General features: G+C 39.7%; 1 protein-coding gene, 1 long non-coding RNA gene and 1 pseudogene across 6 annotated transcripts; 1 reads left to right on the top strand and 2 right to left on the bottom strand.

Annotated features, from left to right (window-relative positions):
* Positions 1-5950: 5950 nt before the first annotated feature.
* NCKAP5 (NCK associated protein 5) lies at positions 5951-789507 on the bottom strand. Of its 5 annotated transcripts, none has more exons than XM_089520139.1 (20): positions 789399-789507; positions 708755-708867; positions 547582-547655; positions 467895-467958; positions 427389-427522; positions 314890-314980; positions 297713-297862; positions 235734-235802; positions 228079-228117; positions 218233-218352; positions 144644-144748; positions 139292-139483; positions 129842-133614; positions 127087-127264; positions 116380-116458; positions 81363-81680; positions 76323-76459; positions 74207-74336; positions 67482-67669; positions 5951-7388 (listed from the first exon to the last, which is right to left on the bottom strand). In XM_089520139.1, exons 2-20 carry the CDS (start codon positions 708821-708823, stop codon positions 7107-7109), a joined length of 6192 nt encoding a protein of 2063 aa, XP_089376265.1. In that variant the 5' UTR covers positions 708824-708867; positions 789399-789507; the 3' UTR covers positions 5951-7106. The 5 variants fall into 5 exon arrangements, with proteins under 5 accessions (XP_089376265.1, XP_089376267.1, XP_089376269.1 ...); XM_089520141.1 differs by having other exon boundaries at positions 127087-127207; XM_089520143.1 differs by lacking the exon at positions 81363-81680.
* A 73498-nt stretch (positions 789508-863005) lies between these two features.
* On the bottom strand, positions 863006-871787 carry LOC149313914 (uncharacterized). The gene is made up of 3 exons (XR_016281099.1): positions 871550-871787; positions 869131-869307; positions 863006-863321 (listed from the first exon to the last, which is right to left on the bottom strand). It is a non-coding gene; the product is annotated as an uncharacterized LOC149313914 (long non-coding RNA).
* A 62952-nt stretch (positions 871788-934739) lies between these two features.
* Positions 934740-935800, top strand: LOC149313913 (uncharacterized; annotated as a pseudogene).
* The last annotated feature ends 39881 nt before the right edge of the window (positions 935801-975681 follow it).

Here is a 975681-nt window from a genome sequence, read left to right as displayed (position 1 = left end):
CGATACGACAGGCTCTTGCAGTGCTCAAGGCCATCCATCCATCATCCCTTTCCTCAGTCCTTCCCTGTCTCTGTCTCCCAGAGTCCACGGTTTCCCCTTGCTGAGCCTTGCTGGGTTGCTTTCTATGGGAGTCTGTGGGGTGACAGCGCTCTCCCAATACAACAGGCTCCAAATCAATCCAGACCTCCAAAGCTCAAGACTATCCATCCATCCATCCATCCATCCATCCCTTCCTTCCCTGCCTTGGTCGCCCTCCGTCTCACGTTGGCTCCTCTGCAGGGTGACCGGAGCGTCCTCCTTTTCCAGGACACGTCCTCCATTTCATCATTCTGTCCAGGAGGAATTCCCAAATGTTGAGCCTGACTACTAAGGAGCATGGATTTACATTTCTACGTGGGGTTTTTTTGTGGTTAGTTTATTGTCCTCCATTTCCCCCGACTGTCCTCCATTTGGGGTGCCTCCTTGGTGGTGAGGCCACACCTGGCCATCCTGCCCTTTCTCTGACAGGCGCTTGGACCTCTTCCCAGTTTTCCCTTTACCTTGCCCTTTCTCCCTTTGGGAAATTAGAAAGACAAACCCCCAAACCCTGGAGGACTTTATAAGAGTTTAGCCTACCCTTCTTAACAACCAACTGGACACTTCCCTCCCGCTTCCCGCGTCTTGGCTGGGGCCAGTGGTTCTGGTTGTGTGAATACGCAAACAGCAAAGCGGGGGGCTTTGTGTATTTACTTAATGGCGGCGGCCGCACAGCAGAGAATAAGGCTGAGTCGAAGGAGGAGGGAAGTAGGCTTCTCGCTTCCCTTCCATGACCAGACTGGCCACCAGCCGTCCTCCTTTTCCAGGACATGTCCTCCATTCCCACTCTCTCCAGGAGGAATTCCAATTATGAAGCCCATTTCGAGCATGACTATGAACCATGAATTTATATCAGAATTTCTAGCTTTTCTCGGGTCGTATCCTCCACTTCTCTTGCAGGTCCTACATTTTGCGATGAGGACATAGGAAGCCTGGGCCAGAGTTTTAAGCCAGACGGGAGCCTCCTTCCCTGACCAAGAGATGGAGGACAGAAACCAGGGAGAGCACCAGAGCCTTCTCCTTTCCCAGGACGTGTCCTCCATTTCAGCCATCTGATCGGGAGCGATTCCCAAATGCCCTTCAGCTCTCCTCACCGCAAAGGAGGAAAAAGGCACCGCAAAATGTAGGATATTCAATGAAAGCGTAGTACATCACAAAAGCTCAAAACACTCCTGTAAGTGTAAGTGCATGCTTCTTAGTCATGCTCCAAATGGAGGACGTTTTGGAGTCCCTCCTGAATGGACAGAAGGTGGAAATGGAGGACATGAAAAGGAGGACTCTCTGGTCGCCCTGTCCAGTTGGAGCACGACCAAGAAACGTGTATATGAGTGTTTCCAGCTTTTCTCGGGCCTTTTCTTGGGCATGAATTTATATGTTTTCAGCTTTTCTTGGTGGGTATTAATTTATGAATGTTTGTAGCTCTCCGTCGGGGCCTTTTTATCTGTGTGTAGCTTTTCTTAGGTCTTTTCTTGGGCATGAATTCCTCTTGAGCTTTTCTTGGGTCCTGCCCTCCCCCGCTTTTGGTCAGGAATGCCCTCCCTTTTGCGGTGCCTCTCTGGCCAACCTGGCAGAGACCCCCATTTCAAGTAGCCTTTCCACATCCAGAGAGCCTCAATGGCGACGCCTTCGACCCCAAACAAGAAGGGCACCCCTTCCTTTCCCTCAGCCACGCAGGAGTCTGTTTAGAAACCGGCCATCCCTTTGAGCCGGGGCCTCCCTCCTGCTGCCTTTCATTGGCTCAGGGAAAGCAAGGACCTATGCTTCCCGCCAAAAAAAAGTGTGGGCAGGAGTAACAACCTTTCCCCCTCCGTCCTCAGGCTTTGAGGGGGGGGGGATGGGAAGAGAAACCCCAGCCTGGTGCCCGGCGGTACGTGCTGCTCCTTGGCTCTCCTCTTAGTAGGACCTTTGGGCAGCGGCGGCGGCGGCAGTTGCAGCAGCTTGTTGCATTGCGGAGGGCTTGCAGTTGCCTCTACCCTGCGGAAACAATCCGGTTTGACACCACTTTTTAATGCTGTGGCATTCTGGCCAGCTAGCAAGTCCACACCAGAGCAAAGCTTGGAATTGAAGGGGAACTGTACATTTTGAGGCGCAATTCGGTCCCTTCATCCACAGCAAGCAATTGGCCATAAACTGCTCCCTTGCGCAGATTGCTTCCTCCAGTTGCACTGGGGGGAAAGCTCACACACCCACCCACAAGGGACAAGTGCCCTGAAGGAAGAAGCCTCCTCTCTCCCCTCCGCCACCACAAGCAGACGCCTCCTAACTCAAAACTAAGGGAGACCTTGTCTGGTTTGGAAGCGTACAAAAGCGGGCTTCAACCAGGAGGAGGAGGAGGAGGAGACGCAAGGTGCTGCGGAGGAACAACGGTTGTTGTGTGTCTCTAAGTCATTTTTGACTTGTATGGCGACCCTAAGGTGGGGGTTTTCTGGACAAGTTTCTTCCGACTGGGTTTGCCACGGCCATCCTCTGAGGCTGAGAGAGCGTGACTTGCCCAAGTGGGTTTAAAAAGATGCTCTAGTACTCCAACCACTCCACCATGATCCATCTTCCCCAATAGTCATGGTCTGTGTCTGCCCGGCGTCTCCAAGCACCTCCCTCCCTCTCTCCTTCCTCGGGAGCATCTTTTACCCCCTAACCCTGCAGAAATATCCCGGTTTGGTAGGGCTTTAAGTGCCATGGCTCGATGCTATGGGATTCTGGGATTTGTATTTTGTGGTGGCACCGGTGCCCAGAATCCCATAGCATCAAGCCATGGCAGTTAAAGCCCTGCCAAACCGATCAGTTCCTCTCTTCTCTTCTGCTTCATTAAAAAATGGGAAAGGTTCTCCAGGCATAGTTGGGTTACTACTCTCCCAGAAGCCCTGGCCAGCATAGCCAGTGGTGGTGGATGCTGGGAATTGGAGTCGGACAACATCTGGAGGGCTGGATAGGCTTTTTCCCAGCGGCGCTGGGAAGCATGGGGAGCGCTGTCTGGCGTTTGTGTGGAGAAGGAGTCTAATGCTAGACTCAAGCAAACTAGAGGCAGCCAGGCTTGTGGCTTTGGATTGTGCTTCCCAGCGCATCCTGGTTGTAAGGGAGGATGTCTTTCTTGCCTTTGCAGGTTGGAGAGGGGAAAAGTAAGGCTACCAGCCCCTACTTGCCACTGAGCCAGGGGCAAGAATAAGGACTAGAATAAGGAGCAAGAATAAGCCCTTGAAGATGCTGCATGCCAACTCCGAGCAGCCCTCGCCCTTAGATATGCTCCCTAGGGCACATAGGAGTTTACTTATTTATTTATTTTGCAGTCCAGTAACATCCAGAAGGCTGCTGCACTTGTATGTAGCGAGATCTGGAAGGAAGAAGTTGGCAGCAGCAGCTTTCCTACGCTTTACATTTGAGGAAGTAGACTGAAATCTACGAAAGCTTCTGCTGCCAACTTCTTTCTTTCAGCCTCAAAGGTGCGACAAGATCTCTCTTCATACTGACTCTACAGACTAACACGGCTATATCTTTGAATTCTGTCTCAAAGGTGTTGCAAAATACTAAGTTCTTGTGGCTTTTTCAGGCTATGAAGCCATGTTCTAGAAGAGTTTATTCCTTTCCCCACTTCTCCCTTTCCCCTCAGCCTCTTCAACTGCTGCAAACTGAATTCAAAATGTGAAGTCGGAGAAAAAAAACCCACAAAAAATATGGATGCCAGCCATGAAAGCCTTCGATTGCACACTGGGTGCAAGATGCTTTGGCAGACTGCTTCTCCTCTTGCTGCCTGTTGCATGGGAGCCCCTTGCGTCTCAGGAAAAGAAGTGGATTGGCTTTATGTGAAGTCAAGGGGTTTTGGGTGGCCAGGAGGGTGCCCAGCCACTCTCCTCCTTTTCCAGGTCCTGTCCTACATTTCAACTTTCTGCCCAGGAGTCATTCCCTAATGTCCTTTAGTGGCCACCCAAACTCCCCTTTGGGAAGTGCAGCCCCTCTTCTCCTGACCAGTAACTCCCAGCAGTGGCTTCCTTGTGGCTTCATTCATTAGCCCCTGAAAGCCAAAGGGGCAAACCAGCTGACCCAGGAGCCAGCTGTGCTTTGAGTGTCCAGAGCTGTATTAACTAGTCACCTAAATACGCTGACTCATCTTGGAAGCTAAGCAGGGTCAGGCCTGGCTAGTACTTGGGTGGGAGACTGCCAAAGAACACCAGGGTCTGTAGGCTCTGTTTCAGAGGTAGGACCAGGCAAAAGAACCTCTTGAGTATTCCTTGCTTAAGAAAACGATATGAAATTCCTGAGGTCCTCATAAATCAACAGGAGATTGGAAGGGGCATATGCACTCATTAACTAATATGGTACATATAGGACAACTGTATTTTAGAGCCAGTGTGGGGTAGTGGTTTGAGTGTTGGACTAGGATGCTGAAGACCACGGTTCAGCCATGAAACCCACTGGGTGACCTTGGGCAAGTCACAATCTCTCAACCTCAGGGGAAGGGAATGGCAAACCTCCTCTGAACAAATCCTGCCAAGAAAAAAAAAACTATAATGGGTTCACCTTAGGGTTCCCATAAATTGAAAACTTGAAGGTGCACAACAACAACAACCAGGTGGCAAACAGGCATGAGAAAGCAGTCTCCACATTTTTGTGGTCACAATGCAGAAGAAAATAGTTGCAATGGAGTTTATCACATGGGAGGAATTTCTCTTAATTTCTAATGAAAAGAAAGAGGGGCCAGAATGCATTCACGTGAATTCGCTAGTTCAGCAAATTTTTGTGAATTCGAATTGCATTAGAACTGACTTCCCATTGCCCTAAAATTGCCGGAAATTGCATGTGGTAGTCTATCACGTAATAACATGAAACCCCATGATTGCGTTCGGATTGCCATTGGACAGGGTGACCAAATGTCCTATCCGCAAAGGAGGACAAGGCACTGCAAAATGTTGGACCTTCAAGAAAAATAGGGGACATGACCAAAGAAAAGCTAAAAATACTCATGTAAATAGAAATTCATGTTTCTTAGTCATGCTCAAAGTTCATGCTGAAGTTCTCCTGGAAATGGACTTCTGGTCATCTTGCTCCCAGGTGAGGGTTGGCCCTCCTCCTTCACAGGAAGGAAATGGTGAACCCCTCTTTCTTTTATTCCTACAGGTTTCCCTCCAAAGAAACAATGCAGTGTAAGTGAATTGAGACTCCATCATTAAGGTTGGGGCTCTTCATTCCATCCAATGGCCCTTACACAAGAAACCTGGAAAAAAAAGCACATGCCATAAACATAAAATGAATAAATAAAGACCATTTTTACTTTATCATCGGCCCAGGCCTCTACCTCTGCTTTTTCTCCCTGCCAACCGTAATTTTCAGCCTTCCATTTTGTGGCTGGAGTGCTTCATCTTGCACAAGATAATGTGTGTTGTATGTCTATTACAACTCATATTCTGGCCCCTGATGGCTTTTTCCAGCCTCATCTTTCACAGACCACTCTTTGCTTTTCATTATTCACCGTCTTGTCTCAAAAGAGAGAGGGAGCAGGCACTAGAGAGGCCTGAATTAACCTTAAATTAGTTTTTAGTTGCCATGTAGCAAATTCATTTGACTGATTTTGTATCCTGTCTGCACATTTATTAATGGAGGAATGAACGTAAGGCTTCATAGTGTGAGAAAGGAAACGGCTGGTAAATAGTTAACCACACCTTCCTTACAGCTAATTCTCTTTCTGAGGAAATGTTGCTACATTTCTTGACACTTATATTTTACACAAAACTGGAAAAATGGTTCTTAACAATCCATTTTCAGGTAGTTTTTTGGAATCTCTTAACAAAATGCATGCTTAATATGTATAAGAGGACAGGGATATATTTCATTGTTTTGATATCCAGATGTGATATGACTTTTATTCAGAAATAAATGCCAAAAGAAGTTCCATCAAAGTCAGACCATGAAACCCCACCCTGAATGTATATTTTAAACAACATGAAATGTAAAATTGCACAAAAGTATTGACAGTGTAACACGGGTAGTATAACGTCATACTGGGGAGATGTGTGAGTAGGGGAGAATGAACAGACATACACTACAAACCTAATAAAGCTGCTAGAAGTATCCCAAATATAGCTTGCTTACAGACTGCTGTACAAAAGTTTGTTATAAATACCTCACATCTAGAAAAAATACGTCCCACCTTTGAAATAGACTTTCCCCTTACATATAAACAGCCTTGTAGGGGGGGAAAAGCCCTCTACAAATCTGTTTGCTAGCACCAATCATTTTCTTGTTAAAAAATTTAAAGTGTAAATTGCAAATATAAATTGCATTTTAGTCCATGATTTCCAGATTAATAGAGTTATGGTAAAAATCAGAACAGAGTCGAATCAACAGAACAGGTAATTATGATGGAAAGCTACAGATAAATGGGAAGAAGAATATGTCTTTGAGGTTTTGCCCAAACAACATCTGACAAAAATATGAGCTCACTGAGAATCTCAGTTTCAAAATTGCACTGAGATAGCTTTTTTAAAAATGTATGTTGTACAATGTGATCCAATGAAATTCATTATAGACAATTTGGCAAGTTCAAATTTGCATTAAAGTAGTAATTCTACATACAGTTTTAAGACTAAAAAGTTTATAAATCTTTATTTTACAACAAAAAGGTCACTAACTTTGTTAATATTAACATCAATGTTTACAGTTAGTAAACTGCCATTTCAAGAGCATGGCACTAATTAGTATTTATTGCTGTCACGTTTTACTACAAATATAATTTTCTTTCCCCTCATCCCCAAAGAACATTTTTTACAACTTCTGTACAAATATTCATAAAAGTGCAAAATTAAGACTATTCTTTTTAAGTAACCCGAGTTATGGTAACTATTTAAGTTTCAGTCTTGCTGTTACAATGCAGCTTACTCCCTCTTTATTGCTCGATATGAATATACCTAGATATATCATACAATGAGTCTTAGCAACTTGCTTGGAAAATTTTGAATGGCTCTTCCTTTAAAACAACAACAACAATTTCTCTTCTTCCTTAAGTGCTCCATTTAGTGTCCATTGCACTGGTGAGTGTCTCTTCATGCATCATTTGAGCCTTGGCTTGCACAAGATGAGAAGCTATCATATAATGAGTCACTCAAGGATTCCAAGTGGTCTGTACCAGGCCTATCAGAACTGGTTAGAGAAACTTCTGCATTCTTCTCAATTTCTTCTTTTTGCCCTTCAACAACATGCAGACTGTTCTTCTCTTTTGCCAAGAAAATGCTTCTGCTGCTGTTAAACGTGTTGAGAGACTCCAGGGAAATTTTAGATAACCTCTTCCCAGAATCTTTCTCTTTCTCCTCAGGTTGCTTCAATTTCTGAAACACATTAGGGAAGGAGGGGGCAAGAAATTAGAAATGACAGTTCTTGAAAAAACAATATGAAAACAAAAGTTATCTAAACTGTAAATAGTCAATTATGGCATGATCACTGGTAACTGTCAAAAAGGAATCACTAGTTAAATACTTTGGGGCTTAAGTCCCTCCCCCCAAATTAAATGCCATAATAAAGTCCATTTTGGGATAAATCATAGCTTTAATGATTCTGCTCAGGCAAATAGGACTCAATCTGCAAAACAGTTAAGTGTCATTTACATTTTAAGCAGCTGATATTGGAATTGGTATGTGTGAAGTATCTCCAGCACCACATAATTTACATTTTCCATTCTTCTTAAGGAATGATTTCTGAGGACAACTGGATATTCATCAGACTCCATTATTTATTTCATTTGGACTTCAACGCACTCTATCTTGAGAGCTTGTGGCACTCACAGAGGTTGTACTGCATACAATTCAGCAGAAGATAAGATATAGTTAAAACAGCAATGTTTAAGTAATGTAAAATGCCAGCAAAAGATCAGGTCGTATTGATTTCAATGGATGGGATCAAGACTGCAGTACATACAACTAGGCTGGCCTGGGCTGTTGGTCCTGCTTAATGAAGAGGATTCTGTGTGATTCCCTTTCCCCTTGCACCATAGCTAGACCCATTCACACAGTTTCTCTAAACTTCTGAAGTATTTTTGAAAGTTAGGGAGGAAGGGCTGCTGCTTCTATGGGAAGAAAATAACAGGAAAGTTTGCTTCAGATAGCAGAGTTGCACACACTCAATCCAATGAAGTATTAAGTGCCTTGATTCCAATTTTTGTGTTTATAGTTGGCCCTTCATATCCATGGATTCAAGTTTGAAAATATTTTTTAAAAATATAAATTCCAAAAAGCAAACCTTGATCTTGCAATTTTATACAAGGGGCACCATTTTATTATCCACTGTATTTAATGGGACTTGGACATCCACAGATTTTGGTATCCATGGCAGCAGGGTCCTAGAACCTATTCCCAGCCTGTGTGTTTTAATGCTACAAAGTAATGTTTGATTGCAAAATTTCATACAGAACTAGATCTACACCTATGGAGCTGGCATTCTGTTAATGGCATACACATGTAGGTGACACTATGCATACAGGGCAAATTATTCGCCATAGCACAACATATATGCTCTGCTGACAATGGCGGAAGTGGAGTTCCACATATAGCAAAGTTGTGCATTGTGTTTATGCACTGTACATTATAGTTACACGTTGTGCAATGGCACCAAGTCATTGCCAAACATTGCATGATGTTGCTATTCTGCATGGGGGTTGCTGAAATGTGGTGGGGCACTTTTATTCATCAATGTTGAATTAACAGAAGATCTGCTAACCAAAGACCTAACATCTGTTGGCACCATGTGGCAGAATAAGCCATCATTGCTTTCAAATCTACATGCATTATTTTTGTAGAAGGTAAGAAATCTATCAGGCAGAGAACCACATATGGGAAAATTTGCTGTGACCATAGTGCCATTCCACGTGTGCCACCCCCATGGTGCCATCCCAAGCATGGCTAGGACAGGTAGCTCTTCACAGAGGAGCATTTACCTCAGCAGGAACTATTTTGTTTTGTTGTGTAGGAAATTACCCCATAATGATAACCATGATACTATTAATCTTCCTAGCTTTATAAAAATGGCTATCTATCTTTATGTCAATTTACTAATGGGGAGGGGTCATGCCAAGATTTATTTTCAGCCAGGAATAACAGTGGTAATATGTCGAAGGCACATGTTAGTTACATTTTTCTTCTTTTTGCAGTAAAGGAAGTAGGCACCCAAAACAAAATATTCTGCCAGATATGGATAATTGCTTTCTGGTTCTGGATGTTTGGGTATTATGAAACACAATTTATTCTAGACTAGGAGTGAGCAAAGTTTGAGCCCAGTTGTTGCTGGAGAACAACTCCCATCAATCTTAGTCAGCATGTCCAGTGGTGAGAAATGCTAGGAGCTGTATAACATTTAGACAGCTGCATTTCTCCTAAACCAACAACCTTTGGACAGCTACACTTCTCCTAAACCAGTCTGATACCCACAAACATTCTTTGTGGACATGGGGCATTTTTATCTGGTGGAACCTACTGACAATTCCCCATGGGGTCAGAAAATACAGTAGAACCACTCAATGCAAGTTTTTTTTTTTAAATCTTTCTGCATGTGTGTTTAAAGGAGATTCTATATAATGCAGACATTAATGAAACTTGTTAGAAATTTGTTAGTAAATAATCTTGCATTTTGCATGTGTAAGCCCATTGAACTAAAATTCTCTACAATAGAAACGAAAGCGACAAGGGAGGAAATTACACTGAACTGTCCAATCCCCTCAGACCAGAATCAATCAGATAGCAGCTAAGTCTACTTGCAGTTTGATGAAACTACACAAAATGAAACAATGGACATATATTAAAAATGCACAGCTGAATTGTACAGTATCAAATTTATCTCTGCTTGAAGACTTTTTATCACCTGTTTTAGGAAGGAGTTCAATAAAAAAAAAGTGAAACCTGGTTTTCTCAATCAGCTTTAAAAAAATCTTTCATCTCTTGATTCAGATAATATAATCAAAGAAATATGTAACTCTGAACATATTTGGGGCTTTACAGATGCACAAGGTTTCCAGCATCTATTGTTAAATGAGGTGTACTATTCATACAGTAAAGGCATACTCATTCCTCATTTTCAGTATTTGTGCCAGGAGAAATGAATGGATCAATAGACTATTGGCAGCCCAAGAACAAACACTGTTACTTTCTGTTTGGAAAGCAAGTGAAACGGCTGATTTAGGATCATCCAACAAGCATATAGATAGGATAATACAGAGCATATCAGAGAAGAGAAGACACTGCAACAAAGGAACACTTTGAAAATTACTCCTGAAGACGTAGCTTCTGTTTTGATGGATCAGTTAAACATAAACTCAACATACTTCTCATGCATAATTTTTTTAAAAAGCTACAAATATTTGCTATTCTTATATTTCATGTCTGGTGGGACATGGTTACTTAAAAATTAAAAGGCAAAATGATAATAATCCATACTTCGTATTCTAGAAATAAAAGGAGTCAATGTGATGGACCTATATTTGCTGCTGGGTTACATGAATATAATTTACACCATCTATTTTTCCATAATCAGACTATAGCATCTATGCCTGCCTATTCCATTCTGAGGGTGAGGTAAGCCATCTGAAATCTAAGTCCAACATGTATTGATCAAAGCAACCCAGCACTAAATACATCATGGGAGCAAATGTCTCTTAAAATCAATAGGGCTGCAAGGAACAACAGATCCAATAAAAGGCATGTGCTCACGTATGACTTAAAATGATTTTTAATGCTTCTGCTTTCATTCATTATACACTGTATGCCTGCATACGATGAAGCACCTCTATATATGTTTAGACAATCATTTCCCTTTATAGGAAAAACAACAACAGCTTTTGCACTTTGGATAATGTCCAGTATGTTGAACTTCACAGTATTCTAGTGGTCTAACAAATTAAACCATAATCAATAGTAAAAAGGTAAAGGTTTCCCCTTTGACAAGGTTGTCAAGTCATGTCTGACTGTAGGGGGCAGTGCTCATCTCCATTACTAAGCTGAAGAGCCAGCGTTGTCAAATATTACTTACTCTGTGGGTCATGTGGCCAACATGACTACACAGAACACTGTCTTCCATAGCAGGAAGAAATTTCATAATGATGATGTCAATCCAATTTCCCCTTTGTTGTTGTGTGCCTTCAAGTTGTTTCTGACTTACGGTGACCCTAAGGAGAACCTATCATGGGACTTTCTAGGGCTGAGAGTGTGTGACTCACCCAAGGTAACCCAGTGGGTTTCCATGGCAGAGCAGGGAATCAAACTCTTATCTCCAATGCTAGAGTCCAATGCTAGAATCAGTACATTATGCTGGCTATCAATACCTCTTAGTGTGGCATAAAGACCTGTATGTGTACATACACCACACAGCACTATGAAACCCTCAAGCAGAACAGGAACATTGTACAACACATGTTAATGACTGGGTGCCATGTCACAATACATGATGCACAACCTCAGTGCATAGGATGGTCAACCAACTTGTCATAAGTTTTATTTTGAAGTCAGAGTCAGCGTTGATACATTTCTACCGACTTTATCTCTGACTCCACCAACATTTTCTTCTGATTCCATGATAACAAATTCAACTCTGCAGTTCTGCTGCTAATCCCCTTTTGGTACATGGCAAATTGACTCTCTTCTCTCACCCCCAAGGAACCCAAGAGCTCCAGCAGCTATGATGGTGGAGCTTCTGGTTGCCGGTCAAGGAAAGCCCATAGACCCCTATAGCAGACTCCCCATGGGTGGGGCGATCCACAACAACCTATAGTCCCTAGGCTGCACAGGCAAGATGAGAGGATTGCTACAGTTTTGTTTGGCATGTGCATGGTGGCAGGGAGAAAAACAACATGTCCCTGCCTAGCTCCACTAACACTGTGAAAAGAATGCAGTTTTATCCCGATAGTACACTTAGCTTAAGTGTGCTCATTGCTCTCAACCAGCGACTCAGATAATTGTTTATATAGATAAGGATCTAAAAACTCTTAGCATGAATGGAAACTACTTCTGTGCTATTGAAGCATTGTTAATTCTGCTTCTGATTGCTCCCTCACACATAACCGTACCACACTTTGGGAAGATCTTGCTATCAAGAATACTTGGGAAAGGTGTGGGTTGACAGCTATAGTAAAGAGAAGCAGCACAATAAGCCATTCCTGGTACTCACATTTTTAAATATATATATATATGTATATTGACAGTTTAATTTCTAAATCTGAGTCACAGACCACTGAGCTATTGGCAGCCCAGTTCTACAAATCAAATTCAGCTGCCACACATGAATTGTTGATTTTATTGGAATTTGAATCTAGAAATGGCTTGCAGAAGATATCCCTGCAGTACTAATCTATACAGATCTCTCAGGAGATCTCTCAAGAGGTGACAACTGGCAAATAGAGCCAGTTTTAGATGGAGAAGCACCACTTCCAAAGGTTGCCCTGAAGATTCTTGTTGCATTGCCAGTAACACTGTTCCTGACACTGTTGTAAGGGCCTTAGCTGTACATCTAAGGTTGTGGTTTGAATCTTACCCATGGTCTTTGGCTGTAAAATGTCAAACCATTAAATGAATCTGTATTTTTTCACATACTCTGTGCTATACAGTTTTGTTCAGAATATACAAGGCACAACTAAAAAAGATTTTTACAGAAAGAACACAATAATAATTTGAATAAGTGCTGTACAGATTTGTTTACATACTATCCCACCACCCTTAGGTAGAACCTAGACTAGTACATCTCTGTTAATGTCATTAACAAACTGAGAAAGAATGTCCTCTTTCTTCCCAAATTGCCTCATTTTAATGTAAGATCAGTTCCATAGAAATCAGTGCACTTAAACTGGGTATCAACAATGTGCCATAAGACTGTCCTAAGATAATAAAAACTATATTATAAGGAGAAAGGCATGGAAACTTTTAACAAAGTGGTGGAAACTGTGTAGACACAAAACCAGATTCTTCCTAAGAGAATTTAGGGATAAAGGTGCAAAGGAAGATCAGGTAATTCCCCTCTAACCCTGGCCAGGGAACTAACAGGCTGACTCTGGATGAAGAAACAGTATGAACATGGATGAAAATAAATTGGAAAGCCCTTCTATGGCTAAATTTGCACTGCAGAAATAATTCAGTTTGACACCACTTTGGCTACATCCACACTGCAGGAATAATCCAATTTGATACCACTTTAACTACAATGGCTCAGTGTTATGGAATTCTTGGTACAGTCGACCCTTGTTATACGCTGGGGTTTGGTTCCAAGATCCACCGTGTATAACAAAATCCGTGTATACTCAAGTCCCATTAAATATAATGACATAGCAAAATGGTGTCCCTTATAAAAAATGGAAGATCAAGGTAAATTTATACTTTTTTGAACATTTTCAAACCATGGATGCTTAAATCTGTGTATAAAAAACCCGTGTATAAGAAGGGCCGACTGTATTTCAATTTGTTGTGGCACCAGAGAAGGCTAAATATCTCACAAAACTACAATTCCCAGAATTCCATAGCCTTGAGCCATGGCAATTAAAGTCGTGTCAAACAGCATATTTCTGCTGTGTGGATGCAGCCTTTGACTGCCATGGCTCAATGCTATGGAATCCCAGGAACTGCAGCTTTCTGAGACATTTAGCTTTCTCTCTCAGAGAGCTCTGGTGACACAACAAAGTACAGAATTCCACAGCACAGCAGTTACAGTGGTGTCAAACTGCATTATTTCTGCAGTGCAGATGCAGCCTATATGTGTTGTGTCCAGCAATCCAAAAAGATATTCAATCAAATTATATGATGTTAAATCAAGATACAAAACCAAGACTGGCATCCTGCTCAGTATTTAAGATGTCACAATGCAGGCTTGCAACACTGTAATTATTAGAATCCACACTGCACCATTGCAATGACCACAAATGTTCCCCCAAACTTACCTTTGAAACCAGGCAGCCTCTTGAACATATGCATTTCGGAGGCACTGAAGAGCAAGGTGCTGAGTGGATGACATGTCTAGCCCTCTCTTGATAGCAAGGTAGGCTGCTTGTCATATTTCCCCTTGTTGATAGCTGGAGGTGTCATTGCTCAGCACTCCATTCTTCACTGCCTCAGAAATACTTCTTGGGAGTGAGAGGATTGCCTGGCTTGCATAGGTTTTGGAGTAGCACTGGGAGACTTACTGTATATATTTGTGTATAAGTCAAAACATTTTTGGCAAAAAAAATTCCCTGGGTGGACTTATACATGGATCAGTGCTGGAAAAAGGATCCAGTGAGAAAACATTAACAAAAGGGAGAGACATGAAGTATTCCTTGGCATGGTGGGGTGTGAAAGCAGTACTCCCATCCCATTACCTCCCCTTGCCCAAACTAGAGAAAGAATGGCAGCCCTCCCTCCTTTCTCACCTTCTTTTTCAAACCAAGCAACATTCAGCAACAATGTATGGGAGCCCAAAGAGAGACAGTAGCAGCCATTTCTAATAAGGGCCTTCTTGCATAAGCCTCATGAGGCTTGGCACTCTCACTGCAGAGTGTATATACCACAACTCCTTATTAAAATACAATATGTCCTTATTAAAAATAGTTAAAAATAAACTTACAATACAGCAAATTCTCATTAAAATGGAAGCATATACACTAAGAATCTAAATACATAGTCCTCCCCAAAATGCCAGTCCCAGGATTCCATAGGAAGCTGTCATGGTGGTTAAAGTGGAATGCAGTGCTATATTGTGTTGCATGAAAGGGCATCAGGAGCAAGTAAAGCTGGCAGGGCTGAGGCCCTCTTTTCTCCTATGACTTTTGGAGGGCTGCACAGACTTCTAAAAATGGCACAAGGTGGAGGGACACCCCCTCCCCCAGAAATAGCCCAAAGTTCATTTCTCTCTTTTGGAAAATATTTTTTAAAAATAGGGCACTCATCCTATTTAAAAAGTAAGTGAATGATCTTGGAAGTTTCCATGAGAGACAAGTCACCCAATTTTTCTTTTTTGGCGGGCCAGAAAAAGGATGCTTCTAGGGAAGCCCAGGCAAAAGGGTGGACCTAGAGGGTCTGCATGGCCCTCAAAACCTTGGGAGTTGTATGTATCCCACTTTGCCCATTCGTGGTATGTACACACAGATACAGCTGCCTGCATGTTTAGACTCTCCTTGAGGATGTGTCTGAAACAGTGAGAGGGGACTGAGGAACAGCATGTCAAATTTACCACTTCATTACTGAGCTGTTCCTAGTTTTAAAAGATAGTAGTCCCCAACATAATATGCACTGGAGTAAGCAGCTAGAAGGAAAACAGTTTCTTTATATATCACAGATTTGGACAAAAGAGTAGAGATAGGCCTGTTCCACACAGGCTGCGTGTACTAGGGTTAGAAAGGGGTGTCACTTCCTGATGCTCCTAATCCTAATATGCGCGGAGCGCGCACAAAATGGTGGCGCCCGTTCCACACGGGGGGCGCCATCTTTACGTAGCGGACACTCTGCGTCCGCACGTCGCACGTGCGTATGATGCTGCGAGTGCGCCATTGGCGCCTCACAGCGTCATATCCGCACCGCGGAAAGAAGCACCATTTTGGGGCTTCTTTTTGCTCCATGAGGGAGCCGCGCGGTTTGGCTGCTGCGGCTCCCTTGCAGAGCAACCGGCAGCAGCGCGAGACTGCCCCTTCTGGGCGGTCTGTAAAGCGCCATAGTTAGGCCAGAAAATATATTGTTTCCATTTTTGTGTTTGCCAGTGTGGTGAAGACATCGATGTTCTGATTCTCAACATCCATAATTAGGGACTGGGGCCATTTTTTTCTGGGGAAAACATATACAGTAATTGTCAAATGTGAAGGTGCTAGGCATACATATATATATATAATTCAGTCTCTCTCTTTCTCTCTCTCTGATTGGCAGCAGTTGCTTCCATATAATGCATGAAATATGCCTATAACTGATATTCAACACTGTATTTTTTTCATACTGAATTAAATGGTACTAACAAAATCAGTCCAGAGATAGAAAAGTGTGTCTTTTGTTTTTCCTATTTTTATATCAGACACCGTATAGTTTCCCATTTCTAAACTTCTTTGTCCTTGAGGAGTAACTTCCAATCATCTAATCATAATGTGGCAGCAGCTTTTGTAGTTAAGGATATGAGAGACAACTCGTGATGTATTTGTTAGCCAAGTAATATATGAAGAACCTTTTCCCAGCACACCTCTAAGTTTAATCTTCAAGACAACCTATTTGCAGAACAGATTAACATCTGCATCCTGCTGTCTTTGGAATAAAGACGTTACGCAATATAATCCTTATTACACATGGGCAAATCATTACAAAAGGGTGTGATTAATTATGTTCAAAAATAAACTCAATTACATATCATCTTCCTTCTTAAATTTATGGGAACAAACTTTTCTCATTTCTTGTTAAGAGAATAAAGCAGGGGCTACCCAGTTCTTGGAGCTTATCCAGCTAAGAACCCATCATATTCATTGTTCTCAGCCTTTGCTTTGAACATGCGTTACCTTTGTCTTTTGTGTATTGGGACTTTTGTAAATTTCTCTTTCCTGCATATTAAAAATCCTGCATAGAAACCTATTCTTGTGAAATGCCAGTGAAATGTCCCCACCCTCCGCAAAATAAAGGAAGCATATAATTAAAACAAAGGTTAGGTAATTTACCTAAAATAATCATCCTCTTTTCTTTTTGTAATTTTACTTTGTTAAGAACTATGATGATTTCTTACAATATCGCTATTTGTGGAGGGATTTCAATTTTGTTAAAGCCAAAGCTACTGATAGCTTTGGGATTATCCTGAACACAAAATATAGAAATGTTGTCAGCTGTGCTTAAAATAATTTGAAGACAGTGTAAAAAACAACAATAAGTAAAATTACAAACTTTTGGTTTAAACCGGAGATCTGTTTCAGATCCAAGCCACCACTGTATTTCCTCTAAATCCATGACCACTTTACTTTTGGCCTCTAAAAAGCAGAGTCTGGCTCAAAACTTTGTTGTTGTCTTTTGCTCATGTTTAAATCATTATTTTACTAATGCACTTTTAGTGTGAATCAGTACCTTTTCTTGCTGATAAGGGCCATTCTGCAGGATATCAGATAAATATTGTATCTAGGGGAATTGGATGGCTCAGGGATTTGGTAACAGTATATAGAGCCTTTAACCCAGAGGTCAATGGTTCAGATCAAATCTGGCCTACACAAGTGACTGAAAATCATTATTATCACAAGCTTGCTTGATGGACCCTGACTAACTCCTGATACTGAGTTTATTTGCCAGGTGTTCACAGCATCTGGAAAGGGAAAAGTAGAAAAAGGATGGGGGGAGGAATCACTAAAAGAAAGCAAACAAAAAACAAAAAACAAATAAACCAATATCTACAACCTATTTTCTTGTTATCAGATTCTGGATGGGGTTTATTGATAATTCAAAATTACAGTGTGCATATATGAACACACACACACACACTCTCATCCTTAAGGGTTTAATTAAAACCGTATTGCCAAATTAATAATTACGTTTATTCAAGCAAGCAAAATAGCATGATATGCTACATGTTGTACATTCAAGCAAATAAACTGCAGTATAGAATATCCCTTACCTGTCAGTCTGCTATACTAATTATTCTGCAGAAATGTATATGTATTCATTTCCTTTAAGAAAAATCTAGGCCAGAATTCTCTATTGCAGTCCACATTGCGAAACTTTATGCATACTAGCTATGTAGCAGAAGCACTAAGAACCCTGTTAGTGAATTGTGAAGATACATTACTGAACACCAGCAAGTTTTCTGATGCACCTCAGCCTCATTGTGCATACGTCCGGATGTGCACTTTGCTGTCTCCCCTATGTAACAAAGTAACAGCAGACCCTTGCTGAATATAGATGTTGCAAAATGGCTCAATTCACACAGACCTCAAGTGAATTTTGGCCCTATTCTATGATACTAGGAACTGTTTAAGAAATATTTAAAAATACAAGTAAAAATGGTAAGATCCATTCCTGATGTCTGAGTGGGCTCAGCTTTGGGTTTCAAGGTGACAGATAGGTAGACTGCCATACGACAGTACTGTATAAGAAATGTCAAAGAATAGTTAGCTATCTGGGAGTGGAAAAGTTGAAAATGGCAAAGGTTGAAAAAAGTTAATTTTGAGAGGAGGCAGCTAAATCTCTTGTTGACACCAACCAGGGCAGACCCACCGAATCAATGGAACTTTTATAAGTTTTGATGTTTCAAGTTCTCTTGGATTTGGTGCCCCCCTTAATTTGCTAACAATGGGATTTAGTTCTTAGACTATAACTTCCAGAATTACCCAGACAGCATAGCCATTGTCAAATGATCGCATTGTTTGCGCATACTCATGAACATCAAGTCATAAGTCGCTAATTCTCTACATTCTTAGTTGTATTTCAGAATGACTTATGAATTCATGATTTTAAAGTATGATTGTAACAAAACAAGGAATAATTTCATTCTTTTTGTAGTGTATAGTAATGCTTACTTTTTGTTGTTGTTTGCCTTCAAGTTATTTCCAACTTATGAGAGCCCTAAGGTGAACCTATTGTGGGGTTTTCTTGGCACGTTTGCCATTATTATTATCTGAGACTGAAAGGATATGACTTGCCCAAGTGGGTTTCCATGGCTGAGCAGGGATTTGACCCTGTTCTCCAGGGTCATAGTTCAACACTTAAACCACTACACCAGGCTTACTTTAGTTACCCTTATGTAGAGAGATCTTGTAGCACCTTTGAGACTAACTGAAATAAAGAAGTTGGCAGCATGAATTTTCATAGACTTCAGTCTACTTTCTCAGATGCATATAATGGAGTGGAAACCAGGGACAGACATATACAGTGGTACCCCGGGATACGAATTGCTCGCGTTACGAAATTTCCGGGGTACGAAAAAGTTAGATAGGAAAAAACTGTTCCGGGTTACGAAGATTTTTTCGGGTTACGAAATTTTTTTCGGCGCGAAATTCAAATCTGAAAGCGCGGCTAGCGGGCGGCTAGCGGCTTTCCAGCGCCTTTTCGGGTTGCGAAATTTATCGGGTTACGAACGGCGCCGCGGAACGAATTAATTTCGTAACCCGAGGTAGCACTGTACTGTATATGCCATGGGTATGTGGGAATATCAATTCAAATTCAAAATCCTTTGTGTATGGAAATGAAGAAGCAAGTCCAGTTTCAATGCATCCGAGGAAGTAGACTGAAGATTACAAAAACTCATGCTGCCAATTTTTTTCTTTCAGTTGGCCAAAGGTGCTACAAGATCTCTCTGCGTTCTGATTCTACATACTAACATGGCTATATCTGAATTCAGTTTCAGTGATGGTCTGGTCGGTCCTTAGTGAGCAAAGACATTGTGAACTGGCCAATGTATATGGAAATGAAGAGGCAAGACCAGTTTGGCTTTGGAAACTAGCCTGTATGTGAAGAGAATAGATGCGTGTATGACTCCCCCCTGAGGATGGGGTCAGATAGTGTTGAAATGTGTGTAGTGAGTCAGAAAGCCATTGTCCCTTTTCAATCCATTGCTGAGGGACTGTAGTTTATGGATGAATTCCAATTCTGCTGTTCAGTTTTAGTTACCCTTTAAATTAGCTTTTAGTTATAGGATGTGTTGTGGCCACTCTATCTATGTGTTTTCTACCATGGATCAATGGCTTAAAGCAGTTCAAATGAGCTAAAGGTAATTATTTTCAGTCCAGAATTGACGGGCCTTTGCAGCGCCATTGTCATGTGCGAGAGTTGCCTGGTGGGCAGAGCGCCCACATGCCCGTCAACCCTCACGTGTAGTTGTGCCCACCAGACGGGCGCGTAATGGTGACAAAGCAGCTGTGCTGGTTCCAGACAGGGCAGCGCAGCTGCGACATCACCGTGCTGGTTCTGGCGCTTTGTGGCATTGCAGCGGCGCCACAAAAAGGAGCCACTTCCAGGCACTCCTATTTTGCTCCACAGTTGTGCCGCACAATTTGGTTGCTGCGGCGCTCCTGCAGAGCAGAGAGGCACCAGAGAGGTGCCTCTTTCTGGGGATCTGTACCCCACCTTAGCTACTTTTTTAAAATTAGGTGACCATAGAGAGTTACTTTAAAAGCAGAATTGTGATGGCAGTTAATAGCTTTTGGGTGGATATTTATGGGTTTTTCGGACTATATGGCCATGTTCTAGAAGAGTTTCTTCCTGACGTTTCGCCAGCATGGCATCTTTACAGAATGCTTGCCTGGAAAGGAGTTGGGTATATATATACTGTTACCAGGTCACACAATATATATACCCAACTCCTTTCCAGGTCAGCATTCTCTGAAAATGACAGCAACAGATGCCAGTGAAACGTCAGGAAGAAACTCTTCTAGAACATGGTCACATAGCCTGAAAAACCCACAAAAAATATGGATGCTGGCCATGAAAGCCTTCGGCATCACAACTTTTGGGTAATTTGCAATTGTAACTATAAATAATTTAAAACCATAAATCACCAAGGTCTGAATTGAGAAAAGCAGCAAAACTGCAGCTAAAGATATCTGAGAGAGTGAGAAATAACTCATGCACAGGAGAAGAAGAAACAGTATTTTTAATCCTTTCCAATTTGAACTGTGTACATAGACATAGGTACATACCAATTTCAGATATGGAGTGAAGAACTCATAGGACTGGTAACTCATATATTTTTTATGTTCAGTTTAGTTAAGCAGCAGTTTAAGATGATCAAGTACACAATTGTCCAGAAAGAATAAAACCTTCCTTTGTCTCATATGTGCAAAGCAATTGGGTTTTAGATTAACAAAGAGAAGTGAAACAAGCATTGCTCTTAGCAAAATATATCTGCAAAATGCTACTGTACAGAAGGAATACACACCGCCAAATTGCTAGGAGAATTAAATATAGATCAACAAAATCAATACTTAATTGTATAACTCAAGGTCTTTCATTTCACACCTAATCACTGATCAGAAGTACCAAGTAGGCTTGCTTTTGATTAAAAAATAAAATAAAAATGTCACTAAGAACTGGAGTAATTTTCAAGCATTTTACATGTTCAAATCTGCAAGTTATTCTGCCTTAGCTTATCCAAGGTCATATTGATCTCATAATCTATACTGTTTATCATGCTAATTTAATATTTTATTAGTCCTAGATGTTTTAGAAATCACTGAAGCAACTTTTTATTTATGGTACATGCCAACTAATGGGACATCGAATAAACTTTGTGGTGCAAATTAGAAACATTCCCCACTTTTCATTTTTGGAAAATGCAGATTTTATATTGTTAGCAAGCTCCTTGAAAACACCAGAAATGAGTCAAATAACAATACAAATCAGATCAGTCTCTACCTCCCTCTCTCTTTTAGTCTTTCCTTATCCCACTCACTCCATAGTCACATAGATGGGGATAAATTACAGTCAATCTTTATGGGTGAGCTTGATAGTTGGTATGAGGCAAAAAAATTGTGTTATAAAAAGGAGCTTCATTTAGGTTTCAAGCTGGAATCAGCAGTTTCCCAACTGCTGAAAACTAAAGATATATTCAACCCAGCAGGTTTTTTAGGTGCAATTTGATGTCAAAATTACATAAGAAGCACAAGCAGTTCATAATGCATCCTGTGATTGCCACTTTTATAGCACAATCCTATACATGTCTATTCAGAAGTAAATCCCATACATTTTAGTGGAACATTCTTACCACTTACCTGATTCCCAGGTAAGTGGGCATAGGATTAGCTACTATTCAACGCTTCACTTCCAGGAGTTCATATGAAAACTCTTATTGCATAAAAGAGAGAGACTTTTCCCACAATTCAGCTGGAAAGAAGTTAGGTGTTGCTCTTCCATTTCTGCCCCTGTCCTTTCTCTTATCTGAGCCTTTGAGCATAAAACAACTGAAACAAATATCAACATGCCACAATAAAACTAATTAAAAGTATTTGGGTGCTAATTTTGAATTATTTTACCAAAATAACTGAACTGAGTTACTTCTCAAACCTAGAAATGAGATGCTTTCAATCAGTTTTCCCCCCTGCTGAAAAAGTTCCTAAACAATGAAACTGGGAATAGCAAACATGGATTTGGAGGAAGGGGTATTTAGGGGAAGGAGCCCCATTCAACCTGTACATGTCCATTTGAAGTGTAGAATAGAGCCCATACACCTAAGCAGAAAAATGAAGCAAATTAAAAGCTAATTAAATGAGGCCAATTAAGGAAAGTACAGCATGCATCTATTAAAAATACTGTTCCTTTTCAATCAGTCAGTCAGTCAATTTCAAAAGCCTACTTCAATAAAAACATATTTGCCAGCTACTGGAAAGATGACAAGGAGGGGAAAAAAATTCATGGTGTGGGGAAGCCACCAAGGAGACTCTCTCTTGCCTCTGCACAAGATGTGCCCTTGAGGATGGTGAGACCAAGAAAAAAGCCTCCCCAAGGAACCCCAAACCTGTGCAGTCCCATTAAGGGGAATGCAGTCTTTTAGATATTGTCATTTAAATTCACCAAAGTCCCATAAATAAATTTCTAAAAGAGGCGAACTGGTCAAAACTTTCCTGTCTTGGCAAGTACTTGTCTTGTCAGATATGGTAAATCTCAACTTTTACGGTTTTTTTTAAAAAGAATCTGCCAAATCTGTTTCTGAGTGAGTTCCAATGCTATTTAGGTACAAGCAGAAAAAAAAAATACAATTGGAAAAATATATTGTCCTGCCCCTCCCTGTCCCCCTACCATCTGCTCTAGAGTCTGTTGCATGAGTAAAGTCCACTGGTTTGATGTTGGATGGCACACTCTATTTTTTTGGAGTTTTATTCATTGTATCAATCATATCATTATTTTTTTAATTTTGAGTAACCCTGAGTGATGTGGTGCATTTGAAAATTAAGGTACACATATTCTAAAAAACTGAGCGATGCACTTATTGAATTCAAGTGGTGAAAAATTCAAACCCACACCTTCAATTCCCACTGGAAACAGTATATAGGGATAAGAATCATGTAACAATAAGTAGTGGGACGTCAGATATAACATGACTGCACCTAGACAAATCTAAGGTGCAAGCCAGCTGATATAGATTGATTTATGTAACATAAATTTAGATTGATTTATGTAACATTCTTCTACCTGAGACAAAACAGAAAATCATGCCCTCATCCAAAAATCAAAAGGCATATTTCCCCAGCCAGGAAATTTCCCAAGAACATCCACCTGGTATTATAAACACAATAGTTAAGGTCCTACATTACAAACATAGTTACAAATACATAAGTATCGGGTGATTAAAAAAATGGTGAAGAAGTAAAACTGTTTTTATTTGGTTTTGAACCATTCTTTTTGATGCACATTGTACATATCATGTCCTGATCTGACCTCTAGCCAGCACATACCGAATGACAGAGGTCTGTTCTGCTAATGATTGGGGTGCAGTGCAATGACATTTCCAGCCTCTCCTGCCAGTGATCCTTGCTGTGACAATCAGAACCAGGACCAGCAATGTGATGGTCAGATTGCTGGTGGGCAGTGAGCTTGAAACATCATCCTATTGCACCCTGGTCACCAGAAGAACACTTGGTGTGGCTACTTGCTGCTAAGGTAGGTTTTAGGGGGCATTTGTGATCATGGTAAAAGTGCCATGATTGTAAAAATGAATACTGATGCCAATTACACTAAAAGCTTAAAAATGACAGTTTGCTGCTCTTTCGTGAAATCAAAAATCTGCCTGAGACAGCCACCTCACCCAGCCTAACGAGAGAGCTGGTGATGTTAAAGAATTCCTAGGCCTAAAGAAGTTAGCAGTTGTTTTGGTTTTATGAGGCTCCCATCATAATTTCTTGGATGTTTTGTTCAGGACATCTCCCTCTTCCCATTTTTCTTCAGGAAAGAGATTTGGAGCCAATTTCCAGCAACAGTTTTTTCAATAGGCAAAGTACACTGTGCTGATCTCATTTATCCAAATGAAAGGAAGTATATGGTGGATAAGTAAAGCTCCATAGTGAAAGTAGTTGTCAAATCACCTCCTGGAGACTACAAAGGTGAATGCTGTAACTGCATGACCTCTGTTATATTACAGCTCAGCTAAAATGTAATGTTTGAACCTTTCCTCCTTTAAAGGATAACCTTAAATAATAAGAAAGCCTTTCTTTTTGTTATACATTGTTAGAAGCCTTCATCTATTTTCTAGAGTAAGAGTAAAATAATTTTTGAAATAATGAATCATTTTTCTCTCTCCTGCATGAAGAGAAATCCCACGATTATTTTGCTGAAGAGACAATGACCTTCTCAAAGGGACCCCATCACTTTCTCAAGATAAATAATGAGAGGGCTTCTCTTTTTCACCTCAAGGAAAAATTGCATTGATATGAAGTGCTTGTGAAATTATTGATCTGTTCATCATTTTATATATATATCTATATAAGAAAACAGCACATCCTTTGGGGAGAGAGAGCAATCTAGATAGGTGTTATGCTTAAGAAAAGCTCACGAAACAGCTCTCTTAACAGAAGGATATCTTTGTCCTTCTGTCTGTCTGTCTGTTTATCCAGGAAGGCATATAGGTTCATTAAGAGGAGAAAAAAAAGGGGTATTTAAATTGTAAGAGAAAAGAACAATCTGTAAGCATGAGCTGGGAACAGACCCTCCCCATTAGTCTGGCCCAAAATAATTATTGATGAACTAACAGCTAGCTGTAAGAGTGAGAACTACCATTGTCTGAGCATTGCATCTTTGAATAATATGAAAGGGAGAATGCGGTTGAATGAATGACATTTACCGACTGAAAAACAAAATTGCCACAGAAGAGTCATATGACTGATAGTTTACCTAAGGTAACAGGCAACAAGAACATAATTCGTTCATTTACTTATTTATGGGATTTACACCCACTTTTATCACAAAAGTGGGATGCAAACAGACGTACAGAAATACTGATACAAACAGGACAATTAAAAGAAGATCAAGTATAAAAACAGAATTAAATTAAGAGCTCATTTTGACATAACTGAAAACATAATTGAAAACATCAGCAACTGGCTTATTGCCCAAACTCTGCTCATTAAAAAAAAAAATCTTTACCACTAAGAAGTGTTCTTCAAGTCAATCATCATCAGCATCATTTTTGTTGTCTGTGGCATTGTGCTCCTGTATGATCTTCTAGAATTAATCTAAACTTTCTGAGTACAATAATATATGATGATGAAGCTGCTTAAACTCTATTGGCTTTGATTGTATACTGGAACAGCAACTGTACACAGGCTTGTACGCATTAATTCTGATAGGACATTGCAACACATGTGGTTAATTCATCTCATGCTATTTATGTAAACCTATGAACACTTTTATCACCTTAAATATGTCAAGCTTTCTGAATTATATCTGTGTGAATGGTAGCCACTTTGTGTTACCATTTTTGCATACATTAAAGGCATAAGTTGCAAGTATTTTTGATTTGGAGAAGCTGTTCCATGTTAGGGTCTTTCAAGTCAGTAGCTGAACTGGGCATCAACAGGTGGATAGCAGCTATCATCTTGTTAGTGGCATACACAGGGATAAGTCAGTCTTACACCTGCATACAGTATATATCTTGTTGGCTGATGCAGAGGTTGGTATTCCCTTTCTCTTTCTGCACTGGCCAAAGCCTCCATGGACCTTTCATACAGTTGCTGCAGCACAGGCAGCCATTCTATGCCTGGTGAGAGTAATAAATAAACAAATAAACAAACTTTATTCTTATACCCCGCCTTTCTGCTGCAGCAATCAAGGCAGCTTACATAACTAGAATACTGTATATTGGGATAACACATACTCTCAATAAATAAACCGACCCCCCCCTTTTTTTAAAATGATGAGTAGGGTGGGGCTGGAGAAGCTTCTGGTTATGTTCCCAAAACTAGAAGTGAAATGATTGCTTCATTTGCTGAGACTTCCAGAGGACACCAATGGACCTCAGAAGAGCATCTAATCATTTTGTGTCTGGCTCTGGGAACATAACCATAATTTATTTGATGCCTCACCACTCTTATCAGGCACAGAATGGTGATGGGGGAGGGGTGATGTAGTATCTCCATGGCAGGTCCAGCGGTCAATGAATGGTCAGTTGTAGCATAATCCTGCATGCTGGATCAAACAGAACTGCAGCCAGCAACTGTTCTGATGACAATGAGTGCACCTACACTGTAGAAATGATGCACTTTGATACCACCTGACATCCTGTAGCTCCATCCTATGTAATCCTGGGGCCTCTGGTTTCACATGATCTTTAGCCTTCTCTGCCAGAGAGTGCTGGTGCCTCACAAAACTACTAATCCCAGAGTACTGTAGGATGGAGCCATGGCAGTTAAAGCAGTGTCAAACTGCATTATGTCTACAGTTCAGGTGGACACTATGCCAAGGCAGACCACCTGGCCAAACTGGCTTCATAACAGTTTATGAGGACTCCAGCTTTGATGGCTGAAGAAATTTTGGTTTGAACACATTCTAATCCATGGAATTTCATTATGTTAGAACAGGGGAATGAGTGGTCCTACAGAATTTATTGCCATCATACCTCATCCTTGGCTAGGCAGGCTATGGCTGATGCACAACCCTCAATTGTGGGCCAAGTCAACATTTGCAAACCATAGGTTTTTACTTCAAGAACCAGTAAATCAACAGCAAACTTTCAGTTGACCTGAAATGACCCAAGTTGACTCAATTGTTTCTGTCTTTCCTGAGCTAGACAATTTATTTTATCCACCATAAAGGCCCTTCATCTCTGCTTGTCCCTCTCCTGTTATGTCTTATCTCCCTTAAAGTAATATCTTAGTGTCAGTAACCTGCTGAACTAGTGGAAAATCGGATTCTATTCCACAGTATCTTCTTGAAGGCTCTGGAGTGTAGAGTAACTGGTGGTGGTGGGTAATGACTTTTTATGCTAGAAACTCTCTTTCTCCTCTGGGAATTGAACTAGATTCTCAGCCTATGAAGACTAAGAGTGTTATTTGACCCACATTTTGGGAGATGGGGTGGGGAAGGGCATAGGCAGAAAATGTGGAAATAGTATACAGTATTTTCAACTGGCAGTTTTCAGAAGTGATCAGCAGCCTAAGGAAGCTGTGCAGAAACCACTCGGCTATGAAAAGCAAGCAATTTTTTAATGCATGAAGGGAAATAACTTTTCCTAATGCTTAGTTCAAGTAGCTTGTCTGCTGGGAGATGTGCATATAGAAGGAGGGAAAGAACTTCCTTCAGAAGGCTGCAAAGCTTATCCTCAAAAGTGCTTCATCTAAATGGCTTGAAAGCATTTCTGCACTCTTTCTGTCTAAACATCTGGAAAGCCTTTGCACATTCCTTGAAAACTGAAGGGAAGGATATTGGGTTTTTTGGCTGCTGTTCCATCCACAAACTAGAGTAGTGCAAAAACATCAATGTGATAACCTGATTACTAGTTAGACATAACCCTTCTTACACATCTCGGTCTTTGGACACATTTGATCTCCATACCTTAAAGTATCCTTAGTTTCAGAAACAATTTAGCAATTTGACTTAAGAGCTAAATATTGCGGGGGGGGGGAGTGCTTGTGCATCAATGATGATAGGTTCTTTTTAAGCAGGTGAATCCCAGTGAATCTAGGTTTCAAGTTTCCAAGTGTTCTGAGGAGCTCTGGTGGCACAGCAGGGAGCCCTGGTGGTGCATTGTTAAATGCATGTACTGCAAGCCACAAGGTTGTGAGTTCGATCTCAGGGGCTGCAAGGTCCACTCAGCCTATTCTTCTTTGAATTAATATTTTCCATATTCAATATAGAATAGAGACACTGATTTTCTCTATTTATTTTTCATAGTGTGACCTCAGCCTCAGATGATATCTCAGCTTCCCTCCCCCAGCCTTTGTTGATGTCAGCCACTTATCATTCATTTGCTTTGGGAAGGAGTGCTGCCTGGTCTGGAACATGTAGGTGAAAATTGACCTCTGTAGTTGCCAATACCTGAATTATTGTCCAAGCTCCTATTTGGGTGCTGGAGCATAAATTGTTGCCAGCATACCTACACAGGTAGTCTGGAGAACAACAGTAATACTTCCATTCCTGGGTGTGCAACAGCATCCACTAAACATGCAGGCACACCTACACAACTAGCAGTGGCTATGGGAAGATGTGCCTAGAAATTATATGGCTGCATTATTGTACTCAAGGAAGTAAATCAATGCTTTACAAGATACAGATTGATGTCTCCCTTATCTGGAATATCAAAATATTTCAAAATCCAGAACCTTTTTCATGAGTGGCTAAGATAATGACACTTTTGCTTTCTGATGTTTCAATGTACACAAACTTTGTTTCATGCATAAAATTATTAAAAATGTTGTGTATAAAATTACCTTCAGATTATATGTATAAGATGTGCATGAAACAAAGTTTGTGTTTAGACTTGGAACCCATCTCCAAGATATCTCATTATGTACATATATGCAAATACAGGTATTTCCACAACCCCCCCAAACAAACCAAAAAAAAAAAAAAAAAAAAAAAAAAAAATGAAATCCAGAACACTTTTGATCCCAAACATTTTTCATAAGGGAGACGCAACCTGTGCTTACACTAGCATAAACTGTTATCACATGTTGTAGTTATTAAGAGCTGAATAAAATTTCCCTTATGAAATAGCTATGTGTGAATGTGAGTTACTGGGATTGATGTGCCTCAATGAACTACCACAATGGTTCAAAGTTCCCTTATAGGTGTATATATTCAGAATGAGTATGAGTTCATCCCTGTGTCTTGAAAATATACTTTGCAACACTATGTGTGAGGGACTTGAATGGCGCATAGAAAAGTATGGCTGAGATAAGTACCTCTAATTATCACAGTCTCTTACATCAGTGAATCCCATAGTTCGTGGTGTTCCCAGCTCTGGGGGCAGAAGGGGGCCTTCAGTCAAAGTATTGGTGTGCAAAAAAGACAAGGAGAACCAGTGGCCTTTCGGACCATGGTGGGGATGACTGTTGTGTTAAACATCTTTTCAGGGTCCCTTAAAACCACAACACAGCCTCACTGATTGGTTTGTGTGGTGGTGTCTCCCACACATGGTTTTTTGCCTGCCCACGTATGCTCGATATCTTAGCCATGTCTTTTGCTAATAGCAATGGTGGTGGTTGTGACTTTCACAAGGCTCAGGCAAAGAACATTACTTCTATGGCTCAAAGCAGTGCCATTTGGGGACAAACTGACTAACTGGAGCAAGGTGTAATAGCACATGGTGGTGAGGTAGAAGCAGTGACAAAAAGGAACTATTAAATTTGGGATTCTGCTTAAGCTTTGCTGGATCTTGGCTGGCAGGATGGAGCTGTGCTGTTGCTATTGCTTTTCTTTCATTGGACTAGCTGAGAGAAGAGGTACAGGAGAAATAATGAAGCTATATGAAGAAATCCTGTCTCTTGGGAAGGAGGGGGAAGAGCATCCAGGGTCGCTTCTTGGAAACAATCCTTTACCTTGAAGTGGTTTATGTAGTTACAATATCTCCCTTTCCCTGTCCACACCAGTCTACAGTCCAGTGTATGTGGCCTATGTAAACTTCCGACACACACACAAGCTGTGCCCCTCTGCACCCTGATGAAGAAGGATTGAGATTCCTTCCTTGCCAGGGTCAAGCTTCTTCCATTGCACTGTGTCACTTTGAGAACAGCAACTGAGCAGCTGGCTGAGGAGCAACCAAGAGGCCTCTTGCCTGCACTGGCCTTTGCTGCAAAGTCGGTACAGGTGAGAGGCTTCTCAGTCGCTGGCTGGTTTCAAAGGGAGCAGTGACTGAGATTGGTTTTTTCCCCTTTTTTTCTTTTTGCAGCAGACCTAATATCAAGAAATAGGCATTGGGGGCATATGGGGTGCTGCCCAAAAGAAAGGGGTGGTATCCCCCAAAATTACAGAATTATAAGAATATGGGTTTTTGGGGGTTTTTTCGGGCTATGTGGCCATGTTCTAGAAGATTTTCTTCCTGACGTTTTGCCAGCATTTATGGCTGGCATCTTCAGAGAATGCTTGCCTGGAAAAAGTGGGTCTATATATACAGTGTGAGCCTGGGAATGCAGGAGTGACCCAGTTTGGATTATTTATCTGTTTTCAGGTCACTTATCTTAGCCCTGTTGACTCAAGCTGGCCACCTAGAACTGACTCTTAGGCTGTGAACTGTTACATCTTTACAGCTTTTGAGACTATTTCACCGCTTTACTGCTTTCTAGACTACTCTTGTAATGTGAAGTCGAAGGCTTTCATGGTTGGCATCCATGTTTTTTTGTGGGGGTTTTTGGGCTATGTGGCCATGTTCTAGAAGATTTTCTTCCTGACGTTTTGCCAGCATCTGTGGCTGGCATCTTCAGAGAATGCTTGCCTGGAAAAAGTGGGTCTCTATATACAGTGTGAGCCTGGGAATGCAGGAGTGATTTGCATGTGTATTGTTCTGTGTTGATGGCTGGCCTCAGCCTGGAAGGCTAATGCAAAAAAAGATTAATGTCTGCTAAATGGTGATCATTATCTGCTGGGAAAGCCCCTGACTCTGAGTGGTTTCCCATTTGCATTTGCTGAGTCCTTATTTTGCTATTCCTCAGGACTGGTAGCCAAATTTTGTTCACTTTAAGGGTTTCTTCTTTCCGGTTGAAGACATCATTGCCCAGGTGGAATTCGCCCTCCACCATCTCCCAGAGGAGGAAGCAGAATAGATAAGAGTGGAAACAGCAAGGATTCTCCACAAGGCAAAACCACCTCCCAGGAACATAACCAAAAAAGAAAGAAAAGCCATCAAGGACCTCAATTCAGATCTCAAAATCATCATTCTCCCAGCAGACAAAGGCAATGCCACAGTAATCATGGATACAGAACAATACAAACAAAAAATCAAGGAACTCCTGGATCCTATAATATACAAAAAGCTGAAACAAGACCCAACCAGCAAAATCACAAAAAAACCCGAACACCCCGATTAAAAACTCCTCAATTCAGCCAAACACAAGACAAAGTTTGTGCAAATCTGAGGCTCGCCCACCAAGACTCTATGGACTTCCCAAGATCCACAAGGATTCCATTCCACTCTGACCCATAGTGAGTGCTATTGCATCCCTCACATATCACTTGGCCAAGTTTATGGCCACACAATTACAAACCCATATAGGGCAGAACCCCCACTACATCAAGGACTCAGCTCACTTCATAGGAAAAATCAATAACCTTGAACGAAAACCTGGAGACATATTAATCAGCTTTGATGTGGTCTCCCTGTTCACCAAAGACCCCATAATGGACACCATGATACTCATCTGACAGATTTTTCAAGAAGACATCACAGCCCTGTTCGAAGATTGCCTCACCACAAGCTATTTCCAGTGGGACAATGGATTCTACAAACAGAGTGATGGGGTAGCAATGGGAAGCCCTCTAAGCCCTGTGATAGCAAACTTTTACATGGAACACTTTGAAAAGCAAGCCCTGGAAACAGCACTGAAAAAGCCCACAACTTGGTTCCGATACGTGGATGACACTTTCACCATTTGGAACCATGGAGAAGAGGATCTGGCTGTGTTCCTGAACCATCTGAACAACATCCACCCCAACATCCAATTCACTATGGAAAAAGAAAAGGAAGGAACACTGCCATTCTTGGATGTCCTAGTCATCCGCAAACCGAACCAACGTTTGGGTCACACAGTATACTGAAAACCCACACATACAGACCGATACCTGCACAAGAACTCCAACCATCACCCAGGACAAAAAAGAAGCACATTCAAAACACTGGTAGACCGGGCAAAACACATCTGCAAACCCCACTTCCGGGAAGCTGAACTGAAGCACTTGGACTGGGCTCTACAGGCTAATGGTTATTCCAGCTCAGACATCAGAAGGGCTGTCAGACCCAGGAAAACCCAGAGGAGTGAAGACAAGCAACCACCCAAAGGGAAGGTATTTCTACCATACATCAGAGAAGTCACAGACAGAATAGGCAAAGTGGTGAGGAAACACAACCCAACCTGAAAATGGTTTACAAACCGACAAAGAAAATCCAGCAAATGCTTTGCTCAGCCAAGGACCAGAGAGACCCTTTCACATCTGCAGGAGTTTACCGCACACCATGCAGCTGCAACAAGTCTACATAGGGACCACCAAACGCAGTGTGCAAACCAGAATCAAGGAACATGAGAGACACTGCAGACTGGGCCAGCCAGAAAAATCAGCAGTAGCAGAACATGCCACAAACCATCCTGGGCATAAAATACTGTTTGAAAACTGTGAATTTCTGGACCATGCCAACCACTATCATGTCAGGATGCACAGGGAAGCCATTGAAATCCACAAACATCTGGAAAATCTCAACTGGAAAGAAGAAACCCTTAAAGTGAACAAAATTTGGCTACGTCCTGAGGAATAGCAAAATAAGGACTCAGCAAATGCAAATGGGAAACCACTCAGAGTCAGGGGCTTTCCCAGCAGATAATGATCACCAATTACCAGACATGAATCCTCTTTTGCATTAGCCTCCCAGCCTGAGGCCTGCCATCAGCAACAGAGCAATACACATGCAAATCACTCTTGCATTCCCAGGCTCACACAGTATATAAAGACCCACCTTTTCCAGGCAAGCATTCTCTGAAGATGCCAGCCACAGATGCTGGCAAAACGTCAGGAAGAAAATCTTCTAGAACATGGCCACATAGCCCAAAAAACCCCACAAAAAAACATGGATGCCAATCATGAAAGCCTTCGACTTTACATTACAAGAGTAGTCTAGAAAGCAGTAAAGCGGTGAAATAGTCTCAAAAGCTGTAAAGATGTAACAGTTCACAGCCTAAGAGTCAGTTCCAGGTGGCCAGCTTGAGTCAACAGGGCTAAGATAAGTGACCTGAAAACAGATAAATAATCCAAACTGGGTCACCAGTGAAATTGTAAGAAAGAGCAAGCCAGTACTTTGTTATATTGACAGATATTGCAGGCAGAGGTGATATGGGGGCAATCACAGTAAAGAGAGTGGGCAAACACTGGCCCACATGCTGCATGTGACCCCAGGGTTGTTTCTGTGGCCCCCAGGGGGATCAATTTTCATCCCCCCCCCAAAAAAAAACCCTCATGGGTAGCTAATAAGAACCCTAGTTTTCCACAGTTATCCCCTCCTGGTTTAGGGTTATAGTGGGTAGGAGTCTCTCATCTGCCCCACAAACTATGAGGGATGATGATGGCTAAGGAAGCAATGCTTTTGGTACAGTTCCCTAAATGAAGCAATTTTCTTGTTGCAATCTTTCTTGAGAATTTGCCAATAAATAGATGGTGTTCATTTCTCAAGTGCAAACTTTTTCAGAGTCTTTGATGTCCGATAAGGCATCCGCCAGTTCAAGGACTCTTGACATTTGTTCACAGACGTGACAGAATCTTACAATAAATACATTGTTTTCTTTTTCTTTTTTCAGCTTTCAGAATGGTTGCAGCAGGAGCTACATTTAGAGGGGTTAATCTCTTCTACCTCTGTGGCATGAAATGTCACAGGAGCTCTTCAGGCTACTAGAAGGTCTTTACAGTTGCTTTCACAAGCCCTACAGTAACAGAGAGACTGCTGGCACTGGGTCACTGCTGTCACTGGTGAATCCCTGGGGTAAGCTGCTCTGATCAGTACAATCAAGCTCGAAAAAGCAAAGAGAGAGAGGTTAGGAAGCCTAACCGGAGAGGATGGATATGCAGCCCTTTCCCCCCATTCAATGAAGAGAGATTTAGTCAGTATTTGGCTCTGATCAACATTCTAAAAAAGACTGAAAAGGCAAATGGCTCAGCTTTTATTAAAATCTACACCTGCCCAAGAAATTAGCTGTCAAATCCTGCACAGTTAGTGCAAGTAGCCAAAATATCTGAAAGCCAGAAGGAAAGGCTACTGTTGTCCTTTCTTCATGCACTGCTTTTGCTGATGCTTAGATCATCAGATTTTTGCTGATATCATCCAGAAAACATTACTAATAGCTTGTGCACTGATATTTATTTGAAGTATTGATATACCACCCATTGTTCTGTTTGGATTCCATGGAAGCATACCAATCCAACACAATGCAAATAAGATAATGTAGCAAATAGAATGGATCCAATCAAGCTGGAAACATTAACACTTACATTTTACCAAGTTTTGCCCTGATTTGACCCTGTTCTTCTGTGGTATATTTTGTATCTTGCAAGTGCTGACACTAAATTTTATAAGTGCTGATACTAAATCTTGTAAGTGCTGATACTAAATCTCTGCCAAGATTTGTCCACTAGACAAGTCAAGAAGCTGTTTTTTGCAACCGTTTTCCTAACAGCCACCATCCTGAAGTTTCTTCTCTTCTTTAACCAAAGTTTTAATGTTTTCATTATATCAGTTCCATTTTGTGTCACATCCAGTAAGCCATAGATCTTTACAAAAGAGACATGTGAATAGTATCTCTATGAGTTAGAATAAAGCACTCATGTTTATAGGCCTTACAGAGATGCTCTTTCAAAATTGTTTCTATTTTTTATATATTTGGACACTCTGAGCAACGTTATAAAAATGCAAGACCTGGCTTTTTGTTGTTTGGGGGGGGGGATTATGTTTGCTCTCCTTCAATATCACAGACAGCTTGTAATCATGACACAGGGATAGCCCTTTTCAGCCATGCAAAAAAACAAACAAACAAAAAAAAACTTGCCCTAGCACAGGAAAAAGGCCTTGCCAAGTAGCATTCTCAAAGCTTTTTCTAGCTTGTACATTTGTAGAGATGTAATTCAAAATTCAAGTAGGAGAAAATGTAACACAGCATCTTTCAAATATGAGTCTTATAAAAATGAGCTGGGGGAAATTCAGACAACACTTTTCCCCCATTATCTGCCCCAGTATATTTAGGGGAATGAGGGTGTACATCCACTTTGTTGGCCAAATATGCTAATCAATACTTGCATATTTCAATACCTACAGGGTCACTTTTTTTTTACTAGCCACCTGCATCTGTAGAAATCATGCAGCCACTTTTCTAATTAAATCTGGAATATAACTCAGTTATTTTGTATGGTGCAATAGAATGGCATATCTTTTGCACATGCACTTGGATGCACACAGGCCCCAAGGTGAGCCAGAATGTTTACAGTGCTAATACATCACATCATTAAGCTCTACCTTTGAGACTTTGAGGTTCATAACCTGATTTCATACCATATACTGTGGAGAATAATTGAGAGCAGGGTGGCCAGATCTGTGGCTGTTGTACCTCTGTGTGAAATACATGATTCAACACAGAGTCATGGCAACCACAAACACCCAAAAGAGAGACAAGTATTTGGGAAAATATCCAAATAGGTATTTGAGGATCTTGCAGGCACTCATGTGTTACCTCTAAAGCTCTGTGCACCCAGTAAAATCCATATTGTTCCTTTGCCTCTTAAACTGTGTATGCTGGTAGACTCATAACATGCTCCACACTTCCATTTGTTTACCACACAAGAATTGGGAATACTGTTTTGTGTCTGCCCATTCCTTCATTCCATTCTACGATTTCTGAGGTCTAAAACACTCTGCAGAAATAATCCAGTTTGAGACTGCTTTAAATACCCTGGTTCAATGATATTGAATTCTGGGAACTATTTTTGTGAGACAGTTAGCCTTCTCTGTCAGAGAACTCTGGTGTTACAATAAACTACAATTGCCTAAGAGGGACACCGCCGCGGACACAAAGAAACCACAGCACGTTGGAGGAAAGGCCACAACTTTATTAGCATAACCACATGTAGGGTTGGCTCCAATGCATGAGGTCTGGATCTGTCATCCATCAGCCCAGTACTGAGTGGATGAACCAGAGTGCTTTGTCACGGCCAAGCTTCGGGATGGCAAGAGATTATGGGTTACCGCTCATATCCCATCGATTGCTCAAGCAACTGATCGCATATCTGCAACTGCGCATCATCGCATAACTATCCCTTGCCAACGGGGGACGCTGTGCTGGTGATGCCCCCGCAATGGCAACACTGTCTCGCTCGCAGTGCCCCCGTGTCCGGATGGACTCCCGATCCAGTGCTACGCAGCCCTGGAAACCACGCCCACCAGATCCAAGACCTATGCAACCGCCATACAAAGTTGTGACAACAACCCAAACCCACAGAGGGAGGGTGGGTGGGTGAGCCAAGCAAAATGGCGCCATCCATCGAGGCCGCGTGGCCTTTTATAGGCCTGTTGGCCAATGGGAGGCCGGCATAGGGAGGCAAGGCCCACCTCCCGGCCTCCCTCCAATCTCGGGCAGCGCCTGGATATGACGCCGCCCAATCAGTGGGCACTTCCGCCCGCAAAGGCCGCTGGGACCTGTAGTCCCCAGCAACACGGGCGGAAGTACTGCCTCTCCTCCCCGTCGTGGCCAATCACGGCTCGAGCGGCCCCCGCCGAGGCTTCTGGGAGCCGCCCAAGCCGGAAGAGGCCTGCAGCCTCCGCGAGGCTTCCCCCAGCGGCAACCGGGCCGTCCTGCCGAGGCGGGCGGCCCCATTTCCCAGGATTCCCTAGCACTGAGCCAGGTCAGTTAAAGTGGTCTCAAACGGAATTATTTCTGCAATATGATTTGGACCTGAGATAATTTTTTAGTGAGAGTCTCTATATCTCCAGTTGTCATTGTTTTCCTACTGTCTTTTATTTTCCTCATCTTTTCCCTTTGACTCCTGTTAGGTCTGTCCCAGGACAAACTTTGAAAAAATTCCAATTTATTGTTAAAAACCAAGATATGACTGTCTCCCATATAAATGTACTGTCACAGATAAGTGCTCAGTTCTAGCAATTAGGACTGGAAATGCACTCTCAATTTAGTACATAAGCTATATGCAAGGAATGCCTTGCCCTCCAATATCTCCTTCCTTCATCACCCGCCTTGAATCCCATCGTGGAGAAAGGTGGGATATAAATCCTGGAAACAAACAAACAAACAAACAAGCAAGCAAGCAAACAATCAAACACAGTTATGGTGATTGCAGGCTTCCATGTCACCAGAGCAGCAAATCTATTCTGGGATTTAATCTGAATTTTAAGAAAGCAATCCAAGATGCTGAACACTAGCCCGCAAATAAATTCAGTGCCTTGGATCACTCCTTTGCAGTCCAGACTACCACACATAATATATTCCTCACGTCACTAATGTGGCAGCCACCCACTGCCACTGAATGAACCCACAGCTTCATTCATTTCTAAGTGGAGTGAATGAGCATTTAGCAAACCGATATGTCGCTATGAGCACATTTAAGACTATGGGAAAAGGGTAAAACTAGAATAGTTATAAAAATTGGGAAGAAATGGCTTGTTTTCCTTTGCAAAAACACTCAGATGTTTATTTGTGTGTGTGTGTGTATGTGTTTACCTATTAATGTCAATGAAGAAGTCCTAGCACTGCAAAAGGCAAACTAGAAAATAAATGCTATGAAGGATGTTTCATTTTATGTGGTTTGAATTTGATTAGTGATTAGTCCTGGCAGCTGAAACCACATGGGAACAATAATCAAGCTTTCTGTACTGCAGGTCTATAACAACTGGAAAACACTCTTGGCTCTTGTCCCATCCTATGATGGGATATTAACCTAAAATCTAATTAATCTATGAATGAATTATGGCTCCAGAAATGCAGTGCATTATAATCAATTTTAAGTGAGTTCCTAACAGAAGATAAGATGAAGAAAAAGCTGTAATATTACCAGAGGTAGATACATTCTGTTTACTATGACTGATGATTTTTAGTGGGATAATTTTACAATCCATCAAACTTTTGTCAGCTGAAACATCATGCTGCCAAACATATGCAGTAAATTAATTTTTAAATTTACATATTTATTAAAAAATCTTATTGAAAACAGCAAGAAGTAAGCTGTGTTTGAATAATAAAAGAACTTGTTATTCTACACAATACCAAAAAAAAAGAGCCTTTCTCCTATTAAAAAGATTTTATAGTCAGGCAATAATCATATAAATTGCCATCTGAATTAACTAAGCAAATAATTTATTAAGTTGCCCACTAAAAATACATTAATAATTAAGAGACTGATAGAAAAAAAGTCAACCCAATAAAATTGGTAAATAAGGATGAAATTTACAGTATGTCAAGATTTTTCCAGCTGGTTTTTTTTTTTAAGTTATAAATAGAAGGTTTGTAGCCATTGTAACCCTCAAAATTCAATCAGGAGAAAACGTAACACAACTTGTTTCAAATATGAGTCTTATGAAATTGTGCTGGGGCAATTCAGACAATACTTGTTACCCTTCATCTGTCCAACTATATTTCAGGAAATGAAGGCGCACCCCCCTCTGTTCACCAAATATGCTTTTCCACTTCCAGGACAGGATTTTTTTGTTTTTAACTAGCCACCTGTATGTGTACAAATCATGCATAATCATCATGCAGCTGTTTGTCTAATTAAACCATGGATATAAACCAGTCATTTTGTATGGTGCAATGGAATGGTATATTCTAGATGGCAGGGAGCGGGGGGGCGGGGGAAGAGGATGGTAGAAATCAGGACAGTGCAGCAGGTGCTAAGGAGTAGCTCTCCACACTTTGGTTCAAGTGTACTATTGGCCAAACCAGTCTATTGCCTTTAATTGGAGTAGCTCTGCTTGCTGGATTGTAGAACTACTGTTTAAAAAATACCAGTGAAAAAGTGCATTACGTTTATTGGGTATTTTCATAATAACAGAACCTTAAGAGTTTATGACCAGCCTACAGCCGAGTGCAGAACTGAACTGAATTCTATTTGAAATGGCATCTTAGTAATACCATGAGTAGTGGAGTGGGTACAAATATACCTGGCAGAAGTCTTTGGATTTCTGAGTCATGAATTAACTCCGTGTGTGTGTGTGTGTGTGTTCAAGTTGCTTGACAAAAAAAGGAGTCTTTTACTCTGGAAACCTAACATGCTAAGTCACAGTTTGCTGTTGTTGCTGTGTGCCTTCATGTAGTTTCTGACATATGGCGTCCCTAAGGTGACCCTATCTTGTAGTTTTCTTGGTAAGATCTGTTCAGAGAAGGTTTGCAATTGCCTTCCCCTGAGGCTGAGAGCATGTGACTTGTCCAAGGTCACCCAGTAGGTTTCATGGCCAAGCTGGATTGAACCCTGGTCTCCAGAGTCATATTCCAATACTCAAATCACTATGCTATAGTGTCTCCAATTAGTACTCTACTGCAAATCACAGTTTTGAGTGGCCATGCATGAGAAATCAGTGTCTGGAGAACTTTAGGCTGTAGGACTCACTGCATTTTTAGAAATGTACATTTCTCAGTTTTGTATGCCCAAAATCCAATTTGTCATGAACAGTTATTACAAATTGCACTGTTCAGGGATTCTCATCTGACAGCAACCTAAACCCCACAGTGCTCCAGTAAGACCCTCTCATATTTTGGGTAATAGACCATGCAGAACAACAAGGATGGTTGTTGTTTTTTTACAGCTTCCAATTCGCACACTGGCACTGAAGAGCCAAACCACATTGGCTTTTATATCTAAATAGGCAGCTAGTGCAACAGGCATTATTGAACAACAATATACCTTTCTGTAACATATATCCACTACATCATAGGCATGGTTGCTATGAACAAATCAGTATGTTGTAAATTTTCACACAGTGTGACTAAGAACCTGAAAACCATGCTTTCCATTAAGTCCTGCCTCGTGAGTTTCCTAGGGGCACATAGTTAGTCATTGCTGGAATCTGTTCTCCCCTCACAACCATAATCTATGTTTTTGACAGTGGCTTTAGGGGATAATGTCATATTGGTGGTCATTTTGGGAGGACAGAGGTGAATAATGTTGTTAAGAAAGGTTGTTAAATTTCAGTGGCAGTGTCGAGACAGGTTAACAATGAAGTATTTTGAAAGGCTTGCGGATATGAAGGATGCTGTAGAGGTGACAGAGTTAAATAAGGGAAGAATTGTATATAGGTGAATTCTATATAGAACGTATGTGTTCCATTAATGGAATAATAAAAAAAAATTCCTTTGGGCTATTTAAGAAGTTAAATGATAGGCTGTGCATCTGTAGTGATGAAAAAAGATCAGTTAAAAAGAATAATGTTGATATTTACTTACAAGAAGATTTCTATCTTACAATATATGTTAATCTAAGTATATGGGATAGGACAGAATAAAAGTGCACAGTATTATGACCAGTTAGAATTATTTGGTCCTGGGAATCTGAGTCTACACTCCTAATTGGAAAAGGTAACCAAAGGAGTACTCCATAGGCAGGAATGGGCAGGTTCAGCCCCATTATCCCCACCACCACAAATTATCTATATTTTAAGTTAGTTCTATAAGTCACACCATCCTAAACATTTGGTGAAAATCTAATGAAAAAATAATCAGGGAATCCTCCAGGTCCCCTCCCCAAATTATTACTAATACTAATACTAATTTATTTTCTTTTACCTGCCTCTCCCCATGGATCAAGGTGGGAGACAACAACAATTAATAACCAACAACATCAGTTAAGACACATTAGTTAAAACATACATCAATTTAAAAGGACAAATAAGAAGTATTCATATTAAAATAGGTTTAAAATTCACCATTTAAAAATCATCTGGATAAACCTGCCAGAAGAGATTAGTCTTCAATGCTCTTTTGAATTCAGATAGTGTATGCACCTGTCAGGTCTCTTCCAGCAGGTCATTCCACAATCTGAAGAAGACTGGAAAAAAAAAAAGTCCTCTGGCTCACAGTTGCCAACCTAGTCCTGACTGAGTGGAGTAAATGTCAGAGGACCTGTGTGCATGGGGCAGATTATAAGGGAAAAGGCAATCTTGAAGGTAATCTGGACCCAAACCATGTAGGGCTTTAAAGGTAATAACAACACCAAATAATATTGTGTTGGCCATGGGGCCTGTACTTTAAATCACACCATCCCAAGCCTATCTTCCAAATGTGGTGAAAACTGACCAAATCCTTGTGTCTTGTGGTAAAAACAAACAAAAACAGAAAACTTATTTACATAGATTAACCTTGAGTGTACTTAAATTGACTTTAATTAATATGACATTGACAACCACATGTGATATTGACTACAGTACTGGCTATTTCACTGAATATAGCACATTTGGCTTTTTTGACTATGTCTGTGACAGCAGCACATTTAGTTTCACTTAACTATAGAATTTTTAGTGGTTTACTGCCAAAATTGGGTAGCAAGCTGAAATGTCAATTTAAAAGAAAATCAGGGAAGATCCAGAAAAGGGCTTTGGGGGCTGTAGACACTTTCCCGAAACTCCTGTTCTAGGGATTCTGTTATTTTTTTGTCCATAGTATAAATATAAAAGATAGTATAAAACAAGGTATGTAAACTTGGGCCCGTTACAGACCGCCCAAAAGGGGCAGTCTTGGGCCGCTTCCGGTTGCAGCGCGGGGAAGCCGCTGCAGCCAAACTGCGCAACTCCCCCGTGCTGTAAAAAAGGAGTGCGAAAATCGCGCTCCTTCCGGCAACCCGGAAGAGACGTCGCAAGTGCCAAAGCGCGCACTCGCGACGTCTCTTCCAGGTTAAGACGTCCAGACGCTGTGCGTCCATTACGTCAAGATGGCCGCGCCCGTCTGTATAGGGCGCTGCCATCTTGCCGTACGGAATACGTGCGAGGGGCAAGGTGCATCCGGAAGCGCCGCCCCTCGCGCGTATTCCTGGTGCAACGCCGCCACCGCCGCCGCTTAGGCCTGTCTGTAAGGCGTCTTAATTATCATACTTTAGACTGGGCCTCTACACCCTGTGGGACACCAAGCTGACCAAGAGTCACTCAACTATCTATGATGCTAACCCCCCCCCCCCGATATTTTGCTGAATTCCTAAAAAATTCAAATTATAGTGGCAGTGCCTTCAGTACTAGAGCACTCCGGGTTTCAATGCTCTCTCTAGGGAGGTTTGCCAGTCACCGATTCTGATGACCTTACAGATTCTCTTTTGATTTTCTAGTCCACAATTTATGATTGTGCAGGACTGAACCAGATACAGATATAACCAGTGTGACTCTCAGCATTTACTTTAAAGCTCACCCATACTAAACATGAGACACATGGTTCCTAATTTGCCCTATCCCCTGGTAAGAAATCAAATGTGCAGAGAATCTCTATATTTGTAAAGTGTTGAAGGCACACATTTAATGCAAGCGTGTCCCAATTTCCAGCTCATTATTTCAGCCATCTTGGAAAATGGCATCTACAGAAACAATGCTATAGAATGGGCATATCTACCCAGTAAAATATATACTACATGGGTTGGAAACAGATGCTGTTTTCAAGTGCTCTTACTTTTATAGAATTGGCATCAGATCCAAGACTAACAAGGCCTCTGGGCAGTGCTTTACCACTAAAACACATATAAAGATATTGTCCCCATATAGCCAAGACAGCAGAGGGTTTCTAGACTAGAAAATGTGGATTGCTTAGTTCTAGACAGTAATTGCAGGAGTGGATTATGGCTCTTTTGTGAAGCAATACAATGTTGTATTGTGATAAGATGTAGGACTGGCCTATTTGTCATGCCACGGCTGCTTCGTAGGGTAGCAGGAGGTTAAGATTCAACTGATTAAATGCAATCTGTAGTCCAAAATGCATCTGGGTGGACACAGATATAGATCACAAAGTAAATTTAATATTTACCAGACAAGTCAAGGGTACAGTCTTAGGACGTGACCCATTTGGCTTAATCTAGAAGGAAATGGGAAACACGAAAATGGGGTTTGCAGGGAAAAGGTAATGCATGTCAAATACTAAACCAGATTGCAAGAGACACCCAGTGTCTTCTGGAACATTACACAGGAAAGCAATAGAGAGAGGCTAAATAGTGCAAAGTGCAGAAAATGATGGATAGCGAGAAGGAGAGAAGAGGCAAGACAACTCACACTTATGTCCAGGAAAGTTGCCAAAATCTTTGTTAAGAATACTTGCTTGAACATTTAAATTTTAAATAATACAACTTGAAACTCCCTGCCAAGAGAGGCTAGATTCATCCACCCTCGAATTCTCCAAGCAGCAAAAGAAAAAAAACATTTTTTTATTCAGGCAGTCCTTTGGTATGTAGGATGGCTTGCTGTTGGAGGGGATGCAATCCGATGGTGCTGGCTATATCTTTTATTGTTGTGTTTTTCCATTTATCTGTTTTTCCATTATCTGAACTTCCTCTGTATTTTACCTTTGCTATCTATCTGCCTTGAGTATTTTTATTTTGGGGGCATAAAGGCAGGGCACAAATAAAATGAATGAATTTTTAATGGTTGAATACAGAATGCCTATTTCAGCTTATTTCATTAAAAAAAATTGAAGCAAAAGGTAATCAAGCTGCTCTGTTAACACTTTGTTTTGCCTTAGAGCTGGTAGCATCCATTTTGAAAGGCTGAAAAATCCCTTGGCAGTATCAGGTTCATTTTACTCTGGATTAACAATTCAGGTTTATTCTACTTTGGACTGTAGGTACAGGATATGATTATGTTTAAAAATGTCACAGATGGCAAACATTTTTAATACAATGTCTACAGTGTGCACTGGCTATGTTGGCAAACATATTCTGAGTTGTATCCAGAGCTGAGAAATGTTAATTTTTTGGAGTACAACTTCCAGAATGCCCATTGGCTATGATACTCAGAGTATTCTGTGAGCTGCAGCTAAAAAGTAACACTTTCCACCTCTCTACAATGTTTCTCATTTTATTTTTTGAAAATGCTCTCTGCATATAGAAAAAATTGCATGTCAGGATGCATGATATACAAAACTCTCTGAAGTGCTCATTGTTCCTGTTTATAATCTATCTAGAGTGTTTATAATGGAAGAATATTAAAAACACATAATTTTCAAAGTGCAGATTAAAGTTGTACTATTCAGGAAATGCTTTGCCACTAGAGATCCTGTTGTATGTATACACCAGACCTGCATTATGGCTTACACTCTTTTTTAGTTTTGGTAGCTATTTCTAGCAGATTCCATGTCCCATAGTTTGAATGACAAATACTGCATGTTCATTGTCTTCTAATAATAGGGTACTGAATGCCAAATTTCAGCTACCCATTGTGAAATAATCAGAGCTGGGAAAGTTACTTTTGAAAAACAGTGAGCTACAATTATAATTCCAAAGTCCAAAAAGGTAATCACTTTTATAATTACACTTTTAAAATAGCCTTTTTTAAAACACCGGAAAGTAAGTTGCTCCTTTTTGCTCCTTTTTAAAAAAATCTAAGTGCTGGCCTGTGGCAGGCAACACTCTCACCCTGTCCATCTGTTGTTTCCTTTATACCATTAGGAAACAAATGAGCTATGGTCCAAAACACACTGCAGAAATAATCTTGTTTGAGACCGCTTTAACTGCCCTAGCTCAGTGCTAGGGAATCCTGGGAATTGCAGCTTATTGGGGCACTAAAGCTCTCTGATAGAGAAGTCTGAATATCTTACAGAACTACAATTCCCAGATCTCCCTAGCACTGAGCCAGGGCAGTTAGAGTGGTCTCAAACTGGATCATTTCTGCAATGTGTTTTTGGACCCTAGAGATATAAATATTTCTCCTCCTAAAGTGGTTCCAGAAAAAGTAGTAAGCAGTTGCTTTCAGGCTATGAAAAGTAGATTCAAACAGTTAGTTGTGAATGAGTGAGGCCTGAGGTCCATATGAGAAGAATGTTTGTTAATACAGTTTGCATTATGAAGTGGCCACTAGGAGAACTGAAATGCTACTTAAATTCATAATGGGAATAGATAACAAGATATTTCTAAAATTTATTGCTATTTCAGTGCCTCAAAGATTAACTGATATGAAACCTAACGTAAATACAGTATAGTACATACAGTCACACTATGGGTTCCAAGCTAGGTATTTTGCGGTATATTTCTTCCCAAGTCTTCAAAAATAACAGACATTTGGATCACACATGCAATGAACTGCAAATAGAAATCTAAACCATCAGTCCTTTCCTCAAAGTTCTGATGAACATCACTGTCCTCCAGTGCCTCATGAAGCCCTTCCAAAGAACTCCTCAAATGCCAGATGTATTGTTGAGAATTGTTTATGCTTATGTAGCGATGGAGAAGAGGTATAATGGTGTAATCGTAATTCAACTTGCATTGTACCATATGCCAACCAAGGAGATTTAACAATGGAAGTCTTTTCAGAGATAAGCAATATGTTTTAAGCACATAGACTGACCCTTTTTTCAGCTTTAGTATTCACACAACTCATTTTTGAACCTGGACCTATTTGTGGGGAGGGAAAACAACAACATTCAGATCATTGTAATAATGCTGGCTATTTACTAACCAACATCATGATATGTGCTTCCCACTAAAAATACTTTTTATCACTATAGTTGAATACTACTTCCCTTTACCTTTTCTTTTAGTGGGGCATAAAATGTGGCTGTATAATTGTACACATTTGGAACATAGAATGCCAGTGGACCAGCAGAGCCACTGTTATCTCAGTTTCTTTCTCTGGTGCTTTAAATGCCCTGGTTCTGCAACATTACTCTTTTTCAGCCAAGAAATGTCCCTGTAATGTTTATCATTTTTAGAATGTCTTAACTCGATTATTTCCTGCTACAGCCTAAGAAGCCGCACATGGATATTAAGTCAATACCTGTCACAGGTTTAAGACTTATCTTTTCAATGAGTTCATTAGATTTTGATCAGGCAGTTTATGAGTTACACACATATATGTTATTTAAACTCTACTCTCTTCCCTTGAAACAAAATACCAAGCTGCAAGCGAGCTAGCAAACACCAAATGGGATGCCATCTGGTGCAATGAACAGAACATAACCGGTTCCCCATATCTGAGATTCTTCCAAAATAAAATCTGAAATGGATTTTCATTAGATTCCCAAGTGGCTCACAAAAAGGATTAAGGATGGTTAGCAATTACTTTTGACACCAGTTGCTTTAAGATGGATTTAGAAATATTGTTTAGAACTTGCTACAGCTTTAATTCCATTGGTCTGTCTTTATGTAAAATATACATAAATTCAAATCTTCAAAATGGTTTGTGACCACCAAAACCTTTCTCTAAATACAGTTGGCCCTCCTTATCCATGGATTTTTTATCCATGGATTCAAGCATCCATGGTTTGAAAATATTCCAAAAAAGTATAAATTCCAAAAAGCAAACCTTGATTTTGCCATTTGATATAAGGGACACCATTTTGGTATGCCATTATGTTTAATGGGACTTGAGTATCCATAGATTGTGATATCCAAGGAGGGTCTTGGAACCAAACCCCAGCAGATAACAAGAACCCACTGTAAGTGTCATTAATTGATACATACATCTGGGGTTTGGGCAGTATTAGATTTATGCCTCTCCCCCCCCCCCCCCCCGCCAATGATAGAGCACACAAAGAAGTAAGAATTGAAAGAACTAGAGAACAGACGCCAGACAAAACATAGCAAACATGTTTGGGCTTAGTGAATTAAACCTGATGTAAGAGTGGAGATGTCACTCTAGGCTCAATTCAGTTTATGGTAAAATGATTACGCTTGTTAGCATAGAAGCAGTCACACATTTGGCTTTTTTGACTATCTCTGTAACAGCAGCACATTTAGTTTCACTTAACTATAGAATTTTTAGTGGTTTACTGCCAAAATTGGCTGTTTACTGCCACACAAACATTTAGTACACTTCTTTCTCCTTACATGCTGCAGTGGAGACATGTAACAAGTTGTCTCCACTGCAAGTAAACTACAGGGAACCAGATCTGCTCACCATAATCTGACGTGCTTTCCTATAAATCTAGCTAGCAGGAAAAAGTGAATGTGTGTCTTTTTTTCTCATGGAGTAATAACATATTATGCAATGCCTAGTTTTTCATGGGATTTTTGCTCACGGTTTTAGAGCTAACATAGCTAAGCCCTTACCAAAGCCAGAATCTGAAAAACAATACAAGAAACTTTATATTGTACTGGATCTTTTAATAAAAGATTAAGTCCTAAACCCAATTCCTAGCACTACCTAGAGTAGAGACACTGAATGAACTGTTGAATGGAAACGCAACACTTATGTAAATTCAACCATTTACTCTAGTTAGGACTATCAATTGCATTTAGGCTACACACTGGCAGAAAAAGCAGTATAGTGCATTAGTTCCTGATTTGCTGTTGGGTGTTTTTCCCCTGCAGATAGTTGCTCTGATCCAGGAAATTCAGAACACAGCAGAGAGCTGCATTCCTAGTTATGCTAATATGCCTATTAATGTGTGACATTCAATGTGCAATGTGAGCTTTTTCTGTGTGCACTGTGTGTAGCTGTCAATTAACTGCTTGCTACAGAAGATACATCAGCAAGTTTACAGATTACAAAGCATGTTTACAGATTACTGTTGCTCAATTAAGTATTTAGAACAGGATGGTTCCATTCAGAGGAAGTGCAACTGTATGCCACCTTCAATTACACCAAGAAATTTGCACTCTTTCAACATCACCATGTGGAAAAACGCTGTCAGTTTAGAGCATTTAGAGTTGACTGCTTTAACTACAAAAGTCCCTGGTCTGCTCTTCTCCCTTTTCAGATCAGGATTCAAGTATGGTTGTGTAGCTAGGCTTTAAACATCCATCATTATCTGTGAATAGTAGATAGACCATATTCTATCTACTTTCTGTTTTCTATTAATGACTTTCCCAGAAATTATAATAAAAATAACACTTGTATTTTTAATTGTTTTGCAGCTTTGTGGATGCACATTCTCCAACATGCTAGATAGAGATACTGAAGAAGTTAAAAGTCCTTCTGTCTTTAAAAAAAAAGTACTATGTAGTATTAATGTGAGGTTACCATTTTAATTTCAAAATTTTAATCTATGTGATTTATTTCTATCTGATTTTCCCATCTCCACCTTCTTGTGCTGTTACTGTAAGCATTCAGTTTTCACTGGTACAATGGGTGCCTCTATCAGGGTGATCACTTTTGTATGTTTGGTGACAATTGTTCAGAAATTCTTGAAGCAACTAGTCAGGCTTTCATTTATTAAAGATAACTCCCAGAACTGTTAGAGGAAGTCCTTAATGTCTGCAAACATTTGACAGCAGTTTTAGGGACTTGTTAATGAGAAGCAAAGGATGGAGTAATCCAAAGGAGCCCCTTACTGGAAATACAGCAGTTAGGAAGTGTCTTCAATGATTAATGGAGAGCAATTCAAGCTGGGCGGGTTCTGATATATGCCACTAAAACTGACATCACTCTTACAAGCCTTTGTAAAATGTTATTAAAAGATGACTAAATTATACAGTTGCAACATACAAACCTCTAAAATCTTATTTGTCACTCACTGCTTATTGCTATTAGATCGACAGCATCCTCCTGCTGGTTTACCATGAGAGACAGAGATATTGTTTTTCAGTCAAAAACAATATATGAATATTGCACAAGGCACTGAAAGCCAAGTTCCAAAGAAAGGAAGAAAAGCCTGATGTGAAGAAAGGAGAGAAGGAAAAACATGACATGGTTCAAAATTAATGGCCTGGGCATTAACTCTTACTGTCAGTTATTTAAATAGGACTCATGCTTGTCTTTCATCAGTTTGCAGTGTGTTTGCCATTTCCAGGAGAGAATTTTGCAATGGCATAAAAGCTGGGTCACTCTAGGACAGCGCCTTCCAGATGTATTGTACTATCTCTACCCCCATTAGCACAGTGATTGTGCTGGCTGGACAGGCTGCAAGCTACTGTTCAACACATCTGGAGGATATCCGACGGGAAAGGCGGTTCTGTGGGGAAAGGCAGATATTCAGATATCCTTTTCCAAAGAAAAAGAATGGGATCCTTTAAAAAACATATTAATCTTTCCATATTTTATACAGGTGTATTCTTTAAAATATTTTAACCTGCAATCCATCAAGTTCTTAAGGTGGATAAGAGGAAAATGCAACAACTCTTCAGCAGTTATAAAATGAATAAATCATGCACCATGAGGAACTACACCAAAGCCTGAAACAGATGGGCCAAATGAGGCTGTTTCCCACCATGTTTAGGGCATAGCATTTATATGACACATGCCCCAAACATGGTGGAAACTGCAGCGATGCCACATCTTTGAAAAAGAACTGGGCCAAAGAGGAGCAGTCAAATACCACTCCTTTTGCCAGCCCATTCCAAAACTGGTGACTATTTATCTTCACTTCTAACATCCTATACTGAGACACAAAAGCCACATTCAAATAAAATAAATCTTCTAATATTTCTGAATTCATTTTCAGACGGAAGAAGACAAATGCTGAGAATACCTCAGAAGTGCACCTTGTTGTACAAAATTTGTAAGGGACCTCATTGTTTATTAATCATCATGATAGCATATCATACTGCACTGATGACTCTCCATCTTCACTGTTTATCTCACCTTCTCTTTGACTCAACATATAATTGATAATTACAAGAGAAACTAATTCTGAGCTGAATATAAATATGATCTGGACTGTTATAACATCTCGCTCCCCAAAGCTACATAGAGTCTTTCAGAATGCCCTGCAGTATACTGAAATATACAACAGGATTCTCAGAATTATTTTTACAGCACACCTTTTAACTATCATGTGCTGTAAGATCTCATATCAGTGGTGGGAAACTTGTGACACTCCAAATGTTGATGTACTGTTTAGGACTGATGGTAATGAAAGTTCAACAACATCTGGAGGGCCTCAGTCTCCCCATTTCTGTCCAATACCTTAATTTACTTAAAAAGAATCAAATTTCTAAATGTATAAATTGATCGAGGACTGATTTGTACCCTTGAGCCACCATTACTTCTTATTGTTTATGCTCAGTGTGTTACTTACTTCCTGAATTGTATTTCAGTCAACCGTAGCAGGAGGCTCAAACTCAGGATTAACTTGTTTATTCACAAATGTTTTGAGACTTGTAAATCCTGTCATTGTATCCTACTATCTCTTGAATCTCGTTTTTAATGATTAAAGATCAATAATTTTTTCTGAAATTTTCTGGGAACCAACCTGCAAATGAACAAATCTGTATAATCCAAAATTTGAACCAAGCGAGTTCATTTCCAGAGTTAATCCAAGGGCCTTAGGATATGAAAGTACATCCCTTGCTATCAGCACCAGCACCCTAAATTATGTCCACTACCCTATTTCTTTATATTTAACTGCAGCAGATGCAAAAAAGTAGATACGAGAAAGATTTCTCCCTTTTTTGCCTTATTATCCTGACACACTGCATAGCTGCAAATCAAGAAAGAAGAGTAGCTATAGATGGGGGGAGGGTGATGGGGGGGGGCTGAGAGGGTGATAGAGACATTTTAAAGAGAGAGATGGGGAAGACTGGCAGAGAAAAGAAAGAAAAGGACCTTTTCCCATGCTGGTCCATGCTGAAAAGAATTTCAAGGGGAGAAATCTTTAAGATGCCCATCAGTTGATTTCTAAACTGGGGGCCCATGATCAAAAGGGGAGTAAGGCACCCCCACATTTAGACCATGAACTACCAGTGATCACAGAAGAAAACCATGGGGCTCCTTGCCTCTTGCTAGCAGAAACTAAGAGGTTTTCACATTTGTAACTCTTGAAAAAATATGTGGCTCTGTGTGCAGGTTTCAGGGGAAGGGGCAAATCTAGTTTCTCAGGCTCTTGTGTACACACTCTCTCAAATGAAAACGGAATAATCAATCTTCAGAATGTCATTTTTTCTGTTGAATTAGTTTTTTAATCTTGTAATCCAGAAGATCACCAGCTTTGTAGACTTCATATAAATGTAGAAGAAGAAGAAGAAGAAGTAGTAGTAGTAGTAGTAGTAGTCAGGGAACAACAAGAAGGTATGGCAAACTTCCTCTAAACAAATCTTGCCAAGAAAACCCCATGATAGGGTTGCCTTAGGGTCACCATATGTCAGAAATGACTTGAAGGCACACAACAACAACAGCAACAAGTATAAAAGTTTATGAATAACTATCCTTAACTCCTTTGTCATGGGATAGGGGTTACAGTTAGAACTGAGCTGTCCTGATTTGGTAAAATGCCTTGCTGCTTCCTTCGCTCTCCTTTCTTCAGTTTGTTACTCCCTTCTGTAGTGTGTTAATACAACATCTCTCCGCTGCATTGAAAATGAACTTGTGAAGTAAAATAAAAAGGCTAATATGCATTTATGGCCAGAAAATACAGGGTCCCTATGCCAGAATAGCATTATTGATGGGAAATGTTAGGATGAAACCAGGAAAAGAAAAGGGGAAAAAAAAAGGGGGGGGGAGGGGGAGAGGGAAAAATCCACATTTTATTAAGCAAAATTTATATTCATGTAGAAAAAAAGGTGTCCAAAGCCCTAAGAGTCTCTAAAGATTTACAATCTAGAGCTATAGTCCAAGGTATTAATATTTATTACTTTGGAAATGCTAAGAGGAGAACAAAATACCCAGAAAACCCAAATTTGAAGCAGAGGAGGTATCAGGTGCTGCTAAAAAATACAAAAGGTTCATTGGTTCATTTTCAATGCTATACACAATTCTCATTTATGCAGTTATGTAACTGAATCCTCACTCATCATGCTGAGAACAAAACTCTCATATTAGTCTATCAGTAATTTCCTATCCCTTTCTTCAAAACATTTAACTGCATAATGCAAAGCATATTAATGTTATAAAGAGAGAAGATGCATTTCAGCTAGAAAGAAAGGAGAAGAGAAAATAAAAGAAAGAAAACCCAATTCCCTGGCATACATTAGTATTATTGATGTAATTTAACATTGCTGATCAGATTTTCCTTTTGGAAAAAAAATATTTTTCCAATCTGGCAATGAAAAGAGGAGGGGGCTTATGTTTGTGAACAGCACTCTTTCCCTATTTTTCTATCTTGATTGCGGTAATGCTATGTTTATTGTCCTCAATTTACTTTTTATCTCTTTTCTTTTATTAGTAATAGCATTTGTGCAGTTATAACAATTACACTATCTTACAAACTTCCTAAGTACTCTTTGTCATTTGTTGCTTTGAATGCCTATTCAATCCCTTGTTGGGTTTATTGTATTAGGTTATTATAATACACTTCTTGGCAACAATAGGAATGCAAATAGAAATAAAACCCCAAGGTTTTATTACTACAGTTTCAAGATTGAGGCAGACATGATGAGAAACGATAGAAAGTTTATTGTACTGTAGGCAATGTTGCAGATTGAAATTAATCCATCTGCCAATTTCTTTTGACAAATAGTTATAAATGTTACAGTATTAAGAGAACCAGGGAGAAAATTTTACTTTTTATCCAATTCATAATTCTTAATTTAGCGACCTATCAATTACATATAATAGGTTGCCATGACATCTTTACACTGTGTATTATGTTCTGTTTAGACTGGAAAAGAGAGGGGGCAGGATCCAATAGTGGCTGACCACTGAAAGAATAGTAGAATCCAGCAAAAGTATGAGGTATCTAATTCCTCCATCCCAACTGCACCCTACTGTTCCCCCCCCCCCAAAAAAAAGGGTCTGGAGAGCTGGAAAACCTGCTGCACCCTGTTTTGAGGTGGCAGATTGGGGTAAGGGAGGAGAGGGATGGAAGAATACTGGATACAACATTCAACAAAAACAAAAATAATGCCATTGGATCCAACTGCTTTTGCCCTGGCACAGGAGTACTACCTGCACAGAATTCTTAGGATAATTCCTTACTGAGTCCTACCCTCCTTCTCTTATAGTTGCCAGTGCCTCATCTCATATTTTTCCTCCAGTCTTCTTAAGAAAGCTGGTTGGGTGGGGAGGATCAATAAAGATCATACCTCCTTTCTTCTGACAAGTTTCTTCCACTTTATCTCAAGTCACTTGCAGAAAGAAAGAGCTCTTCCATCAGCAGGAGGCAAAGTCTGGATCCAACCTATTTTATTTTTGGTGCAACTGAACCGTGAAACTCAAATCTGTACAATGCTGATGCCTTCAAAAGACACAGGAGTTTAGCCTTTAGGTACATCTTTTTTTCAGTCCATTCAGCAATTTTACATGTAAGCTGAATTACACAATGAGAAGCATAGACTGCTATATAAGTCAGACATTCATTGATTGTGTTATTACACAAATATTTCTCAGGGACACCACTTTAGACATCAGTGGCAGTGAGTGAAGATATTTCAATGGTATAAGATTTAGCTGTAGATGAAGGACAATTCAAGATTAAATAGTTAAAAAAGTTATCTGTGGCAAGGCTATTTCTTTTCTATACGTGCCTCACATTAACTAAATACATATCAACATAAATCAAACTGTCAGTCTATTAAAGCAGAAGGAATTGGGTTTTTGTTAAGCATAGCCATCATACAGGGCCACTTACAATTAAAAGATGTCCAATTTGTCTATATGACAGAAAATGTAACTTAAAAATGTGGGCCCAAGAAACCATGCACACACATCAGAGACTGCTATCAATGGATTTTCTGGAATGCTGTGCAAAGCAAGACAAGTGTGAGAGAGGAACACAGCAGGGCAAATTGTCAGACTTCACAGACCTGTCCACATTCAAAGAGAAGTGTCTTAAAACACACAAGATACTTTGAAGCCAAACCATGGGTGTTTCCAACCTTAGCCCAAGAGACAAACTATCACTTTACTACAAAAAAGCAGGAATCTGCCCCATTTAGGAATATGGATGAATCAGGATGCAATTTTAACAGGCCCTTTGAACCAGCATATTTCAAATCCTTTCCACTTGAAGGGATATCACAAAGCATTTAGCACTACTTTCACTGTGAGCTAACTTTCGGCTGGTATTGTGGCTGTGTTCCCTGGACTGGAAGAAATCTGGATCAGCTCTTCCCTCATCCCAGTCCATTTTGTTGGCTCTTTTACTGTCATGTATTAGCCAGCAGAACAATTCTGCTGGCAAAGTATCTCTGAGATCAGCTGTCAGGAAAGAGTTCATCTTGCAAATGGCAAAGTCTGCTGACAGAAGAGGCTTTGGCTTAATCCTAATACTTTACAGCTGGCAAATCTCTGAGTTAGGAATGCATTTTGAAAAAAGCCAATATAACTAAAAGATGTTGGAGGAAATTCTCCCGATTAGTCAGCTATGAATTTTTTACTAGGTTACCACAACTTCTCCACATAATGTTATTCAGAAGGGAAGCTTATCCAGACCTCTGCCAAATGTAAATCTAAGATTTTCTTCACTTCTCATAAAAAAATATACCACAGAAATACAACTATGCAGTAGCTGGAACTTATGTCCATGCTGAAGATACAATGGTTGTATCTGCACTGCAGAATTAATAGAGTTCAACATCTCTTTAACTGCCATAGCTCAGTGGTAAGGATTTCTGTGATTTGTAGTTATGTGAGATGTTTAGCCTTCTCTGTCAGAGAGCCCTGGTACCACAACAAACTACAGATCCCAGAATTCCACAGCACTGAGCCATGGAAAGTTAAAGGAGTGTCAAACTGCATTATTTCTACAGTGCAGATTCAGCCAATGAAACTATGGCCCGGGACAGACCCCCACAAAAAGGCGGCCTGGCGGTGGCCTGTATCCCTCCACAGGGACACCACTGCCGCCAAACTGCGCAGCGTGCCGACAGAGTAAAAAGAACCTGGAAAAACCAGGTTTTTTTCCCATTGCCAGGCGGATGTCACGAGTGCGCCAATGGTGTAATGAATGCGCAGTGAAGTGCAGACGCTGCGTGTACCTTACATCAAGATGGTGGTGCCCATGTGGATGGGACGCTGCCATCAGGCTGCCACCATTACATACTAAGGTTCCAGACCATGCGGTTGCTGCATGGTCTGGAACCCTAGTATCGCTGCCGCCACACCCCTTTCGGCCCGTCTGTCTCAGGCCAAAATGTCATTTGTTTTTGTTCTATGATTTGCACTAGTAAAGAAATTTTCTTGCCTCCTCCCACTTACTGAAACTATTTCCCTTTCCTTCAAAAAACTCAGTATAGATTAAGAAGAATATATAAACAAGAATGCTCTACAGATGCTATAAAATTGAGAAAAGCAGAGGTTAGAACAACTAACAAATGGAGTATATAGTCAAACACCCCAAACAGATTGACAACACACTTTGGCTGGCATTCTGCTAGTGGCATCCGTATGTGTAAGTCACACTACGCACACAGGGCAAATTAGTTGTCATAGAGCAACAGAGACATTCTGGTCACAGCAGTGGAAGTGGAGATGCACATATAGCTACATTATAGCTACTAGAAAAGTTCTTATGAATGCTAGAGCGACATGAACAATTTGTTTAGAACTCAATTAATAAGGCTAAAAATAACATCACACTTTTGTAACAGACAAAATTTAGCATATAGTGTATTTAGAAGAATGAGCATCCAGGTATAGTTGAAGTTTGTAAGGAGTTGACTCATTCTGTACCTCTCCATAACAGCGAGCTCAGGGCACAAGAAACTGATTTTACTTGTAGTTATGTGACACTTTCCTCATTTGAAGAATTTTAAGTATTAATTAAGAGTTAACATTTGTGTTTCCTTGATTAGTGTGGATACAGAACCTCAGATCTAGGGAGAAGAGCAAAGGTTTTCTCTGGCACCATTAGGATACAACACTAGCTCTTTCCAGATATTTTACATTCCTGAATGAATACGTATGGAGAGATATACAGAAGCTCTCCTCCCCCTTCCGTATTGTAATGTTCTTTCTGAAAAGACCCACATGCATACACATGGAAGGTTCTCTTTTATGGATTCAGAAACCCTAAAAAAATTAGATTCTTAAGCATTTGAATGGGAGAATTCTGGGCCACAGATCACACAATTTGCTACTACACAAACCTGCTGTTTCAATGCAAAGTATGCCAAAGAAAACAGTTTATTGATCTTGACATCAGCAACATAATACCTAGGTTCATTAGAGTAACAAGTTCTTTTTAAAATTAATTCTGTATTGACCAAACTGGATCGTTTAAGGAAATGGTGTGTGTCTGTGTATGCATGTATGTTGAGGGGGGAGAGGTAGGTATTTGGAATTTAGCTAGGTGGAGATGAGAAAGCTAAGAAGGATACTTGGAATAATGTTTAATTGTATAATGATAATCAAAGAAAATGAACAGATTCTTTTATATCATTGTCAGTCCCGCCTTCCAGTCTTCTCTAAGCTTCTTTGTTGAGCCTTGCCCATTCATCCGCAAGGTTATTACAGTAACATTGTGATCCCATGGGAAACTACACAATTTCCTATACAAATGTGTCTTAATTCCCAATTGAAAGATAAGTCTAATAAGCAGCTTATACTGTAGGCAAGGGTTTTTCAAAAAGTCTAGCATAAAGTTACCCTTTAACACATGTGTTCACATTGACAATTATTTTAATATATATATATTTTTTAAAATCCATCTTTATTGGATTACCACATAATAGAGCCTGTCTTATACTGCACCAACACAACACTGATAAACACATACATGTGCAAATCTCTCTGGCACCTATAGTGGGCAAGAAGAACCATGGAAATAGTAGGGCCACATCACAAAGATTCTATAGTAGGGCCAAAAAAAAAAAAAAAAAAAAAAAAGCATTAGAATCCAATGTGGATGATAGTGTATTACTTCCTTAGGAATATGAGAATCACACACTGGATCAGACCAAAGGTCCACCTAGTCCAGCCTTCTGTGGCCAAATAGTTGCCCATAGGAAATCACGTAAACCATGAGAACAACAGGGCCTTCCCACTCATGTCCCCAGTAACCAATATTCAGAAAAATATTGCCTCAGTGATATCACAATCATCACAAATAGCACTATCCTTCCTTACGTTAGCACTAGGATGTAGAGATGCAATTCTTTACTACCTTTGTTCTCTAAGGAAGCAACTTAGTAATTTTTTTCACTGTAAGAAAGTCTTTGAGCACTGCACAGTTTTCAAAGTCTATTTACAATCTGGGACATGTGTGCAGAAGTCACACTATTTTATTTTATTTTTTGCACAGTAGTTTTTTGGACAGGAAATATTACTTTCGGTGTACAGAAAATACTATTTTCTTTCCTTTTTTAAAAATTGCAAATTTTGTGCAGAATAAGTCCTGAATTTTGAAGGTCATCATCAATCAGATTCTCTTCATCAGGATTCCCAACAATCAAGAAACATGTTTTTAATTATTCGGAGGGGGGTTATTTTCAAATATCATTTTCATCTCTATTAGGATCTTGGACCATTTCAAGCTTTAATGGCAATCTCATTTCCTTAGAATTAATAAACTTCTCTTCCATCTTTTCAGTAAACTGTGCCAAATCTTCCAAGAGACTGTAACAATGTTAAGGTCTGATCTCATTTTCTACAATCCCTTCCCAGTTTGATGCTAAAATTCTGATGTCACTTCAGGAATTAGGAAGGGGGCTATAGAAAGTTCACGTGCCCTCTCTATGGCAAAACAGAATTATTATAAATCATTGATCTGCACCAATGAGAGGCGCCCGCACCGTTTGTTCTCCACCTTCAACTCTTTGCTTAAACCTCCCTCTCCTCCTGTCTCTTCATCATTCTCTCCTAATGATTTTGCTAAATATTTCATCTCAAAGATTACCACTATTTGCTCTGAGATAGTCCCTCCTGATTCTTCTTCTGCTCATAATCTTCTATCGCCCTCGCCTAAAAAATTTCTGTGTTTCCTCCTGCTTCTCTGGATGAACTCTCTACACTTCTGAACTCTTCCAAACCTGCAACTTGTTCTCTTGATCCAATTCCTACTCGTCTTCTAATTTCCATAACTCTTCTGCCCTCGCTTCTCCATATCTTTAATCTCTCTTTCTCTATGGGTTCTTTCCCTAAGGTCTTTAAACATGTTTTAGGTTTCCCCTATTCTGAAAAAATCCCTTCTCTTCACCCCTCTTTTCTGTTTAGCTATCATCCAATTTCTCTTCTTTCTTTTCTTTCTAAGGTTTTCGAATGGGTCATTTATTCTTGCTGTCTTGAGTTTCTCGAAGCCAACTCCATTCTCGATTCCTTTCAGTCTGGTTTCTGCCCATGGCACTCCACAGAGATGGCTCTCACTAAGATCTTGGATGATCTTTTACGGGCCAAGGCTAATGGCCTTTATTCTGTTCTCATTCTTCTTGATTTGTCTGCAGCCTGTGACACCGTTGATCACAGTCTTCTAGTTGACATACTTTCTGACCTTGGGTTCTTGGACACTGTTCTTGTCTGGTTTAGATCTTATTTGTCTGGCAGATCTTTTGCAGTGGTCACGGGTGGTCTGACTTCGTCCTCTGTTCCCCTATCTGTTGGACTTCCCCAGGGCTCTGTTTTGGGTCCCCTTTTGTTTTCTCTCTACACATTGTCCCTAGGTAAACTCATTAGTTCGTTAGGTTTTTCCTATCATCTGTACGCCGATGACACCCAGCTGTATCTTTCCACCCCCGACCTTTCTCCAAGGCTTGAACAGCAGGTTTTTTCTTGTCCCACAGCTGTCTCGCAGTGGATGCGCCATTGGTGTTGGAAGCTCAACATGTCCAAGACGGAGCTTCTTGTCTTTCCTCCTAAGTCCACCCTTCAACACTCCTTTTCTGTCTCTGTGGACAACATTTCTATTCAACCAGTCCAGCAAGCCTGTAGTCTTGGTTTTATCTTTGATTCTTCTCTGTCGTGTATCCCCCAGATCCAGGCCACAGCCAAGGCCTGTAGATTCTTTTTCTACAATATTGCTGAAATCTGTCCATTTCTTTCAGCCTCTAGAGCCAAGACTCTGGTCCACGCTACAGTAGTGTATATTTCACAAGTAGATTATTGTAACCTCCTTCTGGCAGGGCTTCCTCTCTCTCACCTCTGTCCTTTAATTTCTGTCCAGCATTCAGCTGCACGCATTATTACATCTGCTCGCCACCTTGACCATGTTTCTCCTCTATTATCATCCCTTCACTGGCTCTTCTTCCCCTTCCGTATTCAGTATAAGCTTCTCCTGTTGACCTTTAAAGCCCTGCATGGGCTGGTCCCTCCTTATTTATCTAACCTTCTTTCTCCTCACCTTCTCACTCATGCCCTCCATTCTGGTAGTCAAGGTCTGCTATCTCAGCCTAGGATTTTCACTGCCCCGTCCCAGATTAGTTCCTTTTCACTCGCTGCCCCTCACTGCTGGAACTTCCTTCCCTACGAGAAGCACAGGTCATCACTTCTTTAACCAGTTTCAAAACTGAGTTGAAGACCATCCTGTTCAGAGAAATGTTCCCAGGCATTGTGTGACTATTATTTGTTACTTGACGTTTTTAATTTGTTGCCTGCTTTACCTTATTGTACCCTTTCCTGTATTGTTATGTATTATTTATATATATTATGCTATTATTTCTTAGATTGTATGCCATGGACAGGTTTACTTTATCTATTTTATTGTTTGTATTTACAGTGCTATGTAAATCTACAGCACTATATAAATAAAGCATAACAACAACAACAACAACAATAATAATAAATGCATTTGCTAGGTTTTAAGGTGCTATTGGCAACTTTGCTGCTTCTGTTGCAAGAGACTTAGGCTGTGTTTGGCAACACTGACTTCACCATCAGAAAGATCTGATGCCCCAACAAACCACAAATCCCAGAATTCTGCAGCATTGAGCCATGGCACTTAAAGTGATGTCAAACTGGATTATGCAGTGCAGATGCAGCCTAACAAATATATCCCTTTGGAAACTGTTACATGGACAAGAAGCAATCTAATTTGAATACATCATATATTAGCTAATACAATGTTTTTGATCCACAGATTCCCAGGCAAGGATGGAAGACACTTCTGTGCACATCCTGTTTGCAGTTCTTTGTGCCTTTAAACAACTAACCCATATAGAACAGTGTATGAGGTTTAAAGACTGCCGCACTTAGAAGAGGAGAAATTGGCAATACTATGCACAGAGATCTTTGGATTCTTATCTATGTTTGTAAAGTGCTTTGAAATTTTCTAAAGGCAGCAAGCAGTTTAAGTAGTCTGAAACATAATCATCCTTCTGATAGGCCTAATTTGGCTAACACTTTGTGCTAATATGATACATTTGAAGGATCATAAGCCCAATGAGACATGTTTACGCCATTAATTCCAAATCAACTCATTCATTTGAAAAAAAATCCCTGAGTTTATCTGGGAATGAAGCCATTTTGATTCTGCTCATAGCCACAGTCAAGTCAGCAGTGTTTTCCATTGTAAGTATAGTGTGTCTTTTTTAAAAGAAAAGAACAAAAGAACAAAATTGCTCATCCCTGCTAGCTAGTTCTTGAATTACAAGGCATGGTGACATGAGAGCATCAAATCATCTTACTGAATTGTTTGTACAATACACAAAAGCATTCTGTGGCACAAGGGAAAAACAAAAGATGCTGAAAAGCACATTTAAGTGAACTTTAAGTCTCTTTAGCTAACTAAGCTTTACAGTAGAATTACTAATACAGTAAAAGGCAAAAAAAAATTCTGTATGATCTGAAATAGAGTCAGTGATCATACTGTAAGCTAAGGTGAAACGTTACTGGATACTTAAGCTATGGGAAGTAGTAAAGGAGAAGAAGGTAGCTGAATTCCATGTCCTGGAGTTGAGAACAGTGGTCCTTGGACAAAGAAAATACAAAGGAAGATTGGAAAGAGAAATAGCAGAATTGGGATATAACCACAAACTCCAGTTCATCAGCAGTGGGTTGAACAGAGACAGTGGTTTCTTGGCACACTATACAGATTATGCACCAGCACTATTAGGGTGTATCCACACTGTACAAATAATGCAGTTTAACACAACCTTAAGTGCTGTAGCTCCATCTTATAAAATACTGGGATTTGTAGTTTTACAAGGTCTTTAGCCTTTTCTGCCGGTGTTCTGGTGCTTCACAAAGCTACAGATCCCAGGATTCTGTAAGATGGAGCCATGGGTGTTAAAGTGGTGTGAAACTGCATTATTTCTACAATGATGTACCTTTTGGCAGAGAAGGCTGAAGACCTTCTAAAACTACAAACCCTGTGATTCCACAGGATGGAGCAATAGCATTTAACGTGGTATTAAACAGCATTATTTCTACAGTGTTGATGCACCCTAAATGTGTTTTAAATTGTTATGTAGTTTCTTATATTTTTAGATTGTAAAGTATATTTTACTACTTTAATATTTATAATAATCAAAATAATTTTAGGTATTTATAGGTCTTTATACCCCAAAACTTTAAGCCTTTGGATATAGGGTGGGTAAATATAATCAGATAGGTCCATTACAGACTGCCGCTTTGCGGTGGTCTGCCGGTGCTGCTGTTTGCTCCGCGAGGGAGCCGCAGCAGCCAAACCGCACGGAGCAAAAAAGAAGCTCCAAAATGGAGCTTCTTCTCGCGTCGCAGTTATGGCGCCCTTGCGACGTCATAAGTGCCGCGTGATGTGCAGACGCACAGCGTCCGCTACGTCAAGATGGCAGCAGCCGTGTGTAACGGCTGCCGCCATTTGTTACGGACAGAGTCCATAACAGGAGTAGGGGTGTCTAGAAGAGACGCCCCTTTTTGAAACTGGGACGTCCTGGGGATGTCCCAAATGGAGATATGTAACCCACCATAGATAGTTAGACAGATAGATTACATGTGAACATTATTATGGTTATCCTCTGTCTAGGGTGCACATGTAGATGAAATAAAGGAAAATTACTGTGGGAAATTTCACTGAAGACAAATTGCTTCATCTGCAACACTAAGAATGCTACATTTTGTTGCTGAAAAAATGTACTGTGCTTACTTTGGCACTGTGTGGTTACACAAATTCTCTTTGCCATGGTGACAAGCAATACACACCTGTACAGCTGCCATGTCCAAGCTGTATTGTGACAGCTTTATGTTTTATATCTTCTTCTGTTCTTTCTAAACACTTTTTTCCTTTCAGAGCTCAGCACCACTATACTATACTATGAAATGGCTGGAGATATTGCAGGGACAATTACTAAAGACCTTAAAAGAGTGGGGGAAATGTCAGAGATGATCAAGTGAGATTCTTTCCAGCTTGGTGAGCCTCTTTCAGGAATAAAATATTCTAGGTTTTGTTGTTGTTATTGTTTGTAAAACAAACAGACAAAGTAGCGGAAGCCTATTCCCTCCTGCAACCACCTAACCCAGTGCATAAGGAAGTGGTATCACACCCCTGATGTTTGTATGTTTCTCTGTCATTTGTCAAAGTCCCAGTGGATTTAGTCTCTACGGAGTAGGTAGGAATCAAATAGTGCTGATGTGTTTCAAAAACATTGTTTTCTTCTCATATTTTAATACCAAGGTGAATAAAATGCTATTTTATCAGAAAAGGAATATTCACTCTGTGGTAGAACCCTATGACTCCTTAATTCAACACTCTTCGGTCTGAACAGTGACAGCTGACACATGGGCATTACATGCACTTGCATCTACTAATTCATACTTGAGATATTTTAGTTGGGGAGCATTTAGGATTATATGAGTTCATGGTAAAGAATTCAGAATAGATACAGAACAGCTAATACCAGAAATTAAGAAAATAACCAGAGGTCAAACTTAACATTTATCTCATAATGGTCAAGGATGTCAGCATTCACCATTCCAGAAAAATGGCTCCTTAGTTTGTAGATATGCTTAGTCCCAACTGCGATCTTCAGTCCCATAGGAGGGAATTGTATAGAGAATTCAAAAGCAAATTATAAGAAGGCATGTGGACTTGGGAAATACACACTCACAGAGACCCCTTCTATTTCACTACTCCATGCTTACACACACTATCACATACATATAGCCAAATAGGAGTCAAAACTAAGGCAGGGGGCAGGAGAGAAAACAGACATACCTTCAAGTCATTTCCAATTTACAGTGATTCTAGGGTAAACCTATCATGGGGTTTTCCTAACAAGATTTGTTGGAGGGGGTTTGCCAGTGCCTTCCCTGAGGCTCAGAGAATGTGACTTGCTCAGTGGGTTTCCATGTCTCAAGTGTGGATTTGAACCTTGGTCTCCAGAGTTGTAGTCCAACATTCAAACCGTTACACCACACTGGCTCCTAGAACAGACAGGCTTACATTCTACTGATATATTCTACAACCACTGGCACATGTTTCACAGGACAGACCAACTACGTCTGGGCCCAGTTAAGGGGATCTTGCTTTGGTTACTTCTGTCTTCTGCAAAACAGGATGATATGGTGCTGGGGCTACTGATTGCCCTCTTGCTTAACCTGCCTTTGTGCTGTAAGTGGCATGTATCAGTTTCTGTTTTCCGGGGGAAATGAAAAGTGTGGAGCCGGCAACCACTGTGATCATAACACACTGAAAATTGCCTAGCAAACTACCAGAACATTGATTGATGTTCTTCCCACCTCCATAATAAATAATACAGTATATATATCTTGGCTTCAGTACACTGGTGTTCCACCTTGTAATAACAGGTCACAGATTATGATACATTATGTCACAATACTTTACCTAAAGCCTTCTGCATTCTGGCAGGGTTCCTGTACCTTTGACATGACTGACAAATACTTCATTAGCATCAGGTTTCCTTGACTCTGTGGTGCAGTGGAGTGAAAACTGTTCCTGCCACACAGCTACTAAAGACATGGAAGCCCTGCCAAAGGAAAGGAAGTGGACACCCTGGCAGAGCGTGTCTTTAAAGAATACCTTATTAGAGAGCCAGACTGTAACCACCGTATTATCTGTGCTTTAAAGTCCAACTTAATTGAGCTACACAAAGCTACGGCACACTGCCTTTCTGACAAGCAGGGTAAACTCATTCTGTCCATCATGATATTTGTATCCCCCACCCTGCTTAAACCTTCAGTCTTGTTCAAACTAGGATTCTAGGTACACAACATTTTTTTTGTTTCTAATAGACTCTATTATAGAGCTAAACTGCTTTTTGGAAACCCAAGCAAGGTGTGTGTGTGTGTGTGAGTGCATGAAAGAAAGACAGACACAGGGAGAGATAAACATTCTGGATGATATATATCTTTCTAAAAAGGACCACAGGCCTCTGGTGAACAAATTGCAACAGAAAATGCAGTTGTCTGTGCTGCTCTAAATAAGAATGTCAGGAGCAACTGTCTTTTCATGGTCATTGCTCTTCAGTTGTCATTCTGAAAAGTTTAATACTAACAGGCAAACCCCATGTGCTTTATGCAACTGTCACTATGTACCAAGAAGCAATAAGGTTTTTATTTTGAGCACAGCTGAAAGTTTTCAGATGGTAAATGTTAAACACCAACTGTTTTATGCTTCAGAATGAAATGCTGATGTAGAAAAAAGTTACCTATCATCCACATCAAAGCATAACATTTTTGATCATTTCAGAATGCTTTTACCCAGTGCCATGTTTGCACACTACAGAGATCTGCTGTGTTTAAGTAAAGCATCAGATGAAGAAAGAAACAACAACTACCATCTATCTGATAAAGGGCAAACCAAATATATCTCTCTATTAGTATTTTAAGATCTTCAAATCAAGAAAATAAGGTTGTATTTTCTAAAAAAGTTACAACTGAGTCATAGTGGAATGAAATGGAAATTCTAGCTATGTTTCTCTCACTTATACCTTTTAGTATACCAGTACCACTGCCTGGCTGTTGCAGGTTTGGTTGTTAGCATTAGGTTACATTTCTCCAAAAAATTAATTAATAATAATAAATAATTTTTTTATTTATATTTCTCGCTTCTCCTTTTGGATCGAAGTGGGATTACAGCAAGTAAAAACATCATAAAAATACATATATAATTTGGAATACATCAATCAAAGAAAAGAAAAGGGAAAAAAGGAAGAGTTGTTACAGTATTGCTCAAAATCATGAGGATCAAGTCATCATATTCAGGTGTAAAAAATTATTCAAAATCAGATTAAAGGAGATCAATTGGATAGGCCCACCGGAAAAGATCCGTCTTAAGCGCCATTTTAAAGGCTTCCAAAGAAGTGATAAGATGGATCTCTTCCGGTAAGTTGTTCCAAAGTCTAGGGGCCATGGCAGAAAATGTTCTACAAGAGGTAGCTTTTGTTCCAGATGTTCTGTGAGTGCGGGGTGGATTATATAGGGAGAGGTGTTCCCTTAAGTAACTCAGACCCAGGCCATATAGGGCTTAATAGGTAATAACCAACACTTTGTATTGTGCCCGGAAGCGGATTGGCAGCCAATGTAAAGATTTCAATACTGGTGTGATATGCTCTGATCTTGGTGTTCTGGTGATCAGTCTGGCTGCAGCATTCTGGATCAGTTGAAGCTTCCAAACGTGGTACAAAGGTAGCCCCATATAGAGTGCATTACAGAAATCTAAACGAGAGGTTACAAGTGCATGTGCTACTGTTTCAAGGTCTCCCTGAGCCAGGTAGGGACACAGTTGGCATATCACCCGAAACTGATACCATGCACTCCTGGCTATTGCCTCCACCTGAGATGTCAACTGTAGAGATGAGTCCAGGAGTACTCCCAAACTGCGAACTTCATCCTTCAGGGGAAGTGTGACTGCGACAAGATTGGGTTGACAAATCTCCTTCCCTGGACCAGGGGCACCTATCGCGAGCACCTCTGTTTTCTCTGGATTCAGCTTGAGTTTGTTTTTCCTCATCCAGCCCATTACTGACTCAAGGTAGGCATTCAGAGGAGAGATGCCATCCTTAGTCACTGCAGTAGTTGGAAACATAGAGAAATAAATTTGGGTGTCATCAGCCATGTCTCTGGATGATCTCTCCCAGTGGCTTCATGTAAATGTTAAAAAGCATGGGGGACAGAATGGCGCCCTGAGGGACACCAGATGTCAGTTCTCATGGGATACTGTACTATACTATACTATACTATACTATACTATACTATACTATCTTGCCTGATGAAGAAGCCCATGGTGCTTCAAAAGTTTGCAACAAGTACAGTCTGCCCTTCCTTATGTACCCGAATGGGGCTTGTGCACGTAGTGGCGCACACAGCACAAGCACGCGCCCTATTATTCCTTATGGGACGCATGATCCCTTTTCCCAGTGCGGCTTTCAGTGTATGTTGAAAGCTGTGTAAAGCGCGCCTGTGTATGACACAGGCACACTGTATATTGTGCATTTCAGTTGGCCAATAAAGGTTTCACTGATGGATTTTTGTTTGTATTTGTTAAATAGCCAACTAATAATAATAATAATAATAATAATTTGTATTCTGCTTTTTCACAAAGGAATCAAAGCAGATTCCAACAGTATAAAGAAAACATCAAACAATTAAAAATTCCAATTAACCCCTCCCCAAACCCCAACCCTCCCCCCAATCATAAAAACAGTGATCAACCCATAAAAAGAGATTAAACATCAAAACATTTAAAACTGTCCAATAGGAATATACAAAAAATTCAGGCAGATTAGCAAAAGAAATAAGTCTTCCTTTAGAGGGGGAGGGGACGGGGCGATGGTATCAATCAATTTTGATACTGGTATCAATAGACTTACCCCTGAATATGTACTGTGCTGCATTAGTCATGTCTGCTGATCAGACTAAGAATGGTAAGGACCAGGCTCAAATCATCATCAAGCAATAAAAATCACAAAGAGATCACAAATATGCCATTATCTTTCTGTCTAACCTCCTTTGCAGGATTGTTCTAAGTATGAAATGGGAAAAGGAATCCTTAGAAGAAAATGCCTTGAAAAAAAAGCAAAGGGCCTAAATGAAATCTGTAAGTTAATGTGGTTTGTGGTGACTCATTTGTCCACAAATATTTCTTTTTAAGGGAAAAGATGATACTATACAACCAGAAGCTTACAACATCAGAGAGTAACTATGACCTAGTATAGTTTCTGGGTTCTTTTTTGGGCGCCAGAGGGACATCGCGAGTGCGCCACTGGTGCACTCGCAACGTAAGTGATGCTCAGCGATATGTGTGGATGCTACACATCGCTTACATCACAATGGTGGCGCCTGTACGGACGGGATGCTGCCATTTGTGCTGTGCTAGGTTTATGGAACGTGTGGTTACTGCACAGTCCCTAACCTTAAAATCGGTGCCAGCATGGCGCATTTGGGCCGTCTGTTTTAGCACATTGTCTAATTAACCGTAAGTCTGACTAACCCTTTGTATAGTGAGTCCAGAACTTGTATATCTACTACCAATGACATCAATGGTATAGGGCATGTTGCAGTTCATTTTGAAATAATAAAAGCTATTATAGTGGTATTTTTACATAAAAAAGAGATTCTGCATCTTTATATAGATCTCTAGGTTATTGTTCACCCTCATCTCCTTGAACCATCTCCCAAGTTTCAAACTGAGATATAGTTCTAGTATATTACTTTGGCATTTACTGCAAAATGACTGAGAGGAGCTGGAAGCTAAAAGTCTAGGTTTTCTCTTGTTAAAAAAAAAAAAAAGACTACGGAGCTTTTCAGAGTGCCAACCTATCTTTAACACTTGGTGTTTCCAATGCACTGCTACAAATGTTGCAGCCATATATAACTTGCCTTGAGGAAAGAAGATGTTCAAAAGTTTTCTTTACTCTTCCCTGCAGTCCATGTGACATTTTCAATCTGGACATCAATAAATAGTAATGATGCGTGCAGAAAAAGAAAGTAAACCAGACATATCCCTCAAGCAAGAGAGAGGTAATAGCATTTGGAGGGGGTTGGGGAGAAGCGAGAAAACTCACACTAGGGAATGTTCTGCTCTTGCCATCTTTAGAAGACGTTCCATTCAGCTGCTCAATAAAACTGTAATGTGCTAATTGTTCAGGTCCATCCTCTCCAAAATGGCCACAGAGCTTGTGCTGGTATATATCCAAGATTGACATGGGCCTCCCCATAAAAGACTTCCTCACACTATTTTCTTCTTGCTCAGCTAAGGACAGATTTAAAAAAACAACAACTATACACACAGAGACTTATTTGAAAATCAATATATCGCTTAGCATGCTGTGTGTTTATTCAGCATAAAAATGATTCAAAGCAATCAAAAACATGGAAGATGAAGGCTATAACATCCACACAACAGGGACCCTCCCCTCCCCAATCCTCTAATGTTATGGAAGTTACGATGTAATTTAAAGCAAGGCGATTCTAGGTTACAAGTCAAGCAAGGTTTCATGCTTTTAAAAAAGGGGGAAAAATACATGAGATAAGCATTCCCAGTTTCAATTGTAGGTGATTTTCTTGTCTGAAGAGAAATTGCTAATTTTACTTTAATACACAGTTTAGACTATTAGTTTAGTTTAAATGTATATCACACTGTCCAATCTGCCCTATATATCTGGAGCACGTGTCTAGTTTCTGGTTTTATACATTTTTCCTCTCAGCTAATTACATTTTTAGTTTGTCGCCTTGTTAATCTTAAATCCTTAAGTGAGAGGTAGAAGCACTGATTGATGAGGTTATACATCTTTACAGCTACCATGGATTTCAAAATCTCCATTAAAAGCTGTGACTTTCTTAGACATTGGTTTGCCATAAAATTCCTCATTAATTGGAAAAAATATTAATGATATATTGGACTTGATATTTAATAATGATGAATGAAAATAAGTTTTATTTATGTAAAGGGTGATTATCTAGAGAAAGGGTACAATTTTCTTCCCCTGGGACCTTTGATGGTGGTGGTGGGCAACAAAACCCAACAGTCCACTTCTGGTGTTGAATAACAGACTATTATTATTATTATTAACCTTTATTTATAAAGCGCTGTATGTTTCAACAGTGCAGGGAACCAGGTTGCAACCTATTTGAAATGGAAGGAAATAATTTAGATTTGGGTGGAATCGAGGTTGGCCCTTCTAGACGTGTCTAGGCAATAATTCCCCTCATTCTCAAGCACAGGTCATGCTTGTTGGAGCTGATGGGAACTGAAATCTCACATCCCTACTCTGCTGGCATAGACAAAAGAGTCTATATCATAACTGCATTGACACAATAATTAGGTTGAACATGCTAGTTTCAGATGGATGCAATATATGAAACCTTCCATGAATCACTCACAGCTTTGAAACCTAACACAGGGTGGTGTTCATGGCTAGAGAACCCCCTTCCAACCCAAGAAGGGTGCTGTTGTCATCATCCCATTAGCAATTCTTCAATTTAATTTTGTCCATCTAAGAAAGAGTCAAAAAGAGGAGTAATGGTTTGAGGGCTATTTTGCTTCTTCTTTTCTCTGGCTTTTTCTTTGCTTTCAACTACAGAGTGGCAGTGAAACTACAAAGAGAAAGGAAAGAAAATAGCCCAGTGGCCTAATTTTTCACCTTCCGCTCTGGTTGATGGAATAAAAGCGAGGTACAGCCATGAAAGTAAGTGACCAGCGGCAGCAGCAATAGCGTCTGTCCTTCCAATGAGTACACAGCAAAGCACTATCATCTTTGACTGGAAGCTTGTAGGCACAGTGCAGAAAGCGAGAGGGGGAGGCAAAACTGAAAACCATGGCTTTTGGCACATGTACCAATTGTAATATTAATTTAGAACTTCTACAGGTTAAACTGGGACAAGGAAGAGAACAAATCCACAGTGCAAAACAGGAGACATTTTTAAAAAATATAATGAATTAATTTGTATTAGGTCTGGACATTCACCCTTCTGATTACCCTGAAAATGCCTGGGCATTTTTCTGTGTTCAGCTGGAACATTTGGGAAGACTCACAGAGCACCTTCTGCCACCTTTCCCTGCATGGCAGGGGGTTGGACTGGATGGCCCTTGTGGTCTCTTCCGATTCTACGATTCTATCCCTCCATTTCCCCCTCCAATTCCCTCTTTTGCATAGTAAAGCTTTTTTCTTTTGTTTTATTTTTCTGCTAAGAAGGCGAGGGAGTAGGAGAGGGAAGTGAGTGATCCAGGGGTGCATGAACAATTAAGGCATGGTCAGCTTACAGCAGATGGTGCCTGCCTTGTTTCTGCTCAGAAGAATTCAAGCAGGGGAATTTACATAGTTGATTGTCAATGTAACAAATTCTCAACTGACCCTTACTTATATTCACTGTAAAATGTATACTGAAAGTAGGGCTGAGTAGCCTATAACCCACCAGAGGTTGGTTGAGTTCTATCAGCCTTAGCCAACATGGCCTGTGGTCAGGGTTGATGGGGGTTGTTATCCAAAACCAGAAGCACCACAGTGTGCCACCTTCATATAAAAATTCCCAGACACAATCTCTGAAGTATGTACAAACCTTCAAGCAGTATGGAGCTTTTGGAAGAAATAACAGCTTTCTTGTTCTGGCCTGAGACAGAACAGTAAGTATAAAGACTTTTTCACAAGGGGAAAATTGGAAGGTTAAAGTGGTCCCAATGCAGGGTCATCCAGGGCATTAGGGACAAGTTCACAGCTGCTTTTCACATGATGCTGCACACAATCAGGACAGACTCCAGACAGAAAGTGAGGTGAATCAGGGAAAAAGCAAATTCGCAAAACTACCGTATTTGCATTTCCACTTCATTTGTGAATTCACTCTCTTCACGTAATAACAGCCATCTGAAAACCAAGCCTTCAGATGCCTCCTGTTCCCAGACTTCCCAGGGCCCCTTGCTGATCCACGGGGGGGAGAGAATGCTTTCTTCTTAAAGGAACACACCCACATACTCCCCTCTTTTTCTCCTTTGTCCTGCAGCCTCTAATTAAGGGAGCAGCTGGTAAGAGAAGGCAGAAGGAGAGAATGTTTTGGAATTCCTCCTGAAGAGAAATGGAGGACATGTCCTGGAAAAGGAGGGCATCTGAGAGTATTAGCCCTTGCTGGAATCAGGCAGGTTTATGGAGCATCCCCCTCCTCTTTCTTTCTTGTGTGTGTGTGTGGTTTTAAGGGAGTTTGCAAAGGGAAGCCTCTGAAACAGCTTCTGGGACACTGACCATTTCCTCCCCAAGTAAGAGTTTGTGTTTTGTCTCCTGGGCAGGGAATCACAGACTTGTGTTTTTGTGCACTTGTGCTTGTGTACACTTGTGGAAATGACAGTTTGGAGCATGCACAGAAAAGGTATTTCTAAGCTAGCAATGGAGATTTGTCCTCACTCATTTGATAGCCAAATTTGCACTGAACCCTAAATAATGTGCTTTTATCCCCTTGTTGTGCCCTGTGTGTGATAACCATTAGCAAATTGGCTTGCTTTTCTGGGATGCCAGCACTTTAACCATTTTTGGGATGGAAGCACATAGGTCCTCATGTGAAAAAGTTCATAATCTCTTTGTCCTGCACATTTTGACTTAGGCAAGCTACTTTTTCTTAAAACTCCTTTGTCATCTGCAATAGTAGGATGATAGCATTAGCCTATATTATAAGGTGGTCGTGGAGTGTTATAGGGATTACAAAATACAGTCAGCCCTTCTTATACATGGATTTTTTATGCATCCATGGTTTGAAAATGTTCAAAAAAAGTATAAATTTCAAATATCAAACCTTGATTTTCCATTTTTTTTTAAGGGACACCATTTTGCTATGTCATTATACTTAATGGGACTTGAGCATCCACGGATTTTGTTATCCACGGGGGATCTTGGAACCAAACCCCAGCGTATAACAGGGGCCCACTGTAGTGTGTGTGAAGCACTTCAGATACTCAAAAGCAGTTTAAATGTTGTTGCCCTTGTTGTTAATGAATTGATCCTGACATCGCAATATCATACCAAAAGGAAAGCCTTTTGTGGGACAAAAAGCCCTTGATTGAAGGGTCACTGAACACAGGCACTCATCCAACTCTACAATTGTTGATCACCTTGCATGCTGAAAATGAGATTATCTGTAGTGCCTTGGGGCACTACAAATATGTTGCTATTTCTATAATGAAAAAGTTATTTCATATCAGAATATTGATTCTAGAAAAATTTCAGGAGTCCTTAATTAAGTCATTCTCAGAAAGAGAGTGTTATATTTAATTGTACAGTAAAATAATTGTCCCTTATTTCTCCCCCCCCCCCCCCCCAATAGTCCTCTTTGGCTCAAATCCACTTCTGGTAGTGTATTCTGCAATCTACACATCAGTTTAGTCTCAAATATGTAATTTAGTGGTACCTAGGCAACACAAGAATTTTGGGGGTTATAAGCTGTGAACAAATAATGCAACACAGTGAATAAGAGATAAATACCCAATGCAATCTGCAGTTTTGTATGCACATCTCCCAGTTGGAGGAAAAGGTTCACTGTGGGAAAGTGATTGTGATCGATTCCCCCCTCCCCCCCAATTGTCATCAGTCACATGTCAGTGTCCTTTGTCATTGCTTAGGATATATAAAGGCCAATATTCATAACTGGTGTGGAAAATCACGGTTCACATCTGAAGTGACAGATGATTGTCATATGCAGTGAAAGCATGGACTTTTAGCTACCTCAACCAGCATCAAGGTGATGTCCTCCTTTTTCCAGTACATGCTTTCAGAAGGAATTCCGAAATGTCCTCCATTTTGAGCATGACTAAGAAACACATTGAGTGACACCATGTCGCTGTTCTCCTTTGAGAAATTTATCTACTTGGCAGCCTATCCCTTCTGTAAATAGGGGAACAGGATGAATCCTTCTGAAGTTCTTTTTTCCTAGGAGAAGCAGCAATCAAAACTCACACCCAGAGCTCAGGGCGTGTTTGTTTCTCAGAGGTGAAAAGGGCAGCAAATATTTTAGACAGTGGGCTGCTTGAGGACACAAAGCAAATGTTGAAAGGAGATTTTCCCCTTTAATTTAAATGTAATTTCAGTCAAGAGTTTGTTGCTAGTAAAGTACAATTCTAAGCATTTGTCTCACTCAGAGTTCTATAAGTATACCGCAAGCCAACAAGGGCTTTTACTGAAGATAGGTTCATCAGAAAAATATGGCTGAGTACATAATAAAATACAATATATTGTAATCTACCATATGAAATAAATTTATGTTTATATTAGTCCTTTTAGCGTTTATTTTTAATGTCCTACATTTTTTCTTGAATGTCCTACACTTGGCAGTTCCTTGTCCTCCTTTGGGGTTAGAACATGTGGTCACCCTGTCCAGGTGCCAATGCACATATAGTTCTGTGTGCTCTTGGCTTGTTTCAGTGCTTGTTGGCTTGTTTCAGCATAACTTCAGCTACCACGTTGTCAACAATTACATATGAATTGCTATAGCTGAACCCTTAGATTGCTTTCCATGCTCTTTAGGACTTAGATCATGTGGAGCCATCATGATTCACTGGGTATGTTTCTTAGAGAAAAATTTCCATGTTTTTGTAGATGAATTACGTGAGTTACACCTGGATATTCAAGACATGTAAATTACCATCTAAAAATAGGAAAATAACATATCAGTAACTATTTTGGCACTGAATCAAAAATTCATCCTGTGTTCTGGGATGGATTTCTGCAGTGAACATGTACTGCCTGTATTTTAATCTAGACTTTGCAGTCAATGAATAAAAATAACAAACCTGTATTTTAAAATTGTAGGCTCATCACTTATATTTAGAAGGAGAAATCCAGCAAACTATCACATTTAAATTTTTGCCTCCAACTTTCAGTGACAGGCAAGATGTGGGTTTATCTAGACAAATGGGGATGGGGAAAAGGCTATTTGGAGTAGCAGCTGGTAGCGTCCACATCTGTGCGCCAATGAACCCTTTCTGGTTTTTAGTCTAGACATCAAAGGAGGTGTGTGAGGCACTGAAACCGTTTTAGGGATGAAGTTCAGCACCCTGGATAGTTCCTTTAGTCAAACCAAAACCCAGACAGATACTCCTCTCAACAAAAATGGAAGTCACCACTGGTTATAAGCATAAGGGAGAGTTTGACACAGCTTTGACTGTAGAAGTGTGAGCTCGCCACAGTAATGTGGAGATGAAAAAACTGCAGTCTGTCCTCTGTCTCCATGAATTCTGCATCCACAGATTCAACCATCTATGGCTTGGAAACATTAAAAATAATCCAGAAAGCAAACCTTGATTTTGCCATTTTGCTATTTTACTATACCATTGTATTTAAGGAAACTTGAGCATCCATGGATTTTGATATCCACAGAGGGTCCTGGAACCAAATCCCAGTGGACACTAAGGGCCCACTATACGTCGATAGTCACTAGGTTATTTCAAGATAGCAAAATATGCAGTTTTACATAAAACATAGATACCCAATAGGTGCACTACCAAAACAACACCTTAATTGTTCAACTGAAGGTGAGCTGTGGTTGGTTTTTGTTATTGTTGTTGTTGCTATTTTGTTTATGTATTTTTAGTTATATGTATGATTTTTAAAATATTGTATTTGGTTACTCGTGGTAAACAGGGTGTGAAAGACAAGAACTGATGTATATATACAATCAAAAGCACATAATGGAAAATTAGATTTGAAAAGAGATGAGGAAAAAAAGGCACAGCACAAACAAACTGCAATCAACAGCTGCCATGACAGGTCAGGTGAGGAGGTCTACAAATCCCTGTGTACAAATGGTAAATTACCTTGTTTATTGTTCATTAAATCCACCAACTTTTCCCCTCCAGTTCCAAAATCACTTGTTTCATACTCCAGCTCTGTTTCAGTGTCACTGCTACTGCTAGCAGAGTAAGTGCACACTCTCAGTGCCCTGTCCTGTAAAATGTAACAACAAAAACAAAAAACAAATAGGTGTCTCAGAAGAGAAAACTTTTCAATAAATCCAAATAATTTACAATAGGAAAACCATTTTGTCTCTTTCAGACTGATCATATTTATTATTGTTGTGTGCCTTCAAGTTGTTTCCAACTTATAGTGATCGTAATACCAAACTATAATGGGCTTTTCCTGGTAAGATTTGGTCCAGAGGGACCAAATTTCCTCTGCTTTCCTCTGAGGAAGAGAGAAATGTAACCTGCCTGAGCTCACCCAGTGGGTTTTCATGGCCAAGCAAGGATCTGAACCCTGGTCTCTGGAATCCTAGTCCAACGCTCAAACCACCACTCCATGCTAGCTTTCACACTATTCATTACATTGTCTCAATTTAACATTGATTATTCAATCAAATATAACAAATCTCTGAAAATAAGATTTCATCCTTCAGCTAGCATTGTCTGGGCACAATCTAACTGTTAATATCCATTTTCTAAAGAAATTTTAAGTACACTTCTCAAGCTTAGCTGAGTTGCAATTTAGTTACTTTATCACCAAGTCCAAAGTTGAAAGTGTAATATACAAAATAGGGTGAAGAATCAGAGAGCAATTGATTCAGTGCAAGGAGAACAGGGTTAAAATGTTTGCTATAACATGAGTGGTGAAGTGTTAGGTTGTACCAGATTTTGTCCAAGGAGATCTGGGTTACTCCATCAAGTTTGGTGAACTGTTAAGTGAACACTAGATATTATCGAAGGAGAACTGAGTTAAAATGTTTAGTATACCACGAGCAGTGAAATGTTAGGGAGTACCAGACACTACCACAGGAGAACATAAAAGCATGAGCTTCATTGAGTGGATTTGGGCCACTCACACTGACATAAATATTTGAAATACACAAAGCTTCCTTACACCTAGTTGGAATATCTATCTATCTCAGACAGTATGAACTTGCTATTGCACTTGGCCTGCCCTTTGCATGGGGGATCCATTCCGGACCACCTTGCGTAAGAGGAATTGAGTGTATGCTCAAATCCCATAAGTTATAATGGGGCACACTCCCACGGTGTGCTGTGGATCTTGCCTTCCATGTGAGCTCAAGTCTGCGGAAGGCAAACCCGTGGAAGGGGTGGGCCAACTGTAATATCTGAACAGTGGGCAACTGTAGAAAGCTAGAGGGCAGCATTTGCCTTTAGGAGATCTTGGCAGGCCACACCTGCTCTTGCAAAAAATCAAACAAAAACAAGCAAACAACAAAACCCAAAAATTTTTGGGTCTTGAAAAACCTCTAAGGGGGAATTGGGGCATATTCATTATGTTTTAGATTAAGGTCAAATTGGCCCATGGTATCTTTAAAATGTGGAGGCAATGTACCCCATTCTCCCAGTGTACACTGGAGCATTTCAAGACAATTTAAAACAAAATGAAAAAAATGTTTTTGGTCCCTGGGGGACCCATGAGAAAACGTTTTTCTTACAAAAAATGTTTTTGTATCATTTATATTTCTGTACCACTTCATCAGAGACTAAGCAGTCTCTAAGTGGTTTACAACATGTAAACCAATTGCCCCCAACATGCTGGGTACTCATTTTACCGACCTACGTAATGATATAAGGCTGAATTGACCTTGGAGCCCTCCTCTAGGATTGAATCACAACCTTGTGGCTGAAGTACTGGCATTTAACCACTGCACCACCAGGGCTCCCTTTATATGACCACACACACACACATGGTCCTTCCCCTCCCCCCAGGGGAGGCTATATGTGTCCTTCCCAGCCATAACTGCAGATGCCAAGGATTGATCCTAGAGTTTTTTGGATACAAAACTCATGCTCTGCCATCAAGGTACGACTCTTCCCCAATGTAAACTATTTCCCAGGATTCTTGTGAGGATTAGACCAGGAAACTAACAACCATTCTAGGCAGGATATATAAACGTGGAAAATAAACAACTAATGATTTCTTCCCCCATCTCTTTTTCATTTGTACCTTGGCTTTAGTAGCTTTTTTGCTACTCCAGTCTGGAAACATCTTGTTGCTACCTCTTTCTTTTTCTGAATTTTCTAATGATGTGGAAGTCACAGAATTCTCCTCTGGTCTGCTTTTTTTCACAGGGCTCATTATTCCTGGATAACAGACAGAAGTAAATTGCTTTTTTGAACTGCAGTATATGAAAAACAGTGCTTTATTTCATTTCCATGTAAGAGTCAGGTTCTTTCACTTATCCACACTGAATACGTTGCACTGAAACCAAGACCATTTTGCTTTAAGAACAAAATATTTTAAATAGTTAAATGAGTAAAACAGAGGAAAAGTAGCAGATGGATAGATGAATGAACAAAGCAGTGAAGGAAAAGGGCAGTACGCAGGGAACAGTGGTATGAATAAAATGTATAAAAGGATATCACTAAATATTACAGAAGATATTTATAAAATTCTATCAGATTTGCCTTATGTGCCATCATATTTTGTCTACAGTCATAAGGGAAAGATGATGAACCGCATTCATGCAATGTATGTGTATACTGAGATGGTCAACTATAATTTCAGTAGGCTTGGTTTGCAGTGGTGTGTAATAAACCTTCAGAGTGTTGGTGAAACCAGATAGTTGTACTTTTATGAGCACCAAGTTGTTAAGCCATATTTTTCTTTTTTCTTATATGAATTGCTCTGAACCCTTTCTTTTGATTTCCAACACTTCCTTTCAGTTCCTAATGTGTTAGTTTGGTAGAATAGGAAGACAGAGATTAGGCTGGTTCTTCTAATTGAGAGGAAAAGGGCAAACTGTTTAAGCTGAAAGATTTGAAAAAAATATCTTAGCACATGGTCTCAGCCAATTCGTTTCTTTATTCTTTGAACTATCACCATGAAGAACAAGAATAAATCCACAGGGTTTTGATGTTGTAGGAGTCACACTGTGTGTGTGTGAGAGAGAAATAGAGGGGGATATAGAACATGAGACAGAGATGGAGGGAGGAGGGAGGAAGATGGGTCAGATGATAAAGTTTGAGAGTGAAAAAAGATGACCTCCCAATTTGCTCTATACTCTTTTTTGCATCCCTTCAAGACAATTTAATTAAGAAACAAACCCTAGAAGGCTGGTGCAGTGAATATTAGCATTAAGATCAGGACAATCTTACTGCTACTGACTTCTTATGAAGCAATTCAGTGCTTGCAGTTTCTATTCAATTTGTTATAATGACAGTGTTTAATCACGGAGTCTACTCTATAGCACGGTGCTGAATTGAGGTCACACATGTGGCTATCCAAGCATGTAGCACATAATCTATAACTAAGATTCTCTTCTGAATCTCCCTCAGTTGTGCTATTAATTAACAATTTGCTTATTTTTTTAAAAAAAAAGTGAATTAAAAATATCTTTTCTTCAGCTTTGATCTGAAATGAGCAGGAGAGCTTCCAATGAAGCGTGCAATGTCTGTTTGCATTCCATTATAACCACTGCAAAACTGCATTGGGAATATTGCTAAATCAACTAAATTCCAACATGTTTAATTAGAAGACTTCTCATAAACTCCCAAGAATCTTTAATGTACCCTATTTACTTCTTTGCTCAATTTAAATATTGACACATTAAGAAAACATTATTTGGTAGTCTTGCAAAAAACTTCAGTGAAATGTCAGTGAAGGTGGAGGTAATTTTACTACATAATTATACACTGTGAACACACTGACGTAGCCTACCCATTTTTTTTCAGCTGTATAAGTTACTTGGAATGCCTGATTTTCAGTTAAGGTGGAATGTCAGTCTCTTAGGAGATCCACATCATTCTCATTCTTGTTAACCTCATTTAAAAAGTAGATGAATTTTCTCTGGTCCTATAATAGAAGTGGGTATGAGATAACCACACAGGTAGGCTTTGATGACCTCAGAAGCTATGTTTGCATGGATTATGGAAGTAAATTGGACTATAGCAGTAAACTGGTCTGGGATTCAAAGTGATCTAGTCTTATTATAACTGCTTGACTTTGGGATTATAACTGTCACAGTCTTGGTTTGACTACATGTATAACTTTAGTGATTTCCAACAAAACATTCACTGCAGGATAGTATATTATCTTATAAAATTTGCAATGTAATTTGAAATAATTTATTAAAGATCATAACTCATGAAACTATGGCTTCATTTAATCATCATATAGCCATTTATTACTATTATAGACAGTTATCCTATACTGGCCTAAATCTAAGGGTGAATCTACACTGTAGAAATAATGCAGTTTGAAACCACTTTAAGTGCTATAACTCCATCCTATGGAATGCTGAGATTTGTAGTTTAACCCTTGTTAAACTTTTATTTAGCCTTCTCTGCTAAAGAAAGACCTTTCTTTAGCCTTCTCTGCCAAAGAATGTTGATGCCTCACCAAATTACAAATCCCAGGGTCCTGTAGGATGGAGCCACAGCAGTTAAAGCAGTGTCAAATTGCACTATTCCTACATTGTAGAAGTGCTTTTTCTTACTTGGCATATTGAAACAGCAATGCTGGTTTTATCTAATTCCTAATTTCAGGTCTTCACACTTTCTATCTGACTGGTAGGAAAGTGAGACCCAGTATTTACAGTTTGTTAAGAAACCAGGAGTTCTTTCAATATTTTGGTTCTTATTTTCTTAAAATTACTACTTTACAATTTTATGTTTCCCCATTTCTTCTTATATTTTTTCTTTCCTAAAACAATTTTATAGATTCATCTACTCATTCTGAGCCTACCAAATGAGGGGTAATTATCAACCCATCCATCAAAACTGTAACACAGCCACACATCCAGTGGGCATGGCCCGACAACCAGACTGGCCAGTAACAGATGCTATAGTGCTAGCTTTGTAAAAGTGGAAAGGCAGGGAAATGAGATGTCAGTATTCTCTCCATCTTTTCATTTCTAATGGTGAAATTCAATTGTTATGTCTGTTTGCAGTGGATGGGTAGGTTCTGTTGCATGAACAGAAATCCACTGCACAACATGTGATGTAGCCCTAAGCTTATTAACCACATATAGCAGCTTCAGGAAGAGAATTCTTGGTATTAATCTTCCATAGGGATAAAAATGATTTCTGCTAATTCAAAAAGCCAAGGGAATGGAGAAACGGGAGAAAGGCACAGAGTGGGAATTCTCTGCAGGCAGTGTTATCATAAACTTGTCTCTAACTCATAAAACATGATCTGTTTAAAGCCTGCAATTCATTCAGAAACTACTTCAGGTTTTGTGTCCTTCAGTCAGGCTATTCTTGTAGACATGACTATGGCCTGTGTAAAGTACTTGAGGTCATGAGCGTGATGGTATCTCCTTAACCTGATCTCTGTTGTTGCTCATAAAGGCAAGAGAAGATGTAGATGTGCCATCCCCATTATTTGGTATGACCTATAATGCAATTATAATGAAAGTCGAACAATAGTGAAAGCACATGGCACAGTTACAAACATTCATTTTAGAGACATTTATATTTTCAAAACTACTCTTCAAAAGTAATTTCAGAAATGAATAATATTATGCATTAGGATCTGTATTGAGGTCATATTTATATATCTACATCTATATATTTATATACTTATATATCTATATATTTATATGAGGTCTAATAAGAGCAACAAACTGAGGAACCTGGGCTGTAGTGTACTACTTTTATTTCATGTTGAGTTATTGATTTACATGTTTTATATATAAGAGCACATGTTCCCTTGCTGCATCTCACCATTTTATGCTGCTTGTATACTGATCTACTTCTGTGTGGTATTCGTATTTGTCAAAGAATTAGAATTTATCAAGCTTTATGTTTGCTTCAAGACATCAGCAATTGCCTCTAACGTAAACGTTGTTCAGCTAAAGGAGAATTCACTATGCTAATATTATATAAGTATGTGTACCCTGGATGATGTCTGAAGATCATATTCCTGCCATATCAGTTGTTAATATCTCTCTGCACACATGCTCTTGCCTTGTCTTTGTTATATCATTCATTTCTTAAGTTAATCCAATATATATACATATCATATGAAACATATCCATAAATCACTTTCATTTTATCATAAATTAAAAAGGGCATTTGAAAAACTATATCTGACAAGTCATTTATCCACTGCAAGAGTTCTCCTGATATGATGAAACTTATTACTATGGATCTCATTTTGGGAGAAAGGCAGGATGTTAACCCAATAAACAAAATAAATAAATAAATAAATACACAGCATGAATGGCTGATTGCAGTCAATCTGATCAGAGTTGTCCTTTTTCCATTCTATTGATGGAGACCATTTGGGACTTAAGCCATTCATTCAGTGTGGAAGTATGTACATATCTCCGGACTCCCCCCCCCCCCCCAAAAAAAAAAAATCCATGCTATACCAAAATCTACTTGGTGATGGCCCAATAGATCAGATTCCAAAATTCTATTAATAAAATAATTGTACTGTTGAGTTGTGTGCATTTGTGTGTGTGCATACATACAGTTGGCCTTCCGTTTTCATGTGGGATCTGTTCCACACACACACACCCGCACACAAAATGGAGGCTTGTACATATTCAACTCCCATAGGCTTGAATGGGGTACTGGCCTGTGCTGCGGCAGCCCAGGAGTGCGCACCATTGAAGACAGCAGAGGTCACCCCTCTGCGGATATTCAAGGGCATGGATCTTGGATCTGCGAGTTATGAGGGGCGAATGTGTGCGTATGAGAAATTTTGTAAGCCAGGTTTTAACATTTTTAGTACTTAGGTTTGTTTTCAGTCTCAGGATAAACCTGTCCTGGCTTGGCCTTGATGTTATCTGAGAGCTATTTAGAGATTTGGTGTGTCACAGAGCAGACTTTATAAAATGACAGATTAGTATTTCATGTAACAGGATTTCAACGTCAGTGTGGTCACTAGCTTGTTAACCTTCTAGAGTAACTTTGAAGAATCTTTGCAGCTGTGCATTTCACATGTCTTTTATCCAATGTCATTACTAAAGGTCTCTGCTAAGGGAAACAGACAACAGAGCACAAAGAACCTAATTTGCAGCATAACTGTCATTTTTACCTGCAAAAGCTGGTTTTGGGAGGCGGCTCAGAACAGGCCGTAAACCTTTAGCTGTCATGGTAGGATCAGATGCTGAATGAGATATTATGCTCTCCAGAGATCCCTGGTTCTTATTAGCTGTTGAAGGCACTTCACGCTCAAGGGTTTTGGCCTTCTCAGAAGGAACCTGAGGAAAAGTGTGTCCAGGTGATGTGAAAACTTGAGTTTCTAAATCCAGTTCTTGTTTAGAAACATGCCTTCCAGTTGATCGGTTTCCTGAGTCAGGGAGAGGGAAGGTTCCTATTCCACTGTCCAGTGTTCTCATTTGGCAACAGGATTCTAAGAAAATACAATGTAATTTGGTGAAACTCAAAAATCTTGAAGGACATCTTGAAGAAAGAACTTTTGAGAAAAGAAAAGGGCTCTATCTTAGTGGCACATCTGTTTTGCACACAGATCCCTTTTATTTCTAATTACAAGTATCTCAGACTTTAAAGTTGGGGTGGGTGTTTGTGATTCTAGAGAACTACTGAGAATCAGAATGCATAATACTGGTTTAGAATATGAACATAAGAATATAAGAAGAGCTGGGGTGAATTCATCTAGGCCTATCTAAGCCAATGATCTGTCGGAGCATTGGCCTAAATCCAATTGCTAGTTCCAGTTAGAGTGGGCACACTGAATTACTTGCTAAATGATATGTCAACAATTATGCAAATCCCATTGATTTATGTAAATCCCATTGAATCAATTGCTGAATTGTAAATCAACATTTATGCAAATCCCATTGATTCAATGGGTTTATACTGGTTGGACTAGCAAATGTATTTAGGCCAACATCCCACAGTTGTCAGCCAGCCACTGCTACTGGAGGAATGAAAAGTCCCACTATGAACAATACTAGCCATATCATGAATCAATTGGTCTAATCTCCGTTTGAGGTGGCTGCTACAGGTTGTGGCAGTTACCTCCACAGTTTAGATGTATGAAAAAGTACTCCGTTTCACCCCCTTCCCTGAATTACCCATTATTCAGTTTATTGCATGGCTGTTTTTTACTACTGTGTATTTGAAAAAAGGTATCCTTACGAAATTTCCATCATGTATAATTTTATATATCTTTGGCTGAAGAAATAATACTGTTTGACATCACCTTAACTGTTTTGGCTCAATGCTAAGGAATTTTGGGATTTATTTTGTGAGATATTAAATCTTCTGTCAGAGTGCTCTGGTGTCACAAACTACAAATCCCAGGATTCCATAATACTGACCCATGGTAGTTAAAGCAGTGTCAAATTGCATATTATTGCAGTTCAGATGCCACTTGCATCACACTTACCCATTATTCCCCTTTATCTATGCTAAGGAGTTGCAGATGCTGTAACTGTTTTCACAGGGTAAGTCCTAATATGGTAGTTCTTTGACAATTTTGATTACCCCTTGTTGCATTTTCCTCAGCTATGCAATACCCAGTTTGGAGAAATATTTTTGAACCTATTTATTGTCCTTTGGTTCTTGTTCTAACAACCATCAACAATTTGGTATCATCAACAAATCTTCGCACCTCATTCGCACCCCAACCTAAAATCCTTTATTAAGAAGATAAAAACTAGCAGTCCCATTTATTTATTTATACCCCGGTTTTCTTAAAATTGGAACTCAAGCCAGATTAGAATTTTTAAAAGAACAACACAGCTAAAAACTTACAAAAAGGGCATATTAAAATGGAATTAAATTATTCACAGTATTGATACTGAAAAGCAATTCTGTGCTTTCTGTTCTTTAACCAGTTAGCATTCCATAAGTGGGCCTTTCCTCTGATCCAGTGCTTACTGGGTATGGCTATTCTCTGTAGACTCTAGTTAGATTAAATGTTCTGAACTTGTTTAATGCTGGTTACATGTTCAAAAAATAGTGAACACTTAAGAAGTACTGGCTCTTCAAGTGTTGTGGCATATATATATATATATATATATATATATATATATATATTTCTATGCTCATTAGAAAAGAACACATGTTCAACTAGAATTAATAATTACCACAAAATTAATTAGAGTGAAAGCTGCACAGTTAACCTCTGTCTGGGTGATTAAGACACACACGTTGTAAAAGGCCCAACTCATAATCTTTTTAAGCAAAATGCTTAAGGGTACATTTAAATTTAATCTGGAATACTATTGCATACAAAAAGTAAATAATAATGTAGCTGGTAAGATGACACCTCTTTTTATAGTCACTGCTATTCCCTTCCCCAAAAGGCACTCTCATAATACCATTCTGCTACTATTGCTTAGTATCTACATACTGCCTTAGGTTGTCAGGATAAGATTAAGTTTACTGTTGCCAGAGGGCAACTCAGTCCTAAAGGGTTAGCTACTACCAGTGATCATTTTATTTTGAACTAGAACTGTAACTTTCCTTGAATGCACCAGCAAAGATATTTGGGATTTCAGCAAGGAAATACAGCCTTTGTCACAAGACTCATTTCAGTATCACCAGCTCATATCAAAGATGTATAAACTTGGCTTAGGAGATTCTGTGGGTGAAAGGTTATAAGGAATAAATCTCTGAGCAGAATATGAGTATCCTAAGTGAAGTAACTAGTTTGTTTCAGGACCACAGTTAGCTTTCTTTCCAGAGACAGCTCTAGGAAAAGAAAATACTGTATATAAAGAAATAAAAATGTAAACCCACATTCTATCTGCTGTATATACTTTAGTTGGCATCTGTTTCATCAAGTTTTTGAGTTACAGAAATATGCTTCTGCTTTTTGAGGTCTTTTATTATTTCATTGCTGGGTTTGGGCTTTAACTGAGTTTTTACCTGTGTGTTAGTGAATGGATAGTAAAGTCTTATATATGTTTTTACTGTAGAATAGGAATCCCACTTTTAATAAGTTGAAAACTACAGCATCCAACTGTGAATGGGAGTATTTCTTATATCCACATGATTTTAACTGATACTATTCACGCTTGTGTTTTGCTTCTGAATGCAAATGCCATTTGAACCCATCTCAGCCATTTTCAGCAACACTGTGGCTTTTGCACATTTCAGTAAAGAATCAGCTGATGGCACATTTCTCCTTGTCATGCATTTTTATTTTTGCAGCTGAGGCAATTAAAAAACTACAACAGCTAGGTCCCCCCCCCCCCACACACCAATTTTTTGGTGGCCTTCATCTCTAAAAAAGAAATAGTGAACATAGACAAAAACCCTGATAGTGCTGTAGAGAGTATGTGTGTGAGGTAACACATGTCTCTACAAATTATCCTAGCAGTTCTCAAAAGGTTAACTCCAAGATATGGACACTCTTTGTCTCTCTGAGGAAATGGACTAATGTCAGAGTTCAGGATCCAAGATGAGTGCATACAATCACTCCATTTATGAGAGATATTCCATCACACAGAGAGACACATGTATTTCACCCATTGGTGATAATTTCCTGCTAATGGAAAGATCTCATGGCAATGGAATTATTTAATGTCAGCCCTGCTGCAATTTTGTTACGTGTCGTCAACCCACATTTAGGTGGTTTATGATGGTCATAGCTTTTGCTTTTGCATGAACGACTCAAACACTCTGCTATAGACTCGGAGTTGCTGTGATCAGAATACTAGCAAAAACAGTCGGCCCTCCTTATCCACAGATTTTTTATCCACAGATTCAAGCATCCACGGCTAGAAAATATTCCAAAAAAGAATAAATTCCAAAAAGCAAACCTTGATTTTGCCATTTGATATAAGGGACACCATTTTGCTATGCCATTATATTTAATGGCACTTGAGCATCCATAGATTTCGTTATTCAAGGAGGGTCCTAGAACCCAACCCCAGCGGATAACAAGATCCCACTGTACCTTTATTTAGCCACAAGCTGATATATACAGAAGGCAATAGGGAAGAATCTGATGATAGGCCTCCAAAGTACTACTATGAAGCTGTGTTTTTATACTATATTTTAGCCTGACTACCTTAAGGGTAGTTAACCTGAGGACTACAGTCCTTAACATGTTGAACTGGAATACCCATGGTTAACTGTAATTATTATGCAGAACATTACTGAAGCGAATATGAAATGAAACATTGGTCTTATTAATTCTGAATGTATGAATTGATCAAAATAGTTATCTAAATAGAGAGCAAGTGTGGCATAGTGGTTTAGGTGCAAATTCCCTGGAATTTGCCATGGAAAACCACTGGATGGCCTTGGACAAGCAACATTCCCTCAGCCTGAGTGGCAGACCTCCTCTGAAGAAATCTTGTGAAGCAAACTCCACATACGGGATCACCATATGTTGGAAATGACTTGAAGGCACACAACAACAACCACCAATTATAAAACTAGTTATAAATTCTGAACTATCCACCTCACAGCCTTAGACATATAGTTAGAACCTTTGATTGGAACCCAGTCTTAATTGTACCGTGAAACTGAAATTCCCAGGGTATGATTTATTGATGCTAATGGATCTTCCTTCCAATCAATGTGGAAATGGACAATGTCAGCCTGCAAACAGAACTCATTTGCTTCTACCTTGCAAGCTGTGTGTGTGTGTGTATCTGTTGAATTTTTGTAACCAAACTACAAATGTAATTCTTTCTTTCTTTCTTTGTAAAGATTTTGTAGATAATTTGATATTAACCTATGCAGCTATACTCCACCCATAAATTGATACAGAGATTGATATTGAGATCTTCCTATGCTCAGAGTTTTATTAACATACTCTGCTTCCTTCAAGTGTCTGATCTGACTTTATTTAAAGGAATTAAACAAATATTTATTATTCATTGTTTCAATAGCCCCAGTTCACTGTGATTACTCCTTGACAGGTTTGGGATTTATTTCCTGTATTACATGGTGCCCACTATTGATTTTCAGAAGAAAATCATCCTCTGCTTTATAGATTGTAGCAAAATCTTTGACTGTGTAAATCATGAAAAACCATGGATCACTCTTAAACAAATGGGTGTGCAATAACATTTGATTGTCCTGATAGATTATCTGTACTCAGGAAAAGAGGCTACTCTTCAGACTGAATACAGAGAAACAGAATGGTTTCCAAATGGCAATGGGGTCCCCCAAATGAACGCTGAATGTATCATGCATGAGGACAATAACATCAAAAATTAACAAAACAGTGATACCATTGTTTTTTGTCGGTTTTTCGGGCTATGTGGCCATATTCTAGAAGAGTATGTGCATGGGGGAACAGAACAGCACACATGCAGGTGATGGAGTGGCCCACATGCACGGGTGATGGAACAGTGTGTGGTGATGGTGGAGTGTGAGGGATTGTGGGGTGTGTGTGTGTGACCAGATGTCACTCTCCTTCTGGGGTGTCACCTGGTGCAGGCCACCACAACCCTAGTGACGCTACTGGATATTCATAGCCTCTTCAGATTCAGGAAAGTAAAATTAGCAACACAAAAAGATACTTCCTTTGAGATCCAGGATGCCTCCATCCTTTGTAAGGCTACAAATCTATTTGTTAGGCAGAGAACATAGACTTGTCCATGACATGTATTTTGTGCCTTTTGGTTGCATCAATACACATATCAGTTTTGTGGATTTTTGATGTTATTGTACTGTACTTTGTTATATGGCCAACATGGCTATCCATGGATATGCATCATACATAAAGTAGGATTAGACTCAGAGCATAGAAAAGTGAAAACTGAAGAAAGGAACATTAACAATTTAAGATATACAGATGATACCATATTACTAACAGAAAGCAGAGAAGATATTGGAGGATTGCTGAAGAAAGTCAGTGAAGAAAATGCAAAGGCAGGTTTACAACTTAACATTAAGAAAACAAAAATAACAAACACAGATGATTAACATATCTTCAAAGCAGATGGCGAAGGTATTGAATCAGGCCAAGATTTTCCATTCTTTGGCTTGGTCATTAATCAGAATGAAGACTACAGAAATCAGCAGACTAGGACTTGGAAGGGCTGCTATGAAGGAAGTAGGTAGATATTTCACTGAATACTAAAGTTAGGACTATGCATGCCATCACATCTCTACTTTCTATGTATGATTGTGAAAATCAACTCATTTGAAATGTGGTGCTGAAGAAGAATTCTACAGATACTGTGAGCTGCTAAAAAGACAAATACATGGGTCCTAGAGCAAATAAAGCCTGAACTCTCTCTCTAGAAGCCAAGATTACTAAACTGAGACTGTCATACCTTGACCATATTATAAGATATGACTCACTCAAAATCCTCCCCTACCCCCAAATTTCCAAAAGCAAACTGTGATATTGCCATTTTATACAATGGACACAATTTTACTACACCATTGTATATAATGAGACTTGAGCATCTGCAGAATTTGGTCTACAGGGGATCCTGGAACCAAATCCCAATAGATAACCAAAAATCCACTATATAAAGGCAAATGGGACCAGATTGCCTCCCCTGCCTGCTCAATTGCTCATTTCTACTGCTCTATGAATCTTTAGCACACTCTCATCTAATGGATGATGCTGTACAGATCAGGTCCTCTGCTATAACTTACTGCAGTTGTGGAGACAATGTGGTGCCTATGTAATGCTCCTAAAGTCCAGATACCTTTCTGCATTACAAAGTCTTACATTCACTTTCATTAATCATCTGAAGATGCAAACTGCCAGCATAAGTAATATTTTTTTCACCTGAAAGTAATGTTCTTCCATGACTGAATCACAGAGGGGATTTTTTTTTCCACTTTTACTTGAGACACAAATAGACTTTAAATTTCCTGCACTTTGAAAATCTCCCTATTGCCGCATGGCCAGAAGGAGGAGGAGGAGCCTGCCTGCAAAAGATAGCCTTCTCATCATAACATCTTTACTAAGGGCTGAAACAACATGCAGGCATCTGACTAACATCTCCAATTGTTTTTTTCTCTTGTTTGGTTTGTAACATTTTGCCTGATGAAGAAGTCCATAGAACTTCGAAAGCTTGCAACAAGTTTATTGTGCATTTCAGTTGGCCAATAAAGGTATCTTGGATGGATTTTTGTTGGATATTATGTTTATGATTATTTATTATTATTCAGGTTTCTACACTAGTATGGCTTTCAAAGGAAACAACCACTACTTTATTCTATTTTAATTAATTTAAACAAATCATGCTGTATCCCAACAAAAATAATCCACTTTGAAGCTGACACTGATTTGGCAGAAATGCATTGATTTCCCCCCACCCATTTGTTTTAGCATTTCTGAGAATGGAAAGGACAGGCAAATGAGAAGATCTGCTCCACCATCTGTACTTTTAAGTGTTCTTGCCAATAACACATGTAGATTAAAGATGTTTATTAGTAGTAAAATATCAAATGGAAGGTGGGGGGGTCATAAGCTTTGCATATGTTATGAAAATGAGTGACTGATATCTGGAAATAGTCATTAAAACCTATGTGGCTACCATGATCTATTATTTTCTTCTCATATATTTCCTAGGAAAACAGTCAGTCGCTTTAGTGCAACTCCGGGAGATGAACTGTAGGTCTTCTTATTTTTAACTTATGTTATAGGAAATGCTCAACAGTAGAAGAAGGAGTGATTACAGCAACAAATTCAGTAAGTTAGGTAAATTGAGTGTGAATGTAAACTGCACTCCCATATTAATAGCGTTGTTTTTAGAAAATACAAGTAATATTTGATTTTTTTTAAAAAAAATCTAAGAATCACAATATGGAAGAAAGGGGACAGAATTTGAAAGAGCTGTACTTACTGTGACTGAGTTAAATAACAAATTGGGACTGTTATAAAAACATCAATACATAGAAACATAAAACTGAAAGGGAAAGGATTTGTTAGATCATATTGAACATCATCAGCCGATACAAGATTGCTCACTACAGTATATTCTGAACTGCTTTTTTCAGTCTAATTTGAAATTGCCCAAGCAGTGGAACTTCTAACTTTTCCCTGGGGGGAATCTGCCACAGCTTTAAAGAGCTTGCTGTCAGGAGATGTTATCAAACATTTAGCCTAAATTTTGCTCAGATTTAAGCCAACACTTCTAAATCTGTCTCTTGGGTATTTACTTTTTAAGCTACATGTAAATTGCCATTACAATCCTTTTAACTGCTATTTGAGCTACTGGTGCCAGACACAAGGGGCAATATATTTAAGTGACAGAGTCTGTGATCATGGGAACAAAGGCAAATAGCATCAAATGCTTCACTAGGTGTTAATTGGGAGTGTGTCCCTCATTTTTACAAAGAACAGAAAGTCTTATGATGCCTTAAAGACTAGCATGTTTTATTTAGCATAAGAGTTTGTTGAGTGCACCCCACTTCATCAAATGGATGGACTGTTGCCTCAATTGTGCACATTTTGGGGTGGGTGAGTGTATGGTTTTAGATTGCAGTCCCCTCTATTCCCATTACTGTAATTACAGTCATCCACCAAAACTTCATATCACATGGATTTTCTTGGACTTTAAGAATCCACAATACCTTTCAGTGTTTTTGGTGGGTTTCTCGGGCTATGAGGCTGTGTTCTAGAAGAGTTTATTCCTGATGTTTCGGCAGCAGCTGTGACCAGCATCTTCAGAGAAACTCGACTTTCATTGTTTTTCCAACAACACATTTTTACTTTGGAAATCTCCTAATTACTGGTACTGTTCTTGATTTGTTTACATACATGGATCCCTTGCTTACTTTCCAATCCCAGGAAAGCTAACATTATTGAAGCTATGTGAAAATATAAAGAAATCCTCCTTTGTACAAGGTTGCACAAGTTACATTAAACATATATAGGAGAAATGGGATTGCATACTACACAGAACACATACTGAACACAGGCAAGATCCTTATTCCTTTGCTAAACACTCAATGTACCATATGAGAACAGCTTCTGGTTTTTGTTCTCCTGTGAGAAATTAACATTGCTCATAGTGTCCAGACATGACTTGGGAAAGCACACAATCTTTTTAATGGTGCCAGAAATCAATTAAAACTTCCCATTTTCTTCTTACTTTAATTTATTAAGAGCTAAGAAGAAATTGGTACTCTGTTGCTGTGATGATATATAACAAATGAAAAGCATTTATTAAAATTTTATTTATATGTTATATATCTTTTAAAAGTCAGGTTTATTAGTAACTCTGGAATTATCGTACTTAAAAATACTTCCTTCCTACACATTAGTCTCAAGGGAAGCTAGGAGAAACTGGGGAAGTATTCATGAGCATTTTATTTCCATTTTTGATGCAACCTTGGAATTTTTGTTGTTAATTGCCATCAATTCAATTTCAACTTAGGGCAATCCTATGAATGAGAGACTGTCTATTCATCCTATCATCAACAGCCCTGCTCAGGTTTTGCAGACTCGGTGCTGTGGTTTCCTTGATTGAGTCTACCCATCTTGAATGCTGTCTTTCCCCCCCCTAGTGCTTTCTACCTTACCAAACATTATTGCCATTTTCAATCCATGGATGGTTGAATACATGGTTACATAGGGTTGACTGTGTAACAGCTCTGATGCTACAAAGTGCCCGGGAGCCCTGGTAATCTCTCAATTTGCTTGTTTTATGACTAGTTTGGGAAAGGTAGATTTTGGACTACAAATTCCATGGTGGTCTACTATGACCACCATGATGACTGAGGTATTCTGGGGGTTTTAGTCTCCAAAACTAAATTTCACAAGCTTGGCTCCTGACGTAACTAAGATATCTTCTATATTCTCTGATGGAAAGAGAAATGAATATGAGCCAAAGGGTCTGTAATCAAGGTTTCCCATTTCCCATTTCTGAGTTCTGAAATGCTTTAAAGAAAGTTTTATAATCATCTCTTTGGGAATAGGAGTGGAAGGTTGAGTTTGGATCTTGTCTACACTTCTCTCTTTTCTAAATAGCATTTTTGTAGGGGGTGGGCAAAATGGCAAAAAGGGCACATAATCTATGCATGTCCTTGTAGCAAGGTATTTGAATACATTCATGATGGTAACAGGCACATTCTCATAACAAACTGCCCACATGGTTACAGTAGCTCACACATACTGGTTGTCCTCATCTCTTTAACAAAATATCAACAGTGGAGGCCAGTTTGTCTGTGAGGAGTTTGCCAATATCTGTACCTGAAATAGTTTCTCAAGCACTTGTCTCAGTTAATTTTAAATGCCCCTAAACATATTTTCTGATATTTGTCTTCATTCTATTGGTTAATCCCAACTAGAATAACCCCACTGAGTCAAGTTCTAAATGTGGAGTCAGTAAATACTGTAGGTAATTTGAAAAAATCTTTGATTCAGTGGGTGCACTCTAGTTTGGAATAACAACAGAGCCTCTAGAACTATAATCCTGAGCTTGGTACATACTTAGGAGAAAGGTGTGGAGAGTCTGCATGTGTGGCCTGTCCGGCTTACTGCAATGAAGTATCCAGCTCTGCGTGTACAAATACAGAGAGGTGCAATTAGATTCTGCAAAGAACTACTGTCACCATCCTAAAAGTGTCCCTCCATTCTCATTTCCTGTATTTGAAAATAAAATTTAAGCATGCCACATCTGACAGACTACAACGCTGCATGCACTTTGGAGAAAGTTCCATTCATATTCAACAAAATTATTTCTGTGTAAATGGATGGGGGTGAGACAGGTGGTTAAATGGGATTCCTAATACTAAGTGAGATTCCTATTTTCCCCCCAGTGGGTCAATGGCGCTTGACAGAGAAAAAAAAAGGTTCCCCATTCCAGATCCCCTGCATAAGGAAAAATCCACCTATGCTCAAGCTCCATAGGAAATAATTGGGCTTGTGCATGTGGTGAAGTGGCATGCGCACGCCATAGGCGCGCATGTCATTGTTTTCTCTTCCCAAGTGGTTTCTACGTAAGCTTAAAGCTGCGTAAAATGCATCCGCGCATGGTGCGGGCGAACTGTAGTTTCATAAATAAATAGTGTAAAGAATACAATTGTGGTATCCTGCACCATATTCTTGGAACAGAGTGGTTATCTAGAAAATGTGGCTATTATAGGCTTCATGACCTTTAACGGTTTTTCTTAATGCTGGTTTTAATTGCTGGTTAATATTTTGAGGAGGACATCAATTTCCTTGTCTTGCTACCTGCTACTACAAATTAAGGAAGTGAAAACTTGTTCATGCTGGTTTTTCAGAGCAAATTATATTGGAACTACAGACTATTTCTTTCTTGGGGTCATGAGTTCACCTCCTCTGGATCAGATGATAATTCTACCATTCTATTTGTAACCAAAGCTAACTCATCTAAGCAGGAAGCAGCAGTTGATAAAAATGGCAATAGTTTAAAGCCAACATTCAGCTACTAATTTACTTCAGGAAGAATTTCTTTTATTATTATTATTATTATTAACCTTTATTTATGAAGCGCTGTAAATTTACACAGCGCTGTACATGCAATCTTTTTAGTTAGACGGTTCCCTGCCCTCGGGCTTACAATCTAAAAAGACATGACACAGAAGGAGAAGGGAGTGGTAGAGGGAAAGGGTAAGAGGTCCAGCAGTTCCTCTCTACCTCCGAGGCCTGGACCAAGGCAGATGGACAGGAGGGAGGGCTTGGCTTCAAAATGGAAGGTTAATCTTCATCCAGGGAAAATACATACTCTCAAATAGGATAATACATATACAATACATAGCAATACAGGAAATGGTTTGATAAACAGGCACTAAAAGAACATCAGATGGTAAGTGACAATTATGCAATGCCTGGGAAGGCTTCTCTGAACTGGATGGTTTTCAACTCCGTTTTGAAGCTAGTTAAAGAAGTGATGGCTCTTGCTTGTGGGGGAAGAAGGTAACAAATTTGTTCTTTGTAACAAATGTCTGAAATATAAAAGCTAGTTTGATATTTGAAAATAGAATTGTACACTTTTACGCTGGCTGAGATGGAAATTGATGGGTAATTAATATTAAGGCAATTGATGTATCTTGCATTATTTACATTTAACATTTAATTTTAGATCAGTAGTTTAGTCCCTGCAAGAGGTCATAGGATGAACTTCCACCATCCCCAAGTAGAACTAGAAAAGACTGCTTTCTGAAATCCTTGGACCTGCCAATGCAGAGACAATGCTAAACTAGATTAAATCATTGTCCAATACAGTATAAGATATCCTCCACTGTTTCTAGTAGGGATTGCAAAGCATGGGGGGAAACTGGACAATGAGCCCTTGGTGGCCCCATTCCAGGTCAGTAACCTCTGAGGTCAGTGTGCAGAACCACTAAAACTAACAGGAAAAAAAAAATTACGATTAACCAGAATCAACCATCAACCAGAACCAGAAACATGCTCTTAGATATTTTCTTAGATGTACTGTAAGTATGATTGAAAGAAGGAACAGCAACTCTATGTTTACAAGGCCTGTACTTAAGCACATTTTACAAACATGTTCTTGTCACTAAACGTAGTAGTATTGATTTGTACAGAACTGTGTTTAGGACTGGACTGTTAATAGCTGATTAAACTTATATCCATCTGTATTGCACATAGGCAAATATAAGATCTGGCCAACAAACACAAGCACTTTCCCTTTGAGAATAAGTGATAAAAGCTACAGTGGTCCAACATTTAAATCATCAAACAGTATAAATCTTTATAATGCCAGTGGCTTCTGCCACAATATGTATAAACAACACTTTATATTTTATTCAGTGAGTAATTCTAGTCAAGAATAATAACATATTTGTGAGAATGTTAGTCATTATATCATCTGCCTGTAACTTATAAAGGAGACTAGGCTTTCTGGCATGCTAGTTATTATAATTCAGCATCTGAGCTCTCCATAAATATAAGGACAAAAGTTTTAAAAAGCAACTATGTGTAACAAGGAAGTTGATCCACAATGCTATTGTGTTCTACACAGAAGAGGGAGAGCTAAACTCCATCCCACAGTAATGCTGCAGAAGAATTGCCAATTAGACAAGTGCTATGTGCACTATCGCTTAGAAGCAGAAAGCAATTATTTGTCTTCGGCAGAGTGTGACGAAGAGTAACTTGACATTATTTAGAAGATACTAATGTATGCTAGATACTTATTATTCAAGGAGGATATGTGTTTCTATAATCTATACAGAGTTATTGCATGTGTACCCATCTAGAGTTATTTCTACGTAACAACCATGCCTATCCAAACCATTTTCCGAGTCTGAGGGAAAACAATTACCATCATCAATAGACACAGATGGTGTTCATAGTGGGAGGACATTTTCCTAACATGAGAATTTAGTTAATGTGACTTTCTGATTTAGATTACTTGGGGCAGGGAGGAACAGTCTTTGGGGCCCCAGGCAGCAAAAGCCACATGGCACTATGGAGGATGGGGGGGGGGGGGGCTGTTGTGGTCTGGCCAGGTTGGGGGGGAGCAAGGCAATTTGTTCTCCCAACATACACACTGGGTGACACCAATGCAAACAATGCCACTTGCAAACTGTATTGATACAGGAGCAGGGAGAAAGCCAAATCATGTCCTTGTAGTCCAGTGAACTCCACAGACTACAGTGGCTATGAACAGCAGCAACAGCAACAACACTCCTTACTATGTCACATTTTGGAATGGCTATGAAGTGGGGGAACTATAACTAAATTCTGGCTGACGTGGCCTTCAATGCCCATATCTTCTCTTATCCTGGTTCCTATCTTTTGGAATGGGCCTCTGTGCTGTCTTGTAGCGGACAGTGCCAAGGATTAAGACTTAATGCCCTCACAGTTTTTTTCCTTGTGTAGGGAGCGGGCTCATCCTTCCTGAGCCATAAGTGTTGTTTCTTTTGAATGTAATCCCTAGTCTAGTGAGGAAGATCACAACAAGGCACACAGAACTCAAGCCAAATTATTAAAACCCTACAGATGTTGGATGCAATACACAGAAGAATTATGCAAAAAATGTTATGAGAAATGCTATGAAAATGGTCTTCCTTGTGTGTGTGTTCCCTTACCATGGCCCTGAGTGTACTCTGACTGCAAGCAGCCATGAGGCTTATCCCACTCGATCACAGAGCCAAGCTGCCATGGACCCAAATTCTTTTCAAAGAAGCCAGTAGATGAGGCTAATACTACTGAATGATTCCTTTCCAAGAGCTATTCTTTGTGGTTTCATGTGGTAACATACCATAGCAATCTTATGTTCTTAACTTTGCTTTTGCCTTTCATGAGCATCTCTTTAGAGGTCATGATCTGTTAAATACAGCAGATTCACACTACACAGTTATAGTATTATGAATCTATTTTAACTGCTATAGCAACATCCTTAGAATCCCAACCACAGAGTTTTGAGGCCCATTCACATTACACAAATACATATAGTGCTATATTCTATTTCAGCTGCTGTGGCAACTTCATACAGAATTCTGGCATTTATAGTTTGGTGAGGCACTAGAGGCCTATGGCTGAGAACTATAAATGTCAGGATTATGTAGGGTGTTGCCATGGCAGTTAAAGTGAAATAGAGCACTATACTGTAATTGTGTTGTCTGAATGGGCCCATGGTCAAAAGTACCTGGAGTGATTACCTATTTATGGCCAACAAACAATCTATAAGCAAGAGGTTCTTCCCTGAGTACGCTCAGGAGGTCCCAATCTTAATGACCAACGAATGCAGTTAACTGGTTCCTGAAGCTGAACCAAGTCACACTGTAGGGGAGTATTGACAGGGACAGCCTGATGCCAACCAAACCACAAAATGGGCTACATCTTCCTACATGCCCACAAACAGGGATTCTTGATAAGTATTGGTTTCAGACTTATTGTTCTTGTACTCACTTGTTGTATTCCAACACAATGCTAAATCTTGGCTGGAATCCTGTTGGCATGCTATGTTTGTCAGGTTCCCCTATGAAAGTGCTTTGACATATTTTTTGATGCAAAACAGCTGTACCCCATTCAAGACTGCTGAAGTGGAATTGCATATGTGGTGCATTGTGCATGGATGTATACTGTGTTTGACTGGGCACATGAATTCCAAACAGTTGTGCATACACATTATACACTGATAATACATTGTATATACAAATGTATATATGTGCTGGATTGCTCATTTGGCTGTGCAATGCTTCAATACACTAATAACGCCACGTAACTTTGTAAAATCATAAAACTATGCTCTATCTCCTTGAGGCAGGATCATAGCCAATTATTTATTGTTAAGAAAAAAAAAGAGAGGGGAAGCATGTCAGACTGCACTGCACTGACATAATTACAAACCAGAGATCATAATAATAATAATAATAATTATTATTATTATTATTATTATTTGTATACCGCCCTCTGGCAAACCAATCCGGGCGGTTAACAACAGTAAAATATAAAATATGACAATTAAAAACCCTTTATCCCTCCCCCCCCTTAAGACAGTATTAAATAGTATAACATATTAAAAACACAATATCAAGCATAAAAACAGCAATTAAAACTAAAAACCCTGATATCCCTCTGTTGATCCTCAACCATCACTAAGATGGGGCCACGGGACGAATGAGGGAATCAGGGAACCTGGGCCGGGATGGTTAGTCTGGAAAGGCCTGCCGGAAGAGATCCGTCTTGACCGCTTTTTTAAAGCTGTCTAATGATGTTATCTGACGGATCTCATTTGGCAGGTCGTTCCAGAGTTTGGGGGCAACAGCAGAGAACGCCCTCTGGGAGGTCGCTGCAAGCCTAGATTTTAAAGGCTGCAATAAGTTCCTCCCAGAGGACCGGAGAGCGCGGGGAGGATTGTACGGGAGGAGGCGGTCCCTAAGATAGCTTGGACCCAAGCCATTTAGGGCTTTAAAGGTGATAACCAACACCTTGTACTGGGCCCGGAAGCTGATAGGCAGCCAGTGGAGGGACCTCAAAACTGGAGTAATGTGGTCCCTCCTAGATGTACCTGACACAAGCCTGGCTGCCATGTTTTGAACCAGCTGTAATTTCCGAGTCAAGCACAGGGGTAGCCCCATGTAGAGTGCATTACAGAAGTCAAGGCGTGAGGTTACCAGCACGTGCACAACCGTCTCGAGATCCCTTGCTTCCAGGAAAGGGCGCAGCTGGCGTATCAGCCGAAGCTGATAACAGGCACTCCTGACCGTCGCATTTACCTGATTTGTCATCAGGAGCGACGAGTCAAGGAGCACCCCCAGACTGCGAACACAGTCGCTGGAGGAGAGTGTGACCCCATCCAGGACTGGAGGTTGCAACCCAATTCTTGGTTTCGGGGCCGCTACCATGAGCACCTCCGTCTTGTCTGGATTCAGTTTCAATCTGTTTTTCCTCATCCAGCCCATTACCGCCTGAAGACATTCATTGAGAGAAGAGATGCCATCGGAATTCGAGGCCGACGAACGAGATACGGAGAAATAGATTTGGGTGTCATCAGCGTACTGATAACACCCAGCACCAGATAATTATATCTAAATATGGGCACAGCATATATACCACTTATACGCAACTGACAAAGTAGTCTCTAGTACACAAAGGTTTTGCACAAGATTATTACAGCATTCTTTCATTTCACATGAATTATTTACAACCAGCAGTACATGCTCACATTGGACCATAGGAAGCTGCACTCTAATAGGTCACATTGGTTGTCCACTGTATTGTTAAACTGTGACCAATCAAACTGCATGTGATATAGTGTGCTGCATCCACTCTGGAACACAGGCATCTGCCCTACAACAGGTGAACCTGTTTCTGTATCTTCTGGCAGCAATTCTCCAGGGCCTAAGGCAGACATTTTTCATATCACTTTTTGTCTTGTCCCATAACAAGAGATTCCACAGACAGAATGTAGCGTCTTCAGTATTCTAAACATGCAGTCTTCCTCTGAGCTAAGCAACATTCCCTCCAACTTGATCCAGTCCTTTCTGCAGAGTAATGCAGATCTGGTGTGCACAGTAATCTGCCACAATGAGTTTAAAACAACAGTTTAAAATAACTACAAGATTCTTGACTCCACCAAAAAATTTTCCATCAACCCCATCGGTCCCATCAACAGAAACAATTAACACAAGGTGATTTTTGAAAAGAAATACTGTGTTTTCATTAAAAGGTCACCTTTAGTAAATGTTCACCAAAAAGTCTTGAAATGTGAAAAATTATTTAAAAAGAAATAATACTGCAAGGAGGAAACATTTGTCATTTTTTGTTCTTATGAGCAAGACTGAAACATGTGAAGCTTTACAACCCTATCATATTGATGTTTTAAATGAAAAGATAGGCAAATTAAATATAGCTATGGTAACTTTCAAAACAAGAACACTGCCTTCTTATTTCTCCTTTCACAGTCACAGTATATATGCGGTTTCCACTTAGCTCTATGCTCCGTAATGCCTTAATGACCCCTGAAAAATTAATAAAGGAAGCACTATTCCTTTAAAAAAAAAGCTATATAACATTTTTTTCAAGTATTCAGCTATTTCTTTCAAGAAAAAATAACACACTGACACATCACTCTTTCCTCCCCAATGCGTCTGTTCCATTTTAGTTTCCCAGTCCTCTCTTCAAAATAGTAAAGCAGTAACTTCAAAGGATGATGTCTTGGTATACACATGCTCTTGTTAGGTATATTTTTTAACCTGATTGTCTCTAGGGTGCCTTGGGAAACAAGCCTCCCTCAGGAAGTGCTAGAAAATGTGTGATTACATGTAGCATTGTGCCCACACAAATGACTGCTAAAAAACCTATTCTGCTGCCATTCTTCTTATCAAACTATAACACCTCCAAGTTGAGATTTACAAAAAGAAAAGAAAAGAAAAACCACACACCCCAGAAAAAAAGGGGGAAATTATTCAGTAGTACTGGTTTTGTCTGGCAGTGTTTTCACAGCTGGCAACTTGCTATGTTTGCCTGCAAAGACATTTAGGTATTCTATAGATTTCCTTGGATGGCATGTGAGGAGATAAAGCAAATATCATCCCCTTTATCTGATTGTGTGAAAAATGAATGGCTCAAATGCTGTAACTGTGATAAGATGATTGCTAAATGATTCTTCTCCATTTCTATCCAAAGGGTTGATGAAAGAAATTAAGAGTGACATTGATAAGTTACATTCTGAAGCACTCAGGTCTCATGTTGAGAGACTTTTGCTGTTGTTTTTTGGGGGATGGCAGGGAAGGTAAGAAACATATCTTGTAGCACAGTTTCTTTGTTTCACAGAGGAGGAACTTTTGCATTACTTTCCTCCTTTTCCTCTTCCTTGCCAATTATATGCTTGGCTGTTCTAAAATCAAGCCCTGTAAGTATTATCTGATGTACTTTATCATTCAATCCCATTTATTTTGTTCCATGATTCTGCTCTGTCTTAATATTTCATTCAAGCACACAGCTAATCTGGCTCCAGTTCCTCAGGTCTTTCTAATGTAAATAGTATTTACTCAAATATGTCAAGCTTAATAGAGACATAACAGTATGACACCTGCCACAGTTAATGCATATAGCTCATTAATCATTTCCTCGCATTCCATGAAATGCATCTGAACAATATATATACGTGTGTGTGTGTAAAAAGAACGTTGCAAAACCTGCAATGTTGCAAAACAGATACACATTAATTACTGTAGCAATAAATAAACATTCTTAAGGACACAGTAGATGTTAGTTAGTTAATTGTTAAAAATACTTGGATAATTAGAACCAGGCAAAAGCCAGCATGGTGTACTGTTTTGAGTGTTGGACTATGACTCTGGAGATCAGGGTTCAAATTGTGGTTTGATCATGGAAACCCATTCGGTGACCTTGGGCAAGTCATACTCTCTTAGCTTTGTGGCAATGGCAATCTCCCTGTGAAGAAACTTCACAGTGAAGAAACTTGCCAAGAAAAAAACCATGGTAAGTTTCCCTTAGGGCTGCCATAATTTGGAAATGACTTGAAGGCACACAACAACAACAATCACAGTCACAATGAAGTCACATGAACTGCAGAAAGATATTGCTACCTAACAATTACTTTTGGTTCCAAGGTGTCATGCAGTGAGGGGAAGAGCTGTGGTAGCAGCCTGTTTACAGGGTGCTGTGAGGTAACAAAATTTGCCTAAACATTCATAAATTCACTACAAGTCTTAGGAAGTGCCTTAACTCTCTGGTAAGAACTAGGAACTTTGAATTTTCTATCTATGATCCAGTTAAGTCAGTTGCACCTCAACTGCACTGAAATCTATGGGAATGAATAGAAATACAACCGACTTATATTATTTATTTATTTAGGTATTTATATCCCGCCCTTCAGCCCTAATGGCTCTCAGGGCGACTTACAATTATTATTTTTAATCAGACAGTTCCCTGCCCTCAGGCTTACAATCTAAAAGACACAAAACAAAAGGAGAGGGGAATGGTGGAAGGAAAGGGGATGAGGTCCAGTGGTTCTTCTCTCCCTCTGAGGCCTGGATTTCAGTAATATGTTACAGTTTCAAACAAAAACTATAGCCTTTCATCAGGAGCATACTCAGTTTTTCAAACTAGATTTAGGGATGATTCATCTATGTGTCCAGAAGACCAGGTTACATTCTATCACAGTTTTGTGCTGCTTTTCTCTTTGCTCCTGGGTCCCTGGAAGTGGTTGTACAACCTTGTTGGGCCCATGCAGTGATTGGTGGCATATGACACCACAATAATAATCAGCAATCTTCTCAGACACTACTCAGAGTTTATAGTACCTGGAGTGTTTGAAACAGAAATTGCTATGACCAGTATAACTGTTTTCAGACAGTACGGTCCGAGATTGTCCGTGGGTGGGAATTAATGCTATCTCCCCCTTGTCATGGATGGACCATTTCCTAGTCAAGATAGGACTGGATGCCACTATCCAAAAACCCCTCGGGGGGTGGAGGACCCATTAAAATGGTCCGCCCTCAAAGGCTGATGGAACCCAAAAGGTTCCAAGATGCTCTAGAGGGTATTATGTTTGGGAACGATGGTGACACTGTCGAAACCCTGGTTGACAACTGGGATAGGAATCTATCCGGGGCTATAGACAGTATCGCTCCCGAGCGTCCTTGCCGGCCCGCTCCAAAGAAAATACCCTGGTATACAGAAGACCTTCTCCAGATGAAGCGGGCTGCGCAACGACTAGAGCGCTGCTGGCGGAAACATCAGAACTTATCTGACAGAACACTCCATGAGAACATGTTGCATTCGTATGGAGTGGCAGTCAGTGCAGCTAGGAATTCGTTCTGTGCTGCACAGATTGCATCAGCGGAGTCTCGTCCAGCAGAGCTGTTCAGGGTGGTTAGGGAACTAACGCAAACCCTGGCCACCCAGAACCCTTTGCTTGAACCAACTATTGCCTGCTGTGACGCTTTTAACAACTTCTTTGCTGACAAAGTCTCTCAGATAAGGGCTGATCTTGACGCCAGTTTTCACGCAGAACCTTTAGTAGAGGCATCCAGTGCCTCTGGTAACAAGGTTATTCTGGATCAATTTGAGTTTGTGAGTACCGAGGACGTAGACAAGCTCCTTGGATGCATGAAAAAGACAACTTGCCCTCTTGACCCTTGTCCTTCCTGGTTGACCGTGCAGGGAGGAGATGTTATAACATCTGCTCTTTATCGGATAATAAACACATCTCTTCGGGAAGGTACTGTTCCAACATCTTTGAAACAGGCAGTTGTAAGGCCTTTATTGAAGAAACCTTCCCTTGATCCCCTATCTATGAGTAATTATAGACCGGTCTCCCTATTGCCATTCTTGGGCAAGGTGATTGAGAGGGCAGTTGCTTTTCAGCTCCAGGCGGTCTTGGATTAAACCGATTATCTTGACCCATTTCAAACTGGCTTCAGAGCGGGCTACGGAGTTGAGACTGCCATGGTCGCCTTAGTTGATGACCTCCGTCTGGCAATCGACAGAGGAGATATAACTCTGTTGGTGCTCTTGGACATCTCAGCGGCCTTCGATACCATTGACCATGGTATCCTTCTGAAACGCCTGAGAGAATTGGGTATCGGGGGCACTGCGCTCCAGTGGTTCCAGTCCTATCTCTCAGGAAGGTTCCAGATGGTGAGGCTGGGGGACAGCTGCTCTCGTAAAAGAGAGCTTACATCGGGTGTCCCTCAGGGTGCCATTCTGTCCCCCATGCTATTTAACATTTACATGAAGCCGCTGGGAGAGATCATCCTGAGCCATGGAGCACAGTGTCATCAGTACACTGATGACACCCAGATCTATCTCTCCATGTCTCCGACTGATACAGTGACTAAGGATGGCATCTCTCCTCTCGACGCCTGCCTGAGGGCAGTAATGGGCTGGATGAGGAAAAACAAACTCAGATTGAATCCAGAGAAAACAGAGGTACTCATGATAGGTTCCCCTAGCCCGGGCAGGGAAATTTGCCATCCTGTCCTTGACGAGATTAAACTTCCCCTAAAGGACAAAGTGCGTAGTTTGGGAGTACTCCTGGATCCATCCCTACATTTATCATCTCAAGTAGATGCGATGGCCAGGAGTGCTTGGTATCAGCTTCGGCTGATACGCCAACTACGTCCCTGTCTGGACCGAGGGGACCTAGAAAAGGTAGTACATGCACTAGTAACCTCTCATTTGGATTTCTGCAATGCGCTCTACATGGGGCTACCTTTGTATCAGGTTCGGAAACTTCAATTGATTCAAAATGCAGCAGCCAGGTTAATCACGGGGACAGCGAGGTCCGACCATATAACACCTGTTTTAAAATCTTTACACTGGCTGCCAATTCGTTTCCGGTCCCAGTACAAAGTGTTGGTTATCACCTTTAAAGCCCTAAATGGCTTGGGCCCGGGTTACTTGAGGGAACACCTCTCCCTACATAATCCTCCCCGCACTCTCAGGACTACAGGAAAACTGTTACTCAATCACCCTAAGGTCAGATTGGCGACTACTCAACAAAGGGCCTTTACGGCAGTAGCGTCTTCTCTGTGGAATGCCTTACCTGAAGGGATCCGCCTTAGTGGAACAGCAGAAGCCTTTAAAAAGGCATTAAAAACCCACCTCTTCCTACAAGCCTACCCTGCCAATTCCTTCTAAGATTATCTTTCCCCTATTGACTTTGATGAATTGATATTCATGATTTTAATATTATTACTGTATGTTTTTATCTATGTTTTTGGATTTAATTTGTTTTAATGTGTATTTTTAATATGTGAATTGTGGTATTGTTTTTACTGACTGTCTTTACTGACACTTGTACACCGCTTTGATCCTGGGAAAAGCGGTTAATAAATAAACAATTTATATTATTATTTACAAGAAATGATCTTAAAATTCATTTAATGGAAGCATTACTGCATATAGCTATTTGTCAGACACTCTGAGACTGTACAGACTGGCTTAAAGTGCTGGTGTGGGAGGTGGCAGCGTGGGGGTGTGGTGTTTGGACGCCATATGCCCTGATGCTGCCTGCCCACCTGCCAGTGTCATGCTGCCCGCCTGCCCGCCCGGCGAGCGGCGTCATGGCACTCCTTTGGTGTTTATACAATGCATGCCAAAAGGTGCACCGAAAAGTGTCGCTTCAGCAGCAAGGGTGCCTTTTTGCCGGCTCTAAAAGGAGTGGCATTTTGCTGTTTCTTTTAGAGCCAGCAAAGCACAGGATCAGGGCTGCAGTGTGCGGTTGTCATGGACTGATCCAGTGCTGAAAAGGGCAGCGGCACACCACTCTGTCGGGGCGATCTACTTCGTCCCTCAGTTCTCTGGGTGCCAATCTTAATGTAGTTAAAATGGCACCATCCATATAAGAGGGAGGGAGAAGATGAGAAAAAAAAGTTTTAAAGGAATCCCAACATTTGCACAACTACAAATAAACTTGGGGTGATCCTAAGGAGAAGGAGAAAAAGTCACCATTAAATTGACCAATCAGAATGGAAAAGGCTCAGTGACAACAGAATGCTGGTTGAATTTTGGAAGGAAAAGACTAAAAATGGAGTGAAGAGGATGTAATTATTATGTAAAGATTTGAAAATGAACACTCTATCCTACCATGCTTGTATATATTAATAGTAAATTCATTCCCTGAGCACCTGACCCTGTGTAACCAAAACTGCATCATTTACACAAGAGCCTTTGGCCATAGCAGGCCTTTGCAGGTGAACAGAGAGACTTGGTGGTGGGGATTCCTGGGGAGGGACCCCCCATTTTTACCAATTTCTTCTTTCTCATTGAGACAAACTGTCTCAAAATGGCAAGGCAACCTATTGAGGATTCCCCAATCCCCACAAGTGTCCCACCTTCTACAGTGGGAATGAGGCACTGTGGTTTGTAGAGGTGGTGGCAGAAGTGGCATCTGCAGCTTGTGTAAAAAGTTGTTTCTAAGCACCTTTTCCCTATATTTCTAATCAGAAATATGCAAAATCAGAAAGGGGCAGCCTAGTTACTCACAAAGACGTGATCAACTCATCAATGCATGAGCTTTATTAGACAATAATAATTTTCTAGCAGTCAAAAGGACTGCTAGAAAAACTGACAACCTAAAAAAAGTTAGGGGACCCAAAATAATAATAATAATAATAATAATAATAATGCTTTATTTATATACCGCTTTTCCAACATGATCAAAGCGGTTCACATCATATCACATCATATCAAATATATCACAAGTACAAAAAGAATAAAACAATTGTTAAACACATCATATAAACAATCTTAAATAAGAAGAATTCTCAACAGTATTCTCCTTGTATTGAGTTAGAAAAAAATTCAGGATGTTAGGTCTGTCAACAAGTCATAAAAAAATTCTGGAAAAATACTGTTTAATGTGACATGCGCTAAAAATATTATACTATCCGATCTGTTGTGGGCCTCCAGAGAAGTTCAGAAGAGAGCTAGATGTTTGCTTACTGTCTTTTAATAACTGTTAACTGTTCTTTTTTATTTTGTAATATTAATTGAATAACAATTTTTTAAAAAAATATGCACTGTTCAACAGCATATGAAACATTTTAAGTTCAAATTTTTATGTGTTTCTCATAAATCTATATATTGTCTGAAAATCCATGTCATGTTTTAGTGATTAATTAATTAATTTTTACATTCTTGTTTAGTGCACAGGGATAAAGTAAAGATTTGCATTTTTGCCAAACACTCCAGTGATAGGTAAGCATTCTCAGTGACAAAACATTTGTGTGTGTGTGTGTGTGTGTGTGTGTGTGTGTGTGTAAGAGAGGAGACAAAATGGGGTGAAGGGAGAAGAATAGTAAGAGAAAGGAAGAAATAGAGTTCAGTCATCCTAAACATGAGCACCGTAATTTGTAACACTGGAAATTAACATATACTAATAGCAACTAATTTGCAACTAATAACAAATGTTTATAACAACTGTATAGTTACTGTACAATTGACATTTTCAATAGCCTTGACTCTTCAGCACTTTTTCATTAATTTTCTACCTGTCTAATACTATGACTTGCAACTTAAACTTCCTTACAGGTTATGATGAAAATATACGTTTATTAGGGAAAGCACCAACACAAATGTAGCTTCATAAAACAGCAGTTTTCTATCTCACATATTTGAGGATAAGAACCATCCATAAAAAATACCCTTGATTTTAACCAAGGTCTTTATTACTTAATAAACAAATGAGTGGGTAGATAAGGACTAAAGAATGAATATTGCATTAATTTATTGTACTATCCTTGGCCCATTTAATGTTGCTGTTTAAATACAAAAACAGTGGAAAGCTGGACAAGTGCATATTTATCGACAGCTGAAGTCTAGAAGGAAAACCTTAACATTATTTCCGTCATAACCAAAGTACCTTAAAATACTGAAATTTCATTTTGAAATGTTTACAGTCCATACCACTTCATCGCTATTTAAGTATTCTGTCAAGTTGTATATGAAACTCTCTTATCTAGACAATCCAATCTCCTCTTAATTTTTTTTTTCATCACTCGCCTTCCTTTCTTTGGAAGAAACCTAAAGGTGTGGTCTGAAAAATACCACTGCCACTACTCAATACCAACAACCCTCAATTTCAAGAACATTTCAAATCTATTCAATACAGCTCAACATTTTCACTAAATAAGTCTACCTACAGTTCCAAAGGTATATGAAAGAGAGACCTTTCTTTTCTGATCAGATTGCTTTTAAATTAAACTGCACAACCTTTTGCAGAGCTGTTCTTTGAAAGCAAAAACTGATGTTACAAGAAAATGGTTGTAAGGTAGATGATTATCAAGAAGCTTAATGGATTGACGTGCCTGGCTATAGAAGTATAGAAGAAACCCCATACCCCATCCATCCATCCATCCATCCATCCATCCATCCATCCATCCACACATACATCCACTTGGTACAAACAACTTTATTGTTTGCATTTCAGTTTTGCCTACCTGAATAAATTGTTCTTTGCTCAATTTATTTTATTTGTAGTTCTTCAAGGCCTATAAAAACTTACAAAACTAATTAATTCTGAAAGTCTGTATATACTCATGTATACGTCTAGAAATTTTAGTCAAAAAATTGACCCCAAAAAACCTGAGTCAACTTTTCCACGGGTCAATGTAAGTACAGTGTGCCTCCGTTTTACATGGGCACGCCATATGCAGCTTTCAACATACGCTGAAAGCTGCGCCGGAAGAGCCCATCACGCGCCCTGGAAGAACAAATGAGGCGTGTGCCTGCTGCGTGTGCATGTCACTGTGCCCACCACAGCACGAGCCCCATTAGTTCCTATAGGGCTTCAGCATACACTGTTCCCCTTACACGGAGGGATCCGGAACGGATCCCCGCATAAGGGGAGGGTGCACTGTATTGTACTTTAACTCTTATAAAAATAGCTCTTATATAAAGATTATTAATTAAAAAAATAAAATAAAAAGTGAACTGTCCCTTGGTGAAAGGCAAAAGTGTAATCTGACCTGAAAGCACCATCCTCTCCCCTCGCCGTTCTCTCATCCATCCAGCCTTTAGAGGGAGCACAAACAGTTATGCCTGCTGGAATTTTGTTATGCCTGCTGGAATTTTGTTAAGTTCTTTGGCATCATTTTCCTTTGCTTCATCCTAAAGATCTTTTGTCACATGCCCCTAAATTTTACCCTTGACTTATACAAGGGTCATATCAAAATCAATCATTTTAGCCCCCAAACCTGACCTCTACCTATACATGAGGTCAACTTATAGTCAAGTATATACGGTATATTCTATTAAACCTTGTGGGGTAGAGGACATTGTGCTCAACACAACAATACCCATGTTGGACTCTCCCACTGATGGAATTTGCAATGTAAATCCCTACATGCATAGATATTTCTTCTTGTTTGTGTAATCATGCACACTGAATCTGTCATATAAATAATCAATGATGACTGAAGATAAAAGATTCACCCTCTTTTTACCCATGCTATGATAATGCCCTCGCTCACATGCACACCTACCTCCATTAGTACTAAGGCCTCACTGACTGGCAGTCACCAGTTGGAAAGGGACAATTCTTTCCCTTTCCTCAAAGGTGATGCTCTCCTACTATAATCAGGCTTTTAAAGGGATCTATTGGCCTACACAGTATTTGTAAGAGAATTTAATTTATTATGACACTGTGTATATATGGGTGTGTATTAATCAAGAGGTTTGAGAAACTGTATCAGGGCAGCGGGCGAGGCGGCGCAGCAGTAGCGAGGGAGAGAGAGGCAGCGTCTTTGGGGCTGGGCAGGCCCCTGGAGTATCCCCCCTCCCACCTGGCAGCCCAGCAACAGCAACGAAGGTGAGGGCACCGCCCAGGGCCCTTTAAAAGAGGCCCAGGAACAGCGACCTCGGCGAGGCGGCGCAGCAGCAGTGAGGGAGAGAGAGGCAGCGTCTTTGGGGCTGGGCAGGCCCCTGGAGCATCCCCCCTCCCACCTGGCAGCCCAGCAACAGCAACGAAGGTGAGGGCACCGCCCAGGGCCCTTTAAAAGAGGCCCAGGAACAGCGACCTCGGCGAGGCGGCGCAGCAGCAGTGAGGGAGAGAGAGGCAGCGTCTTTGGGGCTGGGCAGGCCCCTGGAGCATCCCCCCTCCCACCTGGCAGCCCAGCAACAGCAACGAAGGTGAGGGCACCGCCCAGGGCCCTTTAAAAGAGGCCCAGGAACAGCGACCTCGGCGAGGCGGCGCAGCAGCAGTGAGGGAGAGAGAGGCAGCGTCTTTGGGGCTGGGCAGGCCCCTGGAGCATCCCCCCTCCCACCTGACAGAGAGTGTGTGGTGAAATTACTGATATGGGCAATAAAAAACGTTCTAGAACAAGCCCTGATACAAACAAGCAGAACAAAGCTTCCAAACAGCTTAGAATTGATGACTTACTTGTTAATGAGGAAACTGCGAGTACTCCATCTAAATTGGCAAACACAAACTTAGAATTTTCAATTCCAACTGCTAACAACTTTCTTGTGTTGGGGCAAGAAAATGAGCTTTTATCTGAACTTTTAGTATCTTCAGGGAGTGAACCGGCTAATATTGGTGGAGGGGTGTCCCTGGAACTAAATGAGTCTGTATGGGAGAAACTGCCAGATACTGAGAAGGAACAACTCACAAAGCAAAACAAGTTAAATCCACCGGATTTTGTGACAAAACAATGCCTTTTAACAGCTCATACTGTCATTTCAATTTATGAGCGCTTAGGGAAAATTGTTAATCAGGTAGAGCTTCTCAAACACTCCTTTGAGACTTTTATGCAGAAGCAATTAGTGGCAAAAGAGAATTTAGATTATGTCAATAGAGAAATACCCTGTAAAGCGAGGATTTCCACTATCAATAACCCCAGAGGCAATCTACCAGCAACTTTTAAGGAGATGGGGGAAAGAAACCACGGTAGGGTTTTACAAGTAAACCAAGTTATGTTGCAAATTGCCTACAACAGTATAAACAACGGCAGATGGAGATCCAAGAGAATTATTAGATCCTCGCTGAGCCAACTCCTACAGGTGCCCTTCTACGACATTGATATCCTTGATGTGGAATGGCTTCCTAATACATCAACTTATAAACGAATCTTGTTAACTTTTGAACAATCTACAATTCCTCTCATGTTGTTGAAAATGAAACCTTTTTTATTCAAATTCCAAATAATTCCAGCACAGGTTTTTCGGGATCAAATTATATCTCCTCTGTTCCCTATTAAGCATGATAGTGGGGGGCCTGCAGTTCAAAGTAATGCCCACCTGACAATTCCTAAAGGAATCCCTAAAGGGACCCTGAGTAAGACCACACCGAAGCCCAATTCAGTTAAAACCTCCAACAGTACGGCAGAGAGGCAACCCACAGAGAAACTGGCCACAGATTTAAGTGATTTAATAATTAATATAGAACAACATGACATCACATCCAGAGTGGACGACCTTAAAAATATGCTGCTTACTACAAAGGATTTGGCCATACCACTGTGGAACTCAATAACTACCGCTGAGGCCCACGATGTGGAGAGGGCTTTAGATATGAGTTCTATTGATGCTCTCTTATCAATGAATAAAAAGGACCTTACAACTATAATTCCAATACAACCTTTGGAACCTAAGAGAGTTAATACTGTACCCTCCCCGCATGAAGCATCTAACAAACAAAAGGGTCCAGTTCAAACAGAACTCTTGAACATTGATGATGACATGGACTTTACATCAGCCTGACAACTAAGCTTATTAAGTTGGAATATCATGGGCTGGGGAAATAAGTTACATGATGCAGACTTTGCAAATTACCTCCACACTTTTAAAATTCTATGTTTACACGAGACATGGGCCCTTGAAACTAATTTGCCATCTCTTTATGGATTTCAAGCATTTTCTGTTCCCGCAGCTAAAAGTTGTACAAGAGGCCGTGGTAGTGGTGGTCTTACAATATTTATATCGGTTGATTTGCAGGCAGAGATTCAACCAATAACTAGTGCTTTTCCACATTGTATACAAGTGCTAGGTATCAAGAGCGTGGATTTTGGTTTCTTAATTTGTATAAATGTTTACTTCCCCCCTAACTTAGCAAAGAACGTAGGTCCTAATAATATTTGGGATAGTTTATCTGAAACCATATTTTCCTTAGAGAGCCAATATCCCTCTACAAGGCTTTTACTTTGTGGAGATTTTAATGCTAGAATTGGAAATGACTCAAGGCAGGTGGAGAGTACTAACCAAGGATCAATTGCTTATACTGCACCAGTTCCTAGGGTCTCAAAGGATATAATTACCAACAAAGTGGGCTCTAAACTTATAGAAATTCTTTCTTTGCATGGCTTGCTGTGCCTTAATGGAACCCATTATGATCTGACATCGGGTCCATATACGTATGTTACCAACAGGGGAACAAGTACAATAGATTATATAATAGTATCTGCAAATCTGGTTCCTGATATTTGTAGATTTGAAGTTATTAGTCGTGTTGAAAGTGATCATTTCCCTTTGTCATTATTATTTAATACTGGGTCATTTCATCTCCCTGGTACTCCCCAAAATTTAAATTTAAACTTAAATTTAAATGGAATTCATATCGGGGAACAGAGAATACGGTGGTCAATTAATCTGGGTAGCTCAGTCCATCAGATGCTGGAGAGTATTACTTTTAAGTCCCTACAATCAGCTATTTTAAATTCCACTTCAGATATTCTACATACTTTCCAAACTATCATTCAAATGCTTAGGCCCAAGTTGGTGAGTAACAAACAATTTAATCCCAACACGGTAGCAACTAACAGATGGTTTGATTTTGAATGTCAAAGTGCTCGGAAAGCACTGATGAAGTGCTCTCGGCAGGCACTTAGAAACAACGACAATATCTCTCCTGAAATCTTATCCTCTATGCGGTCAGCCTATAAGGCACTTTTAAAACACAAAAAAGATGAATATATTAGAACGCAATGGAAACAACTAGCGCAAGCGGTTACAGAAAAAAATGAGAAACAGTTTTGGGATATTACTGCCTCTAGCATGAATAGGATTAGACCGGTTATTGTGGGGCATATTACATCACAACAATGGTATAGCCACTTTAGTAAGCTCTATGGAGCTACAAATGCAGAGCATCACTCTCCTTCTGTTTTAAAAAATACCTATCTGCCTCAATGGCCCCCAGTTTCAGAATCTGAGATAAAAAAGCTGATTGCAGCTCTGGCATTGAATAAAGCCCCAGGAGAAAATATGATGCCCCCAGAAATATACAAAAATTTTTCTGAATGGTGGGCTCCAATATTAGCTAAGGTATTTACCCAAATTAATAATACTGGGATAATTCCAGTAGGCTGGAAACAGAGTGTAGTCGTCCCCATATATAAGAAGGGAGATAGGCAAGATCTTAATAACTATCGGCCCATAAGCCTGCTGGACGTGGATTCTAAGTTATACAGTAGATATTTATTAAACATGTTGGAGGATTGGGAATTTAATAACCAGATTATTTATCCTGAACAAGCTGGATTCAGGGAAGGCCAGAGTACTATTGACCACTGTTTGACTCTTTATTATTTAGCCCAGAAAGGAATCGAAGGCCCTACAAAACATCTATTTGTTGCCTTCATTGATCTAGCAGCAGCCTTTGACTCAATTGACAGAAACTTGTTATGGCTTAAATTGGCCAATACCAATATAGACAATCGCTTATTGTTTCTGATTAAGGAACTTTATACCAATACAACAGCAAGGATTAGAGTTGGTACTTCTGGCTCACTAACCGATCCCATTCCCACAAATAAAGGAGTTAAACAAGGATGCCTTTTGGCACCAACACTTTTTAATTTATTTTTGAATAATATTATCCCAGTACTTTCTGGCCCAGAATTCTTCCCGCCTACACTTGGATCTAAAAAGATCTCTATTTTGTTATATGCCGATGACACGGTTTTAATCTCACTTACACGTATAGGTCTGAGAAGGTTACTTTCCAAGTTAGAGGCATTTTGTTCCAAGGAAAAGCTTGTTATTAACTATAATAAAACAAAGGTAATGGTTTTTGGGAAAAGACACGCTGATTTTCGTTGTTCTATTAATGGTCATCAGATTGAACAATGCAGAGAATTTAAGTATCTCGGCATTTACTTCACAGAAAATCTTTCTTGGAAGCCCCATATAGAAGCTAGTAGAGCAGTAGCTGTGAGATTAATTGGAGCAATCCTTAGATTCTATAATCAGGCAGGGGGCCACTTAGTTGCGCCTGCTGTTAAAATATTCCAGAGTAAAGTTATAACCCACATTCTTTATGGCACTGCCGTGTGGGGTTGGGATGATTCCCAACTGGCCAAACTGGAGGCCATCCAGAATATGTTTCTTAGGAAGTTGCTCCTACTCCTACCTGGCATGCCTGCAGCCTTGGTTCGGGCTGAGGTTGGCCTTCCTTCTATTAGAGCTCGTATTCATTTTACTTTATTTAATTATTGGAGATCTGTAAAAGATTCTACAGTTAAGGTCTTTCCTAAGTTGTGCTTTCATTATTTACCAAGCTGCAAAGTTTGGAGCTCAAGATACCAGAGGCTGCTTGAAACATATCCTGCTCTAATTGAAAATCCTTCCAGTTGGAATTCAAGAGAGAAACTCCGTGAATATATTTTTAACCAAGATGTGCATCTGGATAGACTGACTATTAATAACTCGAAATTTTCTAAATGGTTTAGATTATATAAATTGGACCATCAGATGGCTGTTTATTTAGGGAATCTCACATTTTTAAAGCTTAGACAGGCTTTTACAGCTCTCCGCTTCCAAACAATGCCCTCAGCTATGATTGATGGTAGATATTCACATACACCTAAGAATTCCCGTTTATGTATTTGTGGAGCCTCAGAAATTGAGGATTTACCTCATTATTTGTTTTCTTGCTCACTATATACTGATCCAAGAACTAAATTTATGGGATCTATTCTGTCCAATTTACAGTCTAATACCATTTCCGAAAAAATTTATTATCTCTTGTCTGATATCGATTCTAAGGTAACTTATAAGGTTTCACTGTTTGCTTCAGCAGCAATTAAAATTTGGGCAAGGGTAATAGCAGACATCGCAGTTGATTGCCAGGGGGATGATCTTATCTAAACTCTGAAGCTTTTTTCTTTTTCTTTTTTCTTTTCTTCCTTTTTCAATGCTTTTAATGACTGTTAGGTGGATGATTTTACCCAAACTTTGAAGTGGTTGTTTCCCCCCCCCCCCCACTTCTTTTAATGTTGTTCTATTTAATTGATTGGAAGTATATTATGTATTATGTATTAAATCTGGATGTTATTTGAGGGGATATTTTATAATTCTAAATTGCTGTTACTGGTTTTGTATTTTATACTTTATATTTTATCATGAGAATGGCCTTTGGCTTAAGCATTAATAATAAAGATGAGATGAGATGTATCAGGGCAGCTGTAGTGTGAGGGTTTAGAGCTGATCTTTAAGAAAGAGGCTTGAAAGAGATGATAGATTGAGCACTTGCTTGGAAAATTAAGAGTTAAGACATTTGTTCTGGCTTTCAAGCTGAATAACTTTAGATATGTTGTATTTTGTGACTCAAGGTTCCCCCAGCCATAAAAGCATATTTTAAAGGTACAATGTTTGAAATAATAGCTTATTGAAATCTATTGCATTGTCTTTTCAGGTTTTTTTAAAGGAAGACTAATTCAAAAAGCTATTAAGTTATTTCAATCTATTGGCTCACCAAACACATTTATACAGAATAAAAAGGTGACTGAGAATGTGTGTCTGTGAGTGAATAAATATCACGCATGTGTGATATTAAAAAAAAATTGTACCGAATTGTGACAAAACATTATAGTGAACACACCAATCTGAAGTCCATTAGAAGATATTTAACTTGCATATTAGTTCATGTTGTGGACCGTATACCAGTTTAATCATCTTATGCTGACAACAGTAAAGAGTACCTGTTTCTTGTTCAAAGAGGGTCTCCCCAAACTGTGCTTATATTTATTCTCTTTTCTATTCTTATAATTTAAGGGTGGGGGATGGGGGGAGAGAAGAAGTGAAAATCCCATAAGGGCTCATTCAAATGTGAGTATGTAACAGTTTAACACAATGAACCCAACATTATACTGCAGCAACTTCTTTGATTGGGAGGAGGTTGAAATCAAAGCCCCCTAAAAACATTTTAACAGCCTGGGAGAGAGATTTTGTGAGCTGGCAGCAAAAACATTTTCATATGTGATAAAAATAGGAGAAAGCAAGCACCAAACTCCCTTCACAAACACTTGAGATTGTGAACAACCAGCATGCATGAAGTGTAATGCAATACTATATGCGCTCTGATGCTTACGGATAATGAAGAAAACTAATATTGTTGGTAGAGACTGTTATATGCATGCTAAAGTAAGTATCATATTACACTAATAGAATCTACTATCCCACAGGTTCATGAACAAGGAAATATACTGAACAATGGGGTGAGAAATCTGTGGCCTGCCAAGGATTTTAGACCAATCATAGAACACCTTGCCAGTAGAGCTAATACTAAGGGATTCTGGGAATGGTATAACCTGTGGATGGACAAAATGTCCTAACAGCTGTTAAGCAATCCAGCAACCACTGTATGGTCAGGCTGTGTTATAGTTAGAAGAAGCTAACACATATATAAACACACTCAGCATCATGGCTTAAATTGAGCTATTGTTTCATAGACTCCACTCTAGAACAATGATCCCCAAATGGTGCCCGTTGAGAGATTTGGGACTTCAGCTCCTAGAAGCCTCAGCCATGTTGGCCAACAGTCCGGGATTCTGGGAGTTGAAGTCCAAAATTCCTCAGTGGATGCAAAGGATGCCTTTCTGCTTCACCAAAGGTGACATCATACATTTTGAAAAATCTGAAAAACGTCCTGAATGGTTGCCCCCCCCCCTTTGCTTCCAGTGAGACCCTCCCTCCCCCCCCCAACTTGCAATTTGACACTGCAATTTGGATGACAATCAAAAACATTCTATCAAATGCTGATGTTGTTTAACTGTTTTGCAGTGGTCTGTTTTAAATGACAGTGGTCTATTTTAAATTCATAACAGAGAAGACAACTCAACAGATAAAATAGTGCAGCAAATGAAAGTTTGTAATATTTTGTCTGACTATATCCTCTATAGGCTTTGTTTGTGGGTGATCTTATAACCTAGATCATCTCAGATTCTTGATACATACAGCTCATACAAAATTGCTGCAACAAGCTGCATATGTAGCGCATCCGTACACAGTGTTTTGCTATGGATGGAAGAAATACTGGAAAAGCCATACTGTTGCATGCTTAACACCTTTATGACACCTTAGTCACACAGTATCCCTATGATCAGTCAGACATACTGCTTGTTTACCCTTTTGCTTTCTATACTATAGTGGTACTATACATTTTTTCTTTTTTTCTTTTGTGGTTGTGGTTGGTTTTCTGAACTGGTAGACAGTCATGTTTTTTTTTCTACACTGGAAAAGGATACGCCATTGTCCAAAATATGACTGTTCAACAATATAGCTACATTTGCAGACCAGTTTCATTATATTCAGGACATTGCTTAATATCACTACTTGTACTTGAATCAAACATTATTAATACTTAAATTAAGCATTTAATTAATACTTTAATTAAAGGATCAGAACACACTCTGTTGAGAAGTGTGTAAGTGAATACCAGTTTAGGGGAAATTTAAACCAAGAGTGGGCAATGGTTCTTGGACTGCTAGTCCTAGCAGTCCTAACCAACACAGGTAATGGTGAAGGTTCATGGAAGCCAACAGCCCAAAACAGTTGGAGGGTCATAGTTATGCATCACTGGTTTAAATAAGAAATGGGGGGGGGGGGGGAACAGAAAAAAAATAATAAGAAAAAGTTCAATCAATTTGGAGCGGGACAACAACAGTGGAGAAATGGAATCTTAATGCATGGTTAAACAGGAGAACATGAGCTTCAATGTAATGCTGATTTTTCCCAGGAGAAAGACAGTGTGTGTGTGTGTGGGGGGGGGGGGTAATCCCCTTCTTTCATCAATACAGTACCCCAGGACCTCCTGTCCAAGGCTGAGGCTTTCTAAAATGTGTATAGGCAAAACAAACAAACAAACAAAATCTAATCATAGATCCCTGTTTGATTTAATTTCCCCACTATAATTTATCAGAATTCAATGGGCTTAAATATGCTTAAAACGCTAGACTGCACCCTATGCAAATGGATAAGGGGAATAGAAGACACACATTAATACACAGTTCAGCATTCTTGTTTTTACCTATCAAATGGCTTTGACATGTTGAATCAGTGACGGTGTCTTCTTCATCCTCTGGGAAGTTTTCTGTTGCCACTTTAACCTGTGGTGTATACAATAAGATAATTAACATTGCTTTCAAATATCTCTTTTGAAAAACACAGAGCAAAAGTCACAATTTCCAAACACATCTGTTTAACTTGTACCTGTTTTATCACCTTTCACTATCTGCCTTAATGCAACTTTGAAGTTGTACATAATGAGACATTAGAGTGCAGCTCATCCGGTTATGAATGACTACTAAATTGGTACTCCTAAAGTGGTTCTAAATGCTTTAATAAAAGCAATACTATGCAACTGTCAAGGAAAATTAAGTCCTGGAGAGGTATAATTCCACAGGAGGAAAGAGCTTGTGCAATGATTTATTTTAATAAGAATAAAGAAATACACTTAGGTCTCTTGATCTTGTATTTACCTCTCTCAAGAAATATTACACTTCATTCATGTATAATGAAAACACAGGAAACAAACAAAACACAAGACATGGATTCTTTTTCATTCTGTACTTAAGTCATTTAATATTGGCCCCTTTTCCAGGTCTATCGCAATGCAAAGCATTATTGTTATCTGCTGTTCTGGACAGAGGTTGAGCAGTCTCCACTTCCTATTGTGCCCCCACCTCCACCACTCTCTACAGATTCATAAGCTACAAGCAGTCTTTTATGTTATTGTTTTTAAAATGAGGGTGGGCGGCACACAACTGGCATTCAATATCCCAAATATCCATTGTTAGTAGGGGACTTGGGATATTCTGTTTGTCACAGGGTAGCACAGTGCCGGATAACAGGCTTGCTGCTATACATGCTATTGTGTCAAGATGTAAGTGAGATTAATTTAATTAAGAGTTCTCTGCAATGTTCAGAATGGAATAAATGTACACGGATATTTTCAGAGCCATGGCAGACACATGGAAAGAAATAATGATAATTAACATTATCAGGTGTCCCTTCTATGGCATACTCAATAATACGGTTTAATTTTAGGACAAATCAGAAGTAGGGACAGATAAGAATTTCATTTTCATTTAGATTTTTAATTTATTATAGGCTGTTTTGGTTATTAATTAATTAATTAATAAATAAATAATAAAAATAAGAGGTATGGATGGATAAAAATTCATTTTCATTTATATTATAAGCTACTTTGGGGCTTATGCTGCGAGAAGGGTGGGGTATTAAGAATAAAAATAAGAATCTACCAAATTTTGCAAATGCTTTGAAATCTGGAACAGCAAGTCCTTCAGATAATTTTAGCACAACCTGGGAGAAATCAGAACAAGCGGATTTGTTTCTTCAGGCCATTGGCTTTGACTGTTTAAAAGTCTAAGGATTTTGGTGCTGAATTTAGGCTGCCCTCTCTTTGGGCAGATTTCATATATTTAACAGTGCTGTGGCAGGCATGCTGGGATAAGTTGTCCTTATTGAATTTGCCTGGTGTAAAGGGAGGAATTTTTTTGTATTTCACTTTTGAAGAATATTCCCAAGTTCACACATTTACTCATATCTGAAAGAGAAAGAACTTGAGGTGTAAACAATAAAAATAAAAACAATCCTTGTGGAATAAAAGGAAGCTAGCAAATTTTACATAGCTGGAAGCCTTCATACAGCTGACTGAGGTATATGTACCTAGACACAAATGCATATCGTTTTCATAGTGTTTTCCCAGCTAGCTATAATATATGGAAATATACATCATAAGCAACATCCTCTCATCAATTTTTTTTGAAATACACTTGGTGGCCTGATTACCTAATTTGAGAGTCCTAGACTTAACAGTCTTATGCAAGGCCCTCCCTTTACATGTTAATGTGTATTACTTCAATATATAGAAATCTGGCCTTCCTTTCTTGAGGACTATCCTGCTCATTCTTCCAAGTGGAGTCCTGGACTTTGTCCACAAAGGACTTCCCTGGTGTCAAGCTATAAAACAAAATTGAAAAAACACCCTCATGCAAAATTGGACTCTTAGAGTCATGGCGTGCCTTTCCAGGTAAGCAAATGAACCCAAACTGCTAGCTAAGTCCCCGTGGTGACTCCTTCCCAAGGCAATTCTGCTCCATTTCTCTCATTAAAATGTAGTTTTAAAAAGATTTCTGTACAAATGTCAGGTACTGGCATGAAGTCTTGGACAGAATGCACAGACTCCAGAGGCAAGTGTTTTCAGAGATTCCTTGGCAGGACATTAAGCCTTCAATTAACACACTGAAAACAAAAAGATTTAATTCTATAGCATATCAAGGATATGTATTTGAAAGCCATATTAAAAAAATTGTTTTTGCTGTTGAGGTGGAACTAAACATCTAAATTTCATATTGTGTTTTGAAGTACAAGTGTTGGTTAATAGTTTAATCCTCATCTCCAAATGTGCTTTGCATTTTTACAGAGGAAAGGGGAAAAGAAGAAGTAATAATTTCAGTTCAGGGCTTATGAAATGGTTTGTGTCATTTTTCTCAAAAGGCGCTTGTTTTGTTTTATTTTTTCAAAAATAATGCACAGTGGGGAAACCTACCAAATCGTACTGTTTTCAATCACAGCCATCTTTTTCTACAAAATTCTCTACAATCTGATTCAAATTAAGTCAGGAAAGAGGGGGGAGACATTAAGAAGAGGAAATAAGATGCAAGGATTATGTTTTGAAAAAGATTAAGTTGCATGAATTTAGAGGACAAGTGGAAATTGCTTACAGTTTTCTCATCACCATCACTCTCATCATTCTCATTATCATAATATACTCTTTGTTTATAAATGAAATTAAAAAAAATAAGAACATAAACTACAGGTATTTGCTTTCTTTCATTCTAAATGGTATCAATATAATAATACTATTCTTTTCATTTATGGAAGGAATTTTTTAAAAATCCTTATTTTAAACCCTTGTAATGAATCAGCATATAATGTAACCCAGTCTTCAAATAAACAATGTCCTAATAACACTTCGATATTCAATTTAACAAAACATAGTCAAGGAAGGAAAAGGTAAAGCCTTTCCAATGTGACTAATTTGCCCTTAGAAGTTTCAAAAGGGGAGGGGGATTAGTATTTCCTCATTGTTTATGTACATTCAGAACAATCTTTGTACTTGCTCGATAAAATGAAGTGTGTTTCTTGAAGATATACTTAAAGTCCTAAATGGCTATTATTGTTACGTTTGCAAAGACTTCACAAAATGAGACAAAAACGTCTGGAAATTACTGAGCCATTAGACAATAATAAGAAAGTTTAAAAAGAAATTGTAAGAGGAGAATGCTTTTATAAAATACTTCTGTACAGTGAAGATATACCCTAAGCTGTCAGCACCATATTAAATGGAGCATAGTTAAATTGAGTGGCTGTGATAAGGGACTCGGCTCCGCTATCAAAGTTCTAGATCAGTTGGATTGAATTTCCTGCATATTGCACATTTCCAGACTTCCATTCTCTCTCATTTCTTTCGGTGACATTACAAGGGCAGACTCAGATATGCTTATAATTTGTGGTTTTATAATGCAGGGGACATCTACATTTTCAAAGAAAAGATGACACCACAGAAGCTACAGGCCACAAAAGAGAAGGAGGGAGGAAAAAGTTTGCTTAAGAGTAAGTATTCAGAATACAGTTTGGAGCTATTCTTAACAAATGACCTTGTATATACTCTAGTAATGGACTTATTTACATGAAAATATAAACACAGAGAGCAAGCTGTTCATACTTTTAACCTTAAGCTCACTAAACATCGATTCTAAGTAAATAGATTTTTTAGTGCCCATTATGAAGGCCTTCCAATGTTTTTAACTTTAAAATATACCCTTGAATAATGGGTAATTCACATTTCAAATTTTCTTTTCTAAAAAGCTTAAGCATTTATGCATTTTAATTGTTTGTTTTTCTCTTAGCAACAACTGGGTGGAGGTGGGGGGGGGGAGCAAAGCCAAGAAACCAAAGGAATTTTGGCATAAAAGCTTTAAGGGACATATTTTAAGGGCAATGTGCAAATTAAATTCTAAAGACAGGCTGTAAGGGTCAAATTAGGTATACTTAAAAAGAATCTCCAATTTATTTTATTTGATGTGACAGATACAGGGAGATCCAGGTTTTGGGTTGTGACCAAAGCATTAAGAACAGGTGTAACATTAACACTTTCTTTACTGCACACTTTCCAAACTCCTCACTTGCTAGTAACGCTTTGGAGATTTCTGGGAAAGAAAAGTTGTATTGGAAAAAATGTACAGGTTGTGTCTCCCTTATTCAAAATGCTTGGGACTAGAAGTTCAGGGGAGGGTTTTTTTTTGGGGGGGGGGGTGTTTTTGGATTTTGGAATATTTGCATTTACATATTGGTAGAATTCAAAGATATAGCCGTGTTAGTCTGTACAATCAGTACGTAGAGAGATCTTGTAGCACCTTTGAGACTAACTGAAAGAAAGAAATTGGCAGCATGAGCTTTCGTAGACTTCAGTCTACTTCCTCAGCTGCATTTGGTGGAGTGGAAGCTGAGCCCAGACATATATATGTCATTGGTATGTGAGGATGTCAGTACAAATTACAAATCCTTTGTGTATGGAAATGAAGTTGCGGGTCCAATTTTAACTACGGTCGTTAGTGCACAAAGACAAAGAACACTGGTCTTTGTGCACAGAGATGATGAAGTGGCAGATCCAGCTTTGAAATAGGACTAGCCTGTGGTAAGGGGAATAGATGAATGTAGGACACCCCCATAAGGATGGGGTCAGATAGTGTTGAAGTGCATGTATTGTGTCAGGAAACCATTGTCTTTGTTCAATCCATTACTGAGGGACTGTAGTTTGTAGATGAATTCCAGTTCTGCTGTTTCTCTTTCCAATCTACCTTTGTAGGTCTTTTGTTCAATGACCACTGTTCTCAGGTCAGAGATGGAATGCCCAGGGAGATTGAAATGTTCTGCCACCAATTTTTGCTTATTCCCATTCCTGATATCTGTTTTATGTCCATTTATCCTCTGGCACAGGGACTGGTCTGTTTGCCCAATGTAGAGTGCTGAAGGGCAATGCTGACACAGGACAGCATAGATCACATTGTAGGATGAGCACGTGAATGCATAATGAGATATCTTGGAGATGGGGACCAAGTCTAAACACAGAATTCATTTATGTTTCATATACACCTTATGCATAAAGCCTGAAGATAATTTATACCCAATATTTTTAATAATTTGGTGCATGAAATGATGTTTGTGTACACTGAACACAAAGCAAAAGTGTCATATCTCAGCCACCCATGAAATAAGTTTTAATTTTTGGCATATTTCAGAATTCTGGATAGGGTAGACTCAACCCATATGGAAACAGAATTAATACTGCCTCTGGATTTCTCATCAAATTGTTTCCTTGGCTGGATTAACACCCTTCGCCCCCAACAAACTTTAGCTGTAGAGGAAAGCACACTCAAAAGAGGTTCACTGCCACAACCATGCAGTTTCCCAGTCTTGATATGATTTAGATTGCACTACTAAAGTAGTGACACATCTTAGCTGTGACACATCTCTGAAATATATATGATGTTAACTTGTGCCACAAGTTGTACAGAGGTAGCATAGAAATGTACAGAGTTGTCTTAAAATGTATGAGGCAAATTGAAATACACAAAGAAGATTGAAATAATCATTTAAAATTATGATTTATTTGAACAGATATTGGATGACATCTGCTATCAATGTTTTTGTAATCTTCTCCTTGTGGCATCTGATCAATTTAGATAATATAATGGAATTTGATTCCAGTTAAAATTGTATAGGAGCGGAAACAATTGTTGTTATTTATATCTCACTCAATTTGTTCTGGATGGCTACAAAAGATGAGAAGGGTCTCATTATTTACGTGTCTCTGTATGTATATGTTTGTGTGTGTGCATGCACAGGCCTAACGTGTTTACTCTTTTTTTATTTCAGAACTTCTATACTCCTTTCATTTAAAAAATCACAATGTCTCACCATATGTAGACAAGCTGACGGTTAGGTATAGTCACATTTGGGCTCAAACAGACAAGTCAAAATAAAGCTGCTTTGGGTCACTTTGGAGGTATGCTGTTTAAATGATGCATGCATCCTAAGAGGCTGAAAGCTGCACTAAAGCCATGCTCCAGTCCTAAGGACTGGAGCGCGGCTTTGGCGCAGCTTCTGGCCTCTTAAGATGCGTGTGTCATTTGAACAGCATACCTCCAAAGTGACCGGAAGCAGTTTTATTTTGGCTTGTCTGTTTGGGCCCACTTATTTAATGAGTTCATTTCTAGACTCACCATGGCCAGCTTAACATTAAAAATAAAGAAGGATAAGAGCCTAGTAGAATTAAGAGCAAACCAAACTTCACATTCTTTCCTAAAAGTAAGCAAGATGATGCATTTTCTCAAATCAGAGGAGCCCTGGTGGCACAGTGGTTAAATGCTTGTACTGTAGCCACTCACTCAAAACCATAAGGTTGCAAGTTCAAGATCAGCAAAAGGGTTCAAGCTTGACTCAGGCTTGCATCCTTCCGAGGTCGCTAAAATGACTACCCAGATTGTTGGGAGCAAATTGGCTTACAGTTGTAAACCGCTTAGACACTGCTTCGGCAATATGAAGCGGTATATAAATGAAGCTTGTTTGTTTTGTTTAGATCATTATGTCTAGTTCATTCCATAATGGGTATGGGGAGGAGCCTTTTTTCTAGGTATGAAGATCTTATTTCATTTAGTGAAGGCCTATGAAACATTACTTAGGAGTTTGTCACACAGAGGCAAATCCCGTGCAGAATCGGGATTTTTAAATCCGTTGAACACCTGTAAAATGTGGGTTGTTTTTCAGATGCATTGTCAGAAAGAGAAATTTGAGCCCCCACCATGAAATAAAGACACCAGATACGTAAACTGGATGTAAAAATGGGATTTTATTAGAACTAAAACCTATTTAACCCAAACTGTTAACTTTAAACTCTTGAGATATCAACTGAGGGTGAAATCCTGATGCAGATTGAGCTAAAGCCAGGTGTCTTTCCTAGACCACCTCTTCAGCCTTTCCACTGGGTGAAATACCAGACTCTGAGGGCAAACCAAACACTCAGATTGTATCCACGCTCTCCCAAACTCCCTCAAGTTTGTAAGAGAGGGTAAACCCCCTGATATCTTCCCCAAAGGGTTTCCTGAGCAACCCCCATGTTCCTTGACAGGTAAAGGCTGCCCTGAGCCAGACCTTTCACCTCAATGAGGTGCCTAGGTGCACACCGATCCTTCCCCCACCCCTGTTAAGGCCAAGGGAAATCTATTTAGCATCCTGCTACAAGCTAATTACAAGTCCCCAGAAACAGTATGAGGTAGGCAAAAACACTGGGACAAGGGGAGAAAATTCCTACCTGGCCCCAAACTGACTGAGCAAGTCCATATTATTATTAGCTTTATTTATAAAGCGCCGTAGATGTACAGGGCGTGTACAAAAACCAAATAAAATAAAAAATATATAAAAAGCCTGCCTATGGCATACAATCTAGAGGTTAAAACAACAAGTTAAAACGTCATAAAAAGCAAGTTAAAATAGCAAATATCCAACATTGGGTCGAGCATCAAAACAACCAGGTCACAATCACAGACTCCCTGGAGACGCTTCCCTAAACAATGTGGTCTTCAACTTGGCTCTAAAGATGGTTAGAGACGTGTTGAGTCATGCATGTAAGGGGAGGAGGTTCCAGGAGTGGGGGGCAGCAAGCGAGAAGGGACGAATCCGGGACGGGGCCGTGGAAATCCTGGGCTGGGATAGGAGACCTTGGCTACCAGAATGGAGGAAATGAGTGGGGATGTAGGGAGAAAGAAGTGCAGAGAGATAGGGAGAGGCCAGCCCATGCAGGGCTTTAAAAGTGAGCAGGAGAAGCTTGTACTGAATGTGGAAGGGAAAGGGGAACCAGTGAAGGGATGACATTAGGGGGGAGACATGGTCATACCGGCGAGCGAGTGAGATAATATGAGCAGCTGAGTGCTGAACAGAAATCAGTGGGTGGAGGTGAGAGAGAGGAAGCCCTGCCAAGAGAAGGTTGCAGTAATCTAATTGCGAGACCACTAGGGCATGACCAAAGTCTTTGCAGTAGAAGCAGAGAGATATGGACGGATTTTGGAGATATTATAGAGAAAAAATCTACAGACCTTGGCTGTGGCCTGGATCTGAGGGATAAATGACAGAGAGGAGTCGAAAATGAAACCAAGACTGCGGGCTTCCTGAATCGGCTCAATAGAGATGTTGTTGACAGAGATAGAAAAGGAATATTGAAGGGTGGGCTTAGGAGGGAAAACAAGAAGCTCCGTCTTGGACACGTTGAGCTTCAAGTGCCGATGGCACATCCAGTGGGAAACAGCTGTCAGACAAGATGAAACTTGCTGCTCAAGCCCTGGCGAAAGGTCAGGGGTGGAAAGATACAGCTGGGTATCATTGGCGTACAGATGGTAAGAGAAACCGAAAGAACTGATAAGTTTACCAAGAGACAGTGTGTATAGAGAGAACAAGAGGGAACCCAAGACAGAACCCTGAGGAACTCCAACAGATAGGGGAACAGAGGGCAAAGTCCGGCCACCCGAGACCACTGCGAAAGATCTATCTGACAGGTAAGATTTAAACCAATCAAGAATGGAGCCCGAGAAGCCAAGGTCAGAATGTAAGTCAACTAAGAGACAGTGGTCCACGGTGTCCAAGGCCGCACACAGATCGAGGAGGACAAGGGTAGAGTAAAGGCCATTCGCCTTGGCCCACAAGAGATCATTCGAGATCTTGGTGAGGGCCGTCTCTGTGGAGTGCCGTGGGTGGAAACCAGACTGGAAAGGGCCCAAAATGGAGTTGGTTTCAAGAAACTCAAGACAGCAAGAGTAGACGATTCGTTCCAGAACCTTGGAAAGAAAAGGAAGAAGAGAAATCCAGCAATAGCTAGACAAGGAAGAAGAGTCGAGAGAAGGTTTTTTCAGAATAGGGGAGACTAGAGCATGTTTAAAGACCGAGGGAAAGGAGCCTGTAGAGAGAGAGAGGTTAAAGATGTAGAGGAGGGAGGGCAAAAAAGAAGGAGCTTTGGAGATTAGAAGATGAGAAGGAATTGGGTCAAGAAAACAGGTTGTGGTTTGGAAGAGTTCAGCAGCGTAGAGAGTTCATCCAGAGAAACAGGAGAAAATGCAGAGAATTTGTTAGCAGGGGGAGCCAGGAGATCAATGGTGGGAAACAAATCAGAAAGAGTCAGCTCCGACCGAATAGTAGTGATCTTTGTAATGAAATAATTGGCAAAATTGGAAGATTTTTATAATGGATAAAGTCGGCCCACTCCCTGGACTTTCTCCAGAGACGTTTGGCCACTCGAGAGCAGGACCGGACGAACCTAACGATGGGAGTGATCCAGGGCTGAGGCCTAGTCATAGAAGAAGAGGAGGACATGTGCGTAGATACAGGGGCAAAGCTGTCAAAAGTTGAGGAAAGAGTGGAATTGAGCAAGGACATGGCTGAATCTGCAGAGTCCCCAAGATTAAGAGAAGCAAGAGATGAATTCAAGGACTGAGTGAGAAGATTAGAGTTAATAGATTGGAGGTTACAGAATTGGCAGGAGGCAGTATGGCAAGGGGGTGGGATATAAGTGAGAGTAAAAGAGATTAAATGATGGGCAGCCTCAAAAACTATACCCATGCCAATAATGGCAAGCCACTTGTTTGGGTGTACAAACGTGAAAATAACCAGAATGGAAAGCCGACAAAAGCCACTCCTTTCTACTTTTGGAATTTTCCCAAAAGTAAAAAGGAGGGAGTTTTGTTGGCTTTCTGTTTGGGTTATTTTCATGTTATTTCTCTTTCACACAAATGTCATGTGAAAAACAACCTGCATTTGTTTTTTTTTCTATTTGCTCTTTGGGTTAACCCCGAACGTCATGTGAAAAACAGCACACTTTAAGTTTAGTTTCTGCACAGGATTTGTCCCATGAGATAAACTCCTTAGTTTACAGAATACTAGTGAGTTGTTAATGTAGCAGGAACAGGTTTCTTGGACAGATGGATTTTAGACCATGGAACTGCTGAAATGATCGATATTGGCATCTTACACTGGGCCTGGAAATAGGCATGGATGGCTAAATGCAACAGTGACATAAACTTCCAATTTATGTCACTGTTGCATTTATAAATGAACATCAATGTGCAACTGATGCAAAATTCATAAAAATGTGTATTATTTCAATATATATTTTTACAAGCTTCAAATTCTTGCATGTATTTTACTCTATAAAATAATATCCTATTTTTGTACACATTTTCTCCTAATGTACATATTTTGTATGCAATTCTATGCATTTTAACCTCAATTATACATTATATATGTATTTTTGTACTTTTTTTTTGCCCCAAGACCTCTATTGTAAAATTTGGAGAAGTGAAAAAAGCAAAGGGCAGCTGTGGTCCAATCTGCATATTAGTCTGAGAAGTGCAAATAAGATTGAAAGTACAGGTAGCCAGTACAAATCATCATGAGACGGACTGATGATCACAGTGGACGATAAACAAGAACATTAGTGTAATTGGATTCTCTAATCAGACCATCAGCCGTTGACATTAATCCACCATTCCCCAGCTATGACAAGCATATTTCTGCCATAGATAATGGAACATGCCTAGGAGTGTTAAAGAGTAAGAATAAGAAATGAATTACACTTCAAATAGAACAATGGGTTGCTGCTTACCGGTGTCTCATTTGGTACTTCCCTATCAGCCTTTGTTTTGCTGTTTTTCTTCTGGCTTCCTTGAGTGCCAATAGAGTTGCTGGGAGGAGAAGAGCCCTGGGAACTGCCCTTCGACACACTCCTGTAGGAAACATTATTTGATCCACTTTCTGTCTGCTGGGCTGCTTTCTTATCAACTCTGCAGGTAGAAAGTGATTCCTGTGATAAATTACATTGCCCTTCTTCAATCATTCCACTTTCCCCATTCCTTTAATGTTTAACGTAACCTCCCTGTATCTTTCTCCCTGTAGACCTTTGAGTGATAAATGTTTCTAACTAGCCTTGATCAAATCTGTCACTTGCAATTTCTGGTACTATATTAATTTAGTGTTTCACATATATTTATTTATTTTAAATCTTCTATGACTGTGGGGTAAATTAGAAAACACTGTACAGGTACAATCATTGCTGAATATGTCCTGTAGGTTAAGATTAAGATAGCCAGAAATGTAATTGGCCTGCTAAGTTACTATATTTGTTTACTAAGAAGCACAAACAGCCAAATTTAAAGGACATTAAAAAGAAAAAAACCCAGAAAGTGCCCCTTTAAAAAATCTATTGCACACTATATGCCTTGAAAAATGCTATGGTTTAAAATATCTATTAGATTTTATGCGACATACTTTTCTTTAATTTCAGAGTTCATTGACCTGGTTAACAAAAAGCAGATACAAATGATCAGAGCAATAGTGTGGTGCAGCTTTTACTAGGCTGCAATTGTAGTTGCAAGTGGTGGTGGTAGGATTGGGTCTTTCAACACACATCCACATTTTAAAAAACTCACTGCCTACACAACTAGTATGTAAGGAAAGAGGTTAATCATGAATCCTGATCCCTGCTATAGTAATTTTGCATGGGAGTTTCCTTGGCCCTATATGGACAGGCCAAAATAAAGCTGCTTCGAATCACTTTGGAGGTATGGTGTTTCAATGATGTATGTGTCCTAAGAGTCTGGAAGCTGCACCAAAGCTGCACTCCACTCCTTAGGACTGGAGCATGGCTTTGGTGTGGCTTCTGAATTAGGATGCATGCATCATTGAAACACCATACTTCCAAAGTGACTTGAAGCAGCTTTATTTTGGCCAGTCTGTATCAGGCCTTTGTTTCCTTTCTATATGTGGTATCACACTATAATCCCCTGCCTGCAGCCTGAAATAGTGGAATCCAGGAACTCACCATTTCATCCTGTTCAAAGTAAAATTGTCAGGACTGACATAAGTGTGATTACTATTTGCCAGTTATTAAAAACATGGAATTAAAACATTGCTTTTACAGCCTACGGCGGGTTACAGACCGCCCGTTTGGGGCGGCCTGCACCCGCCCCTTTCCCTGCTGTATCGGGGCCTCAGCTGAGAGACCGGCAGCCTCCGTGGCCCCGATCCGCTGCTTTCCAGGCTGCGGGAAAGTGGTAAAAGGCCGCTTCCCCACGGCCTGGAAAGGACACCCATGTAAAGGCTGTGCCCAGTGACGCAAACCCCAGAAGGAGCTCCTTCTTACGCTGCGGAAAGGGTGCTCTTGGTGCCCTCGCGCGGCGCAAAGACGTCACGTCCGAGCCGCCTCGTTTGGAGGTGGTGCGGTCGTGACATCGTAATGGCGGCGGCCGTGTGGAACGGCCACCACCAATTTGTATGCGCTCCGTGTGTGCTAGGGTTGGGAGTGTCCGGAAAGGACACTCCTTTCTAACTCTAGTACGCGCAGAGCGTGTACTTTTAGGCCCGTCTGTAACGGGCCTACCTTTCTTGCTAATATGCATTTGCTGTTACTTTTACTGTTAAACTGTTTCATTTTTAGACTTCAACTGTGGAGGAAAATGAAAGGCAAGAGACAAATCATTTAAAACCATAGATGTAAAGTGAGATAAAGCATGAGTCAAGTGGCTCCTTGCCAAGGAGAAAGTCCTATGGGGGATGCTGCTCTAAAATGGCCCTCTACCAGTCATTGGTAGTCAAGTCATTGGTGGATGCTGGGCCATGTGAAATAATATCCTTCCAAGCTTCCAGTTTCTAGGCCACAGATTGGCAATTGTGGGAGTCCACGTTTGTTAGTCAACACTAGACAGCACAGTCAATGATCATTCAGGTGGCTGTGCAATATCTATACAGACACAAATGCCAACTCCCTGTTTAAGTCATGCACAACTTTAAATGACTTCTGGTCTATTATCTACTTCCACAATTATACTAATGGTTACCTACTAGCATGAGTGAAATCCTGACCCATCTGTCACCTTATAACCCTTGATATTGTCCAAAACCCAGCTATGAATGATTGGATATACTTCACATCTGGGTGGGGGGAGACCCAAATTGTTTTAGGGCAGGAGTGGGGAAGTGCTGACCATATGAGGCATATGGCCCGTGACCCCTACTTTTTCTTACACAAAGGTCTGCCCTAAAGCCCCCCCCCCCCGCTTCCTGAACCCATTTTATTTTTAATTCACACATTTTGGGGTGACTTGTCCCAAATTTGTGCCCTGTGCACCCCCCCCCATGTAAAAAACAACAACATGCAAATTGATCTCTCATTCACCCAGTCCCATTACCATTTCTATTTTCCCCCAAATAACAAATGAGTTTGAATGGAAAACAATTATTGTTGCAGTTTTTATTTTCATCCAAATATATATATATTTTTACCAAACTGGGACTCATGTCTGGGACACTACACATTTTTTTTACATATCTATAGCAGATTCTACATTCCTTAAAACCCTTACCTGTGTAAAAGCTCTTTCATAAAGCTGTCTTTTCCTGAGTTTGTGGTGGCAGAGTTGCTCTTTTGTTCACACCTATTTTGGCTGAAGTTACTTTGTGTGGCTTTTGCCATCTTTTTTCCTTTTGGAACATTATTTAAAATACTACAGTTCAGAGTTCTCTTATTTAGTTCATTTTCTGTTTCACAGTGCTGTTCACTTTTCTTTTTGTCTTTTCTTTTTTCTGATTTGGTTTGCTTATTTCCAAAAGCTGAACCTTTTGCTTCTTTCCTTTCTATTTTTACTTTAGAAATATCATTTTTTCTGCCACTCAAAGCTGGGAGTTTACTCTTACGGAAACCAAACCAACTAGCAATAGAAGGCCCCCCAGTCCTTTGTTTAGTCTCAGTGGGTAGAAGTTTGCTTTGCCCTTGTCCTTTCTGCATATTTTCCTGGATGCATAACATGACTTTTTCTTCTATTGTAGGCTGTAAAACAGATGAAGCTGAAATTCTGTCTCGGACTTCAGATGCCTTTAAGCAGCCTTCTTGCAACACTGCCTTGCTTCCTTCATGTTTACGAGGACATTGCAAGCTGTCCATATTTTTTTGAAGTGGCAGAATTTGTTCTGATGAAATACTAGTTGATGACTCCAATGCCATTTCTGCTTGGCTAACACTTTTTTTGCTTACTGGTTGATGTCTAGAAATTTCACTGCTTTTTTCATCGTGGACATCTCTCTGGGATGATGATTTCTTGCCCTCATTTTTTGAAGTGCTGTAGAATGAATCTCTCTTTGGAGACATATGAAATGGCAGTTTGCTTGGGCTACCAACCTGACTAGAACCACTTGTGCTCCCACCGGAGCCCTGTCTAGAATATGGAATTTCTACAGCTTTTACTGTACTTGGAATCATGTCTGATGTCAGTGCTGTCCTAGGGATGACTTTAAGTTGTATTCCTTCCATATTTGAGTTCTGCCTGGTTAAAGAGTTCCCTCTGTCAGATGTATTTGTTATAATCTGTGTCCGTACTTTTCCTAACCCTTCTGTGGAAGGTATAGGTGATTTTTCTCCTGTGTGAATACTGAAACTATGACTACGGGCCTTTGCTCCATTCATGCCAAGAGCTGGCTTCAAGTATGTCTTACTGCTGGAAGAAACGGACCTCTTGACTAATTTGTTCTCTAATCCATCTTGTTCCATAAAGCTGCAAGTTTCAGATGAAACAGAGGAAGCTGGCTCCATACCAAATTCCTTAGGGGAACTTTCTTTTATTTCTTTCTCAGCACTCCTTAATTCACTGTCTGCTACATCTAAGGTAGTTTGAAACAAAGATTCACCCTGCCTCTGTTTACTCGAATTTACACAGCATTTGGAGGCAGCATTCATACTTTCTTTCTCCTGCTTCCCTGGTATGGTGGAGCTCTTTCTGAGGACCTGGGGAGACTTTATGAGCAATTTAAGTCCTCCAGGCAGGCGGGGTTTCAGACCTTTGTCTAACATGTTTCCAGCATCACTGCCCTGAGTCAACAATGATAATGGAGAGTGACTAATCTGAGGCAGAAAAGGCTCCCCAGTGGTTGCTGTGTGACAATCTGGTGATGAGGGGGAACTATTTGGAAACATTTGTTTCCAAGGCACTCCAGTGTCCTTTGATGGTGGCTCACTTTGAATTGGATTTTTATCTCCTGACATGCATGCTGGGAGGACAACTTTAGATTTACAAAGTTTTTTATTAATACAGGATACTGAGTGGTTTGAGATTTTTGGAGACATTTTCTTTGTGAAAACTTTGGGAGTGCCTTGACATATGCCAGGGTTTGGCTCTGATATGAGTTTACTTTGTGTAAAAATCTCCTCCTTCTCATGAAAGTGATTCAGTTCAACATTAGGTGCTTCAGGGAGCTTGCTGGTTTGCATTTCATGTGAAGTGATGTTATGAAAAGGGGATGTTGATGTTTCTTTAAGTGGTGATGACTGAGCTGCATTTTTTATGGGCTCAGTGGGAAGGTTTGCCCCTGGTTTATACAGTGCAGGTGGAGAAAGTTCATAGTTTGGTCTAATTAACAATGAAGCTGACCTGTCTGGTGGAGGAGGGGGTGATGGAGAACTGGCTTCAGATGGAAGTAAATCACAATGGGCATCTCTAGTTGGAGGCTCTCCACAGTCAATAGATTCTAGAAGATGCTGAGGCACTGAAGATAATTCTGGAGGTTGATTCCTGGGCCAATCTGTTCTGCCTGCAATTTTAGAATTTTGTGATGGGTGGGCTAATACCTTTGAGATATTTAAGTCAACTACTGAATCAGGATTCCGAGTTGGACTCTGCACTTTTGTGAATCTTGGGCATTTTACAGGTGACAATAGAGATTTTTCTACCACAATAGGAAGATGGGAAGAGCTGCTAGTGGGATCTCCATTCAAAGTAATTTTTGGTTTCTGAGGTGAAAACTTACCTCTACTGGGAATTTTAGTCAGTTTTTGTTTTTGATTACTACGTGCCTGGATGCAAGATGGAGAGCTGGCTTTGGAAGTATTACTGCAAACTGACTTCATTACCTTTTTCTGTGGAGTATTCTGAAACATGGGTTTTTCAAAGTGTACAGGATATGCAGTGCTGTATGTTGCAGGGACAGTTTCATGTTCACACTCTAGATTAGCCCGGACAGTCTTTTTCTCAGTTTCATTATTAAGCGTTTGCAGAATACCATAGCTTTTAGCATTCGTTGCTTCCTGCAGCTTAATTTTTCCCTGAGGTAAATATTCAGTGCATTCTGCATTGGGCCTGTTATATAGGTGGCTGGTTGAAATTTCATCTCTAGTTACGGTTACAATTCCAGTTTGATGTGAACTGAATTCAATAGGTTTGCCATCTTCTGCATCAAATATTACTGTAATGCATTCCTCTGAAGAAGTCTTCTTTATAACTTTTTGTTGTTTAACAAAATTGCATTCCGCTGGCCTAAAGTGTGAGTGAACAGGTACCTGATTTGATTCTTTTTCAGAACATCCACATAGGCAATTTTCCTTCTTTATGTGCATGTCAGAGTTCTCTTCATGCCTGTCAACAAAAGACATTAATGACATATCAGATGGGCTCTTCTCATCACTGCTTTCTATATGTAATTCGTCCAGGATTTCATTGTCATCAGTATCTGAAAGGTGTAAATTAAGGTCTCGCCAGCTTACATTAGTAAGACTTTTATTTAGCTGTAGAACTGGGTGCTTCACATTTGTGGATGATTTTACCTCTGACTGAAATTCATTGACAATACTAGTCAGTTTTTCAGGCCTTTCCTGTGAATTAAAATAAGAGCCTCTTTCTGGTAAATGCCTTCTATCAGGTTCCCAACCAAATAGGCTGTCAGAAACACTGTGAGTTAATTTATTACAGTAGTGCCTACAGTCTTTGCTTGGTATTTCATACAGCAGTGCTAAAGAAGAAGACTCATCATCTGCATCCTCATGCGAATCAGAATCATAAATGAAGGTTTTTTGGTGCTCAATGCAAATGGCTCCTATTTCCTCTGGCATGCAATATGCCTGCTCTTTATGATTGCTGCACTTAATTCCAGGGGAGTAGATTCCTTCATTAGAATCCATGCAATCTTTGTAACCCCATTTGGACATAACAGAAGGTGGTTCAAGTAATATTTTTTGTTTTTGTAGTTTCTTTAGTCCTTCCAAAATATGGTTTTCCTTGATTCGAGTTGGAGGTAGATCATCAGCAGGGCTGGAAAGGTTGCTGGGAAGTGAAGAACCAATGCTTATTCTTTTGTCCCAGTTTACTGATGACTGTTGTTATTTTAGAGAGAGAGAGAGAGAGAGAGAGAGAGAGAGAGATAGAGAGAGAGAGAGAGAAATTTAATTATTATTACAGAGTTAACAAGCATTAGTAAGCAAGCATTGCATCAAAAATGTAAATATTTTTAAAATATGTTTACTCATGGATCATATTTTCTGATCTCTACTACATTTCTCAAATAATTAACTCCCTCGTTGTTGTTGTTGTGTACCTTTAAGTTGTTTTCGGCTTATGGTGAGCTTTTGCTGGTTTTGGGGAGGGGAAGGAGAAACAGACTAATCTTGTATCGTTTTTAATAGTTACAAGGTTGGTAGATGAAGGTAATATGGGTGATGTAGCATATTTTGCTTTCAGTAAGGTCTTTGACAAGGTCCCCCTTATATTCTCGCAAACAAGTTGTAAAATGAGTACTAGGTAATGCTACTGTTAGGTGGATTTGTAACTGGTTGATTGGCTAAACAAAAAGGGTGCTCTCCAATGGCTCTTCTTTCTGGAGAGAAATGTTTAGTGGGGTGCCACAGGAAAGTAATAGTCCTGGAACCAAATGACAATGGATTTCATCTGGAATACAGTCCGCCCTTGCCTTACACAGGGGATCCATTCCAGATCCCCGTGTAAGGCAAAAAGTGTGTATGCTTGAGCCCCATTAGATATAATAGGGCTTGTGCTTGCCGCATGGCCATGCACACACACTGTTCTCCCACTCTCCCGGCGGCTTCTGTGTCAGCTGGAAGCCACCTGTAGCGAGCCCGTGTATGCTGTGGGCTCACTGTACTGTGTTCAGTTCTAGGCACCACGATTCAAGAAATATATTGGCAAGCTAGAATGTGTCCAGTGGAGGGTGTCCAAAAAGATATTAAAAGAACTACCATTCGGGGAAAAGTTTACAGGATGGCTCAAAAACATTTACACACAACAAAAAGATAGACTGATAATAAACAGGGAAAGAACAAAAGAATTCACTATATCTAGGGGTGTTAGACAAGGCAGCCCCCTTTCCCCGCTGCTTTTTATAACAGCAGTCGAACCACTCCTTAATAAAATCCAGCAAGAACAAGGGATAAAAAGGACTAAAATAAAGGGATCAGAAATAAAACTGAGAGCATATGCTGATGATCTAATACTCTTTCTAGACAATCCATTGGAAATTGTAAGTACTGTTATGGCTATATTAGAGAAATTTGGAAATTAAATAAAACAATTCTTGACTGGTTTAGATCTTATTTGTTCTTGACTGGTTCTTGACTGGTTTAGATCTTATTTGTCAGGACGATCTTTTGCAGTGGTCACTGGTGGTCAAACTTCGTCCTCTGTTCCTTTATCTGTTGGAGTGCCCCAGGGCTCTGTTCTGGGTCCCCTTCTGTTTTCTCTCTACACACTGTCCTTAGGTAAACTCATTAGCTCTTTTGGTTTTTCCTACCATCTGTACGCCGATGACACCCAGTTATATCTTTCCACCCCTGACCCTTCTCCAAGGTTTGAACAGCAAGTTTCATCTTGTCTCACAGCTGTCTCACAGTGGATGTGCCATCGGCATTTGAAGCTCAACATGTCCAAGACGGAGCTTCTTGTCTTTCCTCCTAAATCCGCCCTTCAACACTCCTTTTCTGTCTCTGTGGACAACATTTCTATTCAACCAGTCCAACAAGCCTGCAGTCTTGGTTTCATCTTTGACTCTTCTCTGTCATGTATCCCTCAGATCCAGACCACAGCCAAGGCTTGTAGATTCCTTTTGTACAATATTGCCAAAATCTGACCATTTCTCTCTGACTCTACTGCCAAAATCCTGGTCCATGCCTTAGTGATCTCACGACTTGATTACTGTAACATCCTTCTGGCAGGGCTTCCTCTTTCTTACCTCCGTCCTTTAATTTCTGTCCAGCATTCAGCTGCACATATTATCACATCCGCCCACCGCTGTGACCATATCTCTCCTGTGTTGGCATCCCTTCACTGGGTCCCCCTCCCTTTCCACATTCAGTATAAGCTCCTGCTGTCCACATTTAAAGCCCTCCATGGGCTGGCCCCTCCTTACTTATCAGACCTTCTTTCTCCTCACCTTCCCACTCGGGCCCTCCATTCTGGTAGTCAAGGTCTGCTGTCCCAGCCCAGGATTTCCTCTGCCCCATCTTGGATTCGCCCCTTTTCACTCGCTGCCCCTCACTCCTGGAATCTTCTTCCCCCATGAACAAGAGCCATCACTTCTTTAACCAGCTTCAAAACGGAGTTGAAGACCGTCCTGTTCAGAGAAGCGTTCCCAGGCCTTGCATAATTGTCGCTTGCCTCCCTGGATGAAGATTGACCATCCATTATGAAGTCAAGCCCTCTCTCCAGTCCATCTGCCTTGGTCCAGGCCTTGGAGGTAGAGAGGAACTTCTGGACCTCATCCCCTTCCCCACCACTACTCCCTTCCCATTTTGTGTGGTGCCTTTTTAGATTGTAAGCCTGAGGGCAGGGAACCGTCTAATTAAAAAGACTGTATCTACAGCGCTGTGTAAATTTACAGCGCTTTATAAATAAAGGTTAATAATAATAATAACAATAATATTAATAACAAAATCAACATTTATTACTAAAAATATGTCATCTGAAGAGCAAACTGCCCTACTGGAAAAAACTCACTGTAAGATCGTAAAAAAGCTAAATATCTAGGTATTTACCTTTTACAAAGAAATACTGAATTGTTTAAAAATAATTATGAAAAAACCTGGAAGGAAATCAAAGCCAACTTAATAAAACTGACTAAACTAAGGGCCCATACAGACAGGCCAAAATAAAGCTGCTTTGGGTCACTTTGGAGGTATGATGTTTAAATGATGCATGCATCCTAAGAGGCCAGAAGCTGCACCAAAGCTGCACTCCTTAGGACTGGAGCATGGCTTTGACGTGGCTTCTGGCCTCTTAGGGTGCATGCATCATTTAAATAACACAACTCCAAAGTGGCCCGAAGCAGCTTTATTTTGGCCTGTCTGTATGGACCCTAAGATTGTCATTTTATGGTAGGATATCTTTAATTAAAATGTCAGTCTTACCCAAATTTATTTTTGTTCTCTAACTTACACGTTATACATAACACTAAACCCTTTGTATTGTGGAACAATGAACTAAAAAATTATCTGGGAGGGAAAGAAACTGACCGTTAAGCTGAAGACTGCTGGATTCAGAAGAAAATGGAGGTTGTGCCTTACCAGACCTAGAATCTTATTATCAAGCTTGCGTTCTAATTTGGATTCAAGACTGGATTAAACTCGAAAACAAAAGATTGTTAGATTTGGAAGGCTTCAATATACGATTCAGTTGGAATGCTTACTTATAGTATGGCAAAACGAAGGTCAGCCATGAATTTGAACATCACATTGTAAGGAAAGCTCTGATAAAGTATGGGAGAAATTAAAAACATTTTTTTATTGCGGTATTCCAGGATGGATGTCACCACAAGAAGCCTTACTAAATAGATATAAAGCAAAGGATTTATGGCTAAGATATGAATACATCATAAAGACAAACAAGCATGGGGAAGAGCCAGAACTGACAGAAAGACGCATTGGCTACTATATCATCAATTAATGGAAAGATTCAAAGTGGATAAAAGGGATATACAATTTTATCTTCAAAAAAATTAGATTGATAAAATTATGTTTGAAGGAACGTTTGGTTTCTAGCCAGATCTGCCTTCCCTACACCTTTGTAGGGATGCAGCTAGCACACCGTCAAAACCTGTGTGTGTGTGTGTGTGTGTGTGTGTATATATATATATATATATGTGTGTGTGTGTGTGTGTGTGTGTGTGTGTGTGTGTGTGTATATATGCGCCCAGCCATAGCAGCCACCTGCACAGTCCTCCAAAGCAGCGTTGGACTGAACAGAATCCTCAGCCTTTGAACCTGGTATTTTCTCCTGGTCCATTCAAAACAGGTTATAACTCCAATCCTAGCATGGTTTTCCTTCTGACCAAGTGAACTTCTATCCAGCTTGGATCCAGCCTATTTTTAACATACCTGCTCAGCTATGGAGATCCACTGGGTGGTTTTGGGCAAGTCACACTCTGTCAGCCTCAGAATAAGGAAAAGACAAACTATCTCTGAATAAATCCTGCCAAGAAAAACCCTTGATAGATTTACCTTAGAATTGCCATAAGTTGGAAATGACTTGAAGGCACACAACAACAGTAACAACAAAAAGAGATTAAGAACTTCATTAGCATCAGCTGACAGAGACAGAAAATAGCTCAGTATCATCTGCACAGTGATGAAACTCAGTCTCAAAAGTCTGCTTGGCCTTTCCCAATATTTTTATGGCAATATTTTAAAAGCTCAGGGGGATAATGTTGAGTCCTAAGGAACCTTACAAGCTACCAAGCATGACACTGAGCAGCAGCATAACCTTCTGGGATTTGTCTGTGCCACTGAGCTCCATATCAGTTAAATGGCCCAGAAGGATACCATGATCAATGATAATAAATGTTGTTAAGAAACCCGGCAGACCCAGCTGGGACCTCATCCCTCCAGTCATTCACAAAATAGATCATCCACCATGTTTCTGTCCTTAAACTAAGCCTGAACCCATAACAATCAACTCTATCCAAGAAAGCTTGGAGTTACAGTGCCCCCTCCCCTTACACGGGGACGGGATCCGTTCCACATCCCTCTGCGTAAGGGGAAATCAGCTTGCGCCCATTAGTTCTTCCAGGATGCATGGCAGGCTCTTCCGGTGCGGCTTTCAGTGTAAGCTGAAAGCCGCGTGTGGTGCGCCCGCGTAAAACGCAGGTGCGCTGTAAATTCATAGAATCATAGAGTTGGAAGAGACCACAAGGGCCATCCAGTCCAACCCCTACCACGCAGGAAATCTAAATCAAAGCATCCCCGACAGATGGCCATCCAGCCTCTGCTTAAAGACCTCCACGGAGGGAGACTCCACTAAACTCTGAGGGAGTTTGTTCCACTTTTGAACAGCCCTTACTGTCAAGAAGTTCCTCCTAATGTTGAGGTGGAATCTCTTTTCCTGTAGCTTGCATCCATTGCTACGGGTCCTAGTCTCTGGAGCAGCAGAAACAAGCTTGCTCCCTCCTCAATATGACATCCCTTCAAATATTTAAACAGGGATATCATATCACCTCTTAACCTTCTCTTCTCCAGACTAAACATCCCCAGCTCCCTGAGTCTTTCCTCACTGCTCATTCTAGGGCCTAGCTTGAAAAGGTAAGTTGATCATTGGCTGGCAGTTATCTATAATTATGTAATCTGAAGACACTTTTTTTCACAGAAGGTCTTATTATTGCATCATTCAGAGAAAATAGAACACAATCCACTTAACAAGAAGCATTTACAACTTCTGCCATCCAACTGGCCAGCTATCTTCTGGCAAGTCCAACCAACTAGATCTCCAATTAATAAATCATTGTCCTCATCCCTTCAAGTCACTTCCCCCATCAGGGAAGCTTTGGTGAAAATCTATCTTTTTAAGATTAGATATGTACAGAGCATGGGAACTGACACCTGGAAACAGATTCTTTCTTGTATTATATTAGAACTGTCCTGTATAGCTATTCTGCTCCAACACTCTCATGTTTTCTTTCTAGTACTCTGTAGGACACAGTACTCTCTTAAATACACTTAAACCTTCATATGGTAGTATCAACAGAGTCTTCAGTATCACTCCAAAGCCTACCCTTTTACTGCATGCCTTCCCATCATTCCAAGTATAGGAGGAGCCACTGGAATATTCACTGCAGGCACTTGACAGAGAAAGTTCACTGCTACTGCAGCTGCTTCGAGGATAAATTCGGTGAGACCCAGTCACATATAATTGGCTCGTGCATTTCAAGGCAGGTACTCCAGATTTCATATTCTGTTGACATTCCTGAAGTAAGAAAAGAAGTGAAACTATTTTATGGGTTAAAAATGATTTGATGTATCTCCATATAAGATGATAAACCAACAGACCACATTTACTGTTCATGCTGATACAAATCCAATGTAATTACTGAGTCAATATTAAAACTACAATGCTTGTATTTTCCCCTCATTATGAGATTAAAATGTTGAAATACTTGCCAGTTATTATTTTTTAATTATGCATGTCACAGTATCCAAGCTGAGCTTTCAATGACAGTCTATTTGAAATATGCTGTGTTTATTAGCAATGTGCTTCAGAAAGATACTGAAAACAAAGTTAAAAGAGTACAAGAACATCTTGACAACCGCATTATATCCCTACAATGTAACAGATGAGGCCCTACAAAGCGGACAAGGTAAATTAATTTAGTGTCCCAACCAGAGTGCCCATGGAGAATGGAATCTCTCCATTACAGTCTAATTTTGGTTTCCTATCTGGTTCAAAGCATTGTCTGAGGAAGTCTCTGATGCAGGACAATCCATCTTCATGTCAGTGTCCGACAGCTGAAGCCTCCTGCTTATGCTATTTATTGACACTTTATGGCTGCCTTTAGTACTTGTGTAGTTATCGGTCCTCTCCAAATGCAATCTCAGCTTCTGTGACTAAATACCACCTCCGAGGGAAGAAAAGAATGAAAGAGAGAGAGAGAGACTGATGCCTTAGTTAAAACCTGAAACCTTTGTCGAAGTCAGTAGAAGTGTTTAAATTTGTTTTCAGAAAAATATTCTGCTTCCTAACAAGGTTAGACATCCATGAGCCCTCATGAATATGGTGCTATAAAATTTTCTATCTATTCAATGGAACCAGACACATTGCATAAGTTATCAATAACAACAAGATTACATTTACTTGACATTTTGCAGCGAATTTCATTAATCTCAAGATCAGTTTTTCTCAACAACCACTGAGCACGACAGAGGCGGGTGCTTACACTTCTCTACCTCATTAACAGCAGGAAGAACAACCTAATTTAGGACTTCAAATGCAAGTCAGTGCTCACATGGAGTTTCTCTACAAGCTGGTTTTTCCTCTGCCATAGACGAAGGAGTTCTAAAAAGAGAATGCTATGTGGATGGGGTTGAATGCTCACAATCCTACCCCACCCCCACACAATCTTAGTTCTGTCACTATTGCAATGGGGTAGAAAAACACAGGTTGCTCTGTGTGTGAGCATCAATTTTCAGCCTTATTAGACACTGTGGGGAAATGAAACACATGAATTACATTCCCTAGATGTTGGGTTATGTGATACCTTCAGCATTGCTGGGTAGAAGGGATGTTTATCTTTCTTGAAGTTGGGTAAGGAACACATGTGAAGGGGAAGTTCCAAGGTCAGACGAGTGGGAATAACTTGGTACATAGAAAATCTCTAAAATCAAGACCCAGCAAATCCAAATGAAAACCACCCAGGGTCAGGGTTTTCCCAGCAAACAATGGATCTCTAACTAAACAGACTCAAATCCTCTTTGCATATCCTCCCATCCTGAGGCCTTGCCATTCACCAACAGAACAATACACAGATTAACATGGAAATCACTCCTCCCAACCCAGGGTCACACAGTGTGTGTGTGTGTGTGTGTGTGTGTATACACACACACACACATACACACACCCCACTCACTTCCATGCCAGCATTCTCCGAAGATGCCAACCACAGATGCTGGCAAAACATCAGAAACAATCTCTTCTAGAACATGGCCACATAGCCCGATAAACCACAAAAAACTATGACAGTAATGTTCCCTACTATATTAAGAACATAAGGGAAGCCATATTGGATCAGAACAAAGGCCTATTGCAACATTCTGTTCACACATCGGTCAACAAATTTACCACAAGATGACTGACAACAGGACCTATTTCACACTCCATCTCACACTTCTCTGTAACTGGAGTGTGAGGAATCCAGACGAATAGTGGAGCCAATACAGAGCCATCATGACTAGTAGCCATTGATTGCCCTATCCTCCATAAATTTATGTAATCCCCTTTGTAAGCCTCCTCCTAATTTGGTAGCTGCTACCATATCCATGAATTCAAAAATTTATGGAGATGTAAAGAAATGCTTCCCTTTGTCCTGAATCTCTCACCATTCAGTTTCAGCCCGTGAGCTCAGGTTTTTAGTATTATGGCAGAGGAAGAAAAGTTATCTATTTCCACACCATGCATAATTTTGTACACATTTGCCATGACTTCCCTTATTTGCCCTTTTCCCTGGTTAAACAGCCTGGCCAAGTTGCTCTGATTCTTTGATGATTTTGGTTGATCCTTCCTGCACCATTTCAAGTCCTATAATAGCTTTTAAAAGGTGTGGTCGCCATAGCTATTCACAGTATTTCAGAAGTGGTCACATTATGGATTTTTATAAAACTAGTATATGATACTGCCAGTTATATTTTTCATTTTGTCCTTATAATGTCCAAAATGGAATTTGCACAATGAGGATTTGAGATTTTTGTTGAGCTGTCTGTCATAACTTTAAGATCCTTTTCTTGCTTAGTTGCTGCCAGCTCAAATCCCATATGTAAAGTGCATATGTAAAGCTGGATTTTTTTGCCCTAATATCCATCACGTTACACATGTTTCACGCCAATGCTGCTCTGCTAAATCTATGTTTTGACCATCACCAACAAATCCAGTTATGCATTGTCCCAAGACCCAGCAATGGCGAAACAAAATATATAAAAAAACAAAAGAAAATGAAAATGAAAAACAGTACTAAAATCTATAAGCACTAAACACATTCTTAAAAATGCATGGCAGAGTAAAAATCTAATGAGTTATTTATATCCTGCCTTTCTTCCCAGGGTCATGACAACATAACAAAAACAACAACTAGTCCAAGAGGTCCAGCTTTTAACAAAGATCTTCACATAATATTGCAAAGACCATAAAACATCAGCCAGGCTTGCCCTCTAGGAATTACATTACACAAACAGGGTGCCATCATGGAAAAGGGCCATTTCTCTTTGCCTCATATGGCAGGGGCGCCCAGAGGAGAGTTTCAGATCATGGCCTAAGAGACTCATACCTCTCTCAGTATGGACTAACAGTTTGGCAGTTTGTTTCTTGCCATCAGATTAAAATGGGGCAGCTCTCGTTTTTGTGACATTTCTGACATTGGCCACCTTTTGGAGAGTCACCTGTAGCAGTTTATACCTGCCACAGTACAGTAAGCACCCCTCCCTTAAGAAAAGTTGGGCAAGGTTCCCTGGCAAGAGATGTAGTTATTAAATGAAGTGGTAGGGTTTATGCAGCTTGGCTTTTTTTTTTTTTTTAAGGATGACTCCAGGGGAGACTCATGTCTCCCCTGGATGCCTTAATGGTCTTCAATCATTCTATTATTCTGGGTTACCTTTCTGGTGTTGGCATGATATTAAATTCTTTATAGGTTTCCTGATTGCACATCCCCAGCCAGTTGTTCTGGGGAACCTTGGCTATCTTTCATGACCCATGCCTGTACTCTATAGTATATCCCATAAGGTTCTATTGTGTCTTTTGTGCATCTTAAGATCTGCATAACGCTGCTGTTTCATTAGGTCATCTGGATGTCTGAATGAAAATATCACGTGTGTGTGTGTGTGTGTGTGAGAGAGAGAGAGAGAGAGAGAGAGAGAGAGAGAGAGCTAACTTTTGAATTTGCTTTGATTCTTTGATTTATATTCATATTTTTAGCTGATTTGAATTGTATTTGTTTTAATATTTTTATGTTATTGTATATGCTGCTTTTGCGGAAATATTTGAAAAGCAGTTTACAAATTTGAAGAATGAATAATAAGTAAGTAAGTAAGTAAGTAAGTAAGTAAATGAGAACATACCATCATGGCAAGTGTGGGACTAGCATGGTAACAAAACCCATTTAACAGAAAGGGATGTGCTTGTAAATAAGAATGTATGTAACTTATTTTAAAAGGAAGACTTAGAACACACATATGTGCATACACATGTGCCACGCGCATTGTACGAAGCAGCAATATTCATCCCTGGACTGGTCCTGTACCCTGAGTCAATGGGGAGATGAAAAGATGACTAAGCAAGAGAAGATTATACACTAACATTAACAACAAGTATGGGACACTGTGCATCAGTGAATGTCTTCCTAAATTGTAATTTTTAAATGGTATGGGTAGTTTCTTTCTTACTGAGGTTGAATTTTCCTCCCAACAACATTCTAATGGTTTCTTTGAATTTCCTTTAAGAGCTCTCCAAAATTACCCAAGGGTGCATTAATTACATATATTTAACTTGCTCATTGGCTCATTAATTTGTATTTCATAGCAGAAATCTCCCCTCCCCCAACAATCACTGTTTTAAACTATCATCTTTAATAAAATCAGAGTCAAAAAAGAGGCTCAGAATTATAATTTAAACACATAATTGTTAAGGAGGAAGGAAAGACAATTGTTTAAATCTAGCTACCGCTAAGGTAAAGCTGGATGGTTGGACTAATTTCATCTGAAGCCTAAATTACAGACTACAAGGTAGGCATTAACATCCTCCTGAACCTTTGAAACAATCGTTCCTTCCCCTTCCATTGAGATACATGTTATCATACCATAACAAATTACACATTTGTTAAATTTTTATTCTTAATCATGCATTTTCCATTCCTATTTGCATTAGTTCTATCTTTATGCAACTTTTGTTTTTTAACTATATTTTGTCTTTTCCAAGGAAACATGAAAACCATTATGGTTAAAGTTTTGCCAAATAAGCACAAAGCTAAGCCCATCCGAAAAGGAGGAAAAATGCAGAGCCCATGAATTTTTAAAAGTTCATACATAATATATCATAAAACTAGGATGAATAATATGGTGCACCAGCTTTAATAAAAAGCTCCTTGACCATTTCTCAGAAAGTTTGAGATGTAATCAATATCCAAAAAGGTATCTTGGGGACACTGCCAAGATTTATGCCTTTTTGCTAAGAGTGGCACTTTTTCCTTCCTACTTCAGCCAAGGAAATGATAGTGAACCTCAGAAAAGAGAAGAAAATGTTGTTATCTTTCCTTCCACTCTGTTCTAGTTCAAGGATGAGCTTTATTGCCCCCTCCAACCATTAAGTCATACTTCACAGAGAGATAAGGATGTGCTAAATGAAGAAATCAAATATAAGAAAACTCACATGAACCTGAACATCAGCACTTCGCGATTGTATCAAACTTCTGTTCTTCTCTACCTCTGAAAGGAAATCCCCAGACGACAGATCTAAGATGCGGGAATGAAGTTTCTAGGGGGAAATAACGGAATGACCAAAGCATAATCATTTGACAAGTATGCAGAAGATCAGCAATTTTGAAAATCCCAACCGCTGCAGTTAACTTTCAAGGGGAAAAATGGACCCCTAAGGTAAAAGAGCTTTGCCCTAATTTCTCTGTTTATTAAATCGAGGACTTATAGTACAAAGTGGAGCTGATTATTCATGAAAAAAGTACAGGCAGTTTCCCCTAACTTATGATGTTGCTCACTTATCATAGTGTTAGAAATCAATGGGAGTAAATAATAATAAAATAATAAAATAATAAAAATACATTTTTCTATAGAGGTACTTACAGATGCCCAGTACTAGTAACAATATTATATAAAATATTTACTAAGTAATCAAACTTTATTTTATTTAGCACGTTCTACAGCGCAGGTAAATGATTACAAAAGTGATTCTACTTCTAAACAGCATTGATTTCTCAAAGCCTTCCCTTGCACACATTTTAAGTCAAAGTCATTAATGTCATCTGTTAGGAACAATTAATGTGAATAGAAAATAATTGCATTGGGGAAGCAGGGACTCAGAGGATTTTGTGCATTAATATTCACATGCAGTTTGACTGCATACTCAGTGCTTTCAGTTTTGCTTGGAAGGAGTGCTAAACTAGTGCGACTTTCCCATATTAATCTGTATAGTAATTATCTAGGTTTTATGTGAATGTTAAGACTGGTCTGTTTCAAAAGCAAATACAGTAAGTTTTGCAATTTATGTAAACATGGCTATTTGATGGGTAACTTAAAAAGATTCTTAACTTGGCAATATATACATTATTTAGCCAGCCACATAACCAGGTTAGTGTGTTCTCTGTCATTGTAAATGAATAAAAATTCTGCAACAAATTCTGCTGGAGAAATTTTGAACTGTGTGACCTGTAGCAAATAGTAAAATAAACTAATTTGCATATTTTGCTCATTTCCATAATTTATTTTCTTCCCCTGGTGACTAGGGGAAAAGGATTCTCTAACAATAAAAATAATACTCAGCCACGTCTCAGCTTCTTGGATTTCATTCGGCATTTAGTATGTACTCTGAAGACTATTTGCTAGGAACATATTCTTTTTAGATGCAAGTTTAAGGCTCTCCTACTTGTTGCCATCACATCTGTGTATTTTTCTGTATTTGCATGAAATCATCCTGCAGATAATACAGATCTTTTTGAGACTCTCTCCTTGTAACCTGCCCAAACACATTCATATACATACAGATAATCAAAAGCCTACAATGAAATGGAACTACAAAATGCATGGTCCACTGAGACTATTTCTTTGCATGGTGACAGGCTAATAATGAGCAACAATTTTAGCCTCATTGCCAGAAACACTCCCCTTTTCCAGTCCCAGTGTGATAGGGCCCTCAGTCTTAATGGCTCATTCTCAATGCCTCCACCACAATGTTTCTCACTGAAATAGGAAGTCAATGAAGGACTACAAATATATTGCCAGGCACACTATACAGCATCTGTAATATACTTTGAAATACAAACTGTGGTGCAATTTGAGGATGCTACAGTGAGGCAGTTTTATTGTGTCACATAACCATTGTTCCCTATAGCAAAAGCAAACAAAGTCATCTATTAGGTCCCATCCTTCCTATAGGTACTATTTCTTCATGTGCCATTCTTTGGTGTTCTATATTGGTACCAGCTAATTGGCTTCCATTCAAGGCCAAATCATGATGTAAATACACCAACTATTAATGGGGGTGGGGGGTGGGGTGGGGTATTTTACAGATATTTCATATTTGTCTTGTCTCTTTCAACTAGCAACACTCATATTCCAGCAAACTGTAAGAAGTTCTATGAGGGGTATAACATTGTTTCCTGCTTTGCTTTTGTTTGTTAACTGCCCTCAAGTCAATCTTGACCCATGGTGACCCTGTGGATGAGACATCTCAAAGACCCCATGTCTTTCACTGCTCTTAGTTTCTGCAAAGTGATATCTGTGACCTCCCTAATAGAGTCCATCCATCTAAAATGTGGCCTTCCTCTCTTTCTGCTTCCCTCCACCTTTCCTAGCATTATTGTTTTTTCTAATGAGTCGTACCTTCTCATGGTGTGTCCAAAGTATGACAGCCACAGTTTTGTCATCTTGGCTTCCAGGCACATTTCTGGCTTGATCTGCTCTAGGACCCTTTTGTTTGTCTTTTTGGCTGTTCACAGAATCCTCAGCACTCTTCCCCAGCACCACATCTCAAATGAATTAATTTTCCTCAATTCTTCTTTCTCTACTGACCAGCTCTCATATCCATTCATGGTACAGTGCTCCTTTAGTATATGTGTGGGATCTATTCTGGACCCCCCCCCCCCACGTAAGGGAAAAATGTGGGACCTCAAATCCTGTTTGTTTCCATGTGCCATGGGCACGCACACCATTTTAACATCTGGGGCTTGCTCTCTGTGTAAGCTTAAAGCTGTGGATGGCAAACTTCAATAGGGAAAACAATGGCTTGAATGATTCTGACTTTTGTGTTCAGTTTTATATCTTTGCAATTTAGAATCTTTTCTAATTCTTTCATAGCCACTCTCCCCATTTTTCATCCTTTACAGACTGGCATTAAAACATTTTTGAATCAATATGATTTTCACTGTAAATCGTTACTGTTCTCAGAATATGTGGCCCCAGAATGGAAGCTTAGAATCATCCTCACCTATTCACCAACTCTTTAACCAATAGTGAAAGAAGATGTTTGGACATCTAACTGGCTAATATAAGTTTGCTCTATCACATTAAATGAACTGGAGCTCAAAATACTGCAGAGATCAGACCTTGTCTGAGATTTTTTTTTGCCAAAGAGATTTCCAAAGGCCCTGAGGCCCACAGTGACAGCTAGGGCCTCTAACACCTTCCAAGGCTGTAAAAAGTGTCAAAGTAAAGGAAAGTTCTCAGACAGAAGACTCCCTGAAAGAGCTCTTTCAGCACCTCTCAAATGACTTACAAGAAGACTTGGCAGCAGCACTGTAACCTATCAACACAAAATTAACAACTCTTTTGTGGAAACCAACCAACAAGAGAGGGAAGTAATGGGCAAATGAAGCCATGGAAGTTAGCTTTCCTCATAATAAAGCCTTGCTCTCAAACAAGACCCGCAGAAGAGGATATACAGACTTTGAAAATAGAAGTAGATAGCTGAAACTGAATATCTGTCATATTGTGGAGAGAAAGAGTGGAATATAGTGATGTGGTAACATTTTTGAGCCCTTGGTTTGGAAAACTCTGCCCGGATGAACAGCTTCTGTAAATACACACAGCACATACTTGGTCCATTATTAGTACATTATTTTATACTTTGCGACATACCCATAGAATGTGAATAACCTTTGGAAAACAGAATTTTAAGGAACAAAGGAGAGCCAGTGGTGTAGTGATCTGAGTGCTGGAATTATAACTTGGGAGACTAGGGTTTGAATCCCTGCTTGGCCATGGAAACTCACTAGGTGATCTTGGACAAGTCACACACTCCCAGCCTTAGGTGGAGGCAAAGGCAAACCTACCTCTGAACAAATCTTGCCAAGTAAAGCCTGCATTGCCATAAGTTGTAAACAATTTGAAGGCACAAAACAACAACTACAGCAACAACAGCAGCAACAGCAACAGAACAAAGGTTGATGTATTCTAAGGGCTGCAGAAGTTACTGGAGAAAGATAGTTAAGACACACACCAGGGCAAAGTGCAGCTATATGCCACATGGTCTCCCCAAATCTTTATGTTTAATGCCCACCAATACTCCTCAGTGCCAGGGAAAGAAAGTCCTGCTCCTGGAAGCCTCCAAAAGGGCTGGCTTTCAGCTTTTAGAGATCATCCAGGCTGTTTCCTCTCATTTTTTTTTTAAAAAATTAAAAACCCTTTCTGCCCCATGGTGCAGGATACAGTGGGTGCCAAATGGACAAAAATTGGTGTCCATTTCCACCAAAGTTGCCTGCCTATGTCTTATATGGAGCAGTTAACATGCTAGTGGGCTGCCCTTCCAGGTCTCAAATGGGAAAAATAAGAACATAAATATATCAAAGGGGGCAGCAATTGGTAAAGCTTTTGATAAACAAGTCTCTAAAGAGGCCAACTTTCTAGAGGAATAGGTAACATGGACCAATAGGATCAAGGAAAAGTTAGATCCAGCTGGGTTTTAAAACATTTTTTTGTGGGGGGGAGGAGAGAAGCTGAGGGAACAGGTAATTTAACAGTCATCACTTTGGTGAAAGCTGTTTGCACTACATTTATCTCTGTGCCAATCACTGCCATTAGCAGTCAATCATTTTTCTTCCCAGTGATGAATATGAAGCAACTAGATCAGGCCTTATGGCCTTTCAAAATGCTGACAGGATGAGAATTTCTGACTCCCCGCCCCTGAAAAAAGACTCTCCATGTCTCAGTAAGGTTTATTTTTTGATGGCATGGAATTGGGTTCCTGTTTAGTTTAGAATATTACCATACTCCAGTGTCAACTGTGATGGATGGGAGAAACCAAAGTCATGTTCTGAACCTGGAGATCCCTTATATTAATGCTGATATCATGTAATGCAATGTCACTCAAAGTGGTGGTCTGTGGACCAATATCAGTCTGTGAATTATTAGCTGCTTGTCTGCAGTGAGTTTCCAGGAATGAAAGAAACAGTTGTAGTTAAAGGATACAAATATGGTGTCGGTCCCTGGCACTTTCGTGAGGAGGAACATGCTGGTTTTCCACATCATATAGCTCAAGAAGCTGTAAAGTAAATTACCTGGGAAATGCTATTAAGCAAAATGAAACTTTTAAAATTGTTTGGGACTAGAGATCCAACATCATTCCCCTGTAGGAGTCCAAACAGCAGGAGTCCATCCTTAACTAAGGGAGCACAACTATGTTAGTGAGAGTTCTCAAAAGAAGGGAGTGATTTTTACAGTATATTCCCCTTTGAGGTAGGAGGTGAACTGGAAGGTTGCTTTATTTATATAAAGGAGGTTTAAGTGATAAGCAGCTCACCATAAGTTAGATTTATATCTCAACATAGGCGGGGTACAGATGGGCAGGGGAAGACGTCTTGGAGGTGTATTCGGCTGAATACGGAGCCTCCAGACCGCCCACCCCGGGGGCGTGGCTCAGGTGTATGGGGCTTCCACACGGGGGGGCAGTGAAGACGCCTCACCTGGGGCCGTTTCTGACCCGCAGTTTCCATACCGCCGCCTTGGAGGACGCTGCAAAGAGAGAGGCAGCTTCTGCACGGGCGGCCAAAAACGGGGCTTTTTTTTTTCTTTTGCCGGCTGGCGGATGCGCAGCTGCGCAGCTGCGGCGCTCAGCACCGGCAGCAGAAAGCCTATGTGCACATTTAAAGCGCCCAGGCCCCTTTAAACTTTTTCCCTCGCCCTGCCCAAGAACAATGGTGGTCTCATGCCAGCTGGTGATCAGCTGGTGTTGGCATCCTTGTCCGCTTGCACATTGGTAGTGTCACCAGCATCATGGATGCCTCCTCTCCTTTGGTCCCCACGCTCTTGCTGAATCTGCAATGCACAGTCACAGCTGTCGCTGCTGCCACCGCTGTCCCCCTGCCATCCCCCATCACCTCCCTTGTACATATGTAAATATTTAAAGTTTTAGGGGTTTTTTATTGTTAGGTGAAAATGGCACAGGAATGTGTGTAGGGGTACATTTTAAATTCCAAACTTTCCCCAATTCTAGCAGCGCATGCGTACATGTTGCTCTAGGGTTAGGGTTAGGGCTACGAGCATTAAAATAGAGTGCAGCTGTGCTGCAGCTTCCACATCTGCATGGCATCTGACGCTCTAATTAAAGCCTCGGTGCAAATTGCGCATGTTCCAGGACCCCGGCTCATTATGCGACGCAGCAGACACGGAGCTTTTAAATGGGCAACTTAAATTAGCGGCGTAACAATTCTGGCGTACCGGTGCAGCAGCTTATAGCCGGAGCTGCGCAGCTGCGCAGTATATAGAAAAGAAGCGGGGAAAAGCAGCACCTTTTTAATGCCGCTTCTTCCCGCTTGGGGCGTGCGGGCGGCGTGTTCATGGCGGCATTCAGGTAAGGGCCGTCTGAAGGCTATACCTTCATGACGTCATGAACACACCCCTTTTTGCCCGTCTGTATCCCGCCATAGTTTTCAAAAAGAAGAGATGACTTCAAGTCCATGCTTTTCCAAGGGGGACAGAGATACTTGATACATGGAGATGGGATTGATTGGCAGTGGTACTAAAACCAGGTTAAGATTTGAACTTTCTCCCATACTATTCCTCAGCCAAGGTGTCAAACTTTACCTGGCAATTTTAACTGAAAGAATTGTCTCATAAAGGAGTCTAAATATATTTATCTTGGAATCAAACAGCATTCAAACCTGACATCATCATGGCTGACTGTAGTAAGAAAATGCTCAATATTATACACCATAGTAATCATAGCAAACTACTTGTCTCGTGGGTGCCCACTGATATAGTCACAGGGTACTTAACTGCCTGGAACAGCCATATTTACTCACACTTCTAAACTGGACTTTTGCCAGACAGTAAGGAATCTTACGCATTAGCTGTACTCCCAGTCTGAATTAGTGATTTTCATGAAAGTATATGGACTTGCTTATGGACTTGGGATCATAATCCCAAAGGACCTCTCCTAGATATGTCATAAAAATTATATGCCTGCAGTTCAGAAACTAAGGCTTGAAGCAACTTTCTATGTTGGGAGGGTTGGTGTATATTACAATGATGGTTCATAGGCTTCTTTTCCTTTTTCACATATTCCTAATCAGCCTTTGCCATGGAAGGAATATTTGTTTTGCCCCCTACTATTTGCTTTAGCAGTAAAGCCTCCAGCATACAGTACTTATTCAGGAATTGTCTTTCCATAAAAAGGGTATGTACCAATGGCTGCATGCACAAGACCAGTCTTTTTTGTAAATGATATTCTTCTATTTATATCCAATCTGACTGAAGCTATACTGGTATTAGTCTAATTTTGAAATATTTACAGGCCTAAAAAATCATTATGAAAAATCAGAGCTTTTCAGTCTTATCACTGATTTGGCACAGCAAAAGAAGCTATATAGTTTTTCTCAGTCAACATTATAAAATTTCATCTTGAAATATCTGGGGATCATAATCCCAAAGGACCTCTCCTAGATATGTCATAAAAATTATATGCCTGCGGTTCAGAAACTAAGGCTTGAAGCAACTTTCTGTGTTGGGAGGGTTGGTGTATATTAAAATGATGGTTCATAGGCTTCTTTTCCTTTTTCACATATTCCTAATTTTCTGACCTGAAGGCATGTCAAAATACTATTCAGTTATATATCAATATAGACAAAAGAGAAAAATTTAGTAATAGCAATTCTGTCAATATTAATGATTTTGCTGCTTTATATCCAGCTCAATAAAAGTAAGGGTTAAAATTTCCAAAAAACCATAAAAGCAGATTCTCTCTGCATAACCCTATGTTATGTTGAAATCTCTTCCTGGGCACTGAGCCATCTAAAACTGGTTCTCTCTAATAGGTAACAGCTGAACATGCCTAATAAAATCCAGCATGGATGAAGTTGTTATTCTCATTATATGCCTTCAAATCAATTTCTGTATGGCAAACCTATCATAGGGTTTTCTTGACAAGATTTATTTTGAGAGGTTACTTCATCTTAGGCTGAGAGAATATGACGTACCCAAGATCACCCAGAGGGCTGAGCAGGGATTTGAATCCTAGTCTCCCAAAGTCCTAGTCCAACACTGAAATCAGTACTCTATGCTGCCTTGAAAACAGACAATATTAGTTGTTTCAAGAGGAGCTCTCATATAAAGAAATTCTAGGGGAAAAGCCAAATCAAGAAGTTTTCTCCTCCAGAACAGAGTTAAAATGAGGCCCAGTATCTCACTGGATGAGAACATGTATTTTGTTTAAAAAAGTATTTCAAGAGATTTCAAAAAAAGATATTAAAGAAAAGAAAATGTATTTGAAAAACAAAAAGTAAACACGTACTTCTATAAAACTATAGAAAAGACATCAAGGAGCAGCCAGTCTACTCATAGGCATCAATGCCAGAACAAGCTGCATGGCTGGTTGTAATCTCTAAATGGGTGAGAATAGATTATTTAAATGATCATATAATGCCAGTCTAACAGATAACAGTTTTACTCCATGATTATTGCTCTTATTTGCCCTCAAGTCATTTCCAACATATGGCGACTCTAAGGCAAACCTATCATGGGATTTTCCAACATTCAAGCCACTACATTATACTGGCTGTCTCCATGATTATAGCTCTGCTGAAATAATGCAGCATATGTTAATGTACTGCTATGCTACATTAGGATGAAAGGTATCTGACCATTATTGTGTAAAAAACTAGGTGCCTTCTTGGTGGCTGTGGCACACTCTCTGCTCTCCTTCTGATGGCAAGCTAAGACTTTTCTGTTGAACTAGGCATTTTATGATGAATTGGTGCAGGTTCAGGAGGTCCTTCTTCATGGAAAATGTTTGCTGTATTTTTACTCCATTGTTATGTTTTAAAATAATTTTATGCTTTTTAAACATTGAATGATTGAATGGGACATATGATATTAATATGATAACTTGTTTAACTGTGTCTTAACTTTTTCATTATCAGATGATTAGTTTTTACTTCTTTTAATATTTTTGTAAGCCTCCGCGAGTCCCATACTGGGAGTCCCATGTTGGGAGGTATGCAGGATACAAAATAAATAAATAAATAAATAAATAAATAAATAAATATGCAATTTACTGGAAATGCTGAAATGTTACCAAATACTAAAATACATTTAAATGCCTGTACACATATGGTATATAATCCCTACTGCTGTGATTCATTTCAGTAAATCTTTGCCTGCTAATTATTGGTGGGGGTGGAGGAAGAGAGGCACCATATTGTGTGCTGGCAGCACATCCTTAACTACACCAATTCCAAGAATGAGTTCTGCAAACTTTGGCTGGTATAATCAACAAATTCATGATCTGTGGGATACCAATTCTGTTATTAGTATTTGAAGGGGACTCAGATTTGTTATGCAAAGAGTTTGTTATATTCTGTTGGCTGTATCACACCTAGAAAGAGGAAAGGCATGGAAAAATCCTTTGATGTATCTGTAAAGGGATGAATGGAAGAAACATGAAATACTGTGTATTTATACTCATGTATAAATCTAGAAATTTTAGTCAAAAAATTGACTCAAAAAACCTGGTTTGACTTATCCATGAGTCAATGTAAATACTGTACTGTAACTCTTATCAAAAAAGAAAACATGCCCTAGTGAAAGGTGAGTGCTTAATCTCTTCTTGGAGTTCCTAATCATCAACCCCCTCTACGATCTCATCCATCCAGCCTTTAGGGTGAGCACAGTTACACCTGTCAAAATTTTTAAAGATCTTTAGCATCATTTTCCTTTGCTTCATCCTTCACAGATTTTGTTACATGCTGCTAGGTTTTACCCTTGATTTATCCATGGGTCATATCAAAATCCGTAATTTTGACTCCCAAAACCTGCCCTCAACTTATACATGAGGTCGACTTAGTCAAATATATACAGTATTTCCATACATGAAAAACTAACCCATAATTGTCTTTTATTGTCTGCCCAAGAAAATAACCCTCCCCTCCTAGCTATCCAATATACAACTTTGAATTTGGAAAGATGAACTTTAATTTTCTGTGATTGCTTCAACTCCATTTGGCTACCATGATCATTTATAGCATGATGTCTTCTTGTTCTGTTTTGTTTACTGTACGTGCAATATAAAGATGATTGGTTTTTTTTTAAAAAAAAGGTTACTTGCTCTATAATGTTTATGATACTACAAATATATATTCTCCAGTTCCTTAGTACATGTTGATCTATACTGAATATAGAACAAATGGCTTAGCCATATTATCTTTTCATCAAGATACTGATCAGAGGTAACCTGTGTGAAGAGAATAGGAAGTTTGATCATCTGTATGTAGTGGATGATACAGGAATTCCCTCATGAAATCCCTAGCTTGACAGAGTGAAGTAGGCAAGAGGACCCAGAATATCACTGAGAATTCAGAGTTTATTAAGCTAAGCCAGCAGACCCCAGTGGAATTCCTATCCCAAAAGTCAAACTGGAGCCCAGAACAGAAGAAAATGGTTACGTTTATAGGGACTTGAACAAAGAGACCCTCTAATATATCTCATTGGTCACAGGAAATTTAAACATACAGAACTTTCTTACAATCAGAGCAAAGATACATGAATACATTAAAATATACTTAAGGTACATTTGGCTTCCTTATCACCTATGTGTTATCCTGGGCCCCCTTCCTCTGCCAGGGATGCTGCTCTCTTATATTTTATTTATTATGGCTTTCAGAGCACTGCCAGGTGCCATATGAGACTTTGATGAGGGTCATTCTGTCTCTAAACATTCCTACTGCAAATACTTTTCAGCATTCTCTTTCTTCACAAGGCCTCAACTCAAAAATCCTCGTCTATGTATTCAATTTGAATCCATTTTCTACAAATCTACTAAGGCTATATTGATTATTAAAATCCTTCCATCTCATATATACGTTCATTATTTTCAATGTAATTTATGAGTGAAATAGAATTCAGGAGAATTCAAGCTAATACTTCAACTATTTAAAGAAAAAATCCTTCCTCTTTACAGCATAGAAGGTAGGACCCAAGATTGTTCAAACACACAAGGGAATCATTGCTTGTTCTAAGATTTCTGTTGTCTATATGCACTAAAACAATTTTCTCCACAGAAAATCTTATGTCCACACTTTCCTTATTACGCGACCTTGTGCAGGTTCAGCCATGCATCAAGTAAAGTGAAATAGGAGTAAGGGAATATACTTTCATGTTTTTATTTACTTTTCCAACCAAGAAAAATGTTCCCTTGAGAGCCACTACATATGATATAGGAAACCATGAGCCCGAACAGACAGGCCAAAATAAAGTTGCTTCAGGCCACTTTGGAGGTATGCTGTTTAAAGGATCCATGCATCCTAAGAGGCCGAAAGCCACATCAAAGCCACACTCCAGTTCTAAGGACTGGAACGCAGCTTGGGTGCAGCTTCTGGCCTCTTAAGATGTGTGTGTCATTTAAACAGCATACCTCCAAAGTGACCTGAAGCAGCTTTATTTTGGCCTGTCTTTTTGGGACCCATGATTATATTCTTTGGTATACAATTTTCTTTACTAAGAAACAGCATGGACAGTGGCTTAGGAAAAGACCATGATTTTAAAGACAATGGCGGGATACAGACGGGCAAAAAGGGGTGTGTTCATGACGTCATGAAGGTATAGCCTTCAGACGGCCCTTACCTGAATGCCGCCATGAACACGCCGCCCGCACGCCCCAAGCGGGAAGAAGCGGCATTAAAAAGGTGCTGCTTTTCCCCGCTTCTTTTCTATATACTGCGCAGCTGCGCATCTCCGTCTATAAGCTGCTGCACCGGTACGCCAGAATTGTTACACTGCTAATTTAAGTTGCCCATTTAAAAGCTCCGTGTCTGCTGCGTCACATAATGAGTCGGGGTCCTGGAACATGCGCAGTTTGCAGTCAGGCTTTAATTGCAGCGTCAGCTGCCATGCAGGTGTGGAAGCTGCAGCACAGCTGCAGCGCATTTTAAGACTCGTAACCCTAACCCTAACCCTAACCCTAGAGCAACATGTACCCATGCGCTGCTAGAATCGGGGAAAGTTTGGAATTTAAAGTGAACCCCTACACACATTCCTGTGCCATTTTCACCTAACAATAAAAACCCCTAAAACTTTAAATATTTACATATGTACAAGGGAGGTGATGGGGGACGGCAGGGGGACAGCGGGGGCAGCGGCGACAGCTGTGGCTGTGCATTGCAGATTCAGCAAGAGCGCGGGGACCAAAGGAGAGGAGGCATCCATGATGCTGGTGACATTGGCAACGTGCAAGCGGACAAGGATGCCAGCACCAGCTGATCACCAGCTGGCAGGAGACCACTATTGTTCTTGGGCAGGGCGAGGGAAAAAGTTTTAAAGGGGCTTGGGCGCTTTAAATGTGCACATAAACTTTCTGCCGCTGCTGCTGAGCGCCGCAGCTGTGCAGCTGCACATCCGCCAGCCGGCAAAACAAAAAAAAAGCCCTGTTTTGGCCGCCCGTGAGGAAGCTGCCTCTCTCTTTGCAGCGTCCTCCGAGGCGGCGGTTTGGAAACTGCGGGTCAGAAACAGCCCCAGGTGAGGCGTCTTCACTGCCCCCCATGTGGAAGCCCCATCACCTGAGCCACGCCCCCGGGGCGGGTGGTCTGGAGGCTCCGTATTCAGCAGAATACACCTCCAAGACGTCTTCCCCTGCCCGTCTGTATCCCGCCCATGATTCTGAAAAGAAAGGGATTACCCCTGGTGCTATTTGCCTAGTTTAAATAACTGTCTGAAGTTGCTCTTGGCCTTACACTTGCCCTTTTCCACTCTGTGCCTGATAGTTGCATCTTAGTAGTTGTGTGTCCAATTTCAATACCCAAATTTCCTGACCAGCCCCCATGCTGCTGATGACAGCTGGAACCCAAAACATTTGGAGGGCAACAGGTTGGGAGAGGCTTATGCATTAGTTTTAAATTCATCACCTCTGAAGCTGCTTTTAAGAAGAGACAAAAGATATTGGGAGAATACATCATGGTTCTGACATATCACATCTAGTTTTGCTCTTGGCCACATGACAAGAAGTTTATGATTTTGGAAGTAATCTTCATCAGTACTGTAGTGCCGTATCGATTTCTTGTTTTTCACAAAACTCTTCTTTATAACATAAACAGCTATGACTTAGTCCTTAGTTTAACAAATCAGTACACCAGCAGAAAGGTCACACTGAGACATAGGACTAGATGTTTTGCTACATCCACTATTAATTAAAAGGTATTGAGTAAACATCTAAGAAATTATCCAGAGACTGTTTTCCAACAGCTGGGTTTGTAGTTCAAGTTTTAAGGCTTATTCTTAATTATGAAGGTTTTTCATTATGAAAATATATGCCTTGTTAACTTAAAGCCAATATTAGTTTTGCTGGTTCATGTTTGGAGCCTAAACAAGGTGGAAAAGTCAACAGACATGTTTTGCAGTATAATGGGTTAGAACACCATGTAATAGATATGATGTGAGCTTAGAAGACAATTTTTTAAAAAGAAAGCATTTCCTTGGTGGACAAAAAGAAAGCTTTTCTGGGGCAGTCTGGAAGAAAGCATAAAGATAAACTGGGGAATCATAATGAATCCTGGGCAGAAAAACTTAATTCAATAGGACTTAATGGGCAAATGTGTGTAAGACTGTAACCTAATAACTTTATGAGTGAGGTTAAGGTAGGCTCCCACTGCAATAAAGATATGGTATGGGACAACACCTGCATTTCTTGTAACCATCTCTTTGTCAGAAATATGCAGCCTTTACTGTTACATGCACATGTGTTTCAAAACAAGCCAGTTGCCATCCTAGAATTAACAAGTAGAAAGTAGGCCCAAGGGCATGCAGAACGGATGGATTAATTTTTAGCAATAAAGGGCATCTTCTGATGTAACAGTCATCTGGCGATTACAGGCCATTTAGAAATAATGATGTGATTGCATAAATGTGGAAAATAATGCTGGAATTTGTTATTCTTGTAACTTTGACACAAATAAATCTGTAAAAAGGGCCTGATGAAACTATCACTCGTGTGTACTCATAGGGTCATTGCAAAGGTTAACTCGTGTGTGTCAAAATCCAGAGCCATAAGAGAGAACTGGAATCCCCCTTAGAGCTCTCATACAAAGTTCCAATCAGAGGTTGAATGTGGAGTCCTTTCTCGGGGTCCCCTCCTGGCCCCTTGTGGGAAACTGCTGTTGTACTTCTCTTTGCATCACCTGGGCAAAGATTTTACATAGTAAGCTGAAGATACCAGGGGAACATTTGGATCAATCCTGGAGTCAGTCTAAATGAATTCCATCCCACCATTTTTGGTGAGATGAAATTTCCTCTCTTTCAAGGAGAACAAACAGGGGGAACCTCCCCTCCCTCCACCCATCTAGTCTGTAAACAATAGCTCTGTATTTTTAATGGAACAGATATTCTGATGCTGGTACATTCTCACATTCAAATCCTTCCCCACAGAACTGCTTTTAGCCTAAGTGTAATCAAACTGCTTTCTCTTTACTTTTTTTAACTTTTAATTTTTGGCACCCACAAACTAACAGCCAGGAGAGACATTTCCCTTGAAAGATTTTGAAGAATGCCTGCACATTATTCAAGAAATGTGGAAAGAATAGAACTTCTAGTACATCCTTGTGGGAATTATCTTTGTAAAACCCAGATATACGCTATTGTGGATGTCTTGTGTGTAGCAAACCAGTAAGTAAAAGGTGAACAACCAGTGTCTTTCCATTTTTTCCTTTTTCAGTTCTGTTGAACAGCTTCCTTGCCTACCAGTTTTTCTTTTCAAAGCCATTTATAAAATGGTAGACATCATAATGGAACTGGATACAGCATGGATGAAAAATAGGGATCCATATTACCCTTCCTTTATGCTACCAATTCAAAAGAGATGCCTAGAGGCAAAAAGGGAATTGAATGCACCTTTGGAAACAGTTTGGTAAGTTTTTAAGAAGCACCACTGATACTACTTTTAGGGTTTCCAATTTTAAGAAGTCCTGTGCCACAACTCATGCAATAATTTTAACAGTCAGAACCAACATTTTGCCCTCTCTTTTTAAAATGCAACTAAGCCCACTGCTGTAAAATTGATCCAAAGCATTATGCAAGTGTGCAGTATAATTATATACGACGCATTGACAGACTTCAATGGGAATGAGTTCTGAAAGGACATGATACTGTTCCACATATCATCTGTGGCTCTGTTAAACTCAAACATTTTAAATCTGTGCCATAACTAGCTATTTACAGTTTCAGTTCCAAGAAAACATATGAAACTCTTGACAAGCAGACAACGCATGGCACCAACACAAGTGGTAAGGGATAGTTCGGTTTGGATAGTAAGAAAACATTTAAGGTTCATGACATATCAGTATTTAGTTGAGGGCACTGTTTAGTCTATGAACCTCAACTTATTTATGATTTTTGCCCATAGTGATAGGGCCAAATGTGTATTTCTAGAGGGGCTGAGGCAAATCATTTACCATTTTAACAAATCTTTCCTCAGACTCAAATCTTTCCTTGGCTCTCACCTCACACATTCTCTCCGAGGATTACTTATTTCCATGCTGTGTGAAAGCAAAGTTCTCATTCTTCTCTTTAATCTAGGTCAAGTAACTTTCATTCAGTCTGTTAGCATTGAGTGCTCTTGTCCATTTTATGAAAAGTGTAGTGTGATTTTTATACTATAGTAGGCTGTAGTAATAAGGCCCTCTAATATTGCAATCCTCTATTTACACACTTACCTGGCACTAAGCCTCCCTGAGCAAACATTTGACTTACCTCTGAGCTAACACAGATAGGATTGCCTTGTACATGTAATTTACCCTGCCTCAAGTCATCTCGAGTATTCCAGTGTATCAAATTTATATAAATTAATGCTGTGGGCAATAAATTGTTGAAGCGAAGGAAGTTTGTCTGCCCCTCAAAGCCTCCTGGAAGCAAGACCTTGCTGAAATCAATGTAAGCTGCTCTAAATTTCTGAACAGGGAACAGGTGTAGCTGATAAAGTACTGAATAGTTAGACAAAAAGATGTAAAAAAAAAGCCACCAAGATTAAAGTGCAGAAATTTGAACACATGACACAGTATAATCCAGATGTTCATTTTTTCATTTCAAAACAGGCTATCTGATAAATTGTCTGGACGCTCTATTAACTGGAAAGAAGAACTGGATCCCTCAGATAAAGATGAGATCTCTAGTGCTATAGAAAACAGCCTCTTAAATGTACAATACATTATATTAAATAATTAGGCCATTTGTACCCAGAAACAGGAAAAACAAGATAAAACATTATATGAGACGAAGAAATGGGCTTTGCTTTGCTTAAATCTGTGGAGGAAAATAAATACCAAAAAATGAATGTCATAAATCTATATGTCTATCTATGTTCTTGAGTTCAAGAAAATTGATAATGGATTGGATCCAAAGAACCATGAACTGTGAAAGGAAATGTAATTGCGATGTTTGACGTGTGAGTGCTAGATGAAGATTTCTTGCAATTCAGTACTGCCAGGGCTTTGAGGGGGGAAAGTCCTTTTGTTGAAATACAACTTTCCAGAATCCCCCCTTTCCCCAGCCAGGAAGGTCAGTGGACATGTTGGATGGAGGGGTCTGGGAATTGTATTCTGAACAAGTACCTTTTCCAAACTGTAAATGCTATAGTGCATCAGTGCCACAATGCGATATAAAACACAACAAACAAGGAAGATTCAAGTAGTAATACAGCATAATACAATATATGAGGTGGGCATTTACAGCTTAAAAACCAATGAGCATAGAAGATACAGGTAATAATTTACACAGTATAGCACACCACAAAAATATCCTGACCACAGGTAAGATTTTGTGCTGGAACACAAAGATGGGGATAGCTTTCTCATGCTACTCCCTCCTGCAAATCTGGAAGTAAACCTGCTGTGAACAAAAGCTTTCTAGAAGCAAAAGGGCACATTTGCAAACATTAACAAATGAGCAACACTTCTAAACCAAAAACTCTACAGCAGTGAAGCTGAACTTTTTAGAGATCGAGAGCTCAAACTCAAAGGCGATCCAGCACCAGGTGCTGGGGGGAAGAAATGCCGGGGGACTTCCACAGATGGAACTTCTGCCTTCCAGGGGGCGAGATTTCTGGGAGTGGACTTACTCAGAGACAGCTAAAGGACTGGGAGGATGGGAAGGAGAAGAGGAACAGGTGCATGCTTCAAAGAGGCAGCTAAAGGCACGGGAGGACAGAGGAAGAGGAGGAACAGGCAGGTGTTTTTTTCCTTTTCTTTCCCTGCTCTCCCATCTCCTCATGAGAGGGCATGCATGCCATAGGTTCACCACCATGGTCCTATAGTCTTCAGTGTAAAATTCAGGTGACAAGCCTATACTCATCTACACAGAAGGCATGGAATTCATTCTGAGAAATCATGCTTTACCCAACTCAATTTACTCAGTGTCCAGTATTATTACAGAAGAAAGCAAGGTGGTATAGTGGATATATAACTGGCAAAGGATTTGGGAGACCTAAATTCAAATCTCCTCACAGTTACAAAGCACTGGATGAGCACGAGCTAATTCATCATCTCTCAGTCTAACCTACTTTCACAGAATTGTCAGATTTAAATGGCAGTGAGGTTAAGGAAAAAGACAGCATGGAAATTCAACCAATAAATAAATGAATATACCTCCCCCACCCCCAATGAATCTAATTTTAGAGTATCAGTTCAAGGCAACTACCCCAGCTTTGGATGAGCTGATAAGTTAACAGTTTCCCCCCTAAAATGTTGGGCATTTCAAAGTTTGCTACATCTCATTCAATGGATAACCTTTACACCTTAAAAAAATATTTCTATATACCCAACATTTGATCTAGGGCCTGTATGAATGCTCCAAAAGGCAGATGCTTCCCCTGGTCTCATGTTGGACAATGTAGGCCACTAGCTCCAGCTGAGGCTCAGTCTGTCTGGATGCTGCATAAAAACCCAATGTTTGCCACAGCGTTTTATTGAAATTCCATGGTGAGAGCCAGCACAGCACATCATATGGCCCCTCCAATAACTTCCTTCATTGTCGCACCTGTTCAGAGGACCCCTGTCATGACCTGTGACATTGGGTGGGGGTGCATGGCCATGTGGGTATAGCCAGGTATCCTGTTTCTGCCCTTACAGGCTGCAACAGCAATCTTCTGAGGAAATGAGATGGCGGAAGAAAATACAGTGGGTGTAATGATTGTGTATCCATGATGCAGCAGGGAACAGGCATGTAAACTTTCCCCATCACTGCACTGGTCTGGGGAATGGCACAGACCAAAACCAGGGGGCAGGATAACATAGGCTTGGCCCGTGCTATCCTGCCCATCTGCGCAGGCCCATCATTACTCATGTAATTACATACTCATTACTATGTGAAATTCTAAATGATGTTACAATAAGGTATTAACTGAAGTTAAAATGGAAATGAAATGGTTGTATGGGAGTGTAATTCACACACTTAGGAAAAAAGATATGCAGAGGAAGAGTAGAAAAATTTATGGTGTTTATTTACTTATTTATTTGTTTGATATCCTGTCTTTCCCCCCAAAATGGGACTCAAAAACCTCTTTCTAATGAAGCTGAACTCTGTGCTCTTTTACTCATGAATTTACCCAGATTTTTAATGGTGTCAATGTAATAAATTTTCAGATTTTTTTTTGGATGATTTGTTATTATAGAGTTTTGAGTCTGTTTTGAAATCTTTCCACATTTTTAAAAAAAAGGTGGGGAAGAAAAAGGCATTTGCAATAACATAAATGTATTACATTTACTTTTGTTTCAAAAACAATTGCAATCGAATAACAATGGAAACAAACATATGTAATTGTTTCAATCACCTAATTTTCTATCATATTCTGGCACCTTAGGCCATTTAAAATAAGATGATAAATGCATCTATGCAATTGCTTCAGTTGCTAAATATTGTTGTTGTTAGCTACCCTCAAGTCGGCCTCGACTCATTTCGGTCCTGTATAGGAGGCATCTCCAAGACCACCTATCATCCACTGCTCTATTTAGGTCTTGTAGATTCAGGCCCATGACCTCCCTAATTGAGTCTACCCATCTGGTGTGTGGTCTTTCTACTACCCTCTACTTTTCCTAGTATTATTGTCTTCTCATGGTGTGGCCAAAGTACAGCAGCCTCAGTTTGATCATCTTGGCTTCCAGGGAGAATTCAGGCTTGAACTGTTCAATGACCCATTGGCTTAGTTTTCTTGGTGTTTTTTGTTTGTTTGTTTGTTTTTTGGCCATCCACAATATCCTCAGCACTCTTCTCCATCACCACAGCTCAAATGAATTGATTTTTTAAATCCACTTTCTTCACTATCAAGTTCTTACATCCACACATGGTGATCGGGAATACAACGTATTGGACAATTACAACTTTAGTATTTCTTTGTATATCTTTATTCTTTAGGATCTTGCCTAGTTCTTTCAGAGTTGTCCTTCCCATTCCCAGTCTTCTTATTTCTTAACTGCAGTCTCCTTTTTGACTAGCATTTGATCCAATGTATGGGGAATCTTTTAACTATTTCAGTTCCCTCATTGTCTAGGATGAATTCATGTAGATCTTCTGTGGTCATTATTGTTATTTTCAGCAACAAGCCTGCCTTTGCACTTTCTTCCTTGCTTACTTAGTAATTGTTCCAACTCCGTGATGTTTTCCTCTAGTAGTATGGTGTCATCTGTATATCTTAGATTGTTGATGTTCTCTCCTCCTATCTTTACTCCTCCTTCTTTGGAGTCTAAACCTACTCTTCGTATGATATTTCCTGCATACAAGTTGAACAAGTTGCTAAACAGACTTGTTACCAGTGTGGTAAATACAATGCAAGCAGTGGCTAATGATATATTATTTCCAGTAGTTAGCTGTGTAATACGTCCAGTATCAGATGGCAGTATGCTTCTATATGCAGATTACTATGGGAGATAAGCAGGAGGGTGCTAATGTGTTCAAGTCCTGTGTGTGGGTTTCCCATAGCCTTTGTGTGAACAGATAGGACAGACTTTCACTGTGATCTAGCATGGCTCTTCGGTCCTTCTTATGTTCTTAATGATTTAGAATGCTGGAAGTTTGTGTAAATTCTAACATATGTGCACCAAACAGAATACATGTTTCATTTAAGAATAAATGAAAGGACTTCCTATAATACCCAGTAACCTCTGAATAAAAGCAATCAAATATGGCAGGTTCTGAGGCTGTTTGAACTGGAAAGCAAAGCAACTATGCTGTAAACATAAAGTATGATCTGACTTTATCCACATGCTCTTCCCCTTCCTGATCTCCATTCTCTTCTTCCCCTAGCCATTTTTTTCTTCTCAAAAAGCTGCCTTTAAAAAGTGTTAACAGGACACTGGGTCAGAATGACTTGTGGATAATTAATAGGAAGGATAAAAATAGAGTAGAGTTCTGTACATTTTAACTTCTGTAATTATTTTACAGTATTGTCATTTTGTAACATATAGAAAAAGAAAATGCAAATAGAAAAAGAAAAGAAAGATAAAAGGCTCAAATCATCCAGTGAACTTTTACTAGTGAAAGTACTACCGAGGGGCTTGGTCAATAGTCTCTACAAAACATTAATCACTCAAATGACCTTGCTCTGAAAGAAGCAACATAGGAAATAAAATAAAAATGGTATTTGTAATAAAGATTTCAATCACTGAGAGTACTCAGACAGATAGACAATTACAGATATTAGACTTCTGCCATCACACATATATTTGGCAAACGGAGAAGTCTGCTGTCCTGAACTACCAGCCACACATGTACGTACACAGTACATCAGACATAAGACAGCAAGAAAGTGTTTGTATGATCGCTGCTATATTCAGAATCACAGGGACGGTCATACAGTCCAAATGCCTGTGAGTGCAGGAATCCACAGCTAAGGGACCCTTGAGAGATAGCCATCTAGCCTCTCTTAATACCTCAAGTGAAGGCTTACCACCTTCCATGGTGGACTATTTCACTGTTAAACAGCTCCTACTGTGAAGAAATTCTTCCTTTTTTTCTAATTTGAAGCCACTGCTCTTGGTCTTATACTTTCAAGCAAGACAAGATATTATCTGTTCATCTTCCACATGAAAATCTTTGAAATATCCAATAAGGCCTATCATCTTCTCTTCACTAATGGTAGCCTAATCAACCTTTTCAATTGTCATCATAAGGCTTTTACAAGATAGTTTCCAGCTTGTTAGTGTTCTTAATACACTCTGATGCCCAGAACGGGACACAGAACAGGTATAAGTGTACTGGACACTCCAGGTGAGGTCTGACCAATCCAAAGAGAGTGCTACTGTTATGCCTACTAATCTGGACATTGTTCTTCTGTTCATTCATCACAGAATTGCAATAGTGGCTATTTTCTCATTCTCCTTCTTCTTTTGTGCCATTTGATCACACCAATGACTCATATTTATTTGTAGTTTACTAGGGCCCGTTACAGACGGGCCATATAGTACGCGCGGAGCGTGTACTAGGGTTAGGAAGGGGCGGTGCTTCCGCACCCCCTAACCCTAGTGCCGCTCTGCAGGCACAAAATGGCGGTGGTCATTCCACATGGCCGCCGCCATGATGTCACGACCGCGCCGCCTCTATATGGGGCGGTGCGGATGTGACATCGTCGCTCCACGCCAGGGCGCTTAGTGTGCCCTTAGCGCGGAGCAGGAAGGAGCTCTGTTTCGGAGCTCCTTCCTGGTTTGCGCCGCTGGGCGCAGCCTTCACATGGCTGTGCCCAGCGGCGCAAAGGAGAAAGGGGCCAAGCGGCTCCTTTCTCCTCCTCCCCGCCGCTGCGGGGTGTCCTTGGGGCTTGAAGCTCCAAGGACACCCCTTTCCAGGCTGCAGGGAAGGGGCCTTTTGCCGCTTCCCTGCAGCCCAGAAAGCGGTGGATTGGGGCCTCAGCGGCTGCCGGTCTAGCCACTGAGGCCCCGATACACCGGGGAAAGGGGCGGGTGCAGACCGCCCCAAACGGGCGGTCTGTAACCCGCCATAGATCTCTAGATTTTTTCACAATTACAGTTCTCAAGCCAGGTGTCCCCAATAATATATTTACATGCTATTAAATGTATTTTACTTCCTATAATATAAGAGAAAGGGATCATTTATCTACAATAGGATGGGCATCTGCAGCAAAACCAAGAGCTAGTTTGGAACCCTCTGGGGACCTCACAGACTTTCAAAAATATATTAAAAAGTAGCTGAAAGTCCACTTTTGATTATGAAGCCATTTCTGGGTTTTGTTTTGTTTTTAAATTGTTGTTAAAGAGTTCAGTGGAGCCCTGCAACCTAGTTAGCAGTTGAATTGCCCAATCCAAGAGGCCACCAAGACAGACAATTCACTTTTCAGTGCAGGGAAGAAAGAAGATGGTGTAGGGAGCTTGAGGGGAACCAACAAACAGCCAGGATCAAACAAATAAGAAGTGTATTGGTTTTTGTTCATTGTTAGGCCAATATCCAGTGTCAGTTGCTTCTTTTTTTTATCTCTTGATTTTATTGTGCAAGAAATGCTACTCAGAAACAAATCCTTCAATGAACATAAGTTCAACCAAAACAACTTGCTTTAAAAGAGTACTTAAAAAAACCAATTATTATTAAACTAGTGGCCATAACATCTGTACTGCATTTTGCTACTTAATGTTCAGATGTAGTCCTATTTGGGGTAGTTCTGTGCTCTTATATATAGTCTACCAACTTTTCAATATAATTCCCAAAGCTTCATAGAAAGATGTAAATCATATCAAAGCCTAATAATTTTGGATTCTTTATGTTAGAAAGCAGATTGATCAAGCTTTCTAATGCATAAAATAATGTTTCACAGTGTTAATATAATAGGCAGCATTTTTTTTAATTACATTAGCATATAAAAAACTGGTGTAAACAGAAAAGCTGGTTTAAGCAACAACAAAAAACATTTTCCCATCCCTGCATAATTATAGCAGTTTGATACCTCTTTAAATGTCATGGCTCCATCCAGTGGAATCCTGAAATTTGTAATCTGTGTACACAGAATCTCTTGAACTAAGGCTCTCTGGCAGAGATTTCTGAATATTTCACAGAACTACAGATCCCATGATTCCAAAGGATGTAACCATATTAGTTAAAGTGATAGCAAAATGCTATATGGACACACCCTTGCTATAAGGTTGTCAGACAGAGGTGTGTGTGTGTGTGTGTGTGTGTGTGTGTGTGTGTTTGTGTCGCCTGGCCCTAACTGACAGAAATCCCAAAGGGGACACAGTTGGATAACCAGTAAGGGATGCCTGCAATACAGAAGACTATTTCTGGATACATTCTCTTTGGTTAACTAGGGTAAACTAACAGCTTCAAGGAATCCTTGGACCAGAAGGTGCAAATGTACGGGTTGTTGATTCATCATTCCTCTTTCCTGTTATTGTCCTTTTGTTCCTGTCATATCTCAGAAAAAAATCTAAAAGTAATCCTAATCTTCAAGAGTAGTTGTGGCAACGGGACACAGGAGAGTACAAAAGGTAGGTAGCCGAGCTCTATTCCATGTCTGGATATCCAAGTTAAGCTCCTAGCCACTGCTTTTCTGTGTAGAGCAAAAGAATAAAATAGGATACTTCTATAATGAATAAGCAGTTCTCTTCAGTTCAATGAACTATTTTAAAGATGTCATTTACAGAATGTCTGGTGACTGGCATATACCAGTGCTAAATTTGGTATAATCCCACTCTATCTGTGTTTTACACTCATCCCTACATATTCACTGGGGTTAGGGGCACAGGAACCCTGTGAGTGTGGAAAAACCACAAATAAAAAAAAACACTATGTTTTTACCTGAGAGAACAAAGATTATCACACTAGGGTTTACCATCTCTCAGTCGTCCCTGGATTGTTGAGGAAGTGTGCGTGTATGAAGGCCTGGCGCACTTCCTCAGCTTCAGGGAATCATCGGCTCCCTCTAGCATTACTGAATCATTCAGGGAGAGTGAATATCCCCTTAACATGAAGTTTCTGTTAGTTTCCATAGAATTGTGCTGGAGAAGCTACAAATGCCTACTGGAGTGTTCTCTCTAGGAATCTCTGGCTCCTTGAGTGTGACTTTTGGTTAAAGTCGGCCACAGAGTTGTGCTGGAAGACCTAGATATTCTTAGAGATAACATATTAATAAAATCTGTGAATAATCAAATCCACAAAAGTCAAAGCCACCAAGGTGGAGGAACGAGTGTACAATTCTTCAGCTGCAGCTAAGAATAATGAACTATTATAAGCAGAAGCATCAGGTGGATTCCTGCAAGGTAACTTATCAGCTAACTTAAATCAGATCCCTAGAGAAAGGTGCTCAACGCAGCAAGATGCTTCAAGCCCTCAGAAACCTTTGCTCTCTCAGGGGGTCATTCAGACTACCTTTTGTACCGAATTGTAACCTGGATTAAAAGTCAGAAGTTCCCACTGGCACCGGTTTAAACACATAGAATTAGGGGTTTGCATACCCGATCCGGGGCAAATCCCCCTTAGAGCATTTTTTTCTGAAAGTGGATTATTTTCCATGTCTTTTAGGAAAACCCGTTTCTTCCCTGCTGTCGGCAAATGTGAACCTTGCCCCGATTATGATCAGGTCAAGTTCAGGGAGGGATTTAGGTCAGAGGGAGGGCAGAGGGTGGAACATGTCTCCCCTCTCGAAGGCAGCTTTCTCTCTCTCTCTCTTTTGTAATTTTATTTTTGACAGATTATGCAAATACTTGTTCTACAGATTGATACATATGGATAGAATGTGTCTGCTTGTGCTACATTTCCCTTTTGTTTGCTTGCTGCCAGCACGGCATGTCACTTTCCAAGTGGCATTTAAAAAAAAAATTGTGTGTGTGACAGAACATGCAAATGCTTGTGTTCCTTTTAAATTTGGAAAATTGATAAAATGTGTGAATGCTTTTGCTACATATGTATATGTGTATGTAAGGCATTCTGGGGTGGCAATTGGAGGGAAAGCAAAGAAAGAGGATGCAGAGATGGCATTCAGGTGGCCTCCCCTTCAAGCAACATTTGTTGTTGTTGTTGTTGTTGTTGTTATTATTATTATTATTGTGATAGATTATGAGAATGCTTTGGACTGGAAGGGAAGGGAAGAGGCTGGCGTCTGGAGGGGAAGCAAGGGCTTCGGAGGTGGCATTGGGCTGGAAGCGAAGGGAAGGAAAGAGGTTCCAGAGGAGGAAATACTGGGCTGGAAGCGAAGTGGAAGCTAGAGGCTGGCATCCTGAGGGAAGGCTGTGGAAACCCATGACTTTGGGGGAGTCACACTCTCTCAGCCTCAGGGTAAAGGCAATGGCAAATCTCCTCGGAACCAATCTTGCCAAGAAAACCCCAGGAGGGGGTCGTTTTATGGTTGCCATAATCTGTAATGATCCAAATACACACACATACCTGGAGGTTTTTAAATATGACAAGTTGACAGAATATGCCCACACTGCCAGTTTTTTTAAAAAAAAAAAAAAAGGAGGAGGGAAAGCACCCATTTGGTTGGCCAATGGCTGTAGGATATGTCACCTTTGACAAAAGCAGAAGTGAATTTGATTGACAACAGGGGAGGCTCCATTTTAAAGCGGTACTGCAAATGTGAACTTCAGATGGGCAAACTGCCCCAATCAAGGTAAAGGGTAGTGGGCACTTGTAACTGGGCTGATTCGGTATGGGGGCAACCGGATCTACCCAGTTCTATCCAGTGCAAATGGGCTAGTGGGAATGAGGCCTCAATCTCCTTTCTTTAGGATCTTTCAGATAACTGCAAAGCTTTTGCAACAGAGGGCAACAGGGAAGCTTTGATTATTACCAGTTGGGGCTTCTTGACACTGGTTTCATACATACTTGGATCCTTTCTAATCCATGTAGAAGCAGAAGGTGTATGACACTGGAGGCAGTTGGCTAGTAATTATTCAGATCCCATGACGATGTAAATCTCTTGGTGCAGGACTGGCTCTCGATTTTCTGAGATCTGCATGGACACTGATGCTTTTCTCTTCTTTTTTGAGAAACAGAGTTCTAAAAATCTTATTTTGCCAAAAGGAACCATCTGTGTGTATCCCTGCCTCTCACTGAACAAAGAGGAGAAGAAGGACTTACCACAGAATCCATATGAATCACAAGTATGAATCTTTTATTTATTTTTTAAAAAATGTTTTGTTTGTTTTGTTTTCGCTGCAGTTTATACTAGGGAAAATTTGCTCAGGGGAACATCCTCTGGGAGAGAACAAAATGTTACTGGTGGTGTTAGGAATTGAGAATTGCTCTGGAACAACAGAAATGGTTATTTAATAATAATTAAACAACAATAACAAGAGCTACAGAAACAAAACAGCAGCTAACAGCTTCATTTACTCTGCCTGGAGATTTCATCAGTTTTCCCAAACTGTGCCTCTTGTTCAACCATCTCCCCAATCCCCTGTATCCCCAACCACCAGCCTTGTTCTATAACCTGGCATGGTACTGAACCCTTTCCCAACTGTCATAGCTTATCACTGCAGTCACTACAGAAATGACTCATCTCTACATCAAGAATCAATCTTCCAGCAATGAAAGTCATGTTCTGAAAGTCATCCTGGGCCAGTAACAGATATTTATATGTTTTTTTGTCAAATCCCAGACACTGCTTTAGCGCATTTACGAAAACCAGACTGCAAAACCTGAACAGTTCCTACAGGCATACACTTTTGCAAGAGACACTTGACCCAGACTTGCCCAGTAGCAATGGTTTAATAGACTGCCAGTTCTGGAGATCTCTCTGAAATTTCATGTTCTATTATCAATTTTTTTTGCTTTTTGCAAAGAGTTTACCTTGAGTTTACATTCTCCTAATACCTTTAAAAACAAACATAGGCATTTGCCTTGTAAGAGTTCCACAACTACCCTCTTCAGTCTGATAATGAAAGATGAAACTAAGAAAGATATAACACTTTCTGCTCTAGTAATTCTTCTTCTAGGGGAAGAATGCACATCCTTCTTTTATTGGCTGCACAGAAATAGTTCAAATAAGACCTTTATATCCCACTGGGTTTTGTTAAATATAACATAAGTAAGGAAAAAAAGAGAAAGAAAAGTCAAAATACAACACTAGCACAATTCAAAGTTGCACTAACAAAAAGTTGAGTTCAGGCCTAAGAATAAATAAATATAATAGTGAAACAATACTTTTGATAAAAGCTGATTTTCTTCTTTCTTCTTTAATGGCAACCATCTGTACTACTAAATAGGAAGAAAGTTAATAAATTGTTGTTGCTGTGTGCCTTCAAGTAATTTCCGATGTTATTGCAACCCTAAGGCAAACCTATCATGGGGGTTTTTGGAGCCAGGAGTGTGTGACTTGTCCAAGGCCACCCAGCAACTTTCCATGGCCATGTGGGGAATCGAATCCCAATCTCCAAAGTCCAAATCCTATGTTCAAACCACTACACCACACTGGCTCAAGTTAATATATAAGTTAATACCTTTTAGATCAAGCTGATCTCCAGTCTCTTTTGGTATAAGTACAATTTTAAAACTATTTATAGATATTAATAATGGTGGCCACAAAAGAGGGAGATTCAATTTTTTCTAGATAGCTAGCTATGATGTCTAGTATTTCCAAAACTCATTGCTTTATTTAAGTCGAAGACATCTGATTTTCATTATCACTACCATCTTCATTTTCATCTCTATAGTAGCTGTTCAAATATCTAACAACATAAATATCTAGTCTTTAATATCTTTCTTTCTAGATGTAACACACACAATTCCTTCCAAACTATGTCCTTCATTTAAAACCCATTTTAATTATCTCCCCCCCCCCTTTTTAAAAAAATTTATTTTGTGCATGTGCAATTTACTACACTGTGGTTTATTAAGCATTTCAGGAGACAAGATCTTTCTTTAAAAGAAGAATGGGAAAATCAAATATCATAGGTGTGAATCAGGCTCCTCAGCCAGCATAGATAATCTTTTGACACATTATAGCAGAGAAATATATCACACAAGTGTGGACAGTTCAATCAACACTTGCAGAAACCTGTCTTCATCAGGTTGGCTTATTTTGACCTTTCCATGTCAGAACAGGTGGAACGCAAGGATTAGTTCCAAAAGAGTGTTCTTAAAACCTATTGTGGCACAGGTCCAAGTGCAGTACAATGACTACATGCCACTGTATCTAGAAGGTCACACATATTCACAAAACAGGGACAGAAATTAATTGGTTAAAATAAATGTGATTCCATGCCTGTGATTGCTCTAGATGATGAACGACAGTATTTTCTCTGCATATTGAAGAATTACCGTAAATACTCAACTATAAGTAAATCTCATGTATAAGTCAAAGTCAAGTTTTGAGGCCTAAAGTATGGATTTTGCCATGACCCATGGATAGGTTGAGGGTAAAACTTGAAGGCTCCTTTAGCGTGTGTATGGGTACGTATGGCAAGAGTGACTCTCACTGAGGCTTTTATTCATTGTTTCAGCTTTTATTTCAGCCTAGACAGGCTGGGGGGAGGAGGACTCTTAAACAAACATCAATATCAGTCAATTACCCGCTTGACTCTTTCTTGCTAAACTCCTCTCTGCACCCTATGGAGAAATCTGAAAGAGCAGATATCACATTTCCATAGTGACCCATAAATGTCTACTTAGGATTTTGGGGTCAATTTTGGGGCATAAATTTTAGTTTTATAGATGAGTATATATGGTAGAAATAGTAAAAGAATTCCTATACCTTGGAGCAAACATAAATCAGAATGGGGACTGCAGCCAAGAAATCAGAATAAGAATAAGAATGGGAGGGCAGCTATGAAAGAACTAGAAAAGGTCCTAAGGAGCAAAGATACACAACTAAGCATGAAAGTTAGAATTGTACAACCCATTGTATTCCCTATCATCATGTATGGAAGCAAGAGCTAGACAAATAAGTAAATGGATAAAAAGAAAATAAATTATTTCGAGTTATGATGCTGGAGAAGAGTGTTGAGGATATTGTGGACAGCCAAAACAACAACAGCAACAAATAAATGGGTCCTAAACAAATCAGGCCTGAGACCTCCCTGGAAGCCAAGATGAATAAACTGAGCCTGTTGTACTTTGGCCACGTCATGAGAAGACACAACTCATTAGAAAATATAACAATGCTAGGAAAAGTGGAGGGAAGGAAAAAGAGAGGAAGACCACACTCTAAATAGATGGACTCAATTAAGGACGTCATGGGTATGAATCTGCAAGAACTAACTAAAGTAGTGGACAATAGTTTCATCCACAGGGTCAAGATAGATCTGAGGGTAGTTAACAACAACAACATAATGGATATTATTTCCCATCTGTAAAAGTGCTGCCCAACCTAGGTTTTTTAAGGTGTTGAAGTAGAGCAGTGATAACTCACAGGTTAGGCTAGAATTGGAGTGGGAAACCATAGCCATCCAGATCCCACAATCATTTTGTCTTGTCTTGGCTATCAATGAGAGTTGTAGACCAAAAGCAATTGGAGGAACACACATTCCCCACTCACAGGGTAAAGTATGATGCTCTGAATTAGGTCACAACATTCTGCAACAACACAGGTTATGATATTTCCATAGCCACTGTATTAGGCACCATCCTAAATTCTTTTTTTCAGTAGCATAAAATGATCTTCTTGCTTGATAGTTTCCAAACAGTTTGCTTATTACAATTCTTTAAAATAACTTTTTGTCCCCCAAAGGTGCTTTCTCTTTAAAAAAGAAATAGCAAGAGACGCAATGTTTCTTGATAGTATGGAGGAAAACTAGTGGGAAGCTTATTTATTAGTGTTGCTGATAGCTGCTTAAAATTTGGGGTAGGAAACTAAAAACATATAATTTTGTTTTAGTGTTAACAGCAGGAAGATGTATGCATAAAACAAATATTAAAGGATTAGCTACAAGCAGTTAAAGTAAGCCTCATCTTTTCTAAAAAGCAGCTTCTTGCCTTTGTGCTGAATTTATCAGCTCAACCCTCCACCCGCATTTTCTATTAGAACAGCAAAATACTTTCCAGGATAAGTTTGACTTTGCTTTATTTAGTTTTTTCCCTTCTACTGTTGCTAGGGTAACATTTGTTTTAAGAGTTAAAGTTGTATCTTCCAAAGAAAAATGAAAAAAAATTGAAGAAATCCCACCAAAAAGCCACGCCAAACTCCAGCATTTAAATGCAAACTTTGCATTAAGAGATACTTCCCAGTTTTGCAGGCCAATCCTCCAGGCGGGTTTACTGAGACTTAACTGACAAGATCCAAGACAAAGAACAAGGAGATGATATTACAAACATTTGTATGGCAGATTAGGGAGTTACAACTACATCAGAAAATCCTGTTAACAAGGCAAATCCACCACAAAATATTAAACAATGACTTAGAGAGCCTGCTTCAGCTTTCACATGCTTGTTATATTTGGTATAATCAAGCCACTTCAGCATATGAAGAACAGCGAATAAGAATTCAAAGTGCTTGGAAGGTTGCAATACACAAATTCATAAGTGTCCTACAGTGCAAATTGTGCAGCTTTAAGCAGATATTCTGAGCATAAACATAAACAACATAATCTTCCTCTATTCTTCCAATGTTTTCTTTCCCGCAGTATAAGCCTAAAATTATTCCTTTCCTCAGTTCCTCCCACAAAGTTTTATTAATGTTTATGAACTGCTTTAAATAAAAAGATACTCAGAAAAAAGCAAAGTAATCCCACTGATCCTGAGATTTTATAGCTTTTTCGGTGGTTTAAAGAAATGCAGGGAGTTCATTCTTCTTATAACAGCAGTAAATTGGACAACTGCTGGAACAACTGTTATGCAGATAAAACTTGCTTTTGTATGGATAACATTTTTTTTAAAAAATACGACATGCCAATTTACAAAGTGAGTTAACTCATTAGGGCCAGCAATGTAGCCTTTGAGAATACATGCTCTGGGCTTGTATCCATGAGATCAGAGGCCTAAGTGGAAACTGAAATTCTAGTGAGGAGAAACTTTGTTAAAAGACAAAGGCCAGTTGGTGTATTTGCCCTTGCCTAGCTGGAAACTCCACAGTCCTGGTCACATGCATATCTTTATGTGAGTCTGTAGCTGAAAAGTAACACATAATCACCACCATATATATCATATACATCATATAAGTGGCTTTATAGTCCTGGTGGCCATACAATGCATGCTCACTCGGTTAGTACAGGGGTAATGTGAGCCCTATAAAATAATTATTTAGTAACAAAAGCTTTTTAAATATGGAAAATCCCTTCACTGGTTGTGTTTTAAAATGCAATCAATGAAATACAGACTTCATAAACAGAACAGTATTTGCAGAGGGAAATGGGATTCAGCAGAGGCTCTGGAAAAAGTGGGGGCATCATATACTCACTCAAGAGACCTCTTTGGAAGATGGTTTGGACTGTCCTAGATCAAACTGTCTAAAAATGAAGTCTGGGCTGAGAGAACAGCAGACCACTCCAGGTCATGTGTCCTCAGAGGTGGGTTTTCCTAGCTCCACAGAACATTGGGTTACAAAGACACAGGCTAAACTGATAGATGCCTGAAGCAGTATCCAGTTGCAAAGGAAGACACTTTATGATTAAAACATTTCTTGCGAGAAAGACCTTCCTCACAAACAGGGCTTATTTCTGAGTGTCTGCAGTGACCATAGCTGAGGCTTTGATGTTTCTGAGAATTCAAGAATTAGGCAGAGAAGATGAAATGTCTTTGTACCTGTTCTAGATCCAGCTCACATTCACCCTGTCCACCTGTCCCTTGCTCTATGGGCCTTCTTTTTTATGACCTAGACTGTCTCTCAACCCTGTGTTTAGATTTGCCCTTATTTGGATATATCATTCATGTTTTGGTCTTACTTGTCTCAGTCTGGACTGCCTTCGTTTTGCCACCAGAAAACAACCAACTTTCAAATCCCTGGAACAGGACTAGGGACTATAATTCCTGATTTATCTTCCTCTTGGAACTGGAATGTCACCTTCTATGCAGTTCCAGAGGTTTCCACAACCCTTCAGAACAGCTTTGTAAAGGGCAGTGAAGGTTACAGATGGAAAGAAGGGTGGGAAAGAATTAATGCCAGTGCCCTTCCTCCAATGCTAGCAGAACTCTGTGGAGTACAGCTTGGGAACCAAACCAGGGCCCCTTAGAATTTCAAGCAAAGCCTCCATTACTACAGGGAAAAGACTGCCTACAAAAAAAAAGACAGGAAAGACACAGCCATTTCCCCAATATTCCTAAAGCCTATGACACTATCTGTAGTGAGGTGTGTGGGGGGGGGGGAAGAGGTTGCTTCCACGCTAGATCCCTTTAGTACTCCTGTGATTTTTTAAAAGTGGCTGAAAGTGGAAGCAAAATAGAGGCTCAACACAGTTTTAAACAAACCAACCACTACATTCTTTAGTAATGTTCTTCTACGTGGTCAAGGTCCTTCTAGTCATTCTGTTCACAATTAAACTGCATTGACCAAAGGCATTTTAATGCAAGTGAAAGTTTTCTATATGCTACTTGCTACATATCTAGGCTAGGGAATTAGTGATACCTTAACACCATGTACAATTTAGCATCTTACATTTCTACCAGTGGCACCTTTCTACAGAGATTTCATATGTGTGTGAGTGTGTGTGTAATAAATGGCAAAAATGCATATTGATGGCATGCCTTTTGACTAAAAAGGAAAAGAGACCAAGCTGTGATGATGGAGAAGCATACACACTTCTGTTCATTCTTCTTTACCCATGTGCCTTGTGTGCTGAGATCTAGAGGGTGAACAGGGCACAACATCTGGGCATATCAATGCTGGGGATAGGACGCACATAGATGGCAATGCCTGATGATACCTCAACATATTAGGAGACATTGGTTTTATATTGATTTTTATGTTCAATATGTCCTAAAATCATCCTTGTCAGATAGAACAATGAATAACAATCTTTTCTCTGAATAGACATCTACTTCATTGGTGGAGGGGAAAATAAAAAGAATTTACTGCCTTTCACTCAATATGCTTCTTTAAAGTGCTGACATAATCTATCAACAGAATCTTAAGTATAAATATTGACTTTGTGTGGTCATTTGTTGCATACGAAAAGGAATGTAGTCTTTATGAAAATTAACTCCATAGTGATCCAAAAATAGCTGAAAATACGATCACAATAACAACAACAACAACAACAACAACATGCTCCTCAACCAAAGGTAAATTAAGGAACCAGCAGCACACAAAAGAAATGGGCAACAAAAGGCTGAGCAATATAACAAAGGACACTTACATATTATGACACCTTATCTTTTAGATTCCTCACATGGTTTCACAGTCTTCACCTTTATATTGGTGGTCAGAATCATTTCACAAAACTATTTTATATTTCAAACTTTTGTGACAAGGAAGAACTACACCATTAATCTTTTATGACTGGTCTCACACAAAATATGTGGGCTTTAACACCACAAGGCATGGCTATCTTTCCTAATTCTGACATGCCAAAAGAAGTAACCTCAAGGCTTCTGAAGCAGTAGCATAGTAATGTTTAAAGTGCCAGCAGCAACACCTGTGCATCACTGTTTCTGATTACACATAATTCATTGTGCAGAACAAAATGTAAACTTAGTGTCAATATCCCCAGAAATACATGACTCAAAGCACAATCTATCTTTTGCCTTTATGTCTTTGTCTCTCGGTGTGTCTTACAGTTTCAAACTTTTCACATCTACTTCTTGAGTCTGTCACTAGAACCAAAAATCATCTAAAGAAATTAGGCAGACCTCAATACGATCCCGTTATTGACATTTATGTTGATCGATGTTGGCTCTTACAGAATTGGAATCTGCAGATCAATTCCCTTATTAGATTCTTTCTCACTGCTGCCATGATCATTTTATCACACAAGCTGTTGCTATCAAATGCTGCTTTATCACTTTATAATGGGAGAAGCAAAAGGTTTCCTACAGCACTGAGACAGAAATAAAAATGGCCACAGATCTAAACAGAATTTCTTGAGACTCTGAAAAATAAGTGAACATTTATACACATATCTTGAAAGATATGTAGTGCATGATTATATTACAACATAAAATAGTATTCACATAGTTAACAGTTTTTGACAAAGCTACAGGAATTCTAAGATGAGGTTTAAAAACTTATATAAGTATGTCGGTTTGTACAGTCAATCAGGCACATGTCCTGTAGACATGTTGACTATATCACCTATCACCCCTAGAATGTCTGAGAATGTGGTGTGTGTGTTGTACTCTAGCATATCCCTCCTGGGGATGATTGCATTAAACAGAAGAAAGGGTAAATGAGAACACTAGTACATGAAGCTGAATGGGTTATTAGTAATTTTGCTTTGGGTCTCATATGGGAGAAAATGGGATAAATAACACAACATAACATAACATAGAACATACTGCTTTGGGAAAGTGACTTCTCCTATGTTTCTGATCACAGTTAATGCCTTCTTCCACCTACAGAGTTGGTATTACCCCCAGGAGGGAAGTTCCTAGTGGCATCCATGGGCGGTTTTCTCCCCTAACTAATAACAGCCAGGCTGAGTAGATTTAATCTAATCTACAGCTAGGTTAGATGAACCTGCAAATTTGGCTTTTAGATGCAGGAAAGAGATGATTTATAACTAACATGAAGAAAGAAATGCTTTTTTGATATTTGCAAGAACATCTTGAGGGAAGTACTGTACTTATGGCTCTGTTTTAATCCTCCAAATTCAAATTTGGATGGGATACATTGGTCAGATGGCCAACTGGCCTGCCTGCCTGCCTCTCCTCCCTCTAATGTATATTTTACAAAGGGATGTGTTTCACTGTTGTTAATCAGATTTTGACCTACACTGGCTGGCATACTGTCTGTTATTACCAACTAGAGTAGACCCATTTCACTGATTGCTGATTGGTGAGTCAACACTTTGCCATGCGCTGGGAACACTTCTGAAGAGCAGGGTATAAATACAATAAATTAAAAAAATAAAATTAAAAATAGAACTACCTTATATACTTGACTGTAAGTTGAGAAATGTATGCCCCAAAACTGACCCTAAAATCCAGAATCGACTTATATAAGGATCAATACATTAATACTGAATCATAGAATCATAGAGTTGGAAGAGACCACAAGGGCCATCCAGTCCAACTCCCTGCCATGCAGGAACTCTCAATCAAAGCATCCCCAATAGATGGCCATCCAGCCTCTGCCGAAAGACCTCCAAGGAAGGAGACTCCACTACACTCTGAGGGAGTGTGTTCCACTGTCAAACAGCCCTTACTCTCAGGAAGTTCCTCTTAATGTTGAGGTGGAATCTCTTTTCCTGTAGCTTGCATCCATTGCTCTGGGTCCTAGTCTCTGGAACAGTTGAAAACAAGTCAGCTCCCTCCTCAGTATGACATCCCTTCAAGTATTTAAACAGGGCTATCATATCACCTCTTAACCTTCTCTTCTCCAGGCTAAACATCCCCAGCTCCTTAAGTTGTTCCTCATAGGACATGGTTTCTAGACCTTTCACTGGTTAGAAAGGTGCTGAAATGAGCACAGCTATGATGCCCCACTCTTTGTGCCTGCAGGCAGGAGTGTGTGTGTGTGTGTGTGTGTGTGTGTGTGTGTGAGAGAGAGAGAGAGAGAGAGAGAGAGGGGGGGGGGGGTTCCCAATCCAATTTGAACTCCTCTCTTCCCATCAAAAAAAAAGACCCAATTTAACTCCACTTCTTTCCATTCCCAGTCCAATGTGAAAGCCTTCTCTTCCCGTCAAAAAAGACCCAATTTAACTCCACTTCTTTCCATTCCCAGTCCAATGTGAAAGCCTTCTCTTCCCGTCAAAAAAGACCCAATTTAACTCCACTTCTTTCCATTCCCAGTCCAATGTGAAAGCCTTCTCTTCCCGTCAAAAAAGACCCAATTTAACTCCACTTCTTTCCATTCCCAGTCCAATGTGAAAGCCTTCTCTTCCCGTCAAAAAAGACCCAATTTAACTCCACTTCTTTCCATTCCCAGTCCAATGTGAAAGCCTTCTCTTCCCATCAAAGAAATAAGCCTTTTAGCTCCACTTCCTTCCCTTCTCAACTTGAAGTGAAAGCCTTCCCTTCACATCAAACACCCCATTTTACACCACTTCCTTTCCCTCCCCAACCTGATTTTAAAGCCTTCTCTTCCCATCAAAGAAACAACTCTTTTAACTCCACTGCTTTCCCTGCACAGTCCAATGTGAAAGCCTTCTCTTCCCATAAAAAACCCCACCCCTTTTAGTGCCACTTCTTTCCTGTCCCAATCCGATTTGAAACCAAGGCATCAGATGGAACTAGGTTTTTTACGGGTTATATTAAGCGATTGCAACTACTGTGGCTCTCTCAGGGAGAGCAATCTGGCCAAAACAGATGTATATAGGCCCAATTGAGGCCTGCTGTGGGAGAAGGCTCAGCTCCTCCTCCCTTCCTGCTTGGCTCCTAACCATCCGGAGCCAAGCACCGACTGAGGTCCGGGGCTGGCAGCACGGCCTATATAGGTCTAAGCCCCGCCCTCAGTACCACCTGACCAGGAGACTCCTCCTCCAGGGCAGCTGAACCAATCATCTGCCCTGGAGGACCGGAACTCCCGGTCACCGAGCCCAGCTCCCAGAGCGTCGCAGGGCGGAAGGGCCTCCCTTTCGCCCCACGCACCAATAGGGAGCTGGGGCAAGCCCCAGAGCACTCTGGGGCTTGTAGTCGTTCGCTGCGTCTAGCGGCAAAGCGGTCAGCCCGCCGAGTCGGGCAACCGCTTTTTTATGAAAAGGGATTTTGGAGCACCTTTCAGATTTAATGAAAGAAGTCTCTGTCTCCCAACAATCATAGTTAAAACTGAACTGCTCAGTATCACCATACCCACAAGTTTTGCGTTTTTGTTATTACACACACACACACACACACACACACACACACACACCTGCTCACTCATGGGCTTAAATGTCTGTTCCCAGGCACTATACTCCATGCATCTGAGGAAATACCCCATCTATGAAAGTTTGTGCTGCAAATCTCTTTGTCTCAGTTAGTCTGAAAGGTGTTACAATATCCCTTTACATCCTGATCCAGACAACCATGGTAATAACTGTGATTTTTCTGGCTAAATGGAAATTTGAACTTGGAATGTGAAGACAATTATTGGAATGTAATCCAAGCCTTAACACTCTTGTCAGTATATTCAGACATGTAGACATCTTGAGATGTCTATATCCTAAATATTGAGACTAGCTTATTTTCTATATCCATTGAGTGTAGTTCAACAAAGAATGCCTTTGGACTTTTGTCTGACGGCAGGTATATACTATTTGAAGACAATTATTTTTTATTGTAAAATTAAACAATTCTAAAAAGGAGAAAGCTGACATCAGATTTTGGGTGTCCTACTCAGAATTCAATTAAAATTCTACTCCAGGGCAATCCTAACTAAATCCATAAGACCAGCACTGCAAATCCCAACATGATGCCTCTCCTCATCACCCTTATGTCCTGACTAATTTTTGAGGTGGGGAAATTTTATATAATGTTTTGTATTAGGCATTGTAGTATTTATGGATTCTGCTTGACATTCTGAGGGTCCTAGTGTTGGTGGGCAAGCTCGTGCTTGCAGCTCTACACACAGAGACACCAAAGCTTAACACAGAATAAAATGTGAGCCATCTTTGAGTCTCTGGGATGCTGGGAATGGAAGGACTAAGGATCTCACAACAGAAACTGTGACAGATTTTAGTCTGTTCTGGACCCAATTCAGATCCCATGATATTTTGTTAAATGTTTGGCAAAATGATTCAGATCTCCAACAGTACTACCACAATTCACATTAATTCCTATTGAATATTCCACAGTGATGACACTCTCTTTAGTAAAGCAAAGGTGGGGACATGAGGCCGCGTAGATCCTTCCACATATATACTTTTTTAATGCCTGACTAGGCCTAGCATGAATTCTATTGCAGTTATTATATCTTGTATAAAGAAGATGTTAGACACACACGCAGGAGATTTACTTTTGCAAGGATGGCATATGGATTCCTGTTGAGAAAGAAGTTCATCACATTAATTTCAACCTGCAATAAAATAAATTAGTTTTTTATTGCCAAGTTGAACTATGTGGCTGTGATTGTAATGTATTGCTGTAATCCAGGCCTTAAATGCATTTTAGCCCTGTGGTGGTCAAACAGAAACCATTTCAAGCCTTCTAAAGGCTATTAAAACATGTGCAGATGTCTGGAAAATTAATACTATTATTTGACTTTAACCTCTCGCCTGTAGGAGAGTCAAGGCTAGAAGAAGATGGATCAATACATTACAATAGAAGAAAAGTAACACAGCACTCCTAGCAAGTTCAGTAGTAATAAACTGGCATCCCAAGAACATGTTATATTCATACTATAAAGAGACTCCTTCTTGCTTGTCTTCTTCTCTTTTTCAAAACCATTTTTATCATTCATTTACCTCTATTAAAATCAAGGGAGATAAGTTCTATTTGCTACAATCTTTGCTTATTGCTGTTTCTCAAGGTCCAGAATGCCAGATGGTGGAAAGGTTCATTCATTTACATGACAAGAACATGAATTTATCAAGGTTAATGTTGAACAAGCTGCATTTCCTCCCCCCCCCCCCCCCAATGATCTTTTGCATTTTGAAAAGTACTTTCAGTACATCAGGAGGAGTATATCAAGAGAAGCATGGTAAGATCAAGATTATGGCAAAATAGCCTCATTACTAGTTTCAAAGCCAGCATAACTTTCTTTTTCATGTGCACGTGCGCACACGCACAAACATCATTTTACATTACAAAATGTAATGATTCCTGAAGTAGTAGTTTTTACAATATTCAGGCTTTGTAAAAGTTTCTGTGTAAAATCTGAATACTTTATTTAAAACTTACTTTTAAAATGATGTATTTTGCATAGAATAAAACCTGTCCCATCACTTCCTACTAAAAGCAATTTATGGAAATGAAATGGAGGAATATCATTGCCAGAATAAATCTTAAAAATTAATAAATAATCAGGATGAAACACATGCTATATTTTGTGTTGTGACAAACAATATCTAAGAAGTTTTGGAAGGAAAGATGGAAGAGAAATGTCAGTAACTGGATATCATTCCACATCTTTATGAAAAAGACTTCCAAAGAGCTGGTAGGCAAAGAGGTAGTATTAAAATGGTTAACAACACACAATGGTCACTTTTATACATATCATCAACAGGAAAAGATGGCTAGGTGAGAGGGAATAGAATGCTATTCTCTTTTCCAAATACTGTATTTTCCGGTGTATAAGACGACTGGGCATATAAGACGACCCCCAACTTTTCCAGTTAAAATATAGAGTTTGGGATATACTTGCCGTATAAGACTCCTCCTCCTCCAACGGACACCAAATAAAAAATTAAAAAAAAAAAAACAACACATCAGATTTGATTTAAATATGGTAATTTTAATTCAAATTTTTATGACATGCAGGTACTTAAGCTGGAAAACTTGTTGTATACAAAGCCTGCTTGGATTGGTCAGCTCTCCCTGCCTGCCCTCCCTGTCTCCAAGACTATCAGAGTGGCATTACAAACATGGCTCTTTTTTCCATACCCCGGGCATCCCGGACGCCTGCAGCTTGCTCCGCCCTTCAGTTACATATGCGGCGACCGCAGATTCTCCAGTCCGGCTCGGAAGTTTCAGCACCTGCCCTATAAGATGACACCCGGTGTATAAGACGACCCCCAACTTTTGAGAAGATTTCCCTGGGTTAAAAAGTAGTCTTATACACCAGAAAATACAGTAACTATATTTCCCTTCCAGAAAACCTATGTGATGCTACTTTTCTCTCATCTCAAAATCTTTAATGGAAATAGAAACTGAGATTGCCAGATTCCTGAGTTTCCATTTCCATTAAGTAGTAGTTTTTACAATATTTGAGCAGAGAAAGAAGTAGCAGCACACAGATTTTCTGGAAGGGAGGTACAATTCTTTGGAAAACAGAGTAACATATTCTATTCCCTCCCCCCACAACTGCCTTTTCCCCAAGAACTCACATTATCTTATAACTGAGCATAATTTAATTGCCTGGTTTAAATATATCACATTATTGGTGAAGGGAGGAGGGGAAAGCAGACATTTATTCCTAATGCAGGCTACAATTAAATTCTTGATTTTCCACTGCAAGGACAACTGTGCCTGAGGTCTTTCAAAAGGAACGTTCAATGTAAAAGAAGGCATTATCTAGTCAGATAGTGAGATAGTTCATCTTAATTTAAACAAAAACAGACAAACAAAAACTCAAATGTGTGTCCAGATTTCCCCCCAATTCTGAGAGCTGTAATCCAAAAAAACCCTGATTTTTCCAAACACTCTCACTGGATTATTCTGGAATTCCAATGTCATTCCCCGCCCTTTTTATTAAGTATTTGCAATACTCAAGGTTACCCAAAGACTGCTGCCATTTCACTCTTGTGAAGGGCCAGTACTGTTCTGGCCGTTTCACAAGTGGAAGAAAGAGGAATGGTACCTTATTTTGGTTGCATGAACTCATATACATAAAATGGTAAATGATGCCTGACAGAGTGTCAGATCACCCACTAATCTGTATACATGCTCTGCAAATATTAGGTCAGGTATTAACCCCATTGAAGCTCTAAAGACAGTGTGCATGTTCTCCTGCTGCACTCAATAGAACAGGCTGAGAGTTTCAACTATCAATATTTCAAATATATCAGTTTCAGCTATACAGCAAGAATATGTTCAATGTGAGATATTGTATACTTTGGAATCTGAAAGGCTTCTAATAGTCAGGATTCAACTTTAATACTCCACCTACACAGCCTGATTTCTGGTTCTTTGGCAGCTACTACTTCTCTATATTACCACCTCAGCGGCTAATTGCACCTTACATCAGAATGAATATACAGTTGTCCCTTCACATTTGTGGGTAAGGCATTCACAGATTTGATTATTCGTGGCTTATTTTATTTGCCACCACCTCCGCTGTTGCTTTACACCACTTTTAACAGAGACTTCAATAATATTGGTGTCACAGAGAAGAAATCAAACTGGAGGGATGGCTGTGCTTGGCTGTGCTTGTATTCCCTCGATCAGTTACCCACATAAGTGAGCAAGGCAAGTTGATGGTACTGGGGAGAGCATGCTCTCTTACTTTCTTGCACAGATGGACAGAGGAAGGGGAAAAGATGGGGGAGCATAAAGAAGGAGGGCCTGCACATTTCCTCACTCACTCACTTACAGTACTTATGCAGATGGGCCGGGGGAAGGGGATGAGACCGGTATCTCCTTTCTCTCTTTGTCCATGCCTTTCCTCTCTCATCCAAGTGAGTGAGGGAACTCATGTGTGGCTAGGCCCAGCCAATCTGCCAGTACAGATTCTTTTTATGTGTTAAATATGGTTTGGTGGGCTAGAGACATTAATGCTTTTCCCCACTTTCGCAGGGGTCCTGTGCCCCTTAGCCCTGCTAAAGTTGAGTGCTAATTGTAAATTTTTAAAAATTGCATTTTTAAAACATGGAAAACCAATGGGGCAATTGAGGCAGTGAAGTTGAGAGAAATCTAAAGAAGTGGCGAGATACAGAATAAAGAAGTGTTTAGTGGGGATAGAATTAAATAGTCTCTTTCTTCTCCATTAGAAGTTTTAATTTAAATAAATAAAATTAGACTCGTATTATATACAGATGCATGTGATGTGTAGCTCCTTCTTCAATCCTCCCTCAATCCACAACCTTCTGGTCTAATACCAATTTCTTATCACAACTGTCTTCTTGTTTTTTTCTACAAAAAGAGTCTTTGGTATAGATTTCAAATTATTCAGAAACGTACTTCTCTGGATCTGAAAGCACAGTAATTTCATTCAAGCAAATAGCAGGAAAAGCTTCAGGGGAAATAAACTACAGTCCTCCACAAGCAATTGTATGCATCATTATTGTGACATTTGTCTGGACAAGGAGACTACACATGACTTTTGTTTTGTTTTGATCGAACGATCATTTTGAATAATTGTGAAAAAGCTTGAGAAGTCAGCTGGTTTCCAAGCAGGCTTACTTAAAAATAAGTCTTTTCAGTTTAGTACTAATTAGGCTTCAATTACACACATGTTTACATGGGACTTTATGCAGCACATAGGCATAAACATAAACAATGCCAGACTGCAAATAAAATTAGACTTATATCCTTAATGCATTTTAGTTTTATAGTCCCACAGAAATCTAATCCAATTCCAATCAAATCTAAAAGTGCATAAGTTAAATAACCTCATAGCAAAGAAAAGGTTGAATGTGAATGGAAATGTATTTGTGAATCATTAAGCAGTGTTGTTATTAATGTGAGACCTTATTGCCCTGTTTCTCTGGATACCATACTTCAAAACCTAGGGCGGCCAAGTTTAATTCCTAATGTTCACCATGTCCTTGCACTCCTATGCAAGACACAGACAAATCACCACTTCTCCTTGTGTCTTGACATAGGTGAGTGACTAATGAAACATGGATTGCTCAAGTTCAGAGATAGAAATGAATATGAATGCTCGAACACCGCCTGGCTAAAAATACTCTCAGTTAAGTCTGTCAATATCATGTTGCCAAGGTTTAACAATGAAGGTTAATGCTGCCATCCAGCTTGGACTTATCAAGAATGAAGGCCCAATGGAAATGTATGAGTTCAAACACTGATGGACTCTTTGGTTACACAGAACATTTGTGTTGATTTTATCTTGCTATACAGTATTTCACATCCTCAGCAAAGTCAGACAAGATTTCAGTCAATAGTGCCAGAGCTTCTGGCCTGGGGAACAAATTCTATGGAGTAACAAAATACTGTAACAGATAAATTCACATGGGACAAAGGAAAGCCATTTGTAGAATTAGTAGACAGGAAAGTCAGTAGAAAAGGGTTAAATCATTTGTTTAATGATTAATAAGTTTTTTAAAAATCTAATTCAATTGCATTTATGCTAGTATGAGGGAAATGTAACTATTATGCTTATGTTAAGCTGACATCTAAATTTAGGTTAAATGTCTCCAGTAAAAACCTTAACAAAATGAAACTGGAAAATGCCATCCATGATTTTACTTCTTTACCTCCTTTCCCCTTATTTTGAGCTTGGGTGAAAGGGAAGCAGCTACATGAATGTTTGAAAACCCCATTTTTTAATCCATCTTGCCCCAAACCCTTTTCAGTCTTTTCCTCATCTCTTTACTCTCACCTTTTCTTCAGCTTAATGAACCAAAATAGAATCCAGAAAAAGTCCCAGAACAGGAAAATTAAGTTTCTTAGGACTCATGAAGAATCACTATACAGTATTTGGTGCAGAGTACAGCTGAACTATCTGGATGCAGAGAAGACTACCCCCTTCCAAATTGCTCTTACTACAATCTTTTAAAGCTGGAATTAACACATATCTCCTATAATAATGAACTAAGTAAACAAGATTCCCATATCTATTTGCATTTATTAAACCCCTCAGTTATAAAATTAACAGTTGGGCATGCATGCGTGTGTGATTTCTTAACTGAATCTATAAAATGTTTAATCCACATTTAGACAGAATGGGCTGTACAGTGAAGCCTTGCCTTACGGAGGGGATCCATTCCGGACCCCCCGCCCGCATAAGGCAAATCCTGCATAAGCTCAAGCCCTATTCAATAGAATGGGGACTCGTGCTTGTGGTGGCCACATACGCCATTCATTTAATGGGGACACGACTTCTGCATAAACAGGAAGCCATGTATGGAGCAGGTGCACTGTATTTGCATATCTTTAAGTAGTACCGTATGACAAAGAAATCTTTCTTTTCACTAAGAAAAATAAACATCCTTGGTGAATATTCACTTCAACTTTGATAAAGCCTTATACATTTCTGTGGTCCTTAGATAGATCTGTTTTGAGACTATGTAGATTTTCACACGACATCGCTATATCGTTCCTTTAATGTCCCAAAATGTATTGGACAGATAGACGATTCCAAAAGATTTTCACCTGAGGCTGTTAGTGTTCTTAAATCGTTGCTGAAACATTACTGTGTCCAGTGTGTGAATGTAACTGTTTTGAAATCATTTTGTAATCATTTATTGCTGAATTCTGATATATCAACGTTTTAAGAACACTAACAGCCTCAGGTGAAAATCTTTTGGAATAAGAACACTGTTATGACCATTCCACTACACTTTGGGACGTTAAAGGAACGATATAGTGATGTCGTGTGAAAATCTTCTATGTCCTAAATCCAATTGCTAAGCCCAGCTAGAGTAGATCCATGGAATCAATGGAAATTAACACTCAGTAATCAATTCAATAAATCTTCTCTAGTTATGATTAGCAACTGAATTTAGTTTTAAAAGTGTTGTCTAAAGTAGGGGTGAAATTATATTATGATCTTAAGGTTATCTGTTTTCTTTTTTAAGACTGCACTCCACATAGATTTCAACTGCATCTACACATTTCTGTAGTCTTCCAGATTATATAGCTATAAAGAATTCTTTATATGGATCCTTTATTATTTTTAGAAATTGAGTTGGGCAGGAGGAGTTTCAGTTACTGAGACTAGTACAGTGGGCCCTTCCCTTATGCAGAGTATCCATTCTCATGTAAGGGAAATACTGTGAATACTTGAGCCCCATTGAAAACAATGGGGGGTGCGCACACGGTATGGCATGGGGTGGTGCAGCGCATGCACCATTGCCACTATGGTATGTGGCTTTCAGCATAAGCTGAAAGCTGCGTATGACACAGGTGTGCTGTAATATCAAAAGCCTTTAACACAATTCATCCCACTGAAATTACTCTTAAGTGCTTTGAATATTGTGACCAAAGCATTTTATTCCCCAATGGTGAGGGACTAACAAAAGCAAGTAGTTTTGTAAAAATCTACAAGAATTAAGTTCTGAGTAAAGAAGCAGCTGGGAAAGTAAGAATATTACACTCTTTCAATTTATATCTCATTTAATTAATTTATAACTTAACACATAACTTAATTTGGGCACTAAGTATGGTGTGCCCATGTCATATGCGGGTGCATTATACACTGCTTTCAGCATACACTGAATGGGGCTCGAGCATACACGTTTTTTGTTTTAGGTGGGGGGAGGACTGGAACGGATCCCCTGCGTAAAACAAGGGCACACTGTAATTTAATTTAACACTCTGATAAGTTAAAAAAAACCTTCTTTTTTGTTAGAATTTTTTTGACTTACTTAATTGGTAACTTCACTGATTTAGCTATTTAGTTGCCATATTTAGTAAACTCCAATGCAGAAAGAAGGCATATTCACCTGAAGTACTGTGCCCAGTTCTAGGCACCTCATTTTAAGATGAATATGAACACACTAGAGCAGAGTCAGAGAAGGGCAACAAGGATGATAAGAGGCGTGGAGAACAAAACATAAGACGAAAGGTTGAAGGAGCTGGGCACATTCAGCTTGGTGAAGAGAAGATGGAGGGGTGACATGACACTCTTTAAATACCTCAAGAGCTGTTAAAGAAAGGATGGGGCAGGTCTGTTCTCTACTGCCCCAGAAGGTAGGACCACATCTAATGGTTTTAATAAACAAGAGCATAGACTTCATTTGAACATTAGAAGGAACTTCTTAACATTGAGAGGTGATTTGGCAATAGCATCATTTGCCTAGACAGGTGGCGGAGTCTCTTTCTTTGGTTATTTTGAAAAGAGGCGGGACAGCTATCTGTTGGGGATGCTTTAGCTGAAGATCCTTGAACTGAGGGTTAGATCTGATAACCCTTGCAGCCCTAAAATTCTATGTTTATATATTCAAAATATCCTGAATATTAAAAACCTTAATAGAAGTTATGTGTCATGGCATACAAAGGGCTTAATTTATAACTTATTCTGAATTACAGATGAAATTTTAAATTTCTTAAAATACTTATCTGCTACAATCTTTATAGACATTTTTAGATAACAGAGATATAGCCTAATGCTGCATTATGTTGTAAAATTTGTTCTCTAAAAAGATCATCAGAAAGAAGGTAATATAACTGTAAACAAACTTTTCCATTGATTTCCAGTGATGATCTCCATAGCAATTAAAGCCAGCACTATCAAATATATATATATATATATATATATATATATATATGTTGCATATGTACAAGATGGGGGGCAGCAATATAAATAAAATAGGGCTCACACCTGGTTATGTATAAGATGGGGCTAAAGAAGAGCTTGAAAGCTTGCCTCATTTACCAACAGATGTTGAGCTCTATAAAATACATTTACTGACCCATAGTGTATCTCCTCTGCTAGAACCAAGACAGCTGCAACTACTATAGCCTCATAGAATTAGAGATGACTATAATTATACGTAGTGTTGTCCTATATTTCAGTGTGAGTCTCCAATTCAGATATTGAGAACAATGTTCACATATCAGTCTGTGTTAATAGCAGTGGATGCACTTCCAGAATGCTTCAAATTTTAGCTTTATCATAAAGAGCAGAAAACCTATAAATCTTTGAATCATTTAATTTTATGCATGCTTTTTTGGTATTTCATTTGGGAGTTATGGGGTGTGAAATATGCAGCATGATGAGAAAACAATTATCTCGCACACCTGTTGCTTATGCATATTATATATAAGAGAAGTCCTGCAGTGGTTATTACTTTACCTTTGCATAATTTAATCCAAATGACTGAAGTTGATCCAAAGAGATAAAAGCACACTTTCTCAGTGTACTTACATAGCTACCATTTCACCTGCCACAATAATGGTGAAATTATTCTAGTTTTCAAAATCAAACTCATTTTTAAAACTCTGCACCTGACAAAATTATATTGCTCAATTTTACACACATAGACAGGGCGGGGATGGGGTCTCTGCCTAAATGTAGAATATAGATGTTGTATAACCAAAAAGAGAAACAATTGCACTTAGACCATAGGAAGAATAATAAGCTGTAAATTGATTTCCACTGTTATCTCTGCAATGGATTGATTTAACTCTTTTAAAGTTCTGTGTTCTTGCTATAAAACCAATGATGATAAATCATTTAACTTTTTAGGCTGTACCTATTAAAAAGTTTTAATGAAACTTTTTAATGGACTTTATGTGAACCTGAACAAAGGAAAGCAAGGGGAAAATACAGTTCATTGGTAAATCCAGTCCTTTGCAGTTCATTAAAGCCTTTCCCCAAAGTTATAAAGAGCCAAGTCAGCACCATGTTCTCAAGGGATGAAGAAATGGCTTGGAAATATAAAAATAACAGAGGGGAAAGGCCTACTTTAATGAAGTGAAGAGCTGAAAGACTTCCTTTCAACAACTTTAGCTTACTCCTTGACCATTTATTCAGGGATTTACATGAGAAGATGACATCTTCCTTCTGTGTTCTGTAAACACATCAAAACGAAATGCCAAGGAGCATTCATGTCAAATAGACAATTCTCTTTGAATAAAACGAAATATGAGTAGTCAAGCAAAACAATATAAAAGTTTTAGCACACATATAGACAAACATTCCATGCTTGCCAGAAAATTTAAATTAGATGGTATTTGAAAAGTGCCTCATTTAGACCATATGACTGGCATACTTTCATCCCAAATCCAAAAGAAATCTGCATGTACAAGCAGACTTCCATATATACACCTGGAAAGTCGCAAACTGCAAGTGTAAACTAGAAGCTACATGCCCAATAGTTGATGTCATCTACCTTCATTGAATCCGTCGCAGTAAAACTGACATTTCATCCACATTCTGTTACAACTAATGAAGCAGCAGCAAAAGAAGACTGGTTTTCACATGCTTATTGATGATTGGAATTTATTCTTAAAAAGCCGAATGCAAATGTATACGTCCCAAATGAAAAACAGGAAGAAAATATACAGGAACAATATGTGGTATATATATAAGAACAGATTATATTTTTGTATCAAAAACATGATAAAGTTTTAAATGCGGAAATAACAAATATAAAGATAACATAACCATGCCTTGGTGAATGCAGAAATAGTTGTTAAGAAGGATTATGAACAAGTAAAAAGGTGGAGGTTAAATAGTAAGATATTGAATTATAAGGAAATTTTAGAAAAAATTGGAAAGGAATGGCAAGAAATATGGGATATAAATGACAAAGATGTGACAAAAGGGTTGTTATGGGATACTATGAAAGCAGTCACAAGAGGAATATGTATAAAAAACACATAATCTTAAGAAAAGACAAGAAGAAAGAAAGAGGAAATTAGAAAAGGATATAGAGGTACTGGAAAATAGATTTATAATTAATAGAGCTAAGCTGATATATGTAGAATTAAGAGCAAAAAGGAAGGAGTTGAATAAGATGGAAATAAATGAAGTACAAGAAAATTTGATCTATTTAAGAAGATAATTTTTTGAATATAGTAATAAACTCAAAAATGTTGGCCATGTCCACACAGAAGAAGAAAATGGAAAGTATGATAAATATGGTTAGAGAAAAATCTGATAAAATATGTAGATTGATGAAAGAAAAATTTAAAAATTTTGAAGAATTTTATAAGGAATTATATCAGGCAGGAGAGAATCATTTGGATAAGTATGTGGAAAAAATTGGGGGCAAAAATTAAAGGAAGAAAATGAAGAGTTACTGGAGCAACCCATTGAGAAGGTAGAGATAGTGGAGGTAATTACGAAACTGAAAAATGGGAAAGCTCCAGGAATGGATGGATTGGGACCAGAATATTATAAAGTGTTTGAAAATATATTAATTCCAAAATTGTTAGAATTACATAATGGAATAATAAATGGGGAGAAGATACCAGCATCATGGCACCAATCATTAGTAATTTTAATACCAAAGGTAGATGAAGATTTAACTGACCCAGGGTCATATAGACCCATATCAGTACTAAATCAAGATGCAAAGATTTTATCAGTAATAATAGCAAATAGATTGAATAAATGTATATATAAATATGTAGGAAAGGATAAATGTGGATTTGTGAAAGGAAGACAAATGGTTAATTTAGTAGGAAGAGTATTGAATAAAATACATGTAATAGGGGAGAAAAAAAAATAAGAGCAGGGATTTTGGTATTAGATATAGTCAAAGGATTTGATTGTGTGGAATGGCCAACATTAAAAATAATTATGAAAAGATTTGGAATGGGGGATAAAATAAGGGGATTACTAGATCAATTATATTCTGATAATTTGGTAATGGTAAATGGTGGGATAACAAGTGAAATAAGAGTGACAGGAAGTACAAAACAAGGATGTCCGTTATCACCATTATTATTTGCAATGGTCATAGAGATGTTAGCGAATGTTATAAGGAATGCTAAAAGTTCAGAAGGAATAGGACTTTAAAAAAACCCCATAAAATTAGTTTATTTGCCAATGATACATTATTAACTATTAATGACGTATTTAATAGACTGGGAAAAAATAAAAGAACATTTAAAGATATTTGGTGAATTGACAGGGTTGCAAATTAAGTGGAATAAATCAGAAATGATGATATTTAATTATACAAAAGAAGAGGAATCTGAATTGATAAAACAAAAAAGCTTAGAGATAAGATTAAAAAGTACTATAAAATATTTAGGAATAAATATAACGAAAGATTTAAAAGAAATGGAAGGTAAGAATTTGGTAGTATTAAGGAAAGAAGTGGAGAAAAAACTGGCAGAATACAAGAAAATGCAACTATCTTAGTTTGGAAGAATAGCATGAATCAAGATGAAAATATTACCAAAATTAAGTTTTTTATTTAGAATGATACCATTAAAAGTGTCAGAAAGTGAACTGAATAAATGGCAACAACTGATGAATATATTTTGTAATGGAGGGAAAAGCACAAGATTAAACAAGCAATTTTGGTATAAAACACAAAGAGAGGGAAGGTTAGGCCTTCCCAATATAGGAGGATATTATGAGGCTAACCAATTGAGATATGTGATAGAAGGTATGTTGGGTGGGACAGACTTAGAATGGTTAGAATTAGATATAGAGGAAGTAGACATGAGAATATGGAATATTCTTTTTAAGGAGTTTACTATAAAAGAAATTAAAATAATTGGAAACCCACTTATGAAAAATATATTAGAAATATGGTGTAAATATAAAAAAGAGTTAATAAATGACGATTCAATAATGGCACCAATAATAATGGAAAAGAAATTCCCAAAAAAATTGAGAGGATTGTTAGATAAAGAAAAGAAAAATAGACAGAATAGAAAATTGGATAGATATAAGAGTAGAGAAAGGGAACATTACAAAAACTTATGGGAATAAACATTTTATGGTTTCATTATATGCAAATAAAACAATGGATTAAAAACTGGAGGAAAAGGAATGTAGAAATGAAAAAGTACACACAATTTGAACAAATAATTCAGAATGGAAGAAAATGAGAATATAAAAAGAATTACTAGTAAAATTTATAAAATGGTGATGGAGAATAAAGGAGGGAAAATAAAAGAAAATATTTTGAAGGGAATATGGGAAGAAGAAATAGGATGTAAAATAAATCATAAGGAATGGGATAGAATTTGGGAACAAAGACATTTGAAAAATTTATCGGTACAGATAAGAGAAAATTATTATAAATTGATTTGAAATGGTTTTTGACTCCAGTGAGACTACATAATATTGATAAGAATAATTCAAAAAATTGTTGGAGAGGCTGTCAAGAAGTAGGGTCATACATGCATATGTGGTGGCAATGCAAATATGTACAATTTTTGGGGGGAAAAGTGATATTAGAAATAGAAAATATTATGAATATAAAAACAGATAGAAGACTGAGTATAGTTTTGTTATCATTATATAATTTAGAGAAATGGAAAATAGAAGAAAAAGATTTGGTAACAAGTTTGCTTACAGCAGCGAGATTAATTATAGCAAGGTGTTGGAAAACGAAAATAATCATAGAAGTGGAGGATTGGTATAAAGAGGTATGGAAATTAGCGATTAATGATAAATTGACATGTAAATTGAAAGTAAAAAGAGGACTATGGAAAAGAAACCATTTTGAGGGGATTTGGAAAGAATTTATTGAGAAAGTATTGAGAAAGGAAGATGGAAGATTACCTCCACAAAATGAACTGAAATTTTGGATGGAATATAAGGATGGAAATGGCTCCGGGGAAGGGGGTTACTAAGGGGAAATATAAAATAACTTGTTAAAATGCAATAGAATGTGGGAATATATTCATATATAGAAATATGATATATATTGTATATATTAAGAATATTAATATTTTTTTTAAAAAAAAGTTGAATGCAGTTCTACACAAATTGCACATGAATTGGTTGGCCTTATTCTAGGGCTACATAAGTATAATCTAAGCATAATGTTTCTATTTTTGTGTTGACCTTTTGAAAAATATTTTAAGTTTGATCCGAAGGGAGAAGCGGGAGATATAAATAAAAATTTATTATTATTATTATTATTATTATTATTAGTTAATATATGTATGTGTATTTATTTTTAATATAGTCCCTGCTCGGAAGAAGGCCAACCAGTTTACGTACAGGCCAAAACACACTGAGATTTTTTAAGAATAAATTCAAACCATCAATAAGCATGTAGAGACCAGTCTCATTTTTCTGGTGATTCATAATTCATGCTTTTCAGTATCTATTTTTGTTACTACTGACTCATCAACAATTTTTTAAAACACAAGTAGAACTGGACTAGAGCTGTTTTCCTTCAGTTTAAAAAGGATTTTTAAAAAACAAAACCCTAATTTCTGACTTTATTGGTATTTCCACAGTTATTCTTAGACAGAAAGATGGATGAATAGATAGATAGATAGATAGATAGATAGATAGATAGATAGATAGATAGAGATGAGACTTACTGTACACATACTATCATAGTCAGAATTCTTTGCCAACATCAACAAGCTGAATTTGGGCACTGACATATATAAAAGAGGAGCCCTATTCTTAGTAATCAACACACACTAAACTTCTTGCCTCAGTAAAAAAGTCCTATTATACCCAAAAACCTATATTGCAGGTGCTCAGAAAAAGTTATCCATGAAGCACATGAGGTCCCAATACCTTTTGTGGTCTCAGAGTCCCCAAGAGTTCCCCTAAGTCCTCAGAATCCAGCCCTGCAATTTAATTTTTTTAAAGGTGATTTTACATCACCAAATTGTACTTGGTGCATATTCAAAACTGCTGCAAAACATGAAAGTTTGCTTCACCTCACCACCAATTCCCCCAAATCCTGAAAAATCCAAATCAAATAAACAAGTGAACTAAAACCCATCTGAAGGTAACCTGGAAATGACATTAATGAACACCACCTTGGTGCAATTGTCCAATTTTGCCGTAATGCAACCTCCAACTCCATTTTTGATTCCAAGTAAGCTCTGAATGCAACAGGGGGCAGTAAACAACCTGACAATGGCAATACGTTTCCCTATAGCATATGTGTGGTGGAACGGCTTTGTGAATCAACCTATTTTAAGGGAAGGCTATTTTTTTACCTGCATATATTCAGAAATGTTATGTACATAAACTTCATATCTGACTTCACTGCAAGCAATGTCAAACTGCTAAATTTCCAAGTGGAGACGCTACCCAGTATCCTTGCTATGATTCAAATTTATTTTCAATTATTTTTCTAGAACAATATACATATTGAACATTTTTATCAATGACTTGGATGACAGAATTGAGGGCATACTTAGCAAATTTGCAGATGACACCAAACTAGGAGGAGTAGCTAATACCCCAGATGAGCGGATTAAATTTCAAAATGACCTGAATAGACTAGAAAGCTGGGCCAGAGCTAACAAAATGAAATTCAATACGAAGAAATGTAAGGTACTGCACTTGGGGCAGAAAAATAAAATGCACAGATATAGAATGGGGGACACCTGGCTGAATGAAACTACATGGGAAAGGGATGTAGGAGTCCAAGTAGACCACAAGTTGAACATGTGTCAACAGTGTGATGCGGCAGCTAAAAAAGCCAATGCGATTTTAGGCTGCATCAAAAGAAGTATAGTGTCTAGATCAAGGGAAGTAATAGTGTCACTATATTCTGCTTTGATCAGGCCCCACCTGGAATATTGTGTCCAGTCTTGGGCACCACAATTCAAAAAGGATGTGGAGAAACTGGAGCATGTAGGCAACTAAAATGGTGAAAGGTCTGGAAACCATGCCCTATGAGGAATGCCTTAGGGAGCTGGGTATGTTTAGCCTGGAGAAGAGAAGGTTAAGGGGTGATATGATAGCTCTGTTTAAATATTTGAAGGGATGTCATATTGAGGAAGGAGCAAGCTTGTTTTCTGCTGCTCCAGAGAACAGGACATGGAACAATGGATGCAAGCTACAGGAAAAGAGATTCCATCTCAACATTAGGAGGAACCTCCTGACAGTAAGGGCTGTTTGACAGTGGAACACACTCCCTCGGAGTGTAGTGAAGTCTCCTTCCCTGGAGGTATTTAAACAGAGGCTGGATGGCCATCTGTTTGGGATGCTTTGATTGAGATTTCCTGCATGGCAGGGGGTTGGACTGGATGGCCCTTGTGGTCCCTTCCAACTCTATGATTCTATGATTCTATGAACGTATTCCATACACACCCAAATTGTCTTTTTGTTGTTGTTATTTTACCATGTTAAAAATGTGGCATGTGAATCAGCATATGTGAGCAATGGGGATATCCTAAAACCCTGTCAAAGTCCAGAATAAACAAATATGAATGTAACTTTGAAGAAGATTCCCAATAAAAACAGAGGGTCCAAGAGGTCTGTCTTATGTAGTTAACAGAGTGAGTGCCACATGTCAGATATCAGCATCTTTCAGTGCATTTGTGTATTGATGATAGACTGAAATTTCAACAATGGTCATGGCACTACATTAAAAGAATAGCTTCTATGCCTCGTTTCAGTTTTGACAATATAGATTGGCTTTACGAAAAAGCAATCCTCCTGTCACTAAGGGACTGGGGCATATACACCTGCTCTGTTTTTCTGAATCCATGCTGAGTAACATCTATCTTCATTTCTCCAGACTAAGGCACTTCTTTCTTCCAGCTGTCACAATAGATGGCAATTTCTATTTCAAAATTATTCATAAATATTTCACTAAAGACCATTTATGTTTTGCCTTACGACAGTTTCTCTCTTTGATTTATCACTGGTGGCCTTTTGTCCAGCATTGCATTGTCATTCCAGTTGCAGACTAGCAGCTCTTGAAAGAGAACCTCTTTAAAACAGCACAAAAGCTCTTTGTTCTGACGACAGACCAACAAAAGTTTTTTTCTTTTCTTCTTCCTCCTCTATTTCTTTTTCTTTTCAGTAATAAAAGACCCTTGCTCAAACATTAGTAGACAGCCTTGTCTTTTGCTCTGGAGGAACAGATTGTTGTTGGTTGTTGTGTGCCTTCAAATTTTTTGTGGGTTTTTTTGGGCTATCTGGCCACGTTCTAGAAGAGTTTATTCCTGGCGTTTCTCTGAAGATGCCAGCCACAGATGCTGGCAAAACGTCAGGCATCAACTCTTCTAGAACATGGCCACGTAGCCCAAAAAACCCACAAAAAACTGGATGCTGATCATGAAAGCCTTCAACTTTACAACCCTTCAAGTTGTTTCTGATTTATGGAGACCTTAAAACAGGGGTGGTGTTTTGTTTTTGTGACAATATTTGTTTGCCTTCCTCTGATGCTGAGAGTACGTGATTTGCCTAAGATCACACCCAGTGGGTTTTCTTGGCTGACCTTCGTTTCCAGAGCCATAATCCAATGCTTAAAACAATGTTGCCTCTGGCAGTAACACTGCCAAAGTAAAATTGGTACAAGAGGTAACTGGTAATAACTTCTCACCTTTTCAATTCCATCCCCAAAGCTTTTGGATCCCTTCAGTTCTCTTCCAATAACAGAGGTCCTTTATGACTTAGAGTTGTAAAAGGATGATTAAATCTGTCTTTAATATATTTATTCCAAAACTTTTTACGCTGCTCTAGACTAGTCTGAACATGTTTCTGTTCAGGTACAAAAGCTATACATGTATGTCACCAAGGTCATGAAGAAGAAGCTTGTTAACAGTTGAATCTTAAAGATCATATCTATACATGGATTATAGTGTGTGTCTGTTTAAGAGTTACAAACAAAATGTGTGTGTGTGTGTGTGTGTGTGAGAGAGAGAGAGAGAGAGAGAGAGCTATTGTTATGGCAGAGCTATCTAAGGCAAAAATATTGACAGACTGATAGAAGCAGCTCTGTTCTGCATGCCTTCCACAAAATACTGTGGATGATGTATTATTACATGCTGCCTATAATAGCTGCAACCAGGGAAGGAATGAACTGTACTTCTGAACATTCAGATAACAGTGTTGTATTGCAAGGTTTTTTAAGTAATGTAGGCTAAGATCCTGTATCTGTGAATAGCTCTGGATTCCATATCTTCCTACTGCTTCCCAAGGCAGGAGTGAAGCCCTGGGAGGGCCTTGTTGCAGTCATTTACTGAGTGAGAAATGAGAGGCAGGGAGGTGAATGTGACCACACAGAGCAGCAGTTTGATTTGTTTGTGTGTTTGCGTGTGCATGTGTGTGAAATGAGGTACACTCTAAAATGGATTGCACCCATCTTTTACTTCCCCCAGGAGTCCAAAGCAGCTGCATTTTCATGTTCTGAATTGCTTCCTTTCGCCCTTAAGAAACAGCAGCAAGGGCCCAACAGCTGTAAAATAGAGTGAGATTTCTGAACAGAGAGCACAAGGCAAGAGAACAGCCCTCTTCATTTTAACCATTGCACACATAAACTGAAGTTATGCATGCATAACTCACTAACAGGAAGCCTGTCATAGTGGGCCAGAGATCCACTTTATTTTAGAAGTATTAATTATGTGCCCTAGTCTTTTGAGAAATGTACTAAGCAAGAATTTGTAGTACTTGTTTCATGTAGTCACTCTATATTTTCTAAAATATCCTTGCTTGCGCATCTGATTTTGGATCAGCTGGTGCTAAATATGCTATGCAGATGAGAAGGCTTTTCCCTATTCTTCACTTATGAGATTTCATTTAGATTATGAACTGCACTTTTAAAAAAAGGCATCTCCAGTTGACATATTCAGTGAAATCTAGGGTGATGGAGGACTGAGCTAATAATCTGTGTGCCTGAAAGGACAAAGAGAAAAAGGAAGAGAAAAAAAGGAAAAGGGAATTGTTGGACGAGAAGACGAGCATTAATAGAGGGCCTGAAACATGCTCTTCAAATAGGCTGCCAGCCATTTCCACAATGTGGCAGGGAAGTGTATCAGGAAATCAAATAATGGCCCAATTCATCTGTTTCCTGACCACTCTTCCCTTCACTCTTGGTAGCCTCCTATCTTTGTACTAATTGGTTAAAATTATTTTTAATTAGTCTATGTTTTCTAACAGGTTAAGCAATAGTAATCATAAAAATAATACAAAAAACGTAATAACAAATATTCTGTATCTATGTGTGTGAAAAGGATGTTCTTCTGACCAGTTCAGATACATGTGTAGAGCATTCACAATATTTCAAAAGTTCATATATTATATTTGTCCTCTCCCTTAAATATTGGTTAACCTAAACTCAAAGCCCATAGTAAACTTGAGGGCCAAGAAATATGTACCCTACCAAGCTCAATTGTCTGTAATGCTGCCTGTTTGGTTCTTCAGAGACATCTCTCCTGCTTTGGTATCTCAGGCTGACAGTAAACGCAGGAGATTTACTGATTGTCTGCAACATGATTGGTGGGTTACATTCATTTTAAGTCAGTCACAATGTATTTGTTATTTATTCTGTGCATTAAATGTGGGCTCTTTTCTTTTGGAGATTAACCTGACCATGTTCCAAGCTGGAATGTGTCCAGAGGAAGGCAACCAAGATGATCAGGAGTCTAGAAACTAAGCCGTATGAGGAAAGACTTGTGGTTTGTTGAGCTTTGAGAAAAGAAGACTGAGAGAATGACATGTATTTTTATACTGTTATATTGTTATATTGTTATATGTATTGTTGTATTGTTGTGCTGTGCAATGACCTTTGGTCAAAAGCAATAAAATTTGAAATTTGATCTGAAAAAATTTGATATGATACCTATTTTTAAAATATCTGAAGGAATGTCATGGAGAAGTTAGAGAAAACTTGTTTTCTGCTGCTTTAGAAACTAGAACACAAACCAATGGATCCAAATTACAGTAACAGAAATTCTTCCAAAACTTTAGGAAGGGGACGTTCCCCTGCACACCCCAGGGTAGATGCTATCTGATAGTGGAACATATTTCCTCTAGGTAGTAGATTCTCCATCTTTGGTGGTCTTCAAATAAAATTTAGACGTGCATCTTTCAGGAGTGCTTTAGTTATGTATTCCTGCATGGCGGGGGGTTGGGGGGTTGGACTAAACTACTCCCGTTGTCCGCTGCAACTCTTAACTTTCTATGATTCTAAATAATCCATGTTTGTTATTTTTAGGTTACTGTTTATCATCATCTAACCAGACAATCAGTACTTAGCAGAAACTGAAAGCAATGCTTTAATGTTACTCCAATTATTATAAGACTCCCATTGTTTTCTGTAGTACAAGATAGTGCTATGGTATACTATACAGCTTCAGACCATTAGGCAGTACATAGCCAAAATTTGCACTAGGAAAATATGGTTTCCACACACATACTGCTAGAAAATTTAAGGGTTGTGTTTCCTTAGTGATGTGCGTTCAGTGCATTTTACCTAATGCACTTGTTGGGTACAGTCCCAGACAAGCATAGCTAATGAAATGCCTGCACCACAAGGCTCAAAGAGTTTTAAAAAATGAAAGCATATTATTATATATGCAAAGGACTTATGTTAAAAAGACACAGCCCTCAACCCTGGCAATTCTACTGATGTTGAACATTCTTCAGGTTTATGGCGTTAAACATTGACATTTTTTCCATAGAATGTAGTCCATACATTTTATCTGTTGTTGTTAACTGCCCTTAATTAGATCTTAACTCATGGTGACCCAATGGATGAGATATCTCCAAGGCTCCCAATCCTCCACTGCTCTACTTAGGTCCTGGAAATTAAGGTCTGTGGCCTCCCTGATTGAGTCCATCCATCTGGTGTGTGGTCTGCCTCTCTTTCTGCTATCCTCCACTTTTTTTTTGAGTAATTGTCTTTTCTAGTGAGTCCAGACTTCTCATGATATAACCAAAGTATGACAGTCTCAGTTTTGTCTTCTTGGCTTCCAGGGACAGTTCAGGCTTGATCTGTTCTAGGACCCATTTATTTGTCATGGTATCCTCAGCACTCTTCTCTAGCACCACATCTCAAAATGAATTTATGTTCTTCCCGCTCGCCTTCTTCACTGTCCGGCTCTCACATCCATCCATGATGGAATACAATGGCTTGGACGATTCTAACTTTAGTGTTCAGTTGTATATCTTTACAATTTAGGATCCTGTCTAGTTCTTTCATTGCTGCCCTTCCCAGTCCTAGTTGTCTCTTGATAAATCTCCATTCTAATGAAAGTTTGATCCAAGATATGGGAACACTAACTATTTCAATTTTCTCCTTATCTAGGTAGAAGTTATGTAGATCCTCCATGGTCATTGTTTTGGTTTCCTTTTTGTTCAGCAATAAGTCTGATTTGGCAAGTTTTTCTTCAACTTTCCTTATTAATTCTTTCAAGTCTGAAAAACCTTCTCTTGACCCCTCCTCTTTGTCTAGCTATCGTCCGATTTCTCTTCTCCCCTTTCTTTCTAAGGTTTTGGAGCGGGTTGTCTATTCGCGCTGTCTTGAGTTTCTTGAAGCCAACTCCATCCTCGATCCCTTTCAGTCTGGTTTCCGCCCAAGGCATTCTACAGAGACAGCTCTCACTAAGATCTCCAATGACCTTTTACTGGCCAAGGCTAATGACCTTTACTCTGTTCTCATCCTTCTTGATTTGTCTGCAGCCTTTGACACTGTTGATCACTGTCTCCTAATTGACATACTCTCTGACCTTGGGTTCTCAGACTCTGTTCCTGACCGGTTTAGATCTTACTTGTCTGGCAGATCTTTTGCAATAGTTGCAGGGGGTCAGACTTCTTCTCCTGTTCCCTTATCTGTCAGAGTTCCCCAGGGCTCTGTTCTGGGTCCCCTTCTGTTTTCTCTCTACACACTGTCCTTAGGAAAACTCATTAGCTCTTTTGGCTTTTCCTACCACCTGTATGCTGATGACACCCAGCTGTATCTTTCCGCCCCTGACCTTTCTCCAAAGCTTGAACAGCAAGTCTCATCTTGCCTCACAGCTGTCTCGCAGTGGATGCGCCATCGGCGCTTGAAGCTCAACATGTCCAAGACGGAGCTTCTTGTCTTTCCTCCTAAGCCCACCCTTCAACACTCCTTTTCTGTCTCCGTGGACAACATTTCTATTCAACCAGTCCAGCAAGCCCGCAGTCTTGGTTTTATCTTTGACTCTTCTCTGTCGTGTATCCCTCAGATTCAGACCACAGCCAAGGCTTGTAGATTCTTTTTGTACAATATTGCCAAAATCCGACCATATCTCTCCGCCTCTACTGCCAAGATCCTGGTCCATGCCCTAGTGATCTCACGATTACTGTAATGTCCTCCTGGCTGGGCTTTCTCTTTCTCACCTCCATCCTTTAATCTCTGTCCAGCATTCAGCTGCACGCATTATCATTTCCACCCACCGCTCCGACCACATCTCTCCTGTGTTGGCATCCCTTCACTGGCTCCCCCTCTCTTTCCGTATTCAGTACAAGCTTCTGCTGTCGACGTTTAAAGCCCTCCATGGACTGGCCCCTCCTTACTTATCAGACCTTCTTTCTCCTCACCTTCCCACTAGGGCCCTCCGTTCTGGTAGTCAAGGGTTCCTGTCTCAGCTCAGGATTTCCTCTGCCCCATCCCGGATTCGCCCCTTTTCACTTTCTGCCCCTCACTCCTGGAACCTTCTTCCCCCACAAGCAAGAGCCATCACTTCTTTAACCAGCTTCAAAATGGAGTTGAAAACCATCCTGTTCAGAGTAGCCTTCCCAGGCATTGCATAATTGTTGATTGCTATTTGGTTTTCTTTTGTTGTCTGTTTATCAAACTATTTCCTGTATTGCTATGTACTGTATATGCATTATCCTACTTGAGAGTATGTATTTTCCCTGGAAAATGATTAACCATTCATTATGAAGCCAAGCCCTCCCTCCAGTCCATCTGCCTTGGTCCAGGCCTCGGAGGTAGAGAGGAACTGCTGGACCTCTTACCCTTTCCCTCCACCACTCCCTTCTCCTTCTGTGTCATGTCTTTTTAGATTGTAAGCCCGAGGGCAGGGAACCGTCTAATTAAAAAGATTGTATGTACAGCGCTGTGTAAATTTACAGCGCTTCATAAATAAAGGTTAATAATAATAATAATAAGTTTGTGATGTTTTCTGCTAGTATTATAGTATCATCTGAATATCTTAGACTGTTGATGTTCCTTCCTTTAATCATCATTATTCCTTTTCTGAGCCTGAACCAGCTTTTTGCATGATATTTTCTTCTTATAAGTTAAACAAATAGGATGATATTAAGCAGCTTTGTCTTACCCCTTTGCCAATTGGGAACCATTTTGTTTCTTCATATTCAGTTATGAAAGTAGCCTCTTTTCCTAAATATAGATTTTTTTCAACTGAACAATTAGGTGTAGTGGCACTCCCATTTCTTTAACAGCATTCCACAGTATTCTGTGATCTATGCAGTCAAAGGCTTTGCTATAGTCTATAAAGCACATGCTCATCTTCCAGAATTCTTTGGTGTGGTGCATTAACCACAATGTGTTTGCTATATACAAACATGTTTCCCTAGTGCCGCTTCCTTTCTTGAACCTTGCTTGCACTTCTGGAATGTCTCTCTCCATGTATGATTGCACAATTTTGAGCATAATTTTGGTTGCATCAGAAATTAATGCTATGGTCCTATAGATACTGCAATCTTTTGTGCCTCCTTTTTTGTGGATAGGAATGTCTACCAATCATTTCCAGTCTGTTGGCTACCAAAATTATAAGTGTATTACAATGGATGCATTGCAGAGGGAATGTGTTGCAGAATGAAGAACCATTTCTTTCTAGCATATGAGGTACTTACTGTGGAATGTATATTTGAAGGGACTTTGCAGAATGGACTTTGTGCCTACCATTATACAGAAAAAAATATTTAATTTATATCCCCCTCCTTTTCCCAACAAAGGGCCCAAGGTGATAATACACTATTTTCAGCTTAAGAAGAGTACAGTATTTGCAGAATCTCCCAGTGACAAAGTTTCCTTGGAATTTCATGTCACTGAGAAATTCACAATAAAGTCGAGTTAACTGCGTTGCTAGAGACCACAGCATTTCTTAGAAATAATCAGTTAATTAGCTTTTCACTTCTGCATTGCTTCTGCCTGCTGGACAATGCACTCTCTTTTCTCCCTTTCTTGAGGCAATTATATCATCTTCTCAAAGTCATACTGAACAGAAAACTGGATGACATATCCAGGCAGATGTTGACATTTTCCACACTACTGCTGAAGTTGAAAGTTTTATTAATTGTCTTAAAAATAGTAACTTATAACTTTTGTATCAGGGAAAGTGCTGTCGACAAACTCCAGGAGAATTATTGTGCTCACTGATTAGATTTGTCTAAGGAAGGACAGAGGTTCTTCCATCAGTTTATAATATGTACAGTTTGGCTTGTGGACCAAACCTTAGCTAATAGTTCAGGAACGTGCTAGGCTAATCCTGAATATTTCACTTGTATCCACAAAACACACATATTTGAAAATCTTATGATTGTGACATTAAAACTGATGGAAACCAACATAATTCTTTATCTCTCAACCTGTTGTAATATTTAATGATAACTGTATCTGAGGTCATATTCTAGGGCTACCTGCTCCATCTTACACTGTCAGATGCTGAACAATTAATTGTCTAGAAGTGTCACCATTTATAATAATGTCACTGAGATAATTTACCCCTTCTTGTCAGGATATTAGGTGCTTCCATTTAAACTCAGTTTCCTTAAACATATGCATCTCTTTCAAAATGCACCAGAGGATAATGCCAATGTACAGACGCTTTTCCTGTGTTCTTAATCTAAAAATAAATAAATAGCTTGGCAGAAGAAGCCCTTACAAAATTCAGATTCAAAATGTATTGATGGGAGCATTTCAGAACTAGTTCCAGAGCTTTTTGGATTCTGGCCACTATGTTCAGAGAATGGCCTAAATTAGGCCAATCTGAATGCTCCAGAGAGAACTGCAACCAATAAATCACAAGGCAACTTTATAACATTTCATATCCATGTGTTTGAAAATAATTTTCAAATGTCAATATTGGTGCAAAGGGATAGAACAAGACCATTTGGAGACAATTCAACTGAAACTATGCCAAACTTATGTATTTAACTTACTAGGTTTTTTATACTAATATGCAAACTATTACGGCAATATTCTATTTTTTTTATATACAAAAGAAGGCATACTTCAGTAACAAAGCTTCTAACGAAGAAGCTCATTTTTTAAAAGTCTTTTAAAGGAAACCCAAGCCTTGTCTTGTTCTCTGTCTAGATGGAATGGTTGTTGTTGTTGCTATGCAGCCTTGGCATGGGGAGGATGGTGAAGGAGGGCTGGAGAAAAACTGACTTTCAGTGTTGGGTTCAAGTACCGTGTCTGCAGTAAACAGTACAATAAAGCTTGACATGAGAAAGAATGGGATTCTCCTCTAAGTGATCTTACCGTAACTTTGTGTACTTGCGTACAACAAGCAAGGCAAACACAGTTATCTCCAGAATCACAATTAGCATGTGTGAAGAGCAAAACAAAAACAAAAAAGAAAAGCTACCCTGGTATATTGAAAAAGTATTGTTGTCTTTAACTGTCAGCAGGTTGACTTCAAACGATGGCAATCAATGAATGAGAGACCTCCAAGTCTCTCTTGTTTCCAAGTCTCCAAGACTCTATCATCAACAGCTCTGCTCAAGTCTTGCAGACTCAGGGCTGTGGCTTCCTTGGTTGAGTCTGTCCATCTAAAATGCATTCTTCCTCTTTTCCTGTAGCCCTTCACCTTGCCAAGCATTACTGTATTTTCTAAATACAAACAAAAATCCATCAATGATTCCTTTATTGGCCAACTGAAATGTACAATGTACTTGTTGCAAGCTTTCGAAGCTCCATGGACTTCTTCATCAGGCAAGATGTTACAAACCAAACAGGAGGGGGAAAACAATTGGAGATGTTAGTCAGATGCCTGCATGTTGTTTCAGTCCTTAGTAAAGATGGTATGCTGGGGAGGATATCTTCTGCAGGCAGGCTCCTCCTCCTGGCCATGTGGCAATAAGAAAACTTTCAAAGTCCAGGAAATTTAAAGTCTATTTGCATCGCAAGAGGGACCCCTCTTTTGCCATCCAATATGTCTCCATTCCAGTGAGGTCACAGGCCTCTTTGTAGGCAGACAACAATGGATTCCTCAAGAAGTCTCCATGTTTTTGCATCAGTAACATTTTGGTGGTGTAGAGGTAAAACATACGAATTCAGTCCAAATTTAAGAAGAAGAAAAATGTTTTACTGTCATTGAAGTCCCAGTCCACATACTCTTCATGGTTCCCCTGTTGTAGCTACAATGTGGTATCTCACAATGCAGAAAACATGCGGGGGTAGCTGTGTGTATTCCTAGTGAGTCTTGTCTTTTCATGATACAGTGGTACCCCGGGATACGAAAGCACCGCCTTACAAAATTCCCGGGTTACGAAAAAAAATAATTTAAAAAAACTGTTCCGCGTTACGAAAGTTTTTTCGGGTTACGAAAAAACTTTTGGTGCTTTTCGGCGCTATTTCGCACCAAAAAGCGGCTTTCGCTATTAGCGCCTATGGCAATTCGGCTTGCGAAAGTCTTCCGGGTTACGAAAAGGGCAGCGGAACGAATTAATTTCGTAACCCGGGGGACCACTGTACATGCAAAGTACAGCAGTCTCAGTTTAGCAGTCTCAAAGCCACCTAGGGAGAGCTCAGGTCTGATTTGCTCTAGGACTCATTTATTTGTCTTTTTGTCAGTCTAGGGGATCCACAAGACTCTCCTCTAATACCACATCTCAAATGAGCTTATTCTCCTCCTATCAGCTTTCACAACCATACACAGAAATTGGAAATACACGTGCATGGACAATCCTAATTTTAGTGTTCAGCAATCTCATCTAATTAGTTCACACCTGCCCTTCCAGCCTTCTTCTGATTTCTTGACTGCAGCCTCCAATATGAATAATGACTGATTCAATGTATGGAAAATCTTGAACTATTTCAACATTTCCATCATCTACTTTAAAGTTATGTAAATCATCTGTGGTCATTATTTTTATTTTCTTAATGTTCAATTGTAAACCTGTCTTTCCAATTTTTTTAATTGACTTACTTCAGTAATCCTCCCAAGTCTTTGTTGTTTTCTGTTACTAGAATAGTATCACCTGCATATCTTAAATTGTTGATGTACCTTCCTCCAATTTTCATGTCTCTATCCTGTGAATCTAATCCTCCTTTATATATAATACATTCAATGTTCCAGTTTAACTTATAGAGTGATAAAATCCAGCCTTGCCTGAACCCCATGCCAATTGGAAACCATTCTATTTCTTCATATTCTATCCTAAAAGTGACCTCTCATCTTAACAATGTATGTTCTGAAGCTTGGACACTGGCATTTCTCCCTCCACATATGGTCAGAGTCTTTGTTATAGAATTCTGAACATCATTTTGCTTGCATGGGAAATTAGTGCAATGGTCCTGTGGTTACCACAATCCCTGCTGTCCTCTTCCTTGGGGATTGGAATGTGTATTCCAAACTACATTCCTACTTTGTTGAGGGAGTGTTGAATACCACTCAAAAAAAATTATCCTGTGTTTTATTTATTTGTTTAATTTCATTTTATGATGCCTTTCTCCCAGACAGGACCCAAGGTGGCTCATACTGGAGATCCCATTGTGTAAAGTATTACTTTTATTTCCTCTGGCATGATCTATCATAAGTCTCTCTCCATAAGCTTGAGCTCTCATGAAAAGGCAAAGTGCTATAGTAATATGGACATAACATGGGATGACATATCTTATTCGAAAAGATGATAATGATGAGCAGTAAAGTTGATAGCAGTAAGAAAAAAGAAGGATGTTTCCTAGATGGATTGACTCAAATAAGCCATGTGCCGAAGTTTGCAATCGCTAAGCAGGGCTGTTAATATAAGAGTGTCTTGGAGGTCTTTCATTCATTAGGACTGTCATAAGATGAAGTTGACTGGACAGGACATAACAACAAAACAGGCCCTCATGGCTCCTCCATTTTAATACGATTTTAATATGATGGAGGTGTACCAGCTATATAATGCATTTAACATCTGCACTGTGATCTCTGATTATGTTTAATTTAAAGGACAGAATTATACCTGTCTCTATATGGGCCTATATAAACTGCACATCAATTGAGATTTTAAGGATCCCTAACCTTATGGTCAGGATCAAAAGCCAATGTGGTGTAATAGTTTGGGTGTTGGATTAAGACTCTGATGACTAGGGCTCAAATCCCTGCTCAGCCATGGAAACTCAATGGGTGACCTTGTGGAAGTCAAATGCTTTCAGCCTCTTTGGAAGGCAAAGGCAAATCCTCGCTGAACAAACCTTGCCAAGAAAATCTTGTGATAGGTTTACCTTAGGGTTGCCATAAGCCAAAAATTACTTGAAGGCATACAACAATAATAACAACAGCAAACCAACCAACCAACCTTATGGTTAGTCCTTAGTCCTAGCTACCTAGCTTATGCCTTCTATAAGCAATTGAACCATACTTAGTGATTAAGAACCCAATCTACAATCTGGTCAAAAACTGGCACTCTTCAGGTAATGGGGAAGTCAAAACATGAGAAAATCCTTATCTTTTCAATTCAGCCATGGTTGCACACATCAAACTTCTTTACATGAATGTGGGAACTCACTGGGTGAACTTCCCACAACTCCTGTAGCTACCCAGGCAACCTAATCCAGTTGCCCCATGGAGCAGGTTTTTGGCAGGTACATCAGAAAGAGAAGGGTGAGAACATTCAAATTCCCTTGGCACTGGCTACGGATTGGGCACCCACTGTTAGATTTTATCATACAACACTTTTCCATGCAGAGTTTTCCATTCATGTGAAAAAGAAGGAAAGATCCAATAATAAATATACCACTAGATTACATTGCTCTTCTGAAGCCAGATCAAAATGAATTTTGTGTCAAAGGCACATGCCACACTTCAAAGATTAAAATTTTCATGATTTTCAGAAAGGCTGTCCCCTTTGAGTCATAGTTTGGTTTACTTAGGCCCAAAACACATGCGCCAAAAGTGTTGGCCTCAGACTGCATTGGGGCATAGTGTTTAGACAATGAATGCCCCAAACGTGGCTGGAAGTCATGCTGATGCCATTCCAAGCAACCCAAAAGGAGTGGATATAATCTGCTCTTTCTGGCGGTCTGGTTTAGGACTGCGGCAGCAGCCAGATCAGAACCAGCCCCGTGTGTTCACCATGGTCCCAGAGCGATCGGGGCTGGCATGGTCCCAGTGCAGATCTTTTGGCCTATCTGCTTCAGGCCTTAATCATGTCATGATGGTATTTCCTTTATGTAGTATCTATTGTTGGCAATGGATGTATCAAATTTTCCATTGCCAAGGAATTAATGTAGCAATCTGCATAGCCAAATCCCCAAGATATATAAAACATCTTGTCTTCAGTATCATCACACTCAAGGATACTTTGTATGTGTAACTGTATGTATATATATTTGCCCAAAGTGGATAACACAATAACTTTTAGTAACAGTTATGTTGTAAAGTCTTCTCAACATAGTTTTTGAAAACATTCCCTGCATAAAATTGTCTAAATCTGGAATAATCATCTCTTTTCTTTTGATCTCTATTTGGAATACAAAGGACTAAGAGGGGGGAGAGCAGAAAAAGCAATAAGAAGAGTACATGTGTATATATATCTATACCTAACTCAAGAAACAGGCTTTGCACCCACATTGTTTGTGACACAGTTTTCAAAAATTAGAATGGAAATTATGTTCTCAACTTTTTTTAATTCAAAGACAACTAAATGATTGTAAGCTTTGCTTTGAAGTTGACTGTGTTAAGAATGAGTAAAACGAGTGACTAATTTTCAAAAGATTACTTCTGTTCAGATATGAGCTGTGTCATACTGCTGCAAACAAGAGAGAAAATCCATGCTTTGGCTGAAAAATATAATGTCAAAATATTGATTTAATTTTAAAAGCATTGTTATCCAATGGGTTTATCTTGCCCAAGATACCACTGAGACCCTGCTATTATGTTGGGGCATCACATTCACACATTTGCATTCAAGATGGACACATCTTTGTTACCACATCGGACATAGCTGTAAATGCAAAGCACAGTATCATATAGACTGTTAAAAGAAAGAAATACGGGGCAAGATACTGTTGGGGTAGTTCAACAGAAGTAGCTGTAATGAGGGAATCCTCCTATGTCCAGACTTCCCTCCCCTTCACTCAAAACTGTTTGTAGGAAGAAACTCCTGGAAACTGTTTTGGGACAGCAGAAAGAGATACAGGGGAAAGGGGAGAGGAAAGAAGATGCATCCTATTATGAGATATCTGACAGCATGTCCTTGGATATGGGACATGCTGTGTTACACTAAATTCAGATATGGAGATCATTAACAGAATAGAAAGGACAAGAAACGAGGACGAAACAAAGAAAAAACAAAACCCAAGCTCATACATGACTTGTAACTGACAAACCCACTTTTTTAGAACTGAAACAGAAGTATAATAAAAAAAACAAGAAACCACAATTCACTGCTCTACTGAAATTTAAATAAAGGTAACAAAGAATGAGTTGAACAGAAGCCTATTTTTGAATTGTAACCAACAGATGGCTACTTGGTACATTCAGTCTATGTGAGAGCTGACCATTTGCTTGACAAGAAAAAGCACAAGAATGATTCCAACATAGCTATGTGACGAGGAATGACAGGAATGAGCCTAATAATTGAGTCAATTAGGTTTATGGAGAGAAAGTACAGTGCGCCCGTGCCATATGCAGGCTTGCCATACGCAGACTCAAGGTCACACAGATGGCAAGCCCCCATACAATGAATGGGGTGTGTGCCCGTGCTGCACAGCATGTGGGAGTGTGCCCCATTCATACAAACAGGACTTGAGGTCCTGCAATTTTTGCCATATGTGGGGTGGTGGTGGTCTGGAACAGGTCCCCCACATATGGCAAGGGTGGACAGTATATAGTTTTAGAGAAGTGTAGCTTAGCTACAGTACTTTTAATATTTCACACACACTCACACACACATACATACACACATGATTTGGATATGTGAAGGCTGTCCCTTGATTTTGCACACACACACACACACACACACACACACACACACGTGTGTGTGTGTGTGTGTGTGTGTGAAAAGCAAGGCACAGGCCTTGTACGTCTGAATCACAAGCTGCATCCGCACTGCAGAACTAATTGAGTTACACACCACTTTAAGTGCCTTGGCTCAATGCTATAGAATTCTGGGAACTGTAGTTATTTTTGTGAGACATTTCACCTTCTCTCTCAGAGACTGCTGGTTCCACAACAAATTACAAATCCCAGAATTCCATAGCATTGAGCCATAGCTGTTAAAATGGTTTCAAACTGGATTATTTCTGCAGTGTGGATGCAGCCCAGACTAAGCTAATCATGCTTTAATATCACTGAAACTGATGTAACACCCTAACCTTGAGCAACGGTCGCCCGCCTCTCCGGGCAGACCGTTTTGCTGCTACACGCGGCTGGACTACAAGCCCCAGAGTGCTCTGGGGCTTGCCCGGCTCCCTATTGGTGCGCGGGGGCGGAAGGGGCTGCCCTTCCGCTCTGCGACGCTCTGGGAGACGGTTTCATTGGTGCGGGGCTTCTGGTCCTCCAAGGCTGCCCATTGGTGGGCTGGGCCTTGGAGGCGGGGCCCCGCACTGCACGCAGGGAGGGAGGGGCCTAGGCCTATATAAGGCCGTGTTGCTGGCCCTTTCCCTCAGTCGGTTGCTTGGCTTCGAGCAGAGCGGAGCCAAGCTGTGGAAGGGAGCAAGTCTTGGTGCTTCTCCCGCCCGCCCACCGCTGTTAGGTGGTTTTTAGTCACAACTTGGCGGCAGCATAGGCCAGGATCTGCACGTTGTGGTACCAGGGCTATGGAGCTCTGGTTTGGGAGTCAATACGTACCCGGGGGCGAATAGGGCAGGCGTTTGGCCATTGCGGGGGCCAGAACGCAGGAGCGCCTCCCGGTGACTAGGGGCTTTGTGAATTGGTGAACGCAAGACAAGGTTTGCGATCAAGTTGTGTTCCTTAGCCCCTAGGTCATCCCAAGCACTGGGTGGGTGCCCGGTTTGGATAATCAGACTACATCGGGTGGTTTGATTGCACAGATCCTGACCTTATGCTTTGTGCCAACCCTACCAATTGTTTGCAAATAAAGTTGTGGCCTTACTTCCAACATGTTGTACTGTGGTTATTTGACAGCAATGTCCGAGGCAACTGACACAAGCCTTTAAACTTATTTAGAGTAGATTCATTGCAATCATAATAATAACAATAATTTAAAGAAAATAATTTCTCACAAGGCATGGACATTAAATTAAGATATAGCAACAAATAGACACATAACATGTTAAAAACTGGAACACCATTTAAAAATGCATGATCAGTTAAAAACAGTTTTTTAAAACATACCTTTTTTTTTTTTTTTTTAAGTTTTAAAAGCTGGTTTAAAAGTGAGCCACAGGCGCTCTGGGTTCACAAAGGACACAGACACCCTGGATCCAATAGAAGTTACTTAACTCATGCTAATGGAGTTTAAATGTTACTCGTTTTTGTCTCTGTCCCTACCTGCTCAAGTAGAGTGGCCTTTTCCTGCACTGAGATCCCTCCAGACCAAATGAACAACAGAAACAATGTATGACATAATGCAGCTTTTGTAAACAACCTTTGCCTGAGAAGAAAGTCTGTGGAGCTTCAAATACTTGCATGATATATTTTGCGTATTTCAGTTGGCCCATAAAGGTATCACTCTTTTCAATTTTGTTTTATAAAAAAAAGTATTAGTCAATGAGGAGAAAAAATCATATATTTAAAAAAATTCAAAAGTACATACATTTTGTTTAAAAAATTCAGTGAGTTTAAGCTTTGATACACATCCATACCATACCACACAGGGAAAAACTGGAAGTATAAAATGGTAAGAACCTGTTATTAACTCACAATAGTGAAAAGGTTTTCACACACAAAGCGTTGTTATCCCATGAAAAATCTGAGATCAATCTGCACTTGTGCGTGAATGCACAAATGGTTTTCACATGATGGGACCAAACTGCCTCCATCCTGATAATGATAAAAGCGTGTGCATCCCAAAAAAGCGATCAAATGCGCAAATGATTTTCACACGTAGACTGCAACAATCTGTGTGTGTGTGTGTGTGTGTGTTTGTCCCTGCCTTCTCTCAGCAGCTGTTCCTTTAAAAGCCCTGGCTATGGAGGAATGCTGAAACAGGAGGCAGACATATACAGGAAAGAGCAAGGGGGAACTCAGCCTTTTCTCTATGGGGTTGTTCCCACTAGGTGAAACCCCGCGTTCTGAATCGAATCCAAGGAGTGGCGTTCCTATTAGGATCCGATTTAAACCTAGAACGGTTCTAGAGCAACCCGCAATCGTCCCCACTACAAATCGAATCATAGAGCGGGATAAAAATTTAAATCGAATTTTCCTCATTTAACGCGTGTTAAAAAAACACTAGGGTCCGACCTACGTTTTTCCCTTCATTCGAATTAGGAACCGGAGCATTTAAATAGGAACGACAACCTTTGAAATCGGGTTAGATGGATGGGAGGAGCCGAGTGCGATGGGGCTGGCCTTGGGGGAGTTGCCCTTTCTGTCCCCATCCGTCGTGGCTGTGGCCATTTTTGCTTCCCTCACCCCTTTGTCCGCTGTGGTCTTTCAATAAGAGATAAGGATTATTTTTATTTTTTATTTTAATGGTTTACAGGCGCTTAATCTCTTCAGCGCTTTAAGCGCCTGAAGTCCCGGCTGCTCAAGCGCCTGCATCTGCCGGTGGATTGCAACCTCCCCTCTGTGTGGGGAGAGCCCATTTCTAACGGAGGAGAGGCAGGAAGGGAAGGCTCCTCTCGAAGAGGCATTCCCTGCCCGCTTGGGCTCTGATCTCGCCCAGACAGGGAAGGGAAGGCTCCTCGCGAGGAGGCATCTGATCTCGCCCAGGCAGGGAAGGGAAGGCTCCTCGCGAGGAGGCATCTGATCTCGCCCAGGCAAGGAAGGGCTCTGATCAATGGGGGGGGGGATAGAGCCTTTCTCCCTCCCTTTCTCAAATGGAATCTGCCTTCTCCTCCAACCCTGGAAAGAGAATCTTTGGGAAGAGTGCTCCCTCCCTGCTTTTCCAGCAGCCTCCCCCATTGATCTCTGGGCTCTCTGAAGGGATTCTCCCTGGCTGTCTTGGGAGACATGAAGAGGGGATGCTGTCATGCAAAACCTATCCCATAGTTCCTCTGGAAAGAGCTTGGGTTTCCTAAATTCGCTTTTCCAGCAGCCTCCTTCATTGATCTCTGTGCTCTCTGAAGGGATTCTCCCTGGCTGTCTTGGGAGACATGAAGAGGGGATGCTGTCATGGAAAACCTATCCCATAGTTCCTCTGGAAAGAGCTTGGGTTTCCTAAATTCGCTTTTCCAGCAGCCTCCCCCATTTATCTCTGGGCTCTCTGAAGGGATTCTCCCTGGCTGTCTTGGGAGACATGAAGAGGGGATGCTGTCATGGAAAACCTATCCCATAGTTCCTCTGGAAAGAGCTTGGGTTTCCTAAATTCGCTTTTCCAGCAGCCTCCCCCATTTATCTCTGAGCTCTCTGAAGGGATTCTCCCTGGCTGTCTTGGGAGACATGAAGAGGGGATGCTGTCATGCAAAACCTATCCCATAGTTCCTCTGGAAAGAGCTTGGGTTTCCTAAATTCGCTTTTCCAGCAGCCTCCCCCATTGATCTCTGGGCTCTCTGAAGGGATTCTCCCTGGCTGTCTTGGGAGACATGAAGAGGGGATGCTGTCATGCAAAACCTATCCCATAGTTCCTCTGGAAAGAGCTTGGGTTTCCTAAATTCGCTTTCCTAAATTCGCTAAATTCACAAACAGTCAATGAAATGGAAACGATGCCAAAAGATAAATCGCTTCCAAATATTCCGGATTAACGTTACGTCATTCTGACGTACTATTGATTGACAGCTCCAAATAAGGTATGGAGGAGAAGAATCGCTTTATTTAAACACCAATTTCATGCCAAGTAGGAACGCTTGCAGGTAAAAACTTCGATTTAAATAACCAGATGGGAACGATGAACAAAGCGATTCGGATGGCGGGATAAGAACAGTGTTATTTTGAATCGATTTTATTAAAAATGTTGTATTTTAAATCGTTTCAAATCTTAAGTGGGAACAACCCCTATCACGCTTGCTCTGTCCCTGCCTTTGCCTCAGTAAAGCTGTTTCTTTAAGAGCTCTGGCTCAGAGGGAAGGCTGAAGTGATCCCCAAACTGTCTCCTTTAAGATATTTCAGACTTCAGCTCCCAGAAGCCTCAGTCATGCTGGCCAATAGCCTGGGATTCTGGGAGCTGAAGCCCAAAATCCCCTTAAGAGGACAGTTTTGGGATCACTGTGGTTGAAGCAGGACACACACACAGAGAGGAGTGCACTGGGACTCAGACAAGCATTCTGAAGCAAGCATTCTCTCTCTCTCTCTCTCTCTCTCTCTCTCTCTCTCTCTTTCTGCCCTTGTATCAGCTGTTTGTTTTAAGAGCTTTGGCTACGAAGAAGGGTGGGTACTTATTTTACTTAATCTGCAGCACTGGAAGTAAACTCATCCCAAAGAACCATGGGAAATCTGGCAACAAGCACAAAAACAGGGAGACCCCCATGAATAAACTGCAAGTAGCTTTCACACTACAGCAATTGCACAAAAAGAGAAAAAGAAAAGAGAAAAGAGAAAATTTTTGAATGAAATGGAAATGAATTTCCAATATTTTTCTGAAAATGCTTATTTCCTGGTTCATGTCACTTTCTTGTTGGATTCTAATGTCATGTGAAAACCATTTGTATAATTGTGCCTAATATGCTGGATAAATGCAGGTTCTGACCCTTTTAAACTTCCAATTTTCCCTGTGTGATAAATTCCCATGTGTACATTTATGTAAAAGATGGAAAGCTGCATCTAATGGAGGTGCCTAATTTTTCTCTTTCTCTGGATAACAACTGATACCCCTTTCACTATCATCACCATTCTATGGGAGAGGTCTTCCAGTCCTCAAGAATAGCTCTGGAGGGCAGAAAGACTTTAAGTGGGTCAGAAAAAACAATGCATATGAATTTATGTAATTCTAGTTACTACCTGAGAGTTTTTTATATATATATATATGTGTGTGTGTGTGTGTGTGTGTGTGTGTGTGTAAATTAATTCTGTTTGTCTAAATTCTACTTGAATCAGAATAAAGTTGATTCTAGAATTTCAGAATGACATGATTAAAATATTCATACTTGAAGCAGGATAGATATGTCTTGTTGCCCTAATTTCTTATTACGCTTGTTCCTGGGATAATGTTTTTGCGGGTATGAAATCTCACCAGTAATACTGAGCTCTGTTTCTTGTCCTTCCACCCCTCTCTACTTTATTCTGATTCAACTTGCATGTCTCCAGAACTTGCATATACAGTTTGAACAATATCAAGCTCTAGATAATGGATGTTCCTTTAAAATGCTGCCTATCAAATGCTGTTTTTTCCCTTGCTGTCACAGCCATAAGCTAATGTTATGTAATTTCAGTCAGTATAAATTGTACAAGTACATATTTCATCTATACAAATGTATTCCTGCATAAGTTTACCTGAAGCAGTAGGCCAGATGTTGGTTTCACTCTCTGTTGAAACAGCACACTTAATGTTCGGTTCTGTTGTTCCAGGTCAAAAACTCTTGTTTTCAGCTTCAAGCATTCCTCCCTCAAATCCTACATAAATAAGATAAAAAAAAAAAACAATATGAAATGAAATGTTACATGAACTTTGTATCACACTTAACAGAACAGAATTAAAAATTAAGATTAAAAATACATTTCAGCCCTAGTAGCTCTAAAGATTGGATGGCATTTTAAAAATAGGTATACTAGTTCAGGCTAGTACTCTTAGTAGTTATGATCTCAACAATACAATCTTGTACAGTATAGGTATAGTTAGAAGAAAGCTCAAGTGAATTCATTTGGACTTACTCCCATGCATGGGTGCATAGGACAGCAGTTAAATATGTTTTGTCATGTCTGCATACACAAGAATAAAAAAGAAATCATGAAATACATGTTTAGACAGCTGGGATATTATTTCTTCAAGCATGAAGTATAACCAACAGCACTTTAAAAACACTCTAAAGTTGACAAAAGATGAGCCAACCCATCCCCATATTTCATTATGATCACAAGTAAAAAAAAAATGGGAAAAGGAAATAACCAATGCTAGATTAAAGAAGAGGGAAACTATACACAACAAGAATAGCTTTATTTGAGAAGGGCAAGTTTCCACCATTGCCATAACCTTTTCATAAAAAATCAACTGGCACTGACATTGATCTGTCCCTCTACAACTTCAAATTTTAGTCAGGTGTGTTGGTTCCACTGATACTCTAATGAAGCATGGAGGGAAAAATAGAACACACAAATATTAGATTGCAAGCAACATCTGGCTGAGCAGATACTAAAATATTAATCAGTACACAAATATTTCTATGACATGTACTCAATTTGCTTTCTTGGATACCTGTCATCTTTCTTTTCTCTGGTACAAAAGACAGGAATGGCATTGTGCATGTGGTGATACAGACACAACTGCTATTACATTAAGGGGACTGTTCTAAGCCAGGGCTGGGAAATTTCTAGATTTCTGGGAATCACTCTATTTTTCAGAAGAGATAACAATTCAACTTTTCAATGGATGGTCAGGTGCTGTAATAACTCCATGTCCCTTCTATAGAAAAGAATAGCTGGTGTGTTATTAGAACCTTAGTGGAGAAGAACCAAATGCTGTGGTTCCAACAACCTGGAGATGAATGCATACATGTACATGCATGCATGTATGCGTTTGTGTGCGAGTGTGTGTGTGTGCGCGCGCGCACACACACACACACACACACAGAGAAATTGAAGTATTTAGCATTAAAATAGGAAGCTTCAAAGGCAGAGGAAGCAAGGGAGAAGGTATCTGTTTAGAGGTCATTAGTAACGGTCCAAATTTCACTTGGTGAATGGTACAAACTAAGGTCACAGGTTCATTGTTTTGTTTCCTTCTAAGAAAAAACACAAATAAACCAAATATTTTCACTACACTATAGTGAACATTAATGAAGGCCACTTGGAGCTAGAAAAAGTTCATTTAAAGGGTAGATCTGGCCTACAGGATGTTGGTTACCTACCGCTAGGTCACAACTTGAAAAAGTTACCTTTCTGAGCCACAGGTGACAGAATATCCTCAGCAAGCATAGTCATGAGCTTCCTATTCATTCATCAACATTACCCACTTCTAAAGTGCACGAACCTGCTGAAGCAGCCGGTCAGAATGGGAAATGGTGGTCTAAAATAACTTAAAGGTTTTTGTATTTTCTCATGCTGCTGTAATAAGGCCAGTACAGTGACCGGAAAAAAAGAGGTAACACAATGAGACATTTTTGTTAAAGGAGATAGCTGGGGGGGGGGGGGGGGGAGAGCCCAAACCCATGCTTTAGCTTTAATTCAAAGGTAACTCTCAATGAATTAAGAAGTCATTTTGCCTGAGCACATTACAAAGGGACTGCGTATTTAAAGTACCCCTAAGGCTTTCCATGTTATATATTCTCTGCCTTCTAAAATGACAAGGAGGCAATGATATCTTTTATTTGAAGTGTAGCAAAATTCCAAATCCTTTAATTCAGCAAACAGAAGTCCCTCTTAATAACTGCATCATCTCAGACCTCTTATGGAGAACTATTATATATTTCCCGTATAACCAAGCAAAAGGACTGCTGCCAGTCTTTATGAGGTTCTAAAAAATAACTAAGACACCGAAAGGCTAGCTTCCCCAATTAAAGCTGAAAGCAGCAGACACAGTAAGAATATTGCTTCATGAGAACTTGTTAATTCAAACTACCCACAGACAAAGCAAAACCTCCTGTGCATAATTTCTTTTAAAAAACCTACATTTTGACATTTCCTGCCCCTCTGTACTTTAAAGATTAAGATGTAAGTTGCTAGATACCCCAATTATTGAACAAAGTGTTTTAACACTAGAGTTATTCATAGACAGATTAAAAAAAAATCAGTCCTAGTGGCAAATTAGCATAATATAATTTTCTTGAGGAACAGATTAAAAATAGATATTAAAAATAGAAATGCACTTAAACTTTTTTTAAACTGAGTTACATCTTTCTTAATGAATATTTGTATCCTCTAGCAATATGTGCCCAAAACATCCTAGGTCTGAGGGCTTTCCTCCCTTTTCTAGGAACATACTCAATTTTGAGGCCATGTGATTGCTGACTGCAACTATTTCTCTTATCCAAAATATCAACATCTGAAAGTTCCTGAAAATTTACTTTCTAAATTTAAAAACTGTACCCATTGGCTACTAAATGTGCAAGAAAATGAACAATAAAGAAATGATTAAAATTTCTCATATTCTTAAGAAACCCAAGGAACAAAAGAATGAGGGAAAACTAATTCAATAACATTTGAGGGCCATATTAAAATTAAGAACAACAGAGCACTGATCCAAAATGAAGATATACCAGCACAGAAGAGCCATTACTGCTCATTTAAAATAACGTAAAGATAATGCCATTTCTTTCCAACAGATTTCTACAAAAGAGGCTGTTATCAAAATTGTGGTCAAGAAATTAGAAGAAGACTAGGATTGGAAAGAGTAGCTATGAGAGAACTGGATAAGATCATAAAGTGTAAAGATATAACTCTTAACACTAAAGTGAGGATCATCCAAGCCATTGTATTCTTCATCACCATGTACAGATGTCAGAGTTGGACAGAGAACAAAGCTTATAGAAAGAAAATTAACTCGCCTGAGATGAGTTGCTAGAGAAGAGAGCTGAGGATACTGTGGACAGCAAAAAATACAAATAAATGAGTCCTTGAACAGACTGAGCCTCAACTGTCCTTGGAAGCCAAGATGATAAAACTGAGGCATCATAATTTGGCCACATCATGAGCAGACATCACACTAGAAAAGACAATGATGCTAGGAAAGGTAGGAGGCAGCAGAAAGAGAAGCAGACCACATGCCAGGTGGTTAGACTCAATCAAGGATGCCAAAGGTCTGAAACTGCAGGAACTGAGCAAAGCTGTTGAGGACAGGGAGAACTGAAGATGTCTCATCCACAGGATCAAGATCAGCTCAAGGGCATTTAAAACAAACAAAGAAACAGGACAATTGTCAGGACCTTCACATCACACTAGGTGTCATATAATATAACCTCCAGTGATTATTATAAATAATTCAACAGTTCCTAAGGAAAGGGCCAGCTCTACAAATAGCAAAAAGAGCACCTTGACTTGTGCCCAGGCACAAACACGAAGGCAGCAAACATTTTCCAAGAAGGTCTAAAATGCAAAGTTGTGAGTAAGGCTCAATACAGACTGGTGCCTTGTGCTGACCTGGGGCTGATTTTAGGGCTTGGCAGAGTAGAGCGTTCACATGCTCCTGAGCCCTACCGCGCTGTCCGGGTGCCATCATGGCTTGCCCCTGTCCACACAGGGGCCACCATGATGACATATGCACAGCTCAGCATACAAATGGCACCATCATAGAAAGAACCTGCTGGAAGCAGAGGCTGCACCATTTGGCTGGTGCGGCTTCCATCCAGGGTAAAAACAGGTGGCTGCAGACTGCCTTTTCGGGGCGGTCTGTCCAGCCCCTATGTCCCACACCTTCCAACATTTCACAGATGAAAACTAGGACACATGTACCACATGTAGCAATATCAGAGAGTGGTCAAGATGGTGAAAGTTATAAATGAGGATTAGCATACAAACTAGGAAAGATTGGATCAGTGTGGTTTTGTCTGAGACTACTGGGAAAGGCAACACTTCACCCCATCCTCTTCTCTCCCCTCGTTCTTGCTGAATAGTTCTTGCAAACTACTTCTGTACTATCAAGCCTGAAAATGGCATATAAGCAACTTTAAGGTACAGATATTGTGACAGAGTACCAGTTTCCTGGGGAGTAGGGATACTGACTTTAAGTCTTTCTTGTGGGCCTTACAGAATCATCTATTTGGCCACTGTATAATATAGTATGTTGCATTAGATAGCCTCTTGGTCTGATTTGGTCCTTTGGCCTGAAGGATGGCTTAACTTATGTTTCTGTATGAGAGAAATGTTCAGATAAGAGACCCTTAAAAAAAACATTGTAAAAATGTCCACAGCATGAAACACAATGACCACAGAGTTCCAGCCACAGAAGCCACTGAATTATCTCAGTTATAATATAAGGAATACGTGTTAGATGCTTATTTGCCTTAAAATGTTCCATCAAACCTAAGATATTTTTCTGAGTATATTTATGACTGTTTGCTGAACTGTTATTCTCCTTTCAATTTTTAGATGGCTCTTAAGTAAAACAGTAACTTGTGGAAATGAAGGAAAGAAAGAACAAAGAAGAAGAAGAAGAAGAAGAAGAAGAAGAAGAAGAAGAAGAAGAAGAAGAAGAAATAGCATGCTCTGAGGCAAAACTCCCAATTTAATATATTTTCCTTCATATTTCTGCGGCAAAGCTAAGCTCACTGGAGGAATTCTGTATGTTGTATAAGGAATGATCTCTTCCAAAGTGCCCATTTCAAAATATAAATTTGATCTCAAGGATTCAGTGACATTGATAAATCACTCAGGGTTTCACTCTCAGTTGATGTCGCCCTGATCTCTCAGTGGATCTACAGCCATCTCATACACTTCTAGACCTTTCTGTAGTTCATTCCTTACACTCTTATATGATGTGCTTAATTTAAACATAAATATCACTCCTTTCGGAGCAATTTAAAATTCACAGTACTGTATAATACACATGGTTGGTGCTGCTACCAAGTATTACTCTTCTGGAGTCTTTGAAAGCTCTTCAGATTTCCTCTATATCTCATGATGCCCCTTGGGGGTGTTATCTCTTAGTGACATTACTTGCTCTGTTTTACAGCAGTGTGGTAGAAGACTTATCTGTTTACCAGTTATTACTTGGATTTGTATAGAAGCCATTTGTGACTGACCCCGAAGAGCCTAATTTCCGATTTACTGTACAGTATTGTCTTCCTGTCCTTTCTTATAAATGGGTTTGGTCCAAATGGCATTAGGAAGGCTAGAACAGTTAACATTCATTAACATTTAGACTGCTGCCTTGTGTTTCCCCTTCAGGATATTAAATTAGCTAGTGTTATTCAGAAGTGGCCAAGCATCTGTTAAATTCCATCAATACTAAGCAAATCACATTATTAAATACATTTTAATCTATACTTTTAGTCCGTTCATAAGGATTTTACAGCACCTGTGGGTTTTGTGCCTTCTGAAACTGACAAAAGGAGTTGTTCTGAGCCAAATCTCATTCCTAAAGGAATTATAAATAACTGATAAAAATTCTCTTATCACAACCCCCCCCCTCCATATGCATACACAATATTTTGTCAGTTTTCAAAAAGAAAATGTAACATTTTCTAAACTGGGTAATAATATACTAAGACTGGAAAACACACCATCTCGTATGAATTTTTTTATTTTAGAGAAAGTTAATCTGGCTCATGTTGACATTCATATGCATGTACTATTTAGCTGCATGGCAATGGAATTTGTATAGATTGCTAATTTATACCTGGGGTGATACATTTCTTTAAGTTATCTCCTGAGAATTTATAAAAGATAGTTAAATGCAAAATCCAACAATAAATTTATACTATTGTATTATACAAAAAACAGCAGATGTTTCCTCCTTAGCTTGCCTAAGATTATCATCTAAACTAGGTTGAATTTACTATGAGAGAAAAAGGTAAATGAGGAAAGTTCATCATAAATACATGCATGCTTGTCTCCACCCACTTGTTTCATTCTCCCCTGATATCTGCATGCATAGACAGACAAACACATGATAGATGAGCCCAGTAAGAATCCAGGATGGTCAATTGTAGCTCACTGGTAGGCCATATACTTTTAGTTATTCAATTTTTTAAAAAACAACAACAACCTAATTCTCATACAGAAGAACAAAGAATTTCAAACTGTTTCTTGTCATTTAATGAAATCATGAAAGGTTTTTCACTCGTTTATTTATTTATTTATTTATTTAGCAGCTCAGGAACTTGCAAAAATGCAAAGAAAAACAGCACATAAACAGTGTCTTTTGCCAAAAAAAGTAAAAATAAGTACAGATGTTTTGTTTTTGTTCTGGCTACAGATACAGTTTTTATAGCAGTTGATCAACTAATGCAGCTGCTTTGGATTTCACCTTGGGAGAAATTATTAGAATACTGTACATAAAGTAAGAAAACCTTGGACACAGACAATGTGCAGAAATGCCCAAACTACTGCAAAAAACAAATTACTGTATATATTTGACTATATGTTGAGTGTAAGTTGAGGACAGGTTTTGGGGCCAAAACTAGGGATTTTGCTATGTCCCCTGGATAAGCTGAGGATAAAATTTAGGAGCATGGAACAAAGGATCTAAAGGATGAAGCAAAGGAAAACAATGCAGAAGAACTTATTCTGGCAGGCATAACTGTTTGTGCTCACCCTATGGCTGGATGAATGAGAGAGTAAGTCCTCCTTCCATTCTCAGATTCGCATCCCTCACTTATGTGCAAGGGACGAACGGAAGGGGAATGAATGGGGTGCATGCCCGCAGCGCACACCTGCACACCCCCACAAGCTCATGCTTATATTCAAGCCAATGGGCCTTGAATATATGCAAAACTCTGTTTTCACGAGGGGGTACAGAATGTATCCCTCGCAAAAAAAGGAGGAGCGACTTCTTTTGGCTGCAAACTACCATAAACATGCATTCCAAAAATTACAATACCATGTGTTCAACTTACAATCTCATAACTACTGAACAAGATACTAGCCAAAGGGTTTCAGGGTGGTCTGGTGTCAGTGCACATCAGAATTTCTGACAGGCCACCTACTTTCACCATGAAGCCAACAGTTTTGCAGAAATACTGAAATCCTCTCATGAGATCACAGTGGTTAACTTTTACAAGGAAAGACTTCAGTTCAAATTCTCAGTGGGTGACTTTTCAAACCAATCCATTTCAGGATTAAAATAAGATTATGCTTTGATTACAGATGTGGTGAAGAAACTGAATAAAGACTGTATCTGTGTAATAAAAATACAAGAGCTTGTACGAAGCCAGGCCAATACTAGCAATGATGCTAAAGGCCACACCTGCATGTATCTTTGCATCTCACATGCAGATTTCTTAATAATAATAATAATAATAATAATAATAATAATAATAAAATTTATTTGTATCCCGCCCCCTGAGAACAATCGGGGCGGCTAACAAAGTTAAAATACAGAACATGTAAAATCCCTAATACCCTCCCCTGCTTAAAAAAGTATTAAATCCACTACAGTATTTAAAAAGGCACAAAACAAAAAAATACACAAACATACAAGTTAAAAACTGACCAAAAGGTCCACAACATCACGCCCGCAATCAGTGGGAGCAGCAGTATCTTTCTCAGACATTCTTCTAAGGCCGGGTTCTCTATTCTGGGAAGGCCTGCTGGAAGAGATCCATCTTAACAGCCTTTTTAAAGCTGTCTATGGATGTAAGTAGACGGATCTCATCCGGCAGGCTTTCCCATTTCTTAAAACTGCATCAGCTAGGGTGGGTTATAATTAATGTGATCAGAGAAAGTACAGAGGAATAATTAATTTAAGGCTTTCCTCCCCTGCCACAGTCCTGAAGAAAATCCCTCTCCAGAACCTGGTATTTGCTTCGGGCAGAAATCTCCCACTGACACAATTTAAAAAACAAACAAAAACAAAACAAAAAAAAACCCACCCAAAAACATTCAGGCTGCTAGAGTTTTCTTTATGACTGCATACTTGTTGCCCAGATTTCCCAGTTTATGGTTGGTCCTGCTAGTTGGAGTGGGGTGAGGTGGGAGTTTAGGGTTGGTTCTTATAACTGGCCTCAGGAAGCAACTGCACTGCAGAAATAATGCAGTTTGACACCACTTTAACTGCCATGGCTCCATATTATGGAATTCTGGGATTTGTAATTTGGTGACATATTTAGCCTTCTCTGTATCACAACAAGCTACAAATTTCAGGATTCCATAGGATGGAGCCATGACAGTTAAAGCAGTGTCGAACTGCAATAATTCCGCAGTGTGGTAGCAGACCAAGAGAGGATTTTTTTCCCCAACTGGAGTCTGGCTACTTAAAAATAAAAGATATAACACTTTTTTTGTCTGATATATATTCTACCTTTCTCCAAGAACTGTTATCCAAGGCAGCTTGATTTCCCCCCCAAACAAGGCCTATCCTGTTAATGACTTATCACAGCTTAAAAGCAATTTATGCCATTGTAGGTCACTTTTTGGTTATAGCAGATATTGTCATTCTCTACTAACTTCACACAATGGCCAACACCTCCCCAGCTTGCTATTCAGCTGCAGGACAGCCCTGCTGCCAGGTCATTTAGTGACTTTTGGATAATAGGAGGCACCAGAGAATCAGAACAGTCTCAGTTTATCACATAACTGTTTTGCGTCTGTCTGTAGGGACATAGTCAGATGTCTCTCCCATGTTTTCTATCACTAGTCACTAAATGGCTGTGGGAGGGGGATGCTGCTATTCAAAGGTGATTGTAGGGGTGAGAGGGGAAACGTAACATAGTTCTACATGCAAAACCTTTATGTTACATCTCCATGATAAGGATCTCAAACAAGAAATATTACGTTATTTAGTGAACAGAAATTGTGAATCTTCATAAGATTACCTCAAACCCATTATCCAATTCCATTATTATTATTATTATTATTATTATTATTGGTGGTGGTGGTGAAGTAGTTTTTGATATTACATGATACTTAGTTCCTATTAGAATAAAATATAATAAAAAGAAAACATTTTTGTGTTTATGTCTTTCTCCACCTCACCTCTAAACTCATGAAACTAAGCTACATTAAAAACTGGGACAAATACTAAAGAGACTGGGACTATGCATCTCAAAGTTATTTTATTTTAAAAACTGATGAATTTTAGAAATTGAATATCCATGTGTATCCTGTTAAACCACCCTCAGCTTTGAGGTACTCTACTAACTAGGAGAGACAAAGTTCTAAGATGGCCTGGAAAATCTGCTTCTCCACAGGGCCTCTAGGCTGTTCCTGTGTACTCTTTGTCTGAAGGCCCCCAATTTTTTCCAAACACTCAGAAAAAGAAAGCAAGCGTGAAAAGACAAAGGAAAAAGAGTCTGGTAAGGAGAGGAAAATGAGCAGAGGGAAAGTCTGAATGAGAAATAAAAAAATAAAAAATAAAGAAAAGAGAAGAAGCGAAGGGACAAGGCACACTAGCCGATGGATTCATTTCTAGTGAATCTGCTGTTTTCCCTATTTTTTTTGTAAAAATGTTTGATATCTCTACTCATTTACCCTTTGATAATTCTAGTTTATGACTTTTAAAACACACACAAAAAGGGATGAATTACTTACCTTCTGAGTAAGCAGTGCTTGTACAACCTGGTTGGCCACCTGCGTAAGAAAAAAAGTACAGTACATTTGACCAGTATAGCATATTAATTTTCTTAGTGTCTATTGGGGCAATCTTTTTGAGGTACTAACTGACTTTAATTTGCATACAAAGTATTTATTAACAAATATACAAACATATTTTTAAAACCACAAGGTACCCATTTCAGTTTGCATTAATTTCATGTATCTTTTTATTATGTAAGAGCTTTTTATAAGCATGTCTATTAATATGCTCTTAGGAACATTACTTTATGAAAGCAAAGTACTACACTCTCTATGATATTTATTCATGTGAACCCATATATATATATATATAAAGCTGCTATTCCTTTCTTTTCAAGAATTTCATTTCAAAAAATAGTTCATCCATATGAACGTAAATGAGCAAAAACTCAAAGTAATTTGTCTTGATAAATCATTTTATTCTTGTATGATCCAAGAATGTGACTTGATTCATAATCTAATAAAATCACCCAATACTGTTTTCTCTTTCCAAACCCAGTATCTAACCTAAGGCAAAAAAAGAAAGGAAAAGACATATAAAATAGCTCAGTATGTGATTTAACAGAAGACACCGAGTGATAATAACCCATAGGAACAAATGTACTATATCTCTTAAATCCACCTACACTGCCCTATAGGCTTTTAGAACTGACATATAATGGTGTTGCTTCTGCCTTGTACTTTCAATTTAAATGCTTTCTGACTTACCTGTAAATGGAACAAATCCTCTAATACCTCATTACTTTACTTAGTGACTTGAGGTTACTATATAAAAATAAATAAAATACTACCAAAATCCTAAAAGGTTCTCTGTGTGCCCAATTCAGTTAAAAGAGTTCTGCCTGTATTGTCACTGTAAGAAAGAAGCCAGGGGCCACATCATCTTCCAATGGGAACTTGGGGGGATGAATCCATCACATGTATACCATTTCCCTGCATTTTGGCTCTGATCGTCCACTCCAGCTGTAAGAGTTGCATGGAGTGGCATAAACAGAGTGATCTCTTTTCAATAAATATCCCATGAACATTATGAGTGTTTAAAATTAAGGATGTTTATTTATAGAACTAAGCATCTTTTGTCTAAAAAGAAAACTTATGAGCCAGCACAGGCAGTTCAACTAATACATCAAGACAATGTTATCCAACACTCCATGGCAGCAGAGGGCAGACTTACCTACCTACCAACATGAGTGCTCAGCACTGAATGTGTAAGTAGCACCTCCTAAGATTAAATTGATGGTGTGGTATGTCACCCAGTGGCTTCCTGACTTCCATATTATATTTGAACTGTTATTTTCACAAATCTCAGTTCTGTAGCTCTCCTTGATAAGGGTGAGTATTCAAGTTGAGATAGTTCTATGATTTCATTTAGCATTCAGGGGGAAAATTCACTTTGACAAACCTAGATTCAGCCTTTGCCTCTATCTATAGTTTTATAATCACATCACCACCATGGACAAATGAATCCATTTGCTTAATAAATTATAATTAGATTAGACTACACTCTCTATGTGGGGATGCTCTTAAAAATTGTTCAGAAGCTACAGCTTGCATTTTAGAGATCACACATTGTCTCATCATAGGGTTTTCAAGATAGAACACTTCAGTAGTGGTTTATCATTGCCTTTCTCAATGTCTAACAAGCATTAGGTATCGTTCCACTGTCTTGGAAACATCCTCTGCCAGTATCACCCTCTCTCCCCATTTGGCATGTTTAGCTCCTAGTCAGAAAAGGGGGACCCTACCAGCAGCACTGCTGCTGTCAACATTGTCACTTGGATCACAGGAGCATTCAGTCCCACCAAGGAAAGGTAGTGCAACATAATACTGGTCTCATAAGAATTGCACTGGCTTCCAATTTGCTTCCAAGCTCAATTCAAGGTGCTATTTTTGACCTATAAAATCTTGAACAGCTTGGAGCCAGTTTATATATTTTCTTCTTAAAATATGGATGTTTAAATAGAAATGTAATAATTTATTTAGTAATCAATAAAGAAACAATTCATTGGAAAGAGCAAAAATATGCAAACATAGAAATAATAATGTTCCAACAAATAATTATGGTAGACTGAAACAGCAGAATGTGCAGTTATTGTTCCTAATTTAGCAGGTCAGTTTATCCATTACATCTGGATGCCACACCTTGTTTTTCCAGTACTCTAATAAAATATGATGATATCTTTTCCAGTTTTCTGCTATTACATTTTAGATACCTAATGTATGTCATTTATATGCCTGAATATAGGGGATTTTTCTGTGTTTTTTCACGATATACTAGATTATCTGAAAGTACAGATTGCTGTACACATTATTTGGACAGAGAACTGCAACATGAAAAGTGGAAAAGGCTGAAAACAAAAGATAATTTAATTCCTGTTTATGTATTGGTTTGGGAAGCATGAATTGGGTCAACTGGCAATGAATGCAAAACACATAAATAACTCTGCCATTCTAATCAGTAACAATACAGGGTACAAACATGACAATGTTTGATCACGATGTTTAGAAAGTGGATTGTTTAACTAGCAAATTTAAGTCTGTAGGCCAAAATAAAATTAACACTTGAATCTAGAAAAAGTGAGTAGAATAAAAAGATATAATGGAATTAAACTAGTTCATTCTTTTGGCATCTGTTTGCCCTACTTCATTGTTTGTGCTTCCATGAAAATGCCTCCAGCTGAATCTAAGGCGGGGTACATACCGCCGCTTTGCGGCGGTCTGCCGCCGCCGCCAGTAGGTCCGCGGGGGAGCCGGAGCCTTCAGACGGCCCGACTCCCGCGCGGACTGAAAAAGAAGCTCCAAAATGGAGCTTCTTTTACCGTCGCGTTTGCGACGTAGCGAGGCGCCAGGGGCGCGCTCGCTACGTCACAAGCGGCGCGACGCGTACGGACGCTCAGCGTCCGATACGCAAAGATGGCGGCGCCCATGTGGAAGGGGCGCCGCCATCTTGTACATATAGAATACGTACTAGGGTTAGGGGGGTGCGGAAGCACCGCCCCTTCCTAACCCTAGTACGTATAGAAGACGTATTAAATGGCGGTATGTATCCCGCCTAAGACTACACTGGTGGTTCTTTTCTCCATTCTCTTAACTAGGTCATTGGTCAAAGTTTCATTGGTCTTACCAATTTAAACGTCAAACTACAAGACGTCACAAAACATATACAGATAAGGTTCCCAATAAGAAAGATAGAAATAGGCTTGACACTTGGATTTGGGATGAGCAGCTGCTTGCTCTTTCTCAAAATTGGGCCAACCCATATAAGGGATGGGGGACCCCACGAGGGAAAAAAGTCAACAAGGAACAAAGGGTGAGTCTCTGTTTCCTGGGAGAGCAGAGAAGCATAAAGCCACTCATCAAAAGCACAATGATCTGGGAAAGAATAATACCAGAAGCATCAAGTCCAAGATTGACTTGAAGTTGGACAGAGCAAGCATGCAATTATCACAAATGTTTCTATTTCAATCATTCTAGATACAATTCAACTATTTACTAAAATTAACCAATGGGACAAACACATACGTCTTACAGAACTGTATTAATTCCTTTTTCCAGGTAAAAATCATAGCTGGGTTTCCCAAAACATGCCAGTTCAGTAGCAGCTCTGGGATGATTCCATAGGCTGGATACAGACAGGTTAAAAATGGACTATTGAACCTATCAACATCATGACATATTAATCAGTAACACTGTGAATCCTCAGTAGTTACTAAAAATCTGGCAACTAATTTATTTCTTTACTTAATACTAAATGCTTAGTCTTTTTCGAACAAATAAAATGACTCACCAATCTGAATGAGGGAAAATCCAAGTTAAGAAAAGGCAACTTAAAAAAGACAAAATGACTACTTCTGAAGCCGTCAATAATAACATTAAGCCAACAATGATAACCTCCCTGTGGTTCTCTGTAAATTTCACTGTCATTGTTATGTGCCTTGAACTCAATGTCGACTTATGGCAACTGTCCGCTAGGGGTTTCTTGGCAACATTTATTCAGAGGAGATTTTGCATTGCTATGAATCCCATTTTGAGAGAAAAGTGGGATATAAATCTGATAAATAAATAAGTAAATAAATAAAGGTCTTCCTCTTGTTGAGAGCATGTGACTCATCCAAGGCCACATGACTGAGCATGGATTTCCCTGGCTGAGCAGGGATTTATATCTCCCAGAGTCACAGGCCAGCGCTCAAACCAGTATACCATGTTATCATTCTTGCAAATCCCACATTCTGTCCCAAAATTTATGGTTTAAATTAATTTAATTAATTATATAATTTAAGTTATTAGTGTTGGGGTAATGAATTCATTTCTCAATTTTGAATGTTTAACATTAATCAAATTAATTTTCAAAACTATCATTTCAAGCTCTACACTTACAGTCAGCCTTATCCACAGATTTTTTCTATCCATGGATTCAAGCATTTCATAGCTTGAAAATATTTTTTAAAAAGTATACATTCCAAAAAGCAAACCTTGATTTTGCCATTTGATGTAAGGGACACCATTTTGCTATGCCATTATATTTAATGGGACTTGAGAATCCACAGATTTTGTTATCCACAGTAGATCCTGGAAGCAATCCCAAGCTCCCACTGTATAACAAAACAGAATCCTCATTCCCAATAAAAGTAAAAATCTATGGAGACTAAAAGCAGCCCAGTAGAGGTCTTATACACTGAAAATAAATTAGAATGCTAATGCTTTAATTCCAAATCAAGTATTGTTACACTTGGGAAAAGTGAAGCACCACCTACTTAATTTAGAAACACTTTTAACAAAATCTCTGCCTTAAATCATACAAATGTCAAGATACAGTAGATCTAAAACAACAGTATATTTCCGATGGGTTGGTCACATTGTTTGGCTGAAGATTGGTAAAAAATGGTATGAAATTCTAATATCTTTCCATTCGTTCTGAACATAAGCTGAATATTGGAGGCTCTTATATTTTTGTGTGGCTAATTTCAAAAGTTGGCATGGTAATTTTAATACGCTATACTGTAAAATATCGCATTGCACTGAAAAGGCTGGATCTGAGCTTGACAGCAATCTCTGCTGGCATAATAACATGAATAAATATTATACCACCTCTTGACAATAAACTGACAGTCAAATTCCAGAAGAGGAAACCAGGATTAAGCATTTAAACCTCAGGTCCCTGAGGCAGGAGAAAGGTAATCCTGTTTCTTGCATTAGGTTTCTAAGAGACAATTTTAATTGAATTTTAAATAAATGAAATTCATTCCTATATAATGCAGAGCTAGACCATTGCAGTGCTAAGAACTTTCAAGTATAATTCAAATCTCTGCTATATCAATGTTAAAGGAAATCTCAGTGATAAGCAGGTATTTTCAAAACAATTGTATGAATTACAATTAGAATTTTAAAGGGAAAGCTACTGTCCCAGCATCATGATCTGTTCTACTCACTTCTTCTACTTTTTTTACAATGACTGATTTTTCAAAATAGTTTATATAATGTTTATTTTCATATTAATATTAATATTATGAAACTAGGGTTCCAAATAAGCAATTCAAAGTAGCATACAGACTGAGAGAGCAATAGCTTTTCCCTAGAATAATAGCAGCACCCAACAATTCTGTCCTTCATTTCTTCCTATTAGATTATGTTTTGTGTTTACATACTACAGTGGTTTTCAACTACTATGCCACGGCACATTTGCATTTTACAAAAGATCCACAGGTTGTGAGCCACAAGTAAATGGTGGTTGAAAACCACTAGGCTAGGGTCTTGTGTGACAACTGCCTGTTAGTGCTTTTAATAATGCTTCAGAAAATTTTAGTGATTTAGTTATTTAACATTAAATACAATCCTAATACTCATTTTTAAAAATGATTCCTTAAAAGCTGGTGGCGTTCCTTGACAATTTTAGCACTTCGTCAATGTGATATGTGATGAAAAGGATTGAAAACCACTGCTATAGTATATGGAAATTCAAATTTAGTTGAACAAGATGGTTTTTAGTTTATGTAGTAATCAATTAATTGACATGGAAATATCACTCTTTCTGATCACCTTCAACTGCTCAAATCTCTGAACTTATACTGTCTACACAACAGCAAAAATTGATACAATAAGCCTCTCCCAGAAATGCGATTAGGCTAGACTAGAAGCACTAAGGGTTTCTGCCTGAGCAACTAAAGCAAATACAAACACCCTCTCTTTTGTACCATGATTTTTGCAAAAATACCTACATGTGTATCTGGAAACAATGGCTTTTATGCACACATTTATGGGTTAGATTTTTTGATTTTGCAACTCCCCCCCCCCCCCCATAGTTTTAACACACACAAAAAGGCTATTTCCAGAAAAACATGGTTAGCTTTCTACAACACCTTTTGCACACACAAACAAACACATGTTTTCACACACACAGCCATGTGTGTTTCTGGAAACAGGAAAAATATTATTTTGCTCAAAATGTATTTTTAGGGGAAAAACCTCAGGAGTCCATGTAATGAAAAACAAAAGCCCCTAAATAATTATGTAGCCTTGCCAAACAGATTCTGTGGCAACTTGCTTCCAACAATAGGTCTGAGGAATAGCTAAGCCTTCGTTCTCTATGCAAAATTGCCAGGACATCTGGAATTCGTCAGTTTTCAGCCCTCCTTGGATTTAAAGTGAAAAATAAGTGGTCATCATCACCAATTATAGTAATTTGTGAGCTGGAAATCACAGATGTGGGCTGTTGGGAGCAAACTTTGTGGATTAGTGTTCATTACTCTGTCTTGTAGTAAAAATAACCAAATCTACTGAAGACAAGCAGTGAATCTACAAAACAATATCCAGTCTGTGGTGTTTCTATTCCCCATGTTTCAGTTAAGAGACCACATCCCAAAGCATTCTTTCATTTCTCTTCCATATCTGAAATAAACCTTTTTTCTTTTTTTTTGCAAAGTTCAAAAAAAAGGAAGACCCTGGATTCCAAATGAAACTGCATGAATTAATTTATGCATTACATATCTGACTCTCTTGGGATGGCCCCCCATACACAGTGTTGGCAGATGAGGTGGCCAATAAGAGTTAGCAGTGGCAGCCTTCCCAATAGTCATCACTGCTGTCCACAGCAACTGGCGGATCCCACCAGTAACATACACTTGACTGAAAGATTTAAAATATGCACATCTGTAACACCAAGGTGCACTGTGGCACTTCTAGCAGCCCCTGCATGCTGAGACAGAAGGACTTCCCCCATTTTTATCAGCCATTAGAACTACTACAAGAACCAGTGTGGTATAGCAGTTTGAGGATTGTACTAGGACTCCGCCTGAGAGGAAGGCAATGACAAATCTCCTCTGAACATATCTTGCCGAGAATTCCCTGTAACAGGTTCAGCTTTGGGTTGCCATAAATCAGAAATGATTTAAAGGCAAACAACACCACAACTACTACTGATTCTATCAGGTCTTGTTATCCTTCTAGAGTAGGGAGAATTCAGAAGTGTGTGTTTGAGGAAGAGTGAATTGGGGTTGCAGGGGGGGGGGCAGATTGGAGGTAGTAGTGGGAGAATTTAGGAGCAATTTCAGCTTCTTGGTAACCAGCCCCTCAGCTAAATCCCTGCTCTGGGACAAATACACGTGGTTCTACCTTACCTCATCAAGGCATCTTTCATACTGTTCTCTCTGATTTTCATTTTCCGTGGCCAGTGCAGAATTCTCTGCCTGCAAGACACAAAAATAATGCAAATTAACCAGTACACATGGTGTCAAACATGACAACCCAATCAATACATTTACCCTATACACCTTCTTAGGATCCAAAGCAAACTTACTGGAGATATGGGAGGGGTAATAGCAAAAAAGAAACCACATCTATGTGGTCTCATTTCCTGTTATAAACAACACAGAAATCTCATTAGTTTTATGAAATTACCCACAAAATACATTACAATTTACAGAAAGACTGACACCGCTATTCTATACATCTCTGTAATCTATTCTTGGCAGAAGCAGAAAACAGCCTTTAGTAAAAACATAACAGTGGATATTTTGCACATCAATTTTCTTTATTCATGCCTGCCAAACCTGAATGCTTGGAAATCATGAGTCAGGGGCAATCTTTTCTTGCTCTAAATCAGAAAGCTTAGTTTAATATTAAGAGATTTACAGACACAATAATAAAATGTGATTTCTTTTTATTTTCTGGACATTGCAGCACTGATAGATAGCATAACCATGTTTTCAAGGGTCCCCCTCCCACCTTCCTGATATTGCAAAATATCTAAAAATGCAGCACACATCTTTCTATCACACTGGCTCATATATATCCCAGCATAATAGGTGAACTAGATACAATTTGCCACCATAACCCATTAGCATAAAGTACAAACATACAGTTGACTGGTGAATTGGTACAAAATCTAAGAAACAATAATGAGAGTTGCAACAGCATGCCTCAATTTGTAATGCTTCTACCCAGGAGTTCAAATATTCTATTCTATTCCTTCTCCTGTCAATCAGCATTCTATCTCCACCGCACACTCTCAGTCTTCATTATGATATTTGGGAAGGAGCGGGGTCCCTGTTGAGATCTGTCATCCACATTCTGTTTTAATCTTTGTACCCCCTGTAATTCTCCCATGTATGCTGCTGACACCATTCTTTTAAGAATCGAAGTTGGTGTTTGGGCTAAATAAGGACCAGCACTCATGGAATGGAATAATTTAAGTATCTGTCACAGTGAAATACTTCCGAAACTCTACCAAACTTAACTTAAGCATGTTTCAGTTTGAAAATATCTTTTTTGTCTTCTTCTTTCTAGTCTACATGTTGACCAGTGTGGCTGGCTGTCAAGAAATCCAAGACTGGAAATGGGAACATCAGTATCAGAGGCGTAGATTGCAAACAACATATCACAATGTCTATTCAGACCCCAGCTTGTGCAGGCACAGAAAGGAATGCACAATCCAACTTAAGCCCCTGGGGAACAGTTTGATATCTCTGAATTTGCCAAGCCACGTATAATGTGCTATATTACATTCAGATGGGTCATTACAGACAAATAGCAACTTTTGCATTGAGTGTTATAAAACCATCAAAAGCCATCCTGCTGTCAAACTTTTGTTCCTTGGTTAAAATATAACCATCTTCATAAAAAAAATACAATCTTTATGTCATGGCTAGTGACTGCTTGCTCATCTCAGTGTAGATTATTTCCTCTAGCAAATGAAATGTTCTTGATCTTCCACACTGAAAACAAATGTCACCACTCATCAACTTGGCGCAAGAGTGGGCGGTCTGTAGAAGAATGGTTTAAATGAGAAATATCTATCCATCTGCCTGGCTATGTATCTACCTATATTTACAGCCTTAGCTTATTTCTTCAAGATTTTACTTATATCTTGTGAAAAGTCTTTTGGGATGCTGATCTCTCTCTAAACACATTAGGATCAAATAGAAATTGCAAGAAGATTCGGGCAAGAACAAGATTAAAATACCCATTCCTCCAGGAAGTAAGAACAACAACAAAAACAACAACAACAAAACCATTCAAGGGAAAACAATTAAAATAGCCTTGGGAATCCAGGCACGATACCTGGTCTCTGCTCATAAGCACCACCTCACGTAACCATGACACCACAATCAATACTCTCACATAATTACAACCATTACACCGTTCACACTGTTTGCTTCTCTTTTTAATGCACTGTCAATCTATGAAGCAAGGTTTTCCAGGGTGGGTGTTATTGTCAAGGGTTTTCAATGGTAACAAATCAAGTTATTTTAGGCTTGGGGTTAGAAATTTCCATTGTGATTAAAGAAAAAACCAGCATGCAAGTAAGGAAACCATGAGCGCAGCTGAAACACTCTTTTATGTTTTCTCTGTAGCGTTGCCAGTTCCCAAAGAAGATGTTCATTGGCCCTTCATTCACTTCGGTTCCATTTGCACTGCGGAAATAATCCAGTCTGATACCACTTTAACTGTCCAGGCACAATGCTATGGAATTCTGGGAATTGTAGTTGTTGAGGCACCGGAGCTCTCTAACAGAGAAGGCCAAATGTTTCACAAAACTGCAGTTCACAGAATTCCATAGACACTTAAAGTGGTGTCAAACTGAATTATTTCTGCAGTGCAGATGAAACCTTACACATGCATTGGATCACATCAACTGTGGATAAATAAAAAGTTAAGAGTTACAAATTGATGTGGCAGTTCAGGAAAAAGAATGTATTTGGTAAAATGTGCAGCACTTCTAGGAATGAGCAAAAAGTCAACCCTAGTTAGTTGCCATATATTTAGACAGATATGGCAAGATGAGTTGACTAGAGGAGCTGGTCTCCATCACACAGAGGAAGTTTATCTCTACAGTCACCAGCTGACCATCCTATCTTCAGTGTGGTGGAGAATGAACAAAGAATAGTTTCAGTCAAATATAACCAAATCATAAAAGGGCTCCACATTTCATCACAACCGCTTCCAAGGAGCAAGCTGCACTGCAAGATATCTGAAGCAAAGAATTGGCAAAAGTGCTCAGAGTGAAGTGTGGTACTATTCTACTTCTTTTCAAGCAGACATTAAAACCATGGCAGTTCTTTTCAAGCATGCATCACTGTGTCTAGCCTAATTATCCCATGTCTTTTTTCCTGTCAACTGTAGGATCTGGGTGGCAGATATTTAAAGAAAACAGTGTAAGTAATTCTCTTGGTTTGGTTAAGACTATCTTTGGCTGCATCAACACTTCAGAATTAATGCAGTTTGACACCACTTTACCTACCATGGTTCAATGCTATGGAATTCTAGGATATGTTTTTATGAGATATCTAGCCTTCTCTGTCAGTGAGCTCTGGTGCCACAACAAACTACAAACCCCAGGTTCCATAGGATAGTGCCATGACAGTTAAATCAGTGCCAAACTGCATTGATTCTGCAGTGTAGCAGCATCCTTTGAATACTTGGGGTTTTGTGAATTTATTTATTGTTTTGAAGTGGACTAGGAATAGGAAATGGTTCAGAATGTGCTACCCAAGGAACAGGTGGAGGGACTTGGGATCCCTACCAGCTGTCAGCGATACTTCAAATATTGAGAAAAAAAATAGCTTGTGATAGACTTGGGTAATCTTTAGTCTGTGGGCACCAGTATACATTAGTACCAACTGGGAGAATTCCAGGTTCTTGGTGAATTAAGGTTTTATTTAGAATATATGCAGAATGCGGTCACACACACAAGATAGCGAACCAATCAAACATAGGATAAACAAAATGTAAATATGGAAAGGATATCATAGTTTTATGGCATCATGACTACTTGTCCAAAGAGAAAATCATGGAAAGCTGAAGTGGCTAAGATGGGAAGGTCTGAGGATGACATAAAACTTATAGAGAGTTCAGGTGTATATGGGGCTGCATGGTTCTGAAACCATATTTATACCTTAAAATTAGGCCTAGGCCATGGGCTATCAAGCCAGGTAACAAAGGCTGAATGACTTGTCCCAAGAATTGACAATGGGATTCAAGATTGGTTGATGGTTTTAACAAAATATCCCTGAGATGGGTGGATGGATATGTTTGGCTGGTAACACAAGCCAGAGAGAGAGACTGACTTGCTGCTTTAGGTGTTAAGAGATCCCTTGTCTCAGGTTTCAAGAGGAAAAGCGGACTATTTTGGGGTGGGAAGAAGCACTTTAGATGTGATGGTTTTGTTTGCTTGGATGCAGACATACCTGGAAGAAACGATCCCCTTTTCCTTGGGAACCTGACCTTTAGTGTCACTGAAAGGACACTGATCTCTCAAAAACATGCTATCTCCGAAGATGAGATATCAAAATATGAGAAGCTCAAAATACAGTGCAAGGTATGCAAGAGTGCATAACAATAGCATAACATAACATAACAATAACGTAACAATAAATGGGAAATGGTGACTTTTTCCATATGCCTTTCCTTTATAAAGTTATAAACAGAGAGACTCTGAGAGAAAGTGGTGTGTGTCTGTGTGAGTGATAACACAATTCACATTCATTGTTTTCAAGCCCTCCTATTATGTTAATTTAAGCTAAAGTTTTGGTTATCTGTTTCTACTATGGTGTCAAACAGATAATTATAAAGTAAATTGTACTCACAGTCAAGATAATTTTGGGACACTAAGGACTTTGAGGATGTTTTCAGTAAATAATGAAGATTACAATCTGGGGCTCGGTCCAGAAGGGCGCGATAGGACACCCTCATCACGCGCAAGGGGCGGTGCTTCTAGACGCCTCTTGCCCCTCACACATGACGAAGGCATCAAAATGGCAGTGCCCTGTACAGATGGGCTCCAGACACCTAGCATCCGCAAGTTGCAGCGCCATTATGATGTCGCGAGTGCGCCATTGGTGCACTGCAGCATCATAATTGCACCGCAAGAAGAACCCGCTTTTTGCAGGTTCTTTTTGCTCTGCGGGGAAGTCCCGCAGTCTGGAGGCTGAGGATTCCCCATGGAGCAAAACAAGGTGCTGGGAGACTGTCCTTTTTGGACGGTCTGTCCCGCGCCTATGTTATCATATAAGAACCTAGTCTTGTCAGTGATGATGGCTAGGGAATATGAATCAAACATAAAGCAAAGCAGTGTAATAAGTTAGTGAAATCAAGTATGAAAATAAGAAAGTAATACCTTGGCCAAATCTTAATTGTTTAATTTGCTATTGCTATGCTTCTCAGCATGCAATAAAAGCACACAGGAGCTGAGAATCAAAATGTGAATTCATCAAAGGGAGCAAAAAACCTTGAGTCAGCCCTGACTGCTCACATCCTAGAATTGATTTTAACTTGTGGTAAATCAGCTCATTTTATTGTATTTTCAATAATTACCTATTTCCTATTTCAAGTTACAAATAAAAGAGAACTCAAGTCCAGAAGCTAAGCATAATAATTTTATTCACACAAGACTGCATTACTCTATGTTTTAGGAGGTGACTGAAGCTGAAACCTTTTATTTATTCACACAGAGAAATGTCCCAAGAAAGTGAGTGCAGCTTACATCTGAGTAGTAGATATGCATCGAGCTGCATTATAAAAGAGCAAATCGGCAATATAAAGATTATCTTAATGTCTAAATCACTTCTGAATTCATGTCTTGGTTTCACCATTCAGCGATGCTGGATTCTATAAAAAATGCCTCTGTCGAATAGTAAAAAGTGAATGCTACAGCAAACACATTTTAAGTGACATGCCACTGTAGAAACTCTATGCTCAAATAACTGTTGGAATCAATGGATTTAAAGAGAGAGAGAAATTCAAAATTGAAAAAGCCAAAATGGTTTTTTTAGGCTCATCCTATTCCAGGCAATAAGATGAAACTTTCTCTCAAAAAAACCAAACCAATCCTAGATTGTGTTGCCACAAATCCCAAATTTCTAGAACTATTATTCAAAACACATTGCCTTATTCCCCAGAATAATGAGTACTGGAAATTTGTTCTATTTCTTTGTCTTTCTTTCTTTCATTTCTTGAAAAATGAAAATGGAGATCTTAAATGTTACCAGATTTTTCCTTAGTATATGACAAGCCATGCATGCTTTGAGGTGAAGCTGCAGGAACATAAATACAAAGGGTTCTACATATATAATACAAAACTGAGAAAAGGTAAACCTGGTATATTTGAATTTTAAGTCCAAAAATGGATTTGAAATTACACAGCTGGGTCTCTGCTGCATTCTGCTACTGCAGTAATTTAGTTCTTTACATATTTTAGCTGATTTGCACTCCCTGATCAGAAAGACAATACAGGCGGTGCTTATTTACATGTTTTTGCTCAATCTGAGATGTTCACCAAAAGCAAAATTAAGAAATAGGAAAATGAGAGTCTTACAACAAATTGTATAGGCTTTGTATGGTAATATTCCCAAGCATACTTTTCCCATGAGCTTTAAATATCTACTAACTGTATTTAGTCTAGTCTATGCAAGTTTGAAGCCTATACGTTCCTTGATTGCTGAGCAAATCATGACCATTTATTTGACATTTTGTAATAGGGACTGAAATAGGAAGGCAACGCTTCAATGGACTCATTTAAGATCCTCCTAAAGCCCCTAAGGATGAAAAAGCAATAGCTAAACACATTAAATAAGCCATAATATAATAGAGCATTCGACCAAACAAAAAATAAACTGGAAAAAAATAAAAACCTATAAATTTTCTGATTTGCACCTTTTAGCTAAATAACAGGATTTTCTATCACTCTCAGCATTCATGCTTCATCATGATTTTCTCCATCTCTGGTGGAAATCCATGATTCTATTGCCTGTGGAATATTTATGAGTTTGCTCTAACAGCCAATCTGTAAGTGTTCAGAGGAAAATTGGGTACCCATTTTACGCCTTCTCATGTAAGACTACAAGTGCAAATAATTTTCAAAAATTGGGACTGAGATAGATTACACAGCAGAGAATATTTTTCAGACAAGAATGTAATTCTGATTGTGCATATTTGTGTATCATGATGGCTTTCTTTGTGTTTATTATTTCACTGAAGTATTTTTATTCTGTCCTTTTATCATCACAGATCACAGAACAGCAAACAGATAAAACAACATAAACAGCTTAAACAATTCCAGATTAAAACCAGTGAATAAATTAAACAAGCTAAAACATATTAAACAACTCAGCACGTTAAAACTGTTTTAATGTCTGATCACGCATGTATAAGAATGAGCACAGTAAGAGTAGCCTAACAGCTACAATATGTAAGTAAACCACTTTATTCATATGATATAGGGAACTTCGCTGTGTGTCACAATAGCTTGGATAGCATTTTTATCAAAATTTGCATTTTAAATAAAGGTTAATTGTTTTATCTGGTATCTAGTCTAATTAAACAAAAGCACAAAGTGTTGCTTTTCCACATCCAAATTTTTGACAGCAGACACTATAGTTTCTGTTTAGCTTTTCTGCCAAAATCCCTTAAAAATGGAGAACCCAGTAACAGAACTGAAAATTGGCATTTGCCACAAAAAACAAAGATAAATGCTTTATTAAATATGCTTATTCTGTTCAAAAACTATCTAAAACTTGGAATGTGTTTTCCTTTTTTCCTCCTAGCTGTCATTCAACATGGAATGAAATATTGTTGTCCAACATTTTGGGCTGTCCTGTTGTAGCCAGCAACCAATGGAAAATCGGACTTACTGTCATTATTTTGTTCAGGGTTTGGGGATCACATGAAATGCAAGACTACATACACAAAGATGCAGGCTGTTTTCCTCCTGCTAAGAGGAAATACCAATATAAGCTATACTTACATACATATGAACTATGCTAACATCTTTTTAGTAGTTGGTACTTAATTTGTACCTTGGAGACCATCTTCTGCCTTATGCATAAGAAGCTGAAAAACACTCTGCATCTGTCAGCAGTAAGCATAATAATTAAACAATGGAGAGGGGACCTAGTATAAAAATCAATCTCATTAGCCTCATCCAGACTTTTATTTAAATCTTACCACAAATTCCATCCTAATACTTGCTCTTTGTATGTTCTTTATGCCATTCATATATGACTTTACTTGGGTCCAGACTATCAGAAACACGTGAAGCTGCCAACATTTTCAGATCTTTCCCACCATCCTCACAGGCATCATCATCATCATCATCATCATCATCATCATCATCATCATCATCATCATTTCTGCACCTTTTCCCAAGTTTGGGACTCAAGCCTTTTTTACATCTTAAAAAATACAAGTTACCATATATACTGGACTATAAACTGAGAAATTTTAGTCAAAACATTTACCCTGAAAACCTGGGTAGACTTATCCATGGGCCAATGCTGGTACACCCAGCTCAGGGGAGATGGAAGAAGGAAGATGAGGTTGCAAAAAGGTCCTAGAGCTGCCTCTGTTCTTCAAACTGGGTTGATCTGCATGATCATCCTATTGTAGCTGCTCTGGGTTGTACAGAAGAGCTGGACCCCAACCTGACAGAGATTCAGCACCAAGAGAGACTCTGTGCAGCAAAGGCTGCATCTACACTGCAGAAATAATCCATCTTGACACCACTTTTACTGTCATGGCTCAATACTATGGAATTCTGGAAAATGTAGTTTTGTGGGATATTTAGCCTTCTTTGTCAGACAGCTCTTATGCCCCACCAAAGTACAAATCCCATAATTCCATAGCATTTAGCTATGGCAGTTAAAGCGGTACCAAATTGGATTATTCCTGCAGTGTGGCTGCAGTCTAAGAGCAGCTCTGGGAGTGATGGCTACAAAAGTGAAAATAGATTTATTGCCCCTAAAACATCAAACAATGAGCTCTATTGTGCCTAGATTCATGTATGCCCCCTTGGCTCCTGTACTGGAATATAAAACAAACTTTTAAAGCATAGATATAATCGTAAACACTTTACAGGCACACCTCAGTTAGCAAGGCCTCTGGCAAAGAAAATCATTTTTCCTCCTTGTTCTCTGTCTTGTTCTCTGTCTAACTGAAAGTGTTTTAGCAACATCAGCAATAAGAGAATGGTGAAGGAGGGCTGGAGAAGCCTAGTCTCAGTGATAAGATTGTAGCAGTATGTCTGCAGCAAACAATATATTAAGGCTTGAGCTAGGAAAGACTGGGATTTTACTCTTGCCAATCCTACTATAGGTATGTCTGCCTGTCTACAACAGGGAAAGTAAACAGCTGCTGCCTCTAGAATCCACTACTGAGCATTCTTGAATAGAAAAAGAGAGAGAACAGGGAAAACAGGTAAACTTTTTTCACCAGCATGTGAAAAGAGTATACATCTGTAGACCAAAATGGAAATCATAAGAAAAAATGGAGGCTGATAAAGGAAAAAAAAATCATCCTTGGACACAATTTGGGAAAAGCTTTCAAGTGGCCTCTAAAAGATTGAAAATGTTTTTGTTTACTTTTGCAAAGCTTACTTGACCTGGTTATTTCACATCACATGGGCATATTGTTAGTTTGGAGTAAAATGTTTGCTCTAACATGTTGAACTGCTTCTTTTTATGGTGTAGGAACCTATCCCTAAATGTTTCCATGCTATTTCTGCCTCTGGTACCAAATTTTCTGTTAAAGAAGTCATACCAAGGAATAATAATAATAATAATAGTAATAAGTTTTATTTATAAACCACTATTCCGTGTTGATCATAGCGGTATACAGGTAAAAATTGCAATATCAAATACAAAATACAGGATAAAAATTGCAATACATAAATAAAACTTCAATAAAAACATTTCAGAATACAGATTAAAACCATACATCAAATCCAGGCCAGCTAAATGTGCTCGATAATGCTGTACATATAGGGGGGAGTCATATATCATCAAGGAACATCAAGGAACATGTCTGCTTTGGGAAAAGTAACCATAGGAGTATGTACTTACTATTGATCAGTTATGAATTATAAGGGTGTAAATATGAATGCTTGCTACACTGTTTTAGGTTACAGCAGAGAAATTTACAATTAAGAAATTCATTAAAAAAGCTTTAATAACACATAATAATTCACAGTGTAAACACAATCACAAGACTGAAGTGACAGATCTTGATCTTTTTAGGCCTTTGAAAACTGTCACAGTGACTATGATCTACTCCTTTAAGCATTTTCTCCTCTTGCTTAAGCATACCCAGTTTGTTCAGACTGCTTCAATGTGTTTTATAATGTCCAAGGGGGTAAAAAAAAGAAGCCATCACAGACAGATTACTTTGTTTTTCCATCCCTTTTCCTCTTTTCCCTTTCTGGCTGGGTGTGTGTCTATAAATCAAAGAAAAGGTAGATAGAAGATTGCTCACCAATGGAAATTGCTTGGTAGTTTTCATTGTTTTCTCAATTTGACTTCAATTGTGCTTTTAACAAAGGAAGAATTCACAGATGTCTCTGGTATCACAACTAATGCCTCAGAGCAAACTATTCTCCACTGAAGCCATTACCTTTGCCTTAGCAGCAAGTCAGTCTATATAACACAGTTTCCCATTAGATGAGCCATTGCTATTTCTTGGGCAACTACTAAGAAACCAGAAGATGTGGCTGATGTTCTTTCATTTGCTGGTACCTCTGAAATGGTAGTGGGAAAGGTCTCTATGATGACTCTCAGAAATATTTTTTTTTAAAACCAACAAGTTTTGCAGGAAATGCATAATGTTAAGAAGCTTTAAATAAGTACATCTTTTTTATATGTAAAATCAATTAAAAAGCAAGGACTTTCAAGTTACTTTGAATGACACTGGTGTTGCTGATAGAACAAACAGCAAGTGATTAAAGAATTCAGCACTGTCAGAGGCACTTTACTCTGCAGGCACTCAACTTGAAATGAAACACTATGATAATGTCTACCCACTTCCACTCCCTCTACTTCCCAATCTGGACTCCTTATGCATGACCATCATTATACAAGAGATCTAATATGTTTAGGCCCAATAATATATTATCCAAGATTTTATGGGACAAGTACTATGGTCTATCTGAGTTGCCTTGGATTCTATTCATATGCAAGGAATTTGATGTTATACTGGAACGTGTAAGTAAAGTATGTTTGGGGACAGGTGAATGTGAATCTCGGGGACAATTCAGATCACTATGTGATGACACTATTCCATAAGCAAGGAAAAGATGTGATAAAAAAAAACATGAGGTGGCTAATCTTTGCAAGGGTATGAAAACAAAAGAGTTTGATTACTATTTGCTGGACTTAATCCTGCAAGCCTGAGAGAAAGGAATTGTCACTTGTAAGCCTGAGAGCAGGGAACTGTCAAATTAAATATTTGTAAATTGCTCTGGTAGGCCTTTTAGCTGAAAGGTGGGATACAAATGCTCTAAATAAGCAAATAGTATCTTGCAACTTCATCAGCTGCATTAACCAGGTTTTACTTGACTAATTATCTTTACTTGCCAGCCTGCATGAAACTACTGATGGGTACAAATTGTCCAATGCCCTTTCTGAAAAAGCCCCACTGAAAATAAGAAAGAAACTTATGGTTTGGGGCAGCTTTTCAGAGGTCTATTTTAGTTACTGTGACAAATGTTTTTAATATTGTACATGCTAATATAACACAATCGTGTTATAATTGAAATCACTTGGCTGACATGAAGTCAACAAGCACTCTATGATGAGTATAGGTGAGAGGAGAGTGACAGCAGAATCAAAGGGCAAAGCTGACTTGGTACTGGGAAAAATAACTAATTAGCACATCTTGAGGGCTCTGCACTCTTCAGATAGAAGACTTCAATGTTTTTAAAAATGCAGAGAGAGCAAAAACGACAAATTACTCCCATGAGGAAAGAGAAGAGAAGTATGAACAAAACTCTGATTTGTACACCGAGAACGACAGAGAACAGCATGCAAATGAGAAATGGTTGTTGAAAATAAAATAGGGGCGTATACTGTAGATTACTTCAGCATCAGGGGGAAAGGAAATGAGGGTCTAAAGGTCTTGTGTCAAGTTAAACCTCAACCAGCAACTCAAAAATCTTTGAAGGTATCGTTGATAAAGGTCAAGGCAAACAGAGTTATGACAGTGAACTTTAAAAATACTGACAGAATTTGAGAACACTAGTTGCCATGTACAGTTCCTTGTTATTCATACTAAACCATTAGTCTCTTTATAGAGAGGATTATTGATTTACAGACACTCATTTAGCATCCTCCATCCAACTACGTCAAAGGCACTCAACATTTTCCTTTTTTTCCATTTCCAATTTCAGACATCCTCCACTCTAAGACATGGGGCTGCATCCAATGGTTGTGTGAGTGGAAACCAGCCCCATAAAATCTCTTCAGAGGATTAAAGAAGCTTCCAGAATAAATGAGGATTTTTCTTGGTCCCTCACCCCATCACCATTTTATCAGTGAAAAGAATTTAATTTATTTGGATCTTCTTCTTTATAACTGGAAAATACAAAGTGGTATTAAAATCCTTTTAAATGGATTAATGGATTAATTGTGCCAAGCTTAAGCAGACAATGGGAACTTCCTAAATTGGGCAGAGGAATCTGGCACACTGAAAGTACCTCCACCTGATTTCATGAGCTTCCCCCTTCTCAATGCATCAGTTATACTGTTCAGGAGTTCCCCACATCTCTGATGTCCCCACATGAAGGTACTACAGAGGAGGAAGGAAGGAAGAAAGGAAGGAGCCAAACACAATTTGTACAGGCACAAGACAGCTGCATAAAATTCATTCATTGCTCTTAAGAACAGAGTTAGAAATTTTGATAAAGGGTAGCCAGTTCTTTTAGTTTTCTGTGAAAACATTTGAGTCTCATATGGCTTTATGTGGTAGCTTACACCAGTTCTATAAAACTGAGACAGCAGCCATATCCATCTACTGTACATATTTTCAGCCCTGGTAAACACTTGGCCTCCATTTTCCTCTGCCCAGATTGACACATCAGTGACAAGGTGTACTTTCCGATGTCACCTTTTTATTGCTTCTTATTTCAGGAGATAGAAGTCAACCACCCACCCACATCTGATTGAGCTGCTCTCATATCTTTACCACAGGACAGCTGTTTATAGACCCTACAAATCAACTTACTGCACCCCCCAGGCTCTGATTTCAAAAGAAACTAAAGTAGCTGAGTTTCTTCAGGAACATGCAGCTAGCAAGAATATGTTAAGTTAAAATGTAACCACTATTACCAGTTGTGCATATAGCTATAGATCCTTAATTTAATAAATACTATCATGCAGATACATTAGATATTCTGCCTATATCCTCACCAACCCTGAGTTGGATAGTTTTATACTAGAACCATATAGTACCAACTGCTAATATACATTCTATAGTTAAGAATGCTACACTATTGCTTTAATTCCAGGATTGTTTACTGTGAGAAGAAAAAGCCAAAACTTCAAGTTTAGCCAAACTGTTGCTTTAATATTTTAATTTTTTTATTTAATTACCGATTTCAAATCAACTAATATAGGTATTCACATCTTCTCAACAAGAACCAAAATGCAACACACTAAAAGATACAAAGAGATGGATACTCTGAGTGATCATGGCCTTTGTCTCTGTGCCTATAGATTGCATACATATGTCTTTGTTGGGAAAGCATGTTGAAGGCGTTAGAGATACGTGAGCAATACATTCTACCAGCTTATCCAGGGTTCTACAGAGCTTATCACTATTTATTCTATCTCTGTCCTTTTCTTCCTCCCTACAGCTCAGAATTGTATAAATTGTCTTTTCATTTCATCTAAGGATGAGTAGAAATCTCCACCTCGACCCTATTTTTCTAGAGTTTGGATGGTTCAGCACCAACTGAAGCATTTATCAGAGCAGAATTTCTCCCATAAGATACACATTAAAAATAATGTGTAAAATAACAATTATTTTTGCAGTTAGACATTGTAATTATTAATCTTCAGTTATTTTTGAAGAAAGCTCGTGTTTCACTGTTATATTTACTTTTTCTAGAAGTTCAACACTGAAAATAAAAGAAGCAAATCTTGCTTAAGACATTTTTAGAAAAGGAACTAAGGCATGGTACATACCACCATAAAGTGGTGTACCAATGCCATTCCATGGTTAGGGGTCGCGCGGCAACTGCATGGTCCCTACCCCTAGATCGTACAGGTGGCGTAACAATGGCGGCCCCCTGTGTACACAATGCCACCATTGTTACATAAGTGCTGTGTGGCATCCACACGTTGCCACACGGCGCACTTGTTACGCTGCTCCTGTGGCTTAAAAAGAAACTGCTTTGCTTGGTTTCTTTTTCCTGTGCAGGGAAGCCGCACAGTTTGGAGGCTGTGGCTTCCCTCCAGAGGAAAAAAGGCCATCGGCAGGCTGCCCTTTTTGGATGATCTGGCCCAGGCCTAGAACGGCCTAGAAAAGGCTATCATATGAAAACCCATGGTGCAGCTACACTTTGAATATATTGTAAAATCTGATCACGACTCCTGAGAAACAGATTCTGGAAAGTTCAGACAAGGGATGCATCCACATTGCAGAATGAAAGCAGTTTGACACCACTTTAACTGTTATGGCTCTATCCAACATCATCCTGGAATTTGTAGTATTCAGCCTGGTGTGTCCGAGCACTCTGGTGTCACACCAAACTACAAATCCCTGGATTTTGTAGGGTAGAATCGTGGCAGTTAAAGTGGTATGAAACTGCTTTAACTCTGCAATGTGCAAATATCCAAGGTCAGCATGCGGCTGGAAGAATAATAAATAATTATTTAATAAGTAATAGTTAATAATAATAATAATTTCCTTAGGAGGAATAATTATGGCATATGGAATACTTGGATTAGAAAAGGGCAAGTGGACACATGATAAAGTGTACAAAGGTATGTAGAGGGTGGAGAAAGTGCATCAGAAGTTTTCTCCATCTCATAATACTGAACTCCAGAATCATCCAGAATTCAGGACAGTTAAAAGAAAGTACTTTTTCACATAGTTAAACTGTGGAACTTGCTGCCATAAAATGTAATGATAATCCGGATAAAGGATTAAACAAATAAATGTAGGGTAAGATCATCACTGGGTGCTAGTCATGATGATTATATATTGCCCCCTATTGGAGGTTGTATTTGCTGCTAGGGAAACACAAGTGGAAGGTTATAATTGTACCATGTCACACTTATGGCATTCATGAAAGGCTAAGCTTGCTCTCCTTTTGCAAGCAGGAAAAAACTTTTCTCTTTAAGTAGGTTTTTAATATGTAATTGCACCCAGGGAGACTTTTTATTGGGGTATTAGTTTTTGTATGTTTTTAATGGTTTTACATTTTTAACTTAGGTGTGGGACAGGCCGCCCCCAAAGGGTGTTTGGTTTGGGGGGACGCCGGAGCCGCCAGGCATATGTAACGAGTGCGCCAATGGTGCATTCATTACTTAAGCGACATGGAGACACTGTGCATCACTTTCATCAAAATGGTGGTGCCCGCATGGACAGGATGCCACCATTACTATGCCGCCACGCCTTGCTAGGGTTAGGGACCATGCAGTTGGTGCACAGTCCTTAACCCTAAAATTGGTGCCAGCACGGCACATTTGGCTCGTCTCCTCTGGGCCCTAGAATTTTTTGTAATCATTTTATATTTCTATCTTGTTATATTAATTTTTTTTAAAAATGAATATTTTTATTGATTTGACACAAAATTACTGAACATACAAAACTAAACAAAACAAACTAAATACACAAAACAACAGACACAAAAGCTTATCTGCACATTAAATCCCACCATCTCACATCTTTAATATCTTCAACACCTACTCAGACCAACACAAGGCAAGATAAAGATAGTCCCTTAACATGAATGTCTAGTCGTAACTGACTGTAAGGGGCGGTGCTCATCTCCGTTTCTAAGCCGAAGAGCCAGCATTGTCTGAGGACTGCTCTGGTGGTCATGTGGCCAGCATGACACTGAATGCTGTTACCTTCCCACTGAGAAGTGGTACCTATCTATCTAATTGCATTTGCATGTTTTCGGACTGCTAGGTTGGCAGAAGCTGGGACTAGTGACAGGAGTTCATACTATCATGCAGCATTTGGGCCTCGAACTGCCAGCCTTATGATCTTCCAATCATCAGAACTGGCATCATAACCACTAAGCCACTGCATCCCATGAATTAACTGTGATGTTAAAGTTGTACTTTTAAAAAGCATCTTTGCTGTGCTGGCTGTGTGCCGTAATAAATAAATGAAAAAATGAAAAAAGCATCTTTTGTGAGATGCCTTGGGTCTAGTTTAGGAAAAAGGTGGCATATAAATTAAAGAAGCAGGCAATCAAGGTGCATCTAAACTGTGTGAATCTACTTAATTTGTCCTTACAACAATCCCCCAAGCTAGGTTTGTCTCAAAGAGGTATGGGTGAGGATTTTGCTCTAGTTTGCTCTTGAAAGATTTTACCAAAATTTATTACAGAAATCTAAACAAGAGATTACCAGTTCATGTACCACTGCTTTAAGGTATTTTTTGGTCCAGGTAGGGGCGCAGTTGGCGTATCAACCGAAGCTGGTACCAAGCATTCCTAGCCATCACATCTACTTGAGATGACAACTGTAGAGATGCAGGAGTACTCCCAAACTGAAAACTTTGTCCTTTAAGGGAAGTGTGACCCCATCCAGGACTGGTTGACAAATCTCCATCCCTGGACTTGGGATACCTATCGCATGTACCTCCGTTTTCTCTGGATTCAACTTAAGTTTGTTTTCCCTCATCCAGCCCATTACCGACTCGAGGCAGGCATCCAGAGGAGAAATGCCATCCTTAGTCACTGCAACAGTCAGAGACATAGAGAAATATATTTGGGTGTCATCAGAGTACAGATAACACCGCACCCCATGTCTCCGGATGATCTCTCCTGGTGGCTTTGTTAAACAGCATGGGGGACAGAATGGCGCCCCGAGGGATACCAGATGTCAACTCTCTCTTAGAAGAGCAGCTGTGCCCCAGCATTACCATCTGGAATCTGGACTATATCAAGTTGGAAACAACTTGAAGGCACACAACAACAGCAACAAAACCATCAGCAAATTCTTTATAACTCTTGGGAGTAGGCTCAAAATCAGAACGTAACCAACAATCTTGGTAGAAGGTCTAAAGTACTTAAAATATAATGCATGTACTACTGTATAGCTTTAGAAATGAATTTAGGAATTACAATGAGATCAAAGCCCATGTATGATAGAATTATAATTATTTTTACAAATTCAAAAGGAAACATAAAAAAAATGAAGTACTGAAAACTCACAGAAACAGTACAAGACTACATTAACTTACACTTCTGACTGAAGGGAACTTTTGGTACATTATACTTTATATAGTACTATATTTCAGTACTTGAAAGTATGGTGAACTAGAAAACAATGGGCAAGATATACATAATTAAGATGGATTTTCGAAGTTACTTCCTTGCTATTTGGCTTAGTGGAACACACTATAAGAAAACTCCAAGTTGCATCTATAATGAATTGTGTTAGACGTAAATGAGTAAGTCAGAATGATCCACTGATCAGCAATTGAGAGAAATAATAAATTAAAAGAAATTACAGTCAAAATGAGGCCTGACTGCACTGATTAGAATCAGCTTTCTTAAAATTGCCTCAGTAAAAGCAAAAACAATTTTTATATTACTTTCAAAATATGAAGCTTGACATCTGCATTGCATTGTCAGCAGTGAATGAATAAATATCTATATATTTATTGTTCCGATAAACAGATACAAACAAGATTTACAAAGCTGCAGAGAATGGAGGAAAGTATACCATGTGTCTTATGGCTGTCTGCATAAAATGTTGAACTTTAGTTTTTCAGACAATACTGAATAAGTGCTTTGTGCTTTTTAATACATTTCTTGAAAGATGGTGCAGTTTCACTTTTTAAAAAAATGGCTCAAGAATCATAACACTCTGTATTGTCCTTCTGTTGACTGTAAGGTGGTTAAGACTGACAAGCCTTTAAAACCTTCAACATTTTCCCTTCCTGGAATCACCAAAATGTCTGGAACTGACATTTCAAGAGAAGGTTAGGAACAATCTCTAACAAAACAGAACGTACCACATGCTTAGACTCATCTGACAGAAAATAAGAGATATTGCCTTCAACTTTTCTGTTGTTTAGCCAATACAAGGACCACTCATTTTAGAAAATATAGCAGTTAAATAATTGAGTTTCTAAAGTAACACATGGGCCATTAAAGATGTAGATATTTTTGTTCTTGTTGTTTTGTTATTTTTCTCAAATCCTTAGACAAGGTTGCAAATGGAAAAACTTATCAATTACTTTATAGAAAAGAAACAGGAATAAACCAAACATATGGAGAACATGCCTCAGTCTGATGTGCAATATTAAGGAACCCAATATGTACAACTGTTTTGAGAAGATCAAGCAGTACATATGGAGAAACACACAAAAAGTGAGGAAGCTGGGAAAAGGATAAAAGACAGATTTTAAAAGGTTATATTGCTTGGGTAGGGCTGAAAGGGCATGTTCAAATTCCTCAGGGCATTTTTTTTCCCCTTATCTTAAATTGGGATGGAAATTTGTCCTTTTGTATCCAGAGAATCTTTGGATCCCCCTGCAGATAACCAAAAATGCATGACCTTAAGTCCTGTTGTTTTCTATGGAGTTGTGGCATGCACACAGCTGCTAGTGCATTCACATGCATGCACCTCCATTACAAACAACAGGGGTTTGACATTCACAGAAACTGAAAGTTGTGGATGGGAAGTGCACTGTAATGCCACCAGCAAGATGTTGATCAATTGCAACTCTCAGTATCCCTCATCAGTCGGTGTTTGCTAGGCCTAGTGAAATTTGTAGTCTTACAACATGTGGAGAGATGCACAGTTCTCCTCCTTGATGCAAAATGTCCACTAGCTAGTGTGGGATTTTGATAGTTTCAGATGCCTGTTCCAGGATAGTTACCCTGGTAGCTTTGCAGTCACTCTCAACTTTTATTATTATTTATATAATTAATCAATTTTCAGTCCACTTTCAAAACCTCATTCCTCCCAACATAAAGATCAATACAATTCAAAAATGTGATCTGATATAAGCAGGTCTAAATAAAATGAGATACAACAACAAAAATTTAAAAGCACTTTTGTACACAGTTTAACACACATTCTTCGGTCTTTTCTGTCATCATGTCCTTTTTTATTTAAATAGCAAAAACAAAAACAAAAAAACCCTGCAGCAAATTAGGCATAGTACAGTGAAGTCAAAGGAGATGACTTAAAAGCATGGCATCTTAAGAACACAAAGCTGGGTTGTGAAAGAGGGGTTTCTTCCAATACCTCTCTTTATCATTAATGCATATTTATCAGTGTGTGTGTGTGTGTGTGTGTGTGTGTGAGGGAGTGAAGGCTGGGAGGCAGTCTTCATATTCAAGTGGCATAGCTAAAGTGTGCTTATACAGTCTGACTTCCCTTTACGTGGGTGATCCGTTCCGGATCCCCCTGTGTAAAGGGAATTCCGCCTATGCTCGAGCCCCATTTCTATGAATGGGGCTTGGGCATGTGCGCCATTACTGCTTATGGGACATGCTGCCCCTTTTCCCAGTGCAGCTTGCAGCATATGCTGAAAGCTGCGTATGATGCGGGTGCACTGTATACACAAACTCCTTGGGAATTGAATAGAAGTGGGAAATGTTTTCAAAGAAGTAGCCATGTCAGTCTCTCGCAGCACAAAAAGGAGGAAGGGACAGGGAGGGGAAAAAAGAAATGTAGCAGCATATTTAAGACTAGCCTGGTAAGGCTCTATGCCACCCCTGGAAGCACTCGATTGGGGCCACAGTAACCACATGCCCAACCTGTGGCCCCAATCCGGCATTTTTCTGGGCCAAAGAGAATGCTGCTTTTCCTTGGCCCCGAAAAGGGGTGCCCTTGCGCCTTATGCCCCCACTGCACCCCAACACTAACAAGGAGAAAGGGGCAGCCCTTTTCTCCTGTGGATTGTTGGCACGCTCCCGAACCCTAGAATCGGCACCAGCACGCTGCTTCCTGCCCATGTGTACTAATCCCTTTTTATTTTAATAATAATAATAATAATAATAATAAATTTTATTTCTACCCCGCCTTTCCAAAAAATGATCAAGGCGGCTTACAAAAGTTAAAAGCAATTACAATACAAAGAAAACAATTACAATATAAAAGTTAAAACATCACTGCATAAAATGGGAACAGGAATCAGGAGAAAATACACATGTCAAGGGCAAAAACAATCAAATCACAATAGTCCGGGGTCAGAAAAAGAAAAGCAAGGGGCAGAGGAAAAACAGTTAACTAAAGTGGGAAGGCCAGCCGAAATAGGTATGTTTTTAAATTCTTTTTAAAAGAATCTAATGAGGCGGCGGAGCGGAGCTCTACAGGGAGCTTATTCCAAGAAAATGGGGCAGCGATGGCAAAAGCCCTCTGAGAGGTCCTCACAAGGTGTGATCTAGGAACCTCTAACAAGTTAGTCCCGGATGTTCGAAGAGTGCGGGGCGGACTATATGGGGAGAGGCGGTCCTCCAAGTACCCTGGGCCCAAGCCATTTAGGGCTTTATAGGTCAAAACCAACACCTTGTATTGAGCTCGGAAGCGAATAGGCAGCCAATGTAGGTCTTTTAAAATAGGTGTTATATGATCCGACCTGGAAGTACCAGCGACCAATCTAGCTGGCATGTTCTGTACCATTTGCAGCTTCCGAGTTTGGTACAAGGGTTGCCCCATGTAGAGCGCATTGCAGAAATCCAATCGAGAGGTTACCAAAGCATGTACAACAGTTTCAAGGTCCCTACGGTCCAGGTAGGGACGCAGCTGGCGTATCAGCCGAAGCTGATAACAAGCACTCCTGACCGTCGCATCCACCTGAAAAGTCAGCTGGAGCGACGAGTCAAGGAGCACTCCCAAGCTGCGCACCGAGTCCTTTAAGGGGAGCGTGACCCCGTTCAGGACCGGATGACAGATCTCACCACCCAGAACTGGGGAACCTATCACCAGTACTTCCGTTTTCCCTGGATTCACACTGAGTTTGTTCTCCCTCATCCAGCCCATTACCGACGCCAAGCAGGCATCTAGAGGAGACATGCCATCCTTAGTTACTGCATCAGTCGGAGACACAGAGAAGACTATCTGGGTGTCATCAGCATATTGATAACACCGCGCCCCATGTCTCTGGATGATCTCTCCCAGCGGTTTCATGTAAATGTTGAATAGCATAGGGGACAAAATCGCTCCCTGAGGGACACCAGAAGTAAGGGCTCTCGTATCGGAGCGACAGTCCCCCAGCTCCACCATCTGGGATCTGCCCGAGAGGTAGGAACGGAACCACTGCAAAGCAGTGCCCCTGATACCCAACTCTCCCAGGCGTTCCAGAAGGATACCATGGTCGATGGTATCGAAAGCCGCTGAGATGTCCAAAAGCACTAACAGGGACATGCTTCTCCTGTCCATGCCCAGACGGAGATCATCAACTAAGACGACCATGGCAGTCTCAACTCCATAGCCCGCCCGGAAGCCGGTTTGAAATGGGTCCAGAAAATCGGTGTCATCCAAGATCGATTGAAGCTGGAAGGCGACTGCTCTCTCGATCACCTTCCCCAAAAAAGGCAGCAGCGAGATGGGCCGATAATTATTATGAAGCAGGGGGTCTAAGGAGGGCTTCTTTAGCAGGGGTTTGACCACTGCTAATTTTAATTTAGATGGAAACTGGCCCTCACTTAGAGATGTATTAATTATGCGATGCAACATAATTAGCACCGCATCTCCCCCCTGTGCTGTCAGCCATGAGGGACAGGGATCAAGGGAGCAAGTCGTCTTCCTGACACTTCGAAGGATCTTGTCCACTTCCTCGGTACTAACAAACTCAAAGTGATCCAGTATAACAGGGGCCACGGATGCTTTGGACATCTCTCTTACAGGGTCTGCATGAATGGTGGCATCGAGATCAGCCCTTATCTGAGAGATTTTATCCGCAAAGAAGTTGTTAAAATCGTCGCAGCAGGCTTTAGATGGTTCTAAGATAGAGCTCAGGGATGGGGGGAGCTGAGTTAACTCCCTCACAACCCTGAACAGCTCTGCTGGACGCGACTCTGCGGACACAATATGTGCAGCATAGAACGAATTCTTCGCTGCACCTATTGCCACTCCGTAAGCTTTCAAATGAGAGCGAAGGAGTGTCCTGTCAGATAAGCGCTGATGTCTTCGCCAGTAGCGCTCTAGTCGTTGCACAGCCCGCTTCCTTTCCCTGAGATCTTCCGTATACTGTGGTGGAAATATTCCTTGTTGAAATAAAAAAACTATAGAAAGATGGAGTCACCTTTGTCAGCCAGAGAGATGGTTTTTGAAATAAAGGCTTGGAGTTTAGAAAAACTAGAGCAAAGGAATAATGAGTGCATCTTGACCTGGATGGAAGCTGGCACCAGTAAAAAGACATAACATAAACTACTGAGATAAGGACATTCAGAAGCAAGGTTAGGAGGAAAGCCACTGAATTCCTACAGGAGGGGGTAAGGAGTGATGATGCAGTTTTAATGTATGCATGTATTTCTGTTCTGATTGTAAGAATTCTGTATGTTTAAATTGTAATTAGCCAATCAGGTGTATTGAAGAAGCTTCTTTGTCTTGAATAATATAAAAAGAGCCATTTTGTCTTGTTCGGGGTCTCAGCTTTTTGGAACTTGAATTCCACTGAGTTCATTGTTTTTCTTTGTCGACAATTGGAAATAAACTTAGGGATTTTCAATTACTAGGTCCTCTTGCCAATCCTATTGCTCTGCCAATCCTAGAAATTTAAGTTTCCTGAAATTTCTGTTACAATACCAGGGTTGTTTATTGGAAGCAGGCCGGAAAGGACGCTTGGGAGCAATACTGTATATAGCCCTGGAAAGATTACTATCCCAGATGTTGGTCAGAGCATCAACAGAATCGCCGTCAGTACCAGTCGTATACCCCTCTAGGGCTTCTTGGAACCTTATGGGTTCCATCAGCCTTCGAGGGTGGACCATCTTAATAGGTCCACCACCCCCAGGGGGGATGAAGGTAGAAGCCTTGATTCGAGCCTCGACCAGGAAGTGATCCGTCCATGACAAGGGAGAGATATTAGAAATCTCTGCCCACGGAGCCTCCATATCCGTACTGAAGATCACATTGAGAGTATTACCAGCGCAATGCGTTGGCCCCGAGACTAATTGAGACAGGCCCATGGCTGCCATGGTAGTCATGAACTCCCGAGCTGCACCTGTTGGATCATTACTGGCCTCGAAAGGGATGTTGAGGTCCCCCAGGACAAGAAGCCTAGGGGACTCCAACACCAGTTCCGAGACCAGCTGTGTCAGCTCGGCCAGGGAGTCTGTTAGCGCACGGGGTGGCCGGTAGACCAACAGAATCCCCAGACTGTCTCTGGCCTTCAGGGACAGGTAAATACACTCGATGTAATCTGTTTTCCGGACTGGGATCCTGGTTAAGGAAAGAGAGTTTTTATGGACCAAGGCAACACCACCACCACGCCCACCTAACCTGATCTGGTCCTTAACTGAGAACCCGGCTGGGAGGGCCTGGGCCCACACTGCCTCGCTCTCAGACCCAAGCCAGGTCTCAGTAATGCACGCCAGGTCGCAGTTGTTATCCTGAATCCTGAATTAGTATGAGCTTTCACAGATGTAAGCCCACTTTGTCAGTAGCTTACAGACTGATAATAAATGCTTAGGTATAAAGCACATATGCACATTTGTGGGAGTGGAATAGAACATAACAGGATGCAAATCATGCATTTCAAAGGGCAGTGTATAGAGATAAACGGGCCCGAACAGACAGGCCAAAATAAAGCTGCTTCGAGTCACTTTGGAGGTATGATGTTTAAATGACATATGCATCTTAAGAGGCCAGAAGCTGCGCCAAAGCTGCACTTCAGTCTTTAGGACTGGAGCGTAGCTTTGGTGTGGCTTCTGGCCTCTTAGGACGCATACAGCATTTAAACAGCATACTTCCAAAATGACCCAAAGCAGCTTTATTTTGGCCTGTCTATTCGGGCCCAAATGTCTTTACAGTGGTCAGTTAGTGTTGACATGCGGAAGTAACAAATCTCCTTATCAAAAGTCCGTTCCTTGGGTGAGAACATTCTTTTTATTACAGTAGCAAGGACTCTTGTATTAATATATGTAATGTACCATGAAGCCATTGTCTTTGTTCATAACTCTGTTAGTTGATTGGAATTTGTAAATATAGTTCAAGTCAATTGTTTCTCTTTCTAGTCTTCCTTTGTTCTTTTGTCTCTTCCTTTGTTCAAGGACTGCAACCTTTCAATTCCATACTGTATGTCAAGAAAGAAATGTTCTGCAACTAGTTTTTGGGTATTGCTATTAATGTCAGATTTGCATCCCTTTATTCTCTTCATAGAATCATAGAATCATAGAATCGTAGAGTTGGAAGAGACCACTGGGGCCATCCAGTCCAACCCCCTGCCATGCAGGAAATCCAAATCAAAGCATCCCTGACAGATGGCCATCCAGCCTCTGTTTAAAGACCTCCAAGGAAGGAGACTCTATCACCTTCCGAGGAAGTGCATTCCACTGTCGAACAGCCCTTACTGTCAGGAAGTTCCTCCTAATGTTCAGGTGGAATCACTTTTCCTGTAGCTTGCATCCATTGTTCCGGGTCCTGTTCTCTGGAGCAGCAGAAAACAAGCTTGCTCCCTCCTCAATATGACATCCTTTCAAATATTTAAACAGGGCTATCATATCACCTCTTAACCTTCTTTTCTCCAGGCTAAACATCCCCAGCTCCCTAAGTCGTTCCTCATAGGGCATGGTTTCCAGACCCTTCACCATTTTTGTCGCCCTCCTCTGGACACGCTCCAGTTTCTCAATGTCCTTTCTGAATTGTGGCGCCCAGAACTGGACACAATATTCTAGGTGGGGCCTGACCAAAGCCGAATACAGTGGCACTATCACTTCTCTTGATCTAGACACTATACTTCTATTGATGCAGCCTAAAATAGCATTGGCCTTTTTAGCTGCCGCATCACACTGTTCACTCATGTTCAACTTGTGGTCTACTTGGACTCCTAGATCCCTTTCACACGTAGTTTCATTCAGCCAGGTGTCACCCATCCTATATCTGTGCATTTTATTTTTCTGCCCTAAGTGCAATACCTTACATTTCTCTGTGTTGAATTTCATTTTGTTAGCTTTGGCCCAGCTTTCTAGTCTATTCAGGTCATTTTGAATCTTGATCCTGTCCTCTGGGGTATTAGCTATTCCCCCTAATTTGGTGTCATCTGCAAATTTGATAAGTATGCTCCCAATTCTGTCATCCAGGTCATTGATAAAGATGTTGAATAGCACTGGGCCCAGGACAGAGCCCTGTGGGACCCCACTGGTCACTTCTCTCCAGGATGAAATGGAGCCATTGTTGAGCACCCTTTGGGTTCGGCCGGTCAACCAATTACAGATCATTTAACAGTTCCTTTGTCTAGCCCACATTTTACAAGCTTGTTTGCAAGAATGTCATGGGAAACCTTGTCAAAGGCCTTACTGAAATCAAGATATACTATATCCACAGCATTCCCTTCATCTACCAAGCTGGTAATTTTATCAAAGAAAGAGATTAGATTTGTCTGGCATGACTTGTTTCTCTGAAACCCATGTTGACTTTTTGTGATTATGGCATTGCCTTCTAGATGTTCACAGACTCTCTGTTTAATGATCTGCTCCAGAATCTTTCCTAGTACTGATGTCAGACTAACTGGACGATAATTGTTGGGATCCTCGTTTTTCCCCTTTTTGAAGATGGGGACAACGTTTGCCCTTCGCCAATCTGCTGGGATTTCTCCTGTTCTCCAGGAGTTTTCAAATATGATTGCCAATGGCTCCGATATTACTTTTGCCAGTTCTTTTAATACCCTTGGATGGAGTTCATCTGGTCCCGGAGACTTAAATTCATTTAGATTAACAAGGTGTTCCTCTACTATCTCTTTACTTATTCTGTGCTGAAATTCCCCTATTCTGTCCTCTGGTCCATTATCCTCAGGTTGAGCACCCTTTGCCTTTTCTGAGAAGACTGAGGCAAAGAAGGTGTTGAGTAATTCTGCCTTTTCTCTATCTCCTGTTAGCATTTTGCCATCTTCTCCACGCAGTGGCCCTACCGTTTCCTTCTTCTTCCTCTTGCTGCGGACATATCCAAAAAAGCCCTTTTTATTGTTCTTAACCTCTCTAGCAAGCCTGAGTTCATTCTGCGCTTTAGCTTTTCTGACTTTACCCCTACACATGCCTGCTATTTCTTTGAATTCCTTTTTCGTGATTTCCCCCTTTTTCCATTTCTTATACATGTTTGGTTTCAAACTTAGCTCGGTTGAAAGTTCCTTAGTCATCCATCCTGGTTTCTTGAGACACCTCCCGTTTTTCTTTCTCACTGGAACTGTTTGAAATTGTGCCTTCAGTATCTCTCTTTTGAGAAATTCCCATCCGTCCTGAACTCCTTTATCTTTTAGTATTTCTGACCATGGAATCGCCCTCAATACTTCTCTAAGTTTACTGAAATCCGCTCTCCTAAAGTCTAGGATGCGTGTCTGACTCTGCCTGGCTTCTCCTTTCCACTGTATTACAAACTCCAGGAGAACATGGTCACTTCCACCTAATGATCCCACCACTTGCACCCCATTAACCAAGTCATCCTTGTTGGTTAGGATCAGATCTAAAATAGCTGACCCCCTTGTTGCCTCTTCCACTTTTTGGACCATGAAATTGTCTTCCAGGCAAGTGAGGAATTTGCTAGACCTTGAGGATTTTGCTGAGTTTGACTTCCAGCAAATATCAGGGTAGTTGAAGTCGCCCATCACTACTACATCTCTCTTTTCTGACTGTGTGGTCATCTGTTCTAGAAAGATATCATCCAATTCCTCAGTCTGACTTGGGGGTCTGTAGTAGACTCCCACAATAATATCCTTGTTGTTTCCCTCCCCTTTAATTTTTATCCACATGCTCTCCACCTGGCTGCCAGTATTGATGTCCTGGATCTCTTCACTGGTGTAAATATCTCTGACATATAGTGCTATTCCTCCTCCTTTCCTGTTTGGCCTATTTCTCTTAAAAAGGTTATACCCCTCTATTTCCACATTCCAATCATGAGACTCATCCCACCAGGTTTCAGTGATGCCTATTATATCATATTTGCTTTGTTGTACTAGGAGTTCGAGTTCATCTTGCTTATTTCCCATGCTTTGTGCATTAGTGTAGAGACTTCGCAGACCATGGTTCCCTTTTACTTGCTGCCTGCTTGTACGGAAACTGTCCTGTTTCTTCAGTGAAGAGGGGCATTGCTGGCATAGGATGGCATATATCACATTGGAGGAAGAACAAGTAAATGTCCCTCTGATATTGTGGGTAATGTTATTGCTCACAGAGCACTTGCAGGTACAGAGTTGACATATGGGTTTGCTGCAGGGTCTTTTCCCAGTATTACCATTCATGGTATGTGTCCTGTTGGAACTGTTTAAGATCTGGATGCTGTCTGGAGGCCATTGATCTGGATGCTGTCTGGAGGCCATTAAAGGCCTTCTTTCCAGAGTTTGTGAGAGGGTTGTATTATTCTCCAAAATTGATTGCAGCTTGTTGATGATGCATGTGAGTGGTCTCCCCAGGTGACCACAAGGGGTGATCTGTCATTTTCTGGTTTTGGTCTGTTCTGTGGTAGATTGTTCCTGGTACTAATCATGCCTTATTGTTTCTTCAGCTCCTTAGGAAGGTATTGCATCTTGAGAAATGTCTGTTGTAAATCCAAGAGGTCTTAGTCTGTGCCTTGTGGGTCTGAGCATACACAGTTTTCAAGGGTTTGGCAGTAGATTTGGTAGTGCGTTTGGGCTGGAAACTGCAGGCATGTAAGTTCAGTGTCTGTAGTGATCTGTGGGTTTGATATGAGAGTGATGTTTAGACAGAAATTGTGCAGTTGCACAGTGTTGTCAAGAAAGTGAATTTGTTGTGTGGATTGTTTCAGGCTCTGGTTGATGATAACGTGTAAGTTGTTGAAATGCTGGTGAAACTTCTCAAGTGATTGCTTTCCATTGTAGGCAGAGGATATGTTTCTGGGTTCATATGCTGAGAAAATGTTGTTCCTGATAACCCATTAAGATGTTTGCATACTGTGATGCTATACAGGTGTCCATAGCAGTGCCACTGATTTGGGGGTACATGTTATTCTCAAAAGTGAAGTAGTTCTGAGTGATTACAGATTAGTAGAGTTTGGTGGCTAGGTGTGTGATAGCTTCAATCAAGATAATATTCTTTATGGCTTGTAGGATGTTGTAGGATGCTGGTATAAGAGATTCCACACTCATAGTGGCTACGATGTGTTCTCTGGGTGGTTGTAGACAGATGGTATTTTCCTCACAAAATCAGTTGTATTATTTACATAGTTTGGAGTGTGGATGCCATATGGTCTGAGGACTGAGTCTATATATCCAGCTACACCAACAGTGAGAGTTTTAATGCTTGAAACAATGGGCCTTTCTGGATTGCCTTGTTTGTATATTTTTGACAGTAGATAGAAGATGCCTGCCTTGGGCTCCTGTGTTGTGTGCACTAGAATTCAGTTCTATATAGAGATAGAGAATTCTCTGAGTAATTTGTGTAGTTCCTTCAGATTTTAATCAGTGAGATTTTAAGAACTTTAGAAAAGATGCTGTAAAATGTAGGGCTAGACAGTTGTCTCTCAGCCTCTTGCATATAGCCTGATGTGTTCATGATGTGGACATTTGACAATCTTATATTTGAAGCAACCCCAATGCTTGAAAATTTAGAAGTTTTCTGGTTTGAAAGGGAATAGCTACCACCAACCAGCAACAGAAAGTTACAAGGAAAAATCATAATCAACTATTCTACAGCAGCTGTGTAGAGTTGCTGACACAATGTTGTTGTGTCAATAATACACAAGAAGATTATTCCATTTCTTAATTGTTCTGCATTCCTGTATCTGACTTTGAATTCTGAGTATACCCCTGAGTAATTTTATCTTCTTATCCTAGTACTTCACAGCATTTCTTAAACAAAACAAGCAAAACAAAAAATTCAAACCCAAGATAACTGAAATGATATCTACCATGAATTCACAGAAGGCCATCATCACAACAAATGTGCTACAGTTTTGGAATACAGAAAGTTTCAGGAAGTGGCTCTTCAGGTGTAATATTCAGATAAAGAGTGGAATGGAAAATATTTGGTTGTTGTTTCCCTTGAACACAGATTTTAAAAAAAATCTCAGCATGCACCATGAAAGTTTAATCTTAATTATTTCACTGGGACCAATTGTGTGCTGAAAGCAAAGAATGAAAAGCATGAATAGTGAGCACTGGGAAAACCTAGGCTTGGATTCGCATATCACATAATTATCATTTTGTTCTGTTCAAATCCCCATTTCCTTATCTATCCATCCCCTATTAGCATACTCATCTTCTACTTAAATCTGCTGTTAGGTTTGGAGAGGATAAAGCTATTCTGATTTATTTATGGAAATTAATCTGTCACCAACTTCACTCAGATAGGATCGGTTTTTGATATTTCACAGCTGGTCCTTTGGAGATGTTCAGAGTAAACATGCAGTTAATAATCTCTCCCATTTTATGGCACCCTGGAAGAATAAGGACGAGAGCTGTAATACCAATTTTCATGGTACACATCAATTTCTGTAAATAGAACTAAAGTACTGTATAACCGCAGTAAACCTAATTGCTTCTTCCAAATAACATAGTTGAGTGAAATATATCAGTTCTATCAGACCAATTTAAGTTAGTTCCTACAAAGTCTAGTGAGCTGTTTCAGTCTTCAGAGAGTTTACTTCATTCTTATTTGAAAATCCCAAATATGAAAAAGTCTTTTTAAAAAGAAAAGAAAAGAAAAGAAACCATTAGCTAATGCTCTCATTAAAAGGCTTTATGATGATCCATATTAGTGGTCTCCATCTTTGTCCATCGCTGTGGACCTTCAACTCTCAGAAGCCCTAGGTAGCATGTCTAGTCATAAGAACTGTAGTCCATGGAACACAAATGGGCAAAAAAAGATTTACATGATAACAGGATTTAAAAGACTGCTGTTGATACTGATGAGATGAGGACTGTACTCACTGCACTTTCTGCAGTAGGAAAAGACTGCTTGATATCTGAAACATTCATTTATTGGTCAAAATATTTATAGGTGTCCTTAGGTCATTCTCTTTACAAGTCAGCTCATCATAAATAAATAAATAAGGCAAGGGAATACGCACAGTAACTGAAAACCCACAACTCTCTCAAGGAAAGAAAGGAAATCTGGTAGTATGTGTCAGCTTGAGGCATTGAGAAAGGCTTCCTGTATTACTTTGCACAAATCACTTGTGTCAATAAAGTATGGAAATGGAAAAAAAAACACCTGAGACAGCCAATCATCTTGAAAGATCACTCACTTTCAGAGGTTTCATGCAAAATAGAAGAAAATGCATTTCATACCACTTTACAGCAATAAGACAACACCTGTTTTAGGTAAAGAGGAAAGATTACAGTCAGCAAAAACACTTCTGCAAGTGAATTATATATTCCTAAAGAATTCCATTCAAAGTTGCATGAGTAAACTAACACCAATCTAACTGAACTTGCCTTTCCTCCTCTCCATTGTACACCTGCAAAATTGCTCTACTGGGCCTACTCTTAGGTCATTGATTCAGATTAAAGAGTGGAGGGTACAACAGAGGGGAGAGGAAATCACTTCTTCCTTGCTCTCTTCATGGAGACCTTCCTTTGGTAGAGCTGTAGCAGCTAGATTTCACAACTAAGTAGAAACATTTAAATTCTCTCCAGCTGAATATATAGCCAAAATGGACAAAGCTTGTTGCCTTTTTATTTTTCAAATTCCAACTCCTAAAGCAGCTTAAAATATTCCACATTCAAAACAGGATGCTCCACCCTAGCATCTAATACACATACACATTAATGTGTAGATTATGATCACTCATGTTAAGAACGAGCAATTACCTTGAAAGGGGAGCCGCTGCTGGAATAAGCACAACACACAGCAATTGGAAGGAAAAAGGCCACAACCTTATTCATAAACAACTATAAATAACCATAATGTAGGGTTGGCTTCAAAGCATAAATTCTGGATCTGCCATCCATCAATCCCCGATTGATCAATGAACCCAATCACCCGGTCACGGCCAAGCTTTGGGATGACAAAGGGGCTGACTTGTTAAGCACCCCTGATAACTGATCATGTGATTGTTCGCATCTCTGCCCCTTGTCACCCACAATGATGTGGTTTTCCCCACAATGGCAACACCACATCACTCTCAGCACCCCCATGTGCCCTTTGGATTCCTGATCCAGTGCTACGCAGCCCTGGAAACCATGCCCACCATATCCATGACCTATGCTACCGCCTTGATGTTATGACAGTAAATCCCGCTTCCAGCAGAGAGAGGGTGGGTGGCGAGAGGCGAGCTGTAATGGCGCTGCCCGGGAGCACCAGGTGGCTTCAAATAGGCCTCTGGACCAATAGGAGGCCGGGAAAGGGGGGACCTGCCTCCCGGCCTCCCAGCCAATTGGGAGGCACTTCTGCCTCCCAACACCTGCTGGGACATAAAGTCCCCAGTGATGGGAGGAAGTACCTCCCCTTCCCCCATCCACCAGCCAATCCCAGCTCTAGCAGCCATGCGCACAGCATTCTGAGGCTGCTCTAAGTCAGGAATGCAGCTGGCAAGCTGCAGCTCCCCTGTCGTGGCAACTAGGCTGGCCTAGTAAGTGTGGCAGCCTCCTTTATGCAGATCAATTATTCTTTTTAGATTTTTACAGGTAGCATCAGCACGTACTTTATTCATTGGAGGGAGAAATGCACACAAGGTATAAATAATACATTAATGTGTGAACTGCTATGCAAGTCACTAAATATCTAGGATTAATCATATATAACTATTTATACAGACACATCATGACGATTGGAAAGTAGAGCTCCTTGCAAGAGTTGGTCACCAGAGCAAATAGGCTACTTCTCATACAAAAATGCATTTCCACAGCTTTATTTATATCCCATTTGTCAACACAAAGAACAGAGTATATACTATAGCTAACATTTCCAAAGGGACATAAACTAAGAACTCCTATGTTTGCTTTTCTGCTTATAATTGGAAATATTCAGTCATGAATGGTTACTCTTTATGTTCCCTGAGGAGAAGAAAAGGAGTAAAACAACAAAGAGAGGTGAGAACTAAATGGTTCAGAGAGGAAGCTTGTAATAATATGGAGCTAGTATTTTTTCAGAAAGTGTTAATGCCTCCCTGGCATGATATTTTATGAATACTAAAGACATCATGCACCGAACAGAAATTAATTTCAGGAATTTATACTTAGAGATCACTTGGGCAGAAACATATCAAGGAAGAATGTTATTCTGTTCATATTCTTTCAGAAGGGAAAAAAGACTATTTTTGTGTAATGAGATAACAGAATGGGATAAAGTGAGCTTGATGGATCAGTGATTCTATAACTTGACACAAGGCAACTCTGTGCTCCAGAAACACCTCTCTTTGGGTGGGCATGCAGCAGGATGTACATGTATGAGTCCACACACTTGAATGCACACACACATATAGTCTTTCCACATTCCATAAAACAGTAATACCTTTATGGGCCAACCAAAATTCACAAAATACATAATGCAAGCTTGTGAAGCTCCATTGACTTACTCAGGTGTTAAAAATGAAGCAGGAGAAAGGAAGAAAATGACAATACTGGAGTAATAGGCCTACATTTTGTCAAGATATTGTTGTCAGTAAAGATGGTGGTGGGGATATCCATGGTGACTATTTTTCTCCTTGGCCATTTGGACTCTGGGAGACAAAGGCCCTGTACAAATGGGCAGGGAGTGGTGAGAAGCCACTCTTTTCTATCCCTGATCAGTGCCGTGGCACCGATCTGGCCTCCGACCGCAGAGCACAGAAAGGAGCTGGTTTTTCTGGCTACTTTTTGTGCCTGCAAAGAGGCGTGATAGCTGCTGTTGGGCAGCTTGATCATGCCCCTTTGGTGTGGTGCTGTTTGAGCGTGCGCCAAAGGGACACCATAATTGCACGCACCGTCTAAATGGCTGCGTGCCAAGATGGCGCCTGGCCAGCGCAGGGAGAGCTCTGAGTGTGGGGATGCTCAACCCTCACTCCACTCGCAGGATGGTGCTTCTTGCCCATCTGTACCAGGCCAAAGTGTTGTAAACTCAAAGAAATAAAATTTAAATTCCATTAGCAACTCAAAAAGAAGCCTCCTTTGAGATGCAGGTTGTCTCTCTGCCTTGTGTGAGGTTAAATGCTGCCTTCTTTGACAAAGAACATTGAATTTCTCAAGAAGTTTCTTCGTTGTCACATTTGGAAAACTTTTAGATGCTGTTTAGCTTAAACATGCCAAAATGCAGTCCCTTTTTTTTTTACCCACTGGTGGAGGTAAAAACTTCAGGTAGTTAACTTTTTCTTTTCCTGTTTGAACTTTATTGTATGGCCAACACAGTTAGCCCTGAATATGTCTTTCTGCATACATCATTCACTCCCGCCACGCCCTTGGGTATTCAAAAAGTGCAGTCATGTCACTCCTCAGTCTTCTATTCACCAAGCTGAACATGCCCAGTTCCTTCAACCTTTCCTTTTACAGTTTGTTCTCCATGTCTCTATCATTCTCATATTATTATTATTATTATTATTATTGCTAAAATAGTAGGAGAAAACATAATTACAGGTAAGAAATTAATTCTCTCTCTTGGATCTTAAAAACTTTGCAGCTGAGTAGTTGAGCATCATACATTTCAGAGAAACAGTCCTTGAGATGATTCACAAACTGGTAAGAAAAATGCTGTTCCCAGTCTCCTATGCAATGGCCCCCTTTTTCCGCTTCACTTTCAACTTATTGATTGAATTGTATACCTTTTGATCTCAAATGTTTTTTTTTTATCACGTTTGAAGTTGTATTTGTACTTTTCCTGGAAAATTCAATACATATAATAACAAAGGGGAAAACTGCTGCATTGTAGTTTAGATGGAAATTCAGTGCATTAACTCACAAAACACTGTAGAGTTCCAGCTGAGCCAGGAGATCTTTCTGTTCAAGGAAGAATTTGGCACAGCATTATCCCAGGAATGGGCGATAATCACAGAGCCTACCAACCTCAGACAGTTTTGTTGCTGATACCAAATGGCCTTGCAGAGCTAGAGACTTACATTCATAAGGGCCAGATGGCTATTAAAGGTGGTCTAAAATATGTAAATTGATAAATAAGTAAATAACTAAAAAAAAACATATTGCACTGGTTTCAAACAATTTGCACTGGCTTAAAAATCCCGGTACAGTAATGACATTTAAAGGATATAAATAAATAACAAATAGCTTCAGGCTTCAATACTTGAGTGAATCTCCATATATATGCCTAATCTAGGAATGAGATCCTCCTCTGTAAACCACGCTGAGATCTTTAGATGGAGGACAGAATATAAACACTTTAATAAATAAAAGTAACAAATTGGACAATAGATATCATTTTCATCCTAATTTCCTCTTCACAAGCAGAACAATTTGTACATCGTATCTATATCTCCATCTTACTCAGAAAGGGATGTCAGGTCCCTTCCAAGACACTTTGCTGCCTGAAACAGAGAGGCAAATGTATGCTTCTTCCACTAAGACATCAAGGTTCATAGTAAGTAAACCAAGACAAAGTAGGCAAAGAACAAAATGACATAAGAATATCTCCCCCTCCCTAATTTTAAAAATGTAACAACAATGGTAATGATGGATGGAATCTTATATGGCAGTTATGAACATGTAATGTAGAAGATTATCACTCGAGGGACAGGTCATCATTGCCCCATACCTGTCTTGTCCTTCTCACCTGATCAGCGAAAGGATTTTCACACATAATTTGTACTTGACCCAGCAGGGAAGCACGAGTGAAAGTGATTGCACAAATCACTTTCACACACAAGTGTGCTGAACCCATCCTTCAGCCACCTGAGAAGCGTGAGTGAAAGTGATTTGTGCACAAATCACTTTCACATAAAAGTGGGTTGAAAAATATTTTCAGCCATCAGCTGAAAGTGCTTTCTACTGTCCTTTTCAGAACTCATTGGCCTGTTACAGACTGCCAAAATAAAGCTGCTTCGGGTCTCTTTGGAGGTATGCTATTTAAATGATGCATGCATCCTAAGAATCCGGAAGCTGCACCAAAGCTGCACTCCAGTGCTTAGGAATGCAGTGTGGCTTTGGCGCGACCTCCGGACTCTTAGGACCCATGCATCATTTAAATAGCATGCCTCCAAAGAGACCCGAAGCAGCTTTATTTTGGCAGTCTGTAACAGGCCATTATTACCATGATGGCTGAAAGTGTTTTTCTGCCCACTTTCATGTGAAAGTGATTTGCACTATCACTTTCACTTGAGTCACGAACAGAATAAGAACAGGGAAGCAAACTCGTCCCTATCCCTTCCCCGTGTAATAATCACCATAATCTCAGAGGCTGATGGGACTCCATCGTAACTTCTACTAATTTGGCCTTGGAGGGAGAAAAGAAGAGGCAGGCACAGCTCCATCTTGTCTAGGCTCAGAGGCAGATGAAAGGCCCTTCCTCCATTCCAGCTTCCATCAGCCTTGCCTTGGAGGTAGAGAAAAAGCAAACGTATCTGCTGGACTTGGTCCCTTTTCTCGCTGCCATTCCCTTCTCTTATTGTGTCATGTGTTTTTAGATTGTAAATCTGATGGCATTGAACTGTCAAATTAGCAATCTATAAACAGCTCTTACAGCCTTTGTGGCTGGACAACGTACAAATACTGTAAATAAATAAATAAATAAATAATACTGGAGTTATGCGCTTGTGACTATTATATATTCATGGTCCCTATGGAGCCCTTACTTTAGAGACTATATAGGGACTGTGATGGTCCTCCAGTCCTTTCACTTACTGAGCAGTAATGGGGGGTCTGTTTGCCTGTCACTCATGAAGCAGCTGGCTGATGGTCCTACCCTCTTTGCACAAACAATCAGTGCCATGTGAGGGAATTGCAATAGGGGCATTGCATCTGGCTGTCACAATAATGATTACTTACAGGAGGGAAGGGAAGAAACAGTGAACTGTTTGCCAAGGTACAGGGGAACAGATCCCTGTTGATCAGAGTAGCTGCTGCCCCATAAGTGGTAAATGGGCAGGCGGTGTGAGTCAGAATTCATTTCATAGAACCATACCTATGGTGCATACGCATATGTTAAGACCATACAGGATTCTGGTCAATACTAATAATAAAGTAAGTAACAATTGATTTGCTGCCACCCAAAATTTGGTTCCAGAGTCAGCCATATTTACTCTGAGGTTGAGAGGGCAAATCTGGGGGCAAACATATATTATAGAATTTCTTCTTGGGGCTAAGAGATAATGAAATATTTCAGATCTCACAGGAATCCACATAGACTGAATGGCGCTGTGAATTCAAGGGCTCTTGGGTATCTGGAGACATCACACAGTACAATGACATTCCAAAGGAAAAAATGGTAAATTTCTCTGCACAGTGTAAATGTAACTTTTGATGAAAATGTGTTGAAAAGCCCTAGTCCTCAAGGTCCTAAATTGTTGATTAGTTAAGTAATTATTAGGAATTACAGGTAGCCAGGTAGCATCCTCAAAGATTCAGTTAGGTGTAAAGATGATTCAGCTGACATAAGGAGAAGGATAAAGTTTACTCTCACAGAAAAGAAGCAGAACAAAAAAAAATCCCTGGTGTTCCCATTATTGAGAAACAAGCCAGGAGAGAGACTCAAGAGTAAATTTCACTTCAGTTCTTGTTGGTAATCAATTTTCCAGCTGACTCAGTACCATTTTATTTTATATCTAAAAATTTCAAAGGGACTCTATTCACATCCCACAATAAAAATTATTTTTTACAGTACTGATATAAACAAGCATGGAGAATGATAATAATAATAATAATAATAATAATAATGGGAAAAAGCAAAGAAAAATAAATGTACAGATTTTTTTTTTGTATAATTAAATTAAAGTGTGCTTGCTGAAAACAAAGATGTATGTCAAGGCCTTAAATGTCTTCTGACAATTGAACTAAATGAGAAAAAAGAAACTTTTTGTATTTATGCTTTGTATTTATGCAGTCAAAAATAAGGTGACCTCTATCTCATTCTACAGGAGACTGTTAATGTTATCTTGTATAACAGTCCAAACCATCATAAAAGGAAGTGGGCGCTCCATCACAAAACCCTCTAGGTGGCAGGATTCACTTGTGTATGTCAGCTGTCCATGGAGGCTAAAAGCCAAGAAATAAGGGAAATATATATATCTAAGTCAGAAAGATCAGATGGCATTTACTGGCCTCTATGGGAGCTGACAGGTGCATAGCTCTAATATCCAAAATGGGTGCTGTGCTTAATGACTGTAACCTTGTGGGAATCTAACCAATACTCTGATTTTACAATCCAAGTGAAGGTAGGAGGGGAAAGTTTCCAAAAATGACAAAATGCAACACACTGTAGTTTACTGACTTTTCAATTATAGAAGGAGACTCATATGAAAACAGATAATTTTACAAAGCAGATCAAAGTTGCTATTTGTGAAGCAGATACCCAACAAAATTGTCAAGACAATTTTCTTTCATTATATTATTTCCTTTATAGTGTCACAATGAGAAAGTGAGCTGAGGCCTGAAACACATGCCAAAAGAAGTGATGGAGAGTCTATGTCAAATGGAATGAACATTTCAGTTCCATGGGAACTACCTCTCACCCAGAATATGGGGTTTTATTTAATATCCCAATTTTCTCCCAGTACAGGACCCAAGAATGACGCATGCCCCAATGTGGCCTGAACCTGCTCTGATGCTGCACTCTGGTCCAAAGGCCCAGATCAAAAAGATTTGATTTAAACTGGTTCCAGGAGGGACTGGCTTGGGACCGCAGGCAGCAGCCCAGTTTGGGAGTGGGCCATGCATTTGCCATGGTCCCAGCCCAATCGCAACCAGAGTGGCTGGAGGCCGCTCCTTCCTGGCCATCTGCTCTGTGCCTGAGAAGCACAACAGAAATATCTGAGTATTGTATACACACTTTTTCAGTTCTAAATAACCCAAAGGCTTTTAAAATAGCATGCTAAACCACTTGAGATAATAAACCAATACTAAGTGCATAAATAAGATGGGAACCTAGAAGCAAAATGAGAGTGGAATACATTTTACCAGTTTCTATGCATAGTTCATGCAGTCTACATGCTTATATGGTTACATCTTAATTTAGTCACAGTTAGGTCAGATATGATGGTAGGGATGAGCACCTGCAGCCTTCCCATTGTTTCTGGTCTTCAACAGGTAGGAAAAGAATACAAGTTGCTGGCCAAATGCCAGCTCTGAACATCCCCCACAAAAGCTGAAAAACCATCACTACTTGAAATAGCCAACATCACATGCCATACTTTAATGTAAAGAATTCTCTCCTTGCCACAACAATCAAGACCCTCCCATACTTTCCCACTTCTTCTTCCACCACTTCACTGTAGTTCCTGTTGAACTTCCTTGCTACTCATCCTCCTTCGGTCCCCACCAACAATCTTATCAGTCCCTCCAAGTATTCCCACTCCTCTTTCCATCCCTTTTTGCTTGGATCCCTTCCTTAAATCTTCTTTGCTCAATCCTCTTCAACAGACCCCTGCTTTAAATCCACTTTGCTGAACTTCCTTCAACAGATCCCTGCTTTGAATTGTCTTTTTTCTGTGACCTTCAACAGGAATCTTGTTGGTCTTCCCAAATGCTCCCATCCTTCTGTAAAGATAATAGTCAGATTTTTTTAAAAAAAAATGTTTTTAAAAATACAGTAGTCCCACATTCCTGAATGTGGGCCCCACCCCAACACAGTTGCCTACCTTGGTTTACAACATCCCAAATCCTTTACAATTTTGTGTGTTGGGTAAAGCCAATGAGGCCTGTAGGCAAAAAATAACTGGAAGTAACAATTCTACCCCAATGACCTAAATCAACCTGATAATCCAGAACAAAGTAGAAAGTTCCAGTTGTTCCAATGGGTTTATTTTAGTTAGAAATAAAATTTGTTTCAGTTGTTTTAACCCAATGGGGAAAGAACTTAATCACACTTAATTTAACTCCAGTAAATGCCATGGATCTACTCTAAGGGCCAGAACAAATGGCCTTAAAGGGGTGATGTCATGCCTCCCCTTTAAGTGCCAGATGGGGCCTCAGCAACCACATGCTAGGGCCCCAGTTTGGCTTTTTTCCAGGCCAAAAAGAAGCAACAAAAGAAACCACCCTTTCCACTGTGGTGGCACCTATTCAGTGCTCCTGCGGCGTAGAGCATATAAATGCCATGCTGCCAGAGCACCACAACACTGCCTGTCATCTGGTCGGGCAGGTGGTGTGACATCGGCTTGGACTGTCATTGAGCCATGTGTCATCTAAACGCCACCCCCCCAACACCACCCCCAAGCCGGCGTATTATGCCAGTTTGTTTTGCCCCTTTGTATCTAAACCTAGAGCCAACTCAAGACTTATTATCCACACTGGGCTATGGTAACTTTATCAAGAATGTACACTCTTATTCACATTCTAAATTTAATTCACAATCCAGATTTAAATTTTACATCAAAAGCACATTAATGTTTTACCATTCTCCAAACCCATATGTGAGAGATGGGAGTTATACGATTCTAAGTACTCAAGTAAATTAAATGAGATTCCCTGGGCAGCCAGCAAAGCATTTAGAGACATAAAGCTCAATTTGAATTTTAACTACAGTGTCTATTAGAAATCTCTGAACTATTTGTTATTTCTTCCTTTGGTTATTAAGCTTATTCTTAATACCAAAGGGGAAAAATCTTCTTGTTAAGTTTTTCCTACAGATTTCATTCTCTCTCAGGCAATACAAGTGCTTATACTGTAGATGTCAATAGTATGAATGTTTAAATACAGAAATTATATGACATAACTATTAAATGACTAATAATTGATAGGTGACTTGATGGCACACTGTTGTTGTTGCTGCTGCTGCTGCGTCTTCTGGTTATTTCTGACTTATGGCAACCCTAAGGTGAACCTATCATGGGGTTTTCATAGTAAGATTTGTTCAGAGTGTCTTTGCCACACCTAATTTGTTTTTATATTGTAAAGAAATACAGTACAGATGAGGATGTGTTTTCCATGTTATGATAGCATTCTGTGAAGGAAACAAATCCAGTACAACTAGCTCAGGATTGCCGATATGTCCCATAACCAGAAAGACAAGGCTGATGCTAACCAGATTTTTACAGTTATCTAAGTTCCTGTGAGGTTCATGGTAGATTCTATATTGTTCAAAATAAATAATTATATATAAAGGGTTGTCTATGCCTCCTGGTTTCCCAACATGATGCAAATGGTCTCCAAAGGCATATTGACTCTACCCAGGGACAGAGGCAGAAGAGGTGGGGCAAAATTATCAGACTGCTCCCCACAATGACATTTTTCTTCTTATTTTGAGGACAATATCATGCTATTATTGGGTTTAAATGGCCAGAAAAGTTTGGAGCTTTTAAGGGGATGGGATTGAAAGTTATGGAATTTCTTAGGACTGGTCAGGTACATTTGGAGATTTTAAAGGGGTGAGGTGGAGTGATGTGAAGTCCCAGGAGTAGTGTGAGATAAAGTGTTTTGAAATTTCTCAAAACCCGAAGAGGTGGATTTTCAGGTGGGAGATAAGAACCATTGATTGAGAGGATGCTTAAAATTTGATGAGGTGGCCAGGTGGACTTGCCCTTTTTTAAAGTTAAAAGCAAGCCATGCATTGTGCAGTCCACTGCAGGCCAGATTTTAAAGTAGATTATGAATTTTACTGGGAACTACATAATGGCCAGTGATGGTTCTCAATGACATTAAACAAGATGGCTATCCATCCAAGTACCTGGGGCCAGTGTAACTTTTTATCCACACATGTTGTTGCTTAAAATTATTTTTAAACAATTGGCTACAGTGTCCAGCTTGTATGAGAAACAGGAAAGATTTGTTTTAAATTGTTGGACGTTTAAAATATAAAGAAAAAAATATAAACACCAAGCAATAGGAAACACAGTTGTCTTTTTTTAAAATTATGCTTAAGCCCCATACAAAGAAACAGCATTTCATAAAAACATAATATCACTATTTACTATCTGATGAATAAACATAAAAATATAAGGCTTAAAGACATCCAATTTTGACATTAATTGTGGTATTAACTGGCAGTTTCTGGAACTCATTAATTCTTTAATTTGTACCTCATATCTCAAGAATGAATCAACTTTAATCAAAATTGAACTTGGGAAAGTAATTCCCCTGTACCATAGGAGAGAAATTAAGCATAGGATCTCAGTGGTAATCATTCATTTATTAATAACTTCTCCCAAAATACTTTTTCTTCCAAAGATGTGTAGAACTTTTCAGTGTTTTATATTCATGAAAACTCCACGGAAGATATGTGTGTTTCTGCCTTGAAAATCTGCTGCCTCTTCCTCTTCTCTTAATTTACTTGTCCAATTGCCCACTGGTCTTTTCTTGGACTCGCTACATATCACTGGCCCTCACTCAAACTAGTGGTATTTTTGTCCTGCTATCTCTAATTCATTTTCTGTTTTCATTCATGGATTCGGCTCATCCTGATTTAGTAAATCTTGAAATTTCTGAAATATCAAGAAAATAACTTTTAACAGGGCACTGCACTATTTTTTTTATTTCTTGCCTTTCTACTGGGTGAGTTTTAAATGGCTTTAATCCTATAGAGTAAATATATTTTTAAAGTAATGTTTACATTTTTATCCATATCTGTTTTAATATTTTTAAGCCACTGTGAGGCTCAGGTTTTTTTAAAAAAAGATAGGATAAAATAAATAATTATTATCATATTAACCACCAGCAGCATCACTTCTATCACTGAAACTAGAAATCTGTGATACATCACTGATTTCTAGATTCTTGGATAGAATCTGAATTACTGATGATCAAAAAATCCATTCAGTAACATCTGATAGATGTGAAACAGAGAGAGAGAGAGACTCACAAATAGTATAGTGTATCCTTTAAAATGAGTAAGATAACATGCTTTGTTTAACATTCCATCATTTTTTTTTTCATTTTGGAACCGGCATGTGCAAAAATTTTCATCTGCAAGAAATACTGTAATATATTTTAATTGTAGCAAGATGAGAAAACTGGAGTTTGAAGAGATGAAAAAAACCCTGCTATTTTATCTGATTTTTTTCTGTCTCTCTCTCTTCTTTTTGGACAAACTTAGGGAACAAGTTCTAGCTAGAAGTACTACCTAATTATCAGAATCTGGACAGCAGTGGCATGAGTGACTCTACTCTCATTATTGCAGGGGAAATTTTGCTAAACAGTTCCATTGGTAAAAATCTCCCTGGGAGAAAAAGAATTAAGAGAATTAAGAGCAAAGGGATCAGATAATTAGGATTAAGTAGGCTGACCTAGGGCAGCTGAGCAGTTAAAAAATTCTAATACGACGAATAGACAGTAGACTAAGGTGAAAGGGGATTACTATGAATCAGATTAATTGGAGCAAGTGGACAACTGTTACAGGTTCATCTGAGAAAATGGGAAAGGCTCTGTACTAACTCTGTACAATTATACTCTGACTTTATTATAAGCTTGGGCAGCTGATAATGTCTATGTCAGTGGGATAGTGAATCTTTCTGGATTATAATTCAAACCTTAAAGAAACTATCTCAGGTCTTGAAGGTAGCCTGAAGATATCATTCAGCATCTTGGATAGTTCTTTTGAAGTTGAGACTAGAACCTGGAGTGGATTCACTGTCCCACTGATATTGAGGGTGCCAAATGTCACCTATAAGCACTGTTCTCAATGAAACTAGCAGACAAAGGTTCTTTGTGAATTTAGCATCCAAAGGAAAAAGTTCTCTTATAGAAAACATTTGAAGAGACAAAGAACCATTTCCTCTATTTACATTATGCATTGGATGAAATCCCATCCCCCTCAAACCATATTGTTTAAAATTATCATTTAAAGGATTAAACTGAAAGTAATTTCTCTGTAACATTTTTAGTTCCCCCACGGAAAGTCATCATCATTATCATCAGCATGCTTTAGTCTTTGTGCAGGTCAACAAATAACTTGCTCCTCAGAGTGAATCAACAGGGCCATTTCACTCAGATGTCTGAAGAAGATTACAGCAAATTTTAGAAATATTCACCTGAATCTCTGAGCATATAAGCAAAGATTGAATATTACAACAAAGCATGTTGTACCACAGTGATGTGTACAGAAGATAGTTAGCTATGATGTTAGAATATCAGAAAAGGTACTTGGAGTTTTCTTGGAAAATATAGGTCAAGAATAATTCAGCAAACTTTTGCTGACTCCAAAGCAGCCACAAGCAATGAGATTTTCACACACTAAATCAAGCTTTTTATTGGAAACCTTCAAGATTGTACATTTATACTGGTTTGCAATTTTGGCCAGTGAAAGCCACATTGAGAACAGTCTTTGGTCTGTATGAGTACTTTTTCTATTATCCTTTTCAATGGGAATTCTATAATCTATCTTTTCACATTCCCTCATATAGCCAATTGTAACCTCATATAAACTAGTAAAATTTGCTTTATTTCAGTGTGGTAATTATTCAGTTCTTAGTGTGTTTACCAAAAATATTTAAACCTTTTGTGTGTCAAGGTCCAAAAGATTTCAGGCTATTACATCATGCAAGTATCCATACCCTTATTTTGAGGCACATATGTGAAGCAAACTACACATGGCAAATAGTTCATATATGATTCAAAATTCCTAAAATTAGGCTGGGAGCAAAAATGACTACCACCTTTCGAGATGCCTAGTAGACATGAGGGAGAAGTGAGCAGTGTTTTTCTGAGACTGAATGTGCACTCTTAACTTCCACTGTAAGGGTCTGCACTTAATGCCACAAACAGGGTTCTCAAGATCTCTTGTTCTCACACCCAACCACTTTTAACTTATGATATCTTGCTAGCAGTACCTCAATAAGATACCTACTTTTCTATCAACTGTTTCAGCTTCAATGGTCTTAAAAGCCTTTTCTTGTTTTCCACCTGTTTCCTGCCTCAGGAATCTTAGCAGCAATGTCTTAAAGAGCCCTTTCCCCTCTTCTTGCTGCTGGAAGACCAGAGATAGCAGTGCACATGTTGGGAACCTCAAGGCTGGACTTCTGCAATGTTTTACATTTGTCTGCCTCTCTACATCAAGTTCAGAAACTTCAATTTTCCAAAACATGACAGCTAGATGGCTTACTGATATATCTCGGAACAATCATATTACACCAATACTAAAATCACTCCACTGGTTGCCAATTGTACTGGCAAGGTACAAAATGTTGGTTGTTACTGTTAAAGCACAAAATGGTTTGGGCCAAGGTTACCTATGGGATGGCCTTTGGTCATATAATCTGCCCTGCACACTTAGGTCCCCTGGGGAGCATTTATTCAATCAGTCAAAACTAGGTTGAGAACTGTTCTCCTGAGGACATTTCCTTAGGCCACCTCCAGATCGTGGAATTACCTGCTACAGAAGATTTGCCATTTGGATATGCTTGCTGAGTTAAAATAACAGTAAAGGCCAGTGTCTTCTGGTAGGCCTACCCATATGAATTTTAAAGCATTATTGTTTAACCATATATTGGTTTTATGTGTTTGTTAAACTGGTGTTATGTGGCTAATTTGTTGTTGTTCCCTGTCTCAATCTATAGAGAGAGATGAGTAAGAAAGAAATATTATTATAACAATTCTAGCTCTTTTAAAAATTAAAAATGTTAAAAAGTACACAAACTGACTATTTTAATTATGGATCCCAAATTTCACAATCTATGACAGACTTCAGACAGACTGTTGCTGGTTGTCTATGAACTGGAGCCAGCAAGTAAATGACTTGGTAAGGTGGGGGATTAGTAAACTGGAAGCAAACTTTTGAATGGTGGTGGAGGGTAGGCAGAGAAGCCCACGGGTTAAGACAAAAGAAAAATTATGAGCTGTTGGCAAGAGGAAAAAATTAGAGTGAAAAAAAGTTCATATAAGCTGTAAGAAAAGGACAATTACATGCTGCTTGGTGGTGATGGATGACATGGGGAGAGGAGATGAGTTTCAGGTCACCAGGGCAGCACTGCCTGACCCCGGACCAATATCATTTCTTTGACTTGTAAACCTGAACCCAGCAGATTCATGTGGGTTCAGATTCCCATTCAGCTATGAAGATGTAGCTAGGACCACTTACTATGTCTTAGGCCCTGTGGAGACCGGCCTTAAAGGGTGAGTTGGGGGCAGAGTTGGGGTGCAGCGTCCATATGATGCATGCCCCACCTTTGCCCCCAGGGTGGTGTGATGCTGTGCACCGCACTACATGGCTTGCAGTGTCACGGCGTTCCTCTGCTGCTGCATCGGCACAATGCAGCATTGAAGGAGTGCCGTAAAGCTGTGGGTATCATGCCCTTTGCAGAGTGCAAAAAGGAGCAGCTTTTTGTGGCTCCTTTCCACGTCCTGGAAAGGTCAGATCGGGGTCACAGTGTGTGGTTGCCATGGCCCCGATCTGGCTGTAAAAGGGGCAGCTGGAGGCTACCCTTTTGGGGCTGTCTGCACAGCCCCTTAGGCTAAACTACTAATAGCTGGGAAGAGTAGGGGCAAGCTTGTTTTCTGCTGCTCCAGAGAATAGGCCTGGCTCAATGGATACAAACTTCAGGCAAAGAGATTTCACTTCAACATTAGAAGAATTTCCAGATAGTAAGAGCAATTTAATAGTGGAATACAGTGCCTCTGAGAGTGGTGGAGTCTCCTTCTTTGGACATTTTTAAACACAGACTGGGTGGCCATCTTTCATGCTTTGATTGTGTGTTCCTGCATGGAGGGGGTTGGACTGGATGGCCCTTGAAGGGTTTCTTTCAACTCTAGGATTCTATGATAAAATACAGGACAACTATATACATTAATCTGAACCCAGTGGAGAAAAAATATAACAAATATTAATAAATTCATTTACTTTTCTGGTCTTTTTCTCAGTATAATTTTATGTGTTTGGTTGTAAAGTGTATTTTCACCATTATTCTATTCCTCTGTTAATGCTGAATTTTAAATATAAATGGATGTTTAATATATAAAGCAGAATAGACAGATTAGATAACCTGGCTATAATAGCTCCTGCCCTGATAACCTCCTGTACATCCTACTGTACTTTACTCTATGCAGAGCTGACCCAAAAGAATAACATAGGCTGCAGTTAATGCAGTATGTGGAATATAGATTGCTGATATTCTGTACATGTTTCAGCCTTATCATGCTAGATCTAAACGAACTGTACTAGCTCTTCAATATACTTCTGATCTAAATTCAAGATTTTCATGATGACATTTAAAGCCCTACTTTGATATGTAAAAGAATATCTTTATATATGATTATGCATCCATTGAGATTTTTGTACAGTGTCCCTCTTGTTTAATCAAAATATTATGTGAAAATGGGGTGTATTTTCTGCTGTGTTGCCACAGTTGCAGAATGTAGGCTAACTTGGTGAAATAGGGTTCCAGATTTTATGCAAAATGTTTATTATACAATGGGTCCCAGATTGAATCCTTTGTATAATACACAAACTGCCTGTAATTTCAGATCTTACTTCAGGCTTGCCCATTCCTTTCTTTGCTTAGCTGAGAGACTCTTCCCACATTCAAATATGGGTTTTGTTGAACTGACAAACTATGATTTGCAGTTGCCCTGTTTATCAATTTTGAAATATGTCAATCCATTTGACCAAACAAGTTGTCAGTCACACTATATTTATTTAAGTTCTGCTAAATTCTGTTCCTCCATGTAGAAGGCATTCCTCCTTCTTTCTGTCCCACCCAGCCCCCATCCAAACTAGAGGTTTGGTGAACCCACCTAAAAGAGCATAGAAGATGGTACCAGGAAGGGCAGAATACAGAAAGGCAAGCAGCACCCATATGTAGAAGTTTTTCAGGTTTTTCTTGTTGCCAAACAAAAAAAGTGCCACTTTTGTTAAAAGACAGTATCAAGATTAAAAAAAAAAAACCTACCAGAAGATTATTCCATAAAATGTTTTACCTTCATCAGATGGCCAAATACACAGTGGTATTATTTTACTTTTCATGAACAGTAAAGTTTTCCATTATAGCTATAGAAGAAAATTAAAAAGGATTTCCTAAGCATTGCATGCTGATGGCATAAGGGACTTGTGATATCCACATGATCATAATTCAACAAGAACCCCAGCCACTGAGGCATATGTGGATATGAACTACTTTTTTAATTATCATCTGGTTCCTTTGATTACAAATGCAGAGTATTTATCTGACACTAAGAAGGAAATAGAATTGGCAATGAAAGATAAAGAATAGGGGAAAAAGACAAATGACTGAATTGCTAGGGGCATATGAGGATGTGCTGATTTTACTTTCGTCTATGCTGAATGATCATAGAAATCTGAAGAAAAGAATGACCACCTTTAAAAAGACTATTAAAATAATTTTAAAAATAATAATAAAACAACAGTACCTTCCTTTCTTCTTACCTCAAGGCAGTATTATGTATGTTGACTGGAACATAGTATTAAGAGCATATGCTTTGCACACAAAAGATATTAGATTCAGTGTTTGGCATTTCCAGGCAGAGCTAGGAAATAATCCTGCCTGAAACCTGGAGAAACAGTGCCAGTTAGTGTCAAAAGGACCAGGCTAAGTAAATTTCAGTAGAAGGTAAATTCAGTATACAGCAGCTTCTCATGTTCCTCGATAATGTTTGTTGCAGATGCAGAGTTTAGAAAAGTTAATTTTTGGACAAAAATTCCCAGAAGCCACTAAGCAACTGGCTCCCTGATGATACTGTTGACAAGGCAATAGACATTACAAGTCGAGTCTCACTTATTTGAAATGCTTGAGTCTAGAAATGGTTTGGATTTTGGAATACCTATACATAGGATATCTTGAAAATGGGATCCAAGTATAAACACAAAATTTATTTATGATTCATATACATAGCAACAGCAATAGAACTTATATTTCCACACCACTTTATAGTACTACGCACTCACTAAGCCGTTTACCACCTGTTAGCCAATTGCCCCCATAAAACTGGTACTCATTTTACTGACCAATGACAGGATGGAAGGCTGAGTCAACCTGGAGCCCTGCAGGACTGAACTCATAATGTTTTGACTGCAGTGTTTAAGGCGCTTGCTCTGATGATCACAAGGTCAGCAGTTCAAGACCCAAGCACTGCAGGCAGGGATGTAGTCGGGGGGGGGGGGGGGTCCTTGGGGTCTGGACCCCCCTTCGATTAGATAAAATAAATGGTGAGTGCTGCTGCGCTGCTGCACCTAAGCCCCATTATAATGGTGGCACTTAGTCTGGACCCCCCCTTCCCAAAATCCTGGCTACGTCCCTGCTGCAGGATAGAGTGAGTCACTAGTCCCAGTTTCTGCCAACCTAGCAGTTTGAAAGCATTTAAAGGTGCAAGTAGAAAAATAGATACCACAGGGAAGGTAGAAGCATTCCATGCAGTCATGCTGGCCGCATGACCACTAGAGCTATGTTTGACAACACTGGCTCCCCCATGAGCACCACCCCCTACAGTCAGACACGACTAGACAAGCTTGTCAAAGGGGAAACTTTTGCCTTTACCTTTTTACCAGCATTTAATCACTGTGCCACCAGGGCTCCTGTGTATACAAGTTATACATATAACCTGACAGCAATTTTATACAATATTTTGGAACAATTTTTTACAAGAAACAAAGTTTGCGTACAATGAAACATCATAAAGCAAGGGTGTCACTATCTCAACCACCTATGAAAAAAGTTTTGGTTTTAGAAAAATTTAAGATTTTGGAATTCTGGAAAAGGGAGACTCAACCATATCAGTCGACCTCTCTCTCTCTCTCTCTCTCTCTCTCTCTCTCTCTCTGAGGGCAGAATAAGGCTAATAGAAAAGCTATACAAAATCAATGTGTACTCAGTGTTCAAATGTAAGTATTAAACACATAACACAGTATTATGGTGTTTTTGAAGTAATCAACTATTATCAATGTTAAAAACTAGGAGTTTTGCCTTCCTTGATAACTGTAGGTAGGATTGAAAATCTTTGCTTGCTATGTTTCCATAGCAAGAAATAATTTCAGTAATTTGGGGGGAATTTTCATGAGAATATGAATGTTTCTGCACAGTTTTAAAATATTCTTCATATTTTGGGATTTCTTTAAGAAAAATAATCTGTATTAAAAATAAATGTGGTTCTGCTCAACAGGAATCATATTTTGGTTGTGAAAGGTTTTTTTAAAGAAAAAACCCCTCACAATTATTCCTGTGTAAAAATGTTGGTGGGAAGGGGGGTTGCATAGAAAATTTAGGTCCAAATTAAAAACAACTCTGTTCAGGAAGCCTTCAAACTCCTGTCTTGATATTATGATCACATGATTGATTACGTGTACCATGTGTATTGTTTTTACCTATTGTTTAAATGTATATTACAGATGTTTAATTAATTTTATAATTTCTTGTTGTTAGCTTTAGATTGTACACCATAGGTAGACTTTTAATTGTTCTGGATTCTGTGTATTTGCACAAATTGTTTGCAGTTGTGCAATTACAGCAAAATTTATGCAATATGTAAAAATGTACAAGATTCCACCACAGAAAAATCATGTGTAGTTCTTCAGCATGTATTCTCTGAGTAGGAATTAGTACATTTTGCACACACAAAAAACTATACATTCTCATCCCAAACATATTTTCCACACAGAAGAAACTATGTGTTTTTTGAAGAAATGATTTTTTCCTAACAAAAGTCTTAAAGTGCAAATAAACTCATGGCTACTCTCTTTTGTCTGGTGGCATGCCCTGAGTGCCAAGATCCTTTTTTTGCCATTGAGATTGATTGAGAATATTAACAAATATACTTCACAGCCCCAGCAGTAGGGCAATGTGGTTATGCAGAATATCCTTCTTCCAAAACACAGCCAAGGTTTAGTACATTCAATGAATTCTTTATTTTGGAACAGCAAGTGAATTTCTATACCGCTTACTAATGTACTAAGTGGTTTACAAAGTGTAAGCTACATGCCCCAACAATCTGGGTATTCATATTAGCGACCTCAGAGGGATGTCAGGCTGAGTTGACCTGGTGCCCCTGGCTGGTACTGAACTCACAACCTTGTGGTTTGTGAGTGAGTGGCTGCAGTACTTAACCACTGCACCAACTGGGCTGCACAGATGTATATCCAAAAAACAGGATTGTGTGTATCTGAATACCTAACAGAAGAGTACCACAAACAATGGCACTGTAAGTTGGTGTGTTGGCTAAATTCTGTTATCCTTGTGAATGACACACATTGAAAGAAGGAAAAGACAAAAAAAAAAAAAAAGCAGGACAAATTAACATCTTTTTGTAATTTTCCTAAACCAAGCAAGAGGAAGGCAAGCCAGCTTCAACAGTCCTGCCTGAAAAAAGAAGAGCCCTCCCTCTATCTACCATCTTGAGGGAGAGGAAGGCAAGCCAGCTCCAACAGGCCTCCGAGGGAGAGCAGATCTGCTGGACTTTTCCCCTTCCATACTGTCATTCCCTTCTCCTTTTGTGTCTTGTCTCTTTAGATTGTAAGCCTGAGGGCAGGGAAATGTACAATTAACAAACTGTAAGCCGCTCTGATAGCCTTGGCTGAAGAGTGGGGTATAAATATTATTAGTAGTAATAAGTATAACTCTAAAGGGTAGTCCAGACCACACTATATCCATCAAGATGTCCTTCACAGTCCTAATGTGCTTGATATTTTTGTTTCTATTCTGCAGGGAGCTTCAGCTGGCATCCATCTCTCCCCCGCCCCGAACCCTTTATCACACTTTATGTTCTACTACTTTGTTGCTCAAATGGCCCCAGTCAGAGAGATCCCTCAATCTTCACTGGTGGTGAAAACAGTAATAAAAACATACATGGGCTGAGTCCATTAGATTACCATATAATTGTTCAATGTATGTAAGACACAGCGTAATTCACAAGTCTATCTTAAAAGAGACAGAGGTTTGAGTATTTGACTAGTTTTCCAGTACACACAGGTTCCTCACTCAGCCATGGAAATCCATTTGGTGACACTGGGCAAATCACACTCTCTCGGCCCAAAGGAAAGGTAATACCAAATCTCCTCTGAATATCATAAATCTTACAAGAAAGTTATGGGCACCATTGGTTGGAAATACTTTGAAGCCACATAGCAACAATAGGCTCAAAAGAAGTAATAACACTGCCAGCTGACCCAAGGAAAGATTTTCCATTCTAATACAACATATATTGAAGAATAACCTTTAATCATCCTCATATAATATATTTTTAAAGTGAGGCTCACCTTGTTAACATACACAGAGACACAGATGCAGACATGAAAGAAATATTGGTGCTGTCTTATATAGAGGATATAGAGCATATACAGAGACACAGAGGTAGACATGAAAGAAATATTGGTGCTGTCTTATATAGTGAATGAGCCACACATTTTGTACCTGTGAACTTTACAAAAACATGATACTGAAAATACAATACCTGCAGCACTAGAGGAATGAATGAATAAGCCCCCCACCAAAAAAATCCACTAATGAAATACAAAGATTAATTATTCTCTGAACACCAAAGGCTTAAACTCACTAATTGCACAAGTAATATAATGTATGCCTTTTGATTAATAACCCTCAGAGCTTCCAGCATTTGACATAAAAAATTATATCCCCAAAGCACAAATACACAAGGGTACATATATATAACATTAAACCAACACACAATTAGCAACACTTCATTTTAATTATGTTTTGGTACTATTAAGGATGGCCTGAAGTTCATTTTTCTTCATGGATTACTCTTTAGACTTTTCATATAGATACATTCTGAAAGTACTGGCACACTCAATTTTTTTTTCCTAACAAGCTGTAGCACAAAACTGGAATCAATGAAGAAATCCTATTTGGTGACCTTCCAAAGCCAGGTTTACCTATCCATAATGCTGTGGGATTAGTTCCTCCTGTTCAAGGCAATTGACAATAATTGACAAAAACCTCTTACTTCATTAAACAACTTTCTATCACCAGAAAGGAAATGAAGCCTTGAAATGGCTATGAGGGTGAAGCAAACCAAGCTGAATAGAAACATACTGGAAATCTATCAGAAAGAAAGAAAGATCTGCATGCAGTATTCAACCCACTCAACAACAATTGCTTAAAGAAAGGGAAAAAACACAACATAATGCATCTCATGTTTTGTGAATCTTGACTTCAGTACAGATGCTATAAGATGATAAAATACAGGCATAATATAAAAACATATAGCATGCTAAAAGAAAGACACATTCTTCCTTAGGAGTCTGCCATGGAACAGCATTTTTACTTATGCACACAAGTGTATATATGTGTGTGCACGCATGTGCACATATTAGTTATTCCATGGGAGGCAAATCCAGTATCTTGCCTCATAAACCATTGCTGGATGTTGCAAAATGTCACCCTTACATCCTTCTAGTTTTTGTTTTTGTTTTACTCTCCATTCCACAGTCAAATGAGGTTGCACTCTGAAGCTGGATCTAAGAAAGCCAGCTTCAGTTTATGTATGCTACTTTAGAAGGGAATCATGATCATTATCTTTTATTCAGTAGCTGAAAGTTGCTAAAGGTTGTACCAAGATGTGATAAACAACAGCAAGACAGACAGAATAACTGAGCATTGCAACTCCTTAAAGACGAATAGGTTTTATTTGGCATAAACTTTCTGTCCATCTCATCAGGGACTTTGGGACTATTTTTAAAGTGGGGCCTCATCATTGGCAGGAGGTCACTAATATTAATTCACTATTAATTCTAATGAAACAATGAAAACACAGAATATATTGTGCTTTCACAGAACACAAAAACAATAATAAACAACCAACAGAAGCAGGTAATACTCTGAAAACCATGAAAACAATGACAAAATAATAAGTATTACAAAACTGAGCAAAATAAACAAGCAAATACAATATATCAAGCAAAGGGACAATGCATTGTGTGTGTGTGCACATGTGCATGTGCATGCACACACCTTGAATTGTCCGTTGATTAACTATGACCCCATGAATTTCACAGGATTTTCTTATGTGAGGAATACTCAGATGTCATTTTGCCAGTACCTTCCTCTGATACACAGCCTACAGCACCTGGCATTCATTGGCAGTCTCCCAACCAAGTACTAACCAGGCTTGATCCTGCTTAGCTTCCAAGATCAGACAATATCTGGTGCCTTTAAGGTAGTTAGGCCTTATAATAGGCCTTAAAACTAATAAATGAATACAAAGGTGCCTAACACACTGACTTGTCTGCTACTTCCATTCAAGAGCAAAAGTTGTGTAGATATATTAGAAATTGCAAGATTGCAGACAAAATACTCTCACAGAGAAATTATATATGTATATGTATATATATTTTCACCAGGTTCGATGTCTAAAGAATCTCTTGATGCAAATCCTGGAATAAAGGGTGGTTAGTGCAAGAGTCACATTTGCTGATAACTGCCCTGGTCTTGGAGGGGAGAAGGAGAACAGGTTGCTTACCTGTAACTGTAGTTCTTCGAGTGGTCATCTGCAAATCCACACAAATGGGTTATTCTGCGCCTACACTTGGATCCTACTGGAATTGCTAGGGAAGACTTTTTGGCAGTAGCTCCACCCACCCTCTATAGGCTCGGTGTCTTCCCACCCTTTCTCAGTACAAAAAGTCCACTGTAAGAGCAGACAAGGCAGAAAGCACAGGGCACAACCGAGGGGAAGATAGGCGGGATTTCTGTGAATTTGCAAATGACCACTCAAAGAACTACAGTTACAGGTAAGCAACCTGTCCTCCTTCTTCGTGGTTTCTGCGAAGCACACAAATGAGTTAGACTGACAAGCTGGATGTCTCCCAGAGGAGGGAGTGTCCTGGCAATAAAGATAATAAACCAGGAAAAAACAGGATGAGTGTGTATAATTAACAGTTGTCAACTAACCTCAGTGAACTGCAGAAAGAAGCACAGCTCTGGCAAAGGCTGCCTCATGGCAGTGTCTGGTGTCAATTCTGTAATGCTTGATAAGGGTCAGCGGTTGTGACCAGACTGCAGTTTTACAAATGTCCTCCAAGGAGATTCCGGACAAGAAGGCAGAGGAAGTGGCTACCCCACTGATTGAATGGGCTCAAATTCGAACAGGGGGAATCTTCCCAAGAAGTTCATAACAAAGATGGACAGTGGAAGTCACCCACTTGGAGAAAGGTTGTGGGGTGACAGGGAGTCCCAGTTTGGGAGCAGAGTAGCAAACAAAAAGCTGGCGAGAACACCTTGAGGTCAAAGTCCTATCGAGGTAGAAAGTCAAAGCCCATCTGACGTTGAGAGAGTGGAGTCGGCGCTTGATGTTAGTCGTCGGGTTCAGGGCAAGTGTTGGGAGAACAATGTCCTGGTTGAGATGGAAGATAGAGACTATCTTTGGCAAAAAGGAAATGTCAGGTCAGAGGACGACCTTGTCCTTAAAGAATTTGAGGTAGGGAGAGTCAGTACGGAGGGCACAGATTTCACTGGCCCAGCGTGCAGAGGTCAGTGCAGCCAAAAATGCTATCTTCCAGGTTAGGAGCCTTAGGTCCCTGGAAGCGAGAGGTTTGAAGCGAGCCCTACACAGGGCTGCCAACAAAAGTTGGATATACCAATCTGGAGCCAGGGCAGCGGATGGAGGCTTGAAATTGGTCAGGCCCTTGAAAAACTTCTTTATCAGTGGGTTGACAAAAAAGGAAGGGTGGCTAGAAAACTGGTAGTGGGCACAAGTTCCCGTGAGGTAGAATCTCAAGGAAGAGATGGAGATGCCAGACCCAGAAAGGGAGTTGAGAAATTCAAGGAAAACGGGGACATTGACATCCAAGGAGGACAGGCCCTTGTCAGCCAAGAAGGCAAAAATTTGTTCCACTTGAGAGAGGAGGAACATTGGGAAGAAGGCTTGTGGGAGGCCAAGATGATCTTTCAAAATGGAGCTGAGAGACGGTTCAAGGAAGGATCCTCCAGACCATGAGACAGAGAGTGTTGTCGTCGAGGTGGCTAACCTGACCATTGTAAAGGGTCAGAAGGTCGGGAAGGAGAGGCAGAGGCGGAAACTGGTTGTTGGAGAAGAGGAGTGAGCCACGGTTGTCTTGGCCACCAAGGGGTGACAAGGATTGGTCTGTTAGGAGCTTGGCTATCACCCTTGTGATCAGAGGGAAGGGAGGAAATGCATAAACCATTTGGTCTAACGAGCGGAAGAGGAAGGTGTCACCTAACAAGTGGTCGGACGGAATCCTGGAGCAGAACTGACTGCATTAGAAGTTCAGGTGGGAGGCAAACAGGTCGATGTCCAGAGTTTCCCAGAGCGAGAACAGATAGCAGATGACGTGAGGATTGAGCTGCCACTCGTGGAAGGAGTCTGGTATAAGACGACCCCCAAGTCACGTGCAGACAGCGCCCTGGCCTACTATAGGCCAAATTAAGGGGGTCTGGTGGCCACATGCGCCGGCTTGAGGGGGCCTCTGTGGAGGCCTGAAAAACAGATGTTGCAAGTGGCAGTAGGGCCTCCCGCAGTCTGGTCCAAAAGGGCACTAGACGCCACGGAAGAAGCCGCTGGAGTGGAGTATCCCGGGCACCAGTGGCGGTGGTGAGGCATACGGGGCAGGCTCTTTCCCTCGGCCCAACCATGCCTCTGCCGCCGGATCGGCTCTGGAGCCGCTTCTCCGCCACATTTTCTGGCTACCAGCCCCCAAAACCAGCAATGGCAGCGAGAAAGAGAGAAACTGGCTGTGGTGCCTGCTGGGATAGAACCCACAAGGACCGCCCTGGAGATGGAGAGGTGGCTACGCTATTTGCGTGTCTCTGTGGAGACCGCCAAACACAACCTGGCATATAAGACGTGGGTAAAAAGTCATTTTATAAGCCGGAAAATATGATAAATAGAGCACTCAAGAATGCTAGAGATTATAGCGTATACAGAAGCATAGCTTTGGGCATAGTGGGCCCCTCCCCTGATTCAAGTATGAAGAAGCAAAATATGGACTCCCCTCTCCTTTTTTTGGCAGAAATCTCACATATCCTAATTAAAAACAAAAGAAAATCTGTTAACTAGAGAAAAGGAAGAGTGGGCATCTCTAAATTTGGTTGCTTTTTAATATAAAGCCTCCATACCATTTCAGGTCAAACATTTCCTGCTATCGGTTCCCTCCTACTCAAGCTCTTAGTAATATGTCCCAGGTGAAAATTGCTTCTGTGCTAATTGATTAGGCTATTACTATGACAAAATAAATAAATAAATAAATAAATAAATAAATAAATAAATAAATACATTTCAGAGAGACTAAGGGTTTATGCATACCATATTAGTGTAATAGGCAGTACTTGTCTGCCTATATTATATTATATAGTAGAGGAATACCTTGTTAATCTAAATGAATTTAAGTCTCCAGGACCAGATGAACTACATCCAAGGGTACTAAAAGAACTGGCAAATGTAATATCGGAGCCATTGGCAATCATATTTGAAAACTCCTGGAAAACAGGAGAAATCCCAGCAGACTGGAGGAGGGCAAACGTTGTTCCCATCTTCAAAAAGGGGGAAAAAGAGGCTCCCAACAATTATCGCCCAGTTAGTCTGACATCAATACCAGGAAAGATTCTAGAGCAGATCATTAAACAGAGGGTCTGTGAACATCTAGAAGGCAATGCCATAATCACAAAAACTCAACACGGGTTTCAGAGAAACAAGTCATGCCAGACAAATCTAATCTCTTTCTTTGATAAAATTACCAGCTTGGTAGATGAAGGGAATGCTGTGGATATAGTATACCTTGATTTCAGTAAGGCCTTTGACAAGGTTTCCCATGACATTCTTGCAAACAAGCTTGTAAAAGGTGGGCTAGAAAAGGTAACTGTTACATGGATTTGTAATTGGTTGACCAGCCGAACCCAAAGGGTGCTCAACAATGGCGGGATACATACCGCCATTTAGTACGTATAGAATACGTACTAGGGTTAGGAAGGGGCGGTGCTTCCGCACCCCCCTAACCCTAGTACGTATCCTATACGTACAAGATGGCGGCGCCCCTTCCACATGGGTGCCGCCATCTTTGCGTATCGGACGCTGAGCGTCCGTACGCGTCGCGCCGCTTGTGACGTAGCGAGCGCGCCCCTGGCGCCTCGCTACGTCGCAAACGCGACGGTAAAAGAAGCTCCATTTTGGAGCTTCTTATTCGGTCCGCGCGGGAGTTGGGCCGTCTGAAGGCTCCGGCTCCCCCGCGGACCTATTGGCGGCGGCGGCAGACCGCCGCAAAGCGGCGGTCTGTACCCCGCCAATGGCTCCTTTTCATCCTGGAGAGAAGTGACCAGTGGGGTCCCACAGGGCTCTGTCCTGGGCCCAGTGTGTTATTCAACATCTTTATCAATGACCTGGATGACAGAATTGGGAGCATACTTATCAAATTTGCAGATGACACCAAATTAGGAGGAATAAGTAAAAACCCAGAGGACAGGATCAACATTCAAAATGACCTGAATAGACTAGAAAGCTGGGCCAAAGCTAACAAAATGAAATTCAGCAGGGAGAAATGTAAGGTACTGCACTTCGGGCAGAAAAATGAAATGCACAGATATAGGATGGGGGGACACCTGGCTGAATGAGACTACATGTGAAGGGCATCTGGGAGTCCAAGTAGACCACAAGTTGAACATGAGTGAACAGTGTGATGCGGCAGCTAAAAAGGCCAATGCAATTTTAGGCTGCATCAGTAAAAGTATAGTGTCTAGATGAAGAGAAGTAATAGTGCCACTGTATTCTGCTTTGGTCAGGCCCCACCTGGAATATTGTGTCCAGTTCTGGGCACCACAATTTAAAAAGGATGTGGAGAAACTGGAGTGTGTCCAAAGGAGGGCGACTAAAATGGTGAAAGGTCTGGAAACCATGTCCTATGAGTATCGACTCAGGGAGCTGGGTATGTTTAGCCTGGAGAAGAGAAGGTTAAGAGGCGATATAATAGCCCTGTTAATATTTGAAAGGATGTCATATTGAGGAGGGAGAAAACTTGTTTTCTGGCTCCAGAGAACAGGACCCGGAACAATGGATGCAAGCTACAGGAAAAGAGATTCCGCCTCAACATTAGGAGGAACTTCCTGACTGTAAGGGCTGTTCGACAGTGGAACACACTCCCTCGGAGTGTAGTGGAGTCTCCTTCCTTGGAGGTCTTTAAACAGAGGCTGGATGGCCATCTGTCGGGGATGCTTTGATTTGGATTTCCTGCAGGGCAGGGGGTTGGACTGGATGGCCCTTGTGGTCTCTTCCAACTCTATGATTCTATGATTATGCAGTTAAGGGACTCTGCTTTGTTGGAGATTTCTAAGCGCACCCACCTTTCAGGAATGCTTGGATTTCTGTACTGTCAGAGGGTTGGCCATGGCTTATTCAACTCTTACAATTCTATGACTTGTCATCAATGTTCCAAAAGTACTGAAAAAAACTAGTTCCAGAGCACATGCTGGTAGAAAAAAAATGCTCAATGGATGCTACTTGCTTAAAGATGACAACTCATGAGTCACAATGCTTTAGAAGACCTTTCTTCTTCATAACTTTCTCAAGCACATAAAATTAAAATGGCTGTCACAAGATCTCCTATACTATTCTAATCCAGAACGTAAACCCAAGTTTGCCTTAATGAAACAACTAAAGAGCATTAATTATTCCTAGTGCCACTGAGAATAAAGAGTTTATTACACCAGGTACTTCTGTCGCCCAAACGTCATCAAAACGGGGCGGAAGCATCCATGGTGTGATTGTGCCTGGTGCTACTGAAGGGAAATGCAAGTGTTTTCATCATGGAATTGCCAGGGAATCGTCAGGAAAACAGCCTTTTTCTTATTAACGATTTAATCCGTTAATAAGAAAAGGGCTGTTTTCCTGGCGATTCCATGACAAAAACGCTTCTACTGTTCCTTCAGTAGCACCAGGCGCGATCACACCATGGACGCTTCCGACCTGTTTTGATGACGTTTGGGCAATGGAAGTGCTTGGTGTGATAATCTCCTAAAACAAGTTACCTCCTGTTATGACTTGGAATCATGTCAAGCAATCACAACAGCTATTATAGTGCCTAATGGCACAGTAAGGCGGGAGGGCAAATTACTTCCCCCATTCTATTATCATTCAGTCAGGCTTGGCTGTGCACACTATAAACACAATGTATAGTTGGAAATCCCCACATTTTGTTCATTTCAGCTTACTCTCAAGTAAGTATGTACAGGATAGATATAGCCTTTGTTATTCTTGGAGGGCTAAAGGACAATAGCCGTGTTTGTATGTATGTGTGCATGTACTCTTGACCTTTCAGCACACTGTTGATTCATAATCCCTGAGTGGGCTCAATGACATAGGAGCCTGTTTGCCCAGTCAGCCCCACAGCCTAGCCATGGGGGGTGAGCTCATGTCTCAGCCTACCCATTCTGGCACCACAGAATCACATAAAAGTAATCTGAAATCTGAAAAACATTATAAAAATTAGCTTTAAGAAATCAAACACTCTTAGTTGTGCTTGCTGCAAAACTCTAACATGGCTAACCACACTCTTTTCTGAAATGTCCTCCCCAGTATATCTCCACCTGCATGGGTAGCCGCTTTGAGCCCCTGTACCGGGAGGAAGGCAGGCTATAAATAAATAAAATAATACATAAAATAATAACAAATTGAGAAGCACTTTTGCTAAATTTGGTGAGTAGGACTTGGGATAATTGAATTGCTTGGAGTTTGTGGAAGGAAGGCTACACATTGTATTTTCCTGAGCCATGCTGAGTGTTTAGTAGAAAGCCAACTCTAGTTGTAGCTGTGACCAGCAGTCATTTCTCTGTTCCAAAAATAATTTTGGGGGGTAGGAAAATTATAGCTACCATCAAAATACTTGCTCTTGGCTAACTAGAAAAATACATCAATCCCCCACTCTGTATCCACAGCCATAATATATAGATTTATCACATCCAGCCCACAACATGCTATGTGTAGTTCTACTCTCAGAAGGCATAGATGTTCTTGTTTGCATATGTCACAGTTCTACAATATTCCATTTTTGCAGTTCAGTGACCAGAATGGTACATAATATTCCACCTGTTTTTCTACCAAAGATAACTAAATACTGACATATTTAGTTCTGATTCCTTTCCCTTCTGACTTCCTAATGATCCCACTCATGGAAATTGCCTTTTCACAACATCCATAATGCTTTGTTAATTATGTAATTCACCATAACCCCATGATAATTTTTTCTGGTATTTCATTGCCAGCTGAAATACCACCAACCATATGTGAAGGTTTTGCTTTCAACATGTGAGCAGGTCTTCCATTTTCTGAAGGAAACTAATAGCTTCCTTGACACAAATGCTAACTGTGCGGTACACCTCTGGTATAATTTTAACTGTCTGTTACTGATGCTTTGAATTACCTTCAAAGGTAATTCAAAGCATCAATTGTTTGAAATATATTTGAAATATTATCTGTCCTTTTCTTCAATTTTACACTAACTCCTTAATTTTTTAGGAGGGGGGGGGGAGGGAATCCACTTTGGGAATCAGATATGAAAGTTTTGGACTTCCTTGGAAATTTTCTTATTAAAAATTAATGTCTATTGCACCATGATTAAGCCTAACAATCAGTTCATTAATACTGTTCCCTTTCACGGTGTTCTGGAATTATATGATCTTTATTCCAGATCCTTTTTTGAAACAGGTGAGATTTGCAAAATTCAGTGCTTTCAGTTCAGGTCATAGGACTTTACTACATGAGAAAAGAAAGATGGAACCAATCAGGAGAGCAGTGGCTTTCTCTGCACTGTGCTGCATGCCACCATAACACTTCACTTCCCAAAGGGATACAATCGTTAAAGCATTCCTTTTGCTGAATGGATTCACTAAAAGGCATGCTTTGGCAACTCCTTGGGAACAGAATGGAAGTGCTACAATGTTATGCGGAGTGGAATGAAGAGACACATCATGGCACACATGTTCAGTTCCTAAGGGGTCATCAAATATACCTTTTGCTGAAGGGAAATGCATTCAGCAAAAGGAATACTTTGATTATTGTCTTGGGAAAATAATGGAAGTGCTATATGTGGCAGACTGGCAGCATGCAGAGTGGTGCCAAGAAAGCCACTACTCTCCCAATTTTGCATTTCTTTTCTCATGTAGTAAAGTCCATAAGCAATCAACTATGTGTATTACTTAGTAGCTATAACCTTTAGAAGAGCAGTCCACAGCATGATATAGCCCTGGAGGCAACTTCACCTCTATTTTCATCATCCCTGCTAAATTCCAGGAATACTGCTGATGTCAGTTGATTCACAGTGTGGTGTGATTCATAGGAGAAGCTGGAACACCTCTTAGTGAAGAATCACAAACAGACCTGGAGCTATTGTTACTGCTATTGTTATTGTTGCAGCAATACTGATAAGTTATATGGCAATCAGTCCAGATGATAATCAGACCTAGATAACGCTCCATATCCACAGATTCTTTATCCATAAATTCAATCATCCACAGCTTGAAAATATTCAAAAAATATATATACAAATTTCAAAAGCAAACCTCAATTTTGCCATTTTATATGGGATACCATTTTACTACATCACTGTATTTAATGAGACTTGCATCCATCCATGGATTTTGGTATTCACGGAGGGGTCCTGGAACCAAAACCTGGAGTATACCCAGGGTCCACTATATCTGCAATTTTCTGGGCCCTGATTCTCTGCCTTAGCATAAAAGAAGCGAAGATAAGGGCATGACAATGGAGATCTATTATACTGCTTTGTGCCCTAAATGTGCACCTGAAACTGTATCATAAAAAATAATAATCTGTATTGAAGTCTCTGTGGTTTTGAGCTAGCCTCAAGCTTGAAAGAAGTTACATTTATTTATGAAGTTTCTTTTTAAGGATATATGATCCTTGACATTAGAGAAAGATCATTTCAGCAGTTCCAAGACATAGCATTTCACTCATTCTGGTTTAATGAATCATGATCAAAAAATACATTGTAACACAAGCTTAGGTGAACTGAGAAAGATAAGATTTATACTGCACTACAATTCAGTACCAATAAATGTTGGAGACCTCTTATGCAAGAAGTTACTTTTTATCTTACCTCCAAAGCCTTCAGTCGTTCCAACAGTAATTTCATCTTCTTTTTTTCCTCTTCAGTGCTGCTGTTTTCATTCTTTGAATCTTTATCTATGGACATGCAAATGTCTTCCACATCTATTTTGCATCTCTTGCCTTCTTGTGTTAAGGTTTCCTAAAATGGTTAATATATTTTTCATCAATATTCTAATTATAATCTCATATGCACACATTATAGGCAAACAGTGAAGCTTTCTGAATGTATAGCATCTAGGAAAAAAGATCCTACTACATATATAAATAATACCAGCAGTGCGGCATGCCTCACTGGTATGCAGTGAGGTATCATTTTTAATTTTCATTTTGAATGTCAAAAATCTTTGTCAGTTGTTCTTCTGTGGACATAAGTAGAACTGTCCCCCTTCTTGAGTAGTACTATTATTAATTTTATTTTTACGCATATATCCTGTCTTTTCTTCAAAAAGCTCCAACCTATGGCAAAACAAAGGCAGCCCTATCACAAGGTTTTCTTGGCAAGATTTGTTTAGAGGGGGTTTATCTTTGCTTTCCTCTGGTGCCAAGAGAATATGACTTCCCCAGTGTCACCCAATGAGTTTCTATGACTGAAGAGATATTCAGACTCTGGTCTCCAGAGTCCAATGCTCAAACCACTACACCATGCTGGTTCTTTGTCCCTCTCTGTTTTATCCTGACAGCAATTCTGTGGCATAGGCAAGGCTCAGACAGAGTGACTGGTCAAAGGTCACCTTCATGGTGCTGGGGAGGAAGAGAACATGGACCTATCAAGTCTCAGTTCAACACTCTAGCTACTACACAAAATGGTCCGTTTGGTAGTCATGAGATGACCCTAGGTGTCCAGCTCATCCTCATTCCCCAGAAGGGGTGGAACTTCAAGTAAGGCAAAAATAAGAACTAATGTTTAGGAATCCAAAGAAAAGAGCCAAGGTGGCAAATGTAAGAGTTCTAGTGTGAACAATTTTCAATGTCACACTCAGCAATGCTAGAAATCTGGAGACTGAAGAAAAGGGGGAATGGTCACATTTTGCTCTTTATCCCCTGTAATCCTTAAATATAGAAACTGTATGTTTAACCACACTGAATGTCACATCACTAAGATGGATGCCCCAAAGCAGTGTCTGCTACTTGAGGGAATGGGGAATTTACCTTGTGATGGTATTGCTCTACATATTTTGGATTTCTCAATGTAAACATATTTCAAACCACATTATCGGGGCTGCCATCAGAATTCGACACTGTTGACTAGCTGTGAACACCAATACCCCCCTGAGAGCCACGGTTGCATCTCCCTGACCTGCCAATCTCTACCCACTCCTTCAGACAGACAGTCTGTGAGGAAGAAGGTGTTGGGGAAACCTGCTTGCTTCCATGCACTGTCACCTATCACTAACATCATCTGTAGGTGTTGAGAAGCTGAAAGACAGCCGGGCACTTGGGGTATGTGTGAGTGAGAGATTGGGAGAGAGATTAAGAGAGAGATATGGAGGAGGAAATACTACTGATCAGCCAACAGAAAATGCCATATGGGAGACAGTTGGAGGAGACAAGGAATGTAGCAACAAAGAATGTAGCAACAAAGGTCAGTCTTATTAATTCCCCCAAAGGCTCCATTCTAGAGCAAATCCAGCACTCAGGTACATATAGAAATCTCCTGCTCTATTTACTGGCATGCAAATAAGCTGCACATACAATGGTTTAACTCTGTCCTCAACTGAAATTTTGCCAGCATTTTGAAGTAACTACTTACAAATGATGATTTACTTGTAATTAATTCCATTCCCAAACAATGAATGTTTTCTTACATGAGGTACATTATGACAGTACCCTAATGAGGTACAGCTTTTGCAGTATAACTGCAACCTTTGCTCATGTCTATACTATTTTCACAGCTACCGGGAGGGGGGGAGCATACTATATGTTGGGGAGGCTGGAGCACAGAGGACAATTCTCCAAGGTTATGCAGCATATGTGAGCCAGCATTTGAAGTAATGAAACTTTTCTATTCCAGCTGACTGCTTCCTTTTTGACTTATGATGACCCTAACACCATAAGTGTATTTCATGACCAAGCTGGAAATGGAACCTGGGCTGCATGCGTACTGCGGAAATAACCCAGTTTGACACCACTTGATCTGCCATGGTTCAATGATATGGAATTCTGAGATTTGTAGTTTGTTGGGCACCAGAGCGGAGCTCCGGATTCCATAGCACTGAGCCATGACAGTTCAAATGGTATCAAACCAGATTATTTCTTCAGTGTGGGTGCAGCCCTGGTTTCCTAAGTTGTAGTTCAACACTTAAACTACTATGCCACACTTGGGCTGGCCAGACTTCCCCTTGCTAGCCAGATTTCCCCTACTGATTGGCACATATGGGGCAGGCATAGCAGTGCCCCCGTCAGACAAACACACACTCACAATCCTGAAATATATATATTTGCTATAAATCTTCATGAGGTTAAAAATTACTAGTAAGTTCTGAAGTGTGCCCACCTGAAATTTCCCAGGAACTTGGGTCAATTGTAAAGCAGTAATCAACCCTATAGTCTACCTACTGCTTAAAATTAATGAGTTTTCTTCATTTTAAAATTCATTTTAGTGTAATAAGAATTATACACAAAATATGTTGATGGTTTCACCCAAGACATGGAGGAAGAAGAGTGGAATTGCTTTCTTCATGGGACATTAACCATATTGAAGAAAGAGAGGTCACACATTCTTTGCAATAAAGGATATCATTCTACAAACACCTTAATTGTGTGGGTTATTAAGTTCTCATTGATGTTCATTGCTTTGATTTACAGAATATCCTTTGCTGACAGCATGAACAAAGATGCGGAAAGAGAGAAGAACTTAAGGAAGAATGTCAAGCAGGAGTAGGAGTTTGTGTGTGTGTGTGTGTGTGTATATATATATATATATATATATATATCTCACCATAAGTGTGGAGCATTTGTAAGGGGAAACCTATTCATGATGGGCAACTGTGACTTGCATAATGTACATGCCTGTTTTCTACTCTCACACATTTGCACATTCTGAAAGCTTGCCCTTCTTTATTAACTTACAACACTTTCCTGTTCAATACCAGATGGCTATAATTCCTTTTTCTATCATAGTAGAGAAGCAAGTGGTTGATATCTAGAGTTGAAAAGATTTTTTAGGGGAGAAACTACAAATGAATGAAGAAATTGCATTTTAAAAGGCCGCTACCAGCAGGCATTTACAAGGCTGAAAGGGATAAGAAATGGTTTTTGATAAGGTGTAGTTACATAGTCCCACCAATATTAAATGCACAGCATCACAGCAGTTTCAGTGCAGCTTGTGTTGCAATGTTATAGGAGTCTGAGGCAATCAACTTATAAATGGTCAGCCCACTTCTTTATCTGGATCAGTACTGTTAATACTGAGCAGCAGCAGATCGACAGGATTTCAGATTTCCCAGGCCTACCTAGAAATGTCAGGGCATATACCTGGGACTTTGGCATACAAATCCTGCACTCTAGTGTTATGCTGCTGTGGCCCATTTCAAGTGTCTTTGCTCCTAGTGGTGGGATCATCTGTGGGTGGACTACCAGCATTGCCTGAGTACAGATTTGTTCCTTTCCATAATCCAATGGGATGTACATCAGCACAGCCTGCCAGAAAATTGGTGATACAGAGGACTGAATTATAAATCTAAGATTCCGATGGTCTCCTGGCATATTTACGGTAGACTAACAGAGCAGATGGTAAAAGGAAAGCAGCAGGAATCTTAAGATCCATAGAGCCTAGGCAGTATGGAAGGCACAGCTTGGACAATTGCCTTTGCCACAAGCCAGGGGACTGTTTATCACATCACCTTGATTCTGTGAACCACATACCGCTGAAATCCCTATCATTTGAGCAGGGGTAGGCAACCTGCGGCCCGCGGGCCGGATGCGGCCCAGCAAGGCCTTGGGACCGGCCCCAGCCTGGTCCTGCCGCCGATTGCCGCCGGGGCCTTTGGGGGGCAATTGTCTATAGAAGCCTCAGAAACATGCATTTATATTAACATTTTTTAAAAAATCAGCAAATTTTTTCGCGTGTCCTCCATTTTATTAAAAAAAGTGTCTTCCATTTGAAAATTTTGTCCTACATTTGTCCTGGTTTATTTATATATTTAATTTTTAAAGAAAATTATTTAATTATTTATTTTTTGGCTTCGGCCCTCCAGTTGTCTGAGGGACAGCAACCCGGCCCCCGGCTCAAAAAGGTTGCCTACCCCTGCATTTGAGCAACAGAAGATCTGGAGCTGTCAGTGTCCGTCTCCTATCCCAATTTCCTCATTTTTACACGGAGAGATCAACAGCATCTATGTTGTCTTTTATGAAAGCAATGTGCCCAGAATCCCAGGCTGACACTAACAGGAGCTATATTACACTTTGGTCTAAATATATACTATGCAGTAGAATCTAACTTTTGTTTTTCTTCCAAGTAAGCATGGATAGGAGCCAGATCAGAACTACTGTGCATGGGTAAGGGAGATCTGAATATTTTTCTACTAAATTTTCATACCTGCCGATATGGGAGCTTAAAAAAGAAAAAGAAAAAAGAAACCATACCAACTGACAATTATGGTATCTTTGTTTATTTATTGTAAACAAAGAAAACAAGAGGAAAAATAGCTGGGAAGACAAGGTTAAAGGCACCCTTACAGACTTATGGTGGTCCTCATCCAGATCAGGCCCCATACACATATCACAGGAGTTAAAAGGTAAGACTGAGCTGCATGCTATGTATTTAATGTAGCGCATGGTTTAAACCTATGTGAAATGATTCAGAGAAGGCTGTGCCTCAAAAAATAAAAACAAACAAAAAAACCCAGGAGAGGATTAGTCATTATCTAGTTGTTTTTATGTCCTAAAAAGATGGGATAATATAGTGGAGCACACACATACAAGCCAGGAGTATAGAAAGATTTATAAAAGAAGACTGCATAAAAGAAAATAAAGAAAAGAGGATGGGATCACAATGATAAGAATTCTGTTTGGGGAAAATAAAGGAAATCAGAGTAGAAGAGTAAGGACTACTGAGAAAAGAACTGGTTGTATAAAGAGGGTAAACAACATCAGAACAATAAAATGGGGAGAGAAGGAGAGGAAAAATAGTGCAGAAAGATAAGAAAAGTAAATAAACCAAAGAGAAGTATTAATTTTGAGGAACATGTCTCTGAGGGCACTGGAGACTTGATTTAACCCTGGCCTCCTTTTGAAAATTCTCATATTTTAGTTACAGATTATAGAAATAACAGAAATTTCCACATTCAAAATCCTTTCTGTCTAGCTGTGTGTGCCTGCCTAAAACTGACAAGGTACACAGCAACTGCCACCAGTATCCCTTAAGGAGCATGTATAACCAGCAAAAAGAGGGGGAGAGAGAAAGGGAGAGCAGATAACCCACTTTTACCAACTACTCCCCAGCTGGGTTTTTTTAAAGTACATTTCTGCACGTTTGGCCACCATAATGGAAATCACAAGAAAAGAGGTTGGTGAAAGAAAAAGTCTTCCCTAGATGTATTTTGGAAGAAAAGTTCAGATAATCTCTAGAAAGTTAAAATGTTTTTGTTTACTTATACAATACTTAGCTTGCCCATCTCTTTTATTTGACATGTACATGTTGTTCGTTTTAATGAAAGGTTTGCAGGAACATGTTGAACTGTTCTTTTTTTTTCTTTTTTGGTATTGCAAGCTTTGCCTATTCTTTTCATGTTAATTCTGCCTACGGTACCAAACTTTCTGTTAAAGAAGCAACGATCTGAAAGACATCTACTTTGTTGACTAAGCTATACCTGTACAACAGGATTTGATTTAACAGTTTGCTACTAATCATTAAATCTTCCTTTATTCTCACAGCCATTGGTTTTGTTCCCAAGGTCTTATCGTCCTTAAGCATTGTTCAAATTGCTTTGTTATGGCCTGACATGAATTTTTCAAGTTCAGACATTCTTGGAAGGTGCCTCCTAAATTTCAGCATGGACTTTCAATCCCCCTTTAAAACTATTCTGACAGTGATACTTGAGTTGCCAAAAAATAATAAAATAAAATCATTTTGCACATTCAGATCCAAGGTACACATTGTAATCTCTGGTAAATTTTAGACCTGCTGCTTCAGCTCAGTTGTATGTGGAGCATGTGAGGATGTTTCTGTTTTCTTACGAGATTTAAAACAACTCTTTCCCCTTACTAATGGAAAACCTTTCAGGCCATTGAGGCTAGGGCTAAACAGCTTGTTGTTACTAAAATACAAAGCAAGCTATTCTGAGTGCTAGCTAGGTATGAAAGAAAACTAAGGTTCATTGCATAACATTAGTGATTTTACTTATCTGGTTTGAAACTGGCATGTGGAGGGTCCTGATTTTTAAAAAATATTATTATTACTTCCCCTGCTTGCTGATGGTAATAGAGCAGAATAGAATAAGTCTTTGCTTCAGACAGTCTATCAAGAGATGCAGGAATAATGTTTTCTTGCAACAGTTTTTGCTCAATGCAAGCTGGGCAAAATTTGAAGCAAAAGAAAAGGATTCAGATAAATCAGAAGGTTTTAGAGGAACAGTCTAAATTGTTCACAGTTTAACATTATTGCTGTCAGGCAATAACATATAAAATCCCCCTTTTTCATCTCTCCATTTGACTTACAAAGTATACACAGAGTGAGCAGTAAGATATCCTAGATTAAACATCTGTGATGGATAAGAGAACAAAGTGTTTTCTTTATGTCTTTAATATGAACCTACAACCACTGGCACATCAATCTAAATCTACTTCACATTAGTCTTCACTCAAAACACTTCTAAATATTGCAGGGTATCATCCTTATTGAACAGCTCTGCAGAACGACACTAATAAATTTTCTGATGAAGCTTTTATTGGCCCTTCCATCTATCAGAAACATTTGTTTCTGTTGAAAAATGTTCAGCCCTAAGAGGTCTTTTGAGTAAATGGAAGCTACACAGGAAAATGAAATATCGGGAAAAGTTCAATACCAATGTTAATTAAATGTGTTAAATGGGGAAATGCTCTTATTAATATTTTATAGTGAAAAACAGACTCTTTGCAGACTACCTCTCCAGATGGTAGCCTGTAATGATGTTTTACATGACCGATGAATCACATGAACAGTTTGCTTCCTGGAACTTTGCTGGGTGGGGTGAGGGGGAGTAGCACATTATCCACATCTATGGAAATGTCCGGATGATATGCCACAGCACTGTAAATTAACAGAGAACTATTAGGGTAACACGAAACAGAGAAACAAAGCTGACCTCTTAAACAAGGCCTAGGCATGATGATATCACATATGAAACCATCAAAAGAAGCCCTGAGGAATGTCGAATTCATCCACCAATTAATGGTCTTGAATAGGGGAGCTCTGTCAACAGCAAAGCATCACTTTGCCATAGAATAACTTCAAGACTATAGAAATTACAGACCTGAATAGTTCTACTGAATCTCTCTCCCAGATACTTGGCTTGTTAAGTATCAAGCTCCATATTAGCCACAGCAGATATGAAAGAACCCCTCTAGATATTCCAGACTATAGCTTGACAAATCCCTACCATGATGGAAGTTGTAGTAGGGCCCCTTGATGTAGATCCTTCTTGTTACCTGTCCATGCCACAACTTTGAAAGCGGGTTGCATGTTTCTATCAGCTTCATTTCTGCCCAAGCCTGTCTGACACCTGTTGTTGTTGTTGTGTGCATTCAAGTCATTTTTGACTATGTTGACCCTAAGGCGAAACTATCATTGGGGTTTTCTTGGCAAGTTTCTTTAGAGGCAGTTTGCCATCCCTATTGTACGAGGCTGAGAGAGTGTGATTTGCCCAAGGTCACGCAGTGAGTTCACATGGCTCAGCCAGGTTTCAAACCATGCCCTCTAGATTCATTGTCTACTGCTCAAACCACTACACCATGCTGGCTCTCTGACGCCTATTAGAATCTAGTTTCATTTGTACTTGCATTTTATCCACATATTCATTCTGGCTTTGAACCCTAAATTCAGTCTTTGGAAATTATAACATGTCTGGCACAACTGCTAAGTAGCTTTGATCCTGCCTGTCTCCCCTGCTGGTTTCATCTCAAGCAACACATCCTTTGATTTCTAGGGCCTGTTCACACTACACAAGTATAGTGCTATTATCCCAGTTTAGCTGCAACAGTTCCATTCTTTGAAAACCTGGTATTGGCAATTTAAGGGAGTGAGCATTTAGAATTCTCAATCAGGGAGCATCTCTGGTGCCTCACCAAACTACAAACCCCACAATTCCATAGCATGCCATTATTGCAGATAAAGTGGAATAAAAGGACTACAAATTGCAAGGTGTTAATGGGCTCCTGGTATCAATCCAGTTTCATAGCTAGACTTGCCCACACTCAGGGCAGGCTTACATTTCTATCCCCATTCTAGTCCAACCTTCCACTCCACTTCTAGACTGAGTCTTAGGACTGGAGCGTGGCTTTGGCACAGGTTCCAGTTTCTTAGGACGCATGCATCATTTAAACAGAATACCTCCAAAGTGACCCAAAGCAGCTTTATTTTGGCCTGTCTGTTCAGGCCCTTAGTTACTGGCAATATTAATTTTAGTCTGTTTTTCTGCCTCTGTTTTTGGTCCTCCCTTCTGCCTTTGCCCCTGTGCATCACTGGATTGTGTTGTCTGAAAACTACTCTAAAACGGAATTGGGTCTTTGGGGTGGTAGAGATTCCATAGCTCTTGTTCCCAAGCAAAGCAAAACAAAGCAGTTCTTTTCTGAAATAGTCAGAAGGAAATGGGAGTCCTCTTAAAACTTGGATGCACTTCTGGCTTTGGAGGATATAATCTGACAGGCTGCAGTAAGTAAAACATTGATATATTGCCTCACTCTGAAGTTTCAATACAATTAAAAAAGCAGGTAAGGAGGAAGGCAGAAAGGAGAGGTAGGGAGTGTAGTTGTGTGATAGACAATTTTAGCTTCCAACCAGAACCAATCTGATTCTTTTATCAATGTTTGCCTCAATGCTTCACTTTGTCTTGTGATTGTATGATTGCAGGAACAGCAGTACCTCAAATGCTCAGAAATAAGCTCTCTAAAACCAGGCTGTGTCCACACCATAGAATCAAAGCCGTTGGATACCACTTGAACTGTCTTGACTCTATTCTACAGAATCCAGAGAGTTGTAGTTTAGTGAGGCACCAGAGCTTTCTGAAAGGCCAAGTTGAATACTTCACCAAACTACAAATCCCAGGATTCTGTAGGATAGAGTTATGGCAGTTAAAGTAGTGTATAATTCTAAAATGTGGAAACATCCTCAACCTGCCAGAAAGGCGCCCACTCCATCCCATCCACATGTAGACACATAATCTGAAAGATGAACTATCCATCAAAGACTTAACACTTTCTCTGACTTTCTGCCAACTGAAAAGAAAAGGGACTCTCACTTCCACACTTGTTCTCCTGAAAGTTTTCCGAGAACTTAACTCAGGGCACTAATGGCATACCAAGTAAAGGGCAGATATCAACCCCCCCCCCTTTTTTTTTTTTAACAGCTAAATCTTTAAGGGTGCATTTGTGATGAACACTAACAGCCTACATCTAGTTGCCTGAAATTTGGGAGGATTCAGGCCCTCACAAGGGATACCAGTCCTGACAATACAGTCAAATTCTGTATTGTTCATGTGTGCCTTAAAATAATTTCTGACTTATGGTAATCCTAAGGTGAACCTAACATGGGGTTTTGGAAATATTTCTTCAGAGGAAGTTTGCCATTGTCTTCACCTGAGGCTGAAAGTATGTGACTTGCATAGTTTTGTGTTTTTAGCAGTTGTGTCAGCTTTGTGTCAGTTGTGTTTTAATTTGTTGCAAGCCACCTAGGGTCCTGTGTGGGGAGAAAAGTGGGATATAAATAAATAAATAATGTTTCAAGGACAGATATGTGACATGTTGGCAACTGCCATCTCTCCCTTCAGTAACTAAAACTGCAGTCTTAAAATACTTCTATCTAGCAATATATTCCATTCAATTTAATGGGAGTGACTTCTAAGTAACTGCGCATGAGATTGCACTGGTCAGTCCTACCCCACAGCCTAACCTTTATGTTCTCTAACAACTTTTGAGAGTCAAACAGGTACATAACAATCACTCACCACTCCAAGCAACTGATGGTATGCTATATATTAATTTCAGAAATGTCCATTCACTATGATTTTACTCTTAAATTTATATTTGCCATTGTCTCAGGCCACACCTCTCTGTGTAGCTTTTTCAGAATTTTAAATTTTCAGAAAAAATCAATAATGAAATGTGAGTTCCAAGAAAGCATGCCAAATGTTATAGAACAAATAATATATATAGCAGTGCCATCCTCTCTTTCTACCCTATTACCGGAGAACATGAGCACTCCTCAAGCCTACTTCTGAGAAGAAATTACATTCATGCTTCTGCATTATTCTTGTTCCTCCAGCTGTTTAGATGCTTGTTAGCTACTTATCATGTAGTCAGGTGAAAAAAATATTACTCCCACCAATGTTGTTTGGATGTGTGTTTGCTAAGTGCACAAAAATTTAATCACATAACATCCCACTTGACAGACATAAGCTCTTTGCTTTGAATGGAAGATCTGCCAGTGGCTAGCCTAGAGATTCTGTGGTATAATGAGCACTCTTCCACTTGGCACTTAAAATCTAATTTAATTAGAATTAATGAATTAAGCTACACTAAACATATTGGACTTCTACTCAGTTTTTTCCTGCTTCATATTATGCTAGCCCCAGATGTACCCTTAGGTCCGTTCACCATAAAATAGCTGGCTAAATAAGCCTGACTTTAAAGTGGATCCTGTTAAAACCGTGAGAAGCCTCAGATGCTACAGTATTGCAGTAGGGAAAGCAGAAAGCACAAAGATCTTCAACAGGCTATACAGCATCATCCGAATTCCTGGCATAGAATTGGCATCAGGAAAAGAAACACAAACTCAGCATTTCTAAATGAGCATGAATATGTTACACATTAGGAGAAATACAAATGCTCTGGGTTGAACAGAAGAAAGAAGAATAGACAGAAAAAGTGCAAACTGAATGTACTTTCTGCTTCCCAATCCACTCAACATCTTCATGTACAAAGTCAGTCTTACATTTATAAATGAGCACTCACATTCCCCAAGAATACAATAGCTATGGTCTAAAACCATTTCACACATACAGGGCAGAACCTTCTTCCACTCTCTGCTCCATGAAAACCTCCCATGAAGTTTTCCAGCCCTCTGCAGTAAGTTTGGGTTGGAATTGGGGAGCACCCGGAGCTCACCTCCTGGTTCCTCTGTTATATCGGCAGAAATACCACACCAGAGGATGGTCTAGCTTTCCACAAAAGATGACTTTTACTAGAAGAATGTGAGGGAAATGGGCCGCACCAGGTGACACTCTAAGGGAGGATGACAGCAACGCTCCCCAAACATCTGCCTTCTGGCAGAAACAGGCTGGGGCATTCATCTGCATCCAATTAAAACACTAGAGGTGCTGTGGGTGGGGCAAGGCTCAGCTAGAGGAAAAAGGAGAGGCTGCAGGGTTGTTGTTGTTTTTTAATAAAATATTTTTTAAAAAAAAATCCCCCAAAATATTTTTAAATTCTCTTTTTTAAAAATCACATGTTATCAATTTCACTTTAATTTTCACTTTAATCACATGAAGCCATGTACAGTTGGCCTGCCTTATCCACAGATTTTTTTAATCCATGGATTCAAGCATCCACAGCTTGAAAATGTTTTAAAAAGTATAAATTCCAAACATCAAACCCTGATTTTCCATTTTATATAAGAGACACCATTTTGCTATACCATTTTATTCAATGGTACTTGAGCATCCACAGATTTTGTTATCCACTGGGGGTTGTGGAACCAAACCTCAGCGGATACCAAGGACCCATTCTACATGTAAATACATTTAGGCTGTGCATATAATATTATAATTTAAAGGTACTGTATAATTTTAATTTTGCTAGTTTTTTATCATTCAGTAATATACTGGTATTATGATTTATGAGTAATATTAGTACAAAAAACATTACTAAGGATGATGTGGTATGAGAGGAGGTCAATGGGGGGATGACACCATGAATTACCACACCAGGAGACACCAACCCTAGTGATGCCACTGATCTTGTGGAAGCCTTCATTAGGCCAGGCCAGTTGTTCACCTTCCTTTCCAAGCAGGAAAAAAAGACTATATTAATCTTTCTTCAACTCCAATTTTTCCTTAACTTTGCATTGCCACAGTCTCACCGAACACTGAACTTTTCACTTTTCCCTCATCCGGTGACTGCTTTTCAACCACATGGGATTGCTGAAATGATAGTACTTAAACAAAGGGACCTTACATGTAGCTACTGCACTTTTTCTGTCTTACAGCCTGTATTTTAATGTATATTTATGTTCAAAGATAAAACTACTATCTTATCATCCATCCACCATTCACACCCATTGGTCCTGTTACTAAAAATGAGCTATACATATGAGGCGGAGAAGTGCCAAATGAACAGCTTTTGTTTCCATGTGTTTTGCCTAAAGAAAGTGCATATTTATTCAATTCCAAACTGAAAGGAAGCTCATTTACCTTTCTAGCTCTTATTTTCACTTGAAGTTTATTCAGTTTTAATAAAAAAAACATTTTGCATACCACATCAAACCTCTGTGAAAAGAGCCACTTTTCATGTTCATAATGGAACATCAAAGACCCTGAAGGTAATATATTTTCACAGACACTAAAAAAGTATCCCCCTTCTTCCCCCTATTCTGAGAGGTGTGAAATAGTATTGTCTTCATTTTATAGATAGGGACATGTGTTTCAAAGAAAGAAATTGCATGGTTTGCTGAAGTTCACAGGGGAGAAACACACTGGAATGAAGAATCATTTCCACCAGGAAGAGCTTCCAAATGAAGTCGAAGATGATAGCTATGAAATCATAAGCAGCATGTACTTTGGGCAACTAGAACTGAGGAGCTGCTTCCCTTTTAGCTCTGGACATCCCTGAGAAGAACACTTGAAAGGGGGAAAAATCTGACATACACCCTTCAGCAAACCCACTGACCAGTAGGCTACATGTTTTCAAAGGCTAGCAAGAATGTTCATGGTGGGAAAGTGAAATATGTCAGCTAAGAAATCCTGGAGTAAGGTTTTGAGAGAGAGTTTATTATCTAGGTATGAATGGCACTAGCAAAGATCCCTTCCCTGTTTATTGCCTTCCCTGTTTTGATAATACTATAGGTATGTTTGATGGACTGGCTGTACCATCTTTCTGGTGTTGGTCAGGATATTCCAGGAGCAACACCACTCCAAGCATCACAGCTGTACCATCCTGGCATCACAGCTGTACCATTTCCCCATGTTACCTTAGCCGCCATCTCCATGCCACAGTGGCTGTCTGCATGGGCGTTCCGCTGGGTCACCCAACGCATCCGCCACTGCCACAACTCCCTCATTTTTGAGGTCAGAATGAGGTGCCCAACACGGGTCACATGCTGGACACCTAATTCTGATCTCAGAACAGGCAACCTGTAGTGATGGCAGATGCAGCAGGTGGCCCAACAGGGTGGTCATGCAGACAGCCATGGTGACTCATGGACAGAAGGTTCTAGATCTTTCCAGAAGATCTGAAGCAACAGGTAAGGTGTTTTTTTTACTCCAATGCAGCCATGTTCTGGTGTGGGATGTGCTAGATGTGGTCTAGTCTACTTACACCAGAACCGGGATTTGGGCTGTGTGTTATCTGAACGGGATGACACCAGAATAAGGAGGAAAAATGGGCCTTTTGGCTTGTGTAATCAAGACCCTAGTCATGTTCTGGTTTCTCCCTCTCTTGACACACAAAACTGCTTTCCTCACATAGTATCTTTCGTTCTATTTCTTTCCTCCAATCATTTTTCACTGATAAATTGGACATAATCATGGCGTTTTTATAGTTACTCTCTGAATTTCAGCTACTCCAAGAAGCATTAGGGTAGTCATATGTTCTATCTATTTTATAGAGTACAGTCCTCTATTTCAAAGCAACTTTCATTTGAAGACCCATCTGGTTCATATCCCTTCTAAAGCTTGTTTAGAAAGGAGAACAAGAGCTTTGAAGACATCCATCCAAAATTAGTTGGATAGCAGACAGAGCACATAGACAGGTCACCTAAGCCACTATGATTTAACATGGTGAGTTATATTGTATTTCTATGACTATATGTTACAGTAATTTGTTCTATTTAAAAAGTGTATATGTTAATAGTCTTAAGAACATTTTATACAAATCTCTCCTACTCTTTTGCCCTTTGGTTGTTTTTTGTTTTTGTTTTTGTTTTGTGATGTGTTTCCTCTTTCTCTGGTCATAGGTAAAGGGGCCACCCTATGCAGTCTTTGTAGTCAGTCAGTGACTGGGAACCAAGGTAGTGAGTATCAAGCTTAGATAATGCTTGACGACCTACACAAAATGTCATCAGTACAGGTACAAACATGCTACATTTATTCTTTCATTTATGCTCATATTTATTTGAGTTCACTCTTGGCTGCAGTGCTTTACAAAATCAATCTATGAGTAATTGAGCATAATATTATTTTCCTCACTGATACAAACATTAATTTACATGGCAGATGGCTAGAATAAAAACTTCCTTTTTGGTATTACCACTAGTACAAGTATTCAGAGCTTCAGTTTTTCAAAGATGAAATTCTGACAAGGCCTAACAGAATTTAATGATACCACATATATGTTTGGAGCTATATCTGTTTGCTGTTCCACTGACGTAACTACTGTGCAACATTTAAAGTTCATTAGAAGGATTATTTATTCTGGAGTCAGGAATATTGATATTGTAATAAGAATAAAGTTTTATAAATCCCTGTACAACAGTTAGGTTTGAGGAGGAAAAATCCAAATATGGAGCTAGTGGTCAATAGATCAAAAGTGTTTATTGCAAAGAAGGGCCTTTTATGACTACTCAAATATTAATTTGAACAGGCTGCACACAGTAAAAACTAACTAATATAGAATAGTTTCACCACCCTACTCCGAGCCATACCCAAGACAATCATTCTGTACTTCCACATTTCTTCCTGTAATATTTTAGCAACATTCCATTTTGCTTTTGAATACCATATTTTAACTTAGGAGCAAGTTCTGCTTTAAAGTTAATGTCTTGCATTATGCCAATATACAGAACGTTACAATGACAACTAATTAAATGCAATGCTGAACTGTGTTTAAATGGAAATTGTTCCTATTGTTTTCAGTGGGCCCTACTCCCACTGTTTAGAATTCTAGCTTTGTTAATAGAAATGTGTTTGTCTGAATTATTCATTCTGGTATGAAAGAATAAGTACAGTAATGTAAACATATTTCTCTTTTCAACAAGAACATCTTTAAATACAGAATATTTTACACATTCTCACAGGAACGAAAAGATTTCCCTTTCCCATTCTACTTTTTAATTGGCTATAAAAAGTAGGTAAATGGCTATCATAGCTGTTGACAGAGCTGCTTGGTGATTCCTCCTCCTGCCTCCTCCCACTGGCATGGTCATGTACTGTAGTGGCCAGCAGGAGGAATCAGCAGTAGGAGAGTGAGATCACCAATTGATGGCTATCATAGCCTCTGATGGACAAGCTTAGCTTGGCTATCTCCTGTTTCCTCTCACCAGAAAGGCCATGTAGTGGGAAGGGGCATGAGGTAGACATGCAAGGACGATTGCCTATTAATGGCTATCATACCCAGGGATGGACAAGCCTGAGTCGGCTATGTTCCCCTAGCCTTCCTCCCACTCACACAGCCCTCTAACATAAATGAATGGTCATGTGGGTGGGAGGGGATAGGGGCAGATGAACAAGGAAAATTTCCCATCTGAAGTATTGCACACTGATGCAGGCTGTGTTCAGGACTTGGATGCAGAGATCCTGCAGGATACCGCCATGATCTCACTCATCTACCCCTACTCCCTTGCCAGTCACTACATGGCCATACCAGTAGAAGGGAAACAGAAAGGTGAAACTCAGTTCATGTGGGTGGACAGATACTCTTAAAGTCTATTCATGAACTGCATGAAAATTAAGAAAGGTGTTAGAAGAAGATTGTGCTCATCACCATTTCTGGACATTCAAGAAGCCCCTCTCTCATTTTTTTCCCTTGAGTCTTTGAACGTTCTTTCCATCCCCAGTGTTCTTTTCATTCCTACTGTTTAATTGTACAAGTTTGAAATTAGTTCAGTTCAAATATTAACAAAACTATTGTTTAGAAGAACAAAAGCTAAAATACAAATACAGTTGATTCCCTGTAACCATGAATTCTGCATCCACAGATGTCCCCATTCAGGGCTTGAAAATATTCTTTTAAAAAATTCCAAAAAGCAAACCTTGATTTTGCCATTCTATATAAGAGACACCATTTTACTATGTCATTGTGGGGACTTGACCAACCACAGATTTTGGTATCCAGTGAATACTAAGGGCCAACTGTACACATGCGTAGAAGCAGTATACACAAACACACCTTGTTTGATAACCATACAAACATTCCACATGCACAAATAGGTGTGTGTGTATCAATGTGTATGTGGAAAGGTAGGCAATGGAAAGAAGAATGTTTCATGATAACCCTCTGTATTCTTTCAGTTGCTACACTAATGTCCCCCATCTACTTTTCTCTCCCTCAGGCCTCCATGTATCTCTGATGGTGTTCCTGCCTACTTATGCATGCTCATACAATCCAAGTCTTTGACAGCACTGAGAAATATCCTTTCAGAAACATAATGCTCCTACATAGCATTTTTGACCACCCTTCTTTCTTTTTAGTACATGTTCGACTAAATCGTATTGCTAGTTTCTCACTAGAACAAATCTACTGGTGGAGAAGTCAACACTAATATAAATCCCATTGATGCAATGGGTCTACTTCAGATTTAACTACTAATAAGATGTTGGGTTTTTGTTTTGTTTTTAAGATTCACTGGTATCCATAGCCAGCATCAACCTGCCCCTTCCCACACAATTCCCTCTATACTGCTGTTCCTCTTGGAGGTGTTTTTAATCTGAAGATTGAACTTTGTATCAGTCCCTAAATCAACAAACTCAGAGACAAATTGCATGACCCAGTTATCATATCAGTTAGTGTACACAGATGAGAGTATATTCATATCACTTCTACCTGATATGTCTTTATTATGGCAACAGATTCTTCTCCATTTGGCTCTGAGGATCCTTGGTTTTGCAGTAGATTCCTCACGGTCTCTTCCATTCTGGAAAGAGAAAAGGAAAAAAAGTGAAAGACTGAATTTATAATTAATCCTCCTCTACTGTGATAATTAAACCACCATTTCCTAGTCACAGAGTCAAATTAACTGCTTCATGTCAATGCATGTGCATACATGTATGCATAACCCCAAAACAAAAAAAAGATGCAGTTAAATTTATTATTAATACTGCTGGCTGAAGACATGTCTAGAGTTAAAATAAACAGCACATAAATAAAACTGAAATTTGAAAGATATCCTTTTGGGTTGTAATGTTTTGATTCAAAATCATAGATTCCATATAGTATTAAATTCTATAGCATTTCCCTGTGTGCTCTGACATTGCTGGGCTATAGGAAGTACTACTTTTGTGCTTGCTCTCTTATAAGTTTACCTTACGTAGATCCTTTGATTTAAAAAACCATCAATAATTAAGGAGCCCTGGAGGTTCAGTGGTTAAATGCCAGTACTGCAGCCACAAAGTTGTGAGTTCACCACAGGGCTCCAGGCTGACTCACCCTTCCATCCTTCTGTAGGTCAGTAAAATGAGTACCCAGTTTGTTGGGGCAATTGACTTACAGATTGTAAACAGCTTAGAGTGCCGAGTAGTATAAAAATGCTTTTAGAAAAGACAAGACTATATAATTGCATCCACTATTGCTAAACTGGAATTTGTAGAAGATTCTGGTAGTTTCAGAAAGATGTTTATGGAGCATCACAATGCTACATTCATTAATGATCAAAAACATGTAGCTTGCAATGAATTCTGATACCATTTAAATGCCAAAGATTTTAAACAATGAAATAAAATAAAAATAATAAAATATTACTATTAGTTAATTGTGTACCCTGTCAGTCCCCTAAGGATTTTATAGCATAGGTAAGAGCTAACAGTGTATTTCTGTATCCATTGCCAAACTGTATTAAAACAAATGACTGCCAGTAAGCTAAGCAAGGATTCAAAGATAGGACTTCCAATCCAAATCAGATACTCTGTCCAATACTCCACTTTGGCCCTCAGGCAGTTCTCTAAAAGACAAATAGCAAACCTTTTCAAGCACCAAGATCTTAAAACTGTTTTGCTAGATAGGTCCATGGCCCACCATGGTCTAAAAGACTCTCTACATAGAGTCAGAGCCTTACAGTGCTCACAAGCAGGCTATCAAGATAATGGTCTTTCACTGTTTATCCCCAGCATATGGCATTCTTTGGGATTATGCTTCTCAACCTAGTCTATTAAATCAGTAAGAATTCATTACAGTAACTTTTTTGATGACCACATTTCAGTTTATTTAGTTGTCTATGTTAACATAAGCATTCCTCTGGCTTCCCAAGAAAGAGTAATCAAAAGAGATCCATTCTAGTCAGATGTTCAGTGACAGTTCAGTTATTTTTAGACTAATTATTATTTATTTGATATGCAGGCTTCCAGAATGCACCTAGTACAGTCATCCCATCTGTTGACCAAATGTGAATAAAAACAACCAAATGTAATCCATGGTTCAGACAAAAGCCCACAGTTCTCAATAGCAGACTAGAACCATTCGTACTTAGTATGTTGACCTTAATCAGAAACTTTCTTTATTCTATATTTTCTTCATCTTTAATAAACCTTCCACAAAGAGAATATTTGCATGAAGCATAAATGCATGTACAGCACTGCAAATCTCCTGATTAGTTCTCCAGTAGTGTACCCTAAAGTTTCAAGAGTAACTCTTCATTTATTCATTCTTGCCTAAAAGAGCAAATAAAACAGTTTTCTCTCTGTGTATGTATGCATACATGGGTGTGTGTGTATGTGCCTTCAAATCACTTGTCAATTTATGGCAATCCAATGAATTTCAAAGGGTTTTCATAAGCAAGGAATATCCTGAGGTGGTCTTGCCAGTTCCTTTCTCTGAAATATAGCCTACAGTCTCCCATCCTACTACTAACCAGGGCTGATCCTACGTAGCGTCCAAGATCACACGAAATTTGTTGCCTTTAGAGTATTAATCCTTCTCCTTACTATTCTACAATATGGGGGTTTCTGCATGGATTTTGATGGCTATCTGCACTTTAGGACTCCTTTTGAACAGATTTTTCCCCTATAAAATGGTACTTTTTGTGCAGAAAAGAGGCAATGTTTTGTATTTTGTACACTGCTGCCAGAAAGAAAGTCAAGGAATTTGCAATGTCTTGCTGTAAAAGAATTCTACAGATACCATGAAATGCTTTAAATAAATAAATAAATCCAAATAAATGAGTTAAAGTGTAAATCAGATTTGAACTCTCACTAGAGGCAAAGATTACTAAACTTAGTCTGTTGAACTATGGGCATATCATGAGAAGACATCACTCACTGGAAAAGACAATAATGCTTGGTAAAGCAGAAGGCAAGAGAAAAGGAGAGAGACTGAAATACAGATGGATTGAATCCATCGAGGAAGCCACAGCCCAGACTGTACAGTACAAGGCCTGAGCAGGAAGGCAGATAACCAAGGGTCTTGGAGGTCTCTTGGGCTCTATTTGCACTGAAGAAATAATTCAGTTTGACATCATTTTAATAGTCATGGCTCAATGCTGTAAAATCCTGGGATTTGCTGTTTGTTGTGGCATCAGAGCTTGCTAAGAGGGGTGGCTACATAGCTCACAAAAGTACAGATCCCAGAAATCCACATCATTGAGCCATGGCAGTTAAAGCAGTGTCAAACTGCATGATTTCTGCAGTGTAGATGCAGCCTCAATAATAAGGTCAGCATAAGTTGAAGTCAATTTCATAGCAAATAGCAACAACAAATTCCTGTGGGAAATGCTTTTTGTATAGTGTTGTCAGTATTGAGCCAGATGGACCAATGATGTGACTCAAAGTTTTTCTATATTCTTATATTTCAGAGAAAAGATGAATGTTGCATGCTTTATCAACTACACACAAAACATCCAGAAACCTATTTTCTTTAATGCATTTGTAAAGACTGTAAACTCCAACTAGACTATTGCTTGCTCAGATGCACTTTACAGCAAAACAATTTCTAGAAGCAGACCAAAATACATAGTGTGGCAAACTAATCTAGATAACAGAAAGAGCTGTTATAATGGAAAACTAAACATAGATCTTGTTCTTTTTATTAAAGAAATGTATAAAGGTTGGGTTATCTATACTGTTCACCTAGCAACAAGGAAAAGCATTTAAATGTTATGTTCATTTATGCATATATGCATGGATGGAAATCTCAACAAATGCATGAAAAGATTACTGTTCTGCCCATTTTATTCTCCCCCCACCCCCTTCCAATAAAACCCCATCACACAAGAGAGCAACAGCAGAAATAACCCCTAACATTACAATCAGTGCCATGAATATAATAATAATAATAATAATAATAATAATAATTATTATTATTATTATTTGTATCCCGCCCCTCTGAGAACAATTGGGGCGGCTAACGAAGTTAAAAATACAAAACATATAAAATCCAATGCAATATTTTAAAAAAACAGAACAAAAAACAACAAACAAACAAACAAACATACAAATTAAAAACTGACCAGAAGGTCAACAACATCATACCAACAAACAATCAATGGGAGCAGCAGTATCTTTCCCAGACGTTTTTCTAAGGCCGGGTTCTCTATTCTGGGAAGGCCTGCCGGAAGAGATCCGTCTTAACAGCCTTTTTAAAGCTGTCTAAGGATGTAAGCAGACGGATCTCATCCGGCAGGCCGTTCCACAGTCTGGGGGCAACGATGGAAAATGCCCTCTCGTAGCCGAGAGCCTAGATTTCTGTGGCTGAAGTAGGCCTCTCCCAGAGGAGCAGAGTGCGTGGGGAGGATTGTAGGGGAGAAGGCGGTCCCGGAGATAGCTTGGACCCAAGCCATTTAGGGCTTTAAAGGTGATAACCAACACCTTGTACTGGGTCCGGAAACTAATGGGCAGCCAGTAGAATCTTCAGGTAGAGTTATCATATATTATTATACATACAGCTTACGAGGTGGACTTCCTTACCATTTGAAAAGTCAACAGCATTGCACTGAAGAAAGCATCAGAAATTTTCTTAATACACTAGCAACAGCATCTTTATTTATATACCACTTCATACTGCACTAAGCAGTTTCTAAGTGGTTTTACAACTGTAAGCTAATTGCTCCCAACAAGCTGGGTAATCATTTTAGCCACTTTGGAAGGATGCTAGGCTGAGTCGACCCTGAGCCCCTAGCTGGTCTGAACTCACAAGATTGTAGTTTGTGGCTGCAGTACGAACATTTAACCCCTGAGCCACCAGGGCTCCTGCTGTCTACTTTCAATGAGTCACAGGTGTTTCAAGCAGATGTGATTTGTATTTGTCTTTTTGTCTACTACTCAGTTCTGCTAAAAACTAGCAGTGCTAGGGATTGCAAACAGGACATTCTAAATTAAAAGCACATGCTCCATCACTGAGCACTGGTGTCCTTGTCACATCATGTGCCTTCAGAACATTTTCTGACAATCTTTGAGATGGTGGCTCTGATCTTTCTTGGAGGAGTGGACTCCCTGGACACTCCTGTGGTGTCCTCTCAGGGCTGGGTTCTGTCCCTCATGTTGTTCAATATTTACATGAAGCTACTGGAAGAGATCACCTGGAGCCTTGGGGTTCAATTCTATCTCTCCTTTCCATCTGAATCCATATGTTTCTTCACTAAACCAGTGTCTCCTTTCAGGTTGAGGGTGAATAAAATGAAACTTAACCCAGACAAGACAGTCAGAAGGCAGATCAGAGAATAGTGATCCAGCCTGTATTAGATGGGTTTACACTCCCTTTGAAATCTCAGGTTCACAGCTTGAGTCTGTTCCTGGATTTGGATCTGAGCTTGATGCCCAGGTCTCAGCAGTGGCCAGGAATGTATTTGCAGCTAAAAATAGCACACCAACTGAGCCTATTCCCAAAGAAGTCAGATCTGGCACTCTGGACTTCTGTAACACATTTTTATGGGGCTGCCTTAGGAAACTATTTAGAAACTTCTGCAGATCCAAAATGCTGCAGCTAGGCTGTTGTCCAGGACTGAGTACCAGGATTATGTGGCCTCCTCTATTGAAATAGCTGCATTGGCTACCAATCAATTTCGGGGTAGAATTCAGATTGTTAGTTTTGACTTTTAAAGCTCTACATGGCTTGGATCTGGGCTATCTGAAAGACTGTGTCACCTTATATAAACCAGGACATGAGTTAAGATCTACAGGTGAGGGTTTTCTCACAATCCTACCTCCTTTGCAGATGCAGCTGGTAAGGACTCATGGGAGAACTATCTCTATGGCTGCTCCCAAGCTGTGGAGTCTGGATGGCCCTTCACCTCCTGTCTTTCAGCCAACAGGTGAAAACATTCTTATTTAGACAGTCCTTTTGAATTTCAATTGTGGAATTATAGTGTGTGCACAATGTGGTGTGCTGTGCTTTCAATTTTTTTAAATCTTTTAATGAAACTATGTTGTAAACATATTTTAAGTGCTTTTAACTGTGGTAACCATGTTTTTAATAATACTGATATTCCATTTGGTTTTAATTTTTGTAATCAATTTGTAACTGCCTTCATTTTTTTAAACTATTATAATCTTCCTTAAATGCCATTTTGGGAGAAAGGCAGGATCTAACTACAATAAATAAATAAATAAATAAAGTTGCAAAACTAAAATCCTAAGTTTTTACCCACAAAAATAGTAGCTTTACATGTTGAATTACAGAAATCCAAATATTCTGGTCTATTCTAGAAAACTATTACTCAAAACTGAAAAACAAAATCTAGCAAAATGTAATAACAATAATGCAAAAATAACATAAAGCCAACCCAAGTCAGCTGTAGTGCTGGCATTGAATACTGAACAAAGGATTGCAGAACAGACCCAAATAATGTAACCTGGTAGAGAGTAAGGCAGAGCAGAATGCATTAGCACTCCTTTGAACTTGTATTATTCTAACAAATGAAGAAAAGCATCTACAAGTCAGTGACTTTTTCAAAAATAATTTTGTACATATTTTCCATTTGTCCAGAAGGAAAATATGTTACAAAGACAGATATTCACACAATGAGATCAAACTATGTTGAACCACAGAAGCAAAAAGTACAGTGATTACTGATCTTACTTATTTTGAAAACAGTATGAGATTGTCTGAACTGTTAGTTTGGACTAAGTTTAAAAAAAAAAAAAACACTTGCAAATGCTGTTCCCTAAGTAGTATTGCAACACAAATCATATTTATTTCCCAAGCTCAGGTAGAAGGATTTCAAAATGGTTTATAAATGATAGATAAATTATTATTTAGTGATATTCAGACAACCCAAGCACACAGGAGTGGTACATGTAGTTGATGACAGATTTGACCTCAATTAATCTCCAGGACACCCCAGTGAATATTAGTACAGCAGAATCACTTTAATTCATATAAATGACAGAGAAGGCCATCGTGAATTGCTAAATTTTGCAAATTAGTAATGTGAACAAACACAATAAAAGAGGCAAGGACAATCCATCACAAATGGTACATTTTTCATTTATCTGACAAATGTAATTTGACTGTGGTTAATTGCTATTATGTTCTGTAGACTAGTAAATGAAGCGCATAATAGTTTGGAGAAACAATGTAACAACCAAAGCCTCACCGTCTACAGAATCAGTTATTAAATGTGGACAAACAGTCAGCTGTATACAACTGCATGTATGAAGGAGGGCATATTCTCATCAAAATGAGCTTAAAAGGCTTAAATTAAGCAGCTTTTTAAAAACTTACACCAGAAATGATAAAAAGAAAAAGAACCTCTTTGCAGATAGTGAGTGCCAGTCTTTCTTTTGCTTAACCAGCTGTGGCAAAACATTCTGACCTCATGAGTGAGGCATAAAAGATCCATGTGCTAGTGTAACATTTGACTATCGGCATGCATTTCTCCCTTACAAGTACTTCTTACTGGGCCTAAAAAGATAATATTTAAAAGCACAACTGAGAGAAGATATTGAAGTAATGAGATACACAGTGCCAAGATTTCTTTTTGCTATAAAATTAGTAGTATAGAAGAAAATGTTTTATGTAACATTATGCATAGAGAGTAACAGAAGCAGTGACACGTAAGAACTATGTTTCGCTAAGAATATACAAAGAGAAATTGTTGTTGCTGTTACTATTCTTAATATTCATAGAATGGCATAAAAGTGCATGGAGATTTGCAGATTACCAAATGAAAGACAAAAAACATGCCCCAAGAAGTTTAGTATCAACATTTTAGCACACCAAAGGCAAGAGATATGGAGACAAGCATAAACTGAGAGAGAGCATGACTTAGATCCAATAGTTTGCTCTAACGACAGTAGACATAAGTAAATGGGAGTTTTATGAAACTCCACTGAGTCAAAGGGTCTACTCTAGTTGGGAGTAACATTTGGATTTAGGCCTAGGTGTTCACTTGAAATATACCTGTAAATTGTTGCTGAGTTATAGATCTAGATGGACATTATCACAGACACAGTCTAAGAGGAGTGGAAAGATACAAAGCGGAAGCATATCCAGGAGTAGCGATGTTGGCTATGTAGAAAAGCACAACGTCCAAGATCCACAAAACAGTGATACTGTTACTGGCCAACCAAAATCCACAAAATGCATGTTGAAAGATTTCAAAGTTCCACTGATTTCTTCATAAGACAAAGATGTTCAAAGTATACAGGAGAAAATAAAATTATGATAATATTAGTCACAAGACTGCATTTTGTGAAGATGCTGCAGCAAAGAAGTCAGTGTTGCCTATATCATATCTGAAATGACAATTAAGCATGTAAAAGAAGAAATAGGATTGGATGAATAAGGAAAGTTCTGGGGCACACTGGTAAAGCTGGAGTATGTTTGCTCTACAGGTGGAATTGAAAGCAAAAGATTTGATAGATAGCAATTAATAACTTTATTATAGTCAAAGACCAGTAAATGATAGATAGATAGATAGATAGATAGATAGATAGATAGATAAGGAGAGTATAACTACAGAACAGTAGGCAAATGAGAACAGATCCCAAGTCTGTTCCATTTAACCATATAGCAAAACTGTGCTGCTAATAGCAATCATTAGAGCAATGGTCTCTAAGGACTTAATTATCTGTGTCATGTTAGGCAGCAGTTATATCCTTGAAATGATACTGACAACTCTTATATGAGCCATCAATTGAGACTAAAGCAGTAGAAGTAAAACTGCAATTAATTCAGCTATCATGTTTCAATAATTCCAGAATTCAAGGAAGTGTACAAATGATGGTGGCACGGATGTGAACGTAAAAGGCAGCACAGTTAATATTTTCTACTCATTTGTTCACAAAAAAGTACTTCATAGAACACAGTAACATAAACACAATTTGAAGAACATTTAAAAAACTTCTTAAGGTGCTCTTAGCCTAATGAAGGCGGGATACAGACCGCCGCTTTCCCCAACGGATCGGGGCCTGAGCTGCCACAGTGGCAGCCCCGGAGGCCCCAATCTGCTACTTTTCCAGGCCTCAGGGAAGCAGCAAAATGCTGCTTCCCCACGGCCTAGAAAGGGCTGTCCTTGGGGCTCCATGCCCCAAGGACACCCTGACAGCGGCGGGGAGACAGAGAAAGGGGCCACTTGGCCCCTTTCTCTTTAGTATCGCTGGAGCGGCCATGTGAAGGCTGCACCACCAATACATGACGTGAAAGGAGCTCTGTTTTGGAGCTCCTTTTGGCGCCACTGAAAGGGTGCCACAAGCACCCTTCAGCAGCGCCAGTACATAACGGCCACACCACACCATCTGGACAGGGCCGAAGACACATTACTTGTACTGAGGCCAATTTGGCCTCACTACAATGAGCCTAAATGTTTCACTAAATATTCAGAGTCATCCAACACTTTGTTTAGATAAGTATTCCTATGTCTTGTCGGGGGGGGGGGGGGGGGAATACAAAATATAAATAAGAAAGACCTAAAAGTCAAACACCAGTGCCTCACACACTGTTAGAACAAATTTATTGCCACCAGATTAATACAAGAAGGGATAATATAGAAGCACTGAAAAGAACAGATGAGTCAGAGCTCAACTGAGCCCCTAAATACTCCTATAGTTACTAGCATCCATATCAGAGCCACCATCAGCTACTGAACTGACAGATCTTAAAGGCTGATGGGTATCTCCAGATATGCCTTCTGAGTACTGATTCCTCAAAGGTCAATTGGGAAGTGGAAAGTGCTAAACAGTCACTGTGATCTCCCCCAGAAAGCGTTTGTTTTTATAAACAGCTCCCCTACCTCACAAAAACAAACAAAAAACCCTACTTTTATATTGAAGCTTTCAGATACTGTGGCTGCATCTGCACTGAAGAAATAATCCAGTTTGACAACATTTTAACTCCAATGGCTAAATGCTATTGAATTCTAGGAATTGCAGATTGTTATGGCACCAGAGTTCTCTGAGAGGAAAGGCTAAATGTATCTCAAAACTACGGTTTCCAGAATTGCATTATGCTGTTGAATAGCTGTGCATTATTTTTTTTTTTAAATACCTATAGTGCTGCATGAAAGGAAAAAATATTCATGAGTTCTAGGAACTCAGCTTCCACAACAAAAGAAGCACTCTTTGCATCTCCACTTCTTCCTGTGGTAGCAACCTCTTTCATTGCTGGAAATGTATAGACAGCACTTTCAGAAAGTATGTTTCAGATTCTGATGTTTATCACACTATACCCTTAAAGTGCCAAAATTCCAGTTTGACTCCTCTAGCTGCCTCCTGTTGCATTCTGGGACTGGCAGTTTTAAGGAAGGGTATTTAGAATTCTCAGGCAGTGAACTTCTCTGTCTGAGAATTCTAAATACCCTTCCTTAAAACTGCCAATCCCAGAATGCAACAGGAGGCAGCTAGAGGAGTCAAACTGGAATTGTGGCACTTTAAGGGTATAGTGTGATAAACATCATCATGTTTGAAAACACAAGCCATGTCACTGTGTGAGTTAAAGTCCCCACCAGCATACTTACAGAGGGTGATGGAAGCTGCTCCATTTGCTGGTGCTGCCCTGGCATTCAAGACCAGATCCCTATCTTCTCAGCCATGGAGGAGCAGCAGCAGAGGAGCACATGGTCTTATTTTGGCTCCTTTTGAGAATGGAAAAGAAAAGAAGCATCTCCCAACAGACAACATAGGGCTATTGATCAGTGGTCAGGTTATGCCCAGTACCTCCTCAGCTGTTGTTGAATATAAGAGTGAGGGCCTTGCAGAAAGATGTATTGATTATCTCTTTTGGCAAGGCCTGGAACATGAACAAACACAGGCGTAACTACCAGCTGTGAAATGATCTAGATCAGAGACCGAGTTTCAGCTTGAATTTCAGAGGAAATCCACTTCTGCCATTTTATATGGAAAAGGTCTTCTGAGTTGTCATTAGCTGCCAGAGTACCACATACTCACTTCCTCTGAATGCCTTTTGGGAACTATAATCAAGATGGCAGCCACTGAGAGGACCAATTACACTGCCCCTGAACCATTCATTGGTCCTCTATTGTGTCTGCTGCAAATTGTTGAAATGGTGCTTCTCACATACAAATAGGTAACTGAAAGGTGGGATTTTGATTCAGCCATATTTGGATCTATGTCAAAAAACTAAACAAACCAATCATATGAAGTGTTTCACAACTATCTTTCCTTCTTTTTCTTCATTCTCACTACAACCTATACAACCCCAAGACCAAAAGCACCTCTGTAGGTCAGCAATCCTCTGAAATGGTGTCGAGTCATATTAAAACATCAGCTTGAAGGGAAAATGGATAGGAATTGGAGGCCACTTCCTTGGAAACATTTAATGTGCTCTTCACTCACATATGGGGATTTTTTGGCTGAAACTAATGATACCAACAAGAAGACAAATATGCAGTTTTTTGCAACAGGCAATTGAAAATGTAGGCCGGTTACACAAAAGGGCAGTGCTTCCGCACCGCCCTAACCCTAGTGCGTGCTCGTCACGCACTAAACGGCGGCGGCCCTTCCATACGGCCGCCGCCGTGAGGACGTCACGGCCGCGCCGCCTCTAGACGGGGTGGCACGGACGTGATGTCCTCAATCCGCGGCAGGGCACCTAGGGCGCCCTTTCCGCGGACCAGGAAGGAGCTCCGTTTCAGAGCTCCTTCCTGGTCCGCGGCGCCACTTTGCTTCGCTGAGCGCAGCCTTCAGACGGCTGCACCCCGCAAAGCAAGGGAGAAAGGGGCCAAGCGGCCCCTTTCTCCCCCTCCCCGCCGCTGCGGGGTGTCCTTGGGGCTTGAAGCCCCAAGGACACCCCTTTTCAGGCTGCGGGGAAGCGGCGTTTTGCTGCTTCCCCGCAGCCTGAAAAGCGGCGGATCGGGGCCTCAGTGGCTGCCGGTGTAGTCGCTGAAGCCCCGATACTCCGGGTAAAGGGGCGGGTCCAGAGCGCCCCAAATGGGCGATCTATAAGCCGCCGTAGTCTTCATTTTGTCCATTAAAAAAGAAATTGGATTGATCCAGCATGTGTCTTCCTTACTGTTGGTTCTTGACTGTCATCTATCTTCAGTTCTTCCATACACTTTAGTTCAATTTGAACATTATTCCTTAATGTGACTGGAATGCCTTAGGGCGCATGAATTACTAGGAGGGCCTATAGTTTTCTTACACACACACACAACTCTAGTAAGCACATCTTTATAATTATATAAGCACTTCATTGATCTTCCAAGTCAATAGATAGTTCTGAAATTAGTCACAGCTCCTATAACCTCTATTACTTGTGTATTAAAGATGTTCTATTGGAATTCCAACTGCACTGCTGTGATTTTATACTTGCTGTTCAGACTATATTTATCAAATTCCAGTAATGGTTTCTCCAGAGCATGCTACTAATCTGATATCTGAATGCTATTCAATTCCAGTGTTTTATAATTGTATAAAGAAATTGTAGTGTCTTGTACCTTGGCTATCATATTTTTAAATTCAGGGTTTTCTGATCATTTAAAAGAAAACCCCAGATCAGTCAGCGTTGAGAATGGAGCAAGTTTATTTTCCGCAGCTCCAGAGAGTAGGAGTCAGAGCAATGAATGCAAACTACAGGAAAAGAAATTCCACCTCAACACTGGGAAAAACTTCCTGACAGTAAGAGCTGTTTGACAGTGAAACACATCCTTTGGAGTGAGGTGAAGGCTCCTTCTTTGGAGATTTTTAAACAGAGGTTGGATGGCATCTGTCAGGGTGCTTTGATTCTGTATTCCTGTATGGCAGGGGGTTGGACTGGATGACCCTTGTGATCTCTTCCAACTCTATGATTCCATTAACTTACAAAGTTGAAGAACTCAGTATGTCAAACAAGAAAGGACGTGGTTTTTCACATTTCTACTGATATAGACTTAGCTTTGCCTTGAGATTCTCTATCACAAGTTTTAAACATTTTGGGAAAATAAATGTTCTGCTTTCTTTCTTTATCTGGCCAAGAAAAAAGACATAGGCCTGATACAGAGCGCTGTTTTGCAGCAGCCTGGGGCTGAAATTAGGGCTCGAGAGAGTGGAGTGTCCACACACTCCACGCTTTCCTGGCACCATTTTGGGTGACCATTTGTGTGACGCTTCCAAACGGTGTGGTGCACAAGAGACATCACCATGCTGCTCCAAGGCACTCATGCCGCTTTGGCAGCGGCGCAGAAAGGAGCTGCGATTCACAGCTCCTTTTTGGAGCGGATCGTTGCTGTGCCCATACGGTTGCCGCAACAATGATCCAGGGGAGAAAGGGGCAGCCCCTGGCCACCCCTTTCTTCTCATCTGTACAGCCTCATAGTTTATCATGATGTTCAAATGTCCCATTAGAATTGTTTGCAGTTGTCTAGCTGAGTGAGGAACAAAATGAGGGCATTGCCTCCCAATAATAGGAAGGGGGGGCAGCAGCAGCATAGACTGAGGTGGAGGAAAACAACAATTTAAATAAAACACTTAACATCAGTATAAAAGAACATATAATTATAATTACAGATTATACGGGAAGTAATCCCAAAGGTAACTTGGATCCAAACCAGGTAGGGTAAGAATCAACACTTTGCATGTTGCCCAGAAACAAATTGGCAGCCAGTGAAGTGATTTTAATATTGGTGTAATATGATCACACTTAAAAGTATCAGTATCCAATCTGGCTGCCATGTTTTGAACTAAGTGAAGTTTCTGAACTTTGTACAGAAGTAGCCCAATGTATAGCACATTGCAAAATTCCAGTCTTGAGATTACCAGTACATCTTTAGATCCTCCAACAATAGGAAGAAGCACAACTGGCATAACAGTTGAAGCTGATACAGTCAGCCTGCACCATACACGGTTTCCCCCTTATATGTGTGTGTGTGTGTGTGTGTGTGTGTGAACGGATCCCCTGTATAAGGAAAGGGCTGACTGTACTAGACACTCCTGGCTGTCACATTTATCTGAGTTGTCATTTGGCATGTGATGGATCCAAAAGCATTCCCAGGTGGTGAACACAGTCTTTCAGGGGGAGTGTAATCCCATCCAGGACTGGATGACACACCATGAAACCCAGGTTAGGATCCTTGGCACTAAGGACCTCTTTCTTCTCTTGATTCAATTTCAGTTTGGTTTTTTTCATCCAACCCATTACTTCCTCGAGACATTAATTCAGAGGAGACACTAGCTGAGGCTGTTTCTGAAGGCACGGAGAAAGATCAGCAAGCATACTGATTTCTGCCAGGGTGCCACTGGGGATAGAATGGCACCTTGTGGTATGCCATAAGAATTCCACCCACCCCCAGTGAAATTTTTCTTCACACACCAACTGTCTAGCATTGCAGTAACTTAAAATTCCAAGTGAGCATTTAAAAACACAGCTAAGTATCTAAAGAAAAGGGGTGGGCAATATTATCATGGAAAACTGTAAATAGGAGAGATCTAGACGTGGACAATTTTCAATGTCTGCAATATTTTGAAAAAAATTGAGACAGGTGGAAAAATTCATTTAGGAAGGGCAGAATTTTATTTGGAGAAAGTAATGCACTATTTTGTCCCCTGGCCCATAGCTGTATCTCAGCTAGTGTCTCCTCATTTATCTCTTTTATCTGTAAAGACACTGCATACTCCAAATATCCTTGAAGGCTATTTGTAGTTGTATTCTTGTTTCATTCAAGGCATTAGTTAGGACTGTTGGGTCTGGGTATCACTCAATTCAAAATAGCCAATGCACTCGAGAATGTGTCATGTCAGAACTGTACAAAGTAAAGTTAGTAATGCTGGGAGTGGGGGCATTCCTACTTCAGGGAGGTAGTTTGCCATTACCATACTTATTTGTTTAATGAAGCCTATTTGGTAAGAATATGAACAATTCCATGGTTCTTAGAAATAAGACTTTAAAATATCTGCATGGAATAAGATACAGATTATAGGTATAAAATAAATCAGAAACAAACAGACATAGTAAATGAAATGTATGGAATGGGAAATATAAAAGAGATGAAGGGATGGGTGTATGTGTGTGTTTTAAGGAAGACAATGTAAAAGGGAAGCTAGCAAAGTAGCAGGACAGGACTGAAGAAGGCAGTCATGACTTATGTACTAAAGCATTTTATTTATTCACAGCAAGTTTCAATACATTTGCTGTTCAGAAAAGGTGAGAACAAAGGGCAGAGACTCCAACAGAGGATGATTTGTAAGGAGAGTCAGGGTGAGGGAGGGATTAGCCTTAATGATAGCCCTCTCGTGGGAATGACACCATCCTTTATTTACCCACGCGTCGACCACTTGTACTCAGCATCTATCTTCAGCACAGTGAGAAGTACATTTTCAAACCACTGTGTGGGTTTTTAGCTATAAAGCTCCCATTGAGCTTAATGGGAGTCCTGCAGCTAAAACCCCGGGCTAACCTTTGAAAATGTACTCCAAAGTGTCTAAATAATGTACTATTTGAACATTATCCTGTTAACTTGTGATATGATGTGACTGAACGAAAACGGGGATTTTTAAAGCCATATGGTTCTAATACTGCATACCTAGCAGGGGTCTCTAAAATGTTTACCTGAAAATGAGTTTCCTTCTGCCTATAAGTATTTTGTGCTATTTCAGCAGCAAGAAAGTTTCTTTTTTAATTTTAAATTACAAGCTCTTAGCTCATGCAATAAACACTGCAAGGCAGGATATAAGAACTCATGACTCCTTTCTTGTAAGTGGTAGGTACTATTTTAGAATCAGATCTGACTCTCTGCAGAAGACTCAGACATGAATTTGGCTTCGTGCTTAGATAGTTTTCATGCTTAACAGTTCACAGTGAAGCCCTTCGTGGATGTTTGACTTCTAGAGGTGGGAATGAGAAGCAAAGCCTTAATGGTACTACAGGCAGTCTCCTGATTCTTCCAGCATCTGCACAGGTGCATGGATCATGGAAGACACCGTCCACACACTGGTTGTTCATGTGTAAGGATGTGTCTGAGAGACAGACCTCTAAAGCAGCAATCAGTACAACGCTCGTAAAATGTCCCTGAAGCGCGAGGGTGTCAAAGCTGGTTGCACTTCTGAAACGTCAGTGAAGTATCCCCTCGCCTCTGCCATCCTTGAATCATTCGTGGAGTAGCCATTTTCTATTAACGGGAACTTTGTGTTAATAGGAAATGGTTGCTCCATGAACCATTTAAGGATGGTAGAGGCGAGGGGATGCTTCACTGATGTTTCAGAAGCGCAACTGGCTTTCACACCCTTGCATTTTAGGGATGTTTTATCAGAACTTTACTGGGGCTTAACCCACAGTAAGCGCTGGTGTGAAAATCTTCAATGTCTATATTCAGTCCACAATATGCAAAAACAAAATTATACAGATTACTGGATTCTGTGAAGAACAGAACACTGGCCCATAGGTTTCCATGTTGTGAACTGGTGGCCTGCATCGTAGAAGCCTTACCCTCTTTTCTCTGCCAGGGAAAGGAAGGCAGCATCTCTATATCATGCTGTTTCTCTGCCTAGACCCCTCAATTATAATTTAAAAACACTAAAAAGGTATTTTTTAGAATGAAGTATTTGTGGAGATAAATAAGAAAGAAATCACTGATAAATTAAAAGCCATAAACTACAAAGACCCCCCAGGTTCTAAATGATAATAGCTCTTCTGATATAAAATGTATTCAAATCTCAGCAATGAATTCACTATTTTCACTATGATTGTGGTTGCATCTGCACTGCAGAAATAATTCAGTTTAAGAAAACTTTAACTGCCATGGCCCAATGCTATGGAATTCTGGGATATGAGGTTTGTGGTGGGGTCAGAGCTCACTGACAGAGAAAGCTACAAATCCCAGAATTCCATAGCACTGAGTCGTGGCAATTAAAGTGATGCCAAACTGCTTTATTTCTCCAATGCAAATGCAGCCTGAATTTCATTTCTTTTCTTGTAATGTAGTGGGTCGTTTATACAGTGGCACTGAAAGAAAGAGTTCTATTACAGTTAACATACTCTATGCACATGGCACAGTAGCAGCGCCACTTAAACATTTACACATTCAGTTATACTTACCAATACAGAAGATAAAATTTAGATAATCCTTTGCAGTGTTCAAATGCTTCAAATACACTTCCTTCTTATAATCACTTCTTGGCACATTCTTGTGAATCAAGGAATTATTATTCAGATCCTTGAAACATTACTTTTTTTTAATCACAGCATCCAAATCCCCCAGCCAAAATGTGCACAGTTATTCAGAGCTTGGGGAGGTCACTAACCATGCTAGCAGGAGAATTCTGGGCAAATTTTCTGGGAATTCTGGAAGAATATAATCTCATCTCCATATGTTTTCCCATCAATGTTTGCTGAAGTCACTGTGAGTAAAAAAGCAGCCCTGTGAGAAAGAGCACAAGTTTTTGAGCCAGTGGTGTGCACCATATAATTTGAGGAACAGATGAAAAATAACTACAGAGATGGAAGCAGAAAGATCCATAGTTGTTTGCTGCAATGTACGTGCAATGTTTGTCTTCCTGCCAGAAAACCTTCACAGCTACAGCTGCAGCAAGTGCAAATTGGTAGCAATCTTGAAAGAGGGGATCAGTGCATTATAGCTACATGTTAAGTCCCATCAGAGAACATGAGGACTTCCTGGAAAGAACTCAGGGAGAACTGATTCTACAGAACCAACAGAAAGAAACTGCCAGGGAAAAGAAGAGGCATGTAACAGGGAAGGAGCACCCTGAAGGATATTCACTGTCAGGAGCAGATCAGAGCCCCTCCAAGTAAGCAAACAGTTCCTACTTCTTGAGGACTGCAGCACTGAAGATACTCAAACAGGAAACTGGCAACAAGGGATAACACATGCCAAGGAAGGAGTCAAGATAACAATCAACCACAACAAGAAAAAAGAAAGAAAGGTGCTAGTAGTTGTGGCCTCATGGCTCAGGGATATAGAGGCATTCGTTTGCCAGCCTGACTAGATGAATTGGGAAGTGTGCTATCATCCTACTGCAAGTATCTGGGATGTCACTGACAACTTGAAAACACACACCAAGAACACATATCAGTACCCCTTTCTCCTTATTTACATGGGCACAAATGACTCTGCCAAGAACATCTGAGCATGTTACCTTTGAATACGAAGCTTTGGCCAAGAAGCTAAAGTGGTCTGAGGGGCAAGTGGTATTCTCGGTAATTCTGCCAGTGAAGGATACAGAACTACACAGTGATAGGACGATACTAAAAATGAATGACTAGCTATGTAGATGACGTAAACTGGAGAGGTTTAGCTTCTTGGATGATGGTCAAAGAGGCTGCACCTCATGAAGATGGATATAACAGTACAGGTTGACTCTCTTATCGGGGATTCTGAAATACTCCAAAAGCCAAACTTTTTCATGGGTGGCTGAGATAGTGACATCTTTGCTTTCTGATTGTGCAATGTACACAAGCTTTGTTTCATGCACATAATTATATAAAATGTTGTAGAAAATCAACTCCAGTCTATGTGTATACAGGGCATATGAAAAATAAATGATTTTTTTTGTTTGAACTTTGGCCCCATCTCCAAGATATCTCATTATGTACATATATGCAAATACAGTTACTTCAAACCCCTCCCCCCACCCTAAATCTGAAACACTTCTGGTCTCAAGCATTTCAGATAAGGGAGACTGAACCTGTACCATGGCAAGTCTGATCAAAAGAGCTTTAAACTAAATCCTTAGGGAGATTGGAGATGAGAGCTAAAACATCAGTCTAAAGCCAGTCTCTAAACACAAGGATGTGAATTCTAGAGGAGAAGCTGAGGGGGGAAATGCAATCCACAGAAAAACTGACAGTAAATTAACTGATGATAACAAAGAAAGCTTTCAAATATTTATACACCAATGCAAATAGTTTGAGAAACAAGCAAAATGTGTTTGAAGTCCTAGTGCAGGAGGGCAAATATGAGTTAGATGATGGGGTGGAGGGAATCTTATCAAGTTTGCAGATGACACAAAACTCAGAGGGATTGCTAACACATTGGAAGACAGGAACAGAATCCAAAAGGACCTATGAATTGCAGTCTGAAAAAAAGCTCAGGTATAACTCTTCAAGCAATACTATCAATGGTTCAATTGTACAAATGGGGTGAGTTCAGAGGTGAGAGACAAAGAGAGGAACTTGCCAAAGAAGTCCATATGGAGCTTAAGGCAGATGTGATATTTCAACTATGAAATGTATTGCCCTCTGTACACTTAGTTTCCCATGACCAAAATGGGATTTACTGCTGAGAAAAATGGCAAAAGAATCCTGGTTGAAGTGTCATTCTCTTGGCCACTATATTGTAAAATAAATAAAATAGTTCTATTGACTGTGTTCATACAGTGTAAGTCATGCTACATCAAACTTTTCACTGCTAAAGATGTATATACTACTATGTATATATCTATAATTAGTGTTCACAGGAACAGCCTTCACACATTAAGTGTAATAAGAAGGAGGACAGATATTCCCCTGTAAGCAGGAACAGCTTATGCAGTGAAGAGGATCTACAAAAATAGCACATTAGTGGGAAGCACAAAGCACAGTAGAGGACCACCACATATGTCCATGTCTACACTACAAATTTACTTTCTTGTTAAAAGGAGAAAACGTGTTACTTATATATTTGATTAAATCAGCAGGAGGAGCTGTTAAGAAGGGAAGTGTGTCAAGAACTGCTAGGAGAGCAGTTAGAACTGCCAGAGGTGCAGTTGGAAGTAGATATGTACCTTAATGGGATTCAGACACTCGTGTAAGGAAGAAAGATTTACAAGGGACAGAAGAAGTCCAGTGACACTAGTGAGGGTGTTTTTGACAGTTGGAAATAAGGGTTTAGCCTTAATGGGGATTCCCATATTAGGGAGAAAGGTTTTAAAAGGATCAAAGAGATCCTGCAAAATTAGTTTAAAGTAATACATTTATGAGACATGGAAACCCAGTAAAGAGAAGGCTCATATCCACCTTATTCTGTGGAATTGTAACTCCTAGACCCGTCGCTTCAGTTGACAAATCAGGTATGCAACAGTCAGGAGTGCCTGATATCAGCTTCGGCTATGCCAGCTGTGCCCTTTCCAGGATGATCAGGATAAACATTCAAATAAATGACTAAGCAAACCTTATGGTGATTAAAATCTGTAATTAAACGCTTTTTTTATGGGGACAGATCTGCAAATGTCTATTAGACATGTATCTATGCTTTTAGGTACTATCCACTAATGAATAAAATATGAAAGAAAGACAATCACTTTGATACCCTGTATGTAAGCTTCATAGAACCATCATCATTATTAATTTATATCATACCTCTGCAACAGTTAAGAGACATAGCTAAAAAACATACCAAAGTCATTCCAGATGGGAACATATCGGACATAGCCACTAAGGTCTGCCAGTTTGTTCTCACACATGTTTACTTCACCTTTGGTAACAACATATACCTACAAGTTAGTGGTACTGTCATGGGCACACATATGGCACCACAATATGCCAATATCTTCTTCCTTAACCTCTGTACCCAGAAACCACTCCCCTACTGAGAAACATTGACAATATCTTCATAATTTGGATTCACTGAAGACTCACTCAAGACATTCCACCAGAGGTTCAGCAACTTCCACCCCACCATCAACCTCAGCCTGGAACTATCTACTGAACAAGTTCACTTTCTGGACACCACTGTATATCTACAAAATGGACATATAAGCAACACACTATATCACAAACCCACTGACTGCTACACATACTTACATGCTTCTAGTTTCCAACCTGAACACACCACCAGATCCATAGTCTACAGCCAAGTCCTCTGATACAATCACTTGGATGCCAAACTCAAGGAATTACAACAAGCATTCCTCAAACTACAGTACCCACCACATGAAGTTTTTTTTTTTAAAAAGAACAAGGCAAGACTTGTACCCAGGACTTATCTATTGCGGACTAGATTGAAGAAAGAAAATGACAGAACCCCACTAGTGGTCACATACAGCTGCCAACTGAGACCACTCAGGCACATCATCAATGAATGACAACTTATTCTGGACAACAATGCCAGTCCCTGCACCAGAGGATAAATGAACATAAATCAAAAATTAGGAACAGGAATGCACAAAAGCAAGTGGCAGAACATTTTAGTCTCCCTGGGCATTCCATCTCAGACCTCAGAACAACCATCCTTAAACAAAAGAACTACAAAGGCAGATTGGAAAGAGAAACAGCAGAATTGGAGCTCATATACAGACTATGGTCCATCAGCAATGGATTGAACAAAGATGATGGCTTCCTGGCACGCTACACACATTTCAACACTATCTGACCCCATCCTCAGGGGGGCATCGTACAGTCATCTATCTCTTCACCTACATGCTAATTTCCTATGCCAAACTGGTCTTGCCACTTCATTTCCACACACAAAGGATAGTACCCAATCCTTTGTTCACAAACAATCATAGTTAAAACTGGGCTTGCCACTTCATTTCCATACACAAAAGATTTTGAATTTGAATTGACATTCTCACATATCAATGACATACTGAGGAAATAGACTTCAGTCTAGGAGAGCTCATGCTGCCAACCTTTTTCTTTCAGTTAGTCTCTATCTTCTTCTTCTTCTTCTTCTTCTTCTTCTTCTTCTTCTTCTTCTTCTTCTTCTTCTTCTTTCTCACCTTTCTCCCAATATAGGAACTCAAGGTGGTGAAGATCTCTCTACATACTGATTCTACAGACAAACACGGCTATATCTTTGAATTATACCAAAGTTAAAAAGCACTAAACTATCCATAAAACTAAAAATAGTTAAGAAACATAACTATTCAAAACAACAAATAAACAAAAGAAAGATAGACAGGGCAGGACAGCAGAATACTGTAAGGCTCAGTTGTCTTGATCAATCACTGTGCTTGAAACTTAAAGGAGCTGTCCAAGGTATCACACTGTACCCTCCAAAGAATGCATAGTTCCTTTCATGACTGACTAAATGCAGAGCAGATTCACCACCCCACTGACACTGAAATCTCCACAGCCTTCAAGTGCCAGCTGAGAGTGATTTACCTGGGTGCCCAGATGTCTCCACCACAAAGGAGGATAAGACACCGCAAAATGTAATACATTCAGGGAAAATTTAGGACATTACAAAAAAACCCTGAATAACACTAGTATAAATATAATTTTATTTCATATGGTTTATTTCAGCTATATTACATATATTGTATTTTATTATGTACTCAGCCATATTTTTCTGACAAACTTGTCTTCATTAAAATTCCTTGCTGGCTTGCAATATACTTACAGAACTCTGATCAAAATAAATCCTTAAAATTGTACTTTACTAGCAATAAACAGTTTTCCCATTTGCTCTCTTAACCCTCCTGCTTTTTCCTCAACTAAAATCATACACATTCCCTCCCCCCCCCCCCCTTTCTCCTTGGTTTCTCTGATGTGCTTCTAACAACCCAGATTCTCCTTTCTTTTCCACACCATCATCAGAAAAACAAGCAAAACCACCACATGGTCAAGGACAGTGTCCTCCACAGCTTTCAACTAACAAGTCCTTTGCAGCAGCCAAGGCAGTAATAAATCTCTGGCTTGCCTGCTGGGATGACAAGAACAGGTTTTATGGCTCAAAACAGAGAAAGTTTTGTGATTCCTCCCAAGGACCCCCAGACATAAGGTTGACATGTAGGACATGTCTGGAAAAAAGAGGACCTCTGGTCACCCTGGATTTACTCTCTTATATTTCCATGCACAGGGAAAGGAGGTGCAAAGTACTCCTTAGGCCCAAGAAGTGGCTGTAAAAGTGCTCTTGCAGTTGGTGCTTGTGTTGGGTGTATTGTGGGAAGAGCTTCACAGAGCATCTGCAGGCTGGCACACTCCATAAAGTGGTAAGGTGCAGGATGGGTAAAGCCCATAATTATTTAGGTATTAGGAGGAAGTAGTTTAGACACATATGAGAAATATATGGAAAGTGAATTCTCTTCCAAGGGAAACCTTTACAAAGTGAATCTAGTGTCATCAAAGGGCAAAACCAAGCTTTTTACCACCATCTACCTTGTGTAACCATCCTGACATCATCCAACCTAGGTAATGAAATTATTTATAGCATAGAGACAATTTGATTAAACTAAGTATTTTATACTTTCACTGTGAAGGGTAGCACTGTGCTCAGTGACAAGTGGCAATTCTAAAATTAAAGAAGTTAACATTAAACAAATATTATATTGTCACTTTCCCCATATTTCTTATTCTAACAAATTCTTTCTATAATCCAACTAATGAAGGAAGTCTGTATGAAAAATGGTACGTTCTTATGAACTTTGGTTAAGTTCTTACAAAACATGAACACAAAAAATCTCACTAATTTACAGCAGAAAAATACAACTTGTACAGGAGAAAAGCCATATGGTCCTGCCTGACATGTAAACGTTAAAGACGAGAAGCCTGTCTGGAAAACCTGTTTCCCCCGTGTTTTTGACACAGTATCTCTAACTACTAAAGTACAGTTAGCTTCATCCCAAGTTACTCTGCTAAAAGCAAAGAGAAAAATTCTATTTTTACTGACATCGTACACTTTGTTAGTAAGTATTGGCTCCTCTTGATCCTGGCTCAGATGTAGCAATAAGTTATTTTGCATCCATAAGACATAATTCTACACAGTGTATTGAGCTGCATCTGAAAAATGACTGCAGTTATATAGTGAAATTTAAATCCAGAATCTATGCACTAATCATCACTGGGTGAAGCAATTTCTATAAGCAGTTCATTTCAGAACCATAAGTTTAAATGTCAGCTTGTAATAAGCATTTAAAATGAAGGAAATGCATAATTGTAAATACATCTTTTGGAACAACAGATTTTCTTTTCTGTGCTTCAAATCATCTTGTAAAACTATTTGTCCATTATAAAAAATTATCTGAATACTTACAGGCTCTGATATATCAAAAGTATATAAATAGATATCATTTGAATACTAACACTCAATCGGAAAACCATCAGAACTCACTGAGGTGTGTGAAGGAAAATGAGCCTTTATGCACTTCTCCCATATGCATATGTATTCAGTTCCATTTCGATCCAATCTGCTACAGAGAAATGTTGTTTCTTTAGGAGAAATTTGGTACAAAAGTGCTGTCAATTAATCCCTTGAACACAAAGGGCCAGGTGGAATTCAAAGGGACACTTGTGGGAGTTAACTTTTTGACGACTCACATAAGCTATGGAAAAATTAATTACTCTACAGTTACAAGTATATGTGCCAATGATTTTACATTAGAGGTCAATTAATTCTGTTCAGAGCACATAAGTGACCACACAGACCATTAAGCTAACACATGACATATGTTAATTACCCTTCAAGTTTAAATGTTTTCATAATCAAGCAACGAGAGGGTTAAAATTATGGATGCCATCCACTCAAAGCTAGGCACAATCTTACTCATAAGAAAGTCTCATTGTGATCGTCATTATTTACTCCCAGAGAAGCATGTATAAGGTTGCAACCTGTTTTTCAGTGGAAGAAATTTTAGCACTCCTCCCCACCTCCACACACACACACACACTGAAACAAGAGGGACTTCAGAGGTTTGGCTGGATCATGCCAGATTTTTTTCCTCTTTACTTAAGTAGGTATTGTATATGTAAAACAATATTACACATGTGTTGAACCCAATCTAAAAATTTGTCACAGGAAATGGGTCTCTCTCTCTCTCTCTCCCTCCCTTCCTAGTTAAGTTTTGAAAAAAACAGGTACTGTAATACAGGAGTTGTTGTTAACTGCCCTCGAATAGATCTCTACTCATGATGACCCTATGGATGAGACATCTCCAAGACTCCGAGTCCTCCAGTGCTTAATTCCTGCAACCCCATACCCATGACCTCCTTAATAGAGTCTATTCATCTGGCATGTGACCTTCCTCTCTTCCTACTTTCCTTTACCTTTCCCATCATTCCAATGAGTCCTCCCTTCTCATGATATGTTATGACAGCCTCAGTTTGGTCATCTTGATTTCCAGGGAGGTTTCCAGTTTGATGTGCTCTAGGACCCATTTGTTTGTCCTTTTGGCTGTCCATGGGACCCTCAACACTCTTCTCCAGCACCACATCTCAAATGAACAGATTTTCTTCCTGTCATCTTTCTTAACTGTCCAGCCCCCACATCCATACATGGCAATAGGTAATACAATGGCTTGTATGATTCTAACTTTAGAAACCCACACTTAGCCCAACAACATGATAAAAGCACTAACACCATAAAGCCTATGTGTTCTTAAATTTAATGGGTACTTCAAGAACCCTTCCTAAACAAACAAACAAAAAACCAGTGTCCCAGATTGTCAGTAGTAACACAGATGGATGCAAGTCTTTGCAACTGTGTGATTTTAATCAGATCAATGAGAAGCCTTAAAATGTAAATGTACTAGCAAATAAATAATCTCCTATCCTCCACAGAAAAGATCGAGTTTGTAACAATCTCATTGTCTGTCTTCCATTAAGCCAGAAAAATATAAATACTTGGAACAGACATGCAAAAGCAATTAACATGATTTAACATACATTCATAATGCCATATTATCTAACTAATGTGAAATTTGTAATAGAGGATATTTGTCTTCTTTGTACCAGCATACATAACTTAATCTATTTTGGCTCATGTTTCTTTTTATTTTCCCTGCACGGTGAACTTCTAGTATAGAATCGCTCATAATTTACGAAGATAATACTTCAAGAGCATTTCCCAAGTTTTCTGATATTATTCCATTATTGTCTCCACACAGATGTTTTGTATCTGTTCATAAAGTGGCACATCATAATACAAGACTGATCAAGCATACAACATATTCAAATGATAACATTATTTGACTAGACTTCACATAAAAATGATTGCAGGTCTGAAAAATAGCTACATCTTATTTTATTCCAACTCCCTTAAAACATACCTTCCTGAGTGGCCTTCAGATTCTATCTTTATCATAATGACAAACTGTTTTATGGAGAATTTTCTTGAATAAGACACGAAATGGTTTTCATTACTGTATTATGTGACATTAAAGCTTCCCTATGCCTTTTGAAGAATGTTCTTCTAAGTCAGGTGGATTTGGAATTTGTAATTCTTTCATATTCATACTAACTTTTAAGAATCCTAATGGTTAGGATTAAAATAGTTATACATGCATTTCTAATCCTTACACCAATTTAAAAAAGTGTTGTCCACGTCAGCTTTACCAGCCTGAAAAGTGATCTGTGGCAACTATTGTCTAATTGAATTCCCACTTGAATAAAAAATAAACAGATTTACATTATAATATTGTTTCCACGTGAAGAATTCTCCTTTGTATAGTTAACTGGATGGTATTAGAAAAGTTATTCAATCCAAGTCTTTTTGTGTGTGTGTGGCAGGCCAACCACAATCCTGTATGGTTTGATGCCCTAGTCTTACTCTGTCTTATGGTTATCAAGTTGGAGACCTAGCTAAACTTTTTTTTCAAGACACATTTCTGTTTGACTGGGTGTCTGACTCTAATTTTTCCTTGCCACAGATGCTGGCTTTCAATTCCCACTGCAGACAAAGTATATCAATCCTGAAGACTGACTGATAAAGAATATATTATCTCTAACATATAATCCAGTTGCTGGCCTCAGGTCCCAGTGTGGTTAATTTGCAGTCTAATGGCCATGCTTCCTAATATGCAGCACACTATGCATGCTTGGATTTGGTAGATAGTAGCCTTATCATGTAAGAATGCACTCTTTCAAAGTTCATTTTTTATGACATACAAAATTCAAAGTTCAAATCCAGATTTTGAAGCTATAATCCAAGGAAGAGTGTTACAGTGGTTAGAACAGAAGGAGGGGAAAGAGGAAAATGTTATCAAGCATCATTGCAATTTGCATCCTTGCCAGATTTGAGAAACAAGTGCTCCCAGGAGCAAAACTGGATGAATAACACACAATACCATTACACATCTGATGTTTCTAGCCTTAATTATCCTGTCTCATAATGCAAGGAACAAGTAGGAGACATTAACTGGAATGAACGAGCTAAACAAATGAACATGTAGTTCTATACTAGGAACAAGCTTCTACACTTAGGGAAATAAAACCTTTATTGAAATATCAGAAAAAAAGGTTCTATATCCCATTCAAGTGAGCTCACATCTATGAATCTAGTCCTCTCCAGTATGTGTCCAACTGTGACTGCACCCTAACAAGGAGACCAGGTCTAATAATTAGCAAACTTAATATGCCAGATTTTGGGGGCATATTTAGCACCTCAAGATTTTTTAATCTACTCCTTTCTAGTTCCCCATTTCAATCATTCACTAGAATGTTTAAAACAGTTATCCAAAACTAACACCAAAGAGATTAGAAGACCAGGGACAAAAATGGCAGTCAATGAATCCATAAAAATGGAATTCACTTCCAGGCATGCACTGAAACCTTGCCCCTGGTGTCAGAATGAAAAGATCAGTCTCTATAGGAAAGAGAGACTTGTCATGTTGAGAGACCTACCATAACTGGGGAGACACAAATTAACTTCTGGGCTACAGATGACATCTTGGTAGTTATTCCTCCACCCATAGATTAATTACAGATTGAACTGTGGGGGTTTTGCAAGCAGGATCAGTTAAGGAAAAATGCTAATCCAATTTAATTTCTTATTTTGACAGATTATTAGGCTTTGTGATAATTTATGCCCCATGTTTAGATTTTGTGTGTGTGCCAGAACTGAACTGTTTCTTCTGATCTTCTATTGCTTTCAGTAACTACTGATAAAATACTTATGACTCAGGGTGAATGCTACTTTTCACAGCTCCAGAAAACAGAGTCCCTTTCTGAAAGCCTTGTTAAAGAATGTAACTGTAAGATACAAAATTAATAAACATAATATCACAAATATCTGTTCTGATGGTCAAAGTAATAACTGCAATTCTTTATAATAAAATTCAAAACAGTGAAATTGGGAACTACAATCCTAGCTGCCTAAAGGCCTTACCATGTTCCAGAAAAGCTACCTAAAGAAATTGTTGAACTAGTAATTGTGTGAAACTTCTATTCAATGCCCCATCAGATAAGAAAATAAAATATCAAGAATAAATGCTTTCCAGGGTCACAAGGATCACCTGTAAGGGGGGGAAAACTTGTTGCTAGTGATTTATGGGTTTAAAGAAGATTTTGAGCAGGTTCTGAGTTTTTAACACACACTCCCCCCCAAACAAGTTACTGCTCCAAAGGTAGCTAGCAACCATTCTTGTCTAAAATACATTTTCTCTTTCCTATAAATGGAACAACTGTTCTAGAGAGATATTAGAAACAGAGATGAATAGAACCAAAAGACCATCTGGTCCTGCTTCTATGAACCCTGTTCAGGTTGTACACATCCAAAAGGCTTGGAGGGCTGAAGCCTTGTGGTTTGGATCCATGTCTATTCTGCTTGAAATAAAAAATCTGTCAACATTGACCTATCAGTATGAACATTAGAGGTTTTAATTTGTAACTAAGGAAATTGTATAGTTCCAGTTACTGTGAAGGGAACAGCAGTAAAAATCACTGGTGAAAAAGCCAAGTTTAGATTCATTGGCTTTGGAAAACTTAGTGCTCAATCAAAATGTTGAGTAACACATTACAGCAGGGTTGGGCAACTTGTGGTGCTCCTAATTTTGCTGGGCTAAAACCCCTAATAGCCAACACAAGCAAAGATGTGAAAGTTGAAGTACAATATCTGGAGGGCCAAAAATTGCTTACAACTGTACTAGAGAATCTTTACATGTTCAGGTAGTCTTGGGGGACACTCATTATTTAGACTTGGGAGGAGGGTTGATTTTGAGATAGGAAAAAAATATGTTTGTTCTGAAGGATCACTTACTTCAGAGAACAGATGGGAAGAATGCAACACACAAAAGTGTTGCATTCTCCCATAGTGTGATTCTGGATTATCTCTGTGGGATGACCTGGGAGTCTAGTATTAATGGTAGTTCTGGTACTTTCTCAAAGGCCAGATCCAGAGGGTCAGGCCAGAAAACTGGTTATGAAACAGAAAGGCAGTTTGTAAATAACTTAATGTAAGGATAGATGAGCAAATGACATGGAAAGAACTTGTTGCATTTGCTGATGACTGTTACAGGGCAGTGGAGAGGGAGCAGGACATCTTCCAAACCTCCTTGCTTCACTTCTTGCATTGACTCAAACAGTTACCGTTGTATTGTGGTGGTGAAGGGCCAAACCTCCACCACAGCAATAAATCCTACTGGGATTCTTGAGCAAATCAGTATTACTCAGTTTAGCTGTTTCCTGACTCTGCTGGGAGTGTAAAATAAGATAATCCCGTGGACAACACTCTGAATTCCTGTGAAAATGGCCAGGTGAAAGATGTAATAAATACATAAAACCTCCCGAATGTCTGTGAATTGTGAAGTGTTTTGACCCCTGATAAGAACAATTTATCATGATACCTTCAGAGGATGAGGCTACCTTATTCTGCATATTAAGTAGTCAAGTCTTTGGGAAAGTAAACACTTTGATAAATAGTGTGTGTGTGTGTGTGTGTGTGTGTGTATAAAATTGCTAAGATATTTTTACAGTATTATCACACTATCCTGAACAAACAATGCCTATGTGACCAAAGTTGTAATACGGAAGAGAACAGGAAAAAAGGAATGGTATGTAAAAAGTAAGCCTTCTCTGGTGTATCATATATTCAACTAATTTAGACTGGCTGCAGGTAATCCTGATTATTTGGGGTACTAAAACAACAGGGATGCAAATCCTAAATCACTTGATAGATTAATTAACTAAAACTTTAGCTGATTAATTAGTAGGAGCCAAATCTTAATTATTGATTATACATTTTAAATAATGAGGTTTCTCCCTCTGCCTCCACTTACTTGGTCCTTGTTTGTTGTAACTTTGGGAACAGAAAAGAGAGGATTAAAGCTACTCTTTTCTTTTATATAGTAGTTTCTGTCTATTAAATTATTAAGTAATCCAGTCCATCTGATAACATTTCAAACAGACATCCATTGGAATTTTGTTAGCGTACAAACTTTCTTAAATATAGTCCACATTTCCAAACTGTTAGATCAGTCAAGGATGTTGATTAATTAACTAAAAATTCTTCAGCTGATTGCCCATAAAATAACATTCCATAAAGATGCCAGTAATGTACCTTCAAAAATTTCACATGTCCTTTTCATCTAACTCATATATGAAAGCAAGCTTGAAAGCATTGAGAGTAGCAGCTTTTCCCTTCAGAACTTCATCCTAAACACTTGTGATATATTTCTTTAGGATGCACTATGATATACATCCATGCCCGTAAGGGTTGGCGGATCAGCAGCAAACAATGCACTTTACATTTTAGGTCCAAAAACTGTGACGGGTTGGTGTGATGTCATAGGGAGACAAGAGTTGGGAAGTAGGCCAGAGCTACTGCTAGTTCAAGTTAGGGGCAAAACAGACGGTGGGTAAGGTGCAGCTTAACATCACCTCTTTGAGCACCAGATCAGGGCTCAGCAACCACATGCTGCAGCTCTGATCCGTCATTTTTCCAGTTCCAAAAGAAGTGGCAAAATACAGCTCCTTTCGGGAATGGAAAAAAGTTGCCTTTACCACCAAAGTGGTACTTTTGGGCACTCTTTTTAGTATGTGGCATCTGAACTCCATGCCAAAGAAGCACCATAATGCTGCCCACCATGCAGTTAGGCAGGTGGCATGACGGTGGCTTTGGGGTGGAGATGGGGCGTGGGGTGTGCAGCCACCACACCCCCTCTCTACTGCCCCCCTTTGCTGGTCTGTTTAGGCTCTTAGTATTAAAATAGTCATATGGACAATTCTAGAAAAGGGGCACCGAATTTGGATTAAATGCAGATAAGGGGGGAGGGAGGTGGGATGAAACATTAAAGCATTTTTGGGCAGGCAGCAAAATGTTCTTACTAGCTGCATCTATTGCCACCACCCCTGCTAGGTCTCACATCTCTCACGGCTTACCTACAACAAACATAACATGTGGACATTTTTTCTAAGTCTATTATTACCTTTAGGCCTTATAGAAAGCTCATCACCCTCCACAGGCCCTGTACCACTGTTACAAGTTAGTTTAGGTCAGTCGTTCTCAACCTTCCTAATGCCGCTACCCTTTAATACAATTCCTCATGTTGTGGTGACTCCCGAACATAAGAAAGCTCACAGGTCCCTGCCTTGCTCCAAACAGCACAATGGTCCGAACTGTATGTGCCCTCCAACTGTCTCCTGAGTCTTTTTCCCTCTCCTTCCTTGTTAAGAGGAATAAAAATGCAACTGATGGAGATTAGTGCCCTAGCTTTAAAGCCACTCACAGGCAAAAATCAAGCTTTGTCTTCCACCAATGCCTGAGATTGAGCTCTCCACCTGGAGACCTGAAGAAACACAGCAATTTTCTGGGACTTCAGAGTTTGTGCCCATGGGAAGATGGGGGAAATTACCCATTCCTGAGGTCTGGAGGAATTCAAGTCCATTAGTATGAGGAAAAACTGGGGATACGGTGCAGGATGAGGTTGAGGATATTTAAACTAACATTTCACATGTCCAGATCTTTCATGATTTACTGGGGTATCAAAATGGACTAAGTGGCATACCAAACAATGAGTTTAAAAAAAAAAGAGAGAGAGAGAGACAGAATAACACACACACAGAGGCAGAGAGAAAGAATGAACTCTAGGACAAGTGAAGGAACCTCTTTTAGCCAAAGGTTAGAATTTAATTTCAGATAGGTCTGCAAGAGTGTAAATTGAAGTGATGGGCTGGGCCAAAAGTAAAAGGGCAGGGCCCAAAATAGTTGTTTTAGCATGTTTATCAGTAGCTATGCCTTGGGAGGGGCACTTCAACCTTTTAGATTGATAGAAAATGTACTAAAAGTTGAAAAACCACCAAACAAGAGTAACATGAAGAAAGGGGTGATGGTGTATATATTTATTGTTCTAAATTATGTGGCTAAATAGGGGAGTCCCAGAAGCCTGGACCTGTCTGGAAAAGCAGCCAAATGGCTGATAAGGCCAGCTCAGTTGCCAAACAAACAAACCAACCCCTGACTGGCAGAGCCAGAGTTAAGTAACAAAGTCTTTGGGGTTTATCGCACAGGCCCCTGGAATGGGTCTGTCATGTTACAAAAGAGGGCATGACAGGAATGGGAGGCAGCATAGAACACTGTTTACCACACAGAACGCCAGCACAGCCGTCGGAAGTTCCCATCATGTTCTGGATGCGTCCCAGAGGGGGCAATTTTCAGGAACATTTCCAAACTGTTCCTGAAAATCGCCTCCTGGGGAACGCATCCTGAAGTGATGGGAACTTGCAGCGGTGGCAGCAGCATTCTCCTGTGTGGTAAATAGTGTTCTATGCCACCTCCAGTTCTCATCACACCCCCTTTTGTAATGTGACAGCCCATTCCAGGACCTGTGCGATAAACTCCTTTGAGTCTAAGTGCAATATCACAAGAGGTATTACCCAAAGAGTTGTCAAGAAGTCTGAGGTCCTGGGTATCAGATAGGCAGGTTGATAAGGCAGTCCAAGGTCAAGGATTGCAGATAATCAAGATGGGTCAGCAGTCCAAGAAGCAAAGGTTCAGGAACCAGAGTCACAGTCTTTCCTCAAGAAGGTCAGATAATCACTGGCAACTCCGACACACATGCTCCAGCTGCCTAAATAGGCAGGCAGCAGGCGTTCAGGTGTGTGTGATTAGCAGCTTGTTTCTGATAAAGTCTCCACAACCTTCGAAGGCCCTTCTTTTCAGCTCGATGCTCTCTGAAAGTAGGCACACTTCCCTGATCCTCCTCTATGTCCACAGACTCGGCCACGGGCAGACTTGGCTGCTGATCCTCTGGAGAGGCCCCAGACTCTGCTACAGCAAATCTAGGACCTGCCTCAGGCTCCCCAATTGCAGGCTCAGGCCCCAGAGGCTCTGGCTCATCCTCTGAGTCGTCCTCCAGGTTGGACATGACAGAACCCCAGAAAGTCAGGCTGCCCTCCCAGTACATGAGGTTCCTTCTCTTCTCCTGCTCCAGGACTTGAGGTCAGAGAGCAAAACATATGTGCCACCATATATGACATATTTTTTCAATAACTACAAAATTCTATTCTTGCTGACATTTCATATGGACAGGCTGGAGAAACAAACAAAATGTGGCAGAAGAAAGGAAGGACCAGCATAGCAATGATGATAAATACTGAGAGCCCAAAGACAGTGGGAGATAGGGAAAGTAATTTGCAGACCCTAGAACATATGTACGTTTATGCCTGCAGTCTCAAGTTGCAAAGAAGAAATTATATTAGATCCCCAGGAATTACAAACAGTGTCTAAAACACCTTTGGCACTGATGCATAATAAATATATACACCATCACCTCTGGATATAAATATAAATTAGGCAGCCAGAAACATAGGGAGCTAAGAAAGCTAAAGCATACCAAGCACATCAAATAACCTTCTAATTTTCAAAATGAAGGTTCATACAAGGGATATGGAAGTTTGTATTACTAATTTGCATCAGAGCCATAGAAATGAAGTCCAGCCATTTTTGAAGAAAAGTATAATTCTTAAAAATCCAGAATTGTGAAAGAACCCAGTAATCCTAAAACTGGACATTTATATTCAAAACATTGGAGTTTATCGCACTGGCCCTAAAACAGGCCCAGTGCGTTCTAAAATGTGCATGCGCACGGTGCGCGCGGAACGGGATGGGGCCAAGAACCCCATTTTACCGCACACTGGGATGCCACCTTTGCTGCTGGGCGTTCCAGTTGCGTCCCCGCTCCATTCCAGAGGGTGCCATTTTTGAGAACTGTTCTAAAGAGTTCTCAGAAATGGCGCCCTCTGGAACAGAACGGGGATGCAATTGGAACGCCCGGAGGCAAAGGCGGCGTTCCACTGTACAGTAAAATGGGGTTCTTGGCCCCACGCGCGTGCACGTTTTAGAACGCACTGGGCCCGTTTTAGGGCCAGTGCGATGAACTCCATCTATAAGGGATAGCTCTCATGGGGATCCTTTTAATGACCTCAAAATGAGAAGAAAATCTCAACATGATTTTGAAGCTGCACTTGGACCCAATTATAAACCAGAATGTTGTCTGGAGAACTCTAGGTTATAGAGGACAAAGCAACTGCATGTCAACTGATCCCTCCTTATGAACAAACCATGGGCCTTCTTTCCCGCTTTCTTTATTGTGAAGTCCAAACCCAACAATTTATCCAATAGCAACAAATCTCGAGTAGAGTTTCTGGTTAGTCTTCTCTTTCATTTTAGTTGCAAGACACCACATTTACTCTACTGAAAGGCTTAAATGTTCACACAGACATTTATGCCATTGTTTCAGACTAAAAAAACCATCACAGATTAGTGAAACTTTTCACCTATTTTTCAAAGAAGACAACTCTAACATCAATTTTTAAGAACAGAATTGAGCAGGGATTATGCATCTATAACTGCGCCTCAAATGGCAGTCATTAGACTGCCTTCATTTTGCTTGTTTTTCTGGGTTCTTGAGAGTATATTAAAAAGCTTTCAAGGTGAAGCTAGGCTGGGCTTGCACATGCATGTCAGTGACCACACTTATACATTTATGAATATAACAGCAGATACAGATATGGTATCTCAGAATGCAAAGATATGGCACTATGTGTGCTATATAGAAACAAATATAACCATGTTACAAGCATAACATTATTATGTATATTTATCAAGTGCTTCAGCAAGACATTGAGATTTGTATCTAGTGTTACAGGAAACATATTTCAGACTACTTATGTAAGTATGCTCGACAGATATTCAAAAGGGTACATAGAGTCTAACTTATGAATAAGGTAAATAACAGTACAAAATAGGTAATGCAACTGAAGCAGGAAAAATAGATCATGCAGTTCACTGCACCATAATGGCTAAAAGGAAATTAAAATCTGCTCATAGACCTTGTTCATGGCTCTCTAGATATATACGTTCTACGACTGGGATGGTCACAGGAGAAAAAAACACAACATCTTGATAGAACATTATGACAAAATAATAACACTGGTAATGTTTGTATTAAAAAGCTACTTGTGAACATTTAATCACACCCTACCACTCACAAGCAAGGAACAAAATACAAGAATAAAGATGAATCCCTCATCAATTTTACCTCTTTTTAGGTTGAAAATCCGCTACAGAAACTTTGTAGCAGAAGAACGGTCATAGAATAATGGTAGGCAACAGTCAGATAGAGAGGCTAGGAGCTACATCTCCAAACCAAGTGACACAATAATAATGATCACTTCATTCAAGCTTCAGGCATGTACACTACACCTGCATTGGAAAGCTAAAAAAAGAAAATCTCTACAAACCAGTACTTAAGGAGAAACATTGCCTGGATTCCTGGAATTATATGACTGACTGAACAGTGTCAGACACAGGAAAAAGGGTTATTGGGGAAAACCCTAAAAATCTTGCCTGACACTATCTAACCCGGAGATCTGCAACCAGTGGTTCCACACAATACCAGGATCATTCTGTGGATCCCATTCAAGCAGCCCTAAAACCATACCATCAAAGTTCAGTAGCAAAACAGGGTAAGACACTGAGACCAGTAGAAAAATAAAGGTTTCCTGCAATTTGGTCATTTGGCAAGAAGATGTCTCAGGTCCTGACATACTATAATAGTAATGAATATATTTTATTGCCATTGCAGAAGTTTGTTATGAGAAGCACCAAACAAGTGCCCCAAAAGACTACAGCAGAAACAGTAAAGCAGCAAACAGTGACAGCCAATAATAATTTCCTGGCACAGAAAAGCTGGCCTTTTGCAAAAGGTCAGGACTATTCAGTTCACTGAAGAAATAAAATGATTACACTAAAAGGAAGACTGAATGAGAACCACAGAAGAACTGTTAAATGCCAGAATGCACTAGCCTGCAGCTAAAAACAAATGTTGATACTCCAACTGGACTTTAGGTACACTGCCCTTATGGACAGTACCTGTTCATTTCAGGTGTATACCTTTTCACTAAAACCAATAAGAAACCCATATCTCTATCTCTATCTCTATTTCTCTATCTATACACACACATGCAAATGCACATACACAAAAACACACAGGCACTCAGCTAACTCTAGCATCTTTGTGTTGCAAATCCTCACAAACAATAGCTGAATTGAACTCCCTAACTGTACTAAATGCTGACATAAATGTAGCCCACCGAAGAACCCAATGCATAGCTACTGTGAAGAAAGCCCCAGTGAATACAAGCCTGTGATTGCCTTTTGCAATATCAGTGGTGAAATGGGAAAAATACATATTTTTAGTTTTTTGTGGGTTTTTCAGGCTATGTAGACATGTTCTAGCAGAGTTTCTTTCTGACATTTCACCAGCCAACATCAGAAAGAAACTCTGCTAGAATATGGCCACATAGCCCGAAAAACCCACAAAAAACTATGGATGCCGGCCATGAAAGCCTTCGACTTTACGTATTTTTTTAGGTTGGTAGTCAATGAAAATATTGAAATCAGTACATGTGTATGCACTCAGCCACATTAGATTATATAATTATTTGATATTCAGAACTTTGTAGTGATAATTAAGGACGATTCTCTTAAAAAAGAATTTAGATTCATTGGGAGATTCATTCTCCCCATGTACACAAAGTTAAGAAACCTTGTATATATCCAAATAAATTGTCAGCTCAAACAAAAAAAATATTTCTGTTGGTTTCTCTTCCCTCCTGTTTCCTTCTTTCCTTCCTTCCTTTCTTCCCTCCCTCCCTCCCTTCTTTATTTCCAAAGAAAAGAAATACAGAATATTTAAACAATCATCAACCTAAAGTATTTTACAAAAGTGCATGTTCAAATAAATTAGCCTAATTTCTTTTGACACTCTGGCCCCAAACCAAAGTTACTCACACACAGCAAGAAGCTACCCACATGCTGATATGTATTTCTTTCTGCCAAATGGATGGATGGCACTGTCAACTTTGATAAAGCTGAACACCCTCAGGGCAAGAGGATGTTTCCCAGAGGATAACATTTATCACACAATTAAGGCTAAGGCTTAAAAATGCTTACCATAGAACAAATTCCATTGAATTCAGTGGGACCTACTTTTAAGTAGACAGAATAGTACTGCATATACCACTAATTTCAAGTTCAGCTAAGTTTGTGTGAGATCTTGCTTATTACACAAAAGGTGGACAAAAGTCTTCTCAACAATTTATGTATGCCCTTTCCACTTAATAATTTTAATAGGACTCAGCCACTCTTTACACTCAGCTCCTTGCTATTAACATTTCCTACAGAATTACTTCATCCACCAGCTGCAAAACAAGTGATTTTGAGAGCTCAAATGTGCTAACTGTATGATATTTTGTATCCATTATGATTCCAAATTAGAAATGTGTTTGTGGTGCGACTGCCAAACATGTATTTTTTGTTTTAAAAATTAAGCAAGGCAGTCCCTAAATGGATTTCCAAGGGTACCCTGAAGGCATAATGCTTTCAGAAAGACCTAACAACATTTCTGTGTGCTCCCCATGTAGACTTAGATGTGTTCCCAAACCAGATGATTTAGAGAGAGAGAGAGAGAGAGAGAGAGAGAGAGAGAGAGAACACTATGCTTTGGTCAACCAACTTTGCTTTCTGTTTCAATAAATCTGATGGCCAAATGCCTTCATACCAATGAAACTTGCAAATTATATGTAAGATTGAAATTTGTTTCATACTATGTGTTTTAAACAGATAATGCATAATGTATTCTAGTAAAGAAGTTATTAAACAATACATACTTTTAAAAAGAGCTTTACTAGGCTAAAAATTAACAGCATGTTCCTTTTTCATATTCCAACAGATGTTTAAAAAATTAGGGTTTGGCTCAAAAAGCACATAAGAAAAAGAAACCCCAGGGAAGGAAAGGTACATGGAAAATGTCCATGGCCTGCATCAGCCTACATAGAAAATATCAGCTTGATATACTGCTGGTCAAAAGCAAAGGACTAACTTTTAAATCTCACAATTTAAATAAAATCAAATTAAACTGTAAAGTTTAATAATAATACTGGATCATGTCTGCCCTCTTTCTTAGCAGTAGCAGCTGAAACAAGGGGTGGTCCCCATCTTCGTTTGCCTGACATGCAGTTCATATCCTGTACATAGCAAGAATGGAGAGGAAGAGAGTGGGCGAGAAGAGAATGGGCATTAAATGAATGAAGGAATGCATGGATGTCAGTAGAAGGGTTGTGTGCATGTAGTCTCCATCCCAGTCTTTTTTATTTGTATTCACCCACTTTTGGCTTTAGTTCAACTGACTACTGACAAGTAGCCCTCTCATCCAGAATGATGCCCATAAGGAAGAAAGGATGCCTATTCTTAACACATATCCTGCAAATTCCACCTAGCAAAAGCCCCACTGACTCATCTATGAAGCTAAATCATACAAAGTGGACAGGGGATGTTGGAAACAGAACAAGTTTCTAGCTTTAGCAGAAAATGTGTAGTGCTATCTTTAAACTTGTACAAGAAAAGTACATAGTTCTACCTATTTCCCTTCATTTGTGAACATTTCTTTCTTTTATTATTTTAAAATACTGCATAGCCATTTGAGAAGAAGCTTCCTGAAGGCAGCTTAAAAGATAAATGTTGAAAGAATAAAAATATGAAAGGCAAACAACTAAAATGGTAGCATTAAACATTTAAAATAGCAGGACAGTGAAAACTCCAGATTATAAAATGAATGCTGGCACCTACTTATATAAAAGCAGACTGGAACATCTGGCTCTTTAAAGCTAACTTGAAGACTATCAGAAAGAGAGCCATTTGGCAAAAGATGATCCCACGAAAGAAAAGTCCCTATGTCTTACACCAGACAACCTAATCAATCTTACCAGCGGGTACATCAGCAAGACCTCTTGGTCAATGGCAACGAAGGCCGTGGAAAGGTTGAGCTTAACATGCTTGCACCTTGCACATCGATTCACTGGTGTAAGTCATCCATCAGGGTGTTCAAGGGTGTCATTCAAAAATCAGGCCCAAAAACACATCAGAAAGTATCCAAATTATCAGTAACAGCAAAAACTACCTGGAGAAGCGACCACCTTCTTATCTGCTACTATAGTAGTCTCAAACATGTCTACCAAGCAATTACAAGTATGTAACTATAGCCAAGATATTATGTCCTTAACAGAAATACTTAGAAATACTATAATTATTATAGTTTTGCGGTATTTCATAAGAAGTCATATTCATGGCTAACGTCCAAATGGTGTGGGGAAACACACCAATTTTTATCCTGATAAATGTTATTTTAAGCAAAATGTTGAAGAAAAGAAAAAAAAACCACTTTAAAACATGATTCCTGTAAAATTCTACTTACTACATAAAATATAAAAATCTCAGCATTTCAATAAGATTTTAGAATTAGGCCATTGTTAATGTCATAACAAAAAAACCAACCAGTTTTTGTGCTATAACAATAAAACATTATCAAAGGACAAATTATGGCCTCTTGCTAAGATATTACTGGAACTTAAGTAAGTCTCTGAATGACCTTTTTTTCTCTTCAGTATACCTGGCCAATGGGATTCAATGAACAACTGTAATTATTTCTTGAGCCTCCATCATCATACTCTTCACATAATTATTTTGCCCCAGGTTTCAAAAATTAGTTTTCCAGAGAGAAATATCACAACCTTGAAGGCACTTGATACAGGTCTGGTAAAAAGGTTAATTGTGCACTCTCATGGGATCACTGGCATCATTTATGAATGCCATTTGACAGTCAAATTTCATCTTAGTTTTCCTTTCCATTTAAATCCTCCTTGGCGGAACTGTTTTGTTTTAGTTTTCATTGTGAATTTTGCCTACAGGGTAAAATTTCAAAGAAAAATTCTTATTTCAGGTTGTGCTTTGGTTTCAGTGACTAAGAAAGAGTGCTGGCTCAATGTAATCTTTTAATTTTCCCTTCTTGTAATTCTAAACAATCTATTTAAACAACAAAAGGAAAGAATGAGATGTTCTGTAAGATTCCAGAATGAATAAATAATCAGCCAAGTAAGAACTTAGTAATTAGAAGCAATACCAACCATAAAAGTTCAGAGTCACATGATCCCATCAATCTTCACATACAAATGTAAAGAGGGACTTAATTTGATCTATAGAGGTTTAGGGAACTTATTTGTGTTGTATTCCCCAATGAACTGAGAACTATTAGTAGTACAATGATAATAAATCTTTGTTGTTGTGCACCTTTAAGTCATCTCCTGCTTATAGTGAACCTATTATGGGGTTTGTTTGGTTTTTGGCAAGATTTCCTCAGAGGCTGAGAGAGTGTGATTAGTCCAAGGTCACCCAGTGGGTTTCCATGACCAAGCGGGGACTTTAACATTGGTCTCCAGAGTCATAGTTCAATGCTCAAATCACTACACCACACTAGCTCTGTAATAAATCGTGAAAGTAAATAAATACATTACTAACTTCTATTTGTGCAATGTATAACTTTCAAAAGCCACACATTCAGGATTCATAAAACTCTTAAAATTCTCAATGGAATGGAATGAGAACATAATTCTACCCATCACTGTTATGGAACATAATGGGAAAACAACAGATCAAAAATACTTGGGAAGCAAACAAACCATCAAGAAAACACTGAGCTCTGGAGCTAGTGCTGGACATATCCCGATTCTTGGCTCACTGTCCAGACTTACTGGTATTTCTTTCTTTTTTTTTTTTCTTCAAAAAAGCAAACTGAAGGCCAAACACCAATTCCATGGGTCTCTTTCTTTTACAAAGTCTATTGTGTCATTGGAAAATGTTTCTCGGCTGATTGGAAAATTGACACCATAAAAATGTTTTCAAAAACTACTGCTGTGTGGCATGAGAAAACACAACCTTACTTTGTCTCAAAATATGACACACAAAGAATTATAGGAAGGAAGGAAAGAAAAAGGTAAGAGGAATGGTATACAATGGGCAATAGAGGAACTTGGACAACAGGAGAGAAGATAGATTTGGATGATGGGAATATGTATGGCTGATGGGACTGGTAAAAGCACCTGTCAGAGGACTTTGGAGGTTTGGCGGAGGAACTTAGGAAGGGAGTTTAGAAGAGGGGAATTTTGGCATTACAGGGAGTTCAGTTTGGGAGCAAAATGCAAGCAGTCCTATTGGAAGGTACAATGGATGCTACAATGAACAGTAGGCAGATTGGTAATTTTCATTCCTTCCACTGACATACCTCTGTCCAAGCCAGTAGAAGTTCTGGTCCCAAAACAGAGGGTTTAACTCCTGTGAAATCAGCATGACAGGAATATTGGGACAGGTGCTCAAAACATAACCAGAAGTGCCATCAAAGTAGTATTTCAAATAAATCATGAATATGTTATGTGAAATTATCATTTTTGTAAAGCAAAAACTTCCTCAAAAATAAGAGCACTCTCAAATGTTTTCTTTTTAATGGATGGCAATTACTTCATTAGTCCTGATAATTCTGCAAATCCATTTAATTCCCTCTTATCATTGCTCTTTTTTTATATGGAAGCATCAGCAGGAAAGAAATAAACAAAATCTAGGACTTTCACAGCACAGTGAGAAGTGTATCAAGACAACTACCCTTTCATATTCTACATGAAGTCAGTATGCAGTGCATAATATGTCACCATTCATTAATGTGCACAGCATTCATAATAAGGTTTTGAAAAGTGCATTGCTCAGTGAACCATTTCAAGTCTCATCACAACATATTAGGGATGCCAATTATTGCATTACACACATTAATGCAAGTACTTGTTACTCATCTTGAAGAAACACTGTACAAATGTGGAGAGAATGTTGGCATTTACTTCCAATATTTCATCTTCAATAGAAGGAAGGATTAATCATTATTATAAGCATACTATGCCACAAGTGTAAGGTCACTACTATAGTGCAAGCAAACAGGATTTTTGAGGAATTTCATCTTTGCATATTGTAATATGAATTTTATCCAGATGGCTTTAAACTGCAGATTACTGTGGAAAATGGAAGAGAACAAATTTATGGATGCACATGAGAATATTCATTCATTCATTCATTCATTCATTCAATTTATACCTAGCCTTTCTCCCACTAAGAGATCCAAGGCAGCTTACGAAATTTAAAATATAGTACTAAAATATTATATTACAAAAGTTTAAAAAAAAACATAATTAAACAACAATACCGATATACCTCATTAAAGAAGTAGATGTGTTCTTGGGCATTATTTCTTTTACAGGAAGTTTGGTACCAGAGGCAGAAATAGAATGGAAAGAAAGGGCCTGGTTATTGTACCACAAACCAGAAGAGCAGTTTAACACATTTCAGCAAACGTTTTATCCAAAATTAACAATTTGCACATGTGAAATTAAAGATTCAAGTCATCTAAGCCTTGCATAACCTCTAACCACTGAAAAATTTCTTCTAAAGTGTATCAAAGGCCAAACTTCTAAATTTGTATGTAACAGGGTGGGTGTCGGATAAGATAGGCTTCTCTGCTTTCCTCTTTTCTCTCTGCTTTGTTATTCACCCTTAAAGGTTTTTGGAGACGGATGCAGTTTACCTTGCTTGCTGGAAACAGGGGCACACGGTTATAGCAAGATAGGTTAGACTAGAATCCCATTACTTGCAAGGCAAAGCTTTATTTCATTGCTTACTGCAGACATTCTGCTGCATCCTGTTACCGAATGTGTTTCTCCAGCCCTCCTTTGCCATCCTCCCAATACCAATGATATACAAATCATCCAGAAAGACATAATACAAAGAGGAAAAGGGAGGCCTGTGGGGCATAAAAAGATTTTGTAAAAAGGAGTTTCTTTGTGAGAGGTTTGTTAACCAAGGTACACCCGTACTGTGAAGAGCAGATAGTTTAGAACAGTTCAAAATACAATTAGTGAGGTAGATTAGAAATAAACACTTATACTTAGAACTCACAATAACATCTGGATTTTTTTAAAAAAAAATGCCATTTAGTTGTAGCATTTCCAACTAATACTATCAAGATCCATGCAGGCTCTCCATCCCCCTTCTCTGAGACTCACTCACATGCCCAACTTCAGACTACCCTGCTCTTTAATGTACCTTTCCCCATTAATTCATGCACACATACAACTGAGGAAAATAACTTAACCATGTTTGCATCATAGGCTTGTGCACTAGAGGAAGGAAATACTGAGGCAATGCTTGGTGCAAAGACTTCCTCAGATTGTAAAAGGGGGGGGGGGGGTCCTTGACCTATTCTGTTCTTATTACCTGAAAGCCTTTCTTCAAATGTGAAAATCCTCTTTCTTCAAGCTCTCATCCTTTGTCACCATGTCACACTTCCAGAGGGAAAAAGCAAAGCTCACACCCTAAAAACAGGGCTACAATACATACTAGCACCTCCCTCTGGGAATATTTCAGCCCATAGCAGGTTTCAGTCTGCTGCTGCAGCAAAAGTTCAAGTTATTCGCTCTCTGGCACATCCCATCTTAATTAATTAGGGGCCTGGATTTTATTATTGCTCCTATCTAAAGTAGACCTACTGAATCAATGGGATTTTCTTATGTGTTAAGTGATTCAGTGGGTGTATTCTAGTTGGGAGTAATCAACAGGATTCAGATTTGACTCATTTCCCAACAGGTTATTCTCCTTGTGTTGCATGACTGCCAAAATACTACAAACAATTCACAGTTGGACTGCTCTGCTACAGGAAGAAGCATCCTCTGCAAGCTTCAGTCAACCAGAAAGCACGCTTCTCATTGATTGTAGTAAACAGATGGAGAGATCAAGAAATAGATAGATGATAGAAAGATCTATTTGATTAAGTAAACACTGCAGACCTAATTATTACCTATAATGTTGAAAGAAGGCTGTGCTTGATTGCCTTACACATTGAGGAGTTATCTAATTAATTGAAACAAACATACAACCAAATCATCTGCACTCTGTAGCACTTGGTTTTCCAATCAACCAAGAGGAAAACTGCTTCCTCCTGGTTTATCCAATCCTATGATGCCGCTGGGTTCGTTTAAGATGCATATCTCAGCTCTCTAGAGAAATCTTGTACGCATTCATCTCCAAGGCCATCAAATACCATTCATTTGTAGTCTCCATCCTGCCCCGACCCCCCATATTCAAGCCTCACAAAGCTCCACCTCACCTTGCTCCAGTCATTCTCAGACAGCAAGAATTTTTATTATCTGCTAATTTTTGGGCTAAGAGAAACTTAGTGCTTATTTTTTTTTATTATTTTATTATTATTTAATCCATGAAGATTGAGATACTTCTCTCAGCTGCACTTGCTTCTTTTTAATATACAGCAAGGTGAAGGTCTCATCTTTTAAAATAGCTAATGGAGTCAGTAGAAGAATTATGTTATTAAATGATTTTGATAAATGGCAGCAAACCGACTTTTATTTTTTCCCTATATAAAATAATTATGCATCTACAAATGTAATTCTAGGAACAATGCTGAGTGTGTGGCTCTCAGATTTCTGTCCCAATCAGCCCTGGTGGTGCAGTGGTTAAAATGCTGGTACTGCAGCCACAAGGTTGTGAGTTTGATCCTAGGCAGGGCTCCAAGGTCCACTCAGCCTTCCATCCTTTTATAGATCAGTATAATGAGTATCTAGCTTTTGGGGGCAATTGGCTTACAGACTGTAAACTGCTTAGGTAGTGCTGAGTGCACTGATAATCTTCAGAACAATCTCTGTCTCTGTCTCTCTGTGTCTCTCTCTCTCTCTACACACACACACACACACACACACACACACACACACACACACACCATTTGTAATTTCTGTGCCTAGATAGGACACATATACCTTAACTTGTAACTGCCTCAACTGTGTAAGAAACTGTACTATGGCTTCAGCGTGTAATACCTAGGAGACATTTTCTGATGATTAAAACTGAAGCCACACTCCTTTTTGCTAGAGAATAAACATTTATACATATATGTATATGAGACAAAAATGCACTCCTATATTTTTCTGTCAGCTCCCATAACAACAGATTGGTATTCTTAATGCATTATGCAATAGTCCAGCTACTATTTCCTCATATCACCCTTCTTTCTGCTAGTCATTCAAGGATTATGAATAGTGATCAATGCTTCAGAGATTACATATCTGTCAGCTACAGAACAGGCTGCTTCAGCGATTCCAGGTGTAGACTGCATAGATGAGGGATACAATTTTGTTGTACCCACTGCTCAATAATCAGAGCAAAATTCTATGGCACTCCCACTTTGCTATCTACCATACAGACTTGGTTGTTGCAGACCTGATCACCACAAGGAGACAGGACACTCTCTCTTTCAGCTTCCTCCCATTTTTGTTTTTGGAACATCTCAGATGTCAGGGACTCTAGCATAGATAACACTACCAAGGCCAAGGAGGAAGAGAAAAGAGCCATGAAAGCACAGACATCTCCATCTCCTTCTCCATGGCTGAAATGGTTTTCCAGTAAAGTAGTGTGCAATTTCTTCAGAAAAGTAAGATGTGTTAGGCCCTCTACCACTGTTCAAAACATGGGAGTTTATCGCACTGGCCCAGGAATAGGCCCGTTGTGTGCTACAAAGGGGGCGTTCTGGGGATGGAATGGGCCCCAGAACGCATCTTACTGCATGGAGGAACAGTGCAGCTGCCGCCGGGCGTTCCAATCGTGTCCCCGCTCCATTCCAGGGGGCGCAATTTCCGAGAACGCTTGGAAACAGTTCTCCCAAATCGCGCCCCCGGGAACGGAGCAGGGACGTGATTGGAACGCCCGGCGGCAGCTGCGGCATTCCTCCATGTGGTAAGATGTGTTCTGGGGCCCATTCCATCCCCAGAACGCCCCCTTTTTAGCACGCAACGGGCCCGTTCCTGGGCCAGTGCGATAAACTCCATGGAATTAAATGTGCTGTTTAGCTTCACTTACTAAGCTCAGCTCTAAATTGAAATGACAAGGTACAGAGATGTCAAATATCAACAGATGTTGTTTTCCTTGTTTACATGAAATGGTGACATATTTTTTGAGGGGGGAGATGAATTCTATACAGTGTCTCCTTGTTTCAGTGGGACAAAGCAACAGATGTACCCAAATGGTGTCCCCCCCCCCCAAAGAAACTTTAGGCCCCCTTACAACATTTTTGTTCCTCTCTATAATACCACTTGGAAGTCTACAATCTAGAAAAAATGTAAATGATCAGTGAATTAGAAATAATGTCACACATAAATTATTAAACAGAACAGGAATCCTGAATATAAATTGGAAGCATTACTTTTGGAGGACTGTAACTCCCAGAATTTCAGAATAGCTTGAAGATTCTAGAGGCTGTGGTCCAAAAAGTAATTCCCCCCTAAGATTTGTATGTGACTATTAGTGAAACAGAGTGCCTGGCAATTTTTGCCCTATGGCATCCCAGTCTCATTGCATGAAGGAAGAAGATTGTATGGGGGAACAGAGCATCTACCACAGAAAGTTTCAGACAGACTAGGCTTTTTCTTGCTTAGAAATAGAGATAAATGACACTGTCATCCCTCCTCAAACATAGTGAACTGATGGGTAGAATGGTACTTTTCTGCCCAAACCTGAGAAATGGGAGAAGGTGACACTAGTCTGCAGAAAGCAAGGATTGTGAGTAGAAAGGAATGGTGCAGGACATTGAAACTCCTCCCTGTGCTGTCATTTGGAATAGGATTTCACCAGCGTTCCTTAGTTCACCATAATTAACAGCTGGTGGTACCTCGTAAGGCTATGACAGGGTCAGTTTAGAGGTGTTAGCTTTTGCCCCTGCCCAGGTAGCTCACCTAGCAAGTTGATGGGGGCACATTCCATTTTTTTAGCATGGTAGGCCACAACTCTAACAGCTGTTATCTAGACAGGAATCTTTGCCTTGCAGAGACCACCTCTGAAATGTTCATTTATTTAGAGTTCCACATATAAATCTGACTACTACCTCTTGTCTTTTATTTACTATGTATGGCTGCAAGTTTAGCAATTGTTGTAGTGAAAGTTGTGAAGCCACCATAATACAAAATACAAATACAGAATAAGAATACATTTGTTTTAAATGGCCATGAGTATATGTCTGTTTTAAAAGCTGCTATGAATATGGAGCCTATAAAATGTACGCCAAAAATCTTAGTGGTCATTCATAACAATGAGGGTGTTCAGCCCCATTCCTTTCTATTCAGAGATAACAGTGTATCTTTTGTAATGAATGATTTTCAATACTTCAAACTTTTTTGAATGCTAACACATTAGGAAATGCTAATACATTCGTAGAAGCGACACTCATTACATTTCCTAAGCATGCAAAGAGGTAGTATTATGACTAGTTTTTACTATCTACAATTGGCAAAATTAATTCAATTGGTATAGATTTTTCAAACTACTTGATTTTATTAGTCCACTTTTTCTGGTGTCTACACGTTATGTAATCTTTTTATTTTTAAGACATTGCAAATAACCTAGTTTGCTCTCTAAAAGTCACTGGTACCGTCATATTTATACTGTTACATCTCTACAAGTAATTTACTTTAACAGTAAGCAGGTGCCCACAGAACTATATGTGAGACCTACTGCAGTCTGCAAGGATGGCATGGGGAGAAGTGAGCTGCCATCTGCCCTCAGTAGTTGTTGGTTTTCATCCCAAGGTGCATGCAATGTCTTACTGGTCTCTGAGAAGACAGTCATTTATAACACTGAGAGGCCTCTTCTGAGCAGGATGTTGCTAAGGGTAATTTCCATTCAGGTCCATCTGGGATATATATAAGTGGTCCCTTGGAACCTTTTCACATTTGTCTGGAGTTTGCCTGCTGCTGATATTCCATTATCTTTGAATGCTAGATACAATGATATCTTAGCATTTGGAAATTGTCTTCATCTTGCTTGATTTGCATTGTTTTAATTTTGCCCTTTGTCACAACTTAGATGTCATGCAGTGGGAACAAATCCAGTTTTCAGGGGATTAGGCCTGTATGCCCATCATCCCCCATATCAGGGGTCCTCTTAAGAGACCAGTAAGATCATCCCCAACTTGGGGGTTGTTGGCCTGCTTCACCCCCAGGTGGTATGGTTATAGTGATGTGCATCCACACACATCTCAGCTGGTACTTTTTTATGGCCTCAGCTGGTACTTTTTTATGGCAACAGGAAGGCTGGGAGCTAGTGCCTCTCAAACAATAAGCAGGTTGTTTAATACTTAGATCTGTTGCCCCATTTATTTATTTTTATTTATTTTATTTATTTATGATACTTATATTCCACTTTTCTCCCAAAATGGGATTCAAGGCATGCCTGGAAAATCCTAAAGAGCTGCAATTAATATTAACAGCGTGGCCTTATTTTTTCCCCCACACAATCTATGTATTTATAGTTTTTTGTGAGTTTTTTGGGCTGTTTGGCCATCTTCTAGAAGAGTTTATTCCTGACGTTTCTCCAGTGGCTGGCATCTTCAGATGTGGCATCTTCTTTCTTCCAGCCACAGATGCTGGCAAAATGTCAGAAATAAACTCTTCTAGAATATGGCCACTCAGCTTGAAAAAAACACAAAAAGTATGGATGCTGGCCACAAAAGCCTTCCATTTCACAATCTGTATATTTGTTTGCTCCCTTATGCCTTCACCAACCTGTATTCATGAACTCCTAAAAGATTTCATTTTTACAACTCATAACTATTTTAAAAAATCCTCAAAAATTCCTGAATGATAGAATACAATGAGAGCTGTTTACTTAAATTATGAGTCAATGAACTTGGAAGTAAATATTAAACTCAGCAGTTCAAGAACAAGATTCTGTGTAATGCCTTTTTTGCATAGACTAGCAATATCAAAAAGGTGAACAAAATATGACATGTTCTGTTATAAATTAGAAATTCCTACTTATCTGCAGGCAGTGCTTACAAAAAGCTTCGCACGGAAGTGTACAGAATTTAGAAAACAAGCTTACATAGCAAACTGTCATTTTCAGTTATGTTCTCCCAAACACACCCACCCTTGTACTACAGGTTTGGTTTGGTTTTGCAACTAGAAAATTTCCCTATGAACGTATAGATATGCAGACCTGAGCATATCATGCAGTATTTTCTCAAGACAGAGATTGTGTAACACATGCTTGTTGTGGCGAGAGCCTGGAATAGTTACTTTTTAAGACTACAATTTGCATATCTCCCAGCCAGTATGTTTAACGAATTTGCAGTTCAAATAAAGACATGTTTTCCAAAATAACTTTCTTAAATAAGAGAAACTATAACAGGCTATAATATCTGCTAAACAAAGTTCCTAGATGTAGGTTTAAAAAAAAATACAGTAAAAGTCAAACTATTAATCTATCCTACAAAAGGCACACAGAATATGATGGGTCATGACACCTTTTTAAAAGTATAGCCTTAAAATATTTGTTGTGTGAAACAACTTTAAAATATAGAGCCAGGCATCAAAATATCACAGATTATATAGTTTGCTATAGTGTATAACTATACTATATAAAAATCTATAGTCCTTCAGAGACAGTAAATGATTACTCAAGAAAAGAAGACTGTACACTGCATTCAGAAAGATATTAAAGATTGGATTCCAACTAACTTCTCAAGCAAGGTTTTTTTTAAAAGAAAGAAAGAAAGAAATTGTATCTACTGCCACCACCACTAAGAACACTTTGTTATGTGTCATTATTTTTTATGCTTCTTTGTAAAAGGAATCGTTTCACCATTTATCTTGCTGGGATTGTACTTTTTGAAGGAGAAAAAAAATCTCAAGAAGAACATTTGAAAGGAAGGGGGTGAGGCACAGGCTCAAAAAGGCTATCACAAAAGATGGATTACCAAAGTAATATCGTATATACTCGACTATAAGTCGGCCTCATGTATAAGTCAAGGGCAGGTTTTGGGGCCCAATTATGGATTTTGATATGACCAGTGGATAAGTCGAGGGTAAAACTTAGGGGCATGAAACAAAGGATCTAAAGGAGGAAGCAAAGGAAAACTATGCTAAAGAACTTACAAAATTCCTGCAGACATAACTGTTTGTGCTGAGACTGGATGGATAAGAGAACAGAGGGAGATCAGTACTTCCAGGACAGATAACACTCTTGCCTTTCACCAGGGAATAGTTCCTGTTTTTTAATAAGAGTTCAAGTACAATACTTACATCGACCCATGGATAAGTCGAGTCAGGTTGTTTGGGTCAATTTTTTTACTTTCTAGACTTATACACGAGGATATACAGTAATAATAATAAATAAAAAATACAAATCCTTTAGAAAAAAAATGAGAAGACAGAAAGAGCAAATAACAAAAAATGATAGAATCATTGTAAGGTGCTCTCTCTTGCCCCAAGAAGAACATAAAGATGCCTAAAACTCCTAGGACATAAGAAAATTGGAAGGAGAGAGGCAAAACTCTGGCCTAGTTAGAGATGTATTTCAAATGATCCACGGCATAGTGGTCAATACATATGTAGAACCATACAAGTGAGCCAGTGTATAGTAGCAGTTTGAATGTTCAACTAGGACTCTGGGAGAACATAGCTTGAAGTGGGTAGGGGCTCAGCTTTAGAAACCCATTCTCTAAGGCTGAGAGACAAAGTCACAGTCTCTCAGCCTTAGAGAATTTCCCTTTAAATAAAGTTTGCCAAGAAAACTCTAAGAGAGGGTCATCATAAGTCAGCATTGACCTGAAGGCACATAATAACAGGACTAGACAGAGACACCAAATAAATAGGTGGTAAACCATCAAAGGCTTATCTCTGCCCAAAAGTTAACAAACTTTAGATAATCACTAGCCTTCCAGACCAATTTTGTGTTGAGTATATTTCACAACTCTTCATAACAGGAAGACAAGTAAGCCCAAAAGGAAATCAAGCCAGAACTCTCTCAAAGCCAAGATGTCAAAACTGAGACTGACGTACTTTGGACATAATATGAGAAGACATGCCTCATTAGAAAAGACAAATGATGTCTGGTGATGTAGAAGGCAATAGGAAAACAGGAATAGCACACACAAATGGATAGACTCAATCAAGGAAGTCACAGTTCTGACTTTGTAAGATTTAACAATGGCAGCTGATGACCAGGAATCTTGAAGGTCTCTTATTCATAGCATTTCCATAAGTTGACATGATGACAATTAACAGCAACAATACGTTCCAACTACTATATGATTGTGATAAAGTAATCTTGGACTGTGGGTAGGGGTTAAGGTAGGCAACCATTAATATTGTATAATACCCTAAATTCTTTACAAAAAGAATATGCCATCAGCTTTCAATGAAAAAATGGCTATATTTTTTTTTAATTTACAAGAATTAAAAATATCTACAATGTAAGGTTTAATAAGAAGCCTGGGACTGATATGTGATGCCAGGAGGAAGCAAAAGATCAAACAGGTTGCTTCCCTCCCAGCTTTCCTGTTTGTGAACTCTGATGGCAAACTGAAGAAATCAATATTTACACATAAAGTATAAGTGAACCATAAGCTGAACATTATAACAAGTCTGCAAATTTTAAGAATCAAAGGTAATTTCACAACAATATCTCACATTTACTTCAGAAAAAGTATGCTCAGAATGCAAGAAGAGTTAAAATGAACCAGCTATTTTTCTTTTGAAAATCTTATGGAGCTAGGCCTATCCCCTGTCCTTGCCCTATCCTGAACTGACTCTGTCCCTATATTGTACCACCAGTTCATCTCCTCCTGAGGTTCACCACTGATGGGGTTTCAAAATATCTCAGTATTTCACAAAAGCAAAGTCCCATTGCAATCAGGTCTGCATCTAACTAGTATGAGCATAAATGCACCCTGAAAATCTTTCTTCTGACTTCAAAAAGAATCTGCAATTATATATATGCTTTTAGGAACCACAACATCCTTCTCAGAATACATAAGAGTACTTTTTCTCTTGTGTACTTTCAGTAAAGAAACCATGAGGATCAGTCCTCAGATGCTTCCCCGACACTTATTTTAATACCAAATTTGCAACTGTGAGATTTCTGTTCACATCTCCTTGTCAACTGTTTCATGTACCACAAGAGGCCACCCGATACTCACAGATGAATGTGTATGTAGTTGACCCTGAGGTTAATGGGACAGAAACATGTGTATCTACAGGCAAAATCTGACCTTAAGCATGCCACTATAATCAGTACAAACTAAGCAAACTAAGCTAATACTAGAAACACCACGAAGTATTAGATTTGCTTCAAAATTAATTACACTCAGCAGGAATGACTTAATTTATCCAGATTAGTTGCAAAGATTCCTAGGGGGAAGAATGTAATCATGCTATTCTCCTCAGGAATGGAATGAAGATGTGATTCCAAATGTTATTTCTTGGGCCCACACAATATACATTTTTATTATCAGATCATCCTCGAGAGTACAAATGGTCTCCAAATAATTTTTGGAAGTCTTTCCTGTTTATAAAGGCACTGTGAATGGGGTGATTTTTATATTATAATCCAAGCTGAGCCTGTGGAATGTCAATGTGTTGGCGTGAAATTTGCCTTCTGCAGTACTAGACACAAAATACAAAATACATTGTTCTGGTTAACAGGCTATCACTTTTCACTTAAAATATTACCCTATCATCTCTCTGAAGAGTTACATAAGTAATCCATACCCTCCAGCTATTCTAATTTGGAAGGGACAGTCCTAATTAATCCTCTACTGTTCCATTTTCTCAGATGCATTTAAAATTGTCCTGCTTCCCTTCTCTTTCTCCTACTTTCTTCCCTTGTCCTGAGCTTACTTCAACTGCTGCAGACTGAGTGTCAAGTGCAAATATAGTCTGGACTCAGTTAACTCGAGGGGGAAGAGGAGGGGTGGAAACTTTTCCTTTTCAGCAGGCTCAGGCAAAACAAACTGTTGCAGCCCCTCCTAACTTTTATGTTCTTCCGCATTATGCTAGCATTTGCCATCTTGACCACACTTGGATGTTGCTTAGCCACACATGTCCCATTTTTGATCTGTGAAATATTGGAAGGCATGGTGCTTCCTAGGAAAATGAGGAGTAAAGATAATTCATTCATGCTTCTCTTGATCACAAACACACACACTACCTTCTGCATCCTACAGAAATGTAGTCTGCAGAAAGAAAAGGTCAAAGCCATTGGCATTCATTCTTACTAGGAAATTAAAACATGATAATGATGGTGAACAAAAATATACACACAGCATTCATGGAATCTTGCAGAGTAAAGTATATAGACCTGGGCTGCAGTAAGAATTACCTGGAGTCTCATTAAACGTAACTGAACTTACTTTTGAGGGGGACACACATAAAAGTGCATGGAGTCAGAAAACAGAGAAAACCAGATCAAAAAGGTGAGCAAATGCATTTGATATGTGTGATAGCTGAAAGGCTGAATCAAAAGCCAAACAGGTAGATTTAGAGGGAGGATTTGAGAAAGAAAAGAGAAGGTGTTTATCATTTAATATTCAAAAAGATAAAGGTAGTCCCTTTGACATGAATGTCTAGTTGCAACCAATTGTAGGGGTGGTGCACATCTCCGTTTCTAAGCCGAAGAACCAGCACTGTCCGAGGACACCTCTGGTGGTCATGTAGCCAGCATGACTGCACCAAATGCTGTTACTTCCCACCAAAATGGTACCTATTAATCTACTTGTATTTGCATGTTTTCAAACTGCTAGGTTGGTAGAAGCTGAGACTAGTGACAGAAGCTCACCCGATCATGCAGCACTCGGGCCTTATACTGTCAACCTTCCAATCTTCTGATAATCAGAATTGGCATCTTTTCCAATAAGCCACTAAAAGTACTATAAAAAAGGGTGTGGTCATTATAATTCATCTCACACTTTCCCAGGATTCGGTATAGAACATTCAGGAAATGTCTCCTATCATTATCCTCTTGCATACAGAAGAACTGGTTCTTCATAATTTATCTGGGCTAGTTACAAAACATAATGATTGTTTCCTTTTAGTAAAACTCCCTACTATATATGCACAGTATGTCTCTGAACATAGAAAAGATGTTTTACAATTCCTGCATGAGCTCTGCCTAAGAAACCACCCAATCCTTTAAAGAATTATTACAGTGAATAACAACAGTCATTGCACTATCATGCTGAAACAGAAGTTAATACACAGATTTTCAGCTTGAATATCTGAGTCTCCAATTGCCTCAGGGTTAATTCAAGTGCTTATAAATATATATTCATCCTCAGAGTTCAATTTCTGCTTTTTGTGAGTAGAGGCAACAGTGAAGTCAAAGCAGGAACCATACCTAGGTTTTCAAAATTAAGACCCAGTTTCCGAATGCCAAACAATGGATTGTGGTCTGCCACTTTAAGAAACTTGACATTTCCTAGAAAACCAATGTTCTGCCAAGAATGAGATTGTTTTTCAATGGACTACCCTGGGGGAAAACATAACTTTATGGCATTGATGGTATAAAGTCGCTCAAATGCATCTTTCAAAGGCCAACTATTCTGTAGCACCTCCTGACTTACAACAACCTGCATCTCTGCTCCTGAATGCTATCCTATATCTATTCTAAGTTTCAGTATTCAGAGCACAACACCAAATTGACAGACAAGTACAGTAATAGGACCATACAAGCAAATGTTAGAGGTCAGCATTACTACCTACCACATTAAACAATATTATTTAACTTATTTAATTTTTTTGCCCAACTCTGCTGCCAAAACATGTCTTGTGAAGTAGCTTGCAGTTTAGTAACAACAACAATAACAAGAGCCAGAATTATCTATAATAATTCAAATATAAGGTATATAGTTTTACACTCACAACTGTTTCATATCCATGATTTCTATATAGCCCCTAGTTCGGAGGATACATAGGGAGTGTGAAAGTCCCTGAATCCATACTTACCAGGCAGCAAACCCTGTGATCAGTTCCCTTTTGATTCGGGACCAGCTGACTGCTGTTCCCAACCACCTCAGTGTGAGGGATTTTCAGTGTGAAGGGGAGTTGCAACCCTGCCTCTAGCTGTTGCACTGAGGATCACTCACAAGATGGGGTGAGAACATCAGTCATATGCCTCCTGATAGACAGGGGTGGTGGCTGAACAAGGATGGGGGCACAGTCAAGGAAGGAGACACCACATAGCTACATTAACTAAGATGGTTATGCATTTGTAACTGCCTTAGGGAATTCCAGCCAACATACCCAGCTCTTTACAATATAAGAATCGAAATATCCATCTATGTTGTTCTTACATGTGAGACTGAGGTGGCGGGGGGAAATCAAAACTTGTTTTATTGCTGATTAATAAGGTTATAAAAGGTTTTGTAGATTTTTCAATTAGTTTTCATATTTCAGGATTTCCCATTTTAAAAATCTTACAGTTTCTTGTGTGAAATGCAAGGGTTTGTGGGGTGGTGGTGATGGAGAAAACAGCATTGTGGGGAGCAATTTTTTCCTCCAAAAAACAGGCATAAAAATTGCCTTTTTTATGTTGCTGTGTCAAGACAAGAAATTTTATAAACATTCTTTACATCCCTATCACAACTACAATAGGAAGTTTGCTTCTTCAATTCTGAGAGAGAGATAGAGAGACCAAACTTTATAAAACTATTTTTAAAAAATCAATGAATACAATAAATGTTTTTCAAAGCTATATAAGTTTCAAGAATGATAACCACTCAACACCATATTATTATTATTATTAACCTTTATTTATGAAGCACTGTAAATTTACACAGCGCTGTACATGCAATCTTTTTAGTTAGACGGTTCCCTGCCCTCGGGCTTACAATCTAAAAAGACATGACACAGAAGGAGAAGGGAGTGGTGACGGGAAAGGGTAAGAGGACCAGCAGTTCCTCTCAACCTCCGAGGCCTGGACCAAGGCAGATGGACAGGAGGGAGGGCTTGGCTTCAAAATGGAAGGTTAATCTTCATCCAGAGAAAATATATACTCTCAAGTAGGATAATAAAAATACAATACATAGCAATACAGGAAATGGTTTGATAAACAGGCACTAAAAGAACATCAGATGGTAAGTGACAATTATATAATGCCTGGGAAGGCTTCTCTGAACAGGATGGTTTTCAACTCTGTTTTGAAGCTAGTTAAAGAAGTGATGGCTCTTGCTTGTGGGGGAAGAAGGTTCCAGGAGTGAGGGGCAGCAAGTGAAAAGGGGCGAATGCGGGATGGGGCAGAGGAAATCCCTATAATCAAAAATTATAGGGATGGCGAGGAAAGGAGTGGAGAGAATGAAAGCTATAGTCAGCCCTCCCTATCCACGTATTCTTTATCCACTGACTGAACCATCCAAATATAAATCGCAAAAAGTAAACCTTAATTTTGCCATTTTATATAAGGGACATCATTTTACTACACCGTTGTATTTAATAGGACTTGAGCATTCACACATTTTGATATCCCTAGGGGGGTCCTGGAACCTACCCCCAATGGATACCAAGGATCCACTGTACTAAGCTCTTACAAGAGCACGTCAGAGAAATGAGTAAACCTGATATCCACACACATGTGGTTAGAACTGAGACCATATAGCAGTGATGGTGAACCTTTTAGAGACTGAGTGCCCAAATTCAGTGGCATTCCCTCACCAGGTGTCACCCGGTGCCAGGGAGGACTTCTGGGGATGGGCAGGACTTCCAGGAGTGGGACTTCCAGGGGGGAAAGCAAGGCACACTCTCTCAGCCTCAAGATAGCAATAGCAACCCTCTCTCTGATGAAACTTGCCACGAAATCTCCATGATGGTTTCACCTTAGGGTTGCCATAAGTTGAAAACGACTTAAAGGAACCACACACAGAAGTCACACTTTCCCAGCCTGAGAGGTTGGCAGTGGAAATTCCCCTCTGATGGAGGTTACCAAGGAAACTCCATGATAAGTTTCACCTTAGGGTCACCAGGAATGACTTGAAGGAATACACACACACGGCACACTCTCTCAGCCACAGGCTAGCAATAGCAACCCCCCACCCCACCCGGCAAAACTTGCCAAGCAAACCCCATGATAATTTAACCTTAGAGTTGCCAGGAACGACTTGAAGGCACACACACACACACACACGGCACATTCTCTCAGGCACAAGCTAGCAATAGCAAAACGACCCCTCTGATGAAACTTGCCAAGAAAAACTCATGATAAGTTCACTTTAGGGTTGCTAGGAACAACTTGAAGACACACACATACACACTCAAGGCACACTCTCTCAGCTTCAGGCTAGCAATAGCAAACCACTCTCTGACATAACACCACACTGCTGCCACTTCCTCTTCCTCCTCCTCTCCCTCCCTCTTCTCACCAGTTGTGGGTGGGCCACTGGAGGCATGAATCCACCGCTTCTTCCTCCTCTTCCTCTTTCTTCTGCCTCCTCTTCCTCCCTCCCTCCCTCCTGGCTATCATCACCAGTGGCAGATGGGGGGAAGCTGCCTACATGGGACTGCCACCACTGCCCCAGCTTCCTCTTCTTCCTCCTCCCTTTCCTCCTGCCTCGACCTCCTCTCTCTCTCCCTCCCTCCTGGTTCTCACTGGTGGGCAGGCGGCTGACAGCATGGGAGTGCTGCCGCTGCCACTGCTTCCTTCTCCTCCTCCTCCTTCCTCTCCCTCCCTCCTCTCACCGGTGGCAAGAGGCTTGCATGCCCATAGAGAGGACTCTGCGTGCCAGCTATGGCATGCATGCCATTGGTTCACCTTGGATGCCATATAGGGACAAACAGAGAGCCACAGATGAAAGCAGGCCTTTGGAATGAGCCTCTATTATCTCTTCTGCAATACCCTAGGGTCTCTGAAAAGTCTTTCCTGAGGGCTGTGGAACTCTGGAATGCTGTGTGAATTGGCCAAAATCAGACATTCTGCTCCACAAGGCTCTACCATTCAGTTTGGGTTGATTCCTCATTTCTATTTTATGACACTTATACAACAATTTTCAGGAAAGCCTTTAATAGTGGCTACACCAAAAGGAGTGATATGAAAGTGGTCTTCTGTGAACTTCCTTCTTTCTGCGGTTGTCAAGATCCAACACGTTGGTTAGGGAAACAGTTACCAGAATTAAACATTTTCCCCATCTTTCTTTCTGCCTGATGCCTCTCTCTAGGTGGTCTATCAGATAAAGTTTTTTCTCCTCCTGTATTTTTCAGCACTTAGGAAATGTGGGCATACAATGTCCCAACAGTTCTGTTTTAATGTTTTCTCATATTTGTCATGTTTCTCTGATTATGCAGTAATCCCATAATAAAACATTATTACTGGTGGAATAAAATCTGGGAGGTAACACCGATGGAAAAGTTAACACTTATAGTCTGAGGTTTGGAAAACTGTGGCCCATTACAGACCGCCCAAAAGGGGCGGTCTTGGGCCGCTGCTGTTTGCTCCGTGAGGGAGCCGCAGCAGCCAAACCGCGCGACTCCCTCGTGGAGCAAATAAAGAGCACGCAAATCGCGCTCGTTCCAGGAACCCGGAAGAGATGCCGCGAGTGCCAAAGCGCGCACTCGTGACGTCTCTTCCGGGTTTGGACGTGCGGACGCAGAGCGTCCGCTATGTCAAGATGGCAACACCCATCTGTATAGGGCGCCACTATCTTGACGTATCGGTTACGCGCGAGGGGCAAGGCACGTCCGGAAGCGCCGCCCCTCAAGCGTAATCACGGCGTGAGGATGGCGCCTCTTAGGCCCGTCTGTAACGCGCCATAGACAAAAGCAATGGATTTTAGAACACTCAAGACGCCTTTATACAACAAATGAACAAGAAAAAGAAGAAAGAGAGCCACCAAAAATGTGCACACTATTTTGGATGGATATTTTCTGAAAGTTTAGTTGACCGTTAATAGTTGAACATTTGTTCATGTGATGCAGACAATAACTTTGGTACATTCTCTTATCTACCTACAGATCTTATCAAAAGATAATCTTTGAAGACATTTTTGAAGATGGCCTCCAGTATACACTGAGAGCACTGCAGGGGAGAAAGGAATACTGTGGAGTGGGAAAGAATCTGTTTTGCTGTAGCTCCAACTTTATTTCTTCTACAAGTGAATGTGTGGGATTTGGGGATGAGCTCAATTTGGATATTTAATGGTGTCAATGCATTGTAATAACTTTTTCAGTTTTGTGAGATTCACATCTGCTCTTGAACTATTTTCCACATTTTGGAAATTAAGATTTGGTCAACAGAAATAGAAGTGACTGAAAGATTTATATCACAACTCCGAAAGACAAATATCCATCTTCTGTTACTCAATGGATGGAGGTCCTCAGAACCATATCAGCATTTGGATCTATAGGATACAGAAATCAAATTGGCATGTGGTCATATTTCCAGTTGTATTTATTGAGAGTTGCTTGCTTATTCTTTAATATGGTTTGATTCCTTTTTTCTTTCTTTTTCTTAATATGATTTCTACACAATAAAAATGAATTAAAACTGGGGGAAAGAAAAATGTTGCTGTAAGTAACAACAAAAAAAGACAAATAGGAAAAATAAGACAGTTTAGTTAATACCTCCTAGTAGAGAAAATGTGCAACATATTTCAGTTTGATTAAGTTTATCTCTAAATAAATCAACAGAGCTGAAAAGATGGTCTAAGGAGTCTCATCATGGAAAAGTACAATTAAAATGTAGCATTATAGATAAATATAGGTAGGTATAGATGCACATATACACAGACAACTCACTCTAATACTCCATATATTTTTACAGAAGATCTACTCCTAGATATAGTTCTGTGCTTTTTGCCTTTGAAATGCTAATCCTTCAAGGCATGTTGCATTTGCCTGGGTCTATTAAACAGTGTTCAGATGGATGAAAAAGAATGACCTGTATAGCCTGAAAGATTTCCACTAACACTCTTGCATAGCTTCCACAATTCTGATGCTTTGAATGGATATAGGCTATGTTCAAATTTGCTACCATTCAGGAAACAGAAGATTTAAACTCTGCAAAAGATATCTAGGATCTTTGTAGATATTAAAGCTAAACAGTACAGCAACTTGAAACAAACAAAAAAATTGTAATGTTCCATTTTTCTTCTAGAAGTTTGATGTCCCAAGAGGTTGAGCTTCTTTAGATCCTGAAAGAACATGACTATCAATGTTCACAAGAAATCTATCACAGAAAGTTAAATAAAAATAAACCAAATTATTATCTAGGTAACAAAGCAGAAGATAAACTATAGTTCAGATACAAAACCCTAAGGTAATATCAATTTATTTACTACCAAGGTGCAACAACAACCACCAAAAAGTTTTTAAAAGAATCTTAACACTGACAAAAAGAAGAAAAGCTTAATGTTTCTTCCTCAAAGTAATTACATGTATAATAACTACGGAAACAGGAAACACATATTAAAGAATAATGGGATGCAAACAACCAAGATTCTATGAAACTAAAAGACAAAACAAAACAAAAATATTTTCAAAAATGGCATTTCCACATAATTATGAAACTAGAAAAATGGATTAAGAATAACTAGTAAGTTTTTTCCAATTACAGCACAGCCAGCTTAATTGCCTGATAAATTAATGAAAATATAATGAAAATATTACAAAATACAATAAAAACTGCTAAGTAATGACACTTGAACCATTGCTTCTATAAACTGAACACCAGGATTATGCTACACGCTAAATTCAGATTTCACATAAAATACTGAAAGATATATGATGATGAAACTACAATGTATAACACACTGCACTATATAGCTGTTTTCAGAATTACTGATGGCAAAACATAAAAGCTTATACCAGCCTTTAAAATATCTTCCATTTTTTTATCTAAAAATTATTTTGAAGTATTGGAAGCAGCTGGGGGGAAACATTTTGCAAATTTATTTATTTATTTATTTATTTATTTTACCTGTCAACAGCCATTTTAAACCAGAAGTAAGGGTCATTACACAGCAGTAACGTGAAGAACTCAGAATAATGCTCTTCTTGAACGTACTGGGACACTGTCAGTTACCATTCCTCTTTCTGACTGGGATAAATGACTTGCCTCAAAGTGTTCATCCAGAGGCCATCCTGCATGAAATCTTAATTACTCATATGTTTCAAATCTGATAGACAACACATGATAAATAAAATCTTAGCATCTTTTCCAGACATCTGCCTCCCTTTGAAAGACTCAGTGTCTACAATTAGCTCACTTGCAATGTAAATGAAGATTTCTTACTCAACACATGGTCATGTCAGGCCTGCATCAGAATATTATTAAAATATAATATTCTCCAAATCATAACAATCTTTTAGCTTAACTCTTGAAACTCAAAAAGATGACAGCAATATGACAATGAAAGTTTTCTTCTTGTTGATTGCCTATGGATATTTTTATGAATATTCTATGAATGTTTCATAATTTTTGAGACATTTTACATTGTTTTAACACATATAAGTTGTTGTTGATGTTAACGGACATCAAGTTGACTTTGAACTAGCAACGGTCGCCCGCCTCGCCGGGCAGACCGTTTTGCCGCTAGACGCGGCTGGACTACAAGCCCCAGAGTGCTCTGGGGCTTGCCTGGCTCCCTATTGGTGCGCGGGGGCGGAAGGGGCGGCCCTTCCGCTCCGCGACGCTCTGGGAGACGGTTTCGTTGGTGCAGGGCTTCCGGTCCTCCAAGGCTGCCCATTGGTGGGCTGGGCCTTGGAGGCGGGGCCCCGCACAGCACGCAGGGAGGGAGGGGCCTAGGCCTATATAAGGCCGTGTTGCTGGCCCTTTCCCTCAGTCGGTTGCTTGGCTTCGAGCAGAGCGGAGCCAAGCTGTGGAAGGGAGCAAGTCTTGGTGCTTCTCCTGCCTGCCCACCACTGTTGTTAGGTGGTTTTTAGTCACAACTTGGTGGCAGCATAGGCCAGGATCTGCACGTTGTGGTACCAGGGCTATGGAGCTCTGGTTTGGGAGTCAATACGTACCCGGGGGCGAATAGGGCAGGCATTTGGCCATTGCGGGGGCCAGAACGCAGGAGCGCATCCCGGTGACTAGGGGCTTTGTGAATTGGTGAACGCAAGACAAGGTTTGCGGTCAAGTTGTGTTCCTTAGCCCCTAGGTCATCCCAAGCACTGGGTGGGTGCCCGGTTTGGATAATCAGACTACATCGGGTGGTTTGATTGCACAGATCCTGACCTTATGCTTTGTGCCAACCCTACCAATTGTTTGCAAATAAAGTTGTGGCCTTACTTCCAACATGTTGTACTGTGGTTATTTGACAGCAACATCTGAGGCAATGGCTACCCTATGAATGAGAGACCTCCAACTCATCAACAGCCCTGCTCAGGTCTTGGAGATCCCAGAAAGTGGCTTCCTTGACTGAGTTTATCTATCCAGAATACAGTCTTCCTCTTTTCCTATGCCTTGTACCTCACTAAGCAAAATTATTGTCTTTTTAAATTAGTCATGTCTTCTCATGATACATCCAAAGTACAACAGTCTCAGTTTAGTCATATTGGCTTCTAGGGAGAGTTCAGGTCTGATTTGCTCTAGTATCCATTGATTTGTCTTTTTAGCAATCTACAGTATCCATAGAACTCTTCTCCTGAAGCACATTTGAAATGAGTTGATTTTTCCTCCTACCCCTTTTTTTCACTGTCCAGCTATCACAATCATACACAGAAATGGGAAATATGATGGCATGGAAAATCCTAACTTTCGACATCAATGATATATCTTGACACTTCAAGATCTTGTCTAGTTACCTCACCACAGCCCTTCCAAATGCTGGCCTTCTTTTGATCTCTTGACTGCAGCCTCCATTCAGATTAATGACTGAGCCAAGGTATGGAAAATCCAGAACTATTTCAATATTTTCCTTGTCTGTGTTAAAGTCAGTAAATCATCTGTGGTCATTATTTGACAAGAGGACAAACTTCATTGTTGATGTTCTTTAAAATGTTTATCAAGGTTTCAATCCTAAATCCACTTGAACAAAATAGGTCTTAGTTTTGAGTAGTGATGTGCAGGATTATACTGTGGAAAGGTATTATCAGTTGACTCTCCCTTCTCTGAAATTCTAAATTCGAAATACTGCAAAAACCAAAACTTTTTTCATGGATGGCTGAAACAGTGACACTTTTGCTTTCTGATGGTTCAATGTACACAAACATTGTTTTATGCAATTAAAAAAAAATGTTGTATAACATTACACAGGCTATGTGTATAAAGTCTATATGAAACATAAATGAATTTTGTGTTTAGACTTGAGTCCCCTCTTCAAGATATCTTATTATGTATGCATATGCAAAAATAGGTATTCCAAAATAATCCAAAATCTAAAACACGTCTGGTTCCAAGCACTTTATATAAGGGAGAGTCAACCTGTATATAGATAAAATTACTGTATATACTTGACTATAAGTCAAGAAATTTCTACCCCAAAATTGACCCTAAAATTTGGGGTAGACTTATATAAGGGTTAATACACCAGTAGTGCTTAGAAGGGTCCTAAAGCAACCAAACCTGATGCTGCAATCTCCATTGAACAAAAATCCCTTCCCCTCCACTCCGTTTGCGAGCTTTTGCTTCCTATTGGAAAACCTCCCCATTTAAATCCACTTGCTTCTTTCTCTGCTCTGTTTTGCAAGCCTTTGCTTCCTATCAGAAAACCTCCCCATTTAAAAACAATTCCTTCTTTCTCTGGTCCATTTTGCAAGCCTTTGCTTCCTAAGGAAAAACCTCTCCATTTAAATCCACTTGCTTCTCTCTCTGGTCTCTTTTGAAAGACCTTGCTTCCTATGGAAAGAACTCTCCATTTAAATCCACTTGCTTCCTTTCTCAATCCAGTGTTAAAATCTCTCCTCCAGCACCTGGGAATCGGTTGGGAGAGGTCCAGAGAAGGAGAAGGAGGGACAGAAGTGGTATTTCCCCCTTTCTATCCTTCCTTATAGTCCCCTACGTTTTACCCTCAACTTATCCATCCATAGATCATATCAAAACCCAGGATTTTGACCCTGAAGCCTTCGCTTGACTTATACATAAGGTCGACTTGTACATGAGTATATATGGTATTTATAAAACACATAGAACAAAACCCAGGATTTTGACCCTGAAACCTTCGCTTGACTTATACATAAGGTTGACTTGTACATGAGTATATATGGTATTTATAAAACACATAGAACAAAACCCAGGATTTTGGCCCTGAAACCTTCCCCCGACTTATACATGAGGTTGACTTGTACACAATATAAACGGTAAGCTGTTTTGAAAAGTGAAACACTTTTCATTGGCAGGACAGATCCATAAGGTTACCAACCAATTTTGTCCCTAAATTGATGGAAGATTATTTAATCATGTGGAGGCTTCTGTGAAGAGGATGTGATTTTTACTGATTTCCCCTAGCCCCAACAACCTTTCCTTATGATGTCTCCTGCTGCTACAAAAAGCTACTTCAGCGTGTGTACGTGTGTGAAAACAGCAGGAGAGAGGGCTGCAGAGAAATGGGAGAATCAACGGAAATTATTTTCCCTCAGTATCTCTGGTTCATGGAAGCCTCCAGTGTATTAAACTGCTCTCTGTGAGACACAATTAGATACAACTCATATCTAGTTAAAAAAATACAGGAGTAATAGTTTTGACCATAAAACAAAACCTAAAATAGAAAATACATTTTGTGGTGATACCTTTATCAAGGCAGCCTAAAGGTGTCAAATACAACATGCTAGGTTCAAAGGCCACTGATTTCTCCATCAAGCAATGATGGTTTTTTTTTTAAAAAAAAAGCATGTAGGGGAAGAAAAGTGACAGTGTGAAAGTGGCCAATAAGCATCTTGAGGTGTTCACTTAAGGTGGTCTTGAAGGAGGATTAGTGAAGATCTGTTAGGTTTGTGGGCATGAGGCGATTGGTAAGAAAGGCAGTAAAAGAAATGCAATAAAAATGTCCTTCCCCATTGGCAGCAGCAAAGCACCTCTTGTTAAGAACAGGATCTGTCCCTGTCCTGTGTGAGACCACAGCCTACTTTGTAAGCAAAGTACAGTGAGCCTCTAAGAAAGCTTTTGTACTGTTAGGTCTGGAGATAAATTTAGGCATGGTAACAGACAAAGCATGTCTATATGTACCAAATTCAGATAGCTTTGCTTGCTGTTAGAAGGAACAATAAACAGAAAAGCCAGTCAGTCTGTTCCTTCAAGGTTAAGATTCTGCTGGTAAATAGTTTAAAAAATCATATCCAATTGTCCCTTCACTGTATGGCTCTTTGTTGCTTTTCTTATCCCCCCCCCCCGAGCTAATTGCTGTTTTTTTGGCTCTCAAACATCAAACAATGGCTGTAATTACCATCAACAATTGTTTATGACATTTTAAGAGAAGAGAGGAACAAACTCAAGCAGATCAACCCTGATTCATATTATTATTATTATTATTATTATTATTATTATAGCTTAAGAAGGAAATATTGAAATAGACCAGGGGTAGGCAACCCTTTTGAGCCGGGGGCCGGGTAGCTGTCCCTCAGACAACTAGGGGGCCGAAGCCAAAAAATAAACAATTAAATAATTTTTAAAAAATTAAATAAATAAATAAACCGGGACAAATGTAGGACAAAATTTTCAAATGGAGGGCACTTTTTAAATAAAAAATGGAGGACATGTGAAAAAATTTGCTGATTTTTAAAAAAATGTTAAGATAAATGCATGTTTCTGAGGCTTCTATAGACAATTGCCCCCCAAAGGCCCCGGCGGCAATTGGCGGCAGGACTGGGCTGGGGCCGGTCCCAAGGCCTTGCCGGGCCACATCCGGCCCGCGGGCCGCAGGTTGCCTACCCCTGAAATAGACATTAATCAAAAGACCAGCCCATTCACAAAGTCTTTTGAGGCCAACAGGATAATTCTGCTTCAAGCCATGCACTAATTTAAAATGGAGGGTACATTTTTGGCCTAACAAACAAGCAATTGTATCACTAACATTTTCCTGAAGGCTCTTTAAGGTTATTCTGAAAATTACCTTGACCACCATTCCTCACCTTCTGTATCTGTGTCACACAAATGGATCTAGGTGTCAGCTGCTATTGTGCAAACAATGCAATGTTAGAATACAGAATATAGGTAGTTGCTTTAAACTGAGGGCGTCTACACCAGTAGGAAAATCCATCTTACTTTCAGGTTACCCTGATCTGCAGCAACCACAGGGCTTGTCTACACAATCACCACACACATTGAAGTGATTTGGGGAGAACCACCCACAGAGTTCTCCCTTTCAAACTCACCCCAGTCCTATAAATTGCAATATAAGTGGTCACATGGCCATGGCCTCTCTGTTTTTACCCCTCCACCATGCATGCGAATGTACATATTTCTGAACTCCTTTCCCTGGTCCCACAATGATATTGCTATGGAGCACAATTCACAGACACACATGAATATCTCGATTTCTGACTCAAAACAAGGATAAATCTCCACTTGGTCCCTATAGGTTTTCCACAGGAACACATACAGTAAATATCTGGATTTCCTGCTCAAAACAAGGATAAATCCCCACTTTTTCTCCTTCAGAGTAAAGCATTGAGGCAATCAAAAGGCCTGGATTTGGCAATTATCCTATACATTGTTTTGACAGCTTACTGTGAGGCTGTATATTTGGCTCATGTAGGCATGCCCTGAACTGGGCAATTGGTTAATCTAGTCCACAATTCTCAATACTGACTAGGAACTTCTTTCCAGTAATTACAGTGATTAGGGCATACTCTTGCATGGTGATGCTGGGGACTGAACTGGGGACATCTGCACACAAAAAGCATCAGACAGTTTATAATTAATGCTCTAGATTGTTTGACAGATAAAGCAATGTTTATCAAACAGACCCATTTATAGAAGGCATATGTAAATTATTTATACAGACTAGGGAAGAAAGCTATAATTGGGTTTGAGTATATATACTGGCGTATGACTATTAAGGACTAGGCTCAGACTAAGCTACTTGCAATTGGCACCCACTGAAAACAATAAGATTCCAGGTGTCACAAAACTAAACTTCCATTGACTTCATTGATGAAATAACAATGTCATCAATTTAGTCTCATCATGGCCAGTGCTTGAGTTTCTGAGCCAGAGTCCATGTACATGTTCTGGAAGCAGGGCATGACAATGTCATCAACTTCGGCTCCTGAGGAGTTTATTGAAACATGAATAAATCTGTGACACTGCAAAACATACAGTTCAAGTGTTTTCAGGCAGTGTACAAACTAGGACATATTTCTGTTTCTATTACTTTGAATGTAAGGAAAAGGAAAAGAGCACAAACCATACTCCAGAATGCTGGGAAAAATGCAACATGACAATTTAAATGTGAAAAGTGATTTAATTTGTTTCTCTAACACATGTCTGCATCTCCTTATTAGACTGTGTAAATAGTTTCTGGATAATTCCTTTCCTACTTACTGTAGCTTGCCATCCTGAATACCACCACCAGATCATGGAAAAGGTTTCCTTCCAGTTTTACCGTTACACTATTTTTAAAAATATATATACAGTTAATCTCTGGAGTGCTACTAATTCAGGAAATGTGCAGGCATCATCTCCACCTACCAGTAAATGTACACAGTAATAGTTAAGCCTCTCATTGTACAAGCAAAACAAGGCAAAATACACATGCTTGAATGTAGAAAAATATACTACCGGGATTCTTAAATATTTAAACTACCCACAGGTTCACAGATATAAAATTAAATTAAATAGTGTGCTTGATAGACCAAGCACATAAATCTTTGTCAATATTTAACATCATGTTATTCTGATCCAGTGCAACCTAGCATGCAATTATGAGGACATGTCAGACTATACATTGCTTTGTTTCAGTGAGTTTGGCCAGGTCTACTGCAAGAGTGCAAGAAACCTTCTAGCTTTTGTTTATCTTTACTAAGCTTCACAGAAAGAGCCCTGCATAAATATTTGTTGCTATTATTATTATTACTCTCCAACTACCTGGATAACATGATTAGTCCTTGTATATTCTGCAGTTACGAGCCGACTGAATGCTAAGCAGCCTGCAAATTAGGTTATTTAGAATACCGAAGTCCAAGGACGTAAACATGAAAAAGCAACCAACAGCCAATTTCAGTCAGTCCATGGGATTAAGATATAAATCCATTAATAAAGGCTGAAAAGTCAGCCTACAACACAGTGAGATCAGGTATCAGGGTCTGATATGCTCTCTTTCAGTTAAAAGACTCCACTGTATGCAAATAATGATGAGTGAATAAAATGGGCTACACCTTAATGATCTAATCTGTATTCTCTCAGAATCCAGGTAAAGCTGCATATGAATATTTCGCTTGTATTGCCCATATAACTGTGCTGCACTTTGTCAGCTATTCATTTTGGCTACTAAAAAAGTTAGCATATGTGCACTGAAAAACATAGTTTATTTATGAAATGAAGCAAACCATAACAGGATAAACAGTTTCTTTCTGATGAATATGAATAATAAGAAGGGAAAAGATACATCTTTAGGAAATAAAACTATTCCAGTTTGTGGAATCTCCTGCTTATGAAGGTTACGAGGCCCTTCTCTCTGGTCCTATCTGCACTGCCATGGGGCAGCCTGGACTATCTTGGCCCCAGAGCTGCCCCAAACCCACCTTCGAAGGCCTTCTGTCCCAACATATAATGTTCCAAGCAGCCCAATACATATAACAATCCAGATAGTTTGATGCAACCTTAAAGAGCCAGCATGAGTGGGAATGATATGTGATGACACACATAGTATCGGACATAGGGAATGTGAATGGCATGTACCTGTTGCCATGTGGAAAGATGTGGGAAAGGACATACACGCCCCACTATTCTGCATTTCTGATGGAAACCAACAGACAAAAGATGAGTTCTGCCAGATCAAACAAGACCAAAACTCTCTTTTATCTTTTGTGTGTTCCTGTGTTCCTCAACATGCCCTGCCTGACCTAACATTTTGAGGAATCCAAGTCTTGTCTAGGTGTTGTAAAGTTCATGAAGCATCATCGATCACAATCAAACCTTTTCATTTCCTGAATGCCTTAAAAATTCTTCACTTTAAAAGCCTTCTTAGATTCTGTCACAGGTAATCGAACTTTTGGTTTCCCACAGAACTCTCATGGATTAAGGGTATAAATATTACCCCCAAAATGAAACCTTTTGCGACAGTTGCTACAGTCAACTGTGCCCTGCTTGCATTGTGACTTTTGTTATCAGGCTTCAGTTTGAGCTCATTTGTCCACTATTATTATTATAGTTTATTTCTATAGAGCTGTACATGTACACTGCGCTGTACATACAGATAATCAATCAATAAAAATATAAAACCTGCCATGGCATACCATCAACAAAATACATATAAACAGTAGGTAGTAATATAATAGATTTAGTTAAAAAAAACAGGCAACAATTAAAACATCAACATTCTCTATCTAATCAAATATCAGATAAACATTCACACAGTGCCTGGGAACGCTTCTCTGAACAGGATAGTCTTCAGCTCAGATTTAAAAGTCATCGTCAATGAAGTGATGACCCGTGTTCGTGGGGTAGAAGGTTCCAGGAGAGAGGGGCAGCAAGTGAGAAGGGGCAAATCTGGGACGGGGCAGTAGAGATCCTAGGCTGGGACAGCAGACCTTGGCTACTAGAACGGAGGGTACGAGTGGGAATGTGAGGAGAAAGAAGTTCAGATAAATAAAGAGGGGCCAGCCCATGCAGGGCTTTAAAAGTTAACAACAGACGCTTATACTGAATATGGAAGGGAAAGGGGAGCCAATGAAGGGATGATAATAAAGGAGAAACATGGTCAAAGCGGCGAGTGGATGTAATGATGCGTGCCATAATGTGGTGGAAATTCCTTGTTGAAATAAAAAGCTATAGAAAGATGGAGTCACCTTTGTCAGCCAGAGAGATGGTTTTTGAAATAAAGGCTTGGAGTTTAGAAAAAACTAGAGCAAAGGAATAATGAGTGCATCTTGACCTGGATGGAAGCTGGCACCTGTAAAAAGACATAACATAAACTACTGAGATAAGGATACATAGTTGACATTCAGAAGCAAGGTTAGAAGGAAAACTACTGAATTCCTAAAGCAGGGGGTAAGGAGTGATGATGCAGTTTTAATGTATGCATGTATTTCTGTTCTGATTGTAAGAATTCTGTATGTTTAAATTGTAATTAGCCAATCAGGTGTATTGAAGAAGCTTCTTTGTCTTGAATAATATAAAAAGAGCCATTTTGTCTTGTTCGGGGCCTCAGCTTTTTGGAACTTGAATTCCACTGAGTTCAATGTTTTCCTTTGTCGACAATTGGAAATAAACTTATGGATTTTCAATTACTAGGTCCTCTTGCGAATTCCTTGCTCTGCCAATCCTAGATTTTTAAGTTTCCTGAAATTTCTGTTACAATTCTACCCGATTTCCCAAAGCTGCTCACTCAAACCTACCACTCTGAGTTTCTACTTTCTATCTTTTTGTGGATTCTTCCTTTACGATCAGTAACTACACCCCCTCTCCCAAATCTTTAAGTCTACTATCTGTGTATTGGTTGCTTGGATGAGTTACTTGCATGTGTGTCCTTTTTATGTTTCTTTTAATAAAAGTTCATATAGCTATTCCCAGTATAGCTGCTGCTGAATCATGGAAATTATGTTACCTCCTCTCACATTGCCAAGTTGAGGGTTCCCTAAACTAATTAAAGATAGATTGTAACTGTCTGTGGAGGCTCTACTAGCCTGACACATTTAGGGTAAAAAAAAGACCAGGTGGCTGACTGCATGCACATCCTGCTGAGCCGCTCAGTGTGTCCAACACCATAACAGGTTTCTTCATTCTGAGATCAGAACAAGGCACAGAGACACACAGCTTCAATCACATGGCTCATTCTGACCTCAAAGTGAGTTACTGGTGATAGTGACAAATGTGTCAGACAGCAGATTGGGACATATTTCAAATAGCCACTTGGTGTTAGAACTGAGGGTCTGGATCTTCTGGGAAGATCCAGAATGACTGATGAGGTTTTGTTTTAGGGGTGTCATGCCCTAGTTCTAGTTCTGAACAGGCCAGACATCTGTTCTGGTACTGAACAGGTCAGCCATCTGGAATATCAATATAAAAGGGGTTACTTTAGAGACTTACCTTTGAAACCTACTGTGTAAAAGGTGCTGCAGCATAAGCTTTTTAGACTAGGTCTGCTTCATGCATCTGAGGAAGCAGAGTCTACAAAAGCTTACTGTATATACTCATGTATAAGTGTAGAAATTTTAGTCAAAAAATTGCCCCCAAAAACCTAGGTCGATTTATCCACGGGTCAATGTAAATACTATACTTTAACTCTTATTAAAAAGGGAACCATCCCCTGGTGAAAGGCAAGGGTGCAATCTGTCCTAGAAGCACTGACTTCCCTCTGTTCTCTCTTCCATCCAGCATTTAGTGTGAGCCAAAACCGTTATGCCTGCCAGAATTTTGTGGGTTCTTTGGCATTGTTTTCCTTTGCTTCATTAGATCCTTTGTTGCATGTCCTTAAATTTCACCCTCAATTTATCCAAGGGTCATATCAAAATCCATAATTTAGGCCCCAAAACCTGCCCTCGACTTATACATGAGGTCGACTTATAGTCGAGTATATACAGTATGCTACAACTTCTTTTGCACAGTTACTCTGAAAGTTGTTGCAAGATACCTTGTCATACTGATTATATGCTACACTACCCCTCAGCAAATATAGAGCACTATCTTTTTGGATTGCACTATACATCATGCAAAGATGAGGAAACTGTGTGTTTGTATGTGCACACTTGAGCACATGAATGATGTGATAGCTTTGTGGGGTTTTGTTTTTGTTTTTTCCCCAAGCAGCCTGAATACTCTGTACTATTCAAGAGCCACGCTGAGAGAAATGGGCAGTTTCTATTTGTATCCTAACTATAGCTTTCTGGCTCCCACAGGAAAAACACCATTGCTTTGGGCAATGTAACATACTGCTAGCATCCTTCAGGCACTCTTCCCAGCATAGCCTGTCAACGGTTATTATTGTACTACATGATTGGTAGAGAACGTCAGTTTTTCTAAATAATTAAATGTTTAATTAATGGCATTGTTGCAGGCAGGACTGCAGCAAAATATAAACTCTGAAACTGTACATGGGGGAGCAAGAATCACAAATGGTACAAATTGAAATTAGTTCCATAATAATCTTGTTTTAATCACAAACATTTATCTGCATTTTTGCACTATCTGTAAATGAATGTACACTGCACACTATGGCCAAAAATAACATTATTACTGGGCTTCCCCCCCCCCCCCCACTAGCAACACATTATAATAAGTAGACAGTAATTGCTGCTAAATTGCAACAGAATCTCCATGGAATTGGATATTACATCCACATTAGGATCAAGTAACTTCAACATGATTAATAACTTTGCAAACACAACCAGAAGAATGTAAATGATTAGCTACTTAAGGAAAGATCTGTATGTCTCACTGCAGCAATAGCTCACTGAATAAGGTTATCATCTCCTGACCCAAAGAGTATTCTTATTCTTTAATTGGTTTTAAGCATCTAGAAGTTTTACAAGTGTACATTCTCCTGATATATTTCTGGAAGCAACAGGTTACACCTGTCAGACATTTAGTCAACATAACAGCTGCTACATTCACAGTAGCCCATTCTGAACAGTGGCACCTCTGCCAATAAATGTTACCTGGAGAGAAAGGTAACCCTCGTGGTGGCCCTCAGCATTATTTCCCATTCAGTAATGGGGAGTCCTCAACTATCCTGAAATGGGATAGTGCATGAATCTGGATAATGCTCAACAGTGCAATTATATCTTCATAAGAACTGGAAAAAAGTGTTCTTTGTATCCATTGCATTCAATTAAACAAGGGGTGTAAGTATGAGAGAGAGTGGTGAGAGAGCTTAGAAGGCTTCCTGTGGATGGAAGGGCACCATCTTGTCAAGAAGGCTTCTGACAGTAATGCATTAACACAGTGGTTCTCAAACGTTTTATCCTTGTGATCCACTTTACAACTATATGTGGGCATGGTTCCCCCCCCCCAGACTGACACAATATACAAATAAAAATATTTTGTTTGTTTAATGTGAGTACCTGAATTAGCACATCCATGTATATTCACATTTTAACATTCTATAAGGAAATCACATTGTTCAAATTATAACAGTTTTATTTAAATCAATTCAATACTTAACACTTATGTAAATTTTACACAAAATGGCTGTGTCCACACTGCAGAAATGATGCAGGTTGACACCACATTAATTGCCATGGCTCAATGCTTGGAATTCTGGGAACTGTAATTTTACAAGATATTTAGCCTTCTCTATGAGAGATCTCTGGTGCCACAACAAACAACAGTTCCCAGAATGCCAGAGCACTGATCCATAGTAGTTAAAATGGTGTCAACTTGGATTATTTCTGCAGTGCAGTTGGAGCCACTGTCTCACCCACAGTCACACTTACATATAGGCATGCTCATAGATATGTACACACCCAGTCATGCTCTTTCATTTGTTTTCCATTTATACAGTCAGCCCTCCTTATCCACAGATTTTTTATCCATAGATTCAAGCATCCACAACGTGATAATAGATATAAATTCCAAAACGCAAACTTTTATTTTGTCATTTTACATAAAGGACATTATTTTACTATGTCATTGCACTTAATGGTACTTGAGCATCCACAGATTTTGGTATCCACGGGGGGGAGGGGAGGGGTCCTGGAACCAAACCCAAGCAGATATCAAGAGGCCACTGTATTCATTTACTCTCTCATTCACACAGAAACATTATTCTCTTTTGTATATGCAAGTATACACAAGTACATGTAGGAGTATGTAAAAAAGAAATGAGGAGTGTGACTGTGCGGGTCTGTATGTGACAAAATTTGTGTGTGAGACTGTGTGTGAAGGGGAGAAATTCAGGAAAGGAGCATTACTTAGTGTGCGTGAGAGAAAGTCACTCACATACCAAGTGCTTTTCTCTTCCCCTCCAGGATGGAAAAGGTTCAGGAAGTGGAGGAAGGGAGGATCAGGGCCTCCACCTCTTGCCTTCCCCCGAGCAACTCTCGCACATACATCCAGGCGTCCCACCACACCATTTGAGAACCACTGCATTAACGTAACAGCCAAAGATGAAATCATTGCTGGTTGTTCCCTTTCTCTTCAGGTACCTCTATCCCCCATCACAGGATAGTTGAGGACTCTCCATTACTGAATGGGAAATAGTGATGAGGTCTGCCAGGGGGTTGGAAATTAGTGAAGACTGCTTTTTATGTCACCAGCAAGAGCATCTAGGCCACACTGCAGTTAGATTTTACTTTAACTACCATGATAACATACTATGGAATCCTCAGATTTGTAGTTTGGCCTGAGGCACTATAGCTCTTGGGCTGAACATTAAAAATACCCCTTCCTGAACCCCAAATCCTAGGATGCTATACATTGCTGTGATGACAAGTAAAATAAAATCATTATGTAGCATAAAATGCCCACAGAATTGTCTTCAGGGAGTATCCCACTGGCAGGGAAAACACTAAATCCAGCTCTACATTTTGATGTTTGTTAACTGCATCAGTCTTATTGCCACAAATCAGTTTTCACTATGTCTCCATTTATGTGCAGATTTTAGTAAAGAGCAACACTTTATAGACACATATATCTGAATGTACAAGCAATATGCATCATGTGCTGAGATAATTATAACAAAGCATTTTTTACATATTGTAGACTGGGCTACAACTTGTATTTAATTAAATTCTTTAAAATTATTTCTGCCTTCATATTCTTATATTAAGAAAGGAAGAAAGGTTAACTACTTTTTCTTACTAATACTGTCTCATTCCAAGCACTGCTAAGAAATAATCTGCCGTACTGTATAATAAAATATGTTATTAAAACAATACTATAAAATAATTACATGTTCCATGGCAATATTTAAATTACCATAATAATTCTTGAATAAAGCAATTCAAAATTTGCAACCAACAGAAACTATTAGTTTGGAAAAGATGCATATAAAATGTTCTTGAGGCAAGTATGATAAATTATTCAATTTTTATTAGTTATTGTAGGCACTTAAATGATTGCACAACACAAAATGATAAACTGGGCATATTTAGCAAATATGAATTGGTCACATTTTGTGAAAGGCTCTTTCATGGACAATTGGGAAAAAAGCTAAGGAAATAAAAATATAGTGCTAAAGCAGACAAATTATACTTGCTACTAGAGACTACTTCAAACCTTACAGTACCCAACGGTATTCTTAATATATGAAAACTCATGAGAGCATAGCTACAATACATCAGCTTTTCATGGCACAAAAACCCCCACATTGGATCCAATATAACAAGTGAACCAGCTTAAAGTATTTTAAATATACTCAAGAATAAAGTCTGTACAATGAGTCCTTACATCCTCTCAGAACTACCATTTTCTAGCAACAATTTTACAACCATCATTTTTTCTTTTATCTCTTTGACTGGACTTCTTTGTCATTAAATATGTCTGCAAAGCTGTGCAGTACAGCACTAGTTCGCTTAAACGTTAAGTAACTATAGCACTTATGCAATTATGAATTGTGAGTGAAGAAGCCTCATTATGTAAGCTGTATCCTCATGCACAGAATGAAGATTGTGTTACTGGCTCAATAGACCATTGCTCAATACAAATGCACTAGGATTTATGTGTATTATCTAATATCTATACAATGTACAAATTGTGAATACTATTTTAAAATAAGGAGGGGTACCAATTATGGCGATGTTCATGTCTGTGAAGGCACTAGCTACACACAAATTCTGCACAAATAATAGTCCATTGAGAGAGTATGGTCAGCACTCCATTACTAAGCAACAAGGGAAAGGGGCAAAAAAGAGAGGGATAATGCAAAAAATATCTGCCTGTACTTATGACAAGAGGCTACTGTCAGAGCAGAACATGGAGAAACTGAATGGTCCTCAATTGGAAAAGGAGTCAGACAAGGCTGCATCCTATCATCCTATCTGTTCAACCTATATGAAGAATATATTGTAAGAAAAGCAGGCTTGGACACAGAAGGGGGAGAAGTGGAAATAGGAGGAAGGAATATCATCAATCTAAGATATGCAGATGACACCATAATACTGAAAACCTCACAGACGTCAAACAACTACTAAGGAATTTCAAGGAAGAAAGTGCAAAGGCAGACTTATAGTTGAACTTAAAGAAAACACATGACCACAGAGAACCTACACACATTTGAATTTGACAAGGAAATAATAGAAATAGTAAAAGAATTCTCATACCTAGAATCAAACATTGATAGAAATGGGGACTGCAGTCAGGAAATCAGAAGATTAAGAATAGGAAGGGAAGCTATGAAAGAACTAGAAAAGATCCTAAAATACAAAGATATACAATTCAGCAAAAAAGTTAGAATTGTACAAGCCACTATATTCCCTATTACCATGTATAAAGGTGAAAAAAGAAGATAGGAGGAAAATCAATTCATTTGAGATGTGGTGATGGAGAAGAATGCTGAGGATCCTGTGCACAGTCAAAAGGACAAACAAATGGATGCTAGATCAGATCACACCAGAAATCTCCCTGGAAGCCAAGATGACAAAACATAGGCTGTTGTACTTTGGATACATCATGACAAGGCATGAATAACTGGAAAAAATGCTAGGAAAGGCAGAGGGAAGTAGCAAAAGAGGAAGGCCACATGCTAGATAGATGGACTCTATTAAAAAAACCAAGAGTAAGATTTTTCAGGAGCTAGGCAGAGAAGTGGAGGACAGGGTGTCTTGGAGATGTTTCATCCGCAAGGTTGCAATGGGTTAATGTCGACTTGAGGGCAGTTAGCAACAAACAACAAACATGTCTGTCCAGTGTAACACAAAAAGATAACACCTTTTTATACCATTCTGTTTGTTTAAAGAAAGCTACTGAACAGTTAGGGCACCTACATGGTATACCAGTTTCATCTATCCTTACACTGGGAGAAAAATAACACTTGTTAGTATCCCACTAACACTTGCACAACCATCCACTCAACAAGAATTAGCACATGCAATACTTAGGTTAACAAAGTCACAATGGGGTGAAACAGGGATGAAGGAGTAGTCTCAGGCACTGATTAGCCCAGAACCTTAGACACTGGACGGCCCACTCTTAAAGCCCAAATGGGTCACTGGCAAAGAGTCACTTTTTGCTGGGAAGGAGTGGCTCCTTTTTTGCCGGTGGCCTCAGAGCAGCTTCCAGCCATGTCGGGGACATGTCTCATCTGCACGCCATGCACCTGAAGTGGCTGGAAGTGGCACTTTTTGGCCTGTTGCTTTGGGTCATAGAGTTGTGTGAGAATTTGTGCATCCACCTGCTCAATATCTTTAAAACTGCATAGGGAATGATTAACAGGAGAGTGTACACAATGCCTTGTACAAGACCATGTGGAGAGATTTGTGTACAGAGAATCAAAACACTGGATTTTATATTTGTGCAATGTAGGAGGACTGCACTAGCAGTGAAACCACAAGGAAATCACTGAATAACACATGAACTGTTACAGGTTATAACAACACATTCAGTTTTTTTAATATTAATATTGCTCAATAGCCATAGAATGACAGCACATTTCCCCCCTAATATCCAAAACTGTTTCAACTCAAACTGATATGGCTATTCATTTTATTTTTAAGTTCATAAAACATCATGGGACATACTAAAGTCTCATCCTTTCTTTCCACAGCCTGTGCTCCTCTCCTTATCATCATTTTGTTTCTCAGGTAATTTTAGTACAACATAATTTCTCATACAGGGTCTTTGTATTAAAAATTGTATTAGTGCATTCAAAGATGTAAATGACTTGAAATCTCAAAGGTGACTGCCTGGAATGTGTCTCATTCTAAAGCCTTAAGATTTTTATCACCATGCTACTGTTATCTCTTAGGTATTCATTCCAGTTTTTTTAAAACAGAAGTTCTCCACACAAATGTTATAAAATAAATGGTAACATTTTTGGAAGTCTGAGATAGTTTTAAAATTGGCAGCCCATATTCTACATCACCTGATTAGTTACACATACTTAACTAAATAATAACCTGGCCTACCCTACCCAAGTCGATAGTGATTAACCACACTGAGAGAAGAAGAACTGTTCTGCTGACAATTGGAATGTGAGTGGATGATGTTTCCAGCCCACTCCTGCCAGGAAACCAGGCTACAACATGGAATTGCTGTATGGGTCCTGCTTCTGATTGTCTCAACCTCACAAACTGGTGGTGGGGGCATCCTCCTCCTTGTGCCTTGATCCCAAAAGAGATGTGGCTAATGCCTGATAAAGTAGATTTGGGAAGGTATTTACAATTGTGGCACAATTGTGACTCCATATGGATAGTGAATATGGAGCACTTACAAATGTGTAACTCTAAGTTACGTGTCGGTAATGTAAGTTCTGCATCCTTAACTGCTATACAGTATCATCCAAAGCTCTAGGTTTAAAACTTAAAAGATGTGGAAACAAGTACACTGTAAAAACAAAAACAAAAAAATGACACCTGTACCTCCAACCAAAGTTGAGATGTGGTTATTCTTCCCATCACCACTGCCACCCCCGCAATTTGCATTACCACTAAGGATCCAAGTTGGAGCCACTGCCAACTTTTAGCACAAAACTGTGGCCCATCAAGAAAGAGACATACCATATTTTAGCAAATCAATCACATTGTTGCTTCTCTTTTATGGATCATGTTAGGTATGGTCTTGCTAGCATGAGCCAGCATGGTGTGGTGGTTTGAGTGTTGGGCTATGACTCTGGAGACCAAGGTTCGATTCCTAGCTCAGCCATGAAACTTACTGGGTGACCTTGGGCAAGTCACATGCTCTCAGCTTCGGGGGGGGGGGGGGCAATGGCAGACCTCCTCTGAACAAATCTTGCTAAGAAACCTCAGTGATAGGCTTGCCTTAGGGTCACCATATGTAGGAAATGACTTGAAGGCACACAACAACAATATGGCCTTGCATAAGGGACTATGCCAGAATTTCACCAAATATCCTAATAATACATGCACACACACACACATTGTAGAGCTCATTTATCTAACCCACTTGATACATGATGATCAGGTACAGAAATAAACCGTGTTACATACCATATTGTTTCATGAAGAGTAAAAGAGAAAAAGAAATTCTACTATCATACAAATCAGTAGTTTCAACAGTGGACATAGTTGTGGTTCAAATATCTGTTCAACTTGTCACAATAATTTAATGTGGCTATTCAATAAAACATCTAGGATGTCTTACCAATAAAATTTAAATATATAACAGTAATAAATACAATTAAAAAATAAAGCAGTTAAAACTAATTTTATATTGTGCAGCCGCATAGACACGCCAGATGCCAGGAGCAAAGTTTGCCTTCTGAGAGCCTTGTGCTGCTGCAGTAACATGTAGGGGTTTTTAAAAGTGCTAAGTAGACAGACAGACCGGGGGGGGGGGGGGGGACTTCGGCCACTTTGGACCTTGTTCTTTCATTCTCCAAAATTTTCCTCCTCCCTGTGAAAGGAGAAAATGTCTGTTTCACTGGGAGAAAAGAATTTTGCAAATCAAATTGGCAGATCCAGCCACACATGAATTGCATGAGTTTGGGCTCTACACCCGGGAGGGGGGGGGGGGCAGAAAAACTCCATAAACTCAGCTGAAAAAAGTGTTCACAGTTTTTACTAGAGTATCTGCAAAGATATTCATTATAAAATGTGTGGCTGTCCATTCACTTTGTATGGATTCACATCGATTCATGTTTTTGGCAGAGCAATGGCAAATAGATGTAAATTTGCACAAGAAAGTGAAGTGTTGACACAAATGTGAAAAAATTTGCAGCAATTTGTATAACACACTTACATGTAGACTAGACCTTTGTAAATACAGTAGTTTTTACAAACATAACAAATATAAGGAGATCCACAATCTTCTGAAGCAGAATACTGTGACATCTGTGATTTCTTATTTACAGTCAATTTCTAGCCCCAATACATCTATGTGCACAAAGCCATCTGCTTTTAATTCAGACACTGGGACTGCACACAAAACCTCCTGCTCTTCTAAGAAATTTTACTTTATGTTAGATCTGGGTTTGAAATAACAGAATGCACTATTCAGTTCAGGATGTGCTTTTGCAATAGTGCCTTAGCACCTAGTTTGTCCTTGAACACATTCCAGTCATTAACTTTGTACATTTATCAGCAAAAATTTCCCTTCAGCTTTGAAGTGATGTACTTCTTTCTTAGAATCTGACAACAAATAACCATCCGTCGGCCATTAAGCAAAGGGTCAAATCTGAATCTACTGCCACTGGCAATAGTTTCAGGCTAAATGAGCTGTAATAGGGAAATGCACATTTATTTACTCTTCTACATTCTGCCTCATTCACACAACACATGAAGTAGTGTGGGTTTTTGTTTTTTTGTTTTGTTTGTTTTAAAATCAGATGGTCTAAACACTCCTTCCATACCTGCAGTTTGGAGCAGACAGCCATGATTTGGAGGCCCGTGGCACTTTCTGCTGCCACACCAAATGCTCTCTTCAGTTCACTTGTTGAAATGATGGAACTTCCTGCTCAATGCCAAATGCTCCATGTTGGGCTTGCCCATGCTGAATCCTTCCTCTTTGACTGTTCCTGAGGAGATGACAAGCAAGGCAAGGAGGAATCTCCATCTTATCTCTAATCCCTGATCAGAAATGACACTAGAAAGCCTTTCCCAATGAGGACAGAAGGAATCTGGTATACATGTAGTCCATTACCAAGGACTACACATACTCTACATGTAGTCCACCACCAAAGATATCAGGACAGGTTTTTTCCCCACATTTCTGGTTCATTTGTGCTCTGGAAAAAACAAGGAAAGGGTGTGAGCAACAGAATGTGAAGAGATGTGGCTGGCAGACTATGCGGATTTGTGTTTTGGTTCTCCCTTATCCACATTCTCCTTTTGAAGTTGAACTACATCAAAACCTTTAAAAAGGAAATCAACTTGGAAAACTGCAAATAGCAACTATCATGCCTCACTTGGACTTCACTTTACTTTTATATGACTGGCTTTTACAACTTAAGAGCCTCTCCTAAATATGTGCGTAATTTCATTTTACCTATTTTTTTTCCAATGAGAGTGCTTTTCCATGCTTCTCCAAATGAGGCTTTATATGATGCTTGACATAAAAGAGCAACACTGCAGACTGTGTCAATTCAAAAGGCAGCATCTGAATTGGCACAGTCTGTAGTGTGATTCTCATGTTACATTCTTATTGTTCCATAAAAACCATCCTTTGGGGTTATGGTTTCATTTATACCGTAGGAAGTATATGTCTGGCTCCTGTAATGCATGGGCTCTATAAGCATTAAATTGGTTTTCACATTGTTTTGTGCAGCTGTGTCCTTTTATTTAACTCTGCATATCATTCCAATGTAAACTGTCAGACCACAACTATGGTATTTTACATTTTTATACCTGCTGGCCTTCCTCCACAATGGCAACCATCTATCTAAACCATTTCAATTTCCTTTTTGGTCCTTTTTATACATTTAAATACACTTCCTATTGTCACCCCTGCACTGCCCCCCCCCCCAGGTTCCCATGAGCTGTGCCTCTAAACTTCATACAAATTTATTTGCTGATTCCATAGCCAGGGTCATCTTTAAAGTGGAGACAAAGGTGAACTGTGGTTCACACAGCAGTCTCTGCATTTTTCATCATTAATTCCACATAGTACCCAGTCCCTGAACATCTGTGTAGGAGTTACATCGTAATTACAATTCTGTGAAAGTTTTCTCACTTCTGCCACAAACTCTCATCCTGTCTCTCCAGACCTTCCTGATCATGTATTAAATTTTAATGGATCAACTTTTTCACTCTAAGTTTAAAATGGTTTTCATCAGATTTAGCAGCACGTCAGAACTACTCTGCATTTGCCCCTGGGTAAATTTAAACTGTACAGGGGAGATACAGAATACTGAGAAGAAATTACTTGTTTTTCAACTTTATCATTAGTAGCTATGGGCTACACATCTGGCCCTATTTTCTATTTGCCATGATCCTAATGACTATTAAATGGGAAGAGGGCAGGTGAAGTACATCTACAGTGGTCTTTTCATTTCTATTTTGAGCAGGGACCCGTTCATGTTGTATAAAAATAGTGCTATATTTTGCTTTAAATGCCATGGCTGGATCCTGTGGAATCCAGGGTTTTTAGTTTGATCAAAGGCACTGAAAAAGCACCTCAGCTGAAGTTTCTGAAGGCTCCTCCCACTAAACTGCAAGTCCCAGGATTCCATGAGATGTTGCCATGGTAGTTAAAGTGGAATATAGTGCAGTGTAAATGAGACGTAAATAATCCAAGGGAGGTGGTTTGGTTGATTCTGACTGCCTTGCTTCCTGACTTCAACTAAGCAGCTTTGATAACCATTCTTATGATAATGTCAACCAGAGTAGCCACTTAGGACAAATCTACATGATGAGATAGCATTTTCCCATTTTCTCCAGGCAAAATGTCTCTTTCCTCCTCCCACTTCAGCTTCTTAATGCTTCCATGGGAAAGTGTTCAAGCCATTTCAGTTTCTCTTCTGCACGTAGCCCCATTTTCATAATGAAGCGGTCAGAATTATTTAAATATTCTAAACAGAGGCATACTGTGATGACAGAAAGTATTTTATTTTCAGTCCTAACAATGAATTTGTCCCCACTCCCCAAAAAAGTGGGGTAGGAGAGAGATTTTACAAAAGCAGAACCAAAAGGTCCTTCCCAATGTTGTCATCTTTACAAAGAGAAGCTAAGAGAAAAATCTGGGTGATGCAGGTGACAAATTGGCAGGAAAGCTGAAGTGAGCTTCAGTAGGATCAGCAGCAATCTTCTGGACAGGTATCATCCCTGACTCCCAATGGCATGTGGAATGCTATGGGGTGGTGACACAGCAAAGTAAAGGGAGAAATCATGCAACTCTCAAGGCCCTTTCTACACCAAAGCCACACACACACTTACATACCCACATACACCATTCACCATATCGTAAAAAGAAAAAAGGTATTAATTTGGACAGTCAGCTTCCAGAAGCATCCATGGTCAAACATCTCCTATAAGATAAGACACCTACCAATCCACACACATGTACAAGTACACTGTCTTGACCAAAGAAAGCAAAGGTGTGGCCAAGAAGGCTCCAGTTTTTATGGGAGAAGGCCCCGAAATCCTCTGCACAGTTGCTCATCCTCAATGTAAAGCTGTATCTGAAGCCTCTTCTAAAGCCTCTTTTTTTAAATAACAAAAGACTAAATTTTTGACATTTTCAAATAATTATGGATGGCAAAAAAGGGCAAGACTTCCTTTTTCAGATGACATGCTAGTTCTTTCTTTACCAGGCTTGTATTCCATGTGAATAACTAGCCAAGGCTTAATAATATTTTCTATCAAGTTATAGGGAAGAAGATAGGTTTCCTCACACTAGAGAAGGGTTAACTTTCTCACACTTTACATTCCTTTTCATTGGGATAATGCCTTCCAAAGGATGAAACATCAGGGACTGGCTAGCACTAATATGAAATCCACCATCTGCCCATGGCAACAGAATTGCACCAGCTAATTAAGGCTGCAGACTGGCACACCATGGGCTCCTTCTCTTCCACTGATTTCAATTGAATACAGAAACCTTCTTATTATCTCTGTGCAGGGTTGTAACCTTCATCCATGATGAAGCCCTCACACCCTTCTTTGAAATCCTATTCAAAATTAGTTGAATCTTGGGCTTGTTAATGTTACACCCCTACAGACTTCCTCTAAACTTTGTAATGTAATTTAACTGGTTCCTGGAGGATGGAATTCTTCTACTGAAAGCACATTATTCCCAATGTACTTCCACAATTACTGATTTTCTCAGAAAATTATCTTATATATTTGGTCCTAAATATAACCCAGTTGCCCTTTCATTACATGGTGTTCTTAATTAGCAATTATATCTTCTTGGATTAATCTCACCGGCTTGGATAATTAGTCTTGTTTTCACCTTTTAAGTAAAGAAAATCTCTTACTTCATTTGAATACCCTCTGCATTACTCACTGGTTTACAATTAGAATCCTGTTCAGTCATCTTTAACCCAGACTAAACACACCCAGATGACTTACAATTTTTCCCTAAATTGCATTTTTTACTGTTATGATCTAGTGTCTCTCAAATCTGTAAGAGATGAATACTGCAAGAGGAACAGTACTGCAAGAGAGGAACAGTATTGTAGTTTTTTTCATATTGTTCTCTGAAGAGTAAAGAGAACCAAAATAGGCAGTAGGTGCAAATTTTATAGAAAAATTATTCAAGACTTCCCCTAATGTGTGTTTGATGGTCTGTTTAAGCTAGAAAAGAATTTGCATGCATTGTGACTTACTGAAATGAATGCAGAGAATGAGAAATGTGCCACGTCTAAGAAAGAGTCTGATAAACTAACTGGTTTTATTAACTGCCCTGAACTTCATAAGCAATGTTGCATACTACAATACAGAAATAGCATATGGTCAGAATGTTAGATTATGCAGGTTGTCTCAGCTAGTATCATGTAGAACTGTGACAAACATGTTGTTGTAATATAATAACAGGGTATACACTATGAAATTCATGCAGTCATCATAATCAACAAGTGACTTGAAGGCACACACACACTAGAGTACAGGCCAAGACTCCAATTCCATGTCCAACAGAGTGCTACTAAAAAGTCAGGTCAGGCAACCTGTGATTCTCCATATCTTGTTAGACTGCAACTCCCATCCAAAAACTCTAGCTAACATAGTCAATGGTGAAATATCAAGAGTGACTGCAGTCTAACATTTGGAAAGCTGCATATTGCTCCCATCCCCCCAGTGTAGAATGTGGAGTGTGTTCCTATCTTCCATATGGGAATATGAAGCTGGATGAAATGGAATTTTCCTCCAGCGCTTCTTCTGGATCATTGTGCACCAGCACATTAAGTAGGCAAAACAGGTTTTACCCAGTGGTGCTGCTGTGCTTATAGAAGGCTTCTCAGTACTTGTGGAAAAGAAATTTCATACTTGTTCAGCTGTCAGGTCCAATACATTGATTTGACTTGCAGAAGTCTGTATGCAAGCTGTTGCAGAAGCAATTTTACAACTCATTATGACTTAATTACAATAGCTGTTGTTTCTGATTGTTGTGGTCATTGTTCACATTCTACTGGTGAACTGCTTCTAGAACAGGCAGCCATTAACAAAGTTGATGTATATCCTCTTGTTCTTTTCTGATTTGATAACAACTCAGTGCAATGAAAACTGTGCACAAATGCATTTCATTCTGTACAAACGTCTTGACTCACCTACAGAAGAAAACTAAAATGCAGTGAAATAAAATACCATCATGTAAGGTGGCTTTCCCCAGCTTATTGATGTCATCCCTCACTGTTGGTTTACTGACTCAGCATATCGCATATTCAGAATATATTATGCTGAGAACTATAATTCACAATATACTGTGGAACACCAGTTTGGGGGAAGGATGTTGTAAGGGCTGGGGTGGGCAGAGTGCAGATTGTGGGCTGTATAATGACCCCAAGGCCATTTTAACAGTGTGCAGGCTTCTGGTAGTCCCCATCCAATCCCTGATGGGAAGAACCCAGGTTTCTTAATATCATTATCATTATTACTACTGTTGCTATTATTATCTCAGTTTCACAATCTACCAAGTATAACTGACCCAGAGAGCTGTTTTTCTATTCTACAAACTCCACCCCTCCAAAAAAATTCTTAAAATGAGACCAGAAATGAACATCTAGATTTTTATTTATTTTTCATAATGACAATTCCTATTATGCTTATTATAACCATCACTGTCATCATTATTATTATAATTGCTATTATTATCTCAGTTTCACAGTCTACCAAGTGTCACTAATTGGAGATTTGGATCATTAATAATTAATAAGAAGCAGTGACATATTGTTGGAAAATGTAGCATGTTCCATTATCTGTTGGTATCTCAGTGGTGGTGGTGGTGGTGGTGGTGGTAGTGGTGGTGGATTGGTATATCCAAATCTATTGCAGCCCACAGTGGGTCCTCAGGAGTCCTAGACCTTTTGTTGTTACCTTCCATGCACATAAAGCAATTGTTATTTATTCAGATTTGTACCCTAACCTATCCTATAGTCTGTAGATGAACAGAAATATGTTAAGATAGTTAAGAAAATGAAGCTACTGTGATTGACATCAGGTGTGCCACAGTCTGCAAACTTCTGCTAACTTTCCCTTATTGAGGAGACACTCTTGAAACAGCAGCAGAATGTGTTTTCCTGGCAGCCATGTGTGGATCAATTCTGCTAACTTTCCCTGACGTACTTACTATTCTTTTGTTCTTATGTAAATTATCAAGGAAAGTGTAGTAATCTATGTATATCCGAAGGTAGCTATAAACGACAGCATGACTAAGGTGCTATACAAACCGCCCCTAAGGAGTGGCGGGACACCACCCCTTTCCTGGCCAGATCGGGGCCGCAGCAACCTCATGCAGCAGCCGCAATCCAGCCTTTGGAGGGTGCAAAAAGGAGCCACAAAAGGCACCTTCTTTTTGCACCCTCCAAAGGGTGGCACAGCTGTATGGTGCCACTTCAGCAGTGTGTCATCTGGATGCAGCGCTGGAGGTGCGTCATGATGCCGTGCACCATTTGGAGCAGTGTGCGGCATCATGGTGCCCTGGGGGCAGAGTCAGGACATGCATTGTCAGGATGCAATGCCCTGACTCTGCCCACAGGCTGGCTTTTTGGCCAGTATAGGACCTAAGTTAAGGTCAAATAGATGGTGAATGTAAGTGGGTGCCCTTTATTGGCTTTAAGAAATATCACATATATTTAACTGGTCTGTAAGTCATTTGCCAACAATGTAAATTGATCCCCAAACACAAAAGGAAACCAGTGCAGATTGTGGACTGCTATGTAATCAGGATCTATCCATTTCTAAAAGATTGCACCCACAATGAAAAAACAATGCAGGCTGACACCACTTAACTGCCATGGCTCAATGCTATAGAATTCTGGGATCTGTAGTTTATTGTGGCACTAGAGCTCTTCTCTTCTCTGACAGAAAAGGCTAAATGTCTCACAAAACTATAAATCCCAGAATTCCATAGCACTGAGCCATGGCAGTTAAAGTAGTGTCAGACTGGATTATTTCTGCAGTGCGGATACAGCCCCGGTGATGAAAACAGAACTGTATACTTTATAGAAAAAAATATATCTATGCAAGCCCCTTTATAAATCTGGCAAGTAAATCTATTACACTATAATGAATGTAGACCATTTCTCCTCAAACAGGAGTAAATTGCATCTCCTGCGAGATTTACTGAAATGACAGTGAGAACAAGAACTCTGCCATTTAAATTGTTCTTGCTAATTGTACTACTTGTTGTTTTTAGTAGCTTGCAAACCAAATCAAACTCCAAACCAACTCCAGCTAGACTAGAGAGATCTGACAAGAACACAGCCCCATGGTGTTATGCCTTCAGGCGCCTGCCATGTATCTATTTTTGAAGCTGTTAGAAAAGCTAGAGAAATGTAAGATTGCCCCATGAGAGTGTAATGTGGGTCCATTTCAAATTCCTGAATAAAGTTGAACTGCATTAAGCATATCACACATTACCTTTGTTCACTAAGTTCAATATCCAGTCAAAGAATGACAATAAATTGACTTGGCATAACTTGTAGGCCTACATGAGTGCCTTAATTTTTTTCTCTAGGAACTCCTAAAAATGTGGCTTTCAGAATTTTTGCCAAACGTATACCTCATACATGTGCTGAATGCTTCTGCATAGACTTGGCATCTTCACCAAACTCCTACAAGAGCTACTGTTTTGTTGTCTCACAGCAGGAGTGATGAATCTCAGGTCCTGGGGTTGATTCCAGTCCCTTTGAGATCCCAATACAGACGTCTCTGATTCCCCAGACCCACAACCCCTTTCTCATAACACTATTTGGGAGTGCTTTCCAGATTTTAAAGGTTTCTCCCCCATTCCAAAAGATTGGAAAACCTTTCCTATGGCCTAGCTGCCATGCAAGAAGTTCTCCCTTTCTTCCAACCCACCATTAGAATCTGGCTACCAACAATTTCTCTCAAACAAATTTGGTCTCAGACTGAAAGGATGTTCCCTATCCTTATCCTTGACATCTTTCTAGATGTCACTTATCCTTTAAGGTACTCACAGCTAGGGTTACTGCAGTAAGCTATTTCTGCAGGGAGATTCTGTTCCATCTGTTCATACAGTTGATCTGAATTGGCTTTATGTCAAATCTTGTCCAGTTTACTTTCCTTTCGGAAGTATGTGAACCATAGAAACTAAATAAAGGTCAGTTAGAAAGTGGGAAAAGCTGGTTGTGTAATGAAATGGACATTTAATAAAGGGATTGGTCCAAACATTACTGCTAAGAGAGCACATTCTGGTGCTGTTTGAAGGGTGTCTCCTCAATAATCTCCTCCCTCCATAACTGTCATCCTCTGGCCTGCGAGGGAGTGAATAGGCAGGCCCAGCTCCATCAGGGCTAGCCTGGAAGAAGAGACTCCTCCCTCCATAACTGCCGGCCTATGAGGGAGTTGACCAGGCAGGTCCAGATCCATCAGGGCTAGCCTGGAAGAAGAGACCCTTCCCTCCATAACTGTCATCTTCCGGCCTATGAGGGAGTTGACCAGGCAGGCCCAGCTCCATCCGGGCTGGCTTGAAGAAGAAGAGCTCTCCCTCCAGTCCATCTGCCTTGGTCCAGGCCTCAGAGGGAGAGAAGAACCACTGGACCTCATCCCCTTTCCCACCACCATTCCCTTCTCCTTTCGTGTCGTTTAGATTGTAAGCCTGAGGGCAGGGAACCATCCAATTAAAAATAATAATTGTAAGCTGCTCTGATAGTCATTAGAGCTGAATGGCGGGGTATAAATATCAATAATAATAATAATAATAATAATAATAATAAACAACTCCTTGGATTTACATTATCTTACCTATAAAACCCTACATGGCCTGGGCCTGAGTTACTTGAGGGAGCGCCTCTCCCTACATAATCCGCCCCGCACCCTCAGAACAACAGGGATATATTTACTTGAATACCCCAGGGTAAAGTTAGTAGCAACTCATCAGAGAGCCTATACGACAACAGCCCTCACTCATTGGAATGCCCTTCCCAAAAAGATCCGACTTTGTTCCACATTGGAAGCCTTCAAGAAGGCATTGAAAACTTATCTTTTTCAGAAAGCATACCCTCCTGATTCTCTTTAAAGATAGAATACCCTTATCAAGATCAGAATGTCCAACCACAACTGATAGCCTCTAATAGTTTTATATGTGGCTCCAGATTTTATATTGAATTGTGTAAAATTGTTGATGAAATTGCTAATGTACTGTATTGCTTGATGTATTGTATTGCTTTGTATTGTGACATATGTCACATAACTGGCACAGTGTGAACCGCTTTGATCAGAAGGAAAAGCGGTATACAAATTAAAAAAAGTTTTTATACTCCAAAACCAAGGTAATGGTATTTGGCAGAAACTGTCCAAAGCACAAATGGATCTTAGACCAACATAACATAGAACAAACCCAACTATTCAGATATCTGGGCATAGTCCTTTTGAGTGACACCAATGACTACGTAACACATAGAGTGGCTCTTTTTGCCATGGCTGCAAAAAAGATAAGAAAGAGAGAGTTGAATAAAATTGCCATAAATTGCCATGGAGTCGTAAAGAATTAATTAGATTTTACAATGTTACTGTATAAGTTTACTAATATTTAGGAAAGATGTCCTTTTTTCCCTTTGTTCTTTTTATCAGTTAATAATTTTAACTGCATACTAAATGTTGGGACATTTTTCTCGTCCTTTGTATTCTGTGCCTTTTGTTCTAATTGTTTTAAATGTTTTATGCTTTTTGATTAGCTCGTTTTGTCATGGCCTTTGGCTAGCACAATAAACACTAAGTTGACTTGACATATAAATGAAATATTTAATGAATAAGTGGCTCTCTCATTTATTTTATCTCAAAAGAGAAAATTCAGCAGGGGCTTGACTGAACAGCTCCAGTTGTGTGTTTCATGCCAATACTCTCAAAAAGTCAACAAGTCATGCCAGACTAATCTAATCTGTTTTTTGATAAAATTATCAGTTTGGTAAATGAAGGGAATGCTGTGGATATTGCATATCTTGATTTCAGTAAGGCCTTTGACAAGGTCCCTGATGACATTCTTGCAAACAAACTAGTAAGATGTGGGTTAGACAATGCAACTGTTAAATGGATTTGTAATTGGCTGACCAGCCGAACCCAAAGGGTACTCAGCAATGGCTCCTCTTCATCTCGGAGAGAAGTGATCAGTGGGGTGCCACAGGGTTCTGTCCAGGGCCCAGTGCTATTCAATATCTTTATCAATGACTTAGATGAAAGGATAGGGGGCATGCTTATCAAATTTGCAGATGACACCAAATTAGGAGGAGCAGCTAACACCCCAGAGGATAGGATCAAAATTCAAAATGATCTGAATAAACTGGAAAGCTGGGCCAAAGCTAACAAAATTAAATTCAGCACAGAGAAATGTAAAGTACTGCACTTAGGGCAAAAAAGAAAAAAAATTAAATGCATAGATATAGGATGGGGGACACCTGGCTAAACGAGACTACATGTGCAAGGGATCTAGGAGTCCTAGTAGACCACAAATTGAACATGATTCAACAGTATGATGCAGCAGTTAAAAAGGTCAATGTGATTCTAGGCTGCATCAATAGAAGTATAGTGCCTAGATCAAGGGAAGTAATAATGCCACTCTATTCTGCCTTGGTCAGGTCTCACCTAGAATAGTGTGTCCAGTCCTGGGCACCACAAATCAAAAAGGATGTTGAGAAACTGGAGTGTCTCCAAAGGATGGCAACCAAAATGGTGAAGGGTCTAGAAACCATGCCTTATGAGGAGAGACTTAGGGAGCTGGGTATGTTTAGCCTTGAGAAGATACGGTTAGGAGGTGATATGATAGCCTTGTTTAAATATCTGAAAGCATGTCATATTGAGGAGGGAGCAAGCTTGTTTTCTGCTGCTCCAGGGAATGGGACCCTGAACAATGGGTGCAAGCTACAAGAAAAGAGATTCCATCTCAACATTAGGAGGAACTTTCTGACAGTAAGAGCTATTAGGCAGTGGAACACACTCCCTCGGAAGGTGGGGGAGTCTCCTTCCTTGGAGGTCTTTAAACAGAAGCTGGATGGCCGTATGTCAGAAATGCTTTAATTGTGAGTTCCTGCATGGCAGGGGGTTGGACTGGATAGTCTTTGTGGTCTCTTCCAACTCTATGATTCTATGATTCAATATTGACAGGGAAGCAGCTCCATGCACTATTCCCTCAGTCTGATACAGTAGGTTTCTTTGCATCCCTATTGACTTCAGAGACCTGAGGAAGTATACAAAAATTAATCCCACTACCTGAGCAGAATTCCATTCTTTCATTAACAAAAAGAAAGGAAGCTTATAACTCTCCTGGAACATTTCCCCCAAGTTTTCCCCATTACATTACACAGTTCTCACTTGCTTCCCAGACAGTCCTTTTCCCCACATCCATGTGATCCATATGTGGATGTGAGTTTTCTTACTGCTGCTTTTCTTTCTGAGTTTCTGCCCAGTATCTCTCCATGAAAACTCACACAAAAATAAAAACCAATTAATCTGAAAGGTTAGTTTATTTTCTCCCTCTCCCGTCCTTCTTTTTGCTATTGCACGAAGGATCACTATCCCCCTTCTCCTAAAATCAACATGAATGACAAAAAAAGGACAGGTAATAATCCACACCTATCCTTATTTTCTATTCTGTTTTTCTAATTTCTATTTAGAGCTTGGAAATGTATTTTTTGCACTACAACTCCTAAGCTCCCTCAGCCAGTATGAAGTTCCAAAAAATAACTTGTCTAAGCTCTGGTTCTACTGTTTGTTTCCTATTATTCCAAATCCTCAAAAGGTAAAAGATGCAGCTGCACAACACATTTCTTTCACTTCCTCCTCTCTCCTTCTGGGAAGCCCTATAGCTAAATATTTAATTGATGATGATTATACTCTTTCAATCAAAATGTTTGTTTTCTATATTTTTCTGGAACATCCCCAGTTACTTTCTGCTGCTTCTCCTTGGATACATTTCCCAGATGAAATTATCCCAGTTATGCAAACTTGGCCCATTTATTTTGTTTTAAAAGGCACAAGCTTTGGACCAGCTGTTCTAGAGAGACAGCAGCTGTCCTAAGGAAAAGTGCAGCCAAGACCATAGAGAAAAGTGCAACTAGCACAATGTCAAGCTAAATTTTCATAAACATTTGTATTCCAAAAGGCCTGCTTCCCTAAAAATGGAGACTATGGGGCTGTACAGATGGGTGGCATGCAGCTGCCCCTTTGCTGGCCGGTTTGGGGCCGTAGCAACCTTATGACGCAGCCCTGATCAAGCCTCAAGAGAGTGCAAAAAGGAGCTGCAAAAAGCAAGGGCACCACAGCCGCAGTGGTGTGGCTTTATGAAGCCCCTTCGGTGCTGTATAAAATGGTATCCTAGGGGCAGAGTTAGCGTACCCAGCATGTGAACACTGCGCCATAACTCCACCCACAGGCCAGCACAAAGTGCTGATCTCTTTAGGCCCTTAGTCTTCAGACATGAGATGTATCCTGAGCAAGCTTGGTAACAATGTCATATCCTGATCTGTAATTGATTTTCACATCTGCTGTAGGAACTCAAAAATATAGAGGTTGCTAAACAAGGCTGTCCAAGGCAATCTATGGATGATAGCTGAGGATATGAGAAAGCAAAGCAGAATGTTTGAAAGAAACAAACAGATATCATGCACTCCTGCTTACAACCTGAAGGAAAATATAGCCGCAGTATGGGTTAGAAGCGAACATCTTACTGGACCTGAATACAACAAAGCTACTGAAGCCTATTCACTATAGCATCTCCAATATGAACATAGGCCCAGTACAGATGGGTGCTCTGCAGCGGCCTGGGGTCAAAATTAGGACTCCGTAGCGCTGGGCGTCCGTACGCACCCAGTCCTTCAATCAGCACCCACGCACCACGACATTGTGACACATGGACATCCGTGCACCCAAACGGCTCTAGCTGGAAGAGGTGTCACGCCACCGTGCCGTGCCACATATGATGCCTCTAAAAAGAAGCCACTCTAGGAGACTTCTTTTTAGGGAGTGTGTCGGTGCAGCGCCGTGCAGCTGCTGTAGCACCAACAACAGACAAAGATGGGCGGCATGGAGCCACCCGTCTGTATCCCCCCTTATCATGTTCAGCATAAGGATAAGAATAGTAATAACAAAGGTAGAATTCAAAGATATAGCCATGTTAGTCTGTAGATATCAGTATGTAGAGAGCTCTTGTAGCACCTTTGAGACTAACTCGGAGGTGGAGAAGATCTGCTGGACCTGATCCTATTCCCCACCACCACTCCCTTCTCCTTTTGTGTCGTGTCTTTTTAGATTGTAAGCCTGAGGGCAGGGAACCGTCTGACTAAAATATTGTATGTACAGCGCTGTGTAAATTTACAGCGCTTTATAAATAAAGGTTAATAATAATAATAATAAAGAAAGAAGTTGGCTATAATAATAAACATAGTTGAGCAAGTTATCTATATACTTTGTTCTTCCACTGAAATCAATGGGATTTAGAAATACACTTTGGCTGGATCAACTTAACAACAACAACAACAACAACAACAACAACAACAACAACAACATTACACATTCTGTGTTGTATATAACAGTGGCTCTGCAGAAGTGGAAACCATTTACACTTCCACAATGGAAGGAGCCTGAGTGTAGTGTCAATGACCCACCACATTACTTAGTGCAATCTCCCATTTTGCTCTAGAAGGTTACTAACATCCAAGAACGAGGTTTGAGCAAGCACCAGAAATAGGGGATCAACTAAAGTAGATTTCCTTGCTCTCCACTAGCAAAGGCCACCAATGAACACAACCATGGCACTGTCCTCTAAGGAAAGCCTGAAATCAAGCAGCACAAGTGACTGCTGGTTCTTGAAATGCAATAAATCCCTTCACTCCATTAAAAATAAATAGAAAATACAGTATAGCATTTTATTTTGTTTGTCTTTCTCCAGTTTCTTATGTGCTTAAGCCTTTTTTAAAACAGTGTTTTAGATGCTGGCCACATCTGACCACATTTAAAGAATACCATTACATTTATCCATGTTATTTTTCTTCTACAATTCATCTGGTTTTTAAGGTCACAAAACTCCCCTGAAGCAGTGAGATTCAGTGAAGTCTAGCTACTGCATTTTAAATTGTTCATATACCACAACAACCTTACAAAAATAACCCAGCTATTATCTGGAGATACTAAAGCAATTAATGTGCAAGATTAAACAAGAATATGTCTGAAAATATTATTGTCAAAAAGCAGAGTTCTACACTACTTGAAATTTAGGATCGGATACTTGATTTTCCAATTGATATCTATATAGCCTTTTATCCCAATAGCAAGACACTTTTCAATCAACTCATTTTCAATTTTAATTCATAAGGGATTTTTTTTTTTTTAAATGAACTGTTCACAGGATAATGCCGGTGCTAAACACTGTTGTTCCCCAAGAAATGGGGCTGAAAGTAGGAAAATAAAAGAAATGGAGAATCCGATCCATTATAACTTTCTTTGTACAAATCCATAGGGTGGCCATATATGGAACATTGTACAAAGTTATGGTTGCCAAACATAGAAAAGGATATTACAGAGCTGGAAAAGCTGCAGAAAGGGGCATACATTATTATGAACAGGAAAGAGCGATTCACCTGTGGAGAATTGTTACTACATTGGGAGATTTTTAGTTTAGTAATTGTGTGACGTGAGGTACTTGGTATAGACAATTAAATTATACAAGGGGTGGAAAAAGTGGCAAAGCCCCCCAACATACAGGACAACATTTATAAGTGCTATATCTATAATTCAGCCCTGATGACAGGTGATTATACTAGAAAAATAAATTGTATAGATTTATGCCTTTTAAGAAACTGAGAGCATAAAGTACAACCACAGGCATTCATTTTGTTGTTGTTAACTGTCCTCAGGTTAGCTATAACTTATGGTGACCCTGTGAATGAGACGCCTGCAAGCCCCTTCCGCATCCTTTCCTGCTTTGTTCAGTTTCTATAGGCTCAGGGCCGTCACCTCCTCAAATATCCATCTGGTATGTGGTCTTCCTCTCTTTCTACAGCCCTCCACCTATCCCAGTGGTCCCCAAACTCTGCTCTTTAAGGGATTTTGGACTTCAGCTTCCAGAATCCTAGACTACTGGCCAACATGGCTGAGGCTTCTGGGAGCTAAAGTCCAAAATCTCTTAAAGGGCACAGTTTGGGGACCACTATTATTGTTTTTTCTAGTGAATCATCTCTTCTCATGATGTGGCCAAAGTATGGCAGCCTCAGTTTAATCATCTTGGCTTCCAGAAGGAATTCAAGCTTGATCTGCTCTAGGATCCATTTGTCTTTTTGGCCATCCATGGTATCCTTAACACCCTTCTCCAGCACCACATTCATTCAAATTCATTATCAGTCTATATTTGGAAGATATGGGATGAATGCCAGGGCTATGTGTCTGTGTCACTGCTTACAGAAATTGCATCTGAACTTGTATTGTATGCATCCATATGGTATCAGAGGTGGAAAGCTTGCCAATGTGAAACCATGACCCACAATGTATAGGCTGCCACTGTTCTTTGTCACCTTTTATGTAACCAAGATTCAACTGGATCTTTGAACTGACAGAATAATCCCATCAGCAAATCTTGGGAAAGGCAGATTCCTCTTTCCAATACAGTCATCATGTGCCCTTAATATATGTTCTAGTAATACCTATTCTGGTAAACTATCCTGAAAAGTTCAGAAAGAGTCTCACTTCGGGAGAGCTGCAAAGAGAATGGGACAAAAAATCACATCCTCCAAGGTCCACAAACAGCATTTTTCCATTGATTCCAGGCGCAGATGGATTCAGTGTGTGTCTGGGAATACACACATTCTAGATGTACAGGTGTTCTGATTCTCCTGCTCTAACATTTGATAAATGTAGTGTACTTTAACTGTACCTACCATATGTATTTTAACTGAATATATTTTCATGTACAGGATACAATACACCCACTACCATGTATGGAAACCTTTTTCATCAATATAAGCAATTACTGTATTGCTTAATATAGCAACTTAGTAAGTTGACTACTCTAGCTTCTGATTTACTCATAACCAAGAGAAATTGGTTTTTATCAATGAATGTTTTAACTCCCATTATGACACTGGAATGATACAGACCGAAGACTGTAGGTACATTTCTTTGGGTGCATCAGCAATTTAAATGATCCTGAGAAGTCTAGAGGATTTCCTGCCACCAGAGGAAACCAGTACGGGACAACACTTACGGTAATGAAAACAAAATAAATTTGAAAACCTACAGGAAATATTCTAGTTTGTTCCCATCTTCATGACTAAAGTACTAATCATTCTTTCAAACAGCATCCTTCTAAAAAAAAGAAGGAAAGGGAAAAAAAGTCCACAGAGTGCCAGTCTGGCAATATGAGCTATATATTATAGATCCGTGATGGCAAACCCATGGCACACGTGCCACGGGTGGCACGCGGCCCAGTTTCTCCGGGCACAGGGGGCGAAGGAGAAGGCGGAACGGGCGCGTGCCCATTCTGCCTCCTCCCTGCCATTTTCAGGCTTCCCAGGAAGCCAGAAAATGGTGCCTGGGAGAAGGACACAGCGCAAGCGTGCGCGTCTATCCCCATTTTGCGGGGAGCGAAGAGCCGAAGGAAGGGGGGCTGGGACGCATTCCCAGCCTCCTTCCCCTTGGCCTGCCTTCGCTCCCCGCAAAAGGGCTCCATGGAGCCCTTTTGCGGGGAGCGAAGAGCCGAAGGAAGGGGGCTGGGACGCATTCCCAGCCTCCTTCCCCTCGGCCTGCCTTCGCTCCCCTCAAAAGGGCTCCATGGAGCCCTTTTGCGGGGAGCGAAGAGCTGACAGGAAAGGCCTGGGACTGGTGCCCAAACCCTTCCCTTTGGCCTCCCTCCCCTTCTGCCGAAAGGGCCCCATGGAGCCCTTTCAGCCGAAGGAAGAGGCCGAAAGGAAGGGCCTGGGACGGGTTCCCGGTCCTCTTCTCCTTGGCCTCCCTTTCCTCGGAGTGAATGGGTCCCTTGGAGCCATCCTCCGAGGACTGTTTGCCGGCCTCTGACAGCCCCAAAGGGACTCTCAAAGGCCAGGAAACCCCGGAGGACGGAGCCCAACGGCTTCCGCTGCTGGGCGCCGTCCTCCGAGGACTGTTTGGCGGCCTCTGGGAGTCCCTTTGGGGCTGTCAGAGGCTGGCAAACCCCAGAAGAAGAAGCCCAACGGCTCCGACCGCTGGCCGCCTTCCTCCGAGGACTGTTTGCCGGCCTCTGACAGCCCCAAAGGGACTCTCAGAGGCCGACAAACAGTCCTTGGAAGACAGCGCGCTGTCCTCCAAGGCCAATTTGCTGGTCTCTGAGAGTCCCAAAGGGACCCTTTGAGGCCAGCAAATGCGGGGGGGGGGGGGAGGGAAAAGGGGGACAGAAGCTCCACACCCAGCCCCCATCCTGGGGGTAGAAGCACCACCACCCGGCACGCGAACTACAAAAGGTTCGCCATCACTGTGATAGATATACTGTCTCTTCCTATAGGCAAAAATGAATAATTTCAGCAAAGTTTCACCCACACTATAAGAATGCAAGAGTTTCCATTTTTGGTGGCATTTATACTTCCAAACTTAGGAAGGAAATTGAGGAAAACTACATGCAGTTCCTCTGCATGGAAAACATCTTTCTCGGCAGAAAATACGCTTCCTGTGCAAATGCAATATTTTCTACAGAGAAAAATGTCTTTGTCTAATTTATGCAATATACTGATTCCCAAACACACAAAAACGATGTTTTTGTGAGGAGCAAAAACGATTTCTATGCAAAGCATATTTTATATTTGAATCAGAAATTTTCAGACACCATAAACTGTCTCCCATTCAAAATTGTTTCATCTTTTTTGTGATAAAAATAAGTTTCTTCATCCCAGAACATTTTTGTGTGTATTGAAAGAAACACATCAGTCTTTGTGTAAATGAAGTGTGAAGAATCTTCTAGACTTTTGCTTCCTCCTCACTAAGGTGCCTCAGTTACCTTGATTCCCCTTTTTTTTTCATTAAGGATGCAAATATTACCAAGTGTTATTCACATCTCTATACTATATCCAGCATAAAGACATTCTAGATACACATTCAGTATTCATGATTGTCTTGCTTTATCATTGGCTCCAGCTACACTGCAGAATTAATTCTGTTTGACATCACTAACTGCCATGGCTCAATGCTATGGAGTTCTGAGACTTCTAGTTCTGTGAAATATATAGCCTTCTCTTTCAGAGAGCTGTCGTGTCATAACAAACCAAAAATCCCAAGATTCCATAGCACAGACTCATGACAGTTAAAGTGGTGTCAACCTGCATTAATTTGGTGGTGTGTCAGCAACCATTGTACGTATATCACAACTGTACTTTATCATATGATATCACTAGGATCATTACCTAACATGGAAACCCTACAAATTCTATATATTAATACTGTATTAAGTATATTTCAGGAAAATTTCAGGAAACTTTTTATACCTATATCTATAATTTCTATTACTGTATGACAAAAGGTCACCACAGAAGGGGCAAACCAAAACTATTTTGTTCTCAAATATCTATGATTTCACCTTTCCTCAAAATATGCAGGACCTGAAGATTGTAAACAGTCACAACATAGAATTGTCAAGTCACATCTAATGTATGGAGACCCTAATGTGAACCTATCACAGAGTTTTCTTGGCAAGATTTGTTCAGAAGGGGCTTGCATTTGTCTCTGCTTTCCTCTGAGGAAGAGAATGTCACTTGTCCAAAATGACCCAGGTGGTTTCCATGGCTGAAGAGGGATTTGAACACTGGTCTCCCAGAGTCCAACACTCAAACCATGCTGGCTCCAATCTAAACAGAAAACAGATGCTTCAAGAGAAATGCTTCATGTGGTCTTGTATTTTGTCTTACTTGTGTGTTCTGTATTACTTTTAAAAAATTGGTATCACTGAAAAACAAATGTCTGTTCTGCTCTCCTGACTCCTCTTTCAAATTACTTCGAAATCTGTAATTTTGAATTAAGTAGAAAAGCTTCTTCCAACAGGACAGCAGATTCATTGCGCTTCTGACACATTTCTTTCTTGGACTGCCCTCAGAGAGGCTCCCCCCCTCCCCGAGCCGAAGCAGAAAGTGAATTTTTACTGCACTAATTGAGCTTATGTGAATCACAAGTGGGAATATTTCAGTAAGAATATATTAATATATGAAAATCATAGAACACTTCCCTTTTCTTGTAAAGTGTTCAGTGCTGTTCATTTTACCTTGCATCAGGCTGCCTTCCAACCCTTTCCACACCCTTTTCCCCTTTAACAATTTCTTGTTAGTAAGAGCAACTACAAGGCATAGCTACTAGCAATACTCATGTATCTACCTACCTGTCTCCCCTTTTGAAAAAGAGGACAGCCATTATTTTTTACAGTACAATAACCCATAAAGGAACAACATGTCCTCAATTACCCATGTAGTCCCATGGAGGTATCAAACGTGTAGCTGCCTCTTGCAGCTAGCAACATTTAAAGATTTTTTTAAAAATAAAAATGAAAATTAAACTGTTTCAATCATCTTGAAAGAGTATTTATTTTTGTTTTAAAGGTATTTATTTGTTTACAGTTTTAATGTGGCTCAACTATACAGATTTTTTTGGAATTTTCCCCCCATAAAAAAATGGGACAGAGACAGGATTTGGGAAATAGGCAAACACAGGAGAGAACAAACTTTGCCCATCAATCTCTAAGGATAACAACATATGGCCTTCAGTGAAACAACTTTCTTGAATTGTTGAGTAATTTTGGAGAATAGAGAATTTCTGTGATGAAAGATTATGGCAGTTATAGTACAAAATGTTTTGAAAACTAAGACTGAGGAAAATTATCTTTCACTATAGCCTTGTTGTTGTTATTTTGTTGTTACTGCCTTCAACTCAACTTTGACTTATGGTGACCCTATGAACGAGAGACTTCCAATTCACCCTATTCTCAACCACCCTTCTCAGATCTTGCAGATTCATGATCATGACGTCCTTGACTGAATCTATCCATCTGGCATATGTTCTTTCTCTTTTCCTATTGCCCTCCAATTTACCAAGCATTTTCATATTTCCTAGTGAATCCTTTTTTTGCTCATGGTATGGCCAAAGTACAACACCCTCTGTTTAGTCATCTTGGCATCTAGAGAGAGTTCAGACCCATCCATTTGTCTTTTTAGAAGTACATAGTATTCACAGAACATGGTTCCAGCACTACATCTTAAATGAGTTGATTTTCTTCCTATCAGCTTTTTTCACTTTCCAACTTTCACAACCATACATAGCAATGGGGAATCCTATAGTGTGGGCTATCCTAACTTCAGTATTCAGTGATATACATTTACACTTCAGGATCTTATCTAGTTCCTTCATAACTGCACTTCCAAGTCTAAGTATTCTTTTCATTACTTGACGTAGTCTTTGGACAAGCAGAATCGGTTCATTCCATACAAAACTGCATGTAGGCAAATATATGTGTATGGCTTGGAAACACTTTTTTTAAAAAAATTCATGAAGCAAACTTTGATGTTACCATTCCATTTTATTATGCCATTGTATATAATGAGACTTGAACATCCACAGATGTTGTTATTGTGTGCCTTCAAGTCATTTCTGACTTACGGTGGCCTGAAGATGAAGCTATTGCTGGGATTTTTTGCAAGGTTTTTTTTCAGAGGGGGTTTGCCATTGCCCTCCTCTAGGGCTAAGGGAGTATGATTTGCCCAAGGCCACTCATGGCTTCCCAAGGCATAGAGGGGATTCAAACCTTGGTCTCCAGAGTCATAGTCCAACACTCAAACCACTACATCATGCTGACTCCAATCTCTCTCTCAATATATGTGTGTGTAAATATGCACTATTACTTGAAGTAGAAGACATATATCTTGTATATATGTATAGGATCTAATGTAAGTTTGAAATGTATAGCTTTTTTGTTTGCTGCTCTAGGTTTGGTTTGTTGTTTTATGTGTTGTTTTATATGTATGTTTTCATGTTATGTTTGTATAAGTTAAATAAAACATTTTGAAAATAAATAAATAAATATGCACTATTACTTGAATTTGCTAAACAAACACACTTACTTTTTTTTTTTTTAAGAAACAGCAGCTGGAAATCCTATGGAGAAGAAATAACCATTATCTTGAATAAGGTAACTTCTTTGCCATAAGATTCCCAGCTGCTGTTTCTTAAATAAACAAAAACATAGGTGTGTTTAGCAAATTCAAATTTTGTGTGTGTGTGTGTGTGTGTGTATAGTATAGTATAGTATAGCATAGCATAGTATAGTATAGTGATAGTGTAGCTGGGAAGGCAAGCTTTGGCAGAATACAGTGTTAGATACCATCAGATCCGAGGCAAAGTGAACACCATAACTAACAGGCAAAAGGTGAGCACACAGACAAAAATGAGAACATGAGCTTATTAGAAAGATTGAAGCTTATAAGTAAGATTCATAAGAAAAAATAGGTAAAATCAAATTAGCACCAGTATTAGTAGGCAAGACAAACAAAACCAAGAGTTGTTTTGAGTTACTTTGGGGCAAAACATTTTGAATTTCATTTCATTTCATAATTGGAAACTGGGCCAGTGGCACTGAGATAACCAGAATGTTATGTGTTTCAGTGGGGTGAGTCATCTACCAGCTCCTGATATTATCTCAAAAACCTGAAATCTGGCATGTTTGGAAGGCAGTCTTATTGAGTCAAACCAGACCATCAATCTTATTGAATATACCAGGTCTCCAAGCCCATCTAAGTCTTTCTCAATATCACTGTACTTTGTAATTATACTTTAACAACTAAGGCACAGAAATCAATGGGCTTATTCCCAAGAAAACATGAATTGCTGGATTAAATGCTAGCAGCCTCTGAATTGTCATATTCCTCAGGGGTTCTGTATGACTGTGGGCAAAACCCACAGAGGATAAAAACTGTTAACTTAAAAGAACAAATAAATAAATAAAATAATTTCAACTGATTTTATTTATTTTTTAAAAATATATATCATAAAATACTGAAGCCCAAATCCAAATATTAGTCCCATTCATAATAGACAAATGAATTAATGTAAACATGACAAGTCAATATTAGGTGAGTTCCATTGAATCAATGAGTCTACTCCAATTAAGCAAACAAATAGATTCAGATCTAAATCGTTTTTTGTCTAAAATAAACAATTAAAACAAAGTATTATCATAAACATACTGGCTAACCTAACTTTTCTCATAAAATGAATGAATGGCTGTGTCATCCTAACACTCATTATGTTATCTACAATCGAATACAGCCATTCATTTATATTTTTCATCTGATAAAAATGGTTCTAGCTCATCCAATACTGAACAATAACTACAGTTTGTGCTTCACATCCTGGGTTTTCACTTGCTTTTTCTCAGCAGATTAAGGTTGTGTGATATAGAAAGACACAGGCAATTTTCATGTGTTTGGACTTATGCCACACAAGGCAGAGGAGTTAGTTAAATATAGAAGATTTTCACACCTGGGTCCAGTGCTGCTAAAATGTCCTCCAAACGACCCTAAAAGGTGGGGAAAGAGCCTGTGTCTGAACACCAGGCACGCTTCCTGATTCGCCATGGAAACGGGCCTCCCTCCTTTGAGTCCTTGAATCGTTCCTGGGGAGAGGAATTCCTCTGAACGCAGTTTCCTACCATGCAGGACCTCACAATCAAAGCATCCCCTACAATGGCCATCCAGCCTCGGTTTAAAAACCTCTAAAGAAGGAGACTCTATCACACTCCGAGGGAGTGTGTTCCACTGTCAAACAGCTCTTACTGTCAGGAAGTTCCTCCTACTGCTGAGGTGGAATCTCTTTTCCTTGCATCCACTGTTTCAGGTCCAATTCTCTGAGGCAGCAGAAAACAAGCTTGCTCCTCCTCAATGTGACACCTCTTCAAACACTTAAACAGGGCTTAAAACCTCTTAACCATCTCTTCTCCAGGCTAAAGATACCCAGCTATCTAAGTCTCTCCTCATAGGGCATGGTTTCCAGACCCTTCACCATTTTAGTCGCCACTCTCTGGACACGCTCCAACTCCAAACATCAATTTTGAATTGTGGTGCCCACAACTGGACACAGTATTTCAGGTGAGGCCCGACCAAAGTAGAATAGAGTGGCACTATTACTTCCCTTGATCTAGACACTATATAGTGGACCCTTGTTATATGCTGGGGTTTGGTTCCAAGATCCCCCGTGTATAGCAAAATCCGTGTATGCTCAAGTCCCATTAAACATAATGGCATAGCAAAATGGTGTCCCTTATAAAAAATTGAAAATCAAGGTTTGATATTTGAAATTTATACTTTTTTGGAACATTTTCAAACCGTGTATGCTTGAATCTGTGTATAAAAAATCAGTGTGTAAGAAGGGGCAACTGTACTTCTATTGATGCAGCCTAGGACTTCATTGGCTTTTTTAGCTCCTGCATCACATTGGCCCTATTTAAACGGGCGCTATGAGGTGCCCCCATCATGTGCGAGAGGCGGCGCTTTCAGACGCCCCTCACCCCTCGCATGTGATGAGGGTGTCAAAATGGCAGTGCCCTGTACATACGGGCGCCGCCATTTTGACGTGACAGATGGCTAGCGTCCGCACATCTCGGCACCTTTATGATGCCGCAAGTGTGCCATTGGCACCTTGCGACATCACAATGGCGCCGGAAAAAGAAGCCGCTTTTTGCGGCTTCTTTTTGCAGTGCAAGGGAGCCGCACAGTTTGTCTGCTGCGGCTCCCTCACGCAGCAAACTAGAGCAGCGGCAGACCTCCCTTTTGGGCGGTCTGTATCCCGCCTTTGTTGACTCATGTTCAACTTGTGGTCTACTAGGACTTCTAAATCCATTTCACATGTACTGTTGTTACGCCATGTGTCCCTCATCCTATATCTATGCATTTAATTTTTTCACCCTAAGTTTGGTGCCTTACATTTCTCTGTTGAAATTCATTTTGTTAGTTTTGGCCCAGCTTTTTAATCTATTAAGGTCATTTTGAATTTAGCTCCTCTCCTCTGGTGTATTAGCTGCTCCTCCTAAATTTGATAAACATGCCCACTATTCTTTCATCTAAGTAATTGATAAAGATGTTGAATAGCCCTGGGCCCAGGACAGAACCCTGTGGCACTCCACTGGTCACTTCTCTCCAGGATGAAGAGGAGCCATTGCTGAGCACCCTTTGGGTTCAATCAATTACAAATCCACCTAAAAGCCCACATTTTACTAGCTTGTTTGCAAGAATATCATGGGGGACCTTGTCAAAGGCCTTTCTGACATCAAGATATGCTATTAATAAGATAATTGTCACCATCCTCTCCGAGCTCCTCTTCTCTCTTAGTTAAACTGAGTTGTAAACTAACATATTTTATATTTATACCACTTATCAAGTAATATGTGAAGTATCATTGGAATTTATTTAAATAGGTGTTTTAAACTAGGAGTGCTCTTGGTTGGAGATCACAGAAACAACAAACCTGATCAACTTGGTAAGTTGTTAACATTGGACTTTGCTAACTATTTCTCCTAACTTACTAGTTTCCCCAGTTAATACAGATGTTAAAAGTATCTTTTCAGGTTAATAGAATTCATTAGCGTCGATTTCTCTCCCTCTCAGACTCACGAAAACCTATTGCCTTAGGAGAAGTAGTACTGGGATTGAAGGAAGTGCATCTAATGGCCCCTTTGTTAGGTAGGATGGAGACAGAAAGGGAATGTTATGGAATCCAGAGAAGAACAGGACAACAGTCAAGATGAAAACATGTTAGTCTTGAAATGGAATAAGGGTGTGATGGGATGGCATGATTTGTTTGCTGAGCAAATGACCATGGCCATCAAGCACAGCCCCTTCATCATGTCAGGAAAGACAGGTGTCTTCCCCCCAAGCAAAGTGTTAAAAGCATCTTTCAGGAGGGGAGGGCAATGATGCACTGTGACTCTATTCAATAGCATCTCCTCTTCTACTTATTTTATTCTGGATAGATTTCTATTGTATATTATTTTGTAATATATTTTTGCTTATAATATTGTTACTTCCTGCCACTATTTTGAGATGGACACTGGTGCATTTCAGTACACTAGGGAAAGTGCACTCTGGGAGGAGCTCTGAGGGATTGGAAATTGACCCCTGGCCACCCGACAGTTGCCCAGACCTAGATTAGAAGGAAACCGAGATCCTCAGCAACTCTTGGTGCTAGCTCTTGGAGATTTCAGTGAGAAGGTTTCCCCAGATTCCTTCCACATATTCTTCTCTCTTGGCTTGTCATTCTCTCTCATTTTCTACCCCTCCCATTCTATGTTCTGTAATGTTACAAGTAAGATAGGTGCAGAGAAAGGTGAGTTTATTAGATAACTGGTCATTTTAAATTAACTTTAATCCAATCCCTATCCCTTTCACATCCCTATCTCCTGAAAGCAAAAAACTGTATGTATGAAAGCACTGCTTTTTACAGACCACAATTCTTGATTGGAATACTGAAATAAGAAAGGATGAAGTGATTCAGCTGTGCACAAAAGTATTTGGCATATACTCAGAATACTGATTAAGTATTCAGAATACTTTTCTGGTTAAGAATTCTCCCCTCCTGAATCAATGATTGATCTAATGCTTTAGGAAAGCCTTCCTAGATTTCAAACCAGACTCCATCATCCATAGACAACAATTATATCAAGAGCTTTGTACTTAATTTTTTTTTAAAAAAAAAAACCCCAATAGTTTGGAGGAAAATCTCTCTCTCTCTCTCTCTCTCTCTCTGCCCTTCCCTCCCTTTCAAAGATGCCAATAACAAAATGTCCCCCACTGTTAACAGTGAAAAATTCCATGTCATTCTCTGCCATTCCCAAATGTGACAAAAAATGTAACAAGAACATGAGAAGTGCAGGTAGGGAAGAGTAAAAGCATGTGCCACTGGTACTATTTGGATAAAATAATATCTGAACAGGGCTAGACTATTAGAGCATATCCTGAAAGTTGTTTTGAGGATGGACCCTAAGAGAATATGTTATGAAAAGGCTTAATTCAATAACGGCACATACGCAGTGCCCTTATTCACTACACTATCTATCAGCACAGTCTGCTTCCTACCCTCATGTGGGAGTGCCACAATAAAGAAAATAGAGAAGCACAGTGCCTCCATGACCAAGCCGTGTCACAACCTGTTTGCCAGATCAGCTTTGTAGCAAGAGATCTGCATTTAATTTAGAGTCATCTTTCCTCCCACAAAGTTGATATTCAGAAGAAGCTAGATAGACATTCCTCTGCTGCCTTTCATAGGCCTGCCAGACACAAGGGCTTTGGGGGAAGAAAAAAGTCAACCCACTACAAGTCAGTGTGATCTTATAAAACAGTCCATCAAGTATGCATGCAAACTAACACTTAATCATTAACAGTTTCCGAATGAGTTCTTCATTCTGCACTACTAGGCTGACAGGATGTCACCAGAACCACTAAACCACAGGGGAGCTCAACATTACCGTAGGAAGCATCGAAAAATTTCATGATTGTACCTTAAGCTAACAGAAGCTATCATATTATGTACTGTGTTACCAAATTCATAGCAGACATGTTCGCACCTGTTGGAAATGTTAGTTATAACCTTGTTTAATATTTAGCGTGAGCTAAGGAAAGCTGAAGCACGCTGAAATTGGAATTACAGTGCCTACATATCATTTGTCAGACTACTTATAACCCCAGCATGAATAATTTCCTACGTTTCACTCAGAGTGCATTGTTAGACTAAGGCTACAAGCCTATACACACGTACTAAATTCTGCTGTGCAGAGTATTGTATGCACTGGGACGATTTTTCTCAGCAAAAATGCATAGAGCTATGCTGCAAGGCTAGAAGCCTACACACATTAATTTGAAAGTAAGCCCTATTTTTTTTTAAATGGATCATTCTTGCAAGTCAGCATACATTGGCTCAGGCCACCCTATAAGCAGCTGCAAATGTTTATCAGGAAAACCATCCTCATGGAAATGTTTTTGGTAGTTTTATGCTTGAAACGCCAATACAAAAGGCTTTAATAACTGTTTGCAGATGGACAATTATGTAATAATGTCTTTTATTGATTCCCATAGCCTAACATAGTAATTGATATAATAAAGAAGCCAAAGTTATTACTGTAACATTTGATCATTAGCCTGTATCTTATGCAGTGTATGTTCATTCAAGAACAGCTTGACACTATGTGGCTGTACAGAAAATGAGAGTTATAATCAATTGATATCCTTTGTACAACTTTACATTTTTAGTAGAATGACAATATATTACCCATGGTTTTTTTTTGGGTTATTGGTGTTTTTTTAAAAAAAAATCTTGACTGGTATTACTGTCAATATTTCTAGACAGCAGCACTGAAATAACATAGAAACAAAACTAAAGATTCAGTCAAGGATTGTAGTGTAATGATTCAAATGGTGACAGCATCTAGGAAGAAAGTTTCTGAAAAAGCTTACAGAGGAAAAGAAAGGAAATTGAAGCCCTTAATGCAACAGTGATGCAACAATAGTTGATGTCTTCCTCCTTAAGAGAACTGGGAGATAAAAAGCGAAATCAAGGGAAGGGCCTCCAGATGTTGCTGGACTGCTCTTCCAGTAGCTATACCCAGCCAATGATGAGGAAAGCTGGGAGCTGAAATCCCAATGTGATTCCTAGGCCTCGGCATTAATCCAACTGCTATTCTCAAGTACAGACGATCCACTGAATCCATGGAATTTGTGACATAATGAGTTGTCATTGATCCATCGGCTATATCTTTAAAGAGTGGGGGGGGGGGCATTGCACTTAAGTTAGTTAAATCTCATTAAACTGACTCTCCAAATGTGTTCCCTTTATTTCTGTCTCTAGGAAAGGGTAGGACCCTTTCTAACTGTCATCTGTACAATACCTAGTAGATCATAATGCAACAGATATTTTTGCTGTAGAAAAAATGTTTAGTATACCTAGGCAATACAGTTGGCCCTTTGGATCCATGGGCTTCAGACCTGTGAATTCGATTATCCACAGATCATCATGCCACATATTATAAATCTGCAGCAATATGAACGTGGACACACTGAAGCGTGCATGTTCATGCCACAGCCATTTAATAATATGGGGTGTGATCATTTGCAGTTCTTTGTATCAGCGGAAGATCCTAGAACTGAATCCTCATGGATCCAAAGGGCCAACTATATACATTGCTTAACTTTGTACAAGTGAAACACTGTAACAATATGCAATTTTGTGCTGATGAATACAAAGTGTGTGGAAAGAGTAACAATGTCTAAGAATGATGAAGAGAAAATAAACTAACTGCAATAAATACATAAATAAAACCTCTGTAAACTGAGAAAAGATGTGATAGCTAAATATTTTTCCTTCTGAGTAACTAGGCACTTGTCCCATTCTGAAGTTAGGCATTTGTGCCATACTGTAGTCAGTATGCCATTTCCAGCCCTGTACATTACAAATGTTTTTTCAAACTAGGATTTAAAATGGTTTGAATTCTCAGGCAGAAATACTGCTGAGCTAGTAGTAAGTAGCTGCAATGTCAATCAAAATGCAGAGGGGGAAATATGCCTTTAGCTTCAAGAGCCACATATGTATTCAAGAGGACCTACACATTCAAACTGACAGTTAACATGTTAATATCTTCTTACAATATATGATCTGAACAGACAGCTTTGTGCTCTTCCTAACGAAAGAAAAAGGTCAATTGACATACTTTCTTATGTTTTAATGCTCCATTGCCCTGGTTTGGTCAATCATATGCTGGCTTAATATCATATCTTTCACATGCTTCATGAACCCACATGCAACTCTTTGCTCCTGACTCATTCCTTGTTCCCCGCAAGTGGAAAAATAAGTTAAAGGTCTGTAGTTAATTATAATTTCCCATGCATCTGAAGCAGGAAGCTATGATGTAGTTTCCAAAATCAATAAAGATATGAAGTGATACTTTAAAATTGGCTTCCATATCTTGGCTAGTTTCAGAGAAAATATCCATAGTTTCCCATTTGGACTTAATGGTCAGTTAAGGTTAACTCTGAAGAGAGAGCAGAAAGTGGGTTGTTGGGGGTTTTTTTTTTGTTTGTTTGTTTTTTTTTTGAGGGGGAACATAATTGAGGGAAGAATGGACAAAGGGAAGAACAGATGGATTGATAGCAACTGAAGGATGTTAGAAAAATAACAAGAGTGTGAACTGAGGGGTCTGGGAGGAGAAACAACTCAGTGAAAAACAAGGGGATACATGGAATAGAGGGACAAACAGCTACTGGGCAGCAGTAGTGGTAGGTGACACTGATGTGAGATCTCACAGAGAGAACAGCAATGATACCATAGCTAACACATTTTAGCACTCCACAAAATAAGTAAAGATGAACCTCCTTGAGAGACCCTTTCACCAAGAAGACCCTGTGATGAGACAGCCCTAAGTGAAACAAAAGCAAGCATTAGTACACAGAGAAGATTATCACACCAGTGCTTACCGTGGGGCAAGCGCTGGTAAATTGCCTCTAAAATGTTGAGCAGTTGTGAAAGCCTAGCATGCTTCCTCAACATCAGGAAATCACCAGCTCCCCTCCATCGTAACTGTATCGTTCAGGGAGAGGGAATTTCCTCTGAATGGAAACTTTCCATTCAGAGGAAATTCCCTCTCCCCAAACGATTCAACGATGCTGGAGGGGGGCCGATGAGGATTATCACACAAAGGCTCACCGTGGTTAAAACAGTGGCAAAACACTCCAGTAGCACAGATTTGTGATAGCCAGTCGTGCTTCCGAAGCATCACTGAAGCATCCCTTCTCCTCCCCCGTCAGCAAAGCGTCTGCGAAGCAGCCATTTCTTCATAACAGAAATTCCCGTTGTTGAAGAAATAACTGCTCTGTGAATGCTTTGTCGACGGGAGAGTAGAGGGGACACTTCAGTGACACTTCAGAAGTGCAACTAGCTATCATACCTTGCCACTTCTGGAGAGTTTTACTGGTGATTTAACTATGGTAAGACTCAGGTGTAATAATCCCTGATGATTCTCTGATGTTGAGGAAGCGTGCCAGGCTTTCAGACATGTGCGCGCTTCTTCAACATTTTAGAGGTGATTTACCAGCGCTTAAGTGCTGGTGTGATAATCTTCAGAGAGAGAGAAAGGAACAAAACTGGAAGATCATAACAGAGGACACAGAAAAACTCAAAGATGGTTAGCCAAACAGCATTCAACAAGGCAAAGTTTGTCAGAAACAGAAATGTGGAAAGTAAGAAGTAAGAACCAGGGGAAGGTAGACATAGGTCCAAAACACACTGCAGAAATAATCCAGTACAAGCCCATTTTAACTGCCCTGGCTCAATGCTAGGTAATTGGAACTGTAATTTCATGAGGCATTTAGGCTTCTCTTTCAGAGAGTTCTGGTGCAACAATAAACTACAATTTCTAGGATTCCCCAGCACTGAGCCAGGGCAGTTAAAGAGGGCTCAAACTGAATTATTTCTGCAGTGTGTTTTGGATCATAGCTTAAAAAGGGGGCGGGGACGGGGGAGGAACACATAAACATAGCAATACTAGGGGTGAGTGAGCTAAAGTGGACAGGAAAGAGACACTTTGACTCAGATAATTTTATGCTGTTCTACACAAGAATGAAAATACGCAAAGAAACAGGACCGTGTTTATACTAAGGAGAGATATAGCAAAAGCAGTCAAAGGATACAATGCAATATAAGATTAGATCATGTTAATAAGGCTTCCAGGAAAACCTATAAATATTACCATAATCCAAGTATCTATGCCAACCATAGAGGTAGATGAAGAAGAAAACGAGAGATTCTATGAAGGAATCGAGGAAGAAATTAACAACACATCAATATACGACTTCAAACTAACCATAGGCAACTTGAATGCTAAAGAAGGCAGCCAAAAAAGAAAAGAAAAGAAAAGAAAAGTAAAAAATATTAGGCCGATTCGGACTAGGCATAAGAAATAAAGCAGGAGAGTGACTGATAGAATTTTGTGAGGCCAACAATCTATCATTGCAAATATCTGCTTCATACAGCCAAAAAGAAGAGTACAGTCCACCCTTCCTTATGCGGGGGATCCATTCTGCCCCCCTCCCTCACATAAAGGGAATTTTGCGTATGCTCAAGCCCCATTTAAATGAATGGGGCTCGTGCATGCGGCGGCGTGGCAGCATACGCACTCCACGGGCACATGTGCCATTATCCCTTCTGGGGTGCTCTCACCCTACTTCAGGAGCAGCTTTCAGCACATGCTAAAAGCTGTGTAAGAAGCACCAGCGTAAAAACGCAGGCACACTGTACATGGACATCACCATGTGGTATTACAAAAACCACATACACTATATAATTGGAAGCAGAAGAGAAGCTCTATTCTTGAGCCAAAACTAGATCAGGTGTGGACTGTGGTACAGATCATGAACTATTTATAAAGATTATCACACCAATGCTTCCCGTCTCTCAATCTGCTCTAAAATATTGAGGAAGCGTTTGTGTGAAAACCTAATGTGCTTCCTCATAATCATCAAACACAATGGATAACAAAGGAAACACTTCAAGCAGTAAAGGAAAGAAGAGAAGCAAAACAAAAGTGAGATAGGAACAAAATCTGAACCTAGAATGCAATTGATCAACAACTAATGTGCAAGGATAAAGAGGACTATTGTAACAATCAATTCAGAGAAATAAAAAATAGTAACCCAAAAAAGAAGAATGAGAGATCTCTTCCATAAGATAAGAGAACTCAAAGCAAAGTTCAAACCAAAGACTGGGATGCTCTTCAAACCAAAGCCTGGGATGCCGCCTTGAGTCCTTATGTTGGGAGAAAGGTGGGATATAATAAAATATAACAAAATAAATAATAAATGCTCTGTCAAAAGGAGAGGAACATACTATAAGACTAAGAAGATATAAAAAGATGTTGGTTGCAATACACAGAAGGGCATTATTTTAGTTAGCCCAAATCTATATCACATCTTATAAGATGGTACTCACTAGCCTTTTCCATTACATCCCCCTCAATCAGCTCCATCTTTCTCTGCATGAATGGTAGAGGCTGATGTTTGTATCAGAGAGCCAATTTGGCTGGTACAGCCTCCTGTACAAACCGAGATCATGTTTCTGTATGGTGAAGGAGGCCTACAATAATGGAACACACTTCTGGCTACAGAGGTTGTCCCTCCACTGAAAGGAGAACAGCAAGGCAAAGCAATGCGACAGAGGTTCATTGTAAGAAATTGGCAAGCTGCTACTTGACCATCCTATCTATCTTTAAAAATTCCCCTAGGTTCAAAATTTAACACTGAACCAAAAAAAAAGCCTCTGCTACTAAATTTTACAAATGAGAAGGGCTTGTACAAAAATGTTAAAGGATTCCTGTTTTTTAAACAATTTGTTATAGAAATCTTAGATGAATACAAATAGGAAAAAGTTCTCAATATCACTGATTAAGAAAGCCTTTGAAGATAGGCATAACAAATCAGGGCATCTGGAAACTGGGTGATCACTAGAGAAATATTGGAACTGTAGTCCAAAGGATACTAGGTGCAGGAAGAACTATGTATACTATAACCAGTGAAGCAGATCTTCACTATAGATAGCTCAAGAATGTCTTCTTAATTTATAGTGAATTAATTTATTGATTAAAATAAGAAAAGTATGTTTAATCACATTGATTTTGTCCATACGTCAAATAACTGAAGCAATAAGCAGGCATCCCACTAGTGTTATATAATCCCATACTACTAAACTTTAGGTAGATTGAGGGACTGAGCTGAGTTTAGGCTTGGGAGCAAATCTGATCTTGCTTAATGAATTTATTTTCAAATTAATGACCAGATTAAGACAACTTTAGCATTTTCGTATGTACAAAGGCATGTATGTCACTGTGAACAATTATGGCCTACCTTGAAAACTGCTGTTGCAATCCACGCATTTGAACCCGGTTGTGCTCAGATTCCAGTGTCACTTCTCGTAATTTTTTTTCACTTTCAACTCTTAAACGTCGCTCTTCCTCCAACTCATGTATCAGCTTCTCATGCTTAAAAAGAACAAAACAGAACAAAATTCACACCAGAGTTGGAAAAGCAAATATGGGTAGCACTAAAGACTTTTAAAATTAGGCAAGTTTTTTTCTTTTTAACAAAAAGAAGTGTAAACTGTTTTCATGTGTAAGTGGCTACCCTACAGTGCCCCTTTTCACACTTTCATCTCTCCTCATTTTAAACTTTTTCACCCTTTAACGATACAGAAAGAGAGAAAGTAAAACAAAAGAACAAAAAATAGATGTGTTTCTTCTTATAATTTCAAGTAGCACTTTACACATATCAAAATATTTTTATAACTCTGGCTGTTTTTATTTCTTCTTCTGACACTTAAATGGACAAATGACAATGGGCCCAGCATACCACTCTGGGTAAAACTGCAGCCTTTTCAGATTTCAGCAGTGTGAATACCACAGCCTATACTGATCTGGCTACATTTTGGAAGACAGAAGCTGCCTTATACTGAGTAAAACAACTGATTCACCTAGGCTGGCAATGCCAACTTTGACTGGCAGCAATGTTCCCCAGTGTTTCAGGCTAAATGTTTCCCTTGCCCAGCCAGGAGAACCCTCTTAAAACCTAGAGGGCTTCCATCCAAGAACTAACCAGGCCTGACAACTTCTCAGATCAGAAGAGATTACAGTTGGCCTCCGTTTACGTGGGGGATCCATTCCGGAGGGCCCCCCCCCCACAATATGGAGGCTCGCACGTATTGAAGCCTCATAGAATTAACAGAGGTCACCCCTCCGTGCATAACTGAGGTTGCAGATCTCAGATCTGAGAGGTAGGAGGGGACACTATAGTTGTTTTTAGGGCGCTATTTTCCCTGAAACAACTGTTGAGCACCAGTTACTGGAATGTTAGATGCTACAAATATGTTATTGCCCTCATGTTCTCATCTAGACAAACCTTTGATATAATCCAGCAGGGCTTTTCTTAGTTCTTATAATCTGCTATCACAGTTTGTCCCTGACACTAAAGAATTCTCTGTTTTTAATAATTCTTTTTAATTATTTCAAACAACAGTAAGAACCTTTTGAAAAAAGTCTAGTGCTGGAAAGGGTATACATAATATTAATATAGCCCAAACTCCTTTGCCTCTTCCATGAGATTCAGGACATACATCTAAGTTTACTTGTCAACTTATTTACTGTGTCACCTGTATGATCTCTGAATTTTTTTGAAAGGGTAAACCCCACCACCATGTCAAATATACAAGAATATTGGGAAACAGAACAATTATTGTAGCATAACCATCAGTAAGACTAAACACAGAAGGCTGTCTGGTATGTTTTTGCCCATAGTTTCTAGATTTGTCTGTTTGTGGTATGATGCTGTTTCCTAGTAGCTCAATATGCACATCAATAATAATGTGTTAGAGAAAAAGAGGGAGCTGTTGCTGCTGTTGAATTTTCTTCTTTTATGACTTTCATGGTATTCGTCACTGCTTTTCCTGGTCTCCCATACTACTTGGTAATGTAGGAACTTATGCTCCCATTTCAAATGTAATGGGTACTAAGAACTTTGTAGAGATATGCCCTTAATTTCCATTTTTCAAAGTGCTCAGACATAAAATGACTATGGGTCATTAGGAGTGTTGTTCTTGCTTTTAAACCAATAGAAAACAAAACAAAACACCACAGTGTGATCTGTAGCTTGCCAAGGATGTTGATGTATGTCTAATGATGCTGGTCAAATTTTATGACACAACCTGAAACCATGTATTAAAAATACGGTTTCATTACAAAATAATAAAGCTGTCTTGGCATTAAGCCATTACTCCATGGGTCTTATGGTTATAAATCTTATTGGAAAATAAATGCATAGTAGCAATAAGGAAAAGACCTAAAATATGAGCAGTATGAAGTAGAAAGGGAAACTTAAAGACAGTGATAAATAAGCAGATGACACACAGGAAGGCTGTAAGGGATTAAATGAAGTATCTATATAATTGAAGTAAAATATGGGGGAATTACAGTGTGCAGAATGTATGTCTAGCTAGCACACATAAATGCTTGGAAGTGGGAATTTTTAAAATGAGAAATACATTTCCATAAAAGAAATTTAATGCTCTAATTAAATTAGCCAATTAAAATACACTCTTACTACTGCATAATACAATGCTGCAAGAAACTGAAAACAATACTTTTAAATATAGAAATATGCAGCATCCAGAGATAATCTTGCAAACCTTATTGTCCTTGCAGATTCTGAAGCTCACCAACCACTGTTCAGGTGGAAATACATGTTCAAATGGCAAGTGTGTATCTCCTAAATGCCCAAATGTCTGTTAATGTGAAAGAAGGAATAAGGAGGAATCATTTGCAGACTAGGACTAACATCTGGAATTGACAGTTCTTTAACATTTGCATGTTGATCAGTTCTCCTCTGACAAGGCACAGTTTGCCACACCATGACCAAAACAATTCAAGTCTTTTAGTGAAACTCAAGGCTGCCTTGTCAACAAAATTGACTTGTCATTTAAAAAAAAAAGTTTCAGAACAGTTTGGATGCTATTTTCATTCTTCTCATGAGGAGTCCACTTTATGACATGGAGATTTTACTTTCAGTTACATCTGAATAGGCCTTCACACACACTAGCCACTATTTCATAGCTACTTAACTTTGTCCATGATTCCTAACAATGTTTTATTTTTGCAACAGTAATTCTTTATGTATACAGGTCAAAAGCCCCCCCCCCCAATTGTTCCATTCTTCTGTTTGGACAATGCATGGCCCAAACCCTGATTCTGGTACAAGACATCTAAACAAAATTCAGCATATCCACACTAGAATTGAGGCTTAACAAGGTTAGAATGGAGTAAAAAACAACAACAACCTTACATGTTGCTTTGGATCTTCCAGAAAGATCTGGAGTCCTCTGTCCCCATGGCATGGAGGCTATCTGCATTCTGCTGCACCACCCAGCACATCTGCTACTGCCACAGATTGGCCATTCTGAGGTAAGAACAAGGTAGCTACCACCATGTGATTGTCACTGGGTGCCTTTTTCTGAGCTCAGTAGCGAGTGACCCACAGATGTGGCAGATGGCCATGTGCCCTCGGCCAACCCCTAGCACGTGACAAGGGCGACCTATAGGCCCGTTTGTCCAGGACCAAATAAATACAAACTAGGTATTTGTCTATGTCTGTGGTTCTCAACCTTCCTAATGCTGCGAACCTTTAATACAGTTCCTCATGTTGTGGTGACCCACAACCATAAAATTATTTTCACTTGATTCCTAAGACCATGGGAAATATGTGTTTTCCAATGGTCTTAGGTGACCCCTGTGAAAGGGTCGTTTGACCCCCAAAGGGGTTGCAACCCACAGGTTGAAAACTGCTGGTCTATGTGCTCAGCTCTTTTATCATTGATCCAAAACTCACTGTAGAAATAATCCAGTTTGAGACTGCTTTAACTGCCCTGGCTTAGTGCCAGGGAATTCAGAGAATTGTAGTTTATTGTGACACTAGAGCTCTCTGGTAGAGAAGGCTAAATGTCTCACAAAACAACAGTTCCCAGAATTCCCTAGCACTGAGCCACAGCAGTCAAAGCGGTTTCAAACTGGATTTTTTCTGCAATGTGGTTTGGACAATTCTTATCTCATTAAACTGTTTCTATAAAATTTTCACCTTAGTGCAGGAGACTGTTACAAATCTGGTTCTTACTATTCTTACTAATGCTTTTGGGGATCCACTATAAAGCCTACTGTATTATTTCATTTTTAACACTTCCCATTTAAGCTTCTTATTCAAGATGGAATGTGAAACATTATACTATATAATAGCAGTACTTCTCCTGGTTTAAATATTGTACAAGAGTGTGTAAAGTGTTGCAATGTGCACATAAAACTGAACATCATGTAAATTATTTCAAATATGTAAAGACACTGTGATAGAAGTCTGAAAGAACATACCAGTAAAGAAACAAGAAAAAAACTTTATTGTCTCTTAATCAAAAATTAAACAGGAATGGGAAGAAATTAAATCCCCTGCCACCTTGTGACTAAACTGTATAGCAGAATTGTATATCGGTGGTATTACGCTACTATCAGGTTGGCAAAAATGGGCAGTAAATTATCTGCCCAATCTTAGAAAAGTTGCTGAGCCACTAGGTCCTTTATCCACAGTGGCTTAGTCCCACAAAATGTATGAATTTTAATGCAAAATCATCACAGAAATAATAAAAATTATTGCCGAAAAAGTTGTATCTTGTTGTTTCTTATTTTCTTTCTTCATGGATGTAAACAAATATTTAAACAATAAATCTTCAATTGCAATGTTATTGATTCTGACACATGTGATTATTGTTGATAATTGGGAAAACCACTAGAGAATGAGCAAAACAGCGTGGATCATTCAATACTGTATGTAACATCAGTGGTAAAACTGAGAAGTGAGCACTGTAATTTAAAAGCATTAAAATCAGGAGGTAAATTTTGTGAAACTTGGTTTCCCTTTCATTTTACTATACCAACAAACTCAGAATGACTACTCTTCTCTTCCGTTATAGCTTTTGGAATGATACATCTTGCCATTTCTATTTCAGAGTTCCTCTTCTACTTAAAAATATATATATATATATATACTGCTGCTATGTATGCTATGTATATATTCAAAATGATTGTGTATATCAATGATACTTTCTATTATTTTGTAACTTGTTGCTATAATATATTTATTTAAACTATATAATCACTTGATCTTAAAGTCATGAAATATACATGTTGCATTTAAATGTTAGGAAATAAATAAATTGAGGTATTATGGGTTTCCTTTTCAGTAACATGTGAAAATGACATGCAAACTTGTTTTACCTTAAAATCAGGTCATTCCACTGTCACCTCACCTGTCTGCTTTGTGTAATACTGTTCCCCAGTACTGGGACCTAGGGATCTTGGAGTTTTGTACAGATTTGTGTGCCTTTCTGGTAGACCAAAAAAAGTATTGTCGCAATATCACTATGGGGATTTGTCTTAATGCCAGGATGGTTTCCTCTCTGTTCAGAGTTCGAATAGGAACCAGTTCCTGGCTTCACGTTTGATGATAAAGAGATTGATATACATCACTGATGCAAAAGAAGTGTGATGCAGTAAGTGTTTCATAAAGGAGAAAAGGATAAGGAACCAAATTCCACTTGTAACAGGTGATATACAGTGGGGCCCAAAGCACATCAAACACTGAGTAGAAGCTTATATAGGCTGGTTGTTGTTGTTCTTGTGTGCCTTCAAGTTATTTCTAACTTATGGCAATCCTAAGGTGATCTTATCATGGGGTTTTCTTGACATGATTTGTTCAGAGGGGGTTGTCTTTGGTACAGACTGAGACTGAAAAAATCACATAAACCTATAGCTTAACCAGTTACAATCTACATTGAGAAAGCTTCATTGCATAAGTGTAAGAACATCAGTGTGTCCTAGAAGCTCTGAAAAGGAGCTTTAACCAGGAAGCTAACAGAAAATTCACTGTCCTGCCTACATCCCTCTTAGCTAGGTTGAAGGTAGGGACAAATGTGCTCTGATATTCTCAAATGAAAGCATGTGATCTCAAGCCCTTGTATGTGGTGTGTGACGCTGGAATAACATGTGTACCCTAGTTATATAGAGATACTTTTATGTTCCTTGCAGCTGTGAGCCACCATTCCTGGCACTACTATCAGCCTGCACCCCCTGTCACCACATCCTGCATTTGATAATGCTAACACTCACACCCTTTTTCCTCACTTGGGATCATGTACAAGTCCATTCCATTCTGTTCACAGACTATAGTTTTTTAAAGACAGAATCAGCAGGGGGGGGGGGGAATCATAGACAATATGAAATTTATCCTAAATTAGGTACTTTAATGCAAATTTTGTGGCAAAAATTAATTTTATAGACATTTTCCCACAAAAATATGCTTTTTAATAATATTTTAATACATTTTAAGAAGAAAACTGAACCTCAAAATCCAGACAAGTGTGCAAGTGGAGAGAGAACTGGGTTCAGACCCATTCGTTCAGGAGCTGTCTGTTGATCAGACAAGCTGACTTCCAAATGACAATTGAATGAAATCACTGAGCTATCCTAGTGCCATTTCTTTTATGGCAGTAGAATATTTGGGCTTGAGCCTCTAGTATACAATTTAAATGATTCAAACTTTAGACAGCCCTTTGTCTGTTCTTCATTGACTGTTGTTCAACTAAATGCTTCTCATCCTGCAATCAATATTTCTTTACAAAAATAAACCAAGGCATTGACAAACAACTCTGCAGCATACTGCAGCTTTCCTGGCAGTACGTTTCAAGAGAATGAACAACTATTATCTCAAAGTGTGAGGAATGTAGAGAGACTGTGTTTATTATGGTTTCTACAAGCTTCTCTCAGTTGGATTATTCTACTACATTAGAAAAGTACTGATTCCAACACCTTCATTCAAAAGTTGATTGATAAATTGATTAACAGTTATCTTCTCAGCCCTCCGCCTCCAGTAACACTTGTTATAGATTAAATGTAAAGAAAAGAAAAGTGAAGAAAGAAAAAATAGCCAGTAGTCATTTAGATCTTTCTGATGCTGGACCAAATCTAACAGGATTTTTTAAAATCCATATTTTGCTGTTTCTTGTTAATAATTAATAATAATAATAATAATTTGTTTTATTTATATATTTATTTATTTATATACCGCTATTCCAAAGATTATAGCGGTGAACAGCAAGTAAGCTAATTAGCATGCTTTCTAATTTATGATGATTCTAAGATGACACTTTCACAGCGTTTTCTTGGCAAGGTATATTCAGAGGAGGTTTGCCACTGCTTTCTTCTTAGGCTGAGTGGGTGGGACTTGTCCAAAGTTACTAAGTACGTTTCCATGGATGAATAAAGATTGAAACCCTGGACTCTCGAAATCCTAGCCCAACACTGAAACCACTATGCCACACTATTCACAGCTATAACATGCTTAATTAAATTAGGAATGAAATGAAGACAGCTCACATGACAGACATTTTTCATCTAAAGGGACTGATGTGTCCTTTAACAGTTCTTGAACATCCTCTTCCCACTAAATTTTCCTCCTTAAAGAAAACTAGAGCAAAGACTTAAGCAGAACTACCCCATTTACAAATAAGATTCTTAGTGACTGATGAGTATATGCTAAATCCCACCTTTCAAAGTCCATGCATAAAAATAAGTTTAAAACCCATAGCACAAGTGTGTGGTTTAATTCTATGTGGAATTCATCCCTAACCACCATTGGCTGTTGATTCTGTTAGAAATGCAAGGTTGCAATGTCACAGTAACATGTGATACAGTCCGTCCTCGCCTTATGGGGGGGATCCGTTCCGGATCCCTCTGCGTAAGGCGAATTCCGCCTATGCTCGAGCCCCATTGGAAACAATGGGGCTCGTGCGCGGTGGTGCGGCGGCGCGGGTGCGTGCAGGGCACAACGGGCGCGCACGCCCATTCAATTGAATGGGATGCGCTGCCCCTTCCACCCCGCGCACGCGCCGCGGCTTGAGCGCGTATGCTCAAGGCCGCGTATGGCGCGGGCGCACTGTAATTCCCTTGTCAAGGCATAGATATTTCATAATCCTAGGTGGAGCTACTCGTTGGGTAATAGTGGGATACTCCTAGACATGCATAAGATTGCAGCCTTGTGATGCAAAATATGTTAATATCCATTTCTTCCTGCTCTTCTTGCCCATTTTTCAGGGCCAAATTTTTTGTTTAAGAGATGGTGGGTCTATATGGAGGAATTTATAAGAGGTAATGGAAAGATCACTCTTTTTCCTCCAGTTTTTTCTCTGTTGTTGCAGTTGTCTTTATTAAGGCTGCCATTTTCAGGGGCACTTTTGCTGGGACCAGATTTATCATTTTGGTGAGATGCCTAAGCAGAAGATTAGGGTGAAAGAGTGAGATGGAAGCCACACTATTCAGCAGCACAGAAGCAAATGTTAGAGCACTCACTCCTTTTCAGTTTAGTTACCTGTTATGCATTTAATTGTACTTAGACATTTGCAAGAAGGAGACTGGGTAGCAAACTAGATTTACTTAGATCCCTCTCTGATTAGCCTTTTGCTCTGCCCCTCCAGCCCTAATGGACTTCACCTCCGACTGAGAAAGTCCCTTATCTTCTCCCATTTAACTCCTGGTCCCACTACTAGTACTTTGTTCTCTTTTTCCAATCTCTCTTTCTGAGTAGGCCTACCCAACATTAATTTTTTCTCCTCTGACACTGATAAAAGGTATTTTGGATTTCAGATATCTATCTATCTATATCTATATCTATATCTATGGATTTTAGAATTCCTGTATTTTCATATATGTACATAATATCTGGCAGATGAAACCCAAGTCTAAACACAGAATTCATTTGTGTTTCATATACACCTTATACACACAGCTTGAAGGTAATTTTATGAAATATTTTTTAAAATTATTTTGTGCCATCATGAGAGAGTGAGCTGAACCTTCAGAAATCAATGGTGTCACTATCTCAGACACCCATGAAAAAAGTTTTGGGTTTTGGAATATTTTGGATTTCAGAATTCCAGATAAGGGAGACTCAGCCTCTATTGCCCAATCTGCATTCTCTGTAAAGTGTCCTCACTCTGGAGTCCCTGCCCTTAATTTTCCTGTTTGCTGGACTTTCTTCCCAGTCCTCCTCACAAACATCTAAGAAAATTTTCTCATCTATCAAAGATTCTGAACTTAACAAGGTAGTGTTCCCTGAACAATCCAAGTCACAACACTAGCTGAGGTTATTATTTCAAAGGGTTACCCACCACATGGATAAGTTTTGTATAATCTTCTTTCTAATTCTTTCTTCATCTATGGACCAAGTCAGTTTCCTATTTTATACATCAAGCACATTTCCAATCCAAGTAATATTCCAATTATGCTAACAGCTGTCAAAAATTCTGTGGATTTTATTTTTATTTATCTACAAAGATTTTTGCCTTAGAACCAATAGGCAGTAGATTTCTCGCGTTTGCATTTAAAGTCAGTGGAGTTGTTCTTTGCTGGCAATGTCCCTCTAAGCCAACTGTACATGACTTAAAAATATCCTGATTCTGCTACTAATTTCAACATAAAAGAGAATGATCACAGTCTCTCACTATGCAGTAGCTCAAAATTGCCACCAAGTGGCAGGACAGTGACTTTATTCAACTCCCATTTGGCTACACTCATCTGGCACTGTGGTACAGTTTTAACTGCATCCACGGAACAGAAGAGCTGCTGTTAAAAAACTCATTTTTTCATTCTAAGTATAGGATTAATCTCTATTTAGAAATTTAGAGGGCTATTACATGTGGAATTACTGTATATGCAAAATGGCAAAAATTATTTTAAAGAATAATAAAAAGATAGGCTTCTAGCTGTGCTCTTGCTCTTTCCAGCTGTGCGACCCAGCCAAGCCTTGGAACATGAAAAGATATTGCTGCCAAATAACCGTTTAATTATGTGAAACAAGCAACTAGGGCCAATAAAACTAGAGTCACCACTAAAACTATTCATCATCTTCCACAGACCAATAAACTGAGTGAGGCTACTGGATAGATGGTCTTTTACAGTCCTCCTTGGAGATTTTGGGTCTCTAGACATACCAGCAATGATATGTATATAATCCACTACAGTATTATAAACTATTTCAAGCAGTATCGGTAGCAGAAATGACTTGCTTCAATGGTATCCACCTTTTCCACTTGCTGATTTCTCAGATCAATCTATTTATGGTATTTTCAACAGTAAATGACAACCTCTTTCTATAATGAAGCATTTACCATTTATTCACATTTGACACCGAGAGGCCTGTTTTAAGACTTGGAATTGATCTTTAGTTTCTAACCTAATTAATTTTGTACTCAAAGCTATATTTTCTTTTCTTTATGTATGTGCACCATAGAAAAAATAAGGAAGAAACAAAACGTCACTTCGATACAAGAAAGCTCACACACTCAAATCATGGAATTTTTATCTTAAAACCATAAAGCTACTCAAAAATGAATTTGCAAATGTAATTGAGCTTCTAATAGCTTCTAGAGGCAGTAATTAAAGAAATCTCATTTCCCTAAATTAAATATAATGAAATGTTTTTGAAGATCAAATAAAACCTGGAAATATTAGGCCAGAGATAATTTATATGAAAATCTAATATTCACAAGTATGAAAGATAAGCTTATATCAATAGCAAAATAAATAATCTCTGCCTTGATCCAGTTATAATTTGTAATCTCTGTTACTGGATGCAAGAAAGTCCTGCTATATTCCTATGTTTCCCCAAGAGCAAGATTCATACAGATATGTACAATCAAAGCCAGTTAGACTTTATAACTAATCATTCATTCATTCAAAGACACAGGCACAGACACACACACACACATGAATAAGTGAATACACAATGTGGAATGTGAGCCATTAAGGGTCATTTAATCATTTAAGGGTCAAAGCCAAACAAATGGGTCCTTGAGCAGATCAAGCCTGAAATACCCCTAGAAGCCAAGATGACTAAATTGAGGTTGTTGTACATTGGCCACATCATGGGAAGGCATGACTCATTAGAAAAGATAGTAATACTTGGAAAGGTTGAGGGTAGAAGAAAGAAAGGAAGACTGCACACTATATGGTGAAACTCAATAAGGAAGGTCATGGGTATGTGTCTGCAGGATCTGAGCACAGCAGTGGAGCATGGGGAGGACGGAAGATGTTCCATCCACCTTAGGAGCAGTTAACAACAACAACAAGGGTCATTTAATGGAACAAGCCTTCCTAAGCTCCTACTCCTACAGCCCTAGACTTGGACAAAATAAGATACCCAACATGACCCATTCTTCTTGATTTCTTCCCTTTCCCAGGCTCCTATTTTTCTATCTAGCAGCCAGCATCACTCTTATCATAGTAAACCTTCATCTGTTTTTACTTCCTCCAAAGGCTTCACACTAGTGATTCTGCTCCTTGAAACAGCTTCATGGATGCTGCCCAAAATAAGGATGAAAATAAATGTTCAGTTATTCATTTCCAGGTCAAAAATGGGTTTTCCAACAGATGAGAACCTGAATGGTAAAGTATAATAGATGAGCAAAAAGTTGTGCATTTTTTTCCCCGCACCCCAAAGTGCCGTGCAGGAGCTATTATGCAGAGAAAAGCCTATGTTTTCCTGTGTAAATTTTTCATCCTTGCATGTGAGGATGAGATAGTCAAAGATTGACATCCCTAGTCCAGAACCAAGTTTCTTTTGCCACCTTTCATGACATTTCACTGTTGGATTGATGGGAATTTCCCAGTACACCAACGTTCATATGGAACTGTGGTACAGAATGATAGCACACTCCTGTCCCCATGCTTCCTTCATTGTTTCAAATACCTTCCTTCTTTGTGCTTCCTCACAAGTACATATCAAGCTCCAAAATGATACAAATGAATGAATCCTATATATTTGGGAAAGTTAAAATTTAGCTGCTTTCTAACTATAAGTCATAAAACAGTGGCTATAATAAGTCATCGGTGTCCACTTCTAAAGAGGCATAGGAGAGGTGATTTAGAATGGAAAAGCAGTAGACCTTAATCTCTCTCTCACTCTCTCTCTCTCTCGCACACACACACACTTACTTTTTCATGAAAATGTACTAAAGCTGCTTCTTTCATGTGACTAGATCATAAGTTAAAAGAGAGTTGCAGAATCCCAGTACTGCAGTGGGGGAAAAGGCCCCATGGGCTACATGCAGGCATTTTTACACCCTAAAGATACTCTCAAGACCCCACAAACACAAATCAGCCAACCATTTATACAAGTTATTTTTCTATTTTGTGTTTACTTTTCAATGTTTTGTTTTCAGTTGCGTCCACATTAATTCTGTGACTGCTGGCCCTTCTACTCCTTTTTGCAGAAATGACACATTACATCATGAACTGTTTCTGCTTGTTGTATTTTTTCTGCTCTTTGATCAAACCATAAATCCTACTATTACTGCTGCCCACACAGTGGATAAGGACAGACCGGTCTGCTTGTATTTCTGCCACTGTCACATTGTCGGAACACTAATGTTGAGAACAATTTATTAGCCAAAGTACAACCTCATCATTAACTAGTTTCCAACTGAAAATGACCGTGGTGGTGATTCTAAGCCAGATATAGCACTGTCCAGCTGCTGAAATTCATAGGCTTAGATGTTTTTCTTCTTCGTCATGATCACTCCTCATATAAATACTCTTCCTCCTCCCATGTAAGCAAATATTTCCATCTTAGATTTAGCTGTACGTAGCATACGAATTTGTTCCTTTTTTGGACTTCCACTCACAGCACTATTTCCCAGCATGCTGGCTGGGACATTCTGGTAGCTGCATTCCAAAAAGCAATTTTTCCAAACTATGGTTAGCATGGCATTGAATCCAGCATTTTGACTATGCACAGGTAGTCCAAACCACTGTTTGCAAACCTACTTTGGGTGTGTGTTTATGTACATCTGGGTTTCAACCCCTGCTCAGCTATGCAAGCTCACTCTCTCATGATGGCAATAGTACAGCCCCTCTGAACAAATCTTGCCAAGAAAACCTGGTGATAGGGTCATCTTATGGTTGCCATTATGACTTGAAGGGACACAACAATAACAAGCCACGTTTCTTATTATTATTATTACGCTTTATTTATATAGTGCTGTAGATTTACACAGCGCTGTACATACAGTCAGTAAAATAGATAAAAATAAACCTGCCTATGGTGTACATTCTACAAAATTATTATTACATAATAATACATGAAAGGGTTCAATAAAATAAGGCAGGCAACAAATTAAAAACAACAAACAAGAATCATGCAATGCCTGGGAACACTTCCCTGAACAGGATGGTCTTTAACTCAGTTTAGAAACTGGCTAAGTCCTTATATAGAAAACTTTGGATACGTTCAAATACTTTATAATTTCAGAACAATTCACTTGGCATTTCATCTGTTTTAAACTGTCTCAGAATTATCTTTGCAAAATCCTCTGAGGTTTTGCTTCAAGCGGTTCATAGTGTGAATTTTAAAAACAACACTGAGAAGAATGTTCATTTATCCTACAAACATCTTGTTCTTCTTTCTCATCTATTTGCATAAATAGAAGCTCAACAGGAATTTCCGACTCATACCTGAAAACAATCTTAAACATTTCCTTCAAGAACAGTGTTCACCACTCCCATCCCTTGAAAGTGCATGACACCAAAATGTGAAATAGATTTGTACTGCTTACAGCAAGGGCTATAAAAACAGCCTGGGATTGGACACACTTTGCTCACTCCATTTTACAGTTTTTCACTGAATATGATAAAAAAACCATGAACCTAGCTAAGAGATAAAGGAAAAGAAACACAAAGCAAACAGAGCCAAGTGCTGCATCACCTTCCCTCTGTTTCCAGAAGCCAAAATATCAAGGTGGCTGTCCTTGTAGCAATAACACTACTTGGACCAGACAGGGGATTTAATATTGTTTGAACACTGCCTATGTGCTACAGTGATAATGATCTGAAAATATTTGCCATGTCTGATCTTCCTAATAAGCTTGAAGGTACCAGAGGGAAAGGCCACTCAGAATGAATTAAATTTGTTTCATTCAGAAGCACAATTGCATGGAGATACACATTGAAAATATGCACATCTGCAGCCTAAGAAATGATCCTTTCCTTTCTGGATAAACTAAAACATACTACATATATTTATGAAGTATATTTTATGTCCTATACATATTTATTGCATCTATGGATACATTGAAATAAGTGGTAATTGGCAGATTTTCAGAATTGTATACAGTGACCAAAAACTGGGAACCTTTGTTTCCTGACCACACTGAAAGTCAACTGGTATAACCAAATTGTGCCAAGAATAGAAAATACAGTGGGCCCTTGCTTTACGTGGGGGATTCGTTCTGGACCCGACCCCCCCCCCCCCGCATAAAGCAAAAAATGCAAAAGCTTGAGCCCCATTATATCCAATGGGGCTCATGCTCATTGCGCAGCTGCGTGCGCACCCCGCGGCCATGGACATGTGCGTCATTCGTGAGCCCCATTGGATATATTGGGGCTTGTGCTCACCACACAGCAATGAGCACCCATTTCCCAGGTGGCTTCCACAATAGAAAAAAGAAGCCACATGACATAATAGAATGATTTTTAGGGTTGCAGTTGTATCTACATACATTTTTTACTCTAAGAACTAGCAAGAGATTATAGGACTAGGTTTCTCAAATGTCTCCTTTTGATGTTATTCTAATTCTAATGGTCACTGAAACAGATCTCTATGGAATGGTCCCATTTTGAAAACCATTGGCATGATACATACAGTCACAGGGTTGTTTTTGTAGCCCAATCCCTAGACTTCCCAGACAATCCTTTTTCTGGCAAAAAGTGGGGAGAATTAGATTGCTTTTCAAAAACCTCAAGGAGCAGTAAATTACATTTTAAAAAAGTTGCTGGTGACCACGGTTCTGTTTAACATTTTTAAAAAACTTGATTTGTTCAAAACTTGAAGTGGTCTCCTCATTTTTCTTTTCAATTTTGTTAAGCAATCTGTGTAGTTCATGAGGTAGAAAACTAACCCCCAAAACAGCTGCAGTTGACCAGTCCTGCATTTTAGGATGCAGCATCCTATATAAACAAATAAGTAAATAAACCTTATACTTGCAAGTTTTGCTACCTGTCAGGTTATTCCAGTCCTCTTGAACACCAGAGAAACACATGATGGAGTTAGGTATTTAACTGCTGTACAATGATCTGATTAAAACTTGACTGAACCATTTGGCTACTGGAAAATGAAGATGACACCACTATGGGGTGATTTGCCCTGGAAATAAACAGGATGCATCAAAGTATTCCCCTGAAATTCATCCAATGAGTTTCTTAGCTGTCTATACACACAGCATCTTCAATTTGAACATCTGGAAACAACTATCACAAGACAGAACATTAAATTCAGCTCTGCAGTCAGACGCACTAAATGATCTGTTCTTTCTTGTTTATCATCAACACCAAACACCTGAAATCACTACTGCTTTCAGTTCTAATGCAAGTGTGCAGGTACCTGCACATACTTGCTCATAAAAAAGTATGCCTGTCTAATGCTAACTGACAAAGCCTTTTATTTGAATACACATTGAATGAACACTACATCCAATCGAGTTTATGTTGAAAGTGCTTGAGTAAACTAAGTTTGTAAGGTTCAAGTCAACCAGCCTCATATGGAGTGGCTGGAAGAGGGGCTGGAACCTATAAAATAAGTGGGTTTTTTTTAAAGATATACAGTAATTGATCGAAAGCTAAGAAACCATTTTGAAAGACGTGAACTGTATCTTTTTTGGATTACTGAAGAACATATATACTAATGTGGCATTTTTAGGATGACTCCAACAATGTTTCTCTTATGATATCAGGGAGAGGGAGAAAGAAAGAGGTTAATAACAACTTGGAAAATGAGAAAATGTGTGATACTCATAGACATAAGAAAATATTATAATTGTATACTTTTTTAAGATTTATTTTTTTAAAAAAGAAAGAAAATGAAGGGGTGCACTTGGCCAAGGAACAGTGCATAGTTATGTGTAAATTTTCTTCTGACACAGGGGGATGTTTTCAGATTTTACAGAGAGAGAGTTTTATTATTTCTCTGGACAAGTGCTCACATCAGCCCAAATGAACCACTGTCAATATATCCATAACTGAGAACAGTGTCTTCATGACAGAACTTTCAGATGAGGTATCAGCCCAGACCTCTCCCCTTTTTTCTAGGGAAAACCAACAAAGCACCAGAGCTGTTTTCATTCTAGGTCACAAATTATAGGCCACAAACTGTGAAAACATCAAGCTATATGTGATTTTAAGCACCAAACAATGTTAGCTTGGTCACCTGTCTGTGTTTACTGAAACTACTCTAAATTACAATGGGACTATAACATGGGCATATTAACCTTTTTTCCTATGCACTTTTCCTACTGAAAGTGCCCACAAGAGCTCCAATTGTCCATGTTTATTTTTATGGCTGATTTTTTAAAATGTAGAGATGCCATGTAAAAACATTTTTAAACATGCTAAAAGAGTCAATCTAGCCATTAAGAGAACTTGTAGCACTTTTAAGACTAACTAAACAAAGTAAGCTGGTAGCACGAACTTTTAATAAACTTGAGTCTACTTCCATCATATTTTTCTCTCGTATTTAAGCATCTACTTCCATCCAGAGGAACACCAAATGCAGATGAAAGGCGTCTGAGGAGGTAGACTGAAGTCTATGAGAGCTCATGCTATCAGCTTCTAATTTTCAATTAAAGATGCTACAAGAGCCCTTTGCACAATGATTTTCCAGACTAACATGGCTATGTCTTTGAATTCTGCCATTAAGAGGAACATATATATCCATTTGCCCTCCCACAATGGGATTTCCTCAAAGCTATGTGCCTCAGAGATCAAACTTGTAATTTACTTCCCAATTTTGTATTTTTTTTTCCATTTTACTTTCTAGTGAGCAACCATGAAACAAAGCTAGCTAAAAGCAGAAAACATAGTGAGGGAAATCACATTCTATGACAAGTAGACATCTTTCACAACATGAGGGATGACCTCTGCAAAAAAATATGCTAAATATGTCATGTAGCTCAGTACTTCTCAGGCTATCTGATGTGGTGGACCAGTACTTGTTTTTCTTTACAATTGCCAAGGACTGGGACCATGTTTGTGTTCAGTGGCTACAGTTATTTGTTTCTTTCCTTTGATAGGGATTAGTAAGCAATGGCTCAGGAAGAGGCACTGGTCCAGGGACCACCACTTTGAGTAGCACTGATCTAGCTTAACTCTAAACACAATCTAGTTTAGTGTTAAATTTCTCAGCAATGAGAGTCCAATGAAGCAGAGGTAACAAATAAGAAAACAAGTAGGTGGGTGACTAAACAGGCACAAACCTGTTTGGCCCCTGTTTAATCAGCTGGTCAGTTCAAAGCAGGGACGTAGCTAGGATTTTGGGAAGGGGGGTCCAAACTAAGTGCCACCATTATAATGGGGCTTGGGTGTGGCGGAACAGCACGCACTATTCATTTTTCTAATGGAATGGGGGTCTGGACCCCAAGAACCCCCCCCCCCCGGCTACATCCCTGTTCAATGTTGAAACTGGATACAAAGAACAGATGAAGAAAGTATAGTGAACCCTTATCTATATATTTCTGTCTTTACCCTGAGTTACTGCAGGAAATTTGGGGGGGGGGGGGAGTTATTGCCCCCCCCCCCAAAAAAAAAACCAATTTCTTCATATTCTAGCAGAAGAAATCACAAAAAATTGCAAGACAGGCAGAGAAAAGATTCTGTGAGCCAAACCACCACCACCTGCCCCACTGCAGCAATTGTAATTTTGTTCACTTTCTCTTGTATGTTATGTGGCTAAGAGTCCTATTTACCTAATTTTCTATGAATTTTCTCTTCATATGTTAGCAGGGTAGAAATGGCATTCTTTATGAAAAAGGGGAAGATGAATCATATTCTTCCTCATGAATTTTCAACAGAATTGTTGAGCAAGCTTCTATTGTGAAGTTTCCATTTGCTAATAACACATGTAACAAAAAAGGATTGCCTTTCGTATTCCAAATTCACCACCCTCTGCCCTTAGAAAATGTCATCTGGAATAACTGACAAGCAATAAATGTGCAACAAGATAGCACTATTTTCCCAATCATTTATAAGACAATACCTGCATTCTATATTCCACCTGAAACAAGACACACACACCCTGCACCTAAGCAAATTTCATTTTAGATCTATTTCCATTCCCTTCTTAGTCCACAATGCCTGTTGTTCTCCAGCAGCATGCCTTCCACCTCCTGCTTTCTGGAGAGATGAAATAACAGTGGGAGTAAAACAATGAAATAAGCTTCAGTTCTAATAGCCCATTCTCTTCATCAGAAAAGTCAATCTGAATACATCATACTAGAAGGATTGTTTCTGCCCTCAGCTGGCAAGTGATCTGAGCCTGATATTTTATTTGACTTCATTTATATGCCGCCTTTCTTCCAGAGTATACTCCCTTATTGGAATTTCTGAGCCCACAAAAGGCCATTGAATTAAACTCAATATATGTCCTAACAAATAACTTAAGAAACACCTAAATACCTCCATGGAATTTGTCTTTTCCCCTCCAAAAACAGTTATTAAAATGAAATACACCTCAAATATAGTTGGCAAAAGTTTGTTGATTTATTTGTTGTATAAGGAGTCAATCAAGTTTATCAAACATCAGTAAGGGAATTTCCCTAATTTACCATATATACTCATGTATACATTGACCTCATCTTTTGTTACATGTCCCTTGGTTTTACCCACAGGTTTGGGCAGGGCAGGTTTGCGGACCAAAATTATGAATTTTGATATGACCTGTGGGTAAGTTGAGGGTAAAACCAAGGGATATGTAACAAAAGATGTAAAGGACAAAGCAAAGGAAAATAACAGCAAAGAACTTACAACATTTTGGCAGGCTCACCCTAAAGCTTAGATGGATGAGAAGGGGACTACAGTAAATGGTTGCTGTGCCAGGTATGTGGGGGGCAATCAGGTGTGGGCAGGGCTAAGGAAACACACACATGTTAAAAGTACATATAGCCAAGAGTTATGCCAGGGCATTAAAATAAAAAAGGAACCTTATCTGAGGAGAGTGCCAAAAGGTGAGAGCTTATTCTGTCCGAGGAGAACCTAAAAGAAGTATTGACAGCTCTTCCCCCCACCCGCTACTCTCTTGGCACACCTTTGAGGGGAAGTGCCAAACAACTGCCTCTGTTTTCCCATCCAGGCATTCAAAAGAGCAGGAAGCTATTTTAAGCCAAAACAAACAAACAATCCTCTGTTCCAGGTTCGGGGGGGGGGGGGGAGCAACTGCAGGTTGTTCATAGCTGCCATCATGTCAGCTTCGGCTTAAGGCAACCCTATGGATGAGAGACCTCCAAGTCATCTCTCAGGTCTTGCAGACTCAGGACCATGCCTTGCTTGATTGTAATGCAGTCCATCTATAATGCAGTCTTCCTTTTTTATTACAGCCTTCCATCCTACCAAGCATTATTCTCTTTTCTAGTTAATCTTTACTTTTCATGATACCTTCAAAGTATAACCATCTCATTTTAGTCATCTTGGCTTCCAGGGAGAGGTTAGGCCTGATTTGCTGTAAGACCCATTTGTTTCTCATTATTTGTCAGCCCAAGGGATCCACAAGACTCTTTCCTAGCACTTCCTCTCAAATGAGGTGATTCTCTTCCTATCAGCTTTCTTCACTGTTCATCTTTCACAATCATACGTAGAAATTGGAAATACAATGGCATGGACAATCCTAAATTTAGTATTCTACAATTTATCTTTACTCTTTCATAGCTGCTTTTCCAAGTCCTAATCTTCTTCTGATTTCTTGACTCCAGTCTCCATTCTGATGAATGACTGAGCCAAAGTAGAGGAAATATTGTGCTATTGTAATTTCTTCAATGTCCACTTTAAAGTTATGTAAATCATCTAGAATCATAGACCACAAGGGCCACCCAGTACACAATTAAAGCACTCCCAACAGATGGCCATCCAGCCTAGGTTTAAAAACCTCCAAAGAAGAAGACTCCACCATACTCTGAGGCAGTGTATTCCACTGTTGAACAGCATCAGGGCATTCTTCCTAATGTTGACATGGAATCTCTTTTCTAAGAGCTTGAATCTATTGCTCTGTGTTCTAGTCTCTGGAGCAGCAAAGAAGAAGCTTGCTTCTTCTACAATATGACATCCCTTCAAATATTTAAACATGCCTATCATGTCATCTCTCAACCTTCTTTTCTCTAGGCTAAACATATCCAGTTCCCCAAGCTACTCTCATAGGGCACGGTTTCCAAATCGTATACAATTTTAGTCACCCTGTTTTATCAACATCCTTCTTGAATTGTGATGCCTAGAACTGAATACAGTATTCCAGATAAGGTCTGTCCAAAGTAAAATAGAGCAGCATTATTATTTCTTTCCATCATGACACTATACTTCTATTGATGCAGTTTAGAACTGCATTGGCTTTTTTAGGTGATGCATGACACTATTAACTCATGTTCAGCTTGTGGTCTACTCAGACTCTTAGATCCCCGGTGTCAAGCCAGGTGTCTCTCATCCTATATCTGATCCTTTCATTATTATTATTATTATTATTATTTGTTTGTTTGTTTGCTTGCTTTAGCTTAAGTGTAGTACCTTTCATTTCTCCCTATTGAAACTGATTTTAATCCTGATCTTGTCTTCTGGGGTATTAGTGACCTCTCCTGATTTGGTGTCATCTGCAAATTGGATAAGCATGCCCTCTATTCCATCATCCAAATCACTGATGTTGAATAGGACTGGACAGGGTAGAACCCTATGGCACCCCACTATTCACTTCTGTCCAGGATAAAGATGAGCCATTGGTGATCATAATTTTTGCTTTCTTAATGTTCACCTGTAAACCTATCAGCCCTTTTAACTTTGTTTGGAGGATGCTTTAGCAGCAATGCAGGCAAGTGTGAAAATCTTCTTTGTTTTTCTTCAATATTCATTCCAAGTCTTTGCTATTTTCTGCTAGTAATATTGTGTCATCTACATATTTTAAATTGCTGATGTTCCTTCCTACAATTTTCCAACCTCCTTCCTCAGAGAATGCTTTGTACATTATATATTCAGCATACAAATTGAACAAATATGGTGATAAAATGCACCTTTGTCTTACCCTCTTGCCAAATGGATACCATTCTGTTTCTCCATATTCTGTCCTAACAATGCCCTTGTCCTGAGTACAGATTACACATTAGGATATTCAAATGTCGTGGTACACCCATTTCTTTAAGTGCCATCCATAGTTTTTCTTGGCCAGCGACTTCGGTCGATGTGGGTTGCAATCCAATAATATTTGGAAAAATATACACTCCTCCTAATTTAAATATTCAGCTCTTTACTAAGTGCTGTTAAATGGCTATGCTAAACTTAACACTCATCTTAGAATATTGCCTGCATATCCACATAACTTAAGTTACATAATCACAGAATGTAGAGGGGACCACAACTGTCACATAGGGAATCTCTTCCAATGCAGGAAACCAACAGTTAACCCTTCCTGGCACAGGCCCATACAATCATCAGAGGCAGTCTGCTCTAGTGTTAAAAAGCTCTTATTGTCTCTAAGTTCTTACTAATGTAAAGTCTGAAATTCCTTTCTTGTAATTTGAATTCATTGATTCAGATCTCACAAAAGTTGCTTCATTTTTCATGTCACAGTTCGTCAAATATTTGAAAACAGCTACCATGTTCTCTCAATCATCTCTTCTCCAGGCTAAACATAATCAACTCACTCAACTGTACAATACGGTTATCCTTCTCTAGATCCATTTCAGCTTGTTGACAGACGTCTTAAACCAATCACTTATGTGCTTTAATGGTTTCAGATGGGGAGGGGGCTGATATGTATTCACTACTGGTATTCTGTCATTTTTTGTTTTCAGTCTGTAGTCCTGGGTGCTAGTCTTACCAGGCTGGGGTTTTTTTCCACCTTGCTGATGATAATAATAATAATAATAATAACAACAACAACATTTATATCCCGCCTCTCCCTATTGATTGAGGCAGGTTACAGTGAAAATAAACATCAACATAATACAACCACCTCCTTGCCCTAAATAAGTAAATATTGTAGCTTGACAAATCAGTGTGGGAGGGGTAAGCAATTATATCACTTTGAATATTTATTTCCTTGATCTGGACAATACACTTCAGTTGACACAGCCTAGGACTGCATTAACATTTTTGCTGCAACATTATACTGTTGACTTGTGGTCTACCAAAATAATCTAGATCTTTTACACATTAGCCAAACCAGGTGTCTCCCATTTTACATGCGTACATGTGATTTTTTTTTCTGCCTAAACATTTAATTTTACATTAATCCCATCTGAATTCATTTTGGCACATTTCTCCAATCTGTTAACATTATCTTGAAATCTTGGGCCCATTCACACTACACAATTATGATTCGACTTTAACTGAATTCCAAATTGCAAATTCCAGGATTCCGTAGGAGCATGCCATGAAAGTTACAGTGGAATCATGGCATTATAAGCATGCAGCATGAAAGCAGCCCTGACCCTGTCTTGTGAAATGAAAGCTTCACCAACTAGTTTGGTTGGTGCCATTTTCAGTTTTGATGAACATTCTATATAATCCTTCTCCAAGTCACCGATAAAACAACTGAACAAAACTGGTTCCAGGACATAAACCCTGCAACATCCCACTCATCATTTCTCTCTAGTATGGCAAGGTAACATTGGTGAGCACTCTTTGGGTTTGTTCTATCAACAGCCTAAAAATCCACATAACAGTAGCACTATCTAGCCCACATTTTATCAGCTGGTTCCCACAAATCTCATAGAATCATAGAATCGTAGAGTTGGAAGAGACTGCAAGGGCCATCCAGTCCAACCTCCTGCCATGCAGGAAATCTAAATCCAAGCATCCCTGACAGATGGCCATCCAGCCTCTTTTAAACAGAGGCTGGATGGCTATCTGTCAGGGATGGGCCATATTGCCTAAAATCAACAGACAGTTCATCAGTAGCATTATCATGCTCTTGTGGCTTATAACAATATCGGGCATAACCTCCTCCAACCCCCCCCCAAAAAAAATCCAAAAAATGGCTCTTCATAATCACAGCATTGTTTTCTAAGAGCTCCATTCCATAAGCTTTCCCAGTGTTCATGTCAAGCTCGGGCTCAGTTACATATCTATGTCTATAGGCGGCTTATAACTACAGCTCAGAATTACACAGTAAGTCCAACATCGGGTTCAAAAAGCCCACATTTGTCTTATCATAACAAGACTGGACAAGAAAACCAGCTTGTGAAAGGAGAAGGCTTAACCCTCCTCTTCCTGCCAATTGTCACCCACCCACATATTATATGTTTACCTGTATTTCTCTTTCAGTTGTGACTGAAATAAATTTAACAAGGGCACTTGAGAAAAAACTGTTAAGTATATGAAGATAGGATATAAAAACAGGGGAAAGGTTAAGTACTTGCTATGATAAAACAATGGTCCACCATCTCCACATTTTTGTGTAGATTTGGGAGCTTATCTTTTTTAAAGGTAAAACAAAGGGTGCATCTACACTGTAGAAATAATGTAGTTTGTTTAGGGAAGCTTTTCAGCTTACAGCTTGATTTTGACTGTTAGATAATTATGTATTAGTGTGCATTATATAAAAGCCTACTGTTTTAGAGTTATTTTAATGTTAAGTCATTATTTTGTAATTTTGTTGCTTTCTGATTTTAGATTGCATGCCTTAGGTGGGGTTTTCTTTGTATCTTGTTTGATGACAGAGGCGGGTTATAGACCGCCCATTAGGGGTGGGCTGCACCCACCCCTTCCCCCACTGTATCGGGGCCTCAGCGTGCAGAGTGGCAGCCGCTGAGGCCCCGATCTGCTGCTTTTCAGGCTGCGGGGAAGCGGCAAAACGCCGCTTCCCCGCAGCCTGAAAAGGGGTGTCCTTGGGGCTTGAAGCCCCAAGGACACCCCACGGCGGCGGGGAGGGGGAGAAAGGGGCCGCTTGGCCCCTTTCTCCCTTGCTTCGCTGGGCGCAGCCGTCTGAAAGCTGTGCCCAGCGAAGCAAAGCGGCGCCTCAAACCAGGAAGGAGCTCCGAAACGGAGCTCCTTCCTGGTTCGCGCAAAGGGCGCCCTAGGCGCCCTGGCACGGAGCGAGGACGTCACATCTGCACCTCCCCGTGTAGAGGCGGTGCGGCCGTGACGTCCTCATGACGGTGGCCGTCTGGAACGGCTGCCGTCATTTTTTACGCGAAGAGCGCATATTAGGGTTAGGGAGGTGCAGAAGCACCGCACCTCCCTAACCCTAGTACGCGCTCCGCACATACTTTCATGGCGGTGTATAACCCGCCTATGTAAAGCACCATATAAAACATATGGCACTATATAAAGAAACTTTAATAATTATAACAACAGCAGCACTTTAACCACCATGGCTCTATGCTACAGAATCTTGGGATTTGTAGTTTTGTGAGGCACTAGAACTCTCTTGCAGAGAAGGCTTGCAAACCTGCAAATTCTAGAATTCCACACGATGGAGCTACAGCACTTAAAATGGTGCCAAACTGCATTATTTCTACAGTGTAGAAGCATCCTCAGTTGGCTTGCTTTGGGAGCAACGGTACTGTATTTACTTGCAACTAATTTGGTCCACTACTCGTGACTAATGTTAGATGGATCAGAGCCATGGCAAATGGGCGCTGGAAAAAAAGTGGGGACATATTCTACATAATGAAATAAATCTTCTATGAGCTTTTCATAGATTCATAGAATCATAGAATCATAGAGTTGGAAGAGACCGCAAGGGCCATCCAGTCCAACCCCCTGCCATGCAGGAACTCTCAATCAAAGCATCCTCGACAGATGGCCATCCAGCCTCTGCTTAAAGACCTCCAGGGAAGGAGACTCCACTACCTTCTTGGGAAAATGTTGGTTTATTGAAATTTGCAAGTTATGCTACTTTTTGTTAACATAACAATAGAATCAGATTAATAAGGAGTTCAAGTGTCTCTCAAGTAACAATTATTAGAAACAACAAGCTGGGTTATACTATGTTGCACATATTACTTTAATAATTGAAAAACCATGCACACTGATAGAGATACAGTGGGATACTAGGGGTTACATTTGCAAGAAGCATAAATCCATGTTTTGACACTCTTATCAGTCAGTTGAAGGTCTGACCTTGAACACATAAAACAGCTTTGCAAAAAGAAATGAACAGAAACAGTTGAACAAATGGTGTGGCTCACCTGGTTGTAAGGGGGAACAGATGAATTATGTCTGTGTTTAAGGTGAAATACGTCTGTGTTTAAGATACATATTTAATTACGTGCTGGAAGTTTTTTTACAATCCAAAGCAATATCAATGCAAGTGATAACATTATTTGGTAGAAGAGGCAGCACTGGTTTAACCCATAAAATTAATATACTCTATCAATTAACCAAGCACAAAAATGAAACTAGGTCTTCAAAGTTACTCTCCCTGACCCCGCACACAGGTTATCAACAAAGAGCATTTCTCTTCAGTTGTCACTGTAAAAATATTAACCCAGTAATACAGATGTCTCCTACTTCGAGCACACAGCCTTTGGGCAATTGCATAGGCTTTGGATTGCTGAGTTTAACCTTTTAAAATTAAAGTAGTCACAATTCAGTATTATTAGCATCTAACGTGCTTCGTATCTATTAGCTACTGAGGTATTGCCCTAGGCTCCATAATCTCTTCCTAGCCATTAAATGGGATTTGTTCCACACTAGAGGGAACTGCGGCTCTGATATTAAATATACCCAATGGATAGTGGAACTCCCTCCAACTTTTCCTTGATCATCTTCTGCCTGGGTTATCTAATGTATAAATGTCAACTTCTACCTCAGGGCTATTTTTAATTTTATTTTTTTAATGTGTGTGCTGTAGGTTTTCAAACACTCTCTTACACTAAAACCTTACTAAATTTATATCACCCACACAGACAGTGTGTGGATGAGCATGAATGAACTCTCTAACTTGATATTTTTCAGGAATTGATGGGAAAGATGAGATGCAGTTAGGTGAACCTGAGCACTATTTTATGTTTAAGAAAGAAAAGAAAAATCTTTTCTTATACTTTCTCCAAACTCAATTGTTCTTTGAGTAGGATCATGCAAGAGCCTCCAATCTAACTAATTCAAAAATTGGCAGGAATATATCCTGTGTTTTTACTGCAGTAAATACTAAATTCAGCTCTCTGAAGGTAGTTGTGATATTTCACACACACCTATAAATTAAAGTGGAATTGCATTCAATTGATTTAAATAACTTTGGCTCCAATGCAACAACATTTTCACTAGAGGCCTGGAGAAGCCAATGCCCAGCAAGACTGCTGACCCATATATTCCAATTTAGTGCAAGTCATAAGAATATATTTTAGGCTACAGTACTGCGGACGTTCTTTGCACAGTGGTACAGAAAGCAAAGTTTAAAAAATATACTGCATGTTTTGTTCACTGTAGAATATTCATATAATTAGATATCGAAAATTAAAGAATTCTTGAAAACACCTCTTGGGATGAATATACCCTTAACATCCTGTATGAGATTTTACTTGAACTGAACTTTTAGTTATGGATGCTATTTTTAATGTATACAGCTCCCCCTTCTGGAAGAAAGGGAGAATCAATAATGGCTACTAAGAATTCTCATTACTTACTATGCAAAGACTTGATGAAATAATTCATCCCACATATTACACAAAATCAATAGGAAGAGTAGAAAATGGACACATTTCCCCTAATATTTTATGATGCTGTTATGGTGATTCTTAAAAGTCATTAACATGAAAATAAAACTGAAGGTTATAAAAAACCCAGAACGAAATTGAACTGAACTTGTTTGATTGCAGAGAGAAAAGACTATGTCGTTTTTGGACACTACTGACAGAGTCTGTTACCCAAATGCTCAAAATATTTTTGGTAACACTGGGATAGCTTGTGTTTAAACAGAAAACTTTTTTTTAGTTTACTAGGGAAAAACATTAAAGTTATATGTTGAAATTCAAATACTGGCAGCAAGCTGCACAAAATTGTATTAAGGTGAATGCAGGTTGAGCATGCCTTTTCCAAAATGTTTCAGGCCAGAAGTGTTTTGGATTTAGGATTTTCTGGGTCTTTTGGAATATCTGCATTTGCATATACATACATAATGAGATATTTTTAAGATGGGACCCAAGTCTAGACACAAAATGCATTTAGGTTTCATATGAACCTAATACACAGAGCCTGAAGATAATTTTATACAACATTTAAAAAAAAGTTTTGCATGAAACAAAGTTTGTATACATTGAACCATCAAAAAACAAAGGTGCCACTATCTCAACCACCTGGAAAATTTTTTTTGATTTTTGGAGTATTTCAAACTTTGGAAATCCAGATAAGGGAAACACAACCTGTTCTGGGAGAAAAGGTTAGAATCAAGATTACAAAGCTCAAAACTAAAGGAATATTACAATCCAGATATATTCACAGTATTCTTGTATACAAATAAACAAGATAAGCACTGGCTGTGAAAAAGAAGCTTATGTCTTGTGAAGAAACTCTAAATGCTTCTGAATGCAAACACAATAGGTGCAAACACTCAACTGAACATTTGCAGTGCATTTCCATTTTAGAAATACTCGAAAAGAGGCACACCGAAGTGTCACAACAGGCATGTCAATATTTTAATCCTAAACATGGTCAAAAACGTTAGGACTATCAAAACAAAGTGTGTTTCACTAAATACAAAGTGTATCTGATTCTATATGAAATTCTGAGAAAGAGTGTCACTAAAGCTGCATCTGCACTATGGAAATAGCACAGTATGGAATTTTTTCTGCTATGGAATTCTGGGATGTGTGTGTGTGTGTGTGTGTTAGTTAAGACACCACTTCTTACAGTCGTAAGCTCTGAAGGTTGGCAGTTCGAGACCCAAGTGCTGGATGATGGGTTGAGTTCCCGTCACTAGTCCAAGCTTCTGCCAACCTAGCAGTTTGAAAGCATGCAAATACAAGTAGATAAACAGGTACCACTTAGGTGGGAAGATAACAGCATTTGGAGCAGTCATGCTGGCTTTTTGGCTTTGTAACAGAGATGAGCACCACCCCCTACAGTTGGTTACAACTAGATATTCATGTGGAGGGAAAACCTTTACCTACACACACACACACACACACACACACACACACTCCTTCTCTGTCAGAGAGCTATGGTGCCATACCAAACGACAAATCCAAGGATTCCATACACTGAACATGGCAGTTAAAGACATCAAATTGGATTATTTCTGTACTGGAGATGCAGCCTATGACATTCAAAAGGTGGACACATTTATTTTCAAAGAGTTAAGGGTACAGTAGTGTGTATATTTTGAAAAGCCCAGTTGCATGTTAATGATTAAAAATCCACCCCTGCTTGCAATTAAAATTATAGCATGTTTCTCCTACTTCAGAGTAGATCTCATAAAATGAAATTTTAACAGTAGCTTGAACAGGCTTCATTTTAATATACTAGTGTTTTCCTAAAAACCTATGAAACTGCTTTTCTGATAAAATTATGAGCTTGCTTGTCAAGGAGATTGAGAATAGAGGTTAACAATTCATCCTCAGGTACAAGTGCAAAATATGCTGACATCTTTCTAAACAAACACAGCTAGGCATAAAACCACAAGGAATGCCTGTAATGCCCCATGATGATCCCCCACATCACATCTGTTGGCTTGAGCTCCCACTTAATTTGTTTTTCATTTGTTGGGATTTTGAAACCTAATCCATGATTAACCTTAACAAAAAAGGAGACTCCTTATGTAGGCTCCTTATGCACACCTATGTAAGTACACCTATATATGGAGAAAATTAGGGAAAGATTAAAGAAAAAAACAAGTCTTAGTAAAATGCCAGGCATTTGCATGAATATCTGCTTCTTTATTAAAGGCACAATTACTGAAAACTAATTCAAATACATTAAATGTTGGCATCTCCTTTTTAAAGAAAGGGATAATTTGGCCTTTTGTATCTCATCTTTTAACACTTCATTTACTGCTAAATAACATCTATTTCCAAATGACCTCAATGCTTCTGCATCAACAGACTTTCCAGTTGCTCTAGGCAATTGCACAGATTTATCTCTTCTGTGTTTTTTTTTAAAAAGTGATTCCAAGCTGGAGGGAGGTACACTGTGCTCCCATGTGTAAAACAGCTATTTCAAAGCATGCATGTAACTCCCACTCGCCCAGTAAAGACCCAGCATGCTGCTGATAGAATGCACTGGGTCTCACACAGCCAACTGTGCCGAGTTCAGATGCACTCGCTGCCAGCTGATTAATGGAGCAGCATTAATGTCAGAAGAGGCTGCAGTCACATTGGGTAGCTGGCAAGGGGAGGGAGTTGTGTCATAATGGCAATGAGAACTAGACAGACATTAGGGGAAAGGGTTAAATAAGAAAATCTTCCATGACAATGGTAACTGCTTTGTGGTGCTCTGGAATATTCATTCTCTAACATCATAAGATAGTCTGCATTAATACAACCACGTGAGCTTTATTTCACTCAGAGATTTCCCCCTACACATTTCAGAGAGCTAGAAGAATTGATACAATCTATGAAGGCTGACCTAATGACAGTGTGCCTCCATAAAATTAAATGTCAATATTAAAATAATCAAAATAAAGGGAGAGGTGTTTTATACTTTTTTAAAAATCGTTGTATTATATGGGTGATAATATTGAACCTGGGCTTTTTTAATAGTCATGATTTTGGCTGCTTTTAAATCTAATGATAGTTTAATGATATTATTTTAATTTTAAATGATCTGAATTTTTATGTTGGATCCATTTGTAAACCAACTTGAGTCCAAACTGGGAGAAAGGCAGGATATCATTAATATTATCACCATTATCATTATTCAGCATCATAAAGTTTGATGGGTAGTCTTGGGCCTAGTCCAGCCTACCTCACAAGAAATCCAGAAAGAACACAAGCAAAATAAACATAATTCACTTTTCTTGAGTGAGGAATCCAATAGGAAAATCTGTCAAGTCAGAAATCTTGGATTGTACAATATGAAGCACATAGTGCTTACACCATGAAGTTCAGAGGTCAGTGGCAGCAGCACCCCTGGCAACCTCCACGCTGCCAAGGCAGGAAGAGAAGGGCACTTCAATAACACATGATCCCACAGAATCTGCACTTCCAAAAAAAATAATTGACCAAGCGAGAAGAAAACGGGCCTCTTCAGAGCCCAATGCACAGAAAAGGTAGGGACAACTAGATTCTGAGTGTCAAGGAGCATCTCTTGTGTGTGCATGCATATAGACACACATGCACACACTCACACATGCACATGTGAATGAATGGATGGTATTAAAATGAATGGGTGGGTGGTGGTGGAAGTAAATGAATAGATGCATAGTAGTCTGTTGGGGTGCACTCAACAGATTTATATTTGGACTCAGCTATAACTAGCTCCAGAACCACTAACTTTGGTCCAGCCAGCATAGTGCAAAAAAGATTTTTTCCAAGGGAATGCAGGCTTTGGAAATATGTGTCTGTGCATGCATGCACGCACGCATGCACACACACAGAGTTTTCTACTCCAATTGCAGCTGGTGTAGATGAATGCCAAGATTGTTCAGTATATAAAGAAAGAAAGGAAAAATGGACTCCATAAATTCAGTCAAATGGTTTCCCATCACTAATTCCTATTTAGACAGCTAGCAAAATGCACATGCATATGCTTTCCCATGCAACCAGGCACCCTCAGCCTATTGAATGTGCCTGGGATAGCAGCAGGGGACTGACCCTGCAATCCCACTCTTCCTATACCACATCTCTTCAGTCTACACCAATTGATGCTTGGAAAGAGCTTTAGACTGCATAGATTGCACTATCATAAATGGATGAAATTTAGTCATGCAAAGGACTGGTAAAAAAAAAACTCCTCTCATGTGAAATGCTATGATACTTTGAAGATTTAAAGGCTGCTGTAATAAACTTGGTGAGGGTGTTGTGTGTGTGCGCGCTGTTAACATGGAAAACATGAAAGCTCTGGCTTGCATCTAAAGATTGAGTGAATGGCCATCTAATCATGCAGTCTGATTTTCCCCGCTTCACTTCCATTAAATGATCCTAAAAATCATCTCTGGAGAGATGGGGACTCCCATAAACAGTGCTGCCTATGTAATTTCTTGCTTAACATTGCTGCATTGCTGCATTCGCCCCTTTTCACTCGCTGCCCCTCACTCCTGGAACCTTCTTCCCCCACAAGCAAGAGCCATCACTTCTTTAGCCAGCTTCAAAACGGAGTTGAAAACCATCCTGTTCAGAGAAGCCTTCCCAGGCATTGCATAATTGTCGCTTACTATTTGATGTTCTTTTGGTGCCTGTTTATCAAACCATTTCCTGTATTGCTATGTATTGTATTTTTATTATCCTACTTGAGAGTATATATTTTCCCTGGAAAATGATTAACCATCCATTATGAAGCCAAACCCTCCCTCCAGTCTATCTGTCTTGGTCCAGGCCTTGGAGGTAGAGTAGAACTGCTGGACCTCTTACCCTTTCCCTCCACCACTCTCTTCTCCTTCTGTGTCATGTCTTTTTAGATTGTAAGCCCGAGGGCAGGGAACCGTCTAACTAAAAAGATTGCATGTACAGCGCTGTGTAAATTTACAGCGCTTCATAAATAAAGGTTAATAATAATAATAATAATAATAATAAGTAACTGCAATCTTCCAATGACTTTAATAAATGACTTTTCAGAGCCAACAAGAATATATGAGTTGCTTTGGGTTCCTTTCTGGGAAAAAGGCATCCTAAAAATCAAACAAACAAACAAACAGGGAAGGAGGGATCAGTTGAACAATCAACCTTCCACTCCTGCACCATCAAAAACCTACTGACCTACCATATCATTGCATAGCCCATGCCATATCTATAAAAACATGTGAAAATTCATTAAAATAAATTCTTCATCTTCTCTCCTAACTCTAATCAACCCTGAAACAACAATCACAATGTAATAATTGCTCTATGTACACACGTTTTTCTTTGTGCATGTTTTTATGTAAAGCTACTGAGTGGACTCATGACAACATCATAAAATTAATATGTGCAATTTTTTTTGATATAAATTAACTGGAGCAAATCAAACAGCATGTATGAAATGAATCTATTCTGTATACCAGGCCAGCAAGTAGGTAAAGAATTTGTAAGGGCACAAGATTATAAGAACATCGCCATGGACAAGATTGTCCAGTGTTTTAATCTATTTAACTTGAAAAGTTTGTATTCCTTCTTAGTAGATAAATAATTAGGTTTAGTTTTCATATAAATCTTCTATTCCTTCCACCCCAAAGAAGTAGCATCCAAATGGCACACAGCAATTTATTGTGGGATTCTTTGGTGACTCAATCCTCCTCCTCCTGCTCCTGTTCCTCCTCCTTCTTTTTTAAGCATTATGTGCTATGGAGGGGGCACAGAAACTATGAGACAGCAGTGATAGAAATGATCACTTTGAAATTCATTAATATAACTTGGTTTCCTATTATTAGCACCATCTGAGCCTGTTGAAGGTCTTAACCAGGGCTTTAATTTTCCCCAAGAGGGCTTTAAATTAATTAGTGGTTTACATGCTAACAAAGAATCTGATACGTTTATAAATCAATCTAACGCTGAAAGATTACAAAAAAGGGAGGGAACCAATTCAGATGGGACCTCATATTCAGTTAACATAGTGTGTTTCTACAAAAGGGTGCAGGTGTGAATTAGATGGGTACAGAGACGAAGCCACGATAATCACTTTGTATCACTTAAACCCACAGCGGGGAACACAGAAAATAAGGGCTTCTGGCCCACCCTTAGTGAAATCTATGCCAACATGAAAGGCAAATCCATACAAATGACTCCACTTTAACCTTCATAAATAGATAGCTTGAATCCCATAATTTATGCTACAGGGCACAGAACAAAGAGGATGTAATAAGAGTTAATATTGCTGAGAATAAAGTGTAAGCCTGTATGTGTGTGCAGAGTAGGGATGCAATAACACAGCTTGTACTTGAATGCATATCACTATAATTTCATGAATATGTTTATATACTGGGTTATAAAATATGATGATGATGATGATGATGATGATGATGATGATGATGATGATGATGATTCCACAACAGACTTCAATAAAGTGGCCAGTTACAGCACTAGCAGCTACCCAACAGGTCACTGAATGAGGTAAGTTTTCATTTCAAGTGAGGGTAAAGCACATGTAAGTATCTGTTGAACTGTTGACAATGAATTCAGCAATCCCAAGGGCACACCTACACTGTAACCAAAGTAACATAATAGTTGTTATGTGAGAATTCAATGGAAAGTGCTTTTGTATGTCTCTCAAAATAGCTTAAGAGGCATCATCCTTTGGAGGAAACCATGACAACTTAAGACAGGACAAGCTAGATTTTTAGCCCTCTTGTGTGTTCCCCACTTCTTTTCTCTCCAATTAAAAATTAAGAAAAAAAATAAGAAAAAACATACTTCACAATGCTTTTTGTCAGTTAATCATAGAAACCTTCTGTCTGCATAAGCAAAACACAAAATAGAAAACTAACCTCAGAATCCAGCCCAACAAAGAGAGGTGTAACGTACATTCCAGATGGATATGGGCACACTTTGCATTTCTAATGATTTCATTTGGGACACCCACAATCTTAAAAAAGCTCTACAAACTGGTTTCTACTATTTTAAAAAGAAAGCTGTGTTGAGGCTGCTCCTGCAGAACCCTTCAACCATTTATTCTGCCTTCTTAAGAATGTAACTGGTTCTTGAAATACAGGGAGGGCTGCCATCAAGGGCTGATGATCCAGAATGCATAAACCAAACCTTCACTGGCTGCCACCTGGTTTCTAAGCATCATACCACAAATCTTTATATGACCTTGGCCTTGGTTACCTGAAGGAACATTCCCTTCCATCTGTTCCATCTTATGATTTCAGGTCACCTGAGGAGGCTGTGTTCCATAAGATGGTACTAAAGATTAGAGCTTCCTCTCCTTTTTCCTGGCAAAGTACTCAGAACAGCTTATAAAACAGGAATACAACACACACAAAGATGTACACACAAATATAAAATCACATCAGTATCATTAAAAATACATTTAAAAATCAGTCCAAATATATTATAATGAAATTCAACAAATCCCATCTAATCACCAGTTTGCAGGAACACTAATCTAGACATAATAGAAAAAAATTTCTTAAACATAACCTCCAAAAAGACAGCTAATGAACACTCCCTCGGTAAAAGTATCATTGCCAAGATGTTTGGTGTTTCCCATAATGAGTCACGCCTACATTCAATGCACATGGCTTCACATTTTCTCTGGATGTCACCTTTGTACCTTAAACTCTAGCATGACATCTGCTACTATTTGTGTTAACATGCAATTTACTTGACACATCTGTTATGCCGACAGTTCAGTGACAACCACTTCAAAGGACAATGCTTTCATAGCAGTATTTACTTTTCTTTCTTAATTGTTATACTGCCTAGCTACTTCCTGCTATGATGGGGCATGACAGTGTCATCATAACCCCTATATGACTTGGCTGCAGATCAAACACTAACTTGGAGACTGACAAGGAGTTGTGTGTATCAGGAAGTAAATTCTGCACAGAATATTTATTTATGCTGAAAATGCAACCATATGAACTGCTTATTGATTATTTCTTATTTATTTGTTAAACCTGCACCTCACATTTTAGCTAATGAACGGCACTCAGAGCTACTAACAGTGGCAAAACTAAATACAAACTAATACAATTAAATCATACAAACAGATGGAAAACATATCAGTAAAAAGGGGGAAAAAAACCTCTATCCAGGTAGGCCACCACCTCTCAACAACATTCTCCACTTAGATTCCAAAGGCCTGCATGAATAAAAATTGTCTATGCTTTGTTACTGCCCCAGTGTCAAGCCCAGTGTCATCTCAGTGCCACTCAGAAAGATAAGTGGGCTGAGCCTGACGCAGCCAACCAAAGAGCTGGACCATGCCCAGTACACCAAATAAGTCCCCAAACTCTCATAACAGAATTTTATTTCCCAGAGACAGAAGAGCCAAATGCCTCCTGCTCTGCCATGCTGACCCCAGCAGCAAAGGGATAGATGCCTCAGTTTATCTCCTGAGTTTGGAAGAGTAAGCTGCTCACTTGAGCGGTCTCAGGCAATGCGCTGGCATGCCTTGTCCCACTGGATACAAGTCAATCAGAATATTTCAGACCCACCTGCACCCCCACAAGAACATGTCCATTATGTATGCAGACAAATTTGAATGCTTCCTAATTATTTGGTTCAAAGACTTAGCCAAACCTCAGATGAAGGTGTATTTTGTATGTAGCCTACTGAAAGGAAACGCTGCAGGAAGCAGGAAGGGCAGTCCACAGCTTCTCTTGTGAAAGCTTGTTTAAATTAACTTACAAATGTCTTGGATGATCCCTAAAAAAAGGGACTGTTACCAGCTACAGCACCTGCTGGCTGAAAGTTCTCTGGGCCTCCTAAGGTACGCTAACAACAAAAAGAACAGGGCTGAAGACTAGGTAGTAAAACTCTAATTAAGTGTCAAATTAGACTGTATGTAATACATTCAATATTGATAATAAAGGATTGTAAACAATGATTATGTTCCTAAATATTCACAAGAAAATTCATACATTACAAAATACAGTCAAATAACGAAATACTTAGACTGAGAAAAGTATCTGAAAGAAAAACATCTGTTCTGACAAAAAAATAAGCATCTTCATTATTTATGGATTTAATGAAGCTTTTGTACATATTTTTTCCAAAACTGATTTTCCCTTCCAATATTTTTCCCCATTTGTTTATGTGTTTTATTGTTTGACTGTATTTTGTAATGCATCAATTTTCTTGTGATATTTAGGAATATAATCTTTGTTTACAACACTTTATTATCAATACTGGATGTACTTAACAAAACTTGTGGAAAACTGTTGTTTTACTTATTTACATGTGCCAGAATAACCTATGCAAGATACTGGAAACAAAAAGAAATACCCTCTGTAGAACAATGGTTGATGAAAGTCTTCAAGGTCGCGGAAATGGACAAACAGGCATGCTGGATAAAAGATAAGACAGAAGAAAAAGTGGAAGAAGAGTGGCATGTCTTTTATGAATTTTTAAGAACTAAATGGAAAAAATGTAATGTTTATGTAAATACAATGTTTATGTGTATAAAAATTGAAATAACAAGAACTTTAGTTAAAAAATAACAGGATGTGTTAAGAGAATGTCGAAAAGTGAAAAATAAGAAAATTTTAGGAGGAATGCGATTTGTAGACTATAAAGAAGGTAAAACGGGAAATACTGACCTTTCAGAGTTTTTCTTTTTCTTTTGAAATTAGTGAAAGAGTATTTCCCAAGAAGGGGTGAAGAAGACATGATAAGGAAAGGAAAGATAAAACAAAATAAGGGAAATTCAAAATATAACTATGTATAAAGCTGCAAGTAGCTGGAAGTGCAGTTTATGTTAAGTGTATTTTATTAAGTGTCGGAGGGACATGTATGTAAAATGTTAGGTGGGGGGTGGGTGGGATATGAAGGAATGGTATGTACTGTAAATGTATTAGTATTGTAGAAACACTATGTTATGTTATTTAATGTTATGTAATGTAATATGTTATGTGGAAAATTTGAAAAATAAATTAAAAAAAATACTGGATGTACTTTATATAGGAGTTTATCCCATTAACAAAAGCTGGCTTACCTCTTGAATTCAGGATCTGGAATGCTCCCAGATGTTATCTAGCTGGGATGCCACCACCTGCATGCTTCCTGGGTCGAAGCCTCACTCAGCCAGCACTTTTTCAAAGTCAGGGGGCTTCCGACTTCAAAAATTAGCCAGTTGAATGAGGCTTCACCTGGGATACATCTGGGTGGTGGCATTCTGGCTAATAGGTGCCGATTTAGGTATGTTAATATCTGGGGGCATCCCGGATCATGAATTTAAACCAGTAGAGGTAAGCTGGCTTATTTGTTAAGGGGATAAACTCTCTAGTCCCCTTTGACATTTAAACATAACTGTTAGCTCTGTTCTTTTTCTTGTTATTATGATTTGAGGTTGAGATCAGGAACTAGAGTGGAACTAGTCTGTCTTAGAGGAGCAGATCACTAAAGTGTCTCCAAGATAAAATCCTGGATGAAATGTCCAAATCAATAACCACTCTACTCTTCCTGAACTGATTGATTTGCACTTTTCTGTCTCCCCCACAAAAATTCTTAGCAATTACAAATGCTTAGTCTTCTGTGAAATGCACAGCTTATCCTGTGGCATATCATCTCTTGCCTGCCATCATGAACTTTCTTCATATTTTTATTTTCTATATAATGAAATATAAACATCTGCCATAAATATGTTGAACTTCTTCTAAATCACGGGTGGGCAGTGTGATTTGTAGCCTACATGTGGCCTTCAGATCCCACTTTTGTGTCCCCCTAAGGCATGCCACCAATTCCTCAAAACCTTTCAATTTTCTAAAGTAGTGTTTAGATTTTTTTTCTCATTGCAGGTTTTTCATTTGTATCCTTCACCTGGAAACCATGAGGAGAGCCTTCAAAATATGCAAAAACACCCTGGCACAGAACCCCCCCCCCCCCCCCAGCAGTCAAATATCTCCATTTTCATTTGTGTCCTTCTCAAAATGTCATCACAAAGTTATGCAACATTACTTCCAATCAACATTTTTGAAAAGGACTCAGTGGGGTGCATTTTCTCCTTCCCCAACAAGAATGGTCTGAAATAGTGGGTTGGAAGGAAATTGGCCTTTTGCTCCCATGTAGTTGCCCATTACTGCTCTACGTGAGCAAATGACTGGTGGAGTCTATATCCTTTCTTTACATGTGTATCCCAGTAAAGGAAAATCTTAGGCCAGCAGGTGCTGAGATTTTTGTTTGGCTCTTTTAATGGCATTATTAGACCTGCAGATATTCAGCACATGGAAAATCTTCAGAACCCAAGTCATAATGTATCCTGTATCATGTATTACAGTACATCAGCAGTGGAAATCAGAGCTACCACTACCATACACAACAGGATACAGCTACTCCTCCCGAGGGCTATGAAACAGATTTGCTGAGGACCGGCCACACAAGTGGTTAAACTGTGAAAGGTGCTGGTTGCAATTAGCATCCTGCTGCCACAGCAGCTGCTGCTCACGCAGCCTCTGCAAGAACTCTGTGAGCACGATGCTGCATGCTGCTGCCACTCCACAGTATGACAATAAATGCAAGTATACAGTCCAGAAACAAGGCATCCTTATAGCTGTAATTGACCCAATCAGATACTCTGTTGCTACATCCAAGATGACTCATATCCCTGTGTTTTCTTTTAAATGTTATGGTTGGATTCCAGACTTTCATTGTGTCAACAAAAAGACATGCTCATAGAAAATTCCTTCCATATGTGGAACTCTCCTTTCATACACAAAAACAAAAAAATAGGATCCAGTCCCCTGGATTACAGAAAAAAGATATGTTTCACTTGTGTAAGAGAGAAAGAGGTGCATAACATCTAGGGCAATTAACTCAACTCTGAGCCAAAGCTCATTGGGAAGAAGAAAACTCACAGCACAGATCCTTTTTTTCATTGACAACCCCACAGTAGAATCATAGTGCTGAACAGGACCACATATTATTGAAAGAATACACTGAAAGGATGCACTATTACTGCACTATCATTGTGTTTTGATACATTCCAATAGGGTGAGCACTTTATTGTTCATAATGTACCATGTACACTCAACCATAAATCATACTCATGTATAAGTCGAGGGCAGGTTTGGGGACCAAAATTATGGATTTTACTATGACTTGTGGATAAGTTGAGGGTAAAACTTAAAGGCACATAACAAAGGATGTAAAGCACAAAGCAATGGAAAAACAATGGCAAAGAACTTACAAAATTCCCACAGGCATAACTGTTTGTGTTCAAACTAAATGCTGGATGAATGAGGAAGGAACTATGGCAAGTTGTGGCTGTGCAACTTGTGGGAAAGGCAACTAGGTGCAGGTGGGGCGAAAAAAATGTGCATGTCAAAAAGGATATAAAAGCAAAGCAAATAAAATGGCAACTATATTAGCAGTGATTACAGCCCTAATGTGATAACTTTTCCTAATTTTAACCTAGAAAAGCTGACAGATATACTCAGATGTCTTATTCACATCCTTCAAAGCCCATTTCCTCTTGGCACTCCTTGAGGGGAAGGACCAAAGAGTTTCTACCACAGCCATTTTCCTACCCAGACATTCACAAAGGTCAGAAGCTGTGCAATGGCAGAGAGAGTAAAGTGGACTGGCGCTTCTTTTAGGTGCTCCTAGGACAGGCTAAAATCTCCCTTTTCACCACTGTATTTAGAGAAGGGGATGATTCCTTTTTTGATAAGTTAAAGGCCCTGGGGTTTTGTCTGGAACAGCGGTGGCCAATTTACCTGTGGAGGGCAGCCACAGCCATCAAACCACACGGCTTCCCTCCACAGGAAAAAGAAACTGCAAAAAGCCAATGGCACACTCGTGACGTAACTGGCATGACACAACATGCGGACGCTATGTGTTCGTTACATCATAATGACATTGCTAATATTAGATCTTTTCTTTCAATTTCTACTGCTAAGACTCTGGTTTACGCCCTGGTTGACTATTGCAACCTTCTTTTGACGGGGCTTCCTTTGTCTCACCTTGGTCCTTTGGTTCCATCCAACACTCCACTCCTAGGATTATCTTTTTGCCCAGTGTTTCGACCATATCACCCTGCTGTTGACATCTCTCCACTGGCTCACCATTCCTTTCAGGATTCGGTACAAGTTTCTTCTTTTAACCATCAAAGTTCAGCATAGTGTGGCTCCCACTTATTTGGGGCAGCTCTTGTCTCTACCTATAATTCTGTTGAAATTCTGCAAACCATGTGTTTGGGGCTCCTGACTCAGCCAAGGGTTTCTTCTTTCCTGGGCTGGATTCACTCTTTCTCACTTGCTACACCTTAATCCTGGAACCACCTCCCCAAACACTTATAGACTATTACTTCCCTAGCTAATTTTAAGTCTGAAATAAAGACCTTCCTGTTTATTGAAGCATTTCAGACTGCAGTTTTATATCTCTGATAATCCAGTCAGGGGGTGTATTATTACAGTTTTCTTTTTATAGCTATTTAATCTGATAAATTACTTATTTACTGTGTATTTTATACCTTGTGATTTTAGACTATATGCCATTGACAGGTTTTACGTTGTTTTATCATTTTGTAAAGTGGCATGCAAAACTTACAGAACTATACAAATAAAAACTTATCATCATCATCATCATCGGCCAAACAAGATAATATCAGTTCTAACTTTGAACTGAAAGCAGAAGAAAATTAACATCACAAACAAAATGGGCAAAAGATGAGGAGTTAGCATGATCAATCTTTCAGGTGTTTTCATTGCTTTCTTTATTCATTCTTCATAGCCAGTAATTACTAATCAAGTGTATCTAATTCCAGTCTCAAATTGCCTATTTACGTGCTTAATTACCATGATTTTTCACACAGTCATCAGCAGTCAAAGGAAGCCAGAATGATAGCCGTTTCTCAAGGATTCCTCCTCAGCTCCTGACCTCAAAAGAAAAAATCTAATTCAAAACAACATTGCCTCACTGTACATTTGTATTTTGGCTCTAATCTCTAACAAAACAAGTGCATGTGAAGTCTGAATGGTGAGAGGACAAGTGTAAATGTAAAGCAGATGACTTCCAAAACTTACCATTGTTTCATCATTCTTACTTTGTGCAACTTCCTGCTGCAGCCGAGCCACAGACAGCTTCTCCCTACAGAAAGGAGAAAAGCATAAAAAACATTAAAAAAAAATCAGGACCTAGGAAAACATCTATTTTATATATTATTGGAGCATTCTTACTCATCAGTGAAGTAATTCCACTAGGTAGTGTAAATTTCTCTGCCATATTTTATAATGTAACTTTTAATAACTTGTATGCCATTTTTGCACTTATAGTCAGGGAATGTGACTCATCTAAGTACCAATTATTTCTTAAAGTCCAAAAAAATAATTTTATGATCATGGCTAAATGCATTTTTAGGTATACTACTTGATACATAAAATGGACTTCAATTTTTCATGTGGATTTCATTCTACTTTGTAACAACACAGAGTTCATTTCCTAACTTGCATTAAGCAAGTTTAAATGTGAGATGAAACATTTAAAGAAAATATAACAAAATACTTCAGCATAGAAAATAAGCAATAATTACTCATGCATTCCAAAATTATTTTAACATATATCTTAAAAGGAGAAGACAAAAAAATCATGAATTACAAAATTTTAGCAAAGGGTCAGATTACCAGAATAAATATTATTCATGAGATTAACTCACACAGAAAATGCACACACATTTGGGAAATAGCAGGAAAGTATTAAGAAGACTATGTGCGCTGCTGTCACATGACTATCTATAGAGTTCCTATGTATGGTCTGGGACCATGTTCACAGGACTACATGCCTCATGTTTGTAGGTGTAATAGGACTGTATGGATGGGCAAATGTATGCACTCCCTTATCTGTTTGAATGGTTCCTCCACAAATGCATTTAAAGTCCAAGAATTTATATACTTTTAGCATAGTATAAAAACACACTGGTCCAGGCACACTGTGTGTATGTGCCTGCAGAACAACTGGCTGGGCTAGGGATCACACATTCTAGGACTGTCAAATCAAAGTGATACAAACAGAACTGCCTGTCTGTGCTTGTTCTGTGTATTTCATCACTAGGAACACACTTAAACAGCTTTTAAAAAATGACCATGCACAATGATTTTTATGCTAACATAGGGGCTGTACACACAGCCCCCAAGGGATGATGTGACATCACCCCTTTCCTATCCGGATAGGGGTCGCAGCAACAGCACGCTGCAGCTCTGATCTGGCCTTTCCAGGGTGCAAAAAGGAGCCACAAAATGACTATATGGCACTACTTTGGTGCTACATCGTCCAGAGGAAGTGCAAGAGGAGAGCTGTGATGCCACGTGCCATGTGCAGTGGTGTGCAGCATCACAATGCCCTGGGGTGCAAAGTTGGGTGTGTGTCATGTGGACGTGATGCCCCATCTCCGCCCCCAGGCCGGCCTTAATGGCCTGTCTGAAGGGCCCCATAGTGACCCAGCAAAATTCTAGGGTTTAATCATAGGTTTGCATATTTGGAGGTGTGCAAAAAAGTGGTGTGCCTGACTACATGTAGGGACATTTACACAGTCAAGTGGACATGCAAAAATAATGATTTGCCATCATGCTTCCACTCCTCTCCCACATGAGTTCATTTTATTAATAAACTTACACCAAAACCCATAATGCCCAAGTACTGACACTGGATTTATATATAGGTAAGGAGAGTTTCAAAGAGTGAAAAGACTGGGAAGCTGTCAGTTTCACTCTTGCTTAGCTTAGAACACTTACAGTCTCAGAAATCTTGAGAAAACTGATCAATCTGCCCAATCAGACCCTTCCTAGTCAAGGAGGGTGTTTTTGTTGTAGGCCATTAAAAAAAAAATGCCTTCAAATTTGTGGAAAGTTCATTCTTACAAAACCATGAATATATCTTTAAGCGATACATCCAGTGCACACCATGATGTCTCCCAAGGGAAAACCCTATAAGGAACTTAACAGCAAGGTTCAACTGTGCTGACAATAACAACTCCCTAGCTATTCTGCTGTCTGCCAAAAAGCCCCATTGAGAAGGTTTGGATCAAGTACAAGTGAGATGACTGTGCCAGCAATGCTCTTTTGTGAATCAATCCATGAGGAGGGGTAAATGGGTTAAAAAAAGCCAGTTGAGCAAGGAATAGAAAAACCCTCCTGTACAGAGATTTATGTGGATCCGCAGGATACCCTGTGATTGATAGTCATTGTGTTTGGAAAATTATGCCTTCAGACAGAAAACTAGTCTGCCTCTAATAATAGGCAGGAACTAAGTTAATAAATTTTCTTTTTACATATTTACTGCCCATTTTCTCTATGTCCATGAAGCGATGGGAAGCTCTGGTTTTTAAAAAAAGGAAAAAGGGGAGAAAGGGTTCTCATCAAGACATTTAACAGGAAGCTCTTCATTTTTACCTTTGCTGTGAGGCAATATAGCCCTTGCTGAGATATTTGGCTGTTTTAATGGTCAATCTTCCTACATATGAATTTTCCCACTTTTTCATTTCCCACTCTTGCAGTTTATTTTAACGTGTTGATAGGAACTCTGCATCAAAGCAAAGGGTATTTGTATGTAGTTAGGCCTCCTCAGTTTGTCCTGAAAACATTTGTTCATTATTTTTATCACACAACTATTTGGTAATACCAATTGAAAAGGAAAATAAATTTCACAAAGTTCTGTAGAGTTTTGGAAAGACCTTTGGAAGGCCAACTGGGGACCATTCTATTTCTTTCGCTAGTTAATTCTTGTGAGTTTCTGAAACACATGCACACAATATCTGTTCTTTAAATTCTGACTTTATTTTATGCTATAAATAAGATTGTTTTTTAGTGTTAGGTCTTAAATAAATTCTTTTTATCTGAATCTATTGATGAGGCTTTTGCAAGTCGCATTTGTTCCCCAAATCCAATAATAATTTCTTTATAGAACTTTTTAAAATACGCTGCCATGTCTAGGTAAGAAAAAAGGCAAGCTTCAAGTTCACTATCATAACATGTTCAGACAACTATCACCTATGATTTTTATGTCAATCGTACTTTGTTTAGAATGCCAGCCTAAGCAGATCACAACTATGAATGATTAAGTTTAAGAATGGGTAAGCTGTATCATTTATACAGCTACCTGACAGCAGATCCATACAAACTCCAAGCTAACATATAAGGGATTGATGCATTAATCCCAGGAAATGGTCAAAATGTGTGCCTGTGTCGGTTTGGTGTTTCATTATGCTACATATAGGCTGGAGCAACTGAGAACATAATGCCAAAACATTTCTTGAGCTGTCTAGGAAACAGCTGGGGGTATAGTCAATGGTGGAAGCAACATTAGATTATAGGTGGTAAAAACAATACAGATCTCTATAGTTCCCTTCCTTTCTCTCAGCTGTCTGGAAACAGCAGTCTTTGGTTTATTAGATCCCTAGGAGAAGTGAACGAAATGATTAACTGCTCCAATTCAGTCTTTCATAGCAATGAAACATCATTTGAGCTCCACTAATAAGATCTCATTTTCTAACACAATGGGTTGTTTTTTTGTTTTTGTTTTTAAATCCTTTTACAATTTTACCCAGTACTCAGAAGATGCAACACCAGTTTAGGAGTCTTGGACAAATGAGGTTTGTTTAATAGTTTAAGAAAGTGAGCAGTTTTATTTTGAGCTTTATTTTAAGAACAGTTTTATTTTGAATAATGCTGCCAAATGTTGAACAACCAAACAAAATGCAACATTAGTTAAGGTAGATTTTTTTTACAAAAACTTTCTGTTTAGTAAGTAAATAAATGTATTGTTGGAGCTACAATATGAAACATATATGTAAAATATAATTAAATTAAAACTACAATATCAAAATACCTAAGAGTACTGAAACTCAATTAAAAATACTTAGCCTAATCCTAAAACTACACCTCAGACAGATGTCCAAACAGGATTAGCTGACACAATTCTCTTTCTAATTTTAAAAGATAACACAGTAGAAATGATCACCTGAGAATGGACATAAGGAAATGCATCTGCCAGCAAGTAGTTAATACATTCTTTTTTAACTGAAGCTTAACATTGAAGACTCTGCACATTCTTTAACCATAACTTTTTTTGTAACTTTGAAAAGTTTTAAGTTACAGAGTTAGTTGGTTTATTGGTTTTGTGTCTCGCCCGCACACAAGAATTAAAGCACTTTAAGGAGCATCTACCTCACATATCGGTGAAGGTTTTAAAAAACCCACAGCCCTGATTTGAAAGTAAAAGAAGAGGGGGAGGCTGCTGTTTGTTATTCTTTCCTCTTCCTAGTGTATTTTCCTACTAAATGTAGCCTATTGTTGCATTCTAGGTTGACATAATATATTTGCGAAGAATGGTCATGAATGATAACTGTGGAGAGTGGATCCAGAGTTAGAGTGAAAATCCCATATAGAAAGCATATAACAGGTCTTAAAGGCTTAAAGGCTCTGGCTGTCAATAAACTTCCAGACTCGGTTTAAGGTGCAGGTAATGGCATTTAAAGTCCTGGGATATTGAAAGAACACTTCTCCCTATACATGCCCGCCTGAGGAGTATGTTTTGTGGGAGAGATACTCCTCTGTGTAGGAAAGCAGCACACTGTATGAGGACCTAGGAGAGGGCTGTCTTTGTTGTGGCACCCCATCTGTTGAATGCCCTCCCCTTGGAATGCCAACACCAGTTTCGTTGTGCTGCCAAACCAAAACATCACTTTTGATTCAAGCCTTTGTACATTTTAATTAATTAACTCATTTCTAGCCTGCCTTTCTCCCCGAAGAGACCAAAGGCGTCTCACAAATAATAATAATAAAAAAAACGACATACATGTGGTTGTACTGTACAGCTAGGACAAAGAGGGGAACTACATACAGGTGGGTTTACTCAATCAAGGAAGGTATAGCCCTTTTTACAGGACCTGAACAGGATTGTTGGTAACTGGGAAACTTGAGGGTTTCAAAGGTCCAAAACACACTGCAGAAACAATTCAGTTGGAGACTGCTTTAACTGCCCTGGCTCAATACTAGGGAATTCTGGGAACTGTAGTTTTGTGAGACATTTTGCCTTCTCTGTCAGAGAACTCTGGTGCCACAATGTTCCCAAGATTCCCTAGCACTGAGCTAGGACAGGTAAAGCAGTCTCCAACTGGATTGTTTCTGCAGTGTGTTTTGGATCTTGGTCATAGTATTACCATATGTCGAAGAAGACATGACAGCATGTACCAACAATGTGGTACAGTCTATGAGTGGAATTATTTTTTTGTCTTAAATTGCAATTGATTAAATTAATTTTATTGTAAGCCACATGATAAAGGACAATGTAAATATTGTCAGTCAGTCAGTCAACCTTTATTAGGCATAGAAAAACAACATGCATTTACAATAAAACTTCAGGATCGTTATTAAAATTTAAGGCATAATTTTGTTGCCTCCACCAGAAAATTGGCCATTAACCTGGTAATATGTGACTTTTGACCTTCCAATAGGTATTCCACTGATAACCCATTCAAAGAGATATTCATTTCCAATAACCTTCGTAATTAATTTTTCCCTCAGAATTATATACAATGGACAAATACAATATGATGGCGAACATCTGGAGCTTGATTACAGTGACATACACGATTCAAAAATGGGGTCTGCAGATATCTGCCCCTGGTCACATTTGAGGGGTGTACATTCAGTCTGGCAAACAAAAAGGCCTTCCTTGACACCAGCAGTGAAAGTGTTTGAAAATAATCCAGAATCCTACCCTGCAAGGGGGGATACCGAGTATCGCTGGAGAACACACTCTAGGAGGAATTGGATATGTCAGTTGATGTTCTCTGTCTGCAAGGCAGACCCTAATAGATTCAAGACATTCCTTTTCAGTAAGTAAAAGGAGAGAATCAACATATAAACCCACAGACATTACTTTACTTTCATAAAATTTAGCCCAACTAGCATAGTAACCTTAGTATTTTAAGGAAGGAAGGAGTTCAGACCAATGGAGCTTGCTTCTAGTTCAAGACAGGGTCACCTTATTTGAGGCATGAGAGTTTATCCTCAAGGACTCCGCTTTAAGTCTCTACCCATCCCTGTTACATTTACCCTTATAACATATTTGGTGGAGTTTGCAGCAAATTCCTGTCCTAATCTCCCCACTCTAATCTCACTATTCTAGAGTTACAATTCTGGTATTTTAATATAAAATTAAACAACTGTGCTTTAAAAACAAATATAAATATTTCTTTTTCTTGAATGTGAACAATTAGTAATATACATTAGGCACTCAAAAATGCAACTTTAGATAGAATTTCTAAAGGAGTTCAGTTTTAAAATTTTAAATAGTCATGTATCCATGTTCTATATCTCTTTAAATAAATTAGTTTTTCAAAAATATGCTGTGAAGTAGTATTAAATTGAATATATTATATACAGTAAGTTCCATTCTGCTGCTCAATAAAGCAAACAAAGCAGACAAAATGTTCTTAAAATTCATACTTTGCTGCTGAATAAAAATACATTTTTAAAAAATATGTCAAACATAAACACATGTTTAAAGGTACAAGAGAAAAAATATAATAGTTTAAACAAATTGTACATGACTAAAAAAGAAAAGCATTGCCTCTTCTTACATTTACCTCCCAGAACCATGGATCTGCTTCTGAGAATAATCTTGGCTCACAAAGAAGCTTGCATTAACAAATTATACCATTTGCAAAATCATTAACAATTATATCCATTGAGTATCTTTTATCTTCATAATGTTAGCAGATTGCTAAAGTACTCTAAATATAGAGCTGGTTTTTCATCTTGCCATCTAATGATTCTTCTCATTATAAACTTCAGCTCATCCAATTAAGAAGCAAAACTTATACTGTTCATTTACCACGATGAACCCACAGGGTGCAGGAACTGAACATTAAACACAAGGTGCCATGTACCAGTACCAGGCTCTGCTCAAGCATAAGCCCCTTAAAATGAATGGAGTCTGCTTGATTACTCAATAGACAAAGTATAATTCAAGGGGATAAACAGAACACAATAGGGCAATTATGTCAAATAAAGTCAGGGAATTTACAGTAAACAATGAACATTCATCTGTCCCCTATCCTCAAAGAACGTCACAGGATTGTGTCAAATAAATGATTCATATAGTAGAGCTATTCCCCAGGGTTTCATTCTGAAGTTCACACCATTCTTTAAATGGTATGGGGGATAGTGGTTTCTATGTCCATTTAGCAATAAATCCTTTCAGGGTTTGAGTCCAAACTTTAGACGAACTATTCAAGATGCTTAACTCTGTCCACAGAATAATTTCTGCATCTGTCACGGATCCTTCAAAATTCAGACGATTACATAAAAATACACTCATTACACCAATGATGTGGAAGCCACCCAGCACCTCAAGCAGCATGGCTATTTATATGCTTTATCATGTCATGTAGGGACTTTCTACGAACCACTCAATGCCATTTGATACATATACAAAATTTAAAGCTATCAACTACGATAGACCAATACATAAATGAATGGATGCGCTTACAAGGTGCTAAATCTAGGATGTTTGTTCCCTCCTTTAATTTGATTTACACTAGATGGCAAGTGACATGGCAAGCATAAGATAGCGGACTTGAAGAGGACTGTCAAGTGCTGGAGCTGAGTGTAATATTTGCAGTTTACTAGCACATGCAGTCAAGCAGGATTATGGTAAACTGTGAATTATGAAGCTGGAATTTCTCAAACAAACCATAGTTAACATTAACTACTACTTGGAGTTTGGATGCAACTAAAGTTATTTATAAACAAAAATAAAAACACCCAATCAGTTCCTTACAGCTGCACAATAGGAGAGAGGCTGTGGCTCTTTCCATGATGAGGTGCAAAGCAAGGGTTTTATCCACACTGCACAATGAGAGGGAGCATGGTGCAGTGGTTTAAGTGTTGGACTAGGACTCTGGAGACTTAGAGTCTTATTGCACAAGAAAAGAAATGCAAAATGGAGTGGGAGAGCAGCAGCTTTCTACATGCCTCTCCACGTGCCAAAATTGTAGCACTTCTATTCTCTTCCCGACGTAAACGGCCATAAAAGTGTGCCTTCTGTCAAACAGATTTTTCCAGCACAGCAAAAGGCACACTTTTATTACTGTCTCCCTCAAGAAGAGAATGGAAGTGCTACAACAGTATGTGGAGAGGCATGAAGAAAGCTACTGCTCTCCTACTCTGTTTCAGCTTTCTTTTCTCATATGATAAAGCTTCAGGGTTCAAATCCCCTCTTAGCCACAGAAATCCACTGGGTGACCTTTGGCAAGTCACACTCACTCAGCCTCAGAAGAAGACAATGGCAAAACCCCTTCTGGTCAAATCTAGCTAAGAACCCCTGTGACAGATTTGCCTTAGGGTTGCCGTAAGTTTCAGAAATGACTTGAAAGCATAGAACAACAACCACCCAATGATACCCTTTGATAACACTTTAAATGCCACAGCTCCATCTATGGAATTGATGTATTTTTATGAGATACTTAAAATTCTCTGCCAGAGCTGTAATGCTTTAGTTCTAAAGAATGGATTAGAGAATTCTAATTACATAAGATGGAACAATGGCAGTTAAAGTTCTATCAAACCGCTCTAAATGTGCAGTGTAGATATATCCAGGTCCATGTCAATCAAATAGTAAGTAGTCATGTTTTATGGATCATTACTACGTATTTTAGCATCACTTGACAATTCAGTTTCTGAAAAAATAGTACCTACAACCTCATTATACAAAATAGGCCACCTAGTCTATCTGTTTAATCTGTTCACAAGTACATTCAGTGGATGCAGTTCCTTCTTTCATTCAGATATAGAGAGTAATAGTATCTTCACATGAAAATGACGAATTAGTTACAAAACACCACACAACCATTTTTAATGCAATGTGCACAATACATTAGTCTCTCAAGGTGTCATCTCAGTAGACATTTGCAAGATGAAGTCTTGCACATGTATAAATAGCTACATTTCCCACTGAAGTAGACAAAAACAAAGGTCGCTAATACTTTCTTTCCCAGTTATTACTTTGGTGTATTCTAACAAGAAATAAAGAAACATTCACCATTTGCTAGAGATATTGTGCATCTGTTTTGAAAAATATTGGGTAAGAAACTGCCCTCCACTGACTAAATAAATGAGATCCCAAAAAATAAAATATGGACAAGATGAGCATAAGGCAGCTTTTAATGTTACAAAATAGCAACATAAAATAATAAACAGTAACAGCTGTTCAAGCTCTTTTAATATCCACCCCCACCTACACAAAACCCTCTTTAACAATCAAAGGACTCCGTTTTCTCTGCATCATTTGACAGGCAGCACCTCCAAATCCAATAAACCAATGCTCTTACATGGTGCTAAATCTAGCCTAAAGGAAAAAAAACACTCAACATAGAAATAGCAAATATCAGTGTCACCAAAATCATGCTTCTGTGCTTCCCCCAGTCTATTTCATTGTAAAACTCTTCTAGAAACTACTGACCAGGACTATCCTCATGAAACTGATAAAAGTCCACCCCAAGGAAATGTGGCTACAGTTAATTAATTTGCCACAAGCTTAAGTAGAATTGTGATTATAACACATTCATTGCAGCTTTTATCCATATGTAATTAGCAGTGATTTAATACCATCTAGAGAGGAGACTTAACAATCAATAGTAGATTTCTGAACTCCAAAATACACTATGGCAATGGAGTGTGTCACGTGCCTCACATTACCTGTTGCTGATCTGTAACAGGCAAGCATATCTGACATTATTGGGTACCAGCAAACATTTTGCATTGATAGGGAGTATATGGCAACAAGTATATGGCTAGTCAAAGCTGTATCACAGAGTAGGAGTTAGCTTAACGTTGTCTGTTTTTACCTATAAAAATTAGCCATTTAAACATACCTTCTTGTCATCAAATGACATCTGAAGGAAATAGAACCCACCACATATATTGGGTCAAACATTCTGGCGTTTGCTTATTTAGAGAAGTAGATGCATTTCACACAATTAAGAAGAACAGTCAGAAGAACTAAGCCTTTAACTTTCCAGTATGTGTAAACGCTGTAGTTACAGTGCTATGTAATAAATTCTATCCTAATCCCCATTTAAAAGACGCAGATGCTGCCATTGATGGGGGTCTGTTGCCCTGACAACAGCTGACTGACATTTCTACCCCCTCCAATTAGTGATCACCAGTGTGCAGAGGACCCTTGTTGAAATTCTCCATCATAGAAGTGGATGTGAGGGGGAATTGTGGCAAAGGTCCTGTTTCTGCCTGTTGCACTGGCGATCACTCACAGGAGGGGTAGGAACATCAGCCAGCTGCTTCCCAATCTACAGGGATCAGACCCTCATTCATCACAGCAGCTGTCTTCTAGTAAGTGGAAAGCAGAGGACTTTCACAGTCCCTACACAGCCCCTGAACTAGGGATTATGACTAAGAAACAGTCATGAGTCAGTCACTCTAGATCTTTTAAGCCTTCCCAACTTCAGATCATCCAGGCCAGCAAAAAACAGACCAAGACTATACTCTGTCACCTTGTTGCAGAGTGACAGATATTAACTGAGGTAAATATCCTATACCTCTTTCCACTCTGAGTCCTGTGAGAAATAGTTGAGTAAATTCCAGAGTCTCTTTAGATTAGTTTATTAAAATTTTGGCAATAATAGAAGAAGAAGAAAAAAAGATCAGGTGAGGGTTTATTCATCGGAGATTCACCATTGCCTTATGTAAGCCTCAGAAAGTGCAGCTTCCTCAAGGTAACCCAGTGGACTTCTACAGCCAAGTTGGGACTTGAACCCTGGTCTTCTGCATCTTACTCAAACCATATACCATAATGGCTCTGCAGGATGTTACACATTTTGTTTATTTAAAAGGTCTTGTTTGAATTATATATCACTTTTCTCTTTGTGCAGGGCCCAAGGCACCCTACAACATTTAAAAAAAACAAGATACAGTTAAAATATTATTCACACGAAAGTTAGAAGAGAACAACAGTCCAATTAAGAACAGGATTAAAACACTGATCATGATTTTTCTTTTAAAAAACTAACAAAAGAAAACACTGGCCCACCACAAACCCTTTCTATCACATCGATTTTCAGTCAACGGCCTGTCTGCAAAAACAGTCTTAGCCTGCTGGTGAAAGGAAATAAGAAAACCAATTCCACAATTTGGGAATAACCCCTGAGAAGGTTCTTCCCAGGTCCTCACCCAACAAACCTATGATGGTGGTGGGACTGAGGGAAAGCCTTCCCCCGAAGATCTTAAAACACTGTCTTTCAGATAGTGTGGACCTATGGCTTTAAAGGTCATGATCAGCACTGCCTAGAATTCTGCCTAGAAACAGATTAGTAGCCTGTTAAGCTGTTTCAACAGGGAGGTTATATGTTCCCTGCAACCAGTGCCATTCAACAACCTGGCTGCAGCATTTTGGACCTACTGAAATTTTTGAACATTTTCCAAAGGCAGCCCCACATACAGCACATTACAGTAACCCAACTGGGATATAATCAAGGCATGTATTACCACAACCAGATCTATTGATGCTCCCAGTGTGTACTGATTTTAGCAATATATGTTCAGGGATGTGACTGGCCTCTGCAATCTAGGAGAAGTGAGTACAGTTTGTTAACAGTTGACCTTTTAATAGATCTTAATCATGTGACAGCTAATGCAGGGTATCTCTCCGATCTGGCATGCAGGATAGGATTTTTTCAAATAGCTTCAGAATTAATTTTTATCCTGCTGATTAATCATATTAACACGCAGTGTCAACTAAGAGTTTATATACAAGTTTAAACATTTTTCATATCTGCAATGTGAAGAATAAAGTAATATAAATGCAGTTATAAGTAATATAAAGGTAGGCATTTATGTTCATTTAGTAAAAAAGCATTTTCCTCTTCCTTGCTAACCAGATGATTCACTCCAGAATTTTATAGTTGATTCACTTATCTCTTGGTTATATTAAAATTGAACTGAAGGCCACATCTTCACCATGGACAACATCTGACCAGAAGAGCACTTTTAGAGTGGAGGGAGAAGGTGATTTTCACTTGCACTCCTTGCTCCCCCCCTCCCAAAAAAAAGCTATGAAAGATTGGCAGGACTCTCCAGATCTATGTAGAAGATGGTGATGAAGATCATCTCCTTCCATCTTCTCACCAGAACATCCTGAGCAAAGCTCCACTCAAAGACTTATCCTGCTGTCAGAAGCAAACCCTGGATCTAAGCCAGTATTTGGACAAGAAATTGAAACTTCCACCCATATCAATTTAAATTACAATTCCACATTAAACTCTCCACAAATAGTTGGCTTTGGATTAAAAAAAAGCACAAATCATCCAAAAACTAGCATAACTTTAGGTATAATTTTCTTCCTAATATTCTAAGAGCATGGTGATAGCTCTAAACTCCCTACAACAGAAATTCATCTTTCTATGAACTATTTCCTGTTTGAATGATACTGTCACTTGGTTGTGCAATCTCCCAACATTATGCTGATGAATCCACCTAGGTTTCTCATTAATGAGCTAGTGACTTGCATTCTAATATATGAGGTGCCATTCCACTGTCAAATTAAGCTTGGCAGGAAAGGAAGACCAACCTTTTCTTAGTTATCAATGTCACAGTAGCTATATATAATTTAAAAAGGTTTGCTATTTTGGCTTTTGGGATATGAATTCTATTCAGAAAGGGGTTTTCTAATAGAAATCTTACTTTTAAATTTACTTGATTTCACATTTGGGAAATTAGGTTGATGAAAAAGATACCTAATAGGAGGCAAAATACATTATAAAAATAATGGTAGAAAACACACATTTGGTTTGAAATAAAAGTGCTATACTATAATCAGCACCATAGTATGGGATCTAGTTGTTTTCATTTGAAGTGAGGAGGTGAGGTACTAGAATCTAGCTGGTAATAGACAGACCCAGTACAAAATATAGGTTTAAGTATGTGTACTGAAGGATAGACAGATTACCATATGGCTACTCTTGTCACTTTGCATGAGCTTTTTTATGAATTGATTCCATTACATTCCCAGATTCATCTGTTGGGCAAGATAGATCATGGATTCACATTTAAGTAAGCATTTAAATATGCATTTTAAATGTATTTTCTCACAAAAGATTCATATTTCTAAATTACGTACATTTTTATACACAAGTACAACACTGAGAAGTGTGAAATCTGACAGTCCAAACTACATATCTATGAAGTGTGGATCAGTTGTCTAGAAGTTTGTAAGCTGCATATTCTTCACTGTTGTTGTGTATCTTCAAGTCATTTCCAATTTATGGTGACCCTAAAGCCAATCACAGGAGCTGCCAGGAGTTTCTTGGCAAGATTTGTTCAGATGGGGTTTGCCTTTGCCTTCTTCTGAGACTGAGAAAATGTCAAGTGCCCATGGTCATCAATTCAGTTTCCATGACCAAACAGGAATTCGACTATTACTCTAGTCTCCAGAGTCATAGTTCAACACTCAAACTACTACACCACACTGGCTCACTATATTCTTCACTACCCATGGGGATAAAATCTCAGTGTGGAGATTCCTTGGTGTAAGTTCATCTTGTCTCCCTGAACTGTTAGGATGCACTTTCTAATATAAACTTTAACACCTTATCTTATGTTTTCACCACACATTACATAGGATAAAGACTTAAAGACAAAAAGAATACAGTCTTATCCACAAATTCAAGCATCAACAGTTTGAAAATATTTTAAAATGTATAAGTCCCAAAAAGCCAACCTTGATTTTGCCATTTTATATAAGAGACACCATTTTGCTCTGCCATTATATTTAATGGGACTTGAGTATCCATAGATTTTGTTATCCACAGAGGGTCCTGGAACTAAACCACAGCTGATACTAAAGGCCCACTGTATGCAAAGATATTTGAACAACAATAAAAAAATGACATTTGCAAACCCTGATAAGAATACTGGACTAATTAGAATTTTCACAATTTAGGAAATCGGTATGAAAAATTTCCCTGCTCTTCCCGCTCCCCAGAAAACAGCTTTGTGTGTGTGTGTGTGTGTGTGTGTGTGTGCATGCTACAAACAGCATTTTCTCTGCAGAAAAATTAGTTCTGTGTTATTTCCTGCACAGAAAATACTGTAATTGAGAAAAAATGCTGTAGTAGTGGCAAAGTCTACATGTACATACGTGTGCACACTTACAGAGGTTTATAGATGTAGATGCACAAAGGAAATGGCATTTTTGTGTGCAGGGGACATCATTTTCATGTAGAAAAAAATATTTCTATGCAGAAAGTGCTGTTTTCTTTACAAATAAACCACATAAAATTTTTGCAAAGAATAAGTCCCCAACAGCAAATAATTTTTGAAAAGTTTTTAAAGACTGCCTCTCAGCACAAATAAAGAAAATTGCTAAAATTACTCATTGCTTTTTTCAAAAACAAAATTAACAAAGAATTACATCCCTCTGTGACCTGATATGGTATGAAATGGGATACAATCTTCTGCACTGGATTTGACATATGAATGTTGCTGTTGTGTGAACCCATTTACATTGTGTCTATTCCTGTGCCATTGCTAGGTGAAGCCCTTGCGTGCCTGTAATTTAATCTGCAAAATTAAAATGGCAGGGAGAAATGCAATTTAGAATGGTTCAACCTTGCAGCAAGAACTTTTGGAATTGTCTTGATCTATCCATCAAGAGATTGATTTATCAATTCTAATGTTGCTTTTAAATTAGTATTTGCATTCCACACTATATTTTACATGCCAATACTCTGCAATCCAAAAGGCATATGGAAGGAATTTCCACAATTAGGCAAACTGCCAAGTGCTTAGAGTTGTACTTTATTATCATCATTATCATGGGACCTCTTGGCTTTAAAAGGGGCTTGAATATAAGGACTAATAGAAGTCATTCTAAAATAGCAGATTAGCCAAGGAAGTTTAAAATTCTAGCAACAATGAGAGGCAACTTTGTTATTTGAAAACAACCAAAACCAAGAGTAAGACCAGTCAGACTGAGACCACTAGACCTCTTTGACCTGCTGCTTTGGTGAAATATTTCTAGAAACAACTTCATAATAATTTAATTTAATGTTAGTGGCACCTAGTTTGAGAGTTTTCCATATCTTTAGTTATGACAAAACAAATTCTGACACACATATGAAACCTTTTCTCCTATGTTCCTTTGAATAGAAGCAGCAGCTCCTCAGGCATGTTATCTTATGCAAAAGAACTTCTTCCACTGAAATGCATGGTGAACCCAAGGCCAGATTATGGTTGTTTTAAGCTCCAAGAAGTTCTAAGAACAGGGCTCCCTCTGGGCACATGTCTGAGCACCAGTCTACAGTGATGGCATAGATTTCTTTTCTTAAAAGTGAATAAATATTATATGAAATACAAAGTATAAATTCAGTAAGACTAATAACCTGATCCCATGCATTTTTCCTCAGTTACTCAAATAACACAAAATGCTGGTGTTCACAAAAATATCAGGCGATTCAGGAACTAACAAGGAAAAGAGGAAACAACCCAGACATTTCTCCTTCAGAAATAGTGCCTAGCTAGTGTGGAGCCTGAAAGAGTTACAACAATTGAAATCACTCATAATCCAGCCCTGGGTGAGTCAGCACATACTACATGTCTTTGAACATAGAGGACATATTGACAGGGTGACCAGGCATCCTCCTTTTCCTGGACACATCCTACAGCCTTCTGTCCAGGAGGAATTTCAAAATGTCTTTCATTTTGAGCATGACTATAAAGCATGAAATTATATTTATATGGGTTTTTAGCTTTTTATATTATAATGTCCTACATTTTTATTTAATGCCATATGTTTGTCCTCCTTTCCAGTTATGACCTCTCGTCATCCTGATATTGAGCTCTGTACTGACTCAATTAGCTTCTTCCACCACAGAGTCATGATCTAGAAAAAAATCTACCAAATTCCAGGATTATTCCTTTAATGCACTTCATTTGCTAGTAAACTAAATGGAGGAATTCTTTATTTAAAAATTCTAATAATGAAAGCTCACAGAACTGTACATCATGTGAAGTTACTAACCTAGACGCCTAGATGAGTAGATTTCAATATGAGAAGAAATACAATATTCTTAGTGCCCAAGCACATGGAGAGCTGTGGTACTGGGCATTTAACTGTTATTGAGAAAAAATGAATGAATTTTCTGACCTTTTGTAAGACTGCAGAGCATTATATTATTATATATTATGGCCCATTATAAACGGGCACCCTAGGACGGACTCAGTCCGTGCTAAGGTTAGAAAGGGGCGTCTCTTCCAGATGCCCCTAACGCTAGCATGGACTGAGTCCGTAACAAATGGTGGCGGCCGTTCCACACAGCCGCTGCCATCTTGACGTAACGGACACTCTGCATCTGCATGTCGCGCCCCAGAAATGACACCGCGTGTGCGTGACTAGCGCCTCGCGGTGTCTTTTCCGGGGAGCAAGAAGGAGCGCGATTTTCGCACTCCTTCTTTGCTGCGTCCGGGAACCGCACCGTTTGGCTGCTGTGGTTCCCAGATGCAGCAACTGGCGGCAGCAGCAGACTGATGCATTTCGGTGGTCTGTAACCCGCCTATATTATATTATATTAATTATATTATATTATATTATATATTATTATACACACCGAGCCTCCTTGTGTACACATTTTGTATTATAAGACACAATTTAAGAAGAGCTTTCTGTATCATTAGCTCTCCTTTGCAGTCTTAAAGTGTATGGCACAATTTTTCAGCCCTTTTCTCCAGAGTTTTTTTTAAAATTATTTTTCTTATTATTTCACTAGCCAAGATGTACGATTATATCCTGCACCCATGGAACAGATATTGTAGTGAGCCCACTTCTCAACCAGCAATTTGCTTCAAAGGCATTTTGAAAGGGATAGGATGTCTGTTAGGCTACATCTGCACTGCAGAAATATAATGTTTGATATCGCTGTAACATACATGTCTCGGTGCAATGTATTTCCCCACATTAAGTTCAACTATGTGTTCCCAACATTTTAAAAAACACATTTTCCATAATGAGTGCATGTATATACAAAATTCACCCAAAATTTCCCTAAAGCTGAAAAAATTTGCTGCTCAGACATGCCCTGTAGACCTCACAAATATGTACATGCTTGAGGTGACTTGCACTTTCCTGCAAGTCTTGGGCAAAGGAAAGTTAACTCTTCCTGAGATTTGTCTCTCAAGATTGTTTTTACTATGATTATGACCAATGTTGTAATCTAAAGCTTCTCATATTGAGGATAAATAACAATGTCTTCCTTACTGCATTACAAAATGAAAGACCTTTCCCACTGCATACCCCATTTATTTCTGTTGGGCAGGCCACTGAACAGCCCATTTCATTCCTTCAGTCCTTTCCTATCCATCATCCTTAATAAAATTCGATTGAAGTAGGTACTATATTTCCTGTCTTACTCCCAGAATGGGATCCAAGTCAGCTCACAATGTGATTTAAAGCAAAATGCAATTAAAATAATGAATAATACAAAAAAATTAATAAAATAATACAAACATTGTATTACAAATATTAATTACAAACAGTTTTTAAAGGCTTTTAAAATATTATAATAATGATAAAAGAATGTATGCACACACTCACACACACTACTAAAACTAAATAATAATGCAATTATTATTTTTAAATTATTAATGGGCTAAACTGGTACTTCAGCCAGCAAAACCTATTTTTGCCAGCAATGGAAAAAAGACTAGTTGATTGTCTGATGTCAGATCCAGTAGACCTAGGGCCAGTCTTTATGTAGGCGTGTTATGTGAACTGGTGTGAATTTTTGCATCTTTGTATCGATGTTCATTTGCCTACACTTCTCTAAGTGCATTTCTACCTATGAGCATGTATGTGTATTCTGCTGGTGACATGACACTGTCAATCAAAGGGGAGGATATTTGCACGTATGCTTGTGTTGTCACCTATTCATATGGGTGTTGTATGATCTTGGCTTTAAATAAGTTTTTGATCAAAAATGTAGTGTTTATCTGTTCTCCCAGAAAAAAAACTTATAAAGCCTTCATGAGCGTTCTCTCTCTCTCTCTCTCTCAATCTCTCTCTCTGCTTGAGATCCTGAAAAACAAGAGGAATGGTTTTAATATAATTAGCCTTCCCCCAAGCAGTGAGTGAGAGGAGACACAATGGCCACCAGGAAGGCTTCCCAAGATAACTTCCAAGTCACTGGCCAGCATTGGGAGATGAACATTTGTTGCTCCCCTTCCACCCAGTCATAACTTGCTGGGAGTGGGGGGGGGGCTGCTGGGGGAAAAAGTAAATGTTTATTTCTTCTTGGTACTTAAGCAAAGCTGTGTAACAGGAGATTTAATGAAGGCAGAAAGAGTTGATAACTGGGAGAAAGAAGGAAGGGGCTGAAGCAGAGGTGAAGAACTATTTGCATATTTCCTACAAGCCATTAACTATTTAAATGCCATTGCCTTCAGTGGTGGAGCAAAGAAATGCCCACCACCCATCCTCTGCCAAAACGCACTGCCATGTGAATAATCGGATGTCTACATGTTCAGCAATGTGCATCCTTCTGTATACTAGAGTAAAACATGTGACACCTCTTTAGAGTTTGAGGATTCTCTGTCCTCCCCCCCCCCCCCAAAAAAAAGGGCAAATGATTTGAATCATGTATGGGCAGATCACATTCTACACGCATTTAACCAGGATATTTTCATCAGGTAGACTGGCCCCTAGACTCAGGTTTCCAGACCTGTCATGTTAGCTAATCATTGCAACTGAGCTCAGGGGAAGCAAATTGGTGAACGAATTCATATAGGCAAGCTATGTACACCATAACAAAGTTTCCTGACAAACATTTAAATCTACAGCGCTATATAAATAAAGTTTAATAATAATAATAATAATAATAATAATAATAATAATAATAACATTTATGAAGTACTTACTTTGCACCTAAATTGTAAGTTCCCAGATGTCATTTAAATTCCCAGTTTTCCATGGGAAGGTTTTTACAACACAAGAGAACAAAGATCAGTGCACCAATGCTTTTGGACTAAGTGCAGACTAAAGTGCAGTGAATGAAACCACTCCTTTAAGGGACATCTAACCAAGATTTTTCTCATCAGTTCCTGCCCCGCAACTGGAGGAAAATTGCATTGTGGAGTGTGAGTGGTTTAGGTTTTTCTCTCTGTCATTCTCCATATGCAGTTGCTTATCAAAATTGAAAAGCAATTAATAATGTATTACTTCTGCTCATGGCTGATTTAAAAATAATTTTTCTTATAGGAGCTTAGCAACAGAAAGCTAGCAACAGCATATTGTTACTACCAGTGGCACCTGTAGGTGTTTTGCCTTGCTCAATAATGAGATTGTTTTTCAGAGTCTTTCATGTTTCATGTTTTGAATGAAACCTCCTGACCATTTATATATTTCATCTATTTGCTTTTAAGTTCCATGCAGCAGCTCTCTATAAAAGAAAGATTCCTCTGCTTTAGTGATCATGTTATCATCGAAATAAACTACTTTTCTCGTAAAAGCTTTAGAGTTCTTTAGTTTGACTTGTTCCCTATCAAATTACTTCACCTTTAACCTCTGAATACAAAAGAAAAGGCATGAAACACAAGTATAAACAATAGAAAATATAGACACAGGCATTTTATGAAATGAATTGTATTGAAAAGAGGGAGGTAAAATAAAAAGAGAGGGTAAAATTGGCTTAATTCTCAGCAGGTATTTTGTGAAGGTTTGGGCAAGGAGTTTGATAACTCCAATAAACACTGAAGTTCTGTCTGCCTGGGCCAGAATATTCCAAAGGAGCCCAGAGTATTCTGGTCCCAGAGCTGCCCCAACATCCCCCTGTTGCCTCCACTACCAGTGCAACTCTGCACAGCTATTCACACTAGTGTGGCAAACCACTCAGTCTGAGATCAAAACATGGTACCCAAAATGTATCACATGCCTGGGCATCTTGTTCTGACCCCATGACAAGTGACTAGGTATAGCGGTACAGGCAGCACAGTGGGTCACATTGTAAACAACCACCTGGCGTTCCAGCAGAAGGCTGATCTTCCAAGAAGATTCAGAGCAAAAGGTGAACTATTTTAATTTGTTAAAAGGGGAGTGGTATACTCCAGGTTTGAATGTGCCATCATCCAGACTCCTTGTCAAGAGAATGTGGGAATGACATTTTATTTGGCCTGTGCTGAAAAGGGCCTGAATTATCATAATGAAATATAGTGTACCTGGCATGCTTCTTGCATGTTAAAAAGAGTTCAGCTGTCTTACCCTTTCAATGGGATGGGGACACAGTGCACTGAAATCTCTCCCTTTGCAGGAAGGTTCTGGAGTGCCCATTCAGGACAATACTGTGAGAAAATAAATAAATAAATATCCATGTAAAACAAAATGCTTTGCATGCTCATGGACCCAGGTTCAATATTTAGTCTTTCAGATAGAAGAATCAAGCAGCTGGTGATAGGATGGGCTTCTGGAATTAGAAAAGGCTCCTGCCAATCTGGCCTACAATAAAGTAGCGATCTATTATGGTAACAGCTTGAAATAGAATTGTGAACATGAAGTGGACTCACAGAAGTGACATAATGGTTCTCTGACCATTGCATTTATGCCTAGCCTTATGACTGCAGATATCCATGTTGGTTAACCTAGCCAATGTCAATAATTAACTGCAAAAAAGAAGATAACAGTGATGATTTGGAAAACTGTAATTCCACATGCCTAATTAGGCACTCATCCAATTTCATTCCTTCAGTACAACTGCGGATGCAAGTAACATCCCTTCCCGGGAACTATGTGTAGCCATGGGCAACAGATATGAACAAGACAGACCCTTGGAGCTAGCTTACATCCCTCCTAGCATGTAACTGAAGGCTTAAACATCATGTAACACCTGGGATATCTCTTCTTGGTATGAGGAATCATGGAGTCCTATATTCTCCCATAAATCTATGTAAATCTATCTTGTACATTATTTCTTAGTCAAGTAACAAGTCTCCATATCAGAGAAATGAAGGCATCCCAGATGTTCTGCGATGTGCACTTCTAGGGCCTGTCAACTCACCCAGAAAAGGATTTTAAAGCATCCAGTCTGTAAACTAGTGTGATGGTGGACATCAGGAGGCGATAGCATCCCAGCCCAGCCCAGAAGTATTTGGCCACAACCATCATACTGTAGCTCACTAAGAGTCTGAACATTAATTTCCATAATGTCCTCTATGCATCTTATATCCTCTCATAAGCTTGTGCTCTTACATGTTTATCAACTCTCTTCTCTTTAAGAGCAAAAACATACAAATGCAATTCTCGGTGGCATACTGTTCCTTTAGAGGCCCAACTTGCAACAACACTAGGGTCTTCCCAGTACCAAGATAAAATGTGCCTTCTTATTAAAGCGTTTTGAAGCCTAATTCATTTCATACAAGTCTACAGATATGCATGGTTTTAAAATGTATTAAGCTTTTAACTGGTTTTAAATTGCTTTGTTTTAACTTGTCAAAAAGTTTAATATGCTTTTAGTCCATTTATTTAATTAATTTGTCACTTCAAATTTTTATATTCCTTAAACTGATTTTGCTATGTGCCATCCGGAGATTTTTGAGTAAAGGGCAGGATATAAATATTAAAATAAACACTTAAATTAAGCTGCTAGGCACTCTGCTGATTGAGTGGGGGCCCAAGACCTGGTGAAGCCAACCTTTCCAAGAGTTTTATTTTACTTTACTTTACTTTATTTTATTATTTGTAACCAAGCAAATGTTAGATTAAATGGGAGAAAAAACAGTATCAAATCCACCTGAACATCGGGAAAAGATGTAAGGCAGATGACTCAGAATTAGCTGATAAACCTATCTGCGAAAGGCACTGGGAAGGCTGAGGAAGAAAAATCAACCACATTGAATCCTGTTATTAAGATATACTGTTCTTATGCCTACATCTTTTTCTTTAAAAAAACCCAGCAGGATCAATAAACCTATTTTTATTTCTTTGCAATTATTCCCTTGTATCATGCATGTTATAAACCACAATTCTTGAAATCACAGCTTCTGAGAAAACCTGAAAAGGTGGGTAAAACACAAGACACACTTAATCTAATGTAAATGTATGTAATTTTCCTTATAGATGCTAGATTATTTTGTAGATTGTGTAACCATTTGCTTGCCTCTTTCATTTCAATGAAAACATGCCTTACAAGTTGCTCTTTCAATAGTGTGCAAATGATTAGTTCTTTCTCAATGATGTATTTGATAAACAGGATGGTTAACTAAAACCATCCAGCACAAAATCATTAAACCCACAGAAAGAAAAGCAAAAAATGGAAGAAATATGTCCACAAGATATTTGGGGATAGTTGACCATGAGATACTAAGGCGTGGTAGAAACCGCACAAATGCGCTGTGCTGGCGCCGATTTTAGGGTTAGGGACTGTGTGGCAACTACACGATCCCTAACTCTAGCACAGCATGGCGGCGTAACAATGGCAGTGTCCCATGTACACGACATTGGCACACTCATGAAGTCAGCCCTGCTGCGCAAAAAGAACCCAGTTTTTCCGGGTTCTTTTTTCCTCCGGAGGGAAGCCACGCAGTTTGGCAGCTGCAGCTTCCCTCTGGAAGGGAATTAGGCTGCCGGCAGGCCGCCCCTTTGGGGCGGTCTTTCCCGCACCTATAAGATGTTTCTTTACCAGTAGCATTTATAATGAGAAAAAAGATCATAAGCCTATTGTCATATACAAAACATGCTGCTACACCAAATACCTGGCAAGCAAAAATGTGTGTGGGGGGGGGGGGGGGAGACACTTCTAACAATGGCCTGTTACAGACAGCCAAAATAAAGCTGCTTCGAGTCACTTTGGAGGTATGGTGTTTCAATGATGCATGCGTCCTAAGAGTCCGGAAGCTGCACCAAAGCTGCACTCCAGTCCTGTAACAGGCCAATGTATAATAAAACAGAGCACATTGCCAAGAATTTCACCTGCACCTTTGTCTACATGTCACAAGAAACAGGTAAACAACATCAAAACACTGTTTCCTGATTCATGTGTGATTGCTCTGGACAGATAAGCCAAAGTTTAATGGTCCTGAATGGCCAGTAAGCTTTCATACAGCCTCTGAGATTTCTCTTTGAAACGCCAAGTCCTGAGAACTTTTCCCAGGACAGTTCAAGAGTTCCATGAATATAGGAACAGTTCATCCTCCACATTAACTCGAGTTAGGGGTGCAGGACCCCCACAAAAGTGAAAAAAAAAAATACACTGACTGCAGTCAACTCTCTTCCAAAGCTTGAGGCTCCTATGTGAATGTGTCCAGTTGCTGTCTTGGGGGGGGGGGGGGGGAGCAACAGCCATCGGCACCGCTGCTGCCAACCCCCTCCTGAAGCCTAAGGGTGCTGGTGCTCCCTTCCTCCATGTCCAAGGTGTTCTCTGCACATTTGCACAGCAGCCTCAGACTTCAGGGTAGAGTTGGTGGGAGCAGCAATGATGGCAGGTGCCCCCTCTCATGTGTGTGGCTATTCTGTGAGTTTCCATGCAATGACCTCGAGCTTCAGGAGGGGCAGTGGCAAACTCGCAAATAATCAAATCCATGGATGTCAAACAGGGAATATGAAGTACCACAAAGGACCTGACTCAGACTTGCTACAGGCCATCATAAAACCAAGAATACAAAGCTGGGATATCTCTAGTATCTCTGGTTTAAGCACAGATTGAGTGTCCTTTATCCGGACTTCTAAAATACTCCAAAACCCAAAGCGTATATATTCATGAGTGGCTGTGATAATGACACCTTTGGTTTCTAATGGTTGTTATGTACATAAACTTTGTTTCATGAAGAAAATTATTTAAAATATTGTGTAAATTTGCCTTTGGGGTATTTGTGAAAGGTGCACATGAAACATAAGTAATTTTTTTGTTCAGACTTGGGTTCCGTATCTAAGTTATTTCATTAAGTACATATAGACAAATATAGATATTCCAAAATCCAAAAAACATTTCTGATCCCAAGTACTCCAGATAAGGGAAATTCACCCTGTATCTAAGTACAACTGCATGAACTTGTCTTTGAGCATTTTCTCACTTACGGGGCCTCTACAGCACAGCACTCACATTCAGTTGATATTATCCAGATGTGAATTCCCATACAATTCTACTAGGATGAAATTTCTGATCCAGAGAGAACATATGGAACAAAGACACCTGCTTCCTCATACAGCCCACACATACTAAGTCATCAAAATAGTCAACAAATTCCAAAGACTAGGACTGTGATCCAGGGAAACAGCCAACAGTAGCAAATATAACCTAATTTTAAAGAGCTCAAGATGAACTGTTCCTCCATGTTATTACACAGCCTAATTATTTAGGTGCATAAAGCAGACACAAAGCATGCATTTCAAAGCATACTGGAGATTTGCTGCTTACTCTAATAGGGACTCATTTACTCTAATACAAGAACAGAGCCTTTAATGCAAACACAACCTCATAAATTATCAACCACATAGTGTTTAACACCAATAAATAACAATTTCCCAAAAGGAAACTGGATGTAAGTATAATCTACTCTATATCCCGAATTCATTACCAGCAAAGGCTACTTCAGTTGGTGGCATACTATATTCAGAAATTCAGAAGAAAACTATTAATTCTGAGAAATATCCCAGTGCTTTTTCTATAATATATATTAATATTAGCTTTAAAATGTCATGAAATTGTTATATATTATCTTGGAACTTTACCAAAGAAAGTAAAACACCTAAGGGATTTTACATATGGTTTTCCATTTGAAAATACTGGTGGCCTTTCTTTTAAGTTTGTTTTCTGTACACCAGTTCTAATTAAACTGCAATAAAATCTTCTATTTGGATAAAGAGGAAAAAGTATATTAATATTGCAAAAGCTTTTTCAATCAGAAATCTCCAAGACATTTGCAGCAATAGACTACATGAGAGAGAACATAAGACCAAAGCATGACATTAAAACACAAGAAGAGATTTAAGCATTCCTACTGCTGCTGTTATTACTGTGCAGAGCAAAAACCAACCTTTCTGAATCACATTGAAAGCTATTATTATCTAATTCAGTGTGAAAATGAAAATGATAGTGTTGCATTCAATGAAAGATGAAGCCACCTAGAAATGCAAAATATGTCTTTCATGAATATGATGAGTGAATACATGACTGGAATGCGAAGATTTTCCCACCTGCAAGCTAGTGGAAGAGGAAGCAACTCATAAGCATCCTCTATTTTGTCTGTGTATGCACCTTAAGGTTGTCTGGTGACCTATGGTGAATTTCACAAGGGTTTTATTAGTTAAAGAATTCTCAGAGGGACCCAAAGAATAGTGTGTGTGTGTGTGTGTGTGTTTAGAATACCAGAAAGAATACACTTTAAGAGTGTTTACCATATATACTCAACTATAAGTCGACCTCATGTATAAGTCAAGGTCAGGTTTTGGGGCCAAAATTATGGATTTTGCCATGACTCACAGATAGGTCAAAAGTAAAACTTGGAGGCTCCTTCAGTGTGTGTATGTGTGCGTGTGGCAAGAGAGACTCTCACTGAGGCCTTTTGCTTCATCGTTTCAGCTTTTGTTTCAGCCAGATCCATGGGAGGGAGAGGATTCTTAAACAAACAACAGTATAAGTCACCCACAATGCTTTCTGCTTGGCTCCAGAGAGAAATAAACTCTACTCCGCACCACATGGGGAAATCTGAAAAAGCTGCTATCACAATATCATAGTGATGCATAATTAAGTCGACCTGGGATTTTGAGGTCAATTTTTGGGCATAAAATTTTAGAATTATAAATGAGTACATACGGTAGTTACTAGGACTGGTATTCATTTTATGTTATTTCTACATGGTAACACACTTCAGACAATATAGGAGACCATGCTTCCCTGCTATGAGAATATACTAAAGCACACTAAAGTGAGCTTTGCAGTCATGTATTAAACTCATTGCTTGTTCCTAATAAAGGAAATGAGATTGAACTAATCATAGTATTTTAACAAATCAGGATTTGTTGTACTTTAACAAACTATGTTTGGTCAAACCACAGTTCCCCTCTATTGGGATATAATCAAAAGTTATGGCTAATTTAAACATGCAAAGGAGAATCTGCAGTGTTAAACTGATAATCTTACTTATATGTATAGGCATTAGACTATAGAAAGTATTTCACCAGCTCTAACAGGATATTAAATAATTTCAATACCTGTCAAAGATCCTATGTAGTGATGATTTTCAAAGCCATATATATTCTAGGGGAGGGAGGTAGTATTGATGTGCTGTCATATGGCTGACAGCAAACCTTTTTTAAAAAATGAAATACAACCTTATTCTCTGTCCAGAAACAAATTCATTTCCAAGTATAAGTCAGTCAATGACATGTCATGAAGTAAGCAGAGGAATAAAAAGAAGACACCTTAATTTTAGAATTACGTCTTTTATCTTGCAGGCTATTAGAGTTGTGCCATTCAAATAAAGATCCCCAGACATTATTACAGCAATGTTTCAACAAAGAGATTAATATCTAGCACCTCTGGTATACTAAGTTACTCTGAGAATTTAGAGTAGTTTGTTTATTCATTGAAATGTATACTCTGCCTGTTGGCCAAATCAGGCACTCAAGGCCTCTAACAATATTAGAATAACATCTTAATTAAAATATAACAACTTATAGACTGAGAACACAATAAAAGGGAAGGCCAGTACCCAACAGTTTAGATGTCCTTGAATGTCAAAGGTCTACTTGAGTAAAAATGATTTTCCTTGTTGGAGGAAGGGCAATCAAGAGGAAGTCAATCTATCCTCCATCAACAACAAGTTCCAGAGTTTGGCAGTAACCACTAAGAAAAGTTTATAAAGACAACTAATAGAAAAAAATGGAAGATAGGTGGCTGAACAAATTTCAAGTCCTCATGTTTGTCTCTGGGTTCTATAGGGATAAAGGTCCACCCTTACAAACACTGAGATACAGAAGTTTACCACACAGGGCACTTACTGCTGCCCAAACGTTGCTCACGTGTTTCCCAAATGTTTCAGAAGTGCCGGACGTGGGATCACCTGTCACACTTCTGAAACATCATAGAAGCTTCCCGTTTTCCTTCCGTCACAGAAGAATTCATGGGGAAGCCTCAGAAAAGCCATTTTTATTAATGAGATCTTTTGTTAATAAAAATGGCTTCTCCATGAACGCTTCCGTGATGGGAAGCCTCTATGATGTTTCAGAAGCGCAATGGATGATCCCACCTCCAGTGCTTCTGAAACTTCTGAAATGTTTGGGAAACACTTGGACAACGTTTGGGCAGCAGTTAAGTGCCCTGTGTGATAAACTCTATATTGTCTGGAAACTTCTAACAGAACTAAGGGACTGGTCTCTGAGATTTATAAAGAAATCATTGAAGTTACATATGGATCCAATAAATGATCTAAAGGTGCATGGGAAGCAGAGCTTGGAGTACAGATCACCAAAAAAATAAATGGGATATGATTTGGAGATCTCATCAGTTGGTGTCTGCAACTGTGAAAGAAGTTACTGTTAAAGTGATACATTGTTGGTGTATCTAAAGACTACATAGAATCAATAACAATTAGTCATATACATGCTGGAGAGGCTTTATGTTGGTAAACTGGAACGTATTTGCCATAAAATAATTATATTCTGGCTGGAAGTTCTTGATTGGGTTAACAAAATAACTAATCAAAAATACACTTTCAAAGTACTTTATTGATCTTATCAGTTTATAATAAAGAAAATGAAAATGTCCTATGTAATGATCTTATATCAACCTTGCTGTATGCAGCAAGGATAGAGATAGAAAAGTCACAGAAGAATTTACGAAGTGTGTCCATTTATCATTGATTAGACAGAGTTTAGACCCTTGCACCATTAGGGAAACTGACATAATTCTGCCTTGCCAGAGGTAAAACTGCTGAAGACATCTTCAAGACTACATGGCACCCATCGATAACATATATGACATGTAAATTTTAGAAATTGAAATACATATTCTGGATACTACCATGATGAGCACTTTTTTGTAGTCCTTGATAGTAGTTTATACTTTGAATCATGGAATCTTGTCTGTGCTGAGGAAGAACGTGGAGCAGATACTTTACTATTATACCATGTCAATTTTTAATACAAATATTATTTAAAAATAAATTAAATAATTTGAAAGAAAGAGAAAACTTTATACAAAAATAACATAGAAGCTCTGGTGGTACAGTCATTGAATGCCAGTACTGCAACCATCCATGACCACAAGGTTATGAGTTCAATCCCAGGCAGGGCACCAGGGTCAACCCAGCCTGGCATCCTTCTGTAGGTCTCTAAAATGAGTACCCAGCTTGTTGGGGGCAATTAGCTTACACATTGTTAACTGCCTAGTGAATGGTGAAGTGCACTGATAAGCGGTATAGAAATGTACTTGCTATTGCTAATATAAATGGGAATCTGTCCAACAGTCTTGTGAGGGTGATACAATGGTACTTTCCAGATACAAAACTGCTTTCGGCACATATATATTGAGTTGTTAAAATGAAAGAGATTCCACATTTGCTTCCTCTGTAAATGGCAAAAGCACAATTTCTCCTTGGGCCTGAATATAGATCACAGATACCAACTACAGCTGAAAAACTCAGGAATTCTTATGTTCGTTGATTAACTCTCACCTAAAGTTAAAAATAAAGTCTGTATACCTCCTGCCCACAACATTATTTCAACTGGGAGTAATGCAAATCGGACACTGTACAAAGGGCCTCTCAAAAGCATTTGGAGGCAACAACTTTTTCTGGTACTAGTATTTTTTTTAATGAAGGCATGGGGATAATGCTACATGTCTATACAGGTTGTCTGTAATATCATCACACTGGTGTAGATCCATCTCAGTCCTGTCTGATTTCAGAAGCTAAGCAGTGTCAGGCCAGTTGGTACCCAAGTGGAAGATCACCATGAAGCAACAAGAAGCTCCAGGTCCAGCTAGGAAAGAATCCTTCCTAAAAACTTGGACAAGAATTGCTGCGATTCAGAACTGTCAGTACTGAACAGGATAGCTCCATTGCAATCCCACATCTGCATTATTCATGTTGTATGCATGTATTTTAGATTATCAATGAGTCAGTGGTAGACTGCACTGTAATATAGTTCTAGTTAGCATTTTAAAACCATTATCTAGACAGTATGAACATGAGAAGTTTACTATTTTGAAATGTTAAGTGTTAAATGTGTCTGCAAAGAGACTTATTGAAAATCAATTGTCAACAGCAACAAAAAACGTTTCAAGATACAAGAAAAAAAGTCTGTTGCAGCATTTTCTCTCAGAGCAGGACAGTAGCTATGGAAACTATCTTCAGAGGCCAACTGGCCTCCATCCCAGCACAGCGTAAAACACTAAAATTCAAACAAAAATATGCTACTAACAGTCAACGAGTCAACAGCAGCTGCTTTAATTTTAAGCAGATTCATCATTCTGCTTTTAGCTGTGGCTGAGACCCTTTAAAGAGAGTAAAATGTTAGAGGAAGTAAAATGGCACACTTTATGGATTTAATAACACATAGCCTAGATTTCAGACTTGAGGACAGACACCTCAACCAATACTATGAGAAGCAACATGCTGAGGTTATGCACTGATTCCACAAACATTTTACATTTCTTTTTCTTAACTGCTACATTAGCCCACATCACAAACCAGAAGCAGAGTCACTCCCAACTCTTTAAGAGGATTCCATAGCCTTCCATGATCTATGCAGTCAAAAGCTTTGCTATAGTTATAAGCACATGCTGATTTTCTTCTGGAATTCTGTGGTGTTCCCAGCTTGTTGGGGGCAAATAGCTTACAGTTGTAAACTGCTTAGAAACTGCTAGTTCGGTATGAAGCAGTATTTAAAGGAAGCTGGGGATTTTTTTTTGTTTTTATTTTTTGGTGTGCTCCATTATCCCTCATATGTTTGCAATGTAGTACTAGTGCTTCTTTCTTTCCTGAATCCCACTTGCACCTCTGGGATTTCTCTCTCCATATATGATCAGAGTCTATGCTGCATAATTTTGAGCATAATTTTGCTTGAGTGGGAAATTAATGCTACGGTCCTATAATTAGTGCACTCGGTATGCAGACAATAGTTTATATCTGCATTATAAAGCATGGACAGTATAGTGCTGGCAGTCCCACAACATATTGGCTAAAATATTTAGGGTACTACAATGAATATGGTTGCCTGAATATCCTAAAGGTGCCAAATCCTTTCTCATCTTGGAAGCCAAGCATGATAAGCCCTACTTGGATGAGAATCACCTATAAAAACCAGGTGCTGTAGACTATGGCCCGGTACATACCTTTTGGAATGTCCGGGCTAGCGGCAGCCTATTTCGCTCTGGAGGGAAACCGCAACCACCAAACCACGGCGGCTTTCCTCCGGAGGAAAAAGAACACTTACATCACAATGGCGGCGCCCATGTATATGGGACACCGCCATTAATACACTGCCACTCTGTAATAGGGTTAGGGACCATGCAGTTGGTGCACAGTCCCTAACCCTAGAATCGCTGCCACCACACCCCTTTCGGCCCATCTGTCTTGGGCCTTAATTTCAGAGGAAAGAACTGGCATCTCTGAGTATCTATTGCCTAAAGAAAACCCTAAGAAATTCATGGGATTACCAGAGTCGACTTGAAGGCACATCAACATACACACACACACACACACACACACACACAAGAAATATAACGGCACTAAATTAAAACTAAGCAATAGCCTATTTCAAGACCTATGGCTTCAGAGTTTCAAGTTAAACTGTACTGTTTCTCTCCCCAAATTTAAAACTCAGGGTGCAAAATCTTCATTTCCTTGATCGCAGTTGCATATATTTATTTGCAGCAAAGATATATAGAATTGGGATTAAAGTGGTAGGCATAAGAAATTGTTCTTTGCTCCCACTGTATCTTCATAACTGTCTTCTGCAGAACTCATTCACAAGGAAACAAGAACTTTAGTGCTCAACACGCAGAGAGTCACTTATTTCTTTTTTTTAATTATTTTTTCCACTTGTTTTGGATTTGGGGTTTGTTTGTTTTTTGATAAAGTCAAAATAGCTTTGCATATGAGTGTGGGTACTAAAGAAAGCATAGGTGGTACAGCCACAAGACCAGAGTTATAGGGAATGTGACCCAAGGAGCCCAATTTGGCAAACCCACCATACCTTCTCAAAACAACCTGCAAACTGCATCATTCTAACCATTACATTTCTCTCTCCCCTGACCCTGACTTTTCCCTGCATGGTTTTAAAAACTTTTTGCCTATATAGAAACTTGCCATTTCAAAAACTTGTGCTGAACTTTTTGTACCTTTTTTAGTTTCCTTAATAACAGTAGTAAGGGCCAGCATGGTGCAATAGTTTCAATGTATTCAACCATGGATACCCACTGGGTGGCCCTGAGCAAATCACATTCTCTAAGCCTCAGAGGAAGGCTATGACAAACATCTCTAGGAAGAAAATCTTGTCAAAAAACCCCTCTAGGAAAGGGTTACCATGGGTCAGATTGATTTAAAGGCAAATAACTAACTGAGGTTGGCAGTTTGAGGCCCAACAGCTGCATGAGGGGGTGAGCTCTGTCACTAGTCCCAGCTTCTACCAACCTAGCAGTTTGAAAGCATGCAAATGCAAGTAGACAAATAGATACCACTTTGGTGGCAAGGTAACAGCATTCAGTGTAGTCATGCTGGCCACATGACCACCAGAGCAGTTTCCGACAACGCTGGCTCTTCGACTTAGTAATGGAGATGAGCACTGCCCTCTAGGTTTCAAACAGATGTAAAGGTAGCTAAATCACTCCTATCTAAGAATATCTGTGTTCGAGACTGTATGAATGGTTTTTGTTTGTTTTTTTGGTGAACACAACTATCCTTAAATTAGAGTGATTTAGCTATCTTTACATCTGTTTGAAATCTAGCCCTTTTATAGTAATGATTTAAATATATGGCCTACTAGAGAAAAGAAACTAAGGAAAGGCTTGATCCTTTCTGTGGTAGGTTATAATGGATGAAGTCAAACCCTGGGCAGTTATCGGTGAGCACCCACAGAGACCTTTGGGTGAAAGGGAGTTTTCTAGACTTGCCCTTTGGGTCCTGTGACTTGGGGGTGAGAATGAGAACAACCTTCAAGACTAAACTTGTCTAGCTTTCCTCTTTAGGACTTGAGGTACTCACAATGGCTCTTCATTCCAAAGAAAAGTGACTAGAGGGATGCCACAGGGTTCTGTCCTGGGCCCAGAGCTATTCAACATCTTTATCAATGACTTGGATGAAGGAATAGAGGGCATACTTATCAAATTTGCAGATGATACCAAATTAGGAGGAGTAGCCATTATTATTATTATTATTTATCAAAATGTATTTATAATAACCAAGAGGACAGGATCAAAATTCAAAATAACCTTAATAGATTAGAAATCTGGAATTAATCTCAACAGGAAGACATGTATGATACTACACTTAGGCAATAATAATAATAATAATAATAATAATGAAATTCACAGATATAGGATGGGGCACTGGCTTAACAACAGTATATGTGAAATGGATCTGTTCTGGGCACCACAGTTCCAAAAGGATGTTGAGAAGCTGGAGTGTGTCCAGAGGGGGTGACCAAAATGGTAAAGGGTCTGGAAACCATGCCCTATGAATTAAGGAGTTGGGTATGTTTAGCTTGGAGAAGAAAAGGTTAAGAGAGGTGATATGATAGTTCTGTTTAAATATCTGAGGGAGTGTCATATTGAGGATGCAGAAAGCTTGTTTGCCGCAGGTCCAAAGAATAGGACACAGAACAATGCAATTAAACTACAGGAAAAGAGACTCTACCTCAACGTCATGAAGAACAATAAGAGCTGTTTGACAGTAGAACACATTCCCTTTGGAGGTTTTTTTTATCAGAGGCTGGATGGCCATCTGTGGGGAGTGCTTTGATTGTGTATTCCTGCATGGCAAGGGGTTGGGCTGGATGGCCATTGTGCTCTCTTCAAACTCTATGATTTATCATCATTACCAATCTTGCTGCCTGGGGACAAACACAAATATCTGAGACAGTCAGCTGTCCATATCCAAGGATTCCACATCCATGGATTCAACTATCTATAGTTTGAGAATACCCCACCACCACCACCCCAAAAAATTCCAAATAGCAAGCCTTTATTTTGACATTTTGTACAAGGGACACCATTTTATTACCCCATTGTATATAACGGGACTTGAGCATTCATGGGTTTTGGTATCATAGGAGTTCCTGGAACCATAGCCCAGTGGATACCAAGGGCCCACTATAGTTACACAGACTCTAGAATGGAAGAAACCCATTACAAATTTGAACAATATCCTGAGCATACTGCTGACATCCATCTCTGTATTTCATTAATTAAAAATCTCAAGGCAGCTTACTTTCATCTAAACTAGTGCTTGAGACAAGCAGAATAACTGAGTTTAAATGGACTAAAGCCACAGTGCTTTCCTGTAAAGCATGGGGAGGTTCCCTCCCTATTAGGTAAGAATTAAGAGACTGCTTCTCACACACAGCTGGTACTAGGCAGGCTGCCGCCTGCAGCAGGCAGGGACCAACCACATCTGCTATGCAGGTGGCGCCATTTGCTCAAGCAGACAGCTCCTGCTATGCTGATCTCTGTTCTTTTAATTTCAGTTATATACTGTAATGTGCTTTATGTGGAGCTGCCCTTGAAGATCACAGCTGTTGAGTAAACATTCTCACTGTGTGGCACTGCTGCTAGTGAGGCTGTAGTTTTAAAAACAGGTAATTGATGCTTGAGATTATGACTTAAATTATGGTTTTATTGTTATAGGTAGTGTTTTATGATCTGCTAGAACCACTCCAAGCTTCCAAGAACCAAGTACAAATGTTTCAAACTGAATAAATCACTGTGGGAATCTGTGACTGCATGTTCCTGCACCTTTGACAAGAGGAGCTTTTCCAATACATTTATCTTTTCTATGGGAAACTTTGTGTTCTAATTTTCTGTTATTGGGCTTCTGTACAAAACACAGGAGAGAGCCAATTAAAAAAAAACCCTGTACTACATATTTTAATAACATAGCATTAAGTTACATTATATTTAAAAATCTATAATTGGAAAATACTAAAATACACACACACATTATTATTTTTTAGGAAGTACAATCTACATAACATGTCCACGCAGAAAGAGCAGGTGTGCTGCTGTACAGTGCCCATCCCATATATGAAGTAACTGTAAATTGCCTAAGGCTTCTGCCACACTGCAGAATTAATTCAGTTTGACACTGCTTTAACTGTTGTGGCTCTATCCTCTGAAATCCTGGGATTTGTAGTTTGTTGTGGCATCACTGCTTGCTGCTAGAGAAGGCTAAATATCTCACAAAATTATAGATCCCAGAATTCCATAGGATGGAGCTATGGCAGTTAAAGGAGTGTCAAAATACATTAATTCTCCAATGCAGATGCAGCCTAATTCATATATTGTATGATATACAATAAAGATTGCCAGCTAATCTGTGCCAAAGAAAAGATCCCTAGCTCAGATATAGCAGACAGACCGCAATGATAATTCAGCCCTAAAATGGAGAATATATCCAAGAAAACAAACTAGAAAGAAAAAAAATAGCATTTGATCTGTACCTTTAAGGTGCCTAACAGTCCTACAAAACAGAATTTGTTTAGAATTTCATATCATGAACAAAGAAGAAAGTTGCATGTGCCTTCAAGGTATCTGTCAACAGAGACCTCATCAATTCCAATTTCCTTAGGTGAGGAAAAAGTGCTTTGCCATTGTCCCAAACATAGTCCAGGCAACCAGCCAAAGGCAGCAGATAGCCAGCACCTGATAAGCAAGCCAAGTCACTAAAGAGCTTACAGTTCAGCACTTATTTTACTTTAGTAAATACAAGCCTTCTGTCCAAAACAGAGTTCAGTAAGGTCCAAATCAGGTAAATAGCATCCAGAATCAACAAACCCAATCCAACTCAGGTACATGGCATCCAGAATCAACAAAGTCCAAGTCAAGCACAGAGTTGAGGAACAAAACAGGGAGTCAGATAATCTCCAACAATTCCTGGAGGGCAGGGATGGGAATTTATAGATCAGCAGCTCCACACAGCTGTTACCTAATTAATTGCTATTTCCTATAAATCATCTGAGACCTCCTCAAGCCCTCCCTTTGTTGTCTCTGCTCAGCAAAATACAGTAGGTAAAGGTAAATGGTCCTCTGTATCTGAATGGGCAGGACTCTCTGTCAGAAGTGCTACTACACTCTGGTCTGTCTCTAAGACATGTGGCTCTGGAACTCCTCCTCCTCAGCAGCAGGTTCACTATTTCAGTCTCAGAGCCAAAGTCCATTTGTATGGTCTGGAAGCCAAAGTCCATGCCTATTCCGGAGCGCCCTGCAGATAACAAAAAATGTGGGACCTTAAGTCCCATTCTTTCCTATGGCTGAGCAATGTATGCACGTGCATCTATTTAAAATAACGAGCTTGCTGTCCATGGAAGCTCAAATCCACAGATAGCAAGCCCGCGGATAAGAAGAACCCACTGTTTAGCCCACAGGTGCTGACATTCCTTGGTTGTTCCCTATCCAAGTATTAACCAGGTCTCTTCTTGCTTAGCTTCCAAGATTAAAAAGGAGCTGAAAATCAAATTGACATAAGTGTTCCTGGCCATCTTTTCAAAGATGTAGGACTTTACATAGGCACACTGAAATCTGATTTACACTGAACTTGGGCCATCAAAGATGCTATTATGGTCTTCCGCACTCCAAGAATCACCAGAAGACTGACCTTTTTCTGGTCAAAAAGGAAGGGAAAATGCTGCTCCTGGAAATATCCAGGTGCAATAATATGCCTTCTAAATAGGTTGCCTGTCTTAATATCTAAAAATACAATTGTGTGAAAAGAAGTGATGGAAAGATTGTGCCTCCTCCCTGCCATTTTCAGTAATTTCTACAGCCCCAGTGTGCTGTAGGGCATAAAAATGACTGCCAGGCCTACTGCAGTTGCCCAGCCGAGCCTTACACCAATGTCCATCCAGGCTAGTACTGTCAACACTGACAGGTTGCAATTCCCCAAGGCTCCAGGCAAGATGATTTTCTAGCCTTTCCTGGCAATAACAGGATATGAAATTAGGACCTTCTGCATGTAAAATATCTGCACTAGTGCTGAGCCATAGTTCCTCCTATTTTTCATTTACTTTGAAAAAATAGACAAAAAAAAGCATGCAGTCACAATGGACTTTTCCAAAGCCAAATCCTACTTGTGGAAAGGCAATACAGAACAGTTATTGTAGGACAGCTACTGTGGATAGTTAATGAATCACTTACAATATTGAAAAAGTTGTTTTCCTTGCAAAATGATTTTTTTGAAAGCTGTGAAAGAATTCATTCATTAAGGAGCCTGGCAACCTGGAAATAGGTAAGATAGGAATGTTTCCAATGTACACACTTTTCCTTCTTTACATAGCTTAATGTTTCACCATACTATAATACAGTCTTATAACACTGTAGTATTTAAATACTATTTTCCACTACAGCCCTTCTGTCTAACACTTGCTAAAATGTTTATTTTAATATTTTCGTATAATCCTTCAAATCTTGCTGAGGTGATGTCACTGGTACTGCTGATGTAAGGATTAATCTTGTAAAGAAATATGGTGTAATATATACAGTAATTACGGGTCTAATTTTAAAAGCCACCAATTGTTCCTCAGCTAAATCTAAAGTCCCCCAACTCTCTCACACACACATAACCCCACCCATTTGTGAGCTCAGTACTATGCAAAATTGGACCTTAAATCAATAGTGCTTTTACTGAAACACAGTCTCTAGAGAAAGCTGATAAAATTGCTATGTGCCAAAGTGGCACTTTGCCAACTGACTAATCATACAACTGTTAAGGCACGCAAGAAGAGCTTTCGGATTTAGATCCAAAGAAAACACATGGCTATTTGGCAGTCCTAAATGGAAAAGCAAAATGTATACATGTGTGGAGGCTGCCACCTAGGCTAACCCAACCTGTACAGAATGAAGGGCCTTGAGACTTTAAAAAAGGGGGTGATTCTTTACAATCTGAAGTTAAAGAAGGCAGGCTTTGTAAATTGCAACATCCCATTATTTACTACTTAATGCCCTTCATTCATCTTATTTTCACAATCTCAAAAGATAAATTGATCCAAGTGGGTTAAAAAAAACCAAGAGGGTGACATCCTTTAGAACAGCACACTACAAATCATTTGCTATTCATGTTGAACTTTGTTTACAGCAAACTATTAACTATTCACAAAGTGGCATGTGGTATCACTTAGTCCATATTGGCAGCATATTTCCTCAAGATAAAATCGAGTTCTTTCAAAACATCTGTAACCAATAAGTCATCGCCATTTGTATGTCACCACCTTACCAGCCTGAACACACTTGATGCTGCCTGGTTTTCAAAGCTGGACCTGGTTAATATCTGGATGGGATACCACCAGAAAATACCAGGGATCTCCAGATAGGGCTAGGAAAGACCCCTGTAAGAAACCATGGAAAACCATGGCTGCCATTTAGAACTGGCAACACTGAAGTAGGTGGACCAATGGTGTTACTCAGTATAAGGAAGTTTCCTATGAACCCAGGGTGGCATTCTCTATCAACTACTTGGATGTTGTGTAACCACCATAATTATGTAGCTAAGTAGTGTTTCCCAGTCCAATCCCCCAAACCACACTTACCAGGCAGCAGCCACTGTGATCCAGGGGATCTGCTCCCCTGCAGATTGGGAAGCAGATGACACATTTCCACTCCCTCCCATGAGAAATTTCCCTTGTGACAGGCAAAAGCAATTCTTCCCCACACCAGAGATTGCTCATATGAGAATGGATGGGAAAATCAATCAGCTGCTTCCCAATAAACAGACCCCTCTCTTAAGTGGCATTTGAGGGACTTTCATGGTCTCCACATTTCCCCTAAACAAGTGAATCCATAGAGATCATGAATATGAATCAGTTATGAATGTGTAACTCTAGGTAATGTATTTATAAAAGTCTTAGTGAATTTTGGCCATTGATTCTAATTTCAGAAGACCAATACTCGCATGATAAATGTTTTCATAATTATATTCAATAACTGTGAGTAAACAAACAAAATGTGATGAACATCTGAGTTATTATAAATTATAGACAATAAACTGAAGAACATGTGCCAACTATCAGCCACGCAGACATATTAACCAAAGTTAAGAATTTTCCTGCCATAAATTAATTTCTAATCTTATTCAATAATGAGGTTGGGGTCATGTGGTCCTCCAGATCTTGTTGCACTGATACTCCCTGAAGCCCTAACCAGCATAGCTAATGCTAAGGAATGTTAGACATTGAGCCAAAAACATCTGCAAGGCTGAATGCCTCCGACACAGATGTATATCCACCTAATGGTTCATGCTTTCAATATCAGTGTTGCTAAAAGAGCATCATAAGACAACCATTTATAAGTTCTGCCCGCTTACCCCCATAACAAATGGATTATAATTATAAGTACAGAAGGCCTCACATATTCATTGGAGTTAAGGATGCAGGACCCTGGTAAAAGTGAGAAAAAATGGAAATAAAAAACCACTATTTACCTGAGAGATCAGCCATGTAGGAATCTCTAGGTCGTCCATCACAGCTCAATGGACATAGAATTATGCTGGAGGACTTACAAATGCCTAAAGAAGTGTTTTCTCTAGAACTCTCTAGGTCCTCCATCACAAATGATCATCTTCTGGCACAGCCATGCTGGAGGACCTAGAATTTACTAGTGAGAACGTATTACTCAAATCCATGAATAATCAAGTATGCAAAAGTCAAGCAGCAAATGTGAGAGCTGACTGTACAGTCACCTGCAAGCAAGTCCTACTGAAATCAATGGAACTGACAATGATTTCTGGAAAGTATGTGTAATATTAGGGATGCGCACATCCATCAAACCTACAACTATGGAGTTACTCCTTTTCCTACCTCCATAGTTCATATATACTCCTACTGCTTTATTGATAAATTGTATCCCTTTTTTCATTATTCTGAAAACGTATCCCTTTTTTGTGTGCATTCCTCAAATCATGCATATTGTTTATATACACTCACTATTATTTTTATGCACATCTGAAATGTGTGCATTTTGCAATATACACTTTCCAAATGTATGTTTTATCACAGGCGTCTGATTAGGTGTGTATTCCGGAATGCATCCAATCTCTGTCCATTCTCAGTGGTTCAGTCAGGTCCAAAAAAGTAGTCTCCCAGAGGAGATCCCTTGCACAGAAAGCCAGGAATCTTGAAGATTTTAAATGTTGAAGATGTATATGGTTCAGTTTGGTTTCAGTCATAAACATAAACAAGTAGCCTGAACATCTTAGAGACTACTACAAATTAGCAATATATGAAAATTGTGGTTAATTTTGCTCTTAACTTGGAACTGTGGAGGAAAAAAAAGAGAAACACCCTATCACAATGATAATTTTCGCTTTGTAATCTATCTTTTAATCTCCCAATAAGATCAGAAAAAGAAATTTCTGTCTAATAATACACACTTCAGTAATTTTATGCAGAAGAAGAACTCAACCACTGGAATTCAGTCAGTGACTTAAAAACAGCTCAGTCAGTTGTTAGACAGACAATGCATTTCCTCCTTGCTTAAAAGGACAAGACCTAATTATTACAAAAGCAACAGTTCTCTGAGTTCCTGTGAATAGTCATAGCTGCTAGGAAACTGCTGATTTCAGTATGGGATGTAGCCTTTGTATTGATTCCTATCTGCCACCAATTATAACTACAGGAACAATGAAAAGTCAACAATGGCATTACCTAGACACGAGTCTGCTCATTTATAGCATTATCTGTGTTCTTCAATGAATTTGTATGTTGCTTTCCGGTGATCTATCATCATTTTATTCAAGCAGACAGTATCCTCAGATTCCTTTTCTCAACAATATGAACTTTAAAACAGAGATACAGGTTCAATCTCCCTTATCCAGAATTCCAAAATCCAAAATATTCCAAAATTTAAAAGTGTCTACATGGGCGTCTGAGATAATGACACACATGGGTGTCTGCGATAATGATGCCTTTGCTTTCAGATGGTTTTTTATGCACAAAATTATCAAAAATATTGGGTACAAAATTACCTTTAGGCTATAAGTATAAGGTGTAAATGAAACAGAAATGAATTTCATGTTTAGACTTGAATCTCATAACTAAAATAACTCATCATGTATATACAAATATTTAAAAATCTGGAAAAAAAATCAAAATCCAAAACACTTGTGCTTCCAAACATTTTGGATAAGGGAGACTCAACTTGTATATTAAAATACTTAGATACTTTTCATCATTTACTAGCTAAACACTAGCTAGATATTAAATATTACAAAAACAGCTCTAAAAGCCCTCCATTGTGTTTACTTTCTGGGCTACTGGGGTATTATAAGGAGGGCTTGAATCCTCTAGGGCCAAGATGGCAAACAGATGGCACACGAAGCCATTTCTCCTGGCATGCGGAGGGCAGGGAGGAGGAGGAAGAGGTGTGCGCCTGTTCCTCATCCTTCCTGGCTATCCCAGGCCTTCAGCTGCTTCTCCAGAGGCAGCTTAAGGCCAGGAACAGTGCAGGGGAAGGAGAAGGAGAAGGAAGAAGTGTGCACTTCTTCCTCTTCCTTCCTGACCCTCCCTGGCCTCCAGCTGCCTAACCAGAAGCAGTTGGAGGCCAGGAATGGCACGGGGGGGGGGGGGGGGGCGGCGGGGAGGAAGGAGGAAGAGGCGTGCACCTCTTTCTCATTCTTTCAACCCTCCCTGACCTCCAGCTGCCTCTCTGGAAGCAATTGGAGGCTGGGAACAGTGCGTGGAGGGTGGGAGGAAGAGGTGCACACCTCTTCCTCTTCCTTCACAACCTTGCCCAACGTCCAGCTGCCTCTCCAGAGGCATGGGGGGGAGGAGAACAGGCATGTGCCTCTTTTTCCTCCCTCCCAACCCTCCCCAGCCTCCAGCTGAAGGCCTGTGAGGGCTGGGGGGAAGAAGTCCCGCTCTGGAATCCATGCCCAAAGGGCAGATGTCCCGCCCTGGAGTGCACCTGGTGCTGGAAGACATTTTAGTTTGGGCACTCAGCCCCTAAAATGTTTGCCATCCCTGCTCTAGGAGCATCTATGTTGTGCACCATTATCAGTCTCCTTGAATAAGGCACAATTTTGACAGGTTAGGTTTAGAGGGCCTCACAGCAGATGCAAGAAGCCACCATGGTGTAGTGGTTTGAGCATAAGAAATTTGCCATTAAAACCCTATGATAGGTTTGCCTTAGGGCCACCATAAGTCGGAAGTGACTTGAAGGCATGCTACAACAACAGATGCACTGCAATCAAAAAATAATAAGAGCTACTGTGAGGGCAAGGCATTAACAACAACATGATATATATGTTCAACCACCATAACCATTTATTAACATGAAGATACAAAGATGGGGGAAAGTCTCACCCATGCATTTCTCTTTTTATCAGCAGAGTGTATTGTCTGAATTAGGATCCAGTAGAATTGGGATTAATTAAATTAGGATTCAATAATTGAATTAGGATTCAGGTAGGCTAGGGTTCAAATCTCTGCTCAACAATGGAAACTCACTAGTTGAACTTGGGCAAGTCACACCTTCTCAGTCTCAGAGGAAGGCAATGACAAACTCTCTCTAAACAAATCTTCCCAAGAAAACCCCATGATTGGTTCAACTTAGGATCACCATATGTTTGAAATGACTTGAAGATATATAGTAACAACATTCAGCCTCCACTTCATGCTTTCATCCACAGTGAAATGAATCCATTGCACGGTTATTTTCCTCACACTCTTTCACTCAAGGATGGAACTGTCCACAAGACAGAAAAAGGGAGAAGGAATACATTTTCATTTCTGAATCAAATAGCTTCACGTTGGTCCCTGCACTCTGGTGCACTATGTGTTTAAAGTACCATTTAAAATACCACAGAAAAACAACATCCTAATCTAGACGTGAATTTAGGTATACAGATGAATGACGATGTTGTTCTCTGTCCAGCATTACTTTAACTGGTTGGGCACTGCAATAGGAAATAGTTTCCTCTTCTCTTCCACAAATCAGCAGCATAATGGGAGAAACAAAATGATTGCTAATAGGGCAGGATGAGGACTGGGAACACTGGGGAGAAAATGCATGAAGGCGGAAGGCAACAGTTTTATTTGACAAACATTTTCACATGCCTCTGAAAAAAAACATGTTTCACAGCAAAACAAAATGTATGATATTTAACGGAGCACTACTTTATATATTTTCTGTATGTCTGTCAAGCAATTGAAAAAAGCGTGTTTCACAGCAAAACAAAATGTAATTTATTTAACACATCACCACTTTATATACTTTCTGTAAGTCAGCCCAACTGTAAAGTAATTGATTTAGGAAAGTTTTCCAAGTGTGGTGAGACAACCTTAAAAACCTCACATTCTCCTTTCTATCAAAGCTGAGATGTGCTGAACAGTGTTTTATGAGTTATCCAGAGGTCTATATTGTTTCCTGACAGCAAAGCTGGGTATTATTATTATTATTATTATTATTATTATTATTATTATTTTCCTATATCCCACCTTTCTCCCAATACAGAGACTCAATGTGGCAATAGTTACTTTTTAAAATTTTGTTGTTGTTCTGTGCTTTCAGGTAGTTTCCAACTTGTGGCAACCCTAAGGCAAACCGCTCACAGGGTTTTCTTGGCAAGATTTGTTCAGAGTTCACCCTTGTGAATGTCCTTTAGCCTTCCTCTGAGGCTAAAAAAGAGTGTGACTTGCCCAAAGTTACCCACTGGGTTACCATGGCCGATCAAGGAATTCAAACACTGAGTCTCCAGAGTCATAGTCCAAGGCTCAAACACTACACTGGCTCTCTACAATGTCCCAAATACTCCAAACAACAACAAAATGGAAATAGCCTCAAACATAAAACAAATTTCACTTTATAGAAAATATTAGCTTTCTGGGATTGTGCTTTTGGCACAAGAAATGGGCACAGTGACCCTAAAATGCAATGCAAAGCAATGCGATTTTCCTAATGAATTTATTTTAAATTAATTTTCAGATAAGTGGGAAGTTGCACTGTTTCCACTACTGTGACATTTTGCCTTCCCTATTTTAGAACACTGCAAAGAAATAGTATAAGGAATCAGAAGAAGCTGGTAACATTACTCTCATATAAACTGGGCTTACACTCCAAAAGGAAGGTTAGTAAATCTCAAGGCTCAACTATGTCATCTTAACTGGGCTTTGTCATGTTGACTGGGCTCTTGCTCTTCCTAACTGTCTTCAGGCTAGATGTGGTTATTGAGCAGGGAAGAAAAATAACTATGTATGCCCAAAGGCTCTCTTTGTTATTTCAGGCTTCAGTTCAATCTTTGAAAAAGCCTTCTGGGGCTACATCCTTAGGAGTTTGGTCTTAAATTAATCCTTCAATGCACAGAGCTATTTTTAAAAAGAAAGTACCCCTTGCCCATATCTTAAATTATCTTTGAATATACAGGAAAAAACAAGCATCATTGTTTTTAGACTGCAGTTGTGAGGTGGGGATATAATTTAGAGATGCTTCAGACATTTTGAGGGGTTCAAAATTCAGCACATTTTGAAGGCTAACTTGCTAATGTGACATACAGCTACGGCAAATCCCAGATTGCCTGCATAGCTGTTAACTTGCACTGATATTGCTTCAGGGTACTGTTAACATAGACATCTCACTCTTTCAACCTTTACAAAGAGGCAAAAGGATGTTGTTTTTTAAATCCTCACACCAGAGACAGCAGGATACAAAAGTATGTTTTGGGCAGGTGTGGAAAATTCTAGACCCTTTGTAGCCCTTAGTACTTAAGAAGTAAATGCATAATCTCTGACTGTCCTGATTGGCGGGGAAAGTCTGGATTAATCCCTTCCCACCCCACTTTTTCAGTTACTCCCCTTTTTTCCTTCTATTTCCCATTTCCTCCTTCAACCTCATTTTACTTCAGTTGCTGCAAACTGAGTACAAAGTACAAAAGTAGTTTGCATTCATTTAACTAGAGGGAGAGAAGAGAAGGGCATGGAGTCTTGTCTTTCTCTATAGATTCAGCAAAAGCAAACTGTTCCAGCCTCAGGCAATCACAAACTTCTTCATTCTTCTTCATTAATGACTTTTGCCATATTGACCAGATTGTGATATTGCTCAGTCACATGTGTCCTGATTTTGCACCATGTCCCACATCTATAAATCCTAGTATTGTTTTTGAGGGTTTGGTCAATAAGATTAGAACATGTGAGTGGATTTGTAAACAGTGAATGTTTTGTTGTATACTGCCAGTCACAGAGCTCTAAAGACTGGCAACAGAAGCCAACCTCTCACTTCAGAGTTGTTGAGAATCATTAGCTCCCAATACTTGCGCTTGTCAGAGACAGAAAAGATGTGTCTTCCTGAGCAAAGCAGCACAAATTGCATGAACTTATGAAGAGAAAATGAAGGTAACTCTGAAACAGTGGGAAAAGATACTATGACACACTAGCTCTCACCTGGTCAGAAATAAAGTAGTGAGTAAAACCTCTGAGCATGATCAAACACTATAATTTACTCAAAAGGTTCTGAACCCCAAAGCACATTTTATTTTGTATTGTTTTTAAGAACAGGCAAGCCATTTAATAATACAGACCTAATAGAAGTGCTTATATTGCTTGGACCTTTCCATGAAATGTGTTTCCTCTTCTCTGTAACCCCTTCCTCAAGTTGCCCCTCAGGATGACATTTCTTACCCATTCTACCTCAAAATGGGCATGGCTAATCCTTGTACTTTTCTCATTCGCTGCCAAATTTCAGATTAACACACTGAACCATTTACTGAGCATAAGCCATAGAGCCTACTGCCTCCTCCTCCCAGCACCAGTTTGCGTTTATAATAACGCAATGTGATCCATCCAATTCACCCTCATTAGGACTGCAAATGCTGATGCATTCTGTCAATCCTGAAAACAAAGTTTGTGGACTTTGTAGCCAGAAAATCAATTACAGTGGACCCTTGTTATCTGCTGGGCCTTTGTTCCAGGACCCCCATGGATAACAAAATCCATGGATGCTCAAGTCCCATTAAATACAATGGCATATTAAATGGTGTCCCTTATATAAATGGCAAAATGAAGGTTTACTTTCTTGAATTTATACATTTTAATATATTTTCATACCTTGGATGCTTGAATCCTTGGATAAAAAATCCATGGATATAGAAGGCTGACTGTATGTGGAGCTGGTGGCTAAACTCAATGCATTGTGGGAGCAAAATTTGTTGTTTAAATACAATGCATAAAATAGAGGTCTAATTCAAACAACCAAAAATAAATGTAGGTGAAGAGAAATTTGTCCAAATTTCTCCAGTTACTTGGGTATTCTGGAGCAACACCAGGGAGCTGTTCACACACACACATCCCAATGTGTCACCTGCCACCACTGGCAATGGTGCACATCAATGGTACATCAATCACATGGCTGGACACCTCATTCTGACCTTAGAGGGAGCTACTTGTGCTAGCAGCTGCTGCTGCAGGAACAGGGACACGAAGAGCCAACCAACATTGCTCTTATAAGAGCTTCTTGTTTTCTGGGAAGATCTGTAACAAAAATTAGTTTTTATTATCTGTTTTTAGGGTGGTATAATGCCAGTTCAGGGATTAGGCCCTGTGTTGTCTGGAGTGACTGCTGGGAAGACGTGTTATTTGGCACATGCAGACACAGCCTGCATCCTATAATAAGGAATGGTTAGTTGGGATGAAATATGAAAGACTTGCTTTGAGGATGTGGTTAGTAACATCTGACATCCCACAGTAATTTTAGATGACCTGCTAACCTATATTGCTGAGAAATCTGGAACTAAAAATGCAATAATGGTGGCAAATACAAGTCCACAAGCGAATTGTAATCATCTTAAATAAACTACTGTCAAGGAAAGGTCCCATGTATCAAAGAATTCCCACGATGCCTGGTGGCATTAGCTAGTGGAACAGTCCCACAATAACTCCATACTCACACACAATTAAGAGATAGCAGTGTATTTCTATTTACAGTCAGCCCTCCTTATACATGGATTTTTTATACACGGATTCAAGCATACACGGTTTGAAAATGTTCCAAAAAAGTATAAATTTACCTTGATTTTCCATTTTTTATAAGGGACACCATTTTGCTATGTCATTATATTTAATGGGACTTGAGCATACACGGATTTTGTTATACACGGGGGATCTTGGAACCAAACCCCAGCGTATAACAAGGGTCCACTGTACTTTAAGAAGTTATCTGCTATCCAGTAATGTAGACCCAGTACTCTGGATGTAACTCACTTGCATGTGAAATGCTATCTTGTTACTCTTAGCAAACATTAAAGCAAGGGCATTATCTTGTAGCTAAGAATAGTTTTAGTAGAGAAGATTTACAATTATTTGAAAAATTAACATGCAAACATCAAATGGGTATGGGAGGGTGATAGGTTGAAACCAGGATATAGACAAGGTAACAATTTTATTTCATATATATATATATATATATATATATATAAAATGAAATGCATTCTGTTGCAAACAAATGGATTTGAAAATAAGAACACATATGCACAACACTTAATGACATCACCAGAGGTGTTCCTAGATCTCAGCTTTAAGAAATTTAAGGGCTTGACAATCCTAATAAATATATGTCCATGTTATTCAAGTTCAACACTTCATTTGATCAATTACACTCAGAAACTTTAAAAAGGAGACAAAAATCTCTAGAGGGGAAAAAACACTATAATCATTTCTAGTTGTGCACAGTACATATAAACAATGCTCAATATGTTTAAGTAATATTTTGAATGACTGTAGCTTGCTGAGCAGCCAAAAATAACCTGATAACCTAAAACTACAGCTTGAAAATTCAATATACAAGATATCGAAAGCATTAAATTTAACATTTCTGACTGTGAAAAAAGAAATCACTGTGAAGACCACAACATGTGAATTAAATTAGCCCCCTGAAAAGCACAGTGAGAGCTAATAAAAGAACCCAAGAGATATTTGGCAAACCATTGAAAACGTAAATTGTTCTATGGAGAATTTTTCATTTAATTTCATTCTGTATTCCACCACTAAAGCAGAGATAGATGCTCTGGAAAAATCCATTATTTCATTTTGAAACAAAAATTTGTTTTATCTGTCCCACCAACCTAGAATCTAAAGAAGTGCCCTGCCTTCTACACAACATTTCTGATGTTATTGTTTGAGGTGAATCAGAACACTTCAAAAGTGTCAAAACAGAACATCAGACTTAAATAAACCAGCCAATAAAGGAAATAATTGTACGTGAACACACATACATACACACACGTGATTAACAAACAGCACTTTATAATTTAATTAACAAAACATTTTGATTTATACCTCTGCTGGTAGCTCAAAATAAAATTATATATCATACAGTGAAGTTAATTTGATCAAATTACTTCATGAGATTATTAATAATGCAAATCATCTAATACACTGGACAAAAATATTGTCTCCTTTAAAATGATTATGATTCAAGTATAGGGTCTCAGCCTTTCACATATCTTAGCACCTATTCCATCTAACTAAAAATGTCAGAGATTGAACCTCAGTGAAGTTAATACTACAGCCCATGCACATGAGATTTCTACATACTAGATTAGAAACAGTTTCTGACATCTAGCATGTTTTATGTACACATGGACTACATCATCATCACTTGGTGCTGTCTTCATATGCCTATCACAGAGGACACAAAACAAACAAAAGCAGGCCGTGAAGTCATGTCATACACACACCTGTAATACACATTAGGAAGAATTCAAAGCAAACAGACAGTGTCTAAGGAAAGAGCTAGATATAATAGGAGATAACTGTGTTATCTCTTATTATATCTAGCTCTTTCCTTAGACATTATTTCTCTTTAGAAATTAGAGCTATAGTGGAGTACATTTACGTGCATTCAAACAATCTGAGTATTTAATTATTGTAAATCTTGCAATACATCTGCCAATTCCTTTCTTTGTAAAAACAACTATGCAAACAATAGTGCTGTAATGCTTTGCCAAAATCACAGTTAATTATAACACAAATGGCTGGTGCAATAATACTGAAGTGTGCATTTTAGAAGATGCAAGCAGCACCTGATATGTCATCCTGATGCTTAGAGCAGGGGCATATTAAATAACATGCCCCCAAACAAGCATTATCCTGTTTGCATTTATGTATGTGTGAAAGATCTAGTACTAACTTGTTACAGCCCTTGACTAAAGGAAGTAAATATGCACTGAATCCTACTTACAAAGATTTAATCATTTATATTTTATTTTCTAAACACATGACAGCCTGTATTTTGGTATCTTATAAAATAAAATACCATATTCAAAGCTGAATATCATAACAAAGCTAGACAGCAACAAAACTGAAAGTTAAAATAGCAGAGATGGAAAGGTGAGCTACCATATATACTCATGTATAAGTCAACCTCATGTATAAGTCAAGGGCAGGTTTGGGGGCAAAATCATGGATTGTGATATACCCTGTGGATAAGTCGAGGGTCAAACTTAGGAGCTTGTAACAAAGGATCTAAACGGAGTGGGGTGGGAGAACACCACTTCGCTCCCTCTTTCTCCCTCCCTGGACCTCTCCCAAGGGTCACAGTCTGGGTATGCAAAATGTGGACACAAACCTCCAATTTCCCTCCCTTCCCCACAACCTTTCTCGGGGCTGATGGCTTGAAAAAAGGAGACACAGACCTCCAATTTCCCTCTTTTTCCCACAACTTTCCCCGAGGCTGATGGCCTGCAAAAAGGGGGTCACAGACCTCCAATTTCTCTCCCTTCACCACAACTTTCCCCAATGCTGATGGCTTTCAAAAAGGGGGACACAGACGTACAAGCAAATGCTCCCATCTGGATCATCAGAAGATGGTTAACTGAAGCAATACTCTCTTTGCCTAAGCAGGAGCCAAAGATGCTAAAAGTTACCCCAGGTCTTTGGCCTCATTGCCTGAGAGATGTTGTGAACTATTGTCCAAAAAAGGATATTCCATTCCTTAAGGTGTTGAATCAACTAATCCTGGCATCCATTTAGCCATCCACTAACACCTCCAGAACCTCCTATTCATTCCATATAGTCAAAAGATTCATTCTTTTTCAGTAGCTGAGGGAAAAGTTAATCCATCCCAGCCTCTTTGCCTTCTTGTCCAAATATGTCTCTGCATAGAGATTTCACCTACTAAGAACCAAATTCTTTCTATTGTCCTGGGCACACATTACATTTGCAGAGCACAAAGTGGACTGTGACTTTATTGTTTCAGCACTTCACCTCAATTATAGTTTATGTCAAAAAAAAATCCATAATCAATCCAGTGATGCTCTCTTTAGTGTTTTGATCCCTTCTCTAGTTTTTGAACAAGTAACAAAGCACATCTTTTAAAATTAAAGATGTCTCAAAAGTGTATATGAACTTCTTTTATCCTCAAGGAGCTATTTTTGGATACTGGTGATAGAAAAGCAATCAGTAACTCTTATGGTACATTCCAACTTATCTGGAAATGGGGGGGAAAACAGCAAGAAAGGGACTATAGAAATTAGATTCAAATTAAGCAGGTGTTTTCCTCACAGAGGAAAACTACCATTTTACATACTTCATTATTATAAGTACAGTGGGCCCTTGGTATCAGCTAGGGTTTGGTTCCAGGACCCCCGTGGATACCAAAATTCGTTGATGTTCAAGTCCCATTAAATACAATGGCAAGCAAAATGGTGTCCCTTACATACAATGGCAAAATCAAGGTTTACTTTTTAGAATTTATATATTTTTTTAATATTTTCAAACTGTTTATGTTTGAGTCTGTGGATTAAAAAATATGTGGATAAGGAGGACTGACTGTACACCTAAGATAGTTTAACCATATGCTACAACATCATACTGTCTCAGCCTCAGAAAAAAGCAAAGGTAAATCTCCCTCTGGACAAATCTTGCCAAGAAAACCCGAAGATGGTTTCATCTTAGGGCCAGAAACAGCTTGAAGGCACACAACAACATATGCAAAGTACCGTTGTAAAGTAAATAGTAAATATGATCACAACACACATATATTATCTAAACATAATGTCTTGTCGCTTAGTTTGCTTCTCTGTGATGGGTAAAATGACTTTATTTATGTATACATGGCATGCCCATTTTCTATTTTCTTTTTTTTATTTCATCACATTGCCAATAGCAGCAAAACTAAAAAATCTGAAAGGCATACTGCATAGGGGAAGAAGGTGGGGTTATAGGTGACATGTGGAAGAGGCATCACACTCTTTGGATTGCCAAAGAGCAAATGGAGAGAAAACTGTGATAATACATGATGCCAAACCCCTATGCTTCCAATCTTAAATTAGTGGGACTGCAGCGGGACACTGGGCTGGTGTGATAAACCATAATATTTACTTAGCACTGTACTGTCTACTCTGGCGATTGTTCTCCAGAGTATAAGGTAAGGATAGATTATTCAACTCCTACTTGATTTGAGTCGAGATGCCAGTGATTGAACTTGGATCCAAGCCATGGTCTATTAGCCTTTAAGCCATCTTTGTCCTGATGTTAAGCATTCTGCTTCTAGACAAGGGCCTAGACTGAAGACTACCTCATCTTCACTTAAGTGCATTGCTGTATGTTGTTTTTATTGTGTACCTTCAAGTTGTTTCTAACTTATGGTGACCCTAAGGCAACCCTATCATGGGGTTTTCTTGGCAAGATTGTTTAGAAGAGGTTTGGCATTACCTACCCTTGGGATTGAGAGCATGTGATTTGCCCAAGGTCACCCAGTGGACTTCATGGTCTCCACAGTCGTAGTCCAACACTCAAACCACATTGGTTCCTCATTGCTGCATACTTTTTTTAAAAAAAAGAAACAGGCCACAGAGAGATGTGTGCATAAAGTTTGCATGTGCATGTGCAAATTTACATTTATGGATGCCAACTTAGAAAGAATAACTGGAATTGAAATGTTATAGAAAGCAAGCCAACTAATTTTCCATCCACAGAAATATTTCATTTAATTTGCAACACACTTCTAGACCACCCCAAATCAGTTCCTTTTAAATTAATTGACACCTATTAAATTTCCAAACTGATCCTGCGCCAAACCAATTATATCCTCCTTCTACTACCCCATTATTCCCAAAGTTCCCTTAAATTGAATGACTTATGCAGTAATCCATATTGCCACAAATAAGTTTTTCCCAAATTCCTTATCTAACCAAACACAACTCCAAATCAATTCCTTTCCTCAGTCCACTCCTCAGTCCCTTTTTCTCCCAGCTCCAAAAAAGAGGAAGAGAAGGAGGCGGGAAATACCTAGGGCTGGTTAAATGTGGTGTCCCTTGTAAAGAGGAATCTGGAAAAATAAACAAAAATACCATGAGAAAGAAAGCCTGCAAGCCATTGTCTTGCCCACTGTAATAGCAAGACAGAGAACAATTGTGAATGTTTTCAGAACAGACACTTTTGCACATGACAGAGCTGGTTTGACTTAATTATTACTTGGTCAAATGTATTTCTTGGTGCCCACAAGTGTGCAATGAGGAACATAGAGTAGCTACAGGAATTTGAGCATTGCTCTAAACACAGTTTCCCTCTTCTGTCTTCTTTCCCACAGATACACAGCACAAAACAGTCTTGGTTCCTGACAAGTTATGTTCCTCACATCAGTGTTGGCAAGAAAAAACCAGGGCAACCCATCTTTAGAATCAGCCAGGGCAACTCCACTCCTCTCAGCTTCTTTCCCCTAAAAGACAAGGTTCAGAAGGTGGGTACCCTTGCAAGGGAGGAGGGCAAGATATTTGGTTCACAACAGCAGCCAACATGGGCTTGCCAGCTAGGTACCACCATGCTTTCAGACTCAAGTCTCTTTGCCCTGCCTTACCACAATGCAGTGTACTAAGAGATGTAGGCCAGAAAAAAAGCATATCTCCCTGCTTCAGTCATTCAAATCTCAACTCCTGTTGTTCCAGCACTCTCAATGGTCCTGCACCCTAGAAGCTCAGGTCTGATTAACTTCTTCCACCAGTGGATGGATGATATTCAAATGAAGAAGGCAGGTGGCTGCCTGCTACAGGAGCACTATGCTTCTCTCATGCATATTGGTAGCGATGTGAGTTGCTCAAAAGTAGGTTCATTCCTACTACGGAATTATGGCACTAAAATTCCACTTCAAGACTCATTTCAAATGTGGACCGTGTTCACTCTTGTTGCCTTCCAAATGATACAGTGACAAATATGATCAGGCCCACATTCACTCTACACAATTATAAGGCTATTATTCCACTTTAATTGGTGTTTAGGGAGGGGTATTTAGAAAATTCAGCCAAGAGGCTCTAGTGCCTCACCAAACTATAAACCCCAGGATTCTATAGGATGGAACCATGGCACTTAAAGTGGAAAACAGTGCTATCATATTTTAGTGTTAGGGATCAGCATAAAATACATACATGTTCCCTTTCATACAATGAAATATGGTGTAAAGCACTAGAATTCCATTTCAATTGTCCAGACTTTTTCCTATGAAATCTCAGGGTTTGTAGTTTGGTGAGGTATTAGAAGAACTCTCTGGCTGAAAATTCTAAATGACCCTCCTTAAACAGCCAGTCCCAGGATCCCACAGGATGTTATCATGGCAGTTAAAGTGGAATAATAACTCTATAACTTTATAGTGTGAAAGGGCCCCAGGGCACAATCCCTTCAGCTCTCTTCCAGGTGATACCTTTACTTGAGTGCTATGAAGAAAAATATACAGGATATAAATGAAATAAATTCTGCATGCAAAGAATATGCTCTGTCATGGAACTACTAGCACTCCCCCGTAGTCTGGATAATATTAATCATTCCTAAGTCTGGATATTTGCCAAGAGTAAGGGAGAAAGGTAACTGAAAACAAGCAGAAAATTGTAGCCACCCCACTTCTACAAACAGGTGAGAGTGGGTAGGAATTTTAAGTTCACTTTTGCTAAGAATTTACCAAAATAACAAGTGTTGTATTATCTGGGATGGAAAGAACTTAGATTTTAAAAATCTGAAAAATGTAGAAACCAAAACTTTGACTATGGAGTAAAAGCTGTTAAATATCAGGCTGAAAGTATCTACAGTATTTCCACAGGAATAGCTGATGGAAACAAAGGATTTCAATAGGGATAAAGTATCACCTGCCCAAATAATCTAAAGACTGTCGTATCTTGGAAGCTAAGCAGAATCAGAATTTGGATGAGAGACCCTCAACAAATAGCCAGTCCTGTGGGATAGATTTCAGAAGAAGGAACTGGGGAAAAACCATCTCTGAGTATTCCTTGCATAAGAAAACTCTTATGAAAAATTTATGGGGTTGCCATAAAGTGACAGGTGACTTGAAAGCACATGCACACAGAAGTGTCACATGCTGCTGGATTAGGCCAGCACCAGAATAACCAGGAGGTGTGCTTATTGTTCTGCCAGATTAGAGAAAAATGACTTCCAGGAAAGCATCCTAGCCCTTTTCATGTATGACAACACTGCTACCTTCAGAATCACAGGTTTCCAATTCTCACAAATAAAAGTCAGGATTGGACTACTGTCTTTAATTTTATGTAATTAAACAATAGCAGCACTACAGTCATCATGGTGAGTTATGATTAATTGTACTCAGAAGAGGAACTGACCACACCATTCAAACTTTTTTATCACTTGCTCTCAATAAAACGCAGCATCAACTATTAAAGAATTGCTCTTCTCTCTCTCTTTTATTGAATTATTTTCTTTTGTATTCAGTGCAGAGGAACTCCCAAAGTATGCAGCGCAGTGCACTGAAATATTATGTGTTATAAAGTTGGCTGTTGGAAAGTTTAAGCACAAAATCTCAGGGTATGACATCGTATGAAATTAATCACGCCTTTTGCACTTCAACCATCGGAAGTGTGAACACACCAAGTGCTGTTTGTAATGCACAATGATCTCCACACAACCAAGCAGTATTGCTTTCTTAGCTTGGATTGTATTCCCAGGCTACCATGAATATGAATTTAGTACAACAGTAGCAAGGCACACATTCTGTCAATTACTTCTTGAATTCTCAAAGGAATTCGTCATGAAGGACAAAATAACTGCTTCATCTAAAAACCAAAAAGTTTTGGAATTCAGTAGGCCTGTTTTTGAATCCATCATGTTTCGAACCCATTTTTCTGCTGTAACCAGAAAGTGTCTGTACAATTCATTTTTGCCTTTCATATGTCGTTATGATAGGAAATAAAAGTTTAATCAGTTTTTTTTAACACAAGCAAATGGTGAACTGGGACAGGCAAGGAGGGGTGGAAAGAAATTAATATTTCTGTTGTCTGCAGTGAACTAACTGGCTCCTTTACAAATTGCTTCCGGAGAGCTTTTAAGAATCCTTCTGGGTCAGTAGAAGAGGTCGGTTTCAGTGCCCAAGCACAGAAGTAAATTTAGTTGAAAAGCTCCATTCATCTGAAGCAAGAGAAGCATAGATAATGAAGCACAGAAATAAAGATACGTTGCAACCGCACCAAAAGCTTAGACAAAACCAGCCAAATCTCAAGTAGGAAGCCTCTGGGTTAAACCTCCCACCAAAATTAAAAGTCTGAATCAAAGGGAGCAATATGGAAATACCCCACTCACACAAACACCAGCATCTCCCCCCCCCCCCAATCGCATCCTAGGCAAGATCATATTTCTCCACCATCAATCAGAATTAAGCTGCTTATGGATGCGTAGCTATTCGGTACATGCAGTTGCCAGTAGCAACAGGGCACACAATTGTACAGCTCCCCTCCTCAGCAACAGCAGCGGCAAAAAAGAAAAAAAAAACGGAGTGACCAAAGAGGGGCAGCAGCAGATGGGACAACAGAGCAGGGACAGCAGAAAAGAACAGAGAAAGGGGAGAGGGAGGCAAGGGGAAAGGGCAAGGGGAGCAGCAGGAAGGAAGAAATGGGAAACAGTAACAGAAGCAGAAGGGACAGAAAGGCCAGGCCAGAAGGAGCAGGGATCCCAGGATCACACAGCAGGAGTTTCAAGGCAGGAAAATAAAAAGGAAGATGGAGGAAGAAAAGTGCAGGGGGGGGGGGAGTTAGTAGAGCTGCAAAAAGTTGGAGAGCGCTAAGGAGTCAGACTGGTGTAGTGGTCTGAGTGTTGGCCTACAACTCTGGAGACCAAGGTTTGATTCACAGCTTGGCCATGAAACCCACTGGGTGATCTTGGGCAAGTCACAGTCTCTCGAACTCAGGGGATGGCAAGGGCAAACCTCCTCTGAACAACTCTTGCCAAGAAAACCCCAGAATAGGTTTGCCTTAGGGTCGCCATAAGTTGGGAAGGACTTGAAGGCACACAACACAGAGAGAAACAGTGACAGCAGGAGGCGGAAGATGTGGCCCTGCCATGATCAACAGAAGCACGTTGGCAGAGGCCAGGTTTTCCCTGACTTTTCCACCCTCCCTGTGAAGAAAACCCACTAGGCCCCTCTGCCTAATCCCAATTCCCCAAAGTGCCACATAGCAGCTGTCCGGTGGCCATTCCCCTTCCCTGCCTCCCTGCCTCACTAATGCTCCATGGCAAGCAAGTCCTGCGTTGACTGTGGAGAATTTTGGCAACAGCTGGCATTGCTCTTCCTCTGATCCCTAACTGGCAAAAAGGTGGGTCTGAGCATTAACATGTTCACAGAGGCTTCAGGGGACATGAGCAGTCACAGACAGACATGCCAACCAACCAAGAAAACTAGATGTCCTCCTTTGTCAACTTTCTGTCCAGGAGGAATTTCCACATGTGCTTTGAGCCTAAGAAGCATGTGTTTATATTTCTAGAAGTGTTTTTAGCTTTTTCTGGCATGTCCTCCTGTTTGCAGGGCCTTGTCCTCCTTTGCAGGTTAGGACACCTGCTTCCTCTGAGCAAACCAGCGACTTTTGCAGGAGTGAAGAAGATGCGGATGCAGGACATGTGTGGATAGCCACAGTCCTCCCACACACACACACAGTGACTGGCATCATCTCCATGAAAGTGGAACAGCACAGTTTATCACACGAAGGAGTTTATCCGATGATTATCCCGGGGAAATCGCTTAATTACGCAAAACAATTTCACACGACATCACACAAAACTCACCATTAAAGTCGTCACAAAGAATTACATTTACTTATTTAATTTTTAACACGCCTTTCTCCCCAAGTGGTGAGACCCAAGGCGGCTAACCACATATATAAAACACATTAAAACAACAATTAAAATTGTACAGTTAAAATCATACAAAATAGAAAAAATTACAAATATAAAATTTAAAACATGCAAAGCTAAAACTGATAATCTAAAACCAACCCCCTCATCCCCCATTTAACATGCATCTTTTTACTTTTGGGATTCTGGCAACAATGCATTTCTGATGTCATTTTATTTGCACAATTGTGTGTGATAACCATTCACACAATTCCTTGCCATTTTTGCTTTATTTGTGGGATGCTTTAAATGTGCTTTAATCTCTCTTTGATGTTGAAATTAGTCCTGCAGTGTGATAAACTCCAATGTTTGGAAACTCTTAGGTGGCCCAAAGAAGTTTTTGCCACACAGGAAAATGCTTTGCCCTCATAGGCGTTTACCACACTGGGGCTAATTTCGGCACTAAAGAGAGATTAAAGCACATTTGAAGAATCCTGCAAAGAAAGCGAAAATGGTGAGTAATTGTGCGAATGACTATCACACACAATTGTGCAAATAAAGTGATATTGGAAATGCATTGTCACTGAAATCCTGAAAGTAAAAAGATGTGCATTAATCCTTCTTTGTGACTACTTTAATGGCAGGCTTTGTGTGACATTGTGTGAAATTGTTTTGTGTAATTATGCAATTTTTCTGGGATATTCATGGGAATAACTCCCAATCTCCTTTGTGTGATAAACTCCTTGGACTCCTGACCTGCATGGAAAAGAAGGCACACACTCCCCTGTAGCCTGGATAAGATGAATCCTGTACCACACTTGTCCCTCCATATTTGCCAGGATTAGGGGCACAAGACCCCCGTGAATATGGAAAGACTGCAAATAACAAAAACACCATGTTTTTACCTGAGAGGACACCCCTCTAGGAATCTTTAGATCTTTCAGTGCAACTTTTTGTTAACATTGACCACAGAGTTGCACTGGAGGACCTAGATATTCCTAGAGAGAACATATTAATCAAATCTGTGAATAGTCAAATCCTGCAAATATCAAAGCTGCAAATAGGGAGGGTTGAGTCTATTCCTAAATCTGGATATTCTCCAGGAGCAAGAGAGAAAGGTAACTGACCAGAATTAGCATGCAGAGGGCTCCTGTGGCCCTGAGAGGAAGGAAGAAGTTGGCGTCAGGAGCTTCGCTTGAGTCCACTCCCTCAGAGGAGGCAGGTGTGTTGTTGCCTTCTCCCCCCAAGGGCCTCTCTAGGCCTGTCCCATTCAGTGCACTGAGGCAGTAGGCGCCAAAGTCTAGGGAAGCTCCTGCTGCCAGCTTCTTCCTTCCAGAGAGTCTCAAAGGGGCCCCAGGCTCTCTCTGGAAGGGAGTCGACAAGGCTGCTTCTTGTCAGTTCCGTTCCACAAAGAAAGTGGGAGCCTCTAGGGCCTTTCCATGAGTTCCCTGTGGAGAAGGACTGGCCCTGAAGGTGAGCCCGGGCCCTCTCCCACAGAGACCCCACAAGCTCGGGCCAGGCAACCTGCTGCCAGCCCTGCCTGCCTGGGCCGGCTGCTCTCCATCTTGCTTCCCAGGAAGGCTCCCCATCTTATGCCGTGCCGGCCACAGGCTTCCCCTTCCCTTACGAAGGATCATGGGACCCAAGTGGAGCAAGGAAGGAAGGAAGGAAGGAAGGGGGCAGAGGAGGAGGAGGAGGAGGAGGAGGCGGGCTCCTGGAGGAAGAGGAGGAGGAAGAGGAGGCAGCAGGTGAGAGGAGGAGGAGGAGGAGGCCCCTGCCTGCCTGCCTGCCTGCCTGCCTTCCCTTACCTGCTCCTCGGAGGGCCATCCTGCGGCGCCCCAACCAAGTGGGTCCCCCTAGAGTCCCGGGGGTCCGGCCCTGCCAGGCTCCGAGGGCAGGAGCAACCTCAGCAGCGGCAGCAGGAAGAGGAGGAGGAGGAGGAGGAGAGGCGGCCCCGGAGCCCCTAAAGGTCCCATGGCGGCATCGGCGGAGCCTCCCTCGCGCCCGCCGCGGCTTTGTGGCTCTGGGGCTGGGCGGCAGGGGCTCCCGAGTGGAGAGGGAAGGGCTCCTGGCTGAGCTTGGCACCGGCGCCGCGGGAGGAGAAGGAGGAGGAGGAGGATGCCGACGACGACGACGCCGCCTCCTGCTCCCCGGCTGCTGCTGCTGCTGCTGGAGGTGGCGGTGGCGGTGGCGGGGCTGTTGGTGCGCGGCGTGTGGGGCCTCCTCTTCGCCCCGGAGGGCCCCTGGTGGCGGGGATTGGGCTGCTGCTTGCTCTGCTGCTGAGGATCGGGGCTGTCATCTGCAGCCCATCTGCCGCCGCGAGCATCCTCAGGCTCCGCTGAATGGCTCTGCTGCTGACAAAGAAGAAGGGGAGCCTCCGGCGGAGGAGGAGGAGGAGGAGGAAGAGAAAAAAGGAAGGCAGGGAAGGAAAGAAGGAAGGAAGGGGAGGGTGTGTGGAGGGCCAGCCATGTATGCATGTGTGGGGTTGCTCTTGTGTGCTGGGAACACAAAAAAAAACCCTGGGTGACCTTGGGTAAGCCACACTCTCTCAGCCTCGGAGAATGGCAAGGGCAACTCCCCTCTGAAGAAACTTGCCAAGAAAACCCCAGGATAGAGTCCCCATAAGTCGCAATGCCTTGAAGGGCCAGAGCAAGAACCATGAAGAAGACTTGCCTCCACTTTCATGGGCTTCCCCCAGGGGCTCTGAAGGGCCGACGGAGCTGGTGGTGTGAGAGGGGTCATTTGGCTCCCTTCCAAAAGAGGAAGAGGAGGAGAAGAAGAAGCAGGCCCTCAGCCCCACTGCAAAAAACAGAATTATGGTGCCAACTTACTTGCATGCAGACTTACAAGAAAATAGTAGCAGGTGAAGCATTTTGGAAGGCTGGCAGAGGAGATGTAGGTTTGGCCTTTGACACAAGATCATCCTGTTTTTCACCTATAAAATGTAAGCACGTTGCCCTAAAAACAGTCCTTTTGTCCATATTTAGCACAGTCCTGCTCCTGCCAATCTTTATTCATATGTGCATTCAAGTTGACTCTTTTGGGCTCCACACTGCAGAAATAACCCAGTTTGACACTTTCTTAACTGCCATGGCCCAATGCTATGGAATTATAGGGATTTAGTGAGACATTTAGCCTTCTCTGTCAGAGACCTCTGGTGCCACAACAAACTACAATTCCCAGAATTCCATAGCACTGAGGCATGGCAGTTAAAGTGGAACTGGATTATTTCTGCAGTCTGGATGCAGCCTTGGTAATGCTATCCTGGTGATTTCTCGGCAAGACTTATTCAAAGGAGCACTGCTCTGATGCTGAGGGAGTGTCACTTGGCTCAGTCAGTGGGGCAGAGGGCTGTTCCATGGCTGAGCAGGGATTTGAACACTGGTCTCCCAAAATTTCAAATGCCAGCATAGTTTTGTGGTTTGTTGAACTAGGATTCCAGAAAACCAGGGTTTGAATCCCCACTTGGCCATGGAAACCCACTGGATAACCTTGAACAAGTCACACTCTCTCAGCCTCAGAGGAAGGCCATGGCAAATCTCCTCTGAATATTTGTGCTAGGAAAACCCAGTGATAGGGTTAGAAATGAAGTTAGAAATGACTTGAAGGCATACAACAAAATCACAATTCTCAGAGCCCCAGTCCAACACTCAAACCACTACAAGAGATCTTGTAGCACCTTTGAGATTATCTGAAAGTACTTTTTCACACTGTGTGCTTCCATCCCAAAAATGTTTAAAGTGTTGGTATCTGGAAAAGCAAACCAATTTGCTAATGCTTATCACACAGAGAGCACAACAAGGGGTTAAAAGCACATTACTTAAACAAGAAAGTGGGTCAACAGCAAATTTGGGTTTCAGACAGATGAGGACAAATCCCATTGCTAGCTTGGAAATAACCTTTTTTGTACATGCTCCAAATTGTCATTTCCACAAGTTCATCCACACACATGCTCCAGAGAGGGAAGGGAAACCGGGGAGGAAAATCTTCTTTGCCCCAGAAACTGTTTCAGAGGCTCATGTCTCCCTTTGCATATTCCCATAAAAGCACACACTAGAGAGAAAGAGGAGGTGGCTGCTCCATAAACCTGCCTGATTCCAGAGAGGGCTGAAACTCCCAGATGCCCTCCTTTTCCAGGACATATCCTCCATTTCTCCCTCCTGTACAGGAGGAATTCCAAAACGTCCTCTCTCTTGCTCTCCCACCAGCTGTTCCCTTAGAGGCTGCTTAGAGGCTCCATTAGAGGAGGAGAGCAGCTGTGTGAGGGGAAAAGGTGTGTGTGTATATCCCTTTAAGAACAGGGCTGCCACTCTCTCCTTGGCACAGCAAGGAACCATGGGAAATCTGGGAACAGGGAGAATTAGGGACATGGTTTTCAGACTGCTGCCATTATGTGAAGAAAGCGGATTCGTGAATGAACTGGAAATGAAAACACGGTATTTTTGCGAAAATCCTTATAATAATAATAATAATAATAATAGATTTATTTCTAGCCCGCCCAATCACGAAGAATCCGGGCGGGTTACAACAATAAAATACAACAAATTACAATAGAGTTATTCACTGATTCATCTCACTTTCTGTCTGGGTTCTGACCAGTTTGTGTGCAGCATTGTCTGAAAAGCAATTGTGAAATTGTCCCTAATGCACTGGATGACTCTGCATTGTGATCAGTTTAACCTTCCAATTTTCCCCGTGTGAAAAAGCCCAAAGAAAGAAGTTGGCAGAATGAGCTTTCTTAGACTTCAGTCTGAGGAAGTAGACTGAAATTGATGCAAGCTCATGCCACTAACTTCTTTCTTTCAGTTAGTCTGAAATGTACCAATTCCACAGACTAACACGACAATATTTTTTAATTCCACTACAAATTGACTCTCCCTTATCTGGAATTCTGAAATATTCCAAAAATGAAAACACTTTTCATGGGTGGACTGTCATAGTGACACCTTTGTTTTCTGATAGTTCTATGTACACTAACTTTACTTCATGGAAAGAGTTATTTAAAATATTGAATAGAATTACCTTAAGGCTATGTGTATAAGTATAAATGAAACATAAATGAATTTATTTTTTCAACTTGGGTCCTGTCTCCAAGATACTTCCTTTTGCAAATATAGGTATATGCAAATAACAGGTATTACAAAATCCAGACAAACGCAAAATCCCAAACACCTCTGGTCACAAGCATTTCAGGTAAAGGAGACTCAACCAGTATTCTACACTGGCTTGCTGTGTGTGTTTTGATATGACTGCTGCTTTAATGTGCATAGGATAAAGCTACTGCTTGTGATTTTATTTTTTGGGGGGATGTACAAACTGTGTTGCCCTTCAGTGGAATGATTTGGCCTGGATTCAGATGTATAAGTGAGTCACTGAGCAGATTTCCCTGTTGCCTCATTTCCATGTCAGCCAATTCCCCTGAAAATGCTCCTTAGGGAATAGGTGCCCCTGCTGAATTGACAGTACATTTTCTGCCTCAACCCAGAAAACACAAGAAAGTTCAATTCTCTATTAAAACATATTTGTAATGTTATGGACAACTGAGTCTGTTTTCCTACTTGCAGATCATGTATGCATGCATGAGCAGTTGTGTGCGCAGACACACAGGAAGGCTGGTTAGAAGCTCACTTTTCACTCTGAAATGTGTGGAATTTTGTAAGGGAAATATACTGTATGTACTCATGTATAAGTATAGAAATTTAGGTTAAAAATTGATGCAAAAAACCTGAGTCAACTTATCCACGGGTCACTGTAAGTACTGTACTTTAAATCATATACACAGACACACACACAAAACCATCCACTGGTGAGAGACAAGAGTTTAATCTGCACTGGAAGTACTGACACTCTTCTACTCTCTCATCCATCCAGCCTTTAGTATGAGCACAAATAGTTATGCCTGCTGGAATTTTGTAAGTTTGTTAGAACTGTTTTCCTTTGCTTTGTCATTTACATCCTTCATTACATGCCCCTAAGTTTTACCCCAACTTCTCTATGGGTCATATCAAAATCCATAATTTTGGCCCCAAAATCTGCCCTCGATTTGTACATGAGGTTGACTTATAGTCAAGTATATACGGTAATATATGAAACCAAACAAAACAAGCGAGTGTGGATGCTGTGCAATTTATATCACACACTACCAAGTGATCACAGGTTTGGAAACAGCTGGGAAATACAAAGTTTATGAAACAGTAATCAAAATGAGTTAAAATAATTTCCTACTTTAATTAAGCTTCAGTCACCAAATGTAAATTAAAACTGAAAAGTCTTAGAGCTGGTGCCCCACAGAAGCCACTCTGAAATTGTTCCCTGTGGTGTGGCGCGTCATTTGTGCACAATGGCTCACTATGTGGTTAAGCCATCTCAGAGACTTTAGAAGGGAGGGCATTAGGGGCTTAGAGAAAATTGCCTTATGTGCATGGTGCAGTGTTTGTTACACTTTGTGAACACGCAACGGAAAACCTTGAGGAAATGCAAGTTCTACAACCAGGGATCAATGTAAAGAACTGCCTGTATTTAAATCTTGAAGTTCAAAATGCTGCAGAGTATGACTTCTTTAAGGCCAGTGTAAGATTTGGACAACCTGGAAATCTAATAACAAAGCGAGACTCCAGCCTGGATCACTGGTATAGTTTATCTAAGCTCAACACCCTGCATGAGTAATGATGCAAGTAAAGTTCAGCATTTGAAACTTTAGACTCCGTTTGGAAAGGCTCCTGAAACCTAGGACATTTCTGTCTTCTTCAGAAAGTGGCTTTCCTTGAGAGCGTGCCAAGAACCCAAACACCTCAGTAAGTAGTGGGTTAAAAAAATAATCTCTTAAAATAATTGCTTAGTACAATCACAGAGCTGATCTGAACGGTCATCTAGCCTGACTTGCCTACTCCTGATACAGATAATGCATGATAGTGCTCAACCATTCACACTTCACAATTATAGCACTGTCATTCTGTTTTAACTGTTATGGTTCCACCCTGTGGAATCCTGAGATTTGTTGAAACAGGAACCAGAGGAGACCTCTGACTGAGATTTTTAAATGCATCTCCCTCAACTGCCAATCACAGGTTTCCATAGGATGGAGCCATGACACTTAAAAATGGAATGCTATAATTGTGGGATGCTAGAAGTGTTAATGAGCTCCTAATCATGCTTATAATTGCATCATTTGAAATGCAACAAAGAGAAGGAGAGCCACTTCGAAATGGGATCATTTGGGCCTGAGCCAAATCAAGAAAGAAAAGGTGACAAGGCATCAGTCATGGGGGCAGGTGGTGATGGAGGAGGAGGAACAACTCCAGATACACCAGCATTGCCTCAGAAATTGCCTTCTAAATCTGCTACTTGCATAAGAAGGAGAAAGGATAATGTTTCCCTGCATGCCCAATATTTTTCAACCCATATCTAATATATATTGCACATTAATTTCAGGCACACAGTGGCATGCTTTATGTAGCCTTGCTTCACATGTGCACTGATAAAAAATTGTAGGCCCCACCTACCCAGTCTCAATGTGATTGCATTCATATTACAATTGTCCCGATCCACTTGTAGATACAGCATTCTATTGGGAAAAGAAACAGGAAAGGAAAACGAAGAATCTCACCACAACTATGTGCACGTCAGTACACCACAATGCCTCTGTTTTCTCAGTACTCATGAAGTCACCAATAAAGGATACGTGTGTGTGTGCAAGAGAGAGAGAGAGAGAGAGAGAGTGCACACCTTCAAGTTGCCTTATGGCGATCCCATGAATTTCATAGGGTTTTCTTAGGGAAGGAATACTCAGAAGTGGTTTTGGCAGTCTGTTTGCCTGAAATATAGCCTACAGCACCTAGTGTTCCGTGGTGGTCTCCCATCCAAGTATTATCCAGGACTAAGCCTGCTTATCTTCCAAGATCAGACAGGCTCTGGTGCTGTTAGGGTATTTATTTATTTATTTTAATTTACAGTGTTTATACGCCGCCCTTTAGTCCTAAAGGCTCTCAGAGTGGCTTACAATTATTATTATTTTTAATTACATGGTTCCTTGCCCTCAGACTTACAATCTAATTGAAAAAGACACGACGCAAAAGGAGAAGGGAATGGTGATGGGGAAGCGGATCAGGTCCAGCAGTTCTTCTTTCCTTCTGAGGCCTGGACCAAGACAGATTTATGACCCAATAAAGAACGTAGGAAATCTTAAAGTCTTGAAAGCTATGGAACACTACACAAGCAGAGCGCTCTGTACAAAATTCAAAACTGGCACCATGGAGAAGTGATGGAGGTATTTCTACTGTTTTTTTTTTAAAGTCACTAATCTATCATACTGACATTCAAGGAGTTATTGAGAATTTCAGAAGCATCCCTGGGTTAATTGCCCATGCATTTGATGCACATGCCAATGCAAATATTGTACTCATTTATACAACATTCTATGCATATCAGCACAAAGTTGCTGTAAGGAAATGAGAGACCTGTATATGTTTCCAAACTTGTGTCACCCTCCAGCTACCATCCCCTTTCCCTCTATCAAGTTATGCACTGAGCAAAGGAAATGGGGCTGATGGAGATCTGAGATAGTTGGCAAGGACCTTCCATTCCCCAGAGTGCTCTGGTATGTGGCCTGGGTGTACATAGTAAAGTAGGAAAAACAAATTACTGAGCTTCTACTGTGTGTGAGCACTGTATCTGCTTTTCCTCACTATACTTTATACCCACTCAAACCAGAAAGCTATCTCAAAAGTAAGCACAGAATCTATCTTAAAAAAGTAACAAAACAAAACAGTGAAGAATTGGAGGGAGGGCAGGGGCAAACCAAAGCTACTGTACTAGAATAAGTTGACAAATACAATGCATGGGAAAGTCTTGTAAATGTTAGAACAACCTTCTCATTGATGCTGAATCATCAAGCAGAACAGTATGAAAGAGATTAAGATTTCTGGATCTACTTTGTTTGAAGAAACAAAAAATGAAATTACTTGACAGCATGAGCATTTGGATAAAGACTTGATATTCTCAGCAATTAAAGAGATGCCTCTTGCTGCATACGTATATGGGATGCAAGCAAGAACAGTAAGCTGAAAGTGGAAAAGAAATGTATAATGGTAAAGGAAAGTACTGTAAGGAAACTAATCCAAATTAAAGGCCAGCAATATAGGGCCCAAACAGACAGTCCAAAATAAAGCTGCTTTGGGTCACTTTGGAGGTACACTGTTTAAATGACACACACATCTTAAGAGGCCAGAAGCTGCACCAAAGCTGTGCTCCAGTCCTTAGCACTGGAGAGTGGCTTTGGCATGGCTTCCAGCCTCTTAGGAAGCATGCAGCATTTAAACAGCACACTTCCTAAATGGCCCGAAGCAGTTTTATTTTGGCCTGTCTGTTCAAGCCCATAGTTTCTAAACTACTAGTAAGGAAGCAGAAATCCAGGGTCCAGTTCTACAAAACACTCAAGAATTATCTAGATTTAAACACATAAGAAATCTGACCCACATTCAAATAACAGTTTAGCTTTTACTCAAGTCATATACATGCCAATTTGATCTGCTATGTTTTGACTACAATATCTTTGTCTTCAGTCAATAAATATCAGTGGAATATCAGTCTGATCAAACAACAGGGAAGCATCTCCACATTCTTCTTATGACACAATAGCATGAAATACATACATGAAATAATTTCATTTATTTTAACTTGTACTGCTAAAATCATGATGATTCCACATTTTTTTTTCATAATATGACCTAACTTCTTTCCAGAAATCATAAACTTCCCACTAACATAGGTATCTGATTTTGCCACGAGTGTCAAGGAATTCTAATCTTAAATTCATACACATGGGAGTATGAGCCTATACAGACGAGGGGCTCCCCACTGCTCGCTTTTGCTGAAGAAGGAGGCTGCAGCAACCACACGGTGTGGCCTCCGGCGGAAGCAAAAGGAACCCACCTCTGTGCAGGTTCTTTTTGTGCCCTGGAAGAGGCGCCACAGGCCCGCTTGCATACTATGATGACGCCGCTTTTGTGGAATGCCATTTGGGCACTGTGCCACATGGACATCATCATGGTGCACACTGTATGGATGGGTGCACACCATGATGGCACCCCAGTGGAGAAAGAAGGGCTTGGAGAATGTGAATGCTCAGCCCTACCACAGCCATACCACACACGCAGGCCAGCATAAACTGCTAGTCTGTCGAGCTCCTAAGTTTCATTCAGGAGAGTGAGACTTTTTAAATGGCTAAACATAGATAGGTTCAAGCAGGAATGTTTCTGGGTAAAATGTCATCCCAAAAATTAAAAATTGTGGGGAGTTTGAAGGCTTGGAAGTGGCCTAGGGTTTTGGGAGTGCCAAAATGGTGGTGAGGGGCACATTTGACCTTCAGGTCACACTTTTCCCCTTTCTTGGTATACATAGTACATTCCAAGAACATGGGCAGATTAACCTTTTACCATGGTTCATATACCTGTTGGCCCCACAAAACCATGGACCAGAAAAATGAAGCAATATCTCTATGGGCCATGATAGACACTAAAGCCCTATTCATATTCATATTAATCTGTGAATAGGAGGAGAAGCCACACCACTGCCATTTTCTGAACCTCTCCTCTGATAGAAAAGCCAGGGTAACTTCTCTAGTGAGTTGGTGATTCTAGTCAATGTATCATCTCATCCTTAAAGAGCAGACATTCACTGCAAACATTGTTCATGCAACTAATAACTCTAGCAAAGAACTTCAGCAGCTAGCTCTTGCTGTGTTTTAAATACTATAAGATGGTTATAACAAATCAAAGCTTGGTGTTATATATGTACATGGCTTATCCCTGTCTTCTCTCCAAAAAAAGTAACACAAAAGGAAAGCAAATCAGACTTGAAGAAGAAGAAGAAAGCAAAATCAGGCACTGGATTTGTCATTTGTATCAATTATGTTTCCTAACACTGTGTGTAGTTTCCAACGTAATACTTCATAGAGTAGCATACATTTTACTATGTTGCACAGTTTATAATCCTAAATATTGGTTTAGTTGATCAGGCCATTTGCTGTATCTTACTACAAGAGACGTTTCAGTACATTCTGTGGCGAGTATAACATTCAACAGTGACAAAATCAGAATCTAGTGGGGCGGGGAGATTGTGTGTGAGAAAGAAGAACTTTATGTTTTATATGTTTGGGTCATTTTATAAGATGGAAAAGCATTCAGTCTTTTCTTTTCAATTTTGTTAAAGAGCACAAATGTTTTTAGGGTTTCACAGAGCCAGCTTGTATTAGAATAGACTAGATATTTGCATATTTGTTTGATATGTTGATCTTCATGATCTGGTTCAGCAATGAATCCCTAAGCTGGTTAAAATGTGTAGATTTGAATGTAATCCAATAACCTCCCACTTCCCACAAAGAGACATAATTCCTTTCTGTCAACCTATGCTTCACTCATGTGGTAATATAGTTGTATATGCATGCTGTGCCCACTGCCCTCCAACTGAACCAAGGACTATAGTTCAAGACATCTAGACAATAACCATCTGCCTTACACAGATGGGATCAGGTAAAATCAAATCCCAGCATTTTCTAACTCTTAATACCTTTTAAGGTTGTAAGCACATCTGAATATATAAGAGTTCCTTTTCAAAAAGAAAAAAAACATTAAAAACAAAGACCTATGTCCTAGGATTACATATTTAATATTTAATGAGTGAACAGAGACTAAGGAACTCTGGTTGGTTCATCTATTTTAGTTTTGAACAAAAGTGGATATGTCTAGTAGATTATTTGGCTTATTCCCTGAAGGAAGGAACTCTAAACATTTCAGTTTAGAAGGAGACATTTATTATTGTCATTTCATAAAATAAATCTCAAGAAGGTATTGTGTTTGAATACTCTAATTTTGAGGGGAAAATCCAAGTTAATCAATAGACCTCTAATTTTGGTGGGAGGAATCAAAGTGAATAAATCAATCTAATTTTTACTGTTTTCCTCTGAAGTCTGCTAGGCACTGTACTTCAATAGTCTTCAAATTTGTTGCACCATTTTAATGAAACATAGATTTCACTACATTCACTAAAACTAAGCTTTCCATATAACTCCACCCCAAGATTATCTTTAAAGTCATCTAATAAATGTATATTTTTAAATCGGATAAGCTTTCACTATGTTAAATAAATGTGGTTTTGTTGTTAACAATTACAGTATGTAAACCTCTTATGTAAACAGTTTTGAGTCATAAATATTCCTTCCTTGATCTAGGGATAAGTATGAAAGAAACACAAGCAGGGTTAACAACTGAGTGAAGTATAAAGTTTACTGTAATTTAAAAGTTCATGGTTGTTTTTCATGCAAGCTCAGGTTATTGATGGGCAACTAACAGAACTCTGCTAGTGGGCTGGGAAAACTATGCCAATGGGAAACCTCACTGATGTAAACCTCCCTCTGTCAGTAAACACATTGAGGGGTAGCTATGTTGGCCATTCATCTTCTCCCTCTGTCAGTGTTTGTCTTGATAATAGGACCTGCAATGTGGATTCTGTGGGCCTGGTGAAAATGGAACGCAGCAAGCTGAGTCCACATGATTCCAAATAGTCTGAATACTGCATTGATTTTGGATTAATGATATTTTGATGTCTACTGCTTGTTTGCAATATTACGATGCACTGACAGGTCAAGGGTCAAGGACATGTTTTTAACATGTTTAAGTTTAATAAATTAATATTGATATTGTCAGTGCCGAAATGTACTTGAGATGAACAGCAGAATACCACCAAGCTCTTTGGAACAGTTGTTATATACTTGAACACTTGATGGAGACACTATTAGAAACTCCACTACCATTATTCAAAACCAGGAGATGAAATATCCATGATATGTATGACAAAGAAAGAGCTTTAATAATCACATCTTGATTTGACAGGTACTGGCTAGTACCAGGTTTATATTTTATTCCTTATTTAGTTACTCTGAACCATCTTGTTTGTTTACCTATATAGACTTGTAATCTGAGGAGGATTTTAATTCTAATAAAATTAAGAAAAACAAGTTTAAGTACACTCCATTGGCCTTGGACTACTTACAAGCATTTGCTGAGGATCTGACAATGGATTAACTCTATTACAAGCACTGGCTGTGAAGTCATTGGAATATAAGCATTGTGAGATTCTAGTGTTATTTATTTAATGAACTGTATGTTTTGTACCATGAACTATTGTGATATAGTACAAAATTACCTTATGATGAAGAACATGAATTCTGTATGATAAAATGAGATTAAATTTGCAGGGGAAAATGCCACAGAAAGGACATAACGTGATTATTTGTGAAAGCAGTATATTTTAACTTCATATTCCTGAGGTTTATCTGTTTTATTCAAAGGTATCATAGAACATTGTTTTTAACAAGTTTAAGTACACTCTGGTTGATTACAGGCCACACTGTAAGAATGTAACTATTTGAAGAGTTTAACCATGTAACCACAACCAATGAGGAATCCTAATTAAGGAATGTCTCCTCTCCACTAGACAGGACTATACAAAGGGGTAGACCTATCATAAAACTGCACAGACACTATAGTAAACTTTCTACTTTTTAAGTTAATGTCTGTGAATATCTGTATTCACCCCAGGTATGTCATGTCCTTGGCTTGATTTGGTCCAGTTCTTAAGAGACTGTCTCATGGGGGAATAAACAAGCTGTTATAAACCTGTGTAGACCATGCGCTTGTCATTATATTTGGAATGGCAATCTCTTTCCCTCCCCCTCAGGACACGCAGCAGTAATGGGAAGAAGTAGGTAGGTTTCTCCATTTGTTCGTTATGTCTCATAGTCCCAAGAGATTAGTCCCTTTCCTAGGAAAGCAGTTTAAAACTAATCACAGTTGTTATTTTAATCTCTTTTTACCATGAAGGATTCTTACAAAGTAATTTTGCTTGTGACCAATTAAATTCTCCCAGTGGAAGTTTATGATTACAGGACGAAGCAACCTGTTTAATGCTTGACAATAGTTAGTTTGCAAACAGAAAACTCCAGAGGATAGAAACGTGCTAATGCTTTCAATTGATATATAGCTCACTTTATTCCAGGGATTCTGTTCTATTAATTCCTTGCTTTGAACCACCTTATTTAATACTCCTCTATTTCAGACATTCCCATAACTGTATTATTTTGCATATTCAATTTTTATATTGCTTTCTAAAGTCTAGAATAGTCTAATGTCATAGCACTGGTTCTCAGTAGGGGACCTTAGAATCTTAAATCCAGTTATACAAACTTTAATTGCATTTTAATTGTTTAAAAGACTGCTTAAAATGTATTCAACCCTCCTAATACTGTTGATTTACCATGTGTTACCTGTAACGATCTCCAAGACCTTGCTGATAAAAGCAGTGCTCCAAGTTACCTGTCCAGATAACAAGACAAGTGGTTATGTATCCCACCATCCAATGGTAATCCTGGTTCATGTTAAACAACCCTAGCTAAAACAACTCAAAAGATGCTCTCAAATGACACTGGATATAGGTGTTTTTACCTAGTTTAAGTTTAATAAATGAATATTGATTTTGTCAACACAGAAACACACTTCACATGACCACTACAATACCATCAAGCTCTTTGGAAAATATGTTATATACTTGAACACTTGTTGGAGACACTATTAGAAACTCCACAACCATTACTCAAAACCAGAAGTAATTTCTGTCTCACTCAAGTGAGGATTTGAGCCCTGGTCTCAAGAGTCAGAGTCCAATGCTTAAACCAGTATACCATTCTGGTTCTGTAACCAAGGGTCTGATATGGGGAATATTATTATTATTATTATTATTATTATTATTAGCTTAATATCACGAGAGCGGCTTGCTACGACAGTCCTGCAAGGTCATCTCCCGTCAAAGATCAGGGAATTCCAGAAATGGAGCAGAGACAAAATTCTATAGTTAATATCCAATTTATTAATAGTTAAAACCACACACAATTTCCTAACACACACACACATTCATACAAGGCTCAGGAAAATAAGAGATTAGCATGGGGAAAGAGTTCAGGCTTCACTAGGGCTATACTCACCAAAGTGCAGATTCACCTCCAGGAATTGAATGGAAAGAATGGCAATGGGTCAAGTCCACTCCGCAACGTGGGTTTGAACAGAAATGACGGTGTCCAAGTCAAAGGTCTGACTGAAGTGAAATGTGTTGACCTCTCAGATGGCACAGACTTGTAAAAGTTTGGGTTTTTTATTGGGGCAAAAGGCCCATCTCTGGCAAAGGTGTTTAATTACTTGTTTTATACCTGGATGACTAGCTCTGATTGTTTTATAGGCTTAATCTGCTCAGACAACAGACCCGGGGAGGGGTTAAACAACTCTGGGAGGGCAAACATTACACCTCTTGATTACATGGGCAAAATGATAATCTCATCTGCAACTTCCTAGACTATCTGAAAGGATAATATTTATTGAAGATGACTTCACCTTCTAGGTGTGGTGTGTACATGTCCCCTCACTTAGCTCTTAATGGAGGGCAGGCAGCCAGAGTTCATCTAGGGGTCATATATGGCAATCATTTATGCCAAATTTTGTAGAGGGCATATTTGGTAACAGTCCTCTACTATGCCTAGGAGTATTCTTTTAAAAATAGAAAAATCCCAATCTGCACCTGAAGTGATGTATTCCAGACACAATTTTTTCAACTCTCTGTCAATCTCTGACAACAAAGCCCAGGAGGACATTATTGTGGGAATCTTCCAGGATTACAATTTCCTCACAAGTCTATTCCTCCTGCCCCCATGATGGACAAGAATTGAAATGGGATGATTATCAACCCCATTTCCTGTTGCCCAAACAGGATGAATCCTGAATTGGTCATGCTTACAGTATAGCATTGATATACATATGATGAATTATCCATGTGACAAATTGATTTCAGTGGTCTTACTCTAAACATAACTAATAACAGTCCCAACCTGATGTAAAATGTGCATTAATTCTGTTTTAATCCATCAGTATTACCTCAGAAATACTGGAGTCCAAGGTTTAAACAATGAAAAGTGTTCACATTTCTCCAGATCTGTATAAATATACAGCTAAAACATTTCCACCTTCAGTTTTCCAGAATATTTTCTAGCCTCCAGTCAGCATATTCTGGAATCCTGGCTTAGATCGATAATGGAATTTGCTATAAACGTTTCATACTCATCCATGTTACATTGCATTCACACGCCCTCCCAGAATACTGAACTGGTAGAAATCCCCATAGCATCAATATCAACTCTTTATGTCCAAGAAAATAACATTTTTTACTGAAGCATAATTACTACATATCAAGAAAACCTCTGAAATCATATGTTGAAACTGAATTGATGATTCACAGCCACCACAAGTAAATAGACTGTGCAGATGTCTAAACCTTTAGTTAGCCATAATACAGAGCAGTGTGTTAGTAGCAATAAGAGGATGTGACTGGACAACAAAATAATCCTCTTCTCCTGCAAATGGAGAAAATCATTACTTACTATATCATTATTTATTTATAATGGTTAAACAAGGATGGAACTGAGACATAAAGATATTTTGCAAGGCAACTAAAAGAACATCAAATATTCAAAGCATAATGTATTAACTAAAACAAACAAGCCAAAAACAGATCTTGTCTCAAAATGATCTAGGATTTCAACATCCTAATTTAACATTTGCATGCTTCTAGAAAAAAAATATAGTAAGAAATTTGAAATGGGTTGGTTCAGTTGGATTTGTAGATTTTGCTGAGAGGGATTTTTACTGTGTTTTTACAAATCCTGAGGAAAACAAGGATCTGGATATAGGTTCTCAATCTGTTTTTGCAAATTGTTACAAAACATGAGCAATCCTTAAGCAATCTTCCAGAGTATAATATTGTAGCAATAAATTTTCATGTTTGAGAATAGATGGTTATGCCACATAAAGAAAACAAAATCTATCAAGCCCCATAAAATGAGAAGAAGAAATTCCTATCCCATATCCAATTAAGCTTCTTCTTGTGTGCTGTTCTACATGTGGTAACATAGACATTTTGTATGAGCACCATGACTTTGCTTTTAGTCTCCTCTGTTTAAGTTTGGTTCCTATAAATCAGCCTAGGCTATGAGTAATGCTGAAGGAGCTAAATGTTCAGAATTTGTGTCTGTCTGTTTTATTAGCTAGCCCAGAGTAAACTGGGGGGCTATCGTTCAATGTCAGGTTCAATACCCAATGACCCAATATGTTAAAATTGTGGCAGCCACAAATCAAGGGCATAATGAAGTCTGAGAAGTGGTCCATGCTGATTTATTAGGACATCTGTCTGACTGTAGACAATCTAGTGTTGCCCTTGGATAGCATCAGCTATTCCCATGGTCTTCCACATATCAGAGAATCCCTTTATTTAAAAGCCAACACAAAAACCCTCTAGCAAAGCCAAAGGAGTATTTAAAAGTTAATAAAATATTGCCAACATTTTGCATGGGGTATTTGGATAGAATTGTTAAAAATAAACATTCTAAATTAGATTGAAATGTACTATGGCATAGATATTAACAGGAAGACAGTTATATGAAGCACCATCATGTAAACTAGCTGGAGCACTTATAAAATATTTGGAGTCTGGATAAAACTGCAGATTAGAAATTAGAAAATATTGAAGAGATGCAAAGCAACAAACTTTTAATTTCTTCAAATATTTGAGGGAGAAAGTGGAAACGATACTGATGTGAAAATCTGTTTAAATTATTATAACCTGTTTTAATCTGTCTTTTTAACTTGTTAACTTGTTTAATATGTTTTTAATCTTTTAAAATCAGGGGGTTTATTCTTTATAGTGTTTTAAATTAGTCAAACTGGTTTTATTGGATGCCACTCTATGCTCCCTCAACAGAATACAGGTTATGAATATTTAAATGAATAAATATCAATATAGTTAGCAAACTATGCAAATTGTTTTGTATATTTTTCAAAGAAGTAGCTGTGTTAATCTCTTGCAGCATAAAAAGAAGAATGGGAGAGGGAGGGAGGGAATGAAAAATGGATTGCAGTAGCACGTTTAAGACCAATTGGTTTTTATTTTTGCATGAGTTTTTCTCGATATAAACCCACTCTGTACTGCATCCAAAGCAGTGTATTTATATGTATGAATGCCCATGCAGAAATAAAAACCAGTTAGTCTTAAAGAAGCTGCTACATTATTTTCCCCATCCTCTCCCTTCCTCCGTTTTATATTGTTTTGTATACTGTAACTTTTCTCCTTTATCTGTAACTCATGATGCCCAGCCCTGCCACTTTGTCACTTTCCTCATGCAGAAAGTGACAAACCTGAAGAAAGTTTCTGTTCATGGAGAGTCTCTGTGTCTCCATGTGAGCAAGAACAGTGATTTCCAAGGATGCTGTAACACTGCAGAATTAATTCAGTGTGACACCACTTTAACGCTCCTGATTTCATCCTATGGAATCCTGGGATTTGTAATTTGTTGTGGCACCAAAGCTCTCTGACAGAGACAGCTAAATATCTCACAAAATTACAAATCACAGAATTGCATAGCACTGAGTCATGGCAGTTAAAGCAGTGTCAAAGTGCATTAGTTCTGAAATGTAGATGCAGCCTTGTTCTCTTGCTTGTTTGGAAAGTCGAAACCAACAGGAATCTGTCTTCAAACATGTTGCTTTCCATTGAGGGAAGGCTATATTGGAAAGAGTAAGGCCCCTCTCTATATACATTGATTCAAACTGGGTAACACTTGAATAGGAATTAAAATCATGTTCAAAACCATGCTCGTATTTTTATTCATGTTTCTTATTTCTGTTTCTGTTAAGAAGAATGTAAAATAAAGAAGCATGGCTTCAATTCTGAACAACAGCAATATGCAGTGAAACACCCCAAATACACAGCAGAAATAACCCAGTCAGATACCGCCTTAACTGCCCTGGCTCAATGTCAGGGAATTCTTGCAACTGTAGTTTTGTGAGACATTTAGTCTTCTCTGGCAGAGAGCTTTGGTGCCAAAATAAACTACAATTTCCAGAATTCCCTAGCTCTGAGCCAGGGCAGTTAAAGCGGCCTCAAACTGCATTTTTCTGCAATGTGTTTTGGACCAAAGTTAGTAATGCTTATCTGTTATTGTTGTTGATGATGATAATGTGTTTTCACGTTGTTTCCAGCTTATGGAGACACTAAGGAGAACCTACCGTGGGGTTTTCAGTTGCAAGATTTGTTCAGAGGGGGTTTGCCATTGCCTTCCCCTGAGACTGACAAAATGTTACTTTACCAAGTCACCTAGTGGGTTTCATGCTCAAGTGTGGAATCGAACCCTCGTCTCCAGTCATAGTCCAGCACTCAGACCACTATGCCATGCTGGCTCTACTGCTTATCTACCTAAAATTGTTTCCATCTTTCTTATTTATTAATTAATGTGCATTCATGCCTTGACCTGTAAGTCAAAAAGACTGTTTTACACACTACTTGTGTGCACAGTTCTTGTCTTTTTATATGTCCTGTTTGATTATGGTCTCTCTAGTCATGACCACACTGTCAGCAGAAACCCTTGCTGAGTTAGGAGTATCAAGAGAAGATCTGCAGAGCTGCTGTATCAGGACCCTGACACAGCCCATGTCAACCAGTTGGAGACCACTAGTGACTGCAGCCAATGAGACAGATGCTCTTGAAGGACCAACATCCTAGTCGGCGTCATGCTCCATCAAGTTTGTTTATCAACTCTGTCATCAGTCCACCCAATGAAGTAAAGGAAATTCCCAAGGTCAGAGGGCTGCACCTGAAAGTTGCTTCATTCTGTAGCATGATGTCATTCTCTTCTCATGACTAACCATGGGAGAAATAGTCAAGCTCAGCATATATGAAGTCTCATATATTGGAACTGCCACTCATACAACCAAGTAATCCGATTCCTGAGTCTTGCATCTAATCTGCACTGCAAATAATGGTAATGATAATGATGATGACAATGCACTTGGATGCCTCTTTAACTGCTGTGGCTCAAGGCTATAGAATTCTGGGGTTTGCAGTTTTGTGAGTTATTTTGTGAAATATCCTCTGTCAGAGAGCTCTGATGCCACAATGAACTACAAATCCCAAGATTCCATAGGATGGAGCCATGACAGATGTCAACCTGCATTCATACTGCAGTGTGGCAGTGTGGTCTTGGTCAGAGTTTATAAAAAGGCTTGCCTCTAATCAGTATTTCTTAATTGCATTTTTCAACTTCTGAATTTTGTATAGTATAAGTCACATGCTCCTGTTATCAGCTCCAAATCAGGCACCTTCCAAATTTTTTCATGGACTCAACTCTCACCAGGACTAGACAGTGTCCCTCAATTGTTAGCACTCTTCTTGCAAAAGGTGTTAAGCCCATGCATTGCTTTCAATTAACAGAAATGTTTCCAATGAGAGAAATACATCACCGCTATGTCAAATCCATTGCTCTAGCATGCATCCCTCCCACCTGGAAATATATCTCATAATTTTACCCTGTTCTTAAAAGTCAAAAACAAAGTACTTTAACAGCAGGTTCCAGTGGGTTGTGGATACCTGGTATACTGTAACTTTATATATTATTTTATCTTGTCAAATTGTTTTTAATTACTTAAACTGTTTTACTTTGTCAGTTTTGGCCCTGAGATTCTTTGACATAAGGAAGGATATAAATATTTTAAATATTTTAATAAATATTGAGAAGAAAGACAGGCAGGCATGCAGCTGGCTATAATCTTATATGCTGCATCTGCCCTGAAGAAATAATGCAGTCTGACACCATTTGAAGTATATGTCACAAAACTAAAAATCCCAGAATTCCATAGCATTTTGCCAGGGCAGTTAAAACAGTGTCAGAATGCCTTATTTCTGCAGTTCAGATGCAGCCATAGTTATTTACAGACCGTCCCTTCCTACTATAAGGCTTCAGTCCTGTAGGATTTTTTTTCTAAGACTTTGCTCTAGTGAAACCAAGGAGAATTAGTTTTGAGCAGACATTATGTAAGATTGTGTTGGAAATATTTTTTTTCTTGGTTTAAATAGACATTTAAAAATATTTTGTTCTTAAAAGGAGAAATAAAAAAGGTTGCATGTTTAAAAGTTCAGTTCAGCTGTGACCAAAGCTGAGGTCTCTGAGTCCTGACATTTGCTGCTGGCTTTGCAAAATGTTAAGTTAGGGATTACTTTCATTTCTATTGCTAAAAAAAAAAAAAATGAGATAGGCTACATACCCTGAAAATATAGAAAACCATGCATATAGACAGTCCAATCTACTAATTATCAGAAGTTGGGCAATTTTAATATTAGCCTGTTACATTTCAACTCATTGGACAAAATAATCTAAAATCTATTTGATAATAATTCTTTCATATATTTCAGTTATGGCTTCTACTATGTGCTCAGCTAAATATAAATATGGTGAAATGCACACAGTTCTTATGCTCATTATGCCCTAGTTGCTTTGATACATTGATATTTTAAAAGTTTCTCAAGCAAACTCATCTCTAGTAATAAGCATTTCAGGTTAATGAGCTTTTGTAAATTAGATACTCCAGGGGGTGGGGGAGAAGAATATCTGATTAATATTTCTGGATCCTAATGGCTTTTTCTTACAAAACCACCATAGCAGACAAACTTCAGAAGGCAGAGATTCAGAAACAGAGTAGAGTGTGAGAAATATTAAACTTCTTTTTAGTTTAATTTATGAAATAGGAATTTAGAGTAGTAAGATGTTTAAACTACTTTGATATGTGACTGCTGTGGCAGTGCATTTGTCCCACTATGGCTGATGAGCCAGATGCCCCAGATTCCAAGGTGAGCAAATTTGATCACAAGGGTTTATGTCTTGGTTACTTTCCAATTAGACTACTGTAATGAACTCTATTTGGGGGAGCCCTTGAAAAGCTACATCTCATGCAAAATGGAATGGTTAGACTACTGTGTGTTTTAGTGTCCACATATCAATAGTATATTACCAACTGCACTGTCTTTCAGGTTGCCTCTGAACCCAATTCGAAATGCTGTTTTTTACTTACAAAGCCCTAAGTGGCTTGGGGTTTCGATATCTGGATATTATTTCCCCCATGTGAGCCCACCTGTAATACAAGAACAATGGAGGCCCTATTTCAATTCCTATTACATTTCCCATTGCTTTGAGGAGCTAGGTTGGTTTGTACATAAGACAGGGGTCTCTCTACTGTACCACACCACTTATGGGACTTCCTTCCAGTGGAAATAAGACTGGTTCCATACGTGCTTAGCTGTATACCTTCTGCAACTTTAAACTAGGGTTGGCGTTTTGGGGCTGCTTTATCGGTGCACTGTTTTTTAAAATCTGTTTTAATCTGGGTTGTGTGTGTTTTTTGAAAAAATCTGTTGTGCTGCATCTTGAGAGACCTAGAAGGTTCCATCATCATCATCATCAAGCAGTTTTATCAATTATAATAACATATGCACATGCCTACTCAAATATGTGAGGCATGTAGAATTATATGTCTTCATAAAGAAGAAAATTAATGTGTAACTTAGGGTGACCAGATATCATAACAAAGGAAGAAAAGGCACTGCAAAATGTAGGGCATTCAAGAAAAATAGAGGACATTACAAAATAAAAACTAAAAACACTCATAGATATAGAAATTCATGCTTCTTAGGCATGCTAAAAATGGAGGATGTTTTGGAATTCCTCCTGGACAGAAGGTTGAAATCTAGGCCATGTTGGAGAATGTCTGGTCATCCTGTATGTAATCAGGCTTTTCTATTAAAAAAAATGACCATCAAAATGCATTTCAAATGGGGAAGTATATTTTGTGAAACTTCCAGAAAGATTAGTAGATTCTGAACCAAGGCAGGATTCCACCAGAGAATTGCTTGACAAAAAAGTCCTTAGACATCATTATGGGTGACAAAGATGTGTCCACAGTGCACAGTTACACTAATATGATACTGCTTTAATGGTTATGGTCACATCCCATATAATACTGGGATTTGTAGTGTGGTGAGGTGCTTGGAATTCTCTCCTAGTCTGCTGTAGGTTCATAAAAATGAAGAAGATTTCTCTAGCAGCCAGATTTCTAAGTGCCTCATTCAACTTCACGTACCAGGATTCCATAGGATAGAGTCACTGCTGTTAAAGTGGTATTAAATTGCTATCATTATACAGTATGGATAAAACCTATCAAGAAACAGGTACCACAGGAAAAGACTGTCACTGTGAAGCTCAGATGGTTGAAAAGAACAAGCAGATCCTTATGCTAGCATTCAGTCTGACATAATACTACAATATATAATTAATGTCACACTAACTATCAGATGGGGATAATTATCCATTAATTAGTGTTTAAGTCAATAGATGAGATTTCAATATTTGACATTACATTTGAAGGCATGGCAAAAGTAAATGGAAGTCATACTGGTTTCTCAGGATGATGGGGGACAAGTTCTAATGAAATGTGAGGAGAGATCATTCTAAATAGATATATGATTGCCTTGTGTATATGAACAAATAACACTTACCTCCATACATTCCAGCGTTGCTCTTCCAACTGAGTTAGCAAATGGTCAATATATTTATTAGAATCCATATATTCCTGCAAAAAAAAGCAAAAGGATCAGAAAAAGAATTCACAGATTTCAAATTGATTTAACAAAGATTGTTTTTAATCACTGTAAATAGATAGTTTTCACTATCTGTATCCCCCACCTCACAGAGCAGTAACAGATACTTGTGGGGATAAATAGCAATCGATATAGAAAAGTAGCATGACAACATGGTATAGTGGTTTGAGCATTGGACTAGGACTCTGGACACCAGGGTTCAAATCCCAACCTGGCCATGGAAACCCACTGGGTGACCTTGGCAAGTCACTCCCTTTCAACCTCAAAGGAAGGCAAAGCCAACCTCCGCTGAACAAATTCTGCCAAGAAGACCCTGTGATAGGGTCACATAAATCAGAAATGACTTGAGGGCAACAACGGGACTAACAATCCCATGCGTGTGTAATAGAAAAATAAAAAATAGTCAAGAAAGTTTGTCATGGCTTTTCCATGTTATGAACAATTTGATAGGAAAACGTATTGCTTAATTTGAGATAAATAAGTAAGTATTCATATAATTATTATAAAAGGAAGAAGAAATTACCAAAGTATTAAAAATATATAATTACTAAACAATTTGTAAGCAGCCATATCTTATCTTCATCTAACAATATGTCTCCTTTAAGTTAAATTGAATGTAAATATGAATGATAAATTAATTGATTATAATTATAATTTATAATTGCAATGTGCCATCAGGCTATATAATTACTTTTAAAAGAAACAATGTATAATAGTGTTGTTAAAGAAATTTCTTGGTGGTATTTTATGCATCCACCAAAATAGAAAGGGTGCACCCTCTTTCTGAGAATACACACATTTTTCAAACGTCGATGGTTTGTCTTGTAAAGTTTTATTATTGATGGTGAAGGTATATGGTTGTGGAATTGTTTATAACATTAATGACAAGTCTTTCTTCTGCCATTTCTTCTCATAATTGAAGAGTACAACATGGGAGCACTATGAATAATGGAACATTGCCACAGCTCTTTTTAACATGAAAATATATGTTACAAGAGAATATCATATTTCATCCACACTGGGTACATTTTATTTTCCCTGAAGTTTTCAGTAGCTTTGTGGTGGCCTCTCAGTTTACAAATAGATTATGAAATTGGAATAGAATGGATGTCTTAATGTCAAGATATTTACCAGAAAACATGCATTAAAATGCATCTAGGAATACCTATATATTCTTTTTTGGGAAGAATGAATAAGTTGATTGAAAATTGGGTCATGCTATCTTAAAATTCTTTGATTTTTGGATAACAAGATGACATTGTTTGGAGCAGATGCTCCAAGTCAGTTGGAAGACTATGATTAGGAAGATTTTTATCATTAAAAATAATGAATGGCTCCAGCATTTTTACTTTTATACCCCTGCAGTATTTATTTTGCTCTCCTAATGAAATTGCTACAGTGGGCCTTCTGAAATTATATTGGTTATCGCTATGACAATTAAAGATTGTCCCATGGAATGGCATTTGTCATTTATCATCTGTTCCAGTCTGTCAAACTACATAATTCTGATGCTATTAGGAAACAGCTGGCCAGATACTTAACAGCATTACAGTACAGTACAGTATTTACTCTCCTGCTACTTCACGCACCTAATACAAGATTTTTGGAACTGTGTTCTTCTGATATTCTACTCATACTCTATCACAATGTTACACCGATAAGTGGGATACAGCAGATAACATCTTTAAAAGAGGATGAAGGAAGTGTATTGAAAATGCACACTAGAGGTACATCGTTTAATTAGATTATCTCAAATACTTAATTGTCAAAATCTGGTTTCAAAAGGTATGCATGTGTAGGAAGCCTCCTTTTTATCAAAAGTTCCAATGGAAAAGGAAAAAACCATTCTGACCACCATCGTTTTGACCTCAGACATCCCAAGAAGGCTTTAAGTTGACTAATGTGAGAAAAGGTGCTGGATCCTGCATAAGGCAGCAGTGTTGCTTTGCTTTTTTGTGAATCTTGGTTGTTTGGCTCTGCTCTTGAGTCTATGAACACGCAACATTTGCACATTTTAAAATAAAATCCTCTTTGTTAGTTGTAACTTGAGTTCCCTCATAGTTAATCCTGTTATAAATAGGCATAAAGATCTTAGCAAATTTTACCTAGCCTTTTTGCAAGCCTTTGAGCTAATAAATATTCCCCAACATTTCAAAGGATATACTGCAATTTCTGGTGGGGCATGAAAAGTTACCTTTTTTGGTAACAATATGTACACACACATACATACTCTTCTTTCAGGAACCCCAAAGTACAGTATATATAAATTGCATGGTACAATGTTGTTCACTATGCACTGTTAAAAATAAATATTTAGAATCTCAACTCTTGCTCACTGTTCTCTAGCAGAATAGTAACCAATACTGGAGCTAATGAATCTTCAACAGAAACAGGTTATGTATGATGTGTTATGGGAGAAGATGGGAGGGTGACACCATGAGTTACTGTACCATGTGACACCAACCCTCGTAACACACTGCTCTGCATGTCACCTAGATGGAGACAACCCTCCCACATTTTCTAAATGGAGTTTGGGGCATCTGGGGGCAAAATAAAATAAAATAAAATAATTTATTTATTTGTAAGAATGGTCATAGTGTGGTGGGTCTCCTGTGGGGTTAATGCAATCCACAGTTGTTCACCTTTGGTGTACTGAGGTACCTCCAGCTAGAGTACAGGCATTGTATTCTCAACTGTAACAGAGAGAGACATAGATACAAATATAATTTGGATCATATAGAGTTTCATATCAGGCATTGCTTCTGCTCAGATTTTACTTGGGCTACTAACTGTGAGTGATACTATATGTAGAGACCCACACATATTCTCCCCAGAGTTCTAAGTGTACTCCTAGGCCTAAATCTAATGGTTTGTCCCAAGTAGAGTAGACATATTAAATCAAAGGCAGCTTGGTAAGGCAACACATATGTAGTTTGGTTGATTTAATGAGTCTATTCTCTGTCGTAATCCCACCTCGATACGCAGGGAGAGGCAGGTAATACTACTACTACTACTACTACTACTAATAATAATAATAACAACTCCAACTAGGATTTACAACTGAATTTAAGACATAAAGTTTTGCCACATACTTATTTTCACTTCAAAACTGGAGTGTAGCTAGGATAACAGGTTGCCCAAGATCCTGTTCGTTTTGTATGCGACATAAGAATCCCAATGGACTTTGAAACACAGAGAAGGTGGCAGCAGCCTACAGCAGAAAATCCTTTTAGCATCCCAGGCCTGTGCAACCTTCCTCCATTCATAACATGATACCATGGGCTGCAGTTAGAAATTCAAATTGTAAGGATGGTGGTGGGACTCACCCTAGAAAGGCCATAATGTCACCTGTCCTTTCAGAAATCATGATGTGACTGAACTAAGAGCCAGCTATTGAGACAAAAGGACAGTTTCTCTCTGAAACTGACTAAGGAGTTAAAATAACCAAGGTCTGAGTAATCAGCATTTTTTAAAATATGGGCAAGTAGGAACTATGCCATTGCTAGAGCACTGTTTACAAGAAAACAGGTCAAATAAAAAAAATACACTGATTGTAAGTGATGGTTTTAAGTGACTGGCCTCTACAGCATATGGTGTTTGCATGTGACTCATGGATGAGATGGATCAAATGAGACAGGAGGTGTTGACAAGGCATGAAAAGTATTTATGTGACTTGGAAGAAATCTAATAACGTTATTTTTTCCCTGGTGCAATTTTCATGCTGATATTCAGTACCAAAATAGGACACTTTCTTGGTCTCATCATTCTGACTCCACATTTATGGTGATGGGATTGCAAGATATTTTTAAACTGAATTCAAGGCAGATTGCTAAAAAGCATAGCTTATGGTCTTCCTTAGAGGATATCCCAAGGCTCTTTTCTGTGAAGTAGCAAGCCAGACATTCAATAAGCCTGATCTCAGGATGTAGCTCACATGGAAAAAGGGACATAACAGGTTCATTACTCAAGAAATGAACTCCATAGTTACTCCTTTATTATGGACTGGTTTCCATTTATGTCTTTTATTAATAGAAACAGAGGTAATCCAGATCCACCTGGTTCTCATATCAGTCTTTGGAATAACATTTTAACATGAAGGCCACAAAAATGTGTGTGTGTGTGTGTGTGTGTGTGTGTGTGTGTTATATGTTTTATTAGGGAATGCCACAAACAGTCTGTAAAGTGTATTGCCTTCTGTGAATTTTGTTAAGTTATATTTCTTTCAATCAAAAACAAAGCAATAAGGGATTATTTCAATTTGGGCTAAATGGGAATAAAATGAAATGTATTTATACATGTGAGACTCAATCTTTTCTTTATAGCAAAACTTTAAGGTACCACTGGATTCCTTGTGTTTCATTAGGATAAAAATAACAATTTATTAAAAATATATATTTGATTAGTATGCTGCCCTGAGGTCTTGTAATGTAGAATGGGATATAAATATTTTCAATCTTTATTGTATATACTTGACTATATGTTGACCCCATATATAAGCTGAAGGCAGGTTTGGAGGACAAAATCATTTATATTGATATGACCCATTGATCTGAGGATAAAACTTGGGCTTGTAACAAAGGATGTAGATGTAGCAAAGGAAAAAGATGCCAAAGAACATGCAAAATCCTGGCATGCTTAACTGTTTGTGCTCTCCGTAAAGGCTGGATGGATGAGGAGAGAACTATAGTAAATGGTGGCAGTGTGATACACGAAAGAGATTAGGCATGAGCAGGGCTAAGAAAACATGCACATGTCAAAAAGGATGAAAAGGCAAAGCAAAGAAAAAGATGACTTAGGCCTGAAACAGATGGGCCAAAAAGTGCAGCTTCCAACCACTTCAGAGGTGTGGCATTCAGACAATGCACACCCGTGAATCAGCTGAAAGCCGCTCCATAACTGCCTAAGGCAGCCTGAAGCTGGCCTGAAAAGGAGTGGCGAAAAGCCGCTCCTTGCTGGCGACACGTTAAGGATTGCCATGGTCCCAGGATGACTGCTCTGCTTCACCCCTATGATAGCAATGATTATAGCCCTTAACTTTAATGTGATAACTGGCTGATTTTAACCCAGAAAAGTGGACAAACATACACAAATAACTTATTAAAATCCTTCAGAGTTTGAGTCCTCTGTGCTCCTTTGAGGGGAACTGCCAAAGAGCTGCCAACAGCAGCATTTTCCCATCTAAGCATTCAAAAAGATCAGAAGCAATTGTGGCAGAGAGAGTAGAGGTGGTAGATGTTTCTTTTAGGTGCTCCTGGAATGGACTAAGCTCTCACTTTTTGCTACTCTACTCAGAGAAGGGGATGATTCCTTTCCTTTCCTTTCTTTTCTTGATAAGTTCACCTAGGTTTGGGGGGGTCATGTTTTTGTGTAAAATTTCTAGACATATACATGAGGATATGCAGTTTGTATTAATTCAGTATCAGGTGATTACTAACCCCAAATGAGTACTAAGAAAACCCAAGAATGATGTGAAAATTCATAGCAACTAGTTGACCTACCTACCTTGCAATATTTTGTTTATCTATTTATTTAATTTGTATCCTGCCTTTCTCTGGTATAAGACCTAAAGCAGCTTACAACAATTTAAAGCAAAGTTAGTGAAACTCTTACCTAAGTTTAAAAACTATTAGAAATGATTAGATTCAAAACAAATAATTACAATAATTTGAAGCACATTTAAAACATAATTAAAAAGATAAAGATTGCAAAGATAAAAGATAATATCACAGTACACTACATGGAAAACACCTGTGTGTCACATGATTTAAGAACCCAAGGCTTGCCAAATTGTCTTTTGAAAACAACCTTTCATTTGCAATTTCAACAAAGTAATATATGCTTGATATTTTGAAATGACTTGTGGTCCACTATTAAATATTTGTGTCAGATCTATATCAGATGTCAATAAACATCTGAGTTTTGATGGAAGTGTGAAAAGGAACAAAATATGCATTAATTTCAGTGTTGTGTACATTACCCCATGGATTTAAGGGATACATTATGGAAATGCATCATAGAAATGTAGATCTTCTCATAGATTATGGATACTGAGTTCATTTCTTTATGGATGTAAGGCATGCATCATGGAAATATGACCTTTATAAAAATAAATCAATATACAGTAGCTAGAACAATACAAACTTCAAACCTCTGTGAAAATTAAATTGCCTAATAAAGAAATGAATCCGTGAACTTTGCAGTCAGATGCATATTTTCCAGTCATCCTAAACCCATGGAGAGGAAGCCACAATATCGTTTTATTGACCAACACTGGGCTCCATTTGCACCCAAGGAAGACTGGTTATAAATTGCTGCAGCAACAGACATTTCCATTTGGTGGACGGCAATTTTCTCAGTGTTTCCACTATGCTTTCCATCAGCCAAGCTGGTGGTTCCTCATCCCCTTTTCCTTTGTATGTATGTGTATGTGTTTATGTGAAATATGTATATACTGTATACAATTAGCAAACAACTGAAATATATAACACAAGAAAAATGTTCGAAATTGAATTGCATAATAGATGGCAGTTTAAAACACTAGCATTCTCCAGTGGATGATGGTATTGCTACGGTGTACACATACACACAATCTTTTTTCCCTATCAGGGTGTTACCAAATTCTGTCTGTAATTGGTGAGTGAATTTTTATTTCAGCAGAGGAGCAAAGGGACTTCAGCCATCACTAAAATGAATAAGAATGTTTATCATTTCCTCTCCCTACCTCATGTGGACACTTCCTAATGTATCAAGGGTCCTTAAACTTACACAGTGAAGGTTACCCAAATCCATTGATTCCCTACTACAGAAGATCCTATAAAGGATGAAAGGGTGAAGGAGGCTGCAATCAATTCAGCGTATCCATTTTAAGACTAAGGAAATGGAGTCATATAAATTTTAGGTGGAATGCCATCTGTAAGCACTATCAGTTCAGTAGGCTAATGGGAGTGAAAAACCCCATCAAAATTCCTTACCCAAAGGTCTGCTGTTCATTTGCCCAGACTCTCTTTATAAAAACATTGCTGACTTAGAAAATCATTCCCCAGAGCTATACACAGTAGCTCCTGTATGTTGTGACCTGTCATGAAGACACAGACATGAAAGATTAGCAATAAGAGGCCAACAGGAGTGCAAAGGCTGGGGCTTCCTTGTCTGCAGACATGCCAACACATTCTTCACCCCTTTAGTAAGACAGCTGAGAGGCATCTTGCTTTCATTGTTTCCTCCCTTCACTTTGTCTTTCTTTCCTGTGTCTGACAGCACACCCAGTTCTAGCCATAAAAGTGTTGTTGTTTTTCTGGAGGAACAGGACTTGTTAAGGCAGGTTTTAATGTAACATCTGTTTTGCAGTAGCCAGCAGTGCTCATGTTCATCTTGTCAATGTATATTTATTTTCTCAGAATCATGTTGTACAACCAGCATGAAACTCGTATACATATACTGTATGTGTGAAGTCATTCATACCCATCTACACATAAATATATAATGCACATACAGTGTGCCTGTGTCATACGTGGACGCCTTTTACACAGCTTCCAGCTTACATTGGAAGCCCTGCGCCATTTAATAAATGGTGCATGTGACCGTGGTGCTCGCACTGCCATGCCATCGCGTGCACGAGCCCCATTATCCTTAATGGACTCAAGCATAGGAGGAACTTGCCTTATGTGGCAGGGTCTGGAATGGATCCCCACATAAGGCAAGGGACCACTTTACTATACATATACACACTGCAAATTTAAACATATATATGTACATCTCCACTGAAGGTAGAGAGCCAGCATGGTGTAGTAGTTTCAATGCTTGGCTATGACTCTGAGAGACCAGGTTTGACCATGGAAACTCACTAGGTAGCCTTGGGCATGTCACACTCTTTCAGCCTCAGAGGAGTAGCTCGTGGAGTAATTGTAGAAAGCAGCAACACATTGAATAACATCATATGAGAGCAGCTAGCCAAAATTATTAATTTTCATCAGGAGGAGGGAAAATATTATTCATTGGGTAATGGGTATGCGAGTTATATCCTGCAGGAACAGCCAAAAGCCACAGATTCAGTACAAATATTAAGATTTTGTAGTTTGAGAGAGGGAGTCATCAGGCAGACCCAGCAACATCAGGGACTGCCTGAAGGAAGAGGCCCCTCCCTCCTCAACTGTCATCTTGGCCTCAGAGGGAGCGATCAGGCAGACCCAGCAACATCAGGGACTGCCTGAAGGACGAGACTTCTCCCTCCTTTGTCACCTTGTATTTTGTATTGCATTATGATTTTTACTGTACACCGCTATGATCATTGCAGAATAGCGGTCTATAAATAAAACATATTATTATATTATTATAAAAGAGAGCTGATTTTTTTAAATCATGAGACAGTCAAAACTAGTGTGACTCAACAAGCTATGTTCATGGAATTATCACAAAGAAGCTTAGTATTCCTCTAATGCCATATAGACAGAATAGACAGCAATCATGTGCCATTGCTTGAAGAAGAAATTTGTGGTAGAATTTGGTGAAATGAAGTGTCCTTTTTGAAAAGAAAGATGTAATTAAAATTTCTAATACAATCTCAACTGCAAGGAGCAAGTCTACTGAAATAACTGAGGTAGGTTTTATGTTTTTATGACAGACGTAATACTACCTTACTAAAAAAGAAAGAAAGAATTGTCCCAACGCTTTGGTAAACCCTAATGAAATGTTTTCTTCCTTAAAATGCATTTTGGATTATATTTTATATCTTAAAAGCAATAAATTTAATAATATTGCTTGCAGAGTTCTAACATTCTTAATCCTCTGAGTAATTCATGCACTCAGTCACTAGTATCATAACTTTAACTTAGTACTACAACAGAAGGCACTAAAAATAAATGTTTCTTTTGCTGTTCTAATTAAGTATTAATAACATGGCCTACAATTACCCTTTGCCAGTGCTTACATGAAAGAGTATAGACATTTCTTTTCCATTTACAACTGCAAAAGTATCTCATTTTGCCTTATCTGTTTGGTTTACATAACTGTAATGTTAAGGGCAATAATCGTTCTACTTAATGCTCAGCCTTTATTTTGTCTTTATGTTCAATTCTATGTCTATTTAGGATTTAGGAGACTAAATCATATTATCTTGCACTTGTAAGCCTCCCACCCTTGGTTCCTGTGAAGAAGGGAAGGATTCAAAACAAAAAATAAACAAACAAAAAACCCCAAAATAATTAAATAATATAATTAAATACATTGAACAAATGGAAATAATAATCCTAGTAATAATAATAGAAAATCCCAAAAATAAACTATAAACTATAAATAAAACTTAATATTGTCAAGCGATAAGAAGCCATAATTATACTGAGATCACTGAGAAATGGGAGAAAATTCCATAGCCTGGGAGAGGCAAAGGAGAAGACTTTAATCCTTATCACACAAGACTGGCTGGAACAGTATAAAAGGGGCCAGGAAGGGAATGGAACAAGTGAGGGACGAGTGAGGGATGCATTTTACCACACACAGAACACCACCACTGCCAGAAGTCCCCGTTCCGTTCCCCATCTGTTTCCCAGCCGTCCCAGAGGAGGAGACTTTTTAGAAATATTCTGCACAGTTCTCAAAAATCTCCTCCTCTGTGATGGATGGGGGAATGGAACGGAACGGTATGGGGACTTCCTGTGTGCGGTAAAATGCGTTCCACACTCATTCTGTTCCCTTCCTGGTCCCTTTTGTACCGTACCAGGAGCCCTGTGCAATAAGGCTTTTTCTCTTGTCTCCTCACCAAACATGACTTCTAGCAGTGCTGGGGCTGAGAGATAGCCCAATATAAACTGAAGGGAAGTTCATGTTAAGAAAAGATTTATGCCCTGGTTTTGAAGCCATGCTGCACAGTAATATAAACTTTCAGCAACACATACCATTACATTTGTCTCCCTGCTTGGCGACCCAAAGAAACCAGAGACTCATTTACTGGTAACTCTAATATGACTACACATACAGTGTGAGCAAAGTATGAGCACATGGGCAGTGTAACATATGAACACTTGCCTAACAATGCAGGTACGCACAACAGAAATCACCGAGTGGGATTTCCCTAGCAATCTGACATTCATAAACTATATGTTATGCAGTCCACACTTTACAAAAGAATACTTAAACTATGCAAAGAAATATTGTAGTACCTTTGAAATTAACATCTGTGGCGTCCCTGACCCTGGTGTCACTCAGTACAAGGGGGACTGCTGGGAGGGGGGGGCAAGGGGCTTCAGGGGAGCAAAAGGGCACACTTGGGCTTCTCCTTTGCTGCTGCAGTGCCAACCTCCTTATGAGAAGACGAGCAGTGCCTCAGTGAAACCAGAAGGGGGCTGCTTGGCCCTTCTCACTCTGCAGCAGGAGGAGGGCCCGACCAGGTATCACTCCTCTTGTGGGGTGTCACTGGGTCCAGGCCACACACCCCACAGCCCTCTAATGATGCCACTGACTGAGAGAAAGAAATTTGTATGAGCTTTCATAGACTGAGAGGCTGTCTGTATGGGTTAAAAGAAGCAGCCCTGCCCCATTTCAAACCCTACCTGTGTGGATGATGCATGTAGCTGAAATGGGAAGAAAATAGACTCAGGGCTTAACAAGGAGCAACACAACCTCCCAGTTTGCTGTGGTTCCAGCCAAAAAGAGTGAACTATTGCCAGACTCCACCCTGATGTGGAGAGAGAAGAAAGGGCTAGCGAGCTGCTGGTGCCATTGCTGTCCATAATTTTTATGTCATCCATCTGTAAATCAATTGCACAAGCACATGAGTGGTCAGTTGCACCACTGACCCATTGCACCATTGACCCTTCACACACACCATTAAGTGAAATGACAACAAGCATGTCAGGTCACCAACATTACAATGGATTTAATAAATACAGTTAAAAAAAAAAAAACCGGCCTGGTCCAACAGGGGAATATAGGGGAAGAGGGGGAAATGGGCATGTACAGGGGCTCCATGATCATGGTGTGCTAATGTGTCACTGGATGTACCAATGCACTGTACAGGCAGTCACTTTATCCTGTGATTAGTTAGCCGATTGTGCATCCAGTTGTCCAGGTCATCCAATGGGCTGGCACTTGGGCAAGATGAGGGAGGCAATTGGCAGCTGCCATGTACGTACAATATTGGGACAAAAAAAATGTTGCATAAATACTCCATTTTTGTGGATTACAGAGTGTGTGGAGAAGTGTAAAATGTACATCAGTTATTGGACCATTGTGGGAGCTAGGGGTACATCAATCAGAATATTCTGCTGACAAATTGGGGAACCCTAGCAGTATGCTAGCTTTTCCCATTCATCTGCTGAGATCCTCAGTCTACTTCATCAGATGAATCTGACTCAGTCCTACAAAAGCTTATGCTACAAAGGCCTTTTTCTCAGTCTCGAATGTGTTACAATATCCCTTTGCATATGAATCCAGACTAACACAACTGTATCTTTGAATACTTAAATACTTAAATTTTGAACACTTTGAATACTTAAATTAGAAATTTTTGTTTTCATAAAAGAACAATGCAAGTCTCTGATCTAGAACACGGTTTTGATCTGAATAAAGGCCCTACATCACTTTACTGGTAAAAATCATCCTGATCCTGGCTCCTATTTGCTCCTGTATCAGGAACCCATTTTATATTGGGATGTCACGGCTGCTTTTTTTTTAAAAAAAATGAAATTAAAAATGATCCATGAAATCATATTTTTAACAATGAGAAGAATGGATTGTGTGGTTTGGCAGTAATGTGCATTGCCAGGAAATATTTTTTCCAGGATCTCTTTCAAGCTCCCAGGATATGCATCATAGTCCCGAACAATTTTGGGGGCATGGCATTTACATGATGTATAACCCCAATGTGGCTGGAAGCTGCACAGAGGCCATGCTGAGGTGGCAAGATCCAGCACAAAAAGGTGTGGATTAAATCTGTTCTTGCCAGTGGCCCATTTGGGACCGCTGCAACAGCCGGCTTCATGAGTGGGCCATCCTGTTGCTGTGGTCCCAGCATAATCGGCACTAGAGTGGCTGAGGCTGCTCCTTCTGGGCTATCTATTGTGGCCCATAGTGCTCAAGTTGTGCTCTGAACACTTCCCCATTGGACTGAGTTGCTCATTGACAACTTAGAAGCTCCCTGCTCTGCCTCATATGTACAGATACATTTATATCACATATATCACACAATTTCATTATATTGTTAGGTAAACATCCCTTTTTTGTATTCACATTCAGGTAGAGCAGAATTTTCCAAACTAAGGTAGTAGAAATATCATCACCCTGCTAGTAAATATGGCATTTCAGAGTCCCTACAGTAGTACAAAATGTGGTGTAATAGTTTGAGTGCTGGATTATGTCTCTGGTGACCGTTGGGCAAGTCACACTTCTCAGCCTCAGAGAAAGGCAATACCAACCCTGCTCTGAACAAATCTGGCCAAGAAAAACCCATGATAGGTTCTCCTTAGGGTCTCCATAAGTCGGAAATGACCTGAAGGCACACACCACCACCACCAACATGTTAAAAGGGTAAGTAATCCATTTATGATCTTCACCCATTTAAGGCTAGTGTGAAAGCAGTCTCTTCTGCTTGTGGCCATTGTGAAGTCAATAACCTTTCAAGCAGTTTGATCAAAGATCTAGTGGCTGGTGTATGCATTTGTCAGGCCTTTCCATTATCAGTACAAAAAAAAGCATCTTGGCATTTTAAAGCTGTCTGTGCAAGTGTGTGTGTGTGTGTGTGTGTGTGTGTGTGTGTGTGTGTGTGAGAGAGAGAGAGAGAGAGAGAGAGAGAGAGAGAGAGAGAGAGAGAAGTTCCATTTTCCTCATGTTATCAAAGCATCGTGCATTCTAAGGTGCTGAGCCAACTCAAATCCCATTGAGCCCACAAGATTATACTTGTGGAAGAGGCAATTTAAAAAATAAAAATAAGCTGAACTATTTAATTATTTCTTTTTTTAAGAAACTATTTGCATTAGTCAGTTTAGCACTTGTTAAATGAAAGGATTTTGAAAAATCAACAATATGCTCATACAGGAAGCATTTTCAAAGGATGCCATTTAACATTTTGTGGGTTGGTGGGGAGGGAGGAGGTACAGTAATCATATCCCACTGATAGTACTAAGAAGGATTTGCATCTAACTGGAAGGGTTTAATTTATTTTGCATATAATAGCATCCAGTGGCCATTGTGAGCATTTCATTATCATGGAAATTAAAGACAACGCAAAGAAATTAATGTTTTAAGAGAAACCTGGCATGGTCCATTAAATGCTTCCTTTTATTTTCAGTATAAATGTAATATGATACTTCTCCCACTTTCTCTCTTTCTGTGTATTTGAATAATAGGAATGACATTTTCCATAAATTACATTCAAAAGCTATGAGGGCTAACCACTAGCTCAGCACAACACTATATTTTCATATAAATGTGCACTTTGTTCCCCCCCCCCCCCATTGTCACATGGCCCATAAAGCAATACAGTTTATCTCAGTAGCTGTTAACTCTATCTAATTTGTAATGATCACAAATCATGACTAAGCTGAATTAAGTGGGAGTTTTGCCATCTATTTCTGCAACAGAAACACTGAGATGTTTGGAATATGTTACACAGTCATATGTGAGCCACTTTGTGTGAAAGGTGTATATAAATTATTTATTTTTATAGATTCACAGACAGACAGTTTGGTGAATCACTACTTGCAGTGTTTTGGGCTTTGGCAAGAAAAAAACAAGTAAACTAGAAAGAATGTGGAAGGGGGATCTCAACCTTGATTAGACTAAAGCAAAGATTGGAGAAAGACATTATAATGAGCTGCTTGTAATTACAGTCGGCCCTCCTTATCCATGGATTTTTTATCCACAGATTCATTCATCCACAGCTTGAAAATATTCAAAAAAAGCATACATTCCAAATGGCAATCCTTGATTTTCCATTTTATAAAAGGGACACCATTTTGCTCTGCCATCATATATAATGGGACTTGAGAATCCACAGAGTTTGTTATCCACAGGGGATCCTGGAACGAAACCCCAGTGGATAACAAGGTCCCACTGTAATTCTTGTTTGCAATAACTAAGCCAATACTAGATTATTTATTTATTTATTTATGGTATCTATACCCCGCCATTCAGCCCTGAAGGCTCTCAGAGTGGCTTACAATTATTATTTTAATTAGACAGTTCCCTGCCCTCAGGCTTACAATCTAAAAAGACACAACACAAAAGGAGAAGGAAATGGTGGTGGGGAAGGGCATCAGGTCCAGCAGTTCTTCTCTCCTGCTGGACTTGAGGGAGGGCTCTTCTTCTTAATCGAGGCCGGGCCCGATGGTGTTGGGCCTGTCTTTTCACTCCTTCCAGGCCAGGTTATAGTTTAATTGTAATAGGACAGCCTTTTGTCTGCAGCTTAACCAGGGTTCTAGTTACCTTGAGAGTTCTGCTATGTTTAGCATCACAAATAACTTCCCAAACTTTGGCTAGCAGCTATATGCGTGCAAGCAGACCTCCCTAGCTGGATAGGAAAACACATGAACAAATGATGTGTGCATGCCGTTTCTCCAACCCCAAACAGCAATAAGGGTCTCAAAATTTTTCAAAAGGAAGAACGTAAAATAAATACTATTTTACATCCTTCTTTTTAAAAAACTGAGGAACCCTCCTTGCTGGATTGCTCCTACTTTGCCCTCCTTATGAAACTGGTGCTTATTCTATTGTCAGATTAAGACTCCTGAACATCTGATGCTGAATCTTTGGACTTGAAATGTATTCTTTGTCTACTTAACAGACATGTTCTTAGTGTCACAGTATTTTCTTCTCTCTTAATCAGACCTTTCATGATCTCCCTGGAGCAGCTCTGACCACAAACCAACACTGTTTTAGTTCATTAACCAAGGAATGCACAGTGGAATGTACAAAACTGGTGTGTTCACCCTTGCCTTTTGCAAATAGCAGTATTCTGCTCTCATGTTATTCTTCAGTGGAGAAGTACTGCATTTCTATAAGAGTTCATGATTGGCCATTTCAGTGACACTTTCATTAGCTCTGATCTTTTCCATTTGTTTCTACTTTAACAAGACAGTGGGCATGTTTTCTGTGGTAGATTGGGAGGCATAGTGCAAAAAAAAAAAAAAAAAAAAACCCAAAACTTCTCCAAGCCTTGCATACTGACTTGGATTTAACATGAGAGTACAGAAGATTCTACTTCTAACTTTTCTGTGCAGGAGGGTAGAAACTGTTATCCCCTTTTTTCCTTTGTGATAGAAGACAGAGAAGCATGTTAAAGAGAAGCAGCAGAAAATATTGTGGTGCTAGTATGCAGCAACAGGTGTGTTCCCAAGGGTATCAAAGCAATGGCAATCCTGATATTAGGATTGTCAGGGGATGCTGTCTGCTGAACAGTACACCTATACTAAAGAGAGCTTACAGAGAAATCAGGCCATTCATGCAGAATATTGATTTGCAACACTTTTAGTTTTACAGTATAGACCAAATGTCTATCACTTGTCAGAGAAATTCATGTGTGGATTTTCTATTAGCCAGAAAAGGATGATGGGATTATCTAGCCTTTGATCATCATGGGGCCTTTTGCAATTATAAATTTATAGTTAAAATTACTACATCTGTTTTTAAGGATATATTTTTTGCAATATTCAAATACTGGCAACCACTCTATGTGGCTTGTTTCTCTGTAGGATCAGTCTATTATGTTGGATTTTTAAAAATCCATGAAAAATTAAATGGATATAGGACAAATAAATCATTTTACTCTCTTCCATATACACATATTGCTTATTTTTTTGCATTTTGGTACATGCTGATAAAAACTGAAATGAAATTCTTACCTATTCCTCACCGAGAAGTCATTTTAGAATAAGCACAAACAACTAGGTGTCTGGGCTGGAAAGGCATGCAGAACATGTAAGCATCTGTTTAGCCACACAGTAAATATGAAAGGTGGAAGAGGAAAGAAAAAAGCCCTTGATCTGACTTTTAAGATTGCACAGGACAAGCTTTTAATTAACTTGATAAATGCGTTTTCTTCAACTCTTTTTATGACATTGCAGCTTCTTACTATTTTACAATTCCGTTCCTACTGGTAATAATTTCTAGAGTGCTTCCTGTGCTTATCTCATTTCTCTAAAAATGGCAACTGTCCTCTCTGTATGCATTCTGCAACTGCACCCTCCCTTGTCAATAAATGGAGAGTGATATAGTACTGGACACATGGAGTCTACTTAAGCATTTCAAGAGAGGGGCCTATAGTTTGAAGAGAACTCCAGCCTCCAGCCTGGAACAAACCTCAGTTGCCTCCAAAACTTTAGAGACTGGAGGGACTCTACTGTTAGTACCCTGTTCAGGTGTTCACCTCATCACATGTAAGCCCTGCCCCAAGCATCTCAGCAGATTTGGAAGTGAGTTAGAAATTTGCACACTGAGCATATGGGTCTGCAGAGGGGTCTGCAACTGTGTTCAGCTGAGTTTCGGCCAATTTGCACCATGACCTTTCCTGTATCTTCATGCACTGTGTTTCAGTTGCTCCTGCTATATCTGAAAACAGCAGGAGGAAATGCTCCTCAGTGGGGAGCAAAGCTCTTGCTGCTGAGAGTAATGATTGTGTCTCCACTAAATCTTGGAACTATTCATGCACATTGGGCCACTTAGGTATATTAACAGCAACTCCGTGCAGGTTAAGCGGTTAAATACTTTGGAACACCAGCTGGGAAGAGGGTAGATGTCACCATTAGTGCCTATTAGGGGTGAGAAGAGCTTGCTAACCAGACGGTCCATCCCCTAAATAGGACAAGTGATGTTCTCTTGTCCACATTGCTTTGTGCTCTGAGGTAGAAGAGGATGAATCCACGTTCAGCAATGAAAAACGGACCCATCTGACATATATTTTTCCTTTCTTAAGGCTTTAATTAACGCAAAGGTTTCTTTGAAAATTCTTTTAAATGGTTTGGCAGAAATTAAACAAGCACACACAGACTTCCCTATATTTAGCTCAGCCCTGAATTATTTCAAAAATGCTTCTTCCTGGCTCCCACAAAGTCTTTCAAACTATACTGCTGAAATCTCTAACACGCTGGAGTAGATTTTCAGGAGACTGCAATTTATGTTTGTGGAAGTCACCAGTGGATTCTTCTCAGGTGGATATTTGGATCTAATTATAAAGAAGATATTGGTTGCTTTTGCTGTTAATGTATAAATAGGATGTTGTTATTGTGGTGGCCTTCAAGCAATTTCTGACTCATGGCAACCTAAGGCAAACCTGTCTTGGGTTTTTCTTCTCAGAATTTGTTCAGGGAGAATTGTCTTTGCCTTCCTCTGAGGCGAAGGGAGTCTGACTTGCCTAAGGTCAGTAAGTGTGTTTCGTAGCCAAGCAAGGATCTGAACCCTGATCTCCCAAATAAAATGTCCACATACATAAAATGATTTTTATTTGTTCACTTCCTTTGAATTGCCTTAAACTGAGGTAGGCCCCATACAGACAGGCCAAAATAAATCTGCTTCAGGTCACTTTGGAAGTATGCTGTTTAAATGATGCATGTGTACTAAGAGTACGGAAGCCATGCCAAAGCTGTGCTCCAGTCCTTAGGACTGGATTGTGGCTTTGGCGTGGCTTCTAGACTCTTAGCACGCATGCATCATTTAAACAGCATACTTCCAAAGTGAACTGAAGCAGATTTATTTTGGCCTGTCTTTATGGGGCCGTAGTTAGGAGTGATATTTCTTTCTTTATTTTAAAGCTATTTCTTTATTCTAAAGCACCTTTAAGGACAAGAATGCTTACATAAAAAAACAACCATGCAACATTATTATTATCATTATAAAATCCTATCCAACAATGAGATAGCATTTTTTTAAAAAAAATCCACAATGCGAAAATGAAAAATATTCACCCTACAAACAACTAAAATCCAAAACACAATTACAGATCAGAATTAAGTAAACCCCTACAGAATAGAAGGAAAGAGAACAGGCAGGTCTTAAGGACTAAAAATGCACAATGATAAGTGGTGACAGACACTGATGGCAACCTTGGGATCGCTGTGGAAAATTTCCTCTGTCATATGCATATACGTGCTTTCAATTTGCCTGTCGATGTATTATGACCCCATTATTTTCATAGGGTTTCCTAGGCAAGGAATAATCCAAGGTGGTTTCCTTCCTGTGAAATATAGCTTCTAGAACCTTGTATTCATTGGTGGTCTCCTATCCAAATACTAACCAAGACTGACCCTGCTTAGCTTCTAAGATCAGACAGGATCTGGTGCCTTTAGGGTATTTAGGCCCTAGCAGCCTACAAAGTAATCTTGATCAATACACTCATTTGTGTTTCCCAAGTTAGTGCATAGTGCAAGAGAACTCCCAGTCTGTCTTGTAAAACTCTAACCAGAGTAGCTAATTTCCAGGCCCATAGCGAGGCCTTTAGGGCAGAAAGTAGGTCTCAGTAGGGTGGAGCATTCGCACGCTCCCGAGTCATACCGCACGCCATGGGCGCAATCTTGGCACACCGCCATTTGGAGCCCCCTTTGGCTGGGGGCCCGTGGCAGTGCCCCAGTTTCCCCAGCATAGCTACGGGCCTGCTATTTTCCCATTTCTCAGGACCACCATTTTGTCTGCATTAAACCTCAGATTTAGTTGTTTTATCCCTTTTATTTTTGGATTGATGTTTTATTGTATTTTATTGTTGATTTATCTTGGTATACTTTGCATTTATGTTAATTTATCTCCATGTAGCTTGCTTTGGAACCCACTTTTGCAGATGGCATAGAAGTCTAGAGATTAATATCGATACACTTTGAGGTTTATAAGCTTCTGTGGGCAGTGACAGTAAAACTAGCTGACAGAAGAACAGGTAGTTTATTTGTATTCTGTCAGGTTATATTGTATCTCACAGTGATCTGCAGTTACCAAAGAGAAGAATTCCTACATGGTACAAATCTGTGAAGGATCACAATGATGACTGTGACAAGATTCCCCAGCCTGAACCAATGGCTTGTATGTACACTGGTGTAGTGGACCCTGAGCTTGCAAGTAATGTGTTATTTACAATGACTTACTTTGGTAACTTTTTTTTTAGTATTTTGCCTATTAGGTATTATTCTGTATCTGTCTGTGTAATAAAATGAGAATTCTACCTATTATTCCTTAGTAGGTGTATTGTGTCATGGGACACAATACACTGAGAAATGGAAAATGACGGACGAAAGCTCATGCGGGCGGCTACCCATATGACCTTCTTTAGGAGCCAGCAACAAGGAAGGGGAAGGGAGACTCATTAAAAACACAAGCTCTGTGCTTTTTTAAAAAATTGAAACCTGCCCCCCCCATTCAACTCCATTTTTCTTATGAAACAATGTTCCCTACATTGTTAGATTCTTACTAGAGATGTGGCTATGGGGCACTTATAATAAGCACCAGAGTTTCAAAATACATTACACATCACTAAGTAGGGAATATGCACATGAAAGCATACGTATCTAGAATTGCACAAACAGAGGAAGACACGCTGATTATCTTATTCCTACTTCTTTCATTCACTGGTACAGCTACTTCCATTCTGTGCAAACTGAATTCTTGCACAATATTATAAAACCATTTTAGACATCCTAAGGCACTTTAATTCCCTTAAATTCTCTCTGTAGGTGCATCTGTACTGTAGAAATAAGGCAGTTTCAGACCACTTTAAGTGTTGTAGCACCATCCTATGGAATCCTGTGATTTGTAGTTTTACAAGCTTTGTAGCCTTCTCTTTCAACGAGTGCTTGTGCCTTACAAAACTACAAATCTAAGAATTTTGTAGGATGGAGCAATGGCAGTTAAAGTGTTGTCGAACTGCATTATGTCTACAGTGTTGATGCCCCCTAAGTGATGGGAATCTCTGGCACCAGTAATGCTGAAGCTGGGAATAAGCTGAAATGTAATGACAAGGAGATGGAAGAAGGGTTAGTTGTGGGTCCCCATGGTTTGTTTCGATGCTTACAATCTGTCCTGGAAGTTGTTGCATGCCCCTAGAAAGTCTGTGTTGACGGCTTGTGTGTTGCTTTGGACCTGACACTGCTTCTGGATGGATGGCCTGCATGGCCGCAAGTGTTTCTGTGCAGTTTGTGTTTGACTGCAAGCTATGGTTTTCTTGATATAATTGAATAATAAAATAATGAAATAATAGAACATTTAAACAAAAAATCAAAACCCATTATTAAAAGCCAGGGGTTCCTGATAGCATTAACAATTAAGTAAACAAACATGAAGATGCTCAGTTAAACAGATGGGCCTTCAGTTGACAGCTGAAACATTGTGTGCCTAATCTCAATGGGGAATCAGTTCCACATAGAATCCACAAGAGAGGTGCTTGAACACAACTTCACATCAGAATTAAAATAAATAAATTTATGTTGATTACCTACAATATCTTCTGAAAATGCAGTTCAGGCTCCTAATATTAACCCTTGATGTACTTAACAGCCTAGAACTAAGATAACCTTTTGTCATATAAATCTGCCAAGATTTTAAAATCTGCCCCAAGAGGCCCTCCTCTATTTCACGCTGTAAGTGAACATTCAGCAAATGGGGATGGGTAATTTCCTAGTGATTTAGTCTGTGTATTATATTGATAGCGATTTTACTGTTTTACTCAGTGCATTTTATATGAAATTGTAGTTTTTTATCTTGAAATGTTGTTTCTATTGTTGTAATCCTGTCTCGATCCGCAAGGAGAGGCGGGAAATATAAATTATTATTATTATTATTATTATTATTATTATTAGTCGCCAACAGACCAGGGAACGTTCTCTCTGGAATAGTTTTCTCTTGCTCGTGTTCCTAACAACTGGCACACAAAGGAATATTGCCTTCTGGTACTGATACTGCTGGAAGCAAGTAGCCATCATGACTAGTAGCCAATGTCAAGCTTACTCTCTCAAAGGCTGCATCTGCACTACAGAAATAATGCAGTTTGGCATCACTTTAACTACCATGGGTTCATCCTATGGAATCCTGAGATTTGTAGGGTTTCTTTCTTTCTTGGCACCAGTGCTCTCTGACAGAGAAGGATAAACAGAGAAGAATGCCTTGGACTGAGCCAGGATAGTTGAAGCAGTCTCAAACTGGATTATTTCTGCAGTGTGTTTTGGCCCTAACTTGGGCTAATTGGATGCGCTGACCATTAAATTTTTCATTTGTTTACTAATGTGATTTTTAAAGTGTTTTAATTATTTTTAATTTATATATAATTCATATATTCATAATGTATTATATTTCTTAGTTATTTAATAGTATGTAAACCATCTTGTGTTCCATTTTAGAAAGAAAGGTTCAACAAGCAAGGTGATATACCGAATAAAATCCTGAAAGGGATCTAGGAGTCCTAGTAGCCCATAAGTTGAACTTGAGTCAACAGTGTGATGCAGCAGCTAAAAAGGCCAATGCAATTTTAGGCTGGATCAATAGAAGTATAGTGTCCAGATCAAGGGAAATAAAAGGGCAGACTCCTGGTGCCTGTATTTCTGCTGGAGGGAAGCCGCAGCCGCCAAACCACAAAGCTTCCCACCGGTAGAGAAAGAACCTGCGAAAAAGCGGGTTCTTCTAAAGCCACAGTGACGGCGTAACAAGTGCATTTACACAACACTGGCAGCACCCATGTATACAGGGTGCCGCCATTGTTACGCCCTCATCACGTGCTAGGGTTGCGGGGCATGTGGACGCTTCACCCCCAGGCAACCCTAGCATGTGACGAGGGCGTTGCAAATGGCCTGTATGTACTGGGCCTGTGCCACTCTATTCTGCTTTGGTTAGGCCTCGCCTGGAATACTATGTCCAGTTCTGGGCACCACAATTCAAAAAGGATATCGACAAATTGGAGTGTGTCCAGAGGAGGGCAACCAAAATGGTGAAGGTCTGGAAACCATGCCTTATGAGGGAAGGCTTAGAGAGCTGGGTATGTTTAGCCTGGAGAAGAGACAATTAAGGGGTGATATGATAACCTTGTTTAAGTATTTGAAGGGGTGCCACATAGAGGATGGTGCAAGTCTGTTTTCTGCTGCTCCACAGACTGGAACATGGAACAATGGATGCAAGCTACAAGAAAATAGATTTCACCTCAACATTAGGAGGAACTTCTTGTCAGTAAGAGCTGGTAGAATTAATTAGAATAGAGACCATCCAGATGTTTTTGGACTGCACCTCCCATGATCCTTCACCATTGGTTCAACTAGCTATGGCTGATGGGAGTCTCAGTACAACACAATCTGGGGAGCCACATGTTCCTCATTCCTCCTTGGTTACAGAGACAAAGGCCAACTTCCACCCTGAAAGAATCCAGTTCTCTCCCTCAGTTCCCAAAAGTTCTCAAATTCTAATGTAGGGATATTTTTCACTGTAATGAGAACACAGTTCCATTTCAGTCACCAAGAAAATAATCAGGCAACAGGAAGTTTAACTGTGTTGTTTGTGTGTTTATTAATTACCGCTCAGTTCATTACTAAAGAGGAAAGCATGTAGATTTATCAGTTCTGAGAGGATAATCATAATAGCTCTGAAAGCACTGAGCACTGAAGCATCTATATATCTGCTTCTTTTATTGTTTTATTCCAGTGCACAGAAAGTTCATCATGACCCCATGGATGAAAGAACAAGCACAGCAGCAAAAGTCACTTTATCCATTTGCCCCATCAATATTTCAAAAATCTACTCTTAATGAGATGTTTAAAAAGGAACCTAATCTTGCAGTTCATCATTGTAATGGTGAAGAAGATTGTATTAGATTATTACTGACAGAAGGAAGGATGAAAGTCATTTATCAGATTGCCCACAACTATCTTTGCATGGTGTGTGTGTGTGTGAGATCCCTAATGAAACATACCAACTAGCATTCACTTCACTCACATAATGGGAACAGTAGAACAACGTTTATTGCTGTTTTGCAGTTTGCCATTCTGGCAGAACATAATCCAGAAGAGGTGTCTAAACCCCTGTGTATGTTTCATAAAGTTGTGTTTGAAAACTGCTCTCAGGAGCTTTGCAGCAATAAAAATAAATATGTTGCTGTACTTGTGACTCATAAATAATCCTGGACTACGATCACAGGGACCATGGGAATTCTGCATTCCAAAGCCAATGAGAAAAATGTCTGTAATGCTTGACATTTGCGAATTTGTGTGCGGAGCATAGTAAGCAGTCAAACAAATTTCATTGTGAGCTTTCACAACTGCACAAGAAGGCAATAAAGACCCAAGTACAATGAGACAGAGTTCAAGGCATAAGTATTTCAGTTTCTCCATTGACCTTTCAGTACTCCAAGGGTCAGAGGAATGGAAGCAAACTCCACCCTCCATTTTTCCAGTGAACCCATAAAAAGCAGCGTTATGAGTATGTTTTCTGGGTATTCTTTTAGAAAAGCCTCTCTGATTTGCTTTCCAGTTCTCCAGGAATTTTAATTGGCCGCTTTATTTCCTTTTGATTTGTTGCTTGGATACTGCAGACTACTGCAGATCTTGAACCAATATGCTGCAAAAAAAATTACATCTCAAAAAATGAGATTACTCCTGGAATTCTTATAATTGCAGCATTTAATAGCATTGGATTTATATGTATATATAGTTACTGATTGGATGGATTTACTATCAACAGAAATACTGTTGGCCAACATAACTATGGAGTTTATACATGGGCAAAATTGAAAGTTGGAAGTCAGAACCCACAGTTATCCAGCATATTACCATATATACTCATCTATAAGTCAACCTTGTGTATAAGTTGAGGTTACCTTTTGGGGCCCAAAATGTGGATTTTTATATGATCCGTGGGTACGTCGAGGGTCTGACTTAAGGGGCATCCCAACTGGGGAGAGGTTGCTGGTGATTCCAGTCTGTGAGGCACTGCTTTGTTTTCCATATTTGTTGGCAGAGTTTAGGAAAAACTTAACTTAGGTGCTGTATAGACGGGCCCTATTGGGCGCCTTTGTTATGCGCAAGGGGCGGCGCTTCCTGATGCGCCTTGCCCCTCGCACGTAACAAGGGCGTAAAAATGGCAGCACCCTATACACATGGGCGCCACCATTTTGACGTGACAGACGCCTAGAGTCCGCATGTCTCAGCGCCTTCATGACGCCACAAGTGTGCCATTGGTGCCTTGTGGCATCATAATGGCACCACAGAAAGAAGCTTGTTTGTCCGCTGTGGCTCTCTCGCACAACAAACAAGGGCAGCGGGAGATCGCCCTTTTGGGCGGTCTGTATCCCACCATAATTCTGTTTCTGAGGATTGTAGCAGTTCTGCTGGCATGCCAGCTGTTCCTGGTGAATTGTACTTTCCAGTTGCTTTGAGTGCAGCTTTTACTTCACTTTACAAATTTTGAGGTTCATCTTTGTAAGTTTCTTCTTCCCATGCATCATTCATCCTTTCACATTTTTATATAGCTCTTCTGTGTATTGTTTCTATCTTGTTTTTTTATTTCATTGTGTCATGTATTATGCTCCTTTTTTTATCATAGAACCTCTTCACTCTTGGTTTAATTTTCTTTTAGAATTCTAAGATCTTGTGGAAGAAGTGTCTCATTCTTCCTTTGTTGTTGTTGGTTTCTATTACTTTGCACTGATTGTCATAGTAATTCTCTTTATCGTTACAAACTAATTGTTGGACGATAGCATTCAAGGTTTTGATCATGTTTCTGCCTCCCTTTCCTTCTGCTCTTATTGTATGCTACTTGTATGTATGCTACTTGACTATAATAGTTGCAGTGGTGAATACAAACACTTCATACAATTGTTTAAATATTTCTACATCGTTGCTGTTTCAAATGATTTAGCATTCCTAATATTTTTTTCATTCTCCCCACCAATAGCAACAGTGCTACCCAAGCATAACCAAATATACTTGAAATACTGAGCAGTACACACTGACTGTTTCCTTCTCTTAACATCCTGTTATTGGCATAAAATACATTCTTTATACCAGACCAGAGAAACATAGCTATTGCATGATTTTCTTCCTTATATGCTAAAAAAAACTGTGATATTTTTTTTAAAAAAATCTACATCTCTAACTTGACTAACATTAGGATTGTGAACGTTGCCACTTGATTGAACATACAAATATTTGCAGGAGCAAGAAGTGAACTGAACTGTTAATGTCACTCTTAAATGTACATAAACATATATTGCAAAATGAAACATTTGCAAACATATATTGCAATAGATGACATTGCTCACTTTCCATTCTGTGATTTACAGTTAAGAATCAGTCCATCTTCCAGATATGTCACTGTGACCGTGCAATTTTGTATTTTAACAAATAACAGTTTTGATTTTCTTTTTGCAAACAATAAGTTTTTGCCTGAAGTCTAGAAATAACTCTAAATAGTGTGCAGTTGAAAGTAACAAACTCCATTATTACTCCTACTACAATACAATCCTATGAGTTTTCTGATAGAACTGCTTTTATTATCTTTCTAAGATATCGATAAGTTTCACTTAACAAAAGCATCTTGCTGATCTCAATTGCTGCACCATTGATTTTTCCCAGTCACTCCAGCGTTATTTTTCTTGCCTTTACTCTGCAAATAGAAATCCCGGTGGCAACATGGACTTAGATGGGCTGTGATGATAAAACTCTATTGTTAATCAACCTCTCCTTTTGAAAATTTCCATTGGGACAGTAATGGCACTTGCTCATCGCTCTGTATACTTTCTAATAATTTTACCTGTTGAGTAGCTCCTATTTCCTTGAAGAACTAGATGAAGGACTTGAGATTCTGAACAAAGGTAAAATGCTGTACCAGCAGCATGGAGCAAAGGGGGCTGTAATGGCAGCAGCTTTGATATTTATACTACAAGACTTCATCATGAGAATGAGGAAGTGCATCATCATGTCTGTGTTTCTATTGTTCAGTCATGCACAATGAATATTTATCACTTGGGGATTTTAGCAAATAGTCTGAAAAAACTCAGGAGTAATGAGATCACATTGGAAAAATGAAGCTTCTAATGTTCTGTCTAACTTGCAGTCTTCGAGCCAATCCACGTAAATGAAAAATAAATGCCAGATATATTATGTCTTTCACATCCATGATTTATTTTTAAGAAGTGAATAGAAGGGGAAAGATATTTCCCCTTAGTTTTCAGAAACATAATAATGCCATTACATTGTAATCTAAAGACTTTGCACTATCAAGATTTAGAGGGTAGCTTCAAGATTATTATCCTAGGACTAATAATTATTATTCTTAGGTGATAAAATCAGGGCCAACTAATGACTGCTACTTGTATATGCAAATATGACTTGAACATCATAACCATTATAGTCCAGATATAACTTCAGATTAGATAACCATATACCCCATATTTTACAAGGGAAGTTGTTTACAATCTACCATCTGTAGAGTAATGAATCACTTGTAGATGAACTAGGTCATTTACATTTATTGGTGAACCAGTACTAAACCTGTAGCAAAGAAAGAATTCAAGGTGTTTTAATCACACACTACTCCAGAACCAGGTTGTCATAGAATCTTTGTTTTTGTGGAACTGTGGACTCCTTTAGAGAAAATTCAGTATTGCTAACATCAGGAATAACTAACTAGGGGCTGAATATGTTGGCTCCTAGCCATATTCCTCATTTGTCGCAACCACTGGTGTGTCATAAAATAAGCTGTAGAGTTATCTGGAGCATGCTGTTGCTTTGTACAGGACATCTGCCTGAATGACTTGATTGTGTAAAGCCATTCTTTCACTGACTATTTTATTCTTTCTGTCTAGTAACATCAGATAACAAATCACCTTTAAAAACTATGATCTCAGACCTAACATACAGACACATTCCATTGACACCCACTCCAAAGGCTCCAGCCAAGCTTACTCTACTTTCTTCTCAAATGCTTGAGCTTCAACTTAACCCTAACTCCCTCAGAACCAAGCTGCAAAGATAATGAGAGCATGACAAATTGATCTTTTGCAGGAATTTTGTTGGCTTCTGCACACAGAACTTGAATTTGCTGAGGGCGTGAGATTGAAACAACCCTACAAGTGTAGAGAGATCAAGGTTTGAATCTGTGACAAGAAACTTGTTGCAGCTGTAGCAAGTGAATAATTCTGATTTTGAATGATAAGCACAATATATTTCTCATGCACGTTGAATTTTGTTCATGTGCTTTTTTTTAAAAAAAAGGCTGAAGTGAATGTTGAAAGAACTCACAACATTCATCTAAAAACATTGGTCCTGAATTCATAAAGCAAAAAAGGAAGAAAGATTCACAAAATCAAGAAAAAGCCAGGGATACCTATAAGTCCCTCTAAAATACTGAAGTAGTGTTGCTGCCTTAGTATAGAAGTGAGAAAATAATAATAGTTCTTTGATATAACTTTGGCCCTTCGTATAATAATCTGTGCTGTTACACATCTGTATCTACTACTACTATTGTATCTACTACAACTTTTTAAAAATCTGTAGAGCACATAATCAACTTCAGCCCCTACCCTTAAGTAGAAACAAAACCTTATTCCGTGGCTAATGCTATAGTCCACAATAGAGAGAGAGAATGAATGAATGAATGAATTTTGGCATATAGATCTCTGTACAGAGACTTCAAAGAACTACAGTATACTTAAATCTCTGCTCATCCTAGGTATACATCAGTCTAATTACTCTGAGCCTTAAGTGGGTTTCACAAGATTCCTATTAGAAAAAGAACACCAGTCTTATAAACAACCTAAAATTGGAAATAAAACCAATAGTTATGCTCGTAACTGAAAAAAGATGATCATGATAAAGGCAATACAATAGGGAATACTGGTACTAACTGAATGGATTCTCTGTGCTTACATTTCAGTGGATTATATGCTTTTCTCTGCCTGGAACTGCCATTGGCTTCATCCACACTGCAGAAATAATCCAGTTTGACATCCCTTTAATTGCTATGGCTTAACACTGTGGAATTCTGGGAACTGTGGTTTTACATTTAGTCTTCTCTGTCAGAATGCCACAACAAACTACAGTTCTCAGAATTCCAAAGTACTGTGCCATGTCAGTTAAAGTAGTGTCAAACTGTAAGATTTCTGTAGTTTGGATACAGCCATCATGGTTTTTCTTAAAGCTCACTGTACCTCCAGCAGCACAAAAGTCTTTGCAATTTCTTCTCATTCTGAAATGAACCATGAACATTGCTGCCCAAAGTTTATGAAGCAGAAGCATTACTAAGGCTGTAAAGACTGCTACCCCTGGATGAGTGGGGTTGGGGATGTGACAACTGGACGCCACACCCTCAACTCGCCAGGAAAAGAAGCCCCAAAAAGGAGCTTATTTTGCCAGCGCTACAGGAGTGCCCTAAGGGTCATGTTGTTCCCTCATGATGCTCCCCGTGCATGGTGCCATTTGTGTGCCACGCATAAGTGATGTCATCATGGCACGCCCCATGTAAATAGTGGCACGCCAAGATGGTGTCCACAGTGCACAGTAGGGTTTGGGAGTGTGCGGATGCTCCGCACTATGGAGCCCTATTTTGGCCCCAAGCCGACACAAAGCACCGATCTGTACCGGGCCTAACTCACCAATACTTCAAGATGGACCACATGAGGCCAGGACTCTATGTGCAGTGGAGTCTTGCCTTATGCGGGGATCCATTCCAGACACACACACCCCACATAAGGTGAATAACAGTATGCTCGATCCCCATTCATTATAATGGGGCTCGTGCTTGTGGCGGGGGCATCATTTAATTGCCAGGCAGCTTCTGCATAAACTGGAAGCCACGTATGCTGCGCCTGTGTATGGAGCCGGCACACTGTACTTGTATTCAACAAGAGGATGACTGAGATTCTAGTGAAGTTAGATTAATTACTTCCATCAACACAAATGGGTTGGCTGATTTAGCAAAAGCCTCACCTACCCATGTGGTCTTTCATTTGTAGGTATTGAAGTTTCACTTTTATTACTACTCACATAAAATATAGAAATAGTATCCTATGTAAATATAACGTGATACATTATTTTTGTTTCTGTACTCCCTTAATATGAGATTTGCAGAACCAAGACTTTCCTAGGGCTGAATTGTATCTCTTCACACTTAGGCAGAGCTACTATTGAATTTAATAGGATTTGAGTGTGAGTACTACTAAAAGACTTTGCCCTCTAGTTTACAGATGGAATTTTAAGGTCAAGTAAATGTCATCAGTGAAACAGATTTCATCCAATTCCTATCTTTCCAACAAGATCCTACAATATGCCTTGCTGAAGTGAAGTAATGTTTTTTTCATCTGGAGACATCCATTCATACAATATAAGAGGGGGAAACCTATGGCCCTCATGATAACATTGGACTCCAATCCCCATCAGCTGTTATTGGCTGTTGATGTGTATTCAGTATTATATCTGAAGGGTAACAGATCTCTACCATGATCTGCTGGGTTGCTATTATCAAACAAAAACACTTCTATACAAGAAAAAATAATTTTGCAAGATGTAGTAAGATGGATCAAATATCCATAAGAGTACATCTTACATTCATATTAATAGTGAATGTAGCACTCTCTTTCTGGTGTATGTCACTTTTACATATGTATTCTTAAACCTGCTTTATACTAATCTGCAATTTTTGAGTATCATTCCAGGAGAAAGGCAGGGTATAACACAAATAAAATTTTATACAGCATAAAAACTATTAACACATATACAATTGGCCACAGAACACTTATTTCTCAAATTAATAAATCCTTCTCTTCATTCCTAATATATGAAATCTTAAAATATGCATTTAAAAAACATTTTCTGAGGTGAGATCTGTATCAAACTATTTGGAGAAACGCAAAATGAAAGGACAATTGTTCCAATCTGCACGGTATTCTGAAAAATGCAGATGACCAGTTCACACTGGAATTAGAAAACACTAAATTTTCAAACATTGGTCCAAAACACATTGCAGAAATAAACCAGTTTGAGACCATTTTAACTGCCCTGGCTCAAAGCTAGGGAATTATGGGAACTGTAGTTTCATGAGACATTTAGCCTTGTCTGTCAGAGAGTTCTGCTATCACAATAAACTACGATTCCCAGGATTCCTTAGCACTGAGCTAGGGCAGTTAAAGCAGTCTCAAACTGTGTCTTTTGGACCACTGTGGTTGTAGTTGTTGTTCTAGTAGTTGTTCTAAGTATTTATTTATATCTCACTTTTCCCCCCAAGTCTGGAACTCAAGACAACTTATAATACTTAAAACAGATACTAAAAATGCTAAATATATATATATATATATTATCATCCAAAAGCTAAAAACAGAATTGAACTATCAATCAAATTAAAAGCCATTGAAATTAAAAGCAGTTGGAAGCATAACTATTAAAAGGAAGCACAGCAAATATAACAACAGCACATGAAAGGGCCTCCCCCATCAGCAGTGAGTCCCCAAAATGTGCTGAAACAGAAAGGTCTTTACTTGCCTACAGAAGGATAGCACAGAAGGTGCCAGTCTAACCCACCAAGTAAAGGAGTTCCAGAACCTGGGATCAGCCCTCCCTTCAGCCACCATCTTGAAGGGGAGAGAGAGGCAGGCGAGCTCCAACTGCCTTCCTAGAAGAAGACTAGCCCTCCCTTCAGCCACCATCTTGAAGGGGAGAGAGAGGCAGGCGAGCTCCAACTGCCTTCCTAGAAGAAGACTAGTCCTTCCTTCAGCCACCATCTTGAAGGGGAGAGAGGCAGGCGAGGTCCACCAGGCCTGCCTGGAAGAAGCAGAGTCCTCCCTCCGTCCATCTGCCTTGGTCCAGGCCTCAGAGGGAGAGAAGAATGCTGGACCTGATCCCCTCCCCCCTCACTATTCCCTTCTCCTTTTGTGTCGTGTCTTTTAGATTGTAAGCCTGAGGGCAGGGAACTGTCTGGTTAAAAAATAATAAATGTAAGCCGCCCTGAGAGCCATTAGGGCTGAAGGGCGGGATATAAATACCTAAATAGATAAATAAATAAGAAGGCTCTCTTGTGTTCCAACCAAATGTACCTGAGAAGATAGAAGGACAGAGAGCAGGGCCTCCCTAGAAGATCTCAAAACATGAGCAGGCTCATACAGGGAGATGTGGTCCTTCGCATAAACCCTTATCTATGTCCTATAATACTTCCAGTGATTTCAGAGTAGGATCTTCCCAGAAAGCTTCAGTTGTGTGACTTGGCCAGGGCTTTCCAAATGTATTTCATCTTGGAGTGAGGTTTTGAATGCAGGTTCCAAGTGTCACACACAAATTCATTTCCCTGTTGAACATGAACTAATAATTCATGCTATTGTCAACCCGAGGGGTTGAGCAAGATACCCACAGCATGGGGAATATGGGGATTGAAGAACAAACAAAGAAATAAATTATGTTGCTAGATAGAAGTGTGAAAGATTATCCAAATTCTGTCCATGTGGCCCTGTAGCTAATCTCAGTAAGGTGCAGCACCTTTTTCTTCCAGCCATACCTATTACTTAGCTTAATTAGTTCTGTGCCACTACTATACATGCGTTACTGACAAAAATATCACTGTAATAAACCTTTGGCATAAAATAATGCCATATCATTACAAGATAATTGGCAGCAGAGCATGGTTGTGAATTCAAGAACATTTCCTCATGAGTTTCTTTAAAAAACAGAATCATGTCCTTTATGTATATTTTTCAAAAGCATTTCATGCAGGGTACATGAATTATATGTATTAAAGCTACCTTGGATGTATGCGTCTGCAGACTGGAAAGTCATAGCATGTAGTAGAAACGTAAAGGATACTAAGACATTTAAGGCAGACAGCTTCTTGACCTTTATAAGAATAGATATTAAGGCACTTGATAAGAAAGGGAAAAATGTTTCATTAAAAGTGAATTGTGGCCCCTTTTCTGCACCTTAAATCTTTACTAGCTTCATTTTGTAATATTCAACCCATTTACATGAATGATTATGAGTCTTGTCCTTAAACAGTTGCCTGTTGCCCTAAAGAAAATGTTTATGACCTGAGCAGGATAATTATATTCTCCTATTAAATATCACTCCTTCAGGCCCAGTTATTGTTGAGTGCAAATGTGCCACTTTATATGCAAATAAAATGCACTGAGAGTCAAATAAAAAAGTTCTGCACACATCCACTGACAAATCATCTTATTATGTTTTACATTAGCTGACAGAACATCTTGTGGGATGAAATGTTAATAGAGTTCAACGGGATGTTCCATATTGCCTTGCTCATATGAAGCCTTGGTCCCTGTTTTCATCCTCTGCAATTCAGGCTGCATGAAGGGAAAGAGATTTCAACATTACAACATGCCCCACTCCCAACAGTTATCAGCCTGCACTGCTGCTTAGTGACATCTACAAAAATATAAGAAAGTAGGTTTTAAGAAGACATGTTGTTTTTTACTAATTGTGTTATTGATTCCTGGAAAAAAATTGTGTATGAAAAAAGAGCTGCTTCCCCTGTATAGATTGATCATAATATTTACATTGTTGGTGGCTGCATCTGCAGTGCAGAGTTAATGCAGTTTGACACCACATTAACTGCCATGCTCAGTGCTATGGAATTCTGGGATTTGTAGTTTTGTGAGACGATTAGCCTTCTCTGTCAGAAAGCTCTGGTGTCACAACAAACTACAAATTCAAGGATTTCACAGGATAGAGCCATGGCAATTAACGTGTTGTCAAACTACATTATTTCTACAGTACTGAGGCAGCCTGTGTTTTGTAGGAAATGTGTCTAGAGTTTTCAAGAAATATGGTATATAAAGCAATCTGGTAATCTAGGTATTTCAGTAAAACTGCTTTGTGTCCAGCCTGGACTGGTGGATGGCAAGTAAGCCGACTATCATGAGGGAATATCTAGAATAGGGACTGGAGTGTAGTTACAGGGGGCAAAATGAGGGCCTTAACCCTCAAATAAGAATTCTGCCCCCATGAAATTTGCCCTCAATCCCCAAATTTCTAGCATTGTACTAACACAAAACTTCACACGGGCATGTAGAGCCTTATTGGATGAGGAAACAAAGCCAAAATGGAACTGAACAGTATTAGCCTTCTCTATGTTTTATTTATTTATTCATTTATTTACGGTATTTATACCCTGCCCTTCAGCCCTAAAGGTTCTCAGAGCGGCTTACAATTATTTTAATTAGACAGTTCCCTGCCCTCAGGCTTACAATCTAAAAAGACACGACACAAAAGGAGAAGGGAATGGTGGTGGGGAAGGGGATCAGATTCAGCAATTCTTCTCTCCCTCTGAGGCCTGGACCAAGGCAGATCAACTGGAGGGAGGGCTCTTCTTCTTAATTGAGGCCGGGCCCAATGGCGTTGGGCCTGTCTTTTCACTCCCTCCAAGCCAGAAGATGATAGTTGGCAAGAAAGGAGGGCTCTTGTTTTACTGCATGATGTTGTAGCACTTCAGTTCTCTTATGTGAAATGAGTCCCTTTTTCTAGCCAGAAAAATCCATTCAACAAAAGACTCCCTTTGATGACCGGCTCCCAAGGGAAGAAAATGGAAGCAATATGACATCATGCAGTACTGTACAAAGAAAGTCACTACTCTCTAGCTGCATTTTGGTTTTGGTTTCTTATGCAATAAGACTGTAAGAAATGCAATTAAGCATCCAAAGAAAAGGGGCAATGAAAGTTACCAATGGAATAAGAATGAAAACAAATGCAAGAGTCCTAGGTGTGAATGATTTATCAGTGTCTTCCTCTCTCCAATGCTCCAAATTTATTGTCTGAAGGAAAATGTCATTTGGTGGGGCAGAGTTCTTATTTGGGGGAGCAATGCTCTCATTTTGCCCCTCCTGTAGCTACACCCCAGAGATGGGGGGCTTGAGCTACAGAGGGACAGGGGCTAGTTGCGTACCTCTGCTTCCAGCTGGAGGCTGCAAAAAACCCCAAAATAAATAAAGCATAGCCAGAAGTCAGTTTCTGATTTTTGCAAAAATGTTGTGTTTTACTAATAAAAAGGAATTTAGAAAGGCAGAAGAGTCTGCATCTTGTTTAATTAGAGTCTCATAGGCAATTCTAAATTTGCAATTCTCCTTTTTCAATTATTTGATGTCTTATTTTATTTTTTCTCAACAGAGTGTTCCAGGGGATCTGAAAAAATCACATTGAGGCATGATTGCCACCCTTGACCTAGAATTCGCTTGTGCTAGATTGTATTTAAGGCTGTTAATGTGTACTTATTTCTCTTGCCTACATATCTATCAGTTTTGATATGTAACACAATCTTATGGAACATTCAGTGCTGAAAAGCTGGAAGGGTTCTCTGGTCCTCAGCAGAGTTCATTGCAAATTATGACTTCCCTTTTCCCTTTTCAAGGTTCCCATTTGTACTTTATCAACAGCTGCACTTGCATTCCTGAAGATTTCTTTGGCAACAAAGTAGAGTGTATATTTCCTTAAATTCTGAAGATGATAACTTGACAAAGCTTCATTCTGCATGCAATTTTAGCATACAAACAAAAAGCTCACAGATCGGTCCTACTGTCATAGGAAGCTATTCCAAGCCTCTTAAGACAAGGGAAGCATTCTCTGCATTCAGAAAGAAACCCTTTCAATTGTCTGTTCTTATTAAGCTCGGCTTGTCCAGTTCAATTGTTTGCAGCATATAAAAAGCAGGAAGAGAGTAGGAATATAGGCCATGATCCACTTAGTCAGCTACAAATGTGTAACCTAGAGTTATGCATTTATGACTGTTTGTATTCATGATCTGTATATATTCCTTGGTTTAGGGGACATGTGGGGACTGTGAAAGTCTCCCAAATCCCTTATCATGAAGCAGCTACTGTGATCCATTTCCCTGTCACACAAGAAGCACCTGACCGATGTTCCTACCCCCTTTCACACAACCAATCTTCAGCACGAGGAGGCATTGCAATAGGGAACCACTTCTGCCTTTTCCACTGGAGATCTCTCATGAAAGAGATGGGAACAGCATCCAGCAGCTAAAAGAACAAACCCCTGTCAAACACAGTGGCTGCTTCCCAGTAAATGGGGATCGAAGGGGGTCATTGGGGAGACATTGTGTAGTCACATAACTTCAGTGGCCACGCATTTGTAATTCCCAAACAGGATTCTGGCCATAACTGTTCACCAATTTTCTTCTTGAAGGAAACAACAAGTAATTTAAATCATTTTATTTTTGCTGCAAGAAAGTCTTCAAAAATTGCACAGTTTTCAAAGACTAGTTGCAGTTTCAAAAATTGCAGTTTTCAAAGACTATTTGCAGTTTCAAAAATTGCACAGTTTTCAAAAACTATTTGCAGTTTGGGGCTTATTCTGTACAAAAAATGCACATGGTATTTTGTGGAGAAAACAACATTTGCTGCATAAGAAACAGCATTTTCTTGCAGAAAACAATGATGCATGAATTTTGTATAGAATAATACCAAATTGCAAAGCATCTCATTCATCCAGGATTCTTTTCACCAGGATTTCTCAGTGCTTGAGAAACATTTTTTTCAACCAGTGTTCAAATACTTTTAACATTCTTGCTATCCCTAGAAATGGTAGAACCATCCACATGCTCTAAAAGAAACACAACTCCCCTGACTCTTTTTTGTGGCGTATGTAATATGTGGGAGAAGACTCATCATCCAAGTAGAAGAGGAAACTCCCAAAGTGTTTCTTTAAGGGTTGACTTTTCTTCTTCTAGTATGTACTGCAGTTTGTGAAAAGAAGAGTGTAAACCAAGGCCTGCTATATTATATTTAGGTATCTGCTTCTCTATTTCTCTGTTTCTGAGGGTGTTCCATGTGGGTGGTTAGTTGTTGAAATGCCCCTAGTGAAAACTTGAATCTAGTACTCTTCAATATCAGTGCTTTCAAATTCCCTGTTCTGCCAAAGTTTTGTCCATTCTACATACATTTCTAAATGTTATAGAATATTATCTCTAAACTTGTATTTACAGTCTGAGAAAAATGTGCAGGTATTTCCAAGCAATTGACGTGAATTCTAGCCATACACCACTGTTTAATTTTCCCTTTAAAACACCCTAAAATTAGACATATTTTTTAAATTTAAAATTCTCAGAGAAATTCAGATTTATACAAAATGTGAAGCATTAATTTGGTTGTATCTGCAACACTGATTTTCCAAACCAGAGGAGGAAAAATACTAAAACCCTTCATCATTTTCTGAAAATGAATTACAGAGAAAGAATGATATTCATGTGACCCATATTAGTGTGGTGCAGAGATTATTATATTTCAGATCTTGGACTCCAATTTTTCAGCTAGAATTTGATCACCACTTCCCCAAACACAAAGCATCCAATTGCTTGTCTTCCTCTTTTGTTTATTCCCACCCCCTGATCTTAGAACTGTTGCTCTTCAATCTATTTGTGCACCATCATCCACCCACATATCTTACCCTATGTATGTTTCAAGAGCTGCTTTGCTTCTTTTTGTTACTACATTGAAACCTTATGCATAATGATGGAAGGGTTGCTATGGAGATTATGTCTGATTTGTCATGAGGAAAATCTATTGTGTTTAAGATCATTCACCATAGTAATGACTTGAGAATCCTTTTTGGCTTTCGTCCTGATGGAATGGAGAAATAGCAAGAACTAAATGCAGTGAAATCAAACTCTCCAAACAAAAGCAAATGTTATCAAGAACAAAGTAATTTGGATTGTGTTGCACATAGAAGCCAAATATATTGCTTGCAGATGGTAGATAACTGAGCACAGCAGAAACTCGGTGGTGTTGTGGTTGCTGTACAGGAAAACATTTGAAGTGTCGGCACCATTAATTCTTCACTACTTTTAAAATGTCATGAAAGATTGCAAGTAATTCCAACTGTATCTACCCAACGCGGTAATCTCAGCCTATGTAGGCAATTTGGTAACTTCTAACTTGTATCCCAAACCAATAACGTACTTCTTTTGAAGGCCGTTGAATTCCACATCATCCCTCCCCTTCTTACAGCAAGCCAAGCTTAGAAAGTGATTGATTACTGTGCACAACTCAATAGTGATTCTGGCCATCCGGTTTGGGGAAAACAATAGCTGAAAGCTTAGCTTCAGAATGCAGCAAGGTTATGGCTTTATTCCTCCCTCATCCTTCCAACCAGCCTCTTACTTTGCCTGGGTTCAGGGCAGTGGAAAAGAAAATTCACATTAGAACTTTCACAACAGAAAAGACAAATGAGAGGTTTCCATTGGCACAAAAGATGCCACAAGGGATTTGAAGCTGATCCCTTCAGATAGAGGGAAGATGGATGAAAACCCAGTGTAAGGATATGCAAAGGAAATATTTGCAGAAAATACCAAAAATGTTACAGACGTATTTGATATGTAAATTAGTCAGAACTTCAAAGTGCTGGACCCATCTAGCAATTGGAAGCTGTTTCCAGTGGAGATCACACAACCTTTCCCTAATTTAACTCACTTTTATGGCTCTTCAAAGGTTTAGGGATATATTACAATATCTATACTTTCTTGAACCACAGTTAGCTTCATGATTAATATAGTGATCTTATATAATTTTCCAGGAGAATTGACTTCTGCTTAGATAAGCATAAGATGGTACAGTTCATCAGATGTGCACACCATCTATTGTCTGCGCTGCTCAAGGGCTGCATATGCAGGGCTATTCTATTATCAACTGGCATGAGATAAGATGCTCAACTTTTCTCACCCCCATCACTGAAGGTTAGCCTCTCTTATTTAAACCTTTCTGGATCTCCTAGACTCTTTGAACATTTTGTTTAAATTTATTTGAACTTTGCTAAGGATATCTGAAACTTCCTTGAAGTTGCTAATTTTTCACTTTGCAAAGGTCATTCAAATCTGCCTCAGTATAAGACTTGGGATCTTGTTCAAACTAGTACTTCAACTTGTACCCAGAAATAAGCAGCCAATGGAACTGTTGCAACATAGTAACTGTGTTCCCCCTTTGCCAGCCCTGGTTAACTACTTGGCTGCAGATTTTTGGACCAGCTGAAGTTTCCAAAAACTGTGCAAAAGCAGCCCTTGGTAGAGCACATTACAGTAATCCAGACTGTATGTAACTATAACAAGTTTTACTATGATTAGATCTGATGTCTATAGAAATGGCACAGCTGGCACACACATTTTAGCTGTGCAAATGTACTCCTGGCCACTACCAAATTGTGAGCTTCCAGGTCCAGAGCTGAATCCAGGACTACTTTCACATTGCATCCCTGCATTTATAGCACATGATGAATTCCTATTCCTTGATCTGATTTCAGATTACCAAAACAACCTCTGTCTTATCTGGATTAAGGTTAATTTATTTCACCTTCATCTTGTCCGTTGCAGATACCAGACACTAGGTTAGTATGGAAAGAACTTCCTTGGAACATGATGAAAAAGAAAGAGAACTGAACATCATCAACATACTGATGACACTGAACCAAACAATTCTAAACAGAATTCCATGTACATGTTAAACAGCAGAGGGGAAAATCTAAGCCTTGGGGGACACCACAGGTGGATGGCCAGGGTGTTGAAGAGACATCTCTTAGAATTACTTTATTGGCCTGACCCTCCAGAAAAGAATGAAGCCACTGTAAAACAGTGTCTCCTAGTCCCAGCCCAGTAAGGTGTACCAGAAGGATATCATAGTTGATGGTATCAAAAACTACTGAGATGTCTAGTAGAACCAACAGGGACAAGCTCCCCCTCCAGTCCCCAGTACAAGTCATCTACTAAGTTGACCAAAGCTGTCTCCATCCCATAATAAGGCCTAAAGACACATCAAAATGAATAAATATAATTTGTTTCATCCATGAACTCCTGGAATGGAGAGACCACTATATGCTCCAGAACCATGCCCAAAAAAAGGATATTTCAAAGTGGCTGGTAATTTTCTAATATAATACTAGATAGGTAGACTAGTTGGGACTAACCATTGGATATACAGTCGGCCCTTCTTATACATGGATTTTTTTATACATGGATTCAAGAATACATGGTTTGAAAATGTTCAAAAAAAGTATAAATTTCAAATATCAAACCTTGATTTTCCATTTTTATAAGGGACACCATTTTGCTATGTCATTATATTTAATGGGATTTGAGCATACACGGATTTGTTATACACGGGGTATCTTGAAACCAAACCCCAGCATATAACAAGGGTCCACTGTACACTTCTGTTACTACTATGAATCTTATTTAAGTAAGGCCTCACCATAACCTTTTTTAAAGAATTCCACCTTTTTGCAGCAAGACATTCACCATTCCCCTTACCCACTTAGCCAGTCCTCAGCCAGTCACGGGCCAAATACATAAAAGGTGATTCTCAGACCAGGGATCTTGTCCATATCCTCAGGCTTACAATTCCTTTCATGCCCAGCCAGCATGGCCAATGGTTATACCATACTGGGAAGACTGATCTAACTACTAGACTACACTGGATAAGCATATGTTGGCAGGTGGAAAATGTATGCTACTAGATGAGACAATAAAAATGTTCACCCCATTTGCACCACTATGCTAAACTGAACAGTCTGACCTAAAGCCATGGGTTATTCCCAATTAAAATAAATCCACTGAATCACTGAAATAGTGTGTGTGTGTGTGTGTGTGTGTGTGTGTGTGTGTGTGTTTACTTACAAAGTTCCCTTTATTCAATAGGTAGACTAGTTGGGACTAACCATTGGATATACACATCTGTTACTACTATTAATTTTATTTAAATATGTGTTTAATATTATTTTATTAAAATAATACTAGATCGGAAACAGTGATGAAGAATCATTTCAGAAATTCTCAAATGAAATGAAAGCATAATACCTGGGCCCATAAATAAGGCATAAACCAAAAGGCTCTACTGCCATTTTTATATTTCATGTTAATGATCTAACTTGATCCTTAAATGAACATGTCATCACCTTTATGGCACAATTACAGAGCACCTCCTTAGGTTTTATTCTTTATGGGGTTGTTTTTTCAGTGTAGTTGCTTGTTTAAATATCCTTCAAACTGCCATAAAATGTGAAAGAATTGTTAAAATATACAGTGGAACAGATGGATAAGTGTAGCTTGGGGGGCATAGTGAATTTTGGATTCAGTGCAGACTTCATCACAACATTCAGATACATATGTTCACCTACTGTATAATGTTCATCTTTTGGTTCTGTAACCTTTAAATTGTATATTTAAAGGTAGCAAATTGCAGCAAATGTTATAAAATTGAAATATTGGGCACCCTCCCCCCCACATCATATGTCAATGGAACTGACATGATCCTAACTACTTAGCTGTGATGGAGTAATGAGTGGCCTAGGCCCACATAGGTAAAGAGACATGGTACAGAACACACCAGTCATGTTCTTCCTGCAGAGGTGCGCAAGGTGTGGTCCTTAAGCTACATGTGGCCCTCAAGACTGTCTATGTTGCCCTCAACCCCAGGACTAGTCTTTTTCTGGCTAAAACAAATGATGGATTACCTCTCCTGGAAGACTCTAGGGCAGCAATTCATCCTTGAAATAGGCTTCAGTTCTCCCACAACATAAAAACAATGCCCATTTTTCAAATCTAGGTGCAGACTTCCAGTCACATAACAGGAGTGGGGGGCACTTTTTCCACAGTCTGTATGGCTCCCACAGGGTCCCAGGGATGGAAAATCCCCCCCAACCTATTGTAATTGCCCACCCAATATACTACAATGGACCCTTCCCTTAATGAGAGATCCATTTCTGATCCTCCCGCATAAGAGGAATTCCATGTATGCTTGCACCCCATTGAAAATGATGAGGTGCATGCTCGCGGTGTGCGTGCCATATGTTCTATTGTCTCACAGCTTCAGTGTAAGCTTGAAGCCACATATAGTGTGCCCCCGTATGGTGCAGGCATGCTGCTGCATGTAATGCAGCCACATATAAGCAGAAAGAGATGGTTGTTTGCTGCCCTAGTTACAATTCACCAAGAGGAGTTCAGGCCATCCATGAGATATAGTAGCCAATAGGGACTCAATGAACCATATATGTTTGCTACTTTCCTTCCAACTTAGGAAGGCAAACATCTACTTTGCTCCCTAGTTGCATTGTCACAGAATTGACTGCTCCAGTTGAAATCCACCAAAAATGAGCACAAGCTACCAGCCAGGCCTAGTAATCCATCAATGGATGAAACACAATGCAGTTGCCAAATTTAGAAGAAGAAACAGAGCCAATAACTTAAGGAATTTTAACACTGCAAGGCTATATGTAGCAGAAGTAGTTTAAACTCCTAGGATTTAACAGCACGTTTTCTCCTCCTTATCTGTTATACTAAAATGTCCAAACAATGGAGGCACCATTGTTGTATACAGTCTTTTGGCCCAGAGATATTACAGAAAGAATGTCCATGTAATGATGCAGTTTTCAATATGGGGCTTAAACTATAACTAAATTCATTGTCAATGCAATAGCACTGGCCAAGCTAAGACACAAGTGTGGTATAAATCAGAGCTTGAAAATGTTACCCCTCCTTTTTTTTCCCTCCCAGCATAGTCTTGATTGGAGATGCTGGGATTTCTAATCCAAAAAAGCAACTTTCCTAAGTCCTGTTATAATGCTTCTCAGCATAGACCTCCCTAACATTCAACTGTGTTGATGACAAGTGGGCAGGGGGTTGTTGTTTATTGTCAGGTTGCTGTCAGATTTGGGGTGTCATTTATTTACATTTGACCACAGCTTGACAAAAGCATTATTCCTGCATTTGTCATTACTGTTGTGTGTCATTAAATCATTTCCAAATATTCCTATTAAATCTGAGAGGACTAAAAAACAAATAAAAATCATTGAACTTCAATTGCTAGTCACAACTACAATAGACTCTTACAATCAACCAGGTTTACATAAAGGTTGATATATCAAGCCCCATTCATTGAATAGGTTTACTTTGGCTGAGATGAGTAATTGGATTCAAACCATTGGTGTCTAGGACTGACGGAGGGCAAAATTTCATATCTATAAAGGTGAATGGTGCCTACCTCCAATTTAGGTCTAGGAGTGTAGATATGTTGAAATAAGGTAAAAAAAAAAAAAAAACCCACTGCAGAAATAATCCAGTTTGAGATCGCTTAAATTGCCCTGGCTCGGTGCTAGGGAATTCTGAGAAATGTAGTTTTGTGAGACATCTAGCCTTCTCTGTCAGAGAGTTCTGGTGCCACAATAAACTACAGTCCTCAGGATTCATTGCAATGATGCAGGACTGTTAAAGCAATCTCAAACTGGATTATTTCTGCAATGTGTTTTGGACCTAAATTAAATTCAAAATTTGTTAATTAAAAATGTGATCAAAGCCATAGATATTTTCATAGACATAGTATATGTGCATATGTGTGTCCGGTGGCCCCTTGGTATCCATGGGGGTTTAGTTCCATTAAACCCGCCCCCCCCCCCCATGGATACCAAAATCCATGGATGCTCAAGTCCCATTAAATACAATGGCATAATAAAATGGTGTCCCTTATATAAAATGACAAAACCAAGGTTGCTTGAATCTGTGGATGAAGAATCCATGGATAATGTCTGATTTTTAATTGATAGACTAATATTTTTAAAACTGAATTGTTATTATTTGTTTGAAATTACTTTTATTGTAAGTTACCTAGCAATCTTTTGAAATAAATATTTTAATAAATAAAATAAAATAAATATTTGTGTAACCTCCCCCCTGCGCAGGAGTTGTGAAACTGCCCAGCTTCAGCCTTTGACAATTTTATCCGGATTAGAAATGCTCTTGTTCCTCTTATCCCAGTGCTGCTACTCTTCAACTTTCCTCATCTATTTTCTTTCTGGCTGGTCTTGCTCTCCTCTCATCCTGCTGCTGCTCTCTCTCTCTCTCTCTCTCTCTCTCTGTGAGTGGCCATATTCTGCTAAGACATGTTTCCAGGTCATACAAATTATGTACACCCAGGTCCTTTGGGAAAAGTTTTGGTCCAACTGGCCAGGGCTAGATTGGCAATGGTTTCCCAGATGACTTGTTTTGTCTGTTGCCCCAAGACTATGGAATGACCTGCTGGAAGAGATACAACAGCTGGAAATGGTGACTGCATTTAAAACAGCATTAAAGACAGATCTCTTTTGGCAGGCCTACTGAGTCAATTTAAATCATGACTTTTTAAATTGTACATCTGCTCTTATGAGTGTATTCTAATGGTTTTATAGTATTGTATGTTAACTATGTTTATGTGTTTTAATTGTGTTATTTTAACATGCTGTACCCCACCTTCAGCCCTGAGGAGAGATGAGAAAGAAATAAAAATCATCATCATCACCAACATCATTATCTGATGGGTTATATGCTGTATATACACCCACTGTTAATTTCCCGCTCATAAGACGTGCTTTTAAAGATGCTTTATAGACAGAAAATCCTAATGTGATGAGTTGGGGTTTTTTTTAATATTCTTTGCATGCAGGGCATGCGCGTATGACCTGTAACCCAAGGTGTTTTGCACATTCCCTTGACTATTTTCCTCACAGAGTTCCTGTGTCTTTATGAGCTACAAGTACAGTTGTCCCAGAAAGGATATTTCCACAAAGGTTGAGATCCTACTTCAGATATCTAAAAATACACACCACAGCTTGAGTTCAGTATCATCCACATCATGTTTGTTTGTATGCCACTTTTCCATAGTAAAACCTTGATCAAAATAGCATCAAAACAAATGTTATATAATGTAAAAAGCAGCAATATTTGCAGATAATTGAAAAAAATAATTACAAGTCAAGATTTAAATAATTGTTCAATTAACATCTCACAGAACTTAATACACACCGAGGTTCATGATTTCCTCTAATAATCCACATTAAATTAATACAAAACATAAAGTCTTATAAAAATATGTATTTCAGCACTTTTTTTTTTTTAAATAAGAATTTAGTGTAAACTATTAGAGGATTCTTGAACCTCAGAGCATTGTAGCTGCAGTATGCTTAACTTCAGATAAGATGTATATTTGTCAAATATACATTTAAGGCCATGGCAAACCTGTTCTGAAGAAATCTTGCCAGGAAAACCCTATGATAGGTTTGTCTTAGGGCTGCCATAAGTCAGAAATTACTTATTTGTTGTTGTATGAAGGCATACAACAATAAGAAGTGTTACTGCAGCTACATTAAAAAAAAGCTCTTGTCTTCTAAAGAAATGGCCAGTTTAGTAGCTGGAATCAGGAGGGCCTCATTCAGGATCTAGGAGGCAGTGGTGTCCCTGCAGGGTGACACCTGGTGTGGGGACGCAGGGCTTCTGGGGCAGGGCCAAAAGAACACTTGCCCCCAACTGTGCTGCTGAAGTGTTATGTTATAGTGTCATACAGGCCAACATAAGAATGTGTGCTCCATTTTATACTCTAATATAGATAACAGAATAAATAATATGAACCATGGGAATTGTGATGGCACCTCTCTCTTTAAAATATACACAGTGGTTGACAAACCTTAATGCTAGTGGTTACTCAATAGGTTTTGAAGAAAGTGGCAATTTACATGAATGTGTCTTCCTCATAACCGGTTTTAGGGCAGGATATGGAGTTGAGACTGCTATGGGAGCCTTAGTGATGATCTTCATCTCAACACTGACAAGGGGAGTGTGTCCCTGTTGGTGCTTTTAGACCTCTCAGTGGCTTTCAATACGATTGACCATGGTATCCTTCTGGAACACCTGCAGGGTTTGGGAATTGGAGGCACTGTGCTGCAGTGGTTCTGGTTATACCTCTCAGGCAGGTTCTAGATGGTGGTGCTTGGAGATAGTAGCTCCTCAAAAAAGGAGCTGTTATATGGCATCCCACAAGGTGCCATTCTATCTCCAAAGCTTTTTAACATTTACATGAAATTGTTGGGAGAGATCATCTGTAGGCATGGGGCGGGGTGTTATCAATACACTGATGACACCCAAATATATTTCTCCATGCCTTCCACAATAGCCTCAGCTAAAGATAGCATGTCTCCTCTGAATGAATGCCTGGAGGAGGTAATGGGCTGGATGAGGAAAAACAAATTGAAACTGAATTCAGACAAAATAGAGGTGCTTGCCATCAGGGGTCCTAATCTGGGAATGGGGGTGTGTCAGCCAGTTCTGCATGTTGTTACACTTCCCTGAAGGACTGTGTTCGCAGCTTGGGAATGCTCCTGGATCCATCTCTCCAAATGTCAGCCCAGGTAGATGCGAGGGTCAGAAGTGCTTACTATCAGCTTCGGTTGATATGCCAGCTGCACCCCTTCCTAAATCTGGAGGACCTAAAGATAGTGGTGCACGTGCTGGTAACCTCAAGTTTGGACTTCTGCAATGCGCTTTACATTGGGCTACCTTTGTGCCAAATTTGGAAACTTCAGTTGGTTCAAACTATGGCAGCCAGATTGGTTTTGGGAACATCCAGGAATAAACATATTACACCCATACTCAAGTCACTCCATTGGCTGCCAATCAGTTTCCGGGCAAAGTACAAAGTATTGGTTTTGACCTTTAAAGCCCTACATGGTTTGGGTCCAGGTTATCTACAGGATCACCCTCTCCTGTACTATCTGCCCCGAACACTGAGGTCCTCTGGAGGGCAGTTGCTGCAGCCTGCAAGAATCCGACTGGCAGCCATTACCCAGAGGACCTTCTCATCAGCTGCCCCAAGACTGTGGAATGACAAGCCGGAAAAGATCTGACAGCTAAATCAGCTGTCAGAATATAAAACACATTTGAAGATCTATCTCTTCTGGCAGGCCTATCCAGGCAGTTGTTAATCATGAATTTTAAACATAAATTTTATATTTAATTATTGTCCTACATATTGTAATATAAATATTGAGCAGAGATGCAGCTTAATATGTGTACTTTATGTAATGATTTTGTTGTAACCATTATGTAACTCTCTTCAAGCCATGAGGAGAGGTAGGTAAGAAATAAAATTACTGTTATTGTTACTACTACTACTACTACTATAGTATATTTTGTGTTTGTGTGTTTTATACCCTGATGATATCTGCAACCAAGTATGATAAATGATGTGAAAATCTCCTGAAAGGCACAACTTTCTAGAGAACATGGGAAGCTGGAAACATGTCCTTGATTAATTTCAATAATATTCTCCAGCCATAAACAGGGTAAGCAGAAGGGTGTTATGAAAAGGGCTTTTAATTTGTGTGATAAATTGATACAGTCCATTAAGTTTAATGAGACTCATCAGTACAATCTTAGAATAGTTTTAACAATCCTACTGCAGACAGATATAAACAAATTACGTAAATGAATAGCAATGATCCCATGCTTTCAAGTAATATAAGGGACTTAATACATTCTACTATTGGAGTTCTATTGTTTTAATTTTTTGGTAAAGGTAATGATTGTTTTAATTATGTATTTTAAACTGATTTTCTCTTTCCACCACACGTGAACAGACTGCATATATAATTCCTCTTTACAGGGTAGGTCTTCATAGATGTGTGTATTAGAAAACAATGTTTTCAATCACAATAATCATAAAATTTAGCCCTTTCTCTGCACATAAGCATTTCAAAGAATTTGTTGGACACACCTATATTTTTCTGGGTGAATTCCTATCCAATTTTCTGTTCCAGAACACACAGACACACACACACACACACACACACACACCCCTCTACCTGAGGGCTTGATTAACAAGTCAAACGTGAAAGGTACAGCCTATTCATATATACATACTCAACTACAAGTCGACTTCATGTATAAGTTGAGGGCACGTTTTGGGACCAAAATTATGGATTTTGACATGACCTATGGATAAACTGAGGGTAAAACCTAGGGGCATGAACAATGGATCTATAGGATGAAGCAACAGAAAACAATGCCAATCTTTTTTTTTTTTTTTACAAAATTCCAGCAGGCATATTTGTGCTTATATTAAAGGCTGGTTGAATGAGAGAATTGGGGGGGGGGGGGTGTCAGTGATTACAGGTGAGATTATGCTTTTGCTTTTCCACAGGTGATGATTCTTTTTAAAAAAATAAGAGTTACATAGGCGTGTTACAAATGGCCATTTAGTACACGCTTTGTGCGTGCTAAGGTTAGAAAGGGGCGTGCTAGGGTTAGGATGGGTCTTACCTTCCTAACCGGCCCTGTCCCTAGTACGCGTGGAGCACGTAGTAAATGGCGGTGCCTGTCCACAGGGCGCTGCCATCTTTACGTCTCAGATGCACAGCGTCCGGACGTGGTGCGGCAGAAGTGACGCCGCGAGTGCGTGCCTCGCACCTTGCAGCGCCACTTCTGGGTGCCAAGAAGAAGCGTGGCACTTCTTTTTAGCTGCGCTGGGAAGCCTCGTGGTCTGGCCGCTGGGGCTTCTCGGTGCAGCTAATGACAGCGGCGGCAGACCGCCCGCTTTTGGGCGGTCTGTAACGCGCCATACTTACATTGATCCATAGATAAGTCGATCCAGTTTTTTTGGGGGGGGTTAATTTTTTGACTAAAATTTCTAGACTTATACATGAGTATATACAATATTTTGTCTGCTGTGTGTATCTACGTGTCTTCCAAGTTGCCTGTTGTCATTTGGCAACCCCATGAATTTCATAAGGTTTTCTTAGGCAACAACTTAGGCAAAATAATACAGGAAAAGATGAACCTGCCTTTGAGCTGTGCAACCCTATTTTGTGGGCAGCACCAATACTAGTTGTGAAAACAACCATGAGTTCTTTGGCTCCTTAAGGAGTAACCACGGCATGGTGACAGAGGGTTTCTCTGTCTGCAATCCATCTAAGCAGGTGGTATGGCATAATTGTTATGCCATAATAATTGCCATAGGGAAGCTGATGTCCAAATGAATGTGTTAGTCTTTGAGGTGTCACAAGATTCTTTGTAGAGATTATAGAAAAGCTTTGGGGATACTTTTTTGGAATTTAACTTGCATGATCCCACAACAATCATGGCCAGTGACCAGGCTGGCTGGAGGGCTTTGGGAACTGCAGTTCAGAAATGTCCTCTCCCAAGTCTGAAAATAGGTGACAGCCTTGTATCAACTCCAGATCACCATCACATACTGTTTTTATTTGGGACTCCTACTTCTTTATCCCTCTTTCTGATAAAAGTCAAAACACTGGTCAAACATAATATCACCCTGAGTATCAATGTTTAAGAGCTGGCATGGTGTAATGGTCTGAGCATAGGGCAATGACTCTGGACACCAGGAACCATTGCCCTCACTTGGCCATGGAAATCCACTCTCAGCCCCAGAAGACCTCATGATAGGTCTGCCTTAGGGCTGTGATAATTTGTAAATGACTTAAAGGCACACAACAGCAACAGTATAGGCCTCTGTGTCATCCAACATCTCTCTGCTGGTGCTGATTCATAAATTCCTCTCTCAGTGCTACCCACACTATGAGCCCCCAGGTTACAATAATTCTTTTTGCTTGTCTGAGCTAGGTGAGTCTGGTATAAGTATTAACAGACGTTTGCTCATACACTGTCTTCCAAGTTCCTTTTAAAGCCATCTAAGCTAGCAGTCAGTTTGACCATCATCACAAATCATATGTCATGATCATTGGTGGGGGGAGGCAAGGCACAGTTTTGTAGCACCAGCCAGGCTGCTTGTAAATAGATAGATCTCTCTTTTTCTCCTGTTCCCCTTAACACAAGGGCTTTAAGACTTTAAAGATGGCTTTAAAAGGAACCTAGAGGACAGTGGAGATTATCACACAGAAGGGATAGTGACGGGATTGCTCCCCCACCCTTATCCTGTCATTAACCTATCCATGCCTGTGATAGCATGAAAGGCTTTCAAATCGTAGTGTCGCTCCCACCATTAACCTGTCATTAAAGCAGCATTACAATAACGTGAACTTCTTTTATTGTAAAATGCAGGCCAATGTCACTTTAATGATGGGTTATTGGTGGGTTAATGATGGGATCTATGCACCATCATCTGTAAGTCTTTGGCACAATCATGGTCAATCGAGTTAATGACAGGATCTGCATAACATCATCTGAAAGTCCTTCCTGTGAATCCATGGGAAGGATGGGACAGGAATGGGACAAAGATGGGATAATGCCCATGTGATAATCTCCAGTGTCTGAGGAAAAGGTCAATCAAAAGGTATACCAATATGACCTGGCTCAGACAAGTGCAGGCCACTTAGCTAAGTTGTTAATAGCCATTCCTCTTAACAAAAGAGGAATGGCTGCTAACAGCTTGTCTCAGTACCTGGTAGTAAAGCTCTCTGGATTTCAATTATGCTTTGATTAAGCCTCTGCCTCAGCCCCAGCACCCATTTATCTTCAAATAGTTCTTCACCCCTTTGAGCTAGACCTAGTTTATACTGTACATGTGTCATGGCAAACCTCCTCTGAACAAATCTTGTCAAGAAAACCCCATGATAGGTTCGTCTTGGGGTCACCATAACTTGGAAATGACTTGAAGGCACACAACAGCAAAACAACAACAACCACTACAACAACAAACTATCTTTTTAGCTTTCATTTGTGAAGTATTGCAATGGTGTAAACCTATACATGTCTACTCAAGGATTAATACTACTGTACTACTGTACACATCTCAGAATTCAGCATTCTGTCTTAATTGCAAAGGAATGAAGCATAAACATTCCCGGATCAAATTTCAGACCCAGACTGAATTTTCCTATGGATGAATTATTCTTCATAATGAATGTGATCCTTACCCCTGCTGTAAGGTATAGGAGAAGAAAGTGTAAGGCACACCAAAATTTATAAGAGAAATGAGCTGAACCTTCAATGGGGTAAGCAACCTGGTGTCTGAAACATCTAGGCTATAACTCACATAATCACTGCTGATTATTTGCTTCTCATGAATAACAAACCTTCTTCAGACTCCCATCTGCCACTTTCCAACAGAACCACAATCAAATGGCTTTAAAACAACAACAACAAAAAAAAAACAAGCTTGCATCTCAACCAGTTCTTGCCCCTGCTCCAAAAAGATTTTTTGCTCACAGATTCTTCCAGCTCAGTTAGAATGAGAAAAGTTTATTTGAACTCTCAAGGATTTGCAAGCTGTCCTCGGAATGAGTGCCCATGACAGTGAAAGAAGCAGCATGTTGCATACAAGCTGCCAGGCTCACAGAAATGACTAAGCAGGAAACACGTGACATTTAAAGGCTTCTAGTGAGGTTTGTTTACTTCACAAGTAACAGTGTAATTGCAAAAAAGATCAACAGCTGGCATCTATCATATATTTGAATCTTAATGCCAAGGATATGGAGAGAACCTCTTGAGACTGAAAATTACAGCAAACGGGGCCCCAGTGTCCTTCAAGAGGTAGCATTAACTTGTACTTTGAAATGCTTATCTTCCACTTCAACAAATTATCATCTTTTCATTTCCCTCTCTTGCTGAGCGTAATGATTCAAAACACTTCGGATAAGGCTGCCCAACTATATGGCCGACATTTAAAAAACAAACAGCTATGTTACTAATTAACAAACAGGTAAACCATGAGGCCTTTGGAGAAGTCCACAGAAACCCACCACATAAATGTCATACACAAAGTGGGACAGCCAGCCCTGTAACAGTATGCATCCATACTACAGTATACATTTCGCATTACTGTGAGCAGTACCCAACTGTATATATTGCTTTACCTCACCTACCTTATATTGTGTGTGTTGGACCTTAACTGGATCCCCAGTTGGCACTAGTGTATGGTGTGACAGAAATTGGGATTCAAATGTGTTCAAGTGCAAAATGAGGGAGGGGGAGTTACATATCTACAATTTGGTCATCAATGAGATTTGTATAGCTTGAATATTGTGTAAACTTTATTTCATAGGGACCATCTAGTTAATTTTAGGCATTTCTATACTCAGTGGTTTCAGCAACATTAATAAATTACTTGTTCCTTCAAGTCATTTCTGACTTATGGCAACCTCAAGGTGAACCTATCACTGGTTTTTCTGAGGCTGAAAGTCTGTGATTTACCCAAGGCCACTTAGTAGGTTTCTATGGCTGATCAGAAATCGAACCCTGATCTCCAGAGTTGTAGTCTTCTTCTTTGGTGGTCTTTAAACAGATACTGGATGGCCATCTGTCAGGGATGCTTTGATTGTGAGTTCCTGCATGGAACGGGGTTGGACTGGATGGCCTTTGTGGTCTCTTCCAACTTTATGATTCTATGAACATTAAAATCATTACACTATGTTGTCTCTGAAACCACTTGTAGTAATCCACAAACATGAAGAGCAGTCCTAAATAAATGATGCTCCACTGAAATCAAATGCTTGCCATACCTTAACTTGGAAATTTACAGTGCTTCAGTTTTCTAAGTATTAGGAGAAAACAGGGGAAACTAGCAAGCAAAGAGAAAATGTGCATGAGGTTTCAGTTCAGTATACAGTACTATTTTCCTGCTGGGGATTGTGCTTTGTTCTGTGCTGTGTTAAATGCTAGCTTGTTTTTCCCTGAAATTCTTCTCAGGTTTTATTATTTTCTTAAATTCATCCATATGTTTACTGAATGCTAGGAGAAGAAACAAGATCTCATTTGCTGGGATGGTGCTTGACAGCTACATGTTTAGCAAAAGCTGAAAAGGGGTTCTGTTGATATAAAGGTGCATGGATTTTATGTCCATATGTCTGTTTCTGTGAGCATGATTCCTAACACGTTGAGAATTCCTGATGCCACTAGTAGTTTTATGTACAGTGGGCCCTTGGAATCTGCTGGAATTTAGTTCCAGGACACACACATCCCTCCCCCCCCATGGATACCAAAATCTGTGGATGCTCAAGTCTCATTAAAAAGTGTTCTTCATATAATATGGCAAAATCAAGGTTTGTTTTCTGGAATTTATATGTTTTTAAAAAGTGTGCAGTTCCAGTAGAAACATGTCAAGCAAAGGGTAAATCAGCTTCTCTTCCCTGGCTTCTTCAGTCCTATGTCCACCTTCTGAAGTGGCTTTCTCTCTATGAAATATCCAGCTTTTGTTACTTTTATTGCAGGGACCCTGTTGGCTGGCAAGGGAACATTGCACTGCACTGTCTCCAAAGAGACAGAAATACAGATAAGTGAGGTTATTTATTTAGTCCTCTGTTACTTTACTTTGGACTGGTCCCCACAGCAGAAGCTTTTGTGGAATAGAGTGCTATCTATTCCTCCCCTTCCAGTGGGCTTTCCGGTAAAGCTCATTTTCTTTCCATAAAGACATTATGGTGGTTCCACCTGTAGGGATATTGGAGATTTTGTCACTTTGTTTTTCACTAAGTCAATCTTAGTGGCAGCCACTGGCCTCCAAGGCAGAGGGGTGGTGAATCCACTTCAGAAGAAGTTAAAAGGAAACATCCAAGATTCTCAATACTATTCCAAGATCAGATTTAGCACCTTGGATAGTTCCTTAAAATTTTGAACTCAATACACAGTAGATTCATACACACAGCCCACTTCTTCTGGTCTCCTCCTGCATCAAGTTACTGGGAATAGATAGCTTCCTATTGTGAAACATAGGCTGGAGTTCTGGGAAAGGCCCACCCTACTACCTATGGTTTCTTCTGTAAGAAAGGTGCAGTCCAGATGCTGTTTATATTTCCCAGATCATTATGACTGGATGAGCAGGTTCCTTTCAGTCTGAGGGGTGGGATAGGACTTCCCTCCTGTCACCAGCTTGACCTTTCTCATGAGACCAGTTCCCAACTCACCTGGCATATTGAGTCAGGGATCGGGGTAGGTAGCCACCTTCCATGGTGTTTGCCAATTCAGAGTGCTTACTGGCAACCTCATCTTATGCATTTCATTCTCCTCCCTTGATTTGTCTTTGGTTGTCCCACAGCTGAAATATGTTGATGTTGTTGTTGTTGTTGTTGTTGCTGCTGCTGCTGCTGCTGTTACTGTATGCCTTCAAGTAATTTATGACCTAGGGTGACCCTATCACAGGGTTTTCATGGCAAGATTTACAGGAATACCTAGATGCAACAAAACTGCATCTGAACTGTGGCCAACAACCACAACATCTTGACAAGATGCAGACCTATTACTAACATTGTCATATTTCCCCCCCTGTATGATTTTTAACACCTTTGCCTGATGAAAAAGCCAGTGGAGCTTTGAAAGCTTGCAACATGTATCATGCACACTTTGGTTGGTCCAATAAAGCTATCACTGTCTTCTGGATTTTGGATGGTACTGTACTTTTATACAATGTGCCTTTATATCCGAACTGGGGAATCTTTGGCTCAACATGTGTTTTCAATTATGTCTCCTATAATCTCTTCCTGTTGGCCATGCTGGCATGGCCTTCTGGGAATTGAATGTTAAACATATGGAGGGCCAGAGATTCCTCACTTCTACATACTGTTACATATGTTTGCTTTAAACATTTATTCTCTACTAACATTTAGTCCTATTCTATTTAGCTGTAATTTAAACCCACTACTTTTCAACTTGCCACTGCCCCGTTCTTCTGTTTCTTGTTCATAGTACTTTGATGGGCTTCATGAACTATTCATTGAACTGAATAATTGGTAAGATCCACCATTGGCCTGCCACCAAATCACTCTCAATCTCTCTCTTTATCATCCTGTATTCTTGTCATTTTTTAACTCTCCTGTGTGGTGCTTGACAGTGCAAGATGTCAGAAGATGGATGCCAAATAGTTTTTGCTTGCTTGTGAATTGGTTAAATGACAAATCATCTTCGTCTCCTGGAACATTTAATAAAAGATAGAAAAATGCCATCACCCAGGGCTCATAGCAGAAAGTCTTAATCTCCATTTCCCCAGTCAGCGGCCCCTAAGAGCTCCACTAGCTAAGCTTATTACATACTGTCCAATCCTCATCAAAAGATTATCATGTTTTTTTTTTAAAAAAACCTTATATTGCATTTCTTCTTTCTGATAAGGTTTTTAGAGCCTGAATGATTTTAGAGTGGCAATTTGTAAAGGAGATTATTCTGGCAAAGTGGATCTGAGCAAATAGTCTCTAATTATTTCAGTAAATGAGCTTTACGAGAAATTCAGTAATCAAGAAATGCTGCCAAAGAAAAGCGCTCCAAGGGGTGGCATTCTTCAGACACACAATCTGTAATCAAGCTATTAAGGCACATGATACCTTGTGAATTATACTGCCACCTCAGTCAGGATACACCTCTTATTTGTTGTAAAATGTAGCCAGATCAGACAAAGTTTAAAAAAAAAAAAGGGAGGGGGAGGAATGTAATGGACACCAGTGGAGTAGGCAGTGTCTTCATATTGTTGTAGCTTTTCCCTTATACTGGAACCATATTTGCTTTTGTGAGAGTTCAAATTCTCCTTCTGCATCTCTCTCTCTCTCTCTCTCTCTCTCTCTCTCTCTCTCTCTGTCAGAGCTGATACTTGCAGTATTTTCAAATATACATTCATACAGCTCACCTGGATAAAATATCCAATATTATTAAGCAGATTTAAAATTATTCAGATACTTTAAATACAAGAATATGCACTTTTTCATAAAACATACGCCATGTTGAATGCACAGTTTATTACCTCTCTAGACATTATTTACCTAGGAAAAATCTCAACCTGGCAAAGTACCCAGATCTGCACACCAACCATTTCCTCATTCCCTCACCAATTGGCAACTCTCTGACAAGCTCACCGTCTTCTTTTTTCAAAAAAATATTTTATTACTACATTTGTGTTGTTGTTGTTGTTGTTGTGTGCCTTCAAGTAATTTTCAACCTATGGCAATCCTAAGGCAAATCTATCATAGGTTTTTCTTGGCATAATTTGTTCAGATGTGGTTTGCCTTTTGTCTTCCCTGAAGGTTGAAAGACCAAGATCACCCAGTGGGTTTACATGGCCAAACAGGGATTCAAACCTTGGTATCCATAGTCCTAGTCCAATGTCCAAACCACTACACCATGCTGGCTCACCATCTTTAAAACACTATATTTGTATGCCAGCGTTATTCCAAGTGGATCAGGTGGTTCCTTTCCATCAGTACCATTCCTACAGCTATCCTGTGAGGAAGATTAGGCTTACACATACTGACAGGCCAATATGTGGAGAGATCTTGTCACACCTTTTAGACTACCTGAAAGAAAGAAGTTGGCAACATGAGCTATTTATTTATAAAGTCTATTTATTTATAAATAATAATATAAGCTATTTATTTATAAAGTCTATTTCCTCAGATACATTTCTCAGATGCAAAATAGTTTCTTTATGAAGTCCAGGTCATCATCACACAATTTGTTTTTATTTGAGATTCTCACTTCTTCATCCCTCTTTGTGACAAAAGTCAAAACACTGGTCAAACATAATCTCACCCTGCGTATCAATGCTTAAGAGTTGACATGGTGTAATGGTCTGAGGATTGGGCAATGACTCTGAACACCAGAATTAGATTCCCTGCTCAGCCATGGAAACCCACTCTCAGACCCAGAAAACTAGATAGGTGTGCCTTAGGGCTGCCATAACTTGGAAATGACTCAAAGGCACACATCAGCAACACTCTAAGCCTTTATGTCATCAGCATCTCTCTGCTAGTGCTGGTTCATAAATTCCTCTCAGGGTGCTATTCATGCTATGGACACCCAGGTTACAATCACTCTTTCTGCTTGTCTGAGCTAGGTGATATTGGTAAAAATATTGACAGACCTTTCTTTATGCACTGTCTTCCAAGCTCCTATTAAAGCTATCTAAGACCCAAGACAGATGGGCCAAAAGTGGTGTGGCGGCAGAGATACTAGGGTTCCGGATCGCACAGCAACCGCATGGTCCGGAACCCTAGTGTGTAATGGGGGTGATCTAATGGCAGTGTCCCGTCCACACGGGCGCCATCATCTTGACATAAGGGACGCGCAGCATCCACACATCACTGTGCATTGATTACATCACAAGTGTGCCAGTAATGCACCCGCAATGTAACTTGGGTGCTGCAAAAAGAACCAGGAAGAACTGGCTTCTTTTTACTGTGGAGGGACATCACACAGTGTGGCAGTTGCAGCGTTCCTCCGGAATTAAAACGGGCACCTGCAGACTGCCAATTTTGGGTGGTCTGTCTCGGACCTAAGCTACCATCCAGTTTGCCATGATCACAAATCATATGTCATGATCATGTGGAGGAAAGAGACAAGGTACAGTTTAGTAGCACCATAACCTTAGCACCCTTGGTGGCATCTGAGGAAGCAGACTTTAGTTTACAAAGGCCCATGCTTCCAACTTCTTTACTTCAGTTAGTTTCAAAAGTGCTACAACATCTCTCAGTAGACTGATTCTACAGACTAATACAACTATATCTCTGAATTCTACTGACTGGCCAATCGTCATGCAATGATGATTAAAAATAGGGCTGTATCATGGATTTCCAGTTTGTTTAGGATCTGATTATGTGGTTTATATTCAAGCCTGATTTGGTTTGGAGTCATTTCAACCAAATCTGACACACTGTGTCCATGAATACAAATCATCCTAGTTTTTGTGCTGCTCATTGATTTGTACTAGGAAACAAAAATAAGCATAACTCATATCTCTTTTCAAATAAATGCACTGAATATGGAGTCATGTTTGCCCCCCTCCCCATACACACACATACATGGAGTCATGTTTGCCCCCCCACATAATCCGCCCCGCACACTTAGATCATCCGGGACAAACCTGTTAGAGGTTCCTAGAGCACATCTTGTAAGGACCTCACAGAGGGCTTTTACCATCGTTGCCCCATCTTCCTGGAATAAGCTCCCCTTAGAGCTTCGCTCTGCCGCCTCATTAGATTCTTTTAAGAAGAATTTAAAAACATACTTATTTAGATTGGCCTTCCCTCTTTAGTTTAATTGATTTTTCTCTGCCCTTGTCTTCTTCCTTTGACTCCGAAATATTGTGATTGATTGTTTGTACCCTGATATATGTATTTTTTGACTCCTGTTCCTATTCTTTGTAGTAATGTTTTAACTTTTATATTGTAATTTAATTTGTATTGTAAATGCTATTGTAACTGTTTTTAACATTTGTAAGCCGCCTTGATCATTTTTTTGGAAAGGCGGGGTATAAATAAAATTTATTATTATTATTATTATTATTATTATTATACCATAGAAAGGAATAATGCTGAAAAATTGGAGGGAAATAAATATAGGGCTATTTTTCTCATTCCCTTCTAAAATTTGAACTTAAAAATACAATTTTTTCCTCTGACAAGTGCATGAGAATACAGGAATTGTTTCAGACAAGGATAAAACTGACAAATAGAAAATGGGCAGATACAGTGGTTCTTGTGCTAGTTGCATTCCATGTTTTCAGTAGTGAATCTAGAGTTTACTAATATGAGTGCTATTTTTCTGTGGAAGGGACTCTGAAAAATATGCCACCTGAGCATCAAGACATAAACAAGTTTCTTGTGATCGGCACCTTGTTAGCAACATATATGTGTCATTCCATGTTTGAGTCTATATTTTTCTTGTGCTTGTTGCAAAGGTTAGCATTCTCTCCTCCTGCCTTGAAAAAGCAGAGAGCAGGGCTGCTATAACTACCCTCAATAGCCATTTCATTGCTGGTGCTGGAGAGTGGAGAGGATCAGAGGAATATCTAGCCATGCTCATATAACCAGAGGTAAACCAAGGATATCTTCCACCAAAATACAACAAGTCCTCTGGAGATGGTGTCATTGGTCTCTTTCTGGCTATAGGAACATAACCAGGTATATCTCTAATCCCCTCTATTTCCCAGCAGCAATAATATGATCATTGGGGACAGCTATCTCAGTGGTACCGTGAGTCCTGTTGGTACTGACAGGGAAGCTGTAATGGAGTTCTGCATGCAAAACTCTTCTGGCATGCTCACCTGTGTAGAATCTCAGGTAACCATGAAACTAACACATATACAATTGATACATAGAGACAGAGGTTGTTGTTGTGTGCCTTCAAGTCATTTCTGATTTATAACAACTGACCCTAAGGCACACCTGTCACAGGGTTTTCTTAGTAATATTTGTTCAGAGGGGGTTTGCTATTGCTTTCCTCTGAGGCTGAGAGAGTGTAATTTGCCCAGTAATACCAAGTGGGTTTCCATGGCTGAGTGGTCTCCAGAGCAATAATTCAGCACTCAAGCCATTACACTGTGCTGGCTCTCCACAGAGATAGATACAGCAAACAAGTACAATGCACACATACACACAAGCACACTGAATACTGAAGTCAATCGATCCAAAACCTAATATAAAAAAACTGGGACCAAAGCAGCAGGGGAGATAAATCAATAGATAAAATGCTACTGCCTAATAACATAACTATTAATAATATTGAGATCAATAGAAGCACTTACTAAAATAAACAACCAATATAGAGTAAGTCAAGATAGGAATTAACTGGGAAAAGGTCAAGATTAGGAAGGTTTAGTACTTGTAGAATGAAGGAGAAATATAAACGTGATTAGTTGCTGTTGTTAACTGTCCTTGAGTCAACCTCAATTCATGGTGACCCTGTGGGTGAGACATCTCCAAGAACCCCTATCCTCCACTGCTCTGCTCAAGTCCTCCAAACTCAGACCCATGACTTCCCTAATTGAGTCCAACCATCTGGCATGTGCTCTTCCTCTCTTTCTCATGAGTCATGCCTTCTCATAATGTGACCAAAGTATGGCAACCTCAGGTTAATCATCTGGGCTACTAGGAGTATTTCAGGCTTGATCTGTTCAAGGACTCATTTGTTTGTCTTTTTGGCTGCCTAGCTAAGCTCTATTAAATTTCTATCAAAAATATTCCTCCTGCTAATACAGAATTAGCAAGACTTCACTATCTTGTCTCCAAAATACAACAACTGGATAATGCTGCTGAAATCTTTGCCCCACATTGGCAACTCCAGATTGCAAAATTTGCCTGTATTGTGTTGGACTGATTTAGACCCAACTGGAAATGATCCAATCAATAATAATAATAATAATAGGAAATGATCAAATCTGATTGAAATCCAGGATTGGTCTGAATCAGATGCACAGCTCTAATCTGATCCCAGGTTTTCTTGCTCTTAGTCCAGTATTCTTATTAGTCCACTGCACTTGCCCTCTGGGACTGGATCATGGCCGTTAGAAAGCCAGAGTTGTCTCTGAAAAGATTCCTCCTAGTAACATCCATACATACCACTTATGAAAAAATGAGCCTCATCCCAATGCTAACTATGTAACTTCTATGAGTTATTTTTGAGTCATTTTTAAAAAATATTTACTGGTAGTCCTTAATCATAGTTTCAGAACCCTAATGTTCTTAAACTATTCAGGATGCAAGATCAACCTGTCTGAGGTTGCATCTAGACTGCAGAATTAATGCATTTTGACACTACTTTAACTGCCACGGCTCAGTGCTATGGAATTCTGATATTAGTAGTTTTGAATGATATTTAGCCTTGTCTCTGGTACCACAACAAACTACAAATTCCAGGACTTCATTAGGATGGAGCCATGACAGTTACAGCAGTGTCAAACTTCTGCAGTGTGGCAGCACCTGAGAATAATCTCCAAAGAATTCAAGATCTTACTTAGCGTGGCTGCTTATGTATCATCAAAAATAAAGAAGGAAGGAAGGAAGGAAGGAAAGAAAAAGAATCACAGAGGAAAAAGAGAAGGGCAAGGAGGAAAGAAGAGGACATTAATTTGTAAAAAAAATATATACAGAAGAATATATACATTATGTTAAATATATAGAGAGAGTATATAATCTATATAGACCATATTTAGAGTATATATAGAGAGTATATTTGACTCAATACATTAATTCTATAATTTAAATAGAACAATGGTAGGAAAGTCTGTATCAAAGTGGCCCCATGCCTACTTATGCTGTTTACCTTTACAACCACTGTCCTCCTTCCTTCTTCTGGGTTTTAAAACTGGGCATCCCTTAAAACAGAAGAGATCTTCAAACAGAGGCTTTCTTCAGAAAGCCCTTCTACAGACAGAGCATGTGGCCAACCTAGACATACCTCTGAGTGGGCATACATAGGACTGCACTGTCTGTAGCCTTCCGTAATCACTTAATGGAGCATGGAGGACACCCACATAGTATGCAGCCTCATTAAAGGGACAGATCATGCCAGATGGCATGGAAATTAAGAGTCTTGCTGGAAATGCCTGGCCTTTTAACAGTGAAAAGGAGGGAAAATGGCATCAACTTTTTCCAGAGAACATCCTGTGATTTTCTCACAATAGCTAATATTTTCAAACACTAACTTTTAGTGAGCTTCGAAAGCTTGCATTATATGTTTAGTAACTTTTGTTTGGCTAATAAAGAAATCACTCTTTTGCAGATTGTGGATTTTGTTTCCTTTTGCTGGCTATCCCTGAATATGTTTCCTGGATTTGAAGGTATCAGATTTAGCCATAACAGGAGAAATCTAAACAAGAGAGAAATGAGGACTGAGACTGGACTCTGAGGTTTTTACCTCCGACAAAGGTCAAACGTCTTTTGGATTGTAATTGGTTGAGTTTTAATTATACACCAACTACAGGTTTTTCCAGATGTAGCTGTACAGAGACTTCTTGAGAAATTCAGTGTTCGCTGCCCATGTAAGAGGCCTGTGAGTTCACAAGAGATAGAGACTTCCTAGATCCCAAGATGAGTTACTTTACTACTGCTACTGTGGTTTAAATTTTACTGTCCTTTGTCTTGATACCCACATGTCTTAGAAAGTTGTGGCTTCAAACTTCAGTTGGTTTGGAGATTCCTCCAAACCAACTGAACCACAGCAGAGACAACATCTATACAACATGTAGGCTTGTGACTCTCTCTGCCACTGTTTCCCCCTCTTCTCCTGTACGATTTAAAACATATTTTGCCTAAGGAAGACACCAGTGGAGCTTTGAAAGCTTGCATTATGTGTTTTGTGCATTTTAACTGGCCAATAAAGGTGGCACTACTTTGTGGATTTTGTATTTTGTTTTTATTTTTCTGTATGGCCCGTAGGGCTATCTTTCTCTCTGTGTGTGTGCTATATAAACTTGTAAAATAAATGGAGTTTTCTCCTTTCAAAGTACTTGGAGGCTAAACCATCCTCTTGCCCACTCAGACTAAGTGCAATGTTTTTAAAAACTTTCCCAGGAAAAGTTTGCCCATTAAAGCTGGCAAGCTCCACGCCTTTGAAAAGAAAAGATTGCTTCTTTATAATAGGAGCAGTAACATTGGAGATTAGTACACTCTCTTTTAAAGCACCTTATCCCCAATGGGATAAAGGCACATTTATTTTTAAAACGGGTTTTATTGCATTCGCCCATGGTTGGACAAATGCATCCCCTATGAAGCCAGAATGCCATATGCTCTTATCCTGCACCTTTTCAAGAATGGGATTTTCTGAATTCTCAAAGAAAAAAAATAGCCAACAATAAAACATAGCAATAAATAAAATAAAATAAAATAAAACAACTTCTCTTTAGGACAAAGAATAAACAAACCTCACTGTAATCCTCATCCAGGCAGATTTAAAAAAAATCCCTCCAACTGAGTGATTAATCTGCTTTATTTTCTGACCCTAGTGAGAAGTCCAATGTAACATGTGGTGGGAGAAAATGTCCTATGTCTACTTGAGTATTGGTAGGTGCAGAATCAATGGTATCTGACTATTTCGGTACTGCTGACATCACTTTGGAATGCCCTGGATTTTCTGGGGAGATCTGCAGAAAGTTGTGATTTTTTAATGTTTTGGAGTAATGCAGAGATGATTCAGATTCACTGGGGAACTGCCCTTCCCACATGGAGACAGTCAGCAGTTGAATCAGGCCTTTAATCCTGAGTTGTGAAGACAGGACAACATAAGGGTGTGTGTGGGGGGGGGGGGGGGAGAAAGCTGGTTCATTTGGCCAGTGTAGACATGTCCTATGTCTCTACCTCATACAGTTCTTTCTGACTACCTCTTCCAGTCCAACAGATCTGCCTTTCAGCTTCCAGTATTTTTTTTTCCCAGTAGCATAATGCAGGCTTTGCAAACAATGAAAAAGATCAACTATTTAACTTAGTGCTATATTTGCCCTGGTAACGATACAGCATCTGAAGCAAAAATCATGTTCTGATACATTGTGTAAGGAAGAGACCAAATTCCATTGCTTTCTTCTGGCAGGGGAGGCTTTTTGCTAGATGGAAAAGATATGTGTTGAAGTTCTAAATATTGTAAGTGAACAGCCCACCCACTATATAAGAGTAGGATGGTCCTGTAGGGAGAAGGAGTAAACTTGCTGATGTCTATCACTAACGCACACAGTGTTGTAAGTATAACATAGTTGCAATAGACTTGATATACCTTGCTGGATCAATTGGGTTCCCACTGAGTCTTTTTGGAAAGAAGATTGGATTGCTTTAAACCACAGAATTTTTCTATGCCTCTGAGCTTGAGCCTTTCATCTAGCTCTATAGTCATCTTTTGGATGGTAGTGAAGAGGTCAGCATACCATCCATAAGACCAAAGGGCTACCTCCTTTACAGATAATGGGAAGTTATTCTGGCAGACTTAATGGCACACTACTTCTTTTCAGTGGATATAACTGAGCTGATTGAAGAAAACTCAGATTGCTTCAGTGCAATATATTTCAAAAGATTTTTTTCCACCCATCAGTATCAAGTAGTAATTTAAATATGTTAGCCTGCAGCAATGTTCAGCTCCATCTCTAAAACTGGATGGGTTATTAATTATTTCTTGAATAAAACTCATAGCATGTACACTGTATTTGCTGGTCAGTTTCAAGAAGAATGTGAAACCCATGTCTCTCACTTGGAAGGATAGATATGTTACTCCACTTTGAATCTGACCTGTCACCTGTAGTTTGATTGTGAATCTGTGTTTTCAGTCTCTAACCTTATAATATGAACTTGATGACATTTTAGTCTTTCAGAATGGCTCAGAGATGGGAAGGGAAGGATATTACTTGTTTAAAGAATGTACTTCATACTACTGGGGGGGAGAGGGAACCAATAAAACTTTATTTTATTTAATATTTTTGAATTTACACAAATATAAGTGTTTCTAAGTTATCCACTGCAAGTAACTATAGAGGATATTGCAAAGAACCTACAGAATTACTCAGTCACATTGATTTAGACTACACAAAGCTAGCTTCATTCCAGCAATTCAGTTAGAGAACAGTACTATTCTAATTTCTTCATTAATGATAAGCTCTAGTGCTTGCCTCAATAACCCAGATTGCAAACGATTCATAAACATTTAGAAGATATTAAAGATAGAGAAACGGAAGTAAGGAAGGTGGTTGTCTCTGGCTGGTAATTGTGGAAGATCTCCTTTAAAAACCCATGAAGGATGCTTTTTTCACCATAAGTCATAACTTCCTTTAATGTGTTATTTTCCAGCTTTTAGGGCTACCTTTGCTGTCCTAACCATGTTTTTCACAGTTTTCAGTTAGGGCTTATTCTTGATTAACTGCATTTCAGCTACTCAGTTTTGTGAGGCAAGCTTCCAGGTAAGTATGCATAGGGTTAGACTGCATGGCTGTAATCCTATGCACATTTTCTTCAAAGTCAATTCCATTGAATTGGGAGTTGGGAAATAGCCCATTGGTGGCATGAAGACTCCACTTTTCCTGCCCTTGAAGCCTTCTCCAGTCCCCAAAGTATCTGATTGCCCATATTTTGGCACAGTTTAGAGTATTTGGGAGCAATGGAGGGGGGGAATATGCAGGCATGAAAAAACACACTCTTGCACCACCAAGTATGCACATTACATACTTCAAGTTGGTCACCTAAAGATTAGGATGAACTTCCTGACAGCAAGAGCTGTTTGACAGTGGAACACACACCCTCTCAGAGTGGTGGAGTCTCCTCCTTTGGAGGTCTTTAAACAGAGGCGGGATGGTGTCCCAGAGTTCTAGTCCATCAGTGAACCCTTGCTAGCTTTCAGAAGACCTTCCCGCAAGTGTGGAAACAAAATGCTATAAATACACTACATAATTTATTCTACAAATAAAATCTAATATTATTAAATTAAATATTAAATTAATTATTAAATAATATTTAATAAGAGTTCCTGCCAACATATTAGCCACAGCTGCTTCATTTACCCATATCCATGCATTGATAAATGTAGAAAGGAAAATGCAAAAGGCATGATCTAGCTGAAGTCAAAACGTCTTCTCTGTTAAATCAGTGTGACTTAGAATGCTGATGTCCAGGAAAAGAAATTTAGTTGGCAGTTTTTTGACATTAAATACAGACTTATGAAACTGATTAGTACATTTAATGCACATAAATGTTATTAATATCATATTGGAAAAGCTTTAGTTAGTCAGTCAGACTTCCAATAATACTTTTGATTTGCTTCTTTCTAAATTCATTATTTCTTTCTCCAGTTACCTTAAACCCAAGGACCATATAATTGATTGAAAAAATGAATAAATAACCATATTATTAAATCTCTCTTCAAGTCCAATAACTGATTAAAATGTGCAAAAGTACAGATGTGTTAATCAAATTGTTTTCCACCTATAGTCTCCTTACACACAACCTTGGGTCCCATTTTGGGAGAAAGGTGGGATAAAAATAAATAAATAAATAAATAAATAAATAAATAAATAAATAAACGAACAGTTGTACCTGACTTTTGAAAGCAATACATTCTGACAAACAGTATTTCTATGCACTCACGTTCTATGCACCCATGTACTTATATTACCAGTTCAGGAAGTTTTCTTTAAACATATTTTATATTCAGTTTAATGCTACTGCTCATATTTTGTTTCCACTAATCACAATATTATATTTTACTCAAAGAAATTATGGTGATACACTGAATTAACTAACCAGCCCCTTAATGCTGCAATTCTATATATTCATCTTCTTGTTGTTGTGTGCCTTTAAGTCATTTCCAATTTATGGTGAACCTCTCCCAGGTTTTCTTGGCAATATTTGTTCATAGGGTTTTGCTTTCGCCTTCTTCTGAGGTTGAAAGAATGCAACTTGCCCAAGGTCTCCCAGTGGGTTTCCATGGCTGAGTGGGTCTCCACATCCAAAGTCCTACAGATCCAAAGTTCAACCCCTATCTCCAGATCTTAAATCCAACAGTCAGACCTTAATACCATGCTGGCTACAAGCTTAACTAGCAGTAAATCCCAGTGAAATCAATGTTACTTATGTCTGAAGGTGTTTTCTTAGGAGTGGTGCGGCATCCATGATGGTATCTGAAATAATGGGAAAACACAGACACCCAGCACATGACTGGAAATGGTTTCCACTCATGTACTATAAACAACACTTTGGATTCCACTCATTATTGAAGACACACTACCTAGAGTGTTGCCACTGCTGCTGTTGGTATCATTGCCATCATCATCATCGTCGTCGTCGTCGTCGTCATCCAGTTCATTCCCTCAATCTGGCACTCATGGCATTTTACAAACATTGAAACATATATTGCTAAACTGTATATAGCTAAAACTAAATATCAGGAAATGTAGCTAATATTGTAAAAACTCTCAAAGAAGCCAGACAAATAGTGTTGCTTTTGATTCTGTTGCATTCCCCTCTCATGTTTGTTTTGATACAGAGCAATATCATCAAAGGACTGAATTTATATAAAAAAGTATTTGGGTCTTTGGGAAGTTTATTGCATTTTTTCTTGTATATTGAATAGTTTTTTTTTTTTTAATGGACCAGACTTCCCTATCTGAAACACTCAGGAAAAGGTGCTAAGGCCAATAAACAATGGGAAATACTTGACAAACAGAAATCCTAGGTAGCTAATTCAATAAGTGCAAAGTTCTCCTATACTTGCCTACTGTGTGACAAACGTGCTATTCAAACATGAAACAAAGGCAGCCAAGTCATCTCTCTGTCCTTGCAAACCTACATGCAACTGTTAGTGCATCTGCTGACTATAGCTAGGCTGCCATTGTGAGTCTCCATCCACGGCAGTCCTTCCCATATGTCTGGCAGCCAGCTGGTTGTCCAGATGGAGTCACAGCTAAGGATGATAGCCAGATGACCATTACTACCTTGGATGATACATTGGAAAGGTCAAAAGGTCTTTAGCTGCCATTTATAGCAAGTGGACTTTATCTGCAGGGGGCCCATTGGTAACTTGCAGTAAAACATGCAAATAATTTACAAACCTATTGTCCACTTTTTTGTGAAACATCAAGAGCAGAACCCTAAAAGATTACATTTGATTTATTTTCTGTCAACATTATTTATTCAAATGTTCTATTCATTTCATTACTGGGTGGTAAATTACTAAGAGTAGCCCTGATGTCATGTTCTGGAGTGTGCTTTTCTTTCTTTCAAAGATTTTATTGTAGCCTTTCTGTTCTTTCCTTCCCACATTCTTGTTAAATTTAGGAACTGGTCTCCATTTTAAAATTAAAATCTTCAGCCTGGGTATAGTTTCCATATTTTGAACTGAGGATATCTGCTGGCGTCCTTTAAAACTAATTTGTATTGTTTTCAAAGAGAGTGAAATAGGATCTTTATTACTGTTAAATGGCAAAGGCTATGTTTAAATCACTCTATATAAAACAGACAAGAATATTTATATGTAAAGTAGTCTTAACATGAGCCTATTGAAATACAGTTGAGGTTGTCTTATCTGAAATGCTTCGGACCGGAAGTGTTTTGGATTTTGGATGCTTCTGAATTTTGGAATACTTGTGTTTGCATATATGTACATAATGAGGTAACTTGAAAATCTAAATTAAAAAAATATATGTTTCAGCATACTATCACCCTATTTATTCAAGCTTTTGTACACAGAACAGGCTTTTACTCAGAGGCAGGAGAAGTGAAAAGAGAAGGAAGAAACATTAACAATCTAATATATACAATACTACTAGCAGAAACGAACAGAGGAAATTGAAATAGTCAAGGAATTCTCATATACTGGATCAAATATTGATCAAAATGATACTGCAGTCAAAAAATTAGAAAAGAATAGGAATGGGAAGGGCAGCTATAAAGGAATTGGACCGGATCCTAAAATATAAAAATAAAACTTTGAACAACAAAGTGAGGATTGTTCAAGCTATTGCTTTCCCCATCACCATGTATGAATGTGAGAGCTGGGCAGTGGAGAAAGCTTATAGAAAGAAAATAAACTAATTTGAGATTTGGTGTAGAAGAAGAGTGCTGAGAATACCAAGAATAAAAAGGCAAAAAAAAAAAAAATGGATTCTAGAACAGATTAAGCCCAAGTTCTCCCTGGCAACCAGGATGAGTAAATTGCGGTTGTCAAACTTTGGCCACATCATGAGAAGGCAAAAATCATTGGAAAAGACAATGATGCTAGGAAAGGTAGAGAGCAGCAGAAGGAGAGGAAGACCACATACCAGATGGTTGGATTCAATCAGAGAAGCCATGGGCCTGGGCCTGCAAGACTTGAGCAGGGCAAGGGATCTAGGAGATGTCTCATTCCCAGGGTCACCATAAATTGGGATCTACTCGAGAACAGTTAACAACAATGTAACAATACACCTCATAGACATAGCCTGATGATAATTTTATACAATATGTTTAATAATTTTGTGCATAAAACCAAGGTTGGATACACTGAGCCATCAGAAAGCAAAGCTGTCACTATCTCAGCCACCCATGAAAAAGTTTTGGTTTTTGAAATAGTTCAGATTTCAGACTTTCAGATAAGAGAGACTCAACTGTATAATAAAATAGGCTACATCATTAATTAAATACAGAAAAGGGATTTCGATCAAGTCTCCCATATCTGCTTGCCCATAATCTAAGATCTTCAATAGAGGAAAGTTACAAAGTAGGGCTTCTTCTTTTCTTCTTTTCTTTTATTTTTTGCAGTAGCACTATAGATTTCCCTCCCAAAGGAAGTCAGTCTGGGTCCATCTTTCCTGAACTTCTGGCAAGCAGTCTGAATTTAGCCATTCTTTTTTTAACATTTAAATTTAATTTATAACTGACCTTTAAAATTTATTTTTTTAAAAAAAATATGTTCTATATCTCTTACAGCTCATTTCAGGGACTTTGGTGGGGAGAGAAGAAAAAAAAATAATAGTTTTTTTTAAAGGCTGTCTTCCTTCCTGTTGTCTTTCTGACAACTACAAAAACCTAAGGTTAAAATCTAAAGGTTTGCCTTAGGGTTGACATAAGTCAGAAATGACTTGAAGGCACACAACAACAACAAAAGCTTGAGTCCCATTTTGAGAAGAAATACAGATATAAAACAAATTATGTTTATAATAATAATGCATATGCACCCAAGTCACCTGTCAGCTTATGACAACACTGTGAATTTCACAGAGCTTTCCTAGGTAAGGTATACTCAGAGGTTTGCCATTGTTTTCCTCTGAAATATAGCCTACAGCATTTAGTAGTCTCTGGGGGTCTCTAAAGAAACAAAGCAGACATGTGAATAACTTTACATGTATAGGCTGGAATCTTCCAGTTTCCTCCTAATGCTCTAGAAAAGAGTTTTTTGTGGGTTTTTTGGGCTATGTGGCTATGTTTTAATAGAGTTTATTCCTGACGTTTCACCTGCATCTGTGGCTGGCATCTTCTCTTCTAGAACATGGTCACATAGCCTGAAAAACCCACAAAAAACTATGGATGCCAGCCGTGAAAGCCTTCAGCCCTAGAAATTAGTCTACATGTAATTCTGCCCCCCCCCATCCTATCCACTGACCTAAATCATATTAAATCAACTGGATTTATCTTCATGTTGAGTCAGCCATTTGAGAATTTGATCCAATAGGCCTACTCTGTTTGGGACTAACCAACAGGATTGTAACCCCTATTTTTCCTGTATACACAGGATACAGAATTTGCTGTGGTTCTAGAGAAAAGCTCATCTACGGCTGTGTCTGCACTGCCATTTGATACCACTTTAACTGCCATAACTCAGTGCTATGGATGGAATCCTGGAGTTTGTACTTGTAGTTCTTTGAAAGAAAAGGTTAGATATCTTACAAAACTACATATCCACAGTCCTAAGCCATGGCAGTTAAAGCAGTGTCAACTGCATTATTTCTGCAGCCTAGAAGTGGTGGAGACTTTGTGTGTGTTTTCTTGAACCAGCATTGCAATAACAATTGATAAGGAGACACAGGAATCAGTCTCCCCCTTCAGCTAAAGATTCTTGGCCTAAATGCAAAGGATGAAAAGTATATGCAAAAAGTTTTCTTGCATACAATTTCTCAAGCTGACAGTTATACTAGAATGAGAGCTATGTAACATTTTGTTCAATCTATTGTTATTTGTTTTGCTAAAAATTCTTCATAAACACAATAGACATAATTGTGGGACTGCGTGAAACTTCAGATTTCCTCTCCAAGCAAAAGGTTTGTGCTTAGATCTTCAATGCCTGGTTTCGATATTTTGAGTAATCAAGCATGTAAACTGGTTCTGTCTTGTTCTTTTACTAACAATTTTTTGAAAATTCCTTCATAAACAGAATTTAAAAACCAGTTTTAGCATGGGAGAAAACTCTTTATCACTTGTACAGAGAGTAACATCTTAATATAATAATGTAACGAGGAATTTTACAGACATCTTATCTTACCAGCACAGAAATATTGACATTATCAAACATTTTGACTAGCGCTTTCTAGGACATGTCACTATAAGTACCATTTAGTAACTTTCTTATATCCAGATTATATTACATTTCACTGTTTTGTAACTGCTTTTGTTTAAACAATATAACCTCTGAAGCAGACTATAAGTTGGTTTGATTTTACAAAAGGTTCATTATAATTTGGACAAAAAATTGCAAAAGATAACACACATCATTTTGCTTACAAATACTAATCAGTTTTGGGATTCATGGTGCTTGGTGCTGATTTTCTCTGTGTCTCTGTGTTAAAAAGTCTGTCTAGCCATTAAGAAAATACATTTCAGCACTGGGGCTTTGCTGCCAAATTTAAACAAAGCCAAACTTTGACAGTGCTATCTTTTAATTGTGAAAAGCTCATTCTTTTCCCTAACATTTGGGCAGTATTACTTACATAAAGTAACCAGCTGAATTTTCACTACTAAGGAAGAGGAACATGATATCTGATGACAGGTGACTGAAAAGCAAACCTTTTAAAACTTTCATTTCCAAAAGCATTTCGCCCCCAAGTTATTAGAATGTATTTGTTTGCAACAACTATACAAATGGCTATCTCTTCATGTAGTCACATTATTTAATAAACTTGTAAAAGTGAATATTTCCTTTGCCCCTGAGTAGAGCAAACAGAATGCTCAGATCAATTAAATCTGATTTGTTTTATTTTATATTTGTAGTTTTACAAGGTCTTTATCCTTCTCTGCCAAAGAGTGCTGTTGCCTCACAAAACTACAGATCCCAAGATTCTGTAGGATGGAGCCATGACTGTTAAAGTGGTGTCAACCTGCATTATTTCTACAGTGTAGATGCCACTATAGTGGTTTGTTTTGGAGCTTAATTTGTCATGAGCAATTAAGACTCATTAGTTTCACAAAAGACCTGTGGAGATAAAAACTACAAGAAATAGTTGATATGGATCAACACACCAGGTTTATCATCAGATTTTTAGCTGTATAGTCAGTATTTGCAACTTTGATTTTTGCAGATTTGATTATCTGTGGATAACAATGAACAATGACCACAGAGTCACATTGGAGGACCTAGAAATTCCTAGAGAAAACACTTATCTAAGCATTTGTAGGTCCTCCAGTGCAATTCTATGATCAGCTTTTGGTGGATTTTGACAATAGAGTTTGGCTGGAGGACCTAGAGATTCCTAGTTCAGGTTAAAAAGAGTGGTGCTTTTCCCACTTTCATGGAGGTCCTGTACTGTTAACCCCTGTGAATGGGGAGGGCCTCTGGTACCTTGATTTAATTCAGGCTGCTAGTCACCTTGAATCCCATATGGCAAGAAAGGTGGTACATAAATTAATTAAACAAATAAATATCTTCAGTTTGAGGCTTCATTTAGAGTCATAGCTCTGGGGCTATAAATGTAAGTGTAAATGCCACACCTCCAAAGCTGCAGGAAACCACCTTTTTTTGGCTCATGCATCTCGGATCCTTATCTTACTTGCCTTATCTATATGCAATATTATCTACTGGCACTCTAGTATGTCTGAAAGAAATTAGAACATCTGGAAATGCCAAATATTGCAGGAAATGCCCTACAGATAAAACCTGGTCCACTAGACCTTTACCTAGAATAGAAGTGGAGAATATAGAGCGGCATGGAGCTCCTGCACCCACATTTTTGTAGTCCTTGGGCATTCCCAAGGCCCCATTCTATGTTGCAGCCTCCTATTTTTAATTTCCCAAGTATTTCTTTGCCCATTACTGTAAAATATGCTCAACCCCACTCTTCAATGCAGCAGCTTTGCTCTCCAACTGCTGATGCTCAGCTCTTCCCAAAACTTGTCTAAACAGCTGGGAAATCATGGGAAAGGATTCTGGAAGTGTTTCCACATCCAGTATTGGTTTTGAGCACTATGCCAAGAATATGAGTTGCAAAAATTGTTCCCTGGTGCAGTTGCACATATTGACTTAGAAAGAAGCTATACTTGGATTTATCAAGTAAATAGTACAGGAACACTGTCTTATAGGACAACCCTACACATGTATGTTCTGTCAGAACCTAGAACTACACCTTTAGCTATATATTCTGTGAAAACTAAGAGATGCATTTGATTTTATGATGATAACACGTTGGTACTGGTTGTGAATGCAAAGAGAAGATACAGACATTGCATACACATATAAAACACACATTTTCAAACAGATCATTGTTGCATGCACACATCATGTTCTGATTCCAGTGGCGCCATTGTGCTAGCATGCTAACAAAAATGAATTTCCAGAGTTCTCTTGGCAGAACACAATACATTTAAATGAAGTAAAACAGCCTCTAGAAGATTAACACGCATCCTTCACCTAGATATTCAACATAACTGCTAAAGAAGAAAGCATGACTAGAACAAAGTTGTTCCTATAGAGATAAAACTCATGAAGACCTATTTTCTAAAACCTTTATTTCTATAATTGTTAACTACTTTCTGTCACTGATTTATGATGAGAAGCATATGGGCCATTATAATCTTGATCACTGTCAACATGGCAGATGTGATCCAGTGCTGGACATTTGCCCCAAAGGGATCTGAGTCATAACACGTTAGCCACTCAATTACCATAACATTGCCACTAGTTCCCCTTATGGCTCAGGGCCTTTAAATGTGAAGAATGTCAAATATAGGTAACATTTCCACAACAGAAAATGTACGCAAGCTGCATACTGATCACCTCAAAGAACAGCAGCATTGCACATATTTTTAGAGATTTCTGTGACTGCACTGGGAGGCTGTATCTAATGGTGACTTTGCAGTGCACAGATGTATGCCCACACATACCAAAAAAGCCTATGGAACTAACACCCACATTTTCAATTTGCAAGTGCTGCTTAATTAGGAAATTTATCATGTTTGGATTGCTTTTTCAGATTTCCCCACTGGTATTAGGAAATTTGCCCTGTCAGCAGAAAATAAAACTACATATTTTCTAAAATACAAAGTTAAAACATGAAGTTTTTAGTTGTGTCTATTTGGCTGTGATTTTGGGAGGGAAGTCATCACTTCATGTTTAGTATATGAATATCTTTTCTATAATCATATTTAGGAGATGGAATACATGATGGTGTGTACTCAAACTGACAGAAGTCACAGTTTCTACATGTATCTCCCTTCTGAAACAGGTTTCATTTGATCTATGTCTTCCTGTTGACCCATTGCTGAGCTCTTCTGAGCCAATTTCTATGGCTATCTTTTTTTTACACACACACACACACACACACACACACAGAAAGTCCCCCAATCCCCACTTATAGGGCACTAGGACTCTAGAAAACCAGTGTTCAAATCTCCACTCAACTGTGGAAACCCATGAGGTGACCTTGGACAAATTACATGCTCTCAGTCTCAGCAGAAGGCAATGGTTAACCCCCTCTGAACAGATCTTGCTGAATAAATCCTATGACATGGTTTCCATAAGTCAGAATCAATTTGCAGGCACGTGACAACATAATTAACATCATCAACGACAACCAGTTTGTTTACAGACTAATCCATTTATTATTGCATGTATTTCTTGAGTGCACTGCATTTTTCAGTGAAAGTAAAATGCAAAGAAATTCCAGATACATCCAGTAGTTTGTAGAAGTGGAAATACTGGAAAGGGTAGGTTGTTTTGACCAGATTTCCTCTTGTTCTTTTCCTTGGCATTTAGCACTTATTTTATTTAAGTTATTTTTAGTCTTCCTTTGAGAGTGGATAGCTCAAAATCTCAGCCTGTCTTGTAAAGATTCAACATCCTTATACTTTTTCACTACCTCTTCCTCCACCAAATATTCATTCCAAAGATAGAATGATACACAAAAGCAAAACTGTGATAGTAACCCCTGGCTGTCTCTGAACATTATATGCAATGAAAGCAATAATCTCATAATGCTCTTGATGTTGTAGGCTTTCCATTAACAAATAGCCCATTTAAAACAGCAATCTTATGGTAATTCCATCAACTAAATAAATCTTTTTAAATGAACACAAATGGATAATCATCACTCCCAGAGGTCAGCTTGCAGAATATAAAATGAGCAATGAAAAGGTTTGTTGTTGTTTTACCAAAGGACTTGGCTTGATTTCATTCATTAAATTTTGAACAGCATAAACCCATGCACAACTGCACAATTAACAATAAAAGCTAGCTTCAAGGCAACATCATCATTCATTGCAAATGCATTGCATTAACAAGAAGACTCTCTATGGCATGGTCCATCCTAACATTAAAAACCAAAGAAAGGGAAAGTGTGTGACTAACTATGCCCAAGTGTATCATTTGAGAGCAGAGTACATTGCTTTTTGTTTGAGAATATTCTGGAAAACATCACCCTTACATTTTTGCTCTAGACTGCATGCTACTGATTTTTTGCTTCCAGCAATAAATTAACTAGGGAGATTATCACATGAGGCTTTAAAACTAGTACAGAGTAGTGCCTTTAGCTACATTTATCGCACAACATTGTCTCTGTCTTATTACTGCTTCACTATTGGGTATTGTTAGAGTGTCCCTTTTCACTGATGGGGAAAACCCATCAATAAATTCCCAGTTGCGTTGTAGTCCCATTACTTCTCAGATGTGAAACATCACTTCTGTGGGCAGTTCCAATACTGACAGTGATCAGGTGTCAGTGTCTCTTCCTCTTTCCCATCCACTCTTCCTCTCATCATTCTCAAGGAGGATGATTTTTTTTTTATTTCTTAAAAAGAAACAACCTTAAATTACATTAGCATAACTCCTGAATTGCAATAAAAATAAGAATTCCAAAAGGCATACTGAGTAGGGCATATGGCAGGGACATTGGGTGAAAGAGGAGTATGGAACAGAATGCAAGGGACCATCAATGGCTCCCAAACCAGCCATTATCAGAAACCAGTTTCCATTTTCAAATAAAATGACTGCTCCCCAACGTGATACAGTTGCAATTTTGGTTGCTACAGGGAATTATTGCAGGTAATTCACTGCTGTGGCCACCAGGCACCTGCATCCTGGCTGCATCCCGGGTTCCAGCCATGCTTCGGAGGCTACTTTTCCAAGTCAGAAAGCTACTAGCTTCTGAAGCATGCCTATGACCCAGGATAAAGTCGGGATACAGTCACCCAGTGGCAGCAGTGGTGAATTACGTGTGATAATTCCCAGTAGCAACCTGAATTGTGACTGTATCCCGTTATGGAGCAGTCACTTTATTTCTCAATGCAATAATCTCCTAAAACTGCAGTGAAAATGGGGCTCATGTGTTAATGTCCTAAGTCCCTCAGAACAAGGGTGGCCACGCCCAGGAAATGCATTGCCCCTAGGCTTGCCATAACCTGATTTCTCGTGGGACAATCATGTTTTTTAACCATGCTGCCTCTCGCATCCTGGGTGCAAGCCAGTCCCAGCTCCTGGCTCCCTCCTTCTCCTCTGCTGCCTCCTCTGTGGCAGCAGCATGCAGCAAGGCCTAGCTGTCTTGCTAGGCTTTGCTGGGCCCAAGGAGGGGCTAGGAATGGGGCCTCCATTGTGGGCAGCAAGGCTTCCTGCAACAGCAGCAGCGCCACACAGGGCCTGAACCAGCCAGCTGGACCCGAAGGAGGCTGCCATGAAGGAGTCCTCCAGCTGGCTAGGCCCTAGAGAAGCCCGCTGCCGCAGCAACAACATTCTCTGGCGGTGAGAGAGCCACGTGGGGCCTAGCCAGCTGGCTAGACCCCAGAGAAGGCTGCTGCCACGGTAACAGCCTTCTCCAGCAGCGGGGGAACTGCGCAGGGCCTAGGCCCCATAAAAGGAGGCTGCCATGACAAGGCCTTCTCCGGTGGCAGCAGAGCTGTGTGGGGCCACTTCAGCAACTAGTTGGCAGCATGAGCTTTCCTAGACTAAAGTCGGCTTCCTCAGATGCATCAGTCTCACAGGTACGATCTCGATATCCTTGAATTCTATTGTTGTGTGCCTTTTTTAAAAATAATAAATGTTTTTTGGCTTCTAGCTGGTTGAGTCCTTCATTTTTCTTAAATGTCCTACATTTTCAGGCAAATTTTGTCCTACATTTACCCCACATTTTGTCCTACATTTTTTTCAATTCATTTTGTCCCAGTTTGGTGGTAGCAAATTATGGCAACCCTAATTGCCCTCTATGAGATCTTGCGGGACATGCTTCCCCACTCATAGCTAACCATCTGATTTTTTTTTTAAAAAAGTCCCCTCCCTACTCAAAACAAATACACACATAAGGAACATAGGGGAAATTTCACTACAACCTGCCCACCCCCAGATTTAGGTCTGGGAGACACATTTAATATCCAGGACGTGAACTAGAAGCTTCTGGTTTACATCCTTGTTAATGTATTTCTTGGGTCTAAAACAGCAGGATGTGGCATAGAAAAATTGCCCCCCCCCCCCCCCACACACACACATAGGGTCTATGAAGCGTGTTTGGAGTAAAATAACGTTTTGAGCAATATTTTTGCAAAAATCATTGGGGTGCCCCATAGGTGGTTCATGCACAACCCATTCAGCACCCTTCCCCCACCCCTGATTTAGATGATTCCACCTGTTAAAATGATTTGCTTTGGTGCTTCAACAAAGGAGAAAACCCTAAAACTTGCATTCATGTTGAGTAACAGAAAATGATGGCACCATATAAATATCAAATGAAGAGCTCTTGAGGAATCTGTTTGCAGTGAACCAAACTACTGGCCTCACAAAATTCAATCAGTGGCTCTCCTGCTTCTTTTCCTGCACCTAGGCAAAATACTCCAGCAATCTTTGGTTCTGTTCTGGATCTGATTTATCTGCAAGTGAATTTTTTTTCATTGAGAATGGTAGAGTGCATCTAAACTGCACTACCATAGCAGTTTGATTCCACTTTATCACAGCTCCATCCTATGGAATCCTGGGATTTGTCATTTGAGGAGGTACTCCTAATTCTCTTCTAGAGAGGCCACTAGTAAATTTCTCCTTGCACTGCAAGAGATAATTACCTCTTCAAACTACATAATCTAGTACTCTGTGGCAGTTAAACTGGTACTATATAACTGTGTAGTGTAGACAACAGTTCTAGTGACCATATCCAAATCTAGTTGCCCTCTTATTTCCACAAAATACAGTAGAAATCAGCTTTGACAGCATTAGAGCATCAATTCACAACTGATGTATAACAACATAAAGAACTGCCATAGGATCTTTCTTTGTTCAGGACATTATGAACAAATGTGGGGACAACACCCCAGGCAAAATATGTGTTCACTAAGAAGCTGCAGCAAGCAAGATTTCTAATGTGAGTCGAATAAACTTTCACCTGGATATTTCAGCCATGTTTTCATTTTCCTTGCTAGGTTTCCTGCTCTTACTTTCAACATGCCCCCGAGCCTTGTTCCGGGCTCTCTTTGTTTCAACCTCAACTCCTAGTTCTTTAGCAGCCCCAGTGGGGACTCCTTTCAGTTTAGAGGTTCACTGAACCCTTGCTACTTGCTGATAAAAGAAGGAAGAACACAGTTGACATATCACCTGTCCTCCTTATCTTTTGTGCCTGTCAAAAACCTTCCATACTATGAATGTGCAAAGAAGATAGGCTCAGAAATAATGCCACACTTTGATTCCAGAAGGATGGTTGGCCATTTATATGGTATATAGAAATTTAAGCTTTCATAATAGACAGATAACATATCACTTGTAGACTACATGCAGACATACACTGCACCCCCCCCCCCCCACACACACACATCCATAGACACACTTGCAGTTATTTATTTACTCCCCTCAGCCTGCCAAGGTTTCCAGGGAGATATGCACAAGATAGAAACATTCTTTAAAAGCAAAGTGAAACAATTATTACAAACAAATTTTAAACGCCACAGAATGCAAATAATCCCGTTCGCAACAATAAGTAGTCTGAAGACCAAGGACCATGCAGAATGATACATTTTTGGCAACCTGGCAGAAACCCAAAAGGGATTACTCCACCCTGGCTTCCCTTAGGAAAGAATTCTACAACCAAAGTATCTCTTGTACAGCAAGTTTCATGTATTCACCAACCAAGGGACTATAGGAAACACAGCAGAGCCTTTGTTGGGCACCTCATTTTCAAGCAGGGTCAGATGGGATGAGACGTATTTCAGGTATCATGTCCCCAAGCCATTTAAGGCTTTGTGGATCAAAAACAACAACTTGCACTAAGATTAGAAACAACATGGAGGCCTGTGTAGTTGGTACCATGATGATACACTGCACCCTTACCTTACGCAGGGATCCCTCTGTGTAAAGCAAATTGCGCGGATGCTCGAGCCCCATTGAAAATAATGGGGCTCATGCATGGCATGTGGCGTGGCATGCATGCCATTATTCTCCCGTTGTGCAGCTTTCACCATAAGCTGAAAGCTGCATAAAACGCGGGTGCACTGTATATTGTCTTTAAAGTACACAACAGCATTTTGCTGCATTTTGCCTCATCTCTAAGCTTCTACTCTTCAGGGGCAGTCCCATGCAGAGACAAGAGCAGTAGACTACTATAGTAGTCTAACTGGGAAATAAAATATGGCATGGATCACTATGACCAAATCCATTGTCCTTAAGAGTATAACAGGTGGTGCACAGGCTGGACAAAGGCATTCCTGGATACAGCAGCCATGGTGGGTCCAAAAGAACTCCAAGCTCAAACCCAGTCTTTCCGAAGGAATGCCCCAGTATCCAGAAGAAGTTAATACAAACCAAGTTGGCTTTTTTATGAGCAACAGAACTACTGTTTTGATTGGATTGAGCCACAATTTATTCACCTTCATCCAGTTCCATACTGCATTCAAACAATAATTCAGGATTGTCATAGCCTCTTGGCATGGACTGAAAAAGAGACAGACTTGGGTATAATCTGAACAGACCCAACCCCAAAACTCTAGTTAGCCAGCCCTAGCAATTTGTGTATATTTTTTACAGCATAGGGACAGAATTGACCCCTGTGGAAACCCTTATACCCACACAGTAAGCCCCCAGTACCCCAGAATTTGGAAACGGTTGTACATGTGCTGGTAACCTTCCATCTCAATTTCTGTAACGCACTCTACCTGGGGTTACCCTTGTGCCACGTTCAAAAGCTTCAACTGGTTCAAAATATGGCAGCCAGATTGGTCACACGTAAATCTAGGTTCGACCATATTACTCCTATCTTGAAATCTTTGCATTGGTTGCCTATCAGCTTCTGAGCACAGTACAAGGTGTTGATTATTATCTATAAAGCCCTACATGGTTTGGATCCATCTTACTTGACAGAACGCCTCCTCCCATATAATCCTTCCTGCACACTCAGGGCCACTGGGAAGAAACTACTACAGTCAAGAAAATCCAGATTGGTGGCGACTTCCCAGAAAACCTTTTCAGTTGCTGCTCCAAAAATTTGGAATGATCTGCCAGAAGAGACCCGCCAGATAACATCTCGTGACGCTTTCAAAAAGGTGATTAAAATGGTCCTCTTCCAGCGGGCCTTCCCAGACTGACTTCTGATCAGGATAGAATTATCTGCTTCCTTAATCAGCACCCTCTGTATTGCCACTTGCACCTTAATCTGTTTTAATTGATCATGTTTTTATTTATATGGTTTTTATTGTTATAATTTTATATTTCTAGGAGGGAGGATGGGGGAATAAGGGAATGTTTTTATTATTGCTTTTGTATTGTATTTGATTTTGCTGTTACCCGCCTCAATCCTCAAAGGCGAGAGGTGGGATACAAATAAATGTATTATTATTATTACCTAAACCCGGCCTGAACCCCAACTAAAGCCCTGTCTGCATGGGCCAAATAAATTGGCCTCTCCCCATCCTCTCAGTGAGAAAACTGGACAATGTAGGGCCCAATCACTGAGTCTGCCATGCACAGTCTAGATGGTGTCCAAGCTTTTCAGTGCCAAACCTGGAGTATACCCCTCTTATCACAGATTTTACAAAGTCCTCAATTACTCTGGATTTTTCCAGGTGATTGAGACTGGGTGCCTCATTCTGGCCTCAGAAGTTAGTGATTCACTGTGGCACCAGCTGCGCCAAACTACACACTGGGATACATGTGTGAACAGCTACCCAGCATCAGAAGGTGAGGTTGGGACAACTCTGGGGGCAGGATACTCCAAGTTGCCCCCAGAATAACCTGGCCAGTGCTGACAGGACCACCATCATTTTTTTTGTCCAAGAGAGTGCTGTGCCTATAGCTGACTATGGTGGTGGGATCCAGAAAAGATTTAGAGGAATTAGAACACAACCACTTTTCAAGGAAGCATCCAAAACCTCCATCACCCAATTTTCTAAGCTTTCTCTCACAGTTCAGATAAGTCAACAGGAATATGAATCTAAGGAACAAGTGCTTACTTAGCACATTGACTACATCTTGATACTCAACAAACTGAAACTCTTCCCTCAAACCTGGTCCATCATAACTGCACTCAGTTATCTTCCCAGACCTTCAATGCAGTCATCATGTAGGGATAGATATCAATTATTTTCCTCACAAAAATATTGTCAGTTGATCACATCAGGTTTTGGAGGGCTCCTCCTCAGTACTCTGAGATCCAGAAAGTAACAATCCCTTGATTAGCTGAAACAACCATGGTCAGGATTGTGTTAATACATATGGCCTTCCAGGAGCCATAGAAGAAGCAACGGATGCTTCCCTCACTGCCAGAGAGCAGGCTCTAACATAGGCCTTAACCTATGTTCAGTTAGATTTGCTCTGTCCTTCTTCACCATTTTGATGACTCCTGTTGAATTTGCATCATTGAATTTTGGAGATAAATGGCAAAAACAATGAGAGGAATGTTTCCCATTGAAACAAGCCAGGCTGGCAGATTTCAGATAATCTTCCCTTGAAGTATCCCTTCACCACCTGGAACTGCCTGTTCCAGCCCAGATACTTCATGCTTGAGCCCAGACAACACTGCAAAACTGAGACCTAATTCACAACACATTCTATAATCCATTTGCTCCTGGCTTCAGTGCTATAGAAAGACACGTTTCTTCTTCTAAGTACCTAAAAGTGGAGTAAGTAATAACTTTCTGCTCTGTAGAGGTCAGAGGTGCTGGTTGATAAAGTAGATGTCCTTTGCCTGGGTGCCTTGTCTGGGTCTGGTCAAATCCTTGTCTTAGCTCTCATTCCCAACCTATATAAACATGTTCACAGTACATCACAAACCCTTTATTATATATTCAAAGATCTCAGTGATAGACTTACCATTTGATCTTCAACAAGATGCCCCACACTTTATGTCAATAAAGGAGGAGAGGCATAAACAGAGCAAGACGGCTGAGTAGGGAAGGTATGGCTTCAGCTGCGGTGATCCTTTCAGTCCACCCTTTTGAGAGGGGGCAGTTGCTCCTTACCAATCATCACACTTTCATTTATTACTATCACAGTAATCTGTTCCAGTATCTTCCAGCTGCTTCTATTCTCTCTTAACCTTTTGTCCCCAAAACTAAAATGCAGCTCTTATCAGATGTCTCTTCCACATGGAATCATCTCACCAAATCCCTTATCCCAACAAGGTACTTTATATTAAGCATGTGATATTAAACTGGATTTAGTATGTGGTACTAAACTGTATTCAGCATGTGATACTACTGTATCTTTAACATTCTTTGTTAAAAAAATGGAGTTTCTTGAAAATGCCTTTTTAATAACACAAATTTAAGAGCAGATAATTGGTAATACTGTGTAGCAGTTTCTATCAATCACATCAGAGCAAAGGATTTTTATGTGTGTTAGATTTATGATCTGTGGTGCATTTTCTGGCTGTGATAGCATCTATCCATTAGGATTACATGATGCCACATGTCACTTTGTTAGGCAGGCATATTTTAGAGAATTTCATTTTGGGCTTTCAGATGACCTTAATGAATGCAAAATACCAATGATGATAATCCACCATTGAATTACTGTAAAATCCTCACATGAGAACTTTACAGAATGTTTAAATAATAATAATAATAATAATAATAATAATAATAATGGTAAAGTCAAATACTGACTGGGATTTTTAAGGAAAAATATTTATTCCTTAGTCCACCCCAAGGTGGACTACACATTTGAATTTCTCCTTACTCTCTTATACTCAGAAAGCCAGAAGATTGTTTCACAAGGTATTGTTGGTGAACATTTCACCAATAAACTAAAGTATCTGAGCAGAGGTTTTATCTGTGCTATTCCAATGACAGTATCCAGTGCTGTATTTCTGTTGCTGTTGTTGTTATGTGCTGCCATATGAGGCACTTACCATGTAGTAATCATAGCCCAAACACTCCAGAAGCGCAGAGGTGGGATTGCTTGCCATGCTTCTGAAGTGTCACTGAAGTGCATCCACTTTCTTCCATTGACTAATCATTTGCAGAGAAGCCATTTGTGTAATAATGGGATCTTCCGCTATTACAAAAATGGCTTCTCCGTGAATGTTTCACCAACGGAAGAACAGCAAAATGCCTCAATGTTTGAGATGCGATTAGTGCGGTAAGTGCCTCGTGTGAAAGGTTCTAGGTTTTGACTTATGGCAAACCTATAGCGAACCTGTTATGGGATTTTCTCAGCAACTTTCATTAGAGGGGATTTGCCATTGCCATCCTCTGATGCTGAGAGATGTGACTTGCCCAAGGTTACTCGGTGGATTTCCATGGTCAAGCAGGATTCAGACCTTGGTCTCCTAGTCCAATGCCTAAAACAGTCCACAATGTTGGCTCCCTTTACAGCTGGCTTTACTTTTATTGGATATTATTGTTTCTGGGTAATTCTTTATTCTCCCTTCCAATGAATCCAATCTCCACCCCATAAAAATGCATCTTGAAAACCCATTCTGGATTGAGCTACCAGAGTAAAAATTGGAGGTGGTCTCTGTACCTTTAAATGGTTGTGTGGAAGAAGAAATTTCAGCAGGTGTTGCTTGTTACTTGGCAAATGGCAAGTGATACCTGCTGAAATTTCCTTTTCCTCACAACCATTAAAGGTACAGGAGTCATTTCCAATTTTTCAGCCTGGAAGCCATAGCTGTGACAAGAGACAGAAGGGAAGAAAGTCTGGAAGATGATTAACCATCCATTATGAAGCCAAGCCCTCCCTCCAGTCCATCTGCCTTGGTCCAGGCCTTGGAGGTAGAGAGGAACTGCTGGACCTCTTACCCTTTCCCTCCACCACTCCCTTCTCCTTCTGTGTCATGTCTTTTTAGATTGTAAGCCCGAGGGCAGGGATCCGTCTAACTAAAAAGATTGCATGTACAGCGCTGTGTAAATTTACAGCGCTTCATAAATAAAGGTTAATAATAATAATAATAATAATAATAATCAACTGCACTGGCATTAGATGTGTAAGTACATCAGTAGATCTTGGCCTATGCCTCCCTGATGACACATCCCCACAATTTCCCATTACAAAACAGTTGTGTTCATAATACAAATTTTCATACATTAGATTCTCATTTATACTGAAACATTCAATTCTAGAGATTTATGTTCTCCCATAAATAATGGATCGGTGCCTCTCAGTTCCTCCTTCAGCTTTTTTGATTAATCATGTTGGGTAGATTCCATACACTATATACCATATTATCTCAGCTATAACTTGGGAGCTATAACTCCCAAGGCAGGGAGTTGGTGAGGCATAATGCAAGTATATAATTAGGTAATATAACTTTGGCATATTTGGTAAACATTACATTATATAGTCTATATGTCTATATTATATATGCCATATAACATATAGTGTATACTAGCATACTATATTTGGTGGCATATTATATACTTCCTTATACTATATACTGTTTTATTTATTTAAAAGTGACCCTGGTGATGCAGTGGATAAATGTCTGTACTCCCAGGGCATGATGAAAAGTTTAACACACTTTACATCATGCAACATAGTATAAAATTATAGTGCTAATTATCCTGTGATATCAGTAGCCTATAACAAACTTAAATCTCATGTTATTGATTATTACAAACTTATTTTTCACCATAGGGCTAAAAATGCAACCATAAAAAGTAACAACTCTTCCTACAGTTCAGCCATCCATATTAAATCATTCATTGTCTATGAATAGACCATAGTCTACAAAATAAACAAGTCTGGGTTGCACCATCGCTGTCCGTACTGCTAAGGCAGCACAACCAAACAAACCATATACTATTTCAAAAACTATCCCACCTAGTTAGGTGAAATAATCTTTGTTTCTTCACAGAAACTACACCAACATGCATGAACTAGGTAGGTAAATAATATACATCTGTTTGTTTATTTTTCTGAGAATAAATAATGAATGAAAGATCAGGAAGGGAGGGGGAAGAGAGTATGTTCACATCTATACCCTAACATACTGAGTCCCAGTACAGATGGGCCGTTTGCGCAGCATCCATATGTGCCGAGCCCTAGTATCGGTGCCATTTTATCACAGGGCTGCGGCCCCATCCACACGGGGTGCAGTCTCATGACATAAGGGCACCCGAGTGCACACACGCCTTTGGGCAGAAGAGGCATCATAGGGCTGCATCGCAGCCCTTATGTTGGAGCAAAAAAGGAACCGCCTTGAGCGGGTACTTTTGGATGGTGCGTCTCTGCTGCAGCATACAGATGCTGCAGCACAGATGTGGGGCTTACAGGGACAGCTTCTAGCCACCCATCTGTACTGCTCTTGAGTTCCCAAGCTCAATGCTTTTCAACAGGTTGGAAAGTCATTCCTCTCCCCTCCCCCTCCATTTCATTGTTGTTGTAGCATGAGTCAATAGTGCTAACTGCCACATTGCAGCCCTGTCCTACCTGTGCTTTGCAAGTTCCACTTGATTTAATGGTACTTGTTTCTGTGTAAGTGGCATGCAAGCAACTGGAAATGCAGTCAGGACATGTGGGGCAAGAACATACCAACAGTCAGTAACACGGGAGTAAGTCATGCTTCCAAATTTAGTTTATTTTATTTCAAACATTATTTTTAAAATAAATATGTAGGTGCCTGATGCCCAGTTGGGACACTGGTGTGGAGGTGGAAGCTTTAACACTTTGCCTTCCACTGTTAAATTCCAGATTGGCTCTGTAATGTCTCTTCTATGCCATGAATTTGGAAAAGCTCCCATTTACACCTGTAAATGAACTGTAGCAGGATACAGAAGTGTAAAGATTCCTAGGTGAATTGTGGCTTATTGAATTATCATGTTTATGTTACATCACAAAGAATTTTGACAGATTTTCTATTATTTTTTGAGAAAAAGTGTGTCCCTCCCAAATTCTTTTTGTTCAAATGCTTTTGCCCAAAGCACTGCATATTGTGCAAATACCACACACCTTTGTCCAATTAATATTATATTTTGCACAAAATGTCATATTTGGGGGCAAATGAAATCTTCACAAGAAGTATAGAATTATGAGAAAACACTGCAAAATGTTAGAAACGTGGAGCAACCTATGATGTGTTGAGGTGCCCCTTTTCATCAGGGATGAGAAAATATGTGAATATTTTACATCCCTGTTCTAAGGTCCTACAATGTATAAATGTATGAAATTGGTAATTCTATTCATGCAGTTGGTAACTACATAAAAGCTATCTCATCTAGCTTGGATCTTGTCTGCAGATGAGCAGGAAAGTTACAAGAAAAAGGAAATGGTCTACCAAAAAATATTCTTTACAATAGCCAATCCACTGCTGTGTATGCTTTCTGTATGACTGTAAAAATTACAGAATGAATCCAGCTGGTACTACTCAGTGACCAGTTTTGGCCCTGAGACATCTAATCATTGAGCCCTATAAGACATGGTACTGTATGAATCAGAAATATATGTTTACAAGTGTCCCTTGAATTCATAGGGTTGAATGTTTATGAAGACACTGATGTAGGTCTCTAATGGAAACTTAAGGCCTGAGAGGCTATTTCAGATTTTCATGGGGAGGGACAACATTAATCATTGTCCAAAACATAATGGAGATGTTTGCCTGTACCTCCCCCAACTTAAATAGCATCCTTGCTCCAAGCATGGAAAACAAAGAAAAGTTGTATGTGTATTGTACTTGGAGACACAGGGTTCAGTCTCCTGGAATGACCTGTAAAAACAAATGACACTCTCCTCTGTGATGGAGATGGGAGGACCAGAGGACACATTACAAATACTCTGGAAATACAGTGGTTACTGAACCTCCAGCACTCCCTCCAGCTTTATTTGAGGTCAATGAGTTTAGAATCTGGGTAATTATTTGAAGATGAGAATACAAACAAAGGGAACACTAGTTTGGGGGATGAGTCTGCAGCCAAGAAGGAACTGTTCAACCAGGAGCAGTCTCTCTCTCTCTCTCTCTCTCACACACACACACACACACACACTGTGTGGGTGGGGGTGAGAGACATCTCCTGGGTGAGCATTTTCTTCTTGGCTGCATACTCTCATATATATATATATATCTTGCTATTCACCTTTCTCATCTGAATCATAATGACTTCCCATCTGGTTCCATCAATCTGGCCATAAATTAATTAGGACCACTACATATGCCAGATGTATTAATCCTTGGGGTCCTGTTCTGGAGTCTGGAGTTGAAAAAGATTTTTTTTCAAAGTACAATATACTTATTCCAGTTATCCATATAGCCAATAACAGTTTCCTTTACACTTGTGGCCAACTATGTGTAAGATATAACACTGAACATATGATTTCACAGTTGTTTTGCACGTTAAAACTTATATACTTATAAAGCTTCTAGGTTTGGATATATATGCAGGAAATACATACAAGTGTGAATTATACAGGTAAACTGAAAAGCCTTTAGGAGATACATTTTTGGTGTCTCCAAGCCATGATTATCATCTTCATTCTGACAGTGAAGTAATTTAATTAGAGCTTTGTTACTCCTTATAACCAAATTAGACCTTGTGGTTTGGTGGCTGCAGCTTCCCTGTGGAGGAAAAACAGGTGCCTGAAGACCGCTGTTTTTTGGAGGTCTTACTGCACCAAAGTCAACAGTAAGTAAGGCCACCCAGCCTCTCTCTATCTGCTGTTCTGTTATAACTGCCCTTCTGTTTTCCTTCCCATCTAGCAGGTTACTGGGAAGGAGAGGTCACCCTTGCCGAGGCATGAATTGATTACTTGCAGGGAGCTTTTGAAAGTAGGTCAAGTGCCACATGAGATCAGGCCAAGAACAGGTTGCCCACCCTGCAATGCAGTAACACCACATCTGAAACACAGCTCTTGCATATCCTTTTCTAGTGGAAATAGCTTGGATGGGAGAAATGTGAACGCTTTTTGGGGTATGTGATTTTACTGCAAGGATGGAAGAAAGTACAAGAAAACTTTGTATCTTCTTTCTGCACAGCCAGTTATGTATTTATAAATTCATTTCAACTCTTTTGTTCTAGCCTATGCCCCCTTTTGCAAGAGGAGGTATCCCGAAGTATCGTTTAGGTTTCCATCCTGTATATAACTATCTAAAAGTGAGCTTATTTCAAGAAGACTTAATTCTGGGATAACATATATACAATTGTTTTGTCAGATGCTCTGATTTATCCTTAAATTCTGCTTGAATCACAGGTGGCCAGCAGATTTGCTAACAAGAAGGCAGGGATTCCACAGTGGATCCTGTTGCTGCTCCTGCCACAGTTGCTTCAGTTTTAGCAGAAACCAGGAAAGTAGCTAAGGAGACTTCCATTGTGTGGAAAGAGTTTTTGGTTCACTGCTCCACTCTCCATTTTGGCTAATTATGTGTAGTATCAAGTGGCTAAGATCAAATGGATAATATCAAGTGTAGCATTCCTTAACCTTCTCTAAGAGCTCTAAAACAACTGCACCCCTGTGGTATTTTCTGTGGAAGGTGAGACCATGGAAATTTGAGTCTATTGTTGGGTAAGACAGGACTGCCCATTTAGTCCAATTATTTTCAACCTTGTTATGGTGCCTCTCCTCCATGAAACCATCAATGGGCCCAGAGGCTTCACCTATATGGAAACAAAGTGAACATACGTACTACTTTATGCCAGTTATTTGGTTCTAGGAGCTGAGAAACCCAAAGAGCACCAGCCCATTCTAATTGCTACTGCCCATGCTGCAGACTGGATGGCTCTGCACTCCAATGTTAAAAACTGTGCAACACTCCATATCAATGAGAAATTGAAAGATTGATTCTTGCCAAGTCTTTTTACCATCCCAGGGGAACCCATGACCCATCTCAAAGAAGGAGAAACTTGCCAATATCTAGGCACTCCAACAGATTTTAATAGCTGTCAGATCCCTGAGGCCACTCTTTATGCCATTGTGATAAATGCCAAGAAGACAGATATGTCACTCTTGGCTCCCTAGCACAAGATTGTCATGCTTAGGATTTTCTTCCTCCCAAGGATCAACTTTCTTCTTCCTAGATCACCAGTTCAGAAAACAGTGCTTAATAGAGTCAATTGTTTTTGTTAAGAAGTGGCTCAATATTCTGAAACAAGTCATCAATGACATCTTGCACATTGCTCAGCAATGTGGAGGAATAGGGATTCCTAAGCTGGGACATCAGGGGATGCTGCAACCATCATGCATGCATTCTGCCTTCTTACTTCCTCAGATAGATAAAATCTGTTGCTCTAGGCTCCCTTAAGGAAGTTGTCCAAAAACATATAGCCAGTGTTTGTTCTGACAATGACCTGGTAATCTGTCTCCCAACTTCACTGCAAAATAAACTTGGTAGTGATTTTTTTTTCTCCCTCTAATCTACCCCTAATTTTAGAAAAAAATGTATTTTAAGCATTTTTATTTTTTTTACAAATTTACAACAATTTTATATTGTTGTTTAATTTTTATTTTTACTGCTTTTAACTGTTATTTTTATGATTGGAGAGGGTTGGGGTATGGAACTGTTTATAATTGTGATTTTTTATTCATTATATTTTATTGTTATATTTGTTCTGTAATCTGCCTTGATTCCCTAAGGAAAAGGCAGAATATAAATTATTATTATTATTATTATTATTACCAGTTTGCACATTCAAATTTTTGTAACTTGCAGTTGCTGGGCTGGTGAAGGGATATTTATTCATAAACTCTAAGAAAAAAATGTTTTTATCCAAATTAAAGTCAAGGTTAAAAGTTGAATTCAGTGACTGTGGGAAGATAGGATTTTGACAGTAAAACATTTGACTATGAACATTTGTGTGTTCCTGTTTAGCCTGAATATATTTACCGCAAAAATGTGTGTATTTCACAGGCAAACTATTCCTCCAAATATTTGCTTTTTCTTACTAATACCAGGCAATACCAGGGGACACCAGTGTGGCTGTTTGAACAGTTTTCTAAGGCAGGCTTATTTAATCACTAGGAGAGGCCTTTACTAGAGACTCAAAAATCTACCACTTTCATTTTCCCTGCATTATTTAGAATTCCATATGCTTTCTTGTCCCATCCAAGTTCTATAATGCATTGCAAGATGGTTTTGTTATTCCTGCATGGACCCTAAGGCAAACCTTTAATGGGGTTTTCTTCACATGATTTTTTCAGAGAGGGTTTGTCTTTGCCTTCTTCTGAAACTGATAGAAAGTATAAGTTGCCCGAGGTCACTTAGTGGTTTTCCATGGATGAGCAGGGATTTGAACGCTGGTATTCCAGAGTTGTTGTTCAATTCTTAAACCACTCCACCATGCTGGCTCTCATAAACATTATGCTCTATTAACAGAAATGTAGAAAGAACCGAAAAGAGGAAGAGGAAAGATGTGATTGAGTATTATAACCAGTCTTATCCAAAGGGTCTGAATTAATTATATTCCCTTCTTTTAAAGCCAGAATCATACAGTTAGCCATAAATGAAGACATTCTAGATGGTAAATTACCCTAGCAATCTATTGATTGCAAATTAGTACAGTGGTAACAGGACCCTCTTCAGTGAGTGGCTTTCCCCCTTTTCATGCTTATGATATTTGATTGCAATATTTGAAATGGAAAGGAGTGTCATACAGGTGAGGCTCATTCCATTTAGAGGCCTCATGCAAGTCATGACTTCAGTTCCTTCTGCACACATCTGTATGTAGTGCATATAATTACATTAGGTGAATTCCTTGCCCTGTGCATATATCTACAAAGTGAGAGTCCCTGCTCTCTTTTGAGGGTATGATTTAATCTGGATACTATGCAATCAATTTTTTGAAAAAAAAATGTTCTAGTTACAGAGGAGCTCCCTTGATTAGCAAAGTTAGACAGTCAACCTTAATTCAGATTTGCAAGTCTATAATGATATATTAAATCTTGATCCAAATATAGCATAGCATATAAAAGCAGGGAAGGAACGTATCATTGGTATGATATTTCATAAAATATCATAAAAGTTATTTGAAATAGCTTCCCAAAACTGAATCATCCTCCTAGAGCAGTGGTTCCCAACTTGTGGGTTGGGACCCCTTTGGGGGTCGAATGACTCTTTTACAGGGGTTGCCTAAGACCATTGGAAAAACACATATTTGCATATAGCAATGACAATAATTTTATGTCTGGGGGGGTCACCACAACATGAGGAACTATATTAAAGGGTTGCAGCATTAGGAAGGTTGAGAACCGTTGTTCTAGAGTTTCACACTACATAAACAGAAGTAGGCATCAATCAGTTACCTGTATTTTAATTTTCTGGTGTGCACTTCAGGACTATACCTATGAAAGGAAGAAGTCATATGAAGATCTTTTCCTCACTGCCCCTTTCCCCCTGCATTTTCTGCTTTTTTTTTAAATAAAGAAATTATAGAGATTGTTTTTAAAGGGAATTATCCCTTTTACTTGTGGACACAGAATGAAAACATAGGAGACAAGATTTCTATTCAGCTGCTAAGTAATAACCACATCTATGGCAAATCTAACACAAGAGTGTACAACTGCCACCCAAGTTCACACAATATATTGACATAAATACTACTGAATTTTGAAATGTTCTTTATTTATGATGAAATAATGAAGCATATAATGATGCATCCTGCATGGGGGGGGGGGGGTAGCTGGATCTTTAGCTGTAGGGGTTCTCTTTTTGCCCCCTGTCCCATTGCCAGTCCCTGCCCTTACAGCCAAGGTGGCAATGGCTGTGCTTGTGGAGGAGCATCCCTAGAAAGTAAGCTATGACTCTGATTTGTTACAGAAGAGCTTTTGTGGAGGAGCACATCTTATGATAGAGGAAAGAATCTTATGCACTCCCATAATGCACACAGCATTTCGGGTAGAATGTAATGAATTCTGTATTAATTACAAAATGGTAAAGCACAGTGCTATACAGTACAGAGTACATCTCCAGTTTCTTAGTATATCAAATTAAAATCTCAACATGCCGCCAATACTGCTTCTTGGTTTGGTTGCTTTCTTTTAATTAGCAGTGGTGGAGCTACAATTTGCAGCTCAGCAGGCTGTATTCTCCTACATTCCTCTTTTGGGGCAAGGCTTCATTAGGATGTAGTGTTATCCCACAGGCAGTGGGTGGGGACATTCTTGTATTCTCAACAACTCTAGAAAGATAGCATGTCTTGAGGTAGCTACAAATACAAACATTTTTGTTATTTTTTAAAATCCTACCATTGATAGAGCACTTAAAATACTATTACTACCTCTGTTCTTGATTTTTTTTTTAAAAAAATAATTCTCACCATTTTTCAGATTATTGCCAAAAATCCCCACCACCTCCCTTTTTCAGGGAGTTACTTTTTTGGTCTGAGCTTTATCTGTAGTAGTAATAAAGGTACATGCATCTCCTCCCCTTTTTAGTGGCCTTTAGAGATATAGAATGGAGGTGGGGAAATGCATAATGTGATGCTCTCAAGGCACACATTTTGGTTCTACGTGTTGCAAGAATAAGGATAGGTACAGTGCCATTTGTCAGATGCTGTATTACTCTTTGTTTCTGGAGTAAATGGCAAGTAAACTCCAACTCTGGAGCCTGTCTTTTCAGGGAGGTTCATTTCCTAGACAATCCTTTATTCTGTGGTATAATGTAAGCAACTGTGTTTCTAAAAATAAACAGTTCTTGCTGACAGGTTTTTGCCAATTTCCTAGTATCACCAGAAGGGAGATTTTGTAGGCTTTAAATCCAAGCATTTTCCAATGAAACGATAAGCACATATAATGGATAAGCTAGTATTATAGCTAGTATGTAAGATAATTGATTTAACCAATTGTGCTCCTTGTCAGCTAGTCCGCTGATAATAAATCTGTCATGGACAGACAGGAGGGAAATATGCAGGTTTTGTATCACAATTGCACAATCTGCTTAGTATATACAACAGAATATCATTGCATTCCCTATTATTTCTTCTGGATTTTTCTGCCCAACAATTTCAATTTAGTCTTAGTGTGTTGGACCATTGCTCTCAGTAGTTTCAGATGTAACTGCCTAAGACTGGCTTGGGCAATTTATAATCCTCAAATCCTCACACTCAGCTCACTAGCCATGTATTGAGGTCACTCAACCATAGTAAGAGCAAAACTCATACCTCCCCCATGCTGCCTGCAAGAGAAAGGTGATATGCTGTCAGACATGTACAGATACAATACCTGGCTGGTGTGCAGGCATATGCTGTTCACTAGTCTTTTATGGTCTGTAGTGTTGCTTTTTTACACCGAATAATTTAACAAAAACAAATTACTTTCTTAACCATCACCACTATGTTAGTGGGATGAAGAAAGCATGTGGTAGTAATAGTGGTGGGAAAGCCAGGAATGCATTTTTGTATGGAAATACTCTGCCTTCAGTTCAGCTACGTTTCTCAACATTTCTTGGCTCAGAATTCTTTAATTCTGCATGTGTATCATTTTCATCTAGCTTCATTGGTAGATATCATAATTCTAGTAAAAAAGCCAGTTCAATTCCATGAGACTGAAATCCTCCTATACATGCTCTAGGCAAGGCGAGGATATTCGTTGGCTCATCCAGCTGAGCACAGACCACCAAACACAATTAGTTGCAGCATTCAGTGACAGCATATCAGAGCAGGAGTGGGTGACCCAGGTTCGAATCTTCACCGAACGAAATTTGTTTGCTAATCTTGGACCAATTGCACACACACTCTCTCAGCCATCAAAAGTTAGGGGGACCTTACCAAGGCAGATTCTGATCTACGACAAAGCCATGGTGCCAAAAGATGGCTTGACTGGTATTTTACAGATGCAGCAAGTATTTACAGCAAAGAGAACCCACCCTATCATAGCTGGATCTAAAGAAGCTATGGGAGAGGGGACTCTTTTAGAAACCCTTATCTACAAACTTCCCACTTTGGGGAGAGGTCTAAGGTATGAAGGATGTGGGAATGAACACATCATTCTCATAGGAAAGTGGGTTATCTCATAATCTAATTTACTGAAATGATAGGTTAAAGAGAACAGGGCAGTGAGGTCTCTTGCTTGTGACAAAGCACAATATTAACCCATCTCTATGTCCATTCTATTGATGATATTATCCTAATAATAATAATAATAATCATTTATATTCCACCCCATCTGCACTCAGGCAATTGGGGTGGCTTACAGAATTTTAAAAAATGTACAAATCATATCCCCCAATCCTCCCTCCCTTAAAATAGAATTAAACATTTCACACTTTAAAACATGTTAAAAGAAAAATAAATATTTAAACAATAGATAAAAACAAACAAACAACAATAGACAAGCAAACAGCAAACAGGATCAATCCATTACTTTCTCTCTTTGGTGGCCGGGCGTCTATTCAGGAAAGGCGTGTTGGGAGAGATCCGTCTTAACAGCTTTTTTAAAGCAGTCTAAGGTGGTTATATGATGGATCTCATCCGGCAGGCCATTCCATGGTCTGGGAGCGATAGTCTGTTCAAGCATGACAGGTTCTCCTGAAAGCTAGGATAGTCATAATCTTACAACCACTTCACAGGGTTGTTCTGAGTAGGGAAAATCACAAAGACCTCCCACAAATTCCTCCTATCCCTTAATGCAACCAGGCAAGCAGAGGGAGGCTGGCCATCAGCTTTATCAAGGCTTTGGGTTGGTTATTTTGGGTGTCCTGGGTCACAGGTTGTTCAGGTCTCATGTTACATTGCCATCCCAAATGTCCATTCAGCCACCATCCAGATGTTTATATAAAGAGAAGTGAACAGAATTATTTGAGACACTCTGAACGTCTGCATGAAAACTTTTGAGTTCATTATTATGTATCATTGAATGAGTATGGCTGGTTCAGATTGGGTAGCTTTTAAGCAGGCACTATGCACATGTAGGATTGTACACATATTTATTTACTTTATTTAATACCATGACTGTATATTGAGAATGGGCAAAGTGTGGTCCACAGGTTGTATACCACCCTCATGGATGTTCCAGTGGCCACAGGACCATTTTTATGCCTTTCAGGGATAAAGAAATTGTTTGAAAATGCCCCTCAAAGTCCTCTGGTTATGTGAAAGGAATTTCTATCATGTTTAAAATCCCCAAAGCCTTCCTCCAAATGTCCTCTAGCAGGCACATGATGGCATTTCCTCCATGGTTTTGGGTACTCCTGAAACAATATAGGTCTTGGAGAAACCATTTTTGAAATAGGAAGTGGACAATGACTTCCACTAACTTTGTTGTTACAAAATATCTCTTCTGGCTCTAAAATGGCCTGGGAGGCCCAAAACCTAGTGACTGTGGCGCGTTACAGACCGCCTGTTTGGGGCGGCCTGTAACTGGCCCTTTCCCCACCAGATTGGGGCCTCAGCTGCCACAGCGGCAGCCTCTGAGGCCCCGATCCGCCGCTTTCTAGGCCGCGGGGAAGCGGCAAAAGGCCGCTTCCCCATGGCTTGGAAAGGGGTGTCCTGGGGCTTCATGCCCCAAGGACACCCAACAGTGGCGGGGACACGGAGAAAGGGGCCGCTCGGCCCCTTTCTCATTTGCGTTGCTGGCGCAGCCGTGTAGAGGCTGCACCAGCAACGCAAATCGTGGAAGGAGCTCCAAAACGGAGTTCCTTCTGGGGCCGCAGAAAGGGCACCCCAGGCGCCCTCGCGTGGCCCCACTACGTCACTTCCACGCCGCCCCGTTTGGAGGCGGCGCAGTCATGACGTAGTCATGGCAGTGCCCATGTGTATAGGGCGCCGTCATTTTCTACGCGGTCCACGTGTATTAGGGTTAGGGGCGTCAGGAAGTGACGCCCCTTCCTAACCCTAATATGCATGGAGCACATACTTTGTGTGCGTATGTAATGCCAGCCAGAAGACATCTGGAAGCAAAAGAAACATTTTTGGGGTTTGGGGTTTGTTTTGTCTTGCAGAGATGGGTGCAAGGCTTCCTAGGGTCTTTCACAGTTGCCTACCCCTGATTTACATGGTGCGGTACCAAATATATAAATAAAGCAGAAGTTCGACAAATGTACATTTTTGTGCAAAGGAAAAGACTCTCTCTCCACTGCTTTCCAAGAGGAAAAAAGAAAGAAAAGAATGGTGAAGATTCTGGGAAGGGATAAGGTGTGGGCAGATGGGTGAATGAAACAATTCAGTCTCTATTCTCACTGTGTGGTTCTTGGGTCAAGAAGGAGGTTGTGCCTTAAAATTCTTCAAATTTTAAGCAAATAAAAATAATGTGTATGCAAAAAAGATAGAAGTTGCATAATTCCATAACAACTGGAAATGCAACAAGGTACATAGACAGGTATATATACTAAAATGTGAACTATATAAACTCAACTCAGGGTATTGTACCATACATATCACTTTGAGTGAAGAGGGGGAGGGAGTTATACTGTTATAACCCTCTGCATCTACGGACTCTGCATTCATGTATTCAAATATTCACAGCTTGAAATTACCCCCCCCCCCCAAAAAAAAAGCACTTCAAAAAACAAACCTTGATTTTGTCATTTTATATAATCTTCCAACCATACCGTTATGGATTTGCTTCTCTTTGCAGTGGCTTCTTCAGTGCCGCTGTGCTTGTATTTTAAGTAGGATTCTTGCTGGCCATGTGACATCAGCCACTGTGGTGGTGACTGGACCATGTAGGTAGTTGGATATGGCTATGTGTCAATGTCAGAAAGCAAAATGAGAATGAGAGCAATGCTTCCTAGGGATGGTGAAGTATCTTTGCTAATTTTTGTGAAGCACACGTTTGTCCCTACTGCAGATTAGTCCTAGATCTGCTGTCCATCTGTGCCTCTTTTTCCTTTCTTAAACCACTCTTTGGTGCTTTGGAAGGAAAGATATAATCTACCAAAATGAGTAAATATTTGCCTCATTAGAATTTGATTAGTCTGTTAATACTGGTGGTGCACAACAGGGAAGACAGGTCTGTTTCATTGCCAGAAGCTTGTTTGTATATTAGAGTTTGAGATGCTCTAGTAAAAGTAATGAGATTATTTACAACTAAATAATATCAATGCTGCACTGATGGTTATCTAGAAAAATTATTGATGCTGTTCTTTATTTATCACTTGTAAGTGTGCCATTTTATTTCTGCAGGCTATCAATTTCTGTTCACACTGAGAAAGCATATGCCCTCACCAGAGCCTGGGAAGTTAAAAATTTCCCATTATTTGTTAGTGGTTAAAAGGTAAACTCACTGTCATTACATGTTACAATGTTGGATGAGTATTATGCTGTTGCATTGTGTTGCTTTTTATGCTGTTTGTTACTTTTCTGGTACTTTTCATTACTTTAAAAAATGTCACTGTGACCTGATTTCATCCACAAAAGAAGAGAAGGAGGTGGCTGCAGAGGAGGAGGAGGATTTCTAGATTTATATCAATTCTTTCTCTCAAAATAGGACACAATGGGGCTTACGGGTTAAAACAAACTTACTAAAAATGTGTGATACAAAAATTTTAAAAGCATTCAACAATCAACCTGATTAAAATATTTCTTTTAAAATATTGTTAAAACAACTAAAAGCATTTAGGACACCCTTTATATATTAAAAAACAGTACACCCATTGCACATCCTCTGCTTTTTGCAGGTAACTCTTTGAAAGTCTGTTGTTACAGGTTAAGGATGTTACTTGGTAAGTCTGGATGTCCATGCTTTGGTCTAGAAGAAATAATTACTCATCTGGGAGTCGGGACAGGGAAAATCTAACTAACTTGAATAGCATTGATTCAACATGTGTGTATGTGTGTGTATTAATGGACATAAAGTTTTTCTTATGACAGTATCTGTATAGTTTGACAAGGGCCCACAGAAATGGTTTTGAGTTTTTAGGGTTTTGTTGTTGTTGTTTTGTTTTGCTTTTTGACTATTTCTGTTTATATCATTGTCATCTTTACTACAGATAACATAGACTTTGGGAGGGCAACTGAGAAGGTGAGATCCATTTTTTAAAAATCTCTGCACTCATGTGGGTTGTGCTGGAGACACCAGTGTGACCAGAAGTGACATCACATCACTTCTGGTTTCAATTTCAGCTCATTCTCATCATATGTTTAGGGGTTCCTCCCCTATTTTTGAGTTACTTGGAGGTTCCAGGAGCAAACCCACCATATTTTGTGTCAAGTTTGAGCCATATCTGTCACTTCAGCATGATTTTTTTAAAAATGTAATTGTGAATTTTAAAAATATGTTTAGGTGGGATGGTGGTGAGAGGCACCTTCTTTACCCTTGACATAGATAAAATAATGCAAGTCAAAAGTTTTCATCCCATTTGATCAACATATGCTGATAAATTAAATGGTACTATTGCCCAATATTCGTGAACTCTTTCTTTCCAGGAGTCAATTGTGCCGACCAATTGGCCTTGGCTCTGTGTTTCTCAGGCTATCTGATGTAGAGGACTGCCATTTTTTCCTTGAATGTTCCAGGGGCTTTTATCATATTTGTGCCTATTGGTTATAACTATTTTTTTCTTTACTGGAAACTCACTATGGACTGGCAATCAGTGGTTTGTGCATCAGGTTTGGTCCATGAATCGCCACTTTTAATATCACTGCCAGATATGACACACAGTCAGAAAATAATGCATCCCAGCCTTATAAGTAAAAATGGCATAACAGTGATTGAGCAGACATCCTAGAGGAGGGGGTCTGATGGCTAATGGGACATATGAAAGAACGTGTAATGCCCTGAAACTGCCTGGAGGGATTTGTTGACTTTCCTGCTGCCTGGAATTTAATACATTCAATGTTGAATGCATTTTAAGACTGCAAATGGAATGGATACACAATGCTGCTTCTATTCTGTTAACGTTCAACATACACGCCACTCAACAAGGCTTCAATATATTCCAATTTAATAAACAGAGAGCAAAGCAAGAGAATTTAGTATGAGGGTTTTAAGATTAACACCACAGAGAAACTAAGTTCTTTGGCTACCTCATAATCCTGTTGTAGAAAGGAGTTAACACTAGGTCAAAAGCAGCTAATTTTGTTGGATGTGTACACTGCCAGGAGTTTGTAAAAAGGCAGCCAGTAGTGGTCAACTAAAATAAAGCATATATTCATCTTGTAGCAACACCTTGGAGTTCATAAAAAATTCCTCTTGGCACTTTCACTTACCCTGTACTTGTACGCTTCAAAAGAAAATGGGCAAAGCAACAAGCCAAGGAGTTAATAAAGTTGTGAGCCAGTCAGGTATGTGTGGAGGAGGTGAAAAACAACTTTTAGAGGAGGTGAAAAACAACATTTAAAGGAGAGGAAAAAATCACTGCACTCATTCTTCTGATTTGAGTTCCTAAGGACTGCAAATGAATTGTTTATACAGAAAGAATGCAGGGCATTTTCAATACTTAGAAGATCAGAGAGTAGTACAGTCAACCCTCCTTATCCACAGATTCTTTATCCATGGATTCAGGCATCCACTGCTTCAAAATATTCCCAAAAATATAAATTCCAAAAAGCAGACCTTGATTTTGCCATTTTACAGAAGGGACACCATTTTATTATGCCACTGTATTTAATGAGTCTTGAGCATCCACAGATTTTGGTATCCTGAAGGGTTCTGAAACCCTTTCACACTCTCTTTCACATACTCTTATCCTCATCTACATACTTTGCCCTCTTCACTCCTACCTCTCTCCTCTCTACCTCTGATCCCTCTATGTACTCTTCTTCCCCTTTCCACATAAAAAACTACCAAATCATACATTCTAACTTCTTCACTACCTTTTCATCCTTTTTTTGTATTTGTATTGACTTTCTTATTTTCTCTTTTATCTTTCATTCTACTACTATAATTTGTACTCCTTATTTTATATTTATTCCATGAACTTCTTATATCTCTTAATTTTTCATATTCATAATACTTATAATTTAATATCAATAAGACCTATTTTTACCAATTATTTCCTATCCAGCTATTCTCTATTTATCTCTGTATTCAACTTACTGTCGCTATATGCCCTCATTGCTCTCTTATAAAACTAATACATTTGTCCAATTCTTCATGGAATTTTTCTAAGGAATTATCCCTTAACAAATACGTTAATTTGTCCATTTCTATTACATCATATAATTTCCATATCCAGTCCTCTTTACTTGGAATTTCTTTTTTCTTCCATTTCTGTGCAAAGGTAATCCTAGCAATTGTGACCAAATAAAACAACCCCCCCCCCCAAATTTCTTCTCAATGTCATCTTCCAACATCACAAGTAAATAACTTTCTGGTTTCATTTCTATTTTTCTATTCAGTATTTCACTTAACATATTTACAAGCCCACCAAGAAGGAAAGAAGGTCCCTGGAGCTTCCCTGCATTTCCAGCACTTATTATCTATTTTCTTGTATATGTTTGCCAATTTGTTAGGGCTTAGGTAGATGAGACTTGATTTATTGACCATACCCCATATAGGTTGATCACCAATGATGTAAGCACAAATACTTTGGCATCCCACTCCAACCTAATACTGAAAATTTGCCTCTTCCTGATCATAAACTATCATTGTTCACTTGATTGTTCAGCATCATTTCTTCCACTTCATGGGGACTCCTCTTCCCTTTACAGTGTTGTTTCTCAGATGACAATAAAGTAAACACTAATCAAATCTGGCTACATGGTGATTCTGCAATGGCAATAGAAACTGATTTCAAATGAGACCATGATTTCTGAACTAGTTGCATGGGTGATCATATGCTATCAGGAATGTGAATGAAACTTGAACAGGACCATATCCTCCGAAAAGGGAGAAACATTTCCCTATCTTTTAAAGAGATCTACAGTAAGTGGGGGAGCACCATAATTTAAGGCTAATGGATTTCTTGATACAAATGGAAATGTCTACCAAAAATGCCTTTTCCTTTCAGTTCAGCACTAGAGTGGACTGCTAGACCAGAGCATATGTTAAAGAAGAGGCTCAATTTTTTCAGTCTCATGAATATTCACAGCAATGTTTCAGATGGTATAGATTGGCACAAGTCCACCAAAGTCATCTGTTCCACCATTTAAAAATCTGCAACTTTCTAATGAATAGTACCTTCTGTCTTCTGATTGCAGTCTTGCATCTTTAATATCTTTTGAACACAGTCATGCCAGGATCCTCAACCTATTCTTTTCAGAGTTTCAAAGTCCTAGTTTAAGCTTTTATTATGAAGAAACCAGTATTTGAAAGTAATTGAGCCTGTAATAATATACTGTAGGATCTCCCTATAATGATTTTTGGAGCACTATACAGAGAGGTTTGCAGACTATTCATACAGAAAACATAAACAATGTACTTTATTGTGTATACTTTATTTATTATGTAAAATGCATACACCATACTTGCAGCTATTTATCTTAAATGTTATATAGTACTGTTGTACCATGGAACAGGGTATTGAATTTCAAGATGAATCATTAAAGAAAACAGCATTAACATTTGTTTTATTCCTGTTAATTGGTGTGGTTTCATAATAAATTGTATACATTCCTCTGAAGATCAGATACACATTACCTACCCCTCATAATAAGGAAGCACCATCATTTCCAAATCTGCCCACTTCTTCTATGTTCAAACAGACCACATTCATACTCAGCACCTGACAGTGCTTATATTCCTCTCTGTGACTGATGGAAAAAACAACTCCACCATGTTCTAAACTCTATGTGTGACTGCAGTTATGCTCACTGTTATTTACCTCAGCAGCTGCTGGAAATTTCAGTCGCAGTCTCTACAGCCTCCTGACTTTGGGACTTGATCATGCATTCTTTCCACGTTGCCTGAAGTGGGAGTGTTTTGGGGTGCAAAAGGAATAAAGAATGGGATGACTAAAAGGTCAAGCGCTGTAATGTTGTTGCGAGCTATAGTACTCATGTGATTATGTGCCCTTCTCAGATGCCATTTTGATTAGTTCTCAAGTAATATATAAACTGCTTTTCTGTGAGTGTAGGTTGGTCTCAAAAATGCTATCTCACTTCTCTGCTGACAGCCTTCTGTGCTTAAAAGCACTCCCTGCGGAATGCCACCCTAGACTATATCTTAATGTCAGATGTTTCGATGACCAAAGCTTTACAGTCGGGGGATCGTATTTGTGATGACGGTAGCGTCTGAATCTGTTCATTGCCCTCAAGGTCTGTAGAGAAAGGAAAGGGGGAGCTGACACATTAGCCAGTAATACAATTGTAAGGTTCAAGGAGCAGCAAAATCTCTTTCTTCTGAAAATTCCCTATTGAAAAATTCTTGCAGCTGTATATATCCACCTATACCCACATATACTGACTAGGGACTGCAAATCCTCAGGGCTTACGGGGGGGGGGGGGGATTCTTTTCATCTCTCTCCTTTTGTTGTTGCTTTCTTTTAAAAAAACTGACTGGCTTGACACAAATGGCTCTTATATGCCCAGTTTCTTTGTTCTCATTTCCTTCACCACAAAAAGCTCAGAAAACTGCATTGTCCTACCCTTGATTTCATAAACTGTCTTACCTCTGGTAAGAGTTCTCTACAAGGTTTTAAGTTAAGATTTTTATATTTATTTATTTATCTATTTATGATTTTTGCCTTTTGAATTGTCCCATAAAGTGGTTCATTTCACTCATCTAATATACTTTATACATCCTATATCTATGTCATGTCAGTGAGGTTCCAGAGACACAGAACATTTTTCCTCTTCCAACTATTGCTATCTCCATGGAGAAGCACTAAAAATGGGAAGAGAGTAGGTGAAGCTACTGCAATACACTTGGTAAATATTTACCTTATTTAGGTTTCAGAACATTTAAATTAAGGCTTATAATTTTGGCAAATGGTATTGAATTGGCAAATGCGGGAGAGGCTGATCATATAACCACTATGTAAGTGACTTGGTAAATCTACTAATACTGATATACTAGGGTTATTTCTTATAAGCTGCTAAAGAAGTCTTCTTTTTCTGCACATGTCATTGTATAAAATTTTATTTTTTAAGTCTGATTCTACTACTGAAGAGTACAGTGCATTTGAGCTTTTTATACTAGACCGTAATTTCCGTCCTTTCTTAGGAAAGCTGCTTGTGAAGGTATATTTCTGAAAGTGGGAAATAAATATATTAGATAAATAAATATGGTCAGCCCTCTGTATCCACGGATTCTGTATCTATAGATTCAACCATCCATGGATTGAAAATGTTTATTTTTTTTAATTCCAAAAAACAAACCTTAATTTTGCCATTTTATATAAGGACAACCATTTTACTAGCCCATTATATGTAATGGGAATTGAGCATCCATGGAATTTGGTATCCACAGCTGTGGTGATGATGGTCCTGGTACCAAATCCCAGTGGATGCCAAGAGCCCACTGTAATGCATGCTGTTTACTGTCAAGCAGTATTCTTCCACAGAGCATGAATTCTATTTCAGAACAGCCTTAAACCATACCACAGGAATTCCTTATCTGGAAATCTTGACAGTCTTCTTTCTTCTCCATACTAGACTTTGTATCTGATACATTGGGTGAGAACAGAGGGGAGCTGGTGAATCTTTTCCATAAGAGTGGAAAATCTATGCTTGGATTTATGTTTGTTCTTCCTGAATTTGCTCTCAGCTGTAAAAGAATTCCCTCTTCCAAGTGTCTACTGGGAATCAGAATTGCTTGGTCTTCTCCAATCTAGGGACATCTGGTGGATCAACTACTCATGGCTCTTAGGAGAGGCAAATTTGCTCTCAGTTTTATGGCTGCTCCTCCTATAGCTGCTGTGGGTTGTACAGGATCCACCCACTGATCCATGATCAGATTACATAGGAAGTAAGTGCTGTCTCCTTACTTTTTAGTATGGGTCTTAGCTACTGAATCCTCACCCTGGGTGAGTGGGATGGGAAATCATATTAGGAGTATTTTTTTTTTAATAAGGATGGCAACTACATTTTCCTCTCATAAACTAAGTTTAGGCTTTTGTGCTACTTCTTTTCTCCTGTTTCATCCAATCAGTTTAAAATGCAACATAATGAATCTGTAATGTTAATGGCATGTCGGAAAGGGGCGGCTCTATTGCCAAGCCTACCTCTGGCCTACACATACAACCTATTCTTTCTTGGAAGAGAAACTTCAGTTGAACAGAAGAAAAGACATAGCTAGGATAAGAGCATTCTTGTCTCTACACTCTTATCACCAAAGTCTTCAGACAGCACTTTCCAAATCACTTCATAGGTTGTTTCTCCAATTCCCCAGCCTTCTTTTCTGCAACTGAGTAATTAGTTGGTAAGAAGTAGGATTCTATATAAATTTAAAAATGTTTTATTAGAGAACCACTCCCATGTCAACCTTGGAAAATTTACTGGCTGGGTGTTCTAGGAACTGTGGTCCAAAAGAGTAACTTACAGTATTTGTGTTCTGTTCTTATGCATATTATCAGGGCACCATAAGAAGACTAGTATCAGTGCAGGGAAGTTAGCTGTCATAGAATCATATTGCTGGAAGAGACCCCAAGGGCCATCCAGTCCAACCACCTGCCATGCAGGAATATACCATCAAAGCACCTGCAACAGATGGCCCTCCAGCCTTTGTTTAAAAACTTCCAGAGAAGGAGACCCCATCACTTTTTGAAGCAGTGTGTTCCACTGTTGAACAGCTCTTACCATCAGGAAGGTCTTCCTAGTGTTTAGGTGTAATCTCTTTTCCTGGAAGCTCGCATTCATTACTCCATGTCCTAGTGTCTGGATCATCAGAAAACAAGCTTGCTGCATCCTCAGCATGACAACCCTTCAAATATTTAAACATGACTATCATATCACCTCTTAACCTTCTTTTCCCCATGTGAAACATACCCAGCTCCCTAAGCCATTCCTCATGGGGCATGGTTTCCAGACCACTCATCATTTTGGTTGCCTTCTTGAGAACATCCTTTCTTCTTTACCAGGTTCTGCAGGTTAGACCTTTATTCCACAAGAGGAAGCCAAAGAGACAGAGACCCCATTCCCACTGGCCCAGTTAACGTGGGTGGAACTGGGTAGATCAGGATGCCCCTCCCCCGAATCTCTCCGTTAGCGAGTGCCCACTAGATTTGAGGGACATTTTAACGCGAATGCCTTATCGGGTTTAACTTGAAGGCGCCTGCTGTCAATCAAGTCATAGGTGACGTTTGCAGGGGCATCGGAAGTGTCCTACCCCCTCCTTTTTTTTTTAAAGAGCCATGCACAAAATGCCCCAAAGTGCTCACGTTAAAATTTAAAACCTCTTTTTGTGTGTGTGGGGGGGGGGGGGGGCATTTGGGTCAGTGCAGGTTATAATCTGCCCTTGGCCCCATTTTCAACCCCAAAATGCAAGCTAATGCATCCTGTTTCCCCAGCTCCTTGCCACCCCAGAATGCCTCGTACACATGTAATAATAATAATAATAATAATAATAATAATAATATTAAATTCCTCACCTCGAAAATGACAGAAAAGGATGCGATTGCCATGCATTCTTTTTTGCTTTTAAAAGCAATTCAGGGCTAGCTCTGAAGAGATAGTAGCAAAAGCATGTATCATTTTGCCAGTTGCCTAATTGACAAGAGCAACAAATGTAACATTCGAATTATAGCATTGATTTGCAAAGGAAAAAAAGTCTAGCCCTTTGCAACATTTCCCCTTTGCTGGAAGCCAGCAAATTAAAGGGAAGGGAACAAGCAGCTAGCCATGTTCTATCTATATATATCTGCCTCAAGAAAAAAAAAACATGCACATATTTTGTCAGAAATAATTTTAAAAAATAAAAAAGTGGGGGAAGGTGCCTGATGGGAGCTCCATTCGTGCCCTGCCTGTGACCTGACCTGAACTGACCCTTTTCCTCCTTCTGACATTCTCTTCAGAGGAGCTTTGCCATTGCCTTCCACTGAGGCTGAGAGAGAGTGACCTGTCAGTTCCAACTAAAGTAGACCCATGGAATCAATTGGGAATAAAAGGGAAATGCAGCGCAGGCATTCTGACTGTAGCATCTGCATATACCACAAATAATAATAATAATCCAGGAGCAAGAGGAAATGAAAGTAGCACAGTAGCACAAGCAAGCACACAGACATGTCGCCCAAAAAATCATGCGCATAAATTGTCAGAAATAACAGAGGCTCCTTCTGCTGCAGCTGGATTTCCCTACATCCCCCGGCTTAGCCCCACAGCCCTATTTCCCTGGGCAATCCTCCTCCTCCTCTTTCCTTCTGACCCTCCCCTCCCAAGCTGCGCTGGCTCCTTCATCCTCCTCCTCCTGCTCCGTTAGAGAATGCCCTCCATGGCTCCCTTCTTCCCAGGGCTCCTTCATCCTCCTCCTCCTCCTCCATCACTTTCTCCACTCCCCCTCCCTACAGCCCTTTGCAGCCCAAAAGTCAAGCTGATTTCCCCTTTTGCCTCCTCTCAGCCAATATGAACTTCACATGCAAATTTCAAATCCTGAACTGGGTTAAAAGGTAGTCTGAATGGCCCCAGAGTCTCCTGGCACCCTTTCATTGTCATCCAAATAGCCATCAACAACAGCCGTGGTTTCCTAGCTGAAGTACCATCTTGTACTGACAATTTGTAGTTGTAAAGCACTGTGTGAATGCAGAGCAAATGGGAAGCCTGCTCCTCTCCTTCACTGCAGCTGGGTTTGAGGTGCCTTTTCTGAGTATTTACATAAATTTATACCAATTCTTGACTGTCTTTGTGTCTAACCTGGTTCAATGATTTTCAGAAGCCCTTGTCATTTATTCAAAGTCTAGAATGAGGATGAAAGGATTAGGGTACAAAATAAAGAGAGTTGAATTTAAAACTAGGGAAGATTTAAAAGAGTGAAGCTAAACCTGAGAAGGGGTGTAGCTATTCTAAAATAAACAGTCCTTTTCTTTACTTGCTTTTAAAATTAATTCTGAATAACATTAGTACCTGTGAGACTAATTTGATTATTTTGGTGGTTTCAGTAACTCTCCTTATCTTTATTATTTTTAATGCAGTTTCACTTGACAGAGAAAAATCTTTTCACTCCAGTGAAGCAAGCACAGCTGAGAATAAGCTTGAGAAATCTCAGGAGATGAGGAGAAAATATTGACTTTCATTCACTGTCAGCTCATTTATTTAGTTGCTGTTACATGAATTCTATACTGTAATTCCCAAGGTGCTGGGAATTATTTATTTAAAGTGGCAGGAATTTTAGTGGACAGCAAAGTCTATCATTGCATGTCATTTTTTGTGGTTGCTGTTAAGGCTGTGGATTTAATGAAGTACTGCTAATGTGGATGTTTATAAGTGACTAAGAACAAAACAGTGTAATCACATTTTTGTTCATCCAGTATTAAGTTACAGTTCATTCAGTGGGACATTCTCCCTTCTGAATATTTGGATTTGAAGTCAAAATATTAATCTGATGTTCTTAGTACCCATGGTCATTATCCTATACTGAACAGGAATATCTCTAGTACTGGGCAAAGCAAAGCAATTTCCTCAGACAGCAGATGCAGAGAGACTGCAGTGGCAAATCCTTCATGTTCCCAACTGTTGTTCCTAAGCATCCTGGTCATTCCTTGTCTTGTGAAAATTTCCCTATCTAGAGATAATTCCCTCTTCTTAGAGGTTGGCTTTTTGATTTTTGATGCTGTGGGGTTTTTCTTTTTTGTCAGTATTGATGGATAGAGTACATTTATTTCATGTGTGAGCAAAAAAAAAAAAAAAAGTCTTCCATAATCCCTGTTTTGAACATTGTGTTGGTATATTAATTTGAATATTTGAGGTGCTTACAATTACAGAAGGCCCTTGGTATCCCCTGAGGTTTGATTCCAGTACCCCCCCCACCACCACCACTGATGCCAAAATCTATGGATACTGAAGTCGCATTATACACAATGACATGATAAAATGATGTCCCTTATATAAAATGATAAATTTTGCTTTTTGGATTTATTTTTAAAAAAGCAACAACAATTTTCAGGCCATGGATAGTTGAGTACCTGGATGCCAAATTTGTGGATATGGAGGGCCAACTGTACACTCATACAGTTTCAAACAGCTTTTCATTTTCCATGTCAAAAAAGGTTCAAAATGATGGCAACATCACCATCCTCCTCATCCTGACCATGGTTAAAATCCATGTATGAAATGTTACTACAAATGTATACCCAGAACTTCAGGTGATGGTTGAAAACATTTCAGTCTACATTTCGCATAAGTCTGGTATATCACTTGGGAAGCATCTTGCAGTTTTAGCATAGGTTCATGAGAGTTGGTATAAGGCAGTATCTAAACTGGTAGCCAAAGGCCAGCCTGAGTAATACCCCACTACTGCCATGCATTTTGGAAATGGCTGCAGAAGAGTTATTATTTGGCATCAGAAGATGTAGCTGAGGTGTCAGAAAGACTGCAAATGTTTTTGGCAATGTTGCAGGTATGTCCTTTGTTAGGATAATTGCTCTTGGCAGATGGATCTCCTTTAAATCTTATGAACATGACAAAAGCAAATCTTTCCTACCAGCTGCTGCTGAAGAAATCTAAGTGCCTCAGAAAGGAGACAAAAGCATAAGGCTGAAGTTTGGGGAGAGACAGCTGAGTTTTGAGGGTAGAGAGAATTGACTTTGGGAGCAGAGAGAGTGATCCCTTCAGCACCTACATGTGCAAATTTGACATAGTCACAGACTTTGCTGTCTGTGGGCATGTTTAACCTGTGCCACCACCTGTGTGCATAGGAGAATAAACTCAAATATTGCAAGATGTTTATAAGCTTCCAATGATCTCCTGTCAAAGGAAACAACATCCAGGTAAGTGCCACACTCCATTCAAACACTCAAAGTGAGATAAATGTAACATTTTCCTTGCAGTCTCCAAACCCATCCCCAACCATGTCTATGGCAGCAGTAATAGTGACCAACAAGGCTGATGAAAGAATTTTTGAGATATTATATGTGAAGTAGTTCAAATGTTGTAAAGTGCTATGTGAGCATTGTTCATTGCCTTCTTCAGTTTCAGCCAGACCGAAACCTGAAAACTTTGATAGCTCTGAGTAGAATCAATATAAAGGTTCAGCTCCTGAGAAGGAAACTGTTGTTATACAGCTTTCGACCTTATGTCAGACAAATTTTTCCTCAGAGAGAAGAGCTTGAGAGGAAAACAGATATTTCATATATCAGACACTGACCACATATTACAGTCTTTGGCCAGTATATTACAATGATGTTCTACAAGCAGAAGGACAGGATCCAGTGCAACCAGAAAAAAAGCAATACTCTTGCTCCACCTTGTGTATCCTCAAAACCAACTCTAGAGAAAGCTTTAGGAGCCAGTTAGAGAGCCACAAAAGAAGGGGAAATAAAGTTTTATTGTGATTTCCTGTGGAGAATTGCTGTGGAGAAGAATAATTCTCTCTATATGGCCTTCAGAGAACTAGAACTTCCCTGGGCTGAAAATGAGTTCTTTCACCCAGACATCACTAATGTCAGCCTTTTGTGAGGATTCCTCTTAAAAGTTTGGAGTGGATGTTTAGCCTCACACCAACCTCATTCAATGTGGATTCCACTGAAAATTGTGATTTTCTCAAGCCCAACCAAGAAACTTGATAGTTAAGTATGAATCTGAGCATGGCATTCTCACATTCTCATAAAGTGCTTTTCTGTTGTCTGTGAACTGTTAATCATCAGTTATGACATTCCAGCTGTCTTGAATAAGGCATGGTTTGGTCATACTACACATTTGAAAAATATTGCACACCATAATCATCAGAATTCCCTTGCTGTTTTTATCTTGTAGAAAGAAAACAGACTGAATTACTTATTCAAGATATGCATGTTTTGTGCACTCAGTGTTCCTTAGTTCAGCTGCTTATTAGCTTAAATTGCCTGAGGCTTCATTTGCTTTTGCCTTAAAATTGTGTTCTTTACCTTAGAGAAATGGACACTGGAATAATAATAGGGCAATCAGTGCACACCTACTGTGTAATTCAGGTAGCATAGAAAGTACTTTAAAGAATTCCAGTGTAGTGTCAGAACTTTAATGGCATTTTATTTCAGACTGGATCACAAATAAATGTGAAGGAATAAACAGAATGAGACAGCTTTGCAAAATAATGTGGAAAAATCAGTAAAATATTAAACATCTTCAGTAATAATTTGTTCAACTGGGTAATGACTCAGTGCACTAAAAATCAGCTTTAAAGTGATGAAAATGACAATTAAACAAATCAGAAAATTATTTACTGTCACTTTGCCGGTTTTGTAACTGGCAATTTCTTTGACAAATAGACTCACCTAACACAATTTTACATCTGTTTTATAGCATTAAGCCATTCAGCAGCAGTTACAAATATAGCTACAATTCAATAGTGATCATTAACTGTTTGTAATTTACGAATACACACTCGTGCAACCACATACAAACACACATAAAAACAAAATGTCATCTTCCTGTGTGCTGAGCTCTACACAAAAACATGAAATCCAGTATCTTGCTAATGAAGTAATTTCAACTGTGAATGCAATTATTTGCCTGTCATTTTAATATATATAAATACACACACACACACACACACACACACACACACACACACACACACAGGGTTTCATCTGTACCTTTGGCATAACTGCTAAGGATATAATATGCCAAAAATATTTCACCTTTCTTAATTAGTTTTGCAATATTTTGAATGCTGATAGCTTTGAAATACATCAGCAGATTTCCTACAAATTTATTGCATGCTTACCACTTGATTTCCATGCTGTGCTAGTCTTAGGTTTTTATCTATTTAATACCTATGCATTTGAAATCAAATTCCTCATACTTCAAATTTTGAACATCAGGGGTAGCTCCTTCTTGACTAACTTCTGTATGATGTTTTACCAAAAAATAAATAAAAAAAATCAACTGTATTTAGAGAAGATCTCCCCCTCCCGGATCCGAATTTTAGCTTTTTCAGATTACCTTGTTACAGTATGTTAAATTGCTATGCAGTATTAATTCTTCATAGTATTTTAACGTACCAAGCTTTTTTAAAAAAACAGTTCTAAGCAGAAATTTGTCTACAAGATTTGCAGGACTTGGCCCTTGTTCAGATCTATGGTATGGAGGCAGCTAATTGTGGTAGAGATCCTGGATTGAGTGATGTAGCTAAGACAATATAGCTACAACCCCATAGCAACATTTTCCAATCCTACCCCCACAAAACTATCCTTTAAACCATGTAGCCCCACAACAGAAGGCCCAAGGTGCTAGAGAATGGAGCAGTAAGTGGTGATGGTCCACTTCTCTCCTGGTTGAGGAGAATGGTGCAACCAGCAGGCTTGGGGACCTTTGTGGAGTCCTTTCATAGCTGCTTGTTACATTGCATCCTGCTACTGGAGCAGGGCTGGTCATGTCATCACTCACTGCCCTGATTTTCAGCAGTTCAAAAATTTCTCTGTTGTGTGGCAACTTTCAGTTGTTACAATGGTAAAGTAAATTAACGTTATTACAGTGTTGTACATTGGATTACAACATTGTAATTACTGAGCTCCCCATGTATCTATTTTCTTCCATTTCCAAGATGCCTACTGATATCAGGGAGAATTTCCACAAAAAAAAAATACATAAGTGGTACTTAAGGCCAGAAAGACACTGTAAAATATATAAAGTGGGAAGTAAGAGTTGCTGGAAATGTCAGAAAAAGACAGGGACATTCTTCCACATGTAGTGGAGTTGTGAGAAAGCAAGAAAGTACTGGAAGCAAATTGGTATTCTAATCAATGAAATTTTGGATGTTAAAATAGAAATAAGACCAGAAATTTTTCTGGTAAATCAATTATATGAGGGACTCAAAAAAAGGTATGGAAAAATAATCTTATATATGTTGGCACCAGCAAGAATGCTTTAGAGCCAAATATGGAAACAACTCCCCCCCCCCACACACACACACACAAATGGAGGAATGGTTTATTAACTTAATAGATATGATGGAAATGAATCTAGTTTCTATGAGATTATTGTATAAATCAAATGTGGACTTAGCTAAAGATTGGAAAAAAGTGGTGAAAGAAAATGGAGGAAGATAGTATTATTAAAAGATATGTTAAAAGGGTGAAGGGAAATGAAGGAGATATATGGTAAAATGTATGTAGGAGAATTACATGTAATAATAATAATAATAAAAGTTTATTTTTATCCCGCTTTTCCAACTTTGATCAAAGCAGCGTACAGATTTAGATAAAAAATACATCAAGATAAAACAATTAAAACAGCATTTAAAAACAATCACAATAACAACAATAGGGTCAGCTGAGTGGGGGGAATCCATAACATTGCAAGGTCATCAACAGAGGGGGTAAAACATAAAATGACATCTCATGGGGGGAAGGCTTGGGAGAAGAAAAAGGTCTTAAGATTCTTCTTAAAGAGATCTAAAGATGTGGTGGAGCGGAGCTCATCTGGGAGATTATTCCATATTCTAGGGGCTGAGATAGAAAAGGCCCGTTACGAGGTCCTCGCATAATGTGCTGTTGGGACCTCCAGCAAGTTCTTCCCTGCCGACCTGAGTGTGCGGGGCGGATTATATGGGGATAGGCGGTCCTCCAAGTACCCTGAATTAATAGTGATCCTTTGTGAATAAAGATGTAAGCTATTATTACCTTTACTTTTCAAAAATATTAAACAAGGAAGTATCAAAATAAGCAACATTTATTTTAGATTTACAAAACAATAAGAATTAAAGAAAACAAGGGAAAAGAATTACTAAGAGTAATAGATATACAAAACCAAAGGTATATATAGAATAAAAATACTTATGGAATTGTCCAAGGAAGTAACAAATGTAGAATGTAAGAAAGGTATGAAAGATGAATAGTTTTTTTATGATTTTGTTTTTATGTTTTTGTGTTGTCAGTTTGTACTGAATATTGAATATCTTAATTGTATGTATGAAATTAAGTATGCAAGTTTATCTGTATATTTTTAATAATAAAATAAATAATAAAAAACAAGATGCCTATTGTTCCAAGACACCTTTTCTACTGCACTGTCAATAACAAAAGGTGATTATATCATATGGAAACCATTTTCAACTTGCCTTTGCCCCATAATTCTCTTCACTTTTGCAATACAAATGAGTGACCAACACAGGTGAACACAGAACATCTGATGTACAAATTGGAAGAGTTCCATTGTGCATTATGTCTCTGATGATATGAGTCAGAAGATGATCCAACAGCAGAAATTCTAACACACTTTTCAAAGTATTAACACCATGGCGGGTTACACACCGCCAAAAAGTATGTGCTCGGCACGTACTAGGGTTAGGAAGGGGCATCCTTTCCAGACGCTCCTAACCATAGTACATGCCGAGCATGTACAAAATGGCAGCACCCATTCTACATGGGCATCGCCATTTTGACGTAGCAGATGCTACGTCTGCACGGCACGGCACAGAAATGACGTTGCAAGTGTGCCATTGGCATGTTGCAGCATCATAGCCACGCCGCAAAAAGAACCCGCTTTTTGCAAGTTCTTTTTGCTGCGCCAGGGAACCGCGCGGTTTGTCCGCTGCGGTTCCCTGGCACAGCAAACACGGGCGCCAGCAGAGCACCCTTTTTGGGCGCTCTGTAAAGCGCCCATGAGAACAGTGCTGTGATGGATGCATTCTAATTTGAATGTAATTAATGAGGTACATAGGAAGAGGACAGATAACACAAACTCCATATACCTCTTTACAGCCATGACAGGTCATTTTACATGTGAATTGTATATATAAAACTCATGCATGAGTTCATGATCCATGCATGCTGTAACATAACAATCAGAGGATGATGAATACAGCTCTCCTTGATACATGATACATACATGGACTCTAAGTTATGTGAAAAATAAAAGAAAATACAAACATTTCATAGCAAATAAGAATAAAGTAGAGAGACATCATGGTGTAGTAACATTGGACTATGAGCAATGAAGTCTAGAGATCAGAGTACAATTCCCCGCTCTAGCATAAAAACCCACTGGGTGACCTTGGACAAGTCATACAGTGAGCCTGTGCCAGGCGTGGGCTCATTATAAGTGGCTTTCAGCTTATGCTGAAGCCACCCGCCATTAAAAACAATAGCACATGCACCCACGGCCCATGCACATGGCTGCGCAGCAAGCCCAAGCCCCATTCTATCCAATGGGGCTTGAACATACAGACTTTTTGCTTTACCCGGAACGGATCACCCGTGTTAAGCAAGAACAGACTGTACTCTCTCAGCCTGTGAAGAAAGTTGCCAAGAAAGCCCTGTGATAGGTTCCCCTTAGGGTCACCATAAGTCAAAAATGACTTGGAGGCACACAACAACAACAAGGTATTGATGCATCCATAACAGGCTTGTCAATATTGTGCCATTTGGACTACTTTAAGAATAATGAGACTCTACAGAGACAGTATGTCTAACCTGAACCCACCATACGTATATAATTCACACATCCTTTTATGGCAGTTCTGTGTATTGCACAATGATCCACCATAAGGAATGTACAAATGAGGAATGAATACAGTTTTGCATACATACACTAGGACTACAAACCTAATGCCATGCTTGGCCACCAATATTTTTGGAAGACATTTCTTGGGTGACTCATTATAGACACTGTTAAGGCAGTAATGACAGACAATGAAAGCATCTAGGTTAAAGTAACATTTTCCTTTTGCTTTAAGACAGCTGTATAAGAGCTTCTATTATTCAACACAAGCCAAAAAGGAAGAAGTAAGAAAGGAGAATAAAAGAAAGCCGTGAATGCTGGCAGAAATGAAGCTGCTCAAATACCTAAAAAAAGTTTAGATTTAAAACTTTTGAAATTGACCAGTTGCTGAAACCTCCCATTTCCAATAAAAGTTTCTCCACAGTGGAAGAAACTGCATCTTCATTTACTCGCCTCACTTGTTTTGCAAGTCAATATCCCCACACACAGTGCCTGTCTTCCATGGATATGTGACAAAACAGCAAGTGTCCATTTTCTGATAAACATATTGAATATGGTAATGTCCCTTTGACTGCTATTAAACCTTGCATTCTCCTGGAAGTCACAGTGAGTGAGTTTAATTATGGTTCATTAACCTCAAGCCCAACTTCTCATCTCTAGGCCCTGGTGGTGCTCTATTAAGTCATGTGTTATAAGCCTCGTAGGAATTTCCTTCTTATTAATGCAGATGTTTCATGCACATGCAAGAGTGCAGGCTCCATGACATTGGCAAGTGGAAACAAATCACAATTAATCATTTCCCAGAGTATCCCCCTCCCCCAAGCAAAGGAAAAAGAGATCATCCAATCTCCCTTGCCCCCAGCCGTAGGACAGATACATGCCGATTTGGACCTCTGCACAATCCTACCCTTGATGTCTTGTGTAAAAAGTACCCCCTGCTGCATCTACCCTCTGGTTATTGGTTTCACCTGTAAACAGTTCACTGCCACTGCTGACTCCACTAAACAGCTTTGTACTTCAATCTGCATTTTATGTGAACTCTGGAGCTATTAGCCACTAATATCAACAATGCTGCTCAGCCTAGGAACATTTATGGCTCCCCTGCTTAGTTTAACGTTTCTGCCTTAGTGCCATAATATTATTAATAGTCACAGAGCACAGTAAAAGAAAATTAAGTGTTTATGTGGCTTCGTCTTTAGCCACCATACCTGGAGCCTTTTTCCATTACATTTGCACATTAAATAAATGTGCGCTTCAATTTTTGGATGCAAATCAGGTTGTTTTTTTAACTTTCCTAACCATACTGTTTCCTTCCCTGGTCATCTTTTAGATCTTTTTATTTGCAATTGCAAAACTAGTACATTAGAGTATATTTATAACACACACACACACATACACGCACACAATCAAACTTACAACTCTGAATCATAGAATACAGTAGGAGGAGGCCACAAGCACCATCCAGTCCTGCCCACTGCCATGCAGGAACTCACAATCAAAGCATCCCCAACAGATGGCCATCCTCTGTTTTCAAACCTCCAAAGGAGGAGATTCCACCACTTCCCAAGGCAGCTGGAATATGTCTTCGAGTTTATAATATCTGGTGCTCTACAACATACCTTCCCCCAACCACCCTGCGTTCTCTATCTCACAATGATCTATTTCTTTCTTATGTCCATATAACTGGTAACACAGAGTCTCATGTGTTTACAACATAGGTCAATTTGTGGAAGTGTATGTGGGTACAGAGCTGTGGGAATCTTGAAATGTACCTGAAATAAATTGTATTGAATGTACAAGTGGAATCTAAAAAAATAAAATAAATAAGACAACTCTTTGCTAATGAATGGGCTCCACCTTCCACAAAACAGAGGTAGATATAGGAGATTATTGCACTGCCCTTTTCTGTCCTTCCGTCCTGACCTTAGTGCAGGATGAAAACTTTTAAGGGTGGATTTTATCACACGCCTCGGTGCCTAGACTGGAGGCATCCCCTACCTGAACATTGCATCTCATACCTGATTTAGACTACTTCAGCACTTTTTGAAAGAACAGGACTTTCCCATTCTTTGCAAAGCACAGGAGAAGTCCAGATTGGGTATGAGATGCCATGATTGGGTACGGGATGCCTTTGGTCTGGGCACAGAGGTGTGCAATAAAATCCATCTTTAAAAGTTTTCATCCCACACCAATAGAAGGATGGAAAAGGGCAGGGCAATAATCTCCATACTGTAAATTAACACTGCTGGATTTCCATATTTTCAACAAAGATCAAACTCTTGAGATTCTTATGGATGAACTGCAACCAAACATTTACTACTCAACCTCCAGTTTTTTGTCTACTCAAATGCTAAAATGACAGAATTGTTCTTGCATTTATTCATATTGTTACAGTCCTGTAAACAGTCACATAACAAGTCTTGGATTTTAGAGCATTGAATGTCTTCCCTTTTTCCTGTTGTAGAGTTGTTAAAGTAGGGCTCTGGCCTATCCACATGTGATCTCTGTTCCTTGTATCAGTCACTGAGCCATCTGTGCAATCCATTTAGTTATTTTTAACCATCCCAGAATGAGCAACTTTCTTTTTCCTATGGGAATATCCAAAACTCAGTAAAGATTTTGTTTCGAAGAAGCAAATCCAGTTGTCCATCTGGCCTCTCAAAATAGTGACATTATTTAAGTAATCAAGTTTTACATGCACTTCATGGGACCTTCTGCTTGCATGACCATCTTCAAACCTTTACCTGACTTGCATACAGAAACCTGGAATTAATTCTTATTTCCCCACATTTATTTTTCCACCCACTGCATGATGAATGTGTCCAAAGACAACATTCACTGCTTAAGAAGTGAAAGGTTCATGCTTTGTCACCCTCCAGTGATTTCCTGGGAGCCTAGGAGATCTGTCTGGTATAATAAGTCCTAGGCTTCTGTTGAAATGAACTTCTGTGGGTTCTCAAACATGCAAAAGAATGTACTTGCAGATCAGTTTCCTCACTCTATTAGATGGGCTACACGGAGATACTGATCTCAGGTTTGATGCTGTTAAATGTCATCAAGCCAACTTTGACTTATGGCAACCCTATGAATGAGAGACCTCCAAATCACCTGATCATCAACAGACCAGCTCAGGTCTTGAAGACCCAGGCCCTGTACAGAACGGCGAAAAGCACTGGCCTGTGGGCGGATTGAGGGTTGAACATTCGCATGCTCCAAGCCCTACCACCATTGGCAGGGCACCATTGTGGCATGCACTGGTCTACACAGCATTTGCCATGATGATGTACCTCTGGTGCAGTGCCCAAATGGCAGAGTACCAAAGGGGCATCATCATGCCATGCGGCTGCAGCTATCATGCCCCTTCAAGGTCACAAAAAGGAGCCAGTTTTTCCAGTTCCTTTTTGTGCTCTACAGAGCCTGAATCGGTGGCTTGGCGTGTGGTTGCTGCAGCACCAATCCGGCCAGTACAGGGGCAGCTGCAGACTCCCCAAAGGAGAGATCTGTATTGCCCCTCAGAGGCTTGAGAGATTATTGCACAAGAAATCTGCACTGGGATAGACTTGGGTTGTAAACGTCACCAATGGATCTTATCGCACTGCCCCATGCCTGAGCAATAGGCAGCCCATATCCAACCTGGGCTTCTCTGGCACCTTTTTGATGAACAGGATTTTCCCATTATTGAAAAGCTGCTGGAGAAGACTGGGTTGGATATGGGCTGCCAACTGCTCAGGCATGGGCAGTGCGACAAGATCCATCAGTGATGGTTACAACCCGCGTATATCCCGGAGTGGATTTTATGTGCAATAATCTCCTTGGATTCCTTGATTGAGTTTATCACTGTTACGAAGTAGATGTGTTCCTAGGCATTACATCTTTAGGAGAAGAGTTGGTATCAGAGGCAAAAACAACTAAGTTATTTCTGCACTGTAGAAATAATGCAGTTTGATACCACTTTAAGTGCTGTAGTTCCATTCTATGGAATTCTGGGATTTGTACTATTACAATGTCCTTCGCCTTCTCTGCCCTAGAGTGCTGGTGCCTCACAAAACTACAAATTCCAGGAGTCTATAAGGTGTGATCATGGCATTATTTCTACAGTATGCATGCATCCTCTATCAGCAGTTAGCCTTACATAAACAAACAAACAAACAAAAAACATTTGGAATGTTCTGGAGACCACTTGAAGGCTACTTCCAAAATACATTCAGGGATAATTTTTTTTCTTTCACCAACAGCTACTTTCTAATTTTTTCCATTTTGATTCCCAAACATAGATCTTTGTTGTTGTTAACTCCCTTCATGTCAGTCTTGATTCATGATGACCCTGCTGATGGATCATCGCCATAACCCCCTGTTCTCTACTGCTCTGCCCAACTCCTGCAAACTCATACTTGTGATCTCTTTAATAAAGTCCATTCATCTAGCATGTGGCTTTCCTCTCTTTCTACTTCCCTCCACCTATCCTAGCATTATTGGTTTTTTCCAATGAGTCCTCCCTTCTCGTGACGTGTCCAAAATACAACTTAGGTTTTGTCATCTTGGCTTCCAAGGAGATTTCTGGCTTGAGATTCCTGCTCTACAACCCATTTGTTTGTCTTTTTGGCTGTCCACAGAATCCTCAGCATTCTTCTCCAGCACTACATCTCAAATGAATTGATTTTTCCCACTATCTTCTTTCTTATCTGTCTAGCTCTCACATCCACTCCTAAAAACATCCTGGGGTAGCTGGTATGGCAGTTTTATCTGTTTTCCACTTATGTTCTCTGTTTTGCCATTCACCTGTGCTCAGCAAGAGATTCTGGGGGCAGCTGCTATTTGTCTTGTCTGTTGTTGGCAGGTAAACACAGCCATTGTAGGACCATTTAGAATCACAGTCTTTCTCAGCTTGTTTTACTGCATTGTTTACTGCAGATATGCTGCTGCAACTCATTACTGAAAGTCTATGGGCCGGGACAGATTGGCATGAAAAGCCGGCTTCTAGCTGGCTTGGGGGTGTGGCATACACACGCTGCACCCCCCCTCCCCCCCAAGATGCCCAGAAGCCAGCTACATGCCGCCCACCCACCCACCCACATCGTGGCCAGCTTTAGGGCACTTTGGCATCATAGCATTTGCATGCTGCATACTGCACGAGCACCTTAAAGCCATGACAGGGAAGGAAAACCCAGCTTTTTTGTCGGCCCCAAAAGAAATGGCAAAATGCGTGCAGTTGCTGTGGCCCCTGCCTGGCTTTCTCAGGGGTGGTTTCAACCTGGCTCTCCTTCGTGGCAATCTGTTTCACTCCTAGGTTCTCTTTCCCTCCTCCACCCTCCTCCCAATGATGATGCAGAGAGAGGATGAAGATGAAATGTAGAAACTATGCAGGCGTAAAAAGACTTTGTAAAAGAAAGCCTTCTGGCAAAGAGGTATGCCTATATTCAGTTTTCCTTGTTGTTGATTTCTTTCAAGTTCTTCTTTGTTAAAGGCACTCTGATTCTGTTGATCTGAGGTGACTGCTGTGATATGTGTAGTGGACTGCATCCTCACAGCTATTTTGTCAAAGGCAAAGAGAGATAACTATAAGGTCAATTAACCCTGCCAGGCAAATGTGCCATTCCAGTAACCTATTCCTTGCATATATCAGGAATATATTTCCTTTAGGACAGGACAGAATATTGGAAAAATCCTGTTTCTACAACAGTTCCCAGAATCCCTGGGACAGGGACAATAGATACCAGAGCAAAACTAATGCTTGCTGTTAGATCAGCATTGGTGCAAGCATTCCAATAAGAAATGCAGCACACTATTATACGGCAGGGGGTAGGGAAGATCATTCATGCTAGCCATTTTGGTGTAATACAGAGAGAGAGAGAATGAAGGAGGGAGGGAGGGAGGGAGGAGGAATGTTTGGTTAACTCTGCAAGATGAATTACATGAGCCATATAACTTGGTTTTGTACTGCTATTGGGGTGATTACCAATGAGCATTATCTTGACATATCTTAAAATAAGAGAAGAAGAAAAGAGGATAGCAGAGTGGATTATTAGAATGACAGAGTAAGCATTTTCTTATCATACCTGTGTAAACCTTGAATTCATTAATGCCTGTTTAATTAATTAACATGTTAACATTCACAGATAATAAGAGGCCTGGGTCTGCATAAGAGAGAAACATGGTATAAGTTTTTAAGTAGCTTTCTTATAAACTATTTTGACCCTTGTATCAAAATAAATATTCTGGATGATGATATAGTCCCAATGGGTTATTTGTTAGCAGGTTAACAACACTCACAAAGTTCATAGTTCAACAAAGGGCCCAAACAGACAGGCCAAAATAAAGCTGCTTCTTAAGAGGCCAGAAGCCGTGCCAAAGCTGTGCTCCAGTCCTTAGGACTGGAGCACAGCTTTGGCACGGCTTCTGGCCTCTTGGGACGCATGCATCATTTACACAGCATACCTCCAAAGTGACCTGAAGCAGCTTTATTTTGGCCTGTCTGTTTGGGTCCAGACTCTGCAGATTGGATCTATACTGAAACACCAGCCAACAGTAGAGCTTTTACTGTCTGTGGAAGGACTTGAAACTCTGCAAAGACTCCCATTGTTATCATCATCATCATCATCATCATCATCATCATCATCATCATCATCATGCTTTATTTATATAGCGGAGAAACAGGACAAGGCAATATTTGCTTATTCCTGCTCCTTTTTGTAATGTACAGCACCAAATCCCACACTCTTCTGGATAACTGTCCTCCTCTCATTTTTATCCTGGAGCCCATCTCTACAAGCACCCAATTCTGACAACATGTGATACAATGCATTCTTACTCTGGAGTTAAGGCCATTGAAAATCCAACTTATTCTGAGAAAACATTACAGGATTGTAAATAAAGCTTTAATATTTATTTATTAAAAGCCTAAGTAGAACTAGAAAAACAGTTAAGATGTAATCCTATGTGTGCTTGCTTACAAATAAGCAAGTGACAGATTAGACTTTTCTTCAGTAGATAATGGAGCTCGAGAGATAGGCCCCTTTCTGCCCTAGAAGCAGGCTGTAGCAACCACACGGTGCAGCCTGTGCACGGCAGAAAAAGAAGTCCCCAAAAGGGGTTTCTTTTTGCGCCACAGAATGGGTGCCATTGGTGCACTCAAGTGCCATGATGACATCCCTCATGCACCACGCTGTTTGGCTGCTGTGCACAGCGGATGTCATCATCATGCACCATGTGTAAACAGTGCCTGTGGTGTGCAGTAGGTCTCGGGAGCATGTGGACACTCCGCCCCACTGAGTCCTACTTTCGGCGCCAGGCTGGCACAAAGCACTGGTCCATACTCGGCCAATGTCACCTGACTAATAAATCCAGGCACAATCTGTAGACTGCTAACAAACTTGGTGACATGTACTATGCACCTCTTTTCTTGTTGATACCTACTTGTTTACATCTTACTTAGGACTCAGTTAAATGCATTTGACTGGAAAGGCAGCTTTTATCATCAAATGTAGCTATACAAAATAGTTATTTTTGACTCCTTCAGACACAGGGTGTAGCCACACTACAGAATTAAAATAGTTTGATACCATATTAACTGCCATGACTTATTTTACAGAATCCTGGGATTTGTAATTTGGTGAGATATTCAGCCTGGTCTGTCAGAGAGCTGACAATGTCCAGGACCCTGTAAGACAGATCAAGACAGTTAAAGTAGTGTCAAACTGTTTTAATTCTACAGTGTGGTTGCATCCACAGTTATATGCAAGAAGGAATACTTCTGAAGCAACACCTTGGCATTTACAATTTTCTGTCATTTGTTTTAGCCATGTTCTTTTATAGCAGCCTTTCACAGCCTGGTCCAGTAATGTTGGTGGAATTATAGGCAAGCAGTTGTGCCACACTCTGAAAGCACAGCTTCCCCAGCAGCATCCACTGCTGATGGGGGCAGTGCTACAGGCTCCAGAGGCCCCATTGGGGATCTGACACCGTTTCTGGGTGAACAGGAAAGGGAAGCTACTAAGGAAGATAAAGGAAGAAAGTGCAAAGACAGGCTTAATGCTGAACATAAAGAAAATAATAATAACCACTGAGGACCTTTACAAGTTCAACCTGGACAATGAAGAAATAGAAATAGTAAAATAATTGCCATACCTGTGATCAAACATTGATATAAATGAGGGCTCCAGTCAGGAAATCAGAAGAAGATTAATAATGGACAAGGTGACTATGAAAGAACTAGAAAAGATTCTAAAATGCAAAGATATACAACTGAGCACAAAAGTTAGAATCATACAAGCCCTTGTACTCCCTATTACCATGTATGGATGTGAGAGCTGGACAGTTAAGAAAGAAGATAGGAAGAAAATCCATTCATTTGAGATATGGTGCTGGAGAAGAGTGCTGAGGATCCCATGAACAGCCAAAAGGACAAACAAATGGGTCCTAGAGCAGATCAAGCTGGAAACCTTTTGGAAGCCAAGATGACAACTGAGGCTGTCGGACTTTGGACACATCATTGGAAAAGACAATAATTTGGAAAGGTGGAGGGAAGTAGAAAGAGAGGAAGACCACATACTAGATGGATGGACTCTATTAAGGAGGTTACGGGTATGGGGTTGCAGGAATTAAGCAGAGCAGGGGAGGACAAAGGGTCTTGGAGATGTCTTATCCATAGAATCTCCATAGAGATTGACTTGAGGGCAGTTAACAACAACAAAAAAGTAGCCGCATCAGACCCTCTATGTGTAATGTTTCACTATGTGGACATCTTCTTCTAGGGTGCCATTCTGTGCAGTCCGCAGCCCCTGCCCCCTTGTTGTCAGCAAGTAACACCAACAAACTGGAAGGACATAGCCCAAATTCTTAACGGAAATACTAAGATTTATGGAACTATTGAGAATAATGTCTGTGTCCAAGGAGTTTCTAGTTACTTATGTGTTTGACTGCATTGAACCGCTTTAACTGACAATTGGTTCCAATGATCCCTTGATGATCAACTTGAGCAAAAGGCTTGCTTGTGTGAATAGTCCACTCATGAGTCATATGTATGTGCCATGTTGTTACTGTAATTCATGTAAGATTAACATTCTTGTCATCACAACAAGTTGTCATTAACAAAGAAAGTGTGTGAAAAATAGACAATTTAAAAGCAGATAAAACATTTTTTAATAATATAAACATAAAACATGTGCACCCTGGATAAAGTCAGTTTGGGCCAAAGGCTTTAATAAAAAGCCACAACCAGGATGCCAGCACAGAAAAGACCCTCTCCCTAATCTACTTCCTCTACTGATGAGACATGGAGGGGGATCCCTCTGACAGATCTCAATTCTTGGACCCACATATACATAGAGAGAGGTGCTCCTTCAAGTATCAAAGAGTTTTGTAATTACCTTCAGGACTTTTTAGACTCCCTCAAGTCTAAGATTTCAAAAGGTTCATTTGTTTCATAGCAACCAGATACCTGAAACAATTTTTTTAAAGTTACATGTTATCTACAATACACTGCTCTTATCTAAACAAACCTGCTAAAAGAAAGGAATGCATTAGAAAGTAAAGCAAGATTTTACTTTAAGTGCTGACACAGACTCTCTTCCTTTTTTTAAAAAAAAAATCAACACTTAAAAACTTATGAGATAATTAAGCTTCTCTGTAATTCTCTAATACAACCTTTTGGACTTTTCATTAATCAAGGTTCGTCAGTTCTAATCAGGATGTGCTCATAAGCTCAGGATGGGCATGCCAAAGTAATTAAAGTTGCCAATTTTGCTGACAAAGTTACAACAGCAGTTATCAAAGTTACATAAGTTATCTGGATACCACATTGATTTCTCAGATCAAGCACTGTCACATTTATGGACTAATTGGCTTTGGTAGACAAATTAATCTTCAAGTGTTTCTTCATTCTTTAAAGTTTTAGGATGGAGTTAAGTAGTAGCCATTGGTTCAATCCATTTAATGTCTACTAACTCAGTAAAAATATGAGCTGCAGTGCTCCAACTACTTATCGTGGTGTAGTCTCCATTAGCTAATAGAGCTACTCTGGAATGAGAGCTCAAAATCTGAATGGCTATAATATAAAAGTCTTACTAGAATTTAACTATTTTAATTAAATTCTGAATTAATTAAGCATTTAATATTCCTAGGGTAATTTGTTTGACCCACAAATCATTTTCTTATGTTCCCAACCACTTTGTAAGCTTTGCAGTGAATACAAGGAAATGTCAAGATAAAAATAAGTTGTCTATTAATTGATTCGGAGCATCCCTTTAACTTGTATACAGAAGTCATGAAAGAAAAGCTAGTTTTTATAGAGGTTAGATGTTATAAGCATAAGAAAGCAAGTATGGTAATTTCAGAACATTTAGTTCACACATCTTAATGCAGAAACAAATTAAAATTATTTAGTACTATATAGTATATATTTATATAGTGTGTACCTTGGATCAAACATCGATCAGAATTGAGGCTGTAGTCAAGAAATAATAAAATGACTAGGAATGGGAAGGTCATCTATGAAAGAACTAGACAAGATCCTAATGTGTAAAGTTATACAACTGAGCACCAAAGTTGGACTCATCTAAGCCATTATATTCGCCATCACCCCATGTACAGATGGAAGAGTTGGACAGCAAAGAAAATGGGTAGAAAGAAAATAAATTAATTTGAGATGTGGTGCTGGAGAAGAGTCCTGAGGACACAGTTGATGGTCAAAAAGACAAACAAAATGGATCCTAGAACAGACCAAGCCTGAACTCTACCTGGAATCCAAGATGATGAAACTGAGGCTGTCGTATTTTGGTCACATCATGAGAAGGCATGACTCATTAGAAAAGACAATAATACTAGAGAAGGTAGTAGTAGTTGAAAAAGACTGCATGTCAGATGGCTAGATTCAATCAGGGAGGTCACAAGCCTCAATTTGCAGGACCTAAGCAGAGCAGTGGAGCATAGGGGGAATTGGAAATGTCTTATCCACGGGGTTGCCATAACTCAGGATTGAACTGAGGACAGTTAACAATGGGCCCATGCAGACAGGCCAAAATAAAGCTGCTTTGAGTCACTTTGGAGATATGCTGTTTAAATGATGCATGCATCCTAAGAGGCCAGAAGCTGCTCCAAAGCCATGCTCCAGTGCTTAGGACTGGAGCTTGGCTTTGGCATGGTTTCTGGCCTCTTAGGACACATGCAGCATTTAAACACCATACCTCCAAAGTGACATGAAGCAGCTTTATTTTGGCCTGTCTGTATGGGCCCAACATCAACAAATGAAATATCTATGACTGTATCATCCAGTATGTGAAGAGCAATGTGATCAGCACCAAAAGTCTCTTCTAAATATGTTGCAAAGTCTGGGAAATTACTTTTAGGAAGGTCAGATATAATGTTATGCTGAAGCCCGTTCAAAACTAAGCAGGATGAATATCTGGATTGTACAGCATTATATGCATTGCATTCATTATTCTTACGAAGCAATGCACAAGCTCGAGATCAGGTTAGGCAAAGGGTGTTCCATAAACAGCATGTGTCCCCAGGGGTAAAAAAGTGACAGCAACATGGCCCTTTGTCTGTCTATTACATAAAATGTGTATGTGTGTTCCAGGGAATTAAAACTGTGGTCTTCAAATGTTACATACATTACAACATACAAATCTATTGTCTTATCTCATTCATCTACGTTCAATCGAATTTTGCTTTGCAGTAAGATTCCATCTATTTAGGGCCAAATCTGATTGAAACAGGCCATATGGATGGATCTGCTGGAATCCCTCTGGCAAGACTTCTAAGTTACTTTACTCAAAGCACAGAATTCCAGATCAGTCTTGTTGAACTTGATTTATACTAATTGACAGTCTCTATGAACATTTTAAAACTCAATCACAGGCAGTCAATATTTTTTCTTAATGACTAGAGGGAGAAGGAAACCTCAGTGCTTCCAAGAATTATATTATGCACCTAACTTTTTTTTTCTTTTACAGAAATCTATGGTTAATTATCATTATCATAGGTTTTTTTTCACTTTCCATGCACATCCAACACACAGTTGCACATCAAGCCTATCAAGTGTATAGGACATGTTTGAATAAAATGATATATGCAATACACATGTACACATATGCCATTTTGGAAAGGCATCCCAAACTTGTAAAGATTCAAATGCAATAGAGGGTGTATTAGTTCCTGCCTCATTGAAACCTGATGGGACGAGTCTCATGATTGGAATGTAGGAATAGAGGGGTATAACCTTTTTAAGAGAAATAGACCAAACAGGAAAGGAGGAGGAATAGCATTATATCTCAGGGATGTTTATACCTGTGAAGAGATCCAGGATTTAAATCCTGGAAATCAAATGGAGGACCTAAAGATGGTAGTGGACACACTGGTAACCTCAAGGCTATACTTTTTCAATGTGATGTACATCGGCCTACCTCTGTACCCAGTTCAGAAACTTCAGTTAGTTCAGAACAAGGCAGCCAAATTGGTTACTGAGACATCCAGCAGTGATCATATCACACAACTATTAAAATCATTCCGCTGGCTGCCAATTAACTAGGCAAGGTACAAAATGTTAGTTACTACCTTTAAAGCCCTACGTAATTTGAGTCCAAGTTATCTACAGGATTGCCTCCTCCCATATAATCTGCCCTTTATTTACTCCAATCAGCCAGAACTAGGTTGGTGACTGTCCACCAGAAGACTTTTCCTACAGGTGCCCCTAGACTCTGGAACGACTTGGTGGAAGAGATTCGACAGCTGCATACATTCTCCCAATTGTCAACAAATAGCTGGTAGCTTCCTTGATAATAGGGAGGCCCCTCCAATTCTGGGATTTATTCAAATTTTAAAGGGGACAGAGTAGTGCCAAACTCTGTCCCCTAAATATGTTGAACTTGAGTAGCTCCTTCAACAATCAAACTAAAACGTGACATAGATTCATTGTCCTGCTGGCATTTGAGTCAAGAGCTACCACTGGCATGCCTTAGAGTATATCTACAGTGCAGAATTAAATCAGTTTGACACAATTTTCAACTGCCATGTCTCTATCCTTCAAAATCCTGGGATTTGTAGTTTGGTCAGGCATCAGAGCTCTCTGAATACCTCTTCAGACTACTAATCCCAGGATTCTGTAGGACAGAGTCATGGCAGTTAAAGTGGTGTCAAACTGATTCAATTCTGCACTGTGGCTACATCTTAAGTCTGGGATTCAATCATATATATATATATATAGTTTGAGTTGTCTTCCTTACAGTATTTATTTTTGCTTTTCTTACTTTAATTGACTGATTTGGAATTGTTTCCATCTTGATTATTGTGGTTTGCCTCAAGAATGCCCTTTGGGATTGAGAGGCAGAATTCAAAGAAATAATAGAACATTTTAAACAGAAATTAGATATGGCAAGACCTGCTCTGCCATATGTTTCCTAAACAAACAAGTCATATTTCATAAGCAACCATTATAATTGACCTTATATGATCTGAAATGATGGCACCATGCTGTGCATATTTACAAAAGGGGCAGAAAATACAATTGTGCTTAAGGATGAAAACTACAGTAGCTGTTGAGCACATGGACATTTGCAAATCTAAGCTAAAGGAAATTGCAGTGAAAATAGAAACAGATGCCACAAGTCATTTATGAACTCTGAGTGATAGAAGAACTGTATTATGACACAGAGAAAAAGGATTACCAGAAACCAACATCATTGCTTAAGGACCTATAAGATATATGAGGGATACATTTAGCCAAGAGAAAGGAATCTTATCTCTCCAGTTCAGAAAGGGATGATAGTGCAGTTGTTTACCATTTAAATGCATTTTATGTACAAATGCTGGAAATGAGGAACTGGCCTACAGCTGAATGAGACAATAACCCAAACTATTTCATTCTGGCATTCAGGAAAGAGTCAAAGTGTTACACCAGGGGATGCCAAGTCAAAGGGAATTGAGATGTACCAAGGATAAGAAACTTTATTTACCTGTGGAACCTACATCTGTGGTACCACCCACCAAAGCCTCAGGAGAAAAGGAATGTAATAGTATAACAGTGTGATCAATGTCAACAAAAAGTCACCTAAACACTTGCTTAATTCATGATGTATAGAGAAAGATAGGTACGGTGAGATCTCTAAACCTTGATATGGTTGTAACTATATTAATATCCACACATATTCATTGAGACCAGTTTAACAGGTGCGGCTCGGGAGTTCATGGAGACCATGACAAACATGGGCCTATCCCAATTGGTCGCTGGGCCCACACATTGTGCAGGTCATACACTCGATGCGGTCTTTAGTACGGGGCAGAAAGATCCATGGGCGGAGGTTACTAGTACCTCTGCATTGTCATGGACGGATCATTTCCTGGTCAAGATGGAACTTAGAGCCTGTATCCGCCCCTCTGGGGCTGGTGGACCCATTAGAATGGTCTGCCCTCGAAGGCTAATGGAACCAATCCGATTCCAGAAAGCTTTAGAGGGTTTAATGGTTGGGAATGCCGGTGATCCTGTTGATGCTTTGGTTAATACTTGGAACACCGATCTCCCCAGGGCTATCGACAGGATCGCTCCCAAGCGTCCTTGCCATTCCGCTTCAAACCGTAAGCCATGGTATACACCAGAGCTTAGGAATATAAAGCGGCTTGGACAATGACTAGAGTGCAAGTGGCGGAAGACTCGACTCTTATCCGACAGAACTCGCCATAGGAACTTTCTTTGGTCCTATCGGGAGGCAATACGTGCAGCGAAGAGATCCTTCTTTCTGGATCAGCTGCAATCTGTGAGTACTGATGCTCCTTGGTAGGGTGAGGAAAACAACTTGCCCTCTCGACCCTTGCCCATCATGGCTGGCCGTCCGGGGGGGGGGATGCATTGAGGAAGTTCCTTATGGATATCATCAATGCATCCTTCAGGGAAGGACATATTCCACCTTGTTTGAAGGAAGCGGCTGTTAGGCCGCTTCTGAAAAAACCTTCCCTTGACCCCCTGGATATGAATAATTACAGGCCAGTCTCTTTACTACCATTTTTGAGCAAGGTGATCAAGAGGGCAGTTGCTCTTGAACTCCAAGCTGTCTTGGATGAAACCGATTATCTAGACCCATTTCAAACTGGCTTCAGGACAGGCTTTGGGGTTGAGACTACCATGGTTGCCTTGACCGACGATCTGTGTCTGAGCATCGACAGGGGTAGTGTGACCCTGTTGGTGCTCCTAGACCTCTCAGCGGCTTTCAACACAATAGATCATGGCATCCTCTTGGACCGCCTGAGGGGGTTAGGTATCGGAGGCACTGCATTGCAGTGGTTCCGGTCCTTCCTCTCGGGCAGGTCCCAGAGGATGCTGCTCGGGGACAGCTGCTCCAGTAAAAGGGAGCTCACCTGTGGGGTACCACAGGGTGCTATACTGTCCCCGATGTTATTTAACATCTATATGAAGCCGCTGGGTGAGATTATTCAGAGTTATGGAGCTGGGTGTTATCAGTACGCTGATGACACCCAGATCTATTTCTCCATGTCTCGTTCGTCGGCCTCGAATTCTGATGGCGTCTCTTCTCTCAATGAATGTCTTCAGGCAGTAATGGGCTAGATGAGGAAAAACAGGTTGAAACTGAATGCGGACAAGACGGAGGTGCTCACGGTAGCAGCCCCGAAACCAAGAATTGGGTTGCAATCCCCAGTCCTGGATGGGGTCACACTCTCCTCCAGTGACTGTGTTCGCAGTCTGGGGGTGCTCCTTGACTCATTGCTCCTGATGACAAATCAGGTAAATGCGACAGTCAGGCGCACCTGTTATCAGCTTCGGCTGATACGCCAACTGCGCCCTTTTCTGGAAGCAAGGGATCTCGAGACTATTGTACACGCGCTGGTAACCTCATGTCTAGATTTCTGTAATGAGCTCTACATGGGGCTACCCTTGTGCTTGATTCGGAAACTGCAATTAGTGCAGAATATGGCAGCCAGAGTAGTGTCAGGAACATCGAGGAGGGACCATATTACTCCAGTATTAAAGTCCCTCCACTGGCTGCCTATTAGTTTCCGGGCCCAATACAAGGTGTTGGTTATCACCTTTAAAGCCCTAAATGGCTTGGGTCCAAACTATCTCAGGGACCGCTTCCTCCCATATAATCCTCCCCACACACTCCAGTCCTCTGGGAGAAATTTGCTGCAGCCTCAAAGATATAGGCTTTTGGCTACCTCCCAGAGGACATTTTCTGTTGTCGCCCCCAGATTATGGAACGACCTGCCGGACGAGATCCGTCAACTGACATCTTTAGACAGCTTTAAAAAGGCTGTCAAGACGGATCTCGTCCGGCAGGCCTTTCCTGGATAGATAATCCCAGCCTCAGGAACCCTCTTCTCATGAGAGTCCCTAAGGTCCTCTCTGGAAATTTGAGTGGAATGCTGCCACAATTTGCTGTTTTGTTTTTGTCTGTTTTGTAATGGTGTGTATGTGTTATGTTGTTTTAATTTGTTGGTTTTAATTATAATTGATTTAATAACTTTTTAAGTGGGGGAGGGAATTAGATTTTGATATATATTGTATTTTATTATTGTTAGCCGCCCCGATTGACCTCAAAGGGGCGGGATACAAATAAATTATTATTATTATTATCATCATCATCATCATCATCATCATCATCATCATGTTCTACACATTTAAAGTACAGAGAAATTCAAATTCAGGTTAGAAGGCTCCTACCTTGCAGCTCTCTCCATAGTCACAGAATCACTGAAATAGGCCTCATGGGCTGTCAACTCCAACTGCTACTGAATGCAGCATCTCAAGCTAAAGCATCCCAGCAAGTAGTTGTCCAGCATCTTTTTAAAGACATCCAGAGAAGGAGGCACCACCACCTCTCTAGGCAATTGGTTCCATGGCCAAACCACTCTTACTATCAAGAGGTTCCATCAAAATCTACCCTCCTATAACTTAAAATTCTTAGACCTAATTTCTTCAGTAGTCCTTGGATTAATCATTTATCAGAACAGGGAGTTCAGTCAGGAAATCAGAAGACTGGGACTGGAAAAAGCAGCAATGGAAGAACTAGACAAAATCCCCAAACATCTGCCTTTTGACAGAAATGTGCTGTGGCATTTGCATGTATCCCTTTAAAACACTGAAGAAATTGTAGGACTGGGGCAAGGCTCAGTGGGATGAGAAAGGAGTGGCCCACATTTTAAAATATATATATTTTAAAATGTAAAATTATATATATATATATATATATATATATATATATATATATACTTTTAAAACATCATATCTTACCAAATTTTCAATTTAACCACATGCAAGTATTCATATGTAAATACATTTAAGTTGTGCATATGATATTGTAATTTAAAAGTATAATTTTAATTTTGGTAGTTGTTTATGTCACAACTATTCCTGTGACACTCAGTGATACACGGGAATTACAATTTATGAATAACATTAGTACAAAAATATATTACTAAGGCTTCTGTATGGTGTGGTATGGGAGGTGAATGAAGATAGACACACATTGTATCTTGTCATAAGTTATGACTATTGGCAACAAGTAGTTCTCTTCAGCAGTTATGGAAAGAGCCCCATCAAATATGGGAACTATAGAATATAATATGATACCCATTTATTTGAAAGCCCTCTTCCAGTCCTCCAAAGAAATGGAATGGTCTTTGATGGGCTTATATTCCACCAGCAATAATCCAAAGATGCTGAAGGTATGACTCCTAATGAGTCAGGGGCTTTCCCAGCAGATAATGATCACCAATTAGCAGACATTAATCCTCTTTTGCATTAGCCTCCCATCCAGCCATCAGCACAGAACAATACACATGCAAATCACTCCTGCATTCTCAAGCTCACAGTATATATACACCCAACTTTTTCCAGGCAATGCATTCTCTGAAGATGCCAGCCACAGATGCTGGCAAAACGTCAGGAAGAAAAATTTCTAGAACATGGCCACATAGCCCGAAAAACCCACAAAAACCATGGATGCCAGCCATGAAAGCCTTCGACTTTACATATAAGGGGAAAGATGACATATTACACTGGATGTATTTCATCCAGTTGTGGAAGTATGAGCTGGGCCTCTATTCAGGTTCTAACTGCCTAGTGAGAATGATAAAGAGAGAGATAATTCTTCGTGAAGTCATGCAAATGAAGATTACAGAAGAGGATCAAGGATGTCCAAAAACCACAGCTTTCAGTTCCCAGACCAAATAGCTGCCCAGTCATACAAATATTCTTTCATCATAATTCCTTCTAATTTGATATGCTATCTCATAGCCGATTATTATTTTCAGGTACTAAGCCAACACTCAGATGACCCCACATTCTGATGAACATGAGTACTCATGAACACTATTGAAGAACAGATACATGCACATCTTTTTTAAGATTATGAGCAACACTTCCACCCTAGAAAAACATTTTAAAACTCTCAAATTTATTCTGTTAATTCAATCTGGGCTAGATGTCCCAAAAACAAGTGAAATGCACAAGGTTGACTACATACTTCCAAGATACTTATCCACACCATCAGGATGCAACAACCAACCTGAATCCCACACAATCTGAATCAATGGTATTCTGGACACCGAGGCCAGTTCTACAGCAGCATCACTAATGCATAAGAGCTTACTCCCAAAGTACCTTGAAAAATTGTAATGAAAGGTTTCCAATAGTTTCCTTATTCCACTGGAGTCCAATGCACTTCCATGGATACCAAGTGGTCTGCCATTTTCATCAAGAGTTCTTGGTATATAGTGTACCTTTGAGGACAACCACAACTGGAAATGCTTGTTGGAAACTACCAGCTACAAGAATATTGTTACTGCTTTAAAACAAGCTCAGTAAGAGAATATAAAATAGCAGTATATCTTGACAGCCTATGCAATATAGTAAGAGCCTAAGACTATGAGAATGGACAGTTTCAGATGGCATTACAAGAGAACACAATGTTTGTTGGAGAGGGAGAGGAAGAATGGCTAAATAAAACATTTGGCAAAGCTGACTTGACTGTATGATTTTCCTCCCAAATTATATATATTCCTGGAGGATGTTAATGATTCAGTATTTATATATTTTCTGTCAAAAAAGGAAAACTTTTGTTTTGTGGTCCAGGACCCACAAAATAGAAAAGGAATTAATTTTGTATATGTTGAATTCAAGAAAGAACCTGTCAGTGGTCATTCAATAACTATCTTAATAGCAGCTTTCACCCATAAACCTTTCATCGGAGAGAGAGAGAGAGAGAGAGAGAGATCATTGCTGAAAATAAAATAATATTCCCTTGCATGTTAATTTGTAAAACAAAACAAAATAGTATGGGCTTTTAGTCTTCCTTGTTATACAAATGTGTTGCCTCAGTAAGGACTGACTTAAAATAGAGAAAGAGCATCAAGATTTGAGTTTGTCTGTTTCAAGTAAGTAAATCAGATCATCCAAGCCATTGCATTATCAATCACCATTTATGGATATGAAAGCTAGATAGTAAAGAAAGGAGACAGAAAGAAAATCAATTCGTTTGAGATGTGGTGCTGGGGAAGAGTGCTGAAGATACCGTGGATGGGCAAAAATTCAAAATGGGTCATAGAATAGATAAAGCCCAAACTCTTCCTGGAAGCCAGGATGACTAAATTGAGCGTCTGTGGACTAATAATAATAAAAAATTTTATTTATATTTCCTGCCTCTCCCTGCGGATCGAGATGGGATTACATCAATAAAAACAACAGTACCATATAAAATACATTCAATGAAATAGTAACATTACTATTAATAATAAATAATAATAAAATCTTTATTTATAGCCCACCTTTCCATAGATCAAGGCGGGTTACAAAATCCAAAGTATACAATTATACGTAATACACGATAAAAACAGCAATAAAAATACATTAAAACTCCAATATAACAATATCCAAGCTAGCTCAAAATGAAACAGCAGTGAAGGGAGAGCAGAAATTACATCGGGGACTTTAGGGGAAAGCCTGCTGAAAAAGGTATGTTTTTAATCCCCTCCTGAATTGGTCGAGGGAGATGGCCGAGCGGAGCTCGCCGGGAAGCGAGTTCCAGAGCTGAGGGGCTGAGATGGAAAAGGCCCTCTGTGCTGTTGTAGAGTATTTTGCAACTGGAACTCTCAGCTCTAATGTATTAATACAATACATCAGGGGTAGGCAACCTGCGGCCCGCGGGCCGGATGCGGCCCGGCAAGGGCTTGGGACTGGCCCCAGCCCGGTCCTGCCACCAATTGCCACCAGAGCCTTTGGCTGATCAGGAGGAGGTAGGCAAGGGGGGGCAAGCAGCAGGCGAGCAAGAGGCGGGCAAGGGGGGCAATTGTCTATAGAAGCCTCCGAAACATGCATTTATATTAACATTTCTTTAAAAATCAGCAAATCCTCCCTTTTTTTAAAAAAAAAGTGTCCTCCATTTGAAATTTTGTCCTACATTTGTCCAGGTTTATTTATTTATTTATTTTGTTTTAAAAATATTTAATTATTTATTTTTTGGCTTCGGCCCCCCAGTTGTCTGAGGGACAGCAACCCGGCCCCCGGCTCAAAAAGGTTGCCTACCCCTGCAATACATTAACTAAATCATCATCTAAAATGCATACAATTACAGACAGAAGTGGAGCATTTCCTTAAAATCTTATATAACAGAGTGGGTGGGTAGGCCTGCCGGAAGAGATCCGTCTTAAGTGCCTTCTTAAAGGCATCTAAGGTGGTGATAAGCCAGATCTCCTCCAGCAAGCTATTCCTCAGTTTGGGGGCTGCAGCAATGAACGCTCTGTGGGAGGTTGTTGTTAACCTGGTCTTTGCATACTCTAATAAATTCTTCCCTGATGTTCTGAGAGTGTGGGGCGGATTGTGTAGGGAGAGGCGTTCCATGTAACTCGGGCCTCAAGCCACATAGGACTTTAAAGGTGATAACCAACACTTTGTAATGCGCCCGGAAGCTGATCAGCAGCCAATGAAGAGATTTTAACACTGGTGTTATATGGTCCGATCTAGATGTTCCAGTCACCAATCTGGCTGATGCATTTTGAACCAACTGAAGCTTCCATACATGGTACAAAGGTAGCCCCATGTAGAGCGCATTACAGAAATCTAGACTAGATCTTACCAGTGCATATACCACTGCTTCAAGGTCCTTTTGGTCCAGGTAGGGATGCAGTTGGCGTATCAACCGAAGTTGGTACCAAGCAATTCCATAATCACAAAAACAAGTCATGCCAGACTAATCTGATCTCCTTTTTTGATAAAATTACCGGCTTGGTAGACTTGGTAGACAAAGGGAATGTTGTATAAATAGCATATCTTGATTTCATTAAGGCCTTTGACAAGGTCCCCCATGATATTCTTGCAAACAAGCTAGTATAATGTGGGCTAGACAATGCAACTGTTAGGTGGATTTGTAATTGGTTGACTGGCTGAACCCAAAGGGTGCTCAGCAATGGCTCCTGTTCATCCTGGAGAGAAGTGATCAGTGGGGTGCCACAAGGTTCTGTCCTAGGCCCAGTGCTACTCAACATCTTTATCAATGACTTGGATGAAAGAATAGAGGGCATGCTTATCAAATTTGAAGGAGGAGCTAATACTAGGCCCAGTGCTACTCAACATCTTTATCAATGACTTGGATGAAAGAATAGAGGGCATGCTTACCAAATTAGAAGGAGGAGCTAATACTACAAAGGACAGGATCAAAATTCAAAATGGCCTAAATAGACTAGAAAGCTGGACAAAACTAACAAAATGAACTTCAACAGGGAGAAATGTAAGATGCAGCACTTAGGTAGAAAAAATGAAATGCATAGGTATAGGATGGAGGGCACCTGACTTAACAAGATTACGTGCGAAAGGGATCTAGGAGTCCAAGTAGACCATAAGTTGAACATGAGTCAACAGTGTGATGTGGCAACTAAAAAGGCCAATGCAATTTTAGGCTGTATCAATAGAAGTATAGTGTCTAGATCAAGGAAAGTAATAGTGCCACTTTATTCTGCTTTGGTAAGGCCCCATCTGGAATACTGTATCCAGTTCTGGGTACTACAATTCAAAAAGGATGTTGACAAATTGGAGGGCCACCAAAATGGTGAAGGGCCTGGAAACCATGCCTTGTGAGGAAAGACTTAGGGAGCTGGGTATGTTTAGCCTGGAAAAGAGAGAGTTAAAAGGTGATATGATAGCCCTGTTTAAGCACTTGAAGTGATGTCACATTGAGGATGGAGCAAGCTTGCTTTCTGTAGCTCCAGAGATTAGAACGCAGAACAATGGATACAAGCTACAGGAAAAGAGATTCCACTTTAATATTAGGAGGAACTTCCTGACATTAAGAGATGTTCGACAGTGGAACACACTTCCCTGGAGTGTGGTAGAATCTCCTTCTTTGGAGGTCTTTAAACAGAGGCTGGATTTCCAGCTTTTGGGGGAGCTTTGATTGTGAGTTGCATGGCGGGGGATTGGACTGGATGGCCCTTGTGGTCTCTTCCAACTCTATGATTCTAGGTTGTCATATGTTGGACACACCATCAGAAAGACTCATTAGAAAAGTCAATGATGCTGGGTAAAGTGGAAGGTATCAGAAAGAGAGGAAGACTGCAAACTAGATGGCTAAACTCAACCAGGAAGACCATGTGCCTGAGTCAACAAGACCTGAGCAGAAAGATAGATGAGGGGGTCTTGGAAATGCTCATTCACAGGGTCCCCAGGAGTCAAAGTTGACTCAAGTGCAGCTAACAACAAACAAAAATCATAGAGTCCTCCTATAAAGACATTCAAGGGGAAAAAAACACCTTGATTTTTAATAGCTAGGGTCAGCCACCCCATATTATATATCCTGAGAAATTATTCATTAAATTAATAAACCATGCATTTGTACCATGTGTTGACAAAGAAGATCACTTATTGCATCCCACTTATGCAGTAGTAATCGTATTAAAAATATAACACCATATGGAGTATTGCCTTATTGTGTAAACAGTCTGGAGGGCTTCTAAAACATTTAGATAACAAATTTTCCTGTACAAACATTGGACTACTGCCTACAAGGGCATGCAACACACTAGCAAAGAACTTGGAGTTTGGAGATCATATGAAATAACTCTCTGTCTCACTTGGTAATTAATGCATGGCAACTGCGGACAGTGGCTTGAAATACCATTTTCAATTATAGTAGGAACTTTCTTATTTGAATAATCATATCAGAGGTATAAAAGTTTGGCATCTTTCCTACCTTTGTAAAAGCAAAGGCCTCTGGTTTCAAGCCAGTCATGAATATCTATGAAGTGTGACATTTTGATAGATCAACTGGAATGTGTTTCCTTGTTAGAAGGAAAAGAATTTATTGGGTGACTAATTACAAAGGAACCAAGGCTCCTGAACCATCATTAACTGTGCAGAAGAAGGAATTTGGATGGACTGTCACAATGCAGTGAGGAAAGCTACATGCAGGCATCCCTCGTTCTATACTATTAATAGGAACAGGAAAGTTCCTGTGATTTTCACTGATTTGTCCTAATATTTATTAGTCTATTTGCAACAAGGATTGTCATAGGTGATTTTTACCCACATAAATCAGGCTGGACTACAAAAATAAGGATATAATCTCAAGTATGGCCTTGCAGTCACTAGATCATTAAAACAAACTCATGTTTAATTTAAAAGCAGAACTATTAAGAGAAACAACAGTCCTATGCATATTTGGGTACTGTTGGTTTCAACATATTTCAGCATGGCTATTCTGCATAGGATAAGGTTGAATCCATTTTTTTCATGGTGTTAACAAAGAAAACACCCTACTCAGACCTTGGAGGTTTCTAAATTGTGATTCCCATTTATTTTAGCATTGCCCATGTTCAAAGGGATTCAAAAATACTCATCACTCTTTCCAGCCACAGAATTCCTCCTGAAGAATCTTTGTGGATTCACACTTGTCTGCTATCATAGTAACTGATAGAGAAAGAAGGAACAATACCCTGGACCACTGGAAGCTTTGAACATTGCCTTGCATTCTCTTTCAAAAGAGAACAACTTTCACAGACCACTGTGAGAAACTATGAATGGCGCAAGCTGAGCTAACATCTTACATCCATGTTTCCAAAGGGTAACAGTTGATTTTGTAAAGGCTAAAAGCACAACATGTAAATAAAAATAAAATGTCAAGCCTCAATTCTACCAAGGTCATACTGTTAAATGTGTAACTAACTGTGAAGACATATTGTCAAAAGTTCTCCCTTTGCTCTTCAGCTTTGGACCCAGATTTTAGCTCCCAGGAAAATGGCAGTGTGTCACAGTTGGCTTAAAATGAACAGCCTTGGGAATGTGTTATAAACCCTGGTGTTTATTTCAGGCGTTCCTCAGAGGCTTTTTTCCCTTCAAGCATTTAGTGCCTGTTTCCCACAGTAGTGAGGAGTTATCTGGGACTAGAAAATGCTATGAAATTCATGCGATCACTGTACGTCAACAGGCACCTTGAAGGTGCATGCACCCACAATATGCAAATAGATTTTATAACTCATGAGTATTACCATGTAGTGTTAATTATGCAACCATATGAATCAATAGTGAAATTCTGTTTTAAGGTTATGTCAAGAGACAGATTTCAGAACCATCGGCTGTGCTGGTGCAATTTCCAAATTTTAACAATGCCATGCTGTTGTGCCTTTAAATCACCTGTTACATAACTTCACAAATTTCTTAGGCAAGACATACTCACAGGTGGTTTGTCACTGCTTTCCCATGAATATAATATCTGGTATTCCCTAGTGGTCTTCCTTCCAAGTTGTAATGAAGCCTGATCCTGCTTAGCATATAAGATCAAATGGGATCTAGTGCTTTCAGAGTAATTAGGCTATTCAATGGAATAATATTATTACAAAACTGTACCTTGAAGTCACTGGAATTTCTACACCATTTTCAGAAACAGGACCAGGCATTTTGAAACACCTAAATCTAGAAATAAATTGATTTTATGGGACATTCCTACATACTATATAGCTCAGATCCAGATTCACACAGGAATATCAGTTTTATTGCTTATCTGGGAACAGAAGGACAAAGTACCTCACAAAAGAAAACAAATGAAACAAGTCGACAGTGCCTCAAATCATTGCCTCTATTTTTCTCCACAGTGAAAGGGATGGTATGCAGGGCACGCAGACTGTCATGGTGACAGAATAATGTTTTCTTCCCCATAATTATGGGGAAACTATATAGTACCTTAACAATATTTTACTATTCAACAGGTTATAGCAGGATTTCCAGGTATGCACTGGGTAGAAAAAGAGGCACTCCGCTCTAAACCTAGAACTTCAGGAAAGTACCTTTTGTGGTGAACAACACACACTCTATTCCTCTGCTGCTTTCATACTCATAACTAACTTTTTCATGTTGGGGTACATGCAGCATACAAAATCACAAGATATAATAAGGCTCCCTTTATAATTTTCTACAAATATAACTGACAAATCAGTTGGACGAAGGCTTACCTCACTGACTTGCCACATAATTTATCACTTCATAAAAAGCTGAAAGAGCTGTGCTAGCCTTTCAGAACCTTAGAGCATGATGTTATCCTACTCCCTAAAGTCTCCAAGTCCCATGTGCTATGTTTAACAATGTTACTATCCAGATAGCTTTATTTAATTATCATTTAGTACTTCAGCTGGAGAATCTCTCTTATGTATAATGTCACAACAGCCTCTGAGACAAGAATGTTAGGATAAAGTCAAAGTCTTTTGAACAAACCAGAAGCTAGGCCAAAGACAAATTGCTTTAGGGACTGTTGAACAGAAAGAAAATAAGAAATAATAATCCTTATGAATTTTCCATAGATATCAGTGAGATGATGCTCTTGAAATGTATCTGTTCATATTCAGATATAGACAGTTATATGTTATAGAGATATGGTGGTTAGACTGTAGCTTTCAGTATTTATTATCTGTCTTGAAGAAATAATGACAGCTCAACTGGGATTCTTAGGTTTTTGAAGAGACCTGATGTGATCACATTTCTTTCACAAGTCATACCAGAAATTTTCTGACTTGGCTATTCATCATTGACTTTAGTGGAATGAGGTTATCACATCCCTGATTGAAAGAACAGTAAAGCTAAACCTCAATTTTTTAAATAAGCTTATCCTCTGAACAGATGCAGGTGTAACATAGGCGGGTTACAGACCGCCGAAAAGAGGCGGCCTGCACCCGCCCCTTTCCCAGCCGGATTGGGGCCTCAGTGTTTAGAGAGGCAGCCGCCGAGGTGCCGATCTGCCGCTTTCCAGGCTGCGGGGAAGCGGCAAAAGGCCCCTTTCCCGCAGCCTGGAAAGAGGTGTCCTTGGGGCTTCAAGCCCCAAGGACACTCTGAGGCGGCGGGGAGGAGGAGAAAGGGGCCGCTTGGCCTCTTTCTCCTCTGCGTTGCTGGGCGCAGCCGTCTGAAGGCTGCGCCCAGTGACGCAAACGGCAAAAGGAGCTCCGTTTCGGAGCTCCTTTTGCGGCCGGGGAAGGGGCGCACTATTCGTATAGTGATATCGTAATGGCGGCGGCCGTGTGGAATGGCCGCCGCCATTTTGTGCATGCTCTGTGCGTGCTAGGGTTGGGGGCTTCCGGAAAGGACGCCCTTTCTAACCCTAGCACGCACGGAGTGTGCACTTTAAGGCCCATCTGTAACGGGCCCTAGTCTCTTTTTAGAGAGCACAGGTGGCAAGATCACATGTTCTCTTTCCTCCTAACAGGAAAGAAGGAAATCTCCTTACAGGGAAGAAGTAATATTTTTGAGATCTGGAGCGCCAGAGGGATGTAGTGGTTTGAATACTGGATTAATATTATTTGCTATACTATACTCATCCAGCCATGAAAATCTACTTTGGCGGGATACAAACCGCCGCTTTGCGGCGCTTCCCCGCCGGTGCCATTTGCTCCACGCGGGAGCTGCAGCAGCCAAACCGCGCGGCTCCCGCGCGGAGCAAAAAAGAAGCTCTATTTCGGAGCTTCTTCTTGCAGCGCACTGATGATGTCGCGAAGCGCCGCTGGTGCATTCGCGACGTCATAGGCGCCGCAACACGTCTGGACGCTATGCGTCCAGTACGTAAAGATGGCGGCGCCCATGTGGAAGGGGCGCCGCCATCTTGTACGTATTGTATACATACTAGGGTTAGGGGGGTGCGGAAGCACCGCCCCTTCCTAACCCTAGTACGTATACAATACGTACTATATGGCGGTGTGTATCCCGCCAGTGTGACCTTTGGTAAGTCACACTCTCTCAAATCCAAGGGGAAAGCAATATTAAACCTCTTCTGAATAAATTTTTCCAAGAAAATCCTATGAGGATCACCATAAGTTCAAGCTGACATGGAGGCCCATAACAAGAACAACACCTGCAAGAATGTGAGACTACTTGAAAGTATGCTTTCACTTTACTGCTATCATAATCTGATACCACGCAAAAGCCGAAGCTGCTAATAGATTGACACAATTACATCTGCACTGTCCTTGAACAAAGGAAACTATTTTTCAGCTGCAAGGAAATCTTAGAGAACCTATTTGGAAAACTGAAAACCCATGGCCAAATCTAAGTCTTTCCAAATCAAGATGTTGGAAAGAAATTAAATAGTAAAGTATGTCACACATTAATAAATTTTCAGTATACACTCATTTTTTAAAATAATTAGTACTTTGGACAGTCAAGGTGGTATTTGTAGTGTTATTTCCTGAGAACAAAGGTGTAATCTATTTTTAAAAGTGGCTTCCAGTCTGAAGTAACAAATATATCAGCTTATAAAATGCAGGATGTAGTCCTTACTTTTGCCCCATCCACCTACTCTTTCTGTTTCTCTATTGTCCCTTGCTTTCTCCTCTGGTTGATTCTGCTCCAGCATGAAGCAGACTTCAGCTCAGTGTCAAGCTACTTTTCCAAACCAGAACAGACAGGCATGGCAGTGAAAAAGGAAAGGGGCTGCATTAATATTGATGGGTTTCTAACATTTTCTGTCATTTCAGTTTGTGAAGATAGGATCCTTTGAAGAACCAGAAAACACACTGAGGAAATAATAACAATGGATTTTCAGATATTTTATAATGTACCATGCACAAAATAGGTTCCTAGTAACACTATAGAATTTCATAACTCCCAGAAGTAAGGACACACAGTGTCCTAAGATGTGTGTTTTGTGCCTTCAAGTTGTTTCCAACTTTATGGCGACCCTAAGGTGAACTTATAATGAGGTTTTCTTGGCAAGATTTGTTTGGAGGAGGTTTGCCATTGCCTTCCCCTGAGGCTGATGAGACTAAAATACAAGAATAAAAATGAAGAACCTACAAAGAAATGTAATTAGCTTCATCTGCATGTCAGAAATACATCCAATTTGGCACTAACTGCCATGGCTTAGTACTATGGAATTCTGGGAACTGTAGTTGTGTAAGACATTTAGTCTTCTCTGCCAAAGAGTGCCTCACAAATCTAAAAATCCCAGGATTCAATAGCATTGAGCCTTAGCAGTTAAAGTGGTGTCAACCTGGATTATTTCTGCAGTGCAGATGCAACCAGGGTTAGCAAAATAGGGAAAATATTCTTCATTTTCCAGAATTACTCCAGAAGAAGAAGAAATAAAAAAACAGATCTTCAAACAATTGGCATCTTTTTTCACATTACACAACTATAGCAGTTTGACACCACTTTAACTGCCTTGACTCCATCCTATTCCCTGCCAGAAGACTCCCCAGACTTCGGTGGGATACAGACCGCCCCAAAAGGGCAGTCTGCCACCGCCTCCTTCTCCGCCGGTGGGAAGCCACAGCAGATAAACCGTGTGGCTTCCCGTCGGCAGAAAAAGAACCTGCAAAAAACGGGTTCTTTTTTCATCGTGCTTGCAACGCCTGAGTGTCACAAGCATGACACAACATGTGGATGCTATGCATCCATCACATCATAATGGCAGTGCCCATGTAGACAGGGCGCCGCCATTTTGACGCCGCCAGTACGTACTAGGCTAACCCTCCTATGTACTAGGGTTAGGGAGCGTCTGAATGGTGCGCGCTTCCTAACCCTACTGCCATCGCCACCACGCTACATTTTGCCAGTATGTATCGCATCTTCAAATCCCTAGATTGCATAGGATACAGCTCTAACAGTTGCAGGAGTATGGAAGTGGTATATTTGTGCAGAGTGAAAGAAACCTGAGTTGAATGGCACTGCTTAATTTGACATATTGCTCAGTTCTCATCATGTTTCATTGGAAATACCTTATTGAATGGAACAGGACTCCTGGTAAATTTGTTTGGAATTTTTGCCACTATATTTATAGGCTTCAGGAAATGCAACCATTTTTTTCTATGTTCTATTAAGGAAAGGTTCGACATGGTCAGAAAGATAATACAGTGGATCCTTCTTAATGGCAGGCTTGCAATCTGCAGCTTTGACCACCCACAGATTGCCACAACCCATATTATTCAATGGAGGCATGTGCATACAGATGTACTGATCCATTGCATGTCACTGCCATTGAATAATATGGAAAGTACTGATCAACTGCAAATAGGTACACAATGTGTGATTCATAGTTGTATTGAATAGTCAGTCAATCTTTATTAGGCATAGAAAAAACAACATTCATTTACAATAAAACTTCAGAATCATTATTAAAATGTAAACCATAATCTTGTTGTCTCCACCAAAAAATTCGCCATTAACCTTGTAGTATGTGGGTTCCGATCTTCCAATAGGTATTCCACTGACAATTCATTCAAAGAGATATTCATTTCCAATAACCTTCTTAAATATTGAATAATATGGGGCACAACTGTCCACACTTTTTGCCATCCAAGGGGGCAGCAGAACTGAACCCCTGAGGATGGAAGGATCCACCACCATACAGATATACACAAGTGGATGCAGCGACAGTTTAGATTCCAGTTAAAGTGGCTCTTATTCAACCCAGTTGCCTGTGTCTGGTCTCGTTATCTCATAGTTGATCAGCAATTCTGTATAGCTCTATATCAGATCATATATGAAATCTCTATCAGATAGTAAAGCAACATCTTTTAAAAAAATATGATTAGAACAATATTTAAAATATTAATAAAATAATTTAGCTACAAGCAGAAAGATGACCTTTGAATGTTACAGAAATGGCAAGGAAAAATCTACCGCATGTTGCATTATTTAGTATAAGCTGACACTTCTAATCCAGCCAGACATAAAACATGATGTGTCAACCAGGGAAGAACTGAAATAGACGTAGTCATCTGTGAAGTGGTCCAGCTGAGATTAATGAAAGAGATTTCACTGCTTTCTTTCTGTTGAGGAATAAGACTAACTACATGCTATTTATACTTTCTCAGATAACTCTTGGTTTTAAATTAGTTTTTAAAGTTGAGCACTTTTTCTCCTTCCAGCCATTAGGTCAGAGATTCTATATCTGGCCTATTTCTATTTAAAGTAATTGAGTATGTGCTTCCCTCCCCCTCCCCTTTCTCATATGCTGTTTCCAGAATCCCAGTGACAGAACAAAAGCTTAGGGCAATTGGCCTACTGGAAATATTGAGCATCAGAGTGATTTGAGATTTCTTTTTCTGTATGCATTTAAAGCTCTATGCAGCTGCTGCTGTGCCTACTTCTGCTGTTAATACTCACGTTGTTTCACATTCAGAATTGGTGGGAGGTTAACTAGCTACCTAGTTATCCATCAGTTCTTCTCAGAAGGGAGATCTAACATAAAACTATAGTGCTTGGTATTTTTCAAGCATGGAAATCTTTTCCCCATGTTGTTTGGGAATTGGACTAACACAATTTCATCCTAATGTCTTGGTGGCAAAGATGATAAATGGCAGTTCTAAACCATTACATTTCAGAATGCAAGGTCCAAAATACAAATTTCATGGACTTTTTTTCACCTGAGATCACATGAGTTCATCTTTCCCACATGTGTTCACAACCACATAGCACAGACAGACATAGTCCCCATGAAAGCAAGGATGGTATAGTAGTTTGGGTGCTGGATTACAACCCTGGAGACCAGGGTTCGGTTCCTCTCTCAGCCATGGAAACCTCCTAGGTGACTTTGAGCAAAGCACACACCCTCGGCCCCAGAAAACTCATATGGCTGTCATAAGTGGGAAATGACTTGAAGGCATACAATAACAACAATGAAAGTACCATAAACTACAGACAAAGGGGGAAGGTGGCAGGAGAGAAAAACTGGAAAATTTTAAAAGCAGCTGAAAAAGTGGGATGACAGGGGATTAATTGGCTGTCACTGCCTTCATGACAGTTGAAGAACCTATACTATTCTGCATGCCTTGACTAGTAGTTTTAATTGAAACTGAGAAATATAGGCAATTCATTTTCCAACCCACTTACAATGTCTGATCACAGTAATGTAACGTTTCAGTTAACTGCTGTGGTGCACAGCATGGTCAAGTCTGAAATCCACACTTAAACTGTATGAGATTGTTTATGGCTCTCTCTTTTACGGTGTCCAGCTTCATGGAATAGCTATTAAGCCCTGCAGTCCATATTAGAAATGTTTTGAAAATCGCCACACATCGCTATGTACAGGCTTTGCCTGAGTTATTGTCCAAAAAAGAGAAGGCTGTCCTCATGTTCTCATAGCAATACAGACATTGTTTCTCCATATCCTGACCCAACAAGCATGCTTCTATCCTTCTCCTAGAGCACTTTACCCTAAAATATGCTATTTCCAGTTTCTCTGTGCAGCTGTAAAAGGAAAGAAAAAAAAAAAAGAAAGGACTTGGAACTTGAACTACCATAAAAGTACTTTTAAAATCCTAATTTTCTTAACATTGTAAATATTATGAAAACCATGTGAGCTTTTAAAGGGATTTTTCTGACAAAAAAATACTAAGGAAAAGAAACACAATTACTGTAAGGTTGTGGACCTGATTTGTCAAGTACTTGGGCTACCTCCCAAACAAATACTTTTCTATTTTGCTCTAGATTGTATAGTTATACACTGATTTTGAACAAATGTAATATCTGTACATAAACTGAAATCCTGAATATTTTCATGCAGGATCATCATGATTGGCAAGCTTTGTCTGTTTCCAGAAAATTGCTGGTTGAGTTCATTTTGCACAGAACTTCATGAAAAGCCAGTTATAAGGATTACAGATTCCATTACTCAAATACTTGTTTTATTCAGATCATGAGCAAAATAATCAACATCAGCACAGCCAGCACTGGGTAAATTTATTAGGTGACATATAATTCCTCAATGCACATTGTTGGGGAAAGCATTGTAGACAATTGCAAGAGAAGCAAATCATGATTTTGAACCTTTTATATGTGGAACGGTAGCTATGTTGTAATAAATCTAGCACAGTATTATGATTTAAGAGCTTCCTGACAGCACTACTTCAGTTCACTAGAAAAAGCATGATTGTATTTTGGGATGCTGTTATTACAGATTAATTTAAAGCTTGAGCTTTCTTGACATTGGCCTTTTACTGTATTCCAGCATGAACCATACTGAAGAATACTTGTCATTTTAATATTTAGTGAGTGTTCATAGAAATGAAGTAAGCACTGTAAATATGACAATGCTGAAAAGTATACAAATGTACTTTTAAAGGTATCATCAAAGAATGCTCTTGAAACAGCAAGATAGAGGAACAAGGTAAAGTTGTTGATACTATTTAAAGTCAAATCACTCATAAAAATGGAGGGTTATTTAAGCCACAAACACTACTGAGGTACAAGAAAAGCACAGAGTGAGAAACTAAGAGTAGTCCCAGAAGGAGAGAAAAACTGAAGTGTGAAATTATGTTTCAACTTATGTAGCAAGATTTCAACTCATGTGGGAAAAGCACATGGATAGTGCTGCTGCTGTGCCTGACTTGTGAAGGATAGAAGTAGTTGTTCTCTTTTCCCAGCATAACTGCCAAAGACTATAGAGAGGCACAAAATGGCCTAGAGACATTGCACAACTTTTATCAAAAGTCTTGACTACACTCAAAATTCTTTTGATGTTTGGCCTAAGTAGCATCCTCCGTGTTTACCTTGAATATTACTTTAGGCAAACTTGGTATTACTTTGGGATATATGAAACCCCTAAGAAGTCTTTGAAGTTTTAGTAAAAGTTTAAGCTTCTTTTTAAAAAGAATCTTTCAAATGTTTGGGTGAAGCAATATTTCAAAGCCGATGAAGATGTGATCCACAGAGACCTTCATGTGAAAAACAATACTTTATACAGATTCACACCTGTACAGAAACTTAATTCTTCTAATTAAGAACAAGGGCTGATTTTATTAGGGCTCAGAAAAGTTAATTTTTTAGACTATAGATCCAGTGGTTATACAGTGGGCCCTTGGTATCCTCTGGGGTTTGGTTCCAGCACCCCCTCTGGATAACAAAATCTGTGGATGCTCAAATCACATTATATATAATAGCATAGTAAAACGGTGTCCCTTATATCCAATGGGAAAATAAAGGTTTGGTTTTTGGAATGTATATATTTTTAAAATATTTTGAAGCTGTGGATGGTTGAATCCATGGATAAAGAATCCAGGGATACAGAATCCGTAGATATGGAGTGACGACTGTATTGACTGATGTGGCTTTGGAAGCTGCAGGAAGGACAGCCAATGGCCCATGCAGTCCACACAATGTCCACACAGAACATAAAATACATTACTATTTTGTTCAATATTTATATTCTTTGCTTCTTCTAATCCTACTTATTTCACCTTGTACCTTCAGCTGAAATTCTGTTTGTTCTGTACAGACTGCTCTCTCTCTGGCCTGTTACAGACTGCCAAAATAAAGCTGCTTCGGGTCTCTTTGGAGGTATGCTGTTTAAATGATGCATGCATCTTAAGAACCCGAAAGCTGCACCAAAGCTGCATTCCAGTACTTTGGAATGGAGTGTGGCTTTGGCACGACCTCCAGACTCGTAGGACCCATGCATCATTTAAATAGCATACCTCCAAAGAGACCTGAAGCAGCTTTATTTTGACAGTCTGTAACAGGCCTCTCTCTCTCTCTCTCTCTCTCTCTCTCTCTCTGTGTGTGTGTGTGTGTGTGTGTGTATTCGGTATGTACAACTCTCTCTCTATTTTTTTAAATAATAGAAATATTCTTTTACAAACTCCAACAAAACAAAATAAAGTTTATGACCTGACAACATTCCTTAGCAAAATACTTGGGTTTTGTTTTTTGTTTTTTTAGCTTTCAAGTTAAGATATTGTTCTAAAACTTGGCATGAGAACCACATGGATCAGGTTTATCTTTGTTTCATTTAATAAAAGACATAAAGTGGGAACCAATCCATAATAAAGGAGTCATCTATATGTTCTTATAGTCTATTTGTTTTGACCTCAAATAAATATCAGAACTCAGAACAGAGTGGTTTATTTCTTTTCTAGAAATATCAGAGCTTAGAAAAATTATTATTTTTTTGGACTACAAACAGCAGACACCCCTCTGACCATGATGGGTGGGATGAGGGTGCTCTCTGGGTTTATAGTTGAAATTGTAAGACATCTCCATTCCAGATAGCAGTGCACACTTCACAGAAAAAAGTTCCATGGAAGTAATTCTGTGAAGATAATGGAGTAGTTTATAACACTGTACTCATCACAGGGCTGTTGCAGTATAAGAGTTTCAGTAGGAAGAGCTGAAGGCAATACACAGATTTATGAGTAGAGGAACTCAGGTGGGAACAATGTATAAGCTTAGTTCAAAGTCATAAACAATAATAAGCTGTAACAGTATCTAACATGTAAAGAGTGATCATCAGGAGTGCTTGATGGGAAAAGGATTGGTGTCTTCTTTTCCATAAACCTGTACTAGCTTGTCATTTTTTATTTCATTTTTAAAGGCAAAATATACAGCACAAACCGAATATTTAAGTAACACTTCATTGTGGAACAAATGCATTGCAACGTGGACCCTGAATTTAGACTCTATATCTTCAACTCTATACTGGTGGCCAAGACTAGACCAGGTGCCGACTGTGGCACAGAGCACAAATTACTCATATCAAACATGAAAGTAAGACTCAAGAAGAAAAGAAAACCATTGATTATACCAAAATATGATCTAAATAATATCTCAACAGAATTTACTGACAACATAAAAAAACAGATTCGCACTTCTAAACATAATAGACCAAGAACCAGAGGAATTATGATCTGAAGCCAGGAATATAATAAAAAGAAGAATGCAGACAGATGCTTTCAATAAACAAAAAGAAAGAGAAAAAACCATGGATGACAAAAAAAAAAGAAGAAAAGAAGAGACGAAAAACAAAAGGGATGTAGGAACAAACTAAGAATTTTGAATGCAACAGTACAACAGCTTGTGCGAAAGTCAAAGAAAATTACTACAATGACCAATACAGAGAAATAGAAGACAACAACAAAAATAACAAGAGATCCATTTCACAAGATCTGGGAAATCAAAGGAAAATTCAAACCAAGGACTGGATTACTCTATGAAAAAAAAGCACAGTTCAAGACCAGTAGGGAGTAAAAAGACGTTGGATGCAACACAGAGAAGAATTATACAAGAGAGACGACAAAATGAAGGACACATGGAACGAAGAGCCATATGAAGATGAACTCCAAATTCTAAAAAGTGAGGTGGAAACTGCAATAAGAGAAACAGCAAAAAACAAATCAAAAGGAACAGATGATATTCCAATTGAACGGTTGCATTCCACATTCACAGAGTCAACTGTAATGCTAACCAACATATGTCAACACAAATTGAAATCAAAACAGATTGGAAGCGATCAATATACATCCCTATCCACACAAAAAAAGAAAAGAAAAGAAAAGAAAAGAAAAGAAAAGAAAAGAAAAGACAGACAGATAGACAGACACACACACACACACAAGAGACTGCAGCAACTATATGACCATAGCACTGATCTCCCATGCAAGCAAAATCATGTTCAAAATTCTGCAACTCAGGGGCTCTACAGATGGGCTGCATGTAGCTGCCCTTTTTAGCCCTGGGTCATGGCCATGGCAACTACACGCAGTGGCAGCGATTCGCTCACTGCAGGGAGCAAAAAAGAAGCCACAGGAAGTGGCTTCTTCTTGCTTCCTGGTAGGGGTGTCATAGGCATGCTGGCACACCATGATGATGCCCATTCCATGCAGCACCATTTGGGCTCTGCGCCCAAGGTATGTCATCATGGTGCATGTTGGTGGATGTGTGCGCACCACGATGGCACCCAGGTAGCACAGTGAGGGGTTTGAGTGTGCAAACACTTAGCCCTCACCGCATGTACAGTCCAGCACAAAGTGCCGGTCTGTATTGCCCCATATCTCCAACCATACATGGAGAGAGAAATCCCAGAGATTCAAGCAGGATTCAGGAAAGAAAGAGGCAATAGGGACCACATTGCAAACATAAGATGGTTAATGGAGTGCACCAGGGAATTCCAAAAGAATATCAGCATATGCTTTATAGACTATAGCAAAGCCTTTGATTGCATAGACCATGAAAGGCTGTGGAATGCCCTTAAAGAGATGGGAGTGCCAACACATCTGATAGTCCTGATTAGGAATCTGTACTCAGGACAAGAGGCTACTGTCAGAATAGAACATGAAAAAACACATACACAGGCACACCTCATGCAGCTTCCAGTATACACTGGCCACACTGGAAGAAGCGGCACCATGCCCTGGAAAGACTAACGGAGTGCGCGCCTGTAGTACATTCACATCGCCGCGCCACTGCAAGCATGAACACCATGACTTTAATGGGGCTCAAGCATACGTGGAATTTCCATTACAAGGGGGGGGGGGTCTGGAACGGTTCCCTCACGTAAGGGAAGGGACCACTGTATTAGCAGAAAACTTCACAGACCTGGAACACCTACTAAAGAAGATCAAAGAAGAAAGTGTAAATGCAGGATTAATGTTGAACATAAAGAAAACAAAAATAATGACCACCAAGGAGCTTCACAAGTTCAACCTAGACAATGAAGAAATAGAAATAGTAAAAGAATTCCCATACTTGGGATCAAACATTGATAGAAATGGGGACTGCAGTCAGGAAATCAGAAGAAGATTAAGAATAGGAAGAAAATCCATTCATTTGAGATGTGGTGCTAGAGAAGAGTGCTGAGGCCCCTTTCATACTGCTAACACTTATGTAAGCCTGTTTAATGTAGGTGCAGGATGCTTTCTCCTGTTTTACACCTCGGTTGTGAAATGCCATCCTCTTTGAATTCCAATATGTTCTCTGTGTCATTGCTTTTAGGCAGAGTGTGAACTGTTTTTAGGTTTATGACTTGCTGTAAACATTTTATTAGTTTTGTTTTTTAATTTCTTTTTATCCATGCTTACTAGCTGCCCTACTATATTAAGTATGGGAATAAAAATGCAATAAATAAATGAGTGGCTAAAAGGGTTAGCTCTGAACAAACAAGCAACCACAATGGACCCCTAGTTTTATGGAAGGAACAGTTGGCAATGTGCAAATGGCATCAGGACCCTGACTCTGAATGCCACCTAGGACTGCTGTTTGTCAAGTACATGTCCAAACCAGACACACAAAGAAGGTGTGTTACAAAGGCCTTGCCAGTACTATGGCATCATGGCTCATGAAGCTCCTACTTTCACATTTCAAGGCTGTTGCCATTCCATATCCAAAAGGTAGCTGCCATTTCATACACCTTTGTATCAGACAGCTAGGAAGTGGCAGCTGCATGAGGGCCCTGTTTCTCATAGAGAATAAATACATCATACATAAAAGTTTCAGTAACACTTAAAAAGTGAGAAAGCAAGTGGAATTTGATAGTAAACCTAGGGATGAGGAAATTGTTCAGGCAATGTTGCACTGCAGTTCTCACCTCCAAAATATGTTTATGGCAACATGTGTTTAGAAATTCATTCATTTTGATTATATAATCTAAAAATTCATCTCTTGGGAGAAAATATGTTTTATATTGAAATACGTTTTATATGTAAACATTGATGTAGATTAAAAATATTACACATGAATGCAGAAGTGGAATGGAATAGATATGTGAAAGAACACCTACAAAAGTGACATGATTCAGAAACAGACTGATCTTGGTATATCAAGATAAGAGAGAAGGTGCACTAAGTCTACAATGGTCCAAAACTCACTGCAGAAATAATCGAATTTGACATTGCTTTAACTGCTCTGGCTCAATGATAGGGAATTTTGGGAAGTGTAGTCTTGTGAGACATTTTGCCTTCTCTGTCAGAGAGCTCTTGTGCCACAATGAATTACAATTGCCAGGATTCCCTAACATTGAGCCAGTTTAAAGCAGACTCAAACTGGATTCTTTATGCAGTGTGCTTTGGACCTTTGAGAATATTGTGGATTTGTTTTATATTGGCGGGTTATAGACCGCCATTTCGGACATCCTCAGGACGTCCCATTTTAAAAAGGGGGCGTCTCTTCTAGACGCCCCTTTCCCTATCACGGACTCAGTCCGTGACAAATGGCGGCGGCCGTTCCACACAGCCACCGCCATTTTTACGTTTTGGACGCATAGCGTCCAGGAGGGGCGTGGCGGTTATGATGTCATGAGTGCGCCATGGGCGCCTCGCGACATCATAACGGCGCCGCAGGAAGAAGCTCCATTTTGAAGCTTCTTTTTTGCTCCACCAGGGAGTTGCGGAGCAAAAACTCTGTTTGTTACAAGGGCTGGACATATAAAGTATTTGAATCCAGTGGTCTAGATGGCCTTGCTATTATTTATTTACTTATTTTATTATTATTTTTAAGATGTTTGTATCATGCCCTATATAACATCTCAGGCTAAAATCTATTTCAGCAGATTAAAACAATTTAAAACAATTCAAATCTGAGAGAACCTATGTGGTATAGTTGTTTGAGTGTTGGACTATGATCAAGGTTTGAGTCCTGTTCAGCCATGGAAATTCACTAAGTGAGCTTGGTCAAGTCACCCTCTCTCAGCCTCAGACGATGGCAGTGGCAAACAACCTTTACACAAATCTTGCCAAGAAAACACTGTAATAGGTGTGTCTTAGGGTTGCCAAAAGTCAGAAATGACTTGATGACATACAATAACAATCTGATATGAAATATATACCATGACTTACCTACAGGTATCTAAGTGCTTATATACCACATCATCTTTACATTAGTCCATAGCCCTTGAAGAAAGATCATAAAATTGCAATGTGTGAAAAAGCCTTCCTTGATGGAACTGGAAAACTCACATGTTTCTTTTCTTTACTTCTGTTTCTTTTTTTCCTTTTTACACAATTATTTGCAAATGTGCCCCGTTTTTACTGACAAGAAGATGCAACTGGTGAATGTTTACATTAACACATCCATTAATTATGGATTTAATAACTTTTAGTAGATCTCTAATTTGTAATTGTCTAGTTCCAATATAATTGAAACAATTTCCCTGAACATACTAAGCACTATATCTGGGAAAGATATATTCGTAGTACAACTGATTTTGGGTGCCCAAAGCCACATTTTTAAATCTTTTTTAAAAGAGTCTGGCCTCTGGGCAAATTTTGGAAGTTTCTTTATTGTACATGGATTAAGAGCAAAAGTGCAAGTTCAAAGCTAAATTAACTGTATGCAAATGGCTGCAGGACTTTATATTTTAAGTAAGAGGATAGAGTGATTTATCAGCTTGTAGTCCTAACAGAACACACCAGGAACTTTAATAGGTGGAAAACCTCAAGATTTAGCACATCAAACTAAATCAATATAAATAATTTATTTCTTCCTATATGTACATTACAAATTAAATTGTCCATAACATTTTCATATTTCAACTATTTAAATATTCTCAATTATTCTTCTATGTTCTACAGATTTTAGCAGAAATCTGAGATTTCTCAGTTTTGGAATGAAAATTACACTGAAACGTGATTTCCTCTTTGGAAAAGATATTGCAGTCACAACCAAAAGGCAACAATATTATTCACAGAGATCAGAAAGTGAAGCAAAGTTGTACCAATTGACTCAACAGCTGTTCTAGCACAGCAGGATATTTTAAAGGAAGAGTAAAGTGGATGCGCCATCGGCGCTTGAAGCTCAACATGTCCAAGACGGAGCTTCTTGTCTTTCCTCCTAAGTCCGCCCTTCAACATTCCTTTTCTGTCTCTGTTGACAACATTTCTATTCAACCAGTCCAGCAAGCCCGCAGTCTTGGCTTTATCTTTGATTCTTCTCTGTCGTGTATCCCGCAGATCCAGACCACAGCCAAGGCTTGCCGATTCTTACTATACAATATTGCCAAAATCTGACCTTATCTCTCCGCCTCTTCTGCCAAGATCCTGGTCCATGCCCTTGTGGTCTCACGAATTGATTACTGTAATGTTGTCCTGGCTGGGCTTCCTCTTTCTCACCTCCATCCTTTAATCTCTGTCCAGCATTCAGCTGCACGCATTATCACATCCACCCACCGCTCTGACCACATCTCTCCTGTGTTGGCATCCCTTCACTGGCTCCCTCTCCCTTTCCGCATTCAGTATAAGCTCCTGCTGTCGACGTTTAAAGCCCTCCATGGACTGGCCCCTCCTTACTTATCAGACCTTATTTCTCCTCACCTTCCCACTCGGGCCCTCCGTTCTGGTAGTCAAGGTCTGCTGTCCCAGCCCAGGATTTCCTCTGCCCCATCTCGAATTTGCCCCTTTTCACTCGCTGCCCCTCACTCCTGGAACCTTCTTCCCCTGCGGGCAAGAGCCATCACTTCTTTAACCAGCTTCAAAACGGAGTTGAAGACCATCCTGTTCAGAGAAGCGTTCCCAGGCATTGCATAATTGTCGCTTGCTATTTGATGTTCCTTTGTTGCCTGTTTTATTGAATCATTTCCTGTATTGCTATGTCCTCCCTCCAGTCCATCTCCCCTGATCCAGGCCTCGGAGGTAGAGAAGATCTGTTGGCCCTCATCCCCTTCCACATCTCCTTTTGTGTCGTGTCTTTTTAGATTGTAAGCCTTAGGGCAGGAACCATCCAATTAAAAAGATTGTATGTACAGTGCTGTGTAAATTTACAGCGCTTTATAAATAAAGGTTAATAATAATAATAATAATAATAATAATAATAATAATAATGGGTTACAAAGAAAACCTTTACTAATTCTGTAGAATAAATATAAATGCATCCTTCTGGTTCATGCTAAACAACTTGCAAATATAAAGAAGTATGAATAGCTATGGCTCATGTATCTGAAGAAGTAGATGCATAAACATCAAGTCTATGAAAGCTCATGTTACCAATATCTTCCTTTCAGTAAGTTGGAAAGGTGCTACAAGATTGATTATTATTAATCAATCAGTCAAATTACTATTTCATTTAAGATCTCTTTGCATAGTGATCTTACAGACTAACACAGCTTTACATTCTAGCCATAGTTCAATGCATGTACACAAAGAAGCCTTCATCGATATTTTTTGATACAACTCCCAGAATTCCTGACCATTGCCCGTGATATATGGGGCTGATGGAAGTTAAAGTGCAAAGCATCCCTGAGGCAGTTAAACTGAGGTTGAAGTTTATACTTTAAAGTTTATACTTTAATGTACAGTGTACACTGTAGAATCTCTTGAGAATTTTCTTTTTGTTTATGAACTAACTCAAGCGTTCATACTTATTTGAGAGTAAATAATATCAGAATAAGATTATTTCAAAGTAAATCCACTTTGATTCATAATTTGTCAAAATGATTTCATACAACTGAAGGGGATAAATTATCCCCTTCATTTGTTTCTGGTGTCTCTTTTACTGGTCCACACACTGGTGTGGAATTCTTACTCCCTCACTAATGAAGTTAATGCTAGATGGGGAGAAGGTGCAATTTTCAGCCTCTCAGTAATCATGGAGTTCAAAGAGATATGTTTTGCTGAGTAGCCAAAGGAGAAACATTCAGATATACAAATGCACCAAGGTAATAAATCAATTTTTATTCTGAGTTCTTTACTAGGATATTTTGTGGTATGATAAATAAAGGTTTCAAGTGCAAGGCTTAAAGACTGATTCGTATGGGTGACAATATTGACAAAGCAATTCAGATAAAAGGTTAAATAGTATATTAATGGGTAAGCAACTCTATTCTAAATACACAGCTTTGCATTCCGTTTCTTCCCAAAACACAATGGATGGCAGCAGCTTCCCCAGGTTTATGTTGTCTTATTAGGTTAACCCTGGCTGCTGAGGGACCACACCTTCCACCTCTACATCACACACGTTTTTGCCTTGGGTTCAACTGTATTATGGCAATTAGGGGGAAAGGGCACATACTTTCCCATCTTTAGGATGGATTGCTTTTATAGCCTAGGGAACAGGACCTAATTGTTTCTCTCATCTTCCTGGCTTGAAAAACGACAAACTTTATTAGAGGGGGAGGTCATAAAATTAGCTGCAAGCATAGCGTTTATCTAAAGGAGTGGCATATTTCTTCAACACTGTATATTTGACACTCTTTTTCAATAGCACTTTTTATTAAGGGCCCTGAGATAAAATATTGCAGGCCTAGTATCAGAGGCTTGGTACTGTTGAATGCCTGCCAAGGTCCATGCTAGAGAGCTCCCAGATCCTGCTGACCTTATTGCTTTTCTTCCTTCGTATTGCTGCCAGTTCACCTGCTAAACCTGACAATCAATGAGAAGAGAGAGGATATGGAACAACACCTTCCATTTGCCTTGCACTTTCTTCCTTGCAATGGCAATGTAAATTGGACCCGGGGGGAGACAACAAAGGAGTAATACTGGCTATTTTGAATACTATATATATATATATATATGGTGCACCTGTTTCAGGGCCATGGAGGTATGTTTTGTTCAAAACAGGGAGGGTCTGTTAGGTCACTTTCACTGGGGGGGGGGGACTACAATATGAGGTAAAGGGAGAGTGGTCCAAAATGACTCATTGTGTGCTGTAGGGATGCTTTTGGTCACTTTTGTGGCCAAATGTCTTTCTGAAAGAAAGAAAAAGTCAGATCCAGATGCAGAAACATGTGACGATTAGTAAATACTGTAAGCCCCTCAGGAGTTAAATGTACCTCTCTGATCCCTGGACATTGCCCATCTTTGGTGCAACATAATCAGCCATTTTTGAGTGGTGTGTAACTGTAGTGTTCATGTAACAGTACCGACACCCTCCTCCCATTTATTGTCCTTCCAACCGATGAAGCCACTTTTCCTTCCTCCTTTGTTTTTCTGATCAAGTGCAAAAGTTTGGTAAAAGTCTGGTCAGCATTTGAGAGGCCAGTACAATAGACAAACTGTACTGATTGGGATAGGTTACTGGCTGAAAACACAACATATGAGGTAGATTCTGAAACCTCATAATAATAAAGCTGGTAATAAACCCATCAACATGTAACATGCTACAAGACAGTTTTTCTACAAGAGGAAAAGCGCAGCTATCTCACTAGTAGCTGGCAGATGGCCATTGCTTTTCAGCTCCATAATGTATCTGAATTCAGAGTGACTGGCTGTGGCCACAAAAAAGGAATGAACCCCGCAGCTATTAGCATTGGGAACAGATTTAAGGTGTGATGAATCTGCAATCTCTGGCAATAGTAGGGGAAACAGGTGTGTATTGAAAATGAGAGTGTAGTAAGGAGCAGGTCAGCTGAGTGGAGGCTGAGATGTTGTGGTGTTGAGCAAACAGTTTCACCAGCTATTCAGTGTCTCTGACTGTGAGAAGAAGATTGCACAGATACCTCACTTGTTGAGGCTAATCCAATTGCAAATCACAGTGGTATGTGACTAAGCTCTGGAAAGGTGAGAGCAAAAGCAATCAGCCTCCTAAGAAACAATTCACTGCACTTTGCTCTTGAAAATTGAAAGCCTCCCATTTAAAGAAAAGGCTTAAAAACCTCAAGTTTATAGAGGCAAGGTACTTGTAAAGATGAAACATTCTCAAGAAGACTGCTCAGCTAAATGCCATCACAGCTGCAAGTGTCAATCCAAGGCAATTCCTAAACTGGTCTGGGAATTATTCTCATAAATAAAGAGCACAGCTTGAAGCACTGACTTTTTCTGATCAAAACGTCTCCTGGAGACAAGTGAACAGTTTTAGGTCAGGCAAAGGCCTCAGTTTCTGGTGGGCCTTTTATTATTTTCACAGGCAGCACCATACTCAGAGTGGATAGAAAGCTACATTTTTTTTCATAGCAATTGTGATATTGTGTAATGGTTTTTCAACTCTGTACATGGTTACAGAAAGGTTTTTTAGAAGAATGTATTTGAAGAGAGCTTAAAATCTTTTCAGGTAGCAGCTTAAGCAAAGCCAGCCCCATTTCTCTCAAGCACAAATCAAATAGAGGAACCATAATCATGACTTAAACTTTTTAAAAATAAAACCTTTTATGCTGCTATTACAAAATAAAAATCCTTAAAATGAGTTTTGATACCTACCTCTTAAAACTTTTGAAATAAGCATTCAATGTGCTAAATCTAATTGTTATTTCCAGCAAGAATAGACTGACTGAATCAATGGGTCAACAGCTATTTGAGTCCAGTTGATTTTATGGATCTGCTTGTATTGAGACTAACAATTGGAGTTAGCCCATTTACTACACTGTAACAAAGATATATTATCTATTCAAATTATCTGTTGGATCATATCCATTTCTAGGTTTTGGTTCAAAGTGCTACCAAATCTGTATGCAATTGTGAGAGATGCAGACCAAAAAGAAGAAGAAGATGATGATCAGCATATCATGAAACTATTTTTAACAAACTGCATTCTACTTTGGGATCTAGACTCCTATGCTAAAATAATATATGGAGCCAGACTTTATGATGTCATGCATTCAGCACCAACTTTAGAAACAGAAATATATATCTGTGCATTCTGAATACCACTTTTGTTGCCTTTATTTTAAATAATCCACATACCTCACATCAGACACACTGACAATGACTTTGTGTTCAGTACTATTCAGAGATAAATAGTAAAGGTTTGCAGCCTTAAATTCCCCAACATGTTTCAACTACAATCTTTATCATTTCTGCCCATTGGTCAGTGTTGTCCAACAAAACCCGGGGGCTCAATGTTGGGGACCACTGAGAGAAATGAGAACTCATGGGCTCATGGTAAAGCCATGCTAGTGAAATCTGCCATTGAAGTTGCAAACTGGGAATGGGGTGCAGCATGAAGAGAAGTGCAACAAGTACAGAAGAATATGGCCCATTTTTAGATGCTGTGACCCAGTCAGCTTTTCTCTCTGCCCTAGGAAACTGGCAGCTAAGGCTGGGAATAAAGACAGCTTGGTAATTATCAATGACTTATACAAGACAAATGTCATGTTATGTATGATGTAACTACCTTTTCCAGCCCTGACTTCTCTGCTTTTAATGTCAGATCATGAATAACGATAAAAGTTTTTTTAAATAACAAAACAAAACAAAAAACTTTAAGGCGGAGAAAGGGGGGGGGGGGAGAAAGAAAAAAAGAAAAGATCATCTGGGATTTTGCCTGTCAGACATTGTTTTAGAGCCAGAGCACAGTTAATTTCTTTTTTAAACTTTAGTAACCAAACCATAAAGTCAACAGTATTCTAGACTACTGAAACATTTGCAGAACTTGCTATGCTAGCACTGACCAATTATTTATCTGGGACTAGAAAGAATCTACTTTTGAGGGGGTGGAAGGAAAGAAGAGAAGGGAGTTTCATGATTTATTTTATAAGCCAGAAGGCTGTCCTTTCATCTCTCCAACTATAACTGCTCTATTACTGACCCAGAAAGGGGAGGCAACTTTGATTTTCATCTCCACTTTCCATTCTCTCCCAGGTCAGCTGATTTCATCATGCACAGAAATCTCATACCAGCCTTCCTACATTTGAACTTTGAAGGGTACTAACTCAACATGTCAGCACCCTCCTGAAACACTGACCCTGGGAACCTAATTTCTTTGAAAAGAAAGCTGCCTTTCTGTCACTGTGGGTTTTTTTTGTTTGTTTTTTTTTTGGGGGGGGGGGTTACGCTGAAAGTGGAGCCAGGCAGCAGCCACACAGATGTGGATTTTGTCCAATGGAACTTACAAGGGTTTTGGAAGGAGTGAGAGCCTTTCTTACCTTGCTACTCCCTTCCATACTGATTTACAAATACATGCCACTGATCTGTGTGAAGCTTACTCTAAGGACAAAATACATTTAGTACTATGCACAAGTCCAACCATTAGGTAGAGCAAGGAAAATTTTACAGTATGCTGTAATTCTCAGGAGCACTGATATGATATTCAGCGCCAGTTTTCTTTTGCAAAACTTCTTCCAAAGGACACTGCCATGACATGATTAAAATCCCCATGAACACAGATATGATATTCAGCTCCACCTCTCTGTGAAATCTTTCCCAAAGGAATCCATATTTCTTTCACCATTGCTGCTAAGGGGATGCTCATAAATTTAATGTGTGTTTCAAAGGATTGGGTGGGTCCTGATGTTTCCTCCACACCCAAAAATACTTGCAAATTTTTTGGAAAACCCCTAAAAATGGTATGTGTTGAAAACAACTTGAGGGGGAAACTACTCTGTTCTCTTCGGTGTTTGGCAAAATTGAGATAGTGCACAATATTAGTATATGCTTACATGGGAACTGATAGTTTAAAGTGATATTACAGAAACATGTATATGCTAGTCTGAAACATACTTAAAATATACTGTACCTCACATTATTAATGAACAAGGGAGCTTCGAGGCTGAAAACTCACCAAACCATAGTACTGACTTAGTACTGAAGGCCATTATGGAGTTTATCACACCACCTCCATTCTCATCAAGATCATATTAATGAAAGGAAGGGCATGCCTACCGGTTTGGTAGCATTTTACCCCACATGTCCCTCCATTAGTGCAACTGGGCTGTTGCAGGCCGCTTGCATTCCCTTCTGCCCTCATCCTTAATGACATCTCCCTGCCCTATTCTCTACCCAGCTGCCAGCATGACTTGCATTTATATGTGTGGGGGTGTGGAGTTTTTTTAATGCAATTTCAATGTTATGCAAATATAAAACACACCAAAACAACAACAATAACAACAGAAAGTTTTTAAAAGGTTGTTCTGGAATAGCAAAGGGGAAGGGGAAGGGGAGGAGAAAATGACACAATGTGATTGCACAACCCTACAACAGCCCAGTAGTAACTTACCACACTAAGGACCAGTTGTATATCAGCACTATTGGGATCTTATTAACAGGTTTTTCCATCCATGGCAAGGTGCAGGCTAACCACACTTCAAAGACAAGGCAATGATGAGAGGGAGGGGGTGTTGTCTGATAGATATCACCAAAGATGTTACTATCAATTTTTCTGGTGGTTTAAAAGTCGTGTGGAATAAAGTCCTAAACCAAAGTTCCATGCCCTTACTGTACAGAATACAACTACTACCAATTGTACATTCAATAGGGACTTGCTCTCAGTCGCAGCTTTGTGCCATTTGTTTGGCCCATTCACAGACATAGCAAAGAGTATACCCTGAAATAATGGCATATATGAAGTGTTGTTCATATTATTTCCACTTCTGTGGGACCAAAACTTGAACAGATAGTCTACACTTATATTAATTTTATAACTTCTTGTTCACAGTAGTAAAAATCATTACCATAATTTCACACAACAGATGTAAACCTACGTTTGCCATTAGTTGTGCACTCAATAGGGCGCTACTGCCAGTCATAGCTACCAGTGACAATATTTGTACAATGCACACACTTTTAAACATGAGTTTATCATACTGGTTTTCCTTTTTTAGACAAATACTTTTAAAACATAAGGCACTAAGGCACACACCCACAGTTGCACCTTTTTCTTATTATTTGAAGCAACTTTATTCAATTAAAGCAGCATACCCTTATTTCAGGTCATCCTAGATTCACCAATTACTTACATTACACACATTCAGCTATTATTAGAATAATGTCTCCTGCAGTTCAGATAATTGCAAGACTGGGGTAGATTCTGTCTGACTCTTACTTAGGGCAGAGCCACTGAAATGATTGGGACTTAATGAGTAATCACTGGGTTAGTCACAATTAATTCCCACTGATTTCCATGCAACTGCTGCAAAGATGATTATGTCTGGATTCAGCACAATGCCTTGAATATGTGTTCTTGGACACAGTCAAGCTATGAAGGAACACAAATGTGAAAGGGCTGAACCCACCAGCCCAAAAGACAAAAGCATCCAAAAGTGTAGGAACATTTTTGTACTCACCATGAGACTACTGTCCAAAGAAAATCTCTTCCCAAACTCCCTTTTCACTAATTTCTGTTTCTTGTCCATGACTGAAGTAGGTGATCAGAATTGCCACACTTCTGTTGTTCTCACTGAGGAAATATATTAAAATTCACATCTTAAAAACAGACTTCCTATTTGATTTTTTAAAAATTTTATAACAATGGTTGGTTTGTTTAATTTTAAAGCAAAAACATAAATACTTTCAAGTCATCAGATAGTAAACATTTTCAAATTTGAGAAGGGTTGTGTGCAAATATTTCTGTTTCATTGTGTTATTTCTTCTTCCTGCACTAAGGTTTGCGTGTATTATTATTAAGATTTCCCACATGTATATGTTTTAATGCATATTGCCAGAACACATTGGTAGCCTTGGAATTATGTGGTTTTCAAAGGCAAGACACACTTTGTCCCACTAAATTGAAATGGATATTGTTATTTTTTTAAGGAAAGGCTAAACCCAGAGTATTTCTTCTCCATTGCTAAATCTCATTAGCTGCCATTGGATTTCTGAATACTCAGTGGGTAGATTGAAGTTGCAGTAAGACTTTCTGCCCCATCCCACTTGTTGAGAAGAAGGAGCTCTAGTAGCAACATGACTGTGTCACCAAGTAGTAAATATTAGTACCAAATCTGTGCATTTTCACTTCTTTTTCTAGTTAGGAAAAAAAACAGGTGCAACATAAAAGAAAACAATGAACAAGATTATTTTTTCTGTTTGGTACCAGAACAGATAATAAGAGCAAATATAGTGTTCCTATGCCTTATGCAGGGGCTCCATTCTGGACCCCCCCCCCCATGTAAGGCAAGTACCACTTATGCTTGAGCTCCATTGAAAATAATGGGGCTTGTGCATGTGGTGCGTGCACCATTGCCAGTACTGTCGTGCAACTTTCAGCATATGCTGAAAGCCGCAAATGATGCAGGCGCACTGTAATAAACTCTTCCAAACACTTCATGGAGCGAGGTTAAAATAAGAAGAAAGTTCATATGGATTATTTACCTCTTTCCATTCAATTCCATGGAATCTAACCAGGCTCAAAATAGCAATAAGGAGCAGTCAAAATTCATGCCATTCAAGTTTGATAATCAGGAAGTAGCTATTAAAATGTTTGTGTGGTACCTAAATATCAAATGGAAATACTGACTTCAGTTAACTTAACCTTGTATTTCTCTGTAAAATTTAGACATTCTCCATATTCATAAACTGCATGATGAAGGCATTTTCTGTCCTTGTAAATCCTCAAATACAGGATTTTTTGGCATCATGTTCAGTTTACTTAAAAAGAAGAGCTTTCCAGTTCTCAAATAGGGGACATCCCTTATAATAACAGACACCTGGCAACTCTTTCAAACTGTGGTGTAAAGTGTAATATGACAGCCCCAATTATGAAGACAGTGCTGAAGAAAAAGATGGACAAATCACCTTTATTCACTTTTCCAAGGTTTACTTCAAGACAGAAAACAAGCCAAAATCAATGCACTTTGTATTGTAGAATATTGCAAGGCTCAAGATCCCTTGCAAAACAACATCAAAAGCAATTCATAATTCTTTCACTCCAGAATTTAGAGGCAGCTTGCTTATTTTAGCAAAAGTTAGTTTGATAGAAAATATCATTTCACTTACATTTTGTTCTTCCTCAAAGAGCAAGTATCCACTTGGTATCATTCAATCTAGTAATAATTTCATAAATCAGGTCATTAATGGTCAATATATTTGCATACTCTTTCTTCATTTTCCACCAGTGTTCAGTCTAAAACACATTTATAGTTCCTACTTGAATCACTAATATAGCTTTAAGCCATAAGATAAGATGCATTTATTGAATGATTTCTGAAGTGTATCCTCCCTTGCAATGTCCAATTGGATTCTCTGAGCAGCTTCTAAAAGCCTAAAAATAACTGTAACAAAGGAGTGAAATAGAACAGCACAGGATAGAAACTGTAGTTAAAAAAAAAACCTCAAAAACTTAATTAGAAATTTCTGAAGTTAGCAATGTTATAAAAGTCTTTAGTTAACAGTAAAGTAACACCAGAGTTGGTCCTTGAGTTAAATCTTTGGCTGGTGTCAAACTGCGTTATTTCTACAGTGTAGATGTACTCTGAATGTCTTGTTTTCATTAAACAAAAATCTCACCCCAAAATAATAATTAATGGAAGGTTTTTTGACAACATGATTGTAGAGAACAATCATGAAAAGGGCTCTCTTGTTGGATGATACATTAAGAAGAGCCCCAGATCTCAGTGTATAGGTAGACTGATAAAATGATCCACTCAATATGTGGGTACTAAGCCATGCAGGGGCTTTAAAGGCAAGCACTAGCACATGAAATGTGATACTACAAAGTAAGCTGGGGAAAGGGGAAGGTGCCAAATTCATTTCTTGGATTTACATCACATCATTTCTTTCAAGGAGCTCAAGATAGCTTATATGGTTTGCAACAGACCCATTTTATCCTTAGACCAATTCTCCTGAAAAATAGTAACTCATTCAAAGTAACACAATGAACTTCATAACTGAGTGAGGATTATATTCTTTGCACTCCTAATTCAACATTTTAACTCTGTTTACTCCATCTTGTGAACATATTCCCTTCTGTATAAAGATGGGATACTGCACCTATTCCACACTTGCACAACAAAACATAACTGTATCATCAACCTATACTATACACATGAACCAAGCCAATAACATATAAAATCCATGCTGTACCCATACAGAGCTGGTGTTAGAAGCTGGTATTACTGAGCTTATGCTGAGGCCCATTACACCCAATGGTAATCCCTAGACTTATTCCTCCTCTCTGATTCTTTTCATTCACCTGCTCCTTTCCAAATGATACAAGCAAAGAGAAAGGTCAACAGCTTCCCTTGCCCTCTACTCCTAGGCAGTGGCAGAGAGATGATCCTATTTCTCAGTTTTGTCTCCCTGAAGATATCTTGCTCAACCTCTCTCCAAATCTTAGAGCCAACACTCTACAATCACATTTTTTGGCTCTGACATGAGGAGCTACACAGTTGGTGCTGTTTCTGAAAGAGTTTTCTCCAGATTTCTTGGCTGCGTGGTTTGTTTCTTCCTTTGTTGTTATGCTGTAGGCAGCCCTAAGCTGTGAATAGTCTCCTCTTCCACAATAGTTTATTGTGTAGTAAAGTGTTTTATTGCACAACAAAACATAACTGTATCATCAACCTATACTATACACAGGGCTACTAAGGAATGCTCACTGTAAACCAAGAGTGCTGAATTGTTTTCCCACCTCTCCGTCCATCAAAATAACAGATGGCTATTCCATAACTGTTTCTTATCTTGCCAAATGCTTCACTGTCCAAAATAATATCACAAAAGCTATAGTCATCCACAAAGCATGAGAACATTTTGCAAAGAAATTAAAAACAGGTCAGTCAAATGGTTACACACCCATTACCCACCCTTTTGTGGTATTCAGTAAGCTGATGTTATTTAATATATTTTTTTAAAAAATATATAAGAATTCAATCATTCTTTTTGGAATTTTTGGCTATCTTTTAAAACCATGTGAAGCAGAAAGCTGAAAATGTACATTAATATCCCTGCAACCCTGGAGCAGAATAGATCTCCTGAGCCAAGAAGCAACAGTGAGTCAGTACAAGTTGGCAGTGTATGACGCTACCTAACACTTAGGAGCTTATGCCATTAACAAATAAGCCGGTTTACCTCTTCCAGCTTGCATGGAAGATCTGGGATGCCCCCAGATGTTATCATATCTAAATCACCACCTATCTAGCCAGGATGCCTCTGCCTGGATGCATCCCGGGTCGAAGTCTTACTCAGCCAGCACTTCTCCAAAGTCGGGGAGCTTCTGTCTTAAAAAATTGGCTGGCTGAGCAAGGGATGCATCTAGGCAGTGGCATCCTGGCTAGATAGGTGGCAATTTAGGTATGATAACATCCGGGGGCATCCTGGATCTTGAATTCAAGACAGAAGAGGTAAAATGGCTTATTTGTTAATGGGATAAACTACCAAGTCAGATATCAGTAAGCTGTCTATCTAGGCCAGGAGTGGGAATCCTGCAAGCCAAGGCTGTAGCTATGGGGGGGGGGGATGAAGTCCCCCTTCTTGGAAATTTTCCTTCTGTCCCCAAATTTCTAGCATTGGAGAAAGTAAGACTTAGAAAATATTTCATATCTAGAACTTTTATATTTGCTATGTTCATATTCCCATGGTACCTTTTCCTTTCCCTGTTCTTTGAATGTCTAAACAGTAAAAGGCTGCATGTGCACTGCAAAAATAATGCAGTTTGACACTACTTTAACTGCCATGGCCCAATGCTGTGTCAGGGTCAGCTGTCCCAGCCCAGGACTTCCTCTGCCCCATCTCGGATTCACCCCTTTTCACTTGCTGCCCCTCACCCCTGGAACCTTCTTCCCCCGCGAGCAAGGGCCATCACTTCTTTAACCAGCTTCAAAACAGAGTTGAAGACCACCTTGTTCAGAGAAGCATTCCCAGGCATTGCATGATTGTCACTTGCTATTTGATGTTCTTTTTTGTTGCCTGTTTTATTGAATCATTTCCTGTATTGCTATGTATTTTATATGTAGTATCCTATTATTTCTTAGATTGTATGTCATAGGCAGGTTTACTCTTTTATATTTATTGTTTTTATGTACAGCGCTGTACAGATCTACAGCACTATATAAATAATAATAATAATAATAATAATAATAATAATAATAATTCTGGGACCTGTAGTTTGATGACATCTTTAGCCTTCTCTGTCAGAGAGCTCTGGTGCCACATATCTCAGAACTCCTTCACATTGAGCCATAGCAGTTAAAACAGTGTCAAACTGCATTAATTCTGTAGTGCAGATGCAGCCCAGTAGTTCTAAATGCCAAGCTGAAAATTTAGGTTACTGTAATGTTAAGACATGTGGGGACTGAAGGGAATCTATGTTTTCAGTCCCCCCCCCCCCCAATATCCATGGTGCAAGCAACATTTCTGGCCCAAGGAATGACCAGAGGCCCCCTATTTTTGACAAGGAAATGAGACAATAACACCTCAAGAAGCTTCCTTCCACACTCTTTTTTTTTTTTTGGGGGGGGGGGGGTTGGAGAAATACCTAGTTTTTTTTTTCCTTGCAGGGGAAAAAGAAAGTGAACTGCTGGTAAATTCCAGTTTCACGTGGAGGGATTGGTGCATCCTGCAATACAACCAGGATGTGGAGAATGGTCTCTGAACCCTCCTATTTGCCCACTACTGATCTTTAGACTGTCTATAGATCCGCAGGAGGTGTTCAGGATCTCAGCTATTAAGATCCTTTTTAACTGGAGATGCCAGGGATTGGCCCTAGAACTTTCTGCATGTAAACTTTTATCAAGTAAATACCAGTTACCAAACAAAAATATATAAACAGATCTATAACTCCCTACATTAACTATAAATCAGAGAGGACGACATATTTGCTTAAGAGAACAGTGGACTGGAATGACATAAAAGACTGGGTCATAATATCTTCTGTATTGATAATGAAACATCTATCTCATTTCTCTGTTCCCCAAGATATATGATTCATCTGATGGCATTTGCTGTTCTTGTTATAATATTTCTTAGTAACAAGTCTATGAACATTGAATAGATACAGCAGAACCAAAGGCAGTAACCTTTTCAGCAGTTCATATTTGATTGGTTGTCTGTTTTTATCATGAGGTTTGCTGGGGCTATGCTCTAGGAGAAGAGTAAACAATCTGTAAGTTATACTGAGGAAGACTGAAAAGGTCAAAGGAGGTATTTTGCCATTCATTCATTTGTATGGAGCAGATGAGGCATTCAGGTTGCAAAACCAAATGCTTACGACAGAGTTCAGTACAGATATGAAGTGGGAGTGTGGGGATTCCTGTAGAGACAGTGACAGGTGAAGTCAGGTATGGGAACAGTCTGCCAGGATTATCCTTAAGGCGATGACTCTCTACTATGACAGTGAAGAACTGTGATCAGTTCTTTTCATCAAAAACAATGGGACCTGAACCAAATTTGGTTCCTACAGACCAGACGCTATAGCTGGAGTGAGGGAAGGTCTAATTATTGATACTAAAATTAACTTATGTGTGTTGGTTTTCAAAGTCACTGAGTCATTAAAATTAGATAACGTGAGTGGACACAACCTCGGGTTATTTTTCTAAAGGTTTTCGATCAATGCTAATCTTTACTTCTCTCAGCCCTATGGATAGAAAGAATATTTGAAGATATTTGATAAATGTTTGACAAACATGTTTGATAAATGTTTGACAAACAGTGTTTCTTAATACATTAAGTATTAAGAAACACTGATGAGCAATAAATGTGCATTTTCTGTGCAGGAAAGAGGTTTTGTGCACAGAAATACTATTTTACTAAATGCTGTTTCCTGTGCAAATACAATGACATGAAAATTTAGCTCAGATTAAGTCCTAAATTGGACCCTCTGTGGATACCAAAATCTGTGGATGCTCAAGTCCCATTAAATATAATGATATAGCAAAATGGTGTCCCTTATATAGAATGGAAAATCAAGGTTTGCTATTTGGTATTTATACTTAAAAAAAACATTTTCACGCTATAGATGCTTGAATCCATGGATAAAAAATCTGTGGATAAAGAGGGCTGACTGTATTTGTGCAGTTATTTAATTATTATTTTTTAAAAATCCAAAGATACATAAACACGCAAATCCTAGAGTTCAAGAACAGATTTCCTCAAACATACTGTAACAGAACAAACACCAGTCATTTCTTTCTTAGAGTATACATATTTTTAATACAACACTGAGTACTGAACCCATTGGCTAAGCACAATGTAGTATTCAATTATCATATTTTAGTTTTGAAAATATTCTTAGACTGTCTTTGGAGACATAACCCTCACAAGGCAGCTTAAATGAAGGACAAGACAACTGTACCCATAAGATGAGAAACACTGAAAAGTATTTAGACAACAACAAGATATACCAACAATTTAAGATATACAGATGACATTATACTACAATAAGAAAATATCAAATAGTTGAAACAGTTAACATATATACTTTAAGTCAACTTGTTCTATAAGTCAAGGGCAGGTTTGGGGGGCAAAATTATGGATTTTGATATGACCCATGTATAAATTTAGAGTAAAACCTGGGGCAAGTAACAAATGATTTAAAGGATGAAGCAAACGAAGACAATGCCACAGAACTTTAAAAATTCCAGCAGGCATTAACTGGAGAAGAGTGATGTGGTTACTGTGGATGTCCCAAAAGACAAACAAATGGGTCACACAACAGATGAAGCTTGAACTCTCCTGGAAGCCAAGATGACTTAATTGAAGCTGTCATACTTCAGACACATCATAAGAAGAAATGACTTACTAGAAAAGACAATAATGCTAGGAAAAGTGGAGGGCAATAGACTACAGAAGACTACATTCTAGATGGATAGATTCAATCAAGAAGGGCATTGCTCTGAGCCTGCAAGACCTGAGCAGAGCAGCTGAGGACAAAGGGTCCTGGAGGTGCTTCATTCATTGGGTCACCATGAGTCAAAGTCGACTAGAAGGCAACTGAAAACAACACATTTAGACAACAACAGTAGCATTGGCCTTGCAAGGGAAGGCCTTATAAATCTGACAAGGTTGAATGTAATGAATTTTAATGATGAAGACAGACCTTTAAGAGAGGATAGATGATAATTTTATAGATTTTTGAAGGCTGTAAACTACCCCCACAATGCTTTAGGAGTTTATTGCAATCATATGAAATAGAGTCTGAGTAGGAGAAGCTCTTTGCAATTAAATCTAATATGATGTGAGGTACTACATTCCCTGGGTATAGTTGGAAAACTTCTGATATTAAAGACTACAGTGGTTAAAACACTATAAAATGTTCAATAGGGAGCAATGTATCAAAGAATGCAGTACAATAATAGGCTTGCTTTCCCCTTGATCTGATCTGGTTTTCTTTTTGTGCATTGATGTGTCTGGCCAGATTATATAGATATATAAGATTGAGAGGTTTGCTTTGGAAAAATATATAAATAAGAGTAATAGCTCCCATCCTGGGGCAGTCAGCTGCTAACATAAAGGGGTGTACCTTAATTTCTCTGAAGAGTAACTGGTGGTTGCAGATGGATTCTCACCATCTGCCAGAAAATGAATAAAAATGTAAATTTTTAAAATGTTCATGAACTACTACTTACAGTCCATAACTCTTTTGTGTTTCATGTCATCTAAGCCATTTCTTTTCTTTCATCTACTTTCAGATATTTCAAGTGAAACAGAAGAGAAATAGGTAGCCAGGAGAAGAGCATTAAAAACAACATTTGTTGTTATGGTTGGTGAATATTATAGGAAATAGAAGATGGGGGGGGGGTAGACTTTCTAAGCAAACTGTGCATATAGTCTGATTACAAAACTGGTACTTTAACGAATCCAGGTGCAACTGATGGATCCACCACAATGGGGGCATTTTTTATTCAACTCTTGGAACTACTTTGAGTTAAAGAGGTCCAATATTGGGGCTCAGCACCATCAGAGTTCTCATTCAACATAGAACAACTGTAAAAGGAGAGAGGCTAAAATCAAAGGTAGGTTCTCCATCCTGACATCAGCAGATCCACTAGCTGTCCAGGAGCACATTGCCAAACAGCCTCTGATTAAAAACTAAATAAAAACCAAAATGCCATAATTTACTAAATCACATATTTTTCAGTTTAGCAGAAGATGTTGTTGTTGTTGTTGCTGCTGCTGCTGTTGCTGCTGCTGCTGCTTCCTCTGTTGCAGAAATGGAATTAACTTCTTATAAATTCAGTATTTTATAATGGCAAAATAACAGTTGCTGAAGACTTGCCTGAATTGAATTGCTTCTTTCTAGGAGAAGCATAACTACGCTTAGCCTCCATTGTATGAGAGTTCCATAATCTGGGCGCAACCACCAAGAAGGCCTTCTCATTTCTGTACCGGACATGCTTGTGAACATGGGGAGACAAGAAAAGGACCTATTCTGCAGATTTCAAAGTCCAAGCAGTCTTACATGGCTGAATCTAACCTTAACTTTCTCCTGCCCAATTCTGAGCACGCTGCCTCTCATACTGGAGGTAATATATAGCCATCACAATTTAGCAGCATAGATGTACCCTTCATTAATGTGCTGAATCCTCTTTTAAAGCCATCCAGGTTGAACCTCACCACAACTAATGGAGAAAAATACTGTACAACATACTACATGCAATAATAATAATAATAATACATGGGTCTCAAGAATTTCCTACCATATATCTTCCTGATTTATTAACTAAAGTGGTGCAAGCTGGCATCTCAATCCAAACATTGCTGTGTTTCTGAAGGAAGAAAGGGATTATTAAACTATAAGTGACTGTATGGTTGCAGAGTGTATGTTAATTCTAAAAAAAGAAATGTGGGATGCATCTGCACTATAGAATAATGATGTTTGACACCACTTTAACTCCCATGACTCCTTCCTACAGAATTCTGAGATTTGTAATTTTTTAAGGCACCAGCACTGTTTGGCAGAGAAGGTTAAAGACCTTGTAAAACTACATATCTCAAGATTCCATAGAATGGAGCTACGGCACCCAAAGTGTTCAAACAACATTATTTATTTAGCATAGATGCACCCTCAATGTCTTGTTTTTATTAAACAAAAATCTCAGCTCAAGATAATTAATTATTTTTATCTGCAAGATAAAAACCATTGGGTGAATTCCTTTCTACATTCTAATACTGTGGCCATTTCTTTTCTTTGCTTAACTCTATGGTATCAAGCATCTTTGTCACATGACGTTCAGTATTAACTGCTGCAATGCAAGTATGAAACACTCCAGGATATCATGCTGCATCAGATTTTCCTTCAGTCTCACTTTTATGAAGGGCTACTAAAATCATTAAGGATCTAGTGTGGCATGGTGGTTTCAGTACTGGACTATAACTGAGATCAGGATTTGAATCCCCACTCAGCCACAGAAATCCATTGTGTGACCTTGACTGAGTCACACACTCTCAGCCCCAGAAACCCCTATGATAGGTTCACCTTAGGGTCACCATAAATCAGAAATGACTTGAAGACACACAACTGCAGCAGCAGCAGCAACAGCTAAACCTATTAGGCATTCGATTTTTATTTTAATCAGTTGCAATGCATACATGAATTATTTAAATACCCTAAAGGTACCAGATCCTATCTCATATTCGAAGCTAAGCAAGGTGCACCCTTGTTATTACTTGCATGGGAAATTGCCTGTGAATAGCAGGTCCTGTAGGCAGCATTTCAGAGAAAGAGGTTGGCAAAAACACCTCTGATTATTCCTTACCTTTGCAAACTCTATGAAATTCATGGGGTCATCATAAGCCAACAGGTGACTTGGATGCAGAAACATACGCACAATTTATACATGATTTTAGGTACCTGAAAACATGCAGAGCCAAGCTTGCTTTAGTAGTGTGGTAATGCAGGAAATTAGAGGCCTCATACTTCTGCTAATTGGAATTTAAACCTTTAACCCTAAGAATGAAATTTTAGATTCAGACCAGGTTGGCGGCGAGTAAAAACCATTACTGTGAAATAGCTGCTGAGTAACTTATATGTATTTTAAAAGATGGTGTCAAATAGGTGTCTTTATAATTAAAATGTCATGAATATTACTGATGATGTATGAGAGAATCTAATTTGTAGCTCCTCCTATCTTTCCACCTTGTATTTTAGAGCCATTTATAAGAATTAGGATTTCAAGATGAAGTCCAGTAAGAATGCTGGCAGAGCACAAGTTTCCACCAGAATGCATACACTATCATCCAGTTGGGCTTGGCTGTTGGAGTGCACTTGCTTATGTTCTGGCTGTCTTTTGGCACCCAGGCAGGGAAGGATAGCATGCGGCCCAAGCATAAGGCTGTTCCTTCTTCCCTAGAGATGCAAGGGCAGACAGAAAAAATGCAGATACACTTCTCCAGACAATCAGTGGCTATGGGATGGAGCTTTACCTGTGAGCTCCTCAGCTGCTGTTGAGGATCTAGGGTGAGGGGCACTGAGCCAGGATGTAAAGGATACCTCCTTCTACACTGTTTTAAAATATATACAGATGTACTCAGAGGTTACACCTACTTATGTCACCAAGAGGAGTCTCTCCCTAAGTGCACAATGTGGGAAATGCAATACTACTTAAGACTTAAAGAGTTAAAGATGACTTGGGCTGGATTTGCACTGCAGAAATAATGCGGTTTGCCACTGCTTTACTAGTCGTGCTAAGGAATCCTGGGAGTCATAGTTCATCATGGCAACAAAACACTCTGGCAGAGAATATTTAGCAAAACTGCAAATCTCAGAATTCCATCAGTTGGCACCATGGCAATTAAAGTTTTGTCAAAAGAGAATGACAGTGATAGATTCAGGCAGATTTCAGCGATCCAAAATTTTCTCATTTTTATCCATTTCTGAGTGATAAACTGATACTCTTTGGGATCTTTCTACCTCTTCTCTTCCCCCCCCCCCTTTATTCCCTCACTTCTACTAAAAAGTGAAACTAGCTTAGTCTTGTGTTAGCTCAGCATCCCTACAGAACTTTACAATCATTAATGCAGTTCTTACAATAAAGCTGTGGTCTCTTTCTTTAGTCATTTCTGTCTTTATTCCTTATTGAGAATTACTAGCCACTGTATACATGCACTCTCCATCATAGATTTGCATTGGTATAAACTGAAAATAAATCTACCATTTTCTGTTGCTATAAACCATGTGTATGAAATAGTTGTATATAAAGTGTAGTTAAGAGGCTAACTTGAATATAGTATGATTGAGAAAACGCATAAGCACGTGAAGGTCTCAATACTGTATGATAGCAAGAATCTTTCATTATAAAAGAAAATCTTCCTCACTCTTACATAACGGGATGGGAAACATCAAAGGATCATTTATGTACTCCAAGAGCTCAAAAATAATTTTTTTAAAAAATCTAAAGTTCATATCTATAGATATAGGTTTGGATGCAAAGAAAAACAGACATGGAGATGTGAACGTCACTCACTGTGAGACCAAAAATGAAACAATGGTTTCTGGTCACTGTAGGGGTGTTCACATGTTATATTCAACACAATTTCAATCCATGTTCACTGACTGGTGATCCATACAAAAGTAGCTTTCCACATGTTAACTTTCAACACATGTCCGCTGTATCCATATTGCTGATCTGTACACTGGTACAATCATTCACAAATAACAAATTGTAGGCCAGTGTGGTTTGGACTTTGGACTTGGACACTGAGAGACAATGGAGATTATCACATGGGAGGCATGCGTCCTTCTCCCATCATTAAACCATGTTAATTGCGCGATCGTGGGGAAGATTATCACAGCCCCACATGCTTATCTCATTCTTCTCCCATCTGTAAGCAGTAATGGACCCATCAATTAGTATTAACAAAAACTCCCATTAATACCAAATGACGGATATATTACTGTTTACAGACAGGAGAAGAACGGGATAAGCACAGGTGTGTGTGATAATCTTCCCCTCATCATGCAATTATCACAGTTTAACAATGGGAGAATGACACTTTCCTCCTCTGTGTGATAATCTCCAATGATCCAAATCTCGGCTCAGTCATGGAAACCTGCTGGGTGACCTTGGGCAAGTCTCTCAACCTCAGAGGATGGCAATGGTGAGCCCTCTCTGAAGAAACGTGTCAAGAAAACCCTATTATAGATTCACCTTAGGGTCACCCTAGGACAGAAACGACTTGAAAGCACACAAGAAATGTGTGTTACAGGGATTTCTGGGTCTATATTGTTGTTCACATAATCATGCTTAGTATCTAATATGTCTTCACATATCAACAGGGATATATAATCCCCAAAACACAGGAGAAGGAGGTTGCATTACAATGGCTGTACAACACCAGATGTAGGTCAGTATGAGTACTGTACTTTTTCCATCAGAAACTGATAAAGTCTTAAACATGGCAGGGAGGAAGAATCCAGAGGTTCAAAGGATTACTTTTTGGACTTCCAGAATCCCCAAGCCAGCATGGCTATGAGCCACACTTGGAAAAATGTTTCCCACGCTCTGGCAAATTCCCAATATATGACTGTGCGTATATTTTCTAATTATTGTGTTTTCTGTTTCTTTTCATGTTCTGAGAACACAAAAACTGGGTGAACATGTTTGCCAATCTATTGAAAAAGAAACTGTGAATCTAATTATAAGCACTTCAAATAAACTGAAGTACATATCTATTGACTAGTCAGTACATACCAGGATGGTGTGGTCAGGTGAGAGAGAGGAAACCAAATCAGGCAGAAAGCCATTTCATAAAAGTATAAAGACAATTATAACATCTGTTAATCTTTTGTGCCAGTTATAATTAGGTGCTGTGTAGGAGTAATCCTTAAAGGATTACTCTTTTAACATCTGTTGAAAGCAAAGGCAACAGTGAGTAGATAATAATGACTCTTTACAAACAGTAAAATGTGAGCGGCACAAAGTTTTTACATTCCATGCACACAGTACACATTTTCAGACATTTTAGCTGAGAACTTTTCCTTACAGAGAAATACTAGTCTTTGGTTCAGTCATTTACTGTCAACATAGCCTTTTTAGTCTAACAAATGCTATTTCTCATTTATGTCATATTGTGCCTTATTATGTCATACTTATAATATGACTACTTAGTCATACTGGAACTGTCTACACAGCTATTTCTTTATGTTATTAATTTAATTAGCTATTGAAACTGAAAATTCTTTAGCTACCTACTTTTTATAGAGTGCAGATTACATATTTCAGTCTATTCTATATAGTCAGAAACTACAATATTTCCTTAGAGAACTGTCAATAGAATTAATATCCTATTTAAAAAAAAATCAAAACCATAGAAAACATAAAAGTTATGTCTGTTAAAATTATCAGTAAGGAGAGCACTTGCTAAGACGTGCCTTCTAGTATTATTCAGTTTAACATGGCCCTCTACTGGCAAAATCTGCCCCCCAAATCTTGCCAATCTAGTTATTTCATCATGTATTTTAAAACTACTGCACAAATAGATAGGGCACTAATTAGATACAACTGAATGTTTACCCCAATAGAATAATTTTGAATAAGCAAGAAGAAAGAAAACATATCCAGGCCATGTTGGCCATACAGCAAAGTACAATAACATCCAAAATTGACAAAACAGCGACACTTTTATTGGCCAACCAAAATGCACAAAATACATGATGAAAGCTTTCAAAGCTTCACTGGCTTCATCATGAAGCAAATGTATTAAAAAATAAAACAGGAGAAAGAAAGAAAAAAAGAAAGATGACAATATCGGAGTCATGTATCTACATTTTGTCACAATGTTGTTATATTTGTTATCAGCTAAGATGGGATATCTGTGTAGATAGAGGCCATTCCTTCTTGGACCTGCAGGCTCTGGAGACAAAGGTCTGTAAACACCAGGAAACAGAATTTAAAGTCCATTAGCAACACAAAAAGAAACAAACACATGAAAGGTATCTGTGGCGGGATACAGACCGCCCAAAAAGGGCGGTCTGTCCACACCTTGTATTGCTGCACGAGGGAACCGCAGCAGACAAACCGCGTGGCTCCCTCGCACAACAAAAAGAACCCGCAAAAAGCAGACGCTAAGCATCCGTCGCATCAAAATGGCAATGCCCGTGTGTATAGGGCGCCACCATTTTGACGCCCTCGTCATGTGCTAGGGGTGAGGCATGTATGGGTGGTGCTCCCTCGGCCAACCCCTAGCACGTGATGGGGGTGCCGCTAAGGCCCGTCTAGATAGGGCCTATTTTAAACATTTAATCATTTATTAGATATTCATTAGATTTAAATCCAATAATTACTTCAATATTGTTTTGTAGATGAAACTATCAAGCAATAACATTCTTAATTAATTTTTTTTTTGTCTATGTAAAAAATTACAAATGGCCAAACCATACTTTGAGTAGCACAGTTTTCACAGTTTTGGTGGCAATTGTATTGCTGTAACTATGTATGTATGTATGTATGTATGTATGTATGTATGTAACAAAATTATGGCCAAATTTTTCACCCAGTTATCAACAGCCAACCTGGGTCCTCCTTTTGGGCTACAACATCACATTAGTGTTTATGAGGTGTCTGTGAATGAGAGTAAACTGGAACAGTTCGAGTCTGTGAGTACCAAGGACGTGGACAACTCCTTGGTAGTGTGAAGAAGACAATGTGCCCTCTCAATCCTTGCCCCTCATGGCTGGTTGTACAAGGAGGAGATGTTATAGTAAAATATTTGAAGTATGTTATCAATACATCTCTCAGGGAAGGTCAATTGTCACCTTGCTTAAAGGGAGCAGTCATGCAGCCACTCCTGAAGAAACCTTCCTTAGAGCCCCTAGATATGAACAGTTACAGACCAGTCTCATATCTTCCATTTCTGAGCAAGGTAATTGAGAGAGCTGTTGCTGTTCAACTACAAGTGGTTTTGAATAAAACCGATTATATAGATCCATTTCAAACTGGCTTTAGGACAGGATATAGAGTTGAGACCGCCATGGTCACCTTGGTCGGTGATCTTCGTCTACATATCGATAGGGGAAGTGTGACCCTGCTCGTACTTTTAGACCTCTCAGCGGCTTTTGATACTATTGATCACGATATCCTTGTGGAGCGCCTGGGAGAGTTAGGAGTTAGAGGCACAGCATTGCAGTGGTTCCGATCCTATCTCTCAGGCAGGTTCCAAAGGGTGATGCTTGGGGAAAGTTGCTCTTCAAAAGGAGAGCTCAAATTTGGAGTCCCTCAAGGTGCCATCCTGTCCCCAATGTTATTCAACATATATATGAAGCCACTGGGAGAGATCATCCGGAAACATGGGGTGCAGTATTATCAGTATGCTGATGACACCCAAATATATCTCTCTATGTCTAAAACCACAGTCCAGACCAAAGATAGTACCTCTACTCTCAGTGAATGTCTTAAAGCGGTATGGACTGGATGAAGAAAAACAGACTGAAACTGAACCCAGATAAGACGGAGGTACTTTTTGTCGGGCCCACTAACCCAGGTATAAGGATAAGTCAACCAGTGATAGAAGGGGTCACAGTCCCCTTAAAGGACTGTGTTCACAGTCTGGAAGTACTCCTAGACTCTTCACTTCAGATGTCAGACCAGATAAATGTGACAGTCAGGAGTGCTTGCTATCAGATCTGGCTGATACGTCAGCTGCATTCTTTTCTGGAGCAAAGGTATCTAGAAACTATAGTGCATGTGCTGATAACCTCATGACTTGACTTCTGTAATGCACTCTACATGAGGCAACCCTTGTGCCTAGTCTGGAAACTTCAATTAGTCCAAAATATAGCAGCCACAGTGGTCACCGGGACAGCTAGAGGTGACCACATTACTCCTATCTTAAAATCTCTTCACTGGCTGCCTATTAGTTTTTGGGCACAGTACAAGGTGAGGGTTATGACCTTTAAAACCCTACGTGGCTTGGGTCCAACCTACTTGTGGGATCACCTCCTTCCATACAATCTGCCCTGCACACTTAAATCCTCTGGGAAAAACCTTCTTCTGCCAGTAAAGACCAGGTTGACGGTAGTTACTCAGAGGGCCTTGTCTTCAGGCACTCCCAAATTATGGAATGACCTGTTGGAGGAGATCCGGAACATCACCAATCTTGACAGCTTTAAAAGGTCTGTCAAGATGGATCTCTTCTGACAGCCTTCCCTGAATAATCCACCCAGTCTTCCATGGACACAGGCTATCTTTTAAATGGGGCTCAATCATATGTGGAATTCCCTTTACGCTATCCCTCCCTTTTTCCTGGTGCTAATGATCAGTTCAGGGCCTAGACTAAGAGGCTGTGCAGACTGCCCCTAAGGGCAGCCTGCAGCCGCCTCCAGCTGTGCTGGTTCGAGGCCACACACTCCAACCCTTATCTGGCCTTTCCAGGGCTCAAAAAGGAGCCTCAAAAAGTGACTCCTGTTTGTGCCCTGGAAATGGTGCAATAACCACGGCACCATGGCTGTAAGGTGCTCCTTTGGTGCTATATCATGTGGATGCAGCACCAGAGAAGCCCCATGATGCCGCATGCCATGTGGAGCAGTGCGTGGTGTCACGCTGCCCTGGGGTGAGTGGGGGCGTGCATCATGTGGGTGTCATGCTCTGACCCTGCCACCAGTGTGGCCTTAATAGCTGGTGTGCACAGCCCCTAAGACTACTTTGGTTATTTCCAGGGTCCATTTAAAGGAACCCTTGTATGTCCTAGCTTAGAACCAGAGTGGTATACTTGTGCATTGGACTACCACTCTGGAGAACAGAGCATGGCACCCACATGATCCCTGCTTAGCCACAGAAATTCACTGGGTGGCCTTGGGCAAGTCACACTTCTCACCCTGGAAGGCAAAAGCAAACCCCCTCTGAAAAAAATCTTGCCAAGTAAACGCCATGATTTGTCCACCTTAAGGTTGCCATAAGTCAGAAATGGCTTGAAGGGACACAGCAACATGCCCTAAATACCCTATAGGCACCAGATCCTGACTGATATTGAAAGCTAAGTAGGATCAGTCCTGGCTGTATATATCTCCTTGGTGCAGATGGGAATTCCCATTCCCAAGATTATCTGCTCATGGGGCAGAACCCTAAATATCTAACATGTAGGCACACAGAACACCTTTCACATTATTGTTCAGGATGTGCCTGCTAGAAGGTACCTTACTTCCACCTTGCACTTTCACTGAATGCATGGCAAGAGGGACTACTGAAGAGGATTTGGTAACTCAACTGATGCTAATTACAAATTACAAATAAGATCAAAGAAAACTATAAAGAGCATGATAATAAGGTGCAGTGGTGTATCACTTACAGTGCTGAGTTCCTTCTGTACCTCTACAGTTTTATTATATAGCAAAAACATTGGATAGCAGTGTTGGGACACAAGGAATAACTCCTTCAAACATAAAGGTCGTAGTTTGTACTTTCATTTTTGGTCCCTGCTGTCCTATGTCTGTTTTACTAACCATGAAGATAGGTTATACTGCAGTCTATTCATCATTGGACAGTACCTGGAAATTACAACAGATGTGTCCATACTTCTAAAAATATTTACATAATGACTCCTCTAATCCAGCCACTAGGATGATACTCTGTTCTTGGTCCAACATCTACATCAACCTCTTGCTTCAAACTACCAAAGCCCTAGAAAGGATCAGTCTGGACAATCCTGGTTGTTCCCTTCCCCTGTGATTTCAAAGACACATGAGATAACTTCTTATGGTATCTATTAGCAATAGAGTCTGTGGAATTTTCATGCTTGGAGAGATATTTCTTTAAAGTTTCAAACAGTGATACATTTGATCCATTTGCTTCATTTGAGTTGTCAATATGTTAAAAAATTAAGGAATATTAAAAAAAAAAAGATTGCAATGCAGCAAGCCACTGCAACATATTCTTCTGTCTGCCTAGCTTATTGTCAACTTGACACACGCAACAGTGCACAAGGCACAGCATTTGTACCATGTGATATTTTCATCCACCATTGTGTCAGACTATGCTGCTGTAATATTATTTATTTGTTGGATTTATATCCTGCCTTTCTTCCAAAATGGGACTCAAGGTGGCTAAACTAGAAAGGTGCAATTGCATCACAAAAGCATTGATGGGATCCTACATTAAGCTATGTTATTCCTTGCGATTAGGGAAAGGAACTCCAAGAGAAGTAACTAGTTATTTTTTTGACTCCATAGGGTGAGAAGAAATGAGAAACTATTGTAGATGGTATTGAGATCCTAGATGACATTTCTACCAGACTTTTCAGAAGTGTGTTCAGTGAAGCTACTTGGATATGGACAGATATACAATGCAGTAAGCCCCATTAAGTCCAACTTTTTTTTTTTACTTTCTGGTCAACACGTGCATGATCACCCTGTAACATTTGACCTGTGGTAACAAAGAATGGGAAATAGAGAAGATTAACATCTCCCCTTTTCCTCTGCTGAGTAAATATCCATGCACCTTCATTTGTAACACTGCTTGATGAATGCATACCAAGTATTCTGAAACTGTAGAATGCTACAACAGAGGAAAAAATACATATTTCTTACATAACCAGAGGTTAATGTGATGCATTGCCCATTACTTGTTGCCAAACCATCTAGTTATCAACAAAGTTAACCAAAACTGAAACTTTTTAAGCCAAAGACTTTTTCTAGCACAGTTGCAAGCAGTTAAACATTTTGTGATGCTTTCACCTTCAAATATTGAACTTTTCAAAACTTGCACTACTTCATAGTCTGTGTCTTTTATAATCCTCATTGTACTGGAGCAAGCAATCCAGCTTTGAAATGCTAATTCTAATTTAATCTGAGCATTATCACAGAAACCACAAGGGGTGGGTGGGTATTTTCAAGTTCTTTGCTTGACAAAATATTCATGATATTAGCCTTAAAAGTTGGACACAGATGGAATGATTCCCCTGAAATGAACAGTTTAACATAAACATAAAAAAATGCAAACAGAAGACTCAAAGTCAGATTTTCACGCAGCTCCACCTTTCCCATTTTATGTACAAATGCCTAAAGCATACTGAACTGACTGTAATTCTTACTAATAGCCACACATTTATCAGTGTTATAATTAAAAGCAAACACTAGTAGTGAGTCTGAAGGATAATATCTACAATAACATTAACAGAAATAAATCAGTGCAATTATCAAAGAATGCTAGAATAGGGAAACAGTAATATTAACAACAGCAAAAAACAACATCATCTTACTTATTATTTCTTAGTTAAGACATGCTCCAAAACCAGAGAAATCCAAGCCATATGAAAGTTTTCTGCAGTCCAGAAATCCCTGCAGTAGATGCTCTGGCTTATCTCCCAAGCCTTAAAATCTAGGTTGAGGAATCCCGGGTTAGCCCTCAAGTTCATGAAGAGCACTGCTGAAGTCCTACTGTAACTGCAGACATAAAGTTTCCTGCCAGTTCGCTTTTCTGTGCGCTCCACTTGTAAATACAAGCTCTGTGGACAAAGTCCCAAATGACATCACAAGCAGCTGCTTATTGTTGAGTCTTTATTAACTGGCTGTCAAAAAAGAAAGAAGTAGGGGGGTGGAGTGTCTGCCCCGAAGCACAATCTGGGAGCTTAGTAGGAATTTCACTTATACATATGTAAATACTTGTGATTATCTAAACTGTGCTTTACTCAGGACCATGAAGCCAAGTTTCCATAAGAATCATATCCTTGCCTGTCTGAAAAACAAAATGAAATAAAAAGGCTATGATAGCTAACAAGAAAAATAATAATTAAATGCTGGATTTATGTTTTATTTATTTTTTTACCACTGCATGCTTCTAGTATGACTATGTGTGTGTATAAATATTATATGGATGCATACATGAAGCCAGCACAGATGTCAACAATGAGCTTTAAGACAGTCTGTTGTGTTCTGCAGTGGAAGAAAAACTTTTCGGAGTTGCTCATATATACTGTAATTTCATTACACAAAAGTATTTAAATGACCTGCAGGATTAATGTCTAATATCAAATTTAACTGTGCATTTAATAGTGGGTAGTAAAATAAATTAGGGTGAGTATATTAAAAAGGAGCAAAGGGGACTTGGGTCTGTAATCCCAAGCATACTTACAAACCCCTATCAGTTCTATTGAAATCAATGCTATTCTCTTGTGACAAAAAAAGAAGAAGATCAGGCAGTAAGTAACAAAGACAGCCATTGAGTTTGCAGTAAGAGGGTGAGAGAAGAAAGTATTGACCTTTCACTCCTCCTGTGACTGAGACCAGACTAGCTGGCTGTTTAAGTGTGAAACGGGTCTAACAGCTTCAAGGAAACTACAGTAATCCCAAGAGAGAAATCAGCATTGCCCCATGTCCTATTTCCTTGCCCCCTCCCCCCCACCACCAAATGTCTTTTGAAAGAAAGGCCTTGGGCTCAAGTCACAAGGAATCTACTTTTTCTACCCAGAAGCTGCCCTTTTTCAACTGATGACTTAGATCACTGAGGGCAAAGGCAACATAAAAAAGTGCTAGCTTTTGTACTCGTAATCTATTCTCTGTTGATAACATAAACATGGAAAAACCCTAGCATTGTGGAAAAATGCAGATCTGGCACACTCAACAGAAAAGAAGGGTAAGACTAAAACTGGAAATTTATTAAATGTCAACATTTCTGTGGCACTAGTTTGGAGATCCTGGTTTGTCGGGAGCCACTCAACCATGCTGCCATGATTCAGATGGCACAGGAAACTGGAATTTAAGAAACCAAGAAAGAATGCACAATAGAGAAGGAAGGAAAGGAAGGAAGCTCATCGTATGTTTATGTTGAACATATGTTCATATGCTTAGGATTATGTTGGGGAAAAATGGGTTTGTTCTTTTTAAGCAGCCTTTATGCCAGTTTCTGGTCTTTTGTGGTGCTATAGGACGAGTACTGATCTGGGTTATATTTTATAAAATGTAAGTCCCTGAAGCCTGAATAGCAATGAAGTAAGAGTAGGCACTCATGGCGGCCACATGATCACAGAGTTGTCTTTAACAACACTAGCTCCCTCGGCTTAGTAATGGAGATGAGCACCACCCCCCTACAGTCAGACATGACTTGACAACTTTGTCAAAGGAGAAACTTTTACCTCTAAGAGTAGGCACTGACCGATTCCAGGAACAAAGCCAATCTAACTGTAAATAACTAAAAAGGAGAAATTACAGTATATGAAAGAAAACACAAAGAAAGCTTACTAGTATCAGCTGTCTGGTGTACACTGGTGGAAGGCAGCCTAAAACCACTGCTCTTCAAATGGTACGTGGCAAGGTAAACATCACTAAGACATCCAGTCTGATTGGATGAGAATAGTTATTTATATAAACAAATTAACATTGTTTAAGTAAGTTGATACTAGTAAAGATCTGTATCTTGAGGAGGAAAAGGCTAGAATTACTATAAAACCAGATCTGAAGAGACAGAAGCTAGGGTGAGTGTCCACCCCACTGCATGTCAACATAGCTGTGTATGACAGCTTCCCTAGTCTTAGATAGAAGACTCTGGTCCAAAACAACTGCAGAAATAATCCAGTTTGAGATCTCTTTAACTCTGGCTCAGTGCTAAGGAATCCTGGGAATTGTAGTTTATTGTGGCATCAGAGTTCTCTGACAGAGAAGGCAAACATCTCACAAAGCTACAGTACCCAGAATTCCCTAGCATTGAGCCAAGGTAGTTAAAGCAGTTTCAAATGGGATTATTTCTGCAGTGTGATTTGGACTTAAAACAATGCTGGTAAGAAATTGCCTATAATAAGGATAAAGTTCTTTTATAAATAGATAAATGCTCAATATGATTATAATGGATGCCCATCATGGATATTGTGTGGGTGTGTGGGTGTGATGGATGCTGCAATAATCAGGTTGTAATTCCCATGGAAGGTAATTATATTCCTTGGATGCCTATATGTTGTCTCACAGATGGTATATGAATTAGTGCATCTCTACTCGGTGTAAGTAGTGTCAAATCTTAGATGTACTATCTGATGCCTTACCTGCAATGTATACAATGAATGCAATGTGCCTAGATATTGAAAACTCTATATTCCTCCCTGAGGAGATTGTAAATCTGTATACCTATGATTATATATAATTAAATAGCCTACCTAAAGGAATAACAGAGACTCTGCTCATTCTCCTATCTTAACCAGACATTTCAATACTTATGATTGCTTAAGTGCAGTTTTCCTTTTCTTTTTGTATCATGTCTTTTTAAATTGTAAACCTGAAGACAGGGAACTGTCAAATTAACAATCTGTAAACCACTCTGAGAGCCTTTGTGGTGGGGCATAAATATTTTAAATAAAATAAATATAAAATGTTGGACTATACTGTTGATTATGAGTTGGGAGCCCAGGCAACCAAAAGGTGATGAGAAGGACTTCCAAACACATACAGGTTAGCTGACAAACAGGAATTTTTTAAAAAGTTTTAAAAAGCACAATCCTTCAGTCGAAGAGGCAGGGATGGGGCACCATGCCTGTTTCATACTGACCCAAATGTTGAGAGACATTTTATTTCACCTTCAAAACTACAGTATTACACCTGCACAAAAACACCTGGAATTCTTCCCTTCCATTTATTGTTCCAACAGAAATATCACTGAATTGAACAAAAATATTTCAGTCTTCTCTTCTACTTTAAAGCATTTCTTCTACAACCTATAAAGTTTTCTCTTATGCAGCACAGTAGGTAGCGAATGCATTTAAATAAATTAGTACTGTTTCCCTTATTTCTAAGAATCGTCAATGCACGCCTCACATTGCCACAGTATTGTGTACAGTATCTGGCCTTGTATAACTCAAATAAGTTCACTCAGTGTGTGACTAAGTAGCTCCGCTTCGGTTCTTAATAATGTTCATGGAACACTTTCAAGATGAAATGTGCCATAAAGGTGATAAGTAATCTTACAGGTATAAATAGATTTTCAATTATGCCACTACTTTAGCTCCCAGTCCAGACATCAGAGCTGTGAGGTTCACTGAACTGAAACATTATTGCTCCTTTTGCTTGGAAAGTAAAACTTTTGAGTTCTGAGGTAGTTTGGCTTCAGGTATATGGACTTGATTACAAACAGAAGCCACCAAATGATCTCAATCAAAGTTTGTTGCAATAAATGCTATGTATGGCGGTATCCAGACCGGTGCAAAGCACCAGCCTGGATATGTGCTAGAGTTGCCTCAGGGCGTCCTTTACAGACGCCCCGCAACCCTCGCATGTACCTGCGACATTCTAATGGTGGCACCCTGTCTACAAGGGTGCCACCATTACGATGTCACGGACACGTCACCTCCAAACAGAGCGGCACAGGCATGATGCACACACACCACTGCAGGGCACTCATGGCACCCTTTCAGTGGCGCCGGAAGGAGAGTTTAAAAGCAAATGCATTCATAACATGACTAATTTGAGGAGGAAGCAGATATAACTCTACTGTCATAGATATAGAATCATAGAATCATAGAAGAGACCACAAGGGCCATCCAATCCAACCCCCTGCCATGCAGGAAATTCAAACTAAAGCATCCCCAACAGATGGCCATCCAGCCTCTGCTTAAAGACCTCCAAAGAAGGAGACTCCACCACACTCAGAGGGAGTGTGTTCCACTGTCGAACAGCTCTTACTGTCAGGAAGTTCCTCCTAATGTTGAGGTGGAATCTCTTTTCCTTCAGCTTGCATCCATTGTTCTGGGTCCTGTTCTCTGGAGCAGCAGAAAACATGCTTGCTCCCTCCTCAATATGACATCCCTTCAAATATTTAAACAGGGCTATCATATCACCTCTTAACCTTCTTTTCACCAGGCTAAACATCCCCAGCTCCCTAAGTTGTTCCTCATATAGGACATGGTTTCCAGACCCTTCACCATTTTGGTCATCCTCCTTTGGACACGCTCCAGTTTCTCCACATCCTTTTTAAATTGTGGTGCCCAGAACTGGACACAATATTCCAGGTGGGGCCTGACCAAAGCAGAATACAGTGGCACTATTACATCTCTTGATCTAGACACTATACTTTTATTGATGCAGCCTAAAATTGCATTGGCCTTTTTAGCTGCCGCATCACACTGTTCACTCATGTTCAACTTGTGGTCTGTGTAGTTTTTCAGTTAACCCATTCATTTTAATGAGATACATATATTGTTATTTAGACAGGGATGGGAAGGGGTTCAGACACCTAGAGCAGCCAGTACAAATCTGTAAACACCAATTCCATGGTACAGAATCTGGTACATTCAGACAGAAAAAAGTTTGTTTTAATTTGGAAATAACAGTGGTCCCTTGGTATCTCCTGAGGTGCAAGACTCCCCATAGATATGAAAATCTGTGGATGCTCACATCACATTATATACAATAGAGTAGTAAAATGGTGTCCCTTTTTTAAAAAAAGTGGCAAAATCAAAGTTTGCTTTCTAGAATTTTTTGGAGAGAGGGGAATAGTTTCAAGCCATAGATGGTTGATATACATAGATGTAGCATCTGTGGGTATGGATGGCTGATTGTTCTTGAATATTTAGTAATTATAGACTTCAGAAAGTTTCCTTTCCCCTTTCTGGGCAAAATTTCACAAGAAGAATTCTCAGAAAGAGACATGGTAGCTCCTAATTCCCATAACAATAAGGCAGTGAACCTTCTCCACTTTCAACCTTAAAGGAGTTCTGAATCTATGAGATTTAGGGTTCAGAAACAACAAAGCTAAGAAGGAATGGCTTGTGGAAATTAAAGCCAATAAAGTTATGACTAGATATTGCTGACAAATCTGAATGTATTTGTTTCCTTCTTCAAAGTCACTGAAACTGAAAGGAATCTAATTCTTCAGGGTGACATCCTATGTATGGTTGAACACACACTGAGATGCACCAAACAAAGTAGGGCTTACTTCTGAAGCATACACAGAAGTGTCAAGCATTCCTTGACTATGCCCACCTGTGCATTGGGTCAATGTAATAGCAAATGTTCAAGATTGGTTTTCCATCATTTCACATTCTATATATCAGCACAATCAAGGCACATCCCACAAACAATTCTACCACTGAAACTGGGTAATACTGTTGCTCACATGCAATTAGATGAGATTCATAAAGAAGCTGTGGGTTATAAGTATACAAGTATAAATGAACAAAATAATGTAACAATATTCAATCAATCACCTGTCCTCATAGTAATGAATGTATAGAGTACATTTGTTTAGTCTGCTGCAAAGCAATCCCAAAGAACTCTATGTACTTGGAGATACGTGTTTCTATAGTCCTTCCCACATCTGATAAATTGTTTAAGTGATGACTGCTACATTCCTCATATGATCTGTTGAGCTCTCTGGTGCATTCAGATGTGCTTCAGTGCTTGTGATGGGTCTTGCTGTGTATGCTTTAAAATTATTAGCATGCCTTGCTACTAATACTAAATCACCTTCATAGAAGATTGGAATGTCTTCAAATAGCCATTTAAGTGGTTCAGTATACAGCCAGATTGTGGGTTCATCGTGGCCAGAAAATATTCAAAATTGGTTAGTCTTAATTGTTAAAAACATACAAATCAGACTAATACCATGCTGAGTAGGAATCTGTTTCTTCCCTTAGACATCTGCTGGATTAGTATAGTCTCCAGGCTAAAAATCTTTATGAGTAGCATGAGCACAGCATAAAAGTCTAAGTAACTACTGGCTGAATAAGTAATGAATTTGACCGAGTCCCTGAACCACAGCTGTTGTTACTACTTTTATTGGTACTGGTATTGTGATTATTATCATCTTTATTTATACACTGCCTTTTCCTTGAACTGGGACTCAAGCATACAAAGCAGTACAATATAACAAAAAAAAGAGAGATGATGATGATGATGATGATGATGATGATGATGATGACTAATTTAAAATATACAATTAAACATAAAAAGGAGTTAAAGTGGTACAATTAAAACAACACTACACCTTGTTGAAAACATTTAAAAAAATATTCTGTTGAACTAGAGAATCTAGGGACCAGTTCTATCAGAACTGAACACATATTCTTTCCCTTAGCCTCCACGTATATGAAAATGTTTCTGAGAAGCGGTACTAGTAACCAGGAGCTATATTGTAATAGACATACATACAATACCCTTGTAGTTGTGCCTGATGGGCCTATTTGTGAGTGTTGCCCACAAATAGGCTCCACTCTTTATCACACTTGTGTGAATACTACAAAGAAAGTGAACTTGCTGCTAGTTTAATTTGATGAGTGAATGTAGTCCCTGGGCTGGGATAGTTCACCAGCATGTGAGGGGTGTGATTACTGCAACTTGTGCATGTGACCCAACCTCCCAAACATGTCATCTGTGGCAAATGTAGGAAAACATATTCTTCCCAAACAAGAAATTATCTCAGTATCCTTTTTGTCCAACACAAATAAACTTCATTGTGCCTCCACTATAAAAAAAATACAACAATCAGAACAGCTTATGGGAAATAAGGAATTCATTTTATCCTGACAGCTTTATGTCTGGTACCCTTCTGAATAGATCCAACAGATGGGGTGATATCTAACAAGCCAGGAGCTATCTGACAATGTGCATAAAGACATAATTTTATAGCAACTACGAACAATAGAAAGAAGGAGAGTTTGCCAATATTTGCCTAGCTTTAACCAAAGAGAGTGCTTTCAAGAAAATAAAGCACATGATGGATGAAGGAAGTTTCATCTCCTTTTTGAAACTGAAATATTTCTTTTCCTTTTAAAAAAAAAGAATTTTAAAAACAAAGATATAACCAGTCACCTCTGATTGTGAATAAAAAAACTATTTTCTTTCTTCCATTGGTGATGAATTTAGACATGAAAATTGTTTTAACATAGCAGGCAAGGTCCTGAATCAGAGTCTACAGTGTGCAACTATACAATGGCAAAACTATGTTGCTTAGATGATATACAACCATTCTAGTGAACTATAATGATGCACAATGAGCACTGCGTAAGATGTCCCTTTGTGCAACAGGGCTTCCCATTACTCAACATATCTTGATGCACAACATGTCCTGATACACAAAATGTTCAAATGCACAACATTTCCCATTGTGCATTGGGACAAATTGTGCATTGGGACCATTCCACAATAGCCACGCTGCTGGGTCCATTTCTGCAATGATCCGGAAGATCTCCTATATATAAGTGTTGCACTACATCAGAATTTCCCTTTACATGACCATATCAGAGAGAGAGAGAGAGAGAGAGAGAGAGAGAGAGTGTATGTACCTTCAAATTGTCTGTCAACTTATGATGACCCCCATGAATTTCATAGGGTTTTCTTAAGCAATGAGTACTCAGAGGTGGTGCCCATGCCTTACTCTGAAAGATACCCTATAGCACCTTGTAGCCTGCTTATGCAGAGGTAGCATGTATTCAGTTCTTGTTTTGGAACTTTGGGGGTTTCATTTGTCCCTGAAATAGAATTAATGCTTGTTTTTTTTAAAATGTTGTGAGCTGCCCTGAGTCCCAGTTTTGGAGAAAGGGCAGGGTGATGATGATGGTGAGGAGGAGGAGGAGGAGGAGGAGGAGACTGAGTTATGGTTTTGATTTTTTTAAAAATGAAAATGATGTCATTCTGACACCAAGACACCAGGAAGCTTTCCTGCCATGTTCAGAAGCTGATGTAGTGGGATTATAGGCTTAATTTTAAGATTAGTGCTTACTAATATAATTCACCTTTAAATTCTTTATGACAGGTCTGCAAAGAAAAGCAGCTAATTATGCTTCCTTCTCTATCTGTTTCCAGCCCTTCTCCCCAGTTAGGCCTTTTCTATAGATTTTTTGGCAAATCAAAGGTTTGCCCAAGTTCATCAAGGGTAGGATGGAAGACTGCCTCTGTCATTGTGGGTGTGCGCATGCCTTCAGGTTGCCTCTTGATGATCCCATGCATTTCATAGGTATAAGCAAGAAAAATCCAGAGGTGGTTTACCAATTCCTTCCTCTGAAATATAGCCTATAACATCTGGTGTTTGTCTCTCATGCAAGTACTAACCAAGGCTGACCCCGCTTAGCTTCCAGGATTGGCTGGGATCTAGTGTCTTTAGGACATTTTAGCCCTGTGTATAGCACATGTATTAGAATCACACTTGATTTGGTGATATGCCATATCTCCCTGGTGACTGTTATGAATGGTGGAATTAGTCTTCCTTTGTAGTTATGCACAGACTCAAGTACTATTGATTTAGAACAAAAACAAAAAAGCTTTCACGTATTATTATTATCATCTGCTTCTCCCTATTGACTGAGGTAGGAAAGAACAGATTAAAATATAACAACAGATGGATACATAACGTCAGTTAAAAACACATAACATCAATTAAAATACCTAATCAGTTAAAAGAGCATGCATATTTAAAAAAATAATCATTTCATAATTTAAAAATTTATAATTATACCTTCTATATGAACAGTAACCAGGATTATGGCAGTTATATTTTGAGTAGCCAAGATATATCCCAGTTAGAAAAGATGGAATTTTACCGCATAATCCTGTGTATGTTTGCTCAAAACCAAACTGTGTAAATCCTATGGTACATCCTCTAGTGTAAGTATACATAGGACTGCAGTATTAATTCAGTGTGTGTTGTTGTTTTTTCTGCAAAGGATTTATGCTATTTTCTTCCACTATTGTCTTGCCCACACGGAAGATGGCATAGATCATTGGTGGCCAAGTTTAAGACTCCCTGTTCTACCGCTCTTATTTCAGCAGTCTTTATCATACAGACAAAGCACACTTGGGTCTATGGTTGCTCTGCTTTTGATAAAGACAGTATAGAATAAGTGACAACAGCCTGCATTCTCTTTTTTTCAAAAGCATAAGATCTCTTTCATTTTTTGTTAACCCACTGGTACTGGGGGTGGGGGGAGGAAGGTAAAGTTTTTTTCTACTCTTTTGTCCAGATGGTTTTCTCTCCTAGCAGCCTTAAACATATCCTTAACTTTAAAAAGGAGAAATTGTTTGTTGCCTGATATAAATAAATGGCACTGCATAGCATAACAGTTATCTAACAAATGCCTTTGCAAATTTTCTTAAAAATCAGAGCTCAGGGGTACAGTTTCATACCGTGTGATAAAGTCCTTGGTGAGATTAGAAGCATCAAAAGAAAGCTTCAGTTCAAAATAAACAACGGCCTCTCTTACATTAGTCGCAATAAATCTTCTAAATTGGCTGCACTTTCTCTCTCAGCTGTTTAAGCTGTTTTTTTCTCCCTTACAGGTGAAGTTGAGCTCAGAAGTTGAGGATGCAGAGGTCAGTTTTTCACCTAACTTACATTATATATATCTTTAAAATGGGATGGGGAGCAGGGAAGGAAGAACAGTAGAAACCTCATTTGCTATGTTAGACGGAGGAACATTCTCTTCTTAAGCTTGGCATAGATGCACATTTCTCAGCAATTAAAAAGCTCACATTTCAATGTGTTCAAGTTAATTTATTCAGACCAGTTTTAAGAGCATTTGTTGGCACCACTTTAACTCTTTGCGGCTCAAGGCTATGGAATTTGTTGTGAGCCCAGAGCGATGCCCCTGAGGGGAGGAAAACAGACCTCCCCCCTTCCCCAGGCTGCCCTACTTCATCCTCCCCCAAAGGAGGAGGGATGAGGGAAGAAGAACTCTTTGGGGCTAATCAAAAAGGGGGGCAGTTTTCTCTCTTTTTGAAGCCCCCTGGCCCTGGAGGAAAGAAGGAAGGCATAAAGGTCCCTGAGGGGCACAAGGGGCCAGGAGTAGGGCAAGCCCCAAGTCCACTGTTTTGGCAGAGAGAGAGAGAGAGCTTGCAGGACGCCTAATGGAGAGCCCCCCCCCCCCCGTCACTCTTTTCTGTCAAAAACAGCTGCTTCTCCTCCCAGCTGCCGGGGAAGACCTAGGAGCCCTGGAAGCCAAAACAAAACAGAGGATCATGGGAATTGATGCAGGGGAAATACCAGGGCCAAAACAGTCATGCATATCACACCAAACAACATTGAATTGAATGTGAAGTAGCCTGGGAATAGGATTTGTGAATTCACAAGTTCACCGAATTTACTTAATTTTGGATTGCTGTGAAATTGCGTTCGGAGTGTGTTCGGAATGCCAGCAAATGTATGTAATAACCTATCCCTCAATAACGTGAATATCCATGATTGCGTTTGGGATGACACTGGGTTATACTTCCAATTTCCATCGTGTGATAACGACCAAAGTTTCTTTCCTCTCGATCTCCAATCTGGAAGAGTCAGGGAGGCCTCCCTTCAGTACTCAAGTGTTCTGCACAAGTTCATTTCTCATCAGGTCTCAAGTCAGTTTCAACAAATGGAAATCAAGCTGTCAAAAAATATGATTTGACCCTGTTGGTTTCCTCATGGTTTTTCATCTTCTCTAGTGGGGCATCCATTACACCTAGAGATAATGTAATTATCTCATGCAGAAGATGAACTATTAGCCAGTTGGGCTATATTTATCAACTAATTTAGACAACTTCCATGCCTAAAGCTGGATCTTATATATGTGAACATTGTGAAACACCAAGCTTTACAGATTACCATGAGTAGAGTGATGAAGGTAGTGTATAAGTAGATGGAAATAGTGATAGAATTAAAGTTAGCGTACAAGCAAAAGGAATGTATCATCTTGTAGGAAGCAAGAGTGAACAAGTTTCTTGATGTTAAAATGTCTTTAATGATTTGAGAAATAGGATAAACAAGCAATCCAGATGTCTCCTGAGCAAGCCTGGTACTATCAAAGACATGTACCAGAAAGGAAGAGAAAATTAAAAATAACAAACACCATGAGAAAAACAAAAACAAATTCTGACTAACCACCCACCCTCATCTAGGTAGAAATCTCTCCTCACCCAAGTCTTATTCCTAATAATTAGTAATGAGGCACTGGGGAAGAAAGCAAGCTCATCTTACAGAAAAGAAGTCTATTTGGCTGTCTGTAGCATAGGGCTATTCCATTCAACATACCAATCTAAGATGGCCTCTTCCTTTCATGGGTCACCCTGTCTTTTCATCCAGAGCTACACCACATCCATGCCTCTGTAGAAGCCTCAAAATGTTTGGTGTGCAATATAAGTGCTCCCTAAGAAAATATTATGGTCTTAAATATAGCTTGCAAAGTTAGTGACTCCCCTCTTGCAATGTATCCATCCTTTTTGTACCATTTTGCAAACTGATTTTCAAATTTCCCTTGATTTAAATAAGGCCTTGGAAGGCTTGCACACTCCTCTTGTCCCTCTTCTTCTCTCTCATGGCTGGTGAAGGGAGAGAGTAAATAAGAAATTTTGCCCAATCAATCCTCATTACAGGGAGCTCTGCATATTGGCTTGTTTTAGCACATTTGACGGAGAAGAAAACCAGAGAGAGAAAAATAGTTGTGGTATTATCCACACTTTACTAGGAAGACTGTTCAACTTTTTTTTTTCTTTTTCTTTTCCTTCCTGCAATTGCAGTTCAAATGGGTGCAGATGAGGTCCCATTATTTACCATCTGCTTTGCTCAATGAGTTCTCCCCAATAAATATGCCCTACTTTCTTTCCAACCAAGTTGCCACACTCTTGTTCAACAGAAGACCTTCCTCCACCTCAGTCACACATCTTGTTTATGGAGAGGTGAAGATGTTCTTTGGAAAAAGAAGAGATGGAGTAAACATGGAGGCAAATCATAACAGAGTACCAACATGATGAAAGAAAGGGAAAAAAAGAAAGGAGGAAAAAAAGTAAGTTTTCCTGTCAGTGTCACTTTAACTTTTTATGCATTCCTTTGCATTTAGAGGAAATTCTCTCTCCCTGAATGATTCAGTGATGCTAGACGGAAGCCAATGATTCTCTGATGTTGAGGAAGCACGCCAGGCTTTCACACATGTATGCTTCCTCAACATTTCAGCAAAGATTTACCAGCCCATGGCATTTATATTTTATCCCACCACTAACATGATGTTGTGCATTTAACTTTAAGATTCTGGGACAGTTGTAATGCTGTATTGCACATCTGTCATACCTCAGTGTCCTCACTGAAACATTTGGTTCATGCTCCCTTGGATGTTCAAGAGCCATTGAATGAACTGATTCAGAAAATTCCTTTGTTTTTTGCATTCTGATGCACCCTTTGCTTTCAATGTATTAAGTCTTCCATGGGCAGTATTGCAGTGAGTTGTACATCACATGCAGGGGATAGCAATCCAAATTCAATGCATCACAATACAATGTTGCTGTATGTTAGGTGGGGTGGGGTGGGGGGAAAAACTCAAAAAAGGAACTGAAGCCTGAACAGTCTGGTTAATTGCTCCCTCCTGGCCCCAATAATCTGCTGGGAAATGTAAAACATAGTGGTACATCTCATGAACAGGGCAATTAGTATTTGCAAGGACAAGGTGAGCAACAAGTGCTGCATCACCAGAAGCTACACACAAGTTCCGACAGAGAAATAAAGTAGTCTTAATGCTCTCTGTAAAAACATCTGAAGTAGTTTTACCTAGAGATACAGTTACAGTTTCATAACATCTCATGGTGAGAGGCCTTGTAATGTGTGCTCTTCAAACAAGATGAGGGGTAAAGAACTGCAGACTACAAAATGGGGGGTGAACAAACCCAGACTAACCGTTGACTAGCTGACACAGGAGGAGAGACAGTATGGCAAGGACCAACAAACAGGGAGAAACTTGACTACATGCTATGTCTGAACTCTTTCGAACGACTTTATTGCACTGCCTCTGGTGCCTGACTTACCTCTTCTGAATTGGGCTCAAATTCAAAAGTTACACTGATTTTATCACACAGACATTTTCCTCCAAATAGCTTGAATTTGAGCTTTGTGAGCTCAATTTTTTACCAAATTGGAAGCTTTGGAATTGGAAAACATGGCCACCGAAGTGACTTATGGGGCCCAAACTCCACCCTGGCGGGAATGGGAAGCCATTTTGAGGGAAATGTCTGTGCAATAAAATCACCCAATTCAGAAGAGGTAAGTCAGGCACCAGAGGCAGGGCAATAAAGTCCTAAGACATGCAAGGAGCCCTGGTGGCGCAGTGGTTAAATGCCTATACTGCAGCCATTTACTCAAAACCACAAGGTTGCGAGTTCAAGACCAGCAAAAGGGCCCAAGCTCGACTCAGGCTTGCATCCTTCCGAGGTCGCTAAAATGAGTACCCAGACTGTTGGGGGCAAATTAGCTTACTTGCTAATTAGCTTACTTGCTGTTCACCGCTATGATCTTTGGAATAGCGGTATATAAATAAAACAAATTATTATTAATTATTAAATATGAGCAACTATTGAGCATGATAAACTCTGGAGACCAGGGTTCAATTCTTTGCTCAGGCATGAAACCCACTGGGTAACCTTGGGCAAGTCACATGTTCTCAGCCTCAAGGGAAGGCAATGACAATCCCCCTCTAAACAAATCTTACAAAGAAAACTGCAAGATAGGTTCACTACGATAAGTTGGAAATGACTTGAAGGCACATAACAACAACTACAAAATGCATTAAAAGGTTGGTACTGTTAACAGTCATCATCCTGATGGAGTAGGTCAAAGATTGTCCCTGTTTGGCCACTGGAAACTATAATGCTGAACTGGAATGAAAGGGATGAGAGCTGATGACTGACAGAGTCAGACAAGTCACCACACACAACCTCAGACATGCCATCTTCTCCTTCATTTCAAATGCTATATTTTCAGCTGAAGAAACGAGCAAGATTTCATCAGTATTTTTTTTTATTTATTTAAATGGTTAGGCTTATTATGGCCTGGGAAAAAAAACTTGGCTAATTTCATTAAATGGGGCTAGAACAATAAAGAAAAGCATCCCACCATTTGGATTAGTAGGAAAGGAATGTGGACTGGCATCCTATTCAGCCATTTCAATGTGAATGAGGTTGCATCTGCATTGAAGAATTAATGTAGTTTGACACCACTTTAACTGTCATGGCTGCATGCTGTAGAATTCTAGGATTTGTAGTTTTGTGGTTCCAAAACAAACTACAAAATCCCAGGATTCCACAGCATTGAGCCAAGCAGTGCCAGACTGCATTAATGCTGCAGTGTAGATGCAGCCTATCTGGTTTCTGATATCAAAGTTCACCATCACAGCAGTTGCACCATCACAATGACTAAATGTCCCCCCAAGACCAATTTTTAAGCTGTTTAGCGTTCCCCAACATAGCCATTTCTGATTTTCTGGAGAGTACAGAGTTGAACCATCACATGTCCAACACTCTTCTTGCAGCTGGGCATGCTGTGACAAAAATCTTGCAAAGGGTCTGTGCCACTGCCTGTTGCAGCATGCCCAGCTACATGAAGCTGAACATATTCATCCACCTGCTCTCTGGCAACTCAGCAATGGCCATGCTAGGGGATGGCTGCATGTCTTAAAATGTATGTTGGCTGGTAGCACTGGGAGATATTACTATAAAATATGTCCCATGTACAAATTGTGATGAAAATAATAAGAATGGAAACTCTCATTCTTAGTTTATAAATTCCCTATTCCAGAGCTGGACTTATGAGCCGTGAAATCTCCATCATTTAAAGCAGGAGACTCACAAAGGCAATTGGTGACTCTTTCCTCCTCACACCCCTATCTTTGTCTTGTGTTTAACATATAGATAAAAAGGAAAACTGTCTGCTTGATTTACAAGTGTTATTTAAGAAACCCCTTGTTTAAGTGACAGACTCCATCTAAATATCCAAAGTCCCTGTTGACTAAATTCTGTGTACTATTTACTTTGCTAAACAGATTAGAACAAACATAGCCATCTCTGAAACAGCCCAAAAGTGTTGATGAATAGCGGACGGAGATGATGTGATTTGATCTATGATGTTAATGCTTCCAAATTGTAAAAAGATATAAACGCTGGATTCTGAAACCATTCAGTCTGGACCTTTCCAGACTGCTGCAGAAATAAACTTTTTTTTCTCCCTTACTTGCATTGCTTCTGCTAATTTGGATCCTCTCTGGTGGGCAACAAACCTCACTCTTGTGACACAAACAACCTTCTAGAAAATAACAATATCCCCAAGTGGCTACTCCCTTGATTTTAAAATCCCTGATTTATATGTAACAACACAACATTTGACAACCTAAAACTCATGCTGGTTGATTGCCCTCCCAACAGGACTGGAGGAGAGGAAAGGGCACATTCATGCTCAACACATAACAGTACCAATAATTTCTGTCCGGATGTTCAGTATACAGTGCTAAATTATGGCTTAGCATTTTGTGGAAATGCAGTTTCACTCACTTGCACAGTGCTAATTAGAGCAAGGCCCCCAAAGTTAGTGCTGTGACACTTCAACTCATTAGAAAGTTCCTTTTTTTCATTATCCATGGAACCATGACACCTACAACAATAATGGTAATCACAGACAGTGGCAAGAATCTGCTTCTCGGTGATAAAATTTCAAGGCACCTATGATATAAATTATTAATTTCCAGTATATTTCTGGCCTATAAATGAGTCAGCTGCATCTCAGCACACAAAACCTAAGCTTTGGGCTTGGGTCCTCTGGGTATATCTCAGGAATCCAGTTGCCAAGAGATATAGTTTGATATATAAATTGTATATATAGCTATACAAACTGATAAACTTTGTCATGTCCGTTATGCAACCTCAGGATGTATAAATTCATGAATACTTATATCTCTGTTGAAGGGCTAAAACCAGACTGCTACACAGAGAATTTCAAAATAACAGGACTACAGCCTGAAAATGTGATGGCAATTAGTTCATTTAATGACCTAATCTGAATATAACTGTCTCTTTAAAATGTAATACCAACTATGAAATATACAGAGCATGTGAGTCACCCATCTTTTAAGCAGGTGTCTCTATTTTGGGTAGCCCATCATAAAACTGGAGCATTAGCATAAATTTAATTTACCCTTTGGGCAAATAACACCTGCAAACCTATGCATTCTCATAACACTTTTTGCTGTGGAAATTTAGAAGTCTTGTGTTTTAAAAATAGGTGTATTTTAAAGGTTCCTATTTTGGAGCTGTCTTTATTTACAGCACAATCACATGCCATCAGAAATAAGTGGCACTGGCTTCAGTTGAGCAGAGTAAATGGTCATGTGATTGCAAATTCTAGTCCATTTAGTTGTTATCATTTAGAAAAGGGTTGGACTGGTGTGCTTGTACTGCTGTTTTTGATATCAGCTCCCCATATCTCTCACCACTATCTGAACTAGACATGGCTGGTGTAAGCTGTAAGACAGACACTTGAACTGAGGATGTGGGGGAATTGCCAGTGCACCCTTGCTGACCACCTTAGAGCATTCCTGGCATGTCATAAGAATTAATCAGGGGAGACACAATAGAGGGTATACAATTACTTGTATGGAGAAGATGGGTAGAGAGAAGTCTCTCCCCTCTTCACTCATAATAGTAGAAGCATCAACCAAAGCTGGACAGTGGAAGATGCTGGCCAGATAAAAAGAAGTACTTCCTTGCACAGTGTGTAATTAAACTATGGAATTTGCTACCACAAGAAGAAGAGAAATAACTTTGAAGTAGAATTGGCAAAATTTATGAAAGATGGAACTAAAAGTAGGCCTAGGTATAATGCGCACGCACACGCACACACAAACATTCAAGTACCAGAGGCAGTATTAGCGGCAAGAGAACACTAGTTGGAGAGTGTAGTTTCATATACACCATGGGCTTCCTACAAGCAAATGGTTGACCATTTTAGGAACAGAATATTGGACTAGACAGGTCTTTGGTCTGGTTCAGCAGGTTTTGTTAGGTTCTTAAGTTATAAAGATATAAGCCTCTGTCCTCTACCTCACATTGCATCACTCTCACTGGTGTACCTCACTTTATCAGATCTCAGTCCTTGCACAAGTACATGGGGGAGAGGTGCTCCTTCAAGTATTTAACTCATAACAACATGGATCTGGTTTTACAAATAAATAAATAAATAAAATCCCAAAGGCAATTTTTAAGTTCAAACTCATTTGAAAGTCCATAATGTGCAGACAATATTTAAAATACTTACTTTAAAGAGTGTTGTTTAATAGAACTGAAATGTCTTAATGTCATGATCTGCCCTCATTACTCAGGAGAGCCAAACTAGTTTCCTTTACCAACCCTCTGGTGACCTTTAAGTTGCCTAACCAGGAAACAGAACCTGGGGCACTGTAGTGGACAGTTCAGTTAAGACTCTGAACCAGTGCAGTGCATCTGTAAGAAAACTGCCCACTCTGTAACAATGCCTTTTATAGTTTTTTGCAGGTTTTTCAGGCATCTTGAAGATATCAACCACAGATGCTAGCGAAATGTCCAGAATAAATTCTTCTAGAACATGGCCATATAGCCTGAAAAACCCACAAAAAACTATAGATGCTAGTCATGAAAGCTTCAACTTCACGATGCCTTTTATATAAATCTGTGGTGTGACCACACTTGGAGTATTGCATACAGTTCTGATTGCTGCAGGGCTAGCCCAGAGTCAGATACAGGCATTCGCCTCAACCAGCAGATTTTCAGTATCACGAAAAAGGCAAATATCTTGGGCCACGCAAGAGGTGGCATACAGTGCTGGAAAGATTGCAGAAAAGGGGAATCAAAATTATTCCCCTGTGAGGAAAGGTTTTGCTGCCTGGGGCTTTAAGTTCAAGGGGGAAAGAAGACAAGTATTATGATGTGGACAAGATCCTTAAAAAAGTAAAGAAGACGACGTGCCCCTCAATCCCTGCCTATCATGGCTGCCCATCCAGGGGGGTGGTGCCTTGATAGCATTTCTTAAAAATGTCATCAATGCCTCCCTTAAGGAAGGCTATGTTCCAACATGTTTAAAGGAAGTGGTCATTAGGCCACTCCTGAAAAAGCCTTCCCTGGACCCCCTGGATTTGAAAAACTATAGGCTTGTATCACATCTGCTGTTTTTGAGCAAGGTGACTGAACAAGCCATTACCCTTCAACCCCAAGTGACCTTGGATGAAACTGATTATCTAGATCCATTTCAAACCGGCTTTAGGACAGGATATGGGATGGAGGCTGCAATGTTTGCACTGGCTGATGACCTTCATCTAGGCATCGACAGAGGAAGCGAGACCCTGTTGGTGCTTTTAGACTTCTCAGCAGCATTTGACACAATAGATCATGACATCTTGGAATGCCTGGGAGAGTTAGGAATTGGAAGTACTTCCTTCCTCTCAGGCAGATTCCAGAGGGTGATGCTCAGGGACTGTTGCTTCTCAAAAATGGAGCTTAATTGTGGCATCCCTCAGGGTGCCTTCCTGTCCCCGATGCTATTCAATATTTATATGAAGCCGTTGGGAAAAATCATCTGTAAACATGGGGCAGGGTGTTATCTGTACACTGATGACACCCAAATATATTTCTCCATGTCTCGGTCAGCAGCTATGATGACAGATGGTATTTCTCCCCTCAATCAATGCCTTAATGCGGTAATGGACTGGAGGAGGAAAAACTGACAAGCTGAATCCCAACAAAACAGAGGTACTTACAGTAGGGACCACCAAACCAGGTATTGGGTTGCAACCTCCAGTCCTGGACATGGTCACACTCTCCTTTAAGGACTGTGTTCGCAGTTTGGGGGTGCTCCTAGACCAATCGCTTCACATGATAAATCAAGTGAATGCGACAGTCAGGAGCACCTGTTATCAGCTCTGTCTGATATGCCAGCTGTGCCCTTTCCTGGAAGTAAGGGACTTAGAAACTGTAGTGCATGCACTGGTAACCTCATGATTCGATTTCTGCAATGCACTCTACATAGGGCTAGCCTTGTATCTAGTCTGGAAACTACAGTTAGTACAAAACATGGCAGCCAGGCTGTACACTGGTATAACTAGAAGTGATCATATTACACCTATTCTGAAATCTCTTCACTGGCTGCCTATTGGTTTCCGGGCGCAGTACAAGGTGTTGATGATTACCTTTAAAGCCCTACATGGCTTGGGTCCAACCTATATAAGGGATCGCCTACTTCCGTACAATCTGCCCTGCACCCTCTTGGGGGAATTTATTGCAACCCATAAAAAGCATACTTACAGCAACCTCCCAGAGGATGTTCCCTGCTGCCACTCCCAGACTATGGGACGCCATGCCGGAGGAGATCTGTCAAATAATCAGTCTAGACAACTTCAAAAAAGCTGTCAAGACGGATCTCTTCCAGAAGGCCTTCCCAGAATAATTCAATCTAATTTCTCTACTCTCCCTACTTTATGTAACCACTGCATCTACTAGAAAATTGCTGTCATTTGAATAGGTTTAATTTTTAAACTGTATTTTATTTAATCCTGCTTCAAAGAGGGGGGGGATCAACTTATTTATTGAAAGTATGTATTATTCCAACATATTCTAGTCATGTAAGATGCCTTGATTGCTGCAGCAGAAAGGCGGGGTATAAGAATAAAGTTTATTTTATTAAGTATAAAAATATATCCACAGTATGAAGAAAGTGTGCAAGGTTTCCCAGAAAGTTAGTGCAGGTGCAGGAAGGGAGATTCAGAATGATACAAAGACCACATTTCACACTGTAGGTAGTTAAATAGCAGAATTCACTACCTTAAGATGTAGTGATGGCCATCACCTTCAATGGTGTTAAGGTGGAAGTAAAAAGAACCTTGGAAGATAATAATAATAATGACAACATTTATTTATCGCCTGCCCAATCACAAGGAATCTGGGCGGGCTAATGTTAACCACTATATGGCCACTAGTCATAGTGGCTACTTCAGTAACAGGGGCAGCATGCTTCTCAATATGAAACAGCAGCAGGAGAGAACTTTGGCTTCCACAGTGTGACCCAGGGTTTCCTCAAGGTATCCAGCTGTTTGCAGGATGCTGGACTAAATTGACCTATGTTACATAGGGGTCCAGCACATGGCAAAGCCCACCACTCTCCTGGGCCAACCAGCTGCCATTTTAAATCTCCTACAGTCAGGGACAAATCAGGGTGCTGCTAGAAAATATCTCTTGAATATCTCTCATGCTTAGCCCAAGACTTTTTGTTGTCTGAGACAGAGCTAGAAATGACTCAGCCACCTAAATCAATAAACATAATACCACAAACCAGCCAAGTTATTTTAGTGACATAAAAAGCCAGAAGTGTCTCTCCCCATCTGGTAAGATAGAATAATACTATACTAACAATAACTAACCATGTGCTTCCCATTCCCAACATGTAAAGTCTGCTGCCTGAGAGGACCACAGCACATTGTCTTGTGGTAGAGCTGGACCTGGAGTTCCTTCAGAGCTGGCTCTGAAATGCAGCTATCAATTGGTCTATTAGAATTAAGTTAATTATTTCAATTTCTTCATCAGAAACCCCTCTTCACCCTCTTCCACTGTAGCATACATTTTATATCCAGATATGTATAGAAGGAAAATGTGATCTTTAAGTGCAGGAGAAAAACACTCTAAATAGCAAGACACAATCCCTTTAGATCAAAGGAGGTACTATTTCTCAAATCTCTTCTTATTTTAGCAAATAGAAAATATTGATATATAAAGAGAAGTTTTTTTCAAAGAAAGAAAGAAAGAAAGAAAGAAAGAGGAAGGAAGGAAGGAAGGAAGGAAGGAAGGAAGGAAGGAAGGAAGGAAATTGTACAGTTTGCATTGAACAATCTGAAAGTCTGTTTGTACATAATCTTAGTAGACAGCAAGATAAATATTCTTATAATTGGAACTTTGAAGAATTGTTCTCTGTCATGCCATAAATTGGGTTATATTTATGATATTTAAAAAGCAAATGTCTGTGCATAAATAAAGTTCCTGGCATGGTAATTAATTGAAAGCAATTTGAATTTTGTTTTCCTCGATGATGGATGACACAAAGGTTGTATTTAGTTACTGAGGACTGTTTGTATTCAGATTATTCTTTCCATCCAAGCATGTATTACTTAGAACATTGAAAAAATATAATGTGGGAATATAAGCACCACAGACTAGCGATGTCAGTCTGGACTGTTTTTAGAAGCTTTTATCTTTTTCAATTGCATTTTATACTTTTATTGTGTGGTTTTAATACTGTAATAATTTAATTCCGTTTATATTAATGGTCATTTCTTGTATGTTTTTAACTGCATTTGTCTTTTAACTTGTGAGCTGCTTTTAGTCCCAGTTTGGAGGGAAAAGCCAGATATTAATACAACAACATTGACAACAACACTAATGTATTCAAATTGCAAGAACATGCATGTGCTGTAAGCAGTCTGCAACTTAGGCATGCCTTTCCTTCTACAATAAGAGAAATGTTCTTATGTACCCAATATTTTCCTTCTGGGCACTGACATCCTGCTTCAACATTTATCTTCTAAAATGGTTGAACTGAAAAGGACACCTTTTATTTGGACAACGGGAATATATGTTTTATACAAGTCTGATAAATGGGTATGAGTATACAATAGAACCTGACAGATCCAGTAGAATGAACTATGTATTATCAAATGAGCCAGCACTTGAATAGCTGATGTAATGACAGATGTTCCTTAACTCACCCAGCTGTCAAAGAGTGTAAGCAGCTGAAAAGTGATTTGTGCAATAAGTGGACATGAACAAATATTGTATGTGTGTGTGAGAGAGAGCATGCTAAAGAATGCAAAGTCAACATTACATCTTAGATTAGCAATCCTTCAACACACCCTGTCAAGTTCAATCATAATGGTTAAAAACTGCCAATGAGATGTGAAGATAATTGTGATTTCCTTATTCTGTAAACAGTTAAAAGAAAAGATGTTAGAAGACTTAGTATAACAGACACGTTCTTTGCAAAGTAATGCTGTGAACACCTCATATGAGCAAGTGGAAGACACTGCACACCTATTCTTCTCCTTAATGAAGAAGAAAGACAAAAGAAGCAGCAGAAAAACAAGAGAAGGTTAGGAATGGAAGACATCATCAGGTAAGGCAACTGGCATGAGACGAGCAATATCTGAAAATGCTCCTCTTGCAAGAGATTGCAAGAGATTGGTGACAGAAGTGAAATGGTGGGTTTCACTTTTCTTTTCACATACAAGCAAGCAGGGACGTAGCCAAGGGGGGGGGGGTTCTTGGGGTCCGGACCCCGCCCCCTTCCATTAGAAAAATGAATGGTGTGTGCTGCTGCGCCACCGCACCCAAGCCCCATTATAGTGGTGGCACTTAGTCTGGACCCCCTCCTTCCTAAAATCCTAGCTACATCCCTGAAGCAAGTTGTGCTAAGTCAAGATAAGTTTCCCTGCTCATAGAAAGGCACTTCCACTCACAGAAGAGCATCCCTGGAGCCAGCCTTGTAATTCCCTGCCTCCACCTGCTGTTTGTAGTGGTCAGAATTTTGTTGGTGTCCAGAACATTGACAACATAAATGCACACCCTCCAATCCTCACAAATGAAACCAGGACACCTGTGGCCAAAATATCAGACCACATGTGGTCAAGATGGCAAATGTTATTAATGAGGAAGAATACACAAGCTAGGACAGGCTGCAGCAATTTGCCTTTACCTGATCCTACTGGGCAAGGCAAGATTTTGCCCCCTCTTCACCTTTCTACTTGCTGAGTTAACTGCAGGCAAACTACCTTTAGGAGACCAAGTGTGGTGTAGTGGTTTGATCACTGGAATATGACTCTGGAGACCAGGGTTCAAATCCCCACTCAGTCACGGAACTCACTGGGTGACCTTGGGCAAGTCACATTCTCTCAGTTTCAGGATGGCAATGGCAAACCCCCTCTGGTGAAACTTGGGGTCAGCATAAGACAGAAATGACTTGGGGAGACACAACACACACACACACTACTTTTGTACTTTTTGAACTGAGGGTCTCAGGAGATCACCTCTAAGGGGTGGCACTTTTAGCGCCAGATCTGGGACGCAGCCCCAATCTCACCTTTCTGGGGCACAAAAAGGAGCCACCCCGGAAAGGGCATAATGGCCACCAGTGTATGGCTTTTCCTTGCTCCTTTGGCGCTGCATCACGCAGCACCAGAAGAGTGTTGTGATGCCATGAGCCATGTGGTGTGGCAAGTAGCATCACACCAGCCTTGGGGAGGAGTCGGGGTGTGTGTCATGTGGATGTGTCATGGGACTCTACCCCCAGGCTGGCCTTAATGGCCGGTCTGTATAGCCACTGAGTTTGCAGCAATTCATAAGTTGAGGACAAAAGGGAAAAGAGGGCAAAATGAAGAGAAACTGGGATATTATAAAAGCGGCTGAAAAAAAGTGAGATGATAGGGGATTATTCATGATTATTCCTGCTAAATCAGGACAGCTGGAAGGTATGTAGCAGGCAGTGGAAAGTGAAAATGGTCACCGGCTTCTTCTGATGCTTCCTCTGTTGGAAGCAAGGCACTTGTGCAGTGGTCCCCAAGCTGTGCTCTTTAAGTGATTTTGGACTCCAGCTCCCAGAATCCCAGACTATTTGCCAACATGACAGTTTGGGGACAACTGCACTAGAAAAATAGGGTGGTTGAAGCGAACAGATTTTGTCTACCTACCCTCACAACAGTTTATGTAGTGGGGGAAAATGCATCCACTAGCGCTGTGTACTAATAGGATTCTGGTCAGTGTGAATGTATCCATGATTTGGGATTTCTATGCAAACAACCTTTTATTTATTTGATATATTTATATCCTGCCTTTCCTTCAGTGCGTGCAAGGTGGCACACATCCCTCTCTTCCTCTCCATTTCTTGGCAACAATCTTGGCAACAGATGTAAGATGGATCATGTTGAATGGAAATGACTGGCCCAAGGTTATCCAGTCTGCCAGTTCTACAGGGACTGAAACCTGGATCTCCCAAATCACAGTTCAGTCAATATATTCACTGCACCACACTGCCTCTAACAATTATATCAGAATTTGAGACCAATACCATGCCACATATCAAGATTGTTACTTTGTATAATAAACTCTAAGGGAAACTTATTTTGCTCATACAGCAATTGATATTTACATGTGCTGCCTATAAAAGTCTTTGAAGTAGTTACATCTGCAGAACATCTTTGGTGGGTGAAATAGATTACAGTGAACATCTCATTGTCAAGGCTTAGCCCTGTAACTGTTCCCAACTTTTTCAGGACAATTCTGTCTCAGTTTGTTGTTGATCTTGTTTTTCATTTCTTGCCTCTTTCTCTTATGGGCTTTGTTAGCTCAGACAAACCCATTCTCAAGTAGGAGTTATAGGAGCAGGATAACCACTATAACTATATGTAAAGGATACTCAACTCACAGTCATCTTGGCTCATAGTATTTTAAAGTTCTGAAAATATGTATAAGCTCCTTCAAAATGAACATATTTAATGAGATTTTAATGGATCAGTTGCTATAATAATTCCACGGTCGCTGTGATATTTCATAAAACCTCAGTTGATTGTATTCTTCTGAGAAAACTCAATGAACTCGGATTAAGCAATGATATTATATCTCAAGAACACTCTGAATTCAGAATTTTTCTCCATGTATGTCTTCAGCACCATATGAATGCATTCTGCAATAATAATGAGTCTGACTGGTTTTATGTAGTGCTTTTGACAGATAGAGCCTTGGGAAGGAGCTCTGTCATTTGTTTATCATTTATTCTGCATTATGGAAAGTGAGGTAAAGAAAGTGAGCCTCGAATCCACAAATATTTCCACAGATTTGACAATGAGCTCTGGTGAAGGTTTCAAGACTTCCTGCTGCCCTGTCTGACCTGCAGTTTACATATCATGTGGGCCATGGATTTTTCACATTCAAAAAATTCGTGGTCAGTTTTATAGAATATGAAAAAGCATTCCCTTGGGAAGCAATTGATGGAACACTGTGAGATAAACATTGTCTCTTATCTGAAATAAATTTGGAATCCTGTTTATGTGATAGGCTGTGAAAACTTTATAGAGATCAGAATCTAAACAGATTTTATTTGGAAAGATAAGCTCAACTAAGACATTAGAAGTGTATAAAGTGACCATTTTCTCTTCCTCCTCTATCAATACTAACAAATGCTATCACAAGAGCACATGGAACCATGTCAGGACATTCCATTCAGGTTATCATTCTATCTTGAGTATGGAATGTTGTGGCCTTCCAGATGTTGTAGAACTGCAGCTAACTAGGAGTTGCAGTTCTACAACATTTGCCGGACTGCACAATTCCATCTTCTGCTCTATGTGATCTGGAGTTTTACCTTTCAGAACTGCATGGTTCACCCATACTTTCCAGACTATACAAATGTCCCCAGATCCCCTAGTTATTTCCCACACCTTGGTCAAAGGGTGAGGCCATCTGACTAAATCTTATTCAAGGACAAGGGTTACTAGGAAAACACAAGACACATTCTTAACATTGTTCAGAACTAAAACTCCAGACACTGCATAAAAGTTCCTTCTATATGCAATAATATGCTTACCATTGCATGTATAAATCCTCCTGTCTCTTGGAGACTTTTCCTTTAGAATGTGTACATAGGGCTAGACAATATTCTGGCCCTATGTACACCTCATGTTTTAAGATTTTGCACAAATCCTTGCTTGTTTGTGTATGTGATACAGTATTAGCAGAGCTTGAGAAAGTTGTTATTTTAGATTTAAAAATCTCAGTGACTTCTTTAAATATCTCAAATGCCTTTATGGGCAAAACATGTTAACATCAATTGCTTATTGATGTTTACACTGGTGAGACGTTTACTGTATTTTGATGAGATTACTATACAAAGTAACATCTTGGTGTGGTGGCATAGTATTGGTCACAAATTCTGCATTCATTGTTGCAAGCATTGAATTGGACTGGGACTTGTTCCTGGCAAATATGGCCTATATCTATGCTGGTTAGAGAATTCTGGGAACTATAATTCAGCAAAGTAACTTTCCCAAGCCTTAGATTAGGATACACAGATTTTGGTTAAGGAATGTACCTCATAATCAAGTGAAGCCTCACTGTGTTCAATATTTGTAGAATAGGACTTAAACATCATTTGTTCCAAAACAAGACCAGAGACCATGAACACATGTTGGGTCCTGTTTGAGGCCAATCCATATCATGCAGCTGTATCTGAGACAAAAAGGCTCCCTGCCTCCAGGAAAAACACAGACAAACATTTTAGTTATGACATTGCAGAATACACAAGGAACCTGGTTTTTCCCCCCTCCCAGTCAAGGCAAAACTAATAAACAAAATGATTTGTGACATGTAGCCCCATCTTAACTTTGTACTGTCTAGCAGATCATGAAAAGTCAACATAATGATGCCAAATTGGGCAACAAAGGATGGGATGACCTATGCTTCACTAGGTTCTGGTGGAATGACCTATGCTGCACTTGCATTAGGTTGACAGCCTAAGCCCATATTTACTGAGGAGTAGGACTTCTTCATTTTCTTAGACAAGCATTTCTGGCTATTCACATTTACTTTGAGTGTTGTGCAAATACTCCACAGTGCACAAGTATTACCATGTTACCAGCAGGAGCACATCTGAATAAATTAGCATAGCCATTGAACTGTAGACCACCTTTCAAAACCAGAGCAGAAAACAAGTGCAAACACCTCTACAGCAAGCAAATTGAAATGATTGAATCATTGAAATTATGTTCCTTATCATTTATTTTATGCATTATTTCTGCTCTTTATTTCTATTAATGTAAAAGATCTGATTTTACAAATTATGGAGCACAATATAGATCAGTCATTTCCCATAATCAGTGAAGCTTTGAAAGCTTGCATGATGCATTTTGTGCATTTTGATTGGCCAGTGAAGGCATAATTCTTTAGTTATGTTGTATTTTGTTGCAAAGCTATGAACAGGTTTTGTGTAAGAAACTACATAGACTAGAGTAAGCAAAGTGTGATGCTAGAACTGGAAGTGGACTAACATCCCCCGGCCCCAAAGGGTTCATTACCTCTCCTGAAAGACCCAAACCTTTTTCCAATTGCACACACAGGAAGAGTTTGGCTTCAAAAGAAATCCATTTTGGGGGTATTCTTGCCACTTCAGTCTTTTGGGAGAGGGAATATTTTTGCTTTCTTCAAGAGTCACGTGGGCAGAAAACTGGTCCCTTTACTAACTGAAATTGCCCACTTCTGATGTAAACTGACAGTGAGTTGAGAGGACAGCATTAACTGTTTGTTACAGCTTATGGGTTGGATACATACTTATTCATGGTTAGAGGTTGTTGTCGTATATTCTCTGATGAACTTGCTGAGAACTGTGACTCACCCAAGGTTACCCAGTGGATTCCCATGGTCAAGCGGGAATTTAAACCCTTATCTCCAGAGTTGTAATCCAACACTCAACCCATTACACCATGTTGGCTCTCAAAATACAGCCAGTGAAATCAATGGGAACTATATACAAATGTAATGAATACAAATTCTGTGCATTGCTGATATGGATGTGGGTACTACCCTTGTAATCAGGGACTCCTGACTAGAGACTCATGAGTTGCCATGTTCAGCCTGTGTGATTCCTAACCATAGGAAAAGCACTCTTGCTTGCCAAAGACAAGCAACACTTTTTTACTCTAAATTCTGGTGTAGTTTGCCCAGAGACACTAGAGCAGCTCTCTGTCTGAAAATTTGAAATGCCTCTTTCCTAGACTACAATTCCCATAGGATGGAACCATGGCATTTCAAGTATAATCACTGTTCTATAACTCTACAAAATAAAAGGGCCGAAGACAAAAAAAGAGTACGGATCAAAAAGGATAGAGAGACTTCCATATGTAAGAAGTATCTCATACCAAAAGGAAGAACTATTTCCTATTTTAGAGAAAAACAATTTCCCATTTTAGATTGCTAAAGAATGAATGGCCATTGCCTGCTTTGCTTTATTCAGGTACAAAACCACCAGACTTAACAGACACAGGAAGGAATAAATCCTATTTACAGAAGCATGGAAGGGCTCGTTTCCATGCTACATGCCAGTGAATGCAAAGTGTCTTGAGAGACTAAAGAGTTAATAAGGATATAGAAAGTGCACCATTATAGAAAACACAATCTGTCACTTAGGTATTGGAAAGAGTATTGGAAATAGCTGGTCTAAGTGCATGCTCTTCTACCCTGAGACCACTAGAGAGTACTAAAAAAGACAAACTTGATTTATACCATACTGATCTCGCTGCACATCCTCATTTTGGATGTTCAAAAGACCTTGCAGGCTGTCACTTGAAGAAATTCCTGATTATTTGCTGTTTTGCTGATCTGTAAATCACCTAAATGCTCATATTACTGCCATGTGCTCTGGTGATGTGCATCAATAGCCCATTTCAGAAGAACTCAAGTGATGAATTATTAACAATGCTGTTCATAGTTGGCAAACATTAATTTAGTGATGGGGAGGGGACAAAGGGAGAGAAAGAGTGAGACAGAGCAAGAGATCATAGGATATCTTGAGATATTAAATTTAAATCATCATATTTTGAATCTAATGTTAACTACTGTATGGAAAAGGTCATGTACCAATACAGTTTACTCAAATCCATGATTCATGTTTTTAGGGTTTTTTTTAAAAAAAATATTATAATTACATAGTACAAAATAAAAGCATAATAGAAAAAACACCAGTGCACATATAGAAACAAGAGAGCAAGAAAAAAGTATAAAGAAATAAGAAAGACAAAATAAAAGTGACTTCTAATCTTTTCTTCAGTGGTTATACCCTAGTCCTAATTAAGCCTCATTCATTCAAAAAACAAAACAATCAATATTTTGTTAGTACAAATACAAAATAAAAATTGCCATACTAAAGGAGCCCTGGTGGCTCAGTGGTTAAATGCTAGTACTGCAGATACAACATTATAAATTCAATCCTAGAGGAGGGCTCCAAAGTCCACTCAGCTTTCCATCCTTTTGTAGGTTGGTAAAATGAGTACCCAGCTTGTTGGGGGCATTTGGCTTACAAATTGTGAACCACTTAGGGAGTGCTAGTTCATTGATAAGCTTTATAGAAATGTACTTGCATTTGTCTTACAAAGAGCTGATACAAGGTTAGGTTTTCAGTATATATCCATTAATGAGAACACCTATTGAGCCATCTATTAACAAAGGAGTTACAAATTATTACTTGTAGATAAATACACTAATAGAAAAATACTTAAGATTGGATTGATGCCAGTCATACTTATAGGGCCCCCACTGAAATCAATAGTCATATTAGAGGCTATACAGACCAGCACTTTGTGCCAGTCTGTGGGCGGAGCCAGGGTGCAGTGTCCACACACTGGATGCCCTAGCCCTGCCCCCAGAGCACCATTTTGGCACATACTGGTCCACACAGCATGCACCATCATGGCACCCCTCCGGTGCTGCATCCACACGATGCAGCACTGAAGGGACATCATAAAGCTGTGCTGCCACAGCTATGGCACTCCTTGGAGGGTGCAAAGAGGAGCCACTTTTTGCAGCTCCTTTTTGTGCTCTCCGGAGGCTGGATCGGGGCCGCAGCATGAGGTTGCAATGGCCCCGATCCCATCTGTACTGCTGCAGAGTCATAATTCACATTCATTTCAATGGGTATGTTCTGACTAAGTGAATGCAATTCATAATGAAATTAACCTTTTCTTTGATAGGAATCAGTTATATCATTTATATCAATACTGTTGGTTTAGAATGAGCTATATGAGGATAAATCAGTTTCTAAATCATTGGAGTCCTCAAAGAAAGTTACTTTAGTTTTAGATTATGGCAGTGTAGTTGTTATATCAAAAATTTAAAATAAATTTAGAAGATGCAGGAATGTGGGCACTGCCAACATCCATGTGTGCTTCTGGAAAGTACATAATTTCTGAAAACTACATAATTTTGGAAAAGAACTAAGTTAAATTATTAATGTAGTTATTAATGATGGATTAATTATTTGTTGGTAATGCTATGAAATAAAAAGGCAGGATTGCTAGTCAGCAATGAATTATGGACAAAACTAAGCTTTAATGTCTAATTAACAAACTGTAAGCCACTCTGATAGCCTTGGCTGAAGAGCGGGATAAAAATAATAAAAATAAGTAAGCTTTCAAAGAAATGGGAGGAAAGTGTTTATTGGAAAAATAGTGGAATCTGAAAAGTCAAAAAGAAAAAAAGTGCTTTCCAGTACTCAGATATGAAACCTTACATCCAAGTCTTAATTTTTTAAAAAATTAATTTGTGCAAGGACCTTATCAAGGACCTTAATAGTCCAGACTGAGGATTTATGGAGGCTAAAGTTATTTGCTGTCATGATGAGGAAGATAACCTTTTTATTGCATCTCTTTTTCAAGTGCCTATAAAAGCTGTTACATGACTGAAAACTACAAATCATTTGGTTCATTTAAATAACCAGGACAATTAATGTTAGAGTCCTGCCTGACTCCAATAATGCTTTATTAATTTTTGGCATCCCTTACTTCCACCACCCAACCTCCCTCCCAAATGTGCAAGGCAGTATGTTTCCCCTTATTGGGATCTCTAGGTTTCTGTCTTCCTTCAAAGCTTGCAAATTCATATAATTCTTGCCTACACAGATTATCTTCCACATAAGGTTCACACAGTTAAATAATGTAATGAAAAAGCTTGCTGCTGAAGGATTCCAAAACCACTCGGTCAAACCCTCGAGGGTAGTAAATAAATGTTATCAAAGTTCATGGAGAAACTATTATCTAAATTACTAAACAAAAAAGGCTGCTGTTATGTTCCAGGAATGTGTTGCTGGCACTGAAAGCAAAAACTTGTACACAATGTCTTTTTATAAGCTGGTTTGGGAAATAAATGGTTGCATTGATGTACTTCAAATTGTAGCTATTTTCCCCTCAAGAGAATTAGAAATGACATCAGTTTTCATATTATCTGAGAACAGAATTCATTTTGTTCAAAGAATTCCCATTTCTCTCTTTCCAGTGAGTTTTTTGTTACTGATACAAATTTTTCTATTAATTATTGTTTAGAGTCATGTGACTGTGACCCAATTATTTAATTTTTGTAACAGCATATTTTAAACTCTCACACTTACTATCATCCTTCCCAACCTCCCACAGACACACACATACAGTGTTTGGAATGCAATAAACTTGCTGTCTCTTTTGAAAAGAGAAACAACAAGCTTCTCTGTTCAATCAAGGTTTTTCTTCCATTGTCACTGAAATATCAGAACTTGAAATACTTCTGGAGATATTGGGCAAAAAAAATGTGTTAGTCCCAATTAGAATAAACCCACTAAATCAATGAAATGTACTTAATTATTCATTTGCCAAGTTCCCACGAGTCAATAGGCCCACTAACTTGGGACTAACAACCAGACTAAGGGCCAGTGAGAGGGGTCGGATGCCAGTTTGCAAAGAATCATGATTTTATAGGATCAAAAAACCATAGGGCCATGGGGCTGGAAGAGACCACAAGGGGGCATCCAGTTTAACTTCCTGCCATGCAGGTATATACATCTAAAGCATTCCTGAAAGATGCCCACCCAACCTCTATTTAAAGACCGCTAAAAGAGGAGAATCTCCCACACTCTGAGGCAGTTCATCATACCATCAAACAGTTCTTATCCTGAAGATGTTTTTTCCTAATGTTGAGGTAGAGTGTCTTTTCTTGTACTTGGAACCCAGTAGCTTGTGTTCCAGTCTCTGGAACAGCAGAAAACAAACCCATTCCATCTTCCACATGATTTAATACAGGGGTGAGAATTCTGGAATTCCATGTGGCCTTTTAGTGTCCACTGCAGAACTTGCAACCCCACTGATTCCCTGAATGCCTAAAACCTCCCCCAGATCAGCCAAAAGTTATTTTTCACCTGAAAAAAATCCAACATTTTCAAGGTTAAAAACCTCCTTGTGAGGGTATTATAGGCTATTTCCGGATAATACCACCATTTAACAGTCATCCCTCTCTCCACAGAGGATCACCAAAATGATGGCAATGACACCATTTGAAACCACAAGAGGATATAATTCAGTAGTCCAGATCTCTGGGTTCCACAGCATGTTGAGTCTTGGCTTAACCCTAAGGATCCCAAACCTCCTCCCCCCCCCCCATCCATACAACATGCAGATATTACACCGAGTAACAGTGTCCAGACTTTGTCTTCAGACTGTCATATGTGTTTACTTTACTGGCCTTTGAAGTAGTTTGCAGAGCTGACCTATGTATTGAAGAAAATGAAACTTTATAATAGAGCTGGTCAGATTTATTATTGATTAGCTGCAATCTAAATATTCATCAGTTTACAGTCCAGGTAGAGGCATAAATCCAATTGCTACTGCCAATATATAAGATACACATTGCAAATTCTGTTGATTCAATGGGTCTACTCTAGTTGGGATTGACAAACCTGTCTAAGGGCCATTTGGGCCAAGGTCAGGCCAGATTCACCAGAATGGTGTCTGATCTACCCACATTCAGGGTATTACCAGGCCGGGGAGAACATGGGCCCTATAACCCATTGTACATCCCCTAAATCTAAATTTTAAAGGATCTATCCAAGGTATCAATCATATTTGGGGGATATGAATCAGAACCTTGGACAGCTCCTTTTAGTACTCTGCTTTTCCTGTTTGGGCAAGACCCAGTACCAAGGAAGTGGCACAGGTTAAGTCTAAGGGATACTCAGAGTATGCAGTACCAGTAAGTAAGGCAGGGAGAATACAGATGGAGCCTCAAAAGCAGTGCCAAGGTGAACCAAAGTTCTAATAGGGACCAACATGAACTAATTGAGGAGGTTCCAAAGCCAAAGCAGTAGTCTAAGTTCTAATCTTTCAGTTTTTGAACAAACAAAACAAAACAGATTTCGAGTTAAAAGGTATACAGTCAAGCACTAGCAGATCAGTTCACAGAAGTCCCCAAACTACTCTTTAAGGGATTATAGACTTCAGAATCCCAGACTATTGGTGAACATGGCTGAGGCTTCTGGGAGATGAAGTCCAAAATCTCTTAAAGTGCACAGTTTGGGGACCACTGAAGCAATATTTCAAAACGCACTAGTTAGTGAACAGGAATTCATGAAACAGCATTGTCTCCAACAGTTTTATAGCCTCAGGAGTAGTACTTATATTGCTGAGCTACTAGTTTTGTATTGCAGATCTTAACTACTAACATTCTTGGGCTACCTACTTTTGTGGAAGTCCCTATTCACAGGGACTCCTTCCTTGTAGCCAAGCACTAAGCCTGGGCACCCCAACCAAGTTCCTCCACTGCAGTTCCAATATGCAGGCAGTCACATGGTGCTAGTGGGTATGATTATGCTCCTCTCCCCTTTTTACACCTGCTAGTCGCAAGCAGTTTTTTATTTGACTTTTTCAGTTTCTTTTCTTTTTTATTTCATCAATTGCTGTGACTGCACATTGAACAAAAAAAAAATACAGACTGAAAGGCATTCTGGGAAGAGCATGGGGCAAGAAGGTGGGGTTATGAAGGCTAGCATGAAGAAAACAGAGCCCAGGACTAAAGCAGCACCGTTGCATTTTTGGAGAGATTTCTCCAAACCATACACTAATGCAATTGTGATGTCTTAGCAGCCTGGTGTGATAAAGTCCTTAAACAGGTATGATACATATTTATGAATGATAAGACCACTGGTGGCTAATAATTATGATATAAGCTATCACAAGGACCAGTTGCAGCATCTGTGAAAATGAGCAAATAGGTGCAGCTGGCCTTATATCCCTCTTGCAAGTTTCCTACTGACATTTGGTTGGCCACTTTGGAAACAGACGATTAATCTAGAAAAGTCTCTGGTCTGAACTATCACAGTTCTTCTTATAATCTTACTACTTCTGAAATGTTGTTGGCATTTTGGTCTACAGTGTAGAAAAGGTGAAAACTGGAAACTGCCTAGTCCTTAACTCTTTGTTGAAGTTATCTGCTAATCAGAGCTTGGAGAGTTACTTTTTAAAGGGACTACTTACTTAACTCAGTACTGTTATTGGAGTTGAGAAAGGTAACTTAGGCCTGTTACAGACAGCCAAAATAAAGCTGCTTCAAGTCACAGTGGAGGTATGGTGTTTCAATGATGCATGCGTCCTAAGAGTCCAGAAGCCACACCAAAGCCACGCTCCAGTCCTTAGGGTTGGAGTGTGGCTTTGGTGTGACTTCTGGACTCTTAGGACGCATTCATCATTGAAACACCATACCTCCACTGTGACTCGAAGCAGCTTTATTTTGGCTGTCTGTAACAGGCCTTACTGCCTTGAAAAATACTGGAAGTGCTCTCCAGTGCCATCTAGTGGCCAATTCAGATATTACAACTTTTAAAAAATCTCAGAAAATTGCAAAAGACATTACAAAGCTATCCTTCTCTAGCAGTCTCCCCCCCCCCCCCCCCCCCCCCGCTTTGAACTACAGGCTTTTCACACAATCCAATTGTAGATGAAATTTGTATTTATCCAAAACATACTACATAACATCCCACAAAATCAAACCAGGTAGGTAGTTAATTCCATTGCTTAGAATGAGCTAGAACTTACCCAGGAATGCGTAACAAATAGAAACACTGTTACATGAAATGTAATAAATTGCAGCCCCCATAATAACACTATTCCAACATGGCTATAAAAATTAACTAGATACAACAATAACTCATTAAAATGAACTGCTTCCAAGCTTGGTTTCTAGCTTCCCTTTCTCTCATTGCTGCAGTACTTATTCCTCTCCCAGCAGCCATTTCTAATGGGAGTTATGTCACATGGGAGAAGATTACTCACCACTTATGTAAATAAAGTGTTTACACAAGCAAAGAAAAGCCAGAAGCAGGGATTTGCTTGTGCTTGAGGCTTGTTAGAAACAAAACAAAAAACAAAACAAAGTAAATACATATGAATTATTTCCAGTCATGGGGGAATAGCCATAATAAACTACTGTAATGTGAGTGAACAACTAGAGAACATTGCAATTACAAAATAGCAAATGTAATTCCCCCCGTCTGCATCATATGGGAGCATGTATGGGACTACCATTTGTGTGCATACGTGTGTGTGTGTGTATGCCTTCAAGTCGCCTATTGACTTATGATGACCCCATGAATTTTATAGAGTTTTCTTAAGCAAGGAATACTCAGAGGTGGTTTTGCCATTTCCTCTGAAATACTACCTTACCATTTGCTTATTAATGGAGGGATTCCACATTGCTGAAGAAATATGTAAACACAAATTTTCTTGATTTTTGGTTATTCACCTTGGTGAAATCAAGGACACTTATTTGCCTTCTTTTTCTCTTTTGAATGGGAAAGCATGTGTTGACCTCTCTTTACATAATCCATCAGGGAGATTTGTCCTCAGGAGATCCATTTAGACCTTCTGTTCCCAACAGGCATTCACCCCTTGACTTTATTTTTCTCCAGGGACTCCCAAAATGTGTTTAAGGTGGGAGGGGAGCTCAACATGAGCAAGCAGATCATTATAAATTCTGACTCCTTTTGTATGTTCTTCCCCACAAAAACAATGAAACAGAATACACTAAACTGTAACGATGATTATGATCCCCATCATCAACCAACTAGAAATGGTTACTAGGAAACGAAGCAGACAAGCCAAAAGGAGTGGCCAGAGACCACTGCAGCCACAATTGCTATTAAAAATCTAAATTATGTGAAATTCCAGATACTTAGACTAATTACAACACAGAGCAAGAATTAGTAAACTGAAATACTATTTATGTGATGCGCACAAAACAACCTATGACAGGTTGATATAAGTGATATAAGATTGTGAAAATGCCTGATATCGAAATGATGTATATTGGAATTTAAGTTGGTTTCCTCCTGCCCCCCCCCTTCTATTCTTTAAAAAAAAACTTACAAAGCATGTAACCATCTCTGGCAGCTGCTCTCATTTCTGTTGGGATTTTGTGTCCCATCATTTTTATCTTGATAGTCTTAATCTGGTCCACAGAGCAACAACCAATGCACAATCAGCATTCCTTTGCTAAGATCCCAATTTTGTAAATCAAAGGTTAACAAATCAAATGCTCTTTAAAGATCCGGTCTAAACTGGAGGAGTGTGGGGACAGAAGATTATATTGGTTTCAAAAGAAAAGGCAAACCAAACAAGCCCCCTAGTTACTTCCTTTTTCCCCCCTTTAAAATATGCAAAGCAAAAAGATATTCCTGTTTTTGCAATGTGTTCGCTTATATATTTATGGTCACTAGAGCCCAGTTCCTGATACAGGCCCATAATGGGATTTTGGATGAGTCATTTCTGATTGTCTAACCCTTTTCAGAATTATGTTTTAAATACCATTGAAATCTATATAGTCTTAAAGCTCATTAACGGGACTAACTGGTTTGATGATTTCCAGCTTTTATTCTCTCTGAACTTCTGAAGCCTCTGACTAAGCAGTAAATCAGTCGCCCTGGAAATGTGAGGAAAATTCCAAGAACAAATTTCACCTAGTACCATACTAAACAAAATCCAATATTAAAATCATACAAATGCACATCTTCTTGCACCAATGAATTTACCACAGACCGCCAGGTGTTTAGTGATACACTTTTTCTCAGAAATGAACATGTCCTATTTCCTGACTGTAAGATGGCAGTCAAGAGCACACTGTGGTACAAAATGGAAAAGGAGTTAAGTTGTATTTTTGAAATATCTTCTTTAAATAGAGGATCCTTATTGTAATCTGTATAAATTGCCCCAGGGTTGAAAAGAAACTTTTGAAAATCATTACATATCTTGAAACAGTTAGGGGAGCAGAGAGCTTATTGCTCAGTCTAATGCTTAAAAAGATGTGCATGCTAGAGACATGTACTTGCTTCTTCTTAGATATCTTAGGCCAGAAACAAAGGATTCATTGGTTGCATAAATGTGTGTCCATTGCCAATAGTAACCTTCTTAGTTTTCTTCCTTTGGAGTGCAGAATCATACATAGATTCGTTTGTTTCAGGGTTACTCATGGCTGGCTCACTTGATTGCTTTGCTTGGAAAGTCAAATATAGTCCAGGTAGACTATTTCTTTTGGGTCATACTTTTTCTTCACAGCTTGAAGAACTATTTTCAGTAAAGCACCTTTTTATTATGGATGCCATTATCAATAGCACTGAGTCATATGTTGTATATGCCTTGCCAAAAAATAAAATAAAATTAAAATCATAAAGCATTTCCACAATGCTTTATATATTTAAAAGCATTTTATTGCCTTCTTGAGTGAACTGGATTAAAATTGCATCATCCTGAGTCAGCATCACTATCTAGTTGCAATAAGAAATAATCCAGAAAATCTGGGTTATTGACCCTGGGCATCTCTTCTTCATCTGTGTAAAGAAACAAACTCATAGCAAGAATTGGGCGGGGGCGGGGGGGAATTCATAACTTCTTTATATATACTTTGATACCATTTCTTCTTAGTTACAAGTATAGTATACCTTCCAACTGACCTGATTTGGCAGGGACAGTGCCAATTAATCTTCTGGCATTCCACTTTTCCAGCTGGTTTTAAAATATCCCACTTCCTCTTTTCTCTTCCCACTTTCCCACTCTGTCATCATCTTAATTCTATTGCTGCAAAATGAGTTTGAGTTTGAAGTGCAGAAGCAGTTTGCAGTCAATTAACTCAACAGTGGGGAGAGGAGAGGAGGGACAGCGATACAGCACTGTCATTGCTTCAGTATTTCAAGAAATAAAACATGATTTCAGAATCACAAACACTGAGGAATTACAAAATTGAAGCTTGAGAATTAAATCTTAGAAAGTGAACAGCACACCTACCAGATAATATCAATGTGTTTATCAGTTTGAAGCATCATTACAGCACTTAACCACTAGATTCCCAAGGCTATTAAAGTTAAAAGAGAAGGTAAAGTGAAAAGAGAAACCCAACAAGCACAACAGATAACTTTCCTGAAACGTATCTCAACTGCATGTAGGCCAAAATAGCACCAAGAACATGATTTGGAATATAAAAAGCTGATGAACATATAATGTGGAAACTCCACTACAAATGTGATGAGTTCTGTGTACTAACAGAATCCAGACACAGCAGTTGGCATGGCTGAAAATCAATAAATAATAGCACTGTTGATGCTGGAAAAAGGTAACAGTGATCTCAAGGAATGGTCTGTCACTGTTTTTTTTTAAATGTCTTATACATGTTGGAAATTATGCCTTTAAGATAATGTTACTATTATACAGAAGGTTTCAAGGAAAAATCCAGCTTCAGAACTTTCTAACCAAATCTTAGGTAGGTCATAGGTTGTTATCATTATAGACACAGGCATCATCCAAGGTTTCACTTTATCATCCTATCTGTTTAATTTACATGCAGAATGTATCATATCAAAAACAGGATTAGACTCAAAGGAAGGGGCTGTGAAAACTAAGGGAAGTAACATCAACAATTTAAGATATGCAGGTGACACCATATTACTTGCAGATATTAGGAACGACTTGAAACAACTACTGGTGAAAGGTAATGACAACAGTGTAAAAACAAAGCAATCACTGATAAAAATAATGACCAGCAATGATTTACATAACTTTGAAATGGGTAATGTCTGAGCCCAGTATAGGTTTCCTATACTGGGCTCAGACAGTAATAAAAAAAATGGTGGGGCAGGGCGGCGGAAAGCACACAACTGGGTACCAGTCATCATTTTTCATTGACTGAAGACTTCAGACATAAAAATACCAGCAAGCAAAAATTGATTGGGTAGCAGATAGAGGAGTTCATGGGAGGTTTCAGATCCAATGTTCATGATAACACAGAGCATTTCTAGGTGCTAGTACAATATTAATGATATTGATACTACTTGCATTCTCCCCTTTGTTGAAATTATGTAGGAAATAACATTCCCTACATTCTCATCTGCAACATGTGCCCAATTATTAGTGCACTGCACTATTGTCCCAATTCCATTTGTAGATTTTAGCAATGACTGTTCAATAGGGGAAAATATAATTTCTCAACTTAATGTTCCTCCTCTCTGAAATACATATGTAACACACATGTGTGCACACACACACACACATGTACATACATGTGAATCTCTGGAATGCTAAATTTTAGCAATGACTGTTCAAGCAGCAATGTGTGGATATGGAACCATGTTGCGAATGGGCTGTGTACATAGTGAATTCACCTCTACTTTATATTTCTGAATTTTAGAAGAAGCTACTTGAGACTTATCAACGCTATCCAACTGGATGCTTAGAGGGAGCAGTTGAGTAAGCAGATGATAAGAAAAGCTTTAAATGTGCATATGCATGTGCATTGTTGCACATCTGGCTTATCTAATTCTTCAAAGAGCACCTGCCCTGAGATATAAGACACCAGTTTCTCATTCTTTTCTCATGCTATCTAGTCACTGTGTAAGTTAACAGCCCTTCTACTGGACCAGAACAGACTAAAACATAGATGATAGACTGCCATGCATCTTATGATACTTATGTACTGTACACTAATCTTTGCAGTACAGTTCATGATTTCTTTATTCTTCCACAGCCAGCTTGATGGACATAAATGAGACACAATACTGCATATACTTGTCTATAAGTCTAAAAATTTATACCCCAAAATTGACCCAAAATCCTAGGTCGACATATTTGCAAGTCACTATGGAAATGTGATAGTAGCTCTTTCAGATTTCCCCATGCTATGCAAAGAGGAGTTTAGCAAGAAAAAGCCAAGCAGAAAGAGTCCTGGATGATTGATTGATATTGCTGTTTGTTTAAAAGTCCCCCTCCCACCTGCCCGTCTAGCTGAAATGAAAGCTGAAATGATGAAGGAAAGCCTCAGTGAGAGTCTCTATTGCCATACGTATACATACACACACTGAAGGAGCCTCCAAGTTTTACCCTCAATCTATCCACGGATCATGCCAAAATCCATAATTTTTGGCCCCAAAACCTGACCTCGACTTATACATGAGGTCGACTTATAGTTGAGTATATATGGTAGTTGCTTGCAGTGTGTACTCCATCTGACTTACAGCATCTGCTGTTCGAAACTGAAACCACTTGACCGATTTAAAAATAGGGAAAATTATAATTTCTGAACGTAATGTTCCTCCTCTCTAAAATACATATGCAATGCACACACACACACACACACGCACACACATGTGAATCTCTGGAATGCTAAATTCATCACAGAAAAATGCCCAGGTGGAAACCACTTAAAGTTGAAGGTGAGACTCAATTTCAGACATAAAGAAAATACAGAGCCCAGCATATTTGTCTGCATAACTTACTCTTAGCCTCCTCACCCATGCAGACAACTGAATTCTTATCCAGCTTTTAAAAGGGAGTGGTTATCTAGTCTAGAAGTAAATTTGATTTATTAAGGCAGGTTGCCTTAAGATATTTAGAGCTGGCTATCAAAACCACAGAATCATCTTCAAAATGTAATATAATACTGTTGGACTGGATCCATTGCCAGTATGGTGTATCCTATACACATGGTAGGACTTAAAAGCAGTGTTAGAAAAAGCAGTTTTTGAGAACTAGCTAGCAGTGATAAATAAATGAAACATCTAATGATTAAGAAAGGATCATAATGCTATGTCTCTCTATCACTTGTACCTTGCTTTTTCTTAATGCTGTGAAGATATAAAATCCCAAAATATGCTACAAAGGCCTAGGATAGAAAATTAAATAAACACAGAAAGATAGGTCTTAAAAATCTCCATCTGTCATTCATGATCAGACTCAATACCCTTACAACTTAAACTATAACATCATAAAGCATTGCTAAACAGGTTGGCTCTTTATTATTTTATTTCCTCAGTGCCAGGACAGATGAATACAAAAGGATACTTTCTGAGCTGTTGCTCCATACTATTGAGGCTACAGCTATAAAGGCACCCTTAAATTCCTGTACTTCCCATACAAATGAACCAACTCCTTGGAAATAAGAATGTGGAACAGTAACCCACTACAGCAATATGCAGATGCCCTCCTGCTTATAAACTGGGTTAAACTGGTAGAAGGAGACATGGACACACAGGTAAACCTTCCCCTAAATGTCACTAAGCACCTAGCATTTTCCCTGGCTTACATGCTTTCAGTATTAAGTTCTGTATATGGATCTGTAACCATGTTCTGTTTAATGTGCTTACAGACCTTTCATGTTTATGGACCTAGCTTTATCAGGGTCCCTGTTCCTGGGAGTTTTGCCAACAGAACAGTTGTGTTGTTGTTGTTAACTGTCCTTGAATCGACCTCCCCTCATGGTGACTCTATGCATGAGACATCTCCAAAAACCCCTGTTCTTCACTGTTCTGCTTAGGTCCTGCAGGCTCAGGTCAATGGCCACTTTGATTGAGCCTAACCATCTGGCATATTGTCCCTTCTCTCTTTCTACAGCCCTCTGTCTTTCTTCGTATCATCTTTTTCAATGATTCATGAATTCTCATGATATGACCAAAGAACGGCAGTCTCAATTTAGCCATCCTGGCTTCAAGGAGGAGTTTGGGCTTGGTATGTTCTAGAACCCATTTCTTTGTCTTCTTGGTCCTCCACGGTATCCTTAGCACCCTTCTCCAGCACTACATCTAAAATGATTTTATTTTATTTCTGTTGGCTTTCTTCACTGTTATAGACTCCTATATAGAACTGAAAAAGTCTGAGTAGATGCTAGGAATAGACATAGAGTCATGTCCATATATCCCACCTCTAGATCGTCATGAATTCCTGAATCGGCCTTAGAGCTTAGTGAATTAAGAAATTCATATTATGTTCTATAGTATATGTTGGTCCCAAAGGGATGAAATCGCCCTTAAAACAAACTAGCAGTATTATATATATATATATATATATATATATATATATCCCGCTTTTTGTTAAAAACAATCAAAGCAGCTTACAAGAGTTAAAATACATCCATATATACAAAATATTGGCCCCCTAAAAGACAATTAAACAGTATAGAATTTAAAATTACATAACAATTAAAACCAATAAAAGAGGCAGAGTCATAATATATATGTGGGGGGGGGGTATATATAAAAGCAAATACTAGAAGCTCATAAAGCTGCTGGAAAAACCAGGTTTCTACAGCTTGATACTAAGGAAGACATCTACCATTACAAATTTACCATATATCAAAAATGAGTCTGTAGCACAGGGCAAATGGCACCTTGGCTATTGTAACTTACATTATTGGATCCAGTATGTAGAGAGATCTTGTAGTAATTTTGAGACTAACTAAAAGAAAGAAGTTAGCAGCATGAACTTTCATAGACTTTAGTCTACTTCCTCAGATGCATTTGGGGTCCAGCTCCTTAATTATAATTGTTCTTCCTAACCTATGTCATGCTTGTCTCAAAGTATAATTTACTGACTGTCTTTTACTCATTGCAAAGCTGCAAAGAAGATTGTTTTTCCCCTTCAAAATCAAACACTCAGGTTTGATAAAAGGGAACTTAACTCTTCTTGCATAGTAGTAATTAAGGCTGATAAATGAGAAGCATTGCTGTGAAAGGCCTTGGCAAGCAAGACACATAACTGTGGTTTGCTAAATGCTACTCATGCTGCCTTAATGGAATTACTGCTTTCCAAAACACGAGTGACTTTCCTTCTCCCAGGACCACAATTATCTTCCAAAGTCAAAGAGGTTTTTCTTCCTCCTCCTCCTCCTCCTCCTCTTCTTCTGTGTGGTATGAACTACTAACTAGACAGCAGTCCTTTTTTAGAAGTACAACTACTGTGGTAAGCCACACAAATGTTGTATTTTGTCACTCTGTCACATCTCAAGTCATACCATATTTGCTGAACATTTTTCTAAGACTGGAGATTGGGGTTTGAGATTAGCTCATTTATGCATGGAATTCACCAGCAGGAGTCCATGGTGTTGACATAGTTCATGTGAAGAGCAGGAGGGGGATGGAGAGAATTGTTCAAACTGGAAGGAATGCAAGATCTACTCATAATCTATCTTGCCCAAAGTACGTGGGGATGACAATAGCATGTGAGCCTCATTGTTTCGTATCTCTCTTCAACCATGAAGATCAGCGAACTGAACAAAGCATAGATGCTATCCTACTGTATATGCCCTAATCTTACAGGCATATTATATTTCAAAGAAGTCTGTTGTTTGAATTGTCAACTCTGGCCATCTTAATACAGCCAGGCTTAATAAATCAACTTTACTTCTGGACTCAGTAACCACTCCTTTTTCAAAGCTGGCTAAGAACTCAGTTACCTGTACAGTTGAGGAGAGTCAAACAAAGTTATGCAGAGAAATATGCTGTTCTCAGACAGCAACAGGTACATTTTTTCATATTTTACAAAGTTACAAAACACCTAACAATGGCCCTACAATTTATATGTATAGTAACAACCTCCACCATTTTAGCTGTTAAGGAAGAAATGACCCTACCTTGTAGCACTTGTCCACTTTGAAATGAAACCCTTTTTGTTGGTTTGCAACATTATTGTGCCCTTACTGTGTGAAATATTTATAAAAGCCTGTAACTTTAATTCATTGTTCAAGTACTATGATACAATTATTATTATTATTATTATTATTATTATTATTATTATTATTATTATTAACCTTTATTTATAAAGCGCTGCAAATTTACACAGTGCTGTACATACAGTCTTTTTAATTAGATGGTCCCCTGCCCTCAGGCTTACCATCTAAAAAGACACAATCTGTCCTCAGATCTATAACAGATGTTCTACATAAAATAAATATTGTGAAGTGAAAATACTAGGGAGAAAGAGAATCCAGTTTGATTTGAAGGAAGAGGTAGCAAAGTTCATTGAGTCACATTAGATTTTGCACTAGGTACAGTAGACTCCAGCGTGAGAAGGAACTTTTTGATGGCAAGAGCTGTCTGACAGTGAAGCATACTACCTCAGGAGTTCATATGGGTGACAGGGATGCTTTACCTATGAATTCCTGAACTCATACAAGATTGGATTAAAATACTCTTGGGATCTCTTTCCAGCTCTAAACATTTATGATTATGTTTCTCCCATCTCCACTCAACTTTCATTCTTCTGCAAATCACCCCTCATAGCTCTTTGGATCCTGCAAAGGTGATCTTTATATGGAAAGTCATGACTGACTACATCACAAGGAACATTTTCTTTACAATTAATTTCTCTGCAAAATTTCATTGCACTTTGCTTTGTTCCTCAAGATACTTACAGCTCAAGAACAGTATTATGAATCATCTCGATCATTTTTACAGTTTCTAAAGTGCTTTATGGTTCCTGTGGATCAGCTGGCAAAATTATATGGTAGATTAGAACGACTAAGGAAAGGGTTTGAACATGAATCTCCCACATCCAGATGTAACATTCTGTCCAGAGAGCCTTGGAATGTGTTGATTATTGGAAACAAAAATAGACATGTCCTTCTTTGATGGATACATGGCTCACTGTCACCTTTGGCCTGGATTATTTACAGGCAGTATATACAGAACAATTTTTTCCATTTATTCCAGGAAAGACCAAACAAAGGTCATACTCCCAGAAGATCCTGCCCCAGTCTAAGTTGCATTTTTTTTTTTGCTCACAGCCAAGTATGGGAATCTTCTATGGGAGTTATCTGTGTTAGTCTGACACACACAAAAACCAACCAAGAGGTCTAATGGCACCTTACAGACTAACACATGGTGTGGCCAGATCAGTACTATCTCAGGTCCTGATATATCAGGTCAAATTTGATGTCTGGGGACAACCCGGACCATGCGGAGGCAGCCCTTGCTGATGTCATTAAACATGATACACTAAGCAACAACCACATTTGCACAGAGTACACCAAATGCTTTTTTTAAAAAACAAGTGTAATAAATGGTGAATACACACACACCTTTTAAGGCAGTACTCTCACCCCAAGACTCCTCCCATCTGCCCTGAGTACTGGAAGAAATGGCCAGGCTCTGCGATCTGACAATTCTACTATCAAGTTTGATTTTCTCAGTTCAGTGCACATGGCAATGTGTTCATGACAATTTGTACCAAATAAAACTTGTTAGTCTTCAGAGGAATGAGATACTGTGTGATATGTGGCCAAGATTTTGCATCAGGAAAAATAGATACAGAGAAACGTCTCATAGCTAGGTCTCCTAATATTACACACACACATACACACACACACACACACACACACACCACAAAAATTACTTTTCAAGTTGTGGAGCCCCCCCATGCACACACACACACACACACACACACAGAGAGAAAGAGAGAGAGAGAGAGAGAGAGAGAGAGCAATCTCCAAGTTCCCTGAGAACAAAGGATGATGGTGAGTGATGGTATATCCAACCTTCTTCCCAGAGCTAGGTACACTGTGTCTGCAGCTGGCTATTGCAGTGCATCCACCTACAGGAAAGTAAGTGGATGCATCATTGCACATGACCCTTTCTGCTCTCTGACAACATGGACATCACTGTGTTGGGAGGGAGGGAATGCATGGCTTAAAAGGTAGGTACAAAGGATTTTGCTCATTGTGATGGTGGAACAACCATAAAAGTGAATGGCAATATCAACATTATAATTGCTGAACAGGGTGCCAGCCACAACTGTATTTTCCTAAAAGAAAATATTATGTGGTATTAGATTTTATGGTCAATCTAAGTCATTCACTGCATCTGCTAGTGATTTGCAAGAACTGGATAAAGGAGTGTATGGGACATAGATGCAGAAATCAGTCTAGGCTATCACCATCATGTTACAGTAAAAATTCATTAATCCTTTGAAGAATGCTATTGAAGAGTCTCTTCTCACGGTTTTAGAACATTTACAGGAGGGATAAACAATGCATCTATTCAGCTTCTGCATATATAAGACCCTCTCCCAGATCATACTCTGAAGCCCGATGGATGGATGGATGGATGGATGGATGGATGGATGGATGGATGGATGGATGGATGGAGTCCCTATTCCCTACTCTCTACTCTCTTTCTATAAACAAGTGAAGATTTTTCTGTTTTGACAAGCTTTTGTGGACTGATAGTTTAGGCCAGGGGTAGGCAACCTTTTTGAGCTGTGGGCCGGGTTGCTGTCCCTCAGACAACTGGGGGGCCAAAGCAAAAAAATAAATAACTAAATAATTTTTTAAAAAATTAAATAAATAAATAAACCAGGACAAATGTAGTACAAAATTTTCAAATGGAGGACAGTTTTTTTAAAAAATGCAGGACACGCGAAAAAATTTGCTGATTTTTTAAAAAATGTTAATATAAATGCATGTTTCGGAGGCTTCTATAGACAATTGCCCCCCTTGCCTGCCTCCTCCTGATAGGCCAAAGGCCCCACACTCTCACGCAAGAGGCCAAAGGCTCCGGCGGCAATCGGTGGCAGGACCGGGCTGGGGCCGGTCCCAAGGCCTTGCCGGGCCGCATCCGGCCCGTGGGCCGCAGGTTGCCTACCCCTGGTTTAGGCAGCATGGGCCTTGTATAATGTACTGGATTTTCTGACTGTTACTTTGTTGTGTTGTATATATGTGTGCTCACACATAGAGAGACATATTTTGCAATTCATATTTTAACAGATTTTAATTTTTGATAGTTTAATCACTTTTACTTTTGTATTTTGTGGATTTTTAACAAAATACAATGTCATAAACCAATCTGAGTCCCAAATTTGGGGAAAAGTGGGAATTATTATTATTATTATTATTATTATTATTAGACTGCTACTATACCATCTAATTTATATTTTCATCAGGGTTGCTCACCATTCAGAATTTGTTGTGGAAATGTAAGGCAACCAGAATAATTGATAAAGGTACTTCCAGCTTTAATTATCTGATACTGTGGAAAGTTTGATTTTGGTATCCAGAACCATATGGATGTTTTCAGATCTAGAATGCAGTGGAATTTTTAAATTTAAATTTGGTGCTTTCTATCTAAATACCTTCATTGACACAACAGCTGCATTTTAAAATAGTGTTTGTTTGAAATCATTTGGCACACTTTTGTGCTAAGCAATTTATGTTCTATTTCCCATCATATCAATTTATTATCACACAAGACTGAGAGGTTAGAGAAATTTACAACACATATTATTTTATCTAGTAAGTAGGATAATATATAAATGACATAAAGTATCATGTGCATATAACTAAATAATAAATAATTATTATTCAAAGACAGGGCTGTGTTAATCTGGAAAATGCAAAAGGATTTTGCAGTACCTTTGAGACTAACTGAATGACAGAAGTTGATAGCATGGACTTTTGTAGACTCGAGCCTACTTCCTCCATGACCTTCTGTTACAAAATGGAGATTGTGTGTGTGTGTGTGTGTGTGTGCACAATCTACCTGCCTTTGTGCCTCAATGACCAGTTAAAACTGAATTTGTAACCTCATTGCCGTGCCCACAACATTTGCATTTCTATGGCTATTCATACAATCTGATTATAAAGGACCTTCCTGGACACCAGTTCACTCCATGCATTTGAGGAAGCAGACTAAGTCTACAAAAGCTTATGCTACAACTTTTTTCACACAGTGTAAAAGGTGCTACAAGATTCCTTTGCATACTACCTGGGTGTAAGTCCAATTGAACCCAATGAGGTTTACTTCTGGGCAGATTTACTGTTGGGCAGATTAACTGTTGGGGTGTTCTTACAGAGTTTGTGTGCAAGTATCTGGATGACAATGCAATAATCAGTATGTAGAGAGATTTTGTAGCACCTTCGAGACTAACTGAAAGAAAGAAGTTGGCAGCATGAGCTTACATAAACTTCAGTCTACTTCCTCAGATGCTTGAGGAAGTAGACTGAAGTCTATGAAAGCTCATATTGCCAATTTATTTCTTTCAGTTAGTCTCAAAGGTGCTACAAGATCTCTCTACATACTGATTCTGCAGATTAAGGGCCTGAACACACAGGTCAAAATAAAGATGCTTCGGGTCACTTTATTGGTATGTTGTTGAAATGCTGCATGCATCCCAAGACACAGAAAGCCATGGCAAAGCCACACTACAGTCCTAAGGACTAAGTGCAGCTTTGGGACAGCTTCTGGCCTCTTAAGATGTGTGTGTCATTTAAACAGCATACCACCAAAGTGACCCGAAGCAACTTTATTTTGGCCTGTCTGTTCAGGCCCTAACACAGCTATATCTTTGAATGCAACAATCAGCAGGAGCCAGCATTATCTTGTTAAGAACAAATCTTGCCAAACTGATCTTATATCTTTTTTTAATCAGATAACTAGTTTAGTTAATGGTTGGAATGCTGTGGATGTCATTTATCTAGACTTCAGCAAAACACTGGATAAGGTGCTCTATAATATTTGTATTGGCAAACTAATTAAAAGTGGAATAGATGAGAACATGGTTAGATGGATTCATAATTGGTTGGAAAACAGTGCTGCACTTCAGACTAGAAAGAGGTCTCAAGTGGAGTGCCTCAATGTTTTCTAGAGTTATTATTCTTCAATATTTTTATCAAGTTACAGATAACACAAAACTGCAAGAGTGGCTAACACATTGGAAGATAAGAAAGACCTCAATAAATTAAATATTGTGCAGAAATTAATAAAACAAAATTCAATAGAGACAAATACAAAATTCTATATTTAGGTCACAAAAACCAAATGCACATCTAGATGATGGGGATACATGGCTCAGAAGTACTACATGCAAAAGCGTCCTTGGGATTATTATTGATCATATGTTAAACATGAGTCAGCAGTATGATGCTCCAGCAGAGAAGGTGGAAGCTATTTTAGCCTGCATTAATATAAGCATCATTTCTAAGTCTAAGGAAGCAATAGCCCCATTATATTCTGCAAAATTTTGTACTGTGTTCAGTTCTGGGCACCTCATTTTAAGAAGGATATATACAAGTTGCAGCAGGTTTGTAGATGTGCAAGGAGGATGATAAGAGGTATGGAGACCAAAACATATGAGGAAAGATTGAAGGATCTGGGCATGCTCAGTTTGCTGAAGAGACGATTAAGGGGTGGCATGATTGCACTCTTAAAATACCTCAAGGGCTGTCACAGAGAGGAAGGTAAAGCCAAGTCTAATGGTTTTAAGCAACAAGATCGTAGATTTCCATTCAACATTAGAAGAGATTTTTGACAGTAAGAGCAATTTACGATGGAACCAATTGCCTAGAGAGGTGGTAAGGTTTGGCCATCTTCCAAAAGAGGCTGGGCAGCTACTTGCTGGAGATGCTTTAGCAGGAGCTCCTGCATTGAGTGACAGATGGACTACAGATGGACTACTAGCAGGCCTCTTCTAAGTATTTGATTCTATGTCTATGACTCTAGAAGATTGTATTGTTCGATACTTAATTTATTCTTATCCTTCACTCTTAGCTCCTGATAGCATAGCCTGCATTATATTTGGGGTCTCAATTTTCATATTTTCATATCTGGAGCCAGGCATGTTCTTAAGAGGTCATGATTGGAACCTTTGGAATACCAGGTGAATTTCCCATGGGAAGGATTTTTTTTCACAAAGACATGTGAAGGGCCCAGGTAATACCAAGATAAAAGCTGACTGGGTTTGCTGATTGCTCTCCCCAGGCTCTCTGCATATTCTCTCGCACTAGAAAGAAAAGGCAAAGGCAGTAAGCCAATGCTTCCTACCTACCCCCTGCTGTGTAACCAGCCAACTTCCCTATCCATCTATCCTGGAGTTGTCTAAATCCAATTGCTGTTTTTGTTACTCCAAAGTTGAAGCCATCAGCTGTTCTAGAATCTCAAAGGAAAATTTTAATCTTTGTTGTTTTGCAAGATAACACACCCCTTTAGGCTTGGATATCAGATATAACTATCAGTCTCAAAACCTAGCCTCTCTGAGAAAAGGGCATAGAGAATACAGTGTTCCCAGAGAGACTCTTCTACTCACTGTGTCTTCCTCAGAACCCGTCTGAACCATATCCATCTTGTCATGGTCACCTCTTAATATTTACCTATCATCCACCCTAAAACTCTGCTATCCAATTTCTATACCTCTATTTTGGCTAGCTCTGAATGGAGTGTCTATTTGAATTACTATTGTGCGTTTGATTGCACTCTTGCATATTTCTAAATAAAAATCTTCTTAATGACCCAAACCTAGCATCCTCCTCAGTTAGTACTGGTATAAACAGGTGGAAATGATTCTCAAAGTACCCAACCTCTTCCAAACTTCCTTGCACCAAAACAATTCCCCTAATATTAAAAAAGAAACTGGCACAGTTGGTGGAGACCCTCCAGTCCTCCCACTTTCTTTGGAATAACACTCCTTAAACACTACAATAACTTGTTTCTCAATCATAATAATTTTGGAAGAAGAATACAATCAAAATCCAATAAAAGTTACAAAATAGTGCAACAGGAGAGGAAAAGACAAAAGCCCAAAGAAGGAATTTGAAGGGGGGGGGGGGCTGGAAAAGAAAGTTAACTTTCTGCTTAAAAAAGGAATAAGTTTTCTGGATGTGTTGCACAGACCTGGGACTGAAGCTGATTCTAAGACTAAGGAACCATGACCTGTTAGACACAGAATAAGTAAAAAGAAAATCTCATTTGGGCATCCAATTGCTGTCACATTGCTGTGAGCCTTCAAGCTGACTTATGGCAACCTGTCATAGTGTTTTCTTGGCAAGATTCGTTCAGAAGAGGTTTGTCATTGCCGCCCTCTGAAAATAGGCTACAGCATCTTGGTGGTCTGCTTCCAAATATTACATATCTTTCAGCATTTCAAAGATGAAAACCAGAACCTGTGTGGCCAAGCAACATCAGAGTGCATTCAAAATGAGGAAGAACATACAAGAGTCGCAGTTTTTAAAAAGTTTTCCTGACCCTATGGCAAATGGCAAAAACCCTGCTGAACTCCCTCCCACCACCAAATTACTTGAGTGCAAACTGCCTTTGCACTTTGAATTTGTTTGTTTACAACAACTGAAATAAGCCAAGGACAAAGGGAGAAAGTGAGAAAAGGAGAGAGAAACTGGGGTACTCTAAAATTAGCTGGAAAAATGTGATGAGAGATTAATCAGGACTGTTCCTACCAAACTGCTTAGTTTCCAAGATCAGACAGAATCTAGTATCCTTAAAATATTTAGACTTGATAGCTCCAACTATTGTAGACTCATTGACTCAATACGAACTTGGTAGGTCTGTATCATTTATTTAGTGTGTCTATTCTCACGGGGAGATTCAGGCCATTTTTAAAAATGATGCCTTGATATTACTTTTCTTGCCAGAGACCACATAAGAAACAAATTCAGACAGCAAAAGATGCAAGACACAGCAAAAGATGATAGTTTCATAGGGTCTGTTCAATATTTGACAAAGAAGTGGCTTATCTAGCTTGTTCATGGAAATCCATGGTCTTGAAGCCATGACTGAAAAAGCTAAACTCCTAGCCACTGCTGTGCTAACCAACAGTCAAGACAAAGCCTGTTGTTTAGACCTCTTTTGATATATGATACATAAAAGAAGAAATGGGGTAAAAGGATGCAGACATTTGGAATGCAAGGCCAAAATATTTGTGTAAATGTGTGTTAGGAGGCATTTTCTACTACATAACCCAGTAAGAGCTAGAGTAAAGAGTTTGTGAATAAATAGTCAGATGGACATTCTAATATTTGTTTAAGGGGGAAACAGACCAACAAAATATGATGTCTTCCTGGCAGCTTGGGGGCATGGCGTATGCACGACGCACATCCCCAGGACACTGCGAACATGCCATGAAGCCACTCCACTGCCTGCACAGCAGCAGTTTTTGACACTCTGGCATTTAGATGCCGCATGCCACTGCAGCTCTGAAAAACTGCTGCTGCAGCAACAAAACTACCTTTTACCCAGCGAAAAAAGGAACAGCTTTCTGCCTCTTCTTGTTGAGCTAGAAAAATGGCAGGTTGGGGGCATGGTGTGGGGTTCCTCTGGTGCCACTGCATGCAGCTCCACTGCAGCTCCAATAGGGGTTTGTAGAACATCTAGTTTGGCCCTCAGTCATTTATCTTGAATTTTTCACAGTGCACTGCAAGAACAACCAGGGAATGCTGGCCCTCTTGTTAAGACGATAAAAGTATAGTCATTTGTTCCTTCACAACTCCACCCCAAAACAGAGCAATTCTTGAGGACTATGAAGATAATTCCAAAACCTGGATTTCTAGTTTAATTCAACTGAAACTCTTTTTTTTAAGGGGGCAGGAAGATGGCAGCAATAGTGATATGCTTTTCCATATGCTGCTGTCATTGTTGCAATGTGCAACTCATCCCTGCTGTCAGTTTAAAAGTATATGCAAATCATTGTTTTATGAAATCTTAAACCAACATAGTTCTTCAGTTTATTTGTGAAGTTGAAGGCTTTCATGGCTGGTTTTTTGTGGTTTTGAGGGGCTATGTAGCCATGTTCTAGAAGAGTTTGTTTCTGACGTTTTGCCAGCATCTGTGGCTGGCATCTTTCAGAGAAGATGCCAGCCACAGATGCTGGCAAAACATCAGAAACAAGCTCTTCCGGAACATAGCCACATAGTACAAAAAACCCACAAAAATCTTCAGTTTGTGGGGTTTTGTGGGTTTTTCGGGCTATGTGGCCATGTTCTCGAAGATTTTCTTCCTGACGTTTTGCCAGCATCTTCAGAGAATGCTTGCCTGGAAAAAGTGGGTCTTTATATACTGTGTGAGCCTGGGAATGCAGGAGTGATTTGCATGTGTTTTGTTCTGTTGCTGATGGCAGGCCTCAGGCTGGGAGGCTAATGCAAAAGAGGATTAATGTCTGGTAATTGGTGATCATTATCTGCTGGGAAAGCCCCTGACTCTGAGTGGTTTCCCATTTGCATTTGCTGAGTCCTTATTTTGCTATTCCTCAGGACTGGTAGCCAATTTTGTTCACTTTAAGAGTTTCTTCTTGCCGGTTGAAATTATCCAGATGTTTGTGGATTTCAATAGCTTCCCTGTGCATCCTGACATGATAGTGGTTGGCATGGTCCAGAATTTCAGTGTTTTCAAACACTATTTTATGCCCAGGATGGTTTGTGGCATGTTCTGCTACTGCTGATTTTTCTGGCTGGCCCAGTCTGCAGTGTCTCTCGTATTCCTTGATTCTTGTTTGCACACTGCGTTTGGTGGTCCCTATGTAGACTTGTCCGCAGCTGCATGGTATGCGGTAAACTCCTGCGGCTGTGAGAGGGTCTCTCTGGTCATTAGCTGAGCGAAGCATTTGCTGGATTTTCTTCATTTGTAAACCATTTGCAGGTTATGCTTTCTCACCACTTTGCCTATTCTGTCTGTGACTCCTTTGATGTATGGTAAAAATACCTTCCCTTTGGGTGGCTGCTTGTCTTCACTTCTCTGGGTTTTCTTGGGCCTGGCAGCCCTTCTGATGTCTGAGCTGGAATAACCATTAGCCTGTAGAGCCCAGTCCAAGTGCTTCAGTTCATCTTCCAAGAAGTGGGGTTCACAGATACGTTTTTCTCGGCCTACCAGTGATTGTGCTTCTTTTTTGTCCTGGATGATGGTTGGAGTTCTTGTGCAGGTATCAGTCTGTATGTGTGGATTTTCTGTATACAGAACATAGCCTGAAAACCCCACAAAAAACCATGGATGCTGGCCATGAAAGCCTTTGACTTCACAAACTTCAGTTTATTTGTCTTCCAAAAAGATGAAGTGATGGGGAGTATACTGAGCAGAGCTTGGGAAAGTTATTTTTGGGCTGCAGCACCCAGAATCCTCTAATCAGCTGCTGCTTTTCTGAGCTCTGGCACGGAGTGGACCAAAGAAATTATTCAGTGTTCAGGGACCAAGGAAAAGGTAAAGAAGCAGATAATATGTTCCAAAAAGAAATGTAAGAGAACATCTGTTTGCAGTTACAAATAGTGAATCCTGTCCCAGTTCAGGCAAAATTCCCATTAATGTCTGGATTCTGAGACTGGGGTCAGTGCCAAATACTCTCTGATGCTAATTAAGGCACTTTGTTTCATCAGGTAGCTGTTCCAATGAATTTTGTCTTGTCCAGTAGTAAATGTCCAGAAATGTCCATATTCGCTGTGATTTTAACATAAATACTCTTTTATACAGGAATTTCATTGTAAGGAAGGATCAACATGGAACACTTTAAAAGTACAAGAGCTGCGGGGCATAACTGAGAGGTGCAGATCACAGCAGGTGACAACCTAAGAGGAGGTGACACCACTGCTCCCCAAATTTCTGCCTTTGGGCAGAAATAGGCTGTGGCATTCACTTGCATTAAAATGCTGAAGAGAGGGCATGAGTGGGGCAAAGCTCAATGAAAGGAGAAAGGAGAGGCCCCAAGGTTTTGTTTTTTTTAAATAATTTTATTTAATATTTTTTTAAAAAATTAATAATTTTAAATTAAAATGAAAATAAAAATTAATTATTTTAAAAATAATTTTCTATTCTTTTAAAATTTTCTTTAAAAACACATCACATCTTACCAAATCTTCACTTTAACCACATGAAACTATGCACATGTAAATAACATAATTTGTACTAAACTGATGGAGGAAAGTGTGCTCTATATTCAGCATTGTGTTTCTGGCTTTAGATTAATGGCTTTACCTAAAACTTCTTACCCTTAGGACCCCCCTTTTACATCTACATGCGGATGTCATGCCACACACACCTGCTTATGTACAATATGAATAAAAATATTTTATTTAGTGTGAGTATTTCCATTTGCACATTTATGTATATTCATAGAATTCAAAGCTATAGCCATGTTAATCTGTAGAATCAGTATGTAGAAAGATTTTGTAGCATCTTTGAGACTAACTGAAATAAAGAAGTTGGCAGCATGAGCTTTCATAGACTTCAGTCTTCTTCCTCAGATGCATTTAAACAAATCTGCTAAAAGCATCTGAGGAAGTAGAATGAAATCTTCGAAAGCTCATGCTGCCAACTTCTTTATTTCAGGCCCTATATAGACAGGCCAAAATAAAGCTGCTTCAGGTCACTTTGGAGGTATGGTGTTTCAATGATGCATGGGTCCTAAGAGTCTGGAAGCTGCACCAAAGCTGCACTCCTGTCCTTAGGACTGGAGCATGGCTTTGGTGCGGCTTCTGGACTCTTAGGACGCATGTATCATTTAAACAGCACACTAGCAAAGTGACTTGAAGCAGCTTTATTTTGGCCTGTCTGTATCAGGCCAAAGTTAGTCTCAAAGGTGCTACAAGATCTCTCTAAACGTATATTCATATTTTAACACTTCATAAGAAAATAACATCATTCATCAAATTATAACAGTTTTAAGGAAATAAATTTAAGTAAATTCAATATTTAACTCATAGCATGTGTAAATTTTACACATTAAGAGGTTTGTAAACAGAGGAGGAGGAGGGATCAGGGCCTCCAAGTTTCGCATTCCCCTCCAGGGGATCTTGCTCAATCATTTGAGAACTACTGCCATTGTGCATGGAGAGGTGGTATACTCTAAATCTTGAGTTTCAACATACTTTGGACATATCATGAGAAGACATGACTCACTAGAAAAGACAATTAATGCTTGGTAAGGTAGAAGACCATAGGAAAAGAGGAAGACAGCATGACAGTGTTACAGAAGGACAGACTCAGTCAAGGAAATTAAGTCCCTGACTCTGCTAGATTTGAGCAGGGCTGTTGATGACAGGGTGACATAGAGGTCTCTCATTCATAGGGTTGTCATAAGTCAAAGTCAAAGCAGTCAACAACACAAATAGGTTGTTGAAAGCAGCAGCCAATTTGAACCAGATGACCTTCAGGTCCGATTTTAAACCCAGAGATAGATATGAAAGCTGTGACTGAACTGTCTCACGCTGCCTCCTTTCAAGGCCAGCAGTCTAGAAAAAAAAACCCACTATTTTCTTCTGCTTCTAATGTACTCCAAAATGCACTGTATAAGATGTTGTGGTAAGATCAAGTTCACTTGCAAAAGTAGTAGTATTTGTTGTCATGTATTTTAACTCTCCATTGTCCAAATTATTCATTAAGCATTTGTTAAACATGTAGTATACAACAAGGAATGTGGATTCTGCTATGCAGTGTTACCCAATGTCTTAAACATTTCACACCATTTTTTCCTTTTTGACCCCTGCAATGAACTGTGCTGCATTGAGAGAAATATTTATAGTGTCTGTCTACTAAGTTTCTTCCCAAACTGTCAACAACAGATTTAGAATGTAGCCCCATAGAAAAGTACTTAGTTTTATGTATGTCTTTCAGCAGCCTCCCAATAAAAAGTGTTGCCAGTAAACGTATTGGAACAAATGAGCCATGTTTGAGGTATTCAGCTTCCTTATGGTTTTCCTTAACATACCTCACAAATCCCTCTGGAACAGTAGCTCTTTTGATTTGTTCTTTGATGTGGAATTATTGCTTAACTATGTTGGAAAGTTAACAGATTTTCATTTAATGAGGTGATGACCCCCTCATTTTGTCCACCCTTCATTATGCGGTTTTTGGGTTTGTAAAGAATTGTCAGGAAGACATCAGCAGTACTCTGGCATCTTTATGCTCTGCAGAAGGAATGGCATTTTCAGAAACAGCGAGGAAAACATGGTTATTCTGTTCTGTAGACCATGCTGCGTTCCCGTTTTAGAAGAAGCAGTGGGGACACATGGCCATTGTAGATCACATTGTTATAAACTGAGGGAACCATTTATTCACAAGAGCTTCAACTAGAAATGGCTCAAGATATATTGCTGCCTAAAAAGAGTAACAAAACACCCCACAAGCCACGAAATATGGTACCTAAGGCCAACCAAGTCATTTTGGCACCTAGGGCAGAAAATCCCAAAAGCACTCCTGTTCTGACAGTAAAAATAAATGATAAGCTAACCACTTGCTGGCTTTTCATGATATTAAAGATCTGCTGCTTGAAGCATGTGTCTCTTTCTTCCTAATGGTAAGGCCAGCCCTGGAGTAAGAACACTAACCTATAAGTAGACCTCAACTGGATAAGGCCATAGGTTTATCTAATCCAGCCCTCTGTTCAAGTCCAGCTGACCAGATACTCATAAGAAAATGTTCCCTGTGCAGAAAATCTACGCTTGGCAATTTATTGTACATGAAATTCACATGTGGTTGTTCTGGATAGAAAATAGCATTTTCAGTGCACAAAACAATATTTTCTATACAGGAATTAATATTTCTGCATTGAAATGTTATGTTCCATGCAGAAAATGCTGTTCACTGTGCAGAAAATGCTCTTTTTTGCACAAAACAACCCCATCTGAATTTTGCACAGAATAAATCCCAAATTGCAAATAGCTTTTTGAAAACTGCATGGTTTCCAAAGACTTTCTCTCAACAGGAAGAAAATTGCTGAAATTACTTGTCACTATCTTCAAGAAAAAACATTGGCCCGTTTCAAACGGGTACCCTAGCACGGACTCAGTCCGTACTAGGGTTAGAAAGGGGCGTCTCTTCCAGACGCCCCTAACCCAAGTATGGACTGAGTCCATATGAAATGGCGGCAGCTGTTCCACATGGCCGCCGCCATCTTGACGTAGCGGACGCTCTGCGTCCGCACGTCACGCCCCAGAAATGACATTGCAAGTGCGCGCTTCATCACTTGTGGCGTTTCTTCGGGGGCACAGGAAGAAGCGCAATTTTCACGCTCCTTCTTTGCAGCGTCCGGGAACTGCGCCGTTTGGCTGCTACGGTTCCCGGACACTGCAACAGGCGGCGGCAGCAGACTGCCGCTTTTCGGCGGTCTGTAACCCACCTTTGTGAGGAATTACATTCCTACTTCCTGGTAAGTGGGAATTTCGGGGATGGGGCAGAGGGCCAGAATTCACTGCTCTTCATATGTATCTCCCATACAGAATTCCACCCATTAAACCAGTTAAACAAATTGAGAAGCTTTAAAAGGCTAGATGGATTGGAACACAATGTACATGCTAAAAGTTAGACCACAGAGACTTGGGGGGGAAAGCCATGTCTTGACTGGGTTTTGAAAAAAATCCAACACTGGAGCCAGTCAGTCCCCCAAAGGTAAGGCATTACACAAGTAGGGCACCACAGCTGAGAACACCCTTGCTTTATCTAGCTTTACTACACCATATGTAATTTTATACGTTTCTCTCATGCCTTCCATTATCCACCTCTTTTGAAAATGTAAATAATCCCATATGACATAGCCTTGCTTTTGTGCTTGATAAAGTTGACTGCCCTTTCTGCAACTTTTTTTCCACTTCTACAATAGCCTTGTTTAGGTGCAGTGATGAGAAAAAGAAACTGGGTTCTGTGTCACACCAAGAGGAAACAGGCTCTGTCATCTTTTCTTGCTGAGATCCTGCCTCGGGAGACATAGCCATTTTTCAGTTGCTGAACATGCAGCAACAGGCATCTGCAGAGACCACCTCTGTACATGCTGTTGCAGCACATCCAGCTAAAGGCAATGCATTAGCTATATCGCAGCTCATCCCATCACTCTGCAACAATGCTGAAATGATCATGTTGGGGAAGCGTGCACTGATAAAACATTAGATGGGGGGGAGGGATTGGTTGTTGTGTTGTTGGAAGATACTTCAGACTTGTGCAACAACCATAAAAGTGAATTCAATGGCATAAACCAAGTTTATACCATAATTCATGAACAGAATATCAGACTCTGTCTGAACCACAACAGTTTTATGCTAAACCCAAAGATGCCAGTTTCAGTGTCCCACATAGCCAGGAAACATGCTGGGTAACATTAATCCACAACTACACCATAGTATCATAGAGGCTGCATCTTCACTGAAATAATCCAGGCTGACACCACTTTAACTGTTATAGCTCGATGCTGTGAAATTCTGGAAATGGTAGTTTATTTTTCTCTGTGACAGAAAAACCGAATTGTCTCACAAAACTACAATTCACAGAATTCCATAACACTGAGCCAAGGCAGTTAAAGTGGTGTCAACCTGGAATATTTCTGCAGTGTGGATGCATCCTAAGAGAATAAAAAGGAAGAAACCCATTATGTGTCCTCCCCACAAGCTCCTTGGCTGTTTGGTTATGAATAAAATACCATAGTTGGGTTAAATTGGGAATGAAACCAACATTAAAAGCAACCCAAAAGCATCAGCTCCAAGTCCTCTCCGCTGCCTTTTCATATATTTGGCTCCACACTGCTGTTCTTAAAGAGCACCACACAAAATGCTTTTATGTTTCTTTACATGTTACTCTGTATAGTATCTTTCAATATTAATCATACATATATATAATTTGTCAATAAACATTCACTATGAGCCTAATTCTATTTAACTCTAATGATGCGTAGTCCTGATTCGAACAAGCTGTTCTATTGAGCTTAACTGGACCTACTTCATGAATACATGCCATTGAATAAGAGGAAAGCTTGCAAATTCCAGCCCCCACCCATCCACCCCAACTGTAGGATTTTAATAGGCAAGCTTGCATTTGTACATTTTCCAAACTGCATCAAAGACTTGTGGAATATTAGAACTTGCGTTGAAGTTTGTTGCAAAATTATTTTTTAAAATATTGTTTTGTAGCTTGCCAACATTTATTTTGGCAATGGATACCTGGGGTGTTTCTTAAACGTTTCCATTTGGCATACACTCCCTGCTACTGACACATTAAAGATTAACAAGGCACATTTAACCAAGTCCCTACTATTGCAGCATGATACCTAGCATAATAGATTCTTTGCTTACATTTAACAATGGTGAAGTCCCCCCAAGATTTATGATAAGCAACTCAAATGGAAAACAAGCATCACATTTCAGCAGCTTGAAGTGCTGTTATGGAGCAAGCTGAAGTCACCCCCACACAGTAATCCCCATGTAGTATAATTTTTTTTAATGTTCCCTACAAAGAGCCCATCTGAGGAACTTGTTGGACGAGCACATTTTCCTTCCCTAATGATTTCTTTTAAGTACCGCGTCCATCCAATAACGTCCCAAAGTCATTTAAGTTAAAATAAAACCTGAGGTCAAACAGGTTTCTCAGAAGCCTTTAGTTTGCACTAGAAAGTCTCATGACAGCAATTGACTACAATTGACAGGGACAATAATTTTCCACAGGAACAACTCAGGCAGCAAACTTTGAACTCACTGGAGCACCGCTAGGTGGAACGCCGAGGTAAAGTTTCACATGTCCCAGGTAGTGGGATCTAGGAGTCTTTTTAAAATGTCTGGAAAGATTAATATGCCTATCAATCACTGTAATGGAACTGTAAGAAAGGTAATATTAACATTTGATGGTGCATAGTGACTGGCTGACATCATCTGCCTATTTACCAAAACTGTCTCATAACTTCTAAATTCACATGCTTTAATAGTTCTTTCCAGCACGACCATACACAAACAAAAAAACCAGACAAACCAACTGCTGCACACCTTTCTTAACAGTAAGATTTACAACGGGAGACAAAAACATTTGAGCAGTCTGTGCTTACCTGCAAAGCAAAGCAGAAGAAAAGAAGGTCAGTGCTGTCCCTTGGCCAAACTCAGCATTTTCACTTTCATTCTTTGAAGGCTGGAAGATGGCAGGGAGGAAGGAGAGGAGAGAAGGTCTGAAGTTCTCAGATCTTCCTTCAGAGTTCTAATCATTTACTTCCCAAGATCCAGCTTAACAAATACCACTGTGTTCTGTCAATATTTGTATGCAGCTCCACAGAGGGCAAGCAGCCAGGCGCACATGGTTTAAAGAGCCAAGACAAGAAAGCTGACACCCGAACAAACACTCCCTGCTTTGTCTCTTTTAAGGTAGTGCTGAACATGTCATCCTAGCTTCTGATTGCAGATAGGCGCCCTTCGGAGGTTTGACTAAAATAATAACAGCCATGTGTTACTCGAGCGACCTTGTTTTGAAAACTTTGTGACTTTTCCCCTGATGCCTGAAAAAGTTGTCCATGGCTTTGTTTGGGTTTGGTTTAGTTAGAGTGTGTGTGTGTGTGAAGCAGCTGTCCTTTAAATGTATTTTAATTGGCTGGAATGTTGAAAGAATCTCATTTGGCTGTAATTTGCATTTGGAGCACACCCCTCAGCAGCTGAAATTGGCCCCAGAAGCCTCTCAGCTACTTAATCAAAGAGATTGCTAGAATATCATTGGCTATCACATGACAGCATTGGTAATATAGGCAAAATTGTTAGACTAATAATTTTCAGCAAACAACACTTAGTCAATTTGAAAGCAATGAAAAAAAAGAGGGCAGGATACAGTCAGAAGGAAATTTAAAGTTTTTGAAAACTTTTAAGGGCTACTTTCCCCTTTTCAGACATTCTGGAAGGGAGATAAATCTGTGTACTTTATATGAAGAAAGGGGTTTGTTTGTTTGTTTGTTTGTTTTAAAACATCCTTATTTTGATTTGATCTGGAAGTAGTACATGTTTCCAGTACGTATGTGCTGAGTATGTTTTAAAACAATTTTAATCAAATATTCTTTGAAAATTTCAGTGCATTAAACAAAAAGAACCCTTTTTTTAAGGACAATTTTGGTTTGTATATTAATCAATCACTATAGCTCTCTAAAGTTTTTTTAAAATATTTATATTTGTGTGGTTCCCCCCCCCCCTTGTTTTCTAAGCCATCATCCACACTGCAAAAATAATTCAGTTTTGACACCACTTGAACTACCCTGGCTCCATCCTATGGAATCTTGGCATTTGTAGTTTTTTGTGGCGCCAAAACTCAACAGAGAAGGCTAAATGGTTCACAAAAGTACAAGTCCCAGGATTCCATAGCATTGAGCCAAGGCAGTTAAAGTGGTGTTAAACTGGATTATTTCTGCAGTGCAGACGCAGCCTAAATCTGCAGTCATCTGGAGGAATAATGGGATAATGACCCTTCCTTTAAATCAGCAGGATTTTTTTTTTTAAAAAAAGATGCTAAATGGATTTTGTGTACAATAAACACAGGTTTATCTTATACGTATCTACTCACAATTCCACTCCAGCTCAATGGAGGTTACCCTGAAGCTAAGAATGCACAGCATGCATACCTTGAGAAAGTTTAGCATAAGAGTGGAGAATACGAAGCCCATTTGGAGACTGGACTCCAAATCTCTTAAACATTGGCTATGCTCTTTAACATTTAGCATGATTTTAAACATCGGCTATGCTGGTTAGGGCTGCTAGGAGTTACACCCCAGGAAAATCTGTGTTTATTTAGCAAATACCTGTGGCCCATAAGAACTCAGAAGTTCAGAAAAACTGTACCAACCATATAAAGCAACAGTGTAAAAAACAGGGCCAACATGGCACCAATCCGCTCCCTGGAGAGAGCAAAAAGAACCGGACCCAAGCAGCTCCCTGGAAGGGGCATCGTAAGTGGCGCAGTGTGGTGTTATGACACCCCTTCCATGCTGTGCCTTTTGGGTGCTGCGGCGGAGGTGTGTCATCATGGTGTGCACCATCTAGAAGGGTGCATGCTGAAATGGTGCTTGGGCGATGGCGTAAGGGCTTGGAGCATGCGGCCCTCAGCCTGCACATAGGCCCGCACTTTGTATAGCCCCAAAGTATCTTTTTGGGTTGCTCATAGATGTTAAATTTCCTGGACACTGCAAATCTCCCAGTAGCCCCACGGCCAGAAGGGGGAGGTGACAGCCTGCAAGAGATATCCCTCCATACCATCCGAACTGCGAACACAAACAGCAAAATGCAGGCCTATGACAAATATTTCAATTTTTTCCTCCTGTATGGTTTTTAACACTTTGCCTGCTGAAGAAGCCAGTGGAGCTTTGAAAGCTTGCAACATGTATATTGTGCATTTTTGGTTGATCCAATAAAGGTATCACTGTTTCGGATTTTGTGTGTGTGTGCGTGTTTTCATGTTAGTGTAAAAAGATATCTGTGTAAACAAAGCAGGTTTGTGACATTTGATAAAGCAGAAACATATCATTTCATTAGTAAATATGCAGTCAAAAAGAAACTATTTCTGTGAGACATTAAATAGGTATTTCTCGCACTGAATTTAGTGGAAATCAGATGTGCTTAATTTGGGCTGGATGGTGCCTTAAAAATACAGATATACCTTGATTTAAAATCATGAAGACAATGGCTACATTACTGGTTCAATTCAGGGCATCTGGGAATATTAATGTGGGGTTTTCCTCCTTCTGGCACAAGAGACAGCCTTTGAAACTAAATGCTTATCATCACCTTCATGATCATCAACAACATATTTAAAAAAGAATGATGGTACTAAAGAAAAAAGGGCTTGTCTGTTATTGAAAACTGTTTTTTCGTAAATATATGTTAACTGTCTTCCTGCAGAAATTTTAACAGTTGCCAGATGGTGAAAAAAATGCAGCATTTAAGGCTTACTGTGTTGAAAGGGAAATACACATTATATAGAGAGCCCCACACTTAATTATCAAAGAGCTGCATGATTTAACAAGTTGCCTGTGTGCAAGCCTTTTAGAATTAATGCTCAAGAGCCTTAAGTTTCTAAACATTCATTGTGCAATCCTTTTTTGTTCTAACTTCCTAGAAAATTTGGGGCTTTAATTATGACCAGGGGCCTTACAATTGCATACCTGAGCAGCAGATCTGGCTCTCTGGTGGGATTAACTGAGATGTTAATCTCAGTTCTAATTTTCAGCCTACGTTTCTTGTTCCCCTTGCAGCAATATAACTTGGAAATGTATAGACATTTGAGGCTGTCATTATTGGGAAGCCAAACTGGATCAAGATGAGATATTCACCAATCTAGAGGCAAAGTATCTCTCCATTCTAAGATACTTGTTTCCCTCTTCAACTACTATCCATGTTTCTCACCTTTCATAGATATATATGTGCATATGATGCCCTTAGAGATGCTGACATTATTCCTGGCCAACTTTCTATAAATGTAATTTGGTTTTATTCTTATTTTCTGTTAAGTCATCTTCAACTTATGGTGACTGTATAAATTGGAATGAGAGACCTCCATGAGCCCCTGTCATCAATATCCCTGTTCTGGTCTTGCAGACTCAGGCTGTGGGTTGTTGTTGTTGTTATTATTATTGTTGTTTTTGTTGTCTATCCACCTACAGTATAGTGCAGTCTTCCTCTTGCCTACTGCCTTCCATTTTACCAAGCATTATTGTCTTTCCTAAAATGTCACATCATCTCATGATATCTCCAGATTACAGTAAATTATTTTGGATTCTGGAACCAGATTTGCACTAGCAGCCATTCATTTCTCTTGCTGGCAGCCCATGGTAATCACATGCCATGTGTAAATTGTGCATAATTGTGTAAATTCTGCAAATTCTACAGAAATCTGTTTCTCAGCAAGACCTAAATAAACAGTCTGCTGTTACATTTTTTTAATACTGAAAATGCAAAAAGACACCAGAACAAAATGTTGGCAGCCTTAAGTGTCTCTTAGTGTTTAGTAGTCTTCTTTCCTCTGTTTTCTTCCGGTTCCCTTCCAGTTGCAAAGGGTAATTATTTTGCTGGCCTCTGCAATGAACTGTGCTTACTTTGTGTTCATGCTTGCCACTGGTACAGTATGTAGATGAATTTAATATGGGGCATTAATTTTCACAAAGAAGAAATTGATTGGCATGTTTTAGTATTATTATGATAGAGACCAAACAAGCCAATAAAAAAAATATTAACTTAGATCCAAAACACTGCAAAAATAATCCAGTTTGAGCCTGCTTTAACTGCCCTGGCTCAGTGCTAGAGAATCTTGGGAATTGTAGGTCTGGTACATACGGCTCTAAAGTGCCATGCTCGCACCATACTAAGTTTACAAGACTGCATGGCAACCGCACAATCCCTAATCCTAGCACGTACTGGTGGTGCAATAATGGCGACACCCCATGTACATGGGCGCCACTATTATGATGTAATGGATGCATAGCATCCGCACATCGTGCCTTGCCAGTTACATCACAAGTGCGCCATTGGTGCACTCGTGACGTAGCTGGCACAGGGGAAAAAGAACCCGCTTTTTGCAGGTTCTTTTTCCTCCACAGGGAAGCTGAGTGGTTTGGCAGCTGCAGCTTCCCTGCGGAGGAAAAAAAGCCACCGCTGCTCTGGACTTACCAAGCGGTATGTACCAGGCCCTAGTTTATTGTGCCACCAGATCTCTCAGACAGAGAAGGCTAAATGTTTCACAGAAGTACACATCCCAGAATTCCCTGTCCTTGAGCCAGGGCAGTTAAAGTGGTTTCAAAGTGGATTATTTCTGAGGTGTGTTTTGGACCCTACTTCCTATTGAAAGATAACAGTTGTATCTTTGTAATTTGTATGACTTTCAACAATTTCCCTCTAGTACCAGAAGAAAACCATTATGTTTTTCCATGATGTCTGATCTAGAATGGTAAAATATGTACCCAAGATATCCTGTTATTCAAGCAATGTTCAATATAAGGGAACTGTAGTTTTGTGAGACATTTAGCTTTCTCTGTCTGGTGCACTACAGAACACTACAATTCCTAGTACTGAGCCAGGGCCGTTAGAGTGGTTTCAAATTGGATTATTTCTGCAGTGTGCTTTGGACCCAAGTTGCTGTCCCAGAAGATGGATCAAAGCCCAGTAGCAGAATACACACTTAGCATGCAGAAAAATCCAGGTTCAGTCCCAGAGGGTCAGGTAGCAGTTGCTGAGAAAGGCTACCCTTTGTCTGAGACCCAGGAGAGTCAATGTCAGCCAAACCTGACTGGCCTAGATAGATAAACAGTTTGAACTGAAAGAAAGGCACTACTTCGGACAGCAGCTTTCTTAATAGGTTTTAGCTACAGGGACTGACTAGAGTATACTGTGCAGTGGGAGTATTCCCTAAAGGTCTTCCATTTTAAATACATGTCAGAAGCTAGGAGGAAAAACAGGTCCCTTTGGAGATGTCTCACATATACTGTATAGGCCCTTGTGTGTGACAGGTAGGGTACCCTGGAGATAAGCCCTGTCTTCATTTATCCCAATTCCCTCTTAGATCTTAACTAATGAATGGATCTAGAACAGGCTTTTGAATACCATCCATCACCAGGGATAATATCTTCTCCTATTAATTGTGTAGTGGTTTGAGTGTTGGACTACAACTCTGGAGATCAGGCTTCGATTCTCCACTTAACCATGAAAACCCACTGGGTGACCTTGGGCAAGCCACACTCTCTCATCCTCAGAGGATGGCAATGGCAAACCCCCTCTGAAGAAACTCGCCAGGAAAACACTATGATAGGGTTGTCATGTCAAATATGACTTGTAGGCACACAACAACAACATATTAATTGTTTTGGCATGGAAGCCAGCTTATAAATAGATGTCCATGAAAGTCATACAAATTACAAAGATACAACTGTTATCTTCATGTATAGTCTGGACTGTATCCTTAGTAAACAATGCCTGTACATTGAGTTTACTGAAAGTTTATTTATGTGCAGTTACATAGGCATCCTAGACTCCCATCATCCAATTTTAAAATCTTTTTTTAAAAAGTAAAAAAAAAATGTTTCTCAAACCTCCAGGCTGAGCAATAGGATTTATATAAGGAACTGTTTGTATATTCTATTGTAGAGGTAACCAAAGTGCAGCCCGTGGCCCATATGCAACTTCCAAACTATTTTTGATACCTGAAAGTCTTCCTAGCCCCACCCCCAATTAAAAATTTTAAATCTTCCTTTTAAAAAGTAAAAATGCTCCTCAAATATCCAGGTTGAGCAATTTGCCATTCTCTCCGCAGCCCAGATTTTGGCACATCACATACTTTTTTTCAGTCAAGAAATAAAAAATTTACTTCCAATGTTTTTGTTTTTCCAAAGGCCTCTCCTTGCCCTGAAATAGCTTGGGCCTCATAGAAACATTTTAAAACTGCACCTCCCATAACCCCTTGGGGTTTTTATGGGAAGTTTAAAAAGATGAGACACACACCAAAAAAATAGAGGATGGTGCAGCAGGTAAGCTTGTAGCCCTCTTAAACCCAGCAGCAGCCATTGTGGACACTGATTCCTCACAGTTGCCCACTCAGTTCTATTGAGTCCTTTGCAGATGAAGCACACCATTTGAATATGAAATCATGAACATGATTACAACTTGAGATCTTCAATACATGGCTTATATGAATAAATGTTATACATATGTCTCAGTGCTTGCCAAACCAAAAGGGCTTAATCTATACAATGATAGCAAAGCCATATTTTTCCAGCTAAAATTTAACATATTTTTCCATTAAGTATTTTATGGAAGTAAAGGGCTTTGGAGAGTTATGTATTATATTAGGAATATGTTATGCATATATTAAATTAGGAATATGTCTTGTAGGAATTACCATGAACTAAAGCAGCTCAAAGTGATTCCAGATATGAAAGGGTTCACTTTAAAGTTGGAGATATGGGGGGAAATGTGTATCATTTTGATATTTCAACATTTAAATCAGAAATTAATCCTAGAAATTTGTCTTGGGTCAGAAAGACTAGCTCTCTGCCAAAAGCAGAAATGCCAGTACTATCTTATGAATGGTTTACATTAATATATACCACTGGGTGCCTCATTACTCAAGTTACTGACATTTGAATCAGACTACTATGAATGAGGCAGCATGGTGTATTATTATTATTATTATTATTATTATTATTATTATGTTTATTTATATAGTGCCATAGACTTTACATAGCGCTTTAGTGGTTTGTGAGTTGGATTAGAACACTGGGAGAGTTTGAATCCACTTTTGGGCATGGAAACACAGTGAGTGACTTTGGGCACATTTTCTCAGCCTCAGAGGAAGGCAAAAAGAAATACACCCCCCCCCCCGAACAAATCTTACGAAGAAAACCCCATGATAGAGTCATCTTAGGGTCACCAAAAGGCAGAAACAACCTGAAGTTAATAATAATAATAATAATAATAATAATAATAATAATAATAATAATTTTTATTTATATACCGCCTTTCCAAAGATCAAGGCGGTTTAACAACATAGTTAAAAACATCCACAATACAATACAATTAAAAACCACCAATAAAAGCAGGATAAAACACAGTTACATTATCCCCCAAAGAAATAAAAATCTCAAGCCAGCTTCCAATGCTCTTGAGAGGTGAGGGGGGAGTACTTCAGGGGTCAGGGGTATGCCTGCTGGAACAGATATGTCTTCAATCCCTTCTTGAATTGGTCCAGCGAGGCGGCTGAGCGGAGCTCGCCGGGGAGCACAACAACCACCCATCTATCCATGTTCGCTTATGCTGGAAACACGTGAAAGTTTTCCATAGAATATGACACTGATACCAAGAATGGTGGACACAAATCACCACAACTACATGGCTTGAAAAGAAATTCCATATATAAGAGATCACCATGAGGTGCTTTACACAAGTACATTTTGAGTCAATCACTTTCAACTGAGCATGTGAGTGTAATGTACAAACCAACTCCACTCCAGGAACACAATCCTTCAGTAGATTCAGAAAAGCTTTATTCAGTAACCAGGTAGATCACTGTAAATTGTTACTGTCAGAACTGAAGAATTTTTTCAGTTGCACCATATATTTAGAGTTCAAATACTTCACCCATTGCAAAATCCTTCATTCCTTTTGTCATAAATTCAAACCATACTATCACACACACACACACACACACAACAAGCTACAGCTTCTTACAAGAACAACCTTGGTCATTTACAGCTCCTACATCTTCCACACCTCTACTTATTATCCCAAGCCATGACTAATGCACAATCTTTTTTCTTTTCCCAGCATCAGCATCACCACCAGGCTAGCATAACCCATCAATTCACATTAACACACATATACCCAAGCATGGTAATTGAGCATGGCAAGACCATGTCTGGCCCATGATCCTGCAGTGAGTTCCCTTCATTAATACATTTGTGGTTTGTGTGCTTCTGCAGTCCTAAGAAGTAGGAGACCCAAGGGCAAAGTATTTGTTACTAGGCTTCCACTATGAGGTCTTCCCTGAATCTCCATGAAATGTGTATTTAAAAATAAATTTTAAAAAATCCTGTCATTGCAACAGGTACAAATGTTTGCCTTAGGAGGTGGCATTTTGGGGAGGCTAAGGGGACTAATGTACCCTGCAGATTCAGGTCCACATCCTCCCCTCCTGCTACCAACACAGCCCAATGGACATATTTTTATCTGTCCACAAGTTGCAGTCCTGAGCTTGGGAGCACAAGTAGTAGTAGCTGAGGGAGGAGAGGGTGGCAAATCCATGACAAGGAACTCATTCACATGACAAAATGAAGCTTATTGCTTGGGCAAATAAGCCAGTTTACCTCTTCCAGCTTCAATTCTGGATTCGGGATGCCCTCAGATGTTATCATACTTAAATTGCCACCAATCTAGGTGGGATGTCACCGCCTGGATGCATCCCGCCTCAAAGCCTCGCTCAGCCAGCACTTATTCGAAGTCAGGGAGTTTCTGACTTCAAAAATTGGCTGGCTGAGAGAGGCTTCGACCCAGGATGCATCCGGGCAGCCACATCCCACCTAGATCACTAGCAATTTTAGGTATGATAACATCCAGGGACATCCCAGATCCAGAACTGAATTGAATCCAGAAGAGGTAAGCGAGCTTATTTGCCCAGATGATAAGCTCCAATAATAGCACTATATTCTGCATCCCATGAAACCCTGGGATTGGCAGTTTAGCAAGGATTATTTAGAATTCTTAGCCAGAGCAGTCTAGTGCCTCACCAAACTACAAACCCCAGGATTTAATAGGATGTTGTCATGGCAGCTGAAGTGTAATATAGCACTATATTTTTGTAATGTGTAATGGGCCCAAGATCTCGGACTGTGATATCATAGTTTTTTCTAGGAACCTGGAGGGGAATTCCATTCATTTCTGTGGTTCCTGACATCATGGGAGGTGTGAGGGGTGTGGACGGTGTGGACCACACCAGGTGACATCCTAAGGGGAAGTGACACCACTGTTCCTCAAACACCTACCTTTTGGCAGAAAAGGGCTGTGGCATTCATCTGCTTCCTTTGAAAGTGATTGAAGAGATAGTGGGAGTAGGGTGAAACTCAGTGGGAGGAGGAAAAAGGTCGTCCAGAATTTTTTAAAATTACAATTTCAAAATTTGAAAGTTTTGATTTTTTAAAAAAAATGAAAATTTAAAAAATATATTCTTTTAAAATTTTGTTTAAAAACTTCACATTTTAGCCAAGTCTTCACTATGTGTATATACACACATATATATACACATTTAGGTTGAGCATATGATATTGTAATTTGAAGTATAATTTTAATTTTGCTAGTTGTTTATGTCATAACTACAGTGGGCCTTTGGTATACGCGGGGGATCCGTTCTGGAACCCCCCCTGCATATGCCAAAATCCACGTATGCTGAAGTCTCATTTGTCCCCAATGGCGGTGTGTGCACGTGCGCCACCATTGGGGACAAAAGTCCCTCCCTCCCTCCCTCCCCCTCCTCCATACCGCTTACCTGCTCCGTCGCCGCGCTGCCGCCTCCCGCATCCTCACCGCCACCGCGGTTTAAGGGCCGGGGGCAGCTTGGAGGCCCAGAGGCCTCCAGGCTGCCCCCAGCCTTTCTTCTTCGGCGGTGGCGAGGACAGGGGCTAGCTTCATCCTCCTCGCTGCCACCGCAGTTAAAAGGCCCGAGGCAGCTTGGAGGCCCAGAGGCCTCCAGGCTGCCCCCGGCCCCTCTTCCGTGGCGGTGCGGAGGATGGGGCCTAGCTTCGTCCTCCTCCACTGCCGCCGCGGTTCAAGGGCCGGGGGCAACTTGGAGGCCCAGAGGGCTTCAGGCTGCCCCTAGCTCTTCTTCTGCGGCGGTGGGGAGGAGGATGAGGCCTAGCTTCGTCCTCCTCCTCCGCTGCCACAGTTCAAGGGCTGGGGGCAGCTTGGAGGCCCAGAGGCCTCCAGGCTGCCCCCGGCCCTTCTTCCGTGGAGGTGGGGAGGATGGGGCCTAGCTTCGTCCTCCTCCACTGCCACCGCGGTTCAAGGGCCGGGGGCAGCTTGGAGGCCCAGAGGGCTTCAGGCTGCCCCCAGCCCTTCTTCTGCGGCAGTGGGGAGGAGGATGAGGCCTAGCTTCGTCCTCCTCCTCCGCTGCCATGGCTCAAGGGCCAGGAGCAGCTTGGAGGCCCAGAGGCCTCCAGGCTGCTGCTGGCCCTTGTACGGCAGTGGCGGCGGCGAGGAGGACGAGACCACCACAAAAGAGCCTCCATGAAAGAGCCTCCTCTTGGCCTCCACGAGCTGCACCAGCCCTTGAACTGCAGTGGTGGCGGAGGCGGCGGCGGTACAGCAACAGAGCAACAGGGAGGGAGGGAGGAAAAGAGGAGGGGAGGAGAGGGACTTTTGTCCCCAATGGTGGCGCGCCGCCATTGGGGACAATTTCCCCAGATTTGCCATGCGCGTATGCTCAAATCTGCGCATGGCAAATCCGCGTATAAGGAGGGCCAACTGTATTAGCATTACATTCAGTGGTATGTGAGAATTAGGATGTATGAGTAACATTAGTGCAAAAAAGCATTATTAAGAATTCTGTATAGTGTCAAATGGAAGAGATCAGTTGGGGGGGGGGGGTTCACCATGAGTTACCACACTGGGTGACACCAACCTTAGGGTCTCAAGGAGTTTATTACAGGTTTGTATTTAGTCATCATTGGTGATATCTCACCTAGTATCACAGATGTAAAGAAGGGTAGTATAAATATGATTTTAAATAATAAATGTATCACTTGATTAGTAATGAGCATAGATGTGTAATTTGCTGTCAGATAACTGTCAACCTATTTCATCTCAGGTGCAGACATCTAGTAAAGAATATACAGCTAGAATCAATCTTAAAAGGTCCTCTTATCATTCCAGCCACCTTGGATACATGTAGACTGATTTTATGCCTAATTATTTCTTGTCATTTGCTCTCAAAAGAGCTTACTTCCCAGTTAAGATGCATAGATTGTAGCCTGAATTTCCCTGAGGTTATTCAAACGCAATTACCTAACCTGCTTTTAAAGACATCTATTTATAGAAATTCTGCTTTTAATTACTGTTTTGGTTGATGAGATAATTTCAAGGCTACCTTAACTCGGAAGTGACAAAGGCTCATTGTTAATGATATTCTGGCTCATCTGTACTCACAACTTATATAATCATTTTAGAGGCAATCATAAATATGTAGAGCCTCCAACTCACATAATGGGGATATTTGAAATGTGTCAAATGGTTCTTACCTCTGAAAGGAGACACAACTCCAAGCATTACACACACATGCTATTCTCCACTAAGTCCTATGTCCTTTCTTTGGCACAAAAAATAATGCCAAGGGTTTTTTGCAGAGAAGATGTGTTTAAAGGAAGGAAAAGACACAACATCCTGTTTGCCAGCACTTCATTTCCGTCATCAGTATGAATATTGAAACATTTTCATAAATATTGTGTTTGGCCATAAATATTGTCCACAGTACTTGTAAAAATGTGATGGAGTTATGTCATTTCCAGGGCAAGAAAAAAAGAGGAAACAAGAATAAGCTGGAAACAATGTGGAAAAATTATATTTGTTTGTGAGATAGATCAGCTATTTAACAGGTTTTTTAAGGTGTCCTTTTCCAAAGGACCTATAAACTATATAACATTTCAGTGATTGTGTGGAACATGCCTAAGTCCATTTTGTGAGGTAGATCATCCACTAACCCACAGGACCAGTCTTGTCTAGACTTCATCTATTTACTCCCATATACTCTTATTATAACTGAATCAGGATGGCAGCAGCAGCAGCAAACAGCAGCAGCAACAACTTTTTGTTGTTTTATACTTTCTGTTCTTATAATATATCACATCCCTACTGGGTTGGATGTGCTTTCTTGATAGCTATATTATATTAAAATTTGCAAAGCACCCCAACTCAGAATTATTGGGAACCAGTGTGGTGTAGTACATTGTGCATTGGTCTATGACTCTGCAGACCAGTGTTTCAATCCTACGTAGCCATGGAAGCCAGGTGGGTGACCTTGGGTAAGTTACACTCTCTCAGTTTCAGGAAAAGGTGAAGGCATCCCCTCTCTAAACAAATCTTGCCAAGAAAATCCTATGACAGGTTTGCCTTAGGATCACCATAAATCAGAAACTACTTGAAGGTACAACTACTAAGAATTACTGGAAACCTTAGAATGAAAGAACTGATTCTTCTTTAGCTGATATATTCCTTATTTCCTTGTTTGATTAGTCACATTCTCCTTTTTAGGCTTCATGACTCTACTGAAGACCTGCTGGGCCAAAGTCTACAGACTTTGGTAAAGAGCCCACTGTGCCAGTGGCTTGCCAGATATGCTGTGACAAATAAACCCCCAGAACATTGCTGATGGGTGTGTTTGGCAGCCTCTAATGCAACACTGGGGTGGTAGTGTTTTTGGAAATTCTTGTGGTTTTCTTTTTTGTTGTATGTATTTTATAGGATTTCTCAGTCACATTAGTGTTCCTCCTCCCATTTTATGTTGTAGCTATTTAGTCCCATTGTATATTTCTCTACCATTCCTGTAGTGAGCATTGCATTTCAATAAGTCAGTTAATTTGTCTTAGTCACAATCTTGAGCCTTTGCTCCTTATTATCAGTTTAAGGTTGTCAACAGTCATGTAATTTGGAACCACAATTTACATTTCTGAGTCAGGGTAACACAGAGTTTGGAAATTCAAGAAAAGAGAGCGGAAGACCTTACCTCCTGTAACTGGCATGCTGGAAGCATACCCATTTCTTTTACTACCAAAGAAAGAAAAGTATTAAGAGAAGCAGTTATCACTGTAGAAAGAACAATGTGTTTCTAAAAGGTGACTCATTGCTTGCAGGAGGATTTTTAACCTCTGGCCTTGTGTACACTTGGATCCACCTTTAAAATTATCTGAAATTGTAGGTGGGTAAAGTTACTAGTTTCTCAAGGGATGAACAACAAAGAAAATACTGGTTTATTAAAAACATTCAACTTCATGTAGATTAGAATAGCCCTTATTTGGATAGAAGGAAGCCAGGTGTAGTGCCCACAGTCCCTGTGGATGAAGCCACAGCCCTCTAAGGACACCTGATGTTATCTGGGGAGAGGGGCTAGCAGGGGATAGAGCTAGCCCTTAGTTTACTAAAGCAAAGATTTCTTTACGTACAAAAGGCCAACCTTCCCCAGAGAAAATTACCCTGTCTGCCCTTTATTTTAATACATGAAAGCCTTCAAGAAAATTTACATCCCAAAAGTAAAGCCAATACCTCAGACAGCCCTAGATGCATCCCCTGTTATCTTTTCAGGGTACCCTCACAGTAGAGTGTTATCTGTAGCCCATAGCATGCCACATTTCCAGAAATGAAAGTTAGACTTTTATTTATTAATTTACTACAGAATGTCCTTTGTAGCTCTGAATCAAAGTTACACAACTGTCAGTAGCAGGCACAGTGTGCTTTCCCCTTTTGAATTAAGACAAGGACCATCTAAGGCTACCCACCATGCTGGTGCCCCCTTACGCTCACCTGAGGGAAGGGTCTGCCTACTCCATTCTTTCAAGCAAGGCTGGAAGACAGCAGGAGGACACCCCTATAACTCTGTTCCAGAGACTACACACCTTGTTGGCTTCAAGCTGTATCAACTCTGCTTCTATAAACTTGTTGGGGAGGTGTGTCACCTAGTGACTGAAGACTGTAGTTCAAGCTTCAAGCACACAAACACATTTTAAATAATTAAATTGGGGGAAAAAGTTTTAAACCCATTAATTCTCCACACACACACACACACACACACACATATCTAAGGTCCCTCTGCACATCAAGTTTCAGGTACCTTGGTCTCACAGCTTTGCAGAGATGGTTCTGAAAAGCAGATAAATACGCATTCCCTTTTATTATTATAGATTCCGGAACCCTCTGCAAGATTGACTCCTGCAACAAGCCTCAGCAAAGCTGTAAACTATCAGAGTTTGTTGGGTGCTGTTACACACAAAAAAATGTTGAATCGTTTTTTATTAAGCTACAGAATAGCCTCAAGGAGAGAGGAAAATGAGAAAGAAAAACTTTTAAAACTTAAAACAGTGTCTGTGTGTGCATTGCAGATATCACAGGAAAGATAATCAATCCTTCAAACGTAAGGACATAAACAAGCAAGAACTATTTCTAGCGTTTCAAATGGCAATTCTCCACTGCTTTGCTTTCCTTCTCGAGGCTGCTGATGTGCTGCTGGCTGAGCAAAAGAGTTATACAGTATCAAGGAAGAAGCAGGGGGACTTTGGCAAAGGAGGCACCCTGTAGAGAATGATAATTTAATTTATGGTCAGGCAGTAACTCCACAGAGAATAGAAAACTAATTTTCTGTAACACAAATCATGTGCCTTTATGAATCATAGTCACTGGCCTCACGGAACATTTTTGTGGAAATATATAGAAAGCTAATAGAAATAGTGATATGCTGGCATGTTGATACAAGCTTTCCTAAGGCAGAAGGTCCTGCTATGCACTTTGCCAGTTTAGGAGTACCTGTGTTGTTGTTTGAGAAATTTTGATCAAAAAGGTGCCATGACATATTGTCCTAGTGTCACTTTCAAGAATTGCAAAGGACATGTCCTGTTCCCACTCCTGAATGTTTTGGGGAATTTGGTTTTTCCCCCCTACAACTCTCATTGGATGCATAAGGGAATGCCGTGTTTGTAACTCCACTCCAGCCATCCTGTTTACTTCATCCATGCTTTTCTGTACTGTTTGTTTCCAACTTAGAGCAACGTCATGGGCAAACAGCATAATAGGCATGGAACATAAAAAGGTTTAGGCAAGTAACTATATTAGTGGTTTTGATGTCTCTTAGTTTTGTATCAGGTCAGCTCATACTGATCATTGAGTAAGTAGCTGTGTTTCAGATAATAGAGTACTGCCATACTTGTGATCCACAATTATTGTCTCAGTACCCTCTCTCAACCAGCTCTTTTTTTTTATCTGAAGAAACAACAGCTGAATCCTGAACAGAAAGGTATGGTAGGGTCAGTCAAAATATGTGGGAAGGTGAAAGGCCATGTAAACATCCAGTCATTTTTTCTTACTTTCCAGCATTTATATACCACTTTTTATTTTTAAAATCCCAAAGTAGGTTTTACAATAAAATTATGACCTCTGGACAGTGACCTGGATACAGACTCAGAGGCCACGGAATCAATGATGCAAATAGATGAGACTTGCGCCTGATTGCCATCACAGAGCCAGAGACTTGTACATGCCTCATAGTACAGATTCTGGATGAAGGTCCAAAGTCCCAAGTCCAGTTTCAGCACTAGACCAGCCCACTGATCTCCAAGAAAGCCATAGTCCATGGAGCAAGTTAAACAGTGCCATAACAAGAGAAAGATATAATGTAAATTAAATAATAGGGTGTACAGACAGGCATCTTTGGCTTGGTCTCGGGGTGGAATCGGGGCATGGTGTCCACATGACACATGCCCCGACTCCTCCCCCACCATCACAGCGTCAAAAGAGTGCCGAAAAGGCTCCTTTTTGCTCCACAGAAAGGCAGCTTCAGGGCTGTGGTGTCGCCCTATTTGCCTCTCTTTGCAACACTGCCATGGCCTCAATCTGGCATTAAAAGGGGCGGCTGCAGGCCACCCCTTAGGAGCAGTCTGTACAGCCCCTAAGTAAACAAACAGCATGCCCAGCAAGAATGCTTGAAGGGTCAAAGAAGCCCCAAGCTCTAGGGCAGAGACTTCTCTCACCACTTAGGAAAGATTTATAGGTTAAGCATATGTTTAAGTTCCAATGACCAACCACAAAACTAGTATCAGTACCAGGGTATGTGGTTGGTGAGGACTGCACCAGGTGACACCTCAGAAGAGGGGTAACACCTGATTGAGCCATCCTCCCACTGCAGTATGTGTGAATGTGTGTGCACCCACCCCTTCTTCTCTGCTGCCCTGACTCTCTCTGCAAAGAATAAGACAAGACATCAGAGGAGGAGGGGTGAAGGTGTTGTTCCCTGCCCTCTAGTGGAGTAACTTCATCCCCTTAATGCCAAAGGTGTTTCTTCCATGTTTCTTCCAAAGCTCTCTGGTGTGAGAGATCAAGAATCGTGCATTCACCATTCTTCCTGCCTCAGAGAAAGAAAGGGGAAAAGTCAGTTCCATCAGGTCTAGCCCAGAGTAAGAAGAAGGCCCTCCCTCTAGTCCATCTGCCATGGTCCAGGCCTCAGAAGGAGAGAAGATCTGCTGGCCTTGATCCCATTCCCCTCTGCCCTTCCCTTCTACTTTTGTGTCATGTCTTTTTAGATTGTAAGCCTGAGGGCAGGGGACTGTTTGATTAACAATTTGAGATCCTTTTTGGCTGACAAGGGGAGGGGTATAAATACTCTGAATAAATAAATAAATAAATTAGCAAGAACAGTAATCAAGAAATGCAGGTGGAGAGGACAGATGCTGCCTATCAAAGCAGCTGTTTGGGGTTTGGGTTTGTTTGGGGTTTTGTTTTTTGGGTGGTTGGTGAGCAATATTGGCTCACACCCTGATAAAATAACTGGGCCAAAACAGCTAGACAAAAAAAAAAAAAAAAACTGAACAAAAATGGCGGGAAAAGAGGGAATACATGTTTCGAAAGCATCTCCATATGCTCGGGGAAGAAAAAAAACAGTGAGAAAGTTAGAGGTGTGCTGGATTTTAGCAAGATGTCACTTTGCGCCATATTTTTCTTTGACGTTTTTCATACCTGGCTGCATCGCTGCTAAACCGCCCTCCAAACGTCCCTGAAAGGGGAAGGAAGTGCCTGTGTTGGAACGCCAGGGACGCTTCCTGAATTGCCATGGAAACGTGTCTCCCTCTAGTGACCCTGAATCGTTGCAAGAGGAGCAGATTTCCTATGAACACAAACTTTGTGTTCAGAGGAATTCCACTCCCCAAGAACAATTCAGGGACACTAAGAAGGAGCCATGTTTCCATGGCAATTCAGGAAGCGTCCCTGGCATTCCAACACAGGCGCTTCCTTCCCTTTTTACAGACGATTGGAGGACATTTTAGCAGCGACACAGCCAGGTATAAAAATCTTCTTTATCAAGAAAAAGGTGTACAAAAAGCACTTAAGCCAACAGACTGGGAAGGAACTGTGTCAGTCCCACCACCCTCTGTCAGCACTTTGATCATGTGAACAGTGCAGGCTTTGAACAGCAGAGCCTCTTCTACACGTACACAGTCTCCACATGAGCCAGAACGTGCAATTTCTGTTGTTCTGACTCATCTAATCTTAGAGTTGCAAAGTACCACAAGGGCCAACTAGGCCAACCCCTACCATGCAAGAATATAAACTAAATTAGTCCTGAAAGCAGACCATTCCACCTCTATTTAAAGATCTCCAAAGATGGAGAGTCCGCAACCCTTAAAGGCAGTCTATTGCACTCAAACAGCTCTTAACTGTCAGGCAATTCTTTCTAGTGTTTAGCTGGAATCTCTTTTCTTGTAATTGGAATCCATTGGTTTGTATTCTAAGGTCAGGAGCAGCAGGAAACAAGCTCACTTCATCTTCCACATGACATTCCTTCACGGCATTATATCATCTATCCATCATTCTTCTCTTCTCCAGGATAAACACATAGAAACTGATCTCCAGTCCTCCACATCACTGCCGCTGGCCAACACATGTACCTTCTGGTGGCAATATGTGACACAATAACAGCCTTGACTTTAAGCTTTAAACAATGGGCAGTTCTAGGAAGGCTGTGATATAACGTATGCGACAGTAATGAACTAAGCAGTATAAGAATGGTCTGTATCCCAGTGGGAACAAGGGGAAAATATCCATGATCTTTAGTGCTAACTGTTGAGGTGGCTATGTATAGTTGGTGGCTTTCATTTAGATTTGCAGTAGACATCAGAGAACAAAAGGTTGTTTGTTTGTTCATTTGTTTGGGAACATAGTAACTTGGGGGGGGGGGGCACAAGGCTGTTGCATAATATGAAGAAATCCTAATTTGTATCTGATGAATTGGAACCAAACATCATTTTCATTGTTATCTTTTAGTTCATCATTCTGCACACGTAACTGTTCCTTATAAAACAAAAACTGTACTTATTTTTACTGAGCGCTACATCACTTTAACATGTTTCACAATAATTTGCCTCTGCAAATATTGACATATGCAGTGTTGTGCTTTTCTGAGAGAGCTATGTGAACAAGAAGAGCATTTACAAAGCAGATAATGAAATCTGCCTAAGGTGACAAGGAAATCAAGCTGTAGAAGATGTTTTTAATTGTTGCCTGCTTATTTTAACCAATTCTATTTTATATTATTACCTATTGTTTATACATATTTTGTAGATTATATGCCATTGGCAGGTTTCAGTTTTATTTATTTGATCATTTGTATGTACAGTGCTGTGTACATTTACAGCACTATAAAATAAACTATAATAATAATAATAATAATAATAATAATAATAATAATAATAGAAGGTGCAGGCTCATGCAGTACTGAAGTGCGAAAGAAAAGAATGGAGGAGTAGGAATGTGGTTCAAATACTTCTCGTCACAGAAGACCAACAAGGCCTAAGATACTTGGCTTTTGCTGACCTGAAGTAGCAGTGTTATCCTCAAGTATGTGTGTGTGTGTATGTGTGTGTGCAAGAGAGAGAGAGAGAGATGTGTGAGAGAGATTAATTTTATGCACTTTGATACAGTATTATTCTCAATTTCTAGAATTATTGATTAATTTATTTCAGGATGTGAAAGGAGGACCAACAAAATTCATATGCAACAAGGCTATGAACTAAGGTAAATGTTACCAAGGTACTCACATATGTAACCAAAGCTTGCCATGTAAATGCAGAAGGACACAGATATTTCACAATACCCTTGTTTCCTATAGATAACCTTGGGTGCAACAGAAAGAATGGCTTGATTGCATCCATTCAACAAATAACCAAACCGATTCAGGAGGAAATGTTCCTGTTTATAAGGCAAACAGGAAAGTCATAACACAAGATGTTTATTTATAAAATAGAAAGGTACAAACTACAACCATTCTGTCCTTCTTTAGAGGGCAGTTTTGTTGTTGAAGGACTGTCTGATCCAAGTCCAGTTTAAAGCTTTGAAAAAACAATTGGAGGGAGAGTAACAGGGGCTTAAAATTGCCCATTCACAACACTTGGGCTGGAACCTGAGCAGCAAGCAACTAGGTCATCTGGTCACAGTTTTTCTCACTACAGTAAGGATTGTTGCATTTCTATTAAAATATATAGTAATTTTAAAAAAAAACAAAACATTTTGTGTGTATGTGTGTGTGTGATTTTACCATAAGCAAATCTGTATCTTCTTTTGTTCTCTCATTTTGGTGAGACATTTCATAGGGTGGGGATATATAAATAGCTCCCTTACCAACACTTCAAAACTAAGAAGCCAAAACTAGAGTCATTTGCATTCATTTTATTAATTCCTCCTATTTTGATAGATTCAGTACCCTTCCTGGTGCAGTTTTACACAAGCCAAATATATGGTGCATCTCCCAATAATTTTGTGAACCTTCGCATAAGTAACAGAATTTTCAGATCCAACTTTATGAATAAAATATACCATGAGGATGAATAATCATTTCTCTCAAACCCACCAGTATGCAAGCTTATCTCCACAGTTCCCAACCCTTGACTATATTGGGTGAGGTAATTGTACATTACATTGGATTAGCATAACAAACCAAATTTTAAAAAGGTAAAAGGGAGAGAGGGGAAAGAAATTTGGATCATCACTCTATAATCCGCCACATACCTGTCCAGAAAAATAGTCTATTGAAACAGCAAGCTGGAGCACTTTCAAAACTGTGTATCTATCCCCCACAAAAATATTAAATTTATACAATGCTAAGCCTGCCATTCTTGCAAAAAAATTCCTTTCTAGGATCTCTACAAAAGAAATGAAACAAAATATAATGCATAGTGCTGCAATAGCTCTGAAATAGTTCCATTCTGTGCCTAGGTTCCAACCATTAACTCCAAAACAGGGATTTAATTATGTCTACAAATTTATAACATAATTCACAATAATTTTATAGCCTCCTTTGTCTAAAATGCTTGGGACCAGAAATGTTTTGGATTTGGGGATTTTTCAGATTTTGGAATATTTGCTTATACATAATGAGATATCTTGGAGATGAGACCCAAGTCTAAATATGAAATTCATTTATGTTCTGTATATACCTTATACAAAATATAAGTGAATTTCATGTTTAGACTTGGGACCTATCTCCAAGATATACACCTTATGGAGCCACCATTGTATGGTTCAAAGCTCAGATCAGCTATAGAAACTCCACTGGATGATCTTGGACAAGCCACTCTCTCTCAGCCTCAGAGGATGGCAATGGCAAATCCCCTCTGAAGAAACATGTCAAGAAAACCCCATGAGTCTCCATAAGTGGGAAACAACTTGAAGGCACACAACAGCAACAACAACAGCATGCATCTTATACGCATAGCCTGGAGGTAATTTTGTACATGAAACAAAATGTGTGTGCCTTGAACCAGCAGAAAGCAAAGGTGTCACTATTCCAGCCAGTCATGTGGACAATTTTGGATTTGGGGGTATTTTGCATTATGGAATTCTGGATAAGGGCTACTCAACCCATAATTGCACATGGCCAAGGATAAGCAATTGGATGCCTTTATATTACTGACCCTTCAAATAGTGTTGCTTGGGGTTTGCTCCAAAAGGGCTTGGTGGACTGAACCATAAGGGTGAGACAATAGATTTGGGATGGGGGGGGTGGAGGGCCTGTCCTACACCCTCAAATTTAACCTGCTTCCTTAAAGGGTCATAAAGAATACTGCCATATGTAGAACTGAATGTAGATTTGGGATGGGGAGTGAGAAGAGAGAGTAGGGTGTTGGAGGGGCTGTCCTACACACTCAGTCTCACCACTGATGGTCGCAAGAGTCAGCAATCAAGCTCCTGTATGTAGAACTCAGACAATGACCATCTTGTTATGCCTGTAAGGTCTTTCCCTGAAAGGGAAAAATGGGATCATGGGGGCTCTGTCTCCTTGTATTTCAAACTACATCAGACTATGTATGAAGCAGCATATGAATGGTGGTGTCGGATCTATGTAAATTGCTCGACAGATATCACAGTACATGGAAGACCTAGTGAGTTGAAAAGATGGTAGGTGTCTTAATTAAGTCTCAGAAAATGTTTTTCTAGTATCCTCCACCCCAACTCTTCTCTTACTCTTCTCAGAAATATCATAGAAAATATGAATTCTCAAACACTTCTACAGACATCAGCAAATTTAGCCTCTAACCACTCCAATGAAGCTGCAAGTATGATAATTAGGAAGAGGCATCTTGTCATCAATATGCATTTTGAGGTTGAGCATGAATAAGACATAATTAACTGAAGATGTAATTAAAGCTTCTCTCCCTTAGAGGTAGAGAGGTAAATATAATCACAACCTGGGCATAAATTAATAAAACAACTGTCTTTTGCTTGAAATTATACAACTATTAGCATTAATATAGAGCATAGAAAAAGAGAAGGTGTGGAAATCTAATAGGGATTTTCCAAATAATAACATCTACCATTAATTCATTGGTTTTTTTAATATCTCATATATTAACCCAACAGTCAATTCTCTCCTGAACCTCAGTCTGTAATAGTCCTTTTCATATACCGATAAACCTCAATTTAGCATATACTGATCTGGTATGCTATAGCCAAAAAGACAAAACAATCCCCACCCACACCCATCCCCAAAACTATATCAATTCCTGTGGTTTCAAGTGTTGTTATGGAGCTAACAACTGAAAGAAAAAAATGTGTTACTTTCTTTTAAGTACATTGAAACATCTGTTTACAAGGCACACTGGCCATTGAACATCAAGTTTAGGTCCTCTGAATGAAATCTTAGGCTCAAGCGAGGCTTCCATCAGCAAAATTATGAAGGAAACGAGGAAAAAACATATGTCCACCACTGGGGCAGCAACAGCTGGGTAGAATTCTGCAACTTTATCAAAGTGTGTATATGAGTGGGTGGGTGTGAATATATTAACAATACTAATATTTCTTTTTTTATTACTTTATTTCACAGTGTAAGACATACAATTCATAATCAGATCCTTCAGTTGACATAAGTTCAGTCAAAACAACTTGCTTTAACAGAGAACTTTTAAAAGAACAATTATTATTTAAGCTAGCAGGCAACTAATATTTCGATGTACAAGAATGCTTTATAATTTTAGCTGTGCTACACTTATAGTACTCCTTTGAAGTTGATTAAGCTGAAAAGTAATAACAATTTGCTTGTTTTAAGGATGAGTAGAGATTTTTAAATGTGCCCCCTACCAGTCAAAATCCAAGACTTCAGCTTTGCAAACTTGGCGCACTAGATTTTCTAATGATTCCACAAACATGTTGCTCACAATAGTTCTATGTACTTTTCCATTTGCACTGACTGCATGTTCTTGCTTTCAAAGAAGAGAGAGGGGAAACTACTACTACTACTAAGTTAGCCCTGCTTGGCCATGGAAGCCATGAAAACATTGAGCAAGTCACCTTTTCTTTGCCTTAGAGGAAGGCACTGGCAACCCTCCTCAGGATAAATCTTGTCAAGAAAAGGGTCACCTATGGAAAGGTCATCGTACGTTGGAATAAACTTTAAGGCATCTAACAACCACCCAATTTGAAACACCCTATACAAACTTTTAAACTGTATTTTCTTATTAGAATGGTGTCTGAAGGAATAACAGGCAAAAGTGCACTCCATCATCTAAAATAGGTTGTTTTGGAGTCATAAATATGATGGAAAGACATGTGTAAAAACTATGGAAGCATACAAACTTGATGAAAAATAAACTTGCTTTTGCAGCCCTTGCCCTTAACACTTCCAAACTCTGCAGATCTCCCCACCTCCACTACTCTGGCCAGCAACAAAAGCTGGATTACATTTCTTGGAAGCCTCTATTAGGATTTCAAGAGGCCTCTTCTCCTGCACAGTTTAACACCCAAGCATACCTGTTTTTCTAAAGGAGAAGTGACTTCTAGCAGGGTTGTTTTTGTTTTGTTTTGTTTTGCTTTGCTTTGCATGTTTGCTTTAAGCAGATCCAAGAGAATGACATGGTGAATTAGCATGTCATGCATGAACATTTTGGTATCCATATGGTTGAATGAGTTGCAGACATAAGTGGCCATAGTAGCAAGACTAGGAAAAAAGATAATTAAATCTATAACACATATTTAAACAGGTTTGATAGTTGTTCTTTTTCCAAACTGAGTGTTTAAGAATATGTATTTACATGTTATAAAAATCAATAAAGGTAGATACAAAGTTTTCTAAAATTAAGAATTGTGTCCTTTGGATCACTGTTTAGCCTACTAAGCAACAAGAATGGAAGAAAGACAGAGGACATTCTTTTTCAAACTGAGACAACAATTGATGTTTTAAAAATTATTGACTGAACAGCAATGCAAAGCACTTATTTCAGGATTTTCCCTTGAAAGCATGGAAGCAGTTATTCCTGTGGGTTGAGGTGGGGTAGATGATTGTCAACAATGTCACCAAACAATATGTTCCATGTTTCTTTGAGAAAAATCATTAAGTTTAATGTGGTATCAAATCAACAAAGGTTTGTATATTTCCAGGGTAGAATTCAAGGTGCTGGTTTTGACCTTTAAAGCCCTAAACAGCTTGGGTCCAGACTATATGAAGGACCGCGTCTCTTTATACAAACCAGCCTGAGCATTGAGATCGGCAGGAGAGGGCTTTCTTTCAGTCCCACCATCTTCGCAAGTGCGGTTGGTGAGGACTCGGGGGAGAGCCTTCTCCATGGCTACTCCCAGATTGTGGAACTCCCTGCCATGCCAGATCAGGGTGGCCTCTCCCTGCTCTCCTTTGGCCGGCAGCTGAAGACATTTCTATTTAGGCAGGTTTTTGGTGGCTAGATTTTATTTGAGTGCTATTTTAATATTTAATGTTTTAAAGTTTTATGATTATTGTTGTTTTTAATTAGGTTGTTTTTATCTATGTTTTAGTTGTTAGTAGTGTTTATTTTTAACTTTTGTATTCAACATTTTAACCTTGTGTTTTTCAATATATTGTAACCCACCTTGAATCCCACTGCGGGATAATGGCAGGGTATAAATCTTGGAAATGAATAGAATAGAATAGAATAGAATAGAATAGAATAGAATAGAATAGTTTTGTCCTCCACAGGACTAATAATGAATAGCTGGGCCAAGAGACAATGGATATCCTCTACCTAATGAAACAGTGGAGTGGTCAGTCCAGTCTGTTTTACTCTGAACTGTCAAAGGCACGGAACCTTGTCCCCAAATTGGCTCAGGATCTTGGCTATATCCTTTAAAGTATGGAGTAAATTCCAGAGTGGTTTTCCCAAGCTCACTCACATTGTAACTATAGCCTCTACCAATCGTTCTTTATTAACCTGACAGGAATGCTGAACAGACTAAGGGCACAAATGCACAGACAGGATATGACAGGCCAACTCCATCATATTCTGCCCATGGATCCAGCCCATTATCCACCCACCCCTGGCACTTACCTGCTCTGGAGCAGTGATGGGCAGGTGTTCAGATGCCTACCCATCCCAACTTCTGACATCACAAGTTAATAAAGAATGGGGCCTGCAAGAAGAATGGTAGTCACATGTGTACAATCCTTAAGCCTTAAGTTTCCCAGAGTAGTAGTGTGATGTCTTGTTTACATTAGCATCTTTGATCATCAATTGAGATCTATCTATCTATATAGAAGTGTGCAAGTGTATGTGTGTCAATTTTACACACACACACACACACACACACACACACACACACACACACACAGTGATCCCTAGGAGAAGAGCATAAGATAAATATTTCAAAAAGAGAGAGGGGGGGGGGATTTTGAAATCTAGGCTGTCGTGTGTGTGTGTGTATATATCTCTGTATCTATCTCTATATAGATATAGATATCTTCCCCCATACAATAACTTAGATTTCAAAACTCTCTCTTTTATTTAAATATTTTTCTCATGCCTTTCTCCTAGGGCTCACATTCCACCTTACTTAAGGCTCATTCAGTTCTACCATCATCTATGATTACCTGATGGTTATCCACTTAAAACTTCTTTGTAGGCTAAGAACCTATCATTCAACACCAATACTTGTGAAAAATTGGGTGGAAAAGTGATCAGAACATGACCAAGAGATTGCTACTACGGAATAATGATTGGTAAGTAAATGGAATTGGCCTGTATCTGACGAGAACTAATATCTATTCTCCATTTTTAAATGCAAACCTTGGTGCCATCAGTAAAACACATGGGTGTAGCCCAGATATTAAAGGTATTTAAAAAAACCACTTCCATAAGAAAGCAAGCCAAGGGCAGATATAAAATAGCAGGAAAACTCTGTCTGGCATCCTTATATAGGTCATATAGGGCTGTGAGGGAACATCACTGGAACCATGTTGACAAGGTGTGTGGTAAATACACATACATTCTAAAGTTGCAGTTTCAGGCTATAAATTTACATGGGTCTCGGGCCAAGTTTCGTCATATTCTTGGCTGTAGTAAATCCACCCATGCCATGAGCAAGGAATAACAGACATAAAAATCAAGAATGAACTTGCGTCTTTGTATGGGCAGACAAGCATTGTGCTTACAGGAATGCTATCTCCTCTTTCTGCCTCTCAGCAAATATCAGCAATTGGTGGAATCATTTGCTTTCATTAAGCAGTAGCTTTATTCTTACACAAATAATGTTTCATTCCACACATTTTAATCAGTACTTAGAAACATTATGTACCAAATGTGCACATTTTTTCCCACAACTAGGAATTTTTGACTTTAGAAGCCTTAGAAATTTTCCAGTTTCCCCACCCCATACCCCAGTAAATATATAATTTTGGTCTACCCATATTTTATTCTCTTGTGCAGTTTTACTCAACAATGTCCTTCTACCAGTGGAACACAAACATCTAGTAAATCAACACACATACACCACAGTCTACCTCCACTGCGCCAGTCTTCACCAAAAGGTTAGAGAACCTCCAATGAAGAGTTGGGGTTGAAGAAAAGTTCCCATTGCACATATGGAAGAGTCCTATTCTATAATGTTGGATTTAGCCCATAATTTATTTATTGCTACTATGTCAGTCTCTGTGATATAGTGAGCCCAACAACCAGGAGATTATTAAAATATTGGGGGGGGGGGGTATTTACTTCTGGGTCATTTGTTTACTTCTGGGTCTTTTGCAGTGGCTTAGTGGCTAAAATGCCAATTCTGACAATCAGAGGATCAGAAGGTTGGCAGTTCAAGGCCCAAGTGCTGCATGTTGGGGTGAGCTCCTGTCACTACTCCAGCTTCTGTCAACTTAGCAGTTCAAAAGCATGCAAATGCAATAGATATATAGGCACCACTTAAGCATTTGGTGCAGTCATGCTGGTCACCAGAGAGGTCCTCAGACAACGCTGGCCCTTCAGCTTAGAAACAGAGATGAGCACCACTCCCTACAGTCGGTTACGACTAGACATTCATGTCAAGGGACTACCTTTACCATTTTGCATCCACATATTGAGTCATCCATGACTTGAAACTATTTTTTTAAAAGTCCAAAAAGCAAACCTTGATTTTCCCATTTTATATAAGGGGCACCATTTTACTACACCATGTATATCATGGTATTAAGCATCCATGGATTTATGTATTATCTTCTCTATTGCATGGACTGTATCATACCATTTCTTTTCTTAATGGCTTCTCCTTCTGAGCAATTGAGTTAATTTTTCATTTTTATATGTGGTTTTTTTCCCCTTGAAAACTGCTCTCTCTGAACCTGATTTTACTAAAATAAACTTACTAAAATAAACTTTTCAAAGAACCATTTGGTCATTTTTCATATTTTGTTCATAGATACACTGGGGTGGGGGGTATTAAGGTATCCAGTCCCTGCTTACTCATCAAAATTATCCTTCTTTCACATTTTCTTTCCTTAGCAATACAACCAGTGATGCCAATTGTAATGAATGAATATTCTCAAGGTCAAAACAGCAACAACAAAAGAACAAGGATGAGATTTACTTCTTGCAAATCTCTGTATCTGACATACATTCTTGGAATACTGTCTGTTGACTAATCAAAGCATGGAAGCAAATGTCTAGTGGTTTACTATGCATAGGCTACATTGTCCCAATGGGTAGAATCTATTAGGTTTGCCATGAATTTTGTATTTCAAGAAATGGACCTTTTTAGTAATACTGAATTATATTACTGAATAAGAAACTTTCTTGAGATTTATGGGTAGGTTCTGGGTGAGTGAATGAGTGAGTGGGGATTACATAGTGGATATTCCACTGCTTCCTAAACTCTGCTTGTTTTCTTTTGCTGCAGGGCATGAAATAGGAATGGGGAATACTTCTGTTTTGCTTTTCAAAGTTACTTTTTTCCCAACAGGACTGAAACCAACAGGAAGGAAGTTAACTACATAAGTTTCACACTGGGTTAATTAAGAAACCCAACCTGTGAGTATGTAAGGGAACATGGGGGCTCAAAGTCTGGTGAAACAAACATTTCTCCTGTCCCTAGAATATGTTTAAGTTGCCTGGACTACTGGCAAATAAACCACTAGTGGGACTGCTATGCCCTCAGCATTTTCCAGAAATAGAACTCATCTTCCATAAATATACAACAATGGGCCACATCCCTCCCATTCTAATATTCTTCAGGGGTGCAGACTGCTAAAAAATATTCAGTCCAATTGGTCTTGTATTTTAATGTAATGTGATGCCAAATAATTATCTTGACATAAAAAACATCTCAGTCCTTGATTGATATTCTCTGTATTGGTATAGTATAGGAATGCAATTGAAAAAAAATTATCTCTGTATATATCATTCAAATGTATTCAATAAAAAATGATTTTAAAAAATACTTGTTCCCATCCTCCATTTGTTGCTTCTACACTGCATGGTGTTTACTCTTAATTCTGCTGTCTGCTTTTATATTGTAGTGTTTTATTGGCCTTGTTTTGATCCCTTTGTTTTAATGTGTTTTACTGTAATGTCATCTTTTTATAAACTGCTTTGAGAACTTATTGAAAGGTGTCGCATAAATCAAAGTAAATAAATAAAGACTTCCCATCTTTGTATGGGAAGTACAAAACAGCCAAGAATCCTTATCACACACTAAGAGCATTGTAGAGGTATCAGGAAATGATACACTTCCTTTTATATGCATAGTAGCCATACTGTGGTATAGTCTAAAGCCCTCACTTGTCTGGTCTTATTGAAAATCCAAGTGATTTATCATGTTTCACTTTTACTGGAAAACACTTTAAACCACTTCTGATCAATTCTTGTTTATCTCTTTAGTTATTATCTTAGCTAGCACACTTCAGCATACAAGTAATCAGCCTGATTAGGACAATATCTTTTTTCCATGAAAAAAACTACTGCACTCTTCTTCAATCTTCAAGTGCCCCAAATGCTCAAGTACCTACTATTATATTCAGCCATAACAAAGAATAAAATATTCCCTGCCTCTTTCTAGCTAGGTCTTGATTCTTTCCATTCAGTAGTCATTCTAACATTGCATCAAACAAAACCTAGTAGGCTGAGACAATAACAACAGCACTGCAGATCCCAGGCAGAAATAATATCAATGGTGTATTCATCTAACTGCTGAAGTAGGCCATTTTGTACTTCTGGCCTCACTTGGTCAAAAATTGTGACGCTTCAAAGGTATAGTGTGGTATGACGCCAGCCACACAGGGCTGCAAATCAAGAGATTCCCAAGGCTATGGAAATTTCCTGGACTCAAGAGGGATTACAGCATCCAGGGAACCCTTTGATTTCCCTTCACTTGCTGCAGCTATAAAAAGTTCTGGGTCAAGCCCAGCCTTTGCTCAAACAACAGTTAGCCTTGGTTAGCAAAGGTAACACAGAAGAATTTTCTCCATTGTCTGTTGGGCACTCTATCACTCTGCTGGGCTGCAAATTCATGCTACCTATCAACAGCCATTTCTGTCTAGTATTCTGTGTACTATAGTATAAGCTAAAGCTAAATTTGACACAAGTGGAAGTAGAGTTGCCATTGTTAACCAAGGGTAGATGGCATCTCCCAAGTCAGAGGGCTGGTGAATCTGCTCTGGGGTTTAGTCTGAAGTTTAAGGAGCCATCTCAGATGCTGAACCTATTAGCAATAATACTTTGGATAGCTACTTTAAATGACAGGTTAAAATCTAGGGCAGATTCACTGTCCTACTGACATGGGAGTCACCAGTATTCATTGTCAATGAACCTGTCTTTTGTTAGAAATTATGGTATTCATTCATTTATTCAATTTATACCCCACCTTTCACCTTTTATGGGACCCTACACAGTATTTTAAAATAGAAGTTGGGTTAAAACATTATGTTTCTGTTGCATGGCTTCAAGTTACTCCTGACTTATAGCAACCATAAGGTGAACTTATCACAGGATTTTCTTGTCAAGATTTGTTCAAAGAAGGATTTGCTTTTGCCTTCCTCTTAGGCTGAGAGTTTGTGACTTGATCAAGGTCACCCAATGAGTTTCAATGGCTGAGTGAGAATCTGAACCCTGGTCTCTGGAGTCATAGTCCAATGCTCAAACTACTACACCCAAACTTTAAATAGCAATCAAACCTCTGGCTTTGCTTCATGAACGAAGATTCAGGAAGGACTCATCCCACGCTTTGTACAAGCACGTTGATGACTAAAAAGGCCAATCTGGGATAAACAGGTCCGGTTGCAGAAAGCACAGCGGAAAGTCTCCTTGGGTGATGTTTCCAGGTTGCGGTTCTTTCTGCGTTGTCGTTTCTCTTCGAGACTCGTTCGGCGAAAGCTCATGCCGAACACAATCAAACCACAGTTCTGTTAAAAGCACATAGTTATAATAGTTTAAAATACATTTGAAGTCTGGGAACAGTGAAGATAAAAATACAGCACACCCCTTTCAAACACTATTCTGCCATGTGATTAAAAACCAAAGACCAACCCGCCACCCCCCCCCCCAAAAAAATCAAGCCGCTTGAAGAGCTTAAAAGAGCAGGGAACAGTTTAGGAGCAGCCACTGAGAAGTCTCTTCCCTGTATCCTCACCAAATAGGCCTGTGATGGTGATGAAAACCCATCACTCAAAGGTCATAAAATTTGGACCAGCTCATATAAATTAATACAATAGGGCTACATCCTCCAGTCATAGTTGTGAGAGAAGATACTGGAGCTTTTAATATATCAATCAATAAATCACTTTATTTATAACCACATCTTCTCTAGGCAACTTATAGATCAAAATATGAGTGGAACAGTCTATATCTCATCTTTAAGTATTCCTGAAATCCTGGAAGTATTGTGGGCTCTAGTGCATCAAAGTACATTGGTGAATTTTATGACTTGGATACCTTTGTTCGTGAACATAAATGGAGGAAAATGGAAGAAATGAGTTATTCTTTTAAGAATATCTGATAACTATAGCAGCTTTCTGCCCCCTTCAATGTTTTACTGGAATGGAAAGTAAAAGAAAATCACCTGCTTCAAAACACATATAAAATATTTTTGTGATGATTTCTCTGTCCCCTGCAAATACAAATGTTCTTTGAAGATCAAAGGGAGCACAAGAAAAGAAAAGAAATCTTAAGAGAGATAACAATCATTATAGTTTGAGAGTGAAAACAAGAAATATACCATTCCTTCTAAAGAACAGATGACTATGAAGAATGTGTTCACCACCTTACATGAGCTCCTGTCATTGGGAGGAAAACCTAAGTGAGGTAAAATTGAATTGGCTTTCCTTATAGCAAGGATTCCAGCTATTTAATGTGCAAATAAACTCATCAAAAAGATACACTATAAAAGCAGTCCATTCTGACCAAATCAGATCAAAAAACGTGACACTCCGATATCATTGTTTACCAAGAGAAGCTCTATCAGCAATAGATACAATATTTCCCTACTTAGTAGCTGCACAGATTAACATAGTTTCTCTTGAGAAGTTTATATTTTATTATGGAATTATGAGCATAAACAACAAGCACTGGGAGCCATTTCTAAAATCAGTATAAGCAGTAGGCTGTGAAATCATACAAAATGAATGGTCTTTAAGCCTTTAGTTCCTCCATATATTATCACAAGAGAATGCAATCTATTTTTCTGTGATGTCTCCTGGTACCACTGTAGCAACCTCTAAAAGCAGCCACACATGGGTCCTTGATACCAAATAGCGATCTAAAGTGGCAGATGGTGGCTCCCTTGTGAGTGAGGTAGAGAATCCACTGAATTTTAGTTTAGAAGATCTACTATAAAATAAAGACAATAGCACCCTCAGTAGTGAATAGCAGTGTGTACAGTTACAGGGGTTACTACTTCCTTTTTGTAGACTCCTCAGAACTCCTCTTTTCATCAAAAGGAAAAATGCAAACCCTATTTTTGCAGGTGCTTTTGATTTTGGTAGGGTAATAGAGATCCAGCATGGCACAGTGGTTTGAGTGTTGGACTAAGACACTGGGAGACCAGGGTTCAAATCCCCACTCAGCCATGGAAACCTACACGGCAACCTTGGACAAGTCACAGTCCCTCAGCCTCAGAGGAGGGCAAGGGCAAACACCCTCTGAACAAATTCTGCCAAAGAAAACCTGTGATAGATTCACCTTAGGTTCACAATAAGTCAGAAATGACTTCAAGACACAGTAGAGTAGATATTTGTGGGTGAGTAATTGTAACCAATATGCATTTGGGGTACTATTACTGTGATAGGTTCACCTGAGTGTTGTCATAACTCAGAAATGCCTTGAAGGCATACAACAACAACAACAACAACAACAACAACAACAACAATGGATAGGAGAGCAAATACAGCAGCTGGGCTGACCTGGAAGAGATATCAAGGCAGGGAATAGAAGGAATCCTGACTTGCCATGTATGAGCTCTGCTGTTCATGCAAGCTCCTCAGTAGCTCCTACTTGCATCCATACAGTGTAATGTGCATGTTATCATGATATGTTTCTCTTGATGCCTGGATTTGGGTGCAGCTGCTACTCAGACTTGTTTCCTTTTCACACAAAGTAGACAAAGAACCCACAGATTGTTTCAAACTTCTTTGCCTAGCTTGCTGGTGTGTGTAGGAGGGTGCAAATCAGAACGACAGCTGCACCCATGTTTGAACACCACATTAAACAAATTACACAGTGAAAAAAAGATGTACTCACATTTTTTCTCCTCCTCAGTGAGAAAGAGTATCCTAACACATTGATACACCCCAGTAAGAAAATGGGCATCGGCCACCAGATTTGAAAAAAGTGTTTTGTTTTGTTTTTAAGGAAAGAAAAAGGAAAATCTTGTTTTACGTATTAAAATGTTGTTTGTGTAAAACCTGAGAGGGTTTTTTTAAAATATAATTTTATTGCTTAAAATATGAAGATATACAACATTCAACACGATCAACATAAATTAATCAGAAGCATCTCAACTCAGAACTATTACATATAATGATCCTGTATCTTCAAAAATCTTGATGACAAATAAACTTCCTGTTGTACAACATTTGCCTCTGTGTTTATTACTCTCCATATAATAGTTACCTTATAGCACTTCATGTTTCTTCTATTACTCCAGTCTATACATTTGCTTACTTATATTATAACACCCTATTTTCTATTTGTTAAATGAGGTTGCTTAATAATATCAATTAAATACGCGATGATTTACATGCCTTTCCATCTGTCATCGCAAAAGTTTTTTAGTGACTCCCATTCCCTTTCCACTTCTTCCTCATCTATTCCCTGAATAATTCTAGTTAATCTGTCCATTTCCATCATGACATATATCTTCAGTAGCCACTCGTCTATTGATGGAATTTCATTGCTTTTCCAGTATTATGCCAGCAATAACCTCCCTGCTGAGACCATGTATAGGATTTTACGCCAATGTTTTTTCTCTGTTTCCCAAGGGATTCTATTAGTCATGTTAAGCAAATAAATTTCAGGAGTCAAATCGAAATTTATCCCAAGACTTTTAGTTATGCATGCATGAATTTGGCTCCAGTATTTCTTTACCTTGGGGCATTCCCACCATACATGGAACCAGGAGCCTTTTGTATTTGCACACTTCCAACATTGACTACTGCTGTCCCTATGAATTTTAGCAAGTCTGACAGGCATCAGGTACCATCTTGACTCCATTTTTTTGTAGTTTTCTTGTAAATTTTGACAAGCAGTGAACTTTCGTGTTTTTTCTCTGGCGTAGTGCCAGCTTTTCAGTTCAATTGTCTTCCCTAGATCTCTAGCCCACTGTATCATCGAGTCCTTTATCACATTTTCTTCCACTTTCCTTTGTAGCAAAATTTTATAAAATTTAGATGTTAATTTCTTTTGTTCTTTTCGTAGCACAATATCCAATTCAGTATTTTTAATTTCAAATTTTTCCATTAGAGAGTCATTTTTAAATCTTTCTGCTAATTGTTGATAAAGAAACCAATGCTTTTGGATATCCATGTTCTTAATGTTCTCTAGTTTCTTAAACATGAAGTTATTCAAGTTATCTTTTGAGAGTAGATCTTCATACCTCAGGGTTTTGAGGGGAACTCCACAAAATTAATGTGGTGTTGTGGTGTTGTAGTAACACATTTTTTTCAGGGGAAAACTCCCATTGTGAAAAATAATGGGGAAATGTGCAAAAAACAAACCTCTAACAATCTCAATAAATTTTGAACTAAATTATTTTTGCATGCAATAGTAAAATCAATGAAGATGTACATCCTTAATTATGAATCTATGGTTTTAAAGCTTCTCACAGTGCAAGCAAGAGTAACCAAGCAGTATGCACCTGTGCACTGCTCAGACATAAGGAGCCAAATAACTTAGGTTCCCTGGATTGTCACCTCATGTGGACTTTATGTAAGACTGTGTAAGACTAAAAGCAAAACAAAAAAGCAGAAGCAAGGACTTGCTCCAGCATAAAGCTGCTGTTATTTTCCTCTCCTCTGTCCTCTACCACAGTTATTTGTAAAATGAGGCAGCCAACCTAGAAAGTTTAAGAACAGCATGCCATTCCATGCATATCTGGCCTCTCTTTTTATAGGAGAGATAAATAGGCACAGTATGGCTCTGGAGACAAATGCATGAATCTGCACTCAGCCATTGAAACCCACTGGCTGACCTTGGATAAGTCACACATTCTCAGCCTCAGAGGAAGGCAAAGTCAAACCCCCTCTGAACATATTTTGCCAAGAAAAAACTGATAGGTTCACTTTTTAGGTTCACAATAAGTCGGAAACAACTTGAAAACATACAACAATAACAGCAAGACCAACAACCAGAGTAGAGTAGAGCAGAGTAAATATCTGTGGGTGAGGAATTGTAACCATTCTGTATTTGGGGTACTATTTTTGTAGCAACCTTCTCACTGCCATTCCCCCCCCCCCCCACTTATACTCACTGTATTGTCACTCAATGAAATTTAAAACAAGAGGATCATTACAGGACCACATTTACTGCCTCAGTTGAGCTTAAGTTTGTAAAGATTTTCAAAGGCTGTGTGAGACAATAGTCAGGAGACTAATGAAATTGCTGTATGTTGCCTTTGGACCTTGCAGCGGTAATAATCTTCAAGAACAAACTATTAAAGATACTACATTTCATACCTTAATATGTGTTGCTTTTTCAGAATGAAAATCCCATCCAAGCTATTATCTATAATACCAGTGATCTCTAGTGCTTGAAAAAGACAGTCTGTGGATTTTATGTGCTGAGCTGGCCCAGTGACTAATTACATGGCACGGCATGTGGCACTGTACCATCTTCCGTAGAGCTGGGTCATTGTAATTAATTGCCTGAGCAAAGTAGTTTCCAGAATGCTGTTATAAATAATGAATGTTTAAAACTGGAGTAGGTTAGAAAACTCTAGGGATGCCAGTGTTTTTACCTTCTAAAAGCTGTGCTAAATCTTCCAGATTGTTCTGCAGAAATGAAACCACTTCTGTACCATGCCTAGCCCTTCCTTGGCAATAAATTGCTAAAGAGCAATAGCAGAAGTCATAGTATTAGTAGATTTCAGTTGGCTCCTATTAAAAGTGTTCATGGTGACTCATTTGCTGCTGCCTCTGTACTGTAAAAGTTTATTCCTTGTAACAAAAATGTTGTGGCTTCCTGCTGTGCTGTTTGCTACACAATGCCCCTAGGAGTGTTATTTTCAACATATATTCAATAGAAAACAGTCCAAAATGAATAAATTTCACCATTCAGTTATCTGAAAATCTGAGCAAAAATGTACTTGGTATCATCCAAAACATTTCTTAAATTCAGCCAAGTGAACATTATATATACACAAATGGTAGCGCAAGTGAAAGATATCTAACAAATTCAGCTGAAAAATGCACCCAACAAACAATAACATTTAAGGGTGCTTACTTATTTTCCCTTTAAATCCGTGTTCCTTGCTCAGTAGATGCTCAGATTGTGAGGACGATACATTCTCTAGCCAAATGTGTTTAAAGGCTGAGGAAAGGCTATCAGGCATGCCTCTTTATGTTCCTTCATGGCTCACATTTGAAACCAGCAGGCAATTATTTGCCCTCAGCTGATTGCGATGCAAATATTGATGAAGAGGTGAGTGATCTATCAGTTAAATATATATGACTCAAGACATTTAGGGCTTTGTAGTTTGAAAAAACTACCGCTTTGAATTGCTCTCAAAAGACTGTAGAAACCAATGAAGACTCTGCAATAACAGTGATCTCTTTTGAAATCAAAGCTTGGTGGCTTAGAATTGCACTGGAGGTGACTTAAGACAAAATAGTGAGGAAATATCCATAGCATCATTGCATGACAACTGAGAACATTCTTTTTTTTATTATTAAAAACATTACAATAACAATTAACCATTGTTTCGGATTGCATAGCATTCTCTTGTTGCTCCAAGCAATTTACAGTTTACATCAGTTTACTTTTCCTATCCTGACTATATATACATATGTATTTATATTTTAAATTCTTCAATCGTTAACTTCTAATACTAAATTTTGTCCTCCAGTTTCCAGTAATCTTTTAAGAAAACATCTAATCTCTTCCAGTTCTTGTCCTCCTCTTTTTTGTTGTTTAATATCGTAGTAAGTCTTTCCATTTCTTTTAAATCTATTATTTTTTGTAACCATTCATCTATTTCTGGTACTTTTTCATTTTTCCAATATTTAGCCAAAGTTATTCTGGCAGCCGTTACAAAGTACAACATAATTTTCCAATATCTTTTTTCTTCCTCTTTTCCCAAAAAATCCGTCATATTAAGTAAGTACAGCCCTGGGACCATAGGGAACTTTATGTTAAACATCTCCTGTATTATATGGTGTATTTTCCCCAAAACGACTTAATCTTATTACATCCCCACCACATATGAAAATATGTTCCTTTCTCAGAGCTGCATTTCCAACACCTGTCGTTACATAGTTTATACATTTTAGCCATTTTTGCAGGCATGAAATATCATCTGTTATATACTTTTATATAGTTTTCTTTGAGGTCTTGCGTCACTGTAAATTTCATGGTCTTTGTCCAGGAATTTTCCCATTTATCCATATTAATTGTATGTCCAATATCTTGAGACCATTTCGTCATACTTTCCGTAACGGTTTCACATTCCAAATCCCAACTTAAAAGTAATTTATATAGTTTTGCAATCTTTCCTTTTTCTTTACACCAAACTACCTTGTCTATTTCGTTCACTTTTTTTTCAAACCCTTCTTTTACCTTATCTTGCTTAAATCTGGATTTTATCTGTATATATACAAACCAATGAATATTTTTGCCTTCCAGTTCCATTTCTTCTTTTGATTTTATATCTGTTTCCCCTTTTTTATTTATTTTTAATAGGTCTTTGTATCTTATCCATTTTGTATTATCCCTTCCTCTACTAAAAAATGCCTCCTGAGTGGACACCCACGTTGGGATTTTTTGATAATATCTTTTTTTCACTATGTTCCAGATTTTCGATAGAGGTTTACGAACAGCGTGATGTACAAAATCTGTATCGGCCTGATGTTTTTGATACCAAAGATAAGTATGCCATCCAAACTCCATGTTACTTGATTCTATACTTAACAATTGTCCATCCTCTGCCTTTATCCAATCCATGATCCACACCAATCCACATGCCCAATAATATGTTTTTAAATCTGGAAGTGCACAACCACCTTTAACCTTTTCTTTTTTCATGATTTGCATTTTGATTCTTGCTTTTTTTCCTTTCCATAAAAACTCTTTTATATCCTTATTTCAATCAGTAAACACCTTATCCTTAGTAATTATAGGTAAGTTTTGATACAGGAACATTATTTTTGGCAAGACATTCATTTTTATGGCCGCCACTTTCCCTAATAGAGATAATTCCATCTTGTTCCACATCTGCAGATCTTTCTTAATCTGGTCCCATACTTTTTTGTAATTATTTTCAAATAACTCTATGTTTTTATTTGTTATCCATATACCCAGATATCTTACTTTTTTTACAATCTTAATCCCTATTTTCCTCATTAATTCATCGTCTTCCTTCAAATTCATATTTTTTGTTATCATTAACATTTTTTCTTTGTTCATTTTTATTCCAGATAGGCTTCCAAATTCATTGAGTTCCCTTAGTATATGTTCTATACTTTCTTTTGGGTCTTCCAACATTATTACCATGTCGTCTGCATACGCCCGTATCTTATGTTCATATCCTTTAGTTCTAACTCCCTTTATCATTTTGTTTGTTCTTATTGCATTGTTTAAGACTTCCAGAGTGGTTATAAAAAGTAGTGGGGACAGCGGACATCCTTGTTTTGTTCCTTTTTCTACAGATATGTAATTAGTTTTTTGTCCATTTATAATTATTTGAATTTTTTGATCCGAGTACAGATGCTTCAGGTTTGCTAGACATTTATTCCCCAGGCCCATGGCTTTCAGTACTTGAAACATAAATCTCCATTTTATACTGTCAAAAGCCTTTTCGGCGTCGACAAAAATAAGTGCCATTTTTTTATCTTTATGTATGGTGTAGTATTCTATTGTATTCAAAATTGTTCTTATATTACACTTTAGCTGTCTTCCAGGCAAAAATCCATTTTGGTCGGTGCTTATGATATTATTCAAGATCGTTTTCAACCTATTAGCAATTATTCCAGTGAAGATTTTATAATCAATATTTAATAAGGCTATGGGCCTATAGTTTGATATTCTCGTATTGTCTTTGCCTTCTTTAGGGATAACTGAGACATTGGCTATTTCCCATGATTTGGGAATTCCTTCATTCGCAATATTATTGAAAACATGACTTAGAGCTTCTCTTATTTCTTCTAAAAATATTTTATAAAAAAGTGGTGTGAAGCCGTCTGGTCCCGGGGATTTACCTTCTTTTAATGATTTTATTATTTGTGTTATTTCCTCAATTTGTACAGGTTTTTCTAAGCTTTCTATTTGTTCTTTAGATAATTTGTTTATCTCCTTTTTCTCTAAATATCTTGTAATTTTATTTTCTACTTCAATGTCTTGGTTTTTTTTCCTAAAATAACTCCTTATAGTATTCTTCAAAACTTTTCATAATTTCTTCCTGAGTGGTTATCATTTTTTCCCCTTTTTTAATTTTGTTTATTCTTTTCTTGTCTCTTTCTTTTTTTAGTTTATATGCAAGCCATCGGCCAGGCTTGTTTGCACCTTCAAAATACTTTTGTCTTAGAAATTTTAATTTTTTAGCTACTTCTTCTGTGTTTTTCTGTTGCATTTTTTGTTTCAGTAAAATATACTGCTTTTTTATTTTGTTATTCTCTTTATTTCTTGTTAGCAGATCTTCTAATCTCTTTAAATCCTGATCATCTTTCCTGTCTTTTTCTTGATTTTGTCGTTTTATCTCTGATCCTTTTTTTATCAACAATCCGCGTATTACTGTTTTGAAAGTGTCCCATACTGTCTTGCTTTTTACCTCGTTGTTCATGTTTTCCTTAAAAAAAAATTATCTCCCTTTTCAGTAATTCATTAAATTTCTTGTCCTTAATTAAATTATCATTTAATCTCCAAGACCACTGTCTTTTATTTTGCAGCAAATCTAGTATAATTTCTATTTGGTTGTGGTCTGACAAAATTCTTGGAGCGATCTCCAATTTTCTAATTCTTGTAAGTAGATTCTTTGTAGCTAAAAATAAATCAATTCTAGATAATGTGTTGTGCGATCCAGAAAAAAAAAGTGAAACCCTTCTTATTCTCGTATAAGTGGGACCACACATCCATTAGATCATGCTCCTCTATCATTTCAAAACACGTTTTGGGTAGTTTCCCCTGGTTTTTATGAATCTTCTTTTTAGATTGTCTGTCTCTTATTGGTTTTAACACCCCATTGAAATCCCCAGCAATTATTAGCTTGTTACCTGTACATTTTGCTATATCTTTGTTCAATCTTGTAAAGAATGCACTTTTATTGTCTAAAGGTGCATAAATGTTGATTAATTCCAGCTTTTCTGTACCTGTATTGATTTCAACTGCTACATACCTACCTTCTTTGTCCTTAAATATTTCTCTTGCTTCATAGTTTTTGTGTACATAAATTGCCACCCCTCTTCTCCTTTTTTTTCCTCTGCCGAGCAAAAAATAGTTCCTAATTTTGAATTTTTTAAGTATTTTATTTCATTTCATCTGATTTTGGTTCCCTGGATGCAAATTATGTCAAACCGATTTTTTTCCAAATAATGGAAAACTTCTTTCCTTTTATGGTTTTTATTTAAACCTCTAACATTAAATGAACCAATTTTAATTCCTTTCATCATCTGTCAGTTAGATACAATTTAATACACTTCCTCCAAATTAACTTCCCCTTGTTCTAACTCTTCTCCGATCAAAATTTGACTTCCCAAATCCACATTCAATAATTCTTCTTCTCCAGCACTTTGTATATCTAAATTGCCTTTGTTGTTACTCCCTTGTTGTGATTCCCCTTCCTCTTCCTTCTTGTCTTTTTCTTTTTTTCTTTCTCCTACCTCATCTCTTCTCAATTGTACTGCTAATTTCTTATAAAATTCTTTTGCCTTTTCTACAGTATTTAATTTGTATCTTTTTTGTCTGTATGTTACCGTAATCCCTTCTACTTTCTCCCACCTATATCTTATTTCTTTCCTTTGTAGCACTTGTGTTAAGAATCTATACTCATGTCTCTTCTTTAATACATAAGCCGGGACGTCCCTAAATATTTCAATTTCTTTCCCGTCTACCACAAATCTTTCATCGTAATTTATTTGACATAGTTTCTCCCGAACCCTCATATTAGTAAAACAAATAGCTACATCGCGAGGTAGGTTCCTTTCTCTAGCAAATGTTGAATTAATTCTAAAGATTTTTTCCATTTGCACATCTAATAGTTCTTCCTTCATGTCCATAAATCTTGCTAGTTCTGGTATTAACTCTTCCATTAATTGTTCATTTTCCTTTTCCGGTAGGCCTCTAATTTTTATGCTCCTTTCCCTATATCTAATTTCTTGCAAGAGAATATTTTGTCTATCTTGTTCCCTTTCTGTATTTATTTTCTCAGTCCTTTCCTCCAGTTCTTTTGTTCTTTCTGTTACCTCTTCTACTTTTATATCTGAAATTTCTTTTGTAATTTTATCTATTTTTCTAGCTATGCCCTCAATCGCTTTATGCATATCAGCCCGTATTTCTTCACTCGTTTCCTTTAGTTCCTGTCTGCTTTGTATTTTAAATTCCCTTAACTCTTTCAAAATTGTCATTGATATATCTGTTTGTTTATTCGACATCTCTATAGAGCCTCTCCTTGAGTTAGAGAATACTTTAGTTTGTGTAAAGGACTGAGTTTGTGTTTGGGTTTTTGACCTTGTGCCTGTTGCCATATTGTTTTAATAGAGCATTTTTTTCCTAATATAATATCCCACTGTTTAGAGCACAATACTTTGTCTCTATGAGGATATTCCGTTTGTTTGTTTGTTTGTTTTTCCCTAAACTTCTAAGCTAATGTTTTTTATTATTTTTATTATTTTCTAACTTATACAAATTCGTTTTCCTCCTTGTTTTTCCCCAATCAGTTACTTTGACAAATAAACTTAGATTTCTCCCTTACTTACGACAGAAGAGTAAACAAAAACATAGTCCAGGTTAACCATGTAGCAATTGCTTAAGAGCACTTTGATAATGTCTATATTGTGTTGATGGGAAATTGCAGACTATAGCACTGGGCTTACCATGAGTGACAGTGGCTACTCTACAGCCCTCTCCCTCCCTCCAAAGCAGACCCTCCCCAAAGAGACCGCTTCAGAAACAGCGCAAAAGGCCCCTTACAAGTCCACTCAATAACCCCCCTTCATGGGGTAGAAACCTCAGGAAATGCGGGGAGACCTTGGTCTCTCACCGCTAGCATCTGCTTTCCCAGTTCTTTGTCGAGGAGACCTGCTAGTCTGTGGGGCTGGCACTGGTCCCGCCCCAAACGCTCCTCCGCTGCTCCAGCTGGGGAGATGGAAAGGTGGGGGGTTTATGCCCTCCCGCGCCTCACCCGGTGGCTGCGAGAGAAGCCGCTGGTCCATGGGGCTGGCGCTGGTCCCGCCCCAAACGCTCCTCCACTGCATTCATTCACAACCCTGGTTTGGAAAAGCCAATATTTGAGATGATGTATAATGGACAAAGCCCTAAAAAGAATGCCTTAACAATGCCCTAAAGCAGTGTAATTTGGTCCACAAAGTAGATGTGGAACGTCAGTTAGGTTTGTACATAATGATACTTTCACTAATTATGTTGAAATCTAGAACACAAGATGAGCATCCAATGTGGATCCATTCTAAATATGATTGAACTGAACCACTATTACAGTTCTTCATGATCAACAATGGTAACAAATGATGATTCACACTGAGGAACTGTAATGTTTGTCTTTACTTCACCATGTTTTGTTCTGTCTGAAACTCAGATTCCTAAAGTCTGTAATTCGTGTATAAAAAGAGTATGCAGAAGGAGCAGATTCCAGTGGTCAGCTACAATTATTCATCATGCTGGTTTATCCCCAATTGCTCCTTAGATCTGGCCTCATTTATCATGTTTATTGGGTTGTTGAAATGCCAAGCCTTACAGAATTTCTGCACCTCTGTCTATGGACTCTATAAATTAGATACCATTCCCTCCTGAGTGAGCTCATTTTAAAACACTCAGAAATTGTTTTTAATACACAAGCCAGAGCAAGGTTAACAAAACACATTTTGGCAGCATTTTGTTTATTGCACTATAAAACATCATAAATGGAAAATCAATTCTCATTCAAACATATGCACTCTGAAATCATGATACAACCATCATACTTTTAAAGAGCATTTATGCAAATACCTTGCTTCCACAGTATGCTACTGGCAAGTTTGCCAGCATTTCATGTTCACAGTACATTGCATGATTTCTTCCTTCCTCAGATGTCTGAGCATTCAAAATTCCAGTGTTAGAATTCCAGAATGTATTTTTCTCCTATCAGAACATTTAGATGCCTGTATAAATTCTACACCACTTTTGCTCAGTGTTGTACACTTACACTGTTTTCTACAATTGAAAAGAGAGGGAGGTTTGGTGTTCCTATGTTGGTCTTTCTGGAATAAACAATGTTAAATCATTGAATGACTTCTTACATCCAGGCCATCTCAATTAAATGTGCTTATCCACGACTGTGCAGCTGGAAATGACATGAAGATCAAGAAAAAAAGGTGGAGCTATTTGCTAGTGTGCTATTAGATACAAAAGGCTACATAACATGAGGGATAATTTCAGAAGGTTGTTTCCTGTGTAGCAATCAACTGTCTCTGTGGAAGAACCAGCAATCTCTTTTACATTGGTACTAAAGGTAATATATGATAATCAATGGGAGAAATGAAATATTTCAAAGTAGACAATATTCACCCAGAATATGTTTAAATGAACTCAGGTTTAAATGAGTAACATTAAAATGAATGAAGGAAGTTTTAAATGGCTGAAGGAAGGAGAAGGAAAGCTGTGAATGGTTATTACTGATCAAACCATTGATCCATGTGTTCCAGGCAGAGGAATCAAGTGCCCCTCTTGATGCTGTCAAACTGCTGTAATGTCGATCAGTACTAGCATAGCCATGTAGTTCATACATGGACTGATGCTATATAAAGAATAACCCTAAACTGTGAGGGTAAAGTACCTGTTTTAGCCCCAGCGTAGAATTCAATTTTAGACAAGTTTTCAGGATTGGCATTCTAGTGGTGGAATAGGCCAAAGGCCCAATGGGACAAAAATATCCCTGCATAATTTATCTTCAAGTTCTTACTGTAGTTTTGAAGCCTAATAAGAGGCATTCAACCTTTCAGAACAGGGAAAATGCCACAGAAAAGCTCAGAAACTACCAAACAGTGATATCACAGGGGAAGGATATGGGCATCTCAGGAGGTTAAGATGGAGCCAGAAGGGGTCAGATTTGGCCCCAGGACTTGAGCCTCCCAGCCCTTGTTGCATTGCTTATTCCAAATATCAACAGCTCTCCAAGGTTTCTCATGTGGAAAGTTTTACCTGCCCTGATCCTTTTAACTCAATGTGAAAGAAAGGCGACTACATGTAAAGCATGGGTTGTATCACTGAATTATGTGATGTGAGGATGAAGCTCTCCCTGACTCCAGTTACTTTGGTCCATTAGCATGGCCTGTTACAGACTGCCAAAATAAAGCTGCTTCGGGTCTCTTTGGAGGTATGCTATTTAAATGATGCATGGGTCCTAAGAATCCGGAAGCTGCACCAAAGCTGCACTCCGGTGCTTAGGAATAGAGCGTGGCTTTGGTGCGACCTCCGGACTCTTAGGACCCATGCATCATTTAAATAGCATACCTCCAAAGAGACCCAAAGCAGCTTTATTTTGGCAGTCTGTAACAGGCCCATGTTACCAAATCCATTCATGAAGTTCTCAAATATTTGAGACACATCATAACACTCTCTCTTTTTTTATCCTATTCACAGAAGCTTTTTGTCCATGCTCTAATTTAGAATTCTTTTCAATGCATTTCAAGGTGTGCAAATAAGAAGATAATGTACCATGATGAAAAAAGATTTAGACAATTTAGCAAGTGAAGTAATAATTTAGCCAAAGCAAACAAGATAAGTCAAAGTACAATGCTTGGCTTCAAATCCAAATTCCAATTCTCTTCACGGATCTGCCACTTGGATTTGGTTTCATCCCAATTGTCTGAACTGCCTATTCCAGCAAAGGCCATGCCCTTTAAAACTGCTTCTGAAATTGCAGGAGAGTATATTCAATAGATATTATGTTCAGGGAGACTTTACAACAGCCAACAAATACACTACATGCAAGATCCATGTTGTGTGTTTGTGTTTGTGTGTTCTAAACAAAATGCAGATGCAGAGGTTATCAGTTTTTTTAAGGGAAGGTCATACGGTATTTAATCATTTCTTTCTAGGCTATTTTTCTGATCCAAACTGTCCCTCAACAAAACAATATTTGGGCTAGAGAATGGGATACAAGACAGTGGGGCAGAATCCTTTTTGCTCTTTGTGTATGCAGAAGCACACAGTTATAAGGCTACACACTGAATTCTGGCAGACGTCCAGAGTCAAAGATCCCCTCTTACTGGGCAGTGGTGTAAGTCTGTTCCCTTGTCTCTTGGGAAATAGGTGACTAACATTTCCATGCACCCTCATGAGCAAAAAGGCATAAGAAGGGTCCCTGTTGTAATTCTCCCTCATGGGAAGATCACTCACAGCAAGTGAAGTGGAAAGCTTTCACACTCCCTATGTAGCCTCTAAATTAGGGGCTACATAGGGGCCATGAATACATAACAGTTACAAGTGTGTAACTCCAGATTATGTATTTGTAACTGTGATATAGGATTCTGGTCTGTATTTCTAGTGGCTTAATTAATTTATATCCCACCTTTCTCCCAATATGGGATTCCCAATATGGGACTCATATCATAACATGAAAACAAAACAGATAAAAACCAAAAACAACAGTTTTTTTAAGAAAATGTTTTAAGAGCCCATTAAATAAACTATCCTTTTAAAAACATTAATTTAAAACAATTTTGAAAGTATTATAGTATGATAATGTCCATATGTTCACTGATTCAAATCCATACTCAGATTTCAAGATTAAACATTTTTAACATACAGCTGTATTAAATTCTGACATCAAAAATGTGATAGGCATTTTTTTCTCAACTGAGAGAAAAAAGTCATTGAATGGGAGAAGTTTTTTTTCAGAAACATTCAGAAACATTTGTTCTTGAAATATTAAAAAAAAAAAAAGCTTGATTGAAAGGGTAAGCATACATTCTCAGCTCTGTCAATTTCTGGATCCTAGAAGTATTACCACTAAGGACAGTTCCATAACCAGAATGTTCCCTTCTTGTTGACCTTTTATATCAAAGGAGCCTCTTTCCACATCTATCTGGGAATGATTCTATAACAAATCAGTTGCTGTTTATCTAGACCTGGTGTGTCTCCTACACACACACACACTTCTGCCTGAATGATTATTGGCTCAGTGTTGTAAACTCGAATCACTTCTTATTAAGCTATTGCTTTTAAATACCTGTGGCAATATTTACTGGATTGGTTTGAAAATTGGCACATTTGTAAAGCTCATCATACAGATCCTAGATGCCAAGTTTGAAGCCAATTGCTCAACAGATATTTCAAGAATACTTTTGAATGGTATAGCGACAGAACCTGAGGGGAGGCAACTTACCTTAAGAGACACCCCTTTAATTTTAGATTCTGCTAACTTTTATGAGGTTCATGAGAAAATCAATTGCCAACATCTCCAGAGCAAGATGCATTCAGCACACAAATATTATTTTCTTTTTTACTGGGACAAGAAAAGTATGGTATCTACACTCCAAAGAAAGAATGATAAGCTGAAACAAACAGTTAAACATAGAAAAAAAGGGTATTGTAAGTGTTAGATGAAATGTTCAATTTTGAATATGAACATGTATCTCAGTATCTGATCCCAAGTGCTTTAGATCTGTTGATATATCTTAATGCTTTGACTTTAACAGGCTTTAAAGAAGAACTATTTTAAGCTGACTACTAAATAGCATTATGTGATATCTTAATATACCTAAATATCAATCCATATAAACTGCCAAATATTTTTAAACCACTGCATATCCACAATGAAATACAGACAGATAAAAACAAACATAAATACTACAGATACCAGCTCTGAAATCAAATAGTCTTAGTGTTATTGTGGAAGTGTATTCCCCCAGTTTTTCTCTCTATTGTGTCACTAAATATTATAGGATATAACACTCTGAGAATATTGAGAGAATATTTGGGTATATCTGGAAAATTCTGAGGACAATCTTTGGGAACAGATCATTTCACTCTATAAGGCTCTAGCCCAGAAGCATATGTTCTACTCCTTTGAAATTGAAACAAATAATAAATGTTTGCCAATCGAGAGCATAGTTGATAAGACATATATTATCCCACAAGCTTAAAATGAGTTCACATCAGCTGTGTAATATCCTTGGGAGAGCACCCAGTATATGAAGGTAGCCTGAAGCAACCTCTGTATTTCCTCAACCTACCTCATAAATGTGGATGCCTGGTATAACAGCAAATGCAAATGATTCAGATTGTTGCTTAATCTCAAATTCTTAAAAATTATTTTGTACCCAGTAATATGAAAAGAACATACAGGCACACCTACTCTTCAGGCAAGAAAAAAGGACAAATGTGTTCATTGTCTGTCATTCTGGCAAAGGGTAGTACATTTATTATATAACAGCATTATGTGCACAGTTTTAATATCCAAAGGCTCAGTCCTGCGAGCTTTATAGTAAACCATCTAGATTCTCTGGTAAGAGAATTGTTGTTCAATGGAACTATCTATTTTCGAGATAAAATCTGAAATTATTTGGCTCACATATCACTGGTGTTTATTACAGTATTTTCCTAGCAAATCACTGATTAAGGTAGGATCCATGACAACAACATGCTGCCAGTGGAGTAGCAGTGGACTAAGGGAAATTACACTCTAAACAAGAATCATCATTAGGCATAGCATTGTTCCAAAGTGTTTATACACATAAGCCATGTCTCTAGTATGCAGAAATTCACATTGATTTTTTGGTATTTGGTTCAAGTATTTAACGATCTCAATAAACCAAGCCAATATCCAAAAACTGAGCAAGAGACTAAGGCAAAATAACCCTTTAAACACAGTCCTGATCAAATGAGAAGAAAGATGAAACAAGTGTATGGAGTTAGGATAAAGCACAATCATCAACTGCAAGGGTGGGCAACTCTGAGGGGGCAGGAAAAAGTCCTCCCTCATGGACCCACCATGACAGCATGCTCCAATACCACAAGGGTGGCATTGCACCACTTCCTGCTATCATTTTGAGAGGGGCCACAGAGGAAAAATGTGATATTTGATGGTAGTGGGTGTTCTGGGGGGGTTGGATGAGTAGCATGTCATTGTTTTGTCTGTTTCCTATGTAGTCTTCCAGCAAAAAAAAAAAAAAAAATGCCAGAAAATTGTGTCACATTTAAACCAAATAATGAGGGTTGGTGAGCTTTGCCTGGCTAAATGAGAGCTTCAGGAATTGCAAAAACATGACCCAGGAACTGAATGCAATCTGTAGACCTTTGTCTTACCTACTCCTGTCCTACTGGCAGCAGAAATGCCCAGTTACAGTGTCAAGCAGGAAAGGAAAGCATGGAAGCAGAAAAGGGATGCTTGGTCCAGTACATACACAAAGAATTAAATTATATTAGTTAGCAGTCCATTGGCAGGCTAAGCTAAGCCGCTGGGGCATGAGTGTAGAGGTACTAATGCCCAAGAACAGCATGTTCAAGACCAAGTTAGAGACTGCATTTATGAGATTTCATTTCAGTTAAACCCAAACTGTTGTTGTTATGTATGTAAATTCATGCTACTTAGTCCTGCTCAAAATGGAGGATGTTTTGGAATACCTCCTGAACAGAAGAATGAAGTGTAGGACATGCCCTGGAAAAGAAAAACATATGGTCACCGTTTTTATTAGGCCATGAATAACTTCCAATATGGTTATTTTCTTCAATTATAATTTTGTGATGACAGGCATGAAATATATGTATATTTTTTTAAACTGTCACTACTTGAGTCTGCATACCTAGACCTACCAAGTCCTGTTGAACTCAACTGGACTTACTCCTGCATAGATGCTTCAAGTATACTGTCTTCAGTATTCTTCTCCTTCCCTTATACATTTGCTCCTTTTACACAATTCTGCTTTGTCAGACAAGATCTAAGCACTGTAAATCCATGATGATTTCGATTCTGTCAGCTCATATTACTCCAGATGTTTTGTGATCTCATCCTTTATTAATGCCTCAAGAAGTTTGTCTACTATTAAGGCCAGGTTAACTGGCCTGTAATTTGTTGTCTCTTGCTACTCTAAATGGCTCCCTGGCTAACCAGCAGGCCCCACCAGCAAGTTCAGCCAAAGTGAACTCTCTCTATGTAGCTCCAATTCTCTCTATATCTGAAAGAGTGTGTGTGTATGTGTGTGTGCATGCACACACATGTACAAATATTCCATTTGTTTCTCACAGTTTAGATTCAGAAGGATTTGTTTTCACTCACTGACTGTATTACCTAAAATAGTGGTATATGTCATTTTATAATCTCTGAGTCCACTGCACTGAAAAAACTGTCCAGAAATTCTAACATAAATGTTATGAAATCAGTGAAAGACAAAAGTATGTCATTTTCTATAGGCACTGGGAGGGTGAGTGTGATGCCTTCCTTTCCAAGGCGTCCTGTAGCAGGACCCTGGATCAGTTACCAGGTTCCCATCTTCCTGTCCAGCCTAAGGGTGGAGTCATAGAGTGGTGTCCATATGACGCACAACCCGACTCCACCCCCATGGTGGCGGGATGCCATGTGCCACACCACATGGTGCACAGTGTCACAACACTCCTCTGGTGCAGCATTTAGATGACGCAGCATCAAAAGAGAACTGTAAAGCCACAGTACAGCGGCTACCACACCCTTTTTAGGGCGAAAAAGGAGCAGACCAGGGCTGTAGCATGCAGTTGCCATGGCCTCAATCTGGTGAAGATGGAGGTGGCTGCAACCCACCCCTTTGAGGTGGGCTGCACATCCCCTTAGTCTAGTCTACTTCCTTCTAGCAGAACAGAGTGTGAGCCGTAGCACCACAATGACTAGGAGGGAAGGAGCAAATTCACCAAGCAAATATTTAAACCCCCTAGTCTAAACGTTGTCCCCATCTTCAAAAAGGCGGAAAAACAGGATTCCAACAATTAACGTCCAGTTAATCTGATATCAATACCAGGCTCTTTGGATGTATGCATCATTTAAACAGCATACCTCCAAAGTGACCGAAGCAGCTTTATTTTGCCCTGTCTGTACGGGGTTTAGTTAAATAAAGTTGTCCTTTTTAGAACCCAGTTCTCTGGTTTCATTATTCAGTGAGTTGGTCATCAAACTAGGGCATGTCCAAAGGAGGGGAACTAAAATGGTAAAGGGTCTGGAAACCATGCCCTATTAGGAATGGCTTAGGGAGCTGGGTATGTTTAGCCTGGAGAAGAGACGGTTAAGAGGTGATATGATAGCCCTGTTTAAATATTTGAAGGGATGTCATACTGAGAAGGGAGCAAACGTGTTTTCTGCTGCTCCAGAGAACAGGACCCAAAACAATGGATGCAAGCTACAGGAAAAGAGATCCACCTCAACATTAGGAGGAACTTCCTGACAGTCAGGGCTGTTCAACAGTGGAATACACTCCTTCGGTGTGTGGTGGAGTTTCCTTCCTTGGAGGTCTTTAAACAGAGGCTGGATGGTCATCTGTCAGGGATGCTTTGATTGAGAGTTCCTGAATGGCAGGGGGTTGGACTGGATGTTCCTTGTGGTCTCTTCCAACTCTACAATTCTATGATTCTATGGAGAATTTTTGTAAGTTGCAGAATCAAATCAATTAAGACTTATGAACTGTAGCAAGTTGCTGTTCTTTTAGTTGAGCTGGAGATTCACACACAGCCCTTTCCTCTTCCTGGAGCTCACAAAAATTTTGCACCTCTGTCTCTCACATGGAGATGACCAAGGAACACTGGAGACTCTAGCCCTACCTATAAGTGAATATCACAATTCAGCTGCACTGACACATCATTGTTTCTTACCCACCTCAATCGAATATAGGGATTAAAAATTCAGGTTAAACAAATTAGTTGTGGTGTGCCTTCAAGCCATTTCTGACATATGGCAACCCTAAGGTCTTGGCAGGATTTGTTCAGAGGAGGCTTGCCCTTGCCTTCCTCTGAAAGTGTGTGACTTGGGCAGGAGCAAACTGTGGATTTCCTTGGCCAAGGAGGGGCTTGAACCCAGAATTCAATCTCCAAAGTTCTAGTTCAGCACCCAAACCACTATGTCATGCTGGCTCACACAGTAGGGTTTAGGCATACTCAGTTTGAAGCATTTGATGGAAATGAATGGAGTTTACCTCAACAGAAATGTGCCCAGTCAGGCCTAATGGTGCTTTATTAATTGCATAAGGAACTGGAAATGTTCAGTCTTGGTTCATACTGAGAGGTGACATGACTGCACTTTCTAAATACCCCAAGGGCTGTCACAGTTAGGAGGGGGCAGGCCAATTCTCTGCTTACCCCATAGGACAGGACGATGTTGGTTAGTTTTACATTATAGGAGGCTAGATTCCTACTGAACATTATAAGGAACATTTTGACAATAAGAGCAGTTTGGCCATGTAACAAATTCCCTAGAAATGTGGTGTGGTCTTCTCCTCTTAATGTCTTCAAAAAGAAGCTGACCAGCTAGCTACCTGCTGAGCATACTTTAGCTCAGTGATTCCCAAAGTGGGTGGTATGTCATCTTCCCACAGGGGCAGTGAAACGATCCGGAGGTGAGGTAGAAAAAGGACAGTAGGGATGGTGAGTGGAGAAGAGGGTGGCAGACAAAGTATTGATGTGCAGGAAAGACAAGGGGAACCAGCAGTCTTTAGGGCCATGAGCCACAGAAGTAATGCCCCATGGCCAAGCCTCTCACAAGTTTTCCAATTGCCACTGCTAGCAAAAGACACTGGTAAGGAAGTGAAGGATGGTGAGGATTACATTAAACTTCTTTTCAGGGTCCCCAGAAAAGCACCACACAGCCTCCCTGATCATTTTGTGTGGTGGTGTCTCCAGCTCTTTGCCTGCCCATGTGAGTTCACTTCCTTACCAGCATATTTCACTAGCAGTGGCAATTGGGAAACATGTGTGAGGCTTGGGCACAGGGCATCAGTTTTGTGGCTCAGAGTGGCACCATTTTGGGACAGATTGGTCAAAGAGTTAGAGCACATGGTGGTAGGGGAGAAAAGGGGAACAAAAAGGAGCTTTCAAATTTGGGACCCTGCTTAAGCTTTGTGAGCTTTGCTGGGACTTGGTTAGCAAGTGGAAGTTGCACTGCTGCTCCTGCTTTTTTTTCATCAGACAACCTGAGAAAAAAGGTAACTGAAGAAACGTTTCTTTCTTTCTTTCTTTCTTTTTTAGTGGGAGAGTGGACACTTGAAGCTGTGTGGGGAAGACATGTCTCAGGGGAAGGAGTATCTGTGCTCGATTCTTGGAAAAGACCTTTGACTTAGAGCAGGTCTTGTAGTTAAAAGATCTCCCTTTCTGGCCCACACGAGTCTCCAGTCCAGAGCATGTGGCCTCTGTAAATCCCTACACATACACTGGTTGCGCCTTTCTCTGCCCCAGTGAAGGATTGAGAGTCCCTCCTCTTTATGAGAAGCTTCTTCCTTGCACCGTCATGTGGGAGCAGCAACTGAGCAGTTGCCTGAGCAGCAACTAAGAGGCCTCTTATCCTCACTGGCCTTTGCTGCAAGGCTGGCACAAGCAAGAAACTTCTTGGTCATTTCTCAGCCAGCTGCTCGGTTGCTGATCCCAAGGTGACAGGGTGCAAAGGTAGTGTGAATAGAAAAGTTAAAAATAAAGGTTTTCCCTTGACAAGATAGTCTAGTTGTGACAGACTGTAGGGGGCAGTGATCATCTCCTTTACTAAGCCAAGGGAGCAAGCATTGTCAGAGACGATTTCATGGTCATGTGGCCAGCATGACTACAGGAAGAACAGTAGACCTAATATCAAAAAATATGCGCAGGAAGAATGCTAGGGTTGCCACCCCAAAAGAAAGGGGGCAGTAGCAGAAAAGTTTGGGGACCACAGCTTTAGCCGGAGATCCTGCACTGAGCAGGGAGTTGAACTTAATGGCCCATGGAGTCCCTTCCATCTCTACGATTCTATGAACCACTTTAGGTTGGAAGTTGGACCTGCTGCATGCTCTTCTGTAGATGAAAAATTACAGTCCTTCAGCAGAAATAATAATCGTATCCTAATTTTTAATATCTTTTGGGGGGAAATGCTTCCCCAAATACTTTACATTTTACATTCCTGCTCATGTTTGCTTATATAATATAAGCTAGCCAAACCTTGAGAGGGGTTAGTTGCAAGCCAGTCAAGACTACAATGAACAGATCAAGAAGGAGAAATATACAAAGCCTTAAATCTGCTCTTCAACTTTAAAGCATAGCAATATAAAGTGCCTTAATGTGTTTGATTGTTAACATTCATTTGGGAATATTTGCAGAATGAATGGGATTACTGAAATGCCTAATGAAATTTTATTAGGTTTTCACCAGATCAAAGGTATAGGAATTTCAAGGTCAACTGGCTGGTAGAGTTTATGGGCATGATTCACTCTGAACGTCTGAAATACAAGCCCCACTGAAAAGAATGAGAATCATACAGGCTCCCCCCCCCCCCCCCCCCCAGATCTTGGAAGCATGGCTTCTTCTTTTTGAAAAGGTTGTTCTTTTCCAGGTTCTGCACTTTTGTGACATCCTTTCATTTCTATGGTATTTGTGTGAGACAAGTTAACAAGTCATTCCCCGAAATGGCACAATATGCTTAAACTCTCTGCAGAAAATAAAAGATCAGGGAATTCACCATTTGCTGTTTTCACCAACATAGGCTTTTGGAATCAAGCTGAAGATTTTCAGCTGTCCCTGACAACAATACTGACATCTTTATCCTTATCACTGCAAAAAATAAATCAGAATTTGGAAAGAAACCTTTCTAAGGAAATCTGCTCTGTTACATGCTACCTTAAAAAGTAGCCTGTTGCTGTTACTTGATACAATCGTGAAAACATGTAACTCATTGCATTATATGTTGTGTTGCTCATTACTTTTACATTACTTTCTGTTACTTTCCAGGGATGGAGGAAAACCTGGAAGGTTCTTCTCAAAATGGCAGTAACATGAAACTGACATGAAACCTCATACTAAAGTAAGAATGAGGGCCAGAGCAGACGGGCATAAAAGAGCAGCCGAAGTCCACTCCAGCCGGAAGCAGGTCAGAACCCTGCTGTCTTCATGGCACACTCCTAAGGCAGAGCAAGGCAGTTGTCTTAGCCTGGCTCCTTTTTGCTCTGGTCCTAAGGACCAGAGCATGGCTTCAACACAGCTTCCATACACTTTGGACATGTGCATTGTCTAATCGACATGCCTCCAAAGCAGCCAGAAGCCACTTCATTCAGCCCATGTGTTTCACCCATGAGTTAGTTTCAAAGGGGTCTCTCTCCCCCACTCTTTCCTCCTTTTTATTCTGCAAAGGACTAACATGGCTACTTTGATAATTGGAAAGGGTTATTGCCTCAGATGCTGCTGCCGAATAACCACAGGAGACCGTGTTGGAGGAAAGGCCACAACTTTATTAAGCAAACCATTGGTAGGGTTGGCACAAAGCATGAGGTCAGGATCTGCGAAATCAAACAACCCCACGTTTGTCTGATTAACCACAACCTGGCACCCACCAGGCATTGGGATGACCTAGGGGCTAATGAACACCGTATGACCGCATCTCTGCCATGCGTTCACATATTTGCTAAGCCCCTAGTCACCGGGAGGCGCTCTCGCGTTATGGCCCCCGCAATGGCCATACGCCTGCCCTATTCGCCCCCGGGTCCCGACTGACTCCCAAACCAGAGCTCCGTAGCCCTGGTACCACACCGTGCAGATCCTGGCCTATGCTGCCGCCCCAAAGTTGTGACAAAAAACCCAAACCCAAGCGGTGGGTGGGTGGGAGAAGGCTCAGCTCCTCCTCCCTTCCTGCTTGGCTCCTAACCATCCGGAGCCAAGCGCCGACTGAGGGCCGGGGCTGGCAGCACGGCCTATATAGGCCTAAGCCCCGCCCTCAGTACCACCTGACCAGGAGACTCCTCCTCCAGGGCAGCTGAACCAATCATCTGCCCTGGAGGACCGGAACTCCCAATCACCGAGCCCAGCTCCCAGAGCGTCGCGGGGCGGAAGGGCCTCCCTTTCGCCCCGCGCACCAATAGGGAGCTGGGGCAAGCCCCAGAGCACTCTGGGGCTTGTAGTCGTTCGCTGCGTCTAGCGGCAAAGCGGTCAGCCCGCCGAGTCGGGCAACCGCTTTTTGCCTCAGATGCTGCTGCCGAATAACCACAGGAGACCGTGTTGGAGGAAAGGCCACAACTTTATTAAGCAAACCATTGGTAGGGTTGGCACAAAGCATGAGGTCAGGATCTGCGAAATCAAACAACCCCACGTTTGTCTGATTAACCACAACCTGGCACCCACCAGGCATTGGGATGACCTAGGGGCTAATGAACACCGTATGACCGCATCTCTGCCATGCGTTCACATATTTGCTAAGCCCCTAGTCACCGGGAGGCGCTCTCGCGTTATGGCCCCCGCAATGGCCATACGCCTGCCCTATTCGCCCCCGGGTCCCGACTGACTCCCAAACCAGAGCTCCGTAGCCCTGGTACCACACCGTGCAGATCCTGGCCTATGCTGCCGCCACAAAGGCCGTTCGAAGAACGCCTACCGCCAACCCTGCCAAGAGCGATATAAAAGTTCACCGCAGGGCCAAGTGCGGACGAACAAAACCAGCGAAGGCCTTGATCTCCAAATTCCAATAGTCCTGATATCCTGTACAGGCATACGAGCCTGAGAGACAGCAGTGGCCACACCATTGCAGTAAGAATGACCTCCAAAATTGTCAGCTGGGAGACCCAATCATAATGCAGTCATTCTTAGCACAGCAACACATGGTACCTGTACAAAGGTAAACCAACCAAATGTACAAACAAAATTGACAACCATAGGCCAAGATTCCCAAAGATTGAATGGCCTAGATTACCCATGCAAATGAGCCACGATGGTGACGCAACACCACTGTTTGCCCAACTCCCAATTGATCGCACTTGGACCAGCAAATAAAAGGACATACCATGCTTCAGAAGGCAATGACAGAAGCACAAGTGTCCTCCCAGCAAATCGCTCTTGGACCCAGCTACCAATTCCCCCAACCTGAATGACAATGGGACCACCGCAACTGAGTACAAATTAGTTGCTGAATTACATACACATGCAATTGTATACAATAACTCGATAATATAAGATAACAAAATGGCTGCAAGGCCACAGTACCAAATTCAAACATTATACAATGGCTTATGTATAAATCTTGTGTTAGGCAGAAGCAATTGGAAGCTAAAACACCCTCCATTAGATTGGAACGTAATGACCTGTGAAGGAAATATTGTAATTCAGCAACACAACACAAAATTTAAATCAAACCCATAACTCTATCAGATTTTAAGGCTTGTTTGTTCAGAACAGCCACCACCGTCTGATTATCATACAAAAACAAACTTTTTAGTTAGCGAATTTCGGAACACCAAATTCCTTGTTACGCCAAAGGGGAAGCGGCTCCCAAATTGTCATATCCCTCAGGATATTTGTAGCATGCAATCTTAAGGCCATATCAGAGCACACCAATGGCCTTGAAAATATACACAACCCAATGCTCCCAGCTGCATCAGAGTGGACCTGCAACTTATCACCCAAGCATCAGGATCTTTGCCAAATGGCATTCCCATCAAAACCTTTTAGGAATTGAACCAAATCAGCAGGTCATCATACATATAGCTCTGGAATTCCTTGTTACGCCAAAGGCGAAGCGGCTCCCAAATTGTCATATCCCTCAGGATATTTGTAGCATGCAATCTTAAGGCCATATCAGAGCACACCAATGGCCTTGAAAATACACACAACCCAATGCTCCCAGCTGCATCAGAGTGGACCTGCAACTTATCACCCAAGCATCAGGACCTTTGCCAAATGGCATTCCCATCAAAACCTTTTAGGAATTGAACCAAATCAGCAGGCCATCATACATATAGCTCTGGACATATTACATACTGATGTAAAAAACTTAGGGCCCGCCAGAGCTCAGGCTAGCCTGGCTCAAGAGGCTATACTAGGAGCCACCACCTTGTAAGTAAAGTAAAGGTGACCCAACAAAACTGAATATGTTTTAGCGTGAGCTGGGGACACCCACAGCATATCCCAGCAAATAACACAGCTTAGCAAACTATCATGAAGCTGTGAGGAGAGGCCAATAACAAAATCCAAAGAAAGCCCAAGAAGGGCATGGGGGAAACAGGACCCTCGGCCAGAAAGCAGCCAACTGAACCCGAGATCCAGAAGCCAATAATGTAAAGGTATTAAACAACTCACATTCCAAAAGGTACTAAAAGTCTCAAAGGCTGAATGGTCTTGTCAAAATACCAGTTACCATCGAACTGGATACCCAAAAGATGAAAATCATCAGGATGGACAGGGAGTAACCTGAAGGCAGACTGGATGTCGCACTAGCCAAGAGTGCACCCTTCCACAGGCCTGAACAAGTCGGACAGCAGCATGGTCAAAGGAGGCATACCGGACTTGAACACAGCTCATCTGGTATGGCATCGTTAACCGATGAACCAGGGGGGTGAGAAAGGTGATGGATAATCCTAAATTCACCAGGTGCTTTCTTGGGAACTCCTCTCAGCGGAGAAATATGTAACTTGGTCAAAGGTGACACCGAAAAAAGGACCTGCAACACACCCAGCCTGCATTTCTTTGTTGATCTTGGCTCTAAGGACCTCAGGCATGGACCTAGCAGACTGCAGGTTCTTGGGAAAATGGTGAGCAAGGGGTGCAGAAACTGGTATCCTGAAACCAAAAGAAAACCCTCAGCTAACTAAGAAGCAGCCTCCCTGTTAGGGTATGCTGCAAGCAAAGGGATAAAGGCCTTTGTTTTAACAGAAGAAAAAGCCAACAAGAAAACCTGGGCAGGAGAAAAGGCAACTGAGCTACTTATGGCCCCCTGCACTCCCGGTTTCGGGTCCCCCAGGACCCTCTTTTTTGCTGGCAGTTGCCATAGCAGGGTGCCCTCCCCGAAAGGGCTGGGAAACCTGAGCAGAACATGTGCAGGAAGACCTGGGATGAGCCCCTTTACAATTATTATAACAATGATCATATCTACACTGTGTACGAGTACAACGTCCTGCATTAAAGTCCCAAGGAAACAACGGCCTTAAAGACCGTAAAACCATCCATCCAGTTGGCAAAGGTGTGCTCAGCAGGATCCACCTTTGGCTCATGCTTCGGCTTCTTCGTGGATATAACAGCTACCGCTTCTTTTCCTTTAGGCTGAAGAAGGGAAAAAAAAACAAAAAACAAAAAACAAACAAAAAAAAAAACAAAAACATCCACATAGCATCCCCTCAAAATGCTCCTGCGCACTCTCTTCGACAAGTGCGCACCAGGGGGACGCTCACCCGGAGAATAGATGGGGAACTCAGCAGCCAATGGATCAACCCACACACCATGAAGTCCGGGGCACCAAGCCCTCCTCTTAACGGCCCAGCAAGGCAAACCAGGAACCAAAGCATGCTCAACCCAAAAACCATCCCTCCCCAACGGCACCGCAGGATGATCGCCACCTTCAGCGGCAGGCTGGACGGCCCCATCCAAATGAGCTCTGCGACGTCTCCTTTTGGCCTTGTGCTTTCTTTTCTTTTCCTTTCACCGATCATCCGATGAAGAAGGTCCCAGCATGTCGTCCTCTTCCGATGACGTGGAAGACGACCTAGAACTGGATGAGCTGGAAGAGCTGGATGGGTGCCATCTAGAAGGTTGAGATGCAGGAACAGACGAGCTGGACACCTGACATCTGGAAGGCTGAGATGCAGGAACAGGTGGTGTTGACACACTAGCAGATAGCCCCGATGTAGTGGCCTGCTGAATAAGCTCCGCAATAGACTTTGACAGGGTGGCCAAAGCCTCTGGGGACAGTCCTGCAGCCACACTAGGCTGTGACGAAGATGTATCAGTAGAAGGCATACCCACAGAGAGATGTCCCACATTCGAATCTCTGCTGGAGCCCGATGACCTATCTGGCCGAAATGGCACCTCACTGGGGCTTTCTGTTGAAGTAAAATGCTCTGAATCTTAGACCTCTTGGGAGTCTTAGGAGGCATGTTAGAAACTATTCACGCTCTCTCAGAGGAGAGCAATCAAGTCCAAAAACACTTGTCTTTAGGCCCAAGCAAGGCCTGCTGAGGCTCCCTCAGAGGAGAGCAATCAGGTCCAAAAAAACACTTGTATTTAGGCCCAAGCGAGGCCTGCCGCGGCTCTCTCTGAAGAGAGCAATCAGGCCAAAACAGTTGTATTTAGGCCCAAGTGAGGCCTGCTGTGGCTCTCTCTGAAGAGAGCAATCAGGCCAAAACAGTTGTATTTAGGCCCAAGTGAGGCCTGCTGTGGCTCTCTCTGAAGAGAGCAATCAGGCCAAAACAGTTGTATATAGGCCCAAGTGAGGCCTGCTGTGGCTCTCTCTGAAGAGAGCAATCAGGCCAAAACAGTTGTATATAGGCCCAAGTGAGGCCTGCTGTGGGAGAAGGCTCAGCTCCTCCTCCCTTCCTGCTTGGCTCCTAACCATCCGGAGCCAAGCGCCGACTGAGGGCCGGGGCTGGCAGCACGGCCTATATAGGTCTAAGCCCCGCCCTCAGTACCACCTGACCAGGAGACTCCTCCTCCAGGGCAGCTGAACCAATCATCTGCCCTGGAGGACCGGAACTCCCAATCACCGAGCCCAGCTCCCAGAGCGTCGCGGGGCGGAAGGGCCTCCCTTTCGCCCCGCGCACCAATAGGGAGCTGGGGCAAGCCCCAGAGCACTCTGGGGCTTGTAGTCGTTCGCTGCGTCTAGCGGCAAAGCGGTCAGCCCGCCGAGTCGGGCAACCGCTTTTTTTTTGTTATATGGACAAAGCAATTCTCTTTCTGTTATTGTTGTGTGCTTTAAAGCCATTTCTGACTTATGGTGACCCTAGGAAGACTCTACTATGGAGTTTTCTGGGGCTGTGACTTGCCCAAGGTCACCCTGTAATTTCCATATCCAAGTGTTCTCCAGAGTCATAGTCCAACACTCAAACCACTGCAGTCTTGTTGTTACATCCCTTCAAATTGTTTCTAACGCATAGTGAACCTATCACAGAATTTTCTTGGTAAGATTTGTTCCAGCAGCTGCCACTGCCTTCATCTGAGGGTTAGATGGTGTGGCTTGCCTAGGATCACCCAGTGGTTTTGCCGGTTACGTAGGATTTGAACAATGGTCTTTTGGAATCTGTCCAACACTCAGACTACTACACCATGGTGGCCTCACAATTTTGCTCTTGCACATGTTATTTTTTGAAACATGGCTGTGTTACATACCCATTAGCCCCCAAAATTACTAGTTACAGGTAATTGTAACTTGCTATGTCCAATCTCTGGGACAGATCCATTTCATACTGGAAGATATTTACAGTTATATAGATGGTCTCTGTTTGCTAACAAATATTCTGTTCAAAACTATACATTCCCAGATCTCTGACTTGGATGAACAATTGCTGATTCTAACATAGGCATTTGCATCAGCATAAACAAATATTAATGTTTGGAAAAATGAGATTTCTTCACATTTTACAAAGATAAAATGCTGAACTCTTGACTTTGTGGAGAAGAGGTTGTCTGCAGTTCAGAATATTGCATGGAATGTGGAATCTATTTTTCCAAACAACACTGTGCTATATTCTTTGGAAAGAACTACATCATTATAGGTATTCAAAATGCAAGTGGGAGAACAATCCTCCTTGTCACCAAAACCATATGTTTTATGACTGAAAACTGAAAGTTGGCTCTACTGCTTGGAAATATCTCAATCAGTGGATGGAATAAGATCCCATTCAAAACATGTTAATGTAAGCCCAGTTATCCATATAACTAGTGTATGGTTCTGCTCACACTGGAACCGCCCTATTGCACTCAAAATGAGATTTATTTATTATATGTAGGGGTCAGGGGAGAGCATTGCTTTTCAACCAATTAGGTTTTTTCCCGACTCTTTACCCAGTTTTTAGTAACACATTTGAGATACAGGGTTTTTAATTGATTGACTGATTGGTTTAAAACATATTTCAGCTTTCTTTTAAAAAAAAGCTTTAAGAAGTTAAAAAGAAAATATAAAGATACATACACACACACTTATAGACACTATATTTCAAGAATTTTAATTTTGAATTTTAGAACATTTGTTCCCCAAATAGTAAGACACTAAAACAGCAACACACCAACAAGCATTGCTGGCTAAAAGTTAACCAACATTTACTCACTTCTGTAAGGTCACTGAAGAGAAGACAATTCACACCTCTTGAGTGTCAAAGCCTATATTCTGCAACACAATGGTGCAATTGTACAAAATGGCTTCTCTCTGATTCCTCCTAAGCATATTTTGGAAGTGATGATAAACATAGGTAAGATTCCAGGGATGATCACTGTTGAGGACAGGCTCATATAGGAGAATGTAGTCCTTCAGAGATCCTAATCCTATGCTATTTTAGAATATAAATGACATCACCAGTACTTTGAAATGTACCTTAAAATAGATTGGAAGCAAGTGCTGGTGTTTCATTAATATGCTCCTTGTATGTGCTCCATGTTCATAATCTGTCTGTTGTATTCTAGGTCTAATCTGCACTGCAGAAATAATGTCATTTGACACTGCATTAACTGCCATGGCTCCATCCTATGGAATTGTTGGATTTGTAGTTTATTGTGGCACCGGAGCTCTTTGACAGAGAAGGCAAAATATCTCATAAAATTCACATAATTTAATAGCACTGAGCCATAGCAGTTAAAGCAGTGTAAAACTACATTATTTCTGCAATGCAGATTAGACCTTAGACCAACTATAGTTTCCAAATACCCTTCAAAAACTGTGCCTTCTAGAACAAGTAATACTCAAAACCATACTATTTCCACCCCAAAATAAAGCCACTGCAGAAATTACTACCTTAGCAAAGACACATTCTTTAAGTATATTGCAGTAATTGCATGTATGAAAATGCTCTGCCTCTTACAGAGATATTTACTCACCTCCAGTTCATGAAACTTGTTGTTTTAGGTTAACATAACATAATGGCATCAAAGCATTTGCCATTTCTTTTGAATATACTGCCTTATGCTGGTTGCATTTTTAATTTAACACAACACACTTTTCTTCTTTTGATAATCCATTTTCAGCACACTATCTATTCCTTATACAGAGAAAAGTAAGAGTTTAATAGATTTGTTTTCACTGTTCTGGATAGTCTTTGAATTTTTATTAGTGCGACTGAGCACATAAAATGTGTGCTGAAGGCAGCAGTCTGGGACAATGGATGCCCTTGAAAGCAAAATATATTACCACCGTTTTCAAAATAAAAATAATAAACATTAAGCAATAATAATTCTACTGCTTATTAAGATTTCAAGGCCACTTGTTACTAAGATTTCAAGGCAAAGTGTTCTTAAAGCAGCTTACATTTAAAAGACAAACATGATCTCAGTAAAATAAACAAAACAAAATGAAAGAGCAATTGAAACAGACTAACACAGATCATCCTATGTATGCTGCTGTGAAGATAAATTCCGACAGTCTTCAATAATCCTGACTCCCCAATTATTATGCACATGCTAACCATCAGAGAGTCTCAGTGAACTTGACTCCAAGTGGACATATCTATATTGTGCTGTTAATGTGAACTGTTTATTCCTAAGAAGGTAAAGGTGAAGGTAGCCCTTTGACATGAATGTCTAGTCATAATCGACTGTAGGGGATGGTGTTCATTTCCATTTCTAAGCCAAAGAGCCAGTGTTGTCCGAGGACTGCTCTGGTGGTCATGTGGCCAACAAGACTGTACCGAATGCTGTTACCTTCCCATTGAGAAGTGGTACCTGTCTATCTACTTGCATTTGCATGCTTTTGAACTGCTAGGTTGGCAGAAGCTGGGACTAGTGACAGGAGCTCACCCCATCATGCAGCATTCAGGTCTCGAACTGACAACTTTCCGATCTTCTGATCACCAGAACTGGCATTTTGACCACTAAGCCAAACCTGGATCCTATTAGTAGTCTGAACAAGAGTAAACCCATTGGAACAGCTGTTGAATTGTGAGTCAACACTTATGTAAATTTCATTGATTCAATGGGTTTATCAATAGGATTCAGGCCATAATGTATTTTAACAGCAGTGTTATATTCAGAACCAGGATGATAACATTGCCAACACTGTGAATTTGACCCCATTTTACAGGGATATGATCAAGAGATTGTAGTTCTTTCATACTAATTAGCATGGAGCACAAGATGGCATAGCTGGCCTAAGTACCCTAAAGGCATCAGATTCAAACTAGTCTTGGAAGCTAACCAGGGTCAGCCCAGGTCAGTACTTGGATGGGAGACCGCCAATGAGTACCTAGTGTTGTAGGCTACATTTCAAAGGAAGGTCCTGGAAAAACCACTTCTGACTATTCCTTCTCTAAGGAAACCCTATGAAATTCATGGGGTCTCCATAAGTCACCAGGCAACATGAAGGCGCATAAATACATAGGATGTGATATCAAGCATATCAGCTTCCTCAGCCTGGTACATTTCAGTTGTGTTTTACTCCAACTCCTACCATTCCCAGCCAGTGCATCAGGTTGAGGAAATTAGTATATATTAGCCTCAACTGCTAATCTTGGTTACAATAAACCCATTGAATTAATTGGGCTATAGTAAATCCACACATCTATAAATCCCACTGATTCAATAGGTCTATTCTTGCTGGGAATAGGAACTGCACTGAGGTTTTGGTGTTTCAAAACTGGAATTAGGAAACCAAGAAATATATTTGGTTCTGTACAAGCCTACAACATCAGGAATCCTGCACTATTCTTCACCTTCAGTTTATGCATTCATTGTGAACACCTAGGGAAGCATGTGCTTAAATTAATTTGGGATTGCACCGGAGCTGTAGATGTGAATAATTTTGTATGCTACCTGATTTCTTTCTTTTTAAAGAGCCAAGTGAGACTGAATTCTTGAAACTGATCTTTCATCATTATTTTTAAAATCATAGTAGTTATTTAAAACTGGTTTTGCATACAATCTCTGAGGGACATTTGTGTATTAGGAAGCAAACAAGAAAAGCTTCCAGAAGGAATCAAGAAGAGTTCAGGGAATAGCAGGGCCAGGAAAGTTACTTTTTAAAAGTTGCAATTATAGTTCCTATTTCCCCTAACAATAATTACCATTGTAATTTCAAAGTATTTATTTTCCTTTCTTCTCAAATCTAATTAGTAATTGGCCTATTTTTTTATTGTGGCACCAGAACTCTGTGGCAGAGGCGGCTAGATGTTGCAAAACTACAGTTCCCAGAATTCCCTAGCACTGAGCCAGGGCAGTTAAAGCAGTCTCAAACTGGATTAGAGAAGACCACAAGATCTTCACTGTAATGAATTTTACAGTTGGTAAACGACAAGATCTTCACTGTAATGAATTTTACAATTGGTAAACCTGGCCCAGTCAACCTCAGATAATTCCTCTGTAAAACTGATACAAAAGGACACAAGTTCCTTGGGGCAGATTTGTTCAAAACAGTTGATAACATAATAAGTAAACAGGGCCGAAGTGGCTTAGTGGTTAAGATGCCAGTTCTGTTTATCAGAAGGCCGGAAGGTCAGCAGTTCAAAGCACAAGTGCTGCATGATAGGGTGAGCTCCCATCACTAGTCCCAGCTTCGAACCTAGCAGTTTGAAAGCATGCAAATGTAAGTTGATAAATAGCTATCACTTCAGGGAGAAGATAACAGCATTTTGTGCAGTCATGCTGGCCACATGACCATGGAGTTGTCTTTGACAACGCTGGCTCTTCGGCTTAGTAACGGACATGAGCACTGCCCCCTACAGTTGGTTACAACTAGACGTTCATGTCAAGGGGAAACCTTTACCTTTTTAAACATAGGGCATGTTGATGAACTAATGTGCTATGCTGTGGCCTTGAAGATGCTTAGCTAGATAAACCTGCACAATGCCCTCCACCAGTGTCTGCACCAGCAGATTCATTTCTGCTAAGATGGTAGGTGGACTATGCACAGGAAACACCATCTATCAGAGAAACAGTTTGCTCATTACTTGTAAAGTCACTCAGAACCTCCTGCACATTAAACATTTCACCAAGCAAGTACTAACATTCTTCACCTTGATTTACAACTGAAAGACACAGCCGGTAATCTTGGCTAATTCCAACCATTCTGCAGTCAGAAGCTCAATGTAAATAATGGTCTTACAATTGTTTAAAATAATAATTTCAAAGCATGAAAAATAGTTTTTGGTCATGCTTCATCGATATAACATTTAAACAAAGCACAGCATGGGCAGCCGCCACAAGCAGGTTTGCTTTAAAGGAGGAAATGCCAGATTAGAGCTACATAACTCATGGAGCCATATTTCATGTGATAGGATCATTTGATTAGCACATTCCCATGTGTGAAATTGCATTCGCTGGTTAACACCCACACTCAGAACATGTATTTTTGTAAAATATAACCAGCACTTTAAAAATGTTACTCTGTATCAATTACTGTAGGATAAGGAATGCGAAATTATAACTAGGAAGTGACTAGTGAAGGTATTCAGTTTGTGAGTAGGGAGTGAATTGTTTCAAACATTTTCTTACAAGTAGCAAACGTGTGTGTACATGTGTGTGTGTTTGTGTATAATTTGTGTGCCCATATATATTTCATATATCAAACATGAACTTATATTGCTATTCCCTGGGTGGTAGATGAGCACAACAATTACACTTGCCTTCCCACTGTCATGCAGATAAAGTAACACAGGGACTGGATTTTCTGTGTGAACTCAAGCATCCACATATTTGAGTAGTTGTGGTTGTTAATTTCCATAAAGTCAGTTTTGACTTACGGTGACCCTGTGAACAAGAGACCTCCAAGTCACTTGTCCCCAGTTCTTGCAGACTCAGGATCGTGGCTTCTTTGATTGATTCTAAACATCTGGAATATGGTCTTCCTCTTTTCCTACTACCTTCCACTTTACAAAGTACTATTATCTTTTCTAATGAGTCATATCTCATCATGTGTCCAAAGTACAACAGTCTCAATTTAGTCATACTGGTTTCTAATGAAAATTCAGGGTTCGTTTGCTTCCAGACCCATCTATTTGTCTTTTTTGCAGTCCATGCTATCTGCTGAAGTCTCCTCCAGCACCACATTTCAAATCAATTGATCTTCTTCCTGTCATGTGGGCAGCCACATGATAGCAAGATCAACTTATTTGAAATGTGGTGCTGGAGGGTTGGGTTCTAAAACTGGATTAGTGGGATCTCTGTTTGATCAAGCATTAGAATGGAGACTTCAGATCATATTTCATTAAAATTATAATCCCACCAGGCTAATTTTATATTTTATTGGGCTGGTAGCTCAGTGCCAGAGTCAGTGTGGTGTAGTGGTCCTCCTGGGTGGTAGATTAGGATGCTGGGAGACCAGGCTTCAAATTTTTGCTCATCCAAAAAAACTCACTTGGGCAGGATACAAACCACCATATAGTACGTATTCTATACATACTAGGGTTAGGAAGGGGCGGTGCTTCCGCACCCCCCTAACCCTAGTACGTATAGAATACGTACAAGATGGCGGCGCCCTTTCCACATGGGCGCCGCCATCTTTACGTACTGGACGCATAGCGTCCAGACATGTCGCGGCGCTAATGACGTCACGAATGCGCCCTTGGCGCTTCGCGACGTCATCAGTGCACCGCGGAAAGAAGCTCCGAAATGGAGCTTCTTTTTTGCTCCGCGCGGGAGTCGCGCGGTTTGGCTGCTGCAGCTCCCGCGCAGAGCAAATGGCGCCGGCGGGAGACCGTCGCAAAGCGGCGGTCTGTATCCCGCCTTGGTGACCTCAGACAAATCACACACTCTCAGCCACAAAGGAGGGTGAAGCAAACTTCTTCTGAACAAATTCTGCCAAAAAAAGCCTGCGATGGGTTTGATTTAGGATTATTATAAATTAAAAACTACGGTCCAAAGCACACTGCAGAAATACTCCAGTTTGAGGCCACTTTAATTGCCCTGGTTTAATGTTAGGGAATTCTGGTAACTATAATTTTGTGAGATACATAGCCTTCTCTGTCAGAGAGCTCTAGGGCCACAATAAAGTACAATTCCCAAGATTCCCTAGCACTGAACCAGGGCAGTTAAAGCAGCCTCAGGCTGGATTATTTCTGCAGTGTATTTTGGACCTACTTGAAGGCACATAACAACAGTTTACTGGACTGTGGGTGTGCTATGCATGTATTAGTCAAGGCCAATATGAAATTTTGGCAACCAAACAGAATAAATGTAGACTAGGTGATAACACTGTCAGATGGATTCATTGCTGAGGAGCACATTGCAGTAGCATAGTATTTTGATTCCATTATAAGAACCATAATTCCATCCTATAGAATCCTGAGGTTTATATTCTGGTGGGCACTCAAGGTCTCTGGTAAAAAAAAAAAAAAGTAAAATCAGTTTGACATCACTTTAACTGTGATGGCTCCATCCTATGGAATCCTGGGATTTAGTGTTTGGTGGGCCACAGAGCTTTTTGACAGTGTAGGATAAATATCTCACAAAACTTCAAACCCCAGAATGCCATAGCATTGAGCCATGGAAGTTAATGTGGTGTCAAACAGTATTAACTTTACACTGTAGATATAGCCAAAGAGTGCTTTTCATTGGTTCCTGAGCCAACTGAGCAAAATTTCAAATGGGATGCCACAAGGGTGCAGTACTCTTCAGCATTTTTACAGTAAAAGACTTGTAAGAAGGTTTGAAATAATTTCTTAATAAATCTGCCGATGACAAAAAGCTGGGGGAAATAGCACTTCAGCATTCAGGAACAAACTTCAAAATGACCTTGATAGAATGGGAAATTGTACTGAATCTATATACAACATTCTGCAATTAGGCAATCAACCAATCAATCAATCAAATGGAGAGGTAAAAGGCGGTGAAGCAGCAGAACATGTGAAAAGGATCTTGAAATTATAGTCAATCACAAGTTAAACATATGTCAGTGTTGTGATGCAGCTGCAGAAGAGATGTAAGATGTTTTAGGCTGTGTTAATAGGACCATACTTTCTAAAATGAACCCTAATATTTCCACTTTATTCTGCATAAGACATATCTTGGAGATAGAAAGATAAACTGACAGACAGATGGACAGATTGGTTCCAAGAAAATGCAGCCAGACTTACATTAAAATTGACTGAATAATAATAATAACAATAATAACACTGGTTTAATTTTTTGAACGCTATTTAACAAAATTAATGTAAATGCCTTGCTTTTAGATTTTGTGTTAAGACCTATCAGATGCAAAGTAGAACCTCTCTCCCTATGTATATATAGTAGACCCAGTGAACAAGTAACTGTCTTACAGATCTGTATGTTACCAGTTCTAAAAGATTACAATGGCAAGAAATTAAGTGGCATGTGTTCTGTACTATCAGTGTTTACATTAATTCAGGCTCTGTTTTTTTTAAAAAAAAAAGGTTACCAAAAAGGCCTGCTTGAATAAAAATGTTTATGCTTGAAGTCTAAATGATAACAGTCACACAAAGATTATTATTGCCTTTTTATCATTAGGTGAAAATCTTTTCATTCACTCATGCCAATGTATGTTTTCTTTCTCTCCTCCTCCTCCTCATTTCCCTCCTTTGGTGATCTCTACACAACTTTAATCAGCTTAGAGAGGGAAATAGCTAGAATATATTTAATTATGACATGAACTATTCAGATTCATTCTTTAATATTTATTTTATTTATCAGAGGGGCGATAGAAATGAATATAAAAATAAAAGTAAACTGATGATGAGATTATCAGATATATGTAATGAGATATATGATGATAAGGAACTGTTCTCTATGCTTGTAAAAAAAGGGGGGGAAGGAGACAATAATGATGGTATCCATAACAGAGGAGCTACCGCTGAAAAGGCATTATCCCTAGTGGTCACCTGTCTCATCTGACATCATTCTTTTATTAACTGAAATGCATCACTGGCAGTGCACAGTAATGAAAAAGATTCTTTCAGCTACCACTGTTTCACAACTTTCATCCAGTGTGAGGTGGGGCTGCTGGTGCCCTCAGCCCTCTCTTTTGCTGTGGTGGTGGAGGTCTTCTCATGAAGAAGCCTCCACCATTGTGGCAAAGCTGGGAGGGGTGCAGCAGAAGGAGAACCCAACTGGGTGTCACCCCTCTTTTGGGGTGTCACCTGGTGTGGGCTGCACTCCCCACACCACTCTAGTGATACCAATGAGTGCAATACTGAAGGCAAGAATTAAACTTCCCTTGCAGTCTTAATCTTTATCAGAGAACTCTGATAAACCTCTTTAATCAAATCTTAGAGACAATGAGTAACATAGTTGTTTGGAGCATTACTTTTGAGGGAAACAAGGATGTTGGGATGTTACATTTCAAAAGCAAAGCAGTGATTGAGAATGGCACTGCTTATGCATGTGTAATAAAGAACATTTTTTGCCACTTTTCTGGTTACTTTTAGAGGGCAATTTAGGGATTTTGAATGGAACTTTTTGTGTTTTAGGTCACTGTAATCAATCCTAAAATTATTTTTTTTAAAATCAAACCAACAAGCAAAAATAACAAATGTAATAAGCAACATAATCAGTAATGAAATGGGTTTCAAATAATACCACAGAGATTTGCCCAAAGTTACAAAATGAATTTTTAAATAACTTTGCAAGCTCTGATTTAAGTCAACAAAAACACCATGCATGGAGCTGCTTGTTACATATTTAATGTAATCTCTTCTTTGACCTTAGTTGTTGCCTCTAGAGACAGAAGCAGGAAAAATTTACAGAATTTTGTTCTCTCCCCATGCCACATCTTGTAGTCTGCAAACATCTGACATAGCTATGCTGGTAAAGTGTAGGACAGTGAAAATGAAAATATTTCTGGTCTATTTGGAAAATGTGTGTGGCCTCACTTATTTGGCAGACTACTTCCAAGTTTTGGAGTATCTTGCATTTTGTGGAATGTCAGTCTGTGTCTGGCCCTTCTTAACTCTTCTGTAACACTGATATAAGCCACTCTGTTACCAAATGTGGCTCAAGTGTTGATGGTTACCTATATTAATCTGGTGTTCAGACAGAAAATTAGTTACCATCACATATTCCACAATTCCATTTAAATGATTTATGTTGCTAATGTCCCAGTATCCACCCTGAAGAATAAATCAGCCAATGTATAAAAATCCTTGGCAAGGGGAAATATAAGATTTATGCATAGCTCCATTCACTAGTTATATAGTCTTTCTAACAGCAGAAGATGTCCTTAATCAATTTTAGAAACATCAGCTTTCTCCTTTCAGGGTGTTTCAAATATAGTTCCATTTATTAAAATTTTATTCTCATTAATCTTCTAACTCCACTTCAGAAGCACTCCATCAGTTTATATATTACCAAACACTATAAAAGCAAACAGTCTCTCTCAAATCTAGTTAAACGTAAATTTGGTTCTCGAGGCATAAAAAGTAGTGTAAAACAACTTTAACTGGCTGGGTAACAGAGATGCAAGAAAAGTAAAACTCTGTGTGTGTGTGTCTGTGTGTGTGTATAATTGATTGATTGATGGAGAAATACAACAGGAACTGCATGAAGACTATGGCCAAGGTCCTTGATTAAGGGAGATGAAACATGAAGTTCCACCAGGAAGAACTGTATCATGCCTCCTCTCCCACTTTCCCCTCAAACGCACCTTTTATCTGCTGCAACCTCATCCTTCCCAACACAAACATTTACCAGCAAATAGCGAGTGAGGTTGTGGCAGAGAAACATTCATGTATATTCCTATAACTGGGAGCACAGCAATACTGTCATCCTCCAGGACCTCTCAAGGAATGCCCATAAGTCCTGGATGGTGGCATCATTGATGAAAGTCTAGCTACAGGGATATAGCTGGAAATTTTTCTGCTGCCTCCACTGCTCAATGGCTGGGAGACAAGTGCAGAAGATATAAGGTGGGGTGTTGGGGGAACTTAGTCATTGTATGAGTTTGGAAGAGAATTCTGATCTCCACAACAATGAAAACAGAATTATTCACCCAACTTACGTAAGGCAAACAATCAAAGCCATATTGACTTTTACATTTGGACCCACCTTGCCCAACATGGTGCCTTCCAGAAATGGTGAGTTACAAATCCCATTATTCAATGAACAAACTGAATGAGAGGATGGAAACTGAAGTCTAGCACACCAGGAGGGAATCAGACTGGGGCTGTGCCCTGCGAGAATGAGGAACAAAGGCATTTCGAATAGGTTGATCAGGTTTTCTCAGTATGCTGTGGAGAAGCAATTGTTTTGAGAACAGACTATACACACACACACACACACACACACACACACACACACACACACACTGTATATACCTTACTTTCTTCTGTTAGCTTGATAGCAAGAAATCCCTGCCTGGTAATAGAAAGGGCAGCACTCATGAATGTAGATTGCCCACTGGATTTCAGCACAAATTCTGCATGCAGAGGGGTGTGACAGGAAGCAGAGTTATGGGAGCATGGGAAATTGAATGCTATGATGTAAAATGGTGCACAGTTTTGCCCAGGACATAGGATAATTTGTTCTTTCCTCTTTTCCTGGAGAACTGAAGAATTCATTCCAATAGACTTCTATGCATGCCTCAATGAAGGGCTAAAAACAGAATGCAGCTGAGCATAACTTTTCCTTAGGTGGACTCCACTGTTCCCTCTGTGTGTAAATGTCATATTGTTTTTTACAATAAGAGACTTGTGTTTTACGACCCTGCCTGGTGGTTTTATCTTTCACAAGGGAAATAACACAAGAACGATGATAAATTGTGTAATAGTTGCTCTTGTAGAGATCCACAGGCTGAGAAGAAAGACCATTTTTAAATGGCAAAATGGAGGTGAGGATTAATGGGCAAGGAATCTTTCTTTTCTTTTTCTTTTCCTTTTTTTTTTTTTTTTTTTTTTTTAGTAAAATACTATCTGAAATGTTAATGGCAAGTTCCTTCTTTTAATCTCACCACTAAGTAGTAAGAATCTGTCTGTAGCCTAGCCATTCTGGGCAGCTAAGACTTTCTCTGCAGCTTGGGGCATCTGATGGCTTCCATGTCAAGTGGGATGATACGGCTGCTCCAGAAGTTAGTATGAACTGTCTAAGATGCTGAAGCCTATATACAAAATAATAAATCCAGTGTTTTACATTGCTTATGTAAAGTTCAGAGTTGGTTTGCCACTGCCACTAGATGCAATTTAAGGCACACTTTTGAAGCTTTCCTGGTGCAAGGGTGAGGAGAATGTAGCACATGAAGCATTTCAACTTTGAGCAGGTTGAGAATTCTCATGTTCCATGAAAGTGAGCTTGGTGTTGTTCCCATCTAGTGCTCTCCCTTTGCATTCAGGGCTAGGCTTCCTGATCTCATTAGTGGCCTCTCCAGTAGGTCGGAAACACAATGGTAAATAAAACGTTTTCATTGCCTACTAGAAGGTCACTCATGTCAGTCAAGGTACAGTGGTCTGTGGCAGACAGATAATAATTAATAATTTGTTTTATTTATATACCGCTATTCCAAAGATCATAGCGGTGAACAGCAAGTAAGCTAATTAGCAAGTAAGCTAATTTGCCCCCAACAGTCTGGGTACTCATTTTAGCGACCTCGGAAGGATGCAAGCCTGAGTCGAGCTTGGGCCGTTTTGCTGGTCTTGAACTCGCAACCTTGTGGTTTCGAGTGAATGGCTGCAGTACAGGCATTTAACCACTGCGCCACCAGGGCTGTTTGAGACTTTGTCATAATATACAATGTGTATATTATGACAACAGGCATACTGCTGTCATAATATACACATTGGTAAACTAGGCATAGCATTTTAACACTCTGAATTATTAAACAGGGCAAAGGCAAGCTGGGTACGATTGCCTGAGGTGTGTTAGAACTGTGGAGAGCGGGGGGAGACATTGAATACACTGCATCACAGTAACATGTTACCAGTAGCAATGCATGTATTATTCCTTTAGTTTTGAAGTTTGCATCCTAACATGATAGAGGAGGTGTTTAGGGTGGCATGCAATACATAATCAATAAATCAGTAAGGAATCAGTAAAGAGTACCATTGCCATAATAACAATGCATAGCCACACAAAATTAAGTAACTTTTCTAGAAACATCCAATCACAAATATTAATTTGTATCTCTGTACAATGGAATAAAATGATCTTTCCTTTTGGTTGGGCTTCTTTATATGATTACAAAGAAAATAAATAAGGAGAGAGAGAAAATAGATGAAAGAGAAGAAGAAAGAGAGATGAAGGCTGTATCTACACTGCAGAATTAATGCAGTTTTGGCACTGCTTTGACTGTCATGGCTCAATACTGTGGAATTCTGGGGTTTGTGGTTTTGTGAAATGTTAAGCTTTCTCTCCCAGAAAGCTGTGGTGCCATAACAAACAACAAATCCCAGGATTCCATAGGATGATAGCATGACAGATAAAATGGTGTCAAACTGTATTATTTCTGCAGTGTGATATCACCTGGAAGAAAAGGGAAAGGAAAGTGCATAAGATATGAACAAGGCTAGACGTATGCACTGATTACCATATTTTCAAAACACATTTCTTTGAATCTGACATTTTTAAAATCCACATTCATCTGTAGGAAAAACAGTAAAATCATTTAACCATTGAACAATATGGTGAACACCTTTCCAAATTTAAGCATATAAGCCTTTTTGCAATAGTAAAAGCCTACAAGATCCAAAAACACAGACCTTCTATTAAATTCCTTTTCACATAAATATAACTGAGCAAGTATATCTACATATTGACCACCAGGTAACCAGTTTCATCTTCAAAGAGCAGCAGGCCCTTCAAGAAATCTATGGCTAAGATTTAGAATACTTAGAAGATCTGGAAGGAAGTGTGTAAAGCAACTTGTGTACTTTATTGAAATGTTGATTTAAAGAAAGGGAACCAAGCAGACAGAAGACCCAATTCCCCTATTGCACAAATGGATCAACTGGGTAGTTTCAATACCTCCTCTGGAAAGCTAGAAAACTTTCCATAACAGTTTCTGGTGGTAAGGCAGACATAGAGAAGGATATGGGAACTGCAGGAGGAAGGAGATCTTTCTTGATCTTCTGATTTTTCTTTTTTCCAAAGCTGTTGCTTGGCCTTCTGGTGGGCTTCTTCTGCCATCATTGAATCCTAGCCAAAGACAGGAAAACAAACAGAGAAAGAGAGAAATATTTCAACAAAATAAGAAAATGTATCTTCCCTAGATGAAGAAAGCAGGAAGATTAAAATAAATCTGAATCAAAATATTGAATAAAGGCTTATAGAACACTGCTTCCTTCTTCATTTATTCTTTCCTGTTTTCTGCTCAGCCACTTTAACTAGCCTCTCACTAATTGTAAGAGACACAATTAAATGCAAAACTAAAAGACAGCTCATATTCCTGTATTTGTAACTAAGGTGGAATGCCAGGTATTCTGAATGACCAGATTTAGTTGAGAAAAGAGCGAATAATAGTCAGAGCTCATTTAATTTTCTGAACACCTCCTAATTGTGCAGGCATATACCTCATCTCATGTCCTTTCATTACTAAACCACTCCCTCTTCTTTCCTACCCCATCATTAAGTGCCTAAAACAAGAAGCAACCTTATTCTTCAAACAGGTGGCAAGATTGCATTTCAGACTTTTTTTCCCAATGAAGAGAAATGTATTTTGTGAGTTCCTCTGAGAAAAATACCTATGAAAGATGCCCTTCCTTAGAAATTTAGCCAATTCAAGTTTTCAGAAATAACTTAGAAAGCTTAAACATCACTTTTTCCCAGGTCACATCATCTAGGCACATGGGCTACATAAGCTGTTTTCTGATCCCACAAATATCTTAGACTATAAGCACCAGAACATAAATATCCCTGGGAATAAGCACAGCAATGCAATAGATTATAAAAAGAACATTCGTGCAGCATATTACCACCCTTTTCTCATTTTGTTAGTAGTTTCAAATGTACTGTTTAGCCAAATGGTCATTACAATATCATACATACATACTAAAACAGAAATAAAACTAAATTATTAAGGGAGGCTTTTACACTTCATGTCAAACCATTTATGACAAATGTACTCCATGACAATTTATAGCATTCAGGTAGTTCCACTGCAAATGTGAGAGAGAAAATTGTGTTCCCTCTCTCTCTAGTTACATTACAGAATATCAGCGCATTCTGTTGGTTTTTTCCAGCTGCACAAGTAGTTGTGTTTTGGTCCCTAGGCAAAATCACTTGTGTAAATAGTTCTGCACAACTGGAAAGGCATTGGAGTCCTGCATTTCATGTAGACCAGAATTAGTTGAGCAAGTGTAAGCATTCCACATGTAGAACTATACTGTGCCTTCCCCAATCACCACTTTAGTACTCACTGGTGGTGTTCCCACTGTTTTGCTGCAATAGCCAGTGAGGGGAAAGGGGTATTTCAGCAAAAGATTGGTGGAAGGGGAATTGGAGAAGCATTTGGCTATGCCCTGATGGCCAGATAGACACCAAATACATTTTTCACAGAGATCCACTGGAGCCCTGCTGAGGACTCAACAGATGATATTATCAGTCTGTGTCTAGATATGGGGACATAAATGTTTCTTCAGTCCCTCCATCAGCAATGAAATGACCATTAGGAAGCTATTGCAGTGGCACAATGAGTCCTGGTGGGGCTTTGGTCATTGCAGAGGGAGACAGAGAATATCAACCTCCACAATGACTAAACAAAAACAAAAAAAATACACAAGTATAAGATGGGCTTACACTTGTGTATGTCACTAACAGAATGCCAGTCCATGCACGCAACATTATTTATGCTAGCAGAATGACTCTAGAATACTGGCCGCAATAAATAGATATATGACTATTGAATTCTGCATGTAATAGAGATGTTGAAGGCACAGAGCATTTTCCCATTCAAAAGACTTATGATCCTGTGTCCAGTCTATCATTCTCTCTCTAGAATCTGCAAAATAAAATATAAAAATTACCCAATTCTCTGGGAGCAAACAAGGGAACAACATAATTTCCTCTGCCCACAGAACTATTGCAGCAACAATCCTTGCTTCCAGCTACTATTAAAAGATAGCTATCAGAAATATCAAGCTATGTACGGTTGTTAGATGTTGCAGCACCATTGTTGGATAATATTTCCAAGGGCTATGCCAACAGCCATTGAAAGAGGGGGGAGGGGGCTTTATGCTGTGATTTTTAAAAAAGAAGAAGAGAAGAAGAATTCAGTAACTGTGAGCAATCTGCAGTCTCTGGGAAATTTGGGACCAAGTTCATTGTGAACAAATGTGCATTGTTGTGCTAAGTGTAATACACTGACGGATGGAACTTGGCATGCATCACAGAAAGGGGAATGAAAGGAAACTCTTAGCCTGTGATAGGCCTTATGATGGCCCCGTAAAATATTGATTGAAGCACATTGAACCTCACAGAGGCATTCATGTGCTGTGATAGGGGTTTAAATGAATAGGCATATTCAGCATGATATGAAACAAGCAAGCTGCCTTACAGATTGATGTGCTCAAATTTGAAAAGTATTATTTTTTAATCTGAAAACCTGCTGATTGTTCCTTCTAGATTCTAATATTATGTATTGTTAGCATTTCTATATAACTGTGGAGACAGTCATTATTTTGACTATTTGGAATATACAGTATTGTATGAAACTTCTATAACTGACTGGCTGACAACAGCATCTGCAATGTCTTTATAATATGATCCTTTAGAACTAGTACCCATAGAGGGCCAACACAGCTTCAGAACTCAGTACTGAGGGATGGAGATTTCCTCCACATATATGGATCAGATTGTCAAAATGTACCAATCCCATAAACATTTATACTACTACTCACCACGCCTTCTGTCAGGAATGGGAACTTTGTCCGTCTAGGTGTTGGAGACAATGGTCCCTTATCATTGGTCAACCCCACAACCCATAGCAATAGCAATAGCAATAGCATTTACATTTCTGTACCACTGTATAGTACTCTCTAAGCAGTATACAATGTGTTAGCCTTATTGTTGGCAATAGTTTTTCCAAAGGTTAGCAACATGTCGATAACAGTGTCCAGGCATTTTTTTTTCCAAGAGGAAATGTAACTGGCACACCAGTATAAGGGAATGAAAAATGCTTTATTACATGGAAATCACTAGGACTTCCAATGACCATGCTTGATCTACTAACTGAGGCCTGGGACAGAGCTCCCCAAAAGGGCTCCCTGCTGGTGGCCTATTTCCCTCCAAAGGAACGCCGCAGCTGGCAAACCGCACGGTGTCCCTCCGGAGTAAAAAGAACCCCCAAAACCTGGGTTCTTTTTCTGTTGCTGGGCAGACGTCACAAGTGCGCCAATGGCACACTTGTGATGTAAGTGACGCACAGCTACATGTATATGCCACTCATCACTTACATCAAAATGGCGGCACCCGTGTACACGGGATGCTGCCATTAGTCTGCTGCCCCACCATGCTAGAGTTAGGGACCGCACGGTTGGTATGCGGTCCCTAACCCTAGAATCGGTGAAAGCATGGCGCTTTGGGACCGTCTGTCCCGCGCCATACTCACAGTACAAATCTGATCCTTCAGAAACCCATGCCCCTCAGCATATTGTGTCTTTATTCATAGCAGATTTCTTTGGTGGCTGTTTTTCAGTAGAGCTGGACAAAGAGGATGGACTACCTCCTAGGGTACATTTGTTGTTATTGTTAACTGCCCTCAAGTCAATCTCAACTCATGGCAACCCTGTGGATGAGACATCTCCAAGCTCCCCTGTCCTTAATTGCTCTGCTAGGATCCTGCAGGCTCATGGCCATTGTCTCCCTGATCAAGTCTAGCCATCTGTCATGTGGTCTCCATGTCTTTCTACTGCCTTCTATCTCTCCTAGCATCATTGTCTTTTCTAACAATTCATTCCTTTTCATGATGTGGCCAAAGTCTCAATTTAGTCATCTTGGCTTTCAGAGAGAATTGAGGCTTGATCTGTTCTGGGACCCATCTACAGTATTCTCAGCACTCTTCTCCAGCACCACATCTCAAATGAGATGTTTTTCTTTCTATCAGCTTTCTTCACTGTCCAACTCTCACATCTGTATATGGTAATGGGAATACAATGGCTTGAATGATCCTCACTTTAGTGTTCTGATTACACTGTAGGATCTCATCCAGCTCTTTCATAGCTGCCATTCCCAATCCTAGTCTTCTTCTGATTTCTTGAGTGCTGTCTCCATTCTGATCAATATTTGGGAACTGTTTGACTATTTCAAAAACAAGCTTCATTTATATACCGCTTCATACCGCCTAAGCAGTGTCTAAGCAGTTTACAACTGTAAGCTAATTTGCCTCCAACAATCTGGGTACTCATTTTAGCAACCTCGGAAGGATGCAAGCCTGAGTCAAGCTTGAGCCCTTTTTTGCTGGTCTTGAACTAGCAACCTTATGGTTTTGAGTGAGTGGCTGCAGTACAGGCATTTAACCACTGCGCCACCAGGGCTCCTATTTCAGTTTTCTTGTTATCTAGAACGAATTCTAGTACATGTTGTATGTCGTTATTTTTGTTTCCTTAATGTTCAGCATTAAGCCTACATTGGCACTTTCCTCCTTGAAGTTCTTCAGTAATTATCCCAGGTCTTTGTTCCTGCTAGTAGTATTGTGTCATCTTCATATCTTAGGTTGTTAATGTTCCTTCCTACAATCTTCACTTCTCTTGCCTCTGAATCTAAGCCTGCTTTGCATACGATATTTTCTGCATACAGGTTGAACAAATGGGATGATAGAATAAAGCCTTGGGTGATAGAATGAAGGGGAGCTCTGGTGCCACAATAAACTACAGTTACCAGAATACTATAGCACTGATCCATGACAGTTAAAGTGGTGTCAAACCGAATTATTTCTGCAGAGTGGATGCCGCCTTGTTCCTCTTTTTTTGTTGGTGGTGGTTTTCATTTCTCTGAATTGATTGTTGTAGTAATTCTCTTTGTCCTTGGAGAAAGGACCAGCGGGTCATTAGACAGTAGCATTCATTGTTCTGATTCTGATTCATCTATACTGTAGAAATAATGCCGTTTGACATCAGTTTAAATGCCATGGCTCCATCCTACAGAGTCCTGGGATCTGTAGTTTTGTGAGGCACCAGCACTCTTTGGCAGACAAGGTTAAAGACCTTATAAAACTACAAATCCTAGAATTACATAGGATGAAGCCAGAGCACTTAAAATGGTGTCAACCTACATTATTACTATAGTGTAGCTCCATCCCCTTCCTAGAGCTGGAGGACCAACAGATGCTAGCGCACACACTGGTAACCTCAAGGCTGGACTTTTTCAAAGAAGCTTACCGCACTGGGCTTGTGGGCCGTTCTCAGAATGGCCCGGCAGGAAATGGAACAAGTGGGGGATGGATTTTACCGCACACTCCAGTCCCTCACTCGTTCTGTTCCCCCTCTCTTCTGTTCCCATTCTGTTCCAGAGGGAACGCTTTTTGAGAACTGTTCAGAGGCTGGACCATGTTGCCTCTTTTCGGTAGACTTGTCTTGGTGAAAATATTTATCTGGACTGTATTCAACCAAGAAAAAAAAAAACACATCACTCTCAGATTTATCTATAAGGATTATTTGAAGGTTTCATTACATACAGACACAGGCATCATTCGATGCATTTAAAACAAATAGTGCAACTATTGCATTTTAAAGCTATTCATTACAGCTAGAGCAACCTGGGTCAGTAAATAAAAATGAAGGATGTTGCTGTCTGGGGTGAAACTGAAGAGATATTGAACTGATGGCAGTCATTTTCTATTCTGTTGGCTTCACTACACCTATTTCCTGTCAAATCACCATTAGGGAGGTAGAAGGTTCACCCTGCAAATATATAATCCCAGCATTTCCCAAGTGCTTTTATGAACTGAGTCCTTTCAGACATCAATGAATGTTCACCTATAAGATAAAAGATCAAATGAACACCATCGTACTTGATTCTTTCATTTTCCTTCCAGCCTATTTCTTCATTGAAATTGGAGGTGTAATGATACGACAAGCCCATGACCGCATCTGTGAGTTGGGCTTTATATTATTCCTTTGATGTCTTCAGATTACAAATCTCTTCGTCTGAATTTCTCTCTCCAGTTTGACCAGTGACCTTCAAACATCTGTGACATGAAGAAGTGAACATATGCACAGAGGTAATATAATTATTGGAGAAGCTAAAAACTTTTGCTTGAGGTTTTTGAAAAGACCTTTGGATAATGAAATCATTAATGCCTGGTGTCAGTTCTTTGTTTATAAGACACCATCTGGAATTAGCACAATTAAATTAATCAGATTAATTATCTAGAATTAATAGTAACAGAAGGAAGATGTTTATCCCACAGAATCTGTCATATGTGACTAAATACATGGGGGAATTGGGTCTTTCTGCTTGTTTTGTATTCTTTTGTTTCCCAGACAGACAGTTTTCATTTTGGGAGGGACTGTTGTCAGTTGTGTAGAGCTACATGTGTTGCATGTAGAACACCTCCAGTTCAGTCCCTTATATCTCCAGGTAAAGTTAGGAAAGATCCTGGAATGTTAGGAAAGCCATTGGAGACTTGATGCCAGTCTGTAGATGGATGCTGACCTAGATAGATTTATGGTCTGATTCCACATAAGGCTCCTTCCCATGTTCCAGTTGTGAAAAGAAAACCTTTGAGAATAATTTTAATGGGGGGGGGGGGGAGAACTCAATCTGGGCCGCATCCTTTTTACTACGGGAAGTCAGCATTACTCAGTCAGTTGAATCCACCACAATGACTTTGCTTTACATCCACTGGCCTTCAAGTCTTTTAATTGATAGCTTTTACTTCTATTTCACAACGTGAAGATTTAAAGAGATATAAAATGTCTCTAAGAAATTGCATGGAAGGGGAAGGAGAGTGTAAAACTGTTTCCATGGCAATAGTTCTGATAAGAGTAATAGTCTATCTAGCCTGAAGGTAGAGGTGAGTAAGAGACTAAAAGGTGTTGAAATAACTGCCTTCATGGATATTTTTTTATAGTTAGAGTACATACATTTAAATTTAGGCATTAGTTCCTGATTATTACAGACAGATATTGATAATCTATATTTAAAAAAGGCACCAGCACAAAAACAACAACAAAAAGCAGAGGAGAATAGGACTGAAAGAATACATAGAATGTATGAAGAAAATGGGTTGTTGTTTTAAACAGTGCACTTAAGGCATCAAAACCATCTTGGAAACTATAATTTGGACTACTATCTCCAGAATCCCCCAGACAACATGGCAATTCACCAGGCTGGCCACTAACTACTCTGGCTTTGGGATTCTAGGAACTGTTGTCCAAAAATGTAATTTTTCCAACTTCTGATTTCTTCAGGAGCAACTAAAGTCAGCCCTCCATATCTATGGATTCTGCATCCACAGACTGAACCAGTCATGGTTTGAAAATATTCACACACACACACACACACACACACACACACACTCCACAAAGCAAACCTTGACTTTTGCCATTTTATATAAAGGGCACTATTTTCCTACACCATTCTATATAATGGGACTTGAGCATCCACAGACTTTGGTATCCATGGGACTCCTAAAACCAAACCACAGTGGTATTAACACTTCTGTTGATACACTCAATACACTTAATACCAACAATAGCTAAAATCTTTCCTTATAAAACTTAATCCATTAATCAGCACTAAAGATAAAAACATTCTGAAGATGGGAAGCTAGTCAATGAGAAAGTTAAAATGGACCATCTATGACCTAAATATGACTGGTAGTCCCAACCTTTAAAGTTGTTTTAATGTTTGATGTTATGGTGATATGTCAAATATTGTTCTTGATGAGGTAAAATCATAGTATTCCATGATGATTTTACATAAGCATTTTTCAGGCATTGCAATAGAATTTGTACCAGAAAAATAGAATCTGGAGATACATTGCGAGCATCTTAAAAAGGAAAAGCCAAGGCTGGCCCTAACATTAGGCAGACTGAAGCAAACATCTCTGGTAATAGATGAGAAAGAGAGATAGATTGTAACCTGCGGGCACATGTCTGCTGACTAGTCTGACTTGCTTTGCTGCAGTGGCAAAACTAAGCCACTGTCATTGGTGATGCTAGCAGAGAAAACTGTTTTTCTGCCTGCTGCACTGCAAAAGGGATACAGGGTCAAAAGAAAATGCTGAATTACCAAAATGGCTAGAGGGGGTTCTTACACAAACTTGATCTATCGCTCCCACTTCTACCCTTCAAATTGGGCCAGAAGGTGAGGAAACAGGACAGCATGAGCACAAGGTGCATAAAATAATAGAATCATAGTTGGAAGAGACCTCAAGAGCCATCCAGTCTAACCTCCTGTCATGCATGAATACATAATCAAAGTACCTCCGACACATGGCCATCTAACCTCTGCTTAAAAACATCCAAGGAAGGAGACGCCACCATTTTCTGAGAGAATGTGTTCCACTGTCGAACAGCTCTTACTGTCAGGCAGTTCTTCCTAATAATAATAATAATAATAATAATAATAATAATTTGTATTCCGCTTAATCTCATGGAATCCAAGTGGATTACAGCAGTATAATAACATACAATTAAAAGAGAAATGCATTAAAAATTCCAAAGTCCCCAACCCTTCTCTCTAACATAAAAACATAATTGAGTCCTTAAAAAAAGATTAAACCAAAAAAGAAAAATTAAAAACATACAAATACACTGAAATGGGATAAAAATTTCACATGGAGTCCAGGTAGGATAAAAGATAAACAATGAAGAGAGTGAAGTGGGGAGGCAGGCCAGCAAGGGTATTCTAGTTTGGAAAGGCCGGCCGGAAGAAATCCATCTTAATAGCTTTCTTGAAGGGTTCCAAGGTAGTAATCTGACGGATCTAGTCTGGCAGGTTGTTCCAGGGTCTAGGAGCGGCTGATGAAAAGGATCTCTGGGTCACTGCCGAAAGTCTAGTCCTCTTAGGTTGGAGCAGATTCTTCCCAGCAGAATGAAGAGTGTGGGGTGGATTATATGGGAGAAGGCGCTCCTGCAAGAAGTCAGGACCCAAGCCATGTAGGGCTTTAAAGGTTAAAACCAACACCTTGTATCTTGCCCAGAAACTAATAGGCATCCAGTGAAGAGATTTTAAAACTGGTGTGATGTGGGCAGATCTATATGTACCAGTAACCAACCTGGCTGCCATATTTTGTACCAATTGAAGTTTCCAAACTTGACACAAGGGTAGCCCCATGTAGAGCGCATTACGGAAGTCGAGCCGAGAGGTTACTAGCACATGTACCACTGTTTCAAGGTCTCCCTGCTCCAGGACCCAGGGGCGCAGCTGGCGTATCAGTCCTCCTGACCGTCACGTCCACCTGAACTGTCAGATGAAGGGACGAGTCTAGGAGCACCCCCAGACTGTGAACATTGAGGTGGAATCTCTTTTCCTATAGTTCGAATCCATTGTTCTAGGTCCTATTCTTTGTTGCTGCAGAAAACAAACTTGCTCCATCTCCAGTATGACATCCCTTCAAATATTTAAACATACCTATCATGTCACCTCTTAACCTTATTTTCACCAGGCTAAAAATACCCAGCTCCCTAAGTCACTCCTCACAGGACATGGGACAAGATTCATAGTCCTGAAGTTACATTGTAACATCTGGGTTGATAGGAGTCAACAGGACCTTCAGCTCTGGCCACTCAGAGACAGCTTTAAAACAAGCCATCCTCAAGTGATTAGTGTTTTGCTGCAACCCCTCTTTCCCTCTCCTTCAAGACTTCTTTCTACATCCTACTTTTGTGGGAGAAAGTTGAAAATAAGTTGCAACCCGTGATCTCCTTTTTCTGGAAAAGGGAAGGATACTTATTTACATGATCCTGGAGGGAAGAGGTAAGGATAGAGCTCCTTATAGGCTCTGAAGACAACTGAATTGAAGCAGCTCCAAGAAAGGCCAGAGAATTCTATTGCCTCACCTATAGCACAGGATTCCATAGAATGGAGCCATGAGGAATCATAGTGCTAGCATGAAAGGTCCTAAGAGTATGTCTACAGAAGTGATTGAGGCATAGCGATGTGGAATGATGGGATGTTGGCACTGGAGGAAATGGCTGCTGGTTTCAGGGGGTTCACTGAAGAAGTGATGGGCAGGTCTTTGGGAAAATGGCTTTCCACTGAGTGTGGTTGTCCTTTCATGGGAAAGGACAGGAGAGGGAATTGTGAGATCTTCTGGATGTTGTTGGACTATACCTCCCAAAATCCCTTGGCTGTGCTGATTATGCTTGTAGGCCCTTGCAATTCACATCCCTAGTATAAGACCTTTCTATCAGCATGACTTAGGAGACTTTGGCCTGTTACAGACTGCCAAAATAAAGCTGCTTCGGGTCTCTTTGGAGGTATGCTGTTTAAATGATGCATGCATCCTAAGAATCCGGAAGCTACACCAAAGCTGCACTCCAGTGCTTAGGAATGGAGTGTGGCTTTAGCGCAACCTCTGGACTCTTAGGACCCATGCATCATTTAAATAGCATACCTCCAAAGAGACCCGAAGCAGCTTTATTTTGGCAGTCTGTAACAGGCCTTTCTCTCTACCTCCAGGCATGCCATCTACTGCCATCTCCAAAACTACTCCTCTGAAGAATAAATGAAAAAGTCATATACTTAGAAAAACAGTTGGTGTGCAGTGAAAAGTTAGGCAGCTGCCTCAGGCAGCAATAGCAATAGCAAGTACATTTCTATACTGCTTATCAGTGAACTAGCACACCCTAAGTAATTTACAGTGAGTAAGCTCATTGCCCCCAACAAGCTGGATGCTTATTTTACTGATGTATGAAAGGATGGAAGGCTTAGTGGACCTTGGAGCCCTGGGATTGAACTCACAACCTTGTGACTGTAGTACTGGCATTTAACCACTACACCACCAGGACAAATTCCAGGCATCATGGAAGAGAATCAAATTTGTTGTTATACTTTTTTTAATTGTTGTACTTTTACTGCCAGAGAGAAGGGTGGTATCTGTGGGATTTTCTGCTTCTGATGCTAAAATAAACATGATAGGCCTTGGAAAATATGCAACGTGAGTTGATGTTGTTGTGTGTGTGGGGGGGGGGGGGTCTGTGTAAACAAAAGCAAACTAGAAAACAGGCTCCATGTGCTAATAGATGGTCAATTCACTGTAAAGTCGAAGGTCAATTCATTATTTTCTTATTCTTTAAAAAGCCCAACCCATTTTGACCTCTAAAAAAATTGGCCTTCTTCACATCTTGGGCCACACTTGAATTTTTAAAAAAATGACACAAAGAAATAAAAACTGTTTTGAAGGTAAGTCATTTAATTTGCTTAACTGGCTTCCAAATTTAATAGTTTATGGTTATGACTTTATATTCAGACATGAATGTGTCATTTTTTTCCTATCCTTGCACTCTGCTGAACACATTGTTCTGTGCTAACCTTAAAAATATTACTAATAAAGGACTGTTCTGTAATAGAAGGAGAAAATTACATTCTGTTTTTTTCTACCTACCATTTCAAAGTGGCTGAAACAAATGAGCAAAAGAAAACATCCTATTTCAAAAGAGCAGCACCATTACAGCTACAATCTGATAGATATATCTCATCATAGTAAGTAAGCAACACATCTAGACTTAATTCTGAATAGACAGAGGGCTTCAGGCAAACAAAGGATCTGGGGTAGGATTGCCATACCACCCTGTTGGCTGGGTTTTACCCAGATTCTAGGCGTGCTGCCCAGTGCCCATTTGGAACTGCATCTGGTCCAGATTCAAATGATGGGGGGGGGGGGGTTGTTTTGTTTTAAGTAGGTTTCTGACCCTTGTAGAAGCCAAGATATGGAGCAAAATGTTTGGTCACTGTTCTGTCCAATTGTTTCATAACAAGCAAGTCCACCTCAGTTTTCAGGTACAAGGTGAGGTGATGAAGAGAAGAGAAAATGTCTGCTGCAAGTGGCAGAATGCAAGAAACCAGAGAGATTATCACACAAGGGATGGGACATCATTGTCCCATCCTGTCCTGTCCTTCCTGCCCAATTGCAGGAAGGACTTTCACACATGATCCATACTTGACTCACCCAGAAAAGGCTAGTGAAAGTGATTGTGAAAATCACTTTCACATGAAAGCACTCTGAAGTGTAATTCAGGCGGGTTATAGACCGCCGCTTTGAGGCGGTCTGCCGCCGCTGCCGTTTGCTCTGTAAGGGAGCCGTCGCAGCCAAACCGCGCGGCTCCATTACGGAGCAAAAAAGAAGCTCCAAAATGGAGCTTCTTCTTGCGGCGCCCTAATGATGTCACGAGGCGCCAGGGGCGCATTCGCGACGTCATTAGCACCGTGACACATTCGGACGCACAGCGTCCGATACGTAAAGCTGGCGGCGCCCGTATGAACAGGGTGCCGCCATCTTGTACGTATTCTATACGTACTAGGGTTAGGGGGGTGCGGAAGCACCGCCCCTTCCTAACCCTAGTACATATAGAATACGTACTAAATGGCGGTCTGTAACCCGCCTCAGTCAGTGAAGTGTGATAATCTCCAAGGTCTTTTCTGCTGGACTAACTCTACACTTATTTGTTTTAGGAATAGGGTATATGCTCACATACTGTATATATCATACCAAGTTAAATGGATCTTATTTCTAAGAGTAAATGTGTGTAGGTTATTTATACATTTGTATTTATTAGGAATACAGTTTACCTGTACCAACTCTATCAGGGAAATAAAGCAGCAGCTATAAGGGTAAAGAAAGGATTGATGTCTGGTTATGTTATGGGTAACACAAATGACATATTGGACTGACACTTTGATCTCCCCCCCCCCATTTTTTCCTATAAGTGCCAGTCCAAAATGGTAGGTGTGGAAGCTATTGACAGGGGAAGAAAACTCATCAATATCTCCCAATATAGCTGTTTTCAATAGGATAAGTCCCTTCCACTGCAGTTCTAATATTCTGGAAGTCACTTAGAGTGAATGGAAATGAAACTTCTCTTCCCCTCCCTCTCATATCCCCCTTACTATTCCCAAGCAGGCAGACATGTGCTAAGTAGGAAACACATGGGGAGAAAGGTGGGGTTAGTGAGGCAGTGCAGAAGAGCAAGTGCAAAATCATGGATCACCAAAGCAGCATAAATATTTTCAAACCAGTATGTTCCCATTTGCTTCAGCAGTGTGATTTCAGTGACTCAATAAACTGGAGTGTAATAGGCTGGAATGTAAAGTCCAGTGATAGCTGTGCTCCCCCACCTCTTCCACCAAGCTTCTGAGAAGAAAGAGAAGAAAGACTAATTAAGCAGTTAACATGTTTTAGGTTTGGCTTGCTAACTTGCTTTCCACCAACAATTTAGACATCAGATTATCAAAATCTGGATTGCATGAATAACAGCCAGATAATGAGAGTTTTTCCAGTTAAGATGGATCTAGGAAAGAAAACTGGAGCAACGGAAACTGTTGGTGCATGGAAGGCAAAGGTTTTGTTGTTGATGATGATCCTATTCCCTCCCACTGCCTCCAAACTGAAGTCTGATATTCAATTGCCCTCCCAATACTTTTTGAGGCATTTTAATGTAGCTTGAGGTCGAACCCACATATATCCAGAAGGGTATTATGATCAATGGTACTGAAAGCCAGTGAATGTTCCAGAAGGACAATTAGAGTTATACTTCACCTATTCTCCCAACGTAAGTCAGATTGACTAAGACAGTCTTTGTGACCATCAGGCTGAAAACATCTTTAAAATGATAATCAGTCTCATAGAAGAGGAGAGAGGGTTACCCAGCCACCACTCAGCAAATTGCAGAATTAAAGCACTTTAACTGCCATGGCTTCATCCTATCGAATCCTAGTGTTTGTAATTTGTTGTGGCATCTCTGACAGAGAAGGCTAAATATCTCATACAACTACAAATCCCAGAATTCCGTAGCATTGAGCCATGGCAGTTAAAGCGATGTCAGAATGCATTAATTCTGCAGTGTAGATGCAGCATTGGTAAAAAACAGGATATTTTCAATTCATAGAATCACAGAGTTGGAAGAGACCACAAAGGCCATCCAGTCCAACCCCCCTGCCATGCAGGAACTCCCAATCAAAGCATTCCCAACAGATGGCTATCCAGCCTCTGCTTAAAGAACTCCAAGGAAGAAGACTCTCCCACCCTCTGAGGGGATGTTTTCCACTGCCGAACAGCCCTTACTGTCAGCAAGTTCCTCCTAATGTTTAGGTGAAGTCTCTTTTCATGTAGTTTGCATCAATTGTTATGGGTCCTATTCTCTGGAACATCAATTGTTATGGGTCCTATTCTCTGGAACAGTAGAAAACAAGCTTGCTCCATCCTCAGTATGACACCCCTTCAGATACTTAAACAGGTTTTTCATATCACCTCTCTTCTCCAGGCTAAATATACTCATCTCCATAAGTCTCTCTTCATAAAGCATGGTTTCCAGACCCTTCACCATTTTAGTTGCCCTCCTCTGGACATGCTCCAGCTTGTCGACATCATTTTTGAATTGTTGTGGCAGAACTGGACACAGTATTCCAGGTGAGGCCTGACCAAAGCAGAATAGAGTGGCACTATTACTTCCCTTGATCTAGACACTATACTTCTATTGATGCAGCCTACAATCACATTGGTCTTTTTAGTTGCCACATCACACTGTTGACTCATGTTCAACTTACATGTACTGTTGTTAAGCCAGGTGTCCCCCATCCTATATCTAGGCATTTCATTTTCCCCCTAAGTACAGTATCTTACATTTCTCCCTGTTGAAATTCATTTTGTTAGCTTTGGCCCAGCTTATTAAGGTCATTTTGAATGTTGCTCCTCTCCTCTGGGGTATTAGCTATTCCTCCCTATTTGGTGTCATCAGCAAATTTGATAAGCATGCCCTCTATTCCATTATCCAAGTCATTGATAAAGATGTTGAATAGCACTGGGCCCAGGACAGAACCCCTTGGCACCCCACTGGTCATTTCTCTCCAAGATGAAGATGAGCCATTTCTAAGCACCCTTTGGGTTTGACCAGCCAACCAATTACTAATCCACCCAAGAGTTGTGTTGTCTAGCTCGCATTTTACTAACTTTTTTGCAAGAATATCATGGGGAATCTTGTGAAAGGCCTTTCTGAAATCAAGATAGGCTATGTCTACAGCATTCCCTTCATCTACGAAGCTGCTAATTTTATCAAAAATGAGAGAGAGAGAGATCAGATTAGTCTGGCATGATTTCTTTTTGAGAAACCCATGTTGACTTTTTGTGATTGGGCCATTCCCTTCTAACTGTTCACAGACTCTCTGTTTAATGAGCTGCTCTAAATCTTTCCTGGTATTGATGCCAGACTAACTGGGTAATAATTGCTGGGATCTTTTTTTTCCCCCTCCTTTTTATTTATTTATTTTATTTATTTTTATTTTATTTTATTTTTTAAAAGATGGGAACAACATTTGCCCTCCTCCAGTCTGCTGGGACTTCTCTTCTCCAGGAATTCTCAAAGATTTCCAATGGGTCTGAGATTACATTTGCCAATTCTTTTAATATCTTGAATGTATTTCATCTGGTCTCAGAGACTTAAATTCATCTAAATTAAGCAGACATTCCTGTACTATCTCTTTAGCACAATTTTTCTTTTCTTAGCAGACTGAGATAAAGAAGGCGTTGAGTAGTTCTGACTTTTCTTTGTCCCCAGTTAGCATTTTTCCATCTTCTCCATGCTGTGGTCCTACCATTTCCTTCTTCTTCCTTTTGCTATGAACATACCCCCAAAAGCCCTTTTTATTGTGTTTAACCTCTCTAGCAAGCCTGAGCTCATTATCCCTACATGTTCTACCTATTTGTTTGAATTCCTCTTTGGTGATTTCCCCCCATTTCCATTTCTTATACATGTCCCATTTAAAAGTTAGCTCAGTTGAAAGTTCTTTAGTCATCCATCCTGGCTTGTTGAGACATCATTCATTTTTCCTCCTTATTGGAACAGTTTGAAATTGTGCCTTCAGTATCTCCCTTTTGAGAAACTCTCATCTGTCCTGAACTCCCTTCTTTTTCAGTATTCCTGACCAAGAAATCACCCCCAGTATTTTCCTGAATTTATTGAAATCTGCTCTCCTAAAGTATAGAATGCGTGTCTGACTATGCCTGGCTTCTCCTTTCCACTGTATAACAAACTCCAGGAGAACATGATCACTCCCACTTAAGGATCTCACTACCTGCACCCCATTTACCATCCCTTTTGGTTAGGATCAGATCTAAAATAGCTGATCCCCCTGTTGCCTCTTCTATCTTTTGGACAATTTCAGGCAAGTGAGGAACTTGCTAGTCTTTAAATTTTTTGGCTGAGTTTGATTTCCAGCAAATATCCGGATATTTGAAGTCACCCATCTCTACTACATCCCTCCTTTCTGAATGTGTGGTCATCTGTTCTAGAAAGGCATCATCCAGTTCCCCCATCTGACTTGGGGGTCTGTTGTAGACTTCCACAAATACATCCCTTCTGTTTCCCTCTCCTTTAATTTTAATCCAGATGCTCTCCATCTAACTTTCAGGATTGGATCTCTTCACAGGCGTAAACATCCCTGACATATAATGCTATTCCTCCTCCTTTCCTGTTTGGCCTATTTCTCTTTAAAAGGTTATATCCCTCTGTTCCTACATTCCAATCTTGAGACTCATCTCACCAGGTTTCAGTGAGGCCTATTATATTTGCTTTGTTGTGCTAGGAGTTCAAGTTCATCTAGTTTGTTTCCCATGCTCTGTGCATTAGTGTAGAGACATCTAAGACCATGAATCCTCCCAGCTAGCTGTCTGTGTAAAGTTTTTTTCCCTCCTACTGTTGGGCCCTTGCACTATTTACCTTGTTCCTTCTATAACAGTTTGACTATTATATGCAGTCTTTGATGTTCTCCTGCCTTCTAAAATACTGTCTCCCTCCCCCACAGAAATCAGTTTAAAGCCCACCTGATCAAATTTTTGAGACTATTGACAAAAACGTTTCTGCCAACTGGAACCCATCCTTTGCCAGAAGTCCGCCCTCATGGAACTGCAGCACATGATCCAAGAACCCAAATCATTCTCGGTGGCACCATCTCTGGAGCCAGTTGTTCACATCTGCTATTTTCCTCTCTCTTCCTGGATCATGCACTTCAACTGGGAGAAGAGATGAGGAGACAACCTGTGCATCCAGCTCTTTCAGCTTCCTACCCAAAGCCTCATAATCCCTTCTGATATCATTGGTTGCCACATGGACCAAAAGGAATAGGTAATGGTCAGTAGGCTTGAGAAGTCTTATAAGCCTCATTGTCACATCATAGATTTTTGGCCCATGGAGACAACACACTTCCTGAGACATCTTGTCAGGCACACAAACCACTGATCCTGTACCCCTCAGCAAGGAGTCCCCCATCATTACCACGTGCCTTCTCCGAGGCTTAGCAGCAGCTGTTCCCTACAGTGGTATTCCCAAGGTCCCCTGCACTGTCCCAGAGGACTGTCTCTGCTGCTCTTCCTCATCATCCCTGATAAGGGAGAGAGCTTCAAATTGATTCTGTAGCTGCAAGCTCCCAGAACATTCCCTGGTTTCCCTACTTCTGTGTGTGACATTCCTCCAACTGTCTACCTGCTGTGTATGTGAAGTGACCTCCCTGGGATCTTCCTCTGTGTGTTCCCCAACCGAGACCATCCATTCTGTTCTCTCCAGGAAAACCTCTTGTTCCCTAATATGCTGAAGTGTAGATACCCAGGCCTCCAGCTTCTTGGACCTTCTCTTCCAACAAGTTCATTCATAGGGTCACCATGAATCAAGGCTGACTGGAGAGCAGTTAGCAACAATGTTTTTAACTCAACTGTTTATTTAATTATTTTTAAATTTTGGGTTATATCTTGTTTTAACTGTATTCTGTTTTTACTTATATTGGAAGCTTCCTTGGGCCCCATATTGGTAAAAAGACAGGGCATAAATTAATTAAATAAATAGATTTACAGGTAAATTCCTCCAAGTACATAGGCATCTGAGCAATCTGAAATGATTCAATGAGAGGAACACAGGGGAAGGATGAGAAAGTAAGATGAAGTAGTGATGGTGATGCATCCTCCTACTTCAAATAGGAGAAGGGCTTGATACTCCACTGATAACCTTTCTCTACTTGCATGTGTTTTATCCATACAGTCTCTGCCCATTATACCTGTTTGGTGTTCTAGGTAAGTGATCAGGTACCTGCTTCTTGTGTTCAGGCTCTAAGCACTGTAGTCAGCACATAGACATTTCTGTGCTCACTGAAGTGTATTTTTCAGTAGCAGTCATAGAAATTATTGCTGGCTACAGTTGACTGGATCCAATTTTAATTTCTACTTTCCCACGAGGTTTTGATCAGGTAAAATTTTCTTCTGGAAAACAAATAAGGGCTGGATTGCAAGCATGAACTAGTGCTGTAAACCATACTGTTTATAATTGCAGCAGTGTCTAATTAGGTGAATATGAGTTTTAATATGTGAGTAGAATTAATAGGGGAGGGAAACCATGAACAACCCATGAGGAAAGATAATAGGGGCAAAAAAAGTATGGTTAAAATCACCCCCTCTCTAAGGACAGTTGACTGACACTATTATTTTATTTTGTTTTTTGTTTGTTTGTTTGTTTGTTTGGCATCTAGTCATTTACCCAGGAATTTTGAATTGGTTTTATTGCTTTTTTCCTATGTGCTTTTTAGTATTATTTTTATTACAAAATAAAATGTTTGTTGTTAACTGCTGTCTAGCTGACTTCAACTTATGACAGCCTTATGAATGAGAAACCTCCAAGTGACTCTCTCATCAACAGTGCTGTTCAGGTCCCGCAGATTCAGGCCTATGGATTCCTTGATTTAGTCTATCTATCAGGAATGCAGTCTTCCTCCCTTCCTAATATCTTCTACCTACCAAGCATTGTCTTTTTCTAGTGAGTCATGTCTTCTCATGATGTGGTCAAAGTACAACAGTCTTAATAATAATAATAATAATAATAATAATAATAATAAGGTGGCTTACAATATGGATAAATACATAGCATAGAATAAGATAAAATACAACATAAAATACATAATCACTCCCTTCAACACAATAACTAAGATTCCCAATAAACAATACAATGATAAAATGGTATCCAATGATAAAAATGATAAAAACGACAGCAGAATGATGGGAAGCTGAGGTATTCAAATTGATTTTGTAGCTGAAAGCTCCCAGAACGATTAACGGGGGCAAAGTGAGTTAGTCAGGGAAGGCTTGCCGGAAGAGATCCATCTTGACAGCCTTTTTAAAGCTGTCAAGATTGGTGATGTTCCAGATCTCTTCCAACAAGCCATTCCATAGTTTGTGAGCGGCGGATGAGAAGGCCCTCTGGGTAATCACAGCCAATCTGGTCTTTATTGGCTGCAGTAAGTTCTTCCCAGAAGACCTAGGTGTGCAGGTGGATTGTACCGAAAATGGCAATCCTGCAAGTAGGCTGCAAGTAGGCTAAGACTTTATCGCACAGTTTTATTACCGTTGCCGAATTCAATTCAAATTCGGGATTCATCCGGATTTTATCACACACGCTTTTGTGACTGACACCACTGGGTGGTTGCATCCTTGGTAACATCCGGCTAGAATCCAAGCTCCCGGCTTTGCAAATCGGCCATAGATGGATGTTACCTGGGATGTACCTACCTGGCGATGGCAGTGGCACAAACATGCAGTGGTAAATTAGTTTTTAGAACTGTGTGATAAAGTCCTTAGTTTAGTCATCTTGGTAGCTATCCTCTGCTGTACCTCGTTGACTCCCTTCCAACCTGGGAGTGTCATCTTTTGGCATAATCTCTTTTTCATTTTGAATGCCTCATCATAGGGTTTATGGGTTAAAAAGGGAATTTAGCTTGCTTCCTTCTGGTGCCACTGCAGTTGTCTGAGAGATCCTCCCTGCCAGTGTCATCTCCCACCTTCACTACTGCTAATGCCTCGTAGCTGTTCGGCACATTTAGTCTGGCTCCTCAGCTAAAGCCTATCTGACATAGGAGATTCTACCAACAGCACTCCTGCCTCTTGCCTCACAAGAACAGACAATGCCACCCCTGTGGGAAGATAGTGCCATGATGGCACAAAATAAATTAAAATACTATTTTAAAAATATAGTTTAAAAAAAACAACAGTATTTTGTTTTGCAATCAATCACAGTATTTTATTTTAAATTACAAAATAAAATCCTATTACTTATTACAAAATTCTGTTGAATTTTATTATATTCTATATACTTACTACATATTGAAAGTCAGCATGGTGTAGAAGTTTGAGACCAGGGTTTAAATCCCTGTTCAGCCATGGAAACCCACTGGGTGACCTTGAGCAAGTCATACTCTCTCAGCCTCTGAAAAAGGCAAAGGCAATCCCCCTCTGAACAAATCTTGCCAGGAAAATAGGTTCACCCTAGAGGGGCCATAAGTCAGAAATTACTTGAAGCCACGCAACAAGAACTACATGCTATGCAGCCTCTGTCAAGCTAATGGGAAATATATTATAGACATTTTTAATAATTAATCAATAACATATAAATCTACTAAACCTCAGCACAGTGGTTCAACTGGTACACAATTTGATACTTAATATGTATTTATTTATTCATGTAAGGCATTTAATTATCACTACTCAATTGAACAAAACTCCTGAGGTGATGCACAATGGATAAAATAGTTTAAAACATTAAATAGAACTAATATGGTGTCCTAAATTCAACTGCTAGTCTTAGCTGGAATAAACCTGTTGAATCAACTGCCAAATGGTTAGTCAACATTTATGTAAATCTCACTAATTCAATGGGTCTATGCTTGTTGGAACTACCAACTGGAATTAGGCCAGTGTGTCCAAAACTAAGCACAAGGTAGCATTCACAGTCTGTTGCTATATTTAAAAAAGGTGTGCATATTTTTGTATTTTCTGCCACTCTTTAATTTTAAATGCCACGTTTTTGTTGATTTAATTGTGAGCTCTTGTTCCTTGTTTTACTTTTAGTTGGAAAAAAATTGATTGTATCGTGCTCTACTAGGCACAGAGTGAAATTTTATAAATCCAATAAATGAATATGAGTCCCCTAAAATTATTATTTACCACAAAAAAAAATAGTGAGAAGAACATCTATCCATCATGTTCATTGTCTGTTTTTCCTGTTCTCTTCTCCTAAGCAGAACGAATGATGGAACAATATGCTTTCAGTGTGTCTTTTTCCACTTACCTTCTAGTGCACTGGTGAAACGGTGCCCTTTAAAATGTGAAATGCCATTCTTGCCATTTCTGCTTTTCCTCTTCATGCCCCAAGATATATCGTCATGCCTTAAAAGCAAAGGATGCCAGTGGTGGGGGGTGGGCTCCCTGTGACTCTGCCATATAATTAAATCATAAATGGGATTAAATGGTTTTCCATGGGAATCTCACACCCACACTGTGGGAGCATTTTGCTTTCTCTCAGCCAGCACAGTACGCATGTCGCTCTTTATTAATAAATGCGCTTCTGGTTCAGACACCAAGCACACATGTCTGTGTTCCTTGTCACTCTTTGTATGTGTTGCTTTCTAATCTGGTGTCTTTCTTTGCTCAGTCGCAATTCAGTTTGCATTTATTCTGGGCATATTATTGCCAGGTGCTCATGCAAATCTAAAAGACTATGCATAATATTCACGCATGCATTTGAAATGGGTTTCAGAAAACACACTGGCAGACTTTTAAAATTAACATCTCTTTTTGTAAACAGGAGGATGTTTAAGTCATTGAGCACTACAGCTTCCCAAGATCATGGGGATCTTACTGTGTCTAGTAAAATGTTTAGCCAAAAACTTCCTTACTGGAGGAAGATATGATTGATATCTCTAAAATGGGTTAAGTTATATGTTTTTGTGTGTGCGCACATACATTCAAGTGTGTGTGTGTGTGTGTGTGTGTGTGTGTGAGAGAGAGAGAGAGAGAGAGAGAGAGAGAGATTCCCATTGGCAGCCCATGGGCTGGAAATTTTCATTGGGTTAAATGCCTGTCCCAACATACCACCATCTCATTAAAAGCTGTCACCCCAGAAGGGCAATTAACTATAACCCAAACAAAAATCCAATTTCAAGTGGCCCATTTAGGTTTTTCTTTATTAAAGTTCATATACTGTTATTAAAGGACAGGAGTCAACAATATACTCCTGCAAATACAGTGGGGGGATCCAGCAGAACCTAGAAGGACAATCACTTCCCTACTGCTGCTCCTGATGTGGCTTCAAAACCAGAATCAGATGTTGTGAACTCCTTCAGAACCTTTTGTTTTCTGAAGCACAGAAGGCTGCACTGGGAGGGGAAGAGGAGAGACTCCTTTGTGTTGAATTTAGAATAATTAATAACGCTCTTCTCATATGAGCCAGCCTCCTCCCATATGAACTTGCCAGAAATTTGCAATCTTCAGAGGCCCTGTTGCATGTCCCAGCATCTCATGAAGTTGGGTTGGTGGGTTCACATATCATGGCTTTCTATTTAGCAGCACCTTGACTGTGGAACTCCCTACCCAAGGATGTTAGGTTGGCCCCAACTCTTTTAAGCTTCTGAGAGGCAGTCAAAACAGTGCTGGTCCACATGGCATTCAATGTTTGAAATTGCTGTTTTAACTATTTCAAAACTGGATTCTAGGGGGGAAAATTAGACTGTTTTTAGGAGTTTTTAAGGAATATTTTAATATGCTTTAAAATATTATTATCTTTGTATTATTGTTGTTGGTTTTTATTTGTTCACCACCTCAGGATCTCTTGTGGACTGAGAGGCAATACTTTAAATCAATAATAAATAAAGTTGAACTTTCTAAGGATGGAAGAGGTGGAGCATGATCTAATCAGAAAATTTCTTGCAGATGTAAGGTTCCAAGCACACTTGGGTTTCTTCCATTTGCTAGGTCCTAGGAGATATTGAGACAACAACTCCCCTTATAAAGGTAAATATATAAATATCACATGTTATGATCTGAACTGTAGTGAACCAAAAAGCCTGCTTATGTGGAGGTGTCCTGTATTCACACCCTGTTTCTGAAATTAGGCAAAGATTTTTTTTTTCATTTGTCCCTGAAATAGAATTAACTGACTGAGTTTATTTGTGTTTGTTTGTTTATTTGTTTGTTGTTTTGTTTAATGAAAAATGCTATCATTCTGGCGTTAGAAACTAGGAAGCATTCCTCCAATGTTCAGAAATTTGATGAAATGGGGTTTCAGGCTTAATTTGAAAATTAGCTCTTACTAATATAATTCATCTGTGCATTCTTTAAAACAGGCCTGCAAACAAAGACAGCTGTTAATGCTTCCTTCTCTATCTTCTTCCAGTCCTGTTACTCTGGGGCTCGACAGTCAGGCAGCTCTGTGCCGCCCATCTTTCCCCCTCGTCGGTGCTGCAGCAGCCACACCATGCAGCACCAACATGCTGTCAAAAAGAAGCTGCCTAGATCAGTTTCTTTTCTGCAGTGCCACAAACAAGAAAGGGTGCCGCCATGATGCCAGTTCCTGTCTGCAATGTGTGGATGCTGCACCATCATGGCGGCCCCCATGTGGACAAAGGCCACCATGATGGGGTCGTTGCCGTGTGCTAGAGTTCGGGAGCATGCAATTGCTGTGCACTCCTGAACCCTAGTTTTGGCCCGGTTATGGTGCTTCCCACCCATCTGTACCAGGCCTCTGTTAGTACAAGGCGTTTCCTATTTCTTTGTTGACATCAAGGGTAGGATGGAAGAGTGCCTCTTTCACTGTATGTGTGTATGCCTTCAAGTCATTTTATTCCTTAGAAATATAGCCTACATAACCCAGTATTCATTGGCCATTTTCCATCCAAGTACTAACTAGGGCTGATCCTGGTTAGCTTCCAAAATCAGGCATGGTCTGGTGACTTGGGGATGTTTTGGCCCTGCCACTGTCATTACATAAGCATTACTACTCTTTTTTCTGTGTTCAGAAATGCTTTGTTCAGGTGGGCCTTGCACAATTTATCTTCACCTGTGTCTTTTTTGCAGAAAATGAAAGTTAAAAAGTAAAAATTCTCACATGCTTTTCATCTGTTTTACATTCCTGATTTGTATGTCAAGTTCAGATCAGTTTGCTGGCTCAGATGTAAAAACAAACAATGTTTTGCTACAAAATAGAAAAGGAGGAATGGAGAGAAAGTAAAACCATAGGGAGAGGAAAGTGGTTTTGTAAGCTTAAGGTTCATTAGCCTATTCATGCAGCACCTGCAGTTCTCAATCCATCTTAAATGAAATAGTGATTTGAATTGTGTAACACTACTTGGAGAGTTGCATCTTTTATTATCTGACACTGGATCCAATATGTAATACATATTCATCTATGTTTGTAGGTAGAAATGAGATACAGATTGTTCTTCTCTGCCTTGAAGGTGTTTCCTATTTCAGGTAACCCTATGGCAACCCTGTTGCAGGGTTTTCTTGGCAAAATTTGTTCAGAGGGGCTTTGCCTTTGCCTTCCTCTGTGGCTGAGAGTGTGTGACTTGCCTAAGGTCACACAGTGGAATTCCATGGCTGAGCGGGGATTTGAATCCTTTTCTCCAGAATCATGGTCTAGCATTCAAACCATTACACCATACTGACTCTTTTTTGATAGACAGGATCACATTTTAAATAAAATGTGTTGATTCACCATTACATAGGATTTTCCTGTTAGAAACGATAAAAATAGGCAAACTGTGAAAAAGGAACATTAAAGTTGAAACTCTATTCAGTCTGATTTGTGATTAAGGCATACTGTGACTACAGTGATGCTTAACACTGGCATACATATGTAGGATCAGCTGCAGATCAACTGCAGTCTAAATATTAATGGAACGCTTCAGTTTTAGTGTCAGATACTTGTGCTGTTACCTCTATGTGTTCTCATACTAAGCAGTGTTGTTATTATTTCATACTCAAAATGTTGTTATAAGTCAACATTCAAGCCAAATCACCCAGTGACAGGAACCTGACATTTAGAGAAGAACATGATGACATGAGAGAGGAAGGCACTGTGATCAGAGAGAGAACAAAACATTTTTTAAAAAAACACAATAATATCCAATCAACTAAGGACAGGTTATAGCCCCACTTACCTATGTAACAGATCAGTAACATCCTTAGTAAGGTAATTTAACTGTATTCATGTGTTGTAATCTCTCCAATGTCTTACAATCAGATTTTAGAAAGTTTCTTTTTTAAAACTACAACTCCCATGTGGAATTCTGAGAATTCTTTGAGTTGTAGTTCAAAAAGTACACTTTCCAAGTTTCTCATAACATATTGTTGTTCTTGTGTGCCTTCAACTCATTGCCAATTATAACATATTGTTGTTCTTGTGTGCCTTCAACTCATTGCCAATTATGGCGACCCTAAGGTGAACCTATCATGGGGCCTTCTTGGCAAGAATTGTTCAGAGGAGGTTTGCCATTGCCTCCCTCTGAGGCTGAGAGCATGCTGCTTACCAAAGGTCTCCCAGTGGGTTTCATGGCCAAGCCCTGGTCTCCAGCATCATAGTCCAGCACTCAAACCATTATGCCATGCTGGGCCTCCTTAAAATATACACTTTCCATAACGGATGGCAGGCAGTGCAACCAAGGCTCAGCCTTGTCATCTGTTTTCAGTGCTAAGGCTCATCTGTAAAACATCTGAGCAAAGACCCCTATGAATAACTATGGCTGTTATGTCCATGGAAAAGATTACAGCATAAACACATGGTATATAGCAGAAAGGAAATACTGTGTTCTCTGTCAGAGTTGAGCTCTGGCATCTCTTCTTTAAACACTGATATAATTTGAATTTCAGCAACTCCTATATCACAAGTGTAACCAGAAAAGTGCCCCTTAGCCTTCATCCATTTCATGGTATGCCATATATTTGGACTTTTACTGCTTGATATAGCTATGAAGAGACATCTAACTGCTCCTTTACATTTACCAAGGACTATTTTTACCTGGTAATAGATTCCTATTTCATTTTAATGCATTAGTGACTTGCTGCTGAAGTTAGACACCTTGCAGCAAATGAAAAAGTATTAAATATTCTAACAAAAAAAAATCCCTCACAGTTTCCCACAGAAGCCATCAGTTTTTGGCACCAGTGTAACAAGTCTATGAGAATCCATCCTCATGAGGTACATTTACAGCACAGAGATACATAGGCGGGTTACAGACCGCCAAAAATACGTATGGAATACGTATTAGGGTTAGGAAGGGGCGGTGCTTCCGCACCCCCCTAACCCTAGTACGTATTCCATACGTACAACATAGTGGCGCCCCTTCCACATGGGGGGCGCCATGTTTACGTATCGGACGCATAGCGTCCAGACGTGTCGCGGCGCCTATGACGTCGCGAATGCACCAGCAGCGCCTCGTGACGTCATAGAGGCGCCGCAAGAAGGAGCTCCATTTTGGAGCTCCTTTTTTGCTCCGCGCGGGAGCCGCGCGGTGTGGCTGCTACGGCTCCCTCACAGAGCAAGCGGCGGTCTGTAACCCGCCTTAGTAAAGCCATAGTACTCAATATTGCGTATCAAGCATTGAGGACAAGATTTTCTAAAGCCTGGCTATTGTAAACACTACTTCAAAATACATTGCTGTTAGTCAAAAAAGGTTATTTCTCTTGAATTGACCTAGGTCTAAAATGGGAAAAGAGGAATAGACATATGAGTACAATTCAGTGTGCATAAAATCCTTTGAATGGTGACTTTGAATATAAAAGAAGTGAATATTGGTGGTTTCTAATATATATCTATTAACCTCATCAAAAGCAGAATTCTGGTTTGCAAAGGATAAAACTTTTTAACAAGTGCTTACATTAAAATATACTAGTAACTGATTAGCTAAATTCAGTCACTGTCATAGGATGGAACGTGTATGCAAGAGAATGAAAGCATACAAACAGGGGGAAAATCTCCATAGGATGTACTTGGACTATCAGATAAAAGCTCATGTAAGCCAGTTTATATAAAAGACTGATGAAAATATACTTGTGCAAAACTGCTTGGGAACAACTATGCTACAGTTAATATAAGGAAGTAAGACTGCACTAATGACTTTGATACTAGTAATTCATAATTTCCCACGAAAGGATTTCCTCTTTAGGGTGGAAGGCAAATATTTAAATCAAGCCACATGTAAATATTACAGCATACATATTTGTTCACAAGCTGCCAATTGTCAACAAATTCATAGCAGTTACACAGAGAGATTCTGTTGCCTCTTGTTATTGAGATCCAAATTGTTTTGCTTTTATAGCTGGATGAGAATGTATTCAGGCACATCTTCCAGCACAGGAGGACCCAATTACATGTTACATTTGTAGTTGTGTGTAATGAATCCCTGACAAACTTTCAGAGTGCCAAAAGGAAAAGCAGAGGGGGCAGGCAGGGGGAATGAACTAGCCTGTATTTGCCTGAAACCCCTCTCCTTCAGTATTACCCAGGCTTAGGCCAAAACATTTTGCTGCCTGCCCTAGAACAGCAAATTGTGCCCCCAGCAACCATTGTCAATGTACCTAATATTCAAAACTAGACAAATTACTTTGACGCATAAGGCACAAATCCTACAAGCAGCTCTCCACAAACTTGCTAATATAACTACAACAAACTAAATACTCGTAAATAGTCATTTGATTTCTTTTTACAACATCCAAATTCTGCTGCCTAAGGCAGCAGCCTCACTGTACCAAATCACGAGGCCATTTTATTCCATGTGGTTTCTGTGATTAAAAGAAAAAGGTCTGTAACACTGCTGAAGTTAAAAGCAGATGGAGGAATTTCAAGGAGACAAGGAAAACCTTGCATTCTCCTTCTGTAGCCATGACCAAAGAACAAAATATTCCAGAGATGTCACTACAGGGGTGCAGGTCACACTAGATGACATGCTAAGTGTGGGTGACACCAATGCTCCCCAAACAACGGCCTTTCGGCAGAAACAAACTGTGGTATTTGCCTACATCCCTTTAAAATGCTGGGGCTCAGTAGAAGAGATGGTATGAGTTGAGTAAGGCTCAATGGGAGGAGAAAGGACAGGTCTCAAGGTTTGTTGATTTTTTAATTAAATTTTAAAAACAAGTCTTTTAAAATTTTCTTTTAAAAAATCACATCTTACCAAATGTTCACTTTAGCCACATGAAACTATCTCCATGTAAATACATTTAGGCTATTGTGTATGATACTGTAATTTAAATATAACATTTTAATTTTGCTTGTTCTTTATATCACAATGTGACAGGATGTTCCTTATATGCCTAAGGTTGTCTTTTACTTCTTATCCATCGAAGGTCCCTGGGGCTGACACCTGCCCTGCTTTTACCCTTTTAACACTCTCCCTAACTGTATAAGACCAGGGTCTCAAGTCTCTTCCCCAAACCAATTCAATATCTTAGGGCCTGAACAGACAGGCCAAAATAAAGCTTCTTCGAGTCACTTTGGAGGTATGCTGTTTAAATGACACACACATCTTAAGAGGCCCAAAGCTGTGCCAAAGCTATGCTGCAGTCCTTAGCACTGGAGTGTGCCTTTGGCGTGGCTTCCAGTCTCTTAGGACGCATGCATAATTTAAACAGCATACCTCCAAAGTGACCCAAAGCAGCTTTTTTTTTTTTCTTTTTGGCCTGTCTGTTCGGTGCTAGGAAGGTGGGGATCGCAGAGACAAAAACAGACATTCTAGCCATTAATTTCTATCTTCTTGGCCAACTGAACTAATTGGCCCTTAAGGGGGAACTGTCTCTGCCAACTTCCTAATACTCATATCTTCCAAGCAGTTTTAGATCTTCCAGCATCACATTAAACTACTTTCTATTCTCATTTTTAAACTGCCCATAGACAAGTTAGGCAGTCAATGTGTTTTCAGCATGCGCATTACATGTCATGTTAAGCATGTGATGGACACATATCAGAGAGGCCACAATAGGCCAACCTCATATTTTGCAAAAACAAAAAATAACCTTCAAACAATTCAGTGTGCCCACAGGGCAGATGAATAACATGCTGTTTTCAAGGCACACTGCAAAACTAAAAGCAAGTTGGAAGCTCTGTGGAAAAGCACAGCAAACTCCCTGCATCTGCCAATCTACCTCTGTAAGTCGGAAGGCTATAACTTTCCAAAACACAGGAAGACAAGACTGCGTTTTATTAACAATGTTAGCCAGAAGGGGAAATGTTAAACAGCCACCTCCATGACCTTCTAAGAGCTTCTCATATCTGATACGGGATTAGAAAAATACTTGGAAGGTTTTAGAGATCACTGTATTGCATCTCATTTTATGACTGGGACAAGGGAGTAATGAAGTCATGGTGAAGTCATTCAGCAGGTTTAACTTGGTGCAGCTGCATCTGTAGAATATTAAATGCACTTTACTCCTCTCTATTTTTTCAGCATACCATTGGCGAGCCTTCTTCAAGCACATAGGGCCAAGTTTAGATTAGTATGGAATGTTTCCTGTTTAGATTACACTATACTAAGTGGCAGGGATGACATGGGAACCCCATTTTATATATTCTACTCTTTTCATAGGTAACAGTTTTATTCCTAAGGCTTATCTCTAGTTAAGGCAGAGGTAAATATCATTATTCTTAAAAACACTGCAAGAAAATATAGTATCCAGTCTACAGTGCTGAGATCGAGATATAACAACAAGCACCACCCCATATTCTGCTTTGGTCAGACCTTACTTGGAGCACAGTATTCAGTTCTGGGCACCACAGTTTACAAAGGATACTGAAAAACTGGAGCATGTCCAAAGAAAGACAATCAACATGGTAAAAAGTCTAGAAACTATGGTCTGTGAAGAATAGTTGAGGGAAGGATTTGAATGTGTTTAATCAGGAGAATACTGAGTAATATGATGTTTTTTTCTTGTTGTTAATTGTCCTCAAGTCGACCCAATTCATGGCAACCCTGTGAATGATAGCCAGAAGGGGAAATGTTAAACAGCCACCTCCATGACCTTCTAAGAGCTTCTCATGTCATCTCCAAGCCCCCCAGTCCTCCACTACTCTGCTTAGGTCTTGTAAATTCAGACTCATGACCTCCCTAATTGAGTCTAGCCATCCAGTGCACAGTCTTCTCTTTCTAATTCTTCCACCTTTCCTAGCATTATTGTATTTTCTAATGAGTCATGTCTTCTCAGGATGTGGCCAAAGTACAGCAGCTTCAATTTGATCATCTTGGCTTCCAGGGAGATTTCAGGCTTGATCTGTTCCACACAAATCTGTGCTTGATTTGTTTGTCTTTTTGGCTGTCCACAGTATCCTTAGCACTCTCCTCCTGCACCATATCTCAAATTATTTTATTCCTATCTGCTTTTTTCACTGTCCAGCTCTTGCATCCATACATGATGATGGGGAATACAATGACTTGGACAATTCTCACTTTAGTGCTCAGTTATATATCTTTACTCTTTAGGGTCTTTTCTAGTTCTTGCATAGCTGCCCTTCCCATTCCTAGTCTTCTTCTGATTTCTTGACTGTATTCTCTGTTCTGAACATTGTAGCCATCTTTAAATATTTGAAGGGGGACCATGTGGAAAATGAAAGAAGGAAGCTTGTTTTCTGTTGCTCCAGAGAGTAAAGATCCAAGCCAACTTAAAACAAAGAAAATTCAAGCTAAATATGAACCAACCATTCCTGATCATAATAACTGGCCACCAATGGAATTTACTTCCTCTATGTGGAGGGTATATGTTCACCAGTGTCAAAAAGAAGACTGCTATACAGTGAGGATAAAATCTTGCAGTCAAACTTCTGTCAACTGTTCAGAATACTACAAGTAAGTGCTAGCAACCACAGTATATTAATACATTAATATCTATAGAAGCAGCTGATTAGAAGCCACATTTTTAGCCAGAGTGCAGAGTTGAACCTAGCGGGCAAGGAGTGAATCAAAGGCTACTGCTTTCACAGAAACATCACAACAGATCAGCCAGGGAGCCTTCTATAAATAATTCTTTTTCTCATGTTCTCTTATAGCCAGTCAGCATGACTAGGGCTTAGCTAGCATAAAAGCAGCACTTTAGGAATGACTCCTTTTCAAACTGGAAATTTACTGCCATCTGGTGGCATTTCATAAGCAGGGCACCAGAATGAGAAACTAGTTTGAATGTTCCTTGTTCCTTCTTTCAATGAAAGTAACTGTCAATATCCGTATTTTTCAGTTTAGAGAGGAACTCCATGCAGAGGTTATTCTTTTCTATTCGCAGAACCCTGTTGGGCAAGTTGGGGGAGACATAGTTGCAATTCATATGTCTCTTCAAGTTATTTCTAGCCTATGGCAACTCTAAGATGGACCTATCACAAGGTAGAATTTGATCAAAGTGGCTTTGCCATTACTCTCCTCTGAGGCTGAGAGAGTGTGACTTGCTCAGTGGATTTGTATGGCCAAGCAGGGATTTTAAACTTGGTCTCTCAGGCCTGGAACAGAAGGCCCAGAAGGAGCAGCCAGAGGCAGCTCCAGCTGCGATCGGGCCGGGAAAATGGTGACCATTTGACTTACTCCCAAAGCTGGCCACTGCTGTGGTCCCAAACTGGAACCACCAGGAGTTTGACTTAATCTGCTTCTTTTTGATCTGGTCCAAAGGATCGGATTGCGGTACTGGAACAGCTTCCAGCCATTTTGGGAGCGTGTGTCATTTGAACACCACACCCTCAAAATGACCAGAAGTGATCTTATTTGGCCTGTGTGTTTAAAGTCCATGTGTACTAGTGTAACACTCAGACCGCTACACCACGCTGGCTCCCAGAGCACTCAGTTTTGAAAGAAAATCTAAATATAGCTGGCATGATGGAAACTGAGCAGGGGGGAAAGCCTAGCAGAGTGCAGCATATCCAATGCAAACTTTAAAGAGTAGGGTGTATTGGCTTTATCTCTCTCTCTCTCTCTCTCTCTCTGGCTTTACTTCACAAACGAAGATTCAGGAAGGACTCATCCCGCGCTTTCTACAAGTGTGTTGATGACTAAAAAGGCCAATCCGAGTTAAGTCCAGTTGCAGAAAGCACAGCAGAAAGTCTCTTTGGGTTATATTTCCGGGTTTTGTTCTTTCTGTGTTGTCATTTCTCTTTGAGACTCGTTCGGCATGAGCTTTCAAAAAAGGCTGAAGCATCGTAGATAGTGCATCTCCATGCCTCCCAATGCGAGGCCAGGGTGGACCATTGTTATTTGGCCGAGCCCAAGATGTTGTTTCAGGGAGTCTTTGTATCTCTTCTTTGGAGTGCCCCTCTTTGGATGTATCCTTCAAACCTGTGCAATGGATTTTTCTGGTGGAGCGCAGCGTGCACAGAACTGGCCTCACCCTTTAAACCAGAGGTTCGTCTGCTGAGGCCTTGACAAGCATGGACAGTGGTAGTGAGGTCCTTGGGTCGTAGGTTTGATTAGAGTTTCCTTCTCTTTGATGGCTGACCTTACAGGGTTAGACGAGCACCATCTGCCCAGGTTTGGGATTAGAGTTTTCCTTCTCCTGGGAAGGTTGCCATAAGGCTAGAGAGCCCATCCTGCCCTTTTTCTCTCTTGGTCAGACCCTTCAATTGTGACCTGTCTGGCATGGGAGGCCCTACCGGTGGCTATTATACCACCAGCAGCGTAGCTCACAATTTCATTAGGGTACACAAGCCTCTCCCCCAGAGCAAGGGGGCGTCAATGGAGAGGATTGGCTTTATGTAACTCTGCATCAAACAGTGCACAGTGTCAAACAAAATTGCTTCAGAATTTGGATCCTCAGAGGGGTAGGAAACCCCACAAATTTCTCTACAGAATCTCTGGTCATTGACAATACCACACTGCCAAAATAATTTGTTACTGGTGGGAATAATATTGCTCCCCTAAACAAAATAGCCAGGTTCATTTTGCTGTGAAGAATTAAATCAAGGAGGCATACAAAGGAGAAAACGTTGCAGTAATGAGTGACTTTACCTACCTCCCACAGAGACTGGATAAATGTTTGACCAAGACAGAGTGGTAAAAATTCTAGGTATGCTAGAACACCTGTGCTTCATAATATAGGCCATGAACCTGATCAGAGAGGAAGCCATGGAACTGATCAGTGAGGATGTGCCCTTGGATTTCACGCAACATCTTTGCAATGTGAATCAACTGGAGACACTGATCACACTGCTATCAAAATCCCTGGCTGTAGGGAATTGCTAGGGAAGTCCAGCACATTTCACAAGAGAAAGAAAAAAAGTGAGGGTAATAGTTTAAAAAAATGGAAACAGAAATTTAAGAGGGCCATGTTTCTCCAGAATGCTCGGGGTTACTTAAAACTACAGTAATCAAAGCTCTGCTAGAATGCAAGCCATCAAGGCCAAGAGTGTGGTTAACTGTTGCTTTTGAGTAAAATATTAATTTTACCTCTGTTGAAAAAGAGATGAGAGTATGACTAAGAAAGTGAGAAAGATCCTCTGTGAATACTCTGGTAAGCCCAGCTTTAAATCTTCCCTCAAGCCTGTGTCGTAGGTTTTGCTTGTGGGCTTCTCATTAGCCTCTATAGAAATCAAGAATCTGGTCATTGATATATCCTTTTCTTTTGCAAAATTCAGTATTTCAAGTGACACTGGTCCAGAATGTTTCAAACCAGTGATGGGAGTTTATCACTGGAAAGAGATTGGGAGTTTATCCCATGAATATCCTAGAAAAATCGCGTAATTACGTGAAACAATTTCACACACTGTCACACAACCCCACCATTGAAGTGGTCACAAAGAAGCATTAACATGCATCTTTTTACTTTTGGGATTTCAGTGACAATGCATTTCTGATATCACTTTATTTGTACAATTGTGTGACCCATTTCCATTTTATTTGTGGGATGCTTTAAATGCACTTTAATCTGTCTTTAATGCCAAAATTAGCCCCAGTGTGATAACCTCCTTAGAAATGTCAAATAAAGGAGGGTTCCTTTTTTCATATGTGGTAGACTTGTAAGACGACTTTCTGGTCTTAGATTTATATGTTAATTCACAAAATCCTAATGGCAGATTTTGTAAAGTCACCAGAAATGTTTCTGCTGGGCATTATGGATAAAGAATTGGATTACTTCTTCAGTATGTGACAGCAGCAGCAAGAACACTGTTTACTCAAACTTGGAAATGGACAGAAGCACCAACAATGGAAGAATGAATTGTTAAAGTTGCTGAGTTATTCCAAATCACCAAATAAATATGGGTTCTAAATGATAAACCAATTGAAGACTTTGAACCATTTTATAGACTTAGAACAGTAAGATGTGATAATTGGTGGCTATGGTTATTAAGAATTTCAAAAGGATTATTTAGTTGGATCTGTAGTCATAGAATAACATCATTTTTTTCTCTGTTTTATTTTTCTTTTCGTTAGAGTTAGGATAGAGGGGCTCAGAGCTTTACTGTATATTAGTTGTATGTCTTTTTTCTTATTTATTCTTTTATTTCTTTTTTTTTCTTCTCTTTTTCTTTCTTCTCTTTCTTTATCTTTGATTATATACGTATTTACCCTATAGATCCTAAGCAGGGTCAGCCCTGATTAATGCTTGCATGGAAGACTGCCAAGGAATACCATGTGCTTTGGTTGTATTTCAGGGGAAGGAACTGGCAAAAACATCTCTAAGTATTCCTTGCCTAAGAAAACCCTATGAAATTAATAGGGTCACCATTAACAGCCTTATGCGAGGAATAGTCTTTAGTCCTCCTAACATCAATGTTTTCTTTGACTGCAACAAAGTAATACCAGCATGCAAAGCACATATAGTACCACTAGACAATAGCATTCATATGCAAAGGCCTAGCAATATAGCCCCTTGTGTGTGATGTATCATGAACAAGACATTCTCTCTCAATTTTTTTTCCACTAGGAAACTAGGAAACACATGTTAAGAGAAAATGTAAATATACCTATTCATAAATACTGCCTTCTGTTTTCTGTTGCATAACACAACTTGAACATATCTGGATAAATTGTAACATTTAAGTATAACTGAATAAGAAAAAGAGAGAGAGAAGAAGAAGAAGAAGAAGAAGAAGAAGAAGAAGAAGAAGAAGAAGAAGAAGAAGAAGAAGAAGAAGAAGGGAAAAAATCAAGCTATAGTAACATAGAAATAATGCTCTGCCCCACAAGAGCAGAATATGGATAACCTGACAGCCTGCTGTGAAGAATTTGCAAAATAATTTGCAACAGGTCTTCTCTCTCTAGGATGCTCTAGTTGACACAGGTCTAGCAGATGTAATTGTGTGTCCTGTTTGTCTTCTTGTTATTGGATTAGTTCCAATTTAAGGATATGGACAAGGTCCTTTGACTAGTGAGAACCACCATGTGTGTTCTAGACCCATGCCTTCCTGGCTCATAAAAGTAGCCACAGAGGGAGTGGCCTGATGGATAAGAGGTAGCAAGCCTGAGTTCCACACTGTCTAAGGGGCAGCAGTGAGGCCTTTACTGATAATAAAAACCCTTCCTTGATCCCACCTTATTAGCTAATTTGCAAGTCTCCAATATCTCTTCTTTGGGCAAGTTTCTGGAGCAGGAATTCCTGGATGAAATGAATTATCTGAATCCATTTCCATCTGATATAAGCCTGACTGTAGGACAGATATGGTTTTCATCGCCTTGGTGTATGACCTATGTTGGGAACTGGGTGGAAAGAGGAAACACATGTCCCTGTTGGTTCTGTTGGACCTTTCAATGCCTTTTGACACCATGGAACACAGTATCCATCTGGGCTGCCTTTCTGGAATGGGGGCATTGTCCTACAGTGGCTCCCATCCTTCCTCAAGGGGCATAGTCAGAAGGTGATGCTAGAGAATACCTCTCAACATCCTGGCTATTGGCCTGTAAAACAACACTTTCAATATATTTAGAAAGCAATTTAAAACGCTGCCTGCAAGGATTTGATTTTTAAAAGTGTGTCCCTAAAGCTTGGGGCTAGCCACTGAGGAAGCAAAATATTGTACTTTTCACACTTTGAGTGTACATCAATGCTGTCCTAATCAGAACAATTTAGCAGCAGAAAGAATAGGAATGGGAATATTGTGAACCTGCTGATGTTGCTGGACTGCAACACCCATCATACATCACCATTGGCCATCCTGGTTGAGGGTGATGGGTGTTGTAGTCAGACAGCATCTAGAGGCCCACCCCAGGAATATGGAAGAAAGCCGTAACAACCTAAGCCAAAGTAGTTCCAACTACAATGGTCTATTGATATCAGTTGTTGAATGGTGACAACACATAAATAAATCCAATGTATTTTCTCTACTCAAGAGTAAGAATAGGTTAAGACCCAACATTCTGACGTAAATTCCAAGTCTCAATTTAGACTATAGGAGCGGGAGGTGGACAGAGTTTCAGCTGTCAATATCCAGTCAATTTACCTTCACAAGAAAATATATCACTCTGAGGGAAAATGTAATCCAGCATTCACAAACACAGATCACTAAAAGAATGATTATTTTCTATAAAGTGATCAGCCCAAGAAGCACCTGATCCCTTCTGCTTAATACAGTCATCCCTTCCTTTAGGCGGGGGATCCGTTCCAGACACACACACAAACACCCGCATGAGGGGAAAAATGTGGATGCTCAAGCCCTATTCAAGTGTCTGCGGTAGAACGCAGCGCACGGCAGTGCATGCATCACGGGTGCGCACACCATTACATTTTCCGGCACACAGCACTGCTCCTTCCAGCGCAACTTCCAATGTATGCTGAGTTATTCTCCTATACAAACCCTTAGTACCAATTCTGTTTCTCCATATTCTGTCCTGCCAGTAGCCTCTTGTCCTGAATGCAGGACAAGCAGGACAATCAAATATTGTGGCACAACTATTTCTTTAAGACTAATCAGTAGTTTTTCATGAGATACACAATCAAAATCTCTCCCATAAGCTATAAAGCACAGGCTGATTTTCTTTTCAAAATCTTTGGTACGTTCCTTTATCCAACATATGTTGGCAGTATAATCCCAAACATCTCTTCCTATTTTGAACCCAGTTTGGACATCTGATTGAAAGGAAAAGGAAGTGTTTCCAAACTGATTTACTTTCAGGTACATACATATTAGGAAACTGTGAAAAACTGAGTATCTCCCAGCACAGATAAATGGATGGAATATCTAGCTGAAGAGCCAAAGTGGACATTCACTAGACACATAGCATGGGGACATGTACATTGTTTTTCTGTAGTGCATTGTATACTCCGGGGAGGGTTTTATTGATGGCAGTCCTTACTAGGACTGTTTATCTCATAATTTACCTCTTCCTTAGTGCCCCCACACACACACAATAGCTAGAACACTTAGGGGAATAGATTTCTACTCCAAGTATACTTCACCCATTCAAATCTACACCTGCAGTTTAGTAATGCAAAATAATGTATATAGTTACATGCTGTGTATCTAATAAACTTCTAGTTTGGCTCAGAATCCTGTACGTCAGGCACTTCGTTAGTTAGCACTGACATTCTGTTGGTTTCCTTTACATGCCCTTATGTCCTTTTTTGGATGCTATAGGGATTAATATTCCTTTCCCCTCAGTGCCCAAAGTGGCACCAGGATTATATAAAGCCTCATACACAACCATTCCATGCTTCATGGGGAGCATACAGGATCACAGAAATATCTGACTATGACCCTGTGGTCAGATGCAAAGTGATGTCATTAGTGGTTAGATCCAGTGGGATCCTCTGAGGCAGGGGTAGGCAACCTGCGGCCCGCGGGCCGGATGCGGCCCGGCGAGGCCTTGGGACCGGCCCCAGCCCAGTCCTGCCACCGATTGCCGCCGGGGCCTTTGGCCTCTTGCGTGAGGGGCATGGTGGAGCAATTGTCTATAGAAGCCTCAGTAACATGCATTTATCTTAACATTTTTTAAAAAATCAGCAAATTTTTTCGTGTGTCCTCCATTTTTTATTTAAAAAAGTGTCCTCCATTTGAAATTTTTGTCCTACATTTGTCCCGGTTTATTTATTTAATTATTTATTTTTAAATTATTTAATTATTTATTTTTTGGCTTCGGCCCCCCAGTTGTCTGAGGGACAGCAACCCGGCCCCCGGCTCAAAAAGGTTGCCTACCCCTGCTCTGAGGTCTCAACTTTCATGTCATAATTTCATGGCTGGCTATGGGGACATAGCCAGATATTTCTGTGATCCTCACCACTTCCCACAAAACAAGAAATTGCCATGCATGGGGAGGATTCAGAGGATCTCCAGTAAGTTGGGGGCGGGGGTATACAGGTCAACCAGTAGGTCTTCAGGCAGACCTACTATGCAGTGGTGTCGCTGAGGGGGTGCAGACAATACCAAGGGACACCCCAGAGGAGGGGTGACACCCACTTGGGCCCTCCTCCTGTTCTATGGGGATGTGTGCATCCCAGTGCTACTGCACCCTTCTCCACTGCCTGGCTCTCTCTCTCTGCAGAGGAAGTCAGGAAGAAGAGGAGGAGGAGAGGCAAACACTTACCCCTCAGGGCTCCTCCACTACTTGGCTTTTTCCCAAGGAAGAAGCTGGGCACAGGAGGCAGCAGAGGAATGAACAGTTGCCCCTTGAGTCTCCTCCACTGGTCAGTTCTCTTGCTGAGGAGGAAGCTGGGCAGCAGAGGAGAAGGAGGGTGAGGACACCCCTTCCATCTCCTCTCCTGCTGCCCCACCTGTCAAGATGTCTCTTGGCCATCCTGGGTGAACAGCCAGACAAGCAAGAGAGAGAGTGAGTCAGTGGGAGGGGAGGAGAAGTAGCCTGACACATGCCTGACCAGATGGTGGGAGGCCAAAGAGTGGGGACAAGAGAGTGAGGCAGCAGGGGGGGCAAGGCACACCACTGATGCCTCCCCTTCCAGTAGCCCCTCCACACTGAGTGATACCAAGAGTAGTGACTCCAGTGCTACTATGAAGTGCTGAGCTACACAGGCTTGCAATCTATAGATGGGTAAAAGTGACCACATTATCATGTGGTTGACATGAACAACTACACCCACTTCTCAAATATGTGCTACAGTGTGCTGAAAGGAGTGTGCACTAAATGCATATTAAAAGCAAACTTTTGGGGATTGCTTTCCAGAAATGAGAAACCCAAAATATATGGTAAAATCACTCAGGTACTTCCAGAAAAGCTGCAATTGTGTCTCTACATGGGCTGAAATACACTATTTATTGGAGAAGTCTGAAAATGAATGTAGGAAAGAGGGCTTTTTCCAAACCATTCAGGAACAATTGTCTTAAGGTTGCTGAATTATTTTCTGCATCTGTCAAGGAGTACGGAGCACTTTGTAGACCTTCCACCCATCAGCTGTCTCACTGGGAAAGGGAAAGAGCAGGGCAGTTGCTGTCAAACTGCCTACTTCAGGTCCACATAAAGGGTGTTGCTGCTTACCTTTCATTGCCAGACCAAGATCAAATCTGGGATCCTTTCTATTCCTGTGATCCAAAATGGGAACAAAGATTCATTGACATTTGGGTGTTCTATCCTGATTCAAATTCTACAAGACAGGGAGATCTGTGGTATATGTTACTGTTATTATTTATACACACACACACACACACACACACACACATATCAGATTACATGTTTCTTCAATTAATGAATAACAAAGTTCTGCTTGATTGTTAATTTGTTTAAATAAAAAGATTCAGAGACAATCCTATCATTTCCTGACATTCTTGTAATTTATCTCATCAGATAATAGGGTGCTATCCTTTGCTTAGCTGCAGTGGAACGTTGACTAACCTGGAGTCACTAAAATGTTGAGGGAAAGGTTAAGCAGCCTTTATTCGCCACAGTTCGTCACATTTTCTACCTGTGTGAGTGAGATCATCAACCTTATAAACCTAGCTATCCAGTCTTAAAGAGCAAGCCTAATAAAGGGATTCTGCTCAAAGTAGAATCAGCTACATTATGCAGTTATTCTATCTCACTGACTTAGGACAATTTTCCAGCTAGCTTGAAAGCTGGCACCATGACATTTTACATGACAAGCATGGCTGGGCTCAAGTAAAAAGCTATAACGAGACTTCAACTGCAATTCCCAGACAAAAAGACTAAGCAGCTGCTTGTATATGATCTGTGGAGCTAGTCTTAAAAAGGACATGTGAGGGGGTGGAGAAAAAGACTGTGTTATAACAAAGCCAGTATTTGCTTTGGTTGTCTCACAGAAGGAGCCAAAGTAGACTGTTGAAGCTTAGCCAATTGTTTTCCCACTCCTACCTTAACCATATTAATGTCTCTGATTTAAAAATTCACCATAACATCAATTAGAGACATACAGGCCCAAGGGGCAGTGAAACAGAAAAATGGGGGGGTAATTTCTTTCTGTGAGTGGGGTGAGAGCATGGGGTATTTTTCCTCCTGTCCCCCCCCCCCCCCAGGCCTCCATATATCTAATAGCAAATACAGCATATCAGCTATGTTGTGATAAGAAAAAAAAGAACATATTTTGAACAATTTTCTATTTTACTAAAGGTATTTGAGACAAAGATTGGTTTCAGGCTTCATATGTTTTGCTCAAGATTACTGCTACTAGAAGAAAAAGATGTCCAACAATTTTACATTATTGCTTTTTTGGAAGGAGGATCTTCCTAGCTGGAGGCGGGGGTAGGGGCTAAAAATTCAACATAATTGAAAATATCTACCTATAACAGGGGTAGGCAACCTTTTTGAGTTGGGGGCCGGGTTGCTGTCCCTCAGACAACTGAGGGGCCGAAGCCGGAGGGTGGAGCTTCCACCCTCCGGGGGCAGAGCCTCCACCCTCCGGGGGCGGAGCCACACATGGGGGTGGAGCCTCCACCCTTTGGGGTGGAGCCACATGCCAGGACGGAGCTTCCACTATCCGGGGGCGGAGCCACATGTCAGGGGCAGAGCCGCATAATATTTGCAAGAAGCTACTAGGGCCGGCAATGCCATAACATAGGAAAAACGCATGCACACTGTCTCAACCCACAAAAGAGCAAGCAAGTCCATGTGGGGGGATTTTACAAAGAGAATACCAAAGGAGAACAACAACAATAATAAGAGCAATATTTGCAAGAATGGAAGCGACTAGGCAAGGCCACAAAACAGCAAAAAATGCATGCCACTGTCTCAACCCACAAAAGAGCAAGCAAGTCCATGTGGGGGGATTTTACAAAGAGAATACCAAAGGAGAACAACAACAATAATAAGAGCAATATTTGCAAGAATGGAAGCGACTAGGCAAGGCCACAAAACAGCAAAAAATGCATGCCACTGTCTCAACCCACAAAAGAGCAAGCAAGTCCATGTGGGGGGATTTTACAAAGAGAATACCAAAGGAGAACAACAACAATAATAAGAGCAATATTTGCAAGAATGGAAGCGACTAGGCAAGGCCACAAAACAGCAAAAAATGCATGCCACTGTCTCAACCCACAAAAGAGCAAGCAAGTCCATGTGGAGGGATTTTGCAAAGAGAATACCAAAGGAGAACAACAACAATAATAAGAGCAATATTTGCAAGAATGGAAGCGACTAGGCAAGGCCACAAAACAGCAAAAAATGCATGCCACTGTCTCAACCCACAAAAGAGCAAGCAAGTCCATGTGGAGGGATTTTGCAAAGAGAATACCAAAGGAGAACAACAACAATAATAAGAGCAATATTTGCAAGAATGGAAGCAACTAGGCAAGGCCACAAAACAGCAAAAAATGCATGCCACTGTCTCAACCCACAAAAGAGCAAGCAAGTCCATGTGGGGGGATTTTACAAAGAGAATACCAAAGGAGAACAACAACAATAATAAGAGCAATATTTGCAAGAATGGAAGCAACTAGGCAAGGCCACAAAACAGCAAAAAATGCATGCCACTGTCTCAACCCACAAAAGAGCAAGCAAGTCCATGTGGAGGGATTTTGCAAAGAGAATACCAAAGGAGAACAACAACAATAATAAGAGCAATATTTGCAAGAATGGAAGCAACTAGGCAAGGCCACAAAACAGCAAAAAATGCATGCCACTGTCTCAACCCACAAAAGAGCAAGCAAGTCCATGTGGAGGGATTTTGCAAAGAGAATACCAAAGGAGAACAACAACAATAATAAGAGCAATATTTGCAAGAATGGAAGCAACTAGGCAAGGCCACAAAACAGCAAAAAATGCATGCCACTGTCTCAACCCACTTTCTTTCTCTCCCTTCCTCCCTCCCTATCACTCCCACCTTCTCACCTTTTCTCTCTCTCTCTTCTCCTCTCCCTCCCTCCCTCTCCTCTCCCTCTCACCTTTTCTCTCTCTCTTCTCCCCTCCCTCCCACCCACCCACCCTTTCTCTCTCTCTCTCTCTCTCTCTCTCTCTCTCTCTCTCCTCCCCTCCCTCTCTCTTCTCTCCCTCCCACCCTTTCTCTCTCTCTCTCTCTCTCTCCTCCCCTCCCTCCCTCTCTCTTCTCTCCCTCCCACTCTCTCTCTCTCTCCTCCTCCCCTCCCTCCCTCTATCTCTCTCTGCCTCCTCCTCCTTCCCCCCTCCGCCCCTCCATTTATAGGAGGGAGGAGGGCGGGGGCCAGGAGGGAGGTGGGCGGGGGCCAGGAGGGAGGTGGGTGGGGCCCATTTGAAGGCCCGGTGCGGCTCCTGGAGCCCCGATTCAGGGCTCCAGAGGCCGCATCGGGCCTCCCAGGGGCCCGGTGAGGCTGCTGAAGCCCCGTTTCAGGGCTTCGGCTGCCGCATCGGGCCTCCCAGAGGCCCGGTGCGGCTCCTGGAGCCCCGATTCAGGGCTTCGGCTGCCGCATCGGGCCTCCCAGAGGCCCGGTGCGGCTCCTGGAGCCCCGATTCAGGGCTCCAGAGGCCGCATCGGGCCTCCCAGGGGCCCGGTGAGGCTGCTGAAGCCTCGTTTCAGGGCTTCGGCTGCCGCATCAGGCCTCCCAGAGGCCCGGTGCGGCTCCTGGAGCCCCGTTTCAGGGCTCCAGAGGCCGCATCGGGCCTCCCAATGGGCGCCGCCATTTTGAAAGGCAAAATGGCGGCCGGAGTGGCCGAAATCGGTGGCGATTTCGGCGGCAGGAGGGAGCGGGGGCCGGCAGAAAGGTGCCCGCGGGCCGGAGGTTGCCGACCCCTGACCTATATGATGGCAACAGCAACAAAGGCCAAGCCCTTGGAACAGGAAGTTACATCCAAACCCATAATCTGTAAACTTTATATCATGTGCAACAAATGGCAACAAAGAATCAATTTGAGTCTTCTCACACTGTATGTTCCCATAACAAACTGAAAACATCAATCACCATGTGGCATGTTGTCATAGATTCTTTGCATTCTCCAGCCAGGCTCTCATTTGGGGTCTGTTTCTGAACAGAGACAAGAAGCAATAATCTATGTCTAGCTATTGCCAGCAGTTTCACAAATTCAAGATATAAAGTGATTAGTGCAGTTTCTACAGTGCAGTCACTACATAACATAGGAAAGACGCACACAATAAGCCCTGAGATTTCCCTGGAGCAAAAACTTTGTGTTTTACATCCTCTAAAAGAAATACGTACAAGAGGAGCAAGCCATGAAGTCGCCCCATGTGTAAAATGCACTTCACAAAGTCATCTAGAAGAGCTGGCAGGTGACTGAGTGATTGCGTCCTCTACCATATCCTAATGCACAAACACCTCACAGGAGCTAGACACAGGAGTAGACAGGTAATTAAATAGACTGATAGACCTTGGTTTCTTAGAGAACAACAGTATCAGCAGAGACGCTAACTCAGAGAAATTGGATTCCATTCCACATCTCAGCAATAAGGACACGGAGGCTTAGAGGCCTCCTGTTGAAATTTTATTTGTGAAGCCTTGACATGAAAGGCAACTCCTTTTAAGCCAGTTGACAGAAAACTGAAATCAATGGGTTACTGGATAAAAAGGACTGGCAGGATCAGCTGCAGAGTTGAGGAAATTTCAGCCACTTCATTGCAGCCATTTTAGATTCCACCAAATAAGAAAACTGAACAACTAAATTACAGAGAAACGAACACCACAATCCTATACGTGTCTATTCCAATGTAAGTGCCACTAAAATCATGATGAGTTATTTTTGAGTGGTAATGTGTGAGTATGCACTCTAAATTGCGTTAGTATGATCATGCAGTGGCTGCTTGTGGCTTCTATGTCCATGTGGTGATAGATCTGCTGAGCCCCAAAATAGGTTCAGAATCTTGATGGACACTATAACTTTAAAGGTATCGAAAACTTTAAATGGACTCACCACACAACTGACATGGGAGCCACTAGGAGTCCGGACACAGTATTACTGGGAAGTCAACTACACTCCAGGTTTTATGGTCTTAAGCAGTTATGTATTTTATTAAAAATCTGAAGTCTTTGCAAGATACTTCGAAGTCAAGTGCCAAGACTGGGAGCCAACTATAAGAGTGGGCAGCCTAATGAATGTAAAAGACCTTCTGTAGCAGCTCTAATTCGGGCATTGAAATCCTCACATTTAAGAAGAAAAGCATTAGGAAATTTCTGATTTGTCTATTCTAGCAGGAGTGTTAAATAATACCATACCATGGGGGACAGAAGCTGACCATTTGTAGGAGGACAGTAGACATTTATACAGAAATAGATCTTCCCTGTATCCGTATTAATTTGACCTGGCAAAAGATAGTTATTTTGCAAACCAAAGTCCACCATCTGTGATTCTCCTGCAATTCTACTGAAATGAAGGATATCAAACCACCACTTTCTCACCCCTTCTTAGATTTTCTTACAGCTGGCTGGCTAAATGCTTTGTATCCCAGGAGGTGTGGAGGGTTATCTTTGTGAGTCCAGGTTTCTTGCAGGCAAACTACATCATATTTTTGAAGAATTCCAATAAATTCCTTATCTGCCATTTGTTTTCCCAGCCTGCCAGGTTCCAGGAAATTATACTGAACCCTCTTTGCTTTGTATCTAGTCAGTTACATCTTCTAGAAAATGGTTTGCAGGACTCAACATTAGTTCTTGGACTAATGTCCTTGTTAGGCCTATGGTGCTCTCCACTTTGATACAGTGAAACTTTCTTGCAGTTTTGACCTACTCGGATGTGTCCCATTTTGCATTCGATAGTCTGTATATTTGTTCTTATTTTCTTGTTTGTAGGATCCTATGTGGATGTTATTTGGATATGTAATGAAAGGCAGGCTTTTATAACTTTGATTGTTCCATCTCCATCTACTATAATTATCATTTCTAAATTGCCTTTCCATTTCTCTCAGTAATAGAAGATGTGGAGGTTAGAATTCCATTTGTAAGGTTTATTTTGTGGCTCTTTGAGTTCAAACAGCAAACCTCTGTTGGTAAATATATGTAATAGAAACCCGAATTCATGACAAATATCAGGATCCTGAAATGTCAATTCTATACTGCCTCTTTGTCCATGCTGGGACAGATGTTTGCAGAAACCATTACTTAAATCCAAAGCGGCCCCCAGGGTAGACTGAATTTCTGCTAAATGTTCTTTTGCATATATCATTGCTCTACCTGGTTTCTTTACTAGCCAGTTATGTATGACCACTTGTCCTTTATCTGAAAATCTTTCTATGCGAGCCATAATTAGTAGCAGATATTTTATTCACCATGGTTTGGGGTACATGGAATACTTCTCCTCTACCCTCTGCCATATCTCTCAGTCAGTGTTGCAGTACAGAGAGGGTAGGAAGCCTGCTAGAACCATCCAAAGTCTCATTTAGAGATGTCATATCGGGACCTAGTAATGCAGTATTTGATTGATTATTATTATATTTTCCTTGTTCAAAGGGAGGAAAAGTGCCTGAGTACTCATCTAGATACTCATCAATTGTCTGAAATCTTGGGTCAGATGGAGTTAGACTAAGAACAGTACAAGAAGCTTGTTCGCTTTTACTAACTTGATGAGAGGTTTCACAATTCAGAATCCAGTCCAGTAAGTGGGAACGCCAGATCGGGATCGATTCTTTCAGAGGGGAGAGGCAAATGGCAGAGGGGTGTGTGTCATCCATCCCCAGAGATGTCATACACACACACACACAGTGCTGTCGTTTTGGGTCCTTTTTAAAAAAAACAAAAATAATACTAATTGCAAAAGTGAGAGATTGGCAAATAAGCTACTTGCAAAGGCGAATAGCTGTTAGGCCATTCTACCGATTTTACGATTAGTTTTGCTTTTTTTAAAAAAAAAATCCCCCATCCTCTTTCTCCTCCTTCTCCTCGTCCCAGCTCCCTTCCTTCCTACCTTCCTGTGTTCCTTCCCTCTTTCTTTGCTGGGCCTCCACCATTTCTCCCGGGGCTGGTGGGGCCTCTGGAGCTGCTGCTGGGCCTCTGCCACTATCCCAGTGTAGGTGGGGCTTCCAGCACTGCTGTTGGGCCTCTGCCATGTCCCCAGGCTGCCGGGACCTTTGGTGCTGCTGCTGGGCCTCCGCCACTTTCCTAGTGTAGGCGGGGCTTCCGGTGCTGCTGCCAGGCCTTCACCACATCCCTGGGGCTGGTGGGGCTTTCAGCGCTGCTTCCAGGCCTCTGCTGTTTCTCCCAGGGCTGGTGGGACTTCTGATGCTGCTACCGTACCATCACCACTTTCCCTATGCACCGGAAGCCCTGCCTACATCAAAGAAGTGGTGGAGGCCTGGCAGCAGCGCCAGAGGCCCCGCCAGTCTTGGAGAAGTGGCGGAGGCCTGGCAGGCAAGAGGAAAGGAGCGCAGGAAGGTAGGAAGGAAGGAAAAGAAGGGGGAGAGGGGAAGGAAGGAAGAGAGAAAGGGAAGAGAAAAAGAAGGTCCGGTCAGGACCTTCCAAAGGGGTCGGGGGGGGGGGGGGCTGGCTGAAGGGCAGCTCCGTCTTCCCAGCTCCAATGGGAATGACAAGGGTGCCAACAAAATAAATTGATTCCAAACAGGCCACCTTTCCATAGTGAGAACGAGGGGCCTTTTGGAATCGATTTCTTTAGCGAGGTGGAGCTGAATCATGTGGATTATTCCCCCAGTGGGAATGAGCCCAAAATCACTTACTATAGCTCTACTGTTGCCAATTGCCATCCTAGATAAGTGGAGTCACCCTAGTAGCTGGAAGTACTTTGCTTTTCAGGAATGATACTAACTCTGGTAGTATAATGCACAGAGTAGCCATGATTGGGGCCAGCATCTCTCCACCAGTTCCTAACAAATCTCCATTTATCTATGCAAACTGTAGGAAACCAGTGCCTTATAAAATGAATGAGAACAGTTCCAAAATAGCCAGAGCTTCTGGATTCCACAACACCAGCCATCCTCCAAGACTGACTGGTAAAACAAAATTCATTTATTTGGAACTTTATTTAGAAACTTCAGCCTGTTACAGACTGCCAAAAAAAAGCTGCTTCGGGTCTCTTTGGAGGTATGCTATTTAAATGATGCATGGATCCTAAGAGCCCGGAGGACGTGCCAAAGCCACACTCCATTCCTAAGCACTGGAGTGCAGCTTTGGTGCAGCTTCTGGATTCTTAGGGTGCATGCATCATTTAAACAGCATACCTCCAAAGGGGGTGTTCTCACTTGTGATTTAAAACGAATTTAAATACAGCAGTTCATTTTAAAGCGATTCAAAATACAGCGAGTGTTATCCCGCTTTTCAATTCGCTTTATTTATATCGTTCCCATTTACTTAACGTTTTATTTTAATTCGCTGTAATTGACCCTGTTTTGTCCCCATTCAAGGATGAATCGGTGTATATTTAAACTGGTTTTGTTACTTTTTCGTTCACATTCACTTGTTTCGGCTGTCAATCAAAGCGACGTCATCATGACATCACATTAATTCGGAGTAACATACACCAATGTAGCCTGTACCTGCGTCCCCACTACCTGGCCGTTTTTAATTCGTTATAAATTTTGTGGTTGTTTTTTTTAAAAGAGCCAATCAGGAGGCGCTTATCCGTCCTCTTCTGTGTCTCCCCATATTAACTGCCATAACTCAGTGCTAGGGAATCCTGGGAATGGTAGTTTATTATGGCACCAGCACTCTCTCGCAGAGGAGGATAAATGTCTCACAAACACAACAAACACAATCATCCCATAGTTCCTCTGGAAAGAGCCTCGGTAGCCCCAAATTCGCTTTGGCTGCCCCATGGAGAGAGAATCTTTGGGGAAGATTGCTCCCAGGGCTGTCAGGAGAGCCTTGAAGTGGGGATATGTCCTGCAAAACCCATCCCATAGTGCCTCCAAAGCCCATCTGCTGCTCAGGCAGAGGTGAAAAAGAAAAAAAATAGTTTAAAATGGTGTTCAATGGCTCTCCTCACACATCGGTCTATGAAAGAGGAGCAGAGGGGAGGTTGCAATCCATCGGAGGAAAGGCTATTATGCGAATGGAAGAAAATGGCGCTGGCGATGCAGAAAGAGACCAAAGAGGGTGACACCCCCAGGCCAGCCCATCGCGCTCCGCTCCTCTCATCCAGTTGACCCAATTCAAAGGCTGAAACGTTCCTATTTAAATACTCCAAATCCTATCCCAAATCAAGGAAAAATTGTAGGTTCGACCCTTCTATTTTTTTAACCCGGATTATACGCCATTAACACGGATTAAATAAAAATACGCTTTACGATTCAGATTTTAGTGGGAACGATTGTGGGTTACTCTGGAACTGTTCTAGAGTTAATTCAGTTTCTAATAGGAACGCTATACCTTGGATTCGATTTGTAACACGGAGTATAAGCCAGTGAGAACACCCCCAAAGAGACCCAAAGCAGCTTTATTTTGGCAGTCTGCAACAGGCCTTCCTCTCAAGAGAAGACATGAGCAGTGTTTCATGTGACTGGGAGACCTCTACATGACACAAGACACAAAAGAAACTTGAGTAAAGATGATTTTGTACAACCTTCTGGATGCCTAGCCAGTGAGATTTCTTTCCCACAAGTGGAGGTCAGTATGCACAGAGAGGTTATGCAGGTGAGATGACACTGTGTTGGTAAAGAAAACCATATGTTTGAATATTTTCCCATGTCAAAGGCATCCTACACATAGAAACATTTCCTCTAAAAGCTCTGGACACATAGCAAAGATGCACACCAGAAAAAGACTAGTCTTCTTCTTAACAAAGCATATTTCTGTGGACAGAAAACTTTTTAGACAAGGCAGCAAATCAATAAAGCAGTCATAATCTGTATTACTAATTAGTTCAATTCCAGAAGTTTGGCAATATTTTCATTTTTGAAAAATATAGATTGATCATTTATATCAGTTTCTACCTTATAATTTTAAAGCCATTTTATAAATGAACCAGCAGAGGGAGGCACATCCCAGGTGGTTTTATCTATTCAGGCAATTTGTAGTTACCTTAATTATGCAATATATATAGGTGTATTCCAGAATTGGGACAATGATGTTTAAGTTACTTCAGTTACTAAAAATCAGTTTTCTGCTGATGGCATTTCTGAAGAGATAACAAGCTTTTCTTTGGTACAGATTCTGAGAGTTTACCAGGATTTCTGGGAGTTGTCATCCTAAAAAAAATAATGTAAAGTAGATCTGAGCATGCATATTCATAACACGCATTATGATCAATTACATGTATGGGGATAATTTATGGCAAATTATATGGTAAATAGAATGTCAATATTCAATATGGTTTCAAGGGATAATGTCTGAGTATAATATAAATTAATTATATGATTACATATTATATATGGTAGGATTATGCCAAGTACATACATCTGTAAAGAGAGGCTTACATTAAGTGCATACATCTGTAAATGTAACAGTAAATGCATCAAATGTAACTTTAATCATAACATTCATGATATTTGAAAAACAAACAGTTCTCCCTCATTATACAAATAATAGGTATTTTGGTATCTGTGGTGACAGTTTCTTCAAGAGAGAAGGGAAATTCTATTATAAAGGAACTACAAAAAACTATCTTCACATTGAATGAGGACTGATTAAAGCTAATGACAGTATTAGTATACAGAAGACCACTGTTCAACAATTTCTTCTCCACATACTAGAATCAAATCAAACTGTCAATAACATATGGAGGTGGCAGGAACATTGAGCAAGTTTCAAGCAAAATGGTTTCACACTGTGCTATATTGGATGTTACTTCGCTTAATACCAACCCACACCAAAATCACTAATCTACCAGTCAGAGTACCTATTTAATAAGGGAAATTTCATAGCGAGAATTATCTCAGCTTTTGCACCACCAAACTGACGCTAGAGTTAATAATAATAAATAATAAATAAAAGTTTTATTTTTATACCGCCCTTCTTACAATCAGGGTGGTGCACAGCATATAAAAATCACAAGTACAATACAATAAAAACACAATTAAAACCCACATTAAAAACCCCATTCTAGCCAGCTTGCCACTGCTGTCGGGGGGGGGGGGGGGGGGAGAGACTAACTGGAACTTGTGTCCAGGAATGCTAAGTGGAACAGGAAGGTCTTTAATTCCTTCCTGAACTGGGCCAGGGAGGTGGCCGAGCGGAGCTCTATGGGCAGCGTATTCCAGAGGGTCGGGGCGATGATGGTGAACGACCTCCTCGATGTGGAGGCTAGTCTGGCCCCTGGGACCCTCAGTAGCTGCTGCCCAGATGTTCTGAGGGTGCGGGGCGGATTGTATGGGGAGAGGCGGTCCTCTAGGTATCCTGGGCCCAAGCCATGTAGGGCTTTATAGGTTATAACCAACACCTTGTATTGCGCCCGGAAGCGAATAGGCAGCCAGTGCAGATCTTTAAGTACAGGTGTAATATGACTGGCCCTGGATGTACCAGTGACCAGTCTGGCTGCCATATTCTGTACCATTTGTAGCTTCCGGGTATGGTACAAGGGTTGCCCCATGTAGAGCGCATTGCAGAAATCCAATCGAGAGGTTACCAGAGCATGTACTACCGTTTCAAGGTCCCTCTGGCCCAGGTATGGGCGCAGCTGGCGGATAAGCCGAAGCTGATAACAGGTGCTCCTGATCGTCGCATCCACCTGAGATGTAAGGTGGAGCGACGAGTCAAGGAGCACCCCCAGACTGCGCACGGAGTCCTTCACAGGAAGCGTGATCCCGTTCAGGACAGGTGGAACCACCGCCATTCCTGGGCCAGGGGAACCTATCACAAGTACCTCCGTTTTCTCTGGATTCAGACTGAGTCAGTTTTCCCTCATCCAGCCCATTACTGACTCCAGGCAGGCCACGAGGGGAGAGACGCCATCCTCGGTCACTGCATCAGTCGGAGACATAGAGAAGACTATTTGGGTGTCATCAGCGTACTGATAACCCCGCGCTCCATGTCTCCGGATGATCTCTCCCAGCGGTTTCATGTAAATGTTAAAAAGCATGGGAGACAGAATGGCTCCTTGAGGGACCCCAGATATAAGGGCCCTCTTATCGGAGTCCACGTCTCCCAGCTGCACCATCTGGAACCTCCCGGAGAGGTAGGACCGGAACCACTGGAGCGCAGTGCCCCCGATTCCCACCTCTGCCAGGCGCTCCAGAAGGATACCATGGTCTATGGTATCGAAAGCCGCTGAGATGTCCAAGAGCACCAACAGGGACACGCTTCCCCTGTCGATGCCCAGACGGAGATCATCGACCAAGGCAACCATGGCCGTCTCAACCCCGTTAAAGAAGACATGCAAGAATATTGTTGCATTTGGTTTCCTTGAGTAGGTGTACTTTTGGTTTCATTCACAGCAGTGTAAATATTTTAGTTCTGTAAATACCTCAAAACAGAAAATTCATGTAGAAGAGAAGGAACTCTTCCGAGTGCAATACTAGGGACCCCAGTGGCTAAGCTCACACATTATGGTTAGCCAATGGGTTTTTTATGGCATGGGGAAGTAATTCCAGCTCATTTTTTTTACAAGCAGTGTATGATTATACATTTTGGCCAACTGCTTCTGCTGAAAAAGGGAGTGGTTTAATAAACCATGTACTTTCTGTCCATGGCTTTCTTATCATGACATCCTAATCCAAGTGTTCTAGCTTGTCTCTTCCTGAAATTCCTGATGACTAAATCAATAATTAATTATGTGTAATGGTGCTTTAGGGTCACCATATGTCAAAAACATCTTGAAGCCACACAACAACAAGAAATGTAGCCTATTTCTGTACGTGCTTACCTGGACATGAGTCCTGCTGAGTCCAATGGTGCTTATCTTTCCACCAAGTGAGGCTTGAAGTATTACCACTATCAAGAAATATAGAGTCACATCTGCAACTGAAAAAAGTGGATTGGTTTAGTGATGTACAGCAGCCCTATTCAGTTGTTTAGGAAGTGTGATGAATCCATAGACAAAGAAGGAAATGGTGATATACAGCACTCCACACTTCTCTCTTGCTCCAATTCCATAATAACTCAGGTGGAGGGTCATGAACTGAGCTGAAATCCCCAAACTCTTAGAAAGCTTGCCTATGCAGTGGAAGCTCTTCAGTTCAGATTAGTCAGTTTCCACCTGAAGAAAGGGGCAGAAATGAGGATAGAAAGCATACTCCTTTCTCCAAATGGTAATTCAGCACACCTCTGGTGAATAAAGCCATAGGCCTCGCTCATATTGTTAGCCCCAACTAGAGTAGACTCATTCACTTAATGGAATTTATCTACATGTTGACACACTATTCAACAATTGATTCAGTGTAGTTGGGACAAACAAATAGGATCAAGCAACAGTGTCACACAGAGCATGAAATGATATTTGGTTCAATTATTTTTACAGTGTTCAGAAAGCAATTCAATGTTGTTACAGAACTTGATAATACTCTTTTAAAAAATGACCTGTTATTAGGGGCAGACAAAAGATTTTTGTATTTTTGCAGCCAGCTGCAAAGAATTTGCATGGCATTGCAGATAAAGTCATTCAGATCCACTCAGACTTGGATGCTGTAGTTGCTACAGTACCAGTGGATGTAACTTTTGCACCTATCTGTCCAGAGTTAACTGATACTTTTCAATTTGTGCAACCTGATGATGTGGACAGGATCCTTGGAGAGGTGAAAGCCACCACAAGGTCTTAGAGCTTTGTCCTTCTTGGCTTATCAAACAGACCAGAAGAGGATTGGCTGAGTGGGTGAAGGAAGTAGTCAGTGCCTCCCTACAACAAGGCAGCAGTCCAACTTTCCTAATGGACGCAGTTGTGAGACCTTTGCTGAAAAAGCCATCCCTGGATCCCATTATAATGAATAATTATCAGCCAGTGCCCAACCTACCATTTTGGACAAGATGTTGGAAAGTGTGGTGGCTTCCCAACTCCAGGGGATTCTGGATGAATCAGATTATCTTGATCCATTTCTATCTGGTTTCAGGCCTAGCTATGGAACAGGCCTAGCTATCCTTGGTGGATCACCTACAAAGGGAACTGGACAGGGGAAATGTGTCCCTGTTAATTCTGCTGGTCCTCTCAGCAGCTTTCAATACCATCAACCATGGCATCCTTCTGGTCACCTCTCTGGGATGGAACATGGAGGTACTGTTTTACAGTGGCCCTGTTCCTTTCTCGGTGGACAAACCCAGAAGGTTGTGCTAGGGGACTCCTGCTTGACTCCCTGGCCATTAGCCTGTGGGGTCCCTCAGGGTTTTGTGTTGTCCCCTATGCTATTTAACATATACATGAAACTGCAGGGTGAGATCATCCAGAGTTCCAGAGTCTTGGGGTACTGTGCCACCAATATGCAGATGACACTCAACTCTGCTGCTTCTTTCCACCTCAATCCAAGAAGGCTATCCTGGTCCTAAACCAGCATCTGTCATGAGTAATGGATTGGATGAGGACAAACAAATTGAAATTTAATTCAGACAAGACAGAAGTGCTCCTGGTCACTCAGAAGACAGATCAGGGAATAGGGATCCAGCCTGTGTTAGATGACATCACATTCCCCCTGAAGATGAAGGTTCGTAGTTTGGGGGTACTCCTGGACTCAGCTTTGAACCTGGATGTCCAGATTTCTGCAGTGATCAGGAGTGCTTTTGCACATTTAAACCTTGTGCGCCAACTGCTCAAATTCCTTGAGATATCAGATATGGCCACGGTGGTACATGCCTTAGTTACATCCTGTTTGGACCACTGTAACATGCACTACTTGGGGTTGCCTTTGAAAAGTGTTTGGAAACTTAAGCTGATCCAAAGAGCTGCAGCCAGGCTGTTAACTGGGGCAAATTACAGAGACCACACAATGTTCTTGTCGAAAAAGCACCACTGGCTGCCAGTTTGTTTCTGGGCACAATTGAGAGGGCTGGTTCTCATCTATAAAGCTTTATATTGCTCAGGTCCAGGCTATTTGGCAGACCATATCTCCCTATATGAGCCATCCCAAGTTCTGAGATCCTCAGGAGAGGCTCTTCTCTCCGTCCCACTACCATCACAATCACAGTTGGTGGGCAAGAGAGTACCTTCTCCCTTCCTAGGGAGACTAGAATTGCCCCCTCCTTGCTGGGCTTCTGCCAGCAGGCTAAGACTTACCTTTTCAGACAGGCATTTAAAACAGAAAGTTTTTAAAGAATGACCTGGGGTGTTATAGTATTTTAAAGAGTTTTAAACATTTTGTTCCTTTAGCATGCAATTTGTTTTAACACTGTAGTAATTTAATTTATTTTAATGTACCATTTTTGTATGCTTTTAATTGTTCTGTTTTTAATATTGTAATCCACCCTGAGTTCCAGTTTTGGGGAAATACATACATACATTATTTTTATTCATTTAAGGGATTTATATCCTGTCTTTCTCCCAAAATGGGATTCAAGGTGGCTTACAATAATTTTAGAAGATACAACTAAAACACTGATTACAAAAGTTAAAAAATAATTAAATATTACTAAAATTAAAACATAAAGTAAAAACAGCATAGTTAAAGCCAGTAAAGCCAATAAAATCTTAAGACAGCACACCACACTACACAAGTAAAATTCATCCACCAAAAGTCTGCCTCAATAAAGATGGCTTCAGCTCCCAGCAAAAAGAAAGCAGAGAGACGGCCTATCTCACCTTCTGGGAAGAACGTTCCACAGTCTGGGAGCAACCACAGAGAAGGCTGTCTCCTGAGTCCTCATTAACTGCATCTATGAAGGTGGTGGGACTGAGGGAAAGCCTTCCCCTGCTGATCTTAGCACATGGGCTGGCTTGTATAGATTTTGATGGATGTTTGGCTACCCAAAGGTCTTTTAATGGTTCACTACACTTTTTATTCATTGTTATGCTAACACTGAGCAACCAGTCACATTTTGGAGTTCCCCTCCCAAAACAGCAAATCCATGGATACTATAGGATGGAACCCATGGCGGGATACAGACGGGCAAAAAGGGGTGTATTCATGACGTCATGAAGGTAGAGCCTTCAGACGGGCCTTACCTGAATGCCACCATGAACACGCCCCCCGCATGCCCCAAGCGGGAAGAAGCGGCATTAAAAAGGTGCTGCTTTTCTCCGCTTCTTTTCCGTTTGATGCGCAGCTGCGCAGCTCCGTCTGTAAGCTGCTGCACCGGTACGCCAGAATTGCTACGCCGCTAATTTAAGTTGCCCATTTAAAAGCTCCGAGTCAGCTGCGTCGCATAATGAGTCGGGGTCCTGGAACATGCGCAGTTTGCAGTCAGGCTTTAATTGCAGCGTCAGCTGCCATGCAGGTGTGGAAGCTGCAGCACAGCTGCAGCGCATTTTAAGACTCCTAACCCTAACTCTAACCCTAACCCTAACCCTAGAGCAACATGTACGCATGCGCTGCTTGGAAAGTTTGGACTTTAAAGTGAGCCCCTACACACATTCCTGTGCCATTTTCACCTAACAATAAAAACCACTAAAACTGTAAATATTTACATATATACAAGGGAGCTGATGGGGGATGGCAGGGGGACAGCGGTGGCAGCGGCGACAGCTGTGGCTGTGCATTGCAGATTCAGCAAGAGCGCGGGGACCAAAGGAGAGGAGGCATCCATGATGCTGGTGACACTGGCAAAGTGCAAGAGGACAAGGATGCCAACACCAGCTGATCACCAGCTGGCAGGAGACCACCATTGTTCTTGGGCAGAGCGGGGGGAAAAGTTTTAAAGGGGCTTGGGCACTTTAAATGTGCACATAGGCTTTCTGCTGCCGCTGCTTAGCACTGCAGCTGCGCAGCTGCGCATCCGCCAGCCGGCAAAGGGAAAAAAAAGCCCCGTTTTTGGCCGCCCGTGAGGAAGCTGCCTCTCTCTTTGTAGCGTCCTCCGAGGCGGCGGTTTGGAAACTGCGGGTCAGAAACGGCCCCAGGTGAGGCGTCTTCACTGCCCCCCATGTGGAAGCCCCATCTCCTGAGCCACGCCCCCGGGGTGGGCGGTCTGGAGGCTCCGTATTCAGCAGAATACACCTCCAAGACGTCTTCCCCTGCCCGTCTGTATCCCGCCCATGTCAGTTAAAACCATAATTGTGCAGTGCAAAAGGAACCAGTTAGAAATTTTACTTGAAGACTGCTTAGCTTTTGTTCCTTAGCCAGCTGGATGGAAATACTATCTAAGGAGCCATTGTTGTTAAAGTGGAATCATAGCAATATAAAAATGCCACACTTTTCATTGATTCATTAGTGGAGAATACTCTAGATGGTTTACTCTAGGGGAAAAGAGAAATCTAAGAGGCAAACACTAATTTAGCACTTGTGCCCATTTTTGAGGGAGAAAGGATGTACAATGAAACATTACATGCTTCCTAGAAGATGAAAATGTCATAGCCTGGCTCCTGGGAAGCTAATATGCACATTCAGGACAAAATTCTGATTTTTCTGTTCAAAGCTAGGCTCTCTTTTTGAATCCCTTTTCAAGAGAACCAGCATTGAGACCCCTTAAACATCAAGTGTATTTGGATTTTTTTTCCCAACTACTTCTGATGATTCTTATAAGATCTAATACAAATACAATGGACCCTCCACATTCACTGGGTTAGGAGTGCAGAACCCCCATGAAAGTTGGAAACCCACAGATTATTTTTTTAACCTGAGAGAACACCTCTCTAGGAATCTCTAGGTCATCCAGTTCAAAGACATCATCCAGAACTTGACCATAGAATCAGGCCGGAAGACATACATATGCCTAAAGTAGTGTTTTCCTTAGGAATCTCTAGGTCCTCCAGCGTGATTCTATGGTCCAGTTCTAACAGAGTCATGCTGAGGGACCTAGAGATTCCTAGAGAGAACATATTAATCAAATTCGTGAATAATCAAATCTGCAAAAGTCAAAGTCACAACTGTGGAAGGTCAGCTGTATAAAAAGAATTAGATGTGGGTGGTGAAGCAGCCAAAATATCACTGTATGCTGATAATGCTCTTTTTTAATCTAACCCAGAACATTTCATAGAAGAAACTTCTAAGTTACTCCATGTTTTTAATATGCCTCAGGTTACAAGATTAATATCTTAAAATCAGAATATTGTGGAATAAACATCTCAGAAAAGTTATGAAGGTATTTTTATGAAAACAACAGAAATGGGATAGAAATTAACACCAATAAGGTGGAGAGTCAGTATAGTGTAGTGGTATGAGTGTTGAACTATGACTGTGAAGATCAGGGTTTGAATCCCCACTCAGCCATGGAAGCCCACTGGGTGATGTTGGGCAAGTCATATTCTTTCAGCCTCAGGAGAAGGCACAAGCAAACCCCCTCTGAACAAATCATGCCGAGAAAAGTATGTGATATCATGTCTTAGGGTTGTCAAAAATCATGCCTTAGGATTGCCGTAAATCAGAAATGACTTGAAGGCACACAACAAAATGTCACAAATGGAGAAACATCTGAGCAAGTGGGGAAAATATCCACTGTCTTCACTGGGAAAAATAGCAGTTGTGAATATAATTATTCCACCAGAAGTAATTTTTCTGTTCATGGCAATACCTTTTGCAATTCAAAATTGCCAGATGAAAATCTGGCATCACAAAATTATGAAATTTATATGAAATAATAAGCCCTCTATAATGTTCGATGAAAACCTTTATCAGAAAAACAGGCTAGAAGTTCCAAACATACTTCACTTTTTTTCAAGCATTAAAAATAGCTCAAAATAAAGAATGATATAATCCAAATGAGAGTCAGAGCGGTGTAGTGGTTTGAGCAAGGGACTATGACTCTGGAGACCACAATCCAATTCCCTGCTTGGCCATGGAAATCTACTGGGTGACCTTGAGCAAGTCACATTCTCTCAGCCCCAGAAACAACCCTGATAGGTTCACCTTAGGGTTGCCATAAGTCAGAAAGAACTTGAAGGCACACAGCAACCGCAACAGAAACAACAGCAACAATCCAAATAACTAGCATAGTGGAAAAACATATATATGGAAAACATTAGTGGGAAATGACTTGGTACAAACCAAAAATGTATATTACCTTCTTCAAAATCTGTTCTCAAAGTGTGGAATAAGTTTGCTACAGTCTCAGCCCCTGGTTTTTCTTCACTGACATCTGGCCCAATACAGACCAGCACAAAGCTCTGGCCTATGAGCAGAGTTAGGATGTATCGTCCACACATTGCATGCCCTAACCCTGCCCCCAGAGTGCTATTTTGGTACACATCGGTCCACATGGTGCAGCACCAAAGGGGCATCATAAAGCCTTTTTGCACTTTCCAGCCACCGGATCGGGGCCGAGGCATGAGGTTGCTGTGGCCCCACTCCATCTGAAGAAGGATGGCTGCATGCCACCCATCTGTACAGCCCCATCTATTACTACTAATGAAGAATTATAAATGAAGTATTATGTAGAACTATTAGCATCTTAGTGCTGGAAAAGCTGCCACAATCAGATGCATGGTTTAAAGAAAACTGTATACTTACATATGAAGAAGCATTATTAATATCAGAAAATGCAAAGTTGCCTTTATTCCAATTCTTCCAGATTGGATGTGTAGCAGAATTACTAAAGCCATTCTCATGCAACCTCATTCATTCACTGTATCCGTACCATTATAAATAAAAAAATTCAGATGGCAATCCTTTGAATAGTAAATATCGAGTTGTTTATTCATGTGTTGTCTTCAAGTCTTCCTTCACACAGACACCAGGATGTCCAATTTAGTGTGTACCTGACTTGCAAAATCTTGTTCTTGAGAATGTTCATTCTCTATCTTTCACTCACTTCAGTAGTGTAATATTTCAGATGCCATTGCTACATAAAATATGGCTTGATGAACATTAGAGGCATCTACTAGCACAATCTACAATGCAAACCCTTTTGTACATGATGGATTCTTCTATTTGTGCTTTTATAATTATTGAATTTTTTCTTGCTTGAACATGCCAGTGAATGTACACAGTATCCCCATGGAACACAAATCAACATGTACTAATATAATAGCAGGCAAAATGTATGATCCTTGCAAGATCACATTAATGACATAACATAACTTTTTCATGGCAACCTGAATTGTGTTAGATCAGGTGGAATGGTGCACTAGAGGAATACAAAGCCTCTGATCATTTGCTGCCTACATCTTAAGCATTATTTGAATTCACTATTATTACATACTATTTCAAAACCGATTATTTAAATTGGTTAAAATATTGCCTGAATCTGTTGGTCATCAAATTGCCTATGTTTGTGTTGGGCCTGGATTTTTGTCAGTGAAGCAAAGTCCAAATGTAATTTATATTTGGTGAAGCCTGAAAGTGCAACCTAGTTGTTTTCTTCTCTGTTTGATTTATTGATGGGATGGGACACATTTTTTGTACCGTTCGACTCTAATGTATTCTTGTGTTTTCTCAGAAAACAGACACTCTTTTGTTTGGATGCCAATATAGTACTGCTCTAAACCTACCACTGGCAAAGGATATAAAGAACTTCTGATCATGAGATTAAATGTATGTTGCAGTAAAAAAAAATGTTTAAAAAGTTTATTTTGAAGCTCTTTTTTCCAAAGTGCAATGCCATCTTAGAACATGAGAGGGGGGAATTCAGTGATAGTACAATGTGGTGAATGTTTGTTCCTTTTTTCTTCATAAAGATTCAATTGATTTGATGTCTCTAATGTTGGCAGGAGTAAAATTATTTAGACCCTTGAAAACTAACTTATATCACGTCAGATCTTTGGTCTATCAGGCACCACATTGTCAACTGTGATTGGCAGCTATGCGCGTCAGGATTTCAGACAAGATTCTTTCTTAACTTCACCATGAGATCGCTGGCATTCCCTGGGGTCTTTGTCCAAATGCTAACCAGACCCAATCCTGCTAAGTTATGTATCTATCACAGGACTATGACGGTATCAAATGGATTAGATGAAAATAGGCTGAGAGAACTTCACTGATGGTTCATTCTTTGACCATGAAATATGCCTTGCATTGCAATGACAGAACACCATATTCATCACTGACAGTGTTACCTTGGAGTGTTTATAGACAATCCATTTTGCAAATAAATTGATTTTTAAAGCAACAGCATGCTAATTAAATTCCCATTAATGTGTGTGGATATCTATATAATCTATGTCTATATAAATGTACACAGATACAGGTGCACTTGTGTACTTCTTCCATTTATTAAAAAAAGAAGAAGAAATGAGAGGTTGTAAAATCCATTGCGCTAATTGGTTTTCTACTGCTTACAAATGACCAAAAATTAATAAAAAACAAAACTGCATTAATTAATCTAGCCACAAGAGGGCAGTATGACATGAGCCATTTAAAGCAATGGCACATTTTTAATGACTGGAACATGTAATGTTCAGTTAAGCTTGACAATTATCCTAACAGTATTGGCTCAATAAAACAAAGGCCTGTATCATTCAACTTAAGTTTACCTTGCCTGATTGAAAGGCAATTCAAGCCCTGTTTAGTTATTACAATATTTGGTTTCTTCAACACATTAGTCAGAGCGTTATATACTGATATACAACTGAGCACTAAATAGAGCCATTGTGGTGTATTGGTTTGAGCATTGGACTGCGACTGTGAAGACCAGGGTGACCTTGGACAAGTCACACACTCTCTCTCTCTGCCTCAGAGGATTGCAAATTCACTCTGAAGAAACTTGCCAAGAAAACCCCATCATAGGTTTGCCTTAGGGTCGCCATAAGTCAAAAACAACTTGAAGGCATACAACAACCCCAAGTTGTCCCATGCCCAACCTCATGGAGGACACATCATCCCACCTTCTACATCCATATATGGCCCACCAGCATCTGCCAAGTAAACAGCTCCATGTGTTACATCTGAATGCACAAAGCCCTTCATCTGAAGCTGAAACCTATGGTATTTTGGCTCACATGAAGGCTTCTGTGCATCCAGGTATAGACATGTAGGCTTCCCCATTTCAGAAGGATACCTGGGGTGCAAGAGAATATGCTATCTGTGATGCCAGGACTGGTCAAGCATCTGTAATACAACTAAGGTTTCCAGGGTTCACACCAGAGAGGACTCCTGCACCATTAATGATAGTGTAGAAGAGGAATTTCAGCAGGTTTTGCTTGTTGTGACAAGCAAAACCTGTTGAAACTTCCTCTTCTACACAACCATTATGGTACAGAGTCCTCTCCAGTTTGCAATGTAGCAACTAAAATGCAAGCATATGCCAAAAAGGTTGAGGCAAGTGAATGAAGTAAGACCCTCACAGGGTTATAATGTCACCCAGTTCACAGCTAATGAAAAGAGATTTAAATTTGCTCACAAGGTAGAGCAATGCTGTGAGCTTTTTTACTCTCTCTTTTCTGAAATGAATATTTTGAAGAAAGAGTGCATGGTCACCAATGTAGGAATTGAACCACAATTTATATTAATCATGAAGCATTATTGGGTACTGCACTACCTATTCCAGGACCTCAGCCCTAACTACAAGGCTATAGTCAGTTGTACTTACTCAAGGGGACTGCCACATTTCTTTACTTCAAAGAAACAAATGAATTATGTCTGCATAACTAGCAGAAATTTTCATATCTTTTGCCAATCCTATGAATTGTTAGCTTCTGCAATATATATGCCAAACAAAAGTACGCTAAATCAAATTTGTTAGTCCCACCTAGACCACAGAGTTAGTTACCTACATTTTGAATTACCAAGTTTCCATTGATTCAAAGTTGTTGTGGCAATGTGCCTTACAGTCACTTCTGATTTACGGCAACTGTATCCTAAGGTCTCATTGGCAAGATTTATTCAGAGCAGGATTGCCTCTGTCTTCCTCTAAGGCTGAGCGACTGTGAATTACCCAAGGTCAGACAATAGGTTTCCATGGCTGAGTGGGGATTCAAACCCTTGACTCTCAAAGTCCTTCTCCAACACCCAAACCACTAGTCTATGTTGGCTTTCCAAGTCAGTGTTAGTTGGCACTGGAAATAGGGTTTAAACCTTACAATTCATTATGCCTATATGGGAGCAAGAACCAAAGAAGGCTTTTGAAGGGCATCAGGAGGGCATGACTCCTCCTGGTGGGCACTAAGAAAGTGCCATTCCTCATTCAAGGGAAGCTGCCCATCCTGCTTTAATGGTACAATAGAAAAAAGACTAGCTTTTAAAAATCTCAATTACTAAACAGCTATGGTCTCATCAACTGGTGTGGTTTTTTTTTGGGGGGGGGGAGGTGTCACTGATATTTTCTCTGCTTATTTCACTGTGTATCCACACTGGAGGAAAGATTAACTCTCCTGTGCTATAACAACCATGAGTTTAGTTTGACCCATTTTGCTGCTCCAGGAGCCAAAGCACAATAAGCCATGTTGTTTGTTTTTTTAATTCTTAGAGCAAACAACATGGAAGTGATTCCAAAAGGCAGTCTTCCAAAAAAAAAATAATGGCCTTACAAATATAGTCAAAAGTTGGACAAACATACTAACTTTCTAAGTTTCCTGTAATGTTTCTGCCAGTGGTTGCAAGTGATACTGATCCCAAATACACTGCCAGCTACAGAGAGCACACCCCTCATTGTCCCAAGTGTATATCTGATGCAGAACACAACAAAAGCCTTTTGCTGGAAGTGGCCATTTCCTCCTTATTTACTTAACTCTTACCAAGAACAGACAGGGACTGTTTTATAAATGAAAAATGTAAAAAAAAAACCCACCTGCATTAGAGACCAACATCATACATAAAATATATGTTTTAATTAAGGGACAGATAGGATTTTAGGGCTGGCTTCCACCCCCTTTTTTCCCTGTTAAAAATATTCATAGTTTGCAGAGGTGATTTTGATGACTTGAAAGCAGCTTAACAAAGGGCATTATTATTCTCTCTCTCTCTCTCTCTCTCTCTCTCTCTCTCTTTCTTTCTTTCTTTCTTTTGGTGACTTTCATCCAGAGGTCTTAGAGAACAAATTGGCTGGGGAACTAAACCAGAAATGACAGTGCTGTGGGAAGCTGACTATTCTGAACAGAGATCTACAACTGCTGACAGCTGTAGTCAGGATTGCTTTTCACCAGTTTGGGTTTATGTGCCACCTGTATCCCTCTCTGTAGCAGTCTGACCTTGATGTAGAGACCTATGGTATGTGTGTGTGTTTATTTAATTAAAACATTTCTGTATCACCTCCTAGCCCTCAAGGGCTCCAAAGGTGATAAACATATAGTGTAGTGAAGTACAGGTCTGCTGCCACGCTTTTTTTGACACCACTTTAACTGTCATTGCTCCATCCAATGGGATTCTGGGACTTGAAGTTTGTTGTGGCACCAGAGTTCTCTAGCACAGAAGGCTAAATATGTCACAAAACTAGAAATCCCAGGACTCCGTAGCTTTGACCTGTGGCAGTTAAAGCGGTTTCAAACTGCATTAATTCTACAATGTAGGTGCAACCTTAGATGCAGTCTTCATGGGGCTTTTTTCAAAAGCAATCTAGAAACGTCAGGAAACGTATTCAGGATTTTACTGCCCTTTGTCTCAGGAGTTTATCGCATCCAGTTTTAATGCCAACCCGGGCATGGGATGGGAACAAGCTGGGTTAAAACTGATGTTACTGCACACAAAATTGCTGCTGCGCTGCCACCCAACCATCACCCATCCTCCAGCAGTACTCTGGCAGCCAATTTTGGTAGTACAGAAAACTGCCAAGGCATGCCCTGGTTGGTGTTACAATTGCATGCAATAAATGCCTCAGTCTCCACATAGACAATAAGGGGTAGTGGCTCTTCCTGCACTGGGATCCCTGCAGACCAAATGAACTACAACAGAAACAACATCTGATACAAAATGTAGGCATCTGATACAAAATGTAGGCAACAGCATCACTTTTCTTCTCTTGTATAATTTTTAAGCATCCTTTGCCTGATGAAGAAGTCAGTGGAGCTTTGGAAGCTTGCATGAAGTGTTTTGGTTGGCCAATAAAGGTATTGCTCTTTTGTGCGTTTTATTTTCTCTAGAAGCTTCAGTTTGGTTTTAATAAAATGTAGCCAGTCATGGTAGGGTTCTGGCAGTTTGTCCATGTGATAACTATACTGTGCCAGTTGTGCTGGTTGCCAGTATGTTCCTGTGCTCAAGTTTAAATATTTTGAATATTAAAATCCTAAATCAGATAAAGAGAGGATCATCTGCCCCCCAAAGAAATCTAGTCTGGAACGCATCAGGTTATGGGGGCAGAAATTACAAGAATGCCAATATTACACACACACACACCCCGCATGCAAGACAGATATTGGAGTAATCAGGGACAAACCTAGTGTAGATGGAGCCATACACCATGACCCATACTCCATGAAAAATAATGTTGCACAAGGCCATTCCTGTATTTACTATCATCTGGTGCTGAACTATTGTCAATTTCTTCATACAGTGGGAAAATACAGTTTTGTCAGGAAATTTGTTTTTCATTGCCGGGGGGGGGGGGGGGGGGGAGGGGGGGATACAAATGAAGGAAATGACTACCTGAGAAATTCATTTCAGGTGTGTGTCTTCTCAAAATGGCTGCTCAATGTCAAGATGAGCCTCCATGTTTTAAATACCCATTCACCAGGACGAAAATCCAATTATGAGACAGAATCCTCGAAATCCATGGAACTTTTAATGTAAGTGACAACTAACACATCCTATTCATTCCAGTTGCCTGCTCTCATTAGGACTAAAACTAGATTTAACCAAAGGTATTTAAGGTATATAAGCTATAGATCTCATAGGATAATGCATGTGGTAGTGATATACTGTTTATGGGACAGTCAGTCAAACAGGCTGTCACTATCCCTAATTAGCTCACTGTCTGTCCTCCTTTTCTCTACATTTTGTAAAATGGCTAGCAATGAAGGGCAGGGGCAGATGAGTGAGTAAAGGGAGAAAGTGCTTCAAGTTTCTTTGTTCATGAGCTGCTTCCCTGAATGGATAAACACAGAGCGCACAGGAGTGGCACACAAGAAAGTGAATTTCTCCCATTGTCTTCACTTTCTTATCCTCCTTAGTTGCAAAATGGGTCAGAAATACAAAAGGAAAGAAACACATTGGAAGAAAAAATATTTTCCTAGAAGTCCAGATGAGACAGAAGATTGGAGAAAGTGAGCATCTAGAAGAGGTAATGTCACTGTGGGATACTCCCCCAGGAAACTGTGGAATGCCATGTTATAACCTACAGCTTTGAAAACTATGAACTTCATGAATGTTATCTTGTAAAACAATTACTATTCCCTTTATCAATTTGGCAAGGAACAATGCAGTTATCAGAAATGTCTTAAGTTAATGATCTACAAAACACTCCTCTAGAGAAGAATGATTGAAATAAACTTTGATCAGGTGCTAGGTGTGTATCAGTGGCCCTTTTGTTCTCCCACTTAGATAATATCTAATTCAAAGTCTATAGAATATGTTCCTGTCTAGACAGTGCCAAACAAACCAACAAAATATGTTGTCAGTGAAAATATTAATGAAAAATTTTTAAAAATGTTGTCAATGAGACATAAGTCATTGCCATATATACAGCCAGTACACATCCAGGGCTAAAGAAGCCGCTTCTGCTATTGTCTGGAAGCAATGCCTGACCATTCCTTGAGTGCACAAAGACAGTCAGATGGCTGTGATGCACAACTCTTCCACTGCCATCCCCAATTCCAGTGAATCCAGTGAATCACTGTGAATCCCTCTCTGAGAAAATGGTCTGGTGCTTGGAAAGCTCCAGGTGCTCTTCCACAGCTAACCAGTGCATTAGCCAATTATCTCTGTTGTTTATTCCCAACCTGATAGTATTGTTGCGCGCATATATATATATATATATATAAGAAAATAATAGAAAACTCTGTATAGTCAGTTCAGAATGCACAGGGAAACCATTGAAATCCATAAACACCTAGACAACTTCAATAGGAAAGAAGAAACCCTTAGAGAAAATAAAATTAGGCTACCAGTCCCAAAAAAACACCAAAATCAAGACCCAGCAAGTGCAAATGAAAACCACACAGGGTGAGGGGCTTCCCAGCAGACAATAGGTCATTAACTAAATAGACACCCTGAGGCCTTGCCATTCAACAACAGAGTAATACACAGATCAACATGGAAATCACTTTCTCTCAACCAACAGTATATATATCCCACTCTCTTCCATGACTGCATTCTCTGAAGATGCCAGCCACAGCTGCTGGCAAAACGTCAGGAATAAACTCTTTTAGAACACAGCCTCATAGCCTGAAAAACCCACAAAAAACTATGGATGCCAGCCATGAAGGTCTTCAACTTCACAAAGCTCTGTATCTTCTCCACTTCAAATGTTTCCAGATTAAACACCAGACATCAGGTATTACATCATTAGGTATTACATCATGTACACATTAGATCAATTGATAGGGCTAGATCAAGGGTTTGTCCTGTGTATGTTAACCAGTAGGGAAAAAAAGAAATTCTAGCTTTAACATCTAAAATCTCTTTCAGTTCAAAACTATAATTCATTCAGTAAAAAATGATGTTTCAGGCATAATGGACATGACTTTGTCCTTTGGGAAGTAATAGACACGGGTGATGCTCCTTTTAAGGTATATGTATTGTATATTACATACACCCTGGTGACTCCCTTGTCAGTGGTATGGTGATCCACTCTGTGCTTCAGACCAAAATTTAAACAAATGTGCTGAGCCTATTCTAGGGACAGAGTTTAGCACATGAATTTCAGCTTTAAATTTCTAACATGACCTTGCGGAGATTCACTACCTGTCTGATATGAGAGCCACAAGCCACCAAGGCAAATGCTTACTTTTAAACTATCTTTCTACAACTTGGAACTTAACTGAGAGCCAGCATTATTGGAGCCTGCAAGCTTAACAGTCCTAGTGTGAAAGCACATTGGGGGGGGAGGTTTCCTGGCGAGTCGGGGATGATTTGGACCAAGGTAATAAGTGACCAAAGGGAATTATTAATAGGTAAGACTGAAAAAACATATAAAATTCTGCTTTTTGGCATGCTTGCAAAGATAAAGATAGTAAAACAGAGAATCGGCTGAGGCTTAGAAGACACAGTGGAAAAAACAGATAACAGTTTACTAAGTTAACAGCAACAAATTTAGGTAAAAATGGGAACCAAGAGTAGACTTGTGGTCAGCCTAAGTGCTTAACAGAAACTGAACCTGTTAGAATCAGAACAAGGGAAGGGGTTGACCACAAGAGTTGACCTTTTAGTGCACTATGGATTGTTAAGCTTCATTATAATATCACTTTTTACCCCCATAGGGTGGACACTGGTTCATAATAATTAAGGTCCACCTTTTGGGGCAAGTTCAGTAGGATTGTAGTGATGTCAGAAGTAGGTAGGGAAATAGGAAGAATAATTTAATTTGGATTAGCCCATTAACTGCACTTCTGCTTTTGTAACTTTGCTTGGTAAGGTGTAAAACCACCTGTGGATGGCCATGTGCTCTGAGCCCTCATTTTCCTGCACTAGCAGATGAGGCCGCTTCTCGCTTGCAATCAAATCTACAAATAAAGAATCTCTCTGGTTATTGATCGAGGAATATTGATTACTGGGTTGCACTGGGGTGCAATAACACTAGTTCAACACTCTAGCTAAAAAATCCAGGTTCAGGATCTTTCCAGGACCTTTCAGGATCTTTCCATGGCAGCTTAAGCCACACACAAATGTATGCATGCCTGCAGACAGTAACTCAAAAGTATGTATTTATTTAGACATGTGGTCAGATAGAGAGTCAGCATGGTGTAGTGATTTAAGTGTTGGATTAGGACTGCATATACACTGCAGAATTAATGCAATTTGACACTGCTTTAACTGTCATGTCTCAGTGATATATAATTCTGGGATTTGGAGTTTTGTGAGATATTTATCCTTCTCTGTTAAGAGCTCTGCTGACGCAACAAATTACAAATCCCAGAATTCCATAGGGTGGAGCCATGACAGTTAAAGTGGTGTCAAACTGTATTCTGCAGTGTGGCAGCAGCCTAGAACACTGGAAGACCAGGACTTGAATCTCTGCTCAGCCATGGAAACCAACTGGGTGACCTCGGGCAGGTCACACTCTCTCACCCTCAGAGGAAACAAGGAGAAACCCACTCTGAAATCTTAGGATCCCCATAAGTCAGAAATGAATTGAAGACATACAACATCAACACCAACAACAAAGGTTAACATATATTAAGGTACTTGCTTAGCAACAATCATATCCTATGTATTTCTTTTCCTCACTTTTTTTCCTTTTCCCTTTTTTTCTTGATTTCTTTCCCTTGTATTTCTATTTCTAAAGTTCTTTTAAAAAAAAAAAAAAAAAGGTCCCCAATAGCAGGTGTTTGCTCATATTGCTAAGCTTTGGGTACATTTCTTCAGGGTTTGTTTGTTTTTTTAAAAAAAAGATTAGACCATGGCCTTTGTTTTAATAACAAATGGCAAGAAAACTGCAACCATGAGAAAATCCTATACACAAATTATTTAATAATTGTATAGTGAACACGGAAGCCTTTGTTCAGAGCAATTTCCTATTATAGATCAATGAGCTTTACTCTTGGAGGCCTCAGGAGAATGAACAATGTGCTTTAAAAAGTGGTTAATTATGAAATATTACAGTCTCACAGCAATGTTCAGTCTAGCCAAAATAATCACATTATTATATTTTTTTTATAAAAAAAGCTCAGAATGTATCTAGGTTCAGAGAATTCTAAGATAATACCTTGATTTTCTTTTTTTAAAAAACAATAGGTTTTTAATGTCATTTAAGAATGGTGGGATCCTTCTGCTTCTTATGAAGCAGATACCTTACATAAAAGTAAGTTCTACTGAAATCCAGTGGTACTTAATTGAAATGACATGTGATTAGAATCAAGCTATGAAAACAGAGAAATAATCCTCTTCAAAACACTTATTCTTATAGAAGGGGAGTGCTTTCAACCAGTCAGCTTAAGAAAGTAATTTTCTGTATGCCAGCTACTATAGTGCTGAGTCTTCCTTGGCATGTCTTGTGCTGCTCTCTATGCCAAAATTATCTTAAGCAAGATTGCTAGTTAACCAAAGAGAAACAAAGAGGATAAAATAACTTTGATCTCACTCATAGTTTTAGAATCGGTAGTCAGATGTTTTTGGACTGCAACTCCCATAATTCTTCAGAATTGTATATGTTGTCTAGAACTGATGGACGTTGTAGGCAAAAGAATTGGAGGGACCCAAGTTGTTCACCCTTGCCTTAGAAATAGGTTGAACTAATGACAATGACACCGTTTTTCAGAACAAGGAGATAAAGCAATATCAGCCTGTTGCAGTGCTTTAAAGGAATAAAGGGAGCTAGTAACTCTAAAGACAGAAAAGCAGATATGCTTTGGATCATTTTTGCTGTATTTTCCAAGTTGCTCCAATTTACGACTACCCCAAACTGGACCTTAATCCAAATATATCAAGATGGTCCCACTGGTGCAGTACATACCATCTGCAAAAGGCAGGCTGGGACTGCCTCTCTTTGCTGCACAGTGTTATCGCAGCAACCAAATGGCACAGTACCACTGCGCAGCAAAAAAGGAGCGCTTAGAAGCAGCTCCTGTTTGCTACGCAGCTGCAACGCAACAAAGTGCCATAGGACGGCATAGTGGTGTTGCAGCTGCACAGCTCCATTTGGACGCTGTGCACCTGCAATGTCACCGACGTGTGCGACATGTGGGCAGGGCTGCGCAATCATGGTGGGTTCCCACACATACTAGGGTTAGGCAACATGTGGTTGGTGCACACTCCCTAACCCTAAAATCAGCACCGAGACGGCACAAAAAGCCAGTCTGTACGGCGCCATTAATTCTTTGCACATTAACTCTCACCAGCAGAACTTCTTATGTTTTTACATAAATAGCAATAGCAGCTTCATTTATATACCACTTCATACTGCCCAAGCCTCTAAGCAGTTTATAACTGTAAGCTAATTGCCCCAAAAAAGCTGGGTACTCTTTATAGCGACCTCGGAAGGATGCCAGGCTGAGTCGACCCTTGTGGTTTGTGAGTGAGTGGCTGTAGTACAGGCATTTAACAACTGCACTACCCTGCAAGATAACATTACACATGTTTTCCAGAGGCACTGTGTATTACAAACACAGTAATTCAAACATCTGGCAGTGTAGAATTTGTCAAAATATGACATTAGGGGATTGGCTGTATTCAAGGCCAGTTTTTTGCTCAGTCAGCTGCCTGGCTGGAGTGTTTTGACAAATACATAGTTCTGGGCTTTTAGAAGTCTAATACTCAGTCCCTGTTAGCACTCTGGAACTCTTGAGTCCAACTTTAATATCTCCTTGCCCCTCCTCATCCAGCTAGAAAGGAACATGTATCAGTAATAGGCAGCAATAAGGACAGGAAATGTCTGGTCCTGGATTTAAATTAGTTGTTTAGGTGGTGCTGACAAATTTTGGTCACCCAAAATGTGCAAGAAATGATGAACATATACCTAAAAGGCAGCCTATTTGAAAACTCTGAAAATAAAACATTATTACAATCATTACATATTATGAAAGATCATATGTTACTGATCTGTTGAGAAACAGTATAATACTTTCTTGAAAGAAGAATTAATACAAATCTTAAGATGTTCTGTGACCTAGGACATATACAATCCTGTCTGATCTTGGAAGCTAAGCAGGGTCAGCACTCATTATTATGTAGGTGTGAGGCCACCAGGGAACCCCAAATACTGTTGGCTATATTTTGGCTATATTGGCTATACAGAGGAAGGGCCAGAGGCGGAGCCTTGAGAGGCAGGCCCAGTACCAACTGCCCTTCCCAGCAGCTACAGAGGAGGAGCCAGGCAGAGTCTTCATAGCCAAGCCCCGGACCATCTTCCCTTGAAGGAGAGCTTTTGGTGCAACTTTAAAGTTCAAGCCCCGGACCATCTTCCCCTGAACACTGTGGTTCACATTGTATTCCTCCCCCAAGAGGCACTGAAACCAACTGCCACTTCTCTCCAGAGACGCCCTCCTGTCCAGCAACATCTGACTATATTAGATCCCTAGTCCCTTATGGTAACAGAGGGAGAGAAGGGAAGGAGACAACATCTGGAAAAGACAGAGGCCCACAAGTTCTGTCTGGAGGCTGCAGGAAGGAAGAGGCTTCTGTTCCTGCTGCCTAGACCTCTACTTCCCTTGCTGGACTGAGTCCTTGCAGGACTGAGGCCTTGACTCAGTTGACACTGTTTCATCCAGCACAGCTACCTTGCCTGCCTGAGGTATAAGGCTGGGCCTTCTGCAGGAGACTAACCAAACGACATCCAGCTTTACTAGCTACCTGTCCCTCCCCCCCCCCCCCCTGTTCCTGTCAATTTAATAGGAAGGATGCATTTTCCTCAGAAAGGAGGGGATATACAGAGTCAGGGAGAACCCATTGGAGTCATTCAAGGCAGAGGGAGATATGGAGAGAGGAGACAATTAAAACACCAAGGAAGAGGGGAGCTCAAGATGGTACTTGTGGTCCCCAAGCTGTCTCCCCATCCAAATAGTATGAATAGCCTTGGTAACAGTCTCCCTGGGTTGAAGCTGCTGCTGCTGAATGCCAGATCAGTGAATGGTAAAACAGCTGCCATTCAGGACCTGATCCTGGAAGAACAAGCTGACCTGGCATGTAAACCCAAACCTGGTTGGATGAGGATGGAGGAGTTAATCAATCTCAGCTTTGCCCACCGGGTTTCTCTGTGCAGCAGCAGGCAAGGCCTGGGGGGTGGTGAGGTGGAGTTGCAGTAGTCTATCATGATTCCATCCCCCTGACCAAATGCCCCCTCACACAGTCTACAGATTTTGAGTGTGTTTATTTAAAGGTGGGTGGCCAGGACAGAATAGGGATTCTGTTGGTGTACCACCCACCCCGCTGCACAACAGTCTCCCTTCCTGAGCTGACCGGGATGGTCTCGGGGTTGGTGTTGGAGTCTCCACATTTATTAGTACTGGGGGACTTCAACATCCATGCTGGGACTGCCCTTTCAGGAGTGGCTCAGGACTTCATGGCCTCCATGACAACCATGGGTCTCTCTCAAGTGGTATCTGAACCTACTGATGCTGCTGGGCACACTCTGGACCTTGTTTTCTGTACTGGATGGGATGATGATGATCTTGGTGTGAAAGAACTCTCCACAGTTCCATTGTCATGGACAGATCATTATCTGGTCAGATTTAGACTCACTGGGAGTCAGAACCTCTGCAGGGGTGGGGGACCAATTAGGATGGTCCGCCCCAGGAGGCTGATGGATCCAGATTGATTCCTGAGGGCACTTGGGGAGTTTCCTGTCACCTTGGCAGGCGATTCTGTTGAAGCCCTGGCCAACCTTTGGAATAGGGAAGTGGCCAGGGCGGTGGACACAATCACTCCTGAGTGTCCCCTCTCACAGAGTGGAGCCAAACCAGCCCCCTGGTTCTCCAGGGAGTTGATGGTGATGAAGCGAATGAGACGGAGACTAGAGCGACATTGGCGGAAGACTCGGAGTGAATGTGATCAAACACGGGCTAGAGCCTATTTGAAAACCTAATCTGTGGCAATGTGGGCAGCGAAGAAATCATTTTTTGCTGCCAGCATTGCATCTGCAAGGAGCCGGCCAGCAGAGCTGTTCCAAGTGGTCAGGAGCCTTTTACACACTCACCCTCAGGTAGAGGATACAGATCACTCGGAGGCTCGCTGTGAAGAATTTGCACGGCATTTTGCAGATAAAGTTGCTTAGATCCGCTCCGACTTGGATGCTACAGTTGATACAGTGTCAGTGGATGCAACCTTGGCTCCTATCAGTCCAGTGTTAATGGATACTTTTCAACTTGTTCAGCCTGATGATGTGGACCCTTGTGTTTTTTGGCTTCTTAAACAGGACCTGGGTAAAGGAGGTCATCAATGCCTCCTTACAACAAGGCAGAATTCCATCCTGCCTAAAGGAGGCTGTTGTAAGGCAAACGGATTATCTAGATCCATTTCAATCTGGTTTCAGACCTGGCTATGGAACAGAGACAGCCTTGATCACCTTGGTGGATGACCTACGCAGGGAACTGGACTGGTGGTTCTCCTAGACCTCTCAGCGGCTTTTGATACCATAGATCATGGTATCCTTCTAGACCGCCTCTCTGGGATGGGGCTTGGAGGTATTGTTCTACAGTGGCTCCGTTCCTTCCTGGAGGGGCGAACTCAGAAGGTGGTACTGGGGGACTCCTGTTTGACCCCCTGGCCATTGACCTGTGGGGTCCCTCAAGGTTCTGTGTTGTCCCCTATGCTGTTTAACATATACATGAAACCGCTGGGAGAGGTTGTCCGGAGTTTTGGGGTGCAGTGTCATCAATATGCAGATGACACTCAACTCTACTACTCCTTCCCACCTCAATCCAAGGAGGCTGTCCTGGTCCTAAACCAGTGCCTGTCTTCAGTAATGGACTGGATGAGGGCAAACAAGTTCAAACTTAATCCAGACAAGACAGAGGTGCTCCTGGTCAGTTGGAAGGCAGATCGGAGAATAGGGATCCAGCCTGTGTTAGATGGGGTCTCACTCCCCCTGAAGACACAGGTTCACAGTTTGGGGGTACTCTTGGACTCAGCTTTGAACCTGGAGGCCCAGGTCTCTGCTGTGACCAGGAGTGCTTTCGCACATTTAAAACTTGTACGCCAACTGTGCCCGTTCCTTGAGAAGCCAGATTTGGCCACGGTGGTACATGCCTTGGTTGCATCCGTTTGGACTACTGTAATGGGCTCTACATGGGGCTGCCTTTGAAAAGTGTTTGGAAAATTCAGTTGGTTCAAAGAGCTGCTGCCAGGCTATTAACAGTGGCAGATTACAGAAACCATACAATGCCCCTGTTGAAACAGCTTCATTGGCTGCCAGTTTGTTTCTGGACACAATTCAAGGTCCTGGTTATTACCTACAAAGCCCTACATGGCTCAGGTCCACACTATTTGGCAGACCGTTTCTCTTGGTATGAACCGGCCTGGACTCTAAGATCCTCTGGGGAAGCCCTTCTCTCTGTCCCAACATCATCACAAATACGGTTGGTGGGGACACGAGAGAGGGCCTTCTCAGTGGCTGCCCCTAGACTTTGGAACTCCCTGCCCAGGGAGATCAGAACGGCTCCCTCCTTGATGGCCTTCCACCAGCCGGTGAAGACTTACCTGTTCACACAGGCATTTAGGGATTTACTATAAGAACAGGCTAGGATGTTTGATGTTGGACCAGTTTAAAAATTCTTTTCAATGTACTTTTTATTTTATTGTACTATTTTTATTTTTATTTTTAAATACTGTGAAGCCGCTCTGAGTCCCAGTCCTGGGAAAAGAGCGGGATACAAATAAATAAATAAATAAATAAATAAATAAATAAATAAATTTCAGAGGAATGGTCTACCAAACCATCTCTGATTATTCCTTGCCTCAGAAAACACTATGGAATTCATGGAGTCATCATAACTCAACAGGTGAGTTGAAAGCACATACACATGGATAGGACACAGGGGCACCGTCAGAGGGATGCTGTTGGTGTGGACTGCACCATGTGATGCCCTAAAGGGGGGGGGGGTGAACCATGACTCCCCCAAAAATCTGCCTTTTAGCAGAAACAGGCTGTGGCCTTTGCCTGTGTTCCTTTAAAACACTGGAGCTCAGAGGAAGAGATGGTGTGAGTGGAACAGGGTTCAGTGGGAGAAAAAAGGAGTTTGTTTTTTTAAAAATAATAATAATAATAATAATAATAATAAATAACAACATGTGATTCTCCTTTAAATCAATTTTGAAAAGCACTATCTTGCTTTCAAGGGAAAGGTGTCTTTTCAATTCCATTTGCTGCTCTAATTAATTTCAGCACTGAAGAGAGAGAAGTATTTCCCTCAATATATGCTGGAGGGGTGAAATTGGTCTCTAGCTCTGTTGATGGACCACCGATGGAGTGCATCACCTGTGACAAGCACCTACCTGACTAGCTGTGTGTAGGAGTAAAGCCTTTGGAGAGTTTGTTACAAACCAAGTGTGCAGCTACTGCTCTTGTGTCTGTGTGGAATATTATGTACTTGATAAGCCGTGTTGACCAGTACTCAATTTAGATGAGATACTGACTTGATGGTATTGATTTTGACAAAATAAGGGCACACAGAGTTGACAGAATGCAGAAAATATAAGAAGACAAAGAGGAAGTATGATTATTGGAACATGTGTAGTAGAATAATGGGGAGATATCACAGTTGCAAGTGATGCAGGTTTCTAGTATAACTGCTAGAATTTCCCAAGTCCCACACTTCTAGTTATTCACTAAGAGTGAAGGGCGAAGAGATTTATGCAAGTGCTGCTGATTCTATATAAGAAAGATAGCATGTACCCTAAAGCAACCATCTCCAAGAAGATCAAAACTACAAAATGACAGAACACCCCTAGTAGCCACCTACAGTCTCTAGCTGGAGCACTCAAATGCATAATCAAATAGCTACAACTGATTCTGAAGCCCTCTCACAAGCTCTGGGAAGCAGACTACAGACACTCATCACTACAGGATATGTAATATGGATGATAATACAGAGACAAGATCCTGCCATAAACCAGCCCTGTCTCCACATCTACTCTGTGAGCAATATTACAATATTACAATAACATCCCCCAAAACATCAGAGTGCATTTACTTGCTCTTCCTCCAATTTGATATATGCCATCCTATGCGAACAGTGCCCCTCTATATTCTCTATTGGACAAACAGGACAGTGTCTATGCAAGAGGATTAATGGACACAAAACTGGCATTAGAAATAAAATACCAGTTGCAGAACATTTCAACCATTCTGGACATACAGTAAGGGATTTACAGGTCACAGTCCTCCATCAACACTAATTGATCACTCTAAGGATCTGAAAGACCTGTATCACCTTACCCAGCCATGGGTCATATGGAGCCCCAGAGTCAGCTTTTATGGCCCTGAGAGGTTAGTATTTTCCCTCTTCTAAATGCCCTTTAGGTATGGGGAACATTTCCACCGTGTTTTGGGCTTTTTTTGAAACTGGAAATCAACTTTCACTTATTTTCTGTTGTTACAAAACCCTCCCCTGGGTGTAAAATGACCTGGGAATGGCCAAAAACATGGCAAAATGCCCCCTTGTCCCCTAGAGGGCACCTGAAGGCAAACAATATGGGGTTTTTTTGGTTTGTTTTTTGTGGAGGAGCAAATGTCACAAGGGGAGCTAATGTGACCAATCCACAGTTGCCCACTCCTTCCCTAAAGGGAGGTAATCTCTTGCTATACAGTCACCAGGAAAAGTTTCATATGGAGAAAGTAAGCATGCTTTAGCTATTTCTGAGGGGGTGGAAATATGATCAGGCCTGTGAGGAGTTTATCATATGGGGGACAACTGGAAGTATAAACAGTGATAACCTGTGATAATCCCGCAATTGCACTAATGGTTTTCAAATGACATCGTGTTCAAAGTGATATCATCCCATGAATAACCCATTATTATTGCACAATTGTGCTAATGGTTTTCACACAACTTAGAGGTGAAACATGATTAAAGTGCCATTAATGTGTGAATAACCAGGCAAGAAACAGCAGCAAATAATTCACATGATTTTCACATGAATGACTTTTTGCTGTTTATTGCCTGGTTATTCCCTGATTATTCACAGGATAATGGCTCTTGTGTTAATCTCATTTTAATCAGGTTTAATGTCAGTTACACCATTTTCTCTGATTAATCACTGTTTAAAATCCCAGTTTCCCTGCATGTGATAAACTCCAGCGACATAACACCCTCATCTGAAGAATGCATGTTAATGAGGCAATTCACAGAGAAAGATATTGTGAATGCTTGCAGCTTTGAAAATTTAGCAGTATGATGCCCTCTTACTACAATATCAGTAACATTAGTAATGTCCTTGACATTTTTTAAACATCACATGCTGCAAGAAGCAGCACAGATTTCCAGTAAATAAGATGCTCTTGCATGTCTGATATGTTTTCTCATTAAAATGCTATTAGTATTTTGCCTCCAGAGCTTGAAAGTGAAAATATACAGAGTAGTTTTGCATCCCTCAGACAAGACAATAACCTTGAAAGGCAGCTTCCATGTCACTTTTTTAAAATAAAAGAGATGAAGAGCAGGTATCCCATCAGACTGGCTTGCCTGCATATTTCTGTCCCATATATAGTATCCACAGCATCCATGGGACTGACAAAAATGTCTCAAAGTTATAATGCAATTGACCAAAACGAAAAGCAAAATGAACTGCATGCCTCTATTTATGCCCACCCAACTTTTGCTGAGATTAAGCAGAAATTGTGAGACTGGGGTCATTCAGTCAATCCACCAGTCAATCTCACCGTGGGATATGCTGCAGAAAGCGGCTTCCGTAGAGTGTGATGGATGCAATATATATTTGCCTCAGCAGCTACTAAGACAGCAGCAGATCACAGTAATTCTGAAACCATACATGCACACATAATTCATATTTGAAGTAAAGAAACAACACATCCACAGTTGTACCACATCCTAGGATAGAAACAATCAATACTCTGTTCCCAATAGCATTCAGTTATAGAAGTTACAACTCCCACTGTCCCTATTACCATTTTTTATTATTATTACTGCTGGTTCACATCAGATTATATATCACACTAGAGTTCTGCCCTTTTGGTAATTCCTCGTTAGTAATGAATTTGATTTAGATAATTCAGACTTAAAGAGGAAAGCCCAGTTTTCCATAGGAAAGGAGATATGGAGTTTGCACTGGGGACTATATGATAACATGCATGCTATTGTGACTGTGGCCTGTTACAGACAGCCAAAATAAAGCTGCTTCGAGTCACAGTGGAGGTATGGTGTTTCAATGATGCATGCGTCCTAAGAGTCCAGAAGTCGCACCAAAGCCATGCTTCAGCCCTAAGGACTGGAGCGTGGCTTTAGTGTGGCTTCTGGACTCTTAGGACGCATGCATCTTTGAAAAACCATACCTCCACTGTGACTCGAAGCAGCTTTATTTTGGCTGTCTGTAACAGGCTGTATCTCCCAATATAAGCCTGCCTGGACTCTAAGATCCACAGGAGAGGACCATCTCTCACTCCCATCACCTTCACAGGTATACTGGTAGGAATGTGAGAGAGGGTCTTTTCAGTAGCTGCCCCTACACTTTCAAAACATGGCAGCCAGATTGATTACTGTGACATCCAGGAGTGAACATATTAAACTAATATTAAAATCACTTCACTAGCTGCCAATCAGTTTCCAGGGAAGGTACAAAGTGTGGGTTATTACCTTTAAGGACCTACATGTTTTGGGTCCAGGTTACCTACAGGATCGTCTCCCCCCACATAATCTGCCCCATAAACTCAGGTCCTCTGGCAGACATTTACTCCAGTCAGCCAGGACTAGGTTGGTGACTGTCAGCCAAAGGACTTTTACTTCAGTCGCCCCTAGACTATGGAATGACATGCCCGAAGAGATTCGACAGCTGAATATGCTATCCAAATTTGAAAGAGCATTGAAGACTTGATTTTTAAATTGTGAATATGGGTTGTTTAATATGTGTACATTTTGTTTATCTTTTTTAAATCGATGAGTGTTTTAACTGATGTGAAGTCGAAGGCTTTCATGGCCGGCATCCATAGTTCTTTGTGGGCTTTTCGGGCTATGTGGCCATGTTCTAGAAGAGTTTCTTTCTGACGTTTTGCCAGCATCTATGGCTGGCATCTTCAGAGAGGCTGGTGAAACGTCAGGAAGAAACTCTTCTAGAACATGGCCATGTTTTAACTGATGTTGTTCATCTACTAATTGTTGTTGTTCCTCACCTCAGTCTTTAGGGAGAGTCAGGTAAGAGATAAATATTATTGTTATTGTTATTACACTTTGGAACTCCCTTCCCAGAGAGGCTAGAGTGGGCCCCCTCCTTGTGGTCCTTCCCTCAGCAAGCCAAAACTTTTGTATTCAGACAAGTTTTTAGAACTGAAAAATGACAGTAAGTGCAGTATTGTTTTAATTGTACTACTGTATTTGTTGTTGTTGTTTAATCTATTATAGTGTGTATTTTTAATACAGAATGGTTCTTATTTTGAGTTTTAATATTATTTTTGTATATTTTTAATTGTAATCTTTTTAATGTGTAAGTCACCTTGAATCCCAGTCTTGGGGGAAAGTCAAAATATAAATAAGGATGGTGGTGGTGGTGACAATGATTTCATATTGGTCCAGATTAAAGGAGAAATGAACAAGGAGATCACCAAAAATGAAATCTGAAGCTTCAGAAATATTAATAATTTGTGCAGGTGGTTGACTGACCATTTGCACAGATATTACCCATTAAAGTTCGTAGGTTTACATCAATGTACTTTGCCAGTGTATCACCTCATTAATTTTTTAAATACCAACTTTAAAAAGGGTGGGTGGGAAGAAGGGTCGATTATTCAATTCACATCAAGTGTGTTTCTTTTCACTGGCCTACTGCTTGCAAAGCACTTGGAGATCATGGGCCAAAAAAAATGCCACTGGAAGCAAATTATTTTAAGCAAAATATATTCATCTGAGTCATTCCCTAATATTTCACAGTATAATATTTCACAGTCTGGATAGCAAGGCACTGAGTTATTAATGGTCCTGAACAGTAGATCCAGCAACTTCCTCATTTGGTTTTTATTAGCAAAGAATTCCACTGTGAGACAACAGTAGCAGTAAATTTGGCTTGTACTACCCAGAATGAAACTGAAGATATAAGCAGGTTTTGGATTTCATTTGTTCCCCTGCATTTCATTATATCCCTATTGCCAGCATTTTTACAAGGTTTCAGAAGGTGGCATGACTTAGTGGAAGAGTTTCAGGTTGTGAGGCTTGTGGATATTTTCAACCCCCCTACATTTCCCACTCAATAATTTGGATCTGCCTTTAAATAAAAGAAAGATTTAAAAATCTCTTATCCAAAGAAAATCAAAACAGGATGGGGAATCATGTTTGACATTTTCAAAAGCCTATCTTATTTTTGAAGAAGCAGAATTGAAAGAGAGCAGGGAGTCCTCAAAGACTTCTCAATGTATACTAACATACACACACTCTCTATCTACAATTCCAAGCAGGATGTCATATGAAGCTACCTATGCTTTATGTTTTAGAAGTATAATCACATTTGTATATCATGGCAAAAATTGCTAGCTATGGTATCTCAGTAATCAGAAAGAAATCTTTCAGATTTTGATGGAGGATTGTTTTCTTTCCACCTGCTATAAGACTGTTCTTTCTGCACCAGCCTCTTTTGTCAACAAAGGAGGAGCAGGCTTCCTTCAGGTTTCTACTCTTCTGGCAGCCTCCAAATATTTTGTGGTTATGATCTTTCAAGTTCTTTCCAGCCTATAGTGATCCTAAGGCAAATCTGTCATGGGTTTTTTTTGGCAAGATTTTTACAAAGGAGGTTTTCCATTGCCTTACTTTGAGTGTGAGAGTGCGTGATTTGCCAAGAGTCACACAGTGGGTTTCCATTGCCAAGTGGGGATTTGTACCCTAGTACCCCAGAGTCCTAGTCCAGCACTCAAACCATTACACCATGCTGGCTCTTTCTTCTCCCCTACAAAAATGTTAGTACTGTAATGTGTTTTCTTTTTGATTTTGCAGAAATAAATTTCCCATCACCCCTTGATATAGTCCAGTGTCTTCTTCAGTGGGATACAGTCTTAAACACACACACACACACCAGTCCTGGGACTGAGGGAAACATCATCTGAAAATGCCGCAGTCACAACGGAGCTCCTTACGCAGAAGCAGGCTAGTAATGAATTATGTAGGACTTTCAGTATACTAACATCATGAATGTTACAAGATCAGGCACATTATACAGCTGCTGGATTATTGTATGAATTATATAGGCTGTAGGCATTCTGTTCCCTGCCCCTGTTCATTTCGGCTCTCCAGGTATGAGTCCAAAGCTTAGTTCAGCACCCTAGGGCACATCTAGGGAAAGGTGGGTTTTTTTTAACTTTTTGGACTAAAACTGCCAGAATCTCCCCCATATATATATCCTTCCAATTACAATACAGCAAATGACAGGAGTCATTGACTTCAGAACATATGTAGACCTCCTTGAAGAAAAGACAAGGGAGAGAGTGAGTCCTCTGCATAGGACTTAGGCTCCCTGGAGTCATCTGGGCAGGAAAAAGAGCTACCACTGGACTGTACAATATTACACATATTTATGAGATTCGTAATCTCCTGACTCTTCAGTGAGATGGAACATACGTCAAACCAATGATAGAATAAGCTTCATTGGTCATGTAAAAGGTTAGATCAGGCAAAAAAAAAAAAAAAGAGTTACTTCTTCGATGGTGGTTTTAAACTTCTCCTATGTTGAACCTTTGATACAAAAACAGCCAGTTGAGACCAGTTGGCTTTTGTTTTGTATTGTTTTTGCTTTGAAGATTGAATTGCACTGTCCTAAATTGAATCAGGGTGTACCCTACATCCTTTTTTATTTTATTTTCTTTCACAAAGAAATGGAGGAGCTGAAACTACAGTCCTCTCATACCACATATCATTTGACTCTAAAGTACCTCACAAAAATAACCAACATAGGTGTTAAGAACTAGCCCTGCCTCTTGCTTTTCTTTTAGGAAACAAAACTGTTAGCTAAGAAAAAATTGTAGGCCACTACCCCACACTGTTTGGCTGAAAACTATTTCCATCTGATATTTGCTTCATGTGAAATGTAGAGGCTGTTTTTCTAGTAAATTTATATATACTTTCATTTCCTTATCAACTTTTCCCCATTTGTCCCAAATCTTCCAAAATTCAGCTTGAATTTGATGGTTCTCTTTGGGTGACATCAATAAGGATAGATCTGTGAAAGAAAAAGTGGGATCTTGATCTTGGGGGGGGGGCAATCTATGGATGTTTCCACTCACACATCTCTGAGTACATATTGTATTTCTCTGTTTTCTCTATCTGTTGCAGATGAACCTACATTCCTGTTTACTATCTTATTACTTCAGGTTGTCTTTATTTCCAAAAGTGTGATGCTGTGGTCAATAATTTATGTTCCTGAGGTAATAGCATATCCTCCCTAAGGAATGTTTCTTAGTCTCTTTTCACGATTTCACCACCCCTCCACCGCAACAGTAATGGTAAGTTTTAGGTGTTAAGAAAATGTTTAGCTAAGACTGAAAGGGCTGGTGTCACTGATAGGCATGGCTAGCCACCTGCTAAGGCCCAAACTCTCATAATATTTATCATAAATATTAAAATAATACTAATAATGGTAACAGCACCAATAAAAAGAGGAGGAGGAGGAGGAGGCAGCCTTCTGTCATTTGGGATTTGTGGTTTGCAGGGGGAGGGGGGCATTTAGAATTCTCATCCAGAGAGCTCTTAGACATTGTTGTTGTTGTTGTTAGCTGCCCTCAAGTCGGTTACGACTCATGGGGATCCCATGGATGAGACCTCTCCAAAAATCCCTATCCTCCACTGCCTTGCCCAGATCCTGCAAGCCCTTGCTCACAACCCCCCTGATTGAGTCGATCCATTTGGTTTGTGGTTTTCCTCTCTTTCTTTCTTCCACCCTTCACTTTTCCTAGCATTATTTTTTTTCTAGCAACCCGTGCCTTCTCATTATGTGGCCAAAGTACGATAGTCTGGACTTGGTCATCTTTACGTCCAAGGAGAGTCCTGGTCTGATCTGTTCAAGAACCCATTTGTTTGTGTACTTGGCTATCCATGGTACCCTAAGTACTCTTCTCCAGCACCACATTTCAAATGAGTTGATTTTTTTCCTATCTGCTTCCTTCACTATCCAGCTCTCACATCCATACATGGTAATTGGGAATACAATGGCCTGAACGATTCTGACTTTAGTGCTCAGTTGTATGTCTTTGCTCTTCAGTATCTTTTCCAGTTCTTTCATAGCTGCCCTTCCCATTCCTAGTCTTCTTATTATTTCTTGACTGCAATCTCCATTCTGGTCAATGTTTCATCCTAAATATGGGGATTCTTTAACTATTTCAATTTCCTCATAGTCTAGTTTGAATTTGTGTATATCTTCTGTGGTCATTATTTTTGTTTTCTTTATGTTCAGCTTCAAACCTGCCTTTGCACTTTCATCTTTGACCTTCCTTATTAACTGTTCCAATTCCTGAATGTCTTCTGCTAATATTATGGTGTCGTCTGCATATCTTAGGTTGTTAATGTTGCTTCCTCCTATCTTATTTCCTTCTTTTTCTGATTCTAATTCTGTTTTTCTTATGATGTTTTCAGCATATAAGTTAAACAAGTAAGGTGATAGGATGCAGCCTTGCCTGACCTCTTTGCCTATTGGGAACCACCCCGAAGTACAAACTCTAGAATTCCACACAAGGCACCACAGAAGCTAACAGCACTATCACAGTGCAGTGTGATGTTGTTCATTGTCTGATATCATAATGCCTGTTCTTCCTCCTCCTTGCTTTTCCTACCTATTCCTACCAAAATTGACACTGACTTTTTCCATTCTTATGAGAGAGATTTCCAAGTAATCCTGTTATCAACAGCCTTGCTCAGGTCCTGCAGACTCAGGGCTTTGGCTTCCTGGGTCTGTCCACTTTTTTCTTACTTTCAAGCATCATTGTCATTACTGACTCTGAGTATGCAAACCATGACTAGAATGAAGAGATAAAGCATCATACCCTGCTTCCCTTGCTCAGAGCATTTCCACAAACTGGGCTCAGAATAAGAAGGCAAAGAAATGAGCCACTGGAAGTGTCTTTCTCAAGCCACTTCATTCTCCCTTAGGCATATTAAGTGTCCCAGGTATCAAGAACCCATAATCAAAACTGAACTCACTCTTTCATCTTTCCCTGGGTCATAGGCAGCTGCTCCACAAAAGAGTAGTATTGGAACTCAAGCATTTAAAAACATGGAGTTCAGGAGCATTTCAGGACCAGCACATAGCAATGGCAGTTTGTGGTATCACAGAGGGCAGCCTCCAGTGATATCATTATTATGTATTTGAAATATTTATATTCCCCTCTTTAGGAAGGGAACCCTCCCAGAGTGGCTTGCAAATAGTTAATTTGACAGCCCCGGCTTCTGTATTACAATCTAAATGAGACATGGCACACAAAGACCAGAGAAAGGAGGAAGGGGGAAAATAAGCAATTAAAAAACATCAACCACAGTGCTTCAGAATGTGTTATTCAAATTTTTAGAAGTATAACAAATAAGATATTCTGTTTAGAAATTAAGTGTTTGAAGTTCTGAACATAACACAAAACAAAACAAAAGAAAAATAACCCCAGGCCTGTGTTTGTACACCTTTACATGCACAGATTTTTAACAACCTATTGGAATTATAGTCCGTCCCCCCCCCCCCCCCCAAAAAAAAATCCAAGCTGTGCTTTGAACAGAGGAACATAAACTTTTCCCATTCTGGTTTTAACACTTTACCATGCATTGCTTTTAACAATGCCTGTGAGATGTAGTCGAACCAGTGAAACTCTTGCCAAGAAAAAGTAGCTTCCAAAGCTCTGCTTTTAAAGGCTGTCTATCATGGTCTATGCTAATCTGCTTACTTTTTAACAGTCAGGCTGTGGGATCTTCCTTCATCTTCACAATAATACCCATCATAATCCTACCAATAATCACCAAATATTTTGGGGAGGGGTAGGTGGTGGTGTTGGTAGTATTGGTGATAACAGACCAAAAGGCATGCCCTGTCGAGTTTAATAGGAAAAATCTAACATATCCCAGTCATAGTTTCATGGGGGGGGGGGGGGGTGTAGACAAAAGAAGAAAAAGTTAAAGTCCAAAAGGGGTGGAAGGTATATGAATATAGCTAGGGAATGTAGGGTACAAATAGGGGGAGAGAGATTAAGAAAGAGAGGGATGGCAATGGAGGCAGAGGACTGATGTAACCAGCAAAAACTGAGAGGAAAAAAGGGATCAAGAATAAAGAATAAGAAGGGGAACTAGGGAAGGAGAAAGAAGATGTGCTCAGCTACGAGATGTAGAGAGAGGCAGAAGGAGAAAGAAAGAGAGAGCGACTGTTTGAAGAGAAGGACAATTTGTTGTCAACTCCATTTTATGGTGACTCCTATCACAGGCTGTTTATTTACTAGTGCCTTCTTTTAAGGCTGAAAGAGTGTGACTTGTCCACAATCATTGTGTGGGTTTCCATGGCTGAGGGAGAAAGGAGAAGACATTTTATTAATTCTTACAGTACAGAAAAGTGGGGTGAGAATGGGACAGAACAAACTAGGGAATGAAGAAGAAGATGAGTGCAAGTAAGTATTATAATGGGGGAAGAGAAAGGGGACAAGAAAAGAAGGAAGGGAAAGTAGATTAGTTAGGAGTTGGGGGAGATGGAAAGCGAGAGCAAAAGAAAGAGAACTGATATTAAGGTTTAAGAGGAATGAAATGGCTATGCAGTGCAGAAGAAAGACATTTGTGCTGTAATTTACCTGACTGTGGTAGAATGCATGTGTGCCTCAGATCAAGAATGGAATCTGCAGCTTTAGCCACTTAGGATATGGTGAGCAAGTTGGAATGTAATTGTGAAATTTAACACTAGGAAAAGCCACAAAGTAGCAGTCTTCTAGAAGCACATTCAGCAGCTCAGTATTTCCTGACTTGAGTGTTTCCCCTTGATGAGCCATGCTGCTGCTGTGGTTTAAGAAATTTTGATTTAGGGGAGAAAGAACGGAAGGAAGATGCCAGGTGGACCTCTGGAAAATGTACTGCAGATGGTTCAAAGCAGCCTGCAGAAACAGAGGTCAGCAACATATCATTGAAATGAACTGTTATTTTCAAGGCAGTGCTCTCACCTTGAAAATTCTGGAAATATCTAATCTGGCCACGCGACAAATCCCATTTGGATCACTGTAATGTGATCTGTGCGGGACTGCCTGTGAACTGGGTTTGCAAATTTCAGTTTGTCCAAAGAGTTGCAGCCAGGTTGCTTATTGGGGCAACATGGGAGTCATATAGAAAGCATATAATTACTTTGGCGGGATACAGACGGGCAAAAAGGGGTGTATTCATGACGTCATGAAGGTAGAGCCTTCAGACGGGCCTTACCTGAATGCCGCCATGAACACGCCCCCCGCACGCCCCAAGCGGGAAGAGGCGGCATTAAAAAGGTGCTGCTTTTTTCCGCTTCTTTTCCGTTTGATGCGCAGCTGCGCAGCTCCGTCTGTAAGCTGCTGCACCGGTACGCCAGAATTGCCACGCCGCAAATATAAGTTGCCCGTTTAAAAGCTCCGTGTCAGCTGCGTCGCATATTGGGTCGGGGTCCGGGACATGCGTGGTTTGCAGTCAGGCTTTAATTGCAGCGTCTGCTGCCATGCAGCTGTGGAAGCTGCGGCACAGCTGCGGCGCATTTTAAGTCTCGTAACCCTAACCCTAGAGCTCCATGTGCGCATGCGTTGCTGGAATCGCGGGAAGTTGTAAGTTTTGCCGGCGGATGTTTTGGTTGTAGAAAGTGATAAGGGAAAGTTTGGAATTTAAAGTGACCCCCTACACACATTCCTGCGCCATTTTCACCTGGGAACGGGCACAGTTCGGCTGCTCCTGGCACAGCTGTGTGGCGGCTCCCCTTTGGCACCAGGCAGAATGGCACAGCCATCCACCAGCACCCCGAAAAAAGGCAGGGGGACGTCTTGGTCTCATGCGGAGCGTGTGAGGGTCTCGGCGGGCCAGCCAGCCAGAGCGGAGCCTGTGGCGGTGGAGGAGGAGGACGAGGATGAGACCCCGGACCTTGAATGTGCCCAAGACCTTTCGCCTCCCAGGGCACGTGTTCCCTCCCAGCCCTATCCACTCTAGTCTACCCTTCCTGTTCCCTCCTCCCACCATGCCTGGCTCACTGGTCCCCAAACCAGCAATGTCCAAACTCTGTCCTTCCAGGTGTTTGGACTTCATCTCCCAGAATCCCCAGACACCTTGCCCAAACGCCTGGAAGGACAGAGTTTGGACATTGCTACCTGTCACATTCACACTCACAGCCACACTGCCGCAGTTGCGCATAATGAACCACACAATTTTTTTAAAAAAATAAACTTTTTTATTAACAATAATTAAAAACTTTTGTATTTACATATGTACAAAGGGAAGGGGGAGGGTGAAGGGGGTGGTGGTGAAGGGGTGAAGGGGGGATGGCAGAGGGGGCAGGGGAGGGAAGCTGCTTCAGGGAGGGGGAGGAGGCGGTGGGGCGGGCAGCCGGCGGAGGAGTTCCCGGAGGGTCTCTTCCATGGAGGACACTCTCTCCGCCAGCTTGTCCACTTTCTCCTCCAAGGCAGCAAACCTCCTCTCCGTCCGGTTCTCTGTGGGGGGAAAAGAAAGAGGATGGTTAGGATCAGCCTGTGGAGCCCATCACCCACTCCCACAGGCAGGGTTTTGGGTCCCCCCACTCCCTTCCCTGGGTTCACCTCCACACTTACCTTGCTGCCGGGCTTGGAGCAGGCGATCCATGGCCCTGGCATCCAGGGCCAAGTCCTCCGGCTGGCCAGGCAGGCGGCGGCTCGGGCCAGGCTCCTCGGCGGCGGCAACAGCAGCAAGGACTTCAAGCCCTGCAAAAGAGGAAGAAAAGGCCCAAGTTACCATGCTGGCATGGCAGAGAAGGGCACAAGTGTCGTGGAGGCTGCAGTCAGGCAACCCCCACCCCTCACCCTGGGGACCTACCTGCCGCCAGAGGAGCCTGCTCTGGCTGCGGAGGGGCCACAGCAGCTGGTCCTGGCTGTGGCCCACCCTCGGGGACATCCTCGTCCCCCGAGGATGGTGGAGAGGGCGACCTGGAACGGTGCCCTCCCTCCCTCCGCCTCCGCCTCCACCTCGGCCGCACGCCTGCAGAAGGGAAGAGGAGGGATGGCATTGGCACCATGCAGGAAGGAGAGGAGGGCAAGGGAAGGGTCAAGGAGGGGAGGACAGGGAATGGCAAGAGCTCTGACTTACCTGGAGGACGGCGATCTTCCGGTCTGGGCCTATCTCCCCTGACCCACAGGTCCTTCGGCCGCGAGAAGAATGGTGGCCGCTTGTCAACCGGGGGCTCCTCTCCGAAATCTTCAAGGGTTTCAAAGAACGCTGCCTTGAGAGTTTTAAACTTAACTCTACATTGGTGCAGCGTTCTTTGAAACCCTTGGTTTCGGAGGGCACGAGATGACTCTAGAAAATGCCCCCGGTTGGGCTTGTTGGTGCTGGCCATCACCCTCCTCGCAGCTGCCTGTGGCATCAGGGAGTCCAGGAGGATCCCGACCTCCTCATCGGTCCAATAGGCGAATCGGACCGGGACCCTCCTGCGTGGCGCTGCCATGTTGATCGCCGTCCTGGGGTCTTGCACAGTTGCGCACGGGTATATATGGGCACCTGCGGCTCAGGGCCGTTAGGCCAAGGTGGTCCTAGGCCAATGATAGCTTTCAGAGGAGCAGTTTGAATCTCTCCCCCAATAGATGCCTTCTGGGTGCCCTACTGATACATTCAAATGGGCCATTAGGAAAGCTTGAATTTGAAGGGGATTGATACATTGTCAAAGGGGCAATTGGCAGTTGGAGCCGATGTATCTTTTTCACCCAGGAAAACAGGCGCCAGGAGACCTTGTGTGTGTGTGTTTGTGTGTGTCCCCCTCAGGCACGTGGCAAAACATGCCCACAGCACAGATCAGGAATGATAGGCAGACTCAAACTGTGGATAATGGGATACATTTATTCATGTGCTTATGCTATTACAGAACATTGCACTCTGACATCACAGATGATGGCACAGGAGCCATCCTTCAGATTCTCCTTGTCAGAAAAAAATCTGCCAGGGCATTCCTCACATCCTCCCCTGCTGCCTTCTTGGCATTCTCTTCATCCGCCGTGATTGCTCCCAGGGTGGGCAGCACAAAACGGCGCCTATATCGCATGCCCTCATCCAGGACCCTGCCCTTGGTCTCACAGATGTTGTGCAGAATGACACATGATGCCAGGATGGGCACCACGTTCTCCTCTGCCACCAGCAGTGGGGCAGTGAGACAGCCTTCAATCTGCCAAACGATCTCTCCACGGCCCCCCTCACGCGATTCAACTTCTTGTTGAAGAGCTTCTGTTTGGGAGTGCGGGGGGTCTTAAACGGTGTCATGAGCCACTTCCGAATGGGGTAGGCACAGTCAGCCAGTATCAGGGGCCCGATCTGCTGGCCTCTGATGTTGATGCTGGGGTTCCCTTGCACATAGATGCCAGCCTCCATGGCCTTGTAGATGAGAGAATTCCGTGCCACCCTGGCATCGTGGGCTGACCCATGTCATCCGAGCGCCACGTCCACAAATCTTCCTGTGTGGTCACATGTCCCTTGCAGGATGACAGAATAGGAGCCCCTTCTGTTGACATAGGCATTCCTCAGCCCCAAGGGTGGTATGATCAGGCAGTGGCACCCGTCCATGAGGCCAACCACTTGTGGGAAGCTGCGGAGACCAAAGGCATCCATAATCTGTGGGGGAAAGGAAGGGAGAGAAACAGAGGAATTGAGATGACAACTCTTTTACACGTGCGCAACTGCACCATAGCAAGAACAGCAAATGTACAGTGAGGGGGTGACACTTGACACAGAATATCACAGAGCTGCCAAAGATGAAAGGGAAGGTGGTCTGGCTGTCCCTACCTCACGTGCGTTCCCCAGGTACACGGTCCGTGACAGCAGCAGCTTCTCCATGGCCAGGGCAAACTCCACCACGATCTCCCCCACGGTGGCAACGCCAGTCCCAAACAGCGCCCCCGTCACAATGTAGCTGGATTTGTGTGCCAGTGAAAAGACACCAATGGCCACTCTCTTCTCCACCGGGATGGCTTTCCTCATCACTGTGTCTGCCTTCTCCAGTTCTGGGCGCAGGATGCCCACTAGCCTGTGGAAGAGGGCACGGGGCATTCGGAAGAAATGCCTCCATTGCTCATCAGACCATATGGTTGACACAAAGTTGTCCCACAAGTCTTGGGATGCAGGGACCTTCCAGCATTGGCGGAGGCGTGCCACTCTGGCCAGGGCCATGGCACCGCCAACAGTAGCCTGATGAAGTGCTATGGCAGCCACTGCCGTGCGCTGTTCTGTGTCATCATCATCATCACTACTGCTGTCATCCAAGTCTACAGCTGTTATGGTGGTGGATGATGGGACCTCCATTGCAGCGGCAATGGAGGCGGAGGGGGCGGAGGGGGCAGAGGAGGCCGAGAAGACGGCGGTGGCACCGGCGACAGCTGTGGCTGTGGATTGCAGCTTCAGGAAGACCACAGGGAACAAAGGAGAGGAGGCATCCATGATGCCAGTGGTGGCACTCGCAATGCGCAAGCGGGCAAGGATGCCAACACCAGCTGATCACCAGCTGGCAGGAGGCCACCTTTGTTCTTGGGCAGGGCGGGGAAAAAAGTTTAAAGGGGCCTGGCGCTTTAAATGTGCACATGCGCATTCCGCAGCCGGCAAAAGGGAAATTTGCCGGCTGCTGCTGGAGTGCCGCAGCTGCGCACTTCTCATGCGGCAAAAGAAAAAAAAAAGCCGCGGTTTGGGCCGCCCGTGCGGAAGCTGGCCCTTTCTTTGCGGCGTCCTCCGAGGCGGCGGTATAGAAGCTACAGGTCCGAAACGGACCCAGGTGAGGCGTCTTCACTGCCCCCCGTGTGGAAGCCCTGACACCTGAAGCACGCCCCCGGGGCGGGCGGTCTGGAGGCTCCGTATTCAGCAGAATACACCTCCAAGACGTCTTCCCCTGCCCGTCTGTATCCCGCCTTTGTTGCAACAGCTCTCTTGGCTGACAGTCTGTTTCTGGAAACAATGCAAAGTGTGAATTATGGCCTATAAAGCCCTGAATGACTCTGGTCTATCTGAAGGTCTCTGTCACCATATATCAGCCTCTTCAAGCTCTAAGATCTTTGGGAGAGGCCCTTGTCTCTGGCCCACTACCTTCTCAGTCTTATTTGTTTGGAACAAAGGAGATGGCCTTCTCAGTAGCTGTTCCCAAGCAGATGCTGAGGAAAAGGCTATTTCCATATTTCATGCAATGCCTCACCATTACTTTCTAACAATTAATAATCAGAACCATATAGATTCTACAGAAGGGCTTGGAAAAGTTACTTTTGGGGCTACAGCTCCCCGAATCCCCAGTCAACATGGCCAGTAGTCCTGTTGGCTCGGTATTTTGTAGAATAGTAGTGCAGAAAAAAATTACTTTTTCAAATTCTGTTCTGAACATGACCATTTAGTTACAGCAATTGAAAGATCTGTCCTCCATGGATTTCTCTGTTTCTCTTTTAATTCTCTCTAAGCCGGTGGAAAGCAGCATCAACTTTCATGGTAGCAAATTCCTCAATTATGCATTCTGTGAGCAAAAACTTTATCTTTCCTGACTCTCTTCCCATCAGTTTCACCCAGGTGACCCCAAATTCTAGCGTTATTAGAGAGGAGAGAAATAATTGTCTCTATCCATTTTTTCCAAAGCATGCACCATACCACACAAGTTTCAAGGACAAGCTGCTCCCTGATACACCACTAGAGTAATAATTAGATGCCTATAAGCCTCCAAAGCAAGGTTTCTTTTAATCCTAGTGCCATCAACAGCTTCATAATCAAAGAGTATTTTTTCCAGTTCCACCCTAATTGAGAAGGAGGGTGCCATTCATCTTTGGTAATAGTTGCTACACCACTGACTAAATCATACACTCATACACGCGCACATACGCTGCTGCCCTGCAGGATATTAATGTATGTCACCTGCTCTTACCCATTTTCTCAATTATGTTGATTCAGGAGCCTGAAGGAGATCAATAAAATGTGCTGCATCAGGCTTATTTATTTTAATCATCTTCAGATAAGCCATAAATATTGATCCTAAGCTTTTCAATAGCTTACAAAGTAGCAAAGTCTTATCTGTTTCTAATGGCATGCAGACATTTTGAGAATCTAATTCTGACAAAATTAGGCAAAGTTCCACGTGCTAAACTGGAAACACTTGCAAGCCTCCACTTCTTTGGTTTATGGTCTTGCTTCCTCTTTGGGAGCTGTAGTTCACAGTTGGAACCATCCACAGAATCTAATTTATGAAAAAATTAAGTGACTCCTCCTCCTCGTTACATTTATTTATACCCCATCTATTTCTCACTTCAGAACTCAAGGTAGCTTACAGCCATTAAAACAAACATAGCTAAAAATTCACTTTATACAAAAGTTTAAAATATAATTACACCATCAGAAATATTAAAACCAATTGACAATATAAGCTATTTAAAAGAAAGCAACAAATGCAGAATCCAGCACACCATGCAAGGTCCATTCCCCCTGAACAATCCATTCTCAAAGCCCTGCTAAAACAGAAAGGTCTTCCCCTGCCTATGAAAAGATATCAAGGAATATGCCAGTCTAATCTCTCTAGGGACGGAACTCCAGCACACGGAAGCAGTGACCAGTGACCAGGAAGGCCCTGTTCCCATCGGATGGATCTGTGAGGGTAGTTGAACAAAAAGAAGGGCCTCCTCAGAAGATCTCAAAACATGAGAAGGTTCATATGGGAGAATGAGATCTTTCCAATAACCTGGACCATACTTGTTTAGGCTTTATAGATCATAACCAGAAATTTGAATTGTGCCTCAAAAAGCAGCCAAAGAATCTGTTGCAATGAAGGAATCATATGCTCCCTGTAGCTAGCCACAGGAAACAATCTGGAGCAGCTGAAGTTTCTGATTTTTTTTTACATGGGGCTGCATTTGAAGATTGTTCAGAAACTTCAGCTGCTCCAGATTCAGCTGGTCTTTGAATGTCTGCTTTCCTGTTTTCCTGGTGATCTCATTCAGTCATTTGAAAATATCTCAGCAAGGGAGAATCCAACATCAAGCAAGTGGAAGTGTGAATGCCTTATGGGCTGTTCTGTTTCCTTTTGCAGCTGTCCTTATATCTTCTGTGGAGGGTGTGCTCCCCATTCTGCTGACAGAAGAATTTCAGCAGTTCAGCTAGAAGACTTAATTGGACATGGTCCATTAGCATGTCCCATCATCAGCCTATGTTTCTATGTAACTGCCAGTTGAAGCAAATGGGTTTCTTCTATGAAGATATCATATCAGAGGTGACATACTCCTGGAAGACTACTTCTGAAAAGTCAGCTCATTCCACCTGCCTTTGTGCTCATTTCATCAATAAACTGAGCACTCTGGAATAAATGTTTCAGGAGCTAGGCTTCATTAAATGGCAACTGAAGAGAAGCACTCAAGTAGATAGCACATTCTTCCATCAGCAGTGATGTTTTTTTGAGAAGTTCATTTAATACATGGAAGCCTGTGTTATAAGAGTAAGTGAAATGCAGTAAGCCAAATAGATTTTTATCAGAGGATTCTCAGGGCTGGGCTGGCAGTTTTATTTAAACAAGCTGGGTGAATGTAGCTTTGGGAAATATGCAAGTTTCCCAGTCAAACACATGTCCACAGAATTTCATGTAATATTGATGCCTCTTCCAAGGGTGGCCATTTTTTTATTAGGATTAATTGTGGAGTAGGCTATGATAAAAGACAAGCCACCTGAAAAGCTTCCTAGCAGAGTAAGGGTTTGAAACTAAACCTTCTAGCAACGAAATGGTTTCATCAATGTGTTGACACAAGTGGTCTTTAAAGAACATTTCACCATCCACAGAACCATGAAGAACCCTTGCCAAACAGGTATGGCTGAGGAAGCAATCACATTGAAAATAACTCATGTGAACTTTCTTTTTGTACTACAGCCACCAGAGTCATCCAATCAGCATGGCAACTGGTGATGTAATCTAGGAGACTTTTGGAGTTATAGTCCAAAAGGATAACTTTTCTAAGGACCAGCCTGGCCTATGAGAGCCAGTCAGTGCAAAGACTTGACAGTCACTGACATCCCCTCCCTTAGTAGAGTTCTGTAGATTCCATTAAACAGAACTTATTGAGACAAACCTTACCTTCTATAAAATGTCAAACAGTTTTTAATTGCTTTATGACACCGGTGGTATTATCTTTAACTGCCATTTACACTGCATGAACGGGTTGCATTTTACCTTTAGTTCCCCTCCATACATCTTCTTAATGCCTTTTCTTCTTTTTAGAGTTTTTTTTAATTTCCTGAGTGAATTTCTCCTTCAGACTGTCCACCACAACCCCCTCCCTTCTTTTTTCATTTCTTTTTCTTTTGCTAGAGTTGCAGTTCTTGTTCAATATATTTTTCAGTGTATGAAATGATCTATGGTGTCACATAAATGCCTATGGGAAATAAAACTGATTGCCTGGGTATTTACAGGTAAAACCTTGTTGTCTGAGATAAATATTTTGACAAATGAAATATCCTGTTTTGATTACTGTATATGTTAACATTTTTAGTCTTACTTGGATGTTTTCTTTCTGTCCAGAATAAACACATGAAGAATGGGATGATGATGATGATGATGATGATGATGATGATGATGATATTGCCCTGTCCATCCCCACTTTTGTTGTCTTTTGCAACTGGATAGTGACCATCTGAATAGGTATGGCAGGGAGTTGGACTTGATTGCCCTCATAGTCTCTTCCGACTCTGATTCTGTCACAACTAACCTTCTAGAGCAGGGGTTCCCACCCTTTTTGACTCGCAGAGCCCTTTTTAGAATCAATTTCTATGGCAGAGCCCCTAAGAGGCCTACCCTGTGTCTTACAAGTTAATGGTGTTTAGGAGTAATGTTACCTTTTGTTTCTTATTCTTTATTTTCATTCAATTTTTATTTCTTTTATTTTTCTGGAGCAGCCACAGAGCATCTGGGAAGTGCACAGAGAACCCTAAGGGCTCCTCAGAGTACAGGTTAGAAATCACTGCTCTAGAGTTCGCTGATACAGAGGGAGAGGAGGTGGCAGATTGCCAGAAATCTGCAGCTCCTGATAACAATGCCTTATCTGAATCCAAGGAGCTGTGGGTTGTGACAGATGGGAGTTTTGCCCCCCAGCAGGAGGCTGCACAAGCTGAAGATCAATTGCTTTCATTCATCCCATGATGTTGAGACAAAGAAAGATTGCACAGCTCCCAGAGATTATTATGTAAAAAGTGCTGATCTAATTAGGCACCTGATGTCTTGAAACAGCTGCCTATAAACAGAGTTTAGGTCAGGACTATCTGAATGACATTATCTCCCCATACGAACCTGCAAGGGTCCTAAGATCTATGGGAAAGTCTTTCTCTCAGTCCCACCACCATCACAGGCTCACTTGGTGAAGACATGAGAGAGAAACTTCTCAGTGGCTGCTCTCACCCTCTGGAATGTCCTTCCATAGAAGGCTAGGCTGGCCCCTCCCTGCTTTCCTTTTGCCAGTAGGCAAAGACATTTTCATATAAGCAAGCTTTTTATATATAATTATGTCAGTGAGGCTTTTAAATGGGGAGTGTTCTGCAGTTATGTTTTTTTTTAACTTTTATATGTTTTATGTCAATTTTTTGCTGTTTTTAGCTATATGATTTCAATTCTTTTTTTAAAAAATTATTATAATTTTTTAAAACACAATTTTATCTGTGAGATGCCTTCAGTCCTGTTCTAGAAAAAAGAATCATGGAATAGAATCATAGCTTTGGAAGAGACCTCAAAGGCCATCAAGTCCAACCCCCCTGGCATGCAACTGTTTTAAAATGCCAACAGTTAGAGCAAGTGGTAACAGGAAGGGGAGATGGAGCTAGTTTGATCCCCAATCTGCATGATATAACGTATGGTGAATGTAACTGGTGTCATACTATTGAAGGAACGGAAACAAGAACTTTAAGAAGATACATGGTATAACGTAAAAAACAAAGAGTCAAACTAGACATACAAACCAGCCTAATCTGATTCTTTGTTTCTTATGTGATACTGCATGGAAGCAGCATTACTATTGTCTCCAAGTGCAGGCTTGAGACAGGGTAAGAAACAGTGGTGTTTCTGTGCTAGCATCTTAAAGTAATTATTTAATTAAAGAGAAACTAATCTTTCAGTGCCAAGGGTGATCTGTAGAAAGCAAGCCTAGATGAGTTAAAGTTTTGGAGCAGGACTTAGGGTTAAATGAGATGTTAGGCAGAATGCATATTTCCTCAGACATATGTTCCTCAAACACATGTGCTTCAGCAGTTAAGACTTCCAGATTTAGTCCTTGTTACCTTCCAGTTTACAGTCACAAAATGAAACACATTAACGGTTGAGGAGAGTCATGAGCTATGATATACGTGTCCTTAACCACTTGAGGAAGCACCTCTTCTAAACAATTGGAAACATAACATCTAGTATGATTGGAAGGCCAACCTGTTGAAGAAGCTGGGAAGTTGAAATGAAGGAAAAGTAGAACCACAGAACATGTCCTGGCCAAAGGATGAAGTACATCTAAGACTGTACAAAAATTCAAGAAGGCTTTGCTTCTTGAAAAGCAAGGTCTACAAAAAATAGACCACCCATTTAAAATCTTTTCTGTCTAGAAGATTCCAATGGCTAGCTTGGTTGGACAGGCTTCTCCAAGACCTGATTGATTTCTGAGGAAAAGTGCCAACCCTCATTGTGTAACTCACCACACAGTGCAGCTGCACATAAACCTCAGTACTTCAATTTAATAGTACCTGGAAGTCAGTGATTTCTGCTTATATAGTAACCTCACAGCGATGGTAGCTGAAATGTACATTTCAAGATCAGCCTGAGAAATCACACTGTGTACAAGGAGTGGCCCTCTGCACAGCTTGCAGCATTACCAAGGTGTGCAGGTTGTACAGAACTGCAAAACACAAAGTATACCCATATTTACTATTTCCATTTTACAAAACAGAAATGCAAAAATTTATTTTAGAGGTAATTGATAGGAGTCCATTTTCATAGTACCCAAGCAAGATGAAGAACTTCAAAGGAATAACAGATGAATCCTTGGATCCAACTGATGGAATGACTGAAGCACAAAATGCATGGGCAAAATATTTTGATATTTTCAGCTACATTCAGAATCAGATATTTCTTATATATGTCCATACAGGAAGGATAAGTACTGAAGCAGCTGTTTATGTCAATAAAATTATTACAGATAATGCTGCTGTTTCATGTCATTATTGCAATTGTGACTATAATAAAACTGTTTAATATGCATTCTTGGCTATTTGAGAAGAATAAAAGAAACTGTGTTTTGACCAAACTATGTATCTAGATACACAGCAAGACCCTGCTGCTGTTTTCAGCAACATATGAGGGATATTAGAATTGTTACATTGTACCCAGTGATTTTCTAGTTTGATACAACCTAAAAAGTGAATTCTGGCAGGCAAGGCAGACAGTTGTTTGGATATGACAAGGAGCTAGTTTGGCTCGCTCCACCAACAGAAAATAGATTCTGTGACATTTATTTTGAGGGTTAATGGGGGGAAAGTTACAGAAGATTACAGTTATGAGTACGCTTTGGAATACCTGGGCGATCAAGATCAGAGGAGGAAAAATTCCAAATTGCATTTATTTATTTACACTATTTTAACCCTTCTTCTTAACCAAGGGTTACAACATGTTTTAACATATTACTAAATAACTAAAGAATAACAAAACACAGATGATAGTTCAGCAATTTAGGAACCATAAAATGTTTGGATAAACAGCCACTTTTTATTCTGTGTCTGAAGAGCACTAAAATAACTGCCAAGTCCAGGGCCATAGGGAAGCCATTCCATAAATCATCTGATACCACAGAAATGGAGACCTCCATACCTGGCCATCTGTACTGAATAGGAAGAGAGGTAACATAATGTGGTTAGGAATTGAAAAACACCTTTTGGTTAGACATTGTAGCCAGCCAGACCCAACTTCTTTTCATTACGTTTAAAGGACGAAGTGCCCAGTGCTATTCAACATTTTTATGCATGACGTGATAATGGAACAGAAGGCATGGTTATCAAATATGCAGATGACTCCAAATTAGGAGGAGTAACTAATACTCCAGATGTCAGGATCAAAATTCAAAATGGCTTTAACAGATTAGAGAGCTGGGGCAAAACTAACAAAATAAGTTCAGCAGGCTGAAATGTAAGGTATTACATTTAGACCCCCCCCCCCAAAAAAAATGAAATGCACAAATATAGGATGGGTGACACCTGGCTTGTCAATAATAGTACAGTACAGTACATCCCTGGTATCTGCTGGGGTTTAGTTCAGGACCCCCCATAGATACCAAAATCCATGGATGTTCAAGTCCCATTAATAAATGGATAGTAAAATGATGTTCCTAACAAAATTAAAATCATACCTTTAAATTACCATATCATAGGACAAGTCACATGCTCTTAGCCTCAGAGAGAAGCAATGGCAAACCCCCTTGCCAAGAAAACCCCATGATAGGGCCACCATCAGTCAGAAATGACTTGAAGGCACCCAACAGCAACAACAAGCACAGCCTATATATATATATATATATATATATATATATATATATATATGTTTACATAGAACTCTTTCACACAGAGTGATTATCCCATGAATAGAGTATCAGATGATGTTGCACAACGTTGCCATAATTGCATGATTATCCCATAAATAGAGAGTAATTTTAGTACCACTTTTCATTCATAGGAAAGAAAAGCAGTGCTAAAATTACTCTCTATTCATGGGATAATCATGCAATTATGGCAACGTCGTGCAGCATCATCTGATAATCTTCAAGCAATTGCATGATAGTGATGGGAACATCCTGCTTTGCTCCTGTCACTTTTCACCATGTGAAAGAGTCCATAGTTTCATGTGATTAGAGTAGAAATTTGTGGAAATGTAAAAATTTGGTAATATATGCTATTTTAAAATTTTAAAAAAAATTAAAGGGTTTTTTTTTTAATCTTGAGGCCTCTTCTTTCTCCACCCCACTGAGCTTCACCCCATTCAAACTTTCTCTTCCACTGAGCTCCAGGGCTTTAAAGGGATGTGGGTGAATGCCGTAGCCCATTTCTGCCAAAAAGGCAGGCATTAAGCACTGGGTTTCACCCAGTGTGGTCTAAATTCCCCACATGCCCCTAGTGAGGCCCCTGAGAAGGATATTGACAAGCTGGAACATGTCCAGAGGAGAGTGACCAAAATGGTGAAATCTAATCTAATAAATCTACTACAAAAAAAAAAAAAATGAAGAGACTTTGGTAAAGTTTTGAAACTGTGTGTGTGTGTGTGTGTGTGTGTGTGTGTGTGTGTGTATATAAAAGCTTCTGTTGTCACTCACATTTCATTCAGGTGTTCATTCACCATTGCCCTCTTTGCAACATGCTATTACCCTTGTTAAATAAAATTTGCTCAGGGTTAAATGTGTATGCTTTTTGACAAAAAGTAGTATCACTTTAGAGAGTCTAGGCTGCCTTGTTCCATTCCATCTCTGGAATAAACACTGAGGCATGAAATACTACCTATACTATTATTACGTGCTGTAAAGAGAGTGGAATCTTGAGAGTATAATCAGAAGGTCAGGAAGATATTATTATGCCATTGACATGGTATAACAATTCTTAAATGTATTAAAATGTTTTCAGTTCTTTCGAAGCATGCACTATAAAATAATTCACATAGACTATTAGCTTGTTTAGTCTCGTTCCAAGAAGAGCACTATAAAAGAGGTGGCACAATCATATCTGAATATACATGCATGGTTACCAAGCTATGTTGTTACTTATGTCACCATAGCCACAATCCAAATAATACTTATTTGTGAGTAAATGGCACTGTATTTAGTGCAACTTACTTCGGAATACATATGACTATGCTATTAGTCTTATTTATATATGCATGTTGTCATTAACTTAGAGGGAGTAGAATTATGTGTAATATTATTAAAAATCATTATTACAAGCATTACTGTCTGTCATTATTCATGCACTGAACCACCACACATTATTTCACTTTCTCCTTGTTGCTGTCCTCTATTTACATATAATAGAACTGCCATCAATGATAAATTAATCCCCTGGAGAGGATTTTCTTTCTATGTGTGCATTTGCGGAACTGTATTAAGTTCTTTATTTTTTTCTTTTTAGCCTAATAGATGCCCAAATGGAACATTAAGTGCAGTAACAATCATAAGACAATGTTGTTTTCCTGTACCAAAAAAAAACCTGTGCCATGGTATATTGTGTATTTACTCGTTCTGTTCTGTAAAGGAAAAATTGAGCTTGAGGGCTGCCTGAAGGCAAAGTGGAGACATCACTCTATGGGGTGGCAATCATTCTGTGGGGCAGCAGTCACTCTGTGGGGTAGTAATGGTGGATCTCTGTTTTCTCCTCAGAATAATCCCATTGTGTTAGAGGTCAGAGTCATGCAGTCAATGACCTTATCCCCTAAACTGGTCTGCTGACCTAGATATCATGGAGGATGCTCTTCCATCAATAGTACTGGAGTGTATTTCAACATACATAGAATATGGGAGAAGGCACCATCCTGAACTTTGGACCCGAACAGACAGGCAAAAATAAAGTTGCTTCAGGTCACTTTGGAGGTATATTTAAATGATGCATGCATCCTAAGAGGCCGAAAGCCGTGCCAAAGCTGCGCTCCAGTCCTAAGGACTGGAACACAGCTTTGGCACAGCTTCTGGCCTCTTAAGATGCCTGTGTCATTTAAATAGCATATCTGCAAAGTGACCCAAAGCAGCTTTATTTTGCCCTGTCTGCTCGGGCCCTTTGCCTCATACAGCAGAAGCCCTCTGTTTAAATTAGACTGCAATCCTAAACACATTTACTAGGGAGTTGGTCCCTCCAAAGTCACTGCTCCTTATTCATATATAAACAAGTTTAGCCTTGTTCTTTTACTCTGCCTAATCAAGTAGACCTTATTTTTCTTCAGTTACAACAACCTTCACCTCATTCTGCCTCCATGAATCACCCTTGTCTGCAGTCTAGATGGAGGTAGTCTGGTACTGTATGGCTATTACAAAGCAGATTTCAGACTCCACCACAAATTTGTCAAAGCCCATTCTAGAAAAACACCAGGTTGTTGATAGCTTTGCTTTCTTTTGACTATCACGTATAAAAACCACATTAACATTTTAAAAAAATGTTCAAGGCACTGAAGAACTATGCTCTTGTTATTACAACTCTCACTCTATGAACTGTAGAAAAACTGCACATAATGGATTCTTTCCCATCCCTCTTCCATTTTCTTCTCTTCCTCCACCTTCCTTCTCCTAAAAATGGAAATCACTACATTCCAAAATCTCCAATAGAAAGTCAACCACTTAAAGCAAAGGGTGAAATAATCACCCACTAAACACAACTTATTTGCATTTATGCTTTAAATGCCAACAACCACTACTACTATTACCTTTATTTAGATCCTACTAGTGGCATCATTCGGTTTGGCATCATCCAGTGTGGTAATTCATGGTGTCAGACTCCCCACTGACCTTTTCCCATACCACATTCATATAGAATCCTTAGTCATGTTTTTTGTACTTAAGTTACTCATAAATTATAATTCCTGTATGTCACTGAATGTATGGGTAAAAGTTGTGACATAAACAACTAGCAAAATTAAAAGTATACTTTTACGTTACAATAACATATAACAGCCTAAATGTATTTATATATACATAGTATCATGTAGAAACATTAGTAAAATGTGATTTTTAAAGAAAAAAATTAAAATTTTAAACATTTTAAAAATTAAAAAAGTTTTTAAAATAATATAATTCAAAGCTGTATATTTTAATACAGACTTGGCTAAGACTCTATCTGAAGTACTTGAAATCTGAAATAAGAATTATGGTGAGATACCATCCCTAGCATCCAATGAACATGCAGAATGGATCATGGGTCTACATGTATTAGCCTCATATACCACCAGAATTCTCCTGATGTAAATCCAACACATGTTGTCTGAAAGAGTTCTTGATACAGAGAGTTGCCTGAAGAGAACTCATCCACATGAATGTCCTTTTATTATTTGTCAGAGAATGGGGGGAACTATGTGGTTCCACCAGTGGCTGACTGACGTGTTTCCAGAGCTACCTCCAAACCACAGAATGCACAAAATGGTTTTGTGTATCATTTAAGCACAGGTAATGATGATGATGAGGAGGAGAACAAATTCACGTTTCAGGATACTATGCTAGAGTAGCCCTACACAGAGCAAATTGTTACAGTCAAGATAAGATGTGGCCAAGACACATATACTGCTAAATCAAACCAGCTTCAGAAATGTTGTAGACTGGCTCAGCACTAGTTTTGAGATCAGTAATAAGCATTGCAATGATATATCTAATATTTCTTTACATGTTTCTGCAGTAAGTTCCATTCATTACATACTTTACAGTCACTCTCATTTTATCTTTGCCAGGATGTTTTCAAAATTGTTTCAAAGGTGGTTGCTAGGGATTACTCATAGAACACTATTCGGACCAATGTAATATACATAGCTCTGTTCCATTAATTTGCCCCATCCTACTCTGAAGTAAGTCCCACCAATTCAATGGTACTTACTGCCAGGTAAGTGATTTTCTGAAATCTGCCTAGGAGAAGTTCAGTGATCATAACACCTTTCCTTTAGGTCAAAATATAACTTTATTCTCTTAACCGCAATACCCTGAATGTGAAGGTAGGTTCCAGTTGTCATATTTCTGACTCTTGAGTTATTGTCTTGAATGCACAAGCTATTTCCAAAGTAATACTAAGAAAAATAGGTTTGATAATAATATGTGTTGTCTTTCTATATATGTTCTCCCCTGTATTCTTCAGTCTAAAATGACTGAGGGTCTGTTTCTAGAAAGAGATGGATTACTCCATTGAATGAAAGTGCAGTAAGGAATGAATGAATGCCTATTAAATAGTATCCTTTTATTATTAATGACTAATTATGAAAGCAAATTCTTTTCAAACAGAAGCAGATCATATACTAGGAAAGTCAATAGTAAATGGTTTAATGTGTTTAATCATTAATAACCTAAAAATTCTAATTAACTATGGAATAGGGAAAATAACTATGAATATTCTGATATATTGCCATTTAAATTTAAGTTAGATGCATGCACTAAAAGCCTTACCAGACTGAAACTCAGAAATGCCATCCATTATTTTATTTCCCACCACAAGCATCCATGTTTTAAGCTTAGGAGAGAGGCAAAAAGCTCCATGAATTTTTCAGATCCTCGTGTTTTCTTTTCTTCCTCTCTCTCACTGCTTCTTATTCATGATTGCCAAATGAGCAGAGGCAAAAACAAACAAACAAAAAACCCACACACATTTACTTGATTTGGTCTATACTCTTGAAACTAGCCTATGCAATGGCTTATCCCTCTCTTCAATGGAAAATATAAGTATTTACTGGTATTGCCAGAAAGAAGTGCATATTTAAAGAAAAAAGGATGGAAGAGGTCTTTGCATTTACACATGCTAATTTATATCGGTAGGTAAAAAATTTAGTTCAAATGTATATCTTTAGATGAACATTTGAAAAATATTGTAATAATTTAAATACAAATAGTCTTACTATATTGCTAACAACTGAGACCAGGTGATCCATGTGCCTGCTCAGACTTCCATCTGGGGGCTGTTGATAGGTGATCTCAAGGTGCTTCCTCTTTATCTTTAAACAGGACTTGGAACATGTTTAAGAAGTCTTGCATCAGCCAGCCATTGAAACAAAAGATGCATTCAGACAGAGAACTGTCCCCGCACTACCTTTCAAACTGAAGTAAGGCACCTGGCTACCTATCTTAAAGCCTGCCAATCCAATTGGCACCCATGTTCTTATACACAAAAGTCTGACCACAGTCAATAGCACTACTTTCACATGCACACAAATGGTTTGTCACCTGTGTGCAACTTTACACTCTTTGCCCCCATTCCAAGTTTCTTAATTTTACAAATTGATGTTTGATCTCTGCTTTGAAGAGCTGCGGGGCGGAGTGGTTAATTGATCTAAGAACTGCAAATAGCTCTTGTATGAAACTTAAATCAACTCTCTGTATTGAATTTTGCATCAGTAAAACAGAATCCTCCCTCATGGTTTAATTACAACAAAGCTTTTCTGTTGTAAAATAAAAGGGGTTGTACAGCCAGCAAATCAAATTCATCAGCAAAGTACACAATTCTTTTCCCCCAGCCTACAGTCCCTCAGCTCTAACTAGAGTGAAACTTCAGGTCACATCAGGGTCATTTTCAAGTCATCACAGCTTGTAACCCTGAGATGAACTCACTCATATTGTGTTCAAAATATCATCACAGCTATAGAAAGAGCAGCATTTATTCAAAACACAGGTAAATTGCCTACACAGAGAGACACACATTAGCAAATCCTTCAAGCTCCCTTACTGGTGTTACCAATTAATTGCTGACACTTGTTCTTCTGAGATTCATGTTCCATCTGTCTCTGTTTCAGAACACTCAACAACACTTCTACAATTCTAGCTCCTAAATTTATTCACTGACAGATTTTATGCACAAACACATAAGAATTGTCATACCTGATCAGTTCTGGTATTCTATCTTGACAGTATCTCAGAGGAAAAGTTCCTTTTTATACACCTGTTAAATTAGCATTGCTGTAGAGCAGTGCTAGCTTTTCCCTCATTCCAAAAGCAGAAACAGCATTAGAAAATTTACAAAATCTATACAGTATTGCAATAATATATTTGTTCAACCAAAGATGCATAAAAATGTGCACAGACTTTAGAGACCTTTGGATTTCTTCAACAGGAAAAATGTTGTTGTTGTTTTTTTAAAGCAGGCAGGGCAGGGGAAAGAAGAGAAGATGAAAACTGATTGACTGGTAGCAAAATATGCTCTTATGCACTACAAAGAGGAAAAGGAATAGACCAGTGCTGCAGCTATGAATGTTACTTTAGCAGATCCTTCAATACAGACACTACCAATCTTGCATTTCTAGATACTGAGGGTCTTCCAGAATCCCTGGCCAGTGTAAAGTTCAGCAATATCTGGGAATCCAAATTTGCTAACCACTCTTCAGTAGGTAAATGTGATATAATTTTGCACATCTTATTTTCCAGCACAGCAGGAAGTCCAGGAGACCCCTTTTCCATGTCATGTGAGTGTATAACAAGAAAATCTCAATGAGGGATGAGGCTAAGGAGTTCACACAAGATAGGAATTTCCCTACAAGAGCAACCCAGGCAGGCTGAAGGGATTTTTTAAAAGTATGTACATAAATATAATTTTTAAAGTATGTAAATAAATATAATAATATATGCCATTAATTAACCAGTGTGTTTCTTGGGGAAGTTGAATAATGGATGCAGTCAGTACTGGTTATTCCAAAAGGATCCGTACTCAAAAGCAACTTTTATTGCACTTTTATTGCATTCCCAATTTTTGTCTTATCAGCTAGATGCATTAATTCAAACCTTTTATTTCTTTCACTCCCCAAATGCAAACAGTAGCATTATTTTCCAAAAAATGCTGAAAGTGTAGGACCCAAATTTCAGCATTAAAAGTTATTTATCAGATCTCCCTTGTATGGTATCAAAGGTCATGAGACAGAAGCCTATAGAAAGAGAAAAGACCATTTTACATACACAAAGAACATGTGTACACCAATCTTGTTAACTGGATGTGTTTTTCTTTCTGTCTGGTTATCAAAAACTAGATCCCCGTCACCCCTTGGCTATGAGTTGATATATTACAAGTTAGTTGGGTTTTACCCATTTACCCAGATTCTTCTTGTGCCTATTTCCATAATCAGTTGGCCCAGAAACAGTTCTATCCCCCCTGAATCCTTGCCTCAATTCTGTGAACTCACAAGAACCCAACCCATGAATTCAAAAGGGCCCTTCCCATCATCTCAGCAATTGGTCCTGAAACCTCAGAGAATGGGATGACACTAACCTGGTAGCTCTACCACTGATGAGTCTCCTCCTCCCTCTATCTTTCTCTTCTTAGAAAGTCTTACAATGGATGCACCTGCACTACAGAAATAATGCCGTTTAACTGTTGTGGCTCAATGCTATAGAGGTCTGGGATTCACAGTTTTGTGAGATATTTTTCCTTCTCTCAGAAAGCTCTGGTGCCACAACGAATTACAAATCCCAGGATTCTGTAGCATGGAACCACAGCAGTGAAAGTAGTATCAAATTGCATTGTTTCTGCAGTGCATATGCAACCAATGACTGTACTCCATGTATTCCACCATTGTCACCCTAAAAGCCTGAAGTGGAATGACCTGCAGGAAGAGATTTAACAGCCGAATATACAGTCTGAATTTAAAACAGTGTTAAAAACCAGTCTCTTCCAGCAGGCCTATCTAGATGGTGTTTAAATGTAAATTTTAAATGATGAAACATAAATGTGGACTGTTTTAATACATGTGTGTCATGTTTGTTCTTTTAAATTGATGTATGTTTTTAACTGATGTTGTGTTTTTAATTGATGTTGTTGGTCACCTTGGTCAACAGGGAGAGGCAGGTAAGAAATAAATGTTGTTCTTGTTGTTAAAACAGAATTAGACTGATCTGAACTGATTCAGATAAGGTGAGGATCAGACCAATAGGAAGTGATTGAAACTATTCTAGTGAGATTACCAACAGCATTAAACTAAAAAAACTACAAGCTGTATCTTGAGTAGCACCATGTTAAGACCTATGTCCAAGTGTGAAGAGGAAGGAAACTAGACTTTGCTGTTCAATAGCTCTAGTTCCTGGTCCAGGTCAAGAATCACAGCACTTGGGAGAGGGATGGTGAATTGTATATGCTCAATGTCTCCCTGTTAGTTTTATTTGCAGCAGAACACTTTAATATAGTTTAGCAGCAGTGTCTCTCTATGGCCTCAGCTTGATTCTCTTTCCCTTATTATACCAGAATCCATCTGCCAATGACCCTTTCCTGATCATTTCATAATCCACTCCCACTGAGTCTTTACCCCTATTTATTTGAGAGAGTCTGTGCATTTCTATCAGTGTTGTGCTGCTTTTGAAAAAGCAGTAGATTAGTTTTATTAGGCACTTGAAGTTCCCTCATTCCTCTCCCACACCAATATTTTGGCCTTAGTTTTTTAGGTTAGTCTTTGATTTCATTCTGCCCTGAAAATATATTGTATTTGTGATTACAGCTGTCTGTACCATTTCTCTAATGTGTTTATTCTGTCTTTACCTTTTCTCTTCTGTCTGTTTACTGTTTCTCAGTTAGCTGCACACAAACACTAAGCTTTAGTTCAAATAAGAAGAGAACACAGTATAAGTGCAGAAAAACAATATATATTTTAAATGAAAATTTGCAGTTAAGTTTTATTTTATTTATATATTTCTTTAATTTATGTCCAATTTTTCTTCCAATGTAGAACTCATGTTCTATCACTTTTAAATTTATGTTTTTGCAGGTCTGTACTTCAAATCTGACCACTACAATACCTTGCTTTTCCTTCCCTTTCAGAGTACTCTTTACACTCTGAACAATACTCTTACGGGCTCCCTTCACAGTAATCCCAATACTAAGCAGACTGGGCAGGGAAAGGTATATGAACTGGCAGGACTGAGCACTCCACTGACTGTCAATACTTTCTTTTACAAACTATTATTTCATTTTTAAAAGCAAATTTTAAATGTAGCTAGACAAAAATCTACATGTTTGCTATTTGGCAGGTAGTAACTACTCAGAAGGAATTACTGTGTTCCCAAATATTATGCAAGTCTGTGCAGAAAAAAAACCGAGAAGGTTTATTGCTGTTTTTGTTTCCTAGTGCAAGTCAGTAGGAGCCACAAAAATTCAGATTTCTGAATCCATACTGATCCAGACCTGAACTGGCACAAGATCTGACTTGGACTCTGAACATGAAACGGAGGGAAGGGGTAATTTGCACAATCTTACTTTTAAATATCCTTAATATGCCATTTTCATTGCTGTTTCTCCAGATGTAAATAGTTTACTGAATGTTTGTGCACTATAGGTAAATCTCTGCAGACAAGCCCAGTAAACTTCAGGGCAAACTTGGATCAACTGTGGTATCTCCAGTCCTAGTGTGACCAGAGTGGATTTCCTTTTTGTTTTCTATAAGATTGCCATGTTCTGGAGTAAGGACAATTCTTTCTCAGTAAAGAGATGTCATATTTGCAAGGCTTACATTAACTGTGAAGGCTCAGGTCCAGCATCTCTCTTTATCAATAAAGGCAATGGTGAAAACTTCCAGGAGCTGCAGTCCCAAAAACATTTAGAGGGCCACCCCTGCCCCAACATGTGCCACATAATAATACAGGTTGAATATCCCTTATCCGTAAATTCAAAATACTCCAAAAAATAATAACAAACACTTTGTACCTTTTCTGGAAACTAAATGGCAACCAGTGGCGTTTTAAAGGTAAAAACCAACATTATATACCTTTCCCACAAACTAATTGGCAGCCAGTGGAGTAATTTTAATATTGGTGTTATATGGGTCACCCCTGGATGTCCCCATAACCAATCTGGCCACCTTTTTTTGAACTTATTGACATTTCCAACCTTGGTACAGAGGTAGCCCAATGTACAGTGCATTGCAAATGTCCAGCCTTGAGGTTACCAGCACATGCACTATCATCTTTATGCCCTTCAGCTCTAGGAAGGGGTACAGCCATCTATCTGAGTAGTCATCTGGAGCAACGGATCCAGAAGCACCCCCAAGATATGAACACAGTCTTTCAGGGGGAGTGTAACCCCATCCAAGACAGATTACAACTCCAAACCCAGTTTGGGACCCTTGACAGTAAGCACCTCTGTCTTTTCTGGATTTAGTTTCAGTTTGTTTTTCCTCATCCAGACCATTACCTCCTCCAGGCATTCCTTCAGAGGAGACACACTGTCCTTATCTGAGGATGTTTTTTAAGACATGGAGAAATATATTTGGGTGTCATCAGGCATTCCAGAAGGATACCATGGTTGATGATATCAAACACTAGTGAGAGGTTCAAAAGCATTAGCAGGGACACACATCCCCTGTTGATGTTCAGATAAAGATCATCCACTAACCATAGCAATAAGTAAGAGGAAGGAAGACAGCAGGAAGAGGAGAGACAAGCTGGGACATTTTAAAAGCAGCTGAAAAACTGGAAGAAGAGTAATAATCATGACTGTTCCTGCCAAATGAGCCCATTTGGAGGGTATGAAATTAGGTTGTTGTTATTGTTTTCATTCATACGTCGCCCCAAATGTAGAAATGTGGCTTAGAGCGCAATTTTAAAATATTCAAACATTAATAGAAAGAGGAAGGGAAGCAATATTTTTGGTGCTTTGCAGCCAGTAACTCCATTTTCAGACATGAGACAATCACTGCATATTTCTGAAAGATGCTATATGATGAAAGATGCCATTTATTTGCAAAGGTTTCAGGAAGGTACCTTATGGTTCAGATATATCTATTTTCTTTGTGAATACACACAGTGGATTAGAGTTTAGGTTCTTAACTCTAATACTCAGCAGGCTGAACAAAAAGCTTCAATATGAAAGCAAACAATGGCAGTAGTAAGATACTATGCATTATAGCTATTAACTCCATAACTCTTTCTGAGGTCAAATAAGGTGATTGTTTTCTTTAGTAATCTGTGGATTTTTCCCTCCACAGGAAGGTGGAAAGACAAGCCTTCTTAAAGGAGGAGTTGTTCCTTATTATGTTTTGTTTGGTTCTTGGTTGAGGATATACCACCCATCTTGCTCTCTTTTTATTTTTTCCTGGGTAACGTCTCCTAGCCTTCTCACCTTAGTTTCTTGATACAGAATACATGTGATTTCATCACATTCATCTTCATCTTAGTAGGCCCAAATCATCAACAATGTAAGTCTATCTATTATTTTTGTGTTGTGTGTACAGACATGATTCAGTTCAGCCTTGTGCAAATAATTTTTAACAATGATTTTATCTTGGCCAGTTTTTCATTCCAAGCTTGTTTCAGAACATAAATGCTTTTTTAAAAACGGCACACAAGTGTCTTTTCCCCTGATTTCTCACATCTAGAAGGTTATTCCATGTAAATCTATTTCATGTAAATATTTCCCTTAATTTCTCCACATAGGTTACCCAGGTATTCTATATGCATCTTTTTAGATGCTACCACACTATAAGTGTCCTTATTTTGGCATCCCTCACTTGTGGGGACTGAAGTCTCATTGCATTATTTGTGGTATCTTCTCTGACCAGCCCTTGCTGCTAATCTGGCTTTGTATATCTGAATCCACTGTTGTGAGGAGATCTTGTTTGTCTTTGAAGAACCACTTGCACTCCACAGGCTTCTTGATTATTGGCTGCTCTGCGAGAGTCAAGGTTTTAGTAATGGAGGCCTCTGTCTCCTTTTGTGTAGCTTATCTAGGCTTAGCTGCTTCTGCTCCAATATCCTTTCAGTTTTTCCCATGTTGAACGTGCCACTGCTTCCATATGATGCCATTTTACTTGCAAGATAGACAGCCATCTGGCTGGTATGCTTTTGTTAAGTGCAGAGTTGAGTTCTGGTTCTAAAGCCCTTTCTCCTTATGTGGAAACTTCTGGCCCAAACCTCTAATAGCACATCAGCTCCTTAGCTTGTATGAGGACTTCCATCTGTTCATCTTTGGCAGGTGACTCAGGTATCTGGACTTCATCTCTGCATATAAGCCAGTATGCTATCATCTGTTCTATGTTATGCACTTCTGTTGTGTTGCTGTTGTTGTTTAATTATTTTAATTTATATCCTACTTTTCTTCCAATAATGGGACTCAGGAGAGCAAATAACATTTTAAAACAATTCAGATTAAAAACACTACAAAAGTTAAATGAACATATAAAATATACAATTGAATAATCATATATTAAAACAATTTAAAATATTAAAATGCATTCAAAACAATACAAATACAAAACTATATACAGATCATTAAATGTACCTGCTGTTGTATAATCTACATCAGCATGGTTCATGTCTGCTCTTGCACTCTGCTCATGCCGTTTTCATCTCTGTCATCTACTTTGGACATCTTCATTACATGAGCATAGGCCTTGGATCCAAATACTCTAACATGCTCCATGCTTGGCTTTGCTAATGTCACAATACAAATGGGGTGTTACCAATAGCTTTCTTCAGGTTATCTGAGGGTTATTTGCCTAAGTGGGGTGTCCTGCTTTTTCATGTAGGTCTAGTTGTAATGGGATGTGAATTACATATTGCTCACTATTGCAACGTATTCCTTCAGCCGCTGCAAAGTTCTGCTTTTATCTTTCCACAGATATGTCACACGAGTCTCTTTCATGCTACACAATTATGTTACTTTAACTGCTATGAGTGTATCCCATAGAATGCTGAGACTGGTAATTTTGGGAGGTGTTTAGACTTCTCAGTCTGAGAGCTGAATGCTTCATCAGACTACAAACCCCAGGACTCTGGAGGATGCAACCATAGTAGTTAAAGTAGAATCATAGTGTTTTATTTGTGTAGTGTGAAAGAGACCACAGTATCTGGAATTAGCCATGGCAGTTAAAGTGGTGTCAAACTGCATTAATTCTGCAGAGCCATTGTCTCTCGATAATGTTGGATAAAGCTTCAGGACAAGTATAGTGAATATGTAGAACTTGTATAGGATCAATTTCTGTATATCTTGTTACTTGTACCTATTCTGACTCTTATACCTATGATTATTGCAGATTTGTTTGAATTTTGAAGCAATACACTTATTCTTGCTCCTCTTGACTAAGGATATATCCCAAGACTGGGTTTTCAATATGTCAATAAGCAATGGGGATTCCAGCATGAAGGAACAAACAGTAAAACCATTATGCAAGTAGCCAGGTCTGAAAACATTCTGTTTTAAAATACTGCTGCTAGTGGCCAGTGAGTTGAGGCTTGGGACTGAAGCCGAGGTGCCCTGTGCCCCATGATCTGCCCACAAACTGCCCTGATTATAACTCACTTTTAAATATATCACTCTTCAGTAAGAGTTTGGGAAACCAAGTTTCAACTCCAGGCAGCCTTGAAAGATGCTGAGTATTTAAATCCATGCCAAAATATTCTTTGCCTTGCACCCAAGCTGGAAACTATCACAGTTGTTCTGGCAGATAACTTACACAGGAGAATAGACATAGCACAAGAAATTTATGGAAATGATGATAATGAGTTATGTAGTTAATATCTATATTTTTATTTATGAGGGGATGTAGGGAAGAAGTGATAGAAACACATGAGGTTATTTTTAATAACTGATGCCACAGGACAAGGTAATGGAGGATGGGTACCATCTCATGGTGTGTGTAATTCTTACTTGCTACTCTGGATGTGTCAGTTGATTGTTACTGGTGACATGGATTTAATAATCAGTAAATTATTTGACTTGTTTTTTTCCAGTCAGACGAATGGGATTTATCTGCCATGTGACTATTGTGAAGACATATGGTGATGTATGTTGAAAGCAATGTTTCTCTGTTAGACAAATAGACAAGGAAGTATTTTTGAAAACTACAGTTGGCCTTCCATATCCACGGATTCTTTTTCCATGGATTCAAAGAATGGATTCATGGCTTGAAAGTATTTAAGAAATATATAAATTCCAAAAAAGCAAACCTTGATTTTGCCATTTTATATAAGGGACACCATTT

The sequence above is a fragment of the Sceloporus occidentalis genome, unplaced genomic scaffold (genome assembly GCF_023333645.1).
Source record: "Sceloporus occidentalis isolate IW3139 unplaced genomic scaffold, rSceOcc1.0.p SCAF_4, whole genome shotgun sequence".
NCBI classification, from domain to species: Eukaryota; Metazoa; Chordata; class Lepidosauria; order Squamata; family Phrynosomatidae; genus Sceloporus; species Sceloporus occidentalis.
The sequence above is the reverse complement of the archived record's forward strand: the minus strand, read 5'-3'. Positions and strand labels throughout refer to the sequence as shown.

What these genes read in the sequence shown, in the direction of transcription:
- NCKAP5 (XM_089520139.1), bottom strand. Translation starts at nt 708,823, where the DNA reads ATGGACAAGAAACAGAAATTAGTGAAAAGGGAGTTTGGGAAGAGATTT. An exon ending in TTGCAACAGCAGTTTTCAAG is followed by an intron (nt 314,981 to 427,388) that starts GTAGGCCATAAT and finishes TTCTCTTTCCAG; the next exon opens with AATGGAAGAGACCGTGAGGA. An exon ending in GGAAGGCATGCAGTAAAAGG is followed by an intron (nt 133,615 to 139,291) that starts GTAGGCTTTGGA and finishes AAATAACAACAG; the next exon opens with TCATCAGTAAACTGGGACAA.